This window comes from Anopheles arabiensis, chromosome 3 (assembly GCF_016920715.1).
Source record: "Anopheles arabiensis isolate DONGOLA chromosome 3, AaraD3, whole genome shotgun sequence".
In the NCBI taxonomy this organism is placed as follows: Eukaryota; Metazoa; Arthropoda; class Insecta; order Diptera; family Culicidae; genus Anopheles; species Anopheles arabiensis.
This window is the reverse complement of record NC_053518.1, coordinates 38,256,268-39,409,700: the sequence shown is the minus strand read 5'-3', so window position 1 is coordinate 39,409,700 and position 1,153,433 is coordinate 38,256,268. Positions and strand designations below refer to the sequence as shown.

At 40.1% G+C, this 1,153,433-nt stretch overlaps 18 protein-coding genes, 5 long non-coding RNA genes, 1 other non-coding gene and 1 pseudogene across 34 annotated transcripts; 12 read left to right on the top strand and 13 right to left on the bottom strand.

Moving 5' to 3' along the window:
• The first annotated feature begins 48,687 nt into the window (after positions 1-48,687).
• LOC120899799 lies at positions 48,688-52,431 on the top strand. The gene has a single exon (XM_040306024.1). The coding sequence runs from the start codon at positions 48,688-48,690 to the stop codon at positions 52,429-52,431; it is 3,744 nt and encodes a 1,247-aa protein (XP_040161958.1).
• A 159-nt stretch (positions 52,432-52,590) lies between these two features.
• Positions 52,591-59,740, top strand: LOC120899798. The gene is made up of 4 exons (XM_040306023.1): positions 52,591-52,613; positions 52,698-53,434; positions 53,777-54,537; positions 59,726-59,740. Exons 1-4 carry the CDS (start codon positions 52,591-52,593, stop codon positions 59,738-59,740), a joined length of 1,536 nt encoding a protein of 511 aa, XP_040161957.1.
• A 53,170-nt stretch (positions 59,741-112,910) lies between these two features.
• LOC120899797 lies at positions 112,911-119,159 on the bottom strand. Its single transcript, XM_040306022.1, has 7 exons — positions 118,769-119,159; positions 115,772-116,004; positions 115,165-115,700; positions 115,001-115,100; positions 113,248-113,337; positions 113,026-113,181; positions 112,911-112,964 (listed from the first exon to the last, which is right to left on the bottom strand). Exons 1-7 carry the CDS (start codon positions 119,157-119,159, stop codon positions 112,911-112,913), a joined length of 1,560 nt encoding a protein of 519 aa, XP_040161956.1.
• Positions 119,160-195,026: 75,867 nt separating this feature from the next.
• LOC120899783 (neural-cadherin-like) lies at positions 195,027-833,270 on the bottom strand (the record flags this gene model as incomplete). The annotated part of the gene is made up of 11 exons (XM_040305999.1): positions 195,027-198,466; positions 198,569-198,732; positions 198,958-199,167; positions 199,266-199,507; positions 199,600-199,770; positions 199,852-203,471; positions 204,280-204,417; positions 750,076-750,240; positions 750,402-750,517; positions 780,116-780,259; positions 833,192-833,270. Coding segments are annotated over 11 exons (5,115 nt in total), but the record flags the coding sequence as incomplete, so codon positions are not given.
• Positions 349,813-484,403, top strand: LOC120904947 (neural-cadherin-like). Its single transcript, XM_040315480.1, is given in 12 exon segments — positions 349,813-349,837; positions 350,248-350,322; positions 400,490-400,633; positions 448,011-448,126; positions 448,273-448,437; positions 475,212-475,349; positions 476,148-479,764; positions 479,846-480,016; positions 480,108-480,349; positions 480,448-480,657; positions 480,886-481,059; positions 481,170-484,403. Coding segments are annotated over 12 exon segments (5,196 nt in total). The 3' UTR covers positions 481,289-484,403.
• On the top strand, positions 404,079-405,122 carry LOC120903402. Its single transcript, XM_040312821.1, has 2 exons — positions 404,079-404,181; positions 404,294-405,122. The coding sequence occupies exon 2, from the start codon at positions 404,318-404,320 to the stop codon at positions 405,008-405,010; it is 693 nt and encodes a 230-aa protein (XP_040168755.1). The 5' UTR covers positions 404,079-404,181; positions 404,294-404,317; the 3' UTR covers positions 405,011-405,122.
• Positions 504,616-506,644, top strand: LOC120903407. The gene is made up of 3 exons (XR_005739593.1): positions 504,616-506,038; positions 506,150-506,440; positions 506,530-506,644. It is a non-coding gene; the product is annotated as an uncharacterized LOC120903407 (long non-coding RNA).
• Positions 507,314-508,882, bottom strand: LOC120903406. Of its 2 annotated transcripts, none has more exons than XR_005739591.1 (3): positions 508,684-508,882; positions 507,935-508,606; positions 507,314-507,837 (listed from the first exon to the last, which is right to left on the bottom strand). It is a non-coding gene; the product is annotated as an uncharacterized LOC120903406 (long non-coding RNA). The 2 variants fall into 2 exon arrangements; XR_005739592.1 differs by having other exon boundaries at positions 507,939-508,606.
• On the top strand, positions 551,509-696,052 carry LOC120902667 (annotated as a pseudogene).
• LOC120903408 lies at positions 586,056-587,479 on the top strand. Of its 2 annotated transcripts, none has more exons than XR_005739594.1 (3): positions 586,056-586,177; positions 586,666-586,811; positions 586,952-587,479. It is a non-coding gene; the product is annotated as an uncharacterized LOC120903408 (long non-coding RNA). The 2 variants fall into 2 exon arrangements; XR_005739595.1 differs by lacking the exon at positions 586,056-586,177 and adding an exon at positions 586,531-586,592.
• LOC120903405 lies at positions 593,797-596,876 on the bottom strand. The gene is made up of 6 exons (XR_005739590.1): positions 596,715-596,876; positions 596,558-596,652; positions 595,379-596,477; positions 594,962-595,112; positions 594,743-594,888; positions 593,797-594,602 (listed from the first exon to the last, which is right to left on the bottom strand). It is a non-coding gene; the product is annotated as an uncharacterized LOC120903405 (long non-coding RNA).
• Positions 696,022-699,496, top strand: LOC120903404 (neural-cadherin-like). The gene is made up of 3 exons (XM_040312822.1): positions 696,022-696,439; positions 696,666-696,839; positions 696,949-699,496. Exons 1-3 carry the CDS (start codon positions 696,358-696,360, stop codon positions 697,020-697,022), a joined length of 330 nt encoding a protein of 109 aa, XP_040168756.1. The 5' UTR covers positions 696,022-696,357; the 3' UTR covers positions 697,023-699,496.
• On the bottom strand, positions 729,019-737,546 carry LOC120903401 (neural-cadherin-like). Its single transcript, XM_040312820.1, is given in 5 exon segments — positions 729,019-732,025; positions 732,253-732,462; positions 732,561-732,802; positions 732,895-733,065; positions 733,147-737,546. Coding segments are annotated over 5 exon segments (4,305 nt in total). The 5' UTR covers positions 736,578-737,546; the 3' UTR covers positions 729,019-731,774.
• Positions 833,271-926,096: 92,826 nt separating the features above from the next.
• Positions 926,097-928,454, bottom strand: LOC120899767. The gene is made up of 3 exons (XM_040305975.1): positions 927,916-928,454; positions 927,769-927,846; positions 926,097-926,255 (listed from the first exon to the last, which is right to left on the bottom strand). The coding sequence occupies exons 1-3, from the start codon at positions 928,267-928,269 to the stop codon at positions 926,097-926,099; spliced, it is 591 nt and encodes a 196-aa protein (XP_040161909.1). The 5' UTR covers positions 928,270-928,454.
• A 20,831-nt stretch (positions 928,455-949,285) lies between these two features.
• Positions 949,286-966,740, bottom strand: LOC120903426 (tripartite motif-containing protein 45). 2 transcript variants are annotated; one of them, XM_040312850.1, is made up of 7 exons: positions 965,756-966,740; positions 965,374-965,585; positions 955,547-955,707; positions 954,845-955,111; positions 953,007-953,580; positions 951,062-951,591; positions 949,286-950,989 (listed from the first exon to the last, which is right to left on the bottom strand). In XM_040312850.1, exons 1-7 carry the CDS (start codon positions 966,595-966,597, stop codon positions 950,735-950,737), a joined length of 2,841 nt encoding a protein of 946 aa, XP_040168784.1. In that variant the 5' UTR covers positions 966,598-966,740; the 3' UTR covers positions 949,286-950,734. The 2 variants fall into 2 exon arrangements, with proteins under 2 accessions (XP_040168784.1, XP_040168785.1); XM_040312851.1 differs by having other exon boundaries at positions 953,007-953,541.
• Positions 966,741-975,146: 8,406 nt separating this feature from the next.
• On the bottom strand, positions 975,147-976,718 carry LOC120899764 (odorant receptor 30a-like). Its single transcript, XM_040305958.1, has 7 exons — positions 976,491-976,718; positions 976,300-976,432; positions 975,900-976,257; positions 975,736-975,835; positions 975,574-975,663; positions 975,356-975,511; positions 975,147-975,289 (listed from the first exon to the last, which is right to left on the bottom strand). The coding sequence occupies exons 1-7, from the start codon at positions 976,716-976,718 to the stop codon at positions 975,236-975,238; spliced, it is 1,119 nt and encodes a 372-aa protein (XP_040161892.1). The 3' UTR covers positions 975,147-975,235.
• Positions 976,719-980,738: 4,020 nt separating this feature from the next.
• On the top strand, positions 980,739-987,946 carry LOC120899763. Its single transcript, XM_040305957.1, has 5 exons — positions 980,739-980,973; positions 982,931-983,229; positions 983,433-986,972; positions 987,061-987,649; positions 987,693-987,946. The coding sequence occupies exons 1-5, from the start codon at positions 980,739-980,741 to the stop codon at positions 987,944-987,946; spliced, it is 4,917 nt and encodes a 1,638-aa protein (XP_040161891.1).
• A 9,496-nt stretch (positions 987,947-997,442) lies between these two features.
• Positions 997,443-1,002,036, bottom strand: LOC120899755. The gene is made up of 9 exons (XM_040305945.1): positions 1,001,264-1,002,036; positions 1,001,086-1,001,197; positions 1,000,945-1,001,034; positions 1,000,697-1,000,852; positions 998,138-998,682; positions 997,963-998,062; positions 997,809-997,898; positions 997,589-997,744; positions 997,443-997,527 (listed from the first exon to the last, which is right to left on the bottom strand). Exons 1-9 carry the CDS (start codon positions 1,002,034-1,002,036, stop codon positions 997,474-997,476), a joined length of 2,076 nt encoding a protein of 691 aa, XP_040161879.1. The 3' UTR covers positions 997,443-997,473.
• An 11,186-nt stretch (positions 1,002,037-1,013,222) lies between these two features.
• On the bottom strand, positions 1,013,223-1,031,522 carry LOC120903482 (plasmanylethanolamine desaturase). 7 transcript variants are annotated; one of them, XM_040312932.1, is made up of 7 exons: positions 1,031,185-1,031,522; positions 1,025,238-1,026,032; positions 1,019,948-1,020,128; positions 1,014,842-1,015,053; positions 1,014,545-1,014,763; positions 1,014,273-1,014,442; positions 1,013,223-1,014,196 (listed from the first exon to the last, which is right to left on the bottom strand). In XM_040312932.1, exons 2-7 carry the CDS (start codon positions 1,025,361-1,025,363, stop codon positions 1,014,106-1,014,108), a joined length of 999 nt encoding a protein of 332 aa, XP_040168866.1. In that variant the 5' UTR covers positions 1,025,364-1,026,032; positions 1,031,185-1,031,522; the 3' UTR covers positions 1,013,223-1,014,105. The 7 variants fall into 7 exon arrangements, with proteins under 7 accessions (XP_040168866.1, XP_040168868.1, XP_040168871.1 ...); XM_040312934.1 differs by having other exon boundaries at positions 1,031,212-1,031,522; XM_040312937.1 differs by having other exon boundaries at positions 1,031,341-1,031,522.
• On the bottom strand, positions 1,023,315-1,023,776 carry LOC120903483. The gene is made up of 2 exons (XR_005739607.1): positions 1,023,600-1,023,776; positions 1,023,315-1,023,496 (listed from the first exon to the last, which is right to left on the bottom strand). It is a non-coding gene; the product is annotated as an uncharacterized LOC120903483 (long non-coding RNA).
• Positions 1,031,523-1,034,910: 3,388 nt separating the features above from the next.
• Positions 1,034,911-1,036,370, top strand: LOC120900958 (mitochondrial ribosome-associated GTPase 2). The gene is made up of 2 exons (XM_040308597.1): positions 1,034,911-1,035,181; positions 1,035,251-1,036,370. Exons 1-2 carry the CDS (start codon positions 1,035,026-1,035,028, stop codon positions 1,036,283-1,036,285), a joined length of 1,191 nt encoding a protein of 396 aa, XP_040164531.1. The 5' UTR covers positions 1,034,911-1,035,025; the 3' UTR covers positions 1,036,286-1,036,370.
• LOC120900957 (alanine--tRNA ligase, cytoplasmic) lies at positions 1,036,336-1,039,993 on the bottom strand. Its single transcript, XM_040308596.1, has 2 exons — positions 1,039,772-1,039,993; positions 1,036,336-1,039,499 (listed from the first exon to the last, which is right to left on the bottom strand). Exon 2 carries the CDS (start codon positions 1,039,457-1,039,459, stop codon positions 1,036,556-1,036,558), a length of 2,904 nt encoding a protein of 967 aa, XP_040164530.1. The 5' UTR covers positions 1,039,460-1,039,499; positions 1,039,772-1,039,993; the 3' UTR covers positions 1,036,336-1,036,555.
• A 1,106-nt stretch (positions 1,039,994-1,041,099) lies between these two features.
• LOC120903995 (WD repeat-containing protein 82) lies at positions 1,041,100-1,042,587 on the top strand. The gene is made up of 2 exons (XM_040313688.1): positions 1,041,100-1,041,984; positions 1,042,072-1,042,587. Exons 1-2 carry the CDS (start codon positions 1,041,285-1,041,287, stop codon positions 1,042,311-1,042,313), a joined length of 942 nt encoding a protein of 313 aa, XP_040169622.1. The 5' UTR covers positions 1,041,100-1,041,284; the 3' UTR covers positions 1,042,314-1,042,587.
• Positions 1,042,588-1,113,027: 70,440 nt separating this feature from the next.
• LOC120903440 (PR domain zinc finger protein 10-like) lies at positions 1,113,028-1,130,252 on the bottom strand. Of its 2 annotated transcripts, none has more exons than XM_040312875.1 (9): positions 1,130,053-1,130,252; positions 1,128,960-1,129,517; positions 1,124,699-1,124,869; positions 1,119,982-1,120,414; positions 1,119,804-1,119,920; positions 1,119,594-1,119,736; positions 1,119,415-1,119,511; positions 1,119,158-1,119,339; positions 1,113,028-1,114,216 (listed from the first exon to the last, which is right to left on the bottom strand). In XM_040312875.1, exons 2-9 carry the CDS (start codon positions 1,129,387-1,129,389, stop codon positions 1,114,023-1,114,025), a joined length of 1,767 nt encoding a protein of 588 aa, XP_040168809.1. In that variant the 5' UTR covers positions 1,129,390-1,129,517; positions 1,130,053-1,130,252; the 3' UTR covers positions 1,113,028-1,114,022. The 2 variants fall into 2 exon arrangements, with proteins under 2 accessions (XP_040168809.1, XP_040168808.1); XM_040312874.1 differs by having other exon boundaries at positions 1,128,960-1,129,852; positions 1,130,165-1,130,242.
• A 9,109-nt stretch (positions 1,130,253-1,139,361) lies between these two features.
• Trnak-uuu lies at positions 1,139,362-1,139,434 on the top strand. The gene has a single exon. It is a non-coding gene; the product is annotated as a tRNA-Lys (tRNA).
• The last annotated feature ends 13,999 nt before the right edge of the window (positions 1,139,435-1,153,433 follow it).

Genomic DNA, 1,153,433 nt, shown 5'->3' with positions numbered 1-1,153,433 from the left:
TGCTGTACAAAGATCCAAATCAGCCGGGAGGCGCCATTTGTTCGAGTACACCTGAAACATTTAACAGAAATTATGAATTTATTTTGAACGATATGTACAACATGTCCAATAAGTGCCGTTAAATCGCTTGCTCAAGCACAGCAACAGACGGTACACAAGCAGCACGACAAAGAGAGCAGGATGTTGCAGCCAGTGTCTCGGGAGCTGGGAGATGCTTTGGCACTGCTTTAGCACTGCCTTTAGAATTTCAATCAGCGTCACAACTTGCGCAGCACTATTCCATGAGACAACAACTTGGAACTGCAAGGTGCGGAAAATGGCAAATCGTGGTGAAGATGTTTTTTTTTTTTATTGTTGAAAAGTTTCACAGATTTGTTTCTCCAATGACGATACATGGCATAACATTCCAGTTCTGGCATCTGAATTCTGAGTGAAGCTAGTAAGTGTTGCAATTTGAGCGTTTTCTGCGCCAAATTGTTGTGTTGGTTTTGTGTAGGGCCAAACAAATGAATCCGAAATGATGTTTGACTCTTTGACTGCTTGCTCTAGGTAGAAGTTGTCTATGTGCATCGCTGGCTTTGGGTGGAAGATCTTGACAGAGCTCGCCACAGTACAATGGCTGCAATAGGGAATGTGGAAGTAAAATTACTGTCGAGAGGATTTTTGCAATGATTGCATAAGCAAATTGTGTGTTGGAAAAGAAATTTGTTAATGAAAAAGTTTTGTACGGAGAGATGTTTGAAGCAAGAACAGAGTAAAATAGAGTTCAATCGGAAGTTTTAAATAAATGGTTTTTAAATAAAACTTAAATTTTTCCTGATTGAATACTTGTTCGTTTGTTCCAAAAAAAAAATCGCTGAATTAAAAATTTAAAAGGAGCATTTCCTGTCTAATCTTTTGTAATTAGTTAGGGGATAGTTACGGTCGCCATGTAATGTGACGATCGTACCTCGAATACCGTCGCGGTAGGCCAATTTTTACTGACATGAGCCGAAGTGGCATAAAACTTTGTTTGTAAACTCTTTAAATGAGAAGTCTATAGATGTTGGATGGAGATAATCCTATCCTGACAGTCCGAACGAATCTGACCTGCCATGATCGGAGTTGGTTTTATTTATACTCAAATGAAGTTAAGGATTTCGCACATTTGGTTCCGGGTTGTATGTTGGAAAGTTATTGTTTTAACTCTGTTAGTTACGTTTGTCTTTTGTTGACCAGAACGATGATTCTTGTCAATAAGTTCCTGTTTTGGGTTTAATGCATATGCTGTTCTTGCTTTGGGTTATATGATGTTTCTGCTTATGTTGTGCGTTTCGGTTGTCTTTGATAAGTGTGTCACATCTGTTATTTGTTTGAATGGACGGCCTGAACTCTTCCGGTTGTGGTGCTATGGTATGATCTGATTTGCTGAATGTGTTATAATGAATGTGTTACAATGGTGTGGTTTGGCTTTCCAAAGTGTGTTGCAATTTGTTTATAGCTGATAGTGTGTATAATAATAAGTTGTGTATAGCAGATATGCCACACCTTTCTTAATATACCATCATGTTGAGTTTTTTTCAAGCGCAACCTAAATGATAACATTCCGTCACGTTTTCCAAGCCTTTCCGTGCGCCAGTCACATTTTGTACGTTGAGGACTTTACAGTATTAGTGCGAAGCGTGGCAATTATGGTGTCATTTATTTTAATTGTGACAGTACCTTACTACTGGAATCAAATTTGCATTTGCTGCGCATAGACGAAACCATCCTTACGAAACCATTTTTGGGGTAACTGAATCAATGAGGAAACATTATTCTCTGTGGGACTCATTTCCGTGCCAATGGTGGTTAAATGGCAGGAAGTTGCTGTCGGGCCACTCCTTAACTCTTGTAATAGGAAAACTTTGTCGTACATAAACTGTTTAGTGGGCAGTATGTGCTATTTAATAAACGATTTCACGGATTCAAAGGATATGATTTTCATCCAGTACCCCGTTACGAGAATCTAGGGTAGTTGTTGGGAAGCATGCACTGGGGCATGTTGTTTTAATAGTGTTTAAAAAAGCTCCCCAAGGAGGTTGGTCATTCGTAAATTGAAGACTGTTAACAAAAATGTAGGTTACACTGCGATAGGATTTCTTGTACTAGGAGATTCGATAGTAATTGTGTGTAGTGTTCAATTCTTAAGCATGCTTTTTGGGGAAAATGATTAAGTGAAGAGACCTTAATCTCCTCACACTTACTATACTGCTTTTGAGGCTTTGGAAATGTGTCAGGTGCAATGCTGCAAAGGACGCTGTTTGATGGGCTGATGAAATGGACCTTTTTACCGTTTAGTGGAGTAAAAAAAGTAAATAGTAAAACCCCATCGACTCATCATGTCAATGAAATACGCTTCATTCATCATCTCCCTCATCGGGTTGCGTAGAAGATTTCTGCAGTGTAGCATAAAAGATAAACAAAACAATTAACTACAGCCGTATTATGCTTGTACCAGATGGATTCAGTAAAGTTGGTTGGTCTTGAGCATACATCTGTGTAAATTAATTATCGTAAAGTTGAAGTGGGCCCAGTATCGAACAAAGAAAAGTCAAGGCCGTGAAAGCTCTTAAGCTTTATCCATCTTTCTGACCAGTTGAAAGTTTTCACTGATCATCATAGATCTTCACGGTTCAGGGGTTGGCCACAGGAATGGGTCGATAAAACGTTAAACAGGATTATTTTTCTTCACAAGGAAGGTGCAGCAAGAGGCAGCTTAGCAATACATGGAAGGATAGCAATTTAGTCCAATACCGGAATGTAGCCGCATCGAATTGGAAAGATTGATAAAGGGATCTCCAGAAGCACACAATGGAAGGTTTTCCTGTGCAATAGACCAATAAATTTTCTTCTGACAAAGGTTGATTTACAATTGATTTTACCCTTCCTCCATCTCGGCAAGTGGTCAGTTAACTCAACGAAAGCATGAATTTTCCATCACTTTCAAGGGCAAATCTTAAAGGCCGGGGGATAGAGGAGAATCGGACTTGAAACATATGAAACCCTTCCCTTCCGCTCATAAAAAGTAAACAATACATCATAAGACTAGCTTTGATCTTACTGTCTGGTGGGCAGGAGCTGTGAAGTTTACCTATTCGATGTCGTACCGCCTGTGGTTAGAGGTGTGTAGGTGAAGAGGGGATTATTCTTCCTTTTCCATCGTTATGAATTGAAAAACATTTGTGAATATTTGCGAAGCCGCTTCGGTGTGCGCAAATCCCTAAACCAGTAAGCGATGTTGTTTTGGCCCAAAACTTGCCAAAATAACTAAATCTTTCCAGGGAAGGCAGAGTCGAATATATTCATTTGTTCGTTTATTTAATAACTCGTCCACCGTTAAAGCCTAATGATAGGAGACTAATGAACTAATGACATTTTAATATAAGTACCGGACAGTTGACGTCGTTGTATTACAGAACGTGCTTATTTACACCCTAGAAAGCCGTTTCTTAAAAATATTGATTCTGAAAAAAATATATTCGTACTAAATATGATAATTTAAACTATTAATTCCAGCCGTTTGTTTTCCATAAGTTGCCATAAAAGCAGTCTATTAATTTGCCTTAATTAATGTAATTTTTTAGTTTATTAAAAATCCTTTACAAAGAAGGATTGAAAAAAAAATCAGAAAGTCAGATGAAACGTTCATAACAATCAAAGAGAACAATTCAAATTTATAATACAGGAGGATGTCAATTTCAAGCAAAGTAGAGGAGGGAGCAGGGGCCGGTCTGGTGGTACAGTACAACTTAATAACATGCCCGTCATGGGTTCAAGTCACGAATAGACAGTGCTCCCAAACGTAGGACTGACTATCCTACTATGGTAACAATAAGTCGCTAAAAGCCAAGCTCACTTCACTAGTGGGTACTAAGGCAGGCCTTGACCGACAACGGTTGTTGTGCAAAAGAAGAAGAAACATAACTATAATTTTTAATCGTGCATTACAAAAACTTTACAAAAATATTACTATTTCCATCAATAAATATATATAGGCCCTGCATATCATAATTGATTGCAGGTTATTTGAATCAGGTCCCTTGAAAGTACAAAATGCATCCCTCAATAAAGGCCTCGCAACCGATAATAAAGTTACACTGGTAACAATTATATTACCTCTTGATCACCGTCCTGGTCAATTTGATTCAGTTTGTCACTGCAATCGACACCATAAATGTCGCACATTTTATGCAATTTATAGTTTCAACCCGAATCACGCTCAATTACAGTAATTTGTGTCGTCGCTTTTTCTACAACTTTGTGGGAACCCTTTTCATGCACGCGTGAGCGATATTGCTAATGCACTTGGAAGGGAAAAATTCTTTTTGTATGCTCTCATATACTCATAAATAAAGCTAGTTATGGTAAATGGTAAAAAGAGGATTGCTATTACAAATGATTGATCAATGATGGGGAGGATCCGAATGTTAAATATAAAAGCCATGCGATTGAACATACACACCTACGAATCTGATTGGAAGGTCGATTCTTTTAATTTGAGCCGAGTATTGCTGCCTGAATGGATTGATAAATGGCTATTGCGTTCAATACGTTGAAATTTAATGAATAAAAATTTGATTGCATGCAGTACATCACTCCGGAACATCATGGACTCTTCACCGGCACTCTGGTTGAGATGACTTTGTTTTTCAATCGTTGTAATTAACGTTAGCATTTATATGAAATAGTACTGTTAGTGTCCACTGCCAGGATTAATCAGTTGAATGCTTAATTTTATAGGATTAATTGTTTATTTTTATTCATGAAGTGCCCCTAACAGCTTTCAAAGACTAAATATAATTGTATGAAGTGTTCATTCATGTACACGTTATAAACAATATTTCATCATAAAATCATAAAATATATCAAACAAAATCATACCCTGCTAAAATTATAAAAAAAAACGTTCTGGATGGTTCTATGCTTTGCTTGAATCATTCCACATATCTCCGTCAATTGCACCACAAAAAGAACTGAAACAGCAAAAAGTACAGAAAATAAACAAACAAATGAAACAAATAATCAAACCATGTATAAAAAACTAACGCAATTGCGTTTGCTCAAAACGATGTTTGGCGAAGAACTGACATGGAGGCGGACGGTCTTTCTCGTCTCTTAATGGATTGACGTCGGTTAAATATTTTTCTACAATAATCGTGTACAGAACCGAATTTTCTTGTCCCTCAACCAAATAATGTGGCACGATAGTATGAATTATTCATACTATGATTTCGATCCTGATATGACGACGGTGGAACCTTTTTTCAGTCTTTTTGCCCCGGATGAAGTATCGTATAGGTTATGGTCTCATTGCAACCCATTGCATCTATAGAATTTTTGCGAGAAGATAGTACGTATATGTTTACAAGTATGTGTGTTGTCTACTGGAACAGAATTCTTGTAACAGTAAGCATCCTAGATCGGTATGTTTAGCATGTAAAGCAGTGGTTTGGTTTTGAAAAGTTTTGTGATAACGATAAATCCACGGATACTATTCTACGCCTGGATACACTCAATATCGTATGCGAGAATAGTGAGCGCGATAGTACAGAATAGTGTGTATGTGTGTGTCCAATATAGCAGAAAGAATGATAGCAAAGGCATGCAGCGACGTTCTCGAGCACACTCCGTCCGATGCTACGTTTGCATATTTTAACCACGAAGATTCCTGGCTCTCCCTGCTCAGCGTCGTTTCGGGAATGATTTCATCGCATTCCGTTCCTACAAATAACATTTGACCAAGGGTATTCTGTAAGCCATAAATTTATCCACTTCTTATAGCCATGTGCCGAATGAGAGTTTTGGAGACGTTGAGCTGTCAAAAAAAAAGTCAACAGATTATGGTTTGCTCAGGCATGGTTTTCTCGCTGCCTTCGCATAAAGTTGGTGAATCTTTTACACCATTCAGAAAACAAATGTGTGTTATTATTTGATGGATTTATTTAAAAGCTCACTTTTTCAAACTGTTTTTGGTATTTTTTTCGTGTTTTAAAATGAGTCATTTGGTGCGTGGAGTGGATGAGAAAAACAATGTAGCTAAAAAATTGTTATGATAGACAGATACTTTGTTAACTTTATCTACATGCATTTTTGATTCAAAATATCTGTTGGAATGAAATAATATAAATTGTCTTGTGTAATTATCAGTTGGCTCTTGACTGCTGAATTGATCAGACGTGTTTTTTTCTAACAGCAAGAGTACTTATCGACACTAAACGAGCGAACGAATTGTCATGGAGACAATGAAACCACGGCCCATAAGGGCAAACACTTTTAAATTAGTGTACGAGGGGATTCCGAGACGCCCTTCCCGCTCAGAGGTGATTGACTTTATTGTCGATACACTCAAAGCCGGAGAGGTCGTCACAAGAATTCAATTGTGCACCTCGACGGCAATCGTTTACGTTGAGACCGAAACGATGCAACAAGCGGAGCTGATCGTTGCACAACACCACGGGAAGCATTCCCTAACGATCGACGGAACATCCTATCCGCTGCCAATTCTACTGGAAGACGGTGCAACGGAAGTGCGACTGCACGAGCTTCCACCGTATGTCACGGGAGCTGAAATAGAAGCAGCAATGTGTTGTTTCGGCAAGGTAGTTTCGATCACCGAGACGGAGTACGGTCCGAATAGTAAAGTGCCGGGGAAAAAAACCGGGATTATCGCGGTAAAGATCATCCTTAGATCACCGGCAATCCAAATCGGACCAACAATGACCATCGCAGACGAGCGCACCACTGTCACTTACAATGGGCAAAATCCATACTGCCGGTATTGCCTAATGCCCGAACATACTGGTATGGGATGCATGCAGAGCAAGCGCAGCCTCGCTAAGCAAGGCGCGTCATATGCCGGAGTGACAAAAGCAACAGCACCAGCATCAGCATCCAGAAACAATACACCATCGAAGGCTCCGGCAAAAACGCTAAAAGATACGGCTGCTCCGCATGCTAGCAAAGCCATAGCACCGAAGGCCTCGACAGCGACACCGAAGGCCCCGACGGTAGCACCGAAGGCTCCGACCGTGTCACCGAAGGCTCCGACTGTAGCACCGAAGGCTCCGACCGTAGCACCAACGGAACCGACCATAGCACCGAGGGCTCTGACGGTGGCTCCGACGGAAGCAAGCAGCGCACCGACAGCATCGACATCATCAGCACAGGGGAAGGAATACGAGTGCACTACGGCGCTTGTTGTACCTGTGTTCAAAATTCCTCGAGATCCCTCTCCCACACCTCCCACCACCAATCCTGACCCTGATACTAAAGGTAAGCGCAGAAACGTAGACGACACAGACAGTGACACGTCTAATGCATCGATCGAGGGAATAGTCAGGCGTAAACCTGGCCGACCACCGAAAAATGCAAAGACAATTACACTTACTAGTACACACACTGATGGATAGAAAATTATTAGAAATGAATCGATACGAAAGTTTTTTGTTTGTTTCTATTAATCTAAACACCATCTCAAACACGACAAAAATAAATACGATGCGTTCATTTGTTCGATCAATTGACGCAGATGTTATTTTCTTACAAGAAGTGTATGATGGCAACATTTCGCTTCCTGGGTACAAAGTGCTCTCGAATGTAAATGTTGATAAACGTGGAACGGCGATAGCTTTACGGGAACACCTCAAATATTCTCACGTCGAACGCAGTTTAGACTCTCGTATAATCTGCCTTCGTCTTGAGAATACTACTACACTCTGTAACGTTTATGCTCCTTCTGGAAGTCAGCGTTGGTCAGAGCGGGAGGAGTTTTTCAATCGTACCCTAGCGTACTACCTGCGAAATGCATGTCAGCATGTCGTTCTTGCAGGGGATTTTAACTGTGTGTTGAATCAAAAGGACGCAACGGGTGAGAGAAATATCAGCCTTGCTCTGAGGGACGCTGTAAACGGTATGGGGATGTGTGATAGTTGGGAGGCTCTCAAAGGTAACTTAGTGGAGTTTTTCCACATCGCACGCGGCTCGGGTTCTCGCATCGATCGATGCTACGTATCATCTACACTCAAGACACACTTACGCACGACTGACTTACACGTACTAGCCTTTTCTGATCATAAAGCTCTGACGGTTCGAGTTAGCCTTCCAGTAAACATTTGCTCAAGATCACGAAGCAATGGATACTGGCAGCTAAGGCCTCATATTCTAACACAGGAAAATATGCAGGAGTTCAGATGCAAGTGGAATGTATGGAAAAGACAAAGAAGGAACTTCAGCTGCTGGATGGATTGGTGGATTCAATTCGCCAAACCAAAAATTAAATCGTTTTTCCGCTGGAAGACGAATCAAAAATACTCCTCGTTTCGCTTGCGTATGGACATGCTGCATAGAGTTTTAAAAACTCTTACAATAATTACATAACAAACCCTGTGGAGCTTAGCAACATTAACAGAGTCAAGGGTAAAATCTTGTCTCTTCAAAGACGCTTCTCTGAAGAATACACACAAATTAACGAGACACGCGTTGCTGGCGAGAGTGTGTCTACGTTTCAACTTGAGGAACGCAGGCGAACTCGTACCGTAATTGACAAACTTTTGTCTGAAGATGGCAGAGTGATTGATCAAGAAGGAGACATCAGACAACACATTCACACATACTACACACAACTATACTCTGACGAAGATTTAGCTACGGACGACACGTTTACCAGCAGTCGAATCATTCCAGAGGATTGTGATACCAATAATAATTGCATGGGTGAGATCACACCTGATGACATAATGGATGCAATTAAAAAATCTGCGTCGCGAAAGTCTCCCGGTCCTGATGGTATCCCTAAGGAATTTTATTTTCGTGCATACGGAATAATCCATAGGGAATTACATCTCATTTTGAACGAGGCTCTTGAAGGTGGGTTTCCACGAGACTTTGTTGACGGTGTCATAGTTCTCGTGGGGAAAAGAGGAAGTACGGGCGCCGTTTCCTGTTTTCGGCCCATATCCCTGCTTAACACGGACTACAAGTTTCTGTCGAGAATTATCAAACTACGCCTTGATTCTATAATCAGGAAGTGGGGGATAATATCGATAGCGCAAAAATGTAGCAACAAACCTTGCAACATTTTTCAAGCTGTGCTCTCTGTTAAGGAGCGGGTGGTTGATCTCAGGAATCAACGAAAGTGTGGTAAGCTCGTTTCCTTTGACCTTTCACAGGCTTTTGACAGGGTTAATAGAGGTTTTTTGTGGCAGACTATGTCTTCTCTGGGTTTCAATCCAGGACTAGTGCGACTTTTGCGAACAGTTGGTGAACGATCCTCCTCCCGTATCCTTGTGAATGGAAACCTTTCCCCATCCTTACCCATCCGACGTTCTGTCAGACAGGGCGATCCTTTATCCATGCACCTTTTTGTCCTTTACCTTAATCCGCTCATCACCAGATTAGAAAGCATTTGTTGCGATCAGGATGACCTGATCAACGCATATGCTGACGACATCTCGGTGGTGACAACCTCCCTTCCAAACTCGAGGAAGTGAAAGCAGCTATCGAAGCGTTCGGCAGAACCGCTGGGGCGAAACTGAACGTGGAAAAAACTACGGGACTAGACATAGGACCGTCAATCTCCACATTCCCGCGATAACTGCAACGGCGTTGCTGGTGAATCGGTACGTTGCTGAGCAGCGATTACTAAAGGTCGGGGCTCAGCACATTGCTTATGCTGGAAATCCCCCAAACCTAGGTTCCATTGCTACAACATATCCTTGCCTTCGGACGGTAATCCAGCAGATCGCATACCTTTCGGTACCTACCATCACGACCAAAAGTTTGCGGCAAATGATGATCGACAGACTTTCGGACCCTAAAGTGGCTTTGGAGTCACCTTCCACTGATTGGCGATGGATCTGGAAAAACGTCAGCAGCTTCAAACTATCATCACATTGTAATATGTTTACTTTTTACGCGACAGGTAGTTCAACAATACATCTCTCCTCAGGAATACTTCTTAGAGTACGATGGTGGAGGTTTCGGATTGTTTTCTGGGCATCACCGATGTTCCAGATAGAGGACAAACACAACTGAATTAAATACACATTTCTCTTTGTTTGCAAATCGAGACTTGACCGACCAAGACTTAGCAGCACCACTTTACAACTGTACGTACTGTGCGTAACTGTCGCTTTCACTGTCTCCGCACGTCTGTGTCTGGTCTCATCTTACATCTTTATTTATACGGTATTTTTCTCTTCATTTCGATTTTGCGTTTACTTTTCGTTTTCTGTTGTATGTCCGTTATGCTGAGGGTTAGGTTTTTCGGTTAACATATGGTCGCAATTATTATGTAAGGTCAGTTCTGGGTTCTGACGCTTACGCGGTGTTTGTTTCCTACGCTTACGGTAAACGGTTCTGTTTGTACACACGTGGTACGGTGTCTCCTATTTCATTATTTATTAACTGTTGGTTGCTATTATGCAATGCTATGTTTTTTTACACTTTACGCACTTGAAGTGCTTTGTGCTGAATGATGTTTTTCGCACCTACAGGGCTGTGTGTGTCTTATGTGTTTTAAAGTGTTTTGGACAAGGGTTTTTTCTGCTGACTTACAATTCCTGGCGTAAGGTTATTTATGTAGTTTGGGTTGTGTTAATTTCTTGAGTGGTTATTTTATCCTTTTGTGTGTGTTGTGTGGTGTTGACAATTTGTGTTTATTGAGTGTGATGAGAATTGTGTGTGAACTGATCATAAACAGTATAGCATGTGCATGTGCATGCTACAACATCAACGGTCGATGCTGTACTTGCTGGTGCACAACAAGGTGCCTCACGGACTGCTGCTCGATAGGATGAATCGTGCTTCCTCAACCTGCTCATTCTGCTCGGGAAGAGACTCTGGAGCACAGATTTGCCCTGTGTTCAAGGGTTGCTGGGGCTTGGAGCATACTAATGCAGGCTATAGAAGCCATCGTTCCCAACCACAACCTAAACTTCCCATCCCTCCTCTTGCCTATTTTAAGTCACATTAGTATACGTAAGAGGATTCCCATCCTACGTTTGTTTGCAAATTACATCATCCACATTGTTGGAAACAACAATGCTGTGATTGATGAAGAGATCCTTAAATGTTCTTTGTAAAACCTGTACGTCCTCCTTACGTATATCCCAAGTTCCAAATGTTATACTAGATTTTAAGTTGTTTTAAATAAACAATTTTTATAAAAAAAAAAATTATGTAGTTCCTTGAATATTTTTGATAAATGAACCTAATTTTCATTTTAATTGTAATTCTTGCTTTAATTTTATGTTTTACATGTGCAAAAATTTTAACTTAAACTCGTTTACAAAAAAACACTCCTGTCGCCATGGTGCTCTTTTGCTTGTTGATAGCTGCTTATTTTTTAGATGCCAGCATGAAAATTTTAAGAAAACGTTAATAAATAAAAATATCAAGTCCACAGATCTATTCACGCCGGGATGATTTGGTTTGCTTACTGCTGAGTCAACAGAAACTCTACTTTTGTTTATTGTTTGTGGTTTCGATGAGTTATTGCTATTAGACTCTCGAAAGTTTCCTTTGCTCTGCATTTTATGTTAGTAATGTTGAATGATCTTAACGATGAAAAAACGAAACGATGTTCTTACTCTAAATTATTTGTTTGGAGGTTTTCCAAGTAGGGTTTCGGATGATGAGTTTGTTGCGGTTTTACCCACGTCCGTTCTCTTAGGTTGGTGAAATAGAAGAAAGCGTTTATGCGTATAATCGTGAGGAAATTGTGTGGTCGGCTCAGAGCCCGGTTTATGTCGTCAAGTTGAGCGTTCGTATCTTTATATATTCACCACATTTGCATCAAAATTGATTAAAAAAAACCATCATCATCATCTTCACGCACGAAAATCCCCTTTTTTAATTTCAACACTTGCTTGAAAGTCAAGTTGAATCAAGTTTGCTCGAGTTTACAAGTCCTTTATCGTTTCGGTAAATGTTTGCATATATTTGATATAGTGCTCGGTAGGAATCGGCTTATGGGGGAACAAAAGTGACCCGTTTGTCTGTGCCGCTGCCGTTGTTACGTTCTCTCGAGGTTGTTGGAATGTTGTTGAAAATTATCTATTCAGTAAATCGAATCGCATGGTTAAGTTATGTAGTAGAGGTAGAACGATCACTTCAACTTGGAAAGGAAAAAAATAAATTTAATACGATGCTTATCGTACCATGATCACTGTTGAATTAAAAACAAAAGCCAGGGCCCAGTTCCTTATGTGTTTCCTTCCAGCTGTGTTTAGTGGGCATTCTTGTTATTGATTAAGGTAAAATATATCACAAGAGCTCCCTTTATATGTGCCCATCAAAGATGATATCTGTTTTATTTGAAGCCTCATTGCTAAAGTAATGGGCGAATCAATCTTTAAGCATAAATAAAAATACTCGTCTGTTAAGCTTATCGATATATCGAGATTGTTAATGGAATTTCAATGATTGAAAATGGAATAGCAACATGGAACAGAAATAGCACTAAATCCTGAGATTGAACGGAGAACCATTAACAATGTTCTGATTTTGTTTATCCATACGATATACTAGCAAAGAAAATACTGATAAAATATTGCATGGTGATTATTTGCCTTCAAGCCTTAAAGTTTAAGCCTTTAATAGCGTTGCATGCATTGTATCAAGAGTTTTTTAAATTGAAGTTTAGTATTATAAAGGGTTGCTTGTTACAGAAAAGTTCCAATCACGATCCTTGAAGCAATTCAGCAATGTTTGAAACAATATGTTATAGTTACAATGGTTTGGGCGCCTTATAATTATCCGTCAAACATTGTAATTAAAAACACCAAAGAAACGAGGTTTTTCCTGGAGGTCGCTTTTAAATTGAAGTGTTCAAGTCAGAACCTTCGGATCGTGTGGTATCCAGCTGGTCGATGAGACGCAGAGTTGAGAAGAATTTTGGAAACGCCGTGTGTTAAATTAAATCTTCAGGTAGCCATTGAAAGGTTTATTGAATCCACATATTGTTAGGGGATGATGTATGAAATTCCGAGACTACAATGTGATTTTTGTTGGCCTGGATGAATTTCAACATTTTAAAGATTTCATATTTCATCACGACGTTTGATGTCTAACTGCTCGGTCGCATATCGCTGTGCTCCACGTTTTTCCAAAAATATTTAAGTGTATTTTCTAACGTACCCAGTTAATACTCGTTCAATTGACTACCAACCTGCTTCCTGTTACTGTTGCGCGTTAGTGTGTTATTTCATTGACCCACGACTGTGTATTAACGTTTTTAATCCGGGTTAACGGTGTTGTGATCAAAACCGCGCATAATTTCGCGATGGCAGCTATCTGTTTCGCGTGTGCTGTGCCACTGGATGCTGCCGACTGTATCGTCGGCTGTGCGTACTGTGAGGCTACTTTTCACCGCGGTTGTTGCAGGCTGCCTTCCGAGCTGATTGATGCGGTCCTGACTCACATCGATCTGCACTGGAGCTGCACTGGGTGCACCAATATCCTGAAAAATCCGCGCTGCCGATCAGTCAAAGAGATCGGGGCTCTGGTCGGTTTTCAAGCTGCTCTCACCTCAACTGTTGCGGCTGTGGGGAAGCTTATTGAACCGATTATCGCCGAGGTGCGCAGTGGATTTACTCTACTGCAAAATGCACCCATACCTCAGCTTTGCAATACCGATCCTCGGCCCGTTGCGGGTAGAAAGCGGCGGCGTATCATCGAGGATTCTATGTCCCCTGATGTCAAAAAAAACGTAAACATTCGGCAAAATAACATTTATGCAGCGTCATCACCAAGCGCGTACACTAACACTACAGTCGGCATCCCACCCCCGTCTACGCTACCGGATGAACTCATGGGAACCGATTCGCTATCGTCACCGCTTCGAGCAGCGTTTCCCCAGCCGGCCACAGACAGAATATGGATCCGACTATCTCGCTTGTCCACTGCCGTCACCGTGGAGCAAGTGGTCGCTTCTGTGAAACGCCGTTTAGCCACCGATGACGTCCTAGCATACTGCTTGCTGAGGAAGGGAGTCAGTGTTGACAGCGTAAATTGGCTTTCTTTCAAAGTGAGAGTACCGGCCGCCCTTTGTGACGCAGCACTCGCCCCATCGTCCTGGCCTGTCGGTATTGGTGTACGTGAATTTGTACAGTCCCGTCAACGAGAGCATGGACACTCATCGTCACCAATCACCATCAAACACCGTTCTCTCACACGCACACCTGTTGTCATCGATCGCCGTTCGATGCCTCGCACACCAACATCCACTGTCTATCACTCACCGGCAAACGCATCAACTTCACAGGCTCAAACACTAACATCACCACAATTGGGAGAACACACGCTGAATGACACCACTCATGGTCCTAATTCAACACTCATTGACGGCCCGCTTTTAATTCGCCGCACTTCCAACACCAACTTACAACAGACCACACTTGACCGTTTCTTTCACGAATAGACGAACCTCTGTTAAGTCTGCACAAACACCTACCTGTTATGTTCCTGCTGCTAATGCGCTTCGCACTGCCCGTTCCACTGCCTCTGTTTACTATCAAAACGTGCGGGGACTGCGCACGAAGGTCGATGAGTTTCGCCTGTCGGTGTTGGAATCCAATTTCGATGTAATAGTGCTTACGGAAACCTGGCTCGATCCTAGTCTACCTTCGGCTTTGCTGTTTGACGATAGCTTCCGAGTCTACCGATGCGATCGTAGTGTTGACAACAGTACATGTTCCCGCGGTGGAGGTGTGTTGATTGCGTGCTCTCAGTCTCTGACGTCACGGGAACACACAACGGTGCATCCATCGCTTGAGCTAGTGTGCGTTGTAATACAACTAGGCAATTCCCGACTATTCATCATTGCTGCATACCTCCCGCCTAGACTTGCCGCAAATGCTGCCACGCTCCGTGAAATCGAAAACTGCATTCGCTCATTATGCTCAACTATGCATCCCGGAGACGGTTTACTCCTGTTTGGAGACTTCAACCAACCTCTCGTCTCCTGGTCAGCCGCTCAGCATGATCCGGATTTGCCATTTCTGCATTATGAGCCACGTACGCGATCGGCTCTCTCCGCTCTGTTTATGGACGAGATGCATCATAGCGGACTTTTTCAGATCAATGGTCATCTTAACACCAGCGGACGCGTCTTAGACCTGGTGTTTGCAAATAATGCTGTTGCTTCTGTTTGCCTTCCGCTTGAACTTTGCCTCACCCCGCTGTTAGCAATTGACACCTATCACCCTGCGCTTGAGTTGGCCATCCCGCTACCACGAGAGGAATCAGCCGTTCCTGCGCTAACATCACGCCTTGACTACGCGAGGACGGACTTTAACAGGCTCCTGCCGATGATCGCCTCGTTCGCGAATGTCTTCGATTGTTCCCGTTACGCCACTCTTGACCTCGCTGTGAAAGATTTTGAGCGGTTCATGTTGCAAGCCCTGAATGAATGCACGCCGGTGAAACGACCTAAACGAGGCCCCCCTTGGGGTGACAGAACGCTGCGCAGGCCCAAAACGGCTAAAGCTGCCGCGTATCGCGATTATTTGTTGTGTAGGTGTCCCGCTGCATTGCGCAACTATAATACTGCGCACTCTCTCTATCGGCGCTATAACAGGTTCCGCTACCTGGGGCACGTACGGCGTACGGTTTTGCGCTGCCGCGGCAATTCACGTGTACTGTGGAACTTCGCAAACAATCGTCGGAAATCCTCTGGTTTTCCTAGCTCCGTCAGTTTCAACGGGCGCAACGGCAACAATCCGTTTGCAGTATGTGATATTTTTGCCTCGCGCTTTGCCGCCACCTTCCTTCCAGCTGTAACTGATGAGAGGCAGATAGCCGACGCATTATCAAACGTACCGGTGGATGCTATGGCCCCAAACTTGCCGATCATCGATGAGTATTCAGTCTCGAAAGCGATTGACAGGCTGAAATCTTCGTTTGCTCCAGGGCCTGACGGGATCCCGGCTTCCACGCTTAAGCGTTGTGGCACCACCATCGCGCCTATCCTGGCCTCGATTTTTCGCGACTCGCTGCGTTTGGGCATCTATCCTGCCTGCTGGAAAACTTCGTGGCTTGTTCCAGTGCACAAAAAGGGGGACAAATCAAATGCATGTAATTACCGTGGCATTACATCGCTTTGTGCCTGCGCTAAGGTCTTCGAGCTCCTGGTGTACGAACCTCTCCTCGCAGCTGCCTCGAACTACATTAGCACAGCTCAACATGGATTTGTCCCTCAGCGTTCAACCACCACCAACCTGGTTGAGTTCGTTAGCCTCTGCCACAGAACCATCGATGCCGGCTCGCAGATCGACGCAGTCTACACGGACATCAAGGCTGCCTTCGATAGCGTTCCGCACGCCTTGCTGCTCGCAAAGCTCGAAACGCTTGGTCTGCCCGTGCAGCTGCTGGCCTGGATGCGCTCCTATCTTGTTGGTCGCACATACTGCGTGAAGATGGGACCCCATACGTCGCGCCGTATCGATGCTTCTTCGGGGGTGCCGCAGGGGAGTAACCTTGGACCGCTGCTGTTTGTCATTTTCCTGAATGACGTAACACGGTTGCTCCCTCCTGACGGCCACCTACTGTATGCAGACGACGCGAAGCTGTTCCTGCCTATCCGTGACCGGTCAGACCAACTCCGCCTTCAAGCCACTCTAAGTGCCTTCCAGTCATGGTGCTCTTTGAATGGTCTTGAATTGTGCGTCGAGAAGTGTGTTGTCGTTACGTTTGCGAGAAAGCGGTGCCCCTTAGTGTATGACTATGCGTTAAATGGATCTACCATTGGTCGCAAAAGCTGTGTCACGGATCTAGGAGTGCTCCTTGACGAAAAGTTGAGCTTCCACGACCAGCTCGAGCACGTTGTCACTAAGGGTAACCAATTGATCGGCTTACTAAAACAAATAGCACGAGACATCACTGACCCGATATGCATCAAGACGCCATATTGTGCTTTGGTGCGACCAGTGTTAGAATACGCTTCAGTAGTATGGTGGCCTACAGCTGCTCGTCCCCTAGCTCGTTTAGAGTCGATCCAGCGCAAATTCACGCGGTTCGCTTTGCTCTCCTGGAGTGTCCAACTGGACTATGAGGGACGCTGTGCGTTGCTTGGCATCGAGACGCTGAAGCAGCGGAACTGCAACGCTCAGAGGCTGTTTGTCGCGGGACTTCTTAACTATCGGATCGACTCGCCCGCGCTTCTTTCGAGGCTCAACATGTATGTCCCGCCGAGATCGCTCCGAGCTAGATCGCTACTTGACGTGGAGGAACGCCGCACTCGCTTTGGCTCCTCTGATCCGTTTATTCGTATGTGCCGTGAGTTTAATGTTATTTGTGATCGTCATCAACCTGACATGTCGCGCACCGCATTGTTAAATAGTATTCGTGTCGTGCGACCTTTTACATGTTAATTATGTTACTTAAGACTAAGCGTGACAAATGAATGACCGAAATGTGACTATGCTAATGTAAATGAATTCGCTTCAAGTGGGCCACTTGCGGTCCGTTGAATTTTAATTAATAAATAACAAATAACAAATAACAAATAATTTCCTAAGTTCATGTTCCGTGTTCAACCGTTCCAGCTGTAGAATAACGCAAGTGGCGCCAAAGTGAGTCATTTCAGACACTGCGTTTTTCTAATGTGCCATTAATAATACCGAGCGGGCAACACGCATGACAGATTACACGCAAATCGTAGACATTAATTGATTGACTGATTGCACGATGTATTCCAGCATGGTTTTAGGAAACCTCAATCTCTTTGCCAAACCATCCATTTTTCTGCTAATCATTATGATCACGAACAGCATCGCAACAAGAAATGATAAAACTTTCGAACCCTTATCATCATTTTCAAATATCACAAATACAAAAAAACAAATACACACAAACATTTGCTCGTCGAGCGATTTCGGATGATAATCAGCTCTCGACGCAGATTTATGTAGCTTTATTGAACACGCCCTCCATGGGGATCAAATGCTGCCTTTGAGTAATGAACAAGGCGAAAATGGGTTTTAAATAAATTAATTCAGCCTAAACGCTCGTTCCGGTCAGCTTTAAATCTGTTTCCGGTTATAAGTAATTATGTGTGAAAATCGTGGTCACCAGAACTTTGGAAAGTAATTTCTTATTTCCTGAGAGCGAAATTCCGTGCTTCCGTAAGTGTATTTTGTTTGTAGATCATCACGGGTAAAAAAGTCAAAAACTTTCACCACAAAAATTGTTGCACCATCGATAAATGGTAGACTAACTGCACAATCTGTCATAACTATAGACGGTAAACTCATAAATATTTTATCCCTTGCGCTTTGGCATGGGGAAATCATTTCGCTTGACTTAAGCTTTACTCCTATTTCGTGGACAGTTTATCTTGTTCGCTCCCTGACGAGCGATACCACAACTTCCTATGCCTGTTTCCGGTATCCAACCCGCACCAAAGAGATCAATGGAAAGGCGAGCTCCGGGTTGAAAACTTTGCTCCTGAACGACCAATGAAAGCGAAATTATCGCAAACATCATCAGGCATTAGCTCGAGGTCCAAGCGCCCCCGCAGGACCAAAATACCATTGCACCACGTTCGATATTTGCCGGAGTTTGTTTTTTGGCGTTCAAAAAATGATTGAATAAAGGATGTGAAAAAGTACAATATATACACAACACACGTTGGTCGCTTAAAGTTAATTCGGCACCGAGATCCCGGCGTTCGACCGCGCTTCGTCTTGTGTCACATGAATATTTCCCAGCTCTCTCCCGTGAGTGCGATAAATAATCGTAAATGGGCTTTGGCGTTGGGCATATACCCATACATTTTAAGCTCGCTTTATCGTTCCAACAGTGTGCGATGACATATTTTTCCCGTCAAACTTTCACAGCATCAACACACATCTTAAACCGGCATAAACTGTACGCGTACAAGCATTTTTGGTCGACAACTCACCCGGCTAAGGATAGGAGTCTGTTTTAAGGGGTGTCGCCTTTGTTGCCTCGAATATGCCGCATTGAACCGACCGAATCAAAAAGACTTTTAAATGTAATAGAATCTCAACCCAAGAAGACAAAATACTAATCTTAGATGTGGAAGCGTATCGGTTTTGAGGAGTAAACCAAGACAGACAAAAAAATGAAAACAGAATCGAAGGGTTGACACTCACAGGAAATATGTTTGTGGTGCTATTTTTATCTGACCGAGCAGTGGACATGCCAAGGGCTACGGGAAGCATAACTGCATAACAGCATAACACACTGAAATACAGGCAGAAATGCAAAAAAACAATAATGCGACGACTTTTCTTGAACGAGCAGCAAAGAAAAGACAATTTGGTGACAAATTGGCTTCGTTGCGGGGGATGAAGAACAGTGATAAGTTATTTTTGTGCACGCACACCACAATCTAGACAAGCGGGTTTCTTGGGTTTATCTGTTGTAGGGAACTCACCGGGATATAAAGCATGCTGTTCAATCTTACGATTTTGAATAATGTTTTCTTTCGTGTTTCGGTGTATTTTTTTGCTAGCTTGTTCAGTTCTAGGTTCTAGCACGTTCAGTTGCAAAATTAGAAGAGATTTTATTTGTAGAACTACACTTATACTTATAAACTAATCGCCCAAGCCGAAAGCTCAAAACTCAACGAAAAGAATCTTCGTATTTCGTCAAACACGAAAAATGACAGGGTTTCCGTGCCTGTGTCTCGACTCATGCTTATCAGGGTTCTACTTGTTTTTATCTGATTCTTCACGGATATTGTTCCCAAATTTTAATTTTTTTCTCAAAACCTTATCAGAATTTCTTTCTGCATGGTTCAAGTACGATGTTTAACAATCAGTAGAATAGGCAGATGACGTGAAGGCGTCCGCCATTAAGGGCGGGATAACGGAATGGCAGACGAAGGCGCGAGACCGCGAGCGGTTTCGGACACTCCTGAGGTTCCTGAGTTCAGGAACGTTACCTCAAATTAGTTGTTCTTATTCCCTTGAGGCTGTTATGTCCCTAAATCAATTAAGGACACATTAAAAGCCTTACGAAGCAGTTATATTAGTATACATCCAAATTAAGCTTTAAGTGTGAATCACATGTATTATTTGGACGTTTAGCAGGCACGTTACCACAACCTCATCTCATTTGGTTTAATTCAAACGATGCTAGCTGAAAATGTGAAATAGTATTTCATACAGGTATGGCGAAATAATCTCTAGAAAATCCTATTTCAATGATGATGATTAAAAAGATTCATAACATCGTGCACATCATTTCGTGTAGACTTATCTTGTATTCTTTTATCAAGTAAATGCTCTTAAATTCTGCCATCACTGTTAAGTGAGTGTCAGCGTGTTTTATCACACCTAGATTCCTATAAAATTACTTGTTGCTTTAGCAGTACAGTACATCTCGGAGGAACATCAAAGTTTTTATGGTTTATAACTGGTCTTACGATCGTGTTACACGATTCTCCGTACTTGCCTTATCTTGCTTCCACTCTGGTATTTGGTGCAGTTTTACTAATTCGTTTATTATGATGGCTATTGCTTCCTGGGAAGGAGAAACTGCCAGTAAAACAAGCAGTCTCAATAGACGACACTACTTCCCAACTTCATCAAACCACAAAGTGTGGGGCACAGTAAACTTTACAACAAAATGAGGAAATATTAAAAGCAGCACCATAAGGAAATGAGTCTTTTACGGTTACAATAAAACCCTCTGTAATAACCGAAACTCGAAGCGAAGGTGGAGAAAGTCTGTTACTCCTACTGCTGTGTGCTTACTGTTCCCACCGAACCCTGGCTTCCGCAAGGAAGTAGTAAAAGATTCACACTTGATTGCTCGCATTATTTAGCAATTTTCTGGTCCCACCGTTTAGCACGGAGGACTCATTAGGCGTAAACTTAAACTAGGTACAGAGAAAGAGCACTGGGGCGAACCTAAGTTAACCTCTAAGTGTTGGAAGATATGTTTCTGCACAAATCACGACACTCTGTGCCAAGGCACCAGCAGCGAGCAGCAACGACTGCAAGCAGCGTTATTAATGCGCACCGCCATCATCTTGGTAAGGCTGTCTTCTGTCTTTGGTGTCACAGCAGAACGTACCATCGCTTTGCACGCACATGCTCCGTTGCATTTTCTGCCCTATGTTGATGAGGGACATAAATGCAAATGTAAATAAAATAAATTATGCTATTTTAATGACTGTTAAGCGACGTACAATTTGTGATGCTCCTTCTTCCCAACACCCGAGACATGATGAGGCATGGTTGAAGACGTTCGTTTCCTTTGAATCCTTTTTCCTGAGAATCCTTTTTCTTCGTTTCCTGCCTGTGTTTCAATTAGTTGTTTTCATTGCCAAGGGGAGGTATTTAATTTAATAATGATAATACTCTGTCATTTTTATAATCGAATTCTTAATAAATGGAAGCCGATTTTGCAACAGTTTGCGAAACGGAACTGTGCTCTGCCGGCAATTACCACCACGTACCTGAAGAACGGTGGCATAGATTGAGGTTAAATACAATTCAGCATGTTGTTATAGTCTGTGCTGAAACGTGAAATGTACATCTCACGTAATCGAAATGAAGTAGAAAAGTGAATTATCAAACAGGATTTTGCAGAGATTTGCATGTCAAATTGATCCAGTAAGGAGATGAAGATGGTGAGAAGCGTTTACTGCGGCGATCGCGAATCACATTTATTTATGACCATGCCCAAAACAGCTTGTACAATCGGCTTTTCTCAGAACCACCGCTACAGTTCACTGGCGACCTCGCCAGTTGGGGTGTTGGAGTTACACCACATTTTTGATTGAAAAAATATTGTTAGGATTTTTACTACAATATGTTATGAAACTTTATTATGATCCTATAAGACAGTTTTCATTCAAATCTAACTAGTAACTCAAAAGATATACGCTTTAAACCACGAAAAACATCATTCTTCAAAATGTATGGGTCACCCGGGTAGGCGGTTGTACATGTGAAGGGTATATACATCTTTTATGAGGCGTATTTTAATTGGAAGTCGGTACGACTTCTTAATTCAATGTTATTTTCGAATAAAGATGCGAAACTTACCCGAGTAGGTGGTCGTACACATGACGGTTTAAGGGACAGTTCTTGCGGAACTTACACTAGTAGGAAGTAGGATTCTTGAACGAACTAATAAGGCTACAAGTAGTACAAGAGATGCTAAGACAACAACAATGAAGATCGAAATGAAATTTCAGCAAGTAGCAACGCATGAGCACATCGGTAAGCATGAAAAGCGGATTGGGAATTGTTTTGTACATTTTTCAGGAAAGAATATTGCAATTACTGTTAGGATACAGTCGAAATACCTGGTACTCGTCTATCCAAGCGCCTTCAACTATTGCTCTGAACCGTTGCCCCGACCGTTTCATAAATATCAAGTCTCAACATTACTCTCGGTAATGATTTGTTTGATTTCTTAACAGTAGATGGGTTTGCAGCTAACGAGCAGAGCACGAACTGGGATATTTGCGGTTGCACTCGATCTGTATATGCATGTACACACACTAACACGCTCGGAGGTGATGTATATACAGATTATTTTAACCAGCTGCAAATACAATTCAAAGTACACCGGTGCAAACGGGTTCACCGATAAAATGAAATATAACGGTGGCAGTAAAGATGAGGGAATGTGGCAAAAAAAAAGAGATATAGTTGCAGTAAAACTTTCACCAGTGCAGGAAAACGACACTGACGAAGGAATGATATTAAATTCAGTTTAATTAAAATATGCGTCCATCTTTCACATACGTGGAGATGTATGCTGTACGTACCGTTAACCTTCAATCCAACTGTAGCAAGCTCCAATGGAGTTTTAAGCAATTGAAAAACCGGTTACCAATGAATGACGCGGAACTGTATGCACTACAACTAAAATCCAAGAGAGCCAAGAGTACCATCATTGGACTTTAGGCGTTGTATGGATGTAATCCTTTCTACATAAGCTTATATTTTATGCTTTAGTTGCTATTTTTCCCAAGCTTTGGTTCTTAGCGTTTCTTAGCATCTTCACGAAATTGCTTTGGATGCTTTGAAGGAAACTTGCATTCTTTGAAAAATTTTATATTTGCAGAAAGAAACTTGAGAAAATGCTCTGTATCAGTTCTGTAATAATTTTTCGAGCTTCTGTCGCTCTGAGTTGTTGTTATAGCCAAATTAGGCAAATATTGTGAGGGTGTGTGTTTTTTTTTCTTTAAGCTCCAATGCATCGAACAATCTGAAATATGCCACTAGGGGCCGTCCATAAATTACGTAACGCTGAAATTGGGATTTTTCGACCCCCTCCCTCCCTATCGAAACAAAACGTAACGTTGGAGGAGACCCCCCTTCCAAAATTACGTAACGCATGATCGAACCCCCCCCCCCCCCTTAATTTGGTTTTGCATCAACAAATACAAAAAAATATGGGTTTATATTTTTTTATTTGATTGCTTTTATAAAGTATGCAGAGTTGTTTTAATTAATGTTTAATTAAAATTAGTGTTTAATTAATGAAAGGAAACTTAGATACAAAATTTATAATTAAAGAAACGCATAATATATATGTTGAGCATTTTTAAACATCTTGCCAGATTGGCTTCAATTGTTCAGTAATTTTTATGATGGGAACACTATCTGTTTCGATTACATTGGCATCTTCTTCATTTCATATGGCATCTTCATTATGTATGTGTATGTGTTAGACACACGGCTCTTAAACCTGTATTACACGGTGGATTTTTTCATGGCAATTTTCTGTCAAACCTCTGTTTTGGTATTTTATAAATGTCAAGTTCGTATTCCCTATCAAAAGATATAAAGAAATAAAAGTGCAAAACTTACCCAGGTGGGCGATCATTTGTCAGTGACCAGTGATAGGATTGTATTACGTTACGTAACAGAATGTGAACCCTCCTCTCCCCTATGTAACAAACCGTAACGCTACAGGGAACCCCCTCCCCCCCTTTGAGCGTTACGTAGTTTATGGATGCCCCCCTATTGGACTGGTACATAATTAATACTCCCAATTGTACTGTGTGTGGGCTTCCTTCCGAACCGAACATGCTTTGTTCATGTTTTCAACTCTTTTATGTTTACATTAGCTCCTGTGCTTTGCAACGCACTGCAATACGGAGGGTTTATTAACTACCAGAGCAGCGTGTATACGCGACTGCCTGTTGCGTACGGCGGTGAAAATTGCTGGCATCTAGAAACGTGACGTATGTTTAAATTATATCTATATCAAGTTTACCTTTGCTGCTGCTCTACATATACACACAGGACATACTGACTTGCCTTGTTTCAAGCTAATTCGAAGGGTTTAGCGTGAAAACATTGGTTTATGTACTGCGCCTCAAAGGTATAGGTGTTTTGAGTAAAAATGATCCTACAGGGCGTGCGCGAGTCTGTGTATCTAGGTTAGTTTGCGTGTGTTTGAATATAAATTTAATTTAGAAGGATTAATTTTATACTCCGAATAAAATTGCACCCTTAGTTTTTAAGGATGTGTGAATGGCTACACCTCGAGATGGGTGCACACATGATACAATTTTGCAACCATTTCAAAATAAAAGTAACCTTTTTGTTTACCTGGATGCTGATGATCATTTTTAAATATTATTATTAATTTAATGAACTCAGGTTTCATCTATCATTTTCTTTAAGTTAGTTGTGTTTTCGTTTGAAGTTTATCATAAATTACTTGAAATAATGACGGGCATGTTATTGAGTCGTTTGAGTTGACAACTGTACCACAGGAACGCCCACTTGAGATACAAAGTATACATTTCTTTAGTTTATATTTTCAGTAGTTGTAGTTTCTTAAAAATGTCTCAAACAAATAAAGTTCCTCCCTAAAACCCATTGTTTATTTTTATTTACAAATTTACTTCCGTTAGTGTTTGAATTAAACAAATGGTTTCTTGTCTCAAATTGATTTTACTATTCATTTTAATACTTCCGAACTATGTATCCTTTGTTCAATTACTAGTTAATTTCGCCAGGTTACAAGGCTATGCAATTAAATTTTAAGATCTCCTTTATTCTATAGAGTACGCCAAAATGACTCTTTAAGGCACTCCTTAAGCGACCTAAAACCAAAACCGAACCCTGACACCACTAGATAACCTATTCTGGTTGAAAATTGCGCAGAACCGAATGCCAGACTCATACTAGTCCTGGAACCTATCATGAACCTATACATGTCCTGGAACTGATACTGAACTCATAACGGTCCTGACATTACTCAGGAATCCGTATAAGTTCTGAATCTGAAAGAAGCAGAATAAATGTCCTGAGTGCTGAACACATACCGGTCCTGGTCCAGGAACTGGTAAATAATCCAAACTGATCCAAAAAAGCTCCCGATTTCATTTGTTTTTAGTAAAAAGTGACTAGAACAATTCCAGATTCTGATTAGGTACGATACTTACTTCGAGTATAGAAATGATTCAGCTAAAGTTCCAGTTGAAAAATGTAAAGTAAATGTGCGTTGTACGAAATAGCCTAGGAATATAGCGTAGTGATTAACGTAGGAAATGGCGTAAGTTACTTTGTAGAATTTGTATAGTGATAAGACAAAAATAGCAGAATCAGAACGAGCAACAGTACATATTTTAATAACAAACACTAATACTCGCGAGAAGGGCACGATTTGGTTTCAAGAAAAATAGCTAAGCGAATGTGTGATAATAAATTGACTAAGCAGTTTTAAGGAATACAAAAAACATTATGTTTGTAACTGCTTTAGGATCATTATTGTAGTTTTCAAATTTAGCATTTGTTTCATATTTATTTTGTTTCATTTGTTGCGTTAAAAAAAGTTATTTTTTAGCAATTTTAATGAATTATCCAAACCCAAATTCAATCAATTGGTATTGACGACATGTTTGAACGGGAAATCGTGGAATGAGCACTGGCCCAGAATTTTATTTATCACCGACGAACAGCTCGCTATAAGTTATTTCATTTTAATCCATCCTTTTCCCAAAATCAAGCACGACTCGCAATGCTCGCCACAACCGCGACAGAAGAAACAAAGGGACGCTGGGCATCAACTTTCAGCTGCTCCTTGGCTCATATTTTTCAAACATTATTACTATATTGGTTAAGCCAGCCAAGCTTAACCGAAAGCTGGAGGCAAATTAAATCGCGGGCACTGGTGTAGCGGCAAAGTGGATGGAAAAGCTACACTGATTGAAACATCAGCTTGATCGGTCTCGCGTATCCATCATGGTAGTGGCCTTGAGTGACTTTCGTAAAGAGATTAATTTATTGAATTTATGCCAAAATTCCACAGAGCGTCCCACCCGTGCTAGTGGAAGTGGCACTTTTCCTTTAATATCGTGTCACCAGCTTGATTCCATTCATCGCTTTACGGTTGTTTCGAGTTTGCGATAGGAAGGCAGGCAGCAGCGCTACGGTTACAACCAGAAGGTTTTGGTGATTGAGGAAACACCGTCAAAAATCGTATTGCTGGCTGGGTGGAGTTTTACATTCAAGCTTTGTGTGGTTCCACTTGCTTGCGACGTTTGGCTGGAGCTGGTACCTCCCTGGTGCTAAGCTATTCATGCTAATAATCCAAACGAATCGTATTTCTTTTCTCCTTTCCCATCTGCATCGTTGAACTAACGTCATTTCTACGACCCCAAAAACAATATAAAACGAAAAAAAAGTTACTTATAACATATTTCGCATCCTTCTTGTGGGCGAGAGATAGTTTTCTATTCATCATAGGAAAGTAGCTTCAAACTCTAAAAAAATTAAATAAATTGATTCAAAAGCAAACAAAACACGGCTTTTTGTGAATCATTTGTGTCATTTTCCCACAAGCAAACTTATGTGACGATTCAAATTTGTTGTTTTTCTTTTTAAATCTGCTCTATGTTCATATGTTTTCATACTAACCATTACCAACATAAACTTTTCCATCCGTTTGCATATATGGTCGATGGAAAGCATCCCCTATTTATGCATGTGGCGTACTTTTCCAATCACTTCGTTTATTCAAAATTAGTTCATGCGTAACGAAAATGAAAATTTAAAGCTGATGATACCAGCTCCTATGCTAGCAGAAACTGTTTTTAAGATAGCAAACAAGAATTCCCCAGCAAACAATCCACCCAACTGATTCGCCACATGTTTGCGTGCTTGACGTCTCAGCGCATACCGTGCCTTTTGGATGGTGGGAGGAGTGCTTCTTATTCCTCCTGTGATAAATGTTTGCCTTTTTTGTTATTGATAGTGTAAGGAATACTTTTTCCGGGAACGGTTACCAACTTGTGGCGTTTGACTGACAACCTTTACCCTTCTAGCTTAATGTGTACACACTGGGAGCATATCTCATTTTCAAATCTTGAAACATCAACGCAACGTCTTGGAATAAGCAGTTAAAAAGAACATTTTCAGCTTGGGCGTACCGGTTTTTCGAATGATGCTCGATGCAGGACAAAATAAGGCTTTGCCGAGATATGCTATTTATGGCTCAATAAGAAGCTTTCTTCAAGTGATGGCGGCTTAAGTTAATGAGGTATAAAATGTTTTATTGGACATTGCTTTCAAACAGATATTTTGTATGGTTAAGTGTGTGAGTGTAGTATGATGACATAAAGACCATCAATGAAGAGAGATAACGGGTGTCATGATGATTAATCAATGAATTTCCCAAATTTGTAACAGTGCACAACAGAAAAGAAAAAAAATCGCTACAATAAATCGTATTGTGACATTTTTGACGGTGAAGTTTGATGTCAATTATATTCAAATAAAAACCCGAACTGGAACTTTTATGTTTTTTCTTTAAGTTAATCGTCCTGACATAAAGTACAGATGTTCAAACTTACTACTCGAAAATGGTTTGTTTTGCTTTTGAGTGCTTTATCCTCTCCAAACAAACATCACCCAACGAAGAGCTTTTAAGTTTCGAGCATTGAGAATGCGCCCAGGCTGCAAAAAGTGAGGTTCAAGTTGTGTTTGCTTACTAGAAAGTAGCAAGTACGTAAAACGATTATGGTACCTTGGCACACACATTAACAAACAAACCCACATACATAGCCAAACAAACATCCACGCAAACAAAGGAAAGCCTCATGCGTCATGCAAAGACGGACGAACTCTAATGCATCACAGCTGGAAGCTGGTGCTCAAAAAGTGGAAGAAAACATGACTTCTTGCGCAGGCCGGCATCGGACGGCCGGAAAATGAGTCAAATGGTTTGAAGTGCCTTATTTTGATGAAAAACCTTTGTTTACATGATTATTTGAAATTAAATTTGAATATTTTATCTTTTACTATTAAGAGTTTTTTGCGTTCTCAGAAATTAATTTTTCTAACATTTGAGTAAGCTTTATCATAATACTTACCCTCACCGTGCGTCTTTGCGGTGACGTTAAAAAAGCTTTGATCGATATCCACATTCACGTCGATGTCCACCTCATTGATAACCTTCTCGAAATAGATTGGGTACCCGTTTTCGTCACCAACCCCTGTTTTGGTGAATTAAGTAACTGAAAGGAATACAAACATACATAAAGCTCTCGTCAATTGGTTGTTCACAGCTGTGCTCTTATACTGTTCGATAAGAATAAATATACGGATAAATTCACTCCGATAGACGATATAATATTGAGCTCTGTATGGAAACGGTTGAAAAGGAAACAAAATGGTAAACGGAATAATATTTAAATTTTGCGTCTTATGTCGTATTCTATCTGACATCCAAAGAATCGTCACATATGTCACTCACGCAACCGGTTACGCTCCCGAGCATCAGTGACCACTAATGGAAAACCGGTAACGATTAATTTCGATTTTCCTGCTTCCATTATGTTATCCAACTACGATAATTGCAATGCAAAGTTACACAACGTATAAAAAGTGGATAGACAAAGATGTCGCATCAAACATGGTAACGAAGGGAGAAATGCTACAGCAAAAATTGCACAAAGTTGAAATAAAAAAATGAAAACCACACAGATTGTTCGCTCGTTACTGAAACCTTTGCCAACCCACTCTAACATCCCACTACCCAGCCTACCGATTTGTGCTGGAGTCGGTGGGAATGGATCCATTATGTGTCCACGTTTCGAAGGGCCAGAAAGCCAACAGGATATATGTTTGTCTGTATGTGTATTGGCGCCCTGAACAAATCCGAAATTTAAACATAGATATCCATCGAATAGCGAGAATATGGTTGTTCGCGCGTTCCAACTGAGCTTGTGATACAGTGCAATTGCAATCGCCGTACGGAATCACCACGGTACCATGACACAGTGGGTTGTGTTGGGCCTTCCGCTACCCTCCCAGTGGACACTGTGTGCCGAGAAATGCAGCCTGCAGCACAATTGAGAACAATTTCAAATACATTTTCTACTAGCGTGACTTCTGATTTCGATTCGTACGTTCATTTGTACGCTGACCATGTACACCATACCATGCCTCAAGGCACAATATTTTCAAGTGGATAAATAGTACGAAGCAAAGTTTGATGGAAAACAACCGTCCCCAACCGGTCGTCTTTGAATTCTTCTTCGTGATTTTTTCCAAACTACTGTACTGTTTTAATTATGCACAGCTTGAAATATTCCCTCCAACAACTTTTTACTTACTTCCTTTTGGCTTTTTGGTACGGAATGTTAATATTTTTAGTGTTTTGAAGTTAATTTCACGCCAAACATACTACTAAAGTGGTCGTGCATAGAACAATGAAATATGTCTTATGCTTTATATATTTATATATATATATTTTAATATTGCAAAGTTCCTATTTCCAAATGGGTTCAAGCCCTGAATGGACCGTGCCTCCATACGCAGGACTGACCATAAGTCACTGAAAGCCAAGCCCACTAGTGGGTACAGGCAAGCCTTAACCGACAACGGTTGTTGTGCCAAAAAAGAAAAGAAAAATATTTCAATTTATATTTCAATTCAATTTCCGACGAGCCTGTTCAAAAAGGATGCATCAGAGTCCAATTTCCCACTTTAAAAAATCATAGTTTGTGATGCAGCACATGTTACCGATTTATTGATTACACTGTTTAAACAGTCTGATTAATTAGGGATAATTTCTTAGCAAGCAATTATTTTTTTGTTTGTTATGCAATGGTTTTTTATCGACATTCATTGTAAAATATGATTGCTTGTATAAATTATTACGTTATTAATTATTAATTTATTCTTCTCAAAACCATCATAACCGGGACCATTTGCAAAGCGTTTAAATCAATTTGTAATTACTCTTACAATTGGCTCAGTTTCAATCAAATGAACGGGTAAAATCAGAGTGTTGCAATTACTTTCGCAATTAAACTTTCGCTATTCGTGTTGCATGTTGCATCAGGAACGAAACATTGAAGACCATTGTGTGCCTGTCGTTTCCATTGAGCACAGGGTTATTAAATTTCCTATCCTTCAGTTGCTCCCAAACATTTACCTTTCATTTACTTTTGGTTCGTTTACCTCTGTCCGTGATCAAACCATTCGGTGGAACCAATACACCATCACACGTATGTACGGATAAAGCACCAAGCGCCTCCATTAATGACAATCCATTGTCAACGGTATTTGTTGAGCACACCATATCATATTTATTTATTTATATATTTGTACAAATGTCCGCTTCGAAGGCTTAACAATATTTCTTAATTACTAAGGAAAGGATAAGGATGAGGAATAATGAAGACTAGAACGGAAGAGGGATAAAGGAGTGTTAAATTCGAACAAATTATGGTATGCATTACATGCAATCTGAGCTTTAAGGAATGGATAATTTTGCCCATATCGAGTTGTTACAATTATTGTTATTATTTTTATTTTTTATAATTATTATCGATATTTCTATTATTATTATTTATTTGTTAATCTTAAACAGAAAATAAAAAATACATAGCAAAATCAAGATTTGTACCGCAGTCCACTGTGGCTACGGCAGAAACCAGATACGTTCCTTGAAGCACTGAGTTCCGAAACTGTCGACAGTCGAAGTGTTGAATACAGTCGACATGCGGAACATAAGGTCTGACAGACCAGCGCTAGAGCGAGGCTAAACGGACCGTAGAGTCTCTCTAGACCTAAGTGTTCGGGATGGTGCGTAGATATCGACTCGATGCAACAAAGGCCTTGAGTCGAGAGAACCATTTAGCAATCCAGCGTTGAAAGAGCACTGTGCATTGCGTCTTCTAACCGAAAGAGGCTCGAGGTATAGAAGACGGCACCGCGCAGCATACGGAGGAAGATTATTGCGATCCTGCCAGGGAAGTAGGCGTAGGGGATATCGCATGAGCTTACGTTAAATCGACTCAACCCGAGCAATTGAAGAAGCAGTAGTCGGGCTCCAGACTACACACTAATATTCCAGAACGGAACGAAAAATACTATTGTAGACAGCTGTAATGCACATAGGGTTGCGAAATTCATTAATTGTCCAGATAACCACGCCAAGTAGTTGATTTCTTCTGGCTACAACGTCATCGATATGCTGATTTAAATTCCGACTCGAGTCTAGAAGAACGCCCAGGTCTTTGACATTATTTTGTCGATTTACTGCAGTGCCGTCCATGAAGTAGGTACCAGTAATTGGGCTCTTGCATCGACAAAAGGACACACAGAAGCATTTCTCGATGCAGATAGTCAGGCCATTCCGCTTGCCCCATGAGCAGAAGGAATCGATGCAGTCTTGCAGGAACATATCATCTGTGTTGCGAAATTTTGTGCTTCGTCTGCAAACAGACTGACACTGTCGGCAGGTAAAGCGAGGGTAACATCGCTGATTAACAAGATGAAGAGAAGTGCAACAATATTGCTTCCTTGTGTTACACTTGAGATGCTAAACAGTCAGCAGTGCTGACATGTGACATTTGACATGTGCTTTTCAATTTTCACGAAGTATGAGCGATTCATTAGGTAAGACTTAAGGCACTGTAAGCACTTAAGCGAGCAGGGAAGTCCTAGCTTATTGAGTTTAGCGAATCGTATCGACTTGAGCTCCGACATCAATTTGACTAGTGCAATAGATTTCAAATTCTACCAGATTCGTGGTAGTCGATTTATTTGGCACAAATTCATATTGATACGGGCTTAGGTAGCTGCGGTATGCATATAGCACAGGTTTGTATAGTACTAGTTCGAAAATCTTGGCAATGCTACATAAAGAAAAAATGCCCCTGTAGTTGATGGATTCTGTCCTGTCACCATTTTTATAAGTAGAAACCATTCAAGATTTCTCAAATGTTTTGAGAAGATAGCCATTGGCCAGCGATGCGTAGAACATTTTTGCAATGATAGGTGCCACTGTTGTTTGACAATGTTTCAACCATGTAGAAGGTATTCCGTCGGGTCCATGAGCGAAGGAAGCCATCACACCTAGCCAGCTCGAACTCTATAGCTGATTTGAGACTGTTGAACGAAAAATCGTTCCGATGTCGTACTTTGTGGCTGATTAAGAGATAAGAAGTACTTTGCTGAACTATGGCGTTTTTTAACAAGCACTCGGTACGCTCTGGTACCTTGCTGCTGGTTAGCCTGGCGTGTATGGTTCATGATGTAAATTTAAGGCTTGTTAAGATGGTGTGCCGAACTTTGTGGAACTTTATAGCTTTTTAATGCATGACATCGGTACGAGGTGGCACTTGTCAAAGTGTCAAATACTGGTGCCGTCAAACATCTCATTGCTGCTGCACAAGTTAGTTAAGTTTAAATTAAGAAGTAATATTGAGTTAAGTAATTTTGATTTTTTAGTACACTATGTAAAATTATATGAAATTCCAGAGCTTTTATAGTTTAAAAATAAACATGCAGATAAAAAAAAACATGCATCGTTTATTGTTTATTTCATTGATGACGCCTTGCTTGAAAATAAAACGCAAAGAAAAATAATCCCTGGCACCCTAACAAAAGGAAGCTTTGAAGTACACTTTCTTGTACTTTTTATGTGTATTTGCTTGCCATAATCCGCTATCATTTTCTTTTTTCTTTCATTATATATCTCTCTCATTCTCTCTCTCTCTCTCTCTCTCTCTCTCTCTTTCTCTCTCTTTATGTCTCTCTATCTATCTCTCTCTCTCTCTCTCTCTCTCTTTCGAACGACGAGTGGGAGGATGAATTGATTTTGAGATGCAACAATATTTCATTTTACAATAATATTTCGCCCGTGCATTAATATGGGCCCCCATGGCTGCTGCCTGTTTTCGGGGTAAGATATAAGAACCTTTTTCGAAGGATGCTAGAAACTGGTGATCACGAATTAAAGCATCGGTGCCAACATGCCCGTCATGGGTTCAAGCCCCAAATGGACCGTGCCACCATAAGTAGGACTGACTATTATGCTATGGGGGGGAATCAATTAGTCACTGAAAGGCAAGCCCACAAGTGGGTACAGGCAGGCCTTGACCGACGTCGGTTGTTGAGCCAAAGAAGAAAGAAGAAGACATTGAAATATATTAAACTTTTAGAAAGTAGTTTTAGTTAACACTTCTGCTTTATAACTATCGCTGCATTTAAATGTATTAAATTTTTAGAAAGTACATAAAATGCGTCCTTGTTGTAGATTATGTTTAAATATCATTTCAATGACTTTCAAGTTTTTTATTTTGTAGCAAAGTTTCAAAGTTTGAAAATGTAATATAACTTTGTAGCACGTTTTGCAACCTTAAAATTTGCATGACTGCTATCGCATTATAAGTCGTACAGAAAATATTATGTTCCGTGAGGCTGAAATTGTTGCGTGACCCTTCAGACAGTTTAAGAATGATTATTAATCTGTACCTCGAAAGTGAATGTTTTGTGTGCTCGTTGTTTGCACCGGAATTTAAAGTACACACTCTGAAAGGAATAAAGTCTAAGCCTTACGCGATACTGAGCATATTCTCTATGAGAGGTTGTGCGCGACTGTATGACTTAGATGGCAGTGCTTGAAGCGGACCCAAAGATTAAATGAAGAGTGTAGTTAGTATATGGCAATTGATTTTTCTTTTTAGATGCACTTCTCATCATCATTTGATATATCTTTTATACTTATGTACATGCTCCCAAACAGCTATAGCATACCTGCTATTAAAATACGCACTATAAAGTATACATACATAGTTCAACACTTTGAAAAGCTTTATCACACCATTGCAACACATTATAACAATAATATTTAATAAGGATAAAACACTTTATTGAAAAACAAATGTACCAGACCCATAAGTTATTCAGATTATAAATTTAAAAAAACTCCGATCATAGCAAATCAGATTCGTTCGGACTGTCAGGACAAGGCTATACCCTTACCTTTATCTAATGAATTCTCATTTAAAGAGTTTAGTTATGTCCCCCTACCCATGGTAAGGCCTCTTAACTCTAACGTTTCCAGTAAGCGAAATCTCTTCACGATTTCTATGATTGCCTGGAAGATCAAGTGTTAAAAGTTCGCTTCGACATAGTATCCACCTCAGTTCTGCGGATCACCCGTACCCGCACGAGCTCAAAGTTATTACATGGTGACTGTATTCAAAATCAAACTACTACCACCATTCTACCACATTTGACAGAATCTTCGATCACTCTCTTATGCTTGTGAGAACCACGCACAGTCACATTCTCGTTCAACGACGGGGCTCAGTTACAGTAATCCACGGTGCTGTTATTGAATTATGTTCGCTATCGCTTATGGTGCCAGAAATCGCAGTCTTTGCATCATGTGGTCAGTGGCGAGAAGGTGGCACTGCTAGCTGCTCATGTCAAAATCATAAATCAAACAATCATCTTTAGCTCATTCGTTGTCTCGCACCGGACCGCATCGAAGGGCCAAATCAAATTGTTACAGAGGGTGATAGTATAATGTCGGTTGACCGGTTGCCCTTGACCAACGGTCGCCACAGCATGTCCTAGCTTCTCCCGCCAGACGCCAGCTCCACGTCGCCAAGATGTTTCTTGACGGTTACGGATCAATCGTCGCGATGCAACCTGCGTTTGTTCGTCCTACGTCTGTTCAGCGTTGGCTGCCGCCTCTGCGGATGTGGAATTTGCAAGCGCGTTAAACGCCGCCTCATCCTCTCCGAATGAATTATGTGGCGACTGGAATTCCGGTGATCCATGGCATGAGTGAGTAGCAGCTCTCAGCAAAACACTCATTTGACGTTCATGAGGCCGGGTGACTTTGAAGTAGAGCGAAACCAGTGGTATTCAAGAGGTTTTCAGCTGTACACGACGGTAAAGCAATGCTGTTTGAGTACACGCACCTTTTTTTAATACTGCCGATGCAGCCTTTATTATGCTTGCTTCCATTTTGTGACGAATATATGCACTGCAATTATTTGAATATTTCGAAACAAGATAATACTGAAAATCAATTTTGCTACATTTGTGAAGTGTTTGTTTTAAAATCTCATTTAAGTTAGCCCTCTCGAGCTTTTAGTCTTTTCAATACATTAATTTCTCATCTATTATGGTTTATGGAATGCTTCATTCCTCCCAAACATACAACAACAATGTCCGACAGAATTACTCGCATGGAATTTCTGTTTTATTTTATCCCCTTTGCTTGAACTCACTGCTTGATTCCATTCCACCAACCTTAAAAATAGAGTTAGAATGAACAAGATGAAGCTAACGATGCAGCTCTTTGCGATGTGTTTATGTGGTTCTCCATGAGTGAGATTGCCCGGAGTGTGACTCTTATCTGTTTGCTGATGGATTTATACTGGTCATACAGGTCCAGGAACAGATTATGAGTCCAAACCAGTACTGGAACTTGTACTAAACCCATTGCAGCGCTATAACCTATCACGAACTTATAATGGTCCTGAAACCTATCATTAACTCATACCTGCCTTGAAACCTATCATGAACCCATACCGGCCATGGAACCAGTTATGAACCTATACTGATCCTGGAACTGATCATGAACCCTTACCAGTCCTGGGACCGATCACAAACGTACACTGGTCCTAGAACCTATCATGAACCCACACCAGCCATGGAACTGAAAGTAAACCCATGAAGAACCTGGAACTGATACTAAATACATATCGGTCTTGGAAATACTTATGAATCCATATCGTTCGTGGAACTGAAAGTTAGCACTTGAAGGATCTTGAACTGATACTGAACTCATACCGGCCCTTGAAACGTTCATGAACCCATGTTTATCCACAAATAGCTCCAGATTTCATAAATTTTCTGGAACAATTCCAGGAAAATTTCCAGGAACTGTTATAGATTCTGGATGTAATCTGGGTGATAATCCAGCCATCCCGAGAGTTGTATGTCTTGCCCAACAGTCTCGCTATCAATAAAGGCTGGTCGCAACGAGGAGTGATAACGACAAAATTTCTCGTTAAAGCCGAGTGCCCGAGTCGTGGGCTGCATAAATTTGCATAAAGTCGATCGGCTACCGTCTTCTTATACAGAGCCTTTATCTCAGGTTGTTTGCGCTCATCTCCCATTTTTTCCAGATGGTAAACTGGAAACCCCAAAAAGGGCAATATGTTGCACGGGAATATGGTAAAGAATACGTTTCGAAGGAAAAATGGAGGGTTGGAACCGAACACAGAAAAGGGCTAATGAAACGGCAACGAAACATATCCTTGCATAAATGATAGGTGCTGTTCGATATGGATAATGCGGTTCGATCCGTTTTAATGGAAATTCAAATTCCACGTTTCATAAAAGGAACAACATATCTTCGGAGAAATCATGCAAGAAGGACAGAAATGTAAATCGTATTTGTGTCCAGGAGACGGTTTGGGAGGGTGAGAAGGATTGACAAAAAGCATTGCATTGAATCAAGCACATTAGCATTACAAAATACACGATGGTTGGTGGAGCATTTTTTCTTCCACCATGGGTTGCAAATTCATAAGAAGCGGCTATCCAGTTGTAGTCTTTGGCATAAAATGATATTTTTTCCCAACTCACAACGTCATTCCGTACATGTACCATACGTTCCTGTGAGACCTAGTCGGTGAAAGAGATGGAAATCCAAATTGCTTAGTGCTCGTAAAGTCTCGTGTGGTCCATACCGATGCAAATGAAATCCAATCTTTTCTAAATATTTTACATCCTCAACGGCTATTTGTGCTATAAAAATCATAGAAATCTATAAAATGCATATGGTCTGATCGAGAAAGAGAGACCGTGACAGAGATTGAGAGGAACCCACTCCAACATGGTGAATAGGAAATGGAAATCACGGGCTCGAATATAAATGCTAAAAAGATTACTCCGACATGCTTCGTTTCCCTTTTTGCAACGATTATCGCCTTACAAGCTTTTCTCGATTTAGCATTGGTAAAAGTGGCTTTAAAAGCGACGGGTTAGATTTCACACAAACTTATTCACCAGCTGCTGGTGATAACTACTGGATGGAAATTGTAGATTCGAGAAACGTTTTTGTGCGAATCAAGCGAAGCAAGTGGTTTTAAGTGGAAAAGTTGCATATTGTAGATAGGAGCGGAATTGGTTTTTACCGGAATTATTGTAAAAATCAAAATTGAATGATAAGTTGTCATTTTCTGCTATGTAAGTAAGGTAAAATTCAATAGAATTGATTGAAAATTAAACGAATGTCAATTTGCCATATGAGTCAGGAAGCAAGAGTTTATTTGGACATTAGCAACGATAGCCCCTAAAGATTTAGCAGTTTAAATGGTGGATATTTTGTTCATTGAAAATTTATTACCACTTAATGAGATTTTTTATAATGATTTTCCATACCTCTAAATAAATGGTTTGAGTCTTAAAAATAATGCCAATTACAAGTACGTTTTGATTCACTACATTCTCTGTAATTTTTTTTAAAAGAATGTTAGCGTCCTTCTTTTCAAAAAATGTAGTTTCATCGTCTTTGTTCACTATTAGTGCTTGACATTTGTTCAAAAAACTCTTCCACTCCTGGCGTCTGCTCCTGTATGTGTTAAAGTGTGTCAAAGTGTGACAAAGTGGCACAATTTTTTACGTCTACTTCTTCTGCTTTGGCTCAACAACCGTTGTTGGCCTGCCTGTACCCACTCGTGGGGTATTGGCTTTCAGTGACTTATGGATTACCCCCTATAGCAGGATAGTCAGTCCTTCGTATGGCGGAACGGTCCATTTGGGGCTTGAACCCATGACGAGCATGCTGTTAAGTCGTTTGAGTTGATGACTGTACCACGAGACCGGCTTACTACTCACTATTTTTTGTTCAAATGGATTCTACGGGAGACATATCTTAATACCGTGACAATAACATAAATACTCTGTCGTTACCTTTTTAATGCTGATTTTACGGTTATCAAATAAACCAAATACCTGTTTGGATCATCCATGTTTTTGTTTACCATTTTTTTCTGTGTAAATCTGCCTTAAACTCGTCCGTTATTACACCCCACGCTTGTTTCTACCGTCCAGACAGACAAAAAAAACAAACAAACCCACCAAAAAGAGCCAGAAGCCGAAAGCCCATATATCCTCGACCATAGACATCATCTACAATGGTAGTCATACGGTGGTAGTAGTAGCGAAATATGCGTACCTTACAGAATAAAATGCTACACACATGCATGCAAAAAATCCCTCGAATTATTCTGCAGAATCCAATCAGTGCGGATGGTTGTTTGTACAGTGCTAGAGCTCTCTAAGCCGTTGTTTTTGAGCGGTACTTCAAAATGCTGAAACCATTGCGTACGGCACACTCTGCTTCTGATGAGCTAATGTTTGCAATAGCTCTTATGCCCTGAGTTTCTCAAAATTACAAACTCCGTTTGGCATTGTTTGTGTCGTTTCTGAACGCATTGCTGAAAAAGAACTTCAGTTCAGTTCACTAACAAAGACCCAAATTCGCTGCTGGTGCTTTGGAACCTGTCTGTGGCCGCTATTGGATGACTTAATGCTTTGATCGGCATTGCAGTTTTTCCAATATCAACGGCAGATGTTTCGATCCCTTTATCAATATCAAACGCATCGACCGGCGCCTTGGAGCCTCCTGATGATCTTGCTTTTCATGCCGCTCGTACGCGCACTGTGATGGTTTCACTTGGAAAAAGGCTCATCAACTGTTCCGCCAGGCATTGCTGCGATGGAACGGTGCGGCATCATTTTCACAGCGAATCAAAAACCGGCTTTAAACTGTTTCCATACAAATTGTTCCATAGTGTATCTTTGTTTTTTTTTGCCTGTGTCATACAAAAGTTCCCCACACTGTGCGCAACTGTCTGTCGAACCCTTATCATATAGCCGGAATATGCGACAAGGTTATGAAAGTTGTGACACAATAAGGTGCTAAGTGATGCATACTTTTTTCTCTGTATACCACTGTGTGTGTATTTGAGGAATTTATACATTTCAGCGGCGTTTTTCAAATGGTATTGACAAGATAAATAGACTCGATTTTAGGTAACGCATTGTTCCAAGAACGTAGCGTTTAAGGTAAATCATTTCTTAATTTGAAATGGTCTATTTCGGTAGGAGCCCCCTGGAAAAACACACCTGAAGGCATTGGAGTTTACTGTTGTTATACGGTTCGTTATTTTTATGCCGAAACTTGTTGCTTATACATGTTTAAGCTTTATCGGTTTCCTAGGAGTGAGGTGTTCATTACAAAACAAAAAGGGAGATGATATTCAAACCACACCTTTTCCGAACTGTGTTTGCAGGTCAAATCAGAAGCCTCTTTGTTTCCATTCCACGGCGTTAACTCCATTTACCCTTACAGCACGATCTCTTCTATGCGTTGGTTGGTTGTTCGCCAACCAATTTTCACCTCATCTAAATGTTAATGAGCCAACAGCTGTTGCTCCGAGCTGGCATTCCAAGCCTTTGGAAATGTTTTCCCCAGCGATCAAACGGCTGGCGTTCATAAAAAATAGCCCTGCACGGCCGCATAATAAGAGAACGAAATACGAAACAACATCAATAAAATATAGCACATCCTGGTTTAGTATTGATTGGTGTTTTGTAATTCCTTTCTAGTTTTCACAAATTCCGTTTTTCTATCGCGCATTTCTCATCTCTGCGAATGTCCCAGTGAGTAAATAAAAAATGCAAAAACCCCCCAAATCCTTCTTCACTCACTCACACGCAAAATCAAACACAAACTCACCGACGTTGCAATATTAAAATTCAGAGAGTTCAGAAATTCAGAATTCAAAATTCAGAAATTCCATCCAGCGTCTTGTATATAGGTAGTACAATAAGGATTTATCAAAAGTAGCAGCAAGTATCAGAATCTGGTGCAGATTTTATGGAAATATGGGACCGAATGGATACTTATTGGTAGCATTTTTTTTTAATTTCTCATTCGTCTTCTGCAAGTTTCAACATGTTTTATCTGGGTTTATTCTACATTTTTAAGCATGAAATAAAAGTCATTTACAGTAACAAGTAACATAGGAAGTGAAACTTGCGAAACATTGTCGGTATCTTGAACGGCCTTTGAGGCAGGAACAAACTTTGATTTTATTCCTTATCTTGACACTATTTGTTCGTTTTATCAAACACAAAAACTCATATTTGGTATACTACACGGGCTACCGCCATTACTCACAACCGTATGCGATTTACATTGTGTTGTGAAGTAAATTTAATTAATGGAATCCAGCGCAAAATTTCACGATTTGCACTTCGCTCATGGAACCAAAGGCTCGATTACCGGATTAGGTGTTTACTACCCACCCGAGTGAGCGTATACGAAAAGCCAGGTTGTCGTTCATCACGGGACTTCTTGACGGCCGTATTGACTCTCCGTCACTACTGGCTGCCATCAACCTGTACGTTCCGGCCAGGCCGCTCCGGACTCGGGCAATGTTGGCCCTCGACGACCGTAGAACGCAATTTGGCTCCTCTGACCCGTTCTTACTCATGTGCCGTGCTTTCAACGCAGTCAGCGACGCTTTTGAGCCGAGGATTTTGCCAACTGAGTTTAATGAACGTGTTTCTGTGTTAAATTTGGTTCCATAGTGCACATTTTTATGTTCTATGTTATTGTAATCCATTGTAAAGAACTCATTGTGAAACATTGCTAAAATGGTTACAGAGGGCATTATTGTCCATCGATAGACAAATAAACATAAACATAAACATAATGCATCATAAATTAGCACGCTTTTACGTGCACATGCCATCACCTCGGTCAACCTGGTGGGAAATTCAAACCCAATAAAACGTTGAATGTGCAAAGTTGAGGCAGTTAAATACACACAAACACGATGAAAACTGTCGCAGCCGCAGTATGAACGTAGTATTGCGGATGGGTCCAGTTTAAAGTTGACCGAATGTTGTCGTTCACCTGCACAGCTGCCCAATTTACTTGGGTGGGGCAGTTTAGCCTCCTCGAAATGGCACGGTGTCCGAGCACGGTGTACATAACACGATGTGGACTGTTTCGGTTAGCTGGCGGCATGAGCCCGTAAGGCGTGGGCGCTCGCGAAAATCAGCATCCGTTGTACGGGCGGTGTTCTCATTAGGATTGTCCTAAATTTCAACCCAGTTTTGGGATAAGGCCTAAGTACGGAGCCCTTTCCATTTTTGGTCGTTGCCGTCGTTTATGGGATCAGTTTATTGTTGTTTGGATTATGACTTCGGAACACGCCAACCATCCCTGCCCTGGACAAGACATTCCCCGACGAGTAGTGCTTTTGAACATACCTTTTCTGTCAACATGATATCCGGATTTTAGGTGCCGTTGGGAAAATAATGTTTTGTTTCCGGACTCTAACCGAAAAACAATAAGCTCAACCGGATACATCACTGTGGTTGACGGGCCGTTCCTCAAGGTGAGAAAAGACTCGAATGATTATTTTTCGGATTTTTTTCCTTTTATATTAAACAAAAAACTAAACAAAAACGGACAATATTGAATAATTTCTTAGGTGAAGGGCGGAAACCCTAATAGTGGGGCTCTTTCCGTTTTAAGTTGGTAGGCTGAAATTTCAGCCTGTCAGCTGTTTGTATTAGTGATGTGCTGTATAGAGCCACCCACGACTCCGAACGACTCCGAACGACTCCGGACTACTCCGACTCCAGGCGACTCCGGAGGACTCCAAACGACTCCGAACGACTCCGAACGACTCCGAACGACTCCGGACGACTCCGAACGACTCCAAACGACTCCGGATGACTCCGACTCCAGGCGACTCCAGAGGACTCCGAACGACTCCGAACGACTCCAAACGACTCCGAACGACTCCGAACGACTCCGAACGACTCCGGACGACTCCGACTCCAGGCGACTCCGGAGGACTCCAAACGACTCCGAACGACTCCGAACGACTCCGGACAACTCCGACTCCGGACAACTCCGACTCCGGACAACTCCGACTCCGGGCAACTCCGAACGACTCCGAACGACTCCAACGACTCCGAACGACTCCGAACGACTCCAACTCAGGGCGATTCCGGACGACTCCGAACGACACCGGATGATTCCGGATGACTCCAACTCCGGACGACTCCGGGCGACGCCGGGTGATTCCGTACGACTCCGGGCCTTTTCGAACGATTCCGAACGACTCCGGATAATGCAGCGCGGACCTACCCTCCAGAGTAAATTCCGAATTTATCGGAGTCGGATCGGAGTCGACTCCGGATTTTTGCCAACTTTACCCATCACTAGTTTGCATTATATAGCAGTTTTCGAGCAGCTATCTAAGTGGGTATAATATACAGATGGGCTTACCCCAAGGTGTATGAATTTAGAAAACTGATTTTTATCGCTTCTGGTTCTAAATGAAGATTTTCAGAGTGTTTTGTGTATTCGTCAAGCCTCCAGAAAGCTTGTTAGAACAAAAATTTTCACCCATCCTGTCAAAAAGTTATACTCAAATTTGGTTAAAAAAGACCACCTGGACTACATACACTTTTATTATGGATTCCCTCACTCGATCTCTTTAATGCAGCTTGGGATAAATGTAAACACCTCCTTGTTTTGCCATTTTTCGAGCAGGTACTCGGATCTAATTATAAATTTAAGGCTAGAATAATGTGTCTAGCTTTGAGCTAGAATAATAAAAATTGCAGGCTACTTTTGTGTGTGGTTTTGTATAGAGTTTTTACACGTTTTCAGCCTTCAACTGTAAAACTCTATACAAATAACTGACTAGAATCGTGAAGGGCCCCAGAGGTAGACTTTGCAATTTCACGGTGCTGTTCTCGGCTGACCTTTGCAGTGTTGTGCTACGATTAAATACGTTCAGGAGGACACTTAAACCATCTCTCAAGCAACAACCTTTACTATTAGGCCTTGCTTCGGGGAAGCTATTTTTGTACCTGTTTTTACATTACTTTGTATTTTCCAAAATATTTTCTTCCCACTTAAAAGAGGTTTCATTTCATCCTCAGAGGAATGGATGGACATTTTCACACACCTTCACAAACGTTTCATCAAGGTAGCAAGGTGCTACTACAGGTTGAGTAAGAATGGTTTTTGTTGGTTCTGGGAGCAATTTATCAACATGCTACCAGTTTGAGGACGCCCCGAGCTGATCGGAAATGTACGTGTGCTGCGTTAGGTGACTGATGAATGGGAACCGCTCCGTCCAACCGGACGTGTTGAAGAGTTTTTTTATTTAAATTTTGCCACACTTCAATGGACGCGGCACGTGGTGGTGATGGTGGTAGAATTGTTTGGAGTTGTATAATTTTTCCCACAATACCAAAAGTCGAACTGTGAATCTGAAAGCAACCATAAATCTTAGGCTAATCTGTTCGAAAACATTTTCCCCTTGGTGAAAGTGCCGGTCCGGGTGCGTGCTTTGCATAAATCATCGGCCTGGACGGGGGGGTATATTGACATTTTTTAGATGCCATCGGCGATGTCACCTGGCCAACACAAACAGGTCACGCGTAACGGCAACCACATGTATTGAATTTCTAAAACCGAGGGTTACAGATGGAGGAGCCAGATTAAGAGGGATGTATTGTTTAATGTTGCTAATTTTTGTTGATCTTTGCTACATCATCGGTTTCCACAACTTTACTAAAACGAAAGTGGATCCGGAAACTAGTGCTAAAAGAACATTTGCTAGCAATGTGAAACTTTTAGAGTAAATGATCGAGGTGCACCCCGCAATGATGTTTAAAATTTTGAACTTTCAGCTAACTATAAGCAAAGGTATTGAGAATTTCGAATATTTAAAGGAAATAGAATAACATTTGAGAAAAAAATTGCATGATAATTGAGTATCTTTTGTGTGTAAGTGTGTGTATTATTTTAAAAAAGTATTCCATTCATTCAAGTGTTTTTAAGCAGTCAAATGAAATTCAATTGCCGGTTGAAAAGGATCGTTCCAAACGAGACCATCATTTCTTTGTGATAACAGCAGTCCCAAAAGAAACACCGCGCGTCTCGTTTCAAAAGTGGATTTAATTTCCTCTCCTCTCAAATTTCATTCACGAGCAATTTTTAACAGGTTAAAAAAACTGAACATTTTTTTCACATTATAGAACTGAACTGATCGCAAACAAATTTGATACCTCATTGGCAAGCTTGTCGCCCGCAACGTGTGGAGGCCTGATAATGTTCACTTTGCCGCACACTGCGTTAGCGCACAGAAAAAATCCCATTTCCCGTAAGACGATTAAGTAATTAAGCCCTTTTCGAGTTAGGTTCGTGGGAATACTTCGTCGATTGGTGAGAAGAAAAGCGAAAAAATCTATGCTTGGCAGTCTTGGAAATTAAAGTTCTTCCTCAATGAGCAGAAGAGACATAGAGAGAATAGTGAACAATGTATCGTCCATTTCATTCAGTCGTTGCAACTGAATGACCGAAATGAAATAAATTCCTCTGAACAGCGAGGCCGTGTTTCAGTTGCTCGGAATTTGTTTGCCTGAAATGGTTTTTCCGAGATGATATTTCATAGCGTTTCATCAATCCGGAAATGTTTCGAGGCTTGCACCTAACGAGCAAAACACGTATATGATCGTAAGTTTGCTAGGTTTGGGTTCCGACAGCATATTTCATATGAATTTTCGGTCGAAAAATGAGCTCGTAAATAATCTTGTCAAACAGTTTCTGAACTCAACCGTTCAGACACAATGAACATTTTACCGACATTTGACACTTTTTTGTTTCTGCTTGAAAATGATAAAAAATACAAGCAATGACAAATGTGTCGATTAACTTCCTTCGCAAAATAGGTACATACATTCGTAAGCAAACATCACCGGCTTAGCAATTTATCACTGCTAGCAAATATTTCAATTTACTCTCCAAGAACTTCTGCAAACCAGCAGCTCATCAGCGTGAAGAAGGATTACATGCTGAAATTAGACACACGCCTTCAGCCCATACAGGAGATTTCATATTAACATCCAAACTGGAAAGCGAAGGTGTATAAGTTGAAAAATGATCTGTGAATCAACCTGATTGGAATGATAATGCAAACAATGTTGTCTAGCACGCGCCAGAGCTTTAATGAGTATGTTTTATTAAATAATTAAACGGTCTTCTATTGAAGCAACAATTACGTAGGTTCTGTATGCTTTTCAATCTATTAAATTGAACTATTATATAGAAATAACTTTTTATGAAACTATGAAAATAAAAAAAATACGACAGAGAAAAAAATATGATAGAGTAATAAAAAACAAACTATATAATGAACTTGTATAATGTTACACTAAGTAAACTTAAACCATTCCTTACTGATATATAAGAATACTGATATTCCTGTGCAGTTTACAAAAGATATGTTATATCCAATTGAATTATTTTCCTGAAAAATTTGCAATATTTGATTGTACTGTGTTAATTCAATTAGCAACTATTTGCAAATTTTCAGGAAAATTCAAATGAAAATTCAAGCGAAGCATACATGAATGAACATAAACACTCGCTTGAGAAAGCGCGGCCGCCGGTGTAAATTTAACAACACGGTTCCTCTGCATGTGGGAAGTTGTGGTTTTTTGCTTCTTTCTTTTGATAACTGTGTGTGAAATGTTAAATTGGTAGGATCCTTCTTCTACACGTGCTACATCTGCTCTTTACTGTTTATCACGCGCTCTCGCTATCTTTTTTACTCAGCTTCTTCTTCTTCTTCTTCTTTGGCACAACAACCGTTGTCGGTCAAGGCCTGCCTGTACCCACTAGTGAAGTGAGCTTGGCTTTCAGTGACTTATTGTTGCCATAGCAGCATAGTCAGTCCTACGTATGGGGGCTCGGTCTATTCGGAGCTTGAACTCATGATGGGCATGTTGTTAAGTTGTACGAGTTGACGACTGTACCACCAGACAGGCCCAACCAGACTCAGCTTCCACCGTGGGAAATTGCAGCAGTTTTCCGGCATTGAAGCAGTAAGCGGTCGATGGAATGCTTTTCCTGTTCATACGCTAGGGGAAATGCCCATGTGTGTGTGTTATGTTGTTTGGATCTGAGTATTCATTCATGCGGATATTATCATTGAACTTAAATGTCTATCTCCCAATGATTTTTTCCAAGCTTAGTTAAAGTAGTTCAATGCGATCCTACCGTTTCCCCAGACAACTTCTTTAACAAATGAATTCAAAACATTCTAAAATCCCAAACGGCTAGCCGGTTGATTGTCATTGTCATTATACATAGAGTCGAAAGATACGGGATATGAGAACGAACGAATTGTTTCTCTCTCTCAAAGGAACTTGTTTATCTTTTGCTTCATGCATCGTACTGTTTGCGGCACATGATAGGATTAATTTGAAAGGGATATTTTAAATGCCTGACGGATCTGATAGCAATATAGAATCAGTGTTGAAATGTTCGTAATTGTAGCCATACCTTGTACAGGCTGGCAACAGCAAGTTCTATTCGCAAAATCTAAGGATTCGAAACAAACGTCACTCCTAAGGCGCAACGTTGTTCTTTCTTTTGTTGCCATTTGTATGTGTTTTTTTTTTTTGTCACATACCCTTTGGCTCCGGCACCTTTCACGGTGTCATTTCTGGATTTTGGATTCTAATTTTCACCCAAAGCAACACAAAGGCTTCTCATCTTCTGATTGTCTTGGGGCGTTTCGTGTGTTGTACCATCTTTGTCTTGCCATCTTCTTGCATCCATTGTCTGCCGGTACAAAAAGTAACAACATCAAGCGAGTTGATTTTAACACAAGATAGCGTTGCTGATGATTTTTTGGGCTTCTTCTGTTTTTTCGGTCATTACCTTTTTGGTTGATGTCTTACCTCTTTGTATGGACAATATCCAGCGGGGCAAGCAAATGGAGTTCTCCCCCCGATCGCACGCGTCCACAAACACCAGCAACGATTGAGGTTTTGTTTGATGTTTAACGGTTTAAAAGAAAACAAGCCAACACACCTGGCAGTTACATGATTCCTGGAATTGATGTTGTGAAGATTGCTTTGCTAGGGTTATTTTGTATCCGACCCGAGAAGATGACCAATTTACAATAACAGTACGCGCAAAGCTTCCATGTCTTGCAAATGAACATCAACCGGCAGACCAACCCAAAGTGACCTTCCCCTTCATAACCTTTCCGCTCACGGAATAGCTTCGGAATTCAGAAGATGCAAAAGTAAAGGTCCAAAAACGACCAAAGATTTTATTTTCACTAATTACACGGAGTATAGTTTTGCTCCTTTGGCCCTATGTTAAACCGAATCCATTTTGTGTGCTAAAATGCAATATGTATGCCCGTAGGAAGCTGCAAAACTGTCGTTTATCTACGCTTATCCGTTGAGAGGAAGTTTTGAGCTTGCTAGTGATTTTTAACATGTCCCGAATATACATGAAAAACAATATGTTCTAACTAATTGCTTGATGAACTATACGCTCCCGACTGAGCTGCAAATGGTTTGATTGCAAAAGCACACTTCTAGAACACAGTCTTCCTTGCCTCGGTGTCCGTTGGATCTCGTTATAAACTCATTTCTCACAGATGAAGGCTTCTGGAATAAAGTCTTCCTTGGTTTGGAGTCCCTTACACCTCGTTACCATATGATATCTCGCTATCAGTCTTTGAAATACGCACCTCACCGGCACGATTACAGGAACGTTACACGAGTGTGATTCTATCAATATGCAAATGATATTCAAAACGCGTTGATTGTCAAACTCCTCGCAACTCATACGTTATACTCGTAAGGTGTTCCCTGCGGCCATTGGTGGCAACCCACACACACATGCCCGCACTAAAGCATCGATTGCGTTATAAAAAAGAAACAATATGCATGGCGTGGTTCATTTTTTGTGATTGGACGAATAGTGAAGTCCTCGCATGTGGCGCCCTACAAGTGGTAGGTTTTGAATCTACTACTTTTTGGCACCTTTGCCCTCAACAAACTCATTCGAATTCCAGTGGTTCATAATTAATGCTGTACCTTTCATTTGCTTACGGGGCCGATAATTTTAATATTACATCTGCTACATTTATTTTAGAATTTCAATTATATGCATGTGTTGAAGAACGTAAACATTACAGAACGTAAACATTGGGGTGACGGGACGACTCATGATAACGAGTAGTGGTTACACGCGCGAGTCGGAAAGTTGAAAAGCGTAGGCGGCGCAATTCGCTATAAAAAGGGCTGGGCTGGCGCCGTAGGGCCTTTTTCGACGGAAATTTTCTGTAGCGTGAACAACCACTAGAAGTGAGTAATATTTTGGCGTGGGTTAATAAAACGCAAAGCACCACTTATAATATTAACACTTTTCACACACGACCTAAAAAGACTCACAACACAATCCGAACGCTACATTCCAAAATATTATTCGAACTTTTCCGTGCTAATTAAAAGAGACTAACCGAGTGAAAGTGAGTGCAGTGAAATGTTTGGAGCTAATGGTGATAACCAGGAGACGGGAGCCGACTCGATGGCGGGACGCGTAGAAGTCCAAGCCAACCAAGCAGCGCCATGGAGTGAGCCAGGCCCCTCGACTGCGGAAGGGTCACATCGGGCATTGACCCCAAGGGTCATTGACCAGCGAAATGAGCGTCATTTGCGGTCACCGCTGCCCGGTCCTTCGAGGATATCTTTCGTGTCGCTTTATGATACGCAGGACACGCCTGATCAGCGTGGGAGTGTTGGCTCGGCGGCGGGACGCGCTAGCGTTCACGCTGATCAAGCAATGCCAAGGAGCCCCATCACGCCTGTTATGTCAGAGGTAACGCAACACGGTATAAGCAGCGCGAACAGTCGCCGGGTTGAATCACAAACACGCACACTACCGAACGAAAATACCGCGGAACGCAATTTCACTAACGGTCATCGGGATGAGCCGCCGCATCAGGCGCCATCGGGCGAGCACCAAGCGTACTTAGCTGCGATACCGATGGAGTCGGCCATTGCAATCGAACAAGGTTCGATTTCCCGAAATGCCGAATTGGTTCGGAAAAGGATTGAGGTTGAAAGAAGGCAGATTGAGTTGAGGAAGATGGAGATTGAGTTGATTGAGCTCGAAGAGGCTGAAATGATGGCACTAGGTGGCAGCATGCGGGACAGTGTTCAGCGGCCTAAAGCCGAGCAGTGGGTAACGGCAACGGATCGCTTCGGTATGGCTTCATCGTTCAGAGGGGTACCTGAGACACCCCAATTCGCGAGTACAGCCCACGTACCACCGCCGTATGATTTTCAGGGTTACTCACGATTCCCAGACTACTACACTTGGAGGAGAAGTCACGATAGCGCGTATCGTAGGGCATCGGTTATCCCGCCGGTGGACCACACCATACCACCACAGCATCGTACGCGATCGTATAGGGCTCCTACCCAGTACGCTAATGCTAGCAACCTGTCGGAAGTACAGTGGTCGGCCCGACTGAGTGGAAACGTGACTGAGTTACCAACGTTCAGTGGTGAATCGCGAGAATGGCCCATGTTCATCCGCATGTTCGAGAAGTCGACGGAAGTGTACGGGTTTACCGACGAGGAGAATCTGCTACGGCTGCAACGAGTCCTGAAAGGAGAAGCAATGGAGGCAGTTGGTCATTTGCTACTGCTTCCAAATAGTTTGAAGGATGTCCTTGAAATGTTAGAAGCGCAGTACGGGCGACCGGACCAAATAATAGAGGCCACGATCGAAAAGATTCGGAAGATGCCCGTGCCAAAGCCAGACTGCCTACGTTCTCTGGCTAAGTTCGGGTTTGCAGTGAGAAACCTCTGTGCTACGATCGAATCGCTGAGGTTGCCGGAGTACGCCTATAACGTTGCGCTTCTCAGTGAGCTTGTGAGTAGGCTTCCGTCCGAACCTGCACGTGAATGGGCGCGACACAAGAGGCAATTCGGGTGTGGTAGTGTTACCGATTTTGGCAGATGGATCAGCGAAGTGGCACGAGACGCGATAGATGTCAGTGTGGAGCCACTGCGCCGTGTTACGAACGAGCGTAAGGAAGAACCCGGCAAGCGTGAGCAGAATTCTCAGCAACCGCGTCTGCCTGTTCGGGCTGACCGATCAGGAAATCAGCCCCCTCGAACAACATACTGGAACGTGCACACGTCTCGGTGTTCGGAGTCTCTACCGGTTGCTGCGGCCACCACCAATACAGCGTCACCACAATGTCAACTGTGTAAAGGTACGTGCAGCTCACTTTCGCAATGTAAACGGTTTCTGCACTTTTCAGTAGCAGCTCGAAGGAGCCACGTGAAGGAAAAAGGTCTGTGCAAGAAGTGTCTCGGCAGACATAGGACCGGCTGCTCGATTGTAACAGCGTGCGGCGTAAACGGATGCAACGGAATGCATCACGTCCTGTTGCACATCGCAGCGCCAGATGAAGAACGCGCTCCAGAGGTTGGTTTGTGCCACACGCATTCAGGAACCGTAGATCGCGCTCTTTTAAAATACGTGCCGATCAAGGCGTATGGACCGCGCGGTGAGGTCGAAACATTTGCCTTTATGGACGATGGTTCCTCTTCGACGTTCATCGATAGCTCCTTGGTAGAGGAACTGGGGCTAACGGGCACACCTGTGCCGCTTTGTATCCAGTGGACCGGCGGAGTGACGCGCCAAGAGAACTGTTCCGTGCGCCTTAACCTCGAAGTATCTGGAAGAAACGGGAGCCGTAAGTACGACCTGATCAACGCGAGAACGGTAAAAATGTTGGGGTTACCTACGCAAACGGTGGCGGCTTCTCAGTTGGCTGACCAGTATTCGCACCTGAGAGGGCTGCCGATCGCCTCTTACAGCAACGTTCAGCCTCGTATTCTCATTGGTGTCGACAATTGTCGAGTGACCAGACCATTGAAGACGGCTGAGAGGAGCGAACACGAGCCAGTCGCCTCGAAAACGCGTTTGGGATGGATTATTTACGGCCCGTGTCCGATAGCGGAGAACGTGCCCGGAGCAGTGTATAATAGTTTCCACGTGTGCCTGTGCGACGGAGTGAGTGCGGAGCTGTTGAACACCGAGGTGAAGAAGATGTTCTCCCTGGACACCATTGCTGTTGAAAAACCAATCAGCGTGTGGCGCTCGAAAGAGGACGACAAGGCGATGGCGATTCTAGAAAAGGAAACGGTGTTGGTTAGTGATCAATATGAATCGGGACTGCTGTGGAAAGCGGAAAATATTCGACTGCCCTGTAGTAAAGCGATGGCTTTGAGACGATACCACTGTCTGAAACGGCGTATGCAGAAGGATCCAGTACTGGATGCAGCGGTACGAGATACGATACGGAATTATGAGAAGAAAGGTTACATCCGTCGCTTGACGGAAGCTGAAGCGGCTGAACGACATCCCCGAGACTGGTACCTGCCAGTGTTTCCTGTAACGAATCCAAATAAGCCAGGTAAGATTCGTTTAGTGTTCGATGCTGCCGCTACCGTTAACGGTATCAGCCTTAATAACAATCTTCTCACCGGACCGGATCTTACGGCTAACCTGTTGGAAGTGCTGTTCAAATTCCGGGAGTTTAGCGTGGCTGTGGTCGGAGACATCCGCGAGATGTTTCATCAAGTGTTGATAAAGCCGGCCGATCAGCGAAGCCAGATGATATTCTGGGAAGGAGATGCTGCCAGTGACGAACCCGTCACGTATGCTGTTGCAGTGATGACCTTCGGAGCCGCCTGTTCACCGAGCACCGCGCAGTACGTGAAGAATCACAACGCAGAGCGGTTCGAGTCGGAGTATCCACGAGCGGTGGAGTGTATCAGAAACGAACACTACGTCGACGATATGCTGTTCAGTGTCGAAACGGAACAGGAAGCGATTTCTCTGGCGGAACAGGTGCGATACATACATTCTCGGGGTGGATTCGAGATACGTAACTGGATTTCCAATTCGTCACGAGTCATGGAACGTGTGCAGACCATCACTGAAACGGAAAAGAGTTTCAACATGGGTAACGAGTTCAGTGCGGAAAAGGTGCTTGGTATGTGGTGGGACACCCTTACGGATACCTTTTCGTTTCGGCTGTCCAAGAAGTACGATCAGGGCATCCTGTCTGGAGGACAACTTCCAACGAAGCGAGTGGTGTTGCGGACGCTAATGAGCATTTACGATCCGATGGGACTGGTGGGACAGTTCCTTATGTTCCTGAAAATGTTGCTGCAGGAAATTTGGAGAAGTGGTTATGATTGAGATCGTGAAATCGACGGCCACATTGCGGAAAAGTGGTTTACCTGGCTGAAAGTATTGGCGAAAATTCCGCAAGTGACGATCCCTAGATGTTACCGTCGTGTCACCTCTACCAGCGCTAAGATCGAGCTACATATTTTTTGTGATGCGAGCGAGCACGGCATGGCTGCCGTGGCTTACTTCAGGTTCGAGGAGGGCGGTGTCATCGAATGTGCTCTCGTTGCGTCAAAGACCCGTGTTGCGCCACTAAATTTTTTATCAATTCCCAGACTCGAGTTGCAAGCAGCAGTACTAGGCGCGCGACTGAGCAAGGCGATCATCCGATCACACCGTCTGGAGATTCATCGCACCACGTATTGGACGGACTCAAAAAACGTTGTCAGCTGGCTAAATTCCGATCACCGACGCTATCATCAATTTGTCGCCTTTCGGATCGGAGAGTTGCTTGAGACGACAGACGTGCAACAATGGCGATGGCTACCGACGAAGTACAATGTAGCGGATGATGGAACCAAGTGGGTGAAAACCCCCGATCTGTCACCCGGCAGCCGTTGGTTTCGAGGTCCTTCTTTCCTGTGGGAACCTGAGTGCGAGTGGCCCGCGGCGGTGGAACCTGTTCACGACACAACTGAAGAGCTTCGGGTAAGCGCGTGCCACCATCAAACTGTCGACAAGGGTGTCGAAGCAGGTGGGTTCATCCAGTTTGAGCGATTCAGCAAGTGGAGAAGGCTTTTACGAGCCGTTGCACATGCTATCCGCTTCATTTCTAACGTCCAGAACAGCATCCGTGGAACAACGAAACAACTGGGACCCCTGACGCAACCAGAACTGGCCGAAGCAGAACTGATTGTGATCAGATCGATCCAGCAGGAGAGCTACCCCGAAGAGATCCGATGCCTGCGACAAGACGAAAGGAAACACCCGTGGCAGACAGGCATCAAGAAAGAGAGTCCACTGTTTAAGCTATCACCCGTCCTTGACGATAGCGGCGTAATAGTGATGGGTGGTAGATTGGCTGAGTGCAGCGCAGTGAGTCCGGAGATGCGCCGTCCCATAATCCTTCCCCCCAGCCATCGTGGTACCACATTACTAATCACAGACGCTCACGAACGTTTCAGGCACTGTAATCATATGACGGTGATTAGTGAACTTCGGCGAAGATACTGGATCCCTTGCCTGTTGAGGACGTACCGGCAACTGCGCAAAGCATGTCCTACCTGCCGAAATCGCGAAGCAACACCCAACCCGCCGATGATGAGCCACCTACCCGACCCCAGATTGTCCTTGGGACAGCGACCGTTCACCTATACCGGGGTGGATTACTTTGGGCCTCTCCTTGTCGCGGTAGGACGACGCGTCGAAAAAAGATGGGGTGTCATCTTCACGTGCCTCACCGTTCGAGCGGTGCACCTAGAGGTAGCGCACACCCTTAGTACCGGATCGTGTATCGCTGCTGTTCGCCGATTCATCGCCCGGCGCGGCGTTCCCCGCGAGATCATCAGCGATTGCGGGACGAACTTCGTGGGAACAGCACGAGAGCTACGGGACGCGATTGCCGGTGTGGACCACGAGGCGCTCATGACAGAGTTCTGCAGTCCGGAACTGAAGTGGACGTTCAATCCACCGGGAGCACCACACTTCGGAGGCTGCTGGGAGCGTTTGGTGCGATCGGTGAAGAAGGTGCTTGGACATCTTAACCTTCCCCGCCGACCGACTGACGAGGTGCTCGAGACTGCGCTGGCTGAGATCGAGCTGATCCTAAACTCCCGGCCTCTTACGTACGTTCCGGTAGATGACGCAACGCAGCAGCCTCTTACGCCAAACCAGATCCTGCTTGGAACAGCAGACGGAAGCAAGCCACCTGTGGCTTACAGCAGCGGCAGCGATGCGGTCAACTCGTCCTGGAAAGCAGCACAGCATATTGCGGATCTGTTCTGGAAAGCGTGGGTACGAGATTATTTGCCGGTGCTTGGGAAACGAACGAAATGGTTCGAAGCGGCGGAACCGTTAGGAGTAGGAGATCTCGTTCTAATAGTGGATGAGAACTTACCGCGCAACTGCTGGCCTAAGGGTTTGATCGAGGAAGCGATTAAAGGAAAGGACGGCCAGGTGAGACAGGCAGTAGTAAGGACCGCTAAAGGTATATATAAAAGACCTGCTACAAAAATCGCAAAGCTAGAAACAACTCGTGGTGATCGGATTTAGGATAAAAGGGACACGTGGAACAAAAACGTCAGGAGATAAGGCAATGTTTACAGTGCAGGAGTGAGATAGCCTCACTGCGGAAGGGAATGTTGAAGAACGTAAACATTACAGAACGTAAACATTGGGGTGACGGGACGACTCATGATAACGAGTAGTGGTTACACGCGCGAGTCGGAAAGTTGAAAAGCGTAGGCGGCGCAATTCGCTATAAAAAGGGCTGGGCTGGCGCCGTAGGGCCTTTTTCGACGGAAATTTTCTGTAGCGTGAACAACCACTAGAAGTGAGTAATATTTTGGCGTGGGTTAATAAAACGCAAAGCACCACTTATAATATTAACACTTTTCACACACGACCTAAAAAAGACTCACAACACAATCCGAACGCTACAGCATGAATACAGTGTCAGATAACGGCAAACCTCAAAGTTTTTGGCCCAACCTGCTGATTAACGCCGTGCTTCGTGTGCTCTGGAACTGATAATGGCACATTGAGACGTCGCCTCCAAGTCCGCCAGACCATGTGATAGGATAAAATATTCACCACTGAATAATAATGCTAATAAGAGATTAGGTAAATTTGATGTATTGTGGGCCCTACAGGTGCGGCTTACCGGAGGGCTTTTCAATGGTTTGCGCAGGCAAAGGGTTTCTGTGCGTGCTAGTGTATGAGAAGGATTTCTGGATGAAACATTGAAAGCAACCCATTGTCGTTATCATCCTACTGGGCTGAGCTGGGTGGTGCACAACGCCAGTTATGTGCTGTCAAGTCATGTGCAAAGAGTATTTCACCCGCAATGGGCAGCAGGTCCTGGCGAGATACGCTGAGCACTACAAAATGTTTGGCATCACCGAGGTCTATCATGTCTCAAAAGACACTGCTATACTCCCGCAGATCTCTAACAAAGACATTTTGCTACACTGGGAAATAAATAATTTAATACCCGGCAATCCGGCCACAACATGTCTAGCCTGACGTTGCCGGGGGTGCGTGTATAACACCGTCTTCGTCAAGTAATAAACGGTCTTGTAAGATAAGGAGGCGTTTTTCTGTCAATTGTCTGTGACAGACAGAGAATTCTTACTCTTAATGCTTACGCTACGAAACAATAGTTTATTTTGAAGGCTTCGTTGTTTTTTTCCGATTTTAACCTACATCTGGCAACGAATTCTGGAATTTTTGCCCTCCCCGTGCCTGTCTGGGTTCGATCAATACGCAGAATACAATACACCGTAAGGGAAGAACACATTATCATAAACAAAATAACCAAATCTTCCGCAAACGAGCTTCTCATTATCCGTCGCACAACAGCAGAATGGTACCTGGAGCCTTCTTTCGGACAGTAATACGTGGTCAGGAATAAATTACCGATTTAACCATAACCAGCTTCGAACAAGTTCAGAGGAAAATGCCGCACATCCGGACAGCGTGATGAGAAAGGTACGAGAATCAAGAGGAATGCTAGAGACGCGAGGTTTATGTGTGAGACGAATCGTGTTCAATTCCCACGGCACGTACACACAAACACATACACACACACCGGTCCCGGCTGGACATGATAAAAAACATTCAGTTTTGTTTTTGTTTTGCGTCCGAATGTATGTGCAACCGCACACAGAAATGAAAAGCGCTACGATTTTCATGAGTGAAATTTTAATTAGTGCCGGCATTTCATTTCGTTTCGATTTCAAACTCACTCACAAATCCCACTGGCACACCCGGATGACAGAAGCCGCTGGGAGTTGGTAAAAAGGTATGAAAAACAGTCGCTTCGCTGTTAGAGTTTCATCCGGGCCTGGCACGAATGACGTGAGAACTTTAATTAAGGATAAACGCAAAACATTGTGCACTCGATGGTTAGGAAATAATTTGAGCAACAAACGTCAATCTGTTTGCTTTATTGTAAGCATTTTTTATACGTTGAACGTTCCTTTTCGTTCTTTTTTTTTTTTTGTTTCTAGGAGTGGGGTGTCCGCGATAATATCGGTTACCGTTTCGTTAGCAGCTATTATTTTTTTATATTTCTTTTTATTGTATATATTTTGAGTAAAATATAAAATGATATGCTTCCTAGGGCCGTCACATTACGTGATTTAACGATACGCAAATTGTAGGTTTTAGCCTCATATTGACCGTCTCGGTGTCCTCATATGGAACGTTTCAAAAGCCTACAATCAAAAATTAATATCAATGTCAAGAATGAAAGATCTCGGCAGATTAAATGACCACCTGGTAACCTCTTATTACAAAAAGAGCTATGAATAATTTTAAAGCTATAAATAAGTCATCTACTGTCGCGTGTTCCGTAAGTAACAGTTTGAAGCATAACGCACATTTATATGAAAACACTCTGTGCTGTGAATATATTTCCTTATATATTCATTTTTTGTTATATCCACTTCCGTGCGGTTGTGTTCAAGTGTGTTTTGTCTCGTTTGATCGCAAATAAAACATCTTTTGGTCATCAATTGTCTTCCAGTCTGTTTAAGGAGGGTAGACAACACAAAAATGATAGTCATCTCAAACAGATAAGGTTGACAGACAATGACAAATTGCTCATGCCATGAAATATAAAAAAAAAAACTATTTAAATCCGCTTTATACCCTGTGAAACATTGGAAGAAAGGAAAAAAATAGCTGAGCACAGTATATGTTCAGAACCAACCATGCAGCTTGCAGTGCAATGATCTATTGCAACCATCATTGAGGCTCATTAAAACCATCTCACTCACCTACAAACAAACAGTCACACATTGTGGATATTTTAAATAGACCTAGTACATAGCGAGAACAAATATGCTTTTTATTCCACCTAGATATATCTTTTTCCAATCCTGTTGCACGAGTTTTTTTCAATCGTAAGCAGGCAAAAATAAATCGGTGCCAGCGGTGGATGCTTGGCGCGTTGGAATGTGTACTTCAGCAGAAGCAGTAGCAGGACTTTTTAGTGATTGATATTTAAGCCTAGGTCTGGTGTCGGCGCCAGTGCCAAACAAGCATAAAACCAACTGTGGCTGGGAATTCCAAGCCGTGAAACAAACGGAAGGATGCTGCTAAAAAGAAAAGTTTGCCTTGGCCAGAATTTTGGAGGCAAATAGAATTTACATCTCGCTTGAAGGAGACAAAAACAAGGATGATAAAGACCTCAACTATTGTGAGCACAGATACTTGCAACAGACAGTGTAATTTACAGGTCCGTTTCTCTGTTCTCTGTCTTTTTGAATACATTTTTTTTATAGAAGATGTAAAAAAAGGGAAATGAGTTGATATAAGAACAGGCAATAGAAATGTTTCATATTTCATATTTCATATATATTTGTTAAATTCAACGGGTCGTATGTGGACTCTCGAAGCAGGGTAGCCTAAAAGTTATTCAAAACTATTCACATGAACTGAAACGCAGTAAAATGAAATTAATATAGAGTAGCCCGCACGGAACGAATACAGTTAAAAAATGCGGCGTACGACATGTCTGTTTTGGTGACGATCACAAACGACATTAAATTCACGACACATATGTAAAAAGGGATCAGAGTTGCCAAAACGGACTCTGCGATCCTCTACGTCAAGCATCGACCTGGGACGGAGAGATCGCGATGGGACGTAAAAATTCAACCGGGAAAGTAGCATCGGCGAGTCACCGCGGTAGTCCAGCATTCCTGCAACAAACAACCTATGGGCCTTGCAATTGCGTTGCTTCAGTGACTCGAGGCCTAGCAGCGCGCTGCGACCGTCATAATACACATGGGTACTTCGGAAGCGCAAAGCGAACCTCGTGAATCTACGCTGGACCGACTCCAGGTGGGCCAGGGGGAAAGCAGCTGTTGGCCACTAAACTACTAAGGCGTATTCCAGTTCTGACCGGTCACAAAACGAGTTTATTGCTAATCGATAAAAGTATTCAAAACACACCGGCGAAGGACATCCACGTTGCAGTTGATGTTTAAAGAACAGTTCCGGCCCTTGCTGTTGCGTATTGAATGTGTGCGCCACTTAAAGGAACTATTCTGAGACAGTATTTTCGTTGGAATTGGACTAATTCGAGTTAAACCATCCAAGCCAGACCTCTGAACACGCATGGTGTTATCATTTTTCTGTGAAATTTTATTTCAGATCCAAAAGCCTGGGTGTAATTACTTTTATCAACTTCACCCAGCTTCTCTTCGGCCTTACACCGAAGATGATGTGAAGTTCGTATCGTTTCTCTCTTCTCTCTTTCTTTCTCTCTTTCTATCTCTCTCTATCGTATTATCTCTCTCTCTCTCTCTCTTTGGAGGAATCTATTAAAAGAGAAATGATCCCAATTTCACTTACACTCGTATATAGCCGGAAAGGATCCTTTTTCCAATTTTGATTTCAATTTGTTACCCTCGGGGGAAGGTAAAATGAATTGAACTGTTGTTTTTGTTCTATTTTTTAGGTATCACTTAAAGCGCTGACGGTTTTGCGACATTTCGACCATTAGCTGACCTTACAGGAGGAGTGTTGTAGGGGAGACAGTAGAATGACAAAAATGGCTACACTCTTGATCAAATTACGATGTAAAAGTTAATTTAAAAAAGCCTGAAGCAATGATCAGGTCAATTTGGTTGCGTTTTACAGAGCTCGTGCTGTTAAGGAGTGACGGAAAGCATAACCAGCAAAAGCATATAACATCCTATCAAGACGGGCGTACCCACGAGTCCCTCTGTCATACCGGCATGATTGACAATGCAGATAAAGGCATCCGTTTTCCACACTATCAACTCTTGTTTTGACGCCATTGTTTTGCTCTATTTGGTTTTGGCTCATTTTGCTCCACGAGTCTATTCTTTCCTGCTCATTGCCAAACCCGACTAAACTCTCCAGTGCGTACAAAAGGATTCAGTAAGTGTGTCACACTCAGATTTAATTCCATCTCCCCGGAGATCGTTGTTTCAGTAGTATAAGAGAATATAACAAACAAACGCACCCGTGTCCCTCGCATACCTCAGTCAAGCACGGAGGTGCCGTAGGCGCAAAAGAGGTGGCAATTTATGATAGGATTACATTCCCGTCAAGATAATGTCTGTAAGCACCTGGATAATTTTTATAAATCGTCTTGGATCCATTGCAGACTGGCATGGAGTAAGTTGTACTCTCCGAATGGTTCGGTTTCCTGGCCTTTAGCCTTTTGGCTTTGGCGTCCCGTTGCCCCAAAACCCGGGTCTTTGGAGCCTGATTGCGATTGAACATGAATCACGTCAATGGTGGTTTTTGGGTTGATTCAACTGCCTATGTCTCCCGATTGCGGTAGACGAAATCAAAGGAATGCGCATTGTCGATACCGAGGATGGGAGTACTAGCTTATACTTACGAGGTCAGCTGGCAGATTAGGGATTAGAAGCGTCTTTTTGTTTTTGTTCCAGCCACATAGTAAGTAGTAGAAAAAACAGAAAAACTTTTCCCATTCGGTACAAACGGCGTGCGCGTTTGCACTTCCCGGGCACGTTTCGTGTAGTGTTTTATGGCCACCTTTCGGGTGAAGCAATGCCACAACAACCACTGGACGAAGCACCGTGACAGCGATTAGCAAAGTTTACGAGTAGTGTAGCAAACTAAAGGTGGCATGCCAATTCACACCCGGCGTGGTAGCCCCCCGGGCGGTAAATCATAATTCGTCACCGAGTTCAGTGCGAGGTGTTACTTTTTAGCAGATTGCATGCGTAGAATTATTATTCCAACACATCCTTCATGCAGGGGCGGATTAAGCACTACGCAAATTAAGTGGCTGCGTGAGGCTCGTGGTCTCTAGGGGCCTAAAAACTCACCCCCACTCACTAATAAATTTACTTCTCAATTCTTTTCTTGTTTGGAGTTCCTCATACAACCTTCCTGCGATAGCTTAGAGCAGGTATGTCAAACTGGCGGCCCGCGTGGATAATGAGTGCGGCTTGCGAGAATATTTTGAGAAGTGTTGTAAGCACTGCAAACCAAAAATTTGTTCTTGTTAATTGTCGAAGTGTATTCAATTTTCTAGAGAAGAACAATCATTGTGTCGCTAGATTTCCCCTACCTCAGTGAAAAAGTGAGATTAAGCGATATTTTCTAATAGAACTGCCGTGTAGAACGCGACAAATGGAAAATATCCTATTATAATAATAAGGTTAAAGGAATTAAACATTTTTTTAATAAAAAAGAGCACAATGAAAAATAACATCGCAAATTTTTAATAAGCAACGATTTGATTCGAAGCGAGGAGTACAAAAATTCAATTTGTTTAACAATAATGATTTTACATTATTTTATATAAATATTGAGGTGAATTTTTAATTTTCAACTTTGCGGCCCGCGAATCACTGAAAATCTGTACTTGCGGCCCTCTGATGAAATGAGTTTGACACAGCTGGCTTAGAGCCTCCACACGTGTTAATCCGCCACAGTCTCCATGGTCCATTTGTTTACTCCTCGACACCTGGCAGTTGAAAGGTAAATAAAAGGCTGATAGAAACCACCGAAGTTCGTGGTTAATATCTATATTGGATAAAGCTCACACGCTGAGAGATGAAAACATTTGTCATTTATTTGGGGCGTTCTTTTGCCACGTCCCATGATCGCACCGCATCTTCTGTGCGCCATTTGTTCAAACCTTTAATGAATGGCTATCTTTCACCGCGTTTGATTTTTATCGTGTGTGACCACGGCTATATAAACCTTCTCATACCGACAATGCAAAGAAAATGTGAAAATGAAGAGGAAAAGAGAGGAAAAAAAAGGAAGAGTGAAAGAGAAAGAAAAAGGTTTTCCCAGCGTCCTATCGGCGAAAGCGGGTGCTTTGTATCGTGCGCAAGTTAGAAGGTGCTCGGTATTGCATGTTAATGAAATGTAGCGGAATTTGGGGCAAGTGTGCCATCTTAACCATTCCAAGTAATAACTCACTAAAACTTATTTATCAAAAACTGACTTAAATCGCATTGTCATTTCACACCTATTTTCGCGTTTTAAATAAGTGAAATCAAAACTTTTTTTGAAGCTTTTTATAAAGATGTTGTTTTTGGGCTATGGGACAAGAGTGCCGCCCGTATGGCAAGACGGCCACCTGATTATTATTCCAAATTCCGCTATGCTTTACGAGTTATATTCACATGTTAATGAAATGGTGCACACTCATGAGGTATTTAGCATGTGTGCCTTTTGTGATTGCCTCTCAAGGATCTGTGACCTTTGCGGACCAAAAAGATGTGTAAGAGTTAAAATGGTTACATGGCCGGAGCAGTTCATTGCTTCCGCCAACCTGCAATAACAATCCGAAAGCTCGCCGCTCGCATGAAATCCATGTATATCAAGCACGATAGTCATTTTGAACGATTCCTTTCCCGAGGGATGGTTAAATTTTCAAGCCAAAAGTAAGCATCACTGGTGTACATTTTATATCGTGGCTAATAGCAAGTTGACATGGTAGGGCCGTGCACTCATTGTTCAAACCAACGGAAAGCCACATTGACGGAAAGTCTCCTGAAGCGAAAGCATGAGCGTTCGCACATACTTCTTTGGTAATGTCAGTGAATGGTGTCAAAGTGATGAGCAAGAAACCTGGTTGGATTCAATTTTGATGCTTGCTCACTTGTTTCCTTAAAGACGGCTGCAGGCACCTCTGTTTCATGCGTTGCGATCACATTTGTCACGAGCACGTGATCCGCACGGTAATGCATATAAATAACGGAGTCGTTTCTTCGTCTACCAAACGGCCTCCTGGGGCGTTCTTAGCTTTTATACCGGAGCTCAGAAGGGAAAAATTTAAATTTCGTCACAAGACATTTTCACAAAAACGGTCTAAGCTGCTGGTACAGCAAGAGTGTTCGAGGGTCCTCATTCTCTGGGTGGTTACTAAGGCATACTCTAACGCTTGTTATAAATTTGATAATCGTTTCATTTTTCGGTTCATTTTTTCACCCAAACCCAGTAGAAAGAAATTACTTGATCATACACGCTTCGCACTGGAAATGCCGCACATAAACAGAACCCTGCTTAGCCAGAAGTCATGCTGCCAGCTTCGCAAGGCGTTCGCGTGAAAGATTGGCATTTTTGTCTCTGCTTGCCCAGCCGTGCAAGATTAGTTGACCTCCTCGACCTATACCCTTTTCGAATTGAGACAGCATTCTCTAATCGGCGTCTGCTGCATCGGCAGCGATCCGTAATGCGATAAAAGTGATGTCGGGAATTTCGACCTACGATCATTTCTGTTCTTTACACTGTCTTGTATTGCTTGTTTTCTTAGACGGTAAGGGTTGCTTTTCTTCGTTCAAACAAGGATCACACCGATAATCTGCGTTAGATTTGGTGGTATCCTAATAAGAAAAGCACGAACAATCTGCCTCGCGAAGCGTGCAATGAGCATCCATCCCTAGGGCGCAAGAGGCGTTTTACAAGCAAACGGATTTTCTGTTGCACTGTTCATAGGTCAAGGCGTTAAACCTTGCTTGATACAGTGGTTCATGCATCGCATTAAGCTACATTAAAACTCATGCTTGTAATAGCAAAATCAGAACAAGCATGTTTTGCTTCGATGTAACAAAAAAGTCAATTAACACTCCCAGAGAAAGCACTCAATTCACTTGACACTCATTGTTGACGTTGGAGAGTAGAATCAGACGTTTTTTTTTCGATTTAATCTTCCTAACGACAGATTGACTATGATGCTGCTTGTTTAAAAACGATGATCATGGAAAGGTTACTGTTCCTTTGTAAATAGAGTAGATATGCTGTTTATGTAAAAAATGCTGCTGTAAAAGAATCGATTTTTATTTCAAAAGTATAGAAAACACATTTTTTTCACAGGAAATCCAAAAGCATAGGATATAAAGAATGGAATAAAACACCTACAATAAAATCAATTCTAATTACAGGGTGTTCGAGATAAATTTGACAGTTTTTGAGGAAATAGGAAAGGAATTTTTATCAAATTTATGTTAAATATTAAAAAAAATTGTTTCTACAAAGTTTAGCTTACCATGTTTGCCGCATTTTTTATTCGAAGAACCCCCTCCACGTCGATGACCGCCTGCACCCGCTTCCGGAACCGCGCGCAAGCCCGTATACCCTGTAAAGCTTTTGTTCATTACTTGATTTAAGATGGCATGAAGATGAACGCGGTCATATTCCTGGCGATGAGCGATACACTCAATAACCTAATAAATAATCCCTCATGGCTTACCTTGCAATTTTATATGCTCTTAAATTGAATTTCAATGACCAGCACTATTAATTCGTTATGTCTGTTCTGGAACTTCATCCGCTTGAGAATACAATAAGACAGGCATCTCGTGACGGCTTCGTTCCGAATTATTTTCCACTTCGAAACAATAGAAGCAATTGAAACATTTTCACCATCATTTGTCATCATCAGCATAGCAGCGAAGGACTACCAACAGGCGGTCCCGGGCACTCTTTAACCGATAATAAAGTCAGCTGCACAGTCTTTGTTAGTATGAATGTGTGATTGACCGGCGACTGATTACCGCACACGAATGTCCCGGCACTAGCATCCTTTGAGAAATGTGAAGAAATCAATTTACAATCATTTCTTTTCGATCAAAAATAGCGACATAGCCTTTCCCGGATGCGCGCACGTGCCATCGCCAACCTGACCCATCTTCATCGAGTCCTCGGATAGTGTCTACACGGTATGGAAGGATCGCTTTCCTATCCGCCACCGGTAAGGGAAATCAGAGGTAACTTTGAAAAACTGCTACGGCTGTAAATAGAACATTGCCATCAATCAATTTGGAAAACTCTGGGAATGGATTTTGGTGGGCACATTTAGTGTTATTATGCATTAACTGGGAATTGGTGAACGCGAAGGAATTTTCCTGTTGGAGAGTGTAGCTTAGGACCGATCGCAGAATGGAACGACGTCTGGGAGAAAGACAAGTGATTTTACAAACTGTATATTTTGCAAAGTAACAGCACCAAAGGTGCTTGTTGCTTATCACAGGTTATTTGTTTTACATCAATTGTTGCTTAAACGAATCTTCACTGTTGGTTGTGCATCGGCCAAGGCGCTACGGATACCAGATATCCAAACATCCTGGTTCCAGCAGTATGAATTATTCATGCTGTTGTATACGCGTTGAATAGTTTGGTTGATGGTTTTTTATTATTGCGGGTTGAAAACCATGACAAAAAATCGTGTATCGCTGATGGTGAATTTGGCTGTTCACAAACATGCAATAGGTCGTATTTCCATGGATTATCTTACCCATGCTATGGTAAAACACTCGAGGTGAATCCCTGTCCAATCCCTTGCCGATGCAGTCAGCTGTGTGCTTTGAGTTCTGTTTATGGTACTGCGGTTTGTTCTGCTGCATCGGTCCGTTGCATACGCAGTGTAAACTTAACCGAGTGAAAGAAACTGCCCCCAACAACTGCCAGCAGCAAACGCAAATATTTATGCTCACTTGCTGGTTTCGAGCGGACGCTATTGCCGTAACAGGATCCAATATTCAATGATGTATGGTAGCACAACGAAACAGAGACTGCGGTTAAAAAAAAAAAACTAGCCAGTGCGAGTACATACTGTGCTACCAAAGAACCTTTCAAAGTGTAGGTACGTTACCTAGACAAAAAATAGAGCCTTTGTCGGTATGCGTATGTATGTAAGTGCAGTGAGAGTGTCGAAGGAATTCGAATATGGCCTTAAAAGCAATCATTCTTTCACCATGGCTTGGCAGGCTTGGCTTTCAGTGACTAATTGATTTCCCCCCCTACCAGGATAGTCAGTCCTATGTATGGCGGCACGGTCCATTTGGGGCTTGAACCCATGACGGGTATGTCGTTAAGTCATACGAGTTGACGATTGTACCACGAGACCGGCTTAATCGGAAGTTACATCATATTTTGTAATTATCGGTTTGTAAGAAGTATATGCCAGTTACATATTTCAAAATTATTATAGTGGAAGGTATACTAAAGAATAAAGCTAATTTAAATAGCTGGCATTTGAATTATGAGTGTTCAGAACTGTAAAGATACTTAAAGAAATGCTATTAAAGTATCGCCGAACATGTCAACCGATACATCCAAATTATTCAATAGCTTGCTGGAATAGTCAAATCTATACTCGAACAACAACTCGCTGAACATGTCAATAATCTTATCGAAATCCCTTTAAGTCGTCAAACTAAACTATGTAAAAACGATCTTATGCTTCGTTAGCTAGTAATAAAATCTACATTGTATCCTAACAAGTTTTAAATGTTGGCCATTTATAACAGAGGGTCATTGGCTCCAAAATATGTGGATCTTGATTCGATTTGTAGAATAGCTTAAGCTCTAAGCATCCTGCAAGGTGCCTTTATGATATTTTTTTCAAGAATAAACGTCATATAAAAAAACGAATGTGTACCAAAACAATTGTTTTAAAAGTTTTTGTACAAATAACCATTGTGCCGTCATTCTGCTATACTGTAGTTGAAGTCATTGGAGCTAGTGGTAAAAACGGCCGAATAGTTAATTCACTCGCTGAAATAAAGAGAATAGTATAAATATAGAGCTAATTTGTGGATGTCAAACTTGTTCTTTCTTATATTTCTGATGTCCCATTCTCCGTCCTTACTACCGTTGCTGGACAAATGTGGCAATACCCTCACTCCTATTCTCACTCGTCTTTTTTCTCGCTCGCTTAGTGTAGGGATTTTTCCTAGTCAATGGAAACTAGCTTGGCTTGTTCCCATTTATAAGAAAGGTGACCGCACACTAGCATCAAACTACAGAGGCATTTCTATTATTTGTGCGTGTTCTAAAATCCTCGAGTCAATTGTCCATTTATCTGTAATGCCTTGTGTAAAAAATTATATTTCTACGGAACAACACGGCTTTATGCCCAATCGCTCAGTGTCCACCAACCTAATGTGTTTTTTGTCTTCTCTATATCACTACCTGTTTAGTGGTAAGCAAGTAGACACTATCTATACTGATTTCAAAGCGGCATTTGACAGTATACCTCTATCATTACTTGTTGCTAAGCTTCGAAAACTAGGTTTCGGTGGCTCTATATTGCCGTGGTTCAACTCCTATCTTGAGAATCGTTCATATGCAGTTAAAATCTGTGGCTCTTTCTCTGAATGTTTTCTTAGTTCTTCGGGTGTCCCTCAAGGTAGTGTCCTTAGTCCCTTACTGTTCATTCTCTTCCTCAATGACTGTACTTCGATCCTTCCTCCTAACGGCTTCTTGCTATATGCGGATGACGTTAAAAATTTTCTTCCTGTATCTTCTACAGCTGATTGTCTAGTCCTTCAATCCTGGCTCTGAAAATTCTCTACATGGTGTGCTTCTAACGGTTTAGTCCTGTGTCCTGAAAAATGTTCTGTCTTGTCTTTCTTCCGATCTTCTACAAGTATAACTCATGCTTATAGTGTCTGTGATGCCCCTATTCCCCGTGCGTCCTTGTCTAAGGATCTTGGCGTCTTCTTTGACCCGAGTCTTTCTTTCAAGGAGCACACGGACTATGTCATCAACAAGGCCAACAAAAGTCTTGGTTATATTTGTCGCATGTCCACTGAAATTCGTGATCCTTTTTGTCTTAAGTCCCTTTATTGTTGTTGGGTCCGTTCCGTACTGGAATATGCCTGTGTCATCTGGTCTCCTGTTCAACTATCTCTGCTCCAAAGGATTGAGAGGATGCAGAGACGTTTTACAAGGATCGTATTTCGTAGGTCGCTGGGTCATCACTCTATTCCGCTTCCTTCGTATGATGATAGATGCACTCTATTAGGCCTTGCCAAGTTGGAGCACCGCCTCTCGGTCGCTCAGGCTTCTTTCGTCGCTGGCATATTGCTCAATACGATTGATACTCCTTCACTTCTGTCGCGCTTACATTTGTATGCACCTTGCCACACCTTACGTTATCGTTTTCGTCTCCAGTTACCTATATGTCGTACACGTTTTGCTCGCAATGAGCCTTTTGTAAGAGCTATGTCGTCTTTTAATAGTACTTCTGATCTGTTCGATTTCAACATATCCTATCCTGTCTACCGATCCCGTCTTCGCTCCTTTTCCGTACCATAAACTCCTTCCTACTCCTTCGTGAATAATTGTATACTATAGTCAGTAATCACTATTGCTGTAACCCAACGTGGCCGAGCAATTAATAAAATAAAATAAAAATAATAATAATAATAATAATAAACAATAATAATATGAATTTATTTCTGGTTTACTTTTGATGCCGTTCCACAATTTCACTGTCGCTTTATCGTTGCGAGTCCAGTCGTAACAAAAGCTTATCGTTCTCAAAACCTCAACAACTTCGTATCCAAAACGCCTTATAGGATGGAAATGCAAAACCACATCAACTTCTCACCAATAGCACAATCTAGGCTTCATCTGTTCTCCATTGGCGTCTTTGTCAGTGGTTTAGATATCAACCATCGTGTCGCTCCGCTCATTGAAGAGTCTAGTGGCGATGGTACCCAGTGATCAGATTAAGCAGTGTCACGAATTTTTGAACCCAATTTCATACCGCACCGAGTACTGGTGCACTGCATCAACACACCCGGTACGTAATGACCGTGCTGTATGATGACCAACTTTTGTTGGCCAGCTGACTTCCATTCCAGTGAAGCTGTCCGTGTCCTTTGCTGTTCTATAACTAAAACCAAGTCAGAAAGAAAACAAAGAATGTTGCATGACACAAATTGCGTTATGCAAAAGGCTTTAAATTATCGCCTCATTCTGAAAATTCCGGTAAACATGCAACTGCCTACTATGGTCGATCTATGAATTCAAAGGAAGTCTTCTATTTGTAAGTGTTTTTTTCTTTAAAAGCCTTTTCGAGGAATGATTTACAATCACGTGAATCAAATTGTAATGCAAAAACTTATTCAAATCGGATGCAATCATCTGCGTCCAAACATTGTATTGACGCTTTTACCTGACACGCCCGTCTTTTATAGCTCCCTCCGTCATGGCTACGATTGTCGTTGTACTAGAGAATGTTATTTCCTTCTGAAGTTGCCGGTCTTGACAGCATCTGCATCATCGCTTTCCTGAAACGGAAAATAGACAAAAAGACACAATTCATCAAAACCCAATCTCGTAATGATCAACGTTAGCCCTCGCTACTGCTGCCCCTGGCTCCAAGACCCAAAAACCTCTAACCGAGCAATCAATCAGTAGCACGTGGGCACTTGATTAGCATTTCCAAATCGATAATGAACGGAAACTACGCCGGATGCCCTGATTTTCTTCGCACTCGATAATCGTTTCCCCCGCAACCTAAAACTCTTTGCCAACTGCGAAGCATCACCTAGCTCTCGTAGTTGCTTTGACACTTTACCGGGCGTCTACAATGAGGAAATAACAGCGTTTCAATTGGATTTTGCATTCATCTCTAGGAAAAAACCTTGATTTTCGTCCCGAGAATCGAATTAGTTCCGTGGCCGCACGGGACGAAAGCGCACTGCCGGAAATGCTGATTGCAACGTCAGCTATACAGCCCGGACAGTCGAAGCTGTTTTTTCAATTTCCCAAGCGTTTAGTGGTAAGAGAACGAAACAGAAAAGAAAAGTATCGGGGAAAAACAAACAAAACAAAAAATAACACAAAGCCTTTCGTACTCAGCATTCAAAGTCCAAACGACTCGTTAAATTGATTGCATTCGTTAGGAGTTTGGTTCAAGCAAAAATCGGTCACCCAGTAGGGCCCAACGGTCTTGTTGAGAGCGTCATATACTAAGAAAAAGAGTGTGCACCTGTTGGACTGCAATTTGTGTGTGTATTCGAGAAAGCAAAAACTGCTAACAAATCTGGTCCCTATTTTTTAAGCTCTAGCGAAGAAGTGGCTGAGATGGGTTATCACAGCCTTTTAAGGAGCTGCAAATCGGACAGGTACGGTTGTTTCGATGCCAAACTAATGTTTGGAAACAGCAGACAACGGGAAAACGGGTCCTATGGCGAGTTTTTCGGTTTGTTTCATGCTAAAAAGCTTTTGCCGCCCGAAAGCTCCTAATTGGTTAAAATGAACAAAGAACTTAATGTCGTTTGCTGTTTGACAAACGCCATTTGCCATCAGATTATCGCTAATCCATCCGAAACGATCCCAGAATCTGGTTATCGGTGGTTAGTTGGGAAATGTTTTAAACCGCATTATCTTGAGCAACCACCTCATTACAGCTCGTTAGCTCTCAGCCTCTGGATCGGATGCAATACCCACTCATCCTAGTGGTTGCTGCGTTAAAAGAGTCGTTAAATGATCATTTCCTGTCATCTTTCACCACGCATAATCTTTAAACCCGTTGTTCGGGCACAATAACCTCCCAATAAACTGTTTTAACATACCTGTCTGCGTACGGTGTGTTTGCAAGAAGGCCGGTGGGTAAAATAGAGAAAATTAAATTAATCATCCTTTTCGTAAAATTAATTTCTTGCTTCACAGTTTGCCTCGGTATGGCAGATTGTCCGCTTAGCTTTCGGTTGGGGATTTTTAAGAGCTTCTGGTCGCTGATGGCCGATAATAGAAAGCCCCGCTACGTGACTGAAGTAGCGCGGCCTTTTGCGAAGGTTTTCTGGCTGCCAAGGTTTATGTTCCCATTTCTTCTGCACTCCAGCTGTCAATGATGATGCGTGCAATTAGAAGGCAGCAGCAAATAGCGATGATTTTGAGCTGTGTTGTGAACGGTGATAATCGTTACATCATTTCGCTTATGTATATATTGCTAAGTTCCGTAAAGTCATTAGACAAGACGGAAATGATGCGGATTTCTAGGTGCGCTCATGGGATAACGGCGGGGATTACCTTCACACAACCTCACGGCCTAGGCCAGATTACAAAGATCAGATCAACCTTTCGTCGAAGACCGAATACCTTTCGTCGGGAGGTATAAGCCATTGCTTTAGCACCACCTCAATGCACATCTCGTATGTGAACCGTAAATTAGAACAACTCTTTAAAAAAAAAACAACAATAATTAGCATTAGATCGCAAATCCGACATAATTCCATCAGACGACATGCGGTTTGGAGATTCAATTTCGACAAAGCTGACTACCGCCAGACCAGATCACACTAGGTGAATGTGTATACCATCTGGTTGGTGAATGTGTATACCATATAGCAGCAGGGCAATACATGCCTCTTCCCGGATGTCGTAAACAATATTTTAATACTTCATGAAACAATCACACCATCGGGGAAGATAAAGAGGCGAATGAGGCCAATTGACTCAAAGTCTTTATAAAAATACAACAACAAAAATCGGAGAAGACAACGCAAAACGTTAAACGTAAAATTTGTCATGTCATCATGGCTTTTGAAGAGAGCGAATGAGGAGTTTTGCCATTCGTGTGAGTTATCGTTGATTTCCGCGATCTACCGCGCACCCGTGCGGAAGTTGATGATATATCTAAAGTCATTTCGATGGAAATATAAAATTATGCAATGTACACGGACCCCAAAGAAACTTTATGTCTCAAGACGAATGTAGTTTAAGATAAGAAACTCGTCACTGCTGGTGGCTTCTTGTATTTCAATTGAGCAGAGAATATGGTACAGAAGTAAGCCAAGGCACGGTTCCCTAAAGTGTAACCGATGTTTCATCCCGTGAACTTCTCCATCTCTTCAAGTATAGGGGAAGGTAGGTAAAGACGGACACTGCGGGTTAGATGGACATATCTCAAAAATTCATGTAAGTTTCTAGAAGGAGATAGGACGAACGTAAGAGGAACAAAGCGAGCGATGACGAAGGACATCAGGAGAAAGAGAAACGAAGAGATGAGTGAGCGAGATAGGAGATAATAGAATTGCTATAAAAACGGGAGCACGTGCGGAGTGGTCAGTCGCGATCGGTTTGTTGTATCTAACACGTCTAAATAAAGAACTTTGAACTCTTACATTCGTTTATTCGTGTTTTCATTCCTTACATACATGATAAAACTAATTATCGAATAATTCGACAATGCAGCATCAAAACTGGAATCAAAATAAATTTTTTTGATAGCTGTGGATCGTAAACCTTTTAGCTTTAATTGTTTGTATTTTCGAATATATTATTACATAAATGAATTGCCGTGATTGTTACTGGTGAAAGAACGAGAATGAAAGCAATAAAAAAATTTGTTTTCTGGTGGTTTACGCATCCTGAAACCAACGCAAGACGGGCACTCTGTCGTAAAGAAAGATAGACACCGAATGTGTTGATTTATTTTACTACTTATATCAATTGGCGATAAATATAGATAATTCGAAAACATAAACGAATCAGCAACTACAAAAAGCATGTAACTATGCGAGAAACGAAACATCGGTTAAAATAGCAGCCATTCGTTATGCTGTTACTCGCTCGATGCTAATGTGGCAATTCACGAAACCATGACTGGGAAAACTTAAATCAACAAAAAAGAGGCATGGCATGTGACATTGTTCAGTAATAGATGAAAGATTATATGATTTTATAAAACTGGGTAAATTCTATGACATACTGAAAAAATGACTTCACTGATGAACTAGTCCCTCAAACATGCAAGGGTTAAAAACTTTCCTTGGAATAATTTCTTAAAGTAAAGATTTAGACTGTTGTTCTGCATGCTGGAGCTATATCAGCTATGCCCGATATTTCAGTAATGCTTAAGATTCTGCATTCTAAGAGGTGTTAGAAGCGGTTAACAATTGATAAATTCACGGATGAATAAACCGTTGTTGGAATTGGCCAATAATTGGTTTATGTACGTACCGGAACAAGGAAAGCAACAGGATTTGTTAAAATACTGTAAACATCTTTAAATTTCGACACTTTCTAAAGGTTTCCATAGCACCCTTCATGGTGTCTATCTTTCTTATATCAAGTGTTCGTCTACCCGAACTTTTCAAAACTGCATAGAAAAAACGATAAAAACTTAAAAATCGATAAAAACTTAAAAATTTCATGACGAAATATGAGTTTATGAAGATGATTCAATTTCTTGGTTGAAGGATGTACCTATCTTGTTCTATTGAACATGCACGAGCACGTATTGCGCAGAAGAATCCCTGTTGTAACTAAATAAGGGTAACTTAAATTAATTGTATGTGTCGTTTTCCAGTATCTTCTATTGTTGTTCTACCGTTAACTTGATTCATCGTTCTCCTTTTTTATCTTCTTAAGTCATTAGTCACACGTTATGCGACAAACATTATAACGATTTGCGTTTTTTAATAAGAAGCCAATCCAAAGGTGGAAGGAGCTGCTTGAAGTCTTAATGAAACGCTCGATATAATAAAATTAGCTTACTATGTGAAACGAGTACTACGAGGCATTTCTCCATAAAAAGCCATTGATGTAGAATCAAAATTAATCTACTCTAAGCTGGGAATTATCAATACCAACAACGCACCGCCACCAGCTACTTGCAGCTAGATTAGGCTCAGAAAAAATAATATATATTAGATCGGGGGTGTTTCGGGAGTGTTTGTTTTGAAAAAAAAACTGTCAGCATATCATTTTGGTGGGATATGTTAAGACACCTTCTGTCACTCACTACAAATTGTTAGGTACATGACACAAAAATACAGCTCTGTTTCAAGCACCAAAACAATTGTATGTATTGTGAAATATGAGGTTTAGTTTGCTTTAATTAAAGGTTCCTTTAGTTGTTTATGATTTTATTTAAAATAAATGTTTCCTGCTGAATGAAAAAATAACAATTTAACATTTTTTAGAAGATTAATTTACTAAATATGCTATTATTATTTTTTTGCTAGCCGTGCGTCAATATTCGTATCTACGTAGCATGTGTATAAAGCGATACGTTCATTCGATGGAGACGCCTGGTATCTCACGTCTATGTGTACCGAACATTCTGTTTGGAACCAAATAGCAGCAAATTTATTATATTCTATTTTTTATTATTCATGTTTTCTACTACAGTCAAAAAGATTATATTGGATATCATTTCTCAGTCACAAAGAATAGTAATAAAACATGCCAAACTAAAAAATGTGAAATACACTCCTATGTCAAACAATTATATAAAACTTTTTTGGTTTTGTTTTTAATTAAAACACACACAAAACCATATGTTGTACCTTGCCTTATTGTTGTACAAATAAAACAGAGCTTATGAAAATTTTATCGATTGTTTAAAAAAAACACCATAAAAACTATTTGAACTTTATTGATTTTATCATTCTGTGTAAACGGAAAAGTCGTATTGCTTGCCAACATAAAATTTAAATATTTTGAAATCAGCAGTCATTGAGTTTCAACAAACACTGTCCTTTGTGATTATTGCTCCTGCTATTTATGCAATAAATCAATGTGTGTAATGTAGCAGGATTTTTGAAAATATGTTCACGGATAAAAAATGATATGTTTCAACGAATTTAAAATGTGAATTTTGCTTTTTAGACTCTAATAAAAGGTACTTTGAAGGTCAATTATAGAATTATGATTAAATAGAAAAGGCCACACTCTAAAAATTGTGTTCATTCAAAAACACTGTGTACGCAAAAACAATCATAATCCCTTAACCCAATAACAGGCTCATGAAATATAAACATTCATCGTCGATGCTACTTTGCCTGGGAATACTTTTGTCAAGCTTAAAAACACTCCCCCATACTGGCTGTAGCGACGGTACTTCAAGGTCTAACTACGTGCTCTCGTCATGCAGTACATTCTGTTGTCCAAAGAAGTTCGATTGCACGCGATAATTTATATTCGTCTCGTGATGCGACGATGTCCCCATCCTTCGGTAATCGTTGGGTTCACTTCGTGTGGAAGCTGCTCACACAATGCAAGCCAAATCTGTCATGCACGTTCAGTTTGCAGCTAGTGAAAATCAGAAGTGACAGTTTCCGATCCATAAATTTAATCCTTCCGTACGTCTATGGCGTACGTACGGTACTCTTTAATCTGGGAATGGTAACGGAAGGGAATGCAGCTTCTTAAAAGCTATCCTTTTCCATGACACGCTTAAACTCAGATACGGAGCAATTTACCCGGACGGCCAAAGCGCTATGTGCCTCCTGCTAATGGATTGCCATTTTGAATGCAACGGGATGAATTATTTCTACCAGGCTTGTTCGGGATCCTCGGCACAAACACATATTGCCAAAAAAAAAAAAAACGAACCAATAGTAACCTTATACTTCCCAGTGTCTTCACCGGCATATGCACGCAATTACTTCCAAAGCGTTCCGGTTGGATGACCGGCAGCTCGCAGGGCGTTGCAACGTGCTTACAAAAGCTTGCAGTTTGCTTCGATACTCACAATGGAAGCTAATCTGGAGGAAATACAGCCGACTCCCTCATCCCTAACAATGTCCACTCCACATCTACAAGTTGTGAGCACAGCGAAAGAAACGCAATAAATGGCTTCGCTTCATTGCTATCATGCATCTTTTCCCCTGTCTGTCAAGATGTTGCTCACAGCTACTCTTTTTATAACGAGACTAGAACGTGTGTTGTCATTGAGCTGGGTTTCCCCTTTTTTCGTTTACCTTCCTAACATAAATCTTTCGACTTTGCACGTGATTTGAACGAAAATTGCGCTAAAAGCTGACAATCATCCTTGTCGGCAACCAGAGCCACCTAGGGAAGACTTAAACGACGACGCATGGCTTAGGCCGATTGAAAGAATTTTAAGAAATATGCTCTTTTACGCCGGATAGGAGCGTTGCTGGCATAGAGATAGTCACTATAGCCGGAGCTGTTCTTTCCATGAGGGCAGTGGTTGGAATGCTTTCAGAAGGCGAGGAAACGGAAAGGAAATATGAAGCATTCGAACGTAATGGACTGCGATTCAAAGGAGGTGGCACGTGATTCGATGCAAAAGGCACAATATTTGAACGTTTCTAGGAACGGGTGTAACTCAAACATATTAATTTTTATTACAAATTAGTTGAACCATACAAAAAAAACCTTTTGTACAGCTATTAACACTCTGGGCGCTGGCATTTTGCATAAGCTTTCTGCGGAGACCACAGTACAAGATAAGAAAGCGATGAGAGCGTTTCATTGGCTTACGATCGTTCACTCTCTTTCCGATCCTCACAGACGACGCCGCTACTACAATATGCGCTCTATCTTTCTTCCCGCTGCAATACACTCTGCCGAGAGTTGCTGAGAGACCAATCACAGAGAAAGAGAGTGAAAAAAGTCGGACGGTGGATCTTAGACGATTCACACAACGCCCAGAGTGTTAAACAAGAAAATGAAGAGTAGGCCCTATCTTTTTTTATTATACCCGATTTATACTTTACAAGGTACGAATAAAAATGAGAGTTCCCAATTGAGGGTTCACGCTCCCAGAATGAGTATTTACGGCGATCGATGACGCTAATACGATTGCGGCTTGACTAGGTAAACCCTGTAAACACATTCTCCGTGTTTCTTTCCTCTGATCAGAATTCACACGGTTCATTAATGACTGTCATCAATTAGAGCAAAAAGGTCGATTGAATGTTCTTTCGTTTGCCGCTTCAAGTTTTTTTTTATCTCGATCGGCAACATGTTTTTATTCATTAAAAAAGCATGCAACTCATACACACATATCTTATCCGGTTCAGTAAATGTGACAATCTATATCATAAATATCTTGTTCTTCGAGTTGAAAGTACTGTTGGGGATTTTTTTAAGAAGCTCCCTGGGAACGGAATCAGTGAACTCTTGTTCAGCTCCCTTTAATTGTCCAACCGTCAAGGCTATCTCGTAAGACTCATCTTTAGAATGGTTTAGTCTGGCTCGGACATGACTGTTCCGGATACTTAGAAGGCTGCAGGAAAACCGTCGCAAATTTCCTTTGGTTGCTGACATGCTGTTCATCCCTCGTGCTCACCGGTAACCCAACACGATGAAATGTGAAACAATAATTTATCAGAAGATCTTCCCGGCTATCATGTGATACGGTTTCACCCCTCTAGTAGGGCGATGAGTTTTACACCATCACCATCGGGAAGGCTTTGCAACAAGACGCCCGCTAAAAGGGAGATCAAAAGAAAACATATGATTCGACTCTAGTTTCAGATAAGTGTTTCCTCTTCTATGGGTCCCTTCTATAAGAGAATGTGTGTTCAGAAAAGACAGACGGAAAGGAGCGTGGACATACCGAGACGTTCGGGAAAGGTGACATTCATACCTGATACACATTCCTAAACATTTTCCTAATGCTCATACGGCATGAATAATTAATGACGAGTAGAATCTTACGCCAGTTCGGTTTCAGGATCGGGCAAAAGGAAGATTGTCACAAAAAACCATCCCTGGCATGCAGTGATTCTGGGATAAGTATTACCCATCATAATTGAATCTTTAATTGGTTTATTCATATCCTTTTCAATATTGGTTATTGCATCTTTAAGCACAAAATAAGTGTTTGATATAAAATCGTCTTTTACTTTACGTCTTTTAATTGAACACAAATTCAATGCGATCCATTGATCTACCATTCGTGCGGTAACGTATAATGGCGTGTATCTATGTTTTCTTCTCGGTCCATTAAATGCTTACAATAAATTGCTTAGGGGGCGTCCATAAATTACGTAACGCTCAAAGGGGGGGAGGGGGTTCCCTGTAGCGTTACGGTTTGTTACATAGGGGAGAGGGAGGGTTCACATTCTGTTACGTAACGTAATACAATCCTATCACTGGTCACTGACAAATGATCGCCCACCTGGGTAAGTTTTGCACTTTTATTTCTTTATATCTTTTGATAGGGAATACGAACTTGACATTTATAAAATACCAAAACAGAGGTTTGACTGAAAATTGCCATGAAAAAATCCACCGTGTAACACAGGTTTAAGAGCCGTGTGTCTCAGATAAAGACTGTAGTTTTCAATCTTACCGTCAACAAAATTCAAACAGTTACATGTCATTCTACGCTAAACGCATCGACCTGTATATCATTGTTGGTAAACAACAGTCGTGCGGTGCTGTCAATCAGGATTAGTTCGATAATTCGGCTGCCAAATTAAGGGGGGGGGGGGTGTTCGATCATGCGTTACGTAATTTTGGAAGGGGGGTCTCCTCCAACGTTACGTTTTGTTACGATAGGGGGGGAGGGGGTTGAAAAATCCCAATTTCAGCGTTACGTAATTTATGGACGGCCCCTTAAAAATTACGAGCACTAGCAAACTGTAAGCCCTTGAGTGTGGTACGATTTGTCAAACTTTAATCTGATTCACTTCATACTTTATGAGTCACTGACATAAAGTAGATAGTTTGGGAGGTAATCAAATGTAGAAGAAAGAATCTACTACAAATGAACACATATGTTTTCACTGCTACAAACGAATGATGGCTTCTGTATAAACGTCTTGAAAAGTTGTAATTTAATTTTTTAATAGCGCATCCCGTCGGAATAGGAGAAGAAGATTTCCATGTTAAGCAACCTGAGCTGGGATTGTTCACTTCAAAACAGTGTTTTTATAAAATAAAAAGTGCTACTAGCTCAAGTGAAGGTTCAGATTTTTTTTTTATTCTTCCTTCAACCACAAACCTGCACTTACAGCACCATGGTGGAGAAGATCTGGACAGCGTGTGGCTTTTTTTTACACTTCACGATGAAAGGTGTGGTACAAGCTAAACGAGAAGCAAAAACCCTCGTCTTTGCAATTTATTAGCTTCCTTTCGTTTGACCAAAGGGCTCATTTACGAGAAAGGGAAGCTGTCCGAGGCAGCAATAATGTTGCACTTTTTATTATCTCGCCAGGCCTGTCATCGACGGTCACTTGCGCGCGCAACCATGGAGATGTGTACCGTGAAAATGTTAGCCATTTGTTCAACCCGTACCTCGTCAGCGAATTTTGCAATCGAGATGAAATACTGCAAACAAGCAAAACAAGAAACAAATACTCTAACCTTAGCTTAAACAACACCCTAGCCAGCGTAGATCCAAAGCTCCCATAGACTGAAGGCACATAAAACATACCACACACCATTCAACAGATGCCCAAAGCCGACCACTAGTTGCCGGCTTGTTGTGTAATATAATCCAACGATCGCCACACCCCACCCAAGCTTCTTTCAAGCGTCTGCTTTAGGCTCACATACTGGACGCCCAGTGTGGTCAAAGCCATCGCTCTCAATTCCATTAGTAAAGTTTTACGCTTCATTTCATTGCACGAAAAATGTGGCTATGGGGAAGGTTAAAATCAACAACGGTTAACTTCAACAAATAAGCCTAGTCCGTCCTGAAGATCCGGCTACGTAAGTCGATAGGCCATTTCCACCATCGCTTCTCTCGTGCAACGCGGGAAAAGACAAGAAAAGCAATCAAGAAAAACCAAATATTCGCAAATGAAATTATTTTAATCTGTTTGCTTATTAGCGGAATGTTTGTGAGTTGTTCTTAGCCGATTTTTATGCCACCTTGTGAATGAAACCGTACCAATACCGTGGTTCATTTTGTACGCTATCACGATGTGAACATAGTTTACGAAAGTTTACGAAACATCAAGCACAACACCCATGAATATTGGTATAGAATTGTGCTGAGATATTCCAATTAGAACTCACTTTCGGCAGCTTCGAAGTCATCCGAGAGAATCCATTGGAAATTTCCGCAGCTTGAACAACTCAAGATGATAGATGTACAGAGTCAAAGCTTTGCGGGTTGAAAAAACTTTTTTAATTAGATCCCCTCCTTCCTTAAGCCAGCTCTTTTCTGGCGATGGTAAATTTGTGGTGATCTTTTTACAGCACTTTTCTTCGGGAGTTTCCCTTTTCTTACGATTGTGATGGTGTAATAAGATGATCAAAATCGATTACGTACATTGCTTTGCCTTTGGTTCACACCTTCTCAACGATTGAGAAGAAAGAAAGCGTTAGTCATAATACAAGAAAAGATCCACAACCCTCTCTCCCAGCGATGTATACGATGTTTTCACTTAGTTGAGGTGAAACATTTACGCCATGATCCATGAAAACACCGATCCGCACTTGCGTGCTTGACAAGGGTATCGGATGGGCAAGGTTATCCCACTACCCTAAGAGGAACCAAAAGGCTCCAAATCAAGTGAAGGGTATTTGTGAAAACGTAACATACGGGTGGCCTAATGGTTTACTGACAGCGTGCACGACGAGGGCTGATTTTTTCTGCTCTGTATGTGTGAGGGTGAAGGGTAGAATTTAAACTCGGAGTATTGTCATAAAATATAATGCGTACTCAAGTACAAAAATAAGCAGCTTCCTTAGTAATCAATCACTCCACAAAAGCAAAAATTCGAAGCAAACGCAAAAATGTGGCGTAACCTCCGCTTCCTCCTTGACTGAATTCATGTGTTACATATGATAATCAAGTTTTCATATGTTCCATGCTTTTCTTTTTGTGCATGCTTGATATTTATTTTTGTTGAGGGCCCCTTGATGTAAAAACCCATGATGTAAAAAGTCGCCAATTAACCGAATAGTTTCTGCTTTCGGTGAGAGAATGAGAGAACGAGTGATTTCGCTGGTTCACTTCAGCTGATTCAACGCTAGTCCTTGAGTTTGTTATAGTGAACGTAGTGTAGTGAGGCTGAGTAGTATCGGAAACAGTTCTACATCTAGCAGTGCTACATCTAGTACAAGCATATTTGTGTGTTTATTTCAGAAAATTTCTTCAAAATCTTCGTCTATTTCGCATAGCGTCCTACGCGGACATGCCGGCCTTTAAGGCTTTCGAGACTGTATGCATTACCACGCAGCCGGACAGTCTAGGCTTGAACCTATGACGAGCATGTTATTGAGTCGTACGAGTTGACGAACTTGAATGACCCCGAAATTTGGCAACGTGTAAATTAATCAAATCCTCTGTTCCTCTCCCTCGGGTAACAAGATGACAAAGAATAAACATTAGTACAAATCAATTTGTCATCTTTTTTCGCTTTAAATAACTGACTTTGCAACCCTCCATGTGCCATGTGTCAATTGAAAAAAGTGATTAATATCGCTTAGTTTGCAAGTAGTTTTATCAAAATGAAAGTATGCCAACCAAAAACAGGAAACGTTCCTGTTACTACCCGATCGATTGGTTTTCTTCTGCTCGTAAGTAACTCCAAAATGAGTGAGTTCAGTTGCAATTCATTCACGATTAACCAATGCTGAACAGAAGCTGGTTCTGTGTTTGCTCACTTGTTACAACGCATTCCGTGATACCAACACGCAACAGCAGCAAAAATAATACACCCATTGTTCACAAGCAGCGGCAGAAGTCTTGTTATGGCACTATTTTTATTAACTAGCCAATCTTTCTCTCCCATTTTTCACTGCCTGCGTGAGTGACTATTGTTAGATGATTAATTATTCTTCCGGGGTTGTGAAGCTTTTCATTTCTTGCTGCAGGTTTAAGGGTTGAGCATGTTGTAATTGATATCGTGCGTTAAGTTCCTTTCACAGATTCACTGTTTACATATTCTGCATATTTTGATAAAATCAATAGTGTCAATCAAACAACACGATATTATCAATACCGGAGAAACAATCATACAGTGTGTCTGTGACCAGAAAGCCAACATACATTTTTCAGATTCGAGTTAGGATTTTGTGGGTCCGAAACCTAGAGTTACAAGTTGTGTTGAAAAAGTGAAAAATGTTCGAAAAATACTTTCATATTTTCACTTACCTTCATAAGCTGGGTTTGGACGGAAAGATTTCTGCTTGAAAACTCACTGTTTACCCTGTTTACACTGTTTGGCAACAGAAAATCGAGCAGAGTTCGGTGAATCTTATTCGTGCAATTTTTGCCATCCACCGCAAGCTGGATGACACGAATCTTTGCTTGTTATCTTTTGAAAGGCGCAAAGAAAATTTTATATTTTGATATTTCAACTTATATTTTGGACCCCCGAGCATGGAAAAACATTTGTTTGAAGGTTTTAATGATTTCCATACGGTAAAACCAAGTGTTAATGTGTAAACGTTCATAAAACCGCCATTTTCTAAACCACACTAAAATCGTGTTATGGAAACGCAAAACTGTTCGCGAGTTCTTTTTTGACGGTCGAAGGGGAAAGATTCGTCATCAAATAATCATCACGTGGAACGTGGTGACCTGATAGGTTACATTAATACATTAGCTTACATGAACACCCTTTGTTTACAGCATTACTTAATTTGTGTGCAGAAAGCAGTTGTCGATTAACACAAACCATGTCTTGTTTGCTGCTTCGATAAATGTCGTGTCTGCTGTAATGTGTTTCTTTCAACCCTTAAGTTTATCACCTATTTTGAATCAATTCCACCCTCCCACCGGATTTTGATTGCAGTTGACGCACACACGTCATGAATAAACCATGAAGCGTCACAAATGTATTACAGTACACAAGGAAAAGAATCCAAAACATTTATTTCCTCACTTGCATACAAAAGTACGCACTGGAAAAAAATACCAGAAGAAAATCTTACGATCTAAGCAACCCATCCCCCCATAAAAACCACCAATAACCCCTACGAAGCGAAAAGCAACACAAACAGTTACTCGAAATGTCAAGAACAGTTACTTTCCAAGACGGAATCTATCGACTGTTGTCTGGCTGCGCGAGTAAGGGAGAACCAATTGAAGCTTCCAAACCTTTACCGTTCTGTCCGGACGATGTGCCACAAGAGAATCGTGAAAACTTCCTTGCCCTCATGTACGCCACCGTTTGGCACGGGTTGGCGAAGGCTGCCGTTTCAATCATGTTACGCAAATGGAGGCGTGTCGGCGATATGGGAAGTGGTCGGCCGCAGGAGGAAGCTGGTAAGCTTTACGAGCTTGCGTCTTTCTGGGGAGTTTGAAGCTGTAAGCGGCAACTGAATGTGTTATGTTTTTCTTCAAAACAATGTTCAATCCCTTTTGAACGTCCCTGTTACTGCAGCCCTAAGTCCCGAGCGATTAAATTGATCTGCTATGTGTGTGTGTGCCATAAGCATTGGGACAATCAAGGATTCCTGTGACGGATGGTGGATTTACAAAGTCGTACGAAAAATAATCATCCAAACGGAACAGAGCATACACAAAAACGCACTCATCTACCATTGAACTGCAAAGTTTTCTTCTTGCTGTGAAGAAAAAAAGGTTCAAAACCCAATTTACTGAAAATGGAAATGCATAAGCCCCGTCGTCGATTGGCGAATGGTAGTGATACTTGGAATGGAACGAGACGATAAAGATAACTGAACGGTAGGACGGACCGTCGGAACATATATGCTGCATGCTGTCCTTGCTACACAATAGCCCACCATTTCCAAGCCCATAATCTTTTTCGGAGACTTTTCCGTATTCAACCAGGACATCGTTTTATGGTTCGTTTCAGCACTGGAGAAAAGCCGACGGTGTTAGTTAAAGCCGAGAGCTGTCTTATGCGTTTAAATCATACAATTGTAAGCAGGTTGTTTGATTTAGTTGGTAGTGTGACCTCAGGAAAAAAATAAAATAAAATGAATACGTTCAAGAGCAACAAACAAACAAAACAAACTACCATTGAACACATTGAAATGAATGTCATGTTATATTAAATCGGAAAAGACTTAAAAGGGGCAGTAGATGATTCACGGCTCTTAAAACCATTTAGCAGGAAAAAGTGCTTTTGCTTGTTATTGAATGTTCGTTTTCTACTAGTAGGACAACTAAGTTCTACTATATAACTTTTCACCTTTTTATAAACACAAAAATAATTTTAAAATCATTTAGTTTTCTTTTTTTTGTGTTCACAATAAATAAGAGTACGCTCAATGAATTTTATCGGCGTATACAGACATATTTTTCAGGTTGAAATTAACTAGGCTGAAAATTTGAGGTGAGTGGTTTTGCGTGGAGTGTTGAAATTAATTTTGAAGCAAACTGTCAAATTTCATTTTAAAAAACTTAAAATTATTCCTCCTTTAATTTTTAACTTTCCTGCCACTGCCACTGTCAAACGACATTCTGCCACTGTCAAACGACATTACTTTTCACTTATAATACTCCGATATGCCTGTTTCAGAGCAGCGTGTATTAATTTAATAGAGATAACAGGCGAGAAAACTAATCAAATTGGAAAGATACAGAATTTAACATCTCCCCACACCATCGCAGCCAGATTCGCGCTCTACAGTAACAGCACATTAGTATGCAAAGCAGTTGGCAGCACAAAAACACATACTTTTTGCTTGTTACTTTCCCGCCTGCAGACTAAAACTTTATCCTATCTCCTAGAGGAATGTGTGAGAAGAATATACCCCACATCCGTAATTCTTCTCGTTACTCTATTGGTAGGCAAACAACGGCTTTGCTTTCTTCCTGACACACATACGGCTAGGACCGAAACCAGCCAGCATTCATAGTAAGCACATATTACCATGTGGATCATCCTGACCACACAAACACTGAGACACCGGGTGGTTATCTCTGTTTCGACTCGGTGATGCAGTTTTAATTGTATAACTTTCTGTGGTTTATCCCTCTCCCATCAATACGGTAGCATGACGAGCGCAACACCACTACTCAAACCCCCTCAGATCACCATTGTGCGTTTACTATTTGACCATACATTTATCACCAGCGCTTCCATTCCACAAACACACACAAACCTTGAACGTTGGCGTCGATGCACCACGGTGCAATTATTTGATGGATATTGTGGGTTTTCGATAATCCTCTTTGGCTGGTAGCTTTCCGCTCGTCTACTGCGAACTTGTATATCATGCCGCAAAACAAACAACTCTATGAGTACACAGATCATTGTTGAGCGCTTTTTGGTCGCGCTTTACTATCGCATTTCGAAGATGCCTCATTCCAGTGTGTCGTCTCAATGATAAATGGTTTTCCACACCCCATACCCAACATGAAATGGTCGTGCTGGTTTTGTATGTTGGGTACGCATTCAGTTTTTGAGGCACTTTTATTTAGAGATCATTTGATTCCGTAAAATATATTGATTTTTCCCTCTGCACAAAACCACTCATCACTGAACGTTGCTAGCGCACCTTGACGGCTGTTGAAGATGTTTTACTATGTTAATTCAACACACCTTTCGTACCTTCCAGAAACACGAATTTGTTGTGAAGTGTTGTGCTCCACTTGTGCCACGAAATGCTGTCGGGAATGCAGTCGCAGCTCGGCAGTTTGGACTTTTGGTGCCTTTAGTATGTGTACGTTGACTCTATGTATATGTGCCACAAAAACTTATATTTTCAGTTCTGGGAAATGTTGAAGCCTTTTTTGTTTTTGCTTTCTACACTGTATACGTTACAGCAAAAATGAAACGGTAATGCATACTTCTATGGCTTTTGATCACGTAAAAAAAAACAACACCAACAACAACAGCCTGATGATTGTTCAATCAATGGGGCATATTGAATCAAATGGGGGAGATGGACAGCAGTGCAAAAAAAAAAAATTAGGATGTGAAATACAATCGTTTTTTTTTTACCACAGACGAACGTTGGCAACAATAACAAGGATATTTGATGTTCATTTTCATTAAGATGTGTTAATTGGTAACGAGTTATTGCAACAAAAATATAGTTGCATGACTAAATGAGCTATCAAGTGATTTGTTTGATCTGCCTTTTAATTCAACTTAATTCAACTATTATTTCATTCCTGTTTGAAATACAAAAAAGGTAAAGGCATCTTTTATTTTTACACATGTAAATGTTGGGAATCAAAAAGTGTTTAATAACAAAAATTCACAAATTCGAAATACCATGGCTACCGGAATGAATCCCTGTACTCTTTTTTTTACAGTAGGATCCTGACCTATTCTTTTCGTCTTTTTTTTCGCGTTCATCATCAACAAAGCTTATCTTGTCTATCCACCGGACGATACCAATATGCTCTTAAGGTAGCTGTTTCTCTGATTTTGCAACCTTGGTCCCTGCTTCCTTTTATTGATTAGAGTTTGATGATAATCGTTTTGCTCAAAAAAATTTAAAATAGAAACAAATTTTCAATGAATCTAGAAAGTCATTTCTTTTTTTATACTTCTTAGCAGTTTAATGATAATTTTTTTCATTTGCTACAGTTATTAGCCTCTTTAAATTGCAAGAAATATTCAAAAATAAAACAATAGCATACAACCGTTATTGCACTACCTATGATAGCATTGAAACCTAATGATTCAATATACTGTCATAGAGATTGAATCATTTTTTCAAGTATCATTCGACTGATTTTCAGTTACATTTCAATAGTCTTTTGATTGTCGACAGCCTTCCGTTAGCCAGCACTGTTTCTCCTATGAAATGCTAGTTTATTATCTTCTATTCTCCCTCGAAACCTAAGGGATGACGCTATGAAGGGCACAATTCCAAGTGGTTGTTAAATTTGGACAGCCATTAGGATTTTTATGGAGTGCCTTTGACTTTGAACGAAGGGAGTTTTTGTGTGCAGTGAATCATCATTGAACTAGGGAGCAGGACTTTTGACTGGTACTCATAAACTGACTGGGGTCGTTCCCGTCTCGATGTTCTCTTTTTGTTTCGAAGACTTTTTGAAGTTCGAACAAACAGGATCAAGGATTTCGATTGACAGCTGAAGTACATCGACATACCATTAAAAAAGGATGCGTTGCTATAAAAAGGTACATTGATTGATCTCAAGTCCTGCACGAATTGTGTGCTGGTTGAAATACCGAATCGTGGGCATGTTCATTGTACAAGACCCAGAAGTTGTTTAAATGACCACGGGTCGTATGGAAATGCTTTTCAACCGGAGGAAATCTTGCTGTGGTTTGAGTGGAGGATGATATACATAAAATGTATTATTTTATCGTTGGCTATATAATCCGGCATCAATCACCTAATCGTTAGGGAAAACTGCATGTTCATCTATTAGGTAGGTATATGCAGAAATAACAAACTGGTTTGTGGTTTGAAAAGGATAACAAGGATGAAAAGGATAATGCATTCGCACAATGACATCAATAAAAATATTACTTGGTCCTTGCTGTGCGATAAATGCTGTTAATAAATGACTCAATCCTTCAGGTCACCAAAATATTTGATTGCATGTTTAGATGTTTTCTGTGAAGCCTAAATTATCATATTTAGTTTGTCATACAAACCTACATCTGCAGCTTTAGGTAGAGAAGTTTTAAGTCATTTTAACCATATTTGTACAGAGTTATTTTTATCAAATTGAATGTTCTAGAGACATAATAATCAAATGGAAATAATCAATTACCAAAACAGTACCACACATGTGAACACAGAGAAGTTACTAGTGCCGCATTCTTCTTTACTCGTTACTGGCAATATATTTTTTATTGATTATGAAAAGAGAGGAGCACATGTTACAAAACATAAACCAATTTTGCAAATTTCAACATTCTATCTTAAGAGAGCTAAATCAGTAGATAAACCATGAGCATAGCATCGAAGTCACATCATTTCTCCCACTAGAATCCCGTTGTTGAAGAGCAGCTGGAGATAGGATGGGCATTCAAATTTCAAAATTCATCACTCTCTCTGATCTCACCACAAAAAAAATCCACTACTCCGTCATAGTTGGTGTGTCGAAAAAAAAAAAACGATCCACCAACCAACTCCAATGCTTCACAACATCCAAGCTAGACAAGCAGTTAAAAACCACCAGTACAGCAGCGGGCAAGTAAATGTTTGAGGAAGAAACAAAAGCAAACGTCAATCTTGAAATGAAATGAAATATCGCACCACCGACGAATGACGGTCATGTTGAAGAATGGCAAAGTCGCGCCGTGACGAAAACTCGGCATTTTTTATTTAAAAAACCTCCACAAAACCGGCGGCCTATTCCATCACACATACATGTGGTCAGTGAGGGAATGTGCTGGAGTCATCATGTGAAATGCAATGGTTAAGAGCACATAGGGATTCGTAAACATTCCGAGCGGGATTAGCATAACTGGAGCAGTTTGACAACACACGCTTTTTCAGCAGCACACGTTTCAGCTGTTCACCATGTTCCCGGTGGTTGCCTAATCAAAAGTCATATTCAGCCTGTCAGTAGCGTCGGTCAGTAATCTTATTTCGGTTGCATAGTGAGACCTGTAAGCCCACCATTTGCTCATTCCTAGACTGTTGTGTGTAGAGTATCATTTATTTATTTTTGACCGTAGTCCGTTCTCATCGACGGAACAATGCGAAATGAAAATAATTCTTTTTTACCGGCCGGTACCATTTTGCCGCTGCAAATGATTACCAGGCCCCAAACTACCCAGTGGAAGATAATAGACCACGGACTCATACTACCTGTAGTCCCAAAACCGATGCACGGTGAGCAAAACGCACTTAAAACCACGGACATGTAAAGCAAAATAACAACAAACAAACAACACCCATCCCAGTATACCAAACGAACGGAGAATGGCGCCCGTCAAAAAATGACAAATTTGCAAGAAAACAGGTAAATTTATTGATGTCCCTTATGAAAACTGGGTAAGTAAACAACGACGCAACCAATACAAAAGCTTACCTGAAACACAATTGTACTGTCAGTCAAGAAACATGTGTCGTGCAACTCATTTTTGTGAAACGTCCGTATTTCATGGCTTCGTCCGTAATTAAAATGGCGTATTTTTGCAGTCAACCAAAATCTTGGGAAGCGAGCAAAGATTCCTTTTTGTACCAGCGCTCAATTGATACCGGTTAATGACAGCGGTAGCCCTTCCGAAAAGGTTACATGGCGCTCTGTGTGTGCTCGTTTCTCTCGCGGGATTTTATGGGGGAGTTTTATGGGGCGGCATGATTTCTTAACATAATCTGTGCAGATCAATTTGAAGAGCGACATGTAAATATGACGGCAATTTATTCTTATTCTTCTATTTTGCGAAACGTCCTGCGTGGACATGCCGGTCTATATAGGCTTTCGAGAATTAATTCATTACCACGCAGCCTGTTTGTCAAGCCTTGCTACGGGGAGACGATCCATTCTAGGCTTGAACTCATGACGGGCATTATATTGAGTCGTTCAAGTTGAAAACTGTACCACGGCAATTCCTCCTAAAGCATATTGTTTTTCAACGAAACTTCAGGTGGAATATGGTTTTAGTTAAGTGGATGAAAACAGTGCTTGAAATTAGGTTAAATAATAAACTGAGGCTTTTCCATCTTTATGTTAGAATATTTTCATTTCTCATATTCTTTTTTTTAATAAAATGTTTCAATCAAGGGGCCGGTCTGGTGGTACAGTCGTCAACTCGTACGACGTAACAACATGCCCGTCAAGGACCGTGCCTCCTGTAGCAAATTTACTGCTAACAGTAGGTCACATCTAACTTAGCATTGCCAAAAGCCAGGTAAAAAGACGTTAACCACCACAAGCGCAAGCGCATAGCCAGCAGCCAGGTAAAGAAACATTAAACACCAGAAGCGTAAACGTTCTCCTGTTTTACCCCGAAACATAAATAAGGAAAACGCGCCACAGATAAACAATTAAACTTCCGTAAAACTCAGGTATAAACAGGAAAACGTTCGCTACATCCACAATGCACGGATAGTTGATAAAACACAGGCACGCTAGGTATAATTTAAGAAACACCTGTAAAAAACCCAAACCCGGAAAACCAAACGTAAGCTCACATTTGACAAACATCTGGTTGCCAAATGTGTCACAACTTTCACACCATATTTGTTATAAATAAAGCTCGAACTGATGGAGAAGTCAGTTCACCTTCCATAGACACGTAGATCACTCGTGTTCTGGTGCATCTCACCAATTTACAGATTCCGCCGAAGGCTCTGCCCAATTTGATAATCACTTTTGGTTATCAGCTGTTCAGTCAGTTGACCAATCAGCATTACCCTCATCAAAGTAAATTGCACGTTTGCACTAGTTCCACCCAACTTCTCCCACGGTGTCCGATTCCGCCTCGGTCATCAACTCGAAGCACAAGGTCGAGTCCGCGATTCTGCCGACGTAGCAAGTGCTATTTTTCGAACTTAGCGTAAGTGTGAACGGGTTGACGCAACCGATACGCGACGAATGTGTATACATTTTTCTTGTCGCGTTCCGTACGATCCCCTTCCTCGTTTCACACCCCTTTCACTGCGCTCCGCACTCTTCTTATGGTAACAAATAAGTCACTGAAAGCGAAGTTCACTTCACTAGTGGGTAAAGGCAGGCCTTAGCCGACAGCGGTTGTTGAGCCAAAGAAGAAGGAGTTTCAATTACATACAGTTTCTGAATGTAAGAGTAATATTTCGTTTTGTAAATGTTTCATTGAAAGAACATCAATGTAATTAATCTATTCTATAAGTTTTCACGGAGAAAGTTCAAAACAGTCCAGCATGGCGATGAATAATCCAACCTGATATTATATGTTTGTTTAGCGCTTGTCAGATGGCAGCTTTTATAGACTTCTTGAACTTGACTTCGTTGGTTCGCTTACCTGTTCGAGTTTACAAAAACAATAAACGAAAACGAATTCAAGCCATCACTAAACATTCAACCTTATCACGGAACGATCATGTTCCTAGCAATGATAAGCTTATAGTTATTTGCTTGATTGCAAAGCGCCGATGTACGTACATCATACAGGATTTTATAATCCGATAAAAAACTATCTATTTGCTTAATACAATGCCCGATTTGGAAAACGTCATTACCCACTACTTTTTAGTACGTCAATCTGTTTTTTCGTACACTGTCCACATGATTCAAATAATTATAGAGTTCGAACCAACTAACGTCAGATGTAGCACGGTTAGTTTAATGTAGACAAGATTAATGTGAGCTCAAGATAAATAATTATTCTAGCAGCTATGCTTTAATGGTTGTATGCATGCTACAGTTTATAAAACAATTATGAACGCTTGAATATAAGTTTTTCTCTGATGTCACACCCTATTTACCCAACGCATGATATCTCAATCTCACTGCTAATAGCATCATTTTATTATTACAGGGTATCCCAAGATTTATTGGTCGATTCCCATAATTATTCGGGCTCGTCTCACGATATATTCATCGTATTCCATAGATTTTTGGTTCGTTCCCATAATTTATTGGTACCATTCGATTGGATATCAATACAATTGAACCAAACATTTTTGAGAAGCCACCAATAAATGTCGACAATTTCGAGCTAAGATCAGACCCCCGAATACCTTAAAACAATGGTGGAAAATTGAGTACACCAGCATAGTTTTTTCCTACCAAATGAACTGTTCTATAACGTCTTCTTTCTGGACCAGGTATCGCTCATTTCACAATATAGTGTCGCGGATAGCTATTTCTAATTTTTTTTATTAAAATATATTTCCTTGTCACATCCATAATCGTAACAGACTGTTCAATGTAATAGGTGCCGATGTAGGTTGGAAGGGAGTGACTGACTTGCTACCCAAAGAACCGGTTATAGAGTTAAATTGCAATTAAAGTACACAGTCAAACAAACAGGGAGATAATGTAGCACCGTTAGTAGATTGCACAAAAGGAGCAAGTGTTGTGAGGCACGTTGAAGATACACAGAATGTCTAAGCCTTCGGTGAGTGAGCGTTAGCTTGACGTCATGTACCAGTTGTACCAATTCAATCTAGTAGATAAAATCTCTTCGCATTCTCACACTGGCGCTAGCTGAAAAGATGACGGCGAAAAATGAAAAAAATCGTGGAGGAAAGAGCGTCATTTGCGAATTGAAGGCGCCATGCAATTTGCTGCGATCAAGGGAGCTGCGCGAGACTCGCAACCCAGTCTGTCCTGAAAGTTTCCAATTCAATGACACCAAGAGACACATAAAAGAGTTGGTTTAATACGCCGGCACAAGCGGTCTCAGAGCTGGCCTCCCTTTGCCTCACCCTACTCTTTTTCAAATACAGGAAGCATGAACAGCTACGCTTTCACGTGCTAACAGAGAATTCCAGTCGGCTTACGACGATGAGTAGAGCGACGATGTACCATTTTGCAGATTTGGCTACATAAAAAAGAGCATTCAAATTCATTCACACTCACCCAAAAGGATGGTGGGCAAAAACACAGCGGAAACTTTTCTCTCTTCTTCTTTTACCAGGACGAATGATTTGCCCAAGAATAAGCGGAAAGGAAAGCTACGTGCCTTCTCTCAGCGGCTGGACTTTCATCGCGGGTTTTTTTTTATTTTTTTCCGATTGACAAAATTTTCTTCACCTCGTAATCCTTCGATATCTGAATAATGGCGGAAGAAAAATTTGGCTACTCTTTTATTTTACCCTTTTACCCCTCTTTACCCTTTCCCCACCGTCCAAAACACTGACGCTTGCGGTTGGCTTGCGTTCTTACTACTGTGTGCCATGTGAATTTAGACTCGTTTTTGCTTTTGGTGAGTTGAACCACAGGTTGGCTGTGACTATGAGTTGATAAGAAAACAAATCTACAACTCGCTGAACATGTCTATATAATCCTAGAAAACCCTGTAAAACAAGTTTTTTGTTCTTAGTTGTTTGGGTCTAATCAAACGTCTGTGACTCCCTTTAGAAACATTACAAAAAAGTAGCTCTAAATGGCAAAAAATAGGACAAAGCTTTTTTCGAAATTAAAAGGAGCACCCAGATGAATTATTTCAAGCATTTATATTATATCTTTAGGTTTCTTGATATCAGCAAAACATATTACATTGCTTTATAAGAATCTGGCTCACACGAAACTTTGTACGTTTTTTGTATAAGAACCAAACATTGATTCCCGCCAAATTCATAATATTAAAAAACTTGACCGACAACGGATGTTGTGCCAAAAGAAAAAGAAGACGTCTGTTATGAATAATTAGAGCATTTTCCGGAGAAATATTTAGTGTCAGAGAAAATAGCCCTACAATTGTACAATTGTTCAGAGTTACAAATAAAAATAGCAACGGTACATCCACACACTTCAAAAACATATCCGGTAATGCTAACGTTCATTTGCACAATCCTATACAGCATCTTAAATGAACCATTTATTAATTACCTGCTCATGCGATGAAATGGCTTTAGCGGCTTGTCTTGTGTGACATCGAGATTAATTGTGTAATCTATCGCTCTCTCAAGGGCCATCTGTCACTGACCAAGAATCGGTGATTTGAATATTACACAACCGGTCCAATATCAATCTGTTTATGCTGTTGGTATCGTGTAGTATTTGTGACCCAACGGTGCACACACTGTTGCATAAAGCGTGCACGGCAGTAACGATGGTCACCTCTTGTCCATATAACCTTCTTCTTCTGCGCGGTTTTTCGCGGCTGTGAGGGGGGGGGAGGGGTTTGCATCGATGTATACCTCGTTCCTACTCGAGAGACGGATGTTCAGATGCTACCACAATAGACAACTGCTGCCGAATAAACTGCAATACGCAGTGCATCTGCAGAAATCAACTTCCGTCCCGTCAGCAGCAGATGCAGTGCTGGCGTAAGCCAATCTTCGTGCCCATATCCAGATGCGTATAATAAATCTTCTGTATCGAAAACGCATTTTGCTGATTGCTCTGAGCGACCGGGATGTTGATGGCAGCAAGGAGTATATCGTCATCGTCTGTCATAGGAACGCTCACGGGCACGAATTGCTGAAGACGTAGTCGAACATTTTGCATCCTGCTACTTTTAGCGGATTTTGCAAGCCTTTCATCGAGCCACAACACCCAATCGAAGATGGAATGTATGCAATGCAGTGGATTGATCGTTCTATCCGACTGTCAGTTTGATACACATCTGCCATCTCATTTCTGTATCATTTTAATAGAATTTACATTTGAACTCATAGTCCATTATGTGGGTGGGAACTATTGAAAAATTCACCCTCCATTACGTTCGATAATAATATTCTTTAATAATTTTCTTTATTTAAAAATTTATTTTAGCATACCAACCACCCCCACCTAGTCTGCCTAACACCCATCCAGTCAAATAGCATTTTCTAATCGAACCACAAATCATGCTCTGAAAACGACCCTGATCCCACAACATGGAATTATTTATCTTTTAATTTACTATCACGGCAGTAATGGCTGCATACATTTTCATTTCAGTCGCAAAGGACACAGAGTGTGTGAGAGTGTTTTTGAAGGCAACGTTTGTTAAATAAGGCTACAGTAAAACAACGCAAGGAAGCGTATAAAATGGGAAAGTAAGAGAAAGAACAAAAAAATGTGACCATCAGTACAGAATTTCAAATCAAATAAAAAACTGGAACGCAACACAAAATACCAAACCAGCTAAGTTATTTTTGTGTAAAATGGGTCTCCTTTTTTATTTACTGCGGCGATTATCACCATCTATCATCGCTAAAAAAGCGAAAAGATAAAATAGTGATGAATTAGTCGTTTCATGAAATCCCAATCGTTATTATATCCTGACGGTCCCTTCGGATGTTGCAGTAACACCTTCTGTATTAACGATAATGCCTGTCAGTAAGGAAGTCGGTCAAGGGGATAAAAATGTTAAATGAAATTGTATGCAGCTAATGTTTCACAGAATGCTTTGCATGCTTTAATAACGGACTGGCAGACGAAGGCGCGAGACCGTGAGCGGTTTCGGGCACTCCTGATGCAGGCCAAGACGTGCAGTGGAAGGTGAGAGTATCGAACTTTGAAACACGTTCGAATCGTTCGAATCTCACAGAGGTCTGAGGCAAGGTGACGCACTCTCCTGTCTGCTCTTCAACATTGCCCTGGAAGGTGTCATTCAAAACGCGGGGCTAGACAATGGCATCCGTGGCAAGATCCTCTACCGGTCTCTTCAATTTCTTGGCTTCGCGGATGACATCGACATCATCGGCAGGACAACAGCGAAGGTGTGTGAGGCGTACACCCGACTCAAACGCGAATCAGCAAATATTGGATTGAGAATTATTGCGACGAAGACAAAGTACCTGCTTACCGGAGGTTCAGTCCTCGAAAAAGCTCAACCGGGAGGCAGTGTGTTAGTTGACGGCGACAACCTTGAGGTAGTAAAGAAGTTCTGCTATCTTGGGACGGTCGTTACTTCGTACAACGACATCAGCAGCAAAATCCGGAGACGCATTGTGCAGGGGAATCATGCATATGTAGTATGTTTGATTTAAGATACGGTCGCCATGTAATGTGATGATCGTACATACATCACAACTGGACGTCGAATACCGTCGCGGTAGGTCAATTTTTACTGACATGAGACGAGGTGGAACGAACTGTTGTAAGCGGACTGATTGAACCCGGCATTTGTTCGTCCAGGCGATCATAGAAATCCTGAAAGGGTTTCCCTTACTGGAAACGTTGGAGTGTATAATCCTTACCTTGGGTAGGGGGACATAACGTCTTCTTCTTCTTCTTCTTTGGCTCAACAACCGATGTCGGTCAAGGCCTGCCTGTACCCACTTGTGGGCTTGGCTTTCAGTGACTAATTGATTCAGGGGGACATAGCTAAACTCTTAAAATAAGTTGGAAGGCGATGTTTTTTAAGCGTAACGTCCTATCTTCACAGTGACAGTCCGAACGAATCTATCTGCCATGATCAGAATTGGTTTTATTTATACTCAATAGATGTTATGGGTTTCGAACACTTGTGTTTGGAATGTATTTTTGTCCTAATGTTGTTAAATTTTAATAATATTGGTAACAATTTATAAATTTAATTGTTGTGAGGTGTTTATTGATATATGCCTATGTTGCGGTTTTACTGTATTGTGAAAGTAAGCTTCAACTATTGCTGCTTAAGAATGGATTTTTCGTCGCTGAACTTATTGTAGTTGCTGTGCGTTCTCGGTTTATCTAGTTTTGTTCAGTAACGCTTGATTTGCTTATTATGCATGTTTCGGGTGTTTTCAATAAGTTTGTCACAATTGTTTTTATTCAAACAGTGTGGTCTGAACTCTTCCGGTTATGTGGTTATGGTATGATCTGGTTTTCTGAGTGTGTTATAATAAATGTGTTACAATAATGTGGTTTGGCTTTCCGGAGTGTGTTACAATTTATCTATAGCTGATAGTGTGTATTATAATAAGTTCTGTTTATCGGATATGTTACACATGTTATGGGTTTCACCAAGATCCAGAACTCGTACGACTTAACAACATGCCCGTCATGGGTTCAAAACCCGAATTAACCGTGCCCCCATACGTAGGACTGACTATCCTGCAATGGGGGGGAATCAATTAGTCACTGAAAGCCAAGCCCAACAGTGGTACAGACAAGCGTTGACCGACAACGGTTGTTGTGCAAAAGAAGAAGATAGCAGCGCTTGTGCGGTGATTTTAATGCACTATTTAGCGCATATACAGGTCCTTTGCACGGCAAATAACCTTTGCTACACCCGGGCGCCGTCCAAACAATGCACATCCCCCTCACCCATAGAAAGTACTCAATTGATTTAGCATATTTACTCGATGGTCATTTAAAACTCCATTTTTAAGCCCTACACACAAATAACACGCTTGATAGCATTCTCTAAGCGCTGCAACCATTTGTGATAGGGCCGTGAGTGGATAGTTTATTACTTCTATTGCACTATTGCTATATAATCTATTGCACTGCATACGGCAAACTGAACGCGAGTGAACGGAGAATAGTTCCTTCCATATCGCGGCACACACTTTTTACGGAGCTAAATTGCCGTACACCATGCTTCCAAAACAAACACAGTCGATAATGGACTCTTTGTTGCATCAAGTGTGTTGCATTCGAATGCATCGAGCCAGTGTCGCTTTCTGGAAAAGCAACAATTGATGAATGTTTACAAACCGCCGGGCGCGTCCATACAAAATGAGCTCATTGTGCTTCCTTTCCTTGCCAACCGATGCGGTTCAGTCGGAGTACTCTTGCGTCAGCTGGAAGCGCTTGCGTTCCTTCAGGGTAACCAGCTAACCTGCCAAATGCTCGATGCCACTCTGCTGTGGGTCCTTTTCCTAGGTAGTAACGATGCCAAACACCGGAACGCCAGGTATTGCACCGTATTGATGAAAGAGAGTCGAGCGTTTGGTTTATCAATTTAAAATAATCAACGCTCTTTTCCCATTTTTAATTGAGTTTAAATTTTCTACAAACATTTTAGCACTTGTTGTAACACAAATTAGAACAGAGTAAGAGTTATTCATTTCATGTTTTGTATTCCATTTCTAAAAATTGCAGAGAGTGAATACGAATATTGTTTATTAACTCAAAAATATTAAACTCGTAGTTAAAGTAAACCACCTTACTGATATTTTTCATTGGAGCAGATGAGGCAATGAAGCTAAAAAGTTTATCGTAGTACCAAAACATGCTGGAAATTTAACATCTAATTGATAGCATCTTGACTTCCATTATCTCTGAGAGAGTCTCAAAAATTCTCAAATATATTAGTAATAAAAAGAAAAATATTCCTGAATATTATAATCAGGTTTGAGCTGTTTGTTGCAACGCGTCCACCTCCGAACCTCACGAACACGTCCACCTCCTGCTGTTGATCGCTGCTTCACAGCGGCTGTTGATTCGTACGTTCAAGTCGTTCAACTTAATCACCGACTGCAGCACATAGCCCTGCAGGGGACGCGTCTGTTCGATAGCACTCCACACAAATCGTCCGTACACCTTGCCCGCCCGGCTCGCCGTCGTAGAGTGGTGGTCCCGGTGTGCTCCACTCACCACAGATCACCTGATGGCAAGTGTGCAGAATAGTTTAAATTAATGTTCCGAATGCATCGGACATTAAATCAAGCGTAGCACCGAGTCAAACGGTGTAGGTCGGGACCGCACTTTCAGCAGCCCGCTTAGCCCAAGCCGAACGATTCCGTGTGAGGCGGTAAAACGTTGTCCCTGGTGTACTTCAATGCAAAAGTTTACACAACTTCAGTGTACACGTTCGACAGGTTACGTTTGCCGATTGCTGAAAATCAATGGCATACAGTGAAACAGAAATGTGATTGTTGTTGTTTTCATTCCGCGCAAAAGGGTGATTCAAGGGTGAGTGGTAGACGGATCCAAAACAGTGTTTGTGGTGTGAGAATGTAATTAGCAAAATTTAATTTTCAACCTCGCACAAGGCGAGTAAAACACTTTTGCTTTCTTGTGGGCTGTATTTGAGTATTTCATATGGGATTTGGTCGGATGATGGTTTTAAAGGTCTGAAAAATGGTTCCATAACATTCTATAACATGCAAACCGACGACCAGGGACCAAAACTGGAGTGGTGAGACAGCAAGACACACAAAACCGGTGGCAAACATCATGACTGGAAACATAGCGAAATGGAGTGCAATAGGGCCCGGTACCGGTACAGTTTTGCGCTCATGAATGGTTCTGCTTACCACTGGGCACTTTTCAATGAAATTGGATTGCAGTGAAATGATGATGATGACGAAAATATGCTTAGCTTATGTTGTGTTTTTATTTTATGTGATCTGTTGCTTCATCATTATAGGTACCCGATGACGACATATTGAAGGAAAATCAAGCATGCGACTTGGAGTTTGAGATTGCGAATGTATAATTGTTTTTTTTTTTAATCATCAGTATCAATCCAAAACTTCCTAACCAATTTGCAACGCTCCCTTCTCTGATTGCAAACTTAGGCGAGATTTTACACGAGGAGTATTCATATAACGTTTAGATTTGCTCGTGTAGCATCCATGGTAAAGGGTACCCGCTAAAAACTTGCAATTATTGTCCTCCCGCCCGTGGTAAGGCTTGACTGTCTTCAACAAACGTACTGTGTATCACCTGAACGGTTAGCAAAACCTCCAAAAGCATACGTATAAAGTACCAGTTTCCGCGGCTAGAAGTAATCGAAATCTCGATCGTCACCTGACGCATTGAAAGTCGCTTAATTTACTCCACAGAGGCAAGTTTAGTATAACTTACCGCACCGACTGCGAAGCGCGGAAACGGCACTGACAGAAAGGGGCGTGACACCCGAACCCCATTTCTGCATACTCGTTGTAAGGGGTATGTTAAAAAAAATATTTTGCATCCCACAAAAAAACCCAAAAGCGTGCGCTACAATGTGTTCTGTTTGAAAAAATCTGGTGGAAAACGGAACATAGTATAGTTAATTATGTAGTACACATTCAACAAACTAACTAAAATTAATCGTTCTTTCTGCAGCTTCTGGCACAGCCCGCACAGGATCCTCACAGAAAGTCGGGGGCAGAAATTCAGTCGGGAAGTGGTTGTAGATTGTGCGACCTATCGGTAAAGTAATATCCTCACCAACCGAGAATGTTTGTTGAGTGGCAGCGAAGCAAGAACGAAAAAACAAAGCGTTGGATCTGCAAAAAGGCGAGCTTCACGAGTAAACGACGACCACGATCCACGCTCTCTAGGTACTTACGACATCTTGTCAAATTTATGTTGTGCCCTTTTGGGGGCACTGCTGACCGACACCCAAGAGCTTACGGAACCTCGCGGTACATTAACATCCTTCGGCTGTACAGTACTGGGCGGTATCATCATCAGCATCATCCTCAGCGAGCCGGCCGGTGCACCTGCTGGACCGGGACACACTTCGTCACTGCCCGGAAGTGGCTCCGGGTAGTGCTCGAGGGCGAGTTGCTTATCCAACTCCGATTGATTGCTGTACGCTACTCTAGGGTACTAGGCTAGGCTAGGCTAGGCTACTCTTTCGCGGAAATTATTCCCCAGTTCCTGGCGTCCGGCGGGAAAAGATATTCGCCGGCAGAAATGGATCGTATAGTGCGACCCGCTCTACCACGATACAAACACCCAGTTGCTCCAGGGTTAGATTAAAAGTCAATTTCCCACTGCCCATTGGCCATGATTCAAGTGTTGTACCTGTGCCAACGGTGTCGATCCCATTCAATCAAACAACGGCGTACGCCTCGACTTGCTCTTCGTGCAGCCAGACGTAGCGTTACAGCGGATTGGGCCCTTCGGTCACGGTTGTGCCGGGCATTGGTGGTCTGGGTGACACAGGATGACCCTTAACCGATGGTGCCCGGTGGTCATTGCAATCACTCTCCTCGCCGTCGGAATCTTCGCTGCCCATGGAGCATGCACCGTGACGGCTGCCTCCATCCGCAGTCGTCTGCTGGAGCAGTGTGCTCTCGAGAATGTTCATCGCTCGTCCACCGGCTCCCCGTTCGTGGTCGTCGTCGAGTCAGCATGGTCGTGCAGTATAAATCGATGGCACCAGCTCTGGACTTTCGATGTTTCACGATCCATTAGTTCTTATCAATTTGGCAATGTTACGAAGGTGCTGCTGGTCGGCTGTGTCCATCGAGCACAATGCACGAAACCATTTACCGATAAAAGACACACTAAAAACGAAACAAACGGACGGGCATCCACGGGCAGAGATCAACATGAGCGAATTAAAGTGCAGCGTAAGGTCCAGCGGTCCCATACAAACCCACAAACAATGTGCTGATAATTCAATTAGTAGTACGACGTAGTAGTATGCGACCACGGTCATATGCTTTGCTTGTAAAAAACAACGTTAAATGGTATGGATTCAAGCGAAATTAGTACGGCAGCTTGCTTTCTAAGCAAATTGCCATGGATTCAAAAAGATTTGAATGCAAATGACGACGCAGGGCATGGATGAAACTCGGCTTTGCTATTAACAGCAGTATTAAATTCTAGCAAGTAATGTAAACGAAACCGTTTATTGCAATAATTATTTTTAACATATAAGCAACCTTAAGAGTACCAGAAGAAAACACTTCATAAAGTGATTTTTCGAAACATAAAACATATTCTTGAACAGAGTGCAATAAATTACATTAAAATAAAGCTTGATGTATCACAATAATAAAATTGTATGGTATATATTATCAGAAAGAGTTAATTTGGCCCGGTTACAGGATTATGTAAGATAATTTCGGGGGTTTTTAATACCTTTATGATGCATGAAAAGTAAAGTTGAAAAGGCAACGCATTTTCCTGGTGATGTTTAATTCGAAGGGATGCATTAAGAGAAAATGATTCAAAATGCATACCGATCCTGGGACTAATCAAAAACCTTTGTCGATCCTGTATTACAGAACTCATTCTGGTGCTGGAACTCATTCTTGACTCCCATCCCATAAGCACTCTCAAATCTGGACTCTGGCATGCAGGTTGATGCTGTGTATAGAGATTGCAAAGCTGCGTTTGATAAAATCCCCCATTCCCTGCTCATTGCTAAATACAAGAAACTTGGCTTCTCTCCTTTCTTTCTTGAATGGCTTCAAACATTTCTATCGAACCGTTTTTGCTGTGTTAAATTGAATGATGGTTTTTTTTATGAGTTTCATTGTTCGTCAGGTGTACCCCAGGGTAGTGTCTTGAGTCCTTTACTTTTTATTTTATTTGTCAATGATGTGTGCTCTGTTCTTCCATCCGATTCCTTCCTTATGTTTGCAGATGATTTAAAATTATTTTCTCCTCCCGTATTGCCATTAGAAGATTCACCCGTATTGCCATTAGGCGTCTTTTAGGGCAATCGGGTGCTTCTCTTCCCCCTTATGAAGTCCGGTGTCGTATGCTTCGATTGATGGCCCTACACGATCGTCGCTTTGCTTCTCAAGCTTTGCTTATCAGCGGTTTGCTTCGGAACGAGAATGATTGTCCTTCACTTCTTAACAGAATACCGCTGTACGCGCCTGCTCGCTTTCTTCGACGCCGTGATTTCCTTCAACTTCCGTCGAGAAGAACGCTTTATGGCACCAATAATCCGTTTTTTCGATCCCTCCATCGCTTCGACAGTGCCGCTGGTGTGTTTGATTTTCATATCTCCCCTCAATCCCTTTGCCCCCTCTTCCTTCAGTTCTTTGACTCCCTTTTTGTTTCCCCATCCTAATTCTGTCATCTTACTTGTGTTGGTTGTGTTGCAAATTGCTTGCTGTCTAGTATATGTTTGTCTAGTTTGATTTAAGTATTTGTTTGTTATCATTAATTTTAAGTTTTAGTCAGTAAGTTTCCTTATATTTAGCCCTCTGAGGCAGATATTTGTTTCAACATAAATAAATAAATAAATAAATAAATAAATAAATGACCCTTGAACTAATCCTAGTCCCTTACCGGACGTAGAATTGATCCCGATCCAATACCGCAGTGCTCTGCAACCTTTTTTGATAACGGACCACTTGGTTTTGAAAATACAATCAGTCGCGGCGCACATATAATTATGCGGTGTACATTTATTATTCGGCTTTTTATTCAAAAAGATTAAATGTTACTCCAATGAGTTCTAAACTAAAACTAAACCCTCACATTAATTCTACCTCGGTTGGCGGTGTATGTTTGTGGGAGCTGTCTGCGTCCGGCTGGTGTCCGATGTCGCGCGACCGTGCTGTCTGCGTTGTCGGCCCGGCTGGTGTCCGATGATGCGCGCCCGTGGGAACTTGAAGAGATGGAATGTGCCGCGCTGCAAAATGGTAAAGCATTGTGTCGTGTCACGTGATGGTGTCCAATGCCACATAACTATATATTGAGGGCATACATTTTGTGGACTTGGTTCAAAGCCTTTTTTGTAGTAAATATGTATAAATTTTATTCTAGACAGTCTTGTTGATGATGATGATGATAAGTCCCACCTCTTACCCCAACACAGGTTTGAGAAGGACGGAAGAATCTTTACGATAAAATTACTCTAAGGTAGTTTTTGAATGAAATAAAAATTTACGAGCAAGTGGTGGCATCGGACGTCATTCAAAAGAATCCAGTAACCCAAGACGACCGACGTAGTTTCATCAAGAAAAAACGGGTCAACTCTATCGAACACATTAGGACATAACTGCGACATGCATATGGCCAGGTCCACTGGTGCCACACCGGCTCCAGGGCACTACCTTCCGAAGCAGCAGAACCTAATGTATTGGAAATTATCAGGGCACACTGCAACATGCATATGGCCAGTTCCGCTGGTACCAACGATGGCACCAAGGCATTTCCTTCCGATGCAGGAGAACCTAATGTATCTGGAATTGGCCACTTACAATCATCAATGAGTAAATCTCGCTGTGACCTCCCAGACATGCAGACAGCAAACTCTCCCAAACTAAATCCGATTGTCCACTTGTACGCGCGCGTGTCTCAAACTTATGTTGTCTCTTTCTTATATATTTTTTCAAATTTGTTTTCAAATATCAAGAAAACTCTTATCATCAAGCTCATGATGACAAGTGAATCCCCTTGAAAAACAAAGAGTTTCTTGCACCATGTGAAATTAAGTTGGGAACCCTCGGCTCATTTGCTCTGCGTGTACAGTGCCGATGAACATCAGATCCTCGAACAATGCGTTCCCCTAAATACCCTGGCAAAAGGCCCCCCAAAAGTTTAAATATAAAGGTCATGGTTTGATACACAATCCTCTGCTCTACAGACATCCACTGAAGAATATCTATCATAACAAAAGACGACGTACGTCGGCCACACCCTAAAGCTAACCGCATAATACGATTTTGCAATCTCTGAAGCCTTTTAATTTGTCCCTTATTGCCAAGAAACAGAATCGACGAGCAAAAATCAAAATGTGGTGAAATCAGTGACTTATAGAGGTTAACTATCCCAAAAATCGAGATCTTTTGCCAGCCTACTAATAACCCCACACTTTGATGCCACTTAAGCGATGACCCAGTCCATGTGAGTGTTGAACTTCAATCCTCAAAACCCTCAGATATTTAACCAGACGGACTTTTTTCGATTGATGGGGGACTGTCGGTGTATCAGACAGTCCCCCATCAATCGAAAAAGTCCGTCAGGTTAAATATCTGAGGGTTATTTTAGACGACAGATTGAAGTTCAACACTCACATAGACTGGGTCATCGCTTAAGTGGCATCAAAGTGTGGGGTTATTAGTAGGCTGGCAAAAGATCTCAGTCATTACCTTGTTACTAGTCGTCTTAACGTTTAATGCTAGCTTTTTGTACCTAAGCCAACCATCCAGAGCGTTTAAATTGAAATTAATCAGAGACTCTGCTTGCTTGATGTCTTTGTGTGAGATAAACAAAACAGTATCATCGGCAAAAGATTGATCTCACAAGACTTCAAGAACTGTTTCATGTCATTGATATTAATTATAAACAAAATTGGTCCAAGAACACTTCCTTGCGGAACTCCAAGGGTATTTTCTATAGGCTCTGATATAGAGTTTCCAAAAACTGTTCTCTGAGTTCTGTCTTTTAAATAATTTTCGAACCAATTGAGCGCTTTCCCCACAATACCAAAAACGCCTTAAGGTCTGCAGCAATAACAGTCTTGATATAGTCTCAAATGCTCGTTTTAGATCCAAGAAAACGGCACACCAAGAAAACACTACACTATCGATTCCTTTCGATCCATCAACACCTTCCACCTCGCCAGTACAAAATTTAAAGCAGTTTCACAAGAGTGTCCCTGTCGATATCCTGATTGTTCACTAATCAACAGGTCATTTCAAGTTAGAAACTGGACCAATTGCTCCTTAACCACCAATTCCAGCACCTTTTCGAGTACATGCAATATATTGATGGGACGAAACTCTTCCGCACTGACAGCTCCGCTCACTTTAGGAATAGGTATTACCAATGATTCCTTCCAAGTCTCCGGAAAAATACCCTCCTCCAGCGACTGATCACTATAAGAAGAGACTCTACTACCACATGGAAGCAATCCTGAATAGGATTACAGTTAACATTCCCTATGTCCGCTGTTTTGGACAGGCTGAAACAAAAAGTTTTTAATTTCTCTTTTGTAATTTTCTGAAATTTGAATTGGTTTCCTGGAGCATCATTACAAAACAAAGAATCAGGCGCTCTGGCATCAGCAATGTTTTGATTTATATCTAAAACACTGTTTACAAAAAACAAATTGAATTTCTGGTATATTATTGAATCTTCCGATTCTACCAACCCATCAAATTTTACAACAGAAACACGTGATTCCTCTGGCCTCAGTAAACTTTTAAGCACTTTCCACAACTCCTTGCTACTTCCTTTATGCTTAGATATCTCACCACTAAAGTAATTTCTACGAGTAGTTTTGAGATTCCTGCTGTATGTATTCCTTAGTCTAGTGTATTCTGTCCAATCGTAGCCTGAGTTTGATCTAATAAAATGTTGGTATGCTACGTCTCTTTTCCGTTTCGCACGGCTAAGTTCCAAAGTATACCACCTACTAGTCTCTCTTGACAAGATTGTCTTCTCTTCAACCAAGGTGCCCATAGCTTTTTTCAATGTGTTCCATAACAAGTCTGCAGCTTCGTTGAAGCTCGGTGCTTCTTGCCTTAAACTTTGTGACACATGATTGCAGAGAGCAAATTTCGAGTACCTATTCTAGCATTTAAATGTTCGTTGAATCGTTTCACAACGTTTCACGTTTATATACAAAACAAGTGTTTCATGATCCGATATTTTTAATAACGGATCAGTAGTGACCTTGATTAAGTCTGTGCTACTGTAAACCTGATCGATCAATGTTCTGCTCTGCCTAGCAATTCGTGTGAATTCGTTAACCTTTTGTTTCATGTCTATTGAATCCTTTAAGCTTTTCAACTTCGCAGATTTGTCAACATTTATTATTATCAACAATATTGAAATCAACGACGATAATGTTAAGTTTGCTAAAATTCAAGAACCTATCTAACCATTCTTCCAAAATGTCAACAAACCTTGAGTCACTTGCACTTGGCGAATGATACAATATCCCGTAATTGCCTGCTGTCATTCCCTTAGAAACTGCAACACCAAGAAACCAATTACCCTCCAATAATTCATTAAAAATCACCTTTAGGACAATTTCACTCCTGGCATAAACAGCTACACCTCCTGTATGAAGTGAGTGGGACAAACACGACACAACCTTATAACCATTAATATGAAACTGCTGAAATGCTTCTTCCTCAATCACATGAGTTTCAGAGATTTAGACCAGCAACGGTTGAACTTTCTCTACTGTCCCACGAAACATGACGTAGTTGGACGAAAGACGGCTACATTGAAATATAAAATCTCTCTGAACCGTTCTAACTCCTCCACTACTTGCTATTGAGAAAGTTGCATACGCCTTTCTATCTGTTTGTTAAACATCGGACAATTATAATCATTGGCCGCATGTCTTACATCTAGATTAAGGTTTCTATCAGAGTTTGCTAACGCGCAATTCATACATTTCAAAGAAGATGAAGTACATTCGGACGTTTTGTGTTCATCACCACATTTTGAACAAGCTTGCTTATTCTTGCACTCGGTGCTCTTGTGATTAAATTGACCACAACCATAACACTTCATAACATGCACGGACTTCGAAATTTTACACCTATCAAATCCCACATTTATTTTTCCTAATTTGGCCAGACATAGGTCAGACTCATAATCAATTTCCAAGACTGCATTATATTTTTGGTACTTGTTAACTTTTTTCAAACATTCCTATGACCTTGACCTGTTCCCAGGGTATTCTCTCATTTTGAAATTTTAAAAGATCTACTAAATGTGAGTCAGTGTATTTTTCGCTCATCCCAATTATCTTTACACGTGACAATGGTAAATCCGTTGCATACTCATCTCCCAAAATGTTTTCTACTTCTTTCGTGAGTTCATCTAATTTAACTTGAGCAGAACATTGAACATACACCCGACCGTTCTTGCCGTTACAGAATTGGATCCAGCTTAGCGTGAAGGTCAGCTCTTGTCTTATCACAAGATTGACCCACCTTTGGTACAATAACCAGAGTCTTACTATTCTTATTTTTGTTTGCTAAAATGGGTCCAGTAACCTTGTCAGAAATCTTGGGCGTCGAATTAACATTCCCCGTGTCAAAACGATTAATAATGGTTTGAACATTACTGTTCCCACTTTTCGTCCTTTTTCTTTTCTTAGTCACTGTAGCTCAACTTTCATCATTTACTGTTTCTCTGGCCTTAGTATCGTCAAAGGTTGCAAGCAAGGCTTCCTTTGCCTTATTTGAGCATTCTCCCGCACTCCAGCTTTCACGCAATGTTTGTTCCAATTTGCGTTCCACTTGTGCGCAGAGCTCAGTTTTTAGAGTCTCGATTCCCTTTTCCAAGGCACTCGATATCCATAAATTCACATTCGACTCCAAATTTTTGATGGATTGTGTGAGTAAATCGTACGATCCACTCACATCTACATCCATACCCGCCAAGCCCGATTTGTTTTTTAAAAATCTATCACACATATACAGCACATTCTTATTTTCATTAATTATTTTGGGCGCTGTTTTCGAGAGCGAGGGGGTAACGCAGCGACGATGAAAGTTGCCACCACATTTTCCCGCACACAAAATTGGGTCATCATTTATTAAAACTACGGCGGAACATGCTAAACACTCCATGCCGTACAAACAAAATTCGGGCGAGCTGTTTTAGAGTTTAAAAATTTATCACACAGACATGAATAAAAGGTAACAGCAAATGCACACAAACACTACTCAGTTTTTGTTTTGTTTCTTCGTTTTCGCGTTATGAGGAGATATTGTGACATTTCCGAACGAACAGGTTAACGGTAGGTGGATAAAGGGAAGAGTAGTAGATGTTGATACGGCAAAAGACGGGCAAGTGAGAGCGGTAGTAATGCGTGTAGGAACCACAATGGTAAAAAGACCTGCCGCAAAGGTTGCTAAGCTAGACGAACATAACGAAAAAGAAGAAAAGTAAATTCAGTCGGCTTCTTTTTTGTTTTAACCCTCTACGAGCGCTTACGGGAAATTCTACACACTTAAAATTTTTTGCCGAATCTCGGTTAATTTTTGCCGAGATCTGCACAACTGAGATCTCGGCAAAGATCTCGGTTAATGTCATTTTGTTTTGACGTTTACGTTTAACCGAGATTTATGGTTAGAGCAAATCGAGATTTCGGCTAAATATAAAAACATTTTATTTTTATTTTAGTGATTTTATTTGCGTATCAAATGGGGTTTTTTGTGATGGAAAGCGTTGGGACAGGCGCCGATTCAACCGCCGGATGGGGTACAGCGTTTGGATGTGGTACCGGTACAGGAAAATGAGCCGGACAAGGAGCGGGCACTGGTACAGGCACGGTTCTGTAAAGTGGACAGAGTGAAACAAGTCTGAGTGAACCCTGTTTAGATTTTACGTGGTCGAGTGTTGATACTTACTTACTCGTGTAGGTGACCGGAAATGAATCCTGGAAGTCTGAACGGCCTGGCTAAGGTTGAACCAATCGGATTAGCTTCCACATATGATCCTTCAATAGGGACTGCTCCGAGCGACGATCTGAAGAGCACCGATTGCGTGCGCTGATGGAGTTTCCTAACCCCAACCCCGTTCCATACCTTTGCTCGATCGCACGCTACTGATACTCGGTTTTTTCACGCTGAGAGACTCATTTTCACTTATATTTTTACACTATTACTTTTACATCACAACATCACTCCGAAAGGTTTTCGTTTCATTAGCACGAGATTAACAGAATGGCGAATGACAGATAAAATACCGAGTCTCGGCTAATCCAAACAGTAAAGCTGAAATCTCGGTTATTTTGACGGACGAGCTCGGTGACAGCTGTGTTAACGTATGTTCTCGGCAAGTTGTGTTGCCGAGTTTCGGTTCAAATATTTATTTAACTGATATTTCAGTTTTAAATGGTACTGATTTTCGGCTACTGGGATTTTTCAACTGACATATCAGCAAGAATCGAATCGAATCAAATTTCGGCAGTATTTTTAACCGAGGTCGTGAAATATTTTTAAGTGTGTAAAAATAACAATGTACTAGCAAATGAACTAATTAGGATTAAGACTAAAACTAGGATGAATTCGGAAGTAGGATGAACTATAGCATAGGATTAGATAGGAAGGTCACGCCCACTTTATAGATTAGGACAGCTAGTGCGATTAGTAGTTTAAGTAGTGTTAGTAATTAGGATGCGCGCGTAAAGTGCGTGGGCATAGAAGTCACAATAAAATAAGGGTGGAGGTATTCATCTTAAGGACATAGGGCATAAGGAAACTAGAATTAGGAAAATTAGGATTAGGCATCGCTAGAGTAAGATAGCGGCGTGGAACGGCTACGCCGAAATGAATGAATAAAGTCAGTTCCCTTCTTCCCTAAGAACAGTGTAGCGTTTACTTACTCCGCTTGCATACGGGGTTGCGATTCCGTCACTGCAGACCTTTTATTGGGCTAATTGCCCGGTTAAGGATAACTACAGCCTGCGATATCAAACGCTTACACTCGTGTACACGTCTTGACAAACGGACAACGATACGTATGTCTAGCACGAACACAAACACATACCGAGCAAAGATCAATCACTTTCGACAACGCAGTGACGCTGTCGACCGAGATACTTCACCCGTGTTTTACATTCACAAAACAATAATACAAATACTAAACAATGATACCGCAGGTAGCACTAACATTAAGTAACAAGTAGAAAAAAAAACACTTAGCTCTCTATTTCACAAGTTTTCACAGTTCACAAATGGGAGCTACACATTCACAGGACTGCACTTGTCACCATTCACCTCAAGGAATTGAGGTTAGAGAGGTCTTGTTAAAAATATAATCATGATTGTGGGTGACTAAATTGCATAATTCTTCTTCTTGTGGCACAACAACCGCTGCCGGTCAAGGCCTGTCTGTACCCACTAGTGAAGTGGGCTTGGCTGTCAGTGACTTTTTGTTACCGTAGCAGGATGATCAGTCCTACGTATGGGGGCACGGTTTTATTCGGGGCTTGAACCCATGACGGGCATATTGTTAAGTCATACGAGTTGATGACTGTACCACCAGACAGACCCAAATTGCTTAATGCATAGTGTAATAAGCATTTTTAATATTAAAAAAATCAATTCTTTCGCGGACCACTTCCATTAACACTTTGGGCGCTGTGTGGCTCGATTTGGAATCACAGCTTTGTTCACTCTCCTTCTCTGTGATTGGTCTCTCAGCAACTCTCAGTAGAGCGTATTGCAGCGGGAAGAAAGAGAAAGAGCATATTGCCGAAGCGGCATCGTATGTGAGGATCGGAAAGAGAGTGAACGAATGAAACGCTCTCATCGCTCTCTTATCTTGTACTGTGTTCTCCGCAGAAAGCTAATGCAAAACGCCAGCGCCCAGAGTGTTAACGACACGGACAGCAAAGAGACCTCTGTCATACCGGGCCTGGAATATATCTTGCCTCTTATCCTGTACTGAAACTGCAGCAAAAACCGTACTGGACCTGGTATTGATTCCGAACCCATAGCAGAACTTACACTGAACCTATAACGGTCCTGGAATTGATCCTGACGCCATGCAAATCTGTAACATATACCTACGGGTACTGGAACTTATCCCAAAAACATACTGGTTCCTTTTCTAATTTGGGACCTGAATAGTATCTGAATATGTCTCAGTGATGGAATTCTCCAGTCCAGTCCAATTGTTTTTTTTTTTTTTTATAATTTTTGTTTTTTGATTTGCATTGTGGGGCGCCACGGCACTATCGTCAACTCGGCCAACTTAACAACATGCCCATCCTGGGCTCAACTCTCGTATCTACCGTCGCCCTAAGCAAGGGTTGACTTTCTGACTACGTGGTACATAAAAAGTAACGAAAGCCTGTATAGGCCGATATTACCTGTAAAAGAAGGTTATTTTTACAGTAACTTTTTTATAGAAATGTTGTCGCGACGTTTTCATAAATCCGAATCTGCAGGGCACCATCGAATGTAGGGCACCTATCTTCTTACTTTGAGGCTTTCTGGACAGTTCCTCGGTCCACTTATTGAAACACTTTCATCACGTGTCGTTGATGGCATTCTTTAGCTATGTTTTTTTTCAAAAATTAGGCCAACACATGGAAAAACTTCGACAACTATCGAGTTAACTTCGTTCGTATCGTTCTTTCCTTTCTTCTCAAAAAAAACCTAAATCAAGTCGGTGTTGCATTTTCCATAATCAAAGTGGTTGCCATTGTATGGATGTAAACTAAGTAAAAATCATCCAAGCTACCGCTAAAAAGTAACTCTGATAAGCTTTTAATAGCTTTTTATTACAGAGAAGAGATAATTTGTATAACGCCACTTCAGTTCCACATTAACGTAAAATGTAGAGGATGCAATATAAACCATTATAATATTAGCCAATATAATAATAAGCAATATAAGCCTTCTAAAATAACGACATAAATTCAACGACCTTGTGCACTTCAAAGTTCATGCTATGAAAGACATTGAGGAATATACAGACTAGCAAATTAGAAAATAATTTATTAAAAAACATGGGTAGTATTTGCAATTAGTTTTGCTTTGCAAAAGATTGACTTGAATATCGGTCCAACATATCTCAGCAATTAGACGTCTAATTAGCTATAGAGTAAAATTGATGGGAACTTTACCCACCGTATACCATATGGAGATACTTTCATAAAAAAGTATGCCGTGGGATACATAGTTAAAGACAACAATTAATCGGGTTTATTAAAATTGTGAAATATAACTCATATCTAAGCTCTTGAACTGATATAATATCTATGTTTTTTTTTCTCAGGCGGTCTCGTTGTGCAGTCGTCAACTCGTGCGACTTAACAATCAGCCGTACCGGTGAACTCGTTCTTTCCCGGTAACGTTCGTCGCGACGCTCATTTTCGCTCATTTCATAGGCCTCTAGATCAAAAATTAGAAAACCGTTTAACCGTTTAAAAATTACTGCCCAACCTAGTGGTACAACCCTGTCCACTAATGAATGTTTCTCGACGAACGAGTTCGCCGGTACGGCTGAATATGCCTGTCATGGGCTCAAGCCTCAAATGGACCGTCCCGCCATACGTAGGATTGACTATATTGATGTGGGAGGATCAATAAGTCACTGAAAGCAAGGCCACAAATAGTGGTATAAGCAGGCCTTGACCGACAACGGTTGTTGAGCCAAAAGCAGAAGAAAATGTATTTTATCTATTTAATTCGTATGATGTTCACTTACTTTTAACGACGTCTTATCTGTTGAATGAAGTAAGCAATTTTTATTTATACAGCTTATTTAGCAAGCAACGATAGAACGAACCTAATGTGAAAAGAATTCAGAACTGTAGGAAAATCCGAAAAAATGTGATTTATTAAAACTTAACATTGCGCAATTTATCATCATCATCATCACCGCCAAGTGCAAACTCGTTGGCATGTATTTGTATAACAAAATGTCAATCTTTTTCTTAATTTTCCTACCTTGTTAAATTCTTCTTCTTCTTTGGCACAACAACCGATTTCGGTCAAGGCCTGCCTGTACCCACTTGTGGGCTTGGCTTTCAGTGACTAATTGATTCCCCCCCATAGCAGGATAGTCAGTCCTACGTATGGCGGCGCGGTCTATTTGGGGATTGAACCCATGACGGGCATGTTGTTAAATCGTTCGAGTTGACGACTGTACTACGAGACCGGCCTGTTAAATTGTATCAAACTTAAAATGGATCATCTTGTTGGAATAAGTAAAATAAGTAAGTAAGTATTAAAACATGCGAAATATTATGCATTGAAAAAAGTAAAAAAAGTAGATGAAACATCGAATAAAATTGCAATTTACATTATTCTACTTTTTATTGAAGTCGTTTACTTTTGGCAATGAAAAGAAATGGTCGTTACATCGCCGTTTTTTTGGCAGCATTTTTCTCACCATCTCTCTCAAATGCATATTTCGCTCTAGATTGCGCTCTCCCCTTTTTTATTCATTGTTAAGGTGATTTTTGTTGTGGATTGCTGTTTATGTTTGATGCACTTGAAATGATCCTAGCAACCATGTTAAAAAATCATACATTATACGTCCGGGTACAATGTCCGGTGATACGTGCAGTTGGATAAATGAAATTACCGATGTATCAAACGAAACTGGATATGCTTTACTAAAAATTAGTAAATTAAAAAAAAATAAAAACGCTTTTTAATGCACTTTAATAAAAATAAAATTTTGTCTAAAAAACGTGTTTTTAGTTGTTTTTATTTTTTTAAAGAAATTAAACTCGAAAATTGTGTAATGCAGTGTTCTTCCATGTGTTGCGATGCATTATCGAACCCAAAACAATATAATCATCTTAAACTACATGGTCTGAAGAAAAAATATTATTTTCTTTTGCTTGGTACAAATCTGATGCATCCTTAATGCTTAATTACCTAAATTGAAATTAAATAATTCAATGTGATAGCTTGTATTAACAATCTGGAAAATCAAGCCGAGCTACGATTCATTTCACTGGTTTTGAGAATCATTTCTCTTTAAGCTTTCTTTCATGTTTTGGTAACATCTGTTGACAAATATTCGGTTTAGTCAGTTTTAAGAGCTTTTCTCTCACGCTGCCTTTGACTTTATTCTTGCGGGTAATGGTGCTGATTGCTAAATCATAACAAGAGTTTCTTAGATATCGTTATTCATGACCTCTTTTGGAACGCGCATCGCGAGTTGCTAAAGTATCATTTAAAGTGTGTTTAAACTGACATTTAGTTGTAAACCATGTGTGCTGCAGTATGCACTACAATTGTTGTGTAAATCAACGGGGTCGGCGAAAACTAACAGATATTTTGTGTTGTGTGCTTTGCACATTTTAGTGCACAGTAAGATGAACAATTATTTGAAAAAATATGTTTCAGTTTCAGCCAATATACTGCATGATCATCACGAAAAACTGGTACAAACCCTTTAAAACCTGCAAAAACAAAACAACTGTATAAAGCCATTTACTAAATAATAAACGAGTTATTACATACACTCATGTAAGTCTCAAAGTTCATGGGATGAAAGCCATACGCTGTCAGTATCATCGGACATTGCTGACGGCTCAATAGAAATCTAAATTCCTTCTGTTCCTTCACTGGTAGCCTATACCAAGGCATAGAGATGATCTTGTTATACAATGCGTCAATCTGTTATAAGTGAGTTAAAACTTGTCAGAAAAAATACGCATAGCGCATTGTTTATGATAATTGTACCTTAAGCTCTACCAAATGTCCAATCACAAAGAACCCTGAAAGTTGAACGAACATCACATACAGGTAGGAATACGTTGGGTACCAATCAGTCTGCAATAACATACAAACCACCATATAATTATTAGATTTTATTAGATTATTTATCCAACTATAGCCTAAATTCGAGTTCCAATAACAGAACGTTTTTTTTATCAATACTTGTTTGAATATGGCATTTTCAGTTAAAATAGCTTTAACAATTTGTTCAAACCTCTACATCCAACATTGATTTAGGCTTATCCGCCGAGCAATGGTTTACGTAATTAATTTTTTTTAATTAATTTTTCACATTTGGCAAAAAAAATAAATAAATACATAAATAAATGTATACAAGCATAACTAAATATATAAGAAATTTAACAAATAAATCAATAAATTAATTAATTAATTCCATTGGTTCTAGACATCTTTCGTTCAGATCAGCAACAAAATTTAACCCTGTATTTTGCTGAGGCAAATTTTGCAAAAACAAAACATTTTCAAACACGTTTCTTGTATTCAAGCAATATGGAGTATAAACCATACATTTCAATAAATCAAAACATAAATTTTGTTAATTATACAACAGCCACGAATTCCGTGCCGAATCTGACCGTTATGCAATTAAGGCCGAACATTGTGTTATTAAATTGGACAGAGTAGCTTACACCATCTGACGTGTGAGCAAGTGGTAGACAGTGGTGTCTATTCAAAACGACTATTGTTTTAAACAAATGGGCAGTTGTTTATTATGCAGGTAAACCCTGTATTGTTGAGACTTTTTGGTAAGAAAGTGCCCAACGACTTGTCATACAGGGTTTTCCATTCCAATTAACAACTGTCCACAGTCTACTAGCAATCCTCGATTTAAAAAACACGATTGTCTACCACTTACAAACAAGTCAAGCCGTTTTTGGTACACTGTCCATTTCAATTTCACAATTGTCGTCTTCGAAAACACACGTCAGATGCGGCACGGTTTGCTTTGGTTTTGGCTGGAACGTGTATCACTTGTCTGTAAGAATTGAACCATACTGTAAACAGGTATACCATGCTTGATTGAATATGGGACAGAACTGATCGGAAAAGGCATAAAAGAAGCGGCAGGCAAGATTCGGGGCTCGTAAAATATCCAGCGAAATAAATGAATTTTTTTTTTGGCGCATTTCACGCAATAAATGCTTGGCTAATAATTCTATCTATTTTGATAACTTAGTTTCTAAAAACATATATTTAAATAAACTTTGTATGTAGCTTAGAAGAATTTAAGTCATTGGACCATCATAGATCATCAAACCATCACTCCAATCATGCCCTTTTTGATTTTAATCCTCTGTTGATTTCGTTTGAGAGAAAGACACATGAGTTACTATAATTATCGACACATGGTTTTGTACATGAAATAAATACTAAATAATCAAGAATAATCAACACAAATTCATTTTGATAGTAAAATATAGAAAAACACAAAACTTGATAATTATTTTAAAAATCAATATCGAAATTTGATAGCAAATAGTCGTATCTGATGACCCATTCAACACTCCAGAAGCTGCTCACAGTACTTTCAAATTTTGCTGAAATAGTGTTATAATTTTACTCCAAACTCTGTACAAAATATCAAAAAAGTTGAGCTACTTAAAGATTTGCGTGTAGTTCATTCTTTTTTGTAAAAGTTTGTAGAACGCTTAATAATTATAGTCAACCTACCAGTATTACAATACAGTATACCTACCAAAAGCACTAAAAGCATTGCGTCACATATTGACAATGTTGCAGTTGAAACCTGTGCTAAACACATGAGTCCAAAAATGTTTTCAATTGTGCTGAAAAAACTTTAGAAAACATGAAGAAACAATCACAAAACCTAGAAAATCGATCAACACATTATTACCTTACCTGGTTGACTGCTGATGATCGTGCATGCACTGGACCCACTTGTGACGTAATTCCGCAGAGTGTTTTTCATTCTTAGGATTAGGATCATTGAGTATGTTTTCTAGCTCCCTAAGATGCACTATCGAAATGTCTGCCCTAGCCATAGCGTACATTGCGTACATGAAAAACATGAAATCTGACAGTATTGCTCCTAGAACTCCAATTGCCAACAGATTAATTTGAAAACCCATCGTTACGGCGTACCCTAAAGAAGTGCTCACATTGAAAAACGGGAGTTCGTACAGAAACAAAGGCACCACTTTTCCCGTTGCAATGTAATAAAATGCTGGATAAAGTCCAAATGCGACTGCAACGAAGATATATGACGCACTCATCAAACGAAAGACTATCCAAAGAATGCGACCTGTACGTCTAAGCACAGCAGTTTCCTCCTCAGACCCATTTTGATAACGTTTAAGCACTTCTTGCTCCAGTTCCACGGTAAATAAATTGACTTCTTGGGCTTTCGAATGTGCTACAAAGAACTTGATATAGAGCTAATAAATAGAAAGAAAGTAATAGCGTGCGTAATATTGATTTCATAATCTTGATTTCATCATGTTCCTACCTGTACAGCAGTTCCCATCGTTATGAGGACCTTCATCATATGAATTGGATCATCGATGTACTTTCTTAGTGTCCAAACAGTGCTGACAAAATATACTGTTATATGAAACGAAAGGTAATACGAGGCTGGTTTAAGCTTTCCCGGTGCAGTCCACATCTCAACCCCGGCCACTTTCGAGCACACAATCAGAGATTTCATCAATTTACGAAAATCTTCAACATTTGCCATTGATGCTGTAAAGTTTATAGATGAAATATAAAATATTAAACAATATATCGTTAATAATGCACAATTTGTTGCGATATTAGATGCAGACGAACAAATCTGCCACTGCTTAACAACTGTCAATTCTACGAGCAACTGATGTGTAAGGCACAATTTTAGAGTTAAGAAGTGCCATTTAAAAACTAGCACGCCATTAATTTATTATTAAGCATGGGTAGTATCTGCCATCAGTTTTGCTTTGCAAAACATTGAGTTGAACATCAGTCAAACACATCGTAGCAATTAGGCATCTAATTAGATCTAGAGTAAAATTGATGGGAATTTCTCCCACGACAGTCCATATGGAGACATTTTCATGTAAGTATGCCGTGGGATACTTTGTTTTAGATAAAAACTGTTTAGACTAATTGAAAAAGTGCTATATCCCAGCAGTTGAACGGAATTAGAAATACAAGGCTTTGCAATAAAATAAATTATGAATTAAGTTTGTACCAGTCCAAGTACGTACTATGAGTTAAAATAAATGTCGAATATGCAGAACACATCGCAAAATCACTTGTAAAACCCTGTAAGGAGCATGAGTCAATGCAAAGCTCGATGCTGGTTGTCATTTTCAGTTCACTTTTCACAGTTTCATGAAAAATTGTTTTTAAACATATGGGTAACAGTTTACGAGGAAAAGTAGAATTATTGACTATAAGGATATAAGAACTTATGGAGAAAAAAGGAAAAGCTATTGCAACCTACTGTGTGTTCAAAAACTGTGAAAACCTTTTTCATTGATAGCCATTCCGTGACTGGAAAAATTTGCGACATAATTCTGATGGTTTCTTGAACTACACACTATTAAAAAAAAACTTGTGTCAATCTCGCTGCTTGCCTTAATCGGGCAAAAGTATTTATGTTAAGTCTAGTGCATATGCGCGTTTAAAAATTCCGCCCACTTTCTCCGGTTTTTTTGTTGCTACTGCTCTCTGAGCACCGCTAAGCATTCGGTTCTATTTTCTCGAACTACAGCAGCGGCATATTTCGACTGACACAACTGCTCTGGCAAAAGTGACCCTGAATCACTACCGTTCGCAACGGTCCTGCTCTAGGAACGAAAAGCTCAACAGACATAAAACAGTACAGTTGATTTTCCACCCTAGTAAAATAAGTCCTATTAAACATTGAGAGTAGAATGAAATATTGATTCGTCACACACAGGTACAATATGCATACCGTTTTTGGTTTATAACTCGACGAGGAATTATAAATGAGATGTAAAAATTGAATCAACCACAGAAGATTTGATTTTTGTAATTAGAAGCAAAACATGAGTGCGAAATAGTATAAAAGACCTCCATTTGCTCCATAGTAACGGTCTTGCTTAAACATTCTTCTTCTTCTGTTTGACGAGAGGCGATGTCTCCTCTTATGTTGTTCAAAGGCTTGTTTAAAACAGCATATTCAGAGGCTTACCCTCACTATGGTCTTGTTCATTAAACATAAACAATGCTGAGTTAAACTGTCAATTTGTCATTTGCTCATGGTTTTCTGTAAATTTGCTCTTAACGCATCATTTTTTTCTCTTTATTTACTTACTTACTTACTCATGGACCTTAATACTTACTCTCAACCTGTTTTTAGTTTCGCTCTTACGGGAGTTAACCATCCTATGTGTATGTGTTATGTCACACTTGCACGAAATTTTTATTATCGTTACTCATACATGCAAGTTAAGGAATATAATAGATCAAATAAAAAAAACTCATCAGGTTCGCATTATAAGTCTAATAACAATCAGTTAGTAGCTGGTTGATGATCGTTCACGCATTTAAACCAGTTTTTGTTCTTTAGTCATGTTTGTTTTTAGCGTCCTTTTCAACAGCTTGAAGCACATTTAGTAAGGTCTCCAGCTGACGCAGGTGTTCAATAAAAATATCGATTGGCTACATTGCGTTCATGAAGAATAAAAAGTCGGACATTGTTGCTCCCATCGTACCAATTACCAATACATTTGCTTCACAAAACATGTTCAACGCCAGTCCCATGCTAGTGGTCCAACCATATCGGGAGGGGGGGGGAGTTCAATCATGAAAGAAATCATCATTGTCCAGATTATATAGTAAGCAATTACTAGATATAAAAAGAAACAGTACGTTGCAGTACGGCAGTTTCCTCCGCTATTCAATTTTGATAACACTGTAGAATATCCTGTTCAATGTTATCGATAAGTAACTTGAGCTCACTAGCCTTCTTATGTCCGATGATAAATTTGACGTAGAGCTTAAAGACAAAAGTAGCAACTGAGTTTACCTTCAGGTTCAAACACATTAGAACTTTACCTGTACACAAGTGCCCAGCGTAATTAGAGCCTTCATCATGTGCAACGTATCTTCGCTATACTTTATCAATGTGATTTCCATGTTAGTGAAGTGAATGGCCACCTGTAACGTAAGCTACTAAGATGTTGGTAGAAATTTTCCAGGTCTATATTTCAACTCCTTCGCCCTTCGAGTAGAAGATCAGTCGTTTTAAGAGCTGCTGCAAGTCCTCAACGGTTGCCATTGGTATTGGATGAGTTAGGCTGGTGTCGAGTTGGTACGTTATATCTTGGAGTATAGTAAAAATGTTATTTATCACATACAGGGCGTTCGGGAGGACCTACGGAGGAAGAAAAAAAAATTATGGCAAAATTTATCATCGGGGAAATTTTATTATTTTAGAAATAGTAGCTTACCATGTATTTTATTCATTTTATTCAAAATATCCGCCCTCGGCTTCTATTACGGCCTCCGCCCGTCTCCGGAACCGGGAACAAGCCCTGGCGACAGTTTCGCGGGGTAGGGCCGCGAAAACGGACCTGATTTTCGCCATCCGTTCCGCCTTGGTGTTGCTGGAGGTTCTGTTGGTGTTCCACCGCGCCCCACACGAAATAATCTATTGTATTAAGATCCGGTGAGCTGGGAGGCCACACATTCGGCGAGGTGAAGTCGTTGAAATTGGCCGCCAACCACTTTATCGTTTTGGAGGCTGTATGGCACGGAGCGGAATCCTGCTGGAACACGTACGGTCTGCCGTTGGTCACTCTCGTGATCCAAGGCTTCACGACGGTGTCCAGCATGGAAAAGTACCCGTCCGCGTTCAGCCTCAGCCCCTGCTCGAAAAAGTGGGGCGGCATCACCCTTCCGATAACACGCAGGAAAAAACCTGGAGGTCAGCCAGGAAAGCGTCGGTCCGCACGCAATCCCACCGCTGAGAATGTGGTTTTCGTGCTGCCACCGCTTCGTCGTCGTCGCTGTTTTCTCCCAGCTCACTCCGGATCGTCTTCACCGTGTTCAGCGAACACTGCACGCACTGCATGATGTCGCGGTTGTCGCGTCCGGCGCGGATCATGATGATGCATGTGATCCGCTTCCACAATGTGCTCTTTTTTGGCATTTTTTTTTATCACAGGATGTTTTTGCTGCTTGTTCGGTACACTTTTAGCTGTCGAATGACGTATTGTTTGTTTTCCTATGCCAACTCGATCACGAGTTATATACAAAAATGTAGCTGTCAAAATTATCCCGAACGCCCTGTATATATACGATCTCACGCTATAGTAGAGCTTGTGATTCAACAGTTAATTAATTCAATAAACGAAGTATGCGAGTTGTAGTTTTGCCGTAGAACTTACTCGGCAATGTGTAACGCCCGAGTGTATAAACGTATTGGAACAACCTTTTGTTCAATGGAAAAACTCTCAGATTTTTCGATTTAAAACACTGTTCACGTAAAGTCAGTCCAAAAAGTATTCGTCTAGCTGAATATAATGCAGAAAAAGGTGAATTATGGCCGCAATAGGCATGGGGTGGTAAAAGTAATCATGGGGTTAGATAAAGGAACTATCAATACACACGTACTGCTAAATATAAGCATTTAAGTAGTTCAATAACAACTAAATTATTTAAAAAACTTAAAAAAGTCATTTGATTGGTGCACAAAAAGTATTCGTCTATCAGACTTTTGGCGTAATATGCGTATGAAAACAAAGGTTATGGAATCAAAAAAAGTCCTAATCTTGTTTCTTGTTACATTTATGACTATTGGTGACTACTTGCTCAACGCAAGAACTCATTTGAACCTTAAAAAAGGCGTATTTTTGACCCACTCATCCTACAAGACTCGTTCCAATTATTCTCTGGTAGAAATATTGCATTTCCCGACTACATGGCCAAGTTCCATTGAAAACATGGCAACTGATATCATATTGAGAGTCTACTAAATCATTTTCATCAGTTTGGTTTCAGCTGGTTTGGTGTTCTCCAGCTCGACTGTTCTTGAAACATGTTACACTTTTTAAGTACGATTTCTCAGAACTGGGAATTCAAAGTACTTAAAAACTACATGAATATGTTTCCCCATCTCGTCTCCTATTAATTTGAATCATTTTTCTAGCTCACCTTTCCTCACTGAGTACTAGTATCATGACCAGTGTTGTAAACTGTTGACATTTTTTTTTTGACGTTCGCAGTAGGCTACTGGTCAAAATCATCTTTTGTAAATCACATTCACCGATGCCATGACACGACTGTTGAAGAACAACATTCATTTTTTAGTTACCGTCAGTGTCTTTGCGATGACATGACAGTAAAAAATGTAGTTTGAATGTCAATTGACATTCATCTTGTGAATCCAGAACTGCCTGGTGCCTTTACCGATCGTAAGTGACTTAAAAATTAAATATTTTAACTTGGCCAGTGCAAAAATCAGTGTCTTCTTGCTGGTGTACACGAATTTAAAAGAAAAAATGTTACAAAGGAGAAGGCGATGTAGTGCACTCGAAAATGAAAGTCAAATGAATGTCGCCAAAAAATGTCGTCGAATCAAACGACATTTTTTGACATGACTGTAGAATGGAAGGGTGAAAACTGAATGCGAAGCTTCAAATCGTGTCAAAGTAGGCAATTTTATGTCAAAGAACGTCACCGCTAACAACACTGATCATGACATCATGGTGCTACCGTTACACGAGATTTTGCTGCTGCATCATAGTAGACTGTTTTCGCTATGGTAGACGTCGGCCGTATGACCTTGGCGATTTAAACATGTTTTAATATGTTAGTAGAGCCTAATTTAAAACTAATTCCTGAATTATTTGATGCACATTAACAGATTTGGCCACTCTCTGTGTATGGTATTATTCAAATAAAACATGTTTGTAACAATTCACTCATTCAAGCTATTACATGACCAGCTACGATGAAATGCAGCATGACCCATCAACCAAATGTGACCCATCTCTTTTTTTGATCTTATTGGCCATCACAAAATAAACTGATTCCTTGGTAAAATTTGATTTGTAGGACATTAAACCGCTTCTTTCGTTAGATTAACCGTCAAATATGGCTGCTTACATGGCAGTTTGTCACACAATTAGTGTCAGAAAAATGGCCAAACTCTGATCAAATGAAGGAACGAGGCCTCCCACACATTTTGTAACCTTCAAAAATTGGTAGGATTGGTTATGCATAAGTTAAAGATACGATTTTCGCCATCATGCTGCAATCATTTAACTCCCCCGTCTTTAGTGCCTCTCTGACCGCTTGAAGTGCAATTGAAACAACAGAAATGCATTAATTTAGAAGGAAGTCACCAGTAGATTGATAATAATAAATTTAATTCACGTCTAAGTAGTGTTGTGTCCAGCGTAAATAATTAAAAAGCTAGATGGACGAATACTTTTGCGCGCCCATCAAACCACTTTTTTAGTTTTTTATGTATTTTGGTTGATATTGCACTATTTAAATGCTTATTTTTTAGCAAAACGTGTGTATTGATGGTCCCTATATCAAACCTCATTATTACTTCTATCGCCTCATACGTATTGCGGTATAACTTGATGAGAACTCTACAATGCGTATGTCGACACATATCATTTCATTAAGTGTTTCAAATATCACCAAATTCCCTGTAAATAATTCAATAAATTGAGAGAAACATAATACTTTGTGAAACATTCGGAGATGTGCTTTATAGCCTGTCTCTTTACTTTAATGCCTACTTTGTTTGTAACTCACATCAAAGAGACTGTAAAAACTGCTAGCAAAATGACCAAAATGGGCAACAAAAATTTAATAATTTAAGTGATTTTTTTCACAAATCTTAGGAAAGTGAGAGTGAAAAACTGTTTTAAAAATTTTTGTCTACCTATTTTATTTAAATATTTAAAAATAATATAAATTAAATTAAGTATATGTGCAAGCAGTTTTTGTGAAACTGATGCACTAACATGACCAATACTGGTACAGTAACCCTAGTTAATTCTCACAACTAATGTCAAATAAGAAAGGTTTTCAAATTACAGAGGTTCAAAGTGAATAAAAAGTCCATACAAACTAGAAAGAGACAGAACATTTAGTATGCAACTTTGACATTTGCTATAGGAAACTTCCATTACGATTTCAGATTGGTACATACGTCATTCATTAACCATGGAAACACCATACACAAAGATATTGCCAAGGTTAAGTAGGGCATTGGTCTAATATTGTTGCACGCAACATTATTACTGGCAAAATGTATGGTTTTGAGTTTTGTCTAGCAACATTTTCTATTTATCTTGGTCATGGTAAATAGACCTATGAAATGACACAGGAGCAGTTTGTGTTTTGTTGACATCTGCTAAACATGGAATTTGTTTATTTCATGGTTTTTTCAACAGACAGATGATTAAAAAAATCGAAACTGTTAATCGCCCTATATTTGGTACCGCATACGGTAGGATGTACTGGTGAGGAGAAGTGTAGAGGAACGAGAATTTTTTGCGTGAGTGTGTGCGTGTTTTTGCACACGCTGCTTGAGCTGGGTGCGCGGCGCTCAGCGATCAGTCGCGAATCGATACTGAATAAAGACACACGTGAACTGTACCATCAATATAAATTCCTCCGTGTCTGACAAATTGATCAAAAATAAAAATATCACAACGTAGGGCAAATTTGCTAACGATCACGGGACAGAACATTTTGGTGCCGTGACCAGGATTTTGATAAATCCTTCGGTTTTTGTGAAAACCGGCGTACAGAAGCGTTTGTTCATAAAGCAGTGCTGCGGCACTCGATCTGTGTTAGTGTTTGTGTGTGTGAGCCTTTTGCAAAATGTCGAAGCAGGACAAGTTGCGGTACAAGGAGCTCAAGCGGCACCAATACATGGACTCCATCAATCGTGTGAAGGAGTTCGTAAAAACGTTCACAAGTGAACAACAAAATCAAGTGTCGACGCGACTCGATCGTTTGGAAAAGATTTGGGAATCTTTTGAAACAGTGCAAGAAGACATCGAAGATTTGGAAATCTCCGAGGAAGGCGTTGCAACTAATGCGCGTATTAGAGCAGAAATGGAGGAAACGTATTTGTACGCAAAGGCGCAATTGCGTAGTATGTTGCCCATTCCGGCAGCCGCTGAAGTTGTGTCTGTTGCTGGAAATGCTGCTTCATCTTCTTCTTCAAGAGTGAAGCTCCCATTGATCGCACTGCCAGAGTTCGCAGGAAATTTCGATGCGTGGTTAACGTTCCACGACACATACGTCTCACTCATACACTCATCGACGGACATAACGGCAATCGAAAAATTCCACTACCTTCGAGCTTCACTCAAAGAAGAAGCTGCGAATTTAATACAATCCATTTCGGTTACGAGTGAGAATTATGATTTGGCTTGGAGTACGATCGTCAAACGTTATTCCAACCCAATCATTTTGCGTAAGAAGCATATTCGATTGCTTATATCGCTTCCTAAGATGAAAGAAACGGGAGCAGTGGCGCTCAACCGTTTGGTTGACGATTTTCGACGGCATGTCAATATCCTAGAACAATTGAAAGAACCCGTGAAATCGTTCAGTTCAATTCTCATCGAGTTGATGGCTGATAAGCTGGATGATGAAACACTCCGTGTGTGGGAAGAAGCCCATGCCGATGAAGATCCTACATTTACGGACATGATGGCGTTTTTGGAAAAACGTGTAAGAGTGTTGGAAACACTGGCAATAGAGAAGTGTGGTGCAGTTCCCAAAAAACCAATAAAGACAAAGGTATCGTTGCATGCTGCTACTACTAATACCAACAACGTACCAGTGTGTGTGATGTGCAAAAAGAACGGGCACAGTATAGCGTCGTGCAATGTGTTCAAAGGCACTAATACACAAGAACGCATGAGAGTGGTGAGTGAGAAAAGGCTGTGCAGAAATTGCTTGAAAGCAGGACATATGGCCCATGCGTGTGCGTCCAAATACAATTGCCAGCAGTGTTCTCAGCGTCACCACACACTACTTCATGCTCACGAAGAAAACAGCAGTGTATTAGTGGGTGAGACTTCTAGCTCTTCAACAATGGCGTTGGCATCGTCGAAGAAATCCGCCGTTAACGCTATACTTTCTACAGTGGTATTGGTTGTTGTCGATGCATACGGAAAAGAACACTTAGGGCGAGCATTGCTGGACAACGGATCGCAGCCGAACGCGATCAGTGAACATCTTTGTCAGCTTTTACGACTACCACGAAAGCCCGCTAGCGTTTCAATTGCTGGTGTCGACACCACTACCACCAATGCAAAGCACATAGTATGTACAGAAGTGCGATCTCGGATCTACCACTACCGACAAGCAATGAATTTCCTTGTGTTGAAGAAAGTAACGCAGAACATTCCTTCAACGTCGTTTTCTACTGCTGCCGTCGGCGTTCCTTCGAACTACGTTCTGGCCGATCCAGATTTCGGGACTGCGCGGCGCGTGGATATGATCATCGGTGCAGCATATTTCTATTCGTTGCTGCGTGGTGGACAAGTGCATTTGCCAAACCAGCGAAACGTTCTCATCGACACGGTGTTTGGCTGGCTCGTAGCAGGAGATACACCGACCTTTCATGTATCGCAATCGCAAACAACAATTAGTTGCCACATGATGGAGGCAACCGACAAACTACAAGAACAGCTGGAGCAGATTTTGGAAGGTCGAAGAGCTTGCTATAACATCATTGTCTCCTGTTGAACAACAGTGCGAGCAGTACTTCAAGCAGACGACGAATCGAGATCACACCGGCAGATACGTCGTTCGCATGCCGAAACACCACGACTACGCTCAGATGCTTGGCGATTCGAAGGCTGCAGCCCAGAAGCGCTTTCGGTTGTTGGAGCAGAGGCTAGCTAAAGACAAGCATCTGAAGCAGCAGTACGATGACTTCATGCGAGAATACGTGACGCTGGGTCACATGTTTCCTGTGCCGGTTGAAGATGACAGCATGGCTGCGGTTCACTACTTGTCGCATCATCCGGTGGGGAAAGAGTCCATCACGACGACCAAGGTGCGTGTGGTTTTCGACGGCTCGGCGAAGACAACCACGGGGCATTCTCTAAACGATGTCTTGCATGTAGGACCAGTCGTGCAAGATGAGCTGCTGTCTCTCGTCGTGCGATTCCGCAAGTATAAGGTGGCGGTGATCGCCGACATCGAGAAAATGTATCGCCAGGTGAGTATGCATCCCGATGACCGACGTTTACAACGTATTTTTTGGCGCTTTCAGGAAACAGAAGTTGTGCAAACTTTTGAGTTGGCAACGGTGACGTATGGTCTGGCTCCATCGTCATTCCTAGCAACACGTACGCTACTTCAACTAGCTGAGGATGAAGGCGCTCCTTACCCTTTGGCAACTGAAGCCGTAAAGAAGAACTTGTACGTGGACGATCTGATCTCCGGCGCAGAAAGCATTGAGCAAGCAATTCAACTTCGTGACGAACTGACCAGTCTCATGAGTAAGGGAGGTTTCAGGTTCCGAAAATGGTGCTCAAACGAGTTGAGTGTGCTTGATGGGTTAACACCTGATCTGCTTGGAACAACAGCATCCCATGAATTCGAAGCAGCCGCAAATGTCAAGACGCTTGGCATATGTTGGGAACCACCAAACGATGTATTCCGCTTCACGATTGCTATCCCTGATGTACGACCCTACACGAAACGTACAGTGCTATCTACGATTGCCCAACTGTACGATCCGCTTGGCTTGCTATCGCCTATCATCGTGCAAGCAAAAATTCTCTTACAGGAACTTTGGGCAAACAAACTCGGTTGGGATGACGAATTGCCGCGGCAATTGTGTGACAAATGGGAAGGTCTTTGCGAACAGCTCCCCATGCTAGCTCATTTCAAGATCCCGAGATTTGCTTTGACACCCAACTATAACTATGTAGAGCTGCATTGTTTTGCAGACGCATCAGAAGCAGCTTATGGTGCGTGTGCCTACCTGAGATCGCAAAGCATCGACGGCACAACCCAAGTAACGCTGCTAGCTTCTAAATCGAGAGTGGCTCCTCTCAAACCACTTACCATCCCTAGACTGGAACTATGCGCTGCCTTGCTAGCTGCCAGATTACAGCAGAAACTAATATCAGCCATTGACATGGCAGTAAACGAAACACATATGTGGTCCGATTCAACCATCACGCTGCAATGGCTTGCAGCACCACCTAGAACGTGGAAAACTTTCATCGCAAACCGAGTAGGAGAGATACAAGCTGCTACCAATGGATGCATTTGGCATCATGTGCCAGGGATCGAGAACCCTGCTGACATGCTATCCAGAGGTGTTTCTGCGGAATTGCTTTTGGAAAGCAACATGTGGATGCATGGACCAGATTGGCTGATGAACGATAGCTCGTGCTGGCCCAGCAAATCGTATGGACAACAGCACTTCACTGATGATGAGCTGGAAAGAAAGGGTAACGTTGTGTTAACTGCTCAAGTAGTCGAGCCCGACCCATTGCTCCTACGATACTCCTCATTCAGAACGTTGGTTCATGTAACTGCATATTGCATGCGATTTTGCCATATTGCGCGTGGTAAAGAACAACGCGAAACGAGCAATCTCTCTGTGGATGAGATTCAAAATGCTAAAATCGTTTTAGTAAAGATGGTACAGCGACAAGTATTTCCCGATGAACTACGACAACTGCGTAAGAAACAAAAGCTTGCTGGTGGATCCCCACTCAAGCTACTCCATCCATTCATTGACAAGGATGGTGTCATACGTGTTGGTGGCAGACTTGGACATGCCGATTTGCCATTCTGTGTGAAGCATCCGATCGTCATTCCTGGGTATCATCCATTTACCCAATTGCTGTTGAGGCAGCAACATGAGAAGGTGATGCATGGTGGCATCACATCAACACTTTCAGCCATTCGCGAGGAGTTTTGGCCATTGAATGGCAGGAGAGCGGTTCGATCTACCATCCGAGCATGTTATCGCTGCAACCGAGCCAATCCTGTTCCAATTCAGCAACCGATGGGACAGCTACCGCTTCCTGGAGTCACTGCAAACGAAGCATTTGTCTGTACAGGTGTGGATTACTGTGGGCCGATAATGCTAAAGCCTGTTCATCGCAAAGCAGCTCCTCAAAAGGCGTACCTATGCATTTTTGTATGCATGAGCACCAAAGCAGTGCATTTGGAGCTTGTGGGTGACCTAAGTACACCAGGGTTCCTGAAGGCCGTTTCATCTTCCGACGAAACAAGCCGAACCATATCTATTCGGATAATGGTACAAATTTCGTCGGCGCAAAGAACGCACTTCACCAAGTCTACCAGATGCTGCATGACGAAGCTCAAAACCGTCAAATCAATAACTACCTAGCAGAAGAAGGAATTGAATGGCACCTTATTCCACCTCGTGCACCAAACTTCGGTGGGCTTTTGGGAAGCCACCGTGAAGGTGGCCAAGAAGCTTTTGGTCAGGCAGTTAGGTGTCTCGCTACTATCTTATGAGGATCTGGCAACAGTGCTGATCAAAATCGAAGGCTGCATGAATTCTCGTCCGTTGACGCCGCTTTCGAATGACCCTAACGATTTGTCAGCTTTAACACCGAGTCATTTTCTCATCAAGGGAATGATGCGTCCACCTCCAGAAACTGACATACGGGATGTCCCGACCAATCGACTCGACCAGTATCAGCGGTTGCAGAAGTACGCTCAACATTTCTGGCAGCGCTGGCGTACAGAGTATCTTCATGAGCTTGCTCAGCAACAGCGACGTAATCCACCAGAACAACAAGTCTCTATCGGAGACATCGTCATTATCAAGGATGAACATCTCCCACCCGCTCGTTGGCCCTTGGCTCGGATCGTGGAAGTACACCCTGGGCAGGATGGGATTGTGCGTGTTGTTACCTTAAAAACTGCCTCTGGGGTAATGAAGAGACCTTCGTCTAAGGTATGATTGTTAGAATGTTCACGAGAATTTTGAAAACTTAGTTGTTCAAGGGGGCCGGTATGTTTGGTACCGCATACGGTAGGATGTACTGGTGAGGAGAAGTGTAGGGGAACGAGAATTTTCGGCGTAAGTGTGTGCGTGTTTTTGCACACGCTACTTGAGCTGGGTGCGCGGCGCTCAGCGATCAGTCGCGAATCGATACTGAATAAAGACACACGTGAACTGTACCATCAATATAAATTCCTCCGTGTCTGACAAATTGATCAAAAATAAAAATATCACAACGTAGGGCAAACTTGCTAACGATCACGGAACAGAACACCCTACCTTCGTCAAATCTAAAAATTGCCAGCAACATTCATAGACCACTTCATAGCACGCAACAAGATTACAAGATTCAAGTACCTAATTGGCCAATGTTGGCAAGCTAAGTGGTCATTTTGCTAAGGAATAAAGACTGTACGATTTTCGATGGACCGAAGGAAATTCATGCAATTTCTTACATGCATGTATGGTTTTTGCAATTTTTTCAGCTGATCAGTCCATTCTCACTTTCTATTCATATATTCAAACTTGCGCAAATCTCATTACACAATTTTCATAATTTTGGGTCAATCCACACTAAGTCACTAAAATACTAATTCACAATTTCTTTGTTTTTTGTCAGTATGATAATCTCTCTTTTATCATTTTATTTAATGAATCGCTATATCGTTGCTAATTTTTTCGAGAAAAACGACAAAAAAAGCATAAAAAAATATCCATTTTTAATATTTCATTAAAAAGTATCCGGACTTAAGAACAACTCACTAACCAACATCGTCTCACTACAGAGTGAAAAAGTAACGCTCTAAAGTGAAACGATTGAAAACGAGAACCTTTTTGTAAATTTGTTTTCGGATTATCGTGCTACAGCCACAGCAGTGCCATCCACAGTACTACTGTCTACAGTAGTGATCATCATCACCGATCGTGGCAGAGTTAGCCATCTGGTAAGAGCTCTCTTGGATAGCGGAGCTCAATCCAACTTCATCACCGGCAGGATGGCACAGTTCCTGGAATTGCCCCGGAAGCTGATCAATCTTCCGCTATCAGGCATTGATGGCAGTAAAGGATCGATTGTAATGTAGCATGTCTGCTATACAAAATTATATAATCACAGAACCATCTCAAAACTATCAAGTTTCACAGAATAAATAGTTAAATCTTTGACATATCAGGTAAGAACAGCATAGTAATAAAAACCCATTTGCAACATAACTGATAAATGCAGCTAATGCAAGGATACAACTAAACTGTAACTTATCGTATGGAATGATTATCGTTATCCTAAATAAACAAACATTTTGGTACGGCCCAGTAGGGGAAAGTGGGGCAAAATGGGCATGTTAAGCAGTTTACTGAATATCCCTTTGAATATGCCACAAAACACAATTTTTCTTTCATTATTGTATGCCTTCACCATTTATCTATGGATTAAAATTGCCACATAGAACGAAAACAACTTAAAAACAATAAAATAATGTAAAATAAAAGTTGATGTTTTACGAGAAGCTATTTTGACACACGGGGTAAAATGGGCATAGCCCTGGGGCAAAATGGGCATATGTAAACAAACTGTGAAACGTCAAAACACTGGGGCAATATGGGCCACAACAACTGCGCTTAGGTAATGGTCTATGCTTTTGCGCACGTTTCGTAAATGTATTTTTGTTCTATCTTTTGATTTGCTGGTCAGAAAAGCCCTTAAAATTCTTTCAAAAATATGTTATCAAAATTATAACAGTTTTTACACGTTAAAATCTACAAAATCGAATGTTTTGAAGCTGTGCCTGTTATCATTATTGAGGCGACAAATACAACAGCGTAGCCTCACCAAGCGCCGTATGTCAAAAGCATCTGCCCATTTTGCCCCAAAAGTAATTGCCCATTTTGCCCCACGTGTAGCATTTTTGTATTTTTTGTTATATTAGTAAAAATACGAATTTAATCGCCTTGATTGCTTCAGACAAATTGTAAAGAAATATCATATCTTTAAAAATATATCATTAAAAACTTCAACGCATCCCTGTGACACTGGTTTAAGCTTATTTTCGAAGTGGCAAAAATTACATCAATATGCTGCTAAACCTTATTTTGAATTTTTCTTAGTTATTTGTTATGTAAGGGTTATGAAACTTACATGGTGTTCATAGAACACTCTAATGCATACATTTTGAGCATTGGAAGGTATCTTTGTAGTCAAATAATGCTTAAATAGAGGGTGCCCATTTTGCTCCACATGCCCATTTTGCCCCGCTTTCCCCTACTTGACTTCATCGGTAAGCGTGGGGCAATAAAATGGCTCAGCGTAGGTCCATACAGCTTGAGAAGAAAGTAGGAAACAGACTGCATGATGCAACATGCATATGCGTAGAAATAATTGAATCCTGTATGATAACAACGAAAGACGCATAGGTCATAAAATCTCAAGTGTGTTTAGAAACGTTCAAGAAACGCTAAGAATTTGAAATCAAACATAAAAAGCCGAAACATAAGGATACGATAGAGAACCATAAATCCTGAAAACAGACCAATGGAAATAAATAAATAAATTTCCAAGATTGCCTGGACGATCTAAAGTCTTAAGTGAGAAGACAAAGCTAAACAATTTTCATATTACACTACGATATTCCATCAAAACCTCCATCCATTTCCGATGCTCGAGCTACTATGCATCGTTGAAATTGCTCGTGCTGCCGAAGCAGTCATCAGATATGTCGACTCAACGGATTGACATCCTTCAATCTGCCAGAAACCATTGACATAATCTTGGTAGCGACATACTTATATGAGATCATGAGATCCGGACAATTTTCCTTGGGTGACAGCATGCCAACTCTTAGTGAAACTGAATTTGGTTTTGTAGTCAGTGGCAGTGCTACCATCACAGAATCTATGTCACCTATAATGGCAACATAAACAAACAAGTTGGACAACATGATGCAGTTTTTCACCATCGAGAAGCGAGCATATGTTGATCATGTGTTTGAGTATCCAGATCCTGCAAGTACCATAGCAGCTGCAAGGGTGAATTTCAGTAAGGTGGCAGTCATTCTAGTTCGCAACGAGAAGAATCATCTTACAACAGTTTTGGAGCAACCGGGCGGATTGCTTGGAAAACAGTATTCGCCTGGTGAGGAACCTCCACCGATTCTGAATCAGCAATTGGGCGGATTGTTGACAACATTTTTCGGCAACTGCGAAAAAATTCCACTTCTTCAAGGGCTGCAATTGGCGGGATTGTTAGCACATCATGGGGCTCCTATCCAGAAGTAACCAATGTAGGATCAACGTGCGGACAACGCAGCAGCAATGACAGACTCTGGGTAGCTATTGTTCAAACCAGCTACATACGAAAGGAAGAAGGTCCACATTTGGGTTGTGTTTTGCATACCAAATAGAATTAATAAAAAATAATTGAATTTTAAGGTGGCAGGATGTTGGATAATGAGAAACAAAACACACCCTTTATTGGAAATTGAGATAGGTAGAACTCACCCTTTAACTACAGTCAACTAGAAAGCCCATGACAACAATTCCAGTTAGAATCCTGTCGATCCTGTGCTCCCTTAGCATGTCGGCGCACGATTAGAACACCCCGTAAAGCGAATAAACCACACACATCGATAGAGCAAGCGTTATATCAAATGCTTACCGCAGGACTCCACACAGCATAACACGGAGCGCAACATAACAACTGACAGCTGCCAGCTGCGTTTATCACTGCGGTACAAAACAACACTTGATTCGTTATATATTTCACTGGCGTACACTTTACTGAACGAGTCTCACTTTCTTTACTCCATGTTTCCTCATCCACATCATTTTTATCTGTCTCTTTATTCGGAAACAGAATATAACCCTTTCACACTTACCCACACATACCACAACACGGCATTCGATGTCCCTAATCAGCGTATTCAAACGAGATGGTTACACTCATAGGCCATCCCTAACCTTTCCTTCTAAGTTTCCCTTATTCACTTTTATTTATGAAATTGTACATCCTCTTCGTTCCCTGTACACATTATCAAAGTTTTTTTTTTCAAACAAGAGAACCACGCTACAAAAATTGCTCAACCGGCTGAGGAGTTACTTCTTTTGCGTGTTTAGTTTTTGTGCCTTTTCTAGAGTCCTTCTAGATTTTAACTGCGAAGGGAATCTTAATTGGGTACGTAAATATATGGATAAGAAACAGCTTTGAAAGACGTAAAGTGGACTGTCAAGAAGACGACTTCATTATACGACTCTGCGGTCGACACTGCAATAATCCATTCAACACTCTCCAAAAGTGTGTGTGTTTAGGTTTGGGTTGGTTTATTATTTAATTCCTTGTCGCATTTAACCCTCTTTTATTCAGTTGGAATCAAGCAGTACACCACCTGTTCGAGCCTGTCTTACTACAGTAGTAAATAAAATGGGACGTTGTCTGAGACTCTAGATTTGCGTGTATGTACAAAACGCTCATATTAATTTAGTCAATCAAGATCGTATAGTTCCCGCGAGGATTAAAAAACAAATAAAAACTACACCGGTTAAGAAAGTGGGAGATAAATTGTGATATTTTGGGAAAAAATTGCGCGCAGGCTTCGTACAATACTATACAAAAGGTTCTAATAACTCATTGCGCTTTGTGGGTTTGATTTGTAAAACATCAACTTCACCGCCGCAATGTGGGTTTTTCAAGCACCACAGCAACTCATGAGCAGTTACCACACGCAAGAAAAATATATCGCTATAGAGGAAAAAGCACGAACGACGGCTGACAGCGATTGTCCGTCTGACCCACCAACATATCTAATCCGACTTTCCATTATAAAGCATGTTCAGGCGAAGGGTAGGTATAAGTGAAAGGGACAGACAGCTCGAAACGCTGCTTGACAAATTCACTGTAGTGTGGAATGAGAAGGCCTGAGAAAATAAGCGAAAGGCAATTATTTCTTCCGGCGCTTTGCACAGGGGGCGATAAATTGAAATGAATCCAAACGCATATTTTTTATATTTTTTACAACCAATAAGCTTTAAGTGATTTAGAATTTTAATATTATTCAAACGTTTTGAATAATAGAACGTATAAAAGCAATATGATGTGCAGCAGATGAAGTACCATGCGTCTCCATCGTAAGTAAATATGTTCGGTAAGCCACCATGCAACTCCATAAAAATGATTTGCTAAGATCCTTTAACGCTCTGGGCGCTGCGCCGATCATTTTCAATACACAGCTTTATTCGCTCTCCTTTTTTTAGAATACTTTCTCAGCATCTATCCACAGAACGTATTGCTGCGGGAAGAACGAGAGAGAGAGAGCACATATTGTAGAAGCGGCATCGTCTCTGAAGATCAGAACGATAGTAAACGATCTTACGCAACGAAACGATCCCGTTCCGAGTTCCGAGTTCCGAGTTCCGAGTTCCGAGTTCCGAGTTCCAAGTTCCTAGAAATGATTCCCAATTTCTAGTTTTCTAGTTCCAAGTTCTCTAGAGTTCCAAGTTTCCAATTCTGAGTTCCGTGTTCTAGTTCCAAATTATAAATTCCGAGCTCCGAGTTACGAGTTGGAAACTCAAGCAGTAAGGCAGATTTTGGCTCGTTTCCTGCTCTGCACTTATATACATAAATTGACAATTATTTTGAAATCAAAAATTTATATTTTGATAGAACGGGTGAATAGAATTTCCATATGAACGGATCGCTTTTCTTGGCATCACAAACGTAGTATACATTCTTAGCAACACGTACGTAGTATACATACGCTTTTCTTAGTAGCACATACGTAGTAAACATTGGTCTCCTCGTCGACGGTATTGAGTAGTTTGATACACAATGGATTTCAAATCTTTCAGATTTGATTTAGCCTATTATTATAAATATTTGACGTGTTGTTCAAAGTAATTTTGTGAAAATTTCGGATGGTTTAAGAATTTTTGTGCACGTGGAAAGTTGACAGAAAGCTTGTTTGTGGAACAGTTGCCCCCGTTCTTTCAAAAAATTATGTTCAAATTGTGTTACAAAGTCATAAAAACAGTAAGACCATCTTGTTATTACATATTTCTATTTCGCTCGCCCATTTTCTCTCTCCCTCTGCTTCTCCTATTGCTCTCTCACTCTGTAATTGGGTTTCCAATCATACAATAAACTACTTGATCCAATCGAAGGAATGATTCAAATGGTTAGGGGATGTTAGTAAAGTTGCAATAAAGATTTGCAGGCATATAGGGGAATATTAAAAATGCTTAGGAGAAGCATTAATTTTTTTCAGGAATCACCTGACAAGCTCTTTAAAGGATAGAGGTCCGTTCAGAATTAATTGCGATTTGTAATAAATTATAAAATTGAGCATAAGTTTAAAACTCCTTTAAGTTAAACACAAAGGTTTTAAACGTTTCAGAAATGATAATGCTTATTTTGATAAATTTCAAATGTCCTTTCTGACTAACTTTACTATCAATATTCAAGCCACTAACTTTTCCTATTCTACCCATTTCAGTTTTGATATCTGTGATATCTGTGCGCTTTGAGTGTCTTAACTCGATTGACCTTTCTATCCTTCACAGGTTACACTAACACTAGCATACTAATACTATAACATCTATCCCTAACTTAAGCACTACCACATACATTATACACGCTTTGCTTCCACTTCACTCTTCTTCATAGCAAAAAGAATATCACCTGCTAGTAGATAGCCTTATTCCACACGTTCTCTGCTGTGCTGTGAGACCAGAAAAGTGTGAGTAAATAATTATGCACCGTAAAACTACAGTCCCAGACCATCTGAACACTGAAACTCTTCTCCTTAAGCCAACCACCAAACAATAAGTATGCATTCGGTGGCGCTTTAGTGTTATATTTGTGCACCTCACTGCCCAGTACCGAACAGGGCTGTTGTACACCAAAGCATTTCATGTTCCGCACATAAAGTAAGTACACAGTATACCAATTAGTGCACACCCGGGAAATGAGCTAACCGCCGGTGGGCATTGGCAGTGGAGTGCTGACGATTCTGAAGTAACGATTCTACAACTAACCGCCCGAACATCGTGAGAGACAGTCCGCAAACGATAGACAGTGTGCCCTGGAACGTTTTGCTCCTCATTCACCCCTCCCCCTCCCCTCCCCCTTAAAACCCGATCACATTGTTCTAGTGACTTTGACACTCCCTGATGTGTGTTTCGAAAAATAAAACAGCGGAATATTTCGGACGAACCTTCCAAGTCCAGAGACAAAGTTTTAAAAATTGTGATGCTTACGAGCATTAACGGTGGCCATTATTCTAAATCTCAATTATGGAGCTGAAAAGATACCATCATCTTCAAACTGAAGTCAACGGAATCGTCTATCTCTATTGTTACCAATAATTCTACACAAACACCGGTTTGCGGAATAATCGATCGATGAAAATGATAAAACTGTGGCCAGCTCAACCCAACCTGCTGCAAAACCGGCTAGTTGTTCTAACACTGTTGTTCACGTTGGATAAGAGGTGCTCGTGAATAGAGCAGCAGCCAAGGGGAATGTATGGCGTGCTTCCTGCTAGTTTACGCTACATTCATCGCTTGAACTGATTTGTCAACATAAGCTTTTGCTAGTGGGTGGTGGGTTTAGTATCAAACATGATTATTCAACATAAGATCAACAATTGGCTTATTCAATTAGCCAGCAGTCTTGCTTCTCTCTCTTTCTCTCTCTTTTCTGTTACGAACCGAGCTTCTCCGGCAGGTCACTCGAAGGAATTTTCCCTCAGCAAGAGTTGCAGGGTCGTAGCGGAGGAGCAACAAACAGCAATTGTGGATCGAATATTTGATACTTTGCCTATTAATCAGTCCTTCCCGCTAGTTGCATCTAATCTAAGGGTTGGGAATCCCAATAATTTTAATATTCATGATAAAACTCATCCTTTCTCCATTTGCAATTGTTGAGTAGCGTTGTGATTTTTGGCGAGATGCATATCACATAACCATCTACCATTGGCAGAGTTTCGCTCCTATTTCACATTCAAATCCCCCCGAACGTGGTTTACTCATTTGTCAACCCCTAGCGGCATCGCATACTTCCGAATACGACGCGCATCGAAGCAACGCGACCACATTACCGTTCATCATGGCTGTAAACCATTATAGAAGTAGCCGAATTCAGCGCTCCGGTGCTCAGCTTATTTGATAGCTTGGATACTTGGAGAGCGTACTAGCATTCCTTCACATCCGAAATAACCAAACCCTGGTTCATGCATTCATTAGGCATTAGGATGAAATATTTATCTTTAAAAATCAATATATCTTCATTGTCATTAGTTTCATCACAATCACACCAACTATACCGCAGAACACTCTGAGAGTCTGTCTGAGTGTATTGAAGAAGAAGGCAAAATTATCCCAGTGGACTCGAGAACATTACCGACTGTAGTGCTGGTTTCATAACCAATCGCTCCATATTTTCTGACGCTCGTAGCTCATTCTTCAATCATGCAGACGGTTACGCTGTTGGCTACGCATGTACGAGGCACATCAAAGTGATTGAAGATGATTTGGCAAATTTGGCGGATAGTATTCTACATGATGCATGATTGCCAACAACGCATCACTCGAATGCATTCCGCGTGCAGCGAGCACCGATGTTTTATTTTATTTTTTTCTGCCGATGAAACAACATGATCAGCGCACTACACTACAGCAACGTGGTTTCGGTAAGATGCAATCGTATTGGGCTATATTATTATACTTAAAAGTAGCGTTGAAATAAGCTATAAGTCTGTTAGGATGGGTCGGTCTGGTGGTACAGTCCTCAATTCGTACGACTTAATAACATTCCCGTCGTGGGTTCAAGTCCCGAATAGACCGTGTCCCCATACGTAGGACTGACTATTCTGCTATGGTAACAATAAGTCACTGAAAGCCAAGCTCACTTCACTAGTGGGTGGGTACAAGGCAGGTCTTGACCGACAACGGTTGTTGTGCCAAAGAAGAAAGAAGAAGAAGAGTTTCCATAATCATAAGGTTTATCAACAGAATCCTTCCTGTTGATGAGTGCAAGGAAGTTTTAATCGTTACAGGATCTTACTCCATATGCACGGTATATGGTGTGGAAAAAAACACTTTCAAGCTAGCATAAAATAAATGATTGTTATAATTATCACCATTTTATCCATCATTCTTTCAAACAAAAACTATCGCGTAATTGTTTTTACAATTTAAAGTAAATCAATACAGCATTTGAGCGTGGGAAATCTTCACCTAAACTAGTCCAACAAATGAGTTGTTTAATTACAATTTCATTTTGCGTTGTGCATCATCCTGGCATACGGCATATTTGTTGTATCGCAGTCCTATATGCCGTTGACAGTCCCGGAAACTGGTCTCACCGGTTTTCCCTAGATGAATTCTTGAATTATTCTTCAAATTTTCAAAATTACATTACAAGTCCCTGTCTTTTTGCCCCTTTCCTCGGTACCAAGGTCCAACTTCTGGGCCATGATGATTTTCATCTTTGCCTGGCGAATGTTACCGATTCGCTCGCTCAGCATACACCGATGCTTCTCAAGCGCTGCCAAATACTCATCCACGAACGCGTCCACCTCCTGCTGTACCGCTTCACAGCGGCTGTTGATTCGTACGTTCAAGTCGTTCAACTTAATCACCGACTGCAGCATATAGCCCTGCAGGGGACGCGTCTGTTCGATAGCACTCCACACAAATCGTCCGTACGCCTTGCCCGCCCAGATCGCCGTTGTTCAGCGGTAGTCCCGGTGTGCTCCACTCACCACAGATCACCTGATGGCAAGTGGTGCAGAATAGTTTTAATTGATGTTCCAAATGCATCACACATTTAATTGAGAGTAGCATCAAGTCGGCATGTCCCGAGACAGACGGTGTAGGTCGGGGCCGCACTTTCATCAGCCCGCTTAGCCCAAGCCGAACGATTCCGTGCGAGGCGGTAAAACGTTGCCGCCGGTGTGCTTCACTGCAAAAGTTGCAAAAATTCTATGTACACGTTTGAACAAACAGTGTGGATACGATTGCCAGTTGCTGAAAATCAATGGCATACAGTGAATCAGAATTGTGATTGTTGTTGTTTTCTCTCCGCCCAAAAAGGTGATGCAAGGGTAAGTGGTCGACGGATCCCAAAAAGTGTTTGTGGCGTGAAAATGAAATAAGTAAAACACTTTTGCTTTCTTGTGGGCTGTATTTGAGTATTTCATATGGGATTTGGTCGGATGATGGTTTTAAAGGTCTGAAAAATGGTTCCATAATATTCCATAACATGCAAACCGACGACCAGGGACCAAAACTGGAGTGGTGAGACAGCAAGACACACAAAACCGGTGGCAAACATCATGACTGGAAACATAGCGAAATGGAGTGCAATAGGGCCCGGTACCGGTACAGTTTTGCGCTCATGAATGGTTCTGCTTACCACTGGGCACTTTTCAATGAAATTGGATTGCAGTGAAATGATGATGATGAAGAAAATGAAAAAAAGCTAAAGCAGTGCATCTGTATAAAAATGAACCAGAGACCTGTACATTTTTTATTCTTTGTTTCATATTGGTAACAATGACTAAATTGATATTAAATTGCTAGCTTATGTTGTGTTTTTATTTTATGTGATCTGTTGCTTCATCATTATAGGTACCCGATGACGACACGCCAAATACAGGGTTCCGGGAAACTGGGTGAGCGTAGGGCACGGAAGAATATAGAAAAATACGAAACAGACTTCACGATACCTACTCTACGCAATGCTCCAGGACTACGATTAAAATGGGCTCATGGAACGTACGTGCTCTAAGCGAAGCCGGAGCCTTGAAACAACTTGAGCGATGTGCAGAACAGGCGTAGTAAGCAATGATATACATCTGATATACACCCATCTGATAACCTATTCAAAAACCCATCTTACTCATAGTATAGACACATCGTAACCCCTTTTCTAAACCCAAAGCACACCATTTTAATACATTAATTATACACTTACATCTAGATCCTTAGATTTAGACTTAACAAATCATATCACATCTTCGGCCGTGGAAGTGGGCAGGACGTGGATCACAGTGTATCACCTCCCTAAGAAGCCTGTGTTGCTCAAGTGTGTGGCATAATGCTGCGTGTGTTGTTGCATGCATTCTTGATGTACTTACTCATGAAGGAGATAGTTTTGATACTAAGAATTGTTATTGTTGATTATCGATTTACAGATTTTTTAGGCCGTTTAGGGTCTCTTTCACCTCTGACCTACTATTAATTAATCAATGCATTACTGTTGCCACTTAAAGGTGTTCCATTACTTGAATTTGTTTATAACCTGGAATCAATTATTTAACTTTTGATATAAATTGTATGAAAAAAAGCCTCCTCTCAAAACGAGTTGTTCACACAACAAGTGAGTCATTTACTCTCACCTTTGGTTTTTTTTTAATAAGCAGATAAATGGGATTTTCCTTTGATAGGATGAGAAATAAGCGCTAAAACACAAACTAGGATAATTAAACTGGAATATATTTAAATTTTTTTTACAAAACTACAACCACTAGTAACTTTCAAATCCGTTCGCGTTTGCCTGTGCCCCTATAAAAATAAAGAAACGTTCAAAGTTATCCGATCACGTGATATACCGTGAGCTTTTGCCGAAACATGAAACAATAACGCACTTTTGATTTTGCTAAATATTAATTTAAAACTTGACCAGAACACTACAATGCGTATGTTGACACATCAAACGATTTCTTGTATCAAATATCACCAATTTCACTGTAAATAAAAAAAAAAGTTTAGAGAAAGATAATAATTTGTGAGCCAGTTGGAGCCGTACTCTGCAGCTGTCTGATTGTCTCTTTTGTTCAATACTTTGTTTGTAACTCACGTCAAAGTGATTGTAAAAACTGCCAGCAAAATAACCAAAAGGGGCAACATAAAATAATAATTTAAGTAATTTTCAACAAAAATTTTAGGAAAGTGACAGTTTAAAAGTGTTTCAATTTGTTTATCAACCTATTGGCTTTGATTAAAACATTTTCTGACACATATTAGCGTTGTCAAAAATAGGAGTATAGCCTGGCGAAAATAAGACCAAGGAGCCGAAAATACGCACCCAGTGTTTGCAAATATCTCTCAAAATACATTTAAATCGGCAAATAAAAAATATCACAACATAATACGATATGTTATCGTTCAAAATAACGCCACTTTCATGAAAAATAATAAAAACTGTGAATGAAGGAGGAGTTTTTGTGAAACTACTGCAATAACCTGCCCAATACTAGTATATTCACCTTAACTAGAATAAATCGTTCTTTCTGAACAAGAAAACCAATAAACTAAAAATAAGATTACTTTCAAAAATCTAATCTAATTTATTTGTAAACTATTCTTAAATACACATCTTCAATTACTGTGACACTCTTTACAACACATAACGGATTCGGCCCTGTAGGTAATTAAATGTAGCAACATGTGGCCCCAATAAATCATTGCTTATCGACGTCTTACACTAGAAGGCAAACTGAAATGTACTAAACAACAACCAGACACACGTAAACATACACACATACAGGTTCACTGACCAATGAGGCTAACGACTTACGGTTCCAATCGAAAAGCGTGATTTTTGTTGATGCGCTGCCAGAACTGGGCACTGTCCTGATCGTGCGTAACCGTCGCGGCAACCTGCTCCAAGCATGCTCGTCAAACCATGTGCAGACAGTTTAGCACACGTAGTTTTTTCAGCAGCTTCTGGCACAGCCCGCACAGGATCCTCACAGAAAGTCGGGAGCAGAAATTCAGTCGGGAAGTGGTTGTAGATTGTGCGACCTATCGGTAAAGTAATATCCTCACCAACCGAGAATGTTTGTTGAGTACCTGTGAAGCAAGAACGAAAAAATCAAAACAATGGATTTGCACAAAGCGAGCTTCACCAGTAAACGTCGACCACGATCCATGCTCTCTAGGTACTTACGACATCTTGTCAAATTTATGTTGTGCCCTTTGGGGACACTGCTGACCGACACCCAAGAGCTTACGGAGCCTCGCGGCACATAGACATCCTCCGGCCATACAGTACTGGGCGGTATCATCATGAGCATCATCCTCAGCGAGCCGGCCGGTGCACCTGCTGGACCGGGACACACTTCGTCACTGCCCGGAAGTGGCTCCGGGTAGTGCTCGGGGGCGAGCTGCTTATCCAACTCCTATTGATTGCCGTACGCTGAGTTGCACCGCATGCTACTCTTTCGTGGACATTATTCCCCAGTTCCTGGCGTCTGGCGAGAAAAGATATTCGCCGGCGGTATAAAGCGGCCCGCTCTACCACGATACACACACCCAGTTGCTCCGGGGTTAGATTAAAAGTCAATTTCCCACTGCCCATTGGCCATGATTCAAGTGTTGTACCTGTGTCAGCGTCGTAGATGCTATTCGTTTGCAAAACGACGGATGCCTCGACGGACGCCCTTCCTACAGACGGCCGTAGCGTTACAGCGGATTGGGCCCTTCGGTCACGGTTGTGCCGGGCATTGGTGGTCTGGGTGACACAGGATGACCCTTGACCGATGGTGCCCGGTGGTCATTGCAATAACTCTCCTCACCTTCGGAATCTTCGCTCGCCCATGGAGCATGCACTGTGACGGCTGCCTCCATCCGCAGAGGTGCGCTGAAGCAGCGTGCTCTCGGGGATTTTCCATGGTCTTCATCGAACCAGCATGGTCGTGCTGGAGAAATCGATGGCACCAGCTCTGGATTTTCGATGTTTCACGATCCATTAGCACTTATCAATTCGGTAATGTTACGAAGGTGCTGCTGGTCGGCTGTGTCCATCGAGCACAATGCACGCACGAAACCGTTTACCGATATAAGCCAAACGGACGGAGGACATCCTTGGGTAGCGATCAACATAAGCGAACTGAAGTGCAGTGTGTGGCCCAGCGGTATCATAAAAACACACAAACGAACAATGTGCTGATAATTCAATTAGTACTACCACGCACGACACGCTACCACGGTCATATGCTTTGCTAGTAGAAAACGGCGGTAAGTGGTACGCATTCAAGTGGATTTTATACGGCAGTTTGATTTTAAGGCAAATTGCCAAAGATTTAAAAGAGTTGAATGCTTTTTTTCTTGTTATAGCAGTACTAACTTTAAGCAACTGATATAAATAACCGTTTATTAAAATAATTATTGTTAATTTGTAAGGTTCTTAAGAGGACCAGAAGAAAACATTTAGTAAAGTGATTTTTACGAAATCATGAATATTCTTGAACAGAGTTCAATAAATTACATTAAAATAAAGGTTTATTGAACACAATAATAAAAAAAATTATGGTGTATATTAACAGAACTAGTTAATTTGGATCGGTTATTAGGTTATGTAAGATAGTTTCGGGGATATTTAATACCTTGATGATGCGTAAAAAGTATATTTGAAAAGGCAATGCATGCTCCAGTGATGTTCGATTCCAAGGGTTGCATTAACAGAAACAGATTCAGAATGCAGCCGGTCTCATGGTACAGTCGTCAACTCGTACGACTTAGCAACATGTACGTCATGGGTTCCAGCTCCATACGGACCGGACTTGACTATCCTGCTATGGAGGTTAATGCAATCTATAAGTCATTGAAAGCCAAGCCCACAAGTGGTACAGACAGGCCTTGACCGACAACGGATGTTGAGCCAAAGAAGAAGAATATTCAAAAGGCATAACGATCCTGGGATTAATCCCAAACCTATCTCGATCCTGCAATACAGAACTCATTCTGGTGCTGGAAAAGATTCCAACCCCATAAAGGTGTTTAATTTAGTCATGTCCCTGAAACTGATATTAGTCCCTTGCCGGACGTAAAATTGATCTCGATCCAATACCGCAATGCTCTGAAACCTTTTTGGGATAACGATCCACTTTAACGGTTTGAAAATACAATTATTCGCGGGGTACATATATTTAGGGCATATATTTTTTGCAGTAGGTTCAAAGCTTTTTTATAATAAATATATATAAATCTTATTCTAGACATGCCTGTTGAAATTATAATCATGATTTTGGATGACTAAATTGCACGATATGTAGTGTAATAAGCCTTTTTTATATTAAAAAAAATCAATTCATTCACTTCATACCGGGCCTATAAAATATCTTCTCTCTTCTCCCTTATCTTCACTTATCTTGTACTGAATCTGCTTCAAAAACCGTACCGGACCAGGTATTGAACTCAAACTCATACCAGAACTTACACTGAAACCGTAACTGTTGGAAACTAAAACCAAGGCGGATTAAATTTCTTGGCAAAACGATTTATTTCAATATTACGCGCCAAAAAATTTGTCGGTTTTCCGCGGTTGGTTTAGAAAAGAGCTCGTTCCTGTCTTGCGGCTCTTTTTAACCCTTTTCTTTGGTCATGCTTCGTGTCTTGTTCGTTTTACGCCTACGCTCGTTTTAAATATCCCGTTTATGACAGGTAGTTGGATACCCTTGGTGCAAGGTTCCAACAGTAACGGTTCTGGAACTGATCCTGACCCCATGCAGATCGTGTAACATTTACCTATGGGTACTGGAACTAATCTCAACCCCATTTTGGTCCCTTTTATAATTTGGGACCATAATAGTACCTGAATATGTCTTAGTCTTGGAACTATCCAGTCTAATCCAATTGTTTTCCTATTATTTTAGATTTTTATTTTAACATCGCTACAGTACTCTGGTCAACTCGGCCAACTTAACAACATGCCCATCCTGAGTTCAAGCCTCATATTGACCGTCGCCCTAAAAAAATATTGACTATCCGGATGCGTGGTACTTAATAAGTATCGAAAGCCTGTATAGGCTGGCATGACCCGTTACTTCAGCACTTCATTGTAGACACCAAAAGTAGGACACCTATCTTCTGACTTTGAGGCTTCCTGGACAGTTCTTTAGACCAATTATTAGAAAACTTTCCTCACACTTCATGAAATTCTTTAGCTATACTTTTAAACAAATATTGGACCAATGTATGAAATAATAAAAAAAACAGCACTCAACTATATCTGACTAACTATTCTGACTGTAACTTGTATCTTTCTTTACTATCTTCTCGAAAAACTCAAAATCATGTCGTCGTTGCATTTTTTATTGCCAAAGCGTTTGCCATTGCATGAATATAACTAAGCAAAAAGCATCCAAGCATCCAAAGCATGATCAGCCTTTAATAGAATTTTTTACAAAGAAGATAATTTCCCTAACGCTTCCTTAGTTCCTAACGCCACATCAAAGCAAAATGTTGTGGGTGCAATATCAACCTTCCATCCTATTGAAATAACGACATAAATTAAATGTCCTTGTGCATCTTCAAAGTTCAAGCTATTAAAGAAATAGCTTGAGGTACATACAGGCTATCATAAATTGGAAGATAAGTTATTAATAAAAATGGATAGTGTTTGTAATCAGTTTTGTTTTGCAAAATATTGACTTGATTATCAGTCCAACATATCTTAGCAATTAGACGTCTAATTAGATCAAGACTTTTTCCACCATATACCACGTGGAGATACTTTCATATAAGTATAACGTAGGATGCATAGTTTAAGACAAAAACTGTCCAGGTTTATTAAAAGAGTAAAATATAATTGATGTCTTAGCTGATGAACTGATTTAAAAATGCATAGCTTTTCAATAAAGCATGTTTTTGATAGATTTCATAGCATGTGTTCATCTATAAAAATAATAAAATATCTTTGTACCTTATCTATTTATTTTGTATGATGTTACCTACCTCTTAGCGACGTCTCCTCTTGGTTAGTATTTTTTAGTTATACAGCTTATTTTTCAAGCAACGATTAAACGTACCTAAAGTGAAATAAATTCAGAACTGTAGGAAAAAAAACCGAATAAAAGCCACTTAACAAAAACTAAGCACTGCGCAATTCATCATCACCAAGTGCAAAACTGTTTCATGTATTTGTATAAGAAAATTTTATTCTTTTTCATAATGTTCATGCTATTCGTTCAATCGTAACAAACTTTAATAAATCATCTTAGTGAAATAAGTAAGAAAGTTAATTATGTATTAATACATCCAAAATGTTATGTATTGAAACAAAAATGTTATTTGTAGCAATACGTGAAATATCGAATAAAATGTTTAGAATTGCAAAAACATATTTTGAAAGATATCAAATTAAAAAATTGTGTAATGCTATATACTTCCGTGTGCTGCGATGTACTATCGAACCCAAAAGAACATAATCATTACTTAAATACATGGTCTGAAGAAAAACTATCGTTTTCTTTAACTTGCAGAAGATCCGATTCAACCTTAATTTTTAATTAATCAGATAACTAATATTACTAATTTGGAATATATCGAGTTACGGCACATTTCTATATTCTTGGTTTAGATACACACTTTTGCTTTAAGTTTTTCTTTCATAATTTAATAACTTGTGTAGATTTCCTGTTGAGCCTGTTTTAGGAGATTTCCTCTCACGCTGCCTTGGACTTTATTATTGCGTGTAATGATGCTGTTTGACTACTCGTATGGACAATTTCTTAGATATCGTTATATATGACCTCTTTTGCAACGCGTTCCACGAGTTGCTAGGATGTCATTAAAATGTGTTTAAACTAACATTTAGTTTTATACCATGTGCGCATAATGCAAAACACCACTTGTTGTATAAACCAATGAATTCTTAATATAAACTGTACCTTGTATAAACGATACCAACGAAAACTGACAAATTGTTGTTTACCATTTATATTTGTTGTCATGCCACTGACATTCGAACCACCACATTGCCGATTATAACGTAATCAGCTAAGAAAGCTAAGAAAAAAGCCGCGAAAATCGAAAAACGGCCATCGATTGTTCGCCATGAAATGAAGTTAGAATATGGTTCGATATTAAAGCAAGAAAGAAATCCTGTAAACGATGAGTTAAAACTCGTTTTCTAGTTTGAGTTGATGAAATAACATTGCTTTAAGAACAAAACTGCACGTTATTTTGTTTTGTGTGCTTTACACATTTTAGTGCATAGTAAGTGGAACAATTATATAAAATATCGATGTTTCAGTTTCTGTCAATATACTGCATGATCATCACGAAAAACTGGTACAGAACCTTCAACACCTGCAAAGAAATAAGAACTATATACAGCCAATTATTGGAACAAACTTTTATGAGCTATTATATACACTCATGTACGCCTCGAAGTTCATGGGATGAAAGCCATACGCCGTCAGTATCATCGGACATTGCTGTCTGCTCATAAGAAATCTAAATTCTTTCTGTTCCTTCACTGGAAGCTTATACCAAGGCATAGAGATGATCTTGTTATACAATGCGTCAATCTGTTATAAGTAAGTTATTACTTGTCAGAAAAACTACGCATACCGTATTGTTTATGATAATTGTACCTTAAGCTCTACCAAATGTCCAATCACAAAGAACCCTGATAGTTGAACAAACATCACATACAGGTAGGAATATGTTGGATACCAATCTGTCTGCAATAAAATACAAACCACCATATAATTACTAGGTTCTATTAGATTTTGTATCTCAATCAAACAGCTATGTACATATGTTTTTATATGAAAATGTTATATGGCTCTTCTTACTAAATAGCTTAACATGTTTTTTTTAATTTATTTTTTTATTGTTCCGTGCTGCTTCTGAAGGGCCTATCAACAAATTTTAATCTGAAAACATATCATCATTGCATAACCTAAGTTCGAGTTCCAATAACAGAACGTTTCTTTTTATCTATACTTTTTTGACTATGACATTTTCTGTTCAAATAGCTACAATTAGTCATGCAAATCTGTACACTAAACATCGCTTGAAATATACATGCCAAGCAAGGGTTCATGTAATTTAATTATTTTTAATGTCCAATTGCGTTAATAAATAAATAAATCAATAAATAAATAATTAAATAAATAAATAAATAAATAAATAAATAAATAAATAAATTTAAAAAAAAACAAATAAATTCCAATGGGTATAAACATCATTTTGTTCAGATCAACTGTACAATTAAACCATACTCTTCGCTTATTACTTAAGTATATCAATAACAACCGGTGGCATTCTTACACCCAACCGTATCCGCGTTATCCTCAAGCATTATTGTTGGGGATGTTTTGTAAGAAAGTGCCCAACGACCTTTCATAATCAGAAAGTATCCGAAAACAGCCAGAAACCCCGAGCCGAAAGGATCTGAACTGATCGTAAAAGACATAAAAGAAGCGGCAGGCAAGATACGGGGTCTTATAAACTAGCGGAAAAAACTGACTTTTTTGTGAAGCGGTTCACGCAATAAATGCTTGGCATAGAATTTTATCCATTTCATTTGTTTACTTTCAAACAATTATAATTTAATAAACTTTGTTTGTAGCTAAGAAGTATGTAAGTTATTGGACCATCACAGATCGTCAAACCATTTCACCAATCATGCCCTTAATGCTCTTAATTCTCTATAAATGTCTATTGAGTGAAAGACAAGTGAGTAACTACAATTAAAGACACATGGTTTTTTTATATGAAACTAGTTAAATTGGCCCGGTTTCAGGACTAAGTAAAAAATCTTTGGGACTTACACATTATCAGGAATATATACAATTCAAACGTCTTGAAACATGCAGCGATTGATCATCATTTTTCAGGGAGGTACACAGCTTTGACAGATTGTGCTTCGTTTGAGAGCTTATAGACACTTTAAAAAATCTCAAATCTCGCCTTTGTTTTCATTTTAATGCATAAAATATCTTATGTAACCTTATTTTAAATATCTAAGTTATTGTTTGATTTGATATTTTACCAGTTCTTGTGTAACTTTTAGTATAACTTTTGATTCAACTTATTTCTTTTATTCTGCAGGCTGTTATTGTACAGGCTGATCTGAATCTGATTTGAAGCAGCCCGCTGGCCTGTGTATTTGAGTTTCCATCATAAGATCATGCTTCCTAATACTTTTCTCTTTAAAGAGGCCCGTTATTGCATCAATAATCAGATCCATTTCCAAATTTAGATCTACCAATATCCAGCCAAGTTTCATGATTCTAGCTGAATAGAAAGCCTTCTCTTTATCCATCCTTATCAGACGTTCAATTAATTGCCATTTATCGCCATTTAAACGAAAGCTGGTACTATGAGTTGAGACTGACCCTGACTGCTTCATTATCGATAAGGTAATATCGTTCCTTTCAATACTATATCGGGGTAAGAGTATATTCATACGTAGCCTGAACTTTTGACCATGATGTTCTAAGATTTACCCCATATTCACAACATATACATATTCAAATGAAGTGAAAAAAGAAAATATATGTTAAGGAAACAAACAAAACAAAAATTAAGGAAAAAACTTAATCCCGATCAAAAATTCAATAGCGCATTACATAGTTCACCATAGCAACGGAGAAAAGGAGAACTGAGAGGATGTTAACTTTGGATGGTCTATAGCAACCACTCTCTCGTTGTCAAGCGTGTTTCTATGCAATTGCTAAATTATTCCACGGTGTTACTCAAAGTGTATGAAGACCAGGTGGTCTCGTCCCATACAAATTGACAACTAATTTCGGAATCAAAAAAAGCTCCTTTTGACAGAATGGGTGAAATGAATTTCCATAGGAACCGTTCGCTTTGTTCTTAGCAACACATACGTAGTACACATTGGTGTCCTCATCGACGGCATTATTTTGATTCAAAATGGATTTTAATTAGTTCAGATTTGGTTTAGCTTACAATAAGAAATATTTGGTGTGGTTTTTAAGGTATTTCAGTGCAAATAACGAAGATTCTAAGATTGTTTGTGTATTAGGCAAGTCGTCCGAAAGCTTGTTTGGGGAAATGTTTTCACCCATGCTGTCAAAAAGTGACGTTCAACTTTTGCTATAAAAAACAGGCTATGAAACCACCTGATCTTCATACACTTTGGTGTTACTGCTAAAACGTAACGCTCCTTGGCGCGTTGGAATGTTCATAAACCAGATAAATAATAAAAAATCAAAGATAATCAAGCAATAATCCATGCTTACAGTGAAATGGAGAAATATGCCGAACTTGAGCAGTGATGTAAAAATTAATAGTTAAATTTAATATCAAAAAAACCTATCTTATGCCCCATCCAACACTTCAGAAGCTGTTCACAGTACTTTTAAATTTTGCTGAAATAGTACTTTAATTTTTCTGCAAACTCTGTACAAAATATCAAAAAGTTAAGCTATTTCAAGAGTCGTTTGTAATTCATACTTTTTTGTAAAACTCACTAAACCATTTTAAATAACCTACCAGTATCACAATGCAGTATACCTACCAAAAGCACCAAAAGCAATGCGTCACATATTGACAAAGTTGCAGTTGCAACCTGTGCTAAACACATGAGTCCAAAAATGTTTTCAATTGTGCTGAAAAAGCTTTAGAAAACATGAAGAAACAATCACATATCCTGGAACATCGATCAATGTTGTCTTACCTTACCTGGTTGACTGCTGATGATCGTGCATGCACTGGACCCACTTGTGACGTAATTCCGCAGAGTGTTTTTCATTCTTAGAGGGATCATTGAGTATGTTTTCTAGCTCCCTAAGATGCACTATCGAAATGTCTGCCCTAGCCATAGCGTACATTGCGTACATGAAAAATACAAAATCGGACAGTATTGCTCCCAGAACTCCAATTGCCAACAGATTAATTTGAAAACACATCGTTACTGCGTACCCTAAAGAAGAGCTCAAATCGAAGAACGGGAGTTCGTACAGAAACAAAGGCACCACTACACCCGTTGCAATGTAATAAAATGCTGGATACAGTCCGAATGCGACTGCAGCGAAAATATATGACGCGCTTATCATACGATACACTATCCAAAGAATGCGACCTGTTCGTCTAAGCACAGCAGTTTCCTCCTCAGACCCATTTTGATAACGTTTAAGCACTTCTTGTTCCAGTTCAGCGGTAAATAACTTAATTTCTTGGGCTTTAGAATGTCCCACAAAGAATTTGATGTAGAGCTAAAAGTAAATACATTGTATTCGTAGGCCAAAATCTTGATTCCAACACTTCCTACCTGTACAGCAGTTCCCAGCGTTATGAGGACCTTCATCATATGAATAGGATCATCGATGTACTTTCTTAGTGTCCAAACAGTGCTGACAAAATATACTGTTATATGAAACGAAAGGTAATACGAAGCTGGCATGAATTTTCCTGGTGCAGTCCACATCTCAACCCCGGCCACTTTCGAGTACACAATCAGAGATTTCATCAATTTACGAAAATCTTCAACATTTGCCATTGATTTAGTAAAGTTTAGCTAGGAAATGTAAACTATTTAACAATGTTTTCTTGATACACACAGTGTGATGCAAAATTTGATGTTCTACACGAACAAATATATCACTGCTTTACAACTGTCAAATCAACGAGCAACTGATATTTAAGGCTCAATTGTAGAGTTAAGAAGTGCCATTTACAGACTAGCATGCTAGAAAACAATTTATTAATTAGCATGGGAAGTATCTGCCATCAGTTTTGCTTTGCAAAACATTGAGTTGAACATCAGTCCAACATATCTCAGCAATTAGTCTAATTAGATCTAGAGTAAAATTGATGGGAACTTTTACCACCACAGTCCATGTGGAAACATTTTCATATAAGTGTGCCGTGGGATACTTTGTGTAAGACAAGCACTGTTCAGACTAATTGGAAAAGAGCTATATCTCAGCTATTGAACGGAATTTAAAATAGAAGGCTCAACAATAAAATATAACATTGATAGCATACGTACCACAAACAATCTTCTTATATCTATTATCCACTTATTTTGCTTCTTATATCAATTGGCGAAGAACACATTCCTTAAAATACCTTAAATAAGGGTATTCCGAAGATATGTACCATCCAGAAACTAAATAAAGCATTGGAATAAGCGAGAAATGAAACGCCGGTCAAAATAGCAGTCATGTGTTTTGCTTCAACACTCTCCATACTGATGAAGCACTGCACGAAATTAAATATCCTGTCACTACTTGTACAAATTAAAATCAATTTAATGGTATAGGATTGTAAAGAACAAATTTTGAATTAAAATGTTAATAAAAATAATATTAATACAAATAAGAATAATAATAATAATAAAAATAATAAAAATAAAAAGTAAAAAAAATAAAAATAATAATAATTATAATAATAATAAAAATATTAATAATAATTTTAATAATAATAATAATAAAAAAAATAATAATAAATAATAATAATATTAATTATTATTATTATTATTATTATTATTATTGCTTTAATAATAATATCAAAAAACTGATTATAATAAAAATAATAATAATAATAATAATAATAATAATAATAATAATAATAATAATAATAATAATAATAATAATAATAATAATAATAATAATAATAATAATAATAATAATAATAATAATAATAATAATAATAATAGTAATAATAATAATAACAATAATAATAATAATAATAATAATAATAAAAATAATAATAATAATAATAATAATAATAATAATAATAATAATAATAATAATAATAAAAATAATAATAATAATAATAAAAATAATAATAATAATAATAATAATAATAATATTATTATTATTAATAATTCTATTTATTTATTGCGGTCTATTTGGGGATTGAACCCATCACGGGTATGTCGTACGTCGTGTTAAGTCGTACGAGTTGACGACTGTTCTACGAGACCGGCATAATAATAATAAAAATAATAATAATAATATTAATAATAATAATAATTACAATAATAATAATAATAATAATAATAATAATAATAATAACAATAATAGTTATAATACAAAGTTTAAACCAATGCGGTAATAACACTCATCCTGAATTAAAAATTAATAATACAAAAAGTTTAATTTTGACTTGGTGGAAAAAATCTTACTTATAAAAAAAATCATCAAACATGCTAGGAATGCAGAGTATTTTCTTAAAGTGAAGCTCTATACTGCCGGTCTATATAGTACAGTCGTCAACTCGTACGACTTAACAACATGCCCGTCATGGGTTCAATCCCCAAATAGACCGTGCCGCCATACGTAGGACTGACTATCCTGCTATGGGGGGGAATCAATTAGTCACTGAAAGCCAAGCCCACAAGTGGGTACAGGCAGGCCTTGACCGACAACGGTTGTTGAGCCATAGAAGAAGAAGAAGAAGAAGAAGCTCTATACTGTTGTTCTGTAAGCTGGAGCAACATCAGCTGTTATTATTCGATATTTCAAAAATGTTTTTGTTGCAAATGCAACTCCGTCGGCTCCTCGATGGCTGCGAACAAAATATATCGACCGTTTCACTAACGTAAAAATCTTTATTTTATTTAAAAACGGATCAACCGATTATCAAAAGACAAGCTTAGATTTCAGTAGTTTTGAAAAACGCGGCCTATCGTTCGCTAACTTTTAAAGAGACCGTTTGTTCTGCGCACGGTGTATTTATCCCTTTTTTCCAGGGATGGCCGTTGCGCCATCGCGTTACGCAGCGAACGTTGCTCTTTCTTAAATGTTCTAAATTCGAAGATCGATCTTGTCACCCTATCTAAACGTCTTAACCTATCTCCTGTCATTTAGCTTGTTTACATTCCGCATGCCATAATAAAGGACACGCGGTTTGTCGGCACGGTTACTCGTAACAGTTTTAGATTCTGCATTCTATGCGGTGTTAGAAAAGGCACTTACAATTTGTTTAATCACGGCTGAATCAACCGTCGTTACAATTGGTGAAGTTTTTTTTAGATGCAAACCAGGAAATGGAAAGCAATATAATAAGTTATCCACAGGTGTGCATCTTACCCTTCATGGTATTCATCTTTACCACCTCAGGTGATCGTCTTATCCGAACATTTCGAAGTGCGCGAAACCACATGTTTTTTTGTTAAGGGGAAAAATATAAAAATTGATTAATACTTTCAAGATTAAACACATTTGCTGATAAAACATTAATCAAATGTATCCGTCTCTGCCTACTTTCCATTATAGGCCGGCGTTTCTCCGTTGAACGTTACGCCAAGTAGAAAAAGAAGCTGTGTACTAGTTATCAAAGATGTTTTCTCGTTCGTTAAAAATTCTATTACACACAGCTTATATGCTCTTTTGCAAATGGGGTGTCCATCATAGCAACGAAACCTAATTTCAAACGATTTCTGAACAGAATTGTAGGAAAAAATTCAAAAAAACCGCTTTAAAATTCTAAGCATTCCGCAATGTATAATCAACACCAAACACAAAACTCTTGGATTTTTATTAATAAAAATAACTTTCTTTTTTTCAATTGTTATATAACTCTCGGTCAAGTCTGATAAAATTTAGATGAATCATCTAATTTAAAAAAAAATATCAAACATCAACATTAGTATCAACAAGCGAGATGAGGTATATTGAACTTCTGGAACATAGTAAAAAAGTTTTTACTTTAAAATACATTACAGACTGATTACAAGACAAATACATTACAAGCAGAATAGAGGCATACAAGCTTATAAAAAATATTAGGTTTTATTAACGCTGATTGAAATATTTTTATCGGGCCTTCACACGTATTTTTTAAATAGCATTTTCATTTTAATTGTGCTAACGCTAATCAAAGCTATTCCATAACTTATAAGGTAGATGATGTGACAAGTATTACGTAAATTTCTTACTAGTTCATTTTTATAGCATGATAATTAATTTTCCGTTGTTTCAGTTCAAGAATACTTACGGAGGTCCATTAAGGAGCATGGGTCGATGCAAAGCTTGATACTGGCTGTCATTTTCAGCTCACTTTTGACAGTGTCGTGGAAAAGTGTTTTTAAACATATGGGTAACAGTTAACACTTTAAGCGCCGCGTCATATGAAATCGCATGACGGTTTTGCTCACCGCTCAGCTTTGTATCTGACGCTCAGTGATTCTCTTGAGAACGAATGAGGTAGGAAAGAGAGAACGAGAACGACATGTGCTACGCCGCTTATCGCAATGAAACAAAAGAGTGATAACAATCGCACGACAAATTGTCGCTCTCATCGCTCTCTTGCCATGCGCTACGTGCTCACTCGAAAAGCTGTGACGTCAGGCCGGCGGTCAAAGTGTTAACGTGAAAAAGTAGAAGAATTAACTATAAGGAAGATTCTTTTGGTTAAATTTCTTGTGGTCTTTCTTTTATGGAGAAAAAAGCAGAATTTATTGTAGCCTACCCTTTATTCAGAAACATTGACTACCTTTTCCGTTGTTTGCCATTCCATGGTCCCAAATCACTACCGTGTGGAACGGTCCTGCTGTAGGAACAAAAAGCTGAACAGACATAAAATAGCACAGCAGATTTTCCAACCAGGTAAAAGATGTCTTATTAAACATTGAAAGTTTAACGAATCATCCAATCGGCACACACAAGCAGTGTTGTTAATTGTCGAAATTTTTTCATGATATTCGCAGTAAGCGGGTGTCAAAATCATTTTTGATCATGATATTCATGGTTACCATGACATGACTTTCCAAAAGCGACAATCATTTGTGAATTTATAATCAATGCTTTTGCGATGACATGATTGCAAAAATGTAGAATGAATGTCATTTGACATTTTTCAGTGAGAATCCAGAACTGCTAAATCGTGCGTTTACCGATACAAAGCCATTAGACTACTTGATATTTTCACTCAGTGAACCAGGAAAATGGTATTCTCTTACAGGAGTATAGAAATTCCCGCGAAAACACGAAAAAAGGACCCATTTTCGATGAAGATCTAGTTCAATTGTTGTACGGCAAAATCAAAAAGTCAAATGATTGTAGCAGAAAAAATATCATCGTGTCAAATGATATTTTTTTCCGTGATTGTCGAATGAATGCGTGGATCTAGAATGCGATGCTTCAAAAAGTATCATTTTGTAAAATTTTATGTCAACGACTATCGCCGTTCGCAACACTGCACACAAGTACAATTTGCATACAGTCTTTTGCTTATAACCTGACGATGAGGTACTTGAATTGAATTACGATTCAACGATGATGACGATGAGGTACTTGATTTGAATCAATCACAGAAGATTCAATTTTTGTAATTAGAAGTAAAACAACGAAAATATGGCCGAAACTATGATAATGTGAATAAAAAAAAAACGAAGTAAAACATGAGTCCGAAATAGTAAAAAAAGCGTTCACTTTTTCAATAGCGACGGTCATGGTTAAACATAAACAATGTTCAATAAATCTGTCAAAGTTTTCCCATGGCTTTCTATGAATATGCTTTAAACGCCAAGATGATGCGTTACTTACTTACTGATGGACCTAAATACCTTCTCTCAACCAGTTCCTAGTTTCGATATTATGAGAGTTAACCATCCTATATGCATATGACACAACAATTGCACGAAGTTTGTATTAGCCTTACTCATACGAACAAGATAAGGATTAAAATAGATCAAAATGATGCTTTTGAGCAATAAAGTTAGTTGTACTCAGGACAATATGGCGTTTGTATCATTCCTAATATATTTATGTTTATGTTTAGGAATGTTACGATATTAACAGGGGTGGATTAACACGAGTGAAGGTCCTAAGCGGTCACACGAATGTAGGTCTTGCAGAATTATTGAGCAAGAAATTGCAAGAGGAATTCGAGGGTAGAGAAGGATTGAAAAGGAAATTTCCTTGTGAGCGGAGAATGGGTCCTTTTTACGGGGCGTCTCGAAACCTTGGGGCCCCACGCGGCCACTTAGGTTTAGTAATGATTAATCCGCTCATGGATACCATTTTTTCCCTCTTTGAACCAGATTTGCCAGATTTGCTGTCTGCCAATAGTTCGGCATGCTTCGTTATTAAGAGAACCAGAGCAGTAAATTAATTAAAATGTGGTTTTATGAAAGATTCTATGGTTGCAGAATTTATTCTAGACCGCTTTCAATTTTAAAATCACGAAAAACGGTAATTATTCAATTTAAATGCTGCCGAAAATAGGTACACGGCAAACGTTGATTTTTGATAAATCAATGCTGTGGGCTCCTGTCGAAACTTGAAACAATAACACACTTTTGATTTTGCCGAATATTCCTTTTAAACTTGATCAGAGCACTAAAATGCGTATGGCATCACATAACATTTCATTGATTGTTTCAAATATCACTACAAATTCACTATAAACAAACAAAAAACTCGAGATAAAAATAATAATTTGAAGGCCAGTCGGAGCCATACTCTATAGCTGTCAGGCAGTCTCATTTTATACATTTCTCCAGTGCCTACTTTGTTTGTAACTCAAATAAAAACGGCTGTAAAAATTGTCAGCAAAATGCCCAAAATGGGCAACATAAAATTAAAAATTTAAGTAATTTTCAACTCAATTCAACTGCAATAACTTGGCCAATACTGGTACATTTACCCTAGTTTTGAAACAATAATGAAGATTACTAGACACACATGCATATGCAGGTTTTTATAACTCACAAATATGGTATACGTTGGCTGTTTCCTTAAGGGTGCAACAATTGTTAGATTACGCTATTTGTCGTTTAGCAACCACTCGTGTAGCACCCACTGAGCTTCCTGACTGAATAATTTAAGCCCCATCACTAACCGGCACATATCATAAACTACAAGCCCAGCACGAGAACGTTGATGAATTCACCTTCAATGATTTGGCTGAGCTTAACAACCCCATTATCGTTGTTACAAATAACAGTTGCGTTTGACACTGGCATTAGAATATGTACACCCTGACTGCCTACAAGATGCTACACAGACACCACACATTTGGCTTTTGTGCTTACGCATTTCCCTCTCGAATCATCTCATCGTGTACGAAATCAATACAAAACGTCAAGCACGTTACGGAATCACCGTATGCAGCCATCCTGGTCACGAGACAGCAGCTTCAAGCTACAAGAATCCGCGCGCGGGAAGTCTGGCTTGAGTGAAAGCTCAAATATCAAAGCAAAAACATCACAATTGCTGTACAGATTCGCCAGCTCCTGTGCACCTATATGCCGTGATCTCCAGCGTGTCAACTACTCAAGGGTTTAAGGGTGCACTTCACTCAGCTCATTGCATGTGAGTATTATGTTGCAGTTTTGGTCACCTTACACCATAGAGTTTTGGATTATTCCCTGGTCCTGGGGTTGACAGGCGTTTGGAAGCAGATAGTATCGATGGATTGTGCCGATAGTGCCGAACAGGCAAAGAAGCAGGGGTAAAGTTTGAATTCGCAGAGAGGGTGGTGCAGTGCTATGCCGTACAATGAAGTGCAGTGAAAAAGAAGAAGATGAGCTCACCGATAGCGTGACGAATTATACTGTTTTGCCTCAATGACCGATTATTTTCGATCCCATGGATAAACTCGTACTACACTCGCCGGGAATAATATACATTGAAGTAAACTTTCTTGGCGTCAGCGTTCCTAAGAGCGTTTTTTGCTCGTGTGTGGGATTGTGTCTAGAACTATCACTTTCCGCAAGGTAGAAGTGCCTTATCCGTTATCAACTTTGATGCTCGGTGCAAAAAAATCTGTGAAGCTATGGAAATGACCCACGGAGTCAAGTATCCCGTTTGTTGAGGTTTTGGGGTCGTAAGCTCAATGCGATGTGTACGATGTCATAATGACATATAGTGCTGATAATGGCGCTACACTGCGAGGAGAGCGAAAGATGGCAAATTGTGCAATGACGCACTACGCTTATTATCCTTGCTTAATGGAGCGATTAATGGGGAAATTATTGTTTTTCTGTTCAAACAAAACCCACACCATGATAAGCCCATGCCCATTGATAATGCTACAATGCAACACAAGCATCAGTTACAGCAGATGTATGAATACGCAATATTATGCAGGAAATGTTCCAACCAGCAGCTGTCGTCGGAGATGCACAGTCGAGAATCTAATAATGCGAATAGTATTTGCTCGATCAATTGAACTCGGAAGCGTCTTAATGCGTGCGAGAATTTTCTTAGAGCCCGATGCTATGCACGAGTAAATCGGGTTTGCATCAGTAATCAATCAACAACAACATTCCGGTTCGAGTAAAAGGTAAAGCTAAAAGCATTCCATTTAATTTGCGAGCATCGTACTTGACGTCGTCTTACTCATAATCGACAGCCTGTTCGGGATCAATTATGTGTGCAATCATTGTTCGTCAGGTGTAGAATTGTGCGTGGTGCCTTTACGGGCTAAGGCCACAATTGCCTAGGTAGTTTTATTTAAATCTTTTGAGAATGACTTGCAATATTAATAAACCCAGTATTAAAAATTGATTTATTGCAGGTGTTGGAATAGCAGATTTTTAGGAGATATTGAACTCTGCCAAATTACTACTGTAGTAGCTACAGTCAAATCTAATAATTTGTTTGTATAAAGGATGTATATTTTCACGTTTTATAACACATGGTATTGATCTGCCATCGGTACGGTCAACTCTGTTTGTGGTTATTTAATTGGACACGGGGACTTTCATTCTAACAGCGTAATAGCATTTTCACTGCGGTATAAAACAACACTTGATTCGTTATATATGGCGTACACTTTACTAAACGAGTCACACTTCCTTTACTCCATGTTTATTTATCCACATCCTGTTTATCTGTCTCTTTATTCGGAAACAGAATATAACCCTTTCACACTTACCCACACATACCACAACACGGCATTCGATGTCCCTAATCAGCGTATTCAAACGGGATGGCTACACTCATGGGTCATCCCTATCTTTCCCTTCTATGTTTACCTTATTCGCTGTTATTTATGATATTGAGGGTGACGATATACATTCTCTTTGTCCCCTGTACAGTTTATCATAGTTTTTTTTTTTTTTCAAACAAAATAACCACTGAGGAGTTTGTCCTTTTTCGGTGTTTAGTTTTTGTGCCTTTTCTAGAGTCCTTCTAGATTTTAACTACAGGCAATCTAAATTGGGTATGAAAATATATGGATAAGGAACTGCTGTGACAGACGTGAAGTGGAAACGAGGAATGGAGAAGACTGTGCGACTGTCAAGAAGACGACTTCATTATACGACTCTGCGGTCGACACTGCAATAATCCATTCAACACTCTCCAAAAGTGTGTGTGTTTAGGTTTGGGTTGGTTTATTATTTAATTCCTTGTCGCATTTAACCCTCTTTTATTCAGTTGGAATGAAGCAATAATGAAATAATTTTTTACATTGATAAATCAATGTTCCCCCCTATTCTAAACTGATATCTCTAGTAATAATTTATAAAGCTTGAAAGTAAACCCACCCCAGAATCTCCATGTGATGTGTTTGGTACATTTTATGAGTAAACGTTTAATTTATCGACTAGCTTCAAATGCAGTTTTTCTCACGCATCCAAACGAAACAAGGAACCGTGCGTGGAACGTCCCATTCAATCGAACACAAACTACTCGGAGCGTCCATCATACCTCGTTACTAATGTTGATGATGACCCACTCCTGACCACAAAGGATTGAGATGTTTGAGGTATCTTGTGATAGTTTGATAAAGCTACAAACATTGATACGAGTAGATGTTTGAAAGCTGAACAAAAGCATAAATGTATGTGTAGTTAGTTGAAAAGGGGAGTAAATAAGAAGACCGGAGATTTGAGTTCTACACGATTTATTTTCATTCGTTTCGTAGTTCACATGTATCCGTTCCCTTATCGTTCCCAAACTAACTCCCCGTCCCCGTCGTATAGTTATGCCCATCTTCCCTCTCACTCCGCGTTACCCGCCGTAACCGCGTTCTCCTTCCTAGCTCATTCTCGCACGTTCTCTTTAGTATCTCTCTTTCTCGCGCACATTCTGTCGGTCGCGCACATTCCCCTTACTCTTCTCCTTTTCACACGGCCTTTTCTTTGACAGATCCATCCGGCCCGGAGGATCTCCACTGAAAACACAACCACTGATAAGGCTGCACATGCGATGATGCCGTCGATGTCCCTTTGGCCCATCGCCATCGATTTTCACCAAGTCGTACCGATCATGTGGCCGCACATGCATCACCTTGTTTGGCCCAAGAAATTCAGCTGCATTCTTCCGTCTACGCCCAAACTGCACCTGCTCGATCTTCACCAGTTCTCCTTCCCGGTAAATCGTCGCTGACCGCGCTTGCAGCTTGCTGGATTCTCGTAGCACCGCTTGCGCCCTCTCAGTAGAGTCCCCGTCGTCTGCTTGCATTCGCCCACAATGCTCACTCGTCACTAACATAATAGAACTCGCGAAAACACTCTCACTTCCTATTATTACGTTCGCTGCTAACTGTTCATCGATCGTTCTCTCCAACACTTGTGGCTCTACTAGCGAAGCACGCACTGATTTTTCATCGTGTGAGTTGATCTCTTTTTCTACTTGACCCCCACGCGCTTCGTTGTTTTGTTCTCTAAAGCCAACGTCTTTACCTCGCTCGCAAATTGAGAAGGAACATCGAGTTCTTCCTCCTTTTCACACACAATTGTAAGCGCTTCGATCGCTGGACCACACGGATTGATTTTGACGCCCGCCGTTGTCATCGTCACTCCGAAATAATTCAGAGAATCTCTGCCCAAAACCACCTCATACGACACGCTTTTGTTTGGCACCACAAAAAAATGTACCCCTTTGAACACATTATTGTCAATCTCGACGCCTGTCGAAAACACACCAAGAGCCTTTGTTTTCAGACCGCCAAACCCACGAAAACACATCGCTGCATCGCTCAGTTTTCTTCCCCCGATCTTCTTATGACAAGCCTCCGTCATAAGATTCCGCTTACTCCCGCTGTCAAACAAAGCGTTGACCGCCGTATTGTTTAAAACAATTTCGATCGTTGCTATCGCTTCCTCTACAACGTTTATTTTTACAGCCGTCACGTTTTTGTTTTGCGCACACTCACTCGCCTTGTGCCCGTGCGCCTGGCATAAAAAACACTTCGGACCACCCTGCGCTTTCGTACACGCTCTCGCTAGGTGGCCTTTGTTACCACAAATGTAGCAGCGCTGCTCCGCTCTTTTGTCTTCCTTGCTAGGCAAGCTCGCTCGCTTAGCCTCATTGTCCGTCACTCTCTTGTTACGAGCCTTTAGAACTTTTTCATAGTTCTGTAGCTTTGTTTTCAGATCACAAATCGTCTGAGCCTCGTACAATAACGATTTGTAAAAATCGTCATTAGTCACACCATTCACGATATACTCGCACAAACTCGGCTCATCGAGATCGATTTGTTCGGCTATTCGTTGCATGTCATAAATGTATTCTCTCATGGTCTCGGCCATTCCTTTTTTCCGAGTTGCCAGAATACGGTGTACATCGCTCGAACGCACAAATGGTGCAAATTCAGCGATCAATTCTCGCTTCAGCTTCGCATAACTCCCCACATAACGCAAAGAATTCACAATTTTTCTCGCCGTACCCGTCATCTTTTTGCGACACATAATGAGCCTTTGCTCATCGTCCCCCCCTGCGGATCGCGAAACGGATTCGAGATTCGATAGCCAATTTCTCACGTCGTGGCCATATTCCGCGCCAAACGTTTCGATGCTGTCCTCAACGTCTCGAAACGTATACACTCGCTGTGGTCGCTTGGGCGTCGATGCCCTTACAGCCGTTTGAAACAAATCAGAATCGTCGTGGGCGTCCGCATCCACGATGTCTTCTTCTTCGTCCTCAAAATCGGCTTGCGCAACTTCGTCTTCATCTTCACGCTCATCATCAGGTTGTGTGCCAGCATCCTCGCGATTTTGGACACAGTTAACCGATTCGACACTTTGTCCCCTCCTGGACATTCCGACGATGTTTCCTGATGGATTCATCGCGCGATAGATGACTATTCTATTAGCCATATCTGCCTTTCCTCCCGCAGTGGCCAAACCAAGTCTTTCACACTCGCGTGTAAGGCCAACCTTAGTGAAGATCTCACACAGTTCCTCTACGGTTGCCATGCTTTCGACACACGCACACACACAATCACAGTTTTGCTTAAACAAGCCTCACGATTCCCTCACAATTGCTTCGGAAAAGCACACTTCCCCACACTTTCCTCACGGTTGCTTCTGAAAAGCCTCACAATTTGCTCACTATTGCTATTCGAAAAGCCTCACAAGTTTGCTTAACAGTAAGCCCCACAGTTTCCTCACAATTGCTTTAAGAAAAGCCTCACAGGTTTGCTTAAAATAAGCCTCACAAATTTGCTTAAATAAGCCTCACAGATTTCTCACAATTGTTTTTCGAAAAGCCTCACAGGTTTGCGTAAAATAGTAAGCCACACATTCCTCACAGGTTTGCTTAATAATGAGCCTCACATTTCACACAGATTTGCTTTTAGAAAAGCCTCTCAGTTTTGCTTTACAAAAAAGCCTCACAGTGTTGCTTTTAGAAAAGCCTCACAATCATCACAATCGTCACAACTGTCTTTGGGATGCATCCCGGTTGAGCCCCCATGTGAAGTTAGCTGAAATGGGGAGTAAATAAGAAGACCGGAGATTTGAGTTCTACACGATTTATTTTCATTCGTTTCGTAGTTCACATGTATCCGTTCCCTTATCGTTCCCAAACTAACTCCCCGTCCCCAAAGCGCGCACCGCTTTTATAGTTTCTGCCCATCTTCCCTCTCGCTCCGCGTTACCCGCCGTAACCGCGTTCTCCTTCTTAGTTCGTTCTCGCACGTTCTCTTTAGTATCTCTCTTTCTCGCGCACATTCTGTCGGTCGCGCACATTCCCCTTACTCTTCTCCATTTCACATGTATGACGAAAAAGTGGGAGGAAAATTGTGATATTTTGAGAAGTTAAAAATTTACGTGTAGAGGGTTGAACTTTCACTTTGCTTATGTTTATTTATCCGTTTGAGTTCATTTGTAGGGGAAGGTAGGTAAAGACGGACACTGCGGGTAAGATGGACACTTCTCATAAATTCATGAATAAGGTATTTTTCGAGTAATTCAACAATGTAGAATCCAAACTGAAGGTAAAACAACACATTTGAGAACATTTTTGGCATAATATATATATAATTGGTTAAATACACGAACAAAAAAATTTTCAATCATGTGCACCCTTGTGGATCTAAATTGACTACTGTCGATCTTAAGCTCTACAACTTGTATTGTTTATATTTCCGGAAGTTTTATTTCATGAATGGGTTGTCGTGTTCATTAATGAAAAAACTGGCGAAAGAACGAGAATTAAACCAATGCAAAATATTGTTTTTGGTGGTTTAAACATTCTGACACCAAAGCGGGAAAGACGGACACCTTGTTGTAGGGAAAGATGGACACCGGATTTATTGATTTTTTTACTTCTTATATCAATTGGTGATGAATATATTTCTTCAAATACCTTAAATCAGGGTATTCCGATGCTATAAAACAATCAGTAACTAGGGAATGTATTGAAATAAGCGAGAAATGAATCACCGGTCAAAATAGTAGCCACTCGTTATGCTATTAATCGCTCGACGCTGATGAGGCGCTTCACGAAATCCAATATCTTCTCACGATTTGGACAACTTTAAGCAATAGAAAGATGAGGTATTAATACGACATTGTTCAGGAATAGATGAGAAATTCCAAGAAATTACAAAAATCAAATGTTGAATTTTGACATGGTGGAAAATGGATTAATCTATTAACAAGTCCCTCATAAATACTGGGGTCGTGGGCTTTTTGCGGAGTAATTTCCTAAAAAGAAATTCTAGACTGTTGTTCTGTAAGCTGGAGCAACGTCAGCTGTAAGTGCGCGATTTGTCAATAATGGTTTAGATGCTGCATTCTACGATATATTACAAGCGCCGTTTACAATTTCTAAATTCATGGCTGAATGAATCGCCGTTGCAATAGGCCAAGAATTGGTTTATAAAGGTACCAGGACGTGGAAAGTGATAGAATTTGTTAAAATACTGTCAAACTATTCGCTTTCTAACCTTTTCTGCAGGTGTCCATCTTTCCCATATCAGGTGTCCGTCTTACCCGAACATTTCAAAACTGCACTATAAAATCATGTTTTTCATTCATGAAAAAAACGCAAAAATCGATGGAAACTTAAAAATTTCAACACATTTTCTGATAAAACATGAGTGTAAGATAATGTATGCACACTTTCATGGTCGTTGCACTTATATATCCCTAGATTTTTACCATTTCCCTTAACGTGTCCGTCTTTACCTACCTTCCCCTACAAGCTATAATTCATTCTATAATTCATCTAATATTCATTCAATTACCTTTTTATGTTATGGCCTTCACGTGTTGTCTAATCATAAAGACACGGGTACATTGTCGTACTCGCTAGTGTTATTTCGATTTTTAATATTGCATCTGGTGGCAGCTGACTGAAGCATATTGCCAAACAATTTGGAGCCGCTTCAGTAATTATCTTGTTTACTTGAACAGGAATGAAAAAGATTTGTGATTGATAGATAAATATGTTTTGCAAGTTTTTCAGTCGTTTTCATGACCAAAAACGACAAAACAAACTACTTAATTTTAAAATCCGTGCACGTCCATTCCCTAGATGTCAAAAAAAAGCTTCCATTGGTGGCCATATGTGCTAGTGAAAATCAAAATTACATTATTAACAATCTACCCCGGTGTTAACCCAATGGGACCAAACTATAAAGCCTGGAGTAAAATAATCGTATTTCTTCCTCTATCTTATGTCTTGCTTATGGCTCTTGCTTGCACTCATGCGCGAGCGATCGAATATATTCTTTCTATGTCATGTATTCGCAGCTCGTCCCGTGCAGTGAGAATGTTTGTGTTTATGTGCAACAAAATTTGTTTCTGTATACCCACTTCAACACCGCCACACATTTACATATATTCGTCGCGCACTCTCAAAATTTTGGTGCGCTGGCTACGTACAACACAATACCAAAGATCGTTATAACTCATTGCGCTTTGTTGGTTTATTTTTTTTTTAAGTTTTCAACTTCAACGCTGAAATGTTTGTTACCGGTTTTTAAGCACCACAGCTCTTGAGCATTTACCACACACGAGAAAGAGATAGCTCTATGGAGGAAATAGTTCATTCCATTCTTAAGTGCGCTTAGGTGAGGGTTAGGAAGAAGTACAAGGGACGGGCAGCTCGGAACGCTGCTTGAGAAATTCGCTGTAGGGTGGAATGAGAAGGCTTAAGAAAATGAGCGAAAGTCAATGATTTCTTCCGTCGCTTTGCACAGGGGGCGATAAATAAAAATCAATTCAAACGCATATTTTATTACATTTTTCCAACCAACGTGCTTTAAGTAATATAAATTTTAGGATTACACAAACGTTTAAAATAATAGAACGTGTAATAGCAATACTATGTGCTGCAGATGAAGTACCATGCGTCTCCATCGTAAGTAAATATGTTCGGTAAGCCACCATGCAACTCCATAAAAATGATTTGCTTAGTTCGTTTAAAGCTCTGACTGTTCTCTCAGTAACATAACGTAATGCAGCGAGAAGAAAGTAAGAGCGCATATTATAGAAGATCAGAGAGATAGTAAACTATCGTAAGCCAACGAAACGCTCTATACGCTCTCTTATCTTGTACTGAGCTCTCTGCAGAAAGCCAGTGCTGAATGCCAGCGCTCAGAGAGTTAATCTGTATTGTTTGCTACACGTCATAGGTAGTGATAAAGGGTAAAGTTGGCAAAAATCCGGAGTCGACTCCGATCCGACTCTGATAAATTCGGAATCGACTCCGGAAGGTAGGTCCGCGCTGCAATATCCGGAGTCGTTCGGAGTCGTTCGGAGTTGTCCGGAGTCGGAGTCGTTCGGAGTTGTTCGGAGTCGTTCGGAGTCGTCGGAGTCTTCCGGAGTCGTCCGGAGTCGTCCGGAGTCGCCTGGAGTCGGAGTGGTTCGGAGTCGTTCGGAGTCGTCCGGAGTCTTTCGGAGTTGTTCGGAGTTTTCCGGAGTCGTTCGGAGTCGTTCGGAGTTGTTCGGAGTCGTTCGGAGTTGTCGAAGTCATTCGGAGTCGTCTGGATCCGCCCGGAGTCGGAGTTTTCCGGAGTCACTCGGAGTCGTTCGGAGTCGTTCGGAGTCGTTCGGAGTCGTCGAAGTCATTAGGAGTCGTCCGAAGTCGCCCGGAGTCGGAGTTGTTCGGAGTTGTTCGGAGTTGTTCGGAGTCGTTCGGAGTCGTTCGGAGTCGTTCGGAGTCGTCGAAGTCATTAGGAGTCGTCCAGAGTCTCCCGGAGTTGGAGTCGTTTGGAGTCGTTCGGAATCGTCGGAGTCGTTCAGAGTCGTCCGGAGTCGCCCGTAGTCGGAGTCGTTCAGAGTTGTGGGTGCGTTCCATACAGCACATCACTAGGCATAGGAGAAAAATTATGAGAAAATAAGTAATTATGACAACTTTTCTCTCAAATCTGACAGACATTCTGCTGACATCTCCGGCAAACCGAAATAAACAAAATGAAAACTTATGCCATGCTTGTATATGTGCCGTCAATAGCTAAAAACACTCCATACAAAACCACACGCAAAGTTAGACGCAGTATTTAAGCCTAGATTGTTTTAGGCTGAAAAAAATGTATACAAACGCCGATTCGGGCACGATCAGGTAAGCTCATGAATGTTTTTATGCTGGAGGATTTATACACTGTTTAGAAAGGATATTTTTTCAAATTTTGATTTGATTTTGTTTTTTGAATAGTTTTAATAAATTTTGAAATTTTTATAAATATATTTTGATTTTTTTTTTAATTTACATTACTACGTCTTCGGCCGTATTTTCATTTGAACTCTTTTCTAACAGAAGTTTTGTTTCGAATGTATCCGTTTTGAACTCTATTGCTGAAAGCAAATATGGTGGACTGTAACAGCTTCACAGGCACAACCTGCATGGCGTATACTGTTTCATTAATAGTCTGAAAATTTCATTTTTCTGGCTTCAAATATAGAAAAGGCCATTGCTTGAAACGCTCATGTTTTTATTGTTGTAGATTATCTGGCTTTAACTCCTTGGACTGTTTTTTTTTGGATATTTTTCGCTGAATTATTTTAAATAATTAACTGATTTTATCGAATAATTGATGAATATTCTACGTCTTAATTAATGACCCTTTCAATCCCATATTTTTTAGCCATATCCATCGTAAAAACTATTTAAGACAGTTTATTGGCGAGGTAAAACAATTTACTTTTCAAAACTAACCTAACAAAGGTAAAAGGAAAATCCAACAACAGTAGCACGGAAGGGTTTCTCGCAGAAAATTGAAAAAGGGTTATACAATTTAGAACAGGATCGAGGCACTTGCATCACACAAATTGGTCCAAACACTAGTTTGTTCTGTGAGCTCTGTGAGGTGTGCTTGCAGTTTTTTTTTTTATTCTTTTGTCAGCATTTAGCTAAAAACACACACACACTCATGCAAGCACACACGGTGCTAGTTTCCCTCGGGGAAGTACGAATGCTGCCAAAATCCACAACAATGTGTCTTGTGATACAAATTATGCTAGGTGATTCTTTGTAATCCCATGCTGAAAGTTGATTAATACTGTTTTTTTAAATCTAGCGCTATTCTGTTAGACGCTATTGGAACTGAAAAAGAAGCGAACAATAAAGAGCGAGTAAGAGAATAGACTGCTATCGAGAAATGGTTGATGGATTTGAATGTGGTTTAAATTTAGTTTTCTCTGACTCGACCTTCAATTCTACGCCTTTGCATTTTCGATTCACATTATAGTATTTGTTGCTGTCATTGTCTGCATGCATGTGAGACTGAATGTATTTATCAGTTTGTAATGAGTAGCTTTTCTCATTGTTGGATTACCGCAACCTGGTATGGGAGCTTTGCATTGCTTTGTTTGCTTTCCGGGCGGTGGGTGTATAAATGGGAAAAACAGGTTTTGTTTCCGAAAGATTGAGACAGTACATTTAATTTGAAGATAAGGTGCGGCTTCCTCTGACGGTCTCGTTCCCGAAGATAAGGCACCTTCTTTTACGAGAATGGTATTCAAAGTAATACGATTCTCAATGTTTTGTGCTAGGAAATTCAGAAAGCTGGTGCATGACAGTGGTAACGATCTTTGAGTACAAAACCGGATAAATATGTACTGCGAATCTGTACAACAAGCGTCCAGTTGCACATTACGATTATATCAAAACCGGGTAGGAATAATGTTGAAAACACGGTCCCTTCACTTCGGGAAGGTATTGTTGCTTGCGCTTATTGTGCTGAAAGATGCATCGCGCACAATACACACCATGAGTATGGCAATTGTTGAATGGTTCAATACAATATCCAGCGGAACAATACAAACTCTATTCTTTAGTTTTGGAAGTGACGCACGGTGAGAGTATTAAGATGGCATTAAGGTACCTTCACAATCAGGCATAATGTTTCTTCCAATGACAAAATGAAGCTTCAATCGTACTACATCTCAGGGACAGGTTTGCGAAGGTCCTTATCATGTTGCTCCTTTTGCTACTTCTCCAAATAAAAAAGAACAGAACCACTGTCTGGGGACGGAAGCAGCAAAGCAATGTGAACTACATAATATTTATTCGTGCTGATGGCAGTTTTGAAATATTCTGAATACAGAGTGATGGAAAAAAGTATGTGTGTTTTGTTCCAGACCTTGCTATGAGGAAGGGTGAGTCAACTGGTTCCATCCGCTACCCAGAAAGTATACGAAAGGACTGCGATAGGAAAGGCAGCGTGTTACCCTTTCCTTAAAATTTGCACTCCAGAAATTTTCCGTTCGGCTTTCGTGTCTAGGCTGCCTGAACAAACAACGACTCTCCCATCAACGGCACCATCTTCCTGGAGGCAAAACGACAGGTTGAGTATGATGAAGTTATTGCGCTTTCGTTTGTCCTCAGCCATTTCGTAGTTTTAACATGCCGGAAGGGTAGGTGAGGACAGTTTAGCATGCTGCACGTGTATCATTCTCAAACACGAAAAAAATGTACCGCACCAACACACCTATACGTACACTCATTTACACACATTCCTGCCGATCAGTTATAACCTATTTATAACGGGGACGTTATCCAGTAGGTGCTCGGAAGATAGTTTGGTGAGTTTCTCCGAAGTCAACCCACACTCCCGAGAAATCATTTAGCATTAAAGAGCACATCACTTCCAGTGCATCCAAGTTTCCAGTGCCACCGTTACCCATGTGCCCATGAAACTCATATGTGGTTCTGATTTCTGGCAAGTAAAATGGAGTTAATCATCCTTCCGTTGAATCCTTTAAAACCGTTTTACAAGAGCGTGTCCTTCATTTTTAAGCGAGCTTGAAAGCGGATTGATTCACTTAGTACGACACTTACGTATCATACGCTTCACGAACGTAGACGGTTCGGGACGGCTTTGCCCTGACGAAACCTTCTAAAGGATTGGTAGAAGAATCTGTCTGTGTCCGTTATCAACAACACTTACTATTTGGGGGCAGCAAACCCATCAGCACACGGAGACGTGAGTTTCTCACGGCTGGTACGTGTTGCAATGCTCAAAGTCGCGATCCCATTTGCTTGTGTCAGTGGTGTCATATCTTCTTCTTTACTGACTGTTGTGCCGGGGCCGGAGGAGCTGTGGCCACACGGAATGTCATCTGATACCATGCATATGGTAAAATATACAATTCGAGCATGTGCCGGGCATGACGTGCTTTCTGGTCGGTCGGGTTTTTGCAGTTGGCTATGCATCACAGCCCGAGAAGAAGCAATTCATCTACAGGAAAGATGATTCTGGGCAGATGTAAAGACAGCTGCTGCTTGTCGAAAGCGAGCATAGTAGAGTAAGAATAATCGCTAACTATTCTTTTCTTCAAGCAACATTGTAGAGAATGGGAGTGAAGATGATAAATTTTAGATCAGAGCCGTGTCGGCACAATTGCAAGCAAAAACAAAATGGCTTCAGGCACGCATGGAAGGAGCAGCAGGAGCAAGTCGGTTCTGGTTGTAAAGTGATCCGGTTAGTTAGTGCTGAAGTGGCTGATGCTGGATATACCGTTTTAGAATTTACTGTTTTCCTCTTTTTGACAATAAACAGTAAGAAAACAAAATAAACCGTTATCGGAAAGCAGTAAAAAGCCACATGGTCGAATAAACCCTTTCCAATCTAAGAGCTTCACATTGCATGATTTGGTTTGATTGCAATTGTGCTGCAATGATCATGTCTGGTGGTAGGAGCTGGAATTTCACCGACCCAATAAGGCAATTGGATTAGCGCCGGTTCCTATCTGTGCTTTTGTTTTCCGTTATAGCTTACCAAATAGCTCAGATGATCAAATGATTTGTGGCAAATATTTTCTGCGAACGATACTCAGATGGTATTTGGCTGGTGTACGAGCTTGGAATGTTATTTGAGGTTTTGCCAATATGAGCTGTCTGCTATCTATCGTAGTAAAAAAATTGAATCATCTGAGCTGTTCATAGTGCATTCTATGACCACGCCTGGAGAGATGCTATTCTAGCTGTATTGCAGCAGTTTGAAAAAGAGTTGAAACAAATGTTCATGCAATGACAGTACATCGATGGGGTAACGCTTGATGTGTTGTTCAGGGGGGAACAGGGGGGCTATACGGAAAATATACAATAACCTAGATATCGCAGAAAGCCCGAGAATCTCTCCCGTAACCCCCGTAAAACCGCTTACTGAAAAATATGTTCACAAGCATCACTAAAACGCAAAAACAAAACACGCTCACAGACAAGATAACCGCTAACTGCTGGCAGCTGGTAGCGGATGGATGTTGTAATCGTACATATTTCGTTAAAAATTTATAATTTCTGCATACATTTTAATGTGCCGTTGCTGATCGCTTCTACCAATCGGAAGATAGTGAACCTTGCCCAACGACAAAATGGCAGATGTGGTTTGTGCCAATGGGCCTGACTCTTGCAGTGTGCCGGAATCAGAGGCTAGGGGGAAGGATTGGTTTCACAGCCAGGAGTATACATCTGATATAATGTTCTCTTTTCTTTGTGCATTTCGTGTTGTGTTTACTGCAGGTCTGTATCTCTGTTTGTACGGTAGATTTGCGTAGGTATGCATTTAAAAGAATCGTTTGCATTTATTTATGCACACATAACGCACTTACACATGCTTTATGTGCTCCGGCATTTATTTACTGCCCTTTTGATGTCAAAGTGAGTGTATGTTAATAATGTGTATATGACAACAATAGAATAAATCAATATAAACAATTTCTAAGTATAAAAATTAGGCCTATACATTCCGTGAAATTTAAAATAAATTTAATTTAATTTTAAAAAAAACCTGTCACTAACTATACTTAAATAGCAAAAAAATATGCTTTGAAAGCATTATTCATGCATCTTTTTCCAGCCTGTGTGCTTTAGAATAATGATTATTTTTATCATCAAGTCTTCTGCTTCAAATATCATGCATTTGGAGATAAAGGCAAAAATTATGAACATTTTTGGCAGGATAATTTACCCGTGAGGTCGACCAAAAGAAGCCACTTAGCGAGATAAAATGAGTAGAGTGAAATAAACTATAAAAAAATGAATTTCATGCATTATGCGATCACATTCGTGGTCCCTGCGGATAGAATAATCTTTTAATCCTATGTCCGCTTGAGTGCTGGAGCTACCGCTCCTTCACAACTCCGATAACAACATACAAGCGAATAAAGCGACTAAAGCGACGTCTAAAGCGACTGGGAGATAAGACAGGCAAAAAAAGCATACACGACGCAGTCTAACTGTTCCTGCATTAGCTTAAGCTTAGGTTAAGTAAAATTACATTACACCAGAACCTGCTACTTCCTGGTAATGTGCGGAAAGAACCCAACAGTAGCGAACATGATTAATTCGGTGGAGAACGATTATCTCATAGCGCTGTGTAGAAAATTTTCTTAGACAACAGTTTAAAATATTCCAGCACAGTATTTGAAAAGTATTTAAAGGTAGTTTTCAAACATGTTGAACATTTCAATCAAAATTCTACAAACTGTTAAAATCACTTAATTAATTCGTTTAAATAGAAAAATCAAATGAGACATACACTAATGCAAGGCAGTCTAGTTTGATTATCAAACAGAACAGTCGGAAACATTCAGATCGTTCAAAGAAGGTACAAAACATGCAAAATCTAATTTCCTAAAAAACACTTAACGTTCCTAAAAACTCCTAAAAAACAATAGTGCTGATTTGTAACAGCATCAGAACAACTAGGTATTAGTGAAGCGCGTTGCGTTCCGAACCTGCCAGATGCGATCCGTTCCAGCATGCAAGCATCCGGACCGCGATCCTTATTTTTAACCCAAGCAGGTTCAAACTGAACCTGTTGCTCCCACCGTTCTTTGCGATCCGACCTGAACCGGCTGTTATCAACGATCATATCGATCCGATCTGAACCGGCTGCTCTCAGCGTTCTCGGCGATCTGTGCTGGGCCGGTTGCTCTCAGTGCTCTTTGCGATCCGGCCTAGAACGCACGACATTCTACTCTCTTTGTATTGATGAGCCGGTTTGCTGTAAACAAATCATCCAGGTTCAATTTAACACTTTAAGCGCCGCGTCATATGATTTCGTATGACGGCTTTGCTCACCACTCAGCTTTGTATCTGACGCTCAGTGATTCTCTTGAGAACGAATGAGGTAGGAAAGAGAGAACGAGAACGACATGTGCTACGCCGCTTATCGCAATGAAACAAAAGAGTGATAACAATGGCCCGAGAAACTGTCGCTCTCATCGCTCTCTTGCCATGCGCTACGTGCTCACTCAAAAACTGTGACGTCAGGCTGGCGGTCAAAGTGTTAAACCTGTTTCTCTCAGCGTTCTTTTCGATCCGGTCTGGAACGCACGATCATCTGCTCTCTTTCATACGATGGGCCGATTTGGTACGTACAAAGGAAGCAGGTAATATCTGAACCTGTTTCTCTCAGCGTTCTTTTCGTTCCGGTAAAGAACGGCGTTCTCTTCTCTTTGATTCTTTCTAGTATGGACACACACACACATTCTGTCTATGTGAGTGATAACAGCGCAAGCCATACTCTCTCAGTCAAAGAGATAACGGTACAACACCTGAGCCGTGAAGCCAGAGAAGGATAGAGATTTGTGATTGCTGGGAAGCTAATCGCCAAAATTTAAAGAGACAATCCTGCACTAGCGGTAAGAGCAATGAATGAAATGTCTCTCTTCTGCCATATGGATGTTATCAGTATAGGTGCGTTATTTGGACTGCATTGTGGTAGTCAATGAATTGCTTTGTGTTGGGTGCTAAGCTGCTTCGTTGCGCATGCCTCTCCAATGAATTCGTTTGAATTATTACCTGAGATCTTCTTTGTGCAACTAAATATTTAGGGTGCATGACACGTTTAGCCTTCCGCAATTATTTCTTTAAAGCCGTTTGTCGCCCCGTGAAACAGCGCTATTCTTATGAACAAAAAAAGTGCACTACCGAACACTTTCACACCGGTAGTTGAACCCTACAGAAACAACTTAATAGTCTATGTATTTTATGTAAACCGAATCGAATAACATCGATGCTGTCTGCTTCTATTAAGAAATATTAATTCAATCAGTGTAGGATAATTTAATCCATACGAATTTAAAAAGCCGATTAAACTTATAAGCTTTTTGATTTTGCATCAAAATTTCATATGCGTTGCAACAAATTTCTGATCTACTTCTTTTTTTAGAAGTATTAAAAGGGAATAATGATTAATTTTAGTAAAAACATAAACAACAAAACTTAAGTTAAGCGTTTATATTTTAGTAGAAGAATAGTTTTACACATTCAGTAAACTATTATTTAGCTATGTTTAATTGAAACTGTGTGATTATTGCACAAAAAATACATTACACAATATTCAATGAATACTTCCAAGTTAACCATATATAAAGTGAGCAACGTAACCATGGCAGGTCATCTTGAGCCTGCGTTCCGCGTTCCGTTCCTTTTCTCCAGATTGGCAGGTTCGTTCCGTTCCTCAATTTTCGGTTCCTCAACTATTCCCATCACTACTAAGGATTATAAATAAAAACAGAAACATTTTCTACATAATAACTGAAAATTCAAGCAAAGTGTTAATAATTAGCGTCGTTGTGAAATTGTAATATACAGAACCAGCTAAATGAAAAAAAGCTACGTTTGAAATCAGTCAGCATGAAAAAATCGTTTAAGACCATAAGCTGAAAAACAACATTTATTTAACCATTTCTCTAACGGTCCGTTTTTACACTGGTACCATATATTTGCACCCAATTTGTACTTCCTGCTTTGCTTCCTGCTTTGCCTGACCACTGATTACGCCCTGTCCTGTCGATCACCTTTGAGTGCAACAAAAGTGGCGCGGTAAAATCATCGTGGGTTTGTTCATTCACGCTCGAGCTCGACGTAAACTTACGTGTGAAAAAAATGTTGCACGAACAGTTCGGTTTTTTGTGGTGTTGGGGAAGAAATGACGTCTTCTTTAGCTGTCCGTGTGTGTTCTAACGTATTAATGTTGTCGTTCTCAATATTGTTGAATGTTTCCTCAGTGGCATGTTCACTGCGGTTTGCATGTAATGTCTACTCTAATATTTAATCTAACTTTTTCAGCATCAGGTCAGATGATTTGGCATGTGAGTTTGAAATTAATCTTGTGCCTTCCACCTGGATTGCGAAATTAAAGGTTTTTTTTTATATTTCTTTTGGTTCGTAGGTGATGCAAATTGAATATATTAATTATCAAACTAGCTTGTCGAGAGCTGTATTTACTGTCGAGAGCTGTACAACTTTAAAAAAATTAAAATTAAATATAAAAGAAAATAAAAAAATAAAAAAAATCGTTTTGCGCTTTCAACGCTTATGAAATAGCAACCACCAGATCTTTTTAAACGCGACGATGCTTTGCAGAAGGACTATATTTCGCTCGAGGACGATGCATATGCAGCAATTTATAACGACTGTATCATCGCATTGCATTAATCAAATATACCACTGCTAGTTCTGCAAAGTATATTTAAACCAAGACAACAAGCATTCAGCCTCGCTTCTCAATATACCGTCAAAGAGAGGGTTTAAAGTGCCGATACTCGGTAAAAAAAGTTAACGTGACGAATTGACCTGTTTCAAGCTGGCCCCCACTTGAACTGACGAAATGACGTCCACAACAATAGTAAACCAGGCCTGAACAAAATCATCTTTACGGCGGCACTGCACATAGCCTCTGGTGTCCGAGTTTTTGGGAAAATATTGAAGCAAAGGATATTGGTTTGATAAACGTCGAAACAAAGGGTATTATTTGACGCCTCTTCCGGTTGCTGCCATCACAGCCTGACGACTCTCTGGTCCTGTATTTTGTCCGTGGCGTCTTTCTTGCTAGGGGAACCGTTCCAGTGAAAGGAAGAATTGTGTCACCCATGTCATTCTGTTTCTTCTATTCTTGCCTGGTCTCTCAGGCCATTTGGTGAAGATTGCCCTGTGTAAACCAGAGCGGGGTAGTGAATGATGGAATGGAGAATGTTTGTGGTGACACAACGTGTAACCGCTCCTTAAGATGCGTCACGCAAGGAAGTACACGTTTGCAAGGAAGTTTTATGTTTGAAATTAATGTATTATTCGAGTGACCACCAACCGAGCAACAAGCCTTTTACAAGTTGCTATAAATAACCCCATATATTCAACCCATCATATCCTGTGGTGTTCATTGCAGCATCATACAGGCTTAAAATAATAACAATTGGAATAATCAATTGGCTAGAGTCGGATTTTGCGCACGGTGGAGGATTTGTACGGTTGTAAGCTTGTGGATAGATTGCATTCGGTGAATGTTCAGCGAGAACATCCTACCTATCACGTTGTTTGCAGCAGTCTGTAGCAGTGTGTGGGTGAACAGCGTACACGTATGCTGGTAAAACTAGGGAAACACCTATTGGTTTATTTCAACGGCTAATTAAATCTTGTATTTGGATTTAGCAAATCCAGTTATTATTGAAATGTTTGAATAGTTCGAGCAATAAAAGCAATAAAATAGCTCTTAGATTAGTGTTCATATCTGTTGTCATCATTAAGACGGTAAACACTTGTTTCGAAAAATTTTATGATACATAACATTGCAATATCCGACCTCTGAGCTCCCAAACTCTCTGGTAGTGTCTCATTTGCCTTTATAATATGAATATATTGGGATGAAAATAATAACGATCATGTTTGAATTGTGCTTATAGGTTTTGTACCTAAATACATCCGACAAATATATGTACATAAACATTTAAAATTTTTAAATCCAAAAATTTAGCTCACAACTTGAGAGTCGCAATATTTTTTTTTTTTAATCGACAAATTGTTTATTTTTCAACAACGCAACTCTTTTATATTTTTTTCCCTTCTTTTTTTTCAACTTGCATTGTAAACAGCGTGAAAATACACCAATTCATTACAGTTTATGAAAAAAGTTTCAGAGCAAACAAAAATTATGTGCTTGAGAAGAAAATTCAAATCAATTGGAAAAAAATGTCTTAAACTGTATATTTTAGCAGTCTACTTTATAGGGACAAATACCAAGCATGGCGTATTTCTACCTCAAAGTGTATTAGTTCTAGCATTGGTCTGATGTGTGTATTTTCTCATCCGTTTAGTGTAGACTGCTCTTCACTTATTCGCGTCACTCACAGTGTCGAATATACATAAGAACAAGTTGCATCGGGTTTAGAATCCCATTTTATCTCTCCGTAGCTAATTCCAACTTAATCTCATCCGTTGGCTTTTCGATCGTAACAGCAAGCGTTGTCCGGGAGCAAGGGAAAGTGTGTGGGTTGAGAAAAAGTACATGACATAACATCATTCCGGGAGCGGAAAAAGGGACTTTGCCAGAGAGCGAATACATTGAAGCGTGTTAGATTGTTGATTTTTCTTGTTAATCGGTCGTAATGGGTTAAACTCCTTTCCGTTTGTAGCGCCCAGCAAGCTACGGTGGAAAAATGGCAGTGTGTCGCAAAAACGCAAAGGACGTCGCCGTTTTTCGTTTCGGCAGGAAATTTGTACATATTACCGAACGTTTGGTACCCATGGCACGAAGCATATCACGAAAACTTTCGTCCTTACAAACAACAGCCATTAACTTAGTCTCGCCACGTTGCACAGCGCACACGATAACACGTCACCATTTGGGAGTGGATCATGGAACTCTACCGGTCGGTGGTATAAGAGGGTACGGCCAGCGAGCTGATGTTGAAATATGCTCGGTACGGTAGGTGAGGAATGCTTGCAATTGCTTTGCCATTTGCACGCTCACTGACTGGACGCAGTGAAAGTTTTTCCCATTGCCGAAAAAGTTCCAAATAACTTTCTCTGATTCATTAGAAAATTTGTTTAACTGCACTGTAATTTTATACTTGCAATGTGGAGGATTAATTGAAATAAGTTTCGAGCTAGGTTTTTGTAGCTGCTTTCAGAATGTGTTTTATCAACAAATCTGCATTTCTAAAACAACATGGGCGTTGAGGCAAGTTTTATTGAATTGTTTGGCAAACAGATGTTGTTGAGTTGACTCTGGAATCTGGTGTTATTGTTACATTAGAGGCCCTGGTAGAACACTTTGCCGTCAAGTGAGTGAAGAGAGTTTGATTGATGTCATGTTTTTCATTTTATTCATCGTGAAATGTATGCTATGTAAAGTATCCCTTTTCATATCATGTTACTTTTTAATGCTATTAAATACAAAAAATGTGTTTTTTAATGTGTGAAATGTAATAAAACAAATTTTGAACAATGATCAACTCAACCGGTAGGGGTTTTTACCGTTATCGATTGCTGTTTATGTTAATGTACTTGAAATGATCCTAGTAACTATGTTCAGAAAACCATAAATGTTACGTGTTAATGTACTTGAAATGATCCAAGTAACTATGTTCAGAACACCATAAATGTTACACGAAACTAGATGAGCGTTATTAAAAAAAATTAATAAAAACAAATTAAAACGCGTTTTTAATACTAAAATCAAAATTTGCCTTTAAACGTTTTTTTAAATTGTTTTTATTTAATTTTTTTTTAAAGTGATCGTCACCAAACAATTCTGTTGCCATTTTAGATGTTGTCGATGTTTCTTTTCTATTTTTTTAAAAACAAGTGTCTCTGTCAGGCATCTTCTGTCAATCGTAATTTTATTCCATGAATACATGGTAAATTTAAAATTAAGCTAATAGTTAAGATTGAAATGTCTATATTAATAAAATATTTCAAGGGTAAACGATAGTTTTTTTTTTGACACGGAAACGTGTTATACGATTTCATGCACAATAGGAGTTTGGTTGAAGAATGGTGGCGGAGCTGTATGGAATTATAACAATAAAAATTGTGAATCGGGAGTGGATCTGGATCTGATTCGGGAGTGACCAATACTGAAACTGACAGTATTGTTACAAGTAACCGTGCCGACAAACCGCGTGTCCTTTATTATGGCATGCGGAATGTAAACAAGCTAAAATGACAGGAGATAGGTTAAGACGTTTAGATAGGGTGACAAGATAAATCTTCGAATTTCGAACATCTAAGAAAGGGCAACGGCCATCGCGGTAAAAAAAAAAAGATAAATACACCGTGTGCAGAACAAACGGTCTCTTTTAAAAGTTAGCGAACGATAGACCGCGTTTTTTAAAACTACTAAAATCCAAGCTTGTGTTTTTATAATCGGTAGATCCGTTTTTAAATAAAGTAAAGATTTATACGTAAGTAAAACGGTCATTATATCTTGTTCACCGCCGTCGAGGAGCCGACGGAGTTGCAGTTGCAACAGTATTGTCTTATCCAAGTGCTGTTTGCATTGAGTGATACAGGATCGATCAATCGAACGTTGGTAATGGTGAAATTTCTATGGTATCTGGGAAGGGTGTTATGCTTGTGACCTAAGTTCGAGTTCCTTATATTGTATGCTCGATTAGGATGGGCATAACCCAATAGCTCAATTTCAATCTTACTTACTTACTAATCCGGCGTTACAACCGCTTTGCGGTCTTGGCCTGCCTCAGGAGTGTCCGAAACCGCTCACGGTCTCGCGCCTTCGTCTGCCAGTTCGTTATCCCGGCCTTAATGGCGGACGCCTCCACGTCATCTTGCCACCTCAATTTGGGCCTACCACGCCTACTCTGTCCTTGTGGACAGCCTAAAAGACTTTACGGACTGGGTCGTCCGTTTCCAGGCGTATAACATGGCCAGCCCATCGGAGCCTGCCGAGCTTGATACGCTGCAGGACAGTGAGATCGCCGTACATCTCGTATAGCTCGTCATTATAGCGGCTCCTCCATTGTCCTTCCACACATACGGGGCCAAGTATCCTTCTGAGCATCTTCCTCTCGAACGCGGCTAAGAGGGCTTCGTCAGATTTGTACAGTGTCCATGTCTCAGAAGCGTATGTGAGTACTGGTACTATATAGGTACTATATAGTCCCAGCTTCGTCCGTCGCGACAGGTTCTTTGTGGTGAACTGCTGGCTGTAGAATAACCGGTTGGCAGCCAGCATCCTTGCGCGCAACTCAGCTTCCATACTGTAGTCGTTGCTGACCTTTGACCCCAGATAGGTGAATTGTGGGACGACTTCAAAAGTGCGTTCACCTATCTGTACATCACGCCTACGTAGATTTGGATTATTTATTGGTAGGTCCGCTGATGTTGCCACCATCAGTTTGGTCTTTGCCTCGTTTATCTGCAATCCGAGGTTCTCTGCCGCCTGCTCAATCCCTTGGTAGGCTTCTGCTACATAGGAGAGCCGCAGACCAATGATGTCTATATCATCAGCGTAGGCCAGGATCTGGGTTGACTTATAGAAGATGGTTCCCGTAGTCTCCACCCTCGAGTCACGGATGGCTCTCTCTAGCGCCAAGTTGAATAGGAGACAGGCAAGCCCGTCCCCCTGGCGCAGACCCTTGGTGGTAGCAAAAAGTCCTGAGAGTTTTCCATCCACCCTAACCTGGCATGTGACGTTGGTCATAGTCATTCTAACTAGCCTTATCAGTTTGGCCGGGATTCCAAAAGAGCTCATAGCGTCGTACAGTTTTACCCTGGCTATGCTATCGTACGCGGCTTTGAAGTCTATGAAGAGATGGTATGTGTCGTGTCTGTATTCAGCCATCTTCTCCAAGATTTGCCGCATGGTGAAGATCTGATCAGTGGTAATATTGTTTATTGTAACCATAAAATGTTTATGATGAACAAAAGCCCTTAGTTAATTAAATCTCCTTTATTAACCTTCATCATTTAGTGAAAGTCACCAAAGTTTAAATAAACTGTGAAATAGTGATTTTTTTTTTAAATGCTTTATAATCCAATGATTAGTTTTTTCAGGTTTATTTTCACAGCCAATGTTTTCTTCAAAATGTAAAATTGCCCTAAGTCCTTCCTTGCAAAATGTCCTTTTATGTTTCTGAATAAAACTTTAATTCTGTGATTAAGTTCACTATCCCTTAGTATCACAGTTCTCAGCTCAAACAGAAACTGAGATTGTCTTATATCATTTCTGTTTTTTCCAAGCCCTCTCATCATGTAATGAGTATCAGTTTTGGCTAGCTTCCCGCGGCAAGTCGAACCTGACAACCCAAATAATCTTTACGTGCATAATTTAGCAACTCGGGGTGCTGTGCATTGTGTAATAATTCATTTCAAACAAGCAGCTGTAATTGTTCTGGGCACGGCACTCAAGATGCATTGCACAAAAATGTTCCAACAGGTTGGCCACGTGGGACACAAACACCGAGCAGGGGAAGCAATGGGGTGTTTCAAATGCGGATGCAAAACTTTTAGTTAATAAACTCATAATTCATGAAAAATTCAAGCTTGTTTCGTTGGACGCAAGCTCAGCAAACCACCCGCCAATCAGCTAGTGTGGTACCATTTGGTGCCGGATGTAGCTTAAAATCGGCTACCAAAACGGTCTGTAATTTCCGGGAGCGATGAGTAGTGCGAACTTTTCCACTGTGTTCGTGTGATGGTGTGGTTCAAATTTTCTCCACCAATAGCGAGAACTTTCGGACAGGAACCGCGAAATGGTGTTGGCGTTCAATTTGTTACTCTGGTTTCATGGCTGCTCGTTGACTTGGCAGTTTTGTGCATGCGAAAAGAAATAGTGCTCATTCCGCTAACCCACCAAAAAGCATATTTTCCCGTAGGAGAAGAAGGGTGAAACAAGACGACCATTAATTAAAAAAATGCAGTGCACGAAATGGTGCCCGGACTGCCAACGCCTTGAAAGAGATAAAAGATAATTTCTGTCTGTTTGTCGTTGAGCTATAATTTTCAATAGCCGGGTTAGCAGCTACAAAGTGGATTGCAAGAGTAAGCCATCGGTAGCAGGTAATAAAAGTGAAAAAAGAAGCATTCAACAGGAAAAGAAAAAAACACACACCCGCTACAATTCATCCTCAAAACCGCTTGGCAACGAGGTCTAATTGATATTTTTACTGTAATTGCTCTACTTTATTAATGTTTATTTTTTCCCTCTCACTATGAACCTTAAATAGAAAAATGTGCCCGAGCTATAGTACGTCACTTCACAATGGGCAGTTTAGAACAAATTTCGGGATAAAATTATTTTTGCAGAAATTGTTAGTTTTTATCGTTTGTAGTAAAGTGTTATGATAGTAAACAACATTTTATATATAGTTTGCATCCATACCACCAGATGGCGCTACATAAAATAGTGTTTTAAGGGATCTTTGCTTTGTTTTTTTAATTTTGTGTGTTTTTTCTTGTATTTGTTGTTTCTAATAGTATAAACCATTTGAAAATATACTGTGATGTTCCATAATATATGAACAAAGCGTAATAATTAGGAATAAGATAATATTTTCTGCTTTGTATAGGACAATTGTAGCTAATTCTCATCCCTTTTACTCACAGGTAGTTCAAATATTAAAAATGTACATACACAACCTAGGTGGATGCTATTACAAGCTCCTAACGTCTAGTTCACAATTCTAAAGACATGAATAAAGGCATTTAAATAATTAGATAGAGCAGGTACATTAAAATAGAGTAGTTCCCAAATTCGTAATGAAAAGCTGCACATATTTTTTATCTTTGAAGGTTAAAATTTTAAATCTGTTGTTTAAAAAAATAGGAATTACACATTTTTCTGGGCATTGATATCACACAATATTCATCCAATACTTTTCCAAGTCCTGAACTGCCTTCAGAAGGGACAATAAAAATAAAAATCCGATGTTCTTGGTTTTACAACTATCTGAAAAATCAGAATTCAACTATAGCTACAAACAAAGTATTTACTTCATTTGTAAAATTAAACCCTGTCTTTGTTTAAGTGCGTGTAGATACTGATATTGAACTGGTTAACGAATCAGATGAATACAGCTTATATACAAAATTATACAAAATGTCCTTCTGGATGCATTTTATTTCTTGCAAAATATTCTTTGTAGCAAATTCCCCTCTATCCTTATATTTAGTTTATCATGACTTTTGGGAGTTTCTTCTCCCAAAACGGCAATAGATGCTGGTGTATTCATAACATTTTGCTGTTATGCGTATAATTTTAGAATTATTTTCCTTACATCCGTCTATAATCTGGAGCAGTACCAAAAGGTATTTGGTTCTGATTTGCTTCATTATATTTAATAATAAAGTCAGCAATACGGCCGAAGCCGTTCTTTCTGAATAATAAATTTAATGATAAAGTTAGGTTAGAATAGAAATTTACATATCAGATAAGAACATGAGCTGAAACTAAGATACACAGCTTCGTAATGGGAATTAAAGGTAATCAAAAGCACGTAGAATATATTTTTGTAGAATACACTAAATACGCTACGCATAGCGCCGCCTAGTTACGCATGTGTCTGTTTTTAGAAAAAGTTGATATTAAAAAACTTCAATAAAATTCGCGTTCGCAAACTTTCGCAGAATATTTCTTCACAGATTGATAGTTTATATATTACACTATTATGTGACATATATGAAACAACGCCACTCTACGCCATTTCCATAATGGCATTAAGTTAAAAACTAAAATGATGAAAATTTTCGGGAAGTTTTTTCAGTTATTAAAGTATATTTTTGCATAAAATTAACTAAACTCAAAATCTTTTATGTATTTATAAAGCTGTTCATATTTGAAAAAGTTACAAAGGTTACTATTTATATCGGTTCATATTTGAAAAAGTTACAAAGGTTCAAAGTTTTCCAAAAAAGTGAAAAAATTTCTGCGTTTTTTTAGCAATTCCCGACTTTGAGAGACCTTTTCTAGAGAACCAGAAAAGATAAAGGGCTCAAATTTGGTTTTTTTCTTAGTTTAACCCTTAGTATTAAAACCTTTTATTTGGAATTGCGCTATTACAAAGTTGATTATTTAATTTCATCCCGGCAAATGCCCATTGTGCACTTGTGTCACGGGATAAAGGTATATATGTTAGTGGTGGGTCATGCGATTCATTTCACGACCCGACCTGGAATCAGGTGCGAGCCAGTCAAAATCGATTCCGCAGCCGGTGCGCTAAGTTGGAGCCAGAATCTTATTCGACCCATGAAAGCAACTAGTTTGGGTCGACCCGAATAATCGGTAGGTTCAAGAATGCATAAGCGACTCTGACCAGTGATAACAGCTAGTTCGGGAAGGGTAGAAGTTTGGGTCGACCGAATGATCAGTAGTTGCAAGGTTGTAGTCGCTAATGCTTTCTTGCACCTACCGAAATTTTTGCACATGCTAAATCTACTTTCAGGTCGACCCGAACGACTACGGAGCGCTTACAGATGGCTCGGAACCGATAGGTTCGGGTCGACCCGCTCATCGCTCAAAGGTATCCTTGAAACTCAAACCTTTCTACTCTGCTCCGGCTACAGAGACCTTGCAATGCGCCCTTGACGAGCGCCCTTGGTAGTCATAGGTGACTTTAGCAATTCATAATTTATTCATAAACTTCGCTGAATTAGTATCCCACGGACAGTAGATTCTGGCAACGCCACGTCCGACCCTTCCAACCGAATGCTCTCTTTGTGTGTGAACTTTTTTGTCTCCGCTTTTGCTGCACTGTTTCTTTTTCTCATTTATCACCGTGGCAGCAGCAACGGTGGCAGATAGAAGCTGAGACGAGAACTATTACCTTCTGGCTGGAGCGCAGTGGAGTGGATGCAATTAAATTATTTTTCATTTTCGTATACTTACATTTATTTAGTTTTTTTTTTTCGATCGTTTCCCCCACAATGCTTTTAACCGTGAATGTACCTTTCACGAGGATGGAATAATTTCGTCAGCGTGTCCTACAATCGATTCTCCATCAGGGGGCTTCAGGCTATGCTTAGCAAAGCAACGTAGCGATCTCTCCTGATGTACGCTGTATTCCATCCACGTGGGATATAAATTGTACGCTTCAAGTCCAAAAAACAATCAATTTCAACGCCTTCAATAACACCCATTCTGCTAACTTTACTCGCACTTTTCTTTTACTGTTTCTGTTTTTTCCATAGTTTTACGCTACCTATTGCGGTTAGAGACGTGGGTGAGCGGAAATAATACTTTCTTCTACTCAAAAAACAGTGTTATAGCTAGGGGGAACTATAACCTTTTCGGTAGAAGAACGAAACCAAATTCAATTTTACAGATCAATTCTCATGCGTTTTAGTTGTTAGTATGTTGCTAGGATGCTGAAAAGAACTTTTAGTTTGTTGGTTGATATGAGGATTGAACGAGGGTTGGTATGTGTGCTTCGTTTCCAATCGAAACGCATAATTTACTGACGATATATTTAAACCCCAAAGGAAATATATCGGGATGAAGATCGTTGTTGTTTTTTTTATTTCAATGCCATTAAGCCATTAACCCATATTTTTGCTCTATCTCCTTTAGATATTCCTCTCTCCTATTACTGTAAGAAAAGCCAAAACAATAGACTTCTAAACTTCGTGGACTGCAAGGAAAACATTCTAACGAATGCCTTATTTAGAAAACTATTCTAGATAAGATATTCATAGGTGATATTCATAATAAGGTTTAAATGTCAGTAATGCCAGTCAGTAAATGTCGACCTGTGATATACAGTGATAAAATAATATTGTCGTTATAATTCTGATAACTTTGTTAGTTTTTACAGTAATACGACTTTGGTTTTAAGTGGTTTGATTTATTTTGACTAAACTTATGATTTTTACTGTAATGTACGTATAAAACATCTAATTTACTATACAAGCTCAAGAAAACTGATATAAAAGCGTTGAATAGTCGAAATATAGCTTATTATATAAAAAATATAGTTTTCACGCCATATCAAAAATCATTTTATCAACATATGTTTTATCCGGATGTCTGTATGAACTGCTCCTTTGTACAATGGAGTGAAAAGGATTTTTATCTTACGTTAGAACCAATAGTGAATGGTTGAGTAATGATATATAGGTGACCCTCAAGATACGAATATATTTGGGAGGAAATAAATATCCCAAAGCATACGTCGAAAAATTTGTGTGTCGAATTTGGAATATATTTAATGAAAACGTTCAATAAAACGTAAATCATCTACATAACCTTGTGTTAGGGGTAGTTCCATAGTCCAGTCCTTAACTTGTGTGACTTTATAATATGTCCATGGTGGGTTTATGCATAGAATGAACCATCCTCCCATGGCAAGGACTGACTATCCGGCTGCGTGGTAATGAATAAGTCTCGAAAGCCTTGTATAGACCGGCATTTCCGCGTTGGACGTTCAATCTAACGGTCTCGGATTTGATGATTTTTGCTGTATCGATATAACTTAAGGAATTAACTTCTTGTTTCATTAAACACGATCAAACTGACAGGGCTCTTGTGTCTATGCCTACACACCTGTGTAACTTCATCGTTTCCATGAAAAATAAATCACATGCCGCATTCAGACGCTTGAGATCTTCATTTGTAAAAATTAACACTCCTTAAATGATATTCTAAGCAACAGAGAACTGCTCTTAACTGTTATAAATTTCTTCTAAAAGATTTCAATATGTGTAAGCTTACAAACAAGGCGACCAAGTACGTCGCTACTGTACCCTGTTTTCATTATCTGTGCAAGAGCATAAAAAGGGCTATCTTGTTTATCTCTTCTCCGTTTGTTCTTGCGCGAAACACTTCCATCATACTCGCAATGAAATGTGCACGTGATTTCAGCTGGATAGATAAAAGCTTCCCCCCGAGCCATTCCCCCTTTTCATACTAGTGGCGTTAAATGGACAGGCACATGTTGTGGCTACAATAGTGACTCAATGTTGTGTAAATATTGCGAAATAATTATGTAAACCAATATTTACGAAAGATTCGCACTTGCGTAAACGATAACCATTTCTTGTTTGGTCACATTTACAAACAGCACGCTTTATCAATGCAGTACTTTCCCATCTGATCACAGTACAAACCGTTACACATCAAACATACCTTACTCGAACCGCAATGCAGCGTAATCGCAAATCATGGTGCGTTCTTTAGCCCCATTAATATTTTATCAAACGCTGAATACAGGGGAATGGTTTTATTTGTGAACACCAAACATGGCAACATTTTCCATGTCAAACATTAACTAAATCACGTCAACCAGAAAGTAAAAGCAAACCTGTGTACGCATAAATCTCGCGCTGCAGTATACCGGTTATAAATATGGTTCCCTTTCGCGGTGCCGATGGTTGATATACATCGTGTGACGCGATGGAGTGTAAAATGTGTCGTGATGAAGTTAATGTGCCAAACAGTGCACGTGGTCTATCAGCTGCATCGCTAGGATCGCAGAGCTTTCCGGAGCCTTTGCCATCGCTGACTCTGGTAAGCGTTAACTATAATCGTCTGACGGGGTTGATTCAATTCCTCTAGGACGTGGTAATACAGACACGGTATAACAGATGTAATCCCTTCGCCGGAAGGTGTGTACGTGTGATGAAGCACCAACTCGACAGAAGATTCTGTTTTTTTCGGAGTCTTTGAGAGCTTTTTCTACACTTACCTGGCTCTCAACACGATTTTCAACTTGCATTTCATTGTAGAGAGCTACTCCTCAGACCCAATCATACACCCTTTGTCCTAAGACAAAAACGGTAATTTTGTGCACAAATTGTTCATTCAACATAAACCTGTTTGATCTGAAAGAAATATTGACTGAAAATTGTTGCTAGCTAAACGCTTCATTAAAGCCACCAAAATGTTGTTCTTTTTTTAACATGAAATTCGTTCAGAAGAAAGGCGTTAACAAGAAAATACTATCAAAATTTTAGATCGATTGGTTAAATTTGCTTTTCAAAGAGAATTCAAATTGCCGAACAGTTGATCAAAAATGCCACAAAATGCTTAACCATAAATAGAGTATTCGCGGGGTTAAGGTTAGGCGAACACTTTTCTACGGAACAAAACTGTTGCGAAAGCCACTTAAGAAAAGGAGAAAATGTGGATATTTCTGCTGGGGAAAAGTTACAAAATTAGTTTATTCCTTCCCTTTGACTTGGTTTGGTTCTAAGAGACCGAAGGCGCATCCTTCGGCTCTATTTATACCGTCTCTCCCCACCGCCATCGTAAACACCGGTTACAAATGGAGGGCACCTTATCTCTATGCCCTATCCTGGTAAGTCATCAGAAAAACCCTACAACAGCAACGAGCGTATAAGGTTTTGTCAGGTTTTCTATGTGTGAACAAACGATGTTCACAGCAATAACTAAAAAAATAAAGAATCGCTGGGCTTCACACATCCAAACGATTTGTGGTTCGTGATTTGTGAATCTTTGTAAAAATAAGATTATTACTTTCTTATCCGGCGCTACCACCGCTTTGCGATCTTGGCCTGCCTCAGGAGTGTCCGAAACTGTTCATAGTCTTGCACCTTCGTCTGCCAATCCATTATCCCGTCCTTAATGGCGGACGCTTCCACGCCATCCTACCTGCTCAGTTTGGGCCTACCACGCCTCCTCTGTCCTTGTAGACGAAATAAAAAGACTTTACAGGCAGGGTCCTCCGTTTCCATGCGTACAACATGGCCAGCCCATCGGAACCTGGTGAGCTTTATACGCTGCACGACAGTGACGTCGGCGTACAACTCGTATAGCTCGTCGTTATAACGACTCCTCGATTCCACACTCGACATCCACACAAACGCATCTTTCTAGTGAACACGGCTAAGAGGGTTTCGTCAGATATGGACAATGTTCATGTCTCATAGGCGTATGTGAGCACTAGCACTATATCAGCTTCGTCCGTCTCGACAGGTTTTTTGAGGTGAACTATTTTCAGGCTGTAGAAAGACCGGTTGGCAGCCAGCATCCTTGCGCGCAACTCAGCTACCATGCTATTGTCGACCATCCTTAAGTGCGTTCATCTATCTATACGTCATACTTATGTAGGTTTGGATTATAGTTTAGTAATGCCGCTAAATAAGATTAATAAAGGACTATTATTTTCATGGTACAACCAACCTTGCGGTACAGTCGTCAACTCGTACGACTTAGCAACATGCCCATCATGAGTTCAAGCCCCGAATAGACCGTGCTCCCATACGTAGGACTGACTATCCTGCTGTGGTGAGAAATCAATTATTCACTGAATGCCAAGCAAACACGTGGTACAGGCAGGTCTTGACCGACAACGGATGTTGAGCCAACGAGGAAGGAGGAAATTATTTTCATAATAGGAACAACGGGGTCGGTTGGCAAAAGAAAAGCTTCCACATGCAGATTATGTTACAGACTAATCCAATTATCACTTTATCGTTAGTGTACCTTTTTTATACAGTTTTTCTTACATTAATGTTCATTTACTGATTGAATCAGAAAATTTTTTTCCTTATCCAACTCTTGTCAACTGGCATCGCACTTCGGTTAATGCAAATATTATGGCAATCATCAGAAGCCGGAAGGAAAATGCATTCAAACCAAAATAAACTTGATCGCACTGTTATAAAACTAACCGAAATGCGCCCATATATATAATTACGTTATGCACATCAAGCCTGACGTATAAACGTGTCACAACGAAACGGGATCAACAGACGTCAGCATCTAAGACGGTTAACAAGACGTTAGAAGGTTACGTGCGACCTTGCAACTCTAGAAAGGTCCTCTTTTGATATCTGGTGCTCGATAAATAAAGTCCTTAAATTTCACCTTGTAATTATATATATGCAACTTAAACACCGAAGGAGCATTAGAACATAGTTTATTAGCTAAATTACTGCAGCAGCTGTGCAAATCAGGTAAGCGCGGTTTCGGCTCTTGATGAAATCCGGCCCAGCGGACAAACTTTTACCCTTGAGTTATCAACCGATACCGGTAGTCTTCTCTTATTCGCCCCCATCGTGCTACCCTTGTTCAGAGTCATGGTAGCTTGCATGGGAAAACACTCTCACGCTTCAACAATGAACTAGGAACTAGGTTTGAGATGAATAAAAAGAATTGAAAAAAACTAGTTCAACAAATGAAAAAAATATTGCTTTACCTGAAACGCATCGCAATCGTATAAGTGCACAACATCAAAAGCGCGCAGTAGGAGCCAATCGAGTGCAATGGAAAATTTAGTGAGCGTGTGTGTGTGTTCTTTTTTTTTCGTTTGCTCTTTGCTGCCACTACCAATTGAATGGAAAGGAATTTTGTGTCATCGTTTTGTAGGCACTATGGTTGCAAGATCTTCTTAGATGGTTGCCTAGTACGGAAGATAATATAACATGGTTGTTGGTATATGGTATAACAATTGTAGTCAAATAAAACCAACAATCAGCCGGAGTGAAAGAAATTAGCGTACGACTTCTTTTAAACCTATTTTTTTCCACATTCGTTAAACGTGTTTACGGATTATTTTTATAATTATAGTTTGCGACGGTGGTTTTGCCGTCATACGTTGGAAAACCTTTTTTACAGTGCGGTGTATAAGGCCACCGTAGCACAGATTCATTTTGTATGAAAATGACAAAACAGGCGCTGACTTATGTTTCTTGGAAGTGGGATCACATTTTCTTGAAGATTTCAGTTTAGGTACACATTCTTTCTTACATACCTACATACAAACACACATACACGACATAAACCTTGCTTACGATGGACTGCGCTGTGCAGGTAATATATACATACCGTTTACAGCTTGGACAGAACTTACAGCCTACAGGCGCTTCTTATGCTGTTCACGTTTTTGGTAAGGGTAATTGAATGAATTGGTGTACGAACAGCATAAGCTTCTTCTTCTTCTTTTTTGGCACTGTGGTGATTTCCGAAATATTTTTTTATTTATTTTTTGTGTTTTGGTACTGTATGCTTTTATTTGAAAAAATAACTTTAGTAAACTAACACATTAAAAATTGTACATATATAAAAAGACGATACGCGGTAGAAAACACGTCCTGCTACGACAGCACCCAAAATGGAAGAGAGCCGATCTCTCTCGCACAACATTATTCATAACAACTTTTTATTCCATCCAATCGAATAGTTGCGTCCATCCTTGCTAAGATCAATCACAAGACTGACGATTCACCTCCTCTCCTTGAAAAGCCTCTTATTTTGACCCTTCCATACGAACGGATGTATTGCTTCTCGCTATCTCACTATCTCTGCGATTAGCCTGATTTTTATTTTGAATGCGCCGATACTTTTCGTTAATCGATATTCTATCTTAACTGTTTTCATTTTTCTACTTAATAAACTGATATTTGTATGTTCTTATCTGATTATCTGATCATCATTAAATGATTTTTATTTGCATTATTCGAATCTATGATATATATTTATTTTCCTTGCTGCTCTCGATCCCTACAGGCACAACAACCATTGTCGGTCAAGGCCTGCTTGTACCCCCACTGGTGCAGTGAGCTTGGCTTTCTTTGACTTATTGTTACCATAGCAAGATAGTCAGTCCTACGTATGGGGGCACGGTCTATTAGGGGCTTGAACACATGACGGACATGTTATTAAGTCGTACGAGCTGACGACTGAACCACCAGATCTGCCCAGACGAACAGCATAAGCTATTAAACCGGTTTTTCACACATGCTGAGCAGCCGTACGTATCACCAAATCAATTCGACGAACGTGTGGTAATGAATGAAATGATATGTATGCAATTTTTCTTTTTAAATTAAAAACAATAGGTTCATTTGTTATTTTCAATCGAATGATTATTGATGTTATTGTGGTTTTACAAGTACATAGAAACCAAAAATATTGAAACAGATGACTTGAAGCACATATTTTCCTGTAGCCCCATTATAGGGAATTATTTATTAGATCATGACTTTTGTTAAGGCTTTGATGTCACATGCAGTGCTGCAAAATGTCGTGAGCATCATGTGATTGTGACTACCGAAAACAAAGACCATCACACTTTCCCGTGATAATCATTACCGATAATCATTAAAAGCGCTTCATGTGAGTGTTTGTGCCAAGCCTGTTATTCTGACTGACAACGCTGAGTTGAATGCCCTCTCAATTATCACGCCGACCCATATTTCCAAACCTATGCTGAAAAGTATCACTAACACTATTAACAAAACTCAGGACTGAAACAAAATCCATATCTACGTCGCGTACTCAACTGTGATGATCGGAGGTGATTTTTACACAGCTTATGTGACCGGACTGATGATATTTTTTCAACCAATTTATGTCCATCACTTGGTCGTAATATTTGTTGGTATAATTTCCCGGTACAGGATACCACATAAGTATACCACGTACAATCTGAACCACACCTATACCACGTAAGGATGCAAATATGTTACTGCACATCTTGTAAATCGTGCGTAATTAGCTAAATGCTAAACACCCTTCCACCTTAAGATGGTAAACATACTAAACAGTGACCTCTCTACAATACCAACGTCTATGATTCATCTGCTTCCAAAATTGTTTGTGCATTTACGATACAGTGAAAATTCTCTGGTGGTGCAAATAGTCGGAATAAAAAACTGATATGCTGACTGAGTATATACTAGTTTCACATTTTTCTGTAAATGGGAAAAAAGTCTCATGAACCGTGTTAAATGTTTTCTTTCGCTTGAAAACAAAAATCCCTAATAATCTATCAGTAGAATCTGCTACGTGATTATAAAAAACGTGTTCCATTTCGATGGAACGAGCGAGATGCGCGGTCTAAGGAACGGGCGAGAAAGGCGGGCTGAGGAAGGAGAGAGAGGTGCGGGGTGAGGAGCGAACGGAAGGCTGTCCGAGTGGCATCTGTTTTGGCGACAATTGTCTGGAACGGCGGCACCCGCAATTGTTGTTCGATCTCATCGACACCGGCTAGAATTCCGCGAAACCCACCGTAGAATGCAAGCGGGCGGCTTGTGTGGTCGGACGGACCAGAGAAGCGAGGCAAGCGAGTTGCGGCTGTTCGCCGGACCACGTTAAGGGGGAACAGAGAGGGAATGAAGAGATAAGGAGAGAGTGAGAGAAGAGAGGGAATTATGAAATTTATTTGTGACCGAGTGGAGTGGGTCAGTCTGATGAAAACCGCGAATGAGTTAAGTCGCAACCAATAAAGTTGTGCGTACAGGATTACCGTGTTCAGTACATTGCGTTAGGTGATCCGCTGAGATATCACAAAACGGTTACCTTTTTTACCCTAAAGCTAGGTTAAAATGATGTGCATGATGTTTTATGATCCTTGAAAGCGCCAAAAATAAAAGCCGATCAAGTTTTACCGCTTGAAGAGAAATTTTTATTTCTTTCAACTGAGCGCACATTGATGTACGAGTGTGATAAACCGGTACTCTACCTATCGTCGGTAGATGCATCCAGGCACCTCGACCAGTGTTGTTAACTGTTGACATTTTTCATGACAGTCACCGTAAACAGCCGGTCAAAATAATTTTTGGCTGATGACATTCAATGCTTCCACGACACGACTGTCATTAAACGAAATTCATTCGTGTCGCTACCGTCAGGGCTGATCCAATGACATGAAATGTAAACAATGTAGTCTGAATGTCATTTGACATTTTTGAACAACACAAATTGATACGATCGGAGGATTATGAAGTATATCGTCGCTGAATATGGGGATTCTAGTGAAATAGCAAAAACTAGTGAAACGAAAGTCTTTGCACCGCACGCTCTGTTGTAGTTTGACATGAATACGGCCGTTTGCAATACGACACAGTTCACGATTCATACAGGTTGGCGAATGTCAAATGAATGTATCTTGAAAATGTCTTCATGTCAAATGACATTTTTTGACGGGAATGTCAAATGACAGAGAGAGATGGGAATGGGAAGCTCCAAATCGAATGAATGTTTACAATTTTATGTCGATGAACGTCACCGTTCGCAACACTGACCTCGCCAGACAGGCTGATGAAGTGGCTTTAAGATGGCTGTATTGGGGCAAATATTTTGTTGGATGTTCGCTGAACATGGTACACATTCGGGAGATTAGTATTCCGTACACGTTTCACGGCTTGGACAACGGAAACAAGCCTAAGCTGCGGTTGTATGGCGACGGCCCTTTAGACCCGATGTACCGATGTGCTGAGCTTATGGGGAACCACGCGCTTTAGCCTGCAATTGTTTATTTTATTTCATTTTTTATTTCGATCGTTGGTGGTAAGCGTTTTGAGCATATTGTCGTGAAAATGAGATCAGTTAATCGTTCACTCATGTGAAAATACTTGTGTGAACTGTTTAACTGCTTTTAATATTCCATAAATTTGATAAAAAAAGTGAATAATTTGGTTTAAAATATTTTAATTTAATTAAAAACTATCTTCATCTACTGAAGGCAAACGCATATGCACTCAAACAGTAGAGTTGTAGACAATGTTCAAACAATAAAAGCATATGTATTAAAATCAACTAATGCATATGAAAATTATTCCTATTTGAAACATAAAGTTTGGTAATAAAACTGAAAATTTGTTAGGATAATTAAGTAATTAACTAAATTGTTCAATTGTCTTAATAGCAAAATTTCACTTGCATTAATTTTTTTCATTTAAAATCCCACATGTACGAATAAAATACATCCAGAAATGTAAAAGTAGTTTAGAGAAACAAAAGTAAGTATGATAAATTGAATTCACGGATGTAAGGAACACATGCAATATACAGCTTTAAAAATTGAATATAACACACATCAATTAGTTTAACGTTGAATTGTTTAGGTCAAAGCTTCCCATTAAAGGCTCTTTCTTAAACACTTTCCATTACAGTTTTGCCATTCCCCCCTTCCAGGAATCTTGTTTCCTTTGAGCTCTGAATTTTCTTTCAAAATTCTCTTAAGCAAGTGCCTGACAATCTCCGGCTTCAAGCAATCATAAAAACTTTTCGATCCTGTTGTAGACACTGGTTGGTGGTGGCTTGTCTGCAGGCCCTCGCTTAAGTAGGATATTTGCGATAGTAAAATGTATACTAATTGTTACTTATTGGTTTCTTGGATGGTTCTGCTATAGCTCCCTATAGCCAAAAGTGTACATTGATGAACCACAGAAGATTGTAGGCACATTGAAGCGCATTATGAGCAATTGCTTGAGCCAAGATACTTCTGGGTTAAATTTTTTGACAATTTACTTCGTTCAGGACAAAAACAAACACCACAAAATGAATGCTTCCTGTGCATTGAGTGAATTGTTATGTAAAATTGTTGACAGGTTGAGCCGCTTTGTGATGCATTTGTAATCCATTTATTTTGCTGAATGGTGCGTGAAACCGCACGATTGCATCTTTAAATTCAGCATTGAGTAAATATACAAAATAAATACAAGTAAAAGTAAATAAAACAACATTGAATGTCAAATGATTGAAAAAGGGCTGTAAGCATCATTCAGTAATATATCCACCAGAAATTCTTAAAAACTTAATTCGATACTCACCCATTGAAATCGTTTAATTTACTTTATTATTGTATCCAGGAAATTATTTTGATTTTTTATTTCACATTAGCACCAAATTAGCTGCTACCTGTTATATAGAGTAACCATTTTTGGTTCATTTTTAGAAAAATTATAAAAAAAATGCAACACACCTGTGGCGAGATTTGTTTGTATTCCATTTTTTTATTGAAGTCTTATCTTTACAACATCTTTGCTACACAGATGCGTTTACGACTTTTTCATTTGATTTTGTGTTTTGTCGTCAATTTTTGTCACGCATTCTATCGTCCCTCTTTTAGAACACTATATATGATAAAAACTTCAAATCAAAACATGACTCACAAACTAATGTTTAGTTTAATGTGTGACGTTTTTCTTTCGATGAAGAATCGCGCATCATTGGAAATGCTCCGTTTTGTTGGATGGCTTTGGAATTCGTATTTAATTTTTGTTTTGTAGATTAATCATTATGAAATCTAAGTCAAGAATAAGCGCAGAGATGGTATGGAAATAATCGATTAAAAAGAACCTATTGCTGTTCGACAACTACTGTTGGAACCTTTTCGCAAGGTACCCAACGACCTGTCGTAAACGCGCGTTTTGAAATAAGATATCGGCTCGGGTTTCAAGCGATCGCGTTTGGTTCGGCAAGGAAAGGATAAAAAGGGCGACAGGACACGGAGAAGGTCTTTTAACCAAAAGCGGGAATCAAAGACTAATTTTTTGTCAAACGTATAACAATAAATCTTTTCGGCAAATAATTTACACCGCGTTGGTTTTCATTTCGCAACAACTACCCTTAAGACATGTTTGCGATACCAGTATGTATATTTTTGATTTATTTTTGTGTTATTTTATTCTGGCGAAATACTCTTATCGTTTATTTCTGGTATTATATGTTAATATTTCTTCATTTCTTTTACATATTTACACATATACATTTAAACGAGTCAACTGTATTTGCTACGTAAATCGGTTTGTATCGCAGCTATTATTGAAATGGTTCCTTTTTTTATTAATGCTAAGAGGCATTCACGTTTCATGATTTCTTTTATTACAACCTCGTTCACCGATCTTGTCGACAGATAAGTATCAAACATGGCTTTGGACTTGATTCAGCGAACCAAATAACAATGCTTTCAAAACGCGGGTAACAGTATCTAGAAACCGTAAGTAATAATCTTTTCTTTTGTTAGCCACACCAATCGCTGAAGATAGATTGAACATATAGTCTGTTCGGATACACACGACGATATTAATAACCATAACAAAAAAAAAACTATAACATAGGACACACGGCTGATCCTTGATGTGAAATGCTGATCCTTTATGTTCGATAATTTTATAAAATATGTAAATGCATGCTCATATAGTACATAGATGAAGGAAATTTATATCGAAAGAAATTGCTTTGACCGGGTACTAAACATTATTAACCATCTTTTCAGTGTGCTATTTGTACAGCGAAACTGCACTGTAAAATTGGGATGCATTTCTGGCATCGAGACGCATAGTATTGTTGAGCAAAATGAAAATGCTGCAAACTGCACTTTCCTAACGTTCATTCGTTGCAACGATTGAAGTTGTGTCGAGCAGCACGTTCGTTCAATAGACGCTTCGCAAATAGGCAAACAAAAGCTCCCTGGTAGATCTCATCTGCTGCGCCGGAACGAAAGCTCTTTTGATCCACTTCTAAAATGTTCTGCTTCTCCTCCTGTCCTATGGCCATCACTGCCATCCTTATCCTGCGTCTGATTAACCACACCATCGTTTTTAGTGATAGAAACATTCATCGTAATTGATTGAATACACAAGTTACTCTTTGCTTTGCACAGGTGAGTGGCTTCAGTTGTCTTGTCGTAGCAAAATGCAACTTTTTTATTGATCCTTGCGAAAACAGATGATTTGCAAAGGATTCCATTGTTGTAAAGTTTCCCAGCAAGCAGTGGAGGATGTTTGAAGAGACATTAGCTTAGAAAATGAAACCAGCCAGCGCTGGTGTTATTAAATGCTCAGATTGACTTCACTAAATGGTCTACACGATGTTTACCTTTATATTTAAGGAGTAATCATAAAAAAAGGAAGAAAATAAAATCGAACCGAATTTTTTGTTATGCGGTTGGTTTTGTCGATGTTTTTGCTTTCATTTGTGATTCATTGAAATTTTCATTCCGATCAAAAGAGCAGATTGTCCGTCAATTTGAGTGGACGGTGAGTACGTTTTTGCTTTGTAACCTGTCCGGTTAAGCCTTTGTCTCCAGCTTTTTATTTTTTTCGTCGGATTTTTTGATTGAGTTTCGAGTTTTTTCGTAATTTTTGTCCACTTGCAATCCACGTTGGACGAGGTTGTTGTGCGTTTGTTGGTTTGTTTGATTATTTGTTTCTGCTTTGATTTTATGTTTTATGATTTTATGGGAGGACGTTTACATCACAGCGACGGATTAAGAATAATGAAGTGTGCGGCATTTTGCCATTTCAAGGTTTCTTGAGACTTTCTTCTATTGAGCAGAGTTTTCGTCTCTCACTATCGTATTGTGTTGTTCTATTGCAGTAACGAAAAAATCAACAGCAAAACAATAGAAACAACGTTAAAGATTTGATGGATGAGCTACAACGTACTGTTAATGCGTGGATTTCCTTTCACCAGATCAACATTGATCGATCATTTTCTGGATGCTTTTTACCAACATGGCAATGTGCCTTCGCCCACCTTCGCAAAGAACACGTGTACACATATTGCAAATAAACGACAGAAATATGCTAGTTTTAGTTTTTTTTTAAATCACCTTCTCGGCCTTATTATCTAGTAACTCATTTGTAGTTCACATCCATGCAATTTCTGCTCAGGGAACTCGTTTTCTTCCGCCAGTTTGTCCTTTCAAAATGAACTACTTACTGTTTTTTTACAGTGTCCCCAATGGCACGAAACTAATGCGTGTTTAGACGAGACATGACATAGATAGACATAGACATAGATTGCAGATTAGATTTTTACATGCATTATTACAGTATATCAGCACACCATTGCTTGAATAGTTACAGGAATTCTCCATTTTCCGTGCGTATTTATAGCGAGCATTTAATGCTCTCAATCTTCGAGAGATCTAACCCTGCGTGTTGCATCGTTTTATGTTTGTAGCCAGACGTTACCATTTATTGTAGGGTAATGCAAATTTCGAATTCAATTTGCTATGAAACTATGCACATTTATCACTTTTGCAACTTCTCGTTTTCCTGCGAACTGATGCATTGTAAAAGTACAACGCAACATTCTCACTTTGGATCACACGACCATGTCTTCATCATTAACGGGTATTTGTATATGTGTGTGTGGATTTTAGAGAATATTTTACAAAGAATATCTACCCGTTCACCCGCAAACTGGTGAGAAATTCACCGAAATCGTAGTTCATATTTGATGAATTCGCTTATCTTGTTTCTTGTCGAGCTCAGGAACAAGATCCCTACAGCACCTGTCACAGCTACAACTACTCTAAGCAAATATCGTCATCTTCGATCTACGCTTTGCTCGGTTCGTAAATATTGACTAACTTATCGAAACGGGGACCTCATGTGGTTGAAAAGCTATACTCATGGGGTTCATCATCATCACCTGTGGTGGAACGGTAGGAACAGGGAGGACAGTTTAGGTGTTTATCGTCGTGTGCAGGTGTGGAAGATTATAATGGCTTTTGGTGATTTTTTTTTTATTTACCTGACTTGGTGAACCAGAGGTACTCCCACAATCTTCAAAGGTGTAGTTACGCAGATCGTCGAATGGCCCGGAGGCTGGGAAGATGTCGGCGAGTCGCTTCCGGTTGTCCAGGAACACGTCCACCTTGCCGACGACCTGGTCGGACACGACGGCAATATCTGGACCTGTTGGTGCGTTCGTGGAACGGACAGAACATAATAAAATATTGTTAGCAAGCATTGTTGGCCAACGATTTTAAATGAGCTTTCCATTAGATTACAAACAAAGACTGACGCACACAACTCGTAACATTGAAGCAACAAATAAAGATAGGGCGATGCTGAAGAGGGGAATACATACTGGCAATACAACCCCCAAAACGGCACATGCAAACGAAACACGCTACTTACGTACTGGAGGTGCCTTATGTTGAACGAGCTCTGGCAGCGGTCCGATCGGAATCTTGAGTGTCTTCATGTCGAACGCGGTCATGTCGTTCTCGCCACCACCCTCGTCGCAGTAGTTGATGATGTTCTCGCGGATGTCGCCCTTGGTGGCCGGCTTCTTGTTGAAGTTAGCCGAACGACGCCGGGAGCAGGAAAAATAAACAAACAGCAAAACTGTTGCGTGTGGAAAGGACGAAACAAAAACACAATTTGTCTTTAAAAACGATCTACAAAATAATGTTTAAGGCACATCGAGACACGATTCCACTTACTAATGATCAGTAATAGGCAGGCTATTACGGCGGCCAAGGCACTGGTGCTGAATTTAAGCGCTTGTCGTTCTTTCAGAAACTCACAACTCTCGCCCCAGTACGAGTCCGGACAGATGCACTTGTACTTTTGGCGCGGCTCCTGGATGATGCAAGTGCCTCCATTCAGACACGGATAGTCCAGACACTCGTTCCGGTCGATGCAGGTCTTGCCTTCTGGTGAGATAATCATACCATCGCCACAGCTGTAACGAAAGAGATTCAATCCAAACACAAGCTGTTAACTGTGTGACCAAAAAGACACATGATCCCTCACAGTGAACATTGAACTACTTACGCGCACTCGTACTTGTTCCATAGGTCGACACACTCGAACGGATCAGGACAGTACGCGTTCTGGCAAGGATTGTTGGAGGAACAGTAGCGGTCGATGTTCTTGGCCATCGTGGCCTGACCCCACTGGGTACCGTTGGTGGCTGGCGGAAGTGGCAAGCTTTTACCGTCCAATCTATTGGCAGGGCATGAACAGGAAGAGAACATCATAAAACAACACACAGAAACGCTTTGCCACCATACCCGCTAGACTTACCTTATATCGTCGATGCAACTCTTCTGATAGTCCGATTTGACATCGTACGTCTTGATGCCAGTGAACTCTGGCTTGCCACCTGCATACACACCCTCCTGCTTGTCCACTGACAGCCACTGATGTCCGTCGAACGAGAAGCTTTGGTTGAAGTTGGCACCCTCACCTCCGTCCAGTTCCAAGATGGCCGCTGAGCCGTACCGTTGCACCTTCACCACGTGCCACTGTCCGTCATCTACTTCGACCGCCGTCAACGCTACCTCCTGCTCCTCCACCTGGCCCGTGTTTAAGCTGTACCGGAAGTACACCTTGGCGTCCTTCAGCTCGATGATGCCGTATTCGCGCATATGCTGATCGCTGATGCGGAACAGCTCGCCATACGTTTCGCGCGTGCGGAACCGCAGCTGAATCTGTGTCGTGAACTTATCCGGCTCGAAGCTGAGCGCGTACTTCACGTAACTGTGCGTCTTGAACGTGGTTGGAGTGGTGGGCAAGCTGCAGTACGTGCCCGTCCAACCGGGATTGCATTCACACTTGGCCTCGACATAGCTACCGACACACTTGCCATGCTCGAGACACCGAGCGACCTGCGGATTCAGATCGCACACCTCCCGCGTGTACAAACAACCGGGCACACTGCCCTTAGACAGTCCAGGGTGTGACAGGTCGTACAGAATTCCGTTGTGCTTAAACTCGCGAATGCACCCCTCGAAACCGACCCCAACCGGCATGTACTGCCAGCGGCTGTAAGTGTAGTCAAACTTGTCCCTAAACACACCGCCAATCTGGAGCGGCGTGTTGAGATTCAGATATTCGTTGAACTGAGGTACCTTGCCCAGCGCCTGGCAGGTGTGGTCGATAAACTCGACCAGGTTGCCGTCTTCGGCTTCGGTGATTTCTGCCGTCTTGCAGAAATCGACCACCATCTTCACCTGCTCAGTGTCCCAGAACAGATCGATCCGGTGCCATTCGCCATCGTTGAGCGGATGTTTGGTCGCAATGCGTAACTCTAGCGTACCCGAGCCGTAATCAATGAGAAACCGAGGATAACCCTGCTCCAGCTCGAGTGCAATAAAGTCGGACAGCTGCTTGGACGTGTCGTCCTCCTTCGGTGGTGTGATAGGTCCGTTGTAGAAAATTAAACCATCCGGCTTCGTTGTGATGATCTCGACGCTAATATGCGACTTGTCGCACATGTCGAGCGGTGGGTACCAGGCCCAGCCACTGCCACGGAAGCTACGTACGACCTGCTGACAGCGGGGCCCCGTGTAGCCTGGTGGACACGAGCACTTGATACCCGACTTGGAATCGGTGCAGCGACCACCGTTCAGACAGGGATGGGATTTGCAGGTCTGCTGCTGCTTGTACTCTCGCGAGCTGCATACACACTCCGCCGTGGAGTTGATCTGAACCCCAACCAGGGCGGTTTTGTTCGCATTCACTAGGCAGGGGTTCGTCTGGACCTCGATGATGCTGGTGCACGACCCGGCACAGTCCGCATTCTCCAGCAGACACTCGTCCACGTTTACCATCGTGATGTTGATGCCCACCTCCTGCTCGATTTCCTCCTTGTGCAGCAGTATCACGCCGTTCAGCTGCACCGCCTTGTAGAAGTACGCGCCATGTACGGCGAACCGCACATCGATCAGCGGCACCGACCGATCCTTCATCTGCACACTGAAAACGTCCACATTCTTCACGTGCACGTTCAGCAGCTCCGCCAGCTTGTCCCGGAACCGCTCCAGCTTGCTGCGGAAGATGTTCTGGGTGCGATAGTTCCAGATGCGTATAAAGTCCTCATCCGTAATGCCGGTCAGCCGGATCGAGCCGGAGTTGACGATCGCCTCGTACGAGATGTGCTTCACCACCACCGACATGTTGGCGTACGATTCTTGCGCGTGCTTGCGGTCGTAGATCTTGAAGCGCAGCTTGTAGAGTCCCTCGCGTGCACCGCGCCGCATCGTCACCATGCCGGATGTGTCGTGCAGCTTGAAGCGTGGATTCTCGGCCTCATCCCAATAGAACAGCTTGTCCGAGATGTCCCAATCGTCGAGATCGTTAACGAACACACGCCCGATCGGTGTGTCCGGCGCCTGGCCTTGGTAGTTGTACACGATCACCTCCTTGGAGCCGGGCTGCATGATGTTATCGTTCAGATCACCGATCGTGATCGTCAGCGTGCTGGTGCCGGTATGGGATGGCGTTCCCGAGTCCTTGATAACGATCGGAATGGTGTACTGCTTGCGGTATTCGCGATCGAACGAGCCGAGCGATGAAATGATCGCCATACCGTCACCCTTGTTACTCTGCTCCACCTTGAAGGACGTCCGAATCACATCGTCTGCGTCCGGGTCCATGCGGAACTGGAACGGTGCCCCATTGCCCTCTAGCCGGTCATCCTTATCGACAGCGGAGATTTCGATAATCTTCGACGGCGGTGAGTTTTCGAGCAGAATGGGCCGATAATCTTCCGCGAATACCGGCGCATTATCGTTGATGTCCTTCACCAACACGGTCAAGATGGCGGAGGCCGTGCGCGGCGGTACACCGTCATCGGTGGCCAGAATTTCAAGTGAGTGTTTCGCCATCGCTTCCCGATCCAGTTCACGTTGAATCGTCACCGTACCTTCCTGGTCGATGGCAAACTGGCGCTTCCGGTCTGTAGCACGGTTAATGCTGTAGGTAATTTTGCTCTTACCGCCCTTGTCAATGTCTTCCGCCTTGAAGGTACCCAAGTTTTTCCCCACGTCCGCGTTTTCATACACAGCCGCCTCGATGTGCGGCTTCTTGAAGCGAGGCGTATTATCGTTAATATCCTTCAACTTCACAATCACCCACGAATGGTCAACGTGGTACTTGTCGCTCTCATCGATCCCATCGTTATCGATCACTTGTATCCGAAAGCGGAAGCCATTAATCTGCATCGGATCCTCGTAGTCTAGCGGCTGGACCACCTTCAAACTTCCCGTACCGTCCGCGTTCTTTACCATCGCAAACTTATCCGCCCCGTAACCGCTGCTTTCAATGATTTTATACTGGAAATTGTTTATCTCATCATCGTCATTCACCGTCACGGTCAGTATCGGTGCCTCGGGCAGCACGCTTCCATCGGTTTCCTCCACCTCGACGAACCACTCGTCCTTGGTGAACCGAGGCGGCATATCATTCAGATCCTTCACCTTGATGGAAGCTGTTCCCGTACCCTTCAAACCTCCGCCATCGGTGGCCACTATCTGCAGCGAGTAGTCGGGCGTCTTCTCCCGATCGAGACAGCATACCGCCGTCGTGATGATTCCCGTGTCCGGGTTGATGTCGAAGATCGGCAAACCAGTATCCTCTTGGATCGCGTTCTTTTCGATCGAGTAAATGATCTTCGCATTAGTGCCTTCGTTGATATCGTCATAGTCTTCGGCCTTTATTGTCATCACGTACATGCCGATGGTGCCATTTTTGGTCACGTTTCCATACGCAATCCCGTTCGGGAACTGCGGCGCATTGTCGTTGACGTCTTTCAGGTTGATCTGCACCTCCGTAAAGCCCACCAAACCTTCGCCTCCTTCGTCCTGCGCAAAGACGGTAAACTTCCAAGACGCTCGTCCGTGTGGTGGATCTCGGTTAAGGGGCTGAACATTTGGAGGAAATGGTGTTTAAGGAGAACAATAGGCAAGAGAGGAAGAAAAAAGTTATCAGTTTCCATCATCACGGATCATAAAGATCGGAATGTATTATTCTATTAAATGGTTTCGAAATGAAATTTTGTTTGACTTAATAAAGCCTAACAAGACTCGGGACATTGCTAGTTCATTGCGTCGGCTTTGTTCGTTACCGGCAAGAGGAAGTTTACAAAATTGCTTGATTTAATTAAAATACTGTATTTACTTGAGGTTAAACTATACTAACTGTCCGGTATACCGAGCTTAATAGAGTGTTCTTTTGGTCCTACACAAATAATTTCGAAACCCGGCACATGGCACAAGTTGGAAGTTTTTCGGAACTGAAGCAGACCACAATTTAGTTTTGCTATGAGAAAGTTTTTCCATCGCTCCAAGGCTTCATTGCACAGTAGAGGCACATTAACTCTTGCAGACGTTTAAATTTCCACACCGGCATTTTCCGGTGGTAGAAAACAGCAGACGAAGGCAGACGAAGGCGCGAGACCGTGAGCGGTTTCGGACACTCCTGAGGCAGGCCAAGACCGCAAAGCGGTTGTAGCGCCGGATAAGTAAGAAAACTGCTGCAAAGACATTCAACGGTCAAACAATTCCAAAACAAAACGGTTTTCACATCCCTTTCCGCAGTTCTCATTTGTTATTCGTATTCTTTCCATTAACCGTTACGGCTAACTGCAGTGCTATCGTTTTGTATGTCGTCACTGGCAGACAACGGAGGTTAAATCTTGCGTACGCTTCCAAGTGCAGAGTGTTGACCTACCTTAAGTACAAATATTTCTCCCGTGGCCTTGTTGATGTCAAAGTTGCTGTCGGAGGGATTTTCGATGTCAATACCGGGCCCGGTCAGGAAATAGATGATGTTGTTGAGTCGGTCCACATCGGCATCCGAGGCGGTAACCTGTTCAGGGCAAGGGGAAAGTCATCAATTGATAAGCAATAAGTGGCTAGTGGATGTAAAAACACGTATAAAGGGGAAACACGAAAATTCAGAAAAGTAAACAAAAGGGAACGCTTGTTTCTACGAAATACCGAAATCAATAAACGAAGAAAGATAAATTCAATAAAATTGCAAGGCCGCAAGGCGTACGATAGCCTTTCTCAGGTTTGCTCTGCGCCGTGTCAAGCTCAGTCAGCATCGTAGCAATCGTGAACGGGAAATATGAATACTTTGCAACCGGATGATTGACATGACTATTTTTTCGTTTAGTTCGATGATATCGGACAGAAAACATCAACGTACACCTGGCGTGTTTGGGTAGGTCGGTTGGGCTTGACACGGCTCTGAACAGCCATCGTCTGTCAGTAGGAAAATTATTTTTTTCATTTTTTGCTGCAAATGGCACTGCTCGATGATGTTGAATACTAAGAAGTAATTCATTTGGTTGGAGGTGAAATTGTTCAATATGTTTTCCACTCATGCACTCATGGACTTATGCCCCACCAAGAAGGTGTTCGACACCGATCCCCAGTTAGGCATAAGGCGCAGGGGAGCATAGCGAACTCGATGGCTGGACCAGGTGAAGCGAGTCCTGACGGAGATCGGGTGTCTGCATGGATGGGAGGCTGCAGCCAGCCTCGTGGTGTATTTGCTTGTAAAACAAACATCATGTTAACTGATGCAATTACACCAAGATAAGAGGATGCACGGAAGATAGTAATCTATCGGTTGGATGCATCGCGGTTTGAAGAGGCCCGCCGAGCACTTAAAAGTTAAGTTCCATTACATCGTCTGAGCAGCGCGTTGTGAATTTTATTCGCTGTATTTTTGTGTTGCTGTTACGAAAGGAACGAGCGGGCTGTGCATGAAGGTGGCATACAATAGCGGAGAAAATTGGCGTCAAGTAAATAGAATAGAGTTTTTGTCTCCATCAGTAAGGAGCTGTACGCCTGTGTCCTCATGGCAAGTGCAAAGGAAACAAGAAAAAGTAACCGAAAAGCAGCCAGCACGACACAACCAGTTCGCCGGTGGTTATGTAAATTTTAATAAAATTTCATTCTCCTCGATAGCTGCATAGCTTTTTATCTTCTCCTGGTTTCGTTTTCCACGTGGCGACATTTTCCTTCCCCAATCTACTTGTATTTTTCTTGGCCTGTGGGCCGGAATTTCCATTCCAAAAGTTTGTACGGTTCTCAGCGTTTTGTCCTGTGTCGTTGCGTTGTCGTTGTTCGTGCTGCTTGGACGAGGTGGACGAGCGGAAATGGTCAAATTTATGCATACAGTTACACCATGTTCATTCGATTCTATTTCTGGTGCAAACATTGTGTATGTTTGTGTGTAACATTCAAAGTCGAATCGACGGTACTGGGAACGTATCTGTGTCAAGGATACGATGGTGTGGGTCACATTAAATGAGCTTTTGGGAAGGCGTGCGAGTAGGCGCAACATACCGACGCCAACCGGAAGGAATTTGTTACGGGAGTGTATTTATATTCATTAAAAAGTTTATTTCTCAGATTTCACACTCATTCTAGCCGGTGTTCGCGGCCATCCAGCCCGGCAAAGCACCGAGTGACGTTTACCCAACGCGAAGGCAGATGGGGTAAATTCACAATCAGAAGCCAGCTGACGATGCGTAAATTTTTGGTGATAGCTCATAATTATGCGAAACGCTTTTCGCAGAAGTTACCCGACGCGGCGACCGGATGTAGCTCGCTCACCGGATGTGCAAAGCGCCTGTGGCATTAAATAGCGATCTGGTTTTGCGAAATTGCTTTGCTAACAACTGGCTTTGCTGCTTGTCTTGAGATTTTTTTTTTGCTTTGCTCTGCGGGACCAATTGAGGCACTTTAAATGTGTGACAGCTGTGAACCATCAATCATCACCAGACACGCGAGAATATGTGAAGAATTGAGCTAACGGTAGCGTAGTGTAAAATCCCCCCAAAAAAAACACACACTCACACAAACACAGCAAACACACAAGTGCATTCAGGATAAAGTGAGTTAGTTAAACAACAAGTAGGAACAATATCTGCACAAAAACACAAATGACGCAAGTGGCAGCCGATGTCCCTGGGAACATGATAAAGTGTGATACTACCTCCGGCTCTAGCAAGTTGTATGAGAAGGTACTTGACGACACTCGAATGAGGAACAGCATATTGGCATACGTTGAAATGTCAGGCAATGGTGACACTGGTATGAAAATATCAACGGACCTCTAGCCACAAATAACGATTGTTTAAGACATTCGACAGTGATAAGAGGAAAACAAAGAGAAAAACGGAATAACAGAGGCAAAGAGATGAAAAGTGAGTACAGTAAAGTATTTTTCAGGATAGAATTTTCGTAACGGCATCTCTACCCCGTCACAAACTTGTTAATATTTATCCTTCGCCTCGTTAGGATGAGCTTGAGAGCGAAGTGGTCCTGTTGACGAGTAGTGAAGCAACCGGTGGCAGTACGAGCTATTCGATTACTGACTTTTACCGTCATCAAATTGTGCTTACAATGGGCACGTTGTTACGGACAACAGGATAGACCAGCTAAAGCTAAAGTCCCATAATGGTTTTCGTGGAGCTCACGTTGACATTATTATGGTCGTTATCGTTTTCCCGTCACGTTGCAAATCCTGGGAGCAAACAAAGTCTAGCGTGCGATACGAAGGTTTGAAACGAGAGAAAAGCGGAGGATCATGTGTGGCCACCAGAGACACGTCAAGATACTAACTAAGACTATGCTTTTGCCTCACTGAAAATTTACTCCTGTTCACGCAAGCAGAAAAGACTGAAGACGGCTCGGTTCGTATGCAAAAGGGGTTTCTTGAATTTGTGACGTTTATCGGTACGGGTGGCAACCGCTGGTTTTTTGCTGCTTATATTATATTAATCCTGTTTGATGTAACGTGTAATGAGTATTTTCAGCGCAAAAAGAGACGGTAAAAACTTTAAATAATATTTACGAGAATTATTTGCAAACGAATGATTTGGTTCGAAAATATGAAAAAAAAAAAACAATTTTTCCATTCAATTTAAGCTTTCATTTAATTTTGTGCCTAGCAAGCACTAGCAAGGCTAACACTGGTATACACCGGGAAAGTGACGATGAATGTCTGTATGAAAGCTGAAAGCTACCCCATTAGTTATGACGACCGATGCCCAATACTAAAAACATGTTTATTTTCATGAGCCTCCTCATCAGCATCACCGTTTCCTTCACTATATCCTCACTAGCTGAACAGCTAAGTTTTAACCGTTCAGCAAAGTTTCTGCTTAATTTAAAAAAAAATCAAAGACTTACTATCTCAACGAACGTGTGCGTCTCTGCACTGGCCTTGTGCAATACCTTCGTAAGACCCAGATAAGCCAGCACATCTCTGTGCCCATCGGAAGCGTTTGCGTTTCGGTTTGTTCCGGTTTGATATGTGTGGAAGGTGTCATAAAGCATGCCCCATTTTATGACCAAACACCACCGACCAAGAGGAGCAATGTAACGGTCAAAGCCATAATAGAACGTTCGAAACCAATAAACATGATGTGTGTCTTCCATCGAACGGAGGTCATTTATTTCACTTCACCCCAGGGAAGTGCTGCCAAAAGGCTGCTACCATCACACATGCACGTCCTTGATGCCGGGAGTGTTTTTTTCTAAACCTTTACGAAGCTAATGAAAACTACAATCTATCTTCTCAGTGCCCCATGGTTCTCGTGGGGACGGATATAGTTGAAACTACCTATCGATGAGCACCGGGCTCTATCCGCAGTGGGACACTATGCCACGTACACATCGTCGTTACGATTTTGGGGAAGACAAATGCTGTGTTTCTGCTAAGAGGACACATTTCCGTCTCTTAGCTAGAGAAAAAATTAAGACAAGATCTATTGGTATTTAGTGTAGCATCCTTTCGTTTCGAGCACAAGTGAGGTCATCCTTAGAGTGGCGGTCTCCAAGAATTTGTGAGAACTTGTGAGCATAGGTCTTATTTTCCGTTTGCGCTAACAAAAGCCATCCTGGTTGAACAACTTCCCTGATACGAGGATGTTAGTTGAAGTATTTGGCAGCATGTAACATCGGGACGTATTTGCTACCTAAGAAATCCTCGAATATGCTCGAAAAACTCGACATTTGGTTTGCGCAAATTGAATAGAATACTTCCCCCTTTTCTTGTTTGTGGGAATCTAGCTGATGTAGATATACATTGTAGTATACCTTGGTTTGAGAAACTCCTTCATTCATTCTTCCTATAGTTATCCGCGGTCAAATGTCAACCGTTGTAAGCTGAAGCTGTCTTTTGATTCTGGTGTAAGACATCAGCAGAATAGTCAAGTTACGCTTTTGTGTAGTTTTGTAGAACCCTACCACAAGTCGTTTCACGTTAACATAGGACAATCAAAACAAATGGAGAACCACTGAAAATGGACCGTAATAAGCTACGCTTCTCTGGCTCATATAAGCTACGTTTCTCTTTATAGTACATCCGTATTCCCAATTCCTCGGTTCCTTTGTGTGTTTCCTTTACTTGAAAAACAATCTGCTAACTTTACGATTGATTCGCCATGCTTGCAGTTCATCGTTGCGATTCACAAATGGGAGTGTTGATTGGAGTTAGCACGTGTGGCACGAGTGGCCCGGTGGATATAGATGTAGCTTTGGTGCAACACTTTACGGCCACGTAACTGTATGGACGTGATTTCCCCAGTTCTTTCCCATATTGTGGAACAATTTGTTTTCTTGGATTCGTTTGTTTTACTCCTTTCTGGTGGTACGTTTCTGTTACGGCCTTTTAAAAACTGTTCTTGCTACCGTTCCATTGGCGGTTTGATAACTGAACTTGGACTCGATCGTGGGCCATGTTTTTGGTCTATTATACGACACGTTTGTGAAGTCTACAATTCCGTCGAAGGTGAAACCGTATGCTGCTTTCTTCGAGCGATCTGAACGAGGGTGTAAGTTTGTGAGTTTGTGGAAGGGGAGTAAATTTGTCACAAAAGAGTGGAATTGTTTTTATGTTTCACGCCATCCACGTCGATCCCACGTGTGTGTGTATTCAACCTGCTCCTGCCGGTTACTTTGCTTTTCTCGCAAAGATAAAACGATTTTTGGGTGAAATAATGAAACCAAAAGCAGTGTGCCACCACGACTAGCACATGACCTAAGGCAAAGCGAGCAAGATGGCACTTGCTCGATGACAGTACCGTACCATTACACTTGAAAAATAGTGTACGAGAAAGTTTGGAATCTAACTTTAACCATGCAAAAGTCGCATAAGGGAGTGCATGTATGTTTTACGGAATGTATGGTGCTTCGCCGTTGACTGCATGCTACCCCAAGTGACATTTGCTCGAAATTGTTTTTCCATATCTGCTTGATTAGTACTCGATACGCCTGAAACTGTGGAGTTGTGTATGATCAAGTGTGTTGAAAGCGCTAAGATTTGGTGAGTTCGTAAATTAGACTTTTTTCTTTCGATGGACGATGCTGTTGAGCTCATTTTACATTCGTAGCTTTGATTTTTATTCTCAAAAAAACTGCAGTACGCCAATTGAAATTGCGAGATATTTATGTCATAAGCACATTGAACAGGCAGCAGAATAAAAAAAAACACATGTAATTGATTAAACAACATTGGCTTCCTCGAGCTATACTAAATCGTATGAGGCGAGGAAGTAATGTGTATAAAAAGATGTGTATAAAAACTTTGAGGACAAAGGCAGCAAGAAGAGGTGATTTTGTGTTTGTCAGATAATTAAGCATGTTGTTGGCGGCAGGTGATTGTATTATCAAATGACAAGAGCAACAAGAGTGTCCCATAACCGAACATAATTAAATGCACAAATGTGATTCCTGTGTACGAACTTTCCAGCGAAACAGAAATATTTTTGTAGACGAGCTTTTGGGTTTGATTGATTTGGTCCCCTGGCTAAAAGAAACAATCTCAATACTTACGCCACCTACCAATCTCAATACTTACGATCACCTTACCATCAAAGGTTGATAATCTCTAACGATCAATTATTACAATCAAATCGTTAGCAGCTCTTCCTGATATGATGATGCCGATGATATGGCTTCGTATTTATTATCCTAATGGGAAGTTTACTTTCGGTGTCCCATTTTCACACATATGACCCATTATTTATTTTTTTATTAAAAGCCAATAGCGTCCGCGTGGTTCACCTTCACTAGAGTGATAAAAATTACCGTCATCGGTAAGGTAGGAGATATCTTAACTATCTGCTCACTTTGCAGTTAAGATGCAATTTCTCACTGCTCATGGGTCTCAAGGGTCGTTGGTCATGGAGGATAGATAACCACGTTTGCTGCTTTCCCGTTTATGCGAAGCAAAGCCCCAGAGAAACCCCCACGGAGGAAACAAAATAACAGCGTGACGATCCTATGAAATTGCGCTTTTGCTTTTACCGAAACCGCTGGCTCGAAATAAGTTTCCGAAAATAATTTTGTGGTGGTAGTTTCATTTTTACTGAAATGGGTAGTAAAACCTCGTTTCCCTGACCAAGTAACATGGGGTTCGGTTGCTTTTCGAGCTTCCGTTTATGGTTTTTTGGGCAAATAAAACGAACCAAAAAAAGCTGGTGCGATGGTTTTGATGCTCTCCGATGACTTCCTGTGATTTTTCTTTCATTAGCCATATCGGTAAATGAAAGAGCCGGAAATTGTGTCACCACTTTGTTGCGACCCGAGTCATCGTGCCCGTGCAAATATGCTAAGTGTCTGGACGTTCATTCAAATGGGCTATTTACCGGATGTTTCCATTTGGTAGGCAAAAGCGTATCTCAGTGAGGTTGAGCCTGTCTAAGGGAAAGTGTGTTTGCCGGAGACGAGGGATGGGGGCTTAGTTGTCATCATAGTTTTCAAAGAACGGAAAACGATGTTAAGATTTTCAGTCCCCGATCTTCAAACACTCCCTTATCCCTCCGTTCCCTTCAGTAAAGATTAATATCAACGCTCCGATGGCGTGCCAAAGTGAACGTGACGGCGTCTGTCGCTCTGCGGTGAAATATATAACATCAACACAAAAAGCCGTACTGTAGTGACCATTGGCAACAGCACACTGGAAGCAGGATGTCTTTCTTGATGCATTGTTTGGGGAGGGTTGCATTGTCTAACTGGCTGGATCTCCGACAGCTAGGCTCGAACATCATGTATACGTAAAACTTTCCTTATCAAAGTATTACGCTGTGTCTTACGAAGGTGAACTGTTCGAAGAACACTGCCCCTATCCCAAAAGCCGGCAAACAGCAGTCGACTGGGAAGTTTAAGCGCTGAGACAGCACAAAAGAAGTAGTCGGACGCGATTTCGCTTGTTTGTTCTTTTCCGAGAATCAGCCGCGGTATTCATGATGGCTTTTGAACATTCTTTCCGAGCGGAAAAATTCATTGGTCAACCGTGTCCACAAGGCTGGTGGTAAGGGGCTTGGGAAGAAGCGTTAAGTTGAAATAAATTATTCATAGTTTGCCAAAGATCGATCCTAGAAGAAACCAGTCTACGACGATAGTCGTGATGGCATAGAGAGCAAAACTTAAGAGACATTAGCAGACCAGTTAAGCAGGTTAAAGGACTCTGGGCTCCTGGGATTCATAATAAGTGGAATTAGTTTGCGTCAGCGAATTTTTGGCAAAGTTTTGAAAACCGAACGAGGGAGAGAAATTACAATTTCCAAGGCTTTTACTTGCCCTAGAACTCAAACAACAAACCATGCTGGTTTCGCGGGTTAAAAGGGTGAACAGGATTTCTTTCTCTCTCTTTCTCTATCTCTCTCTCTCTCCCTCTCTCTCTCTCTTTCTCTATCTCTCTCTCTCTCTCCCTCTCTCTCTTTCTCGCATGCGCGATGCTTGGTGCTTTGATTTCAGCTAAAAATTCGACTAGCACAAAAACCAGCTTTATGAGCTTTAGTTTTGGTTGCTACCATTTGCAATTGCTTAATCTAGTCACTAGGTAGAAAGTCGTAGATAGCAAGTTAATTAGAATGCCAATAGAATAGTCTTTTTCTCGCACAAAACAATGATAAGTTATTCTAGCTGGCAGATATTACCAAAACATCACCAACTAATTCTCTACATTCATTTTTCATAATTATTGCGGTCGTCCACTTGTCAGCGATGAAAGATTACATTACATTTATTTACTTATTTTAAAATTTTTATCAAACGATATACTTGGATCAAAGGGTTTTGAATCCCCCAGCGACAACTACACGGGATAGAATGAGAGATAGCAAGTTCAAGCAAAGCTCCACTTTGAGCCAGCAGTGTGAGCGAGTTTAAGACTCACGCACGTCGGACAAAGTTGAGAGCATCCAAACAAGAAACCGTGTGAGAGACTTTTATTTTATTTATGTGTGTGCCCTCGCCCACCCGGGATTACGAAGTGCTACCATCATACGTTGGATGGAATTATTTCACAATCGCATTGTTGAGCTGCTTACAATGATCGGAGCGGGAGAGAACGAGAATGGAAATAACACAACATACCCGGTGCAAAGCAGCTTGCGGGAAGGGATTTGAAATACGGCTGTGTTTTTTTTTTGTGTATGGTTGTTGTTTGAGTTTTATTTCGTTTGGTCTTGGTTAGAGCCCTTTGGTCCCAGTGCGTCCAACTGGAAAGCCATTTTGCAGCGATTCGTAGAACTTTAGCCGGGAAGCATTATGATGCCTCAGTGATTTGGGAATTTTCGGTTGACTTGCCCGGCTGGTGGCTTTTTTCCTATAATTCCTCTTTTCTTTTGTCTCTCTCATACTTATTCGATTGCACCATTCCATTTTGGGAACTAGCACACTGCGTTCCAGGCATGGCAAGTTTCGATCTTCCCTATCCCTCCTTATACAGAATATATGCTGAACTTACTTATGCTGAACATACCATACTTAAGACGTCGACTGAATTCCATTTTCCACGACCACAGAATCTCTCCCAAGACTCATCCTTGGGCTCGAGCCATTATCTTGAATGATTATTGTTCTTATGCATATTTTATATTTATTGTTATTTTTCAGGATCTGTCTGCTTCCATCCGGCTCATCCCAAGCATTTCTGGGAGTGTGTAAGCTTTCGCTGCGTGTTGACCGTGGTGTTCCAATGAACCGATTTCTTAGCACTACCTATCGATTGCACATTTCTGCTTGTGGTGGGTGCCCATCCCGAATACCACAACAAACAATAAAAAACATCTAAAGGAGTGCGTCAGGGATCAATGTTAATAGTACCTCAGGGCAGCTGGTTTGCAGCTCTCGTTCTCTCTGACCGCACTGCTATACGCCGGAACTTCCCTATCTCTCTGGACGATAGGTCGTTTTTACTGAATTATTAATCTGCAAACCACAAAGATAGAGACAGAGAAAGAGAGATAGCTGTGGATTCATGCAAAATGTCGCACTGTGTACGGGGTGGAGGGGAGGGGGGGGGAGGAGGGAGTGCTGTGGATTGCCTTGTTAAAACCATTGATAACGGGTCGTAGCATCGACCATAATTCATAATCTGAACTACTCTCTCCTACGAACCCCCTAGTCAGCATTTTAGTGGTGGGAGCTCGGATTCGGACCTACCCAATTCCGATCCCGTGTTCGGAATCAATTCCGGAGCCAATTTCGATGCTGGAATCGATTCCGATTCCGGATTTTATTCTGGAGCCGATTCCGGGATCGGCTCCAGAATCGATTCCAGGATCGGGATCGGCTACGGAATCAGAATCGTCTCCGGAATCGGAATCGACCTGGGAATCGCAATTTGCTCCGGTAACGGAATCAAGCTTGACTGAAGAAATGGATTGGTTTGAATTGAAATAAGAAGTGTGGAAAGTGAAATAAGTCCGGGAATATCCATGTGAATGGAACATTTACTAGTAAATTTTGATTCTTTGCCGCTATCAACACAAAGCATCATTGGACCCAAACGCCTATTCCTATGACGATGCCGAAATCGACTCCGTTTCGAAGCCCATTCCGGAGCTGATTCTGATTCCGGAGCCAAATACGATTCCGGAGCCAAATACGATTCCGGATCCGATTCCGGTTCCGGAGCCAATTCCGATTCCGACGCCGATTCCGGAGCTAATTCCAGAGCCGATTCCGGAATCAATTCTAAAATATAGGCTATCAGATTAGTTACACCGATATGCCATTCAGAAGGGGGAGCCTCTTGGAGCGGGTAAGTTATTGCAATTCGATCACACCTAGTTCTAATGACTTTCCAAAATTACTGCCAGCAGGCACAGCCCACATTCACACTATAAAACACTTTGTTTGATTTGGTCAGGTTTAGGTTTTGGTCTTTAACTCTCTATCATCTCCGGTACACATGATCAAGGCAAAATTGAACTCATTTTGTGAGAAAATTTTCCAGAGCATTGCACAACCAGAGCATTTTTCTGGTTCAGTAAAAAATGGATTTGACGTTTGATTAGCATCCCATACAGTGTGCCCTCCCTAGACTCATGCGTCCATGAAGCTGTAAATTGCAAACTCCTTCCTTCGCAGGATAGTTGACGGTCCCTTTGGGACTGTCCCTTAGCACACAGAAAAAGTGTGTGTGTGCCCATTAATCTAACAATTTGGCATCAGCACCAGCATTGGATTTATTCGAAATGGATTGAAAAACCTGAACCTACGCAAGGTTCTTCGTGGATCTGTTTTGCAGGCTCGGCTCAATCAGATCCTATGACCCTCGTTAAAAATGTCTAAGAAGGACAAGCAAACGTTCCGTTGGGATCATGTATAACACACACAAAAGCACAATATCTTAAAGCGAATCGAATGTGTGAAGGGAAATGTACGCAACAAAGACCTGGTAAAAAGTGGACCTAACTCTAACACCCCGGTGTACGAATGGTTAGTAGTTTGTTCAGGAGAAAGACGCTCGCTCGTATTGTCCGCATTGGGACAAATGTGCTCGACCATTTTGAATGCCTTGGTAAAGTATTGAAATAGTGGGAGCAGCCCATATTCACCCTCAAATCAGTTGTTTGTGTTGGGCGGGAACGTTACGAGATACGGGATGATATTGGGAAAGATAAGCACGAAATCAAATCCCACACCCCGTCCAAATGGACCAACGATACCGGTCTTTGAATATCCCTGACTTTTCGTTGCAGGCTTTCTAGCTCCTCAAAAATAAGTCACCTCCAGCCGAACTGTTTCGAATGCAAAGGGTCAAATGGTCCCATCCGGCCGTTTAATTGGATTTCTCTATCGCCGTCTTTTTTCGTACACTTACCCGCAACACACGTTTAGGCAGTCCTCGGTTGTCCTCCTCGGTAATTTGAGTGCGATATGATGATTTCTCAAACACCGGTGGATTGTCATTTACATCGCATACGTTGATCAGAACGGTGGTGTAGTTCTCCTTAAAATTATCCGATGCCGTCAACCGTAGCTCATACTGATTGGGAAAACAGGGCCAAAGGGAAAGAAAACATGGAGACGCATTATTGACCATGTACCGGAGGATGGCGAAGAAATGGGTAGTATTGTGAGTGGGAACACGCATAATCCGAAGCATTAGCATCTCATGTGGTAGAGTAGCTACCTCTGTGGACTTACCTTTTTGATCTTCTCATAATCCAACGCCTTGGCTACGTACAGGGCGCCGGTTGTGTTGCGTATCGCGAACACATTGTCTATGTTACCGCTCGAGATCTTGTATCGTACACCGAACGCTGTAATGAAAAGAGCAAGAGAAGGAAAGGGATGGTTATTAGTCCGGATGTGTCGCTTTAAATAACCATTAACGTTTCCCATAAATATGTGTGCTGAAGTTGAGCGTTGAGGTGCTTCAAATCGTGTGTGATAATTAGCTCCTCCCATCGCAATCACATAGTAGGTGCCGACATTCTTCAACCGATTCACCGATGCTGTGGTTGATTTGTGCGCTCCCTAGACAAGGCAATAGAGCGTTACAAACGAGCGCAGTACGTGTTGAAATGCTTCATCGGTGTGCAAATTAAACCCCTTCACTTTCGTATACGTGTAGGCTGTTTAATTGCACTGGCGGGACTGAAGCCTCTCCTCTAGTGTCCATCTTCTCGTTGGATTAGTTAGAAGGTTAATTTTAAAGTTGGTTTACGGACATCGCAGCAAACGGTGCACAGTTTCATTTTAGATTCCGAATTTATGCAAACCAGCTGGGTGGGAAGAACCAGAGAATTATGCTAATTTCCAACAACCACATCACGCTCCAATTGGTTCCAGTCAGGAGTAAACCATTCATTGAAGCTGCGTTATAATGTTTAAGTATGCGTTGTATTCCTATCACCACGCTAAGGAATGGATTGGTTGTGTGTGCTGGTGCGTGTGGTGTGCGTTGCCGAAAGCATACAATCCGAACACTTCTTTACCCCGAATCATGAAAAAATTATTAGTTTCATCCTTTTGTATTTGAAATATGTTTAGTTGCACACATGTGTTATATAAAATAAGGATTGTTCTTGCCTTGAGTAAACATTATGTTCGCAGAAACGCTTGTGTGAGTGTATACGTTCTTTGTAGTGTTTCCATTGTCTGTCTTGCTGCAAATATTTTTGATTCGAACTTGTGAAGCGACCCAACGGTGACAATCAACGAGCTCTCGCTACCACAATCGGCGGCTGTGTTACATCGTTCCAAACTCCACGAAGCCAGACGGAACATCGGGTCGCATTCATTTGTCATTTTTCATGTTAAATATGGTACATCCCTGTTGAGCTTCCGGTTAACCCATAAAATCCCGCAGCTGGTTATGTTTATTACCATAAATTTTCATAAATTACTGTTCGCCACGCCAATCTGGGGGTGAAGCAAATTCATGTAGGAGAAGTGAGGGTAGTTTCAACACTGTGTGTATGATCATTAGTGTTGGAAGATTCAGGATTCGGAAGAGTTGAAGATTCAATCTCTATAAAGATTCGATCTGTCCGGATCACGTTTGTAGGAGTAGAATCCCAAAAAGATTCCTTTGCGATTGGAATTCAATTGCGATTCGATTGGGTTTTGGATTCGTTTGCGACTCGATTACGATTGGGAATCGGATTGCGATTCGATTGGGATTGATTTGAGATTGGGATTCTGATTGGGATTGCGATTCGATTGGGATTCTGATTGCGATTGAGATTCAGTGAGGCTCTGATTCAGGCTGATGTAGCGAGGTCCATGTCGCGCATAATGAACGTAATTTTCGATGCTATGGGATTTGGAAGTTGTTGAGGCAGTGTTTGTATAATTGTTTAATTGTTTAATTTTTTATTGTACATAAGTGATTGGCCAAACCAGCGGCCTTATCACTGAATTAAAACTAGAACTCAAATAACTAACACAAAGAGCAGGTTAGACGCAGTGTACAATGTCAAGACGAATCAACAGAATCTTGTAGGTTGGTGCCAGTCAAATGAAGTGTAACGCTGATTAAATTTACGTGCCATCGCAGTCATAGGGTCGTTCTCGCTGTATGCACGTCTTGTAAGGTCAGTTCTTAATAGTCTGTAGTTACGGAACACACAACATTTATGTTGACTCTAACCAGTGGTTCTGGCGAATCCATCTCACCGACAATTAGGTTGGACATAAACGTACATTGGGCATTATCACGTCTCCTAGCATCGTGTATCCAGACCAAACAACAAACAACGAGTATGATACGATGGACGAGGGGTTACATTACGCCACGGAGTGAAGTGTAGGACAATAAGTGTAACTCTCTTTTGGACAGCTTCTATCCTATTTGACCATACACTAGAGAACGGACACCAAACTGTAGAACTAAACTCGAGGATAGAACGAACATAGGACTTATACAGAGTTAACAAGCAATGCGGGTCATTGAGCTCTCTCGAATGTCGACGAATAAATCCTAGCGTTTTGTTAGCTTTGTCTAAAATATCACAGTAATGTTGTCGGAAATCTAGCTTGCGATCCAGGGTGACTCCTAAATCCCTGACCGTATTGCACCGCGCTAGTTGTGTCCCTGATATGCTATAGATATACCTTATCGGACTAGCTATTCTAAAGAAAGACATTGACGTACACTTATCAACAGAAATTAGCAGGTCGTTATTGATACACCAGTCAGAGAAAACATCAATCGATCTTTGCAGAGAAAGAGAGTCGGAAGTGTTCCGTACGATACGAAACAGCCTAACATCATCCGCATAAAGCAGGCAATCTGCTTCCATAATGGCCAGTGTTACGTCGTTAATAAAAAGCGAGAACAGCAGTGGTCCCAAGTTGCTGCCCTGAGGAACGCCAGATGAACTCTCGAAAACGTTAGAGGAAACACCATCGATTTGTACGTAGTAGCTACGGACCTGAACCAATTCACCAGCGGAGTAGAGAGACCGATCCGGGTGAGCTTAGCCAACAGCAGGCGATGGTTCACGATCAAACGATCAAACGCAGCCTTAAGATCAGTGTATACTGCATCTATCTGAGCTCCGGAAGTAAAGGCTGCGTTGCAGTTGGAGTGTAACAGTGTTTCTGTAAGCTGTAAAGAAATTTTTAAGCCACAGTTAGCATCCTTAACTAAAAAAATGGGGTCACCATTTACTCAACTAGACGCTATATTCCCGGCCTTGATCGACACATGGGTCGAAGAGGTTTTTACAACACAATTGAACCGTAACTTCACGTAACTGATAAGTGATTCCGGGATACGTAAAGGAATCTTTTCGCCATTTTTCTCACACCCTATCCAATACATTTCTCTTCAAGCGAAGCTTCTTTTCTTCAGTATGCTGTACCGTCCGAGCGAATTAATAACAATGTGACCGTCATAAGCTGATTCTCGCTGTTTCAGTGGTTCATTGTTGTCCATTCGGTACCTAACGTGTTTAGAGCATATAGATAAAATAAGCTTTCACGAAAAAGAATCAAATTGTATAGCTACTTGTGATGTGTTGGTTAGCGAGAAATCTATGACAATCCGCAGAGGATCATTTTTGTTCGTGCCAACTTGCCACATGCCAACGAAATGAATTTGTGGTTGCCATCCACAGCTTGATGATTTAATCCCACTCCAAGGATAGTGTTTCACTGCTCTAATACAATGTCGGGCGAACCTTTGATGCTTGAACTACGAATACATCTTGGCGATGCATCAACAACTGACATCGTTGTAATTGTCTACTCCGATTATCCGGAGATGGATCTTTTCGGTGACACGAAAATTTACTTCGCCAATCCGTGGTCATGATCAGCTGCAACAAAAAATGTGTATACAACAGGTAAATAACGAAGAAAATAGAAACCTGGAAGTGTTTTCACCGAATAATTCTATATCAGTATTGTGAAATCGATACAGTCTGTTAAGCTTGTCCGTGTATTGGTGTTCGAACTATGTATTGGTATTCGACAATGTGTAACATTTGATATGAAAAACAATCAAACAAATGACATGCTCACAAAGGAGCCTTCTCTATACCACGACAGTTCTTTCAGAAATTCCGTTTTTGTGGAAAAATTAAGCACAATATTTCAGGCTCACTGTCATGTCGAGTGTCCTTTTGTTCGGTGCGTTTGTACGATGGAACAGAACTAGACTTCTGTTGTGCTCGCAACGTTAGTTAGTGCTACTTTCAACTTCGGTGAAGTTGTTTTTGGTCAGTTTGACATGATGAATGACGGTTGCGGTAACGGTGAATCCTTTCCCGCGGCGAGGTTGAAACTTGTATCATCAAACCAACTGCCGGACACTGTGTTTACTTTTTTTTTGGTAAGTCATATTTTCAAACCTCACGTGCGTTATTTGAACTTTTTTTTTTGTTTTTAAGGCAGTGATATTTGTAATGTTTGGAGAAGTTTATGTTGGAGCTTTTCTGGGAAGGTTCACATGCTCTGGGGGTTTCCATTATTTGCAAACAAACATTTACAACAACATTTTTTTAACATTTACATACAAGTCCTGTTTCGGGCAAGTTAAAACATGTTAACCTTCTTAAATGCATGGGCTCACTTTTAATTTTGCGATTCAAAACAGGTTGTTAGAAATTGACAGGTAAATAATTATGTTTTGTTAAGAAATAACTTTTCTTAATTTTAAAAATTTAAATTTTTAAAACTTTTATTATACTGTATTTCGTGATTATTTTTTCAAAGAGGCAATAAAAAGCACATCTTCTCCTTTTATAATGAAAAATTTGAAAGAAATACGAAATAACGATACTAAAATGCTGGCAATAAGCTTTAGTTATGATAAAAGTTTACCAGATTTACAAGTTTTATACAGTTTCAAACTTGTAAGTAGGACATGGAATACAAAACTGTCACAGGGATGATTAAACATATCTATGCATTAGACAACCGTATGCTTCTGAGAAAACATTTGAGTGATAAGTGATTGAACAATACTTTACTCTAATGAAATGTGTATGAATGTGTTTGTTTGAAGTACAGGCTGCAATTGAGACATGACTCCATCGAGTTATGACGACATGACGATGATTCGCTGACACGACGATTTTGATTGAGACAGTTCAAGCTGACATTTAGAACAAAGTAGAACAAAGATATATTGTTTTAATGTCTTAGTGATAGCCGTTTCATACACATTTTTAAAGACCTACCCGATCTTAATTATTTACATTGTGTGAATTACTTATCGAGTAACATTAATACATTATTGAATATTGTTTTGATTTAATACACTTTATCATAAATTTTAACTCTTGAACTTCGGAACACGAGTAAAGTGGTAGGCTTTTCTGAAATGTCGAGCAAAAAGTTGTAAGAGGAATTCTAAATTAGAGATAAATTGAGAAGCAAATCTACTTTTGAGAGGGGATCGTGTCCCTTTTTTCGGGGCCCCTCGAGATAACGGGTCCCTACACGGCCGCTTAGTTTTCGTAGTGCTTAATCCGCCTATGACGGCGCGCGGTTTCTCTTGAAAACCACGAAGAAACCACAAAAGCTCTTAGTATCGAGATGATTACAGAAAATCGTGCGGTTCGTAATTGCCAATGGTTTGCCGTTTGCTACAGTACATTAGAGCAGCGCTTCACTTAGAACCCTTGGTGTTGTTTCGCACTAGGCAGCAGCATCATTGCGAGCTTTTCCATTCAACTTCGATGCGGTTTAAGAAGGCCAATATTGGCTCAACTACTTAATGGATGGATATCGATTTCAATCACACTAGCTATGGCACACGCAAGATACACATACATACAGCACATACATAGTAAAACTGCTTGGTTTTTGCTCCTCTTTCTTTCCTCTTCCTTACCTCGAAGCACTCGCAGCAAGGACAACGGATTGGACATCTGTCGATCCTTGAGCAAGTACATTCCTATTCGCCACACGGATTGGCAATCGGGTGATTGGTTGGGACAGAAAATTTCTGTTTCTCGCGTGGAATCGACCGAGCAAGTTGGTATGCAGGCAAAGCTCGACGGTATGCGATTCGCAATGCAACGTTGAGCAGAATGCACGTGAAATCTGGCAAATCACTTACTGAAATCCCTTCACCGTCGAGCTGTTACGTTCAAGTGGAATGATATTTTTCGTTCTCTTCCCTTCTCTGTCTGTTTATGAGACGAAAGAAGGCAAGCGTGATAGTTTTTTTTTCTTTATTGCCACCCTAGTTTTCTTCTCTGTATCGCCCATCAAAGCTAAGCGAGCGATACATGGATGAGGATGACTGTCCTTGCATTTGCAGAAAATGAATAGCAGTCACCTTTTCATCTACTTTGGCAAAGTAAAACGTGTCTCAAGGATAATGGAATGGAAATTTAGTACAAGTTCGTGCCATGGAAGAAGTAAAATTAGCAAACAAGAAAAAGCAAAGGTATAGTTAGGTTGCAAAAAACTAAAACTTTTCATCAAGCACTTGCAGGGAGTTTTTCTCTTCATTTAGAAATAGTATGCCATTTCCTTTTAAGTGCAATAAATTATTTTTCAATTTTTTGTTGCACCCTGTGTGAGTCTGTTGAGCGGAACTAATAGCACTTGCGATTTTGTTGGCATTGCAGTTTTTGATTTGCATTTTATCAAACTATGATGCAAGTGGAGAAATGGAATAAACGTACTTCTTTTTTTATGTTGTAAGCGATGGATTAATTGATTTGAAGAGGCGAAGTAAACAAATAAAAAAAAAAACTTTTTCATCGTGCACAATCGATCCATGTTTTGATGAAGTACAATACCTTTGATATTATTACTAATGATTCGTTTTTAGATTCAAAAGTAATATAACAGCAATTTCCATGTGAGATTAAAATGAGTGGAATATTTATGACTTTGTGACTCGTGTTTCTTTAATTCATATTAAATTATTTAAGTAAAACCTAGCAAAAATATGATTATAGCATGTCAAGAATTTCATAATCCTTTCAATTTTAACATAATTTCAGTGTGATGATCTCGTTGTTAAATTGTTTCCTTCTTCTTTTTTTAATTTTTCAACGCAGCGTAGCGTAGCGCAGCATGAATTAAAAACTATCATGTTGGATTGCTTATATCCACAACATTTGTATAAAGACTACAATTGAAACCGTCAACAAGTCCATTGTAAGATGGATTTGACAATGTACACTGTATCATTCCCATATGAATCGATACTTCCCGCTGGTGGTCTATTGCTATAGAAACATCCGAATCAGCCGGCAGGCGCCATTTGTTAGAGAACATCGGAAACACTAGATAGAAATTATGACATTATTTTGAATGATCTGTTCATGGTGTCCAATCCGTGCCGTTACATCGCTTCCACAAGCACAACAACAGACGGTACACCAGCAGCACGACAAATAGAGCAAGATGTTGCAGCCAGTGTCTCGGGAGCCGTGATATGCTTTGGTTCAGCAGCTTCAGCTTCACTGCAATCGCAATCAGTGCCACAACTCGCACGGTTCCACTCCATGAGACAACGAAAACGGGCACAAAGCAACTTTTGTCATTAACAGTTGTTTTGCTGTGTCCCATTGTCCCATCGATGGGCAAGCTTCGAAAGAAGTCGTTAGGAATGTAGAACTGCATGGCATGGAATATATCAAATAGTGGTGAAGAGATGATTTTTCATTGTTGAAAAGTTTCACAGATTTAATTTTTTCATTGCCTTTACATTCCAGTCGTAACACTGGAGCCTTTACACTGCCGTACACACTCCAGTTCTGCCTTTTGCGTTCTGGGTGCAGACAGTGTGTTGGATTGTACGTGCACATTGAGTTTTTTTGCTATCTTCTCGTGTTGGTTTTGTGTAGGGCCAAATGAATGAATACGAACTGATTTTTGGTTATTTGGCTGCTTGCCCTCCTCAGGGTAGAAGTTGTATCTGTGCATCATTGCGAGCGTTAGGCTGGTCTTGACAGTGCCCACAACATTTTTGTGCCAACAGTACAATGTCTGCAATCGGAAATCTGAAGGAAAATAGCTGTCTAGAGGAATTTAGCAACAATTGCATGTTTGCGTTGGCAAATTGATTTGTCAAAATTTACAAAATAAATAGTTTTACATAGAGAGATGGATCTGAGAGATGAAGAAGTTTATAAAAACAGGTTTAAATATGAATGTTAAACAACTAGATTTATTTTAAAATCTTCTTTTTTTGATTCAATACTTCTTTTTGTATTTAAGCAGTTATTTTATACACTTTGTCAAATTAAAGCGGATTTATCAGCATTGCGAGTCTTTTATTTGTTTGACCTCCTGTTGTTTTTTTCCTAGTCATAACCTGAACGGTAACACTTCTTTGCAAATTTCTAAGCCTTTCCCTTGCGCCAGTCACATTTAGCTCGTTGTGAACGTGTTACCATTAGTGCGAAGCGTGACAATGATGGTGTAATTTAATTTAATTGTGCTACCTCACCACTGGAATCAAAACTACATACGCTGCGCATAAACGTAACCATCCTCACTGCCACTATGAAACGTTTCCTGGAAGATTAGGGTTGTTTAAGCTTAAGTAGCTGAAATAATGAAACGAAACGAAAACTAAATCATCCTGAGCAGACCGCATTTCCATGCCAATGGTGGTTAAATGATTGGAAGATGCTATCGTACCGCCTTTAACACTTTAAGCGCCGCGTCATATGAAATCGCATGACGGCTTTGTTCACCGCTCAGCTCTGTATCTGACGCTCACCAATTCTCTTGATAACGAATGAGGTAGGAAAGAGAGAACGAGAACGACATGTGCTACGCTGCTTATCGCAATGAAACAAAAGAGTGATAACAATGGCACGAGAAACTGTCGCTCTCATCGCTCTCTTGTCATGCGCTACGTGCTCACTCGCAAACTGTGACGTCAGGCCGGCGGTCAAAGTGTTAAACTCTTTCAGTATTAAAACATTGGCGTTTAATGGATGGAATGTACTATGTATTCAACAAACTCATGTATTCAAAGGATTTGTTGGTTATCCAAAAGCCCATGACGAAAATACTGCTGTTTAAAAGCATGCACTGTGGTATGTTCTTTTAATAGTGTTTAAAAACTTCCCCTAGGAGATTTGCCATTCGCAAATTGTGGACTTTTAACATGAATGTAGGTTACACTGCGATAGGATTACTTGTACTAGGCGATTCAATATAAATTGTGAGTAGTGTTTCCATCCTTGGGTAGGCTTTTTGGGGATAAAGCAACTTTTTACAATTCAACGAAAGAATAGCTTTGTTTTTACCTTTTTGTACCACCATTTGTCTTTTTGGGAAATATCAACTTTATAAATTCAAACTAAATAAAAATTGGTTCTTCGTACCACCGTTGGTAACACTCGTTGTGTTTATTCCACATAATTTAAAAGATTGAAACAATGAATGGTTTCTGTCCTTCAGAAAATCGCTATTAGGTCGCATGGTATTTTATCAGATTAATTAAGTGCAGACACCTTTATCACCTCACTCTCACTGTACCGTTGTTGAGGCTTTGGGAATGTGTCAGGAGCAATGCTGCAATGGACGTTATTTGATGAGCTAACAACTAGGATCTATTGACCAATTAGTGGAGATATCAAAAACCACATCAAATCGTCATGTCAATGAAATACGCTTTATTCATCACCTGTCATCTTATCTTGTTGCGTTGAAGATTAAATGTCATACAGATGGTGAGGACCCCAGAAATAGTGAAAGAAAATCTATAAAACCATGGCCGAGAAAGCTCTTAAGCTTTGTCTATCTTTCTGTCCAGTCGTAAGCTATCATTGATCATCATCGATCTTCCAGGTTTGATGGTCGGCTACAGGAATGAACCGGTAAATCGTCAAATAGGATTGTGCTCTTCAGAAGCAGGATGCATTTGAGTAATACTTGAAAGTATATCAATTCAGTACAATACTGAAGCTACATCAGTGTTTGGTACGGAACTCTGCGTTGTGTTTGTTATTTTTAAAAAGATGTTCTTAAGAACTGTAGCGGTGGCTCAGAAAAGAGCTGATTATGTGCTTTTTTGTTACCAAGCTGGGAGTTTTTGATTGGAGTTCTGTGCCACGCGTGTGCCAAGGAGTTGTTTATCGGATGATGGTTTGAGTGAGTGATAGTGATGTGCTAAAATCGGGAAAAAAGAAGTGATGTGCTACAATTGGGAACGAATAATCACCTCTGACATATGCCCCAATGAATACTAAGTTTGAAAAATAAAATGATTAATGATCGAACATAAGCAAGTCGCTACATGGACCAACACACCCCATCACTCCCTCTTTCAATAGAAAGTCCTCTTCGAAATGTGTGCCTAAATACCTACAGTTTCCTATACCGTTGCAATCCAGTTGACAACAGGAGAAAACATAACGGAGTGGATAAGAGCCATCTCTTACAGAAAAAGTTACACAACAACCACTCCCTACCGGTGCGTTGGGGGATAAAAAGGCAAACCATACGAAACTTTTATTACCTTTTAATAAGAGTAGCCTCAGGGGAACCACATGACGTTTGATAAAAGGCCTATTTGAGCTTTGTCCAGACAGCAACTGACGTAAGTGTTCTTTTGAATGCATCATTTTTACCGACATAATTGTAAAAGAAGGATTTATTAGATATAGCCTACTGTGTGATAGATAGTGATAAAAAAAATATGTTGCGATGAAAATTTAATTTTTCTCTCGCATGTATTAAACGACGCGTGAGCGTGTTTTGCGTCTTCCATTATTTGCATTTGGATCCGTTGAAAAACTTAAGTTTCATTATACATATCGATGCATTTGATTCCTTGAAGCAGGAAAAAGCGTTGTTTAAACATCATGACGGAAATTAAAATCCCAGTAACAATTAATTATTAAATATAATATCTCATTATAAACTTTGCCACCAGTACCAGTTGGACCAACACGTGGTGCTACAGATTGGTTGTGCAATATACAGGGTCAGGAGTTTCAATCATTTTATGAATTTAAAGTGTATGAAGAGAAACAGTACTACTTTTTTAAAATGGCCGTAAAGAATGAAATGATGGAGATAGACAGTTGGAATACTATTTGATTTCTAAGCACATACGCTTTATTTTCAAAATATTGTGAAACGATGATTTGAAACACAAATACTTTTTGTAATTCTTAGCGCGCTTTCATATTGTGACAATGATTTTTTTTGTTGCTGCACAGGTGATAGAAAGAACAGAGAGTTTTTCCCATCATTCTGGAAATGAATATGGCAAGAATAACAAGCAAAAACTAAACTCAGATGGATCGTAGCGCTCCCATAAAATTACAAAAATGGGTTCTAAGTTTTAATTATCCTTGAAAATTGTTTCTTTTTCATAAGTTTGTTTAAATTAAAAGCAGCTTAAATAAATATGAAAATTTCAATAATTACTATTCTTTGTTTGTTTTCCACAATACTTAAGAATACCTTTATTTTTATTAGCTTACATTTGTATATTTTGTTTATTTCGTTTGTTACTCATTCTTTGCAAACAAACGAAGGGTTGAATAATTCGCCACAAACAATCAATGAGATTGAACATTTCAAGTAGCGCAGAGCAGGGCTTACTTCGTATACAGCTTTTCGAAACTTGGTATTCACGATACATGCTGTCCCCGAGATACAGGTAAGTTCCACGTAAGTCGAATCTCTTGTTTTCCAGTCAAAATATCATTAGTGTCCGTATAATTTTGTAAATATGGGGTGGTTTTAGCTACCTAATTAGTAATTAGATATGATACTTACTGAATAAAACAGTTTCAAAACTTTTGAAATGGTTTTTTACGTTCAATCTAAAGAGAAATTATTTTGGTTGCAAGAAGAGAATTTTGTTTTGCAGCAGTGAATCAATTTTAATCATATCAATGCAAAACATGAATACCACTGCATTGATTTTTGACTATCATTCATTAGGCAAAACAAATACATACAAATACATTCTTCTTTTTCATTGGCACAACAACCGTTGTCGGTCAAGGCCTGCCTGTACCCACTAGTGAAGTGAGCTTGGCTTTCAGTGACAAATTGTCACCATAGCAGAATAGTCAGTCCTACTTATGGGGGCACGGTCTATTCGGGACTTGAACCCATGACGGGCATGTTGTTACGTCGTACGAGTGGACGACTGTACCACCAGACCGACCCCACATTACAAATACAAATATATTCAATTTCACAGAAAAATAAAACAAAACTTTATCACTAAAAATCACATGAAAATGGTGAGTGAACGAAACAATCTTATATTTATGTTGTCAAGAGTCAAGACTGACTTCGATTGCACCGTTTAAGTTTGAAACACGAAGTACGAACTTAACTCATTAAGTCAATAAATCGAGGGAAACCCTGTAATGGCACATTTTGCACATCATCTTTTGTGTAAAGCAGCGGTTTGCATAATGGGCCAAAATTAAGGTTTTATTTTTACTTTTGTATCCGGTATTGCGCTACAGTCGTCAACTGGCACGACTTAACAACATGCGCGTCATGAGTTCAAGCCCTAAATGGACCGTGCCGCGATACCTAAGACTGACTATACTGCTAGTGTAATCAATAAGTCACTGAAAGCCAACTCCACAAGTGATACAGGCAGGCCTTGACCAACAACGGTTTATGTGCCATAGAAGAATAAGACGAAGATTTACTTTGGTCATTTTTTTCATTAAGGGTTTGTGCATTTTCTACACATCGTGAGACTGTCACAGAGTTAATAAAATGAATGCACGTGTGTCTAGTTCAGCCTGTTCAATCGACGATTTCAATTAATTACTGTCGTCCAAATGAAGAATGGGGGACAGATAAACTTAAAATGTAACAAACAATGAACCAAATATCAAATCATTTGAGAAAAGCTGCCAACTATTGCGTATGCTCAAAACGATGCTTAACGAAGAACTATTATTGACATTGGGCGCATTCCGAACCGGACTATTGCCTTGCACGTCCCATGACCCACTGGATTGGGTCGGTTAAAGCTTTTTCTTCAGCCGTCGTGTGTAGAACCCAAATGTCTTGTCCCTAAACCGAAAAATATGGCATGATGAATTATTCATACTTTGATTTCGATCCCGATGGTGGAACCTTTTTTCGCTCTTTTCCCAGGGTGCTGTTGCGTGTAGGTTATGGTAAGCTCATTGCAACCCTTCGCTTCTATAGAATTTTTGTAGGAAGACAATACGGATATGTATACGATGGTGAAGATGCTGTCTACTGGATCGAAATTCTTCAAGCAGCAAGCACTCTAGATCAGTAAGCACAGCACTCTACACTCGTAACGGTAACACTCGCAGCAAGCACAGCAGTAAAAGCCCTGATCTGGTTTTGAAAAGTTTTGTGGTAATGATAAATCCAGATATAATATTCCACTCCTGGATACACACAACATCGTATGTACGAACAATGAGCGCGATAGTACTGAATAGTGTGTGTGTGTGTGTGTGGGCAATATAGGAGAAAGAATGATAGCAAAGGCATGCAGCGACGTTCTTGAGCACACTCCGTCCGCTATGTTTGCATAATTTAATCACAAAGATTCCTGCATCTCCCTGCTCTCCTTGGTTTATGGAATGATTTCGTCGCAATCTTTTCTACATATTATATTTGACCAAGGATATTGTGTCAGCCATAGATTTATCCATTTCTAATAACCATTTGTTGAAAGGGAGTTTTAAAAATGTTGATTAGTAAAAAAAAATTCAAACGATTTGTGCGATTAGCGGTGTACTCAGACATGGGTTATCCGTTGTTTGTGCATAAAGTTGGTAAAACTCTTGCGTCATTTGGAAAACATTTTTTTGATGGTGTGCTTTTTTGATGGGTTTATTTGCAAGCAAATTTATTGGAATTTGGTTATTTTTTTTCTTCATATTTCGCAAGGTGTCATTTGGTGCTGATGAAAAAAAAAACAATGTAGCTAACACATGATTATGATACAATGTTGCTTTTTCTGTATTTGCAGGGATCTTGGCTTCAAAATGTCTGTTGGAATAAAATAATATAAATTATGTTGCACATTTATGTGACTAATTTAATACATTTGTTGCTACGTGTGTAGCACTCGATTGATTAAGTCGCAAACGGTAAAGATAATTTTCACGATGGCGCCCTGTTCTCGATCAGCTGAGTGAACTTGAACCTGGTTGCACCGCTTCCTGATTGGGTCCTATTCTGGGAGAACTAGTTGTCGCACAAGCTAACACTGTCGTCCCTTTCGGTGCATCTAGTACGGCCTCTGACGGGTAAAGTGGGAGTAAGGTTGATCTGCTCTTGACAGATTGATGTTTACAAACATTACTTTCTGTCTACATCAACGCGGTCTATATCGTGCCAACAACATTGGATTGGAATGATTGAATATTGATTTTTGATGTAACGATCGTTTTAATTTTATGTTACTAATATAAAAACAAATAACTAACAGTCGTGAGAACAATCTCTGCCTTCTTCAACTAATTGCAGTATAGAAAGATCAGAATGCGTCATATTCCCTGTTTTTTATTGTTTGACACTGATTAATTGGATTATTTACGCTTCAAGCAATCCTAAAGCTCATATTTCATTTGCTTCAAAAAGCTACAAATAGATTTTTCATTTCATAAATCGTATCACTGTGTGTACAGTCGCGAAAGTGGTATGCTAATTTCCAATAAGGCACAATAGAAAGCCGAAACAGTTTCTAGCGCTATGAAGCAAATCAAAAACCAAGCGCTCCGTTGCTTACTGGCGACTGCTAATTTTTGAGTTTCTGTTCCCAACCTTGAAAAAGATCGTTAGGAGTATAATGAAAAATTACATCAACCGATCGATTTAATCTGAAATGATTTGGCTCGCTGACTATTGAGTCAATGATAACCTCATTTCCACTATTGTTGATTTTGTTTCCGGTTTCTATAAGTAATTGCCATTTGATTTATGTGCGAGACTATCGAAAGTTGCCTTGCTCTGCATTTTATATTAGTGGTGGATCATACGATTCATTTCATGGAATCTAATCCGACCCGCTGGTGCAAAGAGTTCGGTTCGACGGGTGGAAAATGTTCATTAGGTGCGAGAAAGCATAAGCGACTCCGATCCGTTGGTACAGCAAGTACGGGTTGAGTATTGAACCTACCTGGTACGTTCGGGTCAATCTGCCCATCAATATTTTATATCAATAATTGCCAAGCATTTACCAAGATGCTCAAAACGATGTAAAATGAATCACGAGAGGAGGATCAATTTGATTACTCTTATTTATTTTAGTCGAAATCAACTTCTTGCTTAGTAAATTTTATTAAAATTGATTGTAAGTAGCATCACCGCTTCTCGCACGAAAATCTTCTTTTCTAATTTGAAATATTGCTTTTCTTTGAAGTAAGTGAGCAGTCAAGTTAGCACCTTTAGCAAAAGTTTTCCTTAAGCCTATTTTTTGTACTTGAATTCTTGCCAAAGTAAAAATTGAAGCTTCAATTAGCCTTTGGACGCGATTCCATGAAGCTCTAGCTCATACATAAACATGAACCTTTACTTTGGTTTTTCAGAATTTAAAATACTCATACGACACACGATATACGATCGCTTTGTACGCAAATAAACTTTGGGTTTTGGTGTTTAATTTTCTTTTACATTTTGACTAGCGATAAAAACAACGGTGCTTGAACTCTTTCAGTCAAGTTTGCTCGAGAAAAGGGTGGCCCTTTCTGATTGGGTCCTATTCTGGGAGAACTAGTTGTCGCACAAGCTAACACTGTCGTCCCTTTCGGTGCATCTAGTACGGCCTCTGACGGGTAAAGTGGGAGTAAGGTTGATCTGCTCTTGACAGATTGATGTTTACAAACATTACTTTCTGTCTACATCAACGCGGTCTATATCGTGCCAACAACATTGGATTGGAATGATTGAATATTGATTTTTGATGTAACGATCGTTTTAATTTTATGTTACTAATATAAAAACAAATAACTAACAGTCGTGAGAACAATCTCTGCCTTCTTCAACTAATTGCAGTATAGAAAGATCAGAATGCGTCATATTCCCTGTTTTTTATTGTTTGACACTGATTAATTGGATTATTTACGCTTCAAGCAATCCTAAAGCTCATATTTCATTTGCTTCAAAAAGCTACAAATAGATTTTTCATTTCATAAATCGTATCACTGTGTGTACAGTCGCGAAAGTGGTATGCTAATTTCCAATAAGGCACAATAGAAAGCCGAAACAGTTTCTAGCGCTATGAAGCAAATCAAAAACCAAGCGCTCCGTTGCTTACTGGCGACTGCTAATTTTTGAGTTTCTGTTCCCAACCTTGAAAAAGATCGTTAGGAGTATAATGAAAAATTACATCAACCGATCGATTTAATCTGAAATGATTTGGCTCGCTGACTATTGAGTCAATGATAACCTCATTTCCACTATTGTTGATTTTGTTTCCGGTTTCTATAAGTAATTGCCATTTGATTTATGTGCGAGACTATCGAAAGTTGCCTTGCTCTGCATTTTATATTAGTGGTGGATCATACGATTCATTTCATGGAATCTAATCCGACCCGCTGGTGCAAAGAGTTCGGTTCGACGGGTGGAAAATGTTCATTAGGTGCGAGAAAGCATAAGCGACTCCGATCCGTTGGTACAGCAAGTACGGGTTGAGTATTGAACCTACCTGGTACGTTCGGGTCAATCTGCCCATCAATATTTTATATCAATAATTGCCAAGCATTTACCAAGATGCTCAAAACGATGTAAAATGAATCACGAGAGGAGGATCAATTTGATTACTCTTATTTATTTTAGTCGAAATCAACTTCTTGCTTAGTAAATTTTATTAAAATTGATTGTAAGTAGCATCACCGCTTCTCGCACGAAAATCTTCTTTTCTAATTTGAAATATTGCTTTTCTTTGAAGTAAGTGAGCAGTCAAGTTAGCACCTTTAGCAAAAGTTTTCCTTAAGCCTATTTTTTGTACTTGAATTCTTGCCAAAGTAAAAATTGAAGCTTCAATTAGCCTTTGGACGCGATTCCATGAAGCTCTAGCTCATACATAAACATGAACCTTTACTTTGGTTTTTCAGAATTTAAAATACTCATACGACACACGATATACGATCGCTTTGTACGCAAATAAACTTTGGGTTTTGGTGTTTGATTTTCTTTTACATTTTGACTAGCGATAAAAACAACGGTGCTTGAACTCTTTCAGTCAAGTTTGCTCGAGAAAAGGGTGGCCCTTTCTGATTGGGTCCTATTCTGGGAGAACTAGTTGTCGCACAAGCTAACACTGTCGTCCCTTTCGGTGCATCTAGTACGGCCTCTGACGGGTAAAGTGGGAGTAAGGTTGATCTGCTCTTGACAGATTGATGTTTACAAACATTACTTTCTGTCTACATCAACGCGGTCTATATCGTGCCAACAACATTGGATTGGAATGATTGAATATTGATTTTTGATGTAACGATCGTTTTAATTTTATGTTACTAATATAAAAACAAATAACTAACAGTCGTGAGAACAATCTCTGCCTTCTTCAACTAATTGCAGTATAGAAAGATCAGAATGCGTCATATTCCCTGTTTTTTATTGTTTGACACTGATTAATTGGATTATTTACGCTTCAAGCAATCCTAAAGCTCATATTTCATTTGCTTCAAAAAGCTACAAATAGATTTTTCATTTCATAAATCGTATCACTGTGTGTACAGTCGCGAAAGTGGTATGCTAATTTCCAATAAGGCACAATAGAAAGCCGAAACAGTTTCTAGCGCTATGAAGCAAATCAAAAACCAAGCGCTCCGTTGCTTACTGGCGACTGCTAATTTTTGAGTTTCTGTTCCCAACCTTGAAAAAGATCGTTAGGAGTATAATGAAAAATTACATCAACCGATCGATTTAATCTGAAATGATTTGGCTCGCTGACTATTGAGTCAATGATAACCTCATTTCCACTATTGTTGATTTTGTTTCCGGTTTCTATAAGTAATTGCCATTTGATTTAAAATGTTCATTAGGTGCGAGAAAGCATAAGCGACTCCGATCCGTTGGTACAGCAAGTACGGGTTGAGTATTGAACCTACCTGGTACGTTCGGGTCAATCTGCCCATCAATATTTTATATCAATAATTGCCAAGCATTTACCAAGATGCTCAAAACGATGTAAAATGAATCACGAGAGGAGGATCAATTTGATTACTCTTATTTATTTTAGTCGAAATCAACTTCTTGCTTAGTAAATTTTATTAAAATTGATTGTAAGTAGCATCACCGCTTCTCGCACGAAAATCTTCTTTTCTAATTTGAAATATTGCTTTTCTTTGAAGTAAGTGAGCAGTCAAGTTAGCACCTTTAGCAAAAGTTTTCCTTTAGCCTATTTTTTTGTACTTGAATTCTTGGCAAAGTAAAAATTGAAGCTTCAATTAGCATTTGGATGCGATTCCATGAAGCTCTAGCTCATACATAAACATGAACCTTTACTTTGGTTTTTCAGAATTTAAAATACTCATACGACACACGATATACGATCGCTTTGTACGCAAATAAACTTTGGGTTTTGGTGTTTGATTTTCTTTTACATTTTGACTAGCGATAAAAACAACGGTGCTTGAACTCTTTCAGTCAAGTTTGCTCGAGAAAAGGGTGGCCCTTTCTGATTGGGTCCTATTCTGGGAGAACTAGTTGTCGCACAAGCTAACACTGTCGTCCCTTTCGGTGCATCTAGTACGGCCTCTGACGGGTAAAGTGGGAGTAAGGTTGATCTGCTCTTGACAGATTGATGTTTACAAACATTACTTTCTGTCTACATCAACGCGGTCTATATCGTGCCAACAACATTGGATTGGAATGATTGAATATTGATTTTTGATGTAACGATCGTTTTAATTTTATGTTACTAATATAAAAACAAATAACTAACAGTCGTGAGAACAATCTCTGCCTTCTTCAACTAATTGCAGTATAGAAAGATCAGAATGCGTCATATTCCCTGTTTTTTATTGTTTGACACTGATTAATTGGATTATTTACGCTTCAAGCAATCCTAAAGCTCATATTTCATTTGCTTCAAAAAGCTACAAATAGATTTTTCATTTCATAAATCGTATCACTGTGTGTACAGTCGCGAAAGTGGTATGCTAATTTCCAATAAGGCACAATAGAAAGCCGAAACAGTTTCTAGCGCTATGAAGCAAATCAAAAACCAAGCGCTCCGTTGCTTACTGGCGACTGCTAATTTTTGAGTTTCTGTTCCCAACCTTGAAAAAGATCGTTAGGAGTATAATGAAAAATTACATCAACCGATCGATTTAATCTGAAATGATTTGGCTCGCTGACTATTGAGTCAATGATAACCTCATTTCCACTATTGTTGATTTTGTTTCCGGTTTCTATAAGTAATTGCCATTTGATTTAAAATGTTCATTAGGTGCGAGAAAGCATAAGCGACTCCGATCCGTTGGTACAGCAAGTACGGGTTGAGTATTGAACCTACCTGGTACGTTCGGGTCAATCTGCCCATCAATATTTTATATCAATAATTGCCAAGCATTTACCAAGATGCTCAAAACGATGTAAAATGAATCACGAGAGGAGGATCAATTTGATTACTCTTATTTATTTTAGTCGAAATCAACTTCTTGCTTAGTAAATTTTATTAAAATTGATTGTAAGTAGCATCACCGCTTCTCGCACGAAAATCTTCTTTTCTAATTTGAAATATTGCTTTTCTTTGAAGTAAGTGAGCAGTCAAGTTAGCACCTTTAGCAAAAGTTTTCCTTAAGCCTATTTTTTGTACTTGAATTCTTGCCAAAGTAAAAATTGAAGCTTCAATTAGCCTTTGGACGCGATTCCATGAAGCTCTAGCTCATACATAAACATGAACCTTTACTTTGGTTTTTCAGAATTTAAAATACTCATACGACACACGATATACAATCGCTTTGTACGCAAATAAACTTAGGGTTTTGGTGTTTAATTTTCTTTTACATTTCGACTAGCGATAAAAACAACGGTGCTTGAACTCTTTGAGTCAAGTTTGCTCGAGAAAAGGGTGGCCCTTTCTCGTTTCGGTAAATGTTTGCATATGTTTGATAAAGTGTACGGTGGGAATCGGCGTATGGGAAGGCAAGAGTGACCCGTTTGCTGGTGCTGCTGCCACAGCTACGTTCTCGAGAGGTTGGTCGACGGTCAAAGTTTGAATTTGAGTGCATTGCAAATAAAGTGATATCAAATAGCACAGTTAAGTTATGATGTAGGAGTAAAACGATCACATAAACGTAGAAGGGAAAGTTAAAAATTTAAGAAGATGCTTGTCGTACCATGGTCGTCGTAAAATGGGAATGGAAGCGAGTACCATTTTCCTTCCAGTGCGTGTTTCCTTCCGGTCCATGTGGATCATTTTTATTGATTGAGGTAAAAAATCACAAGTGCTTCGGTAATATGTGCCCATCATTGATAACATCAGACGCATTTCCATTCCTATAATAATTGATCAAATCTTCATGCATATATGTACAAAAAAGCTGGTCAAACATATCGATCGACTAAAGTCGTTAACGGAATTTAGATGTTTGAATACGCCACGTCACCATGATTCGAGATTATTTGGATGATTTCTTCGTATCAGGAAGTTGTTCAAATTTCGCAAAAGAGGTAAAGACTGCGTGGGTTTGATTTGCTTCTCAGACATTTTTGAGTACGAACTGAATCGTGGAATCATTTACACTCATTGAAACAAAGATATGTTTTTAAAATATTGCATGTTGATTGCAGTCTTAAGCTACCATTGAGCATTAAATGCATTAAAGAGTTTTTTTTGAAATAAAATTTAATTAATGGATTGTTGTGTTTTTTATGTAATATTGTTTTTAAACTGAATGATTTCTTGGGACGGTAATGTTGATTTTCGAAGCAATTCAGCATTGATTAAAATATATGATACAGGTTTGAGGGTTCAGATTATTTCAGCAGCTGCCTATTAACTTGAATATCCTTTTCTTCAAGGCACAAATTCTTCAAACTTCAAATTAGAACAAAAAGCAAAAGGGTGTTCAGAAGTTTAACACATGTTCTAAAAAGCTTAATGCTTTCAGTTCTTTTAGCTGGTCAAGATTTTTTCAGTTAAATAGTTTTATTTAACAAAACCTTAGTTTTAGGGTTTCTCTGGGTTTATTGTGTCTACCGTGTAAGAAGAAGAAAGGTGCAAAAGAAAGGTTATGATCACGAGAAAAAATGAGAAATTATTGCGTACATGCCCTACATGCCGAGGAGTAGTATTGCATTTAGTGTTTGCAGGAAAACTTAAACAGGAAAAATGGGTCGTGGCTTGGTTTCAGCATTTCTTTTTCACTGTTGCTTTAAGCAGAAAATATATTGTTTATTTCTCAAACATAAATGTTTACGGTATGGAGCAATAATTCTTTCACGCGGCACGCTTCTTTTATTGCACACGGTAGGGGATCGTTTTGAAGGCTAAACATATTAAAGAAACGGAACAATGTTGGTGGAAAAGCCCAAAACAGGCAAAAAGTTAACTTTATTATTTGCTTATGAAAAATATCGTCAGTATTATGATTTGCATACACATCTAGTCCATTCGTTTTCATCCAGTTGATTACTTTTCGCGTTTTCAATATGCGTGGTAATAAATCAGAGCAAAATTTATTTCTTATGGTTTTGTGTGCTCACTTTCAGAAGGCTATAAGCGTATCAGAAAATGAAATCCATAACCAGAAAATGTGTCTTTGTCTCTGCTTTATTTTTTCTTCACTTCACTCTCTCTACCTCTTTATTTTATTTTTTTTATTTGGCCTTGCATGTACATAGTATGTAGTTTAAATCACATTCTCTCTCATAACAAATCTTTGCTGAGCAATATTTACTCATTCTTCATCGTTTTTAATCTAGATTTCGGTTTGACGACAAAAATGGGCACCTGAACCCGCTCGAAAACTCGAGCTGGAAAGCAATAAGCCTCCGTCGTCGGACTGCATACTTTCAGTCATTCATCTGATAAATTCATTTTTTTATTTTCCTGTCTACCAGCTGCAATCCTGCGATGGGACAAACGATATGTTTGTTCGGTTTGCTTCCCCAGCCCACCAAACAGAGCAGTCGTTGACAGTAAACAGCAATATTAAACGGGCTGTTATCAATAATAGATGATTGTTGTCTGTTTTTGGGAGCGGAAAAGATTAAATACATTGCTCGGTGATGTGGCTCGTTGTCTTACGATTTCGAGCCAATGTTTCTTCTTCTCACACCGATTTCCAGCATTCTCTTTCTTGCTTTGAAACAATGCACACGATGTCGGTACATGTTGGAAGTAATTTTTGGGTTACGCTTACGTGTGACATGGTTACCATTCATCTTGCGCGTTGTCATTTCAATTTTCGTTTGATATTGTAAGTGTTTCATAAAAAAGGGAAAGGGAGGAAATTAAAGCAAGTAGGTAAAGAAACATTTAACAAGAAATTTACAATCGTGTGCTGTATTTTGCACCAATCCTAGAAGAAACTGCATTTGGTATAGTGCAATACGATATCGTTCGATGTTTTTCGCTTTTGATACATTGAAGAGTTTAAGATTTTTTACCGAAAATCAAACCTTATTTGAAATTTGCGTATTTTACTTGGTTGTATTTACACGTGTCAGTTTTTTTTTTGAATGATTTCCTTCTAACATTACAATACTACATAAGACTTTTAACATGGTTATCCAAGTGTTTGAGACCTTGAAACATCCCTATAGCGATAACCACCTGACACGGACGGTTTCGTGGTCGCCCAACGCGGTGTGATAACCATAAAACCCACGCACAAATAGCGCGTTTGTCTGCTTCGTATCACAACTTATTGAACCATTTCCGTCGTGGCACTTTCATTCCTATAATTCTGTCCAGGATAGTGACCGTTTCGAGCAACACGTCCTGCTTGCGACAATGAAAATTACGCCTAGTTGTTACAAAAAACCTCCCTATGGACTTTTTTTTACCATATAATGAAAATACGTTGGTACCGTTAAAACTGCGCAGGAAAAAGTAGAAATCAAACGGACGAGCTGGTGTTAGCGCTTGATTTATCATTCCCCGCAAAAGCACATCCGGAAGATTCCTCTGTTAATTGATTACATCGTCATTAGCAAGGATTAGCAGCGCGAATTGCTAATTTATGGAAAGCGGGAGCCACGTTTCACGAACCAACTATGTGCTGCATCTACCATCGGTGCCGGTACCGTTCTAGGCGGTGGACTGTGCAGTCGTACTGTAGAATGAAGCATGCTTTCTGTGCTTCGTTGTAGCTGCTTATCTTGACAACGGAGCGACCGGAACGGTAAAACGCTCAATCTGTCGCCTAGTCAAGAAGTTGTCCGAAACAAGTGTTGGCTTTCCGTGTAGGAATACTGGTTAATGAAGAAAAACGAATTAGTTCGGTGCAACAGCGGGATTTTTGGGGGTGATAGTGAAGAAATGTCTGTTTGTAAATGATGGTATTAAGGCTCAATTAGTTGCTAGTTTATCATTCGATCAGCGTTCCACGTAGCACACTGGCTGGTAAATCTTGTGCTGTTTCATCCCCTCCATCCCTTCCATCTCTCTTTTTTCATCCCCTCTCAAAAATTAGACGACTTCATGACGCATCGTCTTGTACGTGTAAACCTGTTGCTAGATTAGCTCTTAACGGAAACGTTTATATTTGTTGGATTTATTGTGTTATGCAATTAATAAATTTAAACAAACCGCATAAAACGCATCGGCTGTACGTGTAAAATTGTTGGTGGAAAAATCCTTCACGGACACGTTTATATGTATTGGATTAATTGGATTGTAAATTTAATAAATTTAAACAAACCGCATAAAACATGCATGGCACTCACAATGCCTTAATCATAGCCCTATTGAGCATTTGTGCTCGGAATGAACCAAATGTAAAGCAACTTAAAACTTTATTAAGAGCTATGTCGTCTTTTAATAGTACTTCAGATCTGTTCGATTTCAACCTATCCTATCCTGTCTACCGATCCCGTCTTCGCTCCTTTTCCGTACCATAAACTCCTTCCAACTCCTTCCCGAATAATTGTATACTATAGTCAGTAAGCACTATTGCTGTAATCCAACGTGGCTGAGCAATTAATAAAATAAAAATAAATAAATAAATAAATAAATAACACATGTAATATTTCTTTTGGTTAGATGGAATATAAAATCCTTAAATAAGTATTATTTTTCTTTTTTAATTATATTTGCCCTGAGCAAAAAGATCTAACTGATGGTGGCCCCATCAGCAGCCCTACCAACGACAAACATAAACTTACATAGGAGTGATGTACAGATAGGTGAACGCACTCTTGAAGTCGTCCCAGAATTCACCTATATCGGGTCAGGGTCAGCAACGACAATAGCATGGAAGCTGAGTGGCGTGCAAGGATGCTAGCTGCAAACCGGACAATCTGCAGGCTGAGAAATCAGTTCATCTCAAAGGACCTGTCACAACGGACGATGTTGGAACTATATAGCACCTACATAGTACCGGTATTTACATACGCCTCTGAGATATGGTCACTGTCCAAATCTATTAAATAATTAGTTGCGTTCGAGAGGAAGATGCTCAGAAGCATACTTGGCGCCGTATGTGTGGAAGGACAATGGAGGAGCCGTTATAACGACGAGCTATACGAAATGTATCGCGACTCCTTATCGTGCTCCTTACTGTATCAAGCTCGTCAGGCTCCAGCGCGGCACGGTGGGCTGGCTATTTTGTACGCATGGAAACGGACGACCCAGCCCGTAAAGTCTTTGCCTGGTAAAGTATTGCCTGGAGGCGTCCCATTAAGACCGGGACAACGGACTGGCAGACGAAAAAGTGAGACCGTGAGCGCTTTTGGACACTCCTGAGGCAGGCGTTCTTTGTCATTGCACCACACTCGATCCACAAACAGCATTTTGCGGGAAGGAAATTAGTTCTCCGGCGTGTAAAAGTACGATAGTGTGAAGGATGTGAAAATGTGCTGCACAATATATACGGATCGTACGGTGGTGGTCGCCTTATGTCAGTACGACAAAGAGATCCCAGTGCTCGACTCCGCTTCGTCTTGTGTCATACGCATCTTTTCCAGATCTCTCCCGTGAGTGCCATAAATAATCGTAAATGGTGTTTTGCGTTCAGCATACATGCACACATACATTCAAAGCTCGCTTGATCGCGCCAACTGCGATGAAATGCGATGAAATATGTTTCCCGTCAAACTTTCGCATTAACTCACACCGTAAACCGGCACAGGCTGTACGCGTGCAAGCATTTTTGGAGCGAAAAACAGACGTTAGCTCTCCCGGCTAGGGATTGGAGGCTGTTTTTAAGGGTCCGATTAGATCGAACCAACGGAGATAAGATCTTACCCCTAGGAGAAAAACAGTATCCTTCAACGAGGAAAGTTTATGGAGTAAACAGGGAGAGACAAAAAAGGAAACAGGAATGAAGCATTCGCACTCCCAGGAAATATGTTTGTGTCGCTATCTCTTACCAGACCGAGCAGCGGACATATCAAAGTCTATGGGAGCTTTAACTTACACAGAAACACTGTTGGAAATGAATAAAAACTCCGTACAGGAAAAACGTTACCGCTTTAAGCGAGCATCGCAGGGAAGAGAACTGTTCCGGAACATGTCCGTTTAGCGCTCGGGGAAACAACATTGGAATTTTTATTACATCCGTTGATAAAGATGTATCAGCACCAGTACACACTAGTACAGAGTAAGAACAAGATAATGTAAAAAAGAGAGAGACGACATGAATGCACTCATAGCTAATGGTTTCCCCAAAGGGTGGAAATAACTTGGTGTCGGGGACATGTGGGTGAACAGATAGATTGGAATATACGCGAATGAGTAAAGTAATATGAAAGTGTGGGAGAGAATTGCTGTGGACGGAGACTCTCTGAAAGCGGCACATCTTGCTCCAGCAAATGTAAAACACATGAGATGGAATGCTGCGGTACTTGAGTGGTGAAAAATTAGCTTTCTTGCGCGGGACAGGGAACAGTGATAAGCTATTTTGAACGCGCAAACCACAATCTAGACATACGGGTATCATGGGTTTTACTGTGGCAGATTACTCACCAGGATATAAAAAACACTTCACAGGATGCTATTTAGTCTTTTCTGCTTCTGATTCAACTCGAAAAATGTTCCAAAAGTGAACTTTTTTTTTAAACCTGAATAGCTCCAGAGTGTGTGTATTTAACAACCACACAAGGAGGCTGGAAAAACAAAATCGCACAAATGCGCTTACTCTGAGGATGAGGTATGTACGAAGAACAGGATACACACATGTAAGAAGGCGTAAACTTTTCACTGGCAGTTTAAAAAGCAATCATTTTTGACTTTTCAAGTAGCGGCACCATGTTGTGTTTCTATACGAATACTTGTTGAAGATTATCTCTGTAATCAATGGGAGGGGCTGTTCCCATTGCAAATCTACTGCACCAGTGCACCGAGCGCTCTATGGGGTGTGGAAAATGATTTTAAAATAAGGACATCCCTCGAGTTGGGATGTTGCAAAGGTACACACGTACGCATGCTTTATAATCAAAGTTTTCCTTTCGGGCTTTTGAGCACGGACTTCCTTCGTATGGATGAGCACAGACCAGCAAACATGGACCATGAAAAAAAAATACAAATAAGAATGTTTCAACAGACAGTTCCACCTCCCAGTTTTGTAGGAATTGCTGGAGTTGCAAAAAGTCGACCGGCGCAAAGAAAAAACCTACAACAAGAAAAATTTAATGTTGACAGAGGCTGAGGGCTGCATCATCATAAGGTAAAATCCCTGGATGCCAGTGTCATTTGACTTTTGCCTCAATCTTTGTTTCCACAAGTTTGTTTACCCCCCACCAAATAGACCTTTAGATTGATAACAACGTCGAATATATACTGAGCCGAGTGTACAGCAGCAAATTGAGGCCTGCCAAAGTTTATAACAGAATCTAATAGCGCTGACACCATTAGGGAGGGAGTAGACATGAAAGTAAATATAAAACAGCCCATAAAGTACAAGAATTCTTGGTACTGGTACGAAAGAACTTTTCTGCCCATTGTTCACCAGAGTTTGATCCTTAACTGTGCATTTTTTTTTAAATTTCGAGACGACTTTTCCATGAAACATTGAGGAGTGTGAACGGTCTGTGAAATTGAAAGTACTGATTGATGAAAAATCAAACCTGGAAGCTTAAATTCAATCAGTTTTCATGAACTGAGCGTGTGTATGTGTATATGATTTTAAGCAGAAGTATAATTTGTGGTATGTTTGAGGTTTCCTTCCAATGATGAGCGTTAAGTCTGAAAGGTGTGATGATTCTCTTTCTTAAAGAAATTTTTTTTAAGCAAATGACATCATATTCATCTACATTCTTAGTAGTTTCAAGTTGGCACTTTATTTTTATGGGTTTATTTGGAGTTAATAATCATTTCAAACAATCATAATTATAGAACTTGAGAAAGATTCTTGTAAAATGAAGGACTTTAAAAAAATGGGTATTTGATTCTAGTTTCGATTACCTTTGAGTAAGTTAGGATATTAATTTAAGCTCTCAAGAATATGATTAACATCTTTTATTGTACTTAGCACATATGTTTTAGATATCTTGACAGTGTCTTTCATACACCTGTATACTACTTGCAGCATCTACTTGGCTGTATAGAACATAGTCTATAACTATGTACGGTTTATTAAACAGTTCAAGAGTAGCTGGTATATCTCTTAACAATATTGAGAATACATTAAACCCATAACAAAGCTATGCTTTGTTGGTAGGCTTTCACCTTTCACCAGGCATCAGGTGTATCACATGAATTATTTAGGCCTTTAATAGGCTCTTAAGAACAACCTGAATACGTTTTATTTTTATTCAAACGATACTAGCTGAAAATGAAAAATACCATTTCATACAGGTATTTGAAAGTACTCACTAAGAAATCCTATCTCAATGATAGTATTCATACAAATGTTTTTTCAATGGTTAAAGAAATTTAAAAAGTAAGTAAAAAAGAAACACCAATAGCAAGTTTAGAAGATTAACAAAATCGTGCTCAACACTTTCTTTGATTAAGAATCTCATTGGAATTGCTTACGTTTGCATTAAAAAAGTACTTTATTCAGCTGGCTGTAGAATAAAAACTAAGAGAAATAATGTCCCTCCATAAACTTATTTTGAAATGTAGTTTTTTTAAGCTATCTTGCAAAAATAAATCTACGATCATGCAAGCTGCCTTTCGTCACTTATCCGAAATTTTCTCCGTGGCGGACGGAGACAGGCGTGCAGGCTTGTTTTGAAAATCTACCTCGATTTTTAACAGTTCCTTCTCAATTTTCGCGACAAAATTGTTGGAGTGGAGCTTTTGCATTATGTTGTTTCAGAAAATTAGGATGGGACGTAGTTAGAGGAAGTTTGGCATGTTAGCGTACTAGGGTGTCATATCAAAATTCAGCCTCAAGTCACTGGTCGAATTGAGTTTAAGCGTCATTGCTTGCCGCTGCGAAGCCAGTGGACCCGTTTTCTCCTTCCTGATATGTTTGTTTATTCCACAAAGTACTATTTAACTTTTTGGCGGGTTGCATCGATCTCCCGGCCAAGCTACCGCAGCAATATAGCAACATGTCCCTCAGTCTCATTTTCTGCTTCCTTTGATCACGGTTGGAGTTCAACTGATAGAGGTGTCAAATTTTGTCCAGGAACTCATAAGTAACTTAGATTGATAATGCGGAAGAAAATGTGAAAAAACAAACTAATGTGAACCCATGTTTTGTATTTTTTAAATTGCAAACGTTACTTCTCAACTTCATCAACCTACAAAGTGTGGGGCACAGTCCTCTACCCGCCTGTGCATTTGAAGCGTGGTTTGATTGCCAGATGGATATATTTAATGAAATGATTATAACACTCCATCATTATTGTGAATGCATACTAAATTGATGGCAATGCTGTGAATGTGAATGATCTGTGCTCTGCCAGAAGTTGCCCACAAGCGTCTGATAGTTGACGATAGCAAGGATTGAGGTTAAATAAAAGGCTGCCTGAGGTTAAAACCAGTGCATAAACGTTACATTTACGCCTCGACGACGCCTCGCAGAGTTGAAAGTTGTACGCACGGCGTGAGCAACCAAATGATTAAACGGACTTTTGATGACATATTGCAAAACCAAGCCACCCAGCAGGGCGGTGAAGATTATGAGAAGCATTTACTGTGGTGATTGTATATGATACGTGTTTATCAATAGCCGGTCTCGTGGTACAGTCGTCAACTCGTACGGCTTAACAACATACTTGTCATGGGTTCAAGCCCCAAATGGACCGTGCCGTCATACGTAGGACTAACTATCCTGCTATGGAGGGTAATCCAAAAGTCATTGAAAGCTAACTCTACTTGTGGTAAAGGCAGGCCTTGATCGACAACGGTTGTTGAACCAAAAAAGAAGAAGCTTATCAATTAACCATGCTAAATTTTTCGTAAAAAAAAGTTTGTTTTAGGCAGCATTTGTTAGAAATAAAATTGGTTACTTTTGAAATACTCCATAAAGTGTAAGCTTCTTTTAAATTATCTAATTGCTTTTCTTTTGTACTTTCGTGTTCCGTGTTTCGTGTTTCGTGTTAGTTTATTATCTATTTCATCATTCTATTCTCTTCAGTTCTATTTGAATATTCAATCATAATGGACATCTTTCAACATCTTTTCTTGGCATTCAAATTCTGCGCACAACCAATTTCAACCCAAATGTTCCACCCCTGAAGTAAAGGGGCGCAATCGTGTCCTTCAAGAAACGCAATGCATTTCACAACCTAGCTTCCATTTCAAATGTCACTAGGAGCTGTATCTCCAATTCCTAGTTTTCCTTTACCCCAGTTCTGTGTTTCTTATGTATTCCCACCGATTTTTGCTGCTGCTCCACCTATTTACATTTTTCGAAGGAAAATATATTTGTATATTTGTATATTTATTAAATGATCGACGGACCTCATAAGCCCACTCGATATATGTAAGGGTACAATAGGAATATAACATAAATAGTCAAACACTTTACAATAACACAATAATAACAACAATAACAACAACAAGGACGCTAAATACTCTGGCGAGAAGCGCGAAGTAAATTAATGCGACTCAACACATTTGTTATCGTCATGCCGGGCTCATACGCATCTGATTCCGCATTCAGAGCAAGACATATACGCAGAAACGGGTCTCGGGAGGCAAAGGCGGTCCTTGTCTCTGGGATGGCCAGCAACGTCCGAGGGCGGAGAGTTCTTGCAGGCACGTACAACTGTATCGACGAGAGCAAAACCGGAAAATCGATGCTACCATTGAGAAGCCCAACGATAAAAGCCAGCCCAGCATTTCATATTGGGTCGTCGAGTTGAGGTAACCCGAGCAACAAACACCTTGTAGTTGTTGTTGCTACCCCACGAACGGAGCGCGAAACGGGTAGCCCTACGCTGGATGGACTCCAGCAGAGGAGGGCCACCACACAACGCTGCCATACTCCAGCACTAATCGAATAAGAGCACAATAAAGAGTTTTGGTGCAGATTGGGTCAGAGAGCTCGCGGGTCATGTTAACGACTAAACCTAACAATTGACTGCATCTTGTCACAACGTGATCAAGGTGTTGCTCAAACGTGAGTCTCGCGTCGACGAAAACTCCCAAGTCCTTGACACAATCGACTCTCTGCAAAGTTTGCACGTTTAGCGTGTAGTCGAAATGCACTGGAGAGCGCGAACGACTGATGGTGATGGTAATACACTTGTTGAAAACGGTGTGGATTTTTTTAGACAACACTTATTGTGCTGATTTTATTGTGGTGTAATCAAAAATTAGTCAACTGTTCCTGGTTTCCGTTTCAACTAAAAAAAGGGCGAGGCGCATCCTGCCCTTTTATCGCCAAACTTATCGTTTTCCTATCTTTCCTCTCGCTCGCTTGACTTCCCTTTCACTCTTTCTTCATCTATCCATTTCTTCTCTCGCGCTGTGACCTGGCAGATTGTTGGGCACTCACGAGATTCCAACAACACTTATCAACACAAATGGTTAAGGAGTTTCGCGTGCACCAGTTATCGAATTCTTCTAGGGAAGCCTGGAGTATGCGATGGTCGTCTGGTCCCTGGATTTGCCGAAAGATTTTGGTGTCGTCCGCATAGAGCAGGTGATTATCCGCAGGAAGGATCGTGGAAACATCATTTAAATAAAGGACAAATAGAACAAACTTGCAGCAACGAAAATTCGTTATTAAAATAATTTAATTAAAAATCGTTCCCGTGTTGTTACCATTTGCAAGGCCGTAAGCTTTTGGCGACGGCTGTTGATTTATAATTTCAATATAGCCATTCTCAGCCGATCCAGTGGAGCTAGCCGGGTAAGGTGCAGTGAAGAAGGAAGGCAGAAAACTGATCGGGAGATGGACACGGGATGAACACTCACTGGGCGGTCTGTCAGCGACGTGGAAACAGATGCTTTAATTTCACCCCAGCTGAGAAGCTAAAGCGGATGAGGGAACAGATCTGTAAACGGTGTCATGGGTTGGGCCGATTATTGAAAGATTCGATTTCCAACCGCGTGTCAATCCATCTGGGAATGTGTATTCGTGTGTTGTGTATTTGTATGCTGTGTTTTTATTGGGTTTAGATTATATTTTCTTTTCATACGTTCAAAATCTGAATTTTAACAAGATTTTGAAAACAGATGACACTTGAACGAATTTATCTAGCAGCTGATCAATGTTGTTCTCTTTTAAATTTACTGCATTCAAACGAATTAGGCTTTCTTTAAGCAACACTAGCAGGTAAAAGTGCTGAAGCTACCGCTATTAGCTAAATATTAACAAAAGACGCTTGGCATCCTGAATCGAGTAAAATTTCACGCCAACATATGACATCACATATAATCTAAAAGGATCATAAATGCTCGTTTGAAAGTAGTAGCATCCTTGCTAAATCAGTGATAACCCCTAACATCAGTAGGTTGTGTGTGTTTTTTTGTTCACGTTTCACGTTATCCCACCTTAAGATTTTAATTAATTTTACGTACGAAGTAATAGTTAATGAAGTAATTATCATTTTTAATTAGTTTTCTCATTACCATTTTGCAAATGGTTCTTTTCTTCCCTCGATCGCACTTACTTTTTCTCGCATGTGCAACATAATCTGGAACGAACTATGCCAAAGAAGAGCAGTGGACGCGTTCATAAAGAATCGGTGAAGTGATCGGGGCCAAACGAGCGATGGTGGAAATGCTCCAAAGGAGTCACTAGCGTTTTCATTACTAGCTAAGTTTGTGTGAGTATTTGCTTGTCTATCTAACCATATCCTCCCTTCTGTTCAGAACTGCATTTCTGCATTTCTGCTGCTGTCACCGAGGAAGCGGATGTTTTTGCGTTAGTTTTCCTAATTAACATATCAACGAACCATCCGTTGACAAAGGAACGTGTGCTTCTTAAGATAAGCACACATCTCAAATGTCAGATGTAAGCGAAAAATAGCACGAAAAGAAGGAAACAGTGTCCCTGAGAATCTTGCTTCCTGCGATACGATGAGAATATGTGGAGAGTCAATCCAAGCTTGTAAGTGATAGAAGCAAGCGTTTTCGTAAGCACTTAACCTTTACAGGCGTCGTTAACGTTTGGTATAATTAAATTACGTAAGATGTACCGGTAGTACCTTGTTAGAGTGGTTTTGAACTCAATCCACCTAGCATGTTTTCTCGCAACGGTACATCCACGTACGTACCTGTCACTCAGTAACGAATTTCATTTATTGGAAGGTAATCGAAATATTTCGATATATAAAATTTTTTTTTTTTCAGGAAGAACGGTCCGATTTTGATGCAATATTATTAAAAAACGGTTCTGTTTATCACTTTTATCCTATAAAATAGGGATTTTTTTTCAACCCCCTTGTGCGTACTATGAGTTCTTTTAGAAAAGGAAAGCATTAATGACATCAGACAACTGGCCAAAAGTCTGAATAGAATACGGTTCTTATGCTTTAAAGGCCTATTTTGAGACTATTTGGTTAATATTGTGACAAAATAGCCTTAATATATAAAATATACACTGTTCCATAAGATAGACTAATTCTAAAGGTTCGGCATCCGTTGTTTTCAGATGAAAACGAACGTTTTGTGCTCTTCTCGATGGTAGCCAATTCACCAACGTTAATATCATGATACGTGCTTTCCCATAAGCTAACTAATTCAACAACTCACTTCAGGCACGGAAAGATTTGTGATAACATACCGATAAATATTTGTTCGTAATTTCGTACCACTGGTTACGTCATAAACTATAGGGGAAGGTAGGTAAAGACGGACACGTTAAGGGAAATGGAAAAAATCTAGGGATATATAAGTGCAACGACCATGAAAATGTGCATACATTATCTTACACTCATGTTTTATCAGAAAATGTGTTGAAACTTGTAGGTTTCCATTGATTTTTGCGTTTTTTTTCATGAATGAAAAACATGTTTTTTTTCTTGTGGTTTTGAAATGTTCGGGAAAGACGGACAACTGATATGGAAAAGATGGACACCATGAAGGGTAAGATGGACACCTCTAGAAAAATTTGGAAAGCGAAGAGTTTTTGCAGTATTTTAACAAATTCTACCGCTTTCCACGTCCTGGTACGTTTATAAACCAATTCTTGCCCTATTGCAACGACGATTCATTCAGCCGTGGTTTTAGGAGTTGTAAGCACCGCTTTAGCCGGTCTCGTAGTACAGTCGTCAACTCGTACGACTTAACAACATGCCCGCAGGCCTTGACCGACATCGGTTGTTGAGCCAAAGAAGAAGAAGAAGAAGAAGAAGAAGAAGCAACGTTTGTATATATATATATATATATATATATATATATATATATATATATATATATATATATATATATATATATATATATATATATATATATATATGTATATATATATATATATATATATATATATATATATATATATATGTATATATATATGTATATTGTAGAATGCAGCATCTAAAATGTATTGAAATATCGCGCACTTACAGCACACGTTGCTTCAGCTTACAGAACAACAGTCTAGAACTACCTTTAAGGAAATTACTACACGAAAAGACCACGACCCCGGTATTTTTGAGGGACTTGTTATAGTTTAATCCATTTTCCACCATGTAAAAATTCAACATTTAATATTTGTAATCCCATAGAATTTTTCATCTATTCCTAAACAATGCCGTATCAATGCCTCATATTTTTATTGCTTAAAGTTGTACAAGTCGTGGCAAGATATTGGATTTCGTGAAGCGCCTCATCAGCGTCGAGCGAGTAATAGTAAAACGAATGGCTACTATTTTGACCGGTGATTCATTTCTCGCTTATTTCAATACTTTCTCTAGTTGCTGATTGGTTTATAGCTTCGGAATACCCTTATTTAAGATATTTGAAGAAATCCATTCATCACCAATTGATATAAGAAGTAAAATAAATCAATAAATTCGGTGTCCATCTTTCCCTAAAGCAAAGTGTCCGTCTTTCCCGCTTTGGTGTCAGGATGGTGTCAGGAACCACCAGAAAACAAGATTTTGTACTGCTTTCATTCTCGTTCTTTCGCCAGTTTTTTCATTAATGATTGCGACAACCCATTCATGAAATAAAACTTCCGGAAATATAAACAATACAAGTTGTACAGCTTAAGATCGGCAGTAGTCAAATTAGGTCAACAAGGGTGCACATGATTGAAAATTTATTTTGTTCGTGGATTTAACCAATTTTACATATTTTATGCCAAAAATGTTCTCAAATGTGTTGTTTTACCTTCAGTTTGGATTCTACATTGTTGAATTGCTCGAAAATTACCTTTTTCATGCATTTATGAGAAGTGTCCATCTTACCCGCAGTGTCCGTCTTTACCTACCTTCCCCTATCGGTTGCTTCGCATTCGAAGAATTCATATTTGTGAACCCTTGTAAGAGGTAAATGTAGGTATGTTGTTGTTTTTTTTTGTATCTCTGCTACTCTTATACGTTTGCTTTTAATTAATGCCATGCATGCCTCTGTCAACAGCTTGTCTTTCTGTTTCTGGTACGGAAAAAGCTCTACCCGTAAGCACGAAGGAATTATACCTCCACCTGTACTCAGAATAAGCTGCTTTGAGCAAAAGCGACACTGGTAGTGCAAGTAATGCCACTAGAGAGTGGAAGCAAAACCAAGGTCTTTAATGCTCGACGGGCAACACAAACACTAATCCCATCGTCACATCGTTTGTTTCGTTTCGAATGGGAGGTGAAATCTTGTCCGCTGTAGGAGCCATAATCCTTTTCCGTCCTTTCCGCGATGGCTTCGCATGGCTCAGCGGGAATTCATACAGCTTTCGTAATTATAAACTTTTCCTACCCCGAAAACGGGCTCGCTCAGAAGTGTGGCATGCCGACGTTTGTCCAAGTGTACTGTAACTTCATCTATCGTGTACTTCCGGTGGTGGTTTGAATGTCTTTACCCGTTCCGCTTTCTTCACTGAAAGACGGACTGACGCGAAAGTACGCCGAAGCGTGCCAATTGTGTATATAGCGTTTAGTCTACTCTGCCGAGCTGAGATTTTGCCCAGGACAAGAAAGTCATTTCCCTCGATTCCGGCTTTTCATCGTCCGGAGCGGTACCAGTTGGCATGAGTGTGCGTGTTTGGTGCTTGGCAAATTTGAATCCCCGAATCAAGCGCATGCCATGCTTGACCATGAAAGTCACCATAATGTTCATGTGCTCGAAGCGGAATTTGCAGCGAAGCAGCCGGTTGCTTGCTTCGGGACCGAGTTCCGGTGTGCTAAGGGGACTGTTCTTACGCAACCGACACTAGAAGGAAGTAGGATTCTTGTACGAACTACCAAAGATAACACGTGGTACAAGAACTAATAAGAAAATTGCAATGACTTCACAACCGCACAACTTTTGATGGAAATATTTTGTAGCGTAAGCGGATGTGACGCATGTTCGATGGTTAGTACATGAGGATAATTGCTGTTAGGGTAGGTACGATGCTGAGCAGCCTGACACTCTTTGATTATGACCCATGGACCCATGGATCTTTTCCCAACATCAAAACGATACGCCGTTTGGGTGAAGAATGAAATGAAGATCGAAATGAAATTTTAGGTACCCTATAAAGGGCGGAAAAGGAGCAACGCATGAGCAGATCGGTAAGCATGAACAGCGGATTAGGTTTTTTTTTGTACGTTTTCCAGAAAAAATATATTATAATTATTGCTTGGGTACAGTTGGAATACTCAGTACTCGTCAATTGAATCTCCTTCCACTATTGCTTTAAGCTGTTGCCGCAACCATTTCAAAAATATTAATCTTCGATTTTACTCTCGGCAATGATTTGTTTGATTTCTTAACGGTGGATGGTTTTGAAGCTAACGAGCAAAGTACGAACGAGGATATTTGCGGCAGCACTCGATGTGTGTATGCATGTACACACACCAACACGCTCTGATGTGGTGTGCATACATAATCATTAAACCAGTTGAAAATATAATTCAAAGTACACCAGTGTAGTGTTGGGAGTTTTGAAGATTCAAAGATTCAATCCCTAGAAAGATTCGATCGGATCGGATCCCGTTTCTAGGATTTGAATCCCTAAAAGATTCTTTTGTGATTGCGATTTGATTGCGATTCGATTGGGATTGGGATTCAAAGATTCAAATCCCATCCAGGATTGGGATTCGAAGATTCGTATTCCTTCTGAGATTCATTTTTCTTATCACTACACCAGTGCAGACGGGTTTACTGATCAAATGAAATATGGCGTTTGAAGTAAAGATGAGGGAATGTAGCTAACTAAATATGCTGTAAGGTTGCAAGAAAGGAATTTTTGCAGGAAACGACTCTGATGAGGAATGTTCAAACGTTCAATTTAATAAAAATATGCGTCCTTTTTCCGCATGCTATGTGATGTATGCTGTACGTACTGTGAGGCTCATTATATCGGCAGCAAGCACCAACGGACTTCTAGCTAGAGTTTCTAGCAATTCATAAAGCGGTGACGGTGAAAGGCGCGGTAATAACTGTATGTACTACAACTAAAACTACAGCCAAGAGTACCATCAACGGACTTTAACGTTGTATCGATATAATCCTTTTTATTTGAGCTGAAACTTGATGGTTTAGTTGCTACTTTTCCCCAGGTTTGCTTCGTGGTATAAGCATCTTCACGGAATTTAAGTGTGCTTTGTTAAATTGGATATTTGCAGAGGATAGCTTCAGAAAATACTTTGCAGCTGTACTGCAGCAACTTTTAGAGCTTCTGTCGCTTTGAAATGTTGCTATAGCTAATATGGGCAAAGATTGTGAGGGTGAGTGCTTTTCTTTCAGATCGATTGCTTAGAACAATCTGAAATATGCCACAATTGGACTGGTACATAATTAATACACCTAGCTGTATTATGTGTGTGCTTCCCTGCGAACCGAACATGCTTTGAACGCCTCTTCTCAAGAATGGTTACATTAGCTCCCGTTCTTTGCAAAGCGAGAGAACGACCAGAGCGGCGAGTATACGCGCGTAGCATCTTGTAGTTTGCCTGTTGCGTTTGACAGTGGAAACTTGTGGCACCTAGGAACGTGTCGTGTGTTGAAATTATTTCCACCTTGGGCGGTGCTTAAAAATCACATACATGGCCCCTATTCCACACACTTGCCTTATTTGAAGTTAATTTGATGGGTTTATCGTAAACACTTCGGTTTCTGTACTGCGCCTGAAAGCCATGGGGATTTGTTGTTCAGTGCGTGTACGAGTCTGTGTATGATGGTATGTATGCATATTCCCACCCACACTGCAGCAAATTGCGCCCTTGGTTGGTAAAGATTTGTGGCCGGCTGCTACTGGAGATGGGTGCAAAGATGATACGATTTTGTAGCAACTCGAAAATGAAAGAAGCCTTGTTGCTTACCTCTTAGCTGATGAATGAAGTTGTAAAAGCACGTCAAAATTTAATGATTTTTATGCAGTTTTGGGAATGCGAACGAATGTAACGTAATTATAATTGATTCACTGCGGATATTTTGTGTAACGGACAGGTGAAAAGGCATTTCAATATTGTTGTTTCAATGAACTCAGGTTTAATCAATTCTTTTAATATAGGTCCGTTGGGTCCATTTTTCGTTGGATGTTGATGGTGAAATACAATCATTTACTTTTTGTTGAATTATAAGACCACAATAACAGAACACGCCCTAGTACTTGTTTTAGTAACAATTACAAAAACTTGTGATAAATGAACGATTTGATGATAAAAAACTTAGTCAACGAGTGAATATATTATAATTAAATGTTTTGAGAGATACAAAGCCAATTTAATCGATTGCTATGTAGAAAAAGGTACGGAAATACGGACACTACGGGCGAGATAGACACTTCTCGTAAATAAATGATTAAGATAATTTTAGATTTTTTCAAACACGCAACATACAAACTCAAACTAAAAAATCACATTTGAAAACGTGTTGGGCATAATATTTGAATAATTGGTTGAATTCGCGAATAAGACATATGTATAATTGTGAGGTCCTTTGAAGATATAATTTGATTTCTGCGAATCTTAAGCTCCTTATTTTGCATTGTATTCACAATTGCATTGAAGTTCTATTACATAAATGAGTTATCATAATTCTTAAACGAAAAACTGACAAAAGATCAACAAAACAAATATAAAAGCAATAAAAAAAACTTGTTTTCTGGTAGTAAAATATCCTGACACCAGAGCGGGACAGACAAACACTCGGTCATATTTTAAGATTAATACCAAATTTGTTGATTTATTTCTTTTTTATGTAAATTAGCTTCATAAAACACAGATTTCATAAAATACCATATTTAAGGATATTCGGAAGATATAAACAATCCAGCAACTAGAAAAAATGTTTAAATAACTGAGAAATTATACACCAGTCAAAATAGAAGGCATGCGTTTTGTTAAAGCTGATTTACCACTTCCATGAAACCCAATATCTTGCCACTATTTGGACAACTTTAATCAACAAAAAAGGCATTTATGAGACATCCTTAAATAATAGATGAGATATTCTATAGGATTACTAAGATAAAAAATAATAGAAAATATTATTATACTAATAACAATTAAAAATAACTTGATTTTGCTTTTTTTGGAAAAATGGCAAGGCCTATTAACAAATCCATCAAACATGCTAGAGTCGTGAGCTTTAATAATTTCCTAAATGGAAGTTATAGTCTGTTGTTCTGTAACGTCAACTCTAACGTGCACGAAATAGCAATAATGCTTTAGATTCTAAATTTTACGAGATATTAGAAGTGATACTTACAATTCTTAAATTATTCACTGATAGCACCGTCATTCCCGTCAATCGATGGTTTTGTAAATTTCATCAAACGATGGATAGTTTTATCACAATCCTACTTCAAGAAATCATCATTACGTCAGATCAAAAGAGCCTACAATTTTTAGGATTAAAAGTATCTAAAGTACTGAACACAGCCATAGAAATAATTATACCATTAGCATCAATAACGATTGAAAGATCAGCTTGACTTCATCACAACATCGTAAAATAGCATAATTACACACTTCCTAGAAGCTATTACATCACTAACAAATCTTTTAAGCGTGTTTGATGGTTAAAGGGATAAGTGCGTTTAACAGGTTGTAAAGCAAAGATAAAACCTAAGCAAATTATATTAATTATTATATTTATTTGAGTTGTTCTACGCACGCACGCATGTTCCGTCACAAAATAACGGTTCTAGGCAAAAACACTCCACAAATAAAAATAATCATCCGTCACATCAAAAGGGGACCATATTAGTCTCGGTATCTATTGACAACTTGTTAAAGTGTTCAAAAGGGGGAAAATTTTTCACGGTTGCTCATTTCACTGCACAGGATTTTATATATTACCAGCGAGCAGCTACGTTCATCCAATCTAATTCATCTCTTTTCCAAGTAACGCACGAATAACGATACTTGGCACCACCACCACCACCACCACCGATGAAACGAAGCAATGCTAGGCGTCCTTTTTTGGTTGTTCTTTTGCTGTTTTTCGAATCACCATTGCTATATTTTTTAAATCAGCCAAGCATAACTGAACTGCTCAAATTAACTGATTGAAAAATCAGCTTGATCGCTTTCGCGTGCCGATCATGGCCATGGGCTTGAGTGACTCTCGTAAAGAGATTGACCAATTGAATTAATTTCAGCCTTTCACCTAGCGTCTTCCTTACTGGTGGAAATGGCAACATTTCTTTAATATCGTGTCACCAGCTTGATTCAATTCATCGATTTACGCGTGTATCGATTTTTGCGGTAGGAAGGCAGGCAGCAACGCCATGGTTATCGCCAGATGGTTTTGGTGATTGTGAAAATGCAATTGGACAGGTATTGGAAAAAAATCTACAGCTGGCTGCGTGGCATTTTGCGTTAGAGTTTGGTGTGGTTCCACTTGTTTGCGACGTTGGGCTGGAGCTGTTGCCACCCAGGTGCTAAGCTTTTCGTGGTTATAATCCATTCGTTCTTCCTTGTCACCCGTCCTTTCTGCCTCCTTGAACCAAAGCCATCCCCTCTCATCAAGGTTTAAATATAATATGAAAAAGAAGTTGCTTGCAGCATATTTCCCATCATACTTTCGGGCGAGAGGTACATGCTGGTTCAGTTTAGGAAAGTTGCTTCGAAATTCTAATGAAATCGATACAACTTAATTTGAGCGCAAACGAGGAAAAGCACATATACACAGAAAAACGGTTTTTGTGCTGCATTTGTGTCATTATCAGGCAACCTTCATTGACCATAAGATGTTGTTGTTCCTTTTTTTTAGCCTGTTCTATGTTTTTAAGTTATCTTACTTGTGATCACCAAAATAAACCTTTGTAGCATATCTGCTTAACAGAACTTATTATAATACACACAATCAGCTATAGACACATTAGCTGGTATCGCGAAAGAATTGGTTTAAAATTAACAGTCGTTAAAAATTAACCAGAGTCGTTAAAAATTGCTAGAATTTGGCATCGCAAACGCATTGAGTTCATTTGTTAATTTTAACGACTGGTCCTATGCCGTCGTTAAACAAACGACTGTCAAGAGCGTATGCGATACAAATTAACAGCCGTTTAATTATACTGCTCGAATTTTTAACCCGTGTTTGCCTATATGCGATATCGAGCAGTCGTTAACTGTTTTGACGGTCGTTTATTTTAACAGGAATTAACAACAAATGAACTCGGTTAAACCAAAATGAACTTTAAACGACTGTTAAAATGTGTTCATTATTCGCGATGCCGGCTATTGTAACACACTTCGGTAAGCCAAATCACACTATTGCAACACATTCATTTTATTACATCAGCAAATCAATCCACACCATCGCAACATACCCAGACCATACCGTCCATAGAAAAAACCCATTGAGACACATTTATCGAAAACAACCGAAACGCTAAACATAAGCAATTTAAGCGTTACTGTAGCAAAGTGGACAAACAGAGAACGCATAGCAACTTATTGCTAAAAGCGCAGTGTAGGCAATGATCGACCAACGCACCCGTTCCTTGGCTAGAACAGTTGAAACTTTCCAAAACCTTTGTAAAAACACTAAAAGCGTAGCATAGGCACAAATTGACAGACACCTCACCCCAATACAATGTATGAATTGCACCTCATATCAATAACCTTTAATTAGGACAAAAACACATTAAAACACCAAATGTACGAAACTTATCGAGTATAAATAAAACCAATTCCGACCGTGGCAAGTCAGATTCGTTCGGACTGTCAGGATAGCACTATACCCATCCGACATCTATCGACTTCTCATTTAAAGAGTTTAGTTATGTCCCCCTACCCAAGGTAAGGCCTCTAAACTTCAACGTTTTCAGTAAGAGAAACTTTCGAAAGGTTTCTATGATCGCCTGGACGATCAAGTGTCGAAAAGAAAAAAAAGGAAAAAAGTATACATACTAAAAGTTGCGTTTTCTTAGTTAGAAAAAGTAGAAAGTAGCAAGTACAGAATAAGGCTATGGTTCGAACACAGATAAACAAACAAACCCACATACCAAACATACCAACACATACATTCACACAAAAAGTTGAAAGCGTCATGCGTCATGTAAAGACGGGCAAACTCTAATGCTTTCCAGTTAGAGGCTACACAGGAAAACAGTTTCGTGACGAGGAAGGTGCACAAAAAGTGGAAGAATATGTGACTTGTTGCACAGGTTGGTACAGTGCACTTCCTTGGATATAGGAAAACCAACGACATTTGGTAAAAAGTTAGGATTTTTTTTACTAGGTGTCAGGACTGATCGCTCCGTCTTTGTTCAAAGTTTCATGCTTATATGCCCGCATAATTAAGAAGGATCTGAATGCAGAGGCAAATATTTGGCAATACATTTTGTAATGTGTATTTCTGCTGACTAGATAAAGGCATGCTGAAAATGAGTCCAATTTCTAAATGAGTCTCCAATTGGCATATTTTTTTTAAAATTGTATATACTTTAACAACAACTAAAACCGCTTTTTGACATGGTTTTTAAGACATTTTTGAAATATTTTACAAAAAATATATGTTTATACTTACCCTCACCGTGCGTCTTTGCGGTAACGTTAAGAAAGTTGTGATTGATTTCCACATTCTCGTCGATGTCCACCTCATAGAAAACCTTATCAAAATAGAGTGGGTAGTCGTTTTTGTCGGCAGTACCTGTTTTGATGAATTTAGTAACTTAAAGAAAAACAAAACAAAACACATAAAATTCTTATCAGTTGGTTGTTAACAGCTGTGTTCTTATACTGTTCGCAAAGAATATCAAACATCAAATATCAAAATTATTAAATATAAGTACAGCTTCATTCACAAAGGAAAATACTACAATATTGGACCCTATCTGGGGGAGACTAAATAGCAAACAAAATGAAAAACGAAAGAATATTTTAATTTTGCTTCTAATATCGTGTTCCACCCAGTATCTTAACAGTAGTCACATACATCACTCACTCAACCAGGTCTGGACCGGACGCTCCCGAGCATCAGTGACCACTAATGGAAAACCGGTAGATAAATTTCGATTTTCCTGCTTCCATTACGGTCTCCAACCACGGTAATTGCAATGCAAAGTTACACAACGTATAAAAGAGTGGATAGACAAAGATGTCGCATCAGACCCGGTAAAGAAGGGAAAAATGCATCAGAAAAAAAATGCTCTAAGTAGAAATGGAAAAAACCACATACATTGTTCGCTCGTTACCGAAAGCTTTACCGATTCACCCCACACACATCCCAACCAATACAATGGTTCGTTTCGTTTTCGGTGGCATTGGATCCATTAAGTGTGCTCGATTCTAGATTTTCTGTTGGAGTGATTCGAAGAAGCAGAAAGCATGTGCATTGGCGCCCTGAAAAAATCCGAAATCCAAACATAGATATCCATCGAACCGAGACCGAATGGTTGTTCGCGCGTTCCAGCTGAGTGCAATTGCAATCGCCGTACGGAATCGCCACGGTCCCATGACACAGAAGGTTGTGTTTGGCCTCCCTTCCCTATCCTTCCCGTGGGGACTGTGTGCTGAGAAATGCAGCCGGCAGCACAATTTGAAACAATTCAAAATCCATTTTCTACTAGCATGATTTCTGACTTCCATTCGTACGTTCATTTGAACGCGAGCCATGTACGCCCTGCCTTGAGACTCAGTACGACTCAAAATTTGATGGGATATAACTGTTACCATCCGGGTTCAAATTGGAACATCTTGTTGTATATTGTTTTTCATTTAGTTTTATGCTGATATATACTGTTCCGTGGTTTTTTGCAACTTACTGTACAGTTTTAAATTTTACGTTAAAAAGATACCTTTCAAGGACGTACAAGGTTACAGTCGTAATATACCTTGCTATTATATAATTGCTTCGAATTACAGACCCCAAAGGCATGTTTGGCATTTCATATTGTCTTACTAACTTAATTTTATTCTGTTAAACCTCTGTTTAGCTTCCTTAACTAAAGCAAACCTTCAACATTTTACGAAATAATGAAGATTTTCAATAATTTTACTTGAAAAATTGCTAATTGTAATAACAGCTACGATAATTTGATGCATATTTCGGACAGTTTCAAATCATTCTTTCGACCCCATCGATGTCCCTTATTTAAACCGTACTCTTGGAAGGATAGCTGTGCAAATGGTAATAACAAGCGTGATCTGGCAGATAAAGTACCTCCAAAAGCGACTAGCAACTGCACATTAAATAAGATAACGCGCGATCAGCAGGCAGAATAGTTGCGAATGTATTATTCATGCATCAGGGTCACGCGAAACCAAGACATTTTATTAACGTGACATAAAATCGTCTTCGGCATCCCCCCTTGGATGATGCTGCTATTTAGCGTCGGGCAGGACACTTTCTTACATTTGTTATTATTTTAACAGCTGGTAAGCGAATGCATGGCTTCTGCTTGATCTTTCTTACTATTTTATTCTCTCTCTCTATCTCTCTCTCTTTTTGTCTATATCTCTCTCTGTCTCTATCTCCCTCTCTCCTAGCAGACCCAATTATTGGAAATAATTCCATGAGTGCGTCATCGTCAGGCGGTCAAAGCCTCATCTGCTTCCCTTCATATGATCGATGCAGAAACAGAACATGCCGTTTGCGAGGCTAATTGACTTTGGTATAGCATAATGTTTTGTTTTACGACCGTCTATTAATACGAGCGCCAGTGACTGTATCTGTAACTTGTGATGTGATAGTGGGGTCTGGGAGTAAGATATTATAATCTATTGAGAAGGCTGCATACGCTGATGATCACACATTAGCGCATCAGCGAGAATGATAGACTAAAACTTGAATGGATGAAGCTATCACATGTTTGTCTGTCCTCTGGGAGAGTGGCACGAGCGAGCAGCTGGTAAGTGGGCTTTTAATTTTTTTCAAACACATTTTATCGTTTTGATTGAACGATGAACATTGAGATAAATATAAGACTAAATATGTGGGTCTATTGAATGAATGCTTGGGGAATAAGAGGAAACATTTTTAATATTTTGCTAGCTGTAATCTTCCGCGTGCTTTGCGAATTTATTGTTATGAAGGCATGATTTTTTTTTTAATAGGAAAACCCAATTTATTTCATAGATCTCAAACAAAAGCGTCAGTTATTATTTCTTCTATGTTGACGATAACTTTTATAAGCATCTTATTGTAAAACTGAGTTATTAGCACCACGTACAAATCCGCCAATTGTTCACAAGTCTTCCGTTTTGTAGCCACTGTCCAATACTCGCTAGCTTAAAAAATAACAACCTAATTGAGCATCACGTGCTTCCGACATTCCAACTGCAAGACACGATTCTTTATTTTTCTGTTCCAAAAACAACACACAGCCACAAGCACAACTGCATTTATATTTTTAAAACCGTGCCTCCCCAAAACAAAAGATGCAATTTCGTTTCCAAAGGCACATGTCGTCGATAAAAACAAGATTGAAAGGAAATTATAATGTTTTTGAGCTTTCTTTCCACACCGGGGTTCACTCCACTCCCACTTCGGGAATTTCCGTGTTTGCCCCGCAACACCAAATGGTTGTCCAGACAGCGATGACATTTTTGTGCAATAAACAAACACTTAGAGGAATAAATTTAATAAAAAAGTGCACCGATTTGGTGTAGTGATGCTCACATTCTGTTTTCCGTTCTGTTTAATATTGGGATGGAGTTTATTGTGTTATCTTCCTTCCAAACTCCGTCGTTGTGTTGTTTATTTTTCCATGGACCAGGGGTTCTCAGAAGTGGTCCTGGTGTGGTTCTGTTATCACATTCAACAGAAATGATCATTGCATTGAGAACGAAAGAAGCGAAAGAAACTGCTGCTCCTGGGCCTGAGGCTTGGAAAAGCTCTTTACCACGGAAGGGAAACAGTCAGCGGTAAAATATGTTGCCGTTTTGGAAGAGATTCCATCACTGGCCAAAGAATGATGCGATGAGCTTTTCGGGTTGTTTCTTATGCTTACTATCTTTTGCTCCAACACATTATATTTTGAGCATAGGAGGTGAATATTTTCCACTTCTGCTGATGCAATTGGATTTAAGAGCAATGCCGGCGAAAACTTAGAAATGGTTTGAGGAAAGATTGCCCTGACGAAATGGTACCGTACTTCTTGCATTGCTCTTTGGTGAACAGTCACTCACATACATTCATTTCGGTTGCTTTCTTGTCACAGTTTTCAACCGCACGGTCGGCAACAACGTTTGCATCCACCGCGAGCACTTTCGTTCACCGCAATGAGTTCTGGGTTGGGTGAGAAGAAACGTAATTTGACAGCTCATCATCCGCTCCTGAAAGGGTAGTCATGCGTGGGTGTACAGGACGAGCATCTAATTAATGATGGTGATTTATCTTCCACCCGTTATTTCAATTTGGATGTTGGTCCTTTTCATTTTTCTTTTTAGAGGAACTGTTCGTGATTTGATTCAGTAAACTGCATTTCGTTTGACAGGTGGACATTAGTTATCGAGGCTAGGGACTGTTGCGTTATGGGCGTCTGTTGCGTTGTGTATTTGGTTGACGGGATCGTTGGTAGGATTGGTGTATATCGAACTGTTTCACGCAAAATATGGATTGTGCATTTTTATTCTGTTTGCAAAAATCTGCTTTTACGCTTAGTTTAAATCTACTGTAAATGTAACTTTTGTAATTCTTATCACTTTAAAAACTACAAAACGTGTATTTATTATATATATTTTAAATATATAATTTCAATAATATTCAATGATTTAATTTCATAATATAGCTCCGTTTGTTTAAATAAAAAAAATGTAAAATTTGCAGGAGATCTTAAAATACTTATGCTGGAAATCGTATAACGACAAATAATAAACAATAAATCAATCAAAAACTTTTGGATTATAATTTCATCAATTTTTGTCAAACACGATAAATGAACAAAGGAAAAATTTGTTATGAGTCTTGTTTTTTCTCTTTTAATAACAATTACAGAAGAATGACAATGAACTTCGAACAAAAACACAGTCGCCAATGAACATATTGTACGGAAATGTTTTCTTTTACAAAACCAACCCCCAATCTAGACCATCAGCTTGGGTGGATTCTTTCAATCATATTAATTAAGCACATACACAACTCTTCACCTCTCCAAAGACACACACTTAATCACCATTCACTCGGAGCACTTCATAACTGGTCGGTCCTTATATGGAATACTCCTCCTCGACGCTATTTTGTTATAACGAGCTATTACGAACAAATCCCCATTCTGATAGTCCCCGGAGCGATATTTCATACTGTTGCCCCCGTGCACTGAGTGTTTGTCCCCGGTCAGATTACAAAAAAAAAAAACCAAACCCGGGTCAAACCGATGGAAAGGAGGATAACTAATTAAAGCACCCGCATAATCTGGTTTCATTTTGTTCGGGACAGAGGATTTGCGGACAAACGAAAAGAGTGAATGCAGACATCTAGCTGAGCAGATGGTAAACAGGGATCAAGGGGTCTTCGCCGAGGAAACGAGACTGTGAGTGAGAAGACACCGGCAAAAGGTGCGCATCGGGACTACGTGCTCGTGTGAACTGCCAAGGGAGTAGCGATTTATTGGACGACAATATCAACAATACTGGCTCATGATTATGGTCTCATTCTTCCTCATCTTCTTACGTCGGTTGATGGGCCGCTTCCGAAATGCTATTAACTTACCCACTCCGAAGAACTTTGGCTTAAGCAGCTCGACAGTTTGCAGTCCATGGAAGGTGTTGCCGAAAGAAACTTGGGTGACCGGATTTTTGTATACGACCCCGGGTCGAAATTTGCCCGAAAAGGTCGGCAAGGTTCATTTGGACTCTGATTTACCAGAGCTGTTATGGTCGTTGGTTATGCATGATGAAACCAATGGTTGGTGCTTGGCTGGGCACCGAAGCTGGATTATGTAAATAGATAAATTTCTGGGGCGGTGTTTACAGAGCACAACATGTTTGACATAATAATAACGGTATGTGGTCCGGTCAAGCTCTCCTGGAGATGTGTGGCTTTGCTAGAACGACCTTTGCACTTGTTATTCATATTAGCACCGAGCCCACCGAAATTTTATTGAAAAAATCGTAAGTAGCTGCAGTATGGTTGCTGATATCTTCCTTCAAGAAACTACACCCTCACATTTAATAGGTAAAACAACATAGGCTACATATAAAAACACATCATGTGGTGTGTCGAGGGAAAAGCGCTTTCATTAATAATTTTTTTTTGAAATATTGACTTAATTGGATTTGAAATTAAGATCTTAGAGCACAATATAGCATTTCCGTTAACCTTCTTGGTAAAACATGCTCTTAAATGAAGATTGAGTGTATTGCCTGCAATGCAGAGTAATCGGAATAATCAACACATTGCACGATGAATAATTTGAATCTTTCATCTCTTTCACGAAGAGTGTACTTGTTCATCGGGTCATTACTTTGTTTTAAATATTTCGGTACTTAAAATATTGTACAAACTACCAAGAATCGCAACAATGGACCTACCATTATGCAGCAACTTTCATTCCCGGATGGACTATGGAGAACAAGTGATTGACGAGGGTGAAAAGATTCAACCGTCACTGCCAGATGCCTCGGGATTTCAATAAGTTCAGAGAATTGTTTTAATTGCTAGAATTGCTTTTGTTTATTGTTGGAAATTTTATAGCAGCTCTCGAAAAGCGAAAAGTAGATTGCAGGAGGTATTATCAATTCATGTTCACGACTTCTATCGCACTATAAACATTGAAGAGTATATTAAGTAACACATGGCTGAAAAACTGCTCACTGCTTGAGCGAACAGTCCAAAAGTGACGATTAATCTGTGCTTTGGAAATGAATGTTTGGTGTGCTCGTTGTTTACATCGGAAATTATTGCACACAATTTTCAAAGGCGACAATCTAATCCTTTTGTGCGATACTAAGTACTAGAAGTCTCTGGTAACGCTTGTGCGCGACAGTATGACATTGATTTCAGGTCTTGAAATGGTCCCAATGCTACAACGAAGATTGTAGGTATCATATTGCAATTGATTTTTTTGTATTCACTTCTCATTCGTCATTTGAAATAACATTTATGCTTGTGTATATCTTCGCAAATCCCCCCAAGATGTAAATTTGATTGGCTATGGCTTGAACAGCCAACATCTACTATGAGTTTGTTGATACGTGGTTTGTTAGAGGCAATATTGGGTGTTTGAACGGGGATGGGTCCCCAATTTCAGTAAACTGTTCGGTTCCATTTTCCTAAAAGCTTTCCATCCGATCAACCATAAAATGAGCAAACCAGTCGGGATTGGAAGGATAGGTAGGAACAGGTGGATTTAATCGAGAGGACACCGCTCCTAGGTTCTAAGATTGGTGGAAAAAAGCGACTAGAGTGCTTGCATGATGTAAAGAAGCAATGGAAAAAAGCGCAATTTCGTAATTCCGAAAGTACACACGCGAACAAACATACACTGAATGATTTAGACGCAGGCAGGCATACATCGATTCTTGCATTCCACTCTCCGTGGGAAACATTCGTCATAGTCCAGACTACCATTCAATCCCGTTTGGCAGAATCGTCAATCTTGAGGGTGTGAGATACGGGTAGTCACTTCCTCGTTCATCGATACGTCCCAATGGCAGTAATCCTCCGAGCTGTAATTGAATTATTTTGCTATCGCTGTTGTTGTCGAGAATCGCACTCTCAGCACCATCTGGGCACTGGGCGGAAGCACTAGTGGCTGATCATGTCAAAATCATAAATCAAGCAAACATTTCCAGCTCATTCGTAATATCACACAGCATCGGGTGTCCGGTGTGAAGAACATGGTTGGCAAATCATTACGGAGGGTGATAGTATAATATCAGTTGATTGCTTCCCCTAAGTTTCCCTGTACTGCCAAATGAATTATGTGGCGACTGGATCTTCATGGAGCCATTTTACTGGATATTCAAAACACATATTTGACGTTCTTTGGACGTATTTTTATGGTTGAATTTACTTAGCTACTTAAACAAGTAAAGCAAAACCAATGATTTTCAAGATGCATCCAGCAGCACTCGGCGGTAAGGCAATGCTACTTGAGTTCATGCACCTTTTGAGAATGCTGCCGGTGCAGTTAGTTGCTAGCTTCCCTTTTTAAATTAAATTAAATTCAATAACTTTAACGTATACTGTATTGAATCAAAATTTTCGTTCGAATCAAAACTTTGATAATACTGTTAATTAATTTTGCTCCATCAGTTGATTCGTCGCTTTAAAATTGTGTTAAAGCTGGCCCTTTTTTGTAGATGAGCAATCTTCTTTCATTGAATTAATTCTTTATCAATTACTGTTCATCGAGTGCTTCATTCCTGCCAAACAGACACCAACAAAGTCCGACAGCATTTCTCGTTTGGAATTTCTGTTTTCTATCCTCTTTACTTGAGCTGAACCCTTTTGCGCTGAACCACCAACCGTTTCGCATTCCGCCATCCATAGAAAATGAATTAGGTCAAACAGGATAGAACTTAACGATGCAGCCCGTTTGGATGTGTTGATGTGTGTATGTGTGGGGTTGCTGAAATGTGGCTCTTATCTGGATGTATAAACCAATCATACTGGGCTGCACGATAACAGACAGAACATAATGATGATTGATTATTTCGCATACCAAGGCGCCGGGCAAAGTTTGTCCTCGTTGGTCATCGTCTTTCGGCATGACATTTGCCTAAGCTGGTCAAAAGTGTTCTAGCAGACGCGTGCGAATGGTTGACCCAGACACCATGAATCATTTAGCCGAAGCAAAAGTCGGTTAATGCGCCAAATTTTTACTCCTCAGTAAGCTATACTATTGCTGAACTTTGCTGGCCAGTTCATGAAGTTAGCTTGTTTCGTGGTGGAATAAAGGAGCGTGTTGGAGAGGTTGGGATTGGAAAGCTTTCCGCGCGGGGGACATGAAACACATGTGAAGGGCAGCAAAACTTCCCCTTAAATAAATAATGTAAGTGAAACGGTTAAAGAGGCATGTATCGACAAGTTGTACATACAAGTGGTGCAACTTTTAATTCCGGATTCTAATCCCAAACATGCTGCGAAGTGTAATATTCTTCTCAGTTGTTTGACAGTAATATATAGTAAAAAAACGCACTTAAAAGGCTACATGATAGCATTTAATACTGGAAACAGGAAAGTATTGGCAGCTAGATATAGCGACGCAAACTTTGATTGGCTGTCCAAGCAAAGTGTGATATTTTTAAAGAAAAGCTCGAAATCCGGCCACTGGGAAAAGGCTAAAATGGTGATGCTAAACGGAACATCAAATTGAGCATGTGCATTGATTGTCATCAGTATTTTTATTTTAAAAACAGTTGTGTTTTCTAAATGCTATATGCCACTTAATGTACATTGCATTAGAGTCTTTGGTGAAAACAGTATGACTCTTCTTTTGGCTCAAGAACCGTTGTCAGCCAAGGTCTGCCTGTACCACTTGTGTGGTTGGCTTCAGTGACTTTTGGATTACCCCCCATAGCAGGATAGTCAGTCCTACGTATAGCAAGTTGTTAAGTCCGAGCAAGTTGTTAAGTCGTACGAGTTGAAGACTGTATCATGAGACCGGCTTACCCGATGACTATCGTCTATAATTCTTGGTAACAAATTTGCACGAGATGCTAAATGAATAATACCCTTTACTAAGCCCTTTGTATTGGAGTATGATAATAGCATGTAACTTAAAAATATGTTTGTAACACAGTGGTTCATAGCGCTGTTTCGTTAAAATTGTAAAATCTGAAACCAGAACATTGAAATATACCAAGCTTAGAAATATACCAGCTATAAAACGTGCAGTGTAGTCCAGGATGTCGAACAATTTCAAAGCAGCTGATACACAGTGTTCCCATGCTTGCCTGTCGGTATGCTAAGGAATAGGCATGACGAACCAAGGGGTAGGCATGACTAGCCAAGGGATAAGCCAAGCATACTTTACATTCCTCATCAAATTTGTGGGCTTTTACCGAAATCACAAGCCGCAAACATGCAGGAAGGCAACGGATTGGAATGCTCATAATCTGATCATTTGAAATTGGTCATTTTTCCTTTCGTTTGCACAAAATTTTCACCAGCCGGCTTTACCAACGGCAGGGCAGAATGATACACAAACTAAAGCGATTGTATGACTCCTTAGGTCGTACGTTTTTTTCGGATCCCTTTCACGAAGAAGCTGTAATCTGGGTGATAATCCCACCATCACGAGAGTTGTGTGTCTTACCCACGAACCTCACAATCGATACAGGCTGGCCACAGCGAGGAACGATAACGATGAAGCTTCTCGTTAAAGCCCTGTGCCTGGCATTCGTGGGCTGCATAAATTTGCATAAAATCGATGGGCTACCGTCGTCTCATTCGGTACCTTTTTCTCAGGTTGTTTGCGTTTATGCCCCCAACTTTCTGCCCGATTGAAAAGAAGACTAAAACTCTAAAAAGGGCTATTTGTTGCACGGGAATCTGGGAAAGAATGCGTTTCAGAGGAAAGATGGGGGATTGGAACTGAACCCAGAAAAGGAATAATGAAACGGTAACGCAACATTTCATTGCACAAGTGATGAGTCCTGCTCGATATGGAGAAGCCGGATCGATCCGTTTTGATAGAAATTTGTGTCCGAAATTCCAGATTTAATGATATGAACAACATATCTTCGGAGAGGTCATGCAAGGTGTATAGCCATACAAATCTCGAAATGGTGTTGGATAATGAGTAGGATTTAGCCAACGAATTGCATTGATTCAAGCACATAAGGGATACAAAACGACCAACACTGTGAATTTATTACAAGCGACCGTCCAGTGGTAACCTTTGGAATAAAAATTGATATTTTTCCCAACTCACAACGTCACTCCGTACATGCACCACACGTTCCAAGCTAGACCTATTCAGTTAAAGCGATGGAATTTCAAACTGCTTACCGCTCGTAAATTATCGTGTGGTACATGCCGATGAAAACGAAATCCATTTTTTTCTAATATATTACATCGGCAACAACTATTTGTGCTAAATAAAATTTCATAGAAATTTAAAAAATGCATATGGCCTGTTCGAGAAAGAGAGCCTAACTACCTCTACCAACTATTCACCTCAATATGGTGAATGGAAATGGAAAACCACGCGAACACAAGAACTAAATCCATTAATCCGATATGCTTATTTTACCATTTCGCAAAGATTACCACCCTGCAAGTTTTTCTAGCTTTACCACTAGAAAAAGAGGCTTGAAAAATGGCGGATTAGATTTCACGCAAACTCATTCGCCAGATGATGGTGATAACTTCCGGATGGACATTGTAGATTGGTAATACGTTGTTTTTTTGGTTTTTGGGTGAATTAAGCAAATGGATTTTACTTGAAAAGTAGCAAAATGTGGATAGAAGGACTAATCGGGTATTGGTTTTTAACACAACAATAAACATTTTTTTGTAAAAATCGAAATTTGATCACATATGCTCCATTTCTATCATACAAGAAGGGTAGAATTATAATGGTTGCACTTTAGGCGATATTCAATTTGACATGTGAGGCGATAAGTAAGAGTTTCATTGGACATCAGCAACGATAGCCACCCCCGAGATGATCTAGCAATTTAAATGATGGATTTCTAGTTCATTGGAATGAACTAGAATTGGTCAAGGTGGAATAATAATTACTTGAAACTAGTAAAGCTAATTAGATTATAATAGTTTGGTTAGAATCAAAGGATGAATGCCAATAAAAGTGATATTTTGATTGAAAGCAATATCAGTAAATTCTATTAGAAAGAATGTTAGCGTAGTGTACGAGTACTAATTGTGGCTTCATCACCAATTATGGCTATACCGAGCACTATTTTCGCTCTAAAACAGTCTATTTACATTCTTAAATCACGGCTGTTTTTTTTTTGTTTCATATAATATCATTTTACCACATTTGTGCTTCATTACTTCCGTGCTGGCCGCTTCCGTTTGTTAAGTGTTACCCTCTTTAAAATGTGTTGCCAAGATGTTAGGCATCTTTTACCATTTTGCTAAGGATATTAGCGTTTTTTAAGCACCTAATCATAATATTATCTTCAAATCATTATTTTGATGCAAAATATTAGTTATTTAACGACTTCAAATCAAATTTTGCTATCATTTAAACGAAAATGTGATTTTTTTCGTATGTCCATAATTGGTACAACTAAACATCAGTGTACCAATTATCGCAGTATACCATGGACTACCTTTGTTTACTAATGTCATTTTGGTCGCAGAGCAAAGTTTACGAGTACACAAATAGGGACTCTCTTTGTTATTTTTCCCATCTAAAGTATTTATATGCGTGTTAAGCTTCAGTTCTGTGTAAAATGTTATGAAATCGAATCATTTTCATCAAAATAATGCAATCTTCTATGACTTTCTTTCGAAAAAAAGTGTATCCTGAACACAGCTAGTGTAGCCTTATTCCCAAGTGAGCTCTTGCTCTTCAATAATTGTTAGATAAGACAAGCCTTAGCCAGAAATATCTTCAAGATAATTGAACAATGGCTACGATTCTTCATTCTCTAACGATTGGTGCTTTTGAACGTACCTTTCGTGCCAACATGATAACCGGAATCCGGGTGTCCTTGTGACAATAATGTTTTGTGGCCTGCTCCTGATCGGAATACAATAAGCTCAACAGGACACGCCTTTGTGGTTGAAGGGAGAATGACACGAAATACACTTATGATAGGTTTTAAGATGTATTTTTTTATATTTGTCCTAACATCTTATTTTCACCAAGACCAGTGACCTTCGCTCGGGGAAGCAATTTTATACTATTTTTCCTAAATATCATATATCTGCTTAAAGATTTTTGCATTTCATCCTTAGGAGAATAGATACACTCACATCTATACACATTCACAAACGTGTCAACAAGATAGCTGGCTGATAGTAACTAGAGGTTGAGTGAAAATGTCTTTTTTTTGGTTGTGAGAGCAATTTATTACCATGCCACCAGTTTAAGGACGCCCCAAAACTGATCGGAAATGTACGAGATCTGCGTTAGCTGACTGATGGATGGGGACCGATTCATCCAGTCTGATCATAAATCTTAGGGAAATCTGTTCGAAAAACACTTTCCATTGGAGAAATTTCTAGAATTTTTCTAGAACCTTTACCATACACCATAAAAAAAAGTTAAAAATAAGCGTGAGTATTCACCATTTCCTTGCATTCCTTCACGCCATCTACAGGCTTTGTACCGTGCCAAGAAACTCTTTTGCTAACGATTTCAATTTTGAATTTCGCTCGTTCTTGCGTACTACACAAAAGTATTACTATGTGTGGCTCGGCGTAGGACCCCGTGTACTAAAAGGTGACCTGTAATTGAATTTGTAGCACCTTCCACACTCCATAGAGTTTCTCGATAATGGAATGCGCTTTGTAGACATATTATGCGAAATCGGCAATCACTCCTTTTGAGAAAACTAACGAATGTTCGTATACGCTTGTGCAGTACGTTCGCTTTCCTTATCTATGCCTACGAGTTCATATCTAATCTATACCTAATTCAGTTTGAAATTCTATTTCAAACTAGGAAACTTAAATATTATGCAATCTCCTACTCTGCTTAATAGCGTAAGAACTTTTGCAACTTCCACGAGACCATGATAACGTTAACGTTGGCAGTTAAGGATGAATTCGATTCACAGCTTCCGAAAACAAATGTTCCTTTAAACGAGGAAAGTGTAGATAAATGTAGATAAAAATAGTGTTTTCATTTTTATTTCCTTCTTTAAATTCCATCCATTCCTGATCGACAAAATCTCGCTGTACTCGCAATTTTATTGCAGAAGATTCACTTTCCATTCATCCAATAATATGACCTGCACATCTCTTGATACCATTTGGTCGATTTTGTTTACGGAAGGAGAGCGACGAGGTTCAATGGCCATGGGCAAGATTCGTAGAAAGCTGTCCTAGATTGCAAACTATTTTCTTTTTTTAGTTCGTTTCATTTGCTTTCCTGCTTTTCTGACGTTTGTGAACACGAACCTTCATTTGTGGTGCCGTTGGCATAATAGATAACCTTGAATCCCAAGCTGAATTGCACACACGCTTCCTGTGCTTACTCGGTTGCGAAAATTAGGAAACATAGTACGAGAGAGTACGAGAAAAAATGTGCCTGAATTTTAAAAATTCGATATGGACACTAACGTCCGCTTTGCCACCATGCTGGCAACGCTAGGTTAGCACACATATCGAAACCCATTTCCCGAAAAACGATTAAGTCATGAAGCCGTTATCGATTGAGGTTCGCGGTAATACTTCCACGATTGCTGAAAAGGGAAGCGAAAATTTCTCCTCTTGGTTTGTCGTTCTGGATCCTAGAGCTCTTGCCTCTGGCGTAGAGGAAACAACAGAAGAAAAGTGAAAAAAAATCATCAGTTTTATTTAGTGGTTGAACTTAATAACAATGAAATGATTTCTTCTTTACATCAAGGCCGTTTTTCGGTTGTTGGAAATGTTTTCGCCCCAAATGATTTCCACGATATGACGTTTCGTGTTAAAAAAAATATAGTATTGCGATATTTCACGCGTAACGAAACTCACAAGCACATATTTTATCCATCGAAATGAATGGCACAGTGTCAAAGTGCGACATTCAATTTGACAATATTTCACGGCCTGTACCTTCGAAAAGAGCTGAGCAAAGAGCATATATGATCGTGGTGTTGCTAGGTAATGATGGCTGGCTTCAAAAAGCACATTTTATATGGGAACATTTCATTCATTTTGTGGAAAACTGAGTTCATAAATACTTTGTCAAACATGGCCCTCGTTTCCGTACTCAACTGTACAGATGCAATGCACATTTTACCGACACTGTGTTGCTGTATAAAAATAATTCATAAAATACATGCAATGATGCATATTTCAATTAATTTCTTTCGCAAACAAACATTTAAATGCATGCATTACCGGCATAATCATTTATCACTGCAATCATACATTTCAATTGACTTTTCAGGAATTTATGCCAACCAACAGATCATCAGCGTGATCATCCGCATCATTACATGCTAAAAATAAAAAAAAACTTTCCGTTCCATTTTCACATCAACATCCAAACTGGAATGTAGAGTTTTATCGGTTGAAAATGGGCCTTGGAATTTATCTGATTGCAATGCTAATGAAAGCGTTACGTTCTACCACACGTCAGCTCACCAATGTTTTTTGTTTTTATTCTAATTATATAAATAAATTACGAAGCATAAATTTCGTATGTTCCGTACGCTTCGTGTAGTGTTACACATTCAACTATTAAATCAATTAAAACAATTAGTTTGAAAACAACAATATAATGCATCATGTGACACTGCTAAGCAATACTTAACCTCTTCTTAATGCAAAGCTCCAACTTTAAAGAATTTTATTTTTTATGTTTTTTGCTTCACTTAAAAACCTTGCACATAAAAACGATCCTTGCGCTTAAAAACGATCAATATTTGATTGTCGCATTTGCAAGGATTCTGGAAAATTAAAATGAGAACAACAAAACGTTACGTGTACAGCGAAACGTAATGAACGAATATAAGCACACGCTCGAGAAAGCGCGGCTGCCGCTGTAAATCAAAAATTACGGTTCCCCAGCATGGGGCTTATCGGGAGAGAGATAAAAAAAGCACTCCATCGTCAAACCAATACTTTGCCAGCGAGAAGCATTTCGACCACAAAAATGCGACTTTTGTCAGATACCAGCTAACAATTGAAGTGTCATGTAGTACTTTTAAAAAGAGGCTATCAAAGCAGTGCTAATAATAAAATCGATGAAACGACGCGTAAATGAGCAAAAAATAACACTGTCATTGAAAATTCTCGCGATGCGTCACCAAAATCTTATTGCTTTTTTTATTGACAGTGTGTAACTTTTGTACAAGGTCGAATTGATGGATTCTTCTTCTCCTCAAGTAACTTCTCTTACAAGTAATTAAAAAACGTTGAATGTCAGTGAGATTTATTGATCTTATCTGGCAACAAAAAGGTTTATGCAATGTCCTGCAGTTGGTTATTTTTAGACGCTTGTTATGGATGTTAGCATAGTTTAAACTCGTACAAAATATAACACATTGCAAGCAGTATGTATTGTGTGTGGGTAGCTTGCGGCAGACAAACCGTGGGAAATTGCAGCTGTTTTCCGGCATTGAAACTATAAAAGGTCGATAGAATGCTTTTCCTGTGCACACGCAAGGGGAAATAGCCTTACGTGTGTGTGTTATTTCGTTTTATCTGAATATTCATTCCTACGGATATTATCATTTAATTTGAAAGCTTTCCTCTTCATCCGCTTCAATGAATTTCTCAAAGGAAATTGTTCGTCTTTTGCTTCATGCATCGTACTTCTTACCGAATATGGTAGGAATAATTTGAAAGGTATGTTTCGAAAGCTTGACGGATCTAATTGAACAGTAGTATCAGTATTGAAATCTGGAATGGGGAAAACATAAGCCAGCAGGCATGAAAAGCACAACTTCTTTTGGGGATAATCTATTCTTTGTAAAATTTTCATTTCGTCTTAATATTTGTAAAGGTTTTCAACATACGGTGCTTCTGTTGCCGGTAATACACCCGATCAGTGCGGTGACAGTATTGCAAGTGATTTCCATTAGGGCAAAGCGTTTCAACTGAAGTACTTTTAAATGCAAGTACTGCTCAATGTGTATGTACTTGTATGGATTCAGATAGATGTTTCGATCAATCATTGTTAACTTATTTGCTGAGGAATTTTTCATCGGCTACATACAGGGTTTTCGAGAATTATATAGATATGTTCAGCGAGTTGTAGATTCGTTCAGGCATATAATAGACTCTTTCAGCGAGATATAGAATTGTTCGGAAGTAGGCGTTGACACGGCATATGAACGAATCTACAACTCGCTGAACATGTCTATATAATCCTCGAAAACCCTGTAAATCGATCACTCGATGGAGTGCACTTCCTCTACAGCTTTTGAAAATGCTTACGATAAGGCTTGTCTCTTTTATAATTTACATTGGTACTTACAGCATCACATACGTTGGATTTAGCAGGTTTTTAGTAATTAAACACTCGCCCGAACCCCTCGGTCGTTGCACAGCTACACCAAGTTTGTAACGTACGCTTTCGCTCACCATAGCAAATGGTGTACAAAACAAAAAGATTCACACACCACTTGCAGAGAGAGCACACAAGCAAGAGAGAAAATGAAAGAAAAGAAGAGATAGAGCAAGAAACAAAGAACCTCTTCCAATGTGTATAATCGTATAAATTGTGTTCAGAAATGATATTGTCTCGTTTCGGAAATAAATGGCATGGAATCGGATCTACACTCGAATCTGGATTTTCGGCATATATTGTGTGCTCTGCTGTGCGATATGCGTAGTGAAAGAGACGTAGTGAAAGAGATAAAAAGAATGAAGACCTTACGCGTGCCTATGAATGCGTGCCTGCAAGTGCGTGCCTGCACGTGCGTGCCTGCACGTGCATGCGTTTTCTACCAACAAACAGCGGAAGAGCAAGAGTCGTCACTGAGAACACAAATCAACCATTTTGTCGAAAGGCACTAAAGCACAAAAAAAAACAGACAGTACCAGTTCATTCGTTAAGTTCGTTGCGTTCCTTTTGATTGAATACGAACAAAAACATGACGACGACCATGTTTTTTCCTAACTTCTTCCTGGGTGTATGAGCGGGTTGGGCTTTTCATGGCCTCTCTCGGGTTTGTGTGAGTCAAGATCAAAAGACAATCAGATGAAGATTCCTCGTGACGCCCTCGATAGAGATGATAATTGACATTTCCATGGTGCTGTTTCCGCCTGGCGCCTGGTTTCAGTGTGCGGAATAGGCTGCGACGAGGGTGGCCGATTTGTCCACCCACAGGCAGCGTATAAACCTTTCTTTTGAAATTGTATTTGTTAATGTAAGGGCCTCCATCTTTAAGTGTCCGAAATCTAAGGTTACGAAATGAACGTCATTTCCCACGCTTATAGGATAGAAATAATAAAACATTTCCTGCTCTCGGTACACATCTTTTCGATGCAAAACACAATCAAGGTGCAATGTTGGTCTCTTTTTTGTCGACATTGTGTGTGTGTGTTTTTTCTCGAATACCCTTTTAGCCCCGTCACCTTTCACGGAGTGATTCTGGATTCTAATTTTGACCCAACGAAACAAAAAAGCTTCTCATCTTGTGTCCGTCTTGAGGCGTTTCGTGTGTTGTGGCATCTTCTTGCATCCATTGTCTGTTGGTACAAAAAGGCAACACCATCAAGCGAGTTAATTTTGACACAAGATAGCGTTGCTGATGTTTTTTCGTGCTTCTGCTATTTGTTCGGTCATAACGTTTTTGGTAGATTTTCTAACCTCTGCCTAGTCACGTGCGTCCAAAAAAAAAACATCAACGGACGAGGTTTTGTTCAATGAGTAATGGGACTTTTGTTCGGCACAGTGCATTGGATACAACGCATCGACTAATGAATGTGGCGCCCATTAGTACTTGGTTTCGACCGTCGCACTGCTAGCCTAAAGTTTGAGAAATGAGTGCCTCAGCCTATTGTCCGTACGAAGGTTTCTGTTTCCCGTCGCAAAGCCGTTAATGGTATGCCCTAATTGGCGAGGCTGGGTTCGAAGCAGGCTCAATGAAGAGTAGCCAGAACAGCTTATTGCAACAATTCTACGAAAAATTGAGAGGAAAAACAAATTAAGACAAAATCCTATGTAGCGTTTTTCTGCAAAGGAAAATGTAATGCTAGCATTCTTTATTTTATGAAGCTGGTCCGGCAATGAAATTCTTGTTTAGAGAGGAAGATCTTTGAATCGTTTTATGATTCGCCAGGTGCTCAGGCTGTATGATAAAGAGGGTATAAAAAAAGACAAGCCAACATACCTGGCAGTTAATGATTCCTGAAATTGATGCTCTGAAGATTGTTTTGCTAGGGTTATTTTGCATATGACCCGAAACGTTGAGCAATTTACACTGATAGTACACGCAGTGCTTCGATATCTTCCGAGTCGACGTTAGCCAGCAGACCATCTAAGGTTCAGGAGGATAAACAGTTTTATTTGCACTGATAACACGGAGTGTAGTTGTTGTCTTTTGACTTTATGTGAAACCGAATCCATTTTGTGTGCTGAAATGGAACATGTATGCCAGTACGATGCTCCATGGCTATCTTTTGTATATTCGTTTATTAAAAGAGAGAATGTTTTAAACAGCGCTAGGTCAACAAAAGTCACGGACTTTTCAATGTCGAGAACATGCATGAGAAATAGTACGTTTGAACTAATCACTTGATGATCTTTACGCTCCCGACTGAGTCGACTTCTCTCATACGTTATACTCAAAATTCCGTGTTCCCCGCGGCCATTGGTGGCAACACATGCTCTGAAGCATGGATTGCGTTATGAAAAAGAAACAATATACATGGTGTGATTCATTGTTCATGTTTGAACGGATACTGAAGCTCTAGCTATACACCTGGCTGATTTGGGGAATGATCCCTTGCTACCACCTTTGCGTTAAACCAATCCGATCTCATTACGGTGTTGTATAATTAATGCTATAAATTTTGCTTTGATGATTCGAATTTTACACCTGCTACATTTGAATTACATGACGGATAATGACTCTTGTTGTATGAGCGTACGGAGTCTGAACTTTTCTCTACGCATGCCCCGATTAAGAATGTGGTTTAGTGAAATTTTCTGAATTTCAATGACAGCTGTCAGTTGAATCCAGCGTCAGATAACGCAAAACCCCAAAGTTTTAAGCCCAATTTACTGCGTAACGTCCGTAACGATTACTGCGTAATCTATTGAGACAGCGCCTCCAAGTCAGCCAAAGCATCGAATAATAACCACCAAATAATAATGACAATAAGAGATTAGGTAAATTTGTACTATGTACCTCACCACTTCAGATTACCGGAGTGCTTTACAATGCCTTTCATGGTCAATGGGTTTCTATAGCCTTCTATAGTTTCTATAGTGTGTATGTGTGCGAGTGTATGAGGAGGATTTCTGATTTATACATTGTTGTTGGAGGATGATGCTGAGATGGGCTGTGTGGTGAACATCGTCGTCAGTGCTGTCAAGTCAGATGCGAAGAGTACTTTACCCACAATGGACAGCAGGTCCTTGGCTGGTGAGATACGATTCAACACGGTAGCCCACCCACCCAGAAAGCCTGTAGTTTTCATCGGAAAGGGCACAGATGCCAAGCTAAGACTTTTTGTACAAGGGGAAAGAAGCAATTCAATAACCGGCTATCTGGCTACAAAATGTCTATCCCGACCTTTTCGGGACTGCGTGAGCAACAACGTCTTCATCTGCTATCAAACGGTCTTGTGATATCGGAAGGCTTTTTTCTGTCAATTTCCTGTGACAGGCAGAGTATGCTTGGTGACGCAATCAAACAATAGTTTAATTTGAAGGCTTTGCTTGTTCATTTATCCGTTCCCAAACTATGTTTAGAAACGTATTTTGGGAATCTTACACTCCCCGCGCCGTTCTGGATAACATTCAGCTTCGATAAATACGCAGGAAGCAATACGCCGCAAAGGGAAGAGCACATTATCATAAACAAAATAACCAATCTTCCGCAGACGAGCGTCCCATTCTACGTCTCACTATAGCACTCTGCAAGAGGATTTTCCTTCCCCGAGAAGCCAAAATATGTCCAAAAGTTCAATCGGAGAGCAATGCATGGGCAGGAATACATTACCGATTTACCCATGACAAACATTTTGAATGAACCGGTTTCCAGCAAATTCTGAGAGAAATGTTGCACATACAGATAGCGTGTTGTGAAAAGCACGAGAAAAAATAAACTGTAGTGCTAGATGCGCTCTGTTTGTGTGCGTTTTGTTCAATTCCCACGGCACGTACACACACCGTTCTCTAATGAACACGATGTAGGGAAGATCTCGTGAAAAGCATTCAATTTTGGTTTTTTATGTTGCACCCATATGTATGTGTGCTCTTTCGCAGGCATCAAATGCACCACGAGTTTCATGAGAATAATTTTAATTAGTGTCCCAACCCGGCATTTCGTTTTGTGAGAGCTTTAATTTAGGCTAAACGTAAAACATTGCACACTCGGTGGTTAGAGAATGATGTGAGTAGCAAACGTCAATCTGTTTGTTTTATTGCGAGCGTATTTTGCGTTCGTCTTTTTCATTTGTAAGAGTGGGGTGTCGGCGTTAATATCGGTTACCGTTTCAGTCGCAGTTATGGTACTTTCTAAATGTAGATAAGCAATAAATTAACTAAGCGATGCTGCAATAAATCATTAGATTTACATAAAAAGAATCAATTATTTGGAGGCTGATAGAAATGGTACGAATGTGACATCTGTATAACAAACCATTTTCAAACTGCAGGATTATTGAAAATACTTTTTTCGCAGTAATTTGGAATAAGTAGGTATTTTGTAAAGCAAGCCGGTATCATGGTCGTCAACTCGCACGACTTAACAACATGCTCGTCATGGGTTTAAGCCCCAACTAGACCGTGCCGCCATATGTAGGACTGACTATTCTGTTATAGGGGGTAATCCATAAGACACTGAAAGCCAACCCCACAAGTGGTACAGGCAGGCCTTGATCGACAACGGTTGTTGAGCCAAAAGAAGAAAAAGAAGAAAATGTTTCGTATTAGCAAATCAAATGATTAAATTATCAAATGAGTAATCAAATAAAAAAAAATATATAAAAAATATTTTAAAGTAATAATAAATTAAATTTAACGTTAGGTATTAATTCAGTATAGATGACTGCAAAATCATACTGAACTAACAGTCTATATGAACAAGTTGTCCGCGGCAACTTAATTCTTATAATCCACAGTTTTTAACACGAGAGCATGTCGAACTATCCTTTTTTTAGATGTGACATAACTCTTGAAAAATCTTCAAGTTCGTTACATCACAATTTTCCTTGCTTTTTTTAAACATCGGAACTTTATTTTAAACAAATGAATGGGTAAAGTTCAACAAAGCGCAATTTGCTGATTGTTTTGAAAGCGTATTTGTTAAACCATATTTAGTTTAACACAATTTTGAATGGGACATTTTTTTGCTTTTGTCTCATGGCGCAACATTACAACGTTACCTAATTGATGCATGCTTATAGAAGCTGTCTCCCTAACAAAACAAAAATTTAAAAAAATGGAAGAACTTGGAAGAATGAATGTAAATTAATTGCTTATTCGTTTATTTTTCGTTAAGTGATGGGTTGACAAATGGCCTTATCATTGACGTTAAAGTAAAACATAAATGACTATTTTTGCACTCATTTCACAACAGGCAATACATAATTTAAATGATTTTATTAAGTAACCTTATGTATTTTTTGTGTAAGCCACAATTTGAAGCATACAGTATATTATTATTAAAACTGTCTTGAATGAAACTTATTTGTTATGCCCACTAACATGCGTTTGTGAACAAGTGCGTTTTTGTCTCGTTTTGTCGTAAATTAAACATATATTAGCCAACAATGGCCTATCCACCCGTTATACGGAGGGCAGGAAAACCATAGACGACATTCATGTTTCAAGAGCTTATGGATATCAAATGGATATAAAATAAGACATCCGCAAAGGCTGCTTGTCGAAACCGTTTTGAAATCTTCGATAAGATGAAATTAATTTAGGTTGAGCATAGTATATGTTCAAAACTAACCATCTAGCTTGCAGCGCGTAGATCAATTGAAATGATCATTGAGGCTCATTTTTAACAATTTTACTAACCCACAAACAAATAGCTCCACCAAGTGAATCTTTTCAATAGACTCCATATACGGCGGCTTCTGTACCTGAAACAGCAAACAGAATCTTTTGTACGATGAAACCACAATCCTGTTAGTGCGGTGCCTCCTTTATTGTCAAGATTTTTTGCTGCAATTTTTGTTTGAGGATTTTCTTGCAGCGCCCATTCATACAATTCCACACAACAGTAGAAAACCCCAGCCATTGATTATTTGAGAAAATCTATGCTTTTTTTCACCTCAAAACGAGTTTATTGCTGACCGATAAAATATTCAAAACCCCCTCGGAGAAGGTCCTGCGTTGCAGTAAATGCTTAAAAGGCAGTTTCAGCCCTTCCTGATGCGTATTTAATTTGTTTGTCACTAGAAAGAACTATTTTGACACAGCGGTTTCGTTGGAATTTGGCCACTCGATTTAAACTACCAAACCCACCTCCTATCGCACTATCCGATGACCATTTTTCGGTGAAATTTTATTTCCGACCCAAAAGACTGTGTGTAGTTACTTTTATCAACTTCACCCAGCTCCTCTATGGCCGTACGCCGAAAAGGAAGTGAATATCACTTCAGTCGGATCCCATCCCCTTCTTTTTTTTCGGTCTCTCTCACACATACTATTTCTCTTTCTCTCACTCTCTCTCTGGATGCTTTTTGGTCCAGGAAACGCGATAAAAGACTGTAGTCAATTACGCTTTCGTAAACAGCTAGGAAGGAGTTTTTTTTTCTCCAATTTCGATTACAATTGGTTCCCCTCTAGCGAAGACAAAACGGGACGGACGCTTGTTTTAATTGATTTTTTGCATATCACGTAAAGCACTGACGTTTTGCCACTTTTTGACAATGAGCTGGCCTTACCGAAGAAGAGCTATATGAGTGACAGTAGAATGACAAAACGGTAACACTTTGGATCATACTGCGAGGTGAAAATTTATTTAAAAATACTTGGAGCTTTACACAGGCCGCTTTTGTAGCGTTAAACAACTCGGCGCTGTTTATGACGCATTTCGTTACACTGCGGGTGTTGCTTTTGGTACAGTAAACTGGAGTGCCACCAGTACGCTTTGTTGTTATGAAACTTATATAAACAGTTGTGAAAAATTTCTCATTCATGGGTGATTAAGTAAAGATGATCATTCCACTTTTTTGGAACAACAAAGATTTAGAGCTTAAAGTTTAATTATGATGTGCTTGAATCACAATTTTATAATCACCAAATCAAGCCAAAGCACGATTTGAACAAGAAAGCCAACTATGTGCATTTTGCGCACCCTGACGATTCCATTCAAATAATCTAAAGTAGATATAAATGTGAAGTTAGCTGAAATATGGGGAGTAAATAAGGACACTGGAAAATAAAGTTCTACACGATTTATTTGCACTCGTTTCTCGTTTCGTAGTTCACATTTAACCGCTCCCGTATCGTTCCCCAAACTAACTCCCCGTCCCCAAAGCGCGCACCGCTTTTATAGTTTCTGCCCATCTTCCCTCTCACTCCGCGTTACCCGCCGCAACCGCGTTTTCCTTCTTAGTTCATTCTCGCACGCTCTCTTTCTTCTTTTCCTTCTCGCGCACCTTCCGTCGCTCACGCACATTTCCCTTATTTTTCCCCATTTCACATAAATAAATTAATCAATCTCGAATTAGTTCTATCAGCGTTTTTGCCCTATCGCTCGAATCATCGGAAAAATTATATTGTAATAAAAATGTATTCCCCCATTTGTCTTCCCCAATCGAGAGTGATCCGTAAATCATCATCAAAACACAACTCAAACTGCTCCTCATTGAAGTAGTAGCGCTAAGTGCTTGCTCGTTGGTTTGATGAATAAATTCATATCCTCTCCAGAATGTCTTGGTGATGAGAGGATACTTTGATCAATGTCTAGAAGTGAGGGAAAGCTAAACCAGCGGAAGCCTATAACATCCTATCGAGACGAGCGTACCGATAAGTCTCGCTGTCATCCTATTTTGGAGCGCAGGATCCGCAAGTTTCGTTGATCCTGGAAGCGACATGTTTCATAATGCAGACAGAGACATCCGTTTTCCGCACCATCAACTCCTATTTTGATGCTATTGCCGTGATTTCGGTTGCCGTGCTCTTTTTGCTTTCGGTTGATTTTGCCCCAACTGAATCATACTTACGATCAGCTGGCAGCTTAGGGATAAGAAGCGCCTGTTTGTTTTCGTTCCAGCAAAGACAAACAAAAAGTTGTAGGGAAAATAGTATTCGATATAAACCCGTACGCACCTTTTTTTTCGGACACATTTCGTGCAATGTGTTATGTCAATGTTAATGTTAAACTTTATTTGTTTGCAACGAGGGTGTAAATTTTTTTTGTCTTTAATATCTATCCCTAATTTATACCGAATGCCTACAGCTAATCTAGAGGAAGGGAGGGGACGACAGGGAATGCAGCTAAATGAGAACGGAAAACGGAGGGGGAGATGTGGAAATCAAATAGGTGGGATGATTTATTAAATGTACGGATAGCACGCAGCAATGGATCAGTCTGACCAACTACAGTACGGTGGGGAGTGATGAACAATGGGAGACGGCTAAGGAGGGAATGTGTTGGCACGTAGAGAGAGAGAGATAGACGAGAGCAGCGGAAGGGCATCAATATGGTTAAGAAGGATTGGAGCTATGCAGACGCTTGGTGCGCTAGAGCGTCGAGATTCGAGGGACTACAGACCAAACAACCGACATCTATCTCCATAAGCAGGCAATGCAGAGTGTCGAACACCAAGATAGTTCCCAAGGGCAAACCTGGCGAAAGACCTCTGCACGCGCTCCAAACGGTAAATGTTTGTCCTAGCCGAAGGAGACCAGATTACCGAGCAGTACTCAAACAACGATCTGACCTGGGGACAGAAGAGGGTTTTTAGGCATGGCAGGCTACGGAAATCGCGGGTAACTCGTTTAAGAACACCAAGCGTCTTGCGGGCTTTACAAACAATTACATCACTAGTGTGTATAGATCAGCCTGGTGTCAATCAATATACTTAGATCCTTCACTACATCAACACAACTGACCAGTTCACTGTTGAGGGTGTAAGGATGGACAATGGAAGAACGGGAACGAGTAAAATAAATGGTGTTAATTTGTTTAGGACAAAGAGATAGAGAGTTAACACTACACCAGGAGCAGAAACGGACTTGCATATCTTGTAAGGCGGTAAAATCAGCAGGAGAGGAGATAGAAGGAATGTTTTTATGTCATCAGCATAACACAAAAAACATTAAGGAGGAAGAACAGCACTTACGTCGTTAATGAATAGGGCAAATAATAAAGGGCTTAAAACACTTCCATGTGGAACACCAGCATTCGAGAGGACAGGACCAGAAAGGACGTTACAAAACCTGATACGGTAAGAACGATTGCACTGAAAGCAATTCAGCCGAGACACAAATGAGGGAGGAATGCATGTACAGGATAATTTATCAATGAGCAAGCGATGAGAAACACGATCGAATGCGGATTTAAAATCGGTGAAGATTGCATCAAATTGAAATGCAATTTCTTGGTGAGACGATACATAAGATGTAAAACACAAAAGGTTAGAGGTAGAGGATCTTCTTGGGACAAAACCAAGATGTTAAGGGATGATAACGGAATGAGAACAATTGAGAAAAAATGAATGAACAACGGACTTAAGTACCTTACCTTTATCACATATAATAGCTGTGCAGTAGTTATGGCCTCCATCGGGTGAAGCAATGTCACAATCATCACTGGACAAAGCGCCGTGACAGCGATTAGCAAAGTTTACGAGTAGTGTAGCCAAATGTGAACAAAAGATAGCAGCACGGCAATTCGTACCGGGTTTGATAGTCCATGGGGCAGTAAGTTATAATTTGACACCGAGTCCAGTGTAAGCTGGTAGTTGTTGGTAGAACGCAAGCGTAAAATTAGGATTATAACACATCCTACACACTCCATTTCGTGCATCCCAGACTTCTCGCAGTCACAATGTGGCTGATGGTGGCCAACGAAGCTCATAGTAAACATTAATCTTGTCTAGAGCTAATCCGCTGAGAGATGGAAACATTTGTCATTTATTTGATGCGTATTTTTGCCACGTCCGACGGTCGCAATTGCGCCTCACGTGCTCCATTGGCCGAAACTTACAATGAATGGATTACTTTCACCGCAAATATACGTTGGACTTTTGTCATGTGTAGAAGGCCACGGTAATAGAAGCCTTCTCATACCGGGAAAATAGATAAAAAGCAAAAGATAGTAAGAGTAGCGGAGACAGAGCGAATGGAAAATGTTTTCCCAGTCTCGTATCTGAGCAGACGAGTGATTTGAACCGTTTACAAGTTGGCAGGTGTTCGGTATTGCATGTTAATGAAATGTACGCCATACGCCCCGGTACACACTCACGAGGTATTTGTGCCTCTTGTGCAAAGGACCTGTGACCTTTGCGGGCCAAGAAGATGCGTGAGAGGTGGCAGAAGCAACTCCTTGTTTCCACAAACCTGGAATCGCAATCTGATAGCTCGCGGCACTCATCAACTCCTCGTGTACCAAGAACGATAGTCATCATGAAGCTTTCGTTCTCGGAAGATGGTTAAATTGTCAAGCCAAAGGTAAGCATCATAGGTGTACATTTTACATCGTGGCTAAATACAAGTTGACATGGCAGGGCCGTGAACTCATTTATTGAGCCAACGGAAAGCCACATAGACGGAAAGCCTGCTGAAGCGAAAGCATGCGCGTTCGCACATGCTTCTTCGGTAATGTCAGTGAATGTTGTCAAAATGGTGAGCGTGAAACACGGTAGGATGCAATTTTGATGCTAACACACTCTTGTCCTCAAACACACTCTTGTTACATCACGAGTACGCGATCCGCACGGTCATGCATAAAAATGACAGAGTCGTTTCTTGGCCTACCAAACGGCCTCTTGGGGCGTATTCGTTTGTTTTATTCATAGTTCATTTTGAACTCAAACCCATTCGATAAAAGTGCTTGATCATAGTCACTTCATGTTTGCGACTCACACTGTAAATATGCTAGGATGTCCCGGAGTGTCTGCGTTTAGTGTGGTATTTTCGCAATAAGAAAATCACGAACAATCAAACGTGCGAAGCGTACAAAAAGCATCCAATCATAGGGAGCTAGAGAGGCTTCACAAACAAACGGATTTTGTGTTGCACGGTTCATAGGACAAGGCGTTGAACCGAGCCCGATACAATGGTTCGTGATACGCGTGAAGCTACATTAAAATACATGCCTTTTAATGGCTAACGGGACCGGTTTAATTTGCTTCATTGGAAGAAAATCAATTAACACTTTCAGAGAAAGCACTCGATCCACTAGGCGCTCATTGTTGGTGTTGGAGAGACGATTTTCTTGTGAATTTGTTTTTCAAAAAGACAGATTGACTTTTACGCTGCGATTCACCAGCGACCGCTTACCGCATCAGAATGGCCCGGCGCCAGTGTCTTGTGAGATTGGTGAAGTATTCAATTTGCATTGCTTTCTTTCCGATCAAAAATAGCGACACCACCTTTGCCGGAAGTGCGCCCGTGCCATCACCAACCTGATTAATCTTCATCGAGTTCGCCGATAGTTTGTCCAGGGTCTGGAGAGACCACTTTTCTGGTAAGGGAAATCAGTGAGAAAAGTTTAAAAAAAAAAACAGTGTGATGGGTACATTTTGCGTTCTTATGCATAAACAGGGAATTGGTGGACGCGACGGAATTTGTCTGCCGAAGATTGGATCTTCGCACGAGAGCCGTATAACAGTCCGGAGGATGGAGTGACGTCAAGTGCAATGAGTCGCCTGAAAAATATAAGCGGTTTTTTTCACTGTAGTTTGAGTGAAGTAAAAGCAACGACGGTGTTTGTTACTTATCAAGCCTCGTTTGCTGTACAGGGTGTCTCTTCCTTAGGGATATGGCATACAATAATGGATCAAAAATCTCATTCGAAACAATACCATATCAAAAACAGATTGCTAATTATTATTAATTATTATTATTATTATTTATTAATCTTCAACGGGCCGTATGGCCTAATTAAGATGTAACAGTTCAATAAAAAAAAAAAAATACATAGCAAAAACAAGATTTGCATCGCAATTCACTGCGGCCACGGCAAAAGCCGGAGACGTTCCTTGAAGCACTGAGTTGAGATGTCGAAGTCGAAGCAATCCGAGACAGTGTTGAAGACAGCCGACATGCGGAACATAGGGTCTGACCGACCAGCACTGGAACGGGGTTGAGCGAGCCGTAGAGTTTCTCTAGACCTAAGTGTTCGGGATGGTGCATAGATATCGACTCGATGCAACAAAGGCGATGAGTCGATAGAGCCATTTAGCAATCCAGCGATGAAAGAACACTGTGCATTGCGTCTTCTAACCGAAAGAGGTTCAAGTCCTAGAAGACGGCACCGCGCAGCATACGGAGGAAGATTATTGCGATCCTGCCAGGGAAGTAGGCGTAGGGCATATCTCGTGAGCTTACGTTGAATTGCCTCAATTCGAGCAATTGAAGAAGCGGTAGTTGGGCTCCAGACTACGCACGAATATTCCAGAACCGAACGAACGATACAGTTGTACACAGCTTTGATGCACATGGAGTTGCGGAATTCATTAGTTGTCCGGATAACCACGCCAAGTAATTGATTTCCTCTGGCTACAACGTCATCGATATGCTGTTTAAAGTTCAAACTAGAGTCAAGCAGAACGCCCAGGTCTTTGGCATGATTCTGTCGATTAACTGCAGTGCCGTCCATGAAGTAGGTCCCAGTCACTGGGCTCCTGCATCGACTAAAAGACATACAGAAGCATTTCTCGATGCAGATAGTCAGTCCATTACGCTTGCACCACGAACAGAAAATTTCGATGCAGTCTTGCAGGAATGTACAATCACCTGTGTTGTTAATATGCGCAAAAATTTTTGCGTCGTCGGCAAACAGACTGATACTGTCGGGAGGTAAAGCGAGGGTAACATCGTTGATAAACAATATGAAGAGAAGCGGGCCAATGTTGCTTCCTTGTGGCACACCCGAGCTGCTGACTATTTCTTTGGACATGTGCTTTTCAATTTTCACGATGTATGTGCGATTAATTAGGTACGACTTAAGCCACTGTACGAGCGGGCTGGGAACTCCTAGCTTATCGAGTTTAGCGAGAAGAATTGCGTGCGGAAGAGAGTCGAATGCTGCTTTCAGATCCGTATAAATTGCATCGACTTGAGCTCCGGCATCAATTTGACTAGTGCAATCGGTTACAAATTCAACCAGGTTCGTGGTAGTCGACTTTTTTGGCACGAATCCGTGTTGATACGGGCTTAGGTAGCTGCGGCATGCATGTAGCAGATTTTTGTATATCACTAGTTCGAACACCTTGGCAATGGCACACAAGGATGTAATACCCCGGTAGTTGATGCATCAATTGTTGTTAAAATGCATGTTCTGTAGCCGAGGCGCTACCTTATCCTTATCCTTTTCCATCCCGCCACCTGCGAAATGCATAATTCATGCTATTGTTTACGCATTGCGCTACTTGGTTGGTAGTTTTGGTTTTCATGGGAAGGTTAAATATCGGGAAAGGAAATTGGTTGCCTCTGTTGGTGAATTTGGCTTCTCACAGAAATTTAACATCTCGTTTTTTGTGTGAATTATCTCGCCTATACCACGGCCAAACCCCCCAATATAGCTTCATGTCCAAGCCCTTGCTGGTGCTGGCAGCTGTGTGCTTTGAGTGCTGATTATGATACAACGCTTTGTTCTACTGCACCGCTCCGTTGTATACGTAGTGTAAACTTAACCGAAAGATAGTAACTGCTCCCTAAAAAATGCCAGAGGCCAACGGTTCTACAAATATTTATGCTAACTTGTTGGTTTCGAACGGATGCTGTTGGCGCAACAAGATCCAATACCCAATGTTGTATGGTAGGACAGAACGGTACAGAAACTGTACGTATACACTGTGCTACCGAAGAACCCTTCAAAGTGGTGGTATGTTACCAAGACACAACATAGAGCATTTGTGGGTGTATGTATGTGTGTGTGAGTGCAATGAAAGTGGCGATGGGATTTGAATATGGCCTTCCAAGCAATCATTCTTTCCCCTCGGGTAGCAAACCACAGCTAGTGCAGCCACTGGAGAACGGTTCACCGAAACCATAACTGTTGACATGATTATGAAACAACACCAAACATTGAGCCCGGGGTTGTTCTCATAGAGCAGCAGTTACCGTTGCCTTGCGTTGTGGTACAGTGAGTGCAGAAATGGTCCATCGTTGCAAACACCAATTGCAGTAGTTATGCTTCTCGTAGGTCGCGTATGGTTTTAGTACGTACAATCAGCAACTTGATGTCCCGGCTTAGTAACGGAAAAATCTCTGACCTCGATGGTTAACAACTTCCAACAAGTGTCCACCGGTGGAAGAAAAAAGTAAAAACCGGGTACGTAGTGAAATAAATATTTCAATGCTTCAATGCAGTGCTTTCGCATCAAACTTTACTAGCTCGCACCACAAGTTAACTCACATTCTTAGCTTTGGATACCGCAGGCAACCTTTGGTCACAATAGCACAGGATCGGCTAAAAGTGACATCGTCACGATGTTGAAGCACGGTCTAGAGTGGAAGGTAATGCAAGCAATGCTCTTACATACCGTGTAGCATTTCCAAAGCAGATAGTGCGGAGAACCATGCGTGCAACGATAGAATACAACGGTGGCATCCGGCTGGTACTGTTTTGATGTCTGTAACGATGACATGTTTACAGAAGTGTACATCGGTGGAATCAATTGGCGAGGTTCAAATTTGGAACTTGGTGTTAAATAGGCCATATCGTGGCTCTGAAATGGAGCAGGTGATTCAAATATTGTGCCAATTTATGCATTTAAAACTTGTTCATTCATATCTTTGTGCTGTCACACTTTCCGTCGCTATAGATGCTATCGTTGCTTGATAAGCAATTTTTTTTGCGGTTTACTTTTGATCCAGTCCAGTCGAAGCCTAAGCTTTTTGATCCTGATTCCCCTACACCTTCGTCTCGAAAACGTCTCCATCTTGCAGGATGAAGATGCAAAGCACACCAAATTTTCATCAAAAGCCAAATCTGGCCTTCATCTATTCCCCCATTCGAGTGAAAGTATGTGCTTTCGATATCAACAATTGTGTCACTCGGTTTAATGCAAAGTGGCGACGGTACCCAGTGGTCAGATTAGAGAGTGTTATAAGTCATGAGTTTTTGAAACCAAACATCACACCGACTATTTACTAGCGCACTGTATCAGAACTACTGACCATTATATATCATGACAAACTTCTGCTGGTCAGCTGACTTTCCTTTCAGTGAAGACATTTATTTCATTACGTAATCTGTTTTTACATTTCGCCTCAATCTGAACGTATCGATCAACATGCCATAACCCAGTGCGGACGACCTATGGATACAATTCAAATCTTCCATTTGTAGGTATTTTCTCCTTAGTCTGTTTCATGAACGAATTAGAATAATGTGAATCAAATGGTAATGCGAAAACGCGTTCAAATCGAATGCAATTTTAAACGTCTAAACATTTAATTAACGCTTTCACGTGACACACCCGTCTTTTCCAGCTCTCTCCGACATGGCTACGATTGTCGTTGGAGAAGAGAATGTCATTTCCTTCTGAAGTTGCAACTCTTGCCAGCATCTGTACCATCGCTTACCTGAAACAGAAAATAGACAAAAAGACACAATTCATCAAATTCCAATCTCGTAATGATCAACGCTCGATCTGTCCCTCGCTACTGCTGCCCCTGGCTCCACGTCCCTGAGGAATCAGACAGTAGCATGTGAACACTTGATTCGTATTTCCAAATCGATAATTAACGAAAACTACACCGGACGCCCTGATTTTCTTCACACCAGAAACTAGAATCGTTTCCACCGCAATTCATACACTTTGACAACGGGGAAGTCCTCAAGCCTCATTTCGCTTCCGTAGCATGCTTCGACACTTTGTCGAGTGTCTGCGATGAGGAAAGAGCAGCGTTTCAATTGTAGTTTTCATTTTTACAAAGAGAAACCCGTTGATTTTTGTCCCGAGAATCGAAATAGTTCCGTTATCGCGCGGGGCGAAAGCGCAGGATTGAATTTTCTAATTACAACGTCCAGCGCCGATAGTCGCAGACGTGTTTTTCTTGTTTCTCAGCCGTTGTTGATCAGCGTACGAGACAGTGAAAGTAAAACGTAGAAGAAAACAAACATCAAAACTAAAAAGAAAACAAACCCGCAGTTGTTGCTCGTCATGATTTAATGCCAGAACAAAACAATTGAAAGATTGCTTTTGTTTGGAGTCAATTCATAAAAATCGGTCACCAAGAAGGGTCCACCGGTTTTGTTGAGAACGTCACAGACATAGATATAGATTGTGCACTTGCTTGAGTGAGATCTTGTGAGTATCGTGAACAAAAATTGCTAACGTATCTGGTCCAGATTATTCGAATTCTGGGTAGAAAAGGGAAGCCATAACTACGCTGGAAGGAAACTCCCTCCCTCTGTGTACCATGTGTGTATAGGTATTCAATAAGATTTTGTATTCACTCAAAGTCTTTTCTTAGGGCTGGTAGCTTTGTGCCAACAGAACTTTTTAATTTGATTTCTATCTTTCTCTGTGCCACGCAAACAAACAAGTTGCTGTGGAAGACTCTTTAAACGATGAATAAATTGGACAGAAAACGGATGGCTTCGATGCCAAACCGTAGCAACGGGAGGACGGGAGCCGTGGTTAGTTTGCAGGTTTGTTTAATGCTTAAAAGCTTTTGCCATTTGAGGGCTTCTAATCGGTTGAAAAGTGAGAAGAAGAATGGATGTTGATTGCAGTTCGACAAACGCCAACCATTTGCCAGCCGATTATCGCGAATCCATCCGTAACGAGTCCAGAATTTAGTTATCTATGGTTAGTTGGGAAACATTACCATCCCCAGAACCTTAAGCAACCCCCCATTACAGCTCATTATCTCTCAGCTTCTGTAATTGATGCAACTCCCACTCGTCCTAGTCGTTGCTGTGATAAACAAGTCGTTAAATGATCACTCACTTTCATCTTTCACCACGCGTGAGTTTTAAAAGCGTTGGTCGAGCACAATACCTTAGTAATAAACTCACTCACTGTTCATTTCAGATTTACGTGTGCGAGTGAGGTGGACGGTGAGTAAAATAGAGAAAGTTAAATTAATGATCCTTCTCGGAAAACGAATTTCTTGCTTTACAATTTGCTCGGTATGGCAGATTTCCCGATTCGCTCTCGGTTGGGGATTTTCATGGGCTCTTGACCACTGGTGGACTTAAAAGAGAACGCCCCTTTACGAGACTGAAGTAGCTCGACCTTTTGCGAAGATTTTCTTGTTGACAAAGATTATGTTTTCTTTTTCTTTGCGCTCCATCTGTCAATTCTGGACACAATTCTTCTTGGAATCTTGATCTTGAGTGACATCTTGAGGATCTTGAGTGACAGATACAATCACTTGCCGTGGCTTTAAAGTGCGATCCATTCCTCCGCAACCGCACAATTACGCGTGACACAACGATTACACTGACGTTCAAGTTACTTTCCGGTGAGCTTTTCTTGAAAAGGCGCTTTACCAGTGCACACATTGAATGCCTCAAGCCCTTCTCGGAATGTTGGGATTGAACTGTTTATACTTTAGATGCGGGACAAAGGAAAGAGCGAAAGCGTTTGCCTGACAAGCTGATGTTGACGCGTTTTGTTTGCGAGAATGTGTAAAAGGAATACTAGTAGCTCATTAGATTCCCGACGCACACAGACACATACATATCTCAATACAAGGATGGCATGTATCAAACTTCCTGGGAAAGAATGGAAGTGTAGAAGACGGTAAGGATATAACTTCCAAGGTTCTCTCAAATCACACCATCATGCCATCAAGCATCACTTCCGTCATGTAAGCTTTGCCACAATTTCGTAAAGTAATTATACAAGACGGGAACGATGAGGCTCTCTCGGAGCTCTCACGGGATAACGGTGAAGGTTTACCTTGGCTTTGCGGAACGTCTTCACACAACTTCATGGATAAGGCCAGATTATAAAGAACCTACTAACACACACAAATACGCCCGGATCAGCAGATTTCGTCGGGAGGTATAAGCCATTGTTCTAGCACCAACTCAACGCACATATCGTATGTCCTAGGCTATAAATCCGACACAATGGCATCAGACAACATGCGGTTAGGAGATTCAATTTCGAGAAAGCTGATTTACGTAAGACTCGCTCAAACTAGGTGAAAGTGTACACCATCCGGGTGCACCGGCGTAGTATATGCCATTTCCCGGATGTCGTAAACAATATTTTATTGCTTCACGAAACGATCACACCAACGGGAAAGACGGCACACAACGTTCAACGTAAAAATTATCGTGTCAGTATGGCGTGGCGTTTTAAACTGAGATAATGAGGTGTTTCGCTACTCATGAGTGGTATCATTGACTTTTGCGATCTCCTGCAAGCACGTTGGCGGAAAATGATGAGGTATTCAGAGTCAATTCGATGAAGATATAAAATAAATAAATAATAAATCTACATGGTGAAGAATTCAGCGTGTAGCATGTTTTAAACGCTTCGATGTTCTTGATGCTTCTTCAAGCAGGTGATATTGAAAGATGTTATGATAAACGGATACCATGAGAGCACTGAGATAGGGAACTAGTCACTGCTCGTGACAACTAACGTCTCAATCGAGCAGAGGATATGTTACAGATGTAGGCCAAGGCACGATTCTTATAACTGTTACCCATTTTTCATCCCTTGAACTTCTCTCACTGACTTAAACATCTGCTAATGGGTTTACATCTGCGGTTTGTAAGGGTTTACTTTCTATCACTGGATGAGTGTCAATGTCATGATGAAGTGACATCACGGAATCCCATTCATTTCAAGGTTGTTTTGTATTAGATTGAAGGATGTACTCCTAAGCTGTTCTACTGGCTAACTAACATGCACGAGTACGTATTGCACAGTCGAAAAAGCTATTCTTATGACTTCTTGTAATCGCCTCAGCCGTTTCCCGGCAACTTATAGTGTTGCTTCTCCCTTTAATTGATTAAAAGCCAGTTGTCTTAACACATTATCACAATTTGTATGTTTTCTAATAGAACTATTCCAACGGTGGAAGGAACTGCTGGAAGTCTTGATAATTCTATCGAGATGATACATTTAACCTTCCTCGTGGAACGAATACTTCGAGGCATGTATGCATAAAAAGACACTCATGTAAAACCAATAATGATTTTTGCCCAGCTGAGAAATGTCACTACTTAGAACACACCACTACCAGCTACTAACAGATGGATCAGGCTCGGAAAAAATGATAGCTTCATCGATCTCAACACCCGGATATACATAATCAGTAACGTCGAATGGCCCTTGGGGGTGCTGTCTTCAAGTTGTCAAGTTGTTTGCGGCCTACTAGGTTCATGTTTGCCGTTACCGAAAGCGATGACAAATCACTACTGCCGTGCAGAAGCGTTCGATTCCTGCTGCCTGTAAGATCTTACGATTAGGAACAAACCAACAAAAAGTAACATAGTAAACATAGTTACAACATATTTCAAACCAATAAACTGAAAATATCCACATCTCGTTCAGCTTTAACTGGTTTTCAATGTTAAAAATGACTCGCACAAAATGGAAGTTTGTTCAAAACATAATAAGATGGTAATGATGATTAAAAATAAAATATCATTGAACAAACAACTTTAATTTTATTTATTTTATCTTTCGAACTTAGGGATAAAGCCGTTTGCATGCAAACAAATTATACAAATGTTTATAGAAAAAGTCAAGTTTCGATAGAAACATGTCAATCTCATTTTTGCTGCTACTCTAATTACTGTTTGTTCCAATGAAAGTAAATTTTGAAAAATTGGTCATAATTTGCGTTGAGACTGCAAGGCGAATTAACAGCTTAAGAGTGTATGAGAATTGTTGAAAATGAGTTCACTGATAAAAATTGTTTTGCTTTATTATTGTTATATCAAAAAGATTTTTATTTCAATAATCTTATCCTTAAAAATCTAAATTTCGATTTTTTTTATTCAAAGGTAGAATTTCAAACATTTTATAATGTTAGAAATGCTACACTACCAAAACTGTGTCTTAGCATTACCAATGAGTACGCAAAAAAGAAAACTCAACAAACCATAACTCAAAAACAAGAACACGAACAATAAAAACATCGATTGTGATAAGACGTAGCGTATACGTCATTGCAAAGCATGAGCACGTTCTTTTTATTCCATCCGGTAGGCAGGAGGCCGGTCTCGTAGTACAGTCGTCAACTCGTACGACCTAACAACATGCCCGTCATGGGTTCAATCCCCAAATAGACCGCGCCGCCATACGTAGGACTGACTATAATGCTATGGGGGGGACTCAATTAGTTACTGAAAGCCAAGCCCACAAGTGGGGTACAGGCAGGCCTTGACCGACATCGGTTGTTGAGCCAAAGAAGAAGAAAAAAAAAGGCAGGAGGATACTTTGTATGCGAATATTTTTTTCATTCTCGAAAACACTCCACCATACCGGCTGTATTGATGGTACTTCATGTTCTATCTCCGTGCTCTTGTCGGGAAGGACCTTTTGTTGCCCCGACGCTTGTGCTTGATTATGACACAGGCGCTCGATGGCAAGCGATGATTTATATTCGTCACGTGATGCGATGACGTCCCCAACCCTCAGTCATTATGTGTTTTTGGTTCGCTTCGTGTGAAAGCTTCAAGGAAGATGCTCGTTCAATACTAACCAAATATTTTATTCACGGTCAGTTTGCAGATATTCCAGTTTTCAATCCAGTTTAATCCTTCCGCGCGTCTATGGCGAACGTACGCTACTCCTTCATGTAAAAATGGTAATGCGAATAAAATCTCGGCACGATGGTTTTTGACACGCTTTGTACGGAGCAATTTACACGGACGGCCAAGACGCTATTTGCCAGCTCTCCAGCATGCGACAGCTCGCAGGGCGTTGCGACGTGCTCACAAAAGCTTGCAGTTCGTAACGATCTTCACAAAGGCAGCTAATCTGGAAAAATTCATGCTTCCTCCCTCCCGCCTAACAACTTCCACCCAACATCTATAAGTTATTAGCCCAGCGAAAGAAAAGAAACCATCGGTGGATAAGTGGCTTCGTTTCGTCGCTGATGCACTATCATGTATCTTTGCCTGTCTGTCACGGATCGGCTAACAACTTTCCTGTTTTTTGTAACGAGACAAGCACGTGTGCTGCCACTGAGTTGAGGTTTTCCTTTTTTCTCGTTTACTTGCCTCGCATAAATCGTTCGAATATGCACTTGAATAAAACGAAAGTTGCACACAAAGCTGACAATCATCGTCGTTGGTAGTCGGAGTCCCCAAAGGAATACTAAAACATGGCTTAAACCGAGTGAGAGTTGGTTGAAAAATCCCCTCCTCAACGCCGTATAGTCGCATTGCTGGCATAGCGATAGTCACTATAGCCGAAGCTTTTCTTTTCGTGAGCATGATGATTGGAATGCATTCGAAAAGCAAAGGAAATGCCTTTTCAGTTTGGCGCAATATCTCTGCAAACAAGAATGTGTAAACAACAAAAGAATTCCGGGCCATACGCCAACATACCTAGAGAAACGTGTGCAGCAGGAAGATGAAAAGCAGCGTGGATGGCTATAAAAATTAACGACGTGTCAAATATTCGTGGTGTTGGCAGATACGGTAAGAGAACGGATGGTCGCTTGTCATAAAACGCTCTTTATGCTGACATTCCAGACGTCCAATTCAATTGATTGCGTCAGTTAACGGGATGCATATAAAGCATAGTAAATGAAGTTTTAATCAACTTGAGATAATGAGGCTGGTGTGCCAGAAAGAATGAAAACATGTTTTGCCCTTCAAAAACTAAAAAAGAGTGCAACATACAACAAGTCAGTACTGCACGTCCTACTACCCAAGTGTGGCATGTATCAGGCATTGTCGTGTCGCCTGCAAAACCAATAAATTTGACATTCCATGGATAATGACGTTCATTATGGTTGAATGAGGCTGCGTACGCAAGCATACTACCGAAGATTGGTAAGGCAAAAGGACGCCGAAGGAAATTAAGAGACACAAAAAGGCCATTATGTGACTTCAGCGATTAAACCTATTTTCAGTTTTTCTTTACATTGTACTGTGATGCGTGTTGATAAGAATTCACATGATTCGCTAAGAACTGTCCAAGAGCAAAATGATCGTTTGAATGTTTCATCTTATGCCGTTTTATGGTTTTTGTTTTGATAAGAGATGATACTCGTTTGATTCTTGTCACATATACACACATATATCTCCCCGGTTCCAGTGAATATGACTATAAATATCATAAATATCTTGTTCTCCGAGTTGAGAGCACTCTTGTGCAATGTGGAAGAAGCTCTCGGGGAATGGTCATTGCAAACTCAAGCAAGGAGAAACCCTCAAATTACGCTTCCTTTATTCGTTCCACCGTCACTATCCTTTCATAAAGCACCACTTTAGGATGTTTAAACTTAAGTGAATGCTCCGGGCGATTATAAGGCCAGAGCAAAGGCGCTGCAAATCTCGTCTTCCTTGAAAGTCTATCACGATGAAATTTGAGACAATAATTTCATCAAAGAAACTTTCCGGGAAACATATGATACGGTTTCTCTCCTCGCCATGCACGAAGATGAATGTGTTTCCTGTTCTCTATCCGGAAGACTTTGCAACAAGACACTCGCAAAAAGGAAGATCAATCGAGAAACTGTGCTTCGACTCGGGTCTCAGACAAGATTTTTCTCTTCTTTTAGTCTAGAGAGTGTGTGTTAAAGGTAGGCAGTGAGAGAAGGGTAGGCAGAGCGTGAGTATACCGAGACATTGACATGAGACAGGTAACCTTCTGATCCGTTTCGCATTCCTACACGTTTTTCCTCACCTTCCGGGGAGATACAAAGAGGTACTACACATACCCATGCCGCATGAATAACTAATGTCGTGTAGGATCCCAAGGTGCATTTTAAATCTTATCATAGCTTAAATGTTGTTGTTACGGTTCCTCTATTAAGTCTTCATTTTTTCATTTGAATGTCTTGTTTGGCCTAATAATACTATAATAAACTCACTTAAGACTGAAAGGGACCGTCTACAGAATTCTGTTAAGACTGCTTGTTGCGACGAAACCGTTCGACACCCTTGATGATTAACACCCCTGACGAGACGAAAGTCATACAGGGCGAACGTCGAGAGAAACGCAGTGAAACGGAGTAGAACGTTGTGGGCAGCAGCGGGTTTACAGTGTCGGGGGCCCTAAGCAGTAAGAAGTGTTGAGGCCCCTTTGTACATGATTACTGGGGTACATCATTACTGGTACTCGGCACCCGTCTTTGATTATGTAACAACAACTTAAATTTGGTTGCTGCCGGGGGGGGGTGCTTAGGGTTCGTATAGCGCGGGGCCCCAACGTCCATCACCCACGGGATTCTCCTTGCTAATACAGTGCCATATTCTATCAACTGTTATGGATAATGGACTAAAGACCCTCATTAACGGGGCCCCCCGCAATTGCTTACTTTGCTTACCGTTAAATACGCCACTGGTTGTGGGAGAAGCAATCCAACCAGCAAGGAGTTCACAAACCAGTCACAAAGCCGTAAGCGTGACACAGTAGCTGGCATCGCGAAAAAATGGTTTAGAATTAACAGTCGTTAAAAATTAACCAGAGTCGTTAAAAATTGCTAGAATTTAGCCTCGCGAACGCATTGAGTTCATTTGTGAATTTTAACGACTGGTCCTATGCCATCGTTAAACAAACGACTGTCACGAGCGTATGCGATACAAATTAACAGTCGTTTGATCGTTTGTTTGTCGCGTGGTTTCAAAATATTTTAGCACGAGAGCGTAATATACGGACGTTCACGGGTCTAACGTTTGCGGTAGCTGGAATTGATGGGCGCACATGGTACAAGACACAGGACAAGGGTCAGCGAAGGTGGCTAGTTCAGAAAGGGTTCAAACCTCGCCCTCCGGTTCATACGATTTTGTTTCATCTAGACTTGTTCAGCCAACAACCCGTTTTACACTTTACCCGGATTGTTTGAATAGGCCTACAGTCAGTACTGTTTAAGGCTTGGTGTGGATTCTTCACTAGATGGTCCGTAAACAAGCAAAATTTACTATTTTATTAATTCCGAAAAAACAACACCTCTAAATGTAAACAAAAGTGTGATTGACAGATAGGTAAAACCTATGGCTACTCGAATCGGAAAGAGTCATCCACCAGTGGAGAAATTTTCCACCGGTTGAAAAAACATTCCACCAATGGATTTGAGCATATTAACCGATCTGATAAATTTTGTCGACTTTCGTTCGCGATCAGGCCCACTGCTAGTTAAACAATTTCTAGAATTATAAGTTGTGAGGCGCAAATTAACTATCAAAATCACAGCTTATTGCTATGAATATGTTTTGGACGGTCCTGTGATACAGTCGTCAACTCGAACAACTCAATGATATGCCCGTCATGGGTTCAAGCCTAGAATGGACCGTGCCCCCGTAGTAAGGATCAACTATCCGGCTGCGTGGTAATAAATTAAGTCTCGAAAGTCTGTATAGGCCGGCATGTCCGCGTAGTCGTTACGCCAAATAGAAGATATTCTGATGACGGCAATGAAGTTTTGAATATGAAGTCATTTTAAAGGTTTAAAATTATTTAAGAATTGTTATTTTGTTATGTCAAATCGCTGCTTAACAAAATGTGTACGAGCAAAAACCAATGCCAAGAAATTATAATCGTTGAAATACATTTTAACAATTTGCAAAACTTCGATAACATGCATCTTTTTGATTTTTTTTAGATTAAGATTGAAAAGTGTTTGAAGAGTTTGAACCGCCCTCACATTGCACCGAAAGCCATTTTAAGGCTGTGCCATAACAAGCTTGACGTAAAATCGTTTTGAAAATTCCCATAGAACCTATGAAGATTATTATCAATGTATTAACATTCCTGACACATATTGATCATACAAATCAACAATCATATCAATTAACAAGGCTTCCATTGGCTTAAGTTCAGAAGGACTTTTCTGATCACAAGTTCAGTCGATTTGTAGTGCTATCTGTGTGGCTAACATAGTTTTCAACAGCACATTACTTCAGGAAGCGCTTGTGCAGACTAACAAATTTTAATTTTAATAGAGGTGGTGTTCAAGATGAGCAGAACCTGGTATACGCATATTTACACAATCGCGGTTTTCAGATTTGGTACAATGTCACTCGAAGCGAAATGAAAAGAAACTTAAATAGATAATGGCTGATAACCACTTTTCCACGTTTTGCTTTAATAGCGTATCTCAGGTACAGCCTGTATAGTTTGTTCCATATTCCCATCATCCAACACTTAAGATGCATTTTATAAGATCAGTTAATATTGATGCCTCAGTTTCAAATAAAAAGTCTCGACACGTACTTAAGAATACGACTAGAGGTTGATTAGAGCAAGCTATCTTATAAGTCTTACTAGCTGACCCGACAAGCTTAGCTATTCCAAAAAAAAAAAAAATAAATATTTTATTATTGATATGTTACTTGGGATAGTTGTATCGTGCCCGTATCCCCTTAGAATTCGATGATCGAGTTTGAACCGCCAGGCTCCTCACACCAAGTGTCAAAGTACCGTATACAACACAACAACAATCCTGCTCTTTGTATGGGAGTTAGAAAATAATTTTTAAATTAAATTTATTGTAACATCTGAAGCTCTGTAATGGGATGGGATCCGAAGCCCTCCGAGGGATAACATAGGCTCTCCCATCCAACTCCTATTCCGACACGTCCTCGTCGTGCAGAGTGGTAACATGTGCCTCCATATATCCTAGCTTGGGTACACGGGCTAGATCCAACCCCTTGGGCGGATGGTGGCATATGGCGAACCAGGAGGGGGGTGGGTATCCCGGGAAACTGGTGCCTGAACGTCGGGGGGGCAACCCGACGCAAAATAAAACGGCCACGTGGGCGCAGGGCCAGTCACCCAGTCTCACGTAACAACTGACTACAGAAAGCATCAGAAGGATACGAAACGGACTTAACGATACCGACCCAACGCAATGCCCCCGGACAACGATAAAAATGGGCTCATGGAACGTACGCACTCTTAGCAAAGCCGGAGCCTTGAAACAACTTGATGACGCCCTAGCCACACTGAGCATGGACCTCGTAGCTCTACAAGAGATTCGGTGGCTAGGGAACGGTGTGCACAACAGGCGTGGTAAGCAATGCTACGACATTTACTACAGCTGCCACGACCGCCACCACGTGCTCGGAACGGGTTTCGCCGTAGGTCCCCGGCTGAAATCTGTAATCATAGATTTCAAGGCTATAAACGATAGGCTATGCACCCTGCGCATGCGAGGCAAATTTTTTAATATAAGCCTCATAAACGTTCACGCCCCTACCGAAGATAAAGAGGAAGAGGAGAAGGACCTTTTTTACGGCCGCCTCGCTAGAATTGTAGATGACCTCGCCTCGCCTGGGGCACGATGATCTCAAAATCATCCTGGGGGACTTCAACGCAAAAGTCGGTAGGGAGCCAATGTACCGCCAATACACTGGCTGTCGCAGTCTGCATGAGCACAGTAACGATAATGGTAGTAGATTGGTCCAGTTCGCCGCAGCGAACAATCTGGTTGTAGGAAGTACCAAATTTGCGCGGAGGGACATCCACAAAATGACGTGGGCGCACCCGGATGGCGAATCCTTCAACCAGATCGACCACGTGTTAATAAGCCACCGACGACAGTCGAGCCTGTTAAACGTCAGGACTTATCGAGGAGCCAATATCGATTCCGATCACTACTTGGTTGGCTTAGTGATACGTTGTAGAATCGCCCGCCCCCGCGCCAATGGGGGCGGAGAAAACACGCAGCCTCGGCTCAACACGGACTCTCTAAGGGACATTACTGTCCAACAGGAATTCAAAGCCGATTTAGACGAGTCTCTACTACCAGAAAACAGATATGAAACTACGAGCGAGAGGTGGAACGCTCTAAAAACAAAAATAATAAACTGTGCAAGAAATATACTCCCACCAAGTCGTGGCAACACCAAATCTGGCTGGTTCGACGATGAATGCAGACTAGTGACCGAACGTAAGAATACTGCATACCGAGCAATGCAGCAACGGCATAGAACGCGGGCGTGCGCAGAGGAATATTCACGGAACATGCGGGAACTCGAGCAAACCAGAGAGGCGTACGGACCGACACGAAAGTTTTACCAAGCGATAGCAGGTCACCAAAACAACGTTGTACCTAAGGTAACCTGCTGTCGCAACAAGGATGGAGATCTGGTCAGTAACCAGCCAGAGGTCCTCTCGCGGTGGGCTCAGTACTTTGATGAATTACTCAACGACCAATTTAGCGAACAGCTAGAAGCGCCACTAGCAGATAATGTCATGCTACTGCCACCTAGCATAGAAGAAACACGAAAGGCTATCCGTCGGCTGAAAAATAACAAGGCACCCGGAACCGACGGAATTGCAGCCGAACTGGTCAAGAATGGAGGTGCACGACTAGAAAACGAGATTCATCAAATTGTTACTGAGGTGTGGGATAGCGAATCGATGCCTTGTGATTGGAATCTCGGCATCATCTACCCCATATACAAGAAGGGAGACAGGTTGGACTGCAACAACTACAGGGGTATTACGGTGTTGAATACTGCCTATAAAATATTCTCCCTGATCCTTCAGGATCGCCTTGTCCCGCACGTCGAAGAGATAGTAGGAAACTATCAAAGAGGATTCCGAAACGGAAAATCAACCACTGATCAGATCTTCACCATGCGGCAGATCTTGGAGAAGATGGCTGAATACAGAAACGACACATACCATCTCTTCATAGATTTCAAAGCCGCATACGATAGCATAGCCAGGGTAAAACTGTACGACGCTATGAGCTCATTTGAAATCCCGGCCAAACTGATAAGGCTAGTTAGAATGACTATGACCAACGTCACATGCTAGGTGAGGGTGGATGGAAAACTCTCAGGACCTTTTGCTACCACCAAGGGTCTGCGCCAGGGGGACGGGCTTGCCTGTCTCCTATTCAACTTGGCGCTAGAGAGGGCCATCCGCGACTCGAGGGTGGAGACTACGGGAACCATCTTCTATAAGTCAACCCAGATCCTGGCATACGCTGATGATATAGACATCATTGGTCTGCGGCTCTCCTATGTAGCAGAAGCCTACCAAGGGATTGAGCAGGCGGCAGAGAACCTCGGATTGCAGATAAACGAGGCAAAGACCAAACTGATGGTGGCAACATCAGCGGGCCCGCCAACAAATAATCAGAATCTACGTAGGCGTGACGTACAGATAGGTGAACGCACTTTTGAAGTCGTCCCAGAATTCACCTATCTGGGGTCAAAGGTCAGCAACGACAATAGCATGGAAGCTGAGTTGCGCACAAGGATGCTGGCTGCCAACCGGTCATTCTACAGCCTGAAAAAGCAGTTCACCTCAAAGAACCTGTCGCGACGGACGAAGCTGGGACTATATAGTACCTATATAGTACCAGTACTCACAAACGCCTCTGGGACATGAACACTGTCCAAATCTGACGAAGCCCTCTTAGCCGCGTTCGAGAGGAAGATGCTCAGAAGGATACTTGGCCCCGTATGTATGGAAGGAAAATGGAGGCGCCGCTATAATGACGAGCTATACGAGATGTCCCACCTCATTTACATCGATTGACCGCATAGAAAGAGTGCAGAGATCATTTACTCGGTATATTGTCAGCAAAATGCCCGGCTTCACGTCAGATACCCTACCGGACTATGAGCAAAGATGCCATCTGTTGGGTCTGGACTCATTGGAGAAACGCCGTCACATTTACCAAATAATGTTTGTTGCCTAGCTCATATCTAATGCTGTGGATTCACATATCATTCTTTCATCCCTGCATTTCTATGTTCCAATTCGTTCCTTACGCCCTCGTGCTCCTTTATTTGTTTCCAAATCGACGCACTTCAGTTGGTTTAAATGACCCTTTATTACGTGCTGTGAGATTGTTCAATTCCTGCGCACACCTGTTTGACCATCACCTCTCCTTACCATCCTTCCGATCCATCCTCCGAGCAAATATTTAATAAGTTTAGTTAATAGGTATGTTGTTAAGAATTCAATTCAGACAGCAGTGATGTAAATAAATAAATGTACGGCGACCTCACTGTCGTACAGCGTATAAAGCTCGCCAGGCTCCGGTGGGCTGCCCATGTTATACGCATGGAAACGGACGACCCAGTCCGTAAAGTCTTTTTAGGCCGTCCACAAGGACAGAGGAGGCGTGGTAGGCCCAAATTGAGGTGGCAAGATGGCGTGGAGGCGTCCGCCATTATGGCCGGGATAACGGACTGGCAGACGAAGGCGCGAGACCGTGAGCGGTTTTGGACACTCTTGAGGCAGGCCAAGACCGCAAAGCGGTTGTAGCGCCGGATAAGTAAGTAAGTAACATCTGAACAATTTTTAAAACTTAAACATATTCTCATACCACCATAAGGTGTGTGCAAAGTTTCGTTGAAAATGATCCAGCCGTTTCGGAGTTTGCTCGCAACAAACACCGTGACACGAGATTTATATATATATATATATATATATATATATATATATATATATATATATATATATATATATATATATATATATATATATATATATATATATATATATATATATATATATATATATATATATATATATATATATATATATATATATAGATATAGATAGGCGTCTTCAGAACGTTTTAAAAGTATAAGAACTTTATAAACTCTTAAACATTATCAAAAGGCATATCAAAACTATATTGCTCCAATTTAAGTTTGAACAGACAGTCTTATAATCGTCTTCAGAACGTTTTAAAAGTTTTATAATTTTATAGACTGTTACGCATCTTCAAAAGAAATGTTTAAACTATGTGGCTTAGTACACTCATAGTAAATCATTCTACAGAATTGTTTAACTGTAAAAAGCAAAGGAACAGTTTCTTAAAATATTACGCCGGCTCACAGCATCATTGTTTCACAAAAACCATCCCTGGCATACCATAATTCCGGGATAACCATTTCCCATCATAATTGAATCTAGAATTCATTTATTCATATCCTACTTCGTTTTGCTTATAGCATCTTTTAGCACAAAAGAAGATTTTAATATTAAATCATTTTTATGCCATAAAAGAACACAAATCCAATGCGATGCATTTATCCAACACTAGCTCGGTAACGTAAAATGGCGTGTATCTATGTTTTCTTCTCGGTCCATTAAATGCTTACAATAAATTGCTTAAGGATTGCGAGCACCATCAAACTGTAAGCCCGTGAGTGCTGCACAATTTTTCAAACTCTAATACGATTTACTTCATACTTTATGAGTCACTTACATAAAACAGTAGGAACGGTTTAAGTAGTAGCGTTTATCCGTTGTGCTAATTTGCTAATGGAGACAGCTATTTATATTACAAAAAAAAACAAAGATTTCTATGTTAAGCAACCTGCACTGGGTTTATTCACTTCAAAACAGTGTTCCTATAAATAAAAATTAAAATCCTCGCTGAAGTGGAGGTAGAGTTTAGTTTTGCTTTCTTTCTTCAACCACAAACTTGCACTTACAGCACCAGTCACGGTGGAGGGGATCTGGACCGCGTGTGGCTTTATTTCATGGCATAAGCTAAACGAGAAGCGAAACCCTCGTGTTTACAATTTATTTGCTTCCTTCCGTTTTACCAAAGGGCGCATTTACGAATAAGGGAAGCAAGTCAAGGCAGCAATAGTGTTGCACTTTTTACTAGCCCTCGAGGCAGGTCACCATCGGTCAATTTCCCCAGACACTGGGGAGGTGTGTATCGTGTACATGTTAGCCATTTCTTCAACCCGTACCTCGTCAGCGGATGTTGCAAACCAGATGAAATACTGCAAACAAGCAAAACAAAAAACAAAAACCTTAACCTTAGCATAAACAACCCCCTAGCCTGAGATCCTGAGAATTTCGGTTAGTTGTGTCAAAACCAACGAAGACCAAAGCTCCCACGGACTGAAAGTCACATAAAACACACCACACACCATTCAACAGGTGCCCAAAGCCGAGCCCTAGTTGCCGGCATGTTTTGTAATATAATCCAGAGATCGCCATAGCCCACGCAAGCTTCTTTGGCGCGCCTAATGTCCGCCCGCATACTCGGCGCTTACCACGGTCAACGCTCTCACGCTCAATTTCATTAGGAAAGTTTTACGCTACATTTCTTTGCACCAAAAATGTAGCTGTGGGGAAGGTTGCAATCAACACCGGCAAATAGGCCTAGTCCGTCCTTGTGATCCGGCTACGTATGCCGGTAGGCCGTTGACACCATTGCTTTTCTCGTGCAACGCGAGAAAAGACAAGAAAAAACAATCAAGAAAAACCAATTATTCACAAATGAAATTATTTTAATCTGTTTGCTGATTGACGGAATGTTTATGAGTTTTTATGTCTCCTTGTGAATGAAACCGTACCAATTCCGTGGTTCATTTTGTACGCTATCACGATGTGAGCATAGTTTACAAAAGTTTACGAAACATCAAGCACAACAGCCATGAATATTGGTATATAATTGTGCTGAGATATTCCAGTTAGAACTCACTTTCGGCAGCTTCGAAGTCATTCGAGAGAAGCAATTGGAGATTTCCGCAGCTTGAACAACTCAGGATGATAGATGTTCCAAGTCAAAGCTTTGCGGGTTGAGATAATTGTTTTAATTACAACCTATTCCTTTATTTAACCAAGCTCATTTCTAGCGATGGTAATTTTTTGGTGATCTTTTTACTACACTTTGTCTCGAAAGTTTCCCTTTCCTTACGACTTCGATGGTGTAATACGATGCTCAAGAGCAGTTATGAACATTGCTTTGCCTTTGGTTCACACCTTCTCAAAGATTAAGAAGAAAGAAAGCGTTGCTCAAGACAAAAAAAAATGTAAAACTCTCTCTCCCTGCGATGTATACGATGTTTTCACTTAGTTGAGGTGAAAAATTTACGCCATGACCTTGCGAAACTTTTGTGCCCCTAAAACACCGATCCGCACTTGCTTGCTTGACGATGGCATCGGATGGGCAGAGTTATCCCACTACCCTACCAGGAACCAAATAACCCCAATACACATTAAGGGTATTTGTAGAAACGGAACATACGGTAAGCCTAATGGTTTCCTGACAGCGTGCACGACGAGGGCTGATTTTTTCTGTACTGGCTACGTGAAGTTGAATTTTGGAATGTGGACTCAAAGTATTGTGGTAAAATATGACACGTACTCAAGTGCAAAAATAAGCAGCTCCCCTGGCAATCAACCACACAGAAAATTGAGGTCGAAGCAAACGCAAAAATGTAGCGCAACCTCCGCTTCCTCTTTGAATGAATTCATATGCTACATATGATTAACATTTTTTCATATTTTTCTTTTTTAACATTCATTTTTGTTAAGGAAAAAAGAGTATGATGTAAGCAACCGCCAATTGCCCGGATAGTTGCTACTTTCGATCGACCCGTTACTCAGAACGCCTTGAGCGACCAGGCGTCTCCATCGTGGCTGTGATGCTTTCACCATGAGTTGGCAACTTCGCTCGCATGTTAATGCTTATTGGCTTTGTATCGAAAACAGGGGCAACTTCCCGGTGAATAACGATGGATGGGAGAATGGGTGATTTCGCTTGTTTACTTCAGCTGATACAATGCTTATACTTGACAAGCATATTTGTGTGTTTATTTCAGAAAATTTCATCAAGCTATTAAGACTTATTAACACTTTAAGCGCCGCTTTCATATAAATTCGCATGGTGGTTTCGTCCTTCGTTCAGCTTTATCTCTGGCGCTCATTAATTCTCTTGACATACTCACCTGAAAAACTGTGACGCCAGGCCAGCGGTCAAAGTGTTAAAGAACTATAACTGAACATGTATCTTGAAGTACTTTACTTTCGGTTTATAAAATAAATTTAACACGAAAGGACCCGGCGTTTGTAAATTAATCAAATCCATTGTTTTACTCTTCTGGGTAACAACAAGATGACAAATAGTAAACTTTAGCCTGAATCATTCAGTCCTCATCTTTCGTTTTAAACAATTCTTTTCAAAACCTTCCATGTCCATATGTCCATTGAAACAAGTGATTTTTCACGCTTTTCGCCCGGAAGCATTACGGTTTATTATTGTAAATGCGTTTAACAAGATAAAAGAATTCACACCACTAAGTGGAAAACATTCCTGGTTCTAACCAAATCCGTTGATTTTCTTCTGCTTTTATGGCACTTAAAACATAGTTGCCTTGGTTGCGATACATTCAACATTAACTCTGCAAACCGGAAGCTGGTTCTGTGTTTCATCGCTGGTTCCACTTCATCCTCGTGATACCAACACGCAGCAGCGACAACAACACGCTGCAACCCATTATAAACATGCGGATGCAGAAGTCTGGTTGTGGCATTTTTATCAATTTGCCATTCTTTCCCCTTTTCAGGCTTTTGCTGCGTGCGTGAGTGACCGTTATAAGATGATTAATTATTCTTTCGGGGCTATAAATATATCCGGTAAAATCTCGGGAACTGTACCGTACGGTGTTAAGATGTGTATACATTTGGTTTCTCTTTTACCACGATAATTGGGACCGAAACGGTGACAAACAAAGTCTCGATAAGCCTTTAGCTACTGGTGCTGGTAATCTGCGTTAATAATGTTTTCTAAACGGGTCCAATCGATCCGTCTTGTGACGAGGATGTGGCTCGCTCCAGGATGTGTTACGCGTCATCTATGTTCAGACGCATTACCTTCCTACTTGATGAAAGTGGAATTTATTTCCAGCTCCTCTTTTCAACTCAAAACAAAAAAGAAAAGAAAAAACGCTACTATCAACAACGAATTATATCATTCCTTGCTGCAGGATTTAGCGATGAGCTTGCAGTGTCTGGTATCAAGCGTTAAGTTGATGAAGTGAGCAGTTCTATTGCAACCACAAGTTTTGACGCTATGGTTGCATTTTTATTTATTTTTTCTTATTTTTTGTCGTTTACAGCAGTAAAACCCGTTAGATCAATTATTGCGAATGGAAATGTAATGCCTCGAAATCGATAACCTTTACGGTTTTTCACACTTTTTTACAGGTTTTATGTTTGAACTTCCAAAATTTTGAAATGTTTTGTTTAAATTCTCTTCTTCGTCAGGTTTGATAGCGGTTGCGCACACACGTCATGAATAAACCATGAAGCGTCACAAATGTGCCACAGCATACTGGGAAAAGAGCTCCAAACATTTATTTCCTCACTTGCACACAAAAGTACGCACTGTAAAAAAAACGACTCGAAGAAAGTGTTACGATTCAAGCGATCCATGTCCCCATCGGAAACCACCGACATCCCCTACGAAGTATTGAAGCAACAAAAAAGTCGAAAACATCCACTTTCCAAGAAGCAAACTTTCGACTGTCGTCTGAATGTGCGAGGAAGATGGAATCGATGGAAGACTCTAACCCTTTACCGTCCTGTTCAGACGATGTGTCGCAAATGAATAGTGAAAACTTCCTAGCCTTCATGCACGCCACCGATTGGCATGGGTTGGATAAGGCTGCGAATGGATGCGTGTCGGCGATGGTGGTCCATCGCAGGAGGAGGCATGTGAGCTTTACGGGCTTTCATCTTTCTGGGGAGTTCGTTGCTGTAAGCGGCAACTGAATGGTTTTTTCTTCAAAACAATGTACAATCCCTTTTGTACCTCCCTATCACTACAGCAATAAGCCCCGAGCGATTAAATTGATCTTGCATATGGGTGTGCCATAAGCATTGAGACAATCAAGTGACGGATGGTGGATTTACAAATTCGTACGAAAAATAATCATCCAGATCGAACAGAGCACACACACAAAAAACAACGCATTTGTTCACCATTGAACTGTAAAATTCTCATCTTGTAGTGAAGGTTACAAAAAAAGATTCATACCATAAGCCCGTCGTCGAATGGCAAATGGTAGTAATACTTGAAATGGAACTAGACGATCAAAATAACTGAACGGTAGGATGGACCATCGAATCACATGCTTGATTTTCTTGCTGTAGAACAGCTCATTCTTTTCAAGTCTATTGAGCTCGTTGGGAGAGTGTTGCCATTCAATCGGAACATTGTTTTACGGTTCGTTTAAGAACTGCAGAATATGTGACGATTTCGGCTAAAGGCGGAGAGTGTCTACTACTATTAAATCAAACGATGGTGTTTGTTATGGCGCGTGAGAACACGTGAGCCGTGGCCAGATTATTTTGGCAGTTTTAATTATATTTCTTATAGACATTGTCTTTGCCCGATGAGGATGAATATTTATCGATGCACAAGACCAACGGCAAAAAAAACAAACGCAACAAATTATCAATTGAAAACAAATTTATTTAGTTTCAAGCCAACTGAAGTTCCATATGACGAGAAAAATATATCCTTAAAGTAGTTTATTTAGCTTTAAGTAGTCACACGACCATCAGCCGTTCTAAACTGTCCATGAAAAATGTATGAAGGTCTATAAACCAGTGAAGGATTAAGAAGCAAATTTTGATGTGAGCTGTGGCGAGTTCCTTTTAATCCGTCCGTGTTTGTATAACTCACGAGCTCACACAAATGGCCAATATATTTGAATCAAATTCTGAGTTTGACAGAATGATTCCACTCAAAGGTACCAGCATTTTCCTTCGTCTAATAAGCTAATTTGATGTTTGATGTTAACAATGAACGGAAAAATGATGTTATGGTTTCTCAGTCAGAATCATGGAAAGTTCTTTGTTTTTTGGTAAAAAAATTAATAATCAGTAGTTTTAGGGTGTGAGTCATTAGGCAATTCAAAAACCGGCAGAACTAAAGATCAATCGGATTTTCTGGTCATTCTGCGCGTGCTTCTTGTTCTTTACTAAATAAGTACTGTTCGTCAGTACCCAGAATATTTGTAGCGGATCCACGATTATGCCGATCAGTTGCAGTATCACTAGTCAAAACCACAACTCGCACTCACTGCACATGGTTTGCGCGGCGCACTACACTCACACTGTACAGAGGATTTGTTCCTCTTGCTCTTAGCCTTTGCCACACTCGCTTAAAAAGCCTTTTTTATATTTTTATTCCCTTTTTAGATTTACTGCCACTTTCAAACGACACTATTCTGCACTAGTAACACCCTGTTGCACCTTTTTCAGAACAGCGTGTAATAATTTGTTAGAGATAAAGGCCAAGAAAACTTACCAAATTCAATTACACTTCACTTTCAATGGAAATCTGAAAAATTGGAAGGAAAATTACATCATTCCACACATTCCACAAGCAAATGCACACTCTACATAAACTGCATATTAGTATGGAGAACTTTGCAGCACAGAAACACACGCTTTTTGCTCGTACTTTCCCGCCTGCAGAGTAAAACTTTTCCTTTTTCCTAAAGTTTTGTGAGAAGAATGTACTTTAACACGGTATTTCGTCTCGTTACTCTGGTGGTAGACAACGAACGGTTTATTTCTTCTCCCAGACACACCCACGCTTTCGGATAGGACCAAAACTTATTCATTGCGAGCAAAGATTTTCATGTGGATTATCCTTATCACACAAATTCTGAGGCACCAAGCGATTTTAGTTTTCCTGTTTCGACTCAGTAATGCAGTTATAATTGAATATCTTTCTCTGGTTTCTCCCTTTCCCATCAATACAGTATTATGACGAGCGCAACACCACTACACATACCCACTCAAATCAGTATTGTGCATGTACTATTTGCACATACAGTTTTCACTTTCGCTCCCACCCAACAAATTAACACAAACCTTGAACGTTGACGTCAATACACCGCGGTGCAATTATTTGGTGGATTTTGCGGTTTCTTGTTTATCATGCCGCACAACACACCACTCTTTGAATGCGTAGATCGTTGAAGCTTTTTGTCGCGCCTGACTGTCGCGTTCCCATGATGCCACGTTCCGGTGTGTCGTCTCAATGATAAATCGATCTTTTACCTCTCCCAATAGTGGCATAGGATGGTTGTCCACGGGCGTCGTGTAGACTGTGTATGTTGGGAGCGCATCCAGTGGTTGAGGATCCTTGCTCAGGAGGTAATTTCTTTCCTTATCGCACATACGCGGTAACAAACTGATGATATGTGAGGTTTATAATATACATTTACACTATCACGGGTCACAACTGACTTTACTCAAATTTTAATTCCGAATACTGACATCAAAAAACTGACGTGGTAGATGAAAATGAAGCACACATACACAATAATTTACATACAAAACCATAAATAAGGAGAAGGTAAAACTATGTTCCACTGTTGAAACTGCAGAAAATCACTCATCACTGAACGTTGCCAGCACACCTTGACGGTTGTGGATTATTTTTGCTGCAGTAATCCAACACACGTTTCGTTACTTGCAGAAATACTTGTTGTGAAGTGTTGTACTCCACATGTACTCCACTTGTTGTAGTCCAGCCCAAGGCTTTTGGTGCCTTTAGTACATGTGTGTTAACTCTATGTATATGTGTCACGAAGGCTTGGGTTTTCTTTCCAGTTCTGGGAAACATTGAATTCTTTTTTGTTTTTTCTTTCTTCACTGTGCACGTTAGAGATAAATGAAGCGGTAGTACATACTTCTTCGACTTTTGCTTAATACATACAAACACATACTGAGACACACTCATATACACGCATGCCAAGCGAAATGCGAAATGCGCGAAGCGAAGTTGTAAGGTTATTTTAATGCGCTTCATATAATAATTTTACTGACTTGCATAAGCATGTTATCGTGCAAGGTTTAATACATATTATGTCAATTGATAAGAAACAGAAACTGTTAGTATCTTTACTCCATTTCCCTTATCAGATATCAACCTATTCAAAAACTACTTTTCATAGCTCACAAAATTATGCAAATAAAAACTTCATCTCACGTTTCAAATGTAAACAACTTAAATGCATCCACACGATCACGGAATTGAGTTGCACCTTATCGCTATCAGTGAGAACGCTGAAAAATGCCGCAATGAATGCTCTTTTATTTTTACGACTCAGATAACAGACTAAAAGCGTACACCTTTAGCCAACGTGTCCACCCTAGATCCAGTCTCAACTACGGTCAAAGATAAACTAACGGGTAGTAACGATTACCGGGGCACAATCCGAATCACGAAGTTTATTTCATTGTGTTTTATTGTTAGACGTAACGCAACGTTCAATCGTGGGAATGAACAGACCCGAATAAAAACTCCGAACAGGGATGCTTTGAGAGCTTTACGCACTTCATTCGCGAGTGTTCATTTTCACTTCGGTAATTGTTCGGCAATCGTTCGGCCATTTCTAATGCCGCAGGAGAATGTTACATTTCCCCTGTTTAGAATGTTGGTTGATGCACTCGATGGTCTGTTTTCCTGCCAAGCTGCCAATGCATTTTGTGTTGGGGTAGGGCGATATTTTCCAATTTTAGGTTTGCATCGTCGTACCGTAACGTGGCGGCAGTCGGTAAAGGGACAGCAATATGTACTAACATGAAGAGCGAACCGGTGACAAAAAAACAACATCACCAGCTTAATGCTTGCTCAGTTATTGGGAAGATGTGAATGAAATGGGGAGATTAATAGCAGTACATAAAAACACATCGATCGATTTATTCTCAACAAAAGGTAAACATTGTTGAAAAAAAGGACATTAGACGATCAATTTTATTGATTTGTATTAATTCGCAATGAGATATTTGAACAACGGATTGCATTACATTACGAGCTGTCAAGTGATTAAATTTATTTATTTATTTTTCATTTATTTCTCCATAAAGTATCTAGCCTCCGTGGCTTACTTATATCACTTACAAACCAAAGGACCAATAACTAACAGGTTGGCTGATAAGTCCCCGGTCTGACACATAGATGGCACCGCTAGTATTAAATACATATTATTTTTATACAGTACCAACCTTCAAATGATTCGAGTCAAAATTTGACGTCTGTATGTCAATTAGTTTGTGAGACAGAGCGTCTTTAGTCAAGCAACTATTGTTATTTTGTTGTTCCACCAAGACAACGCACCGTGCCACAAATCATTGAGAACGATGGCAAACATTCATGAATTGGGCTTCGAATTGCTTCCCCACCCACCGTATTCTCCAGATCTGGCCCCCTGCGACTTTTTCTTGTTCTCAGACCTCAAAAAGATGCTCGCAGGGAAAAAATTTGGCTGCAATGAAGGGGTGGTCGCCGAAACTGAGGCCTATTTTGAGGCAAAACCGAACCAAAAATAGGCTACCAAACCAAACTACCAAAATGGTATCAAAAAATTAGAAGGTCGTTATAATCGTTGTATCGCTCTTGAAGGGAACTATGTTGAATAATAAAAACGAATTTTGACAAAAAAATGTGTTTTTCTTTGTTAGACCGGGGACTTATCAGCCAACCTGTTAAGCGTTCCCATGATCTAGTTTATAATGATGCGTTGGACTGTATATAACGTCATAAAAATAAAATGTTGTTTTCATTAATTCGCTCAACAGGTCTATCGCGGTTGACTATTTTTAACACTATGGTTAACAAATATCACAAAATGATTAATTGATACGACTTTAACATGTTTACAAGCTTAATCATAGAAAAAGTAAAACTGAGGAGACAAGGAGGAATCTGAAAAACCTGTATAGCATTAAAACTGATCTATTTTTATTTAGTTAGAGTAACATTGATGTATATATCTGCGATGAGGAAAGATAATTTTTTTAAACAAACAAAATTTTTAAATTAATATTTCTACATAGTTTTTAAATATAAAACAAAACAAAACAACGAAAAACTACTGTCATACAACAGCAAAAAGCGAAATATAAATTCAAGCATATAAATAGAGTTCCTCTTGTCCATGCAACCTACACCGTTCGATACTAATATTCCTTTTAGATAGCGCTGTAGCGGTTTGGACATTTTTGAACCTTGGTTCCCGCTTCCCCTCCTTGGTTAGTGTTTGGCGATGAATCTCTTTGCTTGTCTGGCTGCAACAATCAGCTGTTTTCAGCTCATTACCCAGCAAAGCTCTTCGGATCTGCTCTTGATGCCACACAGATAATGCGACGACAGGCCATGTCAGCTGGTAAAGTTTATCTGATTTTAGTCCGGTCCTTTAGTTGAACGATGGTAAAGCAGACAAAAAGCAATGTCGCCCTTTGGGACGGTCAAACACGAAAAATGAAATCTGATTACAGTCTGTAAGCAAACTCAGAAGAACTACTTCACAGATGCATCAAAGACCCTGCTTCAGATTAAGTTAGAAGCTTCTTGCTGTGGTGGTAACCTGGTGGAACAAAAGTTTATATTGAAGATAAAAATATATTTTCAATGCAGCCTGATTTTTTCATTAAATTTTTATACTTTTTTGTAGCTTAGGGTTTTTTTCATTCGTCACAACAATTTTGGCCTCCATAAATTTCATGAATTATCCAGAATTAAAAAAAGAATACAAACCTTTAAAATACCGTTGGTTGAAATTTTTTTATGTAATGTACTGGTTCAGAAATGGATTCGTTTTTTTAAGAATCAATCGACAATTATTCAATTACTTTTTAATAGCCTTTTGATAGTCGAAACCCTTCCGTTAGTCAACACTGTTCATTTTAGGAAATGCTCGTTTATTGTCTTCTATTCCTTCTCGAAACGTAAGGGATGATGCTGTCAAGGGTACGATTCCAAGTGGTTGTTAAATTTGGACATCCATAAGGATGTTTTATAGCACACTTTAGACTTTGAACGAGGCAAGCTTTTGTGCGCAGTGAATCATCATTGAACTAGGGAGCTGGATTTTTGACTGATGCTCATAAACCGACTAGGGTAGTTCCCGTTTCGATGTAATACTTGTTGGGATGTCGAACAAACAGGATCAAGCTTTTCGATTGACAGGTGAAATACATTGTCGTATCATAAAAGGGGAATGCATGAGCATAAAAAGGTAAAACGTTTGATCCCAAGTCCTACACGAATTTTGTACTGCTTGAAATAATGAAACGTGGGTATGGTCATTATACAGGACGAAACAATCGTATAAGTTTGACGAAGTGGTTTACGAGTTGTTTAAATGACCACCGGTCGTATGGAGATGCTTTTCAACCGGAGCAATTTGTGCTAATGTTTTATTGGAGACGATACAGTGAATGAACGTCCCTCGACCTGTCTTTGCTGTTTATCAATATGGCCTGATGGGAAGAGCTATAAGCCCACCTGTATATAATACCCACTTTGGTCTGCACAGAGCATGTGCTCGCATCATCCAGCTCCATTATCATTCAAAATCAGGCATGATAGGCGCACGTGAATGTAAACGAATGACCATAGTAAGCAGCGCAAAATTGAACCTGATGTAAATCTCCATAATGTAAATAATGTAATTTTGAACCTCCTTAAACTATATCACAGTGGAAACATACCAGGATGAAAATCATTGTTGTACTTTACAGTAGATGCTATTGCATTACGAAAGGCAAATAATTAGGTTTCTAAACTCCTTGGATTGAAAGGAAAAAAAGTTAATTTTGAAAAACGTTTCAAATCCTTCATATTTAGGCAAATTAAAGGAGCATTTTTCAACTACAATGTTTCAAAAAGTGCTTATTTGATTTTGAAAGTTAATTGTGTTTTAGAAAGGTTATTTAATAATCTTTAAAATGATGTTTTATTTACTAAGTGTAAGATACCTTGCGGTTTACACCTGACAATCGGATACTGTGAGCCTACAGGCACGATACAATTATCCCATGTTTAAAAGCAAAGTCAAAATTTTTCTTTTTTCTTTTTTGAGAAAATCTAAGTTTTCCGGGCCGGCTAGATATTTTTAATAATGTGGCCTTACGCACACCAAAAGAATAGAAAATTTATTCCCAAAATTGTAATAATACATGATATTTTGAAATAATAAATTAAATGCATTCCATGCGTTCCCGCTTTGTTCTTCATTAAAATATACCGGTCTACAAGGGATCACAAGGAAATAGATGTAATTATTTTTTCCAATTTTTTTTTACAGTCTAAAAAGTAGGGGAATTGAATATCTTTTCTTTTGGTGTAGAATAGGCCATGTTATCAAATGTTAATATTATCAATGTTATCAAATAGTTATCAATTGTTTTAAATAAAACAACTACAACAATAACAACAACAACAAAAATCACTTTCACGCAAAGTCTAAAGAGACATTCAGATCTAATTTGATCTTTCTTAACAGTGTTGATGTGAAATAACAAAATATTTCTTAAAAGTAGGTTAATGTGCGAATTGACTAATTATTGGTTGTGGTTTTACCTTCTATGCATAAAAAATACGCTCATGGTCTGCAGAATCCTGAGGATTTCTTGCATTTCAATATTAACCGATTGCATTCAATTAATGTGTAACTTCCAGCTTGGATATATGGACTGGCGAACTCAGCACATAACAATTGAACATTTTCCAGCAAATTTGAAATTCTCTAAAATTCCATCAAACGACTTTCTGCTTCGAATCATGAATCGCATACTTCCAAAGGATGAAAGAAAGATTTATTATACCTTTGCACCCATCTCTCGTGACAAAACACAATCTACAAATAAACGACCGACACTTTGATTCTATTTGCCGAGCAGCTCAAATCGTTCAAAGTAATTTGGACATTCTTCTGAGACCTTCGAGGAAATGTTTCATCCGAACTGTGTGTTCAAGTGGAAGTGTGTGGGCAAACAATAGTTTGCGAAATCAATTAGACCTTTCCCTTTTTTGCGTTCCTCATCGGGACCGCATTGTTGGTGCTGGTAGGGAACGGAAACCGATTCTCATTTTTTCAATCCACAAACCTACCAGCATTAGGCTGAACGGTGGAAGAGTGTTGAATGGGTCCTATCTGTTGTTCTGAACCAACTCGTAATTTGAAGGAATGTCTGTCCTAGTGGCATGATTGCGATTTTTATAGTTTTGTTTACTATCACGGGCGGAAACAGACGGCCAAGTGATTAAGGAAATGGAAGAATTGGAATGGTGGTTGAATTATTTTATTTAGTTTTCTCATCCTTTGCCACCTACCATGCTTCCTGCACACCCCTGTCAAAAATCCTCTAACCAACCAGGAAACAATTTCTTGTTTGCTTATTTTCTTGCAAATCGATTTTACCGCAATCATATTGTAAAGCACCAACAGCAATGGGATTTGTTAACAGCCAGTTTTCCAGTCTCCTGTCACAACCATCATTGAACCAGATAGTGTTATTTGTTATCTTTATACGTCATTTACCAACGATTGAACATGAATCAGCAGTTTGGGAATACGAAAGAGCAATTTAACTACCCGTTCTCCAGAAGCGCTTAGGGCCTTTTTCGATCTCTTTTTCGATTTGATCCTACTCCCAATAATCCTCTGTCTAAAGTGTCAAGTTTTATTAAACCTGTAATTCGAGTAATTATAAGTGCAAGTAGCGATCTCCACTTCTTTAATTCATCAAATTTTCGCTCGAGTGTAAAAGGGGGAAAAATCTTCCTTTCTTACAAATTTTGCGGACTGACAGAAAAGAACCAGAACGTTTTGAGAACCTATTTTGTAGAACTGACACATAATCAGCACGGAGTTACGAGGAATATGAAACATGGCACAATTTATTTGTGACGGGTACGATTTTGTTTTGCCAAGATGATATTCGATCGACAGGAAGAAAAAAACGTCCCAATGAGGTAAATAAAATGAAAGTGTTTGCAGTAATTGAGACCGACAGTGGGGTGCTTACGATGCAGACAGCATTGGTTTTCAATTTCCTTCACGTTCAGTTATTGAAATCGCCTAACATAGCAAATGTGTTTTCAAGGTTGAATTTTTTTTTCTTTAAAATTGTTTTGTGTTTATTGGTTTGGATAGTGGATGTTTTCCTTACATTATTTCGTTTGTTTATCATTATTTATTCATTATTTTTATAAACTAAGCGTCGATAAGCAAATTAACAAAAAAATGATTGAAAGCAAATAGACAGACAGTAAATCGTACAACTAGTGGATATGTCTAGTCAGGAGTCCATCACAAGTTATTACCCTGTAACAAGTCGATACATCGTGATTAGGTCGAGTTTAGCCTGTATACATTTTCAATATTAAGTTTTTTGCTTCTTCTCATGTTGCAGATAAACTGATGGTGGCAACATCAGCAGTCCTACCAACAACAAATCCAAGCTTACTTAGGAGTGACGTACAGATAGGTGAACGCACTTCTGAAGTCGTCCCAGAATTCACCTATATCGGGTCAAATATCAGCACCGACAGAAGCATGGGAGCTGAGTTGCGTGCAAGGATACTGGCTGCCAACCGGACATTCAGTCTGAGATGGCAGTTCACCTCAAAGAACCTGTCGCAACGGTCGAAGCTGGGACTATAAAGCACATATATAGTACCTGTTGGATTTTGAGACAGGTAGAAGACACCCTTGATTAATAGGTAATCCATTGAATAGGTAAACCATACCCTTAAGGTTAGGCAATGGATAATAACGCCCACACATAGGCAACATGCACTATATCTATTTTTCCCATTAACCAGAAATCCCATTAACTAAAGTCCAAGTGGAATAGTGTATACTTGAACGAGAATTGTAGAAGAAAATATATCCATCGCTGACGGAGCACGTAGGCTCATGATCAGAACACCCAAGAAATTGCTAATATATACAGATAGAATTTCATTTGATCGTACTTAGTTCCTTCTCCTAATTATCGGAGAGCATGGTTCTTGTTGAAAAATTCCACTCTAAATACGAGTGACAAGACCGTACTAAGAATTCTACAGTTAGCAAGGCGGCGGATCGAATCAGGGTGCCAGCCTTTTTAAGGCTCTTGCTCTGAAGTTTATATCCCCACTATACGGTCCACGAGATGGAGTAGGCCGTTATAACCTATAGTACCGGTACTCACATACGCTTCTGAGACATGGACACTGTCCAAATCTGATGAAACCCTCTTAGCCGAGTTTGCGAAAAAGATGCACAGAAAGATACTTGGCCCCGTATGTGTGGAAAGACAATGGAGGAGCCGCTATGATGTCGAGCTATACGCGATGTACGGCGACCTCACTGTCATGCTGCATATGAAGCTCGCCAGGCTTCGGTGGGCTGGCCATGTTGTACGCATGGAAACGACACAGCCCGTAAAGTCTTCCAAAAGCCGTTGTTAAGCCGTCCAAAAAGACAGAGAAGGCGTGGCAGGCCCAAACTGGCAAAGGTGGCAAGATAGCGTGGAGGCGTCTGCCATTAAAGCCGGGATAACGAACTGGCAGACAAAGGCCCAAGACTGTGAGAGGTTTCGAACACTTTTGGGCAGGCCAAGACCACAAAGCGGTTGTAGCGCCGGATAAGTACGTAAGTAAGGATTAAATTTTGAGCAAAAATGCAATTTATACTGCATTGGACAATTCTTGAAGCAAATTAAACTGATTTGACATTTGATCTGTAAAATTTCGACAGCCGCGTATATCTGAATTCGCGTAAGTCGAAAACCGTATAATACGGGAAAAGACTGTATACGTTTCATTTCTTTCAATCGCTGTACCTGGGATGCAATGCACTGCGAGTCAAATCCGTTGGGGAGCTCTAACTGAGAGCCTAGAGATAATTCCATTATGGCTTCATTGTCCAACGGAGGAAAACAGCTTACACCTGGATAAAATGATTGCTCCGCTAAGTATACTTCATCACGAACAATAATGAAATCGAAAGTCGTACATACATAGCCCGAGGGGTCTGCAATTCATCAAATAGTTTTTGACGGAGATATTCGAGAATTCCATCCAGGGGCCACTGATCCATATGATTCAATATTAACTCGTTTAAATTCATACTGAATAAGTGATAATGTGGTAAAACAAAAATTTACCCATCCATGGTTATTTTTATCTGCTGCGTGTTTCACACGCGCTACAACTGATTCAATGTCGGAGCGAACCGTTTGGGCGCGAACAGTGATTGCAACATAAATTTACCAGATCATTCCTTTAAACTGTGCTCACAAAAAAAACGTTACAAATGTTTTTCGCTTTCTTGATGTATTTGAGTATTTGATTCTCTTTTCGTGCACATTTAAGTGTTTGAGACTTTTTAATTTCGTTTCAAATAAAAAGAAAAAAAAGAATCATTAAATCATGTGGTTCATAAGTTATTTCTTGATCTATTATTCATTCGATGATGATTCATCTTATACTACAAATGTTCAAAAAGGGTCACAAAGCAATAACGGCATCATTGTCATAGCTCGCTGAAAGGACAATTTACCGTGCGTTGTGACGTAGTGACAAAGGCACGAGAAAATTATTGTTGAATCGAAACTATGCGCTTAGGTGTCCCACAAATGTCCCATTGTGTCCGTCGTTACTGCTAACTTTCGTTTAGTAATGAATTAAGCGTATACTCTGGTAAAAATAACATTCCACGCTCAACGTATTTTCGGTTTCGTTTGTGTCAGTCCACAATTACGATAAGACCACACAAAAGCGATCTGCTTATCATGTACTGCCCAGTACAGAAATGGACCATTTCACATCTTTGTAATGCATAATTTACATTTAGTTATGATTGAAATTTATTCAAATACTGCAGTAAACCGCACATTACGTAATTTTCGGTCTGGAAGCTTTTGGCTTTTTCGGTCAGCAGCAAGACGGCCCTGTACATTACTCGTGTAGCTGCTTACTCGATGTTCATTTTTTCTTTTTTTTTTAGATCTCTTAGTTTATACCCCTTACCGTCAATTAAAGAAAAAAAGGTCTCGTTAGTCGGTAAGCACGGAATAAATAAATCTAAATACGGAATAAGTAAATCAATAATTCACTACGAGAACCAATAGTTTATATGTAATTGTCAATAAAAAAATATTAAATGCAAACTCATACGTTCGATTGAAAATACCTGTGTAGACAGCGAATGAAAAAAAGATAATGAATTCCAAACGAAACCTCAAGCGTGAAGAGCGAACGTGAACAATAATGTATTCAAATTATAAGCAAATATTTTTACTTCAATTTCCGCTGAAAAAACGCTCCAAAAAACAACTTGCTGAAATCCGGTCTCAGCGACGGAACAGTAGGAAATGAAAACGATTCATTCCACCCGACCGGTGTCATTTTACTGCTGTAAACGATTTCCATACCCAAGGCTACTCCAGCAGTGCCAGATAATTGATAGCAGACTCATCCTACAAGTGGTCCCGAAAACGATAAACAGTGAGCAAAAAGCACATAAAACCATGGACAGGTAGAAACAAATATTAAAATTACAAACAATACCCGACACACCGAAAGGAGAACGACACGCGTCAAAATTAGAGAGAATTGCAAGCAAACGGATAAATCTTTTGCGACCCACGATAACATTTGGGCCAAAGAGCGACGCAACAGATACAAAGCCTGTCTCAACTAAATTCTGCTGTCATTCAAGAAACGTTTTCCACGGCACCAAGTTTTGCGCTGCGTTCATGTTTTATGGCCTCCCCGGTAATACAAATGGCACATTTTTCAAGAAGCTAGAAATGCTTAAAGATGCGGTCTAAGGAATAAAGATTCCTTTTCGTTCCATCGCTCAATTGATGCTACTCATTGACAACGGTGTAGCCCTTCCGGCAAAGGTGTATCCGTGTCTCGTGTGTCCGTGTCTCTCGAGGGGTTTTATGTGGGAACTTTGTGGGGCGGTAATTTTGTTTATCCGCACTGTAGTTAGCATAAATTGACCGGCCGTTGGTGGTTCGCTAGTGAGTAATTTTGGTATCGGTTTCGGTGTATCGACTAGCGTTTGAATGATATTTCACGACATGACAGTGTGCGAACAATCACACACAGCAGAAAACGAGAATTAAAGTAACAAATGAGCGTTTTGCAGTAATTCGCTTGTGTATTAGGACCTACAATGCTGGCGTGATGTAATTGGTAGGCAATTGGATTATTAAAAAGGACCTCCATTATTTGTTGTTTTATATCTTTGACAAAAATAGGCACGTTCATCTAAGTTTTGCTAACCTTTTGTTGGTATCAATTTAAATAGCTTTGGACCTCAAAGCTTGTAATATGATAAACTTTATTCAATTGTGTGTTGCACCACACACACGTTGTACATTAAGAAACACACTTTGTACTGAACGCCATTTTTAAATCTTATCCAGGGATCAATAATAGTAGATCCTCACAAAATCCCTAAACCAGTCAACGCCAACCATCAACGCGAACGTAACGGTTATGCTGCCGGTAATTCCATAGCCTCAGTGTGCAAACAAATAAACAACAACACATCAAACGAGTGACGACGGTTTTGCCAGCGTCAATTTTCAGCTGGAAAACTACCACCACAACGGTGACGGTCAACATGAAAAAATTAATACTCACTGGTGACTTTTGATATAGTCAGAATTTTCTTTGCTCCATTTTTATACCTTTTTATTACAATAATTTATAAATAGTCAATGAGCTCAATTTTCCGCGCAATAAATCAATGCATTCTAGTACCATCCCTTCTCAACTGATCGGGCATCCAGTTTACTAAAAAGTTTATTGATTTCATCTCAAGTCTTCAAGTCAAATCTTGATGCAGAGCGAGCCAGAGCTTAATTTTATGTGTTTTTTTTTGCTGTTGTACTTTTTGGAGGATAGAAAACAAGTAGCGCTGGATAGTACCGTTCGATGGTAACCATAAAAAACACATGATAATATAATTTCAAACCCACTCACTTACAATCATGTAACTTTTATGAGTCTTTTGCTTAAGAATATTGTCGAAACTCTAAAAATGTCTTCATTCTACGCTCGCAGGATCCTGTGGCAAAATGTGGGATAATGTTCATAAAACTGAAATAAAGCGTAAGTATGATACGTTAAACATGTATATTCTGAGGACTAGATGGCTACATGCATAAAATATGGAAAAGTACATGTGTAACCAAAATAAAATGACCTGTTTAAATGCAAGTGTCTCAGCAAGATTTCAAATATGTTGCCATCCTTAATCGAGTAATGAGTATTTTGACAAGAGTTGTATCAACTGGAAACTGAAACAAATATTATTATTATGTCGTGTGTACAGATTGCCAGACAGTCGCTTGCTCAAAGAGGATTTTTTTGTCTCGATTTACAGAGCAAAGAAGCACGCAACAAAACAATTGCGTTGATGAGCGGCTGGCATTACGGTGACAGCTGGACACTCCTCCACAAGGTGGAAATGAATTGCACTTGAAAAGAGGTCCAACCAAATAGCTTTGTTCCTCAAAAGCCAAAGGAAACGTTGGATGATAACTCATGTCAAAACTCTGCTCGATGCCTGCAAGACATAGTTTTTGTTTTTCTTTGTTATTTTAGATTGTCCGGCATTCGCTACTGTCCTTTGGGATTGTGACGAGTTATCCGGCTTCTCTTGCTTTTTGCTGTTGTTGTTTTGTACCAGCTCCTAGAACTGGCCTGCATGTCGCCAGTGATGTGCGATGCCTTGTTTGTCATACAAACGATGACATGACAAGCAAAACGGTGAAATCTCCAATGGGTCTGTCTGGTAGACGGTATGGTCATTTTCTTCTGATGAGTATCGTTTTGGGAGCGTTTAGATACAAACACACACTCATCCTACATTCTTTTTTCGGGGAACAGAGGAAATTTCAACAAGAACATGATGGATGTTGTGTGTTGGAGTCAGCAGCAAGCGGACCAGCCATGGCATAAGGATTACAATGTGATTGTAATAAATCAATAAACATGAGATAAGAATCGAATTCAACATCACATTATACTTTCTAAAGGTCAATTATCATTTTTGTTGACAGATACCCAATCTTGTTTGAGGTTCGTTTACATAATTCTTTGAACAACATTTGACGTCAATTATCCAACAATCGTCCATTATCCTTGTAAGCACAGCGCTAGTTACAATTTGGATCATTGTCAAGTATAGCTACGCTCAATGGATGGGTTTTTATTACGATTTGAACGAATTCGATATTCTATGGCTTGTTCGTTTGGTATCTGAATGATCGGCAAACATTGCAAAATCAATGCTCGGATATGGTTGGCCCCGAATCCGTAACCTATCCCACATTCCACTGCGTAACTTTTGATTCGAATAATTTTAATCAATTCCAATCACTGTTCTTACTCATTCCAACCTTAACAATTATCATTAGTATTACCGCCCCTGCACAGAAAAATTAAATACCCTCGATCAAATAAACTTCTTCAACACTGCGCTCTTCAATACCAAAATCCAGAGCAAAACTGTTGAAAAAAAAAAGTTAACTGAAACTATGCAGAAAAAAAACAAACATTCAAATGGAAAACACCAAGAAAACCAAGAAATGAAACGCACCCTTTCCGCAATGAAATCCGTGTGGTTATCCCCAATTATCACTAATGAACATGAAATCGCTCAACTTAAGCCTTTAAGGTCGTAAAGTGTCTAGGAAAAAAATTGTTTTTTCCAAGCGCACCAGCCACAGTAAACTTCACACTCTCTTCGTCATAATTAATTATGTATAATTTGCTTGATTTCTTTTCTTCTCTACTCTCTGACCACCTTTCAACACTGATGAAATAGTGGATTAGATGAAACTGTTGCCACACCACTTTCTCGACGATAGAAACATAAAATGGCGGACACTTAAAGTCGGACAACTCATATTTTCACCTATTATACTGACTTTACGGCTCTCTGAATAGTTCTCAAGACAACGTATTAATTTTTTTTTTCATTCGTCGGTGAAGACACTCTTCATCTGTGTCCCTGCAAAAAATCTGACCGATTTCTTTTAAAATCTCGAAACACTATGCATAAATGTGTTAAAAGTTATGAAATTTATGAAAAGTAGCAAAAGTAGTAATGAAATTTGGATAGTCTTCATTTCATTGCAAAACGACCACGTAGCTTGACATTATTGGAAAATATGGTGCTTACATGATTTAATATCAGTTATTAATGGTCCAGCGACTAGTTTCGATGGTAATTTGCGTATTTTTAGTTTCGATGGTAATATCACAGTAATTTTGAACAGGGTAATATTGTTTTACATAATTTGAAAGTAATGAAATCATTTAAAAGTATCAAGAATGAAGTTATAAAGCAAATTTTGTCAATATTTCTACGTAATACCTTAATTTATACAAGTAAAAGACGAGTAACATTGACATTTCATTGTTTCCATATATTCCATTGAGAAGAATAAATATTTTTTGGTATAAAGCCGCGTCAAAAGCTATCGGTTGTAACAAATTAATTTCGATGGGCTTCACGCAAGTACGGAAGTCACGTAAGGAACTGTCCACGGTGCCGCAAAGTCAGATAATAAGTGAAAATATGAGGACTTTAGATGTACTGTTATTTTAGGTGAAGTTTTTTAACAGAGCTAACACACGTTCTTAATTTGGTGGGTGAAAGAGGGAGAAACCTTTTATATCCTTACATTATTAAAACAGTTTCTCATAGGATACTATGATCAATTGCACACTTCAAAATCTTGCCTCAAACTGATCAATCTTAGTATTGTTGGTATCGCAGTATTCTCACGTATTCCACTACTACTTAAACTCTCGAACAATTTTTTATGCTCATCTGTGAATTACAAGCAAAGGTCGCTTGTTTCATTCCAATAATGGTGGTAAATATTAAAATTAATATAAACGATCAATTCGATTGCACAGTGGTGTTTTCCTTCAATCTCGATAGAGGACACTATCGAAGTGGAGTCGTATAGTTATCTGCTGATAACGATCGGACCGAGCAGTCTCGATAATACGATTATTCCCGATCGTGGCAAAAGTTACGATCTTTAGTCATTCTTTCACTCATCACCCGAACCAAGCGACTGAATTTTTAGATCCAATAAAATAGCGTTTCTCAAAGAAACGCTTGTGTATTTTACATTTACATTTCCGCACATAAACCAAGTTCAAAGCATAACAATTAGTGCACACCCGGAGAATGAGCTAGTCGTCAATGGGAATTGACAGTGGAATGCTGGCAGAAGACACGATTCCACATCCAGTCGTTCTAACACTGTAAGAGACAGTCAGCAAGTGCTGGGCAATGTGCCTTGGAAAGTTCTGCCACCCGGGACCTGGCCACAGTGTTCTACTGACTTTGACACTCCCGGATGTGTGTTTAGAGAAAACCGCGGGTTATTTCGGACGAACCTTCCAGGTCTGAGACAGAGTTTCGTTAATGAATTATAGTCCAGTACTGAAAGCAGGGTTAAACTGTACATATAATGTCTTAGTATTGCGACAGAGTTAAATACCAACGACTGCTTTATTGTGGATGGTAGATGCAACCTCAAGCCCTAAATGGAGCCAGTAAATATCACCGTAGAAACGACAACATCTCCTTAGCTGCTTCAGCACACACATTGGGTTTTTGGTGTTTGCTACTGCTATTCAGGCAATGGAATCGAAAGCAGTGTCGTTTGGGGTGTGTCTTGCTCACTGGTTCATCTGTTAGCGAGCTATAAACACTGTTGTTGATAATAATGTCGGACGACCGGCACATTGTTCTGAGGTTTCGAGAAACAGTAAAGCGAATGTCATTGCAATTGCTTTATGTACTGAAAGAAGCAGATCGTGTACGTATGGTATAAATAATATCATACAGCAGTTTATTGTTGTTTTTTTAATAAAAAATATTTTCCTGTTAATTCTGCATTAACTTGAATAGTGCAGAGATATTCTATTTAAAAATATATTAATGACAATCGAGCATTAAACACCTTCGATGGCGAATTTGTCTCGTGCTATCGTCTGTGATGATCGATCGTCATTATTATCGTGTTAGCTTAAAAGAAAAGTAAATGTGTTTGCGTTTACACCATGAATTTTATTCAGTCTTGAAATAACATGTTCTAAAATCGAATCACAACGATTATGATAGAAGTATAGTAACAACCTACGCAATAGTGTCAGCTTTATGTACATTCATTCAGATTTCTAAGTCTTATAAGGTCCGCATAGAAAATAGCCAGTCCTTAGGCTACGAGCAGAGGTTACTAGTTTGAGAAACCTGAGAGATTTTGAAATGTTGAGAATCAGTTTTATCCAACCTTGCAGACGCAGCTATCATTTTAACTACTGGGAAGGTCCTTTGCGAAAGCTTCTTCTTTGGCTCAACAACCGATGTCGATCAAGGCCCTGCCTGTACCCACTTGTGGGCTTTGGCTTTCAGTGACTAATTGATTCCCCCCCATAGCAGAATAGTCAGTCCTACGTATGGCGGCGCGGTCTATTTGGGGATTGAACCCATGACGGGCATGTTGTTAAGTCGTACGAGTTGACGACTGTACTACGAGACTGGCTCACTGGATTGCGAAAGCTACGTTTGTATATTTGATATAAAATGTAAATGAAATCACACTGAAAACCTTTGAAATATCTTTCTAGGATTGTATCTCTTACATGGCAAACTAAAAAGTAAGCATCGCCATATCGTGCTCGAATTAGTTCTGTTATTGCAAATTGCTTTTTCATATTTTATTATTTGAATGCTTAAACACTTGTTGACTAAAAAGGTATTTGAAATTCAGACGCCATTTAACGTACAAATAATTCTACTCCATTTTCTCCTTTAATGGCTTTGTGCATGTGCATTCATGTAACGTTCAATGTTGAAACAAATTTTAACTTAAGCCAACTCTATCGTTCAATCCTCACCTCCCTCTATTGTTACCATTTTTTCTTTTAAAAAACAACTAACTGGATTAATGTGACTGTTCGCGCAATCATCCATTGTTTACACCTTGGTCCTCTCATTGATATAAGGAAGTATTCATGACACAATGTACAATATACCAACTACAATGGATACAAACAACACGCAACTTAAATTGGTCTACCAGAATAAGCATATACTTAACGGAAACAAATACCATTAACAAAACAACAATCACCTCAAATAATGATAGAAGGCACGCTCGGTCGCACCGTTAGATTTTCTCACGATCTAAATTACTGGCACACGCCCAGTAGCTATTCTGTATATTAGAAATCAACGGCATCCGGTAAAATCTAATGCTACCATCTACTGAACTTCGAGATGGATAGAGGAAAGTGCCGACCGCCTGGTGGAATGCTTGGCTGGGGCATCAAACTGGGACCGACTCAACAAACCTCGCTTCAAAACTGACTAGTTGCACTAACACTGTTGTTCACGTTGTAAAAGATGCATTCGTGAATGGAACATAGCAAAGGGGAGTATGTGGAGTACACTTCTTGCTAGTTAATGCTACAATCATCGCTTAAACTGATCCGGCAAGATAAACTTTGACCAGTGGATAGTGGATTTAATATCAAACATGCACAAAATACATTAACATTTGGCTTGTTCAATTAGCCAGCAGGTATATCTGCTTTCGTTTACGATGACACATGTAGAATGAGACTAACATTTGCTGTAAAAAGTTGAAGCACCCTGCTCGTGCCTCATCCGGTGTTGTGGTGTGCTTTTTAGAGGGATGCATACCATAGCACCATCTGCCATTGACCGAGTTTTGCCCCTATTTCACGTCACAACCCCTCGAACGTGGTTTACTCATTAGCCAACCCCTAGCGGCATCGCACACTCCCGGATACGACGCGCATCGAACTACCGCAACCACATTACCGTGCACTGTATGGTTCATGGCATTATAGCAGGATAGGAGCAGCCATATTCTGGGCTCTGGTGCTCAGCATATTTGTTAGCTTGTCTCGCGTACTACCTTTCCTTCGAAACCGAACCAACCCGTGGTTCATGGATTCATTAGGCACCGAGGTTAAATATTTATCTTTCAAAATCAATAAATTTTCATTATCATGCTTTTCATCACTATCAGACCAGCCATATCGGAGAACACTCAGGCAGGCTGCCTGAGTGTGATGAAGATGGTGGCACAAAATTATCCCAGTGGGCCTGAGAACATCACCGACCATGTTGCTGCTTTCTGAACCAATCGCTAAATATTTTCTGACGATCATAGCGCACACTTCCATCATACAAACCGTTGATAATCGCTGTAGGCTACGCGTACACGATGCGCATAAAAGCGATTCTAAATCAGTGGTCTCCAATTTATGGTCCGTCACGTGAATAGGCGTGGTCCGCAAAAGTTTAAAGAAAAGCTTATTACAATACACAAAATCTATTTTCTCCCACAATCAAGATTACATTTTAATCAGGTGTAATGGGTTAGGCGATAGCTACGGTCGCCATATGATGAGCGTACAGCTGTACCTCAAGTACCGTCGCGGTAGGTCAGTTTTTACTGACATGAGCCGAGGTGGAATAACACTTTTGTTCGAAGCGGTCTTTTCAACACTTGATCGTCCAGGCGATCATAGAAACCTTTAGGAGGTTTCCCTTACTGGAAACGTTGGAGTTTAGAAGCCTTACCTTGGGTAGGGGGACATAACTTAACTCTTGAAATAAGTTGGAAGGCGAAGTATTATGAAGCGTAACGTCCTATCTTGGCAGTCCGAACGAATCTGACCTGCCACGGTCGGAATTGGTTTTATTTATACTCAATGGGTTTCATACATTTTGGTTTTGGAATGTGTTTTTGTCCTAATTAAAGGTTATTGATATGAGGTACAATTCATACATTGTATTGGAGTGAGGTGTCTGTCAATTTGTGCCTATGCTGCGCTTTAAGTGTTTTTACAAAGGTTCTGGAAAGTTTCAACTGTTCTAGCCAAAGAACGGGTGCGTTCGTCGATCTTTGCCTACACTGCGCTTTTAGCAATAAGTTGCTATGCGTTCTCTGTTTGTCCACTTTGCCGCAGTAACGCTTGAATTGCTTATGTTGCGCGTTTCGGTTGTTTTCGATAAATGTGTCTCAATGGTTTTTTCTATGAACAGTGGTGTGGATTGATTTGCTGATGTGTTATAATGAACGTGTGGTGTGATTTGGCTTTCCGAAGTGTGTTACAATGTGTCTTTAGCTGATAGTGTGTATTATAATCAGTTCTGTATAGCACATATGCTACACAGGTATGTCTACAATAATATTTAACATGTTAAAAAATCCAAAATGCTTTAAACTTAGTCTTCTAAATATATGCACTTTATATATATGGGCCACGGCAAATGTTCTTTCAATGTGGTCTGTTATGATTGAGAAACGATGTTATAAAATATGCGCGATTGCCAAAAACGCATCACGTGAAACAGAGCGCCACAGTGTGTGTTCTTTATGATGCAATCATATAGGACTAGGGTAAATGTACCAGTAATGGTCAGGTCTGTGTCCCAGTTTCACAACAATCCTGGTAAACTTACAATTTTTTTTTCATGAAAGTAGCATAACTTTGAACTGTCCTACTCAAAACACAAAAAAAAAACTGTAGCAACGATCTAGTAAGTTAGGAAAATGTGTGTCGGGACATGCGCCGCCGCTACGCACGGATTTAATAATACCAGCCAATGTTAACGACTTAATTATGATTTATACTTCATTCTTATAATCTTATTGAAAATTTGCTCAAACCCAGTTTCCTCGTTCTGTAAATAGAATTGCAGTTCTTAAAACTCATAATTCAAATGCCAGCTATTTAAATTAACTTTGTTTATTTTTGTCCCTTCTTCTAATACTATTAGAAGAAGTAATATGACCTAAATTTCTTACAAACTGATAATTACAAAATATGATGTGACTTCTAAAGTTGTGAAAAGTGCATCTTGATTTTCAAACAGAAGCTTTATAGCAAGTCCAAAGTGAGTGTATATATCAGGTGGGCTTATGGTGTTCTTCCTCACCAATACATCGACACACAATTTGACGGTTTGTTCCATAACAAAATCTAGTATGCCTTGAAGTTTAAACGAAATCTCGCAGAAATTGTAGGGGAAGGTAGGTAAAGACGGACACTGCGGGTAAGATGGACACTTCTCATAAATGCATGAAAAAGGTAATTTTCGAGCAATTCAACAATGTAGAATCCAAACTGAAGGTAAAACAACACATTTGAGAACATTTTTGGCATAATATATATATAATTGGTTAAATACACGAACAAAAAAATTTTCAATCATGTGCACCCTTGTTGATCTAATTTGACTACTGCCGATCTTAAGCTGTACAACTTGTATTGTTTATATTTCCGGAAGTTTTATTTCATGAATGGGTTGTCGCGATCACTAATGAAAAAACTGGCGAAAGAACGGGAATGAAAACCATTCCAAAATCTTGTTTTCTGGTGGTTTAAACATTCTGACACCAAAGCGGGGAAGACGGACACCTTGTTGTAGGGAAAGATGGACACCGAATTTATTGATATTTTTTACTTCTTATATCAATTGGTGATGGATATGTTTCTTCAAATACCTTAAATAAGGGTATTCCGAAGCTATAAATCAATCAGCAATTAGAGAAAGTATTGAAATAAGCGAGAAATGAAACACCGGTCAAAATAGTGGCCATTCGTTATGCTATTACTCGCTCGACGCTGATGAGGCGCTTCACGAAATCCAATATCTTGTCACGACTTGTACAACTTTAAGCAATAAAAATATGAGGCATTGATACGGCATTGTTCAGGAATAGATGAAAAATTCTATGGGATTACAAATATTAAATGTTGAATATTGACATGGTGGAAAATGGATTAAACTATTAACAAGTCCCTCAAAAATACTGGGGTCGTGGTCTTTTTGCGTAGTAATTTCCTTATAGGTAGTTTTAGACTGTTGTTCTGTAAGCTGAAGCAACGTGTGCTGTAAGTGCGCGATATTTCTATACATTTTAGATGCTGCATTCTACGATATATTACAAACGGTGCTTCTTCTTCTTCTTCTTCTTTGGCTCAACAACCGATGTCGGTCAAGGCCTGCCTGTACCCACTTGTGGGCTTAGGCTTTCAGTGAATAATTGCTTCTCCCCATAGCAGGATAGTCAGTCCTACGTATGGCGGTGCGGTCTATTTGGGGATTGAACCCAGGACGGGCATGTTGTTAAGTCGTACGAGTTGACGACTGTGCTAGGAGACCGGCTAAAGCGGTGCTTACAACTCCTAAAACCATGGCTGAATGAATCGTCGTTGCAATAGGGCAAGAATTGGTTTATAAACGTACCAGGACGTGGAAAGCGGTAGAATTTGTTAAAATACTGTAAAACTCTTCACTTTCTAACCTTTTCTACAGGTGTCCATCTTACCCTTCATGGTGTCCATTTTTCCCATATCAGGTGTCCGTCTTACCCGAACATTTCAAAACCGCACGAAAAAAATCATGTTTTTCATTCATGAAAAAAACACAAGAATCGATGGAAACTTAAAAGTTTCAACACATTTTCTGATAAAACATGAGTGTAAGATAATGTGAGCACATTTTCATGGTCGTTGCACTTATAAGTCCCTAGATTTTTCCCATTTCCCTTAACGTGTCCGTCTTTACCTACCTTCCCCTATATGGTTTTACTCAAGCGTAGCACGAAGAAAGAAACAAAAAAACTTACGTGGAAGCCAATTCTTGAATTAAAACGAAGATTTGAAGGCTATAGATTCCAAAAAAGAACATTTCTTTGCCAAATCTGATACATAGGCAACAATTATTAAATCCTTTCAGCCAGCAAGCAAGGAGCAGTTTACCAATCGAACCAAATATGATTTTATACTGAAAGTGAGGAATTTATCAGAGTGCCTGCGCATATATCCTTTGGTCCTGTTCAACAGACCACCGATTGATCTCAAATATCGAGTAAAATTGTGAAAATTTTGGATAGAGTTAGGAGTGAGTCCATAGAAAAATCATCAAAGCATCCAGTTTGTTATGGATCTAACTGTCAAACCAGGATTTCTTCCTATTTTCCTTTTTAGACGTCAAATTGCACTGGATAAGCCCACCTGATATATCAACTCACTTTGATCAAGTCATTCTACAATGTACTAGGGACAATATGAAAATACTAAACTCTGCGATTTTTACCTTGTTGAAGACAAACACTTTATTTATTTTAAGTTTTATTTAAATAGTTATTCCCATAAATTTCATTAAAATCTTAAAATGAAAATAAATAAGGGATAAATGTAAAGGGTTAAATAACCTTTCGAACACACTATTACCTTTCAAAATCAAATCAGCACTTTTTGAAATATCGTAATTGAAAGATGCTTCTTCCATTTGCTTAAATATGAAGGATTTGAAACATTTCTCAAGTTTAGCATTTTTTTTTTGCAATAAACGAGATTTCTTAGACTATGTTTTGCCTTTCCTTATGTAATAGTATCTACTTTAAAGCATAAATACTACAGGCATTGAGATCTAGAATTAAAACAATGATTTTCATCCCGGTTTGCTTCCACTGTGCAATTGTGTATGGAGCCATTTTTTTTTGCAGCAACCCGCGTTGCACAGAGAGCTCTGCTCTGACCACTCTCTCTCTCTCTCTCTCTCTCTCTCTCTCTCTCTCTCTCTCTCTCTCTCTCTCTCTCTCTCTCACTGAATGTTTACTCTCACGTCTTTGTGGCGATTTAATATATAGCAAGATGATAATCCCATTCCATACAACCACGTGGTGTTGTACTTATGTATGAATGAAGTTTAGTGAAAAAGAATCATTTGAATCTTGACCGTGATCGTTAGCTTGTGCTCGATAGAGCATTTATAATAGGTTTTAGATACAAACCAATACTACAAGTGGACTACCGATAGCTCAACATCCATTAGAGCCAACCATGTGGGTGATATTTGTCGTTCCAAGCAACACTGGCCTGTAATTTTAGTGTAATACAGATAAACGATGCCTGGTTGTCACGCTGGATGTGTGTACCCTTGTGGTAGAACTGACGACACTAGCACTGATTCAACTGGAATATTCTATTTTCTCATTTTGGTAAGTCATACGCCAGTTCCCCATGATTGAAATTCATCGCCTGACCTGAAATGACCTGATGACTCTGTTACAAAGAGTTGAGTGGATGGTAGACCCTTCGGGCTGTATAAAGACCCGATTTTATTTTCGTTTTTGTTATTGTTCGAGACAAAACACATACAGCGGAGCAATCATTTTATGCAGGTGCAAGCTGTTTCCCTCCGTTGGACAACGAAGTCATAATCGAATTGTTCCTGAGCTCTCTATTCGAGGTCCCGATTGTGAACGGCTGTACACTGAATTCTAGGTTTAGCGAATGTATGATAAGAAACTTGTATTCCAACATTAATGAAAGAACGTTCCAGGGTATGCATGAATTTTTAAAAGCGAATATATATGAATTTTGATGATGAATCACCGGACGCTGGGAAAAAAGTTGAGATTTCCAAAATGCGATTGCACGATTTTCCTTTTGCGATTCACCTCAACACGCGAACGATGGGCTGAGGTTTTCACAATGCAACCGAAACTAGCTTACCGATCGACAGCACTGGCAAGAACAACGTTACTTTAGACTAGGATCCCACCGGAGATAACCCTATGTGCTTTTCAGTATTGCCTTTCACACGGTGGCTCCCACACATTCGTCATCTTTGTGAACACATCAATCCTTGATGGTATTGGCTGCAGACTTTGCGGGCATTGGTATTTGTCAAAAATGTCGCGTTTTCATCATGGTGAGACTGAGCCATTCTTCACCATCACCGTCATTCGGCGGTGGAGCAGCCGTAATTCATTTCAAGATTGATGTTTGTTTTTGGTACTTCCTCAAACATTGACCTGACTGCTTCGGTGCAGGCAGCTTGGACTCAACTTCAGCTGCTCATCTAGCTTGGATGCTGTGAAACATTGTTGGGTGAATGTTTGTTTTGGACCCACCACTGGTGACGATGAAGCACAATGTATTTGTTTTGTTTTGTTTTCTGAAACAGGCACCAAACGAGAAAGGATCGCAATGTCGATGTAATGCAATGTAAAATGCTCATTCAATCTCCAGAGGCTCTACGACAACGGAATTCTAGTAAAAGAAATAATTTGACTCTTATGCTATGCTCATGATTTATGTATTGATTCTGTTCTCTTAAGATAGGATGTTTAAATTTGTAAAATTTGTTTGTGTTTTTGTAGCATGCGCTCCGCTCTTTTCATAACAAAGCAAAAGCAATGAGATTAAATGTGTTCTTTCTCTTGTTTTATGACACCTTTCATTAATTAATCGAATGATAAAGTGTAAACACGTTGTTTTACACAGGGGAGGGTACATCGAGTGATAAACATCAAAAGGATAAAACAAAAAGATACATCGAGAACCATGAAAAACCTTAAGAACAGACCAATGGAACGAAATGCAAAACAGGCAAATAGCATAGTCACAAGCGAATGCATCACATGTACAAATCGAAACAATATGTACAAAATAACATCCAAACTAAATAAATAATTCCAGAACATAAATCAAGGGTTTCGTGAAAAAGACACTGATTGGTGTAGAACAGGGGCCTCCAAACTTTTCAGCTCGCGGACCGCATTGCTTCAAAAATAACTATGTTGAGGGCCATATGACGCTACCTTTAACTGATGAGTAAACGTTTAAATCTCGTTTTTATATCAAATTAATATCGACACTTGTACACCTTCGTGTAACTAAAGCTTGATTTTTGTCTAAGAAAAGTAAAAAATACAATTTTATTTGAAAAAGTCAAAATAACGTAATATTTATTTGAACTCTGGCAAAGACATCGTGGGCCGCATTGTAAGCTCTTGAAGGCCGTATGCGGCCCGCGGGCCGTAGTTTGAAGACTCCTGGTGTAGACAGTAGACGAAATCGTATGTTTTCCCAAGTCAAGATTTAGGAATATCCCTCTATCATAGGTAAAGACTGCTATTTCCAATGAGCCTTGGAAGGGAAATTTCTTTTCCAACTTTTCTCTATTACATCTTATATGATAAAACATCGCGAATACATTTAAAAACTCCATTAGTTTATTTATTGTAGCCAATATATTCCAGCTAGATTTTCAATTTTCAAAATATTCTCTACATATGGCCATCATCACTTTTTTCATTTCATTAAGAAACTTCTCGTCGAAGTTAAATCCATACACATCATACATCTAGGGGCGGATTAACCAGTACGCAAACTAAGGGGCCGCGTGGGGCCCCGAGCAAAGGAACCCACACTTCGCTCACATACAAATGTGCTTTGTTATCATTCTCTGGTTTAAAATTCCTCATACAACTAATCCCATTTAAACTTCAGAAAGACCTACATTAGTATAGCTGCTGAGGTCCTCCGCTCGTGTTAATCCACCACTGCATACATCTGATGTTTTGAAAATTTGATGATCAAAACGAAATATAAACCCAACATACAACAAGAAAATGAGATGAGCATGCCATGAGAGCAATCTCTATCGTTTATGACAGCCATAAAAATAACCTAACTGTTAGCACCTTAAGCTATGTAAGTATTTTAAAATAATTTGAGCTCCATATGGTAGAATGAATTCGTTTACTAGTATTAGTGCAACTATGGAAGTATTAGAGATAGTTGAATAATGAATCGTACAATAAAGTTGATCAAAGGTAAAATTTTCGATCAAATAAGTAGTTTTTTTAAATTAAGATTATATTAGGATAAATTAAAACATGAAAAGAAATTAATTGTTACAGATTAAACTCAATTCTCAATTTTGTCTACCTCGTGGGTTGACTATTGCTTTATTCAATTCCCGAGATGTCACTAAGTACATTTTTTACGCGGTACGCAATTTACGGGAGCACGTCGAAGAGCGGATGAAAACAACTAAGAGGTTATGGGTCGGCTCAGTAATTAATACATGTTTTATTCATTTAAGCTGTCTTTTTAAAAATAATTACTCTATAATCAAACGAAACAAAGCAAGGATCACCCTCACAACCGAAACAGAATAGCACGAAACATTTTCATTACAAAATTGTTCAATCTTGATAAAACATCTGTAATGTTTGAACTGCTTTCAACAAAGTGATTGTTGTATAAAACAACGAGGTCGGCGAAAAGTGACAAATTGTTGTTTACAATTTGTGTTTATTGTTATGCCGTTGACAGCCGAACCAAAACGTCGCCGATTTGCCGTTACCAAAGGGAGCAGAAAAAACATCGCCTCGTGAATCGAAAAACGGCCATCGCGCGAGCGCCATGAGATCAAATCAGAAAGCATAGGAAAGCGTACGTGAAATTTTTTAACAATCCGCCGCGAAATTTACTTTGCTACGTTGTGAGAGTTTGAGCAATAAAGTAATGCAGTAAACGACGAGTTAAAAGATCACGTTTTAAGTTTCAGTTGAAGAAAGAACTTTGCTTCTAGAACAGTGATCATCACAGTCCTTTCAAGTTGCTATCGGGCGGAACAAGTCATTGACATAGCAATTTCAATTATTCAACGTTAAGGAAATTACCAACTAACGTTTTCCGATTTGACAGTAACTACCCATCGTCTATATCAATTACTGCAAACATTGTCATTTTATTTGTGTATTTTTTTTTTTAGTATTTTCTGACCCCCACCATTTTCATTCTGCCATTTGAATATCATCTTAGCGAAATAAAATAGTACTCGTCTCAAACAAAATATGCCCTGTTTAATATTCCTCGTTACGCTCTGCCTTAGGTTGAATTTGTTCCACGAAGAAGCATCTAGAAACGAGATCGGAATATCCTGCTTGAACGCGATATATGCATGAAAGATTTTTTTACATTTATACTCGAGTAAAAAATGGATAAAGAAAAGACGAGAAAAGCAACACTTCACGCAAAATTACTAAAATTGCATAATTATTAGTTCGTTTGACCTATTGGGTTTCATGGCATCCGCTTCAGACAGCGAACTACTGGAGGTATGGCCAAATCGAAACAGGCAAGACCAAAGCGCTGTCGGAGCGAGTGAACGGGTTGTATAATTACTCTTCCGTATTCATAAACAGCCCTTTTATTTTCGATCCTCGGCAAATGACTAGAGAAGATAACAATTAACACTATCTGGTACAATGATGCTTACGACTCGAAAATTAGGGGAAAACAAATCCTATTCTTGTAGGGGATATAAAATATGATGGTGCTACAACAATAAAAAAGAAAAACAGTAACCAGGAAATTATTTTCGGAGTTATTTTAGGGATGACACGCACGGGTGGGCTGGGAATTAAATAAAATCATTCAACCACCATTAGAATTATTCCGTTTTCGAAATCACTTGGCCGCCTGTTTCCACCTGTGATAGTAGATCACAACTATAAAAACTATAAAAACCTGCACGGGTTGGGCTAGAACATTAAATAGGTCCTATCAGAACCAACCAATTTTCAGGCCTATCATATACATCGAACGACTCTCGAACCCGTCGGAAGCCCCATAATCGAACGGGAGAAAATTTGATGTCATATTTGCCTTTCGATTCAATGAAGTTTTCGTCGACTTTTTTGTTTTTGTTCCAACGTGCATGACAGTTGATCGAAGCAACCGGAGAACGGAGTAAGTGTAAACACAGTGATTGAACGCTTCTTTTCAATCAATAATTATCATATTATGGTCACAAATGGGTTAAATGTGAGCAATAAAAATATTACTACACTTGTGTTGAAAATAATTACAAATGTAGACAGCGGTCACAATTGATTTAATGATTGAATATACGTGTTTCCGACAGTTTGAACCAAGGTCCTTGAAAGAGAACAGGTCGAAGCGTTTAGAGTAAAATGACAGAAAGCCATGGGAAAATTTTGACAGTTAAAGTGAACATTGTTATGTTTAGCACTCATTTCCTTTTAGAATATTATAAAAAATAGAATCTAATTAGAATATTACATTGCTGATTGAATCCATGGATCTCATTTATCATTCGTCGCCGGGTTATAAGTAAAGGACGGTATGCATATTGTATGAGTGTGTGTCGATTGGATGTTTCATTTTACTCTCAGTGTTTCATTGAAAGTAAATAGGACTTCTTTTACCCAGTTGGAACATGTTAAACTTTTCGTTTTCCCAGCAGGATCGTTGAAAACGGTAGTGGTTTGTGGTCACGGAATGGCAAACAATCAAAAAGATTATCAACGTTTCTGAACAAAGAGTAGACTGCAATTACGCCTCCTTAATTCTCCAGAAGTGATTGACCACAAGAAATTTAACCAATATAATCTTCCTAATAGTAAATTCGTCCACTTTTCCGTATTAACTATTACCCGTTTGTTTGTAAACACTTTTTCATGAAACTGTCAAAAGCGACCTGAAAATGGCAACCTAGCAACGGGCTTTGCATCGACCTGTTCTCCTTAATAGATCTTGGTTTGACATGTCGGGAGAAAATCACGCGATTCTGCCTACTCGATCGACATATATTTAATTGGCATAAAGCTTCGTCGACTCGAAGCATTCGACGGAAAAGCAACTTATCAAAATTAACAAAATGAACGTTCGAGGGAATTTTCGCAATATGATAGGCATGTTTATTTGTGGACTATGTTTTGTTACAAAAAGTGGGTACAAAAACGTTATAAATACAGTGAACCCTCTCTTATTTGACACCTCTCCAATTTGAAAAACCTCTCTTATTTGAACATTTTGCACAGTCCCTTGATTTCCAGTACATTTTTGTTCCTCTAATTTGGAAAACCTCTGAAATCTGTGTCCCTCTTATTTGTGTATGGTGTTACCATGGTTATTGAAAGATGTATCCTCAAATTGGCAATCCTGTTCGCAGTTTCCTATAGCAACAGTTAAGGCTACATACTAAATGTTCTGTCTCTTTCTTGTTTGGATGGTCCTTTCATTCACTTTCCTCCTCTGTAATTTGAAAACCCCTCTTATTCAACAGTCCCATCCCCTTTAAAATAAGAGAGGGTTCACTGTACTTCAATCTCACTGTTAAAATATGTGATTTAAATTTGCAGCACGAAACACATTGATTGCAGGATATATAAAGCATTAAACTATCAATTATGTTTACAAAATTATTCAATTATATTTACCAATTTATTATTGTATTGAGCTGAGATAAAAGGTGGAAGTTACACTTTAATGGAAGGCAATCGTTAACATTTAAACTGAAAAAAAAGGAAATAAGAAGACCGTTTCATACACTGAATGTGTAAAAGATAAATCTATGCGACGTACCTTGTCAAAGAAGAATCAGTTTCTCAAAATTAGCACGAAATTAGAACACCACAAAAGCACAATCTATGCTTTCAGATTCAGATAGACTAATTTTGGATCTAACGATCCTTTATTAAAAATTATAAGTGCCTATAACTCGCTAGGAAACAATGTCGACTTGAACTCAAACTTAAGCAATTTACGGACCTTTTTAGATAGCTTAATATGACGCTTCCACAGTTTATGTTGATTTTTTTTATTTGGTTGATTGACAGTTAAACTTGTTATGTTTTTCGATACGTTTTTGTTAGCACTGTTCTTTAGCATTAACTATAGAAATAGGTATGTTATGTAAGCTTATGCCAGCTGGATAACTTTTGGAATAAATAATAATAATAATAAAATATGACAAGTTTTCAACTTCTTTAACCATCTAACTTTTAAAAATGCTTCTTGCTGTCATGATAATAATGCCAGTACGAGTACCAAAAATACAACACAACAACAAAAACCAACAAATCCACAAAAGATACTTTTACACATTGTGGGCTCCTCCCCTATTGAATATTTCTTATTATATTGTTTCTTACCAACAACAATTTTGCTTTTGATTAAGCTGTTGTATGTATTGCACGTTTTTCACGTATTAGCTTTCTTCCCAAGGTTCCATAAACTTTAATCAAAACAATCGAAAAACGCCACCAGTGGCAATGCAGTCATTCGTTTACTTATGCGTTCACCGATTATGGTTGATTTGAATCAGATGATGCGAGTACAAACTTGCGGGACAAGTAGCTACTCAGTGCTGACAGTTGGGGTACTATATTAATAACCATTTTCCTTTATAAAATGGCTAGCATTTTCAATATTGATTTTTTTTTTTGTTAATGGTTAATGATAAAGTGAATTTGGGCAGCTATGTAGAGCTTAAAAAGGCAATTGAAAATGCTCTTTAACAAAATATTTAAACTTGTTCCGTTCAGGATTTATTGATTTATCTATGCACAGGACGGATAAATTCAATGACTTTAATGGGCATTAAACAAATAATGGCGGGTTATACAGTCAACGATAAAATAACACATTTTCTGCATATCATCCTCCTCTTAAACCACAGCACGATTTGTCCCGGTTGAAAAGCATCTCCATACGACCGGTGGTCATTTAAACAACTCGTAAACCTCTTCGTCCATCTTTAACGATTGTTTCGTCCTGTAAGATGAACATGCTCACGTTTCAGTATTTCAACCAGTCACAGATTGTGTAGGACTTGGGATCAACCTATGTACCTTTTAAGGACCATGCATTCTCCTTTTAATGGTAGGACAATTTATGTCACCTGTCAATCGAAATCATTGATCCTGTTTGTTCGACATCGCAAAAAGTCTTACATTGAAACGGGAACGACCCGAGTCAGTTTATGAGTACCAGTCAAATGTCTTGCTCCCTAGTTCAATGATGATTCACTGCAAAGCCTCGTTCAAAGTCAAAGGTGTGCCATGAAAAATCCTTATGGCTGTCGAAATTTAACAACCACTTGGAATCGTACCCTTCACAGCGTCATCCCTTGTGTTTCGAGGAAGAATAGAAGAGAATAAACTAGTATTTCCTAAGAGTGACAGTGTTGGCTAACGGAAGGTTGTCGACTCTTAAAAGACTACTAAAATGTAATTGAAGAACTGTCGAATGATACTTGAAAAAATTAATCAATTTCTATGCCATTAGTGTGAACGGTATGTAGTGCATGTAGTGCAATAACGGTTTGTTTGCTATTTTTTAAGCTGTTGGATATTTCCTGCATTTTAAAAAGGCACAAATAAATGATAAATGATAAACAATATAACTGTAACGAAGTAAAAAGAATACTTTTAACTTGCTTTTAACTGAAGCAGGTTCTTTGCATGCATCTGAGAGACAGTTCTTCTGAGTTCGCTTTCAGACTGTCCTTAGAATTGAACCTTCGTGTTTGACCGTTCGCAAGGGTTTCGCCTGTTCTTTTAACTGTCGAATAATCAGAAAATCAGAAAAGCTCCACCGGCTGGCAATACGGACTCTCGTCGCATCATCTGGGTGACATCAAGAGCAGATCCGTAGGGTTTTGATGGCTAATGGGCCGAAATCAAACTGATTGTTGCAGCAAAATGGTTCATCGCCAAATACTAACCAACGAAGGGAAGCGGGAAAAAAAGTTTAAAATGATCTCAACACTTCTACTATTGGCTCAACAACCGTTGTCGGTCTAGGCCTGCCTGTATCACTACTTGTCCGCACCACTTTCTTATAAGTTTCTTTCATTGCTGTTACAGATTTTTTGTAATTGTCGCTCGCGTATTTAGGGTTTCGCCAATCACTTCAAAAATTAGTCTTTATTTTCTCGTATTTAATTTGCAACTAAGCGCTGTTATCAATGGCACATTGTTTCTGACCAACTGATCTACTTGACCCTATTTGACCACGCTTAGCGAACTTGGTCGAACTTTTCTCTTATTGGCCCTATTTTGCAGTATAGCCAGTTGTCTCATATTGGGGATATCTGTGTGTCCTTATCTACCTTACAACGCCATCTAGGGTTTCTTTTATAAATAATTTGAGCTGTCCTTGACAGTTAATTGTTTTGTAAATAATACGGCTGATAATCTGCAAGAGGTGCACATCATGTCAACAGTTACGATTTTATCAGTTGCTCACTTTATAAATGAATAAGTTTAAAGCATACATTACATATTGTTTAATATTTTTTATGTGCAATAATCACACAGTTGCAATTCAAACAAAGCTTAAAAATAGTTTGTTGAATATGTGAAACTATTCTACTACAAACGCTTATCTTAGGTAACCCATTATACAGTGCATTATTAACACTTTGACCGCCAGCTTGACGTCACAGTATTTGAGTGAGCACGTAGCGCATGGCAAGAAAGCGATGAGAGCGACAGTTTCTCGTGCCATTGTTATCACTCTTTTGTTTCATTGCGATAAGCGGCGTAGCACATGTCGTTCTCGTTCTCTCTTCCCTACCTCATTCGTTCTCAAGAGAATCACTGAGCGTCAGATACAAAGCTGAGCGGTGAGCAAAACCGTCATGCGATTTCATATGACGCGGCGCTTAAAGTGTTAATTTAAAAATATATTTTTGTTTTTGTTTTTAGCTCAAATTGATCTTTTTTCTCTTTTAACACTTTCTAATAAAGAAATAAATTAGAAATGTTTTACAACGCACATGCAATTTTGCGAGAAAATATTCCGCCAAGTTTAATCGGATTTTTAAACACCGTATGGATAAAATCACACTAATCTTGTTGAATTAAATATGCTTGAAAGAAGCAACTAGCATCGAATCAGCTGTCTATAATAAATACAAAGAGTGTTAAGTTGTTTCCGTAGGATTGACATTATACTGTATGGTGCTCTTCCGGAGTGTCCAATTCTCCGGTAGTGCATTTTAATTGTCTATAAGAATAGCGCTATTCCACGGTAAGATGAACGGTGTTCAATAAATTATTACGGAAGGCTAAACGTGTCGTGCACCATAAGATTTTAGTTTTACAAAGAAGATCACAGGTAAACATTCAAGTGAGTTCATTTAAGATGCATACGCAACGGAGCAGCTTAGCACCCAACACATAGCAATTCATTGATTACCACAATCCAGTCCAAATAACGCACCAGTACTGATAACATTCATATGGCAGAAGAGAAGTAATTCTTTCATTGAGCTCTTTAAATTTTGGCGATTAGCTTCTCACTTCTTCACAAATCTCTATCCTTTTCTGGCTTCATGGCGCAGGTGTTGTACCGTTATCTCTGTGACTGAAAGAGTATGGCTTGCTCTGTTATCAATCATATAGACAGAATGTGTATGTGTATCCAAACAAGAAACCAGCAAAAGAGAAGAGAACGACGTTCTATACCGGATCGAAAAGAACGCTGAGAGAAACAGGTTCAGATTTCACCTGCTTCCTTTGTTCGTACCAAACCGGCCCATCGTATGAAACAGAGCAGATGATCGAGCGTTTCAGACCGGATCGAAAAGAACGCTGAGAGAAACAGGTTCAAAATGATCCTGGATGCTTTGTTTACAGCAAATCGGCCCATCAAATCAAAGAGAGTAGAACGTCGAGCGTTCTAGGCCGGATCGCAAAGAGCACTAAGAGCAACCGTTCCAACACAGATCGCAAAGAACGCAGAGAGAAAACGGTTTACATCGGATCGATAAGAACGTTGATAGCAGCCAGTTCAGGTCTGCTTACAAAAAACGGTAAAACAGGTTTAGTTTGAACCTGATCGGGTTAAAAATAAGGATCACGGTTCGGGTGCTTGCATGTTGGAACGGATCGCACCTGGCAGGTTCGGAACGTAACGCGCATCAATAGTAGGTTTCCTAGACAAGGGAAGCGTTATTTATATGCTTTAGCTTAGGTGGTATTGCACTAAAATGCGTCTCATACGATATATTAACAGTAGTTAAGTTATTTATGATAGTGTGAAATGTTCTCTAGCCTTTTACAAAGGATTTAAAAATGAAATGGGGCCATTCCGTTTCTTAATGACTGAAAAATCCATTATTTTGTGAAAGGTATCCACATTTTTTCAAAATCCTTATGATTTCATAACGATACTCATATTCTTGTTAACGTTCTAAATGACCACATGACAACGCAATTATTAGTTTTTAACATAACTGTTATCAAATGATATTGTTTTATTCAAATTCATTGGCTTTTAACCATATTTACGTATTTTTAAGTGTTTATTTTAAGTGTTTTTTACGATAATGCCATTATAGGTACACCAAACAGGCATGTTCCTATAGTGGCCCTAGTTCTAAAATCAATAAAAACAGGTAATTTTAGATTTTTTTAACGACATTTGTGACATGTCGTACTGTTTTCATTAAAATAAGCAACAAAAATTAGTTTTCTGTAAGTAATTTATGAAACAAAGGCCAAAATTCGCTTATCTGGCTGAGTGAAAAATCGACTTCAAATCAAGCAAACTCTTCTAAGTATGGGTTGACGACAGGTGCTATTCAGTACTTCAGTCAATTTTTTCATCAACCAAAATCATACATTTTTACGATCAAATTACGAAATATATCATTATTATGGCAGTAATCCATGCTATTCATACGAAAACAGCTTCAAAACTAAGTTATATTGATATTATACACTGTTTTGAGGCATCTTTGTTTACCACCACTATAGGAACACAATACGACGACTATAGGAACCATACCACCATTATAGGTACAACGAAGCAATCACAAAAATATGTATTTTTTCGTAAATTGGATGTGTTTCATGGTAAAAATGGTTGTGATTGTGAAGATAAAGCATATTCCAACTGTTATGTGTTGAAATATTTAAAAATTGTCGTTTCTGACACTTTAAATCCATTAAAATACATCTGTACCACCACAAATTGCACCACTATTGGTACATTTATCCTATCTTTAGTTTAAGTAAGTCTTTTTAGGCCGCCCACAAGGACAGAGGAGTCGTGGTAGGCCCAAATTGAGGTTGCAAGATGGCGTGGAGGCTTTCACCATTAAGGCCGAGATAACGGACTGGCAGACGAAGGCGCGAGACCTTGAGCGATTTCAAACACTCCTGAGGTAGGCCAAGACCGCAAAGCGGTTGTAGCGTCAAATAAGTAAGTAAGTAAGTTTGTTGGAAACTGTTATAAGGTTCCAACGGACTGTCAGCCAAGGCGATGTTTTGTGAGCGCGAAAAGAGATAAAAAGGCAAGGAAATCACATAAACGGGGACAATAACAAGAAAATATCCAAAAGTGAATAAGCGATAGCAAGAATAAAAGTAAACTATTTTTTGGTGCACCTGTAGTGCCAACCTAAGAAATTCATTTTATTCAATTTTTCCGAGTTAGAACGGCAGTTTCTAACAAAGTTTATCTTTCGCTTTTTGCTGTTGAGTGCCTTTATTATTTCTTTGCATTTTGACAATAGCTTCTTTTGAAGTTTGTATATTCATTAGTGTTTTGTTTTGCGATAGAACAAAATTGTGCAGATAGTAAGTAATTATTTTTGTTTGTTTACACTTTAAGTGCCGTGTCATATAAATTCGCATGACAGTTTTGCTCACCGTTCAGCTTTGCATCTAACGCTCAGTGATTCTCTTGAGAACGAATGAGGTAGGAAAGAGAGAACGAGAACGACATGTGCTACGCCGCCCATCGCAATGAAACAAAATAGTCATACTAATGGTATGATAAACTGTCGCTCTCATCGCTCTCTTGCCATGCGCTACGTGCTCACTCAAATACTGTGACGTCAGGCCGGCGGACAAAATGTTAATTAGAATCATAATCGCCCATCATGAGGATCAATATAATTGTGTCTTTAACTCTTGTTAATTAGTTTTAAAATAGATCAGTTTAAAGCTATACAAGGTTTTTTTTTAAATCGCCTTTTTTCCCTTCAGTTTTACTTTTTCCTATCATTAAGCTTGTAGACATGTTAAAGCCGTATCAATTAATCATTCTGTGATATTCTTTAACCATTGTGCTAAAATTATCGCTTTTACCAAATACGATCCTGTGTTTGTTTTCTACTATTATAAATCTAAGTCGCACTGCTCTGACACGAGCAGAAAGGCATACATTCTAAAAAAAAAACTAGGTTAATGTATGTTACCTTGTATCCTGTAATGTATGTTAATTCCTGTAGATTCCAGAACAAATCCCCGACACATCTAAGCGTAGGAAATAGGAACAGTTAGTCAAGTTTAGATTCAGTACTCAACCGAGAAAAACCTGTCGAGCAAATAAATGAAAACAACATTTTATGTTTATGACATTATATACTGTCCAACGCATTATTATGAACTGGATCATGGGAACGCTTAGTTATAGGTCCTTTGGTTTGTAAGTGATGTATGTAAGCTACGGATTCTATATATTTTTTGGAGAAATAAATGAGAAATTAATAAATCAATATAATCACTTGACAGCTCGTAATGTAATGCAAATCCGTTGTTCAAATATCTCATTGCCAATTAATACAAATAAAAAAAATTGAACGTCTAAGATACTTTATTTTACCATTTCATTCACCTCTTTCCAGTAACTGAACAAGCATTAGGCTGTTGATGTTGTTTTTAGTTGTCGCCGGATCGCTCTTTCTGTTAGTATATATTGATTTCCCACTACCGACGTCACTACGGTACCAAGAAACAAACTCGAAATTGTAAAGGCTCGCCCTACCCCAACAAAAAAATGCATTGGCAGCGTGGCAGGAATACAGGCCATAAAGTGCATCAACCAACATTCTAAACAGGGGAAATGTAACATTCTCCTGCGGCATTGAAAATGGCCGAACATTTGCCGAACAATTGCGAAGTGAAAATGAACACTCGCGAATGACGTGCAAAAAGCTCTCAAAGCATCCCTGTTCGGAGTTTTTATTCGGGTCTGTTCATTCCCACGATTGAACGTTGCGTTACGTCTAACAATAAAACACAATGAAATAAACTTCGTGATTCGGATTGTGCCCCGGTAATCGTTACTACCCGTTAGTTTATCTTTGACCGTAGTTGAGACTGGATCTAGGGTGGACACGTTGTCTAAAGGTGAACGCTTTCAGTCTGTTATCTGAGTCGTAAAAACAAAAGAGCATTCATTGCGGCATTTTTCAACGTTCTCACTGATAGCGATAAGGTGCAACTCTATACCGTGAGTGTGTGAATGCATTTAAGTTGTTTACATTTGAAACGTGAGATGAAGTTTTTATTTGCATAATTTTGTGAGCTATGAAAAGTAGTTTTTGAATAGGTTGATATCTGATAAGGGAAATGGAGTAAAGATACTAACAGTTTCTGTTTCTTATCAATTGACATGATATGTCTTTAAACCTTGCACCATAACATGCGTATGCAAGACAGTAAAATCATACCATCAAGCGCAGGAGAACAAACTAACAACTTCGCTTGGCACATTTTGCATTTTGCTTGGCATGCGTGTATATGAGTGTGTCTCAGTATGTGTTTGTATGTATTAAGCAAAAGTCGAAGAAGTATGTACTACCGCTTCATTTATCTCTAACGTGCACAGTGAAGAAAGAAAAAACAAAAAAGAATTCAATGTTTCCCAGAACTGGAAAGAGATCACAAGCCTTCGTGACACATATACAAAGAGTTAACACACATGTACTAAAGGCACCAAAAGCCTTGGGCTGGACTACAACAAGTGGAGTACATGTGGAGTACAACACTTCACAACAAGTATTTCTGCAAGTAACGAAACGTGTGTTGGATTACTGCAGCAAAAATAATCCACAACCGTCAAGGTGTGCTGGCAACGTTCAGTGATGAGTGAATTTTTGCAGTGACAAAAACAGTGGAACATAGTTTTACCTTCTCCTTATTTATGGTTTTGTATGTAAATTATAGTGTATGTGTGCTTCATTTTCATCTACCACGTCAGTTTTTTTTATGGCAGTATTCGGAATTAAAATTTGAGGAAAGTCAGCTGTGATCCGTGATAGTGTGAATGTATATTATAAACCTCACATATCATCAGTTTGTTACCGCGTATGTGCGATAAGGAAAGAAATTACCTCCTAAGCAAGGATCCTCAACCACTGGATGCGCTCCCAACATACACAGTCTACACGACGCCCGTGGACAACCATCCTATGCCACTATTGGGTGGGGTAAAAGATCGATTTATCATTGAGACGACACACCGGAACGTGGCATCATGGGAACGCGACAGTCAGGCGCGACAAAAAGCTTCTACGATCTACGCATTCAAAGAGTGGTGTGTTGTGCGGCATGATAAACAAGAAACCGCAAAATCAATAAAATAATTGCACCGCGGTGTATTGACGTCAACGTTCAAGGTTTGTGTTAATTTGTTGGGTGGGAGCGAAAGTGAAAACTGTATGTGCAAATAGTACATGCACAATAGTGATTTGAGTGGGTATGTGTAGTGGTGTTGCGCTCGTCATAATACTGTATTGATGGGAAAGGGAGAAACCAGAGAAAGATATTCAATTATAACTGCATTACTGAGTCGAAACAGGAAAACTAAAATCGCTTGGTGCCTCGGAATTTGTGTGATAAGGATAATCCACATGAAAATCTTTGCTCGCAATGAATAAGTTTTGGTCCTATCCGAAAGCGTGGGTGTGTCTGGGAGAAGAAATAAACCGTTCGTTGTCTACCACCAGAGTAACGAGACGAAATACCATGTTGAGGTTAAGCAAGCAGAAAGGTACGAGCAAAAAGCGTGTGTTTCTGTGCTGCAAAGTTCTCCATACTAATATGCAGTTTATGTAGAGTGTGCATTTGCTTGTGGAATGTGTGGAATGATGTAATTTTCCTTCCAATTTTTCAGATTTCCATTGAAAGTGAAGTGTAATTGAATTTGGTAAGTTTTCTTGGCCTTTATCTCTAACAAATTATTACACGCTGTTCTGAAAAAGGTGCAACAGGGTGTTACTAGTGCAGAATAGTGTCGTTTGAAAGTGGCAGTAAATCTAAAAAGGGAATAAAAATATAAAAAAGGCTTTTTAAGCGAGTGTGGCAAAGGCTAAGAGCAAGAGGAACAAATCCTCTGTGCAGTGTGAGTGTAGTGCGTTGCGTAAACCATGCGCATTGAGTGCGAGTTGTGGTTTTGACTAGTGATACTGCAACTGATCGGCATAATCGTGGATCCGCTACAAATATTCTGGGTACTGACGAACAGTACTTATTTAGGTAAGAACAAGAAGCACGCGCAGAATGACCAGAAAATCCGATTGATCTTTAGTTCTGCCGGTTTTTGAATTGCCTAATGACTCACACCCTAAAACTACTGATTATTAATTTTTTACCAAAAACAAAGAACTTTCCATGATTCTGACTGAGAAACCATAACATCATTTTTCCGTTCATTGTTAACATCAAACATCAAATTAGCTTATTAGACGAAGGAAAATGCTGGTACCTTTGAGTGGAATCATTCTGTAAAACTCAGAATTTGATTCAAATATATTGGCCATTTGTGTGAGCTCGTGAGTTATACAAACACGGACGGATTAAAAGGAACTCGCCACAGCTCACATCAAAATTTGCTTCTTAATCCTTCACTGGTTTATAGACCTTCATACATTTTTCATGGACAGTTTAGAACGGCTGATGGTCGTGTGACTACTTAAAGCTAAATAAACTACTTTAAGGATATATTTTTCTCGTCATATGGAACTTCAGTTGGCTTGAAACTAAATAAATTTGTTTTCAATTGATAATTTGTTGCGTTTGTTTTTTTTGCCGTTGGTCTTGTGCATCGATAAATATTTATCCTCATCGGGCAAAGACAATGCCTATAAGAAATATAATTAAAACTGCCAAAATAATCTGGCCACGGCTCACGTGTTCTCACGCGCCATAACAAACACCATCGTTTGATTTAATAGTAGTAGACACTCTCCGCCTTTAGCCGAAATCGTCACATATTCTGCAGTTCTTAAACGAACCGTAAAACAATGTTCCGATTGAATGGCAACACTCTCCCAACGAGCTCAATAGACTTGAAAAGGATGAGCTGTTCTGTAGCATGAAAATCAAGCATGTGTTTCGATGGTCCATCCTACCGTTCAGTTATCTTGATCGTCTAGTTCCATTTCAAGTATTACTACCATTCGCCATTCGACGACGGGCTTATGGTATGAATCTTTTTTTGTAATCTTCACTACAAGATGAGAATTGTACAGTTCAATGGTGAACAAATGCGTTGTTTTTTGTGTGTGTGCTCTGTTCGATCTGGATGATTGTTTTTCGTACGAATTTGTAAATCCACCATCCGTCACTTGATTGTCTCAATGCTCATGGCACACCCATATGCAAGATCAATTTAATCGCTCGGGGCTTATTGCTGTAGTGATAGGGAGGTACAAAAGGGATTGTACATTGTTTTGAAGAAAAAACCATTCAGTTGTCGCTTACAGCAACGAACTCCCCAGAAAAATGAAAGCCCGTTAGCCCGATGAAAGCTCACATGCCTCTTTCTGCGATGGACCACCATCGCCGGCACGCATCCATTCGCAGCCTCATCCAACCCATGCCAATTGGTGGCGTGCATAAGGGCAAGGAAGTTTTCACGATTCTTTTGCGACACATCGTCTGGACAGGACGGTAAAGGGTTAGAATCTTCCATCGATTCCATCTTCCTCGCACAATCAGACGACAGTCGAAAGTTTTCTTCTTGGAAAGTGGATGTTTTCGACTTTTTTGTTGCTTCAATACTTCGTAGGGGTTGTCGGTGGTTTCCGATGCGGACATGGATCGCTTGAATTGTAACACTTTCTTCGAGTGGTTTTTTCCAGTGCGTACTTTTGTGTGCAAGTGAGGAAATAAATGTTTGGAGCTCTTTTCCCAGTATGCTGTGACACATTTGTGACGTTTCATGGTTTATTCATGACGTGTGTGCGCAACCGCTATCAAACCAGACGGAGAAGAGAATTTCAACAAAACATTTCAAAATTTTGGAAGGTTCAAACATAAAACCTGTAAAAAAGTGTGAAAAACCGTAAAGGTTATCGATTTCGAGGCATTACATTTCCATTCGCAATAATTGATCGAACGGGTAGTACTGCTGTGCAAGACAAAGACTAATAAAAAAAATTAAAATGCAACCATATCGTGTCAAAACGTGAAGTTGCCATAGAACTACTCACTTCATCAACTTTACGCTCGATACCAGACACTGCAAGCTCATCGCTAAATCCTGCAGCAAGGAATGATATAATTCGTTGTTGTTAGTAGTGTTTTTTTTTCTTTTTTGTTTTGAGTTGTTCATGCAAAAGAGGAGCTGGAAATAAATTCCACTTTCATCAAGTAGGAAGGTAATGCGTCTGAACATAGATGACGCGTAACACATCCTGGAGCGAGCCACATCCTCGTCACAAGACGGATCAATTTTACCCGGATAGAAAACATTATTAACGCAGATTACCAGCACCAGTAGCTAAAGGCTTATCGAGACTTTGTTTGTCACCGTTTCGGTCCCAATTATCGTGGTAAAAGAGAAACCAAATGTATACACATCTTAACACCGTACGGTACAGTTCCCGAGATTTTACCGGATATATTTATAGCCCCGAAAGAATAATTAATCATCTTATAACGGTCACTCACGCACGCAGCAAAAGCCTGAAAAGGGGAAAGAATGGCAAATTGATAAAAAAATGCCACAACCAGACTTCTGCATCCGCATGTTTATAATGGGTTGCAGCGTGTTGTTGTCGCTGCTGCGTGTTGGTATCACGAGGATGAAGTGGAACCAGCGATGAAACACAGAACCAGCTTCCGGTTTGCAGAGTTAATGTTGAATGTATCGCAACCAAGGCAACTATGTTTTAAGTGCCATAAAAGCAGAAGAAAATCAACGGATTTGGTTAGAACCAGGAATGTTTTCCACTTAGTGGTGTGAATTCTTTTATCTTGTTAAACGCATTTACAATAATAAACCGTAATGCTTCCGGGCGAAAAGCGTGAAAAATCACTTGTTTCAATGGACATATGGACATGGAAGGTTTTGAAAAGAAGTGTTTAAAACGAAAGATGAGGACTGAATGATTCAGGCTAAAGTTTACTATTTGTCATCTTGTTGTTACCCAGAAGAGTAAAACAATGGATTTGATTAATTTACAAACGCCGGGTCCTTTCGTGTTAAATTTATTTTATAAACCGAAAGTAAAGTACTTCAAGATACATGTTAAGTTATCGTTCTTAAACACTTTGACCGCTGGCCTGGCGTCACAGTTTTTCAGGTGAGTATGTCAAGAGAATTAATGAGCGCCAGAGATAAAGCTGAACGATGGGCAGAACCACCATGCGAATTTATATGAAAGCGGCGCTTAAAGTGTTAATAAGTCTTAATAGCTTGATGAAATTTTCTGAAATAAACACACAAATATGCTTGTCAAGTATAAGCATTGTATCAGCTGAAGTAAACAAGCGAAATCACCCATTCTCCCATCCATCGTTATTCACCGGGAAGTTGCCCCCTGTTTTCGATACAAAGCCAATAAGCATTAACATGCGAGCGAAGTTGCCAACTCATGGTGAAAGCATCACAGCCACGATGGAGACGCCTGGTCGCTCAAGGCGTTCTGAGTAACGGGTCGATCGAAAGTAGCAACTATCCGGGCAATTGGCGGTTGCTTACATCATACTCTTTTTTCCTTAACAAAAATGAATGTTAAAAAAGAAAAATATAAAAAATGTTAATCATATGTAGCATATGAATTCATTCAAAGAGGAAGCGGAGGTTGCGCTACATTTTTGCGTTTGCTTCGACCTCAATTTTCTGTGTGGTTGATTGCCAGGGGAGCTGCTTATTTTTGCACTTGAGTACGTGTCATATTTTACCACAATACTTTGAGTCCACATTCCAAAATTCAACTTCACGTAGCCAGTACAGAAAAAATCAGCCCTCGTCGTGCACGCTGTCAGGAAACCATTAGGCTTACCGTATGTTCCGTTTCTACAAATACCCTTAATGTGTATTGGGGTTATTTGGTTCCTGGTAGGGTAGTGGGATAACTCTGCCCATCCGATGCCATCGTCAAGCAAGCAAGTGCGGATCGGTGTTTTAGGGGCACAAAAGTTTCGCAAGGTCATGGCGTAAATTTTTCACCTCAACTAAGTGAAAACATCGTATACATCGCAGGGAGAGAGAGTTTTACATTTTTTTTTGTCTTGAGCAACGCTTTCTTTCTTCTTAATCTTTGAGAAGGTGTGAACCAAAGGCAAAGCAATGTTCATAACTGCTCTTGAGCATCGTATTACACCATCGAAGTCGTAAGGAAAGGGAAACTTTCGAGACAAAGTGTAGTAAAAAGATCACCAAAAAATTACCATCGCTAGAAATGAGCTTGGTTAAATAAAGGAATAGGTTGTAATTAAAACAATTATCTCAACCCGCAAAGCTTTGACTTGGAACATCTATCATCCTGAGTTGTTCAAGCTGCGGAAATCTCCAATTGCTTCTCTCGAATGACTTCGAAGCTGCCGAAAGTGAGTTCTAACTGGAATATCTCAGCACAATTATATACCAATATTCATGGCTGTTGTGCTTGATGTTTCGTAAACTTTCGTAAACTATGCTCACATCGTGATAGCGTACAAAATGAACCACGGAATTGGTACGGTTTCATTCACAAGGAGACATAAAAACTCATAAACATTCCGTCAATAAGCAAACAGATTAAAATAATTTAATTTGCGAATAATTGGTTTTTCTTGATTGCTTTTCTTGTCTTTTCTCGCGTTGCACGAGAAAAGCAATGGTGGCATCGGCCTACCGGCATACGTAGCCGGATCACAAGGACGGACTAGGCCTATTTGCCGGTGTTGATTGCAACCTTCCCCACAGCTACATTTTTGGTGCAAAGAGATGTAGCGTAAAACTTTCCTAATGAAATTGAGCGTGATAGCGTTGGCTGTGGTAAGCGCCGAGTATGCGGGCGAACATCAGGCGCGCCAAAGAAGCTTGGGTGGGCTGTGGCGATCGCTGGATTATATTACACAACATGCCGGCAACTAGGGCTCGGCTTTGGGTACCTGTTGAATGATGTGTAGTATGTTTTATGTGCCTTCAGTGGGAGCTTTGGTCTTCGTAGGTTTTGGCACAACTAACCGAAATTCTCAGGATCTCAGGCTAGGTGGTTGTTTATGCCAAAGTTAGAGTGTTTGTTTCTTGTTTTGCTTGTTTCCAGTATTTTATCTGGTTTGAAACATTCGCGGCAAGGTACGGGTTGAAGAAATGGCTAACAAGTACACGCTACACACCTCCCCAGTGTCTGGGGAAATTGACCGATGGTGACCTGCCTCGAGGGCTAGTAAAAAGTGCAACACTATTGCTGCCTTCTTCCCTAACTCGTAAATGAGCTCTTTGGTGATAGACGAGGGTGTTTACGTCTCGTTTAGCTTGTGCCACACCTTTCACCGCAAAGCAGGAAATAAAGCCTCACGTGATCGAGATATCCTCCACGTGGTGCTGTACAAGTACAAGTTTGTGGTTGAAGGAAGAAACAAAACTATACCTCCACTTCAGCAAAAGGAACCCTGTTGTTTTTACGAACACTGTTTTGAACAAACCCTGTGCAGGTTGCTTAACATAGAAATCTTTGTTTTTTTTTTTTTGTAATATAAATAGCTGTCTCCATTAGCAAATTAGCACAACGGATAAACGCTACTGCTTAAACCGTTCCTACTGTTTTATGTTAGCGACTCATAAAGTATGTAGTAAATCGGATTATAGTTTGACAAATCGTACAACACTCAAGGACTTACAGTTTGATGGTGCTCACAATCATTAAGTAATTCATTATCAGCATTTAATGGACCGAGAAGAAAACATAGATACACGCCATTTTACGTTACCGAGCTAGTGTTGGATAAATGCATCGCATTGGATTTGTGTTCTTTTATGGCATAAAAAATGATTTAATATTAAAATCTTCTTTTGTGCTAAAAGATGCTATAAGCAAAACGAAGTAGGATATGAATAAATGAATTCTAGATTCAATTATGATGGGAAATGGTTATCCCGGAATTATGGTATGCTAGGGATGGTTTTTGTGAAACAATGATGCTGTGAGCCGGCGTAATATTTTAAGAAACTGTTCCTTTGCTTTTTACAGTTAAACAATTCTGTAGAATGATTTACTATGAGTGTACTAAGCCACATAGTTTAAACATTTCTTTTGAAGATGCGTAACAGTCTATAAAATTATAAAACTTTTAAAACGTTCTGAAGACGATTATAAGACTGTCTGTTCAAACTTAAATTATAGCAATATAGTTTGAACATGTCTTTTGATGATGTTTAAGAGTTTATAAAGTTGTTAAACTTTTAAAACGTTCTGAAGACGCCTATAAGACTTATAAGATAGCTTACTCTAATCATCCTCTAGTTGTATTCTTAAGCACGTGTCGAGACTTTTTATTTGAGACTGAGGCATCAATATTAACTCATCTTATAAAATGCATCTTAAGTGAAGGATGAAGGGAATATGGAACAAACTATACAGGCTGTACCTGAGATACGCTATTAAAGCAAAACTTGGAGAAGTGGTTATCAGCCATTATCTATTTAAGTTTCTTTTCCTTTCGCTTCGAGTGAGATTGTACCAAATCTGAAAACCGCGATTGTGTAAATATGCGTATACCAGGTTCCGCTTATCTCGAACACCACCTCTATTAAAATTAAAATTTGTTAGTCTGCACAAGCGCTTCCTGAAGTAATGTGATGTTGAAAACTATGTTAGCCACACAGATAGCACTACAAATTGACTGAACTTATGATCAGAAAAGTCCTTCTGAACTTAAGCCAATGGAAGCCTTGTTAATTGATATGATTGTTGATTTGTGTGACCAATATGTGTCAGGTATGTTAATATGGTCATAAACAACTTATTAATATACATGGGAATTTTCAAAACAATTTCACGTTAAGCTTGTTATGGCACAGCTTTGAAAAGGCTTTTGGTACCATTTGAAGGCGTTTTGAATTAATCTGTATTTAAAAAAAATTAGATGCATGTTAATGAGGCACTTTGATGTATAGCAAATTGTTTAAATGTATTTCAGTAATGTCATTTTCTTGTCTTTGATTTCTGCTCATACGCGAGCAATTTCAGAATCAGTAAAAATATTAATATCAACCATTATTATGACTTCATAATAATTACTGCATTGCCGTCTCAAGATCATATCCATAGCAATAAGCAGGAAATCTGATGGTTTGATTGCGCCCCACATTTTATAGGTCTAGAAAAGGTTTAACTAGTAGTCTTAACAGAGTTCTGTAGCTGGGCCATTTCAGTCTTAAGTGAGTTTTATTGTAGTCTTGTTTAAAATGCACCTTGGGATCCTACACGACATTAGTTATTCATGCGGCATGGGTATGTGTAGTACCTCTTTGTGGCTCCCAGGAAGATGAGGAAAATCGTGTAGAAATGCAAAACGGATTAGAAGGTTACCTTACCCGTATGTCTCGGTGTACTCACACTCTTTTTTGTCTGTCTACCTTTAACACACACTCTCTAGACTAAAAGAAGAGAAAAACATTTGTCTGATACCCGAGTCGAAGCGCAATTTCTCGATTTATCTTACTGTTTGCGAGCGTCTTGTTGTAAAATCTTCCCGATAGAGAACAGGAAACACTTTCACCTATCATATCATATGTTTCGCGGAAAGTTCTTCTGATGTAATAAATGTCTCACATTACATCGTGATGGATTTTCGTTGCGTACAGAGAGCACGAGCAGGAAGACGAGACTTGCAGCAGTTTTGCTTTGGCCTTATATTTACCCGGTGCAATTAGGCTTAACTTAAGTTTATACATCCTAAAGTGGTGATTTATGAAATGATAGTGACAGTGGAACAAATAAAGAAAGCATAATTTGAGAGTTTTACTATTTCCTTGAGTTTGCAATCACCATTCCGCAGAGCTTCTTCCGCATTCTACAAGAGTGCTCTCTACTTGGAGAACAATATATTTATGATATTGATAGTCATATTCAATGAACCGGAAGAGATGTATATCTTTATCGTTAAAAAACGAATTATTCATTCTTCTTGAAGTTCCAGAAATTCTTCCTCACGCAATTGGAAGTATCAAGAAGCAAACGAGTATCATCTCTTTTCAAAACAAAAACGATTAAATGACCTAAGATAAAACATTCAAATGATCATTTTGCTCTTCGGCAGTTCTTAGCGAACCGTGTGAATTCTTATCAACACGCATCACAGTACACTGTAAAGAAAAACGAAGAATGGGTTTAATCGCTTGAGTCGCATAATGGCCTTGTTGTGCCCGGTGGTTTCCGTCGGCTTCATTTTGCCTCGCTGATCTTTGGTAGTATGCTTGCATATGCAGCCTCTTTCCACCATAATGAATATCATTATCCATGGAATGACAATTTTATTGGATATGTAGGCGACGCGGCAATGTCTGATACATGCCACACTTCGGAAGTAGGACGTGCAGTACGGATAATTTTTTTTTTTTTTTTAATGACAAATAGTTTTCCAATCCATCTGGTAAACCATCATCAACTCAAGTTGGTTAAAACTTCATTTACTATGCATTAAATACATCCCGTTAACTGGCGCAATCAATCAACTCGGATGCAAAACGTGGCAGCAAAACGTTTACCATCCATGCGCGTGCCATGTCCGCCGATATCACGAATTTTTTACACGTCGTTAATTTTCATAGCTACTCTTTTGCTAACATACTCTTTTGTTGTTTAGACATTCTCGTTCACTGAGATATTCGGCCGAGCTGAAAAGGCCTTTACTCGGCTTTTCGAATGCATTCCAACCACCACGTATTTGAAAAGAAAAGCTTCGGCTATAGTGACTATCGCTATGCGAGCAACATGACTATCCGGCGTAAAGCAGGATACCTTCAGCAATGTTTCAATCGGCTTAAGCCATGCGTCTGCGTATTAGTGTTCCCTCGTTTGCTCCGACTACCGACTAACGATGATTTCAGCTTTTTGTGCAACTTTCGTTGAATTTACGTGCAAAGTTGAACGATATATGCAAAGAAAGAAAACGAGAAAATAGGAAAGCCCGGCCCAGTGGAAGTACACGTTCTTGTGTCGTTACAAAAAAAAAAAAAAAACATAGAAGCTGTTAGCCGACCCGCGACAGACAGTGCATAGTGCATCAGCAAGAAAGTGAAGCCATTTATCCACCGATGATTTCTTTTCTTTCGTTCGGCTAACAACTTGTAGATGAGGAGTGCAAGTTGTTAGGCATAAGGAAGGAGGTCGGAATTTCTCCAGATTAGCTGCCTTTGTAAAACTCGTTACGAACTGAAAGCTTTTGTGAGCACGTCGCAACGCCCTGCGAGCTGTTGGCCGTTCAATGGGATAGCTTTGGAAGTAATTGCGTGCATAAGCCAGAAAAGACTTTGAAAAGGAAAGGTTACTGTTAGATTCTTATGTTTTTTTTAAATTTTTTTGTACTATGTGTTTGGAAGATCCCGAACAAGGACCGGTAGAAATAATTCATCCCGTTGCATTCAAAATGGCTATCCATAAGCATAAGGCACATTTATAGGCCTCTTTACCGTTCTGGTAGATTGCTTCGTACAAAAGACTGCAAGCGTGTCATGGAAAAGGATAGCTTTTAACTAGCTTTGTGCCAAGATTTTCCTCCCATTACCATTTCTAGATTAAGGAGTAATTTACGTAATCCATAGACGTGCGGAAGGATGAAACTTATGGATCGGAAACTGTAGCTTGTCGAAAATTTATATCTGCAAAGTGACCGTGAATAAAAGATTTGGTTAACATTGTGCAAGCAGCTTCCTTGAAGCTTCTACACGAAGCGAACCGAAAGCAAACATGACCGAGGACTGGGGACGTCATCGCATCGCGTGACGAATATAAATCATCGCTTGCCATCGAGCGCCTGTGTCATAACCAAGCACAAGCGTCGGGGCAACAAAAGGTCCTTCCCGACAAGAGCACGGAGATAGAACATGAAGTACCGTCAATACAACCAGTATGGTAGAGTGTTTTCGAGAGTGACAAAAATATTCGCATGCAAAGAAGCCTTCAACCTGCCGGGTGGAAAATGAACAACGTGCTCATGTTTTGCAATGACGTAAATGCTACGTCTTATCACGTTCGGTGTTTTAATTGTTCGTGTTTTTATTTTTGAGTTACGGTTTGATCATCTTTCTCTTTTGCGAACTCATTGTTAACGCTTGGACACAGTTTTGATTTTGTAGCATTTTCTAATAATTGAAATACTTCTTTTGAACAAAAACAGGTGCGACATTTACTTTCAAATAATTTTATGGATAAGATTATTGAATTAAAAATATTTTTTTATATAATAACACTTGACAATAATAAAAATATTTATATAGTTACACTAATAACAATAATAATAAAACAAAAAATTTTTATCAGTGCACTCATTTTCAACAAACCTCATACACTGTTGAGCTGTCAATTTGCCTTGCAGTTTAAACGCAAATTATGACTAACTCTTCCGAAATTCACGCTCATTGGAACAGATAGTAATTAAAGCAGCAGCAAGAATCAGATTCTTTTATTTTTGTCGAAACTTGAATTGCATTCAGCATATTTAAATAATGTGTTTGTAAGCAAACGGCTTTGCCCTTTATATCAAAAGATAAAATAAATAAAATTAAAGTTGTTTGTACCATGATATTTTGTTATTAATCATCATCAGCTTTTTATTATGTTTTGAACAAAAATTTTTGTTGTGCTAGTCAATTTTAACATTGAAAACCAGTTAAAGCGTATCAAGATGTAGATATTTTCAGTTTATTGGTTTGAAATATGTTGTTACTATTTTATCTAACTGAGCTGATTAGCTCGATACGATTTGATTTTTTTGTTTGAATTTTGAAAAAAATTGCAAATATTTGAATTTAACCATTGCAATATTGCAAATTTTTTATCAATCATTTTATTCTAAACATATTGTACGATTTTATTACATGTTAGATGTCAGGCGTCCTCATCGATCAAATTAATATTCTCACAAATTACGTCGATATATCACAAACAATCAACAAAACCCCTAATTTCAGCAAAACAAATGGTCATATCTTGAAAAATGAAATTAAATGAAAAATTCTCATGCACTACTGGTGGTACTTGAAATAGTGCTTCTTAATAAATGCTTCTTGATGTCATGAGCCTAGCGATTCGTAGTGACTGGCAAAAGGTGACATAACACTTCCCATCAGAAGTACCTACTGACAGTTTAATTTGAATGCATGCACAATCACTCTTACACAAACATATAACACACTGCTTTTGAGTGCGGCTTGAGTGTAAACACCCGTGTAGACTGTTCGTGCCGCAAACAATTCGGCTGCCGTCAAATATCAAATTGATGACATGTGCTTCAATCTCGTCTCAATCGTCACGCGGCCCAACCACCTTCCAGCAAACGGTGTGATGTCTCGCTCATCTTCGCTCATTGAAACTAGCAACGTGTTTGTCATCGTCCTTATCAAATAGTATCCACCTTCACTGCGTTTTTATTGCGTCAGTGTGTGTATGGGTTTGTGTGGTTCTTTTTGTTGGCTTGTTCCTTATTGTAAGATCTTACTGGCAGCAGGAATCGAACGCTTCTGCACGGCAGTAGTGATTTGTCATCGCTTTCGCTAACGGCAAACATGAACCTAGTAGGCCGCAAACAACTTGACAACTTGAAGACAGCACCCCCAAGGGCCATTCTACGTTACTGTTTATGTATATCCGGGTGTTGAGATCGATGAAGCTATCATTTTTTCCAAGCTTGAGCCAGTTGTTAGTAGCTGGTGGTGGTGTGTTCTGGGTAGTGACATTTCTCAGCTGGGCAAAAATCATTGTTGGTTTTACATGAGTGTCTTTTTATGCATACATGCTTCGAAGTACTCGTTCTACAAGGCAGGTTAAATGTATCATCTCGATAGATTTATCAAGATTTCCAGCAGTGCCTTCCACCGTTGAAATAGTTCTAATAAAAAACACGCAAATCGTGATAATGTGTTAAGACTGCTGGCTTTTATTCAATTAAAGGGTGGAGCAACACCAGAAGATGCCGGGAAACGGCTGACGCCATTACTTGAAGTCACCCTGTAGAACAGGTTAGGAGTACATCCTTCAACCTAGCACAAAACAACCTTGAAATAAATGGGAATTCGTGATGTCAGTGATCATTACATTGACTTTCATCCGGTGATAGACGGTAAGCCCTTACAAACCGCAGATGTAAACCCATTTGCAGATATTCAAGTCAGTGGGAGAAGTTCAAAGGATGAAACATGGGTAATTTTTTTAGGAATCATGCCTTGGCCTACTTCTGTTACATATCCTCTGCTCAATTGAGACGTTAGTTGTCACGAGCAGTGACTAGTTCCCTATCTCAGTGCTCTCATGGTATCCGTTTATCATAACATCATGCAATACCGCCTACTTGAAGAAACATCACAAACATCCAAGCGTTTAAAGCATGCCACACGCTGAATTCTGCGCCATGTATCGCACCACAATCCGAACCGCATAATGTTAAACCATTCGACTTGAACTAAAAAGCCTCCTTGGAGGTCGTGTGCATGCCATATTTTATATCTTCATCGTATTGACTCTGAATACCTCATCATTTTCCGCCAACGTGCTTGCAGGAGATCGCAAAAGTCAACGATACCACACATGAGTAGCGAAAGATCTCATTCATCTCACTTTAAAAGCCATGCTGACACGATAATTTTTACGTTGAACGTTGTGTGCGCCTTTCCTGTTGATGTGATTGTTTCGTGAAGCAATAAAATATTGTTTACGACATCCGGGAAATGGCATATACCACACCGGTGCATCTGGATGGTGTACACATTCACCTAGTTTGAGCGAGTCTTACGTAAATCAGCTTTCTCGAAATTGAATCTCCTAACCGCATGTTGTCTGATGCCATTGTGTCGGATTTATGGCCTAGGACATACGAGATGAGCGTAGAGGTGGTGCTAGAACAATGGCTTATAGCTCCCGACGAAAGCTGTTGATCCGGGCGTATTTGTGTGTGTTTGTAGGTTCTTTGTAATCTGGCCTTGGCCGTGAAGTTGTGTGAAGACGTTCCGCAAAGCCAAGGTAAACCTTTGCGTTATCCCGTGAGAGCTCCGAGAGAGCCTCATCGTTCCCGTCTTGTATAATTACTTTACGAAATTGTGGCAAAGCTTACATGACGGAAGTGATGCTTGATGGCATGATGGTGTGATTTGTGAGAACCTTGGAAGTTATATCCTTACGTCTTCTACACTTCCATTCTTTCCCAGGAAGTTTGATACATGCCATCTTTGTTTTGAAATATGTATGTGTGTGTGTGTGTGAGTTTAGATTTAGTTTAGATTAGATTCCCGAATGAGCGACTAGTATTTCTTCTACACGTTCTCGCAATCAACCTGTCAACATCAGCGTGTCAGACCAACGCTTTCGCCCTTTCCCTTGTCCCGCAGCCTAAATATAAACAGTTAAATCCCAGCATTCCGCCTTTTCAAGAAAAGCTCACCGGAAAGTAACTTGAACGTCAGCGTAATCGTTGTGTCACACGTAGTTGTGCGGTTGTGGAGGAATAGATCGCACTTTAAAGCCATGGCAAGTGATTGTGTGCCAACAGCATTGACAGCTGGAGCGCAAAGAAAAGGAGAACATAATCTTCAGCAACAAGAAAACTTTCGTAAAAGGTCGAGCTACTTCAGTCATGTAGAGTTGCGTTCTCTTTTCACTTCACCAGTGGCCAGTAGCCCCTTCAAATCCCAAACCGAGAGCGAATCGGGAAATCTGCCATACCGAGCAAATTGTAAAGCAAGAAATTCGTTGGCCGGAAAGGATCATTGATTCTCTTTTTAAATCCACCAGCCACCTCGCTCATACACATCAATCTGAAATTTATCACAACATCCTCTAGGACGAGTGAGAATTGCATCAATTCCAGAGGCTGAGAGCTAACGAGCTGTAATGTGGGGGTTACTTAAAGTACTAGGGATGGTAATCTTTCCCAACTAACCACAGATAACCAGAATCTGGACTCGTTACGGATGGATTAGTGATAATCGGCTGGCAAATGGTTGGCGTTTGTCGAGCTGCACTCAACATCCATTTCTCTTCTCACTCTTCAACCGATTAGAAGCCCTCTAATGGCAAAAGCTTTTAAGCATTAAACAAACCGGCAAACTAACCACGGCTTCCGTCCTCCCGTTGCTACGGTTTGGCATCGAAGCCTTCCTTTTTCTGTCCAATTTATTCATCGTTTGAAGAATCTTCCACAGCCACTTGTTTGGTTGCGTGGCACAGAGAAAGATAGAAATCAAATTAAAAAGTTCTATTCGCACAAAGCTACCAGGCCTGAGAAAAAAACTTTGAATGAAAAAAAATATCTTTTAGAACATTCACACGCACATGGCACACAGAGCGTGGGAGTTTTCTTACAGAGGCATTTGTCTTATGTACACTACAGCATAACTATGGCTTTTCATTCCTCGCCAGAGCTTCAAATAATCTGGACCAGATTCGTTAGCAGTTTTTGATCACAAAATCTCACTCACGCAAGTGCACAATCTTTATCTATGTCTGTGACGCACGCAACACAACACCCTACTTGGTGACCGATTTTTGGGGGTTGACACCAAACGAAAGTAATCTTTCAATCGAGTTGCTCCGGCATTAGATGAATACGACCAACAACTTCGGGTTTGTTTTTTTTTGGTTTGGATTTTCTTCTCCAATGCTTTTCTTAAAAAACCTTTGTTTGCTGTTCACCAACGGCCGAGAAACTAGAAAAAACGTCTTCGACTATCGGCACTAGCCGTTACAATTAGAATTTTCAATCCTGCACTTTCGCCCTGTGCGGCAACAGAATTAGTTCGATTCTCGGGACGAAAATCAAAGTTTTCCCTTGAGAAAAATGAAAACTACAATTACAACTCTGCTCTTTACTCAACTCAGACACTCGACAGAGTGTCGAAGCATGCTACGGAAGCAAAATGAAGCTCGAGGACCTCATTGTTGTCAATGTTTTTTGAATTTCGGTGGAATTCTAGTCGCTGGTGTGACGAATATCAGGGCGTCCGGTGTAGTTTCCGTTCATTATCGATTTGGAAATACGAAGCATGTGTTCACATGCTACTGTCTGATTGCTCAAGGACGTGGAGCCAGGGGCAGCAGTAGCGAGGGACAGATCGAGCGTTGATCATTACGAGATTGGAATTTGATGAATTGTGTCTTTTTGTCTATTTTCTGTTTCAGGTAAGCGATGGTACAGATGCTGGCAAGAGTTGCAACTTCAGAAGGAAATGACATTCTCTTCTCCAGCAACAATCGTTGCCATGTCGAAGAGAGCTGGAAAAGACGCGTGTGTCAGGTGAAAGCGTTAATGAAATTTTTGGACGTATATAATTGCATTCGATTTGAACGCGTTTTCGCATTACCATTTGATTCACATTATTCTAAATCGTTCTTTAAAGAGACTAAGGAGAAAACACCTACAAATGGAAGACTTCATTTGTTTCCATAGGTTGTCCGTATTGGGTTGTGGCATGTTGATCGGTACGTTCAGATTGAGGCGAAATGTAAAAACAGATTACGTAACGAAATAAATGTCTTCACTGAAATGAAGCTAAAGTTGGTCATCATACATAACGGTCAGGAGTTCATTAAACCGAGCGACACGATAGTTGATATCGAAAGCACATTTTTTCACTCAATTGGGGATATATAAAGCCTAGATTGTGCTGCTGGAGAAAATTTGGTGTGCTTTGCATCTCCATCCTGCAAGATGGAAACGTTTTCGAGACGAAGGTGTAGGGGAATCAGGAACAAAAAGCTTAGGCTTCGACTGGACTCTCTACGATAAAGCGACACTCAAGGTGAGGAACGGCATCAAAAGTAAACCACAAAAAAAAAAATTACTTGTCTAGCAACGATAGCATCTTTAGCGACGGAGAGTGTGACAGCACAAAGATATGAATGAACAAGTTTTAAATGCATAAATTGGCACAATATTTAAATCACCTGCTCCATTTCAGAGCCACGATATGGCCTTTTTAACACCAAATTCCAAATTTGAACCTCGCCAATTGCTTACACCAATGTACACTTCTGTAACCATGTCATCGTTACAGACATCAAAACAGTACCAGCCGGATGCCACCGTTGTATTCTATCGTTGCACGCATGGTTCTCCGCACTATCTGCTTTGGAAATGCTACACGGTATGTAAGAGCATTGCTTGCATTACCTTCCACTCTAGACCGTGCTTCAACATCGTGACGATGTCACTTTTAGCCGATCCTGTGCTATTGTGACCAAAGATTGGCTGTGGTACCCAACGCTAAGAATGTAAGTTAACATGTGGTGCGAGCTTGTAACATTCACTCTGAAAGCTCTTCCAACCAGATCATGCCCAGCCGTGGGATGTATCTAATGAAATATTTATTTCACTACGTACCCGTTTTTTACTTTTTTCTTCCACCGGTGGACACTTGTTGGAAGTTGTTAACCATCGAGGTCAGAGATTTTTCCGTTACTAAGCCGGGACATCAAGTTGCTGATTGTACGTACTAAAACCATACGCGACCTACGAGACTGCAATTGGTGTTTGCAACGATGGACCATTTCTGCACTCACTGTAACACAACGCACGGCAACGGTAACTACGGCTCTATGAGAACAACCCCGGGCTCAATGTTTGGTGTTGTTGCATAATCATGTCAACAGTTATGGTTTCGGTGAACCGTTCTCCAGTGGCTGCACTAGCTGTGGTTTGCTACCCGAGGGGAAAGAATGATTGCTTGGAAGGCCATATCAAATCCCATCGCCACTTTCATTGCACTCACACACACACCCACAAATGCTCTATGTTGTGTCTTGGTAACATACCACCACTTTGAAGGGCTCTTCGGTAGCACAGTGTATACGTACAGTTTCTGTACCGTTCTGTCCTACCATACAACATTGGGTATTGGATCTTGTTGCGCCAACAGCATCCGTTCGAAACCAACAAGTTAGCATAAATATTTGTAGAACCGTTGGCCTCTGGCATTTTTTTTGGGGAGCAATTGAATTCATTACCATCCTCACAAGACACTGGGGCAGGGTCTTTCTGGTGCGGTTAGCGGTCGCTGGTGAATCGCAGCATAAAAGTAAATCTATCTTTTGGAAAAACAAATTCACAAGAAAATCGTCTCTCCAACACCAACAATGAGCGCCTAGTGGATCGAGTGCTTTCTCTGAAAGTGTTAATTGATTTTCTTCCAATGAAGCAAAACACGCTCGTCCGGGTATATGAAAAAAAAAGTCATGAATTTTAATGTAGCTTCACGTGTATCACGAACCACTGTATTGGGCTCGGTTCAACGCCTTGTCCTATGAACCGTGCAACACAAAATCCGTTTGTTTGTGAAGCCCCTCTAGCTCCTATGATTGGATGCTTTTTGTACGCTTCGCACGTTTGATTGTTCGTGCCTTTCTTATTGCGAAAATACCACACTAAACGCAGACACTCCGGGACATCCTAGCATATTTACAGTGTGAGTCGCAAACATGAAGTGACTATGATCAAGCACTTTTATCGAATGGGTTTGAGTTCAAAATGAACTATGAATAAAACAAACGAATACGCCCCAAGAGGCCGTTTGGTAGGCCAAGAAACGACTTTATCATTTTTATGCATGACCGTGCGGATCGCGTCCTCGTGACAAATGTGTTCGCAACGCGGTAAAATGAGAAACCTGAGCCCTTGTTTGGGTACGATGAAATGAATTTCTCTCGAACACGGCTTCTCTTGCAGCCGTATTTGAGGACAAGAGTGTGTTAGCATCAAAATTGCATCCAACCGCTTTTCACGCTCACCTTCATGTGCGAACGCGCACGCCTTCGCTTCAGGAGCCTTTCTGTTTATGCGGTTTTTCGTTGGCTCGATAAATGAGTGCACAGCCCTGCCATGTCAACTTATAATCAGCCAAGATGTAAAATGTACACCTTTGATGCTTACCATTGGCTTGACAATTTAACCATCTTCCGAGAACGAATGCTTCATGATGACTATCGTTCTTGGTACACGTGGAGTTTGTGCGTGCGGCGAGCTTTCGGATTGTGATTGCTGGTTTGTGGAAGCAAGGAGCTGCTTCTGCCACCTCTCATGCATCTTCTTGGCCCGCAAAGGTCACAAATCCTTTGCACGAGAGGCACATATGCTAAATACCTCATGAGTGTGCACCGATGCGTAAGGCGCACATTTCATTAACATGTAATACCGAACACCTGCTAACTTGTAAACGGTTCAAATCACTCGCTTGCTCAGATACGAGACTGGGAAAACTTTTTCCATTCGCTCTTTCTCCACTACTCTCTTTTGCTATTTATATTTTTTCCCGGTATGAGAAGGCTTCTATTACCGTCGCCACCTACACATGACAAAAGTCCAACGTATATTTGCGGTGAAAGTAAGCCATTAATTGTAAGTTTCGACAAATGGAACACGTGAGGCGCAATTGCGACCGTCGGACGTGGCAAAAATACGCATCAAATAAATGACAAATGTTTCCATCTCTCAGCGGATTAGCTCTAGACAAGATTAATGTTTACTATGAGCTTCGTTGGCCACCATCAGCCACATTGTGACTGCGAGAAGTCTGGGATGCACGAAATGGAGTGTGTAGGATGTGTTAGAATAATAAATTCACGCTTGATTTCTACCAACAACTACCAACTCGCACTGGACTCGGTGTCGAATTATGGCTAACTGCCCCGTGGACTACCAAAACCTGTACGAATTTACGTTCTGCTAACTTTTGTTCACAATTGGCTACACTACTCGCAAAATTTGGTAATCGCTGTCACGGCGCATTGTCCAGTGATGGTTGTGACATTGCTTCACCCGAAAGGAGACGATAACACACTGCACGAAACGTGCCCGGGAAGTGCAAACGCGCACGCCGTTTGTATCGAATGGGAAAAGTTTTCCTTGTTTTCTTACGACTTTCTGTGCGCCTTAGCTGGAACGAAAAACAAAAAGGTGCTTCTAATTCCTAATGTTCCCGCTGATCTCGTAAGTATAAACCAATACTCTCATCGTCGGTATCGGCAATGCGCATTGCTTTGCTTTCGTTTACCACAACCAAGATGAACAGGGAGAGTCAAAACATTCACTTTCATCAGGACTACCATCACTTCAACGATAAACAACAATCTCTACCAGTAATGAGTGATTAGATGAGGGCATCCGTGTACTTTTTGGATGATAGTACGCCCTTAACAAGCCGTTTCGGATGCTTTTGCTAATATTATTTTCAGCTGTTAAATCATCCCACAAACTACCATTAAAGTGATTCATGTTCGACTGTCATCAGGTTCCATCGATCCGGGTTTTGGGGGCAACGGGACGCAAATGTCAAAAGGCTATAGGCCTGGAAACCGAACCGTTCGGAGAGAACAACTTATCCCACACCTGTCTGAAATGGATCAAAGACTATTTATAAAAATTATCCAGGTGCTTACAGACATGATCTTGTTGGGGATGTAATCCTATCATAAACTCCGACCTCTTTTACGTTACCTACGGCACCTACGGCTACCGGTGCTTGGTTGAGGTTGGTGAGAAGCCCAGGTGCGTTTGAATGTTGCATTTCATTGTAGTGCTGAAGCGGAAATGGGATTAAATTTTTACTAAGTTCTTTTCTACACACTGTATTGTTTAGTCATGTTTAGTAATGTGCAGGAAAGCATAGACTCGATGGGCAAAATCAATCGAAAGCAAAAAGAGCACGGCAATAGCATCAAAATAGGAGTTGATGGTGCGGAAAACGGATGTCTCTGTCTGCATTATGAAACATGTCGCTTCCAGGATCAACGAAACTTGCGGATCCTGCGCTCCAAAATAGGATGACAGCGAGACTTATCGGTACGCCCGTCTCGATAGGATGTTATAGGCTTCCGCTGGTTTAGCTTTCCCTCACTTCTAGACATTGATCAAAGTATCCTCTCATCACCAAGACATTCTGGAGAGGATATGAATTTATTAATCAAACCAACGAGCAAGCACGTCGCGCGTCTACTTCGATGAGGAGCTGTTTGAGTTGTGTTTTGTTGATGATTTACGGATCACCCTCGATTGGGGAAGACAAATGGGGGAATACATTTTCATTAAAATATAGTTTTTCCGATGGTTCGAGCGATGGGACAGAACTAATTCGAAATTGATAAATTCATTTATATCTCCTTTAGATTCTTTGAATGGAATCGTCAGGGTGCGCAAAGCGCACAAAGTTAGCTTTTTTGTTCAAATCGTGCTTTGACTTGATTTGTTTGTTCCAAAAAAGTGCAGTGGTCTTCTTTACTTAATTAACCATGAAATAGAAGTTTTTCACAAATGTTAATATAAGTTTCATAATAACAAAGCGTACTGGTGGCACTCCAGTTTACTGTACCAAAAGCAACACCCGCAGTGTAACGCAATGCGTCATAAACAGCGCCGGGTTGTTTAACGCTACAAAAGCGGCCTGTGTAAAGCTGCAAGTATTTTTAAAAAAACTTTCACCTCGCAGTATGATCGAGAGTGTTATCGTTTTTGTCATTCATTAAGGCCAGCTCATTGTCAAAAAGTGGCAAAAAGTCAGTGCTTTACGTGATATGCAAAAAATTCAATTAAAATATGCTGTTGCATAAATACTACACACAACTTATTATAATACACACTATCAGCTATAGACACATTGTAACACACTTTGGAAAGCCAAACCACACCATTGTAACACATTCATTATAACACATTCAGTAAATCAGATCATACCATAGCACCACAACCAGAAGAGTTCAGGCCGTCCATTCAAACAAATAACAGATGTGACACACTTATCAAAAACAACCGAAACGCACAACATAAGCAGGAACAGTATGTAACCCAAAGCAGGAACAGTATATGCATTAAACCCAAAACAGGAACTTAGTGACAAGAACTATCGTTCTTGTCAACAAAAGACAAACGTCACTAGCTGAGTGAAAACAATAACTTTCCAACATACAACCCGGAACCAAATGTGAGAAAGCTTTAACTTCATTTGAGTATAAATAAAACCAACTCCGATCATGGCAAGTCAGATTTGTTTGGACTGTCAGGATAGGACTATGCCCATCCTACATCTATCGACTTCTCATTTAAAGAGTTTAGTTATGTCCCCCTAAGCCGGTCTCGTAGTACAGTCGTCAACTCGTACGACCTAACAACATGCCCGTCATGGGTTCAATCCCCAAATAGACCGCGCCGCCATACGTAGGACTGACTATCCTGCTATGGGGGAGAATCAATAAGTCACTGAAAGCCAAGCCCACAAGTGGGTACAGGCAGGCAGGCAGGCCTTGACCGACAACGGTTGTTGAGCCAAAGAAGAAGAAGAGAAGTTATGTCCCCCTACCCAAGGTAAGGCCTCTAAACTCCAACGTTTCCAGTAAGGGTAACCTCCTAAAGATTTCTAATTTCGCCTGGACGATCAAGTGTCCGCTCGAACGAAGTTTTAATCCACCTCGGCTCATGTCAGTAAAAACTGACCTACCGCGACGGTACTCGAAGTACAGTTGTACGATCATCGCATTACATGGCGACCGTAGCTATCGTCCGAACACATTACATGGCGATCGTAACATTATCCAAACCCATTACAATGCGTCCCGTTTTGTCTTCGCTTGAGAGGAACCAGTTGTAATCGAAATTGGAGAAAAAAAATCCTTCCTGGCTGTCTACGAAAGCGTAATTGATTACATTCTTTTAACACGTTTCCTGAACCAAAAGGCATCCAGAGAGAGAGAGTATGTGACAAATGTGTGAGAGTGTGTGAGAAAGAGAAATAGCGTGTGTGTGAAAAAAACCGAAAAAGGGAGAGTGGATGGACATTGGGATCCGACTGAAGTGAAATTCACTACCTCTTTGGCGTACGGCCATAGAAGAGCTGGATGAAGTTGATAAGAGTACTTCCTTCCGGCTTTTGGGTCGGAACTAAAATTTCTCCGAAAAATAGCCACACTATGCGCGATCGGAGGTGGCCCAGGTATTTTATAATGAGTGGCCAAATTCAACGAAATCAATGTATCAAAATTGTTCCTTCAAGTGACACACAAATAAAATACGCATCCGGAAGGGCTGAAACTGCTTTTTAAGTATCTACTCTAACGCAGGTCCTTCTCCGAGGGGCTTTTGAATATTTTATCGAATAGGAATAAACTCGCTTTGTGACTGAACCAGTATTTGCTGGATGGTGTTTCCACTGTACTCACATCTATGTTATGTTCTACTTATTTCCCTTTTCCCTTTGTAGAATAAAACAAAACAAAAACCGGACCTGTAAATTAAATTATCTGCAGAAAGAATCTGTACTCAACACAGTCAACAACTCAAAGTCAGTGGACAACTTTTGACATTATTATTTGTCTCCTTCAAAACAAGATGTTCTTGTGTAAACTGCGTTTATTACTGCACTGAGGAATCTGCCGTCGCTGACTAAGGGAAACATAAGATTGGCCAAGACGTTAAATTCAATTTATTATTACTTTAAAGTATTTTATATGTATCTTTTTTATTTGATTACTCTTTTGAAAATTTAATCATTTGATTTACTAATACGAAACACCTTCTTCTTCTTCTTCTTCTTTTGGCTCAACAACCGTTGTCGATCAAGGCCTGCCTGTACCACTTGTGGGGTTGGCTTTCAGTGTCTTATGGATTACCCCCTATAACAGAATAGTCAGTCCTACATATGGCGGCACGGTCTAGTTGGGGCTTAAACCCATGACGAGCATGTTGTTAAGTCGTGCGAGTTGACGACCATGATACCGGCTTGCTTTACGAAATACCTACTTATTCCAAATTACTGCGAAAAAAGTATTTTCAATAATCCTGCAGTTTGAAAATGGTTTGTTATACAGATGTCACATTCGTACCATTTCTATCAGCCTCCAAATAATTGATTCTTTTTATGTATATCTAATGATTTATTGCAGCATCGCTTAGTTAATTTATTGCTTATCTACATTTAGAAAGTACCATAACTGCCACTGAAACGGTAACCGATATTCACGCCGACACCCCACTCTTACAAATGAAAAAGACGAACGCAAAATACGCTCGCAATAAAACAAACAGATTGACGTTTGCTACTCACATCATTCTCTAACCACCGAGTGCGCAATGTTTTGCGTTTAACCTAATTTAAAGCTCTCACGTCACTCGTGCCTGACTCCCACTCGTGCGCCGGTGGGATCTTCGCACTGGAGCAGTGGGGATTTGCGGGTGAGTTTGAAATCGACACGAAACGAAATGCCGGGTCGGGACACTAATTAATATTATTCTCATGAAAATCGTGGCGCATTTCATGTCTGCGAAAGAGCACACATACCCGTGCAACATAAAAAACCAAAATTGAATGCTTTTCACGAGATCTTCCCTACATCGTGTTCATTAGAGAACGGTGTGTGTACGTGCCGTGGGAATTGAACAAAACGCACACAAACAGAGCGCATCTAGCACTACAGTTTATTTTTTCTCATGCTTTTCTCAACACGCTATCCGTATGTGCAACATTTCTCTCAGAATTTGCTGGAAACCGGTTCATTCAAAATGTTTGTCATGGGTAAATCGGTAATGTATTCCTGCCCATGCATTGCTATCCGATTGAACTTTTGGACATATTTTGGCTTCTTGGGGAAGGAAAACCCTCTTGCAGGGTGCTATAGTGAGACGTAGAATGGGACGCTCGTTTGCGGAAGATTGGTTATTTTGTTTATGATAATGTGCTCTTCCCTTTGCGGCGTATTGCTTCCTGCGTATTTATCGAAGCTGAATGTTATCCAGAACGGCACGTTGAGGGTAGGATTCCCAAAATACGTTTCTAGACATAGTTTGGGAACGGATAAATGAACAAGCAAAGCCTTCAAATTAAACTATTGTTTGATTGCGTCACCAAGCATACTCTGCCTGTCACAGGAAATTGACAGAAAAACGTCTTCCGATATTACAAGACCGTTTGATAGCAGATGAAGACGTTGTTGCTCACGCAGTCCCGAAAAGGTCGGGATAGACATTTTGTAGCCAGATAGCCAGTTATTGAATTGCTTCTTTCCCCTTGTACAAAAAGTCTTAGCTTGGCATCTGTGCCCTTTCCGATGAAAACTGCAGGCTTTCTGGGTGCGTGGGCTACAGTGTTGAATCGTATCTCACCAGCCAAGGACCTGCTGTCCATTGTGGGTAAAGTACTCTTCGCACCTGACTTGACAGCTCTGACGACGATGTTCACCACACAGCATCTCAGCATCATCCTGCAACAACAATGTATAAACCAGAAATCCTCCTCATACACTCGCACACATACACACGATCGGGCTATAGAAACCCATTGACCATGAAAGGCATTGTAAAGCACTCCGGTAATCTGAAGTGGTGAGGTACATAGTACAAATTTACCTAATCTCTTATTATCATTATTATTATTCTTCTTCTTCTTTGGCTCAACAACCGATGTCGGTCAAGGCCTGCATGTACCCACTTGTGGGCTTGGCTTTCAGTGACTAATTGATTCCCCCCATAGCAGGATAGTCTGTCCTACGTATGGCGGCGCGGTCTATTTGGGGATTGAACCCATGACGGGCATGTTGTTAGGTCGTACGAGTTGACGACTGTACTACGAGACCGGCTATATCATTATTATTTGGTGGTTATTATTCGATGCTTTGGCTGACTTGGAGGCGCTGTCTCAATAGATTACGCAGTAATCGTTACGGACGTTACGCAGTAAATTGGGCTTAAAACTTTGGGGTTTTGCGTTATCTGACGCTGGATTCAACTGACAGCTGTCATTGAAATTTTGAAATTTCACTAAACCACATTCTTAATCGGGGCATGCGTAGAGAAAAGTTCAGACTCCGTACGCTCATACAACAAGAGTGTAATTCAAATGTAGCAGGTGTAAAATTCGAATCATCAAAGCAAAACATACAGCATTAATTATACAACACCGTAATGAGATCGGATTGGTTTAACGCAAAGGTGGTAGCAAGGGATCATTCCCCAAATCAGCCAGGTGTATAGCTAGTAGTGATGGGCGTTTTGGAGCGCACCAACGGCTCCGGAGCCGGCTCCGACTTTTTCCCGGAGCAGGCTCCGCTCCGACGGCTCCGGAGCCGGCTCCGTTCCGACGGCTCCGAAGCCGTTTCCGCTCCGACGGCTCCGGAGCCGGCTCCGCTCCGACGGCTCCGGAGCCGGCTCCGTACCAACGGCTCCGGAGCCGGCTCCGTACCAACGGCTCCGTAGTCGGCTCCGGACCAACGGCTCCGAAGTCGGCTCCGGACCAACGGCTCCGTAGTCGGCTCCAGACTAACGGCTCTGCACTCACGGCTCCGTTCCAATGGCTGCGGAGCCGGCTTCAGGCCCACCGTTCCGGAGCCGGCGACAAATCAACGGCTCCAGACCAACGGCTCCGAATTAACGGTTCAATAGAGACATCATTGTATGATAGCGTAATAAAAAATACGAATATATCTTCTCGCACGTGTGGAAACCAATACACGATGTGATTGTAGTATTGACATGCATGACGTTGTGTAGCGTGTGTTAATAATATTCAAAAGTCATCGATGTTTTTTTTTGATAAATTATTTTATACATGACTTACTCCGCTATTTACGGATTTTCTCGATTGAAACTTCATTGAAAAAGTTATTTTGGTCCTTTGTGTTAAAACCGGCTCCGGAGCCGTTGGAGCGGAGCCGACTTCGGAGCCGTTGGTGCGGAGCCGACTCCGGAGCCGTTGGTGCGGAGCCGGCTCCGGAGCCGTTGGTGCGGAGCCAGCTCCGGAGCCGTCGGAGCGGATCCGGCTCCGGAGCCGTCGGAGCGGAGCCGGCTCCGGAGCCGTCGGAGCCGTCGGAGCGAAGCCGGCTCCGGAGCCGGCTCCGGAGCCGTGGGTGCGGAGCCGGCTCCGGAGCCGGCTCCGAAATTGTCTGGAGCCGGTCGGAGCCGGCTCCGGCTTCGGAGCCGTTTTGCCCATCACTAATAGAGCTTCAGTATCCGTTCAAACATGAACAATGAACCACACCATGTATATTGTTTCTTTTTCATAACGCAATCGATGCTTCAGTGCGGGCATGTTTGTGCGATTGTGTTGCCACCAATGGCCACGGGGAACACGGCATTTTGAGGTTAACGTATGAGAGAAGAGTATGCCAATCAACGCGTTTTGAAAATCATTTGCATATTGATAGAATCAAACTCGTGTAACGTTCCTGTAATCATGCCGACGAGGTGCTTTTTTTAAATACTAATAGCGGGAAATGAGAAGGGTAACGAGGACCCAGGAACTCGGAGGGAGGGAAGATTTGTACCCAGAAGTCTACAACTGCGATGAAATCGATATCGACTCAGTTGGGAGCGTAAAGATTATCAAGTGATTAGTTTGAAGGTACTATTTCTCATGCATGTTCTCGACATTGAAAAGTCCATGACTTTCGTTGACCTAGCGCTGTTTAAAACATTCTCTCTTTTAATAAACGAATATACAACAGACAGCCAACGACCATCGTACTGGTTCAGCACCCAAAATGGATTTGGTTTCACATAAAGCCAAAAGACAACAACTACACCCCGTGTTATCAGTGCAAATAATACTGTTTATCCTCCTGAACCTTTCTTTTGCATCGTCACAGAAAGGTATCGCATGGGGGAAAAGCTTAAGGGAAAGGTTACTATGAGTTGTTCTGCTGGCTAACGTCGACTCGGAAGATATCGAAGCACTGCGTGTACTATCAGTGTAAATTGATCAACGTTTCTTGTCATATGCAAAAGAACGCTAGCAAAACAATCTTCAGACCATCAATTTCAGGAATAATTATCTGCCAGGTATGTTGGCTTGTCTTTTTTATACCCTCTTTATCATACAGCCATCATAAAACGATTCAAAGATCTTCCTCTCTAAACAAGAGCTTCATTGCCGGACCAGCTTCATAAACTAAAGAATGCTAGCATTACATTTTCCTTTGCAGCAAAACGCTACACAGGATATGTCTTAATTTGTTTTTCCTCTCAATTTTTTGTAGAATTGTTGCAATAAGCTGCTCTGGCTACTCTTCATTGAGCCTGCTTCGAACCCAGCCTCGCCAATTAGGGCATACCATAAACGGCTTTGCGACGGGAAACAGAAACCTTCGTACGGACAATAGGCTGAGGCACTCATTTCTCAAACTTTAGGCTAGCAGTGCGACAATCGGAACCAAGAATTATTGTGCACCACATCCATTAGTTGATGCGTCGTATCCAATGCGCTACGCCCAACAAAAGTCCCATTCCTCATTTGACAAAATCAGATTTTGCTCTTACTCAGGATTTGGTTACAATTACCTTTATACTTGGATAAGAACAGTAAGGACACCCAAAAATGGAGGCACATTTACAAATACTGTTTCAAAAGAAAGGTATATACGCTGCCTGATGGTGGACAAATCGGCCACCCACGTCGTAGCCTTTTCCGTACACTGAAATCAGGCGCCATGCGGAGACAGCACCATGGAAATGTCGATTATCATCTCTCTCGAGGGCGTCACGGGGTGTCTTCTTCTGATTGTCTTTTGATCTTGACTCACACAAACCCGAGAGAGGCCATGAAAAGCCCAACCCGCTCATACACCCAGGAAGAAGGTAGGAAAAAACAAGGTCGTCGTCATGTTTTTGTTCGTATTCAATCAAAAGGAACGCAACGGGCCTCACGGGTGAACTGTTGCTGTCTGATTTGTTTTATTATTTTATTTTCGTCCTTTAGTGACGTTCGACAAAATGGTTGAATTTTTTTTCTCAGTGACGACTCTTGCTCTTCCGCTGGTTATGCACATGCAGGCACGCACTAGCACGATATGAGCCGGAAAGCCGGATTTCAGTTCGGATCCGGTTCCGTGCGTTTTAATTCCATTTATCAGAACTAATATTATACGATCATACACAACTGAATAGGTTATTTGTATGTTTCCTCTTTTATTCGCTCTCTTTCTATCTTTCTCCCTCCCTCCTCTCTATCTCTCTGTCTCGCATTTGCACTAAAACTTTTGTGTGAATCCGTTTGTTTTGTACACCATTTGAAAAGGTGAATAAAGGAGCCCGTTACACGCGTGACATAACTGTGCAACGATCGAGTGGGTCGCATGATCGGTGTTCAGCTACTGAAAAGCCTGCTAAATCCATCGTCTGTGATGCTGTGAGCAGGAATGTAAATTAAAGAAGAGATAAGACTAATCGCAGGCACTTTCTGAAGCCGTTGGTAAAATGGATATGGTATAGAGTTATGTAATCGATGAGGAATCCTTTGAACCTAGACATTGGGAAACAATTGCTGATGAAGGAAATTTTTGCAAGGTATACCACAAGGTACAAGGTCATGCCAATAGAGGTTGTTTTGTACCTTTAGGCGTCATCCATCACCTATGTAACGCTGATAGGGGAGATGAGAGGGTTTGTCAAACGTTGCGTTTTGTTACATTAGGGAGAAGAGGAGTTTAACTTTTGTTTTATAATGCAAAATAAAATCTTAGATTTTTTTCTAACAACAAATGAGTGATATACAAGGATTCTTCTTCGTGACTTAACAATTTTTACGGGTATGTCGGTCTAAAAATATCTCGCTGCTTTTTATGTGCACTATGCAGCCGAATAGTCCGTCATTCCATGCACTGCAACGACCACCGTATGCGTGCCACTCGATTGTACTGGCAGGCATTTAATGACAGTAGCATGCGAGAGCATGCAAGAGAAGACATGCGATTTGAAGCAGATGGCACAAGAAGCAACTGTAACGCTTTAAACAAGTGTAATACCAATCCAGCTCCATACAAACCCAATTCGTTTCAAACAAATTGGAGTTTATGCAGTCAGCCTTTTTTTCATCAGAGTTGATCGTTGGTTGTAGTTTTATAAATACATCTAAAATACATCAAAAAATTATCCATGAATATATTGAAGCCGAAATTCTTGCAAACATTACCGATTTTGTTTGTAATTTCAAAAACATGTGTAACTTATCAAACATCACAAGTCATGTGAAATAGAATAATTAATTTGATGATGATACAACATCTAAGATGAAAAACGCTTCTGATGATGTTGATAAAATGACATTGCAAACCTTGCTGAGGATCTGATTATCAGAATATTTTTGAATTTGATTGCTGCATGGGACAACTTTTTTTTATTTAAAATATAATGTTTTTTTATATGGTTGATTTCAAAAAGTAAACAGACCAGAATAAAGTTAAAAATGTAAGAAAGAAAAGTTATTGTACGTGAATTTCTTCTCGAAGCTTAAGCACTAGAGTTTTTCTGTTAAAATGCATATGCTTGTTAAAATTATTTCTTTATCTAAGAAAACTAAAATCTCAAGGTGAAGGCAATTTTCGGATAAAGTCTCATCTTCATTCGAGGTATAGCAATAGGTTTGTGTGCTCTTTGCGCCTTAGACTCAGCTTAATCCATACAAGTACACAATCAGCAATGCTTGCATTCAAAAGTATTTTCATCGGAACGATTTGCCCTAATGGAAATCTCCTGATGTACTATCACCACACAAATCGTATCTATTTCCATCTACAGAAGCACTGCTTGCTGAAAACCTGCTTGAATATCCGGACGAAATGAGAATTATGTAGAGATTACCTCCGAAAGGAGATGTGCTGTGTCTGCTTTTAATGCCTCCTGCCTTAGGATCTCCTCATTCCAGATTTTATCTTTTTTATACTGAATTTGACTGAAAACTGATAGTCATTCCATCCGTCAAGCATTCGAAACATACCAGTATTCCTACCATATGTCGTAAGCACTGCAAAGCATGAATCAAAAGACGAACAAGTCCTTTTGAGACACAAATCGCTCCAATTTCCAATTTACCGTTTCTTTCACCTCTTTGTATTATGACTATGATAATCAACTAGCAAAGCGTTTGGGATTCTGGAATATGTTGAATCAATTTGTTCAAGAAGTTATCTCAAGAAGCGGTAGGATTGCATTCACATGTTTTCTGAGCTCTGAAGGAATTAACTGGTGACGCAGATGGAGAGGAAAATATTCAAGCTCAATAATAATATCCGTATGAATAAATATTCAGATCCAAACAACATAATACACCCACGCACATACGCACATGGTCATTTCCTTTAGCGTGTGTACAGGAAAAGGTTTCAAACGACCACTTATGGCTTCAATACCGGAAAACTGATTCAATTTACCACGGTTTGTCAGCCGCAAACAGCTCGCACATAATTCAAACTACTTTGTGTTGTATTTTTTATGAGTATGGCCAATTTTAACATCCATCAACAAGCGTTTATCAACGCCCAACAGCTGTATATTGGGTAAATTTTTTTTTAACCAGTGAGTGCGCGTGGATGGGGATTAGATTGCTGTTCAATAGGATCGATTTTATTCACTGGCAACCGACTGGTTTGATTGGATTGGATTGGAGATAGATAGAGAGAGACAGAGATAGAGAGGGGGGGGGGGAATAAAGAAACAAGGTGCATACAATCGGTAAAAGAAAGAAGCAAAAGCAACATCGCGCAACTTGGCAGGATGTTGATTTATGGTGTTGCGTCCCGCGCCGCTAGTAATTTTCAATGACAGTATTGATTTTTGTTCGTTTTCACATCGTTTTACCGATTTTACTGTTTGCGTCACTTTGATAGCCTCTTTAAAAAAAAAAAAAGTTCTTCTCAATGTTCTAAAACGACACGAAACGCTCAAATATCGACACTCTATCAATGAAAAATGTGTATGCCCATTGTTTGCCTATATCTCACAAAGCCCGGGCAACTTTTTGCCGTCGAAAGCAGCAGGACGCTGCAGCATATGCTTCACACTGCGGTGTTTTTTATGTTCTCCCAATGAGTCCCATGCTGGGGATTCGTATTATTTGATTTACACCGGAAGTCGCGCTTTCTCGAGCGTTTGTTTATGTACGTTCGTTTATGTTGCACTGTACACGTATGTGTTTTCTTTGTTCATTTGAATTTCATAGAAGCCTTGCATATGGCTTTTAATAAATTAAACAAAGTACAATCAAATATTCAACGTTTTTAATGGCATATAACGTTATCAAGTGAAACAAAAACTCATAAAAATTATTTTGTTTGAATACCATTTTACATATGCTCGGGAAGGTTAGCAGTCAAAAAAGTTTAATTTTACTAAGTGTCACATGTAACAAATCAATAAAATAGTTTTATCGCATGGCAAACCCTTATTGCTCATACAAAGTTTTTTTTCATTTCAAAAAGCATACAGAATTTTTGGAAACGGTGCTTGAAAATAAACACATTTCATTAATTTATTACTAACACACTTAAGCCCTGGCGTGTCTCAAAAAATAACGTTGTCTTTAGCAATGTATTGTGGTAAATTCCATAGTTCATTTTTCAACCTTTACTCCTGTGCATATCAGTATGGATGTTTATACGAGAATGAAGCTGTAATTATCAGTCTATTTAAAGTACGTAAACCTTCATCACGCTGATGAGCTGTTGGTTTGTAGAAATTCTTCGAGGTTAAATTGAAATATTTTATGCGTGGTGGTAAATTACTATGCTGGTGATTTATGCGTCCAAACGTTTGCATCTGCTCTACAAAGAAAATTAATTGAAATATTTGTCATTTCATTAATTTTTTTACATATCTTTTCATGCAGAAACAAATTGTCAAATGTTGGGAAAATAATCATTAGGTCTTTACAGTTGCGTTTGGAGGCTTGGGCCATTTTTGACAACATTATTTATGAACTCATTTTTCCACCGATCATTCATATTAAAATGTGCTTTCGAAACTCAACCATCAACACGGTCATATAAGCTTTCTGCTCTTAAAACTTCGAAACATTGCTGGATGGAACATTGGAGTTGCACTTTGACACTTTGTCATTCTTCACGATGCTTTAAATAAGGGTTGAGTTTCGTCATGCGTGAAATATAAATAATTACTTGCTGAAACTTTGTACCAAAACAACCAATACACTGCCTCGCTGTTCCAAGGAATTCATTCCATTGCGCAGTTATTAAGATGTAGCTACTGAATAACAAGAATCATAAATTGTTCCTTCTTCTCTCGTTGCCTCTTTTGTTCAGGGGGAAGGGCTATAGTTTCTAGAACGGCAAACCAAGAGGTAATTTTTATCCTTTTCTTATTACTAATCGTTGAAGTATTCCCTCGAACCCCACTCGAAATCGGCCTCATGACTTAATCGTTTTTCGTAGCACTAACGTTCGCACTAACGTAGTGTTTCCAGCCCGGTGGCAAAGTGGACGTCAATCGTATTGGGAGAGTTTATATTTGTTGTCCGTATCGAATTTTTGTTCATCAGGCACATTTTTTCTCGTACTGTCTTGTACCAAGCTTCCTCTCTTGTACCAAGGAAGTTGTTGAGTCTTGTGCAATAAAATTGTGGTTCCAGCGTGATTTTTCTATCCGGAATGTGTGGAATCCAGTGTTGGGAGATCCGTTCAAACAAAGAAACGGAACGGAAGTAGTTCTGGTTTGAAAGGTAACAGAACGTGAACTTTGGGTGCACAAAAGCTTTTTACATAGCTTAATATGACGCTTCCACAGTTTATGTTTTATTGTTTTATTTGGTTGATTGACAGTTAAACTTGTTATGTTTTTTTATGCGTTTTTGTTAGCACTGTTCTTCACTGTTCGTTTTTGTGCATTAACTATAGAAATAAGTATGTTATGTAAGCTTATGCCAGCTGGATAACATTCGGAATAAATAATAATAATAATAATAATAATAATAATAATAATAATAATAATAATAATAATAATAATAATAATAAAAAAAATGAAACAAAGCTTAGACGACAAACTGAAAACTGTGGGGGGAAGGGGGGTTTGGTTGTGCTTGAAGTAGTACTGTTTTCGTTACATCGTTTTTAAATTACTCAATCGACATCGTGTCCAACCAGTACCATGTCGTTTAGAGAACAAAGGATATAAAAAGATATTTCTTTAATCTGAAACCACTCTGGCACCAAATTTAGATGGTAAAACCTAGTGCAGTAAGTGCACCATGTCTCAGCGGACCAGATATTTCATTTTTTTGCGAATTTTATTAAACGTCCGCCGTATCAACCATACCTTTATTACTATCATGGTTTACGTTGTCGGTCATAGCCTGTTTGGTTCTACTAATAAGCTTGGCTATCAGTTACTTATTGATTACCTTTTGCAGGAAAATGAGTCTGACATTTGGAGGTATGATTCATTCGGGACTTGAGCCCATGACGAACATGCTGTTGAGTAGCACGAGTAGACGACTGTATCACGAGACTGACTAAATATTTAAATTTTAATTATCATTTGAAACATGTTTTCCACACACAACGTTCGTTGACATAGCTTGGCACAGAAACTAGATACATTTTTGTATTCCTATTTTCTATTCTTATTTTATACTATTTACATTTGATTAAATCCTTTCAGCAATACTTCTATAACCTTAAATTTTATAGCTACCATTTGTCTAATTAAATCAAGAAAAATTTATTTCACAAAGTTTAAAAGTTGTGCAAAAATGCCCAATTATAAAAAAAAATTTTATTCGCTTACCGCCATTTACGCGATGAAGTGCGATACATATTCGTGTGAGCATGTGATAGAGAGCAGGCAATACAGACTGTGTGCGAGAAAGATTGAACTGTTATCTTTCATGCAGCAAGCAACTGTAGCATATCTGCTATACAGAACATATTGTAATACACACTATCAGCCATAGACACATTGTAACACACTTTGGAAAGCCAAGCCACACCATTCATTCATTCACACATTCATTATAACACATTCAGTAAATCAGATGATACCAAACACACCCGGAAGAGCTCAGGCCACACCGTTCATATAAAAACAATTATGACACACTTATCAGAACCAACCGAAACGTTCCAGTAAGGGAAACCCCTTTTGGGTTTCTATGATCGCCTGGACGATCAAGTGTTGACAAGTCCGCTTGGAACAAATTATGATTCTTCATCGATACATGTCAGCGAAACACTGAACTACCGCGACGGTACTCGAGGTACAGTTGTACGATCATCGCATTGCATGGCGATCGTAGCTATCTTCCGAACACATTACACAACAACCGGATCAAATCGGTATTTTAAAGAAAGGAACGCGCGAACGATAGCACCTGAACAATACTGAAGCGGCAAAAACGGAACGGATTAAATGGAACAGAACGGAACACAACGCAACGAAACCAACGGAATGAACGGAACGGAACAGAACGAAATGAACGGAATGAACAGAACGTAACGTAACGGATTTTCTAACAAGTGTCGGGACAAAACGGTCAACAAAAAGAATTTTAAAATTATTACTAGGCTCGAACAGGAACGACCAACACTAGTGGAATCGACGGGAAAAAAAAAACAATAAAGATTATATTTTTCTCGTTTAAAAGAAACAGCTAACGTTGCCGATAAATATGAATCGAATCCATCTGTAACTGCAAACGTTAAGGTACATTATATGCATCCTCTGTGTAGCTAGTTCAACAAAGCTTAACACTCAAAAGTTTGCACACCAATGTTATTTTCTCTTCTGTACCAGACATGCCCGATTTCTTTTCATTGAAACCTGCGTCTGAATCCATGCTACTTGTTAAATCTACTTCATTAAGCATTTATTTTACATCTTCTTTGTTGTTTGTCTACAAAGCAGAACAGAAAGTTTGGTGGTAGAAGGTTCAAGTTCATAGAGTAGGTGGTTTAGCTGTTCTCTTCAGATACACTCTTCAGACTTTTCAGCTGTTTGTCACGGTATGGCATCGAATAACTTGCCAATGAGGCATCAAATTTGTTTGCTGTCAGTTCCGTTCAATGATGTAACTCAATTGTTATGTTTTTACTTTTTAGCTGTTAAAACCTACTCGTGAAAGAATTTTAGAGAAGTGGAAGTTGAATTTACTTTTGAAACGAGACGCACGGCGTTACTATAAGGGCTCCTGTTATCACAAAGAAATCAGTTTCACATGATCCTATGCAAATGGTAAGTGAATTGCACACATCAACTCACAAAAAAGACAGTTCCAACCAGCCTTTTTCTTGCTTTAATTTCAATTTATTATTCCTAAATATTTGAAAAGTCCAACATGGTGTTTTGTTAGTATCGTCGGATGAAAGTTACAAAAGTTCTTGCGTTACTAACTATCCAATGCTGATTTTATTGATGCGTAAATTTTGGACACAGGTGCAAAAGTTAATATTAATTGTTTGCAAAACATTTTTAAAATGCTCACCAGATTAATCGAGAAACTCAAGGGGCTACAAATTCAATTACAGGCCACCTTTTAGTGCAATGGAATTAAATTTTAAATTAATTTCGTTACTCTAAATGGCTTGTACTTATAACTAAACAAAAGTGACCATTTGACCATAGAATTCCATACACGCAGCGTCAAATTCCGATGCTACCCTTCAGGAATGTTTATTTTAGTACCTATGTACCTATGTCGCTGTGTAGGATTCATCTCTCCTCTTTCTGCTATGTGTGAGGTTTTGTGTGTTTGAGTTTTGATAATCATTCTACACCGGCATAGTTTGGCCCCAACTCGTATAAAAACATATAATTTATAAGCTTCACGGAAGATTTGTTTCGGACGCAATTGAAAGAGCGCACAAGCAAATGCAGCGCACCGTCGCTCAGCATCGGAGATTCGGTAGGTGTCAAAAAGATATTCACTTTTAGACTTTTATATTAGAGTCACTTTTAGCACAATCAGGTAATGTGGTACGCAGAATGACAAATACAAATATAAAGCCATAGTAGCAAATGAGGAACAAAAAACATTTGAATCCGGAACACAGCAACGTTGTTTAATTTTTAGTTTGATTTGATTACACGAGTGAGTGAGAGAGTGAAGAAGGATTGGGTGGTTTTTGCATTTGGAATTCACTCACCAGAAGATTACCAGGAATGGGGAATGCGTGATAGAAACACGGAATTTGTGAAAACACGCGTTCTGGAACACCGATGAATACTTAACCTGCTTATGCTTTAATTTATTTATGTTGTTTTTTATAATTTTTCCTATTTTTTGTGCCTTTGTGCTGGACTATTTCTTATGAACGCGTTTTATTGGTGGGACGAACATTTAAAAAAAAATCGGAATGTCACCGCCGTCAGGCGTGTCAGTTGATACGAATGATGACGGCTTAGGAGCACTCACAAACATACAACTAAAGCAGCAGATGTCAGCTCATTAACATTTAGATGAGGTAAACATTTATTGGAAAACAACCGACCAACACACTGTAGAGCTATAGGGTTAATTGAAGCTAACGCCGAGGAAAGGAAACAAAGCAGCTTACGTATTGTCCTGTAAACACAATTAGGAAATAAAGTAGCTTAGATATCTACTCACTGATATTCTGGGTAAAACAACAACAGCACACACACCTAGGAAGCTGAAAAAAGCTTAAACATTTCTCAGCAACTGATTTCGGCATAAAATAACGAACCGGATGACAACAGCAAACTCGTATGCCTTTGGGTGTTCCTCCAGGAGGCTCCAACCGAAGTAAACAATATCATGACAAGGAATAATTTTCCTTAAAAGTTGCGTTTTCGGAACCAGGCCTTACCTCAAATCTATTTTCTTATCTTATCAATACCATTTGAAAAACGCTTCACCCACAACCTTGCTCAAATGTATTAATACTCAAAATACGCACACAGAGGTATACAGAGAAAAAAAATTTCACCATTTTGTGCCTTGTTATGTCACAACTTTCATATCCTTTTCGCAGATCCCGGCTGTATGATAAGGGTTTGGCAGCCAGTTGCGCAGAGTGGGCAGAACGTGTGTATAACATAGGCGTTTTTTGTTTCGCTGTGAAAATGATGCAGCCACATACCATCGCAGGAATGCCTGGTGGAACAGTGGGTGTACCTTTTACAAATGAAGCCATGTTACTTACAGTACGGGTGCGAGCGGCATGCCAAACAGGATTTGCAGGAGGCTCAAAGATACCGGTCACTAGGTTTGATAAAGAGATCGAAACATCTGCCGTTGATATTGGCAACGCTGCAAAGCCGGTCGAAACATTGCGTCTAATAGCAGCCACAGGCATGATCCAAAGCACCAGGAGCTTACCGGTGTGTTTGTGAGTCAATGGAACTGACCACCGTATGACTACCGTTGCTGATAATGTCTAAGGTTGAGATAATATGGGCTTTCGGCTTCTGTCTTTTTTTGGTGTTTGACTTGTTTGCTTTGTATGTCCTTTTGGACGACAGAAACAGAGCTTGAGGCAGATTTACACAGAAAAATAACACAAAAACTTGCCCCATCTCAGCAAGGAGCTGGTTTATTTAGTAACCATACCGCACAATATAAAAAGGTAATGGTAGCGCATTTGTGCTGTTGCCACGGCATTAAGATCCGGCTTCCGTGGAATCCATTTGAACAAGGAGTTGCGAGTAGTAATAACAACGTCACATGAAGTGTGAACTTTGGTGTAAACTGGAGATCATCCATTTAGCCATATAATCTTTTGACGGAAGGTTTACGCTCTCCGATACAAATCAAGCGTAAACTTTGTGATGTCATGCTTCGTATTTAGTTGGTATAAGCGCAATTACATATTCTGCTGTTTTGTCAGATGCCCGGCGTGAAATTGTGCAACATTTTTGGTAGCTGGTTTTGTTGTGTACACTGTTTCTAGCTTGTGTATATATGGTGGTCATAAGAGGAGTAATGGTTTACTTCACCAGTTTTTTTTAACTTCCCTTTTTTTGCTCGTAGGTCAAAGCTCTGAGTGTTATTCACATGAATGCAGAAAAAGGTATAAAAAATGAACTTCATAGAATTTTCTTCGTGAAAAACACGATAGTTTGAACTCCACGATAGTTTGAAATATAATTTTAAAGTAATGCATTAAAACATTTTCAAAATGTCTACAAATGTCCAGTACATTACATGTCGTAAACGATAGAAATGATATTCAGGACTTTAATTGTGTGAAAACAAGTACGATAACATTATTTTACAAAGAAAATACAAATAATGCAGTTTATCAAATTACTAATTTTTTTTTTTTGGCACTCTTCCTTAGAATCAAAATATCTATTTTGAGGTACGAAAAACCATTGTTAAACAAAATAATAAATCATCTTTCAGTTTCTTCAAGTCAGTGGTAAAATACCTCCAATTAACTATATTTCTATAATTATATTTAAATCCAATCACCATTAAGGTTGCTATCGTTGCTGATTTCCAACCAAGCTCCTGCATACCCGCATATGTCAAATCTAAATTCGTTTAAAATTCTAATATTTCTTTTGAATTCTACCTTTCCTGCTTGGCTAATATGGAGCATATATAATCAAATTTCAGTTACGATCAGCACGGCATTACGGCAGTTTTCCAGCAGCTGGTGAATGAGTTAGCGTGAAATCTAACCCATCGCTTTTCAAACCACTTTTACCAATGCTAAATCGAGAAAAGCTTATTGGGAGGTAATCTTTTCAAAATGCGAAGAAATACATCGGAGCAATCGATTTAGCTCTTAAGCTCGCGGAAGTGATTTCCATTTCCATTTGCCAGATTTCAGAGGGTTCTTTCTTTCTATATATTATAATGATTTTTATTGCAGAAATAGTAATTGCCGATTAGAAATATGAAGAAAACCTTACCGTTCCTTTATCCCTTTTCTGTGTTCGATTCCAATCCCCTATCTTCCTACCGGAACGATTGCTTTCCCAAATACAATTACCCATATTACTCTTTTTGGGGACTTAGACTGGCTCCCATTCCACCATCTGGCAGAAAAATGGGAGATGTTCGCAAACAACCTCAGAAAAAGCACTAAATTAAACAACGGTAGTTCATCGATTTTATGCAAATTTATGCATCCCACAGCTCGGACACACTGCTTTGACGAGAAGCGTCGGCGTTGGCTGCCAGCCATGCCTAATCCTTCACACGTCGAAATGGAATTTAGTGGAAACTGTGTATCGCCTACTTTGAAATAGTCTGACATCCTGGACTACACTGCATATTTTTATGTTTATGTTTGCTATAATATTCGACGGAATCATTTGCCACGTCACAAGTTCTCGTTTCAGATTAAGTTTTTTTTGTGAAAACAACGCTCCATGAATAACAATAAAATCATTTTGTTACAACCAAGTTATCCAATTTAAATGCTTTTATAACACGACAATACAAAAGGCTTAGTAAAGGATCTTATTCCTTTAGATATCCGTGTTAAAATATGTTGCCAATAATTATAGACCATGGTCATCCTGTTTTCATCAAATGAAATGTACATCAAGTGGCATGTAGCATTTAAAAATGCAACTGTTTTTATCATAAAAACACTAATGAAACTTACTGCATACGTTCAGCGTGGTAGCTGAATTCCAGTTTTTTCCTAGAAGCCGATAACGAATGGACCAATGATTCCGTTAAATACTTCAAAGACTATAATGCTGAGGTATAGTAATGATGATGATGATGATGATGATGATGATGATGAATTAGGATTATTACAAGGAATTACACCAATTATATTAAGAACAATCATTTATTATTTCATTTCCCACCCAAAGCCACGGTGCGTTTGTAAGTTGTACAATTCTAAGTAATCATTTGACAGATAACTGAAAAACTGATACTGATACTGAAAGTATCTGAACTTTGTTCATTTGTAACTAAAGATTTGCTTTCTTCAATTTCAAAATCGTGAAAATTTTCATCCTTGTATTGTTGTACGTTTACATCTCAACATACGCGTTTTAGTGCAAGTGAAAAGATTTTCACTAAAAATATTACTCTTGTCCCAGATATTAAATCAATGTTTGCATCACTTGATCCAGCTTCCAACACATTCGTTATTGCTAGTAATAAATGCTTTCATCTAGCTTTATTGTTTTTATTTCATCATCCATCAATGTTAATAAATGGAGAGAAATAGAACTCTTCACAACTTTAGGATTAAAATGCAACTTTTAAGGTATCAGCGATCAGGTCACTTGCATTGATTTATCTGTTACCTGTAGTTCACTCATTTCACTTACATTCTTTATTGAGGAACCATTTGCAACCCAGTTTTTGCATTAAACTTTCTTAAGAGTGGATAATGTTTAACGAAACACTGAACACAACATTTTACCCATTTCCTCCTAAACTTTAAGAACATTAGTTGTAATGCTAGCTTCCAGCGAAAATGTGTATGTACGTACTTCAAAACGCACATTCCTTCGTACAGATCAACTGGACGGATGTCATTTGTTTGAACCCATTGATTGATTTGCCCGATTGAGACTCGGGCTGTGCTTTTGTTCTCTGTTTCGATTCACTCGTTACGTAGGGGAAGGAGATGGAGAAAAAACAATGATAAATACACATAAGTACATCAGCAATGTTTTGCAGAATGGGATACAACTATTTTCTTTTACAACTATTTTTTTTAAACTTTTGCCATTATTTCATAATGGGGTTGTGCATTGTCTAAAAATGCAACTGTCAAAGGGTTAAAGTGTGCCTGTCAACTATGGGAAAATGGTTTGTACTGTCTCGTGAATCTGGTAAAGAACAGCGTAATACGAACATCAAATGAAACAAACATTAAAATCTGCAGAAGTGATGATTTGTTTTAAATTGTCACAAAAGGACTGCTTGAATTTTGTGCAACTCGAATTTCGTCTGCTGTTTGCGTCCCGCTCTGTTGGTTCAATACACCATTTTCTGAGTCGAAAATCAAAAGTTTATAAAAAGGTCTTTGTAAATGTCTTTGTAACAAAGCTTTACACTTGACAAAAAAATTTGTCTAGATTTTCTTATCTATCATTGGATCCGAATCATTCGCCAGAATGCTCGGTCCCTGGCTGCAGCCTCCCATCCATGTAAACACACGATCTCCGACAGGTCTCGCTTCACCTGATCCAACCATCGAGTTTGCTGTTCTCCCTTGCGTCTTATGCCAATCTGAGGATCCCTGTCGAACACCTTCTTGGTGGAGCGTGAGTCCGGGATCCTCATGACATGCCCCAGCCATCGTATCCTGCCAGCCTTCGCCACCGTCAGGTTGCTCGGTTCGCCGTACAACTCGTGGTTCATCCTTCTCCTCCACGCTCCATGATCGAACACACCGCCAAAGATGGTCCGGAGGATGCGTCGCTCAAATACGCCCAGAGTGTTTGCATCCTCCGCTCGGATGGTCCAGGCTTCGCGTCCTACTTTACGGGAAGTTTTATAAGCACGGTAATCTTATTCTCAAGCCGGTTTCGTGGTATAGTCCTGCGACTTTACAACATGCCTGTAATGGGTTCAAGCCCCAAATGCTTGACCGTGTCACCATACATAGGACTGACTACCCCAGGCTGACTACCTATAGGCCGGAGGTCTAATCGCTACATAATTCATTCGCCAGTCAGGTGAAGCTCGGATATGCGGCGGCGGCCATAAGTCACGGACAAGCGGTCAACCGACATTTTGATATCACCCTCTGCAATGATTTGTCAACCCTGCTCTCCAATGCGGTCCGGTGCGAGATAACAAATGAGCTGGAAATGATTGTTTGATTTATGATTTTGATATGGGCAGCTAGCAGTGCCTCCTCCCATCCACTTCCCACTCGGTGCAGAGAGTGCGGTTCTCAGCACCAACAGCGATAGCGAACATAATTCAATTACAGTACCGTGGATTACTGCCACTGAGCCCCATCGATGAGCGAGAAGGCGTCTGCTAGGTTCTCACACACACAAGAGGATGATTGACGATTCTACCAAACGGGGTTGAATGGTGGTCCGAAGAATGACGAATACTTCCTTCGGCAAGCGGAATACAAGGATGTGTGTCTACGTCCGTGTTAGTCAGCGTATGTGTATGTTCGCGTGTGTACATTCGCAAGGATTAAATTGCGCTTTTTTCCTTTGCTTCCTCACAAGCGCTTTTGCTGTTATCTTCCTTCAGATCCTTTACCAGGCAGCGGGGTTTACTCGATCGATCGATGGCTTCTCATACCATACCATACTCATACCGGATACAATCCGTCTATCCGTGCCTATCCTTTCTAGCCAGACTGGTTTCTAATTTTATGCTTGATTGGATAGAAAGTTTTGAGGAAAATGAAACCGGGTACTTTATTGCAATTCGCAACCCGCCTGTTAATACGCTCAATATTGCTTCCTAACAAACCACGAATCAATAAAATCCGAGCACACTACGAGCCTAGTGCGCTGTCCTTTGCATGGTTCGTCTTAAATATTTCGACTGTTCAAGGCGTACTGTAGCCAATCGAATGTACATATGTGTGAGTTAGGGCGAGGATGTACCCAAGTATGAAGGTTATTTCAAATGATGGTTAGAAGTGTATCCAAACAGCAAAATCAATTGCAATATAATAGCTCTCCGTTTAAGCATCGGGTCTGTTTCAAGCACTGCAATCTATGTCATACAGTCGCGCACAACCTCTCATAGAGAATAAGCTCAGTATTGCACAAACGGGTTGGATTTTCGCCTTTGAGATTTTGTGCAATAATTTCTGGTGCAAACAACAAGCACAGCAAACCTTCACTTGCGTAGCAAAGATTCATCGTCACACTGTAACTGCTCAAAGAGTCACAATGTATTTTCAGCCTCGTATGAAATTCTTTTATCTTTACGATTTATAGTGAGAAAAAATCCGAGTAAATCATAAAAGGGCAAAACGTCCTACAATCTTTTTCTCCATTGTAGAAAGCTGCTTTAATTAATTTAAAGTAATTAAAATGATTCTTAGAACTTACCTTTTTAAATTTCGAGGCATCTGGCAGTGACGGTTATAACTTTTCACCGTCGTAAATCAATTGCTGTCACAGTCCGTCCCGCGAGCCTAACTTACTGTAAGGTAGTTACTGTGGTAGGTCCATTGTTACGATTCTAGGTAGCTTGAGCAATTTTTAATGTATTGAAATATTCAAGACAAAGTAATGTCCCCATGACCAGGTACACCCTTCGTGGAAGAGCTGAAGGGTTCAAATTTTTTATTGTACAATGTGTTCATTATTGCCATAACTCTGCATTACAGGCAATAACCTCTATATTCATTGAAAAGCAAGTTTTACCAAGAAGGTTAATGGAACAGCTATATGAGCATTTAAAAAAATGCAATCAAATATATCTTATAAAAGCCTATCTCCCTCTGTACACCACACGATACGTATGATATGCCTTTTTTACCTGTAAAAGTGAGTGTGTGGTTTGTTGAAGGAACATATTAGCAGCCATACTGGAGCTACATACAATTTTTTCAATAAAATGTCCTTGAGCTCGGCGATAAAATGAATAACTTGCAAAGGTCGTTAGTGCAGTAAAGACACACACCTCAAGGAGAGCTCAGCATCCCGTCCCTGGCCAGGTTTCGTTAGACCACATACCATTATTAATTTGCCAAACATGTTATGCTCTGAAAACACCGCCCCAGAAATTTATCTATTTACATAATCCAGCTTCGGTGCCCAGCCAAGCTCCAACAGTTGCCAAACAAAAGAAATTGCTTTCAAGTAAATACAGAAAATAAGAAGATAAATATATGGTTTCATTATACATAACCAACAACCGTACGCGTTCTGGTAAATCAGAGCCCAAATGATCCTTGCCGACCTTTTCGGGCAAATTCCGACCCGGGGTCGTATCCAAAAACCTAGTCACCCCCGCTACTCTTTGCGACACCTTCCACATTCTTCGGAGTGTGTACGTCAATGGCATTTCAAAAGCGGCCTATCAACCGCCCCGCTATCAATGTTCTGATGAGAGTGGACGAAGGAGATGAGGAAGAATGAAGCCACAACCACGAACCAGTATTGTTGCTATAGCCGTCCAATAAATCCCTACTCCCCGGGAAACGGAAGTTCACACGAGCACGTTATCCCGAAGCCCGCCTTTGCCGGTGTCTTCTCACTCGCAGTCTCTTTTCCTCGGTAACGATCTGCTGGATCCTGTTTGCCTTCGCTCTTCTCGTTTGTCCCACGAATTCCTGCTTCTCGAACAAAGTTAAACCAGATTATGCGGGTGCTGTAATTAGTAATCCTCCTTTCCATCGTCTCGACACAGGTATGGTGTTTTCCGGTAATCTGACCAGGGACAAATACTCATTATGCAGGGCAACCGTATGTAAGATCGTGCTGGGAACCTTCCAAATCGGGCAGCGTACATAACTGATCTCCGTAACACAACAGCGTAGATGAGTAGCAGTCCACGTGTGGACGGATCAGTTATGAAGTGTCCCAAGTGAATGGTGATTAAGTGAAGTGAAGAGGTGTGTGTGTACTTAATTAATATGATTGACTCAAGCTGATGGCCTAGTCTGGGATTTAATTTAATTTGTCGGTACAAAATTTCCTACGGATACTTTTTTTATAATATCATTATCATTTTTCATTTATCATTATCAAAAGTAATAAGAACATGATTCAAAACAAATTTGACTTTCGTTAATTGATCTTGTTGATGGAATTTCAATCGAATAGTCAAAAGGAACTATATTGTGCAGTAAATTTATTGAAAGGTATTGATAGTCTGTACTAGCGATGGGAAAAATGGAGATTTCGTCGGAATCGATTCCAGCTAGCTCCGAAATTTTGTGGAATCGATTCCGGATGGTAGGTCCGGAATCAGTTTCTGGAATCGATTCCGGAACCAATTTCAGAATCGGCACCGGAACCAACACCGGAATCGGCTCCGGAATTGGTTCCGGAATCGGCTCCAAAATTGGTGCCGGAATCGGCTCCGGAATCGGAATTGACTCCGGAATCGGAATCGGTTTCGGCATTGGCTCCGGAATGAAAATCGGTTCCGACATCGGAATTGACTCCGAAATCAGAATTAGCTTCGAAACGGAGTCGGTTTCGGCATCTTCATAGGAATAGGCGTTTGGGTCCAAATATGCTATGTGTTGATAGCGACAAAGAATCAAAATTTACTTGTAAATGATCTATTCGCATGGAAATTTGCGGACCTATTTCGCTTCCCACACATCTTATTTCAATTCAAACTATTCCATTTCTGGAGTCAAGCCTGATTCCGTCACCGTAGCAAATAGCGATTCTGATTCTGAATCCGGAGCCGATTCCGATGGTCGACTGGAACCAACTCCGGAATCGGCTCTGGAACCAACTCCGGAATCGGCTCCGGAACCAACTCCGGAATCGGCTCCGGAATCAACTCCGGAGTCGGCTCCGGAATCAACTCCGGAATCGGAATCGATTCCAGCATCGGAATCGGCTCCGGATTTGATTCCGAACACGGAATCCGAATCGAGAAGGTCCGATTCCGAGCCCCCACCACTAGTCTGTACACATTTTAAGTGATATTTAAAAATCAAGTATAAAAAAAATACATTTTTTGTAGTTTTAGAAGAGATGCTTACCACAATAGTCACAAAACCCTACTTCTTCTTCTACTTCTTTGTCACAACAACCGTTGTTCGGTCAAGGGTTGTCTGTACTCAGAAGTAGAGTGAGCTTGGCTTTCAGTAATTTATTGTTTCCATAGTAGGATATTCAGTCCTACGTATGGGGGCACGGTACATTCGGGGCTTGGACCCATGACGAGCACTTTATAACAAGTCGTACGAGTTGACGATTGTACATCCGGCAGTCACAATAACAATAGCTTTAACACTTTAACCGCCGCGTCATACGAAATCGCATGACGGCTTTGTTCACCGCTCACCTTTGTATCTGACGCTCAGCATTTCTCTTGATAACGAATGAGGTAGGAAAGAGAGAATGAGAACGACATGTGCTATGCCGCTTATCGCAATAAAACAAATAGTGATAACAATCGCACGAGAAATTGTCGCTCTCATCGCTCTCTTGCCATGCGCTACGTGCTACGTGCTAATGGGTCGGCTGAGAGAAAGAAAATTAAAGAGATAGAGAGTGATAGCGGATGCCGGCAAGTGAACACACATAAAAAACGCGATTAATTGTACTGCACGACGTTCAATAGCGGCAACAAACAGGGGAGGTTGCCAAAGACGATTTTATGTCACGTGAGTGAAAAGTCTTTGTTTTGGGTGGCCATGAGGCGTGAATTTATAGTGTCATGGAGGCGCCTGGTACTTTATCCGTACATACGGGTGATGGTGTACTGATTCCACCGAATGTTTTGATCGCTGACTGCCAACATGCATAAGAAAACGAATGCTGGATACGGTGGAAGATCTTAGCGATATAAAATGTTATAACCCTGCGTTCAATGTAAACAACTTGCAATACAATTTTCTTCAATATTACGTACCTGATGAAAAAAAAACATAGCATTACAGTTGAAAGGTTTATTAAATTTCTTAGGAATAATTTAAATTAATCAAGCTAGTTAAACAAACCAACAATTAAACCAGAAACATTCGCTGCATCATAAACTATAGGTTACTGTCTATCCATACTGTCTTTATACTGTCTTTATTGAGCTACCAAGTTCATGTTTCAAACTCTCAACTCTCAAAACAGAAAACATGCCACTAAATTTGTTTCGAATGCACTTTAGTGAACAATTTATTCAAAAGCTATCATTCCACGTCACATGCATCAGCAAAACGTCACACAATTCAAACGACTCGCATGTTTTTGACGATAAAAAGCGAGGAATTCAATTTTGCCAGTTTCACTTGGCTTGCAGGAAGCCAACAGTTGTGGAATATAGCATTCCCCTCGATGCACATTCAGATTCGAGTTGAAGGAAGGATTGAAAAATAGCACACACACACAGCAAAGAAAGTCATATTTTACTAAATCATAAATTTCATTTTAGAGCGTACGTTCACATTGGTGCAACTATTTCACAAATCCACGATGTTGGCATTGCGCCGTTCAATCGCTGAATATGTGACTGGGAGAAAAAGAAACAGGGGAAGGAATAACACACAGAACGGTGTATTTAGTTTTGCACTCGTGTTGTTGGCATCTGCATGAAACTCTAATGCCTGTCAGTTATGGAATCTTGTTATAGCATTAAATTCAGGAAAGCACATCTGGAGGGTTTTAGGTTGGAGAAGAAATGTTAATGTTTATCAAAATAATGTTTTCCTTTTTATATCACAATTATGTTATATCAGTGTTGCTGTTGGAATCTCGCGTTCCAACTACCTGTCATAAACGGGACGTTTTAAAACGAGCGACCAGTACACGAACAAGGCACGAAGCGTAACAGGAAAAAAGCGTTAAAAAGGGCCGCAAGATAGGAACGAGCCTTTTTCTAAACCAATCGCGGAAAAACGGACAAATTTTTTGGCCCGTAATAGTACAATAAATCGTTTTTGGCAAGAAATTTAATCCGCCTTGGTTTTAGTTGCCAACAGTTGCTCTTTAAAAAACCATTCCAGTCATTAGTATCAACATTATATTGAAATTTATGTTGATTTTTTGTAATATATGTAAAACAATGGAAGTGGAAAAATCTTGGTCTTTACAGTAGTATTCTTATTTTTATTTTTATCCAAACAATGTCAAATAGTAATCGGAATATTTTTTTATTATTCTTAGATAATATCAAAACAATAAAATATGTATTTAATTTAAATTCATTTCGTATAAAAATTAAATTTTCTAAAATTTTTTTTTTTTAATAATTAAAATTAATTAATTTTCATTTTATTCTTCTTCTTGTTAGCGTGATGACTTACGACATCTTACTGGCCTATACATAGTTTGAGGAATATTAAGTAACACACAGCCAGATAATTCCTCGTTCTCGTTACGAGGTTTGAACTCATGATGGGCATGTTGTTAAGTCGTGTGACCTAATAACTGCACCACGGTGTTGAATAATATACATGTAAGAAATAAGGAAACGAGCGGTGTAGGTGATTAAAGGAAATTCGTGTATTCAACTTGCTTCTGTTCACAGCGACGCTCGCGGTAAGATTGTCGCTCATCGCCTGCTGTCATGCCCTCGCTACCTAGCTGTCATTTTTTGACGTTTTCGGGGGGTAGCCCTCTCATCCTACATACATAGTTTATGAATGATGAAAAAATTAATTTATTGAAACATATTTAACACCCTAATGACTGTTTAATTATGTAAGTATGTAAACCCTCAAAAAGAACAAGAGAATCCCTGATATAAAAATCAAGACTTGCGAGCAATTGGTTAAAAAACCTATTAATGTATATAGACCGTTTTCACCAATGTACAATTTCGCTTTATCCTGCGCACGGCGTATTTACGCCCTTTTTTCCGCGATGGTCATTGCGCAATCGCGTTACGCAGCGAACGTTGTCCTTTTCTCGATTTCCCGATTCCAAAATTTCGAAAATCGACTTTGACAACTGAGATGTATACACCTGTTTCCGGTCATCATGTGTTTGGTTGGGTTTTGCATATGCCATAAAGGAGAGACGCGGTTTAAAAACCTGTTAATCTCTTCGTTTGATCAAATTGTGTTGCAAACGCTAAAAAAACAGACTAGGATGTTCTTTTGCCAGAAATGAAAATTTTATTGCATTTTTTTTGTTTGTTTTTGAGTAAATGGTCCGTTATTTTGTATTATTTTTATTTTTTGCTGATACGTTAATTGATCATTTGCGATTGGTATGTTTATTTTATGTCAAATGGCTACCAACATTCATATACCAAAAAGCCTAACCCCCTTTCGGTAAATATTTTGCAATTCTGAATCACTCAAATGACGTGATATATGGTAAAAACAAAAGCAAATCGAAAGCAGTTTTTTTAAAACAACATCCTATTTTGTTTTATTTCATTATTCATTTAAATATAATTTTTTCTTATGGTTCCAACTTTTTTTGAAAGCTGTTTCTAAAAGCTACTTGATACTTGCAATCGATCCATCATACAACAATATGTGTAAAAATGTCTATAAAGTGGGCTATTTTTGACAAAATGAATAATGAAATTACATACTTTTAATATGAAAATATTACAAACAACATACTATGTAAAATTTGAAGTGGAAAAATTTAATATTGATACCAAAACATTAATTAATTCATCAAGATGTGTTTTATCTTTCTTCACACCATCGTTTTGATAATATTTTTTGCATAAAACTAAGAACATAACAATTCAGTGGCAAAAATCTGAATCCAAATGTAAGCGAAAACAAGCATCGTTGGAGGAAATATTTATACCTTAAATTAAAAACTACGGTAAGATGCACACAAGGACAAAAATGTATTTAACAGCAAAAAACTAAATTGAAAAAACCTAAAACAAGATGTTCCAAATTAAACCCGGATGATGACGGTTTCTCACCGTCGAGCTTTGCTTCGAACTATTTTTCCTCTTGATGGTATCGTGTCTCGAGGCATCGCATGGCGTACATGGTCAGTGTACGAACGAACGTACGAATCGAAGTCAGAAATCATGCTAGTAGAAAATGGATTTTAAATTGCTTCAAATGGTGCTGGCGGCTGCACTTCTCGGCACACAATGTCCATGAGGAGGGCAGCGGGAGGTCAAACACAACCTTGTGTGTCATGGTACCGTGATGCTTCCGTGCGGTGATTGCAATTGCACCGAATCACAAGCTCAGCTGGAACGCGAGAACAACGATTCGCTCGCAGTTTGATGGATATCAATGTTTAAATTTCGGATTTGTTCAGGGTGCCAACACACTTACACGCATACAGACAAACACACATCGTGTTGGCTTTCTGCCTCTCCAAATAATCAAAAAAAGAAAATTTTAAATTGAGGACACATAATGCATCCATTTCCCTCGAAAAACGATGAGAAAGTGGGTAGGATGGGTCGGTGAGGGTTTTGGTAACAAGCGAACAATGTTTGTGTTTTTTCCCATTCCAACTTTGTGCAATTCTTTCTGTTGCAGTTTTCCGGTTAAGAAACGGTTTTTGTGCGACTTCTTTGTCTATCCACTTGTTACACGTTGTGTAATTTTGCATTGCAATTACCGTGGTTGGAGACCGTAATGGAAGCAGGAAAATCGAAATTTATCGTAACCGGTTCTCCATTGGTGGTCACTGATGTTCAGGAGCGTCCGGTCCAGAACCGGTTGCGCGAGAGACATATACGGTAACTGTTTAGATACTGGATGGAACATGACATTTAGAGCAAAATTTAAATATTTTTCCATTTTTCATTTTGTTCGCCATGTCTGTTCACATGCAGCCGTAAATATATTTTTAGCGAACAGTTTGAGTTCATAGCTTTAAGTTTTATGGTTTAGATAGATAAGGTTTAGGTGTAAGTATTTGTTGTACAGCCCTTGTGGCAAACAATTGAAATAACTATAGTTTAATATAATAAAAAAAGCTTTGAACAATCAACTGACGAAATCATTGTGTTTGTGTTTTGTTTTCCTTTCAGTTACTAAATTCATCAAAACAGGGGTTGCCGACAAGAACGACTACCCACTCTTTTTCGAGAAGGTCATCTATGAGGTGGACATCGACGAAAATGTGGAAATCAATCACAACTTTCTCAACGTCAGCACAAAAACGCACGGTGAAGGTATGTATACAGCATACTGAACAATCAAAAAATTTCTTTGAAAAAATATTCAAGAGAAAAAGTTGATATTGAGTGATTAAAAACAATAATTATTAAGATTTTTCCTCAATTCACAAAGTAAAAAACATTAAACAATTAGACTCATTTTCAAAAAAAGCCGTTATCTTGAAGAGAGTCAGCAAAAAAAAAACTTAAAAAATGTGTTATCAAATATTTGCCACTTAATTCAGATAATTTTCTGTAGACTCTGATAAGAACGTCAAAGCATGAAATCTTGAGCAAGGACGAAGAGTCCCCAGTAAAAAAGCATACCTTATGTTATCCCAAAGGTCGTTGGTTTTCCTGTACCCGTGGGAGTGCGTCTGAGCAAGAAGTCATGTTTACTTCCATTTATTGTGTACCTTACTCCTCCCGACACCGTTTTGCTGAGTAGCCTACAGCTGTAATGCATTCGAGTTCGTCCGTCTTTACATGACGCATGACGCTTTCCTCTGTTTGTCTGGATATATGTGTGGGTGTGTATGTGGGGTTGTTTTTTTATATGAGTGCGAAGGTACCATACCGTTATCCGTACCGGCTACTTTCAAATAAGAAAACAAATTTTTAGTATGTTTACTTTTATCTCCCACCAAAGCGAACCTTATTTTTTGTAGCCTTGGCGCGCATTCTCAATACTCAAAGATTAAAAACTCTTCGGTGGGTGTTGTTTCTTTGGAAATAAAAGCGTACTCGAATGAGGCAACAAAACCATTTGAAGCAGGAAGTTTTTGTTCATCGTGTTTGTTTGTTGTTTTTTTTTGCTGTTGTGTAGTTGTGTGCTTTGTATGAAAAATAAGCTTTAAGAAAAAACATACAAATTCCCCTCAAGTTTAATCTGAAACACAGATGATCATTTTAATGTGATTAACGACAAACCAACTGTCCATTTGAAGCACGATCACATGTAAAGCAGAAACCATCGAAATACCCGATTTCACTCCTAAAAGTTGATCAATGTACCTCCACGTCACAGGCACATGCGTAATTCTACAAACAATCACATTGAAAGCTTTGTCCAATAAAACATTTTGTGTCTCATTAACATTAACTGTTACCACTTGAAGTTTCTTGTTGAATTGTGAACAGCAAACAGACCTTGGGTGGTTCACCTTATCCTTTCTATATTGAACATTTTCTGCAATAGCTGTACGCAATAGCTGAAAATCGTATACCCTCTTCGTAATCAAAGTCGTTGTATTAAAGATTGAAGATTTTAAAGTGAAATATGCATCCAGTGTGTAAACATTATGCTGGAAGAGCGAAGGTTATCAGTTCACTTCTGAAAGAAAAATGCTACAAGACGAAAACTGTTCTCGAAAAAGCATTCATTGCACTTTCGCCGGACAAGAATATATTTATCACTGAAGTAACAAGCAGCACTCTCCACTCCATACAAGAAGCAGGGAACGCGTTGAGACATTTCGCACGCAAACATGCTGCGATTCAATTGCGTGGAATGTTTGCTGAGGAATTTGTTTTTGCTATTTTAAAGTTTAGTTTTTGCTAGCGTAAGAGCTGGTATCTCAAGCTTTAATGTTTCGGTTTCGCCACGTTTGAACTAATTTTGAATAAGCCAAGCGATATCAAAAGTAAGCCATATACTTAAACAATCATAAATTTCGATCGACAACAAATGCAAACGAACGGGAAGGTTCATTTCAGTGATGGTATGTAAGAAAACTTCTAAACAGGAAGCACTACCAACGTCAGAAACACCACCAAGTCAGCAATACAATTTCTTCCGATGCCGGTCCGACCGTGTTTTCTCAATCACCCAAACTTTCTGGCTGTAACCGTAGCGTTGCTGCCTGGCTTCCTATTGCAATCCCGAAATAAGCGTAAATCGATAAATGGAATCAAGCAGGTAACACGCATTTTAAGAAATGCTGCCATTTCCACTAGCAAGGAGTACAATTGGTGGAAGGTTAGCATTAATTCAATAAACGTATCCCTTTACGAAAGTCAGTCAAGGCCATGACCATGGTGTGCACGAGGTTGAAAACTAGCTGATTTTTCAATCAGTGTAGCTTTTCAATCCACTTCGCTGCTATTCCACAGCCGGTGATTTAATGTGCCGTCGGCTTTCAGTTAAGCTTGGCTGGCTTAATAAATATAGCGTTGGTGATTCGAACATATGAGCAAAGGAACAACCGAAAATGGACGCCAAGCATCGCTTCGTTTTTTTCCGGTGGTGGTTGTAAAGAGCATTTGTACTCGTGTGTAAATTGGGAAAAGCAAAGTACTAAAAAGGAATAACGTAGCACAAGCTGCTCGCTGGTAATAGACAAAATCCTGTATCAGTGCTCATTCCACGGTACCGTGAAATGGGTGCGACCAGTATGAATTCTTTTTTGTTTGAGGCAACCAAACAAGTTGTCAATTAGCGTTGAGATAAATTAGGTCCTCTCTTGATGTGCAGGGTTTGTGACGGGTGAATATTTTGATTTGTTAAGCGTTTTTACCTAGAACCGTTTTCCTTGTGTCGGAGCTCGCGTGCGTGCGTAAAACGACGCAAATTCATGATCGTATAATTAGCCAGGTCTTAGCTTAGCTTTACAATCAGTTAAACGTACTTATCCCTTCAACCGTCAAACACGCTAAGATGATTTGTTTGTGATGTTATAGCTTCTAGGAAGTGTAGAATCATATTACTCCATGAGATGGGAAGGATATTATGAAAGCAGCTGATCTTCCAACCGTTTTTGATGCTAATGAAATAATTATTTCTTCTATTGTGCTAAGCACTTATTTAACATTTAACTCTAATCTATTTGAAGCTCTTTGGATCTGACGCAATCAATGATTAATTCGATCCCGCTTGTGTTTGCGAAAGTTTATTTAATTTTATATGTATTAATCTATTTATTTATTTTGATTCTCACTATATATACAATCGAAAATCGCCACAATGACGTGAAAGCAAACGTTCAGCGAGGAGAGAGAGAGTGCTGAGAGCAGAGCTCGCTTAGCAACGCGCGTTGCTAAGTTGCGTTGCGTGTGAAGATATCATCCACCACGTATTTCTATTCTTCCTATCTCTCTCTTCTTTATCCCTCAACCAGTGTGTGTGAACATGAACGAGTAATGAAAAAGGTTACTTAGATTTTCGGCTTGCCGATTGTGAGAAATGTGAAGCATCTTTATGGTGGAATATTTTTTGATAATCCTATCTATTATCTATAAATTAATAAAATATGGTACATGAATTGTATTATTTTTAAATAAAAATATCACATATCACAAAATTTGAAAATTTTGTAGAAAACTCCATCCATCATGGCTACCAAATTCAACCTAACAACCCAACTGTACTCTATCTAGCCACCTTGGTATTGTACCTTTGACTGGGATCAAAGGATGCTGTATGTTAACAGTTAGCTTCTTGAACACATTACATAACGTTTGATTAGCTGTAGATCTCTCCGAGGTTCGGAATAGATTTCATTGCATTGCATTGCTGTGGAACAAGTGGAACAATTAGTGCTGTGCAAGAGAAGCGGCCGTTGCAAGTAAGATTCTTAGTGCCTTTGGTGTTTTTTTAGAGTTATCTATTATGTGTTGATTATGTGTGTGTGTAATGTGTGTCCATGTTTGATCTTTTCAATGTTTTTGGTAAAACAGTTAAAAACAAAAATTGCTCTCATCATGAACGGAGTCGGAGGTACATCACGCGCTAGGCAGGAAGAAGCGATTGAAGCAGAAATTCGGGCGAGATATCCCGCTCCCCAATTCGAAACGACGGGTGAGCGCAGGAAGCGCTTTGCACGAATTAACAGTGCGCTTTACCGGCATCGCAAACGAGTACGGGAATCTACCTTGGAGGATGTTTCAGAGCCGAGGACGGGCTCCATAACCACATCTACTGCTGCTCTACAACAAGGACAGAACGCAATCAATGTCGACTCTGACTTGGACGTATCGTTGGATGGTGAGTTTGCCACCCCTCCAAACGAAACACCTGCTGCGAAAAAACGACGACTTGCACGTAAGCTGGAAGCTTTTCATCGTCGTAATCTACAATTGCAAACAGTTGCACAACCGGAGACTTTGCTTCCTGAACCATCAGCTGCGCCATCGTTGCCGCAGCAGCCTTCTATGCTGCATTTTAATCCGGATGACTTGCGACTACGTCGGGAGACCGAAGCAGCATGGCAGCGTCGGCTCATTGCGCGACATGGTAGCAGCACACTGCGTGTTGGATTGGGTTACCATGAGCACTACAACCACCCAGAACGCCATCGGCTGGGTTCACAACGGAGCTGTGCATATTGTAGTGCGCCTAAGTGGCCTGGTGAAGCACCTACGGTATGCTGCAACAGTGCACAATGGGCAGTTTAGAACAAATTTCGGGATAAAATTATTTTTGCAGAAATTGTTAGTTTTTATCGTTTGTAGTAAAGTGTCATGATAGTAAATAACATTTTATATGTAGTTTGCATCCATACCACCAGGTGGCGCTACATAAAATAGTGTTTTAAGAGATTTTTGCTTTGTTTTTTTTAATTTTGTGTGTTTTTTTCTTGTATTTGTTGTTTCTAATAGTATAAACCATTTTAAAATATACTGTGATGTTCCAGAATATATGAACAAAACATAATAATTTTGAATAAGATAATATTTTCTGCTTTGTATAGGACAATGGTAGCTAATTCTCATCACTTTTACTCACAGGTAGTACAAATATTAAAAATGGACATACACAACCTAGGTGGATGCTATTACAAGCTCCTAACGTCTAGTTCACATTTCTAAAGACAAAAATAAAGTCATTTCAATAATTAGATAGAGGAGATACATTGAAATAAAGTAGTTCCCAAATTCGTAATGAAAAGCTGCACATATTGTTTGTCTTTGAAGGTTAAAATTTTAAATCTGTTATTTAACAAAAATAGGAATTACACATTTTCCTGGGCATTGGGATCACACAATATACATCCAATACTTTTCCCAGTCCTGAACTGCCTTCGGAAGGGGTTTAAAAATAAAAATCTGATGTTCTTGGTTTTACAACTATCTAAAAATATCAGAATCAACGATAGCTACCAACAAAGTATTTACTTCATTTGTAAACTTAAACCCTGTTTTTTTTAAGCGTGTGTAGCTACTGATATTGAACTGGTTAACGAATGAGAGTAATACAGCTCATTATACAAAATGTCCTTCTGGATGCATTTTCTTTCTTGCAAAATATTCTTTGTAGCATATTACCCTCTATCCTTATACTTAGTTTGTCATGACTTTTGGGAGTTTCTTCTCCAAAAACGGCAATAGATGCTGGTGTATTCATAATTTTTTGCTGTTATGCGTATAATTTTAGAATTATTTTCCTTACATCCGTCTATAATCTGGAGCAGGACCAAAAGGTATTTGGTTCTGATTTGCTTCATTATATTTTATAATAAAGTTAGGTTAGAATAGAAATTTACATATTAGATAAGCACATGAGCTGAAACTAAAATACACAGCTTCGTAATGGAAATTGAAGGTGATCAAAAGCACGTAGAATATATTTTTGTAGAATACACAAAATACGCTACACTAGGCACCTATGGAGCCGCCTAGTTACGCATGTGTCTGTTTTTAGAAAAAGTTGATGTGAAAAAACTTCAATAAAATTCGCGTTCGCAAACTTTCGCAGAATATTTCTCCACAGATTGATAGTATATATAGTTATGCGAGGGACATATTAGGTCTTATAAAAAAACATTTATTTTTCTTAATCAACCTAATGCGTCTATCGCTGGTGAGTTACAATTCTGAACTGACTTAAACTCCCTAGTCCTAACTAGCTCGAGCCTAAGCCTATTGCGCCGATGTTTCACGATGTCACCTTCGGGCGGATGTTCTACGACGGTTGTCTTCGGGCGGATGCTCCACGACGGTTGTGTTCGGGCGGATGCTCCACGACGGTTGTCTACGGGTAGATGCTGGTGATCGCTGCTCCATCGGGCATGGCACATTTTATGCTAGCTCAGCATAAAATGTGTTCTGCGATGTTTCGCTGTGCCGAACCATGGGAGGGTGCTATGATGATCTTGTGGTGTGGTTCTCGCGAGAGGAAGTAGATGTCTGCTTTGCTTCCGTTTAGCTGGAACTACACCCTATGTGTGTAACATAACTCCTCCGGGGGTAGATTGAAGTTCGTCCTCGAAGTTCTCGCTGGGTGGTGTCTTCTTGACTTTGCGCGATCTTCTGATGATTGCTGATTCAATGGTGATATTCGTGTATTTTCTTGTTTTTATGTACACGAATACAATGATCGTCAGTATTGCTATTGTAATAGTTATGCTTCCAAATATTGTGAAAGTAATTTTCACATGAGAATACTGCTTTAATGCGATGTGTTCGAGATGTTTTCTGTTGGAAATCATTTCATTTTGGATTTTTGTAATGTTTGTTGTTTCTATGATATTCCAATTTACTGTAAGGTTGGGGAAAGCTCCTAGTACTTCTCTTGCACTTGTTGTTGTTTCTTCTGACGTGAAGGTGTGGTTATCAATTGATATTGTGCAATTATTGAATGTAAGAATGAAGTTCCCGTTAAGTATTCGATCGTGCGGTCCACAGTTCGATTTTACTTGCGAATTTTTTACGTTATTCAGCAAGATTTTATTGTTCGTAACGAGAGTGACCATTGTTTTGTCGTCTTCAATAGCTTGGCAGTTGCTTTCTTTGCCATCTAATATTGGCATGAGGCAGGTGTCTTTGAACGGTTTTGTGTATTCGCCTAGCTGCACCAAGTCGAATGGTTTGTTTGTTAAAAATATTCCTTGTTTGCTCATAATGATGTATTGTGGTATGTTAACTATAGTTGAATCGTTTAAGGTGAGCGGTACGATTTGGAATATTTTACAATTATTTTCGACTTTGGGAATTTCCAATATGTAAAACAACATCTTTTCTTTTATAGCAATTTTTGGTATTGCGTATTTCAAGGCTTCTTCTGGAAATTGCGTTTGAATACCTTGGTTGTTGATTATCGTTTTGATAGCAAGTATCTCGTTAATGGATAGCAGTTTACTATTCGTTAGTTGTATACGTGTTCGTAGGATTGCATCTTCTATGTCTTCTAAAATGCGGTTAGTTGCATCCATGTATACTAGTAAAGTAATTGCATCTATTTCTTGTAACAATAGCTTTTCTTTAGTTGAGTGTTTTTCTATCAGCAAGTTGATCGTTACAGTCATTTCGGCAATTTTGTTATTAATAACATTGTTAATGTTGATTTGTGCATTGTTTTCACTGATCAGGTCGTTTAGTGTTTTGTTGATGATTCGAAGGTCTTCGGCGTCTGGTGTACCCGCAAGCCATTTCCATGCTGATCCTAGCATATCCCAACGCTTGTGACGGTTTCTTGAAGGCGCTAGCTGGTTAAATCTATCTTTGATTTCCTTACTCCTTTCTATTATTAAGTTTGATATAGGGAGTTTCTTATTGACTTTTCTTGCTATCTCTTCAAATTTAATTACATTGTGTTCGATATTTGTCATATTGATTGGATGTATGATTTTCATTATACCGATTTGAATTTTACATTCTTGCTTCTCTATGAGTAGTACGGGATCCTGATTGAGATTCCTGATTTGGAGAGATGCACCACGAACGTAAGTTATTAGGATGGTCATCAATATTAGTTTTTGCATCTAAAAAGATAAAGATTTTATTCGTTTAATTTTGTTTTTGTTTCTTTTGATATTCTTAAAATTTTTAAACGTTCTTGTGTTATTTTGTAAAACTTTTGTTGGATTTGCCCTGGGGTCTAACTTTTTCCTAATGTTTGGTTTAACATAAACTTCATTGTTTTCTTCAAGGTCTGGGGGTTCTTCTTTTTGTTCATTTCGCTTGATTTGGATTAGTTTAGCATTTTCTAAGTTTTCTTTTACTTTCTTGAATAACTCCTGAATATTTTCATTTCGCCTGTTTGTTTGGTTAAAAACAATTTCATTTGGGGTAAATTTTGTTGACGAATGTACCGAGCTATTATATAAAGATACTGCTAACAGTATTTTTTCTTCGGTATTTAAATTGGGAAACTTGTGTTTATTTGTGTTAAATACCTCGATGATTGTGGAATGAGTTTTTTCTACTTGACCATTTGATTCTGAGCAAGAGGCACAAACTAATTCAACATTCAGGTTAGCTAAATAGTTTTGAAGTTGTATAGATCTGAAGGTCGTCTCATGATCTGTTACTATTTGTGTAGGGATTTCGTATTGTCATAACCATCGAAATGTCAACATCACCAAATGGACCAACCTGGTAGCGGTTGGCTGACAGCGGCTGTCAACAGGGGGAACGGGAAAAAAGTGCGCCACTGGAGCAGCGTCGGGAGAAGCGTACAAACGGAAAAGATACAGAAGTACAAATATACGAGTGAAATACAACACGTATGTTGAAAAATATTGTGCTAATGCATTTTTAACATCGGTTAGATTTTTCGTTTCGATTTTTATAAGTTGAGCATGTTTTGAAAATGAATCCACTAGTGAAAGGAAGTTTTTATTATCGATTTGAAAAATATCCATGTGAACGCGTTGAAACGGTGTTTCAGTTACTGGTCTAGGGGATAATTTTATATTGTATGGTTTCCTTTCATATTTATGTATATTACAGATTCTACATAAATTGCATACTTTTTTGATTTTGGATATCATTTTGGGGAAAAAATAAGCTCTTTTTAATTGATTTTCAACTTCAGTTATTCCTCTATGAGCTTTATCATGTTCTTTGGAAACAATAGCGTCTTGTCTGTTTTCATTGGTTACATCTTGTACAATTTTCTGAGTGAGAACAAAATGTCCTTTTGATTAAAAAAATTTACGGTATACAGACTGTACCAATGGAATTATCTCTTCCGGTGCCATTATTGCAGATTGTTTATTGTTGTGAAAAGCTATCAGTTTTTCTTTAATATCTGATTCATCAAATTGAGGTTTACAGATAACTATTCTTCGAAAATTAGGAAAGGGACTTTCTGTAATTGTTGAATCGATATGAGAAATTTTAAATATTATTTGGTTACGATAATTATTAATGGGTCTTTCTGAAAAGTGAATGAAATAGTTGTCAGAAGTTTCAGCTGAATGAACTGTATCTGAATCACTTTCGGATGTTGGTGGGTTATTATGTTGAGAATCTGAAATGGAATTTGTTTCGTTAGCATTCATATCCATTGTGAGATGGTTCTTCCGTTCTTCAAGTGGTGCCTTGTTTTTTGTTTCTGAAAGACAGGAAATGGTATTAGTTTCATCTTTTCGACTCAAAGCGTCAGCAGCAACGTTTGCTTTTCCTTCTTTGTATTGTATATCGTAGTCAAAGTTTTCTAGTTCCAATCTCCATCTAAGAATTTTAGAATTTCTGGTGGAAGTTTTAATAAATGTCAACGGTTTGTGATCCGTTATCAATGTGAATTTTTGACCATAGAGATATGGATAGTATTTATTTACTGCCCAAATTATTGCCAAGGCTTCTTTTTCTGTTGTAGAATAATTATTTTCTGTTTTATTTAATGATCTGCTTGCGAATGCAATTCGTCGTTCTATTTTGTCTTGTACTTGTGATAGTACTGCTCCTAATGCATAGTTGCTTGCATCCGTCGTTAGGATAAATGGTAGGTTGAAGTTAGGGTATGAAAGTATTTGGTCCGATGTCAAGATGTTTTTAAGTTTCTCGAATGCTTGTGTGTAATTTGTATCTTTAACATTTACTGTTTCTTCTTTTTTTTAGGTATTGTGTCAAAGGTTTGGCAAGTTTCGAAAAGTCTTTAATAAAACGTCTGTAATATCCTATCAGTCCAAGGAATTGTTTAATTTCTTTCTGGTTGGTTGGGAGTTTCCAGTTTTTTATTTTTTCTATTTTAGTTGGGTCTGGTTTTATCCCTTCTGCTGTTATTACATGTCCTAGGAATTCTGTTTCTTTTTTTAAGAATTCACATTTATCAAGCTGAATTTTCAAATTAAATTCAGATAATCGTTTCAATATAATTGAAATATTTTGCAAATGATGTTTTATTGCAGTGATTATTATGTCATCTAAATAGACATAACAAAATTTTCCTATAAATTCTTGAAGTATGTTATTCATTGCTTTTGGAATGGCAATTCAAAAGGCATGTAAATTCAAAATGACCTTTGTCTGTAGAAAAAGCGGTTTTTGCACTGTGTTTTGGATCCATTTCGATTTGATGAAATCCAGATTTCAAATCTAGTGTTGTGAAATATTGTGATTTTCCTAGACTATCTAAAATGTCTTCGATTTGTGGAATAGGAAATTTATCATCGATGGTTTTTTCATTAAGTTTACGATAATCTATGACGACTCTAATTTTCTTTTTACAAGAAGCGTCTGTTTTTTCGGTACAACCCAAATTGGTGACGAATATGGACTTGATGAGGGCTGTATAACACCTGTTTTTAGCATTTCTTGAATCTGTTCCTCTACATCTTTTTTAAAGTGATGAGGATATCTGTAAGTTTTTGTGTAGGTCGGCATATTATCATTAGTGATAATTTTATGTTTTACAGCTGTAGTGCAGGTCAGCTTTTCGTTTTCCCGTAGTAAAACATTTTTGTTTTCGAGAATGATTTGATATAATTTTTCTTTTTCGAAATTTGAAAGGTGGCTTGTGCGAATAATTTTATCTAGAGTTTTTTCATTGATAGCATCGTTATTTTCTACTGGGATAGGAGTTATAGTTTCAAAATTATTAACGTTGATATTAAGTTCTTTGTCATAGGATTTTATTTTCTTTTTACTGCTCAGGATTTTAACTATAGTTTTGTTATCACTGGCATTGTAAAGACCTGGTTCAATAACGGTGTCATTATCAAATTTTTGGAAGGTTGGGACTAGCCAATCTCCGTCTGTATTTGTTTTTACTTCGATGTTATGTGAGTATAGTTTTTTTGCCGGATAATATTTTTTAAATGGTATTTCAATATTTTCAATTTCTAGTTGTTCTTTTTTGTAATTAATAATGGCATTGTTTCTAGCCAAATATTCGGATCCTAAGATTCCGTCGAAAAAGTGATGGAAGTTTAGTTCATAATAGGTTTGGCAAGGAAGGTTATAGCCAATAAGATTTGCTTTGCCTTTCTTTTCAATGGTATGCTTTCCTGAAATATTTTTTATCGTTATATTTTCAGTACTTTTGCAATTTCTTACTATTCCTGGGCGAATGACATTTTTGTTCGCTCCAGTGTCTATTAATATTTTTATGGTTTGTTGGGTCACACTGTTTTGACTTGTTAGGTAAGGAAGGTAGTCTACGTTTTTTCTGGGTTTATTTTTCCCCAACAAAAATTTATGTCGATATTTTCTTCTTCATCTGATTCCGAATCAGACGGTACTTCGTTGGAGCACACTTCATTGTTATGAAGTTGCTTCCGGTTGAGGGTCAACTTACTTTTAGTTGATTCCACTTCCATGGGTTGTGGAAATTTTTCTTTTTTGCTCTCATATTTTTCGTTGCCATGATTTGGTGAATATCTATCTCTCGTTTTATATTCTTGATTTTTGGGTTTTTGAATCTGATTTTTGGATTGAGATGGTTGTGTCGAATCGATACGATTCGCGACATTTTCCGAACATTTAAATTTGCATACGAAAGCGTATGCTGCTTCCAAATCCTTGGGAGTAGCTGCTTGCGCATAACCGAAATAAGGTTGTTTTAGTCCAGCTAAAAATGCTGCTAAACCATCCTCTTCAATAAAATCATTTATAGCGTCCCAATTTTTTCGATATTTCTCGTTCTGTTTAGCTTGGGTTTTTATACTTTGCATGATCTCATTGATTTTATTGTAATATTTGTGAATGCTCATATTATCAGTCATTTTAGTTTGCCAAAGTTGACTTTTATAATAGGTAATCTCTTGTCGATCTCCTAAGGCGTTTAAGAGAATCTCTTTTATTCCTAGAAAAGTATTAGGGTTTCCAGCAAGACAAATTATATCTTTTGCTCTTCCTTCTATTTTATTTATTACGGCTGTAACAAATATTGACATTTGTTGTTCTGACACGATGCCATGAAAAATCTGTAAGGTGCTTTCGGCTGTGTTTAGCCATGATGCTAATTGTTTTCTATTACCGTCGAATTTCGGTAATGATTTTATCGGGTCAGGGATTTTGCATAGAGATTCGTATGAGTCCAATCTTAGTTCTCCTGTCGTTTGTCTCGATTGATTAGCTTGCAAATCCTGCACAACTTGTCGCAGAGCAAGAATTTCATTTTGCAATGATTCCATTTCCATTTCGTTTAAGTTCAACGAATTGACTAATGGAATATCCGATTTAAGTGGAATATGTGAATACTCTTCGGAGTGTTCCGAACTAGAGTTTTCCGTATCCGAATCGGTGTTGCCAAGTTTTTTACTGAACAGTTCCCTTGCTTTCCTTAGAGCGTTTTGTGTTTTGGGTAACTTCGGCATTAACTTGTTTTGTTTTATCTGGTATCGCGGGCCCTATCTGGTAGTACTCCCTACGATGTCGCAAATTTCGTCTATCTTGTAGTGCGAAAATTGTGTAAAAGTAACACCTATCTAATAGTATGTATACTTTCTACTTGCACGGTCTATCTGGTAGTGCCTTGCAAGGACGTGAATGTCACAAACTTTAACGAGTCAATATATCACGTCTATCTGGTAGTGCGCATACACATTAACTTTTTAAACTTGTACACTCGCGATTTCGTTGTAAGTAATTGTCACTTCACTTTACACTATTTCCGTGGGCCCTATCTTGTAGTTCTCCCACGAAAGCTTCACCTATCTGGTAGTATGAATTCGTGCACAGAAATAAACAAAATACTTACGTTATTGCTGTCGTGTCGCGGGTTCGTGCTAACTTTGCCAGTTACTGGATACTTGAAGCGCGGGGGATCCTCTACTCCTCGGCGGAAATTATTTCCTTTGGTGCTCTGGATGCTTTTGCGGGATCGCTTTGACGAAATTTATTAGGTTCCGCCTTTCCACTTGTTACACTTTAAGCATTTAACACTCCGGACGGCTGCGCCAGTTATGCGAGGGACATATTAAGTCTTATAAAAAAAACATTTATTTTTCTTAATCAACCTAATGCGTCTATCGCTGGTGAGTTACAATTCTGAACTGCCTTAAACTCCCTAGTCCTAACTAGCTCGAGCCTAAGCCTATTGCGCCGATGTTTCACGATGTCATCTTCGGGCGGATGTTCTACGACGGTTGTCTTCGGGCGGATGCTCCACGACGGTTGTGTTCGGGCGGATGCTCCACGACGGTTGTCTACGGGTAGATGCTGGTGATCGCTGCTCCATCGGGCATGGCACATTTTATGCTAGCTCAGCATAAAATGTGTTCTGCGATGTTTCGCTGTGCCGAACCATGGGAGGGTGCTATGATGATCTTGTGGTGTGGTTCTCGCGAGAGAAGTAGATGTCTGCTTTGCTTCCGTTTAGCTGGAACTACACCCTATGTGTGTAACATAACTATATATTACACTATTATGTGACATATATGAGACAACGCCACTCTACGCCACTTCCATAATGGCATCAAGTCAAAAATTAAAATGATGGAAATTTTCGGGAAGTTTTTTCAGTTATTATCGTATATTTTTGCAAAAAATTAATTTAACTCAAAATCTTTAATATAAATACAAAGCTGGCTAAATATCCTTTTTAAAATGTCTAATTTTATCAAAATCGGTTTATATTTGAAAAAGTTACAAAGGTTCAAAGTTTTCCAAAAAGTGAAAAAATTTCTGCGTTTTTTTAACAAGTCTCGACTTTGACTAGAGAACCAGAAAAGATAAAGAGCTCATATTTGGTATTTTTCTTAGTTTAACCCTTAGTATTAAAACCTATTATTTGGAATTGCGCTTTTACAAAGTTGATTTTTGAATTTCATCCCGGCAAATGCCCATTGTGCAGTGGCCAGGTGATACTGTCACCGTTCGACCAACCTCCATCAGAGTTGATTCAATTATTTAACAATACCACCTTTATTAAGGACATCCGTAAGTACAACAACGCGTTTGCTTTCACGTCGATGGGCGCCTCGGCCAGAGCTAATGATCCCGTACGACAAGACGAGACTGTTGCTACTGGTGGGGTATATAATTACCGTATACAGGAAGCACTATGTCACCGCATTGGTTCCCTGACAAATCTTCCTGGACGTGCGCCTTCATTTGCTCAGTTATACTCTTATGACTCCAGTGATGCAATGCTGGAGACAAGGATGTCCTTCTGTTCGGGTTTGGATCGGTCCATCATGTCGATCCTACAACGTGTAGTCACAGAACACAACTCTTTGGCGGGGTTATTTAAGCACGCGTACGAGCGAATGTCAGCAGGTTCATGCCAAAACATTCAAATCCGTCTGCACTCTCGGATCGAAGGTATTGATCAACGTCGGTACAACCGGCCGTCGGTGGCAGAGGTAGGAGGACTTTTGATCGAGGGACAAACTGCACCAGTTCGGGACCTAATGGTGCAGACCCGCAATACTGGGCGGTTGATTAAAATATTTGAACAACATCCAGCAAGAGATGCCATGCAATTCCCTCTATTACATCCATACGCTGAAGTAGGCTGGACGATTGGACTTCCTAAGATGCGTCGACGAACAGCAGGAAATCGTGGCGAACGGGCTACGGAACCCGAAGCATCAAACAGGCAAATAACTCCACGAGAGTATGCTGCATATAGGTTATGCTGGCGACCGACAGATAACACCCTGTTCCATCGCGCAGGAAGGCTTTTCCAGCAATACTGTGTTGATTTGTACTGCAAAGTAGAATCCCAACGTCTTTTGTTCCAACGTACTCATCAACAACAGCTTCGAGCAGAGCTGTACCAGGGCGTCTGGGACGTTCTTGCCAGTGAACAGCTGCTTTCCAGTGCAGATAATAACAACAACAATCCCCCTACACTTGCTACCACGGGAACACGTTTGATTTTGGCTCCATCCTTTGTCGGCAGCGACAGGTACATGCGAGCACAGTACCAGGATGCGATGGCCATCGTTCGAGCTCTTGGAAAACCAGATCTTTTCATAACCATCACGTGCAATCCCAAGTGGCCTGAGATCACGGAAAATCTCCTACCAGGTCAACATGCGTCCGATCGCCCCGATCTCACGGCTCGAGTTTTTCATGAAAAGAAAAACGCAATACTGGACGATCTACACAAAGGTGCACTTGGCGTGGAGGTCGCAAATGTGTACGTTATAGAATTTCAGAAGCGTGGATTGCCACATGCGCATCTATTACTTATTCTCGGGGACGACGACAAGCCTCAGACGCCGGATGATTATGATAAATTCGTTTCTGCCGAAATCCCGGACCCGACCAACGAACAACTTTACCACACCGTAACTCAGTGCATGATGCACGGCCCGTGTGGAAGTCACAATCGGCAATCTCCGTGTATGAAGGACGGGGTTTGTTCGAAACGTTACCCGAAACCCTTCTGCGACCAGACGCATGCCAGCGATAACGGATACCCAGAATACCGTCGTCGGAACAACGGACGCACCGTAACGGTGAAAGGGGTACAGCTAGACAACCGACATGTTGTTCCCTACAACCCGTGGCTATCCCACAAATATGATTGTCATATTAACGTAGAGATATGTACATCTATTACAGGAGTCAAGTATCTTTATAAATACCTTTTCAAGGGACATGATCGAGCAGCGATATTACTAGGACAATCGGTGAATGAAATCAAAATGTATGAGGACGCGCGTTACATTTCGGCTTCCGAAGCATGCTGGAGAATAATGTGTTTCGAAGTGCAGGCGAAATCACATGTCGTAGTCACCCTACCGATCCATCTGATGAATCAGCAAAGTGTCCTTTACAGGCCAGAGGAATCGCTTGAAACGGTGTTGGAACGGGGTAAAAATACCATGCTGACTTGCTTTTTCGAGCTTGCAACGCATGACGATTTTGCTAAGAATCTCCTATATCACGAAATTCCAACGCATTATCGCTTTACCAAACCTACAGCAGCTCAGCGACAGCAGTGGCACGGCACAGGCAATCAGTGGATTAGACGAAGTCGTAACGAAAAAATGATCATCGGCCGAATGGTATATGTTCCCATGACGGATATGGAGCGATATTGCTTACGGCTGCTTTTATGCTACCGCAAAGGACCCAAGTCTTTTTTGGATTTACGCACTGTCCGTGGAACAGTGTGCTCCACTCTACCAACAAGCCGCGGTCATGGAGGGTCTGTTGCAGGACGACACTGTGTGGGATAGGACTCTTAGAGAAGCTGCATCGTTTCAAATGCCTCGACCGCTAAGGTATGGCTTCGTCACAATACTAACGTGTGGACAACCACAGAATCCACGACTTCTATGGGACACTTTTGCTGAGCATTTCACAGAAGACTTTCGTCGCGAAAATCGAGACCGGTACACGGCGGATGAAGCGGATGACCATAACCGACTACTGCGTGACATCGAGCATTTTCGTACCCTCAGCGAAATTGATCACTTCCTTCGACGTGCTACACCGCCAAAGGATCTGACGTGCTATCCGAATATGCCACAGCTCGCCGACTATGCTCACGTTCAAGAGTACCTAATCAATGACGGTACGAACTCATTGACCGCCGCTGAACGAAACTACTCTGCGAGCGTTCTCGATAATACACTTGCTGCCGTGGATCTGCTGAATGAAGACCAACGTAGGGTATTTGACCAACTAAAAAATGCTTTGGACCCCACACACAATGAGGATGAAAGACTATTTTTCCTTGACGGCCCGGGAGGTACCGGAAAATCTTACCTACTCGAGACGATTCTTGCATATACGCGACGTCAAGGTAAAATCGCACTAGCGACAGCGTCGAGCGGGATTGCCGCCTTGCTGCTTAGCGGTGGTAAAACCGTGCATTCGACCTTTAAGCTACCACTCGATCTGGACGATCGTTCTACATGTGCTATACCCGTACAGTCTAAACTAGCCGAGTTAATACGCGAGACTTCGCTTATCGTATGGGATGAAGCTTCCATGGCCAGTCGGTACGCGCTTGAAGCAGTCGATCGCACACTTCAAGATATCATCGGTGTTCGGCGGCCTTTCGGAGGTAAAGTTATGCTGCTCTCAGGTGATTTTCGTCAGATTCTTCCGATTGTACATAAGGGGACGGAGACGCAGATAATCAATCAGTGCATCAAGCATAGCGTACTTTGGCAGCACTTTATCAAGCAGCGGCTGACTATCAACATGCGAGTGAGATCGGCACCCGACGCAAGTCATGCCAGCGATTTGCAAAACTTTGCTGACTTTTTGCTTCAAATTGGTGAGGGGCGTCATGCTACATTTTCCGGATTGGATCAATCACTGGCAAAGCTACCAATTGACATGATTTTGCCCCGCACCAACAAACTAGAAGATGATTTGCGCTCACTGATCACCAAAGTGTATCCAGAACTCCATCGCTTCTACCGGGACCCAAAATTCTTCTCGGATCGATCCATACTATCGCCGTTGAACGCTGATGTTACTACCATTAATAATGTTGTATTGGACCGACTACCCGAGAGGCTCATGGAGTACCGTTCAGTTGACTCACTTGTGAATCCAGAGGAGCAGGAACATCTTCAACTGCCGCCAGAGTACCTTAACTCAATTAACTTGAGCGGCATACCTGTACACCGTCTGCGATTAAAGAGATACGTCCCAGTTTTGCTGCTGCGCAACCTCAATACCGCGATGGGATTGTGCAATGGCACACGGTTGCAGATCATCGAAATGAAGGCGAATTGCATTCATGCCCGTATTCTTACAGGCAAGCGTCGTGGTGACGACGTGCTGCTTCCAAGAATCTATTGCGATAGTAACGACAAAGGCGCACTATTCCAGATCCGTCGAAGGCAATTTCCTATCCAAACTTGCTTCGCGATGACGATAAACAAGTCACAAGGACAATCGTTCAATCATGTGAGTTTGTATCTACCAAAGAATGTGTTTGCTCATGGTCAACTATACGTTGCATTATCGCGCGTCACGTCTAGGGAAAATATGAGCATACTGATTGGCAATCCTGAAAAACAAGATGACCAAGGAGTATCCACAAAAACATCGTCTACAAGGAAGTTGTTGACGCTTCATCGTAATTCAACTGTTAGACGCACATAGTTCGACTGACTGTAATGAAATCATTGTCGAACTAGAGGTCTTACTTCTAATTTTTTTTTTGAGCAGTCTATGAATATTGCAATAAAAACATACTATATAGTATATGATTTTCAAAATGTAATAAGGATATATTACTAATCTCTAAAAGCAGAAAACGAATCCTTATGACAAATAATTCGAAGTAAGTACAACATCACATTCTTTAAAATACAAATCATTGAGTCGTAAAAGCAAAGGATTGTGGTTCCAAAACAAAAGGTAAATTGATGTATAAATCGTCTGTTCACTGTAAGCACATGAGTTGTATTGCTACATCTCATACTTCCAGAGTTTACAGGCTAATCCGAGTTTGTGAGCACCTCGCAACTCGCGTGTACCCGGTAGGTTTTACCGGGCCTTAACTAGTATTAATATAAAAAAAGTAATCTATAAAGAAAAAAAATACATAGCATAAAACTTCTGATTGTCATGTTCATTAAAGAAGTGTAAGTATTTATCATTAAGTTTAATGGATCTTTGGAAATAATTTCTGGTTGCCTAAATACGGTACTAAATAATGCTCTCAGACATAAGTTTTAGCTTAGAGTCATAAAGGGAATAATTTCAAGAATTGATGACACGTCAATTGAACCGCTTATGAGCTTCTACAAAAAGATGCACTGAGCTGTCATCAGCCATGTCATGTCATGTTGAAGAGATTGTTGTGGCGATTTAAAAATTTTTAAATTTAGCTGTGACACCAGAAAATTTTAAAAATTTGACATTGGAATCATTTCAACACACAACACATTCCTGTGTTACCAAAAGTTTTTACAGTCGAACGCAACAAGCCGGCTCAAATATTCTACGCGCGTATACACACCGCTTTGGTCGTTAATACACCGTCCATTCTGCAGCGCTTTGCATAGGACGGAAGCTAATGTAAACATTCTTGGGGAGCGAAAGAACGTACAAAGCATATTTGGTTCGAAGTGAAGCACACACAGCTGGGTTTATTAACTATGTAGCAGTCTGTAAAACTTCGAGATGTTTACAGGACCTTTTAATCTCGATCAGACGACTAAACGAGACCTATGTCAACGCGCTGGCAGTTCTACGTTTTAAAAAATGAGGAAGAACAAGTTTCCGTCGCTGTCACACGTGATCGTTTTGAGGTCTAAATGGCATAAACACTCGTATCTACAATTAGAGTATATATGCTTATGGCTTAACGTTCTAACGTAGGAGTAATAGTTTCCCACCTTTTCACGCATTTATCCCTAGCGTTAACACTTTACCTTTTGACGCGCCTACACTCTCACTGTAAGAGGTGTTTCAAGTGTTCTGTTTAATGGAAATACAATCTTCTTTTTATTGCCTTTCTCTGCCTTCTTTCTTTGTATTGCTAAGGAAGAATTGGTCGCATCGATTACGGGTATAGGGGTTTTGTTTAGAGCAGATCTGTACCTAACACTGAAATGTTCTGGTGCATATTTCGAATATATCCCTACATTGTCATGTGCCTAAAGGTACTCCTTTCCTTGATTTTAAATGCAATATAAATTTAAATAGTCGCGTTCTCAATACAGTCCAACAGAGGCATGATTTAAATTGTTCCAGGCATTCGAGCTAAACGAAAAATACATCCCCCCCCTCCCCTCACAATCCTCACCTAATTTGGTTCTAGCAACATCCCTGAGCGATGTAATATCGAAATGTTGCTGCAGTACAGCTGCAGAGCATTTTCTTAAGCTCCTCTCTGCAAATATTCACCTTTTCAAAGCACTCTTCAATTCCGTGAAGAAGCTTACATTAGGAAGTGAAGCTGGGGAAAAGTAACAACTAAAGTATAAAGTATCAGGTTTAGTAAAAAGGATTACATCGATACAACGCCAAAGTCCGATGATGGTAAACTTGGCTGTAGTTTTAGCTGTAGTACATACTGTGCCGCGTCTTGTAAGGGGTAGCGTTACCAGTTTCTGTTAGATTTTTGAATTGCTGGAAACCTAGTACGTTGGTGCTTGATTCCGGGAGAATAAACCTCACGGTACGTACAGCAAACTTCTCCTTGCATTCGTAAGATGGACGCATATTTTAGTTAAATTGAATGTAATAACTGTAAAAATAAGGAAACGAGCGATGTAGGTATTATCTGAAATCTGTGTATTCAGTTCAGCTTTGTTTCTGTTCACGGTCACGCTCGCGGTAAAATTGTGGCGCTCATCGCCTGCTATCATGCCCTCGTTATCTAGCTGTCATTTGACTTTTTGGGGATAGCCCTCTCATCGTACATAACCTTCCTGGAATTCGTGTCTTGCACTGATGAATGCTCTCCTGCAACTTTATCTCATAATTAGTTTGCTACATTCCGTCGTCTTTACTGCCACCGTTATATTTCATTTGATCAGCCAACCTGCCTGAAACGATTTTATGTGAATTGTGTTGTGCTATATGTACACCATCTCAGTGTATACACAGATCAAGTACTGCGCAAATATCCTCATTCGTACTCTGCTCGTAAGCTACAAATCCATTAACCGTTAAGAACCGTAATGTCGAGTATTGATGTTTTTGGAATGGTTGGGACAACGGTTCAAAGCAAAACGGAAAGGCATTTGGATAGACGAGTGAGTACCAGATATTTAGAATCTTCCAAAATATGTACATACTACAAAGGTACAAAGGTACTTTCTAGAGATACATACTTAACAAATTCCAATCCGCTGCTCATACGTTGCTACTTTCCCACCCTTGATTGGGTACTAAAAATTTCATTTCAATTTTCATTACGCCGGGACTAAAAACTGCATACTTCGGAACATCACCAAAGCGTTATATCGATGTTTTGGGAGAACAACCATGAGTCATTATCATAAAAAGGAAGCCTGCTTAGCATATCACCAACCCTAGCAGTAACCAGTCTCATGTACATTCCCTCGCACACGCGTCACCTCCGTTTACGCTACAAAATATTGCCATCAAAAGTTGTGCAATTCTGAAGTCATTGCAGTCGTCTTACCAACTCTTGTACCACTTGTACCACTTCCTGTTTCGGTTACAATCAACCGGCTGCTTCGCCGTAACTTCCGCTTCGAGCAAATGAACATCCTGGTGGCTTTTATGGTCAAGCATGGGCTCAAATCGAGGATTCAAATTAGCCAAGCACCAAACACGCGCACTCTTACCAACTAGTGCCGGTCCGGACGATGACATGTCGGAATCAAGGGAAATGACTTGCTTGTCTTTGGCAAAATCTCAGCTCAGCTGAGTAGATTAAACGTTATAGTCACTAATGGTACTGAACGGCATATTTTTGGGTCAGCCCGTCTTTCGGTGAAGAAAACGGGCAAAGACATTCAAACCACCTCTGAAAGCAGACGATGGATGACTTTGCAGCGTATTTGGATCAGCGTAATTCTGCCATATGTCTGAGTGGGACGAAAGCTTTATATACTCTGACAGAGTCATGGGAAGCCATCGCAGAAAGGCCGGAGAAGGATGTTGGTCCCTGAAGTCCCTGCACAAGGTTTGACCTCCCAATCGAAACGAAACAACTGATGTGTCGATGGGATTAGTGTTAGTGTTATCGCCGGGCCCAAGCGGCGATACTTTCACTACCGGTGCCACGTTTGCAAAAAGCATTTTAAACTGGTTGCTGGTAGAAGAGGAACATATGATACTATCTCGCTACCGGGCTGAGCTTTTTTTGTTTCCTGAGACGTACTGATGGCTGAGGTTTGCATAGTATTAATTAAAAGCAAACGGTGGATAGCAGCAGGATAGGGTAAAAAAAACACACAAATAAACACACCTCGTACAAGGGTTCAAAAATATTAATTCTTGGAATGGGAGGCAACCGAAAATTGTTGATGTCGTAACCAGTGGTACGAAATCACGAGCAAATATGTATTGGCGTGTCATTGCAAATCTGTGTAGCACATATGTACGCTGTTAAACGTTCTACCATCGATTACAATGCAAAACATTCATCAACAAAACACGTTAGTCAAACCTTCTAGCCCAGAGGACCTTTTGCAGCTTTTTCTCCCATGTAGGGTGCATGTAGGATTTCATTCCCCTCAAAAATTCTTGAGCGAAAGGGAGCATGGTAACAAATGATATTTAGCGAATTTTTATCAAAAAATTCCTTCCATAAAATTCAAAATTTCCCCCTTGGGGGGAATTACCCATCGGTTGAAAACCGCTGTTCTAGCCAATAGCAAGGGATAAAGTGTCATATTTGCTTAGGCCACATTTTGTCACAATATTTACCAAATGGTCTCTGGAATGTCCTTTAGGCATTGAAGCCGTAACCTATTCAGACTGTTGACCGGTTTTCTGATACCATAAACGACTCACTATTCTGGAGAATTTACAAGGCTTTTGACATATTTGTCTTTGACCCTAAACCAAACACAAACAAATGTTGACACTGTTGCGACCTATCAACACGCAAACATAGAAAATTTATTAAAAAAAAAACATTATATTATATTACTTACCTTCCAAAAAACGGATTTCGTTACTGAGTGACAGGTACGTACGTGGATGTACTGTTGCAAGACAAGATGCTAAGCGGATTTCGTTCAAAATCACTGAAACAAGGCACTATAGGCAGCATAATTTAATAACACATAATGTAAACGACGCTGTAAGGGTTAAGTGCTTGCGATAACGTTTGTTTTTATCACTTAAAAGCACAGATTGAATCTCCCACTTACAGGGTTTCCCACGATTTATTGGTCAGTTCCCATGATTTTTTGGTGCGTTCCCACGATTTTTTGGTCGTATCCCATAGATTTTTGGATCATTCCCATAATTTATTGGTATTTTCCGATTGGATATCAATACAATTGCACCAAAAAATTCTGGGAAACGACCAAAAACCGTGGGAACGCACCAAACAAACATGGGAACCCACCAAAAATTGATGGGAACCAACCAATAAATCGTGGGAAACCCTGTATTCCCATCATAACGCTGGAAACAAGATTATCAAAGACACACTTTCCTTATTCATCAGCTTTCATGTACTTTTTTCTTCTTACCTAACATCTGGAAATTGATACGTGTTGAGGATAAGCTAAGAAGCACACACTCCTTTGTCAACGAATGGTTCGTTGATATGCTTTTCAGGAAAACTAAAACGAACGCAAACACATCCACTTTCTCGGTGGCAGTAGCTGAAACACAGTTTTCACTTAACAGAAAGCGGAAATTGATTAAAAAAAGACAAGCACACACTTACACAAACAAAGCCAGTCATGAAAACGCCAGTGATTCACCATAGGAGCCTTTCTACCATCGTTCGTTTAGCCATGATCGCTCCACCGAGTTTTAATGAACGCTTCCATAGTCCTTCGTTAGCATAATTCCAGTTTCTGTTGTACATTCGCGAGAGGTGAGAGAATAAGAGCACAGTTCACTGAATGGTAATTAGAAAACTGATTTATCTTAAGGCCGGGCTACATTGATCGTACTCTCTGGCGTAATTTTGATTTTCACTAGCGCATCTGGCGGCGGCTGGTGGAAGCTTTTTTTGGTCGTCGAGGGAATGGTCGTGCCGGATCTCAAATTTAAGTTGTTTTTCCATCGTTTTTGCCATGAAAATGGATGCAATGCTTATAAGACATGTGCATCTACCTTTTACAAAACTTTTCTTGTCCAAATTAGGTTAAAAACATGGAAAAGTTACATATTTTCTTGAGCGGCTCCAAATTGTTTGGAAAAATGCTTCGGTCAGCCGCAGCCAGGTGCGCTAGTGAAAATAAAAATTACACCAGAGAGTACGATCAATGTAGCCCGGCCTTTATACCAGAACGTTTCGCTGCTAGTGCTTTTAAAAGAAATGCTAATTCGTTTGAATGCAGTCACTTTGGAAGGGAACAGCAGATATCCGCTGCTAGATTAATCGTTCAAAGTTCATCGATTTTCAAAGCATCCTTAAAATGCAGAGTTTGATATTATTACAAAAGTTTAAGATTAAAACGACTGAACACAACAACAGACGCAATACCAAATGGAATGCCGCTGGCGTTTGAAAATGGAATCTTTCAATTATCGATTCAACCTAACCCACTGCGGAAGAAACCGTTCCATCACTCGCATTAGCTTCCAACTGGCGTGAAATAAAAGCATCTGTGTCCGTTTCGTTGACTGACACCCTCATCCAATGTCCATCTTCCTGACAGCCTCCACTGGGTCGCCCAGGAATGGCTAAATTGAAATTATAAATCAACAGTTGTCGTCAAAAATCTCACGGCCCGGTGAACGGTGTTGATGCCGGGAACGATGTTTTAATTCAATTATTTTGATAACGATTTTCCATTGCTGCGAATCTAATTTCCTTCGAAATCCAGAAATGCGTGGAGTAACAGCAAAAAAAGGCATGGAAAATAGACGATACCCAAACCTGGGGTTGAAAAGAAACCAGCAGTTGGGGTACAGTTTCAAGTGATTCTTAAAAAGGAAGCTTTCGTGTGAAATGCATGGGTTCATCGTTTCTTTAAGGACATGATTGGCGTCCTTTTATTTCAGGCATAGACGTTCGCGCTGAAATTGGTTGTGCGTAGGAATTGGATTTCAAGGAAAGATTCAGGATGAAGCAATTTGATACACAATTTAACTTTATGAAATAATTATCTTTCAATTCTACTTGTTGGCTCATGCACAATCAATTAAAGTAAATGAAAACGAAGATATTTTTAGAACGTTGAGTTTTGGTTTGCAATTTAATATATTCAAAGTAGTAAAAGCGAATTATTTTAACAATAGGCCCGATTATTAACCACAAACGGAAATGACACAAAACAACCGCGTCAAGACAAACGGAAAATAGTTATGGATTTTGAAACAGTTCTAGTGACAGACAAGTTTCGTTAATTTTTTTCTTTCGTTAAAGCTGTGTCAAAGCCTTTGTCGATGTGTCAAAATGTTCAAAATCAAAATTAAAAAATGTAAACAAGTTTATTTGAGACACGATCGTTTATCAAGCTAACAAAAGCTTGTTTAAAACATCGAAATGATTTTCTCCCACTTTGTAAGTGACGATAGCAGCAGTGAAGAAGAAACAACGGTAGATCTGGCAAAACAGCGCCGACTGCTTTGAAGTGTTTTCGACCCGTTACAGCTTTCTAACCAAGCGCGAGTTAATCATGCGGATCATTTGTGCAAACTGTGTTATACATGTTTCATTTGGTGGTAGCTAATTTCAGATTTAAGAAACATTTTTGTGTGTCAACGGAAATTTTCCTTGACATTCTGGCGGAGATCAAGCCCTCCGAGCCTTTGTTATTCCTTAAAGTGTATGCAGTATTAGATGTGATAATTACATGTGCTTATGCTGTTGGTTGTTGAAGCAGTCACTCACTGAAGAAGTTGCTGGAATCCAATGCTGTTGAACGCAAACCGGGTGCGTGAGCCCTTCAAGTTTCGACTACCATCGAATAACAACAGAGGAAGGAAATAACAACAGCTTTTTAACCCAAAACAGCAGCACGTTACCAGTATCTCCAGCATATCGCCAGTTGAATATGGCAGTACACATATGTTTGTTTAAAATGATAAAATGTGATTATTTCTGAAATAAAATACTTATATTTTGTCGTGAAAGCAACAGCAACAACTCTATTGTTGTTGTTATGGGATCTGCATGTTAAGGTTAGCGTAGTGTAACGCATGCTTTAGTTTATAGCAAACCCGAAGCTAGGGAGTGCTCGCGAGAGGCACTCAGTTAGGCTTTATAAGTAGTGGCAATGTGGTAACGAAGCTATCTCTTTTGCTCGACACCGAAGCGATCGGTTCGACGCACACACACCATCCTGTTATCTTAATTGGTGATAATAAAAGTACTTGTAACCCCTGTAAACCCACAAAACAGTTGTGGTCAAACAATCTGTGATTGGCGCCTTTCCGTGACAAAAAGCTGACGGAAAGCAGTTTGACAATTTTGGATTTCCGTTTGTGTTTCATAATACATATCTTGGCAGTATGCTTGTGAGTTTGTTTTTCGTCAAATTTTATTTTTCCAACACACAACACAAACGGATGTCATAATACAAATCTTCCGATTTTGACAACTTGTCTTTACAATTTGTGTTTAATAATCGGACCTAATATGTCATACAATTTGCTACACAAAAATATAAAAATAAAGTTATAAGCTAAATTGAAAGAATCTTCAAAAAGTTATATCATTAGCAGCAATTCACTAAAAATTCATAAAAATTATCTTTTGTGAAATATTTAAGTATAAATAATTCTTGTGTCTAACAAATACTTTTAAACAAAAAACAGCCGAAAAATAAAACAAAGGAAACTGGATAAAGGTAAGATTAATTATAGAATTAATTATAGCATGTAAACACATGATCTGAAATGGACAAATAAATAAACATTAGCAAAGTGAAAGTTGCACCGCCTACGAGTTATTCTAACCCCCCCCCCCCCCCCTCAAAATGCTTGCACGCGTACAGCCTGTGCCAGTTTACGGTGTGAGACGATGCAAAAGTTTGACGGGAAACATATTTAATCGCACACTATTGGCGCCATCAAGCGAGCTTTAAATGAGTGTGTGTCGAACGCCAAAAAACATTCACGATTATTTATTGCACTCGTAGGAGAGAGCAGGGAAAGACGCGTGTGACACAAAACGAGGCGCAGTCGAGCGACCATCGTAAGTAGTGTATATATTTTGCACATTGTTACATCCTTCACACTATCGTACTTTCGAACGTTGGAGAACAAATGTACTTTCCAGCAAATTTCCGTTCTGCTTTGTGGATAACACGAAGTGCAATGGCGCAGAACGCATGTCACTACAGCCAAACGCCAAAGGATCATTGCCTTCCCATGATTGGTCCTGCGAGGGCACTTGGGCCTTGAGCTAATGAATGATGATGTTTGCGATAATTTAGCTTTTATCAGTCGTTCACGAGCAAAGTTATTCAACGGGAGTTAACTCATCGCTCACTTTGGCAGACGTTGGGCACCATGGACGGTAGCAAAGTATAGTCATCGGAATTGCTACCACCGCTCGTCAGGGCGAGGAAGCGAAGTGAACAAGATTAACTGCACACGAAATAGGAGAAATTTTTTTGGAAAGGATTTAGCGCTTAGTTGCGGCTCCATGTTCAGCCGGAGCTTATTCCTGAAAGAGAAATACAGGAAGGATATCAAAACTTGTTCAACGCTATTTATTATTAATGCACCATAAGTCATGCGAAAGAATTTCCCCATCCCAATGCGCGAAGGATTAAACATTTATGAGCGCTACAGTTTATCGATGGAGCAACAATTTTTGTGGTGTAAGTTTTTGCTCGACCCCCGACCAATAAACATTATTGAGTTTACTAAATTTTATTGAAAATTGAAATATTTCCCACATAAGTGCATGAGAGTATGCTGAATGGAGAAAAGAAAGTAAGGAAGGCAAAGTTGAAAATTATATTTTGGTACGCCTGGTTTTATGAAATTCTCGTGAGTTTCAATTTCCATAATAATGTTTCCTTTGTTCAACTTTCGCCGTACCTGTGTCTTTTTTCTTGTTCTAGTTTGCTTTCATCACAGCTTCAATTTTCATAAAAAAGAATTTCAAATGCTAACTACTTCATGGAAACAGTTTCAGACAGTCGTTTTTGGCAAAAGCGAAAAGCAACGAAAACATCGCTCTTCTGCTGCTATGGCAACAAATCCACAAATTGCTCACCATTTTTCTAGGAAGCGTACCGGGAATTCTATTTCGTAATTGTTTTTGTCAGAAAAAGGTATCTTTCGTTAAAAACAAAGGCAATGAAACTGCTTTCAATACGCAGCAACGTGAAAAAAGAGAAAAGCCAAAAAAGGTAAAATTCAGATCAAATACCCCCACCAAGTGCACGTATTTCAATTGACTTTCAATTTTTCAGTCAACAGTGGTGATCTCCAAGTCACCCGAAAAAATAAAAACCAAACACAATCTACTCGTGGCCAGATTGTGACAGCCGTTTAGAAGCAAACATTTTTAAGCACTACTAAATATGACCACTCCCGTTCAGCGGTTTCAGAGACCGTGGGCGTGACATAATAGGCCGTGAAACGGTATACTCGATAGCGAAGAACGGTTTTGGTATAGGTTCTGAGACATTTTCCATTACAAGCTGCTTTACTTACCAGATCGACTCCTTCGCCCTTTTGAACATGACCCATCAGAATCACAAAGTCTGTGGGTGAAGCGTAACAAAAAGTAGCGAAGAACGGTCTAGGAGGATCTTACATTTCAAAGAACCATTAAAAATCACTTGTCCCTTCAGAAGAAGCTAACTTCTTCTATCTAGGGCCGGGTAGGTTTAACGGGAGGTTTTTTTTCTTTCTAGTCTTAAAGGCACTAGGAAAATTGTGGGACGGTTGCTTTAAATTATTCATTTATTTTGACAAGAATATTTTAACGTCGCTTGCTGATTGACATTTTGGCCGGTGCTCAATGTGCCTTGGGAATGAAGCAAACCCACACTTGCAGTTTTTTTTAGTAATGAATAAAAACATTGGTTTCATTGTACCTTTTGCTGCATCCGCAACGAGGTTTTTGTTTTTGTAATTACGAATATGTCCGGCATGTTTCCCACGTAGGGTGACATTTAACCGAAAGCTGATTGGCTTATGAGTTTTGCACATCAATTCCACCCAACTCTAAGCAAGCAACTTGCTACTTTACACAAAGTACAGAATATCCCTTTGCTTTAACCAATCAAACATAACCATTTCTGTGTAGGGCTTATCCGGCAACAGCTTTACACGAACAAAATAACAGCGCAGGATTTACCAGCCAGTGTGCTACGTGGAACGCTGATCCAATGATAAACTAGCAACTAATTGAGCCTTAATACCACCGTTTCCGGACAAGCATTCCTTCACTATCAGCCCCAAAAAGTCCCGCTTTTGCACCGACACAATTCGTTTTCCTTCATTAACCAGTAATCCTGCATGGAAAACCAACGGTTGTTTCCGACAACTTCCTGGCTGAATGGCGTTATAACGCTCCGCTGTCAAGTTAAGCAGCTAGACGAAGCACAGAAAATGGATGATTCGCTTTATTCTGCTGGATGACTGTACAGGCCATCGCAAGGAACGTTACCAGCACCGGTGGTAGATGTAGCATACAGTTGGTGCGTGAAACGTGGCTTCCTCTTTCCATAAATTAGCAACCCGCGCTGCTAATCCTTCCTGATGACGACGTTATCAATTAACGGAGCAATCTCTGGGCTGTGCTTCTGTGGGAAATGATAGCTGAGGTGCAAACACCAGCTCTTCCGTATGATTTCTACTTTTTCTTGCACATTTTACGGTATATACATATCTAGCAACGATTTAATTCCGAACAAGATGTGGGTATTCGACGAAAAGGTCACTATCCTGGTAAAATTTTAGGAACGAACACAACGCAACGAAATTGATTGGATCGCTGAGTTGTGATACGAAGCAGGCGCACGTGTTATTTGTGCGCGGGTTTTATCGTTATCATACCACATTGGGCGACCACAAAACGGTCTGTTTTAGGTGGCTATTGGTTAATCTTGGTCTGACTTTCGAAATTAGTTTTTGATGATGGTTGGGGTGGCACTGGAAAAGTCTAAAGCATGATAATCTAAATGTTTTTTTAATGTATCCGCAGTTTATTGGTCAAAAAATAATTTTTAATCTAAATGCTTGGTAGGCCTTTTAAATTTCGAAATTCGAAAATACTTGCACTTGGAAATACTATCAAGTAAAACCCTTAAATTTCAAATCAGGTATTGTTTTCGTTGAAAACTCTTACCCCCTACGCCAGACGAAGTGAAATATACGGCGAAATGAACTATTTGACAGGTGCAATGTCTGTCAGATAAGGCATCACAGCAACCAGCTGATGTGCCGTGTAAACAAATAACGTGTACAAAATCACAACTAAATCCATGAAAAAACTTCAATATCAGGTATTTCCTTAATTTTCAGTCAATAGTTCAACATTTCTTCCCATTTGTAAATGTTCCGCATAAGAAGATACTCTTTTTAAGAGATTTTCGAAAGCGGGTGTTGTATCTCCACCAACCCTTTAGCTTTACCTGTCAAAAATTTTGCCTTTCAAATATTTCATTTCCCTGTATATTTCACCTCGTATGGCCTCACGGTTACAGGTTTGAATTTACCGAAGGCGGAAAGCACAAATGGTAACGTATTGTACTTTACTAAATGCAGTTTATTTTTGGATTGATCTAAGATACAGCACAATTGTGATTTATATTACATTTCTTGTTAAATTTTCCTTCATCTGTATTCGTTTATTCCCTCCCGATCTGTTCAATTAGGAAATAAAGAGATCTTAGTCTCTCTCCGGCTTTGTGATTCACTAAAAATATAAAATGAAAATTGAAATGACACCACACGCCAAAAAACCGACAACAATCATGTATTGCTGTTTACTGTCAACGACTGCTAACAAGACTGTTTGAATGGCTAGAGTTCCGTATACCGAACAGACCGATCGTTTGTCCCAACACAAAATTGCAACAGGTATTAAGGGGAAATAAAAATGAATTTTTCAGATGATTGGCTGGGAATATGCAGTTTGATGAAAGAGGCTTATCGCTTTCCAGCTTGAGCTTTTCGGGTTCAGATTCCTAACTTTGTTGCCGTATCGAAACCACGACAAAAGACGATAAAGAATGGGGAAATATTACTCAGTGTAGATTTGTTGTGAAAGAGAGAAAGTGACTTAAACAGGATACTAGGTACAGACAGCAGAAATAAAAAAAAGAGGGAGAGATAAAGGGAAGACAAAATATAGCATCCATAACGACACTTTTATAGCTATGGTTTCATTTTCTGATATGCTTACAGCCTTCTGATAGTGAGCACACGAAAACATAAAAATGAAATTGTGCTCTGATTTATTACCAAGTTTATTGAAAAAAAAAGCTAAAAATAATCAACTGGATGAAAACGTGCCTAGACGTGCCTTCATAACACTGCTCCGTTTCTTTAATATATTAAACTCCCAAAACGATACCTCCCATTGTGTGTAATAAAAGAAGCCTACTATCTGAAAGAATTATTGCCGCATACCATAAATAATGATTTCTTATACATAAACTTTCAGCTGATAGCTACCGTGTAGGTGAAATGCTGAAACCAACGAGCCATTTTTCCTGTTTAAATTTTTCTGCAAACGCATAACGCGACAATACTCCCCGGCACGAAAGACACGCTCGTAATAATTTCTCATTTTTAACGTTTGCTAGGCCATGTTCTGCTACAAGACGTGTAGCGCATTTAATACCAAGCTACATTTGTATATTTGTATACGTTTTCGACCATCGAACGCCATCGTAAAAACGGCTGCAGCACTGGCAAACGGGTCATTTTTGACCATCCATACGCTGATTCCAACCATGCAGTATATCAAACATATGCAAACATGTACCGAAACAAAAAAGTACCACCCTTTTTCCAAGCAAACTTGACTCAAACAGTTCAAGCACCGTTGCTTTTCTCGCAAGTCGAAATGGTAACGAAAATCAAAAATCAAAACACGGGTAGCTTGCCTACAAAGTGAATGCACATTGTGTGCTGTGTGCGTATATAAACCAAAATGGGTCCATGTTTTATGTATGAGCTAGTGCCTTCATGGAATCACGTCCAAAGGCATGTTGAAGATGCAATTTTACATTTAAAAAATATTTATTCAAGCTAAAAAAGAAAAGAAAAAACTTGGTAAATTTCTAGAAAAAATATTTGAGGTGCTCACTTACACCGGATCAAAGTAATAGTTCAAATAATAAAAGAGGAATTTCGTGCGAGAAGTTATGATGCTTCTTAAAATCAATTATATATTTTCATGCTCTACATAGATATAAATGCCGTTTTATATTTGTTACAAAACCATGTCAAACAGTATCAATCAATTTATCACCCAATTGAAAGTCTACGGTACTTTCCATGATGGTGATATTAAATGTCACTTTAGCTAGTTACGATGACATCAATCTATCTGGTATGATTGGATAAAAGATTTTGATAGAAATAAATGAGAATAAGCACAATGTTTCTCCCATAGATTCATTTCTCATCGTTCCGAGCATCTTGGCAAACGCCATTATTTATATAAAATGGTGATGGGCGGGTCGATCCGAACCTACCTGAGCATTCGGGTCGACCTAAACTCATTGGACCTGCGGGTTGGATTTGATTCCGACTCCGATCTAGCGCACCCGCTGCACCCACGGGACGGAATTTATTCCATGAAATGAATCGTAAGAACCACCACTGATAAAAAATGCAGAGCAAAGGCAACTTTCGAGAGTCTCGCACATTATACTATTTAATCAAATGGCAATAACCTATAGAAGCCGGAAACGAAATCGACAATAGTTAAAGTGGTGTTGCTAATGACTCAACAGTCAGTGGACCAAATCATTTCAGATTAAATCGATCCGTTGATGTTATTTTTCATTCGTTCAATTAGGAACGTTAGGAGCATAACGATCCTTTTCGAGTTTGGGACCGACTGTTAAAAAATTAGCAATCACCAGCAAGCAACGGCGTGCTTGGTTTTGATTTGCTTCATATTGCTAGAAACAGTTTCTGCTTTCTGTTGAACCTTATTGGAAAATAGCATATAACTTCCGCGACTGTACATCCTGTGATCAAGTTTATGGAGGAATAATATATTTGCAGCTTTCTAAAGCAAATCAAACATGAACTTAAAATTGTTTGCAGCGTAAATAATCCAATTAATTTGAGTCAAGCATTACTAAAGGAGGGAAATTGACGATAAGACCGCATTATGTTCTTAAAATTGTGCAATAAGTTGGCGAAGGCAGGGGTTGTTCACACGGCTGTTAGTTATTTGTTTTTATATTAGTTACGTAACATTAAAACGATCGTTAAATCAAAAATCAACATTCAATCTTTTCAATCAAATGTATTACATTAGTGTGCAAGATTATTTACATTATTTGATTCCAACAGACTTTTGAAGCCAAGATCTCTGCAAATACAGAAAAAAGCAACTTTGTATCATAATCATTCGTTAGCTAGATTGTTTTTCTCATCCACTCCAAACACTAAATGGCACATTGTGAAATATGAAGAAAAAAAAAAAACAATCATATTTTGATAAGTTTACTTGCAAACAAACCCATCAAAAATGTACACATTTGTTTTCCAAATGGTGCAAGAATTTTACCAACTTGAAGCGTAAGCAACGGACAAACCATGTCTGACTAAACCGGTAATCGCACAAATCGTTTGACTTTTTTTTTTGACAAATCGACATTTTCAAAACTCCCTTTCAACAAATGGTTATCAGAAGTGGATAAATCTATGGCTAACAGAATATCCTTGGTCAAATCAATGTCAGATATCAGAATATCCTCCCATCAATGTAGACTCCCGATTGTATCGCTGTGCTCCCCTGTGCCTTATGCCGATCTGGAGATCGCTGTCGAACCCCTTCTTGGTGGGGCATGAGTCCGGAATCCTCATAACATGCCCCAGCCATCGTATCCTGACAGCCTTCGCCACCGTCAGGATGCTCGGTTCGTCGTACAACTCAGCAAACTCGTGGTTCATCATTCTTCTTCAAATTCCATGCTCGAACATAAGTTCTCTATCGTATATATGTACGAATTATACTCTTGCAAAAATGCTCTAGATGCAAAGGGTTGCAATGAGTTAATGATACACGCTAGTTGGTAGCATTTCTCATATGATTTAGGTACGACTCCCTCAAGGTTCAGCTTACGAAAATTAATGAAATAAATCAAGCAATGTATACAACCATCCAGAGGGAATCTCTTGTATATTAAAATCAGAGAATGTGATGTTTAAATGCTCAGAAATATAATTATTTATTTTCGGAAGATGGAAGGCAGAAATCCGACACGTCCAGTGGGTGGATGGCTTCAGAAGGAAGTTCCGGCACGATTTTTATCACCACGAATTTTTGCATTCACATGAGTTTATGTCTATAAACAGTAGCGGGTTTACAGTGTCGGGGGCCCTAAGCAGTAAGAATTGTTGAGGCCTTTTTTGTACATGATTACCGGGGGGTACTCGGCATCCGTCTTTGATTATGTAACATTACAACTTAAATTTTGTTGCTGTCGCCGGTGGGGGGTGGGGTGGGGTGGGAGAAGAGGTTCGTCTAGCGCGGGGCCCCAACGTCCATCACCCACGGGGCTCTCTTTGCTAAAAATTCCGGGACCCCTCATTGACGGGGACATTTATAGCGTGTATATAATTAAAAGTTCGTTTATTCTGTCCATCTATGTTTACTGTTCTATACACGACAGTGGGACATAACGAATAAAAAATATAAATAGAAATCCTATCAAATTAAGCATTCGACTGTTTAATCAAGGAAATGGACAATAACTGACCTTTTCGCGTTCCACTCTTCCATAAATTAACACGATTGAAAATCAAAGTCATCTCAATCAGAGTGGCGGTGGGTTGTCCTTGGGACTCCGGGATGATGTGCTGCAGTCAATCAAATTTGTAATTTCATACCCAACGTATTGCAGTTTATCAACCTATTCAGGCAGCAGTACTCGGCTCAGATTAAAAGAATCTACCATCCAATCAGATCCGTAGGTTTGTGTGTGTATGTTCAATCGCATGGCTATAATATTTTACATTTGGCTCCATCCCACCACCATTTTTAATAGTAATCCTCTTTATATGCTTTGCTTTCATTCAATTTAATTTGATTAAATCAGTTCTTTTTTGTTCGCTTGTTTTGGCTATGAGTATATGAGAGCATCAAGCATATGCAGTTGACCCTACCAAATGCATTAGCAACATCGCTCATCCGTGCATAAAAAGAGTTTCCACACAAACGTGGAAAAAACTATGATAAACATTACTGAAATTGAGCACGTTGCGGGTTAAAACTAAAAATTGCATTAAATGTCGAACATTTACGATGTCGATCGCAGTGACAAACTCAATCAACCTGAACTGAACGGTGAAGAAACTCAAATGAAAAGGTAATATCATTGCTGCGCATTTTACTTTATTATTGGTTGATGTATGGAATCTCGGTGTACTTTCAAGGAGTTAAAATTTAATAACAATTAATTAATACGGGACAGGCAACGCCCATACTTCTTGTTTTGATGGTGAGTGAAATAGTTTCGTGTAAATTTATTTATCCATTTTAGTACGTAATTCGATTCGAAGGTTTGGGTGATTGTTTAAGTCTGGACTGTCCGCAAGTTCATTTATTTTTTATTCATTGTAATCGTGTTATGAGCTGAAAATCTGAAAAGCTAAGTCAGTCCTAACAATGCATTTTTTCCTTAACACATTTTTAAAAGATTGAAAGTGATAAAGTTTATTTATTTATTTTGTTTTGTGTACAAAATAAGCTTTAAACTGGTTGCAATTGATGCGACATGCAATGGTTGTGCTTTAATAATTGATTGTCGCACAAAAATCTAGTTTTAACATTAGCCAAGACACAAATTTATATTATTCATAAACAAATTTATAATAAATTCCACGCAAATAACTTTCCGTGAATTCTTCAAACCTTCGTTAACTCGCTATGGATGCTGGGTAAACTAATAAAAGAACAGGAGACTTAGAAAATCAATATAGATTTTTTATAGTAAATTGTAAAACACACACGGCTGAAAGTAATTATGGGAATATTTATTTCAGTTGCTTTCAATGCAAACAAACTGATGAAAAAAAGTAAAGTAAAAATTCAATCAACAAAAAAAAAATGTAAGGTCAATCTAAACAAAGAATATTGTGCTCCTATCCTAACCCTGAATTGCCCGAAGCCTTTTGTGAATGATGGAAATTTATCTTTTTTTCTTATAATCAGTGCAGAAACATAAAAAAAATCATTGCAATACATGAAAACAGCGCCAAAAAGTTTTTTTTTTTGCATTTTATACCATTTTTTCACAACATTTTGAAAATAAAGGGTATTTGCTTAGGATTTGGAATATCATTCCCACAATCTTTAAACTCCATCGTTTAAATTTTTCAGGATATTACCAAAATTTAATACATGTTGTTTCTTTTGATACATTTTAAAAGCAGAACAAGCTTGAAATTATGAAGCCAGCATATTTAACAAACAAATTATAGGATAACTTGTCAGCCCAACTGGTGCTGGTGGCAACTTTTTTAACGAGATAATTTTTCTCATAATTTATATTCATTGAAATTTTAATTTCCGTCGTGCTGTTTCAATAAAGCTCCTTCCTGCTTGACGGCTTCTCTCTCCAATTGTTAATACGCACAGGTGCAAATCAATTATAACACAACTGTCTCTCCAAGGTTTAAGACACTACCGTCTAGCTTTTTTTAGGAAACTTCATCATTTTCAACGCTGCCGAAGGCGAAACATGTTGAAGCGTTAAAGCACATTGCAGAGAAAAATACATTTTTCATCGTCACATCTTTTTCACTTAAAAACAGTGCATAACGTTTGAACGGACATTCTTTAACGATAATGCTGAACACTTGCTCTCTGGGCAAAGTGCCAGTAGGGTTTTTTTTATTAAACAAACAAACAGTGGTTCTTTTAAAGTTTTTTTTGTTAAAAAGCAGTTCAAGTTTAATTTTTACGATACCGCACCAACCATTGCAGTGACCACCAGTCACTAAAAGTTCGAAATCCTCAACCTGTCGCCGTTCATGATGATGATAAAATCAATTTTATTTATTTTTGAATGTTTTGCCTATTATCCCCCAACGTAACGGAAGAAAAGGATTGATGTGAAACTTTATCTTCAAGGGATTTTGCATCTTATAAATTCCTTTATTTTTCCACCATTTTCAGTCCTGTCAATTCGATTGTAGTATGGTTGGAAACTGTACGAGAAAGATATTTGGGCACTTTTTCGAGGAAGGCTTACTGTTGAAAGAGAGGGTGATGGGGCCCCTGGTCTATCTTAGCTTATGTTCGCTCATAAATCATTTTATTTATCAAACTTAGCATTCCTTGAGGCAGGTGTTGTATAGTAGTCGGACGACTTATCGATAACTTACCTATATCATCTGACCTGTCTACCCTCGGGTGTTTTATTAACCTGTCCTTCTATGCCAAAACGGCTGGATGTAAACATGGCCATGGCTAAGGATGGTGGTGACCAAATAGGGGTAATAACGGAATATCAAAATATCAAAACCAACCAATCAAGCGAACTACTGTAAAGATCTAAATGTTGTGCGGCGATCTTTCCACTTACTCGGCTCTACTTTCCCAAGAAAGGTAAAGCTATTTTGACATGTTTTCACTTCGGGCCAAAACAACATCGATTACTGTTTTAAGGGTTTGACGCATACCGAAGCGGTTTCGCAAATATTTGCAAATGTTTCCCTATCGATAATAATGAACAAAGAAAAAGGAAAAAATATTATCGCTTTCCCTTTATATACCTTCAACATCAAGCTTATTTTAGGTTGCATCGTTCACGTTGCAACGGCGGATGGGTCCGGGCTTTAAATAATTCAAGTTTTTTTTTAATCCCGGAGCCTTCACGAATTTCCATTGACAGTGATGGAGAATTCATGACTCCGTTGGGTAGACTGAGTGGTAGCAAAGATGCAGAGAGGGTGAAATCAATTGCAAATTATCCTTTGTCAGAGGAAAATTTATTGGTCTAATGCATAGAAAAATCTACGTTTGTGTGCTTTCGGTGAATCAATATAAATGTTTCCAATTCGGTGCTGCTACATTCTGGTATTGGACTAAATTTATATCCTTACATGTAGTGCTCGAATGCATACTGCTTCTAAAGAACCACAATCCTGTTTGTCGGTACACCGATTCATTCCTGTGTCCGACCCCCAACCGGGCTGAGCGATGATGATCAATGAAAACTTACAACTGGTCAGAAAGATGGACAAAGCATAAAAGCTTTCCCGGCTAAGACTTGTTAGCTTTTCTTCATCCATTTCCGGTCCAGCTGTACGATAATTAATTTACACGGAAGTATGCCTCAGACCTACCATCTTTGCAGAATCCATCTGGTACCCATTTTCAACAGCTATTATTTATTGCTTAGCTGATCTGTCAAGCCACACTGAAGAAATCGTCTACGCACCCGATGAGGGTGGTGATGTAGTGTATTTCATGACTTCACTGGTCGATCAATAGGTCCCTGTCGTCAGCGCATTAAACAGCAAAAGAAAAGAACCCATTCATCGTTTCGATCTATTCAATAATGAAACACAACGAGTATTGACAAAGGAAGTACGAAAAGGTACAATTCATCCATTTTTTCATTTGATTTTTAAAGGTGGATTTTCCCAAAAGGAACGCTAAATAGTGGAAACATGCACAATACAAACAATGATAATTGAATTTCTTAGCAATCCTATCACATTATATCCTTTGTAAACAGTCCACATCTTACACATGTCCAATCTCCTTGAGGAGCTTTTTTAAACACTTTTAAAACAACACACCACCGTACATACTTCTTTACTACAACTCTAGTTCCAGGTCACAGGCTTCTGGATAGTCATCACAGCCTTTTAATCCATGAAATCGTTTATTAAATAGAACATACTGTCCATTAAACACATTATGTACGGCAAAGTTTTGCTACTGAAAGAGTTTAACATTAGCCCGACCATTGGCGCAAAAATGTGTCCCACACAGGATGATGTTGCTTTCGTTTCGTTTCATTGCTTTAAATTTCCCAAAAATGAGCTTAATTGTGGTCTCGTTTAATATTGACCCTATCCTCGTAGTACACATTTCACACTGGCAGTGAGGACGATGATATCGCCCATGCACAGCGAATGTAGATTTGAATCCAGAAGCGAGGTATGACAATTAAAATAAATGACACCATCATTGTCACGCTTCGCACTAATGCTAACACGTTCACAACGAGCAAAATGTGACTAGCCAAAGGGAAGGGCTTGGAAATTTGTGAAAGGTTGTCCTGTAAGGTAATGCCAAGAAAGAAAGGTAATGCCAAGAAAGAAAAAAACATAACATGATGGAAGGTTCAAAAAGGAAAAGACACGTAATGCTGATTGTTAAGCTTTAATTTGACAATTTGTAGCAAAGAATTTAAACAAACAAAGAAGTTTTCAAATAAAAAAAAAACAAATCATTGATGATTTTACCGATTTGTTTAATATTCATAAATAAAAAAGAAAGCATTTATTTTTAACTGATTTGTTTAAAATTCATACGAATGTATTATGAGTTCTCTACTTCAACTTCATCCATTTCTCTATGTAAAACTCTTTCTTTCGCAAATTGTGGAAACACAAAATGCCTATGCAAACTTGCACTTGTTGCAAAAAATCCTCTCGTCAGCCATTTTACTTCCACATCCTAGATTACAGCCATTGTACTGATGGCACAAAAACGCTGTGAGCACTGCAAGATCTCTTACCATCCAACACCAGCGCAACGCCCGCAACGATGCACATAGACAACTTCTACTCAGGGGAGAGCCAGCAACCAAATAGCTTAAAATCAGTTTACATTCATTCGTTTGGCCCTACACAAAACCAACACGGGAAGTTAGAAATAAAAAAAGACTCAAATTCCACGAACAATCACACTTACCCGCTGCACCCAGAATGCAAAAGGCAAAACTGGAATGTTATGCCAATGTATCGGCAATGAAAAAAATAAAATCTGTGAAACTTTTCAACAATGAAAAATCATCTCTTCACCACCATTTGCCATTTTGCTTGCCATGCTGTTCTACATTCCCAACGACTTATTTCGAAGCCTGCCCATCGATGGGACAATGGGAACCAGAAAAGCAACTGTTAATGACAAAAGTGGCTTTGTGTCCGTTTTGGTTGTACCATAGAAAGGAGCAGTGCGAGTTTTGGCACTGATTGCAATTTCAAGGGCGCAAATTTGCAGTGCCAAAGCATCTTCTGGCTCCCGAGCTGTTGACTGGTACATATCGATCTATTTGTCGTGATGCTTGTGCACGCCAATTGTTGTGCTTTTGCAAGCGATGTAACATCATGAATTGGACATGCTGTACAAATCATTTAAAATAAAGTCATAAATTCTGTCTTTTATTTCCGGTTGTTAGCATTTTATTTTATTTTATGCAATGCGAAGATGTGGAGATAAGCAATACGGCTTAGTACTTATTTGAGCGATTTATGGTGGCAAACATGCCAAAACATTCCTCTATTAAGCCAAAACAGATCGGTGTTTCCTTTAAGATCGTAACTTCAAGCGTCAATGCTAATAAGTACTAGTTGCATAAGTGTTGTGCTTCATAAAAAATATATCGTTTTTGTATGATATAATTATTTTACTTTGCCTTAAATTCTCACATCAATTCACTTATCGTACCTGTTACACATTAGAAAATAAGCCCGATGTTTAAATTTCTCCTGTTGAACAATGTTTAGAAAAAAAGTGCAAAACAAAATCTCATATGCCAACAATATCGCAAGTGCTATATGTTCAGCTGAATAAAGCACGGGATACAACAACGAATAAATCACAAAATATTTGATTTCACTCAAAAGGATACAGCGCGCTCTTTACTACCGTTTACCATGGTCTCGAGAATCTGTGTACCCTTCGTATCGTGCTAAGTGTCAGGTATTCGGACTAGTCTCACTACAACATAGACGAATGACGGTACAGTGTACTTGTATACATAAGCTTATCAGCGGTTACATTGACGCCCCGTTTATTCTAGAACAAATTAATTTTCAGGCACCTAGTAGGAATCTAAGGCAACGTCCCTTATTTAAAACTAATTTTATGTCTACGGTATTTGGTTCTAATGATCCACTTTTGAGAATGATTAACTCGTATAGCTCTGTTAACAGCATTGTCGATCCTAGAGTAAGCATAAATGTACTAAAACAAACTTTGCGAAGCCTTTACTGACGAGTGAAATTCTTATTATTTTATCAATTTATTTTTGTGGTCAGCTTTTATTTATTTGCTCATGAGTTCAGTGTTTATATTAGTTAGGAATCTCGTATTAAGTTATGGAGGCCAGCATAGCTAGATAACTTTGTTAAATAAATAAATAAATTATATTTCAAATCGAATAGAAAAACTCTCTCCAATTAGTTGATGAAAATCTTTATTCATTTGCAAGCTTGCTGTACCATTTTTTTCTATTTGAAAATTTTGCATATTTCTTGGCATGGATTTTGATCACTGTTCATGTCATTTTCCTAGGGACACGTTTTACTTTGCCGAAGAGGATTAAATATTAGTAGCTACCCGTTTTATCTGGACTGGACTGTCATACTCTTCCATGAAGCTTTGATGAACAATACGGCCGAGATAGGGGAGGACGAGAAAGAGGGCAATAAGACTCACTACAAGAACAAATGGTAACGTACCATTAGTAAGAAACCGCTTCTTTCCCATCAAAGTACTAACCCGTTGAATGATTGGTTTGCGTTTTGCAAAGCAACAACAAAATCAAAAAGCATTACACGTGAAAAGTAAGGACGTGGATAATGGAACAAGATAAATATGCAAGAAATCGCTCCCCATGGAGGTGAGATCTGGGCTCAACTTCGATGTCGATAAGATGGACTGGAATAAAGTAAAAAAAAAAAAAACACTATCACGCTCACTCGCAAGTCATGCAAGTCTAATACTCACACAGAATGGGAGAGAACAAAACGACGCATTCCACTTGAACGTAACAGCTCGTTGGTCAAGTGATTTCAGTAAGTGACTTGCCAGATTTCACGTGCATTCGCTGCAGTGCGAATCGCATACCGTCGAACATTTCCTGTGGAACAGCTTGTTCGACCGATGCCCCACAACGGTATATCGTTGTTCTTGCTGCGAGTGATTCGAAGGAAAGTAGCAGGAAAGGAGTACCAGAGCCAAGCCTTATTTGTCTATGTATGTACACGCAAGATACACGCGTGTGCACCTGTGATTGGAACCAATTTTCATGCATCAAGTAGATGAGACATCGGCTTTCTTAAACCTCATCGAAGCTGGATGGAAAACCTCGCCACAGTGCCGCTGCCTAGTGTGATCCAACGTAAAGGGCTTTAAATGAAGCGTACGTACTACTCTAATGTACTGTTGCGAACATCAAACAATCGGCAATAACAAACCACACAATCTTCTCTAATCATCTCAATTATAAGAGCTTTTGAGGTTTCTTCGTGGCTGTCAAGCGAAGCCGTGCACCGGCAGCAGGAGACACCCGATAATTGAAAATAGAGAAATCACATGGACGTTGTTGAAACTAGAGAAGATGAAAAACGGATTATACGTAAACACACACACACACACACTTGTGCATCAAACCATCTTCATCTCAGGCAGAGATTTCAAAATGAGACAGTAAATGTTTGCTGCCTTTGGGGTTTTATAAGTCCTTCAAATAACAAATTCATTCATACGCATTTCATTAGATGAATATATTGTTCGGTAGCTAATCACTCTTTTTTTTACAGAATTATACAGTTGTTTAAGGCATCGATATGTTCAATAAAAAATTGGTAACTGTACAAAACTATTCAAGCCGGTAAACCTTCCTTGTTTTCATAATTTATTGCCAGCACTTAATTTTTTACCTGTAAATAACCTGCTATAAATCGAATAACCAACAGTGAAGTCATGCACTTAACTGGGTTAACATGTTTTTATTTTGCCTGAAATATGAAATTTTTATATTTTTGTTTGAAAATAACTGGAAAAGCCACAGCCTGTGCACCTTCCTAGAAGTGGACCTATATAAGCTTCTCCAAGAATTATAATTACAATTACAATGGCCTTGCAAACAAAACATGCATAACAAAAACATAAAATATGAATAAATAAAAAAAGGCGAACGTTGTGTCCAGCAGTCGATTTGGTGATACAAGCTTCAGCCTCGCCGCGGGAAAGGATTCATCGTTACCGCAACCGTCATCCATTATGTCAAACTGACAATACAAAACTTCAACAAAGTTGAAAGAAGCACTAACAAACGTTGTGAAGAGTCTGGTTCTATTCCATCGTACCAAGGCATCAAATAAAATTACGCTCGACATGACAGTGGGCATATAATTTTCAGCTTAATTTCGTCCACAACAACGGGGTGTCCAGGAGATCTGTTGAGGTAGCAAGATGGTATTTTGTGAGCGTGTCAATGGTTTGATTTTTTTTATACTTTTACACGGCAAAGATTTTGGCAAAGTTCAACTAATTGTATCAGTTATATAAAACTGCTGTCAAACATTGTTTTGGAAATGCATTAAGGATTCTGTTATCCTCACAGTTTAACTGTAAACACGTTCTTTGAGGCAATTCTACTGCAAATGTGTGAATTGGAATTTCGTGTCACTTAAAAGCTCTGTTGCAAACGCGACTCCTTTACTTTATGCATTTTATTTAGTTAAATTCCTCTTTGCAAGCGATTCTCACGACGATCATATTTTTCAAACTTAACGGACAGTATTTTCAAATTTAAAATGTGCAAACCGCTCAAAATGCGTGTGACCATTTTCAACTGTTAGCCCTGAGAAACATATTGGCATCGGCGCGATAAACACCATACGTCTAGGAATATGCCACGCATCCAGTAAGGCCATCTGGTTCTTCTTGAAATGCACGTTCTAGCAATTAGGAAAATAGTAGGAAAGTTGTTTAAACTATGGTTACTGCGTGCATGCATAACTATCTTCAATCAAGGACCAACTCTGAGAAACGTAGGAAAATCTCGCATCCATGTTTCTCACGATAATTAAAATGCAAACCTTAAATACAGGCCCGGGTAAAAAATTTAATAAGCAGAAACCTTATCCACTCGACAATTCAGGGATACTGTTTAAACATGCAACAGAAGATTCAAGATTTAGGTACAGTTCTGCCCAAAGAAAAATCCCTACGCCCGCAATCAATGCAACCAATACGAATGGCAATTAAAAAAAGGATAGCATTTCCATCTATAGCACTTGACATTAAACAGAAGATTCGAGACACCTCCTTGGGAGATAGCGAAGGCGCGTCAAAAGGAAGAATTTTATCAATATGGACAAATCCGTGAAAATGTGGGAAATTATTCTTCCCACGTTAGAAAGTTTAGCCCATAGTATAAAAACTCTAATTGTAGAAATGAATTAACACTTGCTATTTGGTACTCAAACTGAAAGGTTCGGTGAGATCACTTATTTATTCCTTGTCGTTTTCAGTGTAAAAGCCTGCGCGTAGGTTCTATCAGCTTTGCTCTATTTCTTGATCAGGCCAAAAGTTATTGTAAAACGCCTTTCAGTTTTTTACAAGCTCCATCACCGGATGATTCGAGCTGACAGTTAAAATGATGCCAGTTGTTGATGCACCGCGCTGCTAGGACGAACTAGTAGTTCAATCATCAAAGGTTCATTCGTCCTTGTGATTGAGCGGTGAAGCATTAACCATCGAGTGGGATTAAATCACCGAGCTGTGGATAGCAGCCTCAAATTCATTTCGTTGGCATGTGGCAGGTTGGCATGAACAATAATGATCCTTTGCGGAATGTTACAGAATGTTATAATAACAGATCAACACATCACTAGTAGCTATACAATTTTATTCTTTTTTTTTGAAAGCTTATTTTATCTGTAAGCTCCATACACGTTAGATACAGGATGGACAACAATGAACCACTGAAGCACCGATAATCAGCTTATAACGGTCACATTGACATTATTTAGCTTGGACGGTAACGCACTCTGACATCAATGACATCAAGATTCCTTTACGAATCCCGGAAACAGTTACCAGTTTTGTGAAGCTAAGCCCGCATGAGGGACGGTCAAACGTATTAATTGTTACGGTTCAATTGTGTTGAAAAAATTTCGTCATGGTGACCCCATTTATTATTTTGATGCTACCTGTGGCTAAAGAATTTCTTCACAGTCAAGAAACACTTTTAACATCATTCAAAATGTCTCCAAGGAATTGGGGAAAATGGCAGACAAATAAAAAGAACAATTACCAAAGCGTTTTCTACGAATTTTACGGAAAGGTTAGTGGCAAAGGGGAGTGAAAAATGTAGCACACAAATCATCTTCAAAAAGAGAAATGAATTGTGGGATGTAGCCAATGCTTTGCATTTAATAAATTTAATAAAAGTTAAATTTCCCGAATGTCTTGTAGCAACGTCCAATGTGTTGCGGAAGTACATAATAATCATTTTGATTGATTGTTTACATGTAAAAAGCATTAAGAGACATAAAAGAGATATTTCAAGCATTTCTTTAAACAACTGCAACAAAAGTCATTAATGTGCATTGCATTCCACCATGTTTGCTCATGCTTTAACCTTAAACTCCGTTCTCTAACCTTATCTAATCAAGCTTCATCTATCTGCGATCTGGTCTGCAAAACAATGAACTTATTGTTTTAATCATTGAATTTTCATAAGAATCTTCCTTCGAACCTGACGAAACAAATAACTTATAATGAACATCATGCGGGAGCTATGACATTCCTCTACCGTGACTTCTTACACAATTTTCTAATACCATACCATCGAAAATTACGTTCATTGTGCGCGACATGGACCTCCACTACACCAGTCACCTCCAAAGGGCAGCTATTGTGCAGCGCAAAGAAAGTGGCACAGAGTGATGAAATTCAATCAAAGTTACGCTTTCACTCGCCACCATGACGCTGACTGGAATATAAATGTAATCTAATTCGACAACTCAACGGAGGTGATGGCAGCCAGCGTCCCCAGCGAGTATACCATCGAATTTGTAAAGTTTGGGAAGGGAGATTTGTCCCCACGGTGTACACCACAGTGCTTTCAGTGTGCGCCCCGTCAGCCCCGGCTGCATGTTTTCCTCCAGGGGGTTTCAATTTTACACGACTGGTTCTAATCAACTCAAAACGTTCACTATGTAAAACTACTACACTCCGCTTTCAAACTAAACTATTGTTCAAAGGCAACAAGAGGAGGAAGTTTAACACCCTAAACAGAGTGTTCTACGGAGACTGCTTGGTGGCAATTGTTACAATCACTTCAGAACTACGAATCTCATCCCAAAAACTGTCCCCCAATGGTTTTGCTGATTCTAACACTGCACAGTGGCGTCTCTGCATCTGTCCAATGATTCCATTTTTCAGCCTCTTCTTTACCACATTACCACGAACACCGGGCCTGCACAAAACTGGAACACAAAACATTGCATTGCAAGCTTGCGTGAGTTGTACCACGTACCGCGATGTATGTACATTTCCCTCTAAGGCCATGCTTCACTTCCAGACATGGGCGAGGCGTTGTGGCAGTAATTTATGTAAATTTATGTTAATAAACATAATAAATCCAATCACACAGTACGAAATCCTACGCCGGCAACACTTTATGGTGAACCAACACGAAGCTCAACTGGGATGTACAATATTTTGCATGAAAAACAGTTGCCTCCTACAGTTTGGAACGATGCAACCAAGCCGCCGATTGTGGTAGCGAGAGCACGTTGATCATTGCCATTGGGTCGCAGCACAAGGTCGAATAAAACATGTATGCTACAAGACAGATGATGGAAACACTACAAGGAGCATATGCACACACATAGGCGTTTCTGGGCACATACTTTTTGCTCAAGGCAAGAACAATCCATATTTTAAATAATGCATTTTTGAAGCTAAACTTGTTTTAAATATAAATAGAAGAAACCAAAAATATGTTCATGATTCGAAGTGCGGAAGTGTACGGTTTGTATCCGTTCGGCAACGCACACAACACGCACCAGCACGCACATTCAATCCATTTCCTAACGTGGTGAAAGGGCTAATGTGTCTACTTAAACATTATAACGCAATTTCACTGTATGGTCCTGTATGGGCTCAGGACTTGAACTAATCGAAGCGTGGTTTGGTTTTTAGAAATTAGCATATGTCTGCCTATCCAGCTGGCCCGGATAAATTCGGAATATCAAATTATATTGTGCACCGTTTAGTGCGTTGGTCGAAATCCAACTTTAAAATTAACCTTCTAACTAGCCTAACAAACAGCATAGGATGCTAAAGGAGAGGCTTTTTAGCTCACCAGTGCAATTAAACGCTGACTCTACACGTAGTCGACTATGCAGGAATGCTGGCATCCAGCATGTGCCATGTGTTTCTGATGGGAGGAGCTAATTATCATACACAATTAGAAACACCTCAGAGCACCAACATGACTCGTACAGCTTCCCCTTGTGTGTTTGAGGGAAATAATAAAGCTCATTTAAAGCGACACTCTCGAACTAATAATCATCCTTTAACCTTCTCTTTCCCTTTTCATTACAGCGTCCGATGTACGATACAAGATCTCGAGCGGTAACATAGGCAATGTGTTTGCCATACACAACACAACTGGTGCCCTGTACGTAGCCAAGGCGTTGGATTATGAGAAAATAAAAAAGGTAAGACCAAAGAAATACCTTCTGTGGTTCATCTGGTGCAAATGCGTGCCACCTATAATTTGACACATTTCTTCGTCATCCGCCGGTGCACGTTCAATAAAGCAACTCCATGTTGTCCTTTCCTCTGACCATGCAACCCCAAACAGTATGAGCTACGGTTGACGGCATTGGATAATTTTAAGGAGAACTACACCACCGTTCTGATCAACGTATGCGATGTAAATGACAATCCGCCGGTATTTGATAAATCGTCATATCGCACACAAATCACCGAGGAGGACGATCGAGGACTGCCGAAGCGTGTGCTGCGGGTAAGTGAAGGAAAATACACCCTCGTCGGAATATCCAGGGACCAGTATCGTTTATCCATTCGTACCGAATGAAGGATATGGTTTCGTGCTTATCTTTCTCAATATCATCCCGTATCGGATAACAAGAACGCCTAACACAAACTTTTGATTTGAGGGTAAATATGGGCTGTTCCTGCCTTTTCACCACTTTACCAAGGCGTTCGAAATGGTCCAGCAACTTTGGTCAAATGCGGACAATACGGGTTTGCGTCTTTCTCCTGAACAAATTTCAAACTAGCCGTTCGGGGTCGGGGTGACCGAATTGGGTCCATTTTACACCGAGCCTTTGTGGCGTTCATTTCCCTTCACACATCCTTTGCTTTGGAAGCTTTGCTTTGAGAAAGTGTGCGTGTGTGTGTATCCCACACAATATCATCGGAACATTTGCTTGTCCTTCTTGGAAAATTTTAACGAGAGTCACAGTATCTGACTAAGCTGAGCCTGCAAAATATAATCACTTGGAAACGTATGTTGCTTCGAACCATCGATGTCGAATAATTCCAATGATGGTGCATCCAATTGTTTGGCTAATGGGCACACTCACGCTTTTTCTGTGTGCTAAGGGACAGCCCCAAGTAGATTCCCAAATATCAGATCGAACGAGTTTGCAATTTACAGCTGCATAAGTGTCAATAGCTAGAGAGGGACAGTCAATGGGCACCATCCTCTGTTGAGACCGCCCTAGATGTTGCTATGCTCTGGAGTGTTTGCCAACAAAATGAGTTAAATTTTGCATAAGAGAGTACTCAAAATGATAAAGAGATATAAAACGCAATTTGAACCTGACCGAATCAAAGTGTTTTAAAGTGTGTTTATGGGCTGTGCCTGCGGGCTGTAATTTTTGAAAGTCATTAGAACTAGGTAGTGGTGTGGTCGAATTGCAATAACTTACCTGCTCCAATAAGCTGCCCCCTCTGCATGGCATATCGGTGTAACGAATCAGACAGCCTATATTTTAGACAATTAGCTAGAAGCTATTAGAAAAGGGCAAACCCGACACAGGAAATCATTCCATACCAGGGAGGTGTGCTGACTTGGTGGTTCGTAGGCGAGAGTGGCTCTAATTATGAATTCAGTACGATTTTTCGACCCGTTATCAATGGTTTTAACATTCCAATCGACATCGATTCAGGCCCCAACACAGTGCGACACTTTACATATACCTCCAACTACCACTCTGTCTCTATCTCTCTCGCTTGCCAATTAATAATTCAGCCAAAAGTGACCACCCATTACCCATTACGGAGAGAACGAGAGATATGCTGCAAAAGAACTGCCCCGAGGCACCACCGCAAGCAGAAATACTCAACCGACAGGCGACGAAGAAATCGGTTCATTGGAATAGCATGGTAGCAAAAGCTTACGCACTCCCGGAAACGCTTCGGCCAGATCGAACGGAAACAGAGATATCCTGAAAAAAAAACGTAACGTAAAAATGTAACGTATGCATAAAACAATAAAAATTAATATTAATGACTCGAGCCCTTGAGGGATGAATCCTGAGCAAGATTATGTGGCCGTGGTAAACGGAATTCGGTCAACGGCAGAGCCTAGAGCAATGTACAAGGAGGGACAGCGAAGACCATGGCTGGTACGAAGAGTTCCAGTTACCGCAATAAAAATATACAATACAATCAGTATGACATTTTTATGAGAGTATGAGAAAGGGAGTGAGAGAGAAAGAAAGGATTATAGAAAAGAAGAAAAAATAGCCACCTGCCGGCCAATTTTCCAAATCACTGAGATATTATAATGCTTCCCGGGTAAAAATCATTGAATCGCTAAAAATGGCTTTTCAGTTGGAAATGCTAGCCCCACATGACGCACTGGGAGCAAAAGGACGCTTATCAAAACCAAATGAGACAAAATTAAAAAAACCACAAAACACACATACACATTTCAAATCCCCTCACACATGCTGCTTTGCGCCGAACATGCTGTATTGTTCCCAATCTCGTTGTCTCCAGCTCCCACAATCATTGTAAGTAGTTTAACAATGCTATTGTGAAATAATTCCATTAAACATGTTAGCACGAAATCAATCTTAAATCAGCATCCGTAATGTTTATCAAAACAACGAGCTATCAAGGATAGCTCAAATAACATACGAGGGAAAGCACCAGATGGCGATTTAAAAGAGATAAGGACAACAACATGTCCCCAAAGGCTAAACAGCTAGCTTATCAAAAATAGGGCTAATCAGGGCAAAATTCGACAGCGCTCGCGAAACAGGGTCAAGTGAGGTCAAGACTGATCAGCTGATCGAGAATAGGCGCAATCGAGAAAATCAGTAGCAAAAGTCAAGCGACTGAAGGCAGAGTATTTTTTAAATTATGCAATGAATATTATACGCACACAAAGCCAAATCTAAGAAAGTTTGTACAAAGTTACTCAAAATAAGCAGAGAGCCTAATCCGTAGGAACACAACATATGGTGGTAGCACTTCGTATTACCGGATGGACGACGGCACACACATAACTAAAAGTAAAGCCTCTTGCATGCTTTCTCGATTGGCTGTTTTCAACTTTGTCGGACATGCTTGAATCTTTAAAAACTGCCTCACACTTCTGGCTCTAAGGAGAGTTTTGCTTGCGAAATCTAATACTTTCTCTTTGTAGTTGTTTCGGGAGGATTCAAAGCGTTGTGACTTTGGTACATCGTGCGACATAAAAGTTTTTAAATTAATTAATGTTAATTATCTTTCATCGGGGCAAAACACTTTGCGGGCGTTCACTTATGAAATATGGATGTGGCTAATGAGTTGATGCGGATTGTGTTATGTCCGCCATCTAGAAGAACAAGTTTTGCCTTTCTCGAGTGACAAAAATGAGCCTGCAGCTAACCTAAGCGACACCTTTATATGTTAATGAATGAAATAGGATATAAATTTCCACAGGCAAAGCGAATACAATGAAAAATCATCATGCGCTGAAGCTTCTAATTACCGTGTGGGATACAAACTTTCCAATATACACAAAACATGATAGCAAAAAAGCCTCTAACGTTCATATAATTTGTGAGGCGAGCTTAAAGTGCGTGTAATTGATGAACCCGTTTGTAAACAACCTACCTAAACAACCAATAGCCAATTCACTGAAATTAAAATCACCCAGAAACTGAAGCAATGAGTACGTTTACACACGCATCATTTTGCACATTAGTGTCATTCTACGCGATTGTAAAATCCATTCAACACGCGAATCGATTGGGCATGGGATTGCGAATAGAATTGCTAGTAATGCGCTTAGCAAATGACATTCATTTCCCATTACAACCAAATGCAATTTGCACATCCGTCGGGTTGTAACCCCGTATGATTTGTGGGTATCTGGGTAATGCCCGAGTCAAACACCGAGTCAATCTATTCCTCCTCATCAATATTTGTGCGTTTATGCAATAGTCATCATCATCATCATTGGCGTTCCTATCTTTACGGTTGCCTACGTAACGTCGCAAGGGAGCGAGTGTTTGCAATAATTAATCAGTTGAATCGAAACTAATACGATTTTCGGCACTCAGGAAATTATTGACTATCTGTCCAATTGCTGCACTCAATGCGCTTCCTCCAACCATTGTTGTTGGTCGGTTCCCAATTGCTTCCCTGGGAAATAAACACTTCCATGCAATTGGAGCTTTAATTTACTTGCATAGTGTAGTTTATTACATAGTGACTGGATCAAGTGCTTGCAAATGGAAGCACTCGAACGGTACAAAACAACAAATGTTGAAAAACGACATACCCATAAAGCTGTTTTTTGTGGTATTTTGCGCTGAAAGCGAGGCACCAAGCACCCCAATCATCAGCTCGTTTCATTTGTTTCCGTAAGGATTAGGGTATGTTTTTGCTATTGTTGTTATTTCACACTTATCTTTCCTTCCCCAAAGCTGCAAAGCTGAACAAATCTTTTTTCCATTCTACATGCAGTTTTGGTGACCGGGCTGTTCACCGATTGTGAAGAATTCGGGGTACACATTCTTCGTTTAGGGCAGCAGAAGATGATAATTCATTGGACGGTAAAAATCTCCCTATCTAGTCGAGGTCAGGATTACTATGGAGAGAGATTGTGTGTGGAAAAATCCTGTACACCATTCTAAAACGCAAATTCAGCGCGCAAGAGATTTTCGTTTTGTCGGTGCCAGTAAAACCTTAGGAAATTGGTATTGGCCCGCGTTCAGTTCATGTCGTTGGGCCCGGTTTTTGATCAAAAAGGGAATGCTGGACTGGGATTAATGTGTTTGAAGTAGTGTTGGGAATTTCGTTAAAAAAAAGGAACGGAACGGAACTAGTTCATTTTTCAAAAAGAACGGAACGTGAACCTGGGGTGCAAAAGAACCGACCCAAAGCTTAGAAGCCAAACTGTCCTCCTTGGGGGGGGGGGGGGGGGGGGGGTTGTTACTTATTATCCAGGATATGAAAAGGCGTTTCTTCAATCTGAAATCATATCTCACACCAAATCTAGATGGGTTGTTTCAACCTATGCCCAGTAAGCTGTACCAGCTGTGCTAATATAAAACATGCATTTATTATTGTAAGCTTTTAGTCGGAGCTTATCTTTATTATTCACAACTAATTAACAACGTATTAATCGATCCGAATCGGCGGATGGTTGCGAGAGAAGTGAACGAGCGATCGGCGCATCCGATCGCTGCTTCCTCGTTCGTCCTGCACTAAACTGGTCTAATATCTGTCAACTCAACTTACTCTATACCACAAGGTGATGTCCACTTAAGGTGGTGAATATGACAGCGACGTTGAGATTGCGGCATCTGATGTGCAGATGGCGCTGATCACCACATGACCCCCCACCAGTGACGTAGTCACGCTTAAGTTATTGCCGTCAAACGCGTAAGCGGACTGGCAATCTATGTTTGAAATCCGACGTGTTTGCGCCGTTTCGGTTGAGAGGAAATCTCAGGTGGTTTGATTGCTTCTTCAGACTCGAAAGCGGGTTTGAGACGGTCGATGGAAATTGACTCATTTTTATCTTTGATTTTGAGTACATAAAATTTTCGACATCTTCGTATAACCAGGTATGGTCCTTCATAGGGAGCCTGAAGACCAGTTCTTACTTTGTCTATTCTGACAAAAACTCTCTTGCATGTTTCGAGGGTCTTTGGTTTATAATAGTTTGTGGTGCTGTTGTGTTTCGGACTAGTTGGTTCCACGGACCGAAATGCTTTTTTTAGGTTAGCGATGAATTCTGGTGTATCACAAATGGTTACACCGGTAGATGGTAAAAAACTTCGGACGGCAATCTAAGATTTTGTCCATAAACCATCTCCGCGGGAGAACCTTTTAATTCTTCCTTGTATGACAATCGAATGCCTAACAGTATCAATGGAATTCGTAGAGTCCACTTCGGTGAATCATGGCATACTTTTAAAGCTTCCTTTAAATGGCGATGAAACCTTTCTACCATGCCATTGGCCTGCGGATGGTAAGCTGTTGTTGTGATGTGGTGTGTACCTAATAATTTGGTTAACTCATCAAACAATCGTGATGTGAATTGTCTACCCCTGTCGGTAGTTATCCTTAATGGACAGCCAAAACGGGAAACGTATTCTTCTACGAAAACTTTGGCAATCGTAGTTGCTGTGATGTCCGATAGAGGATAACACTCTGGCCATCTCGTAAACCGATCTACGATTGTTAGTAAGTATGTTTTGTTTTCAGATGGTGGAAGAGGTCCTACAAGATCCATATGTATATGATCGATTCTCCCTTGGGGTATTGTGCAATTTTCGAAAGGAGACTTTGTGTGCCGTGTAATCTTTGATTTCTGGCAACCAATGCATGAACGAGTCCAGTTTGCAACATCTTTATTTATTGATGGCCAAAAATATCTGTCGGTCATTAATTTTCGTGATGCCTTTATTCCAGGATGAGAGGCATTGTGCACGCCCTCAAATGTTTTCTTCCGTAATGGAGTTGGTACATACAACCTGTTTTTACCTGTGGACGATTCGAAAAATAGTTCTGTATCCCCCAGCTTTAACTTGTTGATTTTGTACGAGGAATTACATTTTGCCTGGTTGTTGGTTAAATTAATTATTTGCTCATCTGAACTTTGATGTTCGGCAAATGATTTGTAATTTAAGTCGTCAATAGAATTTGTTTCCCCCACGCGTGATAGAGCATCTGCGACGACGTTACTATCACCTTTGATGTAGCGGATATCGCTAGTAAATTGTGAAATAAAATCGAGATGTCGATTTTGTCGTGGAGATTTTTCAGTTTTCGATATTAGCGCTGTTGTCAGAGGTTTGTGATCAGTATAAATAGTAAACGATCTCCCTTCCAAAAAATATCAAAAATGTTTAATACTCAGAACGATTGCGAGTAGCTCTCTATCAAACGTAGAGTATTTTTGTTCGGTTGGGGACATAACCTTGGAAAAAAATGCTAAAGGTTCATCAAATCCTTCATGGTGTTGCTGAAGAACTGCACCCACCGCAAAATTAGATGCATCCGTGGTTAACGAGAAACTGGCGTTTGTCCTAGGATGCGACAATATCGTAGCGTTCGCCAGATCGACCTTGACCTGTTGAAAAGCTTTGTCGCATTCCTCAGTCCAACTAAAAGTTTTTGTCTTTTTGTTGGTATTCTGTGCTACCAATTTGTGTAATGGTGCGAGGATGCCAGAAACCTTGGACAAAAACCGATGATAATAATTAGACATTCCCACAAAACGTTGTAATTGTTTAACTGACGTTGGGGTTGGAAATGTTTGTATTGCATCAATCTTTGTTTTGCAGGGTTTAATCCCTTCTGATGAAATGGTATGACTTAGGAAATCTATAGAAGATACTCCCAACTCGCATTTGGATGGTTTTATTTTAATATCAAATTCAGCTAAACGATTGAAAACCTTTTTTAAATGTTGCATATGCGTTTCCTTCGACGGACTAGCGATTAGTATATCTTCGATATAAACAAAAACAAAATCAAAATCGTTGAACAGACTGTTCATAAATCTTTGAAATGTTTGGCTAGCATTTCTTAAACCAAATGGCATTCGAAGAAATTCATACAAACCGAAAGGTGTTGTGATGGCGGTTTTATGTATGTCTTCCTCGGCTATCGGAATCATATGGTAGGCTCGCCCAATGTCGAGTTTTGAAAATATCGTGCAACCATAGAGATTCATGGTAAAATCCTGTATGTGAGGAACGGGATATCGGTCAGGTGTCGTGACCGCATTAAGACGACGATAGTCGCCACATGGCCTCCAATCCTGATCTCCCTTTGGTACCATGTGCAAAGACGATGACGCTGGTGAGGATGACGGCCGGCAAATACCCATATCAACCATTTGCTGAAACTCTGCCTGAGCAATTTTATGGTTTTTTTTGATCTAGGCGACGAGGTTCAGCAAAAGGTAATGGACCTTTGTTTCTATATAATGAAACACATTATGTCTTACAGGTTTCCTATAATCCTATAATCCACTAATGTGGGAAACTGATGTAAAATTTTTCCAAACTCTCCTGCATCGACTTGGTAATGTTTAGGTGAAGGGGTGTCTACATTTGCAAGAGCTCCTTTGGTTGTGAAACGGGTAAGAGGATCGATTAGCTTGCGTCCCTTTATATCGACCAAAATTCCTGTTTTAAATAAAAAATCTGCGCCTATTATGGGGCGGTTCACTGAGGCTTTAATAAAAACGTGGCTAAAAATTCTCTTAAAACCTAAACATACTTGGATTAACTTCGTACCGTAGGTTACTATAGAGCTACCATTGGCTGCCTGAAGTAATAAATCCGTAGGTTTGTGAGGTTTTCCAGCCAAACTAAGAGGAATGACGGATACGTCTGCTCCTGTGTCCACTAAAAATGTAAGTGAAGTTTTTTCATCCTTGACAAATAATCGAGTAAAGGAGCTGTTGACTGCTCGTGGGATGTCCGCCACTTCCCGTGAGCCTCTTAGTTTTATTGATCATTTGTGGAAGCCCCCCGCGATGAAGAAAAATTGCATAGTTCAACACACTTGTTTGCTTCATTACCAAAGCGATAATGGTACCAACAAAATGGTTTCCTTTGGCGCAATGGAGTCTTTTGACGAGGATTATTCCTGTTTCTCGAAGCACTTCGGTTTCGCCATCGTGATTGTCGAGGTTGGTGTGAATCTTTTCCCAAATTTTTAATTAAATCACGAATCTCACTAATTTCGCGACGAAGTTCTTCGGTAACCGACCCGCGTGAACTGTTTAGTCCGCTGGTTACTTCTGATATTGCGCCAGACTGTGTACACTCCCACAATCTGTCTGCTATTCTCACTAGTTCCGCGTGGTCTTTGCTGTCTACTGCCACTAATGCAACTTCGATTGACTTTGGAAGTCTTGATTTCCATAGTTTTTGTACAAGTGTGAGTGAAAGGTCAGTCGAGTCACCAGCAATTTGTAGCATGTGACGGTAAAATTCAGATGGACATTTATCCCCCATCTCAACATGGTATAATAAATTAGACAACCGTGCTTCTTCGCTACAAGTCAACCGTCTTAAAATGGTTTCTTTAAGGTGCGAATACGGTTTCTCTCGGTCTGGATTTTTAACGATATCCAGAACTTTTGCCAATACTTACTTCGAGAGCGCAGCTACTAAATAAGAATATTGAGTTCGCTCTCGCGTGATATTCGATATCTCTAATTCCGCTTCGGCTTGGGCAAACCAAACCTCTGGCACTTCCTCCCAAAAATTTGGCAATTTTGTGGAAACGCGTTCTACGGCAAGTGGTTGGCTCGATGGTGTCAACGGTTTTTCAACGCGCTCTCCAACGCGCTCTTCCTCCCCGGCCTTAAGCGACATCACTATGTGGTTTACACTTTAGTAAAAAGTTTCCCTGTTCTAACTAACTATGTTCACTTCGCAACGATGAGGAAAAATATTGATTAGATTTCGCCTATAATAATAGTTATAATAATAATTGATGACAAAAATACGTATGAGAATAATAATGAAAAATTATTTAAAAAAAAACTAGCGTAATAAAAAAATTCACTATTCGAAAACTCGATACACTTTTAAGCACAAGAATCCTAAATTTAATAATATGAAAATATGAATACGTATGTATGAAGAAAAAATCACAAACTTCTTTAAAAAAAAACGATAGATTCACTTTTTTTAATAGAACAAAATGAGACGTATGCCTTTCTCTTCCTCTCTTTCACGCGTGCCAATATTGTGTAATATATATATATAAGTGTATTATATAATATATAGTATATAGTGTATGTAAGTGTAATATATGTAATATATCTGTATGCAAATGTTATGTAGTTTTTATATATGGATGTATGTGTTACGTAGCAGAAATCAATTTAAAACTTTTTAACCAAAAAAAATAATTATAATAATAATAATATGGAACGCGCTCACCAGTAGAACACTCCTGTGCGGTTAGTTCACCGTAATCCGATGATGTTGCTGGAAATCACTCGTCCGGCTGCTAACAATCTAGTTCTTCTTAGCCCGTCCGGCTTCAATAGCGATGGTGGAAGGCTGGCTATGATTTCGTGGCCACAAAAGTGATGACGTTGGCTGGACCGTATCCTCGTAGCAGCAATAGCGATGGCGTCAGGCTGAACCTCGTGGTCGAAATAGCAATGGCGTTGGCTGGGCCTCGTGGTAACAGTAGCGATGGCGTTGGCTGAGCCTCGTGGTAACAGGAGCGATGGCGTGTGTCTCAACTGACGGCCTTTGTGAACGCCGGAAAGTTGAAAGCTTGTTCCGGTATCTCGTGCCCGTGAAACGGCACACGGCTGGACGTTTGTCGTGTGAGCGTGAATAAAACGACGGCGCACGGCTGGATTCGTTCCTCGTGGCCGTAAAGGGCGATGGGGCACGATTAGAGCTCTGCCTCGTAGTTACAAGCACAAACGCTGATCTTCGTTGTAGTGGAGCCGTACAGCTGCCCAAACGATGTTCGTGTGTATTTCGGCGTTTGAGATGTAACGGTGCTGCGTGCCCGTGCGGTAGAAAAAAACGATGACGATCGGTCCGGGTGAGACTGTGTAGCTGTGTCTGCGACGGCGATCGGCTCTCTTTGTCACTTTCTCTCGGCACTTTTTCACTCGCGTGGTTCTTGTTCACTCGTGAACCTTTAAGTTCACTCGCGGGAATAGTTTCGCGTGGACGGTGCGGTCACTTCGGAATATATCGTTACAGCAATCAATTTTGCGTAGCCGGATTCGGGATCACGTCGGGGTCACCAATGTAAGCTTTTAGTCGGAGCTTATCTTTATTATTCACAACTAATTAACAACGTATTAATCGATCCGAATCGGCGGATGGTTGCGAGAGAAGTGAACGAGCGATCGGCGCATCCGATCGCTGCTTCCTCGTTCGTCCTGCACTAAACTGGTCTAATATCTGTCAACTCAACTTACTCTATACCACAAGGTGATGTCCACTTAAGGTGGTGAATATGACAGCGACGTTGAGATTGCGGCATCTGATGTGCAGATGGCGCTGATCACCACAATTATCTAGCGTTTTTTAAACTTTTTAGATGCGACGACCATTTTCGGTCAAAGCCTTCCTGTACCACTAATACGCTTGGCTATCAGTAACTTATTTAATGCCCATAGCAGGATAATCATCCCAGCGTATGGGGGCACGATCCATTCAAGGCTTTTACCCATGCCGATGTTATTGAGTGCTACGAGTTGACGATTGTATCACGAGATTGACTAATTATTTCAATTTCACTTACGATTCAAAACAAATTGTTTTCCACACAAATTGTTTACAAGATCACGGCACTCAAACGGTTGTCGAATGGAACAGAATGCTTCGAATCGAATGGCCAAATATTGGAATCATGCCGAGTGCCAAGATCAAGTGGATATCGTGGCATAAAAAATATATACATTTTTTTTTCGTTGTTCATACTCGCATATTATAATACATCTTTTCCAACCCGTTCTGCCATATGAGTACAAATTTATATTTTATAATAGTTATTTGTTTAGTTAAGACAAGCAAAATTATAACAAAAAAATAATAGATGTTACAAATTGCACCATAATACCAAATGCAATTCCATTTTTGGTTTCGCTTATCACCGATTTTTATAAACGATACGCGACGAAGTGCGATGAATATTCCTGTGAGCATGGGAGTGTGCACAAGCAACCACATACTGTGTGCGAGAAAGAGTGAACAGTTATCTTGCATGCAGCAAGCAACAGCCGGACAAAGCCGGTTTTCTTCAAAGAACGAAACGGACGAACGATAGCACCTTGCTAACAATATTGAAGCGGCAAAGACCGGAACGGAACGGAGCGAACGGAAAGAACGAATTGAACGGAACGGAATAAACGGAAAGAACGGAATGAACGGAAAGAACGAAATGAACGGAACGGAATGAACGGAATGAACGGAATGAACGGAACGGAACGGAATGAACGGAAAGAACGGAATGAACGGAACGGAACGATTTTGTATAAAGAATCGGAACGGAACGGCCTGCATAAAGAACGGAACTTTTTTACTAGGTTCGGACCGGAACGGCCAACACTAGTTTGAAGTAGTTTTGTAGCCATTTTGATCAATGTATACGTCATAAATAATGCTCGTTCCTCAATTTCAGTAGCTGGCGTCCGATGAAGAGCTCGGTGGGACGACTATTAACTAATCCACAGCAATTATAGTAAGTTGTGTAAAGCTGACTCGGTAGCTTGATTCACGTAGGAATTCGAATTGAAAGTTCAGCACCTCTGCTTACCTCTACTTCATTCAAGAAAACATGTGATGGCGGTTGTTTCATTTCATTTCATTTCATTTCATTTATTTCATACAATATCCGCCATCAAGGCTAAATATAATAGACTTAAAACTAATTTAATACTAACAAATGAACAAAATAATTCATGAAAAACTAAGCCTAACTAACCTAGTCTTGACCTAGCAAAAAAGAAAAGAAAAAAAAACAAGAGAAGAGCGTAGAGACTATCATAAACTTAACAAAAACAAAAAAAAAGAGAGTAATAGAAAACTAAGGAGAGTAATTAAAGGGAATTAGAAGAAAAAATACGGTTACGGAAAGAGTTAAGAGAGGAGTCGAAATCAAAGAGATAGTAAAAGTGGTTAAACAACCTGAAACAGGACAGAAGAGGGTCATTGAAAGTATAAAGAGTATGACGTGTTTCAATTGACAGAGGATCACGTGGACGAAGAGAACGAGAGGGAACATACAGCGAGATGGACGAGAGTAAATCAGGAGCATCAGTATCAGAAAGTAATAAGCCACCAATAAAACAAGCCTGAAACACTTGGCGGCGGAAGCTTAAGGAGTGAAGATTGAATAACTGCAATCGCGTTTCATAGGGAGGTAGTGAGGCAGCACCGAACAAACGACGAAAGGCAATCCTGGTAAAGAGGCGCTGAATGCTTTCAATTCTCGAACAGCCATCAATAGTGGGAGGATTCCAGATGATACTAGCATATTCAAGAATAGGCCTTACCAAAGCACAATAAAGGATTCTTAGGATGCTTTGATCTCTAAAAATAGAGGTAAAACGTAAGATAAACCCAAGGGTTCGATTTGCTTTTAGTAGCACCTCATCAAGCTGCAGTTTAAAGTTAAGACGACAGTCAAGTATAATACCAAGGTCACGGATGGACATAACACGAGAGAGGGAAGCGCTAGAGAGAGTATAGTTAAATAAAATAGGAGAAAGAGAGTGAGAGAAAGAAATAACAGAACATTTTTCGGGACACAGGCGAAGTAAAGTTGGATGAACACCAATGAGCAAATGCATTGAGGTAATGCTGAAGACTCATACAATCAGAAGAAGAGGACACAGGTAAAAGATTTTGAGATCATCCGCATAAAGGAGATGACCATCAGGAGGTAAAACATTACAGACATCATTGATGAACAAAGAAAACAGAAGTGGACTTAGCACACAACCCTGAGGGACACCAGACGTACAAAAAACTCCTCAGATAAGTACGACCCGGTTTTAACCCTGCAAGATCGATTACTTAAGTATGAGGACAGCCAGCTAATAATGCCATCACCAAAACCAAGTTTAGATAGTTTAGCTAATAGTAAAGAGTGGGGCAAACTATCAAATGCAGCATGAAAGTCAGTGTATATTGCATCAAGTTGGGTACATGCCTCAAAAGATCTGAAAATATTGGTAACAAAAGACATGAGATTAGTAGAAGTAGACCTACCAGGCATAAACCCATGCTGTTTAGGGCTAATAACGGAACTACAACTATGAAGTATGGTTGGAAAGATACATAGCTCAAAAGTTTTGGCTGTGGCACATGTTTGAGTTATCCCACGATAATTAGAGACAATGCTACGACATCCCTTTTTGTGTACCGGAAAAAGCCAACAGGATTTCCAAAGAGCAGGAAAGACCCCGAGAGAAAGTGAAAGGTTGAAAATTTTAGCAAGGTATGGAGCAAGCACGTCCTTACAGTTTATTAAAACTGAGGCAGGAATGCCATCTGGACCAGGAGTAAAAGAACGTTTCAACCCAAATAACACCTGTACAACTGTTTCAGAGCTAACCGAAATATCGGAGAGATTAATTAAGTTCTCTGGCGTGTAGAGTAGCCCACCCTCAATAAGGTTAGGGTCACTAACCGGTGGCTCAAACATTTGGGAAAAATGTGCAGAGAATAGCTCACAGATCTCAACAGGCGTAGAGGCAGTTCGAGAATCAAGTACCATTTCATTAGGTAATGTATTGCACCCTCTTCGAATTCTAACAAATTGCCAGAAGGATGCTGGATCAGAATGGAAACGCGATTGCAGTCTACTCGAATAGGCCTCAAAACGAGCCCTGTTGTATAGTCGATGCGCAGAGGCAGCGTACTTAAATAAACGAAAGTTGAAAGCAGATCGGTTCAGACGATACCTCCTAAGATATTTCATTCTATCCTTTTTCAGGTTGCGAAGAGTACGATTGGACCAGGGAGGATTAGGAGGGGAACGAAAAATAGGTGTACATGAAAGGAGTGCAGAGGTTAACAAAGCATTAAACGATTGGACAGCCTCGTTGACCGATGTACATTGATAAAAAAAAAAGACCAGTCGGAACGAGATAGAATTGAATTAAGTTTACGATAGTCTGTGAGCCGAAAATTATAACAAACTCTCAATGAATTAGGAGCAGAAGGCAATTCATTCCTAACCCTACTAGCCCTAAATAAAGAAGACGGAAACGCAATTTCTAGAGCAGGATGATGGGCATCCTGGGGCAGGAGCAGTGACGAAGCAGGATACACAGAACAACAAGCAGCTGCAGCAGAGTTGGAGAGCACCAGGTCCAAATAATGATTTAAATGGTTATGCACCCCGTTCAGCTGATAGAGTTCATGCAGGTTTAACATATCCAAAAAGCAGGAACTGGATGTATTCGAAGAAATATGTGGCACATAATGTCTAATAGCTGAAGATGAATCTGGCCTTACTGCGGTAGAAAGCTACCACTCTAACGCAGGTTGATTGAAGTCACCCAGAAGGATAAGATGATCATTCGGTTTCATATGCATGTATGCATCGCTGATGAAAGCAGAAAGGGATTCCAAATAGTTGCGGTCGCTGCTCAAATACGGTGGCACATAAACAATCCCCACATAAAGACGAAACTTAGAAAAAGAAACACGTATACATAAAGCTTCAAGCGTGGGTTGATTAATGTTAAGTGCCACAGAAGGATATCGAACGGAACATGCAAGTAGCACACCACCCCCACGCGAACGTTCGTTGTTTAACCTGCTTCGATCACAGCGGTATATGTTGTAGGCATCACTATCAAGGACCATGTTGGATGGAATCGAATCATTTAACCAGGTTTCAGTAAGGGCAAGCATTTCCAACCCTGATTCATTCGCAGAAAGGCGCAATTCATTGTATTTGGTGCGAAGGCCTCGAACATTTTGGTAATATATCACAAATGGGTCTATTAATTGTGAGCTATCCGTTTGGCAAACGGGCTGATCTGTGGTGAGCGGTTCGTGTTGCTGAGATTGGATTGTGATTGAAGCCCCACCCCGGTGATAACTGAGGCGGTGTGGGAGGAAACTCCAGTTGAATAGCCTCTAGGATCTCGGTCATCTGGGATGGTGATAGAATCACGCGCTGTGGGGGTGGCGATCGATGTTCCAAAAAATGATCCGGATGAGCGGTAGTTTTTGGCACAGCTGAAGAGCAATTTTCACTATTTGTACGATGCGAAATAAGCTCAGAAGGGTCAAATCGAGCCCTTTCATGTACACGTTGCTTTGGTAGGCCACGAGCAACAAACTCCCGAACAGTAAGTGAAACTGGCCAAATAGTAGACTGCAGCGCAAGCTCCTTAAGAGATTTAGGAACACTCACTTTGAACGATATGAAGGACATCGAGTCCAGGTTCACACCCTTTTTCGTGAGACGGTAAACATTAATATCGTCCGTTGGTAGCACAGCTTTAAGCCACACACGCATATCATCAGCCGAGACATGCGATTTGATGTTCGTGAAGTATAACCATACTTTCTCGGCTATGCCCGTGTTGGTGGTGTTTTGGTTCAAAACAGGATCAGAAGATGCTTGTGTATTTGTTCGATAGTTTCCAGCACTAACATCACTAGTCGGCTTAGTACGATGATTGTAGTGGTTACAGTTGTCAGAATCATCCACAGTGTTGGTAACGTTCGCAGCTTGGATATCATCAGTGAGCTCCGTTGAGTTAGTAAATGTACGGCGAGCGGAAGCTGTTTTAGTCGTTCTGGATGTATTTGTGGCATTGAGCGACGATACATTAGTGGATGTGTGCGATCGCGATGCGTTGCTAACAGACGACTTAGCTAATATGGGTGTTAGCGCTCGCTTATCAACGAGAGCGAGGATCTCAGGAAGCAAATCGCTCTTGATAGCCGATCTAAGAGAAGAGAGAGATGAGTCAATTGTGGTGAGAATATCTGCTTTCACCAATTCGAGTAGGGCTGCTATCTCACTTGTGAGAAGTGAATTTGTGCCAATGCGAAACTCGTGACATGTTTTGCACAACCACAACAATTGATTATTACGCCCAAGCTCACGAGTAGCATCACGGGACAGCCCCGTGCAATAGGTGTGATGCTTGGAACCACAAACACCGGCACAGGACACCGAATTAGCACTATCGGTGGGTGCATTGCAGGTTGAGCACTGCATAACGATGACTCAGCACAATCTGATGAGTGGCAGGAGCAGAAACGAAGCCAAACACTTTCTCGGCAAAAATGTTGAATAAACAGAAGCAGCTTTATATTAATCGAAGGCACGCACTAGCCAGTACGAACAACTCAGCAGCACCACTGTTGCAAATGTTGAGATTTCAGAAATAACACGGCAAAACAGCGTATAAAATCAGGAGCACGAGGAAGGCACATCCACTCAGTTTGACAGTCAATCTCTCTCTAACTGTGATGGCGGTTGTTTTATGGGATTGGAGCATACATTTTTAAAATTCACTTAAAGTGTTCGAATCGGTCAAAGCAATCATAAACTATTTCATTTTCAGTTCAAAACTTTGACAAAAATTTGCTGACGGGAAACTATTTCCACTTATTGTGACTCGCATGAGTCCTGAGTCATTTGGTCTACCTAACTAGTATACAATTTTAAATTCTCTTAAACATTGCTCTCCCTGCCATCACAATTCACGATGTGGACTGGCTTCCTCTCGGATCGATCTTTGGCAAACAAGCAATAATGTATTTTAGCTTTACGCTTCCTACCAAGGCCCTTGGGACGAACCACGTGGACACGATTGACCAATGAATCTTACCGCACGGATGGAATGTTCTAAAGCTTGCCATCATGAATACCGAGCCTGTCTCTCGGAAAAGAACTAACAAGCGCCACTGAAAGCCTACACCTTTCGTGCTGTATCAGCGTTCAAACTTTTCGGTTGACTGCTGTTTGCTGGGTATTGGGATAGGGACATAGTTCTGCGTAAAGTTCACCTCCTTAAGACCACACCGTAATACTTTGGTAACGAAAGTTTTACCTACACCTGTTGGGGATGTCCAGCCAGCTAGACAATGCGTCTCTCCCCAACCCGATATGGTCCGTTTGTGTCACCCGAGAAAGACATCTTGCATCCAGCGCGCTGTGGACAATGGTCACAAAACTACGGCCTGTTCGGTTGATGTTTTATCTTTTATCACAAAGCGACAGACTCCGTCACGTTCGCATTTGCACGCCATCGGGGTGTTGATATGAATTTGTAACAAAGGCCACGGAACGGTTACGAAGCATTTGAAGGGCGTCGAATACAATTTTTAACATCGTTTTCCGTTCGTTGAAAACTGGAATGACAACTAAGCCACCATCTTCCGTTCCCTGCAAGTTCACTTCCCCGATGCAAGCTCAACCTCACCGTCACCTACCGAAAGGAAACATCCGGAAAAATACCCTTTCGAATCAACGTCCAGCCTGTTTTTCACGAGCCTTGCCTCTGTTGCGTTTTGGCGAGGATGCGCTGACTCGGATCGAATCAAACCGGTGACACAATTTCCGGCTCTTTCATTTACCGATATGGCTAATGAAGGCAGTCGCAGTAGAGAGCCGAAACTTTCACACCACCTGTTTTGGTTCGTTTCAATTGCCCAACAAACCAGGGACGGAAGTTCGATACAAAACCGAACTCCATGTCGCTTGGTCAGAGGAACGAGGTTTTACTGACCATGGGCCCCTTCACGATTCTAGTCAGATTTTTGTATGGACTTTGACAGTTGGAGGCTGAAATCATTTCATTTCATTTCATTTCATTTCATTTAATTTATCTATCCAATATCCGCCATCAAGGCTAAATAAAGCAGACTTAAAACTAAATAAACCCTAACAAATAAACAAAATAATTCCTGAAAAACTAAGCCTAACTAAACTAGTCTAGACCTAGCAAAAAAATTAAAGAAAAAAAAAACATAGGTAGAGCGTAGAGACTATCAAAACATAATGAAACTTAGAAGAATAATTAAAGAGAATTAGAAGAAAAAATACGGTTACGGAAAGAGTTGAGAGAGGAGTCGAAATCAAAGAGATAGTAAAAGTGGTTAAACAACCTGAAACAGGATAGAATAGGATCATTGAAAGTATAAAGAGTATGACGTGTTTCAATTGACAGAGGATCACGAGGACGAAGGGAACGAGAGGAACATACAACGAGATGGACGAGAGTAAATCAGGAGCATCAGTATCAGAAAGTAATAAGCCACCAATAAAACATGCCTGAGACACTTGGCGGCGGAAGCTTAAAGAGTGAAGATTGAATAACTGCAATCGCGTTTCATAGGGAGGTAGTGAGTCATGTCAACACTCCATACAAAACCACACAAAAAACTAGCCTGCAATTTTCAGTCTAGGTTATTCTTGCCTCATAGCTAGAATTAAATTCGAAACCTGCTTGAAAAATGGAAAAACAAGTTGGTCTTTACATCCATCCCAAGCCGCTTTAAAGAGAGCTGGTGATAGAATCCAGAATCAAAGTGTATGCAGTCCAGGTGGTCTCATAGCATGTTTTTTATAACCATATTTGAATATCACTTTTTGACAGGACTTTTGTTCAAACAAGCTTGCTAGAGGCTTGAAGAATACTCAAAACACTCTTAAAATCTTCATTCAGTCTTCTATATTGATACACGTTGGGATAACCCCACCTGTATATTATACTCATTTATATAGCTCTTCGAAAATTGCTATACAATGCAAACAGCTGACAGGCTGAAATGTCAGCCTACGAACTTAAAACGGAAAGGGCCCCCATATCAGTAAAATTGGAATCACCAACCACCACCACAAACCGGGCCCGAAACCTATTTCGCCTACCTGTGGTGTTGGTCGAAGCAAAACTGCAATTTGATAAGATTCGTTACGTTTTTATTTTGTCTCCTTCCTGGGGGTTTCTCTGGGGGTGAACCATCCTCCACGACCTATGAATGTCCCATGAGCAGGGAGAAACATTCCGGAAAAAGGGAACATTGTACTATCCTGCTATCGCATCTTAACTGCAATGTGAGCAGATAGTTAACTCATACCTGTCCGATGACGGTAATGGTTATTGTCACCCCAGTACAGGTGAACCGTGCCGGCGCTATTGGCTTTAAATGGAAAATGACCAGCTTCAATGACCGTTATCGAGGCGCTTCGGATGGTTTGCTAATGGAACACGGAAAGTAGAATTATCATTAGGACAATACATACAAAGCCACAACAACATCAAAATGCTTTGATGTAGTAACATCATGGCAGGAAGGGCTGCTAACGATTTGATTCCAATGATTTTGATCGTAAGAAATTATCAATCTTTGATGGCAAGGTGATAAACATCAGTACTGAGATTGTTTCGTTAAGTAAGGGTACAAAATCAATCAAAACCAAAAGCTTGCCTACAAAAGTATGATTTCGCTGAAATCAGGTACTGTTGCGCAGCAAAAATGTAATTTGATTCATGTTAATAACATTATCTATTGCTATTTCCATTATAGTCTGCTCCATTATTGTTTAATGTGCGTCATGCTGTGCTTACCCTTGAGCCACACTTCCGCAGCATTTCACGCTCCGTTTAGCTTGGACATACATGTACGGGAATGGCATTTGTGCATTGAATTATGTTCCGCTGTGGGACACTCTTGTCGCTGTCGTCTGAATATACAACCATCTGCACCGAACAACATGCTAAATCATCTGAAAAAAAAAAAAACATATACAAAATCACCGCCTGCATGCTCACCGCCGTTGTTTTCAAAATTTTGATTGACTCCACAACTGCGAACCATTTACATATTGTTCTTTTTGTAAACATTTTTCCCTCACCTTACATGCTGGATAGTTCGAAAAAGGCAGTGCAGTTTATACTTTTTTTCTGCTGCTTCAACCCCAACATTATGTGCAATTTATGTCTTTTAACTGCACCTGCCTCACCATGTGAAACATCACTTCACGACCAATGAAAAATATTCACCAGCCCTGAACTATATGTACTCCATGAACTCTATGAGAAATACAGCATACAAAGTTGCAACGTTTACAAGTGTATACAATTCCACATAAGGCTAGCCAGTGGGACAGCAGCTAAAAGAAATCAATCGGCAATGCATTCGGTTAGAGAATGTTTCAATAAAGAAACAAACGGCAAACGCCAAACAAACAATATGTTTTGTCGGAGTGAAATGTTTTGCTGTACGGAAAATGAACGATGTTTCCATCTACCAACAGGTACAACAATTGCTCACGTTCTGGTAACATAGTAACATATCTTGCCCAGTTGCACTGCAAACGCAAAATAAAAGCATGCCACGTGACAGTATGCCCGCTCGATCTAGCCTGTAGTGTGCAATGCTACAGGATTCTTCATTTGTTTGTATTTTCTTGAGCAGGCAGCATCTCTTTGTGAGTGGTGCGTAGAATTTTTCTGCCTGGCTCATTGTTTGGTCTTGTTGTGCTTTTGCTGTATTTTTTTGTTTGTTTATTTACAAGGCAGCAACCTGGTGCATGCACTGCAGCACTTTTTTGTGTAGAAAATGTTGTACAAAACTGAAGCCATGGTGCTTTTGCCGTACAATTGTCAAATACAGTCATTTTAAGTCAGACGCTCTTGTCGATACCGCACTACAAAACAATGCACAAAAAATGAAATAAGCACGAACGTTGTCCATAAACAAGGCCGATACTTAAGAAAATATCATATTTTATGCAGATCATTCAAACGCAAAAAAATTGTCTGACAAATACAATGTCGTACACAATTTTTAACTTACATAACATTTACAAATAGAAATCATAATTATGAAATGTCTCTAAAAGAAATTATATGAAAAAGCTGAATAATACGTATATCACAAAAGTTTTATATTTCTTTAAAAGCTACACAAGCACAATTACACAAATAAGGAAAATTTGCAAAATGTAATTATAATACATAAGATGGAGGTTGTTATATCGACTAACACTAACAAAATAATTACAAAGTTTTCAAGTTATGGCTCTTAAACTGAAGACTTTTCCTCCTCACAACAACTCAAATACCATCTTCCTAACTACCCGACCCGAACATACTCCATTCTCGAGCACTATAGAGCTCAATTTAGTTGATAATTTTGCTTTGATCAAACTTGTAACCTTGCTATCTGCGCGTTCCACGAGCTTTTCGATTCCCCCGATCATTAATCAACGGAATGGAGCATCCTCTCCATGCAATCAAACACCCGAAACATTGCCAAAATTTCTCTTACCTGCCATTCCCACCTTTATAATCCTTTTCCCATGATTTCATCCACCTATGGCATGCAACAACCTAATAGAAAATGTTTGCAACAGTCAAGTGACGAAGACTGTTAAGCTTCACTTATGTGAACTCACTGCTATCCATCCCAACTGGAAAGTCGAGATTGTGCCCAAGAACCGAATGGTGTCGTAAAGGTGGTCGTACTCTATCTTACGAAACATAACATGCAATCGACGTTTGGGCATCATACATTGCGTAAAACATACATGCACTCCCTTACACGACTTTTGGGTTGTTAAAGATAGATTCGTAACATTCTCGTACAATATTTAGCCAGTGTACTGGTTCGGTACTGTCATCGAGCTAAAGCTATCCGGTTCGCTTTGTCCTAGGTCATGTGCTGCACGTAACACACTGCTATTGGTTTCATTTTTTTACCCAAAAACCGTTGTGTCTTGTATTTGAGAGAAAGGCGAAGTGTTTTTGTCATACCATATTGCTTAGGGCAGGTTAGAATTACCGCACATGGGACGTGCACGGATGCCGTGAAACATTAAAAAAACAATTCCACTCTTTTACGACAAATTTACTCACGTCCCACACAGACACACAAACACACTTTCACCGTGGTTCTGCTAACTCCGAGAAAGAAATATATGGTTTCACCTTCAACGGAATTATAGACTTCCCAAACGTGTCATTTTATAGACTCAAGACACGATCAAACCGCCTATGGAACAGTGGCAATAACCATTTTTGAAACGCCAAAACGGAAAAAAGTAAAAAAACAAATCCAAGAAAACAAATTGTTCCAAAAAATGAGAAAGAACACGACTACCGCCACCGACATTGCTGGGGAAATCATGTCCGTACAGTTACGTAAAATGTTGCACCAAAGGCTAAGCCACACATGTCCACACATGGCCCCCTCATTTGCGGATCGCAACACATGAACTGCAAACATGTCGAATCGATAGTAAAGCTGGCAGCTTTGAAGTAGAGGAAGCATACAACGGTCCTGAAGAACCGGGGTAGCGGCTAAACTATAAAAAAGTGTAACTTTTATTTGCCCTAATACGATCTGTATCCAGTGGTTCTCCATTTGGTTTGATTGTCCCATGCTCACAAGAAACGACTTAGAAAAAGGTGTTACAAAACTACAGAAAGGCGTAACGCGACTACTCTGCTGATGACTCTGTACCAGCAGCGAAAGGTAGCTTCATCTTGCCTCGGTTGACATTTGACCGCAGTTGGCTGGAAGATGAATGAATGAAGGACTTTCGCAAACAAAGGTAGTTCCCAAGGTACACCTGCAGAGGTTAGATTACCACACAATCGGGGGAAGTATTCTATTCAATTTTTTTAACACGATGCTGGAGACTTTCTTAGGTTGCATATACGTACCCATGTTACATGCTGCCTAATACTGTAACTTTCACTTTCACATTAAACAACCAGCATTGCTAGCGCTTACAGAAATAGTGAAAAACCGTTAACAAACTTTCCATACATCCTTGGTAACCATTACTCTAAAGGGTGCCTCACGAGATATCGAAACAAAATGATGTTACACTAAATAACGATATATCTCGTCTTTCTTTATCTCCTAGCCCGCTCGTAAGCATCTCTCCCCACGACGTGCACTGTGATCAAAGTAAAAATTGTCCTCTTAACAGAAACAGAGCACTTTTCTTGCCCAAAAGCTCACCAAACGCGTACGTGGCCTAGTACCTAATAGAGGGAAATGTGTCCTGTTAGCAGAAACACAGCACTTGTCTTCCTCAAAAGTACAACGACGGTGCGTACGTGGCATAGTGTCCCACTGCGGATAGAGCCCGGTACTCATCGATAGATAGTTTCAACTATCCCCATCCGTCCAAAGACCATTAAACACTGAGAAGATAATTTGTATTTTTCATTAGCTTCATAAAGACTCAGAAAAGATACTCCCTGCAGAAAGGACGTGTATGTGCGATGATAGGTTTTTCCTGGGGTTAAGTGAAATAAATGACCTCCGTACGATGGAAGACACTTATCAATTTTATTGGTTTCGAACGTTCAATTATGGCTCTGACCGTTACATTGCTGCTCTTGATCGATGGTACTTGGTCGTAAAACGAGGCAAGCTTTATTACACCAGCCTCACACATCCACCGGGCCAAACGCAAACGCTTCCGATGGACACAGGATGTGCCGGTTTATCAGGGCTCGTATGAAGCTGTATGCCATTGCACAAGCTCAGTGCGGCGACGCATTCACCCGTTGAAAGAGCCTTGAAAATCATGTATTTAATTTATGAGATAGTTTGCTGAACGGTTACAAAGCTACTGGTGACCTTGTGGCGACGGTGAAAGAAACAGTGGTACTGATGAGGAGGCTGATGGAAATAAACATGCTTTTGGTAGTTCGCATCGCTCAAAGCCAATGGGGGTAGCTTTTTCAGATTATAGCAAACCACATTTACTTTGTTTATGTTCAGAAATTAGTCTCCACTTTCGTGTTTTCGAATCTTCGTCAGTGTTGGCTTGGTGCAGAGTTGGTACTGAAACGAAAGTTTGATTATTGATTTGACTTTTTAATAAAATTACACCTTTTGTTTCGAAATTATTGTCGTAATTATTATTTCCACTTCAACGGAGGCAACATGAGATAGTGGCCTCCTGAACCGATACTGAACGTCAAACAAAAAGAAACTATTTTATTTTTGCATACTTACCAATTCTTCGAATTCGATTCGAAAAATTCTTTGTCCCTTCCCTGCACAGAAGTAAAGGAAGTTTCAGTCAGGCAAAAGCATAATATTTGTTACCGAGTATCGTGCCGTGTCTCTGGTGGCCACACGTGATTCCTCTACAACGTGACATTAATTGTGTGCAGCCTTTTCGCTCAGGGAAAACGATCACGATCATAATGACGACAACATGCGCTCAATCAAAGCCACTATGGAACCGCATCCGCCAACCCGCTGTCTAGTTTATCCTGTTGTCCACAACAACGTCCCCGTTGCTCCAGTTTTTGATGTCCTTAAAAGTCAGTAATCGAATGGCACGTACTGCCATCGGTTGCTTCATTAAACGTCAACGGGACACCTTCGCTCGCATTTCCTCCGTTAAGTTGCAAAGCCAGTTGTTGACAAGCGATTTCGCAAAACCAGAACGCTATTTTATGTTGCAGGCGCTTTTCACATCTGGTCAGCCAGCTACATCCGGTCGCCGCGTCGGGTAACTCCTGTGAAATGCTTTTCATTTAATAATGGGCTATCACCGAAAATTAACGCTTCGCCAACTAGCTTCTGGGCCAACTGGGATTGTAAGTTTACTCCATCTGTCTTTCCTTAGGGGAAACGCCAAGCCAGTTCGCTTTTAATACTGGCTAAAATGAGCGTGAAATCCTAAAAGTAAACTTTTTAATGAATATAAATACATACTAGTAACACATTCCGGTTGGCGTCGGTATTTTGCACTTACTCGCACGCCTTGTCCGTTTAAGGTGTCCTCCACACTCGTGTCCTTGACAATGTGTGCACCAGAAAAAGGATCGAGTGAACATGAACGTGATGAAGCTGTTTGCATGAATTAGGCCCATTTCGGCTCGTCCACTTTAAGCTGCACCGACGGCGACAACGCAACAACACAGGGCAAAACGCTGAGAACTGTACAAACTTTTGGAATGGAAAATCTGGCCCACAGGCCAAGAAAAATACAAGTAAATTGGCAAAGGAAAATTTCGCCACGTGGAAACCGAAACAAGGAGAAGACAAAAAGTTATGCAGCTATCGAGGAGAATGAAATTTCATTAAAATTTACATAACCACCGGTGAACTGGTTGTGTCGTGCTGGCTGCTTTTCGGTTACTTTTTCTTGTTTCCTTTGTTCTTGCCATGAGGACACAGGCGTACAGCTCTTTGCTAATGGAGACAAAAACTCTATTCTATTTACTCGACGCCAATTTTCTCCGCTATTGTATGCCACTTTAATGCTCGGCCTTCTCGTTGCTGCAACACAAACATACAGCAAAAACGGGATATAGCGGCACCACATTGAACCTTCTCTGTCTTATGAGAATGGGACGAACAGGAATCAAACAAGAAACAGGATGAACATATAAAATAACGATTAGCACGCTTCTTGTCGTGTTCGGAGGGGGAAAATTATGTTGCCCTCGTTGCTATTGAACCGATTGTACAGTGCTTACGGTGCGCTAAAGCAGCGGGGAACTTTTTGAGAGTGGTCCAATGGAAAAGTTCTTTGCAGTGCCGATGCGCTAACGCGATGATGAAATTCACAACGCGCTGCTCAGACGATGCAATGGAACTTAGCTTTTAAGTGCTCGGTAGGCCTCTTCTTACCGCGATGCATCCAACCGATTAGTTACTATCTTCTGTGCATTCTCTTGTGTCCCCGTCAGTGGAATGGTGTAATTGCATCAGTAAACATGAGGTTTGTTTTACTCCACCTTTGCAAGAACAGTGTCTCGGTGCATCGCAGGTAACGGGGTAAACCCTTAATCTAGGCCGGTTCAACGCTCCTGACGAGCCAGATCAAATTTGTTAGCGGATGGTACGTTTCGTACGTGCCGTTATATCAAGAATTTCTTGTGTCGAACACGTGGAGAATAATTACGATCGTTGCAAAAGGTAGAAGATCAATCCTACCTTTACGATGATATTATTCACCATTCACTTTTTGTTTGAATATATTATGAGAGATGAGTTAACGCTTAGAATCGATTTTAATACCCTGCGTATGAGCCAAGCCTATGAGAATTGCCTAGTCTGTACCAATTGTACAGGCCGTTCGGAAACGATTAATCAACACAGCATTACCTTCCTTTATCTATGTCTCTCTTCGTCTTGTTTGTATTAAAGGCAATAAAACAAACAGAAATCAATAACAAACTCCAGCGACCAAGTCGGACTTGTTGTAATCGCAACAACTGAATCAACCATTTTGAAACAACATTCATGGACTTATGAAGTCATAGCTGCCTCGAGCTACTATACACCTTCCAGGTTCGAGCTGGACTCGAACGTCACGTTGGACTGGTGTGTTAGTGGAAAATATATTGAACGATTTCACCTCCAACCAAACGAATTACTCCTTAATATACAACAACATCGAGCAGTGCAATTTGCAGTAATAAATGAAAATTAATTTTCCAACTGACAGACGTCATGTTTTTGTCTGATCTCAACGATATGGACGAGCAAATCAATCGGTAAAATTTGGTCATGCCAATCATTCGATCACGAAGCATTCATATTTCTCGTTCACGTTTACTACGGTACTGACTGAGCTTGGCAGGGCACACAGCAAACCTATCGAGAAAGGCTATCGTACGCCTGTCGGCTTTACATTTTCTGAATTTCATTGAGTCAATCTTCCTTTGTTGAGCAATTTCGTAAGTTCGTAGAAATTCAGGTGTTGGTCAAGTTTTGGTGTTCTTTTCGGTTTTATTGTCCATCCACTGGCCACTTATTACCTCTCTTTTGATGTATTTTTCCTCGCCTGGAACAGGTTACCGCCTCGGATGCTGACGTGGAGCGGCCGAACAACATCATCTACTTCCTGACCGGGCCCGGTATTGACATCGAAAATTCCTCCGACAGCAACTTTGACATCAACAAGGCCACGGGGGAAATATTTGTACTTAAGGTAGGTCAAAATTGTAGACTCAGAAGCCTATGTTGGAAGCACCACCACGTTGTATTGGCTAACATAACAAAATCAGTGCAGTTAACTTTGAAAGAAATAAAAAAAAAGTGAGAATAGAAAAAAGTGGCAACATTGAAATAAACGGGGAGAAGTCTTTTGGGTTCGCAACGTTCATAAGATTCGACCGAAGCGGGGCAAACGTTCACGGGACAACCCGTTTGCCATCTGAAACCTGAACAGAGGTAAGATGACTGTTTTGTATTGGAATTTTTCGAGCGTCGAACATTTTTGCAACAGTTTTCTACCACCGGTAATTTCCGGTATAGAAACATAAACGTCTGCTAGACTTAATGTGCCTCTGCAGTGCAATGAAGCCTTGGAGCCACGGAGAAACTTTTCGATGGTGAAACTGGATTCCGGTCTCCTCTACAGTTTTGAATAACTTCCCGCTTGTGCCATGTGCCGGGTCTGGAAATGTTTCATGTGGGACCAAAGGTACAATCCTTCGGACTCGATATACCGGGCACAAGTAAACAAACCTCAAATAAATACTGTATTTTGTTAAATTAAGCAATTTTGTAAACTTTCTCTTGCCGCAACGAACAAAACCGACGCAATGGACCAGCAATGTCCCGAGTTTTGTTTAGTCTTTATTAAGTCAAAAAAAATTTCATTTCGAAATTATTTAATAAAATAATACATTCTAGTGTTTGACATCCGTGATGATGAAAACAAATAAGTTGTTTTTCCTCTCTTGCCTATTGTTCTCCTTCCCCACCATTTCCACCAAATGTTCAGCCCCTTAACCGAGATCCACCACACGGACGAGCGTCTTGGAAGTTTACCGTCTTTGCGCAGGACGAAGGGGGCGAGGGTTTGGTGGGCTTTACGGAGGTGCAGATCAACCTGAACGACGTCAACGACAATGCGCCCCAGTTCCCGAACGGGATTGCGTATGGAAACGTGACGGAAAATGGCCCCATCGGCATGTACGTGATGACAATAAAGGCCAAAGACTATGACGATATCGACGAAGGCACTAACGCGAAGATCATTTACTCGATCGAGAAGAACGCGATCCAAGAGGATACTGGTTTGCCGATCTTCGACATCAACCCGGACACGGGACTCATCACGACAGCGGTATGCTGTCTCGATCGGGAGAAGACGCCCGACTACTCGCTGCAGATAGTGGCCACCGATGGCGGAGGTTTGAAAGGTACGGGGACAGCTTCCATCAAGGTGAAGGATCTGAATGATATGCCGCCTCGGTTCACCAAGGACGAGTGGTTCGTCGAGGTGGAGGAAACCGATGGAAGCGTGCTGCCCGAGGCACCGATACTGACCGTGACGGTGAATGACGATGATGAGATAAACAATTTCCAGTATAAAATCATTGAAAGCAGCGGTTACGGGACGGATAAGTTTGCGATGGTAAAGAACGCGGACGGTACGGGAAGTTTGAAGGTGGTCCAGCCGCTAGACTACGAGGATCCGATGCAGATAAATGGCTTCCGCTTTCGGATACAGGTGATCGATAACGATGAGATTGACGAGAGCGACAAATACCACGTTGACCATTCGTGGGTGATTGTTAAGTTGAAGGATATTAACGATAATACGCCTCGCTTCAAGAAACCGCACATCGAGGCGGTTGTGTACGAAAATGCGGACGTGGGGAAAAACTTGGGTACCTTCAAGGCGGAAGACATTGACAAGGGCGGTAAGAGCAAAATTACCTACAGCATTAACCGTGCTACAGACCGGAAGCGCCAGTTTGCCATCGACCAGGAAGGTACAGTGACGATCCACCGTGAACTGGATCGGGAAGCGATGGCGAAACACTCACTTGAAATTCTGGCCACCGATGACGGTGTACCGCCGCGCACGGCCTCCGCCATCTTGACTGTGCTGGTGAAGGACATCAACGATAATGCGCCGGTATTCGCGGAAGATTATCGGCCCATTCTGCTCGAAAACTCACCGCCTTCGAAGATTATCGAAATCTCCGCCGTCGATAAAGATGACCGACTAGAGGGCAATGGGGCACCGTTCCAGTTCCGCATGGACCCGGACGCAGACGATGTGATTCGGACGTCATTCAAGGTGGAGCAGAGTAACAAGGGTGACGGTATGGCGATCATTTCATCGCTCGGCTCATTCGATCGCGAATACCGCAAGCAGTACACCATTCCGATCGTTATCAAGGACTCGGGCACGCCACCGCTAACCGGCACCAGCACGCTGACGATCACGATCGGTGATCTGAACGATAACATCATGCAGCCCGGCTCCAAGGAGGTGATCGTGTACAACTACCAAGGCCAGGCGCCAGACACACCAATCGGGCGTGTGTTCGTTAACGATCTCGACGATTGGGACACCTCAGACAAGCTGTTCTATTGGGATGAGGCCGAGAATCCACGCTTCAAGCTGCACGACACATCCGGCATGGTGACGATGCGGCGCGGTGCTCGCGAGGGACGCTACAGGCTGCGCTTCAAGATCTACGACCGCAAGCACGCGCAGGAATCGTACGCCAACATGTCGGTGGTGGTGAAGCACATCTCCTACGAGGCGATCGTCAACTCCGGCTCGATCCGGCTGACCGGCATTACGGATGAGGACTTTATACGCATCTGGAACTATCGCACCCAGAACATCTTCCGCAGCAAGCTGGAGCGGTTCCGGGACAAGCTGGCGGAGCTGTTGAACGTGGACGTGAAGAATGTGGACGTGTTCAGTGTGCAGATGAAGGATCGGTCGGTGCCGCTAATCGATGTGCGGTTCGCCGTGCATGGCGCGTACTTCTACAAGGCGGTGCAGCTGAACGGCGTGATACTGCTGCACAAGGAGGACATCGAGCAGGAAGTGGGCATCAACATCACTATGGTAAACGTGGACGAGTGTCTGGAGAATGCGGACTGTGCCGGGTCGTGCACCAGCATCATCGAGGTCCAGACGAACCCCTGCCTAGTGAATGCGAACAAAACCGCCCTGGTTGGGGTTCAGATCAACTCCACGGCGGAGTGTGTATGCAGCTCGCGAGAGTACAAGCAGCAGCAGACCTGCAAATCCCATCCCTGTCTGAACGGTGGTCGCTGCACCGATTCCAAGTCGGGTATCAAGTGCTCGTGTCCACCAGGCTACACGGGGCCCCGCTGTCAGCAGGTCGTACGTAGCTTCCGTGGCAGTGGCTGGGCCTGGTACCCACCGCTCGACATGTGCGAAAAGTCGCATATTAGCGTCGAGATCATCACAACGAAGCCGGATGGTTTAATTTTCTACAACGGACCTATCACACCACCGAAGGAAGACGACACGTCCAAGCAGCTGTCCGACTTTATTGCACTCGAGCTGGAGCAGGGTTATCCTCGATTCCTCATTGACTACGGCTCGGGTACGCTAGAGTTACGCATCGCGACCAAACATCCGCTCAACGATGGCGAATGGCACCGGATTGATCTGTTCTGGGACACTGAGCAGGTGAAGATGGTGGTCGATTTCTGCAAGACGGCAGAAATCACCGAAGCCGAAGACGGCAACCTGGTCGAGTTTGTCGACCACACCTGCCAGGCGCTGGGCAAGGTGCCGCAGTTCAACGAATATCTGAATCTCAACACGCCGCTCCAGATAGGCGGAGTGTTTAGGGACAAGTTTGACTACACGTACAGTCGCTGGCAGTACATGCCGGTGGGGGTCGGTTTCGAAGGGTGCATTCGCGAGTTTAAGCACAACGGAATTCTGTACGACCTGTCCCACCCGGGACTGTCTAAGGGTAGTGCGCCCGGTTGTTTGTACACGCGGGAGGTGTGTGATCTGAATCCACAGGTCGCCCGGTGTCTCGAGCACGGCAAGTGTGTCGGTAGCTATGTCGAGGCCAAGTGTGAATGCAATCCCGGTTGGACGGGCACGTACTGCAGCTTGCCGACCACTCCAATCACGTTCAAGACGCACAGTTACGTTAAGTACGCGCTCAGCTTCGAGCCGGATAAGTTCACGACACAGATTCAGCTGCGGTTCCGCACGCGCGAAACGTATGGCGAGCTGTTCCGCATCAGCGATCAGCATATGCGCGAGTACGGCATTATTGAGCTGAAGGACGCCAAGGTGTACTTCCGGTACAGCTTAAACACGGGCCAAGTGGAGGAGCAGGAGGTAGCGTTGACTGCGGTCGAGGTGGACGACGGACAGTGGCACGTGGTGAAGGTGCAAAGGTATGGCTCAGCGGCCATCCTGGAGTTGGACGGGGGTGAGGGTGCCAACTTCAACCAGAGCTTCTCGTTCGAAGGACATCAGTGGCTTTCGGTGGACAAACAGGAGGGTGTGTATGCGGGTGGCAAGCCAGAGTTCACTGGCTACAAGACGTACGATGTCAAATCGGACTATCAGAAGAGTTGCATCGACGATATAAGGTAAGTCTAGCGGGTATGGTGGCAAAGCGTTTCTGTGTGTTGTTTTATGATGTTCTCTTCCTGTTCATGCCCTGCCAATAGATTGGACGGTAAAAGCTTGCCACTTCCGCCAGCCACCAACGGTACCCAGTGGGGTCAGGCCACGATGGCGAAGAACATCGACCGCTACTGTTCGTCCAACAATCCTTGCCAGAACGCGTACTGTCCAGATCCGTTCGAGTGTGTCGACCTGTGGAACAAGTAAGAGTGCGCGTAAGTACCTCGATGTCCACTGTGAGAGAGCATTGTCTTTTTTGGTCAGCAGCTAACAGCTTGTGTTTGGATTCAACCTTTTTTGTTACAGTTGTGGTGTTGGTATGACTATCTCACCGGAAGGCAAAACCTGCATCGATCGGAACGCGTGTCTGGACTATCCTTGTCTGAATGGAGGCACATGCATCAACCAGGAGCCGCGCCTGAAGTACAAGTGCATCTGTCCAGACTCGTACTGGGGCGCGAGTTGTGAGTTTCTGAAGGAACGACAAGCGATTAAAATCAGCACCAGTGCCTTGGCCGCCGTTATAGCCTGCCTATTACTGATCATTAGTAAGTGGAATCGTGTCTCGATGTGCTTTAAACATTATTTTGCAGATCTTGTCTAAAGACAAGTTTTGTTTTTGTTTCGTCCTTTCCACACGCAACAGTTTTGCTGTTTGTTTATTTTTCCTGCTCCCGGCGTCGTTCGGCTAACTTCAACAAGAAGCCGGCCACCAAGGACGACATCCGCGAAAACATCATCAACTACTGCGACGAAGGTGGTGGCGAGAACGACATGACAGCGGTTGACATGAAGACACTCAAGATCCCGATTGGTCCGCTGCCAGAGCTCGTTCAACATAAGGCACCGCCAGTACGTAAGTAGCGTGTTTTGTTTGCATGTGCCATTTTGGTAGTTATGCGCCAAGCTCCAGCCCTCTCCAGCATCGCCCGATCTTTATTTGCTGATTCAGTGTTACGTGATGTTTGTGTGCGTCAGTTCTTTGTTTGTAATCTAATGGGAAGCTCATTTATATCCGTGGGCCAACAACGCTTTGCTAACAATGTTTTATTATGTTCTATCCATTTAACGAACAAACCAACAGGTCCAGATATTGCCGTCGTTTCCGACCAGGTCGTCGGCAAGGTGGACGTGTTCCTGGAAGACCGGAAGCGACGCGTCGACATCGACTCAGCCTCCGGGCCATTCGACGATCTGCGTAACTACGCCTACGAAGGTTGTGGGAGTACCTCTGGCTCGCTAAGTTCCTTACAGTCAGGTAAATCAAAAAAATCTCCCAAACCTATAATAATCTACCAAACCTGCCCCGAACAGCACACGACGATAAACACCTAAACTGTCCACCCTGTTCCCACCGTTCCACCACAGGTACGGACGATGAAGCCCATGAGTTTAGCTTTTTAACCACATGTGGTCCCCGTTTCGATAAATTATTCAATATTTACGAACCAAGCAAACTGCAGATCAAAGATGAAGATGTTAGTTAAGGGTAACTGAAGCTGTTGCAGGTGTTGTAGGTCTTTTGTTGCCGAGATCAACGTTTGTGCACATTCGTTTAGTTTATCATGACATACCGTCAGACGAAGCTGAACGATGCGCACGGACTTGTAGATAAATCATTGGTTTAAAAACCTTCAACCATCCCAAGAACATAAAAAAAACAAATTCGTCGTATAAGACATACAATTTAGGGGTTTTATCGCCGGTGTGTGAGCTAACCGGAAGATATTCTTTGTAAAAAGGTCACTAAAATCCATAAACTCATAGAAATCCCCGATTACGATGTGGCCACAGTCGTTCGAGCCAAAACGGGACTAAAACACTGTTTTTCAGCAGTGCATCAGTTCGCAAGAAGTGAAGAAGTTGCGAAAATGGAAGTATATTGGAGCAGATGCAATTTAAATCGATTCTATTTACTTCCAATAAATGGTACCGTGAAGCTACAAACAGCCAAACGGTGCAACACACAGAGTTGGATAGCTCAGAAAACGAGAGCATCATATGCTCGCTATGATTGCGTAAGGAAAAGCGCATCACTGTAACAATTTCGGTTATGATAGGCCAGTATACTGTAAATAATGGATGTAAAATCAAATCTACAACCTACACGTTGCGTACAGACATGTAACAGTTTAGTGGGATGGGAGACACTGTAAAAACACTGGACAGAATGGAAAAAACGAGCAAAAAGCAATGTCCCAGGGCAGAAAATGACACAAGAACGGGGTTATTAGCTAATGTGGTCAAAATATTAAACAAATTTTCATTTTTATGAAAATAACTAATGTACATGAGTACACTAATAATGTACACGTGTTCCTTCGAAAGCCTCACGGAGCGAGTGAAACGATATTGCCATGTTGGTAAAAGCATCGCCAACGTTATAGATGGACGATGATCCTGTGAAAGGAAACCCATGCAGTAACTGGTAGAAGTAGCCCATCCATAAAATCGTTAACGTTGTTTCCGGTGAGTGAGAGAGGAATACTCTGCTCAATAGAATTCTCTATTGGTCTCAAGAAACCTTGACAAGGTAAAATTTCGTACTCTTCATTATTTTTCATCCGTATGATGAACTTGTCACTAATAGGAAAACTCCAAATAGGAAAAATCACAAAACAAAATCCCAAGAAAATCAAAACAGAAACAAATAATCAAACGAACCAACAAGCGCACAACAACCTAACCTGCAAGTGGACGGCAATTGGACAAAATTTACGAACAAAACTTGAAAAACTCAATCAAAAATTGTGACGAAAGAAACAAAAGCCGGAGACCGGTACAAAGCAGATAACAAAGATTACAAAGCAAACACGTGCTCACCAGCCTCCCAAACTACCAGACAACCTACTTGTTTGACCGGAATAAAAACTTTTATGCACGAATGAAAGCAAAGACTACAAGTCCACCCGCACAAGCTTATAACAAGAAAGCGTAGTTCGGTCAAACTTCGATAGGACATGGGTCGATTTTGTTTCTTTATATTTTTCAAACTTGCTTTAAGAATGAATAAAGCCACATAATGCTTAATTCTAAAATGCCACATATTGGTCGATTTGAAGTCGATGGTTTGGTTTTCGAATGAAACGTCCTTTAAAATATTCTCCTCTGTTTATTGAGAAACCTTACAACTAGGAAATTCATTGTGTTTTGCACAACAGCTTAATTACACCCATCTTTTCTCGGAAGGATCAATGGAAATAGCTCCATTTTACTGTAAGATAAATGAAGCCACTCACTTGTGCAGGGTAATGAGTAATTTGTGTTTTCAATCAATTACGATGAGTATTTCTAACACTTTAAACGATGATCCAGTAAATCAACTGCACGATAAGGATGATACTGATGAACAAGGGGCGGAAGGAGGAGCAGGGAATTTTAAAAGTTGATCAAAAGAACAAATTTGAGAATTGTTCGAACGTGCTGCACGACACAACTTCAATCGTTGCAATGAGTGAACGTTAGTGAAGTGCAATTTGTAGCATTTTCCTTTCACTCAGCAATCCTAAGAGTCTCCAAGGCGAAAATGTATCCAGACTTTGCAGTGAAGTTTCGTTGAACAAATAGCACACTGAAAAGATGGTTGATAATGTTTGGTACGCCAATAAAATGACTTCCTATCGATATCGATTTCTTTCATCTATGTTCTGTTTGAGCATGCATTTACATATTTTATAAGATTATTGGACACACAAGGTACCGCCGCAGTACGCTTCAAGGATCAGTCGTGTTTACTTTATTGATTTACAATACATTTGAGGTGGTATGTTGGTTAGAACGAGTAGTAGGTTTATACAGCTTCTTGCATATTGTTTTTGGGGTGTGGCAACTTTGACTATCGAAAGATTAACGAATTGTTGATTTTCAAGTTGTTATGCATCATTCATCCAGCAATGGTTTCAATTTTTTTGAACGGCGAACGAGGTTGTAGTAAGAGAAATAATGAAACGTAAACGACTCGTAGCGTTGATAAAAAAGGGAACCATCCCAAACAATTTGACGATGCTTGATCGAAGCGCAAATACAGTTAATTCGTCTAATTGTGTATGTGTGTGTGTATGTAAACGAGATGACAGGAATTCTAACGTAACATACCAAAAATAAACGGTAATTTTATTCCCCCTCCCCCCTCTCCCACCAAAAACGAACACAAAAATAAATCAAAAAGCCAACTACACTAACATACTCCAATGGTAATTAGACAAACGATAAGAGGTGCATTTTCGATCGATCATCGCTTGAATAATGGATAAAAAAATGAACAAACGAGTAAATTCTAAAGCACGGTAGTACATAAGAACAATTTGGTGGCGTGTGGATAAAACAGAGTCCAAAAGAAAGCTAAATTTTACAACAGGCCATAAACGAACTATAGAAGAACCATAAAATGATATACAGAGAAAATAAAAGTTACAGAAGACAACCAAAACTTACCAACTGAACAAGTCATTTAAAACACTGCGTGATTTTTTATTGGAAGGAAAAAGACGCACTCTAAACTAAGAATTGGTTTGTGAGCCATGTTTTGATTAGAAGTTTTTTATACATATTGTGGTACAAGTGGTACAGGGACAGACAAAAAGATTAAAAAACAAAAACTCAGAAAGACAAAAAAACAAAAACATGGGAGTAGAACGTAATTTCTATAAAATAATAGTTTAATAAAAAATCGATACAAACAAATCTGCCCACATGTGCATTTTTTTAAATATTTCTAAGAATGAAAGAAAAAATTGTTACGACGAATAACAGGTAGCAGGTAATATGGTATTAATGTGAAATTCAAAAATGATTTAAAATTTACCTGTATACATGAACAAAAAATAAACGAGTCAAATTATTGAGTACGTTGAAAACAGGTAAAATTCCAAATGGATATAAGAGTTCATCAAACGATGCTTACAGTACTTTTCCAAACCATTAAGATGCTCCTTCATTAGTAACTGAATTATTTTTTGTAGTTTTAATAAATGTTAAACTTGAATTTGACCTCTTACGGTTTGACGCAACATTTAGCAAACACCAATGGATTATAAATGCCTCTCAAAATGGCTCTTCCTTGCAACCATTTTAACTTTAAAATTCACTCAATGAACAGGAAGCATTCATTTTGTGGTGTTTGATTTTTATCCTGAACGAAGTAAATTTAAGCCCGCAAGCATCAAAGAACGATGCGTCACAAGAAATTGTGCATCATTCGTATTACTATGTCTACAATATTATGTGGTTCATCGTTGTAATCTTTTACCTTCAGGGAGCTATAGCAGGACTAGCCAAGAAAACTATAAACAACAATTTAGCATAAATTTTCCTTGCGAAAATACCGCTCTCCGGTGAAGCACTGCAGACAACTCACCGCCGACCAATATCTACAACGGGAACGACAAGTTTTTGTTCATGCCCGAAGCCGGAGATTACCGGACACTTGGTTAAGAGTATTTTCAAACAATCTTCAGAACAACAAAGGAAAGGGATATCAAGAAGTGGGGGTCGCTAGCATGGTACCGTTTTGTTTGTTAGTTCGACTGATTCAACTTTCCCAGCCATGTCCGCTTGGATGGTTACGCAATGGTGTTCCCATTTAACCAATCATCCTTCGTTAGTGGTAAATCCTCGACCGGCTAAACTTTACCAGAAAGTGTTCGTTCTTCGTTGGCTATAAGAAACGTTTACTGAGGGTTTCTAGATTTGTTTTCGCAATCGAAACTAACCGGTTTAAACGGGTGCAACAATTTAATTTTACGCGTGCATGTATATTCATAAAATTTGATTGACATGTTTTACGTGGTCCTTAAATGAAATAGACGGCCTGAGCTATGTCAAAGTCTTACAAATCAGCGGTGAAGTTGAATATTCTCAAACATGGACTATTTAGGACTATTTTCCCTTTAATGCGTGTTACCTCGATCGAGCGAGACAAATACACGGTGCCGGGTTGGTGATCTGGTACGTCAGTGTCAATTTGCTCTAGAATACGCGGTGCGTCTATCGTTCTATTGAGAACTCCTGCTGCAAACAGAGCCTGGGGATTTTTCTGTGATCAGCGAAACACCCGGAAAGCATAATGAGATGAGCTTCCGTTGTAAGGATTATATCCTAACCATTAAATCTTTCTCGTGAGGACACCATAAAAACACATTTTTTAAATACATCAAGCTACACTAACATAAATGAGGTTCAAGCAGTATTATCATTAAAATCCCATGTTATCCAAAATATAATTCCTAAAATTCTAGTTGTACAATTTATAATATCCTCATTGTGCAGATGAAAAGTTAGAGCATAATCTAGAAAAACACCAAAATCACGAATCATTATTACCCCATTATTAGTTTCGCCATTCAGAGCATAATTTGTAATGGTCGTATGGGAGCTTCACACAGTCAACCGGACTACTCGGTGGTTTGTAGATCAAAGAGACAGTTAATTCTTCCTTACTTCCTAACTTAACTCTAATTACATCTATCGTAGCTCTAGATAAGTCTAGCTCTAGATAAGCTGAAATTTAGATCGATTTCGATTAGCTTGATTCCGAACCCATCTGAATCCCTACAGTCGACTGGACTACGTGATAGTTGTCGCTATTATTTGTTGCTTTGCTGTATATGTTTTACCAGCGCATGTAAGAAGTAAAAATGGATACCAGAATATGAGGCAATTGCAAGTTCGCCATAAGGGAATGGAAGCCATTAGGCGTTTTTTAAGTAAAAATTATAGTTAAAAGACCAAATGAGCATTCAAAACAGTTTCTTTCAATGACTGGACATGGTATACCATATGTTATATGTTTGTTAGTTGATTTTCCCTCAAATGCTTTTTTTGTTAAACCCACAAAATAAACCAACAGTAAAGTGCAAATGCATAAACGTTTGCATCTAGTAGAGGAAAATCGCAATTCATAAAGTTTACAATTTGGAAATCGATTGGTTAATCTATTTTTAAAATTTGTGGAATAGTGAGTAAGCTTCAATTATTTTTTACAGTTAAACCCAGTTTTTGGTTTAAGTGAATTATTGATGGCACATAGCAGGATAGTTAGTTCTAGGAATAAAGGCAGGGTCCTTTTGGGGCATGAACCCATGAAGGGTGCTGTTGTTAAATAGTACAAGTTGACGACTGTATCACCGGATCTCCCGCCATAACACCGGCGGGGTTAACAATATTGGTCTGCCATGTTGGCTTCTATCGGACGTGACTAACAGTAATTTATATGATTACGTACTATAAATTGTAAAAAGTGTGCAATCCTACGTGCTCCTAAGTGCTAAGTTCATAGTTCTTACGTATTAAGTGCTTAGTAACGGGACTTGAACCCACTGTGGGTATGTAATATCGTTTGATTTGACGAATACCACATTACCGACGCAAAATTTAACTTTTCTTTTCTGCATTTCGGATAATCCTTTTTATCTTTCACCTTTATAAACGATCTAAACTAGCTTTGAAAGTGATTTTGACGACTTCCAGGAAACCTTTAGCGACAAATAAGCAAAACAAACGATACAAAAATATCTCCAACAAATCAAAACGGAAGCATTCGTTCTTCTAATAGTTATATTTATTTTCACAAGCTTTTTCCACACAAGTTATCTGTTCCGATCGACATAAGAAATAACACAGAACTATCCCAGCCGTAAAATTAAACTGGACCATTCTTAGGTGTATCAGGTACTTATAACATTTTATTTTTCTCGGTCAAGATAAGCAGTTATATTGTTAGTCAAAAGTATTTTCACAATAGTAAACGATTATCTTAGCTCAAATTTACCCGACTTACTCATAGCGTTTACCACCAACAGTCGAAATTAAAGTGAAATAAAGTGAACAATTGCAGGCTGAAGGGCGTGATTCCCCATTTGCTCAACACATCATTTCACTGGGTCTAGAGAAGGCCATTGCCATGCCATCGCAGCTTAGACATGTTTCCGCTATCCATACCGTGAAACGTGCATGGAATACTAATCTCCCGACAGTGTTCCATTTTCACGGGTCCTCTAACAAAAGAGCAGCTTAAATACAGTCATCTTACAGCCCTTTCATCATTTTGGCAAGGTGCCTCCTGTACAGCCACAGGAACCATGTACCGACGATTCGTGGAGTACCATTTTCTCACTTTCAATTACACACTCACTTACATCGATATGTATTTAGTTGGAAACGATAAAAATCTTTATTTATATGTTTTCGTTATTCTACTTTTATGTTTTGCGCTTTCAAATATCAAGCATTATCATGCACCGCGTTAGCACCTAGCAGATGAGTAATAAAAGTAACTGTTTTTTTTTTACAAATAAATCACGTGCCCGACTCATCCAATGGATTAGTAGGGATTATCGTTTTAAAATCCTCCAACGAACCAACTGGTATAGCTTAGAGCTAGCTCAGTATAATGTATGAGCTCAATGTCTGATTTTGTCACATGTTTCATTTGTTGTCTGGCAAGCATTTGCACAATTTTTCACTGAATCGTGATGATGCCGGCTGGGAAGGGGAGGCATTTTATTAATGCACTACTTATTTATGAAGCTGCAACTAAAACAGCAGTATACGCGAAAGGGAACATTGAACACGATTCATGAAACTTTTGTCCCGTTTTGATGAAAATTTAAAATAAAACTCAGCAGGCATAACAGATTTTACTTCCGAGTGCTTGCATCCTCACATAATATTCACCGCAGCGTTAATGCGCAAATAATTTTGAAAACAGGTGAATTATTCACGTTGGTATGACAGAGAGGTTCTATAGCATTACTGTTTAATATGCTAACCATCTTAAGGAAGAATGTCGTTCAGATTTTAGATAATTACACACGCTTTCCAAGCAGTAAATTAAAAGCTAAGATCAGTAAATTAAAAATAAGTCTCTACAGTAAGTTTACAAATCTTTAGAATAAAGTTACATTATAATATGTTTAAACATGTCACAATAGTGTATATCAATTGCACGATTTAACTTATCAAATCCTAAACAAAACCCATAATCTAATTCATTATGGTATTGTAAAAAAAAAATTAATCATGTATTTTGATATTTGGAATTGTCAGAAAACTGAAAAACAAAGAAAACAATATGCTTTGAGTAATTTGTTTCTATATTTTTAAGTTTCTATTAACTCTGTTTCTATTATTTTAAGTTATTCAGTCTCATGTTATGCCAGAATACGGAAATCCAAAGGAATCATCGAAACGAAACCAACGATACCGACCCTACGCAATGCAGATAGGTGAACGCACTTTTGAAGTCGTCCCACAATTCACTTATCTGGGGTCAAATGTCAGCAACGACAACAGCGCGCAAGGATGCTGGCTGCCAACCGGTCATTCTACAGCCTGCAAAATCAGTTCACCTCCAAGAACCTGTCGCGACGGACGAAGCCGGGATTATATAGTATCTTCATAGTACCGGCACTCACATACGCCTCTGAGACATGGACACTGTCCGAATCTGGCGAAACCCTCTTATCTGCATTCGAGAGGAAGATGCTCAGAAGGATACTTGGCCCCGTATGTGTGGAAGGACAATGGAGGAGCCGATATAATGACGAGCTATACGAGATGTACGGCGACCTCACTGTCGTACAGCGTTTTAAGCTCGCCAGGCTCCGGTGGGCTGGCCATGTTGTACGCATGGAAACGGACGACCCAGCCCGTAAAGTCTTTTTAGGCCGTCCACAAGGACAGAGCAGGCGTGGTAGGCCCAAATGGAGGTGGCAAGATGGCGTGGAGGCGTCCGCCATTAAGGCTGGAATAACGCACTGGCAAGACCGCAACGCGGTTTTAGCCCCTGATAAGTAAGTAAGTATATTTTTTTAATGAAATAATTTAACAATAATCGTTTAACTCATTGCAACCCTTTTTACTATTGTGTTTTTAGTTTCGTGTGAATTAAAGGACTTTTCACATAATTTGAATGCATCACACACTTTTTAGTCAACCATAGCAATTTATCGCACGGGTTCGTACGGCTGCTCAGCATGTGTGAAGAAGTGGTGTAATAGTTTATGCTGTGCACCAATGCATTTAATTTCCTTTACCGAAAATGTGAATAGCATAAAAAGGACTGCTACACTGTATGCTCTGTCCCGGCTGCAAATGGAATGTACTACCTGTACAATGAAGCACATCGCAAGACAGGTGTTTTTTGTGTATGTGTGTTTGTATGTAGGTATGTAAGAATGTGCACTGAAACTGCAAACTTCAAGAAAATATGTCCCTGTTACGAAGAAACTTAAGTCAGTGCCTGTGCTCTCCTTTTTATAAAATGAATTTGTGCTACGGTAGCGTCTGTGTCTCTACGTGCGTTCTACTGGTATGCACCACACGGTAAAATAGTTTTTCTACCGTATGGCGGCCAAACCATTGTCGCAAACTTCAATTATCAAAACAATACGCAATCGCATTTAATGAACGGTGAGCTAATTTAACTTTTTCAAAAGTCGCACGCTAATTTCGTTCGCACCGGCTGATTGTTGGTTTTATTTGACAACATTTGTCACCAAACTTTCTACCGATGAAGGCAGGGCGGCTGGTTGAGGTCCATGTTTGCTAACAGTGCACGTTTACCCATTTGTTAGTTTTTGCCTTTTCCCGTCCCTCAATAACAGTGCAAATGAGCAACGAACAAAACGACCACGAGGAATTGCTCACATTTCGTTTTCTCTTTAGCGGCGCCGTCTAACTTTGCCCGTGAAAAGCAAAAATTCTGGTTGTAACTTTTACGCCCCAGATTTGCAATCCTCTTCACTAAGCTCCCCTTGCCCTTTTCAAAACAGAATGGTCTCTGTGGCAGATCTTGCAACCATAGTGCATACAAAACAACTGCCACAAAATCTTTTCCCATTCAATAGGTAACAGCAGCAAGGAGCGGACGAAAAAAAAAACACACACATACAAACCCAACTCGCCATTGCACTCGATTGGCTCGTACCAGGCGCTATTATTGTTGGACACTTTTAGGAAGAGCTTTTAAGATAGGTATGTTCCATTTTTTGTAGTGATTTTATTTTTTCAATTTTATTTTATTCACCTTAAACTTGTTCTTCCTGTTTCATTGTCTAAGCAAGAGAGTATGTTCCCATACCAGCGACCATCACAAGGGTTGCACGATGGTGGTTCATAGAAGAAGGCCAAAACTTTTGTAGTCCTAGAAAGAATATCAAACATAGTTATTTTAATGAAACTGAGCTTTCAATTCGGCACAATTTCAGTTAAATAATAAAAAAACAATGAAAATGATGTTATGCCCTTTCTGATTAATTCGTTGGCAGCAAATATGTGATGAACTATTCTTAACAGAAACAACGTTTTAGCTTTAAGCTAATTCAAAATCAAGAATGTCTTATGTAGAAGGTTAATAGGCGTAATAGGCCATGTAGTAAGTTTGGAGATAGTTACGGTGGCCATGTAATAGGTTAGGAAGGTAGCTACGGTCGCCATGTAGTATGTTCGGTTTTAGATGCGGTCGCCATGTAATCTGATGAGCGTACATACGGTACAACTGATCAACGCATACCATTGCGGTATGTCAGTTTCGTTGACATATATCGAAGTAGAATAATACTTTGTTCAATCGTACTTTTCGACACTTGATCGTCAAGGCGATCATAGAAATCTTTAGGAGGTTTTCCTTACTGGAACATTGGAAACATTGGAGTTTGAAGGCCTTACCTTGGGTAGGGGGACATAACTAAACTCTTTAAATGAGAAGTCGATAGATGTTGGATGGGCATAGTCCTATCCTGACAGTCCGAACGAATCTGATTTGCCATGTTCGGAATTGGTTTTATTTATACTCAATGGGTTTCGTACATTTGGTTTTGGACTGTGTTTATGTCCTAATTAAAGGTTATTGATATGAAGTACACTTCATACATTGTATTGGAGTGAGATGTCTATCAATTTGTGTCTATGTTGCGCTTTTAGTGTTTTTACAAAGGTTCTGGAAAGTTTCAACTGTTCTAGCCAAATAACGAGTGCGTTCGTCGATCTTTGCCTACACTGCGCTTTTAACAATAAGTTAATATGCGTTCTCGGTTCACTTAGTTTGCCTGCAGTAACGCCTGATTTGCTTAATATGCGTCTTTCGAGAGTTTTCAAGAAGTGTGTCACAATTGTTTTTATATGAACGGTGGGGCCTGAATTCTTCCGGTTGCTTTGTTATGGTATGATCTGATTTGCTGAGTGTGTTGTAATGAATGTGTTGCAATAGTGTGGTTTGGCTTTCTGAGGTGTGTTACAATGTGTCTATACCTGATAGTGTGAATTATAATAAGTTATGTTTAGCAGATATGCTACAATCGTTTTAAGATCGCTCTGTTTCTATTGCTCCATAAATTCACTTCATTCCATAAATGAAGAGCTTTTACAGTACGCTCAACTGCTGTTTCGCTGAGGAGTATACTTTTGCAGACTAATTACAAGTGTGCACTCGAACTACGTGTACGCAGTAGTAATGTGCTGTTTTTGATTCCAAAATAACTTAGGTGATGAAATTTTGCATAGATTCCATCGACGCTTATTGTGTCCTTGGACTTCTTGCTATCGCCGTTTTAATATACCAGCTAGGAACACTTTACAGATGTTCAATAAACCTGTATCACTACCGGTGTTTATAAACGAAAAACGATTCCCTGTCAAAGCTTAAAATGTAACAAAATAGTAAGTTTTCTAAAGTATGTCGTCGTTCTAAAAACACACCGACTATAACATATTCTCTCTCTCCGTCTCTCTCAGTCTGATTTGGCTAATGTTTTTTACTTGTTCATAGCAAACTCCGAAATTCAAGACGCCGATTTTATGTACAAGTTTTCCTGCTCACAGATGCGGTTCAAGAGCGGTTCAAGAGTAAGTTTGCTCCTGCCAAAACTCCAAGTTGTCGCAATATCGAAGTTAACAGGACGGTTGTACCTTTATGCGTATTGTATTCATATTTAAGAAGCGCGAGATCGACTTTAGGGTCGTCTTTGTAAAGCACTCAACAGTAAGTATGCTCTCAAAGGGAGAATGCCTCTTCGTCTTTGGTGTACTTTGCAGTACAAAGTAATAGCTGGGATTTAAGCATCATAGAGGCAAAACTTTGCCATCAGCCTTAGGACGAAGGGTGTACGCTTGGATGTAAAGAGACACCCCCTACATTGAAATGCTAGTTGTCAAACGCGACGAGAGTCAGAAAGGTGTAGAAAATGTAAAACGAAAGTCCTCTCTTAAGTACGCTAAATAAAACAACATACAGGGTTTTCGAAGATTATATAGACATGTTCAGCGAGTTGTAGATTCGTTCAGGCATATAATAGACTCTTTCAGCGAAATATAGAATTGTTCGGAAGTAGGCGTAGACATGTTCAGCGATTCTGTAGAGCTGTCATTTGTTTTGTTTACACACTGTGCCGCAGGGTTCAATTTTTCATTCTTAAAAGTCCTAAAAGTAGCTAATAATCATTCTCCAAGCTGTTTACTACATAAATTAGTTGAAAAAAGCATATTTTTTCGAAAACCGTTTGTTTGTCTATATAATCCTCGAAAACCCTGTAATATCGCGAGTTGGTGCTGAGACAGCCGAGGGATAAACAAAACAGCCCTTTTACCCTTATGCCCAACGAATGATAATAGGTTACAGTAGCGACAGCCTTAATCACCGTGATATCGTTGTAAGCTTACACAACATAAAATATTTGCAAGGAATTTAAGATTCCAGGGCAGTTTGTACTGTCATGAGCCGAGGTGGAACGAACTGTTCGAAGCAGACTGATTGAACCCGGCAGTTGATCGTTCAGGCGATCATAGAAACCCGGAACAGGTTTCCCTTACTAGAAACGATGGAGGTTAGCAGCCTTACTATAGGTAGGGGAACATTTCCATGCTCATGAAATAATAAGTCGTAGACGAGGTTTATAGGAAGGGTAACATATGTGTTTAATATGTGTTTAATATGTGTTTATTTGTCTATCGATGGACAATAATGCCCTCTCGAACCATTTTAGCAATGTTTTACAATGAGTTCTTTACAATGGATTACAATAACATAGAACATAAAAATGTGCACTATGGAACCAAGTTTAACACAGAAACACGATCATTAAACTCAGTTGGCGAAATCCTCGGCTCAAAAGCGTCGCTGACTGCGTTGAAAGCACGGCACATGAGTAGGAACGGGTCAGAGGAGCCAAATTGCGTTCTACGGTCGTCGAGGGCCAACATTGCCCGAGTCCGGAGCGGCCTGGCCGGAACGTACAGGTTGATGGCAGCCAGTAGTGACGGAGAGTCAATACGGCCGTCGAGAAGTCCCGTGATGAACGACAACCTGGCTTTTCGTATACGCTCACTTAGGGTGGGTAGCCCGAGTAGTAAACACCTAGTCCGGTAATCGAGCCTTTGGTTCCATGAGCGAAGTGCAAATCGTGAAATTTTGCGCTGGATTGATTCTAGGCTTGGGCAATTTGATTCTTTTCAGTGAACGCGTGCGATGTAGTTCGTTCAGTATGATGAACTGAACGCGTGCGGTAGGTCAGTCGCTCAATTGGAGCTAAGTACCTTTTTTTAAATATCATGTTTAATTTTATCGAGATTTTAATGCAAGAACAGAAAGTTATTGCTTTTAAGGCTGCATTTTTAATTATAAATACAGTCAGTCCGAGATACGCGGTTCATGCATAACTAGGTAACTAGGTTTTTACATTAAACAATTTATGTATCACAATTCATGCAGACAATTTGAAAATTTCTGGTTTTTAAGAGGCTCTCAAATTTTTGGTAAAACAGTAATTTATCTTGCATTTGAGAATCCTTTGAGCCAATTATGCTAATTGCACACAAGAACTTAGAAAACGTAGCTCGAGAACAAACTGTATATACTTAAGTTGATTTGTAACGAAAGCTGATCTAAACGAGTAAAATCTACAAGCTTTCTCTTTTATGTTGCTGTGCGCTTAACGAGTTCTTTTTGTGCGACTGAACTAACTGAACGCGCGTGCGGTAGTGTGCGGCAAGAGTTCTTTTTGTGCGACTGAACTAACTGAACGCGCGTGCGACAGTGTGCGACAAGAGTTCTTTTTGTGCGGTAGTGTGCGACTGACCCTACTGAATACGCGTGCAGCAGTGAGCGACTGAACTAACTGAACGCGCGTGCGACAGTGTGCGACAAGAGTTCTTTTTGTGCGGTAGTGTGCGACTGACCCTACTGAACACGCGTGCGGTATGTGTGCGACTGACCCAACTGAACACGCGTGCGGCTGTGTGCGAATGACCCATCGGCTGTGAGTGTTCTTTCTCACTCAGTATGGGGTCAGTGTGCGGCAGGAGTTCTTTTTGTGCGGCTGTGTGCGATTGATCAATCTGACCACGCTAGCAATATGTGCATTCTTTCTCGCGCAAAGTGCGATCGATCTTCTTGTGTCGTTGTGTGTGACAACAGTTAGTTCAGTTAGTTCTGTATGCGTGCGGAAGACCTACCCGTTCACTTTTTTGCGTGCGGCGATCAACCGCACACTATAATGAACTGAGTGTGCGGCATAGGTCTCGCACAATTGTCCCATGCCTAATTGATTCCAATCGAGCTAACGGACGCGCTGCAGTTGGCCACCATACGATATTTGCATATTCCTTCAACGACCGGATAAGTGAGCAATAGAGCGCCTTGGTGCAAGGTATATCATTAAGCTCGCGATTCATATTGATGATTAGTCCTAGCATTCTATTGCTGGTGGCTACTACGTGATCCAGCTGATCCTTAAATGATAGTTTTGTATCGAGCAAAACGCCTAGATCCTTAACACATAGTTTTTCGCACCAAGGACTGTCCATCAAGCGCATATTCATACAATGATGGGCAGCGAAAACGACTGAAAGTGATGACTTCACATTTATGTGTGCATAGGGATAAAGCATTACGGTTGCACCAACACTGGAACTCATGCAAGGAAGTTTGCAGTCGGGCGTGGTCTTCTGGTTCACGAATAACACGTAAAATTTTCGCGTCATCTGCGTACAGTAGATGATTATCAGCTGGAAGGATCAATGTCGCGTCGTTGATGAAAAGAAGGAACAGCAAAGGATCCAGGTTGCTGCCCTGCGGGACTCCAGAAGATACATGCTCTGGACTTTACATGTACGGGCTTAACTTCACAGAATATTGACGATCTGTAAGGTACAATCTAAGCCACATTATCATAGGGTTTGGGAGACCAAGTAAGTCGAGTTTCGCTAGCAAGATGGAGTGCGATACACTGTCGAATGCTGCCTTGATATCCGTATAAATAGCATCTAGTTGTAAACCGTTATCGATAGATTTATGGCATTTGCTAACAAATTCTAGTAGATTAGTCGTTGTAGATCGCCTGGGTACAAAACCATGTTGATTCACACTAATATAGTTGCAGGCCGAGGCCAACAATGGCTCGTAGATTAGCATTTCGAACACCTTTGCACACACGCTGAGTGAGGTTATGCCACGATAGTTTACAGCATCATTCTTACAGCCCTTCTTGTAGATGGGTGTCATCCAGGAAGATTTCCAAGTGGCAGGAATGGTTCCACATCTCAGGGACTCCTTAACAATCTTCATCAGCGAGGGAGCAAGCGCAGAAGCACACCACTTTAGGATAACGGCCGGTATACCATCTGGGCCAGGGGTATATGAGGATTTGACACGTTTGATGGCAGAGGTGATCGTATCGACAGTGATGACTGGTAGCATAAGGAAAGTGCACCAACAGGTGTGTTAGAGAGAGCATCGGCCACATCTTCTGGACCAGTAGTTTGAGAAGCAAAGTTGTCCTTGAAGCGCAAGGCAAACAATTTACACATTTCTGGCAGGAAACAGGCACTAACGTCCTATCCTGACTGTCCGAACGAATTTGACCTACCATGGCTACAATTAATCTATAGCTGATAATAGCCGGCATCACGAATAAATGAACACATTTTAACAGTCGTTTAAAGTTAATTTTTTAAGTTTTAACCATCTCGACTTAGAGCAATATCAAGAAAATTTTTAAAAGGATTAATTCTTAAAATTGCTGTTTATGCAATGTTCTGATTTTCAAAATATCAGAAATTCAAAATATTCAGAAAGTTTGTCAAGAAATGCATAATTTCTGGACGTGTTTGGTACATCTGCCGAATTTTCTTTTTAGACTGTTCTCTAAAAAATCGCATGATATATCATATTTTGTCTTCATAGAAGCTATGTTACGATCTTTACCCGTACATGTCAATTACTCCCTCTTTTTAGGATAGGTTGAACTTTAGAAAAAAAAGTCTAAAATACAACTAAAAACTAAAACAGTTGACAGTCGGTTGAAGATCGCTCAATTGCCTTAGTATTTTAGTGCTTATTCTGTCTTTTACTATATATAAGGAATTGTTCAATGTAGATGAGCAGTTGCCTTGCGTTTCACAAAATATGCCGAGCGGGATATACTATGCAGTAAATGTTCAAGTCACATTCGAAATTTATTGTCGCTCTAGGCGTAAACAGAGCGCGGACCATTCATTTTTTATTTCTCAGCTGTGATTCAAATTAACTCCAATCCATTGATTCTTATTTTGTTCATGGTGAACGTAATTTATGAGTCTCGATTGGAAACCCAACGCACGTATACATTTACCCTGGATGAACCTCAAACTAACCCTTATTTTGTGGAACTGAATGAAAGCATTCATCCATTGTGGAACTGAACGTTCATGTTACAATTGATCTGAAATGCTGATTTCGATTTCATTTCCCAACCTAAATGGCTATAGTTCTCACTGCCTTATACAGTGTTTAATCTGCGAAAGAAAGTGCTTTTATCTGATCACCCCATGACTTTAACAGAAAGTTGCTGGGTAACGTTAGGTAAAAGCAGATATAGCAAAAGAAATGTGCTAGTAAATTGATCAGAGTGGGGGTAATTGAAGGCGTAGAATTTTTTTGTTTCATGTACTTGAAGCGTACAATTTATATCCCACGAGGATGGAATATAGTGTTTTCCAGAAGAGACCGCTACGTTGCTTTGATACTAGGGGCTGAGCATAGCTTGAAGCTTCCTGTTGGAACATCGATCGTAGGGCACGCTCTTGATGAAGTATTTCAATCCTTGTGAGAGTGAACGACCACGGATGAAGGCATTGTGGGGCAAAAGGTTGTTGAGATGTTCTCATTTATGCACAAATAAAAAAAATACGTCAATAAACCAAAGTGGAAAATAATTTAATTTCAACTACTTGACTGTGTTCCAGCCTAGAGTAATGATTCGAAAACACCTCTGTTTAAATTCTTTGGATCATGGCCCAAGTTCCCTCGCTAAATTGTGTAGATGCATAGTTTGGTGACTCGTGAACGACAGGTAACAGTTTGCGTCCCATTCACCATTGCATCTTACTTCTGCCTCGGCGAGAGGTAGTGAGAAAAATAAACAGTGCAGCAAAAGCAGAAGCAGAAAAGAACACACACTAGGTGAGCATCCGGTTGGAAGAGACGGGCGTGGCGTTACCAGAATCTGCTGTCCGTGGGAGACTAATTTAGTGAAGGTTATAAATAAATTATGAATTGCTCAAGTCTGCTATGACTACCAAGGGCGTACGTCGTTTAGCAAGCATTGGAAGACTCTTTACACACGGAGCGAAGTAGAAATGTTGGTGCTTCAAGGATACCTATGCTTCTACCCTATGTTACTTCTTGCCTTCTAGCAAATGACGTCCTTTTGCGAGGGCAGATTCCTCTTTTCATGGTTCATAGCCCGAGGTAAAAAAAGCATTCATAACGTAGAGCAATTACGGTAGGAATACCAATTACACCTCGTTGCCCGACGATTTTGTGGAAGGAATTTTGGTGTGTGTTTTTCTTTTCTTTTTTATGTGTTGGATGCATTCTTTTTAGCTTTTGCCACAAGCTACCGATGGTTTACTTTTTCAATTCACGTTGTATCTGATTACGCGGCCTGTGCAAATCATAGCCCAACGACAAACAGACGAAAAATTGACTTTTAACTCCTTGAAGGCGTTGGCATTACCGGCCACCATTTCGAGCATGCTCAGCAGTCTTTTAATAACGGTCATCATGCTCTCCCTTCCACGATAAAATAGGCTTTTTGGTGGGTTGAGGTATGAGGTGTTTTTCTTTTCGCGTGCACTAAACTGCCAAGTCAACGAGAAGCAATGAAAATTGGGTAACCAATTTCTGCGCCAACATCATTTCGAAGTTCCAGTCCAGATGCACTCGCTATTGCTGAAGAAAATTTGAAACACCACCAAACGAAAACAATGCAAAACTTCGCTCTTCACACCACGCCTGGAAATTACAGATCATTTTGGTAGTCGATTTTAGGCTACACCCGGCACTAAATGATACATCGGTTTATTGGCGGGTGATGCGTTGTGCTTGCATCCAGCGAAACATGCTTGACATATTCATGGAGTCAAAGTTTATTAAATAAAAGTTTTGCAAAAGTTTTAAAACACCCCTTTGCTTCCCCTGCTTGGAGCTGGTGTCCTACGTGGCCTATTGCAACGTATTTGTGCACTGTGTCTTGAGTGCCGTTTAGCTGCTTGTTTGAAATGAATTATGGCACAAAGCTCGGCACAAACCTCGGCACAAAGCTCGCTACCAAGAGCTGCTAAATTATGCACGTGTGGATTATCCGGGTTGTCTAGTTCGGCTGGCCGCGGGTAGCTGACCACAACTGCAACTAATTACATGATGATAGGGCTTGGAAAAACAGCAACGAAAAAAAAAAACAAGTAGTCTGTTTAAACTGAGAACTGTTCAGGAATGGCTAATTGCTTAATTATAGCGCTCGAAATTTTTTTATTTAAATTAAAGAGCCCTTTCGTAATGCAGATCTTAAGCCATTTTTTGCATTAAATTTTTTGGAATAATATCTGAAAAAAGACGAGTTGTAATGGGTTAGGCGATAGCTACGGTCGCCATATGATGAGCGTACAGCTGTACCTCAAGTACCGTCGCGGTAGGTCAGTTTTTACTGACATGAGCCGAGGTGGAATAACACTTTTGTTCGAAGCGGACTTTTCAACACTTGATCGTCCAGGCGATCATAGAAACCTTTAGGAGGTTTCCCTTACTGGAAACGTTGGAGTTCAGAAGCCTTACCTTGGGTAGGGGGACATGACTAAACTCTTGAAATAAGTTGGAAGACGAAGTATTAGGAAGCGTAACGTCCTATCTTGGCAGTCCGAACGAATCTGACTTGCCACGGTCGGATTTGGTTTTATTTATACTCAATAAGTTTCGTACATTTGGTTTTGGAATGTGTTTTTGTCCTAATTAAAGGTTATTGATATGAGGTGCAATTTATACATTATATTGGAGTGAGGTGTCTATGTTTTTACGAAGGTTCTGGAAAGTATAAACTGTTCTAGCTAAAGAACGGGTGCGTTCGTCGATCTTTGCCTACACTGCGCTTTTAGCAATAAGTTGCTATGCGTTCTCTGTTTCTCCACTTTGCTGCAGTAACGCTTGAATTGCTTATGTTGCCCGTTTCGGTTGTTTTTGATAAGTGTGTCACGTCTGTTATTTGTTTGAATGGACGGCCTGAACTCTTCCGGTTGCGATGCTATGGTATGATCTGATTTGCTGAATGTGTTATAATGAATGTGTTACAATGGTGTGGTTTGGCTTTCCGAAATGTGTTACGATGTGTCTATAGCTGATAGTGTGTATTATAATAAGTGCTGTATAGCAGATATGCTACAGAGTTATCGAGATTTATTGGATATAACTGAATGGTACAATTTAGAAATTTAATGATGAACGTTATTACAGGATTTTTGGCAATATTTTCATATTGCTGACCTTAAAAAGGTTGAGCGGAACAAAATGCTGAACCAAAAATTGATTTACAATACGGGAATAGAAGCTGTTCGAGCAGCTGCGCGAATCGTGCAGATTTGAACTGCGGATCGGATCACATCCGTGCCCGTTCATGTACACATCTCTATCGATCTTCAATTAATAAATAGAGAGCGAAAAGGCTTTTTCTCTCTCTTCATCACCAGCAATTTCTTACAACGGCTTCGGTAATTATTAGCAGCAAAAACCAAAGAAAGAAAAGGAAACTTTATCCGAAAATTATTCGCGACGAAACATTGGTGCCGTGACCAGGATTGTGCCGATATCCTGAATATTCGCAATTTTTTCGATAAAGTGTTAAACACCTTGCCTTTCACTGCCCGACCGTTACACTGCACTTTACACTACACTCGCGCACACGATAATCGCAGTTTTAGTAAGATGCCAGCTCAACCGCTTATTTTGTCGTCGAGACGAACGATTTTGATTTCCATTTTGGCCCGTTACGAAGAGTTTCTTCAAAACTACCAGCCCGATAGGGATTCTATCGAGGTGGAAACTCGTATGGCCAAATTTGACCAAATATGCAAGGATTTGGAAAGCCTTCAACAGCAGCTGGAGGACAGTGCAACCACTGCTGAAAAGATGACACACAATGCCGCCCTTAGGGAGGATTTTGAACGGCGCTTGATTCGCGTTCAATCGGCATTGAAAGCGAAATATAGAGAAATTCCGCGCAGCGAAGTGTCGCAGCAAGGAGCCGGTAGGAACCCGCTACAAGGCATAAAACTGCCCACCATCGCTCTGCCGGAGTTTGACGGCGATTATATGCAATGGCTGACCTTTAGGGATACCTTTGAGTGTTTGATTCACGATAATGTTGATTTGCCGCCAATACAAAAATTCCATTATCTACGCGCAGCCCTAAAAGGTGAAGCAGCGCAAGTGATCGAGGCCATTACAATAAGCGCCTCCAGCTATGAATTAGCTTGGAAAACACTCGCTGAGCGATATTCGAATGAATATCTACTGAAAAAACGCCACTTACAAGCGATGTTCGGCATCACACCAGCGAAGAGGGAAAGTGCGACAACCCTGCACTAGTTAGTGGACGAGTTCGAGCGTCACAAAAAACTTTTAATCACTTGGGAGAGAAAACTGACGGCTGGAGTAGCATATTAGAGCATTTACTTTGCACAAAATTGCCCTCTAACACATTACGCGATTGGGAAGAATTTGCTTCGACCAATGACAATCCGAGCTACGATTCGTTGATTGCCTTTTGCACCGCCGTATGCGCGTACTCGAGACGCTATTAGTAAACAAACCCGAGCCATCACCTATAGAAGCACCAATACCACCAAGACGCACCATTTTTCCGCGCACTGCTAGTTTTGCTACCACTGACCGCGATGTTAATAAATGCCCGTTGTGCAATATGCCGCACACCATCACAAAATGCCAGCGATTTAATGCCATGAATCCGGCCCAGCGGTACCGTAAGGTACTTGATGCCCGCTTGTGTTTGAATTGTCTGCGAGACAATCACCGTGCCCGCGATTGCTCGTCACAGTACAAGTGTCGTCATTGCAACTTGGCGCATCACACAATGATTCACACTGAAAGCACTACCAGCACATGTTTATGTTTATGTTTATGTTTATTTGTCTATCGAAGGACAATAATGCCCTCTCGAACCATTTTTGCAATGTTTTACAATGAGTTCTTTACAATGGATTACAATAACATAGAACATAAAAATGTGCACTATGGAACCAAGTTTAACACAGAAACACGATCATTAAACTCAGTTGGCGAAATCCTCGGCTCAAAAGCGTCGCTGACTGCGTTGAAAGCACGGCACATGAGTAGGAACGGGTCAGAGGAGCCAAATTGCGTTCTACGGTCGTCGAGGGCCAACATTGCCCGAGTCCGGAGCGGCCTGGCCGGAACGTACAGGTTGATGGCAGCCAGTAGTGACGGAGAGTCAATACGGCCGTCGAGAAGTCCCGTGATGAACGACAACCTGGCTTTTCGTATACGCTCACTTAGGGTGGGTAGCCCGAGTAGTAAACACCTAGTCCGGTAATCGAGCCTTTGGTTCCATGAGCGAAGTGCAAATCGTGAAATTTTGCGCTGGATTGATTCCAATCGAGCTAACGGACGCGCTGCAGTTGGCCACCATACGATATTTACATATTCCATTAACGACCGGATAAGTGAACAATAGAGAGCCTTGGTGCAAGGTATATCATTAAGCTCGCGAGTCATATTGATAACTAGTCCTAGCATTCTATTGCTGGTGGCTACTACGTGATCCAGCTGATCCTTAAATGATAGTTTTGTATCGAGCAAAACACCTAGATCCTTAACACATAGTTTTCGCACCAAGGACTGTCCATCAAGCGCATATTCATACAATGATGGGCAGCGAGAACGACTGAAAGTGATGACTTCACATTTATGTGTGCATAGGGATAACGCATTACGGTTGCACCAACACTGGAACTCATGCAAGGAAGTTTGCAGTCGGGCGTGGTCTTCTGGTTCACGAATAACACGAAAAATTTTCGCGTCATCTGCGTACAGTAGATGATTATCAGCCGGAAGGATCAATGTCGCGTCGTTGATGAAAAGAAGGAACAGCAAAGGACCCAGGTTGCTGCCCTGCGGGACTCCAGAAGATGCATGCACTGGACTTGACATGTACGGGCCTAACTTCACAGAATATTGACGATCTGTAAGGTACGATCTAAGCCACATTATCATAGGGTTTGGGAGACCAAGTAAGTCGAGTTTCGCTAGCAAGATGGAGTGCGATACACTGTCGAATGCTGCCTTGATATCCGTATAAATAGCATCTAGTTGTAAACCGTTATCGATAGATTTATGGCATTTGCTAACAAATTCTAGTAGATTAGTCGTTGTAGATCGCCTGGGTACAAAACCATGTTGATTCACACTAATATAGTTGCAGGCTGAGGCCAACAATGGCTCGTAGATTAGCATTTCGAACACCTTTGCACACACGCTGAGTGAGGTTATGCCACGATAGTTTACAGCATCATTCTTACAGCCCTTCTTGTAGATGGGTGTCATCCAGGAAGATTTCCAAGTGGCAGGAAAGGTTCCACATCTCAGGGACTCCTTAAAAATCTTCATCAGCGAGGGAGCAAGCGCAGAAGCACACCACTTTAGGATAACGGCCGGTATACCATCTGGGCCAGGGGTATATGAGGATTTGACACGTTTGATGGCAGAGGTGATCGTATCGACAGTAATGACTGGTAGCATAGGGAGCAGTGCACCAACAGGTGTGTTAGAGAGAGCATCGGCCACATCTTCTGGGCCAGTAGTTTGAGAAGCAAAGTTGTCCTTGAAGCGCAATGCAAACAGTTTACACATTTCTGGCAGGGAACAGGCACTGTCACCGTCATAACGTATAATGCTTGGTAGCCCAACAGATTTTCGTTTTTGTCCATATAACTCCAAAAGCGCCTAGGGTACTTGCAGAGGGGACGTGCAGTTTGTTTCAAATAACTTCGGTGACAGGATCTATTATATCGGCGATAGAGAGAATGAACTCTGTTGTAATAAAGACGTGACGTGCTGTTTCGTTCTGCTCGTTGATCAGAATAGGCTTTTCTTTTTTTCTTTTTTTAATGCATTTAGTGTGCGATCAGCCCATGGTGGTCCACGACGAGGAATTTTAACAGGAGTGCATTCACGTATAGCAGATCTCATGAACTCACAAAAAGCCTCTGTGGCATCGTCAATGGTTGAATAGTCCGAACAGTTAAAAGAATTGTCAAAAGATAAAATCAATCGCTCCAATTTTGGAAGGTCAACACGAGCATAATTCAGCCTTTTATCAGCATCAATGGCTGTAGCGATCGTAACTGGGGCTACGTTGTCCAAATCAAAGTCAAGCGGAGGGTGGTGTTCGTCGATAGTAGTAAGGGGATATTCACAGACACGTATTGAAGAACATGTAGATGCAGCTGGCCAATTTGCGTAAGTTAGGTCAAGTATTCGCCCCGATGAGTTAGTATTGAAGTTAAGCTGGTATAGTCCACTCTGATGCAAACCATCAACGAACTGGACACTGCGCGCGGAGCGTGCATGAGGCTCATAGAAATCAAAAGCAGCTCCATTTTCCTCTGACGCCGATGTCCAGGATAGCGTAGACTGGTTGAAATCACCAATAAGCATGAACCTGTCTCTCGGACCAAGAGTAGTGCTGATATTAGCAACGAAGTCGATCAATGCACTTATTTTCTCCTCATTCATGCTTTGGTTAGGAGGCAGGTAGGCAGCGGCAATAAACAAACGGTGGTCGCATAACTGAATACATACGCAAGTGAGTTCTAACAGTGGCGGCAACGTAGGAAGCACATAAGAGAGAAGAGAAACGTTGCATGCAATTAAAACACCACCCCCACGAGAGTGAGAGCTGTTATTGGCATCCCGGTCGCATCGGTAAACACGATACTCATCTCCTAGAAGGAGAGCGGTGGGAATACAGGGATCAAGCCAAGTTTCAGTGAGTACCAATACATCGTATTCCGTCTCAAGAACCGACAAACGGAACTCATCGGCTTTAGAACGCAGGCCACGCACATTCTGATAGTACACAGTGATACAAGCCGCTCGATCAGTGGGTGCTTGTTGCGTAGTGTTAGTAGGCGCTGTGGTGTTGCAATTGAGCGAGCTTATCGTAGAAGGTGAGTGTATTGTGTTTGTTGTCGAAGGATTTGCTCGAGCCGTATGCGCAAAATATGGGTGCGCTGCTGTAGTGCGGTTACTTCGGAAAAAATTGAACCAGTGTAGTTTGAAGTGTTTTTGAACGTGACGTGGACGGAAGAGTGGGTGAAGGGAGAGTGCAGTTCATATCGGTTGGTGATTGTTCGGTTTGTGTTCGTGCGGGTTCATGGATATGTGCAGGTGAGTATGGATTATTGTGGGGATTATTGTGTTGGGTACAAGGCTGCTGTGGTGCCGGTGAGTGTTGAGTGCGAGGCTGTTGTGGTGCCGGTGTCTGCTGAGTACGGGGTTGTTGCGGTATCGGTGTGTAAGTGTTCGTGTGTTGTGTTCGTGAATGTAGAGATCGCGGCGGGAGTGAAATGAACTCACGCACACCGAGCCCGACCGGCCAGGAGGCTGCGTTAAGTGCCTTACTACGAAGGGCAGCAGGGATTCTGACCTTGAACGATACAGCACTCAATGGGCTAGGAACCGTTCCTGCTTTTAGCAGACTAAAAGCAATTACGTCTGCAGTGTCCAACTGCAAACACACCAAAGAGACAACTTGCTCTATGGTGACGGACGCAGCCAACCTTGAAAGATGCAGCCATAAATAATCGGTTCTTGGTGTCTGTGAAACGGTTGGTATTGAAGCGGAGGTTGTATTAGTACCTGTGATTATTGGTGGTAGTGAAGGACGATCGATTCGGTGAGTGTTGTTTGTATTTGTGACGTTTGATATTGCTGCACTGTCAACAAACACGGCATCTGAGGATGCAACTGCATCACGAAATAATCTTCGTCTTTTTCCGTTTGGTAGTGCATCTGGGAGCAATTGATTGCTTTGCTGCAAGGATGCCGAATGGGCCGTGGCGATTCCGGCAAAGCCATCCCGAATCTCCTGTATTACCGGTGGGACCAAGCTAGCCTTCATGGCATCAACAGCAGCTGTGAGGGCTGCCTGAAACCCAACCTGCATACCCATGCCCTTGACCGCCTTGCTACGCGGATTCCCGATGGCGTTAGTACACCCAATGCAACTCCAGTGCAGGGAAGCCATCCGTTTCACTTCATCGATGACCGATATAGGCACCTTAGTGCACACCAGATGGTATGTACCCTCACAATATAGGCACGTAATTGACCCTTCAACCGGGCCCAATGCTTCAGAACATGCATAACACACATCCTCCATTTTAGATGCCGCTGCAGATGAACGTCGAAGCAGCCACAAATAAAAGCCAAATATATCGCGAACACGGTGGTTTTCGTCAGGAACACGATGGCAGGGTCACGAGACTACACTTATGGACACACTAAAACCGGTGTTGATTAGGGCAAAACCAGATTACACCAATAAAATAGCGGATAAATGCGGAGCGATAGCAGTAGACACGCTGTGTTGACAACTGTCAAATGAAACATCTTCCACTACGTTTCCAATGCTAGCTGCGCAAGATGAACCTTCACACACAACACACGCCACTGATGATCACACGGCTAGCATACAACGCAGCTACGCAGCTGCAATAAAACAATCACCTTCACAAATATTATTACAAACTGCACTTCTAAATGTAACCGATGCACACGGCATCCTGCATCCTGTGCGTGCACTCTTAGACAGCGCATCACAGCCCAATTTGATGAGCAATCGCTTTGCTCAGAGGTTGGCTTTGAAAAGTAGCACGGTTAACATAACCCTCAAAGGAGCAGGACTATCTACCAGAACGGTGAGGAGGTCGGTTCGAGCTCAAATTGCTTCACGTCTATAACACTTTGACTTGGATGTCGATTTTCTGATAGTAGACAAGGTGATCGCTGATCTGCCGGCGCATGATGTTTTCACTCGCGGCTGGAACATTCCTTCGGAATTTGTTTTGGCTGACCCGCAGTTCGATAAATCAGCCCCGATTGATCTCATCCTTGGTGCCCGTCATTACGCTTCCTTCTTTACGAACGCAAAATCGCACGAGCTTGCTCCGAACCTTCCAACTATGCTGAACAGCGTGTTTGGGTGGGTCATGATTGGTCCTACCTTTCCTCAGAATCCTGCATCTCCGACCGATTGCACCGCCGCGTCCACAATCGTCTGCATGGCATCCCTGGAGGAGTCTCTCGAACGCTTTTGGAAGCTGGAAGAGTTAAGCGTCAATGATTCGTACTCACCTGATGAGCGGCGATGCGAAACATTGTATAAAGAAACCACTCAGCGCGACGAGTCGGGTCGATATATTGTACGATTGCCCAAACAGACCGACTTCACGGAAAAGCTTGGCCTGTCTAAAACTACCGCTTTGAGACGCTTCGAGCTGCTGGAGAGGAGGCTAGAACGCAACCCACAGCTCAAGGAAGACTATCATGCCTTCATGAAGGAGTATTTGGAGCTGGGGCACATGTCGCTCATGAACAAAGATAGTGGGGATGAACGGGCGTACTACCTACCGCACCATCCCGTATTTAAAGCCTCCAGTACCACCACGAAAGTAAGGGTCGTGTTCGACGGATCTGCAAAGACAAGCACCGGTTATTCCTTGAATGACATTCTATGTGTTGGTCCAATCGTGCAGGACGAGCTGCTTGATATTGTGTTGCGATTCCGTACCTACCAAATAGCACTTGTGGGAGATATAGCTAAAATGTACCGACAAATATTGCTGCATTCTGATGATCGTCGATTGGTGCGCATATTTTTTCGATTTTCGCCGCAAGCTCCGATCCAAGTATATGAGCTCAACACCGTTACATACGGACTAGCACCTTCCTCGTTTCTGGCTACACGCACACTTATACAACTAGCAGATGATGAAGGGACTGAGTATGCGCTTGCACCTACAGCCCTGAAACGAAACTTTTACGTGGACGACTTCATTGGTGGTGCCAATAACGTTCGCGAAGCTGTTCAGCTGCGTAAGGAGTTATCAGCGCTACTTGCCAAAGGTGGGTTTGAGTTGCGCAAGTGGACCTCAAACAATCTGAGCGTGCTCTCCGGCTTAAGCACCGAGTATATCGGCACACACTCATCGCTGCATTTTATACCCAACGAGACGGTCAAAGCACTCGGCATCTCGTGGAAGCCTGAATCGGATGAGCTGTGTTTTGAATCCAACACTGAGGCTGATGAAGCCACGTCGACCAAGCGATCTATTTTGTCGAGCATTGCCAAAATGTACGATCCGCTCGGATTGATAGCACCGGTGATCGTGCGTGCTAAGATGCTGATGCAGGAGCTATGGCTACTCAAATCCGGCTGGGATGAACCTGTTCCTAATCACATCTGTAAAAAATGGAAGGCGATTCAGAGCGACTGGAAAATGTTATCCGAGTACAGGACTAACCGTTACGCTCTCTTACCAGATGCAACAGTAGAATTCCACACATTTACCGATGCTTCGGAGGCCGCCTACGGAGCATGTGTCTACGCTCGTTGTGAAAACGCGGCGGGAGAAGTCCGCATCAGCCTATTAGCTTCGAAGTCTCGAGTGGCACCACTGAAGCGCGTCACGTTGCCGAGGCTTGAACTAAGCGCAGCTGTCCTGGGCGCCCATCTGCATCATCGCGTCAACGAGGCAATGCAGATCGTGTGCGCCGAATCGTTTTTCTGGTCCGACTCAACAGTGACGCTAAAATGGATTCCAACTCCTGGAAGACGTTCGTGGCAAATCGAGTAGCTGAGGTGCAACACTACTCTCATCCAAGGCAATGGAGGCACGTTCCTGGCACATCCAATCCTGCTGACTTGGTTTCCCGAGGCATGTCGGCAGCACACTTCACGCAGAATCAGCTTTGGAATAGCGGTCCAGATTGGCTTGTGCAACCTTCGTCCCATTGGCCCAGCTCAGATCCAGAACCAAGCGATGAGGCGGACCTAGAAACACGCCAGGTGAGTGCCGCTTTAGTTTGTACACCAACTCATCCATGGTTTGGCATTTCTTCATCCTTCACCAGAATGGTACGCATCATTGCATACTGCATTCGGTTTGTGCGCAACACCAAGCAGAAGGCGCGATCCCAGCGACCGATACCGCACACCAACGCATCCAAGACGATCACGCCCAAGTACGTGGATGCTGCAAAAACTGTGCTTTGCAGACTAGCCCAGCAAGATGCATTTTCCGCGGAAATCAAGCAGCTTAAAAAGGGAGAAGCATTGATGAAACAATCACCTTTACGAAAACTTACCCCATTCCTGGATACAGAAGAAGTAATACGGGTGGGAGGACGATTGAACTTGTCGCAACTACCGTATCAGTCCAAGCATCCAGCTGTTCTACCGAAGAACCACAAATTCACTCGTCTACTTGCGGAAGATTATCATGAAGAGATGAAACATGCTAGTGGAAGGCTATTGCTATCCCGCATTAGAGAGCTGTATTGGCCACTGGATGGACGTCGCTTGGTAAAAAGCATTGCAAGGAACTGCTTCCGCTGTGTTCGGCAAGATCCCGCACTCGCACGGCAGCCGGTTGGCCAGCTTCCACCATCCCGCATCACACCGAGCCGACCGTTTTCTGTAACCGGAGTGGACTACGCCGGTCCATTCTATTTGAAGCCAGCGCACCGGAAGGCAGCAGCTACTAAGAGCTATCTGTGCGTTTTCGTGTGTTTCGCTACGAAAGCTGTGCATTTGGAACTCGTAGGAGACCTCACAACGGCGGGATTCTTAGCAACGCTACGCCGATTCACATCACGACGCGGATTGCCAGCCCACATCCATTCTGATAATGGGAAAAACTTCGAAGGCGCAGAACGTGAACTGAAGGAGCTTTTTGAGCTGTTCAACGACGAACAACACCGCAACACCGTGGCTACCAGATGCGCTGACCGGGGAATCACTTGTCATTTCAACCCACCAAAGGCTCCACACTTCGGCGGATTATGGGAAGCAGCAGTAAAGACGGCGAAGCGACACCTCTATCGTCACCTGGGCAATACGCGGCTGTCGTACGAAGGCTACTGCACTGTGCTCCACCAAATCGAGGCAGCGATGAATTCCCGTCCGCTGTTGCCTTTGTCCGACGATCCCAACGAGCTAGCTGCACTCACACCGGCACACTTCCTTATTGGCACATCGATGTTCGCCGTGCCTGAACCGGACTACACCCAGCTGAAATCCTGCACGCTAGATGATCTTCAGAAGTGGCAGCTTTTAGTTCAGCGTTTTTGGAAGCATTGGGCCACTGAGTATCTACAAGAAATGCAAAAAAGTTATGCAAGTGGTGGCAGCAACAACAGCAACATACTTCCCGGCAGGTTAGTGATCCTCATGGACGAATCGTTACCCACCACTCGTTGGCCTCTCGCGCGTATCGTTGAAATCCATCCCGGTGAAGACAAGATAGTACGCGTCGTTACGCTCAAGACAGCTAAGGGAATAATTACGCGACCGATCACGAAAATATGCGTTTTACCGCTCAGCACTGATAGCGAAAACCCCGTGTAATGTAGGAAACAACTTTTGTTGACATTCGTCAAGGTGGGGAGGATGTTCGAGCAGCTGCGCGAATCGTGCAGATTTGAACTGCGGATCGGATCACATCCGTGCCCGTTCATGTACACATCTCTATCGATCTTCAATTAATAAATAGAGAGCGAAAAGGCTTTTTCTCTCTCTCTTCATCACCAGCAATTTCTTACAACGGCTTCGGTAATTATTAGCAGCAAAAACCAAAGAAAGAAAAGGAAACTTTATCCGAAAATTATTCGCGACGAAACAGAAGTTTTATTTCATGTGGCTTTTTTCTAACATTTCCAAACATGAGCAAGGATCATAAGGATTTACATTCCAATTGACAACTACGATTTTTTAACCAAAACTGGAACTTTACATAGAAAGATGTGCTTAAATTAGTAAAATTGATAACATTTTGAAATACTTCAACCAAACTCAAATTGCCTGCAAAATCTTTCGAATCATTTTCGCTTCTCCAAAATATCCTTCGATAAAGCGATAAGTCCCAGCAAGTGAATGTGGGCTTTCAAACATTGTGATTAAGCTACCTTACATATGGTATCTTTCTATTTGGCGTAACGATCTGCCTGGTCATACCTACCTAAATAGGCTTTCGAATTTTATTTGGTAACTTGCTTACTTACTTATCCGGCGCTACAACCGCTTTCTGGTCTTGGCCAACCTCAGGAGTTTCCGAAACCGCTCACAGTCTCGCGAAGTCTGCCAGTCCGTTAGCCTGTCCTTCTACACATACGGTGCCAAGTATCCTTCTGAGCATCTTCCTCTCGAACGCAGATAAGAGGGTTACGTCAGATTTGGACAGTGTCCATGTCTCAGAGACGTAAGTGAGTATCGACACTATATAAGTACCATATAAAGCTTGGTTCATTAAGAAATGGGGCTCTTTATTTCAATTATAGTAGTGAACAAAAATGGATTCTTTTAACAGCGTTTTGTTGACAACTTAAACCACCTAATATTATTTTATAAGGCTCATACTCGCGGCAGCGTCCCCAATAGGTTTAAATTTGTTTTTGTCGACAAATTCGCAAAAAATGATTTGGCAAGAAATCTACTCTTGTGGCAAAAAGACCACCAAGTTTGTGACGAATAAGAACATGAATTTAAATTTGTCAAAGAGAGGGTACCTTAAGAAACTTGATTTAGCAACTTGCGATTATAGCAAGGATGAGCTACAATGGTACAACAAATATGATGTGATATTCTTATAAGAAAAAACTGAATAAAACAAAATTGCCCCCAGTTTCCCCCAATAGAGCAATATTGGGTAATTATGAAATAATAATTAGAATAAAAGGGAGCAATAACTAAGGACATCATACAATTGTACAATAGATGGAATTTACTGGCCAGATCAGTGAGTGATGTAGTTGTGCGTCGGTTGATAGGCAGAAATAACAGAAAAGTTCGGGATTTTTTTTAAAAACAACAAAGAAAGTTTTTTTCACATTTCTTTTAAATATATTTTACAAAAACCTATGATTTATTCCAACAAAGTTTTTCAATAGGATTAATGGTATAAAAGATACACGCAATGCAAAGTGCTCAATTTCTAAATGATCTAAGCCATATTTCCAGCTTCGTCCGTCGCGACAGGTTCTTTGAGGTGAACTGATTTTTCAGGCTGTACAAATACCGGTTGGCAACCTGCATCTTTTCGCGCTGCTCAGCTATCATGCTATTGTCGTTGCTGACCTTTAATTCAAGAAAGGTGAATTGTGGGACGACTTTAAAAGTGCGTTCACCTATATATACGCCACTACTACGTAGTTTCTATTTATTGATTGGTAAGACCGCTGATGTTGCAACCATCAGTTTGGTCTTTGGGACTTGGTACCACGCAGCTTAATAGTCCGTTCTTGCTACAGGAGATGTTTCCAATAAAGCTTTAAGCTATGAAAAATATTTTAATAATTCGTACAAGTTGACGACGACAATTGAACAATGTTCAGAAAGATGGACATTTTATTACGTTTCACTTTATACATTTCAGCTCGCATTGCTCACAGTAAGTAATTATTCACAAAGCATATCATATGCTACAAATGAACAACTTCACTTCAAAAACACTCTCTTGTTTCTTCAAGGCAAAGTGTTCTGCCAGGGCTTCTAATGTAATAATTACACTAGATTCCAGATTGAACTCAACAACATCTGTTCAGCAAACCAATCAAAATAAACTTGCCTCAACACCCACATTGTTGCAGGAATGCAGATTTGATGATAAAACACTATAAATTTTAATGATAAATTTTCTAATGAATTTGAGAAAGTTTTTTGGAACTTTATTGGCAACTTGAAAAATTTCGCTGCATCCAGTCAGCAAGCGTGTAAACGACAAAGCAACTGAAGGCCATACCGAGCGTATTTCAACATCCATACTCTCTTATGCTACCGCTCAGTGCAGTTCCATGATCCACTCCCAAATGGTGATGTGTTATCGTGTGCGCTGTGCAACGTGTCGTTTGCACGTTTGAAGAAGGATACAGTTTTCGTCATATTTTAATAATTGATTTGAAATTTTCAATTATCTTTGCAAGCACATAATTGTTGCTGTTTATGGGAGGAATAGAATTTCTAGAGACTGTTCGTTCAAATACACCAAGTACTGTGTTTTATAGTTTACTCTGCATACGCGTTCGCTGTAAATCTCCTTTACACTCACTCGCACTATTGCTTTAACATACTTCGATATACAACATAACTGGTAGGATGTTTGCACTGCACTTTCAGCGAATGCAACCTCTATACACAACCAGACCAGACAAATACGTCACTGTATAATCTCTTCCTTCACCGCGGTAAAATCCAGCCCTAGCAAAATAGGTTATCACAATTGTTATTCTTTTTGCCCATCATGACGCCTAGAATCCCAGAAACACCGCAGGACACGAATGGTTGAACATTCTACCCTTTCCATCATTCACATCTCCGCTATGTTTCGGCCTCCCACAGGCCCGAGAGTCTTGCTTAAGGAAGAATGAGTGGAACAGAATGGCAGTAAAATGGCATTGGCGACACAATTCTTCCTTTCACTGGAGCCGTTCCCCTAGTAACAACAGCACCAGAGAGTTGTCAAACTGTGACGGCGGCAACGGGAGGAGGCGGCAAAAAAGTCCTTTGTTCCGACGTTTATCAAACCGACACTATCGTTTTGCTTCAATATTTTATTAAAAACCTGGACTCCCGAACACTACCAGAGGCAATATGCAGTGCGGCTTTTGGTTAAGATGGTTTTGGTCTGACCAGGTTTCCTATTCTTGTGACCGTCGATTCTAGTAAGGGACAGCTCATAACCGATCTATTCGTCGCTTTAACTGCAACTGTATTCACCAAGTGTTGGCACTCGACACCCACTCTATGACGGTATATTAAAAACAGAGTTGTCTTGGTTTAAATACGCTTTGCAAAACCATTAGTGGTATATTTGATTTATGCAATCTGAGTTTGCTGTAAAGCTTGCTGCATTTGCATCATCCTACAGCAAAGCATCATCACAGTATGGCAACTTCTTGAAAGTGGTTTAGCGTTATGACAGCGCAAAGCGAATTTAAATTTCTGCCCTGTTAGAATATTTAACCAAACTCTGTTGATAAAGTTTAATTAATTCATCAACAGTTTTTCAATTAGTCCTCGACAAGCTGACGATTTTTTGAATGTTTTTGAAATGAATGGTTCTAGCGTGACTCTTGCATGAACCCCACATCGGACAATGGGAACGATATGGATAAGGTTTACTGTTGGCAAAGCGCACGCTTGATTGGAAATAAAAAAAATCAAAACTTCAACCAAGGCGTACGGATGCCCGACACAAAAATTAAAACTATCAATAGAAATGTCTGAAACTTTTCACTTAGTGATTAAAGCGAGCTAAAAGCTGGGACTTTTAGGCGAATACCTACCAACAAGCACAAGTCAGAACAAATTTGTACTCGTTCGAGCGATATATAATAGCGATAGCGAATTTGTATATAATTTGCTACTGCCATGCATTAGATCAGAGGTCTCTAACCTGTGGTTCGTGGCGTTAACAGATGTGGCCCACGAAAGAAATTATTTTTGAAAAAGTAGCTTATTTCTCTACATATCGTGCATTTTATCCCACAATAAAGATTAAGTATTCAACAGGCATGTAAAGAATAAGATAATAACATGTTTTTGATTAAAAAAACATTGAACTAAGTCTACAAAATGCATGGCCTCAATCGATGTTGGACCCACCAATTTTTTTTTTTTAAAGCCAAGGGGACTGCGAACCTGTAAAGGTTGGAGAGTACTGCATTAGATCATCTATATCACGTTACATCAAAACAATCAGAATATTCAATTCTGACTGTGATAATAGAAAAACGTATATTGAAGATATTAAAATTTGACGCATAGCTGTTGTAGGTTTCTACGGCCTACTCCGTCTCGTGGATTGTATTAAGAAAGGGGAGCAGTACTCCCGAGCAAAAGCTTTGAAAAAGGCTGGCACCCCGATGCAAACTTCCGCCTATCTAACATCGGATATTGCCAGAGTGGTCTTGCCACTCTTAATGAGAATCGAATTTCCCAAGAAGAGCAACGCTCTTAAATCTTTGGAGGAAGATCTGGTTAATTACACTGGAATTCTAACTAGATTTATTGATAATTTCTGGGGTGTTCTTATCAGGAGCCTACGTGCTCCGTTAGCGATACATACACTTTCTTGCTAAATTCTTGTTGCGTTAGCACTATTCTAACTAGATGCTGATTGAAATGGTTTAATTGGGAATTCTGTCTAATGGGAAAATACATGTACTGCGTGTTGCCTATGCATAGGCGTTGTTAATTCATTTCCTAACTTGCGGGTGTGTTCTGCCTATCTCTAAATCCAACAGCGGTATCTTCTAAAACGTTGCAAAAACTAATACTCTTTCTTTTGCCATTCTATACGGTACGATATAAGTAAATACAATAGTACCCTCGCTTACCAGCTGCATTCACAATTCAGGAAAACTCGAACTGGTTTACTCAAAATAAGTTTAAGCTAATGCTGAAACAGTTATACAGAGGCATATATTCTTTTTGGTATGCATTTCCTCCCAGTCGCTTGAAAGATTGATGCAACAATGGAGTCCATTACCACAACTGACATAACCACCCAGTTGGCATACATATTTGCTCATTATAGTGAATTTATTGGCAATTCTCATATTTGCCGATGGTTTTGTGCCGACTTGCTTCGGGACAGTAGCACCAGAACTCAAACGGATCTATAAACGACCCTTCACGATCCTAGTAAGATTTTACACATGGAGTTTGACAGTTGGAGGCTGAAATCATGTAAACACTCTGTTGGATTTTGAGATAGGCAGAACACACCCGCAAGTTAGGCAATGAATTAACAACGCCTATGCATAGGCAATACGCATTACATGTATTTGCCCATTAGACAGAAATCCCAGTTAAACCAGTTCCAGTCCAGAATCCAGGAATATTGCCAACTTAACAGGAATTAAACTGGAAAATGTATGTATCGCTAGCGGAGCACGTCGGCTCCTGATAAGAACCCCCAGAAATCATCAATAAATCGAGTTAGAATTCCAGTGTTAATACTTAGTTCTTTCTCCAGTTTTTGTGAGCTTTGCTCTTCTTGGGAAATTCGATTCTCATTAAGAGTGGCAAGACTCCTCTGACTATATCCGTTGTTAGATAGGCGGAAGTTTGCATCGGGGTGCCAGCCTTTTTCAAGGCTTTCGCTCGGGAGTACTGCTCCCCTTTCTAAAAATACAGTACACGAGACGGAGTAGGCTGAAGAAACCTACACACTCCATACAAATCCACTTACAAAACTAACCAACGATTTTCAGTCTAGATTATTTTAGCCTTACAGCTAAAATACGATTCGATTACATGCTCAAATACATGGCCAAACAAGGTAGTGTTTTCATTCATCCCAAGGTGCATTACAGATCCCAAGAGATCTAGTGATGAAAACTAGAATCAAAGTATATGTTGTCCAGATGGTCTCATAGCATGTTTTTTATAACCAAATTTGAATATCAATTTTTGACAGAACGACGAATACACAAAACATTCTTAAGATCTTCATTTACAGGCAGAAGCGATAAAAAGAGCCTTCTAAATACATACACCTTAGGATGAGCCCATTTGTATATTATAGCCACTTAGCTAATTGCTTGAACACTGCTATACAATTTTTATAATTATTAATTTAATAAATATTATTTTTCTTAAACTTTTATGTTGATAATTATTATTATTTTCATTGTTATTATTGTAGTAGTTATTATTATAATTACAATTATAATTATAATTATGATGATGATGCTGAAGATGATGATGATGATGATGATAATTATGATGATGATGATGATGATAATTATGATGATGATGATGATGATGATGATGATGATGATGATGATGATGATGATGATGATGATTACTATGATAATTATTATTTTTTATATTTATAATAATAATTATTATCATTATTTATTATTTGAAATTTAAGCTTAACAACTATCTAGGTTTCGCTACTGTTCGTTTCTCCTCGCTGGTTGGATTGCTTCTCTCCTTACAACATTCTACTCCGGTTCGTTGCGTTTCTTTTGGTTTCCACATTTTTGCCCTGTGTGACTTTTGCATGGTCAGGGGTGCTCTAACGCTACGGGTGTCAAACATTCACAGCACATTATGGTGGAGCCTTGAATTATATTTCAAGCTCGTACACCAACCAAACTACCATCTGGGTATCGTTCGCCGAGTAATTTTACCACAAATTATTTCATCAACTTATAAATTTTCTACTTATATTTTTTCTTACTGCTCTTCTCGCTAGAAGCCATAAAACCCAGATATGAACCAACTGCCTTATGGAAGTGATGTAACCTCAGCTATTTACACCAAACACGATCATTGTTGCACAATTGCAATATAAAAGACCCCAAAAAATGGTACGATCTTGGATAAGAATGGATATATTGGAGCATGTTGCTTTTTACTGCTCTTCGCAAAGGGATTGTTTTCAGTCGTTTTCATCAAATAGAAAAAAAAAACAGTCGATTTGCAAACGGGATATTCAGCCACTGAGCACTTTCTAAACAGAACACTTTTCAACCCAAGCCGAATGTGGCATGACTTTCTATTGCAGCTGCTGTTTCTGTGCGTGCCTGATGCCACTTTGTTAGTGTTTGCAATTGTGCCGGCACCCCTCTGGTCTAATATTTATCATCTTCACTACCTATCTCCCAAATGCAGCTCGAAAGAAAATAATGGGTTGCGATAGCTCCTACCCAGCTATACTCTCTCTCGTTCAGAAGCAGAAGCAGCAGCAGCGTTCCAATCCTTCCATACCAGTCCTTCCTGCAGAGGAATTGTTTCACCCCGGGCTGTGATGCTTAGCCAACTGCAAAAACCCGACCGACCAGACAGCACATGCTCGATTTGTATATTTTACCATATAGATGGCATCATCTGACATTCTGGGTGGCCACAGCTCCTCCGGCTCCTGCACAACAGCCCGGACAGCAGATACACGAGACACGTTTGACGAGCAAACGGAATCGTGACACTGAGCATTGTGAGTCACACCAGCCGTAAAACGTGAAGAGTTTTCTGCCACTCATGCCTCCGTCTGCCTGCGGGTTTGCTCCACCCAAACAGTGAAGTGAAGCTCTTAGCTGTTGATGACGGACAGAGTGAGATTCTCCTGCCCAACCCGCAAGGCTCACCCGAACCATCTTCCTTCAGTCGCCAGGTAAATTGAAAGGCTGAGTTAACCCCATCCGATTGCAAAGAAGAAAGGGGAGGCCTGCGTGGGCAGCATGGTTGGAGCGGAGGCTGCATTCTAAGCAGCTCGTAAGTAGAGCTAGTCCTGTTGTTCGTGATAGCATACGGTACGTGATGATTACTGGGTGAAAGCTCCAATCCGCTTGCAAACTCAAGCCCCAAGACGTAGAACGCACTCCAGGAAAATGGTTTATAGGTTTCAACGGGAAGATGATCAGTTCCATTTTGGTTGGGAAAACGGGTGCCAGAAATCAAAACCACATATGAGTTTCATGGCCACATGGGAAACGGTGGCACTGGAAGCTTGAGAGCATATCCCCCTGCAAGTGAAATGCCCTTTTGCCCTTCCATTGATTGACATTGCTCGGGCTTGTGGGTTGATTTTCAGTAACTCACAATTCAATCTTCCGAGCATCCGCTGGATATTGTCCCCGTTAGAAATAGGTTATGAGAATGTGTTAGTATTGTGATGTTGTACATTACTTTCGTGCTTGGGAATGATTCACGAGTGGCATGCTAAATTATTCTTCCACTGTTCTGACCTACCCTTACGGCATGCCAGAACTGCGAAATTGCTGAGGATAAACGGAAGCGCAATAACTTCATCATACTCAACCTGTCGTTTCGCCTCCGGGGTGATGGTGTCGTTAATGGGAGAGTCGTTGGTTGTTCAGGCAGGCTAGACATGAACGCTGAACAACGCGTTTGATGAGTGTAAATTTCAAGGTAAGGATGACACGACGCCTTTCCTATCGCACTGGAAGCTGTTGTGTACCTTCTGGATAGTAAATGGAACCAAGTGACTTGTCCTTCGACACATCAACATCTGCAGCATAACGTAAATATATTTTCATATTTTTTCCAGCACTGTATGCAGCACAAAACTGTCCCCAGCATAGAAAAATAGGATGCAGTTCACATTGCATTGCTGATTCCGCTCCCAGACATTGGTTCTGCTCCTTTTCACTGAAAAAAGTAGTAGAAATAGCAAAAGCAGCAACATGATGGAGGTCTTCGCAAACCTGTGCATGAGATGTAGTTCTATTGAAGCTTCATTTTCCCTTTGGAAGAAACTGTTTGTGAAGGTACATTATGCGTCTCCGCACACCGTCAACGTGCGCCACTATCCAAAAGCAAGGACTGGAGTTTGTATTATTCCGCTGCATATTTTTGTTATTTTAGGCACAAAACCATACCATTGAACAATTGCTTTCCTCACGGTGCGCACTGTGCTAGATCTTTCAGCACAATAGGCACAAGCAACAATACTTTCCCAAAGCGAAGGGATTGTCCTTTAAGAATAATACCTACCCTACGAAAAATAATCGTAATGTGAAACTTGTGCGACGCTTGCGGGCACAGATTCGCAGTTCATATATATTTGGTTTTGTGCTCAACGATTGCTGTCACTGTCATGCACCGGATTCTTTAGCATAAAAAATGGCAAAGAATAGAATAAGTGTGAATGAAATCCCCGTGGTTGAATGTGCTTTTTCTTCGGAATCACGAAAGCCCGAGCAAGCTACCGCTTTTCCCAAGAAAAGGTTTCAATATTTCAGCTACATTCCTTCACTTTGCCATTTATACAACAACCTACCAGAAGGTAAAAAAAGCAAATGCCAACGAGAATTAAAATGACAGAGAACAGATATGGAATTAACTTCACGGGAAGCCTCTCAGTCTGCTTTGTGACAGTACAGCAATATACACTCGTTCTAATATCAGTTAATATATACATGCACAAACGCAAGCAGACAATGACACCAACACTTTAATGAGAATGGCTGCCTAGAGAATTGTGGCCCGAGCAGGAAAAAACTAAAAGTATGCGACATTCTTATCTAGATCCCTTTTCTCGGTACCATTTGCTCTCGCTCTCTTTCATTCTCTCTCTCTCTCTCTCTCTCTCTCTCTCTCTCTATCTATCTATCTCTCTCTCTGTCTCTCTCTTTCTCTCTCTCTCCTTCTCTCTCCCTCTCTCTCTCTCTCTCTTTCTTTCTCTCGCTCTTTGTTTGCCTTTTACCTTTGTTCTTTTCTCTGTTAGTTCCAAAAGTGTAGCTAGAAAAGCCCATTTTCAGCATGGGATTAAAAAAGAATTAGCAAACATAAGTTGATAAACATAAGTATCACAAAACGCATTGTTGTGGTTTCTTTAGATGCCTTCGAACTTTTCCCAAGGTATCAAACACTGTGTATGTGTGAATTAAAGTGTGTTTGTAAGTACGTAAGTACGATAAGAGAAGCGTCAATAGCAATCATACCCCACGGAGCCCATGGTAATATTTTTGTGTTTGAACAAATCTTTGATAATACGTAGTAATGCAAACTATTACATTTTGGATATATTTATTTCCGTTTCACTTTGTTGTGTTTCACTGTCACTTATGAATCAAACCAACTGCTCAATTGATGCGGTATAAATTTGTATTTTTATATTCGTGCTTCTGCTTATGTCTTTGTTTTTTTTACCTCAGCTATATTAGTTTTTAAAGGTAAAAACATGAATCAGATCTGGTATACCAAATTAATCTCTTTAGCTAGCTTTAGCATGTTAAATCATCCTTCTTTCAGAGAAATTCTTTCAGCTTAGTTAGGCTTAAGTTTTTAAGGATAATGCAGCTGTGCCAAAAGACTTGCCATCTACAAAATTGAAAAAAGCTTTGTTCTTGGTTTTTTTCCAAAAACAGTTTAAAAAATGAATTTAATTGCAATGGCAAATGAAATTGGCACTATCATTAATTGAAACTATTCTACTATATTCTACCTATCTAACTGGATTGACATTCAAAATGTGTTTAAATTCTTCAAGCATTGTTTATTGTGACTGTTTGTAATCGGTACGTAGCTTATTCTAGGCACAGGATGAGATCAAAAACACAATACATTACTACCATTTTCTTGTAATAAACGCATGTTCAAATCAGTTTATACTTTGTGAAAAATGTGGGAAGTTAATCAAGAGTTTCATGTCAGCAGCAAGTGTTTAGCTCACCAATAAACTGATTTTTTTTTTTAATCTCGATATCATGGACAAATCCAATAATGAGTCGATAAGCCTAGCCCAAACGGGTGCCATGGAGACGCATGGTACTTCACCTCCTTCACACTATAATTGAGTGCAATATGGTAGGATACGGCCTCCGCTAGTGTACTGTATTTTTTGGAAGGTGTATTTCCAAAGAAAAAATCTTGAAAATGGCAGTCACCTGTTTTCAATCTTTCACCTTTTCTAAACACCAATTTCTTCTTCAGATCGCGCCTCTCTAAACTCTTTGACCGCCAGGCTGACGTCACAGTTTTCGAATGAGCACGGAGCGCAAGGCAAGATGGCAATGAGTGCAACAATTTCTCGGCTTACTGTCAATACTCTTTTATTTCACTGCAATAAGTGGCCTAGCAAATGTCGTTCTCGTTTTTTTTTCGTTCCTCTCTCATCCGTTCTAAATAGAATCACTGACCGTCGAATTCAAAGCTAAGTGGTCAGCAAAAGACGGTTGATACAGGTGTTTTAAAGTAAAAAATACGCTTCACCCGCATTGACGAAATGATAGTTGCATTTTCAATAATAGTAACTGATTCAGATCTTGGCTCTATTACGCAACAATAAGAGCATGAATGGTCCATATACATGAACGTACATATCAGAAAGGTGAAATCACTTTTATTTGTTTTGCTGCGGAAGACAATCAAGTCTTCGAACGAATATTTGAGATGATGAAGTGGCATAATTTTGATGTTACACCCATGTTAGCGAAACGATCAATCATCCCCTTGCCGCGTCCCATCGAAAATTTCTAGACCAATCTGATGCGAAAGATCTATTCCATCAAATTTTTCAAAACCAATTATATCTCGTTTTTTGTAACAGTAACGTTAATCTAAAAATAGAGGATCAGTAAACTTTTAAATTTATTATAAAGGAGGTTGGTGGTGGCTTGACAAGCATTTTTAATTGATACGGAGACGCATAGTACTTCACCTCCATCATACTATAATTCAATTATATCTTCTATAGTTCTAAACAATTTGACTAAAACTATGTGTAAGATACGTCTTACATGGCAAATGGATTGATTTTGTAAAGGTGATCTTCCAAGGCAAAACCCTGGATGAAGGCTTGCATTTAATCAAGAAAATCTAAACTATCTAACCGTGGATACTGTAAATGCCATTGGCTAACTTGAAAAATTAAGAGGATAGAGAAAGCTTTAGTTTTTAGTGATTTGATATTTTTGGTTTTTGATTCATTGCCCCATTTTTGATTCATTCATTATTTTAGGGCATAAATTTAACAACAACAGAGAGAGAAAAAAATAGAGACAGGGAGACAGAGAGCAAGAAAGAAGTAGAAAGAGCGAGAGACAAATAAAGAGAGAAACAAATATAAGAATAAGAAAGAGAGGAACTTGGATCGAAAGCCTCCCAAGGTAAAGTTTTTTAAAGTGCAATGTTGCATACTGGTACACTGTTTTGCACAGAAAATTTATCACTCTACCCAATGTCTTTTTTTAAGTGTCCGTAATGATATTTGTGCTTAAAAACCCAAGCTGACATTTTGGTAGTTAGCTCACATAATTCGAAGTTGAATTTCGGATGCATCGCGTTTTGAAAAACTGTCTTCCATCAATATGACGCATCCTCCAATCGTCCATTATCCTTGTGAGCACAGCATTGGTTACAGATCGAATCATTGTCACAAATCACAAGCAAACCTATGACCATAGGATGGTTTATAATTACACTCCAAATTACACTCGAAATTGATATTCTCTGGCTCATTCGATGATTATCTGATTGAACGGCAAACATTGCATAATCAACCCTCGGGTATGGTGTTGCCCGTTCCCGTAGCCTATCCCTCATTCCACTGCGTAATTTTTGATTTGAATAAACTTAATAAATTCCGATCGCTCTTCCCGCACATTTCTACCCTCCAATCATCATTAGTAATACCGTTCCGGCATGGGAAAATGAAATACCCTCGAGCAAATGCTCCGTTCCTCATTGCATTGCTTACTATCGCCATCCATAGCAAAACCGTTGAAACAAAGAATGCTCTGAAACTATGGTAAAAAAATCAAAAGAAACTTTTAAATGAAAAGCATCAAAAACGGTACGTATTCAATTTGCATGAGCATTAGCCTTTTTGTCCTGGTATCGTTCCATTTCTCGCCACACACAAAGTCAAAACTGATTGCTTACCCTGTCTGTTATGGGAAACTCGCCGTTATCTCCAATTGACACTAATGAAACTAGAATCGATCTATTCAGGCCCAACGGCCGTAAAGCGGCTAGGAATATAAATTATTCTCTTGATTTGCACATTCCCACACCAAACTACACACCTCTATCGTACCTCATCGTCAAAATTGACTCTGTATAATTTGCTCAGCTTGTTTACTTTTCTATTTCCTGAGCACCTTTCAACATCTCACTTTTCGCTCTTGCTCGTTTGCATTGTTTAATGCAAGTGGCAGCGGATTAATTGCACTATACTGTTTCAATCGTAATGTTGCCACAAGTCATGAAACTACCCTGCTTTATCACTGCATCTCATGCAATTGAGCCGTAAACTTTCTTGATGATCTTGAGATTGTCTCGTCAAACAGCAAAAGCTGTTACCGTATCCAATCAACAATCAAATAAAATGCAATGACTAATGTTACAAGCGAGCAGCACTTAAAAAATGTGCAGAGAAAAAAGATGATAGAAGTGGCCAGCTTGAATGTGTAATGCTTAACTTTTTACAAAGAAAAGTTTGTCCTTGAATAGTTAGTAATGTATTTCCATCTTTTGCTTCCTTCTTGCTAAAAACTACATGTCCTTTCAAAATAGTTTTAATTGGATTCCCTATAACAGAAATAAGAAACAATTTCATTCTTTTATTTCAACGTATTATGGATAGTTTAGAATATTTTATCATAATATTTCCCGATTACAAGCAAAGCTGATTGCATATTTCAAGCTAAATAGATCTCCAGCTTACTGCACCGCCGAACAAAGAGATCAATACAACGGTGATAGGGCGAACCAACAACAACAACCCTTCGAATTGAAATACGTACAGAAGAACAGCAAACTCCAGTCTCTTTGCCTGCTGCAGAGGAAATAAGATCATAGACCCACTCTATTTCAACTTCCCTCTTTTGAAAGATTTTTCCGTGAGCTGAGTTCCAGGAACAGATGAAAGTGAAATAAATGCTGTACTGCAAAATATATTCCTTGACCCTCTACAACTTATTTGGGCTATACTTGTTCGTCTCTTCGTCATAGGAACAAAAAAGCATTAAAAGTTTATCTAATTCTACTCTCTTTTCTCATTTCACGGTATTGAGTGTGTGCGTGCATGTAACGTTAAATACTTAAACGTGTTTTAATGGAAATTGACAGTATCGTTCAAAACACATCTACCACTATTGCCACTGTTCGTGCAATTATCGATTGTTCGCACCTTGGTCTTCTCATTGATGTTCACAAAACACAGAACACAACATATCAACAACAAAGGTATACAAACAACACGTAGCTATTATCGATTTCTCAGAACAAGCATACACTTCACAGAAACAAATACCATTAATAAACCAACAATCACCTCAAAATATGCGCGAAAGCACGCTTGGTCGCACCCTTGGATGTTCTCACGCTGAAAATTACTAGCACACGCTAGCATACACCCAGTAGCTATTCTGTACATTGGAAAACAACGATATCCGGTAAAATCGAATACCACCATGCAGTGCACTACGAGAAGGATAAAGAGAAGAGCAGACTACCGAGAGGAATGCTGCGCTGGGATATCAAACTGTGGCCGGCTCAACCAAACCCGCACCAAAACCGGCTAATTGTACTAACGGTTGTACGCGTTCAAAAGATGCGTTCGTGAATGGAACAGTAGCAAGGAGAAGCGTTGAAAGTGCACTTCGTGCTAGTTTACGCTGCATTCATCGCTTAAACTGATCCGGCAACATAAACATCCGGCCAGTGAGTATTAGGTGAAGTATGAAACATGCACATAATATATTAACATAACTTGTACCATATCCAAGTATCCGTCTCTCTCTCTCTCTCGCCCTCTGCTTCTCTTATGTTGATCTCTCTTTACTTCGTCCAATCCATGGAAATTATTTATCTCTTGTTTTGTTTCAGACAACCATGCCTACATGAACGCACACACACACTCATGTATATACAATATCTGGTGCAAAGTTAGAAAATTGAAAAATCCTTGTTTAAGGCCTCTCGTTCTGGCTTACTATCCAACCAGAATTAATGGTACAATACTTCCAGGCATATCTGCTTTCATTTACGATTCCTCATTATATTCACTTGTCACTCATAGCGGCTGGTTGTGCTTTCTCACTCTGCTATTTCCAAGTTGATTTTTTTACCGCGATTTTCTTGGTGTTTAAGTGCTTGAACTGTTTTAGTTCGGTTAATTCGCACTCGCGCGTTCACGTATCACAAATTTGTGCGGCACCTGTGAATTTGTACGTTTCAACAAATAAACATTGCGATCCGCCTGCGGTTGTTGTGACCACTCACTGTTCAGTCGAACTTTGCGCTATTTTGCGATGGCGTCTGTGATCTGTAAGAAATGTGAAGGTGCTATTAGCAACGATCCAATTCCGTACTTCGGTCTGTGTGAACACTATTACCACGATAAGTGCATTGGACTTTCAACCCCGCTCCTGCGTGATTTTAAAAAGTCACAAAATTTATTTTGGGCTTGCGCGGATTGTGCTCAGCGTTTGCGGGCCGTTGACACTTTACGCTTCTCGCACGGCCTTTCTCGTGATGCTGCCTACCTGTTGGAATCGTTGCAGTCCGATTTCCGCGATACCTCACGTTCTGTGCAGGCGACATCAGCTGGCTTGCGACTTGAACTTTCCTCTTCACTGGATTGTTTTAGAAACGAGATAGCTTTGATGAAACAGGAATCAGCATCGTCAATTCGTTCCGTGAAAGATTTCATCGACTCACTTACTGCTTCTCACTCAATGGAACGCAACTACTCACAGGCTCCACTACTCACAACGCTTGATGAAGTTAAGCATGGCATCAAGGGGCTTGATCTCATGCACCGTGAGTTTCTCACTTCCTTCAACTCACTAATGAACAAGCTCAACTCTCATCTTGCCACGCATACTACTACATCGAGTGCTCACCATTCCGCGATTCCTGCTACGCACTCAACGACCACGAATTCAGTTGCGGCCTCTAAGCTCACCCATCAAGCTGTTGGTGAGAATCCTTCCAAACGTCGATTGATGGATCGCTCTCCCGACTCGTCGCCTACCAATACCGCTACACGCGCTATGCTGTCATCGGGTACAGGGTTGTCCTATAACAATATTACGACCTGTTCCAACATAGGGACAGACGACATCTTGGTATACAGCCTTGTACGACGCGACCGGGATCTTTCTACGCTCTCCTACGTATCTTTTAAAATTGGTGTACCGGATTCGCACCGGGCTATTGCTTTGGCTGCTTCAACCTGGCCTCGCGGGATCTCTTTTAAGGAGTTCATCGACCTTAATCCCCGCTCCGTCAATGTTTGGCGACCCACTACTGCAGCATCCCATGCACCTTCTGCGCCTGTTACCCGTGAATCGGATCATCATTCATCGCCACCTTCTATCAACCACACGATACAACTGCGAAACGCTGATTTCACTATTTCGCCCGATCATGGTCCTATGAGATTGCCTTATACGCAGTACTTTCAGCAAGCGTAAACCGGCTGATCCGGCTGAAGATTTTCATGAACTACCGACTCTACCCGAATTGATGGAAGCTAACCCTGCATCTAATACACACAATCCGTCTGACTCTCTTCCGCCGTTAATAACTTGCAGCGAGAGCACTCCCGGCGCATTCCGCTCTCTCATTCCTTCGATCGATCGACTAAACATCTACTATCAAAACGTAAGAGGATTGCGCACAAAACTAGACGAGTTACGCCTCTCTCTATCTGAGCTTGATATGGATGTGTTGGTGTTAACTGAAACATGGCTCGATGGCTCAATTCCGTCCTCTCTTATCTCGGAGGATGCGTATGTCATCTATCGCTGCGACCGAAATTCTCTCAACAGTAACCGTTGCCGTGGTGGTGGTGTACTCATTGCCTGCTCTTCCGTGCTGAACACGTCAACTTTATCACTGCCGTTCGACTCGCTGGAGTCTGTTTGGACAATTGTTAAGCTTCAAAACCTTGCAATCTATATTGGCGCCGTTTACATCCCACCCGATTTGCGTTCTTCCGAAGTAGTCCTTGACGTTTTACATGAGAGTGTTAGTTTCGTTGCTGGCAAACTTAAATCAAATGATCTTATGATGTTACTTGGTGATTTTAATTCACCATCACTCTCCTGGCAACCGTCGGCATCGTGCGTTAATCAGTTCATTCCTACTGGTGTATCTCGTGAAAATGTTTCTCTACTTGATGGAATGTCGGTAAACGGTTTGCTGCAATTATCCGGCATAAAAAATTTGCGGAAGACAATTAGATCTTCTATTTGCCAATGCTGCCTTTTTGGAGTGCTGCTCCCCCGTCATAGCTTCACCTGTTCCACTCGTCGCGCTAGACAATCATCATCCTGCTCTTGAGACAAGCGTGCTCCTTACGCACTCTCGCCCTGCATCCTCCCAACGAATACCTACGGCTCGTATGTTCAATTTTAGGAAAATGGACTACCAAAAGCTTCATCGTATATTAGCCGATACCGATTGGTCCTTTATTGATGCTGACTGTGACATAAATCAAGCTGTAGCAGCGTTTACTAATGTAATCACTTCCGCCTTCCCTTCCTGCTGTCCTCACCTTAAACCCGCTCCTAATCCTAAGTGGTCGAACAGAGCTTTGCGTCTATTAAAATCGGACAAAAACCGCGCTCAACGCGCCTACCGTTTAAATAATACTTTACACAATCTTTGTGTATATAAATATGCGGCTAAGGCTTATCGTCTTCTTAATCGCCATCTGTATCGTCGCTACGTTAGGCGTCTTCAAATGCGCTTCACTATTGATCCTGGGTCATTCTTTCGTTTTGCGAACTCTCGGCGAGGCTCTGCTAGCCTTCCATCCACCCTGTTTCTTGATCTGTCCTCTGCTACGTCCAATCCTGATATATGTAACCTGTTTGCCAAACATTTCTCTAGTGTATTTGTCGATCCTAGTACTTTTAAGGTTCCTTTGGACGTAGGCTTGTCTTACACGCCCTCTGATGTGATATCATGTAATTCAGTCGTTGTAAGTGAAAGCCTAGTAAAATCCGCTTTATCCAAACTTAAAACTTCGTTTTCACCAGGCCCCGATGGCATCCCTGCCTGTGTTTTGAAAAAATGTGGCAATACCCTCACTCCTATTCTCACTCGTCTTTTTTTCTCGCTCGCTTAGTGTAGGGATTTTTTCCTAGTCAATGGAAACTAGCTTGGCTTGTTCCCATTTATAAGAAAGGTGACCGCACACTAGCATCAAACTACAGAGGCATCTCTATTATTTGTGCGTGTTCTAAAATCCTCGAGTCAATTGTCCATTTATCTGTAATGCCTTGTGTAAAAAAATATATTTCTACGGAACAACACGGCTTTATGCCCAATCGCTCAGTGTCCACCAACCTAATGTGTTTTTTGTCTTCTCTATATTACTATCTGTCTAGTGGTAAGCAAGTAGACACTATCTATACCGATTTCAAAGCGGCATTTGACAGTATACCTCTATCATTACTTGTTGCTAAGCTTCGAAAACTAGGTTTCGGTGGCTCTATATTGCCGTGGTTCAACTCCTATCTTGAGAATCGTTCATATGCAGTTAAAATCTGTGGCTCTTTCTCTGAATGTTTTCTTAGTTCTTCGGGTGTCCCTCAAGGTAGTGTCCTTAGTCCCTTACTGTTCATTCTCTTCCTCAATGACTGTACTTCGATCCTTCCTCCTAACGGCTTCTTGCTATATACGGATGACGTTAAAATTTTTCTTCCTGTATCTTCTACAGCTGATTGTCTAGTCCTTCAATCCTGGCTCTGTAAATTCTCTACATGGTGTGCTTCTAACGGTTTAGTCCTGTGTCCTGAAAAATGTTCTGTCTTGTCTTTCTTCCGATCCTTTACAAGTATAACTCATGCTTATAGTGTCTGTGATGCCCCTATTCCCCGTGCGTCCTTGTCTAAGGATCTTGGCGTCTTCTTTGACCCGAGTCTTTCTTTCAAGGAGCACACGGACTATGTCATCAACAAGGCCAACAAAAGTCTTGGTTATATTTGTCGCATGTCCACTGAAATTCGTGATCCTTTTTGTCTTAAGTCCCTTTATTGTTGTTGGGTCCGTTCCGTACTGGAATATGCCTGTGTCATCTGGTCTCCTGTTCAACTATCTCTGCTCCAAAGGATTGAGAGGATCCAGAGACGTTTTACAAGGATCGTATTTCGTAGGTCGCTGGGTCATCACTCTATTCCGCTTCCTTCGTATGACGATAGATGCACTCTATTAGGCCTTGCCAAGTTGGAGCACCGCCTCTCGGTCGCTCAGGCTTCTTTCGTCGCTGGCATATTGCTCAATACGATTGATACTCCTTCTCTTCTGTCGCGCTTACATTTGTATGCACCTTGTCGCACCTTACGTTATCGTTTTCGTCTCCAGTTACCTATATGTCGTACACGTTTTGCTCGCAATGAGCCTTTTGTAAGAGCTATGTCGTCTTTTAATAGTACTTCTGATCTGTTCGATTTCAACATATCCTATCCTGTCTACCGATCCCGTCTTCGCTCCTTTTCCGTACCATAAACTCCTTCCAACTCCTTCGTGAATAATTGTATACTATAGTCAGTAAGCACTATTGCTGTAACCCAACGTGGCCGAGCAATTAATAAAACAAAAAATAAAATAAAATAAAATAAATAGCTGCAAGAATTCAACTGTTCCGTATAAGGGTAGCATCCATACAAGCTACACACTCTAGCATACACGTTAAATGAGACTGAGATTTGCTGGTAAAAGTTGAGAGCTACAATACACTGCTCCTGTCTCGGTTCCCGTGAGCAATATTTGCCGCTATAAAATGATAATGTTTCTATTTATGATAAAACTCATCCGGTGTTGTGGTGTGCTTTTTAGCGAGATGCATATCATAGCACCATCTGCCATTGACCGAGTTTTGCCCCTATTTCACATTGGAACCCCACGAACGTGGTTTACTCATTAGCCAACCCCTACCGGCATCGTATACTACCGGATACGACGTATTTCTAACCATCGCGACCACATTACCGTTCATCGTACGATTCGTGGCATTATAGCACGATAGAAGCAGCCAAATTCAGCGCTTTGGTGCGCAGCATATTTGATAGCTTGGCCCGCGTATTACCATTCCTTCGAAACCGAACCAACCGACCTCTGGTTCATGCATTCATTAGGCATCGGGGTGAAATATTTATCTTTAAAAATCAATAAATTTTCATTATCATGCTTTTCATCACAATCTCACCAATCATATCGGAGAGCACTCTGGGAGGCTGCCTGATAGTGTTGCAGGTGGTGGCACAACATTATCCCCGGGAGCCCGCGAACATTACGGTGCTGCTTTCCTAACCAATCGCACCACATTTTCTGATGATCGCAGCTCACTCATGCACAAGGTTGCTATTCGCTTTTGGCTACGCGTGTGCGAGGCGCGTAAAAGTGATTGAAGACGAAATTTCAAATTCGACGAAGAGCGTACCAAATGATTCGCATTTGCTAAAAATGTGTCAGGCGCGTGCAGCGAGCACCATTTTGTTTGTTCTACAAGCCTACCGTTGAAACATCATGCAAAGCGTGCTACAGCTTAAGCCCGTGTTAAACCCGCTTTAGAGCCCCAGTGAAATCGTACGTGAAATTTTGGTTATTTTGCAATATTTCAATAAAGTTTAATCATAATGTGGCTTATCATACACCAAAAGAAAGGAAATTCAATAACTCAATTATCTAGTTTGTAAAAAAATTATTGATTTAATAAATTAAACGGATATCTTTGTGATTCTCCGCTTTGTTCGCGGTGAAAAAATAATTGTCAGCGGGGAATCACAAGGAAATGTATTTGCTTGATTATTTCAACATGATCTACGAAGTAAATAGCTGGAGAATTGAATATCCTTTATTTGATGTACGATAATCCGAATTGGTATATATATTTCATGAAATATTGCAAAATAACCAACATTTCACGTTCACTTTCACGCAAGGACTAAAGCGATCTTTAGTTTGCACGGCAAACCTATTGGATGATGCAATCTAACTGAAATATATTATAGTCCTTAAAAGTAGCGTTAATATAGGGGGCCTTCACAATTCTAGTTAGTTTTTTGTATGGAGTTTGAGTTGTGTTGTTTACATTTATCCCAAGATGCATTAAAGAGATCAGGTGGTGGAATCTGGAATCAAAGTGTATGTAGTCCAGGTGGTCTCATAGCATTTTTATAACCAAATTTGAACATCACTTTTTGACAGAACGAGTGAAAACTTTTGCTCCAACGAGCTTTCTGGAGGCTTGACGAATACTCAAAACACTCTTAAAATCTTCATTCAGAAGCAGAAGCGATAAAAATCAGCCTTCTAAATTCATACACCTTGGGATAAGCCCACCTGTATATTATACTCAATTAGATAGTTGCTCGAAAACTGCTATACAATGCAAACAGCTCACAGGCTGAAATTTCAGCCTACGAATTTTAAACGGAAAGGGCCACATAAATGGAAGTTTAACTTGAATAATTTGAACAACCTTAGGAAAGATATTAACTTCTGGATTTCTTTTAGTTCATTGAGTGTTCAAATATTCTTTTATGATAAAACAGGCCTAATTTAATAAAAGAATTGAAGAAATCTTTTTAATGGAAAAGCAAAGTACTGAAAATTTTATGATAGTATATTGAGGTGTGTTATTTGCAAAGAAAGAAGTTCAATTTAATTTTTTCTTTAAAATCATTTTTTCATAACAGAATAAAACTCATTTGAGTAAGTACACAATAGCAGCTCTTATCTTTAAAACAATTTGCTCACAAACATGTTTTAATAAAACAATACTAACATTAATGTAAAAGTAGTATCGCTAGTAATATACAAGCTTCCTAAACTGCCTAGAGTACCCCACAACCGAAGAGTTGCCCGTCCGGCCCTTCTTTTGCAAGTTTCCAAATTAGATTTCTATTGAACAAAGCTCTTGTTGCATCATTAATGACAAAAAAGCTCTGCTCTTTACATTAGCGGCATTAATATTGAACACAATTATAACTAACAAAACAACGGTATTTCAACAAAAAATGCAAATGGCAGCACTCATTTCCAGCATTGCTACCGTTCATTTACATAATCCAACCCAATACAACGCCTTACGTGAAGTATTTATTTATCACCTGCTCATGCGATGAAATGGCTTTACAGGGTTTCTCATTTATTGGTCAGTTCCCATGTTTTTTTTTGTGCGTTCCACCGATTTTTTGAATCGTAAGCGGCCAAAAAATCGTGGGAACGTACCAAAAAAATATGGGAACCCACCAAAAATTGATGGGAACCAACCAATAAATCGTGGGAAATCCTTAATTGTCTTGGCTTTTGATGTCGAGATCTATTGTATAATTTATCGCCTTCTCAACGGCAATCTGTCACTGGTCAATCATCGGTGATTTGAACATAACATACTCAGCAAAGTCTTGATCTATTAGTGCCATTGGCATCGTACAGTAGCTGTGACTCAACTGTTGTATGTAGCGAACACGGTATTAACGATGATCATCTCATGGGCCGTTTCTTACTCTTTTCCTTTGGCATGGTTATCACAATGCCAACGATGGCTGTGATTTGTCTGGAATTTCCGTCGTCAATAATTGATGCACCCATGAAGCATAATACGTTCCACCATTGAATAAGAGATTGATCATTATCCAAGCCTAACCTACGCCTTCTGCCCTTTTTTCTCTTTCAATATGCATTCCAGGTCCAGGGGGAGCGTTCCCACTCGTGAGACGGCTGTTCAGACGCAGCTGCAATTGAAAATTGTAGCCGAATAAACTGCAGTACGCAGTGCATCTGCAGAAATCATCTTCCGACCCGTTAGCAGCAGATGTAGTGTTGCCGTAAGCCAATCTTCGTGCCCAAATCCAGACGCACATATATCAACTGCATAGAAAGCTCTTATGCTGAATGCCCTTGAGAAGCCGGGATATTGATAGAATCTACGAGTACATGGGAGCCAATATCATAATCACAACACCAATTCATGAAATGTTTCACATCTGAGTGTAAGGTCTGGTATGAGCGTGGAAACTATTTAAAAGTTCAATCTCGATTATTTTCGTACGTCCGGTAAACAGCATATTTTTGCAGTCCTATCTCGACGAATTGTATTTTCTAATTGAGCCACAGATCAGGTGCTAAAAAAGACCCTTGTCCTACAAGCTGGAATTATTCAGGTTACAATTCACCCCAGCATAGGCAGCATAAATTTCAACCTTTCTATGGACACTGTAAATTTGTCTGTCTCGCTCTTATACCTGCGCTTTTACGCACCATGTGTAATTTATGGTTCATTAAAACAACGTGAAGGAGCGCTTAAAATAAGTCAGGCAAAAACAACAACCATGGGAACAGCATTTCAAAGCAAATGAAAAAAGGCAAAGCAACAAAAAATAAAAAAGTAAAAGGGTTTTATTTTATTTTGTAATACATCGTGCGAGGATATTAAAAATGAGTTTAAGAAAGATTTTTTTTTTCACTGCTGCGATTTCACCAGCTACCATCGGTGAAGAAGCAGGAGGATAAAATGTGTGATCAATTGGTCGTTCCAATGATTTTTTATCGGTTTCTTTGGATGATGAAATAAAATCTTTTGCATTAGCGATAATGCCAAGCATTACATTACATTACATTATTACATAAAAGTCTATGCAGGTAATGCTAGACATAATGCTTTGCATTGAATACCTTTACAGATTTGACAACAATATCAGATCAATTTGACGAACGTACATCAAGCAACCAAACAATTATCTGATTTTTCATTGTCTTTGTTGAAATGTTCCAATGTTCTCAATGTTGAAATTTTGCAAAATTGAACTGTTTACTTATAGTGTTAAGATAGTAAGAGAAAAACACTTTTTGCTCTGGACGGCATATTCATTATGAGCATAACTGTTCTCGTTTTTCCATTGAATGGCAAATAACTGAAAAAAGGAACAAGTTTAACAAACAAAAATGTTTTAAAAATATCATACGAAACTTAAAAATACTGTTTGGTTTCAATCAACCAAATCCAATCATTCATAAATTTCCTAAATCCAGTCAATAAAAATTTTCAATTTGAATTTACTCATTTTCCAGAAGCAAATTTTAAAATGGTCTGTTTACTCTGCTATTTATATATGACAGCTATAGAAGTGCCTGTTCAGTTATTTAAATTCATTATTTAGCGCACTTCAGGTCAGACTCGTTTGCAGCGGATAATCAATGACTCGAATAAAACAAAACTCCTAAAAATCTATGCAGTCAATCATTTATCAACAGCAACTGGGCGATAGGATCACAGGGACTGCGTCGCACCACGGAAAGCAGCGTAAAAAGCATAATCAGTAGACCAGATCGCCGCAGCAGAGCGTCAACCAGGGTGCACCGCACGCACGACTCCGCATGAAGTAATACGTACCACAGCGTACTGGCAGAGTTGGGTAAGTCGGGGAGGGGGATGGAACAAGCTCATTTCTCGTTAAAAAAAAAAAAGTTTACGTACCTAAATCGGTGATGGCACCAGGTAGCAGTGGTGGTATTGCACTAAAAAGCACTTCATAGGATAATTAAAACGAAATTAAGTTGTTTATGTTAGTGTGAAATATTCTCGGGACTTTTAAAAAGGAGTTTGAACGTAAAAAGGGACCATTCTGTTAGTGATAGTGACAGAAAATTTCATTATTTTGTTAAATGTGTCAACATTTTTTCAAAACCTAACGATTTCGTAACAAAACTCATATTTGTGTAAGGCCTGTAAATGACCACATAGCAACGCGAATATTATTTTTTTAGCATACCTTTCATGATTTGTCATCGATTAATTGAAAATCATAGCCTTTTTAAAAACATTTTTACAGTTTTAAGCGTTTTTTTTACACAAGTGCCATTATAGGTACACAATACAGCCATGTTCCTTTAGTGGTTATAGTTATACAAAAAGAAAAAATTGGAAATTTTATATTTTTCTGGAACATTTTCAACATGTCGTATTGTTTTCACTAAAATGAGGAACATAAATGTGTTTCCTGTATGTAATTTACAAAAAAGCCAAAATTCGCATTCCTGGCTGAGTAAAAAATCGACTTCGAATCAAGCACACTCTTTCAGGTGTGGGTTGACGACAGATGTTATTCAGTACTTTAGTCATTCAGTACTTTTAGATCAAATCAAACGATCAAATGTATGAAATCAATATTATGACAGTAATCCTTGCTATACATATGAAAACAGCTTCAAAACTAAATTCCATGTATAATATACACAGTTACAGTTTTTAGCTATCTTTGTATACCACCACTATTGAAACACTTTACGGCGATTATAGGAACCATATCACCATTAAAGATACAACGCAGCAGTCAGTAAAATATGTATTTTTTCGTAAATTTGTTGTGTTTGATGGTAAAAATGATTGCGATTGCGAAGATAAAGCATATTCCATTTGCTAAGTGTTAAAATTATTCATGAATTTACCTTCCTGACATTCTAAACCTATTGAAGCACATCTGTACCCTCACATATTGCACCACTATTGGTACATTTACCGTACCGTACATTTACATTTATACATCGCGGCATGCACTTTTTGTGAAATTAAATTGCCGCATATCGTGCTTTCAACCTACAATTTATTGCATCAACTGTGTTGCAAATGAATGCATCGAGCCAGTGTCGCATTATGTACAAGCAACAATTGATGAATGTTTACAAACCGCCGGGCACGTCCATAAAGAATAAGCGCCGCTACTCTACTGGCGTGCATGAAGCGGTATGGTGCTGAACGAGATAAGCATTGGTGAGCATTCCCGAGTTGTGTTCGTAGCTTTTTTCCGCAACACAACCAGTGCCGCTGCTTGTGTGTTCGAAGCTTGTGGATTCGCGGCACAACCGGTCATTCCTGAACAGCAAAGAAAGTCACATCAATTGTACGTATCTCCGCCCATTATGAGCATAACCGAATCATACATACCTCCAGCAACTTTCCGTCAACGAAAAGCATCAGATGCATTACATCGGGACACGACGATACAAACAGCCCACACGTACCGTCCCTATTGTCGGCGACGGTAATCGGTACCAAGTGATTGTCGTCCCGAAAACGTAGATCTTGCTGTACCGTAACGCCACAGTGGCCTAGTCGACGACCTTTTAAGTTCCGCAAGACCAGCGTCAGCTTGTGTGCGTTCAGGGTAGCCATATCGCCGGCCGAATGCTCGATGCCACTCTGCTGTGGGCCCGCTTTCTGGGTGATAACTATGCCAAACTGCTGGACGTTGGTCGATGCTCTCAAGTTTCGGGAACGTCAATCTACCGGGAAAAAAAACAATCTGAAACAATCAGCTCCCAATTTCCCTTTTTGCTTGGAGTTTCAATTCCCTAAAAAACCTTCGGCAAATGTTTTGTCACAAACTAGAACAGTGTTTAAGTTATCCAGTGCAAGATTTTAATTCCACTTCTCAATGATTGTCTGCAAATAACTGAACATTTTTTGGCCCACAGAGTAGAAAATTAAGATACGAAGGCGTGGTTTTGTTCATTCAAATGCATGCACAATATTTGCACAGTGAAAAGCTTGTGAACCTGTATAAAAGTGCATTATAACACACCCAATTTCATCCTGAATCATGTTGATTAATTCTACAGTTTCGATCAAACTGTCTGTCCCAGAAGTGTTATGATGATAAGAGTTTTACACCATTAAGATACCAGCGAGTGAAATGTCGATATAATGTTTATCAACATAAAATTGTGTCCAATTTAGATCAATATATTTATCCTATTAAAAGAAATTGAATGCCGTTTACAACTTTATTTCGTTATAGTTTAAGAACTTCATCGCAATTATAGTCTCAGTTATTATTTCAGGAAAGACATGTTAAACATTTTTACTAATAAAAACAAGAAAACACTATATGTTTTATTCATATTTGAGCTGGAACCAACACCAACTATCCATACAAAGTTCCATGGTAAGATCCGTCGTAAATATGGGTTTCAAATGGTTGCAACAATTATTCAAAAATGTAAACTCCCATTATCATTAAGCTCATCAACAGCATCAAGAGAAGTTGTAATTATAGTTTAATCTCATTCCACATACAAGTTAAGCTAACATAAATTAACGTTTGCTGTCATTACCACCATTGTATCCTTATCATGCTGATAAAAACGACTATCGCGTAATGTGTTCACAATTTGAAGTAAACCACAGGATTATCTTTTTAGAAAAAAGGCACATTTAAAAGTTCTTTCCCAACTTTTTCCTTACAACAAACATTTAAAGGCGGGAAAATTCCACTAAACAGGTCCATAAAATGGATTGTTAAATTAAAATTGCTTTATACGTTACTCCCCATCACCACACGGGTTGGTGTATCAAAACAGCAGTGAAACACGTCGTTGGAAATCTGGTGTAACCGGTTTTCTCCCAATGATCCCTTGCGCTATATTCAAATTTGCAATTTACTTCTAAAATCCCTGTCTCTTTTTCTGTTTCTTCAGCATTTACCAAGATCCAACTTCTGGGCCATGATGATCTCCATCTTTTTCTCACAGCGGCTTTTGATTCGTACAGTCAAGTCGTTCATCCTACCCACCGACTGCAGCACATAGCCCTCCAGAGAACGTAGCCCACAATCATTCAGCAATAGTCCTGGTGCAGCAGCGTGCTACACTAACGGCAGATCACCTGGTGGCAAGTGGTGTAGAATAGTTTTATTTGATTTTCCGGACGTATCGGACATTTAATCGAGCGTAGCACCGGGTCGGCGCTTTCATAAGCTCTGGTTGCCGCCGGTGTGCTTTCCCGCAAACTTTGCACAGCTTCAATGCACACCTTTGACAGGATACGGTTGCCGGTTGCTGAAAATAAATGCCATACAGTGAAACAGAAATGTACATGTTTTTGAATTTCATCCGCCCAAAAGGATGATTCAGGGGAGAGGAGTTAACGGGTACCAACCAGTGTTTGTGGCGTGAACATGAAATTGGAGAAATCGAATTAGTTTTCAACTCGAGCAAGGCGCGTAAAAACACTGTTGCGCTCGGTGGCGTTGTGTTAGAATGCGAGTATTTTCATATGGGATTTGGTCGGATGAGTGCTGTAGAAGCGAGATACTTAATTCCATAACGTTTCATAACATGCAAACTGACGGCTAGCGACCAAAACTGAAGTTGGCCACACAAAAAACGGTGACAAACATCGTGACTGGAAATACAGCGACACGTGAAGCACAAGCAGGCGCGGTACAGAGGGGACAGTGTTGTGGTTGAGATTGGTTTCGCTGATCGCTGACCCTGTTTCAATCAAATTGGATTGACATTGAAATGATGATGAAACATTAGTGGTGTAGAAAATGAAACAAAACCAAAGTGGTACATTTTTCGAAAAAAAAAATTAAACAGAAAAACGTCAACTTGTTAATGAGTGTTATTATTTTGGCATATATAATTTATTCAAATGGTGGTGAACTTTGGCCAGATTGATGTTTGATTGTTTAATTAAAAGCAAAACTGTTTATTTAAATAATCTAACTTTTTGCTGATCAAAGCTTTTTTGAATCGGTTGGACGAAAAACAAATAGAAGAAGTTTATCAGAATGAAAGTTTATCAGTTATTAACAAAGAGTTACCATCACATTCAGATTCATTTGGAACTCAAGTGGCTAGTTATTATTAGAGGAGTTTTAATTAAACGCTTCTGTTGAATCCATTCCATAAACGTATAAAATTTGCTGATTATGAAAGACAATGTTGTTCATAAGGACTATTGCTTTTACTCGGATCTAGGAGTTGACATGTCGAACAAAAACTAAGCATAAGAAACGCGATTGCAATATTCTGCGCCGATAAAATAAACTTAGCATGCTCATTACAGGCTTTTGCAAATCAACTTTAGATCAAACAGATCAGATCAAATTTATTTATTTATTAATTTTTATTTTATTAATTGCTCGGCCACGTTCTGTTACAGCAATAGTGCTTACTGACTATAGTATACAATTATTCACGAAGGAGTAGGAAGGTGTTTATGGTACGGAAAAGAAACGAAGACAGGATCGATAGACAGGATAGGAGAGGACAGCAGGAAGGGAAGGCGGAAGTGATTACATTAGTAAACGCTGCTACAGCTTGATTTATGTCACAGACAAATCAGTTTGGAACGGTGGGGGTAGAGGGTTGGCACAATATCGACCGCGTGTGATCGGACGTATTTACAAACATTATGCTGACAACTCGATCAAATCCCCAAAATACCCAGCAGATGGCGTTCAACATTCACAAAGAGAGATAACACGATTAGATATAAAGAAATAACTGACCCACATTGTACTTTTTGTGGAAACAAAGACAATTATGAACACAAATTTAAAACATGCAAAAAAATTGAACAATACTGGAGGATGTTTTCAGAAATAGTAGTATTTTATAATATAAGGCTCCCTACATTTGTTGAAATGTTAAGACCGGAATTAAAAAATTGAATTCAACAAAACGTGCGAAGGCTATGAGTCTATTCGTAAATTATATAGAACTTATAGAAAACAAACAGATATTTGAGGTATCGGATAAACATGAACTTAAAGCTTTGATAGGATAATTAGTAGATAAGAACCTTCTATTGTATTGTTTTAATAAAAAAAAAAAAAATAGATTGTGCAACAACCAGATCTCCGAAATCAGGGCCAATTCGGGAGCAGGTCAAATGGGGTTAAGTAGCACAGCTCATCGAGGAACAGGGCGCCATCGCAAATCGCTGCAGTAGCAAAAGTTTAGCCAGAAAGGACAGACGAATTTTTATACTGCGCAATAAATATAAAACACACAAAACCAGTTCTAAAAACGTCTATCAAGCTACTCAAAATAAATAGATAGCTACATCCGTAGCAACAACGTTGTTATTCACTGCTTGCAAGATGCTAATCCACATCAATCTGATATTTCATTTCCATCATAATTTCAATTTATTCAGCATGATTTTCAACAGTCTCAAGCTGGACTAAGGTTGACAGTTTTTTTGTGATGTATTTAAAACCACATGTAAAAACTGAAATTTCATTATGAAACAAATACCCCATTTGAAAGCTAATGAAAGACATCTTGGAGGCTGTGAATAATTATGTATACATTCGAAACTGACTTGGAAAACCCGATATATATCATAACAAAGAAGCCATTTGGGGTTTTTGAAACGTTCGCAGTGAATACAAATAACGAATATTAGTAAAAATGTTTGTTGTAAATAAAACAACTAAGAACAAAATTCTCAACTTAACTTAGCTTATTTATTGCTATTGTTATTGTTCAAGTAAGAAAATGATTTAACACGCGGAAAAGATGCATTTAACAAAGATCGAAAAATTACCAAAAATATTACAAAAATTGCTTTTTGCTACAATTTTAAGACAGTTGGAAAAAGTAATACTCCAATTTTCTGCAAAAATCATGTCTACTAAATAATCATGTTTATTTCAAAAGGATATTTAATCAAATTTATTTATTTATTTATTTGTTTTCATATACATAACCGACGGACCATCGTGTCTGATCGGCAACCTTATAATTAAATTAAGGAGCATATAAATGTGAAGTAGGGAAAAGAGATAGCGATATCGTGGCGAGCGCCGATTGAGCGAAGGAGGCAATTTAAGCGCGAAATGTCGAAGGTGAAGAACGTGCGAATTGGAGATTAATAAAGTGAACTGAACGAAAGCCACCCATCTTCTTCTTTTGGTGTTAAACTGATTCTCACATAAATAAACCTCTAGTTATAAGCTAACATTAAATGTGACGTAGACGCAATTTATCCTTGAACGTGAAAGTAGACATACTAAAATCGAACAAACAGTTCTCAAACATCTAAATTTTTATTTATTTCAAATAATTTGAATGCCTGGTAGGTTTGACATTGACATTTGACTTCGTACGTAGAACACGCTAATCAAATACCGAATTAATTTGCTTTCCAACCATCTCCATCATTTTAACAGAATAATCGACGATGATCAACAACCCCAAAAGTTCCCGATCGCTGAATATAGCTATTTTGCTGCAATCAATATTCTGCTTTGAATGATAAATTTCCGTCGCCTGTTTAGTTACCATATTCTACCCCTTTAGTCGCTCAAACTTTCACTGTCGTGGTCTAAAAATGATATTTATTTTCCCACACAGAAATATTACTCGCTAACTCTACCCGCTTCTCGTCCTTCCGTGTCATGTGTGACTTACCGTAACTTCGTCAGAACATAGATCGCGCATTGCAAAGGCGATTGATGATGGTGAACAGTTTGTGGGCGAACCGTGCCGAGAAGAGCCCGCCGACGACGAATGCTGCGAAATGATGTTCTCGATTTCATTCACCACCACAAAGTGCTGCGGCAGCTAGCCAATACCGTTCGGTCCCGCTGGTAGCTCCGTTGGATGGTTACAGGTGGGATAGCATTTTTCTTTGTCACCATATATTACCCTAGCCTTAATTTTGTCTCTGAGCTGTTAAAAAAGGTAAAGAAAACCGACCCAAAAATGGAGAAGGCGTTTGACTGCAGTGGATGAGACAAAATTGAAGGACGTGCAGCACACACAGATCCATTCATTGCCTTGGTGTTATACGTATATGTATACTTTTGAAGGATGCGCCTGGTAACGATGACACCTGCTTGGTGCGCTTTTCTTTAAAATATGATCACCAGAAATGTGTGTCATCTTTGCCTGACGACAACGACACGACGCCGCATTAAATGTAGCGCAAATTGTGATCATTTCATTTTGTATGGATGGGTTTGAAAGGGATCATTCAATCTCATACAAGCAGTTGTTTTCCATATTTCGTGTTGATCCTCTGCCCAGCATGAAAAGGCTATCGTTACTCAATCAAGCACAAGACGATATATTTTCCGTTCTCTTTTACTTGGTTCACTACAGTTTTGGTGTAGCTTAAAGTGAAGGGAGTGATTACTTCTGATACTTAATTCCTTTAAAAGTGTTATTGATTTATTACATCTGCAACAGCAAGCAGTTAAAGAAAAGGGATAGCTGCCATTCAATGGCCATGATGAGTATACTTTACCTTGTCTGACTTTCTGCCCAACATGGCAGAAACATTATGATTTATCGCTTTACTTTTATCTGTATCCTGATCGCTTGCTTGCACTGATGGTTGAGAAACAGAGGCTGATAGTGAAAAAAATACAATTCTATCCTTTTTTGTATTGATTTCTATTTCATATCAATAGTGGCTGTTTTGTAAAATGGCGATGAGCGCCACAATCATACCGCGAGCGTCACTGTGAACAGAAGCAAGTTGAATACACGAATTTCCTTTAATCACCTACACCGCTCGTTTCCTTATTTCTTACATTTATTTATAAGGTAAAATAAAAAATGAAGAACTTTCGTTTTACCCTTTATTTGCTTATTTATTATTTACCCCAAAGTTAAAATAAAGCATTAAGATCATACATACATACATACATAACCAGCTGTAGATCAGTTCAATGTTTATCATTATTGCTCGAAAGCTTAAACTGACTTTCTGCCTCATAAGAAATGATGCAGACAATAGCAATTAAATAAATGAACTTTAAATCAAACTGATTTGAAATAACCGAAAAAGAAGCAGGCGCGTGAATAGTCGGTCTTGTGGTACAGTTGTCAACACGTTAGACTTAACAACATGCCCGTAATGGGTTAAAGTCCCAAATGGACCGTGCAGCCATACGTAGGACAGACTATCCTGCTATGGTCGGTAATCCATAAGTCACTGAAAGCCAACCCCACAAGTGGTACAGGCAGGCCTTGACCGACAACGGTTGTTGAGCCAAAGAAGAAGAAGAAGAAGAAGAAAAATAAGATTGAAACTGAAACTTCTATTGTTGATGCTAAAGTGCAAATTTATAATAAAAATCAAGCAATGCTTATAGTTGTAATGTTTTGAAATATACAGCGTAAACTACTTCGGCGCATTTTCGAAAGAGTCGAGGTTTCAGCACACTTTAAGGTAACTAATTAAACAGAGCTAAAGATCCTTTAATTCAAGGAATAATGCTCAGGATTTCGTTTGTTTAGTTGCCGCAAACAGCACAACAAAAAACCCACACAACTACGTTGAACTATGCTCAACGACCAGACAAGTGAGCGACCGAAGCCATACAAAGCAAACAAAAGGTGCCCCACATGTGGCCTCAATAAATCTTTGATTATCGAGATCGTACACCAGCCGGCAAACTGATATGCTTTGTACAACAACCAAACACACACATATACTCACTGACCAATGATGCTCACAACTTACGGTCCCAATCGAAGCTGGAATTTTCATTGACGCGCTACCAGAACTGTGCGTGACCGTCGCGGCATCCTAGACAGTATAGCACGCGTGGTTCGCATAGCAGCTTCTGGCACAGCCCGCACAGGAACAGGACAGGCAGAGCGTCGTCCGGGAAGTGGTCATAGATTGTGCAATCGGTTTAGTAATACCCGCACCAACCATGGTTGTTTATTGAATTGCAGTGAAGCAAGAAGGAAAAAAAACAGTTGAAGTTAAGCACGTCCAGGTGAGCGAGTAAACAGGCGAGCTTCACGAGTAAACGACGAACACAATCCACGCTTTGTTGTTGTTAGAATAGTTTATAGAGGTTTTGGCTCCAACGGAGTTCTTTCGCATCCGCGATCCACGCTTTCCATGTACTTGCGATAGCTTGTCAAATTTATATAATACCCTTTGGAGCAGCTGACTATTGACCGATACCCGCGAGCTTAACGAGCTCCGAGATTCATCGACATCCTCCGGCCGTACAGCATCATCCTCAGCAGTCCATCAGCATCATCCTCAGCGAGCTGGCCGGTGTGCCTGCTGGACTTCCCGGAAGTGGTTCCGAATGCTGCTCGAGGGCGAGCTGCGTATCCATCTCCGAATAATTGCTGTAAACTGAGTTACGTCGGAGGCAACTCTTTCGCGAACATTCCTCTCTAGTGCTGGCGTTCGGTAAGAGAAGGTTGTCGACTGTGGGAATGGATCGCCTAGTGCAACCCGCACGCTCTGTCGCATGGCGCACACCCAGTTGCTTCGGTGTTAGATTGAAAGTCAATTTCTCACTGCCCTTGGGCATTGATTCAAGTGCTGTACATGTGCCAATGGTTCCGATCCCACTCGTTAGACCATGTCGGCATGGTCGTGCAGAATAGATTGGTGGCATCAGGTCGGGACGTTCGATGTTTCAAGATCTATTAGCACTTCTCAATGTTCAGCAATGTTACTTGGTGCTGGTGCTCGGTACTGTGCTCATCGAGCACAATGTAAGCACGAAACCGTTTACCGATAAAAACCACATTTAAAACGAAGCAAAATGACGAACGTTAACCGGTAGCGATCAACATTAGCAAACTGAAGTGCAGCCTAGAACCCAGTGGCCCATAATTTAATTATTACTACCACGTACCACACACGACCACGGTCATATGCTTTGGAAGTATAGAACGGCGGTAAGTGTTAGAGGGAAACGGGACAAAATGGCACTGTTAAGGATGTTGCTACGTATTCCATTGGTTAATTCGCTGAACTCTCGATGTTTCAACATCTTTCTCATGAAAATCATTTAGACATAGACGTATTCACAATAAAGATAATTGCTTTAAGCTTTCCCTCTTTTTTATAACTTCTGTTGATAAAATTATGTAGTGTCACTTTGTCATGTTACACCTAATTTATATTGCATTGTTTTTATTTTTGTTGGTGGTGTAGTTTGTTGTCGATGTTAATCGATATTTTCATGAATATGCAATATCAAATGTTTGCTAATACGTACATAGTATACCGAATTACTTCGAATTACGGACACTAAATACATTTTTCTTTGATAATTTAATATTTTCTTACTTTTTTCATTTTAGTCGGTCAAACCTCTGTATAGCTCAGTTTACTAGATCAAACCATTCACAAATGAGAAAAAAAGAGAAAAAAATACATTTTAAACAACACGCCCTTTACTTACTCTACTATGCGTTTCATTACTTATCCACGAGACAAATTCTCCATTTGCGGCTCACCTTCTCTATAATTTCCGACGAGCTGCCTGTATGATAACCCGGACTAGCAAGCAGCTCACTTCGTCTTGATGAAAACGCAGTAACCGGTTGATCGTGAAGACAAACAATCGACCAAAATCAATCCGCACATGCCAGTGACGTAAAAGAAATTTGAAATAATTGATGGATTAAATTCGAATAAACTTGGCAGGGAAGCAGAGGTGATATGAAGTGTATCAAAACCAAAAAGCGAGCTCACCGACATCGCTACGAATTAAACTGTTTTAGCCTCAATAATTATTTCGGTCCTCTAGGATAGCTGGTACTTCACGCATTGGAGAGACATCGGCCGATTGGCGTCAACATTCTTAGCGTCAGCGTTCTTAACAGAACTCCTTGCTTGTGTGTGGTTGTGTGCAGTAACACAACCCCCTTCCATAAAATGGAAGTGTCTAACGCGTTATAAAATTCAATTTGCTACTCGGTGCAAAAATTAGCTGCAGTCCCCGTTTGATAAGGTTTTGTGGTCTTTTGCTCAACGCGACGGTTGTGGCTTGCGTGCACATTTACACTCACACGCAGCTTGGCGCCGGTGAATTGCTACCTGTTCAATGTTGCTAATGCGTCGACAATGCCGCTAAACTCTGAGGAGCGGGAGAGGAACCGGGATAAGAAGAAAGTCGGTAAATTGTGTAGCGGCGCTTCAGGAAGCGCAGTTTAACGAGACGACACTAAACGAGACAATCGCTTTCCCCCGTCTACCTCTCTCCTCCTCTCTTTTATCATATCTGCCTAATGGAGCGATTCATGGGGAAATTATTGTATTCCTGTGAAAACAAAACCTGCACCTTGAGCCAAGCGCAGATGTTGACGATGATGATGATGATGATAATCATGCCCGTTTATGATGTCCCAATGCATTAGATGCAACAGAAGCAGATGTGTAAAAGCACAATTTTATGCATGCATAAACTCATATGTACCGTTGGGAGATGCACAGTCAGAAATCGAATAATGCGAATAGTTTTTGCTCGATCAATTGTACTCGAAAACGTCTTTATGCTTGTGGGAATTTTCTTGGAGCTCAATTTTATGCACGAGTAAATAGTTTTAACATCAGTAATCAATCAACAATAACATTCTGGCATCAGTAGAAGGTATACTGTTAGAAAACGAAGCGGAAAATAATTAAGTGCCGAACACGTTAAAGGTTTTTTTGTTAGGCCGCAAATACACAACAGCCAAAGAAATGAAATGTCATTCGAACGCGCTACCGCGAAAACGCAGAGATGCTCATGCTGGATATCTCTGCGGAACTGTTATACTCGTTTGAACGCGCCCGCGGAAACGCGCGTCGTGTATTTGCGGCCTTATACTTTAGCTGTTGCCAAAAAATTAATCTGTTCATTCCACCGGTTCTTTCGATACCGTTTTATCGTTTGTCACATAACCTTTTCTCCCTTTTTTCCTATCTCTTTTTCTCCTAAACAATACCTAACGCTAATGTCGACAGGTCGTTGGAACCCTTCTATCATGCTGTTGTAAGGTTCCAACATATACATTTGTGCTTTCCATTCAATTTGCAAGCCATGTGTCGTCAATATCATCATCGATAGCCTGTTCGACCTTCTTTATGCGTGCAATTATTGTCGGTCGGGCGTTTACCTGTGCTATTTAAGTTAGTGCCGATGAGGCCGCAATCGCCGAGGCTGTTCTGTGAAAACTGATTTTGAATAAATGGTTATATTAAATAAATTTGATTGAATAAATTGAATAAATCATTATTAATTATTTTTTTACACGTTTAACCATTAAACATAAGTTATACGTTTAAATTGAAAAAAGCATTGATAAGTAGTATAATCTATGATAATCTATGAGAAGGCCACATAAGTCCTGTTGTGTCCTACTCTGACTACAATTTGTGTCAAACCTTTGAAGAGATTAACATGCGTAGTTAGTATTCGGATATCTTTTCCAAGATCTGCCTCATGCTTCATGTTTGTCGGCAATTGACGTTTCGTTTGGGAAGAGTGTTGATGTAAATCTATCCCACTCCCAGCGTACGACAACCCGACTATGATGCATGGGATAGCAGTTTATGTAGGAGGTAATTAACTCCTTTATATTTGATTAGTAACTACAGTCAAATACAATTCAATAAAGGATACAATATGATTCTATTATTCAAATCACAAGGCATGTGATCCTTGTAAGATGTTTTTCATCATTATTGATAATAATTTTAAAATGCCAAATACATCAAAATTACAATCTTGTCTTAAAAGTAAATGTCATAAAAAAGTCTTTCATCAAATGTAGTGGATGGTTTAGAGTCAGTATTTATCAATAAACTTAGTATGGAAATGATTTTTGGCAAGAAAATAGAAAGACAAGCTCCCGCCATTTTCCCAAACACGATCAAATCCAGGAGCGATCGTAGTGATTGCAGGATAACTAAGCAGGATACTCATAACATGAAACAAAGCAACCTTTGTATCTAGACAACTGCAACTATCGTTCCTCTTAGATCAAATTTGAGATCATGTGGCTGCCTATCCATATAGCATGCTTTTAAAAATACTTGAACTTGCTAACATTTTTTTACAAATCTCAACCATGACATTAATACGGTAAACTATCAAATGAAAATTAAAGTATATAAACGATGCTTCATCCTCAAAAAAATATCGTTAATATCGTAAAATATCGTTGAATTGCTCATCAGCAAACCTAAACCAAAACTGCCTACTGCCGAACCGAGGGTTTAAATCGACGGTTGGACAATAATGCTCCCATATAAAACCCTGCGAATGACACGAGCACACGCAAAGCGCCATACACCTTTGCCGGAAGGGCTACACCGCTGCCAATGACCGGCATTAGTTGAGCGCTGGGACGAAAAGGAATCAGCATTCCTCACACCGCATTTCCTATTATGCCGTTCCTTTCGGAAAACATGCCATTTTTATTGCGGGCAAGGTCATAAAACATCGACGCCACGCCAAAATGGGAACGTGAACGTTCCACCGAAATTGTTTCTTGACCGACAGCAAAATTTATTTCAAGCAAGCTTTTGCATTGGTTTCGGCACCATCCAAAGGCCTTCTTTTTTTATCGTTGCAGCAAAAGATTTATCCGTTTTCATGCCAATTACTCCAATTTCTGACGCCCGCTGCTCTCCGTTAGATGGGTGCACCAAGACGAGGGTTGTTTGTTATTTTAATATTTGTTGTACCTGTTTCTTGCTCGTGGTTTTAAGTGCCATTTGCTCACCGTCCATCGGTACGGGGCCACGAGTAGGATGAGTCCGCCATAAATTATCTGGCACTTTCGGAGCAACCTGGGGCATGGGGATCATTTGAAGCAGTAAAATTGCTTCGGTCGGTGGAATGATTCGTTTTTATATCGTACCGTTCCGGCGGTGAGACCGGACAAATCGGCCTTTTTGTGTGGAAAGTGGAGTGAAAATATTTGCTTATAATTTGAATACATTATCTTTCGCTTGCCATTTCTTGAAACGCGTTTTTTCCGTGTTGTTTCGTTTTTTTGTTGCTGTTTTATTGCGGTCGCTGTTCAAATTGTTATTTCCAATCGGACATGTGAGTTTGGGTGTAAATGTTTGTTTGGTTATCAATGGTTTTCGTTGCGAGTTGTTGATTAATTCATGCTGTACTTGTAACGATGTTTGCTGATCGACGAGAGTGTATTTCTTCTTAAATGAGATTGAATGGCTATGAAAAGAGACATAAAATACGAAGAGAAACAGTCATGACCATTATGTAAGGCTGCTAAGCAGAAACACCAAAACCTTACGTATCATTTTGTGATATGCGCTTTCCTGCGGTATTGCAATAAATTTCAATCATCACAAATTGTGAACTATAGATTAAAACGATAGGAAATGGTCCATTTCTGCACTGATTCGTAAAAAATAAGCAGTGTAATGTTGTCGATGATATTATCGAAATGGTAAATTCACACAAACGAAAACTGAAAAATGGTTGTACATGGAACATTATTTCGAGGAAAACATCGCAGGTGAACGGTAGTGTTGACTGACAAAATGGTTCAATTTGGACTGAGGGTGTCTTTATCATATAATTTTGATTCATCAATACCGTTGCAATGCCTGCACCAGCTCCACTCACAATGAATGGCTAACGTTCCTTTCAGCGAGCCATAAAAGTGGTGCCATTGTCATTCTGAATGAAGTGAATTGAAGGGGCCATCGACAGGGTGGCAAAGTGGTTTGCTGCCAAATGTGTGTTTTATCAAAGTGGGTGGAATCTTTTGTTATATCATAAGTTTCTTGGAATCATCAGTCAACGAACATCAGCTCAATAAATAACTTATAAATAATACACATTGTTTCATCATTTAATATTGTTTGTTTTTATGATATGTAATGAAAAACTCCCAATGTTTTAAATGTACACAAAAAAAATATCACAGAACAATCATGACATGATATGGCATTATGACCTGTTAGCATTACTAAATAAAATTTCAAAATGTGGCAGGTTGACCAGAAACTATTGTTACTTCAACATTACATGTCTTATGATGAGGAACAATATTCTAGATGCAATAATATTAACCGATTTATGCGATAAATCATTGATACTACGATTTCATGCTTTTCTGCATCTCTTTGTATTTTTTTATTTGTTCAAATAACTATGAAATCAATGAGCTAATGCAACTGAAATACCTCATAGAAAAGACAATGATAGTATTTCATATGTGATACTAAATCGTTCTAATAATCTCGTCCCACGCTTACATCTTTGTACATCTTTGCTGTCTATCGTTTGAACAACACACTGTTCCCAGCTTATGGAAAACATCTTAGCTAATCCCTTTATTCAAGAAAGGCTATTGGCAAGTAAGAGCAATAGCCACAGAGGAGTCACCTGTCTTTCCACATGTGCCAATTGAAATCAAATAATTGTACACAATGCGTCAATAAGACATTTAAAAAACTGCATAGCAGTTGCACAGCATGACTTTATGCCAAATCGATCGACATCCGCAAATATAAATTAATATTTATCGGAATGTACAAGTAGTATTAGCAAAGACATACCAATTAGACTGCAATTAGTGGAAAATGAACCCACATCAGCAATGGTACACAAGTATAATCTATTCTAAGCACGAGTTGATTTCCATACATCCATACCATTTGTGAAGGTCTGCGCCACATGAATATATAAAAATCTGTCGATATCTTGTGTCAATTTCGATCGTAGATTTTCTCCATGGCAAACGAGATCAGAAGAAGAGCTAAATCTATTTTTTCTCGATTATCTCGCTGAGCGTCATTACCTAAGTACAGTAGCAAGGAAAATAAAACAAACGTTTTCGAACCTAGTCCAATTCCTTCTAAATCCCTCCAACACTCGTGAGAAACGTTAGTTTTATCTCCATATTCATTGCAAAGTGCAAATCCTAAGTGTACATACATGGACCCTTTGGCGACGATTCAACTGCTTGATGCAATTTTCATATTCACACGTACGCAACTTACCGACCCAACGACATATTAATTTTCTTGCGCTCGTGCACAGGTAAGCATTATAATGGCGCGATGACGCTTGATAAACCGTCGTGTTCTTCAACCATGGGTTAATCCCTGCACTACAATGCCGGTAGATGCTGGTAAGTTCTTATGAATCACTCAATTGCGTTTTCCGTTGGAAAACCTTCCTATCGTTTGAGACGATAAAGGATTTTGCTGTAGTGAGTGACTATTTTTCACTCAACAAGATTGGTAAAGCTGATCGGGAAGATGGTAGGGGGTATGTTGAAGGAATAGAAAACCACACAAACATCATAGAATTTTATGTTAAGTGCTATAGTTCCATTGTTATAGAACAAAATCCCAGTTTTTACTGCAGTTGCAATTATAAAGTTTGTTTTTTTTTCTCTTAGAAATATTATTAAACCTATCCCACTTAACCATTTAGTGTTGTACTTATGAACGAAGGAAGGTAGGTGAAAAATAATCATTTGAATGTTAAGCAAACAGTTACTAAGGCAATGCTCGATGGAACATAAATGTTCGGTATTAGATACGAACCAATCGTATATATGGACTAAATGTAGCCCGTTAGGTTCGCCACACATCCATCAAAGCCATGGTATTTTCCAATCTCTGCAACCCTGACCTCGCACAGGTTAACGATGCCTAGCTGTCACGCTAGTGCCAAACAAAAAGTATGCGTTTGTTTTACATTGCACTAGCACAGATTCAGTAAGGATATTTTATTTTCTCATTTTGCTCTTACACACGTTGCCCATGGATGAAATGCATTTCATTCCAAAGTTGATGTTTCCGTCACAAACAGTTGGCTGGATTGCAGACTCTACCCGCCAGCGGAACGGAGCACTCATTGCATGCAGGTGCAAGCTGTTTCCCTGCGATGGACAGTGAAGCAACAATGGAATTGTTCCTGGGCGCTCAGTCAAGCTTTCTCCCGATTGTAGCTGGTTTGACTCGCTGTGCATTGAATTCCAGGTGCAGCGAATGAATGAAATGAAATATTCCAATATGTATGAACAAATCGTTCCGGGGCATGGATGATTTTTTGCAAACAAATATATATGAATTTAGATTGAATTACTGGATTCTGCGAAACTGGTTAGGATTTCCGAAATATGGTCATGCGATTTCCCTTTTCTCGTCCCGTTTCATGTTCTCATCCCTATTCCCACTATTGGTTTGATTGAGCTTGTTCGTGGTTTTCCCGGACTCAACATACACCGGTCTATGAATGGGCGAAAAGTGCGCTGAGTTTTCGAACCATGAAACCAAAAATAGCTTACCGAACTAGGCCACAGACAAGCCCAGTTTAAATTTTGATTAGAGGTCCACTGAGGACATCCGGTGGACAGCGGAAGTGTTTGCTGGCCCGAACTGCTCCTGTTATGCCAATCACCGTAGGAATGTTTACGCGGAACCCTATATGCGCTTCAGTATTGCCCTTCACATGGTGGGTCCCACACATTCCCCTTTGCTCTGAACACATGAGTCCGTGATGGAATTGGTCGCAGACTTTGCAGTCAGTTTTTGTCAAAAGTGTCGTGTTTTCGTCATAGCGCGACTTTGCCATTCATCACCATCACCGTCATTCGGCGGTGGAGCGACCGTAATTCATTTCAAGATTGATGTTTGCTTTCGTTTGCTCCTCAAACATTGACCTGACTGCTTCGGTACAGGCGGCTTTTACCTGCTTGTCTACTGTCAATGCTTTGAAGGGATAGTATTGGTTAGTGAAGCGATGTTTTTGGACGCAAAACCACTGACGGTGCAGCGGTCGTTTTGTTTGCTGACCGGCAACAAACGAGTCACGGTCGCACTTTAACTGCAACGGCGATATTGAGGCGCAAGCAATAACCACAAAAGAAAAAGGAGAGCAGATCAGCGTGCGTCCGTTTGGCGCTATTTTTCATCCACTGTTCTACTACATGCAGTAACAAATGAATAATAAAAGCTTGATAAAGAGATGAGCAATTGCGAGTACCGAGTGTCGGAAATTTTAAATTTCAAATGCCCATTCTATCTCTGGCTGCTCGTCGACATGGTATGGTATGCTGATGGTTTATGCAATGATTAAGCTCACGTTAGTTAGAATGTCAGATTGCAAAACTAGTCAAATTATCAAATAAAAGCAATTATTCTAATAGTGTTCGTTCTTTTCTTTCTTAGGAAGATAAATGAGCAAAATCAATAAGTTATATCTCACGTTATAGTTCTACTTAACTCCTTTACTGTAATGGCTATCACATATGATAACCAGGAATTCTTCTTCTACTGCTTTGGCACAACAACCGTTGTCGATCAAGGTTTGCCTGCACCTACTAGTGGCCACAGCTTTTAGTGACTTATTGATTACCCACAGCAGGATAGTCAGTTTTTTTATAGTCACTTTGGGCCTTTTGACTCACATTCGCTTCTTCGGAAAGTCAGTCCTACACATGGAGACACGGTCCAATCGAGGCTTTAACCCATAATGGGCATATTATTAAATCAAACAAGACTACTGTAGTGACTTAGTAATGAAATCAACAAATTTCTCAGCAAGCTCAGTTGAAGATAGTTTGCCCATGTAATTTTTCCCCCCGTTTTAGCTGAATAATTCACTCAAACCATAGTAAGTCTATAGTCTACCAGTACGATTTGAGGCAATGGCTAAACCGATTAAAAACATTTAAAAAAATTGCTTGGCGCTTAGAAAACAAACTCAAACTTGATCTTTCATTCTAAGTTCAATTCGTTTAGCAACCTTTGTATATTTATTATACAAGTTGATAACATTTTTTTACAAGGTTTCGTGATAGGTGCTAGATATTGTTCTAGCACACGGTTAATTTTATTGTTCGGATATTTGTTTGTATTCAGCGGTTACGTGTTGATTAGGTTTCTGAGGTGATTGATAATTGTTATATTTGATCCCCTACAAAAATTAAACCTGAAAAGCATACATTTATACAAATCAAAGTTATTTATTTCATTAGGATACATATAATCAAACAAAACGTTGTGAGGAAAAATTTAAAACCAAAACAAAAACATTTAATACGAAACATTTTACTCAAATTTCATTTGAACTAGATAACTCATCTTCTTTTGTTATAACTGCTTTACTGATGTAAATTGAATGATCTTCTCAGTAATATTTTGAATGATCCAGCCAACACAACTGGGAACCAACGGTAACCGATCCAAACAACTGACAGGCTACGATATCAGCCGTATCGGGCTGAACTAGTCTTCGAATTGGCGATTTCAAGTACTGGACGTTAAGGAAATTGCCAACCATCGTTTCCCGCAGTTAATTCTTACCCGACATAAACAGCCTGTGCCTTGTCTCATATCCTTCGATTAGCTCTGCCGTTGCTGGCGTCGGTTTCATGAAGTGGCATTTTGAAACAGCCCGGCTCTGTCCTGCAAGCACGCGAAATTCGCATTTATCCCGTTGAATGCTGCAAGTGGAAAATTGGATGTAGAAAAGTCGTGGAAAACACCACTTGCACTCAGGATTACTCGAATTACATAATTAGCAGTCCGTTTGGCTTATTAAGTTTAATGGCATTTGACATTTTAGACAGCGGACTGCTGGGAATATGATCAAATCGAAACAGCCATGCCTCTCAGCGTTGCTGGAGAGAGTGACCGGGTAGGAAAATGGCTCTATCCTCTTCTCAAACAGTCGCTTCATGTTCGATCCTTGCGCAAATGGCTAATAAAGATAACAAATAACACTGTCTTGTTCAATGTTGCTTGCAGGAAGGGACTGAAACCTAATTCCTGTATGAGGGGTGTACAATATGACGGTGCTAAAATCTATTAGCAACAAAACAAGCAAGCAGGAGGAGCAAGCAGCTCTTTTCCGCTATCACTTGGCCACCTGTTTTCACCCGTGGTAGTAAAACAAAACTATAAAAATCGCAATCATGCCACTGAGACAGACATTCTTTCAAAACATGGGTTGGGTCAGAACAACAACAACCTACAGCTCTCGTCGACCGTCCAGCCTTGTGCTGGTAGCTTTGCTGATTGAAAAATTGAGAATCAGTATCAGTTCCCACCCAGCACCAACAACGCGGACCCCGTGATGAAACTAAAAGGAGAAAGGTCTAATTGATTTCGCAAACAATTCTTGCCACCTCACTTCCGCTTTACCACACAATTCAGTTGAAAATGTTCCCCGGTAGTCCCAGAAGAATGTGCAAATTACTCAACGATGTCTCAAAGTGTCGGTTGTTTATTTGTAGGTTGTGTTTTGTAACAAGAGTTGGGTGCTAAGGGTTCATAAATCTTTTTGTCATGCTGTTAAGGTATGCAATTAACGATTGTGAGCAGAAAATTAGACATCTGTTGCTGAAAGTATACAGCATTTTGATTATGTTGACCAATTTTCATTTGTATTGTGGTCTTTCTCTATGATGGAATTTCAATGCTGGAAGTTTCCCATTAATTGTATGCGATCGCTTAATTTTTCACTGAAAAAAATCACTAGAATTCAGCAGACCGTGTCAAACTTTATGTGTATTAAAAATCATACCACGCAACACTCTTTGTTCTGAATACGACGAAGTCAGTTTCCAAAATATTACACAAAATGTGATAAGTTTTCATCTTCTCACATCAACTCACTTCTAAGATAAGTTTATTGCTTTCACAATAATACTACCAACTACGATTTAACCAAAATTCACAAAAGATAATTTTAAAATATGTGGGCGCCTAGCAGGTTGATATTTTCTTATTAAATTGTTTCCAACCAACAGCCATTCGTCTTTTGGTTAAAGCTGAACGTTCTTCACTCATTAGCATTTTTCTCAAGGCTCCACAAACTTTGTTCGAAAACCGCCACCAGCCGCAATGGTTTTTGAGGGTCGAAAATTACTTTTCCTGATTTAAATTAGGTTCAATTTTGCTTTGCTTATTACGGTCATTCGTTTACTTGCCCGAGCATCCATTATGGTTGATTTTTTTCTGGATACTAGCGTCCGATGATACAAGTATGGGGGGCCAGCAGCTGCACTGAGCTGACAGTTGTGCTACTGTTTTGCAAATTGTTTTTTTTTTCCTTCATAAAACGGTTAGCATTTTCAATTTTCCACTGAGTAAAAGTTTTTGTAATAGTAGCCAAAAATAGCCCAACTTAAAGCATAAGCTTAGGGTGGTTATCAAATACTTCAAGAAGCCAATTCAAATGTTGTTTGAGAGAATATGTACAATGTCATTCATACACACTGATTTTTAGTTGGGCTCCGTTCAGAATTTAATTATTCATTTACTTTCAAAGAAAACACTTTCCAGTTATCCATTTCTGGATATATTTACATAACAGATGGGCATGCGAGATCCTCTGACCAATAAACGAATTTTTCTGGATTGTCAAGTGAACGATAAAAAACACATTTTATGCATACCATCCTCCACTTAAATCACCGAATGATTTGCTCTGGTTGAAAATCATTTCCAAATGCCCAGTGGACATTAAAACAAATCGAAAAACTTCTCAATTATTTCAACTTATGGTTCGTCCCGTACAAAGAACATACCGACGTTTGGGTATTGCAAACAGTACTGTTAAACACAGTTTGTGCAGGACTTGGAATCAATCAGTGTACCTTTTTTATTGCCATGCAGCTTCCTTTTAATAGTACGACGATGAACTTCATCTGTCAATCGAAATCATTTATCCAATTTGCACGTTCCTCAAAATCTAACATAGAAACGGTTTTTGAGCATCATTAAAAACTCTGCTCCCTTGTTCATGATGATTTTTCACGGCACACAAAAGCTTCCCTCGTTCAATGTCAAAGGTGTCGTATAAAAAATCCTTATGGCTGCCCAAATTTAACAATATTTTATACCGGCACTCTTCACTATGGCATCTCTTACGTTGCTACGTAAAACAGAAGGCAGTAAATAAACATTTCTTAAGCGACAGTGCTGGCTAATCGAACCGATTGTCGACAATTTAAAGACCAATGGGATGTAACTTAACAACTGTAGAATGATTCTTGGATTAATGAATCCATTTCTATGCCAGCAGATTGAATCATAACCATAAGGGTTGATGCTCATGGTATCTCATGTAGTGCAATCATGGCTTCTATGTTTTTTGGATATTTCGGACGATTTCAAGTGGCACATTCAATTGTTGTGAACAATTGGTACTAAAATAATAATTTAATGAGGAATTCGCAAGTTAAGCAAAGTTAAGCAAACACATTGAATGAAACTTAAAACATGTTTCAAAACTAAATTAGGCGATTCTTTCAAGCTACATTCAAAACATGTTTCTGTCATTATTTTTTACATTTGTGGTACATCAAATTACTTCTACGTCAAGATTATTTCTAACTTTGTCCGAACCAGATCATGTGAAGCATCAGTGTGGCAATTTTCAGATTTAAGCTGCCTGACAATACGGACTGCCGTCGCATCATCTATGTGGCAACAAGAGCAGATCTGTACAGCTTCGTTGGCTAATGGGCCGAAAACAAGCTGATGGTTGCAGTCAGGACAGCAAAGGTTCACGGGAAGTAGGGACCAGCATTAGGAATCACAAGCACTACAACTACCTTTAGGGAATATTGAGATGCTTTGTTTGTTTGCCTGAATTCGTTTACACATTTTTTCGTTGGGTGTCAGTTGTCTTTCTTTGCGGTCCAGCACCTGTAGCCGAGATATTCTGTTAGGAAAAATATTTTACAAAAGTGTGTGTTTTTAACATTTCAGCTAAGCCTGAAAAGACAATGGATGTAACAAAATATGTTGCAAAATGAAATAAAAAGCCGTTTTTAGGAAGTAACCAATTGAAATTATGAGTTCCATAAATAAAACCAAAGAAGACATTCTTACCAAACGAAAAGTCATTAAAATTTGCAACAAAATGTATTAATTGTAAATATAAAAACAAAATCAACATTACACATTTATTAATATTTACTGTTATAATCCTGAAGAATTATTATAAGACAGAAGTTAGTTATAACTTCATTGATTGAAGCAAATTATAACTTCATTTGCTTGTTGTAAGTTTCTTGAGAATTGTTCTTTAAACACTTTTAAATCATAATTAAATACAGCAGTTGAATTATCTAATCATGACGCTTAATATAACTCGACTTCTAAATGCAGTCCTACAGTTGTGTTCTACTGTTCTTAACCAGAGATTCAGAGGTCAGGTACAGGGACAGAAAAGCCCATATTTGAAAGAAGAGTTTGTGAATCTATATTACTTTTCATAATTTCCATTACATATAAGACCATGAAATCTTCTTCCGGTTTTTTCAATACTAAAATGAAATTGAAATCTTTACATACATTTGTAAATATTTTTGTTGTTTTTTTTAATGAAAGTGAACTAATTGTTTGATTATGATTGAACTAGCAATAAAATACATTGCTGGAAGGCTCATTAAATGCTGAAACTAGGCTTTTTCAAACTCTTTACTTATAAACACAACACAATGCGGTTCCTGTATATTTCCTTGATTTTGTCGAGATTTGTATTATGTGGTTAATCGTTCGTCTGCAAATTACATCAGTTTTTTTTTTTTTGTAGCGCTTTAAATCCTCCTATTTCGTTCTTTTTGCGCCAATGAATGGACAAGCATCGGATTGTTGTTGTTGTGGTTTTTGTCGGTCATCAGATTGCTCTTCCTGATGGTAAATGTTGCTGTCCTGGGATGAACGGTCACCACGCTACGGCATGACGATGCTTAATCGAAAACGGAAAAGCTCGCCCTATCGCAACACGAAACCCATTCGCCACGTGGCAGGAAAAAAGGGGTATTCTTTGACACAAAAAAGCGTAGACGTAGACCATTGGGTGCATCTACCATAACATTCAATAGGGGAAATTCAACATGCGCCTGCGCCATCGAAAATGGGGAAACAATAGCCGAAGTGAAAATGAACACTTGCGAGTGAAGCACGAAACACTTTCCCACCATTCCAGTTCGGAGCTTTTGTTCGGCTGCCATATCCGACTTTGTTCATTCACACGATTGAACGTTGCGTTGAATCTACCAAAACATTGGAATGAAATCAACTTTGTGAATCGGGTTTTGGCCTGGTGGTCGTTACTACCCGTTAGTTTGTCTTTGACCGCAGTCAGGACTGGTTTTAGGCTATACGTTGTTTAAAGGGGATTGATTTTACGATGTTATTTAAATCGTAAACAAAATCTATCTCTATTCCGCGAGAGTGTGGATGCTTCAAAGCTTCTTTCCTAAAAACAGTGAGATTTAGTTTTGTTATTTCATAAAAAGCTATCTATTTTAGTGGTTTTTGAATAGATTGGTATCTGATACCGGTGAATTACGGTGGTACAGACCGGTGTCATTTATTGCTAACAGCTATCATTTCTTATCAGATTATATCACACGGTTTTAAACACTGCACTATAACATGCTGATGCAAGTTAGTAGAATCATTACACCAAGGGAAAGAAAACAGCAGTGGCCACTAAATGCGTTTATAAGAGTGTGTTTCAATGCGTGTGTGTATCAAACAAAAGCCAAAGAAGTATGCACCCACGCTCCATGTTTTAAGGATAAAAAACTCTAACGTGTACAATGGAGAAAGCAAAAGCAAAAAAAGGTTTCAGCGTTTCGTGGAAGTGTTTCACTTCATGCCTTCAGGGAGGCTGATGTGTAGATTGAAAAGGAAAGCCTTCTTATACACACATACACAATAAAGACACCGAAACACCATCCTCGCGACTACAGCACAAACCTTTCTCCGAGCCTGCGTTGCGTGGCACAAGTGGAGCACAACACTTCACAACAAGTTCGTCTTTCTGCCGGGAACGAATGGTGCGTTGGATTAACGCAGCAAAAAATAATCACCAACGTCAAGGTGAGCTGGCAACGCTCAGTGATGATCGATTTTCTACAGAGTAAAAAGGCCAGAAAAAGTGAGAAAGTGGGAAATCTTCACTTTATTTATATTTTTATGTAAATCATTGAGTATGTGTGCTACGTTTTCACCAACCACGAAGGTTTTTTTTTCGTTGTGTTTTTGGATTACTATGTCTGCAATGTCAACTGTTACCCGTGATATTGTAAATGTTTATTACAAACCTCCCAACCCGGTAGTGCTTTACCGTTAATGTGTGTTACGGAAACAAATGACCCCTTAAGAAAAGTGCCTCAACCACTGGATGCGTTCCCAAGATAAACAGTCTAAACGACTGCAACATTCTGGCGCTCCCAAAAAACGGCCAGCATTTGGGTTTTGTGCGGCGTGAAAAACATATACACAGAGTACGTGCGGAGAAAGTGCCAGCCTTCAGAAAGTGGATTATCAGGAACCCGCAAAATTCACCAAATAATACCACCGCAGTGCATCAACGTTTACGTTAGTGTGTGTATGGTTGGTGTGTTTGTTGAATGGAAGCCATGGTGATAAATGTATGTAGAAACAGTAGACGCACAAAGGTGATCTAAGGGTGTTTGTGTAGTGGTGTTGTGCTCATAATGCTACCATATTGATGGAAAAGAGAAAAATCGGAGAAAATGATTCAATTATAACTGTATTTCTATGCAAAAATTGGGGAAAGAGCATTAAGTGCCTCAGTGTTTGTGTGATGAGGATGATTCGCATGGTAATTTTTACCCGCTATGAATAAGCTTTCGGTTCATACTGCATACCCGCATTCACTTGGAGCGATTGTGTATGTATGTGTAGAAGAAATAAAAGTCGTTGTTTGCCTTCCAACAGGGTAATGGGACGCACTTCGATAATGGGCTCTGTTCTTTTCACACATTCATTTACGGCTCAGGTTAAAGTTTTGCTCTGGAGGTGAAAAAGAAAAGAGCAAAAAGTATGTGGTTTCTGGTGCAAAGTGTTTTCAAAACTAATGAGCGGTTGCTTTAGAGTGCACATCTGGCTGTGCTGGTGTGGAATAATGTTGATTTCTTTTCAATTTTTTCAGATTCCGTTTGAACGTGCATTTGATAACTTCTCCTGCGTGTTATTCATTACCAAGTATTCCACGCTGCTGCGGAAAAGTTGTACCAGAGAGTTAACGGAAGTAGTAGGTAGTGTGTTTTTCACGGTGGCACATTATATAAAAGTAAATAATAATAGTGGAAAAATTTATGTTTGTAAAAGCTGCTTGAGTGAGAGTGCCACGCAAGCGCAAGAAATAAATAGCAGTAGTGCGCCAAACAAAACATGTGCAGTGACTACGAGTTGTGGATGTGATTAGTGTTACTGCAACTAATCGGTCTTATCGTGGATCCGCTGCAAATATTTTGGGTTCTGACGAACAGCACTTATTTAGGTAAGGACAGGGCGCACAAGTGGAGAGAAAATATCGATTTGCCTATAGTCTTAAATGTTTTTGATTTGTGAATGATAATTTAGATTTCCTATTCACAAATGATCTCACTTAAATAATGCGAGTTTTCATTTAAAATTGTGAAAATATAAAAGTTATTTTATGTTGCTGACCGAGAAACCATGATATCATTTATCCATTCATTTTTTTACATTTATCTGCAAATAAAAATGTCCAAATCTCTTGTTCTTCTTCTTTGGCTCAACAACCGTTGTCGGTCAAGGCCTGCCTGTACCTGTGCCTTTGAGTGACTAATTGATTCCCCCTCATAGCAGGATAGTCAGTCCTACATATGGCGGCACGGTCTATTTGGGGATTGAACCCATGACGGGCATGTTGTTAACTCGTACGTGTTGACGACTGTACCACGAGACAGGCTAAGTCTCAAATCTCTAGCGACCTGAATAAGATGTCCTCCATGGCACTAGTATCTAGTATGACTTTTCCATTTTTATTATCAAATTCATATGCCCTTTCCAATTGCAAACAGATACTTTGGAGTGTTTGATTATCATTTGACTGAATGTTGAATCTTTTTCTTGTTTGCTCCATGCTTTTAATTTGCTTTAGTTCATATCCTGGAGGAATGATTTTAGATATGTGCATGACACTTGAAATTGGTGATTGGTACTTTAGACTAAATATGAATAAATGTTTACTCATTGTCGCTGAAATTGATAAAATGACCATCTCAAGCACCATTAATTTAAATTGTGTATATGATCAACTTCTCGATCATTGAAGTCACACCCCAGGAATTCCAAACTGTTCAAATGCTTAAGATTCTACAAATTGTGTTTCAGTTACAAGCACTATCCAAGCTTTAATGGTTTTTTTACAGTTTGATTCAACATTATGTGACTAGACAATGATCCAGCTACATTCATGCACAACATCTGTATGTTGTTACTTGGTTTATTCTGCAATTGCTACTTACTCAACTAATGTTTTCTTGATTTCGACCATTTAAACGTTGGACATTCTTTACTGAAGGCTGAATGAGCAGTATTCAGTTTTAACTCCCTTTGCCTATTTTGAGGTAATGCATCTTTCAGATGACGACCTACAATCTGATCTATTGTGATTACCGCTACAATTGAAACACCGTTTTTCATTATCACACGTTGTGCTTGTATGACCAACTTGTCTGCACTCAACGTATCTCATGATATGAAAAGATTCATACCTGTAGACTTTATCGAAACCAAAATTAATCTTTTTTCCTTGTCCATCACTGCCCATCAAAGTAGCAACAATCACTAACTGACCTTTTCCATGATTGTTGAATGTACTCCATATCATTACAGAACCAGAACCATCATTCCTATTTGGTCTTGAAAAACATCTGGTTCATGTCTCAAATCTCGTCAATGGAAATGGATTTTTTCCGATAATCGTTTGCTCAAACTCATTTGAAATCGTTTATTTATTTTTCCACTTTTTCCTTTAAATTTTTATTGCTTTTAATGAAAAACTAAAAACTAAGGTAGAAATTATGGAACGCAGTGAATATTCGTTTTTAAATAGTCTCATACTTTATCGATTGTATGATTTAATCGCATTAGACAGTTCTCGGCTTCAACCGCAACCGTCAGCTTTTTTGCGTTGCTGTAACGAACCATAAAACGATGTTCTGATTGAATGAGAAGATTCTCCGAACAAGTTTAAAGGACTTGGAAATGACGGGGGCAATAAAAGCAAGCATATGTGTTCCGGCGGTCCATCTCACTGTTCAGTTATCTTGATAATCTCAGTCCATTCCAAGTATCGCTGCCATTTACCATTCGACGACAGCGCTCTTGCATTTCCATTTTCAGTTAATCGGGTTTTGCATCTTTTTTCTTGTAACATTCACAACAAGAAGACAACTGTATAAGACCCCTTAGATCGAAGGATGGGCATGTTCTTTTGTCGTTGCTCCGTTCCGTCTGTATGACTATTTTTTGAACGAATTTGTAAATCCACCGTCACATGAATCTTCGATTGTCCCTATGCTTACGGCACACTTACTCACATACACATATGGCAGTTCAATTTAATCGCTCGGAGGTAATGGCTGCATTTACCGGGAATTGCTTCGAGGTACTAAAGAGATTGTACATTGTTTTGGAGAAAAACGTAAACATTCGGTTGCCGCTTACAGCTACGATCTCCCTATAATAACGCAAGCCCGTAAAACTTACCAGCCTCCTCCTGCGATGGACCACCATCGCCGCCACGCGTCCATTTGCGTAGCATGATTGAAACGGCAGCTCTTGCCAGCTCTCGCCAATCCAAGGCGTACATGAAGGCGAGGAAGTTTTCACGATTCTCTTGCGGCACATCGTCTGGACAGGGTAAAAGGTTGTAAGCTTCCATCTGTTCCATCTTCCTTCTTCGAGCCATCACAGACGACAACTGAAAGATTGCTTCTAGGAAAGTGGATATGTTCAACGTTTTTGTTCCTTCATCGCTTCGTATGGGTTTTCGGTGGTGTTTGATGATGGATTGGGTTGCTTAGATCGTAACATTTTCAGTGTATTTTTCCATTGCGTACTTTAACTTGTGCGGCAACTGCTTACAGCATACAAATTTGATTAAATATTCCAACAGAAAACAGCTGGAAATAAAATCCACTACCACCGCATAACAACGCAGTTGTGTTTGGGCACAGATGACACGTTACGAGGGTCACATCCTGGTCAAATGGTGGGTTGATTGGAGGTGGACAGCAATCATTGTTATCGCAAAGCACCAGTAGCTACAGGATTACCGAAAATTTGGTTGTCGTCGTTTCAGCCCTATTTGTCAGCAGCCTAAGAAAACCCACAAAAACACACACCCGCTATGTACGGTTCAGTTCCTGTGATTTGACCGGGAAATTTTCACAGCCTTTGGAAAGATAATTAATCATCCAACAACAGTCACTCATTCTGGCAGCCAATGCAAGACGGTGAGAAAGAATGGCAAATGAATAAAAATATTCCCACAACCAAACTTCTTCCGCCGCTCGTGTACAAAAGGATTGTGTAGTGCGTTGTTGCTGCTGCTGCTGCGTGTTGTTATCACGAGGTTAGGTGTAACGAGCGAGCAAAAACAGAACCAGCTTTGGGTCATAAGTGTTAATGTTGAATGAACCGCAACCGAAGCAACTCGTTTTTGGGTGCCATAAGAGCAGAAGAAAATCAATGGGCCGGGAGGAACCAAGAACGTTTCCCGCTTTGTGGCTGAAATGAGCTCATCTTGATAAAGCTACTTGCAGACTTAGCAGACCGTAACGTTCCCGGGACAAAAAGCGTGAATAATCACTATTTCATCGGTCAATGGTTTCAATGGGTTGTGAATTAAGTTATTAAGATGAAAGATGAGGACAGAATGATTCGGGTTTAAGCTTAGTACTTGTCATCTTGTTCCTCGAGTGAGTGGAACAAAGAATTCGATTAACTTACTTGCGCCAACTTGCTGGACCAATCGTGTTAAGTGAATATTATAGAACAAAAGAAACTTCCTTAAAGATGTATTTATGTATGTTCCTTGTATGTTTCCAAGGATTAATTTTACTATTGTGATATAAACACATAAATAAGCTTCATAAACTGAATCCCTATGAGGCTCAGCCTCTCATTCACAACTCCAAACTCAAGCACAAGCGTTGAATCAGCTGAAGTCAATCAGTGACATTACCCATTCTGCCATTCTCCATTATCAACCAAGAAGCTGCTCTTTGTTTTTGATTCAAAGCCGATAAGCATTAACATGCGAGCGATGTTGCCAACTCATGGTGAAAGCTTCACCGTTACAATGGAGACGCCTGGTCGCTCAAGGCGTTCTGAGTAATGGATCGAGCACAGGCGGCTGCTAACCGATCGATTGACGGCTTTTGACATGATGATATTTTTTCTCCATTGCAAAACATAAATAAAACGCAAGTGAAATAAAAAAAACATGCTTATCATATCACATGTATTCATACCGGGAGCTTCGCCACATTTATGCATTTTTCCTTCGACCTCAATTTTCTGTGTGATTGATTGTCAGGGGTGTTGCTAATTTTTTGCATTTGTGTACGCGTCATATTTTATCACAAATCTCTGGATACAAACTCCACCTTTCGTCCTCACAAAGCCAGTACAGAGAAAACCAACCCTCGTTGTGTACGCTGTCAGGAAACCATTAAGCATACCGTGGGCTCCACTACCACAAACCCCTATCACCTGTATTGGAGTATCTTTGTTCCTGGTAGGGTAGTGGGAAAACCTTGTCCATCCGATACCCTCGTCAAGCAAGCAAGTGCGGATCGGTGTTTTAGGGGTGCAAAGGTCACCCGAAAAATTTGAGCTGCGGAATTCTCCAATGACATCTCCCGTTTGGCTTCAAAACTGTGGCAAGTGAATAGAAAAATCTAATATCTTAGTACAGTTCTTTTCAACCCACAGCATGCACATTAATCTTCATGGATGGATAAAAACAAAAAACAAAACTATCAAAAACGGAGCGGTTCATGGTGTTACGTTCGTTGGTTGGCAAATTTTGATTTTTTTCTTCACGGTAAGGTTTCGTTCGCACGATCGCATAAAAGTCGGCAAGGACTACCGACACACGTAAAACTCATACGCAAAAATATTAAAATGATTTTGTATGCAAATAATTGGGTTTTCTTGATTCTTGGCTTTTGTTGTCTTTTTGCACAATGCACGAGAAAAGGTATACTAATGGTAGCGACCATTAGTATACGTAGTGAAAGATTACTAGGACGGGCTAAACACGTTTGCTGGTGTTGATTTTAACCTTCCTCACAGCTACACTCTTGGTGCAAATACAATTAGCGTAAAATGTTCCTAATGAAATTGAGAGAGAGAGAGAGAGAGAGTTTTGGCAGGAGCAGACACCAAGCTTGCAGGCCTACAGCAGGCGCTTAAAGATGATTGGATAGGCTGTGGAGATCGCTGGATATATTACAAAACGGGCCTGTTACCGGTGCAGGGCTATGGGCATTTGTTGAGTGGTTTGTGGTGGCTTTTATGTGCCTTTAAGCCTGAGGAATCTTTAGTCTTTGTTGTTTTTGGCAGCACAAACACACCGCAAATCACAGCCTTTACGCTGATCGGGATGGGTTGTTTGTACCAAGTTAATAATGTTTTTTGCCTGTTTGTAACGATTCCTTTCATCAAAATATTTTATCACAGTTGGTTCATCTGATGACGAGGTACGAGGTTAAAAAAGTAACTGCCATTTACGTGGTTCACACTCCTACGGTGGCACGCGGAACCGACCGACGATCACTGGCCTGGAGCGCTAGTAAAAAGCGCAATATTACAGCGTTTTCATAGCCCGTTCGATATTGTAAACTAGTTATTGGTTTTCGTCAAATTTCCGGTGTATTCAGTATTTTCTAGGGTTTCATTGTTTTGGAACCTTAGAGTTACCAAGGAATTGTTTTGGTGTTACATACATAACTGTTACCAAGTAAAATAACATAGTTTTTTTTATTAATGTTTAAGTTACATGAAATATACAAGCTTCCCCGGGCGTATTCAGACTGCTGTTACGCCTGGTAATAATTTGTTGAGTAGCTGGATAAACTTTCTTAGAACTGACTTTATGTGTATTTAATGTTAATTGCACAGTTTGAAATTTAGTCTGTCTTTGGTCGATTGACTTTTGCTACTACCGCTAACTCTCTCGATGGCGCCTATTCTCGAACAGCTTATCAGTTTTGACCGCCTTTTGACCCTATTTTGCCGCTGCCGAACTTTGTCGTAATAGGTCCTATTTTTGATAGGCTAGCTGTTTCGTCTTTGGAGATATCTTTTTGTTTCTTATTTGTTTCACAGCGCCATCTGGTTCAATACCTCGTAAGTTATTTGAGCCGTCCTTGACAGCTCATTGTTTTGATTAACACTTTGACCGCCAGCCGGACGTCACAGTTTTTGAGTGAACAAGTAGCGCATGGCAAGAGAGCAATGAGAGCGATAAGTTTTCGTGCGACTGTCATCACTTTTTTGTTTCATTGCTATAAGCGGCGTAATACATGTCGTTGTCGTTCTCTCTTTCCTACCTCAGTCGTTCTCAAGAGAATCACTGAGCGGTAGATGCAATGCCGAACGGTGAGCAAAACCGTCATGCGAATTAATATGACACGGCGCTTAAAGTGTTAACATTACGGCTGCTCATCTGCACGAAGTAGAAATCGTGCCAACACAAACTCTGCAGTGGATTATGTCTGTACTGTTTCATTTCTTTCTAAGTATTAAGGGAATATGGGAGTGGAAAAGTAGTTTTCTCGGAAAAAAGTTGCTCTATCCATTAGCAAATAAAGCCATCGGAAAACACAACGTTTACCTGTTTTACCATTTTAACTGTTTTGCGCCAGCAAGTTATAAAGTATGGAACAAATCGGATTAAAGTTTGATTGACCGCATAGCTCTCATGGGCTCAAAGTTTACTTGTACTGAGATGCGTCTACTAACTTATGAAGTATTTAATGGTTACTTACTTACTTATCCTTACTTACTTACTTATATGAATAAACTAATTCTAGATTCAATTATGATGGGTTGCTTCTTCTCCCGGTATCACGTCATACCAGCCATGATTTTGTGTGACACTTTCCTCAGGCCAAAACAAAACCGGCTCAAGATCCTACACAACATTAATTATTCATGTGGCATGAGCATGTTTAGTACTTCCGGGTGGCTCTCAGTACGGAATGCGTTCCATATTGGAATGTTACCTTTTCCAAATGACTCAGTATGTTCACGCTCCTTTTCCTCTTTCTGCCCTTATCACACAGTCTCTACTCTACTAGACTAGCAAAAATTTGTCTAAGATCCGAGTTGAACTACAGTTTTTCGTTTGATCTTCCTTTTTCATCTCAGAACGGGAAAAACTTTCATCTTCCTGCTGGCTAGGAGATAAACCGTATCATATGTTAGCCGGAAAAATATTCTAATGAAATTAATTCCTCACATTTCATCGTGTTGGGCTGCCCTAGAGTACGGAGGCTATACAGCACATCAGCAGCCAAATCAGATTTGCAAGGAGTTTGCTGCGGCTTCCTAATCACCCGTAGCAGTCAGGCTTGAGTCGGGTTTAAACATTCTAACGATGTGCTTTATGAGACGGTCTTAACGGTTGGACGATTAAGGGAAGCTTAACAAGAGTTTTCTGACTTCATTCTCAGGAATCTTCTTAAACATTCCACAGTGCTGTGCTTTCTACTCGGAGATCAAGATATTTATGATATTGATCGTTATATTTACTGATCCGGAAGAGATATATGTGTATGTAAAACATAATTGCTTTCAAAAAAAGTAGAAAAAACGATTTGTTTCTTGCACTTCAAATTTTAAAAATCCCTCCATACGCAAATTAACCTGAGAAGAGGCAAACGTAACCCATGAACCACCTTCCATAAGACAAACAATTCGAACTATTGTATTGCTCTAAGACAGTCATTAGGGGAAAGCGGGGCAAAATGGGCATGTGGGGCAAAATGGGCACCCTCTATTTAAGCATTTTTTGACTACAAAGATACTTTCCAATGCTCAAAATGTGTTCATTAGAGTGTTCTATAAACACCATGTAGTTTTCATAACCCTTACATAACAAATAACTAAGAAAAATGCAAAATAAGGTTTAGCAGCATATTGATGTAATTTTTGCCACTTCGAAATTAAGCTTAAACTAGTGTCACAGGGATGCGTTGACGTTTTTCATGATATATTTTTAAAGATATGATATTTCTTTACAATTTGTCTGAAGAAAGCAAGGCGATTGAATGCGTATTTTTTAAATATAACAAAAAATACAAAAATGCTTCACGTGGGGCAAAATGGACAGTTACGCTTGGGGCAAAATGGCCAGATGCTTTTGACATACGGCGCTTGGTGAGGGTATGGTGTTGTATTTGTCGCCTCAAAATGATAACAGACACAGCTTCATAAGATTCGATTTTGTATATTTAAACGTTTAAAAACTGTTTTAATCTTGATAACATATTTTTGGAAGAATTTTAAGGGCTTTTCTGACCAGCAAATCAAAAGATAGAACGAAAAATACATTTCACGAAACGTGCGCAAAAGCATAGACCATTACCTAAGCGCAGTTGTTGTGGCCCAAATTGCCCCAGTGCACAATGGGCAGTTTAGAACAAATTGCGGGATAAAATTATTTTTGCAGAAATTGTTAGTTTTTATCGTTTGTAGTCAAGTATTATGATAGTAAATAACATTTTATTTGTAGTTCGCATCCATACCACCAGGTGGCGCTACATAAAATAGTGTTTTAAGGGATTTTTGCTTAGTTTTATTAATTTTGTGTGTTTTTTTCTTGTATTATTTGTTGCTAATAGTATAAACCATTTTAAAATATACTGTAATGTTCCATAATGAAGATTAAATAAATAATAATAATAATAATAATATCTAAACAAAACATAATAATTTTGAATAAGATAATTTTTTCTGCTTTGTGTTGGACAATTGTAGCTAATTCTCGTCACTTTTACTCACATGTAGTACAAATATTAAAAATATACATACACAACTTAGGTGGATGCTATTACAAGCTCCTGACGTCTAGTTCACTTTTCTAAAGACAAGAATAAAGGCATTTAAATAATTAGATAGAGCAGGTGCATTGAAATAAAGTACATCCCAAATTCGTAATGAAAAGCAGCACATATTGTTTGTCTTTGAATATTCATCCAATACCTTTCCAAGTGCTGTACTGCCTTCAGAAGGGGTAATAAAACTAAAAATCCTTCTTGGTTTTACAACTATCTGAAAAAATCAAAATTGCACGATAGCAACAGACTAAGTATTTACTTCATTTGTAAAGTTAAACCCTGTCTTTGTTTTAGTGCGTGTAGCTACTGATATTGAACTGGTTAACGAATCAGAGGAATACAGCTCATTATACATAATGTCCTTCTGGATGCATTTTTTTCTTGCAAAATATTCTTTGTAGCATCTCCCCTCTATCCTTATATTTAGTTTGTCATGAGTTTTGGGAGTTTCTTCTCCCAAAATGCCAATAGATGCTACTGCATTCATAACGTTTTCCTGTTATGCGTATAATTTAAGAATTACTTTCCTTATATCCTTCTATAATCTGCAGTAGGACCAAAAGGAATTTGGTTCTGATTTGCTTCATTATGTTTAATGATAAAGTTAGGTTAGAATAGAAATTTACATATAAGATAAGTACATGAGCTGAAACTAAGATACAGAGCTTCGTAATTGAAATGAAAGTTGATCAAAAGCACGTAGAATATATTTTTGTAGAATACACGAAATACGCTACACTAGGCACCTATGGAGCCGCCTAGTTACGCATGTGTCTGTTTTTAGAAAAAGTTGATGTAAAAAACTTCAATAAAATTCGCGTTCGCAAACTTTCGCAGAATATTTCTTCACAGATTGATAGTATATATATTACACTATGATGTGACATATATGAGACAACGCCACTCTGCGCCACTTTTATAATGGCATCAAGTCAAAAATTAAAATTATGAAAATTTTTAGGAAGTTTCTTTAGTTATTATCGTTTATTTTTGCATAAAATTAACTTAACTCAAAATCTTTAATGTATATATAAAGCTGACTAAATATACTTTTTAAAATGACTAAATTTATCAAAATCGGTTCATATTTGAAAAAGTTACAAAGGTTTAAAGTTTTCCAAAAAGTGAAGATTTTTCTGCGTTTTTTTAACAAATCTCGACTTTGAGAGGTGTTTTCTAGATAACCAGAACAGATAAAGAGCTCATATTTGGTATTTTTCTTAGTTTAACCCTTAGTATTAAAACCTATTATTTGGAATTGCGCTATTACAAAGTTGATTTTTGAATTTCATCCCGGCAAATGCCCATTGTGCAGTGTTTTGACGTTTCACAGTTTGTTTACATATAACCATTTTGCCCCAGGGCTATGCTCATTGTACCCCGCGTGTCAAAATAGCTTCTCGTAAAACATCAACTTTTATTTTACATTATTTTCATGTTTTTAAGTTGTTTTCATTCTATGTGGCAATTTTAATCGATCGATAAATGGTTGAGGCATACATTTATGAAAGAAAAATTGTGTTTTGTGGAATATTCAAAGGAATATTCAGTAAACTGCTTAACATGCCCATTTTGCCCCGCTTTCCCCTACTTATCACAGTCACAGTCACAGATTGGCGTCTTTGTGCCTTTTGATTCCTCTCGGTTTGCTTTTGTTCCGCCTTTTGTCCAGTAGTGTACTTGCGTATACCGCTTTATTCCACCATAATGAACGTCATTATCAATAGTATGCGATATTTATTGATTTTGAAGCCGGCACGGCAATGGCTGATACATGCCACACTTGGGAAGCAGGACGTGAAGTGCCGATTCAACTTTTTTTTATAATGCATAACATGTTTACATTCTTTCTGGCACGAATTGAGTAAAACTTCATTTACCATACATTATATGCAACCCAGGCCGGTCTCGTAGTACAGTCGTCAACTCGTATGACTTAACAACATGCCCGTCATGGGTTCAATCCCTAAATAGACCGTGCCGCCATACGTAGGATTGACTGTACTGCTATGGGGGGGAATCAATTAGTCACTGAAAGCCAAACCCACAAGAGGTAAAGGCAGGCCTTGACCGACAACGGTTGTTAAGCCAAAGAAGAAGAAGATATGCAACCCAGCAACTGGAGCAATCAATCAAAACTAGTGCCTGGAATGGCAGCAAAAAGTGGACCATCCTTGCGTTCGCTTACCATCTCCACCGATATCACGAATATTCAACACGTCGTTAATTTTCATAGCCATCTACGCTGCTTTTCACTATCCTGCTGCACACATTTCTCTGCGTGTGTTGGCGAATGGCCCTGCATTCTTTTGTTGTTACACATTTTCGTTCCGAGAGACAGTTGGCTGAGCTGGAAAGGCCTTTCTTCGACTTTCGGAAAGCAATTGAAGCTAGCCTCACCAACGGAAATAAAAACTTCACCTATAGTCACTATTGCTATGCCAGCAACGGGACGATGTGGCAAACAGATTTATTTTTTTTAAACCATTTTTCACAGGAATGAAGCTGAACCATGCGCCGTCGTTTTAGTGATCCCTCGGTGGCTTTGGCTGTCGACGACGATGATTGTCAGAATTTAACGTAGCTTTCGTTGATTGCACGTGCAAAGTTGAACGATATATGTGAAGAAAAGGAGCGAGAAAAAAGAAAAAGCCCGGCCCAGTTTAAGCACACGTTCTTGTCTCGTTACAAAAAACAGGGGAGCTGTTAGCCAATCCGTGACAGACAGGCAAACATGCATGATAGTGCATCAGCAAGAAAGAAAAGCTATTTATCCCCCGATCGTTTCTTTTCTTTAGCTGCGTTCGTCACGTCTGGATGTGTTGAAGTGAGGATAGAGAAGGGGAGGGGGTGGCAGGTTTTTCACATTAGCTGCCGTTGTAAGGATCGTAACGAACGGCAAGCTTTTGTGAGCACGCTGCAACGCCCTGCGTGTTATCGGCCATTCAACCGAAACGCTTTGGAAGTAATTGCGTGCATAAGTCGGTGAAAACCCGGGAAAGGGTAGGGTTAATGTTGGTCTCTTTTTTTTGACAGTATATGTGTGTGCAGACGATCCCAAACATGGCTCGGTGGAAATAATTCATCCCGTTGCATTCCAAATGACTATCCATTAGAGGGAGGCACATAGTCGCCCAATTGCTATTTGGGTAGATTGCTCCATACAGTCAGCAAGCGTATCACGGAAATAGATGGCATTTAAGAAGCTGTGTGTCGAGATTTCCCTCGCATAGCGACAAGCGTAGGTTCGGACGTGCGGAAGGATTAAATGGATCAGAAACTGTCGCTTGTGATTTACAGTATCTGCAAACTGACCGTCAATAACAGATTTCGTTTGCATAGTGCGAGCTGCAAACATCCTTGAAGCTTCCACACTTAAATCAGACCCAAAACGGACGATGGCTAAGCGATGAGGACGCTATTGTATCGCATGACGAATATAAATCATCGCCTGTCATGGAGCGCCTGCGTCATAATCAAGCACAAGCCATGGGGCAACACAATGTCCCGCCCGACCGGAACACGTAGATAGGACATGAAGTACCCTCGCTACACCTGGTATGGGGAAGTGCTTTCGAGCGTGACTAAAATATATCCAGGCAAAGTAGCATCGTGGCTTCCGGAAGGAAGATAAAGAATGTGCACATGCTTTGGAATGACGTTCAAACATAATTGCAACGCCTTTATCTCAATCTCAATATTGTTTCAATTTTTTTCTCCATTTTTTACATAGAAGTTTATTGATTAACAAAAATCACTCCCTGCTTTTTAGTACAATATTTGAAAAATAAAATCAATATTGAAAAGAGTTGTTTGAATTCAATATTGCAAATTATTTTTAGAAAAAAACGTATTTCAGCATTCATTAACGACTCCTGTGAAAAAATTATCTACAATTGAATCGGGAGGTTTTTATACACGTATGATGGCAATTCAAATATATTACCGTCTATAACATTGTAGCATATAGGATTTCCTTAACATCGTTACTAGGATCATCTCAAGAGCATTACGCTTAATACAACGGGCATTGCATTAATACAAAGTGCGAAATATGCTCGCAATACACGATGATGTGACGAGCATTACATTTTCATAGCCAAAAGTAAGCGATTTCAATAAAATGGGAATCCGGTTTGTCAAACTATTGAATATTCCCAGGTTTTTAAAAACGCCAAAATAAGGTAAAGTGTAACACAACTGTGAGCCTTTATTTCACTTTCAATTCCGCGACGATGCACACAGTAAGCCGAGCCAGAACCTTCTGATCTGCTCCGGCCGATCGTGGCTTTTTATATCCTCCTTGACCCTTGCGTGAAAGAGAAGAAATGTTCTCATCCTTGTTCCTCAGGAAAGTTCTAGAACCGTTCCCTATCTCTAAATCTCGCAAACCGTTCACGGTCTCTACAAAGGTATTTTTTTCTAACTAAACTATTTGTTGTAAATTTATGTGAGATACCAAGCGTCCCCACCGAACAAACTTATTGCTTTATGCACATCCTACGTTGATACGACCGGGCCATATTGCTAAAACGTGCTTTTTTGTGAGCAGGGCAGCAATAGAGAAGGAGAAAAACATATGCAAAACTTTCTACAAGCGACTTATGAAAAACGAATTATTGAATAAAATAACGTTTTACCACAATCAATTGAAGTAACCCTTTATTCAGCAAACTTAATGGCTCGTTGAACAATACATACTAATGCACTATTGTTTAGTTTTTTTTTAAAGAGCTACTTAATTAATGCTTCTTGATGTAATGAGCCTCGTAGTGAGTGCCAAAGGTGATTTAACACAACCCACCAGAAGCACTCGCTTACAGTTAAATTTCAAATCATACACACTCACATATACACACACAAAACACTTTACATTTGAGTGCGGCTTGAGTGTAAACATCCGTATTGACGTTTCGTGCCGCAAACAAGCCGACTCTCATCAAATATCGATTTGATGACAAGCGCTTTAGTCTCGTCTGAGTCGTCACGCGGCCCAACCACCTTTCAACGCACAGTATGATGTATAGCTCATCTTCGCTCATTGAAACCAGCTCCGTGTTTGTCATCGGAAGTCCTTATCAAATAGTATCCACCTGCACTTCCACCGCGGTTTTGGTTCTTTTTGTTTTTATGTTCTTAATAGTAAGTTCTTACAAGCAGCGGGATTCTATCGTTTTCGCACGCCTGTAGCAATTTGTCATCGCTTCCGCTAACGGTAAACATGTACCGGACAGGTCGCACTCACTTTAACAACTTGGCGGCAACAACCCTAAGGGACATTCGGCCTATCTATTTTTTGTATGTCTGGGTGTTGAGATAGATGAATCTATCATTTTTTCTGAGCCTGATATGGCTGCTAGTGGCTGATGGTGGTGCGTTCTAGGTAGTGACAAATCCCAGCCGGGCACAGATCAATGTTTTACTTGAATGACTTATTTCATGGAGACATGCCTCTTGTTCCAGTACTTATGACTTAAGAAGGATTGAACAAGAAAAGAACGTAGAATCAAGTCTATGGTGAAGGAACTTCACAAGGTACCGGGAAACAGCTGCCACGATTACCAGAAGACACGTTTGTCGATGGTGTCCACTTGTCGATTAGTTACATTGTGCCTAGGGCGAGACTAGGTTTTTCGACTGCGCGATACATGCTCGTGTTTGTCAGCCAGCCAGTAGAATACGGTAGAAGTACATCCTTCAACCGGGCACAATACAACCTTGATGTCAATGGTATTTCGTGATGTCACTTCATCATTACACGGACACTTATCCGGTGATAGAAAGTAAACCTTTAGAAACCGCAAATGTGAATCGTTTTGAAGAAATTAAAGTCCGTGGGAGAAGTTGGTTGGATGAAACAAAGGTAACATTATTTGGAATCGTGTCTTGGCCTATATCTGCATCATATCCTGTGCTCAACTGAAACACGAGATGTCACGAGCAGTGGCGAGTTTCTTATCGCACTGCTCTCATGGTATCTCTTTATCATAACATCCTTCATTGCCGCCTGTTTGAAGAAGTTGGACGGATGTCTAAGCATAAATCAGGAGAAACGCTGAAAGTCTCGCCATACATCACAACATACGCTTGCTACATACGCTACAACGCTTGCTACATAATGTTAAACCATCATACTAGTTGAAACAAAAAGCCTTCTCACGAGGGTTGTGTATATCTCATAACATTATTTATTCTCATCGAATTGGCTTTAGATATGTCATTAAATTCCGCGCACGGGTTCACGTGAGATCGTGTATGTCAACGATATCCCTCATTCATACACTTTAAAAGACATGCTGACAGGACTTTTGCGTTGAAAGTCTTTTGTCTTATCGTCCTCTTCAATGGCGTGATGGTGTGATCGTTTCGTGAAACAATAAAATATTGTTTACGACATCTGGGAAATGTCATGTACCGTGCCGCTGCACCGGGATGTTATACACATTCACCCAGTGCGAGCCGGTCTGGCGGTAATCAGCTTCCGCGAAATTGAATCTCCTAACCGCATGTTGTCTGATGGCATTATGTCGGATTTGCGACTTAAAGCATAAGTGATGTGCGTTGAGGTGGTGCTAAACAATGTATTGTTCCTACTGGCGAAAGGTACTGATCTAAGCGTATATGTGTGTGTGTGTGTGTTGGTGTGTGTATGGGCTTTTTGTAATCTGGCATTAACCGTGATGTCATGTGAAGACAACGTCAATGAAATTTCCGCCGCTATTCCGTGAGCGCATCGAAAAAATTCTCATCATTCTCGTGTAGCCTAATGCGCGCATCTACACGTGTGGTCCAAAACAGCCGAAGTCATACAAAATCATGAAAAAGTCAGTGCCTTTGCGTTTTGATGTCCACCCTACGTTTACCGAGCCGAACCGAATAGTTGTGTTCGATAAACAAGTATGCGTATCAATATTTGTGCTGCTTACCTGCCGTATGCCGCTGTGATACCGAACAAGACGCATAGAAAACGCATCTAGAGGACATGTGTAGTCGTGAGGAAATGTCTATGAGTCTCTTTTGCCATTAGATCCTGTTAAGTGAAGCATGCATACCTTTCGGGTACGTTCGTGGTATAATCTATGGTATCGGATTTTTATTCGGACATGGACAGTTCCGTGGGCGTCATGTGGATGATCCAATGACTTCAGGAATGGTGGCATTTATAATTGTGGTGTGTGTACGATATGTGTTTGCGAGTGTGTGATTGTGTGTGCTCACGTGCGTGCTCATCGCAGTTAAGCCGTCTAAAGCAGCGTCTCAGCCCAACGTTTTCAAAGCTCACACGTGGTGAAAGATGAAATTGAGTGATCGTTTAACGCCTGCTTTATTACAGCAACCACTAGGACCGATGGGAGATGTATTCGTTCTAGAGGCTGAGATGTAACAAGCTGTTATGAGGCTTTTTAAAGCTACTGGGAATTATAATCTTTCGCATCTAACCACAGATATCCAGATTCTGGGCTCGATTTGGATGGATTAATGACAATCGCCTGGTAATTGGCATTTTTGGAGCCGCAGACGACAATCATGTCTCTGCTCATTATTCAACCGATTAGAAGCATTTGAATGACATAAGCTTTTTTTTATTCAGTAGACTTGATCGGTCGAAGGCCATAAGAAAATATAATTCAAATAATAAAAAATGTGTTTCCCAAAGTTGCCAGCTTTATGAAAAATCGTTGAATGGAGTTTCAAAAAAACCTTCAGAATAACCACACCTACAAAAGACAAAGCGAAAGAGTATACTATAATATATATTTTTCTTATGTGCGGTATAGCGTAATTATGGCTTTTCATTCTTCACCAGAGCTCTTAACAATTGGACCAGATACGTTGGCAGTTTTGATTTCTCACACACTCACACAATTACACAGTATTTCTCTTAAACTATGAACCATTTAACAAGACCGTTTGACCCTTCTTGCTGGGACCAAACTCATTAGGAAAGCAATCTTTTAATCAAGTTGTTCTAGCTTTTAATTCTGAAACCCAACCATTTTGGTGTTTGTTTTCTTTTTGTTTTGTTTGATTTTTATTTGATGCTTTTATCAGCTACGTTCTCTTTTCCTCAATGGCTGAGGAAATAAAAAAACCGGCGATGACTATCAGGACTGGGCAATGGACGTTGCAATCAGCATTTCTGGTCGTGCGCTTTAGTCCCGTGCGGCAACGAAACTAATTCGATTCTTGGGGTAAAAATCAAGGTTTTTCCCTTCGGATGAATGAAAACTCCTACTAAAACGCTGCTCTATCCTCATTCTTGATATCCGGTAGAGTGTCAAAGCAGGCTCCTGGAGCTATGTGGGGCTCGAAAACTTGTCCAAATTTTCAAAGTGTTTTCAGTTGCGGCGGAAACGATTTTTGATTCTGGTGCGAGGAAAATCAGGACGGCTGGTGTAGTTTCCGTTCATTATCGATTTGGCAATTCTAATCAAGTGCCCACGTGCGAGTGACTGATTGCGTGGTTCAAGCTGTTTTGGGACGAGAAGCCTGGGAGAGTAGTAGCGAGGGACAGGTCGAGCGTTGATCATTGCGAGATTTGGATTTGATGAATTGTGTCTTTTTGTCTGTTTTCCAATTCAGGTAAGCAATGGCGCAGATGCTGGCAAAAGATACAATTTCAAAAAGAAATGACATCCTCCTCTACAACGACAATTGCGGCAATGTTGCAGAAGCAGGATCAGGCGGGCTTATCAGTAGGTGCTTATGTTTGGATGTAGGTGATTGCATCGTATTTCGCAATACAATTTGATTCACGTGATTCTTAATTGTTCTTCAAAAAGGCGAATTAAGGCGAAAGCAATCACAAATGCGAGACTTCATTTCAATCCAAAGGTCAAGTGTACTGGGTTGTGGCATGTCGACCGGGATGTCAAGAATTAGCCGATATTTCAAAGCCCTCTTCGTAACGAAATTAGTGTCATGCAAGAGTTTCTGCTTCCATCCAGTTTTGGTTTTATTTCTTCTACAATGAGGGACAGAGATATCGTTCCTGGAATGGAAGTCAACATACAAGCAAAAGCTGGTCATCATACAGTACGATCATACAGTACCGGGTGTGCTGATGCAGTGCGCCAGTACTCGGTGGGGTGTGAAATTTGGTGTCTCAAAATCAAGACTTACGACACTCCCTATTTTGGGTTCCATCGCCAATTGGCTCTTCTTCTAGCTGAGCAACACGATGGTTGATAATTTTAACGCTTACCAACATTCAAATGCGGAATAGATTAAGCTTAGTTTGAGCTATTGGTGGAAAGCTAAGGGGACACATTTTATTATCGAGGGTGTTGAGGCTTAGGGGTTTATGCTTAAGCTGGTGATGTTACGATAAAAGACAGTGGATCTGAATGATGGCTTCAACAGTAAGCCACAAAAAATCTACCTGTCCAGTAACGGTAGCAGCTGTAACGACGGAGAGTGTAACCAAAGACCATATTTGATAGAACAAGTATTAAATGCATAAATTGGCCCAATATTCAAATCAACCTTTCAGATTGAGCAAGTTAGCAAATATAAAGCATCTAACCTTTTTGTTAAAACAAGCTTCAAGCTTGCACCTCATCAATTGTATTCACAGATGTACACTTTTGTAAACATTTCATCGTTACGGTCATTCAAACATTATCACAGCAGGACGCCCAACTCATACGAGTCCATATGAATTCACATGCCCATCAAAGGTTCAAGCCTAGAATTGACCGTTTCTCCGTGGCAAGGACTGACTATGGGGCTGCATGGGACTGAATTTATGTCTCGTGTGAATGTCTCAAATGCCTATATAGACCGGCATGTCCGCGTAGGACGTTAACCCAAATAGAAGAAGAAGGCCAGGGATGCCCCTGCTGTATTAAACATTCCATCGTGGTACACAGGTTCTTTCGCACCATTCGCTTTGTAAACGCAACACGGTATGTAAGCGTATTGTTCGCACGCACTACCTTCTGCACTAAACCAGGCATCAAAATAGGGACGATATCACTTTTATCCATTCCGATGCTCCTCTGACCGAAGGTTGCATGCGGGTTCGAACACTAAGTGTACTAGTTAGCTTGTGGTACGAGCTTAGCACCGTTCGCACAGAAAGTTTCTGACCAGATCATGCCAAGTCGTGGGATGTATCACATGAAATATTTATTTCACTGCGTACTTGTTTTTTTCTGCATTCTTCCACTGAAGGATACTTGCTGGGATTTGTAAGCCAACGGCGTTTGAACTCTTTCTAGTCGGTTTCCGACTAAAACGGAGCACCATGTCGCTCATGATACGTACAAAAACCATGCTCGACCTACGGGAGGCACACCTGCTGCAGTTATTGTTTTCAGCAATGCACAGCCCCTGGACTCCCTGCAAAACCACGGACGTATACTGTTTAAACTTGGCCCCAATGTTTGGTGTTTTTTCATAATCATGTTAACAGTTATGGTTTCGGTGAGCTGTTCTCCAGTGGCTGCACTAGTTGTGGTTTGCATGGGGTTGCAACCCGAAGTGCAATAAAGATTGCTTGGATGGCCATATTCAAATCCCATCGCCACTTTCGCTGCACACACACACACACATACAAAAATGCTCTATGTTGTGTCTGCGTAACGTACCAACACTGGGTTCTTCAGTAGCACAGTATGTACGCGCATTGGTTGGTTTTACCAAACCACAGTCTCTGTTTCGTTGTCCTACCATATACCATCGAGTATTAGATCATGTTACGGCACCAGCAGCCGTTCAAACCAGCAAGTGAGCATAAATATTTGCGTTTTGTTGTACCGTTTGCTGCTGGCAGTTTTCGGGGTTTCGGAGAGCGGTAGTTTTCACTCGGTTAAGTTTACACCCCGTATACAACGGAACGGCGCAGTGACTTAGAGCAAACCGTTGTGCCATTAGCGGTACTCGAAGCGCACAGCTGTCCGCACTAGCCAGGGACTGGACACGAAACTACCTCGAGTGGTTTTATCGTGGTATGGGTGAAAACAATCATGAACATACGACTTGTTGCATGTCTGTGAGCAGTCAAATTCACAAGCAGCGGCAACCTATTTTCTGTTCCGATACTTTACCTTCCCACAGAAACAAAAAACCACCAACCAAGCAGCGCAATGAGCAAACAATGGCATGGTAATTGCATACCACAGGTGCCAGGAGGTAAGGATGGCTACGCAACCTACTGTGAACATTAATTTTAAACAACAGTTGATGCATCTTCTTACGATGTGCTAATGTTTCGAAAAAGATTTCTGTTTCACGGTGTATGCCACACCCCGAGGAAGAGCACGCAGTACAACAAACGACTCGTATAAGCAAAAGCACACCATCTACAAATTGTAAAATCACTTATCTTTCTCGAACGACCCATTGCACCGGACGTCGTTCCATCCTCTGAACGGTCATACGCTCTTGTACCGCAGGTTCCAATCTCCGGCAGACATTTTTTTTCGCGTCCACCAATTCCCAGTTCATGTATAATGACACAAATGAGCCCTCGAAATCCCTTCCCGCAGTTGTCCAGTATTGGTTGACGGCAATGCCCGATGAACAACGGCAGCAGCTTTCCACTTTTCTTGTTGTTTTCCCTTACCGTTGACGGATGGTAAAGCGGTCCATCCAGACCGTGAACAAAATGGATCAGGCTGGTGATGGCATGTGCGCGCTCCCGGCAAAGGCGGTGCCGCTATTTTCGATCGAAAATAAAATCATTGTAAATTGAATCCTTCACATTTCTCACAGGACACTGGCGCCGAGTCACTCATGTGCGGTAAACGGTCGTCAGTGACTCACACATACTCGTTAACACAGACTGTCCCGCTAACTTTTGGATCGATTGAAGAATGCCCAAGATCGCCAGTTGGTGGTCCTTCACTACTATGCCGATGATGACGTGCAATGGTTGAAAAGTTTCTATTGCTTGCTTTGAGGTGAGGTGAACAGTGTAAGTGGGGGATGACTCGAAACGGAACCGTCTCGAGATGGCTGCCGTATTGGACGTTCAAGTGGATGTAGTTCAATGACCGGACTCTGCGACTTAATTGTACTAGTCGTTGAAATTCAATAAGAGAGAAATAGAAAAAGAAAGGCAAAGTGAGATAAAACAAAACGCTAGTGACATTCAAGACGAAACCAGCATCGAGATTTTTCCGAAAATATGGTAGAATATAATAGCATTAGAGGCATGCCTTGACCGACATCGGTTGTTGAGCCAAAGAAGAAGAAGATAATAGCATTAAATCACTTCAAATCTCCATTCCTTTGAACTGGATTGTTCATCTAGAATGTCTTGTTGCACTGAGTTTATTTGTCAGGTTATTGAGTTTATCGCTCAAAGCCAGGAATAATTAAGCAGTTGTTCTATAGGACAATGTTATTTAGCTTAAGCAGAACAAACCAACTAATTTATAGAACAATTATTTTAAAGTTAAATCGAACAGGTCAGCAATACGGCCATATTAACAATTAACAATAAATACAGCAACAATACAGGACAATAAACATTAGTTGAATAGATCAAAAATCTTGATCAAGTTAACCTTTGTAAATTGAATTTCTAACAACAAATATCTTAACGAAAACATGATCTTTAAAACTCAACCAAAAAATGTGGGTGATATGAAAGTGTGTTTTTAATTTTTTCTTATACTATTTTTTTATACAAAAGTATTTATATGCGTGTACAGAATAATTTCTATTTACTAGGGTAGATATTTACAAAAAAAACTCTAATATAGCTTTACATTTACAAAGTACAGTTTACATTTACTAAATCTATCTCATCATCGTTGTTATCAACGATGTGGAAAATGTAGTCAGCAAACAACCTAAGAATTCATATACGTATTCCAAGACTAACTCCTGCTAGTTCTGGAAATCGCAGACTATTGAACAGGTAGGGACCTCCTGGAACTATTGAAACAATTTCTTGCTGCAGCAGTGCCCAAGCCGCCGCTACTCTACTACAGCAAGCATATTTGTGTTCCAGACTTTCCATTTGAGGACAAAACGAACATTGATTGGAAGCCCTTCTTCCCATCCGAAACAAGAGCTCTCCATGTGACACTTTACCATTTGCTAGCATGTATAGAGTAGATCGTTGTTGTGCTGATAATTCAAAACTTAAATCAAAAACCTAATGTTTTAATTTGAAATAAAGCTCTTTGATTTTTTTTTTAAATTTAATCGAACTATCTTTTGTTTGCCGGTCTCGTGGTACAGTCATCAACTAATACGACTTAACAACATGCCCGTCATGGGTTCAAGCCCCAGATGGACCGTGCCGTCATACGTAGGACTGACTATCCTGCTATGGCCGGTAATCCATAAGTCACTGAAAGTCAACCCCACTACTGGGTACGGCAGGCCTTGACTGACAACGGTTGTTGAGCCAAAAGAAGAAGAAGATTTTTGTTTGATAATTATTGAAATAAATATTCTACAGCGCTTTTCATTACCAGTCGTGTAAGGTGGCGATCTGGGACCAATCGAACGAGACAAACAAACACGACTCTGTTCGATAGGTGCTCTGTCAGCTGTTCGATGTCTTATAGACCTGTCATGATGCACAGCAATACGCCTTTCTTTTCGTCTCGAAAATGAAGCATTTTCATAGTTTAAATGAATATCCACCTACAGGGGGAAGATTCAACTCATAATTAACTAGTTATTCACATCTACAATAACATAGAAATCATTCAAATTTAATATTGAAAAATGTAAACAAACGTCCATGCCAAAACACATACAGTGCATATACATGGATTATGTACACACAATAGTTTAATGCGTTTCAATCCTTTATATTTGATGTTATAATTGATTGAAAAGTTTAACAATAATTATTGATATGTATAATTACGGAATTTTCGGAACGGAAATTAAGAAGAATCGGAAGGTGTGCGCCGTTCTGATTCTCGAGCACGAATGCCGTTTTATTCTGACGTTTACGCCTACGATACTTAAATGTTGACGTATGACCGCGACCAAGGTGTTGATGTTTTTGAGGTGTATTCACATACAATTTTCGGTTTCTACAGATAGCTATTTTAAATATTTTGCACGCAATTTTAAGAAGAAAAAGAGACAAACTACGTAAACAAACTTAAAAATGTCCCGAATTGAATTCTATCTACTCTAGCTGCGAAGCGTTTGACAGCCAAGGTACTCACAGCACAGGTGGGTATCGAACATCACAGACAGAATCAACTGACATGTTCGACTCGACGTTTGTCTTGTTTGTTTGTTTGTGTTCGACAGTGCACCTCCATATGATTATCGAGGTGGAATATAGAGGAGGTGTCGGTAAAAGATTTTTTAAGGCCCCCCTATGGCAATCGAAGCAGCCCTGACAAGAAAAACGAGATAGTGTGCGGTTGATCGGTCATGCAATCTGTCAAATATTCAAAAAATAAAGTTTGTTTACATTTTGAACCGAACGATAGCTCTCACGATGTACAACGGCGAATGATTAAAAAAAGGCTACAGCAGTGATAAAAAGGTTGTATGTAATGTGTAAAATAAACAGCCGAAAAATTATAAATGGTGGTAGAATCGACTTCGCACGCCTGAAAGCCGTTTAGGGTAAGTAAAGCATAGCTAATATTTGTAATATTAAATCAATTAAAGCGGTGTTTTCTATGCAGCTGTTGTGCAACCGTGTTGAGCCGGCGAACGTTCGAAAGCGGGAAGAAAGAATGCCGGCAATCAAACTAAACGATGTTCGATCATGGAAAACAAGGTAAGTTATAATGAACGTAATCCGCACGGTATCAAAAACTCCTCGCGTTTATTTTTTTAACCACTGGTTTTTTCTATAGTTAAAAGCATACAAAGCCCGCTCGCCGTTGGACGCTTGGACAATTCCTTTTACAAGCATTCGGTGACCAGTTTGCGAAACGTCTTGCCGCACGCCTGGTACAGGCCCTTCTTGTCCGCCCCGGCATCGATCGTGGACTGATCGTTCGGCAGCGTCAGCATCATCACCTTCATCTGCGGGTAGTTGTGGTACGGCGCAGTTCCGGTCGCTATCTCGATCGGGGTAACGCCGAACGACTAGAAGCCGTATCCGTGGTCCCGCTCCATCTCCTCCGGCGCCATCCAACACGACGCCAGCCGATAAACGTGTGGTACACCTTCTGCCGCGACATGTCTCCATCGGTGGCGGGCCACGCGCTCATCCGCTATATTTAAGGAGCCGTCGTCGCCGGGCAGTATGATGGCCACCTTGATGTCCACGTAATGGGCAATGCGAAATGTGCACTCAATTGGCAAGCGCACAGCAAGATCCTGCAAACGTTACCGACAGTCTTTGTCGCCGTGAAAATGCTTCTAATGCACGGGTGAGTTGCATTATAACTACAAGCATACGTTTTTTTTCCTTTCTTTAGTTTCAGCTAATGCCAGACGAACGATCGAATGACTGTTGCTTCGGAAGGGAGGTCGCATTACAGATACCGACTTGGACATGATCCAGTCGGTCGGTTGCAGTTGCTCCATGGTGCTTCGGATAAGGCAACAACGGAGAAGCGCTCCGGACGCTCCGGAGAAGCAGATCGAGATCGGCGAAGCGGTGTAGTGTTGTGATATAGTGATTGTGTGTACATTTAAGGTGTAAAGGGTGATTAATGCTAGTAACGTTGTGTAATGTTATGCAGAACAAAATGCAGCATAAATGGCGATGAGCCAGCATTGTTTAAAGGTGCCGGATGTTATACGTTAGAGCCGTTCTTTGTGGTGTGATGTGTTAATATATTAAACCAGTATTAGGATTATATAATTAGGATTTAAACCAGTGCCGTTGAATAAAATAGTGTACAACAGGTTAGAAAACATTCGGTGTGTTTTGTTTTGTTTTTTTAAAGCTCTTTTGATTACCTATTACGGAAGCAAATATGTTTCACTAATGTGCAAAAGGTAAGGAATTAGTGATCGCGTTGGTAGGTAATTGCTCGTTTACTGTGTTTCTCCATTTGTATTTATTGTTTCTCGCCCGCTGTGTTTGCTTCCCATTCCTCATAATGGTGCGTACGTTTCGTTAACAATGTGCATTAGATGGTGATGTTACATGATAAGCAAATGTTGAGCGTGTTGGCGGGTTTAAATAAAATATTTTACTTGTCCTGCTCCGTTGGTTGTCTGGTTGTCTGGCTGGCTGGCTGGCTGGCTGGTTGGATGGCAGAATGGCTCACTGGCTGGTTAGTGCAGACTATGATCGGATGCGCATTTCCTACGCCGCAGTGCCGGGTGCATCATACGTCGGTGTTGGGTTGCTGTTACTGGGCCGAGCGGATGCGCGTGCACACGTGGGAATAAACGACACGCAACCGTGGTGATATCACAGAAACTATATATTTTGTTCTATTTCATCATAAAAAATTCTTGCCATTAATTTCTCTTTTTAGGTATTTTATATTGCATCGGTACGATTATCGTGTTCAAAGGCTTTTTCGAGAAATGCCAATACATAAATCGGTTAGTCCGTTTATATCGGTTTCTCAAACCCCTGCAAGCAAGTGTCAATCATTTCAGTCTTAAACTTTTGACGAACGTAAGTATAAAAAAAAAACACCTTAATGGATTGATATGTTCAATTCCTACTCATGGCCTACTCATTTTCATTTGGTTGTAAAAATACTGCCTATACATTGTTTCATTTTGGTTTTCTCCTCTCCATCTATCTCTTGATAGGAATGCCTGGTCGCTAGCTGCAGCTTTCCATCGATGTAGGAACACGATCTTCGAGATTTTACTTCACCTGATCTAGCCATCGAACTCGCTGTGCTTCCTTGCTTCTAGTACCGAACTGAGAGCCGCTCGAACACCTAGCTGCTGGGGCACGAGGCTGCCTTCTTCACAACATGCTCCAGCCATGGCAAACAGCCATGTCCGGTGCGCCATACGGCTTCAGTAAGCTCGTGGATGATCATTCGCATCCACACCCCATGCTCGAATTCACCGCCAAAGATGATCCGAAGGATGCGTTGGCCGTCGTGTTTCGCCACTGTCCTTTGCATGCTGTAAAGAAACATACCTATTCATCGTCGGCCAATGGTGCAGCACGAGCGCAACGTGATACATCGTGACATCATCCGGAAAACTTGCAGCTGGGGCGTGATCTGAAGATGACGGTGGTGATCTGAAGATAGCTGATTTTGGTTGGTCAGCTGCACACAAAAACTGTCGATCTATGGAATTTGGGCATGCTGGCGTAAGGCCCCGTTTTGGCGACCACGTATGAAGAATCGTACCGTAAAATTATGAAGCTGCAGTTTAAGATGCCGCCAGATGTAACGAAGCCGGCGGCCCATCTGATCTCGCGACTGTTCGTTAAGGATCTGGCCAGCCGTATGCCGCTGAAACATGTTGCGTCCATCCCTGGATTCTGCTGCACGTGCACAAAAAGTAAATAGGAATTGCTGCTACCATGTACCATATATCGTTATGTTCTCACTAAGTATGTTTATAAGATACCTGTACCTTTTAGTTTTTAAACCCTATCTCTTATAAGAAGTAGTGGTATTTGAATTGAATATGAACAAGGCAAGTGTAATGATAAGTAATGATAATTGTTATTTGTGTGTTCACTCAAATGTTATTATACTTTCTTCATGTTCAACATCTGTTATTATTTCAATTATTAACAATAAAATATGGCAAAATATTTCTTAAGGTAGAGATCGTCTTTGTATTGAATGAGTGCAATTGATGAATTTGCATTGTGATGAACAACATCGTGACCAGCCTCTCGTGGTACCTTTGGTGCCTCAGTTCTATATAAAAAAGAGCGTAGAAGGAATGGCTATATTCATTTCGGCGCTGGCATGCACCTTTCGATGCAACGATAAGATAGAGTTAATGTTTTTTGCACCACTGAAGCACACACCAACCAGTGATTGACTATCCGGTAAGGTGATACGAATAAGTCATGTAAGCATTCATACATAACGTCAGCATGACCACGTTTGTCGGCTGTAGCGGAAATAAAGCATAACAATTATTTATTTGTTACGATATAAATAGGAAGAAAGTGCAACGCTGTGCGGTCCCGTGATACAGTCATCAATTCGTACGACCTAATAACATGCCTGTCATGGGTTCAAAACTCATACGGTCCGTCCCCCCGTAGCAAGGATCAACTATCCGGCTGCGTGGTACCAAATCAGTTTCGAAAGCCTGTACAGGTCAACATGTTCGCGTCGTTAAGCCAAAAAGAAAGAAAAGTGCTGCGTTGTCGTGATGGATACGGTAAAAGTGCTTCCGTCTTAACAGAAGGTGTTCTATCATCTACCAAAATTGTTGTGTGAGAAATGGAAATAGCTTGCAAAAGGTTTGGTCAGTCTGATTCATGAAAAAAAAAATCAAAATAGTTAGGTGTTTGATTTTCTCTTTTCCGTTTTGGACATAACTGTTGTCACTAATGATATGCCGGTACCACTAATTGATTTATCAATGTAATTAAGCTATTGATTACCCACATCAGGATAGTCAATCCTATGTGTGAGGGGGGCGGTCCATACGGGACTTGAGCCCATGACGAGCATGTTGTTTGGATAACTAGTTTAGTGCATAACAATCAACTTATTTTCCTTCATTGAAGAACAGAGAAGCTGTTGTGGTCCGATCGAACTTAGCCATTCTGTCCATCTGGGTGTGCCACTCAGCGATAGCAGTCGACGGCTTCCGTATGATGTGTGCGTGGAAGGATGTGCGTGAGTTACAGGTCGCTGTGTTCCTTTAGTCAAATAATTATTGTTTAAAATACGGTCGAGTAAAATACGTATGTTTGTCAATGATAATAAAAGGTCAAGGCTAAGTATGTAGAGAAAAAAAAAAAATAAATAAAAATAAAACATAGTCCCCCGATCCTGTTAGTATACGATCGTCAACAATTGACGTCGCATTCCAGCTAGCACCACGAGGAGGTAGGATTCGGAGTTCCAAGATAGCGGTTGCATAATAATACATCCGCCTCCTGGCATTAACTAGCCAGCTGGAAAGAGCTCGATGAATTTAAAGTGTTTAAAAATACGAAGAACAATATGTTAATACTTACTCAAACTCCTGAACTGATTGGATGGCACGCAAGATGGTAATGAAATTGTTGGGCTGGGCTCGCTTAAGCTGGTACTCGCGTATATATTCTATTAATGCTCCCCGGTTTGTGCCTTTAGATCTTAAAAAGGGCTTGACCCAGCGCCATAAATTCTCGATGGTCTGTGTGTGTACTAATGGATCGCTTGGGTCGACAAAATTTTCGGAATGGTTTATCATCTCGTGCTCATACCCTTTTCCGTCTAATCCGATGTAGGCACGCCAACCATCCGTCACAATTGTCGTTCCGGGGGCCACATTGTTCATTATAATGCCCTGCAAGTTGCCAGCGTCGCGTTTCTGAACCAGCTCCAGAAAAATCTCTTTTGTCTCCCGACAAATACCACCGACCAGCCAAACCTGGTTGTTGTCCGCGATCCGTCCTCTGTGGTACTTCCGTTTGGTAATGACGGACTCGTCGATCTCCACAGTGAGCCCTTCGCCTCCGATCTGTTGTCGGTGGGTTTCCACATATTCAGCGCTTATTTCACGGAGTATTTTGAACCATTTTAGAATGGCTGTCTTACCTACAATGAGATAAAAATAAAACAGAACAAAAATTAATCAAAACCGACTGATTGAAAAATACTAAAATAAATTACCGGCTGCACATTCAGCTTCCGCAACGATCCGCGTCGTATTTCGAGACCACTCGAAGGTTATCTCCATCAACTGGGATAGAGACAGCCTCGAATTTTTGAAAATACTATCCGTGCGGACAGTACATTCCCAGCCGGTGCAGCTCGATGTAGGCTTGCAAATCCATTTGCAAGCATTGAGCTTGGTTACCTTCAGCTTCATTTGTCTCTTGCACTTGCTGCATTGTTGCGTTGGCGGCAAGAGTTCCGCTTCCTGCAAAGACGAACCAACCCTTCCTCATCCGCGGTTAGCTTCTTCAGGTCACTGGAATTTTTGACTGCTGCAAATATATCCATGGTTAATGGTTTGTCCTGAAAATAAAACTTTCAAAAGAGAGAATCTTTAATCTGTACACCACTTTGTTGATCAAAACATTCAACTACATACGGAGCAATATTTTCCCGCGCGATCTACACTTCCACACATAACCGATTTTACTCATTCGTTAGTACAATACATTTAAACACACTCAACCGATATCGACGATTGATTGTGTGGTTTGTGAAGTAGTGATGTCCTGCTCGACCCGCACCAACCGGATTGGAGACATCCGGAAACAACTCGGAGTCGTTCGAAACGACCCGTAAGATTCAAGGAGGTTCAGTAGGTGCAACGATTCCGGAAATCCGGTAGGTGCAAGAAAGCAGTCTCGATTCCGACACGTTGGTGCATTTCGGGTCGGGTCAAGGTAGGTTCAATACTCGACCAGAAAGCGCTGCACCTTATGCGCAGCGCTGCATTATTATGCGCTGTAATCGATTCCGACCCACGGGTGTAACGAGTTCGGGTCGACCCGAATGATGAGTAGGTGACAAGCGACTTCGACCCGTTGGTGCAGCGCTTTCTGGTCGAGTATTGAACCTACCTTGACCCGACCCGAAATGCACCAACGTGTCGGAATCGAGACTGCTTTCTTGCACCTACCGGATTTCCGGAATCGTTGCACCTACTGAACCTCCTTGAATCTTACGGGTCGTTTCGAACGACTCCGAGTTGTTTCCGGATGTCTCCAATCCGGTTGGTGCGGGTCGAGCAGGACATCACTACTTCACAAACCACACAATCAATCGTCGATATCGGTTGAGTGTGTTTAAATGTATTGTACTAACGAATGAGTAAAATCGGTTATGTGTGGAAGTGTAGATCGCGCGGGAAAATATTGCTCCGTATGTAGTTGAATGTTTTGATCAACAAAGTGGTGTACAGATTAAAGATTCTCTTTTGAAAGTTTTATTTTCAGGACAAACCATTAACCATGGATATATTTGCAGCAGTCAAAAATTCCAGTGACCTGAAGAAGCTAACCGCGGATGAGGAAGGGTTGGTTCGTCTTTGCAGGAAGCGGAACTCTTGCCGCCAACGCAACAATGCAGCAAGTGCAAGAGACAAATGAAGCTGAAGGTAACCAAGGTGCTCCAATGCTTGCAAATGGATTTGCAAGCCTACATCGAGCTGCACCGGCTGGGAATGTACTGTCCGCACGGATAGTATTTTCAAAAATTCGAGGCTGTCTCTATCCCAGTTGATGGAGATAACCTTCGAGTGGTCTCGAAATACGACGCGGATCGTTGCGGAAGCTGAATGTGCAGCCGGTAATTTATTTTTAGTATTTTTCAATCAGTCGGTTTTGATTAATTTTTGTTCTGTTTTATTTTTATCTCATTGTAGGTAAGACAGCCATTCTAAAATGGTTCAAAATACTCCGTGAAATAAGCGCTGAATATGTGGAAACCCACCGACAACAGATCGGAGGCGAAGGGCTCACTGTGGAGATCGACGAGTCCGTCATTACCAAACGGAAGTACCACAGAGGACGGATCGCGGACAACAACCAGGTTTGGCTGGTCGGTGGTATTTGTCGGGAGACAAAAGAGATTTTTCTGGAGCTGGTTCAGAAACGCGACGCTGGCAACTTGCAGGGCATTATAATGAACAATGTGGCCCCCGGAACGACAATTGTGACGGATGGTTGGCGTGCCTACATCGGATTAGACGGAAAAGGGTATGAGCACGAGATGATAAACCATTCCGAAAATTTTGTCGACCCAAGCGATCCATTAGTACACACACAGACCATCGAGAATTTATGGCGCTGGGTCAAGCCCTTTTTTAAGATCTAAAGGCACAAACCGGGGAGCATTAATAGAATATATACGCGAGTACCAGCTTAAGCGAGCCCAGCCCAACAATTTCATTACCATCTTGCGTGCCATCCAATCAGTTCAGGAGTTTGAGTAAGTATTAACATATTGTTCTTCGTATTTTTAAACACTTTAAATTCATCGAGCTCTTTCCAGCTGGCTAGTTAATGCCAGGAGGCGGATGTATTATTATGCAACCGCTATCTTGGAACTCCGAATCCTACCTCCTCGTGGTGCTAGCTGGAATGCGACGTCAATTGTTGACGATCGTATACTAACAGGATCGGGGGACTATGTTTTATTTTTATTTATTTTTTTTTTTTCTCTACATACTTAGCCTTGACCTTTTATTATCATTGACAAACATACGTATTTTACTCGACCGTATTTTAAACAATAATTATTTGACTAAAGGAACACAGCGACCTGTAACTCACGCACATCCTTCCACGCACACATCATACGGAAGCCGTCGACTGCTATCGCTGAGTGGCACACCCAGATGGACAGAATGACTAAGTTCGATCGGACCACAACAGCTTCTCTGTTCTTCAATGAAGGAAAATAAGTTGATTGTTATGCACTAAACTAGTTATCCAAACAACATGCTCGTCATGGGCTCAAGTCCCGTATGGACCGCCCCCCTCATACATAGGACTGACTATCCTGATGTGGGTAATCAATAGCTTAATTACATTGATAAATCAATTAGTGGTACCGGCATATCATTAGTGACAACAGTTATGTCAAAAACGGAAAAAGAGAAAATCAAACACCTAACTATTTTGATTTTTTTTTTTCATGAATCAGACTGACCAAACCTTTTTGCAAGCTAGTTCCATTTCTCACACAACAATTTTGGTAGATGATAGAACACCTTCTGTTAAGACGGAAGCACTTTTACCGTATCCATCACGACAACGCAGCACTTTTCTTTTTGGCTTAACGACGCGAACATGTTGACCTGTACAGGCTTTCGAAACTGATTTGGTACCACGCAGCCGGATAGTTGATCCTTGCTACGGGGGGACGGACCGTATGAGTTTTGAACCCATGACAGGCATGTTATTAGGTCGTACGAATTGATGACTGTATCACGGGACCGCACAGCGTTGCACTTTCTTCCTATTTATATCGTAACAAATAAATAATTGTTATGCTTTATTTCCGCTACAGCCGACAAACGTGGTCATGCTGACGTTATGTATAAATGCTTACAAGACTTATTCGTATCACCTAACCGGATAGTCAATCACTGGTTGGTGTGTGCTTCAGTGGTGCAAAAAAACATTAACTCTATCTTATCGTTGCACCGAAAGGTACATGGCAGCGCCGAAAAGAATATAGTCATACCCTTCTACGCTCTCCTTCATACAGAACTGAGGCACCAAAGGCACCCCGAGTGGCTGGTCACGGTCTTGATCATCATAATGCAAAACCCATCAATTGCACTCATTACAAAGACAATACAAAGACGATCTATAGCTTAAAAAATATTTTGCCATATTTTATTGTTAATAATTGAAATAATAACAGATGTTGAACATGAAGAAAGTATAATAACATTTGAGTGAACACACAAATAACAATTATCATTACTTATCATTACACTTGCCTTGTTCATATTCAATTCAAATACCACTACTTCTTATAAGAGATAGGGTTTAAAAACTAAAAGGTACAGGTATCTTATAAACATACTTAGTGAGAACATAACGATATATGGTACATGGTAGCAGCAATTCCTATTTACTTTTTGTGCACGTGCAGCAGAATCCAGGGATGGACGCAACATGTTTCAGCGGCATACGGCTGGCCAGATCCTTAACGAACAGTCGCGAGATCAGATGGGCCGCCGGCTTCGTTACATCTGGCGGCATCTTAAACTGCAGCTTCATAATTTTACGGTACGATTCTTCATACGTGGTCGCCAAAAACGGGGCCTTACGCCAGCATGCCCAAATTCCATAGATCGACAGTTTTTGTGTGCAGCTGACCAACCAAAATCAGCTATCTTCAGATCACCACCGTCATCTTCAGATCACGCCCCAGCTGCAAGTTTTCCGGATGATGTCACGATGTATCACGTTGCGCTCGTGCTGCACCATTGGCCGACGATGAATAGGTATGTTTCTTTACAGCATGCAAAGGACAGTGGCGAAACACGACGGCCAACGCATCCTTCGGATCATCTTTGGCGGTGAATTCGAGCATGGGGTGTGGATGCGAATGATCATCCACGAGCTTACTGAAGCCGTATGGCGCACCGGACATGGCTGTTTGCCATGGCTGGAGCATGTTGTGAAGAAGGCAGCCTCGTGCCCCAGCAGCTAGGTGTTCGAGCGGCTCTCAGTTCGGTACTAGAAGCAAGGAAGCACAGCGAGTTCGATGGCTAGATCAGGTGAAGTAAAATCTCGAAGATCGTGTTCCTACATCGATGGAAAGCTGCAGCTAGCGACCAGGCATTCCTATCAAGAGATAGATGGAGAGGGAGAAAACCAAAATGAAACAATGTATAGGCAGTATTTTTACAACCAAATGAAAATGAGTAGGCCATGAGTAGGAATTGAACATATCAATCCATTAAGGTGTTTTTTTTTATACTTACGTTCGTCAAAAGTTTAAGACTGAAATGATTGACACTTGCTTGCAGGGGTTTGAGAAACCGATATAAACGGACTAACCGATTTATGTATTGGCATTTCTCGAAAAAGCCTTTGAACACGATAATCGTACCGATGCAATATAAAATACCTAAAAAGAGAAATTAATGGCAAGAATTGTTTATGATGAAATAGAACAAAATATATAGTTTCTGTGATATCACCACGGTTGCGTGTCGTTTATTCCCACGTGTGCACGCGCATCCGCTCGGCCCAGTAACAGCAACCCAACACCGACGTATGATGCACCCGGCACTGCGGCGTAGGGAAATGCGCATCCGATCATAGTCTGCACTAACCAGCCAGTGAGCCATTCTGCCATCCAACCAGAAGGCCAGCCAGCCAGCCAGACAACCAGACAACCAACGGAGCAGGACAAGTAAAATATTTTATTTAAACCCGCCAACACGCTCAACATTTACTTATCATGTAACATCACCATCTAATGCACATTGTTAACGAAACGTACGCACCATTATGAGGAATGGGGAAGCAAACACAGCGGGCGAGAAACAATAAATACAAATGGAGAAACACAGTAAACGAGCAATTACCTACCAACGCGATCACTAATTCCTTACCTTTTGCACATTAGTGAAACATATTTGCTTCCGTAATAGGTAATCAAAAGAGCTTTAAAAAAACAAAACAAAACACACCGAATGTTTTCTAACCTGTTGTACACTATTTTATTCAACGGCACTGGTTTAAATCCTAATTATATCCTAATCCTAATACTGGTTTAATATATTAACACATCACACCACAAAGAACGGCTCTAACGTATAACATCCGGCACCTTTAAACAATGCTGGCTCATCGCCATTTATGCTGCATTTTGTTCTGCATAACATTACACAACGTTACTAGCATTAATCACCCTTTACACCTTAAATGTACACACAATCACTATATCACAACACTACACCGCTTCGCCGATCTCGATCTGCTTCTCCGGAGCGTCCGGAGCGCTTCTCCGTTGTTGCCTTATCCGAAGCACCATGGAGCAACTGCAACCGACCGACTGGATCATGTCCAAGTCGGTATCTGTAATGCGACCTCCCTTCCGAAGCAACAGTCATTCGATCGTTCGTCTGGCATTAGCTGAAACTAAAGAAAGGAAAAAAACGTATGCTTGTAGTTATAATGCAACTCACCCGTGCATTAGAAGCATTTTCACGGCGACAAAGACTGTCGGTAACGTTTGCAGGATCTTGCTGTGCGCTTGCCAATTGAGTGCACATTTCGCATTGCCCATTACGTGGACATCAAGGTGGCCATCATACTGCCCGGCGACGACGGCTCCTTAAATATAGCGGATGAGCGCGTGGCCCGCCACCGATGGAGACATGTCGCGGCAGAAGGTGTACCACACGTTTATCGGCTGGCGTCGTGTTGGATGGCGCCGGAGGAGATGGAGCGGGACCACGGATACGGCTTCTAGTCGTTCGGCGTTACCCCGATCGAGATAGCGACCGGAACTGCGCCGTACCACAACTACCCGCAGATGAAGGTGATGATGCTGACGCTGCCGAACGATCAGTCCACGATCGATGCCGGGGCGGACAAGAAGGGCCTGTACCAGGCGTGCGGCAAGACGTTTCGCAAACTGGTCACCGAATGCTTGTAAAAGGAATTGTCCAAGCGTCCAACGGCGAGCGGGCTTTGTATGCTTTTTAACTATAGAAAAAAACCAGTGGTTAAAAAAATAAACGCGAGGAGTTTTTGATACCGTGCGGATTACGTTCATTATAACTTACCTTGTTTTCCATGATCGAACATCGTTTAGTTTGATTGCCGGCATTCTTTCTTCCCGCTTTCGAACGTTCGCCGGCTCAACACGGTTGCACAACAGCTGCATAGAAAACACCGCTTTAATTGATTTAATATTACAAATATTAGCTATGCTTTACTTACCCTAAACGGCTTTCAGGCGTGCGAAGTCGATTCTACCACCATTTATAATTTTTCGGCTGTTTATTTTACACATTACATACAACATTTTCATCACTGATGTAGCCTTTTTTTAATCATTCGCCGTTGTACATCGTGAGAGCTATCGTTCGGTTCAAAATGTAAACAAACTTTATTTTTGAATATTTGACAGATTGCATGACCGATCAACCGCACACTATCTCGTTTTTCTTGTCAGGGCTGCTTCGATTGCCATAGGGGGGCCTTAAAAAATCTTTTACCAAAATCCGTTTATTTGTGAAGACCCTCCAGCGCTCTACGGTTGGATGCTCATTGTACGCTCCGTGTGTGTGATTGTTTGTGCTTTTCTTATTACGAAAACACCACACCTAAGGCGGCGCTCTAGCAGCAATCGAACACGACATCCGACACGAACAAACCCATATAATCATATGGAGGTGCACTGTCAGACACAAACAAACAAACAAGACAAACATGTCAAATCCCATACATTTTTCATGTTCGATGTCGTGTTCGATTGGTGCTAGAGCGCCGGGTAACGCAGACACTCTTGACGATCCTTGTTTTAACGGAGGAAACAAACCCTGAGCGTCTAAGAAAACAAGCAATACAGAGTAAAGAACAATATCGATCGTGGGTCGAAGTTTCCGGCATCACTTTTATCGCAATAAGGAACGCTGCCGATGCCGCAAATGCTGATTAAAAAATGCTGTTTTTCTTCGGAGCAGGGATGGGACTAGGAGGTCAACGAACCCTGCACGGCTGGATAAATAGCGACAAAATTGCCAATCCTTCGCACGAACGCGTGCATCTGCCTGAAGCACTGTTCTGTTCTTTAGCGGCATATTTACAGTATGACTCGCAGGCGTGAATTGAGTATGATCAAGGACTTTTTTCGACCGAGTTTGCTTTAAAAATGAAATCAAAATGAAAAATAAAAAATAAACGAACATCAAATTTATAACATGTCGTTATCGTATGCCTTTGCCCTAACCTAGAGCATGGGGATCTCAGAATACTCCGTTTGTACCGGCAACTGGGAAACTGTACCGTGTTGGGAGAATGTAATGTGAAGAAGTGTCGTTTTTTTCCTTCAACCTCCGGTATAACTGCAAAGAACACGCCAGAAGACCGTTTGGTAGGCCAAGAAACGACACCGTCATGAACATATATGCATGACCGTGCGGATCACGTCCTCGTGACAAATGTGTTCGCAACGCGGTAAAATGAGAAACCTGAGCCCTTGTTTGGGTACGATGAAATGAATTTCTCTCGAACATGGGCCCTCTTGCAGCCGTGTTTGAGGACAAGAGTGTGCATCAAAATTACATCCTACCGCGCTACACGCTCACCATTTTGATACCATTCATTGACATTACCGAAGAAGTGTGTGCGAGCGCGCGCGCCTTCGCTTCAGGAGGCTTCCGTTTATGCGGTTTTCCGTTGGCTCGATAAATGAGTGCACAGCCCTGCCATGTCAACTTATAATCAGCCACGATGTAAAAGTACACCTTTGATGCTTACCTTTGGCTTAACAATTTAACCATCTTCCGAGAACGAATGCTTCATGATGACTATCGTTTTTGGTACACGTGGAGTTTGTGCTTGCGGCGAGATTTCAGATTGTGATTGCTGGTTTGTGGAAGCAAGGAGCTGCTTCTGCCACCTCTCATGCATCTTCTTGGTGTTCAAAGGTCACAGATCCTTTGCATGAGAGGCACATATGCTAAATACTTCATGAGTGTGCACCGATGCGTAAGGCGCACATTTCATTAACATGCAATACCGAACACCTGTCAACTTGTGAACGATTGAAATCACTCGCTTGCACAGATACGAGACTGAGAAAACATTTTCCATTCGCTCTTTCTCCACTACGCTCTTTTGCTCTTTATCTTTTTTCCCTGTATGAGAAGGCTTCTATTGCCGTGGCCACCTACGCATGACAAAAGTTCAACGTATATTTGCGGCGAAAGTATGCCATTCATTATATGTTTCGACGAATGGAGTCTAGGAAGCGCAATCGCGACCGTCGGATGTGAAAAAATAAGCGGGTAATCTCAGCGGGTAAGCACTAGTCAAAATAGATGTTTACCATGAGCTTCGTTGGCTACCATCAACCGTTTATAGACTACTAGAAGTCGAGGATGCGAAAAATGGAGTGTGTAGGATGTGTTAGAATCCTAATTCTACACTTGAGTTCTACCAACAACTACCAACTTGCACTGGACTCGGTGTTAATTTATGAATTACTGGCCCATGGACTATCAAACCCGGTACGAAATGCCTTGCAGCTAACTTTTGCTCACATTTGGCTACACTACTCGTAAACTTTGCTAATCGCTGTCACGGCGCTTTGTCCAGTGGTGGTTGTGACATTGCTTCACCCAATGGAGACCATAACATACTGTTCGTTACCAGGAAGTGCAAACGCGCACGCCGTTTGTACCGAATGGGAATAGTTTTTCTACTTTTCGCACGACTTTCTGTTTGAATTTGCTGGAACAAAACAAAAGCCTCCTTATCCCTAATGTGCCAGCTGAACTCGTTATTATAACTCGGTACTCTCATCCTCATTATTGGCAATGCGCATTGCCTTACTTTCGTCTTTTCATCAGTCAAAAGAGTTAGTACCGGGAGAGTAAGTCAAAACATTCCCTTTCACCAGGACTACCATCACTTCAACGTTAAACAGCGACCCGTACCCGTACTGAGTGATGAAGTGAGGGCGTTCGTGTACTTTTTGGATGGTAATGCGCCCTAAACAAGCCCATTTCGATGCTTCGGCTAACATTATTTAATGCAGTTCAAACATCCCAAAACCCACTATTAACGTGATTTATGTTTGACCGCAATCAGGCTCCATCGACCGGGTTTTGGGGCTACGGGATGCCACAGCAAAAAGGCTATAGGCCTAGAAACCGAACCATTCGGAGAGTACACCCTTCACCATGCCAGTCTACAATAGATCCAAGACGATTTATAAAAATTATCCAGGACTTACAGACATTATCTTATCGGGGACGTAATCCTATCATAAATTGCTACCTCTTTTGCGCAACCTATGGCGCCTCCATGCTCGGCTGAGGTACGCGAAGGACCCGGGTGCGTTTGATTATTACATTCTCTTGTACTGCTGAAAAGACGATCCCCGGGAAGATGGGTTTACACCTGAGTGTGACACACTTACTGAATCTTTTTGTACACACTGGAGAGTATAGTCAGGTTTGACAATGAGCAGGAAAGGATAGACTGGTGGAGAAAATATAGCAAAACAATAGCGTCAAAACAAGAGTTGATGATGCGGAAAACGGATGCTTCTGTCTGCATCATGCATGGTGCGGAAAACGGATTCTTCTATCTGCATCATGACCCATGCCAATTCGAGGATCAACTCAACTGGGAAGCGATAATAAAACGACAGGGGGGATTTGTGGAGTCGCCCGTCTCTGAAGGATTTTACTGACTTCCGCTGGTACTTTCAAAACGGCAGAGTGTATTGGTGACACTTCATTTTACTGTAGCAAAAGCACCCCTGCAGTGTAACGCAATGCGTCACACACAGCTCCGAGTTATTCAACGCAACAAAAGCGACCTGTTCATAGTTTCGAAGCATTTTTAATTAACTTCAACCTCGCTATTTGATCGCGAGTATAACCATTTTTATCATTCTGCTGTCACCCTGACAACCTCATGCTCTACGGTCAGCTAATTGTTAAAAAGCTGCAAAAACGCCAGCGCTTCACGTGAAAAGTATCCTTTACGGCAGTATTACGGAAAGTGTAATTGAATCCATTCGTCTTTTAACACGTTTTCCGAACCAAAAAGTTCCCATAAAAAAGAGAGAACGATAGAGATAGAGAGAGAAGGAGAGTGATAGAGAGGAGAGAGAGAGAGAGAGAGATAGAGAGAGAGAGAGAGAGAGAGAGAGAGAGAGAGAGAGAGAGAGAGAGAATGAGTTGGTGGACTTTGCTACCCCGGCTTTTGCGTCGAAAATAAAATTTTATAGCACAATGGTCTCACTTATTGCGGTCGAGCAACCAAATTTCACTGTCTCAAGATAGTTTCTTCAAGTGGCGCACAAGTTAATTACTCACCAGAGAGGGCCGGAACTGCTTTTTAAGCAACAACTGCAACGCGGGTCCTTCTCTGGGGGATTATAAATATTTTATCGATCAGCAATAAACTCGTTTTGTAACCAAACCAGTCGTTGTTGGATGGTGTTTCTACTCTCCCCACACGTATTCGCTGTTCAGATCAGTTACACTTTTTAAATAATTGGTATAAACATGTAATTTAAAAAACATAAAAAGCATATAATTTAAAACAAAAAAACGGATCAGCAAATGTATCTATCTACAGAAAGATTATGTGCCCTTAACTGAGGAATCTGCCATCCCTGACTAAGGGAAACAGAAGTTTGGCCGAGACAAACTATGCTCTATAGCAGCTTCCTTCCGTTTGTTTCACGGCTTCGTTTTCTCACCCATTGTTGGTTTTATGCTTCTTCGGTACCAGCACCGACACCAGGCCCAAGCTTAAATATCAATAACTGAAAAGTCCTGCCGCTACTATTACTGCTGCTGTTTCTATACACTAGAACTAGACTCGGAAGACGAGAACAAAATTAAACGAAACGAAAATGACAGAATTCCATCTAGATTCTTTATTATGAGAAGGCTGCCTGATTTCTTCATTTCTTTTTTTACTTTTTTATTTCAAATAACAAGAGGCAAAAGGGCGTGAGTAAAAAAATGAAGATATTGCGAGCTTCCGCTTAAGTTCCCTTCCCAACGCACCAAGCATCTACTGGTAGTACCGATTTATTTTTGTCTGCTTCCAGGGAAAACTGGTCCGGTCGGGTTGGACAAATGGTTTCCGAAAAGGGACACGCAGGCGGAAAAGAAATACCGAGGTGAAATAAAAAGCATAACTTTTTTCGCATGATGAATGGGTGGGTTGTTGTACCGTTGGGTGGAATTGTGCGGATGGATGCTGCAGGAAAATGCTACAACCCGAATGGATAAGTTTCAACATAAAAGGAGGCACCGCACAAACAGGGAGTGTAGTTTTATCGAGCTTAAGAACTCGTACGCAGTATCAGGAACAGAAGCTGCTGTGTATTGAGCCTATTGGCAAGATTCACAATGTGAGTCTTTTTGTTTGTGGGTTAGTGAGATGGTTAAAAATGAGCCTCAATAATTGTTGCAATAGATCATCGTGCTGCAAGCTTCATTGTTGATTGTGAATAAATGGTATGTGTTCAGCTAAATTTATTCCATCTTACCAATGACATTCAGAGCGGATAGGACTAGTAGCTTTTTGAATTTCTTATTTAATGAATAATTTGTCATCATTTGTCAACCATTTGTTCTTGAGATGACTGTCATCTTTTGTACTTCAATCTTCCGTAAAACGAACGAAAAGGCAATTGATGGCTAAAAGATGTTTTATTAACTACCAAACGGGACAAAAACGCACTTGGGCACAAACGCATGGTAAAAAAAGTTAATAAATAAAGAAATACATCATTTCACAATGTGTTTTTTTTAAATAATACTTTATGCTTTAAACTTTCACTTACAATACAAACGACAGAAACTTGGTTATTTAAATGATTTAAGCTTATGTTTAACTTTAAAGTCAATGATAAAGCCGCATGTTAGCCCATCATTTTACAATTTAAACCCATTTATTCTTCCAAGTTCATTCATGTTGACTTTATTTTATTGTAGAGTTTCGAGGTTAATAATGATTAATGTGATAAATCGTGTAATTTGAGAACCATATCACGATACCGTCCAATTATTGTTTAGAAATGAATATGGTTTGAAACATACGCTTAAAACAATCAGCATCTTTCGTTTTATTGAGTTCGATCCATCTTTTGGTTTTAAACAAATTACTGATATTTAGATCACAGGCGAGGACAATCGCAATGTCGCCAACCAGTGGGTTTTTCTTGTGGAAGTTTTAAAACGGGTTTTAAAATATTCATATTTTATTCAAATTTACATTTTTACGGCTTCGGCCGAATTTTCAAAATTACAATCATAGTTTGATATTCTTTCGTATTGAAACCACGATGAGATTGATAACAGAAAAGTTTCGTCAAAAGTTATTGAAGGTGTCACGTCACTCGTGTTTGACCCGCATGAAACTCGAACAGAGAGGTACCATTGTGAGAGAGTGGTTTAAAATTGAAGCAGAAGCAAACGGCGGATCGGGGCACTAATTAAAATTTTACTCCCGAAATTCGAGGTGCTTTTCATTTCTGTGTGCGCACACACGTACACACAGGCGCCAAACAAAAATAAAACTTAATGCTTTCTACATGGTCTTCCTGGGTGTGTACGTGCCGTGGGAATTGAACAATACTTCTCTCACACACAAACAACGTGCCTCTTGCTTCTTTTTTGTATCTTCCTCAACACGAGGTCCGGATGCGCAGCATTTCGATCAGAACTTGCTCAAAACCGGTTCGTTTGAAATGGTTTTCGGAGGTAAATCGGTAATTTATTCTTGCATATTCATTGCTGTCCGGTTAACATTTGGACACTGCCCCTCGGAGAAGCATGGTATAGGATGCTGGGTGTTTTGGTGGAACGAAAAATGGGTAGCTTGTTTGCGGAAGATTGGTTATTATGTTTATGATAATGTGCTCTTCCCTTGCGGTGTATTGCGTTCAGTGTACATATATAACCCAGAGAGGCATGGTAGGGCTGGAATATCAGAATATGATTAGAATATGAATAGTTCAGAAACGGAAGAGCGAACAAGCAAAGACATTGAACGTAACTATTGTTTCGTAGGGTTCGCAAGTCTTCTCCGTGAAAATCACAATAACTTTTGCTAGAAGGCGACGCCATCGATCCCCAAGCACCTACGAAGAGGTCAGGCCAGATATTTTGTGGCCGGAATGCCGGGTATCGAATTGCTTCTTGTCCCCTGTACGAGATGTCTTATTTAGCCATCTGCGGTCGTACAGCTTCAGTGTTGGACCATGGTAATGCCAAACAATTTGTAGCGCCCAGTGTATATCGCCAGCAAAGGACCTGCTGTCCATTGTGGGTGAAATACTGTTTGCACATGACTTGGCAGCACATAACTAGCGTTGTGCACCACCTCAGCTCAGCCTGTAGAATGATAACGACAATGGGTTGTTTTCAATGTTTCAACCAGAAATCCTCCTCACACACTTACGCCCTTCACACAAAGGGTGAGGAAACCCCTTGACTGCACAAAGCATTGAAAAGCGCTCCAATTAACCGAAGCTGTAGTGCCCATATTACAGCAAATTTACCTGCTCTCTTATTATCATTATTATTTTGTGGTGAATATTTTATCCCATCACATGGTTCGGCTGACTCGAAGGCGCTGTCTCAATGTGTCATTATCACTACCAGACCTCACGAAGCACGACGTTACACAGCAGGTTGGGCCTAAAACTTTGAGGTTTTACGTTACCTGACACTGACAGCTATCATTGAAATCCTAAAATTTCGCCAAACCACATGCGTAAACGGGGCAAGAAGAGAGAGAGGGAAATTCACACCCATACAACAAGCGCCAATATCCTACGTGTAATTCAAATGCAGCAAGTTTAAAATTCAAATCATCGGCCCGACCGAAAAACGATCGCCACACGATAATCGCCAAAATGGCAATTACGGTATTAATTATTCAATTCCAAAATACTGTCGGGATGACTGAGGCAAAGGTGGTGATGAGAAGAGCAGAGTCAAAACCTGCCACGAGTTTCGGGAGGGCTTCAGCATCCTTTTAAACGTGAAAAAGGAACCACGGGAGTTTTATTGTTTCTTTTTCATCACTCAATCGATGTTTTAGTGCGAGCATGTGTGTGTTGCCACTAATGGCCGCGGAGAACAAGAGTTATGGGAGCAAAGTATTTGATTTCGCGGAATATGCCAATCAACGCATTCTGAATATCATTTGCATATTTATTGACTCACACTCATAGATCGTTCCTGTTATCGTGCCGGCTAGTTACGAAATTCAATTGCTGATAGCGAGATATGATATGGTAAGGAGGTTCTAGGGACTCAGAAGCAGGGAAGAAGCCTGCATCAGCGAGAAATGAGATTTTTTTATAAAATATTTTATTAAAATCGTGCTTAGGTTCTATTTAACATTAGTATTTACAAAGAACAACGCAGAAATTCTATGTCAATCACAGCATCATTGTTTCCAATAATGTGGATGACATAGTTCGCAAACAAACTTAGGATATGGCTGCGTTTATCTGCACTAATGCCATTTAGTACAGGCAAACGCAACAAACCGAACAATAACGTTGACGAAGACGGACACCCTGAAATTACAACGCTAATTCGCTGGTGCAGAATGTGCCAAGCATCAGCAACTCTTCTGCAGCCAGCGAATTTGTGTTCCAGGGTATCTATTGCAGGACAAAACGAACATGACGGAGATGGGACGCAGTTCATTCGATGCAGCAGCTCTCCATGGCTGATCTTGCCGTTTACCAGCAAGAAGAGCGTGCTTCGTTGAAGGGACGATAAACAGGAACGATGAATATTGCGCCAAAATAGCCGCCAATTCACTGATGGAATTTCCAAGACTACCTTCGGCTCAAGTAGCACTTCCGTCAGTATTTGGCGAATCCAGCTTGTCGTGATGGCCTATGATGGTGGTTGATAGCCAAGTTGCTGTATGACGAAAGAAGATCGCTAGCTAGCTCAAAACTTCCTGTCTATGGATAAGCCTAGATAAACGAAAATTTTGCAGCTTCTTGTGGATATGTTGCATTTCAGCACACAATATGGGTTCAGTTTCATATAAAGCCAAAAGAACACAACTACACTTCGTGTAATTAGTACTAATAAATCCATCGGTCTTCGTGAAATTTCGCTTTTTCATGTTCACAAAAACGTATCTCGTGGGTGGAAAGGCAAAATGGAAGGTAATGATGGGTTGGTCTGCGGGTTAACGTTTATTAGTAAGACATCGAAGCATTGCATGAACTGTTATTGTAAATTGCTCAACATCTCGGATCGGATACAAAATAACCCTAGCAAAGCAATCTTCACAACATCAATTCCAGGAATCATGTAACTGCCAGGTGTGTTGGTTTGGCTTTTTTTATTCTCTCTATATCGTACAGCCTGGGTACATGGCAAACCGTAAAACGATTTAGCGATACTCTTCTTAAAACAAATGCTTCTTTGCCGGAAAAGCTTGCTCAACTAATGAATTCTACCAGTCGATTATTGTTTGCAGTGAAATGGAGGTGTGTTTTTCCTCTCAATATTACTAAAAATTGCTGCAATAAGCTTCTTTGGTTACTTTCCATTGAGCTTGTTTCGAACCCGGCCTGACCAGCTGAGAAACAGAATCCTTCGTACGGACAATCGGCCGTATTACTAATATCTTTAGCATTAGGCTAGCAGTGCGGCGGTCGAAACCAAGTACTAATGTGCGCCGCTTCCAATAGTCAATGCGTCGTATCCAGTGTGTTGTACGAACAAAAGTCCCATTACACATCAAACAAAAACTCGACCGTTGCTGATGTTTGTGGACGCATGCGACCGGGCGGAGAACCCCGTTAGTATTCCCCTCCGGGTCTCTTCCAAACGAAGAGGCTTCGAAATCTACCAAAAAGGTAATGACCGAACAAACAGAAGAAGTACGAAAAAAACATCAGCAACGCATTCTTGTGTCAAAATCCATTCGCTTGATGTTGTTGCCTTTTTGTACCGTCAGACAATGGATGCGAGAAGATGGCAAGATAATGGGACAACACACGAAACGCCCCAAGATGAGCAGAAGATGAGAAGCCTTTTTGTTGTTTCGGGTGAAAATTAGAATCCAGAACTCAGATATAACACCGTCAAACGAGCCGGGTCGAAAGGGTATGTGAAAAAACACACACACAAAATGTCGACAAAAGAGAGAACAATGTTGTGCCTTGGATGTGCTTTTGCACCGAAAAGATGTGTACGGAGAGCAGGAAATGTTTTATTGTCGGTGTCCAGTAAGCGAGGGAAATGAGGTTGGTTTTGTTGCCTTAGATTTTACTCATACTGCTTGCTGTTGCCAGTTTGTTCAGGGTTTGGTTACAATTACCTTGGCACTTGGAAAAAAATATGTCCTCGGTCAAAGATGGAGGCACTTATATTAACAAATCCATTTTCAAACGAAAGGTTCATTCGCTGCCTGAGAGTAGACAAATAGGCCACCCTGAAACCAGGCGCTGAACCAGGCGCCAGGCGAGAGCACCACCATGGCAATGTCAAAAATCATCTCTAGAGGGCGTCACGGGGCGTCCTCTTCTGATTGTCGTTTGAGCTTAACTCACACAAGCCCTTAGAAGGGCGTAAAAGTGGTGGAGATAGCTGCTTTTAAAGGGGTTTCTAAAGGACTACCAGAAAAGCTCAACCTTAACAAACACACACCCAGGAAGGAGGTAGGAGGAAACATGCCCGTCGTCATAGCCTTTTGTGTTCGCATTCAATCAAAAGGAATGCAACGGACAAAACGGGCGTACTGGTGTTTTGTTTTTAGTTTCATCCTTCAGTGCCGTTCGACAAAAGGGGTGATGTGTGGTATCTGTGACGACGCTTGTTCTTCCGACGCTTGTTGGTAGTACAGTCACGCACGTGCAGGCACGCGTAGCGTCTCCTTGCTGTCTCCTTCCCAGCGCAAGTCGCACTGTGGTGTACAAGATGTTTGCCGGCGTTTTATTTCCGAAACGAGACAATTCCATTTATCAGAACCCAATTTATACGATCAAATACATCCGAAAGGGTTTTTCTTTCTATGGTTTTGCGCTCTATCTTTTCTTCTCTCTTACTCTCTCTCTTACTCGCGCGCTCAGTCTGTCTTGACAATGGTGATGATGTCGGACAAGGTGCAAGTTTTAGATCATGCAAGATATTTTGCACATTGCAAGATGTGGAAAACTAATTAAGATGAATTTTTTTTTAGCTCTTGTCGTAACTTTGGTTTTTATTAAAGCTTAAAATATTAATGCTTTTTGTTGCCTTTTGTTTTTCAGCTCAAATGCACAGGCATGTTTTAATACTTACCTTCTTTAAGAACCCATACTAAGGTCTTAGCCATATTACATTCACACTACACTTGCTTTTGAGGTATGGAAACGGATTTGCTAGACCTTTTTGCCGTAGACTCAGATGAATCCACACAAAAACATACACAGCGGGTAGTGCAAGCGACTAACCGTTTGGGATTTTAGAATTTTTTGAATCAATTTGTTCAAGAAGTTGCCTCGGAAAGTGGAAGGATCGCATTCTACTATTTTCAGAGCTCGGAAGCAATGAATTCGTAACGCAGATGGGGAGGAATATTTTCCAATTCAAATATTGGTATTAATGAATATTCAGATTAAAAGAATTTCACACACATGGACATTTTCTCTAGTAGGTGAACAGGAAAAACATTCTATAGACTTCATATAGTTTCAATGCCGGAAAACAGCTGCAATTTCTCACAGTTTGTCCGTTGCCTGCCGCTCGCACACAATACAAACTACTTGCTTTGTGTTGTATTTAATAAGAGTTTTACCAATTTTAACAGCCATCGACAATTGTTTATTAACGCCCAACAGCCGTAGCTTTTTTGTCGCCAGTGTGTGTACCCGGGTAGAGATTTAATAGCTGTTAAATGGATATTTCTGACTGACAACCGTCGCTCTTTATTCGTGGAAGCTGAGTGTGTGATAAACAGAAACTGGGAGAAACAGCAAGGGCAGAAGAAGGGTACTACAGGCAGGCCTTGACAGACAACGGTTGTTGAGCAAAAGAAAAATAAGAAGAATAAATTAAAAAATCATTAAAGCTCTGGTGCCTGCCAAACAATAACGTTTTCATTACCATCCCAATGAGGACGAATCTTCAGTTCTTTTTTCAAAAACGACCTCGCTGTACCGAGCAATTCATTTCATTGCGGTTATTAAGTTGCAACCACTGTATGAAACAGACCATAAATTGTTCACTCTTCCTTCGTTGTCTCTTCTGCTCAGGGGGAAAACCACGGCATACCAAAAGGTGAATTTTTCGCTTCCCCTCTTACCACTTGAAATCAGCTTCATGACTTAATCGTCTTTCGGGAAATGGGTTTCGATCGGTGCACTAACGGTGGCAAAGTGGGCTATACGGGTGTGGTAGATTCATATTTTGTGTTCGTATCGAATATTTGCCCGGAAAGCACTTTTTTTTCTCACACTCTCTCATACCAAGCTTCCTAATTTTCGCGACCGGGTAAGCACTGGGAGCGTGTATGCGATGTGGCATAGGATTCAAGGTCATCTACAGTGCCAACGGCTCCACCAATGAAGGTTCGTGCTTAAAGGCGTCGGCAAAGAAGGGAGGCAAACGAAACGAACCAAAAGGAATAGGAAAACGTTTGCAATCTGGGACAGCTTTCTAAAGGTCGAGCCCGCGGCCACTCAACCTCGTCGCTCTCTTCCCGTCATAGAAGCCAAGGAAGAGACGTGCACAGCATATATTTAGCAAACGGGAAGTGGATGAGTCTTGTGCAAAAAAAATGCGAGTACAGCGTGATTTTGTCTTCCCGGAATGGATGGAATCGAAAGGAAGGAAATAAACTAAAGATCACACTTTTCTCGTTTAAAAAAGGCAGCTAATGTTTTTGCGTAAATGTCGATCAAATTTATCTTTAACTGCAAACATTACGATACTTTTTTTTTGCTTGTGTTGTTTGTTCAACGAAGCTTTCCACTCAAAAGTTTGCATATCGATGCCATATTTCTCATCTGCATCCAGACACGTCCAATTTATTTTCATTGAAATCAGCGCCTGAATCCGTGCAACTTCTTAAATCGACTGCATTAAGCATTTTTGTAGCATCTTCATGCGTTGTGTGAACTCTCATACAGCCAAACAGAGAGTTCAGTTACTCTCTTCAGACTTGAAAAGTTGGTCACGGTATGACATTGGTTGGTATCGAAAAAATATTGAGTTTGCCAATGAGGCATCAAATTCGTTTACTGCTTGTTGAGTTAAATAATGTTTATGAATTTTGTGTTTTACTCTTCATTTCTGCCAAATATCTCCTCGTGAAAGAATTCAGGAGGAATTTCCACTTGAATAGACTTTTGAAACGAGTCGCACGACGTTTCTTTCGGGACTGTTGTTATCACAACTAAATTGTGGTCCCGTTTCGCACGACTCCGTGCAAACGGTAATTGAATTTCATTTTGTTGCTTAAAAACACACCAAAGAACTAAAATGCAATTTTTGAAATAACACACACACCAACTTACAAAAAGACTGATAAGCTGCAGAACAAAAATTCAGTTTTTATTTTCTCTTATGACAATGTATTCCCCCGAAATTTTCGAAATGCTAAACATGATGTTTTCTTATCATGGCCTCATGGAAGTTACAAAATTTCTTACACTACTGAGAAACGATTGCCGTTGATGCGTGAAAAATAGAATGAAAATTAAGAACCGGTGCAAAAGTTGAAATAACGTTTTTAAACAGCATTTCTACAAAACGCACCCTATAATCGAAAAACTCAATGGAAGGTGGACGAATTCAATTACAGGTCACCTTTTCAATAAAAAAAGAGACCCACACCTAGCTCCACGCCGTAATACTCCTGCGTATAACGCAGGAACGAGCGAAAGTTAAAATTGAAATCGTTAGGAAAAGAGTTTATTAGCATAGCCTGAAGACGGCGTGCACACATTCCATGGCCCTCAAAGTAAAAATACAGAGTAAAAAAAGAAGTAAAATTCAAAGTTTATGACAAGTGCCAAACTTTTTGATATAGTCGGAAATATTGATTTTCGATTTTCAATTTTGGTGCTATTTTAATGATTTTTGGAATGAAATGGAATGTTAAATACATGTGAAGTTAGCTGAAATGGGGAGTAAATAAGAAGACCGGAAAATTGAGTTCTACACGATTTATTTTCATTCGTTTCGTAGTTCACATGTATCCGTTCCCTTATCGTTCCCAAACTAACTCCCCGTCCCCAAAGCGCGCACCGCTTTTATAGTTTCTGCCCATCTTCCCTCTCGCTCCGCGTTACCCGCCGTAACCGCGTTCTCCTTCTTAGTTCGTTCTCGCACGCTCTCTTTCTTCTTTTCCTTTTCGCGCACCTTCCGTCGCTCGCGCACATTCCCCTTATTCTTCCCCATTTCACATACATATACTATTTTTTCTTGTTACTTTTAGCTTAAGAGTGAAGATGCAGGTAATTCAAGATTTTGTACTTCATTGCCATCGTGTTTTATTACTACATTACATTTATTACTCTAAAAGTTTCATATTGCTATCAAAAGTTCTGATGATGTAGCAAAGATCAAGAAAAATGAGTAACAATACAAACATAGATACATCCTTCTTAATCTGGCTCCACCAGCAGTTACTCTCGTTCTAAGGAATTCGATACCTGTGGTTACCGTTACGCGTGACCTGTTTGTGTTGGCCAGATGACACCGAAGATGGCACCTTATAAATTTCAATACACATCCCTGTTCGGGTCGATGAATTATGCAAAGCACGCACCCAGACTGGCCCATTCAACAAGTGCAAAGTGGTTTTGGAACAGATTAGCCTAAGATTTATGACCGCTTTCAGATTCACAGTTTGACTTTCAGTCTTGTGCGAAAAATTATACAAACCCAAACTCTTCCACCACCACCTTCACCAAGTCTACCCAATGAAGTGTTGTAGAATTTAAATAAAAAAAATCTCTTCAACATGTCCGGCACGACGGATCGGTTCCCAACCATCAGTCACCTAACGCAGATTACGTGCATTTCCAATCAGCTTCAGGGTGTTCTCTCATTGGTGACACGGTGATAAATTGCTCCCACAACCAACAAAAAACGACTCCCACTCAATCTTGCTACTAAAGCACGTTTGTGAAGGTGTGTGGATGGATGAATGAGTGTATCCATTTCCCTGGGGATGAAATTAAACGATCTCAAAGCGGGAAGAAAATATTGAGGAAAAATGACATAAAGGTAACTTCCCCAAGGCGAGGCCCAATAATAAAGGTTGCTGTTGTGAGAAGTAGCTTCTGAGCACACACAAGCATAGCACTTCACCGCTTAGGTCACCCGAGCACCCTAAAAATGTTGAGTCCAGCACTGGTTTAGGTTTCCGCCCTACGCTTATGAAACTATCCTGTCTTGGGCGTTTTTTTGTTTGTTATCCGTTTAATATAAATGACAAAAATTAATCTGCTTATCGGTAAGAAGATAAGCATATAGAAAACAAGCACACAAAATGGCAAAAAATGGACTTTGTGACAAACACAAAAAAAAAAAACAAAAATACCCGAAAAGCAATCAGTCGTGTCTGTCCTCGCCTTGAGGAACGGCCATTCCCCCTTTCAACTACAGTGGTGTGTCCTGTTGAGCTTATTGTATTGCGGTCACAAGCCGGCCAAAAAATATTATTTTCCGAGGGCACCTGGAATCCGGAAATCATGTTGGCAGGAAAGGCACGTTTAAAAGAATTTCTCCGGCGAATGGCTTGTCCAGGGCAAGGATGCTTACGTGTTCCAGAGTCATAATCCAAGCAAACAATAAACGTATCCCACAACATCAACATCGACCGAAAACGGAAAGGACTCCTTTCTCGAGCCGTATCCCGTAACTAGGATGAAATTTAGGACAATCCTGATGAGAACACCGCTTGCAAACGGAAGCTGATTTTCGCTAGCGCACTCGACGTCACGATCTCATGCCTCCAGCTATTCGAAACAGGTCACACCGTGTTATGTCCACCGTGCTCGGAGCCATGTCGGAGAGATTAAAACCGCCGCCCGCGAGTAAATTTGGCTGGTGTGCAGATGAACGAGAACATTTATTTCCGCGGATCGGTCAACTTTAAACAAGACCCAACCGCAAAGCTGCACATATTGTGGCTGGGACAGTTTTCATCGCGTCCGTGTGCATTTAACTGCCTCAACTTTCCGCAACCAACGTTTTATAGGGTGTAAATTCCGACCATGTAGACCGAGGTGACGGAATGTGCACGTAACAGTGTGCAAATTTATGATGCATTAATTAAATTTACTTCACAACACAGTGTGAACCACATACGGTAATGAGAAGTAGCGGTAGCCCATCCACTGGCCGTTAAGGTTGTCGGGATAGTCTTTCACACATCTGTGTGTATGTGGGGAAATGTACCTTTATTGGTAAGATAAGGAATAAAACCCAAGCTTTTTCTTGACTTAACGCCGATTAAGGTACTGAAAATCGTTCTCACATTAAATTTTGAATAAAATTAGTTAATCTTAAAGACCAGCATTTAAAACTAAACAATCGAGAACCCAATGTGTGGTGCCAGATTCAAATACTCGCTGCCGATGTCATCAGGCACTGTTTGGGACTCCTCTCTTCCTTTCCTGCTATGTGTGTTTGAGGTTTTATGGCAGTTTTGAATATTATTCCACGCAGGCACAACCCGACATTCGTACAAAAACATACAATTTGTTAGCTTCACGGTAGGTTTAGTTGGTAAAGCGCAGAGTTGAAAGAGCGCAAAACCAAAAGCAGCAAATCGTGACCCTACCTTGATGGTGCGGTACGTGTCAAACGAATCCCTAGTTTTCTATGCTATGATCAATTTATTTGGCACAGTCAGGTAATGTGGTGCGCTTAATCGCAAATATAAAGCCAGAGTAAAAAATGGAAAGCAACAAAACCATCGAATCTGGGACACAGCAACGTCGGTGAGTTTGTGTTTGATTTGATTATACGAGTGAGTGAAAGAGTGAGTAAGTAAAGGATGATTTTGTGGGTTTTGCATTTGGAATTCGCTCACCGGAACATTACCAGGGATGGAGAATGCGTGACAGAAACATGGAAATTGTGAAAACACGCATTCCGGAACACCGATCAATACTTGACCTGCTTTTGCTATAATTTATTTATATTGTTTGTATCATTTTTCCTCTTTTTGTGTCTTAGAGCCAGGTGCTGTTTTTAATGCATGCCCGTCTTTTTGTCGATGGGGAAAACATTCTACAAAAACCCGCCATGCCACCGACTTCATGTCTGTCAATTGCTGCGAACGATGGTGCGTTTTTGCTCCCACAAACGTACAAATGGAAGAGCAGTTGTTTAGTCATTAACATTTAGATGAGGTGAAAATTCATTGGGAAACAACCGACCAATGCACCGTCGTAGGGGTAAAAGTGGTTAGCACCGTGGAATGGAAATACGCCTACGCCACATACGCCTAGGAAGCAGACGAAGTTTATACATTTTCCAGCAACTAGTTTCGGTATAAAAATAGCGAACCGGGTGCCAACAGTAAAATGGTATGCCTTTAGGTGTGTTCCAGGGGGATTTCTTCCGAAAAAGACCATTTCATATTAATAAATAATTTATCTAAAAAACTACGTCCGCGCAACAAAGTGTCACCTAAAATCCATTTTCCTATCTTGTCAATACCATTGGGAAAACGCTTATCGAATGTCTAAATGCCCTAAATACACACACAGCGATACATAGAAAAGAAAGCAAGCATCATTTTGCGTCTTGTTTTGTCACAACATTTATATCCTTGTCGCCGATCCCGGCTGTATGATAAGGGTTTGGCAGCCTAGCGAGTGGTTTGCCTGTGCGGAAAGTCTATATGATACGAGCAAAAACAGGGACAGGTTTTATAAAAAACACTTAAAAAGCGGGTTTTGTTTCGCTGCAAAAATGATGCCACACCGTTTCATTCGCAGAAATGCCTGCTGAACAGAAACTGGATAAACCTCTTTCAAATGAAACCATGCAACTCACAGTACGCGTACGAGCGACATGCCAAGCAGGATTTTCAGAAGGCTTGAAAACACCGATTGATGGGTTTGATATTGATAAAGAGATCGAAACATCTGCCGTTGATGTTAGCAACCTTGAAAAGCCGGTCAAAGCATTGCGTCCAACAGCAGCTTCAGGCAAGTTCCAAAACACCTGGAGCGAACCGGTGTCTTTGTGAGTGAATCGAACTGAAGTTCTTTATCAGCCGTGCGTTTAGCTATCAGAAGGAGGAGAGAACAATATGTGGGACGTGAGACGGAATGCCACCGAACGCCAAAGGGAGTGAGTAACGGACGGCATAAGAGCCATTACAAACATTAGCTCATCAGTAGCAAGGAGTGCCGTACGCAACGGTTTCGGTGTTCTGAAGTACCGCGCAGATACACCGGCCTAAAAGGCTCTAGCGCTGCGCAAAGAACAACAAGCACTGATTGAATTTTGCTGAACAGTACGTATGCTTTTTGCATGCTTGTGTGTAACATTTTATCCTGTAAGGTACGCATACTTTGTATCCACCACCACCATCGTATGACTACCGTTGAAGATTTTTTCTTAGGTGAGGAGATATGAGCTTTCGGGTTCTGTATCTTTTTGGTCGGTTTGGTTATTTTGTCCGTTCGGACGACAAAAACAAGCTTGAGCTTATAACAGCTTTACACAAAATAACTTGGTATACAAAAACATGACCCATCTCAACAGGAAGCTAGTTTATTTAGTAACCATTCAGCACAGCATTAAAAAGGTAACTATATTGACCACACTTTGTCACACTATATACCACACATATACACATCAACATAGTCAGGAGGAGACACCCGGCGTGAAATTGTTTGCTCACGTGTTACATGTTTTGTGTCTTGGCTCTATGTTTGCACAGTTTCTAACAATCTTATACATGGTGGCTGTAACTTAGGGAATTATTTACTTTTCCAATTTTTAATCTTCGTTTGAGTTTCAATGCGCATGAATACAGCAATAATCATATGTATAAGGGAATGCGTAGCAGTTGCACTGTGGTAAAAATAACAGTTAAACCTTAGGAAATATAATATAAGTTGTTAGTGTTAATAACAACTTCAAAAATCAATAAATATCGAGTGCATTTGTCATTGGTGTCCATTGACATGGAAATTTTCTGAGACTAAATTTTGAAAAAAACAAGTAGTTACATTATTGTATGCATTAATCACAGAGAAAGTAGTAAATCAAAAAACCTATTGTTGTACCATCGTGACCGTTCCCGTTTCCCCTTTGTGACATTGTGCAACTTTTCCAGTTAAAACTCACTTGCTGAAAAACACAAAAGCGTAAAAAACGTGTTACGAGTCCACAATTTCCATGTGGCAGTTATCACCAGCAGCTGGCGAATGAGTTTGCGAGAAGAGTCTGTTTCGTTTTTCATGCCACATTTTCTACTGCAAAATCGAGAAATGCTAGTTGAGAAGGAACAATCGGTTTCACCCTTGTGTTCGCGATCGTGATTTCCATTTTCATTCACCACTTTGAAGAGGGTTCCTCTCTCTTTTTCTCTTTTTCTTTATTGCTCTCTCGATCAGATCATATGCATTTAAAATGATTGTTATAGCACAAATAGCCATTGACGATGTAAAATGTAGAAAAGATTGGATTTCATTTGCATCCGTACGGACTACACGATACTTTACGAGCAGTAAACCGTTTGGATATGCGACTCTTTACACGCTCAGGTCTCACTGGGACGTATGGAACATGTAAATGTGAAATGAAATTCTTATCAATTCACAACGCATGGTCGAAGGAAAATTGCTCGAACAACCAATGTGTATTGGCCATTTTGTAGTCCTTGTCTGCTTTTCCAATGCAATGGTTTTGGTCAATCCTTCTTCCTCTCCCACATCGTTTCCTGGACACAAATGAGATGTACATTGCTGTCCACCTTGCATGACCTATCCGAAGAAATGTTGCACGTACTACGAAATCTTAAATTTCGGACACAAATTTCCATCATAATGAACCAACTGGTTTCTACATATTGAGTATCAACCATCACTTAAGCAACGATATGTTGCGTTACGATTTCGAATATCCCTTTTTGTGTTCAATTCAAATCCCCCATATTTCCTCTGAAATGCATTCTTTCCCATATTCCCAAGCAACATATCGCCCTTTTTGGGGTCTTTCCATTCCACCATCTGGCAAAAATGGGAGATGAGCGCAAACAATCTGAGAAAAGGCACTGAAATAGACGACGGTAGCCGATTGATTTTATGCAAATTTATGCAGCCCACAACTCGGGCACACGGCTTCAATGAGAAGATTCGTCGTAATCGTTTCTCGTTGAGGCCGGCCTGTATCGTTGGTGAGGCTCTTGGGCAAGAAACACAACTCTCAGGATTGTCCGATTATCACCCAGATTACAGCTTCCCTGTGAAAGTTATCTGAAAAGAAGCGTACGGTCTAGGGAGTGATGCGTTCGCTTTAGTTAGTGTATCGTTTTGCTGCGAAGAGCGGTAGACCGGCCAGCTGGTGAAAATGTTGTGCAAACGAAAGGAAAATGACCAATTTAAAATTACCAGATTATGAGCATTCCAATCCGTTGCCTTTCTGCCTGTCTGTGGCCTGTGATTTCAACAAAAAACCAAATTTCGTAAGGATTTTTGTAAGGTATACTTGGCTGCCAACCATTTATGATAGTGTTCTACGTTTACATCCCAACATAAACTTTACCATGAAATTGTAATGACTATCTTTGGAAAAGTCACACTTTGCTTGGACATTCCATAAATGCGTGCATCACAAATTCTAGTTGTTAGTATGTCTCTTGTTTTTGACATTAAATGCTATCATCTAGCCCTTTTTTAGGCTTCTCGTTACTGTCTTATCGGCTCGGAAGAACATTTTCTGACTCGTTTAAAATTTCGTAAATGGCGGATGCGGAAAAATGTAAAGGTCCAATCGCTCACCAGTGTATTTTTTTTTTGCAAATATCTTATACTGCACTCATTTGGGGCCGTTTTGGAACCCAGTTTTTATATCAAACGAAGTATTTGCTTCAGTAGGGTAGATTCTCAACGAAAAATTTAACACTTATCTTAATGTCTTTTTCTTTCCACTGTAAGGACACTTGATGTAATATTTTTTGCTAGCGAAAATATGTATGCGCGTACTTCACAACGTGCATCATTTCGAAAAAATCCACTGAACGTATGTGTTTTGTTGAATTCTGTAAAAAAGTTTAACAGAAAGATCAAATGAAACAAGCGTAACATTTTCCAGAAGTGACTATTTGTTTTTATCTGTCTCACCAGAACGTTTAGAATTTTGTGCAAGTTTAGCTTCCACTCTGCCATGAGTTTTGTGTAAAGTTTGATCATGAAATCACATGCGCCACGCTCTGTTCGTACTCACTGAGTGGATGATTAATTTTGTATGAAAGAGCTTTTGTAAATGTGGTATTTGCTGATAAATTGTCTTATTTTTTGTATTCATCACGAGCACAGAACTTTAAACGAATGTGAATTGGTATGGAGGAAAAAAAATTAAAAGCCCCACTACACACGTGTTTAATGTAACCCTCGTGGAAAGCTTTTCAATACCAACCATTCTAATATTCTCCATCATTCCACCACGGAAAAACAAACTCGATCAACTGACCTGCATAGTCCAGCAAAAGCATCACTCGTAGAGGAGCGAAAATTTCGCACACTAACCGACTTCTATCTCGCCTTATTGATTGATGATATCTGGGCAACGACGCGTCTGCTGGAGCGCTTTTGACTGGATTTGGAAAATGTCAAGCTGCAAGATAACGAGGTCGACGGTGACTGGCGAGGACATACTTTGCTCGGCGCATTGGTATCCGAAATAATCAATCATCATTATGTGTTGTCAGTTACCGTGCATTCCAGTATTATTGGTTTATAAATCTATCAGCAAACAGATAAGAGCCACACTCCGGGCAAATCCACAAACGCACACAAACACATCACAAAAAGCTTCATCTTTTAGTTCAATCGTGTTCGATTGAACTCTATTTCTATCGTGCCTAACTATATATCTATGGTGGATGGAGTGGGATACGGTTAACGGCTTAGTGGAAAAGGGTTCGTAGTGAGCTCAAGCACAGAGGATAAAATAAAACAGAAATTTCATGACAGATATGCTGTTGGAATTTGTTGATGTCTGGTCTGGCAGAAAGAAGAATTTGAAGAACCATAATTGATAAAGAATTGATGTACTGGAAGAAGATGATGCTTGCTGGTAAAAAGTGTTAAATTTAACGAAATGTTAAAGCGACAAATCAAATGAGGGATCAAAACTAATTCTAAGTATAATTTTGTTCCAAAAGTTTCGATTAAATGCAGTGTACGTTAAAATTATTTACTTAATTTATTTCAATATGGAAGCTAGCAAGTAGCTGCAACGTAAGCATTCTTAAAAGCAGCATGAACTAAAGTAGCACTGCTTTACCGCCGACTGCAGCTGAAAGCCTCTTGAAAGCTTCTGGTTTTGTTCTACTTTCCACTAAGCAGCACAGTACAAGCTATCCCAAAGTCACCTGGCCCCATGAACGTCAAATGATTGTTTTGTTGCGAGCAGGCGCTGCAACATTATCGTCATCTGGGTATTGCTCGCTGATGCCATGGATCACCGGAGGTTCAGGCGTCCATAATTCGTTCGCCAGTCCGGAGAAGCTTAGACATGCAGCGGCGGCCATTAGTAACGGGCAAACGGCCAATCGACAATATACAATCACCCTCTGCAATGATTTTTTCAACTCTGTCTTCTACACCGGACTTTCGATGCGGTTCGGTGTTAGATAACGAATGAGCTGGAAATGATTGTTTGATTTATGGTTTTGACATGAGCAGCTAGCAGTGCCTTCGCCCATCCACTTCCCACGCGGTACAGAGAGTGAGATTCTGCACCAACTGGCACCAACAACGATAGCGAACATAATTCAATTACAGTACCGCGGACTACTGCCACAGAACCCCATCGATGAGTGAGAAAGCGTCTGCCCGGTTTTTGTACCGATATAAGAATGATTGACGATTCTGCCAAATGGGGTTGAATGGTGGTCCGATGAATGAGGAATTCTTCCCCAGGCAAGTGTAATGTAAGAAGGGATGTGTGCGTGCCTGCGTCCGAGTTAGTCACCGTATGTATGTTCACGTGTGTACATTCAGAAGGATGAAATTGCGCTTTTTCCATTGCTTCTTCACGTCATGCAAGCGCTCTTGCCATTTTCTTCCGTCAATTTTCAATCAAGGGAGCGGTGTCCTCTCGATCGATCGATTAATTCTCATACTAGCCGGATACAATCCGCCTATCCCTACCTATCATTCCTAGCCCGACTAGTCTGCTCATTTTATGCACGATCGGATGGAAAGCTTTTAGGAAAAAGGAACTGGATAGCTTATTGCAATTCGCCACCAATCCCCGTTCATACACCCAATATTGCTCCACAACAAGCCACGTATCAATAAACTCCGAGCACCCTACAAGCTTAGTGCACTGCTCATTGCATGTGCCAACTCGAAGGTACGCCTAGCAGATGCCGACTGCTTAGAGCATACTTTAGCCAATACACAAGCATTAAAATTATTTCATTTGATGGCGAAAAGTGATTGCAAAAGCTCGAAAGCAATATAACACTGTTCTTTTTAGCCTCGGGTCCGTTTCAAGCCTTGAAATATATGTCATACAGTCGCGCACGAACGCACCCAGAGTATATGCTCAGTATCGCGCAAAAGGGTTGGATTTTCCTCGTTGAGATTGTGTGCAATGAGTTTCGCGTCAAACAACGACCACACTAAACCTTCACTTCCGAGGCCTAGATTCATCGTCACTCTTGAGCTGTTCAAAGGATCACGCAGCATATTCAGCCCAACGTGTTTTATTGTTCTCTGTAAGATTGAAAGTACGATATAAGCCGTGCAAATCTAAAATGTAAAAGATTTCCCTAAATGTTATACTACATTTTAGATAGCTGCTTCAAAATCTTCAACAATAGTCAAAAGCAAATGTGGTAAGCGGAACGATTTTCAGACACATTTGCTTTTAAAATCCCGTGGCATTAACAATAATCAACAGCATGCCCACAGACCGTCCGGAATGGAAAGTTACTGTATAATTGTCCATAGTTGCAATTCTTGGTAGTTTGAGCGATATTTAATGCATTGAAATAATCAAGGCAAAGTTAAATCCAACAAATATTTTGTTCGTAATTATCTTTTCTCCGAGAATTGATAAACCCTTCGCAGAAGAGCTGAAGGGTTAAAATTTTGCATTGTATAATGTGTTCATTATTGCCATAACTCTGCATTACAGGTAACACGCTCTATCTTCATCAGAGACCATGTGTAACGTTCTATTGCAAGAAGATCGGCATTTAAAAACCATTTAAACCCATTTCGCCATAAACTGTAATTTATTAAATCCCATTGCCGTGGGCAAACCAAACGATATGTTATGATTTGTAACTCATGCCTTACCTGCTAAGAGTAAGGGTGTGGTTGCTTGAAGTAAAATATCATCAACCATGCTGGAGCTACTGATGATTTTTTCAATAACATGTCGGTGAGCTTGGCGCTAAAATAAATAACATGCAAAGGTCGTTAGTGTAGCAAAGGCACACACCTCCAGGATATCTTAGCATCCCGTCCCTGCCCAGGTTTGGCCGGACCACATACCGTTATTATTATGTCAAACATGTTGGGCTCTGTAAACACCGCCCCAGAAATTTATCTATTTACATAATCCAGTTTCGGCTCCCAGGCAAGCACTAACAAAAGCAAAATAAAACTGATTGCTTTAAAGTCGATACAGAAAAGGAGAAGATAAATATCACACACACAAACAAAAAAAAGTTTCCACACCGCACATCGACATTGGTTTCATCATGCATAACAAACGACCGTAACCGCTCTGGTAAATCAGAGCCCAAATGATCCTTGCCGACCTTTTCGGGCAAATTTCGACCCTGGGTCGTATTCAAAAATCCGGTCACCCAAGCCACACAAGGGAACTCCATCCACGGTTGCAAATTGCCGAGCCACATTCTTCGGAGCGGCTTCGTTAATGGCATTTCGAAAGTAGCCTACCAATGGACCCTCATTTAATGTTCTGATGCAAGTAGACGAAGGAGATGAGGAAGAATGAAGCCACAACCACGACCCAGTATTGTTGCTATAGCCGTTCAATAAATCCCTACTCCCTGGGCAGTTAACACCAGATCGTCATCCCGAAGCCCGCCTGTCGCCTGTGTCTTTTCACTCGCTGTTTCGTTTCATGGTTGACGATCTGCTGGATTTTGTTTGCCATTCGACAAACTACATAATTGTCTTCCCTATTCTCGTTTTTTCACGAATTCCTCTGTACCGATCAAAATGAAACCAGATTATGCGGGTGCTTTAATTAGTAATCCTCCTTTCCATCTGTTCCACTTGAGTTTGGTGTTTTCAGTAATCTGACCTGGGACAAATACTCGTTGTACAGGGCAACCGTATGTAAGATCGTTCCCGAGACCACTCGAATGAGGCTTCGTTCGTAATCGATCGCCGTAACATAACAGCGTTGATGAGTGGTAGTCTACGTGAGGACCAACTAGTTATAAAATGTCTCGAGCGAATGGTAATTAAAAGTGTGCGATGCCACTGAAATGGTGCCTGTGCTTAATTAATGTGACTGAAAGAATTCACTCAAGCTTTTGGTCTATATTGGCGTTGGATCGAGAAGAAATAAGAATCTTTATCTTTTTTAGTTTTAAATTAAACCTTTAAGGATTTTCCAAAGGAACTATGTTATGCAAAAGTTTTTTTTTCAAAGTTAAGTTTGTAAACCAACTAATTGATATTTAAAAATAATTGACAACCAAAAAGTTTACCTTTTTAAACAGGTAAGTAAGTAAGCAGAAAGTAAGAAGTAGAAGTTAAAAAATAGTAAAAACGCTTAACCCATTTTTTGCGTAAAACAATTTTATATCTACTAATGAAAGTGATGACCCATCAACCAGAAAGCTCTCACAACCTGACAAATCCCAAACACCAATAACGAATAACTGCCTGTCAAAAGAGATGGCACTACACTGCATCAAATCAAGAACAATTTGTGCAAAACGGAAAAGAAAAAAAGACCAACAGCCAAATTGAAATTACGAGCGAAAGATAAATCACCATCATCAATTAGATTCTCATCCTGTACACCCATTCATCACTACCCATTCCGAGGAGGAATGATGAGCTGCCCGTTTATGTTTCTTCTCACCCTAGCCTGACATCATTACGGTGAACGAAAGGGCTCGATGTGGATGCAAACGTTGATGCCGACCGTGTGGTTGAAAACTGTGACATGAAAGCAACCAAAACTTGGAGAAAATCGTCTGAGCCAGTGAACAAAAACCGCCCGCACAAATGCCGGGAAGCATCAGTCTGTCTTTGTCACACTACAGTAAAAAAGTGAATTTGTGGGTGTGTGTGTGTGTGTGTGTGTGTGAGAGTCTGAGCACAAAAATATCAAACCCAGGATTGTGGTAAAGCAATCTTTCCACAAACCAGATATAAGCATTCGCCAGCATTTTTTTTTCGTTCGCACATGATTGCATCTGAATCCAATTGCACCAGCAGAAGGAGAACATATATTCTTCCTTTGCTCTATACTGAAATGGAGCAGAGGGTTGTAAGGCAAAGAATCAACACAAAAAGCACTCACACCCAAGGTAATTGGTAGCTTCGTCATCGCAATTTTCTTTGTACCATTTCACGACCAGTGATGGAAACACTTCCAGAATGGCAACATATTTTCTCGCTGACTGTTTCCCGTACATGGTAAAGGATGCTTTCAAACCCCAGGGCTCAGGGGCTGCCTCGCATTTCTCTTCTTTCGTCCTTCAAGGCTATGCTCATTTCTCTTGGACGAGGTAAAAGAAACCCATCCCACCATTCCGGTAGCTAATAAAGAAATATAAAGACGGAAAACTCTACAATAACACAAATGGAGGACCACTATCGGGAAACTTGGTTCAACAAAAAATGAAAAAAAAAAACACAACGGTCAAGTTTCGGGAAATCGATTGAAGATAGCACAAAAACTCCATCCCAAGTTTCCACCGGACGAAACTGTGCACGCTTGCTACAAATGGATGCAATTTTTTATTTAATTAATTCCACTTAGTGTTTGTTTATTGCACAAAAATGTCATCGCTGGTTGAACAACCACCCGGTGTACCGTGACCAACACGGAAACCCCCGAACATGGATCCCAGGGAGTGCTAAGGCGTGGAAAAAAGCTTAAGAATATTTTACTTTTCTTTTCTTTCTCCCTCTGTTGAACGATTTGTTCCATTGGACACGACGTTGCATTTTTTTTTGTTTTCTGGAGCTAAGCGAACAAAAATGAAAATGTATCTTTGGCTATAGCTGTGTGTTGTTTCCGGCTAAGAAAAATAAAGAATCATGTCTTAATCCCAGCTGTCGTGTAGGAGAGCATTGTGCTCGATTGCTTTGTTATTTTTAAGCTGGAGGCTCTTGGACGGTGGCTGAAATCACGAAAAAATGGAAAACTAGTGAACAATTGGCGGACTGGTATGCGGAGTCTAGGACTCAGTTCCTAGATAAGATGTTATTAAAATTTATAACCATCATATCAAGATAGAGAGAACGATAATGAACGCTTCTATTAGAGCTTAATACAAAAAAACTTCTGTTCTGTCCCGTGATCGTTAGCAAACTTGCACTACGTTGTGATATTATTTTTATATTGATCAAATTGCCGTACACGGAGGAATTTATATTGATCGTACAGTTCACGTGTGTCTTTATTCAGTATCGATTCGCGACTGAACGCTGAGCGCCGCGCACCCAGCTCAAGCAGCGTGTGCAAATACACGCTCACACTTACGCCGAAAATTCTCGTTCCTCTACACTTCTCCTCACCAGTACATGCTACCGTATGCGGTACCAAACAACTTCCATTTTTCTATTTTGTAAAGGACAGTTCGTCCTTTAAAAAACTAAATTTGAAAAAACTTGGAAGATTAAAGAAAACAATATCAGATATTTATATCAGTTATTAAGTTTTTTAATTCCCCAATAGTTTATTCATAAAACCCAAACATTTATTCTGCCTTTTATCTGAATGTTTATCGTTCCATCATAAAGATGTTAATAAGTTTATTGATAACACATAAAAGCTCACCCGCCAACAGCTCTCTCAAGCTTCTCTTCCAAAAGACAAAAAAACAAATATGTGGTAGATTCATCGATTCATGCGTGGCACCACCATACTATTTCCGCTGAGGCGTTAATGCGTGACCACCAGCTTCTGCCGTCCTTCTTCAGATGTCTTACTCCTAGACCCGACTATCACATCACAAGTTACAGACACAACCACGAGGGCTCGTTTTTATTTGATGGTCATAAAACAAAATATTATTCCATCCCAAAATCAATTAGCCTCGCCATCGGCGTGTTTTGTTTCTGCATTGGTGGCATGAAGAGAAGGAGATGAATTTTCGGCCAATCGTCTATGCCTACCCAGGGAACCATTTTCAATAATTGGTGAACCGTTGAATAGACGGATTGATAGAGAGAGAAACAGAAAGAAAAAGAGAAAAGTGTGTGAGAGAGAGATAGAGATAGAGAGAGAAAGAGAAAGTGATAGTGGATGCTGGCAAGCAAGATCACTTAAAACATACCAGAAAGTGTACTGCCCGCCGTTCAATAGCAGCATCATCCAGGAATGGTCTAAAACGATTCTATTTCGCGTTAATAAAAAGTTATTGTTTCGAGTGGTCGCCAAGCATGGTGCACACAATCGCTATCATTCGTCCTGCTGGCCAAGCTTTATTTTTATCTAATTTGACGTGCAGCGACCACCCGCCTATTGAGGTACTTTATCTGCCATATCACGCATTTAGCACAGCTATCCTTGGAACATTGCGAAGGAAATAAAGGATATAGATGGGGCCGGCATTGCAATTAGTGGTTAGATTGGAAACTCAGAAAACATGGGAGATGGTTCCTGTGACAGTTTTATATTTTTCCCTCATATTTCGTGCTCAATGAACGATACAATGGCGACAAATACCGTTGTCAATGGATTGTCATTAATTTTTAGTGTCATGGAGGCGCCTGGGTGATAGGTGTATTGATTCCCCCGAACGGTTTGATCGCGGACAGCAAACATAGTAAATCGATGCAAAAGGAAATGGATTCTATTTGCGGAGTGATAATGTGGGAAATTTAATAACCCTGTGTTCAATGCAAACAACTGGCAATACAATGTTCTTCAATGTTTCGTGCCTGCTTACACAACGTCGTTGAATGGTTCATGGAATTATGCAAATGCAATCGCCACCTTTTGCTCTTACCCATTTATTTGATGGAACTTAAGCTAAAAGAAAAAGCCAATTGAAATTATTTTACACTCTTGGCATTGATTCCGGTTAGATGGCTTGCAGAAGGATATATATAACATATAATAATTTATACACGCAATGATATTTCACAAAGATTATTTCTGTACCAAAATTTAACAATTATTCGATAAAAAGCTTCATTAAAAATTGAATAAAAACTATCAAACTATTTAAATAGCACAACAAATATATAGGAAACATTCAATACAAATAAACTAAAAATTACTATTTTCCGTTGAGGTACAAAGTTCATGCCTCAAAGCAACTTTTGAAGAATATAACATGCCATTAAATTATTTTAACTGCACTTTAGTGAGCTATTTATTCAAATCTTTCAACATTGACTCCATAATGCAGTCAGCGTTTGTATGGTTTTAGCAAAAAACTAGCATTCCACATCGCACATGCATAAGAGAAACGACACACGATACAAACGCCTCGCTTGCCGTTGGCTGCCGCGATAAAAAGCGAGTTATTCAATTTTGCCATTTTCACCTGGCTTGTTGGTGGTATGTAGCACGAATGTTGATGCACTTGTGCATACCTGCCATTCGGGTTCAAGTTGAAAGAAGAATTGAAAAATAGCAGACACACAGCAAACGAAGTCATATTTGACGAAATAATAAATTGCATTTTAGACCGTACCTTTGCATTGGTGCAACTATTTCACCAATCCTCCACATAGCCCTTGATGTTGGCATTGCGCCGTTCAATCGATCGATATGTGAGAGCGAGAAAAGAGATACCGAAGAATCAATAACATACAGAATGGTTTATTTCGCTTGATAGCATCTGCATAAAATCCTAATCCTTTTCCTCTTTTGATAATAGAAACTCGTTAAAGCATTAGTTTCTGGAAAGCATTTTGAGTTGAAATTTAAGTTGAAAAAGAAATGGAAATGTTTGGCAGATTGATGTTTTCCTTTTAATTATAATATTGTAATCAAAATGTTCCTCTTTCAAATTCCATTCAAGACCGATATATCAACATTCTTATGAAATTCATGCCTTTTTTGTTATACATAAGGGCCGGTCTGGTGGTATACTTATCAACTCGTACGACTTAACAACATGCCCGTCATGAGTTCAAGCTCCAAATAGACCGTGCCCCCATACGTAGAATTTACTATCCTGCTATGGTAATCCATAAGTCACTGAAAGCCAAGCTCACTTCACTAGTGAGTACAGGCACGCCTGGATCGAAAGCAGTTGTTGTGCCAAAGAATAAGAATAAAAAAAGTGGATGTAGCAAAAATCCTCATGGTTTTCTGAATTGTTTTTTTACTTTTATTTTCCAAATAATATCCACCAGAAATTTGAATATTTTTAAATGTGCTAAGAAGATTTAAAAACAATAAAATATAGTTTTAATTTTAATATATTAAATGTAAAATATCCATCTTGTTTTTCTTCTTTTTGGCAATCTACGAGGTCAAGCCGATCTATAAAGATTTTTGAGACTTATTTCGACATTTTTGAGACACACTGCCAGATAATTAGATTTGCCAGATGCTTGGCATGATTTTACGGTGTTCGAGCTGATGGCCGCACCACGGGGCAGAATTATATTGATATGTTATGAATGATGAAAATACGTATTAGTGAACCAGATTTATTACCTTAGTTCATATTTGATTTTATAAGTCTGTAAACTCTAAAAAATCAATCAATCCGTTTTAAAACAGAAAGTGTTAAAATCACTATCAAGTGGGCTTCTCATTTTAATAATATAACAAAAAACAGATTATAAAACAGTTTGAAGTATACCAAAACATATAGGGACATATTAAGTCTTATAAAAAAACATTTATTTTTCTTAATCAACCTAAGGCGTCTATCACTGGTGAGTTACAATTCTGAACTGACTTAAACTCCTTAGTTCTAACTAGCTCGAGCCTAAGCCTATTGCGCCGATGTTTCACGATGTCATCTTCGGGTAAAACATCCACGACGGTTGTCTTCGGGCGGATGCTCCACGACGGTTGTCTACGGGTAGATGCTGGTGATCGCTGCTCCATCGGGCATGGCACATTTTATGCTAGCTCAGCATAAAATGTGTTCTACGATGTTTCGCTGTGCTGAACCATGGGAGGGTGCTATGATGATCTTGTGGTGTGGTTCTCGCGAGAGGAAGTAGATGTCTGCTTTGCTTCCGTTTAGCTGGAACTACACCCTATGTGTGTAACATAGCTATATATTATGTCAATATATCAATACCAAAACATTAAGAAATTCCTCAAGATGTGTTTTATCCTTCTACACACGATCACTTTTGTAGTATTTTTTGCGTAAAACTGACCTCAAGATGCTCTGGCATAACAATCCGATAGCAAACAAAAAACGGTGTTGAAGAAGATATGTTGAGCTTAAATTTTAAAACTGTAGTAAGTTGCAAAAAAACATGGTACATTAATTATCCGCAAAATCAAAATTTAAGAAAAACTAAAACAAGATGTTACAAATTGAACCCGAATGGTGATGGTTTCTTACCGTCGAGCTTTGCTTTGTACTATTTTTTCACTTGATGGTATCGTGTGGCGTACATGGCCAGCGTACGAACGAACGTACGAATCGAAGTCAGAAATCATGCCAGTAGAGAATGGATTTTAAATTGCTTCAAATGGTGCTGGCGGCTGCACTTCTCGGCACACAGTGTCCATGAGGAGGGCAGCGGGAGGTCAAACACAACCTTGTGTGTCATGGTACCGTGGTGCTTCCGTGCGGCGATTGCAATTGCACCAAATCACAAGCTCAGTCGGAACGCGCGAATCACCATTCGCTCACGGTTCCATGTTTGGATTCCAGATTTGTTCAGGACGCCAACACATTCACACGCATACAGACAAACATACATCCTTTTGGCTTTCTGCCTCTCCAAATCACTACAAGAGAAAATCTAAAATCGAGGTCTTATAAAGCATTTCCTCCGAAAACCGAAGAGAGCCACTGGATTGGTTGGGAGGTGGGTAGGCTAGGTCGGAAAGGGTTTTGGTAACTAGTGAACAATGTATGTGGTTTTTTCCATTTCTACTTTGAGCATTTTTTTCTGATGCATTTTCCCTTCTTTGCCGGGGCTGATGCGACATCTTTGTCTATCCACTTTTTATACGTTGTGTAACTTTGCATTGTTATCACCGTGGTTGAAGACCGTAATGGAAGCAGGAAAATCGAAATTTATCGTAACTTGTTCTCAATTAATGGTCACTGATGCTCGGGAGCGTCCGGTCCATAACCGGTTGCATGAGTGACCTGTGCGACTACTGTTTAGATACTGGATGGAACTCTACATCAGGAACATAATTTAAACATTCTTTCCTTTTCCGTTTAGTTTGCTATTTTCTGATAGAATCTCTTATTATAGCACTTTTCTGTGAGAATGCATCGGTACCTGTATTTTAGGCTCACAGTTTAAGTGCACCACTTTAAACAACCAAATAAAAAGTACATTGTGTGTGTTTTGCTTTTCTTTCAGTTTCTAAATTCATCAAAACAGGGGTCGGGGACAAAAACGAATACCCACTCTATTTCGAGAAGGCTATCTATGAGGTGGACATCGACGACAATGTGGAAATCAATCACAACTTTCTCAACGTCAGCGCAAAGACGCACGGTGAGGGTAAGTACTATAATACAACGTACTGGACTGATAAAAAATGTCCTAATACAAACAAAAAGCAGTTTATTATTATGATAAAAAAAAATAAAAAAAATCTAGAAATGTTCCTCAACCCAAACCTAGGCACTTTCAACCATAAGACTCATTTTCAAAACAATCGTATTTTATTCTATATCTTTTTAAAATTGAGGCACGATCTTGGAAAAAATCACATAACAATGTTTTACTAAATATTTGCCAATTAATTCATATCATTTTATATTGACTCTGATAAGCGCATATAAACAAGAAACTTTGAACAAATACCTCAGTCCTCAGTCTCAGTAAAAAGCATACCTCACTTTATCTCAAATGCCGTTGGTTTTCCCGTACCCACACAAGACCGGCCAGAGCAAGAAGTCATGTTTATACACTTTGTATGTACCTTTCTCCTCTTGAAACCGTTTTCATAAGTAACCACTAGGATAAGTGCATTCGTGTACGTCGGTTTTAACATGACGCATGTCACTTTCCTCTGTTTGTGTGGATATAACAGGTTGGCTGATAAGTCCCCGGTCTGACACATAGATGGCGCCGCTAGTATTAAATGCATTATTTTTTTATTTAGTTCCAACCTTCAAAAAAGTCGCGTCAAAATTTGACGTCTGTATGTTAATGAGTTTATGAGACAGAGCGCCTTTTGTCAAGCAACTTTTGTTATTTTGTTGTTCCACCAAGACAACGCACCGTGCCACAAGTCATTGAGAACGATGGCAAAAATTCATGAACTGGGCTTCGAATTGCTTCCCCACTCACCGTATTCTCCAGATCTGGCCCCCAGCGACTTTTTCTTGTTCTCAGACCTCAAAAGGATGCTTGCAGGGGAAAAATTTGGCTGCAATGAAGAGGTGGTCGCTGAAACTGAGGCCTATTTTGAGGCAAAACCGAAGGAGTACTACCAAAATGGTATTAAAAAATTGGAAGGTCGTTATAATCGTTGTATCGCTCTTGAAGGGAACTATGTTGAATAATAAAAACGAATTTTGACAAAAAATGTGTTTTTCTTTGTTAGACCAGGGACTTATCAGCCAACCTGTTATGTGTAGGTGGGTTTGTTTGTAAATGTATGAGCGAAGGTAACATACCTTTTTCTATACTTGCTAATTTTTAGTAAGAAAAGAAAAATGATTTTCACTTTTCGGAGCCTGGGCACATTTTCGATGTTTGATGAATATAAACTTCGATTTCATCTTAAACACAGTTTATTATTTGAATATTATTGACATCAAACCAACTGTTTGTAAAAGCACAATTACATGTTTAGATGGTTATTTTTCACTCTCGGGTACTGTAACAAATTTAGGAACAATGGATTGGACCAACCATCGTGACACTCGTTAACACCCCTCAAAGTTTATCATTCCAATCTCGCGCCTAACCAAACAAGCTATCTAATTGAAAGCTTTATCGAATAAAACATTATCTATCTCACTAACATCAACCGTTACCATTTGACCACTTGAAGTTTCTTGACGAGCCGTGAACAACAAACATACCTTGTGTAGATCACCTTTTCCTTTCTGCATTGAACATCATTCGCATAAACGGTACGCAGTAACTGAAAATTATAAACTTTGTATGTAGCCAGACGTTTCTTTGAAATTTGAAGATTTTAAAGTGAAATACTAATCCAGTGTTTAAACATTATGCTGAAAGAGCAAAGATCATCCGTTGACTTCTGAAAGAAAAATGCCATAAAACGGAAACCTCGGAAAAGCATTCCTTACACTACCGCAGAAAAAGAAATGCAAATATTTATCTCAGAAGAAAAAAGAAAGCACTTTCCACTCCACCCAAGAGGTACGGCATACGCTGAGACATCTCGCACGCAAACATCCTGCGAATCAGTTGGATGAAATGTTTGCTAGGAAATTCTTTTTTGCTACTTTAAAGAACAGTTTCTGCTAGCGTAGAAGCTGGTATCTTAAGCTTTAACGTTTCATTTCGCTACGCATAAACTAGTTTTGAACAAGCGAATCGATTTCAAAAGTAGGCCACATGCTTACACAGTGAATACTTTCCACCGACCACAAATGCAAACGAACGAGAAGGTTTTTTGTTCAGTTCTGATAAACAGAAAAACTTATAAACATAAAGCAGGCTAGAAAAAAAATTTAGCGAAATCTAATCGTCAATGAATGCTGTTGTGAGATAATGGCACAACTGCTACATAAAACAAAGCTTTTCTTCGTTTGCGATTGAATCAATTTATTTCGAATTCATTTGAATTTCGGAGCAACTTTCTTACGCTGAGCTAACAAACTATCTCACGCCCGCAAGTATGACGAGAAATACGCTCCACCGACTTTTTTTCCTTTTGTATTTTATCCCTAGTAAGCAATAGAACGGGTAACAATAAAACACGATTCGATTTGATACCAAGGAGGCACCAGCTCTATCGCAGGCAAGTGCAACCACCACGCAAAACTCGAACGCAAATGCCACTCAGCTAGCAATACAGTTTCTTTCAAAACCGGTCCAATTGCGTTTCCACCATCATCAAAACCTTCAGGTAATAACCGTAGTATTGCTGCTTACCTTCCTTTCGCAAACACGAAACAAGAGTAAATCGATAAATGAAATCAAGCTGGTGACACGATATTAAAGAAATGGTGCCGTTTTCACCAGCAAGAGTGGGGTGCTCGTTAAGATTAGTATTAATTCTATAAATTAATTCCTTTACGAAAGTCGCTCAAGGCCATGACCATGGTGTGCACGCAGAAGCAAACAAGCTGATTTTTCAATCAGTGTAGCTTTTCAATCCACTTCGCCGCTATTCCAGAGCCAGTGGTTTAATGTGCCGCCGGCTCTCGGTTAAGCTTGGCTGATTTAACCAATTTGCTAGTGATTCGAATAAATGCAAAGGAAATAACGAAAATGGACGCCAAGCATCGCTTCGTTTCTTTGGTGGTGGTTGTACAGAGCATTGGTATTCATGCGTAAATTATGAAAAGGGATGGGCTAAAATGGATTAACGTAGCACGAGCTGCTCACTGGTAATAAACAACATCCTGTAACAGTTCTCATTTCACGCAACGTGAAATGGGTGTGACCGGTGAGAATTCCTGCCTGTATGGGCCACCCAAACATGTTGTCTAATCGGGCCGAGACAAGTAAGGCTCCGTTTTGATGTATTTGATTTGTGACGGGTGAATATCTTAATTTGTGAAGCGTTTTGACCTATAACTATTTTCTTTGTGTTGGAGCTCGCGTGCGTGCATAGAACGACGCAAATTAATGACCGTATAATTAACCAGGTCTTATCTTAGCTTTACAACCTGTTAAACGATCTTGTCTTTTCAACCGTCAAACACGCTTAGCTGATTTGTTTGCGATGTAATAGCTTCTAGGAAGTGTGGAATCATTTTACTTCATGAGGTGGGAAGGATGTTATGAAAGCAGCTGATCTTCCAACCGCTGTTGATGCTAATGAAATAATTATTTCTTTGGTTGTGCTGAAGGCTTTTGCATCGCTAAATGCAATTTATTTGAAGCCTTTTGGATCTGACGTAATCAACGATGAATTATTTCGGCGACCTGCTCTAGTTGATGTAACTATCCTCTGATTGGTGAAGTTTACAATGCTTTTGATTGATTCTGAATTACTCTATTTTATTTTCAACAGTTGCTCTAAAAGAAATTTTTCTTGTTTGAAAAATGATCAAAGTAGGAGATCTTTACTCAAAATTAATGTATCTGTTGTGTCTTGAGCAAATTTATAAATCTAATAATATAAAAATTTTGCCTTAGAGAATGCAGATCGAATAATTGTATGAAAATATGGCAGTTACAATAATTTAATTTTAAATAGTACAAAATACGAATAAATAAATGCTAGAAATAAAACAAAAGAGTGGTTCCAAACATGCATTTATGACAAACGAGTTGAAACAACACGAAAACAACTAAAAACAAAAAAAATGCCTTTTCACCTGAGCTTAACACATATTATCCTGAGGGAAAATTTATGATTACTTTACCTTCGTTTGCATTCCCAAAAAATTGCACGAAAATTATTCGTCACATTTTGACGCGCAGTTATAACTAAATTTATCAGCATAAAAGATAAAAAAGGCTTTTTTCGTTTTCGCGTGACGGCAAATCAATATCATCTCTACACCCATCTCGAGTGGTAGTCAGGTATACATCCTCACAAACCAAGTGCGCTATTCGTCAAGCACGCTTTTTCAGAATGGATTGGAATAAAATTACTCCTGATATTTTAGTTTTCCATACCAACACAAACACTAATACCTACATCCACACACACGCTCTAGCACTGTATGATCAGTTTTGCTCAAAACACCCAGTACAGAAACCGGAGTGCTCACGCTAAACCCATCCAATTAACTTCCAACAAGGCAAGGCAGTACGTGGAGAAGCCGGTATTTATAAGAGCAAAGCACCAGGGATGGAAAACCTGACATGTGAATTATATTAACACACTACAAGCTTCCTAGATGCCAGAAATTTTCATCGCCCAACGCAACAGGCAGACTCGAAGATGCTACGCGCGTTTACACGCAGTTCTGGTCGTTAATGCACAGTCCGTTCTGCAGCGCTTTTCAAAGCAAAGGGAGATAATGTAAGCAATCTTGTGTAGAGGGAAAAGGATATACAAAGCATATTCCGTTCGCAAGGAAGCACACACTCAGTACACAGCACATTAATACACAGGTTGTATTAATTATGTACCAGTATTGTAGTGGTATGTTTCAGATTGTTCCAAGCATTCGAGTTGAAAGTAAAGCAAACATCCTCACAATCTATGCCCAAATTGGCTGTAGCAATATGTCAGAGCGAAAGAAGCTCGAAAAGTTGCTGTAGTACAGCTGCAGAGCATTTTCTTAAGCTCCCCTCTGTAAATATCCAATTTTCTTATTTGCACACTTCAATTCTGAGAAGATGCTCACGCCAGAAAGCAAAGCTTGGAAAAAATGGTAACTAAAGAATTAAGTATCAGCTTAAATAAAAAGGATGACATCGTTGAAGCAAAGTCCACTGATGGTACTTTTGGCTGTAATTTTAGTTTTGTGCATATATAGCCACGTAGTTCAAGGGGTAGCGTCACCGGCTTTAGATTGCTGGAAACTGAATGCGTTGGTGCTTGCTTCCAAAGGAATGAGGCTCACGGTACGTATACAAACATCTCCGCTCATATGGAAGATGGACGCATATTTTAATTAAACTGAATGTAATAACTTTCCTCGACGGAGTCGTGTTCCTGCACTGGTGAAAGCTATCCTGCAACCTTACATCATAATTAGTTTGCTACATTCCCTCATCTTTACTGCCACCGTCATATTTCATTTGATCAGTGAACCTGTTTGCAATCGTGTACTTTGAATTGCATTTTCAGCTGATTTAAGGAATCTGCAAGTACACCACCTCAGAGCATGTTTGTGTGTGTACAGGCATACACACATCGAGTGCTGCCGCAAATATCCTCGATCGTGTTCTGCTCGTTAACTGCAAACCCATCCACCGTTAAGAAATCAAACAAATCATTTCCGAGAGTAATGTCGAGTCTTGATGTTTTGAAATGGTTGGGGCAAAGGTTCAAAGCAAAACTCAAAGGCGTTTGGATAGACGTATACCAGATATTTCGACCCTACCCTATCTCTTGCGTTGCTTCTGGGTTGGGTACCAGAAATTTCATTTTGATCTTTATTACACCTCGGAACATCATAAACCGGTGTTTCGGTTTGGTGTTCTAAAAACCGTGGGTTCTATTCAAAATGGATCAGGCTGCTCAGCATCGTACCTACCCTAGCAGTATCAATTCCATATACTTCCCGTAGTATAATCGTCACATCCACTTACGCTATAACATCTTGTCATCAAAAGTTGTGCATTTGGCTGTCATTAGAGTAGTTGTACCAGTTCTTGTACCACTTGTAATCTTTGGAAGTTCGTTGCAGAATCCTACTTCCTACCAGTGCCGGTTGCGCAAGAATTGTCCACGTAGTACACTGGAACTCGGTTCCGAATTAAGAAACCGGTTGCCTCGCTACAACTTCCGCTTCGAGCACACGAACACGCTTATGGTTTTCATGGTCAAGAATGGCCTCCGCTTGATTCGGGGATTCAAATTTGCCAAGCACCAAACACGCGCACTCATGCCAACTGGTACCGCTTTGAATGATGCCATGAACGAATCGAAGGAAATAACATTCTTGTCCTAGGCAAAATCTCAGCTCGGTTTAGTAAACTAAACGTTATAGTCTCAAGCGATACGTTGCGTCGTTCATTGGGGTCTGCTCGTATCACGGTGAATAAAACGAAACGGACAAAAACTTCATAACCATCTTCGGAAGCAGACGTTGCATGACTTGGGTTAGCATCTGTCTGCCATATTTCTGAGCGGGTCCATTTTTGAACTACGAAATGTTTATAATTACGAAACCTGTATGAACTCCCTCAGATCCATGCGAACCCATCTCCGAAAGGAGGCAAAAGAATGATAGCCCCTGGAGCGGACAAGGATTTACCTTCCACTCAAAACGAAAGAGACGATGTGACGATGGAATTAGTAATGCCCGTCGGGTTTGTTTCCGTTCGCAACCCTGGTTTTGCTTCCATTCCCAAGCGGTATTTCTTTCACTTCCACGTTTGTTCAAATCAGCTTAAACTGGGCACGAGGTGGCAGAGGTGTGTACGATTTTAATTAAAGGCATATATGCAGGAGTAACAAACATAAACATACCTACACGCACCTCTTGCAAGAGTTTACAAAAATAAATTCTTGAATAAATTCGAAATAACGAGCAAATGTTTATCGGAATGTCATCGCAAATCTTTCTTTGCCTTCAATGAGTTGTTCAGTTATTTGTTTTTATGGAAAACTTGGAAAGCACATATCATATTATGTATGCAGGCGAATTGTATACCTCCAAAAATAACACAAAACGTTCGTTTTCATCTACAATAATGTAAGTCTTACCTTCTAACCAATAGCAAGGGACAATGCATCAAGTATTAATAGGCGACCTTTGGACTCAATATTTACCGAATGGTTAGATAATTGTCCTTTTATCGTGACCAAAATGCCATCTGAGCAGTATGTATTTATCTTACAAATTTAAATACACACAATGTTAACGACGCCCGTATGGTAAAGTGCTAACGATATCACTTTTTTATCACACACAGGCACAGATTGACTCTCCTTCCTATTCTCATCATATCACGGATAGCAGGATTCTCAGTGACACGGTTTCCTTATTCATCAGCTTTTACGTGCTCTTTTCCGCTTACCTACCACCTGAGAATTGAAATTCGCGCTTATCCTAAAAAGCACACGTTCCTTTGTCAACGAATGGTTCGTTGATATGCTAATCAGGAAAACTAAAGCTAGTGCAAACACATACAGTTCCTTGGTAACACAGTTTTCTCTCAACAGAAAGCGTATTGTTGGGAACTAAAACCAAAGCGGATGAAATCTCTTGCCAATAACGATTTATTTTCTTATTACGCGCCAAAAAATTTGTCCGTTTTTCCGCGATTGGTTTAGAAAAGGGCTTGTTCCTATCTTGCGGCCCTTTTTAACGCTTTTTTTTCTGTTACGCTTCGTGCCTTGTTCGTGTACTGGTCGCTCGTTTTAAAACGTCCCGTTTATGACAGGTAGTTGGAACGCGAGATTCCAACATTGTCCCCCCAAGTGTACCACAGCTTATCTGCCTTTAATCACCTCGCGTCATTTTAGCTGTGGCTTCACTTCCTTGCTCGACCTGTCATAAAACGCGTGCATTTGTTTACGTCTCGTTCTCCTTATTGCAAACTACCTCGTGGTATGCTTTGATCCCGTGCTGTTTTCCGAACAATTATTTCCCTGTGCCTAAAATCATTGCGTAAGTTATTACAAGCCTGTAACTTGTGCACCGGACAAATGTGCACACGATTGCCGAGACGGTGGATCGTTTTACAGCCCTTCCTAGCAGAGTGTTTGGCAGTTTCCTCGCAGTTGCTATGCGGTGGTCCCCCAACGGATAGAAGCTACACTTATTAGCTGGTTTACTAGATCGCTCCACGGGCGCCTCGTCTTGCGGTTTCTCGTGTTTCACGGAAGGATCGGACCATTTTGTCACCGGATAGAACCGACGATCGGTCGAAGCATTGTTGCCCACTCTTCCGCGGCGTTCTTCAGCTAAGTGTGCCTTTACATTTCCATAAGCTCGGTCGTCTACAACGGGATTAAATATGTTATTTCTTTTTAGACATACATACCGCTGCGTCACCGCAGCCTTGCAAGGCGTTCCCGGGTCGACGGAAAGATCGATCTTCGGTCGAGCGCTTTGTCGCTTGGTGTCCCACTGTTGTCCAGCTTTCGGCATGGTGGTCCGTTGCTTGCTGCAGGTGGGTGTCTTCATGGAGGTGGCATGTTGATCGTCTCGACCAACGCAAGGACCGTAAATGACCCAACCCAAGCTGGTGTTCCAAGCGACCGGTTCACCGTGTTTGCCCTTCACGGTCTTCAACGGTTGTCCCAAATGGCAGTTATCTGCTCCGATGAGTATGCGCGGCACAGCCCGCGAATATGGCCTCACAGGTAGTCCCCTCAGGTGGGGGTACTTGGTGGCCAGTTGAACCACGTCGACTGACTGTGCTGGTAGCGCGAGTTGCTTCACGGTGTGCACGTGTGTCAATTCATCCGTCGGTGACTCGTCGTAGCCGCACAGACGTATTTGCAGCCTCTCCGAATCATCCTCTTCTCTGGTCACTCCTCCCGTCCATTTTAGACTCAGCGGATGAGGTGTGCCAGTTAGACCAAGTTCGTCCCTCAGTCCTTCATCCATGAGTGTCGATGTAGACCCATCATCAAGAAAGGCGTATGTATCTACACGTCCAGCTGGTCCATGAAGAGACACCGGCACGTATTTGAGGATCGCTCCATCATTTGTTCCTGCATGGGTTAGAACGTTAGCGAAAGACCCCGGGTTGTTACCTGTTGGCTCAGTTTGTTGATCCTGGTGGCGGCTGATACCGGATGATGTGTCCTCCGCGTGCAACAGCTCGTGATGTTGAACGCTGCATCCATCTACTCCACACGGTGGAGCACGGCATTTGCCAGCGTGGTAACCGAGGCATTTCCTGCACATCCTTCGCTCGTTCACAAATGCTCTCCTTGCTGCTACTGTAGTTCCCAGGAACTTCTCGCACTGTGACAGTGATCCGCAGCTCTCACCGCAGACGACGCACGCTGGCATCGACACAGGTATGTCGATCTCTGGCGTCCGGTCACTAACGTTCATCTCTTGCAGGACTGTCACGTTGCAGTAGGCCGGATGTGCTCGCCCCGTGCCGTTCGATTCCATCTGGATTGGTCGAGAGGGCTGGAATCGATCAGGCGGACTTCGACGATTCTGGAACGGTTGGGGTTGGAACTGCTGTCGTTTTGGGAGCGGGTCAGGATGTCGAGGTGCCGCATCGTGTCCCCCCAGGACGGGCGTCATATCAATGACACGGCACAAATCGCTCGCCAGCTCACCAGTCCACCGTCCAAACTCCATCAACGTTACCTCACGCATCCTTCTTGTGGTCCTCGCCCAATCGATACAGATGACCGGTGGCAGCTTCTTCACAAGTTCCTTCAGCAACGTGACGTCGTACATATAGGCACGCAGCCCCGACACCTTAACTGCTCCGAGCAAACGTTTCACAGCGAACCCAAACTCCACCAAGCTGGGCAAATCGTTTGTCTTAGGAGCGGCCATACACCTTATTTTCCGTATAACGGACTCAACTATCAAGTCGGGCCTTCCATAGCGAGACTTGAGGGTCTCGATCGCTTCGTTCAACCCGTCCGGGAAAGATAAGAGGTGTCCAACCGCCTCCAACGCGGGCCCGTTTAACGCGTGTTGCAGCCGGGTCACGTTCTCGTCATCCGAATAGCCACAAGCAGCGGTAGTGCGTTCATACGCGGTGATAAATACCGCCCAATCATCCACATTCCCAGAGAAGGTTGGCAAATCTCGAGGTACAGGTTGGCGTGCTGCGATCTGGCTCTGGCTCAAGAAAGTGCCGTGTATCTGCGGCCGTGTGTTGTGCAGTGTTGTGTGTCCCAAGTGCTCCGTATTCCCAAAGTGCTGTGAATTTTCCGGGCGGTTCGCGTACGCTTGATGTGTAGTGTACCCGTACTGTGTCACGTTCGGTTGTGTCTCGTACCCAAACGATGCAACGTCTCGCGGATGCGTCGCGTATCCTGCATGGTGCATGTGTGTCGCGTACCCTGCATCCTGTTGTGTTGTGTACATGCCGTGGCCATATTGTATCGTGTGAGGATTTAGTGTGCGTGTGATTCTCGCGTCGGGGTGTTGAACCACAGGATGTTGACCCCGCGAACGGCCATCCTTGTCGCGAACGGGCTGGCGCATGGAATTCTCCATGTCGCGGACCCACTCTTGAAACTCTTTCTCTTTTCGTCCAAAAGTGTTCGGGGGATGCGCGATGGCGGTCTCGCCAGTTTGCGCTTCCGCAATATCGAGCTTTAGCAGCTCGCGTTCAAGCACAATACGCCGTCTGTGCCGCTCCTCACTTTCCCATCGTGCACTTTCAGACGCTGACAGCGTCTCTTCCTCGTCGCGATCTGGATTTGCCGGACCGTTACCACTTGCCTCACCTGTCTTACTCGACGCTCCTTGTTGAGGGGTCTTACTTCCTTCTTGAGGAACGCGCCTCCGGGCGTCATCTTCGAACGAGGTTGGCTGGTACTGCTGCAATTTTTCCGCCTTACTTGCTGCCCACTCGTACACATATTCCACAGTGGAACCTTCCGACGGGGAGAGAGTCTCGCGCAATGCTCCTGGGGTGGACGATGCTCCGCGGGGGCTAGTGTACACGTTGACACGTTCTGTCCCTTGGACAGTCCCTGCGGTAGCCGGCTCTGCCCTTGGCATACCACGCAATTGCTGCTGCTCCATTGCACTTTTTGGTCACAGGCACTTCGACACACACCGCGCGTGATTTATTTTTCCGACTCGCGAAACTACACGACGAACGAGGAATGCCGTACACGAAATCGTTTATTTTGGATTTATCGAACCAAAATGTATTTGGATTTATCGAACCAAATTTTTTGGAATGTTGGGAACTAAAACCAAAGCGGATGAAATCTCTTGCCAATAACGATTTATTTTCTTATTACGCGCCAAAAAATTTGTCCGTTTTTCCGCGATTGGTTTAGAAAAGGGCTTGTTCCTATCTTGCGGCCCTTTTTAACGCTTTTTTTTCTGTTACGCTTCGTGCCTTGTTCGTGTACTGGTCGCTCGTTTTAAAACGTCCCGTTTATGACAGGTAGTTGGAACGCGAGATTCCAACACGTATAATAGACAAATAAGACAAGCATACCTTCACACAAACTTAGAAAGTAATTAAAACGCCAGTGACACACCATTGGGGCATTTCTAACATCGCTCGTTTGGTCCCGATCACTCCACCGATTTTTTATGAACGCGTCCATTGTTCTTCGTTGGCATAGTTCGTTTTAGATTCTGTTACACATGCGTGGCAAGTTTGAGAGATTGAGGGAAGAAAAGTGTCGTTCACCCAATGGTAATTAGAAAACTGATTTAAAATGTTAATTACTTCATTAACTATTAATTTGTACGTAGATAATTAAAATCATATGCTGGGAGAACGTGAAAATGAATAAAAACACTCTCTCACAAGCACATCTATTCATGGTTGAGCTTACAACTGATTTAGCAAGGGTACTACTGCTTTCAATGAAGCATTTATGTGCTTTTTAGATTAAGTTTGCGATTGGCATATGTTGGCGCGAAATTTCACAAAATTCAATATGTCAAACTGTCTCGTATTTAAGTAGTACCGGTTGATTCAGCATGGTTCGTTGTCAGTGCTTCTAAAAGGAATGCTAATTAGTTTCTATTCAGCATCTGCGAAAGGAAACAGCATTGACCAGCTCCTACATAATTCGTTCAAGTGTTGTCGATGTTCAAAATATCAAAGTACATCCTTTAAAACAACAACTGAAGACAACAACGAACCCAACTTAAACGCAACAGCAGATGTACTGCCATCGGCCGTTGGAAATCGAATCTTTCAATAATCGGCTCAACCCATCCCACCGTGGACGAATCCGTTCCATCGCACGCTTTAGCTTCGAACTGGCTTGAACTGAAAGTATCTGTTTCCATGCCGTTGACGCTCGATGGGTTTCCATCCTTCTTTTTTTTTTAAACCGGCTAACTCCACCGGATCGGCCAAGAATGGCTAAGTTGAAATTGTAAATCAACAGCCGTCGCCAAAAATCTTTCAGCCCGTTCGGTGACGATGACAGAAACGATGGTTTAGTTTAATTATTTTGATAACGATTTTCCGTTGCTGCAAATCGAATTTCCTTCAAAAAACAGAAATGAGTGGAGTGACAAAAATAAAACGTGAAGGAAATACACAGATACACAGACCCGGGGACGAAAGGACACCAGGAATTAAGGGTAAACTTTTGAGTGACTCTTGATATGGAAACTGTCGTGCGATATGCATGGCGTGATCGTTTCTTTATGGTCAAGATTAGCGTCCCTTTGCTTCAGGTACGAAACATTCGAGCTGAAATTGGTTGAGCGTAAGAATTGGATTACAAGGAAAGATTATGCAAGTAAGCAATTTAATCCATAGCTTAATGTTATCAAATATTTACCTTTCCATATTAATTTGTTGATTGATTTAAAAGCAATTACAATTGATGACAAAGAAAAAAAAGATTATAATTTTAATACAACTTCATTCCGAAAGATAAAATTAGGAGTGAAGCCAAAAACATTTTTTTATAGTTTCTAATGACGCTCAAGTACAAAATTAAATGACTTAGGTAAATTGCGAGAATGTTCTATCAGTTATATCATACGCAACAATTAACAATAAATTTCTCGTAACTATGATTTTTTGAAATAGTTCAAAATAAATCAATTCAGTCTCTAACAAAGACTGTCTAAAAAAATCAACTGTTTAAAAAAATACGAAAAATTTTGACGTAAGAATCTTCTTCTTCTTCTTCTTTGGCACAACAACCGCTGTCGGTCAAGGCCTGCCAGTACCCACTATTGAAGTGAGCTTTTCTTTCAGTGACTTATTGTTACCATAGTAGGATAGTCAGTCCTAAGTATTTGACGTAATAATAACCATGCTTAATTGATATACACGTGTTATAACTGTTGTTTCCGCACAAATGGAACGTACATGCATATACGCCATAAACAAAATACTTGTATTTTACTTCTCTTTAGAATGTTTACATGGATTCGCGGATACAACGGAAAAACTCACAATACAAGCAAAGCAATCCTCACTGCCGCGATCCTCACTGCCGATGTCACCCGCTGACAACCCCGCTGTCATACGGTGAGCTCACAGGATGAGGTAGCGGTCTGTACACAACAATAAATTAAAGTGATTCGTTATAACCACTTTCAACGCTTCTTACGCTTATGCTTTATGCTGCTGTTGCTTACGTCATATCGACCCTGCGAGGCGTTTGTTTAACGCTTCAGCACAGGTTTTAACCTCAGGCAGCTTTGTATTTAACCTCAATCCTTGCCATCATCATCCATCAGACGCTTGTGGGCAACTAATGGCAGAGCACAGTGCCGTATTGCAAACCGTTGCAAAATCGGTTGCCATTAATTAAGTAATAATGACGGCGTATTATAATCATTTAATTAAATATCCCCACCTGGCAATGTAACCGCGCACCGAATCCACAGGCGAGTAGAACAGAAACATGTTCCGCGTCCATTTCAAGAGAAGCAGAACCGATAACCATGCTTCATTATGTTTCGGGTGTGGAAGAGAACGAGCCTCACAAATTGTTCGTCGATTAATTCTGATTCAGATGGCATAATATATTTTATTTACATTGGCATTTATGCTCATCACCAACATAGGGCAGAAAATGCAACGGAGCATGGGCGTGCAAAGCAATGGTACGTCCTGCTGCGACACTAAAACAGAAGAGAACCACACCAAGACGAAGGCGGTGCGCATTAATAACGCTTCTATCCGCCATTGCTGCTTCAACTGCTCGGACCAGCGCCTAGGCACAGGGTGTCGTGATTTTTGTAGAAACAAATCTTTCAGCACTAAGCGTCTATCCACCCCATGGTTCTTTCTCCAGCCAAGCTTAAGCTCACGCCTCACGCTTATGAGCTTTCCGTGCTAAACAGTAGCAGCAGAAAATTGTAGCGTAACACAAGCAATGAAGTGTGAATCTTTTACTACCTCCTTGCGTCAGACAGGGTGGCGACAATAGACCAAAGACGTTCGGTGCGAACAGTAGACACACAGCAGCAGACATTTGCCACCTTTACTTCATGTTGCGGTTATTACTGGGAGGTTTACTTAAACCGTAAACGATTCAATTCCTTATGGTGTTGCTTTTCATAATTGCTCAATTAGGCTGTACATTTTACTGTACTCCATGAATATTTGTGGTTAGGTGAAGTTGGGAAGTAGTTTAGTCCATTCATTCAGGCATTTTATTCCGTCCCTTGAAGTAACAGCCAACATAATAAACGAATTAGTAAAACTGTACCAAATAGTAACATTAGATGCAAGATGAGGCAAACACGAAAAATGAAATGAAATGAGTACTGTACGCGTTAAGAAAGTTCTTAGAGCTTCTAATAAGTTCCACATTAACACGAGTGGAGGCCGTATTACATTTCGATAGCTATATTATACATCGATCAGTTAATCAACACATTAAAACTGATTAACTTTTCAGCTTCCAGGCTTAATATTTATCACCTAGTACATCCTTTTACACAGCTCGTACACACGCCGCAAAGTCTCATGGAATAGTTGTCTTGGAACCAGTGATGAGAGTTTTGGAGCACTCCAACGGCTTCGGAGCCGGCTCCAACTTTTTCCCGGAGCCGGCTCCGCACCCACGGCTCTGGAGCCGGGTGGTTTTACAGATATTTTCTAGCAGAACATGTCGCCTTAAAAAGTGGCATTCTTTTTCACATAACATGTGGCATAATATGTAATAAATATTTTATAGGTAATGAAAAAATCGGAACTATTTACAGGAGTTTCTCAACTTAGCACCCACGGCTCCGGAGTAGACTCCACACCCACGGCTCCGGAGCCGTTTCCGTTACAACGGAGCGCTCCGGAGCCGTCGTCGAATCATCAGCATCAGACCGGTTCCGAACCATCAGCTCAGGACTAACGGTTCAAAAGAGACAGCATTGTATGATAGTGTAGCATATCTGCTAATTAGAACTTATTGTAAACCACACTATCAGCTATAGACACATTGTAACACACTTCGGAAAGCCAAATCAAACTATTGCAACACATTCATTATATTACATCAGCAAATCAATCCACACCATAGCAACATACCCAAACCATACCTTCCATAGAAAAAACCATTGAGACACATTTATAGAAAACAACCGAAACGCGCAACATAAGCATTTCAAGCGTTACTACAGCAAAGTAGACAAACAGAGAACGCATAGTAATTTATTGCTAAAAGCGCAATGTAGGCAATGATCGACGGATGCACTCGTTCTTAAGCTAGAACAGTTTATACTTTCCAGAACCTTCGTAAAAACACTAAAAATGCAGCATAGCCACATATTGACAGACACCTCACTCCGATACAATGTATAAATTGCACCTCATATCAAAAACCTTTAATTTGGACAAAAACACATTCCAAAACCAAATGTACGAAACTTATTGAGTATAAATAAAACCAATTCCAACCGTGGCAGGTCAGATTCGTTCGGACTGTCAGGATAGGACTATGCCCATCCAACATCTATCGACTTCTCATTTAAAGAGTTTAGTTATGTCCCCCTACCCAAGGTAAGGCCTCTAAACTCCAACGTTTCCAGTAAGGGAAACCTCCTAAAGGTTTCTATGATCGCCTGGACGATCAAGTGTCCGCTTCGAACAAAGTGTTATTCCACCTCAGTTCATGTACAGTATGTACCGTATGTACGCTCAACATATTAGCATTACAATAGCGTAAAAAAACGAATATATCTTTTCGCAAGTATTAAAGTTAACACCCGATGCGATTGCAGTATTGACAGGCATGACGTTGTGTAGCATTTCTTTGTCCCGTATTTCTTAACAATGTTCAAAACTTATCATTTTTGTTTTGATAATTTTGATTTCATTTAACATGAATTACTCGGCCATTTATAAATTTTGTAGATTAAACCTCATTGAAAAAGTTCATTTTTGGTCCGCTATGTTAAAACCGACTCCGGAGCTGTGGGTGCACAGTTTGCTCCCCGAGCCGTGGGTGCGGAGTCTGCTACCGAGCCGTGGATGCAGCCGAAACGCGTACAAATAGCTCCTATTTGGTTCATAACTTTTAAAACTTGCATTACATTACACAAGTCGCATGTCATGTGAAATAGAATAGCCGCGTTTTAAGGCGGCATATTCTACTAGGAAATATGTTCAAAGCCTCCCGGCTCCGTTGGTAAACTCGAGGCATTGGTTCGAAGCCGGTTCCGGAGCCGTTAGTGCGGAGCAAGCTTCGGAGTCGTGAGTGCGGAGCTGGCTCCGGAGCCGTTGGAGCATAGCCAGCTCCGGAGCCAGCTCCGAAATTGTCTGGAGTTGGTTTGAGCTGGCTCCGGAGCTATTTTGCCCATCACTACTCGGAACTTGTAAAAAATGATAAGTTTTAACCTTTTTCAACAAAAAAATATTCGGACAAATTCTCTCCCGTGCCACCAGTATCAAGATTTTTTTGTACCTAAGGGACTCTTACTTCTATTTCAACTTCTTCTCTTGATAATTATTTTCATGTCCTTATCTTTCATATGTTAAATTCCAAAAATGTTACATCACTGACACATTCTGTTCATGCAAGCCTCAAAATATGATTACTCTTTAAGCTGCCGGTGAAAAGTGTATGCCTACTAATATGTGTGTATTTTGTTGTACGTATGTATAACATCCAGGATTTAATTTCTTGTTCTAAAACACCGTACTATAACCATACACACACATACAGTTTAGATTGGATTTTGAGAATAAAAATTACTTTGGAAACATTTTTCAAGTTGAATCAGAAGCCGAAAAGACCAAGTAAAATCCCGGTAAATGTGCTTTATATTTAATTATTTATGGTGAGTTATCAGCAACAGATAAACCCATGACACCCGCTTGCCTAGATTGTGGTTTACGCGCTCAAAATAGCTTATTACTGTTTCCTGCCCCGCGCAAGAAAGCCAATTTTTCACCACTCATGTACCGCAGCATTCCATCTCATGTGATCTATATTTTCTGCAAGATGTGCCGCTGCTCGAGAATCTTCCAGCAAAATCAATTATTTCCCACTTGTTCATATTACTTTATCCATTCGCTTATTTTCCAAAAAAGCTTTTCCCTCACATGTCCCCGACACCAATTTATTTCCCCCCAAGCGGGAAACTATTAGCTGTAAGTGCATTCCAGTCGCCTCTCTCCTTTTTCCCATTATCTCGCTCTCTTGCTGTATCGGTAGGCACTGCTGCTGATAAAACTTTATCAACGGATGTAATAAAAATTCCAATGCTATTTCGCTGAGCGCTAAACGGACATGTTCTGGAACAGCTCTCTTCCCTACCATGCTCGCTTAATGCTGGAACATCTTCCCTTTAGAGATTTTTTTCCCTTTCTTTTCCGTCTTGTTTCTGTGTGAGTTTACGCCTCTCGTAGCCATTGGTATTTCTGCTTCTTAGTCTGGTGAAAATAGCGCCACAAATATATTTGCTGAGAGTGCGAATGCATCGTTTCTGTTTTAATTTGTTTTCCTATCCTTGTTTATTGGTCTCCAAAACCGAAACGCTTCTACAATACAGGGTGATATTTTTTGTCCCTGGGTTAAGATTTTATCACCTCCAAAGTCTTATCGAACCGGTCGGTTCGATGTGGAATACGCGAGGCGAGAGAGGCGTCAATCTTAAAACAGCCTCCAATCCCTAGCCGGTAGAGCTTACGTCTGCTTTCCGCTCCAAAAATGCTTGCACGCTGTGCCGGTTTACGGTGTGGGTTGATGTGAAAGTTTGACGGGAAACATATTTCATCGTATACAATTGGCGTATTAAGGCAAGCTTTAAATGTATGTGTGTGTGCACGGAACGAAAACCCATTCACGATTATTTATTGCACTCCCGGGAGAGAGCTGCGAACGAATCGAGTAGCACAAGACGAGGCGCGGGTGAGCGCCGGGATCTTGGTACCGAACTGTTGTTCAGTACTTTTTCACATCCTTCACACTATCATACTTTTGAACGTTGGAAAACAAATTTACTTTCTAGCAAATTTTGCTTTCACATTGTGGATCGAACGTGGTGCAATGACACAGAACGCATGTCACTACAGCCAAACGCCGAAAGCTCATTGCCTTCCCATGATCGGTCCTGCGAGGGCACTTGGACGTCAAGCTAATGTCTGATGATGTTTGCGATAATTTAGCTTTTATCGGTCGTTCAGGAGCGAGCATCGCTCTTTGCAATGCATAGAGTACCGGGGACGGTGGCATTGTACAAACTTCCGAACAAGATTATTTGCCCATGGAATAGGAGATCGTTTGTGTGAAAGATTTAGCGCTTAGTTGAAGCTCAATTTTCAGCTCCCTCCAATCCACAATACAGGAAGGATACCAAAACTTTTTCAACACTGTTAATTATTAATTAATAATTAATAATTAACAATAATAATGATTAATAATTTATTATTAAAAAAATGAAATGAAATGAAATGAAACACTGTTAATTATTAATAGACCATTAGTCAAGCGAAAGAATTTATTTATCCTAAAGCGCAATGGATAACACATTTATGTAGGATGAGAGGGCTACCCCCCGAAAACGTCAAAAAATGACAGCTAGGTAGCGAGGGCATGACAGCAGGCGATGAGCGACACAATCTTACCGCGAGCGTCACCGTGAACAGAAGCAAGATTATACGAATTTCCTTTAATCACCTACACCGCTCGTTTCCTTATTTCTTACATGGGGGCTCGTCCGGGAACGGGCTAAGTACGGTGATAAAGTGAAACGACGAAAAACCAAGAGTGAATAATGACGACAATCGAAGAGCTGTGCGAAAACCTTACGAAGATCGGCCTCGCACGCAGATGCCAGCAGCTTGGCTTGGCGACGTCCGGCGGTAAGCAGGAGATGGCCAAAAGGATTATTAACCATACGACGATGGCCACAAACGACGAGAACGACGGTGATCATCAGAATCGTGAAATTCGTGAAGCCGTGAACACTAGAGAGCAGAACGCCGTGCTGCAAAACGACGACGGTGTGAGTGAGAACGACGACTTACACACACACAACGACGACAACGACGATCGAGAAGATGGCGGCGCGCGTGCAAAATGTTCACGCAACGACGACGACGAACGATACGAGGATGATGGTGTTGGTGACAACGACGACGGCGGCAACGATGATTACAACGATGATGACGACGATGAAGACAACGATGATGACGATGATGATGACGCATTATTGTTCCAAACGGCGATCAGAACTTCGACCCCAGCGGCAAGGAAGGAACGGAAATTTCATGGAACATCGATGGTTTATTCTTTCCGCGACATGGAAGAAAGCATCGACACTTTTGGTGCTGATGAAGGTGAGGACGTACGATTATGGCTAAAACAACTTGAAATGATTTCTAGGTCGGCACGATGGAATAATGAGCAAATGCTGATTATGTGTAGAAAAAAACTGACAGGTACGGCGAGACGTTTTGTGTTTTCCTTACGCGATGCTAGCAGTTATAGTGTTGTGAAGAAAGCGCTAATCAAAGAGTTCGCTCCTTTTGTTCGAGCAACTGACGTGCATAGGGCATTAGCGAATCGGAAGAAGAAGCCAACGGAGACGATGCGTGATTACGTGTATGAAATGCAGCGCATTGCTTTGCCTATTGAGTTAGATGAACCTAGTTTATGTGAGTATATTGTGGATGGCGTTACTGACGACGAATTTTATCGCTCCACATTATATGAAGCCAATACGGTACAAAGGCTGAAAGAGAAACTAAGCATTTTTGAGAAGGCAACCAAGAATACCAAGGTAGCTAAGAAGAATCGACACGATGACAATGCTGACGTTAAGAAAGAAAGGCAACGCTTTGAAGGGAAGTGTAAAGGTGAAGTGAAACGTAAATGTTTCAATTGCGGCGGTACCACACATGTTGCTTCAGAGTGTCCGAAGAAAAGCGATGGTCCGAAGTGCTTTAGATGCAACGATTTTGGACATCTTTCCAAAGAGTGTCCCAAAACACAAAAGACGAACAAGAAAGATAATGACGCACGAATCAATGTAGTGAAAGCGGCTGTTAATGAAAAACTCAGCGTATCAGTGGAATTGTTTGGACAGAAAATCAAAGCAGTTGTGGATACAGGTAGCGATATTTCTCTAATGAGATTTGAACTTTTGAAGAATTGAAAAGTAACCACATTCAGATGCATGAATCGAACTTGAAGGTACGAGGATACGGTGGCGGCGTAAGCTCAGTACGTGGTAAAACGACGATATCTGCAACAATCGACGAAGAGAGTTTTGATATTCAATTCTATGTCGTTCCATGTGAAGCTATTGATTCACCAATGTTGATCGGAATGGAATTTCTTAGTTTCGTTGACTATTCTATCACTCCAGAAGGAGTAACGATAAAGAAATATCGAACAGACGAGACAGTTGGTATAGAGACGAAATGGATTCGGCGTATTGCAGGATACATTGATGAAAATGAATTATTGGTTCCAACCAAGTATCGCGAAGAAGTAATGACGCTAATTGAAGACTATAAGCCACAAAAGAATATGACTGATAGAAATCAGCTGACGATTACTTTATCAGATTTGAATGTTGTTTGTGAGAACCCTCGACGATTGGCTCTGTTGGAGAAAGAGGTAGTTAGAAAGCAAATCGATGAATGGCTTGACGAAGGAATCATACAACCATCGCAAAGTGAATATGCAAGTCCTATTGTCGTTGTGCCGAAGAAGGATGGTTCGTACCGCGTTTGTGTTGACTACCGTGAATTGAATAAGAAGATCGTGCGTGACAAATTTCCGATGCCAAATGTTGAAGAGCAAGTCGATCAGCTCGCTGAAGCTCGAGTTTACACCACTCTCGACTTAAAGAATTCCTATTTTCACGTACCAGTTGATGAAAGTAGCAGGAAATATACGGCATTCGTGGCGGATAGTGGTCAGTATGAATTTTTAAGAGCACCATTCGGACTGTGCATTAGTGGAAGCGGTTTTGGTAGATTTATTAACGATGTGCTTCGAGAATTTATTCGAGATGGAACAGTTTTGGCGTTCGTAGACGATATAATCATTCCGTCTAAAACTGAAGAAGGTGGGCTGAATGCGATGAAACGTGTATTTGAAGTAGCAGCGAAGGCTGGATTGACATTTAACTGGAAAAAATGCAAGCTATTTTCGAAAGTTTGTCCCATCATTTGCTGGTATCGCACGACCGTTATCGGAATTATTGAAGAAAGACCGTTTTACTTAATTGAACGACGAAGCGATGAATTCTTTCGTATGTTTAAAGGATATACTTGCAGCTTATCCAGTGCTACGCATTTTTAGAGCTGACGGAGATGTAGAATTGCATACAGATGCTAGTAAAGCAGCGATAGCAGGCATTTTAATGCAACGAGCAGAAGACGATGGTAAATTTCATCCGTGTTATTACTTTAGTCGACTCACAAGTAGCGCTGAGAAGAATTATCATTCGTTCGAGTTGGAGGCATTAGCTGTAGTAGAGTCAGTACGGAAGTTCAGATGCTATTTGCTTGGACGTACATTTAAGATCGTGACTGATTGCATGGCATTCAAGGACTCAGTTAAGAAGAAGAATTTGAACGTTGCCAAGTACGTATTAGCTCTTTCTGAATTCGATTACGTAATGGAACATCGACCAGGAGAAAAGATGCCGCACGTTGACGCATTGTCAAGAGCTAATGTGATGATCATTTCAACAACCATCTTATCGAAGATACGAATGGCTCAGAATAAGGATGACCGAGCTAAGGCTATTATAGCAACATTGGAACGAGGAGATACGGTTGACAAATTTATTTTGAACAATGGCGTTATTTACGAAAACGATGGCGATAAACGACGACTTTACGTTCCAAAATCAATGGAGATAGACATCATAAGGTCTGCTCATGAACAAGGACATTTTGGCGTCCGCAAAACAAAAGAACGCATTAACGCAGATTATTTTATTGTTGGATTAGACGAAAAGATTAAGAGTTGCATTGATACGTGTGTTCCATGTATCATCGGCGAAAAGAAAAGAGGTAAACCAGAAGGTGAACTACAACCGATACCTAAAGGAGACGTACCATTGGATACGTTACACGTTGACCACTTAGGACCGATGCCGTCGACGAAGAAGTCATATGGATATATTCTTACAGTCATAGACGCTTTCACAAAGTTTGTCTGGTTGTTTACGACTAAATCAACAACTGCAGAAGAGGTCGTAAAGAAGCTTCAGGTGATCACGAGTACGTTTGGCAACCCACGACGAATCATTAGTGATCGAGGTTCTGCCTTCACGTCAGGACATTTCACCAGGTTTTGTGAAAACGAAGGCATTGAACATCACACGATAGCAACAGGAGTTCCACGAGGAAATGGACAAGTTGAGCGTGTCCATCGTATCATCATCCCAATGCTTACGAAGTTGTCCGTGGAGAAACCGGAGGAATGGTTTAAGCACGTAGCGCGAGTTCAAAAATGTTTGAACAATAGCTGGCAGAGAACAATCAACATGACACCATTTGAGCTAATGACCGGTATCAAGATGCGTACAAAGGAGGATGCTGTACTACACAAACTACTATCACGCGAGATACAGAATGATTTCACTGAAGGAAGAGATGAGTTGCGCAGGACAGCGAAGCGTAATATTGAAAAAATGCAAGAGGAGAATTGTAAGTACTACAATCTGCGTAGAAGACCCTCACGACAGTTTAAGATCGGAGATCTTGTAGCTATACCGAAGACGCAGTATGGAGTAGGGCAAAAGTTTAAACCGCGCTTTTATGGTCCGTATGAAATCACGCGTATTTTAGATAACGATCGATATGAAGTAAAGAAGTTAGATGAGGAGACAGAAGGGCCTAAGAGAACATTAACAGCAGGAAGTTGTATTAAGACGTGGATACTTCCGGGGCGGAAGTAATGTCAGGAAAGGCCGTGTAGGATGAGAGGGCTACCCCCCGAAAACGTCAAAATGACAGTTAGGTAGCGAGGGCATGACAGCAGGCGATGAGCCCCACAATCTTACCGCGAGCGTCACCGTGAACAGAAGCAAGAATATACGAATTTCCTTTAATCACCTACACCGCTCGTTTCCTTATTTCTTACATTTATGACCACCACCGTTTTATCGATTGTGCATAAAAATTGAAAAATATCTCACACAAGTACATGAAAGGATGAATCCGCGAATGGAAAATTACGTAGAAAAATAAAACCTTTATACCGGTGCGCTCATGTTTACGTAATTTTCGTTAGTTTTAATTTCCATACTAATGTTTATATTGTTAAACTTTCGTAGTACCTGCGCCTTTTTCTGGTTCCAATTTGTTTTCACTGGAGCTTCCATTTTCATGGGAAAGAATTTCAAATGCAAACTACTTCATGGAAACAGTTTCAGACAGTCAGTTTTGGCGAAAAGCAACCAAAACGTCGCTCATCTGCTGCTACGGAAACAAATCAACAAATCGCGCACCATTCTTCTAGAAAGCGTTCCGGGAATACTATTTTGTTAATGTTTTGGTCTGGAAAGCTATCTTTCATTTAAATTCGCATAAACATGAAAAAAGAGAACACGCAAAAAATGCTCAAATTCTATCCAAGTACCCTTTTAAAGAGAATGTGTTTCAATTGAATTTTAATTTTCCAGCCTCAGCGGTGATTCCAAAGTCACAAAAAAACGAGCACAATCTTCCTAAGGTCAACGTTTTTCGGGTTTTCGGTTCGGTTTTCGGTTAAATAAAATGAATGAATCAAAAAGTCTGTGGATAAAGCTACTTGCAGTTTTTTTTTATACTAAATAAAACATAAGCTACCGAGAAGAGGAAAACGAATGAACTCAACATGTTTACCACGTAAGTTGACATCGTTCCGTAAGCTAATTTACTAATTCATATTTTTCATGATTCATACTAAGCAAGCAATTCCGCTGCTTTTCTAAAAGGGAAGAATATCCATATGCTTTAACCAATCAAACATCACCATTTCTGCGAAAGGCTCATCCAGTATCAACTTTACACGTGCAAGACAATGCCTCAATAATTTTAACAACTTCTAGGGGGGGTGAAACGAGAACCTCAAAACTACCAGCCCTGGGTTTACCTATGCTTACTATGTGGAAAGCTGATCTAATGATATACACGCGTTATATTGAGAATTAATACCACGGTTTCCGGGTAGGCTATCTATCACTCCCAAAAAGCCCGCTGTTGCACTAAACCAATTTGTTTTCCTTCATTAACCAGTTTTGCCAGTGCCAGTGCCAACGATTGTTTCGGACAACTTTCTGAAAGAGTGGACGAACGAGCGTTTTACTGCTCCGGATGCACCGCAGCTATAACGACACAGAAAATAGACGTTTTACTTTATTCTTCTGGACGACTGCTCAAGCCACCGCAAAGAACGTTACCAGCACCGGTGATAGATGTTGTTACCAGCACCGGTGGCACAGTTGGTTCGTGAAACGCGGCCCTTTCCATAAACTAACAACCTGCGTTGCTAATCCTTCCTGATGACGACGTAATCAATTAACGGAGCAATCTCTCGGCTGTGCTTCTGCGGGACCTGAAGCGCATACACGAGCTCTTATGTGTGATTTCTACTTTTTGCTTAATAGTTTTCACGGTACCAGCATAAATTCGTAACATGGTAAAAGATTCCAGGGTGTTTTTTGTTTCGTTCCTACTAGCAGCGATTTTTATCCAAACAAACTCAACGTATTCCACGAAACGGTCGCTATCCTGGTCAGAGGGTTAGGTATCAAAATGCCACAACGGAAATAGATCGTTCGTTGAGTTAAGATACAAAGCAGACGGACGCGCTATTCATACGCGCGTAATGTCGTTATCAAACCACAATGGACGACCACGAAACCGTCCATTTCAGGTGGCTATCGGTTGTTTCAGGGTTTTGTTTTCAAAATAAGTTTTCGATGATAGTTGTGTTGCCAATGGAATTGTGATAAGCATGAATATTCAAACGCTTGGATGACCAATTCAATGTGATATTTTTATGTTAAAAGGGCTGACAACCGAAAACAAACGAGGAAATACAAGCAAGTAACATCCGTAAATTACAAATGAGATATTCTTTTCGCTGAAACCCCTTCTAAAAAATAAAAAAACACAAATGTTAACGTTTTGCAATAGACCAGCGATCGGGAAAGCGCGGCTCTTTGGTATTGATATGGCGGCTCTTAACAGTTCATGTATTTCATAGAACATTCATACATTTTTGCTCTTGGTTTAAAATTTTGGTTGTTCACATTACATTCTACGAACATTATTGTAGAATGTGGCTCTTTCAGTAGTAAAGTTTGCCGACCACTGGAATAGACCAAATGCAATTCTTTTTTGGATTGGTACAAATACATCAAGTACACATAAAATTCCTTTTTAAATCTTCTTAATTCCCTGCCGTTCTTCAATATGTAGAGCAAGGTATTTTATTATCTCGCATATGTGAATCTCTGACAATATCAAACGATAATTGATATGACACCAAACACCCTGTAGCTGCCTTGACTGTCGTTTCTGACAACGCGCGCGGCGAATGGTAGCCTTCTCAATCGTGAACGTAACCTTAAACTTACTTCCAACATGTACCGAAATCGTGTTCATTGTCTCAAAGCATGACAAAGAAAAAAAACTGGACAGGGGCCTTATGAAAGGAAACGATGGTTCGATATCGTGTGACACTGAGCCAAGTCACCGAGCAATGTATTTAATCTTTTCTGCTCGCTCCCCAAAACAGACAACAATCATTTATTATTGATCACAGCGCATTTAATATTGCTGTTTACTGTCAAAAACTGCTAACGATACCGTTTGGTGGGCTGGGGTAGCAAACTGAATGCACCTATCATTTGTCCCAACGCATGATTGCAGCGGGTGTAGAGGGAAAAGAAAAATGAATTTTTCAGATGGATGACTGAAAGTATCCAGTATGATGAATGAGGCTTATCGCTTTTCGGCTTGAGCTTTCCGGATTCCGGTGTCGAATTTTGTTGCCACATCGAAATAAAGACAAAAGACGATGAAGCATGGGATAATATTACTCAGCGAAGATTTGATGTTGAAGACAGATAGACAAAAGCAGGACAAGAAATACAAATACACAGTGAAGAAAAAAATTAAAAAGTAAAGAGGGACAGGGAAAGTGAAAACTAAAAATTGCAACCACAAGACACTTTTGCGGTTATGGTTTCCATTTCCTGATATGCTTACAGCCTTCAGAAAGAGAAAAAAGGAACTGTGCTCTGATTTATTAGCACAAGTATTGTAAAAAGCCGAAAATAATCAACTGGATGAAAACGAATGGACTAAACGTGTATGGTGACAATTGATTGCTCACTATGAAGCTGACAATTTTTGTTCAAACTCAAATATAAAGCATAAATACAAACACTGTTGATGCAAAATCAAATAAAACGATGGATTAACGCTACATTTTGTCTGTTTTGGGTATTTTACAGCCTTATTCTTTATCCCCTTACTCGTTTTAATAACTCTTCCCCAATTCTTTGATATTTTTTGCCCCCAAAAAGAACTCTCACGGTGTGCAATAAAACAAGCATACCATCAATACCATAAATAATGATTTCTGATGAATAAATAATAAATTTGCTGCTGAAAGCAACCGTGTAAGTGAAACGTAGAAACCAACGAGCCATATTTCCTGTTTACAATTCCTGCAAACGCTAAATTCAACATTACTCCCCGGCACGGCAGACACGCACGAACATATTTCCATTTGTTTCCTCTGCTGTGCCATGTTCTGTGAAAGGTTTAGAGGGCGCATCATTATTAACGATAGTGACCGGAAACAGATTTCAAGCTGACCAGAACGAGCGATTAGGCTGCGGCAATTGACTTTAAGTCACTTTCGCCTCGTGAAAGCTTTCTTTATTCCAGCTTTCGATCCCCAGGGAGGGCGTGATCAGTTAAGCTACACATATTGTCGTCGGGAATTAATTATCAACCACAATCGCTCGGCTAGCGTCCGAGTGTATGTGTTTCGGTGAACTTGAAAAGGGATAATAAGGGTTGGTGAGTTTTGCCATGCCTAGTGGCTGCTCGTGACCATAACGATTGGCAGCCAAAAAGTTGGTTTGGCAAAGAGATTGAGATGATACGATGCCAGAACTTATCGCACAATCCGTCAATCAGGCGATGTTAACGATTTTCCGACGTGTCATGCATGTTGTCCTCTCAGTATTATTAATGGTTCATTAGAACAATGCTCTGTCTGGAATGGCTCAACTTGGCTCAAATTACGTTTTTCTACGCCTGGAATGGTTAAAACATACCCAGGAAACTCTAGAACTCAGGAATATATCAAATGAAATCTTTCAAATGCAAATTTAAATCCAGGCAAACAAAATTCGCTTAAAGTATTAAACTGTATTCACCAAAAGAATGCTTGTCCTTGAATTTCAGACTTCAGTACACAACCTCATGAATTCACGACGTTCCTTAAATGCTGCACAATTCTGCATCCCATCGTACAAGCCGTATCCATTGGCCGAAGGTTCAACTTAAACACTTCAATTAAGTTTTTGCCTTTTTTGCGATATCAGAACAGCTTCCTGGCGCACAGAAATCATACAATCAATCTCAGGTCAACGTGTCCTTTTTTCCTTCTTCAACAACGAAATTCCGTTTACAGTTTCAGCAGATCCTAAAAGAGATGGGACGACACAATCGCATAACGACGACCGACAACGACTGAGAGGGTAGAGGAGGTGTACCAATTCCGAAAAGATGTTCCTTTTTTGCGATCTGATCAACGACTGACGAAGTTGTCTCCTCTATGATAGTGAACTTGCGTGCATCAGGCAAAACTACCTGCCACAATTCTTACATCTATGCTCGAAGATTGATGCTAGATTGCCAATTGCTATAGCAAAAGAGGATTTTCGTGCCGGAAGGGATGATGCTTCATACAATCAATTTTAAGTTTTCTTAACAAACAAGAAGTTGATAGAATTATATTGATAGAAATGAATAATAGTAATCACATTGATCATCCTCCCGCGAATCATTTCTCATCAATCCAAGCATCTTGGCACTCGGCATAATTGCTATAGAATGCAGAGCAAAGCGAATTTTCGAGTGTCTCGTTCACAATACTATTAATCAAATGATAATAAATCAAAGAAACCAGAAACAAAATCGACAATAGTAGAGTTTCTGTTGACTCAAGAGTTAAGGAGCCAAATCTTTTCGCTGTAAATGGATCCGTTGATGTAATTTTCCATTATATTTTTAACGACCCTTGCCTACTGTGGGGCTGGCAACTCAAAAATTAGTAGACATCCGCAAGCAACGGATCGTTTGGTTTTGATTTGATTCATAGCGCTAGAAACTGTTTTCGCTTTTGATCGAACCACATTAAAAAATAACACACAACTTCCGCGACTGAACAAATTGTGATCCTATTAATGCAAGGACAATCCAATAGTAGCTTTCTAAAGCAAATGAAAAATGAGCTTTAGAATTGGCTGAAGCGTAAATAATCCAATAAATTATTGTCAAACAATCAAAAGAGGAAAATTTTAGTAAGTAATCAAGTGTTGCAATAATGCAGTTAACTGGGGACAGCATTTTTGTTTTTTTGACGATGCTTGGATAACTTTTTTTTATGATAGTAACAGAACATCTAGGCATCCTTTTTTAGATAGAAATTTAATCCGTTCAATCTGAAATATTTAAACATTCATATCAATGAGTAAGATAACTAAAATCATTTTATTCAAACAGAAGTTTATATACTGAAACAGGTCATAATGCAAGTTTGTATCAGTTATATTTTTTTTAGCTACATTGTTTTTCTCATTTACTCCAAACACAAAATGAAAAATTGTGAAACACGAACACAGTTTGAAAAAAGTGTGCTTGCAAATAAATCCACAAAATATGCTAACATTTGTATTAAAAATGGCGCAAAAGTTTCACTTACTTTATTAACACTACATGCAAACTTTTTTTTTTGAGTCAGCTATCGCTGTCGGTCAAGGCCTGCCTGTATCACTTGTGGGATTGGCTATCAGTAACTTATGGATTACCCCCCATAGCAGTCCTACGTATGATGGCACGTTCCATCCGATGCTTGATCCCATGACTGCAATGTTGTTAAGTCGTACGAGATGACGACTGTACCACGAGGCAACCTATATCTGAGAAAACCGCTAATCTTACAAATCTTTTAAATATTTTTTTTGACAACTTAACATCCTCAAAACTCTCATTCGGCACATGATTGTAATAAATAGATGAAATTTATGGCTAACAGAATATTCTCGGTCAAATGTAATGTGTAATGAAAAAAAATGCAACGAAATCATTTTTCAAACAGATAGAAAGCTGGAAGAGCTAGGAATGTTCTTGGTTTAAATATGCAAAGGTAGCCTCGGACGGAGTGTGCTCGTAGAGCGTCACTGCATGCCTTTGCTATCATTCTTCATGCTATATTAGACACACACACACTATTCACTTCTCTGTATTATCGCGCTCACTATTCTCGCATTTACAACACATACTGGCGTGGAATATTATTCCCAAATTTATTGTTATCACAAAACTTTTCGACTCCAGACCAGAGCTTTTACTGCTGAGCATAGAGATCTAGGGTGCTTGATGCAAGAAGAGTTCCGGTTCAGCAGACATCACACTTATACGTATACGAGTTCTTGCAAAAATGCTGTAGATGCAAAAGGGTTGCAATGTACTATCCGTAACCTATACGCTACAGCTTCCGGGAAACAAGAACAAAAAAAGGTTTCAGCGTCACCATACCGGGATTGAAATCAATGAATGAATAATTCATCATGCCATATTATTCGGTTCACGGGCAAGAAAATTCGATTCTGCACATGACGGATGTAGAAAAAGCTTTAACCAACGCAAACCAGTGGATCAAGGGACGCGCAAGGCAACGGTCCAACTCGGAACACGCTCAATGTCAGTAATAGTTCTTCGTTGAGCATCGTTTTGAGCAAATGCAATTGCCGGTAGCTTTTTGCATATGATTTAATGTTTTGTTACATTTTTTTGTTTATTTTCTCCTCTTTTTTCTTTTTTTTTTTGCTTTTATGGTGCAGTTGACGAAGATTTATGGAAAAAAATCAAACATTGTATTTGCTCCTCTTTTTTCCTTTTTTGGGGTTTTATGGTGCAAGTGACGAAGATATATGGAGTATTAAAGTATTGTATACAACCCTCTATACGGAAGTTTTTTTAAATATAACTATAGCAGAGAGTGTGATTTTGGTTGATATGTTTTATGAAAAAAAAGTTTATAACGTTATAGCGAAAGTTCTATTCAAATATGTTTCCTCTCTTAACGATGCCAGTGGCACTTCACAAATGAAAAACAAACAATTAATCCTATCAAATCAAGCATTGAACTGTTTAATTCGGGCAATGGACACTAACAATACCATTTCATTTCCACGCTAACATTAATTACATCGATTAAAAATAAAAGTCATCTCAACCAGAGTGACGATGAGGAGTCCATGGAGTGTAGGAGTTATGTACTGCATGCAATCAAATTTTTATTTCATATTCAGCGAATTGAACAGGATCGCAATTTATCAACGCATTCAGGCAGCAGTATTTGGCTCAGATTATAAGAATCTACCATCCAATCAACTCGGTTGGTATGTGTTTGTGTGTATGTTCAATCGCATGGCTATTACATTTGACATTCATGTCCTCGCCACCTACAATCTTTCATGTATAAAATCAATCCCTTTTTATGCTTTGCTTTCACTCAATTTTATTTCATTGAATCAGTTCACTGAAGTTCACTTGTTTTGGCTATGAGTATATGAGAGTATCCAATAATGCATTTTACCCTTATAAGTGCATTAGCAGCATTGCTCCTCCATACATAAAACAGGTACCCATACAGCCGCGGTAAAAGCTACGGTACACATTACTGTATTCTAGCAAAATACGGGTTGAAACTATAAATTGCATTAAATGTCGAGCATTTGCATTGTCGATCGCAATGAAAAACTTAATCAACCTGAACTAGGCGGTGATGATACTGAATTGAAGAGGTAATATCATAGCTGTGCATGTAACTCTATCATCAATTTAAACTTATTTTATTATTTAATTGAGGGTGAGTGGGATATTTTTTAACAAATTTATTTGTGCACGTTGCTAATTGTTCCATTTCGATGAAACGAGCGAGATGTGCTGTCTAAGGAACGGGCGAGAAGGGCGGGCTGAGGAAGGAGCAAGGTGTGCGGTCTGAGGAGCAAACGGAAGGCTGTCAGAGGGACACCTGTTTAGGAGACTATTGTCTGGATTGGCGGTTTCAGTAATTGTTGTTTGAACATAGCGACACCGGCCAGGATTCCGCGACAGCGGCCAGATTCCCACCGTACGATACAAGCGAGCGGCTTGTGTGATTGGACGGATCAAGCGTGCGATGCAAACGGGCGGCTTGTGTGGTTGGAGAGGTGCGATGCAAAGCGAGTTGCTGTTCGCCGGACCACGTTAAGGGAGAAAAGTGAGGGAATTAAGAGAAGGAGAGAGTGAGAGAGGGAATTAAGAATTTATTTTGTGACCAAGAGGAGTGCGCGAGTCTGATGAAATACGGGAAGGAGTTAAATCGCAACAATAAAGGATGTGCGTGCAAAAATGTACCGTGTTCATTCAGAACTATGCGCTCATACTCTTGGTACATTTTACATTATAACAGCTTAGCATGGTTTAAACGTCCTGTCAACTTTATCATTAAAATGAGAGAAAATATAAATAGATTTAAAATATAGGGGAAAAGCGAGGAAAAAGAGAAACAACCAGCGGAATATAGAAACAATTTTTTTTTTTGCAGCATCTTACCAGTACCATAAAAGTGTTCGTCATTAAATTATTTTTCCGTTTCGTGTAGTAACACGAACATTTATTTCAATGATTTTATTCACTGTAACCTTTTTGGAGCTTGGAAGCTGAAAAGCAAGATCAGTCTTAACAACTCAATTTTAACATTAGTCATATACACATTTCTTAGAAGTTTAAGGTGATAAAGATTGTAAATAATATTTGTTTTCGCGAAAAATAAACCCACAATTGGTTGCAGTTGATGAGACATGCGATAGGATAGCTTTAATAATTGATTTTGGAACAATAATCGGTTTCCATTGCATCAATTTTCATGTCTTCATTATGTGATAAAATTTGTGAAGTGTCTCATTCTTAATTTATTTCAAACAAAAAGCTCATTTGAACAAAATCCAATATACAATTTACAATTTATCATGAATGAATTTGAGATTTTAAATAAAAGATTCCACTAAAAGGGCACCTAGATCTATTGTTATTTATAGGGTAATGCTGTAAGCTAAAGAAATAAATAAACGATATTAACGTTCCATGAATATTATAAGTAAACAAAAAAAAACAACACCAGAAAAGTAAACAAATCATTATGATTTTTTTTGAAGAATTGTGTGGATCACTCACGGCTATAGATAATTGCATAACTATTTACTTCGGATGCTTTCAAATCAAACCAACTGGCGAAGAAAAGTGAAACGATGAATTGGTTTTGCACATTGGTCAAAGCAAACAATTTTAAGGACTATGTAAACATAGAATTTAGTGCTTACATTTTAAGAAAACCCTACTATTTATCTGTTTTTTATGCTAGCTGGTTTTTCCCGAAGCATTTGCGAAATGATGGAAAAAATCTCTTTTCTTCTTATGAACAAAAATCACTGAAACTGTTAGACCACTGAACGAGAATGTTGCGAACGCGCTAGCAGTATCACATTTTTAAAGTTGAGGATGAAAGAGTTATCGACACTGACACACGTGATCTGTACGTTTTGAGATCTAAATAATAAGTGTTTATTATAATTCAAAATGTTCTTATATTCTGGCTTATTTTCTGCGCGAACGCGATTTTACGGGATAGTTTTTCCTCATCTTTCCTGCATTGCTCGTGTCTTTTTTTGTACGCAAGGACCAATATGCTTGGCTTGTTCTTTAATTCGCAGGTGTCCTTTTTCAAACACCTTTTGACGTACACCGTTTACAAACTCGTTCCTAGCGTTTGCTCCCGCCCAACACGCATTTTATTTATTTTTTTATGTACTGCATTTTGAATTTTAAAGTTGCTGTTTATTGCACCGCCCTCATATGGTGGGACGATAGTACGTTGCGTCTATTATGTTTCTGCTCGCTAGATTTTATTTTAGATTGACGCATGTCGGGAATGTTTTAAATCTACTATGTTTTTTTTCTTCTTTGGCCCAACAACCGTTATCGGTCAAGGCCTGCCTGTACCACTTGTGGGGTTGGCTTTTAGTGACTTATTGATTTCCCTACTTATTCCTTATTCTTTAGCAGGTATACATATGGTAGCACGGTCCATTTGGGTCTTGAACCCATGACAAGCATGTTGTTAAGTTGTACGAGTTGACGACTGTAGCAAAAGACCGGCTAAAAGACCAGCTCCTATGCTTAAGTGTGTTATAAAATGAATTTTCCTTTACCGGATACATGATTATTTTCCTAGATGCTGCATATGCTGTTTTAAGGATCGTTATTCTCATTTGTTGCTCTAATTGTATACTTATGGCTAACATATGTTTTATGTGTTATTCCGAGAATTGCTCGTTAAAGAATATGGTTGAAACCCTCTCTAGTCGGTCAATCTGTTGCAAGTGTCAGCATTACCAACGAGATAATATTCCAAGAATTTATGGTTATTGAAATTTCAATTTCCGATATGCTGTTTATATATAGCTCTTTTATTTTTTCCTATTCGACATCATCGCACTCCAATCTTTAAAGCATGCAGGTACAAATCAATTATAGTACTACCGGCTCTCCATGATTCCGGCCGCTGTTTTAGAAAACCTCTGGATTTCCAACGCTGCTGATTGCGAAAAACGGAAGACGCCAAACACGCTCAAGCGTTAAAACACATTCCAGAGAAACATTAAATTTTCATTGCCTCATTTTGTTTCACTACACACAGTGAGCAACGTTTAACGGGTCTTTCTTTTACGATTATGTCGGTGTTAAATGGTACTTTTATAAGCACACACACTCATCAGCTGGTCCCTGGACGATGCTTTAATAGGCTTTTTATCAAACGGAAGTTTCAAGTGGTTCCTCTAAAGCTACTCTTATTAAAAGTCAGTAAAAGTTAAATTTTTACGATACCGCACCAACCATTTCGGTGACCACCTATCTCTTAGGAATCGAAACGCTGTCCACGCTGCTGCTGCTGATAATGATTAAATCGAATTTTATATTTTCGAATGAATTGCCTCTTGCTCTAATATCGCAACGGTACGAAGGGTTTGTTGTGTAGCTTTTGCTCTTTGGGATAGTTCTTATCCTTTCCGTCATTTGTTCCCCTTTTATAGACCTGTCATTTGGATTGCAGCGGTATTGGAAACTGTACGAGAAAGGTATTTGTGTACTTTTTTCAGGAGAACCAACTGTTGAAAGAGAGGGCGATGGGATTACTCGTCCATCCTGCGGATACCTATGTTCGCTCATTAATCATTCAATTTATCCAACGTAACATTCGTTTGGTTGGGTGTTGGGTAATAGTCCGACGATTCATCGATAACTCAGCTTTATCATCTGTCTACCCATGGGTGTTTTTCTCCCCTCTATACCACAATGGTCGGGTGCAAAATAGCCATGACTAAGGATGCTGGTGACCAAAGAGAGGCAAAATTGGAAAACAAACAAGCCAAGCCCACTGCTGAAAAGATCGAAAAGTTGTGCAGCGACCTTTCCACTTATTCGGCTCTGACTTCCCAAGAAAGGTAAAGTTATTTTGACATATTTTCACCTCGGGCTAAAATAGCATTGCCACCGAAGCGGTTACGCAAATATTTGCAAATAATTTCCTATCCATAATAACGAGCAATGAAAAACGCAAATTCTTTATTCCTTTTTAATTGCAGGGTATAATCAATTGTAAATCAACCTTTGTCAGAGGAAAATTTATTGGTCTAATGCACAGGAAAATCTACCTTTGTGTGCTTTCGGGGATTCAATATCAATGTTTTCAATTCGGTGCTGCTACATTCTGGTTTTGGACTAAATTGATAGCCTTCCATGTATTGCACGAATGCATACTATTTCTGTAGAACCACAATTCTGTTTGCCGATACACCGATTCATTCCTGTGTCCGACCCCCGACCAGGCTGAGCGATGATGATCAATGACGGCTTACAACTGGTCAGACAGATGGACTTAGTTTAAAAGCTTTCCTGGTTTAGGCTTGCTAGCTGTTCTTTGTCCATTTCCGGGGCCCACTTCATCTTTACGATAATTAATTTACATGGAAGTATGCCTCAAATCAACCAACTTTGCAGAATACGCCTGGTACACACATACAACGGCTGTAACTTATTGTTTTGCTTATTTTTAATGACACACTACAGAAATCTTCTACACAACCCGATGAGGAAGGTGATGAATGAAGCGTATATCATTGTCAAGATGAGTCGAAGGGGATTTGCTATCTCCTCTATTTGCTGTCAGTCAACAAGTCCCTGTCGTCAACTCATCAAACAGATTCCTCAAGTGGAATCCTTCAAAGTGAGGTGATAAAGGTCTCTTCACTTAATTAATCGGATAGAATACCATGCGGCCTAATAGCAATTTTCTGAAGTATAGAAACCATTCGTCGTTTCAATCTCTTCAATTAAACTTAAGAAACACAAAGAGTATTGCCAACGGTGGTACGAATAACCAAGTTTTTTTTTTATTGAATTTATAAAGTTGATATTTCCCAAAAGACATGCTGAATGGCTGAAGAATGCACAATACACACAATTCATCAATTATTGACCCTATCGCATTTTTGAATTTATTAGTAATCCTATCCTATCTTATCCTACATTTCACAATTTATTTTAATTATTTATTTTTATTTATTTATTTATTAAAAACAGACGGACCTATTGGTCTAATCGTTTATAAAATAATTTACACATACATCAGACATATACATTACACATCACAAAACCGCAATCTTTCCTTGTACGCTGACGTGGGCAAACAGAAATCGAAAAATTCTAATGCATCGTTGAATTCCGATGACATGCGAAGCATAGGATGACCCTGACCATGGTTATTCCGCGTGCGGGGGGTGCGCAAATGGAAGTTGGATCACAGTGTTCGGGAGGGAGCGAATACGAATGGCCAACCTACTTGGGGAGATTTTTTAAACACTATTAAAACAACTTACTTTCTTTCTTATCAGGCGCTGCAACCGCTTTGCGGTCTTGGCCTGCCTCAGGAGTGTCCGAAACCGCTCATGGTCTCGCGCCTTCGTCTGCCAGTCCGATATCCAGGCCTTAATGGCGGATGGCTCCACGCCATTTTGCCATCTCAGTTTGGGCTCAACACGCCTCCTCTGCCCTTAAGGACGGCCTAAAGAGACTTTTAATTAAAACAACATACCACAGTAAATGCTCCCAAACAACAACACTCATTTCATGTCGCGGGCTTCTGGATAACCATCATATCTTTTGAATCCATTACATCGTTTATTAAATGGCACATACCGTCCATTAAACACGCTAAAGTTATGCAACTGAAAGAGTTTAAGAATGGCACGACAACTTTCTGCCATTTAACCACCATTGGCACGGAAATGTGACCCGCACAGGATTATGTTGCGTTCGTTTTGCCTCATTGCTTCAGTGACCCCAACGATGAGCTTAATTTTGGTTTAATTGGTTTCGTTTAATATTGATTCTATGCCCCAGGAAACGTTTCACTCATACAGTTAGGATGGTTTGTCTATGCGCAGCAAATGTAGATTTGAGTCCGGTAGTGAGGAACCACAATTAAATTAAATGACATCATCATTGTCACGCTTCGCACTAATGGTAACATGTTCGCAACGAGCACAATGTGACTAACGCAAGGGAAAGGCTTGAAAATTTGCATAGAAAGGTTATTCAGGTTATTCTTTTAAGGTTCTTCATATGTAAAGGTTATTCTGACATGCAATGCTGATTTTTTAGTTTTAATTTGACACAGAATAAAAAAAAGCTGCTTAAGCATACTAAGCATACCCACACATACTGGCTGCTACCAGAACACAAAAGAAAGAACTAGAATGTTTCACCAAATTAAACGCAATGGAAAAAAAAAATCTGTAAAACTTTTTAATAATGAAAAATCATCTTTTCACTACCATTTGCGATTTTTAGTGCTATACGGCACGGATTGGACACTATGTACAGATCATTCAAAATCATGTCATAAATTGTCTGATGTTTCCGGTGTGCTCGAATAAATAGCGCCTCCCGCCTGATTCGAATGTTCCCATAGCATCAGTATGACATATCAATTACAATTTTATTCAAAATTAGAAACAGTGTAACGAGAAATAAATGCTAAAATCCGATTTTATGTATAAAAAATCGTAGAACAAGATTATTAGTATTAGGATTAGTAGAAAAAGAATAGTGTATTAGTAAAACAAAGGGCTTCACATTGTTTCAATTTTTTTTGCTTGTAAACATAATAACTTACTTGCTTTTCGAGTTGAACGCGAACCTACACTTAATTTTATTACTTCCAGCGGCATGAGTATTGTACTTCATCGAAATATGGATCGATTGTGCAGAGTAATTGAGTTTTTTTTCATTAATTTACTTTGTTTGAAATGCTCAAAACGATTCATTTTGCATACCGCTAAATACGACTTGGAAAAGAAGCACGATCATTCCTTTTTTCTGCTTGCATCATAGTAACATAAAGTGCCAACAATATCGCAAGGGCTTTTAATCCAGCTGTATAGACCACGGAATAATACCACAAATCGTAAAAGAATGTATTGCACTAAAAACGATACTGCTATATATATATAAAAAACCCCTTCAACTGGTTTATGAAAAGTTGTTTGTTTTTCAACCTTTCCTTGTTTGCAAATGTTACATGTTTTTTGCATAGACTTTTACCACGTTTTCATCCCATAATCCTAGGGACACGTTTCACTGCGCTGAAGAGGATGAAATGGTTGCTGCTACCCGTCTTTTTTCAAACGTTATCTCCGCCATACTCATCTATGAAGCTTTTATGAACGATACGGATTGATTGGGAAAGACGAGAAATAAACCAATTACTACAATAGCAGTTGAATGTTACGGTGGTGAAAAAACATCTCGTTTCCCACCAAAACACTTACTTCTCGAACTTTGAACTTCAAATGGTTTGTATTTTGAAGAGCCACAAAACATTGTTTTATTCGTGACGTTGTATGTACAAACGTACTGAGACCCAGGGCTCTTTTTAGCCCTTCAGTCTTCGGACTTCAGAACAACAAGTTTTTAACTAATGATTCTTTGATTGAAATGGTCAATAATTATTGTACACTCAAAAGTGATGTCAATTTCAGTTTATGTTTCAATAAATGAAAAATACGTAGTCTTGTTTGATGGTAGCACATGCAATAATATTTTCATTTTTTTCAATATCGTCTTTTTCAGTCATATATTGTTCCTTTACAACCAGTCTAGATATTTTAAGTTGAAATGTAATCAATTGATATTGTTATAGTAGCCTAAGAAGACTCGATAACTTTATAGAACAAAATCTAATAATATAAGTCTCATATGCACATACAGAAGGAGAGAGAACAAAAATCTCATTCCACGATGAAATGATTTCAGTTATTGATTTACCAGATCTCATGTGCATTCTGCTCAACGCTGCAATGTCAGTCGCAAACCATCGAACGTTACCTGTAGGGAAATTTTCTGTCCAAACCATTCGCCCGATTGAAAATTCGTGTGCCGGATAGGAATGTACTTGCACAAGTATCGAGAGATGGCCAAATCGTTGCAGGACAGGGAAGTGGCAGGACAGGGAAACCAGATCCAAACTGTGCGATTATGTATGTGTTGTGTGTATGTGAATTTTGCGTGAGCTAGAGCCAGTACGATTGGAACCGATTTCCATGCATCAAGTAGATGGTGTATTTTTCAACCGCATCGAACTTGGATGGAAAAGCTCACTGCACGATGCTGGTGCCAAGAGCGGACCAACGCCAAGGGCTTTAGGAGAAGCAATACTCTGATGCACTGTTGCGAACGGTAGATCATCGGCAGTAACAAGCGGTGTACAATCTTCTCTAATCGTCTAGATAGTAAGAGCTTTTGTGGTTCCAAACCCTCTCCACCTCAGCTAGGATTTTCAAAATGATACAAAAAATGTTTGCTGCCTGTCAGGGTTTCTGAGCTCTTCAAATGTCTCAATGCAAACAAATTCATTCATACCCATTTCATTAGATTTATTTATTGTTCAAACGCATTTTTTGAGAAGCATGCGGTTGTTAAATGCGTGCATATGTTCAATCACACACATTATAATGTTGTAGTCCATGTGATACTTCGAAAATTGGCAATTGAGAATAACTTTTAAAACCGATTATCCTTTTTTGTATTCAAATCTACTTCCAGCACTTGAAAATCGCGAATAAGTTGCTTGAGATACCAAACATTCGTTTGCAGTTGCTCTAATATGCATAAATGTATATAATCTTGTTGAATAACAGCTATATTTTGTTTAGTATGTTTATTTCTGAAAAATATATGATGCAAGTATTTTTGTTGTTATTTCTTGAAACAATTTAATCACATGATAAAGTACCTATTACATCAATAACCAATAATTTTTGAACAAATCATAATATTTTACCTGCCAATTATTTAAAGACAAATCGGATAATCGTAAGTAGTGACATGCACTTCAGTAGGTAAACATATTTTAATCATGCCTGAAACCAGTCTTTTGTGCCTGTTGATTTTCATATAACGGGAAAACTACAGCTTGTAAACATTCCTAGAGCATGATCTGCATAAACTTATTAAAGAGTTACAAATACCAAGGCCAAACGAGCAAAACATGCGCAAACAACGCACGTGGCGCTTGAAAAAAAAAGGCCATTGATGTATCCGATCGATTTGGTGATACAAGTTTTCACCTCGCCGCGGGACAGGATTCACCGTAACCGCAACCGACTTCCATCAAAACCGACTTCACCTAAGTTGAAGGGAGCACTAACAAACATTGCGAATAAAAAGGAGTCCGTCGTACCAACACACCCAGCAAAAGGACGCTCGACATGACAATGAGCATGTTATTTTGTGCTTTATTTTCCACAACAACGAGGTGTCCTAGAGATGGCTTTTTTGTGAGCGTGTCACTTGTTTGATTTTTTCTACTTTTAAACATTTTTGAAAACAATTACATTTTCCACGACAACGATGTTAGCAAAACTTAACTTACTGTAACGATTTTACAATACTTTCAAAGCATGTTGTGCAAACACATTAAGGTTTCTCTTGTCCTCGCTACACAACTGCGTTCAAGTTCTTTGGTACAACATGACCCCGAGTTGGTGAAATAGATTTTTGTGTCACTGAAAAGCTCGTTCGGAGGTAACAGTTACAACGATGCCAGTTGTTGCCCTGAAAAGGTCCGCTCGAACGAACTCGTAGTTCAAGCATCAAAGATTCACCCGTCATTGTATTCGAGCAGTGAAGCATTGTCCTTGGAGAGGGATAAAATCATCATGCTGTGGATGGCAACCACAAATTCATTTCGTTGGCATGTGAAAGTTTGGCTCGAACAATAATGATCCTTCGCGGAATTTTATTGATTTCTCGCAAAAGACCAACACATCACTAGTAGCTAAACTTCTTTGATTCTTTTTCGTGAAAGCTTATTTTATCTATTAGCTCTAAACACGTTAGGTACCGGATGGATAACAATGAACCACTGAAACACCGAAAATCTGCTTAGGTATCAGGCCACATTGTTATAAATTGTAAAGCATACTGAAGAAAAGAGGATTCACTTGAATTGAAATGTATTGAATGTGTAAGAAAAATGGCGAAAAGGTTCCTTTAGGTAACCCGGAATCACATACCAGCTCTGTGAAGCATGCTTCGAATAAGGAACGGCCAAGCATATAAACTGTTACGATTCAATTGTGATGTAAAAACTTCTTCGACGCATGTGTCGACCTGATTGAGCTAATGGTGACCCCATTTCTTCGTGAGGGATGCTACCTGTGATGCTAAAGAATTTCTACACAGCCGAAAAGCACACTTGCCATTACTCAAAAAATCTCTAGGGAATAAGTAAACGTGACAGACAAATTTAAAACAACAATTGCCGAAACCTTTATTCCAATCATTTCAAACGAAATGGATTACTGTGCTTTATAATTCACCTCGTTTTCTAACGCTTCAACCTTAAACCAAAAGACGCATCCAAGGAAACGACGTGCTAACCTAACGGGGTACGCCGCCCTGCACCGAACGAGAAAGTGATTCGTAGCGAATTGACCGTCGGAACGTCCGTAGTAAGTGTGGCGTAAGCTCTATACGCCTGTAAAGCATTTTAACGGGACGAAGTGAACAGTGATTGGAAGCGAAAATGAACACGAGCGTGAGTGATCGAGAAACGCCGCATTCAGCGGCCCAAAACCTGGAACAGCGGCCTGGATCGGCAGCGCCGCCGATTGCTGGAACAAGCATGCTGCCACCATCGACAAGAGGAGACGAAGCCGGTTCGAGGTCACCAGTGGTCATCGGACGACAATACCCTTTGTCAAGTGTACCGCATGCGAACGGTTCATCGCAACTGGCTCCCAACGGTAACGACATTGAGCCTTCATCAGGATTGTTATCACTAGGCGAAGCATCATCGTTAGAACGAGGTAAGGTGAGTGACGTGATTTTGTCTCGACCGGCAGCAACCGAAGATCCTGTTCCGACGCCACTATGGCGAAACCCACCGCCATTGTTCAATTTAGGCTCATCCCATGAGGCAACGCCATCGCGCTCGAATGAAACTGGGTTGAGGGAAATCGAACTTAAAATGGCGGAACTCGCGATCGAGCAACAGAAGCTCGATTTGGAAAAGACGCGCCTTGGTTTGCAAGTTATGCAAAGCAGGCGTGTAGATTTCTTAGGAGAAACGGCCGAAAATCCTGTGGAACGTGACTTCGAGAAACTGGAGTTGGACGGCTGCGACGGAGCGTTTAGGCAGATCGTTCGGGACACCCAACGGGCCCACCCCTGCTGCATCCACCACACTCCCCCCGTACCATCACCCAGCGGAACCGATGCACAGTACAAGCCGTTTCACCGCTACCTCATCTAGACGAAATGTGTTCAGTGGCCGGTACGACTTTTCGGACGGTCAAACCATCCCAGCTTTGAATCAAAGCCAACTCTACGCCCGTCAAGGCAATTTAAGGGACCTTCCCCCTTTTTCTGGAAGACCGGAGGAGTGGTCAACTTTCGTGTCTAATTTGGAACGTACAACGATTATGTATGGGTACACTGACGAGGAGAATATAGAGCGTTTGTCGAAGGCTCTACATGGTAAGGCTCGCGAAATGGTGGGACATAGATTAACCGCTAACAATCTTCCGCAGATTATGAATGTGCTTCGGCGACACTTCGGGCGACCAGAAATCATTGTACAGAGCCTCATCCGGAAGATTCGACAGCTTCCGGTACCGAGGTTAGAGCGAATCGAAACCCTCATCAGTTTTGGAAACACCGTACAGGAGATGGCGGCAATGATCACATCGTCAGGGTTGTTTGAATACTCATACAACGTGACTCTACTACAAGAGATAGTCGAAAAACTTCCCCCAATTCTACGTCGCGACTGGTCACATCATCGCTTGCGGTTGGGTGTCCCAACGATCGAAGATTTTAGCCGCTGGATGGAAACCGAATTAGAAGCAGCTAGCTACAACTCTGTTCCTTCATTTGATGAACACAGAACCGAAGTGACGACGTCTGAAAATCGCAAGCGTAATCCTACCACCTACACGAGGCTACATACGATAGTGAAGGATAACACAACAGGTGCGATTCCCAAGAGACGAGCCGACTGCACCGTCTGCCAAGGGACATGTTTGGCTTACTAGTTTGGCGCATTGTTCCGACTTTGCGATGATGAACTTAGACCAGCGTTGGGACATTGTAAAGGAATACAGGCTGTGCCGGAAATGTTTGCGTAGCCACGATACCATTTGTCCTGAACGAAGGTTATGTGGCAAAAATGGTTGCGGACTGTCGCACCATAATCTTCTACACCGCGAAAGACCGTTGAGAGACACTACGCCACTGACAGCCCAGGCAGAGTCGCTGAATGCGCACAACTCAGCGAATGATGGTGTACTATTTCAGTACATCCCTATCGTCATTCACGGTAATGGAAACACTGTGGAAACCGTTGCATTTTTTGATAGCGGATCGTCAGGAACCTTTGTGGATGAAGAGCTAGTTGCGGAATTGGGGTTGAAGGGAAATCCTCGTCCGTTGTGTATCCGCTGGACTGGAGAGACGGAGAAGAACGAGAAGGAATCAGTTCAGCTCGCGTTGAAGATCAGTGGAAGTGGAAATGATGGAAAGGCGTTCATGCTCACGAAGGTACACTCGATTCGTCATCTCGCACTACCACGTCAATCCATATCTGGAGAACAATTGAAAAAGAGGCATGAACATCTAAAGAACCTCCCTCTTACTTCGTACACCAATGCAACTCCCCGCTTGATCATCGGAATCGACAATTGTCATCTGATGAAACCACTTCGATACGTGGAGGGTAAAACGCACGAACCAGCTGCCGTAAAGACCCAGCTAGGATGGGTAGTTTTTGGCTCGTGCGCTAACTTTTCTGTTCCTCAAAATCATTATAATTACCACATCTGCATGTATGAAATGAATAATGAACCAGCTCTGGACACAGCGAACAGATACCTTTTCTCACCCGAATCCCTAGGCATGCTGAAGACACCCGCTAATCTGCTGTCGAAAAATGATGAAAAAGCCATGGTCATGGTCACCGACGGGACCAAGATGTGGAAAGATCCTATTCTTGCTGGCTCCATTTGCGAAAAAATGCAAGATTACGAGGACAAAGGCTACATCCGACGACTTCAGCCAGGCGAAATCTCCGCACAAGGTAAGAGAGATTGGTATTTGCCTAATTTTCCTGTCTTTAATCCCAACAAAGACCTGGAGGCGACGCTGAAGCACCATCAGAACATTATCGAGGATCACGTGCAGGAGATAGAGTACTTAACGAAACAGAATGCGACCCTGCGCGAGGTGAACGACTCGCGGATGAAGATCTACGAGCAGCGGGAGGTGAGCATTCAAGACCTGGCGCGGGACAAGCACAAGCTGGCGCTCGAGTACCAGGCGGAGAAGAAGCACGTCAAACAGCTGTGTAGCAATATAGAGAGCTTAGAAACCGAAGTAGAGGAGCCGACCCGATCGCTCGAGGATGCGCGGCAGCAGGTGGAGGCGGACCGGCGAACGAAGAAAACGGAACGGCTGCTAGGTCAGCAGCAGCAGCAATTGCCCGGGCAGCCTGTGATTGTAATCAACAGCTCGACCAGCCATGCATCGAAAGACGCCATACCGAACGTTCCTTCGCAGGAGGGCGTTAGCACCAGTCGACAGACAACCGAACCCTGTCAAGCGGCAAAGCAAAGTGATCCAGCAGCACCGTCGGCCGGTGCGGGTGAGCCACGCACCGAGGAGGATGGAATCGAGCAGTGCGAGCGGGACGGTGGGCCCACGGCCGACGACCACACGCTCAGCGAGGACAGCGAGGAGATGCTGCGCATCATGCAGGAGCTCAAGCGTACGCAAAAGGTGTTAAGAGATATAAAGCTTTCACGTCTACCTACGGACGAAGTGCTTCTATCGATCTTTGCTGAGATTGAAATGATCCTTAATTTTCGACCGCTCACACATGTTCCCCTAGACCGAGAATCAGAGCCGCCACTAACACTCAACCACTTTCTTTTAGGAACAATAGACCCCGAACTATCGATAGGTGAATCTCGCGATGATCCCCCGACACTGAAAATGACATGGAAGACCTCCCAGCTACTCGCCCAAATGTTTTGGAAGAAATGGATATCGGACTACCCGCCTACGATAACGCGAAGAGGGAAGTGGATAAACATGGTTAAACCTATCGCTATAGGTGACATCGTTATTATCGTCGATTCGAACATGCCCAGAAACTCTTGGCCCAAGGGACGCGTAGTAGAAGTTATTGCCGCAGAGGATGGGCAAGTTAGACAAGCGACCGTACAAACTTCGCAAGGCTTGATACGAAGACCGGCAACAAAAATAGCGGTGTTAGACGTGAAGAGTTCTGCACCGAATTAAAACGCATCATTTAAAGTATAGGAAATAGTAGTAGGAAAAGAGCAATGCTTGTGCAGCGGCTAGCAGTTTGAGACGGAGTACAAATGCGAGATTTACACTGGGGGGGAGAAATGTCAATTATTTGACTGCAACAAACTGCAATATTAGCATGGATGAGCCAACCCGATCTAGCAGCGTTACGACAGGCACGCTAGGTGGTGTGAGTTAACGCATATATACACGCATAACGCCTGGCTTAACGCATATATACATAGGGACAGGCACAACGAGCGGCATTCAGTCGCAAGAACTCCAGAAAGGCTGTAATAAAGTTTGAACTTTGCTTACAACAAACGTTAAAGATATTACAAATTTCACTCTCCTTTCAAAATTTTGCGACAGTGACGCTTTCACGCACCAGCATGACGCTGGCTGGAATATAAATGTAGTCTAATTCGACAACTCAACGAAGGTAATGGCAAACACCGGCGAGCTTACCATCGAGTTTGTAAAGTTTGGGTGGAAAATGTGTCGCCGTAGTGTACACCACAGTGCTTTCAGTATGCGCCTCGCCGATCCCGACTACATGGTTCCCACCAGGAGGTTATCTAGTATTACACGACCGGTTCTAATCAACTCAAAGCGCTCACTAGGTAAAACTAGTACGCACTGCTCTCAAACTAAACTATTGTTACATCTTATGGCTAAGTGTGAAGCAGAAAAAGGTAACCAGAGAAGGTAGTTGAACACCCAAAGCAAAGTGTTCTACAGACGGGGGAATGGCACCAATTGTTAAAACCACTTCAGAACTATGAATCCCTAAAACCTTCTCTCATGGTTTCAACGATGCTAACTGTGAACATCGAAGACGTTGTCATTTTTTATCCCCTTCCCCATCACTTTGGCTACCACAAAAACCAGACCTCCGCACGGGAGTACGAAACATTGCATTGCCAACTTGCATGATTTGTATCACGTGCCGCAATACGTAGTTCTGACACCTTAAGATTTTCTCCTGATTGCAATATTGATATCATTGTAAACTTACTAATAAACATTATGTACTATCGTACTATGTATGTACTATCTTATCTTAGATAACATTTTGATAAAAAATAAAAAAGGCTGTTTTCTGTTGCAGCAAGATACTAAGATACCAAGTATTCCCCATTACAGATAGCATTGGACCAGGTTCCGGATTGTTGAAGCTGTGAAGGTCTATTTAACAGTGCAACTCTTTCAGCAATCGTCTTTTTCTCATTGAAGAGGACATGGTGTTTAGTTTTATTTTTTTTTCTGCTAACTCGAATACCAAAAGTCGAACATCGATCATTGTGATCCGATACAGGCGGTGCTCTAGGTCGTGTACACGTTGGACTATTTTTCTTTTGTTCAGCCTAAACGTGATACTTAATACATGATCTGTGTTCGAGTTTGGCTGACGTATCAACTTTTTTGTGTTGACATCCCGAGTCTTTTAGCTTGACCCAATTAACTACCCAATAAATATGATGTTATCATACTACAAATAATAACTACTGTCAAGTGTGTTGTCGAATTTACCCCCGCTGACCACACTAATTTTGGTGCCATTTTGTACTTTACTAATCAAAAGGGAACTAATCAATAGTGTTTAAAAATTTATTAAAGTATTCACACGAAAACTGCAATTTTGTTGAATAAATGCCACAATTCCTTAAGTGCCAAACGTAAAACTGTACAACGACTGTCTATCACAAGCACCATGTGTTTGTTTTGTTGTTTATTTTGACAATCGATAGGGTAATGATCAGTAATGTCACTTCTCTTCTTTTGCTTCACCCCGAGAGGCGCGGCGTGGGAGCAGTAATTTATGAAAATGTATGTCAATACATCTAATATATCCAACCACATAGCTCACAGGCGTTCAAGCGGTGGAATTTCATGGGTTAACCGGAAGCTGAACAGGGATGTACTATATTCAGTATGGAAAATGAAAAATGAATGTGACCCGATGTTCCGTCCGGCTTTGTGCAGTTTGAAACGATGCAACACAACCGCTGATTGTGGTAGCTCGAGCTCATTGATTGTCATCGTTGGGTCGTGTCATTAGTTCGAATCAAAAATGTTTGCAGCAAACCAGACGATGGTAACACTACAAGAAGCATACGCAAACATACAAGTTTTTCTGCGAGCATTATTTTTACTAACTTCAAGAACAATCCATATTTAAAATAATACATGTTTGAAACTTAGCCGATTTCAAATAAAAATGGATGATACTAATAATATTTTCATGATTCGAAGTGTTCGGTTTGTATGCTTTCAGCAACGCACACCACACGCACCAGCATCGACCCACACCCCCAATCCATTCCCTAGCGTGGTGATAGGAATACAACGCATACTTCAATATTATAACGCAGCTTCAATGAATGGCTTACTCCTGACTGGAACCAATTGGAGCGTGATGTGGTTTTTGGAAATTAGCATAATTATGTGCTTCTTCCCACCCAGCTGGTTTGCATAAATTCGGAATCTACAATGAAACTGTGCACCGTTTGCTGCGATGTCCGTAAACCAACTTTAAAATTAACCTTCTAACTAATCCAACGAGAAGATAGAGACTAGAGGAGAGGCTTCAGCCCCGCCAGTGCAATTAAACAGCCTACACGTATACGAAAGTGAAGGGGTTTAATTTGCACACCGATGAAGCATTTCAACACGTACAGCGCTCGTTTGTAACGCTCTATAACCTTGCCTAGGGAGCTCACAAATCAACCACAGCATCGGTGAATCGGTTGAAGAATGTCGGCACCTACTATGTGATTGCGATGGGAGGAGCTAATTATCATACACGATTTGAAACACCCCAACGCTCAGATTCAGCACGCTTGTTTATGGAAAACATTAAAGCTTATTTAAAGCGACACATCCGGACTAATAATCATTCTTTTCCTTCACTTGCTCTTTTCATTACAGCGTCCGGTGTACGATACAAGATCTCGAGCGGTAACATAGACAATGTGCACCACAAACACAACCGGCGCCCTGTACGTAGCCAAGGCGTTGGATTATGAGAAGATCAAAAAGGTAAGTCCACAGAGGTAGCTACTCTACCACATGAGATGCTAATGCTTCGGATTAAGCGTGCTCCCACTTACAATCCTACCCATTTCTTCGCCTTCCTCCGGTACATGGTCAATAATGCGTATCCATGTCTTTTTTCCCTTTGGCCCTGTTTCCCCAATCAGTATGAGCTACGGTTGACGGCATTGGATAATTTTAAGGAGAACTACACCACCGTTCTGATCGACGTACACGATGTAAACGACAATCCGCCGGTATTTGAGAAATCGTCCTATCGCACACAAATCACCGAGGAAGACGACCGAGGCTTGCCAAAGCGTGTGCTGCGGGTAAGTGTATGCTAGTGATGGGACCATCTGACCCTTGCGTTCGAGACAGTTCGGCTGAAGGCGACTTATGCTTGAGAGACTAGAAGAGCGAGCTAGCGTTCTTGCAACGATAAGCCCGGGATATCCAGGGACCGGTATCGTTGATCCATTCGTACCGAATGTAGGATTTAGTTTCGTGATTATCTTTCTCAATATCATCCCGTATCTGGTAACAAGGACGCCCAACACAAACTCTTAATTTGAGGGTAAATATGGGCTGTGTTCGAAATGGTCCAGCACCTTTGCTCAAAGGCGGACAATACGGGTGATTTCTCCTGAACAAATTTTAAAGTACCCTTCATCGGGGTGATAGAATTGGGTTCACTTTTCACCAAGCCTTTTTTGCGGTCATTTCTCTTCACACCGGATCGCTTAGAGAAAGTGTGCGTGTGTGTAGCCCATACAATTCCATCGAAACATTTACTTGTCCTTCTTAGAAATTTTTAACGAGGGTCACACGATCTGATTTAGCCGAGCCTGCAAAATATTACCACGTGGAAACGTACGTATCCCCAGATTTTGCCATCCATGTCGAATAAATCGCTGATGCTGATGCCAAATTGCTTGACTAATAGGTACACGAACGCTTTTTCCGTTTGCTAAGGGACAGATAGAACGAGTTTGCAATTTACAGCTTTATAGGTGTATGACTGCCAATAGTTAAGGAGGAGACAGTGAATTGAAAACGAATCAAACACGATACTCATTTCTTCATAGCACCACACAGCACCATCCTGTGTTCAGATAACCCTGTATGTTGCTATACTCTGGAGAGTTTGCTAACAAAATGAGTTCAATTTTGCTTCGTTAGAACCAGAGATGATTTAGAGAAAAAAACCCAACCTAAACCAGATCAATTTAAACAAAGTGTGTTTTTTTTGTTTGTGGGCTGTGCCTGCGGGCTGTAATTTTGGAAAGTCAATAAAACTGTATAGTGGTGTGGTCGATTTGCAATAACTTACCCACTCCAATAGGCTGCTCCCTCCGGATGGCATATCGGTGTAACGAATCGGACAATATATATTTTAGTCAGTCAGTCAGTAAGCAAAGGGCGAACACGAAACACCCGAGTAATTCCCTACCGGGATCGTGTGTTAACTAGGAAGTTCAAGGGACAGCGGTGCTAATTGTAAATTCAGTACGATTTTTCAATCCGTTATCAATAATTTTGATATTCCAATCGCCACCCACGCCCAACACAGTGCGACACTTTACACGTACCCTCACATCTCTCACTCTCCTTCTCTGTCTCTCTGCTCTGCACATAATTAATTTAGATAAAGCGATCACCCATTACCCACCTGTTGGGAGGGCTTCGCGTATAGCAGTGCGGTAAAAGAGTGATAAGCTGCAAACGAGCAGCTTTGAGGCACCATAAACTTTCATAAAAATATATATCATGCAATGCTGGATAAAAGCATTGTGATAATTAATAATTGTCACTGGCGGTTCTTTTGCGGTCCTCCGGTTATGTAAAATAGATGTGGCAAATACGTTGATGAAGATTTTAATCAAGTCCGCCGCCTCGAAGAACAAGATTTACCTTTTTTGAGTGACAAAAAGCGCCTGCCGCACTAAGTGTCACCTTTATATTTTAATAAATGAAATAGAAAAAATATCCCCACAGGCATAGCGAATAAAATGAATAATCATCATGTTTTGAAGCTTCTAATATCCGTGTGAGATAATTACTCTACAATCCAAACATAACACGAAAGTAATAAAAAAAAACTGCACATGATGAAATGATTCATCAGTCGAGTTGCATATAATTGATGAACCCGTTTGTGAACAATCCACCAAAACAACCAATCGCCAATTCGGTGTAATTAAAACCACCCAGCAACTGTCGCAATGAGTGCGTTTACAGACACATCATTTTGCACATTAGAACCATTCCACGCGATTGTTAAGCCAACTCAACACGCGAATCGATTTGGGCACAGGATCGAGAATAGAATTGCCAGTAATGCGCTTAGCTTTCATTGCAAATGACGTTCATTTCCCATTACAATCAAATGCAATTTGCACATCTGCCGGGCTGTAACCCCGTATGATTGTAACCCCGTATGATTTCTGGGTATCTGGGTAATGCCCGAGTCAAACACCGAGTCAATCTATTCCTCCTCATCAATATTTGTCCGTTTATGCAATAGTAATCATCATCATTATTAGCGTTCCAATCTTTACGATTGCCAAATTGCCGACGCAAAGGAGAGAGTGTTTGCGATAATTAATCAGTTGAACCCAAACTAATACGATTCCCGACACTCAGGAAACGATTGTAAGGTAGATCCAATTGCACTTCATTTAACCATTGCTGTTGGTCGGTTCACAATTGCTGCCGTGGTCAAAAAAAACAATTCCATTCATTAGCAGCTTTAATTAACTTGTTGTCATCTGTGACTTTCTACATAGTGCCAGGATAAAGTACTTGCAAATGGCTACACCCGAACGGTTTGAAGCAATAAATGTTGAAAAAGATATCTCCATAAAGCTTTATGGAGGCTGCTTTATGGAGGTTTTGGTGGGATTGTAATGCAAGGCACCAAGCATCCCAATCACCAACTCGTTTCAGAAGCTGCCGTAAGGTTAGGTTATATTGTAAAGCTGAATCGGTGGCTTGATTAGCATTAGAATATGAACAGTAGGTTGGAAGTCTCGTTTTATTCCTGATACCTGATATCAGTAATTGGAGCATTATTTTTTTTAAATCAACATAAAACAATCAAATTGGTTAAAGCGGTCCAACAAAAAATAATCAGTGCAGCACTTAAACAAAAATGGATGAATGTACACCAATTATGCCTAATGTGACTTGCAGGAGCTCCTGGTCGAATAAACTGTCTAACTAGTATACCATTTTAATTTCACACAAGCTTTGCTCTCTGTGTCATCACAACTTTTGGCGTACAATGGTTTCCTCTCGGATCGATCTTTGGCAAACAATGAATAATTTATTTCAACTACACGCTTCTTCTCAGGCCCCTTATCACCAGCTTTGAGAACATGGTTTATCAATGAATCTAACCGCACGGAAGGAATGTTCTAAAGCCATCATGAATACCGAGCCTAGTTCTCGGAAAAGAACAAACAAGCGCCACCGAAATAATGCTCCGTTCGCTCAGAATTCGTGATGCATCAGCTCTAAAACTTTCCGTTCAACTACTGTTGGTTGGTTATTGGGATAGGGACAGTGTTCTGCGTAAAGTTCACTTCCTTAAGACCACACCGTAATACTTTGGTAAAAAAAAGTTTTACGTACACTAGACGTTTGGGCCTAGTTGGCGAGTATGTCCAGATAGCTAGACAGTACGTCTCTTCCCATCCTGATACGGTTCGTTTGTGTCACCCGAGAAACACATCTTCCATCCAGCGCGCTGTGGACAATGGTCACAAAACTACGGCCTATTCGGTTGATGTTTTATCTTTTATCACAAAGCGACAGACGACGTCACGTTCGCTCTTGCACGCCATCCAGGCGTTGATATTAATCTGTAACAAAGGCCACAGAGCGGTAACGGAGCTTTTGAAAGACGTCGACTGAAAATTTTAACATCGTTTTCCGGTCTTTGAAAATACGATGCAAATCGGACGACAACTAAGCCACCATCCCCCGTTCCCTGTATCCACACTCCCCTGGGACAGACTCAACTTCGCTGTTGTACGCCGTCGACTACCAAAAGAAAACATCCGGAAAAATACCCTTTCGAATCAACGTTCAACCAGTTTCATCTACGTTTTCTGCGCGCCTTGGCTTTGTCGCATATTTGTGAGGTGGCGCTGACTGGGTTCGAAACAAACCGTCGACACAATTTCCGGATCTTTCATTTACCGATACGGCTAATGAAAGAAACATCACAGGAAGTCGTAGTAGAGAGCCGCAACCATCGCAACACCTCTTTTGATTCGTTTCATTTGCCCAACAAACCAGGGACGAAAGTTCGAAACGAAACCGAACCCCATGTCCCTCGGTCAGGGGAACGAGGTTTTACTGACCATTTCAGTAAAATTGGAACCACCAACCACTACCACAAACTGGGCCTGAAACCTATTCCGTCTGCCTGCGGTGTTGGTCGAAGCAATAGTGCAATTTGATAAGATTCGTTTCGTTTTTATTTTGTCTCCTTCCTGGGGGTTTCTCTGGGGGTGAACCATCCTCCACGACCAATGAATGTCCCATGAGCAGGGAGAAACATTCCGGAAAAAGGGAATATCGTACTATCCTGCTATCGCATCTTAACTGCAATGTGAGCAGATAGTTAAGATAACTCCTACCTGTCCGATGGCGGTAATGGTTATTGTCACTCCAGTGAAGGTGAACCACGCGGACGCTATTGGCTTTTAATGGAAAATGACCAGCTTCAATGACTGTTATCGAGGCGCTTCGGATGGTTTGCTAATGGGACACCGAAAGTAAAGTTACTATTAGGGCAATAAATACGCAGCCATAACATCGTAACAGGAAAGGCTTCTAACGATTTTATTATAATAATTTTGATCGTAAGCAATTATCAATCTTCGATGGCAAGGTGATAAACGAAAGTATTGATATTGTTTCGTTAAGCCAAGGTACAAAATCAATCAAAACCAAAATCTCGTCTACAAAAATATTTCTGTTTCGCTGGAATCAGGTACTGTTGCGCAGCAAAAATGTAATTTTATTCATATCAATAACATTGATCCATCGCTAGTTCCATCGTAGACCATCGTGCTTCATAATTGTTTAATGTGTGTCATGCTGTTCAAAGGTGCTGCTTTCCTTTGAGCTACACTTCCGCAGCATTTCACGCTTCGTTTAGCTTGAACATACCTACACAGGAATGACATTTGTACATTGAATTATGTTCCGTTGTGGGACACTCTTGTCGCTGTCTGATCATACAACCAGCTACACTGAAAAACATGCTAAATCATCTGAAGAAAAACATACAAAATCACCGCTTGCATGCTCATTGCCGTTGTCCTCAAAGTTTCCCTGCACACCGGCGAACCATTTAAATATTGTTCTTTTTATAAACATTCCTCCATCATCTTACATGCTTGAAGCTAGCTCGAGAAAGGCAGTGTTGTTTACCCAGTAAAAATGTTATGTTTTGTATTCTGCTGCCATCCCAACTACATGTGCAATTTATATCTCGCAACTGCACTTGGCGTTCTGCACTTACCTCACCACGAGTAACGTATTCCTCCACCAATGAAAAATGTTCACCGGCTCTGAACTGTACCACCTTGTTTGACTGTGCTTATCGTCTGCAAGTGACACAGTAAAACAAACAGCACAACCGTCCCTATATTTTGCTGGTTTGGTATGGCAGATGTTTCAGAAAACTACGCATTCGTAAGAAGTACAGAATACTAAGTTACAACGCTTCCGAGTGTACAGAATTCCATATAAGGCTAGCCATTGAGGCGGCAGCTAAAAGAAATCTGGCGGCAAAGCTTTTGGTTAGAGAATGTTTCAAAAGAGAAACAACGGCAAACGCCAAACAAACAACATGCTTCGTCCGAATGAAATGTTGTGCTTTACGGAAAATATACAATGTTTATATCTATCAACATGTACAACAATTTCACACATTCTGGTAACACATTAACATATCTTGCCCAGTGCAGTTGCACTGCAAACGCAAAAAGGAAGACTGCCACGGGTGAACAGTACGCTCGATCCGGCCTGTAGTGCAATGCAACAGGATGCATCATTTGTTTGGTTTTTCTTGAACAGGCAGCATCTCTTTGTGAGTGGTACGTAGCATTTTTCTGTTTGGCCCATTGTTTCGACTTGTTGTGCTTTTGCTGTATTTGTTTGTTTGTTTATTTATAAGGCAGCAAACTGCCGCAATGCCGCGCATTCCCCAGAATGACATTGTTTGTGCAGAAAATAGTGTATACAACTGTAGTCATTATAATTATTATTATTTATTGTTTAATCTTCAACGGGTCGTATGGTCTAATTAAGATAAGTAACAGTACATTAAAAAAAAAATACATAGCCACGGCAGAAGCCGGAGACGTTCCTTGAAGCACTGAGTTGAGATGTCGAAGTCGAAGCAATCCGAGACAGTGTTGAAGACAGCCGACATGTGGAACATAGGGTCAGACCGACCAGCGTTGGAACTGAGTTGAGCGATTCATAGTGTATCTCTAGACCTAAGTGTTCGGGATGGTGCATAGATATCGACTCGATGCAACAAAGGCGATGAGTCGATAGAGCCATTTAGCAATCCAGCGATGAAAGAACACTGTGCATTGCGTCTTCTAACCGAAAGAGGTTCAAGGCCTAGAAGACGCCACCGCGCAGCATACGGAGGAAGATTATTGCGATCCTGCCAGGGAAGTAGGCGTAGGGCATGTCTCGTGAGCTTACGTTGAATCGCCTCAATTCGAGCAATTGAAGAAGCGGTAGTTGGGCTCCAGACTACGCACGAATATTCCAGAACCGAACGAACGATACAGTTGTACACAGCTTTGATGCACATGGGGTTGCGGAATTCATTAGTTGTCCGGATAACCACGCCAAGTAATTGATTTCCTCTGGCTACAACGTCATCGATATGCTGTTTAAAGTTCAAACTAGAGTCAAGCAGAACGCCCAGGTCTTTGGCATGATTCTGTCGATTAACTGCAGTGCCGTCCATGAAGTAGGTCCCAGTCACTGGGCTCCTGCATTCGACTAAAAGACATACAGAAGCATTTCTCGATGCAGATAGTAAGTCCATTGCGCTTTCACCACGAACAGAAGATTTCAATGCAGTCTTGCAGGAATGTACAATCACCTGTGTTGTGAATAGGCGCAAAAAATTTTGCGTCGTCGGCAAACAGACTGATACTGTCGGGAGGTAAAGCAAGTGTTACATCGTTGATGAGAAATATGAAGAGAAGCGGGCCAATATTGCTTCCTTGCGGCACACCCGAGCTGCTGACTATTTCTTTGGACATGTGCTTATCAATTTTCACGATGTATGTGCGATTAATTAGGTAAGTCTTAAGCCACTGAGCGAGCGAGAAGGGAAATCCTAGCTTATCGAGTTTAGCGAGAAGAATTACGTGCGGAAGAGAGTCGAATGCTGCTGCTTTTACCGTAATATGTTGCTTCATGTTGCTTTAACCGTATTATTGTCAAGTATAACCTTTTAAAGGCTGAAAATTATGGTTGAAGACATTTCATTCTGGTGTCTTGTCTAACTAACTTGTCTAATAACATGAACACGACCGATATTAAAGTAAATATCACACTTCAATGCGGATCACACAAGTGCAATCAAAATTACTGTTTAACATGTTCAGCTCAGTGGCAGGCCCCAGGGCCTGCTAGTAAACTTACCCGTGAAACAACTTTAACTAGTACGACTTAACAACATAACATGCTCGCCATGGGTTCAAGCCCCGAATAGACTGTGCCCCCATACGTAGGATCAACTATCCTGCTACGGTAACAAAAAGTCACTGAAAGCCAAGCCCACTTCACTAGTGGGTACAGGCAGGCCTTGACCGACAGCGGTTTTTGTGCCAATATAAAAAGAAGAAGAAGGTAAAAGAATGGTGTTCTAAGAATTATTGCAATTTACAAAAACCTCCATGCCCACACACAACCATGGATGGATAGAGTACAGTTAGGAATTATAGCGATAAAACTTATTTTATCTACATGAATGTTTGGATCAAAATCCACTGCTTCCGTGCTAGATGCCGGCGAAATAGAAAGTTGTTGAAAATCAGTGGTGACAGGCCCCAAGGCTTGCCAGTGAACTTTCCCGTCTACATACTCTATTACTCTATTATCATACTCTAAAAACCAACGACGGGCTGAACTTGTCAACAAATAGATAGCCTGACTAATTTGTTAAATTGAAGACACTAATAAAAAATCAATATCCATCCATAAATGAAGACGCAAAATGTTTAATACCTTGAATAACATCAATTAATATTTCAATAATAAAAATAATACGTTAAAACCAACATGATTGCTTGGTTTATATACGATTAGAATCCGTGATGGTGCTATGTTGTTACGTTAAACTACTAATATCCTGATCGTAATCATCGGAATGTTATTGTTCAATTACAATAAACAAATTGTTGTAAAAAATTACACCTTTAAAGTTTTTAAATGCCTTAAACTGCTAAAAAAAATAAAAAAAATTAAATTATGGAATTATGACTCATTAAAGCATTTCGGATTTCTTGTTTATAATCGTTCTTAATACTCGACATCCCTTAGTTCATAAAGTTATCGAATTATGGCTCTTAAACTGAAAACTCGTCCTTCTCTCAGCAACCCAAGTACCATTTTCCTATCTACCCGATTCGAACACACTCCATTTTCCTGCTCACAAAAGCTTGTCGTAGTTACTAATTTCACTTTGATCAAACTTTCTCCATTGCTATCTACGCTCCGCACGAGATGTTCGATTCTACCGATCATTAATCAACGGAATGGAACCCTCTCCATGCAATCAAACACTCGAAACAATGCCAACAGTTCCCTCCCGTCCCACCTCCACAACTCCTTTCCTATCATTTCCTTCACCTACCGCACACAAACACGTAATGGAAAATGTTTGCAAAAGGTAAATGACGAAGACTGTTTAGCTTCACTAATGTTAACTCACTGTTACCCATCCCAACTAGAAAGTCTGGATCATGCTGAAGCACCAAATGGTGTCGTGAAGTTGGTCGTACTATCTTATGAAACGTAGCATGCAATCGACGGTGGGTGACTATACATTCCATAAAACATACATGCCCTCCCTTACATTTCTTTTGGATCGTTAAAGTTAGATTTCAAACTTTCTCGTACAATATTTTGCCAGTGCACCGGTTCGGTGCTATCATCCAGCAAGTGTCATCCGGTTCGCCTTGCCCTAGGTCATGTGTTGGCGGTGGCATTGGTTCTATTATTTTACTCAAAAATTGTTTTTCTTGTGTTTGAGCCAAAGGAGAACCGCAGTGAATGGCGTGAAAACGTCAAAAAATCTTTACTCTTTTACGACAAATTTACTCTTGTCCCACAAACTCACACACATTCTTCCTGGTTCTGTTCGATCCATGAAAGGAGCATTTGGTTTCATCTTCGACGGAATTGTAGACTTCACAAACGTGTCCTCTTAACGGCCCGTGAACGAGCCCAAGTTCATTTATCAAACCGCCTATGGAACGGTGGCAATAATAGTCTTTGAAACTTCTCAAACAGAAAACATAAAACGATAAGAAAGCAGTGAACCAAACGATTCTAAGAAAACAAATTGTTCCATAAAATAGGAAAGAACACGGTCAGAGCTGACAACATTCCTGGGGGAATCACGTCCGTACAGTTACGTGGCCAAAGCTAAAAACTGTATTCACGCATGTCTCCTATGCCACACATGTCATCTCCATTAGGCACCCTCATTTGCGGATCGCAACACATGAACTGCAAAGATGTCGAATCGATCGTAAAGCGGGCAGCTTTGAACTAGAGGAAGCATACAAAGGTCCTGAAAAACCGGGGAAGCGGCTAAACTATAAAATAAAGCGTATATTTTATTAGCCCTAATACGGTCAATTTCCCGTGGTTCTCCATTTTGTTTGATTGTCCGATACTAACAAGAAACGGCTTAGAAAAAGGTGTTACAAAATTAGAGAAAGGCGTAACGCGCCTACTCTGCTGATGACTCGGTACCAGCAGCTAAAGGCAGCTTCATCTTACCTTTGTGGACATTTGACCGCAGTTGGTTGGAAGAAGAATAAATGAAGGACTTTCTCAAACAAAGGTTGTTCTCAAGGAACAAGGTTAGAATACCACACAATCGGGGGTAGTATTCTATTAAATTTCCGCAAACCAAATGTCGAGTTTTTTTAGCACGATGCTGGAGACTTTCTTAGGTTGCATATACGTACCAATGTTACATGCTGCCAAATACTGTAACCTTCACTTTCACACCAAGGAAATTATGCTTACAGAAATAGTGAAGAACCGTGCCCAAACCTTTCTAACATCCTTGGTAACCATTACTTTAAAGATGACCTCACGAGTGCACGAATTTTTTTTTCAAATTTCTACTATAAATACCGATAAATCTCCAGCCCGCTTGTAAGTATCTTTTCACTTGCGCTGTGACCAATGGAAAAGGTGTCCTCTTAAGAGAAACAGGGCGCTTGTCTTCCCCAAAAGCACAACGACGATGCGTACGTTGTATATTGTCCCACTGGGGATAACGTCCGGTGATCATCGGTAGGTTGTTTCATCCATCCTCATCCGCCCAAAGACTATTGGGCACTGAGAATATCATTTGTATTTTACATTAGCTTCATAAAGGCTTAGAAAAGACACTCTCTACTGCAAGGACGTGCATGTGTGATGGTAGCAGCCTTTTGGCAGCAATTTCCTGGGGTGAAGTGAAATAAATGACCTCTGTACGATGGAAGACACGTATCAATTTTATTGCTTTCGAACGTTCAATTATGGCTCTGACCGTTACACTGCTTCTCTTGGTCGGTGGTACTTGGTCGTAAAACGAGGCATGCTTTATGACATCAGCCTCACACATCCACCGGGCCAAAACGCAAACGCTTCCGATGGACACAGGGATGTGCCGGCTTATCTGGACTCGTATGAAGCTTTATGCCAATGCACAAGCTCAGTGCAACGACGCACACACTCGTTAGAAGAGCATATATTTGAAAAACATTTATTTAATTTATGAGATAGTTTGCTGAAGGATCACAACATTGTTGGTCAGTTAGTAGAGACGTTGAAGGAAGTGGTGATGCTGATGGAGGCTGTTGGAAATAAACATGTTTTACTATTGAACGACGGTGGTCATAGCTAATGTGGTAGTTTTTCAGCTTAAAGCATTCAGAAATTAATCGTCAATTTCCCAGTGTATCCCAGGGTTAGCCTAGTTGCTTGCTTGGTATAGAATTAATTGAGAGTTTAAATTGAATGGAAACATTTATGTTTTTTTTTTTTAATTTTCCTATCATTTTGAACAACAACATTCATTTGGAAATAAATGTTTTCAATTTTATTTTCAATTATGTCACCAATGTTTGCACTATAAAGAATCATTACGAACATCGTACAAAATCAATATCACGAAAAATAATTAAATAAATTACCGCCCGTACCGATAAATGACAAACAATCAAGCAACTTTCCCCCTTTTGCATACGAACCGAGCCGTCTTTAGTCTGTTTCGCTTCCGTACACGTAAGTAAAAGAACTTTGAGTGAGGTAAAAGCATAATCTTATTTACCGAGCACCGTGCAGTTTTCTCTCGTTTCAACCCTTCTTGTCGCACAATGGACAATATTTTCTGGCAGCATTTGCAATGTGACGGGAAAACGATAACGACCATAACAACGTCAACGTGCGCTCAACCAAAGCCACGATGGGATCGATTCCCCCAATCCAATATCTGGTTTGTCCTGTTGTCCGTAACTACGTCCCCATTGCAACCACTAGTTGATGATGGTGAAAGTCAGTCATCGAAAAGCACGTACTGCCATCGGTTGCTTCACTACACGTCAACGGGACCCCTTCGCTCTGGAGCACATACTAACGAGGTGAAAGATAAATCTTAACAAGCTTATGACGTGGTAAAGATGTCATTACAAAAATTCTACCCTGAAAAATGCTTTGCTGTGTTAGCTCTCTATCTTTTTGCTTCTTAAATCCTCCATTTGCTCTCTGTTTTTCTATTTTCGTTATCGTACGTCTCAAGCGATCATTATTTGTGGGTAGAGGCCCGTTGATATTTTCATACCAGTACCATGCCACTGTCGCTAGACACCTTGGCCTGACGTTCCTACGCATACAAGGCGCATCCTGCTCCGAGCGTCCTGCTCTGAGTACGTCGTCGAGTGCCTTTTCCTATAGCATGTTCTAGCCTTGTGTTCACACTCTGTCATGTTCCCAGACACATCGGCTGCCACTGGCGTCATCTGTGTTTCAGTGCTGAGATTGTAGCTGTATGTTGTTTAACTAACTTCCTGCACCCTATTTACTTTTGTGTGTGTTGTGTATGTGTGGATGATTTGGGGGGAGGGGGGGAGATTCTAACGCTACTCCATCGTGCTACTCTAGCCAAATCCATCACACATTCTCGCGTGGCTGGTGATGATTGATGGTTCACAGCAAACACACATTTAAAGCGCCCCAACTGCTCGAACGAAGTTTGCTCCAATAAAATCTTCCCTCCAGACAAGCATCAAAGCGAGTTGTTGGCGAAGCGATTTCGCAAAACCAGACCGCTATTTAATGCCACAGGCGCTGTGCACATCCAGTAGCTCAGCTACATTAGGCCCGCTCGTCGGGTGAAATGCTTTCCGCTTAATTATGAGCTATCACTGAAAATTTACGCATCGTCAACTGGGTTCTGATTGCGAGTTTTCCCCATTTGCCTTCGCGCAGGGGATACGTAAGCTTGTGTATGTTACTAACTTTGAGTAGAATGAGCGTGAAATCGGAGAAGAAAACTTTTTAATAAATATAAATACACACCCGTAACATATTCTTTCCGGTTGGCGTTGGTATTTTGCACTCACCCTTCCCGAAAGCTCGTTTAATGTGACCTCTATGAGTGATACACACAAACATACACAAAGTTTGCACTAGAAATAGGATCGAATAAACATGAACATGCTCTAGCTGTAAACATAAATTTGGCCACTTCAGCTAATTCACCCAAAGCTGTACCGACGGCGACAACAAAAAAAAGCGCAAAGATCCGTACAAACTTTTGGAAAGGAATATCCGGCGTGGAGGTCAAAAAAATACAAATAGATTGAAGACGGAAAATGTCGCTGCATAGAGATAGAGGATAAAAATCTGTGCAGCTTTCAATTAGAATAAAATTTAATTAAAATTTACATAACCACCGGCAAACTGGTTGAGTGGTGCTGGTTTATTTTCTATTGCTCATTCTTCTATCCTATACACTTGTGGTTAGGACATAGACAAACAGCTTCTTACAGATGAAGACAAATTCTCTGTTTTATTTACTCGATGCCATTTTCCACCTTAATGCTCAGCTCTTTTGTTTATAACGAGGTGTATTGCAAGACACACATACAGCAAAAGCTGAACTTTTTAAATGCACAGCTCAACATAGAACTTTTCCTGTCTTGTGAGAATTGAGCGAAAATAATTGAACATAAAATAGAACGATAATAACGCTTTCTGCCGTGTTCAAAGGAGAGGAATTTTGTCTGCTTTCTTTTCTATTGAACTAATTGTATAGAAATAGAGTGGTGCCTACGGTACCCTAAAGCAGCGGTGCTGTGTGCAAATTGGGAAACTTACTTTAGGCATTACTTGAGGAATTAACGATTAGAATAGAATGTTATACGTGTGAGGAATTTACGGAACAGATTATCCAATGGGTCAATCACAAGCTCCAGCGACCAAGTAAGCTACGTTGCAATCACAATAACTTACTCAGACTGACTGAAGCCACATTATTGAGCTAATGAAGGCATAACTGTTTCGACCTGCTATACACCTGCAAGTTTGGGCTGGACTTGAACGTCACGTTTGACTGGTGTGTTAGCGGCAAATATATTGAACGATTTCATCTCTAACTAGACGAATTACTACTTAGTATACAACATCATCGAGCAGTACAATTTGCAGTAATAAATGAAAAACTAATTTTCCATCTTACAGACGATGGAATTGGATTAGCTGTCCGGGGCCGTGCCAAGCAAAACCGACCAACCCAAACACGCCAGGTGTACGTTGATGTTTTCTGCCCAATCTCACCGATCCGAAATAGAAAATGGTCATGCCAATCATCCGGTTACAAAGCATTCATATTACCCGTTCACGATTGCTACGATGCTGACTGAGCTTGACAGGGCGCAGAGCAAACCTGAGAAAGGTTATCGTACGCCTTGCGGCCTTGAAATTTCTGAATTTCATTGAGTCAATCTTTCTTCCTTGATCGATCGGTTGTTTGTAGAAACAAGAGTTCCCTTTTGTTTACTTTTCCAAATTTTCGTGTTTCCCCTTTATATGTTTTTTTACATCCACTTGCCACTTATTGCCTCTCATGTCTTTCACCTCGCCCTGAACAGGTAACCGCCTCGGATGCCGACGTGGAGCGTCCAAACAACATCATCTACTTTCTGACTGGGGCTGGTATTGACATCGAAAATCCCTCCGATAGCTACTTTGACATCAACAAGGCCACTGGGGAAATATTTGTGCTTAAGGTAGGTCAAAATTATGCACTTGGAAGCATTCGCAAGATTTAACCACCATTGTCCGCCAGTGACGACACACAAAACGAAAGCACTGAAGTTAACCGTGACGGTAAGCAATGTAAAGGAATTAAAAAAAACCTGCAACATAACACTGCAGACAACTTAGAAATGAAATGGAGAACACCTTTTATGTTCGTATGGTTGATAAGATTCGACCAGAGCGGTGCATGGCAAAACCCATTTACCATCCAAAGCCGAATGGATGTGATGACCGTTTTGTTTCAGAATTATTTGAGCGATGGAACTCTATGAAGCCATTTTAAAAGCAGGTTAAGTTTCCGGTACAGAAACTTACACGTCTGCAAGACTTAATGTGCCTCTGCTGTTCGATGAAGCCTTGGCCCGATGGAGAAACTTTTCGATGTCCAAACTGGATTCTGGTCTCCTCTACAGTTTTGAATAACTTTCCGCTTGTGCCATGTGCTGGGTCTCAAAATGATTCGTGTGGGACTAAAAGTACACTCTATCGAGCTCGGTTTACCGGATACTAGTTTAACTTCAAGAAAATACAGTATTTTAATTAAATCAACCAATTTTGTAAACTTTACTTTGCCGGCAACGAACAAAACCGACGCAATGGACGAGCAATGTCCCGAGTCTTGTTAGGCTTCATTAAGTCAAACAAAATTTCATTTCAAAATTATTTAATTGAAAAATGCATCCCAAGCGATAAGATCTATGCTAGTGAAAACTAAAAACTTTTTTCTTCCTCTCTTGCCTATTGTTCTCCTTTCCCACCATTTCCTCCAAATGTTCAGCCTCTGAACCGAGATCCATCACACGGACGAGCGTCTTGGAAGTTTACCGTCTTTGCGCAGGACGAAGGAGGCGAAGGTTTGGTGGGCTTTACGGAGGTGCAGATCAACCTGAAAGACGTCAACGACAATGCACCGCAGTTCCCGAACGGGATTTCGTACGGCAACGTGACCGAAAATGGCCCCATCGGCATGTACGTGATGACAATAAAGGCCAAAGACTATGACGATATCAACGAAGGCACTAACGCGAAGATCATTTACTCGATTGAAAAGAACGCGATCCAAGAGGATACTGGTTTGCCGATCTTCGACATCAACCCGGACATGGGAATCATCACGACGGCGGTATGCTGTCTCGATCGGGAGAAGACGCCCGACTACTCGCTGCAGATAGTGGCCACCGATGGCGGAGGTTTGAAGGGTACGGGAACAGCTTCCATCAAGGTGAAGGATCTGAATGATATGCCGCCTCGGTTCACCAAGGACGAGTGGTTCGTCGAGGTGGAGGAAACCGACGGTAGTGTGCTGCCCGAGGCACCGATACTGACCGTGACGGTGAATGACGATGATGAGATAAACAATTTCCAGTATAAAATCATTGAAAGCAGCGGTTACGGGACGGATAAGTTTGCGATGGTAAAGAACGCGGACGGTACGGGGAGTTTGAAGGTGGTCCAGCCGCTAGACTACGAGGATCCGATGCAGGTTAATGGCTTCCGCTTTCGGATACAAGTTATCGATAACGATGGGATCGACGAGAGCGACAAGTACCACGTTGACCATTCGTGGGTGATTGTGAAGCTGAAGGATATTAACGATAATACGCCTCGCTTCAAGAAGCCGCATATCGAGGCAACAGTGTACGAAAATGCGGACGTGGGCAAAAACTTGGGCACCTTCAAGGCGGTCGACATCGACAAGGACGGTAAGAGCAAAATTACCTACAGCATTAACCGTGCCACAGACCGGAAGCGCCAGTTTGCCATCGACCAGGAAGGTACGGAGACGATCCAGCGTGAACTGGATCGGGAAGCGATGGCGAAACACTCACTTGAAATTTTGGCCACCGATGACGGTGTACCGCCGCGCACGGCCTCCGCCATCTTGACCGTGTTGGTGAAGGACATCAACGATAATGCGCCGGTATTCGCGGAAGATTACCGGCCCATTCTGCTCGAAAACTCACCGCCTTCGAAGATTATCGAAATCTCCGCCGTCGATAAGGATGACCGGCTAGAGGGCAATGGGGCACCGTTCCAGTTCCGCATGGACCCGGACGCAGACGATGTGATTCGGACGTCCTTCAAGGTGGAGCAGAGTAACAAGAGTGACGGTATGTCGATCGTTTCATCCCTCGGCTCATTCGATCGCGAGTACCGCAAGCAGTACACTATTCCGATCGTTATCAAGGACTCGGGCACTCCACCGTAAACCGGCACCAGCACGCTGACGATCACGATCGGTGATCTGAACGATAACATCATGCAGCCCGGCTCCAAGGAGGTGATCGTGTACAACTACCAAGGCCAGGCGCCAGACACACCGATCGGGCGTGTGTTCGTTAACGATCTCGACGATTGGGACACCTCGGACAAGCTATTCTATTGGGATGAGGCCGAGAATCCACGCTTCAAGCTGCACGACACATCCGGCATGGTGACGATGCGGCGCGGTGCACGCGAAGGACGCTACAAGCTTCGCTTCAAGATCTACGACCGCAAGCACGCGCAGGAATCGTATGCCAACATGTCGGTGGTGGTGAAGCACATCTCCTACGAGGCGATCGTCAACTCCGGCTCGATCCGGCTGACCGGCATTACGGATGAGGACTTTATACGCATCTGGAATTATCGTACCCAGAACATCTTCCGCAGCAAGCTGGAGCGGTTCCGGGACAAGCTGGCGGGGCTGCTGAACGTGGACGTGAAGAATGTTGATGTGTTCAGTGTGCAGATGAAGGATCGGTCGGTGCCGCTGATCGATGTGCGGTTCGCCGTACATGGCGCGTACTTCTACAAGGCGGTGCAGCTGAACGGCGTGATACTGCTGCACAAGGAGGAAATCGAGCAGGAGGTGGGCATCAACATTACGATGGTGAACGTGGACGAGTGTCTGCTGGAGAATGCGGACTGTGCCGGGTCGTGCACCAGCATCATCGAGGTCCAGACGAACTGCTTAGTGAATGCGAACAAAACCGCCCTGGTTGGGGTGCAGATTAACTCCACGGCGGAGTGTGTATGCAGCTCGCGAGAGTACAAGCAGCAGCAGACCTGCAAATCCCATCCCTGTCTGAACGGTGGTCGCTGCACCGATTCCAAGTCGGGTATCAAGTGCTCGTGTCCACCAGGCTACACGGGACCCCGCTGTCAGCAAGTCGTACGTAGCTTCCGTGGCAGTGGCTGGGCCTGGTACCCACCGCTCGACATGTGCGACAAGTCGCACATTAGCGTCGAGATCATCACAACGAAGCCTCAACCAGGAGCCGCGCCTAAAGTACAAGTGCATCTGTCCAGACTCGTACTGGGGCGCGAGTTGTGAGTTTCTGAAGGAACGACAAGCGATTAAATTCAGCACCAGTGCCTTGGCAGCCGTTTTAGCCTGCCTATTACTGATCATTAGTAAGTGGAATCGTGTCTCGATGTGCTTTAAACATTATTTTGCAGATCGTTTTTAAAGACTAGTTGTGTTTTGTTTCTTCCTTTCCACACGCAACAGTTTTGCTGTTTGTTTATTTTTCCTGCTCCCGGCGTCGTTCGGCTAACTTCAACAAGAAGCCGGCCACCAAGGACGACATCCACGAAAACATCATCAACTACTGCGACGAAGGTGGTGGCGAGAACGACATGACAGCGGTTGACATGAAGACACTCAAGATCCCGATTGGTCCGCTGCCAGAGCTCGTTCAACATAAGGCACCGCCAGTACGTAAGTAGCGTGTTTTGTTTGCATGTGCCGTTTTGGGGGTTGTATTGCTAGTATGTATTCCCCTCTTCAGCATCGCCCTATCTTTATTTGTTGCTTCAATGTTACGAGTTGTGTACGTCAGTTCTTTGTTTGTAATCTAATGGGAGGCTGATTTCAATCCGTAGGCCAACAATGCTTGCTAACAATATTTTATTATGTTCTATCCATTCCACGAACACACCAACAGGTCCAGATATTGCCGTCGTTTCCGACCAGGTCGTCGGCAAGGTGGACGTGTTCCTGGACGACCGGAAGCGACGCGTCGACATCGACTCAGCCTCCGGGCCATTCGACGATCTGCGTAACTACGCCTACGAAGGTTGTGCGAGTACCTCGGGTTCGCTAAATCCGTTGCAGTCAGGTAAATCAAAAAATCGCCCAAACCTATAATAATCTTCCAACCCTGCTCCCAACTGCACGCGACGATAAACACCTAAACTGTCCTCCCTGTTCCCACCGTTCCACCACAGGTCCCCGTTTCGATAAATTATTCAATATTTACGAACCAAGCAAACTGCAGATCAAAGATGAAGATGTTAGTTAAGAGTAGCTGTATCTGTCGCAGGGGCTGTACGTCTCTTGTTCCTGAGATCAACGTTTGTGCGCATTCGTTTAGTTTATCATGACATACCGTCAGACGAAGCTGAACGATGCGCACGGACTTGTAGATAAATCATTGGTTTAAAAACCTTCAACCCCCCGGGAGATAAAAAAAAAACAAATCCGTCGTATAAGACATACAATTTAGGGGTTTTATCGCCGGTGTGTGAGCTAACCGGTAGATATTCTTTGTAAAATAGTCACTAAAATCCATAAACTCATACAAATCCCCGTTTACGATGCGGACACAGTCGTTCTTGCCGAAGCGGTATTTTAACATTGTTTTCCAGCAGTGTATCAGTTCGCAAGAAGCGAAGATGTTACGAAAATAGAAGTGTGTTGGGGTAGATGCAATTTAAATCGATTTTATTAACTTCCACTAGATGGTACCGTGAAGCTACAAACAGCCAAACGGTGCAACACACAGAGTTAAATTGCTCAGAAATTGAGAGCATGATACGCTCGCTATAATTGCAAAAGGAAAAGCGCATCACTGTAACTATTTCAGTTATGATAGGTCGGTATACTGTAAATAAAGAATATAAAATCAAATCTACAACCTACACGTTGCGTACCGACACGTAACAGTTTAGTGCGATGGGAGCCACTGTAAAAAACACTGGACAGAAAGGAAACACTAGCAAAAATGCAATGTCCCAGGGCAGAAAATGACACAAGAACGGGGTTAATAGCTTATGGGGTCAAAAGACTAAACGAATTCTCATTTTTATGAAAATTACTATTTATTTCCACGTGTTCCTTCGAAATCACAAAACAAAATCTCAAGAAAATCAAAGCAGATACAATTTATCAAACGAACCAACACGCCCACAACAACCTCACCTGCAAGTGGATTGTAAGTGGGCAAAATTTACGAACAAACCTCGAAACTCAATCAAACATTCCAGCAAAAAAAAAACAAAAGCTGGAGACCGGTAAAGGTTACAAAGCAAACACGTGCTTACCACGATCTCAAACTACTAGACAATCTGCTTGTTTGACCGGAATGAAAACTTTTGCAAATGCACGAATGAAAGCAAAGACATCTACAAAACCAACCGCACAAGCTTATAACAAGAAAGTTAACGTAGTTTGGTCAAACTTCGATAGGACACGGGTCGATTTTGGTTCTTTATATTTTCAGACCTTGCTTTAAGAATGAAGAAAGTCACATAATGCTTAATTATAAATTGCCACAAAATGGTCGATTTGAGCGTTCACTAATATCGGCGCTGGTTGGTGTGGTTGTCAAATCAAGTCTCTTAAAACATCCTCCTTTTGAGAAACCTTATTGAGAAACCTTACAATTATGTAATCCATTGTGTTTTGCACAACATCTTAATTACACCCATCTTTTCTCATTAGGATCAATGGAAATAGCTCCATTTTACTGTAAATATAATAGAAATATGAATATTTCTATCACTTTAAACGATGATGCAGTAAATCAAATGCACGATAATGATGATAGTGATGATCAAGGGTGAGAGGAGGCGCAGGGAATTTTAAAAGTTGATCAAAAGAACAAATTTGAGAATTGTTCGAACGTTAGTAAAGTGCAGTTTGTTGCATTTTCCGTTCCCTCAGCAATCCTAAGAGCCTCGAAGGCGAAAATGTATCTTGATTTTGCAGTGAAGTTTCGTTGAATAAAAATTACACTGAAAAGATGGTTGATAATGTTTGGTACGCCAAAAAAAGGACTTCCTTTCGATATCGATTTATTCCATCTATGCTCTGTTTGAGCATGCATTTACATATTTTATAAGATTATTGGACACACAAGGAACCAGCGCAGTACGCTTCAAGGATTAGTTTTCTTCTTCTTTTATTTGGCGTAACGTCCTACGCGGCCTATACAGGCTTTCGAGACTTAATTCATCAAAGATAAGTCATGTTTACTTTATTGATTTGCAAAACATTAGCATTGCATTTACATTGCCACCTGATGGTTAGAAGGAGTAGTAGATTTATACAGCTTCTGTCATAGTGCTTTTAGGGTGTGGCAATTTTGACTATCGAAAGATTAACGAATTATTGATTTTCAAGTTGTTATGTAGTGTTCATAAAAAAGGGAATCGTTTCAAATAATATGTACAATACTTGATCGAAGCGCAAATACAGTTAATTCATCTAAATATGAATGTTTATGTATGTATGTAAGCGAGATGAAGAGAATTCTAACATAAAATTCACATGAAACACAGAGAAAATAAAAGTTTCAGAAAACAACCATACCAAAACAAGGCAAAACCAACTAAACAAAGCATTTTAAAGACTTTGAGATTTTTTATTGGAAGGAAAAAGACGCACTCTCAACTAAAAATTGGTTTGTGAGCCATGTTTTGATTATAGGTTATTATATATTGTGGTAAAAAAGGGACAGACAAAAGGAATAACAAACAAAAACATTTGAGAAGAACGTAAGATGTAAAAATAAAAGTAAAAAAACAAACAATAAATACAAACAAATCTGCCCACAGGTGCGTTTTTTTTAATATTTCTAAGAATGAAAGAAAAATTATTACGACAAATAACAGGTAGCAGGTAGTATGATATGAATGTGAAATTTAAAAATGATTAAAATTTTACCTGGATACATGAACAAAAATTAACGAGTGCAATGATTGAGTACGTAAAACAGCTAGTCAAATTCCACATGGATATTTCAATTTACCAAACGATTCTAACTGTACTTTTCCAAACCATTGTCTTTTGATGCTGCTTCATTTATTTTTCCATGTTTTTCTTTGTAATTTTATTAAATGTCAAACTTAAATTTGACCTCATAAGGTTTTACGCAACATTTATCAAATACCAATGGATTATAAATGCCTCAAAAATGGCTCTTCCTTGCAACCATTTAAACTTTAAAATTCACTCAATGAACAGGAAGCATTCATTTTGTGGTGTTTGATTTTTGTGCTGAACGAGGTAAATTTTAGCCCGTAAGCGATAAAGAACGATGCGTCACAAGAAACTGTGCATTATTCGTATTACCGTGTCTACAATATTGTGTGGTTCATGATTGTAATCTTTTGCCTTCAAGCAGCTACAGTAGAACCGGCCAAGAAACCGGTAAACAACAGTTTAACACCAATTTTACTACCAAAAATACTGGTACACTTGGTTAAAAGAATTTTCAAATAATCTTCAGAACTCCAAAGAAAATGGATTGCTAGAAGCGGGAGTCGCTAGCATGGTACCGTTTTGTTTGTCAGTTCGGTAGATTCAACTTTCCCAACCATGACCGCTTGGATGGTCATGCAACCATATTCCCATTCAACCAATCATCCTTCGTTAGTCGTAAATCCTCAACAGGCTAAACTTTAACGGAAGGTGTTCCTTATTCGTTGGTTACTGAGGATTTTCAGATTTGTTTTCGCGATCGAAACTAACCGGTTTAAAAGGGTGCAACAGTTTAATTTTACGCGTGCATGTATATTCATAAAATATGATTGACTTGCTTTACGTGGCTCATACATGAAATAGACGGTCTGAACTATGTCAAAGTCTTGCAAATCAGCGGTAAAGTTGAATATTCTCATACATGGACTATTTAGAGCTATTTTCTCCGTAACGCGTGTTACCTCGATCGAGCAGGACAAATACACCGTGCCGAACTGCTGCTCTGGTACGTCAGTATCAATTTGCTTAAGAGTATGCGGTGCGTTTTTCGTTCTATTGAGAACTCCTGCTTCAAACAAAGCCTGAGGATTTTTCTGTGGTTGTTCAATGTCTTGACACATAATAGCAAACCACGCAATGAAATGGGCGGCAGCGGAGAACGGCCGTTCAGAGAAACACCAGAAACGCGTAACGAGTGCACTTCCGTTGTAAAGATTATATTCTACCTACTAAATCGTTCTCGTAAGGACACCACAAAATAAACGCATTTGAAAAAAACATCAAGCTACACTAAAATAAATTTTGATTCGCATACTACGTAATTATCAAGACATGCAAGATCCTCATCATAAGCGTATATTAAAATACGCCTCTAATGCATATCGCATATATAACAGGGCTTGCTTTAGATCTTACGTCCACCGAGTGCAAGCACAGTTTAAAATTCACCCTAAAGCCTTTTGGGGATATGCTGATAAACGTCGTAAATCTAATGATATCCCTTCTCATCTAACTCTTGGCAATCTCTCTGCATCCGGTACTGACGGCTGTTGCAACCTTCTAGCTGAACATTTTTCAAGTGTGTATGCTGAGTCAATCAAAACCAAAGCATCAATCTCTAATAGCACTCATAACACTCCCACCGATGTAATCAATGACAGTAATCTAAACTTACACCTTAGCACAGTTTTACATGCAATAAAAAATCTGAAACAGTCATATAATCCCGGTCCAGATGGCATTCCAGCAGCAGTATATAAGAAATGCAATACTGTGCTCGGTTCTCTCCTATTAAAACTGTACCATATATCCATTAAATCATGTTCATTCCCGGACACATGGAAATTAGCTCATATTACTCCTATCCCTAAGAAAGGTAATCGTGCAAACGCTACCAATTATCGTGGAATAAGCATCCTCTGTGCAAGCTCCAAAATATTTGAATCTATAGTCCACTCACATATCCTCTTTATTGCAAGAAACTGCATTATACCTCAGCAACACGGTTTCTTTCCTAAACGTTCTACCTTGACAAACCTTATTTCCTTGACTTCCGTTATCACCTCCAGTTTAGACAGCGGTTCTCAGGTTGATATCATTTATACTGACTTTAAAGCAGCCTTTGACCGTATTCCGCACCGTATCCTTCTTGCAAAGCTATCCAAAATGGGTTTCATTGACTCACAAATTCGTTGGCTTGATTCGTTTCTCAGCAATCGCTCTTTTCGTGTTAAACTAAACTCCTATTTTTCCAAATCCTTTTCATCCAAATCGGAAGTGCCTCAAGGTAGCGTGTTGAGTCCTTTATTGTTCGTTTTATTTATTAATGATGTTTACTCAGTCATTCCACACGATTGTTTTCTTTGTTATGCAGATGACCTAAAGATTTTTAAATCTAATTCTCTGTTGGTGATGGTATGCGTATCGCTCACTATCGTATCGCTCCAAAACACCCTCAACCGATTTGCATCATGGTGCTCATCGAACCAGCTAGTTCTATGCCCCGAAAAATGTCATGTCATGTCCTTCAGTCGTTCACGTTGTCCCGTTACGACTGCTTATAACTTTGAGGGTATAGCAATAAATCGTGTACTCTCGGTAAAAGATCTTGGTGTAACGTTCGATAGCAGGTTATCATTCCTCGATCACATTGACGTTACCGTTAATAAGGCTCGTGAAACAATCGGTATGATAAAAGGTTTTTCAATCCGCATAACCGACCCTCTGTGTTTAAAAGCGTTATATTGTTCGTTAGTAAGACCGATATTGGAATACTGTGTTGTTGTTTGGTTTCCCAGCTCATTTACATCGATTGACCGCATAGAAAGAGTGCAGAGATCATTTACTCGGTATATTGTCAGCAAAATGCCCGGCTACACGTCAGATACCCTACCGGACTATGAGCAAAGATGCCATCTGTTGGGTCTGGACTCATTGGAGAAACGCCGTCACATTTCCCAAATTATGTTTATTGCTTCGCTCATATCTAATGCTGTGGATTCACATATCATTCTTTCATCCCTGCATTTATATGTTCCAATTCGTTCCTTACGCCCTTATGCTCTTTTATTTGTTCCAAATCGACGCACTTCAGTTGGTTTAAATGACCCTTTATTACGTGCTGTGAGATTGTTTAATTCCTGCGCACACCTGTTTGACCATCACCTCTCCTTACCATCCTTCCGATCCATCCTCCGAGCAAATATTCAATAAGTTTAGTTAATAGGTATGTTGTTAAGAATTCAATTCAGACAGCTGTTATGTAAATAAAAAAATAAATAAATAAATAAATAAATAAATAAATAAATAAATAAATAAATAAATAAATAAATAAATAAATAAATAAATAAATAAATAAACTGCAGTTCAAGCAGTAGGATCATTAAAATCCCATGTTATCCAAAACATAACTCCTAAAATTATAATTATGCGATTCATAGTATCCTCATTGTACAAATGAAAAGTTAGAGCATAATCTAGAAAAACACCAAAGTTCCGAATAATTATTACCCCATTAATAGTTTCATCATTCAGAACATAATTTGTAATAGTTGACTAGACTACGTGATAGTTGTCATTATTATTTGTTACTCTGATGTATATGTTTTACCAGCGCATGTAAGATGTAAAAATGGATAGCAGAATACGAGGCAATTGCACGTTTTCCACAAGAGAGCCATAGGGTATTTTTTTAAGTGAAAATTATACTTAAAAGACATTGCCAGCGCCTACACGTACAGTCCAAAACAGCCGAAGTCATACAAATTCTTGAAAAAGTCTGCGCCTTTGCGTTCTGGCGCCCACCTGACCTTTACCGAGCCAACCCGAATAGTTGTGTTCGTTAAACATGTGTGCGTATCACGTAACAGCATTTGTACTGCTTACCTGCCGTATGCCGCTGTGATTAGAATACTGAGCCTTAGAATAATGAGCGAGACTCATAGAAAACGCATCAAAAGGACATGTGTAGCCGTGAGGAAACTTTTCTGTGTCTCTTTTGCCTTGTCCTTGCCTTTAGATCCTGAAGGGTAAAGCATGCATACCTTTCGGGTACGTTCGTGGTATAAGCCCTGTCCCTCTCATGTTAAAGGTGAAGACAGAATCATATGCAATCGGCTCTGTATTCGGGCGTGTACAGGCCCGTGGACGCTGTGTGTACGCACACAGTGAGCATTCAAAACAATTTCTTCCAATGACTTGGCATGGTCTTCCATTTGTTATATGTTTGTTTGTTGATTTTGCCTCAAATGAATGATTTTTTTGTTAAAATAATTTAAACCAACAGTATAGTGACAATGCATAAACGTTTGCATCTAGTAGAGGAAAATTGCAATTCATTAAGTCTACAATTTGGAAACTAATTGGTTGATTTATTTTTCAAATGTGTAGAGTTGTGAGTAGGCTTCAATTACTTTTTACAGTTTTAGTACAGTTCTAATGTGATCATCTCTGAATAAAATTAATGTCGTTGAAGTTCGCGGAAAACTCATAATATTCTCGATTCTTTATATTTCATGCAACAATAATCAAAATATTTTTATGTTGCACAACAACAACAAAGTCTCCCTGTGACCACCCAATTTTTGGCTTGGTTTTCAGTGATTTATTGATAACGTAGGATAGTCAGTCCTAGGTATAAATGCATGGTCGTTTTGGGACTTGAATCCATGAAGGGCATGTTGTTAAATAGTACAAGTTGACGACTATATCACCGGCCCAGGCGCCATAAAACCGGCGGACTTAACAATATTGGTCAGCCATGTTGGCAGGTATTGGACGTGACTATCGTTATAATAAAGGACGTGATTACGTACTATAAATTGTAGAAATTGTTTGCAATCCTACGTATTACAATGTTTCTACGATTTATTGGTCAGTTCGCATGATTTTTTGGTGCGTTCCCACGATTTTTTGGTCGTATCCCATAGATTGTTGGTTCGTTCCCAATTTTTTTTGGAATTTTCTGATTGGATATCAATACAATTGGACCAACAAATTCTGGGAAACGACCAAAAATTGTGGGAACGCACCAACAAAATATAGGAATCCACCAAAAATTGATGGGAACCAACTAAAAAATCGTGGGAAACCTTGTAAGTGCTTAGTTCTTAGTTCTTACGTATTAAGTGCATAGTTACGGGATAGTTGAACCCACTGTGGGTGTTGTTGCACGAATTCGTATTTCTTTCGATGAAAGAACCTGTACACGAATATCTTCCACACGGATAAAGATTAACACGTTTATTTCGCAATTAAAGTATACTTGATCAGATCTCCGTTCGCGTGGAGATCAATATGATAACAGCGCGGTCGATCCGCAGATCGATCGCTTTATAGATGCTTCTCGAAGGAAGCAGGATAGCGCACTCTCTCGTTGCCACGTGCCGAACGATAACGTGTCGGCCCGTGATTGGTCGAGCTCGTGTGTAGGAGAAACGCATTCTCCTAGACGCATGTGGTAGAAACGCATGCAAGAATTCGCCTGTTGGCTAGTGTTGGGAGATTCAGGATTCGGAAGATTCGAAGATTGAATCCCTAGAAAGGTTCGATTCGATCCCGTTTGTAGGATTTGAATCCCTAAACGATTCCTTTTTGATTTTGACTTGAGTGCAATTCGATAGGGATTCTTATACGATTCGATTGGGATTGGCATTCGTTTGCGATTCGATTGGGATTCAGATTAGGATTGGGATTGAGATTCGATTGGGATTGGGATTCTTTTGGGGTTCTGATTGCGATTGGAATTGCGATTCGATTGGAATTCGTTTGGGATTCTGATTGCGATTGTGATTGCGATTAGGATTCTAATTCGGATTGTAATTGGGATTCTGATTGCGATTGGGATTCGTTTGCGATGCCATTGGGATTCGTTTGTGATTCGATTGGGATTCTAATTGAGATTGGGATTTGTTTAAGATTCGATTGGGATTCTGAATGGGATTACAATTGCGATTCGTTTGGGATTGGGATTCGTTTAGGATTTGAGTGGGATGAATGGGATTGGGATTACGATTGGAATTACGATTGAAATTAGAGGCTGTCCCCGAGATACGCTATTGATGATGGCGGAGAGAAACCACGTATCTCTAGTTCCGGAAGTAGAATCGTCCAGTTTTCTGTCAAAATATAGCAAATGTAGCATTTAATGAGAAATTATGGATACTAAATAAATTAATTGATTAGATATTGAATAAAGGTCCGCGTATCTCGGTAATACAGTTTACTAAAAAAAACTCCCCCCCCCCCCTTCGCTGCAAACTACTATAAAACGCTATACCACATTGGGATTGGGATTCCAAGATTCGATAAAAAGATAAAAAGATTATCTCCAACAAATCAAAACAGAAGCGTTAGTTCTTCTAATAATTAGATTAATTATCAAAATACCTTTTCCACTCAAGTTATCTGTTGCGATCCACATTAGAAATAATGCAGAACTATTCGAGCCATAATATTAAACTGGACCATTCTTAGTTGTATCACGTAGTCATAAAATTTTATTTTTCTCGTTCTAGACAAACAGTTGTATTGTTCCCACTATTATTTTCACAAAAGTAAAAGATTATCTTGGCTCAAATTTACACATCTTGCTCATAACGTTTACCACCAATGATTGAAATAAAAGTGAAATAAAATAAACATTTGCAGGCGAAGGCGCGTGGTTCCCCATTTGCTCAACACATCGTTACACCGGGTCTAGAGAAGGCCATCGTCAAACCATCGCAGCTTAGACATGTTTCCGCTATCCAAACCGTGCACGGAATACTAGTCTTCCGACAGTATACCACTTTTACCGCGTCTCCAACAAAAGAGTAGCTCCAAAACAGCCATCTTACAGCCCCATCATCAGTTTGGCAAGGTACATACCTCCTGTACAGCCACAGGAACCATGTACCGACGATTAGTGAAGTACCATTTTCGCACTTACATTTACACTTACAAACTCACTTACATCGATGTATGTTTAGTTAAAAACGATGAACATGCTACATAAATGCTTTTATTTAATTTTTTTAATTATTCTGATTTCATGTTTTGCGCTTTCAAATATCAAGCATTATCATGCACCGGTAACCCGGTAACCTAGCAGATAAGTAATAAAAGAAGCTTTGTTTTTTGCAACGTGCCCGACTCATCAGATGGATTACTAGGAATTGACGTTTTAAAATCCTCCAACGATCCAAATGCTATTGCTCAGAGCTAGCTCAGTACAGTTTATGAACTCAATGTCTGCAACTGCAAACTCAGCGGGCATAACAGATTTTTCTTCCGAGTGTTTGCACCAGCAGATAATATTCACCGTAGGGTTAATGCGCAAACAATTTTTTAAACAGGTGTTTGTTCACGTTGGTATTACAGAGAGGTTCTATAGCGTTACTGTTAAATACGCTTACCATCTTAAGGTGGAATTGTGTTCAGCTTTTAGGTAATTACACACGCTTTCCAAGCACTCTTGCTTTATACACATTGTGTTTATTCAGGAACGGAACGGCTTCGGCCGTATTGAATTTGTATATGTTTTTTCTTAACATTTAATTTTCTTACAATCACTTTTGATACTTGGAAGAGTCAGAAAATTTAACAATATGAAAAACAAAATGTTTAAAGTAATCTGTTTTTTTTTTTTAATTTTTTTTTCTAACTACCTATTTAACCACAATACAACAATCATTCGATTTGAAATAAATTATCATCTTTTCAATAAACAATTTAACAAAAATCGTTTAACTCATTTCAACCCTCTCTTGTTATTGATTTTGAAATTTCGTGTGAATTAAAGAACTTTTCACATAATTTGAATGCAACTCGCTCTGTTAGTCAACCCTAGCAAACTATCGCACGGGTACGTACGGCTACTCAGCATGTGTGAAGAAGAGGTGTAATAACTTATGCTGTTCGTACACCAATGCATTCAATTTCCCTTACAGAAAACGTGAACAGCATAAGGAGGACTGCAAAGCTGTAAGCTCTGTCCCGGCTACAAATGTTATTAGTGCTTGCACAGTGCAGCACATCGCAAGCCAGGTGTTGTTTGTGTATGTGCGTTTGTATGGAGGTAGGTATGAATGTGTACTAAAGCTGCAATCTTCAAGAAAATGTGTCCCTGCTACGAAGAAACTTAAGTCAGTGTCTGTGTTCTCTTTTTCTCATAATATGAATTTGTACTACGGTGGCGTCTGTGTCTCTACGTGCTTTCTACTGCTATACACCACACGGTAAAATAGGGTTTCTACCGTATGGCGGCCAAACTATCGTCGCAAACTTCAATTATCAAAACAATCCGCAATCATGTTTATTGTATTGTTAGCTTATTTAACTTTTTTTTAAATCGAACGCTAATTTCTTTCGCACCGGATGATTGTTGGTTTTATTTGACAACATTTGTCCCCAAACTTTCGACCGATGGAGACAAGACGGCTGGTCGTGGTCTATGTTTGCCAACTGTGCACGTTTGGCCATTTGTTAGTTTTTGCCGTTTCCCGTCCCTCAAGAATAGTGCAAATGAGCAACGAACAAAACGACCACGAAGAATTGCTCACTTTCTCGTTTTCTCTTTAGCGGCGCCGGCTAACTTTGTGCGTGAATAGCAAACATTCTGGCTACAACATGTACGCCCTAAATTTTCAATTCTCTACACCAAGCTACCCTCGCCCTTTCCAAACCGGAATGGTCTCTGTGGAAGATCTTGCAACGATAGTGCATACAGAACGATGACCCAAAGTCCCTTCCCATTCAATAGGGAACGGCAGCAAGAAATAGACGACAAAACAAAAAAACACACACACACACATACAAACCCAACTCTCCATTGCACTCGATTGGCTCCCCCCTAGCGCCCTATTATTGTTAGTCATTTTTAAGTAATAGCTTTTAAAATAGAGGTATGTTTTCCATTTCTTGTAGTGGTATCATTTTTCAATTCTATTTTATTCACCTTAAATTTTTCCTTCCTGTTTCATTGTCTAAGTCTACTCTCTTATGTTCCCATACCTGCGACCATCACAAGGGTTGCAGGATGTTGGCGCATAGAATAAGGCCAAAACTTTCGTAGTCATAGAAGGAAAATCAAACATAGTTATTTTATTGAAACTGAACTTCCAATTCGGCACAATTTTAGCTAAATGGTAAAAACCAATCAAAATCATGTTATATCCATTCCGATGAATAAATTCGTTGGCAACAAATATTTCATAAAAAAATTGAAACAATTTGAAACAACTCATGTTTAGGCTTTAAGCTCATTCAAAATCACGAATATCTTACTCATTTGTACGTTGGGAACATTGATTTTTTTAAGCCATCAATCAAGGCACTTGGCGACCAATTAAGCAATTTGTATAAGAAAAAGACTTGTAAAAAGTAACAAAATCACTCAGCCAACAGGAATTACAATCGAAAGCTCTTACACTGTTTTGAAAATGTGAAAATAAAGATCTGAACTGGACTGAACGACCTGTTGCAATTTATGGACTTTAGACAGCATTAAAAGTAAGAATTCGCTTCTTTCATCACAGCTCAAAAATATTGAAAATCAAAATGACACCAATATCAACTTTACTTTACAAAATTTACTGTTCTGTATTGAAAATAACGCTTTAGCCATGGTCAGTTTTTGCACATTATTTTTGCATAATGAATCTTGTTATTTTCGATAGATCTATGCAAATGTTGGAAATACGAGAGGCCTGTCACCAATTGAAAATAGTTTACTATAGCTATTTTTTGTATTCTTCTTAAACGTCAAAGATTTAACTTTTGTAACGTTACTATCACCCCAAAATGAAATGAAAGATCTGCTAACGATATGATTTTTGTATCGATAGGGCGTTGATCACATTGGTCTAAATAATAATCTGCAAGTGTTATCACCAACGGTTCTAGTTTGACAGCTGCGTTGTGATGAAGTGAGAGAGAGGGACAAGTAGCACAGGCGAAGCAAACACGGGCGAAATAGAGAGAGTAGGAATGGTTCATCCGGAGGAGCTTCGCGTGCAACGGATGAACCTGCGCAAGTTAAGTGGAATGACAGCAATCGGGTTTGCGCGAATTTTAAAAACGGGCACGAAGACAAAAATCGACCTCTTTCTACCATCGCGCCAAGAGAAGCAAGTTCAGTGAATTTTTTAATACAGTTGAAGTGAATTAAGAAAACTGAAGTTTCAACTTTTACTTCGCGAAAGAAAGAGCTTTGTTGCTGGACGCAACACCCAATTTACGCCCAAAATACTCAAGTTACGCTGAGGAGTAGGCTTTTGCAGACAAATTACAAAAGTGCACTCGAACTACGTGTATGCAGTTTTAATATGCTGTTTTTGAATCCCAAATATCTTTGGAAATGAAATTTTGCATAGATTCCATCGACGCTTATTTTGTGTCTGGACGTCTTGCTTTCACCGTTTTTTGTTAATTTTTTATTTATTAATTAAAATTCAACGGACCGCGAGTTGCCCACTTGAAGCGAAATCGCTTACCAGCTAGGGACACTTTACATTGAATTGATACCAGCTAGGGACACTTTGCCGGTCTCGTAGTACAGTCGTCAACTCGTACGACTTAACAACATGCCCGTCATGGGTTCAATCCCCAAATAGACCGCGCCGTCATACGTAGGACTGACTATCCTGTTATGGGGGGAATCAATTAGTCACTGAAAGCCAAGCCCACAAGTGGGTACAGGCAGGCCTTGACCGACATCGGTTGTTGAGCCAAAGAAGAAGAAGAAGGGACACTTTGCAGTTGTTCAATAAACCTGCATGACTACCGGTGTTTAGAAACGAAAATTAAATCTCCTGCTAACAGTTTAAAATGTAACAACACAGTAAGTTTTTTAAAGTATGTTTTCGTTCTAAAAACAACCCAACTATAAGATATACTCACTCCCAGTCTGATTTGGCAAATGTTTTTTACTTGTTCATAGTAAACTCCGAAATTCAAGACGTTGATTTTATGCACAAGTTTTCCTGCGTACAGATGCGGTTCAAGAGCAGGAAGTGTGCTCTTACCAACACACCAAGTTGTTGCAATATCGAAGTTAACGTCACAGTTGTACCTTTATGCGCATTGTAGTCATATTTGTGAAGTGCGAGATCGACATGAGGGTCGTTTTTGTAAAGCTTTCAACAATAAGTTTGCTCGCAAAGGGGGAATATCTCTTCGTCTTCGGTGTACTCTGCAGCGCAAAGTAATAGCTGGGATTTAAGAATCGTTGAGGCAAAACTTTGCTTTCAGCCTTGGGGTGTACGTTTGGATGTAGAGAAACACCCCCTACAATGAAATGCTTGTTGACAATCACGATGAGAGTCAGGGAGGTGTAGAAAATGCAAAATGAAATGTCTTGCTCAATGACACCATAGAAAACAACATCTTATTGCGAGTTGGTGCTTCATCGCACGCACACACCTTCCGGTGAAAGGGATTATGGCCAGAAAGTGAGTGGGATCATCCATCAGACGATAGTGGTTAATGCTTAAAACAGCCGGCGGCTGTAAAGGCACCGGAAAGCTCTGCGTCTCTGACGATGCAGCTGGTAGATCACCTGTATGACGACGAATTTTACACTCCATCGCGTCACACGATCTATCATGACGATCGGCACCGGGAACGATAACCATATTTATGACATCCGGTACACTGTAGCGCTAAATTTATGCGTACACCGGTATGCTCCCAAATGCGACGGCCGCCTGGACGTAGAGTACAGTAGCGACAGCCTTAATCACCGTGATATCGTTGTAAACTGACACAACTTCAAATATTTGCAAGGATTTCAAAACTCCAGGGCAGTTTGTACAGTTATGAGCCGAGGTGGAACGATCTGTTCGAAGCGAACTGATTGAACCCGGCAGTTGATCGTTCAGGCGATCATAGAAACCCGAAACAGGTTTTCCTTGCTAGAAACGTTGGAGCTTAGAGGTCTTACCTTGGATAGGAGAGCATTTTCATGCTCATGAAATGAAAAGTCTTAGACGAGGTTAATAGGAAGTGTAACGTCCTATACTGACACTCTGAACAAATCTGCCATGCCATGGCTACAATTTGTCTATAGCCGATAGTGTGTATTACAAGAAGCTCTGTAAAAGAAATATGCTAAAGTTGTTATTTTCTCGTTCAATTTATAACTTAATACTGCTGATCATGTTTCCTGTCTGAATATACTTTTATTTTGAAAGTTAAACAATGGATAGATTTACTGATCGTATTTTATGTATAGTGAGGGTTTTATGTCCGTGTTCCCCAAAGAGAAAATATTCTAGAAAATATTAAAAGATTAGAAATGATAATTGTTTGCTTTCTCGATTCAGAGTAATATCAAGGATATAAGTAGAAGGATTATTTTTTTTAAATTGCTGTTTATTCTCTTTCCTGATTTTCAGAACATTTAACATTCAAAATATTCAGAAGCTAGGTCAGTAAATGCATAATTCTGCCGATTTTTGATTTTAAACTGTTATTCAAAAATCACATAGTATATCACATATTTTCTTCGTTGAAGCTATGTTACAATATTTGCCCGTACATTTAAACATGTCAATTACAACCTCTTTTTAGGTTAGGTTGTACTTTAGAAAAAAAACAGTCGAAAATACAACTAAAAAAAACAGTTGACAGTTGGTTGAAGATTTCTTAGTTGCCTTAGTATTTTAGCGCTTATTCTGTCTTTCACTATATATTACGAATTGTTCAATGTAGATGAGCAGTTGCCTTGCGTTGCACAAAATATGCCGGGCGGGCTATATTATCAAGTTCAAGTCAAATTTAAAATTTATTTTTGCTCTAGGCGTAAACAAAGCGCAGACCATTCATTTTTTATTCTCAGCTGTGATTCAAATTATTTACACTCCATTGATTCTTATTTCGTCAGTGAATGTAATTTATGAGTCTCGGTTGGAAAACCAACGCACGTATACATGTACCCTCGATGAACCCTCAAACTAACCCTCATTTTGTGGAACTGAATGAAAGCATTCATTCATTGTGGAGCTGAACGTTCATGTTACAATTGATCTGTAATGTTGATTTCGATTTCGTTCCTCAACCGAAATGGATATAGTTTTCACTACCTTATACAGTGTTTAATCTGCGAAAGAAAGTGCTTTTATCTGTTCACCCCATGACTTTAACAGAAAGTTGCTGGGTAATGTTAGGTAAAAGCAGATATAGCAAAAGAAATGTGCCAGTAAATTGGTCAGAGTGGGTGTAATTGAAGGCGTTGAAATTTATTGTTTCATGTACTTGAAGCGTATAATTTATATCAAACGAGGATGGAATACAGTGTTTTTTAGGAGATACCGCTACGTTGCTTTGATACTAGGGGCTGAGCATAGCTTGGAGCTTCCTGTTGGAACATCGATCGTAGGGCACGCTCTTGATAAAGTATTTCAATCCTTGTGAGAGTGTACGACCATGGATGAAGGCATTGATGGGCGAAAGGCTGTTGAGATATTCTCATTTATGCACAAATAAAAAAAGATGAATAAATAAACGTCAATAAACCAAAATGGAAAGTAATTTAATTTCATCTACTTGACTGTGTTACAGCCTAGAGTAGAGAGTCGACAACAAGAGCGATTTTTTTTTCAAGCGATCTGTTTAAATTCTTTGGATCTTGAAGTCTTGGCCCAAGTTCCCTCGCTAAATTGTGTAGATGCATAGTTTGGTGACTCGTGAACAAAAGGTAACAGTTCGCGTCCACTATTGCATCTCACTTTTGCCTTGGCGAGGGATAGTGAGAAAAATAAACAGTGCAGCAAAGACGGAGACAGAAAAATGCACACACAAAGTGAACATCCGGTTGGAAGGAACAGGCGTGGCGTTGCCAGAATCTACTATCCGTGGGAGACTAATTCAGTGAAGCTTATGAATAAATTGTGAACTGCTCAAGTCTGCTATGACTGCCAAGAGCGTACGTCGTTTAGCACGCATTGGAAGACTCTTTACACACGGAGCGGAGTAGAAATGTTGGTGCTTCAAGGATACCTATGCTTCTACCCTATGTTACTTCTTGCCTTCTAGCAAATGGTGTCCTTTTGCGAGGGCCCTTTTCATGGTTCATAGTGTGACGTAAAAAAGCATTCATAAAGTAGAGTAATTACGGTAGGAATACCAATTACACCTCGTTGCCTGGCAGTTTTGTGGATGGAATTCTAGTGGGTGTGCGTTTTTCTTTTCTTTTTTGTGTGTTGGATGCTTTCTTCTTGGCTTTTGCCACCAGCTAGCGATAGTTTAGTGTTGTGATTGACGTTATATCTGCAAACGCAGCCCGTGCAAATGATAGGCCAAGACAAACAGACAGAAAATAAACTTTGAACTCCTTCAAGGCGTTGGCAGTACCGGCCACCATTTCAAGCAGGCTCAGCAGTCTTTTAGTAACGGTCATCATGCTCTTCTTTCCACAGGAAAATATTTGGTGGGTTTGGGTATGAGGAATTTTTTTTCAGATGCAACACCTCCAAACTAAAACAGTGCAAAAGTTCGCTCTTCACACCACGCCTGGAAATTACAGATAATTTTGGTGGCTGATTTTAGGGTACATCCGGTACTAAATGATACACCACTGGCTGATTGGCGGGTGGTGTGTTGTGCTTGCATCCAGCGAAACATGCTAGCTTTTTTCGTGGATGAAAAGTTTATTAAATAGAAGTTTTGCATCCACGTTTTAATTTGATGCTTCTCCTGCTTGATGCTTGTGTCCCACGTGTCCTATTGCAACGGTTTTGTGCACTTTGTCTTGAGTACCGTGCCCAGAGCAATTACAGCTGCTTGTTTGAAATGAATTATGGCACAAAGCTCTCCATCAAGAGCTGCTAAATTATGCAAGTGTGGATTATTTGGGTTGTTGTGTTTAGCTTGCCACGGAGAGATGACCACAACTGCAACAGATTACATGATGATAGGGCTGGTAAAAAAACATCAACGAAAAAAGACAAGTAGTCTGTTTAAACTGAGAACTGTTCTGTAAGGGATAAGATGCTTGATTCTAGCGCTCGAACAATAATTATTTAAATTTAAAGGCTCTTTCGTAATGAAGGACATAAGTCATAATTTACATTGAATTATTTGGAAGAATATCAGAAAAAACAGTAAGTCGAGATTTATTGGATAAAACTGAATGATACAAGTAAGAAGTATGATGGTTTACGTTATTACAGGATTTTTGGCAATATTTTCGTGTATTGTATTGTCCATGTCTCAGAGGCGTATGTGAGTACCGGCACTATATAAGCACTAGATAAAGCCTAGTTCATTAGAATTGGGTCACTTTATTTCAATTTTAGTGATGCCCCTTTATGCAAAAAAATTGGTTCTTTGGACAGCATTTTGTTGACAACAGAAAACACCGGGCTCGGAAGCTGTATTGTCAGGTACTGACCAAACCACATGGTTGCATTTGGATGGATGAGGAAACCTACATGAAAGCCGATTGTAAAGAAATCACAGGAATAAAATATTATAAAGCTGATGCTCGCGGCAGCGTCCACGCGTTTTAACATCCACATTGTTGCAGGAATGCAGATTTGCAGAACCTCACAATCTAAAAGCAACTACGAAAACACAGCCCGAAACTTGTTTCAATTAATCCTCAACATTGTATACATCAATTTACAGTGCTGGTAAATAAATTTTCTAATGAATTTGAGAAAGTTATTTAGAACTTTTTCGGCAACTAGACCGCTCATCTATCGTACCGAGCGTATTTCAAAATCCATACTCTCTTATGCTACCGCCCAGCGTAGTGTCTTGATCAACTTCCAAATGCGCTAGTGTGCGCTGTGCAACATGTCGTTTTGGCGTTTGAAGAAGAATTCAGTTTTGGTCATGTTTTTGTAATTGATTTGAGATTTTCGATTATTTTCCCACACATAAATTTTTCTGTTTATGAGAGGAATTGACTTTCTGGCTGTTCGTTAAAATACACCAATCACTGTGCAGTTTTGTGCACTGTGCACTGCATAACTGTTTTGCAGTTTACCTTACATACGCATTCGTTGTACATCTCCTTCACACTCATTCGCACTATTGCTTTAACGAACTGCCATAAACAACATAACTGGTAGGATGTTTGCACTGAACTTTCACTTAATGCAACTTTTATACACAAGCTAAAACCGGACAAATACGTCACCGTACAATCTCTTCCTTCACCGCGGTAAAATCCAGCCCGAGCAAAATAGGTTATCACAATTGTTATTCTTTTTGCCCTGCATGACGCCTAGAAACCTAGAAACACTGCGGGACTCGGTGGGTTGAACATTCTACCCTTTCCATCATTCACATCTCCGCACACAGGCCTGAGAGCCTTGCTTAAGGAAGAATGGGTGGAACAGAATGGCAGTAAAATGGCATTGGCGACACAATTCTTCCTTTCACTGGAGCCGTTCCCCTAGAAACAACAGCACAAGAGAGTCGTCAAGCTGTGACGGCGGCAACGGGAGGAGGCGGCAAAAAAGCCCTTTGTTCCGACGTTTATCAAACCGACACTATCGTTTTGCTTCAATATTTTCTCAAAAACCCGGACACCCGAACACTACCAGGCTATATGCAGTGCAGTTTTCTATTCTTGTGAAAATCGTTTCGAGTAAGGGACAGCACGGAACAGTTCGGTTCGTCGCTTTAAATGCAACTGTTTTCACCGTGTGTCGGCACTCGACACCCACTCCATGACGGTATATTAAAAAAACAGGGTTGTCTTGGTTTGAATACGCTTTGCAAAACCATTTGTGATATATTTGAATTATGCAATCCGATGATACGGTCGTTAAAGCTTGCTGCATTTGCATCATCCTACAGCAAAGCATCATCACAGTATGGCAACTTCTTGAAAGTAGTTTAGCGTCATCACAGCGCAAAGCGAATTTAAATTTCAGCATTATTTGAATGTTTATTCAAACTGTGTTGACAAAATTTTATTATATCGTCAACAGTTGTTCAAGTGCTCAACAAGCTGTAAAATAAATATTCAATATTCAATATTCTTCACCTACCTGAAAAACATAAATTTTCAATTTTGCTCTTCTTTTGGAAAGCTCAAGATTAATTCCAAACAAACATGTCAACCCAATTAGTTCCGACCTGGTGCTGAAAACGTGAAACGAAATATGAGAGTTAATGTTGCAAATCTCATGCATCATACTACTAGTAAAATACTCACTCAAGTCGTGATCAACCACAACCCCAAACTAGGACGATAATTAGATTTGTGTTTAAAGCCTGCACAGCAAAAGACACACGGAAAATTAAAGATGTAGACTTGACTCCTTTCCTTACACCAAAACGAATCAAAATGTTCGGTCAACAATTCTTTCAAACATAAATTTACTTTGAGCTCAAGCGCGAATGTACTAACCAACGATGATTTTCCCACGACCTGTTTGTTGCATTCTTAGGTGACCAACAGGACAGGGCGTCAATCTGCAAGCCAGACCAAAGCAGGGAAGAAGCACGATACAAATTTTTCAAAGTAAGCAACTCGAAAGCACCAACTATAGAACAAGTCCGGTGAACAAGTTTAACGCCCTGCTGATAAGCGCGAATGAATGGTTCCAGTGTAACCCTTCGATGAATCCCGCATTGAACAATGGGAACGATATGGAAAAGGTTGATTGTGGGCAAAGCGTACGCTTGAGAGAAAATGAAAAAAATCAAATCGTCAATCAAGTCATACGGATGACCGACACACAAAATAAAACTATCAACAGAAATTACTCAAACTTTTCACTTAGTGATTAAAACGAGCTGAAAGCTGGGACTTTGAGGCGAATACCTACCAACAAGCACATGTCACTTGCACTAAAGTCATTTGCACTTGTTCGAGCAATACATAATAGCGATAGCGATACATAATATACTACTGCCATGCATTAGATCAGTGGTCTCCAACTTGTGGTCCGCGGAACACTTGATGTCCGCTTGGTTTGACTTGATGTCCGACACTTGAACCGACCGCTTATAAAAACCTAACGCGTCTATAAAACGCGCCTCGCAACTCAGAACGGCTGCAAAACGATTGCGCAACAATTACACCAAGTGACAAACAAACAACCGGACATTGACTTTATATCTTGATGAACGAACCTCAAACCAGGAAGGTTAGCAACCACATAATTAAAATAGGTCAATATTAGTCGTAAACATAAAATAAGTGTAAAAAGACATTGTGTCATCACTGTTTAAGAATGCGTTATAAATAAAGCTTTTTCGAAACAGTGAGACAGTTCACTAGTTTCATACACGTAGATCACTCGTGTTTAGTGTTTCTCCAGATTAGCAGATGCCGCCGAAGGCTCTGCCCAATTGGTAACCACGTTTGGTTATCAGCTGTTCAGTCGGTTATCCCTTCTACGGAAGAAGTGCAAGTTTGCACCTTAATCGGTTAATACTCCCGCAGCGTTTTAACGCCGCCTAGAATCCGACCCATCGCGCAAGTTCTCGCCTCGATACTCCGCCTCGTTCTGCACACTTCCTCCCCATTCCGCGCATCGACTTACCACACACGGTTCCGGTAAGCAAAGTGCGGGCCGAATCTACCACAGGTGATATATTTTTCTGAATAATCTTATCTGAAAGCTTTTTGATCCAGTGATTTTTTTTTTTTGCTCAGATTTTTTTTCAGAACCAATGTTCAAAATGTGAAATAGCCTTGAGTCTTTCCTTACAAATGTCCTTTTAAGTTGATGAAAAAACCTTGAACGCTGAGATTAAGTTAATTGTCCCTTAATGAACAGTTCTCAGTTTAAACAAACTACTTGTCTCTTTTGGTTGCTGTTTTTCCAAGCCTTATCATCATGTAAAGAGTTGCAGTTGCGGTCAGCTTTCCACGACAAGCCGGACTAGACAACCTGGATTAACCACACGTGTATAATTTAGCTATTCTTGGTGCCGAGCATGGTGCAATAATTCATTTCAAACAATCAGTTGTAATTGCTTTGATGAATTACAGACCTTTTCGGTAACCGGATGTAGCCTAAAATCGGTTACCGAAAAGGTCTGTAATTTCCGAGAACGGTGAGTAGTGATATTTTCCATTGTGATCATGTGATAATGCGGTATGTCAAATTTTCTCTAACAAAAGCGAGTGCATCCGGACAGGAACCGCGAAATGGTTTTGGCTTCCAATTTGTTACTCAGTTTTCATTGCTGCTCGTTGGCTTAGCTGTGTTGTAAATGCGAAGAGAAACAGTGCTCACTCCCCTTACCCACCAAAAAGTACATTTTCCCGTGGGAGAAGAAGGGTGAAACAAGATGACATTAATAAAAGACTGCTGAGTATGCACGAAATGGTGGCCGGTACTGCCAGCGCCTTGAAGGAGTTTAAAGTTAATTTTCCGTCTGTTTGTTGTTGGGCTATCATTTGCACTGTCCGCTTTAGCAGCTACTACGTGACTTGCAACAGTAGAGTATCTTTAGCACGTGGCAAAAGCAAAGAAGAATGCATCCAAGAAAATAAAAACACCCCATAGAATTCATCCACAAAACCGCCGGGAAACGAGGTGTAATTGATATTCTTACCGTAATTGCTCTACTTTATGAATGTTTTTTTTTCCCCTCGCACTATCACCATGAATCACTATCACCATGAATAGAAGAATCTGCCCGAGCTAAAAGACGTCATTGGCTAGAAGGCATGAAGCGGGGTAAAGGCATAGGTATCCTTAAAGCACAAACATTTATACTCCGCTCCGCTTGTAAAGAGTCCTGCCAATGCTTGCCAAATAACGAACGCCCTTGGTAGTCATAGGAGACTTTAGCAATTCATAATTCATTCATAAGCTTCACTGAATAAGTCTCCCACGGAAAGTAGAATCTGGAAACGGGTCGTCCATCCCTTCTAACAGGATGCTCACTTTGTAAGTGAACTTTTCTGTCTCCGCCTTTGTTGCACTGTTTCTTTATCGCACAATTTCTTACTGAGACAGCAGCAACGTAGGCAGATAGTCGCCGGAACGAGAGCTGTTACCTTTCCTTCACGATCCACCGAACTATGCACTCATACAATTTCACGGGGGGACTTTGACCAAGATTTCGAGATCTGAAGCTTTAACCAGATTTGAAGCCACTTCCGTTTTCGACTCGCTACAGTGAAAGTAGATGGAATAGATGGAGTAGATGAAATTGAATTATTTTCCATTTTCGTATATTTACGTTTATTCATATTTTTTCGTTTATGCATAAAGGAGAACATCTTACCAATGTTTCCCCCCACAATGCTTTCACCCGAGAATGTACCCTCTAACAAGGATGGAAAAACTTCGTGAAATGAGTGTCCTATTAACGATACTCCTTCAGGGAACTCCAAGCTAAGTTGAACACCGATTAGCAAAGCAACGTAGCGGTCTCTTCTGGAGTACACTGTATTTCATCCTCGTGGGATATAAATTGTATGCTTCAAGTAAAAGAAACAATTCATTTCAACGCCTTCAATCAGACCCATTCTACTCAATTTACTCGCGCTTTTCTTTTCCTGTTTCTGTTTCCCCCCCCCCCCCCGTCTATTCGTTTAAGTTTTCCACGTCTGTTCGTTTGAGTTTAAGAGGACGTAAAACATCATCTTTTATTGTTGAAACACTGATTAAGGTTGTAGAAAACTGTAAGATTTTTGGTAGGGGAATGAAATTGAATTCAAGTTTATAGATCAATTATTACAAGTTTTAGTTATTACTATTTTGGAACGATGCTGAAAAGAGCATTAATTTCCATAAGATGGGGGCAATATGTTTGATATGTGTGCTGTGTTTCTTTATCATTTATATTCACTGACGGGATATTTTGAATCAATGGAATTAATGGAATTAGTGGAATTAATTTTGTACACAGTTAAGAATAAAAAATAATGTTTTTCGCTCTGGTCATATTTTGTGCAGCGCTCAGTAACTGCTCATCTACATTGAGCAATTTCTAGAGAGACAGTGAAAGACAGATTAAGAGCAAAAATACTATGGCGACTGAGCGATCTTTGATCAACTATTTTCTGCATTACAACCAAACTGAAAGGATAATTTTGAGAATAATGTACGGTTATAGATCGTTACGTAGCTTCAACGAAGAAAATATACGGCATGAAACGATTCCTAAGAGATAGCGTAAAAACAAAATCGGGCAGATAGACCAAACGATATGCAACATGACGAGCTATAATATACTGAAAATCAGGAAATAATATATAATAATAGAAAATTTTAAGAAATAATCCTCTAACATATGACCTTTAAATTACTCTGAGTCGAGATGGCGAAAACTAATCATTAATAACCTTTCAATATTTTCTTGAACAGATTCAGCTGGTTGATTTTAATTATAAAAATTTGAAATAAAAATGTTTATATTCTTTTCATATATTAAATTATTGTATTATGCTTTAGTTGTTTTACAAGATTATCATCTATTCTCGCAATGCTTCATGGTGTTACTTAATGTAACATAAATTATCTAAAAAAATCCAAATAAAACATTGCACCCCTCAAGAATAAATCGCAAGCTACATTTAAAATTTATCTTGTTATAAGCAAACAAATACTACACAAATGATTGTTTGTGTAAAGTTCAATCTCTACTTACTATAATAATTTTGCTTGCAAAGATTCCAAGTTGCGTTAACTTGCAACGATACCACGGCGATTAAGGCCGTCGCCACTGTATCCTTTTTTCATCCGCTGTGCATCAGCGTCAAAAAGGGCTGTCTTGTTTATCTCTCCCTCGTTTCATTCAGCACGATACACGTCATTCGCACACTTTATGTAATTTGCATGTAATTTCAGCTGGATGGAGAAAATCACAGAATCATTCCCGCCTTTTCGTGGTGTTAAATGGATAGCCAAATGTTTAGGTTGCAATGGTGGCTCACTGTAGCGTAAATATAGCGAAATAATTATGGAAACCTATATTTACGAAAGTGTCGCACTTGCATGAAACGATAACCATTTCTTTTTTGGGAACACTTACAAACAACACGCTTTATCAATGCATAACATTCCCATTTGATCAAAGTACAAAGCGTTACACATCAAACATACCTTGTACCTTGTACCGCAACGGACCGCAATCACAAATCATGGTGCGTTCTTTAGAATCGTAATTCAGTATCATACGCTGTATGCAATGTTATGTATGTGTATGTATGGTTTTATTTGTGAGCACCAATGATGGCTGCATTTTCGATGGTAAATACCAGCGTACGCATAAATTTAGCGCTACAGTGTACCGGATGTCATAAATATGGTTACCTTCCCCGGTGCCGATCGTCGTGATAGATCGTGTGACGCGATGGAGTGTAAAATTCGTCGTCATGCACGTGGCTTATCAGCTGCATCGTCAGGGACACAGAGCTTTCCGGAGCTTTTGCAGCCGCCTGCCCTGGTAAGCATTAACTACTATTGGCTGACGGGTTTGATTCAATTCGTCTCGCCGTGGTAAAACAGTCGTGGAGAAACATATAATCCCTTCGCCGTAAGGTGTGTGCGTGTGATAAAGTACCAACTCGCGTTAAGATGCTGTCTTCTTTGGTGCTCTTGAGAAAGGACTTTCATTTTGCATTTTCTACACCTGACTCTCATCGCGATATTCAACTTGCATTTCATTGTAGGGAGCTACTCTCCACACCCAAACGTACACCCTTCGTCGCAAGGCAGCATTTTAGCCTTTACAATACTTAAATCACAACTATTGCTTTGCGCCGCAGAGTACACCTTAGACGAAGAGGTATTCCCCCTTTTACGAGCATACTTACTGTTGAGTGCTTCTTAAAGACGACTCTCAAGTCGATCCTGCACTTCACAAATATGAATGAGATCCGCCAAAAGGTACAGCTATGCTGACAACTTCGATATTGTAACAACTTTGAGTGTTGGCAAAATCACACTTGCTGTACTTGAACCGCTTTTTTGTGCAGAAAACTTGGGCATAAAATCGGCGTCTTGATTTTCTGAGCTTGCAATGGACAACTAACAAACTTTAATCACACCAGACTGAGTAAGAGCTTATCTTGTAAGTGGTGTGTTTGTAGAATGTAGAACAAAAAATACCTTTTTTAAAAACTAGAAAACTTACTATTTTGTTACATTGTATACTGAAGGCAGGGAAAGCAATATTCGTCTACAAACCACAATGGTTATGACGGTTTATTGCACAACAGTAAGGTGTCCCTTATCCGTATAAAAACGGCAAAAGTTAGAAGGACTTCAATAGTGACGAAACCGTTGAATATTTGCATTACCAAATTATTTTCAAAAAAGCGTATTATTCGGCATGTGCGGCTTATTGCATGCGATTTATGCTAAAAGTCCACAAAAGTTCTAGAGACAAAAATGATCATTCTTATAACGATGGTGCAGAGCATCGAGAATGGTTTTATGATGTTCGTTGGCTGACGAACGAAGTGTGACAAAATGGCTCCACAACCGAATGTGGTCAGTCAAGTTGATCCCCTAAATGAATAGTATGCGGGGCTAAAGAGGGTAAGGGGTCAATTGTACATCACTGGCTATATTTGTATATTAATGCTTCATTGGGATTGTTTAAACTGCTTAGAGTAAGTAATTAAAGTAAAGGTGTTCTTTCGAAATAAAATCTAATCGTATGCTCGGGGTTTAAAAAATTATAGTGTTGTTGGAGCACTTTCTGTTTAATTCTATCGGAACAAGATATAAATTTAGAATTTAAGGGTAGTTGAAAACATTTTACTTAATAGATTTTTTTATTCGCTATATTTGGTCACTTATTTGCAAATAGACAACAAAAACAAGCACTTCAATGCACAAATAGCACTATCCATATTACCCTTTTTAATTGGAAAGAAATATGAATTGAAATTTGTTGCTAGCTTAAGGTTTGATTTGTAATAGCGTATCGTATGATCGCATTTGCTTTTCAAAGCGAATTCAAGTTGCCGAACAGTTGCGCAATGGGATTCAGGCTATTCCAGCACTTTTCAACGGAACATAACACAAAAAGTAGATGATCGCTTTACCACTGTTTGAGATTCGTTTTAATATTGCACAAAACCTTCTTAAAATAAGATAAAAAAGAAGAATTTGTTTCTATCAAATTGACTTTGTGGGTTCTATGTCAAATGGCAGAAGAAAAATTACCACTCACAGGTTATGTTTCAGACCAATCCATTCAACACCAGGGCAACTTTTCATCCATTTTTTCTCACATAGTTGTTCTTCAACTGATTCAGAATGTTTTTTTCGCCTCCTAACTATGGTGAACTGAACTTCGGTTTGAAACGCAACTACGATGGCGACATGACAAATACCATTGTGCAAACATTATGACATTCATCGGGAGCGGGAAGGACTAACGAATTCAAACCAAACCAGAAACTTGGGCGCACAGTTATAAAATTTAACGAAATACGCCACTATATACGCAAACATTCAACACAGAAGGAGCATAAGCAAAAGCAATAATAAGCTAAATTGCTACAGCAAATGAACAAATAAGGTGAGAAGCGCGGTTTCGGTTCTTGCTGACATCCGATGCAGCAGACCAACTTTTACCCAAACGCAATCAACCGGTACCGTTGGTCTTCTTTTATTCACCGCCATCGTGCAACCCTTGTCCAAAGTCATGGTCGCTGGCATGAAAACACACTCTCTCGCTACAACAATGAACCAAAAAGAACTAGTTTTAGGTGAATAATATAAAATTGAAAAAATAAAACTTCCTCAAAAAATAGAAAAATAAACCTCTACCTTAAAAGCATCGCAATCCCAAAAGTGTCCAGCGCCCGTTAGGAGCCAATCGAGTGCAATGGAGAGATGGGTGTGTGTCCTTTTTTCCGTTCGTTCTTTGTTGCCGTTAACAATCGAACGGGAAAGGATTTTGTGCCATCGTTTTGTATGCACTATGGTTGTAAGATCTGCCACGAAAACCATTCTTTCCGGGAAAAGAAGAAGGGAAGCTTAGTAGTGAAGAGGATTGAAAATCAGGAGTGTAAAAGTTGCAGCCAAAACTTTTGCTATTTACGTGCAAAGTTAGCCGGCGCCGCTAGATAGAAAGCGAGAAAGTGAGCAATTGTTAGCGGTCGTTTTGTTCGTTGCTCATTTGCACCAATGTTGAGGGATGCAAAAAGGTAAAAGATAACAAACGTGCAAATGTTTACAGTGGCAAACCGGTAATACGACCAGCCGCTCAGCCTCCATAGGTAGAAAGTTTGGAACCAACTGTTAAAACCAACAATCAGCAGGATGGGAGAGAAATTAGTGTACGTCTTCTAAAAACCTAAATTAGCTCATAATTCAGTAGACGCGGTTGCAGATTGTTTTGTTAATTGTAGTTTGCGACGATGGCTTGGCCGTTGTACGATGGTAAACTTATTTTACCGTGTGGTGCATACCGGTAGAAAGCTCGTAGAGGCACATACACCACCGTAGCACAGATTCATTTTGTACGAATGGGAGAACATAGGCGCTGACTTAAGTTTCTTCGTAGTGGGGACACATTTTCTTGAAGATTGCAGTTTCAGCACAGCTTCATACAGACCTACATACAAACACACTTGCTCGAAATACACCTTGCCTACGATTTCGCTGCACTGCGCAAGGACTATTATCATTTGCAGCCGTTGCAGAGCTTACAGCTTACAGTGCGTCATACGCTGTTCACGTTTTCGGTAAGAGAAATTAAATGCATTGGTGTACGAACAGCATAAACTATTATACCGCTTCTACACACATGCTGAGCAGCCGCACGTACCCGTGCAATAAATTGAAAGGGTTGACTAAAAAGTGTGTAGTGTTTTAAGCCTATGTGAAAATGTGTCGTTCAATTTACATTAAACTACCCAAATACCATGAAAGTATTATAATATATTTGTATATTTGTATATTTGTGTTGAGCATTGCATATTAATTTAGATATTTTTCATATTGCATATTGAAATCGAACGATTTTGTCACTGAATACGTTTTGTTGGTATAATTTCCCGGTACCACGTGAGGATACCTCATAAAAACCATACCACACCATTACCACGTTAGGATGCACTATTTCATTTCATTTCATTTATTAATTCAATATCCGCCATCAAGGCTAAATAAAGCAGACTTAAAACTAAATAAACCCTAGCAAATAAACAAAGTAATTCAAGAAAAACTAAGCCTAACTAAACTAGTCTTGACCTAGCAAAAAAAAAAAGAAAAAAAACATAGGTAGAGCGTAGAGAGTATCATAAACTTAATGAAAACTTAGAAGAATAATTAAAGAGAATTAGAAGAAAAAATACGGTTACGAAAAGAGTTGAGAGTAGAGTCGAAATCAAAGAGATGGTAAAAGTAGTTAAACAACCTGAAACAGGATAGAATAGGATCATTGAAAGAATCATTGACTATTGTTACTGCACAACTTGGAAAGCGTGCGTAATGAGCTAAAAGCGATTCCACATTAAGATGGTAACCATACTAAACAGCAACGCCAAAGGACCTCTTTGCTATACCAAAGTTTACGAATCGCTTGCTTCTGAAATTGTTGACGCATTTCAGCTAAGGTGAATATTATCTGGCGGTTCAAACACTCCGAAGTATAAATTGTAAAATGCATCTCCTTCACATGCCTCTCAGTCGTAAGCAGCAGGAATCAGTGAAAAATTGCGCTAATTCTGTCTAGGCTACAAATGAGACACGTGACAAAATAAGACATTGAGTTCATACACTGTACTGAGCTAGCTCTGAACAATAGCATTTAGAGCTTCATTACCCTTGTAGAGACGTTGTCAACAGCACTATTTCTTTCGGCCGCAGTAAATTATCTCTATATATATATAAAAATCTCGTGTCACGGTGTTTGTTGCGAGCAAACTCCGAAACGGCTGGATCATTTTCAACGAAACTTTGCACACACCTTATGGTGGTATGAGAATAGGTTTTAAGACTTAAAAATCGTTCAGATGTTACACTAAACTTAATTTAATAATGATTTTCTAGCTCCCATACAAACATAACTCAGTTTCTCGGGCCAGCTAGTAATTAATAAAAAGAAGTGTTTTTTAAGCTGTCTTCGTGATTTGAGTTTTATTTAGAGACGCTAAAAAATCCGTAACTTGTCTCGGGGTAAGGCGAAAGAGTGAACTTTCTTCTCTTCCGTAGCTCTAATCATGTAGCTTCGGGAGTACTCGGCCCGGTCAGTGTTGGACGAAGCATTTACCGTGTCGCCCTATACGCATAATAATGTAAGAGTGCGAGAAAATGGTACTGCGCCTATCGTTGGTAGATGCTTCCACCGGCAGTACAGTGGCAGTACTTTGCCAAACCTCGCCAAACAGGCTGATGAAGTGGCGGTAAGATGGCTGTATTGAAGCTGCTCTTTTGTTGGAGGCCCGGTGAAAATGGTACACTGTCGGGAGATTAGTATTCCGTCCACGTTTCACGGTTTGGATAGCGGAAAAATGTCTGCGCTGTCATGGCGATGGCCCTCTCTAGACCCGGTGTAATGATGTGTTGAGCAAATCGGGAACCACACTCCACAGCCTGCAATTGTTTATTTTATTTCACTTTTATTTTCATCGTTGACGTTACGATTATATTGTCGTGTAAATTTGAGCTAAGATATTCAATTACTCGTATGAAAATACTTGTGTGAACCGTTTACCTGCTTATATTGAATGAGAAATCTTAAATGTAGTAAGTGTTTGATACACCTAGGAATAGTCTGGTAAACTATTACGGCTGTGTGTTTGTTTTTTATATCGATATTAGAAGAATTAACGCCTCTGTGTCGGTTTTCTGGTAAATTTTCTTTTTACCGCTTGTCAAAAATCCAAACTTTATTTTATTCATTTACACTTTAAGGTTTACGCTGTATTACTTCAATGTTAATAATCATTTTACATATCTTTTTTTTCTTTTCCGCGAAGACCGAGGATGTAATGTTCGCCCGCCTTATCCTTTGTTTCGCATGGATTTTTTTACTGCGATCCTTTTTGCATGCTTGTCTTGTTTTAATGATTTACCCTGTTCTAACGTTCGTCGTGTACGGGCGTGGGTTGTTTATGTTATTTACCGTGGATGGAAGCATGGATCCTATCCCGTTCTTTTATTGCACAGAGTTGTGCGTATGCAGATCGCGTTATGCTTATTTCGTATGGTGATCCTCGAAAAGGGTACTATTTATTTAGAGTAGCGATAATGATCCCTGAGTAGAATAATTTGGGCTAGTCTGAGCTGTTAATTATTCTGTGCTATACTGTTGCAAGTTTGTTAAGCTGCATTCGTTATAGATGATTTATGATACGCATGATCGTACAAAGTTTCCTGTCTATGTTTTATTATTTTGGGTACATACAAAAAGGCGTCTTGCGATGTATGTTGATTTTACGAAATATAGTCTTGTCTTTCTTAACGTTTCTTTCTACCTTACATTCGTAACTTACCGTGAAGTTTTCAATCGAGATCGTCGAAGCGATCGCTCGTAAGTTGAATTAAATGAAATTTATAAAATTAAAATAGTCGCGTTTGCAACACAAATACTTGCTATTTTCATAGCATGACCATCCAAGCTTCGCATAGCATGACTATCCAAGCGGACTTAGTTGGAAAAGTTGAACCTGCCGAACTGACGGACAAAACGGTACCATACCAGCGTCCCAATTCTGGAAACCTTTGAGTTTTTTCGGGTTCTTTCAAAATTTTCAAAATCAGATGCCCCGCAAACACTTGTCTCGGGCACGGACTAAAACTTTTCATTCCCGTTGTAGATATTGGTTGGCGGTGACTTGTCTGCCGTGCCTAATCCGAGTGTAGTATATTTGGTAGTAAAATTAATACTAAATTGTTGGCTGGTTCTCCTATAGCGCCCTAAAAGCAAAAGTATACAATGATGAACCGCAGATGATTGCAGGCACAGTGAAAGCATTATGCGCAATTGCTTGAGCCAAGAAGTTTCCGGCTTAACACTTTCGATAATTAAATTCGTTCAGAACAAAAATCAAACACCACAACATGAATGCTTCCTACGTTCCTCACTGTTGCGTTCAACCACATGAGTTAAAATTTAAATTCAGCATTGATAAAACTACAACATAAATACACGCACAAATAAAATAAAGCTGTCATAAATAGCTGCATCAAAAGCTCAAGGATTGAAAAAGAACTATAAGCATAATTAGATGAATTAATATATTCATCTGAAATTTTCTAACAACTTTTGTTACATACTCATCCATGGAGATCGTTTCATTTTTATTTCATATGTTTGTCATAAATTTCATAACATTGAAATATTTTTTTAATTTCCTTCTTTCATTTTATTACCTGTTATCTGCTGTTTGTCGTAACATTTTTTCTTTCACTCTTAAAACATTATAAATGCAACACAATTGTGGCTTAATTTGTTTGTATTTATTTATTTTTTATTAAACTCTTATCTTTACAACTTACGTTCCTCACATATGCACGTACGACTTTTTCATTTGATTTTTATGTTTTTTTTTTTCATTTGACCTCCTTGTGTTTTTGTTGTTTTGCTTCCTTTTCTTCACACGTCACCAATTCGTTCGTATGTACTACCATGATTTTGAACGTACTCACTTTTTTATTCGTCTAACTTTTATTTCAGCGCAAAGGTGGCATGGAAATAATCGATGGAAAAATTAACCTATTTCTGTCGATTACCATTTGGACATATTTGTGTAGTTTTGATTTATTTTTGCTTTCGTTTTTTGGGGACGAAATATATTTATCGTTTATTTCTGGTATTGTATGTTACATTTCCCCCCATCTCGTTTACACACACATACACAATTAGATGAATTAACTGTATTTGCTACGTAAATCGGATTCTTTTGTCAATACTATCGAAAAAGTTCCCCTTTTTTACCCACACTACGATCGTTTCATGTTTAATTTTTCTTTATTACAACCTCGATGGCCGATCTAGCAGACAGATAAGTATCAAATATGGGTTTGAACTTGATTCAGCTAGCTGAATAACAATCCTTTCACATCTCGGGTGGCAGTATCTAACTAGAAACCGTAAACGATTTTTCTTTCTTTTGCTAGCATTTAACAATCACTGCAGATGGATTACACATGAAGTACGATCGGATTGAGGCGACAGTATAAATAAGCGCAACAATAAATTAGATACCATTGCTGGAAGAATGAATCACAGCAACTTGAAAGTCAACAATTCGTTCATCTTTCGATAGTCAAAAATACCCGAACTAAAGAGCACAACAATAGAAGCTGTATAAATCTATTACTTCTTCTACTCAAAATCCCAACGTTCTACCCAACCTCAACTGTTTAATAATCTTATAAAATGTGTAAATGCATGCTCCGATAGAATATAGATGCAGGAAATATATATCGAAAGGAAGTACTTTTAATCGTACATTATCAACCATCAGTATGCTATTTGTTAAGCGAATCTCCTCTGTACAATCAGGATGCATTTCTGCCTTCCGGACGCATAGGATTGCAGAGCATTAGGAAAATGCAGCAAACTACACTTTATTAACGTTCATTCATTGCAACTCGTTCAATAAACGCTTCTCAAATTGGCCAACAGTAGCTCCCTAATATAGCTGTAGAATTTTGCGACAAAAAATTCTAATGGTTTCTTTAACTTTAACTATTGTTAAAATAAATAAAAACTCACGTTAATCTCGCTGCTTGTTTTAATCCGACAAAAGTATTTATTTCAGCTCTAGCGCACACACGCGTTCGCTTCTCCGGCTTATTGATCGCTAATGATCTCTAAACACCACTAAGCATTCGGTTTTGTTCGTTCGGATTTCGGGAGCGGCTAGAACCTGGTTGATCGTGGCGGCCTATTTCGGCTGTCACAACTGCTTTGGCAACAATAGCTCAACAGGCAGTTTTGGGGGATGGTTAGTTCGTGTTTGCTTTGTAACTTGTCTACGGTGGATGAGTTTGATGTGCGTATGTAGGTTCGTTTGATTATTGGTTTCTGCTTTAATTTTCATTGGATCTTGTTTGTGCTTTTCCGGAAGGGCGTTTACCCCATTGGGACGAGTTCATCACAAGGGTTGCGAATATCGGAGTGTACGACGTTTTACTATTCCAAGGTTTCTCAGGACTTTCATCTATTGAGCAGAGTTTTCGTCTCTGATTATCGCATTGTTTGTTCGATTGCAGTAACGAAAAAAAATTACAGAAAATATGCAAACAACATTATCGATTTGAAGCATGGGCTACACCATACAGTTACTGCGTTGGTTCGCTTTCACCAGATCAACATTGTTCGATCATTTTCTGGATGCAATTTACCAACATGGCAATGTGGCTTCGCTCACCTTCTCAAGGAACACGTGTACACATTTTGCAAATAGACGATATCATTTTAAAAACAACATCTTTTTGGCTCCATTAATTAGCAATCTCTTTCTAGTTTCCATTCATGTAATTTCTGCTCAGGGAACTCGTTTTCTTTCAACAATTTGTGCTTTCAAATTGAAATATTTACTGTTTTTACAGTGTCACTAATGGCACGAAACTAGTACGTGTCTACACGATATATTTGGGTTGTAGATTCGATTTTTACATGCATGATTTACTGTTAATCGGCTGACAATTTCTGGAATTGTCACAATGATGCTCCATTTACCTTACGTAATTATAGCGAGCATTTAATGCTCTTGTTTTCTGAGAAATCCAACCCTGCAAGCTGCACCGTTCGTCTGTAGCCTTAAGGAACCATCTATTGAAGGTTAATACATTTCGATTTAAATTTGCTCTGTAACTATGCACTCTCATCAATTTTGCAATTTCTTGTTTTCCTGCGAAATGGTGCAGTGCAAAAATGCAATGCTATAAATCCGTCTCGGCTCGAACGATCGTTTCCGCGGGTATTAGCATGTAAGTATAGATTTTAATGGACTATTTTACAGAGAATATATACCGTTCCACCAGCACGCTGGTGAGAAAATCACCAAAATCGTGTTTCATATACGACGACTTTGCTTATCTTGTTTCTTGTTGACCTAGGGAACAAGAGACGTACAACACCTGCGATAGCTACAGTTACTCTTAACTAACATCGTCATCTTCGATCTGCGCTTCGCTTGGTTCGTAAATATTGATTAACTTATCGAAACGGTAGGAACAGGGAGGACAGTTTAGGTGTTTATCGTCGTGTGCTGTTCGGGGCAGGTTTGGAAGATTATTATGGGTTTGGGCGATTTTTTTGATTTACCTGACTGTAAGGAACTTAGCGAGCCAGAGGTACTCGCACAACCTTCGTAGGCGTAGTTACGCAGATCGTCGAATGGCCCGGATGCTGAGTCGATGTCGACGCGTCGCTTCCGGTCGTCCAGGAACACGTCCACCTTGCCGACGACCTGGTCGGACACGACGGCAATATCTGGACCTTTTGGTGTGTTCGTGGAATGGACAGAACATAATGAAACATTGTTAGGAAAGCGTTGTTGGCCCACAGATATAAATGAGCTTCCCATTAGATTACAAACAAAGAACTGACGTATACAACTCGTAACATTGAAGAAACAAATAAAGATAGGGCGATGCTGAAGAGGGGAATACATACTAGCAATACAACCCCCAAAACGGCATATGCAAACAAAACACGTTACTTACGTACTAGCGGTGCCTTATGTTGAACAAGCTCTGGCAGCTGTCCAATCGGGATCTTGAGTGTCTTCATGTCAACCGCTGTCATGTCGTTCTCGCCACCACCTTCGTCGCAGTAGTTGATGATGTTTTCGTGGATGTCGTCCTTGGTGGCCGGCTTCTTGTTGAAGTTAGCCGAACGACGCCGGGAGCAGGAAAAATAAACAAACAGTAAAACTGTTGCGTGTGGAAAGGACGAAACAAAAACACAACTTGTCTTTAAAAACGATCTACAAAATAATGTTTAAAGCACATCGAGACACGATTCCACTTACTAATGATCAGTAATAGGCCGGCTATAACGGCGGCCAAGGCACTGGTGCTGATTTTAATCGCTTGTCGTTCTTTCAGAAACTCACAACTCTCGCCCCAGTACGAGTCTGGACAGATGCATTTGTACTTTTGGCGCGGCTCCTGGTTTATGCATGTGCCTCCATTTAGACAAGGATAGTCTAGACACTCATTTCGATCGATGCAGGTTTTGCCTTCCGGTGAGATAGTCATACCAACACCACAACTGTAACAAAAAAGGTTGAATCCAAACACAAGCTGTTAGCTAAGTGACCAAAAAGACACAGGAACTCTCACAGTGGACATCGAGGTACTTACGCGCACTCTTACTTGTTCCACAGGTCGACACACTCGAACGGATCTGGACAGTACGCGTTCTGGCAAGGATTGTTGGAGGAACAGTAGCGGTCGATGTTCTTCGCCATCGTGGCCTGACCCCACTGGGTACCGTTGGTGGCTGGCGGAAGTGGCAAGCTTTTACCGTCCAATCTATTGGCAGGGCATGAACAGGAAGAGAATATTATCAAACGACACCCAGAAACGCTTTGCCGTCATACCCGCTAGACTTACCTGATATCGTCGATGCAACTCTTTTGATAGTCCGATTTGACATCGTACGTCTTGATGCCAGTGAACTCTGGCTTGCCACCTGCATACACACCCTCCTGCTTGTCCACTGACAGCCACTGATGTCCGTCGAACGAGAAGCTTTGGTTGAAGTTGGCACCCTCACCTCCGTCCAGCTCCAGGATGGCCGCTGAGCCGTACCGTTGCACCTTCACCACGTGCCACTGTCCGTCGTCCACCTCGACCGCAGTCAACGCTACCTCCTGCTCCTCCACTTGGCCCGTGTTTAAGCTGTACCGGAAGTACACCTTGGCATCCTTCAGCTCGATGATGCCGTACTTGCGTATATGCTGATCGCTGATACGAAACAGCTCGCCGTACGTTTCACGTGTGCGTAACCGCAGCTGAATCTGCGTCGTGAACTTGTCCGGCTCGAAGCTGAGCGCGTACTTCACGTAACTGTACGTCTTGAAGATGGTCGGCGTGGTCGGCAAGCTGCAGTACGTGCCCGTCCAACCGGGATTGCATTCACACTTGGCCTCGACATAGCTACCGACACACTTGCCGTGCTCGAGACACCGGGTGACCTGTGGATTCAGATCACACACCTCCTGCGTGTACAAACAACCGGGCGCACTACCCTTAGACAGTCCCGGGTGGGACAGGTCGTACAGAATTCCGTTGTGCTTAAACTCGCGAATGCACCCTTCGAAACCGACCCCCACCGGCATGTACTGCCAGCGACTGTACGTGTAGTCAAACTTGTCCCTAAACACACCGCCAATCTGGAGCGGCGTGTTGAGATTCAGATATTCGTTGAACTGCGGCACCTTGCCCAGCGCCTGGCAGGTGTGGTCGATAAACTCGACCAGGTTGCCGTCGTCGGCTTCGGTAATTTCGGCCGTCTTGCAGAAATCGACCACCATCTTCACCTGCTCAGTGTCCCAGAACAGATCGATCCGGTGCCATTCGCCATCGTTGAGCGGATGTTTGGTCGCGATGCGTAACTCTAGCGTACCCGAGCCGTAATCAATGAGAAACCGAGGATAACCCTGCTCCAGCTCGAGTGCAATAAAGTCGGACAGCTGCTTGGACGTGTCGTCCTCCTTCGGTGGTGTGATAGGTCCGTTGTAGAAAATTAAACCATCCGGCTTCGTTGTGATGATCTCGACGCTAATATGCGACTTGTCGCACATGTCGAGCGGTGGGTACCAGGCCCAGCCACTGCCACGGAAGCTACGTATGACCTGCTGACAGCGGGGTCCCTTGTAGCTAGGTGGACACGAGCACTTGATACCCGACTTGGAATCGATGCAGCGACCGCCGTTCAGACAGGGATGGGATTTGCAGGTCTGTTGCTGCTTGTACTCTCGCGAGCTGCATACACACTCCGCCGTGGAGTTAATCTGCACCCCAACCAGGGCGGTTTTGTTCGCATTCACCAGGCAGGGGTTCGTTTGAACCTCGATGATGCTGGTGCATGACCCGGCACAGTCCGCATTCTCCAGCAGACACTCGTCCACGTTCACCATCGTAATGTTGATGCCCACCTCCTGCTCGATTTCCTCCTTGTGCAGCAGTATCACGCCGTTCAGCTGCACCGCCTTGTAGAAGTACGCGCCGTGCACGGCGAACCGCACATCGGTTAGTGGCACCGAGCGGTCCTTCATCTGCACACTGAACACGTCCACATTCTTCACGTCCACGTTCAGCAGCTCCGCCAGCTTGTCCCGGAACCGCTCCAGCTTGCTGCGGAAGATGTTCTGGGTACGATAGTTCCAGATGCGTATAAAGTCCTCATCCGTAATGCCGATCAGCCGGATTGAGCCGGAGTTGACGATCGCCTCGTAGGAGATGTGCTTCACCACTACCGACATGTTCGCGTACGATTCCTGCGCGTGCTTGCGGTCGTAGATCTTGAAGCGCAGCTTGTAGCGTCCTTCGCGAGCACCGCGCCGCATCGTCACCATGCCGGATGTGTCGTCTAGCTTGAAGCGTGGATTCTCGGCCTCATCCCAATAGAACAGCTTGTCCGAGGTGTCCCAATCGTCGAGATCGTTAACGAACACACGCCCGATCGGTGTGTCTGGCGCCTGGCCTTGGTAGTTGTACACGATCACCTCCTTGGAGCCGGGCTGCATGATGTTATCGTTCAGATCACCGATCGTGATCGTCAGCGTGCTGGTGCCGGTATGGGATGGCGTTCCCGAGTCCTTGATAACAATTGGAATGGTGTACTGCTTGCGGTACTCGCGATCGAACGAACCAAGCGATGAAATGATCGCCATACCGTCACCCTTGTTACTCTGCTCCACCTTGAATGACGTCCGAATCACATCGTCTGCGTCCGGGTCCATGCGGAACTGGAACGGTGCCCCATTGCCCTCTAGTCGGTCATCCTTATCGACGGCGGAGATTTCGATAATCTTCGACGGCGGTGAGTTTTCGAGCAGAATGGGCCGATAATCTTCCGCGAATACCGGCGCATTATCGTTGATGTCCTTCACCAGCACAGTCAAGATGGCGGAGGCCGTGCGCGGCGGTACACCGTCATCGGTGGCCAAAATTTCAAGTGAGTGTTTCGCCATCGCTTCCCGATCCAGTTCACGCTGGATCGTCTCCGTAACTTCCTGGTCGATGGCAAACTGGCGCTTTCGGTCCGTAGCACGGTTAATGCTGTAGGTAATTTTGCTCTTACCGCCCTTGTCAATGTCGACCGCCTTGAAGGTGCCCAAGTTTTTCCCCACGTCCGCGTTTTCATACACAGCCGCCTCGATGTGCGGCTTCTTGAAGCGAGGCGTATTATCGTTAATATCCTTCAACTTCACAATCACCCACGAATGGTCAACGTGGTACTTGTCGCTCTCGTCAATCTCATCGTTATCAATCACCTGTATCCGAAATCGAAAGCCATTTATCTGCATCGGATCCTCATAGTCTAGCGGCTGGACCACCTTCAAACTCCCCGTACCGTCCGCGTTCTTTACCATCGCGAACTTATCCGCCCCGTAACCACTGCTTTCAATGATTTTATACTGGAAATTGTTTATCTCATCATCGTCATTCACCGTCACGGTTAGTATCGGAGCCTCGGGCAGCACACTACCATCGGTTTCCTCAACCTCGACGAACCACTCGTCCTTGGTGAAACGAGGCGGCATATCATTCAGATCCTTCACCTTGATGGAAGCTGTCCCCGTACCCTTCAAACCTCCGCCATCGGTGGCCACTATCTGCAGCGAGTAGTCGGGCGTCTTCTCCCGATCGAGACAGCATACCGCCGTCGTGATGAGTCCCGTGTCCGGATTGATGTCGAAGATCGGCAAACCAGTATCCTCCTCGATAGCGTTCTTCTCGATCGAATAAATGATCTTCGCGTTAGTGCCTTCGTTGATATCGTCATAGTCTTCGGCCTTTATTGTCATCACGTACATGCCGATGGGGCCATTTTCGGTCACGTTGCCGTACGCAATCCCGTTCGGGAACTGGGGCGCATTGTCGTTGACGTCTTTCAGGTTGATCTGAACCTCCGTAAAGCCCACCAAACCCTCGCCTCCTTCGTCCTGCGCAAAGACGGTAAACTTCCAAGACGCTCGTCCGTGTGGTGGATCTCGGTTAAGGGGCTGAACATTTGGAGGAAATGGTGGGAAAGGAGAACAATAGGCAAGAGAGGAAGAAAAAAGTTTTTAGTTTTCACTAGCATAGATCTTATCGCTTGGGATGCATTTTTCAATTAAATAATTTTGAAATGAAATTTTGTTTGACTTAATGAAGCCTAACAAGACTCGGAACATTGCTGGTCCATTGCGTCGGTTTTGTTCGTTGCCGGCAAGAGAAAGTTTACAAAATTGGTTGATTTAATTAAAATACTGTATTTTCTTGAAGTTAAACTAGTATCCGGTATACCGAGCTCGATAGAGTGTACTTTTAGTCCCACACGAATCATTTTGAGACCCAGCACATGGCACAAGCGGGAAGTTATTCAAAACTGTAGAGGAGACCAGAATCCAGTTTTGACATCGAAAAGTTTCTCCATCGGGCCAAGGCTTCATCGAACAGCAGAGGCACATTAAGTCTTGCAGACGTGTAAGTTTCTGTACCGAAAATAAACTTGCTCTTAAATGTTTGCAACGACTTCCAACGCTCAAACAATTCTGAAACAAAACGGTCATCACATCCATTCGGCTTTGGATGGTAAATGGGTTTTGCCATGCACCGCTCTGGTCGAATCTTATCAACCATACGAACATAAAAGGTGTTCTCCATTTCATTTCTAAGTTGTCTGCAGTGTTATGTTGCAGGTTTTTTTTAATTCCTTTACATTGCTTACCGTCACGGTTAACTTCAGTGCTTCCGTTTTGTGTGTCGTCACTGGCAGATAACGGTTGTTAAATCTTGCGTACGCTTCCAAGTGTAGAATGTTGACCTACCTTAAGCACAAATATTTCCCCAGTGGCCTTGTTGATGTCAAAGTAGCTATCAGAGGGATTTTCGATGTTAATACCAGCCCCAGTCAGAAAGTAGATGATGTTGTTTGGACGCTCCACGTCGGCATCCGAGGCGGTAACCTGTTCAGGACGAGGGGAAAGACATGAGAGGCAATAAGCGGCAGTGGATGTAAAAATACCGTATAAAGGCGAAACACGAAAATTCAGAAAAGTAAACAAAAGGGAACGATTGTTTCTACAAACTACAGAAATCGCCCAACAAAGGAAAATTGACTCAATGAAATTCAGAAATTGCAAAGCCGCAAGGGGTACGATAGCCTTTCTCAGGTTTGCTCTGCGCCCTGTCAAGCTCAGTCAGCATCGTAGCAATCGTGAACGGGAAATATGAATTCTTTGTAACCGGATGATTGGCATGACCATTTTCTCGTTCGGATCGGTGAGATTGGGCAGAAAACATCAACGTACACCTGGCGTGTTTTGGTAGGTCGGTTGCGCTTGGCACAGCAAATTCAATTCCATTGGCTGTCAGTTGGAAAATTAGTTTTTCATTTATTACTGCAAATTGCACTGCTTGATGATATTGTATACTAAGGAGTAATTCGTCTAGTTAGAGATGAAATCGTTCAATATATTTGCCGCTAACACACCAGTCAAACGTGACGTTCAATTCCAGCTCGAACCTAGCAGGTGTATGGCAGCTCGAGACAGTTATGCCTTCATTAGCTCAATAATGTTGCTTCAGTCAGTCTGAGTAAGTTATTGTGATTGCAACGTAGCTTACTTGGTCGCTGGAGCTTGTGATTGATTGCTGTTTGTTTTATTGCCTTCAATACAAACAAGAGGAAGAGAAACATAGATAAAGGATGATAATGATGTGTTGATTGATCGTTTCCGAACAACATGTACAATTACTTGAGCCTCATATGAGCTAAGTGTATATAACTGTTAACGGAATGGACTTGAAGCGGTAATGTTTTCATGTGCTTTCCCATAGGTTAGTCTCCTCCGTAAATCCCTCATACGTATTCCATTTTATTCTAAGCGTTAATATCTCTTCCGTAAAAAAAACAAAGAGTCAAACGTGATTGGAATTTGCACTGCACATTTCTTTCCAATGGAGCAATTGTATAATAGTTTCCCGATTTACATACAGCACCACCGTAGGCACTGCACTGCTGCTATACAAGTGGTTCAATAGAAAAGAAAGCAGAAAGAATTCCCCTCCTTTAATCATGGCAGAAAGCGTTCTTATCGTTCTATTTTATGTTCAATTATTTTCTCTCCATTCTCACAAGACAGGAAAAGTTCTATGTTGAGCTGCGCATTTAAAAAGCTCAGCTTTTGCTGCATGTGTGTCTGTTGCAATACCCCTCGTTATATACAAAAGAGCTGAGCATTGAAGTGGAAAATCGCATCGATTAAATAAAACAGAGAATTTGTCTCCTTCTGTAAGGAGGTGTAGGTTTGTATCATAACCACAAGTGTATAGAGTAGAGGAATAAGGAATAGAAAAGCAACCAGCACGACTCAACCAGTTTGCCGGTGGTTTTGTAAATTTTTATGAAATTTTATTCTAATTGATAGCTGCACAGAGTTTTATCTTCTATCTCTTCGCAGCGACATTTTCCTTCTTCAATCTATTGGTAATTTTCTTGACCTTCACGCAGGATATTCTTTTCCTAAAGTTTGTACAGATCTTTACGCTTTGCCTGTGTTGTCGGTGCAGCTTCGGGTGAATGAGCTGAAATGGCCATTTTTTGTTAGCAGCTAATTCATGTTCATGTTCATTCAATCTTATTTCTAGTGCAAACATTGTGTATGTATGTGTGTATCACTCAGAGTCGGATCGTCGAAAGGGTGGTTCTGAGAACGCATCAATGTCAAGGATACGAATGTGGAGGTCACATTAAATGAGCTTTCGGGAAGGGTGAGGGCAAAATACCGACGCCAACCGGAAAGAATGTGTTACGGGTGTGTATTTATATTCATTAAAAAGTTTTCTTCTCAGATTTCACGCTCATTCTAGTCAAAGTTAGTAACGTACACAAGCTTAGCGACGCACCGAGTGACGTATCCCCTGCGCGAAGGCAAATGGGGAAAACTCGCAATCAGAAGTCAGTTGGCGATGCGTTAGTTTTCGGTGATAGCACATAATTAAGCGGAAAGCATTTCACCCGACGTGGGGATCGGATGAAGCTGGGCTACTGGATGTGTACAGTGCCAGAGGCATTAAATAGCGGTCTGGTTTTGCTAAATCGCTTCGCCAACAACTCGCTTTGCTGCTTGGCTGGAGGGAGGTTTTTATTGGAGCAAACTTCGTGGGAGCAGTTGAGGCGCTTTAAATGTGTGTCTACTGTGAACCATCAATCATCACCAACCACGCGAGAATGTGTGAAGGATTGGACTAACAGCGGAGTAGCGTTAGAATCCCCCCCCTCCTCCAAATCACCCACACATACAACACACATACAAAAGTAAATAGGGTGCAGGAAGTTAGTTAAACAACATACAGCCACAATCTCAGCACAGAAACACAGATGACGCCAGTGGCAGCCGATGTGCCTGGGAACATGACAAAGTGTAACACAAGGCTAGAGCATGCTATAGGAGAAGGTACTCGGCGACATACTCAGAACAGGACGCTCGGAACAGGATGCGTCTTGTATGCGTTGGAACGTCAGGCCAAGGTGTCTAGCGACAGTGGCATGGTACTGGTAAGAAAATATCAACGGGCCTCTACCCACAAATAATGATCGCTTGAGACGTACGATAACGAAAATAGAAAAACATCGAGAAAACGGAGGAATAAAGAGGCAAAAAGATAGAGAGTGAACGCAGAAAAGCATTTTTCAGGATAGAATTTTCATAATGACATCTTTACCACGTCATAAGCTTGTTAAGATTTATCTTTCACCTCGTTAGTATGTGCTCCAGAGCGAAGGGGTCCCGTTGACGTGTAGTGAAGCAACCGATGGCAGTACGTGCTTTTCGATGACTGACTTTCACCATCATCAACTAGTGGTTGCAATGGGGACGTAGTTACGGACAACAGGACAAACCAGATATTGGATTGGGGGAATCGATCCCATCGTGGCTTTGGTTGAGCGCACGTTGACGTTGTTATGGTCGTTATCGTTTTCCCGTCACATTGCAAATGCTGCCAGAAAATATTGTCCAGCGTGCGACAAGAAGGGTTGAAACGAGAGAAAACCGGAGGCTCATGTGTGGCACTGCACGGTGCTCGGTAAATAAGATTATGCTTTTGCCTCACTCAAAGTATTTTTACTTACGTGCACGGAAGCGAAACAGACTGAAGACGGCTCGGTTCGTATGCAAAAGCGGGAAAGATGCTTGATTATTTGACGTTTATCGGTACGGGCGGTATTTTTTATAATTATTTGCGTTGTATTGATTCGGTACGATGTTTGTAATTATTTTTTGGATTGCAAAAAGAGGTGACATAATAGAAAACAAATATTGAAAACAATTATTACCAAATGAATGTTGTTGTTCAAAAATGATAGGAAAATTAAAAAAAAAAAACATAAATGTTTCCATTCAATTTAAACTCTCAATTAATTCTATACCAAGCAAGCAACTAGGCTAACCCTGGGATACACTGGGAAATTGACGATTAATTTCTGAATGCTTTAAGCTGAAAAACTACCACATTAGCTATGACCACCGTCGTTCAATAGTAAAACATGTTTATTTCCAACAGCCTCCATCAGCATCACCACATCCTTCACCATCTCCTCACTAGCTGACAATTTTGTGATCGTTCAGCAAACTATCTCATAAATCAAACAGGTGTTTTCCAAAGACATGCTCATCCAACGAATTTGTGCGTTGTCGCACTGAGCTTGTGCAATGGCAAAACCAATAAAATTGATAAGTGTCTTCCATCGTACGGAGGTCATTTATTTCACTTCACCCCAGGAAAGTGCTGCCAAAAGGCTGCTACCATCACACATGCACGTCCTTGCAGTAGAGAGTGTCTTTTCTAAGCCTTTATGAAGCTAATGCAAAATACAAATGATATTCTCAGTGCCCAATAGTCTTTGGGCGGATGGGGATAGTTGAAACAACCTACCGATGACCACCGGACGCTATCCCCAGTGGGACACTATGCCACGTACGCATCGTCGTTGTGCTTTTGAGGAAGACAAGTGCCCTGTTTCTCTTAAGAGCACACCTTTTCCATTGGTCACAGCGCAAGTGAAAAGATACTTACAAGCGGGCTGGAGATTTATCGGTATTTATAGCAGAAATTTTAATTTTTTTTTCGTGCACTCGTGAGGTCATCTTTAAAGTAATGGTTACCAAGGATGTATGAAAGGTTTGGGCACGGTTCTTCACTATTTCTGTAAGCATAATTTCCTTGGTGTGAAAGTGAAGGTTACAGTATTTGGCAGCATGTAACATTGGTACGTATATGCAACCTAAGAAAGTCGCCAGCATCGTGCTTAAAAACTCGACATTTGGTTTGCGGAAATTTAATAGAATACTACCCCGATTGTGTGGTATTCTAACCTTGTACCTTGGGAACAACCATTGTTTGCGAAAGTCCTTCATTTCAAACCAAATGGAGAACCACGGGAAATTGACCGTATTAGGGCTAATAAAAGATACGCTTTATTTTATAGTTTAGCCGCTACCCCGGTTCTTCAGGACCGTTTTATGCTTCCTCTAGTTCAAAGCTGCCCGCTTTACGATCGATTCGACATGTTTGCAGTTCATGTGTTGCGATCCGAAAATGAGGGTGCCAAATGGAGATGACATGTCTGGCATAGGAGGCCCGCGTGGATACAGTTTTTAGCTTTGGCCACGTAACTGTACGGACGTGATTCCCCCAGCAATGTTATCAGCTCTAACCGTGTTCTTTCCTATTTTATGGAACAATTTGTTTTCTTAGAATCGTTTGGTTCACTGCTTTCTTATCGTTTTATGTTTTCTGTTTGAGACGTTCCAAAGACTATTATTGCCACCGTTCCATAGGCGGTTTGATAAATGAACTTGGGCTCGTTCACGGGCCGTTAAGAGGACACGTTTGTGAAGTCTACAATTCCGTCGAAGGTGAAACCGAATGTTCCTTTCATGGATCGAGCAGAACCAGGATGAAAGTGTGTGAGTTTGTGGGACGGGAGTAAATTTGTCGTAAAGGAGTAGAGATGTCTTGACGTTTTCAAGCCATTCACGGCGGTCATACTTGCGCCCTGCCCTAAGCAGTGTGGTATGGCTGAAACACTTCGCCTTTGGCTCAAACGCAAGAAAAACGATTTTTTGGTGAAATAATAGAACCAATAGCCTTATTCCACCGCCAACACATGACCTAGGGCAAGGCGAACCGGATGACACTTGCTGGATGATAGCATCGAACCGGTGCACTGGCAAAATATTGTACGAGAAAGTTTGAAATCTAACTTTAACGACACAAAAGTCATGTAAGGGAGGGCATGTATGTTTTTATTGAATGTACAGTTACCCACCGTCGATTGCATGCTACGTTTCATAAGATAGAGTACGATTAACTTCACGACACCATTTGGTGCTTCGACACGATCAAGACTTTCTAGTTGGGATGAGTAACAGTGAGTTAATATTAGTGAAGCTAAACAGTCTTCGTCATTTACCTTTTGCAAACATTTTCCATCAGGTAAAGGAAATGATAGGAAAGGAGTTGTGGAGGTGGGACGCGAGGGAACTGTTGGCATTGTTTCGAGTGTTTGATTGCATGGAGAGGATGTTCCATTGCGTAGATAAATGATCGTGCGAAGCGCAGATAGCAATGGAGAAAGTTTGATCAAAGTGAAATTAGTAACTACGACAAGCTTTTGTGAGCAGGAAAATGGAGTGTGTTCGAATCGGGTAGATAGGAAAATGGTACTTGGGTTGCTGAGAGAAGGACGAGTTTTCAGTTTAAGAGCCATAACTCGATAACTTTTTGAACTAAGGGATGTCGAGTATCAAGAACGATTATAAGTACGAAATCAAAAAGTGCTCTAATGAGTCATAATTCGATAATTTTATTTTTTGTTGTTATTTTTTAACAGCTTAAGTATTTCTAAACATCAAAAGGTCATATTTGTTACAGCAAACTTGTTTATTGTGATGGAATAATAACACTCCGATAGTTACGATCAGGATATTAGTAGTTTACCGAAACAACATAGCACCATCACGAGTTCTAAGCTTATGTAAACCAAGCAATCATGCTGGTTTTAACGTATTATTTTTTTTACTGAAAAATTTATTAAAGATTTTCAAGGTTTGAAACATTTTGCTTTTTCATTTAATGTAAGTTATAAAGAATTTTTTATTATTGTCTTCAAATCAACAACTTAGTCAGGCTATCTTTTTGTTAAACAGTAATTTTAGATTGCACCTGTGCGATCCGCATTAAAGTATTTTGCTTACTTTACTTTCGCTCGTTTGTATGTGATTATTTTCTTTTACTGTCGTGTAGTGCTGTGTAAATAACATAAGCAAGACTTTAGCATGAAATGTCGTCAACCATAATTAATAATCCTACAAATGGTTACACTTGACAATATTACGGTAAAAGCAACATGACTACAATACTATACACTATTTTCTACACAAACAATGCGCGGCAGTGCGGCAGTTTACTGCCTGGTGAATAAACAAACAAACAAATACAGCAAAAGCACAACAAGTCGAAACAATGCACCGGGCAGAAAAATGTTACGCACCACTCACAAAGAGATGCTGCCTTCTCAAGAAAATACAAACAAATGATGAATCCTGTTGTGTTGCACTACATGCCGGATCAGGCGTACCCGTAGCAGTCTTCCTTTTTGCGTTTGCAGTGCAACTGCACTGGGCAAGATATGTTACAGTGTTACCAAAATGTGTGCAATTTTCGTACATGTTGATAGATATAAACATTATATATTTTCTGTAAAGCACGACATTTCATTCGGACGAAGCATGTTGTTTGTTTGGCGTTTGCCGTTGTTTCTCTTTTGAAACATTCCCTAACTGAATGCATTGTCGCTTGATTTTTTTTAGCTGCCGCCTCAATGGCTAGCCTTATATGGAATTCTGTACACTCGGAAGCGTTGTAACATAGTATGCTGTACTTTTTACGGATGCGTAGTTTTTTTTAACTTCTACCCAACCAAACCAGCAAAATATAGGGACGGTTGTGCTGTTTGTTTTACTGTGTCACTTGCAGACGATAAGCACGGTCAAACAAGGTGGTATAGTTCAGAGCCGGTGAACATTTTTCATTGGTGGAGAAGTGACGTTACTCGTGGTGAGGTAAGTGCAGTACGCCAAGTGCAGTTGCGAGATATAAATTGCACATGTAGTTGGGATGGCAGCAAAATACAAAAAAAAACATATATAACTGAATAAATTCCACTGCTTTTCTCGAGTTAGCTTCAAGCATGTAAGATGATGGAGAAATGTTTATAAAAAGAACAAAATTTAAATAGTTCGCCGTTGTGGAGGAAAACTTTGTGGACAACGGCAGTGAACATGCAAGTGGTAATTTTGTTTGAGTTTTGTCAGAAGATTTAGCATGTTTTCAAGTGCAGTTGGTTGCATGATCAGACGACAGCAACAAGAGTGTCCCACAATGTAACATAATTGAATATACAAATGTCATTCCTGTGTAGGTATGTCCAAGCTAAACGAAGCGTGAAATGCTGCGGAAGTGTAGCTCAATGGAAAGCAGCACCTTTGAGCAGCATGACACACATTAAACAATTATGGAGCACAGTGGTCTACGATGGAACTAGCGATGGATCAATGTTATTGATATGAATAAAATTACATTTTTGCTGCGCAACAGTACCTGATTCCAGCGGAGGAAAACTACTTTTGTAGACGAGCTTAGGTTTTGATTGATTTTGTACCTTTGCTAAACGAAACAATCTCAATACTTTCGTTTATCACCTTGCCATCGAAGCCTGATAATTGCTTACGATCAATCATTATAATAAAATCGTTAGCAACTCTTCCTATCACGATGTTATGGCTTCGTATGTATTGTCCTTATAGTAACTTTACTTTCGGTGTCCCATTAGCAAACCATCCGAAGCGCCTCGATAACAGTCATTGAAGCTGGTCATTTTCCATTAAAAGCCAATAGCGTCCGCGTGGTTTACCTTCACTGGAGTGACAATAACCATTACCGCCATCGGACAGGTAGGAGTTATCTTAACTGTTTGCTCACATTGCAGTTAAGATGCGATTGTACGATATTCCCTTTTTCCGGAATGTTTCTCCTTGCCCATGGGACATTCATTGGTCGTGTAGGATGGTTCACCCCCAGAGAAACCCCCAGGAAGGAGACAAGATAAAAGCGTAACGAATCTTATCAAATTGCACGTTTGCTTCGACCAACACCGCAGGCAGACGGAATAGGTTTCAGGCCCAGTTTGTGGTAGTGGTTGGTGGTTTCAATTTTACTGAAATGGTCAGTAAAACCTCGTTCCCCTGACAGAGGGCCATGGAGTTCGGTTTCGTTTCGAACTTTCGTCCCTGGTTTGTTAGGCAAATGAATCGAATCAAAAGAGGTGATGCGATGGTTTCGGCTACTACGGCTTCCTGTGTTGTTTCTTTCATAAGCCATATCGATAAATGAAAGAGCCGGAAATTGTGTCAACGGTTTGTTTCGAACCCAGTCAACGTCACCTTACAAATACAGGACAAAGACAAGGCGCGCAGAAAACGTAGATGAAACTGGTTGAACATTGATTCGAAAGGGTATTTTTCCGGATGTTTCCTTTTGGTAGTCGACGGCGTACAACAGCGAAGTTGAGCCTGCCCCAGGGGAGTGTGGATACAGGGAACGGGGGATGGTGGCTTAGTTGTCGTCCGTTTTTCATCGCGTTTTCAAAGACCGGAAAACGATGTTAAAATTTTCAGTCGACGTCTTTCAAAAGCTCCGTTACCGATCCGTTCTCCGTTTTATTATAGATTAATATCAACGCCTGGATGGCGTGCAAAAACGAACGTGATGTCGTCTGTCTTTTTGTGATAAAAGATAAATCATCAACCGAATAGGCCGTAGTTTTGTGACCATTGTCCACAGCGCGCTGGATGGAAGATGTGTTTCTCGGGTGACACAAACGGACCGTATCAGGTTGGGAAGAGTCTTACTGTCTAGCTATCTGGACATACTCGCCAACTAGGCCCAAACGTCTAGTGTACGTAAAACTTTTTTTTACCAAAGTATTACGATATGGTCTTAAGGAAGTGAACTTTACGCAGAACACTGTCCCTGTCCCAATAGCCGGCCAACAGTAGTTGAACGGAAAGTTTTAGAGCTGATACGGCACGAATTCTGAGCGAGCGGAGCATTATTTTGGTGGCGCTTATTTGTTGTTTTCCGAAAACCAGGCTCGGTATTCATTATGGCTTTAAAATATTCTTTCCGTACGGTTTGATTTATTGGTAAACCATGTCCTCAAGGCTGGTGGTAAGGGGGCGTAGAAGAAGCGTAAAGTTAAAATAATTTATTCATTGTTTGCCAAAGATCGATCCGAGAGGAAACCAGTGCACGCCAATAGTTGTGATGACACAGAGAGCAAAGCTTACGAAAAATTAAAGTTGTATACTAGTCAGGTAGATCATTCGACTAGGGGCACCTGCGAGTCACAATAGGCATAATTGGTATGTATTCAGCAAATTTTTGTTTAAGTGCTGCACTGATTTTTTTTTTTTGACCGCTTCAACCGAGTTGAATGTTTTATGTTGGTTTAAAAAAAATAATGCTCCAACTCCTGATATCAGGGATCAGGAATAAAACGAGGAGCACAACCTACCGTTCGTATTCTAATGCTAATCAAGCCACCGATTCAGCTTTACTAAAAACGTAACCTTACGGCAGCTTCTGAAACGAGTTGGTGATTGGGATGCTTGGTGCCTTGCATTACAATCCCACCAAAACCAGCTTTATGGAGATATCTTTTTTCAACATTTATTGCTTCAAACCGTTCGGGTGTAGCTATTAGCAAGTACTTTATCAAACCACTGAGTAGAAAGTCACAGATAACAGCAAGTTAATTAAAGCTTCTATTGAATGGAATTGCTTTTTTTGCCACGGCAGCAATTGTGAACCGACCAACAGCAATGGTTAAATGAAGCGCAATTGGATCTACCTTTCAATCGTTTCTTGAAAGCCGGAAATCGTATTAGTTTGGGTTCAACTGATTAATTATTGCAAACACTCTCTCCTTTGCGACGACCCGTTGGCAATCGTAAAGATAGGAATGCCAATGATGATGATGAAGACTATTGCATAAACGCACAAATATTGATGAGGATGAATGGATTGACTCGATGTTTGACTTGGGCGTTACCCAGATACCCAGAAATCATACGGGGCTACAATCATACGGGGTTACAGCCCGGCAGATGTGCAAATTGCATTTGATTGTAATGGGAAATAAACGTCATTTGCAATGAAAGCTTAGCACATTACTGGCAATTCTATTATCGATCCCGTGCCCAAATCGATTCGCGTGATGAGTGGGTTTTACAATCGCGTGGAATGGTGCTAATGTGCAAAATGATGTGTCTGTAAACGCACTCATTGCGACAGGTTCTGGGTGGTTTTAATTACACCGAATTGGCGATTGGTTGTTTTGGCGGATTGTTCACAAACGGGTTCATCAATTATATGCAACTCGACTGATGAATCATTTCATCATGTGCAGTTTTTTTATTACTTTCGTGTTATGTTTGGATTGTAAAGTAATTATCTCGCACGGCAATAAGAAGCATCAAAACATGATGATTATTCATTTTATTCGCTATGCCTGTGGAGATTTTTTTTCTATTTCATTTATTAAAATATAAAGGTGACACTTAATGTGGCTGTAGGCGCTTTTTGTCACTCAAAAAAGGTAAATCTTGTTCTTCGAGACGGCGGACATGATTAAAATCTTCATCAACGCATTTTCCACATCCATTTTTCATATGCGAACGACCGCAAAGTAACCGCCGGTGACAATTATTAATTATCACAATGCTTTTATCCAGCATTGCATGATATATATTTTTATGAAAGTTCATAGTGCCTCAAAGCAACTCATTTGCAGCTTATCTCTCGTTCTCCGCACTGCTATACGCGAAGCTCTCCCAACAGGCGGGTAATGGGTGATCGCTTTATCTAAATTAATTATGTGCAGAGCAGAGAGACAGAGAAGGAGAGTGAGAGAGATGTGAGGGTACGTGTAAAGTGTCGCACTGTGTTGGGCGTGGGTGGCTGTCGATTGGAATGTCAAAATTATTGATAACGGGTTGAAAAATCGTACTGAATTCATAATTAGCACCGCTGTCCCTTGAACTTCCTAGTTAACACACGATCCCGGTAGGGAATTACTCGGGTGTTTCGTGTTCGCCCTTTGCTTACTGACTGACTGACTAAAATATATATTGTCCGATTCGTTACACCGATATGCCATCCGGAGGGAGCAGCCTATTGGAGTGGGTAAGTTATTGCAAATCGACCACACCACTATACAGTTTTATTGACTTTCTAAAATTACAGCCTGCAGTCACAGCCCACAAACAAAAAAACACACTTTGTTTAAATTGATCTGGTTTAGGTTGGGTTTTTTTCTCTAAATCATCTCTGGTTCACACGATCCAGACAAAATTGAACTCATTTTGTTAGCAAACTCTCCAAAGCATAGCAACATCCAGGGCGGTCTGAACACAGGATGGTGCTGTGTGGTGAAATGAAGAAATAGGTATCATGTTTGATTCGCTTCCCATACACTGTCCCCTCCTTAACTATTGGCAGTCATACACCTATAAAGCTGTAAATTGCAAACTCGTTCTATCTGTCCCTTGGCATACGTAAAAAGTGTGCGTGTACCTATTAATCAAACAATTTGGCATCAGCATCAGCATTGGATTTATTTTACATGGATGGCAAAATCTGGAGATACGTACATTTTCACGTGATCATATTTTGCAGATTCGGCTCAATCAGATCGTGTGACCCTCGTTAAAATTTTCTAAGAAGGACAAGCAAATGTTTCGATGGAATCGTATGGGCGACACACACGCATACTTTCTCTAAGCGAGCCGGATGTGTGAAGGGAAATGACTGCAAAAAAGTCTAGGTGAAAAGTGTACTCAATTCTATCACCCCGAAGAACGGATAGTTTGAAATTTGTTCAGGAGAATGACGCACACTCGTATTGTCCGCATTTGAGCAAAGGTGCTGGACCATTTCGAACACAGCCCATATTGACCCTCAAATCAAGAGTTTGTGTAGGGCGTCCTTGTTAGCAGATACGAGATGATATTGAGAAAGATAAGCACGAACCAAAATCATACATTCGGTACGAATGGATCAACGATACCGGTCCCTGGATATTCCGGGCTTATCGTTGCAAGAATGCTAGCTCGCTCTTCTAGTCCCTTAAAAATAAGTCGCCTTCAGCCGAACTGTCTCGAACGCAAGGGTCAGATGGTCCCATCACTAGCATACACTTACCCGCAGCACACGCTTTGGCAAGCCTCGGTCGTCTTCCTCGGTGATTTGTGTGCGATAGGACGATTTCTCAAATACCGGAGGATTGTCGTTTACATCACGTACGTTGATCAGAACGGTGGTGTAGTTCTCCTTAAAATTATCCGATACCGTCAACCGTAGCTCATACTGATTGGGAAAACAGGGCCAAAGGGAAAGAAATCATGGAGACGCATTATTGACCATGTACCGGAGGATGGCGAAGAAATGGGTATAATTGTAAGTGGGAGCACGCTTTATCCGAAGCATTAGCACCTCATGTGGTAGAGTAGGTACCTCTGTGGACTTACCTTTTTGATCTTCTCATAATCCAACGCCTTGGCTACGAACAGGGCGCCGGTTGCGTTGCTTATCGCGAACACATTGTCTATGTTACCGCTCGAGATCTTGTATCGTACAACGGACGCTGTAATGAAAAGAGCAAGAGAAGGAAAGGGATGGTTATTAGTCCGGATGTGTCGCTTTAAATAAGTTTTAATGTTTTCCATAAAGACGCGTGCTCTATTTGAGCGTTGAGGTGTTTCAAATCGTGTGTGATAATTAGCTCGTCCCATCCCAATCACATGGTAAGAGCCCACAATCTTCAACGCAGTACGTGTTGAAATGCTTTATCAGTGTGCAAATTAAACCCCTGAGCGTTCTTTTACGTGTAGGCTGTTTAATTGCACTGGGGGGCTGAAGTCTATCCTCTAGTGTCCATCTTCTCGTTGGACTAGTTGAAAGATTAATTTTAAAGTTGATTTACGGACATAACAGCAAACGGTACCCAATTTCATTGTATATTCCGAATTTATTCAAGCCATTTGGAAGGGAAGAAGAACAGAATTATGCTAATTTCCAAAAACCACATCACGCTCCAATTGATTCCATCCATAACATGTGATGGAAGTGCAGTGAAGCTGCGTTTTAATGTTAAAGTATGCGCTGATTCCTATCACCACGCTAGGGAATGGATTGGCATACAAACCGAAGACTGCCATTCTCCGAATCATAAACATATTATTAGTTTGAGCCATTTCTATGTGGAATAGGTTTTGCTTCACACATGTATTATTTAAAATATTGATTGTTCATGTCTAGATTGTTCTTGCGCGCTCACAAACACCGGCGCCTGTGTTGCATCGTTCCAAGCTGCACCAAAATAAACGGTGATCAAGTCACATTCAATTTTCATGCTAAAAATTCTACATCCCAGTTGACCTTCCGGTTAACCAATGAAGTGTCGCTGCTCGAACGCACACGAGCTATGTGGTTCGATCTATTATGTCTATTATCATAAATTTTCCTAAATTACTGCTCCAACGCCTCGCTAATCTCGGGGAGAAGCAAATTCATGTAGCAGAAGTGAGGGTAGTTCAACACTGTGGGTATGGTCACTTTAATATTTTAACTATTTCAAGTATTTGAGTCACCCTGTACTGATCATAACCCCGTCGATTGTCAAAATAAACAACAAAACAAACACATGATGCTTCTAATAGACAGTCGATGTAAAGTTTTAGTTTTTGGACTTATAGAATTGTGGCGTTTATTCAACAAAATTGCAGTGTCCGTGTTAACAGTATTGATTTATAAACATTATTTATTAGTTCTGTATCAAAAAGCGAAGTTCTTATATTCCACTGCAAAGTGTACAATGTCATCAAAACTAGTGTGGTCAGTGGTGGCAAAATCGACACCACACTTGACAGTAGTTTGATGCTTATTTGTAGTTTGACAACATCATATTTATTGAGTAATTTGAAAGTGCCCATATTTTTTATTCTTGCCCCGTAACTTTGTATGCATAACATCACGTTAACGTTGGGCAAATACTCAATTCAATAATGCCTTACAAACTAAAAGACTCGGGATGTTAACACAAAAAAAACACAACTATCAATTGCCACAAAGTATTCCCCCGTCTGTCAAACACTTTGCTTTGGGTGCTCAACTGCCTCTTCTGATTGAATTTGTCTGTTTCACACTTGTTAGTAAAATGTAACAATAGTTTAGTTTGAGAGCAGTGCGCACTAGTTTTACAAAATGAGCGCTTTAAGTTGATTAGAACCGGTCGTGTAATACTAGATAACCCCCTGGAGGGAACCATGTAGCCGGGTCTGGCGAGGCGCATACTGAAAGCACTGTGGTGTACACTGTGGCGACACATTTTCCACCCAACTTTACAAACTCGATGGTAAGCTCGCCGGAGGCGCTGATTACCATCACCTTCGTTGAGTTGTCGAATTAGACTACATTTATATTCCAGCCAGTGTCATGCTGCTGTGTGAAAGCGTAAATTTGATTGAATTTCATCTCGCTGTACCACTTTCTTTGTTCTGCACAATAGCTGCCCTTTGGAGGTGGCTGATGTTGCGAGGTCCATGTCGCGCATAATGAACGTAATTTTCGATGCTATGGGATTCGAAAGTTGTTGAGACAGTGATGGTAGAGGAATGTCTTAGCCCCCGCATGATGTTCATAAACATATATTTGTTTTGTCAGATTCCAAGGGAGACTCATAGGAAAATTAAATGTTTCAGACAAGAAGTGTTAATAATTTAATAATACCAATAAATGTTTTTTAGACTAGACCACTGATAGACGAGGCATTTTATGGACGCCATGTTTAGTCAAGAATTTGGTTTAAAGTTCAAGTGCGAAAAACAAGATGGAATGTAATGCACAATAGTGCATTTCATTTGAATTGTTTGAAATATTTCTTTTATTTTTGGTAAATCTGTGAAGTTACATGCGAATAATACATCTGAGAGTCATGTAATAACGCAGTGCATTTACCCCAAGAAAATTTTATCCAAATCACATGTGAAGCACAATACCACAACTCATAAACATTTCCATTACTCTTTAAAAAGATAAATTTCCTATCTTCTTGGGTGAAGTAAATATCTGTTCATTTCCAGGATTTGTGCTGTATTTTTTACTCCTCTTTTTTTGAAATTCGAATGATTTGGTAATAGAATGCCTTGAAGAAAAAGTTTTGGTAATTATTATTTTTAATTTATCTGCCACTTTACTTATTCCCTAGGGACATTTTGAGAGATGGCAACAGTGATTCTCGGCTGTAAAGAAATTCTTAAGCCACAGGTAGCATTCTTAACTAAAAAAATGGGGTCACCATTTACTCAACTAGACGCCCTGTTCCCGGCCTTGGTCGACACATGGGTCGAAAAAGTAGAAAAAAATCAAACAAGTGACACGTTTCACAAAAAAAGCCATATCTTGGGCACCTCGTTGTTGTGTCAAGTCGAGCGTCCTTTTGCTGGGTATGTTGGTAGGATGGACTCCTTTTTGTTCGCAACGTTACTTAGTGCTCCCTTGAACTTCGATGAAGTCGGTTTTTGAAAGACCTGTCCCGCGGCGAGGTAAAAACTTGTATCACCAAATCGAGGGAAACAGTAATGGCCTTTTTTCGAGCACCACGTGCGTTGTTTGTGTATGTTTAGCTCGTAAGGCCATGGTATTTGTAATTTTTGAATAAGTTTATGTAGACATTCTTCTAAAAATGTTTATAAGCTGTAGTTTTCCCGTTATTTGATAACCAACATACACAAAAAACTGGTTTCAGGAATGATTAAAACAAGTTTACCAGCTTTTTTTTTCTTTTTTTATAGAGACTTTGAGCCAATTGGCTCATTCGCCTCTTTTCATCGGTTAATTAATTCTATACTTAAAGTCTAACAATCTTCTTTGCAAGTCATTTGTGGCTACCGGGATACCGAGTAGCCTCGGTTTACTTAAAACTATCTGTTGATTTTATTGTCTGTCACAAATATGCTTTTGGTTAGAGTTGTTTATAAAGATTAGTGATACGGAGGAATTTTAAAAGTTGACGCTGGCAATCGCTGTCTAGTGAGAGGATGGTGTCGATGCTGTGGTCCAATTTGCAGGTGATGCGTTCCGCAGAGTATCCTTGGCATTCGGTTGAGATGTGACGGACGGTAATGTCGACGCCACAGAAACTGCATAGTGGTGGGCTTGATTTTTGTTATAAAAAGGTGTGGGTGAGTCGGGTCTGTCCTATCCGGAGTCGTGATAGGATTCTCTGGTCTTGGTGTGATGGATGGTCTTTCTATGGTGGTGTTGTGGTCTTAATGGTTCTCAGGAAAGAGCGGCCGCTGCTACCCCAATAACCATTCCAGCTATTGGCGATCATGGTTTTGCTAAGGCGGATGAAGTCATGGCGTGGAAGAGTGTTATGTCAGCAGGCCGGGTTATTACGTCCTGCGTTGGTTAGTGTTTACCTATTGATAAGCATGCCACCACTTTCGATTATCTGAATTATTTATTAACAATTGACAGGTAAATTATAATGATTTGTTCAGATATGGTTGTTTTTGTTGGTATAATAGGTATTTTATACACTAAACACTCCAGAAATAAACATAACAAGAAAAAAGTATAGCTATTATTAAACAAGATTATATTCCTTTCTGTATATTACTACAATTGCAAACACATGTTTGGTATTTCATGGAACTTATTAGCGATTTTCAATTGCTGAGAGTAAGTTTTGACTTCAAGAAAGGATGATCGGTTTTTGAAGTTATTCTCAATTGCCAATCTTCGAGGTATCACATGGACTACAAAATAATACTGTGTGTGATTGAACATATACAAGCATTTAACAACCGCATGTCTCTAAAAAAAATGCGTCTGAACAATGAATATATCTAATGAAATGGGTTTGAATTAATTTGATGGCATTGGGAAATTTGAAGAACTCAGAAACCCTCACACTGAGCTAATATTTGTTGTATCATTTTGATTTCCCTGACTGAGAGGAGATGGTTTGATGCACAAGTGTGTGTGTTTACGTATAAAACGTTCAGCATCTTCTCTGGTTGTAACAACGTCCATGTGATTTCTCTATTTTCAGTTATTTGGTCTCTCCGCCTGCAGCTGCGTGGTATCTCGTGAAGAGCATGAAGAAACCACAAAAGTTCTTACTCTCGAGATGATTAGAGAAGATTGTGCGGTTTGTTATTGCCGATGATCTACCGTTCGCAACAGTGCATCAGAGTAACGCTTCTCTTAAAGCCCTTGGCGTTGGTTCGCTCTAGGCAGCAGCATCATGCTGTGAGCTTTTCCATCCAAGTTCGGTGCGGTTTAAAAGACCTCATCTACTTGATGCATGGAAATCGGTTCCAATCACACAGGCTCTAGCTCACGCAAAATACACATACACACAACACATACATAATCGCGCAGTTAGGATCTAGTTTCCTTGTCCTGGCATTTTCCTGCGATGCACTCGCAGCAAGGACAACGATTGGTCATCTCTAGATGCTTGAGCAAGTACAACAAGGAAAGCAATGGTATAGCAAGGTTTCAAATAAAAATAAAAAACAACTGTTCATCAACCAGTTGAAGGGAGTTTTTCTTTTTTTTTTCAATATGTTCCTGTGGCCTTCTGAATGCAATAAATTCTTTTCTGATGTTTTGTAATATCTCGTAATCTATTGAGCTGAACTAAAAGCACTTGCGATATTGTTGGCACTTTATCTCACTATGATGCAAGCAGAGAAATAAAATGATCGCACTTCTTTTCCAAGTCGTAATTATTCGTATTTAACGATACGCTAAATGAATCATTTTGAGCTTTTCAAACAAAGAACATAAATGAAAAAAAAAACTCAATTATCCTGCACAATCAATCCATATTTCGATGAAGTAAAAGTAATAAAATTGAGTGTAGGTTCGCGTTCAGATCGAATAGCAAGTAAGTTATTATGTTTTTAAGCAAATAAAAGATTAAATAAAGTAAAAACAATGTGAAGCCCTTAATTGTTTTATGAATTTATTATTGAAGCATTTTTTTGCGATTTTTAAACATAAAATCGGATTTTAGAATTTATTTCTCTTAACACTGGTTTTAATTTTGAATAGAATTGAAATCGATGAATCGATACGTCCTACTAGAACTGATGCTATGGAAACATTCGAATCAGCCGAGAGGCGCCATTTTATCGAGCACACCGGAAACATCAGACATAATTTATGACTTTATTTTGAATGATCTGTACATGATGTCCAATCCATGCCGTTACATCGCTTCCACAAGCACAACAACAGACGGTACACCAGCAGCACGACAAATAGAGCAAGATGTTGCAGCCAGTGTCTCGGGAGCCGATAGATGCTTTGGTTCAGCATCACTGCAATACAGTTTCACATATTCACTAATACTGCTTCAGCATCACTGCAATCGAAATCATTGCCAAAACTCGCACGGTACCACACCATGGGACAACGAAAACAGGCATAAAACAACTGTTGTCATTAACAGTTGCTTTGCTCTATTCCATTGTTCCATCGATGGTCAGGCTTAATAAGAAGTTTTAGGAATGTAGTACTACATGGCACGGAAATTGGCAAATGGTAGTAAAGAGATGATTTTTTATTGTTGAAAAGTTTTACAGATTTTTTTTTGATTGCGTTTACATTGGTGAAACATTCCACTTCTGCCTTCTGCGTTATGGTAGCAACCAGTATGTGTGATTGTTCGTGCAATTTAAGTGTTTTTTTTCTGCAAACTTTTCAAGTTGGTTTTGTGTAGGGCCGAACAAATTATTGCGAACTGATTTTTGGTTATTTGGCAGTTTACTCTCCCCTGGTTAAAAGTTGTCTATGTGCATCTTGGTGACCGTTGCACTGATCTTGATATTGCTCACAACATTTTTTTGCCAACAGTACAATGGCTGCAATCGGAAATGTGAAAGAAAAAAATGCTATCTAGAGGATTTTTGCAACAAGTCCAGGTTTGCGTTGGCAAATCGTGTTGTCAAAAATTGCTGAAGATAAAGTTTTACATGGAAAGACGGTTGAAGGAGAAGCACAAGGGCAGGCTTAAATCTGAATTTGAAACAAATTTGTTTTAGATAATTAGTTGAATTTTTTTGTTTCAATACTGGTTTGTGTGTTAGAGTAGCTCTTTTCTGTTTTTTGTTGAGTGGCACTTAGTCAAATTAAATGTCAAAAAACAGCATAGCGTGTCTATTTCTTTTTAACCTCCTACCATGCTCTGTTTTGTTTCCTTGGAATAACCCAAAATATAACATTCCTTCACAATTTTCCAAGCCATCCCCTTGCGCTAGTCACATTTTGCTAGTTGCGAACGTGTTATCATTAGTGCGAAGCGTGACAAAGATGATGTAATTTAATTTAATTGTGGTTCCTCACGACTGGATTCAAATCTACATTCGCTGCGCATAGACGAAACCATCTTAACTGCCAGTGTGAAACGTTTCTTGGGAGATAGGATCAACATTAAACGAAACCATAATTAAGCTCATTGTTGGGGTAACAGAAGCAATGAAACGTAACGAAAGCAACATCATCCTGTGCGGGTCACATTTCCGTGCCAATGGTGGTTAAATGGCAGAAAGTTGTAGTGCCATTCTTAAACTCTTTCAGTTGCATAACTTTAGCGTGTTTAATGGACGGTATGTGCTATTTAATAAACGATGTCAAGGATTCACAGGATATGATGGTTTTCCACAGGCACGCGACATGAAATGAGGGTTGTTGTTTGGGAGCATTTGCTGTGGTTTGTAGTTTTAAAATTGTTTAAGAAAACTCCCCAAGAAGGTTGACCAATCGTAACTTGTAAACTGTTAACGTTAAAATAGATTACACTGCGATAGGACTACTAGTAACTTCAATGATCATTGTGTGTCTTGTGCATTTTTCCATTATTGGGCGTGGTTTTTAAACAAAATCAACTTTTTACAATTTAAACTAAAACAAAAAATGGCTATTTGTACCACCGTTGGCAACACTCGATGTGTTTCTTCTGCTCAATTGAATAGATTCAAATGACATATGCTTTCTATACTTCTGAAAATTGTTTTTAGGTCGCAAATTAATTAAGTGAAGAGATCTGTATTACCTAGCTCTGCCTGTTATGAGGCTTTCTGAATGAGTGCAATGATGCCAAGGAAACTGTTTTATGAGTGGACAACAAGGACTTATTGACCGACCAGAGGAGATAGCAAATCCCCTTCGACTCATCATGATAATAAAATACGCTTCATTCATCACCTTCGTCATCGTGTGACTTAAAAAATAAGCAAAACAATAAGCTACAGCCGTAGTATGTGTGTACCAGATGGATTCTGCAAAGTTGATAGGTTTGCGGCATACTTCGGTGTAAATCAATTATCCTACAGCTGGACTGGACCCCGGAAATGGACAAAGAAAAGCTAGCAAGCCCTAGCCTGGAAAGCTTTTAGGCTTTGTCCATCTTTCTGACCAGTTGTAAGCTGTCATTGATCATCATCGCTTTTCCCGGTTGGGGGTCGGACACAGGAATGAATCGGTGTACCGGAAAACAGGATTGTGGTTCTTTAGAAGCAGTATGCATTCGAGCAATACATGGAAGGATATCAATTTAGTCCAAAACCAGAATGTAGCAGCACTGAATTGGAAACATTGATATTGAATCCCCGAAAGCACACAAAGGTAGATTTTCCTGTGCATTAGACCAATAAATTTTCCTCTGACAAAGGTTGATTTGCAATTGATTTTATCCTCCCTGCATCTCTGCAACTGCTCTGTCCACCCAACGGAAGCATGATCCTCCATCACTCTCAAGGGCAAATCGTGAAAGCCCCGAAATCGAGCGTGGATTTGAAATATTTAAAACTCAGACCCATCCGCCCATAAAACGTGAACGATACAACCTAAGAAAAGCTTTGATCCCATGGCCTGGACCTAGTGGGCAGAAGCTTCAAAGTTTACCCATTCGGTGCCATTCCGCCTAAGGTTAGAGGTATGTAAATGAAAAAGGATGAAGAATTTTCTTTTTTCATTGCTCGTTATTATGGATAGGAAAACATTTGCGAATATTTTCGTAATCGCTTCGGCGGCAATGCTATTTTGGCCCGAGTTGAAAACATGTCGAAATAACTTTACCTTTCTTGGGAAGGTAGAGCCGAATAAGTGGAAAGAACGCTACACAACTTTTAGATCTTTTCAGCAGTGGACTCGGTTGGTTGGTTTTCCATTTTTGCCTTTCTTTGGTCACCAGCATCCTAAGTCATGGCTATTTTGCACCCGTTCATTGTGGTATAGAGGGGAGAAAAACATCCGTGGGTAGACAGATGATAAAGGTGAGTTATCGATGATTCGTCCGACTACTACCCAACACCCAACCAAACGAATGTTACGTTGGATAAATTGAATGATTAATGAGCGAACATAGGTATCCGCAGGATGGACGAGTAATCCCATCACCCTCTCTTTCAACAGTAGGTTCTCCTTAAAAAAGTACATAAATCATACAGTTTCCAATACCGCTGCAATCCAAATGACAGGTCTAAAAAAGGGAACAATTGACGGAGAGGATAGCCATCCCAAAGAGCAAAAGATACACAACAAACCCTTCGTACCGTTGCGACGGGAGAGCAAAAAGCAATTCATTCGAAAATATAAAATTCGATTTAATCATTATCAGCAGCAGCAGCGGAGACAGCGTTTCGATTCCTAAGAGATAGGTGGTCACCACAATGGTTGGTGCGGTATCGTAAAAAAATAACTTTTACTGACTTTTGATAAGAGTAGCTTTAGAGGAATCACTTGAAACTTCCGTTTGATAAAAAGGCTGCTGGAGCATCGTCCAGGGACCAGCAGATGTGTGTGTGCTTATAAAAGTATTATTTAAAACGGACATAATTGTAAAATAAGGATCCGTTAAACGTTGCTTACAGTGTGTAGTGAAACAAAATTTAATGTTTCTCTGCAATGTTGCAGCGTTGGAAATGCAGAGGTTTTCTAAAACAGCGGCTGGAACCACGGAGAGCCGGTAGTGTCATAATTGATTCGCACCTGCAAGCTTTAACGATTAGAGTGCGATGATGTCGAGTAATAAAAAATAAAGAAGCTCTATACAACAGCATGACGAAAATTAATATTTCGTTCACAATAAATTACTGATAATGCTGACACTGGCTGCAGTTTGGCCTATTAGTGAGGATTTTAACCATATTCTTGAACGAACATTTCTCGGAATAACACATAAAACATATGTTAGCCATTACACTGCCCTGTTAAGTAGAAAAATCAATAAGTCACTGAAAACCAAGCCCACAAGTTGTATAGGAAAGCTTTGGCCAACAATGGTTGTTGAGTCAAAGAAAAAATAAATGTTGGAAAAAAGGTCACATGCGAAGAAAAGAACATGCCAAGCATATTGGTCCTCGCGTACAAAAAAAAGGGGATTTTAGGAAAGATGAGGAAAAACTATCCCAGAAAATCCCGTTCGCACAGAAAATAACATCCAGAATCGGATAGAGAATGATTAGACGAGCTTAAAATTGTTCTAAGACACATGCCAGCGACTTGACAACAGTCTCGTTCAGTCGTCTGATCTCTGAAGACAAGAGCCAACAAAGTCTTGTGAATGCCTCAAAGTTTTATAGTTTCAATGAGTTTTTGTTGATAAGAAGAAAAGAGATTTTTCCCTTCATTCAGCAAATGCTTCAGGCAAAAACAGCTAGCATAAAAACCCCCAGATAAATTGTAGGATTTCCTTAAAATTTAAACACAAATTTCTATGTTTAGATTGTCCTTAAAATTGTTTGCTTTGTTTACAATGATTTTCGTTTTACTTTTCTTCGCTAAGTTTGTTTGAAATGAAAGCATCCGAAGTAATATATTAAAATTAGTAAAAATATTTATGTAATTACTTATAGCCGTGAGTGATTCTACACAAAATTCTGCAAAAGATTTATATTGATTTGCTTAATTTTCTATCGTTTTTATTTGTTTACTCATCATCCTTTACAAGCAAACGACGGATTTGAGAATTCACGAAAAAACAAATTAAATTAAAATTAAAAAATTAAGACAATTAAAACAAATTAAAAAACAATAATTGTGTGTATGGGGATGTTCTAGTTAATTTTAACTACTTTCGGGTGCACGTAATAAATCGGCTTGTTGCACGCTTGATGGTCACTCGTAGAAGAAGTTTTATTTCTAACATAAAATATACTTCTAATCCTATATCCTATATGGTAGTAGTGCAGTCGTTTGCTATTGTTAGTGTAAGTGAGTGAAAGAGTGCTACACGTTACGCGCGATGCGTTCTGTACGTGTTAACTATGCGTAACGCGTCTTAAGAAGCGGTTACACGTTGTGTCACCACATGTGTATAAATTGAAATCTTGAGAGCCTCATTGCTATAGCAATTGACGAATCAATTATCGAGCATAGATATAATGATTGAGGCAAGATAGTATTGCCTGATGCACGAAGTAAACTATCATCAAGGGGATAAATTTGTCTCTCGTTGATCAGATCGCAATAAAGGAACATCTTGACGGAATAAAAGTAATCTGGTGTCAACGGTCTTTCTCACTTGGTCCACCTCCATTACTCCCTTAGTCGGTTTCAATCGTCGTTATACGGTTGTGTCGTAATATTGTTCGCCGTTTGCCTGTTGTTATCCATCCATCTCTCTACCTCGCACCTCTATCTCTTTTATATTTATATATATATATATATATATATATATATATATATATATATATATATATATATATATATATATATATATATATATATATATCTATATATATATATATATATATATATATCTATATATATATATATATATATATATATATATATATATCTATATATATATCTATATATATATATATATATGAAATTAAAATTCTAGCTAAACTTATCACTCCCCTGAAGCTGTAAACAGAACATCGTTGTTGAAGAAGGAAAAAAGGACACGTTGACTTGAGATTGATTGGATGATGTCTGTGCGCCAGGAAGCTGTTCTGATATCGCAAAAGAGGCACAAACTTAATTGAAGTATTAAAGCTGAACCAAGCTGAAGTTTAGATGTGGAAGACAGATATACTAAAGCATTGCAGGAAATACAGACACACAGTGAGGAAAAAGATAAAAAAGTAAAGAGGGAGAGGCAAAGTGAAAACAAAAAAAAATGCAACCACAACGACACTTTTGCGGGTATGGTTTCCATTTCCTGATATGCCTACAGCCTTCGGAAAGTGAAAAAAGAAATTGTGCTCTGATTTATTACTACACGTATCGAATAACCCTGAAAATAATCAACTGGATGAAAGCAATCGTGTAAGTGAAACGTTGAAACCAACGAGCCATATTTCCTGTTTACATTTCCTGCAAACGCTATATTCAACATTACTCCCCGGCACGGAAGACACGCACGAACATATATCCATTTGTTTCCTCTGCTGGGCCATGTTCTGTGAAAGGACGTTTAGAGGGAGCATCATTATATATATATATATATATATATATATGAAATTAAAATTCTAGCTAAACTTATCACTCCCCTGAAGCTGTAAACAGAACATCGTTGTTGAAGAAGGAAAAAAGGACACGTTGACCTGAGATTGATTGTATGATTTCTGTGCGCCAGGAAGCTGTTCTGATATCGCAAAAAAGGCAAAAACTTAATTGAAGTGTTTAAGTTGAACCTTCGGCCAATGGATACGGCTTGTACGATGGGATGCAGAATTGTGCAGCATTTAAGGAACGTCGTGAATTCAATCATGAGGTAGCTAAGGTAATTTCTTTGTTCCCACATATTGTTGTGTACTGAAGTCTGAAATTCAAGGACAAGCATTCTTTTTGTTGAATACAGTTTAATACTTTAAGCGAATTTTGTTTGCCTGGATTTAAATTTGCATTTGAAAGATTTCATTTGATATATTCCTGAGTTCTAGAGTTTCCTGGGTATGTTTCAACTATTCCTGGCGTAGAAAACCGTAATTCGAGCCAAATTGAGCCATTGGATAGATCATTGTTCTAATGAACCATTAATAATACTGAGAGGACAACATGCATGACACGTCGGAAAATCGTTAACATCGCCTGATTGACGGATTGTACGATAAGTTCCGGCATCGAAACACATACACTCGGACGCTAGCCGAGCGATTGTGGTTGATAATTAATTCCCGACGACAATATGTGTAGCTTAACTGATCACGCCCTCCCTATGGATCGAAAGCTGGAATAAAGAAAAGCTTTCACGAGGCGAAAGTGACTTAAAGTCAATTGCCGCAGCCTAATCGCTCGTTCTGGTCAGCTTGAAATCTGTTTCCGGTCACTATCGTTAATAATGATGCTCCCTCTAAACGTCCTTTCACAGAACATGGCCCAGCAGAGGAAACAAATGGATATATGTTCGTGCGTGTCTTCCGTGCCGGGGAGTAATGTTGAATATAGCGTTTGCAGGAAATGTAAACAGGAAATATGGCTCGTTGGTTTCAACGTTTCACTTACACGATTGCTTTCATCCAGTTGATTATTTTCAGCGTTATTCGATACGTGCAGTAATAAATCAGAGCACAATTTCTTTTTTCACTTTCCGAAGGCTGTAGGCATATCAGGAAATGGAAACCATACCCGCAAAAGTGACGTTGTGGTTGCATTTTTTTTTGTTTTTACTTTGCCTCTCCCTCTTTACTTTTTAATTTTTTTCTTCACTGTGTGTCTGTATTTCCTGCAATGCTTTAGTATATCTGTCTTCCACATCAAAACTTCGCTGAGTAATATTTCCCCATACTTCATCGTCTTTTGTCTTGGTTTCGATGTGGCAACAAAATTGGACACCGGAATCCGGAGAGCTCAAGCCCTAAAGCGATAAGCCTCCTTTATCATACTAGATACTTTCAGTCATCCATCTGAAAAATTCATTTTTCTTTTCCCTCTCCACCCGCTGCAATCATGCGTTGGGACAAATAGTAGGTGTTTTCGGTTTGCTACCGCAGCCCACCAAACGGTCTCGTTAGCAGTCGTTGACAGTAAACAGCAATATTAGACGTGCTGAGATCAATAATAAATGGTTATTGTCCTTTTTGGGGCGGAGGGAGCGGAAAAGATTAAATACATTGCCCGGTGACTTGGCACGGTATCATGCGATCTCGAACCATCGTTTCTTCTCATAAGGCCCCTCCCCAGTTTTTTTTTTCTTTGTCATGCTTTGAGACAATGAACACGATGTTGGTACATATTGGAAGCAAGTTGTGGGTTACGCTCACGATTGACAAGGTTACCATTCGTCGCGCGCGTTGTCAGAAACGACAGTCAAGGCATCTACAAGGCGTTTGGTGTCATTTGAATTTTCGTTTGATATTCGATAGGTATTTGATTTTCGATAGAGATTCACATATGCAGAGAGTTAATAAAATCCTTTGCGTTACATTTTGAAGAACGGAAAGGAATTAAATAATGTAGGCGAAGGAATATTTAACAAGGAATTTAATATACCTATACAATCGAGTTGTGCTTGTATCAATTCAAAAAAGTACTGCATTCGTGTTTTCTACTTTTAATAAATTGAAGCGTGTAAGAGTTTTCAGCGAAAAGAACATCTCATTTGATAGCCACCTGAAATGGACGGTTTCATGGTCGTCCATTGTGGTGTGATAACGACATTACGCGCGTATGAATAGCGCGTCCGTCTGCTTCGTATCACAACTCAACGAACGATCCATTTCCGTTGTGGCACTTTCGTTCCTTAAATTCTGACCAGGATAGCGACCATTTCGTGGAATATATCGAGCTTGATTGAATGAAAATCGCTGCTAGTTGGAACAAAAAACAAGCACCCTGGACTCTTTTACTATGCAACGAGTGAATGCTTGGACCGTTGAAAACTATTAAGCAAAAAGTAGAAATCACACAAAAGAGCTCGTGTTTACGCTTCAGGTCCCGCAGAAGCACAGCCGAGAGATTGCTCCGTTAATTGATTACGTCGTCATCAGGAAGGATTAGCAACGAGGGTTGTTAATTTATGGAAAGGGGAAGCCGCGATTCACGAACCTACTGTGTGCTACATCTACCACCGGTGCTGATAACGTTCTGGGCGGTGGTCTGTGCAGTCGTTTAGCAGAATAAAGTGAACGTCAATTTTCTTTGTCGTTATAGCTGCGGTGCGTCCGGAGCGGTAAAACACTCGATCTGCCACCCAGTCAGGAAGTTGTCCGAAACAATCGTTGGCTTTTCGTGCGGACAATAACTGGTTCCAAAACTGGTTAATGAAGGAAAATAAATTAGCTTACGGATTGATATTAACCTTCGTGGTAAACATGTTGAGTTCATTTGTATTCTGAAAGAAAAATCTCTTCTCGGTAGCTTATGTTTTATTTAGTATAAAAAAAAACTGCAAGTAGCTTCATCCACAGACTTTCTGATTCATTTGTTTAACTTAACCAAAACCAGAACCAAAAACCCAGATAAAAGAAATACATTTGAATCCGGCTATTGGCGAGACTGGATCTGGGTGAGTGCACACGGTAAAAGACAAAATCAAATGAAGTAATATTTTCTGGTCGTTCGATGATGATTTTTTGAGTCGTTTTGGCCTCCTGTTTTGTGTGCACATTTTTGTTCACTCAAAATTTTGCCGCACTTGGGGTAGAGGGGCCTGTTTAAAAGGACTAAAAGGCGAAGAATCGCCCTGATAAGACATAGCACCAAAACAAAACCGGTTCTTGCCTAGCGTGTATACCGTCCCACGGCGTATAATGTCATGCTCCTGAAGCCGTACGGGAATGGTCGTATTGGGTGGTGCGATACAATATTTGCTACAAAACAGCTGTCACAAGCTTTGCGTTGGCCTTAGGAAGATTGTTTTTTTTGTGACTTTGGAATCACCGCTGAGGCTGGAAAATTAAAATTCAATTGAAACACATGCTCTTTGTAAGGGTACTTGGATATAATTTGAGCATTTTTTGCGTGTTCCTCTTTTTTCATGTTTATGCGAATTTAAACGAAAGATAGCTTTCCAGACAAAAACATTAACAAAATAGAATTCTCGGAACGCTTTCTAGAAGAATGGTGCGCGATTTGTTGATTTGTTTCCGTAGCAGCAGATGAGCGACGTTTTGGTTGCTTTTCGCCAAAACTGACTGTCTGAAACTTTTCCCATGAAGTAGTTAGCATTTGAAATTCTTTCCCTTGAAAATGGAAAAGCAAAGCAAAAGCAAATTTTTAACCAAAAAAAAGGTACGACGAAAGTTGAACAATGCAAACATTAGTATGTAAATTAAAACTACCGTGAATTACGTAAAAGTGGGCACTCCGATATATGATTTTTATCTTTTTCGCAAGCTTTTTCCATTTACGGAAACATCCTTACATGCATTTGCGTGAGATATTTTTCAATTTTCATGCACGATCGATAAACTCATAAATGCTTATTAATAGTAGTGTTGGCACGATAACGACCTCGTGCATTTTGACAGGCGAATGTTTACAAAACATCAAGCTGTATAGGATAGCTCGAATAGTTAGAACTATAAACACCAGATGGCGGCACCTGTTAGATAAGGACAAAAGATATTCCCAAATACGAGACAGATATATGATCAAAAGTAGGACCAATTAGGACAAAATTCGGCAGCGGTCGCTAAACAGGTCAAATAGGGTCAAGTAGCACAGCTGATGGACGAACAGGGCGCCATCGCGAAACGCGGTTAGTAGCAAAATATAAGGCAGAAAGAACAGACTAATTTTTAAACTGAGCAAATACATATTATATACAAACAAGCCAGTTCTAAGAAAGTCTATCCAGCTACTCACCAAATTGTTACCAGGCGTAACAACAAGTAGTGCTCATAAATGTGTTATCCATTGCGCTTTGGGATAAATAAATTCTTTCGCTTGACTAATGGTCTATTAATAATTAACAGTGCTGAACAAGTTTTGGTATCCTTCCTGTATTGTGGATTGGAGGGAGCTGAAAATTGAGCTTCAACTAAGCGCTCAATCTTTCACACAAATTATCTCCTATTTCGTGGGCAGTTAATCTTGTTTGGAAGTTTACACATTGCCACCGTCCCCGGTACTCTACGCATTGCAAAGAGCGATGGGAAGGCGGATACCGGTTGGAAAATCTTGCTCTTGAGGTTTTTTTTTTTTTTAATCTAAATTATCGCAAACATCATCAGACATTAGCTTGACGTCCAAGTGCCCTCGCAGGACCGATCATGGGAAGGCAATGAGCTTTCGGCGTTTGGCTGTAGCGACATGCGTTTTGTGTCATTGCACCACGTTCGATCTAAAATGCGAAACCAAAATTTGCTAGAAAGTAAATTTGTTTTCCAACGTTCAAAAGTATGATAGTGTGAAGGATGTGAAAAAGTGCTGAACAATATATACACAACGTGCAGTGGTCGCTTCAAATCAGTTCGGTACCAAGATCCCGGCGCTCACCCGCGCCTCGTCTTGTGCTACTCGATTCGTTCGCAGCTCTCTCCCGGGAGTGCAATAAATAATCGTGAATGGGTTTTCGTTCCGTGCACACACACATACATTTAAAGCTTGCCTTAATACGCCAATTGTATGCGATGAAATATGTTTCCCGTCAAACTTTCACATCAACCAACACCATAAACCGACACAGGATGTACGCATGCAAGCATTTTTGGTGCGGATAACAGACGTTAGCTCTCCCGGCTAGGGATTGGAGGCTGTTTTTGGGGATGACGTCTCAGTCGCTTTTGGACTTTTGGAGGTGATAAAATCTTAACCCAGGGACAAAAAATATCACCCTGTATTGTAGAAGCGTTTCGGTTTTGGAGACAAATAAACAAGGATAGGAAAAAAATAAAAACAGAAACGATGCATTCGCACTCTCAGGAAATATATTTGTGGCGCTATTTTCACCAGACTAAGCAACAGACATACCAATGGCTACGAGAAGCGTTACTCACACAGAAACACAGACGGAAAAGAAACGGAAAAACTCTCTAAAGAGAAGAGCTTCCAGCTTAAACGAGCATCGTAGGGAAGAAAAATCTTCCAGAACATGTCCGTTTAGCGCTCAGCGAAATAGCATAGGAATTTTTATTACATCCGTTGATAAAGTTTTATCAGCAGCAGTGCCTACCGATACAGCAAGAGAGCGAGATAATGGGAAAAAGGAGAGAGGCGACTGGAATGCACTTACAGCTAATAGTTTCCCGCCTGAAGGGGAAATAACTTGGCGTTGGGGACATGTGAGGGAAAAGCTTTTCTGGAAAATAAGCGAATGGATAAAGTAATATGAACAAGTGGAAAATAATTGATTTTGCTGGAAGATTCTCGAGCAGCGGCACATCTTGCAGAAAATATAGATCACATGAGATGGAATGCTGCGGTACATGAGTGGTGAAAAATTGGCTTTCTTGCGCGGGGCTGGAAACAGTAATAAGCTATTTTGAGCGCGGAAACCACAATCTAGACAAGCGGGTGTCATCTATTGCAGATAACTCACCAAGATATAAAGCACATTTACCGGGATTTTACTTGGTCTTTTCGGCTTCTGATTCAACTTGAAAAATGTTTCCAAAGTATTTTTTTTCTCAAAGCCCAATCAAAACTTCTTCATAGTGCGTGTGTGTATACGGCGTTTCACAACCACAAGACTTAAATTATTCCTGGATGTTATACATACGTACACCAAAATACACACATATTAGTAGGCATACACTTTTCACCGGCAGTTCAAAAAGTAATTTTCTAATGTTATGTTTCTATTGAAATACATCTTGTAGATTTTAGCTCGGCACAGACAAACAGACAATCAAAAAACACATACCAAAAAACAAGGCAATCTCAACAAAGACCTCTATCTTTGTTTCCAATTATCTGTATATTTTTTGTTCAAAAAGGTTCAAATTGCTCATTTTTTACGTGTTTTGAGACGACTACTCCATGAGACTTTGAGGCATATGTACGAGCTGTGCAACTGGATGTACTTAATGATAAACATCGAGCTTGGAAGCTGAACAGTCAATCAGTTTTCATGTGTTGAGTAAGTGATCGAATTATAATATACCAATCGAAATATGATACGGGCTCCACTCCGTGTAAATCCGGAACTACTTTGGAGCTTTAAGAACCTTCTAAAACACGTCGTGTTTTTATTCAAACGATATTAGCTGAATATCAAAAAGAAATGACATTTTATTCAGACATTGAACAGCATTCGCTAAAAACATACTATCCCAGCAATATAATGGATATATTTTTTTTTTTAAATGGAAACATAAGTTTAAAAAGGGAACTGAAAAATGAGGTGAAGAAGATTGATAACATCATGCACAACACAATCGTAAATAAAAAAAAATATCCTCCTCCTTGTAAACTTTTATCAGGTAAAAGCTCTAAAATCCTTTCTTTATAATTAAGTGAGTGTCTGCGCAATTGAATTCCACTCAAATGACGTGTTTCTTGAGGAGTACAGTACTCATTTCATTTTCCGTGCTTGCCTCATCTTGCTTCTACTGTGGCTATTTGGTACAGTTTTACTAATTCGTTTATTATGTTGGCTGTTACTTCCTGGGAAGGATGCAACTGCCTGTCTGAATGGACTAAACTACTTCCCAACTTTACCTAACCACAAACATTCATGGAGTACAGTAAAATGTACAGCCTAATTGAGCAATTATGAAAAGCAACACCATAAGGAATTGAATCGTTTACGGTTTAAGTAAACCTCCCAGTAATAACCGCAACATGAAGTAAAGGTGGCAAATGTTTGCTGCTGTGTGTCTACTGTTCCCACCGAACGTCTTTGGTCTGCAGTCGCCACCCTGGTTGACGCAAGGAGGTAGTAAAATATTCAACCTTGATTGCTTGTGTTACGCTGCAATTTTCTGCCGCCACTTTTTAGCACGGAGAACTCATTAGCGTGAGGCGTGAGCTTAAGCTTGGCTGGAGAAAGAACCCTGGGGTGGATAGACGCTTAGTGCTGAAAGATTTGTTTCTACAAAAATCACGACACCCTGTGCCTAGGCGCTGGTCCGAGCAGTTGAAGCAGCAATGGCGGATAGAAGCGTTATTAATGCGCACCGCCTTCGTCTTGGTGTGGTTCTCTTCTGTTTTAGTGTCGCAGCAGGACGTACCATTGCTTTGCACGCCCATGCTCCGTTGCATTTTCTGCCCTATGTTGGTGATGAGCATAAATGCCAATGTAAATAAAATATATTATGCCATCTGAATCAGAATTAATCGACGAACAATTTGTGAGGCTCGTTCTCTTCCACACCCGAAACATAATGAAGCATGGTTATCGGTTCTGCTTCTCTTGAAATAGACGCGGAACATGTTTCTGTTCTACTCGCCTGTGGATTCGGTGCGCGGTTACATTGCCAGGTGGGGATATTTAATTAAATGATTATAATACGCCGTCATTATTACTTAATTAATGGCAACCGATTTTGCAACGGTTTGCAATACGGCATCAAACTCTGCCAGCAGTCGCCCACAAGCGTCTGATGTATGATGATGGCAAGGATTGAGGTTAAATACAAAGCTGCCTGAGGTTAAAACCTGTGCTGAAGCGTTAAACAAACGCCTCGCAGGGTCGATATGACGTAAGCAACAGCAGCATAAAGCATAAGCGTAAGAAGCGTTGAAAGTGGTTATAACGGATCACTTTAATTTATTGTTGTGTACAGACCGCTACCTCATCCTGTGAGCTCACCGTATGACAGCGGGGTTGTCAGCGGGTGACATCGGCAGTGAGGATCGCGACCCGAGGTGAATTGATTTATTTTGAACTATTTCAAAAATCATTGTTACGAGAAATTTATTGTTAATTGTTGCGTATGATATAACTGATAGAACATTCTCGCAATTTACCTAAGTCATTTAATTTTGTACTTGAGCGTCATTAGAAACTATAAAAAATGTTTTTGGCTTCACTCCTAATTTTATCTTTCGGAATGAAGTTGTATTAAAATTATAATCATTTTTTTCTTTGTCATCGATTGCAATTGATTTTAAATCAATCAACAAATGAATATTGAAAGGTAAATATTTGATAACATTAAGCTATGTATTAAATTGCTTAGTTGCATAATCTTTCCTCGTAATCCAATTCTTACGCTCAACCAATTTCAGCTCGAATGTTTCGTATCTGAAGCAAAGGGACGCCAATCTTGACCATAAAGAAACGATCACGCCATGCATATCGCACGACAGTTTCCATATCAAGAGTCACTCAAAAGTTTACCCTTAATTCCTGGTGTCCTTTCGTCCCCGGGTCTGTGTATCTGTGTATTTCCTTCACGTTTTATTTTTGTCACTCCACTCATTTCTGTTTTTCGAAGGAAATTCGATTTGCAGCAACGGAAAATCGTTATCAAAATAATTAAACTAAACCATCGTTTTCGTCATCGTCATCGAACGGGCTAGGAGTTATTTTGGCGACGGCTGTTGATTTATACAGTCGTTGCAACATAATTTTGGCTCTAAGGCATCAATCTTTGACAGTGCGCATCATTTTTTTGCCTCTAACGCACCTATTTTTGTCTGTAAGTCATCAATTTTTGACTTCTGTAGGAATCGTGACAATTTAACAAGGTATTTAAGCAGATTTTACATCTCATAAAAATACAAAAACTGTGTAAATTGATTGTTTCTTCAGAAAAAATGATGAAATTGAGAAATTCTAAAGCTTTTGTTTACAGCAGAAAATAAAGGCCAATTGTCTCACTCCATTAAAATTTCCAAAATTGGCAAAATATCTGTTTTATGTTGAATGATATCAATAATATTTTTCACTACTTAACTTAATTTCAATCATTTCAAAACACACAATTTCAGAAATTACTTAAAATTTTGTAAATAAAGCGATTGACTCACAGTCAAAAATTGATGCCTTCGATGCAAAAATTGATGCGCACTGTCAAAAATGTATGCCTTCGTGGCAAAAATCGTGACACTCTGTCAAAAATTGATGCCTTCGATGCAAAAATTGATGCGCACTGTCAAAAATGTATGCCTTCGTGGCAAAAATCGTGACACTCTGTCAAAAATTGATGCCTTCGAGACAAAAATAGATGAGTTGAAGTCAAAATTTTGCGGCAACGACTGTAATCTCAATTTAGCCATTCTTGTCCGATCCGGTGGAGCTAGCCGGTTGTGTTGCTGTGAAAAAAGAAGGCAGAAGGATGGATTTCCAACGGCCGACGGCAGTTCATCTGCTGTTGCGTTTCAGTTGGGTTCGTTGTTGTTTTCAGTTGTTGTTTGAAAGGATATACTTTGAATAAAATACTTTGATATTTTGAACATCGACAACACTTGAACGAATTATGCAGCAGCTGGTCAATGCTGTTTCCTTTCGAATTTACTGAATAGAAACCAATTAGCATTCCTTTTGGAAACACTGACAACGAACCATGCTGAAGCAAGCGGTACTTCTTAAATACAAGAAAGTTTGACATGGAATCTCGTAAAATTGCGCACCATCATACGCCAACCGCAATCACTTATTCTAAAAGGCACATAAATGCTCGATTGAAAGTAGCAGCACCCTTGCTAAATCAGTTGTAAGCTCAACCATGAATAGATGTGCTTGTGAGAAAGTGTTTTTTATTCATTTTCACGTTCTCTCAGCATATGATTTTAATTAATTCTACGTACAAATTAATAGTTAATGAAGTAATTAACATTTTAAATCAGTTTTCTAATTACCATTGGGTGAACGGCACTTTTCTTCCCTCAATCTCTCAAACTTGCCACGCATGTGTAACAGAATCTAAAACGAACTATGCCAACGAAGAACAATGGACGCGTTCATAAAGAATCGGTGGAGTGATGGGGACCAAACGAGCGATGGTAGAAATGCCCCAATGATGTGTCATTGGCGTTTTCATCACTAGCTAAGTTTGTGTGAAGGTATTCTTGTCTTATTTGTCTATTATACGCTTTCTGTTGAGAGAAAACTGTGTTACCAAGGAACTGTATGTGTTTGCACTAGCTTTAGTTTTCCTGATTAGCATATCAACTCAGGTAGGTAGGTAAGCGGAAAAGAGCACATAAAAGCTGATGAATAAGGAAACCGTGTCACTGAGAATCTTGCTTTCCGCGATATGATGAGAATAGGAAGGAGAGTGAATATGTGCTTGTGTGTGATAAAAAAGTGATATCGTTAGCACTTTATCTTTACAGACGTCGTTTACATTGTGTGTAATTAAATTTTGTAAAATACATACATACTGCCCAAATGGCATGCCGGCCACGCTATTGTTAATACTATTGCTACGTGGTGTTACTTTGTTACTTGCTATACATAGTTAATTGCTATTGGTTAGAATATAAAACTTACATTTTTGTAGATGAAAACGAACATTTTGTGTTATTCTTGAAGGCACTCAATTCATCAGCATACGTACCCTAAAAACAACTGATTGAACAACTCATTTAAGGCAAGGAAAGATTTACGATGACATGCCGATAGATATTTGCTCGTTTTTTCGTACCACGTGTTCATCGACAAGCTTTTCATTCCAAGAATTTATATATGTGAACTCTTGCAAGGGGTGCGTGTAGGTGTGTGTATGTGTTTAACTCCTGTAACTGTTACCCGCCATTTGCTTTTAATTAATACCATGCATACCTCTACCATCAGGTTCCTCTTCTACCCGTGCCCAGTTTTAACTGGTTTGTACAAACGTGGTAGCGAAAGAAATGCCGCTTGGGAACGGAAGCAAAATCAGGGTTTTCAGTACCCGACGGGCACTAGTAATTCCATCGTCACATCGTCTGTTTCGTTTCGAGTGGAAGTTGAAGCCTTGTCCGCTCCAGGGGCCATCATCCTTTTGCCTCCTTTCGGAAATGGATTCGCATAGCTCTGAGGGAGTTCATACAGGTTTCGTAATCATAAACATTTCGCAGTTCAAAAACGGACCCGCTCAGAAATATGGCAGACAGACGCTTACCCAAGTCATGCAACGTCTGCTTCCGAAGATGGTTATGAAGTTATTGTCTGTTTCGATTTCTTCACCTGAAGACGAGCAGACCCGAATGAACGCCGCAACGTACCACTTGAGACTATAACGTTTAGTTTACTAAGCCGAGCTGAGATTTTGCCTAGGACAAGAAAGTAATTTCCTTCGATTCGTTCATGGCATCATCCAAAGTGGTACCAGTTGGCATGAGTGCGAGTGTTTGGTGCTTGGAAAATTTGAATCCCCGAATCAAGCGGAGGCCATTCTTGACCATGAAAACCATAAGCGTGTTCGTGTGCTCGAAGCGGAAGTTGTAGCGAGGCAACCGGTTTCTTAATTCGGAACCGAGTTCCAGTGTACTACGTGGACAATTCTTGCGCAACCGGCACTGGTAGGAAGCAGGATTCTGCAACGAACTTCCAAAGATTACAAGTGGTACAAGAACTGGTACAACTACTCTAATAACAGCCAAATGCACAACTTTTGATGACAAGATGTTATAGCGTAAGTGGATGTGACGATTATAGGGTAGGTACGATGCTGAGCAGCCTGATCCATTTTGAATATAACCCACGGTTTTTAGAACACCAAACCGAAACACCGGTTTTATGATGTTCCGAGGTGTAATAAAGATCAAAATGAAATTACAGGTACCCAACCCGGGACGGGCAAGAAGCAACGCAAGAGATAGGGTAGAGTCGAAATATTTGGTATACGTCTATCCAAACGCCTTTCAGTTTTGCTTTGAACCTTTGCCCCAACCATTTCAAAACATCAAGACTCGACATTACTCTCGGAAATGATTTGTTTGATTTCTTAACGGTGGATGGGTTTGCAGTTAACGAGCAGAACACGATCGAGGATATTTGCGGCAGCACTCGATGTGTGTATGCCTGTACACACACAAACATGCTCTGAGGTGGTGTACTTGCAGATTCCTTAAATCAGCTGAAAATGCAATTCAAAGTACACGATTGCAAACAGGTTCACTGATCAAATGAAATATGACGGTGGCAGTAAAGATGAGGGAATGTAGCAAACTAATTATGATGTAAGGTTGCAGGAAAGCTTTCTCCAGTGCAGGATAACGACTATGACGAGGGAAGTTATTACATTCAGTTTAATTAAAATATGCGTCCATCTTCCGCATGAGCGGAGATGTTTGCTACACGTACCGTGAGACTCGTTTTATCGGAAGCAAGCACCAACGCATTCAGTTTCCAGCTATTCAAAAGCCGGTGACGCTACCCCTTGAACTAAACGGCTATATATGCACAAAACTGAAATTACAGCCAAGAGTACCATCATTGGACTTCAGTGTTTTATCAATGTCATCCTTTTTATTTAAGCTGATACTTAATTCTTTAGTTACCATTTTCCCAAGCTTTACTTCTTAGCGTGAGCATCTTCTCAGAATTGAAGTGTGCAAATAAGAAAATTGGATATTTACAGAGGGGAGCTTAAGAAAATGCTCTGCAGCTGTACTACAGCAACTTTTTGAGCTTCTTTCGCTCTAAAATATTGCTACAGCCAATTTGGGCATAGATTGTGAGGGTGTTTGCTTTACTTTCAATTCGAATGCTTGGAACAATCTGAAACATACCACTACAATACTGGTACATAATTAATACACCCTGCGTATTAATGTGCTGTGAACTGAGTGTGTTCTTCCTTGCGAACTGAACATGCTTTGTACATCCTTGTCCCTCTACTCAAGTTTGTTTACATTATCTCCCTTTGCTTTGCAAAGCGCTGCAGAACGGACTGTGAATTAACGACCAGAACTGCGTGTATACGCGCATAGCATCTTCAAGTCTGCCTTTTGCGTTCGGCAATGAAAACTTCTGGCATCTTGGAAGCTTGTAGTGTGCTAAAATTATCCACATGCCAGGTTTACTTTTGCTGATGCTTTGCACATATACATGTCCGCTTCTCCAGGTACTGATTTGCCTTGTTGGAAGTTGATTGGATGGGTTTAGCGTGAGCACTCCGGTTTCTGTACTGTGCCTTAAAGGCAAGGGTATTTTGAGCAAAACTGATCATACAGTGCTAGAGCGTGTGTGTGGATGTAGGTATTAGTGTATGTGTTGGTATGGAAAACTAAATTTGCCGGAGTAATTTTATTCCGATCCACTCCGAAGAAGCGCGCTTGTAGAATAGTGCACTTAATTTGTGAGGATGTGTAGCTGACTACCACTCGAGATGAGTGTATAGATGATATTAATTTGCCGTCACGCGAAAATGAAAGAAGCCTTGTTGTTAACCTTTGTGCAGATAAATTTAGTTATAACTGCGCGTCAAAATGTGACGAATAATTTACGTGCAATTTTGGGAATGCGAACGAAGGTAAAGTAATCATAAATTTTTCCCTCAGGATAATATTTGCTAAGGCAGGTGAAAAGGCATTTCAATTTTGTTTTTAGTTGTTTTCGTGTTGTCTTAACTCGGATTTCATAAATGCATGTTTTAGATCCACTTTTTTGTTTTGTTTCTAGAATTTATTTATTCGTATTTTGTTTTATTTAAAATTAAATTATTGTAACTGCCATATTTTCATACAATTATTCGATCTGCATTCTCTAAGGCAAATTTTTTTTATTATTAGTTTTATAAATTTGCTCAAGACACAACAGATACATTAATTTTGAGTAAAGATCTCCTACTTTGAACATTTTTCAAACAAGAAAAATTTCTTTTAGAGCAACTGTTGAAAATAAAATAAAATTATTCAAAATCAATCAAAAGCATTGTGACCTTCAATCGGAGGATAGTTTCATCAACACGAGAAGGTCACCGAAATAATTAATCATTGAATACGTCAAATCCAAAGGGCTTCAAATAGATTGCATTTAGCGATACAAAAATCTTCAGCATAACCAAAGAAATAATTATTTCATTAGCATCAATAACGGTTGGAAGATCAGCTGCCTTCATTGCAACCTTTCCACCCCATAAAGTAAAATGATTCCACACTTCCTAGAAGCTATTACATCGCAAACAAATCAGCTAAGCGTGTTTGACGGTTGAAAAGACAAGATCGTTTAACAGGTTGTAAAGCTAAGATAAGATCTGGTTAATTATACGGTCATTAATTTGCGACGTTCTATGTACGCACGCGAGCTCCAACACAAAGAAAATAGTTATAGGTCAAAACGCTTCACAAATTAAGATATTCACCCGTCACAAATTATACACATCAAAACGGAGCCTTACTTGTCTCGGCGCGATTAGACAACATGTTTGGGTGGCCCATACAGGCAGGAATTCTCACCGGTCACACCCATTTCACGTTGCCGTGAAATGAGAACTGGTACTGGATGTTGTTTATTACCAGTGAGCAGCTCGTGCTACGTTATTCCATTTTAACCCATCCCTTTTCCCAATTTACGCACGAGTGCCAATGCTCTGTACAACCACCACCGAAGAAACGAAGCGATGCTTGGCATCCATTTTCGTTATTTCCTTTGTATTTATTCGAATCACTAGCAAATTGGTTAAATCAGCCAAGCTTAACCGAAAGCCGGCGGCACATTAAACCACTGGTTCTGGAATAGCGGCGAAGTGGATTGAAAAGCTACACTGATTGAAAAATCAGCTTGTTTGCTCCTGCGTGCACACCATGGTCATGGCCTTGAGCGACTTTCGTAAAGGGATTAATTTAAAGAATTGATATTAATCTTAACGAGCACCCCACTCTTGCTGGTGAAAACGGCACCATTTCTTTAATATCGTGTCACCAGCTTGATTTCATATATCGATTTACTCTTGTTTCGTGTTTGCAAAGGCAGGCAGTAATACTACGGTTATTACCAGAAGGTTTTGGTGATGGTGGAAACGCAATCGAACCGGTATTGGAAGAAATTGTATTGCTGGCTGGGTGGCAGTTGCGTTCGAGTTTTATGTGGTTGCACTTGCCTGCGATAGAGCTGGTGCCTTCTTGGTATCAAATTGAATCTTGTTTCCTTGTTACCCGTTCTATTGCTTACTAGGGATAAAATACAAAAGGAAAAAAGTCGGTTGAAGCGTATTTCTCGTCATACTTGCGGGCGTGAGATAGTTTGTTAGCTCAGCGTAGGAAAGTTGCTCCGATATTCAAATGAAATCGAAATAAATTGATTCAAGCGCAAACGAATAAAAGCGTTTTTTCGTGTAGCAGTTGTGCCATTATCCTACAAGCAGCATTCCCTGACGATTAGATTTCGCTAAATTACTTTTCTAGTCTGCTTTATGTTTATAAGTATTTCTGTTTACTGAACTGAACAAAAAACCTTCTCGTTCGTTTTCATTTGTGGTCGGTGGAAAGTATTAATGGTGTAAGCATGTGGCCTACTTTTAAAATCGATTCGCTTGTTCAAAACTAGTTCATGCGTAGCGAAAATGAAACGTTAAAGCTGAAGCTACCTGCTTTTACGCTAGCAGAAACTGTTATTTTAAAGAGCAAAAAAGGATTCCTCAGCAAACGTTCCACGCAACTGATTCGCAGGATGTTTGCGTGCAAGATGTCTCAGCGTATGCTGTACCTCTTGGAAGAAGTGGAAATTGCTTTTTTTTTTCTTCTGAGATAAATATTTGCATTTCTTCTTCTGTGGTAGTGTAAGGAATGCTTTTCAGAGAACAGTTTCTGTCTTTTGGCTTTTTTCTTTCAAAAGTCAACGGATAACCTTTGTTTTTCCAGCATAATATGTAAACACTTGATGCATATTTCACTTTAAAATCTTCAAATGTCATGGAAGCGTCTGGCATTACGTAGAGAGCGTATGATTTTCAGCTATTGGGTATCGTATTTGCGGATGATGTTCGATGCAGAAAGGATAAGGTGAACCACACAAGGTCTGTCTGTTGTTCACGGTTCAACAAGAAACTTCAAGTGGTCAAGTGGCGACGGTTTATGTTAGTGAGATAGAAAATGTTTTAATTGACAAGGCTTTCAATTAGCTGGCTTGTATGATAAGAAGCGAGAGTGTAATGATAAACTTTAAGGGGTGATAACGGGTGTCATGATGGTTGGTCCAATGCTTTTTCCCTAAATTTGTTACAGTACCCGAGAGAGAAAAATAACCTTCTAAACATGTTATTGTGCTTTTACAAACAATTGATTTGAAGTCAATAACATTCAAATAATAAAATGTGTTTCAGATGAAATCGAAGGGTTTTTGTAAAGTTTATCTTCATTATAAAGTTCACAACTAGAAACATCACAAAAACAAATACGATGTACAAACACTTCCTTCTCCAAATTGCTTTGTTTTCCCGTTCAAGTTCGTTTTTATCTGGAAAGAAACACCACTCACCCAAAAGGTTTTATGCTTCGACCATTTAAAATGCGTCCAGACTCTGAAATGTGAGGTTCATTTTGGTGGGGAAAAAAGTAAACATACTGTTGCGACACAGGCACGGAAGCCCTGTCATTTTATCGTATTTATCGAAACACGAAGATTGCTTCGTTGAGCTTTGAGCTTTCGGCTCGGGCGATTAGTTTATAAGTATAAGTGTAGTTTTTGAAATAAACTCTCTTCTAATTATGCAACTGAACAAGCCACAACCGCCGGTAAATATCGAACGCTAGAAAAGTTACACCGAAACACGAAATAAAAGATTATCCGAAATCGTAAGATCGAACACATACGAAAAGATGTGTTTTCTTTTTACAAAGTTATACTTACGAAAACGGTTACCTTCGCACACATATCAATAAACAAATCCACATACATACCTACACATACATTCACACAAACAGAGGAAAGTAACATGCATGTAAAACAGACGTACACGAATGCATTACTGCTAGAGGCTAATCAGGAAAACGGTTTCAAGAGGAGAAAGGTGCAAACAAAGTGTAAAATAACATGACTTCTTGCACAGGCCGGTCTTGTGTGGGTACGAGAAAACCAACGGTATTTGAGATACAGTGAGGTATGCTTTTTACTGAGACTGAGGACTCTTCGTATATGTTCAAGGTTTCTTGTTTACATGCGCTTATCAGGGTCAATAATTATGTTAGAAGGTTATCTGAAATAATAAGTATATATTTGATATAACATTTTTATGTTATTTTTCCCATATCTTTTCAAGATCGTGCCTTTATCTTAAAAAGATAAAGAATAAAATACAATTGTTTTGAAAATGAGTCCAATGGTTTAAAGTGCCTAGGTTTGGGTTAAGGAACATTTCTAGATTTTTTTATATTATTTAATCAGCACAATAAATTGCTTTTTATTTTTATAAGGACATTTTTTGAGCAATCCAGTATGTTGTATGATAGTACTTACCCTCACCGTACGTCTTTGCGCTGACGTTGAGAAAGTTGTGATTGATTTCCACATTCTCGTCGATGTCCACCTCATAGATAACCTTCTCGAAATAGAGTGGGTATTCGTTTTTGTCACCAACCCCTGTTTTGATGAATTTAGAAACTGAAAGAAAAGCAAAACACAAACAATGTACTTTTTATTTGGCTGTTTAAAGTGGTGCACTTTAACTGTGAGCCTAAAATACAGGTACCGATGCATTTTCACAGAAAAGTGCTATAATAAGAGATCCTATCAAGAAAATAGCAAACTAAACAGAAAAGGAAAGAATGTTTAAATTTTGTTCCTGATGTAGTGTTCCATCCAGTATTTAAACAGTAGTCGCACAGGTCACTCACTCTTCCGGCTATGGACCGGACGCTCCCGAGCATCAGTGACCACTAATTGAGAACCAGTTACGATAAATTTCGATTTTCCTGCTTCCATTACGGTCTTCAACCACGGTAATTGCAATGCGAAGTTACACAACGTATAAAAAGTGGATAGACAAAGATGTCGTATCAGCCCCGGTAAAGAAGGGAAAATGCATCAGAAAAAAATGCTCAAAGTAGAAATGGAAAAAAACCACATACATTGTTCACTAGTTACCAGAACCCTTACCGACCCAGCCCACCCACCTCCCAACCAATCCAATGGCTCTCTTCGGTTTTCCGAGGAAATTCATTATAAGACCTCGATTTTAGATTTTCTCTTGGATTTGGAGAGGCAGAAAGCCAAAAGGATGTATGTTTGTCTGCATGCGTGTGAGTGTGTTGGCGTCCTGAACAAATCTGGAATCCAAACATGGAACCGTGAGCGAATGGAACCGTCGCGCGTTCCGACTGAGCTTGTGATTTGGTGCAATTGCAATCGCCGCACGGAAGCACCACGGTACCATGACACACAAGGTTGTGTTTGACCTCCCGCTGCCCTCCTCATGGACATTGTTTGCCGAGAAGTGCAGCCGCCAGCACCATTGGAAGCAATTTAAAATCCATTTTCTACTAGCATGATTTCTGACTTCGATTCATACGTTCGTTCGTACGCTTACCATATACGCCACACGATACCATCAAGTGAAAAAATAGTATAAAGCAAAGCATGACGGTAAGAAACCATCACCATCCGGGTTCAATTTGTAACATCTTGTTTTATTTTTTTAATTTGAATAATTATTAAAATTAATTATTTACCATGCTTTTTTGCAACTTACTGCAGTTTTAAATTTAAAGGTAAAAATATTTTCCCCAGCACCGTTTGTTAAATTTTTGCTACCGAATTGTTATGTTCTTAACGTCTTGAGGTCAGTTTTACGCAAAAAATACTACAAAAGCGATCATGTGTAGAAGGATAAAACACATCTTGAGGAATCAATAATTGTTTTGGTATTAATATATAGATAAAATATATGTTTTGGTATACTTCAAACTGTTTTGTAATCTTTTTGTTATATTATGAAAGTAAGTAGCCCACTTGATAGTGATTTTTACACTTTTTATTTTAAGACGGATTGATTGATTTTTTTAGAGTTTACAGTCTTACAAAATAAAATATGAACTAAGGTAATAAATTTGGTTAATTAAAACATATTTTCATCATTCATAACATATCAATATAATTCTGCCCCGTGATGCTCTTATGGACTGTTCGCTCGTAACAAGAACTAATTATCTGGCTGAGTGTTTCGAAATAAATCTCAAAAATCTATATAGATCGACATGACCTCGTAGACTACTACACCAAAAAGAAGAAGAGTAGGATGGATTCTTTTTATATTAAGTAAATTTAAATTAAATATATATTTTATCGTTTTTAATCTTCTTAATACATTAAAAACTATTCTGATTTAAAGTGGTTATTATTTGTATTCAAATAAAAGTAAAACAAACGATTGAGAACGAACTTCCTTTTTTTTATTCTTCTTCTTTGTCACAACAACCGTTTTCGGTCTAGGCCTGTCTGTACTCACTACTTCACCAACATGGCTTTCAGTAATTTATCGTTTCCATAGTACGATACTGAATCCTACGTATAGAGACACGGTCTATTCAGGGCTTGAACCCGTGACGGGCACGTTTTTAAGTCGAACGAGTTGACTACTGTACCACCAGACCGGCCCTAATTTATACCAAAAAAAACGGCATGAATTTCATAAGAATGTTGATATTTTGGCCTTGAATGATGTGTAATAAAGGACATTTTTGAAACATTATTATCATATAAAAAGGAACATATCAAACCGGCAAACATTTCAATTTCTTTTCCAACTCAAACTCTATTTCAAACTCCTTTCTGAAATCAATGCCTTTACGAGATTCTATCACCAAAGGAAGAGAAAAGGAAATTAGGAGTTTCATACAGATGTTTTCAAAACAAGTGTGAAACGAAGTAAACCGTTCTGTGATAAATTATCACTAAAAAAGCTGGTTGTGATATACGGATTACCGAAAACCGACGAGAATGGATAAGCCGTTGTGTCCTTTGCGCCAATCAATTTGCTACTGTTTATTCACTTGTCATTTCATTACATAGTTCATTTGCCTTTCATCCTAATCCTAAGAGTTCATTCTCCAATTCCCATCCGTAACTGATCTAGTTCAATTGAAATATTTCACCATTTGAAACAATTCACGAAAACATGCAATTTCGATTAATCAAATTTTCTAAACTAACTACAATGCAATTTAATTAAATTTCCAACACGTTCAGTATGTTATTGATTCTTCGGTATCTCTTTGCTCGCTTTCACATTCCGATCGATTTAACAGCGCAATGCCAACATCGAGGGCACTGTGAAGGATTGGTGAAATAGTTGCACCAATCCGAACGTACGGTCTAAAATTTATTATTTCGTCAAATATGACTTCGTTTGCTGTATGCCTGCTATTTTTCAATTCTTCCTTTAACTCGAATCCGAATGGCAGGTATGCATAAACGTGTGCAAGTGCAAAAACGGTATTGCTACCATTCGAAAACTTTTGGCTTCCAGCAAGCCAGGTTAAAATGGCAAAATTGATTTACTCGCTTTTTATCTCGGGAGCCGACGGCATGCGAGGCGTTTGTATCGTGTGTCGTTTCTCTTATGCATGCGATGTGGAATGCTTTTTTTCTAAAACTATACAAACGCTGACTGCATTATGGAGTCAATGTTGAAAGATTTGAATAAATAATACATTGAAGTGGAGTCAAAATAATTTAGTAACGTCTTATATTTTTCGAAAGTTGCTTTGAGGCATGAACTTTGTACTTCAACGGAAAAAAGTAATTTTCAGTTTATAATGTATATAATGTTTCCGATTGTTGTGCTATTGAAATAGTATGATAAATTTTATTGATATTACAATGGAATTTTTACTCAAATAATTGTTACTTTGGTACAGAAATAATCTTTGTGAAAGATCATTGCTTGTATAAATTATTACGTGTTAAATATATCCTTCTGCGAGCCATCATGAGGCTTCTACGTTTAGCTCAAGTTTAATCAAATAAAAGGGTAAAAGCAATTGCTTTTGCATAATTCCTTGAACCATTGGACGACGTTATGAAAGCAAGACCTTCGCTATTCGTGCAATATATTGCATCAGTCGTTTGCATTGAACACAGGGTTATTACGTTTCCTTCATTGTCTCTCCACATACACCATCTATTTCCTTTGGCATCGATCGCGATGAAACCGTTCGGGGGAAGCAATACACCTATCACCCGTATGCGAGGATAGAGCACCAGGCGCCTCCATGACGCTATAAATTAATGACAATCCATTGACAACGGTATTTGTCGCCATTGTATCGTTCATTGAGCACGAAATATGAGGACAAAATATAAAACTGTCACAGGAACAATCTGCCATGCTTTCTGTAGTATTCAATCAAACCACTTATACCACAGCCGGTCCCATCGATGTCCTTTATTTCTTTCGCAATGTAGCAAGGATAGCTGTGTTAATGGTAATAAAAAGCGTGATCTGGCAGATAAAGTACCTATATAGGCGGGTGGTCGCTGCACGTCAAATTAGATAAAACTATATCTTGGCCACCAGGGCGAATGATAGCGATTGTGTGCACCATGCCTTATGGCCACCCGAAACAAAGACATTTTATTGACCCGAGATAAAATCGTTTTAGACCATTCCTGGATGATGTTGCTATTGAACGTCGCGCAGTACACTTTCTGGTATGTTTTAAGTGGTCTTGCTTGTCAGCACCCACTATCACTTTCTCTGTTTCTTGCATTATCTCTCACTTTCTCTTTTTCTCTCCTTATGCTTTCTGAAAATACGGTTCACCAATTATTGAAAATGGCTCCCTGGGTGGGTATAGTCGATTGGCCGAAAACTCATCTCCTTCCCTTCATGCCACCAATGCAGAAACAAAACACGTCGAGTTCGAGGCTAATTGATTTTGGGATGGAATAATATTTTGTTTTACGACCATCCATTAAAACGAGCCCTAGTGGCTGTGTCTGTAACTTGTGATGTGATAGTCGGGTCTAGGATTAAGATATTATAAAGATATTATTTACAACTTAGCTTTACAAAATAGCAAAATTCTAATTATTTTTACTAAGCACTAACAAAAGCGTTCACTATCGTTCCCTGTATCTTGATATGATGGTTATAAATTTCAATAGCATCTAATCTATGAACTTAGTCCTAGGCACCGCGTACAAGTCCGCCAATTGTTCTCTAGTTTTCCGTTTTGTCGCGAGTTAAGCCACCGTCCAAGAGCCTCCAGTTTAAAAAATAACAACCCAATCGAGCACAATGCTCTCCTACACGACAGCTGGGATTAAGACATGGTTCTTTATTTTTCTTAGCCGGAAACAACACACAGCTATAGCCAAAGATACATTTTCATTTTTGTTCGCTTAGCTCCAGAAAACAAAAAAAAAATGCAACGTCGTGTCCAATGGAACAAATCGTTCAGAAGAGGGAGAAAGAAAAGAAAAGTAAAATATTCTTAAGCTTACTTTCCACACCTTGGCACTCCCTGGGATCCATGCTCGGGGGTTTTCATATTGGTCACGGAACACCGGGTGGTTGTTCAACCAGCGATGACATTTTTGTGCAATAAACAAACACTAAGTGGAATTAATGAAATAAAAAATTGCATCCATTTGTAGCAGGCGTGCACAGTTTCTTCCGGTTGAAACTTGGGATGGAGTTTTTGTGCCATCTTCCTTCTATTTCCCGAAACTCCGCCGTTTTATTTTTATTTTCATTTTTTGTTCATCCAGGCGTCCCAAGAGTGGTCCTCAATTTGTGTTATTGTAGTGTTTTCCGTCTTTATATTTGTTTATTAGCTACCGGAATGGTGGGATGGGTTTATTTTATCGCATGCTAGAGAAATGAGCATAGCCTTGAGGACGAAAGAAGAGAAATACAAGGCAGTCCCTGAGCCCTGGGGGTTGAAAGCATCCTTTACCATGGACGGGAAACAGTCAGCGGGAAAATATGTTGCCATTCTGGAAGTGTTTCCATCACCGGTCGGGAAATGGTGCGATGGTAGAAAGAAAAATGCGATGAAGAACCTACCAATTTCCTTGGGTGTGAGAGCTTTTTGTGTTGATTCTTATCCTTACCTCCCTTTGCTCCACTTCAGTTTAGAGCAAAGGAAGAATATATGTTCAACTTGTGCTGGTGCAATTGGATTCAGATGCAATCATGCGCGAACGATAAAAAAAAATGCCGGCGAATGCTTAGATCTGGTTTCTGGAAAGATTGCTTTAATGAAATGGTACCACACTCCTGGTTTTGCTCTTTTTGTGCACAGACTCTCTCTCTCTCTCTCTCTCTCTCTCTCTCTCTCTCTCTCTCTCTCTCTTTCTCTCTTTCTCTCACACACACACACACACACACACACACACACACACACACACACACACACACACACACCCACAAATTCATTTTGGTACCGTAGTGTGACAACGACAGACTGATACTTCTCGATATATGTGTGGGCGGTTTTTGTTCACTGGCTCAGACGATTTTCTCCAAGCTCCGGGTGCTTTCTTGTCACAGTTTTTAACCACACGGTCGGCATCAACGTTTGCATCCACCGCGAGCCCTTTCATTCACCGTAATGATGTCAAACTAGGGTGAGAAGAAACATAATCGGGCAGCTCATCATTCCTCCTCAGAATTGGTAGTGGTGAGTGGGTGTACAGGATGAGAATCTGATTGATGATGGTGATTTATCTTCTGACGGTAATTTCAATTTGGCTGTTGCTATTTTTTTCCCTTTTTGCCCAAATTGTTCTTGATTTAATGCACTGTGGTGCCATCTCTAATGACAGGTGGAAATAAGTTATTGGTGTTCGGGACTTCGGTCAGGTTGTGGATGCTTTTTATTAGACGAGTCATTGCTTTCATTAAGAGATATGGAACTTTTTTACGCAAAATTTTAAGCAAATGTTTACTGTACATGTACTTACTTATCTACTTCATTAAACTTAAAAAAAAAATAATGTTTTAAGATATGATGAGACATTTGAAGGAAATGGAAAACATTAAATTACATTGAAAATATAAAAAAAAACAGTGAAATTGCATAACATAGCTCTGTGGTGATCAGCGCCACCTACATGTGAAACACCATGCGTCAGAGCCTTAGAGCTTTAGGTTAGCGCAGGCGTGAGTAGTGCAGGTGTAAGTTAGTTGTAATATGAGTGTCAGGGAATGAGAGCCTAGTTTGGCTAGTTAAGAAAATCATGAGAAAGGGATCGTTCTCTTTGTGCTAGACCGCCAGGCCGAACGGACGCGAGGATCACAATAGCTCCTTTGGAAAATCCTGGAAAGTATAAATTTAAACCAAAAACATAAAAAAATTGTTCGTAATCCAACCCCAATTAAGTCCATTAGTCTGAGTGATTTCTTTTAATCATATCAATAAAGCACAGACACCTATTCAATGGCATCGCACACTTTTAATTACCATTCGCTCGAGACATTTCATAACTAGTTGGTCCTCACGTAGACTACCACTCATCAACGCTGTTATGTTACGGCGATCGATTACGAACGAAGCCTCATTCTAGTGGTCTCGGGAACGATCTTACATACGGTTGCCCTGTACAACGAGTATTTGTCCCAGGTCAGATTACTGAAAACACCAAACTCAAGTGGAACAGATGGAAAGAAAGATTACTAATTAAAGCACCCGCATAATCTGGTTTCATTTTGATCGGTACAGAGGAATTCGTGAAAAAAACGAGAATAGGGAAGACAATTATGTAGTTTGTCCGATGGCAAACAGAATCCAGCAGATCGTCAACCATGAAACGAAACAGCGAGTGAGAAGACACGGGCAAAAGGCGCGCTTCGGGATGACGAGCTGGTGTTAACTGCCCAGGGAGTAGGGATTTATTTGACGGCTATAGCAACAGTACTGAGTCGTGGTTGTGGCTTCATTCTTCCTCATCTCCTTCGTCTACTCGCATCAGAACATTATATGTGGGTCGATTGGTAGGCTGCTTCCAAAATGCCATTAACGAAGCCGCTCCGAAGAATGTGGCTCGGCAATTTGCAACTGTGGATGGAGTTCCCTTGTGTGGCTTGGGTGACTGGGTTTTTTGACCCTGGGCCAAAATTTGCCCGAAAAGGTTGGCAAGGATCATTTGGGCTCTGATTTACCAGAGCGGTTACGGTCGTTGGTTATGCATGATGAAACCAATGTCATTGTGCGGTGTGGAAACATTTTTTTGTTTGTGTGTGTGATATTTATCTTCTCCTTTTCTGTATCGACTTTAAAGCAATCAGTTTTATTTTGCTTTTGTTAGTGCTTGCCTGGGAGCCGAAACTGGATTATGTAAATAGATAAATTTCTGGGGCGGTGTTTACAGAGCCCAACATGTTTGACATAATAATAACGGTATGTGGTACGGCCAAACCTGGGCAGGGACGGGATGATATGCTCTCCTGGAGGTGTGTGCCTTTGCTACACTAACGACGTTTGCATGTTATTTATTTTAGCGCCAAGCTCACCGACATGTTATTGAAAAAATCATCAGTAGCTCCAGAATGGTTGATGATATTTTACTTCAAGAACCCACACCCTCGCTCTCAACAGGTATACAAGGCATGAGTTACATATCATAACATATCGTTTGGTTTGCCGACGAATCTGGGATTTAATAAAATACAGTTAATGGAGAAATGGGTTTAAATGGTTTTTAAATGCAAATCTTCGTTCAATATTACCTAACACATGGTCTTTAATGAAGATAAAGCGTGTTACCTGTAATGCAGAGTTATGGCAATAATGAACACATTATACAATGCAAAATTTTAACCCTTCAGCTCTTCTGCGAAGGGTTTATCAATTCTCGGAGAAAAGATAATTACGAACAAAATATTCGTTGGATTTTACTTTGCCTTGAATATTTCAATACGTTAGATATCGCTTAAACTACAGAGAATTGCAACAATGGACTTACAATAACTTTTATTCCCGGCCAGTCTGTGGGCATGCTGTTAATTACGACGGTGTTAAGCTTTGACCGTCGTTGTCAGATGCCACGGGATTTTAAAAGCAAATGTGTCTGAAAATCGTTCCGCTTACCACATTTGCTTTTGACTTTTGTTGAAGATTTTGAAGATGCTATCTAAAATGTAGCATAACATTAAGTGAAATCTTTCCCATTTTAGATTTGCACGGCTTATATCGTACTTTAAATCGTACAGCGAACATTAATACACGTGGGGCTGAAAATGCTGCGTGTTCCTTCGAACAGCTCAAGAGTGATGATGAATCTGTGCCTCGGAAGTAAAGTGAGCTCGTTGTTTTACGCGGAAATCATTGCACACAATCTCAACGACGAAAATCCAACTCTTTTGCCCGATACTGAGCATATACTCTGGGAGCGTTCGTGCGCGGCTGTATGACAAAGATTGCAGTGCTTGAAACGGACCAGAGGCTAAAACGAACATTGTTATATTGCGTTTGAGTTTTTTGGATCTACTTCTCATCATCAAATGAAATAGCTTTAATGCATGTGTATTGGCTAAAGTACGCTCTGAGCAGTCGGCATCTGCTAGGCGTACCTTCGAGTTGGCACATGCAATGAGCAGTGCACTAAGCTTGTAGGGTGCTCGGAGTGTTTTGATACGTGGCTTGTTGTGGAGCGGTATTGGGTGTATGAACGTGGATGGGTGGCGAATTGCAATAAACTATTCAGTTCCATTTTCTTCAAAGCTTTCCATCCGATCGTGCATAAAATGAGCAGACTAGTCGGGCTAGGAATGATATGTAGGGATAGGCGGATTGTATCCGGCTAGTATGAGAATTAATCGATCGATCGAGAGGACACCACTCCCTGGTTCGAAGATTGACGGAACAAAATGGCAAGAGCGCTTGCATGACGTAAAGCAGCAATGGATAAAGCGCAATTTCATCGGTGCTCGTGAGCGAACGGTTGCTCGTGACCAGTGGCCGCCGCTGCACGCCCAAGCTACTCCCGACTGGCGAATAAATTCTGCGACGGCTGAACCTCCGGTGATCCATGGCATCAGCGAGCAATACCCAGATGACAATAATGTTGTAGCGCCTGCTCGCTACAAAACAATCATTTGACGTTCTTGGGGTCAGGTGACTTTGGGAAAGCTTGTACTGTGCTGCTTAGTGGAAAGTAGAGCAAAACCAGAAGCTTTCAAGAGGCTTTCAGCTGTAGTCGGCGGTTAAGCAATGCTACTTAATTTCATGCTCCTTTTAAGAATGCTGACGGTGAAGCTAGTTCCTAGCTTCCATTTTGAAATAAATTTAATTCAATAACTTTAACGTACACTGCATTTAAGCGAAACATTCGGAACAAGATAATAGTTAGAATTAATTTTGGTCCCTCATTTCATTTGTCGCTTTAACATTTCGTTAAATTTAACACTTTTTACCAGCAAGCATCATCTTCTTCCAGTACATCAATTCTTTATCAATTATGGTTCTTCAAATTCTTCTTTCTTCCAGACCAGACATCAACAAAGTCCAACAACATATCTGTCATGAAATTTCTGTTTTATTTTATCCTCTGTGCTTGAGCTCACTACGAACCCTTTTCCACTAAGCCGTTAACCGTATCCCACTCCATCCACCATAGAAATATAGTTAGGCACCATAGAAATAGAGTTCAATCGAACACGATTGAACTAAAAGATGAAGCCTTTTGTGATGTGTGTGTGTACGTGTGCGGGTTTGCCCGGAGTGTGGCTCTTATCTGTTTGCTGATAGATTTATAAACCAATAATACTGGAATGCACGGTAACTGACAACACATAATGATGATTGATTATTTCGGATACCAATGCGCCGAGCAAAGTATGTCCTCGCCAGTCACCGTCGACCTCGTTATCTTGCAGCTTGACATTTTCCAAATCCAGTCAAAAGCGCTCCAGCAGACGCGTCGTCGCTGTGCAAATGAGTGGCCCAGATATCATCAATCAATAAGGCGAGACAGAAGTCGGTTAGTACGCCAAATTTTCAAAGCAGCATAAAATATTTGCCCATAGTTGACAGGCAGACAAAAGAAAAGAAAATACATACGTTCAATGAAGTTTTTCGAAGTTTTACGTACACATTTTCGTTAGCATAAAATATTACATCCAGTGTCCTTACAGTGCAAGGAAAAAGGAATTAAGGTAAGTGTTAAATATTTCGTTCAGAATCTATCCCACTGAAGCAAATAATTTCTTTGATATAAAAACAGATTACCAAAACGGCCCCAAATGAGTGCAGTATAAGATTCATCAGGAACATCCTGTGATCCGAAAATGTTCTTCCTAGCCGATTGACAGTGATCGATGGTGACCAGAAGCCTTAAAAAAAGACAAGATGATAGCATTTTAAGCCGGTCTCGTAGTACAGTCGTCAACTCGTACGACTTTACAACATGCCCGTCATGGGTTCAATCCCCAAATAGTCCGCGCCGCCATACGTGGGACTGACTATCCTGCTATGGAGGAGGAATCAATTAGTCACTGAAAGCCAACCCCACAAGTGGGTACAGGCAGGCCTTGACCGACATCGGATAAGAAGAGAAGAGAATTTAGCATTTTATATCGAAAACAAGGAAAATACTAGTAACTGGATTTAGTGATGCAATCTTTTATAGAATGTCCCAGGAAAGTGTGACTTTCCCAAAAATAGTCATTACAATTCCATGGTAAAGGTTATATTGGGATGTTGACGTAGAACAGTATCATAAATGATCGGCAGCCAAGTATACCTTAAATTCCTAATGAAATTTGTGGTTTTAATGTTGAAATCATAGGCCACAGACAGGCAGAAAGGCAACGGATTGGAATGCTCATAATCTGATCATTTAAAATAGGTCATTTTTCCTTTCGTTTGCACAACATTTTCACCAGCTGGCCGGTCTACCGCTCTTCGTAGTAAAACGATACACTAACTAAAGCGAACGCATCACTCCCTAGACCGTACGCTTCTTTTCGGATCACTTTCACGGTGAAGCTGTAATCTGGGTGATAATCGGACAATCCTGAGAGTTGTGTTTCTTGCCCAAGAGCCTCACCAACGATACAGGCCGGCCTCAACGAGAAACGATTACGACGAATCTTCTCATTGAAGCCGTGTGCCCGAGTTGTGGGCTGCATAAATTTGCATAAAATCAATCGGCTACCGTCGTCTATTTCAGTGCCTTTTCTCAGATTGTTTGCGCTCATCTCCCATTTTTGCCAGATGGTGGAATGGAAAGACCCCAAAAAGGGCGATATGTTGCTTGGGAATATGGGAAAGAATGCATTTCAGAGGAAATATGGGGGATTGGAATCGAACACAGAAAAGGGATATTGAAATGCGCAACGCAACATATCGTTGCTTAAGTGATGGGTGATACTCGATATGTAGAAACCAGTTGGTTCATTATGATGGAAATTTGTGTCCGAAATTTAAGATTTCGTAGTACGTGCAACATTTCTTCGGGCAGGTAATGCAAGGTGGACATCAAAGTACGTTTGAGTCCAGGAAACGATGTGGGAGAGGAAGAAGGATTGACCAAAACCATTGCATTGGAAAAGCAGACATGGACTACAAAATGACCAACACACATTGGTTGTTCGAGCAATTTTCCTTCGACCATGCGTTGTGAATTGATAAGAAGCAACTGTCCATGGGGGTGAACATCGGAAAAGGAATTAATATTTTTTCCAACTCTCAGCATTTCACATTTACATGTTCCATACGTCCCAGTGAGACCTATTCGGTTAAAGAGTCGCATATCCAAACGGTTTACTGCTCGTAAAGTATTGTGTCCGTACGGATGCAAATGAAATCCAATCTTTTCTACATTTTACATCGGCAATGGCTATTTGTGCTATAAAAATCATTTTAAATGCATATGATCTGATCGAGAGAGCTTTCCCCAGAAAAACCCACTACAAAGTAGTGAATGAAAATGGAAATCACGATCGCGAGCACCACCCTTGTGGTTCGAAACACAAACCGATTGTTCCTTCTCAACTAGCATTTCTCGATTTTGCAGTAGAAAATGTGGCATGAAAAACGAAACAGACTCTTCTCGCAAACTCATTTGCCAGCTGCTGGTGATAACTGCCACATGGAAATTGTGGATTCGTAACACGTTTTTTACGCTTTTGTGTTTTTCAGCAAGTGTGTGCACAATGTCACAAAGGGGAAACGGGTATTGGTTTTTACCTGAATTTTTGTAGAAATAGATCGAATCTGATGTTTGATCATTTACCCTCCAGTCATGCTATGCAAGCAATGCAGAAGTCAAAATAAATGGTTGAAAATTAAACTTATTTCAATTGAAATTGTTAATTGAAAGTTTATTTACGTACGGCAAGTTATTTTTCATTTTTCGAACTGCGAATAAAATGATTTAAATTTGAGGGAGGATGGTACAACAATAGGTTTTTTAATTGACTACTTTCTCTGTGATTGATGTAAACCATAATGTAAGCATACTTGTTTTCACACAATTTAGTCTCAGAAAATACAAATCTCAGAGGACACCGATGACGAATGCACTCAGACATTTGTTGATTTTTGCCGGTGTTATTAACACTTACAATTTCAAAATTGCATTGCTGAAGGTCTAACAGTTATTTTTACCACAGGGCAACTGCTACGATTATCCTTATACATATGATTCTTGCTGTATTCTTATTTCAACTCAAAGCTTTGACCGATGAGTGTAAAAAAGGAAGAATAAAAATTGGAAAAGGAAACACTCCCTATCTTATAACCACCATATATACGAGTGTTAGAAACTGTGCAAACACAGAGCCAAATCATTAAAAATGTAACACGTAACACACAAACAATTTCACGCCGGGCGTCTCCTCCTGGCTGTGATGATGTGTATATAAGTGTGGCAAAGTGTGGCCAATGTGGTTACCTTTTTAATGCTGTGCTGAATGGTTACTAAATAACTTCTTGTTGAGATGGTCTATGTTTTTGTGTACCAGGTTGTTTTGTGTAAAGCTTGTCTAATGCTTTGCTTGTTTTTGTCGTAACCAATAAAAACCAAACCGACCAAAAAGATACTAAAACGAAAAAGCTCATATCTTATCCACCTTGGACAAATCTTCAACGGTAGACATAGGTTGGTGGTGATGGATGCAAAGTATGCGTACCTTACAAGATAAAATGTTACACACAAGCATGCAAAATGTACACGTACTGTTCAGCAAAATTCAATCAGCGCTGGTTGTTGTTTGCGCAGCGCTATAGCCTTCTAGAGCGGTGTATCTTGGCGCGGTACTTCCGAACACCGAAACCGTTGTGTACGGCACTCCTTGCTACTCATGAGCTAATGTTTGTATGGCTCTTATGCCCTCCGTTACTCACTCCCTTTGGCGTTCAGTGGCATTCCGTCTTACGTCCCACATATTGTTCTCTCCTCCTTCTGATAGCTTAACGCACGGTTGATAAAGAACTTCAGGTAGATTCACTCACAAAGACACCGGTTCGCTCCAGGTGTTTTGGAACTTGCCTGAAGCTGCTGTTGGACGCAATGCTTTGACCGGCTTTTCAAGGCTGCTAACATCAACAGCAGATGTTTCGATCTCTTTATCAATATCAAACCCATCAATCGGTGTTTTCGAGCCTTCTGAAAATCCTGCTTGGCATGTCGCTCGTACGCGTACTGTGAGTTGCATGGTTTCATTTGAAAGAGGTTTATCCAGTTTCTGTTCAGCAGGCATTTCTGCGAATGAAACGGTGTGGCATCATTTTTGCAGCGAAACAAAACCCGCTTTTTAAGTGTTTTCCATAAAACCTGTACGGGCAAAAAGCCCGTATCATATAGACTTTCTGCACACGAAAACCATTTGCTAGGCTGCCAAACCCTTATCATACAGCCGGGATAGGCGTCAAGGATATAAATGTTGTGACAAAACAAGACGCAAAATGGTGCTTGCTTTCTTTTTGGTGTACCGCTGTGTGTGTATTTTGGGCATTTAGACATTCGATAAACGTTTTCCCAATGGTATTGACAAGATAGGAAAATGGATTTTAGATGCCACTTTGTTCCGTGGACGTAGCTTTTAAGATAAATTATTTAATAATATGAAATGGTCTATTTCGGAAGACACCCGCTGGAACACACCTGAAGTCAAGTTTAGTGTTTTCATCTGGTTCGCTATTTTTATACCGAAACCAGATGCTGAAAAATGTATAAAGTTCATCGGCTTCCTAGGTGTGTGTGTTGTTTACAGGTCAAATCGTATTTACAGGTCAAATCACAAGCTGCTTTATTTCCATTCCACGGTGCTAACCACTTTTACCCCTACGACGGTGCATTGGTCGGTTGTTTCCCAATGAATTTTCACCTCATCTAAATGCTAATGAGTCGACAACTGCTCCTCCATCTGTGTGTTTGTGTGAGCTAAAACGCACCATCGTTCGTAGCAATTGACAGGCCTGACAGCGGTGGCTTTTCGGGTTTTTTACGGAATGTTTTTCCCACCGATAAAAAAAGGGCGTGCATTAGAAACAGCACCTGGGTTTACGTCACAAAAAGAGAAAATAATACGAAACAACATAAATAAATAATAGCAAAAGCTGGTTAAGTATTTATGGTGTTCCAGTTCCGGTGATTAAGGTGTTCCGGAATGCGTGTTTTCACAAATTACGTGTTTCTGTCACGCATTCCCCATCCCTGGTAATGTTCCGGTGAGCGAATTCCAAATGCAAAACCCACCCACTCGTATAATCAAATCAAACACAAACTCACCGACGTTGCTGTGTTCCAGATTCGATGGTTTTGTTGCTTTTCATTTTCTACTCTGATTTTATATTTGCGATTCCGCGCACCACATTACCTGACTGTACCAAATAAATTGACCACAACATAGAAAACTAGGGATTCGTTTGACACGTACCGCACCACCAATGTAGGGTCACGGTGTGTTGCTTTTGGTTTTGCGCTCATTCAATCGCGTTCAAACAAAACATACCGTAAAGCTAACAAATTGAATTGTTTTGTACGAATTTCAGGCTGTGCGTGGAATAATATTCAAAACTGTCATCAAATCTCAAACACACATAGCAGGAAAGGACGAGAGGAGTCCCACGTAGTGCCTGAAGGCATCGGCAGCGAGCATCGTAATCTGGCGCCACATATATGAAAATATGAGATCAAAGTATCACTCTTGTGTTCTAGATTGTTTAATTTAAATACTAGTTATTAAGATTAACGAATTTTATTCTAAATAGAATGTGAGAAAAATTTTCAGTACCTTAATCGGCGTCAAGTCGAGAAAAAACAAGGGTTTTATTCCTTATCTCAACAATAAAGGTACATATTCCCAAATACACACAGATGTTTGAAAGACTGTCTCGACAACCTTAACTAGGCTAATGGGCTAATGAGATACCACTAAAACTCATTACCGTATGCGGTTCACACTGTGTTGTGAAGTAAATTTAATTAATGCATAATAAATTTGCACACTGTTACGTGCACATTCCGTCACCTTGATTGACATGGTCGGACATTTACACCCTATGAAACGTTGCTTGTTGAAAGTCGAGGCAGTTAAATACACTCATACACCATGAAAACTGTCCCAGCCGCAATATGTGCAGCTTTGCGGTTGGGTCTTGTTTAAAGATGACTGAGCCGCGGAAATGAATGTTTTCGTTCATCTGCACAACAGCCAAATTTACTCACGTGCGGTGGTTTTAACCTCTCCGACATAGCTCCGAGTACGGTGGACATAACACGGTGTGACCTGTTTGGGATAGCTAGAGGCATAAGATCGTGACGTCGAGTGCGCTAGCAAAAATCAGCTTACGTTTGGTGGGCGGTGAGGATTGCCTGATGAAAAAAGGATTGTCCTAAATATCAACCTAGTTACGGGATACGGCCCGAGTAAGGAGTTCTTTCCATTTTCGGTAGGTGACGGTGTTGTGAGATACGTTTATTGTTTGTATGGATTATGATTCTTTCTTGCCAACATGATTTCCGGATTCTAGGTCCCCTCGGAAAATAATGTTTTATGGCCGGCTTGTGACCGCAAGACAATAAGCTCAACAGAACACACCACTGTAGTTGAAGAGGGGAATGGCCGTTCCTCAAGGCGAGGACAGACACGACTGATTGCTTTTCGGGTATGATTTTTTTGTGGTATTTGTCACAACGTCCATTATTGCCATTTTGTGTGCTCGTTTTCTGTATTCTTATCTTCTTACCGATAAACTGATTATTTTTTGTCATTGAATTTAATATTAAACGGAAAACAAACCAAAAAATGGCCGAGACAGGATGGTTTCTTAAGCGCAAGGCGGAAACCTACGCAGTGCTGGACTCAACAATTTCACGGTGCCGTTCTCGGGTGACCTAAGCTGTGCAGTGCTTTGATTATCTACACTCAGAAGCAACTTCTAACAACAGTAACCTTTACTATTGGGCTTCGCCTCGGGAGAGCTATCTTTGTGCCATTTTTCCTAAATATTTTCTTCCCGCTTTGTGGACGTTTATTTCATCCCCATGGGAATGGATACACTCACTCATCCACACACAATTTGTAATTTTTGCTGATTTGTATGAAGCTGATCGGAAATACACGTGATCTGCGTTAGGTGACTGATGGTTGTGAACCGATCCGTCCTGCCGGACATGTTCAAGAGATTTTTTTATTTTAGTTCTACAACACTTCATTGGGCAGACTTAGTGAAGGTGACGGTGAAGGTGTTTGGGTTTGTATAATTTTTAAAACCGAAAGCCTTACTGTGAATCTGAAAGCGGTCATAAATCTCAGGCTAATTAGTTCAAAAAACACTTTACACTTGGTGAATGGATCAGTCTGGGTGCGTGCTTTGCATTAATAATCGGTCTGAACAGGGATGTGTATAAGAAATGTTAAGGTGTCATCGTCGTTTTCACCTGGCTTACACAAACAGGTTACGCGTAACGGCAACCACAGGTATCGAATTACTTAAAATGAGAGTAATTGCTGGTGGAGTCATATTGAGAAGGATGTATTTTTTATTGATGCTCATTTTTCTTGATCTTTGCTACATCATCGGGTGCTGCAAGAACTTTTGATAGCAATATGAAACTATTAGAGCAATAAATGGAGGTACGCGATGGCAATGACGTACACAATCTTGAATTACCAGCGCCTTTACTCTAAAGCAATAAGAAATAAAAAAGAATAGCATAGGTATTTACCATTCCATTGCATTTCATTCCAAAAATCATTCAAATAGCACCAAAATTGAGAATCGAAAATCAATATTTCCGGATACACCAAAAAGTTTGGCGCTTGGCATAAATTTTGAATTTAACTACTTTTTTTACTCGGCATTTTTACTTTGAGGGCCATGGAATGAGTGCACGCCGTCTTCAGGCTATGCTAATAAACTCTTTTCCTAACGATTTCAATTTTAACTTTCACTCGTTCCTGCGTTATATGCTGGAGTATACGGCGTGGAGCTAGGTGTGGGTCTCTTTGTAATAAAAAGGTGACCTGTTATTGAATTCGTAGCACCTTCCACACTCCATTGAGTTTTTCGATTATAGGGTGCGTTTTGTAGAAATGCTGTGTAAAAACGTTATTTCAACTTTTGCACCGGTTCTTAATTTTCCTTCTATTTTTCACGCATCAACGGCAATCGTTTCTCAGTAGTGTAAGAAATTTTGTAACTTTCATGGGGCCATGGTAAGAAAACATCATGTTTAGCATTTCGAAAATTTCGGGGGAATACATTGTCATAAGAGAAAATAAAAACTGAATGTTTGTTCTGCAGCTTATCAGTCTTTTTGTAAGTTGGTGCGTGTGTGTGTTATTTCGAAAATAGCGTTTTAGTTTTTTGGTTTGTTTTTAAGCAACAAAATGAAATTCAATTACCGTTTGCACGGAGTCGTGCGAAACGGGACCACAATTTATTTCTGATAACAGCAGTCCCGAAAGAAACGCCGTGCGACTCATTTCAAATTTCAACACAAGTGGAAATTCCTCCTGAATTCTTTCACCAGGAAGTATTTGATATAAATGAAGAGTAAAACACAAAACAATCCATAAACATTATTTAACTCAACAAGCAGTAAACGAATTTGATGCCTCATTGGCAAACTCAATTTTTTTTCGATACCAACCAATGTCATACCGTGACCAACTTTTCAAGTCTGAAGAGAGTAACTGAACCCTCTGTTTGGCTGTATGAGAGTTCACACAACGCATGAAGATGCTACATAATTGCTTAATGAAGTGGATTGAACAAGTGGCACGGATTCAGGCGCTGATTTCAATGAAAACAAATTGGACGTGGATGCAGATGAGAAATATGGCATCGGTGTGCAAACTTTTGAGTGGAAAGCTTCGTTGAACAAACAACACAAGCAAAAAAAGTATCTTAATGTTTGCAGTTAAAGATGAATTTGATCGACATTTACGCGAAAACTTTAGCTGCCTGTTTAAACGAGAAAAGTGTAATTTTTAGTTTATTTCCATCCTTTCGATTCCACCCATTCCGGGAAGACAAAATCACGCTGTACTTGCATTTTTTTTGCACAAGACTCATCCACTTCCCGTTTACTAAATTTATGCTGTGCACGTCTCTTCCTTGGCTTCGGTGACGGTAAGACAGCGACGAGGCTCAGTGGCCGCGGGCTCGACCTTTAGAAAGCTGTCCCAGATTGCAAACGTTTTCCTATTCCTTTTGGTTCGTTTCGTTTGCCTCCATTCTTTGCCGACGCGTTAAGGACGATCCTACATTTTTGGAGCTGTTGGCACTGTAGATGACCTTCAATCCCATGCCACATCTCACACACGCTCCCAGTGCTTACCCGGTCGCGAAAATTAGGAAGCTTGGTACGAGAGAATGCGAGAAAAAATGTGCTTGCTGCGCAAAAATTCGATACGGACTCAAAATATGGACTCTACCACATCCGTATAGCCCACTTTGCCACCGTTAGTGCACCGATCGAAACCCATTTCCTGAAATACGATTAAGTCATGAAGCTGGTTTCTAGTGGTTATAAGGGAAGCGGAAAATTCACCTCTTAGTATACCGTTGTTTTCCCCCTGAGCAGAAGGGACAACGAGGAAAGAGTGAACAATTTATGGTCTTTTTCATACAGTGGTTGCAGCTTAATAACCGCACTGAAATGAATTCCTCGGTACTGCGAGGTCGTTTTTGAAAAAAGAACTGAAGATTGGTCTTCATTGGGATGGTAATGGAAACGTTATTGTTTGGCAGGCACCAGAGCTTTAATGGTTTTTTAATTTATTCTTCTTATTTTTCTTTTGCTCAACAGCCGTTGTCGGTCAAGGCCTGCCTGTACCACTTGTGGGGTTGGCTTTCAGTGTCTTATGGATTACCCCCCATAGCAGGATAGTCGGTACTACGTATGGAATCACGGTCCATAGGGTGCTTGAACCCATAACAGGCATGTTGTAAAGTCGTACTAGTTGAAGACTGTAACACGAGAGCGGTCAATTAATTAATTAATTAAAATTTTAATTTCAAAACCGAAGTCCTGTATGTGCTGTATAACTTTTTAAAAGGTTGCTAAAACTCTGCTTCTCTTTAAGGCGTGCCATGCACTTAAAAAATGGTTAATATTTAGTTATGTACACGTGCTAGACAAACACACGGTTGCAAGCGAGCCGCGGAGTCATGTTCCAAGGGTAACGTCTCTAGAAGCAGGTTCCCACGACAACCAGCGCAGATCGCGAACGAAACCTCCACGTGCGATGTCATATTGATCGTATGGACCGTCCGGTATGCAGACGACGCCATACAGACGGGATGAATATGATCACATCAGATTGTTGGCAACGTGACCGAGAGGCCTACCAGCACCGAGACACCAATCTAGCAAATTAGTTTTAGTCCAAGCTTTCATGAATAAAGATCCCCAGTTTAGCTTACCTTTTTTTAAACTTACTCTGGGCAATCACACACATAACTATTTAATATTTTTCAATGTTTTGCATCCCTCTGCAATTGAATAAATTACATCCCTTTGCAATAATTCTGGAAAATTCAAATGGAGAGAAAGAAAAATACAAAGCCTATCTGTGTACCGTGAAACGGTTGCCCACCACGTAGCTCATCGGAAGAGGATGAATGAAGCCAGCGGGAAACTTTTCGACCGTAAGATGCGGCTGTTGTCATATTCAGGGATTCCCCATTAATAGTGTTACGATATTTGAGCGTCTCATGTGGTTTTAGAGTGTCGCATAGTAGTCTTTTTTAAAGAGGCTATAAAAACGGCGCTCACAGTAAAATCGATTAAACAATGCAAAAACGAACAAAAGTAAACAGTACCATTGAAAATACCCACGACGCGGGACCGCAACACCATAAATCAACATTCAGCCAAGTTGCACGTTGTTGATTTTTGTTCTTTCCTTTGCTGACAGTATGTTCTTTGTGTGCAAGGTTGAATTGGTAGGACCCTTCTTCTGCCCTTGCTGTTTCTCCCAGTTTCTGTTTATCACACACTCAGCTTCCACGAATAAAGAGCGACGGTTGTCAGTCAGAAATATCCATTTAACAGCTATCTAATCCCTACCCAGATACACACACTATCGACAAAAAGCTGACCTAGTATACGGCTGTTGGGCGTTAATAAACAATTGTCGATGGCTGTTAAAATTGGTAAAACTCTTATTAAATACAACACAAAGCAAGTAGTTTGTATTGTGTGCGAGCGGCAGGCAACGGACAAACTGTGAGAAATTGCAGCTGTTTTCCGGCATTGAAACTATATGAAGTCTTTGGAATGCTTTTCTTGTTCACCTACTAGAGAAAATGTCCATGTGTGTGAAATTCTTTTAATCTGAATATTCATTAATACCAATATTTGAATTGGAAAATATTCCTCCCCATCTGCGTTACGAAATCATTGCTTCCGAGCTCAGGAAATAGTTGAATGTGTTAATTCCGGTTTCCGAGGCAGCTTCTTGAACAAATTGATTCAAAAAATTCTAAAATCCCAAACGGTTAGTCGCTTGCACTACCCACTATGTATGTTTTTGTGTGGATTCATCTGAGTCTACGGCAAAAGGTCTAGCAAATCCGTTTCCATACCTCAAAAGCAAGTGTAGTGTGAATGTAATATGGCTAAGACCTTAGTATGGGTTCTTAAAGAAGGTAAGTATTAAAACATGCCTGTGCATTTGAGCTGAAAAACAAAAGGCAACAAAAAGCATTAATATTTTAAGCTTTAATAAAAACCAAAGTTACGAGAAGAGCTAAAAAATTTTCATCTTAATTAGTTTTCCACATCTTGCAATGTGCAAAATATCTTGCATCACCATTGTCAAGACAGACTGAGCGCGCGAGTAAGAGAGAGAGAGAGAGAGAGAGAGAGAGAGAGAGAGAGAGAGAGAGGAAAAGATAGAGCGCAAAACCATAGAGGAAAAAAACTATCCTTTCGGATGTATTTGATCGTATAAATTGGGTTCTGATAAATGGAATTGTCTCGTTTCGGAAATAAAACGCCGGCAAACATCTTGTACACCACAGTGCGACTTGCGCTGGGAAGGAGACAGCAAGGAGACGCTACGCGTGCCTGCACGTGCGTGATTGTACTACTAACAATCGTTAGAAGAGCAAGAGTCGTCACAAAGAACACAAATCACCCATTTTGTCGAACGGCAATGAAGGATGAAACTATTAAAAAAACAACACCAGTGGGCTCGTTTTGTCCGTTGCGTTTCTTTTGATTGAATGCGAACACAAAAGGCCATGACGACGGCTATGTTTCCTCCTTCCTGAGTGTGTGTTTGTGATGGTTGAGCTTTTGTGGTAGTCTTTTGGAACCCCTTTAAAAGCAGCTACCGCCATCATTTTCACGCTCTTCTACGGGCTTGTATGAGTCAAGCTCAAACGACAATCAGAAGAGGACGCCCCGTGACGCCCTCTAGAGATGATTTTTGACATTGCCATGGTGGTGCTCTCGCCTGGCGCCTGGTTCAGCGCCTGGTTTCAGGATGGCCGATTTGTCTACTCTTAGGCAGCGTATGAACCTTTCGTTTGAAAATGGATTTGTTTATATAAGTGCCTCCATCTTTGACCGAGGACGTATTTTTTTCGAAGTGCCAAGGTAATTGCAACCGAACCCTGAACAAACTGGCAACAGCAAGCAGTATGAGTAAAATCTAAGGCAACAAAACCAACCTCACTTCCCTCCCTTACAGGACACCAACCATAAAACATTTCCTGCTCTCCGTACACATCTTTTCGATACAAAAGCACATCCAAGGCGCAACATTGTTCTCTCTTTTGTCGACATTTTGTGTGTGTGTATGTGTGTTATTTTTTCACATACCCTTTTGGCCCGGCTCCTTTCACGGTGTCATTTCTGGGTTCTGGATTCTAATTTTCACCCGAAACAACAAAAAGGCTTCTCATCTTTTGCTCATCTTGGGGCGTTTCGTGTGTTGTCCCATTATCTTGCCATCTTCTCGCATCCATTGTCTGACGGTACAAAAAGGCAAAAACATCAAGCGAATGGATTTTGACACAAGAATGCGTTGCTGATGTTTTTTTCGTACTTCTTCTGTTTGTTCGGTCATTACCTTTTTGGTAGATTTCGAAGCCTCTTCGTTTGGAAGAGACCCGGGGGGGAATACTAACGGGGTTCACCGCCCGGTCACATGCGTCCACAAACATCAGCAACGGTCGAGTTTTTGTTTGATTTGTAATGGGACTTTTGTTCGGCAAAACACACTGGATACGACGCATTGACTATTGGAAGCGGCGCACATTAGTACTTGGTTTCAACCGAAGCACTGCTAGCCTAAAGCTAAAGAAATTAGTAATTAGGCCGATTGTCCGTACGAAGGATTCTGTTTCTTAGCTGGTAAGGCCAGGTTCGACACAAGCTCAATGTAAAGTAGCCAGGGAAGCTTATTGCAGCGATTCTTAGAAACATTGCGAGGAAAAACACACATCCACACCAACATTTAACTGGAAAAGATAATCGACTGGTAGCATTCATTAGTTGAGCAAGCTTTTCCGGCAAAGAAGCATTTGTTTCAAGAAGAGTATCGTTAAATCGTTTTACGGTTTGCCATGTACCCAGGCTGTACGATATAGAAAGAATAAAAGAAAACAAGCCAACACACCTAGCAGTTACATGATTCCTGGAATTGATGCTGTGAAGATTGCTTTGCTAGGGTTATTTTGTATCCGATCCGAGATGTTGAGCAATTTACAATAACAGTTCATGCAATGCTTCGATGTCTTACTAATAAACGTTAACCCGCAGACCAACCCATCATTACCTTCCATTTTGCCTTTCCACCCACGAGATACGTTTTTGTGAACATGAAAAAGCGAAATTTCACGAAGACCGATGGATTTATTAGTACTAATTACACGAAGTGTAGTTGTGTTCTTTTGGCTTTATATGAAACTGAACCCATATTGTGTGCTGAAATGCAACATATCCACAAGAAGCTGCAAAATTTTCGTTTATCTAGGCTTATCCATAGACAGGAAGTTTTGAGCTAGCTAGCGATCTTCTTTCGTCATACAGCAACTTGGCTATCAACCACCATCATAGGCCATCACGACAAGCTGGATTCGCCAAATACTGACGGAAGTGCTACTTGAGCCGAAGGTAGTCTTGGAAAATCCGTCAGTGAATTGGCGGCTATTTTGGCGCAATATTCATCGTTCCTGTTTATCGTCCCTTCAACGAAGCACGCTCTTCTTGCTGGTAAACGGCAAGATCAGCCATGGAGAGCTGCTGCATCGAATGAACTGCGTCCCATCTCCGTCATGTTCGTTTTGTCCTGCAATAGATACCCTGGAACACAAATTCGCTGGCTGCAGAAGAGTTGCTGATGCTTGGCACATTCTGCACCAGCGAATTAGCGTTGCAATTTCAGGGTGTCCGTCTTCGTCAACGTTATTGTTCGGTTTGTTGCGTTTGCCTGTACTAAATGGCATTAGTGCAGATAAACGCAGCCATATACTAAGTTTGTTTGCGAACCATGTGTTCCACATTATTGGAAACAATGATGCTGTGATTGACATAGAATTTCTGCGTTGTTTTTTGTAAATACTAATGTTAAATAGAACCTTGATCGCGAAAACCCCTACGTTGTGTTAATTTTTATGTTTTACTTAAAACTGCTTTATTGAATTATAACGCGAAACTTTTGTGTGCTACGCAAAACCGTTGCTCTTGGTGTGTCGGTTCTTGTATCAATTTGATCGATCTTTTCCCGCTATCCTAATCGCACCAATACATACAAAACAGAAACTGTCAAATATACGCACAGTCCGATAAAAAAACGCAATTACGTGAAACGCAGTTGAAATATTTCAATTACACGGACCATGGGTAACCGTAACACACATTCCTAAACAAACCTAAGCACGTTTTTAATAAAATATTTTATAAAAAATCTCATTTCTCGCTGATGCAGGCTTCTTCCCTGCTTCTGAGTCCCTAGAACCTCCTTACCATATCATATCCCACTATCAGTGTTTGAAATACGTACCTCGCCGGCACGATTACAGCAGCAATCCATGAGTGTGAGTCAATCAATATGCAAATGATATTCAGAACGCGTTGATTGGCAAATTCCGCGAAACCACATACTCATACTTTGCACCCATAATTCTTGTTCTCCGCGGCCATTAGTGGCAACACACACATGCTCGCACTAAAACATCGATTGAGTGATGAAAAAGAAACAATATAACTCCCGTGGTACATTTTTCGTGTCCCGATACTCGTGGCAGGTTCTGACTCTGCTTTTCTCATCACCACTTTTGCCTCAGTCATCCCGACAGTATTTCGGAGTTGAATTATTAATACCGTAATTTCCATTCTGCCGATTACGATCGTTGTTCGGTCGGGCCGATAATTTGAATTTTAAACTTGCTGCATTTGAATTACACGTCGGATAATGGTGCTTTTTGTAAGGGCGTATGGAGTGTGAAGTTCTCTCACGCTTCTTGCCCCGTTTACGCATGTGGTTTGGCGAAATTTTAGGATTTCAATGATAGCTGTCAGTTGAATCCAGTGTCAGGTAACGCAAAACCTCAAAGTTTTAGGCCCAACCTGCTGTGTAACGTCGTGCTTCGTGAGGTCTGGTAGTGATAATGATACATTGAGACAGCGCCTCCGAGTCAGCCGAACCATGTGATGGGATAAAATATTCACCACAAAATAATAATGATAATAAGAGATCAGGTAAATTTGCTGTAACGTTGGGACTACAGCTTCGGGTTATCGAAGCGCTTTTCAATGCTTTGTGCAGTCAAGGGGTTTCTTCACCCTTTGTGTGAAGGGCGTAAGTGTGTGAGGAGGATTTCTGGTTGAAACATTGAAAACAACCCATTGTCGTTATCATTCTACAGGCTGAGCTGGGTGGTGCACAACGCCAGTTATGTGCTGCCAAGTCATGTGCAAAGAGTATTTCACCCACAATGGACAGCAGGTCCTTTGCTGGCGATATACACTGGGCGCTACAAATTGTTTGGCATTACCATGGTCCAACACTGAAGCTGTACGACCGCAGATGGCGACCGCCGATACAGGGGACAAGAAGCAAATTGATACTCAGCATTCTGGCCACAAAATATCTAGCCTGACCTCTTCGGAAATGCTTGGGCATCGATGGCGTCGCCTGCTAATAAAAATTATTGTGATTTTGGCGGAGAAGGCTTTCACACCCTACGAAACAATAGTTAAGTTTGAAGGCTTTGCTTGTCCTTTCTTCCGTTTCTGAACTATTAACTACCATGCCTTTCTGGGTTCGATATGTACACAGAACGCAATACACCGCATGGGAAGAGCACATTATCATAAACATAATAACCAATCTTCCGCAAACGAGCTTCCTATATTCGTTTCACCAAAACACCCAGCATCCTATACCATGCTTCTCCGAGGGGCAGTGTCCAAATGTTAACCGGACAGCAATGAATGTGCAAGAATAAATTACCGATTTACCTGCGAAAACCATTTCAAACGAACCGGTTTCGAGCAAGTTCTGATTGAAATGCTGCGCATCCGGACCTCGTGTTGAGGAAGATACAAAAAAGAAGCAAGAGGCACGTTGTTTGTGTGTGAGAGAAGTATTATTCAATTCCCACGGCACGTACACACACACCGCTCCTGGCTTAACAAGATGAAGAGAAGGCCATGTAGAAAGCATTAAGTTTTATTTTTGTTTGGCGCCTGTGTGTACGTGTGTGCGCACACAGAAATGAAAAGCACCACGAATTTCGGGAGTAAAATTTTAATTAGTGCCCCGATTCGCCGTTTGCTTCTGCTTCGATTTTAAACCACTCTCCCACAACTCTCCACCGAGCCGGTGTGGAAGATCCTGCGAATGCTCTCCGGATGACAGAAACCGCTGGGAATTGATATGCAGGTATAATAAATGGTATCTCACTGTTCGAGATTCATGCGGGTCAGTCACGAGTGACGGGACACCTTTAAATAAGGTGAAAACGCAAAAAACTGCTCACTCGGCGGTTGAAAGTTTGAAGCATAAAGTATTATTTAAAAAAAAACACTTTGTGAAGTGATGTATTTCTTTATTTATTAATTTCTTTTTACCATGCGTTTGTGCCCAAGTGCGTTTTTCTCCCGTTTGGTAGTTAATAAACATCTTTTAGCCATAAATTGCCTTTTCGTTCGTTTTACGGAAGGTTGAAGTACAAAAGATGACAGTCATCTCACGAACATATGGTTGACAAATGATGCCAAATTATTCATTAAATAAGACATCCAAAAAGCTACTAGTCTTATCCGCTCTGTGTATCATCGGTAAGATGGAATAAATTTAGCAAAGCACATACCATTTATTCATAATCAACAATGCTGTTTGCAGGGCGATGATCTATTGCAACGATAATAGAGGCTCATTAATAACTATCTCACTAACCCACAAACAAAAAGTCTCACATTGTGAATCTTGCCAATAGACTCAATACACAGCAGCTTCTGTTCCTGATACTGCGAACGGATTCTTAAACTCGATACAATTACTCCTCCTGTTTGTGCGGTGCCTCCTTTTTGTTGAAACTTTTCAATTCGGGTTGTAGCATTTTCCTGCAACATCCATCCGCACAATTCCACCCAACGGTACAACAACCCACCCATTCATCATGCGAAAAAAGTTATGCTTTTTATTTCACCTCGGTATTTCTTTTTTGCTTGGCTGTCCCTTTTCGGAAACCATTTGTCCAACCCGACCGGACCAGTTTTCCCTGGAAGCAGACAAAAATAAATCGGTACTACCAGTAGATGCTGGGTGCGCTATGAAGGGATCTTTAGCGGAAGCTCGCAATAGCTTCATATTTTACTCACGCATTTTGCCTCTTGTTATTTGAAATAAAAAAGTAAAAAAAGAAATGAAGAAATCAGGCAGCCTTCTCATAATAAAGAATCTAGATGGAATTCTGTCATTTTCGTTTCGTTTAATTTTGTTCTCGTCTTCCGAGTCTAGTTCTAGTGTATAGAAACAGCAGCAGTAATAGTAGCGGCAGGACTTTTCAGTTATTGATATTTAAGCTTGGGCCTGGTGTCGGTTCCTGTACTGAAGAAGCATGATACCAACAACGGGTGAGAAAACGAAGCCTTGAAACAAACGGAAGAATGCTGCTGTAGAGCATAGTTTGTATCGGCCAAACTTCTGTTTCCCTTAGTCAGGGATGGCAGATTCCTCAGTTAAGAACACAGAATCTTCTTGTAGATAGATAAATTTGCTGGTCCGTTTTTGTGTTTTAAGTTATATGCTGTTTTTTTGTATAAAAATTATTTAAAAAATGGAACTGATCAGAACAGCGAATACGTGTGGGGAGAGTAGAAACACCATCCAACAACGACTGGTTTGGTTACAAAACGAGTTTATTGCTGATCGATAAAATATTTATAATCCCCCAGAGAAGGACCCGCGTTGCAGTTGTTGCTTAAAAAGCAGTTCCGGCCCTCTCTGGTGAGTAATTAACTTGTGCGCCACTTGAAGAAACTATCGATCGCACAAAGTAAGACCTCTTTACTGTTAAATTTCATTTCGACTCAAAAGCCGGGGTGTAGTTGATTTTATCAATTTCATCCAGCTCTGCCATTTAATTTTATCTCTCTCTCTCTCTCTCTCTCTCTCTCTCTCTCTCTCTTTCTCTCTCTCACGTTCGGAAAACGTTTGGTTCGGAGAACGTGGTAAAAGACGAATGGATTCAATTACATTTTCCGTAATACTGCCGTAAAGGATCCTTTTCACGTGAAGCGCTGGCGTTTTTGCAGCTTTTTAACAATTAGCTGACCGTAGAGCATGAGGTTGTCAGGGTGACAGCAGAATGACAAAAATGGTAATACTCGCGATCAAATAGCGAGGTTGAAATTAATTTAAAAATGCTTGAAGCTATGAACAGGTCGCTTTTCTTGAGTAGAACAACTCGGAGCTGTGTGTGACGCATTACGTTACACTGCGGGCGGTGCTTTTGCTACAGCAAAATTAAATGTCACCAATACGCTCTGCCGTTTTGAAAGTACCAGCGGAAGTCAGTAAAATCCTATTGAGACGAGCGACTCCACAAATCCCCCCCTGTCGTTCTATTATCGCTTCCCAGTTGAGTTGATCCTCGATTTGACATGATTCATAATGCAGACAGAAGCATCCGTTTTCCGCACCATCAACTCTTGTTTTGACGCTATTGTTTTGCTATATTTTCTCCACCAGTCTATCCTTTCCTGCTCATTGTCAAACCTGACTATACTCTCCAGTGTGTACGAAAAGATGCAGTAAGTGTGTCACACTCAGGTGTAAACCCATCTCCTCGGGAATCGTCGTTTCAGCAGTACAAGAGAATGTAACAATCAATCGCACCCGTGTCCTTCACGTACCTCAGCTAAGCACGGAGGCGCCATAGGTTGCGCAAAAGAGGTAGCAATTTATGATAGGATTACGTCCCCGATAAGATAATGTCTGTAAGTCTTGGATATTTTTTTTTTTAATCGTCTTGGATCTATTGTAGACTGGCATGGTGAAGGGTGTACTCTCCGAATGGTTCGGTTTCTAGGCCTATAGCCTTTTTGCTGTGGCATCCCGTAGCCCCAAAACCCGGTCGATGGAGCCTGATTGCGGTCAAACATAAATCACGTTAATAGTGGGTTTTGGGATGTTTGAACTGCATTAAATAATGTTAGCCGAAGCATCGAAATGGGCTTGTTTAGGGCGCATTACCATCCAAAAAGTACACGAACGCCCTCACCTCATCACTCATTACAGATAAGGGACGCTGTTTTACGTTGAAGTGATGGTAGTCCTGGTGAAAGTAAATGTTTTGACTTACTCTCCCAGTTGAGGCAAAGACGAAAGCAAAGCAATGCGCATTGCCGATACTGAGGATGAGAGTACCGAATTATACTTACGAGACCAGTTGGCAGATTAGGGATTAGAAGCGCCTTTTTGTTTTCTTTCCAGAAAAGACAAACAAAAAGTCATATTAAAAAATAGAAACAACTATTCCCATTCGGTACAAACGGCGTGCGCGTTTGCACTTCCTGGTAACGAACAGTATGTTATGGTCTCCATTGGGTGAAGCAATGTCACAACCACCACTGGACAAAGCGCCGTGACAGCGATTAGCAAAGTTTACGAGTACTGTAGCCAAATGCGAACAAAAGTTAGCAGCCCAGGTATTCGTACCGGGTTTTTTAGTTAGTTAGTTATATTTCGCCATCGCGTCCAGTGCGAGTTGGTAGTTGTTGGTAGTGCGCAAACGTGTAATTAGGAATCTAACACATCCTACACACTCCATTTGTTGCATCCCAGACTTCTCGCAGTCACAATATGGCTAATGGTGGCCAACGAAGCTTATGGTAAACATTTATTTTGGCTAGAGCTAATCCCCTGAGAGATGGAAACATTTGTCATTTATTTGGTGCATATTTTTGCCAAACGGTTGACGGTTGTGATTGCGCCTCACGTGCTCCATTTGTCGTAACTTACAATGAATGGCTTACTTTCACCGCAAATATACGTTGGACTTTTGTCATGAGTAGGTGGCCAAGGTAATAGAATCCTTCTTATACAGGAAAACAGATGAAGAGCAAAAGAGAGCGAGAGAAGTGGAGAAAGAGCGAATGGAAAAGGTTTTCCCAGTCTCGTATCTGTGCAAGCGAGTGATTTCAATCGTTCACAAGTTGACAGGTGTTCGGTATTGCATGTTAATGAAATGTGCGCCTTACGCATCGGTGCACAATCATGAGGTATTTAGCATATGTGCCTCTTGTGCAAAGGAACTGTGACCTTTGCGGGCCAAGAAGATGCATGAGAGGTTACAGAAGCAGCTCCTTGCTTCCACAAACCTGCAATCACAATCCGAAAGCTCGCCGCACGCACAAACTCCACGTGTACCAAGAACGATAGTCATCATGAAGCTTTCGTTCTCGGTAGAAGGTTATATTGTCAAGCCAATGGTAAGCATCAAAGGTGTACATTTTACATCTTGGCTGATTACAAGCTGACATAGCAGGGCCGTGAACTCAGTCAACGAGCCAACGGAACGCCACATAAACGGAAAGCCTCCTGAAACGAAAGCATGCGTGTTCGCACATGCTTCTTCGGTAATGTCAGTGAATGGTGTCAAAATGGTGAGCGTGTAGCGCGGTAGGATGTAATTTTGATGCACACTCTTGTCCTCAAACACGGCTGCAAGAGGGGCCATGTTCGAGAGAAATTCATTTCATCGTACCCAAACAAGGGCTCTGGTTTCTCATTTTACCGCGTTGCGAACACATTTGTCACGAGGACGTGATCCGCACGGTCATGTATATAAATGACGGTGTCGTTTCTTGGCCTACCAAACGGTCTTCTGGCGTGTTCTTTGCTCTTATACCGGAGGTTGAAGGAAAAAAGCGATTCTTCTTCACATTACATTCTCCCAACACGGTACAGTTGCCGGTAGAGCCGTAGTGTTCTGAGATCATTATGTTATGGATGGGTGCTAAGGCATACGATAACATGTTAGAAATTTGATGTTCATTTATTTTTCATATTTTACTTTTAACTCAAACCCGGTTGAAAAAAGTACTTGATCATACTCACTTCACGCCTGCGAGTCACACTGTAAATATACCGTCATAGAACAGAACCGTGCTTTAGGCAGATGCACGCGTTCGTGCGAAGGATTGGCAATTTTGTCGCTGTTTACCCAGTCGTGTAGGATTCGTCGACCTCCAATTCCGTTCCTTCTCCGAAGCGAAACAGCATTCTTCAATGAGCATTTGTGGCATCGGCAGCGTTCCGTAATGCGATAAAAGTGATGCCGGAAACTTCGACCTACGATCGATATTGTTCTTTGCACTGTGTTGTATTGTTTGTTTTCTTAGACGCTTAGAGGTAGTTTCCTCTCATCTAACAAAAGCAAGAACAATCAAACACACGGAGCGTACAATGAGCATCCAACCGTAGGGCGCTGGAGGGGCTTCACAAACAAACGGATTTTGTGTTGCACGGTTCATAGGACAAGGCGTTGAACCGAGCCCGATACAGTGGTTAGTGATACGCGTGAAGCTACATTAAAATTCATGACTTTTTTTCGCATACCGGAACGAGCGTGTTTTGCTTCAATGGAAGAAAATGAATTAACATAGTTCGATTAAATTGAAAAAAATAAAAAGAGTCTTATTTCAAATTGAAGCATCAGATTTTTGATAGTATAAGCAAAAAAATAAAATTACACTTCTATAGCACCCAAATTATTTGGTTGAGATTAAAAGATCATTTCGTTGAGATGTTTGTTGTAAGGAATTCAATTTCCAATGGTCAAGGTTTTCTGGCCTGCTCAATTATTGTTCATTGTTCAGCAGGCCCGGCCGTGCTGCTGATCTGTTCAATTTAACTTTCAAATAATTGTTTTATAAATTAGTTGGTTCGCTCCACTTAAGCAAAATAACATTGTTCAATAGAAAAACTGCTTAGTTAGTCCTGGTTATGAACGATAAACTCAATAACCTTACAAATAAACTCAGTGCAACGAGACATTCTAGATGAACAATCCAGTTCAAAAGAATGGAGATTTGAAGTGATTTAATGCTATTATCTTCTTCTTCTTTGGCTCAACAACCGATGTCGGTCAAGGCCTGCCTCTAATGCTATTATATTCTACCATATTTTCGGAAAAATCTCGATGCTGTTTTCGTCTTGAATGTCACGAGCGTTTTTTTTTCTCACTTTGCCTTTTTCCTTCTATTTCTCTCATATTGAATTTCAACGACTAGTACTATTAAGTCGCAGAGTCCGGTCATTGAACTACATCCACTTGAACGTCCAATACGACAGCCATCTCGAGACGGTTCCGTTTCGAGTCATCCCCAACTTACACTGTTCACCTCACCTTAAAGCAAGCAATAGAAACTTTTCAACCATCGCACGCCATCACCGGCATAGCAGCGAAGGACCACCAACAGGCGATCTTGGGCATTATTCAATCGATCCAAAAGTTAGCGGGACAGTCTGTGTTAACGAGTATGTGTGAGTCACTGACGACCGCTTACCGCACACGAGTGACTCGGCGCCAGTGTCCTGTGAGAAATGTGAAGGTTTCAATTAACAATAATTTCTTTTCGATCGAAAATAGCGACACCGCCTTTGCCGGGAGCGCGCACATGCCATCACCAACCTGATCCATCTTGTTCACGGTCTGGGTGGACCGCTTTACCATCCGTCGTTGGCAAGGGAAAACATTGAGAAAAGTGAAAAACTGTTGCTGTTGTTCATCGGGCATTGCCGTCAACCAATACTGGACAACTGCGGGAAGGGTATTCGAGGCACATTTTGTGTTATTATACATGAACTGATGAGATGAGATTGGAACCTGCGGTACGAGAGCGTATGAGCGTTCAAAGGATGCAACGATGTCCGGTGCAATGGGTCGTTCGAGACAAATAAGTGATTCTGAATACTGTAGATTTTGTAAAGTAACGGTTACGATGGTGCTTTTTGCTTATACGAGTCGTTTGTTGTACTGCGTGCTCTTCCTCGGGGTGTGGCATACACCGTGAAACAGAAATCTTTTTCGAAACATTAGCACATCGTAAGAAGATGCATCAACTGTTGTTTAAAATTAATGTTCACAGTAGGTTCACACCTCCTGGCACCTGTGGTATGCAATTACCATGCCATTGTTTGCTCATTGCGCTGCTTGGTTGGTGGTTTTTTGTTTCTGTGGGAAGGTAAAGTATCGGAACAAAAATCAGCTACCGCTGCTGGTGAATTTGGCTGCTTACCGACATGCAACAAGTCGTATGGTAATGATTTTTTTCACCCATACCACGATAAAACCACTCGAGGTAGTTTCGTGTCCAGTCCCTTGCTAGTGCGGACAGCTGTGCGCTTCGAGTACCGCTAATGGCACGACGGTTTGCTCCAAGTCACAGCGCCGTTCCGTTTTACACGGGGTGTAAACTTAACCGAGTGAAAGCTACTGCCCCCCGAAACCCCGAAAAGTGCCAGCATCAAACGGTACAACAAAAAGCAAATATTTATGCTCACTTGCTGGCTTCGAACGGATGCTGTTGCTGTAACATGATCCAATAGTCGATGATGTATGGTAGGACAACAAAACAGAGACTGTGGTTTGGACAAACCAGCCAATGCGCGTACATACTGTGCTACTGAATAACCCTTCAAAGTGTTGGTACGTTACGTAGGCACAACATAGAGCATTTTTGTATGTGTGTGTGCAGCGAATGTGGCGATGGGATTTGAATATGGCCATCCAAGCAATCTTTATTGCAACCCGGGTAGCAACCCCGTGATAACCACAGCTAGTGCAGCCACTGGAGAACAACTCACCGAAACCATAACTGTTGACATGATTATGCAAAAACACCAAACATTGGGGCCAAGTTTATACTGTATACGTCCTTGATCTTGCAGAGTGTGCAGGGACGGTGCATTGCTGAAAAAACCAACTGTAGCAGATATGCCTCCCGTAGGTCGAGTATGGTTTTTGTACGTATCATGTGCAACATGGTGCCCCGTTTTAGTTGGAAACCAACTAAAAACAGCTTAAATGTCGTTGGCTAACAAATCCCAGCAAGTATCATCAGTGGAAGAATGCAGAAAAAAACAAGTACGCAATGAAATAAATATTTTATGTGATATATCCCACGACTTGGCATGATCTGGTCAGAAACTTTCTGTGCGAACGGTGCCAAGTTCGTACCACAAGGTAACTAGTACACTTAGCGTTGGAAAACTGCAGCCAAACTTCGGTCAGAGCAGCACCGGATTGGATAAAAGTGATATCGTCCCTATTTTGATGCCTGGTCTAGTGCAGAAGGTAGTGCGTACGAACGATAGGCCTACATACCGTGTTGCATGTACGGATGGCGCGAAAGAACCTGTGTACCACGATGGAATGTTTCATACAGCAGGGGCATCCCTGGCCTTCTTCTTCTATTTGGCGTAACGTTCCACGTGGACATGCCGGTCTATATAGACATATGAGACATAAACTCAATACCATGCAGATGAATAGTCAATCCTTGCTACGGAGAAACGGTCTATTGTAGGTTTGAATCAATGATAGGCATGTTATGGAGTAGTACGAGTAGACGACTGTACCACGGGATCGCCCCCGCCTGGGCGTCCGGCCATGGTACTTTTTCAATGATCGTAACGATGACATGTTTACAGAAGTGTACATCTATGATAGCAATTGACGAGGTGCAAGTTTGAAGCTTGTTTTAACAAATAGGTTAGATACTTGATTTTTGCTTACTTGCTCTAATTGAAAGGTAAATTTGAATATTTAGCCAATTTATGCATTTAATACTTGTTCTGTCAAATATTTCTGTGGTAACACCCTCCGTCGTTACAGCTGCTACCGTTAATGGACAGGTAGATTTTTTGTGGTTTACTGTTGAAGCTATTCTTCAGCTTCACTATCACTTTATCGTAATGTCACCAGCCTAAGCATAAGTCCCAAGACTCAACACCCTCGCTGATGGAACGTCTCCACTTAGCAGGGTGAATATGAAAAAACCAAGTCAACTTTTTACCAAAAGCACCATGTAAGCTTCATCTTTTCTTCATTCGAGTGTGTGTAAGCGTGTTAGATATCAGTCATCGTGTCACTCGGCTAGAAGAAGGGGCCAAGTGGCGATGGAACTTAGAACAGGGAGTGTCATAAGTCATGATTTCGAGACACCAAATTTCACACCGCATCGAGTACTGGCGCACTGCATCAGCACACCCGGTGCTGTATGATTGCGCTGTATGATGACCAGTTTTTCTGTCCCTCATTGTACAAGAAATAGAATCACAACTGTAAGAAAACAGAAAGGCTTGCATGACATTAATTGCGTTACGTAGAGGGCTTTGAAATATCGGCTCATTCTGAACATCCCGGTCGACATGCCACAATTCAGTACGGTCGACCTATGAATTCAAATGAAGTATCCTTAATAGCCTCTTCCAGGAACATATTAGATTCAAGTGAATCAAATTGTAATGAAAAAACGGATTCTAATCGGATAAAATCAGCTACATCCAAACATTTAATAAACACTTTCACCTGATAGACCCGCCTGATCCTGCTTCTGAAACATTGCCACAATAGTCGTTGTAGAAGAAAATGTCATTTCTTTCTGAAATTGCAGCTTTTGCCAGCATCTGCGCCATCGCTTACCTGAAACGGAAAACAGACAAAAAAAACACAATTCATTAAAACCAATCTCGCAATGATCAACGCTCAATCTGTCCCCTACACGTCCCAAAACAGCTTGAACCACGCAATAAGTCAAACTCACGTGGGCACTTGATTAGCATTGCCAAATTGATAACGAACGGAAACTACACCGGACGCCCTGATTTTCTTCGCAATCGAAAATCGTTTCCGCCGCAACTGAAAACACTTTGATAATTTGCAAGTCTTAAAGCCCCACTTAGCTCCAGGAGCCTGCTTCGACATTCTACCGGGCATCTAAAATGTGGAAAGGGCAGCGTTTCATTTGGGTTTTTCATTCTTCTGCAGGGAAACCCCTTGATTTTCGTCCCGAGAATCGAATAAGTTCAGTTGCCGAATGGGACCAAAGTGCTCGGCCAGAAATGCTGATTATAACGTCCGCTGCCCAGTGCTGAAAGTCAACGCCATTTTTTTCCTCAGCTTGTGACGAGAAAAGTAAGAAACCGTAAAAAAGCATCTATGAAAAATCAAACAAAACAAAAAGAAAACAAATCTCAAATCGTTCGTTTTTAGATTTCAAAGCCAGAACAACTCGATTAAAAGATTGCTTTCGTAAGGAGTTTGGTCCATGCAAAAATCGGTCACCGAGAAGGGTCAATCTTTCTTGTTTAATGCTTCATAGTTTTAGAGAAAGACTGTGTACTTGTGTGAGCGTATGAAAGAGCAAAACTGCCAACGTAACTAGTCAAGATTGTTGAGAGCTCTGGCAAAAAATGAAAAGCCATCATTACGCTGTACCGCACATAAAATGTCAAACGTCACTGTCAACAAATGACTATTGTACTCTTTCGTATTGCATTTTTTGAGTGTGGTTATTCTGAAGGATTTTTTAAAAACATTATTTCACGATTTATCAGAAAGCTGGCAACTTAGGGAAACATAACTTTTGATTTGATTTCTATCTTTCTTGTGGCTGGCTTTCAGTCTTTAAGGGACGACCAAATTTTACACTGGCTTGGTCGACTTCAATCCCAACTGATGTTCTGTGGTAATAGAAGGACGGAAGCTGTGGCTAGTTTGCCGGTTTTTAAGTTTGAAAAACTTCCTACTGAATAAAAAAAAGCATATGTCACTCAAATGCTTCCAATCGGTTGAATAATGGGTAGATACATGATTGTCGTCTGCGGCTCCAAAAATGCCAATTACCAGCCGATTGTCATTAATCCATTAAAAACGAGCCCAGAATCTGGTTATCTGTGGTTAGATGGGAAAGATTTTCATTCCCAGTAGCTTAAAAAAAGTCTCATAACAGCTTGTTACCTCTCAGCCTTTGGAACGAATGCAACTCCCATCCGTCCTAGTGGTTGCTGTGAAAAAGCAGTCGTTAAACGATCACTCAATTTCATCTTTCACCACGCGTGAGTTTAAAAAAAGTTGTTCTCGTACAAAAAAATATCGAAAACCCACTAGCCATTAGCACCGTTCGTGAAACAAGCGTGCTGTGTGAGCAAAGTGGTTGGTGGCTAAAAGCAAGAAAATTAAATTAATGATCCTTCTCGGCAAACGAATATTTCGCTTTCCAATGTGTTCCGATGTGGTAAATTGCATGAAACGCTTTGACTGAGGATTTTCTGTACTTCATGCCGCTGGCGGGGTGTAAATAGAACGCACCTCTACATGACTGAAGTAGGGCGACCTTTCGAGATGGTGTACTTGTTGGCAAAAGTTTTTTTTTGTAATTTCCAACCCTAGTGTTAATGCAAATGGCAGCAATTGGAAGGCAGTAGCGAGCTAACGATGACGCTGGCTGGTTGCCTAGAGAAGGTGGGAGGGGGGATGGAAGGGAGCGGCATGCCAGTAAACATTGTATGCCTCATGTTCTACCTAGGTTGTGGGAATGTGGCTTTAAAAACTTCGGCTGCGTGATATGGGAAGGTTGAAAACGTTGGGCTAAGATGCTGCTTTAGACAGGTTACTGCGAGGAACACACACACACACACACACACACACACACACACACACACACACACACACACACACACACACACACACACACACACACACACACACACACACACACACACACACACACACACACACACACGTGAGCATCCACACGAGGCCTCAAGTGTGGATGGTCGCAATAGGACACACGAGAATGATGAGATTTTTTTCGATGCGCTCACGGAATAGCGGCGGAGATTTCCTTTCCGTTGTCTTCACATGACATCACGGCTAATGCCAGATTACAAAGAGCCCATACACACACCAACACACACACATACGATTAGATCAGTACCTTCCGCCAGTAGGAACAATGCATTGGTATAGCACCACCTCTAAACACATCTCGTATGCTTTAGGTCGTAAATCCAACCTAATGCCATCAGACAACATGCGGTTAGGAGATTCAATTTCGCGGAAGCTGATTACCGCCAGCCCTGCTCGCACTGGGTGAATGTGTATATCATCCTGGTGCAACAGCGCGGAACATGATATTTCCCGCATGTCGTAAACAATATTTTATTGTTTCACGAAACGATCACACCATCACGCCGTTGAGGAGGACAAGAAAACATAAGACGTTCAACGCAAAAGTCCTGTCAGCATGGCTTTAAAAGTGTGAGAATGAGGGGTGTCACAATTCATGAGGGGTATCGTTGACATCCGTGATCTCTCATGAACCCGTGCGTGGGAGTTGATGACATATCTAATGCTAATTCGAAGGGAATATATAATTTTATGAGATATACACGACCCTCATGGTGAGAAAGGCTTTTTGTTTCAACTCGTATGATGGTTTAACATTATGTAGCAAGCGTTGTGATGTGATGTATGGCGAGACTTTCAACGTTTCTCCTGATTTATATGCTTAGCCATCTGACAAACTTCTTAAAACAGGCATTGAACATTGAAAGCTGTTATGATAAAAGGATACCATGAGAGCTCTAAGATAAGAAACAAGCCACTGCTCGTGACATCTCGTGTTTCAGTTGAGCAGAGGATATGACACAGATATAGGCCAAGGCATGATTCCCAAAAGTGTTACCCATGTTTCATCTCGTGAACTTCTCCCACGGACTTAAATATCTTCAAATGGGTTCTCATTTCTGGTTTATAAAGGTTTACTTTTTATCACCGCATAAGTGTCCGTGTAATGATAAAGTGACATCACGAAATACCATTGACATCAAGGTTGTATTGTGCTCGATTGAAGGGTACTTCTACCCTATTCTACTGGCTGGCTGACATACACGAGCATGTATCGCGCAGTCGAAAAACCTAGTCTCGCCCTAGGCACAATGTAACTAATCAACAAGTGGACACCATCAACACGCGTGACTTCTGGTAATCGTGGCAGCTGTTTCCCGGTACCTTGTGAAGTTGCTTCACCATAGAATGGATTCTACGTTCTTTTCTTGTTTAATCCTTCTTAAGTCATCAGTACTGGAACAAGAGGCATGTCTTCATGAAAAAAGTCATTCTAGTAAAGCATTGATCTGTGCCCAGCTGAGATTTGTCACTACCTAGAACGCTCCAGCATCAGCTACTAGCAGCTTGATCAGGCTCGGAAAAAATGATAGATTCATCTAGCTCAACACCCGGACATACTAAAAAAGGAAGGTAGAAGTTGTTAACGTGTTTGCTACCTGTCCGGTACATGGTTACCGTTAGCGGAAGCGATGACAAATTGCTACAGGCGTGCGAAAACGATAGATTCCCGCTGCTGGTAAGAACTTACGATTAGGAACGTACCAACAAAAAGAACCGAAAACGTGGTGGAAGTGCAGGTGAATACTATTTGATAAGGACTGTCGATGACAAACACTGAGCTGGTTTCAATAAGCGAAGACAAGCGACACATACTGTAAGTTGAAAGGTCGTTGGGCCGCGTGACGATTGAGACGAGACTAAAGCGCTTGTCATCAAATCGATATTTGATGAGAGTCGGCTTGTTTGTGGCACGAAACGTGTATCGGGACGTTAACACTCAAGCCTCACTCAAATCTAAAATGTTTTGTGTGTGTATGTGTGAGATTGTATGATTTGAAATTAAACTGTCAGCGGGTGCTTCTGGTGGGATGTGTTAGATCACCTTTTGGCACTTACTACGAGGCTCTTGACATCAAGAAGCATTAATTAAGCAGGTTTGTTTCAAGTAATTAAACAATAGTGAATTAGTATGTATTGTGGAACGTGACATTAAGTTTGCTTAATGAAGGTTTCCTTTATTTGATTGTGGAGGATAGAGTAATGTTATTGAATAATTCGTTTTTCATATCAACGGTTTTCTCTTGCCCTATTGTTGCCCTGCTCTTAAAAAGCACGTCTTAGCAATACGGCTTGGTCGTATCAACGAAGGATGTGCTTTAAGCAACAAGTTTGTTTGATGGGGACGCCTGGTATCTCACATAAATTTACAACAAATAGTTTAGTTGGAACAAAATACCGTATTTTGCGTTTTTTAATACATTTAAATATTAAATAGGTTTGACAAAAAAGGTTTGATTTCCTTTAATTTCACAAAATATAAAAAAATACTAATTTATAATTTACGTTACAATTACAGTCTGACCTCACCTGTTGAGCTTTGATTTCCTGCCAACTATTAAATATGTAGTTTTTAGTTAGCCCATTTTTCCATTCGAAGTAAATGTGAAATTTTTCTCAATAGGCCATGAGATTTTTAAAAAATCCAGTTTTCTATATTCATGCTTTTTTAAACTATTATTATTATTACACGTTTTTTTAATTAGGTCGCTTACTTTTGGCTATGAAAATGTAATGCTCATCACATCATCGTGTTTTGCGATCATTATTTTCAAAGTCTATATAATACAGAGGTCGAGTCGTCCAGAACATTTGATCAAAAAGCGTGGGAAAGTTTTGACAGCTGGATGAAAAAGCTTCAACAGTTTCATCGTACTATACATTGAGGTTTTAGTTGTTGTGCATGCAGTGGTCTGATTGCATTTTCGGTCATTTTACATTGTTTGTTCGTAATATTGTGCTTAAAAAAGTTGACGAATATCAAGAAAAGATAGAATTATAGTACATTTATTGATTATAACAAGATCAGTGCCCAAAATTAGGACGAAATCATGTGCAGCTCAAGAGAACCAAAGCTAATAGGCTTGTTTCCTGATTTGATTCGTTTTCAAGTCGCCCTTCAAGAGAAAAAACTTCTCCATGCCACGTAAATGAGAAGGAAATGGAGAATTACACTAGATTTGGTACAGAAAAAGCTCAATTGGCACTAAAAATGTTTGGTTGTGTGGTATCGTTCGCAAACTTTTTCATCTAACTGTCAAAAACAAGCTTTCAAAATGGTGGACCAAAATCGAGCTATGCATCGACCTCTCTATTATATAGACCAAAGTCCATATAATACAGAGGTCGATGCATAGCTCGATTTTGGTCCACCATTTTGAAAGCTTATTTTGACAGTTAGATGAAAAAGCGTTCACAAACGATTCCAAACAACTATACACCTTTTAGGGCTAATTGTGCATTTTGTGCTAAAAACTTAGTTTAACTATACATTTCTTTCTCATGAACGTGGCATGGAGTAGTTTTTCAGTAATTCATCATTTAAAAATGGCCACAATCAGAAATCTGGCCTCTTAGCTTTGACCCTCTTGAACTGCACAAGATTTCGTCGTAATTTCGGGCACTAATCTTGTTGTAATTGATAATTTCACTATAATTCTATCTTTTCTTGATATTCCTCAACTTTTTAAAGTACAATATTACAAACAAACGATGTAAAAATGGCCGAAAATGCTTTCAGACCACTGCATGCACAACAACTAAAACCTCAATGTATGCTACGATGAAACTGTTGAAGCTTTTTCATCCAGCTGTCAAAACTTTCCCACGCTTTTTGATCAAATGTTCTGGACGACTCGACCTCTGTATTATATAGACTTTGATATAGACTTTGATTATTCTCACCAACCATCTCAAATGCACCGTACGGATAAAGCATCATAGCAACCAGCTGATGTGCAATGTAAACAAATAACGTGCACAAAATCGTGTTTAAATCTTTTAAATAACTTCAATATCGAGTACTTCGTCAATTTTGAGTCAACAGTTAATAATTTATCGTAATTAGGGAATGTTCTGCTTTAGAAGATATTATTTTTAAAAGAATTTCAAAAGCGAATGTTGTGCCGCCCCCAACCCTGAACTGAACCTGTCCGATATTTCACCTGTCAAATAGTTCATTTCACTGTATATTTTAATTTTTAAATTGCACTGTCAGCCAATTTTCGAACGTTAAACATTCCAACTGCATGCCAATAAAAAAGCGTTCAACCATTGAATTCCGACTGTAATAGAAATGCTCCTTTCATGTCATCCTCATTAATTAAATGTTTATGAATTGCATATAATTTCAATTGAATTGCTTTCATACGTGTATAACATCCTCCTATTGTTTATAATTTTTTCACAAGAGTCGTTAATAAATGATAAACACGGTATTTTCCCAAAAAAGCTTTTTGCAATATTGAATCGATAACATCAACTCTTTTCAATATTGTTTTTATTTTTCAAATAGTATACTAAAACGAAGGAAGTGTTTTTTGTTAATCAATAAACTTCTATACAAAAATGTTAAAAATTATTTCAAACGAAATAAAGCTCGCATAGATTCGCATAGAACAATATAATGCCACTAATGGAAATGCCACGAGTAACATAAATTTATAATGAAAAAATAAATAAATGTTAATAATAATCTTAATTTTCGTAAGTTTTCGTGAAAATATTTGAATTTTTTTCAGACAAAAAAAACCTGTCTGACCTCAAACATTTCTTTTTGTTTGTTTTTGTTTATTTTTCGGTTGCATTTGCATTGCAACATTGTTGCCTTTGCATTGCCTTTCCAATCTCAACATTTCTTTGAACTTCTTTTCATAAAGAACTTACCTATAAAATGAAAAAAAAAAACAATTTTGTAACAATATGTTTCTAAAAATAGAATCTTTTACTTTTAATCATTTGATAAGGCCATTTAATTCATCACAGCATTACAAACTCTCAAACTCTACTAAAGCAAGCACAGAGCGAGCGCAAATAAAAAGAAAACGAATTATCAAACCAGAACTCAATAACAAGCAAAATAAAAATAAAAACAACGATTGTGATAAGGGGTAGCAATTATGTTTGCACGTCAATACAAAGCATGTGCACGTTCATTATCTTCCTTCCGGGAGACAGAATGCTGCTTTGTCTAGAAATATTTTAGTCACGCTTCTCCATACCGGGTGTAGCGATGTTATATCGCCGTGCTTCGGTCTGGCAGGACATTGTGTTGCCCCGTGGCTTGTGCTTGATTAAGACGCAGGCGCTCGATGACAGGCGATGATTTATATTCGTCACGCGATGCAATGGCATCCTTATCGCTTGACTATCGTCCGTTTTGGTTCTTTATGTGTGGAAGCTTTAGAGAAGTTGCTCGCACTATGCGAAAAAAAAAACTGTTATTGATGGTCAGCTTGCAGATACTGGAAATCACAAGCGACAGTTTCTGAACGATATATTTAATCCTTCCGCACGTCTGTTACGAACGTACGCTTGTCGCTATGCGAGGGAAATCTTGACACGTAGCTTCTTAAATTCCATCTATTTCCGCGATACGCTTGCCGAATGTACAGAGTAATCTACCCAAATAGCAATTGAGCGACTATGTGCCTCTCGCTAATATATAGCAGTTTTGAATGCAACGGGATGAATTATTTCCACCGGGCCTTGTTCAGGCCCTGCACAAACTTATGCTTCCAAAAAAAGAGACCAACACTAACCTTACTCTTTCCCAGGTTTTCACCGGCTTATGCACGCAATTACTTCCAAAGCGTTTCGGTTGAATGACCGATAACTCGCAAGGCGTTGCAGCGTGTTCACAAAAGCTTGCCGTTTTTTTACGATCCTTACAACGGCAGCTAATGTGAAAAACCTGCCACCCCCTTTCCTTCTCTATCTCCTTCAACTTCAACACATCCAGACGTGACGACGGTAGCGAAAGAAAAGAAACGATCGGGGGATAAATAGCTTTTCTTTCTTGCTGATGCACTATTATGCATCTTTGCCTGTCTGTCACGGATTGACTAACACCTCCCCTGTTTTTTGTAACGAGACAAGAACGTGTGCTTCCACCGGGCCGGGCTTTTTCTTTTTTCTCGTTTTCTTTCTTCACATAAATCGTTCGACTTGGCACGTGAATTCAACGAAAGTTGCGTTAAATTCTGGCAATCATCGTCGTCGGAAGCCAACGCCACCGACGAAACACTATAACGACGGCGCATGGCTCAGCTTGAGCCCTGTGAAAAATGATTAAAAAAAATATAAATCTGTTTGCCACATCGTCCCGTTGCTGGCATAGCGATAGTGACTATAGTTGAAACTATTCTATCCGTGCGCGTGGCGAGCTTCGATTGCTTTTGGAATATTGAGGAAAGGCCTTTCCAGCTAGGCCGACTGTCTCTTGGAACGAAAATGTGTAAACAACAAAAGAATGCAGGGCCATACGCCAACACACGCAGAGCAGGCCAACACGTGTGCAGCAGGATAAAGAAAAGCAGCGTTGATGGCTGTGAAAATTAACTACGTGTCGAATATTCGTGATACCGGTGGATATGGTAAGCGAACGCAAGGATGGTCAATTTTTTGCTGCGTGTTGCATATAATGTATAGTAAATTAAGTTTTATTCAGTACGAGATGACGATACTGGCGTGCCAGAAAGAATGTAAACATGTTATGCATTATAAAAAATAAACCGGTGCTGCACGTCCTGCTTCCCTGCTTCGTCCTGTGTGGCATGTATCAGCCATTGCCGTGCGTCTACAAAATCAATACATTTCACATACCATGGATAATTATGTTCATTATGGTGGAATAAAGCTGCACACGCAAGCATACTACTGGACAAAAGACGGAATAAAAGCAAACCGAAGAGAATCAAAAGGCACAAAGACGCCATTATGTGATTTCAGCCATTGAACCCATTCTCCGTATTCACTAATGACTGTCTCAGAGAAATACAATAGTTCGGTTTTTTTGTCTTATGGAACAAGCTTCTTGGACTACGTTTGCCTCTTCACAAGTTTTTTTTGCGTATGGATGGATTTTTAAAACTTTTAGTGCAAGGAACTAATAGTTTTTCCTCTTTTTTTTAAAGCAAGCATGTTTTACATACACATATATCTCTTCCGGATCAGTAAATATAACTATCAATATCATAAATATCTTGATCTCCGAGTAGAAAGCACAGCACTGTGGAATGTTTAAGAAAATTCTTGGGAATGAAATCAGAAAACTCCTGTACTGCTTCACATAATCGTCCAACCGTTAAGACCATCTCATAAAGCACATCGTTAGAATGTTTAAACCCGACTCAAGCCTGACTGCTACGAGTGATTAAAATGCCGCAGCAAAGTCATTGAAAATCTGATCTGGCTACTGATGTGCTGGGTACCCTTCGTACTCTCCGGTTTCCCAACACGATAAAATGTGAGACATTAATTTCATATGAATATCTTTCCGGCTAACATATGATACGGTTTATCTCCTAGCCAGCAGGAAGATGACAGTTTTTCCCGTTCATCACCAGGAGGGCTTGTCCAACAAGACGGCAACAAAAAGGAAGATCAAACGAATTTTTTTTGCTAGTCTGGTAGTAGAGTAGAGACTGTGTGATAAGGGCAGACAGAGGGAAAGAAGCGTGAACATACTGAGACATTTAGAAAAGGTAACATTCCAATCTAGTACGCATTCCTTACTGAGAGCCACCCGGACGTACTAAACATTCTCATGCCACATGAATAATTAATGTTGTGTAGGATCTTAAGCCGATTTCGTTTCAGTCCAAGGAAAATGTCACACAAAATCCATGGCTGGTATGATGCGATGCCGGGAGAAGAAGCTACCCATCATAATTGAATCTAGAATTAGTTTATTCATATCCCTTTTCCATATTGGTAAATCATGCACGCAGGAGGGGTTTTTCGTAAAAGCTGCTATTACGCCACAATTGAACAGTAATCCAATGCAATCCATTTACCGGCACTCGTTCGATAACGTATAATGGCGTATATTTTTATTTTATATGCGGTCCATTAAATAATTACAATAAGTTGGTGGGCGCATGCCAGCACAAGCAAACTGCCAGACCGTACGAGCTGTGCGGATTATCAAACTTTAATCCGATTTTCTTCATACTTTATAACTCGCTGGCGCAAAACAGTTGAAACGGTAAAAAAACGTTGTGTTTTCCGATGGCTTTTTTGCTAATGGAAAGAGTTAAGTATATTTCGAGAAAAACTACTTTTCCACTCTGACATTCACTTAAAGCTTAAAGAGAAATGATACAGTATAGACATAATCCACTGCAGAGCTTGTGTTGGCACGATATCTAGCTCGCGATTATCAGCACCCTTCAATAATTGCGAGGGTTGCGAGTAGTATAATCTGCTTGAACTCTTACGGTTTTTAAAAAATAATCTTAAATTTTTTATACACAAATTTTTTTTATGCTGTTCGTCGCAAAGATAACTTTATCAATTTTTGTAGATTTTTGCAAAATAAAATGCCAAAATTTAGATGTTTTGTATGCTACCAATCGCACTGTTATGTTGTTGTTTGTTGTTTGAATAGTTTGAAGAGGCTTTGGCTCCAACGGAGTTCTTTCGCTTCTAATCGCACTGTTGTACCTGCTCTCGCGGTGCTATAATTATAACTGCTAAAAATAAGGGCGAAAACACTGCCAAGGCTCGCAAGCTCTTTAATGCGAGGGCTCTATGGCGGCCATGAACTTGTATGACGTGCGGGCCCTCACGCGCCTTCGCAAATTTTTGTCAATTGCAAGGCGGGTAGCCATAATGTTAATCAAAACATCGAGCTGTCAAGGACAGTTCGAATAACTTACGAGGAAAGCACCAGATGGCGCTGTAAAACAGATAAGGACAAAAGATATCCCCAAAGGCGAAACAGCTAGCTTATCAAAACTAGGCTCAAGTGCAGTCAAGACTGATCAGTTGTTCGAGAAAGTGCGCCATCGAGAAAGTTTGAGGCAGTAGCAAAAGTCAATCGATCAAAGACAGACTAATTTTAAAACTGTGCAATATTAATATTTATCTTCAATTTTGGCCACAATAAATAAATAAATAAACATTAAATACACACAAAGCCAGTGCTAAGAAACCTTATCCAGCTACTCAACAAATTCTTACCAGCCGTAACAACAGCTTGTATAATGTATACCGGGAACATAGGTTTATTGCTTATATATTTAATGTTACTTAAAAAAAATTAATAAAACGATGTTTTTCTTATTTTTTAAAGGTATTTATGTAACATCCAAACAATTCCTTGGTAGTTTTCAGGTACCAAAACAATAAAATCATACAAAATACTGAGTACGCCGGAATCAAACTTGACAACGACAGTTTCATATTTTACAACATCAGAATAAAGTTGATTGAGGGTTTACGACGCAAAATTCACATTTGACGAAAACCGACAACTTGTTTACAACATCAAATTGGTTATGAAAACCCTGTAATGTTGCGCTTTTTACTAGCCCTCCAAGGAAGCGATCGTCGGTCGGTTGAGCGTGCCACCGTGGGAGAGTGAACCATGTAAATGGCAGATACTTTTTTAAACTGTACCTCGTCATCAGATGTACCAAACGCAATAAAATACTCTAATGAAAGCAAATAATACAAACAAGCATAAAAAACACCCTTAACTTGGTAAAAACAACCCATCTCGATCAGGCTGTGATTTGCGGTGTGTTGTGCTGCCAAAAACAACAAAGACTAAAGCTTCCCCAGGCTGAAAGGCACTTAAAAGCCACCACAAACCACTCAACAAATGCCCGTAGTCCTGCACCGGTAACAGGCTCGTTGTGTAATATATCCAGCGATTACCACAGCCCATTCAAGCATTTTTTAAGCGCCTGCTGTAGGCCGGCAAGCTTGGCGTCTGCTCGTGCCAAAACTCTCTCTCTCTCAATTTCATTAGGAACATTTTACGCTGATTGTATTTGCTGTGAGGAAGGCTAAAATTAACTCCGGTAAACGTGCTTAGCCCATCCTAGTGATCTTTGACTACGTATACTAGTGGTCGCTACCACCATCCCTTTTCTCGTGCATTGCAAAAAAAGACAACAATAGCCAAGAATCAAGAAAACCCAATTATTCGCATATAAAATAATTTTAATATTGTTGCGTATTAGTTGTACGTGTGTCAATAGTTCTTGCCGACTTTTATGCGTTCGTGCAAATGAAACCTTACAGGGAAGAAAAAATCAAAGTTTACCAAACTACGAACGCAACACTCGCAACAACTCCGTTTTTTTCAAAGTTTTGTTTTTTGGTTTTATCGCTCCATGAAGATTAATATGCATGCTGTGGGTTGAAAAGCAGCGTGCAAAGATATTCCATTTTTCAACTCACTTACCACAGTTTAGAAGCCAAATGGGAGATGTTAATGGTGAATTTCGCAGCTCAGATTTTTCCAACTGATTTATGAAAAAAGCAAAGCTTGGTGCGTTGCGATAATTATTTTAATTATAACCTCTTCCTTTGTTATCCCAGCTCACATCCAGCGATGGTCAGTTTGTGGCGATCGTTCTACAACATTTTGTCGTGGAAGCGCGCCTTTCCTAACGACTGCGATGTTGTTGTGGTCAAGCTCTGTTACGAATAGTGTCTAACTATTGGTTAACATCTTCACAACGAATGAGATGAATGAAAACGTAACATATGATTTAAAAAAATGGGAAAAATCCTCTCCCTCAAAGATGTTTGCAATGTTTTCACATTGTTAGGGTAAAACATTTACGCCGTGACCCTCGGGTGACCTTTGTATCCCTAAAAGACCGATCCACACTTGCTTGCTTGACGAGGGTATTGGATGGACAAGGTTTTCCCACTACCCTACCATATTCCAAGATACTACAATACAGGTGATGGCTTGTGGAAGTGGAGCCCACGGTAGGTCTAATGGTTTCCTGACAGCGTACACAACGAGGGTTGGTTTTATCTGTACTGGCTTTGTGAGAACGAAAGGTGGAATTTGTACCCAGAGATTTGTGATAAAATATGACGCGTACACAAATGCAAAACATTAGCAACACCCCTGGCAATCGATCACACAGAAAATTGAGGTCGAAGCAAAAATGCATAAATGTGGCGAACCTCCCTGTATGAATTCATGTGCTACATATGATAAGCATGTTTTCTTATTTAACTTACGTTTAATTCATGTTTTGCTATGGGGAAAACATATCATCGAAAGCCGTCAATCGATCGGTTAGCAGCCGCCTGTGCTCGATCCATTACTCAGAACGCCTTGAGCGACCAGGCGTCTCCATTGTAACGGTGAAGCTTTCACCATGAGTTGGCAACATCGCTCGCATGTTAATGCTTATCGGCTTTGAATCAAAAACAAAGAGCAGCTTCTTGGTTGATAATGGAGAATGGCAGAATGGGTAATGTCACTGATTGACTTCAGCTGAGGCAGCAAGTAAGATAATCGAATTCTTTGTTCCACTCACTCGAGGAACAAGATGACAAATAGTAAACTTTAACCCGAATCATTCTGTCCTCATCTTTCACCTTAATAACTTACTTCGCAACCCTTCAAGTGCCATGTGACCATTGAAAAAATAATTATTCACGCTTTTTGCCCCGGGAACGTTACGGTCTGCTAAGTCTGCAAGTAGCTTTATGAAGATGAGCTCATTTCAGCCACAAAGCGGGAAACGTTATTGGTTCCTCCCAGCCCATTGATTTTCTTCTGCTCTTATGGCACCCAAAAACGAGTTGCTTCGGTTGCGGTTCATTTAACATTAACACTTATGACCCAAAGCTGGTTCTGTTTTTGCTCGCTCGTTCCACCTAGCTTCGTGATAACAACACGCAGCAGCAGCAGCAACAACGCACTACACAATCCTTTTGTACACGAGCGGTGGAAGAAGTTTGGTTGCATTGCATTGTCTTGCATTGGTTGCCAGAATGAGTGACTGTTGTTGGATGATTAATTATGTTTCCAAAGGCTGTGAAAATTTCCCGGTCAAATCACAGGAACTGAACCGTACATAGCGGGTGTGTGTTTTGTGGATTTTCTTAGGCTGCTGACAAATAGGGCTGAAACGACGACAACCAAATTTTCGGTTATCCTGTAGCAACTGGTGCTTTGCGATAACAATGATTGCTGTCCGGTTTCAATCAACCCACCATTTGACCAGGATGTGACCCTCGTAACGTGTCATCTGTGCCCAAACACAACTGCGTTGTTATGCGGTGGTAGTGGATTTTATTTCCAGCTGTTTTCTGTTGGAATATTTAATCAAATTTGTATGCTGTAAGCAGTTGCCGCACAAGTTAAAGTACGCAATGGAAAAATACACTGAAAATGTTACGATCTAAGCAACCCAATCCATCATCAAACACCACCGAAAACCCATACGAAGCGATGAAGGAACAAAAACGTTGAACATATCCACTTTCCTAGAAGCAATCTTTCGGTTGTCTTCTGTGGTTGCTCGAGAAGGAAGATGGAACAGATGGAAGCTTACAACCCTTTACCCTGTCCAGACGATGTGCCGCAAGAGAATCGTGAAAACTTCCTCGCCTTCAGGTACGCCTCGGATTGGAGAGAGTTGGCAAGAGCTGCCGTTTCAATCATGCTACGCAAATGGACGCGTGGCGGCGATGGTGGTCCATCGCAGGAGGAGGCTGGTAAGTTTTACGGGCTTGCGTTATTATAGGGAGATCGTAGCTGTAAGCGGCAACCGAATGTTTACGTTTTTCTCCAAAACAATGTACAATCTCTTTAGTTCCTCGAAGCATTTCCCTATCCCTGCAACCATAAGCTACGAGCGATTCAATTGTGTGAGTATGTGTGCCGTAAGCATTAGGACAATCGAGGATTCATGTGAAGGATGGTGGATTTACAAATTGGTTCGAAAAAAAGTCATCCCGACGGAATGGGGCAATAACAAAAAAGGACTTGTCTATCATTAGATCAAAATTGACCATAATTGTCTATCATTGATCTGTACAGCTGTCTTCTTGTTGTGAATGTTACAAGAAAAAAGATGCAAAACCCGATTAACTGAAAATGGAAATGCAAGAGCGCTGTCGTCGAATGGTGAATGGCAGCGATACTTGGAATGTACTGAGATTATCAAGATAACTGAACAGTGAGATGGACCGCCGGAACACATATGCTTGCTTTTATTGCCCCCGTCATTTCCAAGTCCTTTAAACTTGTTCGGAGAATCTTCTCATTCAATCAGAACATCGTTTTATGGTTCGTTACAGCACTTCAAAAAAGCTGACGGTTGCGGTTGAAGCCGAAGAGTGTCTAATGCTATTAAATCATACAACTGATATAGTATGAGCCTATGTTAAAACGAATATACACTGCGTTTCATAATTTTTATCCTAGTTTCTATTCATAAAAGGAAATCAAAAATTAAAGGAAAAGTGGAAAAACAAATAAATAATCGTTTTCAAATGAGTTTGAGCAAACGACTGCCGGAAAAAAATTCATAATTCTTTCTACTGACGAGATTTGAGACATGAACCAGATGTTTTTCAAGACCAAATAGGAATGATGGTTCTGGTTCTGTAATGATATGGAGTACATTTAACAATCATGGAAAAGGTCAGTTAGTGATTGTTGCTACTTTGATGGGCAGTGATGGACAAGGAAAAAAGATTAATTTTGGTTTCGATAAAGTCTACGGGTATGAATCTTTTCTTATCATGTGATACTTTAAGTGCAGACAAGTTGGTCATACAAGCACAACGTGTGATAATGAAAAACGGTGTTTCAATTGTAGCGGTAATCACAATAGATCAGATTGTGGGTCGTCATCTGAAAGATGCATTACCTCAAAATAGGCAAAGGGAGTTAAAACTGAATACTGCTCATTCCGCCTTCAGTCATAAATGTTCAACGTTTAAATGGTCGAAATCAAGAAAACATTAGTTGAGTAAGTAGCAATTGCAGAATAAACCAAGTAACAACATACAGATGTTGTGCATGAATGTAGCTGGATCATTGTCTAGTCACATAATGTTGAATCAAACTGTTAAAAACCATCCTACCTTGGATAGTGGTTGTAACCGAAACACAATTTGTAGAATCTGAAGCATTTGAACAGTTTGAAATTCCTGGATTTATGACAGTTTCATGCTTATCCAATTCTTGACATACTGGAGGTGTGACTTCAATGATCGAGAAGTTGATCATATACACAAATTAAATTAATGGTGCTTGAGATGGTCATTTTATCAATTTCAGCGACAATAAGTAAAAATTCATTCATATTAAGTGTACCTTTCACCATCTTCTAGTGTCATGCACATATCTAAAAGCATTCCTCCAGGATATGAACTAAAGCAAATTAAAAGCATGGAGCAAACAAGAAAAAGATTCAACATTCAGTCAAATGATAATCAAACACTCCAAAGTATCTGTTTGCAATTTAAAAGGGCCTCTAAACATGATGATAAAAATGGTAAAGTGATACAAGATCGTCTTCATGTCATGAAGGACTTCTTATTCACGGCACTATTGATTTTGATATTTTCATTTGAAGTTTAGTGCAAAACATTAAAAGGTAAATGATTTTATCGTTATCGGTCATTGAACACTTTTTGATTTTCAGAAGGATACAGTCTGGGTTTGGGCCGGTCTGGTGGTACAGTCGTCAACTTGCACAACTTAACAACATGCCCATCATGGGTTTCAGTCCCAAATAGACCGCGTCCCCATACGTAGGACTGACTATCCTGCTATGGTAACAATAAGTCACTGAAAGCCAAGCTCACTTCACCAATGGGTATAGGCAGGCCTTGACAGCGGTTGTTGTGCCAAAGAAGAAGAAGAAGAAATGAAAAAAAGTATAATTTTAGAGTGCTCATTTACTGTCCTTACCTAAATAAGTGCTGTTCGTCAGAACCCAAAATATTTGCAGCGGATCCACGATAAGGCCGATTAGTTGCAGTAGCACTAGTCAAATCCACAACTCGTAGTCACTGCACATGGTTTGCTTGACGCACTACTGCTATTTCTTTCTTGCTCTTGCGTGACACACTCACTCAAGCAGCTTTTTATATCTTTATTTTTCCACTATTATTATTCACTTTTATATATTTTGCCACCGTAAAAAAACACTATCTTCCACTTCCGCTAATTCTCTGGTACACCTTTTTCCAGCAGCGTGAAATACTTGGTAAGAAATAACAAGCAGAAGAACTTATGAAATGCAATTTTACTTCACGTTCAAACGGAATCTGAAAAAATTGAAAAGAAATCAACATTATTCCACACCAGCACAGCCAGATGTGCACTCTAAAGAACCACTCATTAGTATTGAAAACACTTTGCACCACAAACCACATACTTTTTGCTCTTTTCTTTTCCTCCTCCAGAGCAAAACTTTAACCTGAGCCGTAGATGAATGTGTGAGAAGAATGGAGCCCACTATCGTAATGCGTTCCATTACTCTGTTGGAAGGCAAAAAATTACTTTTATTTCTTCTACACTCACATACACATTTGATCCAAGTGAATGCGGGTATGCAGTAAGAACCAAAAGTTTATTCATAGCGGGTAAAAATTACCATGCGAATCATCCTCATCACACAAACACTGAGGCACTTAATGCTCTTTCCCCAATTTTTGCATAGAAATACAGTTATAATTGAATCACTTTCTCCGATTCTTCGCTTTCCCATGCATACGGTAGGACTATGAGTACAACACAACTACACAGACCCATCACCTCCCATTCAACAAACATACAAACGTTGACGTCGTTTCACTGCGGTGAATTTTGCGGGTTCCCGATAATCTGCTTGCTGGTGGCTGGTTGCTTTCCGCATATAATCTGCGTATATGTTTACCACACCGCACAAAACACCACCTTTTGAGCGCGTGTATCCTGTGTATGTTGGGAGAGCATCAAGTGGTTGAGGCGCTTTTGTAAAGAGGCCATTTGTTTCCGTACCACACAATTCACACGGTATAACACTACCGGGTTTTGAGGTTTGTAATAAACATTTACACTATCACGGGTTATAGCTGACATTGCAGACATAGTAATCCAAAAACACAACGAAAAGAAAACCTTCGTGGTAGGTGGAAACGTAGCACACATATTCAATGATTTACATAAAAATAAAAATAAAGTGAAGATTTCTCACTATCTCACTTTTTCTGCCCTCAATCACTCAGCACTGAGCGTTGCCAGCTCACCTTGACGTTGGTGATTATTTTTGCGGCGTCAATCCAACACACCATTCGTTCGTGGCAGAAAGACGAACTTGTTGTGAAGTGTTGTGCTCCACTTGTGCCACGCAACGCAGGCTCGGAGAAAGGTTTGTGCTGTAGTCACGAGGATGGTGTTTCGGTGCCTCATTGTATATGTATGTATATGAAGGCTTTCCTTTTTAATCTACATACCAGCCTCCCTGAAGGCATGAAGCGAAACACTTCCACGAAACGCTGAAGCCTTTTTTTCGCTTTTGCCTTCTTCACTGTGTACGTTAGAGCTTTTTATCCTTTAAACTTGAGTCGTGGGTGCATACTTCTTTGGCTTTTTCTTGACACACACGCATTGAAACACACTCTTATACAAGCACATAGTGGTCAAGGCTGTTTTCTTTCCCTTGGCGTGATGATTTTACTAACTTCCATCAGCATGTTATAGTGCATTGTTTAAAACCGTGCGATACAAACTGATAAGAAACGGAAGCTGTTAGCAATAAATGACACCAGTCTGTACCACCATTATTCACCAGTATTAGATATCAAACTATTCAAAACCACTAAAATTTCATAAAATAACATAACAAAATCTCACTTTTTTATTAAAGAAGCTTTAAAGCATTCACACTCTCGCGGAATAGAGATAGATTTTGTTTACGATTCAAATAACATCGTAAAATAGATCCCCTTTAGACAACGTATAGCCTAAAACCAGTCCTGACTGCGGTCAAAGACAAACTAACGGGTAGTAACGACCACCAGGCCAAAACCCGATTCACAAAGTTGATTTCATTCCAATGTTTTGGTAGATTCAACGCAACTTTCAATCGTGTGAATGAACAAAGTCCGATATGGCAGCCGGAAAAAGCTCCGAACTGGAATGGTGGGAAAGTGTTTCGTGCTTCACTCGCAAGTGTTCATTTTCACTTCGGCTATTGTTTCTCCATTTTCGATGGCGCATGCGCATGTTGAATTTCCCCTATTGAATGTTTTGGTTGATGCACCCTATGGTACAATATACCCCTTTTCTTCCTGCCACGCGGCGAATGCGATTCGTGTTGGGGTAGAGCGAGCTTTTCCGTTTTCGATTTTGCATCGTCGTACCGTAGCGTGGTGACCGTCCATCCCAGGACAGCAATATTTATCATCAGGAAGAGCAATCCAATGACCACAAAAAAACAACAACAACAGTCTGACGCTTGTCCATTAATTGGCGCAAAAAGAACGAAATAGGGGGATTAACAGCGCTACACAAAAACTGATTTAATTTGCAGACGAACGTTTTTCCACAGAAAGCAAACGTTGCAAAAACAAAGGAAATAGACGGGAATTGCATTGTGTTGTGTTTATAAGTAAAGAGTTTGAAAGAGCCCAGTTTCTGAATTTAATTATGTATGCAATGTATTTTATTGCTAGTTCAATCATAATTGAATACACTCGGTGCTTCAAGGAATGTTTCGGGATACTCCACGCGCGGAGTCAGGTTCCAACGGGAACTCCACTGGAAACAGGTTCCCACGACCAGGTGTGGTGTCGTATGTTCGGACGGACCGAGGCAACATGATCATCATAAACGTGGATGACAACGTAACTGGCAAACCTGGCAGCACCGAAAACACCAGCCTAGCTAAATACCACCGAATCCAGAAGTTAGCTTTAGTCTTAGTTTAGCAGTTCGCAAATAAAGATCCCCAGTAATCTGTTTTAAAACTTACTCCGGGCAATCGTAAACATAATTGATTATTATTATTATTAGTATTATTATCATTATTATTATTATTATTATTATTATTATTATTATTATTATTATTATTATTATTATTATTATTATTATTATTTTTGTTATTATTATTATTATCATTAATATTATTATTAATATTATTATTATTATTATTATTATTATTATTATTATTATTATTATTATTATTATTATTATTATTATTATTATTATTATTATTAGTATTATTATTATTATTATTAGTATTATTATTATTATTATTATTATTATTATTATTATTATTATTATTATTATTATTATTATTATTATTATTATTATTATTATTATTGTCATTATTATTATTATTAATATTATTATTATTATTATTCTTATTATTATTATTATTATTATTATTATTATTATTATTATTATTATTATTATTATTATTATTATTATTATTATTATTATTATTATTAAAATAATAATAGTAATGATAATTCTAATAATAATAGTAATAATAATCAAACAACTATTTCCCTTTCATTCGATAAAAAAAATAAAAAGATAAAAAATATTTACCAATGTATGTTACGAATTAAATTTCATTTTAGTATTAAAAACCAGAAGAAGATTTCATGGTCTTATTTGTAGTGGAAATTATTAAAAGTAACAAATATTCCCCAACTCTTCTTTCAAATATGGGCTTTTCTGTCCCTGTACCTGTCCTCCTAATCTCTGGTTAAGAACAGTAGAACACAACTTTAGGACTGCATTAAGTAGTCGAGTTCTATTAAACGCAATTATTAAAGAAATTCAACAGCTTTATTTAATCATGTTTTAATAAGTGTTTAAAAACACTCCTCATGAAACTTACAACAAGCAAATGAAGTAATAATTTGCTTCCAATCAATGAAATTATAACTAACTTCTGTCTTATAATAATTCTTCAGGATTATAACAGTAAATATTAATAAATGTGTAATGTTGATTTTGTGTTTATATTTACAATTAATACATTTTGTTGCAAATTTTAATGACTTTTCGTTTGGTAAGAATGTCTTCTTTGGTTTTATTTACTTACTTACTTACTTATCCGGCGCTACAACCGCTTTGCGGTCTTGGCCTGCCTCAGGAGTGTCCGAAACCGCTCACGGTCTCGCGCCTTCGTCTGCCAGTCCGTTATCCCGGCCTTAATGGCGGACGCCTCCACGCCATCTTGCCACCTCAATTTGGGCCTACCACGCCTCCTCTGTCCTTGTGGACGGCCTAAAAAGGCTTTACGGGCTGGGTCGTCCGTTTCCATGCGTATAACATGGCCAGCCCACCGGAGCCTGGCGAGCTTTATACGCTGTACGACAGTGAGGTCGCCGTACATCTCGTATAGCTCGTCATTATAGCGGCTCCTCCATTGTCCTTCCACACATACGGGGCCAAGTATCCTTCTGAGCATCTTCCTCTCGAACGCGGCTAAGAGGGTTTCGTCAGATTTGGACAGTGTCCATGTCTCAGAGGCGTATGTGAGCACTGGTACTATATAGGTACTATATAGTCCCAGCTTCGTCCGTCGCGACAGGTTCTTTGAGGTGAACTGCTTTTTCAGGCTGTAGAATGACCGGTTGGCAGCCAGCATCCTTGCGCGCAACTCAGCTTCCATGCTATTGTCGTTGCTGACCTTTGATCCCAGATAGGTGAATTGTGGGACGACTTCAAAAGTGCGTTCACCTATCTGCACGTCACGCCTACGTAGATTCTGATTATTTGTTGGCGGGCCCGCTGATGTTGCCACCATCAGTTTGGTCTTTGCCTCGTTTATCTGCAATCCGAGGTTCTCTGCCGCCTGCTCGATCCCTTGGTAGGCTTCTGCTACATAGGAGAGCCGCAGACCAATGATGTCTATATCATCAGCGTATGCCAGGATCTGGGTTGACTTATAGAAGATGGTTCCCGTAGTCTCCACCCTCGAGTCACGGATGGCTCTCTCTAGCGCCAAGTTGAATAGGAGACAGGCAAGCCCGTCCCCCTGGCGCAGACCCTTGGTGGTAGCAAAGGTCCTGAGAGTTTTCCATCCACCCTAACCTGGCATGTGACGTTGGTCATAGTCATTCTAACTAGCCTTATCAGTTTGGCCGGGATTCCAAATGAGCTCATAGCGTCGTAAAGTTTTACCCTGGCTATGCTATCGTATGCGGCTTTGAAGTCTATGAAGAGATGGTATGTGTCGTTTTTGTATTCAGCCATCTTCTCCAAGATCTGCCGCATGGTGAAGATCTGATCAGTGGTTGATTTTCCGTTTCGGAATCCTCTTTGATAGTTTCCTACTATCTCTTCGACGTGCGGGACAAGGCGATCCTGAAGGATCAGGGAGAATATTTTATAGGCGGTATTCAACACCGTAATACCCCTGTAGTTGTTGTAGTCCAACCTATCTCCCTTCTTGTTGGTTTTATTTATGGAACTCATAATTTCAATTGGTTACTTCCTAAAAACGGCTTTTTATTTCATTTTGCAACATATTTTGTTACATCCATTGTCTTTTCAGGCTTAGCTGAAATGTTAAAAACACACACTTTTGTAAAATATTTTTCCTAACAGAATATCTCGGCTACAGGTGCTGGACCGCAAAGAAAGACAACTGACACCCAACGAAAAAATGTGTAAACGAATTCAGGCATACAAACAAAGCTTCTGAATATTCCCTAAAGGTAGCTGTAGTTGTTCTGATTCCTAATGCTGGTCCCTACTTCCCGTGAACCTTAGCTAGCCTGACTGCCACCTTCAGCTTGTTTTCGGCCCATTAGCCATCGAAGCTCTACAGATCTGGTCTTGATGCCAAACAGATGATGCGACGGCAGTCCATATTGTCAAGCAGCTTAAATCTGAAAATTGCCACACTGATGCTTCACATGTTCTGGTTCAGAAAAAGTTAGAAATAATCTTGACGTAGAGGTAATTTGATGTACCAAAAATGTAAAAAATAATGACAGAAACATGTTTTGAATGTAGTTTGAAAGAATTTCCTAATTTAGTTTTGAAACATGTTTTCAGTTTTATTCTTCAATGTGTTTGTTTAACTTTCTGCAAATTCTTCATTAAATTATTATTTTAGTATCAACTTTTCACAACAATTCAATGTGCCACTTGAAATCGTCCGAAATATCCAAAAAACATAGAAGCCATGATTGCACTACATGAGATACCATGAGCATCAACCCTTATGGTTATGATTCAATCTGCTGGCATAGAAATGGATTCATTAATCCAAGAATCAATCGACAGTGGTTAGGTTACATTCCCTTAGACTTTAAATTGTCGACAATCGGTTCTATTAGCCAGCACTGTCGCTTAAGAAATGATTATTTACTGCCTTCTGTTTTACGTAGCAACGTAAGAGATGCCATAGTGAAGAGTGCCGGTATAAAATATTGTTAAATTGGGCAGCCATAAGGATTTTTTAAACGACACCTTTGACATTGAACGAGGGAAGCTTTTGTGTGCCGTGAAAAATCATCATGAACAAGGGCGCAGGAGTTTTTAATGATCCTCATAAACCGTTTCTATGTTAGATTTTGAGGAAGGTCGTATAAATTGGACCAATAATTTCGATTGACAAATGAAGTACATCGTCGTACTATTAAAAAGAAGCTGCATGGCAATAAAAAAGGTACATTGATTGATTTCAAGTCCTGCTCAAACCGTGTCTAACAGTACTGTTTGCAATACCAAAACGTCGGTATGTTCTTTGTACGGGACGAACCATAAGTTGAAATAATTGAGAAGTTTTTCGATTTGTTTTAATGTCCACTGGGCATTTGGAAATGATTTTCAACCAGAGCAAATCATTCGGTGATTTAAGTGGAGGATGGTATGCATAAAATGTGTTTTTATCATTTACTTGACACTTGAACTCGCATGCTCATCTGTTATGTAAATATATGCAGAAATGAATAACCGGAAAGTGTTTTCTTTGAAAGTAAATAAATAATTTATTGATGAACGGAGCCCAACTAATAATCAATGTGTATGAATGACATTGTACTTATTCTCTCAAACAACATTTGAATTGGCTTCTTAAAGTTTTTGAAAATCACCCTAGGCGTATGCTTTAAATTGTGCTATTTTTGGCCACTATTACATAAACTTTTACTCAGTGGAAAATTGAAAATGCTAACCGTTATGAAGGAAAAAACAATTTCCAAAACAGTATCACAACTATTAGCTCAGTGCAGCTGCTGGCCTCCCATACTTGTATCATCGGACGCTAGTATCCAGAAAAAATCTACCATAATGGATGCTCGGGCAAGTAAACGAATGACCGTAATAAGCAAAGCAAAATTGAACCTAATTTAAATCAGGAAAAGTAATTTTCGACCCTCACAAACCATTGCGGCTGGTGGCGGTTTTCGAACAAAGTTTGTGGAGCCTTGAGAAAAATGCAAATAAGTGAAGAACGTGCAGCACATTCAACAGCTTTAACCAAAAGACGAATGGCTGTTGGTAAGAAACAATTTAATAGGAAAAGATCAACATGCAAGGCGCCCACATTTTTGAAATTATCTTTTGTGGATTCTGGTTCATTCGTAGTTGGTAGAATTATTGTAAAAGCAATAAGCTTGTCTTAGAAGTGAGCTGATGTGAGAAGATGAAAACTTATCTCTTTTTGTATATTAACTGTTTAACTGATTGTATTTTTATATATTTATTAAATAATCGACAGACCTTATAAGCCCACTTGATATATGTAAGGGTACAATAGGAATATAACATAAATAGTCACTCGCTTTACACAACAATAACAAGGACGCGTAAGATTCTGGCGAGAGGCGCGAAGTAAATTAATGCGACTCAACACATTTGTTATCGTCATGCCAGGCTCATACGCATCAGATGCCGTATTCAGAGCAAGACATATACGCAAAAACGGGTCTCGGGAGGCGAAGGCGGTCCTTGTCTCTGGCCCGAGGGCGGAGGGTTCTTGCAGGTACGTATAGCTGTATCGACGAGAGCAAAGCCGGAAAATCGATGCTACCGTTGAGAAGCCCAACGATAAAAGCCAGCCTAGCATTTCGTATTCGGTCGTCGAGTTAGGAACCCGAGCAACAATCACCTTGTTGTGTAGTCGTTGATGCTGCCCCACGAACGGAGCGCGAAACGGGTAGCCCTACGCTGGATGGACCCCCAGCGCACAACCCCCCAAGCAGAGGAGGGCCACCACACAACGCTGCCATACTCCAGCACTGTCCGAATAAGAGCACAATAAAGAGTTTTGGCACAGATTGGGTCAAAGAGCTCGCGAGTCATTGTAACGACTAACCCTAACAATTGACTGCATCTTGTCACAACATGATCAAAGTGTTGCTCAATCGTGAGTCTCGCGTCGACGAAAACAACCAAGTCCTTGACACAATAGACTCTCTGCAAAGTTTGCCCATTTAGCATGTAGTCGAAATGCACTGGAGAGCGCGAATGGCTGATGGTGATGGTAACACACTTATCAACACAAATGGTTAAGGAGTTTCGCGTCTACCAGTTTTCGAATTCTTCTAGTGAGGCCTGGAGTATGCGATGGTCGTCTGGTCCCTGGATTTGCCAAAAGATTTTGGTGTCGTCCGCATAGAGCAGGTGATTATCCGCAGGAAGGATCGTGGAGACATCATTTATACAAAGGACAAATAGTAAAGGTCCCAGATTGCTGCCTTGAGGGACGCCAGAAGAAGCACGGAGGGATCTAGATAGATGGGGCCCCATCCTAACGGAATAAGTACGGCCCATTTGGTATGATCTCAGCCAAGCAACTAGAGGAACTGGAAGGCCAAGTCTGTCGAGTTTTGCTAGTAATATGACGTGATATATTCTGTCGAAGGCGGCTTTTAAATCGGTGTAAATGACATCTACTTGAAGGCGAAAATCAATGGATTTAAGGCATATACTGACGAATGGCATAAGGTTTGTGGTTGTTGATCTGTTAGGGACAAATCCGTGCTGATTCGGGCTGATTTAATTGCGGGCAGAAGCCAGTAACGGTTCATAAACAAGCAGCTCTAGCACTTTTGCAATGGCCCCTAGCGATGTAATGCCGCGATAGTTAGGAGCCTCATTCTTGCAGCCTTTCTTATGGATATGTGTTAACCATGAGTCCTTCCAAGAGACAGGAAAGGTGCATTAACGTAGCGATTCCTGGAAGATAAGTTGCTAGAGCGGAGCAATCGACGCAGTGCACATTTTCAGGATCACTGCCGGGATGCCATCAGGGCCGGCGGTGTAGGACATCTTTAGGCGGTCTATGGTGACTGACGAGGTTTATTGTTTATTAATTAATGACCGAAAGCATGGGACGGGGTGCATCTGCGGGTGTGTTAGTAAGTGCAGCATGAAGAGCCTCGGGGTGTATGTAGTCAGGAACAAAAGTGTCCTCAAAACGTGTAGCAAACAATTCGCACATATCTGGGAGTGTGTGAGCTCGGTTCTCATTGTATCAGATCAAACCTGGGAAGCCGGAAGATTTGCGCTTATTATTTGCGTAGCTTTAGAAGCGTTGAAGATGCAAGCGCAGCTTTTTTCTATATTACGTAGGTACCTGCGGTGGCAGATTCTGTTATAACGTCGAAAAAGTGCGATAAATTTATATTTTGGAAACTGACTTCGTTGCATTCATAATAAAGAGCGTCGCGTGGTTTTATTTTAATACACAATACAGTGCGACACGGTCTGCTGAATTCTAGTATTTTTTTTTTTCAGTGGAAATTTAAACGATCGCTTTCAATTAATGGGAAACTTCCAGCATTGAAATTCCATCATAGAGAAAGACTACACAGCTCAATGTAAATGAAAACTGATCAACATAATCGAAATGCTCTATACTTTCAGCAACAGATGTCTTATATTCTGCTCCCAATCGTTAATTGCATGCTTTAACAGTATGACGAAAAGATTTATGAACCCTTCGCACCCAACTATTGTTACAAAACACAATCAACTAATAAACAACGGACACTTTGGTTATATTTGCCCAGCAGCTCAAATCGTTCAGTAATTTGCACATTCTTCTGGGACTACCGGGGAAACTTTTTAAACCGAACTGTGTGGTGAAGCGGGAGTGTGGTGGCAAGAATTATTTGCGAAATCAATTAGACCTTTTTCTTTTGCTTTCATCACGGGGTCTGAGTGGTTGGTGGTGGGACGGAACGGATACTGATTCTCAATTTTTCAATCAGCAAAACTACCAGCACAACGCTGAACGGTGGACGAGTGCTGAAGGGTGTTTGTCTGTTGTTCTGAACCAACCCGTGTTATATTATTATTATTATTATTATTGTTGCGCGTTAGCACAACGCCCGGCCTGCAGATAAATAATTTACCAAAAAACGGCTTTTTTAAGTAATTCAGGATTATTTTATTATGCCTTTAACAGCACAAAATTTTAGTAACCGAGAGAGTGAAAAAACTAAAAATTCGTCCGCTTCCACGCAGGTCCGGGATCAAAAGGAAAGCCCTATTTCGCAGTCCATGCGGTCACCGGCTATCCGTCAAACGCTCGGTCGATCCCTTTCGTTCAGTCCGAACGTTTATCGTCCAGCCCGAGACCTCTAGCGGCCGCTAGCTGAAGTACGGACGCTCCTTGTCGATCCTCGAACGATCGCGTCGTCACCATATGTGACAGTCCACCAGGCGTTTCGACGTCGTCAAACGATAACCCTCGGCGCGACGTTCAGCGATACCAGCTTCACCACTGGCCTCTCCAGCATCGTTCCTTTCGCTGTTTTGATGACGACCCGACGAATGACTCCGTCTTTGGATGGGACTACGCGTTCCACCCTTCCTCTCGGCCAACAGTTTCGCGGGCTGTTTTCGTCCACGATTAAGACAACATCTCCGGTCTCGATAGGCTTGCACGACTCGAACCATTTCGTCCTTCTAACCAGGGTGTGGAGGTAGGTTTTGATCCAGTTTTGTTTCAAGCCTGCTGGCGAATCATCAGGCTTCACCAAGGGCTTCATTCCTGCGGAAGAACCTAACAAAAAATGGTTGGGAGTTAACGGTTCCTCATCCTCACCGTCGACTGGAACGTGTGTAAGTGGCCGAGAATTGAGCACGTTTTCTCGACTTCGATCAATGCTGCCGACAGGACCGCTTCCGTTGGATGCCTCTCCGTGAGGGTGCGCGACAGCATTCTCTTGACCGATTGGATCATCCTTTCCCATGATCCTCCAAAGTGTGGGGCTGCGGGGGGTTAAACTTCCACACCGGATCGGGCGATCCGAATTCATTTAAAATCGCCGAATCAACACGTTCTGCAGCTTCCTTTAATTCACGATCGGCGCCCACAAAATTCGTTCCACGGTCGGAGACTATTTCGATTGGTGTTCCGCGGCGTGCCATGAAGCTCCGAACTGCCATCAAGCAGTCACTCGTAGACAGGGATTACACAAGCTCGATGTGGACGGCTCGAACCGTCAAGCACGTGAACAAAACACCCCACCGTTTTTCCGTCTTTCGGCCGTTCACGATTACCATCGGACCGAAATAATCAATGCCCGTATATGAAAAGGGCCTGGAGAATGCAGCAAGACGAGCAGCAGGTAATTCGCACATTTCCGGGGACGCTGGCTTTGCGTATAACAATGTGCATGTTCGGCATTGCAGACGTACGTGTCTACACACAGATCGGAGAGCCGGTATATCAAAGCGTTGTCTCACTTCGTTCACTACAGTTTCTTGGCTGCCGTGCTTATAACGACGGTGGACATCGTCAACGATTAACTCGGAAACACGATGTCGTCTCGGTAGCAGAATAGGTCGCTTCCTCCCGGGGTCGACGTAACGGCAACGATCGATCCTTCCGCTCAATCTCAGCAAGCCGTCCTCGTCCATATAGGGGCTTCGTTTGAACAACAAACTACTTCTGGGAATCGGACTTTTCCACGACGGTGTTGTTGAGTTTTCCCTCGCCTTCCAGAGTATGGCATATTCATCGGTAAAAGCGTTCCTCTGAACGTCTCGCAGAATTACCGTTTCAGCCCGCTGGATTTCGTCGCGGTTAAGCGGACCTGTCGATGGAGATTTAGTTTTGGTAATAATGTTTACATACCGACATACGTAAGCCATCGTCCTGACCAGCAGCGTCCATCGGGAAAATCTCTCGTAGTCGATGAAAATCGGATGCGCTATGTGAATGCCGACCAGCTTCAGCCTATCCTTTTTCCGCACCTCCTCGGACGTTTCCGATGGTACTCGATGAGGTATGTTCCATTCTGCTTCGGGTAGTTGCAGGAACTTGGGCCCACTAAACCATCGTTCGGAGGCGAGATGATGCTGCAGGTTGGTCCATTTGGTCGCTTCGTCCGCCACATTAAGTTTAGTTGGAAGCCATCGCCAATCGTCGACGTTCGTCGTGTCCAGCACCTCAGCAACCCTATGTGCGACGAAAATCGAGTACTTACGGTGGTCTGCGTTTATCCAGTCTATAACATCAGTCGAGTCTGTCCAGAAGTAGCTTCCACGAATAGTTTCTCGATGAGCACTAGTTATAGACGAGGCTATTCTGCAACCCATCACAGCAGCCTGCAGCTCTAAGCGGGGCACGGAAAGATACTTTAGAGGCGCCACTCTAGCTTTGGATCCAACTAACGACACCTCGATACGTCCATGGCACTCAAAACGGAAGTACGCGACCGCTGCGTAACCATCTGCACCCGCATCAACGAACACGTGTAGCTGTAGAGATGATTCGGTGAGCGACGCCAGCTGTCGGTAGCAACGTGGTATGATGAAACTTTCCAATTCTGGCAGTCGTTCCATCCAGGCGTCCCATTTATGCTGGATCTCTTCCGGAACTTCGTCATCCCAGCCAAGGTGTAGGCGCCAGACTTCCTGAAGAAGTACTTTCAAATAAAAAAGCACGCCTGCGATCAAACCTAACGGGTCGTAGATCGACATCAAAGTCCGCAGCATCTGCCTCTTGGACGGTGGTTTGTCCTTGCGTGCCAGCTCCAGGTGTCTTACACGGGATAGTTTAAAGCCGAAACTATCTGTTGTGGTGTCCCACCACATTCCCAGCACCTTCTCTGGCTTTAGACACGGTTCGAAATCCATTTCCTTGAGGGTTGACTCAGTGCCTTTTACCGCTGTCACGACTCTGATGCTATTTGAGAGCCAATTGTGGAGAGAAAATCCAGCATTATTGTGTATTAAGCTCACCTGATACGCCAGCTCAATCGCTTCAGGTTCCGTTTCCACACTTGTAAGCATGTCATCCACGTAATGTTCTTCATGGATACAGCGAACTGCACGCGGGTACAGTGAACGATATTTCTCCGCATTCTCGTTCTTTACGAATTGCGCCGTACTTGGAGAGCATGCTGCACCGAAGGTCATCCTCAGCATGACAAACTCCTGCGGCTCTGCATTTGTGTTTCCCCATCTCCATAGGAACCGTTGACTGTGGACGTCATCATCGCAAATGCGTACCTGGTGGTACATTTCCCGGATGTCGGCCACCGCGACTCGATATTCACGGAAACGGAATAGCACGGCTTGCAGCGGCGTCAACAGGTCAGGGCCAGTCAGCAGCTTCTTGTTCAGCGAAATACCTCTAACTTCAGCTGCCGCATCCCATACTAACCTAACTTTATTAGGCTTGTTAGGATTTGTCACTGGAAACACTGGAAGATACCATTTCCTAGGGTAGAAGGTTTTCAGCTCATCCTCTCTTATCGGTCTGGCATAGCCCTTTTCCAAGTAGTCCTCTAGTATCTCGTTAATTTTCTCCGCAAGGCTCGTATCTCGGCTCATCTTACGCTCCAGACACTCCATCCTAGATAGAGCCATTTGACGGTTTTCCGGCATGAAAACGTTGTCGCTCCGCCAGAGTAAACCCGTGGTGTACCGCCCGTCGACGTGTTTTGTGTTGTTTTGCAAAATCGACATCGCACGTTGATCCTCCTTCGACAACAAAGGCTCCTTCGCAGGACCATAACCTTCCACTTCGAAGTACGCTGCCATCATACGATCTGCCCGTGAGGTCTCTCCTTGGCAATCGCATACGTGGTAGCTAGACTCCGGCTGCACAATGGATGTGTCGTTAGCGTTATCCGTGCATTTGCCAAAAATGAGCCATCCCAAACGCGTCTTCGTAGCTGTAGGTTGTCCTGGCTGTCCTTCTATAGTTTTCAAAGGTCTGGTCAATCTGTAATGGTCGATACCGATTAGTAAACGAGGAGAAACAGCCTCATACGAGGCAGCTGGAATCGCCTGCAAATGCTTATATTTCCGCTTCAACTCGTTCACATCGACCGATTGGATAGGGAGCGATAACCGGCTGACTGTACGCACGTCGGCCATCGAAAATGCGGATGCATTTTCTTCAGCACTGAGACTTGCACCGCTACCCTTTCCGAATCACGTTCATCGCGTCGCTCTCCCGCACTGTACTGCAAACACAACGGGTCAAGAACGCCACTGACCCCAAGTTGCCTGGCGAGCTCCTGCTCCATCAACGTCACCGTCGACCCCTCGTCTAACAGCGCATGCGTGTAAATTGGACCACTCTCACCGTGCAGCTTTACCGGCACGTAACGCAGCAATGTACCATCGGAGCGCGTTCCATGATGATTTATCTCCACGCGTTCCTCGCTGGTGACAATATGCAACTTCCGGTGATGCTTAGCGACGCATCCTTGGACACCACAGTCGTCATGCTTCGAGCACGGGCCGTAGTGCTTGCCCAAACATCGTTTGCACAACTTCAAGGTGCGCACCTTGTCCCACCTATCAGCAACGCTTAACCGGTTAAACACCCGACACTCCGCGATCGTACCGCACGTATCACTGTTACACAACGCGCACTCTCGATGCCTATTGGGCTGGGGCTGGTGCGTCTCCACGTGTTGCGCATGCACTTGTCGCGTTGTCGTCTTCTTCTTCAGCTGCGGAGGAGTTACCGCCATTGCTCCATCCGTCGCCTTCTGAATCCAGGCACCGAACTCGCTCATCGTCACACTTTTTAGCTCCTGACTATGCATGCCCCAGCTCCAGCGCAGATATGCCGGCATACGGTCCACCAGCTCTTGAAGCAGCGCTGCATCGTACAATCTGTCAGAAGTTCCGCTTGCCTTTATAGTTGAACATTTTTCAGCAACTAAATCGCCGTATTCGATAAAAACTATCGAGCCGCTCAGATTTAATCGGCGGTGATTCGCGAATTTGTTCGAGCAACGTATTCACTAACACATCCGGTCGCCCGTATGATTTTTCAAGCGCGCTCAATATTTCCTCCAGATTGTCAGCGTGCCGGAGACGGCCTTGCACCGTTCGTAGTGCTTTTCCCCGTAACGCTCCTTGCAATCGAAGGATATTTTCGTCTTCGGTAAGCCCAAACGTACGAGACGATCTTCGAAAGGTAGACAGAAATATCGGCCATTCCTCGGGATTCCCATTGAATGAAGGGGAGTTCATAGCGCACTGCTTGACGGGCTGCTATTTGGCTTTGGCTCAGGTCACCTTCTTCGTTGACCGATATCCGTTTACCCGTTGAGCAAGGAAGCGATTCCCCGGGCGAAAACGAGGTTCGCTCGCTGCTCTTACTGAGCCGAGCTACTTCCGCATCCTTCTCCCGTATCAAAGCTAACGCTTTCTCCGTCGTGGCTTTAAGAGCCTCCATCTCTCTCTTCAAGCGCGCTATCTCGTCGTCTTTCTTGCCGCTCGCTAGTTTGGTCTTCACTTCGCACTCCACACACCACCATGCCCTCGTCTCTACCGTTTTATCCACGTGCGCACACTCGTAATGGTACCATTTATCGCAAAAATCGCACTGGAATAACGAATCTACCGAATCCGCCTTATCGCACACCGCACACGTAAAGTCCGCGATCACTGCACTTTCCTCTAGCATTTTTTCACTACACGATTCGGATGCGTTGGCTGTGTATTGTATGTGCGTGTACCTTACCGAACAGTCCTTTGTTCTCAGCGCTTACCGCGTGGTATAATAGAGCAAGTAGAGAACGAGCCGAATTTGCACAGCTCGTGTGAGAGGAATTTAGAAGAATTATAAGACTGATTTTTTAAATAGAATTTTAGCTGAATTTTTAGAATGTTGCGCGTTAGCACAACGCCCGGCCTGCAGATAAATAATTTACCAAAAAACGGCTTTTTTAAGTAATTCAGGATTATTTTATTATGCCTTTAACAGCACAAAATTTTAGTAACCGAGAGAGTGAAAAAACTAAAAATTCGTCCGCTTCCACGCAGGTCCGGGATCAAAAGGAAAGCCCTATTTCGCAGTCCATGCGGTCACCGGCTATCCGTCAAACGCTCGGTCGATCCCTTTCGTTCAGTCCGAACGTTTATCGTCCAGCCCGAGACCTCTAGCGGCCGCTAGCTGAAGTACGGACGCTCCTTGTCGATCCTCGAACGATCGCGTCGTCACCATATGTGACAATTATTATTATTATTATTATTATTTATTAATCTTCAACGGGCCGAATGGCCTAATTAAGATATAACAGTTCAATAAAAAAAACTTAGCAAAAATAAGATTTGCATCGCAATTCACTGTTTGGAAGGAATGTCTGTCTCAGCGGCATGATTGCGATTTTTATAGTTTTGTTTTTATTACCAGGGCCAAGTGATTGCGGAAAAGGGAGAATTGGAATGGGAGTAGAGTGATTTTATTTAATTTTCTCGCCAATGATGCAAGGCCTCCCTTGATCGTGATCCCCAAAACAACCCGAAAACAATCTCCTGCTTGTTTTCTTGCTAATCGATGTTAGCACCATCATTTTATATCCCTCATACAGCAATAAGGTTTCAGACCCTTCCCGCGAGCAACATTGAACCAGACAGTGTTATTTGTTATCTTCATTAGCCATTTGCGCAAGGAGCGAACATAAAGTGGCAGTTTGAGAAGAGGATAGAGCCATTTTCCTACCCATTCACTCTCATCAGCAACGCTGAGGGCTATGACTGTTTCGATCTCTGTTTCGATTTGATCATATTCCCAGCAGTCCGCTGTCTAAAATGTCAAATGCCATTAAACTTAATAAGCCAAACGGACTGCTAATTATGTAATTCGAGTAATCCTGAGTGCAAGTGGTGTTTTTCACGACTTTTCTTCATCCAATTTTCAACTTGCAGCGTTCAACGGGGAAAATGCGAATTTCGCGTACAGTCGTTATCCGATATACGCTATTGCACGGGACCGAGCGCAATAGCGTATCTCGAGTTTTCACGTATATCGGATTCCTATGCAAAAATAGTTTACACTACCGGTTCGAGGGTTGAAATATATCGCCACAGAATTTACATTTAAGTTTTTGTTATAAAACAGGAATCTTTTGCACAAATTTAATGCAAAATGCATTAAGAATATTAAGGAAATTGAAAAGAGTATCAAATATTTCAAAGAATTAAAATATTTGCAAAAACACATGGAACTGTCAAATTTAGAGGAATCGCGTACTGCGAATTCGCGTATATCGAGTATCGCGTACTGCGGATAATTGCTGTTCTGGCAGGACAGAGGCGTGCCGTTTCGAAATGCCACTTTATGAAAACGATGCCAGCAACGGCAGAGCGTATCGAGGTATATGAGACAAGGCACAATGTGTATATGTCGGGTAAGATTTAACTGCGGGAAACGATGATTGGCAATTTCCTTAACGTCCAGTTATTGAAATCGTCAAGTCGATGACTAGTTCAGCCCGATACGGCTGATATCGTTGCCCGTGAGATGATTAGATCGGTTACCGTTTGTTTCCAGTTGTGTTGGCTGCAGAATGTTACTGCGATGGTCATCCAATTTACATCAATAAAGTAGTAGCAACAAGGAAGGTGAGTCATCAAGCTTGAATTAAATTTTAATTAAAATGTTTCGAGTTACTTTTTTTTAGGTGTTTCCTCTTAACTTTTCATTTGATTATTTGTTCATATTTTTTTAAAATCAGCGTTGTTAAAAAATAATTAAATGTGGCTTAGTAATTTTCTAAACCAACGGTTGATTTTGGTTTGCATCAATGTATGGTTTCATATTTCAGATTTCATATTTGTTGAGGACCACATATAACAATAATCAATCGCTTCAGAAATCTAATCAACACGTAATCGCTCAATACAAACAAATATGCAAACAATAAAATTAACCGGGTGCTAGTACAATCTCTAGCACCTATCACTAAACCTTGTAAAAAAAATATTGACCGTAATAAGCAACAAACAAAGGTTGCTAAACGGATGGAACTTAGAATGCAAGACCAATTTAGGGTTTATTTCCCGGGCGCCAGGCAATTTTTGTTAATATTTTTGATGGGTATAGCCATGGATACTGGTAGACTATGGACGCACTATGGTTTCAATGAATCATTCACTATAAACGGGGAAAAATATTATTTGTGCAAACCATCTTCAACATAAGCTGACTGAGTAGTTTGTTTTTTAACTAAATTTCATGGCAATACGACTAATCTTTCATAAGAAGTATTTTTTTAAAGTCAATAATCCTTGGTCGGCTGGTCTCGTAGTAAAGTTGTCTTTTATTTCAATTTAATAACATGCCTGTTATGGGTTTAAGCCTCGATTGAGGACCTTCATACGTAGGACTGATTATCTGAAGAGGCAAATGACAGGCAAAAGGCCGAAAGTGCCTATAAAAAAGTTGACTATTCTGCTATGGGTAATCAATAAGTCACTAAAAGCTGTGCCCACTAGTTGGTGCAGGAAAACCTTGATCGACAACGGTTTTTGTGCCAAAGCAGAAGAATAAGAAGAAGAAGAATTCCTGGTCATCATATATGCAATTGAACTGAAGGAGTTAGGTAGAACTATAACGTGAGATATAATTTATTTATTTTGCTCATTTATCTCACTAAGAAAGAAAAAACGAACACGATTAAACTCATTGCTACTATTTGATTTTTGAATTATTTTGCAAATTTGACATTCTAACATGAGCTTAATCATTGCATAAACCATGAGCATACCATAAAAGACACATCATATCTTCCGCCAACATTCCACTGTCGACGAGCAGCCGGAGATAGAATGGGCATTTGAAATTCAAAATTCCGAACATTCAGTACTCTCAGTGCTTTCTTATCTGTTTATCAAGCTTTTCTTATTCATAAATTACTGCATGTAGTAAAACAGTGGATGGAAAATAGCGCCAAACGGTCGCTCGCTGGTCTGCTCTCCCGTTTCTTTTGTGGTTATCGCTTGCGCCTCAATATCTACAATATCTCAATCTCAATACTTACAGTGCAACCCTGCCACGTTTGTTGCCGGTCAGCAAACAAAACGACCGCTGCACCGTCAGCGGTGATGCATCTAAAAACAACGCTCCTCAAACCAATACAATTCCTTCACAGCATTCACTGCAGTTAAAAGCCGCCTGTATCGAAGCAGTCAGGTCAATGTTTGAGGAGCAAACGAAAGCAAACATCAATCTTGAAATGAATTACGGTCGCTCCACCGCCGAATGACGGTGATGGTGATGAATGGCAAAGTCGCGCATGAAGAAAACACGACACTTTTGACAAAAACTGACTGCAAAGCCTGCGAACAATTCCATTACGGACTCATGTGTTCAGAGCAAAGGGGAAGTTGCCGGAACCACCATGTGAAGGGCAATACAGAAGAGCATATAGGGTTGCGCGTAAATATTCCTACCGGGATTGGCATAACCGGAGTAGTTCGGGCCAGCAAACACTTCCGCTGTACACCGGATGTCCTCGGTGGTTCTCCAATCAAAATTCAAACTGAACTTGTCTGTGGCCTCCTTCGGTAAGCTTTTTGTGGTTGCATGGTGGGAAAACTCAGCGCAATATTCGCCCATTCATTGTCCGGTGTGTGTTGAGTCCCGGACAATCACGAACAAGCTCTATCAAACCAATAATGGGAATGGGGATGACAACATGAAGCGAGACGAGAAAAGGGAAATCGCATGACCATATTTCGGAAAACCTAATTATTTTCCCAGAATCCGGTGATTCAATCTAAATTCATATAAATTTGTTTGCAAAAATCATCCATACCCCGGACTGATTTGTTCATACATTTTGAAATATTTCAATTCATTCATTCGGTACACCTTGAATTCAATGCACAGCGAGTCAAACCTGTGAAGGAGTCATCAACTTTGGAATGGGATGCATTTCATCCATGGACAACTGGTGTACGACCAAAATGAGAAAATAAAATATCCTTACTGAATCTGTGCTAGTGCAATGTAAAACAAACGAATACGTTTTTGTCGGTTTTGGCACTAGCGTGACAGCTAGACATCGTCATGGAAAATATGGCTTTGATGGATGTGTGGTGAACCTAACGGGTTACATTTGATCCATATAAACAATTGGTTCGTTTCTAATACCGGACATTTATGTTCCATCGAGCATTGTCTAAGTAACTATTTGCTTAACATTCAAATGATTATTTTTCACTTACCTTCCTACGTTCATAAGTACAGCACTAAATGGTTATGTGGGATAGGTTTCATAATGTTTCTAAGAAAAAAAAACAAACTTTATATTTGCAACTGCAGTAAAAAATGGGCTCTTGTTCTATAACAATGGAATTATAATGCTATAAATTAAATTATATGTGTTTAGAGTGGCTTCCTATTCCTTCAACATACCCCCTACCATCTTCCCAATCAGCTTTACCAATCGTGTTACGTGAAAAATAGTCACCCACTACAGCGAAATCCTTTATCGTTTCAAACGATAGGAAGGTTTTCCAGCGGAAAACGCATTCGAGTGATCTATAAACATGTATCTGCATCTACTGGCATTGTAGTGCAGGGACTAACCCATAGTTTAAGGACACGACGATTTATCAAGTGTCAACGCGCCATCTTAATGCTTACCTGTGCACGAGCGCAAGAAAACGAATATGTCACTGGGTCGGTATGTTGCGTACGTGTATGTGTGTGTGTGAATGAAAAATGAAGGCTAGCATATGCAGGATTGCATCAAGCAGTTAAATCGTCGCTAAAGCGTCCATGTTCACTTAGGATATGCACGAGTGCAATCAGTGGCGAATTTACAGTGTCGGGGGTCCTAAGCAGTAAGAATTCTTGATACCCTCTGTACATGATTTCCGGGACGTACCTATTATCCGTCTTGGAAAATGTAATATTTCAACTGCCGAAATTGTGTTACTGCCGTCAGTGCTGCAAAATGTCATGAGTATCACGAGATTTTCACCAGCGAAAACAATGAACATATCCGTGGTAGCTTGATGCTCATTGTTGATAGTCAATAAAAGTGCGTCATGACATGCTGAACACGACATGTGAATTCTTGAGTCCAACGCGATACTCTGACTGACAAGCTTAGCTTAATGCCCGCATAAGCATAATCATGACTATTGCTGGCTGTGTACAGTGCTGCCAAATATCACTGTTTCAGTCGCCAACGCTCATGACTGAAACGAACCTCAAATCAGCTCACGTTCACAAGTGCGATGATCAGACGCAAGATGAACATAGTCGTTGTGACGTGTGACCAGATTGGTGACATTGCAGCAACCACTTCTTGGTCGGTCACTTTGACGTGACTTTGTTTGTCTGTGATCAATTTCGAAATGTCACTGGTTCTATCACCAGCACTCGTGAATGAAATGAAATTCATTTCGGTTCACGTACACATGTGCGATGATCAGGGGTAAGACGCACGTGGTCGTTGTGACGTCTGATCTGATTGGTGATATTTTGGTAACCAACTCCTGGTCAATCAGTTTGTCATGATTTTTTGGTATCTTATTATCGCGAAAGACTTAGAACATACGTGGCGCGGGCGAGTGGTGTTTTATTAACCATGTGCATATGATTACAAGCAGTAGTCGGTTCTGCTAGCTGGTTAAATGATCCCGCATCCTACAGATATTGCCAGACTCAGTTTGCTGATCCAAACGTTTATGTATGAACTCTCGTAAGCAGTTCACATGCAAGGATTACCGCTTCATAATGTATTTATTAATTACTCTAGAAAAACACTTTAGACCCACAAATAGCTGGCACTGAGATTTGAGGCGATTTGGAAGAAGGGAAGGAAGTACGACTTTTAGCGGACATTACCTAAGTTTCTTGTCCAGATGACCAATTTTACGCTGTTCGATGGTAACGGGAATCCTATGTTAATGGTGATCTCCGGGGGCGGATACACGGACTGTTGTTGGTGGCAGTGGATAGACGCTAGGTGTCAGCATGCCTTGCCCTTAGAAAATCCGTACCCGTGCGCGGTGTCAATTGCGCCAAAGGTGGATTATGACAGGTGCTGGAATTTGGTGGCTTTGTCTAGAGTTAGTGCTTTCGGATATGAAAATAATAAAACCAGGATATAAAACAAAAACTATCTACCTTTTCATCCATCTACAAAACATCTTTTTATATTTGCACTATGGGGAAACTAACAAATTACACGCCTCGTATGCTAAGAATATCGCCGATCGGATTAAAATTATTACACTAACAACGCAGTGAATGAGGAGGTGTCGCTGAAGTGAGTTCACATCTGAAGAGCTCTGCTTGATCGTTTTGTGTCTGCTTGATGTGTTCACTGCTGCTTCGATGTTAACAACTTTTCTGAATACAAATAGCGAAGGTTGTGTGACCGCAGGACTCCACACAGCATAACACGGAGCGCAACATAACAACTGACAGCTGCCAAACGCTTCACAAAACGCTTGGGAAAGGAAGTAAAGCGTTTCATTAACTGTCGGTCATCGCAGTAGGTTGGTAGCTTTTCTACGAGCAATGAGCTGCCTACTAAGGATATTCAAAATATGTTACCAGCATAGAAGCGTTTTCTGAAGCGTTTGGCAGCTGTCAGTTGTTATGTTGCGCTCCGTGTTATGCTGTGTGGAGTCCTGCGGTCACACAACCTTCGCTATTTGTATTCAGAAAAGTTGTTAACATCGAAGCAGCAGTGAACACATCAAGCAGACACAAAACGATCAAGCAGAGCTCTTCAGATGTGAACTCACTTCAGCGACACCTCCTCATTCACTGCGTTGTTAGTGTAATAATTTTAATCCGATCGGCGATATTCTTAGCATACGAGGCGTGTAATTTGTTAGTTTCCCCATAGTGCAAATATAAAAAGATGTTTTGTAGATGGATGAAAAGGTAGATAGTTTTTGTTTTATATCCTGGTTTTATTATTTTCATATCCGAAAGCACTAACTCTAGACAAAGCCACCAAATTCCAGCACCTGTCATAATCCACCTTTGGCGCAATTGACACCGCGCACGGGTACGGATTTTCTAAGGGCAAGGCATGCTGACACCTAGCGTCTATCCACTGCCACCAACAACAGTCCGTGTATCCGCCCCCGGAGATCACCATTAACATAGGATTCCCGTTACCATCGAACAGCGTAAAATTGGTCATCTGGACAAGAAACTTAGGTAATGTCCGCTAAAAGTCGTACTTCCTTCCCTTCTTCCAAATCGCCTCAAATCTCAGTGCCAGCTATTTGTGGGTCTAAAGTGTTTTTCTAGAGTAATTAATAAATACATTATGAAGCGGTAATCCTTGCATGTGAACTGCTTACGAGAGTTCATACATAAACGTTTGGATCAGCAAACTGAGTCTGGCAATATCTGTAGGATGCGGGATCATTTAACCAGCTAGCAGAACCGACTACTGCTTGTAATCATATGCACATGGTTAATAAAACACCACTCGCCCGCGCCACGTATGTTCTAAGTCTTTCGCGATAATAAGATACCAAAAAATCATGACAAACTGATTGACCAGGAGTTGGTTACCAAAATATCACCAATCAGATCAGACGTCACAACGACCACGTGCGTCTTACCCCTGATCATCGCACATGTGTACGTGAACCGAAATGAATTTCATTTCAATCACGAGTGCTGGTGATAGAACCAGTGACATTTCGAAATTGATCACAGACAAACAAAGTCACGTCAAAGTGACCGACCAAGAGGTGGTTGCTGCAATGTCACCAATCTGGTCACACGTCACAACGACTATGTTCATCTTGCGTCTGATCATCGCACTTGTGTACATGAGCTGATTTGAGGTTCGTTTCAGTCATGAGCGTTGGTGAATGAAACAGTGATATTTTACAGTGCTGCTCCTGGTTCAGAAAATTTCATAAGAAAGTGATTGACTAAAAGTTTATTCCCAAATTGTCAACAATCATATCACTCGTTACAACCACTTGAGAATTTCACCTGTGATAATCGCAATTAAGTACGTGACGCTGACAAGGTTTTTGTTTAACTCAATTTTTTTTGTGATATTGATGGTGACATTTTGCAGCACTGACTGCCGTGAGGGGGTGCTCAGGGTTTGACTAGCACGGGGTCCCAACGTCCATTGCCCACGGGGCCCTTCTTACTAATACAGTCGCATATTCTATCAACTGTTATAGATGCTGGACTAAAATTCCGCGGGACCGTTAAAATCGCCACTGAGTGCAATGAATATGGAGATAAAACTAACGTTTCTCACAACTGCTGGAGGGTGTTAGCAAGCATTTGACAAGGTTCGAAACGTTTGGTTTATTTTCCCCGCCCTTTTTCGTCCTTCAATCGTACTTGCGTAATGACGCCGAGCGAAATAATCGAGAAAAATAGATTTAGCTCTTCTTCTGAAATCGTTTGCTACGGAGAAAATCTACGATCGAAATTGTTTAAACAAAACATGAATCAATAACTATTTAATGTTAGATTATCGTTTTGATTATGATATTTTATTTTATTTATTTATTTTTTTATTTACATAGTTCTTGTCCGCGAAAGATGACCCCACAAGGTATCGCCAATTCTTATATATTAATATAGCGCAGACCTTCACTAATAGTAGAACTGGATGTGTGGAAATCAACTCCTTCATAGAACTGATTAAAACTGCGTGCCATTGCTGGTATAGGCTTATTTGCCGCATAATTTGTGTAATCTACATACAAAGGGGAAGATGAACGAACACTAGAGAGAGGAACGTGTATGTTCACTTTGATGAATGGGCGGGGCTCGTCAATGTCTCCTTTTAGCAGTTTGGCCATATATATTGTTTCAGCCTTTTCACGACACTTTTCTAATGTTCCTTAACCTTACAATGACCATCTTGTTCTATAGGGTAACGCGTCACCATTTGGCCATCTAAGAACTTGAATCGTGAAACGAGTCATTTTACTTTGAACACTTTCAGTGCGTTTGATCCAACGATCAGTATATAGACACCAAACAATTGATTCATATTCTAAAATAGATCTGACTAGACTGTTAAACAGTGTTTTCATAGACAATGGACCATTGAACTATTTCATCATTTTCCGCAATAAACCTAAAGTCCTATTGGTTCTGCTGATAATCTGTTGCATTTGTTTTGTAAAAGTTAATTTATTATCTAGTAAAATACCAAGATCGCGCAACAAAAAACAGCCAATGCTGCTATCATGACAAACCCCAGATGCTCTTCTGAATTAGCTTTCCCAAACTGTACGTAGTAAGTCCTATTCATCAGATACGATCGAATCCACGACAATAGGTGTGCTTGAAAGTCTAGCCTGTCGAGTTTTGCTATCAGTATATCAATGGATACACTGTCGAAAGCAGCTTTTAGATCATTATATATGCAGTCTTTGTGAATGTCTTTGCTAATACTGCTCGTACATTCCGAGACTAATTGCATTAGATTTGTGGATGTCGAGCGATTCGGCATAAATTCATACTGTGCAACTACAATGCAGTTTTCAAAGGCCCTTTTGACGCATCGTGTACAATTATTTGAATTTATTTGGCACATGTGGAATAAGAGGTTACTCCTTTGTAATTAATTGCCTCAATTTTATCATCTTTCTTGAATATAGGGATTAATGAAAATGTTTTCCACAAGTTAAAAACAGTGTGTTGTTCAAACGATAGACGACAGAGATGTAATCGTGAGACGAGATTATTAGAAAATTTTAGTATCACAGATGGATACCATCATTTCCTTTTTCATAATGTATTTAAGAATCAGTAGTTCATTGATTTCATGGTTATTGGAACAAATATACCAATACAATTAGTTGCACTTAGTAAAAGCATTTACACGTAGTATCTATGATTTATCGGATAAATCGTTTACTATATTGAATTTTGAATATTGTTCCTCATCATAAGGCAATCATATGTGATTTTGAAGTTACAATAGTTTCTGGTCAACTTTTGTGCCACATTTTGAAATTTTATTTAGTAATGCTAACAGGTCATAATGCCTTATTATGTCATGATTGTTCTGTGATATTTTTTTTTTTTTGTGTACATTTAAAACATTGGGAGTTTTTCATTACATATCATAAAAACAAACAATATTAAATGATGAAACAGTGTGTATTATTTATAAGTTATTTATTGAGCTGATTTTCGTTGACTGATGATTCCAAGAAACTTATGATATAACAAAAGAGTCCACCCCCTTTGATAAAACACACATTTGGCAGCAAACCACTTCGCCATCCTGTCGATGGCCACTTCAATTCACTTCATTCAGAACGATAATGGCACCACTATTATGGATCGCTGAAAGGAACGTTAGCCATTCATTGTGAGTGGTGCTGGTACAGGCATTGCAACGGTATTGATGAATCAAAACTATATGAGTAAGTCACCTTCTGTCCAAATTGTACCATTTTGTCAGTCAAAACTACCGTTCAGCTGCGATTTTCCACGAAATGATGTTCCACGCACAACCATTTTTAAATTTTCGTTTGTGTGAGTCCACCATTTCGATAATACCACACAAAATATGCTGCTTAATTTGCACACACCAATGCAGAAAATGCACCATTTCATATCGTTGTAATCTATAATGATGATTGATGGTGATGATTGAAATTTATTGCAATACCGCTGGAAAGCGCATATCACAAAATGTTTGGTACGTAAGACTGGTACGTATGGTGTTTCTGCCAGACGACTCAATGCATTACTCGTATAACTGCTTACAAAATGTTCTTAATTGTTTCTCTTCGTATTTTATATCTTTTTTCATACCTATTTCAGTTCATTTAAGAAGAAATACACTCTCGTCGATCAGCAAACATCGTTACAAGTACGGAATACATTAATCAACAACTTGCAACGAAAACCATTGATGACCAAACAAACATTTACACCCAAACTCAAACGTCTGATTGGAAATAACAGTATGCACAGCGTCCGCAAGAAAACAGTAACATGAAAAAAACGAAATAACACGGAATAAACACATTTGAAGGAACGGCAAGCGAAAGATAATGTATTCAAATTATAAGTAAATATTTTCACTCTACTTTCCACTGCAAATACGCACAAAAAAGGCTGGGTTGTCCGGTCTCAACGCCGGAACGGTACGATATGAAAACGATTCATCACACTGGCCGGAGCAATTTTACTGCTTCAAAGGATCCCCATGCCCCAGGTTGCTCCGACAGTGCCAGATAATTTATAGCGGACTCATCCTACTCGTGGCCCCGTACCGATGGACGGTGAGCAAATGGCACTTAAAACCACGAACAGGTACAACAAATATTAAAATAACAAACAACCCTCGTCTTAGTGCGCCCATCTAACGGAGAGCGGCGTGCGTCAGAAATTGGAGTAATTGGCAAAAAAACGGATAAATCTTTTGCTGCCACGATGAAAAAGAAGTCCCTTGAACGGTGATGTAACCAATTCAAAAGCTTACCTGAAATAAATGTTGCTGTGGGTCAAGAAACATTTTCGGTGGAACCAATTTTTGCGCGGCGTCGGTGTTGAATGGCCTCGCCCACAATAAAATGGCGCATCTTTCGAGTGGACCGGTATATTGGGAGATGTGCGGTATGAGGAATAAAGATACCTTTTTGTCCCAGCGCTCAACTAATGCCGGTCATTGACAGCGGTGTAGCCCTTCCGGCAAAGGTGTATGGCGCTCTGCGTGTGCCCGTGTCTCTCGCGGGGTTATTTTTTTATGGGAGCATTATGGGACGGTAATTTCGATGATTCGTTAGCACTCTAGTTAGCATAAACTGGCCAGCCGTCGATTTAAAACCTTAGATTCGGCAGTAGGCAGTTTTGGTTTTGGTTTGCTGACCAGCAATTCAATGATATTTCACGGTATGATGGTGTAGTAAGTTTGATTTTAGATATGGATGTGATGATCGTACATACGTCACAACTGGATGTCGAGGTCAGTGTCGCTTACATGAGCCGATGTGGAATTGAACCTTGATCGAAGCGGAATTTTTGACACTTGTTCGTCCAGGTGATCATAGAAACCTATAAAAGATTTAACTTACTGGAAAGGTTGGAGATTATAATCCTTACCTTTGGTATGAATAGTGGTAGGGTAGGATGAAAGAAGGGCATTGACATTTGTTGTTATGTTTATGTTTGTGTTATATTTGTCTAGCATCGGCGATTAAAGTTAACTCATGAGAACAATTTTACAAAACTAGTATGGGTAGATGGTCGAGTGATCAATAAAAATAGACGACAATGAAAAAAGTCAATTATTAATGTTTGTGCTTAGCTCGGTGTACTTCTTACACAATCGGAGGAAAATTATTTTTTCCACATAATTTGTTTGTCTGTGGAATTTTAATAAATAATCAAAGAATATTAAAAACTTTTAAAAGTTTATTGTTGCATTTATTTAAAGATATCTCTCTTATTAAAATATAACTTATCCAAATGCCTCAAATCATTTCACTAGGAACACTTTGCTTGCAGTACTGTTAAACATCCCGCCATCCAAAATTTCCACATTTATATTCTCAGCTTTTCATATGATAAGCCATATGGTAAGACATAATTTCTCAAAATAATTCCAGCTTGCTTTTCTTTTGAACTTGAAGGTAACACACAATCATAGTTTCATTTCCTAAGAAACAGACAACTTATGTTCCATCCACCTATCCGTTCCAATTTCTGTGGCATCCAATGGAACAGTAGCTTGAATGATCTTGTCTCATTTTTCACGAATAAGCGCAATGCATGGTTACAGGGGTTTACCACTTTTATATAAAAATGTTTTGCCCAAAAAGTGTAGACAAAATGACCTTGATCTCAAGAAAGACATCCACCAGCAATGCAGCGAGCTGCCACATAACGGTTTAATCCGTTCCAGTGACGTTCTCGTTATGCTGGAGCCTCTTTTCCGTATAATTTATATGAAAAGGAAAATAATTGGTGCCAGGACTTCAGACATGCTTGTGTAAAGGATAAATATGCATCTGTTGATACGAAAAGAGTCATCTTAACACTAATAACCCGAATGAAAATTTTAGTCAACTGTTTTTACAAATAAACAAATTAAAGAATCATTAAATTTTCCAATGGATCCAAGTAAGAAACACTCATCAACCACACCCTTGTGCAACATGCATTGACATGACGTTTTTTATTAAATTTTACCTTGTATAAATACTCTCATCTGTCTGAGCGATAAACATAAAAAAAAACACTCTATTTTGTTATTCAGAATTGCCCATTTCACTACCCGTTTCCCCTACTTGCGGGGTTTCTTATGCAAGAACCATGATATCACAACCTCACTGCACATTGCATTATTTGATTAACACGCTCTTGGCCATGAAATTCATGTCATTTTGTCATCAGCCCCGAAACATGAGGGAAGCTTCATTGCAAGGCACTCTCGCCAACTTCGTTTGACACAGTTCAGCTTTAACTCTACAGTTCCGGACGTGTCGTTTATGCGTGTGATGACACCGTGCACGCGTTCACATACAACAGCTTTCATAGGCCTCTGCCAGCTTTATATTGTCTTTTCAACCTCCTCCGCCCCCTGCCTAGAAAAACAAATTTGTGTGAAAATTGGAAACGCTAGGAAGGTATTTTTCAATTCCATATGAACTGTGTTTCAACGTCTTCTTTCTAGAGCAGCTATTGCTCATTGCATAAGATAGTGCCCGCGGATGGTTTTTTTAGGTTTTGTTTTTAGGAACGGAAGAAGCTTTTTCCTTACCATCAACCATAACCGTAACAACAGATTTCACTACACAGTCAAACAAAAAGGTAGATAACCCAAAACCGGAAGCAGGATGATAGAGTGGTGCAAGTGTTGTAAGGCACTTTGGCGAGACACATGACGTTGATCTGGCGTCATGTAGTTCCAATTCAATCTAGTAGATAAAATCTCTACACATTCTCACACTGACACTAGCTGAAAGGGTAACGGTGAAAGACGAAAACTCCGGGGAGGGAGGGGGAAGCGTCATTCGTGAACTGAAGGCGTCATGCAATTTGCTGGAAGCCGGGGAGCAGCAGGAAACTCGCGACCCAGTATGTCCCAAAAAAGGAGGAACTTTCCAATTCAACACCACCAAAAGGCACACTAAAGAGTTGGTTGAATTCGCCGACACAAGTGGTCCCGTGTACCTATTTTCTTCAAAATCAGGAAGCATGCCCAGCTACGCTTGCACGTGACAACATGGAAGTTGGGTCAGATTACGGCTATGAGTGGAGCGACGGTGTACCATTTTTCAGATTTGGCTACATAAAAGTGATCATTCAAATTTACTAACACACTTCCCAAAAGGAAGGAAAGCAAAAGCACAGCGGAAACTTTTTTCCCTCTATCCTTTGACTCCAGTTTCACTTCAGGACGGATGATGTGCCGCGAAAAGGCATAGATCTGCCGTAAATAGAAGAATAGGGGGAAAGAGATGCTACACGCTGTCTCTCAGTGGTTGGGCTTTCATGCCGGGTTGTGCATTCTTCTGAATGACATAATTTGCTTCATCTCGTAATCATTCGTCATCGGAATAATGGTGGAAGAAAAATTTAGCCACTCTTTTATTTTTACCCAGTTAATCGTGCTCCGGCCGGTGCACTCGCACTTTCGGTTGGCTTGCAACTTGCGTTTTCGCTACTTTGTGAAATGCGGATTAAGAGCATGTGACTCGGATTGAATTTCACTGTGGGTTGTAAAGAATTTTTCCTGGTTTGTTACAATAGCCTTTTTCCTCGGAAAAGATTTATTGGTTTTTGCCCATTAATTAAGTTGTTTAAAAAGTTTCCAGGCTGCGTAATGAATGGATTTAATTTTTTTTTTGTTAAATACTTTTTGTTTGTTTGTTTGGGACAAAATCACAATTTGCGATAAGCACAAAATATAGTTATGCGAGGGACATATTAAGTCTTATAAAAAAAACATTTATTTTTCTTAATCAACCTAATGCGTCTATCGCTGGTGAGTTACAATTCTGAACTGCCTTAAACTCCCTAGTCCTAACTAGCTCGAGCCTAAGCCTATTGCGCCGATGTTTCACGATGTCATCTTCGGGCGGATGTTCTACGACGGTTGTCTTCGGGCGGATGCTCCACGACGGTTGTGTTCGGGCGGATGCTCCACGACGGTTGTCTACGGGTAGGTGCTGATGATCGCTGCTCCATCGGGCATGGCACATTTTATGCTAGCTCAGCATAAAATGTGTTCTGCGATGTTTCGCTGTGCCGAACCATGGGAGGGTGCTATGATGATCTTGTGGTGTGGTTCTCGCGAGATGAAGTAGATGTCTGCTTTGCTTCCGTTTAGCTGGAACTACACCCTATGTGTGTAACATAACTCCTCCGGGGGTAGATTGAAGTTCGTCCTCGAAGTTCTCGCTGGGTGGTGTCTTCTTGACTTTGCGCGATCTTCTGATGATTGCTGATTCAATGGTGATATTCGTGTATTTTCTTGTTTTTATGTACACGAATACAATGATCGTCAGTATTGCTATTGTAATAGTTATGCTTCCAAATATTGTGAAAGTAATTTTCACATGAGAATACTGCTTTAATGCGATATGTTCGAGATGTTTTCTGTTGGAAATCATTTCATTTTGGATTTTTGTAATGTTTGTTGTTTCTATGATATTCCAATTTACTGTAAGGTTGGGGAAAGCTCCTAGTACTTCTCTTGCACTTGTTGTTGTTTCTTCTGACGTGAAGGTGTGGTTATCAATTGATATTGTGCAATTATTGAATGTAAGAATGAAGTTCCCGTTAAGTATTCGATCGTGCGGTCCACAGTTCGATTTTACTTGCGAATTTTTTACGTTATTCAGCAAGATTTTATTGTTCGTAACGAGAGTGACCATTGTTTTGTCGTCTTCAATAGCTTGGCAGTTGCTTTCTTTGCCATCTAATATTGGCATGAGGCAGGTGTCTTTGAACGGTTTTGTGTATTCGCCTAGCTGCACCAAGTCGAATGGTTTGTTTGTTAAAAATATTCCTTGTTTGCTCATAATGATGTATTGTGGTACGTTAACTATAGTTGAATCGTTTAAGGTGAGCGGTACGATTTGGAATATTTTACAATTATTTTCGACTTTGGGAATTTCCAATATGTAAAACAACATCTTTTCTTTTATAGCAATTTTTGGTATTGCGTATTTCAAGGCTTCTTCTGGAAATTGCGTTTGAATACCTTGGTTGTTGATTATCGTTTCGATAGCAAGTATCTCGTTAATGGATAGCAGTTTACTATTCGTTAGTTGTATACGTGTTCGTAGGATTGCATCTTCTATGTCTTCTAAAATGCGGTTAGTTGCATCCATGTATACTAGTAAAGTAATTGCATCTATTTCTTGTAACAATAGCTTTTCTTTAGTTGAGTGTTTTTCTATCAGCAAGTTGATCGTTACAGTCATTTCGGCAATTTTGTTATTAATAACATTGTTAATGTTGATTTGTGCATTGTTTTCACTGATCAGGTCGTTTAGTGTTTTGTTGATGATTCGAAGGTCTTCAGCGTCTGGTGTACCCGCAAGCCATTTCCATGCTGATCCTGACGGTTTCTTGAAGGCGCTAGCTGGTTAAGTCTATCTTTGATTTCCTTACTCCTTTCTATTATTAAGTTTGATATAGGGAGTTTCTTATTGACTTTTCTTGCTATCTCTTCAAATTTAATTACATTGTGTTCGATATTTGTCATATTGATTGGATGTATGATTTTCATTATACCGATTTGAATTTTACATTCTTGCTTCTCTATGAGTAGTACGGGATCCTGATTGAGATTCCTGATTTGGAGAGATGCACCACGAACGTAAGTTATTAGGATGGTCATCAATATTAGTTTTTGCATCTAAAAAGATAAAGATTTTATTCGTTTAATTTTGTTTTTGTTTCTTTTGATATTCTTAAAATTTTTAAACGTTCTTGTGTTATTTTGTAAAACTTTTGTTGGATTTGCCCTGGGGTCTAACTTTTTCCTAATGTTTGGTTTAACATAAACTTCATTGTTTTCTTCAAGGTCTGGGGGTTCTTCTTTTTGTTCATTTCGCTTGATTTGGATTAGTTTAGCATTTTCTAAGTTTTCTTTTACTTTCTTGAATAACTCCTGAATATTTTCATTTCGCCTGTTTGTTTGGTTAAAAACAATTTCATTTGGGGTAAATTTTGTTGACGAATGTACCGAGCTATTATATAAAGATACCGCTAACAGTATTTTTTCTTCGGTATTTAAATCGGGAAACTTGTGTTTATTTGTGTTAAATACCTCGATGATTGTGGAATGAGTTTTTTCTACTTGACCATTTGATTCTGAGCAAGAGGCATAAACTAATTCAACATTCAGGTTAGCTAAATAGTTTTGAAGTTGTATAGATCTGAAGGTCGTCTCATGATCTGTTACTATTTGTGTAGGGATTTCGTATGTTGAAAAATATTGTGCTAATGCATTTTTAACATCGGTTAGATTTTTCGTTTTGATTTTTATAAGTTGAGCATGTTTTGAAAATGAATCCACTAGTGAAAGGAAGTTTTTATTATCGATTTGAAAAATATCCATGTGAACGCGTTGAAACGGTGTTTCAGTTACTGGTCTAGGGGATAATTTTATATTGTATGGTTTCCTTTCATATTTATGTATATTACAGATTCTACATAAATTGCATACTTTTTGATTTTGGATATCATTTTGGGGAAAAAATAAGCTCTTTTTAATTGATTTTCAACTTCAGTTATTCCTCTATGAGCTCTATCATGTTCTTTGGAAACAATAGCGTCTTGTCTGTTTTCATTGGTTACATCTTGTACAATTTTCTGAGTGAGAACAAAATGTCCTTTTTGATTAAAAAATTTACGGTATACAGACTGTACCAATGGAATTATCTCTTCCGGTGCCATTATTGCAGATTGTTTATTGTTGTGAAAAGCTATCAGTTTTTCTTTAATATCTGATTCATCAAATTGAGGTTTACAGATAACTACTCTTCGAAAATTAGGAAAGGGACTTTCTGTAATTGTTGAATCGATATGAGAAATTTTAAATATTATTTGGTTACGATAATTATTAATGGGTCTTTCTGAAAAGTGAATGAAATAGTTGTCAGAAGTTTCAGCTGAATGAACTGTATCTGAATCACTTTCGGATGTTGGTGGGTTATTATGTTGAGAATCTGAAATGGAATTTGTTTCGTTAGCATTCATATCCATTGTGAGATGGTTCTTCCGTTCTTCAAGTGGTGCCTTGTTTTTTGTTTCTGAAAGACAGGAAATGGTATTAGTTTCATCTTTTCGACTCAAAGCGTCAGCAACAACGTTTGCTTTTCCTTCTTTGTATTGTATATCGTAGTCAAAGTTTTCTAGTTCCAATCTCCATCTAAGAATTTTAGAATTTCTGGTGGAAGTTTTAATAAATGTCAACGGTTTGTGATCCGTTATCAATGTGAATTTTTGACCATAGAGATATGGATAGTATTTATTTACTGCCCAAATTATTGCTAAGGCTTCTTATTCTGTTGTAGAATAATTATTTTCTGTTTTATTTAATGATCTGCTTGCGAATGCAATTGGTCGTTCTATTTTGTCTTGTACTTGTGATAGTACTGCTCCTAATGCATAGTTGCTTGCATCCGTCGTTAGGATAAATGGTAGGTTGAAGTTAGGGTATGAAAGTATTTGGTCCGATGTCAAGATGTTTTTAAGTTTCTCGAATGCTTGTGTGTAATTTGTATCTTTAACATTTACTGTTTCTTCTTTTTTTAGGTATTGTGTCAAAGGTTTGGCAAGTTTCGAAAAGTCTTTAATAAAACGTCTGTAATATCCTATCAGTCCAAGGAATTGTTTAATTTCTTTCTGGTTGGTTGGGAGTTTCCAGTTTTTATTTTTTCTATTTTAGTTGGGTCTGGTTTTATCCCTTCTGCTGTTATTACATGTCCTAGGAATTCTGTTTCTTTTTTTAAAAATTCACATTTATCAAGCTGAATTTTCAAATTAAATTCAGATAATCGTTTCAATATAATTGAAATATTTTGCAAATGATGTTTTAAATTGTTACCAGTGATTATTATGTCATCTAAATAGACATAACAAAATTTTCCTATAAATTCTTGAAGTATGTTATTCATTGCTCTTTGGAATGTGGCAGGAGCGTTTTTGAGACCAAAAGGCATTCTTGTAAATTCAAAATGACCTTTGTCTGTAGAAAAAGCGGTTTTTGCACTGTGTTTTGGATCCATTTCGATTTGATGAAATCCAGATTTCAAATCTAGTGTTGTGAAATATTGTGATTTTCCTAGACTATCTAAAATGTCTTCGATTTGTGGAATAGGAAATTTATCATCGATGGTTTTTTCATTAAGTTTACGATAATCTATGACGACTCTAATTTTCTTTTTACCAGAAGCGTCTGTTTTTTCGGTACAACCCAAATTGGTGACGAATATGGACTTGATGAGGGCTGTATAACACCTGTTTTTAGCATTTCTTGAATCTGTTCCTCTACATCTTTTTTAAAGTGATGAGGATATCTGTAAGTTTTTGTGTAGGTCGGCATATTATCATTAGTGATAATTTTATGTTTTACAGCTGTAGTGCAGGTCAGCTTTTCGTTTTCCCGTAGTAAAACATTTTTGTTTTCGAGAATGATTTGATATAATTTTTCTTTTTCGAAATTTGAAAGGTGGCTTGTGCGAATAATTTTATCTAGAGTTTTTTCATTGATAGCATCGTTATATTCTATTGGAATAGGAGTTATAGTTTCAAAATTATTAACGTTGATATTAAGTTCTTTGTCATAGGATTTTATTTTCTTTTTACTGCTCAGGATTTTAACTATAGTTTTGTTGTCACTGGCATTGTAAAGACCTGGTTCAATAACGGTGTCATTATCAAATTTTTGGAAGGTTGGGACTAGCCAATCTCCGTCTGTATTTGTTTTTACTTCGATGTTATGTGAGTATAGTTTTTTTGCCGGATAATATTTTTTAAATGGTATTTCAATATTTTCAATTTCTAGTTGTTCTTTTTTGTAATTAATAATGGCATTGTTTCTAGCCAAATATTCGGATCCTAAGATTCCGTCGAAAAAGTGATGGAAGTTTAGTTCATAATAGGTTTGGCAAGGAAGGTTATAGCCAATAAGATTTGCTTTGCCTTTCTTCTCAATGGTGTGCTTTCCTGAAATATTTTTTATCGTTATATTTTCAGTACTTTTGCAATTTCTTACTATTCCTGGGCGAATGACATTTTTGTTCGCTCCAGTGTCTATTAATATTTTTATGGTTTGTTGGGTCACACTGTTTTGACTTGTTAGGTAAGGAAGGTAGTCTACGTTTTTTCCGGGTTTATTTTTCCCCAACAAAAATTTATGTCGATATTTTTCTTCTTCATCTGATTCCGAATCAGACGGTACTTCGTTGGAGCACACTTCATTGTTATGAAGTTGCTTCCGGTTGAGGGTCAACTTACTTTTAGTTGATTCCACTTCCATGGGTTGTGGAAATTTTTCTTTTTTGCTCTCATATTTTTCGTTGCCATGATTTGGTGAATATCTATCTCTCGTTTTATATTCTTGATTTTTGGGTTTTTGAATCTGATTTTTGGATTGAGATGGTTGTGTCGAATCGATACGATTCGCGACATTTTCCGAACATTTAAATTTGCATACGAAAGCGTATGCTGCTTCCAAATCCTTGGGAGTAGCTGCTTGCGCATAACCGAAATAAGGTTGTTTTAGGCCAGCTAAAAATGCTGCTAAACCATCCTCTTCAATAAAATCATTTATAGCGTCCCAATTTTTTCGATATTTCTCATTCTGTTTAGCTTGGGTTTTTATACTTTGCATGATCTCATTGATTTTATTGTAATATTTGTGAACGCTCATATTATCAGTCATTTTAGTTTGCCAAAGTTGACTTTTATAATAGGTAATCTCTTGTCGATCTCCTAAGGCGTTTAAGAGAATCTCTTTTATTCCTAGAAAAGTATTAGGGTTTCCAGCAAGACAAATTATATCTTTTGCTCTTCCTTCTATTTTATTTATTACGGCTGTAACAAATATTGACATTTGTTGTTCTGACACGATGCCATGAAAAATCTGTAAGGTGCTTTCGGCTGTGTTTAGCCATGATGCTAATTGTTTTCTATTACCGTCGAATTTCGGTAATGATTTTATCGGGTCAGGGATTTTGCATAGAGATTCGTATGAGTCCAATCTTAGTTCTCCTGTCGTTTGTCTCGATTGATTAGCTTGCAAATCCTGCACAACTTGTCGCAGAGCAAGAATTTCATTTTGCAATGATTCCATTTCCATTTCGTTTAAGTTCAACGAATTGACTAATGGAATATCCGATTTAAGTGGAATATGTGAATACTCTTCGGAGTGTTCCGAACTAGAGTTTTCCGTATCCGAATCGGTGTTGCCAAGTTTTTTACTGAACAGTTCCCTTGCTTTCCTTAGAGCGTTTTGTGTTTTGGGTAACTTCGGCATTAACTTGTTTTTGTTTTATCTGGTATCGCGGGCCCTATCTGGTAGTACTCCCTACGATGTCGCAAATTTCGTCTATCTTGTAGTGCGAAAATTGTGTAAAAGTAACACCTATCTAATAGTATGTATACTTTCTACTTGCACGGTCTATCTGGTAGTGCCTTGCAAGGACGTGAATGTCACAAACTTTAACGAGTCAATATGTCACGTCTATCTGGTAGTGCGCATACACATTAACTTTTTAAACTTGTACACTCGCGATTTCGTTGTAAGTAATTGTCACTTCACTTTACACTATTTCCGTGGGCCCTATCTTGTAGTTCTCCCACGAAAGCTTCACCTATCTGGTAGTATGAATTCGTGCACAGAAATAAACAAAATACTTACGTTATTGCTGTCGTGTCGCGGGTTCGTGCTAACTTTGCCAGTTACTGGATACTTGAAGCGCGGGGGATCCTCTACTCCTCGGCGGAAATTATTTCCTTTGGTGCTCTGGATGCTTTTGCGGGATCGCTTCGACGAAATTTATTAGGTTCCGCCTTTCCACTTGTTACACTTTAAGCATTTAACACTCCGGACGGCTGCGCCAGTTATGCGAGGGACATATTAAGTCTTATAAAAAAAAACATTTATTTTTCTTAATCAACCTAATGCGTCTATCGCTGGTGAGTTACAATTCTGAACTGCCTTAAACTCCCTAGTCCTAACTAGCTCGAGCCTAAGCCTATTGCGCCGATGTTTCACGATGTCATCTTCGGGCGGATGTTCTACGACGGTTGTCTTCGGGCGGATGCTCCACGACGGTTGTGTTCGGGCGGATGCTCCACGACGGTTGTCTACGGGTAGGTGCTGGTGATCGCTGCTCCATCGGGCATGGCACATTTTATGCTAGCTCAGCATAAAATGTGTTCTGCGATGTTTCGCTGTGCCGAACCATGGGAGGGTGCTATGATGATCTTGTGGTGTGGTTCTCGCGAGATGAAGTAGATGTCTGCTTTGCTTCCGTTTAGCTGGAACTACACCCTATGTGTGTAACATAACTATATGTTTGCAACAGACGTAGATTTTGTTTTTCGAAAACCAGATATTTTTTGGCAAAAAAAATCGCAGAATATTTTTGCGATAATCGCCGATTTGTTTTGTGCCAATCGCATAATATTGTTGCAAAAACTGTAGAATACTTTGCCAGAAACGCAGCAAATTTATGCGAAAATTGCAGTTATTGTGTGCGACAAAAACTGATTGAATCTCAAAGCCTCATAAATTCACTGAGCCAGTCCATAGCAGCCATCAAAGCGATGATCACCGATTATGTTTCCAGTTATTTGCAGCATGCAAAATAAAATGGAGAATGCAAGCAAATAAACGAGCAATACATCAAACAAGTGATTACGATTTTGCCGGCGTCAATTTTCAATGGGAACACCGTCACCGTCAAAACGTGGCCAATATGACAAAACGTATTTTTTTAATAAAGTTATAAAAATAGTACCCATTCGACAACGGATCGCAGGGAAAGGTGGTAGTGTATTGCGGTACCATTGTTCATCATAACAAAAATTAATAATAAAAACAGCAGCCTGCACCACACGATTGCAAGGAGGGATACTGAACTGAACTGAACTGAGCGCACGCAATCGATTGGCATGGATTTCAGCATTGTAAAACACATATGGAAAGTTTTCGTAATTTTTATTCAAAAATAACATCTGCTTAATCACCAGTCCATAAAAAATTCGATGGTAACCATGAAACACACTTCGGTTGTGGACGGCTAACGGTAGACTAGCCCAGGAACTAGCCTCGATAACATGACCAAATCCTGAGGTAGAACGGCACGTTCGACGAAAATCAACACACACTCACATCGGCTGTACACACACACACTCATCGGTGATCACGATCATAACGGATCCGTGTAAAAAACACCGTTTTTAACCGTCGTTGTGGAAGGGAAATGCTGAACTAGGCGAAGCTACACACTAGCGGGTGGAGTTGGAAGGTCATTAAATTTCCTCATTCTTGCATTGCATCTTTCTTATGCTGCAGAAGGCTGCGGCCGATACCAACAACAGGCATCGACCACATCTCGACTGGTTGGGTTGGTTTGTTGGTTGCGTATCTATATTTTTTCCCGCTCATGTGGGAAGGTTTAGTTTCGATAGCGCCTGTATGAGTAGATTTTGTTTTTTTCTTTCTCTAAAAAAACATTCCATCGACTCCACCTTATTTTTAGTGAATGGGATGATGCCTCCGCTTCAACAAGATTTTGCTCTTAAATTTTCTGCACCACTTTGTGGCTATATCGTCCCACTAGTGACTTTTGATGCCGTCAGATTTGACTTTGTGCCATTGTTTAATTCTTTTTTGTTCAAGAATTCTTGAGTTCTTGAGTTCAATTTTCCGTACAGTAATTCTGTGCATTCTAGTAAAAACCTGTTTCAAACAGAACCAAGTGACCCAAGGTTACTTTGAAGTTTACTCGTTTTCTTTGCTGTATTTTTGATGGTTAGAAAATAAGCAGCGATTAATAACATCGTTTAATGGTGGCCATAGACAAACCTGACAATATAATTTTAAACCATGTTACTGTTATCTGCCTTTGCTTGAGCATATTGTGCGAACTATTGAAGTGTCATTGTTTTGCACTCTCAGACATATTGTGGCCAAATGTTGGCTAAATAAACCTGTAAAAAAGCGATGGAATGTTGCTTCAAAAATGTCTATCCTAAGGAGAGTAGCTACACATATTTGCATAACTCCGGGAAACCGTATGTTTATTCGTAATTGAATGATCTGTTTAAAAACAAAGCGAATGAAAGTTTCCGATCTGTTGTCATCCTTATTCGAGTAACGAGTCTTTTGACAAGAACTGTAACAACTGGAAAAATATTATCATAACGTCATTTGCAGCAATTGCCGGACTGTCTTCTCTTAAGGAAAGTTGTCTCGATTTTCTGAGCAAGGAGGCACACATCAGGACAATTACGTTGGCACTACGCTGACAGGCAGACACACTCGTACAAGGTGAAACAGGTGAATTGTACTCGAAACAGAACACCGGAATGAACTCAAACATTGCGGTAGGTCCTGCAAAATCAAAATAAATGTTGGGTGGTAAAGCATGTAAAAATTCAATTTCTGTCAAACAGATTTGGTCTCCCTTTCTCAGAATGATAGAATAGTTATCAAAAAGGGAACACTGGCGGAACAGTCTGTCACGATCGGAATTTGTTGTTGAGCGGAGTTATAACACAGTGGAATAAAAGGAGGAGCAGAAAACTAAACAATGAACTTGTATGTAATGTATTTTAAACTAGACTAACTATATTAAACATTTTCTAAAGACTACTATGATGTGTTCATTGCACACATGTTGCTTTCTCAACACTCCTCCTCAACGTGTGCTATGAAGCCCTAACATCTCCGTAAACTTTCTTTGTTTTGTTGCTCCTAGTGGTTTCGTTAGAATGTCCGCAACCATCTCTTCCGTGGGACAATATTCAAGCATCATTTTTCTAGATTCACACTGTTGTTTGACAAAGTGTTCTTTTGTTTCAATGTGTTTCGATCGACGATTGGTTCTATCAGAGTTGACGAAACAAATGCAACTCTGGTTATCCTCAAAGATTTTAACGGGGTTTTCAATATGTTCTCCTAAGTCTTTCATCAATCGAGTAAGCCACATTTGTTCTTGAGTAGCTTCACTTAAGGAAATATATTCTGATTCCATCGACGATAATGCAATGCTGGTTTGTTTGCGACTGGCCCATGACACAGCTCCACTAGCATAGAAAAACACATATCCGGTAGTCGATTTTCTTGTTATAGTATCACCTGCCCAGTCAGCATCAGAATAACCAATCAAATCGCTACCAACCAGCTTTGTTGAAAGTGAGCTTAAAATGTTTAGTTGCTTTTAAATATCTTACAACTCGCTTAGCCGCAACCCAACATGATTCAGTAGGATTACTAACATTACGACCAAGTATTCCCGTACTTATAGCAATATCTGGTCGCGTACACACCGATATGTATAGAAGAGCACCAACTAGACTTCTATATTGAGTAGAGTCTTTCAAAATAGAGCTTGAGTCTTGCTGCTTCAAAAATCCTTCATCCATCGGTGTTTTCGCAGTTTTTGCTTCGCTCAATCCGAACTTACGAATCAATTTTTCAATGTAACCTTCGAGGCTAATGCTGTAGTTACCTTTTTTCACATTTAACCTCCATTCCCAGAAAGTAACTAACTGGTCCCAGGTCCGTCATTTCGAAATGTTCGGTTAAAGCGTGATACACAGAATCAATGAGAGTCTCGTCCACACAACCGACTATCATATCATCCACGTACACTAAAATGTAGACTCTTTTTCCATCTTCAGTTTTAAAGTACAGACACTGATCAGCAGCACTTTGTTGGAAGCCAATCTCTAGCAGAACACCGTGCAGTTTCTGGTTCCAACATCGAGCTGATTGTTTCAGACTATAAATACTCTTTTTCAATCGACAAACCAAATGCTCTTTGCCTTTTATCTCGTATCCAGGTGGTTGTCGCATAAAAAGCTCCTGATCTAAATCACCATATAAATAGGCCGTTTTAATATCTAAATGCCGTAATTTCATCTGTGTTTTAGAAGCTATAGCGAGCATCAAACGAAATGTTGTATGGCTTGTGACCGGAGCAAATACTTGATCATAGTCTTCGCCAAATTGCTGGGAATAGCCTTGCGCCACTAGACGAGCTTTGTGTTTGATTACTTGTCCAGCTGCATTTCTCTTCAACTTAAAAATCCAGCGGCAACCAACAACCTTTCTGCCAGCAGGTAGCTCTACCAATGCATCCCATGTTCCGTTTTCTTCGTGTGATTTCAGTTCATTTTCCATTGCCGATATCCATTTTTCGCGCGCTGCACAGACAAAAACTTCTTTCAAATTTCTGGGTTCTTCGTTTTGTTCAGAAGATCCCGCCATATAACTTTCCTCCCTGAATCGGACAGGTGCGATGCCTTTTGTTGTTCGCATGGACCTACGTACACTTTGATGCATTTCAATAGCCCCTGGTTCATCTGATAGTTCGCCATCAGATGCACTGTTGTATGGTGTAACATCAAGATCATCCACGGTATCGTTCATGTTCGATTCCCTAATGCAGGAGGATTCAGCAGAAGCCTCCATGTGAACAATGTTTTCTCTCGTGGTAGTTTCTTCTGCACGACATAATGAAGGAGTTGATCCAAGTGGCAGTACCACTACTCCTCCTGATGTCGTTGGTTTCGGTTTTGTTCCAATTTTCTCAACCTCGCATTGTTCTAAAAATTTTGCGTCACGACTAATGGTAATTATTTTCGTCTCCAGGTTTACGAATCGATAGGCCTTCTGATTGTCCGCGTATCCGACGAACACCAACTTTTCAGCCTTTTTATCCAACTTACGCCGTTTTTCTTTAGGAATGTGTACGAAAGCTTCTGAACCAAATACTCGAAGATGTTCATACGAAGGATTCTTTCCGTGCCACATTTCGTAAGGTGTCGATTCCAGTAAGGAGGATGGCAAGCGATTTTGTAAATAATTGGCAGTAGTGATCGCTTCACCCCAGAACACCTTGTCCATGTTCGATTCTGCCAACATGCATCTCATCATTTCAACGAGGTACCGGTTCTTACGTTCAGCCACGCCGTTTTGTTGTGGAGAATATGGGGCAGTTTGTTGATGCACGATGCCGTGATCTACAAAAAATTCCTTTAAAGAATTGCTCCTGTACTCACCACCACCATCCGATCTGATGACTTTCGGATAGTGTCCAAACTGTGTTTTCATCATGGCGCAATATTCTCTGATCCGGTTTTCTGTCTCACACTTGTTTTGCAACAGGCAGATAATTGTATACCGACTAAAATCATCAACCAAAGTCATAAAATATCTGCTTCCTCGGGCTGTTGATACTTCAAACGGTCCTCCCAAGTCCGTATGTATCAGTTCGCCAACACCAGATGTCCTTGAAGATGAAGAATTTGGGAAAGGATCACGGCTCATCTTCCCTTCACAGCATGATCCACAAATGGATTTCACATGACATCGGTTGATGTTCAAGCCGCTTCCCAAATTGTTCCGCGCAATCTTCATTATGGCTTCTATGTCACGATGGCCAAATCGACGATGCCATAGGTGTATACAGGAAGCTTCATGGTTTTTATCTACCAACATGGCTTGTTCAGTCTGTTTTAGATAATACAGACCACCTTTACGTTCACCAATCAGCAATACTTGTTTTCCTTTCAGGACACGACATCCATACCTATCGAAAAGCATTTCGAATCCATTATCGGTAATTTTACTTACAGATAATAGGTTTGTCGTCAAAGATGGTACATGACACACCTTGTCCAAGGAAACTTTCTTGCGTTTTCCGTTTCCATCCATGGAAAACAATTTGCAGCTTCCGACACCAGCTGACTTGATGAAATCTCCGTTCGCTAATGAAATCGAGGATTGCTTCGATTTATCTATTAATTTCAAAATAGACGTATCGTTCGTCATATGAGAAGTTGCACCAGAATCGAAACACCATGGTCCAGTTTCGTTTCCTTCTCCAATGAACAAACATACTTCCTCTCGATTGTCTTCATTAGCAACGTTGACGCTTTCACCATTTAGTTTACTTCTTTTGTCTGCAGCCCATTTTCTACAGTCTTTTCTTATGTGCCCATTCTTCTTGCAATAATGGCACTGTTTTTCCTTGTTGGTTGTTAGTTTCCTGTCCTTCCAAAATTTCGTGATGTTCTTTCCTCCAGATAGTAACGCTTTATCTTCATCTGCACCATCTGCTCGACGTCTTCCTTCATCCAACAATTTGCCTTTTACATAATCCACCGTAAGATCTTCATCAGGCCTACTTTCCAAAGCCACGATCAAACCATCAAAGGATTTTGGCAAACTGGACAACATTAACGCGACAAAGGATGGATCTTTCATTTCTTCTCCCAGCGCAATTAAACGAAGTCGCAGAGAACATAGTTCTTTGAGATGGTTAAAAATGTCTCCACCTTCAGTCATTTTTGTGGCAAACATTTTTCGCATGACGTGTATTTTGCTGGACAAAGATGAACGCTCATGATAGCCTTTTAGGGCATCCCACATATCTTTCGATGAACTCGTTTGCATGACATGGATGAGTTGGCTGTCGTCCAACGACAGACCGATCAGTGCCCTAGCACGTTCATCATTCGCAATCCATGCAGCGTCGGGACTTGCTGGTTTCGAATCTTTCACGACAGTCAGCACCTTTTCCCTTGCTAACAAAAGTTCCATCTTGAATTTCCATATTGCGTAATTTTGATCGTTTAATTTTTCAATGGTGACGTGTGATTCAGACATGTTTCTAGATTTAAGTTTTCAGTGTTTCTTCAAGATTAAAATTTTCGATAGATTATTACTTCAATATAACACAAACTTAACACTTGTTCGACAGTACTTCTGGGCCCATAACCTGTTGAGCGGAGTTATAACACAGTGGAATAAAAGGAGGAGCAGAAAACTAAACAATGAACTTGTATGTAATGTATTTTAAACTAGACTAACTATATTAAACATTTTCTAAAGACTACTATGATGTGTTCATTGCACACATGTTGCTTTCTCAACATTTGTTACGATTAAAAAGTGAAATAAAGAACAATAAAACTTAAATTTCGCTGCCAATTTTTTGTCAATTTTTAAATACATAGAAGCATATTGCACGTACTATCAAAGCCAGAGTCAATGTCGCAGAAAATGTTCAACTCGCCACTTTTTATACTTTTTCGTGGCTTAGTAAGAAAGGGTCCAACAGGTGTTTTATCGCTTCATTTTCACTGAATACAACAAGATGATAAAAGGAGATAGGAAAGTAAATAATAAAACAACCCCAACCTAAATCAAAATTTTGGAAGGGATTTAGTGGATTATTGCATCGTCAACTACAGGTCCGTATGATGAAGTCATCTTCTTGTATTTGCACAATTTTCACCATACCTCGTTTCCACTTCCACGACTGTCTAACCAGTTCGTTAACCCTGTATTTTGTTACGCAATTAAGGTTTACTTTGAAGAAAAAATAAATAAAGACACTAGGAACAACCAAAAAAAGAATAAAAGGACAAATCCTTCGTCCGGAGGTGTGCGTAAAATATGACGGAGAATTTGTTTAGATACAAATTATAAAGTATAGTTGTTTAGAGGATTTGTGAAGTACGTTTCTTTTTTGTTATTTTGTCGTTAATAGTGGTTCCACGTTCCTTATTCCACGTGGGGTTTGACAAGATCAGTCTTTAGCAAAATTTGGTGAAAACAGCTAACTAAAAATATATCAGAAGGACTGGAAGGAATGCATTCCATAAGAAAGATAAGCTCCTATTGCTTTGAGATTGGATTTCAAGTAAGTGTGTTGAATATGAAGCACCGATTATATACTTCAGTTTTCATTTTTCAGTCTATCTCATAAATGTCATGGTTGAGATTTGTAAAAAAGAAGCAAGTTTATGAAATTTTAAATCATGATATATAGGCAGCCTCATTCCCAAAATCGATCAAAGAAGAACGATAGTTGCTGTTGGTTAGATACAACGGTTGCTGTATTTGATTTCATGAGTATCCTGCTTAGTAAAACGTACAATTTGGCAAAATGATCATAAAACATTAAAAAAAGCACCATATAATGTCTTATTGACAATCGCTACGATCGCTTCCGGATTTGGTAGAGTTTTGGAAAGTGGCTGAGGGCTTGTCTTCCTATTTTCTTGCCAAAAATCTTTTCCATACTAAGGTTATTGATTAAAACTGACTCTTAATCAACTACGACATTTGATTAAAGACTTTTTTATGACCTTTACTGTTAAGACAAGATTGTCCTTGTGATGTATTAGAAATTTTAAATTATTATCAAAAAAGAAAAAAACATCTAACGAGGATCAAATGCCTTGTGATTTGAATAATAGAATCATATTGTAATAATATAATAGAATCCTATATTAAATTAGATTTGACTGTAGCAACTAATCGAATATAAAGGAGTTAATTACCCCCTACATAAACTGCTATCCCATATATCATAGTCGGGTTGTCTTACACCGGGAGTGGGATAGATTGACACCAACACTCTGCCCAAACGGAATATCAATTGCTGACAAACATGAACCATGAGGCAGATCTTGGAAAAATGTCCAAGTACTAACCACGTATGTAGCTCTTTTCATAGGTTTGATCCAGAGTAGGTTTATTCAATATTTTGATTTTTATTTGTTGAATTCAATGGACCTTATGGGACCTTCTAATAGATTAACATAAAAGAAGCCACTTATAAAAACTGTTTTTCATTTAAACGCGTAAAAGAAGAATTAATACTTTTCATTGCGTTAGTGAATATTGCAATTGATTCAAAATAAGTTTTCAAAGAACAGCCTCGGCTATTGCGTCCTCATAGGCACTACCTTAAATAGCGCAGGTAAACGCATGACCGACAATAATTGCACGCATAAATAAGGTCGAACAGGCTGGCGATGATGATATTGACGACACGATGGCTTCCAAACTAAATGGAATGCTCAGCTTTTAAGCATACTTTCTGCCGGTGCCGGAATGTTATTGAAATGAAATCGAAATCGAATCGATTGATTACTGATGCAAACACTATTTATTCGTGCATAGCATCGGGCTCCAAGAAAATTCCCGCACGTATTAAGACGCTTCAGAGTTCGAATGATCGAACAAATTCGCATTGTCCCGATTGTGCATCTCCCTACGGTACACAACAGCTGCGGGTTGAAGCATGGCATGCATAAAATTGTGCATTCACACATCTGCTGCTGTTGCTCCATCGGAGCATCATGAACGGGCATGATTGTCATCATCTTCATCGTCAACATCTGCGCTTGGCTCAAGGTGTAGGTTTTGTTTGCACAGGAATACAATAATTTCCCCATGAATCGCTCCATTAGGCAGATATGATAAAAGAGAGGAGGAGAGAGGCAGACGGGGGAAAGCGATTGTCTCGTTTAGTGTCGTCTCGTTAAACTGCGCTTCCTGAAGCGCCGCTACACAATTTACCGACTTTCTACTTATCCTGGTTCCTCTCCCGCTCCTCGGAGTTTAGCGGCATTGTCGACGCATTAGCAACATTGAACAGGTAGCAATTCACCGGCACCAAGCTGCGTGTGAGTGTAAATGTGCACGCAAGCCACAACCGTCGCGTTGAGCAAAATACCCCAAGCAAAGCAAAGTGAATTTGATAACTCGCTAAGCACTACCATCTTGTGGAAGGGGGTAGTGTTACTGCACACAACCACACACAAGCAAGGAGTGCTGTTAAGAACGGTGACGCCAAGAATGTTGATGCCAATCGGCTGATGTCTCTCCGATGAGTAACAGCTTTTCCAGAGGACCGAAATAATCATTGTAGCTAAAACAGCACTTACTCAACATAATTTTATCAACAGAAGTTATAAAAAAAGAGGGAAAGCTTAAAGCAATTATCTTTATTGTTAATACGTCTATGTCTAAATGATTTTCATGAGAAAGATGTTGAAACATCGAGAGTTCAGCGAATTAACCAATGGAATACATAGCAACATCCTTAACAGTGCCATTTTGTCCCGTTTCCCTCTAACACTTACCGCCGTTCTCTACTTCCAAAGCATATGACCGTGGTCGTGTGTGGTACGTGGTAGTACTAATTGAATTATGGGTTACTGGGCCCTAGGCTGCACCTCGGTTCGCTAATGTTGATCGCTACCGGTTAAGTTCGGCCTTTTGCTTCGTTTTCAATGTGGCTTTTATCGGTAAACGGTTTTGTGCGTGCATTGTGCTCGATGAACACACCCGAGCACCAGCACCTTTGTAACATTACTGAATTGAGAAATGCTAATGGATCGTGAAACATCGAACGTCCCGAGCTGGTGCCACCAATCTCTTCTGCACGACCATGCCGACCGTTTGCACAGGTACAGCACAGCCAAGGGCAATGGGAAATTGACTTTTAATCTAACCGCTTAGCAACTGGGTGTGCGCCACGCAATAGAGCGTGCGGGTCGCACTAGGCGATCTATTTCCAGCATCGAAAACCTTCTCTCAGCGGACGCCAGCACCCGCCAGCGGGAGGAATGTTCGCGAAAGAGTTGCCTGCCACGTAACTCAGCTTACAGCAATCAATCGGAGATGGATAGGCAGCTCGCCCTCGAGCAGCATCCGGAGCCACTTCCGGGAAGTCCAACAGGCACACCGGTTTGCTGAGGATGATGATGATGATGATGATTCCGCCCGCACTTTACGGCAGGAGGATGTCGATGGATCTCGGGGCTCGGTAAGCTCGGTATCGGTCAGCAGTCAACTGCTCTGGCACAATGTAGATTTGACGAGATATCATAAGCACATGGAAAGCGTGGGCCTCATAAGGTTGTCGTTCACTCGTGAAGCTCGCATGTTTACTCTCTCACCTGGCCGTGTCCAACTCCAACTTTTTTTCGTTCTTGCTTCACCGCCGCTCATACAATTCTGGTTGGTGCGGGTATTACTAAATCAAATGATAGCACAATATACGACTTCCCGACCGCTTTTCTACACGGCCGGTTCTTGTGCAAGCTGTGCCAGAAACTGCTACGCGAACCACGTGTGATAGGCTGTCTGCACACGTTTTTTCGGGCGTGCTTGGAGCAGGTTGCCGCGACGGTCACGCACAGTTCTGGTAGCACGTCTATGAAAATGCCAGCTTCGATTGGGACCGTAAGTTGTGAGCCTCATTGGTCAGTGAGTATATGTTTGTGTATGTGTGTTTAAGTGTGTTTGGTTGTTGTACAAAGCATATCAGTTTGCCGGCTGGTGTACGACCTCGATAAGCAAAGATTTATTGAGGCCACATGTGGGTCACGTTTTGTGTTTTCCTATATATGGCTTCGGTCGCTCACTTGTCTGGTCGTGGAGCAGAGTGCAACGTTGTTGTGTGGGTATTTTGTTGTGCTGTTTGCGGCAACTAAACAAACGAAATCCTGAGAATTGTTACTTGAATTAAAGGATCTTTAGCTATATTTAATTAGTTACCTTAAAGTGTGCTGAACCCTCGACTCTTATGAAAGAGTGTCGAAGTATTTTACGCTGTATATTTTAAAATAACTATATTATAAAAATTTTTTTATTAGTTTGTTCAATTTGCACTTCAGAATCAACAATAAAAGTACCAGTTTTCTTCTTCTTCTTCTTTTAGCTCAACAACCGTTGTCGGCCAAGGCTCAACTGCCTGTACCACTTGTGGGGTTGGCTTTCAGTGACTTATGGATTACCGGCCATAGCTGGATAGTCAGTTTTACGTATGGCGCCACGGTCCGTTTGGGACTTGAAACCATGATGGGTATGTTGTAAAGTCGAACGAGTTGACAACTGCACCTCGTGACCGACTATTCACCCACTCACTTCTTGTTCTTCATTTCAATTTATTTCGATGGAAAGTTCATTTATTTAATTGCTATTTTCTGCATGATTTCTTATGGGGCAAAAGATAGTTTAAACTTTCGGGCATTATTGATACACAATCAACTTGTCTACAGCTGGTTTCTTATTCTAATTGGCGTAACGTCCTACGCGGACATGCCGGCCTATACAGGCTTACGAGACTGAATTCATTACCACGCAGCTGGATAGTCAATCCTTGCTACGGAGGGACGGTCCATTATAGGCTTAAACCCATTACGGGCATGTTATTGAGTCATTTGAGTTGACGACTGTAACATAGGACCGCTGCCCTACAGCTGGTTTATCTACAGCGATTTATAACTTAAATATGTATGATCTTTATGCTTTATTTTAACTTTGGCAGATGAAGGTTAAAATGAAAACACTTCAAGAGACTTAAATAACCGTATAATTAAAATTTTACTTTCATAAGTAAAGCATAAAATGTTTAGTCAAGTTTGAAATTCGGCATTAAAACTGAAATTTTTAATGAAAACTTCAAACAATACTACTCTTTAATAAACACGTTGGCGCTACAGATGTTTATGCCACTGTTGATATGAAATAGTAATCAATACAAAAAAGATAGAATTGTATCTTTTTCACTATCAGCCTCTGTCTCTCAACCATCAGTGTAAACAGGCGATCAGGATACAGATAACAGTATAGCGATAAATCATAATGTTTCTGCCATGTTGGCGTGCCACCTTTCAAAGTTTTCGTCAGCAGAACTGTTTGTGATCGCTGGTAAAGTCAGACAAGGTAAAGTATGCCCATCATTGCCATTGAACGGTAGCAACCCCTTTTCTTTAACTGCATGCTGTTGCATATGTAGTAAATCAATAACACTTTTAAAGGAGTTAAGTATCAGAAATAATCACTCCCTTCACTTATAACGTCTCCAATACTGTAGTGAACAATGTACAAGAGAACAGAACATATATCGTCTTGTATTTGGTTGAGCAACGGTAGCCTTTTCATGCTGGGCAGAGCATTAGCACCAAATATGGAGAATGACTGCTTGTGTGAGATAGAACGGTCCCTTGAAAGCCCATCCATACAAAATGAAACGGTCAGAATTTGCGCAACATTTAATGCGGCGTCGTGTCGTTGTCGTCAGGCAAAGATGACACACATTTCTAGTGAACTTATTTCTAAGAGGAGCGCATCTAGCAGGTGTCAACGTTACCAGGTCATTGGTGTGTGCTGCACGTCCCTCATTTTTGTCTCATCCACAACACTCAAACCCCTTCACCATTTTTATGCCGCTTTTCTTTTCCTTTTTTAACATTTCAGGGACAAAGTCAAGGCCACCTGTCCCACCTGTAACCATCCAACGGAGAAGCCAGCGGGACAAGGCGGTATTGGCAAGCTGCCGCAGCACTTTGTGCTGTCGAGGAAAATCGGGAACATCATTTTGCAGCATTCGTCGTCGCCGCGCTCTTCGCGGTACGGTTCGCCCACAAATTTTGCACCATCATCAATTGCGTTTGTACGGTGTGAGTTATGTTCTGACGAAGTTACGGTAAGTCATACATGACACGGAAGGACGAGAAGCGGGTAGAGTGAGCGAGTAATACTTCTGTGTGGGAAAAGAATATCATTTTTACACCTTGTTTCATCCCATGGTACGATTGAAAGACAGCGATTGTGAAAGGGTGAGCGACTGAAGGGGTAGAATATGGTAACCAGGCAGGCGACGGATACTCATCGGTTTGGATTGGAAAGTGGTCGAAAGTTTTGACATTTATCATTCGATGCATAATGCGGATTGCGGGAAAATAAGTTTATCATTCAATGCAAAATATTAATTGCTGCTACATAGCAATCTTTAGCCTTCGGGAACTTTTGGGATTGTTGATCATCGTCGTTTATTCTATTAAAATGATGTAGATGGCTGGAAAGCAAATTTATTCGGTATTTGATTGGCGGATTCTACGTACGAAGTAATATATAGATGATTGAATACTGTTCCAAAATATACCTATAAATATCCAAAAATACTTCCAGTTTTTGCAATATTTAAGTATTGTTTTCATGTCCGTATCTGAAGGACATTGAACTTTGAACTTAATTTGCTGGACAATAACTGTGACGGAAAACATTATCAACTTATTCACCTTTCAGATTTCAACAAAAAATGCTTTGCCTCTGCACAAGGAGATGGTTCGAATGAGAATCGAGGCCGTCCGTATCAGAAAAATGGAGTGTGATGTACAAAATATGTTCAATAGAGTATCACATTTTCCGGAGAGAGTTCGTGGTACAAATGGATAAATTTTATTCAATATTCTTTTTAAATACACACAATTATTTAGTAGATATATTTTTGCAGAAAATTGAAGTATTTATTTTTCCAACGGTTTTAAAATTGTAGCAAAAAAACAATTTTTGAGACATTTTTTGTAGTTTTGCGAATTTTGTTTCATGCATCTTTTCCGCGTGTAAAATCGTTTTTTTTACTTGAGCAATAACAATAGCAATAGATAAGCAAAATAAGTGATAAGTGAATTTTGTTCTTACTTGTTTTACTTACAACAATCATTTTTACTGATATTTGTTATTTGTATTCACTGAAAACGTTACAAAAACCCCAAATTCTTTGTTATGATAAATATCAGGTTTTCCAGTCACTTTCTAATGTAAACATAACTATTCACACTATCCAAGATGTTTTTCATCAGCTTTTTAATGGGGTATTTGATTCATAATATTTTTTTTTTGTTTTACACGTGGTTTTTTACACACCACAAAAAAACTATCAAACTTCATCCAGCTTGAGACGTGTTGAAAATCATGCTGAAAAAATTAAAATGAAGAAATTGAAATTCATGCTGAAAAATTTAAGATTGAATTAAAATTAAATTATGATGGAAATGAATTAACAGTTTGATGTGGATTAACATCTTGCATGCGGTGAATAACAACGTTTACTATCGAAACTGATTTAGAAAACCCTGTAATGAGCATATTAAGCGTTTTATATCGGCGCAGAATATTACAATCGTTTTTTATGCTTAGTTTTCGTTCGATATGTCGACTCCGTAATCCGAGTAAAAGCAATAGTCCTTACAAACAACATTGCCTTCCATAATCAGCAATTTTAATACGTTTGCCGAGATGGAATATGGAATGAATTCAACAATAACGTTCAAAAATAACTCCTCTAATATTAACTATCCACTTGAGTTCCAAATGAATCTGAATGTGATGGTTACTCTTTGTTGACAACTGATAAACTTAAACTGTTTGTTAAATGCCCTACTTATTCAAATAAGATTTGATCAGAATTTTTTTTAATTATTTAAGTAAACAGTTTTGCTTTTAATTAAATAATCAAACATCAATTTGGCCAAAGTTCACCACAAATCGAATAAGCTGCTTATGTCTATTTTATAACACCCTTCAACCAGTCGACGTTTTTCTGTTTCATTTTTTTCCAAAAATGTACCACTTTGGCTTTATTTCATTTTCTACACCACTAATCTTTCATCATCATTTCAATGTCAATGCAATTTGACTGAAACAGAATCAGCGGTCAGCGAAACCAATCTCAACCGCAACACTGTCCCCTCTGTACCGCGCCTGCTTGTGCTTCACGTGTCGCTGTATTTCCAGTCACGATGTTTGTCACCGTTTTTTGTGTGGCCAACTTCAGTTTTGGTCGCTAGCCGTCAGTTTGCATGTTATGAAACGTTATGGAATTAAATTTCTCGCTTCTACAACACTCATCCGCTCAAATCCCATATGAAAATACTCGCATTCTAACACAGACCTACCGAGCGCAACAGTGTTTTTACGCGCCTTGCTCGAGTTAAAACCGAATTCGATTTATCCAATTTCATTTTCACACCACAAACACTGGTTTTGTTTCCGTTGACTCCACTCCCCTGAATCATCCTCTTAGGCGGATGAAATTCAAAAACATGTACATTTCTGTTTCACTGTATGGCATTTATTTTCAGCAACCGGCAACCGTATCCTGTCAAAGGTGTGCATTGAAGCTGTGCAACTTTTACGGAGAAGCACACCGGCGGCAACCAGAGCTGATGAAAGTGCGGACCCGACAGACGCCGCTCATCCCGAGGGAAGGCGACTCGGTGTTACGCTCGATTAAATGTCCGATACATCCGGAACAGAAAATAAAACTATTCTACGCAACTTGCCACCAGGTGATCTGCGGTGAGTGTAGCACGTTGCTGCACCGGGACAATTGAACGATTGTGAACCGGGCGGGCAAGGTGTACGAACGATTTGTTTGAAGTGTCAGCGAACAGACACGTCCCCTGGAGAACTATGTGCAGCAGTCGGTGGGTAGGTTGAACGACTTGCACGTACGAATCAACAGCCGCTGTGAGACGTTGATCTACGCTAAGCGAGCATATCGGTAACATTCGCCAGACAAAGATGGAGATGATCTGCCCCAGAAGAGGCCCAGAAGTTGGATCTTGGTAAGTGATGAAGAAAGAGAAAAAGAAACAGGGGTTTCAAAGAATCATTGTGCGAAAACCGGTTACACCAGACTTCCAAAGACGTGTTGGACTGCTGATGCGATACACCAACCCGTGTGGTGATGGGGAGTAACGGAAAAGAAATTGTAATTAAACAATCCATTTCCTTGGCCGGTTTAGTGGAGTTTTCCCAAAGAGCAAAGAGCTGGGAATTTATTTTCAAATGTGCCTTTTTTGTAAAGAGATAATCCTGTGGTCTACTTGTTTTCATGTATCATGTTTCAGCATGATAAGGATACAATGGTGGTAACGACAGCAAACGTTAATTTATGTTAGCTTAACTTGTATGTGCAATGAGATTAAACTATAATTACAACTTTTTTACACACATTAACAAGTTGGGTGCTGTTGATGAGCTTAATGATAGTGGGAGTTTACATTTTTGAATAATTGTTGCAACCATGTGAAAGCCATATTTACGACGGATCTTAACATACAGCTTTGTATGGATAATTGATGTTGGTTTTAGCTCAAATATTAATAGGTAAACTGAAACATATTGTGTTTTCTTGTTTTTATTAGTGAGAATGTTTAACATGTCTTTCCTGAGATAATAACTGAGATAAAGTTCTTAAACTGTAACGAAATAAAGTTGTAAACTGCATTCAATTTCTATAGGGTAAACGTACCTATAGTGGTGTAATTGCACTAAAATACGGTCCATACGGCAAATTAAAAGTAATTAAGTTATTGATGTTAGTGTGAAATGTTCTTTAGCTTTTTACAAAGGGTTTAAAAGATAAAAGGGGCCATTCCGTTATTTAGTGACCGAAAAATCCATTATTTTGTGAGATGTGTCAACATTTTTCCAAAATCTTTAGGAACGAAACTCATATTTCTGTTAACGTTCTAAATGACCACATACCCACGCCATTACTAGAGAGAAAACCACCAATTTTGGTTTTTTTTGTAAATTACTTACATGAAACTCATTTCTGTTGCTCATTTATGTGGAAACAATACGACACGTTAAAAATCTTCAAGAAAAAAATCTAAAATGTCCAGTTTTCACTGATTGTATAACTATAACCACTATAGGAACATGGCTGTTTGTGTACCTATAATGGCACTACTCACAAAATAATGGATTTTTCTATCACTATCACTAACGGAATGGTCCCTTTTTATATTTAAATCCTTTGTAAAAGACCAGAGACCATTTCACAGTCACATAAGTAACTTAACAACTTTTAAACTATCCTATGAAGTGCATTTTAGTGCAATACCACCGCTATTGGTACTACCACCACTTTAGGTACATTAACCTTACATGTTTTGTTTCCTGTTCATACGCGCTCAGTTTTCAAAATGCAATGGAATAGATTATTTGAACAAAGTCGAACATACTATCCTGTCATGGCCCTACCACAAATGGTTGCAGTGCTTAGAGAGTGCTATCATTAAATGATTTAAAAATGAGTACCGAATAAATAGGTAAATCAATTGAGATTATTCTACGGGTGAGGGGGGATCTTAATTGTTTGCACGACGCGAGGGTGTAGCAAAGGATTATTGATTTAGTTGCTGTTGATAAATGATTGACTGCGAAGGTTTTTATCAGTTTTGTTTTACTCGAGTCATTGATTATCCACTGCAAACGAGTCTGACATGAAGTGCGCTAAATAACGAATTGAGATAACTTAACAGGCACTTCTATAGCTGACATTTTAAACTAGTTGAGTAAACAGACCGTTTTAATATTTGCTTCTGGACAATGAGAAAATTCAAAGAGAATACTTTAATTGACAGGATGTATGAAATTTACGAATGATTGGATTATGTAGGTTGAAACCAAAGAGTATTTTTAAGTTCCCATTATATTTTTAAAACTTTTTTATTTGTTAAACCTGTTACTTTTTTCGGTTATTTGCCATTAAATGGTAAGATGAGAACAGTTATGTTCATAATGAATATGCCGTCCAGAGCAAAAAGTGTTTTTCTCTTACTAGCTTAACACCATTAGTAAACATTGCACCATCCAAAGAAAACCGTCGGGATAAATAATGATTGAGATTCCATCGAACGACTAATTGATCACACATTTCATCCTCTCGCTTCTCCACCGATGGTCGCTGGTGAAATCGCAGCAGTGAATAAAGAAATTAACATTTATTAAACTAATTTTCACTATCCTCGCACAATGTATTATAAAATTAAATAAAACCCTTTTATTTTTACTTTTTTACTTTTTGTTGCTTTGCCTTTTTTCATTTGCTTTGAAATTTTGTTCTTATAGTTGTTGTTTTTTCCTGACCCATTTTTAGCGCTCCTTCACGTTGTTTTAATGAACCATAAATTACACATGGTGCCTGAAAGCGCAAGTATAACAGCGAGACACACAATTTTACATTGTTCATAGGGATGTTGAAATTTATACTGCCCATGCTGTTGTGGGGGTGAATTGTAAGCTGAATAATTGCAGCTTGTAGGACAAGGGTCTTTTTCAGCACATGATTTGTGGGCTCATAAGAAAATGCAATTCGTCGAGATGGGACTGCAAAGATATGCTTTTTACCAGACGTACGAAAATAATCGAGAGTAAACTTTTAAATAGTTTCCACGCTCATCCGAGAATTAACATTCAGATTTGAAAAGTTACATGAATTGGGTGACCGTTATGTATCGAACTGACAGCCGAATAGAACGACCAATATTCTGAACTGCATAAAATCCAACTTCGATTGGGTGTTGAAGCTCCATGAAAGGCATGTAAACCCCCTAAAAACATCCGGAAGTAGAATGTTTTGCTTCATTGTAAGCAAAGCGCGTTCATAAGCGTTCCGGTGACAGACGATGATGTTGTGATTATGATATTGGCCCCCATGTACTTCTTGGTTCCATCAATATCCCAGCTTCTCAGGGCAATCAGAAGAAGAGCTTTCTATGCAGTTGATTTATGTGCGTCTGGTTTCGGGCACGAAGATTGGCTTACGGTAGCACTACATCTGCTGCTAACGGGTCGGAAGTTGATTTCTGCAGATGCACTGCGGACTGCAGTTTATTCGGCAGCAATTTTCAATTGCAGCTGCGTCTGAACAGCCGTCTCACGAGTGGGAACGCTCTCCCTGGACCTGGAATGCATATTGAAAGAGAAAAAAGGGCAGAAGGCGTAGGTAAGGCTTGGATAATGATCAATGTCTTATTCAATGGTGGAACGTATTATGCTTCATGGGTGCATCAATTATTGACGACGGAGATTGCAGACAAATCACAGCCATCGTTGGCATTGTGATAACCGTCCATAAGAGGATCATCGTTGATGCCGTGTTCGCTACATACAACAGTTGAGTTACAGCTACTGTACGATGCCAATGGCATTAATAGATCAAGACTTTGCTGGGTATGTTATATTCAAATCACCGATAATTGACCAGTGACAGACGGTCGTTGAGAATGCGATAGATTACACAGTAGATCTCGATACCAAAAGCCAAGCCGATAAAGCCATTTCATCGCATTAGCAGATGATTAATAAATACTTCTCGTAAGGCGCTGTATTGGGTTGGATTATGTATATCAACGGTAGCAATGCTGGATTTGCTGCTCGGAGAGTGTTGAACTACTGTTGCTTTTCTTAGTTATAATTGTGTTCAATATTAATGCAGCTGATGTTAAGAACAGAGCATTTTTGTCATTAATGATGCAACAAGAAATTTGTTCAATTAGATTTCTAATTTGGAAACTTGCAAAAGTTGGGTCGGATGGCTATTACAAAGAAAAACTCTCCGGTTGCTGGGTACTCTAGGCAGTTTAGGAAGCATGTACATCACTTGCGATACTACTTTTAGATAAATGTCAGTTTTGTTCCATTTTAATATGTTTGATTAACAGTGAGTAAATTGTTTTATAGAAAAAAGCCGCTGCAGATTATGTACTTACTTATATCAGTTTTATTCTATTAAGAAAACATTGAAACTGAAGAAAAAATAAAATTGATCTACTTTGCAAATTACAAATCTCAAAATCGTTTCATATAATTTGCATTATTCTACTTTTCTTTTTTAAATAAAAAGTACTTTATGTTCTTTTAAAAAAAATTAGGTTTTGTTCGATCATAAAATAACTAATCAGCTAATATTTAAACCCTCAATACATTAAATTATTTTTCCACACAGTTGACATTTTTTCTTAGATTGTACAAATTACTCAAGATAAACTTTCAGGTAACGCTACGTTTAAGTACCATAATACATTCCAATAGGATTGCATTATACCGAACAAACTAAAGGTTTTAGTCCTTGCGTGAAAGTGAACGTGAAATGTTGGTTATTTTGCAAATTAATCATCAAATATATGTCTTAATTTGGATTATCGTACATAAAAAAGAAAAGATATCCAATTCCCCAGAGAATTCCCTACCCGCAAATTTCCGTTAAATGCCTTTTAATCGCCTTGTAATCGCTGGCGAATTGAAGGCGATCAGCAGTGCATTTAGCAGTAATTAAATGCCTTTGAAATATGTCAATGAAAAATTTCGCTTTTAATTTGAAACTTGAAATTGCAACTGTCAAAAGAAAACCTTACAGGCATCTTCAACACTGCACTGTTGTAGTGTTCCCAGATATGAGCGTGAGATTCTATAGCACGATTTTACGTGTTATGTTCTATTGCGTTAAGCTCTGAGCTATTTTACTTTATTAAAGATGGTCTGCATTATTCGGTTGTTAAAGATCAACCCGTTGAAAGGTGGTAATATATCTAACTCATCTCGATAACTCTAATAAATGGAGAAAAAAGATACATATTTCTCCCATTCTGACAATGAAGGGAAATTGTTATTATTATGTTTTTAAAAAAGGTATTTTTTTCATTTTGCTTCACATAAATTTTGTTTGTAATAATTATATCAAGAAAATATTAATTTAAAAATAAATAAACACAGAAAAAAGATCATAAAAATCAGGATTTGAACACACGTTTTCTCGGTTCGGAACCAAAAGTGTTGTCACTACTCTATTTGGCAGTTACATTAGTAGGGGTGCTAAATCAGTATATAAACAAGCTAAGATGGCGGCAAGCTATCTGTTCTCGTTGAATCAAAAAGTTGAAAGATTTTGAAGAGTACTCGTTACAGCCGTGAAAGTTTCGGTTGAAATCTTTATTCGCCTTCTAAGGCGACTAAGACCTTAAATGCCTTCTGATTGCCTTCAAAGCCGTTTAAAGCTAGTAGGGTTAGTTCGTTAAACAAATTGGAATAATTAATTAAATACATTTCCTTGTGATTCCCCGCTAACAATTATGTTTTTCAGCGGAACAAAGCGGGAAATCACAAGGAAATCCATTTAATTAATTAAATCAATATTTTTATTACAAACTAGATAGTTGGGAAATTGAATGTCCTTTCTTTTGGAGTACGAAAAGCCATATTATGATAAAACTGTATTGAAATATTGCAAAATAACCTAAATTTTAAGTAACATTTCACTGGGTCTCTAAATTGGGCTTAACACGGGCTTAAGCTATAGCACGCTTTCATGATGCTTCAACAGTAGGCTTGTAAAACAAAAACGGTGCTCGCTGCACGCACAAAGCATTATCGTGATGCGTTTTTAGCTAACGCGAATTATTTAGTACGCTCTTCGCCGAATTCGCAATTTTGTCTTCAATCACTTTTATGCACCTCGTACACGCATTGCCAACAGCGAATAGCAACCGTGTGCATAAGTGAAGATCATCAGAAAATGTGGTGCGATTGGTTAGGAAAGCAGCACCGTAATGTTCGCGGGCTCCCGGGGATAATTTTGTGCCACCACCTGCAACACTATCAGGCAGCCTCCCAGAGTACTCTCCGATATGGCTGGTGTGATTGTGATGAAAAGCATGTTAATGAAAATTTATTGATTTTTAAAGATGAATATTTCACCCCGATGCCTAATGAATTCATGAACCAGAGGTCGGTTGGTTAAGTTTCGAAGGAATGGTAGTACGCGGGCCAAGCAAATATGCTGAGCACCAAAGCGCTGAATTTGGCTGCTTCTATCGTGCTATAATGCCACGAATCGTACGATGAACGGTAATGTGGTCGCGATGGTTAGAAATACGTCGTATCCGGTAGTATACGATGCCGGTAGGGGTTGGCTAATGAGTAAACCACGTTCGTGGGGTTTCAATGTGAAATAGGGGCCAAACTCGGTCAATGGCAGATGGTGCTATGATATGCATCTCGCTAAAAAGCACACCACAACACCGGATGAGTTTTATCATGAATAGAAACATTATCATTTTATAGCGGCCAATATTGCTCACGGGAACCGAGACAGGAGCAGTGTATTCTAGCAAATCTCAGTCTCATTTAACGTGTATGCTAGAGTGTGTAGCTTGTATGGATGCTACCCTTATACGGAACAGTTGAATTTTTGCAGCTATAATGAGGAATCGTAAATGAAAGCAGATATGCCTGGAAGTATTTTACCATTAATTCTGGTTGGATAGTAAGCCAGAACGAGAGGCCTTAAACAAGGATTTTTCAATTCTCTAACATTGCGCTAGATATTGTATAGACATGAGTGTGTGTGCGTTCATGTGGGCATGGTTGGCTGAAACAAAATAAGAGATAAATAAGGTTCGTGGACTGGACGAAGTAAAGAGAGATCAACATAAAGAGAAGCAGATAACGAGAGAGAGAGAGAGAGAGACAAGCCAAATGTTAATCTATTATGTGCATGTTTGATAATTAACCCAATACTCACGGCCAATGCTTATGTTGCCGGATCAGTTTAAGCAATGACTGCAGCGTAAACTAGCAGGATGCGTACTCTCGACGCTTTTCCTTGCTGCATTTCCATTCAGAAACGCATCTATTCGAATGCGAACAACCGTTAGTACAATTAGCCGGTTTTGGTGCGGGTTTGGTTGAGCCGGCCACAGTTTGATATCCCAGCGTAGCATTCCTCCCGGTGGTCTGCTCGTCCCTTTATCCTTCTCGTAGTGCACTACATGGTGGTATTTGATTTTACCGGATGCCGTTGTTTTCCAATATACAGAATAGCTACTGGGTGTATGCTAGCGTGTGCTAGTGATTTTCAGCGTGAGAACATCCAAGGGTGCGACCAAGCGTGCTTTCTCCCATTGTTTGAGGTGATTGTTGGTTTATTAATGGTATTTGTTTCTGTGAAGTGTATGCTTGTTCTGAGAAATCGATAATAGCTACATGTTGTTTGTATACCTTTGTGGTTGGTATGTTGCATTCTGTTTTTGTGAACATCAATGAGATGACCTAGGTGCGAACAATCAGTAACGTGGCGAACAGTGCCACGAACAGTGGCAGTAATCCAGTAGGTATTAGTGAAACAAATTTGGGAACAATAGTGGTTGATGTGTTTTGAACGATACAGTTGGTTTTCCTAAAAACAAATTGAAGTATTGAACATTACATGCATGCACACACTCAAAACCGTGAAATGAAAAAAGAGGGTAGAATTAGATTTACGTTTAATGCTTTATCAATTTTAAATACATTTTATGTTGCCAAGATTTTAAATTTTAAAGTAGCATATGAAAAAGCGATGTACAATATCTCATTTTAATTTTTATTATATGTTATGATTGATGCCTTGATCAAAAATGTGTGTACAAACACAAATCTGCACAGACAAAGAGAAATTTTAGCACGATATGTTGTAGTGTAAAAATTTATATACTATGACAAGCCTTGATAAATATGCCTTTTATTGGATTTTAATAGCGATTTTTGTTACTTCATTGCATCGAATGTACTAACAAGGGCTGTCCGGTGGTATAAATGATAAATATGTCAGCTTCTGTGAGATTGGGCCGAACCGATTCTAAGCAAAACAGTAGCCTGTCTTCTTAGGCTGAGAAATGATTTTCTTTCTGCGTGGAGCTTATGAATGTACAAGCATAAATACATTGGTAGGTTGCTACCAAAAACAAAAACAAAAAAGTTACTAAATAGTGCTTGTTGCTTCCCGCAACTGGAATAGTGCTCGTTCGAATGTTTTGATTAAAACAATGCGCGGTTTCTTATAACGTCGTGACTTGTATATTGCTCGTGATGTTACAAAAAAAATCGTACTTGTTCGAAAGAGACTTATGTTCTCCGCGGTCATCCCTTTTATACTTTTCTACTTTCTCCCGAAGACACACACTCTCTCTCTCTCTCGTCTTAATCCCAAAGAACGGTCGTTTCCCTTCATTCCCTGTCTCTTTACCTATGGGGCTCCCTCTAGGTAATATTTCGCTACCGAACAAGATTCATGGAGTATACGCAACTACACGCTTATGTTTTTCTTTTGTGTATGTGATGCCACGAGACAAATTCTCCAACAAAGACTATTGCTGCTGAAATGTTATTGGAGCCCTTTCCGTTTTAAGTTCGCAGGCTGGAATTTTAGCCTGTCAGCTGTTTGCATTGTATGGCAGTTTTCGACCAGCTATCTAAGTGGGTATAAATATATAGGTGAGCTTATCCCAAGGTGTATCAATTTATAAGGCCGATTTTCATCGCTTCTGCTTCTGAATGAAGATTTTAAGAGTGTTTTGAGTATTCGTCAAGCCTCAAGAAAGTTTGTTTGAACAAAAGTTTTCACCCATCCTGTCAAAAAGTGATATTAAAATTTAGTTTTAAAAACATGCTATGAAACACCCTGGACTACAAACACTTTGTTCCTAGATTCCACCACGAGATCTCTTTAATGCACCTTGGGGTAAATGTAAACAACACGGTGTTTTTGAGCTGGTACTCGAATCTAATTCTAGCTTTGAGGCTGGATTAATTTAGACTGAAATTTGCAGGCTAGTTTTGTGTGTGGTTTTGTATGGAGTGTTTACAGGGTGGCATCGTAGAAGTGATACACCTATTCGAGTGCTCCTGTATTGTGTTTTTTGTCACTGTGTGTCAAACTCATTTGCATATTTTGACTGCTTAATTTGTTTACTAATTATCGTGAAAAACGTAAACTTAGTGTTCACTTCAGTGTTCTCATATATTATAATGGATTCAAGTCGCGAACAAATAAAAATCTTGCATTTGCATGGATTGACAAACATACAGAGTAAGCAGAAACTGTCTCATCTCAATTTAAGTCGACTATTCGTCTACCGGTCCATCAAGCGATACGAGGAGACAGGCACGGTTGTTCCAAATAAGAAACTGGGCAAAAAACTGAGTGTTCGGACTCCAGCGGTGATCAAAGCGGTAAAGGAACGTGTGGGGCAAAATCCAGCTCGCGCGGGAAGAAAAATGGCGCGTTAAATGAACGTGAGTCACTTTTCCATGCAAAGCATTCTGAAAAAGGACCTTGGTTACAGAGCGTTTAAAAAGCAAAAAAATCACGGCTTAACCAGCAAAACTATTACCGAAAGGGTGACCAGATCTCACTTGTTGCTGAAGACGCACGCAGGCCACAACATCATCTTTTCGGACGAAAAACTGTTCACTCTGGAGGAAACTTTGAATACGCAGAATGATCGTATTTATGGAACATGTATTCGGGATATAACAGCCGTCAAAAGAACAGTCGAACGGTATCAAAATGTGTCAGCTGTGATGGTTTGGAGAGCTATCTCGGTCAAAGAGAAGATTTCGTTATTTTTCTCGACAAAGGCGTGAAGATCAACAACGAGAACTATTTAGAACACGTTTTTCAAGGCCACTTGAAGCCATACGCTAAGAAGCTTTTTGGCAACGACAGCTTTTGCTTCCAACATGATTCACTTCCAGCCCATAAGGCTTCGATCTTTCAGAAGTGGTGCAATGTGCTTTTGCTATTTTTTATCAGTGCATCGGAATGGCCTGCGTCGTCTCCATATTTGAACCCGTTGGACTTCTGCATATGGGGATACATGCTTGAAAAGTTGGGCGACGTCAAACATTTGAATTTGGACGGATTCAAGAAACGGTTGTTAAAGATATGGGACGAAATGCTGGATGAAGTTGTGCGTGCGGCCTGCAACGATTTCCAAAAGCGCCTACGGGCGGTTATCAAGTTTAAAGGTGAAAGATTTGAAATTAATTAAATGAAATGCAGGTTAAGTACCAATAGAAGCTATTTCAATCGATTCCTAAGAGAAATCAATCCTGGTGTCAATTTTATTACAAAAACAAAGTGTATCACTTCTACGATGCCACCCTGTACATGATTTCAGCCTCAAACTGTCAAACTCCATACAAACAACTTACTAGAATCATGAATGGCCCTATTATTGGTTTAAGTAAAATCACTGTACTGTAAAATTTATTCAAAATCGTAAGGAAAAATTTCAAATTGAATGTATAAAATGGGAAATTATTATTTTGCATCAAAATGGGAATCTCTGACCATTAGCCGGAAACAATTTAGCGTTTTATAAAAAAATAATAATCGTGTCCAAAGAAAATTCGTTTAAAACAAGATTTCATGCCACCGTTGTGCAGTTGACATTTCAAGATGGAAAAATGAAATAAGGTACAGAGACAACAAGCAAACTATCTGTTCGCCGAGGCTTGGCTGCTTGGAGGGACAAAGTCGTACGAAACACGTTTGTAAATGACCTGCAACAAATGGCTTTCGTTTTACTGTTTCTCGAGACCTGCCGGTCGTCCGACACCGTTAACACCGACAGTGCTAAGGGCTCGCGAATAGATGTACCAGTGAAGAAAGGACAACCAAAACAACACTGCTCTGGATTCAATTGCTTGAATAATATAAATAAACAGCAAACCCACAATAAACCATTTGTTTGTCTGTGTGTGTTGAAGCCGCTAAGGATATTTTGTCGTTTCTACTGCAATCTGTACTGGCTTGGATGCATTTAGGAATTAAGGATGCATCTTCCATCCACAAAAAGGCTCCCATCGGTATTTAACATTGTCGCCAATACCAAGACATTATATGTATACTGTACAACCCACCCGGTACTGATCTCTTACCCATTCCATACTCCAGATTGAGAACCGTGGTCACCGTAATACACGTAACGTTACCATTTTTGAAACTCTCTTACTGAAAGAAGCAGGTTCGTCCGAAATATCCCGCGGTTTTCTCTAAACACACATCAGGGAGTATCAAAGTCACTACAATGCTGTTACCGAGTTTTGGGGCCAGAACGTGCCACATACTGTCCATCATTTGCTGACTGTCTCTTACGACTTGTGTGGACGGTTAGATGTAGAATCGTTCTTTCTGCCAGCATTCCACTGTCAATGCCCACAAGCGGTTAGCCCATTTCCCGGGTGTGCACTAATTGTTATGCTTTGCACTTGCTTTTTGTGGGGAACTTGAAATGCATTGGTATACAGCAGCCCGTTCCGGCACAGGACAGTAACGCCCACAAATATAGTACTAAAGCGCCACCGGATGTTTGAGCTTAGGGAACTTATTGTTTAATTATTGGCATAGGGAAGGGAGTGTGCGTGATCAGACGATTTGGGACTGTAGTTTTACAAATTGTTGAGGCAAAAAATTGTTCTCAAACTTTCCTGGTCTCAATGCACAGCAGCGAATGTGCACCTGGAATATGGCCATCTACTAACAGGTGATTTCTGTTCCTATGAAGAATAGACGAACAAGTTTAGCGTGATGGTAACCCTAATGGGTTGTAGAGGATTCAGGACGGCATTGAATTTATTATTTTACTTTCATCTGTTCCTGAATCCTCAGGAACTCAGCACACGGAAAGTTATTTCTATAGAGGAAAGGGAAGTTCAAAGAGAGTGGGTGTATGGTCGTATTTCCTCTGCAGCAAGCAGAGACTGGAGTTTGCTACGCTTCTGTCCGTATTTCAATTCGAAGGGTGTTGTTGGTTCGCCCTATCACCGTTGTATTGATCTGTTTGTGCGGCAGTGCAGAAAGCTGGAGATCTATTTAGCTTGCAATATGCAATCAGCTTTGCTTAGAATCGGGAAATATTATGATAAAATATTCTAAACTATCCGTAATACGTTGAAGTAAAAGAATGAAATTTGTCTCTTATTTCCGTTATAAGGAAACCAATTGAAGCTATTTTGAAAGGACATGTAGTTTTTAGCAAGAAGGAAGCAAAAAATGGAAATACATTACTAGCTATCCAAGGACAATCTTTTCTTTGTAAAAAGTAAAACATTACACATTCAAGTTGGCCACTACAATCAGCTTTTTCCTCTGCACATGCTTTAAGTGCTGCACGCCTGGAACATAAGTCCTTGCATTATGTTTGATTGTTGATTGGATTCGGTAACAGCTTTTGCTGTTTGACGAGACAATCTCGCCATCAAGAAAATTCACGGCACAATTGCATGAGGTGCAGTGACAAAGTAGTACCGTTTAATGCCTTGTGGCAACCTTATGATTGGCACAGTGTAGTGAAATTAATCCGCTGCCACTTGCATTAAGCAATGCAAACGTTCAAGGGCGAAAGGTGAGATGTTGAAAGGTGCTCAAAAAGTATAAAAGAAAACAAGCTAAGCAACAACAATTTTGAATACATTTTTTGTTTTTGAAAACAGAATCAATTTTGACGATGAAGTACGATAGAGGTGTGTAGTGTAGTGTGAAACGGTGCGAATGTAGAGAATAATATATATTACTAGCCGCTTTATGGCCATCGGGCTTGAGTCGACCGATTCTAGTTTCATTAGTGTCAATTGGAGATAACCATAAATTTCTCATTGCAGACAGGGTAAGCAATCAGGTTTGACTTTGTGTGTGGCGAGAAATGGAACGATACCAGGACAAAAAGGTTAACGCTTATGCGAATCGACCGTTTTGGGTGCTATCCATTTAAAAGTTTATTTATCCTTTTCCCCATAGTTTCAGTTCATATTTTGTTTCAACGGTTTTGCTGTGGATGGCAGTAGTAAGAAGTGCAGTGGGGAAAGGAGCTTTTGGTTGAGGGTATTTCGTTTTCCTGGGATGGAACGGTATTACTAATGATGATTGGAGGGTGGAAATGTGTGGGAAGAGCGATCGGAATTTATTAGGTTTATTCAAATCAACCGGTCTCGTAATACAGTCGTCAACTCGTACGACTTAACAACATGCCCGTCATGGGTTCAATCCCCAAATAGACCGCGCCGCCATACGTAGGACTGACTATCCTGCTATGGGGGGAATCAATTAGTCACTGAAAGCCAAGCCCACAAGTGGGTACAGGCAGGCCTTGACCGACATCGGTTGCTGTGCCAAAGAAAAAAAAAAATCAAATCAACAATTACGCAGTGGAATAAGGGATAGGCAACGGGTACGGGTACAACCATACCCCAACCAATGTTTGCCCTTCAATCAGATAATCATTGAACGAGCCGGAGAATATCAATTTCGTTTGGAGCGTAATTATAAACCATCCTATGGTCATAGGTATGCTTGTTGATTTGTGACAATGATTCGATCTGTAACCAATGCTGTGCTAACAAGGATTATGGACGATTGGAGTATTGATGGATGACATTTTTTCAAAACACTATGCATCAGAAATTTAACGTCAAATTATGTGAGCTAACTACCAAAATGTTCAGCTTTTGGTTTCAAACACACATATGATTACTGACACTCAAAAGGAATGACACTGGGTAGAGCGATAAATTTTCTGTGCAAAACTGAATACCAGTATGCAACAGAATACTTTAAAAGACTTTACCCTGGGATGCTTTCGAGTTCCAAGCAGAGAGATCAGAGAGTAACTCTTTCTTATTCTTATTTTTGTTTCTCTCTTTATTTATCTCTCGCTCTTTCTACTTCTTTCTCTCTGTCTCTATTTTTCTCTCTCTCTGTTGTTGGTAAATGTATGGCCTAAAACATAGCTTGGCAATGAATAAAAAAAGAAAAATATCAAATCACTGGAAATTAAAGCTTTCTCTATCCTCTTAATTTCGCAAGTTAGCCAATGGCTTTTACGGTATCCACGGTTAGATAGTTTCGATTTTCTTGATTAAATGCAAGCCTTAATCCAGGGGTTTGCTTTGGAAGTACACCTTCACAAAACCAGTTCACCAGTGAAGTAAACCGTACCTTACACATAGTTTTAATCAAATTGTTTAGAACTATAGAAGATATAATTGAATTATAGTATGATGGAGGTGGAGTACCATGCGTCTCCATATAAATTAAAAATGCTTGTAAAGCCACCATATTCTTCTTCTTTGGCACGTCAACCGCTGTCGGTCGAGGCCTGCCTGTACCCACTAGTGAAGTGAGCTTGGCTTTCAGTGACTTATTGTTACCATAGCAGGATAGTCAGTCCTACGTATGGGGGCACGGTCTATTCGGGACTTGAACCCATGATGGGCATGTTGTTAAGTCGTACGAGTTGACGACTGTGCCACCAGACTGGCCCTAAAACCACCATCACGCTCCTTTAAAATAATTTTCAAAGTTCCTGATCCTCTAGTTATAGATATTCGTAGCAGTTAAAAAAACGAGCTATAATTGTTATTGACAATATTGATGGAATAGATATTTTGTATCATATTGGTCCGGAAATTTTCAATGGGGTGCAGCTGGGGGATGTTTGATTGTTTCGCTAGCATGGGTGTAACATCAAAATTTTGCCATTTCATCGCCTAAAATAATCGTTTGAAGACGTCATTGTCTGGCGCAGCAAAACAAGTAAAAGAGATTTCGCCTTTCTACGTCTACGCCTTTACGTTCATGTACATGGTCACCGGCCATTCATAAACGGACTCTCTTTAGTTGCTCTTATTGTTGCCTAATAGTGCCAAGATGTAAAAAATGCCGAAACGGATTGATCCGACATTCACATTCTGTCACAAGATTTATATTTCTGACTTGTCGAGGTGCCGCTGTTTGATCGCCTACGATTCTGAGCGAAGTTGGTCCTTTTTTTTTCGTCATCTTGGCTAGAGACAGATTGAAAGAGTTACTATTATTGAAAATGTAACTATCATTTCGTCATAGCGGGTAAAGCTTTGAAACACCTGTCTCAACTCTCTTGTGCTGACCACTCAGCTCTGAATTCGACATGCAGTGATTCGTTTTAGAACGAATGATAGAGGAAAGAAAAAATGAGAACGACATTTAATTTGCCGCTTATCGCAGTAAAATAAAAGAGTATTAACAGTCGTTCGATAAATTTTCCCTCGCATCGCCCTCTTGCCTTGCGCTACGTGCTAATTCGAAAACTGTGACGTCGGCCCTGTGGTCAAAGTGTTTAGAGATGCGCGACCTGAAGAGGAAATCGGTGTTTAGAAAAGGGGAAAGGACCAAAACAGGGGGCAGCATTTTTCAAGGTTTTTCAAGGGAGTACACCTTCCAAAAAATACAATCTACTAGCGAAAGCGGTATCCTACCATATTGCACACAATTATGGTGTGAAGGAGTTGAAGTACCATAGTACCAAATAATAGTAATGTATTGTGTTTTTGATCTCATCCTGTCCCTAGAATAAGCTACGCACCGATAACAAACAGTCGCAATAAGAAATGTTTGAAGAATTTAAACACATTTTGAATGCAAACACAGTGGTATAGGTAAAATAAAATAAAATAGTTTCAATGATTGCTAGTGCCAATTGCATTTTCCACTGCAATTAAATTGATTCTTTAAACTGTTCGTGGAAAAAAATTACAAAGATTTCCAATTTTGTTGATGCCAAACCTTTTCGCACAGCTGCATTATCCTTAAAAAACTTAAGCCATACTAAGCTGAAAGCATTTCTGTAAAAGAAGGATAATTTAACATGCTAAAGCTTGTTAGTTTGATTTATAGCTACGCTTTATAGCTGATACAGAAATAAAAAAATTCAAAGGGTAATAATTTGCATTACCACTTATCGTCAAATATTTGTTAAAACACAAAAATATTACCATGGGCTCCGTGGGGTATAATTGCAAACACACTTTTATTCACGCATACACAGTGTTTGTTACCCTGGGAGAAGTTCGATTGCATCTAAAGAATCCACAGCAATACATTTTGTGATACAACTTATGTTTGCTAATTCTTTTTTTATCCCATGCTGAAAATGGGCTTTCTTAGCTACTCTTTTGGAAATAACAGAGAGAAGAAAAGACAGAGATAGAGAGAGAGCGAGAGAAAGAGATAGAGAGATATAGAAAAAGAGCGAGAGCAAATGGTACCGAGAAAAGGGATCTAGATGTTTATGTGGTATAGATTAGTTTTCTCCTGCTCGGGCCACAATCGTTTAGGCAGCAATTCTCATTAAGTGTTTGTTGGTGTGATTGTCTACATGCGTGTGTGTGTGCATTTATCAACTGATATTAGAACGAGTGCATTTTCTTATTGCTAGACTGCCACAAACCAGACTGAGAAGCTCCCCGGGAAGTTAATTCCATATCTGTTCTTTGTCATTTTGGTTTTCGTTGGCATTTGCTTTTTTTACCTTCTGGGAGGATGTTGTATAAATGGCAAAGTGAAGGGATTTAGTTGAAATATTGAAACATTTTCTTGGGAAAAGCGGTAGCTTGCTCGGGCTTTCGTGATTCCGAAGAGAAGGCACTTTTTGCCACTGGAATTGCATTCAAAGTTATTCTATTCTATGCAATATTTTTATACCAAGGAATCTGGTGCATGACAGTGACAGCGATCGTTGAGCACAAAACCAAATACATATGAACTGTGAATCTGTGCCCGCAAGCGTCGCACAAGTTTCACATTACGATTATTTCTCAACCGGGTAGGAATTATTCCCCAATGACAGTCCCTTCGCTTGGAGAAAGTATTGTTGCTTGTGCCTATTGTGCTGAAAGATCTAGCACAGTGCGCACCGTGAGGAAAGCAATTGTTCAATGGTATGGTTTTGTGCCTAAAATAACAAAAATATGCAGCGGAATAATACAAACTCCAGTCCTTGCTTTTGGATAGTGGCGCACGTTGACGGTGTGCGGAGACGCATAATGTACCTTCACAAACAGTTTCTTCCAAAGGGAAAATGAAGCTTCAATAGAACTACATCTCATGCACAGGTTTGCGAAGACCTCCATCATGTTGCTGCTTTTGCTATTTCTACTACTTTTTTCAGTGAAAAGGAGCAGAACCAATGTCTGGGAGCGGAATCAGCAATGCAATGTGAACTGCATCCTATTTTTCTATGCTGGGGGCAGTTTTGTGCTGCATACAGTGCTGGAAAAAATATGAAAATATATTTACGTTATGCTCCAGATGTTGCTGTGTCGAAAGACGAGTCACCTGGTTCCATTTACTATCCAGAAGGTACACAACAGCTTCCAGTGCGATAGGAAAGGCGTCGTGTCATCCTTACCTTGAAATGTACGCTCGTCAAACTCGTCGTCCAGCGTTCGTGTCTAGCCTGCCTGAACAACCAACGACTCTCGCATCAACGACACCATCACCCCGGAGGCGAAACGACAGGTTGAGTATGATGAAGTTATTGCGCTTCCGTTTGTCCTCAGCAATTTCGCAGTTCTGGCATGCCGTAGGTCAGGATGGTGGGAGAATAGTTCAGCATGCCGCTCATGAATCATTCCCAAGCATGAAAGTGGTGTACAGCATCACACATTCTCAAAACATTCTTGCCGATAAGATATAACGTATTTCTAACGGGGAAGTTATCCAGCGGATGCTCGGAAGATTGAATTGTGAGTTACTGAAAATCAACCCACAAGCCCGAGCGATTATTGGGAAGACAAAAGGGCACATCACTTGCAGGGGGATATGCTCTCAAGCTTCCAGTGCCACCGTTTCTCAAATGGCCATGAAACTCATATGTGGTTTTGATTTCTGGCACCCGTTTTCCCAACCAAAATGGAGCTGATCATCTTCCCGTTGAAACCTATAAACCATTTTCCTGGAGTGCGTTCTACGTCTTGGGGCTTGAGTTTGCAAGCGGATTGGAGCTTTCACCCAGTAATCATCACGTACCGTATGCTCTCGCAAACAATAGGACTAACTCTCTTTACGAGCTGCTTAGAATGCAGCCGCCGCTCCAACCTTGCTGCCCATGCAGGCCTCCCCTTTCATGTTTGCAATCGGATGGGGTTAACTCATCCTTTCAATTTACCTTGAGCCTGACGGAAGATAGTTCGGGTGAGCTTTGCGGGTTGGGCAGGAGAATCTCACTCTGTCCGTCATCAACAGCTAGGAGCTTCACGTCACTGTTTGGGAGGAGTAAACCTGCAGGCAGACGGAGGCGTGAGTGGCAGAAAACACTTCAAGTTTCACGGCTGATGTGTCTCGCAATGCTCAGTGTCACGATCCCGTTTGCTCGTCAATAGAGTCTCGTGTATTCTGCTATCCGGGCTGTTGTGTCGGAGCCGGAGGAGCTGTGGCCTGCCCGGAATGTCAGGTAATGCCATCTATATGGTAAAATATACAAATCGAGCATGTGCTGTCTGGTCGGTCGGGTTTTTGCAGTTGGCTAAGCATCACAGCCCGGGGTGAAACAATTCCTCTGCAGGAAGGACTGGTATGGGAGGATTGGAACGCTGCTGCTGCTTCTGCTTCTAAACGAGAGAGAGCATAGCTGGGTAGGAGCTATCGCAACCCATTCTTTTCTTTCGAGCTGCATTTGGGAGATAGCTAGTGAAGATGATAAATATTAGACCAGAGGCGTGCCGGCACAATTGCAAACACTAACAAAGTGGCATCAGGCACGCACAGAAACAGCAGCTGCAATAGAAAGTCATGCCACATTCGGCTTGGGTTGAAAAGTGTTCTGTTTAGATAGTGCTCAAGTGGCTGAAAATCCCGTTTAGAAATTGACTGTTTTTTTTTTCTTTCTATTTGATAAAAACCAGTCGAAACACAAAGTAATCCCTTTGCGAAGAGCAGGAAAAGCAACATGCTCCAATATATCCATTCTTATCCAAGATATTTTTAATATTTTTTGGGGTCTTTGATATTGCAATTGTGCAACAATGATCATGTTTGGTGTAAAAAGCTGAGGTTACATCGCTTCCATAAGGCAGTTGGTTCATATCTGGGTTTTATGGATTCTAGCGAGAAGCTTAGTTGATGAAATGATTTGTGGGAAATTTACTCTGCGAACAATACCCAGATGGTATTTTGGTTGGTGTATGAGCTTGGAATAATAATTCAAGGCTCCACCATAATGTGCTGTGAATGTTTGACACCCGTAGCGTTAGAGCACCCCTGACCATGCAAAAGTCACACAGGGCGAAAATGTGGAAACCAAAGAAAATGCAACGAACGGGAGTAAAAAGTCGTAAGGAAAGAAGCAATCCAACCAGCGAGGAGAAGAAACAAGCGGCAAAATGTACATAGTTGTTAAGCTTAAATTTCAAATATTAAAAAACAATATAATTACTATTCTTTATAATTATAATTATTGATAATTATAATTATTATCTTAATTATAATGTACGTATTTATAAGGCTCTTTTTATCACTTCTGCTTCTAAATGAATATTTTAAGAGAGTTTTGTGTATTCGTCAAGCTACCAGAGCGCCTGATTGAGCAAAATTTTACACCCATCGTGTCAAAAAAGACGTTCAAATTTGGTTTAAAAACATACTATGAGACCACTTGGACTACATACACTTTGATAATAGGATCCACCACTTGATATCTTTAATGCACCTTAGGATAAATGAAAACACTATCTTGTTTTGCCATACATTGTCCCGGTGCAAGTTGGCATAAGACCGCCGGCAAATATGAGAATTTCCAATAAATTCATTATAATGAGCAAATATGTCAGTTGTAGTAATGGAACCCATTTCTGCATCTATCTCTGAAGAGACTGGTAGGAAAGGCAAACAAAAAAGGATACATGCTTCTATATAACTGTTTTAGCATAAGCTCAAGGTAAGTTTGAGTCAAACAGCTAGAGTTTTTCTGAATTGTGAATGCAGCATGTACGCGAGAGTGCTTTAGCATGTACTGATATCGTACTATATAGAATGTCATAAGAAAGTGTATTAGTTTTTGCAACAATGAAGAAGATACCGCTGTGCCTCCATTTTTAATATTTTCGATTCACGTTTTTCTAATATCACGGTCCGAATTGATATAGTTGATCTAATGCAGTACTCTCCAAACTTTTTAGGTTCGCGGACCCCTAGGCTTTGAAAATCATTAGCCGCGGCCCACATCGATTGAGGCCATGCATTTTGTGGTAGGTTCGGCGCGCACTTTGCTTACCAGAACCGTGTGCGGTAAGTCGATGCGCGGAATGTGGAGGAAGAGTGCAGATCGTACCGCGAGAACGTACCGTAGTTAGTTTAATTGCGAATGATTCGTATCATTCGTTCACTACGTTAGGAAGATGATCAAGTTACACTTACGCAACGGACGGGTGGAACTACGGAACTTGACTTGCGCGATGGATCGGATTCTAGGTGGCGTTAAAACGCTGCGGGAGTATTAACCGATTAAGGTGCAAACTTGCACTTCTTCTGTAGAAGGGGTATTGCTGATCGGTCAACTGACTGAACAGCTGATAACCAAACGTGGTTACCAATTAGGCAGAGCCTTCGGCGGCTTCTGCTGATGGGGAGAAACACTAAACACGAGTGATCTACGTGTATGAAACTAGTGAACTGTCTCACTGTTTCGAATTAGCTTTATTTAAAACGAATTCTTAAACAGTGATGGCACAATGTCTTTTTGCACTTATTTTATGTTTACAACTAATATTGACCTATTTTCATTATGTGGTTGCTAACCTTCCTGCTTTGAGGTTCGTTCATCAATATATAAAGTCAATGTCCAGTTGTTTGTTTGTCACTTGGCGTTATTGTTGCACAATCATTTTGCAGCCGTTCTGAGTTGCGAGGCACGTTTCATATTACCGTTGCGTTATGTTTTTATAAGCGGTCGTTTCGCGCTTCCTGTCCTACGGTTTGTGTGTGCTAAGAATTTATTTCATGGTAGGATTTCTGTCTCACCTGATTCGATTGCTGGTTAGTTTGGATGTGTTTTTTAGCTGGATGGTTTTTATTACCAACGATTATGTAGAGTGTGGCTTTTTAAGTTGGTTCAACTTTTAATGTTATGTCGTCCGGTTTTTGGTTAGTAACGATTGAATAACTGCTAAGGTGGCTCTATAGGTTGGTTGAACTGTTAGCAGTAAATCTGCTACACACCATTTCAACAGATTAGTTATGCTTTGATGGCTTGTACTCAACGATAAAGGTTAAAAAAGGTGATTTAATTTATCAATGATTTTTTATTATTATTCACATTTTATGGTTACAAGAAACATTCTTAAGCTATTGAAGATGAGCTTAGATAGTAATAATGACGACTTAAATGACAAGTAGAGATTCATAAATATGTTAGCAAAAAAACACAGAGTTTTTTTTTACCTTTTGCCGAAAAGCAGCAATGAATTTAGATATAGGTATTCGAATTTGATTGTTTTTAAAATTTAAATTTTGAATTTTTTACTTGATTATTAAATTGTCAGAAAAACTAACCATCATGATATCTTGATTAAACAAAATAAAATAGCTGTATTTATAATAAAAATTTGTCAATTCATTGAGACTCACCACTGGACTCTGATACACTGGTTATAATCTTTTATAATCTCAGACAAAAAATATCTCAAAATGCTCCTCAAAGTAAGGTCGCCGAACTCAAAGTTATCAAAGTAAGGTCGGTTTCCTTTGCCCATTGACAGTATTGTTCTACCACATTGAAAAAGTACAATTGGGTTCAAACAAGAATGCACCCAAATTGTTATAAACTGTTTACGTATTGATTTTTTTTTACATATTTTATGGAAAAGATTTTATTATTTTTGTTAAACCAAAAACTTCTTTTCAAAATGTGTTTAAGTTTTCCTAAAAAATGTATGTTCTTCCATACAAAATGTTCGTCACTCAAGAAATAGCCTAATCGACCATAAAATATATCCAAACATCACCATTAATAACGTTCGGTTGATCGATCCTGAGTCACACAACACAAACAACAATAGTATAAGATAATATTTTTACAGTTTAATGGTGGTCACTCTCGATTCCGACACATTTTTTTTTTTTTCATTATTATAATTCCATACAAGGTGTCTCCTGCCAGCTTCGCCACTAAACTTAAACAAAACTCCTATTGTCGATGAAATCTTATAACACATTTTCGTTAACTAACTGTCATTAACCCTTCAAATAAATTATGTTCTATAAACAATTCGATCGAAATTATAAGCTTACTGTTAAATTAACCATGCATCCAACGAGATAAAGCAACGATTGACAGAAGATGGCTAAAAGAGATTGGTTCCGTAGTAAAGTCATGAGCTCGTTCTACTCAATAACATACCCGTCATGGGTTCAAGCCTGAAATGGACCTTTCCTCCATTGCAAGGCTTGACTATCCGGCTACGAGGTAATGAACCAAGTCTCGAAAGCCTGTATAGGCCGGCATGTCCGCTTAGGACGTTACGAGAAATAGGAGAAGAAGAAAAAAAAACAGAGATGGTTGTTTAAAAAATAATAATAAAAAAAACACCAAAAATGCGTTTGAGACTTATGCAGTTATACACTGTCGGAAAGTCAGTTCTTGCCACGGGTAGACGGCCCATATGAGACTTGAACACACAATGGATTTGTTATTAAGTTGCAGGAGCTGACAACAGTAGTTACGATTGAACGATGTTCAGAAACACATCACCATTGCATTAACACGTCAAATGTTTACTAATAGTTAATCAATGTTCAAACTTGTCAATGTTCAAATCAATGTTCATCATGTTCATCGCTGACGAGCGAACGTATATTACATATTATATTCAAAATATCACATTATATTTTACACACTACAACAATGAAGCAATACAATTAAAGTATTAAATAGCATGAAAGAAGTAACACGATTTGATAACGTAATTATTTACATACCTTTTAGGATAAAAACGAAGAGAATTATTTCACTTAAATCAAACTCTCTTCAACACACTCATTTTCTTTGAGGGCAAAGTGTTCTACCAGGTCACCTAATGTAACAATAATACCAGATTCCAGAGTAAACTCAACAACATCTGTTCGGCAAACAATTCAATAAAATTTGCCTCAACGCCCACATTGTTGCAGGAATGCAGATTTGATGATAAAACACAATCTGAAAACAGCTACAGAAACCTAGCTCGAAACTTATTTCAATTAATCCTCCACATTGCAAACATCAAATTACTGTGCAGTTACAAAAATGTTGTAATGAATCAGAGAAAGTTATTTGAAACTTTTTCGGCAATAGGAAAATACTTTCGCTACGTCCAGCGTGCAAATGGCAAAACAACTGCAAGCATTCCTCACTTACCGTACCGAGCATATTTCAACATCAGCTCGCTGGCCATACCACCGTTATGCCACCGCACAGCGCAGTTCCATGATCCACTCCCGAATGGTGACGTGTTATCGTGTGCGATGTGCAACGTGACGAGACCAAGTTAATGGCTGTTTGTTGTTTGTAAGGACAAAAGTTTTCGTACCATGGGTACCAAACGTTCGGTAATATTTACAATTTTCCTACCGCAACGAAAAACGGCAACGTCCTTTGCGTTCTTGCGACTCACTGCCATTTTCCACCGTAGCTTGCTAGTCGCTTCAAACGGAAAGGAGTTCAACCCATTACGACCGATTAACAAGAAAAATCAACAATCTAAAACGCTTCAATTTACTCGCTCCCTTGCAAAGTCCCTTTTTCGCTCCCTAGATGATATTAAGTAATGCAGATTGCTGCAACCCCCACACTTTCCTTTACTCTCAGACAACTCTTGCTGTTACGATCGAACAGCCAACGGATGAGATTAAGTTTACATTAGCTACGGAGAGATAAACTGTTATTCTAAATCCGATTCAACTTGTGCCAATGTATATCCGACACTGTGAGTGGCGCGAAAAAGTGAAGAGGAGTCTAGACTTAACGAAGGGGAAAACACACACATAGGACCAGTACTAAAACTAGTATGCTTCGAGGTAGAAATGCCTGGTAATAGTACTAATTGGTAGAAATACGGCATGCCTGGTATTTGTCACTGCAAAGAGAGTCAACAGACAGTTTTACACATGTTTTGTAATTGATTTGAAATTTTCCACTCAAGCACATAATTGTTGTTTACACTCATACTTGGTCTATCAATCGTAATGGATTGGTGTATTTTTACACAGAAACGAAAAAAAGTTTCATGTTATTGAACATTTATAATTTTTTGAATCGTGAAAAAAATATTATGACTCATTAGATTTAAATATTTTTGATTTAAAAAATATAAATGTTTGTGTACATATATTTGTCGGTTGTATTTTGGTTCAAAACATATAAGCACAACTCAAACATGTTCATTATTATTTTCATCCAAATATATTATATTATACAGGCGAATAAGACACTATCGGAGAGTTCTTTTTCGATATAGTCGAGTGGTCCCGAAAGCAAACGATTCAAGTCGTGTAAGAGCAAGCGACCGTTCTATTGAAACTCTTTGATACTTACACGTTGATTTATGTATGAGATTTGGGAGCACAAGGGTCTCATATTGCAATTTTATGTAAAATTGATGTTTTCGCAACAAGTGTTTGTCACCTTAATAGTGAAAACAGACATTAACACTTATTTGATTAATGCTATTTTATTGTTTATCGACTAATTAACACTTACCCTCGAATTATCACTGTTTTCAAACATGCATTCTTTATTAACAGCATTTGCTAAATCCAAATATAAATATAGAATTAATTAGCCGTTCAAATAAAACAATACCTGTTCCTGCTTACGCGTACGCTGTTAATCATCCACACACTTCCAGAGACTGCTGCAAACAACATGACAGGTAGGGTGTTCTCGCTGAACTTTCACCGAATGCAACCTATACATAAGCTTAAACCCGTATATATACTCCATCGTACGCTCCCTTCCCTCATCGTCGCCAAATTCGACCCTAGCAAAATAGGTTATCACAATTGTTATTCTTTTAAGGTTGGATGACGCTCCTATGAACACCGCAGAACTCGATGAGTTGAACACCCTGCATTCTACCATTCACTGCACCGCTCTTGTTTGCACAGGGCAATCCCCACCAAAAGGCCTGAGAGAGTTGCGCAGGGAAGAATGGACGATACATAATGGCAGTAAAATGGCATTGGCGACACAATTCTTCCTTTCACTGGAACCGTTCCTCTAGCAAGAACGATACCACGAACAAAATACAGCACCGGAGAGTCGTCACGCAGTGACGACGGGAACGGGTAGCAGCAACAAAAGTTCTTTGTTCCGACGTTTATCAAACCGACACTATCGTTTTGCTTCAATATTTTCCCTAAAATCTGGACACCCGAACACTACCAGAGGCTTTATGCAGTGCGGCCGTAAAGATGGGTTTGGTTTGACCTGGTTTCCTTTTGTTGTGGTCGTCGTTTCGAGTGAAGGCCTGCTCGGAACCGGTCGATTCGTCGCTTTAAGTGAAACAGTTTTCCCCGAGTGTCGGCACTTGCCACCCACTCTATAGTATCTTAAGAGGTTGGGCTGTTTTGGTTCAAAAACGCTTTGCAAAACCATTAGTGGTGTATTTGATTTATGCAAAGCGATGATACGGTCGTTAAAGCTTGCTGCTTTAATCGTCCTGCAGCAAATCATCGTCGCAGTATGGCAACTTCTGCAAAGTGATTAAGCGTTATTTAACTAAACTAAGTTGACACTGTTGTATTATTTCATCAATAGTTGTTCATTTAGTTTTCGATAAGCTAATGCTAATGCTGCTAATTTGATAATTAATATATTCAATTTGTATCACCTACGAACCATATAAAAAGCATTCAATTTCGCTATCCAGATGGAAGGCACAAGATTTATTTCAACCACACATGCCAAACCATTTTGTTCTGACGTGGTGCTGAAAACGTCAAATGAAATTGAAGAGTTTAAATTGACATTACATACAAACCGTACGGAACATTCAACTGGTAAAACACTCAACCAAGCCGAGAACGACCACCAGCCAAGAATCACCTAAACTAGGACGATGATTAGACATGTGTTAAATGCCTGCACAGTTATAACACTCACGGACAACTAGATAAGCAGACAACATATCTTTCCTAACACCACAACAAACAGAATTGTTCGTGCAACAATTATTTCACATGTAAGTTTACGTCGAGCTCGAACGTGATGGAACAAACCCAAGGTGATTTTGCCACGTCCTTTTTGTTGCCCTTTAAGGTGGGCGACAGGACATGGCGTCAGGGATCTGAAAAAAACAGGATGTAGTGCCGTACAATTTGTACATTTACTTTGTACCAACTGGAAAGTACCAACTGAGGGAGGAGTCCGGAGCCTTTTACGACCTGCTGATGGGCGCAAATTAATGGTTCCAGTGTATCCCTTGGATGAACCCCGGATCGGACGATAGGAACGGTATGGAAACCGTTTTCTGTTGGCAATGCACACGCTTGGTAGGAAATAAAAAAATTAAAACTTCAACTGATTGCAGATGACCAAAACAACTAAAAAACAATCAACAGAAACTGCTGAAACTTTTCACTAAGTGATTAAAACGAGCTGAGATTTTGTTCGTTTAGACCAGAGATGTCAAACTGTTGGCCCGCGGGAAAAATGTGGCTCGCAAGATCTTTTGCTGTGTCCCGCAACCGATTGAGCCAAAATTTATGATACATTTCTACTTCTACAGTCCATTCTGGAATATTCTTAGTCCATTCCAGACACCTCAACTATGAAGAGAATTTTAACTTCACAGATTTCTTAGCTGATTGTCAGATCATCGACAGAAAACCTTATCGTTGTTTTCCTCTATCTTATCTCTATGGACACACATACAAAACAGATAAGAATTCTTAAACACTGTTCAAGTTATTGAACAAAAAAAAATGTTTTGCTGAAATCGAACATTGAATTCCGGACACGTTGTTTTTGTTTAGTAAAATGGTTACAAAAATAATGAAAACTACTTTTATGTCATGAAATCCCTATTCAAATTGTTTTGTTAAAATAAAGATATTTGTAGAGCAATTTAAAAAAAAACAACTGACGCTTTAGTCTCAAACTCATCAAAAACCATAGATTTCAAATATTACTTTTTCTTTTAATTTTAAGCAATCAAACAGGGTACTTGGTGACCCAAACAATAATTCTTGTAAGAAAAAGCCTTCGAAAAATTAACTCAATTGCTCAATCAGCAGGAATCAAAAACGCAATCTCATATTGTTTTGGGGTAAAAATCAGATTGTGGCATGGTTATTGTTTAGAAAATTGTATTTCTGCAAAACGTTTAGAAATTAGCTAACATCAGAGCTGTCAGCACAACCACATGATTATGTTGTTAGGATGTTATGAAGTCCATTAATTTTCATTAGTTCATTAATTTTCAATGTCCGTTATTTTTACACAGTCCATTGTCCAGAAAAGGGGAAAATTTGGTATATTTTTGCATTTGATTATGTATTCATACAATGACTATCATAAACAACGCCCTTTTCTTGAATGTTTGTTATATTTTATAAGTAGAGCTCAACATTTTCAAATAACAAAATTATTTATTTTTTTAAATACTGTGCAAGAATATTCTAAACTGATGTATAAGATCTACATCATGTTATCGTGAACACGATTACTTACTTTCCTTGAGATTACTTTTTCATCTTGATTACATTCCTTATACTTGATAAACATTCATTTACACTCATTTACCAGCTCCATTCACAATTCAGGGAAATTAATCAATCTTCACCCCTAATAGCCAGTGCCAGTGCCGACTGTTTCCGTCCGTAGATTTAAACCGTTCCCCTATATGAGATATTCGTTCCAAATAGAGGCAAATAAATCATGATAGCTACTGTTAAAATCTAACTGAACATTGTCGGGAAATAGCGTGTTCTGCTGGAATGTTATTTTACTCAACCTAAGCTTCAGCTAATGCTGAAACAATTAGACTGCGGCATATAACTTTTTTTGATTAACTTTCTTTCCAGTCGCTTTAGGGATTGTTTTTGCAATGGGATCAATTATTACAACTGAACTTACCGCTTCAATGCCATATCCGAGTTGCTCTGGAGCATACAAGCGGACATACGATTTTTATAATTTTCTATCCGTTGGCCCATTTCCCAGCAGTCATCCGGTTCGGATTACCTTTGGGAGAGTGTGAGATTGGTGTGTGCACGAATGTGGCGGTTTTTATTAAATATTTAATATCCCTCTATTCATTTCAGGTTGACAGGTTGACTTCTTGTGGTTTACCAGACAGGTGAATTTGTTATCGAAAATATAATACTTTTGACCTGTATCTCCGAATGCTTTAAATTTGAACGAGGAAACTAAGTGATGATTTCCTAAGTTTATTTTGTGCTGATGTTACAATGTACCGTGATTTATAAGATCAGTGATACAGGGTTTTCGAGGATTATATAGACATGTTCAGCGAGTAGTAGATTCGTTCAGGCATATAAAAGACTCTTTCAGCGAGATATACAATTGTTCGGAAGTAGGCGATAACATGTTCGGTTATACTGTAGAGCTGTCACTTTCGTACCCCTTGACTGCAACTTGCACCATTCTCATCAGGAGGTAAACACACGGTTTTCGAAAAAAATATGCTTGTTTTAACTAATTCATGTATTTAACAGCTTGGGGAATGATTATTAGCCACTTTTAGGACTTTTAAGAATGAAAATTTGAACTCTGCGGCACAGTGTGTAAACAAAACAAATGTAAACAAACAAACAAAGCACTACCGAATCGCTGAACATGACAACGCCTACTTCCGAACAATTATATATCTCACTGAAAGAGTCTGTTATATGCCTGAACGAATCTACAACTAGCTGAACATGTTTATATAATCCTCGAAACCCCTGTAAGGCCGCAACAATAGCCAATCACTTAACAAATACAAATAAACAAATTAAGATAATTATTATTCTACAGCGAACAGACTGGAAACAAGATGAATGAAAGTTACTTTCGTACATATTTTTTCGTTATTTATGTTTAATACTTGACTATTTTTAAAATAAATCGGTGATTATTTAATTTAACAACTTTAAGTATATTAAAATTCAATTTACTTTAACATATTCATTCTCTAGCCGATCTTTTGTATCCAAAAACTATTTCTGTCGATTTTTTTATCGATTGTTGTCGATTAAACCACTTTAACATACTTATTTTTATTTATTTATTTTCATTTTATTAAGTGCTCGGCCACGAACACTTACTTACACCTACTTTGACATAAATAGTACAGTTTAATGAAAATGAGCCAAGTAAAAAAGCAATTGTCGATTCAAAATAAAACCCAATTAAACTTAACATTAATATATTAAGATCCGAACTTAGAAAATAAGCCTTTCGCCTAAAACTACTGCAAATCTCGTTTTCTGACTTAAAATCTGGCCAAATAAGCGCTCGGTGAGTGTTTTATATGTCCATTATTAAACATATTCATAGCTACTATAAATCAAGCACGAGAGTACCAGCGTTGTCAAGCATACCGGCCGTTCATGAAAGCATTATGTGTTTATATATAAATGACAACAATTCTTTTAAATGCATACATACGCAAATCTATCGCACATACATACAGACCAGCAGTAAATACAACACCAAATGCACAAAGAAGGCATCAAATAATTTCAAATATTTATTCCTGGCTGTGAAATCAGCGAGAGCAAGACCATAAGTACAGACCACGATTTCCATTTTGCCGTTGGATATCGGAGCATAATCTTCCAGTGGGTCGAAAGATCAGCAGCGGCACCAGCAAAATGCATTCAGAAATTATAAATTATTGATTATATATGTTCCATTTCAACATCCAACTACTACCAGCTGCTAGCAACCAGTCGTTATCTTGTCTGTGAGCGTCTCGTGTTGGTGCGTTTTAGTGGTGCTTGTGAACACATTTCTTATTTAGATGATTTGCTGATATCTGCCATATGGGTTATTCTATATTTTCCGCTTAGCACAGGGGAACGCATACGCCTTAGCTCCATCGATGTTTTGTCATTGTTTCAAGAACATTTGTTTCAGCTTTATTTCGAACTCTCTCCTACCATTGTTTCCCTTTTCCCTACGATAGGTGATAGCGATAGAGAGCAAGCAGCACATTGTAGGATAAAACTCCGAATTAAATTCCAAGCTCGTACACCAACCAAAATACCATCTGAGTATCGTTCACAGGGTAAATTTGCCACAAATCATTTGATCAGCTTAGCTACTTGGGAAGCGATAGTGGAAAGAAAATATTGATGACAGAAACCAATGCTAAACCAACTGTCTTATTGGTTCGGTGAAATCCCAGCTCTTACCATCAGACATGATCATTGCTGCACAATTGCAATCAAACCAAACCTTGCAATAGGGCGCTCTTAGATTGTAAGTGGTTTATTGTCCTATGCTGTTTGTTGCTACTTCTCGAAAAACGGATTATTTCGTAGAGAAATTCAATTCAGAAATGGAATTTGCAGCATTAGCCTCTTCAGCACAAACTAACCCGATCACTTTCCATACTGAACCAAATGTGGCATAACTTGCTGCTACTACACTTGGTTTGTGTTTGCAATTGTACCGGTACGCCTCTGATCTAATATTTGTCATCTTCACTCCCAATCTCCCAAATGCTGCTCGGCGAAAATAATAGGTAGCGATTTTTCTTACCCTGCTGCGTTCTTTCTCGTCTAGCAGCAGCAGTAGCAGCAGCTTTCCGATCCGCCCTCAAACAACTTTCCAGTGGAGGATTTGCTTCTCCTCGGGCTGTGATGAATAGCTAACTGGAAAAAAACCCGACCTGCCACACGGCACATGCTCGATTTGTATATTTTACCATATAAATGGCATCAGCTGACATTCCGAGCAGCCACAGCTCATCTGGCCCCGGCACGACAGGCCAGACAGAGGAAGACACGACATCACATTCTCTAGCAAACCGGATCGTGACACTGAGCATTGCGAGACACATCAGCCGTGAAACTTGAAGTGTTTTCTGACACTCACGCCTCCCTTTGCCTGAGGGTTTGCTCCATTCAAACAGTGACGTGCAGTACTGAGCTGTTGATGACGGACAGAGGGAGATTCTTCTACCCATCCTCTAGAAAGCATCGGCCGGGCAAGGCCCACACGAACCATCTTCGCTCAGTCTCCAGGTAAATTGAAAGGATGAATTGACCCCATCCGATTGCAAACAGGGAGGGACAGCATGGTTGGAGTGGAAACTGCATTCTAAGCAGCTCGTCAGTAGAGCTAGTCCTGTTGTTCGTGAGAGCATAAAGTACGTGATGGCTACTGGGTGAATGATTCAATCTGCTTGCAAGCTCGCTCCAAGATGTAGGACACACTTCTGGAAAACAGTTTATAGGTTGCAACGGGGAGATGTTCAGCTTCACGCTGTTCTTAGTCGTGATCGGGTACCAGAAATAAAGACCACAAATGTGTTCCATGGCAACAAGGGTAACGGTGGAAACTGAAATTTGAGATAAAATCCCTTTGCAAGCGATGTGCCCTTTTGTCCACCCAATGATTGCTCGTGTATGTGTGGGTTGATTTTCAGTAACTCACCAATCCATCTTCCGCGCACCCGCTGGATAACGTACTCGTTATAAATAGGTTAAACCTGATCGGCAAGAATGTGTGTGAATGTGTGTATGTGTTGTTGTGTTCGTTCTGTACACTTCTTTCGGGTTTGGGGATGATTCACGTGCAGCATGTTAAACTATCCTCCGACTGTTCTGACTTGCCTTTCCGGCGAGCAAGAACTGCAAAATGTCTGAGGATAGAAAGAAGCCCAATAAACTTATAATACTCAACCTGTCGTTATGCCTCCTGAGTGGGGGTGCCATATGAGAGAGAATCGTTGGTTGTTCAGGCAGCCTAGACACGAACGCCGGGCGATGAGTTTCAAGAGTGTAAATTTCAAGGTAAGGATAACACGCTGCCTCTCCTATCGCACATCAAGTCCTCTTATACACTTTCTAGGTAGTAAATGGAATCAGGTGACTCGTCCTTCTGCACAGCTTAACACACATGTACCTTTTTTTTTTAATTTTGAATGCAACACAGCTCTAAACTGCCCTCGGCACGAATAAGTAGGATGCAGTTCACATGCTGCTTCCGTCTCCGGACAGTGATTCTGCTCCTTTTCATTGCGAGACACTATCGTAACAGCAATAACAGATAGAATCCTTCCCAACCCTGTGCCTAAGATGTAGTATTATTGAAGCATCCTATGCCTTTGAAAGAAACTTAGTGAATAAGGTACATTATGCGCTGCCGCACACCATCACAGTACGTCACTATCCAAAAGCAAGGACTGGAGTTTGTATTGTTCCACTACATATTTTTGTTATTTTAGGCACACACCCATACCATTGAACAATTGCTATCCACACGGTGCTGGTTGTGCTCGGTGTATGTTTTAGCACAATAGGCGCAAGCAACAATACCTTCCCTAAAGGAAGGGACTGTCACTTGAGAATAATTCCAACCCGGTTGAGAAATAATCGTAATGTGCAACTTGACTCTTGTGAGCAGAGATTCGTAGTACAAACAGCGCCTGCCATAACTATATGGACAGTCGATTTTCACGATTTGTGGAAAATCCTAACGAGATAGATAAAAATAGTAGGCCTATTGTTATGGACATTTTAATAGTTGTTGTACAACCCTAAATTCGATGTTTTTAAATATTTCATGTAAAAATGGTTTTAAAATTTTGAAGTAAAATAATAAACAATAAAGTGAAATAGTATTTTGCACAATTCATACATTCACTGTTTATATCTAAATACTCCAGATTATCCACGGATCGCGAAAAACGACAGTCCATATACTTATAGTAGGTGCTGTATATATCTGGTTTTCTGCTCAACGATCGCTATCACTGTCATGCACTGGATTCCTTAGCATAAATAATTGCAAAGCATAAAATAACTGTGAATGCAATTCTTGCGGTGAAAGGAGCATTTTCTTCGGAATCAAGATATCCGGAGCAAACCACCACGTTTCCCTAAATAAAATATACTGTCTCAATGTTTAAACAAAATCCCTTCACCTTGCCATGTATACACTCTCCACCTAAGAGGCAAAGGAAACAAATGACACCGAGAACCGAAATGACAAAGAACAGATCTGAATTTTACTTCTCGGGGAGCCTCTGACACTGGTTTGTGGCAGTGCAACAATGGGAAATTCCGCTCGTTATAAACTGATGACATGCATGTCTGCATAAATGATACCAACATACGTTTTTGTGTCCAACTCCATTGCTTTCTATTCTCTTTTCGTTCCATGAAAAAAAGGATGAGCCAATCTTCAGCAAGGGATTGAAAATAATTACCAAACATAATTTGTCTCAAAAGACGCATAGTGGTGGATTATAGCGAAGAATTTGAACTTCCCGAAGGGCAACTAGCACTGTGTATGCGTGAATGAGTATGTGTTTGAAGGTACGTGCTGACAATAGAAACAAACATTGCAATCATACCCCACGAAGCCCATTCTAATGTTTTTGTGTTTGGACAAATCAGTGGCAAAAACTTGTTATGCAAACTATTACCCTTTCGATACATTATTTTCCGTTCCGTTTTGCTCTGCAGCTATAAGCCATACCAACTACTGCCTTTGTCCTGTTCTCAGTTGTATTTTCCATTTCGATTTTTACGCACAGCCCTTTCCATGCTACTTCTTAATTGGTCGGTTTTTTTTATTCTGCATCAGCTCTGTTATTTTTGAATAGTAAAAATTGAAACCAGGTTTGGTATACCAAATTAATTCCCTAGCTAGCTGTTAAATCAACCGACTCTTTTGGAAATACTTTCAGCCTAGTTAGGCTGAAGTACATGCAGTAAAATACCTTATTGGCCTTATTTTTCGCATGACTTTGGGCTTCACCGATTTGAGGTGCCTTAAGGCATTGTATTGTTCCCTAGTGCGCCCTGTTGTTGAGTATGCTTCTGTTGTCTTCTGTAATAACAGGGCAGGTTGAAATAACAAACTCGAAGGCGTGCAAAAGCGCTTCACTAGGTGCTTATATCGTCACCTCTTTGGAAATTCCACCACCTCATTACCGTCATACAGTGATCGTTGCATATTATTCAATCTCGACACCCTCGAATCTAGACGAGCTAAATCATGTGTGTCATTTATCAGCAATTTGTTACGAGGGAATATAGATGCTCCAGATTTGCTTTCCCAACTTAGTTGGTCTGTTCCTTCCAGGTGTTTAAGAAATCGGACTGCTCTTGCAATACCATTCCGCAATACAGCGTTTGGCATTAACGACCCGTGGCTAATTTGTTTGGCGTCAATTCAATGAACATTACCGGGATTTTTATTTCTAACTTTATGTTCCGGCTCTTTGTTATTTTTTCTAATTTTGTCTTTTTTATTCTTAATTTCTTTTTTGTTTTAAATATTTTCTTCTTATCCGCTGCTTATTTTCCTTTTACTATGGATTTCCATTCTGTAACATCCTTTTCTATTTCCCCTTAGTTTAATTAAGTTACAGTTAGTTTAGTACCAATAGGGCCAACTAGATTTTTAAGCAATTATATGTTCAACCCCAGAGGCAGACATATTGATACTAATAAATGAAATGAAATGAAAAATGAAATACTTGCCATCTTCAATAATTGGAAAGCTTTGTTCCTGAAATGATTTTATAGAATGATTCCACGAATTTTTATGGAGTAAATTTAAATAAAGAGAGAAATGCAATAATTACTAGCAAGAAATGATACAATTCTTTGGAACCCACCCCACTGGGTCTGAACTAAAAATCAATCAAAACCCTTGTTAAAAATAAATAAATCAAAGCATTGTTTATTGTGCCTTTTCTTCATACACAAACATAATACATTTGTATTATTTATTATTGAATAAATGCATTTCCAAAGTTTGTTGTACTTTGTCAACAATTTGTGTTTATATATTTCAGTCGGCGTGAGGTGTCAGCAAATTAGTTTGTCGGATTTTATGAGAAAAACTGGCATTATAACAACTGGCTCTTACATCATACTTCTTGTTTGTAACTGAAACTTGTATATAACACTCTGAGCGCTAGCATTTTTGCACTGGCTTTCTGTGGAGAGCACAGTACAAGATAAGAGAGCGGATTGAGAGTTTCGTTGGCTTACGATCGTTCACTCTCTTTCTGATCTTCAGAGACAATACTGCTTCTGCAATATGCGCTCTCTCTTTCTTCACACTGTAATACGTTAAGGCCGGGCTACATTGATCGTACTCCTGAGTGTAATTTTTTTGAACGCGTACGCCATCTAGCGGCGGCGGGTCGAAGCTAGAGGCTGGTATAATTTATCTGTCAAAAAGCGTTTTGGGTCGAGGAGCCTATAATTTTGATCACAAACCAGTAAACAAACAGCTCGGTGAGTATGTTCGATATTTTGTCGTGTATGTTTTTTTGAAAATATGTGGTAATTTAACATACATATTGTATTTCTAGCCATGGAACAAGCAGGAAGCAGTCGACGCAATGAAAAAATAGTAAGTACAACTGTTTTTAACGAAGTGTGTGTGTGTGTGTGTGTGTGTGTGTGTGTGTGTGTGTGTGTGTGTGTGTGTGTGTGTGTGTGTGTGTGTGTGTGTGTGTGTGTGTGTGTGTGTGTGTGTGTGTGTGTGTGTGTGTGTGTGTGTGTGTGTGTGTGTGTGTGTGTGTGTGTGTGTGTGTGTGTGTGTGTGTGTGTGTGTGTGTGTGTGTGTGTGTGTGTGTGTGTGTGTGTGTGTGTGTGTGTGTGTGTGTGTGTGTGTGTGTGTGTGTGTGTGTGTGTGTGTGTGTGTGTGTGTGTGTGTGTAAACTGTTGTCTGTGAGTCGCCGGCTCGGCTCGGGGCCGCAATTTTGCTGAACATTTTATTGAAAAATGTAGTGTTTGTAGGTTTCACAAGTGCTTTAATAATTTGTTGTAGGGTTTGTCCATCTATTTCATCATTTAAACTACATTGCAGAGTGTGTGAAACTGGTTGTTCGTTTTGGTATTGTAGCGGTTTTTAGTATAGAGCGTGTTTTTTTATTCATGAGGAACGGCTTTGTCATATTGCTTGGTAGAACGTTTTTTTATAAAATTGTAAGCAAAATTTACCGGCCTATTTGTATACATTTAATATAAAAATAGCACGTGTTATTATTATCACGTGTTATTATTATCCGGTGTGATGGCTAGCATGACCGAATTATCACGCGATTGTCGACCTTTCTGTTGTTTCAATTTAAATTAAAATAGGGAAGTATTTAACTGAATTTTCTTTTCCATTCCAGGATCATGAAAAAAGCCTCCGCTTCATTGCCGAGGTGCAAAAGCACCGTGTTTTGTGGGAGAAAAAAATAAAAACTATAAAAATGTAGTTTTGAAGGGCGACGCGTGGGCTGCGATAGCGGCAAAGGAGAAGGTTTCGCCACAAGATGCGAAACATCTGTGGTCCCGAATCCTTGGCATTTATCGGACCAACAAGGCCAAGGTCAAGAAGACGACGCAAACCGGTGCAGGTACATGTAGAAAAATATATATACAGTTAATTTATTATTTCTCATCCCAATTTATTATTGTTTTATTTTAGGCAATGACGACGTGTTCCGGCCACGGGGGTTCGCCTACCAAGCGATGTCTTTTGTAGACGAGGCCACCCAAGATGCGGTGCATGTAGACACGGTGAGTATGTTTATACTTATTTTAAATAACTAGTGGTGTGGGTTAACTAGTTTGTTTAATATTTGGCGTGGAAGCTAATGTCAGCTTTCAAATCATTTTTTCATAAATGCCTAGTATTGAGCATCAACACATTTGGGTATCCATGTATGATAGATGTTCTCCGACGAACTAGTTGACCTTACTCACATTCTATTTAACTAACTTAATGCGAAGCTCGTTTGTTATATACATAAAAAAGCTCTCTTTTGCACTTATAAAATAAACATTTTGACGAACAAAGTATATCATGGTGGTTTTCCCCATAACACCACAGTAGTATGTGCTTCGTTCGTCAAAGTTTTAATACAAATGAATCATTTCACACACGAAGTGTTCCTATGATCCTTAAAATGTACACATATACGGACGATCACGACAAGCAGGAAATGCTGACCAGCGCACCACGTCAACAGCACGAGACCAATATGTATAGCCGTCCGGAATCATAGTGCTGACATGACGATGGATTCTTTCTTCGCTCGTTGTGCAATTGCAATCGGCAATAACAATTGGCAATCGATCGTTGCGCTGGAAGCAGGTGCGTAGTTGATAGACGAACGTACCCTGCTTGTTACGATCGTCCGTGATACTCCGCTATTTCAGCGGGTCGATGGCCAATTCGTCCGATAATGTGTTTGGGCGAATCGTTATCGTGTACGTAGCTATAGTTAAGTTTCTCCATGATCAATCTTGAAGAGAATTGATTTTAGAAAGATTTTACTGTACATAGCTACATGCGTATGATTATCGCCACGTTCGTCCACTCGATCCACCAGCAGCAACCAAACACAACAGGCATGTGGCCACGTTTATTCGGTGAGTGAGCTAGTAAGCCAGCCAGTTTATCCAGCCGCTAATAGAGCAGGCGAGTAATGCTTAAAAAAAATCCGTAGTTGTTGCACTCGCGTACTTAAATGTATATTATAAATAACCATGCTGGTAGTACTGTACAGAATAGTTGGTGTAGTTGTGTTTGCGATTTCATAATTTATTATTAATTTTAATATCCATGGTATTGGTTGGATGGATTTACGTAGAACGATTATGTTTTAAATGGTTTGCAATGTGGTTCCTTATGTCAGCTAGATTTTCTGAAGGTCGGGAAGCAATGTTTTGGAGATCGGTCAAGCCCCTTTCACTTCTCCAATCTCCATCGACTCGTCGCCCGCGAACAACCCTATCAAATGCAGACGGGGGTGTGTATGTTTCCCGCGAAGCATGCTTGCGCAAAAAATTGTGCAAGTAAACTGTTGTCAAAACAATGTTTTTGGCAACATCCGGCTACAGTTGTATGCCTTTGAGCACTCTCCATCGATTCGCTAATATTCCAAGCGAATTTTCAACTGGCATACGACAAGTAGAGTGCATTTTGTTGAATGTACGCTCCATTAAATCAGGAGGATGCACCCCGCTGTACGGTCTTAAGCAGTAATTGGTAAAGGCAAATGCCTTGTCACCGAGAATAAAGTATGGGACTGGGGTTTGGTACGGGACCTGCAATGGCGTTGCTGGTGGAATGTTTAGTTGGTCGTTTTCTAGCTTGTGATACAGCCGTGTGTTTTTAAATATTCCACCGTCCGATATTCCTCCCTTACCACCAGCATCTGCCCATAAAAAGTTATAATCAGCATCGACCACAACCATTAATACAATACTAAAAAAAAATTTGATAGTTGTGATATTCGGATCCGCTATTACGAGGGCAAATAATTTCAACGTGCTTCCCATCGATTGCACCTATTGCGTGAGGAAATCTCCAGCGCTGCTCAAATCGTCTTGAGATTGCAAGCCATTCTTCTTCGGTAGAGGGTAGCTATAAGAAAATAAAATAGAGGAATGATTTCAATGCATGTTTTAGTTACTGTATATTTTAGAGCTTATGAGAAACATAAATTATTATTTTAATGTTCATTTTCTTTTTTTTCAGCTTGGCTACGACGATGAGGGCCTCACTCCCCGTTCCCTCGTGGAGGCAGCCTACGCGGTTCCACAATCGTTGGACGACATCGATTGGGATGCCGCGGTTGCCTTCGACCCCGAGCCATTCTCTCCCACTCCTTCTTCCTACCCTTCTGCCTTATCCGTCACTCCTGGCACGATCCGCGAGGGAAACGGTTTGAGTGGGGCCCTCAACAACCGGCTGCAACAACCGGTTTCGGGCGCAACAGGCGCACCGGAAACCGCAGATCCGTACGATTTCCGCCGGTACGTGGCCGATGAGCTTCGGCTTATTCCGTCTCCAAAAAGGAGACGCATTATGAATATTCAGCGGGAATTATTAGAATCATTTAAAAAAATCTTTAAAAACATAACTTTGAATACTTTTTGAGTTTTGTATATCACATTAGTTACTTGATTGAAGAGCTACGTTCGAGGAAAAAAAAGTTTCCGTTTTCATGTTACATGAACCTTTTAGTAATGGGCGGGTCGACCCGAACCTATCGGGTCGGAGCCATTAGAAAGCGACCCGGAGTCGTTCGGGTCAACCCAAAAGGTATAAGTAGTTTCAGTGGGTGCAAATACTCCGGTAGGTGCGAGAAAGCATAAACGACACCGACCCGTTGTTGCTGCGAGTTCGGGTCGGGTCGGGCCACGGTAGGTTCGGTTGCAACGAGGTCGGGGCGACCCGATAGATCAGTAGGTGCGAGAAAGCATAAGCGACTCTGACCCGTTGGTGCAGCGAGTTCGGATCGGGTATTGAACCTACCATGGCCCGACCCGACCCGAACTCGCTGCACCAACGGGTCGGATTCGCTTATGCTTTCTCGCACCTACTGATCTTTCGGGTTGACCCGAACTCGTTGCACCCACGGGTCGGATTTGATTCCAACTCCGACCTAGCGCACCCGCTGCACCCACGGATCGGAATCGATTCCGGCTGACTCTTTTTATACGAGGACGTTGAAGAGGAAAACGTAGTGCAGCACATTTCACACGTTCATTCCGGCTCCGTTTTTCATGAACTATCCGCCGGCATCTACTACCCAAGCAGTGAATTTTGATCCAAAGATGCATGTAGAAAAAATGAGGTTTTTCGCTATAATTTCAACTCTACTCTCTTCATCAATACTGTTGTGTGTGGGTTGATGTCTTTATCAATCGCAATAATATTTAGAAAATCATTTTTTACCTTCACACCGTTGTATTCATGCAATTAGAGTACAGTTGTTCGCAATGTATTATGTTTCTCTAGCCAAAGAGTCCCCAGAGCAATGGTTGGCCCCGGCAAACGGGAAAGTTTACTGGCAGGCCCTGGTGCCTGCCACCTGGCTGAACGTTTTAAACACATAAACACTGAAGCGAGGCTGGTTACACCCGCAACTTACCTTGACATAATCCCGCAAAGCCTCGATAAGACATGCGCACGTCTCTTTAACTATTCTGCTGATAGAATGCCTCGACACCTAAAATTATATGTTGATTGATAAAAGTGTGCTTAGCAAAAAGCAAATAGCTAAAATAATATTACTTACCCGGAACACGTATTGGAGGCTGGTAAATGTCTCTCCAGTCGCAAGATACCGCAATGTTATCAGCAGCCTTTCCTGTTCCATGATTGCTTTGCGGAAATCTGTGTCCATTTTCGCAATTTTTGGACCAACAAGGGACAGTAAATGGAAGAAATCTTCCTTCTTCATCCTTAAAAATCGGTTCATCGTCTCGTATATACCCGATGTCGTGATGTCGGTCAGTAGCCGGTTGCCGGTTTCGTTTCGGTTCAGGAATAAGTCTTGAACCCACAAACGACGTGCATGCGGACTACGGGAACGAGATCGGGAACGATCCCGGACTTCGTTGTTGTCATTTTCAAGGTCTGGCTCGCTCATTTTTCCAAAAAATCGAGAACCACCAACATTTTCACTTCTACTAAACACCGGCCGGCAAACGATTCAAACAATAAACAATGCACACTGCTGCGATCAAGGTGATAACATTGACTACAATTATATGTGGAAGATTTGGCTGTGGAAGCCATGATGGATGGAGTTTGGCAGATGGGAAGGAATGTTGTCGTGCGCTTTGTATGAAGCTTAGGCACCCAACTGTCAAATGACGATTTGCCCAGCAGTACTCGGCGTCCTGACCTGTAGCAATTTATTGATTTTAATCAACATGTCAAACGGCATACAAACAGCCTGGTCGAAAATTGATGAGACACCAAGCATGAATAATTTTGGCACTTAAATTATACCCACATCTAGCTTGCGCTGGTCGCCGCCAGATGCGCTAGTGAATATAAAAATTACGCTTGCGAGTACGATCAATGTAGCCCGGCCTTTATAAGGATAGTTGCTGAGATAACAGACACACAGAAGAAGAGCAAAAAAAAGCCGTGGATCGAAAACGATCAGCGCAGCGCCAGGCTGTTAGAGTGTTAACAACAGCGAATCGGTGAATTGTGAAAATTATTATAATGGAGGTGCCTGGTGACTAACTACACATTTTACCTAGTTATGGAGACGCCAGGTACTTCATCTCCTTTACTTACAATTTCTATAATATATTTGGGTAAGTGTACCAGTTATGGCTATAATATGTCATCAAGATACTGATTTTACGCCTGTAAAATAAGTATTGGGTAAAATTTAAAACTTCTTTATGTTTTTATGTAGCCTACAATGTGTAGAACACGAGGGTATTTTTTATTTTCACTTAGTGTTTATCAAGAGACTAGAAAATTTCAATTCAAAATTGCATCTTAAGGTACCAATTATGGCTATAGTGTTCCTAGCAATTTGCCATAGCTGTACCAATTGTGGCTGCATTCTAAACCTCGTGGATATTTACACCAAAAACTACTTTGTGGCATTGTTTTAACTGAAATCAAGTAATAATAAGTAAACTGCACCAATATAAGTATGTAACCACCATCAAATACGTAAAATTAACATTTTAAAATATCCGTGTTCTATCACTGGTTGTATTGATATCCACGCTCAATCAATCGCACAATTGATGAGGCTAATCCTAAAAAAAATACTTTCGTACACCTTTCTGATGACACAGTGCTTGGACACACACCTGACAATCCTTCATATCACCTGGAAGCTATACCGAAGTCAGCTACCGTTTCAGCGCGATACGAAGAATAGCACAAATCATGGTGGTTTATTTGAATCTGTTTAAATGAAGAATCGTAGCCATAGTTCAACTATCTTCTAGCCAAGATACTTCCGGTCAAGACTATCACTAACTATTGATCAGGGAAGAACAAGAGCGCATTTGGTAATAAGGCGACACGAGCGGCTTCAAATTACACTTCTTCGTATGAAGGTCATTCAAAACTACATTATTTTGGTGAAACTGAATCGATTACATTTCACTGACTATTCCACCGATTACTGATTCGAACACTTTACAAATAAATGATGCTTAAAACACATATTAACACTATAGATTGCGAAAATAACGAGAAACCCGAGTTGTTCACATGTAAACTACGCGCAACAACCAAAACGACAAACAGTGGTCAACAAATCATCCATAGCATACAGCGATATTTGGTACACCGAAGGTTAATTGTACCAATTATGGACGTACAGGAAAAAGGCATATTTTCGATGAAATGTTGGTAGATTTTGATGTGTAGTCGTTAAATAGCTAATATTTGGCACCAAAATGATGATTTTGAGATAAAAATATGGTTAGGTGCTTGAACATCGCTAACATCCTACAGTTGTGATGGGTAAAGTTGTCAAAAATCCGGAGTCGACTCCGATCCGACTCCGATAATTTCGGAATCGACTCCGGAAGGTAGGTCCGCGCTGCAATATCCGGAGTCGTTCGGAGTCGCCCGGAGTCGCTCGGAATCGGAGTCGTCCGGAGTCGTTCGGAGTCGTTCGAATCCAGACGACTCCGGACGACTCCGAACGACTCCGACTCCGGGCGGATCTAGTGGTTCCATTTTGACGGATTCGGAATCGAACTAAAAATAGTCGGAGTCGGATCGGAGTCGTGGGTGCGCTCCATACAGCACATCACTATCCTACAGTGCTGCTCATAGTAGCAAGATGGAAAGAGATACCAAAAATCTTGGCAAAACATTTTAAAAGGGTGATATTTAACAAACAGAAGTGACCAACAAGAAACTAATGAAGAACAAATGTGTTAAAATGTTCATAATTGAAATGAAAAATCCTTCCGTGGTTTTAGAATGCAAATAGGCTGTTTTAGAGCAAAAATAGTGTTCGTTATAGCCATAATTGGTGCTATAGTCACAATTGTTCTACTAACCCTATATATTTTAAAATAAGTTTGTCTAATATTCTGATTTGCATGTGTGAAAGCACGTAAGTAACAACATAAATATGATATTGGATTTTCTTACTACCACTTCAATGGGACAGAGGATGTCATTCCGATTCATTCCTAACGCATTGGATTGGCAAATTTATCTTAAGTAATGATATTGCTATTGTTTTGATTTTATATTTTTTTCATTGGAGGGGCTAAGTGAGAGCCTTCCAGGGTTTGTTTTTGAAAGCACTATGTGGCATACTACTATACGATTTTACACAGACAATTTGCCACTCTGTCTGATACTTTCTGAATGTCAGTAATTACATTTGTTTATAAAAGTCAAAACTTTAGCCAAACTTTTTGTTAGTTAGGTCAAATAATTAAAAAAAAAATTTAAAATTTGTCGTATCGTGGTTTGCAGAACTTAAATTCGTTAATACGCTACATTTAATACATCACGATCCTTGTTAGCGCAGCGCTGGTTTCAGATCAGATCATTGTCACAAATTAATAAGCAAACCTACGCTCAAATGATGGTTTAGAATATCAATTTCGTTGGTAATTTATAAAGGATGGTTTATAAATTACCAACGAAATTGATATTCTCCAGCTCGTTCGATGATTATCAGATTGATCAGAAAACATTGCATAATCAACGTGGTTGGACTCGTACCTGTAACCTATCCCGTAATTCATCTGCGTAATTGTTGATTTTAATAAACCTAATAAATTCCGATGGCTCTTCTTCCCACACATTCCCATCCCACTAACCATACCATTGACCATACTATGACCATTAGTATCACCGACCCTGCAAAATTAAGTACCGTCGACCGAAAAACTTCTTCCACACTGCGTTCGAACATCAAGAAAAAATATGCAGTGCACATATAACTATGGCGAAAAAAGAGAAACATTGAAATCGAATGGACCAACGGTACATTTATAGTTAGCATAAGCATTAGCCTCTTGCACTGGTATCGTTCCTTTTCTCGCCACACATAGACTCACACCCAATTTCTCACCCTTTCCGCAATGGTAATCTCCAATAGACACTATTGAGTATAGAATCGGTCAACTCAGGCCCGATGGCCGTAAAGCGTCTTGGAAAATTAATTAGGTTCTTCATGCGCACCACCCCACACCAAACTTCACACCCTCTTCGTTATCGTTAGTTTATTGTCAGAATTGATTATGTATAAATTGCTTAGGTTATTTTTTTTTCTTCTTGCTGACCATGTCCCGTGATCGTTAGCAAATTTGCCCTACGTTGTGATATTTTTATTTGATCAATTTGCCGTACACGGAGGAATTTATATTGATTGTACAGTTCACGTGTGTCTTTATTCAGTATCGATTCGCGACTGATCGCTGAGCGCCGCGCACCCAGCTCAAGTAGCGTGTGCAAAAACACGCACACACTTACGCCGAAAATTCTCGTTCCCCTACACTTCTCCTCACCAGTACATCCAACCGTATGCGGTACCAAACAGACCGCTTTTCAACACCTCACCATTCGCATTTGCTCGTTCGCATTGCTTAATGCAAGTGGCAGTGGATCAATTGCACTACACTGTTTTGAATCGTAAGGTTGCCACAAGGCAAGAAACTGTAAAGCGTTATCATTGCACATCATGCACCTTCATGAGGAAAATGCTGACTGGCAATTACAGCTTCATAGTGTAAAGTTTTTTTTTTTTATTGAAAAGACTGTCGCTGAATGTATAGTTTTGTTTTTTACATCTCTCACTTGCTTCGCACAAACAACTACGTGTCAATCCAAATAGCTTAAATTTGGTAAAGAAACAATTGAAAACTTTTATTTTAAAGTATTTTAGTATTTATTTGAAAGTAATGATATTTTTTATCCTGATATGCTAATTCTTCTGATTCTAAGCAGAAACCAGGAATTATAGGTTGGATACATTTCCAGCTTACTGCACCACTGAACAAAGAGATCAATATAACGGTGATAGGGTGAACCAACAAAACTATTCAAATTGGAATACAGACAGTAAAGCAGCAAAAACTCAGGGTGCTTGCTGCACAGGAAATACGATCATAGAACATCTCTCCTTCTTCTTCCCTTGTGGAAAACATTTTCCGTGTGCTCAGTTCCGGGAAGGCGAGCAGATGAGAGTAAAATAAATGCTGTACTGCATAATAAATTCAATGCCGTCCGGGGCCCACTGATACCCCTTTGGGCTACCAGCACGTTGTACTTCTTCCATTCCTCTTCATAGCAACAAAAATATCCCCAGCTAGTAGATTGCCAAATTCCACGAATACGTTCGCTGCTGTGCAGTGAGAGCGGGAAAGTGTGAGGACAACATTTTGCTCCGTAAAACTACATCCCTGGCCACCTGGTCGCTTACACTTCCTTCGCTAAGCCAAGCACCAAACAATAACCATGCGTCCAGTACCCTTTTAGTGTTATATATGTGGGCCTTACTGTTTAGTGCCGAAACGGGCTGCTGTATACCAAAGCATTTCATGTTCCCCACATAAAGCAAGTGCAAAGCATAACAATTAGTGCACACCCGGGAAATGGGCTAGTCGCCAATGGGAATTGACAATGGAATGCTGGCAGAAGACACGATTCTACCATCTCCAACCATCCTAGCATCGTGAGAGACAGTCAGCAAACGATGGACAAAGTGTAATTACACGTTCAGCCCCCGATCCCGGTCACAATGTTCTAGTGACATTGACACTCCCTGATGTGCGTTTAGAGTAAACCGCGAAATATTTTGGACGAACCTTAAAAGTCCAGAGACAGAGTTTCGATGGTTACGTGCATTAACGGTGCAACGAGCGTGACGGTTCTGAATCTGGAAAATGGAATGGGAAAGAGACCAATTTCGGGTTGATTAAACTTTACATAAAATGTCTTGGCATGGCGTTCAATGGTGTGTTAAATACCAACGGAAGCTTTATTGGGGATTGTGCATGCAATCTTAAGCCCTAAATGCAACGAACATCACCAGATCACAGTAGAAGAATCACATCTTCTTAGCGGCTGCAGCACACACACGTATTGTTTTTGTGTCTGCTTATGTTATTCAAACAACTGAATTGAATGCAGTGTCGTTTTTGCTGCACATAGATCACATTTCCATCTGTTCACGAGTTCTCAACACTGTCGGTGTTAACCGTGTTGGACGAACGGCACATTGTATTCAGGTATGGAGAAACAATGAAACGAATGTCGTTGCCTTTTCAATTGCTTTTTGTACTAAACTGAGCAGATCGTGTACGAGAGAAATAATATCATGTAGCAGTTGAAAAAGCATGCATAATCGCTAAAAAGGCAGGTTGTTCCAGGTCATTTACAAGCATGTTTCGTACGATTCCGTCCCTCACAGCTGCCAATTCTCGGCGAACAGACGAATTGCCTGCTAGCTGTTGCCGTTTTACCGTTTTACATTTTTCCATTCTAAAATGTCAACTACACAACCGTGAAAGGTAATCGTTTTTAAAACGATTTTTGTTTTGTTTTGGAAACGACTTTATTATGTATAACGCTGAGGTATTGGTTTTTGGGCAATGGTAATAGATTTCGATTTTGCTGCAAACTCATACTTTCGTATGTTATACATTAAATTTTAGTATTTTCTTAGCAATACTATGGACCTGTTCATTTTGGATAAATTTTACAGTGCACTGAGGTTACTTAAAAAACAATTATATCATTTCAGCATTAATAGTCCCGAAGCATCCCAGGCAGAAAAGAAAAATCAAAGCTTTTGCGTATATGCCATGAATCTTATTCTATACCGCAATAACACGTTTTAATAGCGAATCGCCCATTTCACCTTTCATGGTATTGTGCGTAAGCATGTTTGTAACGTTAAATACTTAAACATGTTGTAACGTGAATCAACTTGTTCAGGCTTAGGCACGTAAGCCCTGCCAGTTGATTCGTGCTTAACGAAACACGAAGATCATTCGTTGAGTTAGGAGCGTTTGGGCACGATCGATTAGTTTATAAGTATGAGTGAATTGCGTGAAATAAACTCTCTTCTAATTGTGCAATACAAGGAACAACACCCGGTAATTATAAAACGCTAGAAAAAGTTACACCGAAACGCGAAAGAACATTATCCGAAATCGTAAGATTGATCACAACTGTATCGTTCAATTCACACTTCCGTCTATCGTTATCAATTTTGCTTCACTAATCGGATTGATGTGACTGTTCGCGGGAATATCGTATGTTAGAACCTTGGTCATCTCATTGATCTTCGCAAAACACGGTATAAAGCACAGCGACTACAAAGGTATACAAACAACATGCAGCTTAAATTGGTTTCTCAGGACAAGCATAGCCTTTACGGATAAATATACAATTAATAAACCATCAATCAGCTAAAACAATGAGAGAAAGCACGCTTGGATTTTCTCACGATTGAAATCGTGAGTAATGGAAAACAACGGCATCTGGCCGAAATCGAAAACCACCATACAGTAGTGTTGGGAGATTTGGGATTCAGAAGATTCGAAGATTCAATCCCTAGAAAGATTCGATCGGATCGGGACTCTGATTGGGATTGGGATTACGATTGGGATTGCGATTTAGATTGAGATTGCATCACATTCAAGGTGTATGAACATGACAATGTGAAGTTGTTCAGCAAAGTGCATTAAGGAGATCAGGTGGTGGAATCTAGAGCATTTTGCAAATTCGCTACTTGACATAAGGTCACCGGGATTCAAACCTTTTTTTATGTGTTTTGTACTTGTTCATGTATTTAAGGGACATCTTATTAAACTAATATTGACCTTAACGATTTATAATTTCACGTTTAACCCATTCAGTGTTTTGCCCGAGAAAGACTCGGGCTGTGATTTTGTTCTCCTTTTCAATTTCATAATACAAATCTTTTACAGTATACCCTCTAATGCTGCTGGCGGATGTGTTGCTCCGTCGCAGCGCCCAACGCCGGTGCTTTACACCGAGTCGGGTATATTTTTCCTTCGTCGACCGGAGAGTGCCTCCGACTATTAAGAAACGAGCGATTCTGAGGTTTGTGTTCGAATGCGCTTACTTTATTTAGGTTTTCATCTCTTATATGCTATTTAGTTGCTGACCGCATATAGGTCAGCTAACTGTGATTATGACTATTTTGATAACAAGATGTATTTATACTTAATGCGACATGTGACATGTTTATGGTTTATGAATTGCGTAAAGTTACTTCCTCGTTTGAACCGTGAGAACGGTTGACTACCTGTTTATGTTTGTTGCTTTCTGAAGCGCGCGCTATCGCTTGAGGCGTGTTTTGCTTGAACTTTGTTTTAACTTAAGGTGTTTTATCTTGAAGTGTTTTACTTCGCTACATTCGCATAAATGCTTTTACTTCCTAATGAGGTCGTACGCAACATCCCGGCCCCCGTAACTTCTCGTGAGAGGTTACGCTTCTGTTGGTGCCTTAAACGGCGGAGGACGTTGACGTCTTCTATTACATCTTTTAATTGCAAAATCGCAAGTATAGTTAATGGTATGAGCGCGAGCGTTGTTATTCGGTCTAGGATTGTTTTATCTATTGTTTAGGAGTACTTTTGCTTTACTACTTTTTCTGATTTTTCTATGAACTTTAAGCCTAGTGCGATTGCTCTTTTGGAGCGTGTCCAACTAGAGCACCAGTCGATTGAGCGCGTTTTCCTATCCTTAATTTGCTCCGTTTTTTTATCTAATCATGTGTACCGGTCGGATTTCTATGTTTGTAGCAAATTGTTCTGATTTGGGGGCTGCTAATGTTTTTTGTTTCAAGAAATCTGGACCCTCTAGCCATATCGAGTGCCCCTGTTTAGGTTTCGTAGCTTCGTCTGCTGGATTGTCTTTTGAAGCTACCCAGTGCCACTGAATTCTTGATGTTCGATGGATAATTTCTCCTATTCGACATGCCACAAATTGTTTGTAATTGCGAGCTTCTGAATTGATCCATCCTAGTACTGTCTTTGAATCTGTCCAATAGAATTCTTCATCTATATTCAGTCTCAATTCCTTTTTAATGGTATCGGCAAGCCTTACACCAAGTATTGCCCCTTGAAGTTCTAACTTTGGTATTGTAAGTGGTTTTGTGGGAGCTACTCTTGACTTAGCTGCCAAAATATTGACATTTACTGTGTCACCCTGTATTGTTTTTAGATATACCACAGCTGCGAAAGCCCTTTCTGAGGCATCTACAAATGTATGCAGCTCTCTGCGACAGTTTCCCTTAATGTTTGAATAGGATCTGACGATCTTAATATCTTCAACAGTTTTTATAGCGTCGAGCCATTCCTGCCATTTTCTTTGGAGGTTAATTGGCAATACATCATCCCAGTCAACTTTCTCCTTCCATAGTTCTTGCATGAGGACCTTTGATTCCGTAGTGAGATTGATGACCAGGCCCAATGGGTCGTAGATTCTCATTATATTTGAAAGTATGTTCCTTTTGGTCAATTTCTTATCCTCTAGTGGTGGAATTTTAAGTTTATATCTGAAAGTATCGTTTCTCGTGTCCCAGTGCATGCCAAGAATTTTCTCGTAGGTATCATCTTTGTTTTCGATAAAATGCATCTCTTTATTCGCTCTCCTGTTCTCAGGAAGAGAACTTATCAATTGACACAAAGTTTCGTATAAAAAATTAGCCTTATCATGAATTGTCATGATTTCGTTTACTGTTTTGGCAGCATCTTCAATACTGGCGAAACTATCCAGATAATCATCTACGTAATGATTATCGGTAATTGCCTTCACCGCCTTTGGGTTTTGTTTTTCGAATTTTAGAGCGTTTTGATTCTTTACAAATTGTGCGCATGCTGGAGAGCATGTCGCTCCAAATGTCATTACCTGCATAACATAGACCTGAGGGTCTTTGTTAGGAGATTCTCTGTACAAAAAACGTTGGGCACACTGATCTTCTTGCTTAACCTTTACCTGGTGGAACATTTCCTTTATATCACCAGAGCAAGCAATTTCGTGTTCGCGGAATCTGATGAGTACACCAAATAAAGAGGTGGTAGCATCAGGACCGGATAGGAGAAATGAGTTCAGTGACCTTCCTTCATTTTTTGCGGCTGCATCAAATACTAGACGAGGCTTAGGTGGAAACTTGTTCTTGTTTACTATAGCAAAGTGAGGAATGTAGTTTATCTTCCGGTTATGTTCGAGCAGCTCCCCAGGGGTAGCCTTTCGAGCATATCCTTTGCTTAGGTATTCCGCAATAATTCGGTGATACCATTCTTTTAATTCAACATCCTTTTCGAATTTTCTTTCTTGTGATTTTAATCTTGTCAGGGCTTGGGGATAGCTATTTGGTAACTGTGGTTTGTCTTCCTTCCAAAGTAATCCTATCTCGTATCGGTTTTCCTTATATGCCAAGGTATCCTTCATAATTTGCAACGCCTGCTGTTCTAATTTTGGCATTGGCGCTTCGTTTGATTTAACTCCAAATTCTTCAGTTGAGAAAAATTTCTGCATAAGTGATGACATTAATTTTTCATCTTCTTCTTTTGATCTTTGATTGTAAATAGTGGACTATACTTGTTTATATCATTTTGCCAATAATGTTTTCCTCCTCCGAATATTGTCCATCCTAGACGAGTCTCTTGAGCTACCGGCTGGTTAGGCTTTCCGGAGCGATATCCAATGCTTTGAGTATAATAAGCATGTGGGAGACCTAATAAAACTGTGGGAATGGCATCATAGTAACTTTCTAAATCGATATTTTTGAAGTGTTTGTACATTTTGCTTAATTTCTTAGCATCTACCGTTTGTCTGGGAAGGTCGAGTTCCTTCACCGAGCGTAGATTCTTGATGTTGAGCATTTTATTATTTGGCCCACGAACCCTCAAGGATACAATTTGACTATGTGGTTCGTCTTGTATGTTTCCATTCGTCCACGATAATTTAAGAGGCATATTGGGCCCTGTTAGTTGCAGCTGTTTTCTTACATCATCAACAATAAGACTTGTTGCTGACGCTGGATCCAACAAGGCAAATGTTTTTATTTCCGCACATTCGTGATATAATGTGATCGGTATGATTTGATAGTAAAGCTTTCTGTCCTCTTTGTGGAAGTTTAATCTTTGTGGAGGAATGTATGAGGGGGATTGTTCCTCTTTCCTATGGAGCAACGTATGGTGTTTTTGTGAGCAACGTTCTACTCTGCATTGAGGCAGGAAGGCGGCAGGTAACTGCCTTATGGTTTTTGTATTTGCAGCAATTAGTACAAATGCCCTTTTGGGTTAACAGTTTCCATCTCTGCCATACTGGCTTATCTATGAGCTCTTGGCATTGAGTTGTTTCATGAGCCCTTCCACATACCAGACAATGATTGTCTTTAGAATACATCTTTGGCTGTAAGTGGGCATTTAATCGGTGCCCTCGAAATTTCTGACCATTTTCATTTGCTACCAAAACTGCCGCTAGGTCCTCGGTTGGTTTTATCCATAGTGCCAGATCACTTAATGTGTGAATCTCTTGGTCATTTAATGTTTTTGCAATCCATTTATTTCTAAGATCTGTTGATAGCCGTGCTATGAGGTCGCTCAGGAGCCTCTGATCATTTAAATATTGTGTTCTCCCCAGTAAATTCATATTATCTACCATATTATTCAACGCGTTGGAAAACTCTATTATTGATGTTGGATTTTCTATTGAAATGTGCCTGCAAGCTGTGAGATCGTTAAGCAAAGACTTGTAGACGCTTTCGGGGTTACCATAAAGTTTTTCTAATCGGTCGATAATTTTATCAAGATTATCAGGACTTAACATGAGACCACTGACTGATTTTAATGCATTCCCTTTTAAGTATCGCTGTAGTCTATTCAGATTCTCCAGCTTTGAAAAATTTCCTTTCTTAGTTGTTTCATCAAAGGCCGTTTTAAATCGAGGCCATAGTTTATAACTACCATCAAATTCAGGAAGTTCCATAAGCGTACTTTTGCCAGCAGAAGAACTAGCAGTTAGTGCGCTTACAAGTCTGTTAATATTTTCGGTAAGCGAAATATTTTCCTCGCTTGTTTCGGGTTTCAGAGCCTTATCGCTTAGCAATTGTTTTGTTTCCTGCTTTTTGGTTCTATTATGATTTGATCTTCAAGAGTCTTCTGCAATCTTTCTATTTCTTCTTCTTGTTGCTTCTGTGATTCTTTGTTTCGTTTTTCATTATCTATCTTTTCCTGCAATAATTTCTCTGTTTGAATTAATGCTTCTCGCATTTCTTTCCCGTCGTTTGCGGCTTCGTTTAATTCCTCTTGTAACCGCTCCAAATCCTTTTTATTGTTATTACTTTGTTCTAATTCTTTCTCTCTTTTTTCCTTTAATAATTCGCAAAGTCTTTGTGATTCTTCTAGAGCCTTCTTTATCTCCTTCCTTTCTTCTTCAGATTTCTTACATTTTGAACATACGAAATTCTTTGGGGTACTCTTTACCCCCAAACAACTCAGGTGAAACCACCTGTCGCATTCCGTGCAACTAACCTGTTTCCCCCACTCATCTTTGTTAGTACAAAGTTTACAATGACCGTTTGGATTAGTAATAAATTCCATTGTTACTCACTCAGCGCTTGAGATGCTTTCGTATGCCGTATCACGGATGTCCGCTTGCTGATGATGCTAGTCGATCTGGTGGGTTCTTCTCTGGTCCGGCTACTGCTGTATAGTCGTCTCTAGTAGGTTGGATGCTTTCTTCAGTCACGTTATTGCCGGCCCCGCTCTGCTGCTTGGAACGTCTGCGATCGCTGTCTGCTGCTTGAAGTCGCTGGTGCACTGACCGTTATCCGCTCGCTGTTTGTTTTGTTTGCCGGCCCTGGCGATGAGTCGCTGCTTGCTGCTTGGTGCTTGGAGACGCCGGTGGACTTGCCGCTTGTCGCTCGCTGTTCGTTTTGTTTGTCGGACATGACGATGAGTCACTGCTTGCTGTCCGTTCCAAACCGAGTAAGCCTACTCGGTGTTGTTTAATTCGATGTTTTTAATCAGCTATTTCCATTGAAACTTAAGCCGTTTGTTGTTACTCGTTGTTTTTATTTCGTTGTCGCCGACCTTGCTGTGTAACCACCTAATGGTCACTACGTTGGCGTAGCCTTTGCTGATTTGGCTTTTTGACGCTTTGCCGCTGGTTTGTTTATATCGTTGTCGGTACCCTCCGTGCTCTTGTGTTCGCTAACGGTTCTCGGGTTTTGTTTATGATGTCACCTTATTCTTATGGTGTTTCGGCGGTCGTGCTTAGTTACGCACTTATTTGCCGTTCTATTCCACTCCTGGTGTTGATTTTAATGCTTTGTGCACTTTCATTCGCGGTGTTTCGGCGGTCGAGCTGGTTTACGCACCTTGTAGCCGATCTATTCCACTCACGGTGCTGATTCTTACTATTTCACTCCACTTTCACTCGTGGTGTTTCGGCGGTCGTGCTGGTTTACGCACCTGTAGCCTATCTATTTCACTCACGGTTGTGATCCTTACTATTTCACTCACTTTAACTCGCGGTGTTTTGGCGGTCGTGCTGGTTTACGCACCTTGTAGCCTATCTATTTCACTCACGGTTGTGATCCTTACTATTTCACTCACTTTAACTCGCGGTGTTTTGGCGGTCGTGCTGGTTTACGCACCTTGTTGCCTATCTATTTCACTCACGGTTGTGATCTTCACTATGTTACGCACTTTAACTCGCGGTTTTTTGGCGGACGTGCTGTTTTACGCACTTAGTTGCCGTTCTATTTCACTCACGGTGCTTCGGCGCTTATGCTGGTCTGAATCACGTGCTATTCACTACGAGGAGGTCGTTAGTTCCTCTCTGGAGCCACCATTAATGCTGCTGGCGGATGTGTTGCTCCGTCGCAGCGCCCAACGCCGGTGCTTTACACCGAGTCGGGTATATTTTTCCTTCGTCGACCGGAGAGTGCCTCCGACTATTAAGAAACGAGCGATTCTGAGGTTTGTGTTCGAATGCGCTTACTTTATTTAGGTTTTCATCTCTTATATGCTATTTAGTTGCTGACCGCATATAGGTCAGCTAACTGTGATTATGACTATTTTGATAACAAGATTTATTTATACTTAATGCGACATGTGACATGTTTATGGTTTATGAATTGCGTAAGTTACTTCCTCGTTTGAACCGTGAGAACGGTTGACTACCTGTTTATGTTTGTTGCTTTCTGAAGCGCGCGCTATCGCTTGAGGCGTGTTTTGCTTGAACTTTGTTTTAACTTAAGGTGTTTTATCTTGAAGTGTTTTACTTCGCTACATCCGCATAAATGCTTTTACTTCATAATGAGGTCGTACGCAACACCCTCTCTTATTTGAGAGTCGATGGAACTGCGAAATAACAATAGTTTTTTTTTCGAATTGGATAGTTCTAAGATTAGAGAGAGTTCACAGCACTCAACTTAAATATTTTCACATTCCCGTGTTATCTACAAGACTTACAGACAATATCATTGAAATAAGTACAGGCTGTCCCCGAAATACGCTATTAATAGGGGTCGAGAAGAACCCACGTATCTCGAATTTCAGAAGTCGAATCACGAAGTTTTAAGTCATAACATAATATAGCAAATGTTTGTGTAATGTTGCATTTTATAAAAAGTTATAGTCATTAACTAAATTATTTGATTTTATATTGAATAAAGGTCCGCGTATCTTGAGGACTACCTATACTAATTATGATGTAAATACTGAAATGTTAAATAATTAACAGTAAAACAAAATGACCTCTTATTCCAGCTTTAACTAGTCCCCCCACTCTGCAAACTAGAAAAAAAACTATACCACATTGGGACTGGGATTCAACGATTCGAATCCTAACCAGTATTGGGATTCGAATCCCTTCTGATATTCATTTTTCCCATCACTACCGTGCAGTGCGCTACGACAGGTAAAGAGGAAAGAGCAGACCGATTCGAGGAATGGTCGGCTGGGATATCCCACTGTGGCCGGCACAACCAAAACCGCTCTAAAACTGGCAAGTTATACTAATAGTGGTACGCATTCGAAAAAATGCGTTCGTGAATAGAACGCCAAGGGCTAGGGGTCTGGAATACACTTCCTGATAGTTCACGCAACAGTCATCGCTAGCGTAATTGATCCGGTCCGGATCCGGAAGATTTGGTCAGTGAGTGGAAGGTTTAGTACCAAACATGCACATAATTGATTAACATTTGGCTTGTTCAATTAGACAGTATCCTTCTCTCTCTCTCTTTCTCATTTGCTTTCCCTCTCTTTCTCTCTTCTTCTTCTTCTCTCACTCTCACACTCTCTCCTTCCTTCATCCAATCCATGAACATTATTTATCTCTTGCTTTGATTCAGACCACCATTCTCACATGAAAGCATTCACACTCGGGTTATCATACAATATCTGGCGCAATGCTAGAGGATCGAAAAATATTTGTTAAAGGCTCCACGATCTAGTTAACACTCTCACGAGAATGAATGGTACACCACTCTCAGGCATATCTGCTGTCGTTTATGATCCCTCATTATGGCTGCAAGCATTCAGCTTGTGTTCATTTCATCCACACAAGCTACATGCTTCAGCATACACGTAGAATGAGACCGAGATTTGCTGGTAAAAGTTGGGAGCTTTAAGCTTTTAAGAGGGATGCATATCATAGCACCATCTGTCATTGACCTAATTTGCCCCCTATTTCACATTGAAACTCCTCGAATGTGGTTTGCTCATTAGCCAACCCCTAGCAGCATCGCATACTCCCGGATATGACGCGCATCGAACCAACTCGACCACATTACCGGTCATCGTACGTGTTGTGACATTATTGCGCGATAGGAGCAGCCAAATTCAGCGCTTCGGTGCTCAGCATATTTGTTAGCTTGATTCGCGTACTACCATTCCTTCGAAACCGCACCAACCATGCCCTAATCCCCTTCGGGGAGAAATATTTAACTTAAAAATCAATAAATTATCATTATCATGCTTTTCATCACAATCACACCAACCACATCGGATAGCAACCCAGGAGAGGCTGCCTGTGAGTGTTGAAGATGGTGGTACAAAATTATCCCTGTGGGCCAGTAAGCATTACCGACCGTGGTGCTGCTTTCCTAACCAACCGCACCATATTTTCTGATGACCGTACCTCACAATCCTGCACACGGTTGCTATTCGCTGTTAGCTATTATTGTACCAGGTGCATCAAAGTGATTGAAGACTAAATTGCGAATCCGGTGTAAAACGTTCAAAATGATAGGCAATTTCCAAAACGCATCACTCTTATGCTATCAGCGCACAGCGAGCACTGTTATTGATTTTACAGATCTCTCGTTGAAGCATCATGAACATTGCGGTGCAGCTTAGTTTGTTCGGTATGATGCAAGAGTAAGTACTAAAAAGTAGCGTTCATAAAAATGAAAGTTTTACGTGAGTGTTTTTTATACTTCTTCTTCTTCTTCTTCTTCTTTGGCACAACATCCGTTGTCGGTGAAAGCCAGTCGGCATCCAGTAGTGGGCTTGGCTTACAGCTAATAATTTGTTTGTGTGTAGTTTGTATATTGTTAGGAAGTATATAAACTTAGAAAAAAAATTTATTGAACATTCAAATGTCAAATAATAGCAAAAAACAGGTGATGATTAAATTTAAGATCATTGGAAATCAAACAGGTTATAATTAAACGAAACTGACGTCGCTGTAAAAATGATATAGCAGACTAGTTAAGGCCCGGTAAAATCTACCGGATGTCCTCAAATTTCGAATTATTTTCAAACTCTACACGATCAGTGGCAACAACCATAACTCAAACACCTATTTGTTCTTATTTGTTCTTACAACTGTGTTAACCTTGTAACTTTCTGGTTGTTACAGTTCTTACTGTACATTTCAGAACCGTTAACTATCGATGAGGCTACTTTTGAGCCATACTGATGGAAATCTTAACAATGATAATCATGATTGGCGAGTTTTGTGGCCATTTTGATAAAACAGAATGTTCAGTAGCTGCATTCCTACTTATTTTCAATCGAACTGATACGTTCCATGTCTCTGTTGACACAAATGTATAATTTTTGATTATTATTGTTTGGTTATTGACGTGATTTTTTGGAAAGCATAGCTAAGTAGTAACCCCTACAACGTGTTCATTGAATAACGTATTGATGTGCAGTGGATTAAAAAATTAGGATGCCTTCTGTTTTTTGTGCCCAGAAATGTTAAGATTGAACTACAAAAATATGATATCGCACGTGGTTCGAATTCCATTTCTACTCTTTTTTTCGACTTATGTTTCATACGTTAGTAATAGATGCTTAGAACAATTTCAATGTAAATTTGCTTGGTCTTTAATTTCATGAGGGTCATTTCCAAAAAACGCCATCAAAATTTTATTTTATTATCCTGAAACTGGTTTTGAAGTATTAAATGGAATTGGTATTTGTGTATGAGACAATTGTTATTGTGGCGCCAAATATCAATTTTCAACAGTGAACATATCCCCTCATATAACCATTCCAAATGTATAGTTCTAATATTCCAATCTATACTGTTATCGAAAAGAATGGTTCAGCACTGTTATAGCCTTTCCAGATCAATTAACTAAATTCACATTTACTTGCAAACTACTTTATTTACTCTTGCCGCCCCACATTTGTCAGATTTTGCTTCTAATTTGACGTGTCCTTAATTATAACGTGGTTGTTCTTAATCGACAACATAGTACGGTGATAGCATCACATGGTAGATATCGCCGTCACTCTTGATAGATACAGTCAGAATCTTTTCAGCTCTCTTGAGCACGTTACAGTAAGCATAGTTTCATTGTGGATCATTCTGCAGTTGATGCTGATCCGGCTGAATGCAGTGCGCACGGTTGTCTCCACTAACGCGCAGTATGTTGCAGTCATGTTGCACAATGAACCATCTCTCCCTTTAGTGCTTTGTTCCGGAAGGACATCCTGAAATAAGTAGTTCTACCCGCCCGCGAGCAAATCGTTACAAATTTAATTTTAACTTTCAAGTTATCAACATCCGCCATCTTCCGCTCATCCATCCGCTTTCTTGCTCGGAATTTCAGCAAGGCTTTTTAGCATATGGCCGCTTATGGTCTCTCGGCTAGATCCGCCTCTTATTGTCATGCGTTTTCCTTGTCCCGACTCCAATATTGCGGAGTAGTAGATTTGAGGGAGTAGTAGATTTGGGGCGGTCCCGTGGTACGTGGTCGTCAACTCGAACGACTCAATAACATGCCCGTCATGGGTTCAAGCCCATGGACCGTCCCCCCGTAGCAAGGATTGACTATCCGGCTACGTGGTAATGAATTAAGTCTCGAAAGCCTATACAGGGCGGCATGTCCGCACAGGACGTTACGCCAAATAGAAAAAGATTTGAGGGAGTGTCCATGTTCGACGTCCTGGGTATAGCAACCCGTTTTACAAGATATTCTGTACCACACTTATCTGCCGTTGACGACGGTGTATGTGGTATTCGAGGTGCTTAAGCACCAATAATGAGTATGGTTGGCTTTATTAATGATTGAATGAATTGGAATATCAACCATTTCACAATTAAGCTATTTTGCATAGTTTTCAAACATGTTTTTTTAAATATTGCCTTGAATATCTTGATTCATGATGGGAAGGGGTATGAGATAGGACACTTTATCATCAGGTGGCTAATTTGCAACTTTAATTATTAAAAAATTCATTATATCCAATACCATGTGTTTTCAAATCGGTTCGTGTAAACAAAAAATCTAAGTAACCATTGCCCTCATTACCCGCGGGCTGGCAGTGTTGCATGGAGCAAATCCTTTCGCAGCAACGCGCGTTGCTAAGAGAGCTCTGCTCTCACCGCTTTCTCTCTTGCTGAATGTTTACTCTCACGTCATTGTGGCGATTTTCGATTTTATATATAGTGAGAAGAAGATGATATACAAGGTTCCTAAACTTCCTAGAGTACACCGCAATCGGAGAGTTGTTCTTTGTAAAATCCGTCCGATCCTACTTTTGGAAGTTTCCAAATTAGATTTCTATTGAACAAAACTCTTGTTGCCTCATTCATGACAGAATTACACATTAGACTAGCAACGGTACTTCAACACTCTTCAAACTTCAACACACTCCAATATCCAGGAAAATTACCATTCATATGCACAATCCAATACATGCAGCGTCTTAAGTGAACCATTTATTAATCACCTGCTCATGCATTTTATCGGCTGGACTTGTGACAACGAGATTTATTGTGTAATCTGTCGCCCTCTCAAGAGCCATCTGTCGCAGGCCAATCATCGATGATATGAATATTACATACCCGCTGCAGTCTCGATATGTTTATGCTAATAGCATCGTGCAATATTTGTGACCCAACGTTGCATACACTGTTACTTGAAGCGTGCATTGTAGCAAAGCTGGTCATCGCTTGTCCGTATCTTACTCTTCTCCTTCTGTGCGGTTTTCTCAAGGCCCACGATAGCTGTAATTTGTCTGCAATCTCCATCGTCAATAACTGATGCACCCAAGAAGAATATCACGTACCACCAGTGAGCAAGACACCGATCATTATCCATGAGAGACGGCTGTTCAGACGCTGCCACAATTGACAACTGTTGTCGAATAAAATGCAGAACGCAGTGCATCTGCAGTAATCAACTTCCGTCCCGTCAACAACAGATGTATTGCTGCCGTAAGCCAATATTTGCGCCGGAATCCAGACGCAAATAAATCTTCTGTACCGAAAGCCCTTTAGCTGATTGCACTGAGTGGCGACCGGGATGTTGATGATAGCAAAGAGTATATGGGGGAGAATATCATAATCGCAACTCCATCGTCTGTCACCGGAACGCCTACGGATGCGCATAGCTGCCGAGAGAAACATTTGCATCCGGATGCTTTAATGGGGTTTACAAGCCTTTCATCGAGCCACAACACCCAATCAAAGGTGGATTGTATGCAATGCAGTGTATTGATCGTTATATAAGGCTGTAAGCTTGATACACAACTGCCTCATTCCTGTAACATTTCAAAACAGTTCATATTTGAACTTATAGTCTGTTATGTGTATGGAAACTGGTGATGCGAATAGATCCGAAAATTGAGCAACTAATTTAGAGAAGCAAATTTAATCGGCTTGTTATAAACAGTGTGGATTGAATTAAACTATACAAATTGAATTAATAGTTCTTAACTGAAGCAAATAGCATCTTATAACATCAGTCTATAACAAACACATAGAGTGTTAAGTTGTTTCGGTAGGGTAGATATTAGTAGATGATTGTTAATTTTCACGAAGAAGATAAAATAATGCAATTTTTCTCTCAGTTTTATAAAATTCACGTGAGCAAAATGTTTCTTTGTTTTATTTTTAACATGTGATTCATTTTTTTTGTTTATTTTTATAGAGACTTTGAATCAATTGGCCTTATTCGCCTCTTTTAATCGGTTGATTAATTCTAAGCTTAAAATCTAGCATTATTCTTTACCTTTAGCATTAAGTTACCTTAGTAGTCTCTTTAGGTCGAACTTTAGGTCGTATGATGAAAATGACAAAAGATGTTGACGATCTCATGTGCGTAAAAGCACTTTACTGAAGTTAAGCTAGGCCCATTCTCGAGTATGGATTGATCGTCTGGTGCTCGAACGGCAAGATATAGGAGAATAGATTAGAGACGGTTCAATGGAAATTTTTCCGATACGCGTTATCAAAACTTAACTGGAGAAACCGAAAATAATTGCTTAATTATAACCAACATTTTTTGCTACAAGGATTGGAAACGCTAGCAAAGAGGAGAAAAACGCACAAGCTACATTTATAAAGGAGTAATTATTAGGGTCAATAGATGTACCATCATCACTGGAGAACATAAATTACATTAGCATAAGCAAAAAACATTACAAGTACCAAGAAATAACTCGCAATACGGCGAAAACGAACTAATGAGTAGAATGATGCGTTAATTTAATGAATGAATTTTTTAATTAAATGAATTTTTATTGCAACATTAGTTTGACTGCTTTCAAGAACAGTTTAAAGAATTCACGAATGTTTGGAATATGTACGTTTGTTTTTATACTTGTATGATATTTGTTGTTTGGTGCTCTCGTTAAGCCATAATGGCGGACGACTAATTTTCTATAATAATAACAAAAATAAAAGTTCACCCTCCATTACGTTCGGTAATAAGCAAAACCATATTTCTGTTAGCATACCAACCAGCCCTATCCATTATAACAAACATCCTTCCCGACGAATTGCATTTTCTAATGCAGCCACAAATCATGCGCTCAAAACGACCCTTGGCCCACAACCTTGAATTATATAGCTTACAATTCACCAAAGCGGCGAGGGCGGCATAAATTTTCAACCTCCCAAAAGACACAGTAATTTTGTGTCTCGCTCTTATACCTGCGCATTTACGTTCCATGTACTGAAAGGGTTTGAAGGCAATGTTGGATTAATTATACTTCATTAAAACAACGCGAAGGATCGCTTAAAATGGGACAGGAAGAGCATGAAAAAAAAATTAATTCATTAGTACAGAATTTCAAAGCAAAAAAGGAAACGCAACGCAAAATACCAAACCAAGCCAGGAGGCATTTATTTTATTTTGTGTCTCATCGTGTGAGGATAGTAAAAATGAGTTTAAAAAAAGGTTTCCTTTTTACGATTGCCTCCAGCAACCAACGATAGAGAGGCGAGAGGTTAACATATTTGATCAATTAGTCGTTTCGTGGAATCCCAATAATTTTTATATCCTAACGTTCCCTTTGGATGGTGCAATGGAACCTTCTGTGTTAACGTTAATGGCTAGCAGTCAGATAGTCGGTCGAGAGGATAAAAATTTTAAATAAAAATGTATGCGATTAATGTTTGACAGACTTATTTGCATCGATTCCAATTTATTTAAACTGTTTTACGGCTAATCAGAAGCGCAATTCTATTTGTATGTCATTCTAGATATTCTTATTGCAAATAGATTTTTTCTCGTTTTACGGTTGAAATGAAAACTTAGAAACCTATGTAAATCGGGTAATATACCCATTTAATGGCGAATGACTGAAGTAAAGTAACAAGTTTTACAGATAATAAGTAAATAAACTATTTCATGTGAACTTTCAATAAAATTGAATATTTGCTATCTGTTGTAAAACAATCATGCGAAACATTTTGAACATCCTAGCAATAGAACCTTTCGCTTTGCATTTTCCCATTTGCAGAGGTAAATATTAGAAGAGTCTGTTAACTCTGCTAGTTATAGATACCTGCTATAGAAGTGTCTGTGTTTTTATCTTAATGCATTATTTCTGAACACTTCATTCCAGACTCGTTTTGCAGTGATTTATCAATGGTTCGATGACAAAAAGCGACTCAAAACCCGTTACAATCAATCATTTACCAACAGCAACTAAATCAATAAATCTTTGCTACATCCTTGCGCCGTGCAAACAAAAAAGACCCCACCTCATCCATACACTTCAATTCTCATCAAATACACTTATTTTATTTGCCGTATTTACTCGGTGGTCATTTTTAAATCCATTTTAAGCCCTACGCAAAAAAAGGCGCGCTTGATAGCATTCTCTAAGTACTTTCACCATTCGTGAGTAGATAGTTTATTACTCTTTGTTCAAATAATCTACTCCACCGCATTTTAAAAACTGGACGCACGTGAACGTGCAATAATTCATTCCATACTGCGGCACGCACTTTTTCCTGAACTAAAGTGCCGCACATCATGCTTCCAAAACAAATAAAATCGACGATGGACAATTTATTGTCACAAGTGTGTTGCATACGAATATATCGAGCCAGTGTCGCATTATGTACAAGCAACAATTGATGAATGTTTGCAAACCGCCGGGCGCGTCCATAAAGAATGAACGCCGGTACCTTACTAGTGTGCAGCGTTACTGCTGAACGAGATAAGCACTGTTGAGCGTTGCCGAGTTGTGTTCGTAGCTTTTTTCCCCTGCTATATTCTGCTCATGCGCTGCCAAGCAAACGACGAAATATTTGATTTCCCCAGCACATGCCGTGCTTCATCGGTCTTAGTAGTACGATTTACCGTCAGATGGCGCAAGAAATACGCAAACACACTCACACCGCTTTCCGGAAATTTATTCATTGTGCTGCCTTTCCTTGCCCACCGATGCGGTACAGTCGGAATATTCCTGCAAACTTCCGCAACACGACCAGTGACGCTGCCCGGGATGGCCCTCGTGCCCGTGGCCACAGCCCCGGTAGCCACCGGGCATGATACTTCCGCATGCACAGGTTCCACCCTTGGACCCGCTGCTGGAACAGAACGTACAGCAGTGATACACGCCGTAGTGTGGTCGAAGTTTGTGGATTCGCAGCACAACTGGGCATTCCTGGGCAGCGAAGAAAGTCACATCAATTGTACGCAACACCGGCCATTACTAGCATAGCTGAATCATACATACCTCCAGCAACTTTCCGTCAACGAAAAGCATCAGATGCATTACACCGGGACGCGACGGTACAAACGTCAGACCATACGACCCGTCCCGATTGTCGGCGATGGTCATCGGTACCGAGTGATCATCGTCGTCCCGAAAGCGGAGATCCGTCTGCACCGTAATGCCACCGTGACCCAGCCGACGACCTTCGTAGTCCCGCACGACAAGCGTCAGCTGGACGCGCTTGTGTGCCTTCAGGGTAGCCAGCTCGCCGGCCGAATGCTCGATGCCACTCTGCTGTGGGTCCGCTTTCTGGGTGGTAACGATGCCAAACAGCGGGACGCCGGTCTGCACCCGCACGTTCGGTGCTTCCTCGTCTGCGAGAAATTGCACCGTATCGGTGACGGTGCTGTCGAGCGCTCGGGTCGATTTCAGGCACTGCTCGAACCGCTTCAGCAGTATGCTGACGAAGAGTAAATTTTCCACCTCACTGCCTTCGGTCATCAGCTCCTCAGCAAACTCGATCGCAGCTCGAGAGTTCTGGGAACGCCGCTCTGCCGGGAACAAAGCAAATTTAGAATAAGTAACTCCCATTTTGCCATGTTGCATTTACTTTCAATTGTCAAGAAATGCTTTATCAAAAGTTTTCACACAAACTGGAATAATGTAGAAGTTATGCATTGCAGTTTTTTTAATCCACATCTTAAAGATTATCTGGAGCTTAGTGAACATTTTTTAAACCACATTTTTGTTAATTTAGATAAAGAGAAATCTCTTATAGAAAGAATAATATTTGTACGATGATAATCTCATAAACATCCATAAAAGTTCGGTATAATATTATTATATATATATATATTATTATATTATATTATATGCGTATATAAACACCCATTTACATAATATTTCAGTTTGGCTAATTCTCTAGTTATGAGGAAACTGTTTGTGAAGTTTTATGTTGATTAGAGTTATAAGCCCTTAGGATTACAGAGAATGGAATTCCACTATTGTTTATCAACTAGAAATAATGTCCTCCCTCATATTTTTCATTTGATCAGATAAGGCAATGCAGTTAACAAATTTATCGCTAGACCAATACATACTGCAGATTTAACATAAAATATATTGCATCGTAGTTTAAATTGCCTGATTAAGAATGTATGAAACATTCTCACAAATAATAACTATAAAAAATCAAAAATATTAACAATAAAACAATCAACTAAGTTTGAGCTGATAATAACATCAAAAATCTATACAAAATTCCATGTTAATATTCATAGTAAAGATGGTTTTTAAATGGTTGCAGAAATTGATTAAAAATATATACTGTGAAATCTCTCTAATATAAATCATCAAGTGACCTTAAGCTCAAGATATGTACAATGTTTTCGCAGTCAGTTTCGAATGCAAATGTTATTATTCACCGCAAACAAGATCCACATAGATCGAATATTTAATTTCCATCATCATCACACAATCACAATCAGGAAACTATCCTTTTAGCTTTGGCCCTACTGAGCTGCTCAAGATTTCATCCTAACGTTGGGCACTGCTCTTGTTATAATCGATAATTTTACTGAATTTTCTAGCGTATCGTATATTCTTCATAATTAAATAATTAAATTCTTCATTCTTAAATAGAATAAAAAAACACAAACCGAAAAATGTGGGTATTATACGTAAAAATTACCAAAAAATGTAGCCACTCCTTTGCGTAAACCACAACTAAATGCTTAATGCTGCGATGAATTGATTGAAACTTTTTCATCCAACTGCCGAACTTTCTGATGAGACACCAAGAAAAGGAATCCACCCCCGCTCACACGTAAAGTTGCTTCATCTTTCTCTTTCTCATATAACTTACAATTTCTCATATAACTTCTCGCTCGACACTCCAGAAAGGCCCAAATTCGTAGACCCAAATTATAAAGCCCCTGTATATTTTGTCCCTTTCCTCAGCACTTACCAAGATCCAACTTCTGGGCCATGATCATCTCCATCTTTGCCTGGCGAATGTTACCGATCTGCTCGCTCAGCGTACGCCGGTGCTCCTCGAGCGCCGCCACATACTCATCCACGAACGCGTCCACTTCCTGCTGCACCGCCTCACAGCGGCTGTTGATTCGTACGGTCAAGTCGTTCAACCTACCCACCGACTGCAATGCATAGTCCTCCAGGGGACGCGTCTGTTCGATGGCACTCCGCACAAATCGTCCGTATACCTTGCCCGCCCGGCTCACCGTCGTGCAGCGGTGGTCCCGGTGCAGCAGTGTGCTACACTCACCGCAGATCACCTGGTGGCAAGTCGTGCAGAATAGTTTTAATTGATGTTCCGGATGCATTGGACATTTAATCGAGCGTGGCATCGAGTCGGCCTCCCCCGGGACAGACAGTGTCCGACGGGGCCTCGCTTTCATCAGCTCGCTCAACCCAAGCCGAACGATACAGTGCGAGGCGGTGCCACGTTGTCGCCGGTGTGCTTCTCTGCAAAAGTTGCACAACTTCAGTGCACACGTTTGACAGGATACGGTTGCCGGTTGCTTAAAATCAATGCCATACAACGAAACAGAAATGTGGTTGTTGTTGTTTTTTATCCGCCCGAAAGAGTGATTCAAAGGTGATATGAATACCAAACAGTGTTTGTGGCGTGAAAATGAAAGTGAAGAAATAGAATTAGTTTTTAACCTTAAAAAGGGGCGTAAAAACACTGTTGCGCTCGGTGCGGATGTGTTTGAATGAAAGAAGTGTCATGTGGGATTTGGTTGGATGAAGGTTATAAAAGGAGGAAAATGATTCCATTACATTCTATAATATGCAAATCAAAAACAGGGCACAAAAAACGGTGACAAACATCTTGACTGGAAAAACATCGAAACGGAGTGCAAGCAATCACGGTATTATGGGGACAGTGTTGCGGTAGAAAATGGTTTCACTGGCAACTGACCCCTTTTCAATCAAACTGGTTATACATTTAAATGATGATGAACGATAAGTGGTTTAGAACATGAAAAAAAGCTCAAACGATATAATTTTTCGATAAAAATGAAACAGTTGCTTAGTTTTACTGTTCATTCTTCGCATTATTTTGTTTGTACCGAAATCACATGATTTAAATGATGTTGCGTTTGAAAAAAGTTTAAATCAAACATATTTAATTATATTATTCATTCTCTCCGAAAAACATAGTATTCGACACATGCGAATATCCGTGTTAAGCGGTAGTCTTGGGAATACAAAAATCGCATATCTAAAGAAAGATCATGAACAACAAACTACTTTTCACAATACCAGACGGACTCGATGTTCATCCAGACCATCTTACCTTTTTCCTGGTTTGAAAAACCTATGATAAAATTCCTAACATATGATAATAAACAAAAATATTAAATATTTAAACACAGATATCATTCCTTGACTTTTGAATGCATTATTTAAAACCATTTTCGAATACTGAATTTTGGTTCGTACGTAGAACCGCAAATCACCATTTGCTATCCAACCATCTACATCCTTTTTACAAAAAAAAATTTACGATGATCAGCAAACCCAAAAGCACTCGAATACCAAATATTGCTACTTCACAGTAATCCACATTATGCATTGAATGATAAATGTCAAAACTTTGAGCCACTCTTCAATCCAATCCGATGTGTTTCCGTCCCATGTTTGCTTTCCATACCGTGCCCTTTCATTCGCTCACCATGGCACCAAATAAGGTGTAAACCTGATATGCTTTTTCCCGCCCAAAAATATGACTCGATCACTCTACCCACTTGCCACCATTCAGTGTGATGTATGCCTTACCGTAACTTCGTCAGAACATAGCTCGCACATTGCAAAGGCGATTGATGATGGTGCACAGTTTGTGGGCGAACCGTGTCGCGAAGAGCCCGGCGACGACGAATGCTGCGAAACGATGTTCTCGATTTTCCTCGCCAACACAAAGTGCTGCGGCAGCTGGCCAATACCGCCCGGTCCAGCCGGTAGCTCCGTTGGATGATTACAGGTGGGACACACGATAACTTTTTCCCTGTCACCATATATTACTCTAGCCTTAACTTTGTCTCTGCACTGTAAAAAAAGGAAAGGAAAGTGGTCGTTCGTCAGTATTCACCCACTGTCTTGGTATTATACGATTATTTTCACTTTTGAAGGATGCGCCAATGACACCTGCTTGGTGCGTTCTTTTTATAAATATGTACACCGAAATGTGTATCATCTTTACACGACGGCTACGACGGCCACGCTGCAAAAAAGTAGCACCAATCGTGAGCGTTTCACACGAGCTTTTTACCCCTAATATTTGTGCTAATCCTCTGTCCAGCATGGAAGTTACCGTTACTCAACCATGTAAACACATTTTAGGAGTAGTTTAAGATGGAGTGTGTGATTACTTTTGGTACTACACTCCTTTAAAAGTGTTATTGATTTACTGCATCTGCAACAGCATGCAGTTAAATAAAAAGGGGTTGCTACCGTTCAATGACAATGATGAGTATACTTTACCTTGTCAGACTTTACCGGCGATCGCAAACAGTTCTGCTCCCGAAAGTTTTGAAAGGAGGCACGGAGCTGATCGAAACGTGACTCGCCGATGGTTCCCAACGTGCCAGAAACATTATCATTTACCGCTTTGCCATTACCTGTATCCTGATCGCCTGCTTGAGCTGATGGTTGACGAAGCAGAGAAAGGGATAAATCTCATGTTAATTGTTTTTTGTGTTTACTATTCACTATATCCTATCAAAAGCACCATGAACATCTGTAGCTCGAACGTGTTTGATAGATAGCTATTTTGATTGTTGTTTATGGCAGAAATTCATATTTTATTACTATAGTTCATGCTAAGCGCTTGCTACTTATCTTTTAAAAAAATCTCATCAACTGTGGATAACTTGATAGCGTACGAATTGCGAAGGATAGTATTTAAATTGTTTCAGCCACACAAGAATTCGTGTAAAAAATACAAAATAAATTAATTCACTTTACATCGCACAATTAAAAACGAGCAACCGAAAAAATGTCTACATTTTGACCAAAGACATCTAATTGAAAAAATGTGATAGAAAACTGAAATTTTATTGTTATACTAGTTAAGGCCCGGTAAAATCTACCGAATGTCCTCAAATTTCGTTCAGTGGCAACAACCATAACTCAAACAAATATTTATTCTTATGCGTTACACCACGAATGTGTTAACCTTGTAACTTCCTGGACTTTGTCCTGGACTTTTCTTACTGTACTTTGCAGAACCGTTAACTATCGATGAGGCTACTTTTGAGCCAAGTCATGCAATTATGTATTTTTCAAACTGATACGTTCAATGCCTCTGTTGACATAAATGTATATTTTTTGGATTTTTTGTTTTTAGTTATTGGCGTGATTTTATGGAAAGCATAGCTAAGTAGTAACCTCAACAACGTGTTCATTGAATAATGTATGGATGTGCAGTGGATTAAAAAATTAGGGTGCCGCTAATACATATACAACATGTTTAGATTAAATCCCAATTGCGTACTTAAAAACATACAATTTTTGAAATGCTCACTTTTGCTTCAATCCATTTTGTGTTTTTTGTGCCCGTAAATGTAAGATTGAACTACAAAAATATGATATCGCACATGGTTCGAATTCCATTTTTACTCTTTTTTTCGATTTATGTTTCATACGTTAGGTAATAAGTAATTGATGCTTAGAACATTTTCAATGTAAATTTTCCCGGTCTTAAATTTCAAAAGGACATTTCCAAAAACGCCGTCAAAATTTTGTTTTATTATCCTGAAACTGGTTTTGAAGTATTGAATGGAATTGGTATTTGTGTATGAGACAATTGCTATTGTTGTGCCACATATCAAATTTCAACAGTGAACATATCCCCTAATATTCCGATCTATACTGTTATAGAAAAGAATAGTTCAACACTGTTACAGCCTTCCCAGATCAATTAACTAAATTCATGTTTACTTGCAAACTACTTAATTTACTCTTGCCACCGCACATCTTTCAGATTTTGCTTCTTATTTGACATGTCCTTAATTATAACGTGGTTGTTCTTAATCAACACCATAGTACGGTGATAGCATCATATGGTAGATATCGCCATCACTCTTGATAGATACAGTCAGAATCTTTTCAGCCCTCTTGGGCATGCTACAGTAAGCATAGTTTCATTGTGGATCATTCTGCAGTTGATGCTGATCCGGCTAAATGCAATGCGCACGGTTGTCTTACCTAACGCGCAGTATGTTGCAGCCATGTTGCACAATGAACCATCTCTCCCTTTAGTGCTTTGTTTCGGAAGGACATCCTGAAATAAGTAGTTCTTCCCGCCCGCGAGAAAATCGTTACAAATTCAATTTTAACTTTCAAGCCATCAACATCCGCCGCTTTCCTCCTCGGAATTTCAGCAAGGCTTTACGTGGTACGTGGTCCTCAACTCGAACAACTCATCAACATGCCCGTCATGGGTTCAAGCCCAGAACCGTCCGCCCGTAGCGAGGATTGAATATCCGGCTACGTGGTAATGAATTAAGTCTCGAAACCCTGTATAGGCCAGCATGTCCGCGTAGGACGTTACGACAAATAGAAGAAGATTTGAGGGAGTGATCATGTTCGACGTCCTGGGTATAGCAACCCGTGTTACAGGTTATTCTGTACCACACTTATCTGCCGATGACGACGGTGTATGTAGTATTCGAGGTGCTTAAGCACCAATAATGAGTATGCTTATTATTAATGGCTTTATTAATGATTATTAATGATTGAATGATTGAGTATGGCTTTATTAATGATTGAATGAATTGGAATTACAACCATTTCACATTTAAGCTATTTTGCATAGTTTTCAAACATGTTTTTTTTTTTTAATATTGCCTTGAATATCTTGATTAATAATGGGAAGGGGTATAAGATGGGACACGTTATCATCAGGTGGCTAATTTGCATCTTTAATTATTTAAAAAATTGTTCATTATATCCAATACCATGTGATTTCAAATCGATTTATCCAAACAAAAAATCTAGTAACCATTGCCCGCATCATCTGCGGGCTAGCAATGGTGCTTGGAGCAAGTCCTTTCGCAGCAACGCGCGTTGCTAAGAGAGCTCTTCTCTCACCGCTTTCTTTCTCTCTCGCTGAATGTTTACTCTCACGTCATTGCGGCGATTTTCGATTTTATATATAGTGAGACTAGTTAAGGCCCGGTAAAATCTACCGGATGTCCTCAAATTAAGAATTATTTTCAAACTCTACACGTTCAGTGGCAACAACCATAACTCAAGGACCTATTTGTTCTAATGCGTTACACCACAAATGTGTTAACCTTGTAACTTCTTGGACAGTTACTGCACTTTGCAGAAACGTTAAATATCGTTGAGGCTACTTTTGAGCCAAGTCACGCAATTTTGTATTTTCGAACTGATACGTTCCATGCCTCTGTTGACACAAATGTATAATTTTTTGATTATTATTTTTTAGTTATCGGCATGATTTTATGGAAAGCATAGCTAAGTAGTAGCCTCAGCAACGCGTTCATTGAATAACGTATTGATGTGCAGTGGATTAAAAAAATTAGGGTGCCGCTACTACATATACAACATGTTTAGATCCAATCCCAATTGCGTACTTAAAAACATACAATTTTTGAAATGCTCACTTCTGCTTCAATCCATTTTGTGTTTTTTGTGCCCATAGATGTAAGATTGAACTATAAAAATATGATATTGCACGTGGTTCGAATTCCATTTCTACTCTTTTTTTCGACTTATGTTTCATACGTTAGGTAATAAGTAATCGATGCATAGAACATATTCAATGTAAATTTTCCCGGTCTTAAATTTCAAAAGGTCATTTCCAAAAACGCCGTCAAAATTTTATTTTATTATCCTGAAACTGGGTTTGAAGTATTCAATGGAATGGGTATATGAGTGTGAGACAATTGTTATTGTTGTGCCAAATATCAGATTTCGACAGTGAACATATCCCCTCAAATAACCATTCCAAATGTGTAGTTCTAATATTCCAATCTATACTGTTATAGAAAAGACTGGTTCAACACTGTTATAGCCTTTCCACATCAATTAACTAAATTCACGTTTACTTGCAAACTACTTTATTTACTCTTGACGACCCACATTTTTCAGATTTTGCTTCTAATTTGACGTGTCCTTGAATATAACGTGGTTGTTCTTAATCAACACCATAGTACGGTGATAGCATCACATGGTAGATATCGCCATCACTCTTGATAGATACAGTCAGAATCTTTTCAGCCTTCTTGGGCACGCTACAGTAAGCATAGTTTCATTGTGGATCATTCTGCAGTTGATGCTGATCCGGCTAAATGCAGTGTGCACGGTTGTCTCACCTAACGCGCAGTATGTTGCAGCCATGTTGCGCAATGAACCATCTCTCCCTTTAGTGCTTTGTTCCGGATGGACATCCTGAAATAAGTAGTTCTTCCCGCCCGCGAGCAAATCGTTACAAATTTAAATTTTAACTTTCAAGCCATCAACATCCGCCGCTTTCTTGCTCGGAATTTCAGCAAGGCTTTTTAGCATATGGCCGCTTAGGGTCTCTCGGCTACATCTGCCTCTTATTGTCATGCGTTGTCCTTGTCCCGACTCAGCCAATATTGCGGAGTAGTAGATTTGAGGGAGTAGTAGATTTGGGGCGGTCCCGTGGTACTTGGTCGTCAACTCGAACGACTCAATAACATGCCCGTCATGGGTTCAAGCCCATGGACCGTCCCCCCGTAGCAAGGATTGACTATCCGGCTTCGTGGTAATAAATTAAGTCTCGAAAGCCTATACAGGCCGGCATGGCCGCACGTTACGCCAAATAGAAGAAGATTTGAGGGAGTGTACATGTTCGACTTCCTGGGTATAGCCACCCGTTTCACAGGATATTATGACGATGACGACGGTGTAGGTAGTATTTGAGGTGCTTAAGCACCAATAATGAGTATGGTTGGCTTTATTAATGACTGAATGAATTGGAATATCAACCATTTCACAATTAAGCTAATTTGGATAGTTTTCAAACATGTTTTTTTTATATTGCCTTGAATATCTTGATTAATAATGGGAAGGGTTATGAGATGGGACACTTTATCATCAGGTGGCTAATTTGCAACTTTAATTATTAAAAAAATCATTATATCCAATACCATATGTTTTCAAATCGGTTTGTGTAAACAAAAAATCTAAGTAACCATTGCCCTCATTTCCCGCAGGATGGCAGTGTGGCATGGAGCAATTCCTTTCGCAGCAACGCGCGTTGCTAAGAGAGCTATGCTCTCACCGCTTTCTCTCTCTCGCTGAATGGTTACTCTCACGTCATTGTGGCGATTTTCGATTTTATATATAGTGAGACTAGTTAAGGCCCGGTAAAATCTACCGGATGTCCTCAAATTTCAAATTATTTTCAACCTCTACACGATCAGTGGCAACAACCATAACTCAAACACCTATTTGTTCTTATGCGTTACACCACAAATGTGTTAACCTTATAACTTCCTGGACAGTTCTTATTGTGCATTGCAGAACCGTGAAATATCGATGAGGCTACTTTTGAGCCATATTGATGTTAAAAATTAGGCTAATATCTTAAATAATCATAAAAAACCCAGTCACGCAATTTTGTATTTTTTTTGAACTCGTGTTCAAAAATAAGGTTATTGCTACGCACGTTAAGTACCAATGAATCTTATTTACTAACTCTTATAAGTAATAACAATGATGATCATGATTTTATTTTTTTTTTGCGAATTTTGTGGCCATTTTGATAAAACAGAAGGTTCAGTAGCTGCATTCCTACTTATTTTCAATCGAACTGATACGTTCCATGCCTCTGTTGACACAAATGTATAATGTTTTGATTATTATTGATGATGATGATGTTTTGGAAACCATAGCTAAGTAGGAACCTCAACAACGTGTTCATTGAATAACGTATTGATGTGCAGTGGATTTAAAAATTAGGGTGCCGCTAATACATATACAACATGTTTAGATCCAATCCCAATTGTGTACTTAAAAACATACAATTATTTAAATGCTCACTTCTGATTCAATCCATTTTCTGTTTTTTGTGCCCATAAATGTAAGATTGAACTACAAAAATATGATATCGCACATGGTTCGAATTCCATTTTTACTCTTTTTTTCGATTTATGTTTCATACGTTAGGTAATAAGTAATTGATGCTTAGAACATTTTCAATGTAAATTTTCCCGGTCTTAAATTTCAAAAGGACATTTCCAAAAACGCCGTCAAAATTTTGTTTTATTATCCTGAAACTGGTTTTGAAGTATTGAATGGAATTGGTATTTGTGTATGAGACAATTGCTATTGTTGTGCCACATATCAAATTTCAACAGTGAACATATCCCCTAATATTCCGATCTATACTGTTATAGAAAAGAATAGTTCAACACTGTTACAGCCTTCCCAGATCAATTAACTAAATTCATGTTTACTTGCAAACTACTTAATTTACTCTTGCCACCGCACATCTTTCAGATTTTGCTTCTTATTTGACATGTCCTTAATTATAACGTGGTTGTTCTTAATCAACACCATAGTACGGTGATAGCATCATATGGTAGATATCGCCATCACTCTTGATAGATACAGTCAGAATCTTTTCAGCCCGCTTGGGCACGCTACAGTAAGTATAGTTTCATTGTGGATCATTCTGCAGTTGATGCTGATCCGGCTAAATGCAATGCGCACGGTTGTCTTACCTAACGCGCAGTATGTTGCAGCCATGTTGCACAATGAACCATCTCTCCCTTTAGTGCTTTGTTTCGGAAGGACATCCTGAAATAAGTAGTTCTTCCCGCCCGCGAGAAAATCGTTACAAATTCAATTTTAACTTTCAAGCCATCAACATCCGCCGCTTTCCTCCTCGGAATTTCAGCAAGGCTTTACGTGGTACGTGGTCCTCAACTCGAACAACTCATCAACATGCCCGTCATGGGTTCAAGCCCAGAACCGTCCGCCCGTAGCGAGGATTGAATATCCGGCTACGTGGTAATGAATTAAGTCTCGAAACCCTGTATAGGCCAGCATGTCCGCGTAGGACGTTACGACAAATAGAAGAAGATTTGAGGGAGTGATCATGTTCGACGTCCTGGGTATAGCAACCCGTGTTACAGGTTATTCTGTACCACACTTATCTGCCGATGACGACGGTGTATGTAGTATTCGAGGTGCTTAAGCACCAATAATGAGTATGCTTATTATTAATGGCTTTATTAATGATTATTAATGATTGAATGATTGAGTATGGCTTTATTAATGATTGAATGAATTGGAATTACAACCATTTCACATTTAAGCTATTTTGCATAGTTTTCAAACATGTTTTTTTTTTTTTTAATATTGCCTTGAATATCTTGATTAATAATGGGAAGGGGTATAAGATGGGACACGTTATCATCAGGTGGCTAATTTGCATCTTTAATTATTTAAAAAATTGTTCATTATATCCAATACCATGTGATTTCAAATCGATTTATCCAAACAAAAAATCTAGTAACCATTGCCCGCATCATCTGCGGGCTAGCAATGGTGCTTGGAGCAAGTCCTTTCGCAGCAACGCGCGTTGCTAAGAGAGCTCTTCTCTCACCGCTTTCTTTCTCTCTCGCTGAATGTTTACTCTCACGTCATTGCGGCGATTTTCGATTTTATATATAGTGAGACTAGTTAAGGCCCGGTAAAATCTACCGGATGTCCTCAAATTTCAAATTATTTTCAACCTCTACACGATCAGTGGCAACAACCATAACTCAAACACCTATTTGTTCTTATGCGTTACACCACAAATGTGTTAACCTTATAACTTCCTGGACAGTTCTTATTGTGCATTGCAGAACCGTGAAATATCGATGAGGCTACTTTTGAGCCATATTGATGTTAAAAATTAGGCTAATATCTTAAATAATCATAAAAAACCCAGTCACGCAATTTTGTAATTTTTTTGAACTCGTGTTCAAAAATAAGGTTATTGCTACGCACGTTAAGTACCAATGAATCTTATTTACTAACTCTTATAAGTAATAACAATGATGATCATGATTTTATTTTTTTTTTGCGAATTTTGTGGCCATTTTGATAAAACAGAAGGTTCAGTAGCTGCATTCCTACTTATTTTCAATCGAACTGATACGTTCCATGCCTCTGTTGACACAAATGTATAATGTTTTGATTATTATTGATGATGATGATGTTTTGGAAACCATAGCTAAGTAGTAACCTCAACAACGTGTTCATTGAATAACGTATTGATGTGCAGTGGATTTAAAAATTAGGGTGCCGCTAATACATATACAACATGTTTAGATCCAATCCCAATTGTGTACTTAAAAACATACAATTATTTAAATGCTCACTTCTGATTCAATCCATTTTCTGTTTTTTGTGCCCATAAATGTAAGATTGAACTACAAAAATATGATATCGCACATGGTTCGAATTCCATTTTTACTCTTTTTTTCGATTTATGTTTCATACGTTAGGTAATAAGTAATTGATGCTTAGAACATTTTCAATGTAAATTTTCCCGGTCTTAAATTTCAAAAGGACATTTCCAAAAACGCCGTCAAAATTTTGTTTTATTATCCTGAAACTGGTTTTGAAGTATTGAATGGAATTGGTATTTGTGTATGAGACAATTGTTATTGTGGCGCCAAATATCAATTTTCAACAGTGAACATATCCCCTCATATAACCATTTCAAATGTGTAGATCTAATATTCCAATCTATACTGTTATAGAAATGAATGGTTCAACACTGTTATAGCCTTTCCAGATCAATTAACTAAATTCACGTTTATTTGCAAACTACTTTATTTACTCTTGCCGCTCCACATTTTTCAGATTTTGCTTCTAATTTGACGTGTCCTTAACTATAATGTGGTTGTTCTCAACCAACACCATAGTACGGTGATAGCATCACATGGTAGATATTGTCATCACTCTTGATAGATACAGTCAGAGTCTTTTCAGCCCTCTTGGGCACGTTACAGTAAACATAGTTTCATTGTGGATCATGCGTTATTGTCATGCGTTTTCCTTGTCCCGACTCAGCCAATATTGCAAAGTAGTAGATTTGGGGCGGTCCCGTGGTACGTGGTCCTCAACTCGAACGACTCAATAACATGCCCGTCATGGGTTCAAGCCCATGGACCGTCCCCCGGTAGCAAGGATTGACTATCCGGCTACGTGGTAATGAATTAAGTCTTGAAAGCCTTTACAGGCCGGCATGTCCGCGTAGGACGTTACGCCAAATAGAAGAAGATTTGAGGCAGTGTACATGTTCGACGTCCTGGGTATAGCGACCCGTTTTACAGGTTATTCTTAATCACACTTATCTGCCGATGACGACGGTGTATGTAGTATTCGAGATGCTTAAGCACCAATAATGAGTATGGTTGGCTTTATGAATGATTGAATGAATTGGAATATCAACCATTTCATAATTAAGCTATTTTGCATAGTTTTCAGACATGTTTTTTTTTTTAATATTGCCTTGAATATCTTGATTTATAATGGGAAGGGGTATAAGATAGGACACATTATCATCAGGTGGCTAATTTGCAACTTTAATTATCTAAAAAATAAAACATTATATCCAATACCATATGATTTCAAATCGGTTTGTGTAAACAAAAATATAAGTAACCATTGCACTCATTATCCGCGGGCTAGCAGTGCATGGAGCAAGCCTTTTCGCAGCAACGCGCGTTGCTAAGAGAGCTCTGTTCTCTCTCTCGCTGAATGTTTACTCTCACGTCATTGTGGCGATTTTCGATTTTATATATAGTGAGATAACGTATAACACAAATATCACAAACAATGTAAAGTTAATAATTTTTCCTGCCTAAAAAAGTAACAAATAATAAAAACTATATTGCTCGCAAAAATCAAACCAAATTTGTTGTTAAACTTTTCTAAATCACACATCTTCCACTACTTTAACACTCATTAGAACGAATCGAGAATTTAGCACTTTTTAGGGTAACTAAATGTAGCTTAAGAAACTTTAATGTGAGGTATAATGCTCAGGCTTTCGTTTGTTTAGTTGCTACAAATAGCACAACAAAATACCCACACAACAACGTTGCACTCGACTCCGTGACCAGACAAGTGAGCGACCGAAGCCATACAAAGGAAAACACAAAACGTGCCCCACATGTGGCCCCAATAAATCTTTGCTTATCGAGGTCGTACACCAACAGGCAAACTGATATGCTTTGTACAACAACCAAACACACTTAAACACACATACACACACATATACTCACTGACCAATGAGGCTCACAACTTACGGTCCCAATCGAAGCTGGCATTTTCGTTGACGCGCTGCCAGAACTGGGCACTGTCCTGACCGTGCGTGACCGTCGCGGCAACCCGCTCCAAGCACGCCCGACAGAACGTGTGCAGACAGTCTAGCACACGTGGTTCGCGTAGCAGCTTCTGGCACAGCCCGCACAGGAACCGGTCGGGTAGAAAGTCGGTCGGGAAGTGGTCGTAGATTGTGCTACCAATCGGTAATGTAATATCCACACCAACCGGGATTGTTTGTTGAGCGGCAGTGAAGCAAAAACGAAAAAGACAAAACGTTGGAGTTGGGCACGTCCCGATGTGTGAGTAAAACGGCGAGCTTCACTAGTAAACGACCACCACGATCCACGCTTTCCAGGTACTTACGATATCTCGTCAAATTTATGTTGTGCCCTTCGGGGCAGCTGACCACTGACCGATACCCGCGAACTAACCGAGCCCCGTGATCCATCGACATCCTCCGTCCGTACAGTGTCGGACGGTATCATCATCAGCATCATCCTCAGCGAGCCGGCCGGTGTGCCTGCTGGACCGGGACACACTTCGTCACTGTCCGGAAGTGGCTCCGGATGCTGCTCGAGGGCGAGTTGCTTATCCATCTCCGATTGATTGCTGTACGCTGAATTGCGCCGCAGGCTACTCTTTCGCGGACATTCCTCCCCAGTGCTGGCGTCCGGCGAGAGCAGGTATTCGCCAGCGGGAATGGTTCGTCTAGTGCGGTCCACCCGCTCTACCACGTTGCGGACACCCAGTTGCTCCGGGGTTAGATTGAAAGTTAATTTCCCACTGCCTTTTGGCAATGATTCAAGTGTAGTACCTGTGCCAACAGTGCCGGTCCCATTCGTTAGCACAACGACGGACGCCTCGACGTGCTCTTCCTGCAGCCGGACGTAGCGTTGCAGCGGATCGGGCCCTTCGGTCACGGCTGTGCCGGGCATTGGTGGTCTGGGTGACGCAGGACGACCCTTGACCGATGGTGCCCGATGGTCATTGCAATCACTCTCCTCGCCGTCGGAATCTTCGCTCGCCCATGGAGCATGCACCGTGACGGCTGCCTCCATCCGCAGTCGTCCGCTGGAACAGCGTGCTCTCGGGGATTTGCGTCGCTCATCCACCGGCTCCCCGTCCGTGGTGGTCGTCGAGTCAGCATGGTCGTGTAGGAGCGATTGGTGGCACCAGCTCGGGACGTTCGATGTTTCACGATCCATTAGCACTTCTCAATTCGGCAATGTTACGAAGGTGCAGGTGGTCGGGTGTGTCCATCGAGCACAATGCACGCACGAAACCGTTTACCGATAAAAACCACACTAAAAACAAACCAAACGGACGGACATCCACCGGTAGCGATCAACATTAGCGAACTGAAGTGCAGCGTAGGGCTCAGCGGTACCATAAAAACACACAACAGACAATGCGCTGATAATTCAATTAGTACTACCACGTACCACACGCTACGACGGTCATATGCTTTGCTAGTAGAAAACGGCGGTAAATGGTACGCATTCAAGTAGATTTGGTACGGCAGTTTGCTTTTTAAGCAAATTGCCATAGATTTAAAAAGATTCAAATTGAGACGCCGGGCAAGGTTGGATCTCTGTTAATCTAATAATAACAGCATTAACTTTAAGCAACAGATGAAACCGGAACCAATTAGTATTAAAACTATAATTAATATTTAATGTACTGTTATGGTTCAAACTACTGTCAGCTTCAAACTCTAGACACCCATCATTTTTTTTTTTATTGGATTTCTTCATATCTAATCCCTGGTCGTACCGCTTTTCAATTTTATAGTCAGTTCCCGAGCTACGCGGTTCTCGATTCCGCGGATTTATGCGACACATGAAATGTCAAATCAGTACAATTTGTTTCAAGAATGGTCAAGAATGCAGTGTAAATTGCATTTTTGCCAATAAATTTAGTCCATTTACTTCAAACCGACGCCAGCGATGCATTGAAGTACATCGGAATTCATTGTGGAAGTTGTTATCAAAGTGATAATAACTAGCTTATATCATATTGCGCTTTGAATTTCATTCAAACACGTCTTTAATACTGCCCAAAATTCGAAGCAAGATTTTTTAATTATGTTTTAAATTCCGGATAGCCGAAGTAAATTGTACTTTATTGTATAAAAATATGTTTTTACACAGTGATAATAAAAAGATCAAAGATTCAGTGATAATAATAAAACAACGATATTTGAAGATGGATGTGCCCAATGCCTTGATGGCCTTACAGCAATGTTCTTAGAATCGCGCAGCAGTACTTCGGATAAGCATCTACGAGTGCAAGAGAAAATCCGCACCCATACCCCGTTCAGCAAGACACAGACCCTCAGAATTTGGTGTTCGGACGTTAAAATAAATTGATGACAAAAATGTGTGTGCGTCAATGTGACGATTATGAACTAAATTTTGAGGGTGTTCGGAATTTGAACCAAAACGTCTGTCATTTGAAGCATGAGCACGGGACTGTCCAGGATATGAATCAAAATATCGTTGCAGTTTCATGAGTTTATACAATGTTTCGAGTAAAATTATTATTTATGCTATTCGCCTAGTATCTGGTGTTAATATTAGGAAAAGGAAAATTTTTTTTTATTGAGGTTCAGTCAAAAATAAAAAAATAGATAAATAAATAAATAAATAAATAAACAAATAAATAAATAAATAAATAAATAAATAAATAAATAAATAAATAAATAAATAAATAAATAAATAAATAAATAAATAAATAAATAAATAAATAAATCAATAAATAAATAAATAAATAAATAAATAAATAAATAAATAAATAAATAAATAAATAAATAAATAAATAAATAAATAAATAAATAAATAAATAAATAAATAAATAAATAAATAAATAAATAAATAAATAAATAAATAAATAAATAAATACATAAATCAATAAATAAATAAATAAATATATAAATAAATAAATAAATAAATAAATAAATAAATAAATCAGTACATAAATAAATCAATTAAAAAATAAATTAATAAATAAATAAATAAATAAATAAATAAATAAATAAATAAATAAATAAATAAATAAATAAATAAATAAATAAATAAATAAATAAATAAATATATGAATAAAAACATTACAAATTCGCTCTAAAAGAGCTAATAAAAGAATGGGGTTGCGTCCAAAAGCTATATTTACCAGTATTAAACTTAAAACGGAAAAGCGTGGTAAAATCCTAATGCTATTCGCCAACTACATCATCCACATCATTGGTGACAACAATATTGCAGGATCAATTGATGTGGACGTTTTAAAATATTCTCTCCAATGTTAATCTTATATCACGTATACTAAATGAGGTTGTAATTTCTTGTCTGTAGCTCTTAGTTCAATCGGAATATAGAATAAAAAAAAAGTTAGACTGTCACATGTTCCACAGGGTACTTCATTTAGTCCTGCACTATTCATTTTATGTGTGAAAGAATGTGTCAACGTTCTACCGTTTAATGGGCATCTTCTATCGCCGACAACCAGTTTTTCTCACTTACTTACTTACTTATCCGGCGCTACAACCGCTTTGCGGTATTGGCCTACCTCAGGAGTGTTCGAAACCACTCACGCCTCCACGCCATCTTGCCACCTCAATTTGGTCCCACCACACCTCCTCTGTCCTTGTGGATGGCCTAAAAAGACTTTACGGGCTGGGTCGTCCGTTTCCATGCGTACAACATGGCCAGCCCACCGGAGCCTGGCGAGCTTGATACGCTGTACGACAATGAGGTCGCCGTACATCTCGTATAGCTCGTCATTATAGCGGCTCCTCCATTGTCCTTCCACACATACGGGGCCAAGTATCCTTCTGAGCATCTTCCTCCCGAACGCGGCTAAGAGGGTTTCGTCAGATTTGGACAGTGTACATGTCTCAGAGGCGTATGTGAGTACTGGAACTATATAGGTACTATATAGTCCTAGCTTCGTCCGTCGCGACAGGTTCTTTGAGGTGAACTGCTTTTTCAGGCTGTAGAATGACCGGTTGGCAGCCAGCATCCTTCCGCGCAACTCAACTTCCATACTGTTGTCGTTGCTGACCTTTGACCCCAGATAGGTGAATTCTGGGACGACTTCAAAAGTGCGTTCACCTATCTGTATATCACGCCTACGTAGGCTCGCTGATGTTGCCACCATCAGTTAGGTATTTGCCTCGTTTATCTGCAATCCGAGAATCTCTGCCGCCTGCTCGATCCCTTTGTAGGCTTCTGCTACATAAGAGAGCCGCAGACCAACGATGTCTATATCATCAGCGTATGCCAGGATCTGGGTTGACTTATAGAAGATGGTTATCGTAGTCTCCACCCTCGAGTCGCGGATGGCCCTCTCTAGCGCCAAGTTGAATAGGAGACAGACAAGTCCCGCTGGCACAGACCCTTGGTGGTAGCAAAATGTCCTGAGAGTTTTCCATCCACGCTCACCTGGCAAGTGACGTTGGTCATAGTCATTCTAACTAGCCTTATCATTTTGGCCGGGATTCCAAAAGAGCTCATAGCGTCATACAGTTTTACCCTGGCTATGCTATCATATGCGGCTTTGAAGCCAATGAAGAGATGGTATGTGTCGTGTCTGTATTCAGCCATCTTCTCCAAGATCTGCCGCATGGTGAAGATCTGATCAGTGGTTGATTTTCCGTTTCGGAATACTCTTTGATAGTTTCCGACTATCTCTTCGATGTGCGGGACAAGACGATCCTGAAGGATCAGGCAAAATATTTTTAAGGCGGTGTTCAACACCGTAATACTCCTGTAGTTGTTGCAGTCCAACCTGTTTCCCTTCTTGTATATGGAGTAGATGATGCCGAGATTCTAATCATACGGCACCAATTCGTTGTCCACCACTGTGTAGTAAGTGTGCATGCTGCAAATCTATATTGTTCGTTATTTTGTGCTGTGTGCATTACACATTCTGGCGCATAGTAGATGTAGCAATTAGTTTAAACTGTTATGTTCCCTTTTTCAGCCAACATACTGCATGAGCATCTCGAAAAACTGGTAAAGACGCTTCAACACCTACAAAGTAACAAAAACTATAAAAGGCTTTATAAAAACTCGACTATGATCCTTTATATACACTCATGTACGCCTCGAAGTTCATGGGTTGAAAGCCATACGCTGTCAACATCATCGGACATTGCTGTCTGCTCATAAGAAATCTAAATTCCTTCTGTTCTTTTACTGGTAGTTTATACCAAGGCAACAAGATGATCTTGTTGTACAATGCGTCAATCAGTAATAAGTAACATGTTTGTCAAAAATACTACACATGCAGTATAGTTCATATTTATTTTACCTTTATCTCAACCAAATTTCCAATCACGAAATATCCTGATAATTGGACGAACATCACGTACAGGTAGGAATATGTTGGGTACCAATCAGTCTGTGGCATTATATACAAAATAAAATAATTTCGTTACATTACATGTTAGATCTTTATGAAATAGCCAATGTTCGTTTATTTATTGATAATGGCTAGATAAGTTGTTTTCGTCAATTAAACCATAAACCATTAAACCATACAACTTTGGTAATTGTTGAACTACATCAATAACAGTGGGTGGCCTTATTATTCTTTACATAATTTTAACATTCTGTAGCTAAAGAAGCTAAATTTGCTAAAACAATTGGCACTCAGAACTGGCACAGTGCGATAAGAGTCTATGTCAAGAAAACGCAGACATTCTTCAAGGGGTATTTGATGGCCGCCGTGGTCAGCACGCGTTCAACAAAACAATACCTTTTGGTCATCAGGATCGCTTGTGATGATATTTTTTTATTATTTTTTGTGCATCATTCTCGAGAACCTCTATCTGTTTACTCTTCGATGTGCATTTCAGTTCTAAATTCCATCATGACACTCGCTTTAATTATAATACATAAGCACATCTGAATCTAACGTCTGTCGCCCATGCAGTAGAAACAGGGTTTCACGACCCTTCCGTGTAAACAGAACAATATAAAAAAAACTGCATGTATAGAACACCTTAGTTATGTTAAACTAGTTATTTATTTTAAACCAAATACGTCATCAACATGCTTTATACTGAAATGATATTCTGTCTAGCTCAGAAGGATTTTATTAAGACTGAGCTTAACAGTTTCTTTTATATTTGCGACTTCCTAACAATACCATTCACTGCATTGCGAATAATCTTTTTTTTTACCAACCAGTTCGATTATATTATAATTATTTACAAACCACCAGCCATAACGTAGTTTGTAAATATTAAAGTAGTTATGTTTCATTTTGTTTGTAACTGTCAACAAATAATATCCTATATGCAACTATTTCTTTTAAAATTTATTTATGTTTTTGTGGAAAAACACGAGCTATAAATTATTTTGTCCAAATTTTTAATTATTTTTAAATTTAAGGGTAGACATAACAGATATAACATCTATTCAAAACCAACATAATAAACGAAAATGATAAACTTTTTCATAAAATTTTTTTACCTAACATCGAAATGTGTCTAGACAATGAACTTCATACGTTCTAAAACAAATTTCAACTCTTTGAAACGTGTTTCAAACACATACTATTTGTCATATACACTTCATAATATTAATAATCTTACCAGTATCTACCAAAAGCAATAATAGCATTGCGTCACATATTGAACGAAGTTCTGTTGCAACCTGTGCTAAACACATAAGCCCGAATAAGTTTTCAATCGTGCTGAAAAAGCTTTACAAAAAGTGAAGAAATAATCACATCATCTGGATCGATCGATCCATGCTGTCTTAGACTCACCTGGTTGATTGCTGATGATCGTGCATGCACTGGACCCACTTGCGACGTATATCCTCAGTGTGTTCTTAATTCTTAGTGGGGTCGATAAGCATGTTTTTCAGCTCACTAAGATGCAATATTGAAATCTCTGTCCTAGCCATAGCATATATTGCGTACATGAAAAACACAAAATCAGACAGTATTGCTCCCAAAACACCAATAACCAAGAGATTAATCTGAAAACACATCGTCACTGCGTATCCTAAAGAGGAACTGAAATCGCAGAACGGTAGCTCGTACAGAAACAAAGGCATCACTGCTCCCGTTACAAAGTAATAAAATGCAGGATACACTCCGAATGCAACTACAGCGAAGATATTTGACACACTCATTATACGATAGACTATCCAAAGAATACGACCTGTATGTCTAAGCACAGCAGTTTCCTCTTCAGACCCGTTCTGGTAGCGTTTAAGCACTTCTTGTTCCAGTTCAACAGTAAATAACTTGTCTTCTTGAGCTTTCGAATGCCAAACGAAGAACCTAATGTAGAGCTAAAAATAAATACATTGTATACGTAAGTACTCAGATCATATAATCCATCATTTTGATTTCAACACTTCCTACCTGTACACTAGTTCCCAGCGTTATAAGGACCTTCATCATATGAATTGAATCATCGATGTACTTTCTTAGTGTCCAAACAGTACTTGCAAAATATACTGTTATATGAAACGAAACGTAATACGTAGCTGGCGTGAACTTTCCTGGTGCTGCCCACAACTCAACCCCGGCCACTTTCAATTACACAATCAGATATTTCATCAATTTACGAAAATTTTTAACATTTGCCATTGATGCAGTAAAGTTTATCTAAGAAATGAAAATTATTAAACAACGTTTCGTTGATAATGCACACTATGGGGCAAATTTGAATGTTCTTCACGAACAAATCTATCACCGCTTAGCAACTGTAAAATCTACGACCAACTGATTTGTTAAGCACAATTTCGTCATTATGGTGTGCCATTTACAGGCTAGCAAGCTGGTAAATAATCAGTTTTGCTTTGCAAAATATCGACTAGAATATCAGTCAAACATATCTCACCAATTAAGTGTCTAATTAGAGCTAGGGCAAAATTGATGGGAACTTTTCCCACCATAAACAAAGTCGAGTCACTATAATATAAGTATACCGTGAGACTCTTTGTTAAAGACAACAACTGTTAAGATTTATGGAAAAGGTGAAATAAAATTCTTATCTAAGCTGTTCAACTTAATTCAAAATGTATGGCGTACAACATAAAAGTTCTTGCTAGTGCATGTATATAATAAATAAAACAATTCAATATAATGTTTATTTATAACAACCGTTCATTATTTTTCATACTACTTTTATAACTCGTTAAATCGTTACAATCTCAAATTTGAAATAAATTACAAATATTAACAAACTTAAAAACTTAAAAAAAACTTAAAAAAACTAAGCATCGTATAAAAATTTCTTAAGACTAGTTTTCTTTTTAATTCAATACAATCCTTAAATAATAAAATACCTGCTTTTCCTTTTCGTTAGTTTCGTTTCGTTAGATGCATGTTCGAACCCAAATGAAAATAATCATTTCTAAGCAATATGGCCTGAATAAAAATATTAAATTCTTTTAACGCGTGTCACATTCATATAAAGCTTATTACATTCGTTTCATATCTCCTATTTGAAATTTTTGAAATTATTTTTTATGAAATCATCTTCTTTTAAGCTCAACAACCGTTGACGGTCAGGGCCTGCATGTACCACTTGTGGGGTTGGCTTTCAGTGACTGATTGATTTCCCCCCATAGTAGGATAGTCAGTCCAACATATGGCGGCACGTTCCATTTCCGACTAGACCCCAGGACGGGCATGTTGTTAAGTCGTACGAGTTGACGACTGTACCACGAGACCGGCCTTGATTAATTAGATTTGGTTTTATGTGTTATTAATATTATTGCAAGACAGATACATTACCATCATATATGAGGCGAACTATCTTATAAAAAATATTAAATAATCTTTATTATTGTGTACTAATCTTCGATCGAATGAGTTTGGCTGAAATGACCCGATTTCGAAAATGATTAATGCCTATTCCTCTACCAATTGCACTGTAAATTTTAATGTTAGTGTGAACAAATTTACATCTCTCTTGTGAAGCGCATTTAACCGAGTTTGTTTTTGTTTTGTTTTGGGTAACTTTTTAATAAAATAATAAATTTCGTCTAATCAGTGTGATGTTGTGTAACGTATAGAAATATATTGAGTATGCCTATAGTGGCTCGATGACTTTTGTTACTTAATAAATAAATAAATAACTGGGGCGGTCCCATGAGACAGTCGTCAACTCGAACGACTCAATAACAAGCCCGCCATGGGTTCAAACCCCGAATGGACCGTCCCCCTGTAACAAAGATTGACTATCCGGCTGCGTGGTAATGAATTAAATCTCGAAAGCCTGTACAGGCCGGCATGTCCGCGTAGGGACGTCACGCCAAATAGAATAAATAAATAACTAAATATTCGTTTAAATACCTTTTTCCAGCCTCCACAAACTTTAACGCACTATAAGCTAAATGATAACAACGAGCAATTTATGCTGGAGAATGATAGATCGGAGAGAGAGAGAGAGCAACTTGGGAGCATTAGATAAGCGGAAGTGAGCGAAGACGGACGTTGATCAGAAACGAACGATAAAATACAGTTATACGATTTTTTAATAATTTTTACAACATTCCTTTTAATTTGTCTAAACATAAATCAAAATTATTCCAAAAATCATAAGGTTGATAATCTTGTAAGTATACGGTAATTTTTTGTTTGTTTATTCCTCTTTGAACCACCAAACTCTAAAGGTTTCTTAGCTCTGTTGATAGGTTCTAACAGAGACAGTGTCTAAGATTTCATTTTTATTACCTCTTTTGCAACGCATTCTTTGAGATGATTTGGTGTACTTTCAGATGTGTACTAACTTTGTATGATTGGTATTGCATGAGTGCATCACATATTTTGGTGAATAGTAAGTGGAACAATTATTACCAAAACAATTTTTCAGGTTCAGCCAACATACTGCATGACCATGACGAAAAACTGGTACAGGCCTTTCAACACCTGTAAATATAACAACAATTATATAAAGTCATTTCCTAGAATAAACGCGTATCAACTATTATATACACTCATGTACGCCTCGAAATTCATGGGATGAAAACCATACGCAGTCAACATCATCGGGCATTGCTGTCTGCTCATCAGAAATCTAAATTCTTTCTGTTCCTTCACTGGGAGCTTAAACCAAGGCATTGAGATGATCTTGTTGTACATTGCATCAATCTGCAACAAACAAATATCAATAAAATCGCAAATAATGTCCATGTCCTGCTGTAAAAACATACCTTTAGTTCGATCAAGTGTCCAATCAAAAAATATAATGACAGTTCGATAAACATCACCAATAAGAACGAGTATGTAGGATACCAATCCGTCTGAAATGTCTAACAACGTAGTACCATATTGCAAATTGGAAATATCGAAGTATAGAAGGCAAAAATACTTACCAATGCTACCAGTAGCATTGCATCGCATATGGTAAATACTCCCATGGAGACTTGAGCTAGGCACATGAGCCCGAAAATGTCTTCGATGGAATTCAGGAAGCTAGATGTTAGATCAAACGTTTATTAATCGAGAATAATGCTAATGCAAGCTCTGTTTATCTTACTTGGTAGTCTGCTGATGTTCAAACATGCACTGCACCCATTTTTCCCGTACACTGGATTGGTTTTTCTTCACTGTCAGCGGATCGTTTAGCATTTTCTCTAGCTCACCCAGATGTATTATAAAAATATCCGCCTTTACCATTGTATACATCGCGTACATAAAGTACAAGAAGTCGAACAGCATGGCTGCTATCGTGCCGATCACCAGCAGGTTTACTTGAAACATCATGTTCACAACATATCCCATGGTAGTGCTCCAATCGTAATATGGTAGCTCGTACAGGAACAAAGGCATCACTACTCCATTTACATTATACGCGAACAATGGATACAGCCCAAATGCTAGTACAACGATAGTAGCTAATGTGGTTACAAAACGAAAAAAAAACCAAAGAATATAACCAGTTTGTTTCAACAGAACAGTCTCTCCAGCAGTTCTATTTTTATTTTGCTCAAACACTTCCTGCTCGATTTTGTTAGAGAAAACAATCACTTCCTTTGATTTTGAATGTCCCACAAAGAACTTGATGTAGAGCTAAAAACGAAACACAATACTTAAACAGTCGATAATCTTACTTCTATCGCAATAATACCTGTACAGCAGTTCCCAGCGTTATAAGGACTTTCATCATATGAATTGGATCATCACTGTACTTTTTCAGTGTCCAAACAGTGCTGACAAAATATACTATTATATGAAATGAAACATAATACGAGGCTGGCTTGAACTTTCCCGGGGCAGTCCACATTTCAACCCCGGGCACTTTCGAGTACACTATCAAATATTTCAACAATTTACGAAAGCTCTCGATGGTTGCCATTCTTGCAGTATATACCGAGCAAGTGTAAGGTATCTGACAGTAAAAGTAAAATTAAATCACTACGTCTCACAGTAGCTATTGCAATTAATCGTATACTGTTGTTAGTGTCGTGTTATACAAGATCTAGAATTCCACGCGTAATTCCCATTTTCAGATGCAATTAAATGTGGGAGAGAACAGGCGGCAAACGTCCCGGCTAATCAGAGGATGGGGAAAAGGCCATATGTTGCTCGAACAATTATTTTGCTATTGCTATTTGGCTGTACAGTTTTTTCCCCGAGGTACGCCAATAATGCGTTTCGAAGACATTTGCGTTACTCGGATTTTCATGTAAGTCGAATATAACGGTTTTCAGCTAACATTTGATTGATAAATAGTTTTTTATGTAGTATTCTTCTTTGTGTTTTGAGATTCGAGATTAGGAAGATTCGAAGATTCAATCCCTAGAAAGATTTGAGCCGATCTGACCCCGTTTTTAGAATTTTAACCGTTTAAAGATTCCATAGCGATTGGAAATCGACTACCATTCGATTGCGATTGGGATCCGATTGCGATTCAATTGGAATTTGTTAGGATAGCAATAGGATTTTTTGAAATTCCAATGAAAAAGGAGAAACGCGCTAATTTTTTGAATTGCTTATGTAAACAAACGTTTTTAATAACCGCAGGCTGTATGGTAAGAATCTTTGCTTGTAATCTTCTGACAGGTGTAAAGAAAACTATGTATGCTGCTATTTGCTATTTCAACATATTTTTGGTTATTTCATCATGGGAGAACATTCGATGAATGATTTGTACTTATATCATGATTTGTAAAAACATGTGTTAATGTGTATATGTTCATAAAAGTGACATTTTCGAAACCACACCAGAATCGTGTCATGGAAAGAACTGTTCGCAAAACTGTATAAACTGTACGCAAAATTTTTCGCGAATCTTTTGGTGTTTGCCGCCATAGCAACGTGATTAAAAAGTCGAGCAGTGGGATATGCAGTTGAAAACTTCATATAAAAAAAACTGTTTCAGTCGGATAGCCATATCTACTGCTCCACCCCAGTTGATATAACAGTGGAAAATTAAATAATACTAAAACCTTGTTTAACAGCAAACAAAACAGGTTGTTTTATTGCTGTTTGAGTTATTTGAGATTTTTTATCACTAGATTAAGCTATAATCACCGACAAACCGACGTGACACTTCGAACAAAATGAGCTTCAAAAGTTGTCTCCTTATTTCAAATGAAAATACGTTAAACACTAGCGCCATCTCTATAATGATTCGCTTACTACACTGACACAGAGAAGAAACTGCTAAATCCCCTTTTTGTTTTTCTTCGCAAATTCCAATGCGTATTGTTTTATGTACTTCTCACATCTCTTGCATTGATTTGGAAACTAATAAAATGATTTTCCTGGGTGTTTTGTCCAAGAATTCTCACAAAATCTTGCCTCACACTTCCTTCGCAATTTGTATTTAGAAAAGTTGTTTACATCGAAGCAGCAGTGAACAGAGCTTACTTTGACAGAAGTGTTCGCCTCACTGGTAAATGACAGTACTTTCGTGTGGGACACTTTTGTAACGCCAGTTTCACGTCGGTTTGTCGGTGCTATAATATTCTTATTTAGAAAATATAAATTTATCCGTTTTTTATAAAGAGTCAAAACACATAATATTAGGGTTATATAGGTATTTAGTATTTTTGGCTCAAGCCAAGAAATGAGAAACTAACAAAAAATTCATTTTCTGCTAATCCTTTTCTTTTATCCCGCGTTTTTTTAAGCCACGTTGCTTGGGATCGTTTTTAGACCGCCTATGAGTTCTTTCGTCAATGGAGCCTTTATGCTCGTAGGACCACCATGAGACTACTGTACACACCATATATGCTAGACTTACCATCCACGGAGCCTCCCGCGGCCACTCAGTCCGCTTACCGTTAAATCCGCCATTGCTGAAGGGGCGTAGTAGGCTTAAATTTAAGTGGCCAGATGAGGCGTCAGCCATTGAGGCCAGAGAGACCGTGAGCAGATTCGGACACTCCTTATTGTACGGAATAATTCTACCACGTTGTTTCTATATATTTTTGCACAAGAGCGTAAAATACGGACGTTCACGGATCAAACGTTCGCGCTGGCTGGAGTTGATGGGCGCACATGGTACATGGCACAGGACAAGGGTCAGCGAACGCGGCAAGTTCAGAAAGAATTCAAACATCTTCCTCCAGTTCATACGATTTTGTTTCATCTAGACTAGAGGCAACCACCCGTTTTACACTTTTCCCGGATTGTTTGAATAGACCTACTGTCAGTACTGTCTAAGGCCACTTCTGGTGTGGATTCTTCACTAGATGGTCCGTAAATAAGCCAAATTTACTATTTTATTCATTCCGCTAAACAACACCTTTAAATGTAAACAAAAGTGTGATTGACCTATAGGCAAAACCAATGGCTACTCGAATCGGAAAGAATTATCCACCAGCAAAGAAAATTATCCACCGGAGGAAAATAAATTCCACCAATGGATTCGAGCGTATTAACCCATCGGATAAATTTTATCAATTTTCGTTGGCAATCAGGCCCAATGTTTGCTATGATCCAACTCTAAGTAAATAAGTTCGAGGCACTAAGGATTCCGTGAGGTTATAGTTAAATAAGCTGGAGATTATTTCATGACTTGCAACGGTTTAGCTTAACGGGTGAATGAAACCATAACATGTGACTATGCAAAGTGTTAATAAGGCTAGTGCACACAGACTAGTGAAGGCTAGTGCACAATTACAGAAGCGTTGTTACCCGTTGCGTCTTTTAAGCATTCATTGTTTGTTTTTCTTCATATGTACAGGTTTATGTTGTTAGCATACCAAATGATTTAAATTTTTTGGAATTTAATTAACGGAACAAACATGTTGAAACACCCAAGCAACTATAAAAAAGGTTGGAAATGCAATTTATATTTTCACTTGATATTTTCTATCCGTTAATTACGATCGAAGCCACTGCAAGAATTAATCCGAGCCGAGCCGTGCCAATGTTTTAACACAGTATTGTGAGGTATTGAAGGCTGCGTTATAATCAGTGCAAATGCAGTCTATGTGGTAATCCTTTGCCCATGATGTTCACACAATCTTAAAGATATCGCTTCAAAATTCTTGAATTGGCACGCTCACGCAATAACTCTGCATGTAGTAACATCCGATGTATAATCCATTGGATAATCGCTTAACTCTGCATGTAGTAACATCCGATGTATGATCCATTGGATAATCGCTTATTGTAGAAACATGTGTGGGTTGGTGTCGTGGTACAACCGTCAACTCGCACATACATTGTCATATCCAACATAGGGGCCCTTCACGATTCTAGTTAGTTTTTTTTTTTAATGGAATTTGACAGTTGGAGGCTGAAATCATGTAAACACTCCATACAAAAGCACACATAAAACTAGCGATTTTTAGTCTAGATTATTCTATCCTCTAAGCTAGAATTAGATTCAAGTACCTGCTCAAAAACACGGTGTTTTTTTTACATTTACCCCAAGGTGCATTAAAGAGATCACGTGGGGGAATTTAAGATCAAAGTGTATGTAGTCCAGGTGGTCTCATAGTATGTTTTTTATAACCAAATTTGAATTTCACTTTTTGGCAGCATGGATGAACATTTTTGTTCAAACAAGCTTTCTCAAGGCTTGACGAATACTCAAAACACTCATAAAATCTTCATTCAGAAGCAGAAGCGATAAAAATCAGCCATCTAAATTCATACACCTTGGGATAAGCCCACCTGTATGTAGGATGAGAGGGCTACCCCCCGAAAACGTCAAAATGACAGTTAGGTAGCGAGGGCATGACAGCAGGCGATGAGCGCCACAATCTTACCGCGAGCGTCACCGTGAACAGAAGCAAGAATATACGAATTTCCTTTAATCACCTACACCGCTCGTTTCCTTATTTCTTACATGAGGCCTCGTCCGGGAACGGGCTAAGTACGGTGATAAAGTGAAACGACGAATAACCAAGAGTGAATAATGACGACAATCGAAGAGCTGTGCGAAAACCTTACGAAGATCGGCCTCGCACGCAGATGCCAGCAGCTTGGCTTGGCGTCGTCCGGCGGTAAGCAGGAGATGGCCAAAAGGATTATTGACCATACGACGATGGCCACAAACGACGAGAACGACGGTGATCATCAGAATCGTGAAATTCGTGAAGCCGTGAACGCTAGAGAGCAGAACGCCGTGCTGCAAAACGACGACGGTGTGAGTGAGAACGACGACTTACACACACACAACGACGACAACGACGATCGAGAAGATGGCGGCGCGCGTGCAAAATGTTGATTGATGATTACAACGATGATGACGACGATGAAGACAACGATGATGACGATGATGACGACGCATTATTGTTCCAAACGGCGATCAGAACTTCGACCCCAGCGGCAAGGAAGGAACGGAAATTTCATGGAACATCGATGGTTTATTCTTTCCGCGATATGGAAGAAAGCATCGACACTTTTGGTGCTGATGAAGGTGAGGACGTACGATTATGGCTAAAACAACTTGAAATGATTTCTAGGTCGGCACGATGGAATAATGAGCAAATGCTGATTATGTGTAGAAAAAAACTGACAGGTACGGCGAGACGTTTTGTGTTTTCCTTACGCGATGCTAGCAGTTATAGTGTTGTGAAGAAAGCGCTAATCAAAGAGTTCGCTCCTTTTGTTCGAGCAACTGACGTGCATAGGACATTAGCTAATCGGAAGAAGAAGCCAACGGAGACGATGCGTGATTACATGTATGAAATGCAGCGCATTGCTTTGTCTATTGAGTTAGATGAACCTAGTCTATGTGAGTATATTGTGGATGGCGTTACTGACGACGAATTTTATCGCTCCACATTATATGAAGCCAATACGGTACAAAGGCTGAAAGAGAAACTAAGCATTTTTGAGAAGGCAACAAAGAATACCAAGGTAGCTAAGAAGAATCGACACGATGACAATGCTGACGTTAAGAAAGAAAGGCAACGCTTTGAAGGGAAGTGTAAAGGTGAAGTGAAACGAAAATGTTTCAATTGCGGCGGTACCACACATGTTGCTTCAGAGTGTCCGAAGAAAAACGATGGTCCGAAGTGCTTTAGATGCAACGATTTTGGACATCTTTCCAAAGAGTGTCCCAAAACACAAAAGACGAACAAGAAAGACAATGACGCACGAATCATTGAAATCAATGAAATCAATGAATCAGTGAAAGCGGCTGTTAATGAAAAACTCAGCGTATCAGTGGAATTGTTTGGACGGAAAATCAAAGCAGTTGTGGATACAGGTAGCGATATTTCTCTAATGAGATTTGATCTTTTTGAAGAATTGAAAAGTAACCACATTCAGATGCATGAATCGAACTTGAAGGTACGAGGATACGGTGGCGGCGTAAGCTCAGTACGTGGTAAAACGACGATATCTGCAACAATCGACGAAGAGAGTTTTGATATTCAATTCTATGTCGTTCCATGTGAAGCTATTGATTCACCAATGTTGATCGGAATGGAAATTCTTAGTTCAGTTGACTATTCTATCACTCCAGAAGGAGTAACGATAAAGAAATATCGAACAGACGAGACAGTTGGTATAGAGACGAAATGGATTCGGCGTATTGCAGGATACATTGATGAAAATGAATTATTGGTTCCAACCAAGTATCGCGAAGAAGTAATGACGCTAATTGAAGACTATAAGCCACAGAAGAATATGACTGATAGAAATCAGCTGACGATTACTGTTACGGCAAGCGTAATGGTAACGCGTCACCCTTAGTACGCCTAGCGTAAGGTAGAGGGCGCTATCAAGAAATTTACCTTCGTGTAAATTTTACTTAATCATAAATCTATTACGCAGTGCAAACTGCTGTAGATTGGTATCGTGCAGCTCGAATTCCCGCAAACGGCAGCTCAAATTCCCGCAAACGGCAGCTCGAATTCCCGAATTCTGCAGTATATAAGCAAGTGTTTTTCCTGAATAAATTTAGTCAAGTTCCAGAGTTCAAAGCAACAACATCGTGTCTTCATCATTACCAAACTTCCTCTTCATCATTAACATTTGGTCCTTCGGAAACCGGATTAGTGTGCAAGTGATCCATAGTTCGCGTTTAGGGAAGTTTGTGAAAAGTAAAGTTTGTGTTAGAAAGTGAAACTATGCCCGTTGACCATTCTCCCGCCAAAGAAGTGGTTCTAGCGGCCAACGACATGGAGGAAAGCCAAAGTTTCACCGTCAGAGAATTTGGCTCCGTTCCAGACGTCACCAAATTGAACCGTCAACGCACTCACCTGGAGTGGCAGCTTGACCGTCTAGAACAGATGTTCGTCAAACACAGCACCGACGTTCACTCGCTGAAAACCATATCAGACCGAGTGAAGGTGCTTGCTTTGGACTACAAACAATGGTACGACTCGATCTTGGAAGTTGTGAGCGACGACCAAGCACAGGAGGCAATCGAGCGATATGGCGTGTTCGACGACAGGGTATTTGAGGTATTTGAAGCAAAAACATCGAATACCAGTTGGCATCGCAGATCCCATTGCCTACAACACCAAACCCATTTTTCGGCAGTGAGCAGAAACCCACGACAGTCCCGGTGCGTGCAAGACTTCCCGAAATCGTGCTACCACATTTCAACGGAAATATTCGCGACTGGCCTGCCTTCTGTGACGCGTTTTCATCACAGATACATTCGTCAGAACAGCTGACCGAATGTGACAAGCTGCATTACCTTGCTGCGTCGCTGACGAAGGACGCACGCGCGGTGATCGACGCATTGGAAATTACATCCAAAAACTACGACGTAGCCTGGAAGCTGTTGTCCGAGCGCTACGAGAACAAGTACCTCATCGTGAAAACCACCGTTGAGGCGTTATTCAACATATCGCCACTGAAGAGAGAATGTGCAGATTCTCTAAGCCGACTCGTCGACGACTTCGAGCGTAACCTACGAATGCTCGAAAAAGAAGGCGAGAAACCAGATGCATGGAGCACGCTGCTGGTGTTCAGGCTAAGCTCGCTGCTGGATCCAACAACCCTGCGTCATTGGGAGCTTCACCGGAAGTCTACGACCATCCCAACGTACAAAGACTTAGTGCAATTCGTCCGCAACCATTGCCATGTACTCAAGTCTTTCTCAAAGCCAGCCAGCGGAGCCAGAACCGGAGACATCATGCGCAGCAACCCTCGAGTGCAAAACATCCATGCTGCGACCAGTGCTGTGCATAGTGTTGCGTACAACGAAAAGTGCAAACTGTGCGGTTTTTCAAAACATTCAGTGTTCCGGTGTGAATTAACGAACAATATGAGTGTTGCAGATAGAAAGCAACTAGTGCAGTCGAAAGGATTGTGCTTCAACTGCCTTTCTCCAGCTCATCGGTTACGACAGTGTACATCAAGCGGATGCAAGATCTGCCAACAACGGCATCATACGTTGCTGCACGAAGCAGCGCCAGCAACTGAGGCGTCAGATGCTCCATCCACGAGTTCTACCTGTCCTCCTCAGTCCCTTACCCACTATTCCTTCCAGATCGAAAACAGTGTTGTGTTGCTGCAAACCGTGCTGGTCCAGGTAGAGGACAATCACGGACGAAGTCATCTAGCACGTGCCTTGTTGGATTCCGGAGCACAACTCAACATCGTTACCGAGCGCCTTACTCAACGGCTGGGTGTGGCGAAACGGCGAGAGAATCATCGCATCGGAGGAATCGGAGAAATTTCCGTGACGTCACAACATTCGGCTGTGTTAAGGATCCATTCTTTAGACAGCGAATACACAGCGTCCGGAAAGTTCCACGTACTCAGCAAGCTCACTCGTGAGCTCCCATCAAGCCGTATCAACACAAGCAGCTGGCAGATACCTCGTCAAGTTCAGCTGGCCGATCCTTCGTTTCACAGTCCTGGCCCGATCGACCTCATCATCGGAGCAGAGCTGTACTACGACGTCGTTAAGGAGGGACTCATCAAGCTATCCCACGAAAGAGTGACACTCCAAAACACTGCTTTCGGTTGGGTGATATCAGGTAGAGTCAATGTTCATGCACCACCACCATCTTCATCCATCGTTGGACACGTCTGCAGTACGAGCATCGAAGAGCAGCTGAACAAATTCTGGGAGCTGGAGTCATGCCGAGCCACCAGTACATTATCCGTCGAGGAGAGCAACTGTGAGAAACAGTTCGCAGCCACCACCACCAGAGACACCGATGGTCGATTCATCGTGCAGCTACCGAAACGAGAGGAGAAGCTGGCTCTTCTTGGGGATTCGAAAGGGATAGCCACACGCCGGTTCCTTGCCTTGGAACGTCGGCTATCCTCGAATGCCTCATTGAAGACAGCTTACACACAGTTCATCGAGGAGTACGCAGAGCTTCAGCACATGACAGAAGTAGCCGAGAGCGATGCTACAACTTCATCACCATCATACTATCTCCCACATCACTGCATCGTGCGACCAGATAGTACCACCACTAAACTCCGAGTGGTGTTCGACGCTTCGTGTGCATCAGACACCGGAACATCTTTAAACGATGCACTGATGATCGGACCCACTATCCAAGACGACCTGATGTCCATTCTATTGCGGTTTAGAATGTCGAAATTTGCCCTGGTAGCAGACATCGAGAAGATGTACCGGCAAATCAACATAGCTTCCATCGATCGTCCGCTGCAACGAATCCTGTGGCGAAATTCTCCAACCGAGCCGATACGAACGTTCCAGCTCAACACCGTCACCTACGGCACATCATGTGCTCCGTATTTGGCCACCAAAACCCTGCAAGTGCTATCTCAGGTCGGAGCTAGCACCCATCCCGAAGCGGCAACCATCCTCGGACGAGACTTCTACATGGACGACATGCTGACTGGCGTAAACAGCATTACCGAGGGTCAACGAGTATGTCAGCAACTCATCGATCTCCTGGCTTCTGGTGGATTCTGCTTGCGGAAATGGGCCACCAACAACAGGCAGATCTTCGAACATCTGCCCCAGCATCTGCAAGATGAAAGGACGATTCTCAACTTGGATGCGAAGTCACCGATCATCAAGACACTCGGACTGAAGTGGAACGTTTCCACCGACGCTTTTGTGTTCAACATCCCACGATGGAACGCAGACAACATCATCACCAAACGAAACGCGCTTTCGGATGTCGCGAAACTGTTCGACCCAATCGGACTGGTTGGACCAGTTATCATCCAAGCCAAGCTGTTCCTTCAAGAGCTGTGGAGATGTCAGATCGCCTGGGACGAGTCGTTGACACCAGCACTACAAAACCGATGGCTCCTGTTTCGCGAGAAGTTGGCCATGCTGCAAACGATCCACATTCCACGCTGGCTCTTAACCGATCAACGAGCAACGAATCTACAAATGCATTGCTTTTGTGATGCATCCGAGAAGGCGTACGGAGCGGCGATTTACTTGCGTTCGACCAACACCGATGGACGTGTGACAACCAACCTCATCACTGCAAAATCCAAGGTGGCACCACTAGCAGACTCCCGTAAGCAAAAGCGTGTTTGCTTACCCCGACTGGAGCTTTCTGCAGCACTGCTTCTGGCACACTCGTACGAGAAGGTGTCAGACGCCTTGAAGCTTCAGGTCGAGACCATCTTTTGGTCTGACTCAACCATCGTCCTGCATTGGTTGTCTGCAACTCCGTCACGCTGGAAAACCTTCATCGCTAACCGGGTGTCCGAGATCCAACACATCACTCACGGCAAGGAGTGGAGACACGTACCCGGAACGGACAATCCTGCTGACATCATCTCCCGAGGAATGGATGCAGATCAGCTGGAAACTTCAACCCTTTGGTGGCACGGACCAGACTGGCTGGCGCAACCATCAGAGGAATGGCCGAACACTCATCAACCTCGACAGGAAGAATTCACCACGGACGAATTGGAGGAGCGACCAATCTGCATGGCTGTACAATCCGTGGCTCCGAACGACCTTTTTAGCCTCCGTTCAACGTTCACCGGACTGCAACGTCTGGTTGCGTGGCTAAGAAGATTCCGACACAACACGAATCCTGCTAACCATCAACAACGCAGATTGGATCATCATCTCAGCTTGGAGGAACTAGCCGAATCTACACTGTGTCTAGTTCGTCTCGCTCAAGCTGAATCATTCCCAGAAGACATCAAACATCTATCGAAAGGCGATTCGGTTAGCAACAACTCACCTTTAAAACTGCTAGCACCGTTTCTACAAGATGGCCTACTACGAGTGGGCGGAAGATTGCGACATGCACCAATCCCGTTCGACCGAAAGCATCCGTACATCTTACCCGCCAACCATCCGCTGACGAATCAAGGGCAACTCATCAACAATCGCGCAACTCATCAAGGGCTACGTAGCGATTTTCGTCTGTATGGCAGTGAAGGCTGTACACATCGAATTAGTCGCGGACCTGTCTACCAACGCATTCCTTGCGGCACTTCGACGATTCATCGGACGACGCGGGAAACCGGCTCTCATCGAATGCGACAACGCTAGGAAGTTCTTGGGCGCCTCCCGAGAAATTGCCTCCTTGTCCAAGCAATTCAACCATCAGTGGCAAACATCAGTGATTAAGTCCTGCATCGACGATGGCATCCAGTTCAAGTTCATCCCACCTCGCTCACCCAACTTTGGAGGTCTTTGGGAGGCGGCAGTGAAGTCTTTCAAAACACACTTCAAGCCAACCGTTGGGAACGCCATCCTTACGAGCGACGAACTCAACACGCTACTGATCCAGATTGAAGGATGCCTCAACTCTAGACCACTTACACCACTCTCCAATGACCCATCTGATCTGGAAGTGCTGACCCCAGGTCACTTCCTCATTCATCGCCCCATCGTATCCCCTGACCGAACCATCGCTGGAAAAGCTGCCGTTCAACCGTCTCGATCGCTGGCAGAAGGTGCAGGAGTTTGTCCGTCGGCTATGGAAACGTTGGTCAACAGACTACTTGTCCGGACTACAGCAGAGAACCAAGTGGACCAAGCAGAAGGACAACGTGAAGCTGGATACCATGGTGCTGCTGAAGGAGGACGGGCTACCTCCATCGAAATGGTGTCTTGGCCGCGTCACGCAGATCATCAAGGGAGCTGACGACAACATCCGAGTGGTCATCGTCAAGACGAAAGATGGAGACTTCAAGCGTTCCATCTCTAAAATCTGCGCTCTTCCCACCGACGAGCCATCCAGTTCATCCTAGTTGAATTAGATAATTCAACGTGGGGGAGTATGTTACGGCAAGCGTAATGGTACCGCGTCACCCTTAGTACGCCTAGCGTAAGGTAGAGGAGCGCTTTCAAGAAATTTACCTACGTGTAAATTTTACTTAATCATAAATCTATTACGCAGTGCAAACTGCTGTAGATTGGTATCGTGCAGCTCGAATTCCCGCAAGCGGCAGCTCGAATTCCCGCAAACGGCAGCTCGAATTCCCGAATTCTGCAGTATATAAGCAAGTGTTTTTCCTGAATAAATTTAGTCAAGTTCCAGAGTTCAAAGCAACAACATCGTGTCTTCATCATTACCAAACTTCCTCTTCATCATTAACAATTACTTTATCAGATTTGAATGTTGTTTGTGAGAACCCTCGACGATTGGCTCTGTTAGAGAAAGAGGTAGTTAGAAAGCAAATCGATGAATGGCTTGACGAAAGAATCATACAACCATCGCAAAGTGAATATGCAAGTCCTATTGTCGTTGTGCCAAAGAAGGATGGTTCATACCGCGTTTGTGTTGACTACCGTGAATTGAATAAGAAGATCGTGCGTGACAAATTTCCGATGCCAAATGTTGAAGAGCAAGTCGATCAGCTCGCTGAAGCTCGAGTTTACACCACTCTCGACTTAAAGAATTCCTATTTTCACGTACCAGTTGATGAAAGTAGCAGGAAATATACGGCATTCGTGGCGGATAGTGATCAGTATGAATTTTTAAGAGCACCATTTGGACTGTGCATTAGTGGAAGCGGTTTTGGTAGATTTATTAACGATGTGCTTCGAGAATTTATTCGAGATGGAACAATTTTGGCGTTCGTTGACGACATAATCATTCCTTCTAAAACTGAAGAAGATGGGCTGAACGCGATGAAACGTGTATTTAAAGTAGCAGCGAAGGCTGGATTGATGTTTAACTGGAAAAAATGCGTATTTCTACAACGACGGGTAGAGTACTTGGGGTACACAATTTACGATGGAAAAATAGAACCAGCACCCGCGAAGATCGAAAAGTTGAAGCAGTTTCCACAACCGACGACCGTGAAGCAACTGCAACGATTCTATGGGTTAGCAAACTATTTTCGAAAGTTTGTCGCATCATTTGCTGGTATCGCACGACCGTTATCGGAATTATTGAAGAAAGACCGTTTTACTGAATTGAACGACGAAGCGATGAATTCTTTCCTATGTTTAAAGGATATACTTGCAGCTTATCCAGTGCTACGCATTTTTAGAGCTGACGGAGATGTAGAATTGCATACAGATGCTAGTAAAACAGCGATAGCAGGCATTTTAATGCAACGAGCAGAAGACGATGGTAGATTTCATCCGTGTTATTACTTTAGTCGACTCACAAGTAGCGCTGAGAAAAATTATCATTCGTTCGAGTTGGAAGCATTAGCTGTAGTAGAGTCAGTACGGAAGTTCAGATGCTATTTGCTTGGACGTACATTTAAGATCGTGACTGATTGCATGGCATTCAAGGACTCAGTTAAGAAGAAGAAGTTGAACGCAAGAATTGCCAAGTACGTATTAGCTCTTTCTGAATTCGATTACGTAATGGAACATCGACCAGGAGAAAAGATGCCGCACGTTGACGCATTGTCAAGAGCTAATGTGATGATCATTTCAACAACCATCTTATCGAAGATACGAATGGCTCAGAATAAGGATGACCGAGCTAAGGCTATTATAGCAACATTGGAACGAGGAGATACGGTTGACAAATTTATTTTGAACAATGGCGTTATTTACGAAAACGATGGCGATAAACGACGACTTTACGTTCCAAAATCAATGGAGATAGACATCATAAGGTCTGCTCATGAGCAAGGACATTTTGGCGTACGCAAAACAAAAGAACGCATTAACGCAGATTATTTTATAGTCGGATTAGGCGAAAAGATTAAGAGTTGCATTGACACATGTGTTCCATGCATCATTGGCGAAAAGAAAAGAGGTAAGCCAGAAGGTGAACTACAACCGATACCTAAAGGAGACGTACCATTGGATACGTTACACGTTGACCACTTAGGACCGATGCCATCGACAAAGAAGTCATATGGATATATTCTTACAGTCATAGACGCTTTCACAAAGTTTGTCTGGTTGTTTACGACTAAATCAACAACTGCAGAAGAGGTCGTAAAGAAGCTTCAGGTGATCACGAGTACGTTTGGCAACCCACGACGAATCATTAGTGATCGAGGTTCTGCCTTCACGTCAGGACATTTCACCAGGTTTTGTGAAAACGAAGGCATTGAACATCACACGATAGCAACAGGAGTTCCGCGAGGAAATGGACAAGTTGAGCGTGTCCATCGTATCATCATCCCAATGCTTACGAAGTTGTCCGTGGAGAAACCGGAGGAATGGTTTAAGCACGTAGCGCGAGTTCAAAAGTGTTTGAACAATAGCTGGCAGAGAACAATCAACATGACACCATTTGAGCTAACGACCGGTATCAAGATGCGTACGAAGGAAGATGCTGTACTACACGAACTACTATCACGCGAGATACAGAATGATTTCACTGAAGGAAGAGATGAGTTGCGCAGGACAGCGAAGCGTGATATTGAAAAAAATGCAAGAGGAGAATTGTAAGTACTACAATCTGCGTAGAAGACCCTCACGACAGTTTAAGATCGGAGATCTTGTAGCTATACCGAAGACGCAGTATGGAGTAGGGCAAAAGTTTAAACCGCGCTTTTATGGTCCGTATGAAATCACGCGTATTTTAGATAACGATCGATATGAAGTAAAGAAGTTAGATGAGGAGACAGAAGGGCCTAAGAGAACATTAACAGCAGGAAGTTGTATTAAGACGTGGATACTTCCGGGGCGGAAGTAATGTCAGGAAAGGCCGTGTAGGATGAGAGGGCTACCCCCCGAAAACGTCAAAATGACAGTTAGGTAGCGAGGGCATGACAGCAGGCGATGAGCCCCACAATCTTACCGCGAGCGTCACCGTGAACAGAAGCAAGAATATACGAATTTCCTTTAATCACCTACACCGCTCGTTTCCTTATTTCTTACATGAGGCCTCGTCCGGGAACGGGCTAAGTACGGTGATAAAGTGAAACGACGAATAACCAAGAGTGAATAATGACGACAATCGAAGAGCTGTGCGAAAACCTTACGAAGATCGGCCTCGCACGCAGATGCCAGCAGCTTGGCTTGACGACGTCGGGCGGTAAGCAGGAGATGGCCAAAAGGATTATTGACCATACGACGATGGCCACAAACGACGAGAACGACGGTGATCATCAGAATCGTGAAATTCATGAAGCCGTGAACGCTAGAGAGCAGAACGCCGTGCTGCAAAACGACGGTGTGAGTGAGAACGACGACTTACACACACACAACGACGACAACGACGATCGAGAAGATGGCGGCGCGCGTGCAAAATGTTGATTGATGATTACAACGATGATGACGACGATGAAGACAACGATGATGACGATGGTGACGACGCATTATTGTTCCAAACGGCGATCAGAACTTCGACCCCAGCGGCAAGGAAGGAACGGAAATTTCATGGAACATCGATGGTTTATTCTTTCCGCGACATGGAAGAAAGCATCGACACTTTTGGTGCTGATGAAGGTGAGGACGTACGATTATGGCTAAAACAACTTGAAATGATTTCTAGGTCGGCACGATGGAATAATGAGCAAATGCTGATTATGTGTAGAAAAAAACTGACAGGTACGGCGAGACGTTTTGTGTTTTCCTTACGCGATGCTAGCAGTTATAGTGTTGTGAAGAAAGCGCTAATCAAAGAGTTCGCTCCTTTTGTTCGAGCAACTGACGTGCATAGGACATTAGCTAATCGGAAGAAGAAGCCAACGGAGGCGATGCGTGATTACGTGTATGAAATGCAGCGCATTGCTTTGCCTATTCGGATACGAATTTCCTTTAATCACCTACACCGCTCGTTTCCTTATTTCTTACATGTATATTATACCTACTTAGATAGATGCTCGAAAACTGCTATACAATGCAAACAGCTTACAGGCTGAAATTTCAGCCTACGAACTTACAACGGAAAGGATCCCATAAACAGCATTTTTGCTAATAGTTTGAAATCGGTGAATAGGCGAAATTATTACTAGTCAGTCAGAATTATCATTAAAAGTCTGTCAGAATGTATTACATGAGTAATTAGTGCATAATAATTAGTGTTGGGAAAATAAATCCTACGAGGGATTCTAACGTTCGAATCCCAATCTGGCCAGAGATTCGAATCTTGAAATCCCAATCCTTTTTTGGGTTTCTAATCAAGGTTAGGGGGTAGGTGTATGTAGGAATAACTTTTCTGTTGCGATAAATGCATGTTAAAATACTCACATGCAAACAGTTATTGCGGTTTTTTTGTTTCGAGTGTTTGTTAAATCGAAGTTGACAATTATTCAAATCATGTGGACAGTGCACAAAATATAGCTTGACGTATTTACAGGTGGTATACATTGTTTTTTAATTCAGTCATTGTTTTAAGCATGTGGACAGATGTTTATTGAATTACAAGTACAACCCTTTAAATAAGTCACTTGGTTTGGCTTTCAGCCCCACTCATTGGTGGTCACTGTTGGCACGAGCAACATAATTTTCTCAACTCGAAAAAGCCGCGAGGAACATAACAAAAAAGTTCTTTTAACACTTTATTTTGGTGAGAACGAGTTCAAAAAATTACTCTAGTATCCTGGACATTAATGCGCCAGAAAAAGGGCGCTACTTCAGCCGTCGTTCCTAAAACACCTATTTTATTTAAATACCTTGCATAAAATATTTCCTTTAATAATAATAAATAGAATACCTGTAGAGTGTACGGCCTACTCCGGCGCGTGGACTGTATGAGTTGGGAGATAAACTCCCGAGCAAAAGCCTTGAACAAGTCTTGCACCCCGATTCGAAACTCCGCCTTTCTAACCGTAGAGGCGAAAGAACTCCGCATGAGCCAAAGCCTCTATAAACTGTTCAAACATTTCTAACCGCAGATTTCTTACTAAGGTTGTTAATTATTATTCGCTCGCAAGGTGTTGTTCCCAGTAATTATCGATAGAGGGCGACACGGCCAGCGTTTAGTGTGGTCAACGTTCAACACTGATCGGGCCGAGTATTCCCGAACGCTTACGATTGAAGCTGCAAGAGAGAACAAAGTTCATCCTTTCTCCTTAAAAAAACGCTTGATTTAATAAAAACCATTTAATTCGGCTGAAAGAAAGAATTCTGTTGCAGTGTGTAACAGAGGTCTTGCCACTCTTACAGAGAATCGAATCTCGCAATAAAAGCAATGCTCACCAAAACTTGAAGAAAGAACTTAGTAGGTTATACTGGAATTCTAGCTTGATTCTGGAGTGTTCCCATCAAAAGCTTACATACATTTTCTCGTATAATTCTCATGAATTAAATAAAATTCCAACTGGGATTTTGGTAATGGGTTTCCTGGTTGAGCCGCAGTTTAAGGGTGAGTTCTACCTATCTCAATTTCCCATAAGGGTGTGTTCTACCTATCTCAAAATCCAACAGTGGGGCCCTTTCCGTTTGAAGTTCGTAGGCTGAAATTTCAGCCTGTCAGCCGTTTGCATTGTATAGCAGTTTTCGAGCAGCTATCTATGTGAGTATAATATACAGGTGGGCTTATCCCAAGGTATATAAATTTAGAAGGCTGATTTTTATCGCTTCTGCTTCTGAATGAAGATTTTATGAGTGTTTTGAGTATTCGTCAAGCCTCCAGAAAGCTCGTTTGAGTAAAAGTTTTCACTCGTTCTGTAAAAAAGTGATGTTCAAAATTGGTTATAAAAAAATGCTATGAGACCACCTGGACTACATACACTTCGATCCCAAATTCCACCATCTGATCTCTTTAATACACCTTGGGGTAAATGTAAACAACACCGTGTTTTCGAGCAGGTACTTGAATCTAATTCTAGCTTTGTGGCTAAAATAATCTAGACTGAAAATTGCAAGCTAGTTTTTTGTGTGGTTTTGTATGGAGTGTTTACATGATTTCAGCCTCCAACTGTCAAACTCCATACAAAAAAAACTAACTAGAATCGTGAAAGCCCCCAGTAGCACTTCTGGAAGTGTGCTGGAAAGGCGTGATGGTGCGCCTGTACCATTATTATGTAAGTTAGTTTTAATATTTGTTTAACCATAAATGGCGAACAAATTTACCCAATAAACAAACAAACAAACAAACAAACAAACAAACAAAACAGCAACAGCACGATCTACCAGAGCGGTGGAGAGATGCGCGAGCTCGGTATTGCTTTTATTGTGCTGGATGCGATAGAAATAATCAGCAGCTCGGGTGCGCCACAAGGAATCAATATTGGCCCGCTTCTCTTCATCTTATTCATCAACAATGTTACCAATGCTTTACCTGCCGACAGTGACAGTCTGTTTGCTGACGATGCAAACATGTTCACGCCTATACGCAACACAGGAGACTGTATGTTCCTGCAAGACTACTTCGACACATTCTGCACGTGGTGCAAGTGCAACGGCCTGACTATCTGCATTGAGAAATGCTTCTGTGTGGCTTTTTGTCGTTAGCCCAATTATTGGTACCTACTTCATAGACGGCACTGCAGTTAATCAACAAAATTATGTCAAACACAGAGGAAATCAACTAGTTGGCGTGGTTATCCGGACAACTAATGAACTTCGCAACCCTATGTGCATTAAGGCTTTCTACAATAGAATCGTTCGTTCGGTTCTGTAATATTCGTGCGTAGTCCGGAGCTCGACTACTGCTTCTTCAATTGCTCGACTTGAGGCGATTCAACGTAAGCTCACGAGATATGCCCTACGCCTACTTCCCTGGCAAGATCGCAATCTTCCTCCGTATGCTGGGCGGTGCCGTCTTTTAGGTCTTGAGCCTCTTTCGTTATGAAGACGCAATGTGCTCTTTTATCGCTGGACTGTTAAATGGCTCTATCGACTCATCTCGTCGCCTTTGCTGCATCGCACGCACTTATTTATTTGGTCACGCAATTTATTAGGCCATATGGTTTGTTGAAGATTAAATAATAAATAATAAATAATAAATAATAAATAATAATTAAATAACCGCTGCCCAAAAAAATAATGCGAAGGACGTCATCGGCGACCTTAATGCTCATGTCAGACAGGAGGAGGTATATAAACAAACGATCGGAAGTTTCAGCGTCCACCAGTTGACTAACAACAACAGCCTCAGGCTCATAAACTTTGCTGCCTCGAAGCACATGAGCATTCGCAGCACCTTCTTCCAGTATTCACGCCGGTTTAGCTACCCATAGAGACTTGAGGTGATTCAAAGTCCCAAATCGATCACGTTATGATTGACGGAAGGCACTTCTCGGAAATTATCGTCGTCAAAACGTATAGAGGCTCAAACGTTGGCTCGCATCATTACCTGGTCATGGTAAAGCTACGCCAGAAATTCTCCGTGGTCAGCAACGAAATTAACGAAGTCAGACCGGTTTCAGTGTGCTGATGTGGTGGAAGGATACGCAACAGCGCTCGGGGAAGCTCTTCTGACTAATAAAAACATCGCAGCGATGCCCCTCGCAAACTACTTGTCTATGGTGGAACGAGTCATCAGCACTGCAGTAGAACTAAAGATTGCTTACCCCTAGTAATGCATTAGTTGGTCGTGAATTTCTGGTAGCAGGAGGAACTACAGGAGAAGTGGAAGCTGGGTGTCCTTCACCCAGTCTACAAAAAAAGGATGACAGACTGGATTGCCTTAACATTCGAACCGTCACAGTCCTCAATGCCACCTACAAGATCCAATCCCAGATCCTGTTCTGCAGACTTGCGCCCCGAGCTACAAATATCATCGGCAGCTACCAAGCTGGGTTTGTTGATGGCAAATCCACCACTGATTAAATTTTCACTCTACAGCAGTTCCTCCAGAAGTGTCGAGAGCGCCAGTTCCTGTTCATCGACTTCCACGCGATCCACGACATCATAGACCGGAATGAGCTATGGAACATCATGCAGCGGCACCACTTTCCTGACAAGTTGATCCGGCTGTTAGAGACCTCTATGAACAGGGTTCAGTGCAAGGTGAGAGTGTCGAACTTGACGTCGGGATCGTTCGAATCTCACAGGGGTCTGAGGCAAGGTGACGGACTCTCCTGTCTGCTCTTTAACATCGCTCTAGAAGGTGTCATTCGAGGCGCGGGGTTAGACCACGACATCCGTGGCACGATCCTCTACCGGTCTCTGCAATTTCTTGGCTTCGCGGATGACATCGACATCATCGGCAGGACAACAGCGAAGGTGTGTGAGGCGTCCCGACTTAAACGCGAAGCAGCAAGAATTGGATTGAGAATCAGTGCGACGAAGACGAAGTACCTGCTTGCCGGTTATTCAGACCATCTGGGAATCAGTGTTACATATAGTTGGCGGCGACAGCCTCGAGGTGGTAAAAGAGTTTTGCTATCTCGGGACGGTCGTTACTTTGGACAACGACATCAGCAGCGAAATCCGGAGACGCGTTGTGCAAGGGAATCGTGCATACTATGGGCTTCACCGACTGTTGAGATCCAGAAGACTTCGAGCCCGTACGAAATGTGAGATATATCGCACATTGATTCGCCCGGTGGTCCTATAAGGACAAGAATCTTGGACGCGTGTTTGATCGACGCATCCTCCGAACTACCTTCGGCAGTAAGTTCAATCATGAAGTTTTTAGGAGAAGGATGAACCACGAGCTTGCTGAGCTGTACGGTGAACCGAGCATCCCAACGATGGCGAAGGTTGGCAGGATACGTTGGCTGAGGCATGTCATGAGGATGCCGGACTCATGCCCCATCAAGAAGGTGTTCGACAGCGACCCCCGTTCGGCATGAGGTACAGGGGACCGCAGCGAGTTCGATGTATGGATCAGGTGAAGCGAGACCTGTCGAAGATCTGGTATCTACATGGACTTGAGACTGCAGCCAAGAACCAAGCTTCCAGGAGAATGATTGTTGACCAGTCCATATCACAACGATGCGCTCTATCGTGAGCAAACCAACAAGAGAGAGAGAGAGAAAGAGAGAGAGAGAAAGGGAGAGAGAAAGGGAGAGAGATAGAGAGATAGATGGAGAGAGAGAGAGATAGAGAAAGAGAGATAGAGAAAGAGAGATAGAGAAAGAGAGCTTCAATTCACTTGTTTCAGACACGCAGGTATCTCGTGTTCTAGTGTTTCTCTCACTTTTACAGATTTCCGCCGAAGGCTGTGTTCTCCTTGATAACCATTTCTGGCTCCAGCTCTTCAGCCGGTTCAAGGATTATGTATTTAGATGATGAACTTTTACGGATTTTGCGCGGGTACCCTCATTGAGAAGTGTTATTTCAAATCCTCATCATCCTCTCCCGATTTCCCGATATGTTACGAATTAATGAATTAGGCCTTTCACATGAACTCTTTTACACTTTTATTCAATCTAACGCGAACTCTTTGCGGAAAAAAACAAAATACTAAAATGTATTTGATGTATTGTAGTGCAGCAGAATGATCATACTGGTGTCTTCTTTATTCAACGTACTGCATGATCATCACAAAAAATTGATACAGACCCTTCAATACCTGCAAAGTAACAACAACTATATTCAACCATTTGAAGAAATAAAACAATATAAAACATTACACTCATGTATGACTCGAAGTTCATGGTGAGAAACCCATAAGCTGTTAACATCATGGGACGTTGCTGTCTGCACATCAGAAAGGCGAATTCCTTCTGTTCCTCCACTGGTAGTTTATACCACGGCATCGAGATGATACTGTTGTACATTTCATCGATCTACGTAGACAGAAATCTTATCAATCTTGAGACACTCTTATTGTCCCACAACGTATAGTTGTACCTTCAGTTCTACAAAATGTCCAATCACAAAGTAAATTGAAAGCTCGACAAACATCACCACCAGAAAGCAATAGGTAGGATACCAAAATGTCTAAGAAAAAACATTTTTTAATTGTTACAGAACCAAGTTTGTATCGTCGTTAGCTTCAACTTACCAAAGCTACCAGTAACATTCCATCACAGACCGTGAATATTCCCATAAGCACCTGTGCTAAACACGTTATTCCGAAAATGTCTTCAGACGTATTTAGAAAGCTTCATAGAAAAATGTTTAAAAATATAAGCTGAAACAACATCAGAGATTCGTATGAAAGGTCCATACAAACGCACCTAGTAGCTTGTTGGTGATCTTGCATGCACTGAATCCATTTTTGCCGCATTATTGATGTTTGTTTTCCACAGTCCTTTTCATGAATATGAACCTCTTTTAGCAGCGTCTCTAGCTCACGCAGGTGCACAATAAAAATATCAATGCATGTCATTGCATACATCGCGTACATGAAGAATAGAAAGTCGGACATTATAGCTCCCATCGTTCCAATCACCAATATATTCGCTTGACAAAACATGTTCATCGCGAGTCCCATGGTAGTTGTCCAACCGTAATAGGGAAGCTCGATCATGAACAAAGGCATAAGTACCCCGGTCGTATAGTAAGCAATAACTGGATATAAAAAGAATCCAAATGCAGCGCTACTAACCGATGTGCGCATGAAACGAAAAATAAACCAAAGTATACGGCCAGTACGTTGCAGTACGGTAATTTCCTCTGCTTTTCCATTTTCATAGCGCTGCAGGATAGCCTGCTCAATGTTATCGCTAAGCAACTTGAGCTCACTTGCCTTTTTATGTCCGATGATGAACTTGACGTAGAGCTGAAAGACAAAAATAACAACTGAGCTTACCTTCGTGTTCAAACGCATCCGAACTATACCTGTACACAAGTGCCCAGCGTAATTAGAGCCTTCATCATGTGCAACGTATCGTCGCTATACTTTATCAAAGTGAATACCGTGCTAGAGAAGTAAATGGCGACATGTAACGAAAGATAGTAAGATGCTGGTACAAATTTTCCAGGAGCAGTCCATATTTCTACTCCTACACCCTTCGAGTAGAAGATTAGTGGTTTTAAGAGCTGCCGAAAACTTTCAACGGTTGCCATTGGTATCGGACGAGATATCCTGGTGTGAAATTTGTACAATATACAATTGTTTATGCATAAATGTTATATTTCACAAAGTTTTACGATCTTACTGATTCTCTGTTCAAAGCAAAACTAACTGTATATTGCAATGTTTCGCTATAGGTGAGCTTGTGATTCAACAGTTAATTTACTTTATTAATTATGTATGCCCGATATAGTTTCGCCACATCTTCGCCAATACCTTAGGCCTGCATCTATGATATTGCTGCGCCAACATTTTCATTAGTAAAATAATCAGATTTTTCTAATTTCTTTAAACTGTTCACGCCTTTGCTTATGAACATGACTTCAAATTAAAACGTTATTGTTATTTTATTATTTTATATCCGTTTGATTATATATTCCGTTTGAGCTTATTATTTTATATCCGTTTTGATTTTGTCAATTCATCTGTAAATCTTTCCGAGAAAACTTACCATACAACATTTCATCAAATGTCGTCGCGTTATGAAGCTAAAAATCAATGACATTCGATGATATTCCATAAAAATTCCAAACAAAATCAATCAATTTACGGCGAATACTTTCACGCCATGTGTGGGCATGTGATTTTTTTTTTTTTTGCATTTCATCGAACGTTAGCGCACTAGGAAATTGCTCTGTCAACCATCGAACCATCAAACATAAACGCAAACCGACGTGTAGAATCACATCGACGGGCACAGTCAGACACTTTCGTACGCACAAACCTATCAACGAATAAAAAATATCAGTTTGTTAATGTTTTGTAAGTTTTCAGGCCTCTACGTATATTGTGCTGAGCCGGTCTAGTGGTACAGACGTCAACTCTTACGACTTAACAACATGCCCGTCATGGGTTCAAGTCCCGAATGGACCGTGTCGCCATATGTAGGGCTGACTATCCCGCTGCGTTGGTACTCAATACATCTCGAAAGACTGTGTAGGAAGGCATGACAGCATTGGTCGGTACGCCATTGAGAAAGAGAAGAATATATTCAAACTAATATTGTCGAATCGAATGTTTATGTTATCAATTACACAAAACTTGTTGCATTTCGTTCATATGGTACAATATCGTCGAGATCCATATCGTATCGAAGTTCCGCAGGACAACAACGAGTTAGCTTTTGATGTTTTTGTTCGATACCTGCCAGAGCGGAGCCTAAGCAATAATTTGTGCAATTAAAATTTCGAATGCTATAGCGTAAAACCTATTTGCCACTATGCTGGGAAAAATGCCATCGGACGATGCTACTGCGTGTGGTGTCCTTCATTACCGACGTGCTGATATATTTCGTTTGCAAGTGTGGTATCAAATTCCAGCCATTGGTTATGTAGTCTGATCTACTTTAAGAAATTCATAGAAGCCATCGGACGATGCTACTGCGTGTGGTGTCCTTCATTACCGACGTGCTGATATATTTCGTTTGCAAGTGTGGTATCAAATTCCAGCCATTGGTTATGTAGTCTGATCTACTTTAAGAAATTCATAGAAGCCATCGGACGATGCTACTGCGTGTGGTGTCCTTCATTACCGACGTGCTGATATATTTCGTTTGCAAGTGTGGTATCAAATTCCAGCCATTGGTTATGTAGTCTGATCTACTTTAAGAAATTCATAGCGAGAGCAAACAGTTGGTACAACATTTTCATGATCTGCAAAAGGTTAGTGAAAAAGTAGTCGTTACACGTTTGAATACCTAAAATAACTTTAGCTATCGCACCTGAGTGTAGGTTTCATAATTAACTGGCGTGAGACCAGCAATCGACATTCCAGATGGTTGTTGCGCACGTAATAGTAGCAGCTTGTATTCTTTCTGTCGCCTATCGTCCATCAAATACCAAGGGAAATGCATCAAACTAATATGCAGATCGTCAACCTTGAGGGATAAAGTACAGATTTGTGAATAAATCAAGGTATTTGGAAAAACAAAACTACAGGTACTTTGCACTGTCAGTGCAAGGTACTCACCTTTCTCTCGATGATAGCCCCTAGCACAAAATGTACCGACAGGTCTATGAACAGTGCAAACAAAATTGCATACGCCGCATACCAATCGGTCTATAAGGAAAGTAACAAGAATCTCGAATTATGGTATACTTCTGCTCTTACGATGTACATTACCAGAAAAATAATCAGCATATTGATGCAGATCCCAAACACACTGCAGCTCACTTGTGCTAGGTTAATCATACTCCACAGGTCGGAAAAATTATCATAATATCTGAAACATCAGTGACACGAGATCATAATCGAGCCATACATTTTAAACAACACACATTCCACTTACTCTACGATGCGTTGATGCTCCACGAGACACATTCGCCATTTGCGGCTCACCTTCGCCATAATTTCGGGCGAGTTGCGCGTCTGATAACCAGGACTAGCTAACAACTCGCTGAGTTCGTCTAGATGAAAGCGCAAAATGTCCACATACAGTGACCCGTTGATTGTAAAATATGCGCACAAATAATCGACCAAAATCAATCCGCACGTTCCGGTGATGTAGAAGAAAAGCTGCAATATAACCGTGGTCCAGTAGCCTTTCATCACCGTCCAATCGACGTACGGAATTTCGCAGAAAAACAGCAACATCACACGACCCTCTTTAAAATACATGATCAGCGGATTGATCCATATGATAAACAACGAACCAAAGTATCCTCCGATCATGATGTGCCCAGCAATGTACAATACCCGTCCATACTTCAGCACCACTGGATACTCGGGGCTCATCTCCTGATACTTGGTGTACATCTGCGTTTCAATATTGCCCGAAAGCTCACGGACCGGGGCCGGATTCCGAATCATCGTAAAGTACTTGATCATCAACGCGGCACCGGTACAGATGAGCGATTGCGTCTCGAGCATCTGTAGCGCATCATAGCGATACTTGTAGCCCGTCCAAGCATGCAAAGTCAAAAATAACACTATCTGCATCACGCTCGCGACCCGACCCCATAATATGCCTTCCTGCTTCTCCCACAAGCCCGCACCGATCAGTCGACTGGAAAGCTTAAGCCGATTAAAGCTGGCGTTGTAGAATTCGATCGCAGTGTACATTATCGAGAAGTCACTGTCCGGCGAATTATAATCGGCTACTGACGAGGCAGCTTTTTGCGACGTGTAGTAAAATTGAACCTATTAACACCTTCACAATGGATTAGAAGATTTTAGAAAGCATCTTGACACATGTCTTGATGGTGATTGGCAGCATAATGAATATTTTATAGTATGTTTTAAAATGTCTTTGGTAACGTCTTTCACAGAATCAATTATTCAACAGCACAACAAGAGAGATTTCATTTTCATTCTATTAAGAACTTATTCGAACTTTGAAGGGCTTAACATCTGTAGCGAATAAACCTCATTTAAATTATAACAAAGGAATTGTTTCTTGTATAGCTGCGCCCATCATTATTATGTGGGAGTTAAATCCATGCCAAAACCGACGACATCACCTATGCGATGTGATGTCCATACAATAGCAATGTGTTTTATGGCGAATATTGTTTAAGCCATGTGTTTCACGGCGTGAAATTCTCACGGTATGTCTAAACGCACGGTCTAAAATTGCAATGAGAATTATTGAGGATGCAAGAAATATGTAACAACGGTGAAGGATAGGATAGGATAAAGTGAAGGATATCTCTATTGTTTAAAAATTATGAGATTTTTTTCAATGAGTTCATTCAATTCATTTGTATATCGTTTGGAAATGTAAGAAATAGGCATAATTCACAACACTGAAGCAAACAATAATGATAAAGTACATGGAACCACTACACAAAAATGTAGTGGTAGTAGTGGATTTTACAAAAAAGTATGGACGAAATAAGTATTTAGATGAACAATATTATGGACAATTGCACAAGTATAGCATAGACGCTTGATAGTCCTAAACAGAACAATAGGAGCTATCGAGCATTCGAATTTGAATCAATCATGAAGTCCATTTCCGCTAAGTTGAGAGGGTACGTTTTATTCTCTAATGTGTTTTAAAGCATCTATTGAAAATAAATTAACGAAAATTCAAAATGTTTTTTCTTAGCCCAAAGGAGAAGTAAACTTAAATATGAGAAATTTATGTTGAGGCACAGGCACGGCAACCATGTCATCTAAACGTGTTTAACGAAACATGAAGATTGTTTCATTGGGCTTTGAACTTTCGGCTCGGGCAAATAGTTTATAAGTATAAGTTCTATAATAAATCTATCCTCTAATTTTGCAATTCAAAAAGCCACAACCACCGGTAATTATAAAACGCTTATAAAAGTTACACCAAAACACGAAACAACAACTTATCCGAAATCGTAAGATTGAACAATATATTTTTTTTTATTCAGGAGTAACGGTCCAAAAAGGCCGTATTGCTTAAGAGTAGAAAATACAAATGTAATTCATGGCGCTACAATCCATATTGCCAGGGAGACATTTCCTTCTCTGAGTCATGGAAGGGCACCTTATCCCGGGTGTACTCGGACGGTTTGGTTTTAATCAATCCAGTCCATGATTTTGCGGTCCTATAAGCGTGGCGAAGGTCTAAATCATTCGGGTTTCGAGGTTGTCTATTCCAGTTCAGTGTTCCAAATGGCATTGCGGGGGTCTGTATCGTGTGGATTCCAGGCATTTCGTCGGATCCATCCATCAGAAGCGGTCCGAGTATATTCCCATTTAGTGGCTCAAATGACATTGCGAGGGTCTGTATCGTTGTAGTCCTTTCCTTCAGTGGTCCGAGTGACATGGCGGGGGTCTGTATCGTTCCAGTTATCTAGTAAATCCTTGCAAGAACATCGTTCGAGCAAGGATCTTCTGTCTGCCGTCAATGCCGATTACTCAGCCATACACATTGCACTCATTCATTCTTACATTCATGCGTACATTCATCCATCACAAACATACAAGCGATGTACAACATGTAACACATAGACAAACAAGAGGAAATAACATAGGTTGCAAGATTGCTGTTGCCAACAATGTTGGTTGGTTTACAGACATTTTGCTTAAGGAAAGTCACACAGTTAAGCCGTTCTCTCTACAGAAATCGAATATGGCCTTCAGGAATTCCCAGTCCGATGCCGCTAATATATCCCGAATCGGAACATCAGTACATTTTCCCAGTCTTTCGACCGCGTCCAGCAAGGCAGGTCGAGCAGACTCGTATTCCACGCAGGACCACAAAAGATGATCCATGTCGTGGAATCCAAGCCCGCAGCCACATACCTTGGAGTCGACCAGTCCTATACGCTGGAGATGTGCACCCAAAGCGAAATGATTAGACCTAAGTCTAGACATCATTCGAATGAACGCACGATCGCCAGGGGTGTTATGGAACCAAGGCTTCAAGCTTACACGAGGAGTGATTGTATACAGAAACCTTCCGAGTTCATCCGAGTCCCACAGATTTTGCCAACGTGCCATGCAAAACGCCTGTGGGGCCTGCAAGAACTCATGAGGAAGGATAGGCCTATCAAAGAAAGACCCTTCTGCAGCTCCCCTTTTGGCCAAATGGTCTGCCTGTTCATTTCCTGGTATACCACAATGAGCAGGTAACCATACTAACGATATGCGAAACGACTTTTCAAACAGTGAGCTTAAAACCTTTACAATTTCTTTCACAAAATGGTCTGGGCTCTTAACAGCCTTTACGGATTTTAATGCTTCAATAGCGCTTAAGCTGTCTGAAAAAATTACATATTGATCCGCTGGGCATGCACTTATCAATAATAAGGCATAAAAGATTGCGGCGAGCTCCGCTACATATACTGAGCATGGTTGGCGTAATTTAAAGAATGCTTCGGAGCACGTGTTGTATACACCAAATCCAATGCCCTGCTCTGATGAGGATCCGTCAGTATAAAAATGGTTACTGTTAGCATGGCCATGTTTCTCCACAAATTTGCTGGGAATTGTCATCCGGCGAAGGTTATAGGGGATACCTTCAATTTCCTCCTTCAATGAGGTATCTACACTTAAAATGGAACTGCAGGACTCTGGTAAGCTGGCACTAGTTATATTTTGAGAAGTACTAGGGTGCACCTGTAAGGAAACAAAATCATGATAGACCTTCATGATTTTGCATTTAGAACCTATCTCTTGCAGTGTTTTAAAGTTCTCGATTATCAAGGGATTTGATACTGTAGAGCGGACGAAAAGGCGAAGCGATAGTAGCTCAAAACGAAGCTTTAGCGGCATCACTCCGGACATCACTTCGAGTGACATGTTGTGAGTCGACTTCATGCTACCTAGTGCGATTCTAAGACAGCGATACTGAATCCTCTCAAGTCGGATTAAATGCGACTTGGCTGCCCAGTGGAAGCATATGCAACCATACTCCAAGACGGACAGTATCGTAGTCTTATATAGGTTAAGGACGTCTTTGGGGTGTGCACCCCACCAGAGTCCGGTAATCGTTCTGAGAAAATTGATTCTTCTTGTACACTTCTGTACCAGATAGTCAATATGTGTCCTCCATACATTTTTGCTATCAAACCAAACCCCTAGGTATCGAAAAGATCTGGCAATGGATATCTTTTTACCATATAAAAAGATATCGACCTTTGGGTCAACCAAATTCAAGCGTCTATTACTCTCAGTGTTGTAAAAGAAAGAGAATATCAGCATTTCCGTTTTCTCTGGAGAAAACTCGATACCTAGGTTTGTGGCCCACACTTCTAAATTGTTTAGTGTGGTTTGCAAAGGACTTTGAAGGTCGGCGATGCTGTTGCTGGCGACTGATACAACACCGTCGTCCGCCAATTGCCTAAGGCTACAGCCAGGTGCAAGGCAAGTATCTATATCGTTGACATAAAAATTGTACAACAAGGGGCTCAAACAGGACCCTTGTGGTAGTCCATAAAAGCTGACTCTCCGAATTTTCATGAAGCCATTGTCGAAATTCATTGCCTTTTCCGAAAGAAGGTTGAATAAGACGTTATTCAGTCTTGGGGTTAAGCCCGCAGATTCTAACTTTTGACACAGAACATTGACTGATACTGAGTCAAAAGCCCCCTTGATGTCAAGAAATGCAGATGCCATCATTTCTTTACGAGAATGAGCCATCTCGATTTCGGACACAAGCAGCGCCAAGCAATCGTTGGTACCCTTGCCTTTGCGAAAGCCAAATTGGGTACTTGACAAGAGGCCTTTGGATTCAAGCCAATTGTCCAGTCTAAAAAGAATCATTTTCTCAAATAATTTTCGCAGACAAGTTAAACATTGCTATCGGTCGATATGAGTTATAGTCTGATGCCGGTTTACCAGGTTTCAACAAGGTGACTACTTTCACTTCTCTCCACTCCAACGGGACGGTGTTAAGCTCCAACATAATGTTGAATAATCTCAACAGCCGTTTCCTCGCCAGATCTGGCAGATTATGGAGCAATTTGTTCCTAATCAGATCCAGTCCTGGAGACGAATTATTGCTGGAGTACAGAGCAAGCGATAGCTCAACCATTGTGAACGGTGAATCCATTTGCGGATCACTCCCATATGCACTCTGTTGAAATGGAGGTGCTTGAGCGAAATCAGGGCAGACTTTTTGTGCAAATGGCTCTAGCCATGCCCCAGAAACCCTTTCGCTCTCGTTTGTTGCTTTGCTGTTGCGCATCCTTTTCGCCATGCTCTGAAGCTCCGTTAGCGAAGTGGAAGGCTTGAGGTTTTTGACTTACCTCGGCCAGTCTGACCTTTTTTTTTGCTTTAAGCAAGTTTTTGCACCTACGCTCCAGGCATCTATAATGGTTGTATAGATCCATGGAACCAGTGTCTCTATACGTGGCAAAAGCCTTCCGCTTCGCTGAGAATGCCGCTTTGCAATCCGCGTCCCACCAAGGAGTGGGTGGTCTTTTGAAAATCCTTGCCTGGGGGGGCGGCCTCGTTTGGGCACCGAGGGCGCACTCGTTTATCGCCATAACGAGATTTGTGTACTCCTCATTTACGGAGAAACTGGGTTCTACGCGGCTTAGCAAAGCGGTCATTTGGTCGCCGTATTTCGTCCAGTCGATGTTCCTCGTTAAGTCACAATTAACGGGGACTTGATCGACTGTGCGACTCCTCTTGATAATCGAGATCTTTTTTGGCAGATGGTCGCTGCCAAGCGGGTCTTGGATTACCTTCCACATAGAATCCAGCCCTAAAGACGATGAACAAAGAGATAGGTCTATTGCGCTGGGTCGTGCCATAGGTGAGGGCACCCTAGTTGCTTCACCAGAGTTTAAAATCGTCAAACTGTATGTGTCGCAGATATCCCTAATGATTGGTGCACGATTATCGTCATAATCTGATCAACCCCAATCTGATCCATGGGCGTTAAAATCGCCCAGGATGAAAAATGGTTTTGGTAGTACCGTTACTACTGGCTCAAGATCCTTGTTGATCTTCTTTGGATCCAGATTGGCTCCCGGTGGGATATAAATTGAGGCAATAGAAACGTCAAGATCTCCTAGCTTTGCCTGGATCGCGACGTATTCGATTACCTCGGGTGTGGGGAGGGGTATTCTGCTGAAGCTGTGACTGCTACGAATACCAATTAACACTCCCCCACCACGCCTATCGCTAGTTGGATCATGTCGATCTTGACGAATAATATTATATCCCGGGAAGGTAATATTTTTATCGGGTGAGAGCCAAGTTTCGCTTAGGGCAAATGCATTACAATTATATTGCCCTAGTAATACCTTAAAAGAATCTATTTTTCCCAAAAAACTTCTACAGTTCCACTGTAGTATAGTGGCCATTGGAGAAATTAATCATCCAAACGGACCATCATACTAAGACAAGGCCATTTTGATAACCACTGCTTGACCATTCCTCTTAGGAAAGGAAATGCCAGGGGAATCAATCCGGGAAGGGGTTCCGGGAGGTGGAGGGAGTCAAGGAGAGAGTGTAAAATCTCTGTCAGGCTTGGGAGGGATGGCCTGGAGAAAGATCTGGGTTCGCTAGGGAACGCCAGATTGCTGGGATTGGAAGGGTTACGGGAACGTGGATGGGTGCGAGCGTCACGGGGGGGTTTGGAGCCCTGGGTTTGGCGTGGGGTCGCGTTGTCGTGACGTCGAGGTGCCTTTTTGGGTGAAGCTTTAACAATTTTTTTTATCGTCTTTTTGTTTGGTACCCGTGTTGTATACAATCTTTTAACTCCATTTAATGGTGCCAGATTGGGCAACGGTTCATTACCCTCCAATAGGGAAAGGTTATCGAACGGATTCACATTTGAGGTGGTCTTCAAAACATCGGCGTACGATCCTCTTGTATTCTGCAAGACGGCCCGTTTGTGTTCCGATTGTTTTTTTCGGTAAACAGAACACAACGACATTTCGTGCCATTCCTGCTTGCAGTGAATGCATTTCTGGGTTTCGGCCTTGCATTCGGATGTTGAATGCGATCCCTTGCATTTGCCACACTTCACGGAGTTTGTGCAGTAAGGCTCTGAATGTCCAATCTGGCTACATTTTGTGCAGCATGCTATTTTTTGCACAAATGGTCGACGGATGGGCACTCTGAGCCCTTCAATGTACAGCGTGTTTGGCAGGACTGTACCCTCGAAGGTGATCCGGAGTGAGGAAGTCTCACGGAACACCTTCTTTCCATCGACCGCACTTGAAGCGTAAAGTTTTTTAACTTCAAGGACCTTTACCCGAGGGGAGGATTGGTGTAGAAAAGCCCCTTGTCCGTACTTTAGGATGTCCTCTAAGGGGTAATCTAAGTCATCAATGACACCGACGACTTCCACCAATCCACCGGGAATATATACCCGGTAATCCTCCGTATAGGACGGATCGGCCGCAATAGCATTGGCTTGCATCCGGTCTTTTGCGGTGACCCGCAGCTTGTTTGGACGCGGGCGAATAATGTCTAAGACACCTGGGTATTTTTTATAAACTGATGCCGTAATTGCTCTTACATCGAGCTGTTTATTTTTCGGCATGAAAAATACATCATGTATCCCGTTATAAGATGCGGGATACGCTCGGAATCTGGGATTCACTTTCAACGATTGACCCATGAATTGATCACGGGACGTTGAAGGTAAGGGCTCGTTACTAGCCTTTTTTTTCGCATTCTGTCCTGGATCAGAACTTTTTTGCTTCACTGTAGTAAAGCCTTCCTCCGATTCATCCATCGGCTCCGCCTCCATGAGAGAGTCGGAGCGAGAGAAAAAAAAACCCAACTGTGTGACGAGAAAAGATAGGTAAACAAGAGAGGATCACTTACCACAAGTAGACACACGAGAGCGAGAGTACAAGACGAACGAGCGCTACGCACCTGTCCGACGAATGCGCTCTACACTCACAAACCTACACTACAGTACACACGCAGCGCGTATACACGCGCTGCACACAACTCTACGCACTACACACTGTACGCACTATACACTAAGCACAGATCGCTTTCCGATCGTTCTCGCACGTATTCCTTTGCAGTGCGTATGGTCGAGGTCAGTGGCTTGTTGTCCGGCAAAAAATCCATCCACTTGGAGCGCGTATCGATCACGTCTGATTCGCTTCGTGGTTGGGGACAGAATGATTGAACAATATATCATACTTACTAAAAACATTTGATGTTCTAGAACAGTAATTTTTAAACTGTTTGCATCTTTTCCCCTTTGTAGGGTGTATATAGGATTCTATTTCCCTGTCACAAGTTCTTGCGCGAATGGGGTGGGGGGGAATAGGTGGTTTTAGTGTGACAATCCAGACTAGGGGCAGAGTATGACTTAAGTTTATCCTGTTTGACAATTTCGAAACTCTATTTCTTCAGCCTTCTTTTCAAACCTTTACTGCCTGCCTAATCATGACCCACAATATTTTACCCAGTGATACTCAACCCCGGCTTCAAACTGGCTTCACAAAAATCGATTCAAAATTTGTAAAATAAGATTTTCTGTTGCTACCTTTCCAAAAGCCACATCGATGCACACTTACTGTTCTAGAAGCAAAGTTCTTTCTTCATCTCAAACTTAAAACGTGATCTTTTAACTCGTAGTTTACTGCACTACTTTATTGCTCTAAATCTTACAACGTAGCAAAGTAAATTTCGCGGCGGATCGGTTAAAAAATTTCACGTACGCTTTCTTACGCTTTCTGACTTGATCTCATGGCGCTCGCGCGATGGCCGTTTTTCGATTCGCGCGGCGATGTTTTTTCTGCTCCCTCTGGTAACGGAAAATCGGCGACGTTTCGGTGCGGCTGTCAACGGCTTATCAATAAACACAAATTGTAAACAACAATTTGACACTTTTCGCCGACCTCGTTGTTTTCTACAACGCTTACCTTTCATATTAATACTTGTATTGTTTCTTAAAATACGTTTTTCTGACGCGGCGGTTTAAACTTGAAGATTTGCGAGAAATGTATTCTACTTTTTTAACGAAAAACAAAAAGCTGGTCATTAGAGGGTCAATCGGAATATTTTGATTCTCTGAAAGAGAACCTCACGTTATTCTAGGATCATGAAGTGGTATGATAAGTTGACTAAGCCGTTCTATTGTAGCAGATTTACTGCTACCAGTAGTTCAAACACAACTTAAAAACACTTTAACAGAATTACAATTGAGCCAACTCAAAAAGCCACCTTAACATAATTGTAGCTTACCGAAACCATCCAACTAAAAACTCATTCAAATTAACCAACAATCGAATCAGGTGAGACAGAAAACTTACCATGCAATAAATGCTTAGCATACACAAATCGTAGGACAGGAAGTACGAACCGACAACTTATAAAAACATAACGCGACGGTAATATAAAACGCGCCTCGCAACTCAGAACGGCTGTGCGACTTGCGAATTGCGCAACAATAACACCAAGTGACAAACAAACACCCGGACATTGACTTTATATTTTGATGAACGAACCTCAACCCAGGAAGGTTAGCAACCACATAATGAAAGTAGGTCAATATTAGTCGTAAACATAAAATAAGTGTAAAAAGACATTGTGTCATCACTGTTTAAGAATGCGTTATAAATAAAGCTTATTCGAAACAGTGAGACAGTTCACTAGTTTCATACACGTGGATCACTCGTGTTTAGTGTTTCTCCCTTTTAGCAGATGCCGCCGAAGGCTCTGCCCAATTGGTAACCACGTTTGGTTATCAGCTGATCAGTCGGTTACCCCTTCTACGGAAGAAGTGCAAGTTTGCACCTTAATCGGTTAATACTCCCGCAGCGTTTTAACGCCACCTGGAATCCGACCCATCGCGCAAGTAAAGTTCCGTAGTTCCACCCGTCCGTTGCATAAGTGTAACTTGACCATCTCTTCCTAACGAAGCGAACGAATGATACAATTCATTCGCAATTGAACGAACTACGGTACGTTCTCGCCTCGATACCACGCCTCGTTCTGCACTCTTCCTCCACATTCCGCGCATCGACTTACCACACACGGTTCCGGTAAGCAAAGTGCGCGCCGAACCTACCACACTATAAACATAATCCAATAAATTGTTGATCGGAACCCACAACACTAAGGATATTTTCTTTACGCATAGATTTTGCAGAAAAATCAAATTGCAGCTGAAGCATAAGCTTATTCTGGATTTAACGTTTGACATCAAATCGATTTTCGTGGGTTTATCTCCACCCACCCTTACAATCATTGCACTTTCAATAAAAGTATCCCATAAGTCAGTAGACAATATATGACCATATATGACAATATATGATATATGTGATGGCCAAAAAAGTGAAACAACTTAGTTTAGGATCGTGCGTGGTCAAAGAACGGTACCTCGTAGCGTCTAAAACGGACACCGTGCGGCAGTTTGTGAAGCAATGACTCCAAAACTAAAATCGATAATTTCAAGCAAGTTTCCGCGGAATTTGAATATAACACCCTTGTACGCGAACCGGTTCAACATCTCCCAGCTGCGTCGCATCGAAACTTTCTCGAACAACACGGTACAATAGCTACATTTCAACAATTTTAACGCAAAAACTAAGGAGGAATTAATAAAAAAATTCGAGGTAGATCTTAAAAAAAATCCGGATAACAGACGAAATGCCGCTTGCAAGGTCAAAGATTATTATGGAGATATTTACCTTTAATAGGATGTTCATGGGCCGGTCTCGTAGTACAGTCGTCAACTCGTACGACTTAACAACATGCCCGTCATGTGTTCAATCCCCAAATAGACCGTGCCGCCATACGTAGGATTGACTATCCTGCTATGGGGGGAATCAATTAGTCACTGAAAGCCAAGCCCACAAGAGGTAAAGGCAGGCCTTGACCGACAACGGTTGTTGAGCCAAAGAAGAAGAAGAAGGATGTTCATGGAGAGAAATATCTCTCTTTGTTGTTATTTTCTACAGCCAGCCGAAAAATGTCAATTTTTTATACAAAAGTTATTAAGGAGTTTTTGGAAAGGACTTCTTAGTCTCAAAAACTTTCTACAATGTTTGGCTTCAGTTGAGTATGAGATACATAATCGTTTCTCGAAACTTACTTTTTAAGATACTTATAATCTTTAAGATAAAATAATTATGGCCGATTGCAATTTGTGAAATTTTTATGGAAATTTCCCAAGAAAGGTCCGAATTATCCCTCTTGGTTGAAAACCGCGGTTTAGAATTTTTATGATTTATACCATCCATGATCCACCATCCTACTGCAATAACAAGAAAAACGCTCAGATTGTCCTACTGTTAGTTGCAACTACAGTTACATACATCAACACAGGTGTATTTCACGATTACTCAATTATCAAAAATAGTCCCGCCAAAGAACTACGATTGATTAAGCCATGGCCCAACTCTGCTAAATAGGATTCTCTGAAATAATGTTCTTTCCGTGTGTATTTAACATTTGTTATTCACATTTATAATAGTATAGAAGTTTGCTTACAAGCGATGTATTCATATGATCATCTCGTATAATGTACAACTTAATCAAACTACTAAATAAATCATCCCTCCTTCTCCAACAAAATCCTTTAGCTTTGCTTCTTTAACAGAAACTTACTCTTTAACATGATTCTGTACTTTGTGCAAAAAAGCTCTTGCTCATCGTTTATCTGCTCGCTTTTACTGCTTCACTTCCCTCAAATACTTCAATAGCAATCGTTTTGTTAGGGTTTCATTCACAAAACTAGTGTTCGACTCTACTAATCTTATCCTTACGGTTTAAAAATTGTAGCACAGTGTGTTTATTGTTCCCCAAACCCTTATATGCCGCTATATAATACATTCAAAAAAGTGATTGTACGTTTAGTGTCTTACGCTAGTGTGAAAAAGTGTCGTATTTGTATCTGTGCATTTTTTTTTTTTTTTTTTTTTTTGCTAAAATATAGTTGTGTTGCGTAAGCTTTATTTCATGTATTTTTCTCTTTTTGCTTTTTCATTTGTAACTTTGTTGCTTGTTCTTGTGCTTGTTGTACAATGAGGCATCGCGTGTCAAATAAGGATTTTGTTCATGAATTCAAATTTTGTTCGTAAATAGATAAGCATTATCTATCAATTTCATAACGGTCGTATACAATTATCCACAACAAATAAAAAATGATGTAAAATTCCGTAAATTTAAACAATAGCCGGAATTTCGATTAATTCTTTATTGTATCTCACACTGAATCGCTACTCTCCAAAACCTTTCCATAGCATACTTTACATCCGTTTAATTAAATTTTTCAATTGATTTTGTGCATAAAGGGCTCTGATTTTGACTTAAATAATGCACTGTTGCAGGCGTTCACTCCCTTTTAACTTTAACTTCCTGAGGCAATTCTGCTTAATTGTTAGCTTAATTTAATTCAATGTTTGTAGCTTTTTGCATGTGATCTTTCAAAGCTTTTTCTTCTCTTACCTTGCAGTTTAACATTGCATCGAACAGACATTGGATCTATAAAATATCAAAATTGCTCAAAACGTACGATAAAAACTGTTCTAAAATACATAAAGCAACGATGTACGGTTTAAAGCAGCGCTGAAGCTTCTTTTCGGCCATCGCGTTGTTATTTGTACAAAACACTACTGGTAAAATGGGTTTTGTGTGAGTGCAATTCAAATGCGATTCTGTTAGTCCGTTTGTTCGCTTTTTACCAATATCGTTATCATCCTAGCTCAGAACTTTTGATATCACGCAATACAATTGTCCAGCCTGCATGGTAAGGTTTAGCGGAAACACCATGATGGAAAAGGATCAAGTACGCTTTTGAGCCCATTTGAAATCATCCGCCCGGGGTTTATGGCCTGTCGATAGTTCAATGATTGCTTCCAGCGTTGACCAAAACCTGTTGAACAGAAAAATAAATTGAATGCTCTCGTACGCACATCACATGGTTCATTTATTCGTGAATAAGGAATTACTTTATCTTTTCCAGCGGCCAGTTCAGCCAACCCGTCGTTATGCAGAAGTACGTTTCGTGAGGTGCCACATGGTGAATGCGATGATGGCGTCTTGGCAAAATGATATGATGATTCTGCAGAAACAGGACCCACTTCGGTAGGCCCCAGTACGTATGGGACCACTTGTGAATCTGTCAATGGAAAAATGGTATGCAGTAATAGATACTTCAGTCAACTGTACAACAACTTGTTCCCCGAAAAGGTACTAGAAATCTCTCTTTTAACCCACTTACCTGATTCGTCATGGCAATGAAGATTGAACAGAGAAACAAGTACGCACTGATGGCATAGTCCTGCTGTATTTCTGCGTTCGTTTTGGTGAAGAAGTTCCACGCCAACTTCCCGAGAATCGGCAGTGCGACCATAAAGTTGTCCCCGTTCGTTTCGATAAAGTCATGGCGCGTGATGGACGTCGGATCAATATGATGCTCCCGGAATGGCCGAAGAAAATTCTGCACGAAGGAAAACAAAAAAGGAAAACGTTTAGTGTTGCGAAGCATTCAGAAGCCTTCAATCCAATCACAACCTACCTTACCCACGATGGGCAAGTCTACGGAACCCCAGGTGTCGGCACCCCAGTGTACCAGCCCCGAACCGAAATCTGCCGTCAGAATGCCAAAAATGGCGGCCACTACTACGTTGCTGATGCGCTCCAAACGGAAGTGCCGCAATATTAAGCCCAAATTCAGTATCATTAGTGAGATGCAAATATAGACACAGATCAGCTCCTGAGTTCGCTTTCCTGGAATGATACGAATAAACAATTATGCTGGTGTTGTATAGAAAAAAAAACCCTTTACAAGCACAATGTACACACAAAACCACTGAGAAGGGAAAGAGGAAGTAAGTAAACCTATAAAGAGGAAACTATTTTAATTCAAAACCACTAAACACGGTGTCTGTGAAGTCACATAGCTTGTGGTAACCCTCACATAACCGCAATAAGAAACGAAATGATATTAATTAAACATTCCACGCCTCAACAAACCACACTGGGCAATAAAAAAGAAGCTAAATTCAGACGCGAGCTTTCCCGGTCTTGACATTAATTACATTAAACCGCAACTGTCAATTATGAGGTTTCAGAGGGTCAATCATCAATCATACAATCATCAAAATGCTTGCCACCAATTTCGTATAAGTGCAAGGTACTTTTAATTATCTCTGTTGTGGTTACGTTTAACGCATTGCATGATTGACAGTGTTGGTCAAAATTAGCACATGATGTCACATGCCGTGTGATGTGCTTTTACTACCTAACTATCGTTTCAAGAAAAATCTGATATTATACTGTCGTTGCACGTAAAATAAGCATAATTTAAAACAGTTTTATCTGCATAAAATTATGCGTTTTGGTTGATCTGAAACCATTGAACATTCGACAAGAAAATATGCCTGCTGGAAAGCGTTTGTTGTTACGAGCGTAACAATATGTTGGTAAAAGTTGTTTTGATTAAACTATTTAATTTCGCCCGGTTACAGGGATTTGCAAAAATGCATCAAATGTATTTACTGACTGCAAGGCACATTTAAAGGTTTTCAATCAAGCATCTCTATAAGCAATCCTATTCTCTTTTCATGTCCTTTTATAATTACCCTATACGACTAATGCTATCTTGGTGCAATTTTCTATACAATTCTTATCCCGGTTCACAGCCCTTCCATCTTTTTGTTTTGTTTGCAATACTGATAAATGTAATTGTTTCCTTAAAATTAGCATCCGCTGGCATATTTCTTTCTCAGTATGTTTGACTATTCTGCTATTAATGACCGTTTTGCAAACACTTACGAAATACGAATTTTAATTTAGCCGTTCAGGACTTTTGCAATAGTTTTTTTTTTATATATATTCTTATAATATATTGTAGCATGCACATGCACATGCTATACTGTCTATAATCAATTCACACACAATTCTCATCACACTTAATAAACACAAATTGTCAACACCACACAACACACAAAAAAGGATAAAATAACCACTCAAGAAATTAACACAAACCAAACCACATAAATAACCTTACGCCAGGAATTGTAAGTCAGCAGAAAAACCCTTGTCCAAAACACTTAAACCACACAACCCGCACACAGCCCTGTAGGTGCGAAAAACATTACCCAGCACAAAAACGTTTCAAGTGCGTAAAGCGTAAAAACAATAACATTGCATAATAGCAACCATCAGTTCATAAATAATGAAATAGGAGACAACGTACCCTCGTGTGTACAAACAGAACCGTTAATCGTAAGCGTAGGAAACAAAACACCACGTAAGCGCCAGAACCCAGAACTGACCTTACATAATAATTGCAACCATATGTTAACCGAAAAACCTAACCCTCAGCATAACCGACACAAAGCGAAAGTAAACGCAAAATCGAATTGAAGAAAGGTACCGTATAAATAAAGATGTAAGATGAGACCAGAGACACAGAGACACAGACAGACAGACGTACGGAGACAGTTAGAGTCACAGTTACGCACAGTACGTGCAGTCGTGAAGTGACACTGCTAAGTCTTGGTCGGTCAAGTCTCGATTTTTAAACAAAGTGAAATGTGTATTTAATTCAGTTGTGTTTGTCCGAAACCTCCACCATCGTGCTCACAATTATACCTGAAGAGTGATGTCTATAGTATGGCATTGTTGAACTATCCGTCGCGTCCGAACCAAACTTATTACAATATGGGTCCGACTCATGGTCACGGCTTATTATTGACCCGAGCCCCACCGTTTACAAGATTTTTTGTGTACCACGCAGCCATGGATGCCCAGGCCGATGAGTGGTTTAGCAATTAGGCCGATGAGTGGTTTAAAACAATTAAACTAACTTCATTCAAGTTCGTTGCTTCATCATACACTCATATAATACACAATATGAAATATAATACTTGAGTATTTCAAATATACTCCAACAACATTTCACGATCCTATCCTCTATTCATGTTATTTCATTTTTTTTTGTTTCTTTTGCAAGTCGACCCATGACGCAAGTTGTTAAGTAGTACGAGTTGACAGATCTGCTGAATAAAAAAAGTCTAGTTTTCATTTTTGCTTTCTCGTTCATTAAAACACAAATAACCAAATTCATTTCACCTCACTACAACCACCTCGCTCCTTTTTGCCAGCCATAAAAGCGCACCCAAACCAAAAATCCAATCGATCGTCAGTGACGTCCTGAGCAAGGCAAGCAGCTATACCACGTACCATGTGCCACGATTTTCTACGGCCAATTTCGCAGTAATCTGGAATCAACTTGATGCTAACCGCAACTCCCGTGACCGACTAAGCGTGCCCCATTAGTGTATAGCATGATGAGTATGAGTTGCTTAAACACCACCTGTACCTTTCGTTCGCCATCATGGGGTGCAGCTGTACACCCGTGCCCTCTTAAAGGAAGCAGAAACAAACACTGCCAAATGGAGCTCATTGACTGTAGGTGCGGAAGGAAACGACAGAACAGAACCGACCGGGTAAATATCAACAGTCAAATCTCATTTACATAAAACAATCTTTCGACTGGCCGGCTAATGACCAGGCGTCGCCAACCGGTTCAGAATGGTCGGTCCATTTGGTGGGTAGCCCAAATGTGAAACCTGTAGCAAACCCACTCAACCAAACAAGGCTTCTGACCGATTGGCTGTGCGGGAGCTATTTATGGCCCTCCGGGCATACCGAACAATGTGGCGCACGGGGTCACAAAGGTGGTGATGTCCCGTGGTGCTTCTCGATGGAACTACAGCTACCAACAACACCACCGCCACTCGTTGAGTTTCGCAGAAGTCGTTGGTTCTAGCAATCAAAAGTGGGTTAGTTGAGGGGATTGTGAAGGACCGGTATAGTACATCCGGTTCCGATGGCTTTCTGTTGGTGTGCTTCATACCGCCGAGCAATACAAAAGTCTGTCGGAACGACCTAATGGAGCTGCGGAGTCGAAACGGGCAAACGCTTTACCCTGGATCCGACGAATACAAATATCTTCAAACAAGTGTATAATTACTATAAAGCAAGGAAAAAGCTCCCGTGTTCTATATATAGTGCTAACCTTTAGAATTCATTCTAACATTTCCCAGCCAACATAACAAACAAATGAAAGACATATTTATAGCACAAGCCATCGTCTCAGCGCTGCTTTAGTGCTGTAGAAAATGGAGCATTTATTGTCATCCTAGTTCGAACGGTTCCACTACAAACACGTTTGACCTTATCCGTTCAATGAGCGAAAGCATTTTTGAACACTGGTTGCCAAATCGAATGCAACAGAAGGTAATGCATATCCTTCACTGTGCGCTGTCTCAAGGTTGTGTTTGAGTTGGCACAAAAAATATTGCCAACTGTCGGACGCAAGCAATCGAAACAGCAACAGTGGGTAAAGCGAAAGTGCATCAGACGGCATGGAATGTCGTACGGGAAAAATAAAGCGACATCGGTGATCGATTTCTTTTCGTGCTTTTTTGTATGATTCTATAGAATTGTTTGGCAATGATCTGATGCAAAGAGATCCAGAGCAGAATTTTGAAATAGTATCCTCACCAATTCATTCCATAGCTACCAGTTATGTAATTTATCGCTTCTCGTTTAGTATGTAAATTGGGTAAAATAGATGTTAATAAAGGAAAGCACAATGAGTTTACATTTTCATGACAACGGAGACCGGATATTGGTAGGTTCTCGCATCATGACGTTTGCTAGTATTGTCTAGTATGTAGTAGACATCTGTTAAATATCATCGATGTGCAGACTTTTTAAAAACGCTCATAATCCTTCATAGTATGCAGTAAACGGATAACTAAACGAAGTTCAATCAATTAAAAAAAAAACGAATTAGTTTTTGTTGCACCTATTTTGATTGGCTAAAAGCATTTTATGACAGTATTAAACATTAGTATAAAATTATTTATTAAACTAACCCCATAATGGAATAAAACCATCAAGGTGTGCAACATTTGGGATTCAATAGTTCATACAAAAAATCATACACATGACCGGCACAAAACCAATTGCATTTCAATTATGAAATGAAAGGTTTCTATTGAAAATAATTACCAGTTTCCCATGACAGATATTGTTGGCAGAATGCATTTTAATTTCCTAGTCCTTGCCTGTCCTATCCGTTACCTCTTAGTGCTCCATTCTATAAGTCCATCTACATGCGCCCTATCAACACGAAACCTTTGCTCCAATTGTCGTTTAGCAACCAATCGCAAAGCACCAACTAAGCTCTCTGATGGAACAATTTAATCACAGGCACTAACCGGCACAAATCATAAACTACAAGTCCAGCCAGAGAGCGGTTATTAAATCACCCTCAATGGTGTGCTTGAGCTCAACAACTCCTTTGTCGTAGATGCAAATAACAGTTGCGTTAGTAGCTGGCATGTGAATATGTACATCCTTACTGCCAACTGCCAACAAGAAGCTACACAGACACCACACCTTTGGCTTTTGTGCTTACGCATTTCACTCTCGGATCATCTTATCGCGTAAGGTATCAGTCCAAAACGTCAATCACGTTCCGGAAATACCCTATGCAGCGCATAATTAAGCCATCCTGCTCACGAGACAGCTGCTCCGCGGGCGGAATATTCGTCTTATGGGAAAGCTCAATTATCAAAGCAAGAACATCACGTCCTTCACTCACCATTACTGTACAGCTTCGCCAGCTCCTGTGCTCCTTTGTGCCGTGGTCCCCAGCGTGCCGGTTTCTCCAGGCTCGTACGGTGCTCTTCGCTAAGCTCGTTGCTTGGGAGTATTGTGTTGGAATTTGGGTCATCTTCCAGCATGGAATTTTGGAGTATTTCCTGGTCCGTCTTGACAGGCGTCTGCAAGTAGATGTTATCGATGGATTAAATTAGAACCGACTAGGCAAGAAAGCAGGGGTAATGATTGAGCTCATAAAGAGGGTGGCGTACAATAAAGTGCAGCGAAACCGAAGAGGCCGAGCTCACCGACAGCACGACGAATTAAACCGTTTTAGCTACAATGATTATTTTCGGTCCCCTTGGTTAGCCGGACCTGCACGCGCCGGGGAGACATCGGCCGATTGGCGTCAACATTCTTGGCGTCAGCGTTCTTAACAGCGCTCCTCGCTTGTGTGTGCGATTGTGTGCAGTAGCGCTACCCCTTTCCGTAAGGTAGAAGTGCCTAGCGCGTTATCAAATTCACTCAGCTGCACGGTGCAAAAATGAGCTGCAGAACTATGGCAAGCGACACATGCAACCAAGAGTCCCGTTTGTCGTGGTTTTGGGGTCGTTTGCCCAACACGATCACGGTTGTTGCTTGCGTGCAGCATAATAGACACACACATAGCTTGGCGCCGTTGAATTGCAACCTGTTCAACGTTGCTAATGCGCCGACAATGGCGCTACACTGCGAGGAGCGGGAGAGGAACCAGGATAAGAAGAAAGTCGGCAAATTGTGTAGCGACACTCCGGGAAGCACAGTTCAATGGAACGACACAAAACGAGACAAAAGCTCTCCCCCTTCTCCTACCCTTCACCGGCCCTGCCTAATGGAGCGATTCATGGGGAAATTATTGTATTCCTGTTCAAACATACCCTACACCTTGATAAGCTGAGCGCAGATATTGACGATGATGATGATGATGATAACAATCATGCCCGTTCAAGATGCACCGATGCATCGGAAGCGGCAGCAGCAGATGTGTGAATGCGCAATCACAAATGCATGAATTGAAATGAAATGTTCCAACAGCCAGCTATCGTGTGCCAGAGGCAGATGCACAATCATGAATCTAATAATGCGAATAGTATTTGCTCGATCAATCGTACTCGGAAGCGTCTTAATGCATGCGGAAATGTTCTTTGAGCCCGATGCTTTGCACGAGTAAATAGAGTTTGCATTAGCAATCAATCAACTACAACATTCCAGTACCGACAGAAGGTATAGCTATGAGCATTCCATTTAATTTGCGAGCCATCGCACCCGCTGTCGCTATTCTCATTTTCAACAGCCTGTTCGGCATTAATTAAGCGTGCAATTAATTGTCCTTCAGGCGTTTAATTACGCCCTGAAACGCGATGCCTTTGTGGGCTGTGACCACAATCCCCTCGGATGTTTTGTGTTGAGTGAAACCTATTGAGAATGAATTGCAGTATCCATTAACCCAGTGAAAAATATTCATTCTTTTTTTCACTCATCATTCTACTCATCATTGTTTGAATGCGAAAATTGATAGTGCATCATGATTTGAGGTTATTTATCTGTACGTTAGGTGTAGAGAGCTATCTATGCAATTTCTTATGACATTGCGATATTGATTATTATCATTCTAATCAACCTGATCTTTTTTGGTTTCCATAGAATCCACTCTTTTTTTTTCTTCATTAGTTTGATAATAATTTCAAAAAGGCCTGATCACAGAATCCTTATTTATATTATTCAGAAAGAACGGCTTCGGTCGTATTGCATAAGACAGAGTCCTTATAAGTGTGATAAATTAAATATTTTCAAGGATTTTATGTCAGCTTTGAGAGTAAAATCAATAACCTTAGAATGGTAACGATTTATGCCACGGAACAAAAAACATAAGCCCTACCGTATATTAGCCAATTTTTTGATTTGTTTATTAAGTTTATTATTACGGCTCTGATGTTGGATTTTCGGCATTTCCTCCTTTAAAAGAAGTGGTCTGCAAAATAATTTGTTTTAAAGTTAAGTCTATTGTTATTTGTTTTGTTTATATATATTATTTGCTCGGCCACGTTGGGTTACAGCCAGTGGCAATTTTAACGGTAAGCAAAGTAAGCAATAGCGGGGGGCCCAGTCAATGAGTGGTCCCGCGAATCTTTAGACCATTATCAATAAAAGTTTATAGAATATGGCAGTGTATTAGCAAGAAGGGGCCCATGGGTGATGGACGTTGGGGCCCCGTGCTAGACAAACCCTAAGCACCCCCACCCCCCCTCCGACAGCAACAAAATTTAAGTTGAAATGTCCTCTGAAGTAATTCAATACGTATTCCGGGTATCCCCCGGTAATCATGTACAGAGGGCCTCAACAATTCTTACTGCTAAGGGCCCCCGACACTGTGAACCCGCCACTGGTTACAGCAAGAGTGCTTACTAACTAAAGCGTACAAATATTCGGGAGTAAGAAAAGGATGGAAGAGGGGAGGAAGTAGATTATGATATGAAAAAAGATCGAAGACGGGATCGGTAGACGGGAATTGATAGATTGAAATCGAACAGCTCTGAGGCACAATTAACAGACGAAATAGGTCTTAAAAATAACTCAATGCGAGCGAAACGTGTAGGACATATAAGTATCTGGAGACGATAGCGATATCGTAAGGAGTGACAAGGAGCATTAAAATATACACAAGATACAAAGGAAGGAGTATCAATCCTACTAAGCATCAGGTCAGCCACGAAAGAAGCCTGAGCGACCGAGACGCGGTGCTTCAACTTAGCTAGGCCTAATAGAGCGCATCTATCGTCATACGAAGGAAGGGGAATAGAGTGATGACCCAGCGACCTACGAAATGCAATCGTCGTAAATCGTCACTGGATCCTCTCAATCCTTTGGGGCAGAGATAAGTGGACAGGCGACCAGATGATACAGGCATATTCCAGCAACAATCAAGGGTCTTAAGAAAGGAAGGATCGCGAATTTCAGTGGACATACGACAAATATATCGAAGACATTTGTAGGCCTCATTGATGACAAAGTACAAATGCTCTTTGAAAGAGAGTCTCGGATCAAATTTTCAGGACACAGAACTAAACCGATAGAAGCACACCATGTAGAGAATTTACAGAGCCAGGATTGAACGACTAGACAACCAGCTGTAGAAAATACTGTATAAATAGCAAGAATTCGTTAAAAGGTAGAATAGAAGTACAGTCACTGAGAAAAATAATGAACAGTAAGGGACTAAAGACAGCTATTCTTACAATACATATGGGGTAACTGTACCAGTATTCGAAAATGTACCTGTTTTCGGGAGGGTAACTAAAACGTGTAATTAACCAAAAACGCGTTGAAAATTGTCTCAGCACATATTTTTTAAATAGAGATATACTCATTTGTTATTCATATACGAAGTATCACATCATTTCGTTGCATATTTTTCAACATATCAAACAAAATGTCCAGAGTTCAGCATGTTTCGGCAGATTTGCTGTCAGCCAATAGTTCGGCAGGTTTCATTATTAAGAGAACCAGAGCACTGAAACAATGGAAGTGAGGTTTTTATGAAAGATTATATAATTACAGATTTTATACTAGCTCGCATGGAATTTTAAAATTACTAAAAAGAATTAATTATTCACTTTAAATGCTGCCGAAAATAGGTAAACGATAAATGTTGATTTTTGACAGATCAATGCTGTGGGCTCCTGTCGAAACTTGAAACAATAACACACTTTTGATTTTGCTGAATATTCATTTAAAACTTGATTAGAACACTACAATGCGTATGTCGACAAATAAAACCACATTTATTGTATCAAATATCACCAATTTCACTGTAAATAATTCAATAACTTGAGAGAAAAATAATAATTTGTGAGCCAGTACTCTATAGCCGCAAGACTGTCTCTTTTCTTCAATGCCTACTTTGTTTGTAGCTCACATCAAAGAGACTGTAAAAAATGCCAGCAAAATGACCAAAATGGGAAACATTTAATTTAAGTACTTTTCAACTCCAATCTTAAGAAAGCGAAAGTGTAAAACTGTTTTAAACATTTTTGTCTACCTATTGGCATTAGTTAAAACATTTACTGACCCGTATTCGCGTTGCCGAAAATAGGAGCACATCCTGCCGAAAATAGGACCACACTGCCGAAAATAGGAACAAAAACAGTGTTTGCATTTTCACGAATGTCTCTAAAAAATATATTGAAATCGGCAAATAAAAAATTGCTCAACATAATACGGTAGTTTATCGTTAAAAATAACGTAACTTTCATGAAAAGTAATAAAAATTGTAAGTATACAAGCACTTGCTGGTACATACTGGTACATTTACCTTGGTGTATATTTTCTGACATCAAGATTAAATTTTCAACTGGCATGTCTAGTATAAGATTTAAACAATCGATCAAAAAAGAATTGTAGTGATAAATAAGATATACAGCGATAAAGAAACATTTGTGTTTATAAAAAGCTTTGAACTAAGTCTACAAAATATATGTCCTCAGTATATGTGATGAGAAAAATGATGCTATTGGACCATTGAACTGTTCAGGCGACCACAGAATGTGATCAATGTCGTGGTGTCCTTTGTTCCAAATCCAAAGCATAATGATTAGCCATGAGTTTTAACATCATTATAATGAAGTCCCGCTCCACCGAGAGTTCGCCGAATCAGGATCTTAAAGTTACTTGTGAAGACATCGAATAAAGCTGCCTCCCAGGTTCATTTGAATTCCAGAAGCTCTGCCAACAAGCTAAGCAAGATTCTCGAGGAAGTCTAACGAACTCGCAAATAAGAATGGGTCTGTGATAGAAGGCCTCTACTGAAGCGCCTTTATTCTAATTCATCTGTCTTTTCATTGAAAGTGATCCCTTCGTGTGAAGGGATCCATCCAAAGTGATGTACGAAATACTTTATTAAACGAGGAGGTTAGGACTTCTAGTTTAACAGGGTATTTTAAAATACACAAAATTCAAATGTCAATTTTTATATAAGATCTGAAAAGACGCCTCGCCAAACTTGAGTACCAGAACTGAATCTGAATCGTCAAAAGCGGATCTTGCCCAACTACGCCTAGAAGAAGAAAACATAAACGAAACATAACCATCGATATTCCTCTTTACGACACAATAGCCAAAATGAAGCTTTCCACACGAAACCTTCAAGGAAGCACAGAAACAAGTATTGTGGGCGTGCGTGTAACTATGAATGAAAGAAGAATGATAGAAACAAGCGAAATTTATAAAGCTGCTGGCCAATTGGTCCCATGTACCTTTAAAAATGTCGTCGAGATCTTAATCGCCGAGGTGGACGCCGGCGACAATGCCATCGGTTGCTCGTTCGCCATTGCCGTCAGTTCCGTGCGTCTCGAGCAGGGTGGTAGCGATATCAAATCCATGCTAGTGTTCCATGAAACTCAAAACAAAAAAACCGTTGATAAAACACACACACACACACACGTTTAGTGGCGCGTGGAACAGGAAACTAGAAGAAGAAGCCTAAACGACTGCAAGGTTGCTGGCTCAAGTAGGTACACGATTTACGAGCTGAAGCAACAGAGTGCGAACCTTCCGGTTTGCTGCCAAGACTTTGGTTTTCACTCCACAAGCACCCACTCACACAAACACACTCACATAACGTATATTGCACTAGAGCTTTCTTCCGTTTTTTTCTGGCCGCTGTCCGAAAAATGTGAGATACACTCAAAACGGGAATTTTCCTTTTCACTGCGGTACAAAACAACACTTGACACTGGCGTACACTTTACTAAACCAGTCTCACTTAATCACCTCCCTGTTGCTTTATCCACAACCTTTTTATCAGTATCTTTATTCAGAAACAAAAGCACTCACTCACTTTTACACCTACGATGACCCTAATCATCAGGGGTCAGGGTGTACATATCCTTCGTCCCCTGTACGGATTATCACAGTTTATAATTTGTATTCAAACAAAAGCACCACGCTTTATGCACTTTACCAGGCGAGGAGTTTGTCCTTTTTGCGGTTTTTATTTTCTGTGCCTTTTCTATAGTCCTTCTAGATTGTATCTTCACAGGCAACCTAAACTGGGTAAGAAAATATATAGATCAGGAACTGGTTAGACAGGCGTGAAGTGAAAACAAGGGATAGAAAAAACTGTGCGACTACAAGAAGATGATTTCATTATACGGTCCTGGGGTTGACACTGCAAGAATCCACTCAACACCTACCGAAAAAGTGATTTAGATTTGGGTTGCTTTATTCTTTATTTCCTTGTCGCCTTTAACACCTTTTTATGCAGTGAAAATGAAGCAGTAAACCACCTGTTGGAGCCTTTCTTACTAAGCCCCTGGAGTGAAAAGAAAGGCGAAAGATACACATTTTCTGGGACAATAGCTTTAGATTTTCGTGTATGCTCAATGCGTTCCTAAAAATGTGGTTGATTACGATCGAATAGTATCCCACGTTGGATTAAAATGTTGCATCACCTACAATGCCCAAGCGGATGCTTCTCATAATGAAATATTGATTCGCCTGGATACGTTAGCGTTTTCCCCTCTCTTCTGAACAGATACCACCAGCAATCCTTTATAAAGCTTCAAAGTAATCCCACCCCAAAACCTCGATGTGAGGTGTTTTGCATATTTTATAAGTCGACGTTTAATTTATCGACCAGCTGCAAATGCCGTTTTTCTCACGCATCCAAACCAAACAAGGAACCGTGCTGCCAACGTTCCATTCAAACGAACACAAACATACACTTCCCGAAGCGTTTATCATACCTCGTTAGTAATGAACGGATAAAACTTTTTCTCAATATCCATGAACCTAAACCATCAGTGTTCTTCGTCTTGGGAAAAGTTTTTTACCAATCGCAACACTCGCCTTGATTCTACTGGAACGAATGCGGCTAACGATTAGGAATGATTTACTTCCTCGAAGGTTTTATTTTCCAACCAATTTTTACGTCACATTGACCTTCGATTGGCACTGTAATACATTTTGCAAGCACCGCCAAACACGACAGACACCCGTAAACCTGCCGGACCTGATGACGGTAGTTGACATTTTTCGACAGTGAGGATCCCAAAAAAAAAACATTCTCGCTCTCTTTGTCCCTATACTACTCTGTGCCATGACGTCACGCTCCATTTTCGGTACCAGCTCACAGCACCCGAGGCTGCACCGAAACCGCACACGATGGAACAGTGTGCTACCTTGCGTGTCGAGCGCTTGCACTCGAACGTTACTTAGAGTAGGTAGTGTGGCAGCGTCTTCGCTGCGTCCGATAGATGTGTTGAAGAAAACGACAAACAACAACAACAACACAAAATACGAGAGACACATTTCGTTGCTACTGAAAACTGATCCGGTAACGGTTGGCGGGAAAGGTGCCGAGGGTAGTCGCAAAATTCCTTTGACCTCGATGATGGATTACGACAGCGAACTCAAACCCAGGAATGGAGAGTGGAGCGCTGATGTAAATGGTTTATGTTGGCGCAATTTTCCGTCCCTTTTTTGTTTTCAATGAGCTACAATATTGCAGCCGACGAGATGGAGGACGCGACCAAGTAGACGGGGGGAGGGGGAGGGAGCTAAGGTTTAGTGGGACCTAAAAATAAAACCTCCAAAATTAGTGAAAAACAAGTGAAAATCACCTTTGGCGGCTGTGACTGGTAAGCCTGAGCACGGTGTGCAAGGTGTAGCTGTCGATCGTTACCCATCAACCGACCCGACAATGGATCAGTCATATAATCGAGCGTAGTAAACGCGTAATATTTTATGGTATTGGGTAGGATAGAGCATGATTTCTAACTTTTCTGTTACATAATACGTTATTTTATGGTTTAATTAAATTTTTTTGTAAAAATAATACATCTCCTTTTGTATTTATGTATTTAACAGACTTAAATAAACATAAATCATATATTTTAAGCTGATTATCAACTTGTATTTAAAAACGCTGTTTTATGCTTGATAGACAGACAAAATATAAATATTTTCAATAATTAAAGTTACATTAGCATTAGAAAGAAAAACAAGTGTACTAATGTTTACATTGAGTAACTTGTTTTATTTTGTTCTTTAATGTTTCTCTAACGCTGTATATCTTATTAATCACTTCAATTCTGTTTTGATAATTAGCAACCATTAAATTGTCCATTTCATGCTTGAGTTGAAGTAGGTGTTAAGGTACAAAATGGAACCTGTAGTAGATGGACTAGAATTGAAGGAATAATAATATGAATAATAATAGTTCATATTATTATTCATTTCAATCATCTTTTTTATTAAATAATGATTATGAGTTTTGATTTTTTTTTCAGCTGCATTATAACTGATAAATCATAGTATTCTAGAGCACCTTCATAATAAATAGGCGCTTATTACCTTCTGAAAATTTGTTTAGACAGACATACATAACTTACAAACAGAAACTGAATTTTACTAATTACATGGTGATTGTTTTCCTTTTTTATTGCATATATGATTCCATCGAAAGGTAATACAATTTGTCTCTTACTTTGGTAAATAATTCGATACATGTAACATGCGAAGCCACGTATAAATTATAAAAAGGTCATCGTTTCATGATTGACCTGTGCTGCTCCACAGTGACCATTCACTCCCTTTTAATCAACATCACGGTAGTCCGAGTGCTACTGAAGCTTGTGACAGTTTAACCTTTAATTCATGACCACATCAATTGCGGCAACCTGCAGATTGACTCCAGCGATAGTGAAAATTTGACCGCGTGTAAAAACTGTACCAACCATGGCTTATTTTTACTACTCATCCTCTTCCGTTTTTTTATCTCTTTTCCCCCATTTGACTTATGGTCGATGGTTCGCACTAGCCGACGGGCCGGTGGGTTCGTGCGTGATAGTCAATCCAAATGAGTGTGCGTGGAGTGGTGCCTTTCAGTCTCGAGAGCCGTCGACGTTTCGTTTGCTTTTTTTCGCTTATCAATTATTTGATCTGTGTTGGTATATGTCTTTGCTTAGCTACCAAAGGGTAGTGCCATCGTCTCCAAACATAGTGGGGTTTGGCAGGTGAGTCATGGCAGAATCAACTCCCAGAGCTAGCCGCTGAGGATGGCATTCAAAAAAGGGAATGGTCATTGTGATAATTTAGATTTAAATCTGCTTTTCAATCATTGAGGAACTCCCATTTATTTACAATTTATATTATACCAAAGAGAAATTTTAATAAAAAGCAACCTATCATACCGCAACAAGCAAGGCCAACGACCTCTGCAATGAAATTGCAATTGCTGTATGCATTATTAAACGAGCCGTGATGCAATTTATACGCTAGCCTCGCGTCGTTTTATGCAACTGTAAGACAACTGTAAAAATCGCCTGGCTACATTGCCATTACCCGTACCTATCGCTAAGCTCCATTCATTCTCACTAGCTTCCGCTCTCACTAACCTCCCTAACTATGATTTTTTTACTTCTCCGTCTAATACCATAAAAATGCTCGATTTACGATAATGTTCTGTGCAGGGCTAGTACAATGATGCACACTCTTCCTACCACGATCGAAAGATCAGGCTCGACCTAGACCAGAGCAACTATTTTACTCTGACACGATGCATTGCTCCACAGAGAGATGCGAGTGAAATCATTGCACATTCCTGCATTAAGTAATTCTCTTCATCTTGCCATAAGAGGGGGAGCCGGTTTTATCTCTTCAACTCTTGAACTAATTCTCTATCCTTATTAAACCTCCTACTGCAAGACTCTAAAGCAAGTGAATCTATTTACAGTCCGATTTCCAAGCCAACACAGCTAAGACAAAGCACCTACCCTTTGCCAACCCTGTGCCTCATCCAGGATGACGGGTAGCAGACAAACGAAGCTGTAAAGTAACCGAAACTTTACCGTTTACCGCACTGGCGGACTTGAATGCACCAACTCCAATCAAAGAACACCCGGCAGGTACGGTCTCGTACCGTTCTCGTGGATTTTTTTCGTTCTATTCCGCCACCCTCCTTTTGCTTCTTCCGAGCCAAACATTTTGAGGGTTATTTACGAGTTCCACTGGCAGATTTTTTTACATTCGGCGCTGCGTCACAGTTCAAGTTTTGAAAGCCAAGCCAACGAAAAAGGACAATCCCTATCAAGCGCTTTGGCGCTTTTTATGCCAGCTTTACTACCTTCATTTCCTTTTGTGGTATTAAATTTTTAAAATGAAGAGCCTTCCTGCAATTCCAACACGTGCTCGTGGTGGCCACGAAGCGTCATATCTGTGGTGGTGCTTCACTGGTTTTATGTGCTCTTTCAGCAGCATTTACTTGCTCCTTTATTTCTGTTGTGATTGCCTGAAGTCCTCGCTGATGTACTCGCTGGGAATAGAGCACACTACTTGTGCAGTTCCTAGAAGTCCATTTCCGTCTAGCAAGGAAAGCATGCTCGCCTTTGTTACCGTCACCGTTTGTAAGTCACCTTTTACTAGCTAGGAATTTTCGCCACAGAGTTTTCTACACTACTTTTCCACCGGGGAAGGAATTTCAAAATTCAAATACTGCTTTGCATGCCATTTTCCCCCCAAAAAAACGTTCCTTTTGATATTTTACCAGGTCAAATGTATTACCATCAAGCGACAAAATTGGGTCACCAATACACACACACGCTTGCACACATTAATGCTTTCTTTTTCCCCCCATTTGTTTTCATGGAACTAATTCACACGTTCTCCATTTCCACACGTGTTGAAGGCGCCAGCCAGTTCGATGGCCCTTTTGCTTTCCACCGTTCGCCGGACCACGCAACGGAAACCAAATCGGGAGGAACAACGTGCCAGTCGGCTCCGATTACAGGACAAAGCAACCAGTGAACGAACGTCCCGTACAAGGGTGAGGAAGAGGGTCCACTTCTGTGTGGGAGCTGTGTGTGTGTGTGTGTGTGTGTGTGTGTGTGTGTGTGTGTGTGGGAGAGGTTTTTTTTCTTGATGGACAATTTGATAGTCCAGTGTCGATTTGGTCAGGGCGTGTGAGCGAGTGTCGCAACGGGAACCATTAATAATTCACCAGCCCGCACGCTCGCACACTGAAATCCCTACGCAGGGAGTAGCGCAGAGTGGCGAGCAGCACTCCATGCGGTTGGGTATGTTCGTTACAATACTAACTATATTAAACCATACCACTTAATTATTTTATACAAAACCCAAATTCAGCTATCCTATTCCATCACTCATATTGCTATAAAAAAATAATTTAAAAAAATACGAAACCTAAAACCATTTCTCGCGATTGCTCACACCGCCAGTGATGATCTCATCGGTGCAGACAAAAATCACAACAAACCACACACGCACCACACACACAGACACTCACTAACTGGCTGTCACTTCGGTGCAACGGTGAAGTGAACCGCATTCTTTACTCACGCCTCATACTGAGAAACGCAAACAAACTTGCTCACCAAACAAACAAAACCATACACTCAGCTCATACACCGGCCAGCCGAACCGATCCGAGCTTGCTCCACTCATACATACACACACACACGTTGACACTGACACACTGGTAGCACGATCTATTCCTGACCAGCGACAGACGGTGACTGAAAGTCGCAACGGAAAGAATGTTTCCTAAAACGCTCGCCGTCCCGTCTTCCGAACGCGCGTCAGGGTCTGTGTGTGTGTTTCACTTTTTTTTTCGCGGCCCGGTGTTAGTTAGCTTCTGCCGAAGGTCGTGACATACCGTACCGATGGATTGTTCCGATTTTTTCTTATTCTTCTTCTTCTTCTGCCCAAATGGGTGGCACCAAACCCACGACCAACTCCACGAAATGTACCTCTCGAAGCGTCTGGATAGGGGTCTGGCACCGATCTAACACATTCAAACGTCGATGAAGGGTCCTTTAGCGAATGGCAAGCGTAATGGGGGGAGGGCGGAGGTTCTGTGTAGGGCTGGTGTATGGCTTTGTTTGTAAGGTCCTGTCGCACGCTCGTATTACTCAATGGAGACGCATGGTTCGTCACGCTCTGCTGCACGCACAGACACACGCATAGGCACGCACGCACACATACACGTAATTGTGTTGCACGCGACGTTAGTGTTTTTTTTTATTAAATTTTTCCCTTTCGAGTGAATATGTGTATGTGTGTTTTATATTTTAATCTAAACATGCTTCTTAAGCTTTCTCGCTCGAGCTTACAGGAGAGGCAATATTGCCTGATAAAGAGGTAAAATAAAATGCGAAAATATGTTTGATTAATACAGCGCCGATTCGGCAGTGATTGGAACGGTTCCCAAAATAAGCCACCCTATGAATGGCTCATTCCGTTACCATTGGTTTTGCACCGTTTGTCAGCTCCATACATACCACCCATCAACAATCCCCCTCTAAAGCAACACAGAGACCGCGCTAATACAGACGTCTGGCAATTAGGGCTTTTTGTTGTGTGCCGCGCCAAGGTGACAAAAATAAACCCGCTCACAACACAGCCCATCGATGGTCCATTGATACATGATTAGCTGATTTCAGCCGGCACCGCGTGGCCAATTAGCTTCATAACACCTTTCCGTATAACGGTCGCTTGTTGTGATTGTTTTATCTTATATTAATCTATCTGCTTTGTCATTTAAACGTTCTGTTTACTAACGTAAGGTTTATCTTATCAGTGTTTAAACTGAATTATATCTCATAGAAAAAATCATAGTGAGTAATGGTTGCGCTGTGACGTCACGGTAGCATATAAATGCTTCTCTTACGTACCATTCGCCCAAGCTGCTCGTCACATGTTTAGCACATTTGCAGCAGCAAAGTGCGCACGGCTTGTCGCATTGGTATGCGAACTTCCTAATTAAAACTAGTCTCAAAGCTAAACTTTTCTTGATTCAACTAGCGTTGGATTGGATTATCTGGTTCGCATAGATGTAGAGTTTAGTAGTGTAAAACTGTGAAGAATTAAGAACTAGTAATGTGTGAAGAATTGGCATTTTTCATTTTTTCCGGCTTATCAATAATCAAAATAACCCTGACGTGAGTTGTTTCGCTAGGTTCTATTTGCTTATACTTTGAATAAGTTTTAAAACTACTCTGAAATAATAACACTAATATTTTAACGATTTTGTTCATGGTTGGTTCATGAACGTATAGAAACTACAAAATCGTTGTAGTTTTATTGATCGTACAAAATTATCAATAAAATAGTATTACAGTGATTTTTTAAATTTCAAATATGTTTCATACATAAGTATTTATGTATACACACTAGTGGTAGGTCAACCGATTCATTTCACGTCCCGATCCAGAGTCGAGTGCGAACCTTTCGGAATCGATTCCGACCCGTGGATGCAGCGAGTTGGGGTCGACTCGAATGATCAGCAAGATGCAACGTGTTCGGGTCGTGCCGAAGTAGATTAGATACCCGACCCGAACTCGCTGCACTAACGGGTTGGAGTCGCTAATGCTTTCTTGCATCTACCGGAACCGTTGCACCTTCTGAACCTGCTTCTACCTTTCTGGTCGGTCCGAACGACCTCAAGAACGTCACTTACGGATGGCTCCATCCCGGTAGTTTCGGGTCGCTCCACCCATAACTAATACATATACATAAACTAGGCTTAATTTGTTTAACATATTGTCAGATAGGTCGGATGAAATCAAAATGCCTTTTTTGCTCACCAATAAAAAAATGAATCTTTTGTACTGGCATTAGTAGACTAGTGTCCTAGTAACCTTCATATATACATGTAAGAATTGTTGCACGATAGTATTAGCCGATGAGCGTGTGAATTATTATAAAGGAGAGAATTCGGATTGTGGAAGTTAGTCGTTACCCAAGTGTCACAAATCCACTAAACGACCACTAAACGGATTCTAAACGACTCAAGCTCTCAACCTAAACGGAATCTAAAAAGACTTCGTTTAGCAGACGGCAAACGACCGATGCATTCTAAAAATAGCAACAAAAAAAAGCTGGTGGCGCCATCTGTTGTTGGGATACCGTTACAGTGGAGCATTCCTAGCTTTTAGAGCTTTCTCTTTCCCTTTGTGCTGTTGTATGGTTTCGCATTGAAGTTATGAATTGCTATAGCTACAACGATGATACAATTGTTTAAAATACTAAACTGTAATGGAAATCACCAGCACTAAAGCACGTATCTGACCACACTACCATTCTTACTGATTTTTGCTCGGAAAGTTAAAAGAGAATAAACGTCATGATTAGATGAAGCTTTTCAAAACACATTGCAAGAAAAGGACAGCAATATAATGAGGAGTTATAAAAAGCAATCTCATCCCCTACATGGGTTCAAGCCTAGAATGGACCGTCCCCCGTGCACCCCGTTTCACTTTCACTTATTCAAGCCGACCTCGGCCGACTCCAGATAACTCCGGATGATTTCGACTGTAGCCGATTCTGGATGACTCCAGACGACTCCGGACGATTCTGAACGACTCCGAACGACTTCGGACGACTCCAGACGACTCCGGACGACGCCAACTCCGGGTGATTCCAAACGACTCCGGACAACTCCGACTCCGAACGAATCCGGGCGACTCCAGACGGCTCCGGATGACTCCGACTCCAGGCGACTCCGAACGACTCCGGACGACTCCGAACGACTCCGGACGACTCCGGACCATTTCTGACGATTCCAAACGACTCCGGATATTGCAGCGTGGACCTACCTTCCGGAGTCGATTCCGAATTTATCGGAGTCGGATCGGAGTTGACTCCGGATTTTTGCCAACTTTACCCATCACGATTGCTGATTCTTTGTCGGCCCTATTCATTATTGCAAGAGTTCTAACACGTATCATGATGACTTTCACGAAATAGTTAAAGTTATTTTAAATACTCTTTTGCATTGATCTTAATTGCAGACAACAATATCGTGATATTAAATGCAGTCATCATTCTCAATAATTTTAAATTGATAAAATCGGTTTAACTGCAACCATGTCGCATGACCGCCCCAGCTTCCATAGTGCAAATCAGCTGTCACTCTTCAAAACCCACAACAAACCGGCAACGTAAACAAACGTGCAACCAGTCCGAATGTTATGCAAAATTGTGCTCCGTTTTTGTGTGCTGAACGAGTGAAACGTGTTTTAAAATGTGGAGCACTATTTTTCGCACATTATTAGCCACACGCCAAAGTCAAGTGATTGCACCGGCAAGACGTGTGCTGCTGCAAGACGTTGCCCGCTACTCTAATCAAAGGATAGCCGTTCCATTGCGCAGCAAAAAGCCCAAATCCAGCAAACCCACGGTGAGAATATTCGACGCGATTTGTTGTTAATTGTTAGTGTTTAACCATTTGCATTTAACAAATTCACAGACACAGTACTTTGTCGACTGTCGACACGTACGCACCATCGGCGGCAAGGGTGGTGACGGATGCGTTTCCTTCCTCCGCCTGTGGTGCAATGAAAATGCCGGCCCCGATGGAGGCGATGGTGGTAACGGTGGGCACGTGGTGCTACAGGCCACGCAGGACGTAAAGGATCTTAACCACATCACTTCGCTGCTCCGTGCGGACGATGGGGAAAAGGGTGCGACCAAGGACTGTCACGGCAAGAACGCAAACCACACGGTCGTGAAGGTACCGATCGGGACGATCGTACGCAATCCCCAGGGCAAGGTGGTGGGCGACCTCAGCAGCGAAGGCATGATGTTTGTGGCAGCACGCGGTGGTGCCGGTGGGAAGGGAAACCATTTCTTCAAGAGCGATCTCGAGCAGGCACCGCAGGTGGCGGAGTTCGGTGCCACTGGGGAGGAAACGGCGTACACGCTGGAACTGCGCAGCATGGCGCACATCGGCTTTATTGGGTTGCCGAACGCGGGAAAGAGCACGCTGTTGCGGGCGATTAGCCGGGCCCGGCCAAAGGTAGCAGCGTACCCGTTTACCACCCTCAAGCCGCACCTCGGGATGGTGCAGTACGATGATTACGAGCAGATTGCGGTGGCGGATCTGCCCGGCTTGATCGAGGGGTCGCACAAGAACAAGGGACTGGGCATACAGTTCCTGAAGCACGCGGAACGCTGCAATGCGCTGCTGTTCGTGATCGATGTATCGGCCGACGAACCGTGGGTTCACTATCACACGCTCCTGCACGAACTGAGCATGTTCAGTGAGGAGCTGGTGACGCGCCCCCGGTTTATCATTGCGAACAAAGTGGATCTTCCCGAGGCGGAGCGAAATGTGGAGCTGCTGGCACACCATGTCGATGTGCCGGTTATTCCCATCAGCGCCAAGATGGGCACTAACATCGCAGAAATGCTGCATGAAATTCGGATCATCTATGAGACGAGTCGAACGGCACGGGAAGCTAGTGAAACAACCGCCGAAGAGCAAAAGGAAGGACCACGATGAAGGGAGGGATAGCGCAAGGGGGAAGCAAACACAAGCAGTACTGGTGGCCATTGAGTAATAAACGAGTAATCTTTATTAAGCTTTAGCTTGCGATTGTTGCATTGTTGGGGCGGGAAAGAAACGCAAAAAATAGAGTAAAAAAATGCACAAAACATGCCGAAATGCACTTCACAGTTTCTCCCGATACGATCAAGGTCGCTGTCTTTCAGGCCAGTACACTACACCTGCCACTACACGCGAAATGCTTCACCGGAACGCCGTTGCACGCGCTTACTCCAGCTTCGAGGCGGCGAAAAGGCGAGCCAACTCCAGAATCTCGTCCGCCTTGTCGAAGTTTCCTCCGGAGGCCTGGGCGGACTCCGGCTTACCGCCACCCTTGCCGCCCATAACCGGCGCAATGTGTGAGATCCATTCGTTCGCCTTCAGGCCCTTGTCGACGGCCGACTTCGGTACGCTGGCGAGGCAGAAAATCTTCTTCGAATCCTCGTCCACCGACACGAACAGCGCGGACTGCTCCGGATTGACCTTGCGCACCTCCTTCAGGGCGGAATCGAGTGCCTTCGTGTTGTTCAGCGCCTCGAGCCGCTGCACCAGGAACGGTGCGTCCTTGTGCGCTTGGGACAGTTCCTTCGCCTTCTCGACCACACCGCTAGCGACGGCCGCCCTGGCGACACGCTCCTTATCGTCCAGCGCCTTCTTCAGCCCCTTCAGTACCGTGCGCAGCTCGTCCTTCTTCACGTACGGTATGGTCGCCTGCGACACATCGTCCGTCAGCTCGATAATCTTCTTCACGTGCTCCTTCGCTTCCCGGCCCTCCTTATCCCCGTCGATCGTGGCCCGCAGTTTGCTCAGCTCCTGCTCGAGCAGTTCCGTCTTTTTTAACGCTTTTAGCGCTTCCGGTCCGGTCAGTGCGACGATGCGCCGGATTCCCTTCGCAATAGCTTCCTCCGTCGTGATGACAAAGTCCACCATGTGGCCGGACTGGTGCAGATGGGTGCCACCGCAAAACTCGACCGAGTTGATCACACCGGCCTCCCCTGTTGGGTCGGCTTCGAGCTGCTCTACCGGCACACCGAACGAAATGACGCGGACCGGATCGGGGTACACCTCATCGAACACGGAGCGCAATCCGCGGATCGTCTTGGCGACTGCCAGGTTCGCTTCCTTCGCGTACACCTGCACATTCCGCTTCACGACTTCGCGCGTCAACCGTTCGGCTTCAGCGACCTGCTCGATGGTCATAGCCGATTTGTTGGTGAAATCGAACCGCAGCTTCTCCGGCACCACCAGCGAGCCTCGCTGATCCGTGTCCTGGCCGAGCACCTTTAGCAGCGAGTGGTTGAGGGCGTGCGTGGCCGAATGATTCTTCATCGTCAGCTGACGGCGCACTACGTCCATGTGGCAGTGCACCTCGTCCCCGACGCGAAGCGTACCCTCAACCACACCAATGTGCAGCACGTATCCTCCCCGGTTGTACACGAGCGACACGTTAAACTCGCTGCTCTCGTCGTTCACCTTCACCAGAAAGCCCTGGTCGTAGATCTGGCCGCCGCTTTCGGCGTAAAAGTTGGTACGATCCAGTATCACTCCACACTCCTGGCCGGCCTGCACTTCCTCCACGAAGGCGTTGTTAAAGCGCAGGGCCACGATCTTGCCCGTGCACGGTTCGAACACGTACTGCGCCAGCGGGTCGATCGATTCCGCCTTGTACCGGTACTTGAACGAATCGTCCGTCGCGGGCACCTTGCGCTCCTGCAGCTCCGAGATGCCGTGCACGTCCAGATCGATCGTGGCCGTCTTGGACTTTTCCTTGCCCTGCGATATAATGTACGATTCGTGCTTGGCCTTCTCGTACCCTTCCATGTCGATCGTCATCTGCTTCTCCTCCGCCATCAGCAGCGTCAGATCGATCGGGAAGCCGTACGTATCGTACAGGCGCCAGGCCACATCGCCCGGAATCACCTTGCTATTGCCCAGCTTCGCGATCGTGCGGTTCAACAGATTACGTCCGCGGGTAAGCGTCTTCAGGAACTGTTGCTCCTCCTCATTGATCACGTTCTTGATGTGCTGCGGATCTTTGCGCACCTCCGGGAACGTTTCCCCCAGCAGCTGCACCACCGTATCCACCAGCGTGGCAAAGAATCCCGGCTTCGCGTTCAGCTTCTCCGTGGCGTACCGCACGGCACGACGCAGAATGCGCCGCAGCACATAGCCGCGCCCAGTGTTGTCCGGGAATCCACCGTCGGCCAGCGCGATCGTGATCGTACGAGCGTGATCCGCCAGCACACGGTACGCCATATCCACCCCGTCACTATCGTCCGCACCGACCCGGCCCTGGTATGCTGCTGCACCCGTGCCCTTCTGAATCGCATCAAACAGCGGCATAAACACGTCCGTATCGTAGTTCGACCGCTTGTCCTGTATCACCGACACGAGCCGCTCGAACCCCATTCCACAATCGATGTGCTTCTTGGGCAGCAGCTTCAGCGAACTGTCCTGCTCGCGGTTGTACTGGATGAACACCAGATTCCAAATCTCCAGCACGTCCGGATCGTCCATATTGACCAGCTCCGGCACGCTGCGGCCACCGATGCGATCGAAATGCAGCTCCGAGCACGGTCCACACGGGCCGGTTTCGCCCATCTCCCAGAAGTTGTCCTTCATGCTTCCGGGCAGGATGTGTTCCTCCTTCACGCCCAGCTTCAGCCAAATCTCGCGACACTCCAGATCCGGCTCCAGGCCCGACTCGGGATGGCCCCCGAAGTACGTCACGTACAGGCGCTCCTTCGGCAGCTTCAGCCGCTCGGTCAGCAGCTCCCACGCCCACGTACAGATCTCCTTCTTGAAGTAGTCGCCAAACGACCAGTTGCCCAGCATCTCGAAGAACGTGTGATGGTACACATCCTTGCCGACGTCGTCCAGATCGTTGTGCTTGCCGCCGGCACGGATGCACTTCTGCGTGTTGGCCGTGCGCACCCACTTCGCCATGTCGCTGTTCGGGTCGACCGTGCCGAGAAAGATCGGCTTGAACTGGTTCATGCCCGCATTGGCGAACAGCAGCGTCGGATCGTCCAGCGGGATCACCGACGACGAGTGCACGTAGAGATGCTCCTTCTCCTTGAAGAAGTCGAGAAAGATGCTCCGGATCTGGGAGGCGGTCAGCGAGGTGTCCATGGTTGATAGGCACAGAGGGTGTGTGTGTGTATGCAAAATGCTGCAAGAGTAATGGGGAGAAAAGAAAATCGATCAACAGCGGTGCCTTTTTAACCTATAAAACCAGTTTGAACGGTGAGTGTAGTTCGATCGTAGATGTTACTTTCACTTCTTATGCATTCCGAGCATGCAATGTGACACGCGTACAATCTTGGGGAAAGGCCTTCCATGTCCCTCCCAATAGCCCACTATTATTTCATCACCCACACCCGATTGCGGATTTGTCGCTAATCTATCTTCACCTTTGTACCGGTGCCCGTCCTCTCTACTTACCGGTGAGGCAAAGGGACGAGGAAGCAAAACTACCAATGCAGTACTTTCGGGCACCTTAAAATCTGCACCCTACGCAATGCGAACTGAGAGATAAGCCTTTCCTTGGCGTAAGATCGGCCTCTTTATCCACGTTTTATTTTCCGGCACAAACACCACCACGCGAACCGTGAAATAAAAAACAACCTTTCTGCAAGGGTCTGTGCGTGTGTGTGCAGCGGTCTGTCTGCAGGTAAACTGACAGCCGGTTGACAGTTGCATAGTGGGTGCCGTTTCATCTGTTGGTTGTTTTGGTAATTATTTTTTTACAAACAGATTTTTCTGATTTTAAAGGCATTTCTGATTCCTTCTTTGATAACAACGAAAAATTCAACCATTTTTTTTAAATCTAGAAGCAACCGATAAGAATCATTTATCAACAAAATTGACAAAGTACCAGACACACTGTGCCTTGGAACTCGTTCGCAGAGTACGAAATTTGAAAGAATATTTTTTTAGTCAATTTTTTATGCAACAATTATATCAGAATGAAATCGTTGATTTGCGTGAATTACGGTACGATCCATTTCATTCCGAGTTTTATAAAAAGAAATATAAAAATAGAAAATAAAACAGCAAGCAAAAGAACTCATTGTAAAACATTGCTAAAATGGTTCGAGAGGGCATTATTGTCCATCGATAGACAAATAAACATAAACATAAATTGACGTCGTGACCGCGACGAACTCCACTGTGCTCGCCTTTTGACGTTTGAGCGCAGTGTGGCCAGATTATTTTGGCGGATTTCGGTAGGAGCACCAACATTTTACGTGTAGTTTTCGGTAGGTTAAAACTAGAAACTCAGGGGGGGGTGCTTACGCGTAAAATAAAAGTTCCATCTCACGAGAATATGCATCCTCTATCTAGGATATGGATTAGATTTGGTTCAGCGGTTATACAAAAGAAGGTCTATCTGAAGTGTCGATCTGAAAATTGTACTAAGAATTTTAAGCCAAAGAAGGACTAAGATGCACATTTTCTTCTCAGCGGTGGCAAGTTCTTTTTCTTGGGGCTTTAATTTATTACAAAAATTTTAACGGATAAGATTTTGAATTTAAAACGCATGTAGCATTTTTCAAGTGCCAGGCAAACAAACGTGCATTTGCACGATAAGTAACAAATAAGGACAGCGATCCTTGAAACAGCATCCCAAGCGCCTCAGAATCAGCTTAAACGACTGGAAAATCAAATATCTGTGATTTTCGGTAGGACATCGGTAGTTTTAGGGTTGTCATCTGTGAATCGGTAGGCATATAAAAAATCTGTATCTCTGGTCACTCTGTTTGAGCGCTCAGCGCTGTCGTGTTGTTTCGGCATCAAAACGTAAACAAGCCCAAGCGCACCGGCATCATCACCGCAAAAGCAAGCTCCCACCGCCAAACGGACAGTATTCAGCAAGTAGATTTGCTACCTTCCTCCCTTTCTTTTCACCCTCCCGTACAGTGTAAAAGCCGGCAAAGTGGCGGACGTACCGAAAATGAAGTTGATCGACTCCGTCGTACGGAGCTTCAAGGTGGCGAAGGTGTTCCGCGAGAACACCGACAAAATCAACGCCATCGACTTCTCCGCGAACGGGGAGATGCTGATCTCGTGCAGCGAGGACGATCAGATCGTGCTGTACGACTGCGAGAAGGGTACGCAGATCCGGACGGTCAACTCGAAAAAGTACGGCGTGGATCTGATACACTTCACACACGCGAACAACACGGCGATACATAGCTCGACCAAGGTGGACGATACGATCCGGTACCTGAGCCTGCACGACAACAAATATCTGCGGTACTTCCCGGGCCACACGAAGAAGGTCATTTCGCTCAACATCTCCCCGGTGGAGGATACGTTCCTGTCCGGGTCGCTCGATAAGACGCTTCGGCTGTGGGATCTCCGCTCGCCCAACTGTCAGGGTGTGATGCAGCTGAACGGCCGACCGGTAGCGGCGTACGATCCGGAGGGGTTGATCTTTGCCGCCGGCGTCAACTCGGAAAGCATAAAGCTGTACGATTTGCGCTCGTTCGATAAGGGCCCGTTTGTGACGTTTAAGCTGAATCAGGAGAAGGAATGTGACTGGACGGGGCTCAAGTTTTCCCGGGACGGTAAAACCATTCTGATCAGTACGAACGGATCGATCATTCGATTAATTGACGCGTTCCATGGGACCCCGCTGCAAACATTTACGGGTAAGTGTGTCAGCAGATTTAAAAAAAGCGCCGGCTTGGTCTTTTACCCAAGCTAATTGTTTTTATTTTTTAATATTATTTCTTTAGGACATCTCAACAACAAGGGAATTCCCATCGAAGCATCGTTTAGCCCCGATTCGCAGTTCATCTTTTCCGGCAGTACGGACGGCCGGGTGCACGTGTGGAACGCGGACACGGGGTACAAAATTTGCGTCCTAAATGGTGACCATCCCGGCCCGGTGCAGTGTGTGCAGTTCAATCCGAAGTTTATGATGCTTGCGTCTGCCTGCACCAACATGGCATTCTGGCTGCCGACGGGCGAGGAATAATTCGGGATATTGCTTTTTTTAAAAGGGGATTCTATTAAGAGAGTGTAGTTGTAGAAACATCTTGTCAACAAAACAACCTCAAACCAGGACACTGCTAGCGATAGCTTTTTTGGACCGAAACGATACAGCAGTTTACGAAAGCGGCCGCAACTATCGTACGACTCGTGTGTATGATCTACGAAACACTACGCAATAGCTTCTAATATTGAAGAAAGTATGTTTAAGAATCAAATAAAAAGCATAAACCATATTCTTGAGATTGTCTTTTAAATAAGTAAAGCCCATTTCAATAATAATCAAGCCTTATTTAGAAAACCGGATAAACCCCATGGAAAGAACCACTCAGTGCTTTCAAAGGTACAGAACTTGCTCGGTCGAAGTATGCCAGATGTTTGTGACTATGGAAATGCAAGTGTGTGTGTGAACAATTTTGGCACCTGGTTGCCATGCAATTTGGTATACTGACATGTGCTATGTTTATTTATATTGAAAAAGTCCTCTACCGTGAATATTCAACGTAGTTTTGTCAACACGACAGTTCAGGTAAGTAACATAAGCTGTCCTGTCCTGGTCGTTATATGTTCAAAAACAAAGCCAAATGTGTGGTCATTTCCTAAGTTTCAAACGCTAGATTGTTTGGTGGCGCTAGCACAGCCCAGGTATGTCAAACTGGCGGCTCGCAGTATGCAGTAGTGATGGGTAAACTCAACAAAAATCCGGAATCGCTTCCGAATGATTCCGCCAAAATTGGAAGCGGTTCCGGAAGCTAGGTGCAAAATTTCGAACTCGCAGCTGACCGGACCCGTTAGGAGCCGTCCGGAGCCGTCCGGATCCGGTTGGAGCCGTCGGAGTCAGACCTCAGGCTGTTACAACGACTCCAACGGCTCCAACCGGCTCCGTTGGCTACGACGGCTCCGACGGCTCCGACGGTTCCGACTGCTTCAGCCGGCTCTGGACGACTCCGACCGGCTCCGGACGGCTCCGACAGCTCCGTATGGCTCAGATCGGCTCCGACCGGCTCCTAACGGCTCCGGGTGGAATCGACGGTTTGAATTTGTCGGAATCGGAACCGGAGCAGCAATGCTCGGAAGCGATTCCGAGCCGTGGGTGCGATTCCGATGACACATCACTAGTATGCAGACCACGACACTGGTGATGGGAAAAAATAGGTTTTCGTCGGAATCGATTCCGGATAGTAGGCCCAGAATCAGTTTTCTTAATTGATTGCGGAATCTGCTCCGGAATTGTCCTCGACTGTCCTCGGCATCGACCAGGAAAACTGCAATCTGCTCCGGAATCGGAATCGGAATTGGCTCTGGAATCAGAATCGGTTTCAGAATATGAATCGGTTCCGGAGTCGGAATCAGGTACGCAATCGGAATTTGATTCCCAGGATGATTCCGATTCCGAAGTCGATTTCGATTCCAGACCAATTCCGATTCCGGACTCGAAGTCATCTCATTGCATTGAACAGTTCTTGAAGTAAATTATATTGATTTGACGTTTCATCTGTCAAATTTAGAAAAATGCGTACCTCCGAAACTCGGGAACAGACTGTACATACGGCACCGCGAGTGGCAAATTTTCAAATGGGTCTTTTGCTGCGTGCAATTTGATGCAATACGCGGCTGATGGTATTATTTATTAAAATCATGCAACTCTAAAGCATTTAAAGAGTACTGTTTTCTTTGCATTCATCAATTTTAAGTAGCCAATGTTTCCTCGTGTTCGTTTTTGTCTAATGGTTTGAATGTGCACGCAGTTATTGACCACACAAATTGGTAGTCAAGCTCACTGTGCGTCGACGGTGTATAGCGCCCTCTAGCAAATGCTAGCTAAAGCTAGGCTTAAGGGGGTTGCTACAACATTTGAATTTGAATTTCTACGATTTGTTTTTGAGAAATAACTGCTCTTTAAAAATGCTTGTGTTTGAATCAAAAATGGAGTTTAGCTATAGCACACATAAATTCGCGTGATTTTAAATCAGTAAAGTAGGTTTCTACATTTTGTTATTTGATGTGCAACGTAAAAACAGGCTCGTTTTGACTGCAGATGGATGGATCGCCATACCCACGGTCTATGGTCTATGTGTCCATTTTTGATGATAAAAATGTTTTAAAATTAAATTTGAATTATTTTGCATCCGTTTTGGTATTGCAAACGCGTTCGAAAATGTTCCTGCAACAAATAAACGTAAAATAAATCGATTTGTTTCTCTTGAAACAAAAATGTTCCCACAAAGTGTTAGTTTGATGGCTCGTCCAAACTATTTGGCAACAAATGTTCCCACAACATTTTTTTATACCAGGGCCTAAGCCAAGCCAATCTGCTCGGTGCTAGTAATGGGGAGGCTAAGAAGTGTGTGATATAAATACAATAATCTCAATCTGCATTTCTTCTCGTTGAACCAATTGTGTATTTTGCATATTTTTTGTAATAAAACTGTTCTTTATTAACTTATATTATATTAACTTAACTTAACTTAACTTAACTTAAGATTAACTTATATTATAATATGAGTAAAATCACACAAACAAGTATTACGGCCAAACCCGTTCCGTCTGATTTTATCAAACATTTTTGTTGATTTTTAAATGAAATAAACAATGAATATTTTTCCTAATCGATAATAATTGGATTTTTATTGTGAATTTTAAAGATTACATTGGGATGAGGCCAAATATTTAAATTTAACATAAATTCAACATAAAAGCAACGCTTTTGCAATGCAATATTTGAGAAAACGCGAGTCTTTAAACAATTTTATTGTCCGTTCTGCTCCATTTTTTAATCCCTAGATGTGACTTTGTTTTTAGCAGGAGAAGCGTTTAGTGTAAGCAAAGAATCTTGGCAAAGAAAGTCGCACCCCAAATTGAATCTATTCGTACGTGTCTTTTGCCACTTTTTGTAAGCAAATTTACACGGAAATTATATGCAATAAATTGAATTTCGATAAAAAAAGGAGGAGGGCTTTATTTGATTTACTCAGGAAATGTTTAACGGATCATCCCGGTATCGCCACGCAAGAAACGAAATCGACTCATGCAAATTCGACTCAATCGACTCAAATGAAGGCATTGCAGCAATTGAAGACGAATTTAATTTGTCAACGATCTACTACGCGATGAGAATGAGCAATGAGGTTTCTCAGTGATGCTTCATAAATAGATACATTCTGAAATAAAAACAGACATGGACCTTTGCTTCTTTTTCAGCGCTCTACATAACACCCCATCGAAAGCAGAATGGAATCTCCCCTCTTTTCGAATTTCTAAAGTGGTACGTCTGAAGCATGAGCATTAATATGTTTACAAAAAACGTCCACCACGATTGTAGCCAACGATTGTAGTGATTATCGCAAGCACAACCAGCAACCACGTGCGAATCGTTCCCGTGGACCACATATGCTATCGCTCTGATATGCAAGCCGAAACCGTACCAAATTGTTCCCAAGCTTTCAATTTGCTAAACGATTTCGAACGTTTAGCAGTTTTTATTTTATAACCGAGAACCGCGCGGCAAACAACGTGCGGCCTTCCTCGAAACGCTTATAACCGGCTCGCAAAATTGTCGAACGATCCAGCAGCAGTTGGATTGCTCCCTTGTGGCTTCCATTTCGCGGGACGGACCGCGGGATAGCAAAAAAAAAACCCAACGGCCATTGCAATATCTATAAAGCAATTTATTCTCCAACCAAACGATGATTGTTTTTCGTCGATTTTGTTTCCTTCCTCGCCGGTCGTTCCGCACACACGCTAGTTGGCTGGGCCGAGCTCGACTGAGGTGGACAATTGAACATCAATTCCGATCGGTGGCAGTGTCCCAGTGTCCCAGACGCACGGCGTAGCAATCGAAATCGAGAGAGGGGGTTTTGCTTTTGCAATTTCCATCCCCGTCGCCCCGTTGCCAGCCGTTGTTTGCTGGCGGAAAACCAATCCGATCGGGTGTGTTTGTTTCTGATATTCATTTTTTTCTCCTCTCGACGTACCGGCGATACCGATGGCATTCGATGGTTCCGGATGTAAAAACGCGCACATACCCATAGACACGCCAAATCCAACGGAACCGGGTCCTCCACACAGGTGGATTGGTGGGTCCGTTTTTCCCAAGGCACGGTTTCCAATTTGCCGAAAGCTTTGTTGCTTTCAATATTGTTATTTTCGGAATGAAATGTGTCATCTGCGTATCGGGCGTTGGAGTTATGCGTTTTCATTTTTTCTTACTTTTGTTTGAATGTATGACGTTTATTGGTTCTTGTAAAGTAGGAAGTAATGTGTGAATTAAATCTACTTTTCGTAGCAAGTGTTGTCCATTTCATGGTAATCTGCTTTACTGAATTAAAAAATATTGTCAAAAATATTGTGTATTGTGTTTGCATGGACAGTCAAACCCTTTAAAAACACTTCAAATTAGTAAAATTTGAAGTAAATTGTCTTATAATTTTTTTATTTTGTATCTCAATGTATAAAAATCATATTTATATTTTTTAAAGCAATCCATTAAAACAGTGTGAAATTATCATTTTTATAGTAGGTAATCGATAGCAAGATTTTCTTTAATTTTAGACGCTTTATAGGTACAGTCAGTCCAAAAAGTATTCGTCTAGCTGAATATTTTGCAGAAAAGGGCGAATTATGGCCGCAATACGTATGGGGTGATAAAAGTAATGATAAAAAGACCATCATAAAAAGACCATCAATACACACATTTTGCAAAAAAAAGTATTCAAATAGTGCAATAGCAACTAAAATACATAAAAAACTAAAAAAAGTCGTTTGATGGGCGCGCAAAAAGTATTCCTCCATCTAGCTTTTTAATTATTCACGCTGGACAAACACTACGTAGACGTGAATTAAATTTATTATTCTCAATATGCTGGTGACTTCCTTCTAAAATAATGCATTTCTGTTGTTTCAATTGCACTTCAAGCGGTCAGAGAGGCACTAAAGGCGGGGGAGTTAAATGATTTGAGCATGAAGGCGCAAATCGTATCTTTAACTTATGCATAACCTATCCTACCCATTTTTGAAGGTTACAAAATGTGTGGAGGCCTCGTTCCTTCAGTTGATCAGAGTTTGGCCATTTTTCTGATACTAATTGTGTGACAAACTGCCATGTAAGCAGCCATCCTTGACAGTTAATCTAACGAAAGATGCGGTTTAATGTCCAAAAAATCAAATACTACTCAGTAATCAGTGAATTTTATGATGACCAATAAGATAAAGAAAAGAGATAAAACACATTTGGTTGATGGGTCATGCTGCATTTCATCGTAGCTGGTCAAGTAATAGCTTGAATGAGTGAGTTGTTACAAACATGTTTTGTTTGAATAATACCATACACAGAAATTGCCCAATTTTGTTAAGGTGCCTCAAATAATTCAGGAATTTATTTGAAATTAGGCTCTACTAACATATTAAAACGCCGGTCTCGTAGTATAGTCGTCAACTCGTACGACTTAACAACATGCCCGTCATGGGTTAAATCCCCAAATAGACCGTGCCGCCATACGTAGGACTGACTATCCTGCTATGGGGGGAAATCAATTAGTCACTGAAAGCCAAGCCCACAAGTGGTACAGGCAGGCCTTGACCGTCAACGGTTGTTGAGCCAAAGAAGAAGAAGAAGAAGAACATATTAAAACATATTTAAATCACCAAGCTCATACGGCCGACGTCTACCATAGCGAAAACTGTCTAGGCAGTAGCAAAATTTTGGCAGCAGCAAAATCTCGTGTAACGGTAGCATCATGGAGTCATGATACTAGGGCTCAGTGAGAAAATGTGATCTAGAAAAAAGATTCAGATTGATAGAAAATGAGATCGTGAAATATCTTCTTGCATGTTTTAAGTACTTTGAGTCCCAGTTCTGAAAAAAATTACTTAAAATGTATCACATGTTTCAAGAACAGTCGTGCTGGAGAACATACAAGGGATTGTCATTTGCCCGAAACGCCAAAACAGGTGAAATAAAACTGATGTAAATGATTCGGTATACTCTCAATATGATATCAGTTGCCATTTTTTCAATGGAACTTGGCCACGTAGTCCGGAAATGCAATATTTCTACCATAGCATAATTGGAATAAGTCTTGTAGGATGAGTGGGCCAAAAATACGCCTTTTTAAAGGTTCAAATGAGTTCTTGCGTTGTGCAAGTAGTCACCAATAGTAATAAATGCAATAAGAAACAAGATCAGGACATATTTTGATTCCACAACCTTTGTTTTCATACGCATATTACGCCAAAAGGCTGATAGATGAATACTTTTTGCGCACCAATCAAATGACTTTTTAAAGTTTTTTAAATAATTTATTTGTTATTGCACTACTTTAATGCTTATTTTAACTAGCACGTGTGTATTGATAGTCCCTTTATCGAATTCCATGATTACTTTTACCACCCCATGCCTATTGCGGCAATAATTCGCCTTTTTCTGCAAAATATTCAGCTAGACGAATACTTTTTGGACTGACTGTAAATCTCCACGGAACAATTGTTCGATGGCGAATCTTTCCCCGTCCACTGTCAAAAAAGATTCGCGAACAGTTTTGCGTTTCAATGACACGATTCTTCTGTAGTTTCGAAAATGGCGATTTTATGAACGTATACAAAATAACACTTGTTTTTACTGTATTGAAATCACTAAAAACCTTTAAACCAATGTTCTTTCATGCGCAGGGATCCCAAAAATAAGTTTAAATACCAAAATACACAGTTTTCTTTGCACTTGAGAAGATTACAGCAAAGATACTTGCCATCCTGCCTGCGGTGAATGGCAAAAATTGCACGACGATTCGCCGAACTCTGCTCGATTTTACGTTGTCATGGGAAACGGTGATTTTGACAGGAGTTTTCAAGCAGAAATCGTTCCGCCGAAACGCGACTATTACAACTCAACGATCTACAAATTTGTGTTGATAAATGTTCGTCTATGTCGTTTCACCGTTCTAATTGTCCAATAGCGTTTAACTACTGTAGTTCTGGTACAAAACTGCAACGATGCAGTGTAGTAAAAGACCTAGGAGTTACCCTTGACCGTAAACTTGACTTTCATGTGCACCATAATGAAATTATTGTTCGAGCAAACAAAATGTTAGGATTTATACGCAGGCAGTCGAGAGAATTCTCCGACCCACATTGTCTTGTGACACTGTACTAATCACTAGTCAGATCCATCCTAGAATACTCCTCAGTACGTTGGTGCCCATCGTCCTCGTTATGATCGAATAAGACCGAGTCAGTGCAGAAGAAATTCACTCGTTTAGTCTTATGGTTTACACCCTGGCGTAACGTGACAGTGAGACCTAGTTATCATGCTCGGTGTTTAATTTTTGGACTCGAGTCCCTCGCTACTTGTCGCGAAACGGTGCAAATCACTTTTATAAAAAAAAAAATCATCCTAGGAGAGTTCGATTCACCGGTCCTTTTAGATAGAGTTAATTTCAACGTACCTGCTCGTACTTTAAGAAACTATAGGCTTTTAAGAGTTGACCAAAATAGACGTGTTTGTAGCGATAATGATCCTATGAAGTGATTATATTTTTTAAATAGGAGTATAGTTTTTTCAGTCACAATCAATCAATCAACAATCAAGACCCTCATTACTGCAAACTCTAAGCAAATTCGATATTCAAGGACGCTGGTTCGCAAATTATATTGAAGGAAAAACACAAGCGACATCCTTTATGAATTGTGTATCAGATCCGCTGGAAAACACACAAGCAAAGAGTTGTATATCAGAGTTCGATTTTTATGTACAAAGTCCTGTATCGAATGTCCCGTCTTGGAGAGCAGATTGTTAGAGGAACCGATGTCCGAAGCTATCCTACTCAAAGAGCAAATGAGCCACTCATTATTTTTAAAGGTATTCGTATGTACAACTCGTTGCCATTGGAAATAGTAAATGCTGTAATCCTTCGACAGTTCAAATGTAAATGTGTAGTTTATATTCAACAAGTTGTTCAGTAATGCTGTATTGAGTAGTAATAAACGTATTTAAATTATGGTGTATTGTTTTTTGTGTGTAGTATATCAACTGTATTTATCAACGTGATGATGATGGAATTAAATGATTCGTGCAATATGAGCAAGTAATGCCTAAAATATACTGTAATGAGTTTTTGTTATAGTATCATACACTGGCTCTCCTAGTTGTGGGAATTTTTTTGACTATTTCTTACGGGAAGTGAACTGTTAGTGATGGGAATTGGACTCTACGGAACCCTTTTGGGACAGGTACATTGGCAATTACTTTTGAATTATAAATTAGCCTGTCCAAAACGGGTGCCTTTCTCATTGTTTAATTTATGTAGTCTCATAAGAAAAATGTACAAAATTCTTGTTTAATAGCATCAGTATTACCAGCCGAATAAAATACAATAAATGAAAAGCTTTGATCACATTAAACCATCTATCAGCACATAAAGTACGGTTGGAAGCCATAATATTTAAATAATAAATAAATTCTAACATAGCCTTTCCAAGTAGAGTGTCCTTAGCAAGATCTTAAACCATATATTTCCCGACATAAAACTAAGCAACGTGCTACACAGCAACTTTTACAAATGGCCGGTCGACCCACTCCCCCCATAGGACCGTGTGCCATCAAATGCTATTTGTTTGGTACGTGTCAAAACGTTTAATATGAAAAATCGAGCAACAGTGAAAATGTTTGTTCCATCTGCAGACGGGTAAAGGCGTTACCATTTAATATTCATAATTCCACCGGGTTAACCGCAACCGCCTGTACCGAGTGAAACCGATTGACTAGCCCGCACCGTGGAGGATATCGGAAAGGGCCGCAACACTGCTTGATTGCTTTACTTTCAAGATGGCGTAAACGTTCCAGGATCTCTCTAGTGGTTTGCTACAGATATGAAGAAGCTTTTCACGCTCGATCGGATCGGACGTGTAGAGGGAAAAGCAGAAAGAAAAACTTACTCACACAAACGATAGGAAAGCGCTTCAGCTCAAAGACGCCATCGTTCAAGGAAACGGTTAGCTTTCCCCATCCGTTTCCACTCTGTAATCGAGCAGGAAGGGTTAGCCAACATCTTCAGCATCCAATGGGCAATAGGATTGCTACGGGAGGGGAAAAACACTCAAATGATTGGCAGGGGACAGCTTTTCTTTGCTATTGCGTGACATCTGTGTGGTATCGATATGTTTGTATCTTGTTTGCAACTTAGCACGACCGCGTCGCGGCGATGGTCCTGGGAGACAGTTCGTGTGAAGCGGTGGTGTCATAAAAGGTAAAACGGACGATACTTGATGTTCTTTGTGCTGGTTCGAAGACGGAGACTCCGAGTCCGATAAATTATGCATCCATCAAACGCTGACTCGGTTTTTAGGGTTCGGAGTGGGCACATTTACGCTAAACTGGAATCAACTCCACTCGCCGGTAAAGGATTGCGCGACCATCAAAATTCGAATCTTAATCGAACGTTTCACATTGGCGTACGTCTTCTTGTGACGACACGTGAGGGGAAGCATAAGAAATATTATAACCACGCTAAGGTAAATTTGATTGGTTTCTGATGCTTGATTGAACACACGTTCAGGAGATTGATATTCGCATTTTTATGGCCGAGCCAACGAGTCAAATTCATTTTTCATTCGCTCACCCTTGCTTGCGCTGCGGATATTTGTCGTACTGTCACTGTGTTGGCGTTCGTTTTGAAATTGGGGAAAAAATTGACTGCGGGTTTTGTTGGGACATCTTTTATAATGGGTGGCAAGAGGGGAGAGGTGAGAGTGACATATCAACTGTCCATCAGTTCAGGGTAGACTTTTTCATCAACCCGTAACCTTTCCCGTTTGAGTTGCTACATGTTTACATATTTATGGACTTTGATATGGGGAGTGAGTGCTACTCAGGAGATTTTGCCCGTTTCACGTTAACATATGGAGGTCGTAATATTTCAATTTCTTAAAATTGAGCCCAAATGACTTATCTGCAACTCGTGACATGGTAAAATTGTATATCTTTACTGATGAAATGAAGCCCAAATGAAGCAGTGGCAGGAAAATAATACACTGACTGGTTCACATGACATTCGGTCGAGCCTGGTATATTTTCTGTTTATTTTGTTGAGGAACGGTGGTAAAATGCCGGTCTCGTGGTACAGCCGTCCACTTGTACGACTTAACAACATGTCCGTCATGGGTACAAGACCCGAATGGACCGTGTCCCATAAGTCCACGTCCTGCTATGGGTAACTGTGGGTCACTGAAAGCTAAGTGCACTAAGTGATATGGAGATGTCTTGACCGATAATGATTGTTATGCCAAAGAAAAAGAAGAATGGTGGTAAAAATGGACTGTTCTAAGTTTGGCCGATTTATGTCAATCCTGGAGCATAAAAAAATAACATGTTTTTGTTGAATTTAAACAACATGTTTAACAACTAAAATAAATTTAAAGAAATGTAAGAATATTTTAAATAATAACAAGAAATGCTTGAACTGGGGCCGTAACAAATTTAAAGATCAGCTTTTTTTAATTAAGACTATTGTATGTGTTGTCTATAAAAATCAGTTAATAATCCCGAATCGTAGTAAGTGTAAAATTATTACAGATGTTTAAGACTGAACAACATACTTTAACCAGATTATGGCCAATTTATATTTAAAGCAATGTTCTGTGTTTTTTTTAATTTCCTCATTAATTTGACATTAAAAAGAGAACAAAAGGAAAATAACAGCCTTGAAATCATATAGAAGTTTTGACACTAAAAATGCTATATTATAAGTTGTTAGTCTTTATGCTCCTATGTTTGAGAATGTTTCGTGACTGCATCTGAACGACTGCATAATAATATATAAATCAACATTCAGGGCTAAGAAGTTGTCAGAAATTGTCCAAAATGAAAACAATAACCTCTTACCCAGACCAAAATCTTATGAAAAATGTCTGTGAAATATGAGTTGGAGAGGTCTAAAAAGAAAAGACACAGTACGGTACCCGTTATAACTTAAAAGAATCTTGCATAATATGCAATGCAATGGTTGATTAGTATGCTTTAATTCTTTCAAAATAATACATGGAAACATGAAAAGTAGCATTTTCTTTTTAGTGTACAGTTGAAAAATCGTGCTGTCAAGCAGATCATAACTATTTGCTCAATTTAAGTTGTATTATGCCTAATTTCTCAAGAAAACTAAACTGAGACCATCATTTTGAAACACATTCATTTCTAGTATTTTGATCATCTAGAATATGTTTAGTAATTTTGTAAAATTTTAATGGATAAAATATTGTTTAAATTCAACCAAAAAACGACGATTATGCAAAAAAATCAATACTTAAGGATTGCCGTAAATCAACTAATACTAGGTGTGTCTAGATGAAACGCTGTATAATAGAGAACTCATGAAACCCGAACATTACGGAGCTTTCAGGGGTTCTCATAATTTTTTGATGTATGTATATGTATATGTATTTTTTCATTGGTTCATTATTCAAAACAGAGCATGCAATAAAACATACAGTTCAAAAATACATAAATTACTTAGCCTTCTTGCAATCGAATGAAGTCAATAAATATAATAGAAATCAATAGCTAAAATAGAGAAAACCAAGAAAATACAATGAACTGCAAAAGTACAATCCACAGCATAGATGCGTAATTCCCTACCCCTTGCGTTAAATGTCAAAGCCATCCCCTTGTGCACTAACCTTCTAAACCATAGCTATTAAGTTGTGGTACTACGGCGGTGTCGGTTTGTTGCATGATCCCGGTTGTCTGTATCATTATCAGAGCTAATTTGAATATAAGGAGGCATGATTGCATTATAGTTGTAGCACACAGCTTCCAAGACATTCAAATTCCATGACTCTCAATGCGCCTGCGGCTTTTATGGGATAAAACTTTTGCTTCATCTTTCACGGGCCTCCCTCTTTCTTGCGAGATAATTTTAGCGTAAAACACGGCCAAAGACGTGATTACTCTCGGCACAGCAACATCCTTGAATAGCCACTTATCCTCAAGGGGCACAGATCAAACTTTTCTTACGATCTGCCCATCCGCGACGCTTGCAAGAGGTTGGCAAGCGGGTAAAATATTGCCATTCGAGACGGACCAATCGTAATGTAGCAGCGCACCGTAAGTTTATTATTGTGCGGAAAACGTCTTCATTTTCAACAAATTTACATTATTATTACTTGCAAGAAAAGTCTTTCGCTCGATGTTATACCGTACCCAGAAACAGCATCAGACTATCACGTAGGTGGCAGGGAAAAGGTAAGGCGGGAACGGGTGTAATTGAAGGTAGATGAAGTACACTGCGAGAACTTCGTGCTATGGTTAAAACTTCTCTGTGAGCTATGGAAATTGGCCCACAAAGTGTACGGGGGTTGTTCTTGCACTGCAAAACAGATACCTCATTCTCATCCTAACGCAGATACACCTCTCAGAGCAGCAAAGCAAGTCCAAGAAATAATCCTTTTTCTGCTTCGTTTGGGAAGCACTTCAATGCGGCAAAATAGTAAACATGGGTTGAACCGGATGCGAATTATGAAGATATGCTTTCTTTTGAGTCTTCAAATTGCACTTAGTCTTAATTTATCCGCGTACTCGTTGTACCCAACGTAGGGAACATGATCTGAAAACAATAATGATGTTGCGAAATTGTAGAGGCTTGGTGGAATTTTCACTGCTGCTAGTGCTTTGTTAATATTTATTGTTGTACGAATAGGGAAAGATAAGAGAAAGATATTTTTAAGTGCAAAGCTAACATGATTAGATGTCCGTTTGAAGCAGATCATCTCTATCAAGACATGATAATAGAAAATTAATTTAAAAAATCAATCATGTTTTAAGACAAATTAAAAAAACTTGGATCCCCAAAGAAAACATACTAATTTTGTACTACTTGTGTGTGGCCTCCTATACATAGGACTGATTATCCTGCTATGCGTACAACAATTGTCACAGAGAGCTAAGCTCCTCTTGTTAATTCGGCAGCCCTAGACTATCAACGATGGTTGCGTCAAATAAGAAGAAGTATTAAACTATTGATCAATTGAAAAGTAATACATTAATGCAGTGCTCTCCAACCTCCAGTTTTAAGATCACGGACCCCTTAGCTTTGCATATACAGTGCGCTGTTTATCCGGGTACCTTTTATCCGGTTGTCCGAAGATGACATAGCGTGCTGAAGAGGATATTTGGAAAAACGGTTATCAGAGCACATTTTCTTAACAAAAAAACGCTTTCTTGCTTTTGATTGTCTATATTCTTTCCTCGTTGCTCTTTATTTTATGACATTTTATTACCAATCTTTGAGAATATATCACAACGCCTTTGAAAGGACAAATTATCTGTTCGTAATTTTATAGGGAAAGGTTACAAAATGTTTTTTTTTTCATTCGGTGCGAAATATATCTATTGAAAAGCTCAAACTAGGCTTCATAACGTAAACATCAGGAGACAAATCAAAGACAAAATCATCCGATTTGATGAACCGCTGTGTGGCCAAAAACACGTACATATTCTAACTATATTCACTTATGTTACATTTGGTTTCTATAGTTGTGAACTCATTATACAGGTTTTATACTAAGGTTTTTCAGGGTTATACAGCTTTTATACTTATTCTGTAGTAAAAAAATGTTATTATGATTCGGACATTTTTTATCTCTGATAATATACAGGAATATATAAATACACCTACCATGAAAATGCGCATACAATATCTTAGACTCATGTTTTATCAGAATGTGTGTTGAATTTTTTTTAGAAATTTAAAAAAAAAACTTTTGAAAGTTTTTATCGATTTTTATGTTTTTTCATGAAATAAAAACTTGTTCTTTTTCATGAAGTTTTGAAATATTCGGGTAAGATGGACACCATGAAGGGTAACATTGATACCTGTAGAAAACGTTGGAAATTGAAGGGATTTTAATATATTCCATTGCATTTCACGTCCTGGTTCTTACATAAACCAATTATTGGCCAAATGCAACGACGATTTATTAATGTTGTTTTTTTGAATAGTTTATAGAGGCTTTGGCTCCAACGGAGTTCTTTCGCATCGTTGATTCATTCTGCCATGAATTCAGGAATTGCAAGTGCCACTTCAAACACCTTTAACATTGCAGAATCTAAAGCATTTGTGAAATATCAGGCAGCTGACGTTGCACCAGCTTACAGGACAACAGCCTAAAACTTCCCTTTGGGAAATTAATCCGGAAAGTCCGCGACCACAGCGTGTTTGGATTTGTGGAATTGTTAATAGGTGAAGCCATTTTTCCATTGAAGATTTAACTTTTTGATATTTATAGAATCTGTCATATATAGAATAGAATTTGTGGCAAGCTATTGCTTCTCGTGATGTGCCTCGCCAGAGTCGAGCGAGTAATAGATAACGCATGACTGCTATTTTGATCGGTGTTTCATTTCTCGCTTATTTCAATAGCTTATGTAGACGCTAGATGGTTTATATCTTCAGCATATCCTTATTTAAGTTGTTTGATGAAATAGATTCATCACCAATTGATATAAGAAGTAAAATAAATCAACAAGTTCGGTATCCATCTTTACCTACGACAGAAAGTTCGTCTTTGACGCTTTGGTGTCAGAATTCATAAACTACCAAAAAACAATATTTTTATTGCTTACATTCTCTTTTTTTCGCCAGGTTTTTGCTTAATAATCACAACAGCTCATTTATCTAATAAAACTTCCGAAAATATAAACAATGCAAATTACAGAGCTTAAGATCCGCAGAAGTCAAATTAGATCCACAAAAGTATGAAAGATTTAAAATTTGTTTTATTCGTGAATCTAACCAATTTTGCATATATTATGCCAAAAATGTTCTTGAATGTGTTGTTTTACCTTCAGTTTGAATGCTGCATTGTTAAATGATTCGAAAATTCTCTTTTTCATGCGTTTATGAGAAGTGTACATCTTACCCGCAGTTTCCGTTTTTACCTACCTTCCCCTATTAGTTTTGTAGACAACATAGAGAAACAAAGATCAGTTTACAACAACATCAAACATAAAATTTTATATGATTCCCGGAACTAATCCATATAATACACAAAGCTTTGCAAAGTATTATATCAAGAACCCAACCTTTTATTCGACCAAGAGGAACGATTTCTACAAATTACAACCGCTGTGATACGAATCCCATTAGTTACGGTTCTTTATTTTCGAAGATCTATGCTAGTCTCTTTCATAGTGTTACTCCAAATGTAGCAACCAGCATTGTCTTTACTCAAAGAAAGGATATTTTGCTATCACCGTTAAATATTAAATTAATTACGTCCGGATATAATTTATTGTTTGCACAAAACTGAATACACCCGCCCGGCAGCTTGACGTTGTTTGGTTACATCTTGCCTGGGGTTTGGTTTGCCCGAACAAGTGCCAGCTTTTCTTTATCATGGCACTTTTGTATCCATTTGCATTTAGAGCGAAGCATTGTGCCACAGTAGCATGCTCAGGCGCTAGAAAGAATAGCAGAGGTTGGTTGTAAAGGATTCCTTGCTGTTGAAAATTAGTGCCTTTTCCAACCATAAAGGTATCTAGAATGTGAACACTGCATTCCGCCGGTTTGCAAACCAATCCCCATTCAGTTCGGTAGAGGCTTGTTTTCCGACATGGAGGATTTAATGTTAACGCTGGAATGGTTGGAGGGTTGGATAGTCGGGTTATAAGATAAATTTCAAAGTGATTTAAATGATAATTTATTATACCGTTCAGCAATGCTGTGATCTTTTAAGATCTGTTGATGGGAAAGATGCCATCCGCCGCCTAGTAGAATAGCATTTGGTTAGGTATTAAGGTAGAGAAGAACGAATATTGTTGAAGATAACATTCAGACCAACTTACGATCGTAGGAATTCAGGTGAGATGTATGTACCGCACAGCTCCAGCGATTATCAAAAAATATTTTAATTATCTCAACTCTTGCGGATGTCATGATAGCTGTTAGTGATATTGTATTGAGTGTTAGTTGCAGAACATGACTGCTGAGTAAAACGCCATTCTTGAGTAAGAGTTTTTCATATTTTCTGCTTCTTGTTAAATTTGCCTGCTCTTCGTTGTGGCTTGTAGTGAAGAATAAATTATGACCTTCCCGTTACAGCGACGTGGGTTTCTGAACATTCTTGAATGATAGAGTGAATTAATTACAGCATATGCCTTTCAGAACCAAATGGCTTCGGAAAGGGGAACATTACTAGCATAACATTGGAAAGCTATTTCATGACTATCATCGTGTTCAATAGCCATTGGTAGCACGATACAAACTTGATCTGCAATAATTATGCAAAAATTCTGTTCACCATACCATACTGTACTAACGGTAGAAAGTTTGAAGGCATTTTTCAATGGAATTAAATAAAATTAACTCAAATGTAAATGAAATAGTTGTTCGTTTTGTAAATGAGTTCTCAGTTTAAATTTTCTCTCCTCTTTTATTTACATTACTGAAAAACATGAATACAGAAACCGAATATTGTTATAAGTTTTAAACGTCAACTTTACCGACATGATTGATTTATTCCCTTCTAGCGCCTTATGAACCACTAATTTAAAACAACTTTGACGGCAAATCAGTGTCATATTACAATCTAGCTTCACCCGCTTCAGGCTTTCAAATTGACGATTCACCACGTGATAGCTGACTGCCAATAAATCAAACTTTTTCACCAGCGTGCTGTCACCTTGCCCTCGTAATCAATTACTCTGAACAATTTTGATAAAATTAAATCATTACTGAGTCCATTAAAATAATAACATCTTTCACTTATCTTTCTCAGTCAACGAAAAATACCAGGACACTTGCTCGAGGATATACATTACCATCAGGAAGACTAAGCCATCAAACAACATGCACTACTGCGCCAAGGATCCCTTGGAAAACGATAGCTTTAACAATACGATGGGGGGTTTTGTTGGGTTCATCAACGATGGAGATGATGGGAAGTAATGAGGAGTGCATGATGAGCGAGACCAATGTAATCATGCTTGTTCGCATCGAAGTATCAGTTTACGCGTCAACAAGCTGTACACAACTTGCCACGATGGCAGGGACAACGAAATGGGAAGGTGTTCTGAACGTGATAAGCATTTCTGACAGATGAATTATTTTCCGTCGATTGGCCTGGATCGACCCAAACACCGGGATAAATTGATATCAACAGTAATGACTAAAGAGAAAGAAACTGTGTCATCAACACCATGAGCAGCGTGTGCTTGAAATTTAAAATTAAATTCGAGTAAAACTGGTAAATCGAATGAACAGAGCCAAATGCAACGAAGAAACGTTATCAAATTATTTGAGAAAATTTGTAAAACATAACTGGAACGATATGGATTCTGTCTCATGCCAAGCAAATCATTTATATTTGCAGATAAATTATTGATGATTAATAATAGCCCTTTAAATACTCATCACCAACACCATACCTTTTTCACATTACCCATTGAATACAACACAAACCTAGAACAGAAGATTGACCAACGTCCTTACTGTGGAAGCATTATGTCGACACGTTTTGCTTTTGGTTTGGCTCCCTCATTGTCTGATTGTCAATTCCTTGAATCTGCACAACCACAACTCACTTACCAGTTGGCTAGAAGCAACGCCGTAAGGCTGGAGCTCAAGTATGGAAACTACCGAACGCATTGTAACCGCACATCGGACCGACCGTTTGAAATAGCACTGGTCGCATTATAATGGTCATCATTTAATTACTTTGCGTATTACATTTTCTCATACCTTTGCCGTACCATTCAGACTGCCCACGCTGCGTTATAAATATCACTTCCCTTAAACCTCCCATTGTGTGAACGGTATGGGAAACGAGCTATTAGTAGCGCATTCATGGGGTGACCTCAACGGCGAGCCACAGAGCACACGCCTTAAACGTGCAAAGGATGTTTACCAAATAGGGTCTCTAAAGAAGCCACAAAGTCTGCCGTCGTTTGGCCTTCGTTCCAATAAATACCGCAAATTTATGGATTCGGACACTGGGCGCACGTTTGCTGCTACGGTAGTTTATAGTATGGTTCGTGGTAAAGAGGTTGGAGAGTAGTGAAGCGGAAAGGTTGCAAACGAATGGTAATATTATTTTGCACCAATGGAAAGGATTTTGGGTGCAGCAGTACAAGATTAGCAGCGCAGCGCGATAAATGGGGTAAGTTCTCATTTAACAAATTATCATTAATAACTACCAGGCCTGGAGAATTTCGGATTCATAAATAATACGGCACAATCGCCCAAGATTAAGTATAATCAAGCGAATGCGAGCAAGAATATTGAACAAAGTTATGTATTTTTAAGTTACATTACAAAGTTACATTCAAAATAATTATCAAAAAGTTCGATAACCAGTGTATATTCAACGCATCGAAATTGTAGTTCAGTAATCCTACATAAAACATAACTACGAGTACAATATTCAATCAATCTATAATAAAATTGTCGGACATGGTTCTAATGATTGATTGATCCTCATGATGATTGAAAAAAAGCAGAATTTTTCTTACTACATCAATTTTGAAATGTGGAAAACAAATTGAATCTTGACATACTCTTAGTTTTTTCATAATGATATCTCTTCAGCTATTGCATATGTTTTTATTGGACTCAATGTCTTGGGTTTGCATAATAAATTACATATAGGTACTTTATGATTGCTTCCTTTATGTTTTTTTTTGCTTGATGATTGATCCCGTTATTTTTCTTTCTACGATATGGCGGAACACACTTGCTACACGTCCTTACTTCATCGTGCAAATAACCGTAGAGCCAAAGCCGTAGATCGTATGCTAATCATATGATACTTAATAAAGATAATATGTGAGGTTAAACCTCGTATGGCTCCCGTATCCTCCTGTAGCAAGGACATACTTTCCGGCTGCGTGGTACTCAATAAATCTTTAAATATTCTGATGAACCGGCATGGCCGAGTAAGTCATTTGAGCAGAAAAAAGATATGAATAATCAATTGTTTTACTCCTTAAACTCCAATGTACACAATGTGAAGCACCTGATATACATCGATTAGCATCGAGTTGGTGGTGATTTTGCGAAATGTTTTTGGAACTCCTCTTCTATGGTAAATTTCTCAAGAATGATTAAAATATACGCTATGGATAATTGTCTGATATTGACAAATGTGGGATATACTATTATAGTCAATCTATAATGTCTCTTTTCTAAATGATCCAAAGCTTATATATGTGCAAATTCGAAGATAAGCCGGTGTCGGTCTGGTGGTACAGTCGTAAACTCGTACGACTTTAACAACATGTCCGTCAAGGGTCAAGCCCCGAATGGACCGTGTCCCCATACGTAGACATGACTATCCTGCTATGGTAATAAATAAGTCATTGAAAGCCAAGCCCACTAATAATACAGACAGGCATTGACCGACAATGGTTGTTGTGCCAAAGAAGAAAGAGAATCAAGTAATTTGATTCAGTGAAAAAACATGCATTAAGCGTTAAAAATCGTTTAAATCAACGCTCAAGAATAATTTTATCACAATGGCAAATTCTTAGACGAACGTGAAACACTCCATCCCTCCTCTTTTGAAAGGCTCGCATTAAAACAGACACTTAAGACGACCTACAAAAAGTTGTAAAAAAGTGTACATTTATGGGTGACTGTTTTGCAAGATTGCAGATCAACGACCGTCCCAGACGGGCCCGTCATTTGCTTTACGAGCGTTGAGCATTATTTTGACCGGGATTGGGCGGCGTTCTGTCGTTCTGGGTGGCCAAAGATTGCAGCAGCTGTGGTCATTAGAGCTTTACAGAAGCGTGCAAAAAGGAAGGAAGATGTGCTAAGGAATGCTGTAGTGACTAAAAAATTTGAAATCAGTACTCGGAGCCCAACACAATCATAAAATAAATCTTAGGTTAGGGTAGTGCGTAAAGATTTATGTCTCCATTAATGGCACCTATGTACTAATTTATGGTCGGTTATGTACTAAAATGCAGGGCTTTTTTTGAGGCAACATTATGACGATAATATACCTGTTTGTTGGATCGTACTTTAAAAATGGCGATAATCTACATTGAACAAGGGTTGGAAGCGCTGTAAGCAGTTTAGTATAGGAGGCTATGTGAGGGCAGTCACATGATCATAGAACTACTCTGCAGACATAAACGTCTAGGTATAAATCGTTGGCAACCGCATGTCCTTTCATTTTATTGAATAACGTACACGGGCTGCTTCGAGCTGGTTCTGGTTTCGTATTTCATAAGCCAATACATGTTGAAATACGACTCGCAATTTCGAACATCTCAAGCATTTTTCGCATGTTGGTTGTTTGAATGAAAATCTGGTTAATTTGTTGCAACACCGCGAACCATTTGTAACATTAAGCTCCCTGTTGTTTCGAGCCATTTTAACATATGTGAGGTTATTTCAATTGTGCATGTAGGCATATGAAGGGGGCAAATCAACTGGATTACACTTGTTTCTTTGTGAATGAAGTGAGCATTTTTTCAGCCAACTCCAAACAGAGACCAGACAACCACGAAGGTGCAGTTTTTATTATGTTGTCTGCAGTTCAGTTGTTTTATTCATACAATTTGTATCTTTTTCTGTCTAGTTATGGTCTAGTTATGGCAGACCCTTACTTGTAGGATTGTATTGGTCTGTGACATGCAAATAACACAGGGTGTGTCAATCAAAATGAACATCGCTACTTTAATATTTATTCAATTACCGGCAACACATGTCCATTCGGGGGTCGCAATTGGAAATCAACATCGAGCTGAGATTACGCCGCTATCAATCGGATTAGTTGTAATATTATACCTTCAAAATTTGGCACCAGAATAATGTGAACAAGTGTATAATGACTAGGACTGAATGGAAATATTTAATTATCGTAGTTTGTGGTTGAACAAGCGAAATAGAATAAAATGTTATTCTTCGTTATAACTAATCCAATTCAATTCCTCAGATCAGCTCTTAAAAACTAATTTAAATTACAAGTCAATCTTTCTTTCTCGTCGAAAACTATTTAATATTGTGGCTTTAACATCAACTTCAACAAATCGTAATCCTTCATATAGCTAATAACTTGGACAGAAGGGAAATTCAGTTTTATCTATTCTTATACGTCTATTAAATGGGTTAAATATGTATTCGTTTAAGTTGTTATTCCCACAACACGAGTTCGATTGAATCAATATATCAATAATGATCGTCATTATTGCCTATCGTTGTCCTGTAACATACTTAAACATCATTGGAAATATGGTGCTCAAAGTTGCTAAATTGAGAACCAAATTGGAGCCCTTCCATCCTGAATATTTGCTAATTCTCTAGAGAAGGTGTGCTGACACACCATCACAACTTACAATCTATTTGGGAGCTCTAAACTGACCACAGAGATAACATAAATGATGAGATAGTGTTCCTGCAACAAACAAAACCATGAATTGAAAAAGGAAACGAAATTTTGGTAGCTTTTTTTGTCATACAGGGTCGCGAAGCAATCTGGTGGTGGCAAATTTGATCCAAACCAGCACCGTATCAGATTGCCCAAGTAGCGCCTACGCTCCAAAGGGAATGTATCATTGAAACTCCCCTGGTACGCACTTCCCGAACTCCCGTGGATTATGAGAACAAGTAGGTTGCACTGCGTTTCAACATGGCGGTATCCTTCTGGGTGGTGGAGAAAAAAATCGCGTCGCCAATGGCGCACCAAAGCTGAACCCAGCGCTGAACTCTCGGTCGAGAATCAGAGCACATTTTATGTGCACATCCGGTGTACGTGTGTTTGTGAAAGCAATGGGTTCTGCTGTGGCGAGGGGTTGGCAACACAGTGTAGAAGAGAAACAGATACAGGACGAGCAAGTCCTTTCAGCAATGATTTTAACCAAGGATATTGATGATGGCGATGATAACGCAATACTGACGCATGTTAGTATATAAGCGTGACACAGTGTGAGAGAGGCGTACTTCCCTGTCGTCATTGTGATCATCATCATCATCATCTCTCGCAATGATTACTACCACAAACACACCGATAGCAATCATCAAAGCGGGGCCCTATCTCTATAGTGATTTCATTCGGTACGGGTGGAATGTTTTATTTTACTTCGTTATCACATCCGTTTTGGTTTCCCGTCGGAAATTGGAGCGTTCCGTCCGAATTCCCTCCATATGAATCTGTTTGAGCTTATTTCCGGCTGTTCAGTGAAGTATTGGAAAAGAGCAAAATGGGAGGGTTGGTCATCATGCTTTATTTTCTTTGCCAGGCTTATATATAACGAGAAATTGAAGCAGCTGAAGAATGATGGCGTGTGCTTCTTTTCCCCATATCCTTTTTGTTCATAAGGGCGCGTGATTTCAATGGATACTGATTTCTTTCTCCGCAAACGGGGTACCACTTCTTTCAGGCTTGCGTCACGTTCGGCATCGTCGTGCTTGTTGGGTGAGGTTAGCGAATGAAATCATCATCACTCAGTGGAGAAGCCAGCTGCTCTTTTTTCTTTATTTTGGGTCCATTATTACAGTCGCAGTATGAGTGCGTGGGAACAGAAATCTGTTAAATTTAGATGAATAGTAACCACACAGATTTGAAGAAAAATGTAGTGTCCCGGGATTACACGTGTGTTGTTGAAATTTATTTATTTATTATTAGAATTGAAGTATAATTACATATAGAGTACTCCTGAAATTAAAGGAGTATTGTTTATTTCTCTTAAATGAACAGAATCCTGAATATTTAGTATCTCAATTATGTTTGAATATAAGAGAATATAACATGAAAATAAAAGAAGGTTTAGTCACATAATTGTTTATCTGTATGGTAAGTTTAATATAGCCAGTTGCCATATATCTTGGTTAGGGGTACTGAAACAGAAACGAAAACTGTTCCAAAATGTAGCTCTTGACTAACCTATTTTTTTTAGAAGCTTGTATGGATGTAAATAACCGGTCTCGTAATACAGTCGTCAACTCAGCTGCGTCATGGGTTCAAGCCCCGAATTTACCGTGCCGCCATACGTAGGACTGACTATCCTGCTACGGAGGGAATCAATAAGTCACTGAAAGCCAAGCCCCCAAGTGGTACAGGCAAGCCTTGACCGACAACGGTTGTTGAGCCAAAAAGGAAAAAAAATGGATGGAAACATTTAATACATACATTCGAAATAATTTAATAACGTTTATACACGGCCCACTGTCATGTGTTTCTTAATCAATTTTAACAGTAAAATCAGATATTTTGATTTAGGAAAGTGAAGTTTGTAGACTGAGTGCACATTTTTTTCACCTGAATAATTAATGACGGTTAATGGTTTCACATATTTTGCACCTCCGCCCAGCGGTCAGTCACATCTGATTTGGGTCACCTTTCTAACCGAAGCAACGGGAAGCACTTTACGCCCAGACTGGGTTTGCTAAGCTTACATTAATTAAAATTAAGTCCTCAGCATCTTCGGTTTCGTTCATTCACTAATGCACTCTGTACATGCGGAAGATGTTAAATTGAATAGAAAAGAAGATGAGACCACATGCTTCAACCGATGCTCGTCTGCATGGTGCTATATTCAAGTAACCACGCTTACAAGGCATCCTGCTTGATTCCCGGGTTTGACAGTGTAACGTCACCCCTGTAGGAAGGGAGGAACAAAATGGTTTCTCAGCTTCCTGCGCCCTGTGAAATGTGTACCATGCATTTTATACTGTTTCCGCTTTCTTATTTTGTGAGCAAAGGAGCAAATCTGTTTCAAAAGTAATAAAACCAACCGAGTGAGGTTCTTTTTGCGCTTGACGCCGCTGTGTTTAGAGGCCGGGAAGGGCTGGATTACATTAGTGTAATGAGAAAATTATGAGTTCATCCTCAGACTATGACACCAGACTGTAAACAACACATCAAAAGGCTTAGGTGAGTAAGTTTGTTGCTTAGAAAAAAGGGTGGCTAATTAATTAGTCGATTGTTGCTGTTTTCCTTAGCTTATCCTGGGGGGTTTGGTGCGTTGTATGTCGGCAATAATGCGTTAAAGTGGGTGTTTATTTTACCACTCGTGAGAATTTTTTTTATTAATAATTCAGATGTTCACCTTATTCAGAGACTCTTCCTTGTTGTTTTTAAACGTTTTCATGTAAAATTTCAAGAATTATTGGCTGCATAAAATTTGTTCAATACACTACTTAATATTATCCATCAATTTTTTCACACATAAAAATCTGGAGATATATTTTTGATAGCATTTTATCCATCGATGTTCTTGTAGTAGGTACTCAAAATATATACTATTCTTTGCAAGTCCTTCAAAAGGCAACCAAAATACTTGCCCAGGCGGGTCCATCCGGATGCGTATTTTTTAAATTTGTAATAGAACAAATGCTAGTTCATATTGAACACTGTCTGCGGGAATTTATTATAAAGAAATAATCTTTGTCTCAAGCGTTTGAAACTCATTTTTCCTGATTGCTCAGTACAGCTGCGCATAAGCAATTAACATAGTTTGTGTCTAGTAATGGTGAGATGAGTTTATTTGGTTCGTCTTTTGCCTAAAATTCCTTTCCAGACGGACAAGGCCGATGAAGGTTCTATGTGATGAGTCAATATCGTAACCATGTTGATATTTCAATTACACCCTTTTGCCTTTTCTCTTAGAAATTCGATTTCTCTATCACAGCTTTTCAAGACTCAATCAAGAGAAACAAGACGTTGAACGGTACCTACGGCTTTCACTCATGTTGGCCCCGACAGCCGAAAAAGACGCCATGTTGTGATGACTGTTATGCTGAGGTGCTGAAAATACAAGCAGAAGTATGGAACCTTAGTTGCGTAAGACAGCTGTGAGAATGATGTATTTTCAGCAATGGCAAAAAATCCAATCCCGATTTAATGTCTGATTCCGAGAAAACTCTCCGAAGAAGGTGTCAAAGCAGAAGAGCTTCTGCTGAACATAAGCACAGACCAACAGTTTTGGATAATTTTGCGTCCAATGCAGAAGCCAAAAAAGAAATCCTACTTTTGTGCTTGTGTTGATGATATTTATCAAATCTTGGCAAAAATGGAAAAACCTTCCCTTGGGGTGACTTGAAATGGTTGATTTTGGTGTTCTGGTCGGAAGGCGTATGTTGTTTGAAACACATACAGCGTTAGATAAAGAGGCAACAATTGAGGGAAGATGACTTTACTTCTGAAGCAAAAATGAGGAGAGAGGAGATTTTTGCACCATCCTCCATGAATCAGGTGATAAAATATTCAGCTCGTGGATGCTCTAGATTTATTCCAGCAATGGAAACTCCTTTTTCCAACTCACCTGGGACCTGGGAGTCTACACTCAAACAGCACACCACTGGGAGTCAAATTTGGTATACATGTATTCTGCAGGGCGTTTCCAGGAAGCGATCCCTCTCGTGCAATCTGCAGAAGAAGTTCAGAAGTGATTTTTCCTAAACTCATTTTCATACTATATGGAAGGTTGCTCGTCGGACAGTATAGGGCAGCATCGTATATTTTTCGCCCGGCTGCTAGTGTGCTGGTTATAAAATCATAGAATTTTTATTTCTCTATCCTTCTACAGCCATCTGAGTCCAGTCGACTCTAGCTATCTGCTATGATTGCAATACACCAGGAGTATGAAGACGAACAGGAACAGTGTAACATTGGAAAGAATTATGTTGAATGATGATCTTATAAATATTTTGAAACAATACAGCTTTGTCGGGGAAAACATTCTTTTTAGCTCTGTTTGTACATCAAGACTTAAAATTGTTTTTCATTTGATAGGAAAAATGATGAATTAAAAGCCCACTGTAAAATTTTTATTTATAGTGTAACAATATTAATTAAAAACTGTTGATAGTTAAACGTTTTTGATTCATATAAACTAAATACTTCGTTTAAGGCAATATTAGTAGTAATATACAATACAATCTTCTTTTTAAGATATTTCCTTACAATTGCTTGTAGTTTCCTTATCCTAAATTAAAGTCTTTCTCAAGCTTAATCGTGCTATTTTTTTATACCTTTTCTTTCACAACTAGAACAAAATTCAACTGACAAAAAAAACGATGAATTAAATATACGGTACATGTGTCAAACAAAGAGCAAATGATCAATATTTACATACCACTTACAAGCAAACGCTCTCAAGCGTGCATGATTGTCCAGCCGCCGAGACTTACCCAGGAGTATCAAATGTCATGACGCGATTTCTTCCCGCGACATGCGTCAAACTTCTGATTCCGTGGGGAATTACGTTCCATTCAAGCAACAGGAGAGCGTTTACTACCAGAACAATGTAAGAGTAGACCAACATCTCAATCCTGATGGTCGGTTGATGCGCCTGTGTGTGTTTTATAGCTAAATATGGGTGACATTTTTCCCGCTACTTTGAGCCATCCAAGGATGTGTTGCGATAGCAAGCCAAAGTTAAATAAAAATGGAGGCCTAATTCTACATGCGTGGGCTACATTCATTTCATATGTTTGTACCATCAGTCAAATCATGAGCGAGTTTGAGCAATAAGTGAAAATATTTAAAAAATAATATCAAGGCATTCATACGCATGCGATGAGGTATATGTAGTCTTTATGATAGAGTTGTTCGCACAAGACAAGACTGGGTTCGATTTCTCGTGGGATTGTTCTCGACATACAGTATGTATGAGTCACTTTCAAATACATATAATTTTGCAAACTGCCAGTTGTTTATTTATAAAAACATTAAACCACCAATTACTCTTTGAAAATATCACGAAATTAGTGCAATAATTGTGTACAATGAGAGCAAAATGTACATTTATTTTGTGATAATTTTACATACCATAAATAATGAGCCAAAACACATTCAAATTCCAAATATAAAAAAAAAACAATATTTCCATAACATAAACAGTATTTGGACTTCTTATATTTATAGAACACAAGCAAAAAGAGAAGGTAAGGAACAACTCCGATAAGATTTAATGAAGAAAGATGGTCTGATAATTGTATTGTTCTTCTATAACCTTAAATACGATAACATAAACAAAAAATAGACTGAATATATCTTAACCATTCGATACAAATCCAACCTAGGCTCTGGTAAAAAAAACCCATTTCGAACATTAATAAATAAACTTTATTAGGCTTTACTGCTTATGCCAGAGCTTATGCGTGCTCCAATCGTTAACGTGTTCAATCATTCACGACTCATTTACCACAAAACTGTTGTCCCCAAAGGCGCCTGAATCATATTTTCACATTAGGTCACGTTAGACATTTTTTTCGCTTTTATTATCCCTAAGACGTTGTCAAGATGCTGTTGTCGCTTAACGTTTGGTGTAATCTATTTTCGATTTGCTATCAATGATTCAGTACCAATTTCTCAACGCTTGACAGACGTTCGGCAAAGATTACGTTCTCCCAGATTTTTCATCTGCCTGATTTCCTGGCACATGATGTTCCACGAAACGTGATATGTCCAGGAAACAGAAGCAATGGTATAAAGAAAAACTGACACAACAGATCTACAGAATAAATCGGAAGCGGCTGCTGCTGGAGCCAGTAAGCATTTCATAAATCCTTATCGATCGATTTTATTCGATTATTTCTTGCGTTTTAAGAGTATAGCACTGAACAAGAAACGACAAAAATAGAAAGAACTAGAAGTAAAAGCAAGGATGAAATCAGGCTGTATAGGAAAGCTGCTAGTCTCTTGTAAATGATTAGTTCACTCATCTTCACTTTATCCGTTGGTTCGTAGAGAATCAATTAAACCGTGGCAAATATCCCATGTTTGCCAGTAGTATTGATTGGTTCGATCAAAGTGTAGGAATATTATGCCTGCCGATGTGATTGCTCTGAGTACCTCAAGAACAGGAAATTGAATTGTCGTTGCTCAAGTTTGGAATCAATCTCTATTAAGTTATCGTAAGTGAAGCATTTAAAAAAATATTAGATTTCACATATCATCAACTTTCAAATGTGTGATAATTGAACTATAATCATTGCAAAAATTGTACTGCGTTATTTTTCTGATTTCAAAAGTTTCTAAGTATAAGTACTATAAGCAAGTGTCATCGTGCTATGGATTTCATTCTACAATGAATAATTTTTCAAAAAAATACTCAATTGTTTTGATCGTATTGTGTAGAATGTGCCAGATGATAATCACTTATATTAAATTTAACTAAACTGATATTCAATTTACTCGTCAGATTCCCATAAATATATTCATAAAAAAACACATGGTACCTACATATTGCTATTAGGGTAAAAGGAAAATCGATTTAAATAGTGTTTAGTTATAACTTTCTAATGATCATTTGAATTGGAAAAAAATGATAATTCCAGTGATTATCCGAAAATGAGAACGTGCACTTGCATTTAATGACGCAAGATTAACCAAACTTAACTAAGTTTGCCGTGTACTGTAAGGCAACCTTCTGTCATCAACATATGGTGCTGATTGGTAAAGAACCAAACCCTAGGGCAACTACGATTTTTATTCCGTATTCTGTGCCGGTGCTAATACTCAATAGCACAATTCAAGCACGTGAAAGGTCAAACGATGATGCTATCGTACGGCATGTGAACAAGCCAAAGAACTTACCATCGACAATTGAATGCTGCAGATTCTGGAGCTAAATATTTGATCATTTTACTGTGTCTGCCCTGCGGTATAAATATTGATAGTTGTTTTGCAAGGGCCAACGGATGACAAAGGGTAGCTCTTGAGTCGAGACTAGAAATAAATATGCAAAGTATATATTCATCGCACTTTACTTGAAAAAAACTGACCTATGCCGAAAGAAGAAATAAAGTCACGTATGAAACAGATGTCAACCTTTACTCAGAAGAGTTGAAAAGGTATATTTTACTACACTAGCTATACATGCGAACAAACTAAGCAACTAAAGTACTCGGAGTAGAAACCAATACCAAGGGAACTTATTTCATTTTATGTTACTACTGATCTTGTTTAAAAAACCAATCCAAGAATTAGATCCTAAAAAAGTTCGAAATAAAACATAACGCATAAAAATTAGGAAGTTTCAAACCTAAACACTTGCCAACCTGCAACAATTCCATGTCACGCTACCTTGTTTGCTTCTGCTGAGTGAAGACCGACCGAAACAAAACCAAAATTACAGACATCTGTGATTAAACAAACAAAACAAAAGTACAATAATGTGTTAAGAAGTAACCATTCCGGCCAATGTGACATTCGGTGTGGTTTTCCTGAGCAAATATGTAGCATGGTTTGTGTTTGTGTAAGGGGGAATGTTCATGATTCTGTACACAAAGCAGCCACATTGCACATTGAGTAGCACAATTGTTTGCAACTACACAAAACTTGCTGCTGTTCGGTTGGCATCTGCGTAAAACATGCGAGCTAACATAAAACTTGCCAACGGTTTATTTCTCACAGTTTCTTCCGGGGGCGTGTGGCACGAACTGGGTATAGCTTTAATCTAATTTTCATTACGGTTATGATACGGTCTCGCGTAGTCCACCTTCAAGTCTATGCGTGGCACTTGTTTTTCCGCACCAGCAATACCGAGTGTCAACATCCCTTTCAACCAGAAATCTACCATCCGAGTAGTGGGTCCCCGCTCGTTTATGGCACCGGTCGCATAAACCATATGACACGTGACCTACAAAAGAAGGGTAATTTAATTGTTATGATTTGCTTGGCGGTTGTCTGCCTGGTGGCGTCTGTTGGGACACTTTCGCTGCGCTTTACGAAGATTCATCAGCCCTTCCATTTATCACGTGCTCGGGAGAAAGAAGCTTCGTGCACTAAGACCGCATGCACGTGTCCGATGTCTTGATGCGGGGATCTCACGCCACCAGCCGAATGGATGATCTCGCTATGTATTTTTAATCACCGCAGCGAAGGAGTTAATTGGAAGATTGAAATGTTTAATAATTTTGATTTATTCCAATGATAGATTGGCTTCCTTTGATGGCTGATAACAAACCGAAATCAAGGGCATCATGCACTGGGAATTCAAGCGTACGGGTAGAAGATATGACGCTTGATTAGATTACTAGCTTTGATCATGTTTTGCTTGTTGAATTTATTCCAGCGATTTTAGGGCAAGAGACACTGATTGAGCGATATCAATTTTCTAATTCAGTGTGCAAGACGGTAGATATTCAATGACAATATTTTTTCCAACGAATATAGTTTTGGTTGTATCAAATATGCTAAAAAACAAAGTCAAGTTGTGTTAGAATACCCATATTAGGTCAAGAAGTTATTTTATGTCAAGAGCTAGGTGTTTGAAATACGGAACTAGCACAACAATTGTTTTTATTTCATCAAAAACGTTACTATTTTAGATTCAAATTTTTCTTCTTCTTCTTCTTTTGGCTCAACAACCGTTGTCGGTCAAGGCCTGCCTGTACCACCACTGATGGGCTCGGCTTTCAGTGACTTATTTATTACCATAGCAGGATAGTCAGTCCTACTTATGACGGGACGGTTCATTCGCTGCTTGAACCTATGACGGGCATGTTGTTAAGTTGTTCGAGTTGAAGACTGTATTACGAGACCGGTTAGTTTCAAATTTACCTGTTTCAAAACTTCAATTAGCCATACAATAAAATGTAAAATTTTCCCCTAAATCATGTACTCGAAAACAAAATAGAGATATATTACGTGTGAAAAGTTCAAAATATAATAAATATTTAATAGGCTAGTTTGCTAATTACATCGCTTATATAGATATCGTTCAACACCGTCCGTTAACAGTGGACGTAAAATATGCTAACATAAAAAATGATAAAATTATAATTTTGTTTATTTTCTACTTGTTCTGCTTGTCGAAATTCATGCATGAAACGGATTGTTGTAAATTGAATATAATCTATTTCATCGTAGCTTAACATTAATCAAAAACAAAAAAACATCCAAAACAATCATGAAACGATTAGCAGGTGCAGCAACCGAGCTAAACAAATAACCTTAAAAAGTGTGAAACTTCACGCTGCTTGCACCGTAACGATCGACGCCCTATCCACTGCAATCGAACAAATACGAGCAATCATGATAGTAAAAGAACCTGTCCTAAGCCTAACCCTCCCACAGTGATTGTTATTGTACGTATTCATACGCTTTGAAACCATCCTGAGTTGAAGTTAAAGAACAAAAATCTCCCTTTGGCATGATGCTCAAAACGAGAAAAAAACGCGAAACAAATGAGCATGATAATCCGCCAGTATTACCCCACAAAACAAAACTGCTACGGAACGGGGTCTGGCAAACCTTTTCACACAGTAGGGTGAAATCTGCAAGGGTGTGAGATTGGGTTTCCTTCCAATTTCTCTTCACGTACGTCTCCATTCTAACGTTTGTCATCACATCGATTGCTCGCTATATGTAGCCCATATCAAGCTGTCCTTTTCCATTTGCTTTCTATTCATGACGGATCGTAGGCTGCATCCTAGCCCTCTTCCAATATTTACCGTCAGGGGAGTGATACGAACAGGTTGTGTGCCCTAGTGCAAGCTGGATAGAGTTGATGATTTGCTATAATTTCCCATCCTGTTTCTTTGCGTTCGGTAACCACACAACCAAATGAAAGAAAATGCTTGACAGGGAAGCTGGAAATGATAAATTTTGACTTCGTCTAAAAGAAAAAAAAATCACCATGAGGCTAGATAGTAACAAGCACAATAAAACAATGTGAAAACATTTAGGGGGTGTGTGCTTTTAAATTTCTGATTTTGTAGTCAGTGTAATTTACAGTTCTAAGATAAGACAAGGATCTTTCATAATCTTTGCTAAACTAAGAATGCAAATAAAGAGTTATATTACGACAATTCTCAGCACAATTAACACCGAGGTCATGATGAAGATGGTGTCTAGGACAAGCAAAATAATATGGATTGGTTATGAATACGAAAAATAATGTTCACAGCAACTGGATTGCTAAATATCGAATTGTTGGTGTCTTATTTTTAGTAACATTAAAAAATGCTCATTTTAAGAATTGACAACATTAGATTGCTTCCTCTCGCGAATATTCTCCAATAAACTACTTTCTTTTGTAGTTGACAAACGCCCTTGTTTTCAATAGCTTTTATAATAAAAAAAAAAGCTATGTCGCTATCCTTTGCTAAACGAGGAACAAAGAAATGAGTGAACTGTAACAGAAGCATATGTTCGTGTTGGAACCGGCAAGCTCGCCGCGACAACCCTGAATAATTTGTACTGCTTTACACGCTGAACAGTGTACCCTCAATACCGTGGCCATGATGTACCTTTTAGCCCTTCATTAGGGTGAAATGACTGTGCGTCCGTTCAACCCCTTTTTTGTAGCACCCAGTAGACCAGCATATTCCTTTCCGCAGGATACCAGGGGGAATCTATTTGGATAATATTTATTTTCGTATCGTGATCTATTGCACGCATAAAGGTATCTGGCGTGCGGTGTAACTAAATGTTGGTCGAAGGCACATGCTGGTTATTCGGTTGAGTGAATGCTTCTGAACCAGCGCATCCATGAAGTGCGAATGCTGCCCTGCTGTGTTGCATTCCCAGGGGTGGCGTAGATTAGCGTAGGGTGTAGCGTGAAGGAACCGATATCCCGTGGTTACAGGTCATCTGGCCACATGACGGGGTACTACAACCCTTTACGGGGCGTTGAATCAGCGAGCGATTGCGTGTCACGAAACGTGTTTGATTTTCAATTTGATCAGCGTTGAAATCTTCCCCATGATTGTAACGCGCTTTAGGTAGTGAATTCCACTGAAGGCAAAGGGTTCTATTTCCGTGTGACTTTGTTGGAATGATACGATGTAGCTTAGACAAATTGGGCGGAAGGATGTAACAGCAACAGGAATTTAATTAGATTGGTGTCCCAGCTGACACGTATGAGCAGTCAGTGACAAATCAGTTTTACCACGTCATCAGTCGATGGCTACATTTTATGTCGAAAAGTCTTGTTAAATCAAAAGCTTTGGCAGTGGTTATTGTAACTATTGTTTTGCAATTGTATTGTTTGGTTTTTCCCACGTTCAACATATTTCACAGACGTTTGAGTAGTATTGTATTGCTCTTTATTTATATGAAATTAACTTCCACGTCAAATAGCATTACGTTTTATTCATTATGATAATTGGTTTGCTACGAATCTTTTCAATAACTAGTACCCAATTAATACTTTAGAAGTCATTACTGTTCTATACTAAATAATAAAGAAGTAGTTCAGTCAGATATAATTCATATTAGTGATGTAGATTATCATTATCTGTTACTGCTTCGTACAGATGAACCGATACTATGATCTCGTTATACACAGAAATCACCAAGGTCTTTATCTTAAATTAGGTCATTGGTTATAAGAAGGCAATAAGCTACAAAAAGAATAAAATATTATTTTACAAACCATCTTTTTTCTGTTTTGGAAATATTTCAAAACGATATCAGCATTTCTTATTAAATGAAATTGTTACAAATACCTCGAACAAATGCACAGCAAAGCACATTGATTTAGTTGGCATATGTGTGCGAATCTTTATTCAGATGAGAAACACTAAACATTAATAGAATGGTTGAAACGCAAGCCTTTTCAAAGTTCAAGTTAATTTTATTTTTAGCACAAATTGTATAACATCCCTGACATTTTTCTTTTCACTGTTCTTTCCATCAAACCCCAAGGTATGTTTTCAATCAAATGCTCTAAGTTTTCAACCTCAAGTGTCAGGTTGCGTTGGAGCATTCTTTTTCCACTTGAAACGTATTTACTTTTCATTCGCAGAATGTCGTCGAAAGTGCATGCTTAGTGTCAGCTACAAGGATGAACATCATTCACTTCATTTCCATCTCTAACATAAGAATATTTACCACATAAAAGGCTCCAATACCAGTGTTCGGTACTATTCCTATTCATGTTGTAACAATCTCATCGTGGACACGTTTGTTCATTACGTGATTGTCTAGACGAGTATAAATTTACGTTACGATGAAATAGGCACTTGAGATCGCGACTTGTGTAAAACAACTATAGCAAGTCCACGGATAGTCCACAACGGCTGAAAGTAACTTTTTATATAGTGTTTGATTCTTTCTCCGATGTCAAGAGAATCTGACTTTGTCAATGACATGGACAGAAAAGTAGCTGAAACACTGTCGCTCGGATTAAATTGACTGCTTCCGCTGGCGGCAAATCTCTTACAATTCATTTGCAGATAAAACCTGAAACACTGAACACTTAAACAATTTAATGATACGCGCGATCAAGACAGCAGGAAGGAACAAAGAAGCAAGTTGTGTGATATGAATGACGTATCAAGTGGATCATAAAGTGGTCTGGGTTGTGCTAGACTTGTCTGATCTCATGTGATGAAATGCTATCTACACAACATATGTGGACAAGCAAAAAAGAAGATCATCGCGTACGTAATCAGAACTAGTGTTAATTGGGTTAGTGTTAAGCAGTAAGGCAGTGATAGCTAGATTTAGTTCAAGGTTAATATTGTGAATGTTTCGATAAATGCAAGCTCCACCTTCGAAAGAAATACATCCTTTAGTCATCGATTCCATGCACTAGTTTAAAATAAAATCAAAATAATATATTTCTCATCTGTTTATTTCTAATTAAGCTAGTCCACACATTCCATCTTAATCATCCTTAACCCCATCACATAAACCAATAATCGTCATCAAACAAGCGATCAAAGCGACAAAGTAGAATGAGTTTGTAGGAATATTAGAAGTTAATAGAAATAATTGGAATATTACACCAGTAAATATAAAGTTAAACCTAGCTTAAACAAGCGGTAGATAGCAGATATACTCATTTTTGTTATTGAACAATGCTTGCTACCAAGATGGTCTAACATCGTTGGATCTCCCGAGTACCTTCGTTTGATGCTGGTTACATGTAAATTATCTCGATTTTAGGTTTGTTTTACAATCCTAATTTAAGTATTATCTGGTAATGCACACAATGTCTCCCTCAGTAATAATTTAATCAAGTAGTTAATGGGTTAATTTATACATACGCTCAACTTTATGTATCGGAGATTTTGTTTTAATCATATACAAAATCTCTCAAGCGTCTTTCTTAAATATACAAATTAATTTGAGAAATATAAGCATTTTCTCAATGAATCACGTACTATTCAACTATTCATCGAATACTTGTCAAATATTGGTCTTTAGGGAGTTCAAAGAACAGAATTTAATTATTCCTTCCTTAGTATTTATCTTTTCCTTCTCCTCCTGAAACTCAACAAACAAATTGATAGGATCATGTGATGATACATGTGCAAAATATTCACAGATTGAATTTAAAGTTGAAATTATTTCATTTCATAGCTTTTGGTTATTGGAAACTGGAAAGATAAATAGCTAAATTGCCCAATGTATGGTTAGGCTTTTGAGCATAAGTCTAAATGATAACTACGCAGTTTTTTTTAAGCTACTGCCATCTGACGTAACGTCCTACACGGGCATGCCAGCCTATACACTCTTATTTCAGTACCAAGCTGCCGGATAGTCAGTCCTTACTACGACGGACGGTCAATTCTGGGCTTGAACTCCCGACGTTCATGTTGTTAAGTCGGACAAGTTAACGACTGTACCATGGGACATCCCGATTTTTTAAAACACGTTGCTTCAATTGTTGTTCATTTGAAAACACGAAATCGATTTTTTGTCGACTATTGCTTGGTTTTTCCATTACAGTGGGAAAGACAGCAAACGTTGTTATGCGATGATAATCGTGTATGATTCTGTTTGCACATAACAAGTATGTGCAATGATGCTGGAATCGAAAGAAAACATTTTCTCTGATGTAAAATTGCAGTTTGAATATATTGCATACGTTATGCGACGCAATAACAGTAATGTGTTCTTCTTCTTTTTTTTTCTTCAGAGACTGTAAAAATACTCATTGTATGAATTAACATGATTTTAAAAGATACAAAAAATAGTCTCAAACCTGAGTTTGCCTTTGGTTCCCATTTCACGTATCTGTGACACAATAAAGCCTCAAGCTAAATTATTTGCATATAAATAGGATTACACATGAAAACAAAAAAACACAGAAATGATGATACTAGCAATGCCTGTTGCTGTAAGGAGGTTTATTTGCTATATGCACATATAGTTAGTATTTAACTTTTATTTCAAAGTACAGTAATTAATAGCTGGTAACTTTAAGTACATTATTAATTTTCTTCTCAAACATATGTTTCATCAAATTCCAAGAGTATGTTTTAATCCACTTTGAATTTTATGTAACATGTGTTTGAGATAATGTAAAATAAAACTGTACAATCTAATAAGTTATACGAATTATATTTAAATTTGTATTTTTAAATGTGTTGTTATACGGGCATTGATTATATCAGAGTATCGCTGAAATATTAAGATAAACAAGTTGTTATGTTTAGTTTTTACTTTCTGTATTAACTCAGCTTAACATACACAATACTTCAACACCCAAAGGACTGTAAACATATAAGTTTAAAAACTTGAGTTGATGAATTTGAAAGGAGTCCGAAATCCAACAACTTTTTGTGGAAAACAAACATCACAGCTACGGGTTGAAGTCGCTTGATGAAACCTAGTTCCTCCAAAAATTATACTGAAAAAATGTGTGACCAGCGAAAAAAACATGCCTCAAATTTAAGCTACTCAACTGCCTCGACGGTTTGTTTGTTTGTTGGTGTTTCGCTACAACTCTGTACGTTTATGTTTTCCAGCTCCTGTGCCGACGACATGAGATTTCCAAAAATGCTCACTGCGTAATTATTTTTTCGTCATTTTTAATTGACTACAGCAGCCAGCCATGGTCAAAAATCGGGATGAGCGCATTGCGAAACATTCACAATGCTTCCCAAATGTAACCCCCGTGGGACGAGGAAATCCACAGCTAACGAAAAAAAAGCTCACACCCGCGGATTATAGTTGAAATATTTATGGATAGAGGCTTTTTGGCTTTGCTCGGTTGTCGTTTTGGATTTTCTCTTTTTTCGAGTGCCAAAAACATATCCTGAATATTGCTTTTGCAGTCACTTGTCGGCAAAACGGACATAAAAGATGGACGGGGAGATTTTTGCAAACACCGGCGACGATATTTTGGAGGGTCGAAACAGTAATATTACAATGGGTGTATATGAATTATGGTTACGTTGAAGGGAAGCAATGAGCAGAGCAGAGATATTTGTTTTTCAACAAAATGATTGAAAGAACAAAATTTGTAATAACAGGCTAGGCAACATTTTTGTCAGTAGTTCAAGCAAAGTAAGATCCTAATTCAATCATTTTTGAAACCATGTGTTGTATAAAAGTAATCAGTTTAAACTTGTATAAAAGTAAAAGAAATATAACATTTTATAGGCTTCTCTTTGTCTTTATCTTCTTTAATTTTGCCATAAATGTTGGTACCCTGCATTATTATAAAAAGTAAATATTGGTAAAGGGCCGGTCTGGTGGTATAGTCGTCAACTCGAACGTCTTAACAACATGCCTATCATGGGTTCAAGCCCCGAATAGACCGTGCCCCCATACGTAGGACTGACTATCCTGCTATGGTAACAATAAGTCACTGAAAGTCAAGAAGCCCACTTCACTAGTGGGTACAGGCAGGTTGACCGGCAGCGATTGTTGTGCCAAAAAGAAGAAGAAGAAGAAATATTGGTAAATATTTAATGTAATCTATATCGAGGTTACTTTAGAGGTATACTAAAGATCTAACTATAATTCTGATTGGATCTACAACGCTTTATTCTAATGTCTAACCATTTTGCCGACGGTATAGAGGTATGTTGATGTAGCTGGTATCATTCCCTTTTATACGGAAAGGGTTTACAGCAATGAGAAATGCATTGATTAAAAGTTTTCTTCAGATGTCGTTAAGATACCTTAGGTTTACAGAGTAAATTTTTGAAATAAATTGGGAGTCGTATGCTTGAACTATTAAAGCAACGTTTCGTAGCTAGAACCCATTGATTGAACATCTTTATGCTTACTGCCTCCGTCAATGTTAGATCGCTACCGGTCATTTAAGCGAACTCGGCAAAGATTCAATGATTGCCATTGACTCAACGGCTCTGCTATGGAATGAGTAATGTTGTTGATGCTGTTCTACCTTGCCCCCAGTACGACATACTTCTTTTAGCACCTTTAGCCAGTAGAGACTGTAATGCAATGTTCAATGTTTACCCAAGAGCAATACCGAAGTCATGCAGGCTGATGTCGTAAATGTTCAAAGTTCTCTTCAATCTGTGTTCACTAATACACCATTGTCCGATTGTATCTCAACCACCGCACACTCTCATGAATTCTCTGGTAAATCCTTAGTTGTCATTCCGAAAGCAACACATCACTGACGAGGCGCAAGGCGCCTAGTTGTGCAGCACACGCGTCCTGAGAAAATCGAGCACTGTGATAAATGTACTGGAAGCCACAGAAAATCAACCACTTGTAACTACCAAACCACGCCTTTCAGTGTAACCAAAGGGAACAGTGTACCATGTGCACCCTATTCCATTTCTCCAAAAATGAAAGGAGCTCTTTGCACGCTGTCCTTTCTACATCATGTTTGTTTGGTTAAGGGGTAAAAACACTCACCAAATGCAGCTGTAAGGAGGCACTCACTGACTTATTTTTTTCCCGCTGCATTGTCGTTGAACTCAAGCTTTGCTGAAGAGTGTCATTCTCCATTGAAGCGGGGATGAAGCTGCAGATTGTTCAATACATGGATAAAGAATTATTATTTCATGAAGATAGTAGCAACCATTCAGACAAGCACACCCATATTAGCCACTGAGCCACTGAGAGAATAACTCGATACGTTGGTCACAGGGTAACTATAACGATTCTTGGTTGAAATTCATTTAAGAGTTATACATACACTTTATGTTGTGAAACCTACAATGCAAATGACTTATCTGAACTCTGGGTAGCCGAAAACGAACGATACATTGGTACGAACGATTTGTAGTTGGTAAGTAATACAAAATTGTTTTAAATTCTGTCAAAAAAGAATTGAATATACAATTGTTGATTTTGTTCAAATGCAAAATAAAAGTATGTTAGTCAGATCGGTTCCAATTTCAAAATAAAATTTACATGAAACTTTATGAATGATTTCAAATAATTTCGAATAATGTAAACACAGAGAGATTAAACATAAAGCATATGCACAATAATAATTTTAAAACGAGCTTCATCATAATTCAATCAGCTCACATACGGCACATCTATGAGCAAATGATCGGCAAATCATCAAAGGCTATCGATCAACTGACTTTCAGTATGCATATGACAAATGATACACATCGCTGCCGTTGTCTTAAATCCATCACAGTGTCGGCGTGCAAAAAATCGTCTCACAATCCTTCGCTTTTAGCACCATAAACTGGATTTAGCAAACTCTGCTCCATATTTTTGGTGCAATATTAAATTTCAAAGCAATCAATCACTCAACAGTTACCAGCAGTCGTGTTTGTAGGGTTAGTGTGGTTTGTTGGCACATTTTGGACCACATGTGTTTCGATGAATAGGCACACGATTAAACCACAAGGAATGGGAAGTAAAATCATACCAATCATACCACAGAAGCATATCCATGGAATGGAAGCTGATCTTATGTCTAACGAATCTGGTCCTAGTAATTTGGAGCTATTATCAGCTTTACTCGCCGCGACATATTTGCACCCTGTTATTATTTACAATCTACCGAAATAGCGAATTCGTTTTAATCCTTTATCTTATCGGTACTATCGTTAACGGGTAGTTTCGGTTGGTTTAGCACCCTTGGTTTCATGCTGCAAAAATTTGTTGATAGGGTTGATGATTATTCTGACAAATGCAAGGATAGGGTTTGGGTAGAAGTAGAGATCAATCGATACACAGAATTTCAATTTCAGTTTTTAGTAACACTACTGTGCATTGACGATATATTCATAACAACGTTTTTGTGTATTGATACCATACCATATTTAGTTGCACTCCAAAGTAGCACTCTTAGATCATTATTTAGTCAATTTAATAGCAAATAGAGTATTTCAATAGAGAAAAAAATATTATGAGATAGTTAAAACTAAAACTTACAATTGATATTGAATTTTGCTAGTGATTTTCTAATAAATAATTTGATTTTCTTGCAATTGTTCAAAAATAAAATTATAGATGCTTGAATAAATTTAGACGCTGAATTATTATTTCCTTATTCCGTCACGTTCTCATTGCCGTTAGTCACGTTCTCATGTTTTTTTCAAGGTTAAGCATTTTTGTGCGAATCCCATACAAAGTTATCTCATTTTTAATTGAGATTTCTATGTGTTGTTTAGGCCTGCATACGTTCGTTTATTTGAGGATGAGTCAAACTGACCCCCACTTGGACATGGGATTGTGGTAGATCTTTATTCTCCACAGCACCGATATGAAGCATAAGCAAAACATTTTGAGTTTATATCTCTGATATAACCCTTGACCTCAGATGTAGTGTAATTGTCTTTATTGATTGACGTTATGTGTGTGATTTTTATCATTTTTAACACAGCGCTGTACCAGGGCGGTTTAATGGAGCTGTTTTAAAATAACATTACATTATAGTTTAATTAGTATTTATTATTGCGGTACGAATACATATAATGAATGATTAGTATCATAAAACTGCATTGCTTCATGAATTTTCATACCCAAGTAGAAAAGCAGATGGCATTTTAAGCTTTACGACAAATGCCAATGACACATATTTTAATGTTGTATCGTGCTCCAATGATGCTGGCTTAGAATTGACAGGAATTGATTGGAAAATATTTATGTTTTGTAATCACTCAATTCCTGGTGGTTTTTATGCCTTTTTTACAAATTTAATCTTATGAGCTGGTGTAGGTTGAGGTGCAATTATGAATCAAAATCAGCTTTTAAAAATAAATAAATAACTGTGAATAGCGATGTTTTCTTTAGTTCAAGCAACTTTTTCTTACATCCAAAACTCACGTACCAGACATAGCCAATAGAAAACTCACGCCCTCATCATCAATCTTAATTAATTGATCATGAATTAAGTGTAACAAAATGCAACAGGGTCAAGATGCGGTGTTATTGGTCATTCACTAACTTCACATAGTAATTTCTTGTCTGAAACCTAACTGCAACTTAAACCATGCAGGTTATATACACACATACGTCACATTCTAGGGATTTAAAAGTAATTAGCTTCGCTCAACTCGATTAAATCGATCACGCAACCACACAGGCGCACCATTTGCGGCGTGGGTGAGCTAGGGACGGTGGATTTTATGACTCCGCGTAGACCGATAGTCTCAAAGTGGTGATACATCAATCTGTTGTTGATTTATTCATGCTTTCAGTAAATGCCCGCATTCTCGAACCTCGTTTTAACTGCATATAGTCTATGGAAAGACGGCTCTTATTGTTACCATGAAATGATTGTGTGGAACAATGCATCTAGCTAGAGCGAGATAGTTCAATTCCAGATAAAAATCGTGGATTCACTAGCGTAGACCAAGGTATTGAAATGCTCTAAGGAGCTGTGATGAATCAATGACGAAGCAGCATCGTGGATGATAGAATGACAAACAACATTGAAACCGCTTTCTGCATCACTTCTGCAAGAGCTGATAGCGAAGTAACCATTTGAGTCATTTTAAGAGGAAGAATGAGTGTATTGCAAAATTAAAAACTGTTCTCAAACAAAAATTTCAAAACCAGCGTATCATTTTATTTTTCTCACAGTTTCTACAGTGAACTATGAATTTCTTCTATGGTCATCTTTCATTTATAGAGATCATTCATGATCAAGCTCCCACTAGTTTTAAGTAACGTCTCTCCGGTTTTGTTTCACGCACCCTCTTTAGTGAAATCAATTAAAACCAATTAACCAATTCAACCAAATGAATCAAAATTAGCCGCTGGTGAATCAGTGAAGCATGAGGCATAGCTCCAAGGCGGTAGAGACAAGATACTCTGGCCAAGAATCGATTGGCCCGCTCAATTCAACAAGAAAATATCACAATCTAAAGCTTCTGGATAGCTGGCAAAAGTCATGGACATTAATCAAGTATACATTAAACTTTTCAGATTAATCTAACACTTTCCTGGTCATACTGCACAATATTTCTCACGCCACGTGATATTTTGCTAGTATTGGTAACATGGACAGAATCATTGAGTATTTTGAGATTGTGTATCATGCATTACAATACAAACGTTACACTACAGGAGAAGCGAACTGATGTTCACTTGGTTTGATGTTAACATTATTCGCGTAAATACGGCATGTAAGGATGTAGACGGCATATAGAAAAAAATAAAGTGTGAATATTATAAACTTTATAGTTAAATGCTCCCGTAACGTTCACCCTGAATCATATTAAAGCATTAAAAAAACCAAACACTTAGATATAATAAGGTTCTTTAGGCACTAATTTAATTGAATGATTTGACAAATGTAACGGCAGTTATCTTCACTGTCTGTATCATTTTTTATAGCAGAGCTTCGTTGGATCGCTCAAGAGATTTAATTAATCGATACCAATTTACGAATGATTTATACCATAGATGTTACTAACTTCCATCATTGGTTAGATGAATTCAACTTTTCAGTTCCCATTAAAACATATAATCAGCGTTGTTAAATTTCATCAGCTTGTTCTGAAAATGGCTGCCATAAACATCGAGAAATCTTTCCCGGGAAATATATAACATATAACTGAAACGATCCATGTGGAAAGGGAATAATGAAGCAACCTTTGTTCCATCGCTCTGCTTATGGATGGCTGGTGATTGGAAGTGAATGTATAAGAGTGATTCAGTTTGGATTTCTTAGTTTTGCATTAAGTAATTGAAAGAATGGATCACATCATTCAACGCAATGTTAGAGTTGCAATAACTCGGGCCGATTGGTACAATCATGAAGGGCCCATCAGAGTGACAGTGAGGAAGAAATCGAGTCAAAGTCAAAGTAACGCTCGAGGGTGCACAGCATTTACATTTCAAAGAACGTAAACCGTTCTGGTCTGGCTGTGCGAAGGATTGTTTCAACCCGTTCGGTTGGTAATGCATCCTACCGTGATGTACAAGCAACACAAAGAAACGAATGTTGGAAAGGGAAGGGGATATAATTTTCGGATTATACTTTGAATAAGTTTTTACAAGCCCGTTCTTTCTCACGCGTAGGGTTCGTGGAATAACAAGCGATTGGAAAATGTCGCTTGAAGGTATATGCTTACGATTGTCGGATAACTTTGCTTACGCAGAAACCAAGCGTTTAAAAAGGGCGTCTTAAATAAATATCCCACCGCAATAGTTTCTTTGCGGTACAGCTTATATCGAGTGGGGTTTGAATGTTTAAACAACAATATCTTAGTACCGTGCTTAACAATTCTATAATCTCCTGCAACTCGACTTTTTGATTGATTCTTCATTTTTTTATTCTATATTTTCCAGATCTCTACATATCAAGATCGCTGTACATCTACTGTTTTGTATCATTTGTATCATGGCTTTTTTAATCATAATCATGTATTTAGTAAACAATGATTACCTTAACAATGCCATACGCTACGCTAATATCACGATTTTTTTTGACAAGGTCATGCCAAACACCATGAACTTCACCAGGAGGGCATATTTATACCCCTTTTCACGGCTCATTAGGGTGTAGCTCAATGTCCATTAAAATATTCATAGATTTAATCAACGATTGAAATCTTTTCGTTTCCACCACTGGTACTACCTTGGGAACAGGAATGGGGCTGGTTTGTAGCATATGGGACCTGCAATTAAGGTGACCAAACAAAGTATATTTCCATGATAATGCGGATCGCTGAGGTGTGTGATGGGAGGGTTGAGAAAATAAAAGGAGCTTGGCTTCGAGTTCTGGTAGCCAGGCTGAAATGTGACACATTATTCACCGCATTCTATTAATTAAATGCAATTCTCTTGATATTAGCGTGATGTGCCTGTGACACAAATCAACGCAAAAAATCCATTAGTTAATCACGTAGCAACTTATCAATGTATGGTGTGTGATACCTTGGTGAATGCACACCAATCTTAATCTCGACTAAAGGTGGCTGGTGTTACCTCAAACATTTTATATTTTTGAGTGACTTGAATTTTATATAAAACTCAATCCTTTTTATAAATGCTAATTAGTTTATAAGGATTTAAATAAAATGCATTTTTCATAAAAAAAAAACATTGTGATTTTGTTGTTACTTAGGACAATAGCTTTTTGTATAACGGTATGTGAGCTAATAATTTGTAGGCATGTATCCTTACTGTATGCTTAAGGTATATATAAATTGAAGATCGATACTGAAAACGAGTACATGTCGTTGACTAGTTTACACAAGTAGCACGTTGAATGTTTCATAATGCAGTCACGGTACGATAATGGAGTCCTGTTGGCTAACGTATTGATATCGCAGGATCCAATCGTCAAGGTATTATTTAGATTTCAAAGTATCAAGAGGAGCAACAGTCTCTCGAATACTTATTTTTTGGATCGTTTTAACATCTACAGTCCGGATAGTTTAAAAATGTGGCCGTATTTAACCGTTCAAAAACGTTCATTGTCACCCGCTTGGATGTGACGGATGAAACGAAAATATAGCTAAAACACAGAACAAATCATGTCTTTATGTCCCTGTACCGAAGTGTCTCATAAGGTTACAAAGTTATGGAATCGATAATTTAATTACATCAGTTTTTGGAGCGATCTGTGATGTAGAGAGTGATACCAACATGAATATAGAAGATAAAAGATGGTAATTTCGTTGAAAAATGGTAGTGGCTGAGAAGGATCGTTTGGTATTAGCCCACTACCTCTTGAGATTTGAACAGAATATGTGATGAATATGAATAACTGTGTTTTTTTTATTCTCAAAATGTGAAGAGGAATCTAATACTCAAACATTATAATTATGTTGTTTCCTTTGTTGAATCAAAATTATTACATTCATATGTTGTCGTTAATAATTGACGATAGAGTTTCTTTAGTCCTGTAGCAAATTTATCACAAAAATAAGTAATAGAACTATGTTCGTGCGTCACCTTCAACGCTTTTTAGACGAACTCATCTATTGACTCACATGATTGCTTTCATCATGTATGAAGAGAATTCATTTTAATTAACTATCCCATCAGTAAACATGACCACTGCCCACTATCGAAGTTTCAAATGAATGTATCACAATACCAAAGAACCGACAAATGAAATGTACCACCGAAGCGTACCAAAGAACCGACATCATCCTACAACCTCCACGTTGGCTCATCATACTAGAGCGATCAATTTTAATTATTCATCAAAATGAGCATGGTAAATAGTGCCGCTTTGTTTCAGGCTGGACCACCCATATCCCTAGTTCTAAAGCGCAACATTCAACAAGCACTACCGCGCAGCGTATGATGTGCGGCACAAGTTCAACGAAGAGAATGTTTTAATTTGCGGTCATAATGGAACACACTCATCAAGCCTGTTTGCCCGGAAACAGGCTCTGTTCAATAATTTCCGATTGCCACGAGTGATTGTTTGTCCAACGGGGTTTTCGCTGGCCCTGAGTTGTGTAAAGTCAACAAGACCCCACCTATACTGCGATATTGATGATCGATACTGCACGAGTTGCTGAACGGAAGGTGTGGTGTTTGCATAATAAATAACATACAATGTGGTTCGTGGAGAACGATCTTAATTAATTATGCACGACACACCAAAACCGACTCAGAGTACAGGACAGGAGAAGTCCTGTGAATAGTTCTGAGGGGAAATTGTTGATTTTAGTAATGACAAGCTTTTTCCGATATCCCTACAATTGAACCTATTTTTCATTGAAAAGTTGATAAAGGATGGCTTGCGGGGAAGTTTGCAGACATAGGATGCTAATTAAAAGTAATCAGGGCGTGGTTTGTTTTTTGAATGACACGTTTTCGAAATAAATTAGTTGCGTTGTACAATTTGTTTTCTCTAAGTATTCTACATTTTATGCAATAACCTTCCTTGTAGTGCTAAGAGACTAGGAAAAATGTATCTAAAATAACCCTACAGCATGCAAAAAGTGTAACGTGTTTATTTAGTTTGATTAGGGCATGAGACATGTATTGACGAACCATGTAAAACGGCTAGAACGGTTCTTTTGCATGTTTTCTTTAAGTGGCCTTGGCACTACATAACAAGGGCTCATATTTGAGCGCTGTTTCATCGGATTTATATTACCTACTTTCTTCAAGTTCAACGCTGTTAAGTTCAACAGCTCACATTAGCACATTATTAAGGTGCAAAATTGACGTACAACTTAAGGAATAAATAGATTCAATAAACAATGGTCATGCAATCGTGTTATTTGAGAACGATGGCGTGATTGCCTCTTACCCATCATCGGCCTATTCTCACCTGTCTGTGTCATTGATTATATCAAAGACAACTAACGACAAAACTACTTGGCGTTCTTTCTTGATTCAATACATCTTTTTCTGGAACACCTGAAGCACTATTAATCTGCTTTGGCCAAGTACTCGAGATCACACTTCAGATACACTTCGTAACACAACACATACCAACCAACATACTCTTAAAGACAATTTGTTTCCTGTAAAAAAGTGGTTTAAAAAAACTAACACAAGGTGTAAAAATTGATGAAGTCTTATTACGAAAAACCAACAGCAATACGGAATAGATTCTATTCTATATTGCGATCAAAATCATAGCTCCCTCCAAGCTATGCTGGATAACAATTCACATCAAAACGATGTGTCGCTTAATGAAAATATCGTTGTTCAATTTATTGCACTGTGATTAAGGAAGAATTTCTAGATAATCTCCAACCGACTGTCATTACAAATAATCAACGTCACAATGATTAATGTGATTTGTAATGAAATACTTTGCCGCCATTAATATTTCACCATGGTCAAGCTAAATCATTTGATGTTCTGTTTCCACTATCCATGCGCCACATCGAAATGCTAAGAATTGATTCTAAAGCAAAGAGGGTGAAACTGTACGAGTGCAGTAGCTTAAGAGCATTTGAATCAAGATTGAAGGATTAACATTGGATAAGACATCATTGATGATTTTTAATTAATAGTTTTCGCTTTTACTTCCGGCGTATGAGCTGTTCCCATAAGGAGAACGATAAAAGAAGTATGATAAATTATTTAATATGCTACTGTACACTACCAACTAAATACGATACTATAACGTTAAAAACTAATATCTTATTACAAAAAAATGTGTCAATTATATATTTTAATATTATTTAATTTAAACACAGAATCACAAAAACCTACATAAATTCTTCACTTTAGCTTTTTTTCAAAATCATTCAAACACTCGATTGATTTTCCTTCAATGACTGTTCATGTAGGTGTGTGAAACAAAGATAGTCGTTCATTTGCCCAAGTTCAAGAACGTCAGTTTCGCACTGCGGCTGACGTTATTTCAGATTTATTTAATGCAAGGGTTATTAAACTGCACTCCGAAATAGAATGTATGTCAAGGTTCAGTGTAGAAATTGCCGAGCTTGTGCAACAAAGAAAGGCACGCAATACTATCTAGAAGACGTCAAAAAGGAAATAAACAAGATAAACGACACAACCGTCAACATTGTGCTTCAGGAAGCAGTGAGAAATCTCGCCCAATTTGCCTTCTCCAATTTCCAAGATTGCATGTATCCAAATGTATGAATCCACTCTCGGTCGTTATTTTTGGAATGCCTGAAAAACGTCCAAAGTCACGCTTGTAAAAGCTACACGGTTAGCTATAAATATAAAATCAGTGGAAAAACTCCTGTATATTTTATCGCTCACACACACAAACACACGGATCTATGAACCATCTCGTATATCAGCCAAAGAGGTGAAATGAGATAGTGTAAGGGGTTGGTGCAAAAAACTCAATCGCAAACCTCCCACTGAATGGAGCTGAGCTACCGGAACATTGAATTTGGTTTCTACAAACACTCATGCAATAAGAGAACAAGGCTGGGAAAGAGAGAAATGTACAGAGAACAATACAATAAGAGAAACGCCAGAAAAAAGAAGAGCCTAACTCCATTCGAGTATTTATATGTAATACGGGGCCATTATCATCAGTCTCGCTACTCGCAATCACGATGCTCAATCTCGCTCACATGGCTGACTTCAATGACGATGACTTGGAAGAACATTTGGAAGATAGAAACAAATCTTGCTGGAAGAAATGAAAAATGCTCGAAGAAATCAACGCGGCTAAGTGATGATACTTTGCTAGTGTTTGTATACAAATGAACTAACGAATCCTTTTCAATGATGCTACCAGATCTAAACTGTAGCCTTCAGAGTGCTCAAGGCTCCTGTATTGTATTTTTGAAACATCCATGCAATAAACGTGAGTTCTTTCATCAACGATCAAAACTGCTGTATTTTAAGAAATTTACAAATGGAGTAAAAAATGCGCCACAAAAGCTCAATTTGAATCTGAATTCTCGGTCGAGAATCAGAGTACATGTTATGTGCACAGCCGAGCACGTGTGTTTGTGATAGAAATGGATTGGACTAAAGCGGGAACAAAGTGAACAGAATTTATTGTGCTCTCCCAGCCAAAGGAAATTAAAGATGATGACAATGATGATGTTAACACAACTTCGAAGAGAATTAGTATATAAGAGTGTACTAGTATGCGAGCTAACCTTGATTCCCAACAGTATCATCATCACCAATGTCAATGATTACTAACACAAATGGAGAGGCAAAAATGATCAAAGCGCGATGGAATCTTTATAACAATTCTATTTGGTACAGTAGCGATTTTTGCCTTACTTTTTTCATGCCATTATCACATTCCTTTTTGTGCTTCGTGGGGAATATTGTAGCCTTCGGGGTAAAATCTCTTCATATGAGTTTGCACCTAAGTTGGTGAGGTGAATGTGTTCAAAGCATATTGGAAAAAAATGAATGCTGTTTGCTCTTCATTTCCACTATATACCACGACTTCCGTAAAGCTCACACAAAACCACACATAGAGACGCTGAAAGAGTAACGCTAGAGATTCATGCTTTCATTGGGGAAATCTGTTCCCCTTGGTTTGGTGCCGTTTGTACATAAGGGTACATGATTTCTATGGATACTGATTTTCTTCCGCCGCTACAGCTCGCACCAGAACGTGGAGCCATTTTTTGGGCTCGCGTCACGTTCGGCATGAGTGTGTTTGAAGGAAAGCGTTGATTTTCTTTTCGCATCGCGTTGAAATTAGGACTTCGTAGAGTTCTCGCTATTGATCATATAATTCGTAAGGGATAAGAAGAACAAGTAAAGAGACGGATTATTTGGAAAATGAAGCTAACGAAGGCTAAGCATTACGCTCATTGTTAATCATTGCAAACCGGATTCTGAATCAAAATGAATTTTAATCTTTGAAATATAGCTAATTATATATAATAAATAAATACAAAATTTAGTAAGATAAGCTTTTAGATTTCTAAAACTATTTTAATTGCTTTTTAAAAGACAAGCTCATGGCTTAGTTTTACATAAAGGGCATTTTATTTTACCTTTATGAATACTTTCGTCAACTCGTACGACTTACGACCCCCAAATGGACCGTGCCGCCATACGTAGGACTGACTATCGTGCTAGGGGGGGGTTACCCATATGTCACTGAAACCCAACTCCACAAATGGTACATGCAGGCTTTGATCGACAATGGTTGTTGAGCAAAAGAAGAAAAAAAAAGAATACTTTCGTATAATTTTTGTAAGTGTATTCTTTGAGTGCCGCATGTCAAAACATCGGTCGATCGATCAACACATTTTTATAAAAAATTAAAATATTATTACTTTTATTATAACGAAGTGAATAGAGCCAATCCTTGTACATGACCGTAATATTTATATATGACTGATTCAACACACAGATAAAAACGAGTATTGCAAGCACAAAGGTAAAAACGAGGATCCTCTGTCGAATCTTGTAGTGATCGGTTATCGAATCATTGGATTTGATGCACATTTTGTCTGGAAACTGGAAAATATTGGACTGGAAGACAGGAAAATATTTCAATATTGTTTTAAAAAGATATTTATTCTATTTTCGGTTACTTAATCAAATGCAGTTTTGGTATGATATACTTTTCTCCTTTAGTCGATCGGGGCAAAGCGTTTCAACAATTGGCGCAAAAAACACAAAAGCAAGGCGTATTATTTGTGTCAAGTACGAATAAAAAACTTATGCCATCCACTTCCAAGCCCCTTTCGAAAACTGAATTTTTTTATCTTTTTCTTCCTTGCTGCTGGCGGACATCAAGAAGCTATTAGGTGTAATTTATTTTCAGTTTGATAATAATAATTCAGCACTTCTTCAACTTTAATAAGCTAGATAAACTAGAATAACATTAAACCAGGTCCTTGGCCTCACAAATCATGTAAAAACAGGTCTCAAAGCTGGGCGCGATTATAAAGCCAGACCAGTTCTCCAGCATAAATCAGAGAGTACTATGCTGCCGAAATCAATAAGTAAATCATAAAAATCAGCTGATTGATAATTGTTTGGGCAATTGATCTAATTGAAAATGAAACAAAAAAAAAAGATAAACGTTACATCGTTAGTGTTCGTGCTTCTTGACCTCAATCTCCATCTTATAGATTCATAATCTTCCTTCCCGTTAATCATATTAGAATGAATAATCAATTATTGCTATGAATTATTTCGGGGTGGTGCATGTCGATTTGATCATGTTTTGATGGTGCCTTGACATTTGATATTTTCAGCTTTGTTGTTCATCCCATAATGCTATTGAAAACGATGGAAAACTGGTTTCTGACTAGGGACTTCTGGGAGTATGATAATTTTCTTTTATTATTATCAGATATAGTATTTCTTTTTCAGATCATCAGATTAAGTTCTAAATATGTTGTGATTATATTTACACTCAGTTTTCGAAACGACAACACATAAACTATATCAAAGACCACCAAAGCTAGACAAATTAAAAATTAAAAAAAATGTTATATTTACATAAATAAGTGAGAGAATAATGCTATGTTTAAATAAATTTACAAGGTCTTTTATAACAAAATTTCTGTCACTATCACTAATACTGTTGCTGAAAATAGTGCCCCAGAGACATGTAACAAATTTGTCACAATCCCTGCCAAAGTCCTTTGCAGAAAAGAATTGCTTTGTCATGCGGTAGGTTCGCACAGTTATCATTCACTTTCGACACGGTTGTTGATACGGTGATGAAGGTTTACAACTAAATCGACAAAAGAAGAACACCCTATTTACGAAAACAGATGTTTTATTTACATCAAGTTGTTGAAGGGAAGGGAGTGTTACGTAGTATTTGAGTGAATCAAATAATTGTTATTTGTTCAAGAGCATAAGTTTTGGAAACATAATAAAACATTTGCTATTTTTAAAAGTCTTATAACATTTTTGTGAGATAGAAAAACATTAAAAATGCAAATAGTAGAATATAATAGCGTGATTACTATTTTTTTGGCAAGAAAATTAAAATGAAAAAAATCAATTGATGTTCTAGTCTTAATAAAAAATAATCAAAAAAATCTTACGACGATTAGCAGGTGCAGCTTCAAGCTAGGCAAACAACCATTAGATGAGTGATTCTTCACGCTTCCTGCACCATAACAATCGGCGCACTCCTCATGAAAGCAAAACAGGCTTCGATATAATCAGGACGGAAGGAAAAGTTACCCCTGTACTGTGATTGTTGCTGCACAGTTTCCATGCGCTTCTCAAATCACCGGGCCCCGGTGCTATAATAATGTTTCCCCTTGGCAGTCAAATGGCAAGTGTAACGGTCTACGACTTCACCCAAAAAAAAGTGAACTCAATTCACGCCAAAGGCGCTTTCCTGTTGAAGACAGAAAAAAAGGTGAAACAAATGAGCATGATAATCTGCTGGCATTAACCCCAGAAAGCAAACAGCTTTGAAGCAGGATTTTGTGGCCTAAATCATCCCCGAAACATCCGCTAGGGGTGTGAGATTTGGGAGGACGTGAGTTTGATTTTTCATCTCACTTTCCCACACACACACACATCCCATGCCAACCTTCATCATCACATTGATTGTCTACGGTTTATTGCGAACAATCATCCCTTGGACTCAATAGCGAACCTACAGGAAAAGTCGGCCCCTTTGCTTCGCTATTCATGGCTGATCCTAAACAACATCACAGGCCTCTTTCGAAATTTGTCTCTCTGGGGTGTAATACGGTATGATAGGCTGGGAGCCTTCCCCATGGTCTATTTGATTCGCAATGCAGAAAGGTTGGAGGAAAATAAACGCCTTCCCTTGTATTGTCTCAATTGAGTCGATGATGTGCTATAATTTGCTATTTTGTTCCCAACCGTGAGGTGGCTACATCGAAGAATAATGGAAGAGGAAGGTGGAAGGAATTGGAGAAGAATATTTTGGTTTGATGGGAGTAAACAAAACGCACACAATCTGTACGATAGACTCAGCAGCTTGAATGCAACAATAACAATAAATAACTAATGGAAATTATCTAGGGAGCAGTTTATTTTAATATTTTACTGTTTTCAATTTTGTGTGTGAGCATAATCCTGGAGGCTGCAGCCAGGGACACAGCATCCTAGAGAATAATTGTTGACCGGGCCATATCACGACAATGTGCTTCATCGTGAGCAGGCCAACAAGAGAGAGAGAGAGAAAGAGAGAAAGCATAATGCTGTACCGTGCTTCATACTTTTATAACAATCATTATTTTGATGCACAAAGAGCACTTGCTTTTGTTTGTTTATTATTTCCTAAATGTGATGCACTGACACATTAATGTTCATATGCAAATAGACCAACAGACGGCCATACCCAATATCTCATTACGCTTATTATCCATAATTTGCTCTGGTTAACAATACTCTGAAACATTCGCGAATGTTTCATGATGATTTTCTGGTGGATTTCTCAACCGCTTATTTACCAATTCAGTCTGCTCATGCATTGGGTATCAGGGTTTTTTACGCTATTTGCACGTGAACAGGTATCTGGCACGAAGTGTGACTGCATGTAAATTAGAGACACGCGTTGGTTATTTGGTTCAGTGAATTTCTAAGGAAAGGTTAACTGTTTTAATGAGCAACACACGCTTTATACAAGGCGAATTGTGGCTGATATATTCTAATGCTAGCTAATCTTAACAGCTGATAGAAATTCAACCCCCTTTATTGATGATGAAACGACGTGCGGTTACATGCAGATAATTTTGGCAAAATGTCCAACAAGTTTAGTTAAAAAACGGATCTGGATTGGCATTGTTGTATTAAAAGTTACCTACAAGATATGTAACTGTTTTTCGCAGTGGTTTTCTTCAAAAAAGGTTGTTTTTTACATTTCATTGGATAATATCGTGCAGAGCTCATTATGTTAGCTATGCAGAACAAAACATGCATAGAGAGTACAAAAGTAGCTAAAAGTATTACAGAAGAAAAGTTTAATGTAAGCTTACGGTTGTAAAATTCTGGCTAAGGATGCAGGAATAGTTTAAAAATTATTTTAATGAATACCAGTTTTTATTTAAAATTCATCAGGAAACAATATTGCATACCCTTGGATGAATCGAATTGAATTGTTTCTGAAAATTTTCAGAAAAAAAACCAAGAAAGGGCTAAATTCAAATACGGCCTGGCGTACTTATATAATTAAAATGAGTTATTACTTAAGAGCCGGTTTCGTGGTTCAGTCGTCAACTCGTACGACTTTACAACATGTCCAACATGGGTTCAAATCCCAAATAGACAGTTATGGGAACTAATCCAAAAAGTCATTGAAAACCAACCCCACAAGTGGTACAGACAGGTCTTGACCGACAACGGTTGTTGAGTCAAAAGAAGAAGAAGTTATTACTTAAGAAAAAGGAACTGTCTTGGGTATGTGCATGTGATTGTCACTTATGATTGTTGTTCAATGCCATTACATGCTATTTTTCCTTTAAATCTACCATTACATACATATATTTTTAAAAATACTTCCTTTCTTCCTTCTCAAGTCATCTTTTGATACATGTGATCGAGCCTTGTCGCCTCTATTAAATAGACGCAAATGTTTACCTCTTTAAGACGTACCTCTCCAGTAGACACGTGAGCACGCATATGCTCTTCTACTTGTGCTACCGCCTTTGCCAAAGTATGTTCACTGCTGTACGACGGTTTTAGGAAATCAGCAAAGATAAAATTATGAAATAAAGATAAAAAAAGCTATTTATTTTCTGATTTTATTCTTCTCTATCTGCTGTATGTGCAATTACAAGGATCACTCGAAATATTGATGAAATTAAGATATTCACGATGATAATTAAATAAGATTACGTATGATCACTACGACATCAGTCGGTCGCTCCTCAGAAGCTATCAATCAACGGCATTCTTTATCAACGTAGATGCCAAGAATCCATCAAATTTTAATCTTGGGCACAAATCTTCACACTACTTTTCACGGTATGGCATAGCCGGATTTTGAAAAACGTTGGACTTATTCGTGTTTTTTTCGAACCAATCAATCACACGACAGTTGACACATCCACAAAGTCTTGAAAAAGATCAAAAAAATGTACTGGCACTAGAGTTGTTTATGTTGCCGTTTTGTTTGTAGTTCGTTGGCCCAATGCAACCACATGTGTCGTCCATGTGAAACAGCAGTAGTAGCAATATTGAACAGTGGCAATACCGCTATAAAAAACAGCTGTATGTGCCTTTATTGCCATCAACGGTGTTCAAAGGGTTCAAAGCAGCTAGCATATTTGTAGCATATAATTTGCAACCACTCACCCGATCTATCCATTACGATTTAATCCTTTTTCTTATAGATACCATCATGAGTAATCATTGTTTATATTGTACTACATAGGCCAAATGTGATCATTTCGTAAAAGCTTGTGATAGGGTGGCTTATGTTAACCATCCGATCAACAAAAGGATTTCATACAATTATTGTTCTGTGTTTCATTTCCAAGAGTCTTTTCACTAATTATAAAAATTTCTCTCGAATAATCGCCCAATAAATACAAGCGACAGATGTGAAAAACTAGTTTTTATTCGTGCTAATTTGAACTACCTTAAAGGATGAATAACAGGATGAAACTATATTGTAAAAGAAAAAAGAATAGTTATATTGCTACAATATTATATAGCACATAAGGCTGAATTTATTACAATAATTTAAGAAAACCTGAAATCACCTTAAATCACCTTCAGATTTGAATCGAATTAAATCTTGAATTGATACTATACTAAACATTACACACAGTGTAAAATAACATTATATTTCGTTCAATAATTGCATTTTATGATACTCAATCATTGACGCTTAATTCCAGTACTAATGTCTATTATGTTGCAGAAGAAGTTCATGACCTTTATTTGCTAACGAACAGCTGTCATTCGGAAAATGTGTTACGTATGTTTCAGGGGGCTCTTATAATTTTATTATCCCTGATGAAAATACTTGCTTCAAAGTATCCCTTGAAAATAAAAATTTAATTTTTCATGAACATGATTTCTACAATCCTTTGAATCTATCTTGCGTGATATTTTCTTTAGCAATAGATATAAGGTCTAAATATTGTTGAAACATCAGTTTTGATTGATATCCTACCTATGTTCTATAGGAAATTTCTAATGTTCTAAGATATAGCTTTACAAAATATCGCATGTATGTACTACAGCAGTTATCCTGTTTAATTCATTGCTAATGTAAATGTGCTCAAAAATCATCCATTGCGTGGTGTTATAACACAATTGAATAAACAATATTGTATAAATCATTTCATCCATTGAAGTAAGAATAAAAACAGAAAGGCAGAATATATATCAAACTTGTGTATTTGTCATTAGAAAGGCAAAGTTCATGGCGTTTAATTAAAACTTCAATCAGCTACTGCCAAGATTACAAAGAACGTTATCACCAGACACCAGACGGGGAATCATTGGTATAGATTGACCAAGGATTATTCAACAACGACGAAGCAGTGTCACGGATGATATCATCACATTTGTTGGTTTACAACTGTTGGTGATGGATAGCGGATGAGTCTTTCGACACTGTTCGAGACAACTGGGTAACCCTGATCACTGACAGCAATGAGAGGCTGTGCAACATGAAACCTGCTGTTTCTAGTATAGAATGTCTAGGTCTCGATTGGAACGGAAACCACAGAAATAAATCTCAATTGGTAGCATTGCGTTTTGTTTGTTTTTTTTTTCGAACAAATTTGCAAAAACTGGACGTGACACAAAGTTCTCATGCTACCACTAAAGGAAATGCTATTTCAACAGCCTTCCCACACTTTCAATAAACGATGAAGATCAGTTACACAAAGGTTTTATGCTGCAGCTTTGTTTGCGACACACCCATAGTGAAAACAATTAAAACGACCAATTAAACAATTCAACAAATGAATCAAAATTAGCCACCCGTGAATCAGTGGAGAGTGGAGCACAGCACCAATTGCGTCGGGGCGAGAATCTCTTCGAATTAGTTGACTGGGGCCAAGGCACGCTCAATTCAGCCAGAAACATCACAATCCGAACCCCCAACACATCCGTTAGCCGGAGGATAGGTCAACTAACACCATAGGCATTAATCAGGGGTGTATGCAATTTAACTCGGCGCTTTTGCAGATGCATGATTGCAAAAGGACAAAAAAGCAAAAGTAAGTGTACTGACATGCATCAGCACAAAGTTTCTCACGCTTTGAGCTGTTATGTTGGCACTGGACCCAATAGGCGTTGGCGTAGCATTTGGTGGATTTTTTTCATGCTCAATTATTGACACAGTCAGAACAGTTTTTCGAGCCCACCCCTATTAACAATAACACCATAGATTGCGTAGTGAAAAATGCAGTATGAATTTGATATGATAAATTTAAAAAAAGTTAAAATAAATAGTATGGTCAGTCTTTATTACAATTGTATGTAATTTTGAGCTTTGCTGCTCTACTTCACTGGTTCAATCTTGTTTAGATAAGTTACTAGTTAATTGGAACATCAACAGTTGCAAGGTACTTTATATGGAAGTCACCCAACGAAGTAGCTTCAACAGAATTGAATTTGTATTCTGATTAGTGTGGTTATACTGTTGGGTTGTTAGGCAAACTTTGAAATGGAGAAATAAAACCGAATGCAAACAATTTATTTGGACAACTTTATACACATAACATTAATAAAACGTATGCTTGATAATGAGTAGCCTCTGCATCTTAATTACTTTATATTATAATAACTTTAAATAAAGTTGTAATTTCAACACAAAAGGTATATTAGCCAATTAAAAATTTAAAACACAACTTTTGTGAGCTTTTAAGTGTAGTATTTAGTTTGTTGAACATATGACAGCCATTATTAAGTGATACGGTATGATATGCAACATGATTCAACTATGCCCCAGTACCACCAAACGAGCCTATCCATGCCATTAAATTCGTCTCCCCATTCCCTTTTCCGCACGGTAAAGGAAATACTCATTTAAATTAATTATTCCATCTGTAAACATGAACCACCCATCCATCGATGCTTTCCTGTTAAATATTTTGCATTCCGCGACAGCACCATGAGCTCGTCACCATATTGGCAAAAAAGTGGAACGAATGATCAATTTTAATTATTCAATGAAAGCCATGATGGTTCCGCAAAGGAAGTGCCTTCCATTTCACTTCCTGCGCTGGTGTTCTAAAGTCTAACATTCAACAAGCGCTGTAGTTCGATGTATGGCTCTCATGTCCAATGTAAAGAACATTTGAGTTTGCGGTCCAAATGCAATACACTCATCAAGCTCGCTCAGTTCAGCAGGATGCTCTGTTCAATAATATCCGATTGCCTCGAGCGATTGTTTGCTCAATGGCTTTCCGACGGTCCAGCGGTCGTGTAAAGTCAACAGAGACCCGCCCGAACGCCATTGTCACTGATCAATACCGTGTAGCTTGTCGATTGATAGGTGCTATGTTTGCATAATAAATAACATATACTTTGGTAAGTAGTGCAGGATCTAAATTAGCTGGACATAGGTCTGCCAAACGTGGACAATAACTAGTCGCTTATTCCACCGGGAGTAGATGGTGTTTAGCTAGAACAAGCATGTTACAAGCAAGAAAGCAAAAATTATAATCATTTATACGTTCTGACTTTGTTGAAAATTAATTTACAAAACTCTCTTGCGGAAGTACTAACACAAATAGTCAATGCATAGTAATCGAAAAACATAACTTAAAACTACTTAAGGAATATTTTGTGTTTATTTTATAAAGACCGACTCCTACAAACAGAATAAAATGTATATAAAGAATAAATGTTAGGAATATTTTGAAAACAAACATTTAGAAGAAATGAGATTATTTACTCATTAATCAGTTATTATTCAAATAATTATCAGTTTGTATTTCATTACAGTGCTATTAATGGTTTATAATACTTGATGTTGTGAGCAAAAAAACACACTGTATTCTCATAATATTAGATTATCAAACCGATTATTTTTGCGTAACAATCTCATCGATCATGCGTGAGTATAGAGGCTATTGAGAACAACTAATACTAAAGGGCAGCCCTTGCCATAGTCCCTTGACCCGAAACGAGCCCGGTTTAAATGAGTGTTGAAGTCTTCTTGTTAAGACAGGCGAGTTGATGACTGTACCATGGGACCACATTCTACTATTGGATCTTAACATAAGTTTATAACAAACTTTTTTACACAGCAGTTGTGCATAAATATGTATGTTTCATGAACTGAATCATAGTAGCAAAAACCAAATCATTGATTGTCGGCGAAACAACATCAACGCGCTTCGGGACATAATATATTTTGATTTGAAACGTTGGCGAACTGTATCCACAGAAATTTATTTAACACTTTGACCGCCAGCCTGACGTCACAGTTTTTGAGTGAGCACGTAGCGCATGGCAAGAGAGCGATGAGAGCGACAGTTTCTCGTGCGATTGTTATCACTCTTTTGTTTCATTGCGATAAGCGGCGTAGCACATGTCGTTCTCGTTCTCTCTTTCCTACCTCATTCGTTATCAAGAGAATTGGTGAGCGTCAGATACAGAGCTGAGCGGTGAACAAAGCCGTCATGCGAATTTATATGACACGGCGCTTAAAGTGTTAACAATGGAATGCTAACCATATGGAAAAATTATTACGAACTTGTGTAAGACAATATATGACGAACAAGATCGAGATAAGGAATACTTAAATATGCACTCAATATTGGGTTCAGTACGATCAACCTTACTTATTTTTTTTGTTTTTAATGATAATTACAACACAATGCGCTTATCTCTTACTAAAAAAAAAACACCAGTTTTTCAGTGTTAGTAAAGTTCATGCTTAACTTCTAGAGTTTATTACGTACGAATAGGAATACTAATTATATATTCTGTAAATAATTGTCTACCATTAACCAGCTTCGGCTGTTACCATAGAATCTATGAATGTTTAGGATACTAAGAAAAGAAACTGAGCAACTCATCTTGATTAAACGGCAGGCGTTCCATCACCAAAACTAAAGGCTATTGCGTGTCTGGGACATATTAATCGTCAGCTAATTCTCACCTGCATATGTCATGCTTGATATTGCCTATACTTAATTGAAACGATAACAGGCTTTCATCACGTTCAACTGTTTTCTTGTTGGTAAAAGAGTTTGTTCAGTGTGGTCCTATAATGTAAACTACAAGCAATGAATTCCGGAATTATTCCTGTAATGTAATAAGGCCTTTGAGTATCTGTTATGTGCTTTACAGCCAAATGTGAAAAATTTTTTTTAGAAACGCAAGAAATTGGAAGCAACTATATCAGTTATATGACCCTTTGTTCAAAAAAGATTAATATGTAGTTTGTTTAAAAAATTGTATGAAATTGGTTTACAAAATTAAAACAAAAAGATCCAATTTTATACCATTAACTTTAGCTTCTCTAGTTACCAAGATATCTCCTCTCATCGATTTTGAAAACAAACTTTAGATTAAACTTTAAAATTAACAAACTTTTGAGGTGTAAATATAACAAGTTTTCGTGTGCACGATTTTTGTGTAGTACATTATTTTTCAACGATATTCATCAATTTAAGTCATTAATCATACAATTTTAATAATTAATTAACAATAGAGAACATTTAGAAACCTTGTATGGCTCATCCGAAAGCAGCCTTGTTGTTTAAATTGAAAATAGTAACATATGTGGCATTAAAACTGTGATGATTACTCTATGCCTCAAGTAAGGTGTAAGTAAGGTGTCTGCGACATACATTGAAAATCAGCTATATTCGAGTTCTCCTTTCAAAGCGTAAATCTTTTCCATTCGTTATTACCTGCTCGACACCGCAGAAACAGAAGAATTGCTGAGTCGCGCTTGGTTTCTCGTTTCGGAAACCAATTCATTCCACAACCGTGGTTCGTGGTTACGAACTTTGGCTCTCTTTCTACATGTGTGGTGGAAATCCCGTCTGGTTAATTTGTAACAAAGCCACAAACCATTCGTAACATTAAGTGCCATGTTCCGTTTCGAACCATTCAAACATATGTGGATGTGCGAAGTGAGGTTAAAATACATAAGTGCTCATGCAATTTTGTAAATGAGATTACACATGTGCGATTAAAGGCTGTGATGATTATACAACGTTTCATCTTGCAATAACGGAAACAGAATGTTCTATATCATAAATGTATCTGTTACATTGTACCGTACACATTTTGTTTTTAATGGATTCAAAGCTTTAGGTGGGAATTGCATTGCTATATTTCATATTGTGTTATAAAATTTTTCTTGATTAAAAATATTGTAAATTTTAGCGTATCTCTACACAATACGCAATCTCCTTCGTGTTGCGTTTATGGAAAAATGGTATAATAGTATTTATTATGAAAGGACCAAGACAGTGCATTGGAGAAATATTCAAAAGATGTAAGAAAAACGAGTGCATACATGGTTTCTACAAGTGTGTGTGGTGAGTATGAGTATGAAATGATGATTTACAATGTTATTACAATAATTTTCAACGTCAATTTATCGACCCCGTGGATGATAAGTTCATTATATATAACACCCTCAATCCACTGTTAAGGACACGAAATTAGAACGAAAGATGAAGGCTGTATTTTAATCGATTGAAAACCTAAAGTCAAACAACTTATATTTTCATCTATTATCTGACTTTGTGGCACTCTGGACAGTTCTCTAGACCAATTGTGTCTAGACCAGAAAAAAAATGTCACAAAATGTTTGTACAATCCAAAGAGTTAGGTAGAAAAACTGACAAAATGTTTTCTATAATTTCATTCCTGTCGCTTTAAAATGATTTCCTTACTTTAAAAATACGAAAAAATATAAAACCCTCTCTTAAAATTACTCTGATGTTTCAAGTGGTCAATCAGGACCAACTGTCCGACTTTCAGTGGCCCGCATGAATTACACAACTTTTGTCACATTTATGCATGGTGCACCAATATTTTAAAAGATATCGGTCTTTCAGCTTAGCTTTTTTTTGCAAATACATAGCTGAATCGTGTTCTCACCGATAGGTGAAAAAAATCTTCCGATAAGTGGTCTAGAGAACTGTTCAGGGTGTCCGACTTTAGGTGGCCGCCACTGTATATATTCTAAAAAAAATGGGATTCATTATTGTTTTTTGTAGGAGAATTACGAGAGTAATAACAAAGAAGGAGTAGAGCAGACTAAAGGAAATGTGAAAAAACCTGTGCTGACTCTTTGCTCACATCCATGGCCGCCTAACATTCTTCTTTAAGCTCATCAACAATCCACACGATACGACCTGCACGCTTCTTTCCACGGAAAACGAAAAGATTGATGAAACTGAGTTACAAATAAGCATTAGAAATCATGCACCACACCAACACTACGATCACTTTTCTGTCAGTCCCGAAGCCCAGAGAAAATCTGATGGCAGCAATCTGATCCGCACCGGGCTCCATGGCATCGCGGGAGTAGTAGTTAGTGCCGAAGAGAAGCGCCAAGGGAATGTATCATTGATTCTCCCCGTGGCACAGACGCGTGTCCTTCGTTTAACGAGAAAGAACGATGCGTTTCAACATGGTGGCAGGGCTGTATTGGGTGAAGCCGGAAAAATCGCGTCACAAATGGCGAAAGCAAAGCTGAACCCGAAGCTGAACTCTCGGCCGAGAATCAGAGCACATTTTATGCGCACATCCGAACATGTATGTTTGCAATAGCAATGAGTTGTGCTAAAGCGAGAAAGATAGAAAAGTATAAACAACGGTGCAACTAGGCGAGTACAGCTTTTCCAACACGCGCAAGGATCTTGCGACGATGATAACGCAGCATTGAAGTACGTTGGTATATAAGACTATATATCAGAGTAAAAGGCGGCCCTCGGTTTGGTCATCATCATCAGTAGCAATGATGACCACTACATGCACTACACACTGATGATAATCATCAATCGCCGTAATCTGGAAAACGTGTCTATTTGGTGTGGATGGAATTTTTCGTCTTGTTCGTTATCACATTCCATTTTGTACTTTGCCAGGGTTTGGACCTAGACCAGGGCAAACTTTTCGTTATGAGATTATATCTATATTGAGTAGCTTTAACGTGTGTATGGAGGAAATAAAAATGTATTCCTATCAAGTCCAATGTTTGGAGAAAGTACTGTCCTGTCGATTGTCCAATGCGAGTTTAGAAAAGGATAATATTCTTGGTAAAAACCAGAAACATTAAAATAACCAAAAATTAAAATTACTCCCTAAAAAAACATTAAAATAAACAACGACTAACAGTTGTATCCATGCTACCGTTAATGTGCTAGCATAGATTGCCACCCGAAAAAAATCCAAAATTATGAACATTTGTGATTAAGTAAATAACAAAATGTACAATCACGTGTCAAGTTAGCCTACGTGGCACAATATAACATTTTGGGAGATTTTCTTGTTCAAACAAGACGAACGGTTTGTGTGTACTATTCCTCAGGTACGAGGGTGCTTCGTGAACACATTATGCAACAACAATGCACAACAACCTACCTTGGTCACTTATCGTCGCGTGGCTAAAAAACATAGCAGAACCCCTAACAGGTTATTTTCTCACAAAGTTGCCCACCAATTGCATCAGATTCCCCTAGCTGCTCAGCCAGCATAACGCACTTGTTCAGCTGTAATCTAATTTTCATTGCCGCTACGATATGGTCCTGTTTGGACGAATGCGTGCACAACTTGCGCTGCACTTATTTATGCTCCGGAATACTACCGTATGTCAATATTCCTTCTAACCGGATTGAGTCTGGAGGCCAGCTGACACGTGACCTACAATGGGTAGGCAATTTACTTGTTACGATGTTTTTGGCTTTGGTTTTGCTGGTTTCAATGAGCAAAGTGCCTTGCAGAAGATTCGCCATCCCTACTTGTTGTCACGTGTTTTGCGAAAAATTGAAGCCGTTTGCACGTGTTCAGTGTGTTTATGATAGAATCTCACGCCACCAACTAATTCCACGAATCTACATTTGCTTTTGATTTTTCAATCACCGTGAGGTGGAATACAATTTCAACATTGAACTGAGTAGTAGTTATGATTTCTTTCGATGATCAATCTTCTTCTTCTTCTATGGCACAACATCTGAGATCGGTCAAGGCCTGCTTGTACCATTAGTGGGCTTGGCTTTCAGCGACTTATTGATTTCCCATAGCTGGATAGTCAGTCCTATGTATGGAGGCATGGTCCATTTGGGGCTTGAACCTATGACGGGCATGTTGTTAAGTCGTACGAGTTGACGACTGTACTACGGGACCAACCAGCCTCGAAGATCAATATCCTGAAAAATAACTAATCCTTTTGTACTTGTTATTCCGATTGTATGATTAGTTATGATAGAGTTTAAATTTAACTGGGCGTAATTGGTAAAATATTGCAGATTACAAGTATAATATAAAAAGGGTTAAAGTTTTTCATGGCTCATTAAAATAATAAAACCTTCACATGGTAATATTGTCAAGCGTTAGTAAATTTGATATAGTTTAATATAATGATTTTTTTTCTACATATTTGCTTTATGAAAATAACAAATACATTTATAATGATTACGAACAATTTTGTTTAAATGAACATTGTCGAAACTCTGTAATGGTCAGATATGTGTTCCATTCATGACTTATATTCATCAAAGTAATCACTCTATCAAAGCTTTTGATAATGATCAGTGGTAAATTACTGACCGGCCAGTAATAAACATAAAAAAATAAATAAAAAAGCATGGAAGTTTTGAGCAACATTATAATTAAAAGTAAAACGATCCAACCTTATGCAGGCATTCTAAATACTGATAAAAAAATGTGTTCAGTTTATTCGTGTTTAGCTAGTTGACCTTCTCGTATATATCTTGAAAGCATATGTCACTAGCATATGATAGACAGTCACTAGCTCTCCAAATAACTCTTTTGCGGCGTTCACATTGTTCATGATTTTTTTCTCTATCTAACAGCACAGCTGGTAGGTCTTTTGAAGGATGCTGAATGAAATGGAAATATAGACCGGCAGATCACTAGCACCACTGGGGGTCGCTTTAGCGTAAACAGTACATCAGTTGGGTTTAAAAATGATGAATGAATTGGTAGCGAGGTCTTAAAAATTTAACTTGCTTCTGGCTGATAACGTTTCTGGATCTCATTCATAATGACAAAAATAGAAATTGGCATTGAGGCACGAGGATGTGCGAAATATCCATACCCTTTTGCTGTGGCTCTTCACACATGGTGTACTCGAAGGGCTACTTACTTCATCACACCATAAAATAAAAATCTGCATCCGGTATGTGAAAATGTGGTTCATATTTTGGTGAGGTTTTAATATACATGGTGACACAACAATTTCTAACAGTAAATAAATGAGCATCACTCCACACTTGGCGATGCGAATGAATGCAGAAAATGACAAAAACAGTGCAAGGCGTCAGACCAAAAACATTCCGCATCGACCAATTCCATCCATTTTCAACGTTGCCACATAATTGATGTGATACATTTGCTGGTCTGACTTGTTTGAAATATGCGTATCATAAGATTTACATTCTGCTTTTTCCGGTCCCCTAGACAGTAGTCGCGCGTCTGGGGTTAAGTAGTAAGAAAAGAAACTACACTGGAAATCTCGAAACGACTGTCTATAAATAAACATATCTTATCGTAGTTTTCATTCCCTTTTCGCATTGCCTTGAAAACAATCTGGTTCAGTCGTGCTGTTCGTCTTGCTACAGAGAGAACTCAATTAAACAGCCTGTTGCATGTGTCCAAATTCACATTCTTAAGCCCGATTCGTGCTCACTCGATCAGGCCATTTAAAGTTGATCAGATGCAAAAAATGTATTTGCATGTTGTACAACCCATACACACCACGATCAGAAACTAAAAAAACACGCAAGCTACACATTTGGTGCCACATTTATGATTCAATTTTGTAAATGATGACATTTTTGCGTTTTCGTTAAGTCTTTGTATCACTGTTTTTTTAAGTTGTTTTTTGTTAAGAAGATCTAGTTTTTATCACATAGATTTTAACATAAACTGTTGTTATTTTGTAAAAATCACACATACCTACAATTGATCACATATAGTTAATTTTGAGTTAAAAATAGTCTGCATAAGTTGTTGATTATTGTTTATGATTGTATAATATTATATCCAAAAACTTTAATACTTTGTTATTTGAATCCATTTGAGGCATATTTCAGAGATAAAACTGTTAACCGATACTTGTTAGCTTCAGTGCAAATACTTTAACTCATAATAATTGTAACCAGTTTGTTAACGAATATCATGCCGAACGGTCTCGATAATTATAATGTACTGGAATTTCTTTAATTAGCTATTCATTAATACCGACGAAAGGAGTATGTTGAACAACGGTGCAATATAATCTTTTTTAGTGGCATGCAGTTTTCCAAGAAAATTTTCAAAATGCTAATCAAAATGCAAATACACGAGCACATTAATTTCAATAATCAATTGTTAAATATCTATCAGAGACATTCCGCTTTATAGACACATTGTTAAGAAGGGTAGGTACTTTACTATGTACGTTTAAAACAATAACAATATCATTAGCTTTCTTGGTGGGTTGCTGGAATGAAATATCGATCGTTTTGCAAAGCTCCTTGCTGTTCATTAGCCGCCATCGTTTATCAACATGTGATCGCTATATGAATGTGTTTTGTTCACTTTGAATCTTTCGGGGTTTGATACAGAAAAAGTTAAACGTAACACGCTTTTCTCAGTTGATCTCATCAGCACAATGTTGAGCAACACCGAAGCATTCTGGACAATGGGTTGTTTAATTTGATCACGACCAAGGAATTGATGACTTTTGTGCTCAATCAAAATTAAACTACTCACATGCCTTATGTCGCATTGCCGCAGAACTGTTGACACTTTAAGAGTGAAAATGTTGTGCTGATTCGTTTTCTAGGTTTTCTGACAGTTTTACAAAACCACAGTGATATGGACCACAAACAACCACCAATTATGTGCTAGATAGACGTAGTAGTAGGCTAGTTTTTATTTTAGTGTGTTGTGTTTGGTTGTTGTGAAGTATCTAACAAAACTAATCTCAAAAACTTTCACTGAAACAAGCAACGAGTCAACTTAAACACGGTACAGACCAAGGTTTTGAAGTGAAAATGTTTGATATGTAGGTATTAAAATATAGCAAAATGGTAAAATTCGGTTTTATTGGAAAAGGTTATGATTAAAGCATTATACAATTCCAAAAATATTTTTTTCTATTTAAACTTATTAAATTGATTTACTGACAATCTCTGATCATGAAACAATAAATTTTTACGAGAATAAAGTTTAATAATCGTTTAGAATTAAAGAAGTTCTGCAACAAAACAATATAAACACGTACACTTAGACATGAACACGTATGGGAAAAAAGGAAATGTTTTTTGTTTATATTTTTCTGAGTAGCAAATTTGTAATGTTAATGTACACCACTACCACCATCAACCGGTGTCTTACTTACCCACATACTCACATATGTGAAAGAGTAATGTGAAAAATCAATCACATGGTACTTCAGAAATTTATTTTTAATTCAATTAACTTTGTATCTGAAGCCTTACTTGAAGGCATTACGATACTTTACCAAGCGTATCGATCAACCATTTACCAGCAGCATTGTGCAAAACCATATTTACGCCTTCACGGCAGATTACACCAGCACAATCTTGAGCAAAAATCTCCTTACCATCATGCCGTATGCTGTATCGGCGAATTGGCAAATGTTTCGCAGCATTATTTTTTGCTATATTACATTTTAATGCAATCAATCATTTTGCATTTGACAACCATAAAATGTGTACAAGCTTCCAATAGTAATGTCCGCTTGCATGGTATCGTGTTATTCTGCTCATTGCCAAATTTAAAACTCATTCTCATATGTGTCATCTGTTATTTGAAACAATGAGCTATAAATATTTGAAAAATGTTAGATATAAAATAAACTTTCATTTTATTTGTATGAAATGTATGTGTAAAATATTCATAAAATTAGAAAATAGAATACTAGCATTTTGACGGACATTGGAATACGCATGAAAACTATTCGCCTTTTTTACGGTTCCCGCATATATTGGATAGACAAATATGTCAACGCTTGATGCTGTCGCTATGACCAATGAATTCCTTTTCCTGAATATTTACTGTTCTAGCTGATGTCTTGTTTATTTTTATTGAGTATCTATTTAAAAAGACATCAATCGCTAATTAGATGTGACCAAACATTGTCATAAAAAGTCAACATGGTATCCGCAGCCAACCAGCAGCGGGTGTTGACAATGTTGATTGTGTTTATCAAATTGGTTTGACTAAAATGGCGTGAAGCGAGTCCATGACAGATGATGGTTATGCATTGTCGTTACCAAAAGATCTATTATTTTTATAAAACAGCGGAAACGAAACATGTGCCTGAATCGATAGCTGAAACACCAACACCTCCTCCAGTGATCAAATAAGGGATCAGATAAGTAGCTACCTAACTGGCAAGCGTTGTGCGCCACGTGCTACTTAATTTTTATACCCTTTTTACGATCATCCGGGTACTGGTGAACTTGGGAACTATCAGCAGGAGAGAATACAGTCATCACGTTGTGTTGTCTCATGCCTTCACAGTTTTTTTTATATGTATATATTTTTTATGTTGGATAAAAATAAGCTATGAGCCTATTCCTATTTTGATAATATTCTTTAAAAATGTTCTCTTCAAACGTCACTTCAGAGCCATTCAGAAGATAACAACTAACACCTGTGCTGTTTAATAATACTGAAAAACATCATTATTTTACTTAAATTAACTTGACACCATACTAGAAACACACTAAAGAGGTGAATGAGCAAGACCTCAAAGTCTCTATCAAAATGAGGCAGTCAGCCTAGAATCACACTGAATGGAAAGAATGGAGAAAATAAATTTATTTCGTTACCAAATAAACCATCAAATAATAATTAGATTTTTATCTAGTCTCATAGATCAAGTATCTAAAGTAAATCATTTGTTTCTTTTTAAAGCCACGCATTTTGCTCAACGAAACAAAATAACATTTGGAAAAACTGGCATATCTGAATAAATAAAAACCTTTAGCAATAAAATGTTTTTAATTTTTTTTATACTGGTTTCAATGTATCTACAATGCTTAAACTGTATTTTCAGCCCTACCATATTATATTGTTCTTTTAAAATCAAATAAAAGTCCATCCCGTGCCCTAACTTCATAAGGCTTCCTTACAAATGTAATTTTCTTCGAAACTTTAGCTAAATGCCTTTCAAATGTAATTTACATAAAATGTCGCTTTATCAATTTACAACAGCCAGTCAAGTGAATATGAAGCTAAGGATCACCGTTGTTTCTCAAGGACCTAAAGCACTCCACTTGTGAGGGTGAAATCTACTAGAGGTGAAGAAAGTGTGTGCAAGATACACATAGATACGAAATTCAAGTTAAAGTGAATTCATCACACAATTTTGACGCCATGGTGACAAGCGGAAATTCGTTTCTCGTACACCTTTTAGCAAGTTTTTTTCAGCAAGAAGAAATTTAAATTCTTTCTGCAACGGTTCAGGATACAATTTGGATAATCACTTATATTGTTAGACGAAATCGGATGAAACGAGCTCCATAAAAAATTATCCAACTGAAAACGGACTTATTGAGTTGTTCAGTATACCAGAAGGTGTTTGTAAAGTCTTAGCATGTATATACTTCATATAGCTTGACTTGCAGTATCATATATCTTATCACCGCCAATGTGTGCTGTTTATAAGTAATGGCAGTCTGAAAGTATATTTTCAGTTTGAGTAAGATTCATCAACTTTTGGTGAGATTTGTTTTTACAAAATTGTTTCGCATATTATGTATATCCACGAATGGAATGATGTAGCCTAGGACCATGAAGCATAAAGTACTGTTGGCAATCTGGCTTTTTATGATGATAAGCTCCAATAAAAGTATACCTTCAAAAAAGAATTTAAAAAAAACCTGATTGCAAATTTTAAAACAGTATGATTACGCCAAATTGATGTTTTCTTCTACTAAACGGTGTATTTTAAAGCCTCTTCTGTTATGTCCATTCCTGGTTGGTCTTCCGAGGTGCCCTGCATATTTTCCCTACAATCCAATTCTTCTTACCGTTTCAACAGCCTGTACCATCGTCCTCCATTTCCAAATAGCTTTAGTCTGATTCCTTTTCCTATCGTTTTGATAAATTAAATCTTTTCTCTTTTACTCTTTCAATTAGGTGTTGGATTTATTCAATTTTCCTTTGTGTCTCAACCATTAAAATCGCAACAACCGTTGTTGGTTAAAAGCCTGCCTGTACTACTTAAGAGCTTAACGATCTTTGACTTATTGATTACCCACAGTAGAATAGTTAGTCCTGCGTATGAAGCGAACGGTCTAAACGAGACTTGAACACATGGCGGGCATGTTGTTATGTCGCGTATGTTGATGGCTCTTCCTCTGCGTATGGAGCGCACAGTTACGAAGAGAGTTGAACACATAGTGGGGGCATGTTGTTATGCCGCGTATGTTGATGGCTCTACCACGGCCCAACAACGGTTGTCGGTCAAGGACTGCCTGCGTCACTTGTAGGCTTGGCTTTCAGTGACTTATTGATTCCCTCCGTAGCAGGAAAGTCAGTCAAAATACTGTGTATTTTGAGATATTAATGTCAGCACAATGAATTTTTATCGCTCTACAGATCTGGTTGAATATTGAAGAATTCAATTTTTTTATTTATATTTATATAAGCTGGAAATAAACATATGTAAGCGTATGTGTGTAACGTAAGCTCATTTACTTTATAATGAATTATATTTATTTTTGTTCAGAAAGAACGGCTTTGATCGTGTTGCTTAGAAATATATTATTGAATAAATAAATATAAATTGAATAGGATTGAGAGTTCTTAGACACCTGTATAATATGGATCCACCATCACATCGATTTGGTATTCATGACTTAAACAAGTCCTAAAAGAGAAAACATAAAACAGAAAAATCACGCAAGATCAGCGTATGTAGAATTCTTTAAAATATTATGAATTAGCAATAAAAATAAAACGCTAAAGTCATGAAACATATAAATACTTCATAATTTTAAGGAACAGCATTATCGCTTAGTTGATTATCAAGAATTGTGAACAAAAACAAAGTAAACTGACTGAAATACCTACCATACGCAGTAAATTTCGGATGATGATTATCCCATCCTAGTCAGCTAGGTTAACCAGGACAAATATCTGCACGAATGAAATATATGAAAATTGCACATTGATGTTTATTGTTGAGTTACTGCGTGAATGTTTGTGTTTTGAGATGTGTTTTATGCCACTTATTTATTTACATTTATGAGCTACGTCATCCATTTCCAAAACATAAACTGAAATTGATTTACAACAATATACATTACAACACGACACAATGTTTCACTTTAAACGCAATCTAAACGATTCTCATTTGTTTACACCTACCGTTATTGACCGCCTTTTTTACAGGGGACACATGATTTTTCAGATCTTTAAAACACGCACTCAAAATTGCGCAATTTGTTCTAGCCTTTGGGTTCAACAGTGAAAACATTGAACATTACAAAAAAGTGTTGTTATTTATCTATCAGCACATAAATGACATCGAAACTGTACGCCAAGAAGATTTATCACCGATCACCGAAAAAAATATGTCTACTTAATGTTAATTTGGTTTTCCTTCGTTGTGCGTCTACTGCACTCCACAATTAGTTCCTATCTATACTCTTACGCTAGAAACAGAATGTTTGGACACTAAGGTTTTCAGTTGCAAGAAAGAATGGTTCTTGCCTTAACACGTTGCGCTATACGTTATGTAACGACTACTGATGAAAGGAACTGTTTACGAGAAATGTTACTTATCGCAAATGAAACATTCGTTACAAAGCTTAGTTACATCTTTGCACTAAAGTTAAAATTGTACACTGTTTTTTCGTATCGCATGTTACACATTTACACTTTTTACAAGCACAATGCAGGTAATTCAATTGCCGGTGCCACGTTCAGATCAGTCAATCACAATGAACTCTCCAACGTCTCCTGTTACGGACTTTGGGGAAGCATCCGATTCTGGAGACAATGACGCCGAAGGTCTATCAACGGAAGAATCACCTGCCACGGGTAGCATCGCAATGCTATGACCATCTTCCGGCCCTCTCAGACAGTCTATGGTTGAACAGTTCGAGGAGATCGCTGTCATAGTGAACTCCGGACGAGCCTTGGGTTAGTTGACCAAAGTCCGGATCTCTGTGTGCTGTGTCTCCTTGTGTCGACGTAGGTCCACCTTGCGTTGGAATGCTTTATGACACAGCTCACACTGGAATGGTTTGTAGCCAGTGTGTTTGCGTGAGTGCGTAATCAGGTTCGAGCTCTGGCTGAAAGCTTTTCCACAAACTTGACATTTGTGCGGCTTTTCTCCTGAAAAGAACAGATAAAACAAAGGGGTTCGATGTAAAGAAATATTGCAAAGGCTCAAATGGCAAACAATTGGTTGTTTTGTGTACATGACAATAATGATTGAACATTCAAGCGCAATGAGTACAATCTTTCATCATCTACATCCTATACTAATTTTGTATTTTGTATAAAACGTACGCTCACGATTAACTACTCTAGAATTTGTCATCATTTTGTCAATCACTCATTTTAGAGCATTTTTATTCACGATTTTATTTGACAAACGGTTATTTTTATGTTCATTGTACGTCGTAGCAAAGTTTCTAGAGAGAAAATGATAAAATGGTCAAAATTCCGCTGTTGGTACAAGTAAAAAACGTTTAAATTTGATGACGTCCGTAAAAATAGAAGAGCAGTTAAGATTTTGGATGAAAGATTGCTTACGGTAGGAGTACAATATTTATCCCTAGAGCAATAAATACAGAATGGTTATTTTGATTCCATTTACCAACCCTTTTTAACATAAAATTATTCATGGAACAAGAAAACGTACTTCAGTCTCTTTAAGACGTAAATATCTGGGCAAACTGGAATGCATACTGCATACATTATTTTAAATTTAAAAGATGTACCCACAAAAGAATTATTTTTTTACAAAAACTTGTAATCAATTACATTCAACAAATCCATCATCAATCTTTTCGATCCCTTGTCAAATATCGATCTGGAAGAAAAACACACCTAATCAATCCAACGTAACACTCACATGTGATAAGAACGAACGGTCGGCACCTTAATTTGGTGTCGGGATTTGCGAAAGGTCATAAAACATACGTCCTCCGCAAACATCACAGCTATCCTCGCTACGTAACCAGAAACGCACGATCCTCCTTCGAAATCCATTTTCATCAGAAATCATCTGAGACGACCTAAATCAGAGCCCGGTGAGTCTGATGTGCCCTGTGATTGTGCCCGGTAAAATGGACCAGATTTTGTCTCACGTTTTAGTACCATCGGCCCAACACTAACTCGTCCTCCGCAAACTCTCTCTAGCGGATAATTTCGCTGACGTGTTCCTTTTGCACATTTGTGTGTGTAAGATGGTGCGAATGGGTTTATCGATTTTTCCATCAAGCTCAAGCTCCTTGATCCACTCGGCTATGTGAAAGAAAACATAACGACACAAAGGACCAGTACGTTGAAGGGACTGGACTGGATTTCCGGAGCCAAAGGTTTGTTTCATTCGATTTGTCTGCTCGTGGAAATATGTTGGTACATAAGCGAGCAAAGAGATAGGAAAAATCTTTAACCAATGAAATGATATATTACAACAAGCGCTTAAAAAGGAGATCGACGCTTGTATGGGTAGTGCTCATACACACAAAACTCCAAAACACAAGCGAAAAAATCAAGATAAATGAGATAAACGATACAAATGATGCCCGAAACTTCACCCATATCCTAAACATCCTTTGATACAGGTTGCTTGTGCCCGAATGTATAAACCAAGCCTGGGTCGTTATCTCTGGGAATGCCAGAGAAAAACCTCGTAAAAGCTGCACTTTTGGCTATAAATATAAAATCAGTAGCAAATCCTCTGTATATTTTATCGTACCTACACACTCACACCGTTTTTACTGATCATGGCGACCGGATACACAAGACTCCGCTTATCCTTAAAAGCTCAATCTGTACTCTTTCACTCACAGTGAGAAAAGAGAATCGTACAGAAGTAGAATGGATGAGAAAACGGGAAGAGCTTAACTCAATTCAAGTAGTTTTAGCCAGCATGTTAATCATTATCATCATTCTCGTATGCTGCAATCACGATGTTTATTCTCTCTTTCTTGATTGCTTTTAATGATTATAATTCGGAACAGAATATAATAAATGATAAAAATGGTTTGGTTTGCTGCTGTTATTTTATTCCCTTATTTTTGGATTTTAGTGTCTTTAGCTAAGTTTTGAAATTGTATTTGTAACACTTTAATCAAAACTTGGGGAATTCCTTTCAAACGTACGAGGTGATGCGAAAACTCTGGAGAAAATGATAACTAAAAACACAAAAGAACAACGAGACCATCATCACCTATAAGTCCAACTTGGTCCCAAAGCACTTTAATGGCAGCAATCTGATCCAAACCAGTCGCCGTGCAGTATCCTGGGATTGCGTCGTTGAAGCTCCTCCCGCACAAACGCGCACGCCTTGTTCGAGTTGGAATGAACGGGACAGTACGTTGACAATTGGTGGAAAAAGGGGGGCGAAAATCGCGTCACAAATGGCGTACCAAAGCTGAACCCGAAGCTGAACTCTCGGTCGAGAATCAGAGCACATTTTATGCGCACATCCGAACACGTGTGCCTGTGTTCGCTTTGGGTTGTGCTGAAGCGAGAAAGGACGAACGGGATACAAACTATCGACAAAGCGAGCACAACTCTGCCCAGATTCTCAGCCAAGGATATCGTGGGTGATGACGATGATGATGATAACATCACCACATGGAAAGGCAAAGGTATATAAAGTTATATCAGCGTGTGTGTGCGTTTGAAAACGTTCCCTATTGTCATCGCCTGAATCATCGTCATCGCTGTGATGATTATTACCACAAACACACTGATAAAGTAATCATCAATATGGAACCCTCTCTGAAAAAAACGGTACGGTTGGAATTTTTCATCTCTGTTCAGTTCGTTATCAAGGTCTGTTTTGTGTCTCGGTAGGATATTGCGGTTGCCGGAGTGAATCTCTTCATAAGAGATTTTATGTACTATGGTTTGGATTTTCCACGATACTTTACTTCTGTTTTTGTTAAGCAAGCATGTATCAAAGCAAATAAGTTTAAAATAAAGAAGTGTTATTTTCTTTTTACTGCATGTGCAGAATTGAATAATCTTCAATACGTGGCACCTTTTTGAACAGCATAAATTAGTTTTAACAGGATAGAAACAAGGAATTTTTTTCATAGAATTCATAGCTAAATTAACAAATTCAGCACGCTTACTAAAAAAAGTTATATTAATTCACGAGTCAATTGCACAATTTTGTTGATCTAGAATGTAGTTGAAATTAGTTTAGCCGTCATCCATCAATTACGTAACATAAACATTGAATATTTTCGAACCCCCACCCCCCCCCTCCCCCCCTTAAACCGAAATCCCATCGTAAAAAACGATGAGTTCCTATTGTGATAGAAAACGGCTTTTCCTTGAAGTTATGGTACTTTTTCATCCAAAACTTTCAACCACGATGGTACTTCATTCAATTATTGTAATAACAGTCAACTGGTACATTGAACACTTCTATATCGATGTGTCCGTATGTGCTATAAAAATATTTTTATTTGTTTACAAAGACACTGTTTTCCTGCCAGCATTTGAATCGGGGTGGGAGATAATTTTCTAAAGAATAAAGAAGGGTGCGCTACATTTTAGCCAAGGGTAAGACTATTCTAATTGAAAAGGGGCTCACATTGTATAACGTCACAATGAGGGTTGCCTGGAGTAGAGTCAGTTATTCTCAAGCGCAAACCCACGCTCCACGGTGCCGTCAACCAATCGTTCTGTTTCACAATATCTTTCGAGGGATATCACAGGTCGTTGGGGTGTGGCTGCTAGTTGCACAGCTCGTCCTCCCGAGTAGGCCAATGATTCGATTCAAGCTGTACTTGAGCACCCGGAAAAGGTAGTGCCAAATAATTATTGACATTCGGCGGGTACAGTTGCCCAGCAGGATATCAATTAGACTTCGTTGCGGTAGGGCTTAGCTGTTTGTAGGCAGCAGTAGCATTTGTATCTCCATAGAGGCTGAAGGTGTCAAGTGGCTGCTTGTTGGATAAAAGAGCAATGCCATGTGGTATGATTGCTCAATTGTCAATGGTGAAATGATTAAACCATATTCATTTGGATCATAAATCATCTGATTTTTGTACAAAACTAATCACAAATATTTTTACATTTTCCTTGTGACATTTTTAAGTGTACAACTCAAACTCATACACATCGAAAGTAATATAATCCTACAGACATGAATTTTCACTAAAATTTGACAAGACTCATAAATTTGTGACCCTGGAGAATATGATAGCACAATCCCCTCAAATAAACAGTTTTCCTATTTATTAATAAGAATAGTTTTGTCAACACAAATTCCACTTCTTATTGAACAGTTGCAACCCTACATCGCAGCCCCATTAGACACTACCGTTTTCCACAAGCCGAAATATTGAGGATTTATCACGTTCGCCTTAAAACCTAAAACCTTGCTTTCCATCTTGTGGAAAATCTTACGAAGAAAAGTCGCTTCAATTAATAACGATAAATCAAGCGCCGGCTGTGATGGTGAAAGCGGCACGATTTCTGTTTTAATTGTCAAAGTTTTGTATCAAACCCAACCTTCACGTTACAGTTTTTAATCCCAACTTTCTGCACACAACCCCTTTCAAATGACAGAGAAAGGTGAAATAATGCTCAGCTTTTGAAGTATGAAAGAGAAGTGAGATCTCTTTTCCTCTACTATTCTTATCGTTACAAACAGAAGAACTCCTTTCAGTGGATTGGTAAACCGCAACAGTTGGACAAGAGGAATGTTGAAGACAACCCATCTGAATAACTGATGAGCGTCTGTCTTCGAACGTAATAAGATGGTGTCTTAAACGAATAAGGCCGAATTGGATTTCGCTTGGGTTGGGCACAGGCGCTGAGAAGATGACTGGCATGATTTACCGCTGACGTATGAAGACATACATACCGATGGAAAATTAAACGAATATTTCTTCATTTCAATGTATTTCAGTTCAACTTTGTTGAATTTAAAACCATTACACGGTTTGATCTTTAAAATAATCCTAACGATACTTTTGTCCTTTAATTCAAGATTCTTGTACTCGAATAACGTTCAATGATATAATTTGTGTTTGTACTTAAGTATATTTAATGAGAAATGAATTTCAATATGTAACTTACCGGTGTGGATGTACGTGTGCTTCTTCATGTCACTCTTTTGGTGGAACCGCTTCCCACAGAAACCGCAAGGATATGGCCGTGTGTCGCTGTGTATTAGTAGGTGTGTCGATAACGTACTCGAACGCTTGAAGGCTTTTCCACACTGCTTGCATTCAAACACTTTCTCCACATTGTGCACGGCTCTATCGTTGGAAGAAAATATTCAAATCCGTTTACATAAATGCAATTAAAGACTCTTTTTTTTTCAAATGTCTCACCTGTGCTGATTCAAACTGATCTCATGTCCGAACGATTTGTTGCATAATTCGCAGGCGTAGGGTCGTTTCCCATTGTGCGTTCTTCGTGGATGTACATCTATGGTTTGCGTGGAAACATAAATAAAGCACAATGGAAAGTGTCAGAAACTCTTCTGCGCACCTTTGCTATAGTTATTTACCTGTACGCATTAGCAAATGATGAGGATGGTGAGGATGGCTAAAATCCAAATGAGTCCCAGTAGCACCAGCTGAAGCAGCTGCCGCGTTCTGGGTCATGAAATGGCGTAGTCGCAATATATCCTCTGGTGTCGAAGGGTGATAGCTTTAAATACAAATGGATCATTGTTAAACACTGAATCTTGTTTTAAAGAAATATACACCAGTCATACTTTGCTAATGCAGGATTTAGTTGATGTCCTTGCTGTTGGAGCATCGCAAAAAACGGAAACGGATGAAACAGCGGGCGGTTGAGAATGCTCTGCTCGTAAAATTGTGTGTAATTTGGCCTAACAAAAGAACGTATGAATATTATTACTTGCTACAAATGTCTCTTCTCACTTATGTTACCTAACAGCATCGAACGATCCATTCGATAATGGAGACTTTGATTTGGGCTCAACTTCGCGCTTTAGCAATGCTGAAACCGAAAAGGCTTCTGAGTTTTTAGGAACATGTGGGACTTCTGTGCTTGGCGATGGATTAATCCGTGGTGGAGGAGGAGAGTCAACTTCCAGCTCGATAGAGGACGACCGCGAACGAGTGGAACGATCGCGTGAACGCGATCTGCTCCTCGATCGTGATCTGCTGCTGAGAGCACTCGAATCATAGCCACTCGAAAGGGTAGACAATTTCGGACCATTCGCGGCATGGTGTTGCAGGTGCGCTACATGTGGTGGTAGAAGCGGTTGGGTGTGAGGCGCACTATGATGATACACATTGTTGTTATCTTCGTCTTCAGACTCGTTCTTTACTAGCCGGCTAACGCCGAATTTGATTTCGTCTGGAAAAATAAAACAAAATAAATCAATTCTAGCAGCAGAATAATCATAATGATTTATATGAGTACAAAATAAACCAAACGTGGGCTTCAATGTATAGTAGTATGCAATAACTTATTTACGTAGAGATCATCATGTTCAACAAAACTAACTTTGCACAGAAAATCTGCATGTGGTATATTTCAACGATGATTGCACACCTCTTGCCATAAATAACAATTTACAAAAAAGGCCAGAGACAGCGTTATATAAGTCTCGCACTTTCTTAGTTCTACTATCAATTTCATACTAAGCACTCCGATTGCCGGTTGTTGCTGATATGAGGCTCATATCGAAGTTAGTCAATATCATGACGAGCATGATTTACAGCGGCAGCGATCCGTAAGCCCCAAGCGGTTGAAGTATTTCTTGAGTTTATGGCACTCACTAGTCCGGCCCGATAGCAGCTGGCATTCCCGCAGATTGGGTTGTGGCCGTAAAACTTCAAATCCGGGTATCACATTGTTCATCGTTTGCCTCGGTGGCCGTTGCTTTACACAGGGATTTTCATAAACCCCTTTATATCGGTTATGATCGATTGTACATTATCGTGGCCAGAAGTGAAATGAGATTTTAGAGAACAATACACTGGACGTAAACAACCAGACCATGCCATTGCAATGTTTCAACAGATTAAAAAAAATGCAATGACAACAAGATACAAATGATAACAAATGAAGTATGGGTAAAAAATATGAACTTGTGTATTGTCTTTTGCTTGTCGCAAAAGAAAAATTACTCTATATAATTATTATTGAACGAAACATAAATAAATCACCTTCAAATTCCATATTTAAATCATCGCAAATGGTTTTGCTCATCATTTGCAACATTCAATCAATTTCTACTGTTATTGCATGAACCATAACGGTCAACGAACTCGTTGCGGTTGTCCTACACAGGCATGTCCAAGCAAAGGCACGGCAGACCCTCCAAGAAGACCCGACCGGATACAAATCAATTCAATTTCCAATATTGATGAATTCAAATGACATCAAATTAAGCTCAATTAGCATAGATTTGCCACTGTCTACAATCAAACCCCCAACCGGTGCTGAGTTGCTTAGCCGTAAAGACATCAGTGGTAATAGCGGAGATACACAACATTATTAGAAATCGCTCAATTTGATGCTTGCTGTGGAATTAAGCTAGAGAACTTCATTTCACAATAACTAGTCAAAATGTCTTCTTCATTATGTAATTTATCTTATGAGTAGATCAATTTTATAAGGTATGGTATTTTATTTCCTTAACCTGGTACGCTGGTTTTCTTGGGGCCATGTCTGTAAATTATTGACAGTATACATTTTCAAAGAATTCATCATTCAACATAACGATGCACTCTCGTTTACTAACAGTTGTATGTTACACATGATAATATCGTGTCATTGGCACACCTCTTAACCCCTCATTAGGGTAAATGACATTGGTTTAGTTCAACCCTTTTTTAGTGCACTACACGACACTAGGGCTAAATATACTTATGTTCTTATCGTGATCTATTGCACGCATACAAGAATCTAGTGAGTGATTTTACTAAATATTGGTTGGAACCATGCAACAGTAAACTCGCATAAGTAAATGCTACCTCGTACCGGGAACTCGCTTCCCATGTTAAATTCTCCAGGGTCGTTTAGATTCGTGACAAACGAGGCATGAAAAGTCTAGATACTCTGGATACTCCAGCTCATCTGGCCTCATCACGCAGTCCAATAACCCTTTTCGCGGAAGGGAATCAGCGAACGATTGCGTGTGGCGTATGTTGTCTGATTTTCAATGTGATCGTCGTCGCTTTCTTCCCCTTTAGTATGGTAGAGTGAGTTAGGGCTAACATTCCAACCGAAGGAGGAAAAGGATTCACATTCAATTATCTTTCGACTACGTTCCAACGAAACAATGGGAGTTTAGCCTGGGCAGTACTAGGAGGAAAGCAGTGTCGAAAGGAATTTAATTAAACCCGTTCAGCTGAGAGTCACGTTCAACGTAAGGTGACAAATCAGTTTTCCACAACTTCCTATTTTGTTACAAAAGAGCTATTCAATTCTTTGTATATCTTGACTGCTCACACAGCCGTTTGATTTTTACTTCATTTATATCAGTTTCACACACATTTGTCAACAGTTACTCTATCTTGTCAACTTCCATCTGATCTATTCTCATTGGGCTCAGTACGGTATGAGGTTATTATTTATCCAATATGGCTTACGTTAATGCATAGTGATTAATTTATGACCAGAATGTTCCAAACCGTATGTCAAGTGATAAAAAACACGACTTGCATCGATCGTGGTAGCAAGCGTCAGATGTAACTACTGAGAATGTAATCAAGCACAATCATGGTGGCACAATAAGTTTTCATTATCACTGATTGTGTTTTGTTTTACCACGGGGCACATTTTATTAATGTCAGATTAATCAAAAATGGTAAAAAATTGTGTTGTGGTTCGTTCACATAAACAAACAATCGTTTTTAAGTGGGAAAGAAAATGAAACGTAAATTCAATTACGTTGTTGGAACCAATATTAACACAGCTGATTACGGTGTGTTATTACTATTGTGCTATAAGGCTTTTGATTTCCCATTATCAGAGATTAAAATGCTTTATGGTTTAGTAAGAAAACATTATTGTGATTTTCACTTCTTCTACTCTATTTGTGTTCTAAGAGCGAGCGTTTGAGCGTTTGGTGGTTCGATATATATGCTAGTCCAACCCAACCTTTTAAAAAGGGCAATATTGTATTTCTACATCCTGTAAGCGACTGGCTTAAAATGTATCTGTATTTACACACCAGGTGTAAAAATGTGACTCGGAATAAAAAAAAAAATCTCAAACGATTGCAGCATACCGAGGCAACAAACATATTGCTTCAATATTGTTGGTCTTATGCTAATGTTCAAACACGTATGAACCTTATAAAATTCCGAGCATCGGAGAACACCTCTACGCCAACTCCAATCGAAAGCAATTCAGCACCGCACCGCACAAAACGTTACTCCCGTCCTCATCGGGCCACTGCATAGGCAGTTGTCGCGCTATTAAATGTTGCAATAAATTCTCTAAATATTGATAAACCGATAACCACGTCAGTTGAACAGATTCTAGAAGCACTTCTCACACCGCAATCACCAAGGCCTTGTGCGTCGGTTCAGCGGACATTAACGGATAGTGTGTTCGCTGCGATTGCGGAGACGAGTGGCACTTACGGCCGGAAAGGTGAGCAGTTGTAATGAAACATGCTGTTCCCAACTTATACTGATAAGCCATGATTTATTGTCCCAGGACTTAGGCTGGAAGGCTTGCTTTATAGCTCAATTCGATAACTCATTAGCCAGCGATCGAGAAGTCGTTCAAACAATCGCGGGCACGGCATCAAAGTACAAAGACTTCGATTGAAGTGAAAAGGTATGACATTAAACGCATGTGCTTTTGCCCTGTCGTCAGTCAGTAGCCATCACTCGGGGTTTGAAGTTCGCTTTACCTTTCCTCCTGCCGTTTTTGTTTGACGAACATTTCAAGTGCATGTTTTTCACTTCTGCTACTTACGTTGTCTGGATTGCAGCAGCAATGATAAGCAACAAATCAGTTGGTTGTTGGTTTCGTATTTGCTGACGGTTGTACGTAAACCTTAAGCTAGCATTTGCTAATCCGTAGCTTCCTGAACTAGCTCGCAAGCGTTTACGTTTTTCTTCAAAAAGTCGTAAAGTTCTCGTAAATGTGTCTTTTTTAAGGATAGTCTCATCCTTCGCGTGTGAAACTAAACCGGTTTGCACTGTACAGGAGCGGCTCATAAAAATGAGTCAAACTAGTTTTGTGTTACGAAATGCATTTGAAGCATATGTTTTGCGTTCACACCTCACGACAGATGTTAGCCACGGTGGGTGGCATATTTGAATGTCTTCGAAAGCTAACTGACACACCAAGTGCGGCCAGTCGGTCTGGTTTCGAACACCGTGAGAACAGATTATATGAGGGCAGACCACCCATTTTGTTGCTTCGCCAGGGGACGTATGAAGTAGTTGATAGTGACATTTATTAAGGTTGCTCCTGGTACCTTGCCATTCGTTTCTCGAACAATTATTTAAATTTATCTCGCTCGCAACAAGGGTTCTTTAGTAAATATTTTGTAAAACATAATCGTTATGTTACTACTATTTTGCCTTTTAACTTTGTGTGAAAGTGAAGGTTTCATACAGCAGTGTTTGTTATAATAATTGTTTTAATAATTGTGTTTACTGTATGTTTTACCTCTTTGACCCATTTTGAGCTGTGTGTCAGGCACATCATTATAACCATTGGCACCATTCGGAAGGCGCGGTACGGCGGCTGCTACTGGATGAAGCAAGCGTCGGTAGTGGTTTACCAGCAGGTCATTGTTGAAAATTAAAGGTGAAAATCCATTTGCAGGCTGTGCTGGAACTGGAATTGAACAAATATAGCTTATTAAATTATTTGCCGAGAAAGCTTTTCATTTAATATATTTCTTAATATTTTCTACGACAGCTTTACCATTCATATTTCGATATTTAATTTAAGGTAATAATACACTATCTTATAATTTAAAAGTTTAAAACGATTTCAAGTTATTTTTTACAACCCTTTTTCTACGTTTATTCCGAACTAGGCCAAATGTTTAACCTGCCAATCACTTGCCGGCCTTAACCAATCCCATGGTTAAAGCAGAAGTGTTTTGACGTCTTTCGGCACCGCAAAGAGTACGAGTGCATCTGCGCATCCATTTACCACTTGAAACTAGCGCTTCCTTGCAAATTCAGTCACTACAGTAAAATAGACTATCATGGCCGCGAGACGACAAAGTGTCCTCAAAAGCGCATGCTTAGTGTCTGGGCAAAAAAAAAGTGCAACGTTGCATCCCTTTTCCATTTCCAAGGAGCTACGTTCAAGAGGTACATTCAAGAGGGTTTACACTGTGCATCTTTCTGCTATGCGGGCCAGCAGCAAAGCCTTCTGCACTTACATCTTTACTGTTTCAATGCTTTGAAAAATTTACCCCTAAATAATTCATCTACCATCAAGCCAAGCGCTTCCATCTTCGCACACTCATTCCCAAATAAATTAACAGTTTCCGCTTGGCGGTAAATCTTATACAATTAACGCACTAGAAAGACTAATAAATTCAACGATGAAATGCAGACGCGTTGTGACGAAACAGATTGTCCAGTGCCAACAGAAAAGAGCACATGAAAGCAAGTTGTGCGAAGAAGCGCACCTTGTGAATCAGTTGCGTTAAATTGTTTAGTTAGCATCAGCGCTAGCTGCTATCATCTGCGAGAATACTATGACTGATGCATGTGTGTGGCAACAAGAGAAACAGATCATCGCGTAAGTAATCAAGGCACGGAATAATTGTGTTAGCGTTTAACAGAGCTGCAGTGATAACTGTAGAGCACATCGATGCATGCACACATACAATTAGATAAATTCTATTAATTTAGTTTCCCCTATTCCACTATTTCTTTCATTATAAGCATTTTTTATGTATATACAATGTAAATACACCAATAAATCATGAACCAATCAATGTTATGTCAATGTATTGATAAAATAACACTCTTAACACTTTAAAAAATAATGAAATGACGCTAAATATCAACACATCTTTGAGACTTATTGCTATAACCCATATTTGTATAACATTTAAGTCTTCTGCTTGTGATCTAAAGTGAATGTATTGAAACATCGTGAGCAAAAAGAACAAAAACATAGTATTTATAAACAAACATCGCTTATGGTAGGTTATGTCTCACTCTCACATAACCCAACGATTATGGTCTTATTATTCATTTTGGTATCATCTCAAACAGTCTGTTGCATCAAGTGTTACGTTTCTGATATATACGGATGACGAATTCGAGCTCTCTCGAATAGAAAATAAATAGTTTTTTACTCGAAAGACGATCACATATGGTTGCGATCGTTTAGCTCTTTGAACGTCTCTTTTTTTTAGAATGCTTCTACTGCTAATTCTGTTGACGAAAGTCTAAACAACGCATAACGGCAAACCTCTTTGAGTTTTTATTCCGTTTCAATATAATAATGTTCGACTTCATACACACACGGTGTCTAGAAATGTCAAGTTCATTCCGTTCTTCGATCGCGATATTCCATTCATAAATTTAAACACAATGCTACTGTCATTCACAAACAACTAGATAAGCACGTTTAAGCTGTTCCAATCATGTCATTCATGTGGTTAGCCTTTACAACATATGGTAGAGCATCTTTTTAAAGCAGCGTTTTTTCATGCTCTTATATTTGCTCAGAGCTAATTCTAGGCAATTCTTGATTATAGTGAAGCTTGAGTCATGTTAGCCTGAGTCTATTTTAACTACAATTTGTTTAATGATTAGTTTATCCTACCTCTATTTTGATTGATGCATATTTGTAGCATTAACTACGCAGAATTCGATAAATATTGTACTTAATTGAGAAAATAACTCAGACGGTAGTCAACAAGTTATATAAACGTAATTATATTTAAAACAACAACCTCCCAAGAATATTGAATATTTGTTTTCGTTACGTATCCTCCTGGAGCGCATCCGTTTGCTGTGTTAATAGCCGTGTTTTAACACGACATATTCTGCTAGAACGTATCTGTCAAACAGATTTTTTCACAGAAGTAGGAGAAGTCTAGCAGCCTTCAGCGATTTTTTTTTTCTAGCAATCTAAGCTATTCATCGCTGGATAGATAACAACAATATTTGTTCGCATACTTTGTACAGGCTGATAGAAATATCGTGTTTAATTGTGTTTAAACATTAGTTTTCGATTGATTCTTATTACAACATGACAACAATATCATGCATTACAAAAAAGTGCATTTATTATAACAGGAGTTCGTTTTTCATCCGTAATTTGTAAAATTGTGTGTGAACGCAAAAAGACTGGTGAATCTTTTTGGAATAGGAGCACACTACTTAGCTTTATAAATATATTTGCCGCGGCCCACATACGGTTTACGGCTGTAAACCACAAGGATCACAAGTGCCTCGCTGACCACAGGTTGGAGACCAGAGATTCAGAGCAACAGGTTCATAAATAATGATAAAAGTTTACATATCCATCAGAATCCATTTAAATTTTAATTAACACTTGTTTGACAGTGACCATCTGTTGCTTAATCGATGTCCAGGATGGCAAACGTTTTCCTTACAGAACAGTCACAACACACCACATAATCTCTAGTAGCAATACCAAAGGACCAGTTCATGCCATTCCTCAACTCCCAAGACAACGACAAATGACACACTCTGCTTCATCAACCATTAGAAGCATATCTAATGGTATTCAAACACTACCATTATACTTGGCCAAGCTAGGTTAGCAGATGGGGACATTGCACCCAATCGTACTCGTTCCCATTCGACCGCAAATGCTTAACTTTGCACTGGTCAAGGATGAAACCGAAGTATGCTGGTTGAAAGCTCTGGTCGTCTAATCTTATCCTATCCAAGTAATGGTTCACTGGGTACTTCTGTTTTCACTTGGTCAACCAATGGCTCACCCCTTATCGGTGTCTAATTGCCACACGATCGTCTTGCACAGACGTTGCAGTGCAGAAGTAGCTTCCCATTAGGCGTGACGACGCCTTGAGGTATGTATTGGATATTTTGGATCACGGTCTTTTGTCGGACAAACATCGATTGATTATGTTATGGAGATTAGGGAGCACATGTTGCGCACAAGTGAGGCGAATTTGTTACACAAACGAAAAGGTGGCTTGTCGAGCGAAGTGATGGAAAAACATACTACACTTTGGCTGCCGAAGCATATATTTTCAATTAAGGTTAATTTATGTTAACGCATTTAAATATTAATATCAACAAATACTGCGGGACTAATGAAGCGTCACCATGTTTTATAGGTTTCTGGTTTTTGTTTAGTCTACAGATGCTTTTTATCTAAAACTGGATATAATACCAATACCAATAGTTTATTCACCCTTTTTATGCTAGCTTGACGTCTACTTTAGATATATTACACAATGTAAGTAGATAGGTAGTAATAATTTAAACACTTTGAAAAAAAGCTTGTGATTTTCCTGTACAAGAACATTGCAAAAAGCTTAAATTGAAAACTTTTTCAATTTAAAATTAAGAAGACGTTAAAACAATAAAAATGAAAAGAAAACGTAAGCGCAATTGCCTTTCCAATGCTCTTGATTGTAAGTTGCAGTTTTATTAACGTTTTTAGGTTTATCAAATGTCAATTTTGTCTTCGAAAACTTGACTGACTTCGTTTTACATGTTACATTCATATTATACTTGTAAATATCAAATAAGATCCGGCAAATTAATCGATTAACAATAAAGCCGTGTTCGACTAATCATTAAAATGGGTAAACTGATAGTTCAAATGAGAAAAGCTCATAAAACATTTTGAGCACCGAAAAAACATTATGAGCTGATTTTTACGTTAAAATCATTGAAACCATTGATCCTTTTTCCCTTTTCCATTCTGGTATTATTTCATATTTCACACTTACCGTCGGCTTTCCCGCGTGGCGTCACTACCTTAAAAGCACTTGTCATTGATGTTCCATTACTGCTACCATTCATGTTAACGGATGAATTACTACTGTTTGCTGTTAGTAGCACATTTGGGCTCATTGGCCGCGAAATGCTAACTCCATTCAATGGACTACTTTTGTTTTCATCTGTCACTGGTGCTTGGCCCATACTTCCGCCTTTACCAATCATCATACTGCTGTTGTTGTTGTTGGTGTTATTATTATTAATACTACTATCATTATTATTAATATTATTCCCACCACTTGGGCTCACGTTGACACTGTTCAACTTAATGTTCACCATGGTGACACTGAAATCCAATGGTAGCTGAGATTGCGGTGGTTGTTGCAATACTAGTGACACCGTTTGGTGATGCGTTTGGGGTACTCCACTTACTTCCATCATATGGAATAATCAAAAACGCCTCAAACTAACTCTTTTATCACACTGAAGGTCCTCTAAAGGACCATCCACAATTGATTCCATTCATCAGAGACGATTCACTCTTATTTTCATAGCTTTTAAACTTTATTCTAAAATAGGTTATTTTGCATATAAATCACACTCCAGAAAATGCACTGCTATAAAGCACACTAACAAATTTACACCAATATTTCCCACAATGTGCTAAAAAGAACATCGGCACTTTAACAACACTTATCAACGCCACACATCACACACGCGACATTTGTTTCCAGATCAGCATTCGTCACTAGCTCGTTGCTGTTTCATCACCATCACAACGCATTTACTGCAAATTCTTTGTATTACACTTGCCGTCTTCGTCAAAGTTCAGTTCGCTACTGTTTGATGGTTCATCCATGTGGGCTCAGCAAAGAAGCAATGATTGCCGCTGATTCAACGACCACTGCGGAATGAGTAATAATGTTGATGTTGTTCTATCCTCTTCCCGACAGCTACGCTCATCCACTGATTCGAGAGCACGTTGTCTCTCGTTTTATCGCACACTGATAGTACGCAGCGAGTCCTCTCGGGTTAGATTTCGTAGTGCGGTTGACGATTGCGTACGATTTAGCATCCAATACCACTTTATGCGTCGAGTTGTACCTAGCAGCTCACTCAGCTCCTCTCTTGCAAGCTCACAGCTAAATCCTCTGTTATTAATCCTCGACTGGAATCCTCCTATGGGTGGCAGTCCCAACGCTAAAGGCGACCCTACCGCGTGGTTCTTCAATCAGAAACCAGCAAACACAACACCAACTACGTCCGCGTGCCAGAGGGCGAAATATCCACAACAATCCTGGTTCCGCAACAGACGCGCACTGAGAAAATCGAGCACTGATAAGCGCACTCGAAGCGTCAAAAAGATCAACAGATTTCAGCAGCATAGCCACGCCTTCCAGTGAAACATAGCTGGAAAGCGGTGCACCCCATTTTATTTCACGTGTGTAGCTCTCTTGCTCTTTTTGTCGAATGGTGAGTTGCTGGTAAATGCTCTCTATCTCAGATATCTGCCCTGCAGGGGAAGAAATGCTCACCCTTCGCAATCAAAACAGTGCGGCTGTGTGTGTGTGCATTGCATGCGCACTGACTTTTCTCACTTCGACTCACTACGGGGTGTTGGATTGTTTGGTTAGAGTAAAGCTTTCGCTGAAGAGTGACATTTAGTGCTGGGTGAAAACGAACTGAAGGAGCAGATTCAAGCTGCACTTTGCTCAATACATTCACTCCAAAAACCAGCTGTGTGTGAGGATTTGAAAGGGCAATAAAAACCATATGTTGGAAGCAAGGTCAGCCACAGGGTGGTTGTGGGCATACATATTCGAACGAAAATGATTCGTTTTTTTTCATGAATAATACCCCATAGCATCTCAAAACGACCACATCGTCACAAAATTTCCTAATGCTAGAAAAGACATTTTTGTGTCGCTTGTACATGCGCAATCTGGAAGCCATAGACGTAATCACAATGGCGTCAAAGGCCTTAACTGATCAGATAATTTATATGGCATGACTGGTAACAAATTTGAGCAATAATTTTTCTACAATTCCACACACTTGGTCCTGTTGAGAGTAATCAGTAAAAAAGGTTTGGCAAATCAATCAAAGACCATTAAATCAATAACTGACAAACAGTTCCCGTAAGCCAAGGTGAAACTGATTTTATTGGGCCAGATTGTTTAATTGCCCTGAGCCCGCCAAAACGGCACCGGTGATAATGATATTGGTGCACCTATCACCCGCATTCGATCAACCCGTTGCAATTTTACACAATCGTAACAGTAACGCTTGATTTTCAAACACTTGCGCTCATTGAAGGAAGCAAATTTTCTCCGATAAGCTAAGCATTGGAACACTGTTAAGCTTTATCGTGCGTTGGTAGGGTTAAATTTGCTTAGGGTTAAGCTGCGCTAAGGAATGTTTAATGGATTTCCGCATTTATTTTAACAAAAAAATTCAATAATACAAATTCTAGCAACGACTTATGGTACAATACTGCAAGCACTCTTGGACTATTTCGATTGAAAAGCAACGTCTGTTGCAGCGTGTGCATACTATGAAACAGAAGAGCGAGCTTTCTAACCAGGCTACATTGATCAGCTTACTTTTTCTCTGTATTTTTATTAGACATTTTTTCTTGCGCGCGTGGTTGCACTTACACACTTTTTTTCTCTTTACTTCTCCTATTGGTCTCTCACTCATTAGTTTATTGTATATTTATTGATGATCAATGATAATCCTAGAAGAGTAGAAACATTATCCAATTCAGTCCAGTTTTGGTTTCAAGCCAGGAATGCATAATAATATTGATCCTTTGTCACCAAGTCAGTCAACAGAAGTGAAATCTAGTGTGGTATCTGGAGGGGCAGCAAATTAAAACGTGATAAATAAAGCATTTGCCGGTCTCGTAGTACAGTCGTCAACTCGCACGACTTAACAACATGCGCGTCATGAGTTCAAATCACGAATAGACCGTGTACCCCCTGTGCGTAGAACTGACTATCCTGCTATGTGTAATCAGTAGTTAGGCACTGAAAACCTAGCCCATTACTGGTACGGGCAGGCCTTGACCGACAATGGCTGTTGTGCTAAAAAATAAAAAGAAGCAGCAGGTTAGCAATATATTCCACAATTTAAATGGAGAGTATGGGGGTTCATGCAAGTAGATGTGTTAAATAAAATCTTGAACCCTGACATTAGTATACACCCTAGCATAGCTCTGTCTATAGGTCACATCAACAAGAATTGAAAATAAATCAAAAAGTGTAACCGGAATTAATAGAAATGATAACAACCTGGCCAATAAAATGGTCAGGAAAAAGTAAATAACCATGAATAGTTTTTGATAGAAACTGAGTCGTGAATAACAGGTAGTCTTATCATGTGAATAAGAATTGTACGCACAATTGGTACCAACATACTAAATAGATACACAACCGGCTTTCTACGTAACCGATACATACGATACATAAACGGGTCTGGCATTCTGTGTTCTATTGTTGAAGACTTGGACTAAGAAGCAAGAACAGTAAAACAGTATGAGTAAATACTCTATACCAAAATCAAATACAGGCTTTTCAAAGTCACTTTTGAATGTGCACATAATTATTCACCGCATCCAAGATGTTTTTCAACAACTGTCAAATTGTGCATTTGCTCCAAAATGAAATTTCTGTTTCAACACATGATTTTCAACACATCATAAAGAACTGTCAAATTCAATCCATCTTTAAGCGTGTTGAAAATAATGCTGAAGAAATTAAAAATTAGTGTGATGGAAATGAAGTAAAGATTAATAATAGATATAAAAAAATATTTATGTGGATTAACATGTTGCACGCGGTAAATAACAATGTTAACATTTGAAAGTGACTTGGAAACCCCTGTATCATACTCCATGGTTTTTGCAAATGCCTTCATAATTTCGACTGCGATGCCCTGTAACCTGGCAAAATTAACTAGTTTCTATAATAAATTCAAATAAAGACTGATCAGCGTTACTTTCCAGCGGTAGCTTGGATGCTTTTTGCTTAGTTTACATCCATACAATGGCAACCACTTTGGTTATGGAAAACGCAACGCGGACTTGGTTTTGTGTGTTTCGAGAAGTAAGGAAAGAACGATGCAAGTTACGGTCAGAAATAAATTAATGCTTTTCCTTGGTTGTTTTTAGATTGATCGTTATATGGGCCTGATTTTTGTCTGAAGCATAGTTAAATAATATCATTTACGACGTATGAGCAAAGTTTTTCAATAAGTGGTCCGAGGAACTGTCCAGCAAGTTTTAAATCAGAAAATAGGTCTCAACTTTTAGGTGGATACGAATGTGCGCGTAATTATTCACCACCTCCAAGATGTTTTCAAACAGCTTTAAAGTGACGTATTTGCTTCATAATGAAATTTCAGTTCTTACATATGATTTTAAACACATTATAAGAACTGTTAAACTCAATCTAGCTCGAGACGTGTTGAAAATTATGCTGAAGAAATTAAAAATTTTGATAATGGAAATGAAATATCAGATTCATGTGGATTAACATCTTGCATGCGGTGAATAACAACGTTTACATTCGAAACTGACTCGGGAAACCTTGAAACATCTAGCAAGCGATGAATAAATACGTTTACATTCGAAACTGTCTTGGAAAATCCTGTAAGACGTCTGAGTTGACGAAACCATACGACAACAAAAACAAACAAAAAACAACCAAAAACAAAACTCTTCCAATATGTTTTTCAACAGCTGTCAAATGGTATATTTGCTTCATAATGAAATTTCAGTTCTTACATATGATTTTCAACACATCACAAAGAACTGTAAAACTCAATCCAGCTTGAGACGTGTTGAAAATCATGCTGACGAAATTAAAAATTATTATGATGGGATTTAAATGTCAGATCTATGTGGAATAACGTTTTGCATGCGGTGAATAACAACGTTTACATTCGAAACTGACCTGAAAACCCCTGTAACTGTCCCCTGACCCTGACTTGAAAAACCCTGTCATGGGCTCAAACCTAGAATGGACCGTCCCCACGTAGCAATGACTGACTCTTCTTCTTCTATTCGGCGTAACGTCCTACGCGGATATGCCGACCTATACAGGCTTTCAAGATTTAATTCATTACCACGCAGCCGGATAGTCAATCCTTGCTACGGGGGGACGGTTCATTCTAGGATTTGACGAATATACCACGAGACCAGCCATTCCATTATTATATTCTAAATAAAAATATTTTTATTCTAATGTTGAAAATTTAATGTTGGCAAACGTTGGTTATACAATGCAAGAATATTTTTTAGAAGATTTATTTACTACACAATACACTTACATTGCAAGGATACACATTGTAATGTGATGAGCGTACAAACGGTACAACGATCAACGTCGATCAACGAGTACCGTTGCGGTAGGTCAGTGTTTCGCTGACATGTATCGAGGTAGAATTATACTTTGTTCGAAGCGGACTTTTCAACACTTGATCGTCCAGACGATCATAGAAACCCAGAGGGGGTTTCCCTTACTGGAAACGTTGGAGTTTGGAGGCCTTACCTTGGGAAGGAGGACATAACTAAACTCTTGAAATAAGTTGGAAGGCGAAGTTTTTGGGCAGCGTAACGTCTTATCTTGACAGTCGGATCGAATCTGACTTCCACAATCAGAATTGGTTTTATTTATACTCAATAGATTTCGTATATATGGTTTTGGAATGTGTTTTTGTCCCAATTAAACGTTATTGATATGAGGTGCAATTTATACATTGTATCAGAGCGAGGTATTTGTCATTATGTGCCTATGCTGCGCTTTTAGTGTTTTTACGAAGGTTCTGGAAAGTATAAACTGTTCCAGCCAAAGAACGGGTGCGTTCGTCGAACTTTGCCTACACTGGGCTATTAGCAATAAGTTGTTATGTGTTCTCTGTTTGTCCACTTTGCTGCAGTAACATTTTCGATAAATGTGTCTCAATGGTTTTTTCTATGGACAGTATGGTCTGGGTATGTTGCTATGGTGTGGATTGATTTGCTGATGTAATATAATGAATGTGTTGCAATAGCGTGATTTGTCTTTCCGAAGTGTGTTACAATGTATCTATAGCTGATAGTGTGGTTATTATAGTGTGAACTTATTATAGTTCTGTTTAGCAGATATGCTACAACATTATTGTGTAGTATTTAAGCATTTAATGCATCTCGCAACTTGTGGATTTATTTGTATGCAACATTTATGGCAGTTGATTGTTAATTGATTATTTGAAAAATAGTACTCTAATCGATTAATGACTGCAAATTTACGATCGGGTTAAGTTTGGTACCCACAATGTCATGTAGAACGTTCTTGCTACACTTTGATCATCTTTTCGAGCTCTCTCACAACAATACTTACCGAATTCCCGCGCCAGCATCATCAATCTTTATAAAACGCTGGCTGAATTAATTGTAACAAAATGCAACAGGGTCAAATCCATCGTCACACTTACGTACGTTACACGCAGTCCATCAGCGGCCCAAATCCACCCGCAATTTCAAAAATAGGGGTGATATCGTGGGGCACACATTATCAACTCTGAGGGTTTTAAAGAAATTAGCCTTGCCCAACTCAATTACATCGATCACGCAACCACACAGAACCAACATTCGCTTGCGTGGGTGTGTGATGTCTAAACGTTTTACGATTCCAGCAGTGCTTGCAGGGAATGTCTTGTCGGAATCATGCTGGCGCTCCGTGGCGCATGTTTTACAGCATTTGCCTTTATTTGAGCGATGCTGTTTCGCTGTTGATTATTAAAGTAAACTATTCTCAGTCGTACTTTAGCAAAGCAAGGAACGCGCTATCCGAGGTGCAAGAGAGAATAAATCGCGGCTCCATTAATACGATGGCAAAGATCATTGCCTTCAATTTGAACCTCAATTAGCAGCAGCCAAGATTAAAAACAATCATTGCACTATGCCAGTCGCATTTTTACGCTTTTGAAAGGCAACTCCAAGCGACTCAAGATATATCATCATTTCATAGCGACGAAGCAGTGTCAACGATGATATCATCACGATACATAACACAATGCGTCTGCTGGTGATGGACAAGAGGATCATTTCTGAGAGCCACCCAGCAATATTAGTGATGGGTGCTGACAAAAGGAAGTATTTGTAGTAGTATGTGTTTCTGGGACCGTGTGCCGAGTTTACAACGGGAACGGAAGCTGTTGAAATAAATCTCAAGTGATAGTGTTCTGCTGCGTTTTTTGTATATTTTGCTAGTCCACAGCATATATAATTGATTTTTTTTCTATTACGGTAGTTTTGTTCATTTCTTGAGGATCAGTTTCACCATCGATTTCAAAGCACAGCTTCCAAGGGTTTGTTTGACGCACCCGTTGTGAAAACAATTAAAACAACCAATTAACCAATTTAGCAAATGAATCAAAATTAGTCGTCCGTGAATCAGTGGAGAGTGGAGCAGAGCACTGTAGGTGTTGAGGAGGGAATCCCTTAGTGTGGGTCGATCCATTACTGTCTGTATCCCCGGTCCAGTCAACTGACATCATGTAGGGAGCATTGCTCATCATATAGCCCGAGAAGCTGTGGCAAATGCATTGACACCGGGTTAGTGTCAGTTGCATCAGCGCAGACTTTCTCACGGTACTGTGTTCACGATGGACCAGACAAAAGGGTAGCTGAAAGGTGGTGGCAGAAAGCAAAAGATCAAAATGTTTGTGATACACAACCGATGGTGTCGCAGTTTGCACATTTGCTCAACTGCAGCACTGTTGAATCAAAGAAGACAAAGATACTGGCGTAGCAAATGTAGGTTTACGACCATGTGATGGCTGTATTATGGTGGTTTAATATATTGGACCATGTTAAAAGAGGAAAAAGTTGAATATAGCTTGAATTTCAGTTTCAAGAGCAGATTGTACGCATTAAATTCTTTCAAAAGCAAGCCTGGCCACATCATATTAACGAATTATTAACGAATGTGACGCTGTTCCGTTGTCATATTCTTTTGGCGCCATTCTAATTGAGCGTTTGGACCGAAACTCATCGTTGTCATTGTCTTGAAAAATTTCTTTTAGAGCTCAGCATGATTGGATTGTTCATCGCAAGCTTGGATTGCTCAAGAGATTGAATTAATCTCGCTACCCTACCAATTAAGAGCCCAAACCATGGATCGTCTAGGGTTGCGATTTTGGTGTGGGATTTAATTTAGGCACTGAGATAAAGTTAAGTGGAGCGATTGGTTGGTGCCTATAAGTGTTGGTCCAAGATGCGGATCAAGAGCGCCGACTGAATCGTTCCACGAAAATTGGTCACATCGAAGAAGCTACACAAAGAGTGAGATGAACGAGATTCTCTTCATCACCCCGTTTGGATATGTCGGTGATGGGTTGGGTTTTGAAGATGCTTCCGAGTGGGTGTGTGATTCAATTCGGATTTCTTTGTCTTGTCCTAAACAAACTACAAGATAGGTCGAGCTATCCCACCAAACTACAGCACATAACTCCGTTGAGTAGATTGGTTCATCGACGATAAGGACGTCAGCAGTTCTGAGGACGAAGAAATCGAGACAAAGTCAAAGTAACGCTCCTGGGCACAGCATTTACATTTCAAAGAACTCATGTCATTACTGCGGAACATGTACTCCCGGGCAGTTTGCGGTAGAAGGATTGTGCTTAGCCTTTACCCTTGCAAAGCAAATAGAAATTGGTAAAGGTACTGAAGGTACAATGTTATGCAGATTTTTTTTTTAACGTTTTTACATCCTCGCAGTTTCACACGGGCATGCATCGTGTAATAGCAAACGATCCGTAAACGTTGCCCGAAGCTGCAAGTGCACGATTTACTGATCACTTTTACACAAGCACTGCTCAAGCGTAACAAAATCGCTCGATAAATAAATAACCCATCTACTCATTACCCACAAAGAATTTGCCTTTGTTCATTATCAAAATGTGGTTCAATGGTTGGTTCGTACAAGCATAAAGTGGCCTTAAAATGTAAATACACAATGTTGCTTTTCGGCAATTTTTTGTTGCAATTTTCGGCAGCGTTTGATGTGAAAAATAACTTGTTTAGCGTGTTTTTAAAATTCCTTGTAGGCTGGAATAAATTCTGCAATCATTGAATTTTTCATTTAAAAAAACCTCCACTTTCATTGATTTAATGTTCAGGTTCTCTTGATAACGAAACCTGCCAAACTATTGGCTGACAGCTGATCTGATGAAAATATTTGAACCCCGCACTTTTTGTTTGATATTTTGAAAAATACGCAAGAAAATATAGTGAAAGTTTTTATATGAATAACAAATGAGCTTTTTTATTCCAAAATTGTATTTGGGACAATTTTAATGCGTTTAAAGTAACACTTCCAAAAACTGTTAAAGGTACCCTACTTTATTGTATTTTTCATACCATAAAACTATTCAAAAGTCAATATCAACAAAGTCACTACGCCATATCAAACATGAAGAGCGCACATCGGAGCATCTATTAAAGTCCTTTTTGTCCCATTCATAGATTCTATCAAAGATATTAACATTTTCCTTAATAACGCGCTACGGGAACTCCAGCAAGGTTGTCGATCACTCGTTGATTATGCATTCAGCAAACAAGGTGACCCAGAACCAAGTAGCTTACTACAATATGGTGGATATGCCCCGGGAATATTACAGTATCAACGCACTACTCACTTCATCATATTAATTAAACACAAATCCTCCTGATAATAGCGTGATACGTCGTTGACACAAATCAACGCACTAAATTCCATTAGGATCAAAGGTCACGCTTTGTGTGAATATTGGACATGAAATGCTTGAAAAAATTCTCATTTTCATTCACTCCGTTCAAGCATCACAAATTCTGCTCGACAAGTATAGAGTGGCAAGCAATTTTGTTAATTTTTTTCCAAGGTCTAAACTTTTTATTGGTTTATGAATGGTGAATCTTAACAATGTATCGCTATATTTTTACGAACTTTTTAAGAAATAGGCTGTTTCGTGTTAAAACACAATGCACATTTTGAATGTGTATGGATTGTATCCAGTTAATGGATTACATCCACCAATAAGTAAGTAAGTTTTGTAAGTAATTGTATTTTTTTAAACAAAAACATGATAAATTAACATAAACAAGTATCATATCTTTTATTGATACTTTGAAAAAAAAATGGAGAAAAATCATAATAAAAACAATCATAATCTAACTCCGTCATTTTTCAGCTAACAAAGCGAAATAAAAAACTACCAACAAGGATTTGAATCGTAAAGATTAAATATGAGGATGGTTGCAAATTGTTGACTTTTGCCTATTGTTAATCCATCCATCTAAACAGTAGATGGAGAATGTAATAGGCTCAGATCAGAACCATAAAACCACCAAAGCAACAAAACTTAAGTCATAGCTCACAAATCTGTGCAGCCCGGATAGCTCAGTCGGTAGAGCGTTGGACTTTTAATCCAACGGTCTAGGGTTCAAGTCCCTATTCGGGCGTGGTAAAGTTTTTTTTTATAATATATGGTGATTTAAATCTTTTTGCCTGGAGAAATGCTTTTATATAATCCGAACATATAAGATTAAATCATAGATGCGAAGGAAGCTTAGATCAAAAATTTGAAAATTCGTCGAGTATAATTTTAATCTTCATTATTCGAGTATTAATTTTAATCAAACATTATTTGATAAAACAATAGAATGCGAGGGGCAGTTTCAAATGTGAAAATGATTTAACCATTACATTCAACTATTTGCTATGAAATCTGACTGTTGTGCAGAAAAACAAATTAAATTTTAAATAGTAAACCCAAAAAAATCTACAATTCAAACCAGCAATAACGGAAACCTTCGAAATTTCTCAATAGTCTCACTTTGTCTTTGTGGTTATCGCATCTATTTTCCCGCACGGTCACTTCCTTCGTTGATGGAGAAGCACATTTTAATTAACAATTCCATCAGTAAGCATAACCATCACTCGATGTTTCAATTGCATGTTCCACTCAATCTATAGCAATGCAAAAAGAGTCGGCATTGTTAGGCGGTTTCCATGATAGCTCATCAAACGGCAATGAATGATCAATTTTAATTATTCATCAAAATGAGCTTGGCAAATAGTGGCACTTCATTTCCGGAGTATTCACCGGTCTCTATGACCACATCCCTTGTTCGCATGTTCCATTGTTCAACAAGCAGAGCAACAAAATGTATTGCACTGGGTGGGGTTGTTTGAGTAGGAAGTTTAAATTTGTGGTCGTAGTAAAATGCATTTGTTTGGTCCTGAAAGGTTTCTCTATTTTCTGTCATACTATTTCCACGACGATTGTTTGTTTTAATGCTTATCACGTCAATAAGACGTAAACAATACGTGATTGACCATTCTCTCGTTTCGTAGACAATCCTTCAGATGAATGGTTAGCGTATCAAAAATTAAGCAAGCAAGACAAAATGATGTAATATCTTAAGAGGGTTTGGACGGTTTCTAGTTCAGTTTTTAATCAGTACATTTTATTTTTATAAATTGTGAATTATAAAAAAAAAACATGTAAGCAAAGCAAAAGCAGCTTTATACGTAAATTCTAAGGAAGTCAATACTTGTCTGCTCATTCAACATTCTTATCAAGTATGACCCACTCACAAAAGTACGGTTATTATTACATCTTTCATGCTATGTTCAATACCCTTCCAATAAATATATAGCCTCACTTTGCATTTCCCTTAAGAATTCCATCATATAGATCGATTGACTGGTTTTAACATTTTTCCTACCATTATTGTAAATTCTTGTGTATTCGCTGCCGTTCTAACATAAACGTGATTTGAATAAACACTCTCTTTAGCTCGTGTCCGATGTTCGGTTTTCTTCATTTTTGTGTATGTGACAACAAGTATTCTGTGCTTGGTTCACTGGTTCACAATCTTCGCAGCAACAATTGTCAACCCGCGTTTTCTTTGCTTTATGCGTTGTCACTGGGAAATGATTTACAATCCAGTGAAAGGATGGAAAGAAAAAAGAAGCACGTTCCCTTTGTTTTCCTCATACACCAAAAGCGTTGAGTTACCATGAAACGGGGGCTATCAGCGAACAAAAAAAAACATTCAGAAGATTTTTCAAATTTTTCTCCACTTGTCAATTAAATGCAATATTGCCAAGATCATTGATTTATGGTTTTCTTCGGGAAGTTTATTGCCATCATCCTTTCGGTGTTGGGAGTAGTATTGCTTGCTTTTTCCCTTGAATTTTGGTCACCAATAATGATCTGCAGTAGATGACCTATCATTGAACCTGATTAATGTTTACAAAAAATGTATTTAACCGTACGGAAAGCAAAAATTTAATATATTCTGTCACCCTTAAAAAGTCCTGTTTCGAGGATTTTTTATCTTTTACAAAATACTGACGCTTACATCATACTGACTTCAGCTCAAGATAGTTATCAGCAAGCAGCCTGTATCTGCGATGGAATGGAAGATGATAATGGTGGATAATTGAGAACATTACAATGGCTATTTGTAATATGTCCGTCTAGCATGCCTCTGGAGACACTTCTGAATTCGTTTGAGGCTCGGGCCTTGACGAGCTTTCTTAGTGATAGTGTGTTATCCCCAGTTTTCTCACAACACTTTTCACTTTATTTTATGGTTGTTGTTATGATGATTAGAATAATAAGTTGATGTGAGAGAGTTGATTTATGATTTGTATAAAATGTTAACCCTTCTCAAAAATGAAATAAACCTTTCAATGTGCCCTCACGCACATCTTAGCTGTTTTTTTTACCTAAGAATAATTTGCACGGTAATAGATCGTCGGTCATTATCTCGTTTGCAAATACCGAGGCAGAAGTCATTTTAAAAAGGCAAAATACGACATCTTGACAATCAATTTAGCAATACAATTAAGGTTGTTTATTAATTGCGATGTAGTAAGCAATATTTATAGGTAAAGTTTGCTTTCGTGTGTACACTCTTTTTAATAACAAACAAATAGAACATTAATTGGGTTAGTGATAGTTACAACATCAAGTTGATCCACTTATCTTCATGAAAGGATGTTCATCGAACCAGTCGCTTTAGTAAGTGTTGCGTGATTGGGGCGTATCAATCGCTACACAATCCTCACTTGCGTTTATCATGGGTAATATGGGATTCCATGCGTATGCTACGAGATGGCAATCTTCTTACAATGAATGGACTAGGTGCGCTATAAAGTGTGTGAAAAATTGTAATCTTTTCCTTTGGCTTACCACATGAAACAACGAAACAATGAGTAGAGGATGATCACATGAAATATTCTACAACACAAACACACAAGTATGAAAGGTGTAAAGTCACGTTGAACAAGAATCAAAATAAAAACCGTCATTGGGTTAAAAATTGTTTTGTTGAAATTTTGGCTTTGAAATGTTGTTGAAATGTTTTATTTGAACTACAGAAAAAGTAAAAAGAAGGTAGAATAATTTTCTTTATAATTTTTATACGTTAAATCTAATAATAGTAATAATAATAATAATTTAAATCCATTTATTTTGAATAGCATAAACAAACGCTCAACAGTTATTTTATTCATTCCGATCATGTTTTAATCGGCAACACCCAAGAAACTTTTCAAATAGACCAGCATAGTACCACGATCTGAATGTTTTCTGTTATGAGATTAAAAGCAGCGTGCACTGTGACTTAATGGCGCCTAGTAAACGGCTGGACAAAACAAATGATGATGATTATAAAGACTAGACCAGCTTCATGCATATTTCGTCTCTTACTCACACTCAAAGGGAAGTAAAAAATTGTCTTTTTAATTTACACAATTATTCGCCATTATTATTCGCCCCTTTCGAACGACGGTTCAGTTCAATGCCCAATGACCTGTTGATGTCTCCACGTACCAGCTTTTCCATATAAAATTCGTATAGTAGAAACGAAACATTTTAAAACTCTTCTGATGAGTTTGTTCAGCCATAACTGATTGTATGGAGGAAATGAAATATTTCTAAACTCTGTTCTCCCTGCAACTCGTAGTCCTAGCAAGACGATTAACTTTTTTTTTAATAAAAAAAACAGCTTCCATATTTAATCGTTTTCAGCTGACATTCTTTCAACTGTTGTATATTATCAATTCAAGAGCCATATCAATTTATCGTAATGGTCCTTTTTAGGAGTTCAGTTGAACTGATAATGTTTTTATAAACCACATACAGATCCAGATCCATCGATCCAACCTGCAGCAATCGTACCAATGCTGAATCCATCTAATTTAATGGAGTTTGTCATCGTTAAGGTTTGTACCCGTAGGTACGCTGTTTGTACATAGTGACATTTATTTATTTTGGCAAATTATCACTGTTTTCTTTGCCACATCCGGACGAATAGGAATTGAATTCGTTTACAGTGGACACTAAAACCGCTTAATGTTGGATATCGAGAGCTGCTACGCTCTGTTGTCGTCGGCATTGGGTGACGACTTTGGTGCCACGGGTTCGGATCACTTGGAATACAAATGGCACCTGAGGGATTGAGATGTAATATCAGTCTACAGTTATTGGTTCCAGCTTAGAGAGATAACTGCGCGTGACCACATTAAATAAACCCCACAAATCGGTAAATTGAGCAGTTTCTTGGCCAGTTCACGGAAAAATCACACGCACGTAACGGTGGCGATAGATGGCGAAAGATGTCCTCCCAAAGGGATTGATGCACACATTGGTAATGCATTCTTGATAGGTATTGACAGTATTGACGCTATGGATAGTTCAATCTAGTAGCAAGGGAGAGACAAATCGAAAGGGTAACAACTTAAGGAATGATGATACAAGAATAAGAAAGAAACATCTTTGAACCACCATCCCACCATCCGTGCAGTTGAATTAACGATAGCGATGTATCTTTAGCACCGATGATCTTATTTGTCTCCCTGGGCATATAATTCTTGCAAGCATTGAACCAATTCACATTCGAATGGACGTGAAACTTACTGTGTTTTTTTGTGTTTTTGTTTCTTTTTATGGATATACAATTTATTTATATTATTGTTGTTGATTTTCAACAAAGGCAAATGTATTCTCATCATCTCGCGCGATTTGTTAAAGCCACAGTTAGGTGCAATTGTAGATCGTGGCAATTAAATTTGCACACCAGATTCTTAACTTTTAGTTTTAATATTTAATATTAATTATATTAAACTGTTTTGTTTCTGGTTCGAAAATAGTATTGTGATCCTAAAATAGAAATTATTAAGAGGATTGGCAATGAACGATTTGTTACACAAGAAATGACGCCATCACTAAGATAGCGTTATATTGAACGAAGTATCGTGCATTTTGAAAGTAAAGCCTCATATTTTTTTTGTTTAATGAGCCTAGCATTCGCATTGTTGCGAAATGATTTAATGTCGTACTTACTAGTCTTAAAAGCTTTATAGGCCGGCATGTTGCGTAGGATATCACGCCAAGGAGAAGAAGACTTACTATTTTTAGAAGAATCTGAAATAAAGAAATATGTTTATAAAAATGACTAAACTTTCCCATGACACAACATAACAAAAACCGAGCAAAATTTCCGTACTTTCATTCTCAGATACAGCCTATCATGCTTTATTGTCTTTAAACTTTGTAGCACCGTCAGAAATGATTCATTCTGCTTCTTCTTTGCTAGAGTTAGGTTTTGATTACCAGGAATACAAACAAAAAATAACATTTTTGTTTTCAAAGTAATCCAACTCCAATATATGATTATATTCTCCTTCATTTTTTATATGTTTAGTTTACATGTTATACATATGTTTATTGTTTGTGAGACGGGGAGAAAATTAGTAGTTTAAAATTCATTATGTGGTTTTTAAATTCAGCATATCCTATACATAGCTGTTATAAAATTAGTTTGTGAAGCTTTGCCAAATAAATTACTGAAAGATAACATATAAACAAGTAAAATGAAAGATAACCGTTCCATTGAGAGATGAAAAACGGAAAAATAATGACGTTTTATGAACAAATACCGAAAAATGGCATTACAGGTAGAAACTGCATTGATTATAGTTGCTCATATATTGATAGCCATTTTATGATTGGTTCACAGAAACTTAAACAAGATGATCAATATTTCATCTAAGTAAAACCAATGTATTACTTATTGTAAATACGTTAAAAAATCTTGTTTAAGCCTACCTAACATAAGTTATATCGTATAATAAGTAAAATAATATTGCACTCATTACTATTTGATTAGTATATATCATTCAAACTCGCACACCTTATTTTAAAAATGCTTTTTACTTCATTTTTTTATAAAACTTATATTTGGTATACTTAAGTATTTTATTATAAATACAAATTATAATAAATTATTTTCAATAAATTAAATAGACCTAATCAGAAATCTACATGGTCATAGGTTCAAACCCCAAACCATTCCCCCATACATAAAACTGACGATCCTGCTATGGATTATCAATTAGTCACTGAAAGCCCAGCCCACTTGAGATTCAGGCAGGCTTTGATCAACAACGGTTGTTGTGCCAAAGAGGAAGAAGAAAAATTAGCAATCTTTCCAGCCAAAATCTAGAAAAAAAAAATATTATCAAAAGAACGATTGATTTATTTAACGATTAAATTAAGATTATTTTGAATTAATATTTCTAAGACTAAATAGAATAAAGTAGAGCCATACTGTTATTGAAATAAATATTCTAATTATTCTAGCTGCTACGGTGATTTGAAAAAAAACAACAAACTCAATTGGTTGGTGGCGTGAGCTCCTAACACCGGCACAGTTTGGACACGTGTTTGCGGCATCAGCACATGAAGCAAGTGTTTGTAGGCCACGTGACAAATACAAGGGTTGAAATATCTTGAGAAGGGAAGTATCAGTGTCCAAGCTGGTATTGCCAGAAAAAGAACCACATAAAAAATCATAACAAGTAAATTATTCACCCATGGCAGGACACGTGCCACTATCAGATGTTCTTCAGAATTTATCCCGTTAAAAGGGATGTTGACATCCGGTATTATTACGCGACTGAAACAAGTGCAACGCATGTGTTGTACAGGCTTTTTCATGGGACCGAAGCACCATGACCGTAACGATAATTAGATTACAGTTAAAGCAAATGCATGTCTCTATCTAAGACCAAAAGGGAACAAACTATTTCTGCCAGGGCGTAATAGAGCTCTGTGGGAACGTAAGCCACCTAAGTTTATGTGATCCTGTTTTACGTACTTTTTTCTACGCATCAATGGGTAAAAATTATTCAAACTTCAAAGGTGTCAAATATTCCTGAGAAAAAGTATTCAATTCAAATTCCAAAGTAATACCAATTTTAAAAACTCAAAAAAATCCTTTTACTTGAAGGCATAACTTCATACTTTTGTGCTCAAAATTTCAAAGAAAATGACAAACATTTATATCTTTCGTTTTCAGAATTTGACTTTTCAAAGAAAGTTTGAAAGCTTTTTTTTAATTTTCAGATCATTTCAACCCATTCTGTTATTCTATTTCAATTTTTCATTTATCTAAAAAAATAATTCCATTATATTAAATTATACACATAAAATATTTGTGTAAGGCAAAGAAATCAACTCTTTCTTACGAACTAAACGAGAGAATTTGTTCCAATTTATTACTGTGAGTTTCTTAGGCATGTCCTAACAAGGACTTAGTTTTCTTACAATAACACTAACATCATTGATGTAGCAAGAAAGTTTATAGAGGAACCTGGAGCAAAATGGTTAAGTGGAGAGAAAAGGTCACCTGCATTATTGGCAAATTAACACGGTTATGATAACTTCTAATGATTAAAAAACATCAAATACAATGTATAAAGCCGACCATTAACGTTTCATAACATAAGATTTCAAAATAAGAGAATAATTTAGCAAATGAAATGTTTGCTTTAGGCGATGTAAATTTCACCGTCTCGAAAATAAGTTTTATTTTTAAAGAAAAATGTTATCACTGTGTGATAACGAACAGATACATCCTCCAGCAAACACGACTATACTGAAGTCACTTGTCCACTGTTCGTCGTCCTCAGATAGGATGCCATCATTCATCAAAGTCTCCTTGCAGTCTGTAGTCCAAGATTCCGTTTTGTAGGCTGTCTGGAAAGCATTACCGCCTTGTTTGTGCTGTATATCATGTATTAGCTAAAACATGATGACAGATTTCCTCCTCCATGATGGATAATTTAAAATTGTTATTATTTTAATGGATGTAGCAATAATTTCATACAACTAAATTTATTATAGATAATTGATTAAAAGCACGGAACTATAAGCAAGCTAAAATGAAAAATTATGTTAGTAGGAGACTTGTGTGACTTTGGTGAGAGTAATATTTTAGTATCTCTGTAATAAGTGAACCAATAAAACGGCATTAAATCCTAAAAAGTTTAATTTTACTGCTGCTACACTTTCGGTCACATGAAATCTAAAAAACATCTTTGCATAATTTTTATTTCTGTGCACAAGACAGGAACATAATATCTTTCAAAGCATCCGATCTTAAAAGATCATAAGATTGGTGAATAGTTTAATAAACTATCACTTAAACCGCTTTAAAATGCATTTTATAATTTAACATAGCTACTCTCAAACCTTTTCTAACGTTAACATTAAAATTCTCCATGCTGGAAAACAAGATTCTAACGAATTGAAGTAGATTTGCTAACTAACCGGTGGAATGCAGCAGGCATATTCTAGATATATTTGAGTTAGAAAAGCACTAATTTTCAACGGTCCAAAGGTCATTTACAATCAACCAATGCAGAAACCATTAGTAATACCATCCAGCTGCAAATTTAATATAACCAGTTTTGTGCACACGCTAAATGATATCCAGGCATGCAACATGTAGTAATTGCTATAAGAGATATACAAAATAGAAATGACAATGGGCTGTATTAAACATTTTTAGTTGTTCAGTATGACATAAGTAATTTTTAGAATTCATTTTACTTTATCCAATAGAAGAATTTAATATAGTACGACATACATAAGACAATCGACAATGAAATGCTTTAAAGAATGATACTTTTTTATGATATAAGATAGACAAGCAAACATATAACTTATGAAATAAAATGTTTACTTATATCACTAAGTTAACTATTTCTATTTCATTTAATTCAATTTTGCAATTTTATGTATGAACCAAATATTGCATGGATTTAAAAGTTTTGACAGCTTAAATTTAATAAGCGATGCGTTATTATGCGGAGACCTCATTCATCGAGCTCTCAACATTGTAAGCAATTTGGGGTACGAAGTATCTCAGAATCAAAATAAAATGTCATGCTGATACACGATTATATTACAGTTTATAAATTTGTTCAATTAAGTTATATGTTTTATCTTCATACAAAACAGATACAACATGATGGCATTTACATTAACGTGACCAGTCTCATCAATATGGCCAACTTTAAATTTAACCGACACACACATTTTGTAACGAATATTTTCCTCATCCGTTCAAATGACGCCTCAATTTGTCCTCAGGGAATTCTCTAAACTTAAGGATCAATGTATACCAGTATCAATGTGTTGCGGAGTTTGTTACTGTTCGTCGATCCATCGGTATACATACAAATGGCACCTTTGGGATAGGTATTCAATATCAAACGGGGCCGAATTGAGTGTGAAGGGTAAAAGATCGTGACCGCCTTGTAAAAAACCCAAACAACCGTTCTATGGATGGTTTGACAGTTTCGTAAAGAATCACTCAAACGGCAACTTGACGATAAATGGTTTGTAATGGTTATCCAACCAACAAGGAAATGGTGTTATTCCACCATTCTAAATATGGCAACGTCAGTTTCGAACACCGATTATTTTATTTGTCTTCTAGAGTTTTAAGGTTCCTTTTCATCACTTTTCATTTAAATGATGTAAATTTGGGTTTCAGTTGAAATTAAAGTTAATTTAAAGTCTGTAAATGTTTTAAGTTAAAGTTAAAAGTGGAGTTGAAGTTTTCTTATAAATTTATGGAATCTCTCCGTTAATTTTACAGAAAAAAATCCTTTCTTAATAATATAATTCTTTCTTGCTTGATATATGGCTAAATGTTAAAAAAAGATTTTAAATGAATTATAAAAAAATGAGATTAAATGAAAGTAAACAACGTTTTTGGTAGAATGAAGAAGAAGATTGAATGTACCGGAATTGTTCGTCAAACTACTTATGTATCGAAACTCTTATAAATCAATGCTATATGGGAGATCACAGGGACACACAGGGTAATAATTGCATAAATGAAATTCAAATGTTAAAAATTGAATGCCTTTTATTAATGTGATTAGAATAACTAGAAATATATTTTATGGTAAAGATAAAAAAATGCTTTTTTTTATTTTGATATCATCATCGTTCACCCTGATCCATCACCATTTCAACCCGCATCGACAAGTATGACAGGGCAGTAAATTCGAATTAAAAAGATATTTGGTGTGAATGTTGTTTTCTAAGGTGCTGATTAAAACACTCTACAAGCGGACCGCACACAAGGCGCATAAACAATACGGGAAACAGCGTAACAAAGACATGTACTCTGAAGTTCAGATAGCCTTCCATCTGAGGGAAGCGCTGAAAAATGAAGATGTGTGCTTTATGGTAGGGTCAGTGTCAATCACCCTGAAATGAAATGTTCACTTCGTACAGTCTATGAGGGTCTGTTTAAAACAAAGAAACGTTAGAACTCTTCTAGAAAATATGTGTAATCAAAATTCTGTCTCATCCACAAATCATTCTAGCGGTTGATTGCTGCATATTTTGGACTGTTGGAACTATTCTTTTATGACTAAAATATAACTTTCTCATATATTTATGACACAAGTATTATAAAGAACTGTGTTATAAACTGGACAATTGCATCATATCCCAACAAACACATCTTAGCTACGCAAGCATTAGTTTTCTCACACCAATCTAGATCGAAAATACAACTTTCCTGGTGCTTAAACATCACAAAGTTGTAAAAAAATCAGTAAGCACGTGCCGGACGACGTTCACTGTTTAACGAGCAACAGTTTCGATCATTCAAATGCTTAGCGTGTGTAAGTTGCCGCTGTCATGGTCATGTGTCATGGTCTTCCACAGTAAATTTATTTCCCTTTTAGCAACCATATCAATACTATTGATCCTCGCTGTCCTTTGTATGTTACCTCATTGTACTAAGCTATCTAGTGATCAAGCTGAGCTCAATATTTGTTAGCTGATGGTAGCATGTCGACTTTTTACGACAATATTTAGTTACAACTAATCAATGAGTTATGTCATTTTAAATGGATGCTCAATAAAAAATAAACAAGACATTAACGGTTGATCACCGCCACTGTAGGTGTCCGTCTTACAAAACCAGGGCATGATAAAACTTTGTTAAGCCCTTGATGAATAAGAGGGCATAAAACATAATTTGTTTTTGCTTTCGGTTCCAGTATTGGTAGGGCTTATGCACACCCTACAACCCTCATAACAGAAAGCAATAACAAAATATGTTTATAAATTATGATATTTGTATGAAGGCAGAACTACATTTTTATACTATGCTGTATGCTGTATCAGGAAGATACATATAATTTCTATTGCTTTACAGTTAATCTTCTTCATTCGCAGTTAATCCTGTAACAGTTAATACGAGACTTGAATTCACCACGGGAATTTTACTGACTAGTTGACAACTGACTAGTTGTCGAGTTAATGCACTTCGGGACCGTCCTTGTCATTTTTCAGAATAAAAAAAATGAAAGCGACCAGAAAATGTGTAAAATCAAGTAAATTGAATGTATAAACTACTTCATGAATGATATTATCCAGGCGGTATTTTTTACCCATTTATCTTGGAAGCATTTGCGTTAATATTTTTCAGTACAGTGGTATTTTTAATCTTTTTACATGAAATTGCTATCTTGTCAGAATATAATATTATCCACTATTACATTTGAACAATGGCATTCATGTTAATCTGTTTATCGCAATGTTAATATGCTTAATCTGCGTAAATGAAAGAAATATTAATAAATCAAGAATGCATCGGCCTGTCTACATTTGTCAACGAATCTGTAACAAAATACGACTGTAATTATAATTCAAAACCGCCTCGCTAATAAATGTCTAGAATGATTGCTAATCAGAAATGCTAGATGTCGTTTTGAAAGTTCTGTAGACGATAGAGGAAAATAGATTGATGATTGACGAGTTGTAGCAAACATTTTCCACCACATGGTTCAAATGCTACCAGTCTTTCAACAGTCATCGCACAGGTTAAACGAGGAAAATGAAAGAAGAATTTTCTCTTCATTTTCAAGAAGTAAAGTCATAATGAACTTGACATAATTAACTTGAACCAATAGAAAGCGATTAACTAAGACGAACATGTAAATGAAAGGATTGAAACATCAAACACAACACTGAGTTGGTGTCGAATCTGTTGTTGCATGTTTGGTCAATAGAAAGGGAAGATGCAATGGAATGATTGCTAGCACTTGTGTTATCGATTGTTTAGTGAGTCAATACCCACGTTCAGCGAAGCGTTTTTTGTATTTGTAGCATAATTTATCTTTCTTATGATTCTATGCTTTTATCAAGCGATGATGGATTTGACGTAGTCATGCGCCTCTTATGCAGCGGTGACCAATGTTTCTGGTTTCTTGAATGCACTGCCTCAATATTAAAAACAAACGATTAACTCTGTTGAAGGCAATGCGAAAATGAAATGAAAACTACGATCAGATATGTTTATTTATAGTATTTAGTATGACACATCTGTTGGAGATTACTTCAACATTTTGCACTGCTAGTACAGTGCGAGAGCGGAAAACAAGCATGTAAATCTTTTGACAAGCACATTCAAAACGAACCAGTATAACAAATGTATCACATCAATTATGAGGCTAATGTTCGCAGCTGAGGCGTTGATAGACCATGTTTTCAGTCAGGCGCCTAAGACGCCAGTTTTATCGCATTTTGCATTCAATAGCAAAAAGATAACGAAAGATTTGGAGTAAACTATAGCTAAAAATGGAATTGTCGCTATTCAACCAGTGTTTTGTCACGTTTGACCAAGTATTGCAGTATTTTTTGTTACTTTTTGGCTTATTTTTGAATCATTATTTATAGCTCCACTTGGGCAACATGCATTAACATTCACCAAAAGAGATAGTTATGTTTTGCTGACATGCGTATCGTTTGAATTATTTCTTCCGGACAAATATATTTCCTCTACCCAACCCTTCTGTTGATGTATATAAGGATATTTTTTTATGTATGAAACATCTTAGCAACACAAAAACTAATAAAAATATAACTAAGATGATGATTATAAAAGATATCTAATTTTAACTGAGATAGAAGACTTTCCGTTTATCTCGTTGTTTTTGGTTTTATTGGCTTGGCTTTATTCTCATTATACACATTATTCAATGTTGAATTTTGTGGTTCTTTTGCAAATTTGGAGAAAAATAATTATTTACACGGAGGTAGGATTTTATCTATGGAGAATAATTGATGCTTTAACGATACACCATGGGCAATAATATGAGTCGGCCCAGCTTTAGCAACTTTCTCAGTAATTAAATTATCCTTGATTCATAGCGCATCTCTCATAAGAACTGCTTAAAAACCCATCGCCTATGCATACAATATTATATCAATGCACGGTACACCATCCCCAAGGAGTGGTTGGAACCAGAAATAATGGCGTAAAATCGCGTTCTAGTGGATTTTTACTTATGCAGCATTTCCTACCGTCCGTTAGGTGACCTCAAACGTTCCTGAATCACTTTCCAGCAATTCCGCGTTGGTCATTGTAGGCATTCCATGGCAGACAGCAGGTATGGAGTATTTTTTGCTGCAGCAAGTATCGCCATTACCTCTGCTTATCCCCGTTCGGTCGTGTTGATTCCTTTGGGGGCTATTATTTCAGGCTGTGGCGTATGCAGACGCTGTATTAAAAGTAGATAGCAGTTAATTAAGACTAAATGAATTAAGCTCTCGTAGCTGGAAGCACCGTTGGAATTTTGAGTATACACGGCTACAGCTACAAATCTGCACTGAATTTCGTTGCCATTAAACGGTAGGATTTCCTCTCAAATAATCTAACTACGCGCGAACAGCTTTGGGAAAGCGGTAGCCTGATACGGCAAATGTGCAAGGAATATAAATGAGTTCTCTGTTCATTTGTTTTTTTACCTTTCGAGTCAATATCACCGTTAGTCTGATTTTTGCCACTACAATATTCGCATTCTGTGAAGAAAGTACTGTATAGTGCTTATGGTAATAGCTGATTGCGGATGAAAGCAGTAATAAGGCAGATTGCTAATGAGATTTCTCTGCTAAGGATTATCTCATTAATAGACCATTTAAATTTATGGTAATATTTTTGAGAGCATATTATGGTACTCTTCAACTAAAGTTGTTGTTGTTCAACCAGTTGTTGTAGAAATTAATAATTAAAAAATAAAAATTTAAAGTTTTTTTTGTTATATTTTATTTTTTAAGGGCGATACGTA

Coding starts and splice junctions, on each gene's coding strand:
- LOC120903440 (XM_040312875.1), bottom strand. CDS start 1,129,389: ATGATGGAAGTAAGTGGAGTACCCCAAACGCATCACCAAACGGTGTCA. Junction 1,124,870..1,128,959: donor GCCACGCGGGAAAGCCGACG/GTAAGTGTGAAA, acceptor GTTCAATTCCAG/TTCCAGCACAGCCTGCAAAT. Junction 1,114,217..1,119,157: donor GCACACGTACATCCACACCG/GTAAGTTACATA, acceptor TGTTCTTTTCAG/GAGAAAAGCCGCACAAATGT.
- LOC120899797 (XM_040306022.1), bottom strand. CDS start 119,159: ATGCCGCCCCACTTTTTCGAGCAGGGGCTGAGGCTGAACGCGGACGGG. Junction 115,101..115,164: donor GATCATCAGCAGTCAACCAG/GTAAGGTAATAA, acceptor TGTTTTCTAAAG/TTTTTTCAGCACAATTGAAA. Junction 113,182..113,247: donor GACATTTGGTAGAGCTTAAG/GTACAATTATCA, acceptor CACTTATAACAG/ATTGACGCATTGTATAACAA.
- LOC120903995 (XM_040313688.1), top strand. CDS start 1,041,285: ATGAAGTTGATCGACTCCGTCGTACGGAGCTTCAAGGTGGCGAAGGTG. Junction 1,041,985..1,042,071: donor CCCGCTGCAAACATTTACGG/GTAAGTGTGTCA, acceptor TTATTTCTTTAG/GACATCTCAACAACAAGGGA.
- LOC120899799 (XM_040306024.1), top strand. CDS start 48,688: ATGTTTGGAGCTAATGGTGATAACCAGGAGACGGGAGCCGACTCGATG.
- LOC120899764 (XM_040305958.1), bottom strand. CDS start 976,718: ATGGCAACCATCGAGAGCTTTCGTAAATTGTTGAAATATTTGATAGTG. Junction 976,433..976,490: donor CGCTGGGAACTGCTGTACAG/GTATTATTGCGA, acceptor TTTCGTTTTTAG/CTCTACATCAAGTTCTTTGT. Junction 976,258..976,299: donor TGTTCTGTTGAAACAAACTG/GTTATATTCTTT, acceptor TAACCACATTAG/CTACTATCGTTGTACTAGCA.
- LOC120903426 (XM_040312850.1), bottom strand. CDS start 966,597: ATGGATCGTGAAACATCGAACGTCCCGAGCTGGTGCCACCAATCGCTC. Junction 965,586..965,755: donor CATAAATTTGACGAGATATC/GTAAGTACCTGG, acceptor ACCGATTGGTAG/CACAATCTACGACCACTTCC. Junction 950,990..951,061: donor TTGACGGAAAGTTGCTGGAG/GTATGTATGATT, acceptor TTCGCTGCCCAG/GAATGCCCAGTTGTGCTGCG.
- LOC120900957 (XM_040308596.1), bottom strand. CDS start 1,039,459: ATGGACACCTCGCTGACCGCCTCCCAGATCCGGAGCATCTTTCTCGAC.
- LOC120903404 (XM_040312822.1), top strand. CDS start 696,358: ATGACAGCGGTTGACATGAAGACACTCAAGATCCCGATTGGTCCGCTG. Junction 696,440..696,665: donor ACATAAGGCACCGCCAGTAC/GTAAGTAGCGTG, acceptor ACACACCAACAG/GTCCAGATATTGCCGTCGTT. Junction 696,840..696,948: donor GCTAAATCCGTTGCAGTCAG/GTAAATCAAAAA, acceptor GTTCCACCACAG/GTCCCCGTTTCGATAAATTA.
- LOC120903402 (XM_040312821.1), top strand. CDS start 404,318: ATGAACGGAGTCGGAGGTACATCACGCGCTAGGCAGGAAGAAGCGATT.
- LOC120899798 (XM_040306023.1), top strand. CDS start 52,591: ATGGCTGCCGTGGCTTACTTCAG. Junction 52,614..52,697: donor GCTGCCGTGGCTTACTTCAG/GTTCGAGGAGGG, acceptor ATCAATTCCCAG/ACTCGAGTTGCAAGCAGCAG. Junction 53,435..53,776: donor CGGCGTAATAGTGATGGGTG/GTAGATTGGCTG, acceptor TTGTCGCGGTAG/GACGACGCGTCGAAAAAAGA.
- LOC120899763 (XM_040305957.1), top strand. CDS start 980,739: ATGACGACAATCGAAGAGCTGTGCGAAAACCTTACGAAGATCGGCCTC. Junction 983,230..983,432: donor ATGGCGTGTTCGACGACAGG/GTATTTGAGGTA, acceptor TTTTCATCACAG/ATACATTCGTCAGAACAGCT. Junction 987,650..987,692: donor GTCTCGATCGCTGGCAGAAG/GTGCAGGAGTTT, acceptor GTTGGTCAACAG/ACTACTTGTCCGGACTACAG.
- LOC120900958 (XM_040308597.1), top strand. CDS start 1,035,026: ATGTGGAGCACTATTTTTCGCACATTATTAGCCACACGCCAAAGTCAA. Junction 1,035,182..1,035,250: donor CCAAATCCAGCAAACCCACG/GTGAGAATATTC, acceptor ACAAATTCACAG/ACACAGTACTTTGTCGACTG.
- LOC120899767 (XM_040305975.1), bottom strand. CDS start 928,269: ATGAGCGAGCCAGACCTTGAAAATGACAACAACGAAGTCCGGGATCGT. Junction 927,847..927,915: donor GCCTCCAATACGTGTTCCGG/GTAAGTAATATT, acceptor ATATAATTTTAG/GTGTCGAGGCATTCTATCAG. Junction 926,256..927,768: donor CTTTGCGGGATTATGTCAAG/GTAAGTTGCGGG, acceptor ATTTTCTTATAG/CTACCCTCTACCGAAGAAGA.
- LOC120899755 (XM_040305945.1), bottom strand. CDS start 1,002,036: ATGTACACTGCGATCGAATTCTACAACGCCAGCTTTAATCGGCTTAAG. Junction 1,001,198..1,001,263: donor GAGCATCAACGCATCGTAGA/GTAAGTGGAATG, acceptor CTGATGTTTCAG/ATATTATGATAATTTTTCCG. Junction 998,063..998,137: donor GATCACCAACAAGCTACTAG/GTGCGTTTGTAT, acceptor TTTTCTATGAAG/CTTTCTAAATACGTCTGAAG.
- LOC120903482 (XM_040312932.1), bottom strand. CDS start 1,025,363: ATGGATTTGATATCGCTACCACCCTGCTCGAGACGCACGGAACTGACG. Junction 1,015,054..1,019,947: donor GGCGAAGCTGTACAGTAATG/GTGAGTGAAGGA, acceptor GTATCATTCCAG/GAAAGCGAACTCAGGAGCTG. Junction 1,014,197..1,014,272: donor TGGCCGCTGGAAAAGATAAA/GTAATTCCTTAT, acceptor TCTGTTCAACAG/GTTTTGGTCAACGCTGGAAG.